The 1072933-nt window shown below is 35.7% G+C and overlaps 229 protein-coding genes, 15 long non-coding RNA genes, 8 other non-coding genes and 8 pseudogenes across 362 annotated transcripts; 132 read left to right on the forward strand and 128 right to left on the reverse strand.

The window, feature by feature from the left end:
- Window positions 1-3618: 3618 nt before the first annotated feature.
- Window positions 3619-6881, forward strand: LOC105958794 (MLO-like protein 9). Its single transcript, XM_088814458.1, has 15 exons — window positions 3619-3968; window positions 4135-4192; window positions 4298-4515; window positions 4615-4731; window positions 4803-4860; window positions 4941-5029; window positions 5123-5197; window positions 5278-5366; window positions 5471-5520; window positions 5623-5663; window positions 5768-5941; window positions 6063-6098; window positions 6198-6265; window positions 6369-6429; window positions 6555-6881. Exons 1-15 carry the CDS (start codon window positions 3840-3842, stop codon window positions 6768-6770), a joined length of 1479 nt encoding a protein of 492 aa, XP_088670584.1. The 5' UTR covers window positions 3619-3839; the 3' UTR covers window positions 6771-6881.
- Window positions 6882-7916: 1035 nt separating this feature from the next.
- Window positions 7917-13195, forward strand: LOC105959428 (spliceosome-associated protein 130 A). Of its 2 annotated transcripts, none has more exons than XM_088814459.1 (4): window positions 7917-11098; window positions 11618-12109; window positions 12550-12688; window positions 13078-13195. In XM_088814459.1, the coding sequence occupies exons 1-3, from the start codon at window positions 8093-8095 to the stop codon at window positions 12685-12687; spliced, it is 3636 nt and encodes a 1211-aa protein (XP_088670585.1). In that variant the 5' UTR covers window positions 7917-8092; the 3' UTR covers window position 12688; window positions 13078-13195. The 2 variants fall into 2 exon arrangements, with proteins under 2 accessions (XP_088670585.1, XP_012838987.1); XM_012983533.2 differs by lacking the exon at window positions 13078-13195 and adding an exon at window positions 12882-12970.
- Window positions 13196-13788: 593 nt separating this feature from the next.
- On the forward strand, window positions 13789-14807 carry LOC105959429 (uncharacterized). The gene is made up of 2 exons (XR_016029907.1): window positions 13789-13932; window positions 14307-14807. It is a non-coding gene; the product is annotated as an uncharacterized LOC105959429 (transcript).
- Window positions 14808-16543: 1736 nt separating this feature from the next.
- LOC148765502 (uncharacterized) lies at window positions 16544-17526 on the reverse strand. Its single transcript, XR_016029824.1, has 3 exons — window positions 17100-17526; window positions 16931-16993; window positions 16544-16846 (listed from the first exon to the last, which is right to left on the reverse strand). It is a non-coding gene; the product is annotated as an uncharacterized LOC148765502 (long non-coding RNA).
- Window positions 17527-24055: 6529 nt separating this feature from the next.
- On the forward strand, window positions 24056-24980 carry LOC148765503 (RING-H2 finger protein ATL8 pseudogene; annotated as a pseudogene). The gene has a single exon (XR_016029867.1). The product of XR_016029867.1 is annotated as an RING-H2 finger protein ATL8 pseudogene (transcript).
- A 727-nt stretch (window positions 24981-25707) lies between these two features.
- On the forward strand, window positions 25708-26763 carry LOC148765504 (RING-H2 finger protein ATL80 pseudogene; annotated as a pseudogene). The gene has a single exon (XR_016029874.1). The product of XR_016029874.1 is annotated as an RING-H2 finger protein ATL80 pseudogene (transcript).
- A 592-nt stretch (window positions 26764-27355) lies between these two features.
- MCD1 (multiple chloroplast division site 1) lies at window positions 27356-29380 on the forward strand. Its single transcript, XM_012983535.2, has 5 exons — window positions 27356-27560; window positions 27670-27930; window positions 28200-28366; window positions 28572-28959; window positions 29053-29380. The coding sequence occupies exons 1-5, from the start codon at window positions 27513-27515 to the stop codon at window positions 29221-29223; spliced, it is 1035 nt and encodes a 344-aa protein (XP_012838989.2). The 5' UTR covers window positions 27356-27512; the 3' UTR covers window positions 29224-29380.
- Window positions 29381-29699: 319 nt separating this feature from the next.
- LOC105967743 (uncharacterized) lies at window positions 29700-30771 on the forward strand. Its single transcript, XR_001173679.2, has 2 exons — window positions 29700-30087; window positions 30547-30771. It is a non-coding gene; the product is annotated as an uncharacterized LOC105967743 (long non-coding RNA).
- Window positions 30772-32196: 1425 nt separating this feature from the next.
- On the reverse strand, window positions 32197-34541 carry LOC105967742 (protein CUP-SHAPED COTYLEDON 3). The gene is made up of 3 exons (XM_088813183.1): window positions 34318-34541; window positions 33517-33800; window positions 32197-33052 (listed from the first exon to the last, which is right to left on the reverse strand). The coding sequence occupies exons 1-3, from the start codon at window positions 34517-34519 to the stop codon at window positions 32489-32491; spliced, it is 1050 nt and encodes a 349-aa protein (XP_088669309.1). The 5' UTR covers window positions 34520-34541; the 3' UTR covers window positions 32197-32488.
- Window positions 34542-39306: 4765 nt separating this feature from the next.
- Window positions 39307-40867, forward strand: XCP2 (xylem cysteine peptidase 2). The gene is made up of 4 exons (XM_012983536.2): window positions 39307-39829; window positions 39918-40153; window positions 40255-40395; window positions 40494-40867. The coding sequence occupies exons 1-4, from the start codon at window positions 39364-39366 to the stop codon at window positions 40707-40709; spliced, it is 1059 nt and encodes a 352-aa protein (XP_012838990.2). The 5' UTR covers window positions 39307-39363; the 3' UTR covers window positions 40710-40867.
- Window positions 40868-41812: 945 nt separating this feature from the next.
- Window positions 41813-44580, forward strand: LOC105959435 (NAD(P)-binding Rossmann-fold superfamily protein). The gene is made up of 5 exons (XM_012983537.2): window positions 41813-42236; window positions 42963-43305; window positions 43391-43659; window positions 43745-43941; window positions 44034-44580. Exons 1-5 carry the CDS (start codon window positions 42047-42049, stop codon window positions 44460-44462), a joined length of 1428 nt encoding a protein of 475 aa, XP_012838991.2. The 5' UTR covers window positions 41813-42046; the 3' UTR covers window positions 44463-44580.
- Window positions 44533-47663, reverse strand: LOC105959436 (AT hook motif DNA-binding family protein). Of its 2 annotated transcripts, XM_012983538.2 has the most exons (6): window positions 47408-47663; window positions 46387-46926; window positions 45710-45762; window positions 45305-45436; window positions 45065-45226; window positions 44533-44975 (listed from the first exon to the last, which is right to left on the reverse strand). In XM_012983538.2, exons 2-6 carry the CDS (start codon window positions 46877-46879, stop codon window positions 44739-44741), a joined length of 1077 nt encoding a protein of 358 aa, XP_012838992.2. In that variant the 5' UTR covers window positions 46880-46926; window positions 47408-47663; the 3' UTR covers window positions 44533-44738. The 2 variants fall into 2 exon arrangements, with proteins under 2 accessions (XP_012838992.2, XP_088669338.1); XM_088813212.1 differs by lacking the exon at window positions 47408-47663 and having other exon boundaries at window positions 46387-47374.
- Window positions 47664-47839: 176 nt separating this feature from the next.
- LOC105959437 (Photosystem II reaction center PsbP family protein) lies at window positions 47840-49948 on the forward strand. Its single transcript, XM_088814470.1, has 11 exons — window positions 47840-48027; window positions 48109-48178; window positions 48305-48405; window positions 48502-48567; window positions 48688-48768; window positions 48856-48938; window positions 49046-49121; window positions 49200-49318; window positions 49415-49459; window positions 49574-49742; window positions 49820-49948. The coding sequence occupies exons 1-10, from the start codon at window positions 47949-47951 to the stop codon at window positions 49598-49600; spliced, it is 747 nt and encodes a 248-aa protein (XP_088670596.1). The 5' UTR covers window positions 47840-47948; the 3' UTR covers window positions 49601-49742; window positions 49820-49948.
- An 876-nt stretch (window positions 49949-50824) lies between these two features.
- SWI3B (switch subunit 3) lies at window positions 50825-53918 on the reverse strand. Of its 2 annotated transcripts, none has more exons than XM_088814468.1 (6): window positions 53537-53918; window positions 53002-53438; window positions 52362-52733; window positions 52016-52115; window positions 51347-51471; window positions 50825-51262 (listed from the first exon to the last, which is right to left on the reverse strand). In XM_088814468.1, exons 1-6 carry the CDS (start codon window positions 53718-53720, stop codon window positions 51089-51091), a joined length of 1392 nt encoding a protein of 463 aa, XP_088670594.1. In that variant the 5' UTR covers window positions 53721-53918; the 3' UTR covers window positions 50825-51088. The 2 variants fall into 2 exon arrangements, with proteins under 2 accessions (XP_088670594.1, XP_088670595.1); XM_088814469.1 differs by having other exon boundaries at window positions 51347-51429; window positions 53537-53787.
- A 716-nt stretch (window positions 53919-54634) lies between these two features.
- On the reverse strand, window positions 54635-59288 carry LOC105959438 (RNA-binding (RRM/RBD/RNP motifs) family protein). Of its 2 annotated transcripts, XR_016029484.1 has the most exons (8): window positions 58009-59288; window positions 57584-57707; window positions 56930-57065; window positions 56087-56123; window positions 55771-56008; window positions 55570-55681; window positions 55378-55476; window positions 54635-55175 (listed from the first exon to the last, which is right to left on the reverse strand). XR_016029484.1 is itself a non-coding variant. In XM_088812857.1 (7 exons), exons 1-6 carry the CDS (start codon window positions 58255-58257, stop codon window positions 55584-55586), a joined length of 882 nt encoding a protein of 293 aa, XP_088668983.1. In that variant the 5' UTR covers window positions 58258-59177; the 3' UTR covers window positions 55344-55476; window positions 55570-55583. The 2 variants fall into 2 exon arrangements, 1 of the variants encoding a protein (XP_088668983.1); XM_088812857.1 differs by lacking the exon at window positions 54635-55175 and having other exon boundaries at window positions 55344-55476; window positions 58009-59177.
- A 4374-nt stretch (window positions 59289-63662) lies between these two features.
- On the forward strand, window positions 63663-66529 carry HMG1 (hydroxy methylglutaryl CoA reductase 1). Its single transcript, XM_012983542.2, has 4 exons — window positions 63663-64748; window positions 65121-65302; window positions 65392-65738; window positions 65825-66529. The coding sequence occupies exons 1-4, from the start codon at window positions 63841-63843 to the stop codon at window positions 66065-66067; spliced, it is 1680 nt and encodes a 559-aa protein (XP_012838996.1). The 5' UTR covers window positions 63663-63840; the 3' UTR covers window positions 66068-66529.
- A 4365-nt stretch (window positions 66530-70894) lies between these two features.
- Window positions 70895-72273, forward strand: SOB3 (Putative AT-hook DNA-binding family protein). The gene has a single exon (XM_012982928.2). It carries the CDS (start codon window positions 71194-71196, stop codon window positions 72073-72075), a length of 882 nt encoding a protein of 293 aa, XP_012838382.2. The 5' UTR covers window positions 70895-71193; the 3' UTR covers window positions 72076-72273.
- Window positions 72274-73157: 884 nt separating this feature from the next.
- LOC105959441 (ARID/BRIGHT DNA-binding domain-containing protein) lies at window positions 73158-79800 on the reverse strand. Of its 2 annotated transcripts, none has more exons than XM_088814487.1 (14): window positions 79310-79800; window positions 77930-78915; window positions 77688-77818; window positions 77568-77607; window positions 76348-76400; window positions 75990-76035; window positions 75497-75589; window positions 74838-74960; window positions 74680-74731; window positions 74492-74564; window positions 74264-74330; window positions 74123-74173; window positions 73723-73815; window positions 73158-73620 (listed from the first exon to the last, which is right to left on the reverse strand). In XM_088814487.1, exons 2-14 carry the CDS (start codon window positions 78905-78907, stop codon window positions 73516-73518), a joined length of 1905 nt encoding a protein of 634 aa, XP_088670613.1. In that variant the 5' UTR covers window positions 78908-78915; window positions 79310-79800; the 3' UTR covers window positions 73158-73515. The 2 variants fall into 2 exon arrangements, with proteins under 2 accessions (XP_088670613.1, XP_088670614.1); XM_088814488.1 differs by having other exon boundaries at window positions 77930-78911; window positions 79310-79788.
- A 2034-nt stretch (window positions 79801-81834) lies between these two features.
- Window positions 81835-88598, reverse strand: LOC105959440 (pyrophosphate--fructose 6-phosphate 1-phosphotransferase subunit alpha). Its single transcript, XM_012983543.2, has 19 exons — window positions 87650-88598; window positions 86453-86625; window positions 86180-86292; window positions 85830-85904; window positions 85636-85749; window positions 85484-85551; window positions 85133-85216; window positions 84731-84784; window positions 84438-84518; window positions 84238-84331; window positions 84086-84159; window positions 83803-83913; window positions 83668-83712; window positions 83530-83586; window positions 83281-83385; window positions 82860-82976; window positions 82625-82728; window positions 82344-82509; window positions 81835-82226 (listed from the first exon to the last, which is right to left on the reverse strand). Exons 1-19 carry the CDS (start codon window positions 87737-87739, stop codon window positions 82101-82103), a joined length of 1851 nt encoding a protein of 616 aa, XP_012838997.2. The 5' UTR covers window positions 87740-88598; the 3' UTR covers window positions 81835-82100.
- A 231-nt stretch (window positions 88599-88829) lies between these two features.
- Window positions 88830-91228, reverse strand: BZIP60 (basic region/leucine zipper motif 60). Its single transcript, XM_012983545.2, has 3 exons — window positions 90438-91228; window positions 89640-89863; window positions 88830-89399 (listed from the first exon to the last, which is right to left on the reverse strand). Exons 1-3 carry the CDS (start codon window positions 90869-90871, stop codon window positions 89146-89148), a joined length of 912 nt encoding a protein of 303 aa, XP_012838999.2. The 5' UTR covers window positions 90872-91228; the 3' UTR covers window positions 88830-89145.
- A 734-nt stretch (window positions 91229-91962) lies between these two features.
- On the reverse strand, window positions 91963-92382 carry LOC148765505 (stromal 70 kDa heat shock-related protein, chloroplastic pseudogene; annotated as a pseudogene).
- Window positions 92383-94332: 1950 nt separating this feature from the next.
- Window positions 94333-95760, reverse strand: LOC105959443 (splicing factor U2af small subunit B). The gene has a single exon (XM_012983546.2). It carries the CDS (start codon window positions 95601-95603, stop codon window positions 94695-94697), a length of 909 nt encoding a protein of 302 aa, XP_012839000.2. The 5' UTR covers window positions 95604-95760; the 3' UTR covers window positions 94333-94694.
- Window positions 95761-98077: 2317 nt separating this feature from the next.
- Window positions 98078-100878, reverse strand: BUBR1 (BUB1-related (BUB1: budding uninhibited by benzymidazol 1)). Its single transcript, XM_012982929.2, is given in 12 exon segments — window positions 98078-98290; window positions 98374-98448; window positions 98529-98611; window positions 98704-98872; window positions 98952-99006; window positions 99095-99158; window positions 99252-99333; window positions 99694-99851; window positions 99946-100055; window positions 100058-100089; window positions 100430-100489; window positions 100612-100878. Coding segments are annotated over 12 exon segments (1164 nt in total). The 5' UTR covers window positions 100824-100878; the 3' UTR covers window positions 98078-98226.
- An 811-nt stretch (window positions 100879-101689) lies between these two features.
- CP12-3 (CP12 domain-containing protein 3) lies at window positions 101690-102462 on the forward strand. The gene has a single exon (XM_012983547.2). It carries the CDS (start codon window positions 101928-101930, stop codon window positions 102321-102323), a length of 396 nt encoding a protein of 131 aa, XP_012839001.2. The 5' UTR covers window positions 101690-101927; the 3' UTR covers window positions 102324-102462.
- Window positions 102463-103353: 891 nt separating this feature from the next.
- On the forward strand, window positions 103354-105408 carry LOC105959446 (Chlorophyll A-B binding family protein). The gene is made up of 6 exons (XM_012983548.2): window positions 103354-103589; window positions 103687-103853; window positions 104247-104393; window positions 104573-104705; window positions 104868-104960; window positions 105029-105408. Exons 1-6 carry the CDS (start codon window positions 103473-103475, stop codon window positions 105332-105334), a joined length of 963 nt encoding a protein of 320 aa, XP_012839002.2. The 5' UTR covers window positions 103354-103472; the 3' UTR covers window positions 105335-105408.
- A 9-nt stretch (window positions 105409-105417) lies between these two features.
- On the reverse strand, window positions 105418-106683 carry LOC105959447 (large ribosomal subunit protein uL29). The gene is made up of 3 exons (XM_012983549.2): window positions 106573-106683; window positions 106187-106479; window positions 105418-105624 (listed from the first exon to the last, which is right to left on the reverse strand). Exons 1-3 carry the CDS (start codon window positions 106574-106576, stop codon window positions 105550-105552), a joined length of 372 nt encoding a protein of 123 aa, XP_012839003.1. The 5' UTR covers window positions 106577-106683; the 3' UTR covers window positions 105418-105549.
- Window positions 106684-108709: 2026 nt separating this feature from the next.
- On the forward strand, window positions 108710-109631 carry LOC105958930 (hypothetical protein). The gene has a single exon (XM_012982931.2). The coding sequence runs from the start codon at window positions 108829-108831 to the stop codon at window positions 109399-109401; it is 573 nt and encodes a 190-aa protein (XP_012838385.2). The 5' UTR covers window positions 108710-108828; the 3' UTR covers window positions 109402-109631.
- A 4675-nt stretch (window positions 109632-114306) lies between these two features.
- Window positions 114307-117444, forward strand: LOC105959448 (uncharacterized). Of its 3 annotated transcripts, none has more exons than XM_012983553.2 (9): window positions 114307-114386; window positions 114696-114861; window positions 115167-115457; window positions 115534-115919; window positions 116049-116148; window positions 116272-116325; window positions 116408-116494; window positions 116695-116823; window positions 116930-117444. In XM_012983553.2, exons 2-9 carry the CDS (start codon window positions 114769-114771, stop codon window positions 117230-117232), a joined length of 1443 nt encoding a protein of 480 aa, XP_012839007.2. In that variant the 5' UTR covers window positions 114307-114386; window positions 114696-114768; the 3' UTR covers window positions 117233-117444. The 3 variants fall into 3 exon arrangements, with proteins under 3 accessions (XP_012839007.2, XP_088669843.1, XP_012839004.2); XM_088813717.1 differs by having other exon boundaries at window positions 114313-114386; window positions 114751-114861; XM_012983550.2 differs by having other exon boundaries at window positions 114322-114386; window positions 114682-114861.
- Window positions 117445-117829: 385 nt separating this feature from the next.
- Window positions 117830-120313, forward strand: LOC105959449 (AP-1 complex subunit sigma-1). Its single transcript, XM_012983554.2, has 7 exons — window positions 117830-117932; window positions 118630-118716; window positions 118833-118924; window positions 119051-119159; window positions 119254-119289; window positions 119835-119921; window positions 119996-120313. Exons 1-7 carry the CDS (start codon window positions 117930-117932, stop codon window positions 120065-120067), a joined length of 486 nt encoding a protein of 161 aa, XP_012839008.1. The 5' UTR covers window positions 117830-117929; the 3' UTR covers window positions 120068-120313.
- Window positions 120314-120732: 419 nt separating this feature from the next.
- Window positions 120733-123363, forward strand: LOC105959451 (secondary thiamine-phosphate synthase enzyme). 3 transcript variants are annotated; one of them, XM_012983557.2, is made up of 8 exons: window positions 120733-121220; window positions 121465-121525; window positions 121623-121717; window positions 121795-121828; window positions 122128-122182; window positions 122278-122320; window positions 122831-122915; window positions 123200-123363. In XM_012983557.2, the coding sequence occupies exons 1-7, from the start codon at window positions 120963-120965 to the stop codon at window positions 122900-122902; spliced, it is 618 nt and encodes a 205-aa protein (XP_012839011.2). In that variant the 5' UTR covers window positions 120733-120962; the 3' UTR covers window positions 122903-122915; window positions 123200-123363. The 3 variants fall into 3 exon arrangements, 2 of the variants coding, with proteins under 2 accessions (XP_012839011.2, XP_088669844.1); XR_016029714.1 differs by having other exon boundaries at window positions 120899-121220; window positions 122831-122958; window positions 123060-123363; XM_088813718.1 differs by having other exon boundaries at window positions 120899-121220; window positions 123155-123363.
- A 165-nt stretch (window positions 123364-123528) lies between these two features.
- On the reverse strand, window positions 123529-127918 carry LOC105959450 (chaperone protein dnaJ 10). The gene is made up of 11 exons (XM_012983555.2): window positions 127697-127918; window positions 127433-127604; window positions 126600-126659; window positions 126337-126419; window positions 126059-126215; window positions 125524-125653; window positions 124791-124949; window positions 124455-124633; window positions 124285-124365; window positions 124045-124200; window positions 123529-123898 (listed from the first exon to the last, which is right to left on the reverse strand). The coding sequence occupies exons 2-11, from the start codon at window positions 127517-127519 to the stop codon at window positions 123806-123808; spliced, it is 1185 nt and encodes a 394-aa protein (XP_012839009.2). The 5' UTR covers window positions 127520-127604; window positions 127697-127918; the 3' UTR covers window positions 123529-123805.
- Window positions 127919-128534: 616 nt separating this feature from the next.
- Window positions 128535-131758, reverse strand: LOC105959452 (UDP-rhamnose/UDP-galactose transporter 3). The gene is made up of 5 exons (XM_012983558.2): window positions 130993-131758; window positions 130189-130373; window positions 129679-129879; window positions 129229-129390; window positions 128535-129113 (listed from the first exon to the last, which is right to left on the reverse strand). Exons 1-5 carry the CDS (start codon window positions 131126-131128, stop codon window positions 128754-128756), a joined length of 1044 nt encoding a protein of 347 aa, XP_012839012.1. The 5' UTR covers window positions 131129-131758; the 3' UTR covers window positions 128535-128753.
- A 2898-nt stretch (window positions 131759-134656) lies between these two features.
- LOC105959453 (putative methylenetetrahydrofolate reductase (NADH)) lies at window positions 134657-139009 on the forward strand. The gene is made up of 12 exons (XM_012983559.2): window positions 134657-135022; window positions 135171-135583; window positions 135672-135732; window positions 135888-135967; window positions 136031-136204; window positions 137042-137215; window positions 137317-137417; window positions 137513-137624; window positions 137741-137821; window positions 137912-138089; window positions 138207-138541; window positions 138643-139009. Exons 2-12 carry the CDS (start codon window positions 135176-135178, stop codon window positions 138724-138726), a joined length of 1788 nt encoding a protein of 595 aa, XP_012839013.2. The 5' UTR covers window positions 134657-135022; window positions 135171-135175; the 3' UTR covers window positions 138727-139009.
- Window positions 139010-139566: 557 nt separating this feature from the next.
- On the reverse strand, window positions 139567-144425 carry LOC105959458 (guanosine nucleotide diphosphate dissociation inhibitor 1). The gene is made up of 13 exons (XM_088813778.1): window positions 144151-144425; window positions 143285-143347; window positions 143067-143150; window positions 142869-142976; window positions 142579-142751; window positions 141909-142020; window positions 141686-141766; window positions 141478-141540; window positions 141045-141146; window positions 140633-140757; window positions 140343-140553; window positions 140179-140253; window positions 139567-139905 (listed from the first exon to the last, which is right to left on the reverse strand). Exons 1-13 carry the CDS (start codon window positions 144235-144237, stop codon window positions 139855-139857), a joined length of 1335 nt encoding a protein of 444 aa, XP_088669904.1. The 5' UTR covers window positions 144238-144425; the 3' UTR covers window positions 139567-139854.
- A 786-nt stretch (window positions 144426-145211) lies between these two features.
- LOC105959457 (uncharacterized) lies at window positions 145212-149027 on the forward strand. Its single transcript, XM_012983564.2, has 10 exons — window positions 145212-145593; window positions 145769-145943; window positions 146043-146210; window positions 146525-146618; window positions 147089-147159; window positions 147625-147676; window positions 147994-148042; window positions 148141-148278; window positions 148361-148480; window positions 148594-149027. The coding sequence occupies exons 1-10, from the start codon at window positions 145400-145402 to the stop codon at window positions 148727-148729; spliced, it is 1197 nt and encodes a 398-aa protein (XP_012839018.2). The 5' UTR covers window positions 145212-145399; the 3' UTR covers window positions 148730-149027.
- A 1316-nt stretch (window positions 149028-150343) lies between these two features.
- Window positions 150344-153547, forward strand: LOC105974851 (MLO-like protein 1). Its single transcript, XM_088813123.1, has 13 exons — window positions 150344-150727; window positions 150837-150894; window positions 150998-151221; window positions 151328-151444; window positions 151572-151632; window positions 151736-151827; window positions 151961-152035; window positions 152125-152213; window positions 152307-152397; window positions 152506-152715; window positions 152807-152874; window positions 152989-153049; window positions 153165-153547. The coding sequence occupies exons 1-13, from the start codon at window positions 150602-150604 to the stop codon at window positions 153375-153377; spliced, it is 1485 nt and encodes a 494-aa protein (XP_088669249.1). The 5' UTR covers window positions 150344-150601; the 3' UTR covers window positions 153378-153547.
- LOC105959456 (protein serine/threonine kinase) lies at window positions 153499-157032 on the reverse strand. Its single transcript, XM_012983562.2, has 12 exons — window positions 156769-157032; window positions 156607-156653; window positions 156448-156518; window positions 156137-156250; window positions 155870-156045; window positions 155668-155756; window positions 155370-155487; window positions 155142-155215; window positions 154989-155036; window positions 154560-154731; window positions 154137-154265; window positions 153499-153972 (listed from the first exon to the last, which is right to left on the reverse strand). Exons 1-12 carry the CDS (start codon window positions 156850-156852, stop codon window positions 153691-153693), a joined length of 1404 nt encoding a protein of 467 aa, XP_012839016.2. The 5' UTR covers window positions 156853-157032; the 3' UTR covers window positions 153499-153690.
- A 296-nt stretch (window positions 157033-157328) lies between these two features.
- LOC105959455 (Alkaline-phosphatase-like family protein) lies at window positions 157329-164567 on the reverse strand. Of its 2 annotated transcripts, XM_088812885.1 has the most exons (21): window positions 164389-164567; window positions 163969-164268; window positions 163847-163881; window positions 163642-163760; window positions 163345-163434; window positions 163133-163252; window positions 162878-162961; window positions 162486-162563; window positions 162224-162349; window positions 162060-162149; window positions 161341-161376; window positions 161195-161250; window positions 160320-160467; window positions 159775-160219; window positions 159561-159652; window positions 158914-159463; window positions 158565-158691; window positions 158137-158178; window positions 157831-157987; window positions 157656-157739; window positions 157329-157552 (listed from the first exon to the last, which is right to left on the reverse strand). In XM_088812885.1, the coding sequence occupies exons 2-21, from the start codon at window positions 164211-164213 to the stop codon at window positions 157454-157456; spliced, it is 2823 nt and encodes a 940-aa protein (XP_088669011.1). In that variant the 5' UTR covers window positions 164214-164268; window positions 164389-164567; the 3' UTR covers window positions 157329-157453. The 2 variants fall into 2 exon arrangements, with proteins under 2 accessions (XP_088669011.1, XP_012839014.2); XM_012983560.2 differs by lacking the exon at window positions 164389-164567 and having other exon boundaries at window positions 163969-164356.
- A 509-nt stretch (window positions 164568-165076) lies between these two features.
- LOC105974852 (guanosine nucleotide diphosphate dissociation inhibitor 2) lies at window positions 165077-169894 on the reverse strand. 2 transcript variants are annotated; one of them, XM_013000012.2, is made up of 13 exons: window positions 169496-169894; window positions 168824-168886; window positions 168608-168691; window positions 168411-168518; window positions 168118-168290; window positions 167342-167453; window positions 167176-167256; window positions 166963-167025; window positions 166685-166786; window positions 166422-166546; window positions 166033-166243; window positions 165862-165936; window positions 165077-165446 (listed from the first exon to the last, which is right to left on the reverse strand). In XM_013000012.2, exons 1-13 carry the CDS (start codon window positions 169580-169582, stop codon window positions 165396-165398), a joined length of 1335 nt encoding a protein of 444 aa, XP_012855466.1. In that variant the 5' UTR covers window positions 169583-169894; the 3' UTR covers window positions 165077-165395. The 2 variants fall into 2 exon arrangements, with proteins under 2 accessions (XP_012855466.1, XP_088669791.1); XM_088813665.1 differs by having other exon boundaries at window positions 168824-168995; window positions 169056-169766.
- A 3268-nt stretch (window positions 169895-173162) lies between these two features.
- LOC105959461 (ankyrin repeat protein SKIP35) lies at window positions 173163-176953 on the forward strand. 6 transcript variants are annotated; one of them, XM_012983569.2, is made up of 5 exons: window positions 173163-173288; window positions 173534-173653; window positions 173821-174709; window positions 175011-175443; window positions 175900-176953. In XM_012983569.2, the coding sequence occupies exons 3-5, from the start codon at window positions 174009-174011 to the stop codon at window positions 176701-176703; spliced, it is 1938 nt and encodes a 645-aa protein (XP_012839023.2). In that variant the 5' UTR covers window positions 173163-173288; window positions 173534-173653; window positions 173821-174008; the 3' UTR covers window positions 176704-176953. The 6 variants fall into 6 exon arrangements, with proteins under 6 accessions (XP_012839023.2, XP_088670259.1, XP_012839022.2 ...); XM_088814133.1 differs by having other exon boundaries at window positions 173178-173288; window positions 173534-173645; XM_012983568.2 differs by having other exon boundaries at window positions 173214-173424.
- A 341-nt stretch (window positions 176954-177294) lies between these two features.
- LOC105959466 (uncharacterized) lies at window positions 177295-178735 on the reverse strand. The gene is made up of 2 exons (XR_001172948.2): window positions 178341-178735; window positions 177295-177869 (listed from the first exon to the last, which is right to left on the reverse strand). It is a non-coding gene; the product is annotated as an uncharacterized LOC105959466 (long non-coding RNA).
- A 7242-nt stretch (window positions 178736-185977) lies between these two features.
- Window positions 185978-187971, reverse strand: LOC105959463 (uncharacterized). 2 transcript variants are annotated; one of them, XM_012983572.2, is made up of 3 exons: window positions 187768-187971; window positions 186343-187241; window positions 185978-186243 (listed from the first exon to the last, which is right to left on the reverse strand). In XM_012983572.2, exons 2-3 carry the CDS (start codon window positions 187237-187239, stop codon window positions 186238-186240), a joined length of 903 nt encoding a protein of 300 aa, XP_012839026.2. In that variant the 5' UTR covers window positions 187240-187241; window positions 187768-187971; the 3' UTR covers window positions 185978-186237. The 2 variants fall into 2 exon arrangements, with proteins under 2 accessions (XP_012839026.2, XP_088669457.1); XM_088813331.1 differs by lacking the exon at window positions 185978-186243 and having other exon boundaries at window positions 186334-187241; window positions 187768-187850.
- Window positions 187972-188168: 197 nt separating this feature from the next.
- Window positions 188169-190349, forward strand: LOC105959464 (large ribosomal subunit protein eL20). Of its 2 annotated transcripts, XM_088813332.1 has the most exons (5): window positions 188179-188226; window positions 188263-188314; window positions 188431-188546; window positions 189245-189308; window positions 189810-190349. In XM_088813332.1, the coding sequence occupies exons 2-5, from the start codon at window positions 188300-188302 to the stop codon at window positions 190149-190151; spliced, it is 537 nt and encodes a 178-aa protein (XP_088669458.1). In that variant the 5' UTR covers window positions 188179-188226; window positions 188263-188299; the 3' UTR covers window positions 190152-190349. The 2 variants fall into 2 exon arrangements, with proteins under 2 accessions (XP_088669459.1, XP_088669458.1); XM_088813333.1 differs by having other exon boundaries at window positions 188169-188314.
- Window positions 190350-190520: 171 nt separating this feature from the next.
- On the forward strand, window positions 190521-195067 carry LOC105958796 (potassium transporter 4-like). 2 transcript variants are annotated; one of them, XM_088813327.1, is made up of 11 exons: window positions 190521-190717; window positions 190882-190927; window positions 191232-191395; window positions 191746-191986; window positions 192084-192329; window positions 192427-192477; window positions 192615-192875; window positions 193017-193069; window positions 193220-193334; window positions 193442-193696; window positions 193831-195067. In XM_088813327.1, exons 3-11 carry the CDS (start codon window positions 191240-191242, stop codon window positions 194916-194918), a joined length of 2466 nt encoding a protein of 821 aa, XP_088669453.1. In that variant the 5' UTR covers window positions 190521-190717; window positions 190882-190927; window positions 191232-191239; the 3' UTR covers window positions 194919-195067. The 2 variants fall into 2 exon arrangements, with proteins under 2 accessions (XP_088669453.1, XP_088669454.1); XM_088813328.1 differs by having other exon boundaries at window positions 190717-190927.
- Window positions 195068-195173: 106 nt separating this feature from the next.
- On the reverse strand, window positions 195174-197535 carry APS2 (ADP-glucose pyrophosphorylase small subunit 2). Its single transcript, XM_088813330.1, has 8 exons — window positions 197169-197535; window positions 196787-197083; window positions 196283-196690; window positions 196052-196155; window positions 195863-195974; window positions 195669-195770; window positions 195457-195567; window positions 195174-195372 (listed from the first exon to the last, which is right to left on the reverse strand). Exons 1-8 carry the CDS (start codon window positions 197301-197303, stop codon window positions 195256-195258), a joined length of 1386 nt encoding a protein of 461 aa, XP_088669456.1. The 5' UTR covers window positions 197304-197535; the 3' UTR covers window positions 195174-195255.
- A 477-nt stretch (window positions 197536-198012) lies between these two features.
- On the reverse strand, window positions 198013-203227 carry LOC105959467 (Tetratricopeptide repeat (TPR)-like superfamily protein). Of its 2 annotated transcripts, none has more exons than XM_012983576.2 (14): window positions 203028-203227; window positions 202867-202927; window positions 202643-202700; window positions 202331-202512; window positions 202073-202180; window positions 201788-201970; window positions 201052-201561; window positions 200875-200970; window positions 200606-200779; window positions 200164-200391; window positions 199803-199946; window positions 199519-199707; window positions 199262-199381; window positions 198013-199069 (listed from the first exon to the last, which is right to left on the reverse strand). In XM_012983576.2, exons 1-14 carry the CDS (start codon window positions 203033-203035, stop codon window positions 198671-198673), a joined length of 2460 nt encoding a protein of 819 aa, XP_012839030.2. In that variant the 5' UTR covers window positions 203036-203227; the 3' UTR covers window positions 198013-198670. The 2 variants fall into 2 exon arrangements, with proteins under 2 accessions (XP_012839030.2, XP_088669455.1); XM_088813329.1 differs by having other exon boundaries at window positions 198013-199110; window positions 199203-199381; window positions 203028-203181.
- A 6378-nt stretch (window positions 203228-209605) lies between these two features.
- Window positions 209606-211238, reverse strand: LOC148765506 (uncharacterized). The gene has a single exon (XM_088812833.1). It carries the CDS (start codon window positions 211148-211150, stop codon window positions 209606-209608), a length of 1545 nt encoding a protein of 514 aa, XP_088668959.1. The 5' UTR covers window positions 211151-211238.
- Window positions 211239-211356: 118 nt separating this feature from the next.
- LOC105977294 (uncharacterized) lies at window positions 211357-213210 on the reverse strand. The gene is made up of 3 exons (XM_088812835.1): window positions 212733-213210; window positions 211501-212580; window positions 211357-211445 (listed from the first exon to the last, which is right to left on the reverse strand). Exons 1-3 carry the CDS (start codon window positions 213208-213210, stop codon window positions 211357-211359), a joined length of 1647 nt encoding a protein of 548 aa, XP_088668961.1.
- A 20495-nt stretch (window positions 213211-233705) lies between these two features.
- LOC105959468 (fatty acyl-CoA reductase 2, chloroplastic) lies at window positions 233706-236933 on the forward strand. The gene is made up of 9 exons (XM_012983577.2): window positions 233706-234118; window positions 234231-234331; window positions 234521-234720; window positions 234801-234901; window positions 235010-235208; window positions 235432-235593; window positions 235716-235797; window positions 236280-236668; window positions 236756-236933. The coding sequence occupies exons 1-9, from the start codon at window positions 233779-233781 to the stop codon at window positions 236919-236921; spliced, it is 1740 nt and encodes a 579-aa protein (XP_012839031.2). The 5' UTR covers window positions 233706-233778; the 3' UTR covers window positions 236922-236933.
- A 1793-nt stretch (window positions 236934-238726) lies between these two features.
- On the forward strand, window positions 238727-241747 carry LOC105958932 (fatty acyl-CoA reductase 2, chloroplastic). Of its 2 annotated transcripts, none has more exons than XM_012982932.2 (10): window positions 238727-238772; window positions 238806-239134; window positions 239239-239339; window positions 239426-239625; window positions 239972-240072; window positions 240183-240369; window positions 240459-240620; window positions 240755-240836; window positions 240951-241342; window positions 241456-241747. In XM_012982932.2, the coding sequence occupies exons 2-10, from the start codon at window positions 238834-238836 to the stop codon at window positions 241601-241603; spliced, it is 1674 nt and encodes a 557-aa protein (XP_012838386.2). In that variant the 5' UTR covers window positions 238727-238772; window positions 238806-238833; the 3' UTR covers window positions 241604-241747. The 2 variants fall into 2 exon arrangements, with proteins under 2 accessions (XP_012838386.2, XP_088670179.1); XM_088814053.1 differs by having other exon boundaries at window positions 239435-239625.
- Window positions 241748-241948: 201 nt separating this feature from the next.
- LOC105959469 (Nucleic acid-binding, OB-fold-like protein) lies at window positions 241949-243244 on the forward strand. The gene has a single exon (XM_012983578.2). It carries the CDS (start codon window positions 242069-242071, stop codon window positions 242867-242869), a length of 801 nt encoding a protein of 266 aa, XP_012839032.2. The 5' UTR covers window positions 241949-242068; the 3' UTR covers window positions 242870-243244.
- A 1149-nt stretch (window positions 243245-244393) lies between these two features.
- LOC105959470 (GPI-anchored adhesin-like protein) lies at window positions 244394-246630 on the reverse strand. Its single transcript, XM_012983579.2, has one exon. The coding sequence runs from the start codon at window positions 246431-246433 to the stop codon at window positions 244556-244558; it is 1878 nt and encodes a 625-aa protein (XP_012839033.2). The 5' UTR covers window positions 246434-246630; the 3' UTR covers window positions 244394-244555.
- Window positions 246631-247476: 846 nt separating this feature from the next.
- On the forward strand, window positions 247477-250894 carry URH2 (uridine-ribohydrolase 2). Its single transcript, XM_012983580.2, has 9 exons — window positions 247477-247647; window positions 247775-247890; window positions 248395-248454; window positions 249066-249251; window positions 249335-249439; window positions 249528-249624; window positions 249735-249842; window positions 249934-250069; window positions 250582-250894. Exons 1-9 carry the CDS (start codon window positions 247602-247604, stop codon window positions 250688-250690), a joined length of 963 nt encoding a protein of 320 aa, XP_012839034.2. The 5' UTR covers window positions 247477-247601; the 3' UTR covers window positions 250691-250894.
- Window positions 250895-251325: 431 nt separating this feature from the next.
- Window positions 251326-256798, reverse strand: LARP6B (RNA-binding protein). The gene is made up of 10 exons (XM_088814054.1): window positions 256178-256798; window positions 255081-255162; window positions 254185-254279; window positions 253980-254051; window positions 253748-253827; window positions 253529-253628; window positions 252929-252976; window positions 252763-252831; window positions 252251-252406; window positions 251326-251933 (listed from the first exon to the last, which is right to left on the reverse strand). The coding sequence occupies exons 1-10, from the start codon at window positions 256544-256546 to the stop codon at window positions 251652-251654; spliced, it is 1353 nt and encodes a 450-aa protein (XP_088670180.1). The 5' UTR covers window positions 256547-256798; the 3' UTR covers window positions 251326-251651.
- A 1858-nt stretch (window positions 256799-258656) lies between these two features.
- On the forward strand, window positions 258657-260528 carry LOC105958797 (caffeic acid 3-O-methyltransferase). Its single transcript, XM_088814419.1, has 4 exons — window positions 258657-259119; window positions 259444-259748; window positions 259834-259898; window positions 259987-260528. Exons 1-4 carry the CDS (start codon window positions 258719-258721, stop codon window positions 260284-260286), a joined length of 1071 nt encoding a protein of 356 aa, XP_088670545.1. The 5' UTR covers window positions 258657-258718; the 3' UTR covers window positions 260287-260528.
- Window positions 260529-266436: 5908 nt separating this feature from the next.
- Window positions 266437-268359, forward strand: LOC105958799 ((+)-menthofuran synthase-like). The gene is made up of 2 exons (XM_012982802.2): window positions 266437-267464; window positions 267629-268359. The coding sequence occupies exons 1-2, from the start codon at window positions 266505-266507 to the stop codon at window positions 268250-268252; spliced, it is 1584 nt and encodes a 527-aa protein (XP_012838256.2). The 5' UTR covers window positions 266437-266504; the 3' UTR covers window positions 268253-268359.
- Window positions 268360-278150: 9791 nt separating this feature from the next.
- On the forward strand, window positions 278151-279835 carry LOC105958800 (pelargonidin 3-O-(6-caffeoylglucoside) 5-O-(6-O-malonylglucoside) 4'''-malonyltransferase). The gene has a single exon (XM_012982803.2). It carries the CDS (start codon window positions 278264-278266, stop codon window positions 279635-279637), a length of 1374 nt encoding a protein of 457 aa, XP_012838257.1. The 5' UTR covers window positions 278151-278263; the 3' UTR covers window positions 279638-279835.
- A 1255-nt stretch (window positions 279836-281090) lies between these two features.
- On the forward strand, window positions 281091-283240 carry LOC105959474 (outer envelope pore protein 37, chloroplastic). Of its 2 annotated transcripts, none has more exons than XM_012983582.2 (6): window positions 281091-281605; window positions 282022-282111; window positions 282235-282411; window positions 282539-282633; window positions 282721-282841; window positions 282939-283240. In XM_012983582.2, the coding sequence occupies exons 1-6, from the start codon at window positions 281153-281155 to the stop codon at window positions 283068-283070; spliced, it is 1068 nt and encodes a 355-aa protein (XP_012839036.2). In that variant the 5' UTR covers window positions 281091-281152; the 3' UTR covers window positions 283071-283240. The 2 variants fall into 2 exon arrangements, with proteins under 2 accessions (XP_012839036.2, XP_088669896.1); XM_088813770.1 differs by having other exon boundaries at window positions 281126-281605; window positions 282916-282973.
- A 387-nt stretch (window positions 283241-283627) lies between these two features.
- Window positions 283628-285856, forward strand: LOC105958802 (uncharacterized). 2 transcript variants are annotated; one of them, XM_088814223.1, is made up of 6 exons: window positions 283628-283986; window positions 284616-284780; window positions 284859-284975; window positions 285085-285234; window positions 285350-285408; window positions 285523-285856. In XM_088814223.1, exons 1-6 carry the CDS (start codon window positions 283819-283821, stop codon window positions 285656-285658), a joined length of 795 nt encoding a protein of 264 aa, XP_088670349.1. In that variant the 5' UTR covers window positions 283628-283818; the 3' UTR covers window positions 285659-285856. The 2 variants fall into 2 exon arrangements, with proteins under 2 accessions (XP_088670349.1, XP_088670350.1); XM_088814224.1 differs by lacking the exon at window positions 285523-285856 and having other exon boundaries at window positions 283695-283986; window positions 285085-285245.
- Window positions 285857-290245: 4389 nt separating this feature from the next.
- LOC105959475 (UDP-glycosyltransferase 86A1) lies at window positions 290246-292369 on the forward strand. Its single transcript, XM_088813676.1, has 2 exons — window positions 290246-290892; window positions 291232-292369. The coding sequence occupies exons 1-2, from the start codon at window positions 290343-290345 to the stop codon at window positions 292206-292208; spliced, it is 1527 nt and encodes a 508-aa protein (XP_088669802.1). The 5' UTR covers window positions 290246-290342; the 3' UTR covers window positions 292209-292369.
- A 61-nt stretch (window positions 292370-292430) lies between these two features.
- LOC105959476 (malonyl-coenzyme:anthocyanin 5-O-glucoside-6'''-O-malonyltransferase) lies at window positions 292431-294216 on the reverse strand. Its single transcript, XM_012983584.2, has one exon. It carries the CDS (start codon window positions 294011-294013, stop codon window positions 292622-292624), a length of 1392 nt encoding a protein of 463 aa, XP_012839038.2. The 5' UTR covers window positions 294014-294216; the 3' UTR covers window positions 292431-292621.
- Window positions 294217-294588: 372 nt separating this feature from the next.
- LOC105959477 (cytochrome P450 736A117) lies at window positions 294589-296563 on the forward strand. The gene is made up of 2 exons (XM_012983585.2): window positions 294589-295603; window positions 295823-296563. Exons 1-2 carry the CDS (start codon window positions 294701-294703, stop codon window positions 296438-296440), a joined length of 1521 nt encoding a protein of 506 aa, XP_012839039.1. The 5' UTR covers window positions 294589-294700; the 3' UTR covers window positions 296441-296563.
- An 8669-nt stretch (window positions 296564-305232) lies between these two features.
- LOC105958803 (pelargonidin 3-O-(6-caffeoylglucoside) 5-O-(6-O-malonylglucoside) 4'''-malonyltransferase) lies at window positions 305233-306999 on the forward strand. Its single transcript, XM_012982805.2, has one exon. It carries the CDS (start codon window positions 305376-305378, stop codon window positions 306747-306749), a length of 1374 nt encoding a protein of 457 aa, XP_012838259.2. The 5' UTR covers window positions 305233-305375; the 3' UTR covers window positions 306750-306999.
- Window positions 307000-309547: 2548 nt separating this feature from the next.
- LOC105958933 (UDP-glycosyltransferase 72B3) lies at window positions 309548-311319 on the forward strand. Its single transcript, XM_012982933.2, has one exon. The coding sequence runs from the start codon at window positions 309643-309645 to the stop codon at window positions 311143-311145; it is 1503 nt and encodes a 500-aa protein (XP_012838387.2). The 5' UTR covers window positions 309548-309642; the 3' UTR covers window positions 311146-311319.
- A 4852-nt stretch (window positions 311320-316171) lies between these two features.
- On the forward strand, window positions 316172-317990 carry LOC105958805 (malonyl-coenzyme:anthocyanin 5-O-glucoside-6'''-O-malonyltransferase). Its single transcript, XM_088814055.1, has one exon. The coding sequence runs from the start codon at window positions 316394-316396 to the stop codon at window positions 317879-317881; it is 1488 nt and encodes a 495-aa protein (XP_088670181.1). The 5' UTR covers window positions 316172-316393; the 3' UTR covers window positions 317882-317990.
- A 145-nt stretch (window positions 317991-318135) lies between these two features.
- LOC105958806 (UDP-glycosyltransferase 86A1 pseudogene) lies at window positions 318136-321632 on the reverse strand (annotated as a pseudogene). Its single transcript, XR_016029821.1, has one exon. The product of XR_016029821.1 is annotated as a UDP-glycosyltransferase 86A1 pseudogene (transcript).
- Window positions 321633-328544: 6912 nt separating this feature from the next.
- Window positions 328545-329126, reverse strand: LOC148765507 (UDP-glycosyltransferase 86A2 pseudogene; annotated as a pseudogene).
- Window positions 329127-331447: 2321 nt separating this feature from the next.
- On the forward strand, window positions 331448-336697 carry LOC105959478 (type I inositol polyphosphate 5-phosphatase 13). 2 transcript variants are annotated; one of them, XM_012983587.2, is made up of 12 exons: window positions 331448-332342; window positions 332503-332857; window positions 332965-333217; window positions 333375-334230; window positions 334325-334449; window positions 334542-334626; window positions 334739-334904; window positions 335007-335047; window positions 335161-335428; window positions 335521-335644; window positions 335720-336080; window positions 336172-336697. In XM_012983587.2, the coding sequence occupies exons 1-12, from the start codon at window positions 331773-331775 to the stop codon at window positions 336490-336492; spliced, it is 3525 nt and encodes a 1174-aa protein (XP_012839041.1). In that variant the 5' UTR covers window positions 331448-331772; the 3' UTR covers window positions 336493-336697. The 2 variants fall into 2 exon arrangements, with proteins under 2 accessions (XP_012839041.1, XP_012839040.1); XM_012983586.2 differs by having other exon boundaries at window positions 334739-335047.
- LOC105959479 (ankyrin repeat-containing protein At5g02620) lies at window positions 336649-339465 on the reverse strand. Its single transcript, XM_012983588.2, has 3 exons — window positions 338266-339465; window positions 337770-338179; window positions 336649-337680 (listed from the first exon to the last, which is right to left on the reverse strand). Exons 1-3 carry the CDS (start codon window positions 338717-338719, stop codon window positions 336817-336819), a joined length of 1728 nt encoding a protein of 575 aa, XP_012839042.2. The 5' UTR covers window positions 338720-339465; the 3' UTR covers window positions 336649-336816.
- A 709-nt stretch (window positions 339466-340174) lies between these two features.
- LOC105959480 (polygalacturonase) lies at window positions 340175-342554 on the reverse strand. The gene is made up of 4 exons (XM_012983589.2): window positions 342060-342554; window positions 341186-341475; window positions 340753-340978; window positions 340175-340607 (listed from the first exon to the last, which is right to left on the reverse strand). The coding sequence occupies exons 1-4, from the start codon at window positions 342498-342500 to the stop codon at window positions 340380-340382; spliced, it is 1185 nt and encodes a 394-aa protein (XP_012839043.2). The 5' UTR covers window positions 342501-342554; the 3' UTR covers window positions 340175-340379.
- Window positions 342555-343537: 983 nt separating this feature from the next.
- LOC105958934 (polygalacturonase) lies at window positions 343538-345702 on the reverse strand. The gene is made up of 4 exons (XM_012982934.2): window positions 345210-345702; window positions 344473-344762; window positions 344141-344369; window positions 343538-344029 (listed from the first exon to the last, which is right to left on the reverse strand). Exons 1-4 carry the CDS (start codon window positions 345657-345659, stop codon window positions 343808-343810), a joined length of 1191 nt encoding a protein of 396 aa, XP_012838388.2. The 5' UTR covers window positions 345660-345702; the 3' UTR covers window positions 343538-343807.
- A 6168-nt stretch (window positions 345703-351870) lies between these two features.
- Window positions 351871-353462, reverse strand: LOC105959484 (polygalacturonase-like). Its single transcript, XM_012983593.2, has 4 exons — window positions 352986-353462; window positions 352606-352895; window positions 352294-352522; window positions 351871-352195 (listed from the first exon to the last, which is right to left on the reverse strand). Exons 1-4 carry the CDS (start codon window positions 353439-353441, stop codon window positions 351977-351979), a joined length of 1194 nt encoding a protein of 397 aa, XP_012839047.2. The 5' UTR covers window positions 353442-353462; the 3' UTR covers window positions 351871-351976.
- Window positions 353463-355232: 1770 nt separating this feature from the next.
- On the forward strand, window positions 355233-357327 carry LOC105959483 (2-alkenal reductase (NADP(+)-dependent)). The gene is made up of 5 exons (XM_012983592.2): window positions 355233-355749; window positions 355915-356095; window positions 356388-356554; window positions 356657-356739; window positions 356839-357327. The coding sequence occupies exons 1-5, from the start codon at window positions 355519-355521 to the stop codon at window positions 357215-357217; spliced, it is 1041 nt and encodes a 346-aa protein (XP_012839046.1). The 5' UTR covers window positions 355233-355518; the 3' UTR covers window positions 357218-357327.
- Window positions 357328-357975: 648 nt separating this feature from the next.
- On the forward strand, window positions 357976-360049 carry LOC105959482 (2-alkenal reductase (NADP(+)-dependent)). The gene is made up of 5 exons (XM_012983591.2): window positions 357976-358419; window positions 358636-358816; window positions 359005-359171; window positions 359258-359340; window positions 359443-360049. Exons 1-5 carry the CDS (start codon window positions 358189-358191, stop codon window positions 359819-359821), a joined length of 1041 nt encoding a protein of 346 aa, XP_012839045.2. The 5' UTR covers window positions 357976-358188; the 3' UTR covers window positions 359822-360049.
- LOC105959481 (acetolactate synthase small subunit 1, chloroplastic) lies at window positions 359879-364881 on the reverse strand. Its single transcript, XM_012983590.2, has 12 exons — window positions 364563-364881; window positions 363779-363992; window positions 363498-363581; window positions 363207-363275; window positions 362701-362784; window positions 362253-362402; window positions 361652-361738; window positions 361211-361315; window positions 360978-361100; window positions 360690-360842; window positions 360379-360444; window positions 359879-360133 (listed from the first exon to the last, which is right to left on the reverse strand). The coding sequence occupies exons 1-12, from the start codon at window positions 364799-364801 to the stop codon at window positions 360050-360052; spliced, it is 1458 nt and encodes a 485-aa protein (XP_012839044.2). The 5' UTR covers window positions 364802-364881; the 3' UTR covers window positions 359879-360049.
- Window positions 364882-366534: 1653 nt separating this feature from the next.
- LOC105959485 (Integrin-linked protein kinase family) lies at window positions 366535-371388 on the forward strand. The gene is made up of 12 exons (XM_088812978.1): window positions 366535-367597; window positions 368089-368163; window positions 368241-368345; window positions 368576-368661; window positions 369168-369288; window positions 369527-369606; window positions 369729-369791; window positions 369929-370047; window positions 370162-370247; window positions 370479-370603; window positions 370796-370927; window positions 371043-371388. The coding sequence occupies exons 1-12, from the start codon at window positions 367166-367168 to the stop codon at window positions 371047-371049; spliced, it is 1431 nt and encodes a 476-aa protein (XP_088669104.1). The 5' UTR covers window positions 366535-367165; the 3' UTR covers window positions 371050-371388.
- Window positions 371389-371836: 448 nt separating this feature from the next.
- On the forward strand, window positions 371837-378811 carry LOC105959486 (uncharacterized). The gene is made up of 15 exons (XM_012983595.2): window positions 371837-372141; window positions 373534-374148; window positions 374244-374556; window positions 374647-374793; window positions 374877-374965; window positions 375060-375152; window positions 375699-375825; window positions 376319-376383; window positions 376491-376665; window positions 376775-376969; window positions 377069-377116; window positions 377636-377782; window positions 377907-377989; window positions 378174-378289; window positions 378436-378811. The coding sequence occupies exons 2-15, from the start codon at window positions 373547-373549 to the stop codon at window positions 378516-378518; spliced, it is 2283 nt and encodes a 760-aa protein (XP_012839049.2). The 5' UTR covers window positions 371837-372141; window positions 373534-373546; the 3' UTR covers window positions 378519-378811.
- UGT74F2 (UDP-glucosyltransferase 74F2) lies at window positions 378730-380456 on the reverse strand. The gene is made up of 2 exons (XM_012983596.2): window positions 379640-380456; window positions 378730-379553 (listed from the first exon to the last, which is right to left on the reverse strand). Exons 1-2 carry the CDS (start codon window positions 380300-380302, stop codon window positions 378831-378833), a joined length of 1386 nt encoding a protein of 461 aa, XP_012839050.2. The 5' UTR covers window positions 380303-380456; the 3' UTR covers window positions 378730-378830.
- A 1265-nt stretch (window positions 380457-381721) lies between these two features.
- BT3 (BTB and TAZ domain protein 3) lies at window positions 381722-384990 on the forward strand. Of its 2 annotated transcripts, none has more exons than XM_012983597.2 (6): window positions 381722-382193; window positions 382990-383354; window positions 383450-383580; window positions 383682-383988; window positions 384083-384396; window positions 384482-384990. In XM_012983597.2, exons 2-6 carry the CDS (start codon window positions 383028-383030, stop codon window positions 384600-384602), a joined length of 1200 nt encoding a protein of 399 aa, XP_012839051.2. In that variant the 5' UTR covers window positions 381722-382193; window positions 382990-383027; the 3' UTR covers window positions 384603-384990. The 2 variants fall into 2 exon arrangements, with proteins under 2 accessions (XP_012839051.2, XP_012839053.2); XM_012983599.2 differs by lacking the exon at window positions 381722-382193 and adding an exon at window positions 382259-382346.
- A 503-nt stretch (window positions 384991-385493) lies between these two features.
- LOC105959490 (corepressor) lies at window positions 385494-388217 on the forward strand. The gene is made up of 5 exons (XM_012983600.2): window positions 385494-385837; window positions 386809-386910; window positions 387255-387396; window positions 387472-387518; window positions 387854-388217. The coding sequence occupies exons 1-5, from the start codon at window positions 385751-385753 to the stop codon at window positions 388043-388045; spliced, it is 570 nt and encodes a 189-aa protein (XP_012839054.2). The 5' UTR covers window positions 385494-385750; the 3' UTR covers window positions 388046-388217.
- A 183-nt stretch (window positions 388218-388400) lies between these two features.
- On the reverse strand, window positions 388401-389054 carry LOC105959491 (uncharacterized). The gene is made up of 2 exons (XM_012983601.2): window positions 388864-389054; window positions 388401-388778 (listed from the first exon to the last, which is right to left on the reverse strand). The coding sequence occupies exons 1-2, from the start codon at window positions 389007-389009 to the stop codon at window positions 388547-388549; spliced, it is 378 nt and encodes a 125-aa protein (XP_012839055.2). The 5' UTR covers window positions 389010-389054; the 3' UTR covers window positions 388401-388546.
- Window positions 389055-389417: 363 nt separating this feature from the next.
- LOC105958808 (large ribosomal subunit protein uL18) lies at window positions 389418-392121 on the reverse strand. The gene is made up of 9 exons (XM_088814048.1): window positions 391995-392121; window positions 391672-391741; window positions 391482-391573; window positions 391086-391212; window positions 390862-390941; window positions 390652-390768; window positions 390108-390242; window positions 389845-390014; window positions 389418-389721 (listed from the first exon to the last, which is right to left on the reverse strand). Exons 1-9 carry the CDS (start codon window positions 391995-391997, stop codon window positions 389604-389606), a joined length of 912 nt encoding a protein of 303 aa, XP_088670174.1. The 5' UTR covers window positions 391998-392121; the 3' UTR covers window positions 389418-389603.
- An 846-nt stretch (window positions 392122-392967) lies between these two features.
- LOC105958809 (ion channel CASTOR) lies at window positions 392968-398076 on the reverse strand. 2 transcript variants are annotated; one of them, XM_088813970.1, is made up of 12 exons: window positions 397606-398076; window positions 397454-397525; window positions 396379-396999; window positions 396120-396302; window positions 395940-395999; window positions 395653-395856; window positions 395328-395576; window positions 394629-394727; window positions 394238-394432; window positions 393973-394065; window positions 393433-393675; window positions 392968-393336 (listed from the first exon to the last, which is right to left on the reverse strand). In XM_088813970.1, exons 1-12 carry the CDS (start codon window positions 398074-398076, stop codon window positions 393118-393120), a joined length of 2709 nt encoding a protein of 902 aa, XP_088670096.1. In that variant the 3' UTR covers window positions 392968-393117. The 2 variants fall into 2 exon arrangements, with proteins under 2 accessions (XP_088670096.1, XP_088670097.1); XM_088813971.1 differs by lacking the exon at window positions 394629-394727 and adding an exon at window positions 394776-394874.
- A 98-nt stretch (window positions 398077-398174) lies between these two features.
- LOC105959494 (Transducin/WD40 repeat-like superfamily protein) lies at window positions 398175-400590 on the forward strand. Its single transcript, XM_012983602.2, has 2 exons — window positions 398175-398435; window positions 399169-400590. The coding sequence occupies exon 2, from the start codon at window positions 399230-399232 to the stop codon at window positions 400247-400249; it is 1020 nt and encodes a 339-aa protein (XP_012839056.2). The 5' UTR covers window positions 398175-398435; window positions 399169-399229; the 3' UTR covers window positions 400250-400590.
- Window positions 400591-400708: 118 nt separating this feature from the next.
- LOC105959493 (putative sugar phosphate/phosphate translocator At3g17430) lies at window positions 400709-404850 on the reverse strand. Its single transcript, XM_088813974.1, has 10 exons — window positions 404494-404850; window positions 403988-404291; window positions 403149-403256; window positions 402827-402858; window positions 402701-402751; window positions 402183-402244; window positions 401828-402089; window positions 401399-401664; window positions 401224-401300; window positions 400709-401078 (listed from the first exon to the last, which is right to left on the reverse strand). Exons 2-10 carry the CDS (start codon window positions 404069-404071, stop codon window positions 400914-400916), a joined length of 1107 nt encoding a protein of 368 aa, XP_088670100.1. The 5' UTR covers window positions 404072-404291; window positions 404494-404850; the 3' UTR covers window positions 400709-400913.
- Window positions 404851-404968: 118 nt separating this feature from the next.
- On the forward strand, window positions 404969-409472 carry OASB (O-acetylserine (thiol) lyase B). Of its 2 annotated transcripts, none has more exons than XM_088813972.1 (10): window positions 404969-405358; window positions 406136-406245; window positions 406419-406476; window positions 406674-406937; window positions 407243-407380; window positions 407539-407590; window positions 407679-407758; window positions 408357-408416; window positions 408852-408932; window positions 409101-409472. In XM_088813972.1, the coding sequence occupies exons 1-10, from the start codon at window positions 405104-405106 to the stop codon at window positions 409191-409193; spliced, it is 1191 nt and encodes a 396-aa protein (XP_088670098.1). In that variant the 5' UTR covers window positions 404969-405103; the 3' UTR covers window positions 409194-409472. The 2 variants fall into 2 exon arrangements, with proteins under 2 accessions (XP_088670098.1, XP_088670099.1); XM_088813973.1 differs by having other exon boundaries at window positions 407709-407758.
- A 444-nt stretch (window positions 409473-409916) lies between these two features.
- On the forward strand, window positions 409917-411435 carry LOC105959498 (cytochrome oxidase assembly protein). Its single transcript, XM_012983606.2, has 2 exons — window positions 409917-410061; window positions 411064-411435. Exon 2 carries the CDS (start codon window positions 411095-411097, stop codon window positions 411299-411301), a length of 207 nt encoding a protein of 68 aa, XP_012839060.1. The 5' UTR covers window positions 409917-410061; window positions 411064-411094; the 3' UTR covers window positions 411302-411435.
- Window positions 411436-411543: 108 nt separating this feature from the next.
- Window positions 411544-414532, reverse strand: LOC105959497 (DUF842-domain containing protein). Its single transcript, XM_012983605.2, has 3 exons — window positions 413246-414532; window positions 412997-413134; window positions 411544-411939 (listed from the first exon to the last, which is right to left on the reverse strand). The coding sequence occupies exons 1-3, from the start codon at window positions 413372-413374 to the stop codon at window positions 411757-411759; spliced, it is 450 nt and encodes a 149-aa protein (XP_012839059.2). The 5' UTR covers window positions 413375-414532; the 3' UTR covers window positions 411544-411756.
- On the forward strand, window positions 413780-413911 carry LOC148765508 (small nucleolar RNA snoR86). Its single transcript, XR_016030021.1, has one exon. It is a non-coding gene; the product is annotated as a small nucleolar RNA snoR86 (small nucleolar RNA).
- Window positions 414026-414155, forward strand: LOC148765509 (small nucleolar RNA snoR86). Its single transcript, XR_016029965.1, has one exon. It is a non-coding gene; the product is annotated as a small nucleolar RNA snoR86 (small nucleolar RNA).
- Window positions 414233-414367, forward strand: LOC148765510 (small nucleolar RNA snoR86). Its single transcript, XR_016029974.1, has one exon. It is a non-coding gene; the product is annotated as a small nucleolar RNA snoR86 (small nucleolar RNA).
- Window positions 414533-415919: 1387 nt separating the features above from the next.
- On the reverse strand, window positions 415920-417651 carry LOC105959499 (stearoyl-[acyl-carrier-protein] 9-desaturase, chloroplastic). The gene is made up of 4 exons (XM_012983607.2): window positions 417458-417651; window positions 416994-417343; window positions 416654-416808; window positions 415920-416567 (listed from the first exon to the last, which is right to left on the reverse strand). The coding sequence occupies exons 1-4, from the start codon at window positions 417592-417594 to the stop codon at window positions 416013-416015; spliced, it is 1197 nt and encodes a 398-aa protein (XP_012839061.2). The 5' UTR covers window positions 417595-417651; the 3' UTR covers window positions 415920-416012.
- Window positions 417652-421491: 3840 nt separating this feature from the next.
- Window positions 421492-422186, reverse strand: LOC105959500 (stearoyl-[acyl-carrier-protein] 9-desaturase 2, chloroplastic). The gene is made up of 2 exons (XM_088813760.1): window positions 421815-422186; window positions 421492-421730 (listed from the first exon to the last, which is right to left on the reverse strand). Exons 1-2 carry the CDS (start codon window positions 422176-422178, stop codon window positions 421564-421566), a joined length of 531 nt encoding a protein of 176 aa, XP_088669886.1. The 5' UTR covers window positions 422179-422186; the 3' UTR covers window positions 421492-421563.
- A 651-nt stretch (window positions 422187-422837) lies between these two features.
- Window positions 422838-426766, reverse strand: LOC105958810 (protein IQ-DOMAIN 13). Of its 2 annotated transcripts, none has more exons than XM_088814620.1 (6): window positions 426149-426766; window positions 425138-425235; window positions 424542-425045; window positions 424200-424430; window positions 423870-424001; window positions 422838-423791 (listed from the first exon to the last, which is right to left on the reverse strand). In XM_088814620.1, exons 2-6 carry the CDS (start codon window positions 425210-425212, stop codon window positions 423051-423053), a joined length of 1683 nt encoding a protein of 560 aa, XP_088670746.1. In that variant the 5' UTR covers window positions 425213-425235; window positions 426149-426766; the 3' UTR covers window positions 422838-423050. The 2 variants fall into 2 exon arrangements, with proteins under 2 accessions (XP_088670746.1, XP_088670747.1); XM_088814621.1 differs by lacking the exon at window positions 426149-426766 and adding an exon at window positions 425345-426056.
- Window positions 426767-429195: 2429 nt separating this feature from the next.
- On the reverse strand, window positions 429196-433486 carry LOC105959501 (elongation factor). The gene is made up of 6 exons (XM_012983610.2): window positions 433311-433486; window positions 432573-432835; window positions 431788-432101; window positions 431616-431678; window positions 430839-431305; window positions 429196-429907 (listed from the first exon to the last, which is right to left on the reverse strand). Exons 1-6 carry the CDS (start codon window positions 433311-433313, stop codon window positions 429593-429595), a joined length of 1425 nt encoding a protein of 474 aa, XP_012839064.2. The 5' UTR covers window positions 433314-433486; the 3' UTR covers window positions 429196-429592.
- Window positions 433487-435610: 2124 nt separating this feature from the next.
- LOC105959502 (BAG-associated GRAM protein 1-like) lies at window positions 435611-440121 on the forward strand. 2 transcript variants are annotated; one of them, XM_088813319.1, is made up of 18 exons: window positions 435611-436063; window positions 436166-436216; window positions 436355-436452; window positions 436615-436690; window positions 436934-437062; window positions 437194-437240; window positions 437446-437566; window positions 437702-437818; window positions 437968-437997; window positions 438110-438209; window positions 438295-438401; window positions 438486-438704; window positions 438800-438904; window positions 439000-439146; window positions 439248-439301; window positions 439450-439513; window positions 439647-439708; window positions 439802-440121. In XM_088813319.1, the coding sequence occupies exons 1-18, from the start codon at window positions 435905-435907 to the stop codon at window positions 439907-439909; spliced, it is 1794 nt and encodes a 597-aa protein (XP_088669445.1). In that variant the 5' UTR covers window positions 435611-435904; the 3' UTR covers window positions 439910-440121. The 2 variants fall into 2 exon arrangements, with proteins under 2 accessions (XP_088669445.1, XP_088669444.1); XM_088813318.1 differs by having other exon boundaries at window positions 435693-436063; window positions 438483-438704.
- Window positions 440122-442850: 2729 nt separating this feature from the next.
- On the reverse strand, window positions 442851-446021 carry LOC105959503 (transcription factor bHLH153). 3 transcript variants are annotated; one of them, XM_088813663.1, is made up of 7 exons: window positions 445544-445649; window positions 445212-445369; window positions 443993-444100; window positions 443805-443870; window positions 443643-443708; window positions 443434-443478; window positions 442851-443319 (listed from the first exon to the last, which is right to left on the reverse strand). In XM_088813663.1, exons 3-7 carry the CDS (start codon window positions 444089-444091, stop codon window positions 443146-443148), a joined length of 450 nt encoding a protein of 149 aa, XP_088669789.1. In that variant the 5' UTR covers window positions 444092-444100; window positions 445212-445369; window positions 445544-445649; the 3' UTR covers window positions 442851-443145. The 3 variants fall into 3 exon arrangements, with proteins under 3 accessions (XP_088669789.1, XP_012839065.1, XP_088669788.1); XM_012983611.2 differs by having other exon boundaries at window positions 445212-446021; XM_088813662.1 differs by lacking the exons at window positions 445212-445369; window positions 445544-445649 and adding an exon at window positions 444511-444715.
- A 2606-nt stretch (window positions 446022-448627) lies between these two features.
- Window positions 448628-451507, reverse strand: LOC105959504 (uncharacterized). The gene is made up of 7 exons (XM_012983613.2): window positions 451039-451507; window positions 449805-449876; window positions 449652-449719; window positions 449388-449535; window positions 449200-449283; window positions 449026-449121; window positions 448628-448906 (listed from the first exon to the last, which is right to left on the reverse strand). Exons 1-6 carry the CDS (start codon window positions 451324-451326, stop codon window positions 449026-449028), a joined length of 756 nt encoding a protein of 251 aa, XP_012839067.2. The 5' UTR covers window positions 451327-451507; the 3' UTR covers window positions 448628-448906.
- A 1683-nt stretch (window positions 451508-453190) lies between these two features.
- BIO2 (Radical SAM superfamily protein) lies at window positions 453191-456436 on the reverse strand. The gene is made up of 6 exons (XM_012983614.2): window positions 455725-456436; window positions 455258-455437; window positions 455049-455155; window positions 454307-454512; window positions 454048-454187; window positions 453191-453688 (listed from the first exon to the last, which is right to left on the reverse strand). Exons 1-6 carry the CDS (start codon window positions 455908-455910, stop codon window positions 453389-453391), a joined length of 1119 nt encoding a protein of 372 aa, XP_012839068.2. The 5' UTR covers window positions 455911-456436; the 3' UTR covers window positions 453191-453388.
- A 52-nt stretch (window positions 456437-456488) lies between these two features.
- Window positions 456489-463319, reverse strand: EMB2777 (Sas10/U3 ribonucleoprotein (Utp) family protein). Its single transcript, XM_012983615.2, has 17 exons — window positions 463150-463319; window positions 462732-462875; window positions 462520-462611; window positions 461972-462050; window positions 461179-461312; window positions 460151-460297; window positions 459937-460040; window positions 459600-459687; window positions 459177-459356; window positions 458816-458989; window positions 458611-458679; window positions 458373-458512; window positions 458149-458263; window positions 457379-457632; window positions 457142-457205; window positions 456946-457014; window positions 456489-456863 (listed from the first exon to the last, which is right to left on the reverse strand). The coding sequence occupies exons 2-17, from the start codon at window positions 462844-462846 to the stop codon at window positions 456732-456734; spliced, it is 1956 nt and encodes a 651-aa protein (XP_012839069.2). The 5' UTR covers window positions 462847-462875; window positions 463150-463319; the 3' UTR covers window positions 456489-456731.
- A 72-nt stretch (window positions 463320-463391) lies between these two features.
- On the forward strand, window positions 463392-469183 carry LOC105958811 (5'-3' exonuclease family protein). 7 transcript variants are annotated; one of them, XM_088813236.1, is made up of 16 exons: window positions 463392-463525; window positions 463808-463994; window positions 464083-464314; window positions 464721-464800; window positions 465160-465198; window positions 465569-465587; window positions 466111-466164; window positions 466700-466827; window positions 466907-466978; window positions 467255-467340; window positions 467836-467945; window positions 468105-468155; window positions 468307-468365; window positions 468459-468503; window positions 468587-468661; window positions 468793-469183. In XM_088813236.1, the coding sequence occupies exons 2-16, from the start codon at window positions 463839-463841 to the stop codon at window positions 468910-468912; spliced, it is 1326 nt and encodes a 441-aa protein (XP_088669362.1). In that variant the 5' UTR covers window positions 463392-463525; window positions 463808-463838; the 3' UTR covers window positions 468913-469183. The 7 variants fall into 7 exon arrangements, with proteins under 7 accessions (XP_088669362.1, XP_088669365.1, XP_088669367.1 ...); XM_088813235.1 differs by having other exon boundaries at window positions 463400-463525; window positions 463804-463994; XM_088813237.1 differs by having other exon boundaries at window positions 463400-463525; window positions 463804-463994; window positions 466910-466978.
- A 176-nt stretch (window positions 469184-469359) lies between these two features.
- LOC105958813 (uncharacterized) lies at window positions 469360-471384 on the reverse strand. Its single transcript, XM_088814193.1, has 8 exons — window positions 471253-471384; window positions 470827-470915; window positions 470679-470734; window positions 470475-470563; window positions 470212-470320; window positions 470082-470095; window positions 469776-469877; window positions 469360-469690 (listed from the first exon to the last, which is right to left on the reverse strand). Exons 1-8 carry the CDS (start codon window positions 471307-471309, stop codon window positions 469502-469504), a joined length of 705 nt encoding a protein of 234 aa, XP_088670319.1. The 5' UTR covers window positions 471310-471384; the 3' UTR covers window positions 469360-469501.
- A 44-nt stretch (window positions 471385-471428) lies between these two features.
- On the forward strand, window positions 471429-473494 carry LOC105951080 (uncharacterized). Of its 4 annotated transcripts, none has more exons than XM_088814196.1 (8): window positions 471429-471651; window positions 471844-471953; window positions 472136-472176; window positions 472279-472364; window positions 472468-472576; window positions 472751-472764; window positions 472838-472939; window positions 473077-473494. In XM_088814196.1, exons 1-8 carry the CDS (start codon window positions 471604-471606, stop codon window positions 473197-473199), a joined length of 633 nt encoding a protein of 210 aa, XP_088670322.1. In that variant the 5' UTR covers window positions 471429-471603; the 3' UTR covers window positions 473200-473494. The 4 variants fall into 4 exon arrangements, with proteins under 4 accessions (XP_088670322.1, XP_088670320.1, XP_088670321.1 ...); XM_088814194.1 differs by having other exon boundaries at window positions 471515-471651; window positions 472112-472176; XM_088814195.1 differs by having other exon boundaries at window positions 471515-471651; window positions 472118-472176.
- A 509-nt stretch (window positions 473495-474003) lies between these two features.
- LOC105958935 (Signal recognition particle, SRP9/SRP14 subunit) lies at window positions 474004-475863 on the forward strand. Its single transcript, XM_012982935.2, has 4 exons — window positions 474004-474140; window positions 474747-474840; window positions 474965-475074; window positions 475524-475863. Exons 1-4 carry the CDS (start codon window positions 474138-474140, stop codon window positions 475686-475688), a joined length of 372 nt encoding a protein of 123 aa, XP_012838389.2. The 5' UTR covers window positions 474004-474137; the 3' UTR covers window positions 475689-475863.
- Window positions 475864-477265: 1402 nt separating this feature from the next.
- On the forward strand, window positions 477266-480866 carry LOC105959508 (putative UDP-glucuronate:xylan alpha-glucuronosyltransferase 3). The gene is made up of 4 exons (XM_012983618.2): window positions 477266-477642; window positions 478551-478751; window positions 478831-479468; window positions 479710-480866. Exons 1-4 carry the CDS (start codon window positions 477587-477589, stop codon window positions 480741-480743), a joined length of 1929 nt encoding a protein of 642 aa, XP_012839072.2. The 5' UTR covers window positions 477266-477586; the 3' UTR covers window positions 480744-480866.
- Window positions 480859-482841, reverse strand: LOC105958936 (ubiquitin C-terminal hydrolase 12). Its single transcript, XM_012982936.2, has 6 exons — window positions 482657-482841; window positions 482433-482562; window positions 481964-482124; window positions 481602-481872; window positions 481330-481496; window positions 480859-481229 (listed from the first exon to the last, which is right to left on the reverse strand). The coding sequence occupies exons 1-6, from the start codon at window positions 482790-482792 to the stop codon at window positions 481084-481086; spliced, it is 1011 nt and encodes a 336-aa protein (XP_012838390.2). The 5' UTR covers window positions 482793-482841; the 3' UTR covers window positions 480859-481083.
- Window positions 482842-486399: 3558 nt separating this feature from the next.
- On the forward strand, window positions 486400-488395 carry LOC105959510 (FKBP-like peptidyl-prolyl cis-trans isomerase family protein). The gene is made up of 7 exons (XM_012983619.2): window positions 486400-486529; window positions 487061-487335; window positions 487462-487545; window positions 487671-487720; window positions 487805-487853; window positions 487953-488027; window positions 488126-488395. The coding sequence occupies exons 1-7, from the start codon at window positions 486496-486498 to the stop codon at window positions 488243-488245; spliced, it is 687 nt and encodes a 228-aa protein (XP_012839073.2). The 5' UTR covers window positions 486400-486495; the 3' UTR covers window positions 488246-488395.
- Window positions 488392-489032, reverse strand: LOC105959511 (uncharacterized). Its single transcript, XM_012983620.2, has one exon. It carries the CDS (start codon window positions 488995-488997, stop codon window positions 488488-488490), a length of 510 nt encoding a protein of 169 aa, XP_012839074.2. The 5' UTR covers window positions 488998-489032; the 3' UTR covers window positions 488392-488487.
- A 1888-nt stretch (window positions 489033-490920) lies between these two features.
- On the forward strand, window positions 490921-495081 carry LOC105959509 (G-type lectin S-receptor-like serine/threonine-protein kinase At4g27290). The gene is made up of 7 exons (XM_088814192.1): window positions 490921-492302; window positions 492380-492508; window positions 492582-492715; window positions 493461-493671; window positions 493762-493999; window positions 494084-494234; window positions 494409-495081. Exons 1-7 carry the CDS (start codon window positions 491027-491029, stop codon window positions 494709-494711), a joined length of 2442 nt encoding a protein of 813 aa, XP_088670318.1. The 5' UTR covers window positions 490921-491026; the 3' UTR covers window positions 494712-495081.
- A 294-nt stretch (window positions 495082-495375) lies between these two features.
- LOC105959512 (G-type lectin S-receptor-like serine/threonine-protein kinase At4g27290) lies at window positions 495376-499613 on the forward strand. The gene is made up of 7 exons (XM_088814191.1): window positions 495376-497099; window positions 497177-497317; window positions 497392-497525; window positions 498230-498440; window positions 498521-498758; window positions 498826-498976; window positions 499128-499613. The coding sequence occupies exons 1-7, from the start codon at window positions 495824-495826 to the stop codon at window positions 499437-499439; spliced, it is 2463 nt and encodes an 820-aa protein (XP_088670317.1). The 5' UTR covers window positions 495376-495823; the 3' UTR covers window positions 499440-499613.
- Window positions 499614-503037: 3424 nt separating this feature from the next.
- LOC105958814 (polygalacturonase-1 non-catalytic subunit beta) lies at window positions 503038-504264 on the forward strand. Its single transcript, XM_012982816.2, has one exon. The coding sequence runs from the start codon at window positions 503094-503096 to the stop codon at window positions 504138-504140; it is 1047 nt and encodes a 348-aa protein (XP_012838270.2). The 5' UTR covers window positions 503038-503093; the 3' UTR covers window positions 504141-504264.
- A 1939-nt stretch (window positions 504265-506203) lies between these two features.
- LOC105958937 (polygalacturonase-1 non-catalytic subunit beta) lies at window positions 506204-507287 on the forward strand. The gene has a single exon (XM_012982937.2). The coding sequence runs from the start codon at window positions 506211-506213 to the stop codon at window positions 507285-507287; it is 1077 nt and encodes a 358-aa protein (XP_012838391.2). The 5' UTR covers window positions 506204-506210.
- Window positions 507288-507830: 543 nt separating this feature from the next.
- Window positions 507831-508651, forward strand: LOC148765511 (BURP domain-containing protein 16-like; annotated as a pseudogene).
- A 434-nt stretch (window positions 508652-509085) lies between these two features.
- LOC105958939 (pentatricopeptide repeat-containing protein At1g62350) lies at window positions 509086-512268 on the forward strand. Its single transcript, XM_012982938.2, has 3 exons — window positions 509086-509485; window positions 509580-509966; window positions 510118-512268. The coding sequence occupies exons 1-3, from the start codon at window positions 509195-509197 to the stop codon at window positions 510145-510147; spliced, it is 708 nt and encodes a 235-aa protein (XP_012838392.2). The 5' UTR covers window positions 509086-509194; the 3' UTR covers window positions 510148-512268.
- Window positions 510620-513848, reverse strand: LOC105959513 (GTPase-activating protein gyp1). The gene is made up of 10 exons (XM_012983621.2): window positions 513530-513848; window positions 512936-513086; window positions 512666-512849; window positions 512489-512559; window positions 512130-512267; window positions 511939-512030; window positions 511480-511751; window positions 511265-511350; window positions 511082-511183; window positions 510620-511003 (listed from the first exon to the last, which is right to left on the reverse strand). The coding sequence occupies exons 1-10, from the start codon at window positions 513649-513651 to the stop codon at window positions 510842-510844; spliced, it is 1380 nt and encodes a 459-aa protein (XP_012839075.2). The 5' UTR covers window positions 513652-513848; the 3' UTR covers window positions 510620-510841.
- Window positions 513849-515466: 1618 nt separating this feature from the next.
- On the forward strand, window positions 515467-517240 carry IQD33 (IQ-domain 33). The gene is made up of 6 exons (XM_012983622.2): window positions 515467-515673; window positions 515748-516119; window positions 516225-516410; window positions 516494-516607; window positions 516698-516973; window positions 517058-517240. The coding sequence occupies exons 1-6, from the start codon at window positions 515611-515613 to the stop codon at window positions 517166-517168; spliced, it is 1122 nt and encodes a 373-aa protein (XP_012839076.2). The 5' UTR covers window positions 515467-515610; the 3' UTR covers window positions 517169-517240.
- LOC105959515 (acid phosphatase 1) lies at window positions 517008-518274 on the reverse strand. The gene is made up of 3 exons (XM_012983623.2): window positions 517871-518274; window positions 517541-517753; window positions 517008-517415 (listed from the first exon to the last, which is right to left on the reverse strand). The coding sequence occupies exons 1-3, from the start codon at window positions 518197-518199 to the stop codon at window positions 517238-517240; spliced, it is 720 nt and encodes a 239-aa protein (XP_012839077.2). The 5' UTR covers window positions 518200-518274; the 3' UTR covers window positions 517008-517237.
- Window positions 518275-519170: 896 nt separating this feature from the next.
- LOC148765512 (uncharacterized protein PHLOEM PROTEIN 2-LIKE A4-like) lies at window positions 519171-520175 on the forward strand. The gene is made up of 2 exons (XM_088814050.1): window positions 519171-519369; window positions 519484-520175. The coding sequence occupies exons 1-2, from the start codon at window positions 519269-519271 to the stop codon at window positions 520166-520168; spliced, it is 786 nt and encodes a 261-aa protein (XP_088670176.1). The 5' UTR covers window positions 519171-519268; the 3' UTR covers window positions 520169-520175.
- Window positions 520176-521667: 1492 nt separating this feature from the next.
- LOC105958815 (putative F-box protein PP2-B8) lies at window positions 521668-522491 on the forward strand (annotated as a pseudogene). The gene is made up of 2 exons (XR_016029757.1): window positions 521668-521771; window positions 521893-522491. The product of XR_016029757.1 is annotated as a putative F-box protein PP2-B8 (transcript).
- A 459-nt stretch (window positions 522492-522950) lies between these two features.
- LOC148765513 (uncharacterized) lies at window positions 522951-523314 on the forward strand. Its single transcript, XR_016029898.1, has 2 exons — window positions 522951-523115; window positions 523213-523314. It is a non-coding gene; the product is annotated as an uncharacterized LOC148765513 (long non-coding RNA).
- An 86-nt stretch (window positions 523315-523400) lies between these two features.
- On the forward strand, window positions 523401-523906 carry LOC105958940 (F-box protein PP2-B11; the record flags this gene model as incomplete). Its single annotated transcript, XM_012982939.2, has 1 exon — window positions 523401-523906. A coding segment is annotated over one exon (426 nt), but the record flags the coding sequence as incomplete, so codon positions are not given.
- A 1144-nt stretch (window positions 523907-525050) lies between these two features.
- LOC105958941 (F-box protein PP2-B11) lies at window positions 525051-526607 on the forward strand. Its single transcript, XM_012982940.2, has 3 exons — window positions 525051-525165; window positions 525306-525391; window positions 525981-526607. Exons 1-3 carry the CDS (start codon window positions 525163-525165, stop codon window positions 526387-526389), a joined length of 498 nt encoding a protein of 165 aa, XP_012838394.1. The 5' UTR covers window positions 525051-525162; the 3' UTR covers window positions 526390-526607.
- A 119-nt stretch (window positions 526608-526726) lies between these two features.
- LOC105958816 (putative peroxidase 26) lies at window positions 526727-528582 on the reverse strand. The gene is made up of 4 exons (XM_012982819.2): window positions 528224-528582; window positions 527901-528080; window positions 527646-527805; window positions 526727-527341 (listed from the first exon to the last, which is right to left on the reverse strand). Exons 1-4 carry the CDS (start codon window positions 528479-528481, stop codon window positions 526905-526907), a joined length of 1035 nt encoding a protein of 344 aa, XP_012838273.2. The 5' UTR covers window positions 528482-528582; the 3' UTR covers window positions 526727-526904.
- Window positions 528583-531283: 2701 nt separating this feature from the next.
- LOC105958942 (uncharacterized) lies at window positions 531284-534110 on the forward strand. The gene is made up of 10 exons (XM_088814032.1): window positions 531284-531496; window positions 531581-531699; window positions 531786-531985; window positions 532104-532385; window positions 532467-532525; window positions 532622-532658; window positions 532766-532837; window positions 532939-533089; window positions 533188-533319; window positions 533416-534110. The coding sequence occupies exons 1-10, from the start codon at window positions 531391-531393 to the stop codon at window positions 533857-533859; spliced, it is 1602 nt and encodes a 533-aa protein (XP_088670158.1). The 5' UTR covers window positions 531284-531390; the 3' UTR covers window positions 533860-534110.
- A 2356-nt stretch (window positions 534111-536466) lies between these two features.
- Window positions 536467-537875, forward strand: LOC105958944 (protein SHORT-ROOT). Its single transcript, XM_012982944.2, has one exon. The coding sequence runs from the start codon at window positions 536528-536530 to the stop codon at window positions 537824-537826; it is 1299 nt and encodes a 432-aa protein (XP_012838398.1). The 5' UTR covers window positions 536467-536527; the 3' UTR covers window positions 537827-537875.
- Window positions 537876-539653: 1778 nt separating this feature from the next.
- LOC105959518 (Ribosomal L38e protein family) lies at window positions 539654-540994 on the forward strand. Its single transcript, XM_012983625.2, has 3 exons — window positions 539654-539797; window positions 540444-540627; window positions 540827-540994. The coding sequence occupies exons 1-3, from the start codon at window positions 539795-539797 to the stop codon at window positions 540847-540849; spliced, it is 210 nt and encodes a 69-aa protein (XP_012839079.1). The 5' UTR covers window positions 539654-539794; the 3' UTR covers window positions 540850-540994.
- A 5-nt stretch (window positions 540995-540999) lies between these two features.
- Window positions 541000-544198, reverse strand: LOC105959517 (Major facilitator superfamily protein). The gene is made up of 12 exons (XM_012983624.2): window positions 543761-544198; window positions 543535-543658; window positions 543218-543418; window positions 543011-543110; window positions 542797-542909; window positions 542590-542683; window positions 542344-542500; window positions 542039-542185; window positions 541857-541930; window positions 541611-541699; window positions 541413-541527; window positions 541000-541343 (listed from the first exon to the last, which is right to left on the reverse strand). The coding sequence occupies exons 1-12, from the start codon at window positions 543963-543965 to the stop codon at window positions 541143-541145; spliced, it is 1620 nt and encodes a 539-aa protein (XP_012839078.1). The 5' UTR covers window positions 543966-544198; the 3' UTR covers window positions 541000-541142.
- A 2358-nt stretch (window positions 544199-546556) lies between these two features.
- Window positions 546557-550575, forward strand: LOC105959519 (GPI-anchored adhesin-like protein, putative (DUF936)). The gene is made up of 4 exons (XM_012983626.2): window positions 546557-548287; window positions 548510-548815; window positions 548925-549016; window positions 549515-550575. The coding sequence occupies exons 1-4, from the start codon at window positions 547319-547321 to the stop codon at window positions 550320-550322; spliced, it is 2175 nt and encodes a 724-aa protein (XP_012839080.1). The 5' UTR covers window positions 546557-547318; the 3' UTR covers window positions 550323-550575.
- A 197-nt stretch (window positions 550576-550772) lies between these two features.
- Window positions 550773-555106, reverse strand: ASHH1 (SET domain group 26). 3 transcript variants are annotated; one of them, XM_012983630.2, is made up of 11 exons: window positions 554888-555106; window positions 554181-554221; window positions 554047-554111; window positions 553578-553734; window positions 553285-553371; window positions 552979-553063; window positions 552807-552900; window positions 552503-552701; window positions 552241-552275; window positions 551284-551770; window positions 550773-551206 (listed from the first exon to the last, which is right to left on the reverse strand). In XM_012983630.2, the coding sequence occupies exons 2-11, from the start codon at window positions 554199-554201 to the stop codon at window positions 550931-550933; spliced, it is 1506 nt and encodes a 501-aa protein (XP_012839084.1). In that variant the 5' UTR covers window positions 554202-554221; window positions 554888-555106; the 3' UTR covers window positions 550773-550930. The 3 variants fall into 3 exon arrangements, with proteins under 3 accessions (XP_012839084.1, XP_012839082.1, XP_012839083.1); XM_012983628.2 differs by having other exon boundaries at window positions 554047-554128; window positions 554888-554996; XM_012983629.2 differs by lacking the exons at window positions 554181-554221; window positions 554888-555106 and having other exon boundaries at window positions 554047-554159.
- A 481-nt stretch (window positions 555107-555587) lies between these two features.
- CHR18 (chromatin remodeling factor18) lies at window positions 555588-565266 on the reverse strand. 4 transcript variants are annotated; one of them, XM_012983632.2, is made up of 26 exons: window positions 564714-565266; window positions 563782-564164; window positions 563402-563462; window positions 563194-563285; window positions 563053-563108; window positions 562783-562858; window positions 562505-562571; window positions 562045-562111; window positions 561768-561834; window positions 561561-561644; window positions 561446-561487; window positions 561073-561228; window positions 560536-560613; window positions 560089-560157; window positions 559945-560010; window positions 559728-559856; window positions 559002-559058; window positions 558687-558776; window positions 558225-558290; window positions 557617-557685; window positions 557439-557543; window positions 557223-557348; window positions 556685-556743; window positions 556513-556549; window positions 555959-556215; window positions 555588-555800 (listed from the first exon to the last, which is right to left on the reverse strand). In XM_012983632.2, the coding sequence occupies exons 2-25, from the start codon at window positions 563995-563997 to the stop codon at window positions 555979-555981; spliced, it is 2172 nt and encodes a 723-aa protein (XP_012839086.1). In that variant the 5' UTR covers window positions 563998-564164; window positions 564714-565266; the 3' UTR covers window positions 555588-555800; window positions 555959-555978. The 4 variants fall into 4 exon arrangements, with proteins under 4 accessions (XP_012839086.1, XP_012839087.1, XP_012839088.1 ...); XM_012983633.2 differs by having other exon boundaries at window positions 563402-563459; window positions 564714-565208; XM_012983634.2 differs by having other exon boundaries at window positions 563194-563282; window positions 564714-564858.
- Window positions 565267-567525: 2259 nt separating this feature from the next.
- LOC148765514 (uncharacterized) lies at window positions 567526-569484 on the forward strand. Its single transcript, XR_016029805.1, has 3 exons — window positions 567526-567614; window positions 568011-568119; window positions 569176-569484. It is a non-coding gene; the product is annotated as an uncharacterized LOC148765514 (long non-coding RNA).
- A 324-nt stretch (window positions 569485-569808) lies between these two features.
- LOC105960775 (uncharacterized) lies at window positions 569809-572671 on the reverse strand. Of its 3 annotated transcripts, none has more exons than XM_088814016.1 (6): window positions 572280-572665; window positions 571823-571946; window positions 571625-571717; window positions 570897-571508; window positions 570664-570813; window positions 569812-570470 (listed from the first exon to the last, which is right to left on the reverse strand). In XM_088814016.1, exons 2-6 carry the CDS (start codon window positions 571883-571885, stop codon window positions 570339-570341), a joined length of 1050 nt encoding a protein of 349 aa, XP_088670142.1. In that variant the 5' UTR covers window positions 571886-571946; window positions 572280-572665; the 3' UTR covers window positions 569812-570338. The 3 variants fall into 3 exon arrangements, with proteins under 3 accessions (XP_088670143.1, XP_088670142.1, XP_088670141.1); XM_088814015.1 differs by having other exon boundaries at window positions 572250-572665; XM_088814017.1 differs by lacking the exon at window positions 571625-571717 and having other exon boundaries at window positions 569809-570470; window positions 572250-572671.
- Window positions 572672-573621: 950 nt separating this feature from the next.
- LOC105959522 (flowering time control protein FPA) lies at window positions 573622-583309 on the forward strand. 5 transcript variants are annotated; one of them, XR_016029549.1, is made up of 8 exons: window positions 573622-574134; window positions 575213-575458; window positions 575691-575822; window positions 576111-576565; window positions 576746-577163; window positions 577269-577744; window positions 581743-582042; window positions 583044-583309. XR_016029549.1 is itself a non-coding variant. In XM_088813209.1 (7 exons), the coding sequence occupies exons 1-6, from the start codon at window positions 573826-573828 to the stop codon at window positions 577725-577727; spliced, it is 2019 nt and encodes a 672-aa protein (XP_088669335.1). In that variant the 5' UTR covers window positions 573622-573825; the 3' UTR covers window positions 577728-577744; window positions 579390-579709. The 5 variants fall into 5 exon arrangements, 3 of the variants coding, with proteins under 3 accessions (XP_088669335.1, XP_088669334.1, XP_088669336.1); XR_016029550.1 differs by having other exon boundaries at window positions 581743-582030; XM_088813209.1 differs by lacking the exons at window positions 581743-582042; window positions 583044-583309 and adding an exon at window positions 579390-579709.
- Window positions 583310-584360: 1051 nt separating this feature from the next.
- LOC105959526 (ENHANCED DISEASE RESISTANCE-like protein (DUF1336)) lies at window positions 584361-586882 on the forward strand. Of its 5 annotated transcripts, none has more exons than XM_012983641.2 (4): window positions 584373-584661; window positions 584786-584852; window positions 585369-585495; window positions 585738-586882. In XM_012983641.2, the coding sequence occupies exon 4, from the start codon at window positions 585759-585761 to the stop codon at window positions 586680-586682; it is 924 nt and encodes a 307-aa protein (XP_012839095.1). In that variant the 5' UTR covers window positions 584373-584661; window positions 584786-584852; window positions 585369-585495; window positions 585738-585758; the 3' UTR covers window positions 586683-586882. The 5 variants fall into 5 exon arrangements, with proteins under 5 accessions (XP_012839092.1, XP_012839095.1, XP_012839093.1 ...); XM_012983639.2 differs by having other exon boundaries at window positions 584458-584661; window positions 585299-585495; XM_012983638.2 differs by lacking the exon at window positions 585369-585495 and having other exon boundaries at window positions 584361-584661.
- A 354-nt stretch (window positions 586883-587236) lies between these two features.
- On the reverse strand, window positions 587237-588218 carry RBL13 (RHOMBOID-like protein 13). Its single transcript, XM_012983642.2, has one exon. The coding sequence runs from the start codon at window positions 588216-588218 to the stop codon at window positions 587412-587414; it is 807 nt and encodes a 268-aa protein (XP_012839096.1). The 3' UTR covers window positions 587237-587411.
- Window positions 588219-589050: 832 nt separating this feature from the next.
- On the forward strand, window positions 589051-590470 carry LOC105959528 (B-box zinc finger protein 25). Of its 2 annotated transcripts, none has more exons than XM_012983643.2 (3): window positions 589051-589233; window positions 589534-589842; window positions 590124-590470. In XM_012983643.2, the coding sequence occupies exons 1-3, from the start codon at window positions 589051-589053 to the stop codon at window positions 590337-590339; spliced, it is 708 nt and encodes a 235-aa protein (XP_012839097.1). In that variant the 3' UTR covers window positions 590340-590470. The 2 variants fall into 2 exon arrangements, with proteins under 2 accessions (XP_012839097.1, XP_012839098.1); XM_012983644.2 differs by having other exon boundaries at window positions 589537-589842.
- Window positions 590454-592228, reverse strand: LOC105959525 (pfkB-like carbohydrate kinase family protein). Its single transcript, XM_012983637.2, has 3 exons — window positions 591718-592228; window positions 590935-591267; window positions 590454-590841 (listed from the first exon to the last, which is right to left on the reverse strand). The coding sequence occupies exons 1-3, from the start codon at window positions 592126-592128 to the stop codon at window positions 590587-590589; spliced, it is 999 nt and encodes a 332-aa protein (XP_012839091.2). The 5' UTR covers window positions 592129-592228; the 3' UTR covers window positions 590454-590586.
- A 754-nt stretch (window positions 592229-592982) lies between these two features.
- On the forward strand, window positions 592983-595552 carry LOC105959529 (Actin-like ATPase superfamily protein). Its single transcript, XM_012983645.2, has 5 exons — window positions 592983-593375; window positions 594057-594341; window positions 594551-594706; window positions 594794-595146; window positions 595305-595552. The coding sequence occupies exons 1-4, from the start codon at window positions 593097-593099 to the stop codon at window positions 595139-595141; spliced, it is 1068 nt and encodes a 355-aa protein (XP_012839099.2). The 5' UTR covers window positions 592983-593096; the 3' UTR covers window positions 595142-595146; window positions 595305-595552.
- A 31-nt stretch (window positions 595553-595583) lies between these two features.
- Window positions 595584-597810, reverse strand: LOC105959530 (Pentatricopeptide repeat (PPR) superfamily protein). The gene has a single exon (XM_012983647.2). It carries the CDS (start codon window positions 597488-597490, stop codon window positions 595766-595768), a length of 1725 nt encoding a protein of 574 aa, XP_012839101.2. The 5' UTR covers window positions 597491-597810; the 3' UTR covers window positions 595584-595765.
- A 2575-nt stretch (window positions 597811-600385) lies between these two features.
- On the forward strand, window positions 600386-605407 carry LOC105959531 (protein NLP9). The gene is made up of 6 exons (XM_012983648.2): window positions 600386-600663; window positions 601323-602474; window positions 602745-602789; window positions 602887-603618; window positions 603925-604048; window positions 604170-605407. The coding sequence occupies exons 2-6, from the start codon at window positions 601518-601520 to the stop codon at window positions 605162-605164; spliced, it is 2853 nt and encodes a 950-aa protein (XP_012839102.2). The 5' UTR covers window positions 600386-600663; window positions 601323-601517; the 3' UTR covers window positions 605165-605407.
- A 109-nt stretch (window positions 605408-605516) lies between these two features.
- LOC105959533 (protein FAR1-RELATED SEQUENCE 5) lies at window positions 605517-609496 on the forward strand. 6 transcript variants are annotated; one of them, XR_016029948.1, is made up of 6 exons: window positions 605517-605710; window positions 606331-606767; window positions 607493-607710; window positions 607845-608175; window positions 608929-609059; window positions 609165-609496. XR_016029948.1 is itself a non-coding variant. In XM_012983650.2 (4 exons), coding segments are annotated over exons 1-3 (654 nt in total). In that variant the 5' UTR covers window positions 605517-605709; the 3' UTR covers window positions 607709-607710; window positions 607845-608424. The 6 variants fall into 6 exon arrangements, 2 of the variants coding, with proteins under 2 accessions (XP_012839104.2, XP_012839103.2); XR_001172957.2 differs by having other exon boundaries at window positions 608929-609496; XR_001172956.2 differs by lacking the exons at window positions 608929-609059; window positions 609165-609496 and adding an exon at window positions 608286-608469.
- An 882-nt stretch (window positions 609497-610378) lies between these two features.
- Window positions 610379-611377, reverse strand: GUN4 (protein GENOMES UNCOUPLED 4). The gene has a single exon (XM_012983653.2). The coding sequence runs from the start codon at window positions 611247-611249 to the stop codon at window positions 610467-610469; it is 783 nt and encodes a 260-aa protein (XP_012839107.2). The 5' UTR covers window positions 611250-611377; the 3' UTR covers window positions 610379-610466.
- Window positions 611378-612174: 797 nt separating this feature from the next.
- Window positions 612175-614870, reverse strand: LOC105958818 (calcium-dependent protein kinase 24-like). Its single transcript, XM_012982821.2, has 8 exons — window positions 614185-614870; window positions 613928-614051; window positions 613691-613834; window positions 613423-613575; window positions 613199-613314; window positions 612919-613086; window positions 612592-612825; window positions 612175-612502 (listed from the first exon to the last, which is right to left on the reverse strand). Exons 1-8 carry the CDS (start codon window positions 614704-614706, stop codon window positions 612356-612358), a joined length of 1608 nt encoding a protein of 535 aa, XP_012838275.2. The 5' UTR covers window positions 614707-614870; the 3' UTR covers window positions 612175-612355.
- A 266-nt stretch (window positions 614871-615136) lies between these two features.
- LOC105959535 (putative E3 ubiquitin-protein ligase ARI8) lies at window positions 615137-621964 on the reverse strand. Its single transcript, XM_012983654.2, has 15 exons — window positions 621498-621964; window positions 620947-621068; window positions 620638-620743; window positions 620441-620531; window positions 619542-619714; window positions 618574-618678; window positions 618399-618487; window positions 617708-617815; window positions 617507-617597; window positions 617300-617389; window positions 617116-617163; window positions 616936-617007; window positions 616076-616175; window positions 615860-615986; window positions 615137-615768 (listed from the first exon to the last, which is right to left on the reverse strand). The coding sequence occupies exons 1-15, from the start codon at window positions 621705-621707 to the stop codon at window positions 615498-615500; spliced, it is 1803 nt and encodes a 600-aa protein (XP_012839108.1). The 5' UTR covers window positions 621708-621964; the 3' UTR covers window positions 615137-615497.
- Window positions 621965-622416: 452 nt separating this feature from the next.
- Window positions 622417-629614, reverse strand: LOC148765515 (uncharacterized). Its single transcript, XR_016029900.1, has 3 exons — window positions 629521-629614; window positions 622716-622805; window positions 622417-622613 (listed from the first exon to the last, which is right to left on the reverse strand). It is a non-coding gene; the product is annotated as an uncharacterized LOC148765515 (long non-coding RNA).
- A 1735-nt stretch (window positions 629615-631349) lies between these two features.
- On the forward strand, window positions 631350-632464 carry LOC105959543 (uncharacterized). 2 transcript variants are annotated; one of them, XM_012983668.2, is made up of 2 exons: window positions 631350-631963; window positions 632253-632464. In XM_012983668.2, exon 1 carries the CDS (start codon window positions 631368-631370, stop codon window positions 631926-631928), a length of 561 nt encoding a protein of 186 aa, XP_012839122.2. In that variant the 5' UTR covers window positions 631350-631367; the 3' UTR covers window positions 631929-631963; window positions 632253-632464. The 2 variants fall into 2 exon arrangements, with proteins under 2 accessions (XP_012839122.2, XP_088669555.1); XM_088813429.1 differs by having other exon boundaries at window positions 632259-632464.
- Window positions 632465-632523: 59 nt separating this feature from the next.
- Window positions 632524-634357, reverse strand: LOC105959541 (chitinase-like protein 1). Of its 2 annotated transcripts, XM_088813428.1 has the most exons (4): window positions 634037-634357; window positions 633558-633955; window positions 633314-633473; window positions 632524-633232 (listed from the first exon to the last, which is right to left on the reverse strand). In XM_088813428.1, exons 2-4 carry the CDS (start codon window positions 633949-633951, stop codon window positions 632824-632826), a joined length of 963 nt encoding a protein of 320 aa, XP_088669554.1. In that variant the 5' UTR covers window positions 633952-633955; window positions 634037-634357; the 3' UTR covers window positions 632524-632823. The 2 variants fall into 2 exon arrangements, with proteins under 2 accessions (XP_088669554.1, XP_012839118.2); XM_012983664.2 differs by having other exon boundaries at window positions 633558-634338.
- A 668-nt stretch (window positions 634358-635025) lies between these two features.
- LOC105959538 (phosphoribosylformylglycinamidine synthase) lies at window positions 635026-639086 on the reverse strand. The gene is made up of 8 exons (XM_012983658.2): window positions 638172-639086; window positions 637126-637181; window positions 636693-636802; window positions 636427-636586; window positions 636092-636184; window positions 635685-635816; window positions 635447-635533; window positions 635026-635369 (listed from the first exon to the last, which is right to left on the reverse strand). The coding sequence occupies exons 1-7, from the start codon at window positions 638896-638898 to the stop codon at window positions 635522-635524; spliced, it is 1290 nt and encodes a 429-aa protein (XP_012839112.2). The 5' UTR covers window positions 638899-639086; the 3' UTR covers window positions 635026-635369; window positions 635447-635521.
- A 154-nt stretch (window positions 639087-639240) lies between these two features.
- Window positions 639241-644404, reverse strand: LOC105959539 (protein CYTOSOLIC ABA RECEPTOR KINASE 5). Of its 6 annotated transcripts, none has more exons than XM_012983662.2 (9): window positions 644326-644376; window positions 643998-644098; window positions 642583-642760; window positions 641473-641726; window positions 641252-641378; window positions 640908-641181; window positions 640246-640378; window positions 639854-639940; window positions 639241-639739 (listed from the first exon to the last, which is right to left on the reverse strand). In XM_012983662.2, the coding sequence occupies exons 3-9, from the start codon at window positions 642674-642676 to the stop codon at window positions 639611-639613; spliced, it is 1098 nt and encodes a 365-aa protein (XP_012839116.1). In that variant the 5' UTR covers window positions 642677-642760; window positions 643998-644098; window positions 644326-644376; the 3' UTR covers window positions 639241-639610. The 6 variants fall into 6 exon arrangements, with proteins under 6 accessions (XP_012839116.1, XP_012839115.1, XP_012839114.1 ...); XM_012983661.2 differs by having other exon boundaries at window positions 644243-644365; XM_012983660.2 differs by having other exon boundaries at window positions 643998-644404.
- A 275-nt stretch (window positions 644405-644679) lies between these two features.
- LOC105959537 (GTP-binding protein, HflX) lies at window positions 644680-648730 on the reverse strand. Its single transcript, XM_012983657.2, has 13 exons — window positions 648286-648730; window positions 647979-648121; window positions 647766-647882; window positions 647507-647621; window positions 647291-647428; window positions 647044-647139; window positions 646495-646608; window positions 645951-646019; window positions 645754-645824; window positions 645582-645675; window positions 645328-645456; window positions 645139-645228; window positions 644680-645041 (listed from the first exon to the last, which is right to left on the reverse strand). The coding sequence occupies exons 1-13, from the start codon at window positions 648673-648675 to the stop codon at window positions 644949-644951; spliced, it is 1659 nt and encodes a 552-aa protein (XP_012839111.1). The 5' UTR covers window positions 648676-648730; the 3' UTR covers window positions 644680-644948.
- A 1561-nt stretch (window positions 648731-650291) lies between these two features.
- LOC105959542 (ubiquitin-conjugating enzyme 15) lies at window positions 650292-652878 on the reverse strand. The gene is made up of 6 exons (XM_012983667.2): window positions 652720-652878; window positions 652490-652593; window positions 652267-652369; window positions 652022-652085; window positions 650754-650842; window positions 650292-650643 (listed from the first exon to the last, which is right to left on the reverse strand). The coding sequence occupies exons 1-6, from the start codon at window positions 652747-652749 to the stop codon at window positions 650548-650550; spliced, it is 486 nt and encodes a 161-aa protein (XP_012839121.1). The 5' UTR covers window positions 652750-652878; the 3' UTR covers window positions 650292-650547.
- Window positions 652879-654329: 1451 nt separating this feature from the next.
- On the reverse strand, window positions 654330-657487 carry LOC105958820 (Mannose-binding lectin superfamily protein). Of its 3 annotated transcripts, none has more exons than XM_088813575.1 (7): window positions 657153-657487; window positions 656871-657059; window positions 656309-656767; window positions 655934-656185; window positions 655452-655835; window positions 655126-655335; window positions 654330-654780 (listed from the first exon to the last, which is right to left on the reverse strand). In XM_088813575.1, exons 1-7 carry the CDS (start codon window positions 657153-657155, stop codon window positions 654478-654480), a joined length of 1800 nt encoding a protein of 599 aa, XP_088669701.1. In that variant the 5' UTR covers window positions 657156-657487; the 3' UTR covers window positions 654330-654477. The 3 variants fall into 3 exon arrangements, with proteins under 3 accessions (XP_088669701.1, XP_088669700.1, XP_088669702.1); XM_088813574.1 differs by having other exon boundaries at window positions 655126-655344; XM_088813576.1 differs by having other exon boundaries at window positions 654591-654780; window positions 655100-655344.
- A 2480-nt stretch (window positions 657488-659967) lies between these two features.
- On the forward strand, window positions 659968-661347 carry LOC105959547 (uncharacterized). The gene has a single exon (XM_012983671.2). The coding sequence runs from the start codon at window positions 660363-660365 to the stop codon at window positions 661215-661217; it is 855 nt and encodes a 284-aa protein (XP_012839125.1). The 5' UTR covers window positions 659968-660362; the 3' UTR covers window positions 661218-661347.
- A 787-nt stretch (window positions 661348-662134) lies between these two features.
- XBCP3 (xylem bark cysteine peptidase 3) lies at window positions 662135-664808 on the reverse strand. The gene is made up of 5 exons (XM_012983669.2): window positions 664218-664808; window positions 663359-663594; window positions 663125-663265; window positions 662596-663027; window positions 662135-662480 (listed from the first exon to the last, which is right to left on the reverse strand). Exons 1-5 carry the CDS (start codon window positions 664648-664650, stop codon window positions 662421-662423), a joined length of 1302 nt encoding a protein of 433 aa, XP_012839123.2. The 5' UTR covers window positions 664651-664808; the 3' UTR covers window positions 662135-662420.
- A 1153-nt stretch (window positions 664809-665961) lies between these two features.
- Window positions 665962-669235, reverse strand: LOC105959546 (protein WALLS ARE THIN 1). Its single transcript, XM_012983670.2, has 6 exons — window positions 668764-669235; window positions 668596-668658; window positions 668401-668517; window positions 667847-668282; window positions 666970-667121; window positions 665962-666471 (listed from the first exon to the last, which is right to left on the reverse strand). Exons 1-6 carry the CDS (start codon window positions 668988-668990, stop codon window positions 666279-666281), a joined length of 1188 nt encoding a protein of 395 aa, XP_012839124.2. The 5' UTR covers window positions 668991-669235; the 3' UTR covers window positions 665962-666278.
- Window positions 669236-673537: 4302 nt separating this feature from the next.
- LOC105959549 (transcription initiation factor IIF subunit beta) lies at window positions 673538-675832 on the reverse strand. The gene is made up of 6 exons (XM_012983672.2): window positions 675524-675832; window positions 675294-675402; window positions 674568-674698; window positions 674378-674452; window positions 674142-674294; window positions 673538-673968 (listed from the first exon to the last, which is right to left on the reverse strand). Exons 1-6 carry the CDS (start codon window positions 675725-675727, stop codon window positions 673849-673851), a joined length of 792 nt encoding a protein of 263 aa, XP_012839126.1. The 5' UTR covers window positions 675728-675832; the 3' UTR covers window positions 673538-673848.
- Window positions 675833-678112: 2280 nt separating this feature from the next.
- LOC105959550 (protein SHI RELATED SEQUENCE 5) lies at window positions 678113-680016 on the reverse strand. The gene is made up of 2 exons (XM_012983673.2): window positions 678911-680016; window positions 678113-678663 (listed from the first exon to the last, which is right to left on the reverse strand). Exons 1-2 carry the CDS (start codon window positions 679584-679586, stop codon window positions 678293-678295), a joined length of 1047 nt encoding a protein of 348 aa, XP_012839127.2. The 5' UTR covers window positions 679587-680016; the 3' UTR covers window positions 678113-678292.
- A 3446-nt stretch (window positions 680017-683462) lies between these two features.
- LOC105959551 (coatomer subunit alpha-2) lies at window positions 683463-689489 on the reverse strand. Its single transcript, XM_012983674.2, has 3 exons — window positions 688950-689489; window positions 687401-687895; window positions 683463-686758 (listed from the first exon to the last, which is right to left on the reverse strand). The coding sequence occupies exons 1-3, from the start codon at window positions 689155-689157 to the stop codon at window positions 683799-683801; spliced, it is 3663 nt and encodes a 1220-aa protein (XP_012839128.2). The 5' UTR covers window positions 689158-689489; the 3' UTR covers window positions 683463-683798.
- Window positions 689490-690431: 942 nt separating this feature from the next.
- Window positions 690432-691216, reverse strand: LOC105958821 (uncharacterized). Its single transcript, XR_016029528.1, has 4 exons — window positions 691143-691216; window positions 690967-691020; window positions 690840-690875; window positions 690432-690600 (listed from the first exon to the last, which is right to left on the reverse strand). It is a non-coding gene; the product is annotated as an uncharacterized LOC105958821 (long non-coding RNA).
- A 9209-nt stretch (window positions 691217-700425) lies between these two features.
- LOC105958822 (protein TIC 22-like, chloroplastic) lies at window positions 700426-704390 on the forward strand. Its single transcript, XM_088813573.1, has 7 exons — window positions 700426-700817; window positions 701078-701161; window positions 701287-701343; window positions 703760-703825; window positions 703906-703968; window positions 704066-704101; window positions 704190-704390. Exons 1-7 carry the CDS (start codon window positions 700485-700487, stop codon window positions 704286-704288), a joined length of 738 nt encoding a protein of 245 aa, XP_088669699.1. The 5' UTR covers window positions 700426-700484; the 3' UTR covers window positions 704289-704390.
- On the forward strand, window positions 701612-702193 carry LOC148765516 (uncharacterized). The gene is made up of 3 exons (XR_016029668.1): window positions 701612-701676; window positions 701777-701812; window positions 701917-702193. It is a non-coding gene; the product is annotated as an uncharacterized LOC148765516 (long non-coding RNA).
- A 4516-nt stretch (window positions 704391-708906) lies between the features above and the next one.
- LOC105959552 (uncharacterized) lies at window positions 708907-710602 on the reverse strand. Its single transcript, XM_012983677.2, has 7 exons — window positions 710104-710602; window positions 709802-709987; window positions 709649-709705; window positions 709417-709482; window positions 709266-709325; window positions 709132-709167; window positions 708907-709050 (listed from the first exon to the last, which is right to left on the reverse strand). The coding sequence occupies exons 1-7, from the start codon at window positions 710506-710508 to the stop codon at window positions 708964-708966; spliced, it is 897 nt and encodes a 298-aa protein (XP_012839131.1). The 5' UTR covers window positions 710509-710602; the 3' UTR covers window positions 708907-708963.
- A 2506-nt stretch (window positions 710603-713108) lies between these two features.
- On the reverse strand, window positions 713109-715003 carry LOC105959554 (uncharacterized). The gene is made up of 5 exons (XM_012983680.2): window positions 714745-715003; window positions 714491-714557; window positions 714083-714158; window positions 713613-713941; window positions 713109-713490 (listed from the first exon to the last, which is right to left on the reverse strand). Exons 1-5 carry the CDS (start codon window positions 714935-714937, stop codon window positions 713448-713450), a joined length of 708 nt encoding a protein of 235 aa, XP_012839134.2. The 5' UTR covers window positions 714938-715003; the 3' UTR covers window positions 713109-713447.
- Window positions 715004-715091: 88 nt separating this feature from the next.
- Window positions 715092-720022, forward strand: LOC105959553 (protein TIC 22-like, chloroplastic). Of its 5 annotated transcripts, none has more exons than XM_088812988.1 (11): window positions 715092-715429; window positions 716093-716200; window positions 716926-717038; window positions 717147-718009; window positions 718469-718593; window positions 718689-718874; window positions 719003-719059; window positions 719267-719332; window positions 719417-719488; window positions 719655-719690; window positions 719829-720022. In XM_088812988.1, exons 4-11 carry the CDS (start codon window positions 717970-717972, stop codon window positions 719889-719891), a joined length of 645 nt encoding a protein of 214 aa, XP_088669114.1. In that variant the 5' UTR covers window positions 715092-715429; window positions 716093-716200; window positions 716926-717038; window positions 717147-717969; the 3' UTR covers window positions 719892-720022. The 5 variants fall into 5 exon arrangements, with proteins under 5 accessions (XP_088669114.1, XP_088669115.1, XP_012839133.2 ...); XM_088812989.1 differs by having other exon boundaries at window positions 717490-718009; XM_012983679.2 differs by lacking the exon at window positions 716926-717038 and having other exon boundaries at window positions 717490-718009.
- Window positions 720023-720557: 535 nt separating this feature from the next.
- Window positions 720558-725975, forward strand: LOC105959555 (protein TIC 22-like, chloroplastic). Of its 3 annotated transcripts, XM_088812991.1 has the most exons (12): window positions 720558-720908; window positions 721228-721335; window positions 723346-723442; window positions 723523-723742; window positions 723864-723904; window positions 724433-724529; window positions 724625-724810; window positions 724921-724977; window positions 725173-725238; window positions 725321-725392; window positions 725530-725565; window positions 725786-725975. In XM_088812991.1, the coding sequence occupies exons 4-12, from the start codon at window positions 723698-723700 to the stop codon at window positions 725846-725848; spliced, it is 663 nt and encodes a 220-aa protein (XP_088669117.1). In that variant the 5' UTR covers window positions 720558-720908; window positions 721228-721335; window positions 723346-723442; window positions 723523-723697; the 3' UTR covers window positions 725849-725975. The 3 variants fall into 3 exon arrangements, 2 of the variants coding, with proteins under 2 accessions (XP_088669117.1, XP_088669116.1); XM_088812990.1 differs by lacking the exons at window positions 720558-720908; window positions 721228-721335; window positions 723346-723442; window positions 723523-723742; window positions 723864-723904 and having other exon boundaries at window positions 724005-724529; XR_016029515.1 differs by lacking the exons at window positions 720558-720908; window positions 721228-721335; window positions 723346-723442; ... (1 more) ...; window positions 723864-723904; window positions 725321-725392 and having other exon boundaries at window positions 724005-724529; window positions 725173-725246; window positions 725493-725565.
- On the reverse strand, window positions 722276-723248 carry LOC105958825 (uncharacterized). Its single transcript, XR_016029516.1, has 6 exons — window positions 723178-723248; window positions 723036-723098; window positions 722811-722873; window positions 722644-722703; window positions 722480-722515; window positions 722276-722388 (listed from the first exon to the last, which is right to left on the reverse strand). It is a non-coding gene; the product is annotated as an uncharacterized LOC105958825 (long non-coding RNA).
- Window positions 725976-726452: 477 nt separating the features above from the next.
- AP3 (K-box region and MADS-box transcription factor family protein) lies at window positions 726453-728204 on the forward strand. 2 transcript variants are annotated; one of them, NM_001310131.1, is given in 7 exon segments: window positions 726565-726752; window positions 726844-726910; window positions 726977-727038; window positions 727134-727233; window positions 727408-727449; window positions 727534-727578; window positions 727706-727915. In NM_001310131.1, coding segments are annotated over 7 exon segments (714 nt in total).
- Window positions 728205-733210: 5006 nt separating this feature from the next.
- On the forward strand, window positions 733211-734865 carry LOC105958945 (B-box zinc finger protein 20). Its single transcript, XM_012982945.2, has 3 exons — window positions 733211-733604; window positions 733716-734186; window positions 734293-734865. Exons 1-3 carry the CDS (start codon window positions 733416-733418, stop codon window positions 734608-734610), a joined length of 978 nt encoding a protein of 325 aa, XP_012838399.2. The 5' UTR covers window positions 733211-733415; the 3' UTR covers window positions 734611-734865.
- Window positions 734866-735969: 1104 nt separating this feature from the next.
- On the reverse strand, window positions 735970-738801 carry LOC105958946 (SH3 domain-containing protein 2). Its single transcript, XM_012982946.2, has 10 exons — window positions 738494-738801; window positions 738039-738149; window positions 737869-737938; window positions 737633-737784; window positions 737327-737428; window positions 737024-737224; window positions 736869-736931; window positions 736685-736777; window positions 736518-736592; window positions 735970-736407 (listed from the first exon to the last, which is right to left on the reverse strand). Exons 1-10 carry the CDS (start codon window positions 738551-738553, stop codon window positions 736291-736293), a joined length of 1044 nt encoding a protein of 347 aa, XP_012838400.2. The 5' UTR covers window positions 738554-738801; the 3' UTR covers window positions 735970-736290.
- Window positions 738802-739011: 210 nt separating this feature from the next.
- LOC105959561 (uncharacterized) lies at window positions 739012-739857 on the reverse strand. The gene has a single exon (XM_012983698.2). The coding sequence runs from the start codon at window positions 739722-739724 to the stop codon at window positions 739233-739235; it is 492 nt and encodes a 163-aa protein (XP_012839152.2). The 5' UTR covers window positions 739725-739857; the 3' UTR covers window positions 739012-739232.
- A 532-nt stretch (window positions 739858-740389) lies between these two features.
- LOC105959560 (putative TPR repeat-containing protein At1g05150) lies at window positions 740390-743799 on the reverse strand. Its single transcript, XM_012983697.2, has one exon. The coding sequence runs from the start codon at window positions 743133-743135 to the stop codon at window positions 740721-740723; it is 2415 nt and encodes an 804-aa protein (XP_012839151.2). The 5' UTR covers window positions 743136-743799; the 3' UTR covers window positions 740390-740720.
- A 2514-nt stretch (window positions 743800-746313) lies between these two features.
- LOC105959562 (putative 1-acylglycerol-3-phosphate O-acyltransferase) lies at window positions 746314-749850 on the reverse strand. The gene is made up of 9 exons (XM_012983700.2): window positions 749431-749850; window positions 749092-749328; window positions 748919-748965; window positions 748608-748726; window positions 748335-748495; window positions 747739-747848; window positions 747556-747655; window positions 746847-746970; window positions 746314-746719 (listed from the first exon to the last, which is right to left on the reverse strand). Exons 1-9 carry the CDS (start codon window positions 749634-749636, stop codon window positions 746594-746596), a joined length of 1230 nt encoding a protein of 409 aa, XP_012839154.1. The 5' UTR covers window positions 749637-749850; the 3' UTR covers window positions 746314-746593.
- An 885-nt stretch (window positions 749851-750735) lies between these two features.
- LOC105959563 (V-type proton ATPase 16 kDa proteolipid subunit) lies at window positions 750736-752418 on the reverse strand. Its single transcript, XM_012983701.2, has 3 exons — window positions 752085-752418; window positions 751711-751996; window positions 750736-751034 (listed from the first exon to the last, which is right to left on the reverse strand). Exons 1-3 carry the CDS (start codon window positions 752161-752163, stop codon window positions 750902-750904), a joined length of 498 nt encoding a protein of 165 aa, XP_012839155.1. The 5' UTR covers window positions 752164-752418; the 3' UTR covers window positions 750736-750901.
- A 951-nt stretch (window positions 752419-753369) lies between these two features.
- LOC105959564 (aldehyde oxidase GLOX) lies at window positions 753370-755355 on the forward strand. The gene has a single exon (XM_012983702.2). It carries the CDS (start codon window positions 753627-753629, stop codon window positions 755271-755273), a length of 1647 nt encoding a protein of 548 aa, XP_012839156.2. The 5' UTR covers window positions 753370-753626; the 3' UTR covers window positions 755274-755355.
- A 4392-nt stretch (window positions 755356-759747) lies between these two features.
- LOC148765517 (uncharacterized) lies at window positions 759748-761989 on the forward strand. Its single transcript, XR_016029517.1, has 2 exons — window positions 759748-759949; window positions 761242-761989. It is a non-coding gene; the product is annotated as an uncharacterized LOC148765517 (long non-coding RNA).
- Window positions 761990-762356: 367 nt separating this feature from the next.
- Window positions 762357-765409, forward strand: LOC105958947 (uncharacterized). Its single transcript, XR_016029518.1, has 3 exons — window positions 762357-762972; window positions 764800-764897; window positions 765107-765409. It is a non-coding gene; the product is annotated as an uncharacterized LOC105958947 (long non-coding RNA).
- Window positions 765410-765850: 441 nt separating this feature from the next.
- On the reverse strand, window positions 765851-766623 carry LOC105958826 (histone H3.3). The gene is made up of 2 exons (XM_088812993.1): window positions 766353-766623; window positions 765851-766257 (listed from the first exon to the last, which is right to left on the reverse strand). Exons 1-2 carry the CDS (start codon window positions 766499-766501, stop codon window positions 765996-765998), a joined length of 411 nt encoding a protein of 136 aa, XP_088669119.1. The 5' UTR covers window positions 766502-766623; the 3' UTR covers window positions 765851-765995.
- A 1112-nt stretch (window positions 766624-767735) lies between these two features.
- On the forward strand, window positions 767736-769590 carry LOC148765518 (uncharacterized). Of its 7 annotated transcripts, none has more exons than XR_016029681.1 (7): window positions 767763-767857; window positions 768058-768110; window positions 768204-768272; window positions 768351-768520; window positions 768809-768897; window positions 769046-769157; window positions 769263-769590. It is a non-coding gene; the product is annotated as an uncharacterized LOC148765518 (long non-coding RNA). The 7 variants fall into 7 exon arrangements; XR_016029682.1 differs by having other exon boundaries at window positions 767764-767857; window positions 768385-768520; XR_016029680.1 differs by lacking the exon at window positions 768058-768110 and having other exon boundaries at window positions 767736-767857.
- A 1684-nt stretch (window positions 769591-771274) lies between these two features.
- BPC6 (basic pentacysteine 6) lies at window positions 771275-774192 on the forward strand. 3 transcript variants are annotated; one of them, XM_088813489.1, is made up of 3 exons: window positions 771275-771607; window positions 772546-772800; window positions 772907-774192. In XM_088813489.1, exons 2-3 carry the CDS (start codon window positions 772747-772749, stop codon window positions 773906-773908), a joined length of 1056 nt encoding a protein of 351 aa, XP_088669615.1. In that variant the 5' UTR covers window positions 771275-771607; window positions 772546-772746; the 3' UTR covers window positions 773909-774192. The 3 variants fall into 3 exon arrangements, with proteins under 3 accessions (XP_088669615.1, XP_088669617.1, XP_088669618.1); XM_088813491.1 differs by having other exon boundaries at window positions 771275-771442; XM_088813492.1 differs by having other exon boundaries at window positions 771277-771385.
- A 784-nt stretch (window positions 774193-774976) lies between these two features.
- Window positions 774977-776981, forward strand: LOC105959566 (bZIP transcription factor 30). Its single transcript, XM_012983703.2, has 4 exons — window positions 774977-776128; window positions 776199-776331; window positions 776431-776515; window positions 776613-776981. Exons 1-4 carry the CDS (start codon window positions 775416-775418, stop codon window positions 776825-776827), a joined length of 1146 nt encoding a protein of 381 aa, XP_012839157.2. The 5' UTR covers window positions 774977-775415; the 3' UTR covers window positions 776828-776981.
- A 1090-nt stretch (window positions 776982-778071) lies between these two features.
- On the forward strand, window positions 778072-781288 carry LOC105959567 (uncharacterized). The gene is made up of 4 exons (XM_088812994.1): window positions 778072-778365; window positions 779362-779694; window positions 779795-780776; window positions 781013-781288. The coding sequence occupies exons 1-4, from the start codon at window positions 778291-778293 to the stop codon at window positions 781030-781032; spliced, it is 1410 nt and encodes a 469-aa protein (XP_088669120.1). The 5' UTR covers window positions 778072-778290; the 3' UTR covers window positions 781033-781288.
- A 247-nt stretch (window positions 781289-781535) lies between these two features.
- Window positions 781536-784471, forward strand: LOC105959569 (Pentatricopeptide repeat (PPR) superfamily protein). 5 transcript variants are annotated; one of them, XR_016029519.1, is made up of 4 exons: window positions 781536-781745; window positions 781909-783334; window positions 783405-784184; window positions 784272-784471. XR_016029519.1 is itself a non-coding variant. In XM_012983707.2 (3 exons), exon 2 carries the CDS (start codon window positions 782050-782052, stop codon window positions 784168-784170), a length of 2121 nt encoding a protein of 706 aa, XP_012839161.2. In that variant the 5' UTR covers window positions 781536-781745; window positions 781909-782049; the 3' UTR covers window positions 784171-784184; window positions 784272-784355. The 5 variants fall into 5 exon arrangements, 3 of the variants coding, with proteins under 3 accessions (XP_012839161.2, XP_088669121.1, XP_012839160.2); XR_016029520.1 differs by having other exon boundaries at window positions 783405-784174; XM_012983707.2 differs by having other exon boundaries at window positions 781909-784184; window positions 784272-784355.
- A 108-nt stretch (window positions 784472-784579) lies between these two features.
- LOC105959570 (zinc finger CCCH domain-containing protein 6) lies at window positions 784580-787412 on the forward strand. The gene is made up of 4 exons (XM_012983708.2): window positions 784580-784982; window positions 785931-786128; window positions 786212-786336; window positions 786451-787412. Exons 1-4 carry the CDS (start codon window positions 784923-784925, stop codon window positions 787268-787270), a joined length of 1203 nt encoding a protein of 400 aa, XP_012839162.2. The 5' UTR covers window positions 784580-784922; the 3' UTR covers window positions 787271-787412.
- A 351-nt stretch (window positions 787413-787763) lies between these two features.
- Window positions 787764-789355, forward strand: LOC105959571 (39S ribosomal protein). Its single transcript, XM_012983711.2, has 2 exons — window positions 787764-788208; window positions 789023-789355. The coding sequence occupies exons 1-2, from the start codon at window positions 787852-787854 to the stop codon at window positions 789050-789052; spliced, it is 387 nt and encodes a 128-aa protein (XP_012839165.1). The 5' UTR covers window positions 787764-787851; the 3' UTR covers window positions 789053-789355.
- Window positions 789356-789489: 134 nt separating this feature from the next.
- Window positions 789490-792314, reverse strand: LOC105959572 (TLD-domain containing nucleolar protein). Of its 2 annotated transcripts, none has more exons than XM_012983712.2 (7): window positions 791969-792314; window positions 791167-791784; window positions 790753-790940; window positions 790438-790664; window positions 790132-790328; window positions 789892-790017; window positions 789490-789804 (listed from the first exon to the last, which is right to left on the reverse strand). In XM_012983712.2, exons 1-7 carry the CDS (start codon window positions 792311-792313, stop codon window positions 789706-789708), a joined length of 1800 nt encoding a protein of 599 aa, XP_012839166.2. In that variant the 5' UTR covers window position 792314; the 3' UTR covers window positions 789490-789705. The 2 variants fall into 2 exon arrangements, with proteins under 2 accessions (XP_012839166.2, XP_088669122.1); XM_088812996.1 differs by having other exon boundaries at window positions 791164-791784; window positions 791969-792306.
- A 793-nt stretch (window positions 792315-793107) lies between these two features.
- On the reverse strand, window positions 793108-798341 carry LOC105959573 (auxin response factor 5). 2 transcript variants are annotated; one of them, XM_088814537.1, is made up of 15 exons: window positions 797930-798341; window positions 797231-797474; window positions 797016-797128; window positions 796575-796673; window positions 796417-796473; window positions 796181-796333; window positions 796010-796094; window positions 795815-795905; window positions 795549-795713; window positions 795252-795374; window positions 795095-795170; window positions 794866-795001; window positions 793837-794783; window positions 793550-793737; window positions 793108-793464 (listed from the first exon to the last, which is right to left on the reverse strand). In XM_088814537.1, exons 2-15 carry the CDS (start codon window positions 797319-797321, stop codon window positions 793362-793364), a joined length of 2427 nt encoding a protein of 808 aa, XP_088670663.1. In that variant the 5' UTR covers window positions 797322-797474; window positions 797930-798341; the 3' UTR covers window positions 793108-793361. The 2 variants fall into 2 exon arrangements, with proteins under 2 accessions (XP_088670663.1, XP_088670665.1); XM_088814539.1 differs by having other exon boundaries at window positions 798225-798277.
- Window positions 798342-804812: 6471 nt separating this feature from the next.
- Window positions 804813-805691, forward strand: LOC105958828 (auxin-induced protein 6B). The gene has a single exon (XM_012982831.2). The coding sequence runs from the start codon at window positions 804903-804905 to the stop codon at window positions 805323-805325; it is 423 nt and encodes a 140-aa protein (XP_012838285.2). The 5' UTR covers window positions 804813-804902; the 3' UTR covers window positions 805326-805691.
- A 4447-nt stretch (window positions 805692-810138) lies between these two features.
- On the forward strand, window positions 810139-813268 carry LOC148765519 (uncharacterized). The gene is made up of 7 exons (XM_088814287.1): window positions 810139-810674; window positions 810751-810894; window positions 810963-811118; window positions 811236-811893; window positions 812186-812360; window positions 812433-812699; window positions 812779-813268. Exons 1-4 carry the CDS (start codon window positions 810153-810155, stop codon window positions 811890-811892), a joined length of 1479 nt encoding a protein of 492 aa, XP_088670413.1. The 5' UTR covers window positions 810139-810152; the 3' UTR covers window position 811893; window positions 812186-812360; window positions 812433-812699; window positions 812779-813268.
- LOC105949741 (uncharacterized) lies at window positions 812526-813057 on the forward strand. The gene is made up of 2 exons (XM_012973058.2): window positions 812526-812699; window positions 812779-813057. The coding sequence occupies exons 1-2, from the start codon at window positions 812526-812528 to the stop codon at window positions 813055-813057; spliced, it is 453 nt and encodes a 150-aa protein (XP_012828512.2).
- Window positions 813269-815990: 2722 nt separating the features above from the next.
- On the reverse strand, window positions 815991-819343 carry LOC148765520 (uncharacterized). The gene is made up of 2 exons (XM_088814229.1): window positions 818680-819343; window positions 815991-816210 (listed from the first exon to the last, which is right to left on the reverse strand). The coding sequence occupies exons 1-2, from the start codon at window positions 819012-819014 to the stop codon at window positions 816153-816155; spliced, it is 393 nt and encodes a 130-aa protein (XP_088670355.1). The 5' UTR covers window positions 819015-819343; the 3' UTR covers window positions 815991-816152.
- Window positions 816222-818541, reverse strand: LOC105949742 (uncharacterized). Its single transcript, XM_088814230.1, has 2 exons — window positions 817330-818541; window positions 816222-817143 (listed from the first exon to the last, which is right to left on the reverse strand). Exons 1-2 carry the CDS (start codon window positions 818275-818277, stop codon window positions 816304-816306), a joined length of 1788 nt encoding a protein of 595 aa, XP_088670356.1. The 5' UTR covers window positions 818278-818541; the 3' UTR covers window positions 816222-816303.
- A 624-nt stretch (window positions 819344-819967) lies between the features above and the next one.
- Window positions 819968-824442, forward strand: LOC105959574 (filament-like plant protein 4). 3 transcript variants are annotated; one of them, XM_012983715.2, is made up of 7 exons: window positions 820041-820263; window positions 820606-820637; window positions 821293-821361; window positions 821476-821707; window positions 821802-823707; window positions 823790-823838; window positions 823948-824442. In XM_012983715.2, exons 3-7 carry the CDS (start codon window positions 821302-821304, stop codon window positions 824341-824343), a joined length of 2643 nt encoding a protein of 880 aa, XP_012839169.2. In that variant the 5' UTR covers window positions 820041-820263; window positions 820606-820637; window positions 821293-821301; the 3' UTR covers window positions 824344-824442. The 3 variants fall into 3 exon arrangements, with proteins under 3 accessions (XP_012839168.2, XP_012839169.2, XP_012839170.2); XM_012983716.2 differs by having other exon boundaries at window positions 820248-820454; XM_012983714.2 differs by lacking the exon at window positions 820606-820637 and having other exon boundaries at window positions 819968-820263.
- Window positions 824443-824469: 27 nt separating this feature from the next.
- EMB3119 (Ribose 5-phosphate isomerase, type A protein) lies at window positions 824470-825687 on the forward strand. The gene has a single exon (XM_012983718.2). It carries the CDS (start codon window positions 824693-824695, stop codon window positions 825527-825529), a length of 837 nt encoding a protein of 278 aa, XP_012839172.1. The 5' UTR covers window positions 824470-824692; the 3' UTR covers window positions 825530-825687.
- A 7948-nt stretch (window positions 825688-833635) lies between these two features.
- On the forward strand, window positions 833636-835617 carry LOC105958948 (cytokinin riboside 5'-monophosphate phosphoribohydrolase LOG1). Its single transcript, XM_012982947.2, has 7 exons — window positions 833636-833891; window positions 834100-834197; window positions 834288-834318; window positions 834536-834635; window positions 834797-834867; window positions 834960-835103; window positions 835190-835617. Exons 1-7 carry the CDS (start codon window positions 833766-833768, stop codon window positions 835283-835285), a joined length of 666 nt encoding a protein of 221 aa, XP_012838401.2. The 5' UTR covers window positions 833636-833765; the 3' UTR covers window positions 835286-835617.
- Window positions 835618-836048: 431 nt separating this feature from the next.
- On the reverse strand, window positions 836049-839223 carry LOC105959577 (endoglucanase 10). Its single transcript, XM_012983719.2, has 6 exons — window positions 838097-839223; window positions 837592-837875; window positions 837077-837514; window positions 836853-836994; window positions 836605-836771; window positions 836049-836522 (listed from the first exon to the last, which is right to left on the reverse strand). Exons 1-6 carry the CDS (start codon window positions 838308-838310, stop codon window positions 836190-836192), a joined length of 1578 nt encoding a protein of 525 aa, XP_012839173.2. The 5' UTR covers window positions 838311-839223; the 3' UTR covers window positions 836049-836189.
- An 89-nt stretch (window positions 839224-839312) lies between these two features.
- On the reverse strand, window positions 839313-841109 carry LOC105958950 (Tetrapyrrole (Corrin/Porphyrin) Methylase). The gene is made up of 6 exons (XM_012982948.2): window positions 840790-841109; window positions 840557-840681; window positions 840121-840350; window positions 839948-839987; window positions 839766-839857; window positions 839313-839682 (listed from the first exon to the last, which is right to left on the reverse strand). Exons 1-6 carry the CDS (start codon window positions 840937-840939, stop codon window positions 839489-839491), a joined length of 831 nt encoding a protein of 276 aa, XP_012838402.2. The 5' UTR covers window positions 840940-841109; the 3' UTR covers window positions 839313-839488.
- Window positions 841110-842467: 1358 nt separating this feature from the next.
- On the forward strand, window positions 842468-845665 carry LOC105959578 (putative HVA22-like protein g). The gene is made up of 7 exons (XM_012983720.2): window positions 842468-842767; window positions 843711-843751; window positions 843846-843944; window positions 844023-844079; window positions 844160-844223; window positions 844320-844532; window positions 845049-845665. The coding sequence occupies exons 2-7, from the start codon at window positions 843720-843722 to the stop codon at window positions 845433-845435; spliced, it is 852 nt and encodes a 283-aa protein (XP_012839174.2). The 5' UTR covers window positions 842468-842767; window positions 843711-843719; the 3' UTR covers window positions 845436-845665.
- Window positions 845666-846408: 743 nt separating this feature from the next.
- On the forward strand, window positions 846409-849082 carry LOC105961819 (uncharacterized). Its single transcript, XM_012986085.2, has 3 exons — window positions 846409-847142; window positions 847235-847338; window positions 848294-849082. Exons 1-3 carry the CDS (start codon window positions 846676-846678, stop codon window positions 848938-848940), a joined length of 1218 nt encoding a protein of 405 aa, XP_012841539.2. The 5' UTR covers window positions 846409-846675; the 3' UTR covers window positions 848941-849082.
- A 389-nt stretch (window positions 849083-849471) lies between these two features.
- Window positions 849472-851826, forward strand: LOC105959580 (S-adenosyl-L-methionine-dependent methyltransferases superfamily protein). Its single transcript, XM_012983723.2, has 3 exons — window positions 849472-849715; window positions 850348-851318; window positions 851397-851826. Exons 2-3 carry the CDS (start codon window positions 850393-850395, stop codon window positions 851485-851487), a joined length of 1017 nt encoding a protein of 338 aa, XP_012839177.2. The 5' UTR covers window positions 849472-849715; window positions 850348-850392; the 3' UTR covers window positions 851488-851826.
- LOC148765521 (WEB family protein At3g51220-like) lies at window positions 851774-852701 on the reverse strand. The gene is made up of 2 exons (XM_088813411.1): window positions 852517-852701; window positions 851774-852413 (listed from the first exon to the last, which is right to left on the reverse strand). The coding sequence occupies exons 1-2, from the start codon at window positions 852643-852645 to the stop codon at window positions 851940-851942; spliced, it is 603 nt and encodes a 200-aa protein (XP_088669537.1). The 5' UTR covers window positions 852646-852701; the 3' UTR covers window positions 851774-851939.
- Window positions 852702-853137: 436 nt separating this feature from the next.
- LOC105958951 (AP-2 complex subunit sigma) lies at window positions 853138-855002 on the forward strand. Its single transcript, XM_012982949.2, has 6 exons — window positions 853138-853342; window positions 853443-853541; window positions 853657-853707; window positions 854027-854200; window positions 854471-854530; window positions 854796-855002. The coding sequence occupies exons 1-6, from the start codon at window positions 853340-853342 to the stop codon at window positions 854835-854837; spliced, it is 429 nt and encodes a 142-aa protein (XP_012838403.1). The 5' UTR covers window positions 853138-853339; the 3' UTR covers window positions 854838-855002.
- A 3591-nt stretch (window positions 855003-858593) lies between these two features.
- On the reverse strand, window positions 858594-859589 carry LOC105959585 (snakin-2). Its single transcript, XM_012983728.2, has 3 exons — window positions 859373-859589; window positions 859174-859222; window positions 858594-859055 (listed from the first exon to the last, which is right to left on the reverse strand). The coding sequence occupies exons 1-3, from the start codon at window positions 859463-859465 to the stop codon at window positions 858874-858876; spliced, it is 324 nt and encodes a 107-aa protein (XP_012839182.2). The 5' UTR covers window positions 859466-859589; the 3' UTR covers window positions 858594-858873.
- Window positions 859590-864994: 5405 nt separating this feature from the next.
- On the reverse strand, window positions 864995-865794 carry LOC105959586 (cypmaclein). The gene is made up of 3 exons (XM_012983729.2): window positions 865633-865794; window positions 865461-865515; window positions 864995-865359 (listed from the first exon to the last, which is right to left on the reverse strand). The coding sequence occupies exons 1-3, from the start codon at window positions 865708-865710 to the stop codon at window positions 865178-865180; spliced, it is 315 nt and encodes a 104-aa protein (XP_012839183.1). The 5' UTR covers window positions 865711-865794; the 3' UTR covers window positions 864995-865177.
- A 1265-nt stretch (window positions 865795-867059) lies between these two features.
- On the forward strand, window positions 867060-869310 carry LOC105959582 (flavanone 3-dioxygenase). The gene is made up of 3 exons (XM_012983725.2): window positions 867060-867637; window positions 868393-868821; window positions 868905-869310. The coding sequence occupies exons 1-3, from the start codon at window positions 867266-867268 to the stop codon at window positions 869172-869174; spliced, it is 1071 nt and encodes a 356-aa protein (XP_012839179.2). The 5' UTR covers window positions 867060-867265; the 3' UTR covers window positions 869175-869310.
- A 33-nt stretch (window positions 869311-869343) lies between these two features.
- Window positions 869344-869904, reverse strand: LOC105958829 (uncharacterized). Its single transcript, XM_012982832.2, has one exon. It carries the CDS (start codon window positions 869857-869859, stop codon window positions 869461-869463), a length of 399 nt encoding a protein of 132 aa, XP_012838286.2. The 5' UTR covers window positions 869860-869904; the 3' UTR covers window positions 869344-869460.
- A 1190-nt stretch (window positions 869905-871094) lies between these two features.
- LOC105959583 (uncharacterized) lies at window positions 871095-872946 on the forward strand. 2 transcript variants are annotated; one of them, XM_088814232.1, is made up of 5 exons: window positions 871249-871595; window positions 871662-871764; window positions 871946-872008; window positions 872204-872278; window positions 872399-872946. In XM_088814232.1, the coding sequence occupies exons 1-5, from the start codon at window positions 871381-871383 to the stop codon at window positions 872750-872752; spliced, it is 810 nt and encodes a 269-aa protein (XP_088670358.1). In that variant the 5' UTR covers window positions 871249-871380; the 3' UTR covers window positions 872753-872946. The 2 variants fall into 2 exon arrangements, with proteins under 2 accessions (XP_012839180.2, XP_088670358.1); XM_012983726.2 differs by having other exon boundaries at window positions 871095-871764.
- Window positions 872947-873274: 328 nt separating this feature from the next.
- Window positions 873275-876178, reverse strand: LOC105959581 (tubulin beta-1 chain). The gene is made up of 3 exons (XM_012983724.2): window positions 875494-876178; window positions 874256-874525; window positions 873275-874169 (listed from the first exon to the last, which is right to left on the reverse strand). Exons 1-3 carry the CDS (start codon window positions 875891-875893, stop codon window positions 873490-873492), a joined length of 1350 nt encoding a protein of 449 aa, XP_012839178.1. The 5' UTR covers window positions 875894-876178; the 3' UTR covers window positions 873275-873489.
- A 1405-nt stretch (window positions 876179-877583) lies between these two features.
- On the forward strand, window positions 877584-877681 carry LOC148765522 (small nucleolar RNA Z161/Z228). Its single transcript, XR_016029979.1, has one exon. It is a non-coding gene; the product is annotated as a small nucleolar RNA Z161/Z228 (small nucleolar RNA).
- Window positions 877682-877784: 103 nt separating this feature from the next.
- On the forward strand, window positions 877785-877861 carry LOC148765523 (small nucleolar RNA Z105). Its single transcript, XR_016029967.1, has one exon. It is a non-coding gene; the product is annotated as a small nucleolar RNA Z105 (small nucleolar RNA).
- Window positions 877862-878989: 1128 nt separating this feature from the next.
- On the reverse strand, window positions 878990-879092 carry LOC148765524 (small nucleolar RNA Z279/snoR105/snoR108). Its single transcript, XR_016029971.1, has one exon. It is a non-coding gene; the product is annotated as a small nucleolar RNA Z279/snoR105/snoR108 (small nucleolar RNA).
- Window positions 879093-880507: 1415 nt separating this feature from the next.
- LOC105959584 (chaperone protein dnaJ 11, chloroplastic) lies at window positions 880508-881471 on the forward strand. Its single transcript, XM_012983727.2, has one exon. It carries the CDS (start codon window positions 880749-880751, stop codon window positions 881208-881210), a length of 462 nt encoding a protein of 153 aa, XP_012839181.2. The 5' UTR covers window positions 880508-880748; the 3' UTR covers window positions 881211-881471.
- Window positions 881472-882676: 1205 nt separating this feature from the next.
- LOC105958343 (chalcone--flavanone isomerase-like) lies at window positions 882677-884620 on the forward strand (annotated as a pseudogene). Its single transcript, XR_016029481.1, has 5 exons — window positions 882677-882860; window positions 882990-883094; window positions 883178-883336; window positions 883423-884070; window positions 884269-884620. The product of XR_016029481.1 is annotated as a chalcone--flavanone isomerase-like (transcript).
- Window positions 884621-895912: 11292 nt separating this feature from the next.
- Window positions 895913-897270, forward strand: LOC105959589 (thaumatin-like protein 1). The gene is made up of 3 exons (XM_088812838.1): window positions 895913-895983; window positions 896155-896787; window positions 896922-897270. Exons 1-3 carry the CDS (start codon window positions 895913-895915, stop codon window positions 897130-897132), a joined length of 915 nt encoding a protein of 304 aa, XP_088668964.1. The 3' UTR covers window positions 897133-897270.
- A 755-nt stretch (window positions 897271-898025) lies between these two features.
- LOC105959588 (endoplasmin homolog) lies at window positions 898026-902930 on the reverse strand. Its single transcript, XM_012983730.2, has 15 exons — window positions 902583-902930; window positions 902330-902450; window positions 902073-902226; window positions 901902-901982; window positions 901507-901618; window positions 901287-901413; window positions 901064-901202; window positions 900652-900772; window positions 900329-900522; window positions 900030-900245; window positions 899785-899950; window positions 899439-899580; window positions 899192-899342; window positions 898704-899108; window positions 898026-898534 (listed from the first exon to the last, which is right to left on the reverse strand). Exons 1-15 carry the CDS (start codon window positions 902647-902649, stop codon window positions 898274-898276), a joined length of 2457 nt encoding a protein of 818 aa, XP_012839184.2. The 5' UTR covers window positions 902650-902930; the 3' UTR covers window positions 898026-898273.
- Window positions 902931-903986: 1056 nt separating this feature from the next.
- On the forward strand, window positions 903987-904920 carry LOC105958952 (uncharacterized). The gene has a single exon (XM_012982950.2). It carries the CDS (start codon window positions 904333-904335, stop codon window positions 904645-904647), a length of 315 nt encoding a protein of 104 aa, XP_012838404.1. The 5' UTR covers window positions 903987-904332; the 3' UTR covers window positions 904648-904920.
- A 1729-nt stretch (window positions 904921-906649) lies between these two features.
- On the forward strand, window positions 906650-908140 carry CIP8 (COP1-interacting protein 8). The gene has a single exon (XM_088814610.1). The coding sequence runs from the start codon at window positions 906730-906732 to the stop codon at window positions 907888-907890; it is 1161 nt and encodes a 386-aa protein (XP_088670736.1). The 5' UTR covers window positions 906650-906729; the 3' UTR covers window positions 907891-908140.
- An 853-nt stretch (window positions 908141-908993) lies between these two features.
- On the reverse strand, window positions 908994-914717 carry LOC105959590 (uncharacterized). Of its 2 annotated transcripts, XM_012983732.2 has the most exons (3): window positions 914269-914717; window positions 913604-913692; window positions 908994-912276 (listed from the first exon to the last, which is right to left on the reverse strand). In XM_012983732.2, the coding sequence occupies exon 3, from the start codon at window positions 912208-912210 to the stop codon at window positions 909379-909381; it is 2832 nt and encodes a 943-aa protein (XP_012839186.2). In that variant the 5' UTR covers window positions 912211-912276; window positions 913604-913692; window positions 914269-914717; the 3' UTR covers window positions 908994-909378. The 2 variants fall into 2 exon arrangements, with proteins under 2 accessions (XP_012839186.2, XP_088670735.1); XM_088814609.1 differs by lacking the exon at window positions 913604-913692 and having other exon boundaries at window positions 914269-914569.
- Window positions 914718-915931: 1214 nt separating this feature from the next.
- On the reverse strand, window positions 915932-919531 carry LOC105959592 (leucine-rich repeat receptor-like kinase protein HAR1). Its single transcript, XM_012983735.2, has 2 exons — window positions 916758-919531; window positions 915932-916442 (listed from the first exon to the last, which is right to left on the reverse strand). Exons 1-2 carry the CDS (start codon window positions 919351-919353, stop codon window positions 916093-916095), a joined length of 2946 nt encoding a protein of 981 aa, XP_012839189.2. The 5' UTR covers window positions 919354-919531; the 3' UTR covers window positions 915932-916092.
- Window positions 919532-926943: 7412 nt separating this feature from the next.
- Window positions 926944-928002, reverse strand: LOC105958831 (uncharacterized). Its single transcript, XM_088813722.1, has 2 exons — window positions 927940-928002; window positions 926944-927851 (listed from the first exon to the last, which is right to left on the reverse strand). Exons 1-2 carry the CDS (start codon window positions 927985-927987, stop codon window positions 927066-927068), a joined length of 834 nt encoding a protein of 277 aa, XP_088669848.1. The 5' UTR covers window positions 927988-928002; the 3' UTR covers window positions 926944-927065.
- Window positions 928003-932458: 4456 nt separating this feature from the next.
- LOC105959593 (uncharacterized) lies at window positions 932459-933946 on the reverse strand. The gene is made up of 5 exons (XM_012983736.2): window positions 933711-933946; window positions 933417-933457; window positions 933052-933120; window positions 932896-932955; window positions 932459-932804 (listed from the first exon to the last, which is right to left on the reverse strand). The coding sequence occupies exons 1-5, from the start codon at window positions 933829-933831 to the stop codon at window positions 932727-932729; spliced, it is 369 nt and encodes a 122-aa protein (XP_012839190.1). The 5' UTR covers window positions 933832-933946; the 3' UTR covers window positions 932459-932726.
- Window positions 933947-934522: 576 nt separating this feature from the next.
- LOC105958953 (uncharacterized) lies at window positions 934523-936488 on the reverse strand. The gene is made up of 3 exons (XM_012982952.2): window positions 935969-936488; window positions 935163-935346; window positions 934523-935076 (listed from the first exon to the last, which is right to left on the reverse strand). Exons 1-3 carry the CDS (start codon window positions 936047-936049, stop codon window positions 934715-934717), a joined length of 627 nt encoding a protein of 208 aa, XP_012838406.1. The 5' UTR covers window positions 936050-936488; the 3' UTR covers window positions 934523-934714.
- Window positions 936489-936808: 320 nt separating this feature from the next.
- LOC105959594 (uncharacterized) lies at window positions 936809-939883 on the forward strand. Its single transcript, XM_012983737.2, has 6 exons — window positions 936809-937332; window positions 938359-938493; window positions 938645-938732; window positions 938902-938996; window positions 939176-939343; window positions 939447-939883. The coding sequence occupies exons 1-6, from the start codon at window positions 936978-936980 to the stop codon at window positions 939605-939607; spliced, it is 1002 nt and encodes a 333-aa protein (XP_012839191.2). The 5' UTR covers window positions 936809-936977; the 3' UTR covers window positions 939608-939883.
- A 1701-nt stretch (window positions 939884-941584) lies between these two features.
- Window positions 941585-944080, forward strand: LOC105958832 (GDSL esterase/lipase EXL3). Its single transcript, XM_088812877.1, has 5 exons — window positions 941585-941935; window positions 942700-942830; window positions 942926-943159; window positions 943242-943497; window positions 943583-944080. The coding sequence occupies exons 1-5, from the start codon at window positions 941656-941658 to the stop codon at window positions 943771-943773; spliced, it is 1092 nt and encodes a 363-aa protein (XP_088669003.1). The 5' UTR covers window positions 941585-941655; the 3' UTR covers window positions 943774-944080.
- Window positions 944081-944192: 112 nt separating this feature from the next.
- LOC105959595 (3-oxo-5-alpha-steroid 4-dehydrogenase (DUF1295)) lies at window positions 944193-946767 on the reverse strand. Its single transcript, XM_012983738.2, has 3 exons — window positions 945312-946767; window positions 944937-945200; window positions 944193-944853 (listed from the first exon to the last, which is right to left on the reverse strand). Exons 1-3 carry the CDS (start codon window positions 945564-945566, stop codon window positions 944377-944379), a joined length of 996 nt encoding a protein of 331 aa, XP_012839192.1. The 5' UTR covers window positions 945567-946767; the 3' UTR covers window positions 944193-944376.
- Window positions 946768-948957: 2190 nt separating this feature from the next.
- On the forward strand, window positions 948958-951476 carry LOC105959596 (protein MID1-COMPLEMENTING ACTIVITY 1). Its single transcript, XM_012983739.2, has 6 exons — window positions 948958-949769; window positions 950210-950663; window positions 950759-950830; window positions 950913-951019; window positions 951105-951189; window positions 951284-951476. Exons 1-6 carry the CDS (start codon window positions 949362-949364, stop codon window positions 951334-951336), a joined length of 1179 nt encoding a protein of 392 aa, XP_012839193.2. The 5' UTR covers window positions 948958-949361; the 3' UTR covers window positions 951337-951476.
- A 112-nt stretch (window positions 951477-951588) lies between these two features.
- On the reverse strand, window positions 951589-953387 carry LOC105959597 (tyrosine sulfotransferase-like protein). The gene is made up of 2 exons (XM_012983740.2): window positions 953076-953387; window positions 951589-952234 (listed from the first exon to the last, which is right to left on the reverse strand). Exon 2 carries the CDS (start codon window positions 952224-952226, stop codon window positions 951825-951827), a length of 402 nt encoding a protein of 133 aa, XP_012839194.2. The 5' UTR covers window positions 952227-952234; window positions 953076-953387; the 3' UTR covers window positions 951589-951824.
- A 244-nt stretch (window positions 953388-953631) lies between these two features.
- On the reverse strand, window positions 953632-957874 carry LOC105959599 (la-related protein 1C). Of its 4 annotated transcripts, none has more exons than XM_088812906.1 (7): window positions 957076-957874; window positions 955765-956311; window positions 955533-955686; window positions 955343-955433; window positions 954502-954573; window positions 954068-954380; window positions 953632-954013 (listed from the first exon to the last, which is right to left on the reverse strand). In XM_088812906.1, the coding sequence occupies exons 1-6, from the start codon at window positions 957541-957543 to the stop codon at window positions 954105-954107; spliced, it is 1608 nt and encodes a 535-aa protein (XP_088669032.1). In that variant the 5' UTR covers window positions 957544-957874; the 3' UTR covers window positions 953632-954013; window positions 954068-954104. The 4 variants fall into 4 exon arrangements, with proteins under 4 accessions (XP_088669032.1, XP_088669031.1, XP_012839196.2 ...); XM_088812905.1 differs by having other exon boundaries at window positions 955533-955692; window positions 957076-957862; XM_012983742.2 differs by having other exon boundaries at window positions 953837-953995; window positions 957076-957853.
- A 1340-nt stretch (window positions 957875-959214) lies between these two features.
- Window positions 959215-960692, reverse strand: LOC105958954 (peroxidase 64). The gene is made up of 4 exons (XM_012982953.2): window positions 960421-960692; window positions 960130-960318; window positions 959853-960015; window positions 959215-959768 (listed from the first exon to the last, which is right to left on the reverse strand). Exons 1-4 carry the CDS (start codon window positions 960631-960633, stop codon window positions 959368-959370), a joined length of 966 nt encoding a protein of 321 aa, XP_012838407.2. The 5' UTR covers window positions 960634-960692; the 3' UTR covers window positions 959215-959367.
- A 794-nt stretch (window positions 960693-961486) lies between these two features.
- Window positions 961487-963607, reverse strand: LOC105959603 (expansin-A11). The gene is made up of 3 exons (XM_012983748.2): window positions 963114-963607; window positions 962700-963021; window positions 961487-962087 (listed from the first exon to the last, which is right to left on the reverse strand). Exons 1-3 carry the CDS (start codon window positions 963262-963264, stop codon window positions 961781-961783), a joined length of 780 nt encoding a protein of 259 aa, XP_012839202.2. The 5' UTR covers window positions 963265-963607; the 3' UTR covers window positions 961487-961780.
- A 582-nt stretch (window positions 963608-964189) lies between these two features.
- Window positions 964190-966043, reverse strand: LOC105959601 (monooxygenase 3). Its single transcript, XM_012983746.2, is given in 7 exon segments — window positions 964190-964483; window positions 964486-964772; window positions 964864-965095; window positions 965173-965338; window positions 965486-965554; window positions 965666-965812; window positions 965883-966043. Coding segments are annotated over 7 exon segments (1227 nt in total). The 5' UTR covers window positions 965957-966043; the 3' UTR covers window positions 964190-964231.
- A 367-nt stretch (window positions 966044-966410) lies between these two features.
- On the reverse strand, window positions 966411-969465 carry LOC105959604 (uncharacterized). 2 transcript variants are annotated; one of them, XM_012983749.2, is made up of 9 exons: window positions 969157-969465; window positions 968833-968958; window positions 968164-968244; window positions 967994-968082; window positions 967802-967876; window positions 967506-967570; window positions 967352-967420; window positions 967077-967247; window positions 966411-966812 (listed from the first exon to the last, which is right to left on the reverse strand). In XM_012983749.2, exons 2-9 carry the CDS (start codon window positions 968953-968955, stop codon window positions 966721-966723), a joined length of 765 nt encoding a protein of 254 aa, XP_012839203.1. In that variant the 5' UTR covers window positions 968956-968958; window positions 969157-969465; the 3' UTR covers window positions 966411-966720. The 2 variants fall into 2 exon arrangements, with proteins under 2 accessions (XP_012839203.1, XP_012839204.1); XM_012983750.2 differs by having other exon boundaries at window positions 969167-969308.
- A 506-nt stretch (window positions 969466-969971) lies between these two features.
- LOC105959602 (2-oxoglutarate (2OG) and Fe(II)-dependent oxygenase superfamily protein) lies at window positions 969972-973643 on the reverse strand. Its single transcript, XM_012983747.2, has 8 exons — window positions 973233-973643; window positions 973053-973152; window positions 971962-972059; window positions 971727-971824; window positions 971122-971251; window positions 970853-971040; window positions 970560-970633; window positions 969972-970301 (listed from the first exon to the last, which is right to left on the reverse strand). The coding sequence occupies exons 1-7, from the start codon at window positions 973427-973429 to the stop codon at window positions 970560-970562; spliced, it is 885 nt and encodes a 294-aa protein (XP_012839201.2). The 5' UTR covers window positions 973430-973643; the 3' UTR covers window positions 969972-970301.
- A 1902-nt stretch (window positions 973644-975545) lies between these two features.
- LOC105959605 (uncharacterized protein At1g76070) lies at window positions 975546-976602 on the forward strand. The gene has a single exon (XM_012983751.2). It carries the CDS (start codon window positions 975669-975671, stop codon window positions 976407-976409), a length of 741 nt encoding a protein of 246 aa, XP_012839205.2. The 5' UTR covers window positions 975546-975668; the 3' UTR covers window positions 976410-976602.
- Window positions 976603-977655: 1053 nt separating this feature from the next.
- Window positions 977656-982100, forward strand: LOC105959600 (phospholipase D delta). Its single transcript, XM_012983745.2, has 11 exons — window positions 977656-978166; window positions 978281-978865; window positions 979228-979344; window positions 979629-979823; window positions 979920-980201; window positions 980301-980369; window positions 980470-980617; window positions 980786-980934; window positions 981036-981206; window positions 981327-981527; window positions 981622-982100. The coding sequence occupies exons 1-11, from the start codon at window positions 977843-977845 to the stop codon at window positions 981913-981915; spliced, it is 2535 nt and encodes an 844-aa protein (XP_012839199.2). The 5' UTR covers window positions 977656-977842; the 3' UTR covers window positions 981916-982100.
- Window positions 982101-982142: 42 nt separating this feature from the next.
- On the reverse strand, window positions 982143-983446 carry DRT112 (Cupredoxin superfamily protein). Its single transcript, XM_012983753.2, has one exon. It carries the CDS (start codon window positions 982786-982788, stop codon window positions 982279-982281), a length of 510 nt encoding a protein of 169 aa, XP_012839207.2. The 5' UTR covers window positions 982789-983446; the 3' UTR covers window positions 982143-982278.
- Window positions 982143-985725, reverse strand: LOC105959606 (Zim17-type zinc finger protein). The gene is made up of 4 exons (XM_012983752.2): window positions 985484-985725; window positions 985292-985392; window positions 984888-985145; window positions 982143-984171 (listed from the first exon to the last, which is right to left on the reverse strand). Exons 1-4 carry the CDS (start codon window positions 985593-985595, stop codon window positions 984001-984003), a joined length of 642 nt encoding a protein of 213 aa, XP_012839206.2. The 5' UTR covers window positions 985596-985725; the 3' UTR covers window positions 982143-984000.
- LOC148765525 (uncharacterized) lies at window positions 984211-985600 on the forward strand. The gene is made up of 2 exons (XR_016029537.1): window positions 984211-984280; window positions 984707-985600. It is a non-coding gene; the product is annotated as an uncharacterized LOC148765525 (long non-coding RNA).
- A 6089-nt stretch (window positions 985726-991814) lies between the features above and the next one.
- On the forward strand, window positions 991815-995999 carry LOC148765526 (uncharacterized). The gene is made up of 2 exons (XR_016029587.1): window positions 991815-992208; window positions 994288-995999. It is a non-coding gene; the product is annotated as an uncharacterized LOC148765526 (long non-coding RNA).
- Window positions 994055-996965, reverse strand: LOC105959609 (rop guanine nucleotide exchange factor 1). Of its 4 annotated transcripts, none has more exons than XM_088813315.1 (6): window positions 996854-996965; window positions 996238-996577; window positions 995746-995862; window positions 995130-995671; window positions 994685-995035; window positions 994055-994579 (listed from the first exon to the last, which is right to left on the reverse strand). In XM_088813315.1, the coding sequence occupies exons 2-6, from the start codon at window positions 996542-996544 to the stop codon at window positions 994241-994243; spliced, it is 1656 nt and encodes a 551-aa protein (XP_088669441.1). In that variant the 5' UTR covers window positions 996545-996577; window positions 996854-996965; the 3' UTR covers window positions 994055-994240. The 4 variants fall into 4 exon arrangements, with proteins under 4 accessions (XP_088669441.1, XP_088669440.1, XP_012839208.2 ...); XM_088813314.1 differs by having other exon boundaries at window positions 996778-996960; XM_012983754.2 differs by lacking the exon at window positions 996854-996965 and having other exon boundaries at window positions 996238-996748.
- A 1243-nt stretch (window positions 996966-998208) lies between these two features.
- LOC105959610 (uncharacterized) lies at window positions 998209-1001969 on the forward strand. The gene is made up of 12 exons (XM_012983755.2): window positions 998209-998395; window positions 998515-998734; window positions 998819-999019; window positions 999106-999176; window positions 999272-999434; window positions 999512-1000108; window positions 1000452-1000832; window positions 1000942-1001017; window positions 1001106-1001169; window positions 1001266-1001389; window positions 1001497-1001610; window positions 1001699-1001969. Exons 1-12 carry the CDS (start codon window positions 998283-998285, stop codon window positions 1001762-1001764), a joined length of 2190 nt encoding a protein of 729 aa, XP_012839209.2. The 5' UTR covers window positions 998209-998282; the 3' UTR covers window positions 1001765-1001969.
- On the reverse strand, window positions 1001801-1005904 carry LOC105959612 (Pseudouridine synthase family protein). Its single transcript, XM_012983757.2, has 15 exons — window positions 1005632-1005904; window positions 1004969-1005354; window positions 1004733-1004853; window positions 1004502-1004619; window positions 1004215-1004339; window positions 1004005-1004076; window positions 1003694-1003762; window positions 1003514-1003594; window positions 1003303-1003422; window positions 1003139-1003213; window positions 1002952-1003032; window positions 1002763-1002836; window positions 1002375-1002435; window positions 1002175-1002230; window positions 1001801-1002078 (listed from the first exon to the last, which is right to left on the reverse strand). The coding sequence occupies exons 1-15, from the start codon at window positions 1005779-1005781 to the stop codon at window positions 1001997-1001999; spliced, it is 1671 nt and encodes a 556-aa protein (XP_012839211.2). The 5' UTR covers window positions 1005782-1005904; the 3' UTR covers window positions 1001801-1001996.
- Window positions 1005905-1006501: 597 nt separating this feature from the next.
- Window positions 1006502-1011778, reverse strand: SKS5 (SKU5 similar 5). Its single transcript, XM_012983758.2, has 8 exons — window positions 1011485-1011778; window positions 1011273-1011382; window positions 1009675-1009945; window positions 1008713-1008815; window positions 1008265-1008610; window positions 1007297-1007662; window positions 1007091-1007169; window positions 1006502-1006999 (listed from the first exon to the last, which is right to left on the reverse strand). Exons 1-8 carry the CDS (start codon window positions 1011605-1011607, stop codon window positions 1006787-1006789), a joined length of 1611 nt encoding a protein of 536 aa, XP_012839212.2. The 5' UTR covers window positions 1011608-1011778; the 3' UTR covers window positions 1006502-1006786.
- Window positions 1011779-1013086: 1308 nt separating this feature from the next.
- On the reverse strand, window positions 1013087-1015965 carry LOC105959614 (cytoplasmic tRNA 2-thiolation protein 1). The gene is made up of 10 exons (XM_012983759.2): window positions 1015750-1015965; window positions 1015544-1015658; window positions 1015233-1015375; window positions 1014853-1014972; window positions 1014551-1014663; window positions 1014326-1014418; window positions 1014161-1014201; window positions 1013942-1014008; window positions 1013744-1013855; window positions 1013087-1013619 (listed from the first exon to the last, which is right to left on the reverse strand). Exons 1-10 carry the CDS (start codon window positions 1015855-1015857, stop codon window positions 1013455-1013457), a joined length of 1077 nt encoding a protein of 358 aa, XP_012839213.1. The 5' UTR covers window positions 1015858-1015965; the 3' UTR covers window positions 1013087-1013454.
- A 115-nt stretch (window positions 1015966-1016080) lies between these two features.
- On the reverse strand, window positions 1016081-1022611 carry LOC105959615 (Ubiquitin-like superfamily protein). Of its 2 annotated transcripts, none has more exons than XM_088813313.1 (18): window positions 1022408-1022611; window positions 1021184-1021331; window positions 1020707-1020824; window positions 1020413-1020514; window positions 1020192-1020310; window positions 1020020-1020088; window positions 1019736-1019873; window positions 1019583-1019652; window positions 1019342-1019493; window positions 1019076-1019240; window positions 1018926-1018997; window positions 1018528-1018651; window positions 1018142-1018438; window positions 1017947-1018053; window positions 1017699-1017869; window positions 1016716-1017330; window positions 1016488-1016640; window positions 1016081-1016390 (listed from the first exon to the last, which is right to left on the reverse strand). In XM_088813313.1, exons 2-18 carry the CDS (start codon window positions 1021310-1021312, stop codon window positions 1016328-1016330), a joined length of 2664 nt encoding a protein of 887 aa, XP_088669439.1. In that variant the 5' UTR covers window positions 1021313-1021331; window positions 1022408-1022611; the 3' UTR covers window positions 1016081-1016327. The 2 variants fall into 2 exon arrangements, with proteins under 2 accessions (XP_088669439.1, XP_012839214.1); XM_012983760.2 differs by having other exon boundaries at window positions 1017941-1018053.
- Window positions 1022612-1024296: 1685 nt separating this feature from the next.
- On the reverse strand, window positions 1024297-1025485 carry LOC148765527 (uncharacterized). 2 transcript variants are annotated; one of them, XM_088814004.1, is made up of 3 exons: window positions 1025075-1025485; window positions 1024564-1024977; window positions 1024297-1024531 (listed from the first exon to the last, which is right to left on the reverse strand). In XM_088814004.1, the coding sequence occupies exons 1-2, from the start codon at window positions 1025417-1025419 to the stop codon at window positions 1024612-1024614; spliced, it is 711 nt and encodes a 236-aa protein (XP_088670130.1). In that variant the 5' UTR covers window positions 1025420-1025485; the 3' UTR covers window positions 1024297-1024531; window positions 1024564-1024611. The 2 variants fall into 2 exon arrangements, with proteins under 2 accessions (XP_088670130.1, XP_088670129.1); XM_088814003.1 differs by having other exon boundaries at window positions 1024297-1024977.
- Window positions 1025486-1026345: 860 nt separating this feature from the next.
- On the forward strand, window positions 1026346-1028625 carry LOC105958955 (uncharacterized). Its single transcript, XM_012982954.2, has 2 exons — window positions 1026346-1026592; window positions 1028205-1028625. Exons 1-2 carry the CDS (start codon window positions 1026480-1026482, stop codon window positions 1028410-1028412), a joined length of 321 nt encoding a protein of 106 aa, XP_012838408.1. The 5' UTR covers window positions 1026346-1026479; the 3' UTR covers window positions 1028413-1028625.
- Window positions 1028626-1029041: 416 nt separating this feature from the next.
- LOC105959616 (NADH dehydrogenase ubiquinone 1 beta subcomplex subunit) lies at window positions 1029042-1031887 on the forward strand. Its single transcript, XM_012983761.2, has 4 exons — window positions 1029042-1029285; window positions 1030521-1030566; window positions 1030649-1030693; window positions 1031631-1031887. The coding sequence occupies exons 1-3, from the start codon at window positions 1029182-1029184 to the stop codon at window positions 1030691-1030693; spliced, it is 195 nt and encodes a 64-aa protein (XP_012839215.1). The 5' UTR covers window positions 1029042-1029181; the 3' UTR covers window positions 1031631-1031887.
- Window positions 1031888-1032710: 823 nt separating this feature from the next.
- On the reverse strand, window positions 1032711-1033675 carry LOC105958833 (DUF241 domain protein, putative (DUF241)). The gene has a single exon (XM_012982835.2). The coding sequence runs from the start codon at window positions 1033673-1033675 to the stop codon at window positions 1032974-1032976; it is 702 nt and encodes a 233-aa protein (XP_012838289.2). The 3' UTR covers window positions 1032711-1032973.
- Window positions 1033579-1038803, forward strand: VAR1 (FtsH extracellular protease family). 2 transcript variants are annotated; one of them, XM_088813745.1, is made up of 7 exons: window positions 1033579-1033660; window positions 1033754-1033811; window positions 1035754-1037365; window positions 1037594-1037840; window positions 1037934-1038117; window positions 1038206-1038377; window positions 1038483-1038803. In XM_088813745.1, exons 3-7 carry the CDS (start codon window positions 1036073-1036075, stop codon window positions 1038702-1038704), a joined length of 2118 nt encoding a protein of 705 aa, XP_088669871.1. In that variant the 5' UTR covers window positions 1033579-1033660; window positions 1033754-1033811; window positions 1035754-1036072; the 3' UTR covers window positions 1038705-1038803. The 2 variants fall into 2 exon arrangements, with proteins under 2 accessions (XP_088669871.1, XP_012839216.2); XM_012983762.2 differs by lacking the exons at window positions 1033579-1033660; window positions 1033754-1033811 and adding an exon at window positions 1035322-1035353.
- Window positions 1038804-1041398: 2595 nt separating this feature from the next.
- Window positions 1041399-1043824, reverse strand: LOC148765528 (uncharacterized). The gene is made up of 5 exons (XM_088812839.1): window positions 1043674-1043824; window positions 1043487-1043539; window positions 1041744-1043348; window positions 1041587-1041649; window positions 1041399-1041512 (listed from the first exon to the last, which is right to left on the reverse strand). Exons 1-5 carry the CDS (start codon window positions 1043822-1043824, stop codon window positions 1041399-1041401), a joined length of 1986 nt encoding a protein of 661 aa, XP_088668965.1.
- Window positions 1043825-1045212: 1388 nt separating this feature from the next.
- On the forward strand, window positions 1045213-1047524 carry LOC105959619 (uncharacterized). Its single transcript, XM_088812793.1, has 3 exons — window positions 1045213-1045490; window positions 1046128-1046788; window positions 1047046-1047524. Exons 2-3 carry the CDS (start codon window positions 1046187-1046189, stop codon window positions 1047110-1047112), a joined length of 669 nt encoding a protein of 222 aa, XP_088668919.1. The 5' UTR covers window positions 1045213-1045490; window positions 1046128-1046186; the 3' UTR covers window positions 1047113-1047524.
- Window positions 1047525-1047583: 59 nt separating this feature from the next.
- Window positions 1047584-1048692, forward strand: LOC148765529 (light-harvesting complex-like protein OHP2, chloroplastic). Its single transcript, XM_088812794.1, has 2 exons — window positions 1047584-1048104; window positions 1048184-1048692. The coding sequence occupies exons 1-2, from the start codon at window positions 1047584-1047586 to the stop codon at window positions 1048296-1048298; spliced, it is 636 nt and encodes a 211-aa protein (XP_088668920.1). The 3' UTR covers window positions 1048299-1048692.
- Window positions 1048693-1049264: 572 nt separating this feature from the next.
- Window positions 1049265-1051586, forward strand: LOC105959620 (putative serine/threonine-protein kinase At1g54610). Its single transcript, XM_088812791.1, has 5 exons — window positions 1049265-1049796; window positions 1049882-1050484; window positions 1050556-1050777; window positions 1050875-1050969; window positions 1051071-1051586. Exons 1-5 carry the CDS (start codon window positions 1049365-1049367, stop codon window positions 1051525-1051527), a joined length of 1809 nt encoding a protein of 602 aa, XP_088668917.1. The 5' UTR covers window positions 1049265-1049364; the 3' UTR covers window positions 1051528-1051586.
- A 76-nt stretch (window positions 1051587-1051662) lies between these two features.
- LOC148765530 (uncharacterized) lies at window positions 1051663-1053832 on the reverse strand. The gene has a single exon (XM_088812792.1). The coding sequence runs from the start codon at window positions 1053778-1053780 to the stop codon at window positions 1052524-1052526; it is 1257 nt and encodes a 418-aa protein (XP_088668918.1). The 5' UTR covers window positions 1053781-1053832; the 3' UTR covers window positions 1051663-1052523.
- An 813-nt stretch (window positions 1053833-1054645) lies between these two features.
- LOC105958956 (ethylene-responsive transcription factor ERF110) lies at window positions 1054646-1056008 on the reverse strand. The gene is made up of 2 exons (XM_012982955.2): window positions 1055604-1056008; window positions 1054646-1055503 (listed from the first exon to the last, which is right to left on the reverse strand). Exons 1-2 carry the CDS (start codon window positions 1055800-1055802, stop codon window positions 1054866-1054868), a joined length of 837 nt encoding a protein of 278 aa, XP_012838409.1. The 5' UTR covers window positions 1055803-1056008; the 3' UTR covers window positions 1054646-1054865.
- A 984-nt stretch (window positions 1056009-1056992) lies between these two features.
- Window positions 1056993-1057375, forward strand: LOC148765531 (uncharacterized). The gene is made up of 2 exons (XR_016029779.1): window positions 1056993-1057141; window positions 1057294-1057375. It is a non-coding gene; the product is annotated as an uncharacterized LOC148765531 (long non-coding RNA).
- A 928-nt stretch (window positions 1057376-1058303) lies between these two features.
- Window positions 1058304-1063974, reverse strand: LOC105959621 (cellulose synthase A catalytic subunit 6 [UDP-forming]). The gene is made up of 14 exons (XM_012983764.2): window positions 1063258-1063974; window positions 1062711-1062906; window positions 1062398-1062624; window positions 1062219-1062321; window positions 1061961-1062120; window positions 1061609-1061875; window positions 1061180-1061525; window positions 1060951-1061088; window positions 1060732-1060857; window positions 1060414-1060626; window positions 1060041-1060317; window positions 1059741-1059937; window positions 1059238-1059588; window positions 1058304-1059145 (listed from the first exon to the last, which is right to left on the reverse strand). The coding sequence occupies exons 1-14, from the start codon at window positions 1063336-1063338 to the stop codon at window positions 1058564-1058566; spliced, it is 3264 nt and encodes a 1087-aa protein (XP_012839218.2). The 5' UTR covers window positions 1063339-1063974; the 3' UTR covers window positions 1058304-1058563.
- A 2813-nt stretch (window positions 1063975-1066787) lies between these two features.
- On the reverse strand, window positions 1066788-1066859 carry TRNAH-GUG (transfer RNA histidin (anticodon GUG)). Its single transcript has one exon. It is a non-coding gene; the product is annotated as a tRNA-His (tRNA).
- A 1549-nt stretch (window positions 1066860-1068408) lies between these two features.
- LOC105959622 (SET domain-containing protein) lies at window positions 1068409-1071062 on the reverse strand. The gene is made up of 4 exons (XM_012983766.2): window positions 1070111-1071062; window positions 1069908-1070017; window positions 1069451-1069549; window positions 1068409-1069350 (listed from the first exon to the last, which is right to left on the reverse strand). Exons 1-4 carry the CDS (start codon window positions 1070955-1070957, stop codon window positions 1068436-1068438), a joined length of 1971 nt encoding a protein of 656 aa, XP_012839220.2. The 5' UTR covers window positions 1070958-1071062; the 3' UTR covers window positions 1068409-1068435.
- Window positions 1071021-1072775, reverse strand: LOC105958957 (phospholipase A1-II 1). The gene is made up of 2 exons (XM_012982956.2): window positions 1072003-1072775; window positions 1071021-1071763 (listed from the first exon to the last, which is right to left on the reverse strand). Exons 1-2 carry the CDS (start codon window positions 1072681-1072683, stop codon window positions 1071146-1071148), a joined length of 1299 nt encoding a protein of 432 aa, XP_012838410.2. The 5' UTR covers window positions 1072684-1072775; the 3' UTR covers window positions 1071021-1071145.
- Between the last annotated feature and the right edge of the window lie 158 nt (window positions 1072776-1072933).

Below are 1072933 nucleotides of genomic sequence, written 5' to 3' on the forward strand. Positions count from 1 at the left end.
TCGTGCGTGTGCACCACGATCTCTTCCGGCAATACGTACACGAAGTGGAGCGACCCCTTCGCGAACCCGAACCACTTGTCTACCCGTTTGTGGAACCCGTAGGGTTTGTGTTTTCGGATCGGCCCGTTTATGATTCTCGCTCGTGGGCGTAAACTGGCCGGAGGCTTACGTCGTCGTGCGCGCATGTGAATTGCGCGCTCGTGCAATTAAACTCAACCGCCGATTCGACCATCTCGCCCCCGGAGGGGACAGCCACCGTGAAACGCATAACCGTTCCGCGGTGTTCGGCGATCACTACCTTGAAGGAGGGGGAGGAGGACGGGTCCGCCGCCGGAAAGTCGACTGCGAGGCCGACGCTAGCGTGCTGGCTTGGAATGTTGTAACCGAGAAACATGTTTCCGCCGGTGAGCGGGTTGAGGACGAAATAGTGGGAGGGTTTCAGACGGAGGAGAAAGACCCCGTTGCACGATGCCATGATCGAAGCCTCGGCTGCCACGTTTATGGAAGCCGACGCCGCCGGAGAATTGAGTACGGTGAAAAGCATGGCCTGGAAGGCCGAGCAGTGGAAGATGATAATCCAGCCGGAGGATGGCGCCGCCGAAGCCGACTCGGATGATAGGAGCGCGTGTTTGCGTGCGAAACTCGGATCGGTGATGTAGCTTCTGAAGTTTTTGCTGACACACGAGTACTGGAGTGCGTTCCTCAGGGGTAGTAGTTTGATGATCTCGAAGACGAGATCCTCCGGCAGCTCCGGCAGCTCCGCGGCCGCGTGTTTGCCCAGAGATATTCCGCGATTGTATTCCTCATTCTGGAGATGATTTTTTATTTAATTTTTTTTATTCAGAGAGGTTTATGATTCCATGTATTCTGTACAATGTTTATATATACATTGTAGGTGGATTGGAATACATTGTAAATATGTATTTACTCTTTATAATTATATTGGCTTTCCAATTTAATTTAAATTAATATTTGATAATTCAATATTTTGCAAACTTAATAGAATCTTGCTAATCCCAACTATATTAATTTATATAAAGTTTAACTATAGCTACAATTAAAATCATACGAAAGAGTTGTGCCATCTTTTTATGTATATTTTTTTTACTTGAATATGTAATCGATGATTGCGAAAATCAGTTAATTATTAATTGTTTTGGACAATTGCGAAGATGAGTTAATTATTATTTGTTTTGGACGATTGCGAAAGTGAATTTGGACCGATGTTGTTTTTCATCCAATATCTTAAATTATATTAGCTTTATATTATCATTTTTAATTTGTATCATGCTTTGTTGAACGTTCTTTTTATATTTTCTTTTACTTGAATATGGAATCAACAAAGAATAGTAAAGTAAGTTATTTTAATGGTGTCTTAAATTTATTTCGGTAGAAATTTCAACATAACTTTCTTTAGGTAAAATTGAAACCCTTCAGGTATCAAAAGTAAATAAATTTTATTTATTCGCAAAAAAATTAGAAACATGGCAAATTGCTTGCACCAAAAGGCGAAATACCTTGCTGCATAATCAATATATTAATTCATTCATGAATAAAAATGTATCTAATCTACATACACAAGTATACAACAATTAAAAACATGTTGATACTAATTAGGATTAATTAGAACACCTAAGAACACTTTGCATTGCATAGAAACTAACATTTGCCCATTGAAATCTCTTCCAATGCTCGTTCGAAACGCTAGCCAAGGTCGGAATAAACTCGAAAAAAACTTCGTCGCCACACCCCACTTTTCCCTTCTTCTCCCACTTACCACTACAATGCACGTAAATCCTTTTTCCGAGTCGGACAAACAATCGTTGCCCGTCGAATAACACCGGGGTTCCATGATTATTAATCACGGCCCGAGGATTATATATATTACCAATCTTGTGAGACACACGCCACCTGTCGTTGGCGTAATCGTGTTTATAAACCACGATTACTTCCGGTGAGCCGTGAACGAATTGGAGTGAGCCTTGAGCAACTCCGAACCATTTGCCGCCTTCGCCATCGGCGGCGGCGTCTTTATTTAAGGATCCGTTCTTTAACGGCCCGTCCGTGATTCTCGGTTTCTCCTTTACGACATTGAAGGAAACAATGCTTTCCGCGTCGTCTCCGAGCCAGTGGACGCAACCGTGTGCGTATACCGGCCGGATACTCCGGTCGGCCATACGGGCGAAGTTCTTGCACTTGAAAACCACCTCCGGTTTCACCACCGTGGCGGGATATCCGGCGGGGATGGGGGCGCCGGAGTGGACGACCACGGCGAATCTCAGGGTGCTCCAGTACCTTGTAGGGTTAGGGTTTACATCAAATGTCACCAATTTGAACTGAAATTTACTGCTCAGCGAGATAGGGTTGACCAAGTCAACGGCCAGGGCTATGTCCTGGGAGCGGCCGATGCGGTGGTCGACGACCGTCGCTCCGCCGGTGATGGGGTTCAATACGTGGTACTCGTTGTAGCAGTCGATCCGGGCGAGGAGGACGCCGTTGCAGGAGGCAAGGATTGAGATCCCGATGGGTAGGGCCGTGGATATCGGATCCGACCCGGATAACGGGTCGATTCTGGTGAAGGATCTGGAATTTACGGCCGGGCAGTGGAATACGGTCGGATTGGACGACCGGAGGGCGTGGAGACGGCCGAATTTTGCGGTGGAGATGATTCCGTTGTAATTCTTGCTGAGGAGTTTGCACCGGACGGCGGATTTTAGAGGTAATCGGGAGATGATTCTGAGAATGAGATCGTCGCTTAGCTTCGCCATTGTTGCGAGTTCTGTTAGCTCTCCACAATTGTTGGTTACTAGGGTTTTGTGTGTGTGTTTTTTGTGCGTGTTTTGCGACTGTGTGGGATTAATGATAGGGATGAAGAGACGTAGTATTTATCACTGATTAAAAAAGAGAGACGTAGTATATATGGACACGTGTGCGTTAATAGGGAACAAATGGGCTAAATATTACAAAAATCATATACTTAAATGTGGGCCAACAATTATGGCAACCTTTTAATTGTTATTATTATTTTTATTAAATCGATGCTAAAATAATTTCGAGTCAAAGTAGAAGAGGTAAATCGATGAATTGAGAGTAGAAGGGGGTAAAGTGATATCGAATCAAAGTACACGGTGCTAAATCGATGCAATTAATAGTACAAGAGGTAAAGTGGAATTTACCATTTTTCTAATTGTTATTATTATATTTATCTCCTATTTTTCAGTCTATTTTTCTCTAATTCTTCTTTACTTTATTTATTTAAAAATCAATTTAATATCATAACAATTAAATGTATATAATTTTTGTACATATTAAGTTTTTATTATTAAATTTGTATAAATATTGATGTTCTTACTGATATCACTAATAAATTTTATTATAATTGTAATTTTCATGTATTAAACTTATTTGTTTTCACTTTTGAAATGTTCGTGAAAAATGCTAGTAATTATTAAAAAGGGCCTTGGCCAAGAAAAAGTATATATTAAAAAAAAAACTATTGATTTCCAATTTGATGAAATGTAATAAGGGTTAGTTGAAATAATAAATCCCAAATTAAAAGACCTACTAATTAATCTCTACCTCCCTTTCAACGGTCAACGAATCTCCGTAGTCCGTACAATCCCGGTTCAATTCAGTTGAAACGACCTCGAACCGGTCACCCCTGTTTTCTTCAAACCAGAGTTCTCCTGGCATTCATATTCATCAAACGTTAAACCCAAGGAGAGGGGAACTTTAATTAGTTAATTCTTTTTCTTCTTTTTTATTTTTATTTTTTTCCCTCTTCTCTTTCTTTTTTGATAGATATTAATCTGCAAAAAGAAAGAGAGGGGAAAACAAAAATGGCCGGAGGAGGAACCCACGGTTCGAGGGAGCTCGACCAGACTCCGACATGGGCCGTTTCCTTCGTTTGCTCCGTCATCGTTATTATTTCCATCATTTTGGAAAAAACCCTTCATAAAATCAGAGAGGTATTTTTATTCGTTTTCACAATTTTTTAATTTAGATTTGTCTTCAAGAACGAAAATCGGAATGTAGGAATTACATTTTTTTTTTCGGAATTTTCGTGACGAAAATTTAACATGGCATATAATTTCATTTAATCGTAATTTCGCGATCGTTTACTAAATCTTGTAGAGTTTATCAAGGAGAAGAAAGTTCGCTTTAGTCGAAGCTCTGGAGAAGATTAAATCAGGTGAGACGATTATTGCATCCATACGTAACATTTCGTTTAAGCATAATTAAAAAAGTCCACTAATCACGAGTTTCCGTAATTACATATGTAATCACCCGGTGGCAGAGCTTATGATTCTGGGGTTTATTTCGTTACTTCTGACATTCGGACAAAACTACATAACACGAATCTGCATTCCCGTAAGAATAGCGAATACTATGTTGCCATGCGCACATTTGAAACGACATTTCCATGAAAAAGATAAAGATCACCACCACCGAAGGCTTCTGTGGTACGAACATCGAATCTTGGCCGCCGATAGTCCAACCAGATCATGCAAAAGAGTTCGTTAATTTATTCTTACAAAAATCATCGATTAGTTAATCATGTTTTATCACGCATCTTATGTTTTTTTTTCTTTTTTCTTTGAATATATGTAATAGGGTCATATACCTATTATATCTGTCAATGGTCTACATCAGCTCCACATCTTCATATTCTTTCTTGCTATATTCCACGTCTTTTATAGCGCTATAACGATGATGCTCGGCAGGATGAAGGTATTTTTCAATTTTCGTATTTCATAATTATATATAATTTTTTTTCCTGATATACTATTGTGGGGCCGCAGATTCGTGAATGGAAAGAATGGGAACGAGAGATTGCAAATAATACTAACGAATCCATTGGTACGTATTGTTCTCGTAATTTTTTGTTTGTTTTGGCTCGAAAAGATAAATAATATTAGTGTTTGTTTTCGTACAAAAAGATTCTGCTCAGTTTAGGCTTACGCACGAGGATTCGTTTGTGAAAGGGCATACTAGTCCATGGACAAAACACCCTGTCCTTTTCTACATTGTAAGTATAATCAAGACAGTATAAATTAAATTTTAGTACATTCAAGAAACTAGTTTTGATATATATATATATTAATATACGCGAATACGTTAGGCTTGCTTTTTCCGGCACATGTTATGGTCGGTTCGCAGAGCCGACTACTTGACCCTGCGAAACGGGTTCATCTCAGTAAGTACTTTAACTACATTGAATATTTATATAGATAAAATAACGATACATTTAAATTAACGCGACGCGAACAAATTTAGGTGCATTTGGCCCCGGGAACTAAGTTCAACTTTCAGAAGTACATCAAAAGATCATTAGAAGATGACTTCAAAGTGATCGTCGGAATCCCGTATGCAATTTCTTTCCCGCCTCTCTCTTAAAATATATTAATTCTTAATATTCTTGTCTGAAAAAAGAAAAACTTAATATATTTTCTTGATTATACTCTCTCAGGCCTCTTTTATGGACTGCTGCAGTCGTATATCTGCTAGTGAACGTTAATGGTTATTCTCGTAATTCCTCCCATTTCGATTAAAAAATGTGAAGCATCTTTTAATAAAAGTTTATTATTAAAATTTTTAATCTTGCATTTTCGACTTGATCAGGATCTCAAGCTATGTTTTGGCTGTCAGTTATGCCCCTAGTGGTACGATTATCTTTAATTTCGTCGCATTATATTCACAAATTAAATTAATTAATTAAATAGTGGAAATTAAGACAAGAAAAAACTGATTCTTGATATGGGTAAAGATAATTTTAGCAGTAGGCACAAAGCTACAATCGATCATAACTCGAATGGCAATCGAGATTCAAGAAAGGCATGCGGTAGTTCAAGGGATTCCACTCGTGCAAGTCTCGGACGAGCATTTTTGGTTTAATTGGCCTGAGTTAGTTCTTCATCTCATCCATCTTACCCTCTTCCAGGTCCAAAATTGCTACTTCCACTCCACACTCCTTTTTTTTCTCTTCTCGATATTTATATATAGAACCATATGCATGTATGCATTCTTAATTCGCTTTCGTGTTGCTTCTACTGATTTTACAGAATGCATTTGAGATAACTTATTTCATCTGGATAACGGTAACGAAGTTCGCTTCCGAATTTACCCTTTATCTTCTATATCACGGCTATCAAATTAATTACAAAAAATAATAATGCATTTCTTTTTTAAATATGCAGTATGAATTTGGGTTGTATTCTTGCTTCCATAGCTTTTTCCTTCTAGCCGTTATTAGAATCTGTATTGGGTAAACACTTTTAAATTTTGTGTGTATTTATTTATTTATTATATATATATATATAATTTTATATTTTTAAACATGAAGAAAGTCATTTATTTTGTATTTGCAGGATTGGAGTTCAGTTTTTGTGCAGCTACATTACCCTTCCACTCTATGCACTTGTGACACAGGTACAACTCAAAGAATCTCTATACTCTCAACCGACAAAATGACCATTCTGCCCCTATGCGTCGTTTTTCGTTGTTCTTGAATTTTGCCATTTTATTTATTATACGGCAAAAAAAAAAAAATTCAGATGGGATCGCATATGAAGGCGGCAATTTTTGATGAGCAAACTTCGAGGGCGTTAATGAACTGGCATAAAAAAGCAAAGAAAAAGAAAGAAGGTTCCCAGGGACGGGCCCGCAAATTAGGAGGAAGCCGCGAAAATTCACCGGAGAAAGATTCTCCGGCTGCCACCGAACCGACGGACGAGACTCCTCCGGCCACCGGAGAAGATACATCTTCATGACATTCAAAACAAGGAGAGACTTTAAATAGTAGATTGATAAAATTCTTGTTTTCGATATATTATAGCATACACATTAATTTTTGTTAGTGGAAAAAGAAATTATTTTTTGAATTTAAATTTCTCTTTATTAAATGTAGAAAATAGATAGACATTAATATTAATATATTATACATAATTTTCAAGAAAAATAAGGAAAGACAATTTCCATAAGGAGTTTTTGGTAATTTAAAGTACAATAAATTGAAGGGCTAAATACAGTTTCCACCCTTAAAGTATAGGGTTGGTAACACTTACCCCCTTAAAGTTACAAATGTAACACTTACCCCCCTCATTAATGAATTTAATGATATAAAACTTTGACTTTGAATGATGTGACATTTTTTCTTCATAAATTATCCTTCTAGCTATTATATTGATGCATATATAATAATATATTTTCAATAATATTTCAAAAACTAAATTTTATTAAAATATAATAATTATTAAAAAAATATTTTGATTTATGTTTAACTTCACATTTTAATTACTATAGACCCTAATATAAATAAAAATCTCAATATTTTAAAAAATATATAAAATACGTTAAACATTTGCAAGAAAAAAAAATATTTTCAAGACTTAAACGTCTAATTTTTTTTATAATAATTATTCATTTGAAATTTTATTTCAGTTACTTAAATTGCAATAAAAAAATATTTCAATATTTAGACGTTTAAATTATAATTTCTTATTAACTTTTGAATACATTTTGTGATTCTCAGAGGAAAAAGTGAGATGATTATATTAGAGTCATATACGCATTAAAATAACTATATAAACTATATAATCATAATTAAAATTTGTTAGCTACAAATGAACGCAATGTAAAACAAAAATGAAACTAAAATTCAATTTGTTTCATTCATAAATTTACAATATTAAAATAATAAAATTAAGTTTTTGCAAAGTTGCCGATTTTTTTATTATTACATATTCATTATTTATACAATGGCTAGAAGGACAATTTGGGAAGAAAAAATGCCACATCATTCAAAAGTCAAAATTTGGCCTTTAGATTCATTAATGAGGGGGGTAAGTGTTACATTTGTAACTTTAAGGGGGTAAGTGTTACCACCCCTATACTTTAAGGGTGGCAACTGTATTTAGCCCTAAATTGAATATTCGGCCAAACGCGGTCTTATAGTCCAAAACCCCTAAAGAAACCCTTAATTCCCCTTTGCACTCTCTTTCGCGCTCCCCGATTCCAAATCCTAGGGTTTCTCAGAAACCCCATCTCCCTTCTTCACTTCACTTCTTCGGAGCTCACCAATTCTTCAATCACCATGTACTTGTACAGCCTAACTCTTCAAAAAGCCACCGGAATCATTTGCGCCATCAACGGCAACTTCTCCGGCGGTAAATCCCAAGAAATAGTTGTCGCGCGTGGCAAAGTTCTCGATCTACTCCGCCCCGACGAAAATGGTAAGCTCCAATCCCTTCTATCTGTCGAAATCTTCGGCGCCATTCGCTCCTTGGCTCAATTTCGCCTCACCGGCGCACAGAAAGACTACATCGTTGTCGGCTCAGATTCCGGGCGCATTGTTATCCTCGAATACAATAAGGAAAAGAACACCTTCGAAAAAATTCACCAGGAAACTTTTGGTAAATCTGGGTGCCGGAGGATTGTCCCTGGTCAATACTTGGCCGTTGACCCCAAGGGTAGGGCTGTAATGATTGGTGCTTGCGAGAAGCAGAAGCTCGTTTATGTTCTGAACAGGGACACTTCAGCTAGGTTGACTATTTCCTCGCCTCTCGAGGCACATAAGAGCCACACTATAGTTTATTCGATTTGTGGGGTTGATTGTGGGTTCGACAACCCTATATTTGCAGCAATTGAGTTGGATTATTCCGAGGCTGACCAGGATCCCACTGGACAGGCAGCCAACGAGGCGCAGAAGCTATTGACCTTTTATGAATTGGATTTGGGTCTTAACCATGTTTCGAGGAAATGGTCCGAGCAGGTTGATAATGGTGCTAACTTGCTTGTGACTGTGCCTGGTGGTGGAGATGGACCGAGTGGTGTGCTCGTTTGTGCGGAAAATTTTGTTATATATAAGAATCAAGGGCATCCAGATGTAAGAGCGGTTATTCCGAGACGAGAGGACCTGCCAGCTGAGCGTGGGGTGTTGATTGTCTCTGCTGCCATGCATAAGCAGAAAACCATGTTTTTCTTTCTTCTGCAAACTGAGTATGGTGATATTTTTAGAGTGACGTTGGACCACGATAATGATAGAGTGAAAGAGTTGAAGATCAAGTATTTTGATACTATTCCTGTGACTTCTTCACTATGTGTGCTGAAGTCGGGGTTCCTTTTTGCCGCGTCAGAGTTTGGGAACCATGCCTTGTATCAGTTTCAGGCTATAGGAGATGATCCAGATGTAGAGGCCTCGTCGGCTACACTGATGGAAACCGAAGAAGGTTTTCAACCTGTTTTTTTCCAGCCGAGGAAACTGAAGAATCTAGTCAGGATTGACCAGGTTGAGAGCTTGATGTCGATGATGGATATGAAAGTTTCAAACCTCTTTGAAGAAGAAACCCCTCAGATATTTACACTTTGCGGACGTGGTCCTCGTTCATCTCTCCGGATATTGAGGCCAGGTTTAGCTATCAGTGAAATGGCAGTGTCACAGTTACCTGGTGTTCCAAGTGCTGTCTGGACAGTGAAAAAGAATGTCAACGATGAATTTGATGCTTATATTGTCGTTTCTTTCGCAAATGCCACTCTTGTGCTTTCCATCGGTGAGACTGTTGAAGAAGTTAGTGATAGTGGATTTCTCGACACAACACCTTCCCTCTCCGTGTCTTTGATTGGGGATGACTCTCTAATGCAAGTCCATCCAAGCGGGATTAGACATATCAGAGAAGACGGGCGTATTAACGAGTGGAGAACTCCTGGGAAGAGAACGATTGTTAAGGTTGGGTCTAATAGACTTCAGGTTGTCATTGCTCTGAGTGGTGGGGAGCTTATATATTTTGAAGTTGATATGACTGGGCAGCTGATGGAGGTTGAGAAGCATGAAATGTCAGGAGATGTTGCCTGTTTGGATATTGCCCCTGTCCCTGAAGGAAGACAGAGATCACGGTTCCTTGCCGTTGGATCTTACGACAATACTATCCGCATCTTATCTTTGGATCCTGATGATTGTATGCAGATTCTTAGCCTGCAAAGTGTTTCTTCTCCTCCTGAGTCTCTCCTCTTTCTTGAAGTCCAGGCTTCTATTGGAGGGGAGGATGGAGCAGATCACCCTGCCAGCCTCTTTCTTAATGCTGGTCTACAAAATGGTGTCTTATTCAGGACAGTAGTGGATATGGTGACTGGTCAGCTTTCAGATGCCCGCTCTCGGTTCTTAGGACTCAGAGCACCGAAGCTCTTCTCTATTGCTGTGAGAGGGCGAAGGGCTATGCTTTGCTTGTCAAGTAGACCTTGGCTCGGTTATATACACCAAGGACACTTCCTCCTGACACCTCTGTCGTACGAGACTCTTGAATTTGCTGCTTCATTTTCATCAGATCAGTGTGCAGAAGGTGTTGTTGCTGTTGCTGGTGATGCTTTAAGGGTTTTCACCATTGAGAGACTGGGAGAATCGTTTAACGAAACTGCTATACCTTTGAGGTATACCCCGAGAAAGTTTGTACTTCACCCCAAACGCAAGCTGTTGGTAACAATTGAGAGTGACCAGGGAGCATTTACTGCAGAAGAGCGTGAAGCTGCGAAAAAAGAATCATTTGAAGCGGCTGGAATGGGAGAAAATGGGAACGCAAATCAGATAGAGAATGGTGACGATGAGGATAACAGTGATCCGCTTTCCGATGAACAGTATGGTTATCCAAAGGCAGAGTCGGGAAAGTGGGTTTCTTGCATCAGAGTTCTGGATCCAAGGACAGCACAAACGACCTGTCTACTGGAGCTTCAGGACAATGAAGCTGCCTTCAGCATGTGCACTGTAAATTTTCATGATAAGGAGTATGGAACTCTTTTAGCAGTTGGTACAGCAAAGGGCCTGCAGTTTTGGCCCAAAAGATCCTTTGAGGCTGGATTTATCCATATATATAGGTTTAAGGAAGATGGAAAGGTCCTTGAACTTCTGCACAAGACTCAAGTGGAAGGTGTTCCTCTTGCGTTGTGCCAATTCCAAGGGAGATTGCTAGCTGGGATAGGACCAATACTCAGATTGTATGATTTGGGGAAAAGGAGGTTGCTGAGGAAGTGTGAGAATAAGCTGTTTCCGAACTCTATCACCTCTATCCACACTTACCGTGATCGGATCTTCGTTGGTGATATGCAAGAGGTAAGTCCTCTGAGCATATAGCTTATTAATGTTTGCCACTGTTAATAGTTTTAGGGCTTTGATGCGAATGGACACATCTTTTTCCTTATTTTGACTAAATCATTGTTAAAATGATTTGAAAATGATTTTTGAGCTTCCATTTTTATGCATTTTGCGACGTTTTAATGTTAGATTTTCCTGTCATGAGCAATTGATGGAATTTGAGGATAAAATATTTTGGAAATTTTCATTTTTGTTTTGCACATATTTTCACTCTGAGTAAAAGTTCTGAAAACTTTCCTTTTCGGTTAACGAAGTCTTTTTTTTAAATGTTGGGTGAAACTAGTGAGATATCCCAGAGAGTGGTATCAATCATTAGAAGCAAACATAGTTTACAGAAGGTTTGCGGAAGCATTGACCTACTATAAAGTTAGCAGTGGTTCCTAATTTAGTTTGTGCAGTATGTTAATATCAATTGATATTGCGTGTTTGTAATCTGAAAACTTATGTGGATTGGTTTTTGTTTATATTTTGTCACAGTCGTTCCACTACTGCAAGTACAGACGTGATGAAAACCAGCTGTACATATTTGCGGATGACACTGTTCCAAGATGGCTCACTGCAGCACACCACATAGACTTTGACACAATGGCAGGCACAGACAAATTCGGAAACGTTTTCTTCGTACGGTTACCACAGGATGTGTCAGACGAGATCGAAGAAGATCCAACTGGTGGTAAGATTAAATGGGAGCAAGGGAAGTTAAATGGGGCTCCAAACAAAGTAGAGGAGATAGTCCAATTCCACGTCGGTGATGTTGTCAGTTGCTTGTATAAGGCAACTCTGATTCCAGGCGGTGGAGAGTGCATTTTATACGGAACTGTAATGGGCAGTTTGGGCGCCTTTCTTCCATTCGCTTCGCGTGATGATGTTGACTTTTTCTCCCATTTGGAGATGCACATGAGGCAGGAGCATCCACCTTTATGTGGCAGAGATCACATGGCCTACAGATCTTCCTATTTCCCTGTGAAGGTCAGTTACCTCTATTTTTTATTATATTTAACATAATGTCTTGGGTATTACATATTCAAGTTATCGGGTTCTTTCGATAATTAACATATCAGGGTTTTTTTTTAATTTTTTTTTGGGGTTGCTGTGGGAACGAGGGCATTTTGTATTTTGGATACAGAAATAAATTAGTGAACTATCCATAAAGCTGATTCTGATTGTCTGTGTTTCCGACAGATGATGGTTTCATTATTTCTTGTAGATTCGAGGATGGTGTCTTGGTAGACTAAAACATGACTATGAATGTCTTTGAGGGGCTAATATTATCTGAGTCTATAGCAATTGAAATTGGATGCAGCTTTGACTAATATTGACTTTTTTTTTCTTCATAAATATTACATTAGAAGTATCTTGATTTTTATTTGCGATGGCTGATGATATGAAGGTTTGCGACGATTTTGCAGGATGTGATTGATGGAGATTTGTGTGAGCAGTTCCCAACTTTGCCAATGGATATGCAACGTAAAATCGCGGATGAGCTGGATAGAACTCCTGGGGAGATTTTGAAGAAACTGGAAGAGATAAGGAATAAAATAATTTGAGGTAAATGCTCTTGGCAATGGAAAAAGTTTTCCGAACCATTGAATTTGGATTATCTGTGACTTTTTAAATTAGTATTTTGTCTTCTAATTATTTGGTTACAGATTTATGTATCGTTCCTTTGGTGTAATAGTTCACTGTTTTCCGTGTATCAAGTTTCGGCATGACATTTAGTTGCTATATCATTTTGATACAGGTTATTACTCGTGTGCTTCTTCTGTTCATTGATTTGAAATATGACAGACATGGCGAAAGTGTTATAACCGGATTGTGCCATATGTTTCATAGAAGTAAGATGTTTCGTATATAAACAACACACATTAGATAGATCAATTTCGAAAGTTGGCTATGCTCTTGCTAGTTATCCGTGTTAACCGAAAAAACCTGTGCAGAACCGGTCTCCAAACGAAAGCGTGGCATGGAAGAGACAATGTAAGAAAACAGGGAAGTGGATGTTGTAGCTCCAACTTGCTTAGCAACGGATTAATATATATTATGCCTTTTTCTTTTTCTTTTTTTTTCTTCTTTTTTGCGTGTGTAATTTAAGGTAGTGTAATTGCTCTCTCAGTTGACTAGTCAACCATAGACTAATATATTTATTTTGAACTTATTTTTCTCTACAAGTTACAATTTGAGAGTTTTCTTGTGTAAATTTTCACAATCAGAGTTTCTTTGATTTATTAATAATAAAAAGAATCGAAAACTTTGAAATCACATACAAAAAACTCAGGAGTGAAATAAACTTTGAACTCCAAAAATTCAGTTACTTAGTACAATTATTTGAAGCTAAATAATTAATAAAATTTATTTATTTATTCTAATAGTATTCAATTTATTTTTTATTAATTGAATAGTTAAAAGAAAAAAAAAATTGAATTGAAATATTACAAAGACAATTTTTTTCTAGCTGACTTACGTTTTTTTTTTTTTTTTTCGTTTTTCCTTTTCTCTCTCCTTTTCTTAATATATATATTTTTGTTAATTAATTGTTAATTATTATTTATATATATATATATATATATATATATATATATATATATATATATATATATATATATATATATATATATATATATATATATATATATATATATATATAGTGTCTCATGCATGCGTTAATTATTTTGCACCCACCCCAAGCCCTTGTTCCCTTTTTATTGTCCTTGTCTATTTCTTCTTTCCATCTACATCACCCAGCCTCCGTCCCGACTAGAGATTTTCTTCAAAATATCTACAAAAAAAATTAAGTAAGTTGTCATTGCAATATATATTTTTTAATATATTTTTTTCCTTAATTGTTTGTATGTAAAAATCTAATTAGCATTGGTGGTGAGTAAATAGAATTCCATTTTGATTCAGCTGCTTCGCAGATTTAGAATTAAAATAAAATTGAATCCTCTTGTCTGTTTCTAATAGATCCACCTATCGCGTCTTTATATATCATGAATCTCCTTTGACAAAGATTTAATTTTTTTTGGGGGTGAAATTTCGAGGTTATTAATTGAGATCAATTCTCATCTCTCCTTTATAAAGATTGGATTTTTTTTGGGGTGAAATTTCGAGGTTATTAATTGAGATCAATTCTCATCTCTCCTTGATAAAGACTGGATTTGTATCGCAGAGAATGGGAAAACGAATCAAGAGACAGAGCATCAACCACGAAGTTCCTGAAGAAATAATCGAGGAAATATTGACGAATTTGCCGGTGAAATCCCTGATTAGATTCAAGTGTGTTTCGAAACAATGGCGCTCTGTTATCTCCAGCAAAAGTTTTATCCAAGAGCATCTCAAGAAATCGATGCAATTCAACCGTCAACACCTCATCTATAGCTCTTTCGACACTAACCCTAACAACCGTAGCTCTGGTGGATTTGATTATACCCGTCAGCGTCTACGGTCATGTTCTCTTAACTATTTTCTCCATGAACCAAAAAAGGGTTGTTCCAAGATCACAACATTGGATAATCATCCCGGAAACCCTGATTTATTCAGCCAGAACATGAAAGGTTGTATTATTTGTCCGCCGAGTATATGCATTCGGATCATAGGTTCATGTAATGGGCTAGTACTCGTCACCTTTAACTTTAAAGATATATTTCTTTGGAACCTTTCAACAAGAAAATTCAAGTCTATTCCAACTACATATTTTCCAAAAAAATCATTGTTCCACAAATTCCAATACGGTTTCGGGTACGATGATTCTACCGATGACTACAAGATTGTTTGCACTTCCTTCTGTGCGGAACCCTATCAGACAAAGATTTACAGTCTCAAGACCGATTCTTGGAAGAGAATCGAGCATTGGGTGTTGGTAGTGAAGGCATATTTGTGAAAGGAAAGTTTTATTGGGAAACCGTGGATTGGAAAGCAGCGGAGAAGTGTGATCGCTGGAAAATTGTTTCTCTTAGTTTTGTGGAAGAAAAGTTTGAATTTGTGGCTCGACCTAAACACTTTTTGGAGTATGAGTTTAATGCACGCACGAGTTCTGCAAGTTTTGGGAGGCTATCTTAGTTTCGTCGGTATTAGTAGTACATTGGATGTAAATATATGGGTTATGAACAAGTACAGTGAGGCAAATCAAGAAACATGGACTAAGATTTGGACACTTTCTGATTTTTGTCATCCGAAGAGGTATAACAATGGTCCAAGACCAAAGCCAATATGGATGAACAAGAATGGGGATATTGGAGTGGCTTTTGGTGAATCGATTATTGTTGTTTATAATTACAAAAGCAAGTCGCGCATGTACCGAGTTGATGAAATAATATTAGCAAGCAATATTTACGTTGAAAGCTTAGTTTCTCCATTTGGTGATCAAGATCTTCCCCAATGATTATCATACTCATATATAGTGGGGACTACGATGCTACATATTATTTTGATCAACGATAATGGTAAACACAATTAAATATTCGTTAAACATAATTTAATATTCGATTGCATTATTAAATATTCGTTAAATACTATTTACCCTCACTGTTGGTGTTGTCCTCTTCCTCATTATCCGACTCCCGATTCATCACTAGCCTCGGTGTCGCCATATTCCTCCTCCTAAGTCAAAGTTTACAAAAAAGAAATATTTTAAACTCTCGATAATTAAAATACTCGGTAAACAAACTCACCTCGTTAATGTTGTTTTCCGCTTGTTCCTCTATCTCGTCCAACTCTGTATCTTCTTCATCCTCCTATACCAAAGTTTATTGTCAACGGGAATACAAAATTCTCCATAATCGACTACAATAATTAAATAATCGGTAAACATAACTCACCTCGCTAGTATCGATTTCCTCTTTTTCCTCTACCTCATCAAACTCCGATGTCGAGTCATGCCCCTATATCAAAGTTTACGATAAAACATTGTCAACACGAATACAAAAATCTCCATAAATCTCCATAATCGATTGCATATTATTTAAACACTTCGTAAACATAACTCACATCTGTAGCATCGTATTCCTCTTGTTCCTCCTCCTCATCGATTTCCGAGTTTGGTTCATACTCCTGTATCAAAGTTTACAACGAAATATTGTTAACACGAATACAAAACTCTCCATAATCTTGCATATTTAAATACTCGTTAAATCGCCAGTATTGTTTTTCTCTTTTTCCTCATCATCATCACTCTCGGAGATTGATTCATCGTCCTATATCAAAGTTTAGAATAAAATATTTTCAACGTGAATACGAAGTCACGATAATTGACTACGTAACTAAATTCTTGGTAAAAACAATTATCCTCGCTAGAGTTGTCTTCCTCTTCATCATTCGGGTAAAATATCAAGCTTGGTTCGTCACCATCACCTTCAGCCTATAAAATATGCCATAAAACCATTTAAGCAAGTTGGCATATTATTTTGATCAACGAGAATGGTAAACACAAATAAATATTCGTTAAACATAATTTAATATTCGATTGCATTATTAAATATTCGTTAAATACTATTTACCCTCACTATTGGTGTTGTCCTCTTCCTCATTATCCGACTCCCGATTCATCACTAGCCTCGGTGTCGCCATATTCCTCCTCCTAAGTCAAAGTTTATAAAAAAGAAATATTTTAAACTCTCGATAATTAAAATACTCGGTAAACAAACTCACCTCGTTAATGTTGTTTTCCGCTTGTTCCTATTCCTCGTCCAACTCTGTATCTTCTTCATCCTCCTATACCAAAGTTTATTGTCAACGGGAATACAAAATTCTCCATAATCGTCTACAATAATTAAATAATCGGTAAACATAACTCACCTCGCTAGTATCGATTTCCTCTTTTTCCTCTACCTCATCAAACTCCGAGGTCGAGTCATGCCCCTATATCAAAGTTCACGATAAAACATTGTCAACACGAATACAAAAATCTCCATAAATCTCCATAATCGATTGCATATTATTTAAACACTTCGTAAACATAACTCACATCTGTAGCATCGTATTCCTCTTGTTCCTCCTCCTCATCGATTTCCGAGTTTGGTTCATACTCCTGTATCAAAGTTTACAACGAAATATTGTTAACACGAATACAAAACTCTACATAATCTTGCATATTTAAATACTCGTTAAATCGCCAGTATTGTTTTTCTCTTTTTCCTCATCATCATCACTCTCGGAGATTGATTCATCGTCCTATATCAAAGTTTAGAATAAAATATTTTCAACGTGAATACGAAGTCACGATAATTGACTACGTAACTAAATTCTTGGTAAAAACAATTAACCTCGCTAGAGTTGTCTTGGTCTTCATCATTCGGGTAAAATATCAAGCTTGGTTCGTCACCATCACCTTCAGCCTATAAAATATGCCATAAAACCATTTAAGCAAGTTGGCATATTATTTTGATCAACGAGAATGGTAAACACAAATAAATATTCGTTAAACATAATTTAATATTCGATTGCATTATTAAATATTCGTTAAATACTATTTACCCTCACTATTGGTGTTGTCCTCTTCCTCATTATCCGACTCCCGATTCATCACTAGCCTCGGTGTCGCCATATTCCTCCTCCTAAGTCAAAGTTTACAAAAAAGAAATATTTTAAACTCTCGATAATTAAAATACTCGGTAAACAAACTCACCTCGTTAATGTTGTTTTCCGCTTGTTCCTATTCCTCGTCCAACTCTGTATCTTCTTCATCCTCCTATACCAAAGTTTATTGTCAACGGGAATACAAAATTCTCCATAATCGTCTACAATAATTAAATAATCGGTAAACATAACTCACCTCGCTAGTATCGATTTCCTCTTTTTCCTCTACCTCATCAAACTCCGAGGTCGAGTCATGCCCCTATATCAAAGTTCACGATAAAACATTGTCAACACGAATACAAAAATCTCCATAAATCTCCATAATCGATTGCATATTATTTAAACACTTCGTAAACATAACTCACATCTGTAGCATCGTATTCCTCTTGTTCATCCTCCTCATCGATTTCCGAGTTTGGTTCATACTCCTGTATCAAAGTTTACAACGAAATATTGTTAACACGAATACAAAACTCTACATAATCTTGCATATTTAAATACTCGTTAAATCGCCAGTATTGTTTTTCTCTTTTTCCTCATCATCATCACTCTCGGAGATTGATTCATCGTCCTATATCAAAGTTTAGAATAAAATATTTTCAACGTGAATACGAAGTCACGATAATTGACTACGTAACTAAATTCTTGGTAAAAACAATTATCCTCGCTAGAGTTGTCTTGCTCTTCATCATTCGGGTAAAATATCAAGCTTGGTTCATCACCATCACCTTCAGCCTATAAAATATGCCATAAAACCATTTGAGCAAGTTGGCATATTATTTTGATCAACGAGAATGGTAAACACAAATAAATATTCGTTAAACATAATTTAATATTCGATTGCATTATTAAATATTCGTTAAATACTATTTACCCTCACTATTGGTGTTGTCCTCTTCCTCATTATCCGACTCCCGATTCATCACTAGCCTCGGTGTCGCCATATTCCTCCTCCTAAGTCAAAGTTTACAAAAAAGAAATATTTTAAACTCTCGATAATTAAAATACTCGGTAAACAAACTCACCTCGTTAATGTTGTTTTCCGCTTGTTCCTATTCCTCGTCCAACTCTGTATCTTCTTCATCCTCCTATACCAAAGTTTATTGTCAACGGGAATACAAAATTCTCCATAATCGTCTACAATAATTAAATAATCGGTAAACATAACTCACCTCGCTAGTATCGATTTCCTCTTTTTCCCCTACCTCATCAAACTCCGAGGTCGAGTCATGCCCCTATATCAAAGTTCACGATAAAACATTGTCAACACGAATACAAAAATCTCCATAAATCTCCATAATCGATTGCATATTATTTAAACACTTCGTAAACATAACTCACATCTGTAGCATCGTATTCCTCTTGTTCCTCCTCCTCATCGATTTCCGAGTTTGGTTCATACTCCTGTATCAAAGTTTACAACGAAATATTGTTAACACGAATACAAAACTCTACATAATCTTGCATATTTAAATACTCGTTAAATCGCCAGTATTGTTTTTCTCTTTTTCCTCATCATCATCACTCTCGGAGATTGATTCATCGTCCTATATCAAAGTTTAGAATAAAATATTTTCAACGTGAATACGAAGTCACGATAATTGACTACGTAACTAAATTCTTGGTAAAAACAATTATCCTCGCTAGAGTTGTCTTCCTCTTCATCATTCGGGTAAAATATCAAGCTTGGTTCGTCACCATCACCTTCAGCCTATAAAATATGCCATAAAACTATTTAAGCAAGTTGGCATATTATTTTGATCAACGAGAATGGTAAACACAATTAAATATTCGTTAAACATAATTTAATATTCGATTGCATTATTAAATATTCGTTAAATACAATTTACCCTCACTATTGGTGTTGTCCTCTTCCTCATTATCCGACTCCTGATTCATCACTAGCCTCGTTGTCGCCATATTCCTTCTCATAAGTCAAAGTTTACAAAAAAGAAATATTTTAAACTCTCGATAATTAAAATACTCGGTAAACAAACTCACCTCGTTAATGTTGTTTTACGCTTGTTCCTCTTCCTCGTCCAACTCTATATCTTCTTCATCCTCCTATACCAAAGTTTATTGTCAACGGGAATACAAAATTCTCCATAATCGACTACAATAATTAAATAATCGGTAAACATAACTCACCTCGCTAGTATCGATTTCCTCTTTTTCCTCTACCTCATCAAACTCCGAGGTCGAGTCATGCCCCTATATCAAAGTTTACGATAAAACATTGTCAACACGAATACAAAAATCTCCATAAATCTCCATAATCGATTGCATATTATTTAAACACTTCGTAAACATAACTCACCTCTGTAGCATCGTATTCCTGTTGTTCCTCCTTTTCATCGATTTCCGAGTTTGGTTCATACTCCTGTATCACAGTTTACAACGAAATATTGTTAACACGAATACAAAACTCTCCATAATCTTGCATATTTAAATACTCGTTAAATCGTCAGTATTGTTTCTCTCTTTTTCCTCATCATCATCACTCTCGGAGATTGATTCATCGTCCTATATCAAAGTTTAGAATAAAATATTTTCAACGTGAATACGAAGTCACGATAATTGACTACGTAACTAAATTCTTGGTACCTCGCTAGAGTTGTCTTGGTCTTCATCATTCGGGTAAAATATCAAGCTTGGTTCGTCACCATCACCTTCAGCCTATAAAATATGCCATAAAGCCATTTAAGCAAGTTGGCATATTATTTTTATCAAATAAACACAACAATTAGAATATCTAATAATAAATTATTTAATAATAAGTTATATTAAAAAAAGTGCATACAGTTGAAATTAGTTAGATCCAATTTTCAATTTAATTTATATGTGTTCCATTTTATTCTAGTATCTTGATATATTTTATTGTCACGATAGAAGACAATTTGTAAAACCGAGTAGAAATTCAGAACACAAGGATAATTGACATTTTGCATCCATCAATTAGCTTAGGTGTGTTTGCAAAAATATAATTTTTAACGCTTTGCAAAAATATAATTTTTAAGACAGTAGCACACTAATTTATCAAACCCTCAATATTAATTTTTAGTTGCATGAGATAATTTTTTTTTTAACAGAAATGGTGCCAATTATAACAAAAAAAAAATATTAAAAAAAATATTGTGAATTTATAAAATTTTAAAACTCATGTTGAAGATGAATAGAGAGATCCTTAACTAACCTCTTCATCATCATCGGCTCCATCATCGGCTCCATCACCGGGCTCATTGCCACTACCTCCAACTTGTTTTGAGGCCCGGTACAAACAAATCATCTTGTCACCGACCGAACAGACGAGCAACTCGTGGCCTGTCCAATCCGGAGGGTTGACGGTAAGAAACGCACTACCGGCGACACATATCCAATGACCGTGACCGATGTAAACTTGATCGAACAATGTTTTTAAGCGGTTAACCAATACATCGATATCATTATCAGGCAGCTGCATATGGTTTGTACGAAATCAAGAAACAATCATACAAGAAAGAGAAAAATCAAATGAAGTAAAAATAAAATAAGGCCAAAGTAAAAACTAATTTTTCTTTATCTCTAAATTTATTTCAAAAAAATCATTTAAAAAATAAAAAATGAAAAACCAATTATGCTACCTCAAGCATTGAGTTAAATGCACAAACAATCATCATGATATGCATTTCGTAACACGAATGTACTGTTAAAGTTTTACTCGGTAGGACACGAGTATTGAGTCTACTTCTTCGTGGTTGGAACAAACAGATTAAACACAATGAATACAATTTTCAATTTTATGGCCTGACACGATTTGACCACTATTTCTTTGACATTTATTGAGTCGGCATACTCTACCACGATGTTGGGTGCTTCATTACTAACAAAAAAAATTAAGTTGTCATTGCAATATTTATTTTTTTACTTCTTCGTTAAACTCCGTATTTGACTCATCCTTCTATATCATAGTTTTGTTTAGTCGGAGTTTGATTCATCCTTCTATATCATAGTTTTGTTTTCCTCTTCCTCGTCATCAAAGTCCGAGTTTGATTCATTCTTCTATATCAAAGTTTACACAAAAAATGCTTCATTACTAACAGAATAATAGAGAAACAAAAAATAAAAATAAAAATTATTACAAAGATGTCATTAGGGTTGCAGATGATTTCTCTTTCTTTATATATAAGATTTATATTTTTCCACCTCTTTCGTGAATGGTGAAAATTGATTTACTCATATAGTAAAGAGTGGCTTTGTAGAGCACTACATGGATATTCTAGGAATTTTCTAGAAAATTAGGATAATAGAGAGATTTTAAAAAAGTTCATGTAAATTTCTGAAATTCAGTTACATTTTCATACATATTTCTAACAATTTCCTATCATCAAGAAACTAAGTTATCAATATTGCATGCATACCTCAGCAAACTTGTCCTAAACATTAGTGATGTGAGAGTCTACGTGGCAAGAACATCCAATTTCTCACTCGTGATTTCTTCTAATGACGAAAGCGCCAAAGTCTTGATCGAGGCTGGTACATATTATTCCCCCTCCCCGTAAAGGATCCCTTCACAATCGGATAGAATCAGCTCCCAATACGACTCAAATAAGTTTTCAACCACAAATTTCTCCAACGTCATAAACGGCCCCCACAATCGAGTGCAAGCTTCTTCAAATCCTCGTTGATTTCAATTTCAGCTATGGTACATGATTGTCTTGTATTATGTGAGCTATATGCTTTTACATTTGTCCAATTTCATCTATTCATTTCAATTCCGTGCACCATTGTCATATATATATATATATATATATATATATATATATATAATTTGAAGACTTAACAACTTTTTTCTCCTACACATATATATGGTGGCCTCAACAACCTTTTAGATAGTTGAGTTACATACTCAAATATTTCTAAGTATTGATGTGTAAGTTTAAGTTACTTGCAACCTACGTTTTATCAATTTATTGCATACAATAGTTAGTTGTGCTTCTTAATTTTGTCCCAATTTCTGAGGTAAGACGTATAGTAATTTTTATGGTCGGTGCAACATGACAACTACTTGCCAAACAATATCATCTTTTGGATAACTATCTTTCACTAATTATGAGTTGCATTAGAGTTCTCACAAATTAAGTTACTTTCTTCTTTTGGTATTCATACTAAACTAATCAATGTATCATATTTTTAGTGACTTAAGTTTCCCCTCTTCAATCAAGTGTCCCAAAATTCTAGATTTGTCACTTCTTTTGTTTTCTTTTTGTTTCTAATTAAAGTTCATTAAGATTATATAATTTGGTGTAAATTACGGCTATCCCTGAAGTAACGTCAAATTACGAAACCCCCTCATGTTTTGATAATTACAACCACCTCCCTTAACTATGAATCTTTTTACATGTCCACCCTCAAATTCAACATAATATTCTCGATTCCATTGGAGAAAAAAAAAGTATTTTTTGCACCACAATCTGATATTTACAAGCCAATAGTCACATCTTATGATCATCTTGTTTCAAAATGTGGAGCTCGAATGTGATAAAACACTTACAGACTGAAGAATATTCCACTAAATTTGATACCGGAAATGTGGACGTGTAAGATGATCCATATTTGAGGGATGTAGTTGTAGTTATCCAAACATGAGGGTTTTTTTCGTAATATGACCTATCTCATGGGGGTGGCCGTAATTTACTATAATTTATGTAATAAGTTAATAATAAACAACAAAAAACCTATTATCATATAAGCTTTCTTGATGAAACGTTGAATTTAAGATATCATGTTATAAATAATCGAAACATAATAAAAATGTTTTATTTTATCTATTATTGCCAAAAAAATAAGGGAAAGCGTGTGTATACAGTATATATATATATAAAGGGTAAATTACAAATACCCCCTGAGGTATGGTTAAATTACAAAAACCCCCCTCTTGTTTGGATAATTACATCTACCCCCCTCAACTATGTTTTTTTCTTACACCTCCACCCTTATGGTGCCAAATTCAAAATAATCATCTAGATTCCGTGAAATTTGCTCTAGTTTGTACTCGTTTTGTGTAAAAATACAGTTTTCGATGCACCAAAAACTGATATATACAAGCTAAAAATCACATATTATGATCATCTTGCTTCATAATGTAGAGTTTGAATGAGATAAAACGGGTACAAAAGTGATAATATTCCATATAATCTCGAAGATTTCACTAAATTTGAGGAGTTGGGGGTGGTTGTAATTATCCAAACAAGAGGGGTGTTTTTGTAATTTGACCATACCTCAGGGGGGTGTTTGTAATTTACCCATATATAAATGAAAGGGCTAAAAACAAATTTGTAAGAATTGCAGAAAACCCCCTCAAAAGCATGTGTTTTCAGTGTGTGCATTTGGAATGTCAGTTACACAGTTACTTCTCCGAACTAATTTTTCCATCTTATAAAATAAAATGATCAAGCTTACCGGAAATTCAAATTACACACACACACAATCACTACTCTCTCTCTCTCTCTCTCCTCTCACACACACACACACGTACACACATAGTTTCTCTCTCTACTCTCTACATGACTGCCAGGTCACGTCTCCTCGGCGGCGCAAATCCACCGCCGCCCAAATCAATTCCGGCGAACGACACCTTGTCGGCAGTGGAAGCTCTCAACCCCGACTTGGTAGTGATAGTCGCCGGTCTTCTCTGCGCCCTCATCTGCGTTCTCGGACTCGTTACCGTCGCACGCTGCGCCTTGCTCCGCCGCATCACCGGCCGGAGCTCAGCCTCCCCTGCATCATCTTCAACAGTGCCTCCTCCTCCGCCGCCTCCGCCCGCCAACAGAGGCCTGAAAAAGAAGGTACTGAATTCGCTGCCGAAATTTACCTACGGCGACGAAGAAAACCAACAGGCCGCCGCCGCCGCCGCGAAGCTCTTCGATTGTGCCATCTGTCTGTCGGAGTTTGCCGCCGGCGAGGAAGTACGAGTCCTGCCTCAGTGCGGCCACGGATTTCACGTCGTGTGCATTGACACGTGGCTAGGAGGCCACTCTTCGTGTCCGTCGTGCCGCCATGTTTTGGAGGTGTCTCGGTGTGGGAAGTGCGGCCGCTTGCCGGCATCCACCTGTTCCGCCGCCGCTGCGCAGCTTAATCAACCAAGACAAAGCCACGTGGATAGCTTTCTACCTTAAATCAGTTTAAATTACTGCACTAATTAAATAGTCTGTACTCTGTAGTTTGTAAACCAAATACCCATTTGTTAAATAATAATAATATACATTCTAAATATAATTTTCATATGAGAAAACATTAAAAACAAATAAAAATAAAAAAATGAAGAAATTACCAACATATGAGCTGGCACGACTAAAAAGTTTAGTGGAAGAGATTATGATTAATTAAACCAAGACCGAAAATAAATAGTGGAATGAGTTAGATTACGATGAATCATATATACTTACGTTCACCACTTTTCCACTATAAATAAATAGATGTATATAAATATTTACCTTAATTAATTTCTTTTTATGTAATAATCATTAAGACATTGACACATGATTTTCAACGGCTCTTTTAGAATTTTTTTAATTCATTCAGTCCCCCAATTTAAAATTCTGACTTCACTACTTTTTAAATCGTTGAATGAGATTTAAATTAAATTAATTAGTAAGAATAGTCCAAATTAAATGATAAGCAAATATATATTGTAAATGATATAATCAACTAATACATGATCTTTAAATGTCAAACATATGAAGGAACTTTCGATAAGATTAAATAACAACCAACTATTAAATGTGATAAAAGCTCCCAACTTCTAACCAAAAAAAGATGACGTCAGCCCAACATAATAGTGATTGCAATAGTCTAATATCAATTAATAACCTTTTAATAAGAGCCGTCCAAATACTACTACTACGTTCCAAGATGTAGGGTCCTCCATAATTAATCCCACTAACAACTTAAAAGTCGTTCAAAAGTTGATTAATGTTCGCATTAGGAAGTAGAATCAACACTATGTAAAGTTTATTCAAAAATTCCCAAATTTATCATAAGAATTGCAGACAAGCCCCCCCAGAATCATTTATTTACAGTGTGACCATTCGGATTGTCAGTTATATATCTACTTCTCCGAACTAATTAATTTTCCCTCCTATAAATAAAACCAACGCCGCCTAAACAGCTGACGCTTAACAATAACTACCTCTCTCTCTCTCTCTCTCTCTCACACGCGCACACACACACGTAAGTTCTGTCTCTGCTCTCTACATGACTGCCAGGTCACGTATCCTCGGCGGAGTAAGTTCACCGCCGCCGAAATCAACTCCGGCGAAAGACACCTCATCATCGGCGGTGGACAATCCCAACCCCGACTTGCTAGTGATCGTGGCCGGTCTTCTATGCGCCCTCATCTGCGTTCTCGGACTCGTCACTGTAGCACGCTGCCCCTTGCTCAGCCGCATCGCCGGCAGAGCCTCAGCCTCCCCTGCTCCTCCGGCAGCAGCGGCGGCGCCGCCGCCGCCCGCCGCCAACAAAGGCCTGAAAAAGAAGGTACTGGATTCACTGCCGAAATTTACCTACGGCGATCACGAAGACAGCGAACAGGCCAAGCTTTCCGACTGCGCCATCTGTCTGGCGGAGTTTGCCGCCGGCGACGAAATACGAGTCCTGCCTCACTGCGGCCATGGATTTCACGTCGGGTGCATCGACACGTGGCTAGGGTCTCACTCTTCGTGCCCGTCGTGCCGACAGGTCCTGGAGGTGGCTCGGTGCCGGAAGTGCGGCCGCTTGCCGGAATCCACCTGTTCAGCCGGCGCCGGTGCGCAGCCGCCTGATCATCAGCCAAGACAAAATTTTCTATTATAATAAATTGCACGAAGAGATTGTGATTTAAAGTTTAATATTAATTTAATATAAACCAAGAAAAGTACATAAGAGAGGAATGAGTTAGCTAAAGAATTAGGATTAATTAATTAACGGCACCATTTAATTCCCTTTTAATAAGAGCCGTCCAAGTACTACAATTATACTCCCACTAACAATGGTCTTCCAAAAAGTTGATTAATGTTCACATTAATTAGGAACAAAAACACATTATAATTTCTAGATACTTCTAATTAGTATTATTCTGGTAGGATTTAACTGTCATTTTCCAAATATTTTCCCAATAATATTTGGTTGTAATAATTTGTTCCAAGGAAATAATGGCAATACTATATGGGTAAATTACAACCACATATGTTGTATTGTTAAGTTACGAAAAAATTCTTATATTTGAACATCTACTTCTTAACATGAATCTTCTTATACATTCACCCTTATGATGTGAAATTCAATATAATCATCTAGATTATACGGGATACTCTATAGTTTGTACAAAAATACAGTTTCTGATGCACCACAATCTGATACATACAAGCCAAAAGCACATCTTATGATCATCTAGCTTCAAATGTGGAGTTCGAATGAGATACAACATGTACAAAATTGAGAATATTCCACATAATCCAGAATGTCCATTAAATTTGAAACCATAAGGGTAGATGTGTAAGTACTAAGAAGATTTATAGTTGAGGGGTAGTTGTAATTATCAAAACATGGAGGAGTTTTCGTAATTTAACTATACCTCAGGGGTAGTTGTATTTCAATAATTTGTCGAGTATTGGGCTGCGCCGCATAAAAGGCCCATTCAGTTGAGAAATTCCCCGATTTATTTTCCCATTCACAAATTCCCCAAATCACCCCAAATTCAATTCAGCTCAACCCTCGCCCTAATTCTTCCCCAATTTGCCGGTATGATTTCCCGTTCTTCGTTCTAGCAATAACTGTAATAACTGAAATGGCTTCGATTTGGACTCTACACGTCGGCGCGACGTCGTTCCTTCCTGTAAGTCAACAGCCGTGATGTTTCTCTCCCAGCATTTCAACATTTTCCCCTTTTCTTCATGTGTGTGTTTTTTGGTTTCAACTCAATTCGTGCATTTTCTGATTATAAGGTTCGAAGTTTGTTGGATGGACATCAATATCGATCGGAATTTGGATTGGATAGTAAGTTTAGCTGTACGAACTGGAATCGAAGAGCTGCGTACAGAACGTTGGTGGTGAAAGCAGTAGATTCTGATGGTGGTGATAGGCCCCTCCAAAACGACGTAGTTGTTGTCAGAAAGTCGGAGGAAGATAATGCTAAGAAACCCCAGCAAAATATAGTTGCTAAATTGCAAGAAACAATTGGTTCTCTTCCCGTGTTTGTCTACTCGGTAAACTTTCTGCTTGCCTTGGGTTTTTTATTTTGTCCTTTTATTCCTCAAGTAGACTAAAGCTCGGAATGGGGCTTTATGCAATTTAATTTCAAAATATTGCTTTTCGAAGTCTTGAATATGTTTTGCCAAGTTCATGCTTCAGTAGAAAAGGGCCGTATAATTTTGGCTTTTGGGATTAGTATTCTGTATTTTAATGTTGCCTAATAACAAGAAGGTGACGTTTTTAATCAAAATTTACGTTCTTCATTTGTCTGTTTTTTTGGCAGACTGGAAAACTTTCTGGTACGAATCTCGCAATCGGAATATGCATTGTGGCAACAATGCTTGTTATTGTGGTGAGAGGTTACGCAACAAGGAAGTCCAGCGAAAACCGTGCAGGATCTGTAGCTGACCTCGTCCGCCGCGGACAAGTTAGATCCGATAGAAGAGGCATGTATGATTCTTACATCCGTTTCTTTAGCTCTAGAATTCTATACTTTATCGTCAATCATGAATATGGTCGACGAAAATCATAATTATCTTTTTTTATCAGTTGTTGGAAGTTTTCTTTTTTTGAGTTATACAAAGATTTTCAGGTTAATTTCGAGTTATTTTTTTCAATTGTAATGATTTATTCCGTCATTCATTTTTCTTCACAGCTCCACGCCTCTCAAGTACGAAGACCCCTTTAATAACCCTATGGTGAAGGTTAGCAAAAGCAATTCAACTGTTGAGATGTGTGGGAAAGTGTACCGCCTAGCTCCAGTGGTTCTTACGGACGAGTTACAGACAGTACATCAAAAACGAAGATCGCGTGCATATCAGTGGAAGAGACCTACAATATTTCTCAAGGAAGGAGAATCGGTACCCCCCGATGTAGACCCTGATACCGTAAGATGGATCCCCGCAAATCATCCCTTTGCAACAACTTCTAGTGATATTGATGAAGACTTGGCTCAAAACAATGTTCGTCAGAAGCATGGTGTTCCGTTCCGTATCAAGGCCGAACACGAGGCACTGCAGAAAAAACTCGAAGCACTACAAAATGTAAAAAAAAAACTTTTTTTTTTTGGGAAAACAAAAAAAACCCAAAAAAAAAAGAATATGTAGTTGACTTGTTTTTGGTTGTGAATTTTACAGGACCAAAAGCTGAGCAAATTAGTGATAGATCCTGGTGCAGCAAGAGACTTCGAGAGGCCGATGAAATCGAACATTTTGAAGTCGGAAAATCAAGTTGACCAGAGCACCTCAAATCCTTCTATATCCGATCAAGTTAGTAAACCACCAACTGAGGAGACGATAAACCCTTGAGTTTTCATCGTAGCAGCAAATGCGGATTTTTTCGATGTCGACTGAGAATTAGTAACTGCATGTTTTTCTTTTACGTGGGCGATTCTGAAAGTTTTATGTTGTGAAACTTGATCTGATGTAAATAGATTTTGTGTTGGTTTTTGGATTCACATATTTTAATGTTTACTATCTGCAAATAGTATCTATAAAACATAATGAGAAATCGTTTATACTTAATGAAGATGCAAACACGTTTTTGTGAAGAAATTATACAATGATTAATTTACGGGAAATTGACTGTTTTGATCCCTCATGTTTCAAAAACCTAACATTTTTTATTATTTTCGTCAATTTATAGATTATCGTCTGTTAAGTCAGGGATAAATGAAACATGAGGGACCAAATGTGTAATCCGTGCAAACTTGAGGGATGAAAACAGTAATTTTCCCATTAATTTACATGACTAATAATTCATTAAAAAAAAGCCCACTAAGAAAAGCCCACTAAATATATCTCGATTTATACAGATAATCTTCGTATAATCAAAAAGCCCAGTAAGATTGCGTTTCTTAGGTAACCGGGTCTGGATCTTCCTCTGTTCAATTCCATCGTTATCGAAATTGTTAGCTGTGAAGCAGCAATAGACGTGGGGGTGTTTCTGTCGATTTTTGTCTAAGAAAAGCGACCGGAAAAAGAAAAATTGAGGCAATGGTGCTTGGCGTGTTGAAAGGGGAGCCGCTGGTCACGAAGCTGGCGGCGTTGGCGAAGTACGGCGTGCTTCCGGGGGCGATGATCGCCGCCCTCATCTACTCGCCGCCGGATTACAGTTTGCCCAAAAAATCAGCTGATTCAGGATCCTCGACTTCTTCTTAATAGACGAAAAAGGTTGATTTTCATTGTTCTCATTCTCGATTGTGTTTTTCATATTCTTCAACCATGGCGATTGGTTAGGGTTTTGTCTTTTGTTGCTTTTAAAATGTTCTGCTTGTTTCACGATTTCGGTTAGTCGAATTGATTTTTAGCTTAATTGATTCAAATTTATGTATAATAGAATTAAGAACGAAGAGGATTAAAGCTTGAGGAGTTAGATTTAATAATGATTATAGAATTGGGGAGGATATAAAAGTTAGATTTCATGTCTTAATTCGGAAATATAATCGACATTCGAAAAATCTGTGCTAATGATTATTCGGAAGTGTTGATCGAGGAAGGAATGCGTACTATTTTACTTTCTTTTTGTAAATGATTTAATTGACATGCTGCTCGGCTGAAATTTAGAAATGACTGTGTTTTGTTTATGAAGATTACTAGTAACTTGTGATTATTTTGTTTGTGATGATACAGATCTTTCTTTCTGGCTGGATAAACGTGCATCTTCTTCAGGTTGAGCTCGTGTTTTGTGGATGAAAATGGTATGTAATAATTGCAGTGCCGCATTGCGGCTGCGAAACAGTTGTGTAAACATTGAATAGTCTTGAAGAAATGCTTTCCTTTCTTTGTTATTATTTGCTTCGAAGTTTGGTATAATTTGATAAACGCGCATGATTTATTATTGAGGTATGATTCCCCTGATATTTCTGTAATTACTTGCTCTAGTTTTCTTTGATTTTCACCTGGTAAACATCGACATTGCTAAAATGTGACATCAAGTTAACACTTCACTGCATCAACTTCGATATTTTGAGTTTGTTTGGACTCCACATCTGCTTTTTCATTGAAGTAAACGATTCTCCTAGCGTTGATCTATCGGTTTTTGGCTATATGCTTATCCTATTTATTTCAAAATGATGCAATTGAGAAGCTATAGGAACAGAGTGGCCTTCTCATTGACTACCACACTTTTTTCGTATCTTCTTTATTTTCAAGATTCCTTTGGTAGTTATCATTCTCTCGTAAAAGGTAGGGTCTGGGCACTAACTGGGGGAAACTCTCGAGACTTTCTGTGTGCATCTTATCTCAAAAGTCCGAAATATAAGCAGAGTTTTCTCCCCAGATTATTTTGATATTGGTTCCTTATCAATAGAGAAGTGAAGATTCCCTTTCAGATGCCACCATTGTTTCCAGCTTAGATATAACTTTATCCGGCTAACATTTTCAACTCTATCTTAATATCTCATTTTCATCTTATTGTGGATGTTAAAATGAATGAAAGCATTATCAGTCGAAGATTCCCTGAGTATTCAGATTATTCAATTGAAGCTTAAGTGCGACTTTGGTACTAGTTTTTTTTATTTGGTTTCTTTTTTTAAAGGACACACGGTTCAAACCTGTTGCCGAACACTACTACAGGAGAGGTTCCGATACTTCTAAGCTAAACGCTGGTGCTAGTTTATTTCTCTTAAGACGGCCGTTCCAGTTTCTTAAAGCCATTATTTGTATTTACTGATCTTTTGATACCAAGGTCTAATCTATCACGAGATAAGATTTTCTTTTTTTCCGTAACGAGATTAGCTAATTAGGGTCGTGAATGATTGTAAGTGGGCTGAACTTAGAATCGTCTCATTTCGGCTTTTGCACGCATGCGCCTAACCCTATTAAGCGAACACTAATCTGGATTTTAGAACCACATCCATTTTAAACACTTGAGAATTGATACAGTTTTTAGAAAATGTCAGGAAACTGCGAAGATATTTGATGCAGTGAACTAGGAATGCCCAACATTTTTTGTACAATGTTTTGTCATAAATTTTTACAGCAACCAACTCTTGAGAGAGAGAATGAGTGTGTATGCAGCTATAACCTAGGGCTAGAGGCATGCATTTGTAGGATTTCAAGATGGGGCCCACAAGTTAATCTTGGCCGTCCAATTTGCATGCAAATCGTAGGGCCATCTGAAACGTGACACATTCAAATAATAAAGCCAAACTCCAAAATCACATCTCACAATCACATCCCCAACTACTGCTACCAAATGAAATCACCCCAGCCCTTGATTTCCTACCACATGATTATTAATTATAATAATATCTCTTTCCACTTTCTATTGGCTCAAACCAAAAGATTTTGCTCATGTACCATACAGTAGTAGTTATATTATCTCATCATATTTAACTTTTTATATATAAAAATAAGCAAAAATAGTGCTCATTCTTTTGGTCTTCATAAATGCCACTACCCAAGTTTCGCAATCTCTACTTACATATTTATCAGAATCTCTACTAGATTCTGTGCATATACATAGAAATCAGACCCAACAATAAATTAATTAATTATATATAAATATTCCATTTTTTCAATGAAAGAGTAGATATATAAATACAAATATAAATATAGATAAATATTTAGACTACCACCATCTGAAAGCCGGCTCTGTTGACATCACATGATAAATAGCAGCTGTATCCATGGCAGTAACATTGTTATCATCAATCCCTCCCACTGTTGCTCCAGGTGTCAGTGGGACCCCCATTTCACCACCACCGCCCGACCCGAATAGAAACGGGTTCGGGTAGTACTTGTTACTATTCTCTTCAACCCATCTCATATTATTATTATTAAATCCATCATGGAATTCAAAATTAGCCTCTTTCTTGCACTTCTTTGTAATAGCGCAGCTGAGTTCCTTGTAAGTGAAGTCTTGGTTTGCAAAAGATGCTGATGACGTGGCAATGGGGTTGAGTGAGTTGACCGGAAATAGGTGGTCAACGAGAAGTGGGTTGATTAGGGTTTTTAAATGGTCGGATTCTTGGGTAAAAGCGTCGTCGTTTTGGTTTAGGGTTTGCATTATTCCTGGAGGCTCGAGCAATGGAGGCAATGAATAGTTATTGGAGATTTGTTGCTGTGACTGAAGCATTGTTTGACTTTTCTTCTCCCCCATTTTGTGAATTATTCTGCAAATCACCCATTCCTCCTGTCAAAATAATAATTATTAATTAATTTTAATGTATTGTATTACAGAATGTGATTTAAATGAATTAACCGTTAACAAAATGTGCAGTGGTGTCAATCATTTCAAAATCCCAGGTCTGGAAATCCTCTGTTGTCACTACTCGTTTAACTTATATATAATATTTAATTAATAATTAATTCTCTAATAATTTTTTTCCCCATTTTTTTCTGTTTAGTCGGCAGACAAAATATTGTCACCAATACACTTCCATCAATAAAATAAATAAATAAATAAAAGAAATATTAACAAAAAGTCAACCCTACGAAAGGACAAAACATTAGCACAAACACGTGCAGATGTAAATTTAGGATTTATATCCAATCATTAATTGGAATTATTATTATTATTATTTTTTGCCCTAATTAAAGAATGAATGATTGATGCATGTGGAAATAATAATTCCGGTGATCCGAAAGAGAGGGTACCTTGCCGGTGTGGCGGCAAGAGAAGTCGCCGTCGAGGCGGTATTCGTGCATGACCCACTTGGTTTTCTCGCCACGTGGGGCCCTCCCTTTGTAGAAAACAAGTGTTTTCTTCATTCCAAGAAGCTGTGCACCACCACCACTACTAGAACTGTAAACTTCTCTGTCTTTTCCGGTGGCTTTCCAGTAACCGGCGCCGGTGGCTCGGTTTGTTCTGAGGCCAGTTGGGTACTTTCTGTCTCTCAAGCTGAAGAAATACCACTCTCTCTCTCCCATTTTCGCCACATCTACAATTATAACCATCTCTTACTTAATTCTGTCTGTTACTGTAATAAGTGCTGCTGCTACATATATATTTGCAGGAAGATGTAATATTGTCTAGATTTTCTTGCAGAAAAAGTAAAAAGTGATGTAATAATTTATCTGTTATGAACTTTTCAGTTTCTGGAAATGGCTCATTAAAAAGTTGATTTATAATATAAAAGCTCTTTCCAAACTTTTTGCTGGCTATAGTAAAAGCTATATATATACAAATGCAGTAGTAGTAAATGATGAGTATAATTTCTTCTCTGTTTTTTTCAGCTCAACAAATGGTAATTTCCAGACAAAAATAAAAACATAGTCACAAACATATATCTCATTTACATAATATGATCATATAATATATAGCAAAAACAAGAAACTCAGAAATGAAAGTGCTACTACATGCAAACCCTACTTCTGTTTTTTTTTTTTTTTTTTTTTTAATTCAGAGAATTAATGAAATGAAAAAAAGACAGTAAATTTAAAAAAATAAAAAGTTACCAGGAAGTTGCCAAGGTTCGCATCTGTTAAGGTCAACCTCAGCAATATCTACACCGCAGAAGGTGCCATTGAAGACTTTGGAAGCTAAGTAGAAGGTGATAAGCTCTTCATCAGTAGGGTGAAACCTAAAACCAGGTGGCAACCCTTGTTCATTCACTTCTTCTCTTTCAAGCTCACACAATATTTCCTCTATTCCCAACATCTTTCTTCTTTAATTTTAATTACATACAGAAGATTCTTTTCTTTTCTTTTCTTTCCTTTCCTTGATATATATAAACATGCAATACAATGAAGGATTGAGTGAGGGTTTATATATATATATAATGGGAGTAAATAAAATAAAAATAATATAATATTGAGGTGGGAATTTTGGAAGCACTGAAAACGAAGGGAGATGGGAATAGATTTTTTAGAGGAGGGAGGGAGGTGGTAATAAAAGCTAATCTGCACAAGACCTGTAAAAGCCACCTGAGAAGGGTTCCAAAAGAGGCAAATTAATTATTATTCAGAAAAAAAAAAACATTATTAAGAGATGAATGGATGTACAGGGGGGGTGGGGGTGGGGGTGGGGTAGTTAGAGGAGTAAATGCAATATTGGGGAGTTGGTTGCAGAGATTTATGCGTGCGCTTGTGAGCATGTTTTAGATGATCATGACTCACTCTCTCTCTCTCTCTCTCAGATTCATACTGCACCTATGCCCTAATTCATCACCCTATTTATATATATTATTTTATATATTTATATATATACGCCTGTAATTATTTAATTTTCATGATTAGGAGGGTTTTTATTGAATTTTTTCTTTTATTTCTTCTCATTCACAAGTAATTTACACATTTTATTTATCTTTTCAAAATTACATAAAAAAAAAAGTTTATTTTTTTATTTTTGGAGTAAATGTAATTCACAAACAATAGGGGTTATTTTGTAATTTGGTCTTAATTCAGGGAGTTTTTCGTAATTTATCTATATACAATTTTTTAAAAAAAATAGGTATAATGAATTTCAAAAATTAACATGGTGGACACTAATAAGATAGGAAAAATGATGGAAATTACAGCAAGAGGGGCGAGGGCCCCCATGAAGTAGCCGAAGTAGTATTCAAGTACATTTTTTTTGTGTAACCCAAAAATAATAAAAAAAAAAAAAAAAAGAAAAGGGAAGAAGTAGAAATAAAAGAGGCTAAATACAAAGGTCAGCTTTATAACAGCATCCTTAAAATTGAGAGGCAAATGGACTTTGCACCAATTTGTAGGTTTCGTGTTCTTTTTTGTTCTGACCAATTTTCCTTCACCGGTGCGCACACACTTATCTTCTTTACAATTTACATTACTCTCTCTCTCTCTCTAAACTCTAAACCATATATCTAACGGTTTTCTATATTTTCCACTGCCACCTCATCACTTTCTTTTCCCTTTTCTTTTTTCCTCCTTTTTTTTTTCAATTTATTAATCTTATGTACATAAATATTCTTCTATCTAATTTTTTTAAATAAAATATTTTACTCCACATAAATTTAAATGTGTTTTTTTGTGTGAATAAATGATTGTCATAATAATCTACTTAAGCATAAAAAATCTACTATACAAACTCATCTTTGAGGGAATAATAAAATAATTTTCTTGATATATATTCCTTGTCGTTAAATAACCGTGGATCTACTCGATGTAAATAATCAGGTATAACATCTAACTAACGTGTATTTTCTGCAACTTGCAAAATTGAGGTAGAGAAAGAAACACACAAAAAGGTGAAAAATATAATTACATATTGAGTGTGCTACCATGTTTTTGCCCAATTCCATGACAAATCAAATCAAATTTACTTATGCCCTTTTCAATTACCACAACTTTTATTTTTCAGAAATCCTTAATATATTTCGAATTGTTAACTCACTATTACACCATTAATATAGTTTTCTCCTAACCAAAAATAACATTCAAACAATCAGCAAAATAAATTAAAAAGAATTGCAAAAGGAAGGCTGATTTTGTATTTTATTTTATTAGTTTAAATTTAATATTTTGTACGTATGTTGTATATATAATATAAAATAATAGGTACAATAATGCAGAGAGTATTTAGTGAGTTAAGCAAGTAAAAGATAGCAACAGTGAGAATCTAATGGCAGCAAAAGAAGCAGACCCTAATATATGCACACGTACGTATTTGTAACCCACACCTATATCCCTACCTACTTCCCCCTATTTTATTTTTATTATTATTATTATTATTATTATTATATAAATAGCTTTCTGCCACTCTAATTAAGGATTCCCATCACCAATTATTTTTATTTTCATTACTACGTTTCCAATATGTTTCTTCAAGAAAATATTTTTCCTATTGCATTAAATGTTACATTAGTTGATCTCCATTCACCTCAACTTTTTTAAATGTTAGTATTTTTATGGGGTATCGTATGGTACTGTAGCGTGTAAACAAGTCGAGCTCAAGTAAAATCGAGTCTGTCGAGAAAAAAATTACCAAACATTTTTAAGCTTTTAAGCATCTTATAATAAGTTTAACCAACACACTATAAAAATCATATTTGGATTGTATTATTATTAAAAAAAATAATAAAAAGTTTGATACAATTAAAAAGTTTATAGTTGCAAATTGCAATAATATTAGTGAGATAGTGACGTGTGATATCATAGGGTAGAGGGGTAGTAGAGAAAAATATAGGGTAAATTGGATGGGTATGTTGAGATTCGAGCCCTCTTAAATTCCATTATTGTTTGTCCAATTGCATCCCTTTGCTTCACTCTCTCCTCTTTACCTGCACTTACATTATTTTTTTCCATTTATTGCGATGCCCTTTTTCATTTTCATATATATTTATTTAAAAGTAAAAGTGTTTTATTAATTGTATTGTGTTATTTTAGTGTATACAAGTGAAATTAGTATATATGCTTGTGCATATAAAAAAACTTACTACACCGCTTTAATTTAAAAGATTTGATGTTACAGATATTTCATTATTATTATATATTTTTTTAATAACTCGAACAAGCTTCTCGCATAATTCTCGACAACATATCTCGGACATTACTTCAGGGGAGTTCTCATAATTTATCAATTGTTTTTTTTTCCAAATAACAAAAGGGTAAAACAGACAAAATACATTTTTTTGTGAGTTTAAACTGATAAGGGCATTTTCGTAATTACTAATATGAGGGTGATTTTTGTAATTAGTCCTTACCTCGTGGAGCTTTTCGTAATTTCCCCTACTAGTTAATGAAAAGGGAAGAAGTAATTAGTAGCGTATAAGTGAGAGTGTACGTACGACGTAGCATTGTATTGCAAATTTGCAATCATGAAGCTCTGATTTTTTTCTCTGCGGTTTTCCTCTCCGGTGGAACGCTGCTTTTCGTACAATTAATTGCATTCAGTTCACCATCACACACACAAACACACGCAGTTGACGTTTCTCATAATTCTTTTTTCTTTTTTTTTTTTTGGTCTCCACGCTTCTTTTAAAATGCGCTTTCAGATCTTTAAAACTAACGTTTTTTAGTGAACTTTTATTTGTCTATTGTCTTTTGGACTAGGTTTGAGTTGTTTTGTCCGAACACCGGATTCCTCCGGCCGAACCGAGTTTCGTTATTAGACACCATCATTTTAAATTTTCGGGCTTGAGAGATCAGACTTGACTTTCTTATCGCCAGGTTGCGGTCGAACCGGCCAATCGGTTCCAATTCTAAAAACATTAGCATAAACAACTCATGTTTACAAAATTACCCGATGTTTTTCATCAGACGTAACATTTCATGGGCCATAATTTAGTGGCCCAATTACAACAAAGATGTTATACCAAAACAAAATACAGATCCATAACCAAATATGGTATGATTTAGTTTGGGCTTCAGCCCAAGAATGACCTTATTTGTTTTGACATTGTTGGAGGCCCATCTTTTATTATATTAACGTTGAATGCAAGTTTAACCACTAATTCTCGTTAATTATTTCCATATTACCCTCCACATCGAACACTGTGTTCATTTAAATATAGTTCATTTTTAACGAGTTTTCAAAATTGCATTTGGGTTGAATTTGATTCAAATATCATAGTTTATCGAACAATTGAGGCAAACACCATAGTTTACCGAACAAAAAATACATATATATATATATATTCGAGTTTGATTCGTAACGTTAACAAAACTGAACCCAGATAAGCCTTTAATTTGTTAAACTTCAAGAAAACATTAAAAAAACCACATTATTTTAAGGGTAAAATTACAACTACCCATGAGATATGGTCAAATTACAAATTTTTTTGATGTTTGGGTAATTACAATCACCCACTCAACTATAAATCTTCTTACACGTCCATCCTTGCGGTTTTAAATTTAGTGGAATCTTCTAGATTATATGGAATATTCTCAATTTTGTACCCGTTTTATTCAATTCAAGCTCCACATTTTGAAGCCAAGATGATCATAAGATGTATTTTTTGGCTTGTATATATCAGATTGTTGTGCATCAGAAACTGTATTTTTGCACAAAACGAGTACAAACTAGAGAACATTCGACGGAATCTAGATGATTATGTTGAATTTGACACTATAAGGGTGGAGATGTAGTAAGATTCATAGTTGAGGAAGATAGATGTAATTATCCAAACAGTAGGGTTTTTTTCGTAATTTCACCATATCTCATGGGTGGTTGTAATAATTTACCCTTAATTTAATTTAGTTGGGACTTTCTCCATGGCAAATTATAGCATCATGCATGCATGTGTGTACAGTCAGACTTTCTGTACATGAAAGCCATTACAAAATAATTCAAGAAAGCATGCTTTGATTTAAAGAAATCTTTCCATTAATACAAACCAACCTTAAAAGTCTCAAACACCTTAACTTAGAAGCAAACCCTATCATATATTATTTCTTTATTTTTTTATAATAATTATTATTATTTCATACACACACACACACACACAACAAAAACCTGTATCTATAAAAACCCTACATCTTCTCCACCATCAATCATCTCTCTCACACATCATCAAATACACAAAACTATCTGATCAAAAAATAATGTCTCCCAACAAACTATTATTTCTCGCAGCCGGCTTTCTCTTGTCGTCTCTCTTCATCGCAGCGCATGCACGCGATTTCTCGATTGTGGGCTACACTCCCGAAGACTTGACCTGCATAGACAAGCTCATCAATCTCTTCGAATCATGGCTCGAAAAGCACAGCAAGAATTACGAAACCCTAGAAGAGAAGCTCCACAGGTTCGAGATCTTTAAGGACAATCTAAAACACATCGACGAGAAGAATAAAGCCACCACCAACTACTGGCTTGGCCTCAACGAATTCGCCGACTTGAGCCACGACGAATTCAAGAAAATGTATTTAGGCCTCAAGGTGGATGACAAAATGCCTAAGAGAAAAGATTCCCCCGAAGAATTCAAGTACCGCGACTTCGAGGCGTTGCCTAAATCCGTCGACTGGAGAAAGAAAGGCGCCGTCGCTGCCATCAAGAATCAAGGCTCGTGCGGTACGTAATAATTCCCTTTTTTTTCTTTTTGTACAAAATCGAGTACACGTAAAATAATAAATATGTGTATGTATTATTGTTATTATAGGGAGTTGTTGGGCGTTTTCGACTGTGGCGGCGGTGGAGGGGATAAACCAGATCGTGACGGGGAATTTGACGGAGCTGTCGGAACAAGAACTGATTGATTGCGACACAAGTTACAACAATGGATGCAATGGTGGATTAATGGATTATGCATTTGCATACATTGTTTCCAAAGGTGGTCTTCATAAGGAAGAAGACTACCCTTACCTTATGGAAGAAGGAACTTGTGAAGAAAATAGGGTAATTATAATAATAAACAATCATTAATTAACTACATAAGTAACAATATATATATGCATGCATGCAATTTTAATTTTGTTTTTTTTGCAATAAATATTCAGGAAGAATCGGAGGTGGTGACGATAACGGGATACAACGATGTACCGGCAAACGACGAGCAAAGTCTGTTGAAGGCATTGGCTCATCAGCCACTGAGTGTAGCAATTGATGCTTCCGGCAGAGATTTCCAGTTCTACAGTGGGGTACGTACATTTTAAGATACAAGGGCAAAATTGGTAAAAAGAAATCATGTTTTTTTAAATTATTAATTTTTAATGAATGGGGTTTTGATTATATATAGGGTGTGTTTGATGGGCATTGTGGAACGGATCTTGATCATGGAGTGGCAGCCGTTGGATATGGAACAAGCAAAGGGTCGGATTATATAATAGTGAAGAATTCATGGGGGCCAAAATGGGGGGAGAAAGGATTTATTAGGATGAAGAGGAATACTGGCAAACCTTCTGGAATGTGTGGTATTAACAAAATGGCCTCTTTTCCTACCAAAACTGTCTGATAAATTTCAACTCTGACTTGCCTTTTTTTTTTTTTTTTATTATTATATTTACTATTTCTGTAATAAATAATGTTTGGGTTTTTTTTTTTCTTTGGCTTCTGGTAAAATGTAATTTTTCTGGAAATTTGTATGGGAAATTCTCATTTGTTTGAAAGAAATTATTTGTGTGAATTATCTAGGCTATGTTTGTTATCGTTTTCAAATTCTTTTCACACTTTTCCCAAAATGAAAATTATCTTTCTACACTATTTTCAAAAACTTTCCCCAAAACAAATTCAAATATTTCTCTCTCTAACAAACATGATTTGACCGCTACAGTGAAAATTGTCTTCACTAAAATACAAAATCAAATCACTTTATCTTTTAAATTCTTCTTCCAAAATACATTTTCCCAACACCTTTCAGACATGATTTGACTTGCTACAGTACAAATTGTCTCCTCCCAAAACACAAACAAACTTTATTTAATTTTCAAATTCTTCTCCCAAAATATCTTTCCCCAAAATAAAATGGAAATGGAAGCCCAAAAGCTTACCAAACACAGCCCTAGTGTTTATTACTTTTATACGGTAAATTACGCCCAACCCCTCGAGATAGGGTTAACTTACGAAAAAATTATATTTTTTTTAATTACAATCACTCGTCAACTATAAATATTCTTAGACGTCTACCTTTGTGGTATTAAATATAGTGGAATCTTCTAGATTAGTATATGGAATATTCTTCAATTTGTACACGTTAAATCACATTCGAGCCCCACATGTTAAAACAAGATGATCATAAGATGTATCTCTTGGCTTGTAAATATCATATTGTGATACATCAGAAACTGCACTTTTGCACAAAACGAGTACAAACTAAAGAACATTCACATAATCTAGAAGATTATATCGAATTTGACAATACAATGGTAGACGTGTAAGAAAATTCATAGTTAAGAAACGACTGTGATGACTCAAACATTAGAATTTTTTTTCGTAATTTGACATTACCTTGTACTCTTCCCGCAATTTAGTCTACTTTTATATATAAGATGTATAAAACTCAATAATTACCTGGCCTTATTTAATTGTTTATTGACAAGATCCAGAATTCAACATAGCTGTAATGAGGAGGGTAGGTTTAATCTTAAACTCAAGTAATTAATTAATTAATTAATTAATTAATTAATTAAAATATTTGGCATGAAACACACGCACCTTATTTCTTCTTTTTTCTTCTTTTCTTTTATAAAACACAGACAGACCTTACGCCATACCATTGTTGCCCAAATAAATCAGTTTTTATAATTTGTTTAATAATAATAAATTATTATTAATGAGAGATTGAATTTGAAGATGCATTTGAGCGAGAGTGAGGGGATAGAGAAGAAGACCTTCGTCGTCACCGGCGGCCTAGGTTTTGTTGGTTCAGCTCTCTGCTTGGAGCTCGTTAGAAGAGGCGCCCACCAAGTCCGCTCCTTTGATATCCGCCCGGAATCCCCCTGGTCCGACGATCTCCGCCGTGACGGCGTTTCCTGTATTCAAGGTTTGTTTCTACGTTTTCTCTACTTAGTAGTATGAAATTAACTCAACTTTATTACTCGCGATCCCAATTCTCACTGATTGAAAGTGAAATTGACGAGATGGAGATTTTCTGGAATGCATTTTGTTCATGTTATTTTCAGTTAGGGTTTTTGGTTTCTTAGGTTTATGGTGAATCTGCTATCAATTAACTGAGTGCGAGCTAATTACAATTATTTCTGTGTTGTGGATTGGAAATTATTTTTGCTACAGACGATTTTTCGGATTTTGAGGTTTTGTTAAAACAGAAGATATAAGAAACACAGATTGAAGATTTATGTTCATTAATGCAAGGAATAAAGGATCTGGATTAGGTTTCTAATTGTGTATAGTTTGTGATTGCTTAAAATAGAAACCATTGTTTCTACTATTCATCGGCGATCCTATTAGGCCTTGTTTGGGATTGTTGATGAGATTGGTTAGGATTAAGTTGTCCATGATAATATGATATGTGATTATCTTAGGTTTGACAGTTGTGATCATACAATTCTTGCATTTGGTAATATCTATCATCGAATTGTGTGACAATAGGGGTTGACTTTGGACTAAATTATTGACAAACCTTAAACATTTGACAAAACTTGATTAATGTTGTCTATCGAAACTTATCATAATTTCCAAACAAATCCTTGTTATTTCAGCCCTTAGCTTCAATAAATCAGTTTACACGAAAACGTATGTACTTTTCTAGGGGACATTTCCAAGAAGCAAGACGTTGAAAATGCATTACAAGGGGCGGACTGTGTTTTCCACCTTGCTTCATATGGCATGTCCGGCAAAGAAATGCTTCAGTATGGCCGAATCGATGAAGTAAACATAAACGGAACTTGCCATATTTTGGATTCTTGTCTGGAAAAAGGAGTCAGTAGACTTGTCTATGTTAGCACATACAACGTTGTTTTTGGTGGCCAAGAAATCACAAACGGGAACGAAGCATTACCTTACTTCCCCATCGACGACCATGTGGACTCGTACAGTCGAAGTAAATCCATAGCCGAACAATTAGTCCTCAAGAGCAATGGTCGTCCCTTCAAGTAAGTTAGTAACAATAATTAAAAAATAAAAATTAACATTTGTAATAGGGCTTTCCATTTTAGTGAATCATTCATAATTCGACAGAAAAAAGAAAGGAAAACTCTACTCGTGTGCAATTCGCCCCGCTGCTATATATGGACCGGGTGAAGAAAGACACTTACCTAGGATTATAAAGCTTGCGAAATTGGGACTTCTTCCGTTTAAAATCGGCGAAACGAATGCGAAATCGGATTGGGTTTATGTTGACAACCTCGTGCTAGGACTGCTCTTAGCTAGCATGGGGCTTTTGGACGACATTCCTGGGAGAACAGGACAACCCGTTGCTGCTGGACAACCTTATTTCATATCGGATGGTAAGTTTTTGGTCTTATCTTTTAGCGGATGGCATTAATTTGAATAACCTCTTTTAATTTTCCTTATAAATCTCAACCTCAACAGGTTATCCAGTCAATAGTTTTGAGTTCCTTCGGCCACTACTCAAAAGTTTGGACTATGATGTGCCAAAATCGTCATTACCTGTGCCAAAAGCTCTTATTTTAGGGAAGATTTTTTGGGTTTTTTACTCGTTTTTATATCCATGGCTAAGTCAAAAATGGCTTCCTCAGCCGTTGATTCTTCCTGCTGAAGTGTACAAGGTTCTTGATTTATATTCTTTTATGATTTTCTTAGACCACACAAGAATAATTTTATTTTTTATTTGATATATTTTCTTGAATGATGGGGGCAGGTAGGTGTGAGCCATTACTTCTCGTTTCTGAAAGCAAAGGAGGAATTGGGCTATCGGCCGATGGTTAGTCCTCAAAAGGGTATGCAAGAAACAATTACGTACTGGAAGGAGAGAAAACGGAGAGAATTGGATGGGCCCACACTATTGACATGGATATTAGTTGTGATTGGAATGACAATTCTATTCTGTGCAGCATACATGCCTGCCTATGGCCCTGTTCCCCTGTTTAGAGCAATTAACCTTTTCGTCTTTCGATCTATCCGCACTGTACGAGTTGTTTTTCTTGTCTCGATGGCTTTGCATTTGGGTGAGGCTGTCTATGCGTGGCAGCTTGCAAGAAAGTGCGATCCTGCTAATGCAAGAGGTTGGTTTTGGCAGACGTTTGTTTTGGGGGTTTTTTCGTTGCGTTGTCTCTTGAAGAGAGCTTGAAAATGTTGTTGACAAGTTAATTGTAGTATTTGTTGTGTTGTAAGAAACTTCTTTGAATTATGACAATGTGTAAGTAACCAATATTTCATTTGATTATAAGATCTCCCATATTATATAATATTAATAGACAACAGAAACAAAATACATCTGCATGGGTAGAAAACTACATTCAACATGTAAGAACACCTCGTCGTCTTTACTCCGGTAATATAATACAGGCCAAAAAAAAAAAAAAAAAAAAAAAGACGAAGGTAAGATTTTCGCAGAAAGGGTAGTTTATTTCCACGGCAAGCCAGACATGACCTGGGGGTGGTGGTTGTTATTATAAGTGCCGGAACTGAGATTGAGGGGGCTAGCGGCACCACCGCCGGAGGATTCGCTGAAAGTCCCTCTCGACGGCGAGCTGCTGCCACCGAGGTTCATTTTAGGCGGAGCAGATGAAGGCTGGTGCTCCATGTAGTTTGATGATTTCTTGTCTCTCCTACCATCTGCTATGAAGCTTCCAACTATTACCTGCAATTTTTAATCACCATTATTGATTAACAAAAATGTAATTAGCATTAATGATACTTACAATTTAATTAAAATCTAAAACAATGTACCTGAACAGGGGATGATGCAATAAGTAAACCAGCCACACAACCACCGAAAACTCTTCCATCAGGTCCAGCTAACGTCGTGCTTAACCCACCAGTTCTGCTTTTTTGACCGCCAACATCAGTTTGCATAAACGAGCCTGACAGGGACAATAGATCAAACCGCCCCTACACGATAATACAAATTAATTTATTAAAAATAAATAAAGCTTAAACATCGAAATTTTATTTATTATATAGCCAAACCTCGTAAGTGGCAGTTCCGCCAGATGTCGCAGACTGGCGAAGCGTCACGTTAGATACGGTACCATTGGCAGATAAGATGCAAATAGCCCTTGGACCATTCTGAGAAAATGCCATTATTTTTGAAGATACATCCTGTGTGGATTTAATAAGCTTTGCATTACAATTTACAAATGGAAATTTAATATTTAATGTGTTACTTGAGGATTCAAAAATTAAGTATTTGAGAGATAACATATCCGTAACAGAAACGAACTATCCGAAGCTATAGAGTGAGATGCTAGAGTATCGTAATAAAGACACTCCTGACATGAAATAAAGCAAAAACAAAATGAATGTCTCTCTGTTCACTTAAAAAGAAAAATATATAAATATATATAAATATATATAAAGGGTTAAATTGTTAACCTCTCCCGGCTTTACGTTGATAACATGAGGTATAAACCCAATCCCAGTTGAACCTGTTACGAGTAACTTTAGATCCGATTTTCAAGTTATAAGATAAGTGGAAAAACAATGAGTACATTGCCACACAAACCAAATAAAGAGTAATCGAAAAGAAAGCAAGATTGTGGAGCACAAGGATTGTTAATCATAAAATGTTAAAGAGATAAATACCATAAAACTATAATCTCGACTTCTCGAGTCTCAACCAATTCTTTTTTTTTCTTTTTCAACTCATAAAAGATGGACAAGATAACAAATGCGAAACAACATGCGACGAAACAAGTCACCATACATGTTTAAGAAAAGGCAAGAAGAATAAGAATCTGTCTGAATAGAGAGGGGCATGCTTGTAAATTCCACTTCTATTAGATTCTTGAGTTGCTTAGATACAGCAGATTCCCGGATCTAGCACACTTTGCTAATAAATAAAAGATCATTCTTCTTTAAAGCAGCACCACAAAAAATCCATTTGCAACACTGTAAATATATTCCAGCATCAAAATAAAACATCATGATTGACCTATTTATAGTTCGTTCCCTCGATTTAACTATATAACTAACACAAAGTCACAAACACTAAAAGCTTCAAATATATATATATATTTAACAAATCATATTGAATATATAAAGTTAATTACCTATAGCTTCCATTTGCCTTCTCTTATTGCTTGAACCAGGTGGTCTTCCCCTTGCTTTCTTGCCGGTGGGTGAGGCCGATCCACCTGCTAGCGGTGGCTGAGACTCCATCGGAATCGAAGAGGGGCCTGCCAAAGGGGAAGCAAATGTCTGCGTTTGTGGTGGCATTAATGGCTGCTGGGCAGAAGCCATGACCATGGCGGTGCTTACATCTGAACCATACTTCCTCGGCCGCCCCCTTTTCCGCTTCTGATCGCCGGAGTTCAAATTCATCACCTGCTTGTTCACGTCGCCGCCGGGGATTGGTTGGTACGGCGGCGAAGAGGTCGGTGGTCTGTACGCGCCGCCGTCGGGCGGGTAGTTCACGCGCATGTGTTGGTCCAGCTGAGGCTGTGAGGCAGCCGTATTTTGCGGCGGCACCGGTGACATGGTCGGAGCGACTGTGAAAAACTCGCGGCTTGCCATGACGGATGCAGCTTCCGGCGCACCCGACATTATTTCGTCGGGTTTCCGAAATTACCCTCGGAAGTTCCGGGAATTACCTGAGAACCAGAAGAAAAATAGAGTGGCCGATAAAATAAAAAATCGCAGATCTTCAGTACAACGAAAGGCCCAATTGGGTAATGCAACATCGCAGTGTACTGGAAAAAACATGCACGCGCTCAAGAAGGGCGTGAAGAACTCAAATTCGAAAACTGAAAAGTTTGCACAAGTTTCAATTTTCACAAAAAACGCGAAGGCGAATTTCACAGAAAGAAATCGAGTTGGTAGGGAAAGCTGTAAAAGCGAAAAGCACTTTTTTTGCAGTAAAACCTTCAAAATTAAGCAGAATTCACCCAATTTCCCGAGGGATCAAGCAAAAAAAACAACAAAATAAAGCTCGAAATTAATAAAAAAACGAAAATTAAAAACTGTTTCAGAAAATCCTAATTCCCACTCATTTACTGTAAATAATAAATAAATAAAATTACATAAATAAAGAAGAAAATCAGGAAAAATAGAGAAAAATGAGGAATAACTTACCAATAATTAGGGAAAATTATTGTGCACCAGCGAAGAATTAAAAAGTGGTAAAGCGAGAAGCGAGAGAATTTTCTAGGGATTCTGAATTGAGAAAGAGAAAAAATAAAATAGGGTTTTTGCGGAGAAAATAAAAAGGCTTTCGTAAATATTAGATTCAGTTAATTATTATTTATATTTACGAATTATTTACTTAATTATTTATATTTACGACTTACGATGGGCGAAGCTTTAAATTTTTTTGACCTATTTTCCCTATAAAACTATATTTTTATTTTATTAATTAATTAACTTTTTTTATTTTATTTTCATTAGCTCGTATTTCAGTTTGACGTCCCTGAAGATCTGCAATGTTTAAAATTAAGCCCAAATTTTAGAAACCGAAAACTCTCAGGACTCAAATGAAATAAGTTCTTAGTTACGGGATGAAATTGTAATTTTCTTGTAATTAATTAATTTTGAAAAAAAGAAAGAAAATCGAAAATCCAATTTATACATCATCCCTCACTCAAACCTTTTCCCCAGCTGAAGAAGAAGGAAAGCAATGGCCCCTATTTCTTTGAATTCCCATTCCTTTCTCTCTCATCCCACATTTTCTCTCTCCTCCTCCCCTCTGCGCCAAGGTATAATCAAAATTTTCTGAAATTAATTACACTGTTGTTGTCTTCGCTCATCACTTATTTTTCTTTGTTTGGGTTTTCAAGGGCAAAAGAGGAACAAGAACTCCAGTTTCATCTGCTGCATCAACAATGGCGTCGATCACCAAAACCCACGGCAATAATTCTTCAATTTACAATATTCCGTTATGTCCCGCCGTTTTTTTTTAATCCTAAATACAACAAATTTACTTTTTTTTTTTATATATATAATTTAATTTAGTTTCTTGATTGCTGCTAACAGTGTGAGCATTGTAGAAGAATGTGGGACGAGGAGAAAACTGCTATTTCAGGCAGTTTGTGCCACGTTTGCTTTTCCTGCACTTGCTTTGGCAGCCGAAACCCGTAAAATCCCTTTTTTCCCTCGAAATTCATTTTTTCGTGGTTTTATGCAACTTTAAATAAATAGGTGTTAGTGTGATCCTAGTCTTGAATTTGCAGAATTACCAGAGGATTTCCGTGTTTACACCGACGATGTGAACAAGTTTAAGATCAATATTCCTCAAGGTGAGTTATTCGGTTTTATTAAAATCTCGTGCTCGGTTAGTATTTTGCCTTCAGAAGAATTAGCCATTAGTATAGAAACAGTTATACGAAAAAACTTTAAAATGGAATGGATAAATGCAGATTGGCAAGTCGGAAATGGAGCAGGTGATGGAGTAAGGTCACTAACTGCCTTTTATCCTCCGGAAGCTTCCAGCTCAAACGGTATTCAAAACACGATCATCGTGGAATTTTTTTTCGTTTCAAGTGTAATATGAGTTCATTGAAATCGTGCTTCTTTGTTTGCTGCAGTGAGTTTAGCAATCACGAGCCTCGGTGCAGATTTCACGAGATTGGAGTCTTTCGGTAAAGTCGATGCATTTGCAGAGACTCTAGTAAGGCTTCATCCATTTTCAAATTAAACAAAAAAAAAAAGGAAATACGAACAAAATGTGGGTATAGAAAAGTCGGGTGTTGTAAATAGTATTTTCCGATTACGCAGATTGGAGGATTAGACAGAAGTTGGCAGAGGCCGCCTGGTGTTGCGGCGAAACTCATAGACACCAAAGCTTCCAACGGTAGAGTATAATATTGCACGCAATTCAATTTAATTTATTTTTCCAATTCGGTATGTAACATTTTCTGGTATCGGTTAGGATTTTATTATATCGAGTACACACTGAAAAGTCCGGGCGAAAGTCGACGACATTTGTTTTCGGTGCTTGGTGTAGCAAATAATGGCACCTACAACAGATTATATACACTCACTGGGCAGGTCAGTATTTTGCTAAAACCATGTCCTCTTATAATTAATGCTGTATTAGTTTAGCTATCTGCTTCTACTTATAAATTCATTTCTGTAAAACGGCAGTTTGTCGATGAAGACGAAGAAAAACTTGGACCCAAAATTAAGAAAGTGAGTCGAATGAAGTTTATTTCATCTCGTTGCTTTATAACACACACACACACACATATATCTGTATGTATTTATATATAATTCCATTTCCGACTTTTGGGCTTTCTCCTACAGGCTGTTTCATCATTCAGATTGATGTAAAGGTTCGTGGAGAATTGTTTTAGTCGAAGGCTTTTAATTTATGTTCATTGGAAATTGAAAAGTTTGGATCCATATTTGAGAATTACGGTGTTTTCTCAGGTGAGATACTTCGACGTGGAAAAGGCGAAATACTTGTTGCCATGCATCATACACTATTACTATAATCTTTCAGTTCTGCTGAAGTTAATCTTGTTTTTTCTTTTTCTTTTCGTTTTGTAGGTCGATTATGCACCTATATTTGTACGAGAGGTCGACGATTTTCTCAATTTTTGTCAACTATTTATTGGTTGTTTATGGATAAACATCTTTTATACCATATATTTTACTGTTAAAAAATATAAAAATAAAGAGATGCGTGCATTTCAATGCTTTTTAGCAAAAAAAACGTGTGCTATAGTATACGATTTTTTGTGAATTTAGCTCTGTTAAAAAATATAAAAAGAAAAAGATATGTGCAGTTCAACCCTTTTTAGCAAAAAAACGTGTGCTATAGTACACAATTTTTTGTGAATTTAGCTCTGTTAAAATATATATATATATATATATATATATATATATATATATATATATATATATGTGTGCATTTTAACGGTTTTTAGCAAAAAAACGTGTGTTATAGACTTATAGTATAGGATTTTTTGTGAATTTAGCTCTGTTAAAAATATAAAAAGAAAAAAGATATGTGCATTTCAACGCTTTTTAGCAAACAAACGTGTGCTACAGTATACGATTTTTTGTGAATTTAGCTCTGTTAAAAAATATAAAAAGAAAAAGGATATGTGCATTTCAACTCTTTTTAGCAAACAATTTAGCTCTGTTAAAAAATATAAAAAGAAAAAAGATATGTTCATTTCAACGCTTTTTAGCAAAAAAAAAAAATTGTGTGCTATAGTATACGATTTTTTGTGACTATTAAGAAATCAGCAAAATAATTTTTAGATGAATAATATTTTTTTTGACTATTTATGGATAAAGATATATCTTCTATGCATAAATTTGAGTGGTAAAAATATTAATAATGATTTGAACATTTCAGTATTTTTTAGCCAAAAAACGTGTGCTATAGTACAGCTATGGATAAACACTTGTGATTTTATAGTATAGCATTTTTTGTGATTTTGTTTTGACTATTCAAACACTAGTAAAACAATTTTTAGATTAACTATTTCTTGAATATCTATGGATAAACACTTGTATACTGTGCATATATGTACTAAAAAAATATTTTAAAAACTATGAATATTTCAGCAATTTTTAACCAAAAAACGTGTGCTATAGTACTCGATTTTAAGACACTGATACAAATAACTTACGTAAATAAGTCGAGATACTATAGAACACATTTCAGGCTGTGACAGAACAAACAAACTGAACATATATTAAAACCTAGGACTACCACCAACTTTCACATCAATTAAAATTACTATAACACAAAGTAGATCAAAGAGACATTCGAGTTATACAAAGACAAGTAATAACATCAAGAAATCACTCACTCTTGACAGCCTTCTCGCCTGCCTTGGGTGCAGCAGTTTTGTGAAACAGAATAGTTAGTTGATCAACAAACAGACGGTTCTGCAAATGTTGGAATTGCTGCCTTTTCCTCTCTGTTTCTAACTCGAATTCCTCAAAGTGGATAATCTTTTCTTCCATCTCCTTTGTCTGCAAAATAAAATATTATAATTACGAAAAACAGCATACATATATATACACAATTATATATAGCACACGTGCAAGATTGAGCACCTGAGTCGCAATTCCAGATATTGCTTTCTCCAGCTCCTCTTCTTCCTTCTCAAGCTGCAAATTTGCTTCGAGAAGAGCTTCTTCTGTCATGTTTGGGTTATTACCATTTGATGCAATATCAGATTCTGCATCGGACAGAAAAGACCATTATTTGAATCTTTGCTGATGTAAAATAACAGGAGAGCAAAATGCCCTCTCATTTTTCTTGCACCAACTCAAAGACTTGTCCTTATTGTTTAGGAATATATTTATTATGTGTGCAGCACAAACATTGTTTATGTTAGTGTCATTAATTGTTTATTGACAATAAAAATAACCTAATGAATCCATGCAAGGGCAATTTGCAACATGAATCAGATGATGGGGAAACCTTTGTTTTTGCATATTTTATAAGCAAAAAAAAAAACATTTACTAAAAGATTGAGCACTGGCAAAGTCGATGAAATACATCGGAAAGAACTAGCATAAACCCTCTTGTACTTTGAATTGTATCATGTGTTTGTCACATTTACTCTTTTCCCCTTAATGAGTTCAAAAACTAATTTTATAAAAACCGAATATCTTAATTAGATCACTGAGAAAAGAAAACGTAGAGCATTAGAACTTGTCCTCATTTACTAAAAGTAGCATAAAATGAGAATCTAATGAACCACAAAGGCAGAAGTCTACCTTTCTGTTTTATATTGACAAGATCAGACAAAGCTGTAACTGCAGCACGAGCTGCCACTTCTGCAACATCTACGCCAACCAATGTGGATAGGAAAGCAGCCTGAGGAGATGCCAATAAGATAAATCGACAGACACACTAATTGAACTTTAGTGATTTTATATATATATATATATATATATATATATATATATATATATATATATATATATATTTTTTAATTGAACTTTAGTGATTAGCATAGGCATAAATAACAGATTGAATAACACCAATTGAAAGATATAAGGCCTTTCAGTAATCAGTTGAATAACAGGTTGTTTGCAATGAAAAGGGGGAGTTAGTTTTTACCTGCGCCATAATTGGATTACTTGCATCAGCAAGTGGCGAGAGATGCATCCTTTTTGTTGGCATGGCTACATTTTGTAAACCTAACTCAGTATCAGGCTCTGCAGATTCTGGAGGACCGTCAAACTGTTCGCCAAATGGAAGCTTTACGAATCGAGCAACACATTCCTTCGCACTTCTTCCCCCAACATGTTCAGCGACTTTCTTCCAGTCATCACCATAATGCATTATACCTTCTAGAAGTTGCAACGTCTCTTTATCGGTCCAATCTGACTTTGCCTCTTCGCTAATATCAACCCGCTTAAAATCCGTCGAACTCAAACCCAACCTGTAATTACCCCGGACATAGCACCTCGCACAAAGTGTCATATCGTGCTGCTCAGATAAAAAAACAGCAGTTTATCTATCAAGATTCGAGTTTCTAAAAGTACCAAAGCTTGATTTAAAAAATAAAGAGATCGGTATGAAGTGATTTAGAGAATTATTAAAACAAAAGGCATGTCTGTAGGTATATATTGAGAACACAATTATTGGGCATATAAGTCTCCGAAGAAACATATGATCGACCCAAGCTAAGCTCGACTATTTTTACGAAATAATTGCAGATCAACAAAATTATCAAGGGGGAGGAATAGAGAATTACCTTATCAGACGCGAAACAAGCAATGGTACAAGGGACCTTGCAACCACTGCAAACCCTCTTCTTCTGTGCTGAATCAGCGGCCCCGCCGCCAGAAGCAGCAGCAACGTCGCTGCCGTGAGCGGCGGCGGCAGCAGCAGCGGACTTGGTCTCCTTCTCCTCCCATTTCAGCTGAGGCTTGGTAGTAGAACCGGCGTAATTGATCAAACCCCATGTCTCAAGGAACTCAAAAACCCTGCGAATAGACCCCACATCACCGATTGTTGTCTTCCGCACCTCGGTGAAAGTGATTTTCCGATTAGGATTTTCTCGGAAGCGCCGTATGATGGCATTCCGGTAGTATTTGTAAACCCTAGGGTTCTTCGAGGACGACTTCCCATCAAAGAACTCCGGCACGAACTTGGCCTCGCATTCATGAATGCCGCTCCACGAAAACCACCCTAGAAGGAGTGAAAAGCAGCACCAAAAAAACCAGGATCAATTAAAACACAAAACTTTTCAAATATTGCTAAATTATGATATGTAAAAATGGGCGTACGTGAATAGCTGGGGATGTGAATAACGTCTGCGTCGGGCTCGGGAGGTCGCGGAGTGATAGTTGCCGGAGGGGTCGTGGGGACGGTGGGGGAAGGAGGAGGAAGGACGACGGTGGGAACGGTGGCGGGATTAGTGGAGGAGGGTTCAGAGGAGGGTTTGGAAAGAGGGGTAAACTCAGTAGCCATTACTTTGTTAGTTAGAGAGCATTAAAATTAAAATTAAAATTAAAAACCACTGCACCGGTTCACCAGTTGTACAACTTCTGATGCAGAGGGTATAACACTATTCGTTCGATCCGGTAATACTTACGTCATGTGCGACGTGTTTGGGAACGCGATCCGCAAAATCTCAAAATTTTGGTCTACTGGTCTTCAACAGATCAAATTGCGTTTTATATTTAAAAATAAATAAAATAAAAGGGGAAATTACAACCAACCCCCTGAGGTTTGGTCAATTTACGAAAAAACCCATCTTGTTTGGATAATTATATCTAACCCCATCAACTATGATTTTTTCTTACACCTCCACCCTTATGGTGTCAAATTCAACATAATCATCTAGATTTCGTGGAATGTGCTCTAGTTTGTACTCGTTTTGTGTAAAAATACAGTTTTTTATGCACCACAATCTGATATATACAAGTTGAAAAACATATTATGATCATCTTGCTTCAAAATGTGAAGTCCGAATGGGGTAAAGTGGGTACAAAAGTAATATTCCATATACTCTTGAAGATTTCACTAAATTTAAAATCACAAGGGTGGACGTGTAAGAAGGTTTATAATTGAGAAGTAGTTGTAATTACCCAAACAGAATCGTAATTTAACCATACTTCAGGTGGTTGTAATTTACCCTAGAATAAAAATATGAATGCGGGTGAATTAATATTAATATTAATATTAATATTTTATTAGTTTAGTCTTTATTAATATTAAATATTTATTGTGTTGTTATTTTGGTATTTTGTATACAGCTTGTCTACATACTTTTCAAGTCATTTATGTACAAAAAATCAGATAAAATCATCCATCGATACACACAAAGAAACATATAAAGAAAAGCATCACATTTGAATCGAGAGAGAGAGAGACGAGAGAGATTTGTGACAATGAGCTTCGTTCGTTCATATTTTGAAGCGAGGCTCTTAAAAATTAAGAATCTCCGATTTTTTACAAGCGGTGAAGAAAAAAATAAAACCCTAAAAATATGCTGTTATGCACAAAGAAAGATGCTGGACCTGACTTGTCTAAATACACAATGCAATGCAAGGATGCAACACAACGACAGAGACCGACTACAAAGGTGTATATACACACCCGAGATGCTGACTGGACTAACTGTAAAAGAATCATATCTTGATTCCACCGAAATTTCAAAAAAAAAAAAAAAGGTCGGTTTTTTTTTTCTTTTTTTACACGACGGGTTCATTATTTCACAGATTGGGAGCCGGAAACCAATTCCAGTCGCAATCGACACTCTACCAGTCATATCCACAAGGCTGGCAGAATACAACAAGAGTTATAGGTACAGCAAGAGTTATAAAAGGATGTGTGCAATACGCACTTTCCACTTCCTCTCTCCACCATCAGGAGCGATTCGGACATTTGACTTTCTCTGGTGAGCAAGACACTTTGTAAGACCTGCCATTTGTCATCAACAAAATACGATCATCAATTAAATATATATCATATATGTATGTATATGTTTGCTCTTCAAAATCCCGATCTCCACGTTTCCAGTTTCAACCATTTCTAATTCAATTATAGTTAAGAAACAGAAAGAAAGTGGACTTCCCACCACCCCCTAAAAGTTAGTGCCAAAAAAAAAACCTATTTAAGATACCTCTAGAATGCAAAACGAATAATTTGCAAGGCTAGATTTGAAGCCCGCCAATCAAGTGGCAGTACTGCTGTTCTTAGTCCTGCTGCAATCTAACGGAACCTGACAATTTGTATATAGTAACATAATAACTACAATGGCAATAAAGATAATATTATACCAGATTAACATGTCAAAAAAAAGAAACAAACTTACCTAGATTAAAACCCTCACCCAGCATTTTGGTCAGAACCGCTACCAGGCATGAATTGAGAAGAATGCGCAGACATTATAAATTGTTGCTGTTGTGGAATATGTGTTGCGACACCTGATACAAACCAAGACGCAACTAATTATATCAATATAATAGAGATACATAATAATGCTGTGACAGAGCAACCGAAGACCTTTCTTTACCGGTTGGATATGGAACTGGAATAGTTGGAACAGAAGCTGTTGTCATTGCATTGACAGTGGGCCCACCAAATTGCACTATCTGATGACCTGGCATTGCGTATCCAGGCACTGCAGTGTAGTTATGATTTGCTGGAACAGCCTGGCTCAACTGACTGTAAGGATACATTGTTGTGTTGAGTGATCCAGGCACACCATATATAGGAACGTATTGTTGACTTCCGTATGGATTGTAAACACCCTACAAATAAAACAACTGCAAACTGTTGATATTTGTCACAGTGACACCAATTCAATAATAAGTTTCTCGATGATGAACCTGAGAATACGCATATTCTGGACTGTATGAAGCGTACCTGCATTAATGAAAGGATTAGACAGTCGGTATGTGGATAACTATTAATATAGTTACAGTACTTGACAAAAAAACTCATTTAAATGATCTAGAATATGTCATAAATATGAATATTTTACGAATAACCAAGACCATTTGCCTTCAATTGTATGATGGAATCTTCAATACAGGCTACAATCTATTTCATAACTCCGGAGGTTGATTAAATGCATAGCAGAGAGAAAGTAAGAACGGAGCATCATTCTCTTTCAACAAACCAAATATGACCCCTTATTCCAGAATCCTATAAATGCCGGAGAACAATACAATTTCTTAAGGGAAATAATGGCTGCCTAGCTAGCCCCACTCAAGCCTCGAAGGATATCTGAATTTAACTTAAAATAGACAAACATAATAACTTTCTTTTCGCAACACAAGCATATGTGGCAACTGGAATCATCAAGAATCACAACTATAATGCCAAAGAAGATACACGACCAACAGATAGATCTTGTCCAATCACAAATAGGTTGAAACTCCAAACATAACTTTTCTTAAAGTCTTAGTTCGTTGATAACACGTTGTGATTGACGAACCTAAATTTAAATGCAAGTCCCTAATGATTTCTGAACCAAGATCTATAATACACTCCTCCAATTCCAACATAGTAAAACAATGATACAATTCACGATAAATGCCAGGGTGTGGATATCGATGCACAAGAACCAATTTAAAATCAATACAAAAAAAATGTCAAGACACTATACAAATAACAAAAATCTGAAGAAGCAAACACCACATAAATGTTATATGATAGAAGTAGCTCACCCATATGGAGAATACATCAAGCCTTGTTGATATCCATAAGTAACGGGTTGCTGCTGGTACCCATAATTTCCAACATAAGCAGCACCCCTACCAGCTTGTACGCCTCCAATGTAAGGTGATGGAGACCTAAGGCGTCCTATGATATATAAAAAGACAGTTTGAGTTTCAACATAGAAAATCAATGTACATAAATGGCAAATTTCCTAAATTTTACTGAAGTCAAACCACCAAACACTGTCTAAGACGGGCTCGTTCTATATCAGCAAATAGTTTCTAAATTTTGTACGAAGGCTATAAATCATCACAGAATGAGTTTTCTTGTCCAAAATATACATTAAGAAGCTAATATCGCAGACTGAAAAAACAGACATAAATGAGCAAGATCCTAATAAGATCTTTCCTATTAATAACATACATTTGAATCAGGAATTGACAATATTCTTATTCAAGAACACCCTGATTAATACATAACAAAATGTTTGTTTCAAAACCACCAATTCAATAGCATAAATCCCATTGATATTTGAGTTATCATATACTTACAATAGTTACATTAAAACATTCAAATAAAATTGAAGTCGAAACTGAACAAGAAGACTGTGGAAGATTCTAATCCTCCAGAATATTTAACAATGAAAGAACAAGGTAAATTACCGAAAGGAACCACTGGACGAGGTCTGCCCAGTGAAGCCAAATTACAATTTGCTCGCCTCCCATCAATAATTGGAGTTGGGTCAGCACAAGCTCTCCTAGCTGATTCGGGATCCCGGAAAGTCACCTAAACACTCCATAGAAACACCATTTCGGTACCCAAATCATTCAACTAACCACACATTCTAACTCCAGGCACAAGAAATCACAAAATTCCAACTGACATTCATACTTATAAACATGACACTAGATATGCACGCAAAATTCTCATTTATTTTGCTAAGTAAACATTACTAAGTTAGTCTTCTATTATCTAACATCAGAATGCAGAATGCAGAATCAGCAACAGGACAAACTTTATAAGTGCTTAAAAAAGACGAGAAACCAAACATAAAATGACAATTCCAATCAAGAAATTAAGAGCTCACAAAACCGTATCCTTTGGATCGGCCAGTATTCTTATCAGTGATGACCACAGCTTCAAGGATATCCCCAAATTGCTCGAAATATCGTCTCATGGTCTCACTCTGAGTCTCCCAAGCCAAACCTCCCACGAAAACCTTAGTGAAAGTGGTATCTCCAAACGGAGAATTCATATACTGGAATCCACCGGGGCCCGAACCTGAGCTTGGACCAGGTATTTGCTGCTGCTGTTGCTGCTGCTGCTGATAAGCCATAACCGCTCACTTCAACTAAATTCAACTAAAAAGAAAGCAGTGGGAAGATAGCTCCCAAATAATAAAAAAGAGGGCTTAACTAAACAATCACAGAAGGGGGATCGGCGATTTAGTTTATACTGAAGTCGATCCAATGGAGATGCAGTACCATATTAACAGGAAACCCTTATAAAAACCCTAACTGCGGCTGAAAGTGAATAAAAATTCATTTTTTTTCTTCAATTATTTACTGTGAAATATATATATAAAAATTATATACACAAACGGCGAATTTGAATTCGTATTTGCAAGATAGGTATACGAAGAAGAAGAGATCGGAAAACACGAAGATCGAGAGAACAGAAACAGAAACCAGAAGGGCGAGAAAAAAAATATCAAAAAGAGAGAGAGGGAGGAAATGAAAACCCTAATTTTGAGGAGGGCAACGAAGGGAATAGAAGCAACAGTAGCGGGTCAAAAAAGAGAGGGGTGGGGGCTGGATCAGCTGTACAGGAGAGCAGAGAAAGGGTACGTATGGACTATGATTGGTGGTGGGTGGTGGGTGGTGGGTGGTGGGGAAAAGCCGAAAAAGGTTAAATCATCAACGGAATTTCAAACCCCTGTTTCTCCTCCCCCAAAAGAACAATTTCACAATCATCATCAACCAAAAAAAGAAAAAAAAAAAGGAAAACAGTAAATTAATTTAGGGCTTAATTGAAGATGGGGAAAAGGGGGGTTTTGGGTTTGAAATTCTGATCGGGGAGAGGGTGGTGGTGGCGGAGAGAGATGATCTGGAACAGCGTTGTCATTATTTTTTTTCTTTTAATTTCTTTTCTTTTTTGTTTAATTATTATTTTCTTCGTTTGTTTTTCGATTTAACAGATGGAATAATAATTAATAAAATTGGGAAAAAAGAAAGAAGAAATGAAATTGAGGGATATAGACTAAGACAGGTGCTTACGGATTTCCAAACATAGAAGAAATATACAGCTTGGAAGGGGCAGTTTTGTCATTTGTGGGCCATGTTCTTTCTTCCTCCCACCATCACCACCCTCTACTATGTGTTTCTTTTTACATTATTTTTTTGGCATTTGTTTTTTTCTTTTCTTTTGTCACTCTGGATTGGGTTTTATTTTAATTAGGTAGTTTTTTTCACATTTAATTTACATACAATTAACTCTCAAAAAAAAAATTTACATACAATTAAACTCATATACATGTGGATATGTAAATTATTTATGGATTTATACACAATTATGCTATTACATAACTCGGTAAAATTTATCGAGTGCAGTACAGGTACAGTACAAATTGTGTCTCTGCAATTTGAGGAAACTCTCTAACAAAAGTTAGTTAGGGTCTTTAGTGTGTCGATGAAAATTCTTAAATGGTGTTTGTAAGAGCTTATTAAAATAGTAGAAGTTAATGATTGTGGATATAATTTGAAATAATCACTTATTTTTATAAATTATGGTGCTTGTAATGGCATTAAAACTCAACTTTGAGTAATTAATTTGCAATTTAACGTGTTTGCAAAACTCAATTAATTTTAAACAATTCGAAAATCGTAGACAATTTGAGAAATATACAATAGTAACAACTTGAAATACTTTATTATAAATAAATATTCTCTAATTGATATAGGATTAGAGTTTTCTTTGGCTTAATAAAAAAGCCCATCACAAATGGATCCGTTTGGATATAGACACCGCAAATTGCAATACAAAAACTATCATGTGATAAAAAATAATTAATTGGTTTATATTAATTAGACAAGTGTGATAAAAAAAAAATGGTTGGTTCATTTGATGCCACACCTCGTAAAAAACATCAGATAATTATTTTTCGTTGATCTGCATATAATTACAGACATTTATTTGTATGTGTAATTAATTTTGAATGTGGCTAGGGTCTTTGGGGTGAATCTGCATGGTCCCATACACGTGTCTGGTCCACTAATTATATCATGCACCCAGATTTTCCCAATTTTCAGTGGGACCTTTTCGATATGCTGTCTCTCTCTCTCTCTCTCTCTCCTCTTACACACTTTCTCTCTCTTCTTTTTTTTTTCTTTTTCTTTTTATTTTTTAATTTCTTTATGTGGACTACTTCCAATATTAATTTCCTTCCCTATATCTTCTTAGGTGGGCAGGGCAGGGCAGCCCGTAGCCCATCGTGGGCTGTTTGGGTTGTTGGTCCACCTACGGCCCATAACACCACCTTCTCCTCCTCCTTTTTTCCCTCGTTTTTTTTTAAATATTTTTTATTACATAATTAATTTATTATTTGTTAGAGCAACTCCAATGCAAAACATCAAAATTGAAATATCAAATATTCATTTGATAATTAAGATAATATTTTAATATTCATTTGCAATTCATCTACTCCAATCATTGTTATCAAAATTAATAATCAATTGGAAGTTTTTTACTGATTTTATTTGTAATTGCCACGTGTCATTTTGTGATTGGATGTTTAGGTGGTTAATTTTTTGATAACTCAATTTCCAGGATATATTTTTACTTATGAAGAGGTAGATTATCAAAATACTTACCCATTTTGATACTACCATTGGAGTAGAAATTTTTAATTTTGGGATATCAAAAAGGTAGTTTATGGGTTTGATAATCCATTTGATACTCCCATTGAAGTTGCTCTTAATGGTAGCTAATTGTTAGTTATTTTATTTTATTACGTAATTAATTTATTATTTGTTAATGATAGCTAATTGTTAGTTATTATTTGCATTTATTGTCTTATTAAATTAAATTTTTATATTCCATAATTTTTTTTATTTGTTAATTATTTATTTGTTTAAAAATTTAGTTGAATATTCATACTTAGTAGTTACTCCCTCCGTCCGTAATATGTCACTGTAAATATATATTTTTTTTTCCATTATATCCTTATTAAAACCTCAACATTGTCTTTGCATTAGTAAGGGTTTGGTCTAACAATATTTATTCTCCTAAAACCGTGACACATTTTTTTTAATACTTAAGACTCGTGCAAAGATGAAACACGACAATTCCAACTTAGAGTCCTCGTCGTGATTAGTACTTGATATAAATATTAAATAGTGATAACTATGTTTAACAATAGTATTAATAATTAGATTTCGTACCCACTCATGTGGCCATTTGCCGATTATTTACCCAATTAAGTTCATATTTAAAAGTTACATTTAATTCATCTTTAAAATGCAATTATCATTTATTTTTATTTTTTTTTAATTTATTTGTTTGTTTGGAAACATAGGAAACTGTTGGGAGTGGATATTTGGGATGACCATAACAAAAATAAAATTCCTAACGGTTTTGTTAAAGCACCATTGGCATTGATCAGAGTCCAAACCAATACTCCTACTCAATTTTCCATGCAAATAAACTCTATTTTTCTATTTAAACAAATCGAAATTTTCAACTGAAAAAACAAATAATAATTATAAATTTTAAAGAATATTTTATTTAATTTCCAACTGACATCTAAGGATGATGGGATTATCTTAAACAGGGTTAGTGGGGTTCAACTAACGATGAGTTACTGTCCTAAACAAAGGTTAGTGGGGGCAGGTAGCTGTGTTAGTCTTCAATTTTCTAATTATTTTTTTTAAACAAACATTTTTGAAGCAAGCTGTTTTATAATTGCCAACTCTTTTATATAAATAACAAGCAAGAAAATAAAATTAATTGGGTGTTTAGGTGAGCTTATAAGCTGCCAAATGGAGCTTATAAGCTCTTTTTTAAGTGTTTGATAATTTCAAAAATAAAAATAAAAAAATTCAAAGAATAAACGGATAGCAAATAAGATTTTTTTTAAAATCACATCTACTTCATATTTTTATTTTATAAGTTATTAAAATAAATAAAAATAACTTAAAGACATATTATCTAAACACTTTAAAAATTCATTCTGAAAATAAGACGTAACAAGTTATCAATTCTTAAAACAGTTTATTAAAAATTTAAGAGCTGATCAGATGTTTAAAATAAATTTAGCCAAACGAGCCCTAAGAGGTGTAGAAAATAAAATAAACTCACTAATGCATAAACTCACTAATTTTCAAATAGTATGTAGATATTGTTTGTTATTTTATAATTTTATTTTCATATCATATTTTTACAAAAAATCGAACCTGGAGGTCCATCCCAGGTGTGTTTGTTTCAGACAATATATACATGCAGATATATACATATTACTATTGTCATTATTTTTATTATTATAATTGAATTGCTGTAAACAATAAATAATATTTATTTTGTTCACTTGTAAAATTGTAGTAATAAACCCATGTAATATATAATAATTAATAAAATGCGTGTCTGGTGCCAGGATCCCCTTAACACGTGCACAACAAAACTCCCCACGTGCTTATGCTTTGGTCTGATCCGTATATCCTACATTGACACGTCATTATGCGTTTCATATACATATACTATACTTCGATTAATTAATTAAATTGATTGATTGATGAAACTCATATACAGTGTTTTAATTAGAATAGGCTATTATGATAATGAAATTAATTAATTGTGAAAATATCAAATAACATGCATTCATTATACAAAGGAAAATTGCTAATTTCACAGCAAATAAGTGGAGAAATTAAATTCATATACCAAAAATAATTGAAAACCGAGCCCACAAGTTTTTAAACTGCGATTCTACTACCGCAAAAAGTCGATGTTTTAAAAATTGGACCAGACTGGTTATTGGGTTAAGGTTGGACTGGTCCGATCGGAATTCAACCAAGTTTTTTTTCATTTTTATTTTATTTTACAATTATTTATACTCAAATTTTATTAAATAAAACAAACTTTCTTTTACACACATTTATTAATTACTCTTCTTCAATTGAAAAGTAAATAAAACATGCCTTTCTTTAACACACAACATATAACACACTCAATCACTTCAAATATTATACAAATTAAATCCAAAATAATATGCTTCCACTTTTAATTTTTTTCTTATTTTGATTTTTTTTTTCTTCAACTAGGCAGTACATCAACGTTATTTTTTTCATTTTTTTTAAGTAACAAAAGGCACAATTTTGCGGAAACAAAAAACCCCTTATTTTCAGTCCCGTTCCAATTTTACCGTTCAACCGGCCAAACATGACCGATGAAGACAACGATTCACGGTTTAACAGATTCAACCGACCGGTCCTATCTAGGTGTAAAAACATTGCTAAAAGTCCTACACAAAAAAGAAAAAAAAAAGTCAATGTTTGTAATAAATAGCTCACATTTAAAATAAAAACTATTTACCAAATACACATTTTTTAAACAATTCAAAATTTTAAATAATACACATTCTTTTTATCAAAAAAAAAAAAAAAAGAAAAAAAGAAAAAAGAAAAAGAGAGAAAAAAAAACGTTTGGTCATTGGTGTAATACTGAAAAAACCAAGGGACTAATAAGAAAAAAACAAAAAGCAAGAAACGCCAGCACATCCACTCTCCTCCACTATAAAGAAACGACCTCCGAAACCATCGCTCCTCCGCCACCGCCGCCTCCTCCAATAACACTCATTTTTTTTTAGTATATAATTTTCCTCCCTTATTTTTCCCTCTCTCCGCCTCTCAATTTTTTTTCCCTCAATATGGACATTCGCCGGAGGCCGCCCAAGCCATCACTCCGCCCGCAGGTTCCTCCTCCGCCGCCTTCCTCCTCCCCCAAAGCCTCCGACGCCCTCCCCCTCCCACTCTATCTAACCAACGGCGTTTTCTTCACCCTCTTCTTCTCCGTCGCCTACTTCCTCCTCCACCGGTGGCGCGACAAGATCCGCAACTCCGTCCCCCTCCACGTTCTCACCCTCTCCGAACTCGCCGCCATCATCACCCTCATCTCCTCCTTCATCTACCTCCTCGGATTCTTCGGCATCGACTTCGTCCAGTCCTTCATTTCCAAATCCGATTCCGACGACGATTCCCCCCAGCACCAGCGTTTCATCATCGAGGAGGATCGCAACATTCACTGCTCCATGCCGACTCCGGCGATTTCGAAGCCAATTCCCATGGACCTCCCCCAGGACGACGAAGAACTCGTCAATCGCGTCGTCTCCGGCGAAATCCCGTCCTATTCTCTCGAATCGAAGCTCGGCGACTGCTTCAAGGCGGCCAAAATTCGGCGTGAGGCGGTGCAGCGGCAGACCGGCAGGTCCGTTGAGGGATTGCCGTTGGAAGGATTCGATTACGACTCCATTTTAGGGCAATGCTGCGAGATGCCTGTAGGGTATGTACAGATTCCTGTTGGGATAGCGGGCCCGTTGTTGTTGAACGGCTGCGAATATTCGGTGCCTATGGCCACAACTGAAGGTTGTTTGGTGGCGAGCACCAACAGGGGCTGTAAGGCAATCTACGCTTCTGGAGGCGCCACCTGTGTGCTCCTCCGCGATGGAATGACCAGAGCTCCGGTGGTTAGGTTTTCGTCGGCAAAGAGGGCGTCGGAGTTGAAGTTCTTCTTAGAGGATCGTCTCAATTTCGATACCTTATCCGTCGTTTTCAACAAGTAAGCTTCTTCTTCTTCTTTTTATCGAATTACTGCGAATTCAATTGACTAATGTAACAGATCAACTTCTCGAGAATATTCCATTATCTAATCTGCAAAGCCTAGTTATCCTCTTATAGTTTGATGTGATTGAGCAGTGCTAATATTCGCATCTATTAACAATAATCGTATGAACTGGTTTCCTGGTCGATGATCGAATTTATCCCTATCACGACCGTTTCTTAGTTTCGTTGGAGTAGTTTATTTGCAGATTGGAATAGATTGTCAAATTTTTATAAATTAGTTAATGTATTCGTTCATTGGTCTCGAATCTCAATCGAACACAGTATCGACAACACGACGCGTTTTTTAATCCTACGATTTCGTTTACAGGTCGAGTAGATTCGCTAGACTCCAAGGTATTCAATGTGCTATTGCAGGTAAGAATCTATACGTAAGATTTAGCTGCAGCACAGGCGATGCCATGGGTATGAACATGGTCTCTAAAGGCGTCCAAAATGTCCTCGATTTCCTCCAAAGCGATTTCCCCGATATGGATGTTATTGGCATTTCCGGTTAGTTCAATTACCGTCCAAAGATTAATTAAATCAAGCCCAAATTTTCATCGTGTTTTAATCAGTCGTATCGTTATTATTTGATGCAGGAAATTTTTGTTCGGACAAGAAACCATCAGCGGTCAATTGGATCGAAGGCCGAGGAAAATCGGTTGTCTGTGAGGCAATTATAACAGGAGAGATAGTGACAAAGGTTTTGAAAACCACAGTGCCTGCCCTCGTGGAGCTCAACATGCTAAAGAATCTCACCGGATCCGCCATCGCCGGAGCTCTTGGCGGCTTCAACGCACACGCCGCCAATATAGTGTCTGCAGTTTTCATAGCCACCGGTCAAGATCCAGCTCAAAACATCGAAAGCTCTCACTGCATAACCATGATGGAAGCTGTTAACAACGGCAAAGATCTCCACGTTTCCGTCACTATGCCCTCCATCGAGGTAATTTAAAAAAAAAATCATTAACACAATTCTTTATTAATTTAAGTTATATAAAATTACTAATTTCACGCGTCCCGTTTATTTAGGTCGGGACAGTTGGAGGTGGGACACAATTGGCTTCGCAATCGGCTTGTTTGAACTTGCTCGGTGTAAAGGGTGCGAGTAAAGAGTCACCGGGTTCGAATTCTCAGCTATTGGCCACCGTTGTGGCAGGTTCGGTTTTGGCGGGAGAGCTTTCTCTTATGTCGGCAATTGCAGCGGGTCAGCTCGTAAAAAGTCATATGAAATATAATCGTTCGAGCCGGGACATCACCAAGATTTGTTCCTAGGGTTAGAGAAGAGGCACTTGAGATTTTTTAGGACCAAAGCATGTGAGGCTCTGTGCTGGAAAGTTTTATAAAAGCATATATATATATATATATATATATATATATATATATATATATATATATATATGCATGTGGAGTTTGATGAAATGTGTGGTGGCTAACATTTCTGAATGTAGAAGATGGAAACATGATGTAGAGCCCTCCTCGTGTGATTGTTTGTACTTTGTGCTATGGTGGTGGTGGTTTTTTTTTTTTTTTTTGGGAGTAATTTTTCTTGATTTATTCTTTTGTGATTTTAGGTGGTGGGAATTTTGTCTGTAGTTATTTATTGTAATGTTATTAATTCACAGTGGTGTGTCTGTTTAAAAAGTGTTTGTTGTAATCTGACGACTTTTGTCTGATTTCATTAGTTGTGTACAGCTTGTTTTAACTTTTAATGCAATTTGTTCTAGTTTGGTTCAACGTGTTATGAATTATAATTACGATAATTAGTGTTATTTTTTATTTTTTTTTGTATTGAGACGTAAATTACACCAAGCTAACATTGTATGACAATTTCGATATAGGGATTGTTGATTAAAAAAATTCGAATCTGAATCGACAGTACATGTGAAGCATGATGGATGTTGGTGGCTTGATTTGAGTTTCTGGCAAAAAAATATTTATTTGTTTATTGGATATTTTATTAATGAATAAATATTCCATTTGATTAAAAAAAAAAAAAAGATATTTGTATAATTAACATAAATCATAAATGTAATGGACGGACTGACTTATGCAAGTATGCATTGTCTATTCATTCACAAGTGGACCACTAACATGTTTCTCTTGTTCTATTCATTGGACTTTATTTTTCTCTTGTCTATAAATCCGTACGATGAGTATTCCATTTCTATAAGGTTCAACCCCACCTTAGGGGGGGCTCACAAATTACACCCTTTTGTCCTAATAAATTGTGTATAATGTATATTGACGAATATGCCCTGATAGTTTGGTATTGAATTACAACTTTTTTGAGAAGTAGAAATCGAACCCCATCCTAGAAATTGCCAGTCCGATATACATAATTCTAAATTTTCTCGTTTGTTTAAAGAAGAACGACACACGATGAGGATGGGGAGTTGAGTTGGAGCCCCTACCTATTTTATAGATTGAAAAACAATGAGTACGTAATGGATTTAATGCAATATGCTACAACTCGAAAAATGGCTAAAAATAGCAACTGCCAAAAAATATAAACTTGTCGAAATAGAATAACACATGTAAAACATGCAGCTCAAACAAAAGATAGTATAGAGGAATGAGAATGATCATAGAATATCTGTGAAAACCAAGAGAGTCCGTTCATCCCACCACAATAGCCGGTACTACTTATAGTTCCACCTAAAATGGGCGAAACAAGTATAGAGGCCGCAAAATATGTGGCACCATATGCAAACGAACAATTCTAAATAAACCTAAACAAAATATGACCCCCATTCCTTTCAAAACATAGAATAAACAAAAAACGTGCCAAAAATTTACCTAATTCCTTTCCCGTCGAGCAATTTTCAAGTTTTCATGGGTTCAATTTATTACAAGTCCAAGTAATATAAGGTTTGAATCCAATGAAGGCCCACCGTTTAATAGGTTGAAGAAAATGGGTGGGCTTTTCTTGAATGATGGGCTTTTTTTTCATGGGTCAAAGTTGCAAAACGTTTCTTTTTAGGTGGAAAAAAAGAAACATTCTTACATGATATTGAAGCCCACCTAATTCTCTAAAACTATTAGACAAACTGAAATTTATCAAGGTCTTGTTTGCAAAGGGTTTTCCAAAAGTTGAAGTTGGTTATATTATTTTGCGATGCATATCTCTTACACTGCAAAAATTAAAATAAAGGCTAAGATAGTGGTACCATGCCGAAATCATGATTAGGACAATAAGTAACGTGGGGTTATGGTTGGTCGAAGAATCAAAAGCCAGTCGTTTGTGCTTAAGAAAAGATTTATGTATGGCGAATCTTCTTTTTTCGCCCTTTAACCTAAAGGTTTTGCACTATTAGAAAGCGTTTAATTAGCAATTTGATTAACATTCAAGATATTATTTATAATTAAGATAACTGAATGGTTTATTATATAGATGAAAAAAGTAAGATTGTCTCAAAATACATAAGTAGTACAATCTGTCATAGTCAAACTGGTGTGTCGCCGAAAGATCCAATGAGAATTCAATGCGGTGGTACAGTGAAAAATGAGAGAGAGGGAAGATCAAGTTTTATGGTTGGGAAAGAGGCGGAATTGAAATACCTCGAATGAGTAGTTCAGATTACACATGTTAGCGTCTACGATCAAGATCAAAATATCAGAAAGGGACTCTCAAGTCACTGAGTGGGCTTTGTGCTATTTGGTCCGTCTGGGTTAGGCCTCCTCAAGTGGATATCAGGTTTATGGCTGAATTCATGATTAATTTATCCAAAATTCAATAGAAGACCGTTAGTAAATCTGATACTATTCGCATGTATTTGAGATGATACACCTAATGTAACACATCGGATGATTTTAAATCATAAATTAATATAAATTAACCATCCACTAACCACCATCTACAAACCCTATTCCCATCCCCATCAATTTATTTAACCAATTGGTTGGTTGGTCTTGTAAATACATAGGTAAATAATTTTATAATTATAAGTAGAATAGACACTTAGGTAGAGAATACAATTAAAAAAATAAATCGAAAATAAATAAATAAATAAAGGTAGTATTAGTAATATATATATTTGGATGCACAATTAAGAAGAGGTTGGGTGCATGGTTGGGCCCTTGATTAATTCCAATTGGGTAAGAAAAAATGCTTTATGTTGGTTCCTTGAACCTTCCTGTTTTAGTAATGGTTAGAGTTGGGCCCATACCCCTTCACTTCTGTCCCTCAATTTATATGCACTACGTCTCTCCTTTTCTTTTTCTAACTCTTTGTGCTTTTCAAAATAAATAATAAAAGTTTTAAAAATAAAAATAAAACAATTATGCTGTGTCAACAACAAAAGCTAACTCAACAATCAACTAATCACCATTAGTAGTGACTCGGGTTCTAACAAACGGTTAAAAATTTGATTTCGTTGCTGATACGTTTTAGATTCAACTTGTCGCACATAGTTTGTTCAGTGCAATTTACACTGTTTTGGATTAGTATACGGGAGCACATCTTACCTAATAAACATATTTGACTTATTTGGGTGTGACAATAATTATTGAATCGTCCAAAGATTAATGTGACAATAATTCATATAGTAGACAAAGTAAAGAGGGTGTGGTCTAATCAAGATTGGAAGACAACACGCACTGAAAATGAACATTTTGAATGGTTTTCTTTTTTAGAATATGATATGATGGACTTAACTGGATTTGTACTATGGCCGCATTTTATTTTATTTTTATTTTTATTAATTTTTCAAGCAAGAATAAAAGCTAACTTAATTAATAATAATAATAATAAAAAAAAGTCACTTTGTACTTCAAAAAAGTGCATAATTTGAATTTTTTTTAAATAATAATAAAAAAAGTTTGATTTGGATCGGTTATGCCCTACTTTCAACCAATGCCATCTGACTTGCATGATTTGGGCTTGAATAACTTACCCTACCACCACAAACAACACCCCAAAAACAGAAAAATAAAATTGGATTTTGACTTAGTTTATTATTGGAAAATAAATGTGAAAATTTGTTTTATGATTGATCCAATAATTAATTTAAAAATATGGGGTTGTGAATTTTTTTGAAATAGGATTATTTTAATTTAATTAGTGAAAAATGTGTGGGTGGGGAGTGTTTGGGGACAAGTTGTGGGGTAGATCCGGAAATGTGCTTCCACTTTCACCCACACCAACTCCCTTTATTGGCCGGACATTCGCCCTTGTCTACCCCTCCACCCTTTCTCTATTTTCCATTTCTGTTAAATCGGAATAAAATTGAAATTTAATTATTTGTTTTTTTAAAATCGGAATAAAATTGGACAGGTGTTTTTGAATTTTTGTAGAATGGATTAATTAGCGAATTGGGGGATGAGTAATTTGTTTAATTATATATTTAATGGGGGTAGCTGACTAATGATGTTATGGAAGATGATAGGTATTAAATGTTGACCAAGTTCCGATGTCCCGACACCCTCCACGTGGTTCTTTTTTTGCCAGCCTGTCACTTTGACCTTTGACCTTTTATCCAACCCTCAAGTGGGTGTGTGTATGTATGAATATTGAATACCACTCCATATTAATATTCCAGCAATGTTTTATTTATTTATTTATTTATCTATCTCTTTTATGCACATGTAGAAGAATATGATATTTAATATTTTATTTTTTATTTTTTTTGTAATTTGGTACTACTATTTTATATGTTCTTGGTCAGGGATTATTTATCTGTTTTAAAATAAGTAAAATGAATTAAAGTAATCTAAATAAAGATACAAAACTATCACACGTGTCATTGATATTCTACACACACATTCAGCTTTAATTTTACATTAAAAGTTGAGTTTGTTCTTCGGCGTTCTGTCGCTTCTTTTAAATACATTACAGACTAATTAAATAATTAATTAAATTAATTACAGAACTAATTAAGATTTGACTTAACTGATACGTACCGACGTATAATTGTGTTGATCCGTTACTTTAGTGTTCATCAGATGAACAGAGCCGAAAGAGGAAAAAGGGTAAAGTTAATTTGAAGCCAATTTTGTTGAATCTTTGTTATTATTATGCAACTTGGATTTGAAAGCATTCAACAATTTGCACACAGAGTAGGTGGAAATTTAAATATATATTTATATATATATATATAGATATATGATAGGTGTCCAATCAGTAGTTGGATTATAGTGAATAGTAATCCTCCACTCTGCTTTTTTCAAGATACTTGTTCCTCTCTCTCTACTTTCTCTCTCTATCTCTGAAACTTCATTCCATCAATCTTAGTCTTTGTCAGATAACAGTACAAAAATCCCTTGCTTTGCCCTTCAAAATATAATTTTATAAGATTTTATTTATTTATTTATTATAGTGTAGCGCCTTTTCAAATATTATAATTTCTAGAGAGAGAAAGAGATAGGAGAGAGAGAGAGAGAGAGAAAGGGTAGATGTGAAAATGGCGGGTTACGAGCAGCACGGCTCAGGTTCTTCGTCTCGCTATGTTCATCAGCTTCTTACACCAGACCTCCACTTGCAGCGTCCGCCGCCGCAGCAGCACAACCCTGCTACTACAGATCAGGAGCTTGATTCCAAGGACTCCCCGGCTGCAACCACCAGCTCCGGCGGAACCCCCAGCACCGGCCGACGACCCCGCGGCCGCCCTCCGGGTTCCAAGAACAAATCCAAGCCTCCGATAATCGTCACCAGAGACAGCCCCAATGCCCTCCGGTCACACGTTCTAGAAGTCTCCTCCGGAAACGACGTCGTCGAGAGCGTTTCCGTCTACGCGAGGCAGAGGGGCCGTGGCGTCTGCGTGCTCAGCGGCGGCGGAACGGTGGCGAATGTCACCCTCCGTCAGCCCGGTGCGCCGGCGGGTAGTGTGGTGACGCTGCACGGCCGATTCGAGATCCTGTCGCTTTCGGGGACGGTGCTTCCGCCACCGGCGCCGCCTGGCTCCGGTGGCCTGTCGATATTCCTATCTGGTGGGCAGGGGCAGGTGGTCGGAGGAAGTGTGGTGGGCCCGTTAATGGCTTCTGGAGCGGTGGTTCTGATGGCTGCTTCGTTTGCTAATGCAGTGTTTGAGCGTTTGCCTTTAGAGGAAGAAGAAGGTACAAGCGCTGCCGCTCAGCCTCAACCAGCTGCATCCCAGTCGTCTGATGTCACCGCCGGCGGCGGCGGAGGCCATGTCAGCGAGACTGCCGGAAATGGCGGCGGCGGCGGCGGCGGCTCCCTATTTAACTCAGGTAGTGGTAATACGACGCCGCCTTCAGGAAATTATCCGTTTTCAGCAGATTTGTTTTGTTTGGGAGGTGGAAATTCAGCCAGGCCACCCTTTTGATTGTTGGTTGTTAACCTTAAAAAAATCTACCTTCTGTTATTTACAGTTTTGCCATTATATTTTTGTGTGAATTAATTTCTTGGCTTTGTTATTATTATTATATTAGCATAGAAATGCAGGAAAATGTGAAGGTGTAATATTGATAGACTGGTCGCTTAGATAAAATTTAATTAATCAATCAAAGCAGCTTTTGTTAAACATGATTATTTATTATTAATTGTTTGGATTATGTATAATTTTGGGAACATTAATAAATAGATTACAAATCCAATAAAACCTCTTCTGTGTTAATTTATAATAAGACTTTGATTTTGTTTTGTTTACATTACCAGAAACAGGAATATGTTGATTGTACCTGAGAATGCTATGTTTTAATTTTATATTCATGCTTGAATTTTTAATTTATTTTAGTCACGTGAGGTGTGTATCTATTGATATTTCGCACGTGAGATTGAATAATCCAAATATAGATGGGATTGATTAGTGCTAATCTAGAAATATTGGGGTGGGGATAAAAGTCGTGGGGCACGCTTTTCAAAGTAGTGTGTAATTAATTAAGGGTGGATATTTAGCGGTTAGGGGTTGAGAAGGAAAACCATTTTTTCATGATTTTGGCATTGGGCTTATTAATAATGGTGGTCCTCTCTGCAATCTGCAATTCACAAGATTTTTTTATTTTATTTTTCTTTTTGTCTTTTCCTCTGGTTTAATGTACTTAAATGCCTTCTCTCTCAACTCCTTTTTGGAAGTGAAATCCAATTCCATTCTGAAATTTTCAGAAAATATTTAAAATTGTTGTAAATGCTTTAAATATGATTTTATTCTCAATTTCTCTCTTTTGCATTGTTGTTTACATGCACCAAACTAATTGAAAATCGGGATTTTAAAATTTTAATCACCTATAATATAAAATACTTGATAAGATTAATATTGTAAATGTAATCTAAAACTAGAATATAAATAGTATGTTTGCACTTTATCAATCAAACCAGCATTTCCTTACCCCAACTACATATGTTCAACACTTACTAAGGAATTCTATACAAAAAAAGATTTTGAAATTTTGAGGCGATTACATCACATTTTTAAAGGATATTATATTAAAGAAAAATTAAATCCATCAATTTCGACAAAAAAAAAGTTGGTAGAACGAGAAAACACGTAAAGTATACGCAATTACCAGTTACAACTTACAGACAAATACAAAAGCTAATGGGGCGGCCAAAGCCGAAAAGCCTCCATAATTTTATGGGTAATAAGATTAAGCCACTAATCCCTAATCACTAATGCAAACAATACAAAGGTAAGGAGTAATAATATAAATCACATTCATAAAGTTAAAAGAAACTTCTGAGTTAACTGACTTTTTTTTTTACCGGTGATCCATTCAAAAGGATGATGAAATTCGTTGCAAATTAGTGAGATGGCAAATATAGTTCCTTATATATTTGGCTGTTCAAAAGGAACTCGGACAAGGAGACGCCCATGAAGGCTAACCACAGCAGATGTCTGAATTGGATCAATTCTGGCAGGTAAGCTCACCACCTGATAAGTGCAAACCGTAGTAGTATCAACAGAGTGAAACGTTTTGTTACGAAAATAAATAGTTAATAAAACGGCTGTTATAGGCAGAAAGGGTGAATGTACCTTTTTGAATGGTGTAATCCCCCAAGGGTTATCAACTTGCTCAGGCTGACCTGTTATGACTACACGTCCAGCTGGATCCGATTGAACTCGTACCTGGGCCACCAGTAAGATCATGAATATTATTATATGTTCACTTACTTTGCAATCTTGCGTTAAGCAATTGTGAGTACATCATGTGCAAGATATGTCTGTCATATCCCTTATCAAATATAAACTAAAAAAATCTATCACGATTTTATAGTTTGTTGGTGCTCAGGCTTCAAAATTCCCACCAATCAGAAAGACCAGGGAATACACACACGAATTTAAGTGCATAGAAGAGAGCAAATCATCTGAACGAAGCTTCAGTTAACAGAAAATAGAACATCACAGCTACAGTTCACAGCCAGGGAGTACATACCTCTTCGCGTAACAGGCCTGGAACTAAGGCATAAACCTCGAAACAGTCTTTCTGCAAATGGAAAATTAGACACCGTTAATTCTCTTAGTGCATGCAAGTTTTTGTAAAGAGACAGAATTGAATAGTTTGATGCAAACATACAGTCTGGCGTACGTTAATCTTCACCCAATCAGCCGGGGGTCCAACATCAACAACTGATGTAACCAGCCTACAAAAATATATCAATTCACAAAATTTCAATTTCTAATAAAAAATTGAAATATAAAGGGAAAACATTGCTCCAGATAGTACTAAAAAGGAAGAGACAAAGCAAACATATAGCATATGTTCTATGTACAAAGTTTTAACCGTATTATAGCCAGACTTAACTGCTTAGATGTTTCAGTTCGAGCGGCTTTATTTGAATGCTCCACGTCGTTTGGTCTCTTCTGTTTGAGGGAGCCTGATCAACATGTCAGATACAGAATAAGCCAACAAAATTAAGTCAATTCATATACTAAAGGCTAAAAATGGAACATAACTCGTCCACATCTGCATTTTAACGAAAGTTAGCTTACCAATGCTTTTGAGGGTTTTCTCACGCTTCGCCATTGTGTTAAGATTCTTGTCCTATCAAAATGGAATTCAAGAAAATGGCATAAAAAACTATGCTGCATAATGTCAAGAAAAGTAGACCTGAAAGATGATTTATAAAAATGTTGATTCTCAAACAGACCTTTATAATTGGCTCGCCAGCATCACCGTTTGGAAAAAGGGTTTGGACATGCCAACCTTGCACAGCACGACCAGCAGCATCTCTTTTACCTCTTCCTGATCCTAATATTTGATGACCATTTCCCTGTGTGATATTTAAATAATCAATTTATGTTGTAAACCAACTTTTGTGCCAAAATACTTGCTATCTGCATATACATTAGAGAGAGAGGGAGACCATTTCTTCCTATAGTTAAATTGCTCCATAATCCTCTTTCCTCGTATTTGAGCCATCTCTTATACTAAACATCCTCTATTAGCATGCAAAGAAATTACTGGCACTAACGAGAAGGCATCAATCAACACTTAAGCACTTAATATCTCAGATGCAAGAAACATGTACCAATTTTCTCAGCTGTGGAGCAGCAACATTGCAGCGTGGGATTCTTTGCATATTAAGCAAGATTAAAGTTTAAAAATGAACATGTTCATGATTCAATCTTTACACTTCCATTATCCTCAAACATAACATATCCAAAACATATAGGGATTTTGCAATAGATGACCCCAATATATACACCTAATAACATTAGATCAACTTTGCAGAACGAAGGAAATTGTTCCATTTATAAAACAACCTAGAAAGAAGCATGCAATAAGAAATATTAAATGCGAACTCACATCAGCGTCAACAGGAGAAGCGTCAGTAAGTGCTGCTACCGGCAGTTGAAGCTCGCCACTTTGTGTCTTATGTCTTTCATATTCCAGAAGAGACTAATCCATATAGAAGGAAAAATTAGGTTTTTGACTTAAATGTAGCACCTAATTCTGATTGATATAACAGAAACAGAATTACATAGAAGAGAAAAACACGCTCAAAAGAGCAATACATATGAGAATGCAGGTACTTTTCTAGTTTCAACTCTTTCATCATTGAGAAGGGTACAGAAGATCTTTTGTTAAAGTCATTCACTCTTTTGCATCCAATCACTCATCTTGAGTGCGTGGAAAGGAGAATTTTAACAACACAAAACTATATGCTTCATGTTCATTTCAATGATTCGACTGAACCCAAAAGAGTTCCAAATTCTAGCAGGAGGATCTATCTAACTGAGTCAGACAGATAAGAACTAAATGGCTATTACAGCGATAAAAGTCAAAGCAAAATACTCACCTTCTCGTAGAAAATGCGGAATGTCCAAGAAACTGTTGTACAAGTCCTGAAACAACAAAAGAGACGCATCACTTAATTAACTTTTAAAGCCTGTTTCATTTCAAAAATTTTGTCGGGAAGGCTGAGTAAGTGCCAACAGAAGATTATAATTATAATGGAAATACTCAAAAATAATATTTTTTTTCTCACAGAAACCATGTAAAAGCACATCTAAAGTTTTAAATACAGATTTTTTAATTTCATCAACAAATTATTTATATGCTCATTTGACAAACAATAATCCAACAGGAAACTATCACAATCATTTGATGACCAGCAAAAAATAAGAATGGCAAAATAATTCCACAGAAAGCCTTACTTTGGTGGATGGAACGACTCTCCCACCTGCCTCCACAACTTGGATCCAGTTACCTATTCAAAGATATACAAATTCATAAACACTGAGAAGACATCCAACAGCTGATGCATTTAACTAGACCTAAACGCATTAAAGAAGTCCAACTTTGTACCTCGGAAAAGAGCATTAGATGACATGGTAATGCGTTGACAAAATCAGTTATAAATATTATTTATACCAGATTTTGCATTAGTTAGAAGGAAACTAGTACTACACAGCATCTACTTACAACAGCTTCCGCAGACGTACAGTAACAAAATTCTACCTCAAATTTTTGTGGGTGTGAATAGAATAGCAAATTTCTACCAGATTCTTTTTCTTTAGCCATATTTCGTCAAACAAGAAGTATTTAATGCCTCGCCAAGTCATAGGTGCCAACCAAAAATTTAATAGAGCATTAAACAGCAAACATGAGTAATATGCATGCAACAAAAAATAATAATAATAGTTAATAGTTGAACAAGGAAACATTTCTATCTCAATGCAATTTCGAGACAATTTCAGTGACTGTTTTCATTTTGCGTTTCCTAGGAAATGTTTGTGAGTGTTGCAATGTCCCCTAACTTGAGATACTAACACCCAGAACCATTGGTGCTTAGAAGGGTGAAGTATTTTTTTGTCTAGTAACAAGTGCAATAAGGATATCCATTCTCAGAGGTCCAGTGGCGAACAATGAGCTGAGTGAAAGCTCATGTTAAATGTGAATAAAAAACAAAACAAATCTTTGCTGTCACACAAAATTACGTATTTAGTACGCAAAAGAAAATCTAAAAATTAATTGAAAATTGCAGCATGCTATGGGAAGTATGTGCATAGATTTTCTGCATAATCGACATAGCAATAAGGTTTCATGCTCTGAATCATGTCAATAATGGTAATTGAACGTAAGAGTTATTACGCATAAATGTTAGACACATTACATAACAGAATTATAGTTAACTAATATGTGTTACCCCACGCTAAATATTTGATAGGGGAAAACATAGAGCATAAAGCAATATAGAGACTTCCGCAAGCATTAATTCTCATACAGATCTGGAATTTGATATCGATACACAAGGCAGAACAGCAATCTGACACTATAAAACTACAAAACATTAGATACTGAATGGCAAGAAATGGTAATATGGAGCATAAAGTAAACAAAATTACGACTATTAGGAAAATTAGGATATGCATACCCTGTCATAGCCTCCCAACCTAATTGTAGCTCTCCATAACCTAGCAGCCCAACAAAGTAAGGAAATTATTCTTTACCAAAGAACATAATAATAACAAATCGAACTACACGGCATACTTACTTCAGGCAATTTAGTGGCTGCCCATAAAATTTGGGTGGTTTGAAGTCCACTGCTCTCTCCCTACAAAAGCTTTCAAGTTCCTTCATAAATGCTGCTTGTTCATCTGGTGTTCCATCATCACTCTCTCCCATCTAAACATCAAAACAAGCATTATATACACTGGAAAATTGCAATAGTCGATGACTAATAACTACATATAATTATATTATTTTGCTTGTTTTATCTTTCCTCGTATTTATTACCAGAGGTAGCGTTACTGGAGTAAAAGCATTCTTTGTTTCTCCACTATGATCTCCACCACTTGCATGAGAATATCTGACAAGAGAACTGGGAGTAGCAGCTTCATGCTGGTTCGCAGGCGATGAATCTTGACCATCATGTTTGGCAGCAGTCTCAACACTATTATCGTTCTCAACAGTTCCACGGCTAGCAAGAACTATTTCCGCACCATGTTCTTGTATATCATCTGTAGATATTTTATTTTTGTCCAAGTCAGCTGCAGCTACCATATCTTCATCCTTACCCTGCTGAACCTCATCTTGCTCAGCATTCTGTATTTGAGGAGCTTCAATGGCAGATAAGTCAGTTGGAAGCTGCACATCTCCTGTAAAATTATTCCCAGCATCAGCTTTTTCCATTGTCTTTTCCCCTCCTGCAACATGTTCAACATAATCTGTACCCTCCATGATAATATCTTTGGGACTTTCCTCTGCAGCATCTTCATTGGGTTTTTCCTCCACATTTTTCACCTCATCTCCACCGTCCAGGCCATTCTCAGTGGTCTTCTCTTCTTTAAGCTGACCATTAGTAACATTCTGTTCAAACACTTCATTTTTTACATCAGTTTGTTTCTCCACTGCACTTCTAGAAACAGTTTGCTCTTCAGCCCCAGTTTCGGTGGATATTAGTTCTTCATTGTCACTTCCTGAATTGATTTTTTCACTGACTGGTCCCTCTGTTGGCTCATAGGCCTCACTGTTAGAGTTAGCTTGATCTTTCAACTCAGCCAAGACATTAGTCTCGTCAATATCTTCTTCTCTGCATTTATCTGCTCCCCCATTCTCACATCCATTTACATCCTCAGAGACAGCAGCTGGACATGGAATTTTTTCTCCTTCCGTTTCAACACTAGCATCAACCGATTTGCCCTCTTCAACATTATTTCCTGAATCATTTGGGAGCTTTTCGGCATCCTCCATCTCTACATCACTTTTGCTCATTTTGCTATCTATGCAAAGATATATTGCGTCCATCAAAACATTTTCATAAGGATAGTTTCACCAACATGAAAAAGGAAATAGAAAAATTGAATCCGTCATGCAAAAATTGCAAAATAAAAAAACTACACAGCAAAATAGAAACTAATTTCTATCGGATCTTGTCCTCCGAGACCAGTCACTACCATTTTAAACCCTAATTCCGAATGAAGAAAAACGGCAACTCAATTTACCCGTGTATGAAGAAAATCCCACAACCATTTCACTAAAACAACATTGCATATACCGGGCTAAAAAAATCCTGAATCTGTTTAAAGTTAATTTCCAGATTCACGTAGAAGAAAAATCCAAATACAAATAATAAAACACAAACGAAACCAGCGGAAACAACAACCAAATACTTACCTGAAATAAACACGCGGCGGCTGCGGCGACCGGAGCTTGAATATGCCCAAACGGAGTGCAATCAAATCTAGGCTTCGGCTTGTTCCTTTCAGTAGTAAAATGAGAAGACAATGTGCGAGTGTGTGCAATTCGAGTGCAAAATACGGTAGGATCAAAATAGGAGCCAAAATAAATTGCTTATTTACACGGTGATGGTAGAAAGTACGGTGTATTACTGGTAAAAAAACCACGAACGCAATCGGCGACGTAGAGAGAGAAAGAATTCGCTCTGGAGAACGCCGGAGAGAAGAGAGAGAGAGAGGATTTGGCTCTGCGGTTTCGTAGTTCAAAAGAACGGATTTGGCTCGCCGATGTAACACCGCCTGGATATGGACCGGCTGCTGTTATGTCTATTTTACCCTTTTAAAATTAGTTGCAGATTGCCTAGAGGTTGAGAAAAATCAATAAATTTTAATTGCAATTCTAATCTTCAAGATTTTGGAAGTTAAAACAAGTGGATGGTGAAAATATATTGCATTTATTACTATTTAAAAATCATTTGCGATTTTACGAATAGGGTTGTAAATGAATCAAATACGTGACTTTTTTTTAGATTTTAATCGAATTTTTAAGTGTGGTTATGAAATTTTGGTTTGACTACTAAACTGAGTCGAAGTTCGAACGAGATTTAACCGAATTGAATACAAATCGTACTAACTGATATAATATTATTCCATCAAATTTTTATGTTCTCAAAATCTTCAAATTGTGAATGGCCAATTAATTGCAAGTAATTACTTTTTATTTCCATGAAAAATTATATCACATTAGGTAAATTGCAATCTGTAGCGTTGATCTTAAAAAAAATATTGGGTAGGTCATATGAGAAATAGTTACTTGAGATTGGTCAAGTAATTGGAAATAGTTACTTTTTATTTGTTTGAATAATAATTTATGTCTTTTAAATATTACAAAGGACCTTGCTAAATGGCCAGAATCTGGCCAGCCAGAATTTAATGTATTTACTTATTCCTTTATTTATTTACATTTTATACCATTTATGCCCTTAATAATGATTTTGGCTCCATTAATTTATCTCACTAATTTCCTTCCTAATTTGTCAGACGGAAGTTAGTTTGAGCCTAAAAAATAAACAAACGGTATACTCCCTTATAACCTTTCACATTCTCACAATAAACAATAAAACCCATTCATTACATATTCATATTTGTCCGATTAATTTTAATAATAATAACAATAATATTATTATTATTAATAATAATAATATTATTATTGTTAATAATAATATTATTATTATTATTATTATTATTATTATTATTATTATTATTATTATTATTATTATTATTATTATTATTATTATTATTATTATTATTATTATTATTATTATTATTATTATTATTATTATTATCTTTATCTTAACTTATGCTTTAAAATATTATTAGTCAATTGCTAAAAAAAATCATATGAAAGAAGTCGATTCCCAAAACAATAAGTCCATTCGAAAAAAATACCATACAAGATGAAACTCAATAACATCATTAATAATATTTAAAAGATTGGTAATATATAATATTGTGTATTTTTTTTTCTGAAGCAGCAAACGAAATGCAACGCACAACAAATTGGTTCATCAATATATAGTAGTACATATATCAATTTAAGAAAATAATTTTTTATTCGAAAAAGATGAATATTAGAAAAATAATCAAGTGCACTCATTGGCATAATAATAATAATAATAATAATAATAATAATAATAATAATACTAATAATAATAATAATAATAATAATAATAATAATAATAGTAGTAGTAGTAGTAGTAGTAGTAGTAGTAGTAGTAGTAGTAGTAATAATAATAATAATAATAATAATAATAATAATAATAATAATAATAATAATAATAATAATAATAATAATAATAATAATAATAATAATAATAATAATAATAATAATAATAATAATAATAATAATAATAATAATAATAATAATAATAATAATAATTATTATTATTATTATTATTATTATTATTATTATTATTATTATTATAATAATAATTATTATTATTAGTGAAACTTTATTATGATGATTTTTTCCACCAATTTTGTGTCTTTATTCCAACAAAATCCACCAAAAAACACACTTAAAAAAAGAAGTAGAAGCCTCCATTTTTTTTTCAATTTTTAGACTCGCAATCAGAAGACAAAATAAATGGATGGAAGAATTGAATTGACGTTATTGATCATTGGAAATTATAATCTGATTGAATACTTTGAAACTGTGAATCCTAGTAATTAATTAGTATTATAGTTGAAGGGGATATTAGTAATTAGACATCATAAACTTTTATATATTTACAAAATTGACCATTCTGGCCGGCCAGAATCTGGCCGCTCAGCTTTACCGTATTACAAATTATCTTTACTGATAGGGTCTCTCTCTCTCTCTCACACACACACACACTCACACACACACACTCACACACACACACACACACACACACAGTTAATGAAAGATGCTGGAGGGAATTTATTGAAATATGTCTTTATTTAAGCCGGATGGTGACCAAAAAAATGTACCTAACAAAGTGCTGGATTCCAATTCCAATTCCAATTCCAACCAAACATTATTCTCATGTTAAAACATTAAATAATAAATATAATAAATTTAACAGAAGTGCAAATCATGAAGAAACCAAAACTGGGTCTGTCACCATTTCTGAACCCTCACACAAACTTTAGAGAAGTTAGTTTTAACTGCATCAGAAAAATATAAATAAGCAAAGAAGTGCGTTCTAGAAGGGAGTACTCCCACCAGAAGCTGCAGACATAACAGACAGAATCTCGGTCACGGAAGCCATGGCGGACAATGCGGCTTTCAGAACATCTTGTGAACACCCTGGTTTCACTATCGAACGCACCTGCAAAAAAAAAAAAAAAAAAAATTAATTAATTAATGCCGCAAACGAAACAAGAATTAAAGAAAGATAAAAACATGATTTATTAAAAGGACGAGTTGGGAAAGAAAAGAGCAGAACCTTGTCTAGGTGTTCCTGCAGTAGTTTGATGCGGCCCATATAATCCTGATCCTCGACACAGAGAGTTACTGCCTTGGCATCTGCACCAGGACCGTCGTACTGAAGTGGTCCTGGGTTTCTATATACATCGTCCATCAAAAACTTGGTTGAGTTCTGTCTTAACAACCTGCCAAAACAATATCAACACCCACTTAAAACCATAATGAACCCCAATTTTATTTTATTTTTCTTTAATTAAGTTAGACATGACAAAGCAAAACGGATAGTGAAAAAAGACGTACTCATAGGATTTGCCTTTCAGATCAACAGTTGCTGGATGTAAAGCTGGTTTTCCAAGGATTGAAGCTCCATGACCACGGCCATAGCGTTTAACAGTCATCATAGCCTGAGGGTTTGCAAATTAAAAATTTTAAAACTAAAATTATCGTACTAGATCTTAAAACGTTTGAAGGACCAGGTAAAAGTAGATGAGTTGCTGCAAAGAGTATTAGTGGTAGGGAGGGAAAGGAATCATACTGTTATAGGAGCAGCAGCACATCGCCACTTGTTCACAGGATTCTTCAAGTTGGTTAATGTTGCCATATAACCGTTCAAACCAGCAGCAATTATGTGATAGCCAATATGACCAAGCACCTACATATCATTACTTCTTTTAGTTCTTTGACTTTTTGGCATAGAAAATCAAATTTCATCACAAGAGAAAACAAACGAGAAATATTACTACAATTCGATCACGAGTCTGTATAATAGAACAGAATTAGAGCTCCAAAAGGAATTATCACACACACACACACACACCCCACACCAGCCAAAGGTGCAATCATAGAGCACTGGCCTACTGATGTTGGCTCGATTATTTCCACCACTCACAGGGGCTAGCTTTTTAGTTATACCAATAAAAACAAAATGATAGAATTAAATGAAAATCAGAACTTACGTAGGCATAGTCACAATCAAATTTTGATGGCAATGATCCCCGAGCTTGATAACCGAAGAAATGGCAAATTGCATTGAATTTCTTTCCCTTGTAGGTTCCTTCTTTCTGCACAAGGACAGCATGAGATGCAGCGAAATGGTAATACACTATAAACTTTCTTACCATACAATATGATCAAGTTTGATTGACTTTAAGAAAAATGCATTAGTTAATATTTTACAAATAACACAAGCAAGATGGAGATAGTACCGTTCGCTTGTTCATTTCTGCTTCAACAAGATGAGCTAAGAGCTTTTCTGTTTCAATCTATCAAGTTAAGAAAAAAATTAGTCAAAAATTATTTCACACATTGTAAAGATAAAAAGAAAGCATGTTCAATTCAAGCACCTGCGATAGCTGCGCAGAGTCATCGGATTCTGGGTGAAGAAGGAGCTGAGGCATAATATTAAAATGGTGAGCAAAATAACTGAAACAAATTATATGATATGTGGAATTTGACACAAAAAAAACCATAAATTGTACCTGTTTTCTTATAAATGGAGGCAGGAACTCGAACAATGCAGATGCCCAAGGTGACAGTTGGGCAGAAATGTTATCAGCAGAGACACCTTGTCTGAGCAAAGCATGAATTTCCTGAGAGGCACAACAATTCCAGAATAGGTGAACAATCATTTACATATGCATCTCTTTTTGTTGGACCTAAAATCTCAACATCATTTTCTTTAGGTTATCTATATTAATTTCAAGGGAGGGGCAGGGATGGATCTAGAAGAGAAACTAGTTGAAGAAACAGAAGCTTGTTTACCTGCAACAGAGCAAAAACTTCAGGGAAACTTTCTATGAGTCCCTCTGGCAGAAGAATGACCCCATGGTATTTATCTGCATTAAAAACATGTTAGTAGAGAATGGGTAAAAACATACACTTAAATATCGATAAGAGCTCTTGACGGCTTCTACCTTGTTCAGCCCTAGCTTGAACTGCATCACATATTTGATTTGTGATGTCAAAAATTGTAAGTTTCGATGCAGCCACCTCTTCGGCAAGAATGACCTGCAGGAATGATCAAGGCTATTTAAATACAAAGGGAAAAATAAAATATCTTGAAGCTCCACATACGACAATTTTTCAATCAAGATGAGAAAAATGAAATACAAACCATATTGGGATGAGACTGGAGAGTGCACTCCAATGCAACATGAGATGCCTTCCTCCCCATGAGTCGGATAAAATAATAATACTGCAAATAGAAAAAGAGTACAGGTTAATAACAAAGGAACAAAGAGTCCACCTATCAAAAGAAACATGCAAATGAACTATGCACTATCTCATTTTCCATTTTTAAATGAAGGTCCAATCAATTAATTTATACGCAAATGAAAACATGAATGACTCCTCCTAAAGGGAACTCCCAACAGCAAGATACACAAGTAAACCAAATGAATCACTTACCTTCTCTGCTGATAGTGCATCAGTGCAGACATTGCTAATCAACTGGGAATTAACCTGAAATAAGAAAAAGAGATCTTTTATTAGGTTCTCAGACCTTTCAATTTATTAGTGTATGATAACCTATATCAACGAGGAAATGCATATAAATGACATGCCATGCTAAAGGAAAAACAAAGTAATACTTTCCACGCACTCTAAGTTAAAAATAATAAATTTGTTCAGATCTCGTGCTTACACAAATAGTGGTAAAAATAATAAGATGGGCAGAAAAGAGAAGCTCATATTACAGTCATGTCTCAACCCCAAAGGTATATAGAGAGAAGAGTAATAAAAGGCAAACCAACCAATATAGTATAAGGACTGAAGAATATATACAAACTATTGAGAAGAGAAGTGTATTACCTTGCATATTGTGTCAAAACCCACATTTGTCTCAACAAATTGGTTTCTTAGATCTCCATTTAAAGTAACGGGAATACCAACCACCTGCAGAAGTTTATCAAACAATGAGCTCACCAATGGTTAAAAACGATGACAGAAGTCAAATGAAAGCAACAACATTGTTGAAATTGGGTCAAACTTAAAGGGCTATATCTACGTAAGATCAGTTAGAACAATGAGGCTCAGACCAACTAAAAGGTAAAACTAACCCAAGAATATGTTTGATCATAAGATAATTTTGACTTGTGATCAACTAAAAGGTAACACTGAACCAAGCAATAGCCTCATTGTATAGAAAGTTCTGTGATATACCTTAGTTGGGCATTTTCTTTCCGCAAATGTTTCTGCAAGTTGGGCAGCGTCTGTGTTTGATGTCACACCTTCATAAAAAAACATGGGAATGTCAGGAAACTGAAATGAAGTGCATCCTAGCTTGTCATGGACCATAAAGACAACAAAAATACCTCCAATAATGACGAGTGCATCAAGCTTCAAGGCTGTGCATGCATTAAGTGCTGCATTTACTTGCTCAATTGTTCTAATTTGATCTTTTGTCCGTCCCAGTAAATCATAACCCCCTTTCAACATAAAATAAAACCCAATCAGCATAGTTAGCTCCAAAAAAAAATTATGGCGGGTTATATGCCACCATACTTACCTTGATTTTTGTAGGTTGCAAGAACTTCATCAGTAACCTCTAAAGTTTTCTGTGCAAATAAACCATCAGAACCACCTGGTGACACACACATGAAATTTTAATATACTAGTTGTCACGAAAAGAAAGTTCAATCATTTAAAAACTAACAGAAACAAGAAGAAATATATAACTGGCGAAAAAAAATGCTAAGTATAAAAATCTTCCACTGCTAGAAGAAAATTTCGATAAAATAATTTCATATACGCATGCAAAGCACATACATGGCAGACTCCAAAAACCTAATAGATATAAAGGAAAAAAAAAAAACAATTAAGCATCATCAAACTAAGCAAAGAGATCAGGCTCCTTACCCAAAAATCCGAGCAAAACACTTTTGGGGTTGTGGACTTTTAAAGCTTCATGAAGACCCCAAATAACATTATGTCCTCCAGGAGATTGTCTACCACAGAAAACTACTCCTACCCTGGGAAAGAATAAAGAAAGTGGAGCACAGCACAATTTTAACTTAGAGGAAGTGACAAAAACCTATTGAATTGCAAGAGTTCTCTCATGCAAAATTTTGATAGAAAAATGCGATCAACAAATAAACACATTAATAAATTTAACTTCACACAAATGTATACCTAACCGCAGCATGCTCGGTAATTATTTGAGCATCAGGAACCTTAGCGGTTGACCTCAGGAAGTGTGCTAAAGGTTGGCCGTAAGTGAGAGGAAAAGATCTACTTATGGTGTGGGCGCCTGTGGGATCTGCAGCTGCAGTAGCATCACCAAAATGCACACGAACTGTGGTTCCCTGTCCAATTCAATGACAGAGGTTGTGAAAAAATAGGTTGAAGAAATTAGATTTTGTCTGTAGAAGTGATCTACCTCAACGAAGAAGGTAAATTCAGTATTCTGTCTTTTACATAGATTTATGAACTATGTAAACACGAGGGATAATAAATTAAAACTATAGTCGGAAACATAAGCAAATTAGTATAGTAGGCTCATACTAAGCCAACAATTACATTGCTCGGATGGCTTTAAGAAGCAAAAACACTTCAAAGCTAATCCAAATTCATGTTTTCACCTCCGCGTATGTAAAAATAATTTGAAGTGTTTATTTATGAAAAAACAAAGACCTTTAGACTGAAGAAAAATTCATATTCAGTTAGCAATTTAATTCACATGGAAGATTGTCTGTCATACAGATCACCCTTCTGTGTAATGGAATGCATGAAACAGCAAAAGTACTATACTATAGCCTTCTACATGAACATCGTCAAAGGTAAAAACGCAACAAAACTGCAAACTCTAAACCTATGTCATCTGAAATTCTCTGGACAAATGTAACAAATAGTACAGTCTACGAGACCATGTGAACACAAACAAATAAGTAAGTTTCACCTTCCAGAACAACAAATTTGACTGAAACAAAATCCAAAACATTAAATACCAAAAATCAAAAAATTCCTAAAGTTAATAGTCTTTAAATTGATGTTCCCGAACATGATACTGCATCAAAACCATGAGACACATTGCATAAATAAAAACGCACGGGCGAAACAAAATAGAACAATTCTGCAGATCCACCATCATAGATCTGTTTTCCTGGACGTTAGCATGTGGAAGTGACACTATATTTTCACGCCGCGCAAAATATATATCCTAAATCTCGATTTGTAAATTGAATTTTCCAGAATCAACCACTAAAATAGCAAAAAACACAGACTAACATAAACAACAAAATGGAACTAAATTAAACAAAAAGCACGATGCGTAATACGTCAATTATTAACAATAACAAAAAAAAAAAAAAGAAGAAGAAGAATAGATACCTGAAGGCAGGGTGGGAGTTCGGGTTGGTACTGAGATCGAAGCTTTTGCAGATCAGAAAGTTCTCTTGCAATACCGTAATCAGAATCCATCTGCTCAGTCCCTGCGATTCTGAACTCTGTACTCCTCTGTGATAATAAACACACACTCACCAACTATTTCGCCGCTTTTTTCCTTTTAGTTTTTTCTTTCACTACTTAATTTCTTTTTCCCTACGACAATCTTGGAAATATATAGCATGGTGAAGGGGCGGTACTACCAAAGTATCACTACCGAGTACTCGCCATCAATGACGAAAATGCCCTCCTACCAACATTTTTAATTAAATCATAATAATAAATCGAATGAGGGTTTATAAAATCAAAATTTTATCCAATTGGGTTCTTTTGCAACGATATAGGTGTACCGGGTAAATCTACATTCTCGAATGAGCGTTTATAAAATTGAATTTTATGGAATTGAGTTCTTTTGCAACGATATAGGTGCATCGGGTAAATCTACATTCTCGAGGAGAGACGAATTTTATGGAATTGAGTTCTTTTGCAACGATATAAGTGCATCGGGTAAATCTACATTCTCGACGAGAGACGTAAACCACACTAGGCTAACTATGTGTGACAAGTTCAATCTAGCGATCATTGACAAGAGCATTCGATCTTGAGTCAATTGACACTAGCAAATTCTCCAAAACTATAACAAATTTTAGATTTATGAATGGGTGACACTTTTATAAATAAGAAGTTGCAATAGACATTAGCAACCTTCATACTTATTTTACAAGAATATCTTATAAAACTAAGCTCAAGATTCAAGTCCAATTTTTACAAACACAGTCTTAAGTTTTGTTAAGGTGGTAGGAAAGAAAACAGTCACAATTTTAAGGTGACAGGGGTTATTCTTCTGCAACATTTCTTACTGAAAATATTCGCAATTTGATAAAAGTTAATTGCCTTTTTTTTTTTGGAAAAAAAGATCGAATATTATCGCCTAAATTGAATATGCGGATCCACTGGCAAAAAAAACAGAATATCCTGTGGCATCGGATTTTTTGGTGGTTCAGTTTAAAAATTAGGGTTTAGTATTTATGACCCAAACTCGGCCCAATTAGACCGCCGAACCACAAATAGAAGAAGATAATTTAAAAAAATAATAAATTAATTAATATTAAAGAAAAAAGGGAAATTGGATGAAATATTGCACCAACTCTGATATATCACAGACCTCCATCCCTTTTTTTTTTAATCTAAAGAGTTTAATTAATATCATGATAAGTAAAATAGTTATATTAAACAAAACAGGCACAAGCAATCAAGAACCAAGTGAACACCCGTAAGTCTCAAGCTCCCCACCATGAAAATGGAAAAAAAGAAAAGAAAGAAAAAAAAAATAACTACTATCTACCATACTAAAGAAGTTATTCGTTCTAGTTTATACCGGGAGATACGGTAGTGAACCAACTACTAAAAACCGACTGGCAAAACGAGACTTGTCCGAAAAGTCACAAAACCACGGGGCTTAACTTCATTCTTGATCTTGAAGCTTTGCATCTCTTCGTCATCATAAATGAATGGAATTGAACTCTGAAAACGAAAACATTACTTGCCTCCTTTCTTGGAGGAGTCACGTTTTCCCACTCTGCGCTGCCCACGTTTGGCAGAAGAGCCTTTTCCAGAATTGACAGGAGCTGGCTTGGCAGAGTTAACAGGTATATGATGCCCAGGAACCCAAGCAGGGAACCCAACAGCAGGGATTCTGTATCATTCACAAAAATATCGTTAGTCCTCACCATCGATGAAAACTCTAATATTGCTAAATTTTAGAGAGAGAGAGAGTGCAATCATATAAAACCAGTTTGAATCGGATGGAGTGGCATAGTCAAACAGACGAGAAAATGAAAGACACGATTCATTCTAACCAACTGAACGATAATCGTAGCAAAGGGAAATAAATAAAGACTAGTTCAGCACCACAGACAAAGTTCAAATTCCTTACCCAACAAGAGCACAGCAGACTCCTGCTTGGACATGGATGCATCAAATGCCTTGTTAGTGTGCAACGAAAGTCGTAACGCTTGATTCTCAGCAAGACAGCACTGGAGAAAATTCCCCAGCCTCCTGCATTCCGCTTCATAATACTTGCTTTTCATCTCAAGATCCTTTACGTACATCTTCTTCCTTTCTCGAGATCTCACAGCTGCATCCCTATTCCTTATTTGCCTAGAAATGCCATATAATTCAATCTAATTATGCATCTTCATATAATCAATCAAACCCACTCAATCACAACACCCATCAAGTACTACAAAAACAACACTTCCAAAGGATACCGCAAATTACGTCAAGCAATGGCACAATGCCATCATTATTCTAATACGATATCGACACAAGATTAAAAAGAATGGAATTCACAATACATGCAGTTCTTGGATACATCATTTGACAGTCGAATCCAAGATTTAATAGCCACAAATTTTCTTAGTATACATGATAGCTAAAATCACATCTGCACTTTCACAATATCATCGTATAGTTACCGCATTTCCTGAACTGCAGAAGACCTATCCCTTAGCAAATGATTGTATTTGCTCACTAGTCAATTTTCACGAATTTTGATATGCTTTCAGAACTTAATCTAGTACACAAACATAACTCAGCAACATCGAAACCAAAAAGTTTTCCATGCCAATCAAAGAGGCCTAATCAAATGCGGCAAAATTCAGCAACATATAAATCAGTTCACATGAATCAAAACATCTACTTCTATAAGAAATTAACTACAGAAAGTAAATACCTTTTTCGTTTTCTTTCAGAGGGATCATCATTTTCATCATCGTCATCATCTACAACATCAACGACGTCGTTTTCCTTTGTCTGCGGAACATCAGCGCCACTCTGATCGGACTTGTCGCCCTCTTTCTCCTCTCGGTCCGTCCCAACCTCCACCGAGTCAGGGCTGGTGGAAGAATCCTTAGACCGGTCTGAACCGGATCCGGGCGAAGAATCTAGAAGTACGTCGGATAAAAACTCATCAACTAAATTATCCTCGTATTTCTCCTCCGGATGAGAATCATCGTTCATAAGATACTGCTCAATGTCATCGACGGACAAAGAAGCCCCCGAATCGGGGGAGTTCGAGAACAAATCGAAATTAGGGTTGTCGGGTATATTTTCTAACAATTGGCCCCAATCGATGAATTCACTTTCCACAAACTCATGATCAAACATTCCCGCTCCAATTGAAGATAAACAGCAGCAGCCTAGTGGATACGATAGAGAAGAACAAAATAAACGAAAAAAGAAAATAAAAATAAAAATAAAAATGAAAAATTATCTACGATACGGAATCTCCTTTTTTGGGCAGTTTTTATGGAGAATTTGGGGGTGGGGGTTTCCGGGATGTTTCTTCATTGCTTCGTGAGTAAGGAGGCGCGGCGAAATATCTCAGCCGTTGATCTTAGTCAGATCGAACAGCTGGCATTGACCTCTTATTTTGGAGGGGACAACATCACTCGTCCAATCAAAACTCGGAGTTTGTATAACTGGTTCTGTGTGGTGCACTGCACCCACCATAATTAGAGCCGTGCTTATTGTGTGAAATTGAACTCCTATAGTTTAATAAAATTATAATTATTTATTTTTTTAATTAAAATTATCACTCCTATTTAGGGGTAATATGCTAAGAATCCGTTAAATGAAATCTAATTTGAACTAAATGACATCCTTAAATTCAATCTTTTAATTAAATCCCTATTTTGAAATAATATATGACCCACATCCCTAATTTTTATTTTATCCCTAGTTTGCCCTTATACCCTAAATATAATATCCCACGTTTATTCAATTAATCGGATTTTTTTTTTTCTCTCTCGCCTCTCGCCGCTCCCTCTCCCTCTCCCTCTCGTCTCTTCTTTTCCCTCTCGCCTCTTTCACTTCCTCTCCCTCTGGCTCTATCTCTCTCTCTCGTTCACTCAATTATGGTGGCTATGGTGGGTGGCGGTCGGAGAGAATTACAGATCTGCAAATTGCAGCGGTACGGTGATACATGGCTCACGACGTTTGAGAGCGGCAGCGGATGTCGTATATTAGAGCGGATAGTTATGGTGGTTGATGGCCATTGGAGACGGCGGTGTGAGGTTAGTCTATGGTGGGAGGTGGTTGCATCTAGGCCTCTTTGATGGTGCTAGGGTTTTGGTTAGCGGCTAGGGTTTGGTGGATTAAAGTTGGCGGCGGCGGCTGCGAATTTGTTGACGGCTAGGGTTCGACGACGGCTGAGAATTGTTTTGCGGCTAGGGTTTGGAGCCCAAACATGCATGCAGTTATTTAAGCGAGTGATTGGGACTAGACAGGATTACCTCGTCACTTGGTAATGTGCTAGCACCGGTAATGGTGATGTCTTGCTTCTTCCCAGTTCCCTTGTCAATAGCAGCAACTGAGAGGATTCCATTTGCGTCAATATTGAATTTGACCTCGATTTGTGGAACTCCACGAGCAGGAGGGATTCCGTCGAGTCGGAAGCTGCCCACAGATTTGTTGTCCCTAACAAAATCTCTTTCACCTTGAAGAACATTGATCTCAACGCTAGTCTGACCATCAGCAGCGGTTGAGAACACTTCTGATTTTGAAGTGGGCACTGTGGTATTTCTGGGAATAATCTTAGTTATCACTCCACCGAGTCTTTCTAATCCCAAAGACAGTGGTGTCACATCTAGAAGGACGATATCACCACAGAAGACCATAGTAAATTATAGTAAACTATAGTATGCTATTGCACAAGTATGCTATTGTAACCCGTAGTATGCTATGCTACAGTACACCGTAGTATACTATAGTCTATGACAGTATTAACAACAAATAAAATCAAAAAAAAATATTTAAAAATACGTAAATTGAATTTAAAAAAATAAAAAAAATATTTTTTTTCGTAATCTTCAATATTATGAAGAGAAAAAATATTTTTTTAATTGTGTAAAATTACTAAAATGGAGAAATAGAAAGAAAATTAAATGTGTTTTGTATAAAAAAAATTGGTTGGAAAAATAAAAATATATTTAATGCACGAGGGCATTTTTGGAATGAATTTTATGAAGGATGTGTAGCAAATGTTTAGTTAAAGTTGTCATTTAATTATAATAAGGTTTGTCACTAGGGATCTATATCTTAAGGCCCCTATTATTTATTTATTTTATTAAAGTTATTATTCGCATCTGCTCTTTAATTAAAATTACCGTACAAGAGTTTAAACTCTATAAATTAGTACAGCCAAATTCAATTAATTTAGCAAATTTTATTTGAGTTGTTAGTTATCCATGAGTATTATTGTATATGACTATTAATTTGTCGAAATTCTACTGTAGTTTAATTATTGTAAAATAAAATCACCATTACGTTTGAAATGCTAAATGAGATTATTATCTATATATTTAATTCACCTATATATAATCGGTTATGATCATATATACATTTACAATTAATTGATTTAACTGGAAATTCCAAATTTCCGATTTTCAGTTTTTCCAAATTTGTTTGAAACGGAACCAGAATTAGTTTTAGACTGCCGGAAATTTTGAAATTGGGGCACCAAAGATAAACTCAGGAGAATTCAAACACTGGTTAATTCAGATACAGAAGTTGATACTTACCTTTCAGCAGAAAAAATAACTTCTATAAGAAAGAAAGAATTCAAACACTGATTAATCCAGATACATGATTTGATTCAAGTGCAAAATTTCCACTATTAGCATCTTTCGTGTAAGCACTCAAACGTAATAATCTTTCTAGTAACAACGAAAAAACATAATCAAGCAAGTTGCTGCGAAAAGTTGAAAAATCTTGCTGCAAAAACAACGAGGAAATACATACCACATGAATACAAGTTACTTATGCACTGAGCTACGCAGCTTACTTGGTACCGCCCGGAAATTAAGGATCTAAATAATTTGCAATATCCGAAGATGTACATTTATCCCCTTACTACTATGTACTACCGATAAACAATTCAAGAATTGGTCATTTTAAACATCTCTAGAACAAATAATAGCGTTTTCTACAGGAATCATCAATCCAAGCATAACGAAAACGAACAACTATTATTATCATCCACACACAAAAATGAACTTTGAGAGACGTACTACAAAAAATCAGTTTACTATCGACAAAACTGTGAATACTGGGTGGTTAAAATTCGTGCACCTGAGGTTCGACAAGTTACAGAAAATAAAGTTAACACAGAAAATCATTGACATCAGAAGGTTAAAAAGATACTCACTGTTGCAAATAAGATTGTATGGCTCTCGAACATTCCAGAAAACTGGCTAAGGCAATGCACCGCTGTTTGCAGGATGTCCCGCTGCATCTCAACATTACACTCAACCCAAGATTTATTTGATCGAACAACTATAGCCACGTAGGTAAAAGGAGGTAACTCCATCGATAAGCTACAGCGGACTCAGCTTCAATTTAGAATTGGTATCCCACTCAGTTTTAGCTCAGGCATATAAAACAATTCACAAAGTCATCATTTCGAACAAGTTTTTTCCCCACCCACAACACAATACAGAAATTACGAGTAAAGTTATTAATCACCTAAAAGTTCAAGTGTCTAACGAAATATGTGGACAAGGACAAAAACCGGTGCTTAAACTGATAAGATAAGACAGGAAACAAGCTCATAATTAACACGCAAGGACTTGAAAATTCGTAAACAAATCAATAACCAAGCCAAAATGCAAGTACAAGTGTACAACAGTTCAATTCCAAAAACAATGACAAAGTTACATTGAAGAGGCAGAGCATAAAAACAACTACATACACATAAGCAATTAATTAAAAGAAAAAGAAAAAAAAGCTAAAACACTAGCCACCATTTTGAAACAATGCATAACAAAATAGAATGCACAGTTACACTAGCTAAACCGTAGCCCCACAGAAAACGAAACGCAGTCCAGAAGGTTATCGCCTATTGGTACAAATGCACTTTCTAGAAGCATTCTATACTAAATCAATGCCGAAACGGCGATAAATAAACAGAGCAAACACGGTTCGAAATTCATCACTGTCCCTTCTCCTCCCTCTCCCTATTCCACTGCTCGATTCTAGCTCTTCGTTCCTCGCTCCCTTCCCTCACCGGACTCCTGCTCCTCCTCGGACTCCCTCCACGCCTTCTCCTTTCGCTTTCGTACCTTCCTCCGTATCTATCACCTCCACTCCTCCTTCCACCACCACCACCGCCGCCACGGTGGTCTCTCCTGTCATAATCCCTATCCCTATCCCTATCTCTATCCCTATCCCTATCCCTATCCCTATCTCTATCCCTCTCCTTATCCCGTCGTTGGTGATGGTGCGACGGGCTTGCGCTTCTGCTGCGGCTCCTAGTACCCCAGTACTTACCGGTGTTGTGCTTACCGAACAGCTTCCGCCGTAGTTCCTTCCCGATCATCTTGACGTGCATGAAATTGCAATAGCCGCCGCGGTTGCAGCTGTTCTCCTCGTACTGGCGGCAGGTGGCCTCGCGGAAGTCGGTGACGGGGGAGAAGTCGGCGATGATGGGGCGGCCGGAGTAGAACCTGCCCTGGAGGGCGTTCAGGGCGGCGGCGGCCTCGTCCTCCTCCTTGAATTGGGCGTAGACGTTTCCGATCATGTGGTCGGCGAGGTTGTCGCAGACGTTGAGGCTCTCGATCTCGCCGAATTTCCTGAGCTCCTCGAAGATGTCCTCGAAGAAATCCTCGAAGTGCTCCTGGATCTTGTCGGGATCGATTGGCTGGCCCTGCGCGTCGACGCCTGGTGTGATCATGTCGGGGCGCTGGTACATGTTGGAGAGGAGGAGCGTCGGAGATATGGTGGGGCGGTTGTGGAGGCGAGAGCACCGGTCGCCGTGGCGGCAGGCGCCGATCTTGAAGTAGAATGGACAGTTGACGCGATCTTTCTCGGTGCCGAATATGGACGCCAAGTGCTCCGCCATTGTTTAGGGATTGAAGCTGAAATCGGAGGGGGAAGAATTGATTTTTGTAGGATTTTTTGTAGGGTTTGAGCAAAAACCCTAATTGTTGCGGGAATGTAAAACGGAAATGGAAATTGCACGGGGAAGAAACCCAGAAGCGGAACTGACAAAAATAACCCTCCCCTCTTATTTATATGGGATAATTTGACAAACACCCCTCATTAGACTCCTTCAATTACGATGAGTCCAAAATAAAATTACATTTTTAAGATAAATCCAAAATAATTTTAATTAATACAAATAACTGAAATGCTAATTGTAGCGGGACTTTTACTGAAATTGGCTTATTTGCAGCGGTAGCCTCATTTGTCAATTTTCTAACTTTTTAAGAGAGAAATTGAAAAAAAAAAAATTAAATGAAAAAGGTACCGCTGCAAATAAGCCAATTTCAGTAAAAGTCCCGCTGCATATAGTTTCACGATTATACATTTTCTGATATTAATTTTCTTTTTATTTTATATTGAGTTATTTCTCAAACCCTAGATCTTATATTTGCATCACGATGATTTCTTCTATCTTCTCTCTACACCCACAGCACCGCTGCCCCACCAAACGACGAAGTCTTATCCGCCCTACTCCTCCTGGCGAGACCTCCCGCTCCACCACAGATGGAATTGGCCCTGCACCACTCTTGCGTCGTCGGCCCCTTTCTCCTCTTTCTCCACCGTCGCGGCCTTATTTGCTCTATCTCCGCCGCCGTGTAGCCTCCTCAATTAGATGCCATTAGCAATCGTTTGTTCCATTCTTGTTTGTTTATCGGTAATAGTGGAATGTTTCATGAGTGTTGATTATTCGTGATTTATATGTTAAGGACAGGGGCATTCACGTGTTGTTTTGTGAATCATTAGTATAGAAATCAAGAGTGTCATATGTGGCAAAGAAGGAAGTTCGTCTCAAGAAATTACAGAGTGGTTTTCGTACTTTTAACGCTAACTGTGTAAGTGCATAATAGTCGTGGTTTTAACACCGTTCGAAATAATGTTAATATGAATGCACATGGTTTTTCTCCCCCATTGTTATGTGGTTTTTAGCATCTAGTCGATCGATCCTTTCAAATTACAAAGTGGATTTGACACAATGCCGGATTTCAAAGTTAAAAAAATAGTGGTTTTTGCACGCAAAGTGGTTTTTGCACACATAGTGGTTTTTATTAATTACATAGTCGTTTTCGTTAATTGATAAGTTTTTAGTGAATTTTTGTAATGGAATTTGTTAATTACATAGTGATTTTCGTTAATTACAGAGTTGTTTTCATTAATTATAGAGTAATTGATAAGTTTTTAGTGATTTTTTGTAATGGAATAGTGATTTTCGTTAATTTACAGAGTGGTTTTTCATTAATTAGATAGTGATTTTTATTAATTACATAGAGATTTTCGATAAGTTTATAATGGATTTTCGTAACGGAATACTATAATCACATAGTGGTTTTTGGTAAGTTTATAGTAAATTTCAATTTGTTAAAAACAACTTTTTTTTTAAAATTTAATTGAAAAACAACAATATAAAGAATAAAAAACCAAAATTAAGAAAATGAAAAATATACCTTTTTAGAAACAAAATCAATTTTTTTTATGAAGAAATCGAAAGTAAGAAAAGAAATAAAAATGAGATTTTTGGAATTGATTTGGGAGCATTATTTTGGGCATAAATCTGAAGCGTGATTTAGGGATATAAATTATGGAAAAGATTTGAGTGTAGATTATGTGTATAATTTTTTTTAATTTGAATAATTATATTAATTAATAATAAGTGGGGGCATATATGTGTTTTCAAGCCCATTGGATTTATCTCAAATACCATTAATAAATTAAGGATTTATCAAGAATAAAAATTCCAATGGAGGGTTTTTGACATATTACCCCTATTTATATTAATATACCCGTACCCGGACCCGGACCCATTTCTAGATTTAACTTTTAATTTTTATGAAATATTTTTACTTATATAAGCTTTAGGACCTACTTTGGAATAAATACTCCATCCGTTTCTAAATAATTGTCACTTTTCACTTTTCACAAAGATTAAGAAACTCAATAAATATATCTTGATTTTAGAAAAATTATATAAAAATGACTAAAACAACCTTTAATATTTAATGATTTATAAGAGAAAATTAATGAATAGAGTTTCATTAATAAGGTTAAAATAGGAAAAATGCATTTAATGCAGTATTGAAAATCTAAAGTGACAGATAATATGGAACAAAAATATTTTAAAAAAGAGACAGTTATTATGGAACAGAGGAAGTACTTAAATAATTAATACCTCATAATTTTATGCATGAAAAAATTACCAACACTCTACTTTTCATGATATATTCCAAATGTCTAAAAAATTAAAATTATACATAAATATGTTCAATTTTTTTTAATAGGAATTCTAAATTATCTAGGGATGTGCTTGAATGGATTGTTTTACGTGAGTGCTGGCTATTTTATGATTTTGAAATTTATAAAAATACAAGAAAATGTTCTCACACTTAACAAACACAACAGCAACACAGATCAGGCTTTGGAGTGGTAAAGCTGATCATACCAAATACAAAAGAATACAAATATTACATGAAAAAAATAGCTATAAATTATCTGGGAAGACTACTTGGTGGAAAATTGCGCAACGGATTCTCCTTCAGTAGCTCCGTTTCGCTGAAAAAAAACGAACAATAGTAAATTGCATCAGCATCTAAAGATTTATCGACGAACAAATTCGAAGAAGAAAAAATTCTTACTTCTTAATATCTCTACCATCCCCAGGCCTGAGCTGCAGAACTGATGACTTTTCTCCCTCGTCTTGCTTTTGTTGTCTACACAAAATCGAACACTTCATCAGTAACAGTCAATCAAAAACAATTAAAAAAAAAAGTTATGGTATCTGCATTCTTACAGTGAGGATTCCTCGTCAACAAAGATCTCAATGGGCGGGCCCGAAGGCGGTCTTCGTACTCTTTGACCAGGTCTTTGAGGAATCTGTAATAAAATACACTTGAAAGTAAGATGGCAATTTTTATTTTTATGTTATTACGCGATGATATGGATTAGGGTTTGAATATTATATGTACTTTATTTGATGTCCACTTGGAAGGAATTGCATTATTCTCTTTGTTTCGTTCTGCTCGAGCACCGAGTGAGTGCCATGGCTTTACGTCTAACTTTGACATTTCCGAATGATGATCCAATTGTGAACTACTGCCGCTGTCTTTAAAAATGGATAATGCAGTTCCATGAGCCCTGTAAGAAAGAAAACGGAAAACGTTCAAGGGGACTTCGATATCAGAAAATGGACTTTTATTAAACATTTTGTTCGTACCTGTCAGGTTTCAGTTTTTTCCTGAAAATATCAGAACTGTCTGAAGTTTGGTTTCCTGCTACAGTAACAAAGTATTAGCCAACAGAATATCTGGAAGGAACTAACGAAAACTGTAAACCTTGGAAAGTAAATGGATAAATTACGTGTTTGTTTGGTTAACACAGTTCCGAAGCTTCGAGTCGGTAAGTGGTTCTCTGTAATATCCTCCTGTTAATTTAATCAGGCATTAAGGTCAATGGCGTTATCAAGACAAGCAAACGATAAAAAGGACAGGATATAAAACATTAGTAACTTGCTTACATCTGTAGCTTTCGGCTGTCTCATTGTACGAGCTAGAAACTTCTGGAAGGCTGCTGTCAACTTTTCGACTGGTTGAGCCTTCCTGGTACCCATAATTTAAAGATATATTCGTCAGTTGAAATAAAATTAACGGCGACCTAAAGAACAATCTTTTATTCCCACACATAGCAGCAAGTGAAAGGTGTGACTAATGAAGAAAATCATTCATATTGCATACGGATGTCTTGCATCATATTCCCTTTGTAGAAACCAATATTTATGAAATAAGGATTATCAATTCAAGACGTGATTGTTTACCGACTCATACGTGTTTCATTCCCTCTCCTATGTGTATACGAATCGCAAATAAAACTTACGAAAAATGAAACACAAAAACTATTCTACGTAAAGTTTCAAGCATTTACAGTAAACTAGTGGGTGTAATAAGGAGAAGTTTACATACATGGATAGGCCACGATTGAAGATCTCGTTCGCGGTTTTATTTTTATTCTTGTGCTCCATGTGCAGGGCATAGGAGATGTAGAACGACGCATGCGTCACTCCGATTTTGTTCGCCTCCAAAAAGTTGTAGATGACCTCAGCATCAACACAATTTTCAGCCTGTTTAACCATTTCACACAAAGTAACAATCTTAACCAACTGAACCCAATGTATATATATGTCTGAGAACAAGAAACAGAGAAGACACACTTACATACTCCAACCACACTTTGAGGTAGCGAAGATCATCCTTGTAACGGTCTTCGTGCCAAAAAGTCCGCACGCATTGTTCGTAAATCACAACTAATCCCGAGCAGTCACCCCCGGAGGAAAAGCCTCCTGGACCCATTTGATGCACCTTTAGAAAATATAACAAGATCAAAAAGTGAACAGTAAAAGGGAGAAAAAAAAACAAGTCCTATCAGTAACTTGCCTTCTCATTTAAATGTAAAATTATACAATGAAAACCTAATTTACATGACAAGAAGCAGATTTTCAACCTATACAGTAGTAAAAAATATATATATATAGAATCGAAATTGGATGGATAAACATAAACCCTAAACAAGGTAATTAATTAAAGGGGTAAATAAAAATTAAATCCCTAACTCCAACACAGAGAAGCCAAATAAAATACACAGTAATGAATTTAATTGACATAATCAAGCAATCAAGCTATAGAGTAATGAATTACTGACTCGATCCACGGATGAAGAGGGTCATCTCCAGTGTACTCGTCAATGGCCTCAATCAACTTCCTATTCGTACACAACTTCATCAATTAAAGCTCATAAAATTGAACATAAATAAAATCAATTAATAGAAGAAGAAAAAAAACAGCAATAAAAGAAAGTTTTAGGGAATTTTAGTAACTCAGCACCTCCGATTGTAAAGAAGGGAGTTCTTGAGTTGGGATTGGGAGTTCGATTTTAGGGCATGGTTGAGGAGACGGACGTTACGGCCACGTTTCAAAGGGCGGACATTTTCTTTGAAGAGTTCCCACTCGTTACCCGTCTCTTCCTTCGACGCCAGAAACTCCGTTTCTGGATCCAACAGTATTCCAATCGGCTCGTCCAATTCGCTGCTCGCCATTTTCTTCTTCTTCTTCTTCTTCTTCTTCTTCTTCTTCTTCGTTGATGTTTACTCCCGTTTGAATATTTGAATTTTGAATTGACCTTGAAATTCTTTTGTAGCCGTTGGAGGAAAGAGCGAAGTGGATTGGGCCTGCTAATAGTCAGTGGGCCCTAAGAGCCTATTTTGCTTTATTTTGAAAAAAAAGATCTAGATTACTTCATATAAATGTTTTAAGTAAATAATTATAATGACTATTATATATCAACTAGTTTTAACAAAATTTTTGTTTAATACTTAGTAAGGTCGGCAAATTCATAGAAGTACAAAAACATAGATCAAGTTAATTCAGGATAATAATACAAGATTAAGTTGGCTAAGATCCAGGTTCATCATAATATAAATAGTCAAGTTGAAGCTGGTCCATGTTAAGAGGCTTAAGCCTATAAAAATATACATCTCCATATAAATATACGGAACCCTCACAATCAAATATACATAATTCATAACTCCTGAACAATCTCTTAAATTTCTTGATTTTTTCTTAAAAGTTTCAGCATTTTCGTCTGGACCAAGCCTCGGCACCTGACAACTTTTTGTTGTGCGTTTAGTGTGCACATGACGAATAAAGACTCCAATGGTGGGATTGCATGACGTGAGGTGGAACCGAACCACACCGGTCTCCATATTTCTCACAATTGTTTTTCAACAAACAATTCAAATAGATTTCAATTATCAACAATAATTTGGGTCTTTCTTGTCTTATTTTCACGTTACCATTTTATAAAAAAATAATTAAATGAAGCGGCTCATTTACCCATTACAAAATGTGTTGCATGGGCCACCCGGTCCAATCCATGTATTAGTATTTAGTAGATAGCATATTTTATTTATTGAAATTATTGCTTGTTTCCAGAAAGGTCTAGACAATTAGTCAAAAACTCATGGAAGCCCCATGCACACAAGAGCATAAGGAAAGGGGCATCAAAGTAAAATCATATTTATTATTCGGTCCCCCATTTCTCCAATAAACTGTTTCTCTCAACCTCGAATTATTATAGACAAAAAATAAAAACCCTTTTCTCGTCTGATCAACTTGCCTCACCTTTTTTTCCTTTACCTCAAATGGCCTCCTCTTTCGCCCTAACCGCCTTCAATTTCAAGCAATCGCCATGTTTTCCGGCTTCAATTTCAACTCCATCCCCACCGTGTGGTCGGAAAAGTACGGCGGCTAGGGCTAGGGTTGTAAAGGTTAGATCGGAGATGAAGATATACAAAGGGACGCACATGAGAGAGCAGCGGCTGACGGAGATGATCGAGAAAAAGGTGATGGAGGCGAAGCAAGTGTGCGGCGAAGACGAGACCTCCGACGAGTGCAAGGTGGCGTGGGACGAGGTGGAGGAGGTCAGCCAGGCGAAGGCCGATCTCCGCCTCAAGCTCCACCACTTGCAGCAGGATCCACTCGAGCACTTCTGCCAGGAGAATCCCGAAACCGACGAGTGTCGCATTTACGAGGATTGATCCATTCGCTAATTTCCGATCTCGAAGATTTCTCTTTCTGTTTAATTTTTAATTAAGTTGTTGGTGGATGGTATTGTTGTAAAATTATGAGGATGTGTGTGCAAATATTAAATGATGGAGTTTGATATTTTCAGAGAAACTGAGCTCCAAAAATGGCAATATTGATGGTTATCTTTTTTCATGTGCTTCCAGATGTATGAAATCCGATCCAGCTAATGGAGTACTCTGTTTTCAATTCACGAGCAGAAAAAGGACCGGCACCAGCAAGATAACTTTTCCTTGTCTGCACCACCCTTTTTCTCTTCTTTCACTTTATTTTTTTTCTTCTACAAAAGAATTATAACATTTTGTCATGCCTAAAAGTCTAAAAAAACCTTTAGGTAGGTGTGAACCCACCGCATGTGTTAAGTGTTACCTTTAGCTCATTTTGGTGGCTGACTCGAGCATTGAGTATTTTTTGTCCCATTTTGACGAGCTCTAGCCTAAGCTTTATTTGATTTTGTTTTAAATATTTTTTATTATTAAAAATTATTTATATTATAACAAATAAATAATGAACGGTGATTATTTTTTTTAAAGAGATTAAATTCTGAGCGGCCAATATTTAATATAAATTGGCTTTAACTATTTTTTTGACATGTGGCCCTCTCTTAAGCTGATTATAATTTGGGTTAAAATGGTGATTATAATTTGGGTTAAAAGAGTTTAAGAGTTAGGTTGTTTTCTTTTTCTTTTTTTAATTATTAGAATCTTAATTATATTTTTATTTAAATTATCCACGTATCAATTATTTTATGGTATTCGATTTTTCTTTTAAAACAGGTCATCCGGTCTAAATTCGCACCATTTTTTTAATTATATATGTTCTTTTTATATATTATTATAACATTTTATATTATATAAATAAAAAATAAATAAAAAGAAGACCTCCTGAATTCACGAACAACTAAAAAAAATTGAAAATTCGAGCTTTTTCCGAGTCATTGAGTTCATATAAGTCAGCTCAGCTCGATTACCGCTCCAATATAAAAAATAAAACTTAAAAAACAAAAGAAGTGGTTGAGGAGAATTACGACACCCCCAGTCCTATTTAACGACAGTACACATAACTTGCCTGTTTCAATCTCTGAGCTTTTAGCCACCGCGGTCATGTCTCTGCTCCTACCTCCGCCGTCGCTCCTCCCCTGCCAACCACCAACCCGAAATCCACGGAGCGTTCGTGCCGCCGTTAACTCATTTTCCCGATTTAAAGCTTCATGGGAAGAGGTAATCACGCTACCGCATATGCTAGTGTATTTTCTCAGCAGCACTTTCTCTTTCAATCACTATCAGCCGTTCGATTGACGGTGGTGTTTGTGTGAAGGTCGCCGGAGTTTTGGTATTCTCGGCGATTCCTTTCACGGCGGTGAAAGCCATTGCCAACAGTCCACTTGCGGAGGTTCTCCAGAGGCGAATGGTGGAGAAGAAGAAGCTTTATGAGGACAATTCTTCAAAGATGAAAGCACTCTCCGACGAGGCCAGAATGGAGAGGTATTCAAAATTACCTGTTCGTCTCATATTTATTTGGCTGTAGTTGGATATAAATATTTATTAAATTAGGAAAAAAAAAAATGAAAAAGGAGACTGATCAATTGAACAATTCAAACTAAATTGCTTAATCCAGGATTAACAGTGACATTATTAATTTCATGCTCTTTACCGTAGCATCAATTTTGCATTGGAATCGGCGTATACGATAACTTTCCTATCCAAGTTTATTTAATCTAATTTATCATGGCATGTGAGATCTAATTATTTTTTATTTTATTTCTGATGAGTGACAAATGTGTAATCGTAACCGTGGATTTTGATGTGAGCAATGTTTTTCTGTAATTATCTTCTCTTAAGTGTTATTAGAGAAATTGAATTAATCTGGTTTTCCAGCATGTGGTATGGGGAGGATCGGCCTCGATGGCTTGGTCCGATATCGTACGACTATCCTACCTATCTCACTGGCGAACTGCCTGGGGATTACGGCTTCGATATTGCAGGTTTGAGTCGGGATCCTGTGGCCTTTCAGAAATTTTTTAAGTGAGTATAGCTCTAATTGCATAAATAGATCTTTATTTTTTTCTATCAACACCTCTTTATCTTTGTAAAGTTTTTTATGAAGGTGATAACATCAGCAATTAAAGATATAAAATTAATTTTCGAATGCTCAACTCTGTATCCCGTTTACGTGGCTTAATAAACTTGCTATTGTTGTGCAGTTTTGAGGTACTGCATGCAAGGTGGGCTATGCTTGCTGCATTTGGTGCTTTAATTCCGGAGATATTAGACATAATAGGAACGTTCCATTTTGCCGAACCTGTTTGGTGGCGAGTTGGCTACTCGAAGCTTCAGGTTAGTATGTTAGCTTCTATCATTTCCTAGCTTCATCTATTCGACTCTCGTTTTCTTTCGGCCTCGTTGTTCTTGGCTAAAATCTTAACAGTTATTTACGTTTGTTTAAACCCTAATCGATACCAAATTCAGAAGAAGTTGTAAACAAATTCTTTACACCAGGGTGATACATTAGACTACCTGGGCATCCCTGGCTTACATATAGCTGGAAGTCAAGGAGTTATTATCATTGCCATTTGTCAAGCTCTTCTCATGGTAATAATTCTTGCAGTAATATAAAATTTTCAGAATTTTGTTTCTTTCTTCATATTTTCTTGATGCAGGTTGGTCCCGAATATGCACGATATTGCGGTATCGAAGCTCTTGAGCCTTTAGGAATATATTTGCCAGGTGATATCAATTACCCAGGAGGTATACTTTTCGACCCTTTAAATCTATCAAAAGATCCAGATTCTTTCGAAGAACTAAAGGTGAAAGAGATGAAAAACGGTCGTCTCGCTATGGTTGCTTGGTTGGGCTTTTCCGCTCAGGCAGCTCTTACAGGTAAAGGGCCCATACAGAACCTTCTTGACTGCATTGCAGATCCTTCGAACAATAATCTGCTTTCGAATCTAAAATCTATTATGTAAATATTATTTGCACGATATATGTAACATTTATAATGATCCGCATTTCAAATTCAGTACGATTATATGAAGTAAAATCATGGATATAAAATAACCAAACATCACTCAACTTCGTAATTAATATCACAATATCTTTGAAAAAAAATCCAGAAATCTAAAAATTCAATTGCGCACAAGATTTAGATCGTCTTCAAAATTTGGACTCGAGAACAAAAAAATTAAACTTTAATAGCATATTTCCTCAAGGGGAAGTACATGTCTTTCTTCTTCTGCTTCTCCGTCTTCAAAGATGCCTGGATATTACGAACAAAAAATCAGATCAAACCAGAGTTCATTACATACATAAAAATTAGACGACATACAAAAATTATACGATATACATAACAATCAGAATTATACAAAAAGCATTATACTATACTTCCGTCGTTGCCTACATTTACTCAATCATCAGTACTAAAGTATACAAAGCTCAGGGCAAACATCCCGATTTTTTATTTTAAATTCCTATGCCATCAACAATTTTCAGAAGACTGTAATACAAGAAGTGGCTTTACAAATTCTTTAATTTCTCACGACAGTGTCAATTTAACGAACATCAGATGATCAAACTAACAAAATGCAATATCAAATTAGATTATGTAACAATTGGTAATGTAGTATAGTAACGGAAACCATATAGAGAAATCTAACCATGGTAGGGTTAGACTGAATGGTTTTGTACTTAAAATAATTGGGATTCAATTCAACATAGTTCACATTGCTCGTATCTAACAGTAAACTATTATTAAAAAACAATAACGAATCACATTGAAATATTTTCAAATGGAGAGGGGCAAAAAAGGAAAGTAAAAATACCTGGTGCTTTGTGAGGCGGCGGCGGATAGCTCTGGTCTTCTTAGGGCGGAGATCAAGCGGCACATACTTCTTATTCTTGTACACTTCACGCAGTGCGGATTTCTGCTTCTGCGAAATCACGGTCAGAACCTGAGCAATCGATAGCCTAACCACCTTGATCTTCGATAGCTTGTTCGGAGCGCCGCCGGTCACCTTCGCCACCCGCAGCAACGACAGCTCCGCCTTCAGATCGTTCAGCTGCGCCAACAGCTCCGCCTTGTTCTTCTGCCGGAGCTCGTGCACCTTGATCCGTGCTACAATCAGTATAACAATCAGCACACAAAAAAAACAATTAAATTAAAATTTCATCTCTGCAGAAATTGAATGCATTTGCTATATCTTCGTACCCATTTCTCTTCGTTGGTTTTTTCTTCCCGCAGCAAAAAAATGTTGGGTGCTGATGAAATAGTGCAAGTCCGAAACCCTAATAACCTTTTTATAGCATCCGCTTGGGCCGATTTTTCATTTTCATATTGAGCTGAACCGGTTCAGTGGATGAAAGCCCAAATTTTATATTATTTGGGCTAATTTCTCTATTTCGGGCTTTTACGAAACCCCATCCATAAAGTAAAGTAGTGTCCTCAAACTGGGCCCGAATTCAAAACCCACTAATCATATTTCTTTGTTTTAAATTAAGGGATGTGATAAATGTCGTTCGAGCTTTGATAATGTCGTCACGACTTCAAACGTGATTTTGATCGTTTTTAATTCCAAATTTTGTAAAACCCCAAAAATAGAATTTGTAGTATTCTGAGTTAGTTTTTTAATCCAACTTGAATCACCAAAATTAGATGTCGGACGAGAAAGATATACATGAATCAATGGATACTGCCCACAACTTTGATGTATTGATGTATCTAAAATTCAAAATCTGACTCATTCATACATAATTTTGTCACTCGGCATCCAATCTAGCGGATTTAAGTTGTATTAGAAAGCTAATCCAGAGTACTACAATTTTCATGTTTCGAATTTTGCCAAAATCAAAATAGAAATATGTCAAAATTAGGTTCGAAGTCAAAAAGACATTAGTAAAATTGAAACGACATTTAACATTTTAGTTAAATTAATTGTTATTGATTTTTTTTCTAATTCCATATTGTTTTTGTTATTATTAAAAATTTAATATTACATTAATCAATATTTTCTAAAAAAAAATCCTATTATTTTTAAATAATTTACATTATTAGTGGAAATAATTATTAATTAATTGATAAGGCTAATTTAATCGTACTTATATTTTTTCTCTAAAATTAACATAAAACAAGCTAGTGACAAAGTTAATCAACACTCAACAGCAAATCCCTCGACAAATGACAGCTAATCATCTACAACTTGTAATTAATTTGTGTAGGGCATATCTGGCATTTGGGAAGATCGATAAAAATGAGTATAATTTAATTTATGAATATTTTATCGACATTTGACATAATAATTAATTAATTAATTACTAATAAGCTGGAATAAGCACACAGTCCCAGATTCCCAGTACAAAAATCAACATAGTGTACGTAGTTGCAGGGACAAGGTATTTATTGTGATTATTATCATATGTTATATGTCCACCTATCATTTAAGACAATGTTTTCTATTAATATTATTAGTGTCTGATTAGAATTTGATAAACATTAATTAAGATTTAAGAGCACTAACCAGCCACTTTCTTCTGCAGATCATTTAAGACATAGGTTTAAGAGATTTTTATTTTTTTTAAATAGAGTGACAGATATGCAGAACAAATTAATATTCTTTTTAGTTCAACGAGTTCATAAAATTATTCATATTTCATACTAATAACAATTTTCGTACTGTTAATGCCTATTTTTTTCGATTACGAAGAAACTCACAACCAACATACACCTCGTATAATATTTTTCAATCCATAAGAAAAATGTAAATTACACTAAATTAACCATGTGTGACAAATTCGATCTAGCAACTGATAGCAAGCTAAGAGAATTCAAATTTGCATCAATTAACACAAACTCATCTATTTAATCCCGTGCAAGTAGTATTTCGCAAGATATTTTTTTTATAAGATATTTCTAATAAAGGTTTTGTTTAGATATTTATAGTAAAGGTTATTTTTTCACATGTGATTTCCATAAAGTAAAAAAAATAAACATTACTTTTTAGAAATTCATTTACTCAAAAACATTTATTTTCCCTAAAGTACCCATACAAATTCAAACATACCTATGTTTATCAATTTTATCCAACAAATATGGCCCAACATTCAAGATTTTTTTATAAATAAATAAATAAAAAATAAATTAGGCTGTAACAAGAACAGTGATTGGTGGAAGAAGGTGCCACACGGCTGTGGAGAAGCACATGCTTGAGCGCCAAGGTAGCTTCTTTGAAGCTGAGTCACCAATTACATCACGTGACCATCAAAACGTCGCCGTTTTATTAAGACCTCAATTACGGAACGACGCCACTCTTCTCATTCTACTTCCCACTATATAATACCCTTTCGCCGCCTCAATTCTCTCATTCCCAAACACACACTCTCTCTCCTCTTTCTCTCTCTACAAATTAGAACGTTTCTTCTCTCTCTACAAAAAAATCAGCTGCTCCGAGTATACTATTCATCAGTAGCAATGGGTGCTTGTTTCTCCTCCGAATCCGATTACAGCCGCCATCAGAAACCCACCGCTAATGTCGTCACTCTCAACGGCGAGTTGCGCCGCTACCCGCTTCCGGCTACCGTATCGCAGGTGCTTAGCTACGAAGAATCGTCGCCTGATTCCGTCTTCCTCTGCAACTCCGACCGGTTGTTCTTCGACGAGTACATACCAAATCTCGCACCGGAGAACGAACTTGAGCCCGATCAGATCTATTTCGTGCTGCCGGCTTCCAAGCTCCAGCGCCGCCTCGCCGCCTCCGATATGGCGGCGTTAGCTGTAAAGGCAAGCGTCGCGCTCGACGCCACCAATTATCGCCGGAACAGGAAATCTCGGATTTCACCCGTGTTGGTGGCGGAGGAAGATCCGATTCACGAATCCAGACCCGCTGGCAATAAGAATTCGGGCAAGGCCTCAGTCGGATCGGAGTTTGGGGTTTCGAGATCCCGGAAGTTGCAGAGACACACTTCTCGCCGAGCAAAATTCGCCGTCCGATCGTTCAGGATAGGGTTAACTACCATTAATGAAGGATCCGTGCTCGTCAATTGAGGAAATTTTTTGATTTTTATTTTATTTTATTTTTGGTCCTTGTTTATATTAGGCAAGGTAGAAAAAAAAAAGGAAACAGTATCATATTATCATCGATGTTGATTCTTTTCTTTGATCATAGTTCCTTTTGAGGAAGAAAATTCCTTTTGTATATATTTTGGACTTTGGGTGTAATTTAATTGTATTCCAATTTTGAAAATTGACCGAGATCATCATACATTTAATTCCAATCCTCGATTTTCTCCTTCTGAAATCTGCGTTTTTAATTAATTGATATTCGAAACAAAACACTACAAATATTTCCATCAAACACTAAAAAAACCCTCATAATCATGACTGCGACATTTTATCTCAATTAACTCAAACTCAAATTTATTTGTTAATAATTGTTGGATCGATCTTGTCACATATTGCATTCACCGTCTATAAATTAAATCATGATCATTTGACCATTGTTATCGCTCATCAGAAATACTTGATATTTCAACATTTGCGTCTCTTGAATAAGAAACAAAAAAGAAATTGAATTTCTTAAAAACTATGTCAATTTGGCAATTAATATGTGAGATTTCGACACCCACTCTTCTTTTCATTAATCTCATATGTCATGATTTACTAAATCATGATGAATTATTCCAAATCCAATGATTTAATCCTTGGAATCAAATCAAATATTTTCAATTTACATAATTGTACAATAGTAGTAATAATACGTGGACTATAATAAGAATCTATAAATAAAAAAATATATTAGATAAATACGCAATTAATGAGCCGAACGTGTGCGGTAGAGAAAGCAATTAATGATCCTAGTGTGGGCGGTCGATAAAGCGGCAAAAGTTTGGCCCAAAAAACATTAAAAAAGTGTTTTTGATTAAATTAATTCACGGCGACAATATCTGACCATTTTGCATGCACGCAAATTAACATAGAAATTATCACATGGAAACCTCTATAATTAACCTAATCTTTATTAATTAAACGTCACTATATAAATTGCTAATATAATTCTCAAAATGTAATGTGTTCCTCAACCTTTTGATATGATTAAGTGCTTAAATTGTGAATGTTGAATTCAACATTCTGATGTGGTCAAGAATCGATCTTTTTGGACACCTCGATTTATTCTTCGAGCTGGATTGAAATCGTAAGAATTGAGTGATGGATTAGAGTGCGTCTATCTTTAATTATGACAATTAAGTAGTATTAATACTTGCAGTTTTGGACTTGGGCCTCTATTTAATTTCAGTTTATCAGCTGGGCTTAAAAAGTTGGGCCTAAGAGGATTAGACTTTCTTTAAGTTATTCAGTACAAGTTGTTAAAAAGCTTATAAGTTCTTTTGAAGTGTTTGGTAATTTAAAAAAATATCTTTTTTTTCAAATAAATTATTGTAGAGCTTTTAAATTTTTTTGAAAAATTACATTTACTCCACATTTTTATTTAAAATTGTATAATTAATAAAAACAACTTATAAGTTGATTATCCAAACGCTTTAAAAATTAATTCTAAGAATAAAATGTAACAACTTATTTACTCTTAAAATAACTTATCATACGTAAAAATTTATCAGCTGTTTAGAGTAAGCTTAGCAAAATGGACTATAATTATCGGTAATTATTTGGATAAAATAATATATGTCATAATGCTAAAGTGCTTCTTTATTAACAATTTCGACCTGGCATTTTTAATACACCCGAAAATGACGTATGTGAATCAAATTCAATAATTTAATAAGGGATTTTTATGCAAAAGTCCCCAACCAAGCATGTTTATTATTCTAGGTTTAGGGGACATATCTCTTTTACCAATAAGCCCATCCCTTTAATATTTATTATAACTAAAGGAAACATTCATGTATATCCCAATATTACCCTCAACCATTTATACCCAATTCTTAATTGTAATCCAAATTAATCAATTTTGTCCATAAAAGTTCAATTTTGACCACAAAAATTCAATTTTGACTTTTTTTTGGAGTATAATTTAATATGCTCCAATTTCATCCTTAACTTAATTTAATCTCAATTTGACCCCAAATTTCACAAATTATTAAATTTTGACCCAAAATTTTTTTTTTTCAAAAATATTTTTTTTTTCAAAAACTTTTTTTTTTGCCGCCGGATTCCGGCGTTGACTTTTTTACTTTTTTACTTTTTTTTTTTTTTTTTTTTTTTTTTTTTTTTTTTTCTTTCTTCCGGATTTTTTCGCCGGTTTCCAGCGTTGACCGACGGTCAACGCCGGTCTCCGGCGTTGACTTTTTTTTTTTTTTTTTTTTCTTCCGGATTTTTTTTTCCGCCGGTTTCCGGCGGTCTCTTTTTTTAGTGTTTTTTTAAGTTTTTTGTTTTGTTTGTTTTGTTTTTCCACGTCCGCCGCTAAACGTTGACCGTAATTGTGCTGTCACTGACAGTAAATTAACGTAATTATACTGTCAATGATAGTTAATTAACGTAATTGTACTACCGTTGACATTACATTTATGTAATTGTGCTGCCGTTGACAGTAAATTAATGCAATATTATATTTTTTTATTTATTATTATTTTTTTTTATTTTTTTTATTTGTTGACAAGTCAACGTAATTATATTACTGTCGTTGACAGTAAAATAACTGTAAACACAATAATATTACTGTCAACAACATCAATATTATTATTTTTTTGTGGTGTTTGTATTAATATTACTGTCTATTATTGTAATATTACTGTAAACACAATAATATTAATGTGGTTGACGGTAATATTACTGTTTGTTATAGTAATATTCCTGTCAACCACATCAATATTATTCTTTTGTTTGGATATTTTGTTTGTTTGAGTTATTCACGGAGTAACGTAATAATATTACTGTCTACTATTGTAATATTACTATTGCTATAGTAATATTACTGTCACTCACAGTAATATTAATTCTTTTGGTTTTTTTTATTTTGTTTAAATTTGTTGAACGGACAACATAGTAATATTACTTTATTATACAATAATAATGAATTTTGTTGTGTTAATATTAATGTGCTAGAGATTAATATAGCAATATCACTGTGTTAAACTATAGTTTAGTTATTTTTACTGTGTTTAACAGTAATATAGTTAATATTACTGTCATTCAAAGCAATATTGTTGTTTAAACGGAAAAAAAAGTTACAGAAAAAAAAATTAAAAAAAAATTAAAATAAAAAAAATAAAAAAAAAGTCAACGCCGGAGACCGGTGTTTACCGCCGGTCAACGCCGGAATCCGGAAAAATAATCCGGAAGAAAAAAAAAAAAAAAAAAAAAAAATAATAAATAAATAAATAAATAAAAGTCAACGCCGGAGACCGGCGTTGACCGCCGGTCAACGCCGGAATCCGGAAAAAAAAAATCCGGAAGAAAAAAAAAAAAAAAAAAAAAAGTCAATGCCGGAGACCGGCGTTGACCGCCGGTCAACGCCGGAATCCGGCAGAAAAAAAAAGTTTTTGAAAAAAAAAAATTTGTGAAAAAAAAAAGTTTTGGGTCAAAATTGAATAATTTGTGAAATTTGGGGTCAAATTGAAGTTAAATTAAGTTAAGGATGAAATTGGAGCATATAAAAGTAAGAGGGGTTATTTTAGTCCTTTACATAAATCTGGACCATGTGTGGACTTATTGGTAAAGGAGAATATTGTCTGGATCTCTTTATGAATAAGTTCCCACTGATGGGCTTATTTGTAATATGCCCCATTTAATAATTCAAACATAGGGGGGAAATTAAGCAGCCTGGCTTGAATTGAATTGAATTGATGATATAATAATTTTGCTGGTAGACCTTTTAATATCAGGTTAGTGAGTTGAATTAATATTCTTGATTAGTTGATTTGGTTTGAATGGAGTAGGTCTGATCTGACCAATCATTCAACCCTCCTTTTTTTCCTAACCTTTTTTATTTATTTAATTTTTAATATTCTATTTAAAGCTTGTATTTAATTTAATGAACATCAAATTATCAACATAACCCTCAAACTAATTATTAATATTATACTATTAACAATAACTCTTCATTCATTGTGTCATTGTTCTTGTTGTTGTCTGTTAAGTGTTAATATTAAAATGGGACATTAGATAATAATTAATTATGTCGGTATAAAACATTTTGTTAATCAACAATCAAGACTTGTGGACAGTTTTTGAATCTCGATCTTTTGACGAATCGAGCGCAAGTTATTTTTTAGGTGTTCGTGAACTCACGAGCCGGCTTGCCAACTTTCTTATTATTTATTTTTTATTTTTTATTAGTGTATCATGATAATTAGTTTTCGTTATCAAAAAAGGGTAAATATCACTAAACTCCTTGTTGTTTGAGCTTTGTGCACATGTCCCCCTCTACTTTTAATATAAACACATAATTCCTGTAGTTTGAACTTTGTGCACCTGACCCCTTATACTTTTAATATAACACATGGCCGTTTTGTACTTTAATATAAATACATAACCCCCTTATACTTAAAAAAGAAAAAAAAATCTCTTCCTAATGAGCATAATTAGTTACCAAGTGGAATACCGTATGGGAGTTATCTGCTCATATTAAAAGTATATAGAGTCATGTGCACAAAGTTCAATCTACAGGGAGTCATATGCTTATATTAAAAGTACAAGGCGATGTGCACAAAACTTAAACCGCGAGGGGTTTAATGGTATTTATCCTTTTAAAACTAATTATCATGCATACACTAATGGGAAAACAACCCTACCCCTCAGGTCATTATCATGTTTTCCTTAATTGCTTATTATTACAAAATACATAAACACATACATATCTATTAATTATAATTAATTAATTGGAGTCAATTCATATTTTAGGTTGTTAATCTCCACACACAGAAGAGTGTCATTATCAATAATACCAAATCACCATTCATAAACTACCTGATCTATGATCCCCTTCCCCACCATAATTAACCCATGTTTTACAGGTGTTGTTGCTTTCCCCTTTCCTTCAATGGCATAATCGCCATTTCGAAAACACGCCACATGTAATTCCCAATTCCCACAATTTTTAATTTTTAATTTTAATTCAACAACTGCTGTTACTCACTGAAATCTGTGATCATTTATTGTATCTGGTCACTCACTCCAATATTTGTTTCAGTGTGGGTCATCTGCGTTTAATTAATCAATTTTTTTTTTTTTTTTAATTTTTTTTTCCGTTCTTGTCCGCATTGAGCTTTTGTTGTGTTGTAGATTATGGGCAGCCACATAGATTTCATTTGAGATATTCTTCAATGGTTTTGTCTCAGAATTTGATTGTTATTTTTTTTTAATTTTTGGGTAATTGTTTCTAGGCTATAATCAGAGTGTCGGTGCTGCAATTATCATCTTAATTTATTGGGGTTTTAGGTTTTGTATAAAGCAGCAATGGATTTCTCCTCTCCACCTTCTCCAATTGCCTCTGGTTCTGAAATTTGTAGCCAGATGCCAATGGATCATGTGCTTAACATCTCTCCAACTGTAAGTTGATTTTGTTCACTTCTCATTTTTCTGATTTTACTCTTTCAGTAGTGTGTGTGTGTGTGTGAAAGCTAAACTATTGTAATTGAATTGAATGGATGTCACGTGATTCGAATATCACAGGAGATTGATGAAAGAAACAATTTTGAAAGCACTGCATTTATTGCTTTCTACTGATCTAATCTAACTGGAACTCAATTGATGAGAATGTAAATTGTTTTCCTCTGCAATCCTTTTTTTTTTTCCGCATTCGATTTGAAGTATTCGGAACTGATTTTAGTGATAATCGACCTTCTTGGCTGCAGTCTTCAGCAGAAGTGGTGAAAGAAATCGCTAAACTCGAAGTTGAAATCGTGCATTTGGAACGGTATCTTCTTTCTCTCTACCGTACAGCTTTTCAGCAGAATCTCCCAAGTATTCCGAAAAACAATCAAACGAACGAAATAAGCCCATGGGTCACATCCGATAAACAATCTCCCAAAACGAAATTTCAATTGACGAAAACCTATAGTAACAATCAAGACCAAAGCTCTCCTACAAGTGCTTTAGCTGGTCCAATTGATTCGGTTCAAGTTTCTACTCCAAAATCATCATCTGTAAGTGTTCATATTCATATTCCTCTTATCTGCATGTTTAATGTTAAATTAAATGTGATTTATTTGCAATTTGCAGGAAAAAAAGAGTGCTTATTCTCGGCACTCTAGCCTAGCGGATCATCTTGGAAATTCCCGTATAGACGATGCTCTCGTTTTTCCGGATAGACTATCCGAAGACATTATAAAATGTATTTCTTCGATTTATTGCAAACTGGCCTACCCTGCACGAACTCACAAAGGCTTATCGGTTTCGTCCAACTCGTCGTTCTGCTCGTCGAGCACATTTTCTCCGAGAAATTTATCCGACAGTTGGAGTCCTCGGTGTAATGATGAAGTTGCAGAGCATTGCTTTGAAGGTCTTAAACAAGAAAACGGACCATACTCTGCAACAATAGAAGTCTTGAAGATATGCTTAGACAACGAGACTTATAATTACGCTGCTATAATGCTTCAGAAGTTCAGGTGTCCCCATTTATTCATATCCCGTATTACATTCATGTTCTATTTACAAAAACCAATTTGTTTTTATATTGGATCATATCAAAATTGGTGGAATTTCGGTAATCATTATATTTTATGGAAGCTGTGCAGGTCTCTAGTTAAGAGTCTCGAGATTGTTGACCCGAAGAAGATGAGGCGCGAGCAGAAACTTGCCTTTTGGATTAACATTCACAATGCTTTGGTGATGCATGTATGCCTTGCAAAACTTTCTTTGCTATAATTAATCTTATTGCTTGTGATGCAAATTTTCGTCCGAGAATATAATGGCCTTTCCGAGTCACACCCCACTCTGCAATTTTGACTATGTTTGCAGGCTTATTTAGCATATGGAACTCAGAACTATATAAAAAACACGTCCATGGTGAAGGTACTAAAAGCTAATTTCATTTGTTTAATCGAAGTTTTTTTATTGGAATACATGATGTTAAATGTGCAATGCTTTCTCTCAGGCTTCTTATAACATTGGCGGACATTGTCTAAATGCTTACGACATTCAAAGCTACATTTTGGGAATCAAATCTCACTATTCTGCTCCGGTATGTATCTCTTACTTCAATCTTTCTTCGGTGAATTTTACTGAATATTCTGTCCACTGTAGTTCTATCTTCGGTGATTTAGCTTCAAATAAACTTCGATTTATCTATTTCAATCTTTAGCACTTCAGCAAAGGAAATAGATTCTTAATAAGAATGATTTTGAAACGACACATGAAATAATACGAACCATGCAAATGCAGTGGCATCAGGCAATTTTCTCTCCGGGAAAGAAGTTCAAGACTGGAACTACTAAACACGATTTTGCTATTGAATACCCCGAGCCACTTGTTCATTTTGCACTATGCTCAGGCTCGCACTCCGACCCTGCGGTAAACTAATTCCTTAATCGCCGTTCCTTTTATATATTACTTTTTCGCTTCTTAAAAAAAGTGCATTTTTCCGATTATCTTAATCTTTGAGGCTACTTAATTCCAGGTTCGAGTTTACACTGCGAAGAATGTATTCGATGATCTGAAAGTTGCCCAGAAAGAGTTTATACAAGCTTCGGTTTATGTTCATAAGCAATCAAAGGTTTACTTGCCGAAAATACTGAATCATTACGCGAAAGATATGTCACTTGGCATGGCTGAACTTTTGGAAGCTGTCAGCGGACACATACAAGGAATTCAACACAAAACTATCAAAAAATTTGCTAAGAATCGGCCTGAAAAGTACGTATACTGGTTAGAACAGAGTTCTTCGTTTCGGTATTTAATCCATAAAGAGATTGTTGCTTGATTAGCATCACCTTTTTTCTAGAGCTTATGAAGAGATGTTTCTTTTTCATACACTGTACAGAGATACTGAAGTGAACTTCACTGGCTATTTAGTTTGACAGCCAAAATATGTATTTTTCTTTTGAGGATTTCTGTTTTTTTTCTTTTTTTTTTTTTTTTTTTTTTTTCCGGGTTTTAATAATTAATAATTAAACGATTTGCTTGAGGTTTTTACATGTATGTATTTTTCTATATATATATTTATATCAAATTGCTGCAAACATCCTTAAAAAATGGATAACTAAAATTAATTAGATCACAAATACTCAATGTAGATTCAAGCCGAAAAAAATGTTACAAATATTTATGAACTTACTTAAAAATAAAATAATAATTATAAATAACTGTTTTTTTTTGACAAAAAAATATTGATATAAATAAAATAATAATCATCTTAACTTCTTTTTTTCTTCATCTGGTGGTCTAATTATGTCATTACCAAGTGTTGCCCTTGTGGAGTTGTACCAAGAGATAAATCTGTTGGATCAAAATGATATTTTTAATAAATATGAAGGACTTCCTTGCAATTTCACCCTCTATCTTTACAAATACGGAATAGAATTGTAAATAGAAAATGAAAAAAAAAAACGTCAGAGAAAAGACGGTCGTGAATTCGGATCAGCGCCGAGATAGAAACTCCGCCGGCCAACGCCGCCGCCATGGTAATACATCTTCGTCCTTGACCTCCGTCAGTTTCTCCCCAATTTTTTAATGTCCGATTCCCCAATTTCCATCCTCTTATACGTATCAATCGACGAATTAATTGATAAATAAGGATTCCATTTTTGACAGCGCCGTGAATCTAATTAATTATTCAGATCTTCCCCTATCCCCTCCGTTTGTTTATGATCTGTTTGCGTTTTTCAGTGACGATTTACTGCGTTGAGCATTTCGCTCGCTTTATATCTGTATCTGCTCTGTTGATCACTGCAATTGGGTTATTACATTTGCGTACATTTACTTTACAGGAACTTGAAATTAAAGCAGTTCGATCTCTTCAAATAGTTTATAAGAATAAATTAGGAATAAAAAACTATGTAACTATTCGTCTTTTAGAATCGTATTAGCAATTTGCCAACCGGAATTTGGGCTAATTAGGATCTAAAGGAAGGAGGTATTCAAGTAGGATTGATTTGCCTGTTTTAGCTGGTACACCGTTTTCACTGGATCCTGAGTTATGTTGGTCTTCTGGCTTTTCTGCCACTTTGTTTTTTCGCCGATAAAATGTCTGTATCTCCAAGCATTCAAATTGTTTTATACTATTTCCGACAATTTTTAATTCTTTATTAAGATAATTGATCTGTTTTCTTTTTTCTTATACGGTTGATAAGCGACTAAAAATTTCTTGGTTTCTTTTAGATTCATTTTGTTCTTCTCATTAGCAGACAAGGAAAAGTAAGGTTGACAAAATGGTATTCACCTTATACTCAGAAGGAAAGAACCAAGGTATTATTGGTTCCAACTTCATTTTAGTTCCATTCGATCGATTCACCCTTTTCTTTCTATAAGAAAATACTGGTTTTCTTATGTTTTAACCGAGTTTTGATGTGTATTTGGTAAAGGTTATTCGGGAGCTTAGTGGCATGATTCTCACTCGTGGCCCCAAGCTATGTAATTTTGTGGAGTGGAGAGGATACAAAGTTGTTTACAAAAGGTAATATGCATTTTTATTCAGTTCAAACTTTGCCCATGATTTTTTCAACTATACACAATGCATTTTCTGCTTTCGTTCAAGAGTATCCATAGTTAATTCTGTTGCATCTTATTGCATATTCTGCAGGTATGCTAGCCTTTATTTCTGCATGTGTATTGACCAGGATGATAATGAGTTGGAGGTCCTTGAAATTATCCACCACTTCGTCGAGATACTCGACCGCTACTTTGGAAGTGTGAGGCCTTATATTGAATTTTAACATTTGCTGTAATTTTGCAACTAAATTTCTTTGTATTATCATTTGATACATATTTATTTTGCTTCTACAGGTCTGTGAACTGGATTTGATCTTTAACTTCCATAAGGTATCGTTTTTTCAGCCTCAACTATTTCGTAAAATATTTGGAGAGTTGTATACATCCCATGTTCCGTTAGCAATATTTAACAGTTATTTGTGGACGAAATATAATATAACGTTTGAGAAGTTTTATTTTGATGTATCATAAATAATCCCGTCGAACTTAATCTTCCGTTTCATCACTTAATTATTTCAAATACTTAACATCCACTCCAGTGCTGAATTTCTTGCTCTGCCACCTGTATGCTGGCATTTGTATATACTTTGATGTAAGGAAATGAAGTTTGCTATCCTATTACTGCTCGGCAGATGTCTGATAAATTTTCGTTGCGAGGGGCTATTGGCTAACTTTTTTTTTCTTTCTACCAACTTTATTAAGCGATGCTAAAGATAATAGTTTCATTGTTTATTTAAGTTATGACATACTTAATTAACCGAAAGCACAAGTGGGAGATACAAATATTGGCACCCATTCTTTTGTTCATTTATTTGAATCTACTACGTGGCCATTGTCTCTCTCTATGTTAAGCTGTGTGTCAAATGCAATAACAGGCCTATTACATATTGGATGAAATTCTGATCGCTGGGGAACTTCAGGAGTCGAGTAAGAAAACCGTTGCACGTCTAGTAGCTGCCCAGGTATTATGGTCACAGGTATTATGCATTACTACAAAAAAAAATTGTAGCTAAATTACATTCCAATGCGTTTGCAGGATTCTCTTGTGGAGGCGGCCAAGGAAGAAGCAAGTTCTATAAGTAATATCATTGCTCAGGCGACAAAATGAGAATTTATTTAGTGGTAAAAAAATGTTTAGTATTGTGTGGCTACTACATTTGGTTGATCTTTAATTCAATGTTTGTTATCACAAATTTGAGGTTGACCTCATTATTATTATTACCCTCAGTCAATTTTTTTTTGCCTAGTATGTGAAGTAGTTGCTAATTAAAAAAATCTTTGTATTATTAATGCTGTGGAGCACCTATTTTCTGTTGTGTAATGGTTGCTACATTTATCTGCCGTTGACTTTCTATGCCAGGTCCAAATTTAGAACACATTTGACGCTTTTCTAATTCTACTTGCCTACAAATTACTCGAAGGACCTCCAATTTATTTGTCTAAAGATAAAAAAAAAATCAGTGAATACATAAAGAGTTTCAGGCAATATGCTACAACTCGAAAAATGTTTAAAAATAGCAATTGCTAAAAAAATTGTGAGTGTACTCGTATGACCACTAATCATCTTACGCGAAGTACGATAACATCTATCAAGCAAATCTCTAAACTTCTTGAGGCCAAAACTACAAAGGATAGTAAAAATAATCACGTCATCCACATATGCTAAATGTATTCATAAAAATACCACAACCAGTAGAATAAAACAGAGTTCACGGGACTTCAATACAAAATTAAATTAGATATAAGAGGATTTATAATAAAGAAAAAATATCTATAATGAGATTTTTTATTTATTTTTGGGTGGTTTTAATTAATAATAATCGTGGTGTGTAGTGAAGTTTCTAAATTTTGTGGCCCAACGTCTTTCTTGTACTTACTCCAAAAACCCAAAGGGCTAATATAGCAGAGGACCAAACAACACTTTAGTTTATTTATTTATTTATATTGGGCTTTTTAATTTCTTTTTCTTTCTCTCTCTCTTCTTTTCCGAAACGACGGCGCAAATGCAAGCGGCGGTGGTAACACCACACTCCTCCTCATTCATACCCGCCACCACCAGAGTAAAATTCGTCGGTTACAGTTCGATAACAACACTACCAATCAAAAACCAGCGGCGGCGGCGGCGATTGTCGTTGAATCTCCGTCATACTGATAGTATGGCAGCTCCATCACCATCATCTGTTGGAACTGCTCCCAAATGGGCTCAGATGACTGTAACCATCCCCGCCCAGCGGCGAGGCTGCCATCTCATCACCTCCAAGGTATCTATCTATCTACCTATCTCTGTGTTTGATTCATCTCACAAAGTTCAATCATAATTCATCGCGCTCGCTAATTACTGAATTGGATTTTTGGGGGAATTTTTTTTTTTTGGAATTATGATTTAATCCACGACAAACTCTATAGATTGCTGAATCATAGCTTTATATTTATAATTGTGTTACTGAATTGGAACAAATACACAATTAAGATTTAAGAGACCTTTGCGATTCAATTTTGTTGCAGATTCTGAGGGATATTGGGCAGGATTTATCAGGGTTTAAGTGTGGTCTTGCTCATTTTTTTCGTAAGTTTTTGACTCTGCGTATTCAGTATTTTTGCAGTATATATTATTGAACATATCAGATTCATATTTGAATGCATCGTTTGTGTGGAACAAACAGTACAGCACACAAGTGCTTCGTTGACTGTGAACGAAAACTATGACACCGATGTTAGGGCTGACACGGAGACGTTTTTGAACAAAGTAGTTCCAGAGGTATGTTTTTCTTTCTCCATGGCGGTTGCGTTTATTGTTAGCAGATGATGTTAATCTCTTTAAGCTTATCGTTTCAGGGGCGATCTGCACCATGGAAACACACTCTAGAAGGTAGGTTCTCAAATTCCTCCCTCCTTTTTCCTGTTTGGTTAAAAGATATATGAAGGTAATATTCAAAGTGGTTTCGTTTTGTTTTCGAACTTTTCACGTGCTTCTAAGAAGTGGTGTCGATTTTCTCCATGCGTATAAGTTGCTGAATAAATTGTTTGATTCTATCTTTTGTGGAGTCGTCTCATTAATACAAAAAAAAAAAAGAATAATTGAAATGTAAAAAGAAGTAAAATATCTTAATTGCCTTTCGTTACTATATAATATGTGGACGGATAATTGAAGTTGTGTTTCTATTGCAGGTCCAGATGACATGCCGGCACACATCAAGTCATCTATGTTTGGCTGCTCCCTCACGTGCGGATTAATTTGCATATCTTCTTTGATTTTATCTTGTAGTTTTATTGTTCGCAAATATGCAACTTATTGTTCATTGTATCCTAATTTTGCAGGATACCTATCACAGATGGAAAGCTAAACATGGGAACTTGGCAGGTAAATTCATAAAAGACGACATCATCTTTTACGACCCCCAATGGGAAGGATAAAAAATAACTAAATCTCTATAACACTCTGATTAGGGAATCTGCAAGATATTTACGAGAAAATTTCACTTATTATTTATGCGCTGGTAAAGTGATAAGGATGATAAAAAGACAAGATTTAAAGCTTTGTTCCACTTATCTTGCAGAAGATGCACATTTCTAAGATGGGAACCATCTAAACTAGTTTGAATTATAGGACATTCCATTAGACATTTGGAAATAAATTCATTTTGGTGAGATACCTAAGAATGTACTTTTCCAATTTCCAAATATTAACGAACTTCAAGTCATTGACACTTTGAAATTTTTGGAGTCAGTACATCCCATTCTTTACATGAGTGTCTGAGCTGCAGTATCGTTTCTGGCTAGCATGAGCTAATTCTTGCAATAAATCTTTCAATCAAGTTTTGACTTTCTAAACTGTGGATATGTCTGACGGTTTGGAATTTCTTTGTTTTAGGGAATATGGCTATGCGAGCACCGTGATGCTGCTACTCCGCGCAAAGTTGTGATCACCCTTAATGGGATATAAGACATTGCATTAGGTTCACTTCTTCGTCCCTTCCTCCTCTTTTTTTCAATTTATATGTAATCTTCTTCCGGATTTAACTTAACTAGGTGATTTATATATATATATATATATATATATATATATATATATATATATATATATATATCCCTGTTTTAAGATGCCTATACTGATATCCTTCTTTCTTTGCTTATTAGATAGAAATTGTCGAAGAACTTGTACCGATTTGCCTTATTTCTTTGTCAAGTTTGAAAGAGCTTTATCTCCAGCTAAATCTATGTTATGTCGTTAGTAACACAGGCATGCGTGGAACTTGGAACTGTGAGACACTTCAAAGCAGCAAATTGATTTTGCAATCCTATCTTTCCTTGTCTGAACAGCAAAAAATGGTGTCTATTAAAATATGTAAACTTTGTAATGCTTTTCCAGTGTGTGAATGCGTTCAATTCCCATGATTTTCCAAGTTGTTACGAAACATTAAATGGTCAAAAATAGTGGGAAAAAAAACCTAGTCAAGCTTTTTGAAACGACCAAATGAATGCTCTTACATATACAATTCAATTAATGTTGAGAGAGACAAATCTCAGTCTTTTTTCCTTCTTTTTTTTTGTTATGCAACACTATTATAATTTTATCAGGACCAAATGATGTAAAACCATTTATAACAATTGCTACACAATGTATATGTTACTCAATCTTGGATAAATGCATAAAAGCTACTCAATCTTGGATAAATGCATAAAAGTCTAGCTCAACTTTAGTAGCACAAAATGATACATGAACTACACATGATACAATCGCGACAAACAAATAATATATACTCACTCATCACTCGACAAGATAACTACATACCATCATACATCACAATTCAAATTCTCACATACGACTGTTGAAGCACATGCTTTATTATAGTGGTTTGTGGGCACCAGGTGGTGCCGTTGGCATTGGATAGTTGTTAAATTGAGCTCCGGGGAACTGGGGAGTCTCCACATATGGACTCTGCAAAAACCGAGTTACCAGAAATGTCCTATTAAACATACACCGAACGGAATGACTGATAATAATACCTTTTCATTTAAACAGATAATAATACTTTTTTTTTCCCATATATTCATCTTGGGTTGGATTTAGGGGGTTGAAGAAACCTGAGGTGCAAATGTATTCGACAACTGATCGTTGTTGAAAGATCTTGAAGTTGTGCTTGAAGGAGCAGTGTTGCTACTTGATTGACTTCCATCTAGCTTATGGGTCGGATCCTTCGACGCATTTTCGGAGTTATTCTCGTTTGCTGATTTCACTCGCTGAAAAATGAAGCAATAACTATAAATATTCAACAGGAGACACAGAACTAGATAATTAACAATGGTTTGGTGCATCCTTTTTACCTGGAAAATTTTGCCAAGGGTTTTTAAACCTTTGGCACGCAAACGGAGCTCCTCTTTCTTTGAACTGTTATCTTGTAAAACCTAAAGACAACATAAAAATCATCACAATCCATAAATTTTGATGTAAAAAATGAAACAAATCATCCAAAAAGCGGCAAGTTGTGGCTAACCATCTGACAAACACGGGACAGGGTGGCTTCTATATCAGCCACATTGAGCTTCCAGAGGGAGTCGGTCATTATTTTCTTGTGTGATTGCATGTACGCCTCAAGTTCTTCCTCTGTATAATTTCCTTCAGCATTGAGCTGTCTTTTCATGTCTTCTTGAAGCTGAATCAAAGCAATTGCACCTAAGGGAATGGCAAATTTGATATTATCCAACAAATATAGATGGAATGAGCATCACATGCACTTTTAACCCTGGTTTTGTCAAACCATGGGTTAGTTACAGGTATTACGATCAAGCAAAAGCAACTCCTGGTATAAACAAGCCAAATTAAAACCAACCTGTTGCAGCAGTTACTTGGGATTTAATAAAGTGTCCTTTATTTCTGAACCATTCAGCAACAAATGGAACACCCAAGAATATCACCTTCTTCCCAAGCTCTTTTGCTGACTGCCTTGCATATATATAGCCGATGGTACTAAGCATATCCACGCCATAAGCTGTGATAGAGCATTGAGCCATTAAAAAAGAGATACAAATACAGCAATAAAATGATAAACTATAGTACGAAACGGAAAATGTGCTAACTGTCGGACAGCAAAGGAAATAGCGTTTCACTCAATATTCTTTTGTGGAGTCAATTGATTTGCACAAAACTTGCTTATCAACCGTAAAACACGATTACAAGACTAACTGCAGTAACTATCTAGATCTTTTTTTAATACTCGTTTCTAAATGACTGAAGGGTGGGGCAGTTCACATTTGGCATGTGCCTACCTTTATGAAACTATTTCTTTTGGTGATGAATGTCAAACAATTCAATTAGAGTTCACCAGACTCAGTAAAAAAGTTTAATGTCTCTTCTCAAAATTGGTTCTATTTCCTAACCTGTATGAAGACGAAGATATTACCCCATGTACAAGGCAAAAAGGGTCATGTTATCCTTTCACTGAGAAACCAACCCCACTGAGGAAACTCAGGTAGTAATAACTATGTCTCCAAATTAGAGAGTCGAACAAAAAAACTAGAAAGATATGAAGTAACTAAAGGGACTAAAACGAAACGGATTCCTACCAGCATTTGAAAGCCTTGACACTTCAGCCTCAGCTTGACGGATAAATTCTTCTTTATTTCCTTGGACATAGAGGTTGAGTCTATCTTTGAGTGAAAGAGCAAGCTTCTCTTCCCTTTCCTTTTGGACAGTCTGAAGTTGCATGGAAAATGAAAAGCTTAGCCTATCGATCAAAAATCATGTGCATAAGAAATAATACAAATCGATACTTTCTCCATCTTTCTGGACGATAATCGGACAATTAATTTCCATGTCAGAAGTAACCCCACAGTTATACTCTAATCATTTTCATGTGAATGAAGTCTTCTTCTGATACTGATGATAAATAAATAAAAAATCAATTTCCTGTTAAACAGCATACGGTTTGTAATCCCACCTTACCATGATCCACACACTTTACACTTTGTACTTCTATTAAAACGTAATCCCCTCACTGTCGATTTAATACTTATACTAAACAATGAAAACTAAGTTAAACAGACACGCATTTGAGGGGTAGTTGAAATAAAACAAATTGGCAAATATCATAAATTTTACCCGCATTTTCTCCTGCAACTTTTTAGCATCAAAGTCTTCTTCTGTTGAAACATCCAAGGAAGCCATTGATGCCATGGCAAGTTGGCCAATGTATTCCTCGAAAAGCTCACTTCCAAAAAGCATAGCGAAGATGGCTGCAGGATCAATAATTGATTCTCTGGAACAAATCAACAACAAACGAGATAATTCTCAGAAATAGGTAATCGACCTCTAATTATAACAAAGTATCACGACCAATATAAAACTGGACATGTTATAGATTTCAAAATAAAACTGACGTTGAAATTCCTGATTTTCCATAGGCATCATAAGTTTGTCTTTGTGCTGGGTCACCAAGAACTTGATAAGCCTCACCCAGAATCTGATTAAAATGCAAAAGCAAAGAGCAACTATCAGCATAGATCAAACATGAACATCTACTCCTCTAACATCCTAGAGCATAATAAATTCACATGTAAGAAATGTGTAGAAAATTTCTTTCTTATGAGTTTAAAACAAACCACAAACACGCGCTAAGAAGTGATAAAATTAGTTAGCTCACCTGAAAATTTTGTGCTGCCAAGGGATCGTTCGGATTTTTGTCTGGATGAACTTGTCTTGCCTACAACAACCCAACCCATACAAATTTAGAAGGGAAGATAATCCCAGAAAATGAAATTTAATCAGATGCAGGAACAGATAAAATTTCAGTTCTATTAGATAGAAATTCAAAACCATGGCGAAAAGAAAACTATAGTGAGGGTTGGACTAGGAAATATTCAGAAAAATCAACTGAGACAGGACTAAAAAAGTACAGAAAACAGACATTAATTCCGTCTGGTACCTTCTATATGATATAGAAATACCTAAAACAGCTCATATGCGGAAACAGACACTAATTACCCGTTTTTTTTTTTTTTTTCTTTTCCAAAATTTCAGCCAGAATGTAGGAAGAAAAAACAGTGACTTGGCTCAATTAGCAAATAACCAAAGAGCGCTTTACATACATATTACGTACAACATTATTACGAGTATTCCACCATTTTTCTGAAAATCTATATGTAAAGCTCCAATTAACCTCAAGAGCAGTAAACAGTGAGAAGGAAAAAGAAAAAAAAAGAGAAATCCTGTACTAACAGCCTCAAGCTTTTAGTGGCGATGGAAGTTAAGTTAACACATCACATAAAACGATCTACACATACGATTACTGGATCTAATTCGATACAAATTACACGCACAAGTTCTGCATTCTAACAAAAATAAGAAAAAAATCAGCACAAATCAGAGCCTCGCGGCTGTTCCAGTTCAAATTCCCAAACCTCTCCCAGAATTAAAAAAATAAATAGATAAAAAATATTAAAAAAAAATACAGCGGAGGTGAAAATAAGATCGGACCTTCACATAATAAGCCTTTTTGATTTCAGCCTCGGTAGCAGTGGGGCTGACACCCAGCACATCGTAGTATCCGGTCTCCTTCACCATCGCCGTGCCCTAATTATTTCCGATGAGATCGGTTCCGATGGGGTTACTTCCGACGAGATTAGTACGGCGAAATTTGACCTTTAATCTGAAATCAGTGTAGAAAAAGGAAACGAAAAAATCCTTTTAGAGAAAATCGCGTAATAAATAAAGAGAAAATCCAGAATGAATAATCCTCACCTTTTCAGCTTTGGATTGGAGTGGCGGTTGAGTTGCACCTCTTCTTCAGTCCACCTCCGCGTTGACTATTCCTGGTTTTGTAATGACTACTGTTGGCTCCAGCCAAACTCATTTTATATATAAAATGTTTCAAATTAACTACTATTACTTTGGAAATAAAAAAATAAAAGATTGTTTTATATTATTCATCATGCATAATACATTTTTTTTTACTAAGTTTATAGATATCTATTGTAGCTTTATTTTTTTCTTAATATATTTGCCGAAATATTAAATAAAGCTTAATCTAAAATAGGATAAATTGCGATCACACATTAGGTAAGTTCAAATTACGAAAAAAAATCTTTATGTTTTGGTAATTATATCCACCTCCTCAACCATGAATCTTCTACTACATCTTATGATATCAAATTCAAAATAATCTTCTACACTTCGTTATATCAAATTCAAAATAATCTTCTAGACTTCGTTAAAGTTTCTCTCGAAAAATATTTCACATAATCTAGAAAATTCAACTAATTTTGACACCGCAAAAATGAGTGTGTAGGAAGATTTATAGTTGTGTGGGGGTGATTGTAATTTCCTAAATAAAATATTTTTTTCGTAATTTGACGTTACCTCGTAACTCAAGAGGTGGCTGCAATTTAGCCTAATATATTTGCCGAAATATTAAATAAAGCATAATCTAAAATACAGTAGTAAGAAACCGGTCTCTGTTGCAGTTTCAACTTGAAGAAAAATTCAACTACATAGTATTATATGAGATCCAACTTCACACAACATTAAAAAATAAAAATAAAAATAAAAAAATAAAATAAAGAAAGAAGAGAACAGGGTATTCAACCGACATAACTATAAAGATCTTAATAAAATATTAAAAGAGTCTCCCTTCCATAATTTCTGAACATCCCATACTCTTTTGACTTTTCAACTTCTGCATCATCTGTAGTTCTATAACATAGGATAAATAGAAGGTTTACTTGCTGAATAAATAAAAATAAAAATAAATAACCACAACTTCTATATAAACTACACAAAACTATAAACGGGACCCGCCCTACACCTTCGAAGCAACGAGCTCAGTATCCGTAAGCGGAGTTGTTTCTAGTCCCTCCTTGAGCAATCTGAATTCCTCTTCCGTCAAGCTGTTTTTCGCATGTGAAGATATCTTGTTATTAGCCTGCTTTTCGAGTTCGACCGCCCAACTGTAAATAACCATGCCCGCAACTGCAACAAGCATGCCCATGATGTTCTTGAACGTAAGCTCGGAATCGAAGAGCACCCATCCCAATGTAAGAACGCACACTGTTTTCATGTGACCTAAAACTTGGAAAGAAACTGCGGAAAAACGGCCTATGCATAGGTATTGGCTCACATTGCAGAACACAGCTAGTGAACATGATAGGAGTATGAATAACTGCAATTAAAAAAAAAAAAAAAAAATTGCCACCTCATGTTAAGATAATGTATACACTACAAACGTATTATCGAAAATGTTGAAGAGTTGAGAGGCAAATTGAATGGATACTTACTGTGACTCCAAAACCAAAGTTATAGTCGAAAATTAGTTTCTCGGAAAGATAGTAGTCGATTATCGGGCCAAGTACAAGGAGAGAGCATGCTTGGATAGGAGCTGTTTTACTCAATAGTTCGAATGATCCGATAGAGTACTTCTTCTGCAGGGAGCCTATTGACTGCAACCAGAAAAAATATCGTCGAATCGTTATCCATAAGCATGTAATATATGTAGGAGAGAGAAACGTTGATTTCCTTATTTGTTTATTTAACAAAAGATATGTTTATTCGTTGAAGGATGGACATTTTCTACTTATCTAGTAAAGTGTAAATACAAATCTTCGCGACTAAATCCCAATATTGAAAATCTTTCAATAAGATTTGGAAACTACCAAGAGAATTTAAACCAACTCCAATCCTTTGCACTCAAAGTAGAACAAAATAAGGAAAAACGCGGTTGTACTCACGATTTGCTGTAAGGAGGTTGCAAAAACTGCGACACAAGCGCATATGAATCCTTTGGCATTCACTTTCACATCTGTCACGGTGCAGACACCCACACCTATGACCACTACCACAACAGCCACTTTAACTTCTTTTGAGTACTTCTTGTTATGAAGGATCCATTCCATTATACATACCACTGGAATCATGCTCAACTTCGAGATCTACATAAAACATGCAAGAAATCATTAGTTTGAAAAGCCCATATAAGATAATTCACATAGGCAGACTCCATTGACGAATTTAATACTATAAACTATAATAAGAAGAATGTAGTTCTTGTTAAGTTTTTCAACATTTTTTTGGGCTCAAACGAGATACGACACATGGAGTTAAAGCACTATCACCAATTTAAAAAAAACCGTCTCATTACTAGATTAATAGAATGTTTGAGCAAGTAACACTGGAAAATACCCTTTTAAAACTACTATCTAACTAAGCACAAGTGATATTGGATAATTATTGATCCGTACTTGGTAAAATCCAACTGAGTTTAGCATGAGGCTGAAATTCATCCCTGTGATAGACATATTTGCCACAATTGAGAACCAGAGGAGTTCCCAGAACGGTACGTGCTTTGATGCGGAGAAGCCCGTCGCATTTGATATCATGCCAACAAGTGCAGTGACAGCAAAATGGAAACCAGTCAATGTTGTGGCTGCAGGGAGACCAAAAATATGAAATCAATGCAACGGTTATAAACTATAATCGAGGAAATGCAGTCAGTTCAAATAGATCGTTGAGTTGGATACTGTCGAATTCTTGAAAAGGAAAAATAGAAAAAATAACCAGACAACTCGGAAATTAAAAGATCACATTTGAAGCTAAAATAACCATATGCGCCGAACAAGTAAACCCCAAGCACAAACAATGCTTCGTTATCACGTAATTCAGTTTTAGTGAAGTGACTGACTACCTTAAGTTACTTCCCAAATCAACACAGCATCATGACTAATCACAAAAGCCAAACGAATAACTGAGACCTGAATCGGTAATAAAGCTACTGCAAAATAATGATTGATAAGATTTTGGGGTTGCAAATTGGAATAAAGTGAACATGGCAGAATGGGCCCTATCGTGAAATCCAGATCCACCGCATTCGTGAATTGAGTTAATTTCCCAACAAATACATCACCGGTGCAACAAAACTTCCGAATTCATTTATTGCAATTGAAATCAAAAACGCAAAACTAAGGTGGATTAAAAAAAAAAAAAAAAAAAAAAAAGGAGAGAGCTGAGATCTAAGAAGAGATTGATCAAACTGAGATGAGACTCACCGAAAGTGAAAGCATATCCGCCGGAGGACATGAGTTGCTTATTCGCCATGATAATTCCGACCGAACTGATGACGTTCATAGCCCAAGCACCGACATCGGACACTGATGAAGACGGCGATTTCCTGTCTATCTCCATTTCCGATTCCACACTCGTTAACAACCTCAATTTACTGTAGTAAAACCAGCAAATAGCTCCTCGCCGGCAATCAAAACTCCAATCGAAGAACCAAAAAAAAAATTAAAAAAACACCAACAGATCCGCCCCTCGGAAAGGAAAAGGGGGAGACCGGAACGAATGTGGTGTCGGAACAGAAAAAAATCTCACATTGAGCTCGCGCAATAAAATCGATTCATCCACTCACAATAACACAAACAGCTGGTGGGCAAGGAAAAAAAACACACAGCAGATTACGCTTGATCAGATTCAGAAACAACGGGCAAATTCCGGCGGTGTTTGGATACAGTGATATTTGATAAAGCGAATGGATTGAGAAAGAAATGAAGAGTAGATCTGATTGATTCTGGGGTTGCGGGAGTAAGAAAGAAGAGAATTTTCGGCTTTTTGGATTTTTTAGTACACGAGAAAAACAAAGGCCCGGCCTCGAAGCTTCACGCTTTTTACTTCCCCCGTTTCTTTCTCCGCCCAATTTTTTTCTTTTTACATTTACATTTTATTTTATTTTATTTTATTATTTTAATTTATACAATGCTTGCCTATTGTGCCCCAATAACGGCTCATTACACATACCTTTTCTGCTTCTTACTTAATTATTTATTAAAAATATTCCAGTATATTTGGTATGACAGCCTAACCCCCCTCAAACGGTAAATTATATTATTTTATTATTTAACTTTTTTTTTTTTTGGGGTAAATTACGGACTCGTAAGTTAAGTGAAATTACGAAAAAATCTTTATGTTTAAAAAATTACAATCACCCATCAACTATGAATATTCTTACGAGTTCATCCTTATAATGTCTAATCCAATAGAAACTTTTAGATTCCGTTAAAATATTCTCTAACTTGTACTGTATAGTGCAAAAATACAGTTTACGATGCAACACAATCCGATATTTACAAGCCAATTTACACAAGAACAATTCAAATGCAAACCATTGTTGTCCCATCAGACAAGACTATAAACCCTAAACAAGAGAGAATACTATATAGAACATCAAATTCAATTGCTTGCCACACAAAACCTAGGAAATAGATATATCACAAACTAGATCTTTCCCCGTTATGCCTCGATCCCGATTCCCATCAATATAGCTTTAAACTTTAAAGTAAGACACTAAACTCAGATCCAACTACTGCAAGTAATGGACAAAGATCACAACGAAACGCATACACGAAGAATTGAATATCAGTCAACAACAAAAAAAAATTCATTTACACAACAACATTCGCTGGTAAAAAAAAAATGCGATATAATATTTTCCGTTCATCCCTCACTCGTTTTTATCGGACCCAAGAACTAATGAAAACAAAGTTTGTTTGTACGTAAACCTTTTTTACTGCAGCAGAAACCTAATTCTTCTTAGGGGCTGTCTGAAAATGGGCCTTGCCTCATTAGACAGGTCTTTCCTTCTAACATAATACTTTTTCTCTACTTCCATTATTGAGCTCTGCTCCGTGCCTTGTCCAAGTTCCGTCTTTTCTTTGAGGGCCTTTTTCCGAGCCTTAAGTAGCTCGATTTGAGACTTACGATACTCCTCAGCCGCTGCTGCCACTGCTACCGAATCAGACTTTTCTACCTCGAAAAAATTCCCCAGCGCCAACCTTGTAAGGCGTACGATGGACTGAAAAGGAATCCGCATCCCTTTCTCGAATTTACCAAGTCCACTGCCCTTTTTAAATCCCATCGATTCATTATTCTCGAACCTATACCTCTCGTGTGGTTTTCAAAAGCACTAATGCCCGACGTTGATTCCGCAGTTATCATTTACACAATTACATACAATAATCCTCATAACAGATTAATTTATTGTTTTGGAACATTAAATGAATATTAAAGTTCAAGAATCATTATAACTAAAAAGTACATATCCAACTTATTCTCATCAAAAAAAAGTAAAACACAAGTAGGAATCAAGAAACCGATGAGATAAAAAAAGAAGAAACATCAGCTCGTTGTCATTTCCCGATGGCGATGGTCTGCTTCTTTTTCTTGATGATCTCTTTCTTGATGATCTCTGTTAATCGATGATCTGTTAATCGATGATTCTTCTGAAGTTCTACTCTCCATTTCGATCGTTATTTGTTTAATCTGTATCTACATAAAAGCTCAAATTATGTTTAAATAGACTTGATAGAGATTCTTAGAGGATTTTAGAAAACTTCCGATAACCCTCCATTTGTAGATATTTTTTTTCTCCCTTTTAGATATCTTTTAGAAAATTTTATTTTTTAGGAAATTTTTGGAGTGTTCTAGTAAACAACTGCTAGCCATTGGATCAAGTAGATATACACCGTCCATTAAGGTGGTCTAGTATAAATAGAAGTATGGAGAAGTTCCCAAAGGATGACTAATTCGTTGTTAAAGGAACAAATGACATTGTTTTCCCAGAGGATGACTAATTCGTTGTTAAAGGAACAAGTGACATTGTTACCGCTGCCGCAGGTTCGTCCACTTCGAAGAAGTTCCCCAGAGGATGACTAGTAACACAGCTCACGCCCTAAACTTTTACGTTCCGGCCCACTGTTTCGGCCCAACGCTACATCCAATTTGATTTTATTTGGATGGGCTGGGGCTGGCCCGAATATTATTTAATTATACAAATTGCTCATTGATGAACTTCCCAGTATAAATATAATCCTTGGTGCGTTAACTCATCAACTTCCCCGGTATTTATATAATCCCCGTTTTGTATAGAACCCTAATTAATTGTTCCCTATTGGTTGAATTAATCGTTGTATGAATATGTTCGGAATTGGTACGAGAGAGGGCTATGAACATAGTTATTGTTTTGGATGTGGCATCGATACTTGAATAAATATCTATTCATAAAAAAATATATCATTTTCAAATCAAAACATCTTTCACCCTAAAACCATGGCCCATGGGCTTTATTGAACCCTAATTAATTGTTCCCTATTGGTTGAATTAATCGTTGTATGAATATGTTCGGAATTGGTACGAGAGAGGGCTATGAACATAGTTATTGTTTTGGATGTGGCATCGATACTTGAATAAATATCTATTCATAAAAAAATATATCATTTTCAAATCAAAACATCTTTCACCCTAAAACCATGGCCCATGGGCTTTATTGAACTCAATCGATAATTATTTATAGTAGAATTTGAGCCCACAATCCTCGTTGGCAACCTATTAAAATCTTAATTTGATAATCTAATATTTTGTTAAATAAAATATAATTTTACTAATTTCAATTGTATTAATTTTTAGAGGTCTAACTGTAGTTTTGTTTATCACTCATACTTCACTTAGTTTGGTTAATTTTATGTTACATATACATCCATTTGTTTCAAATTATATGCCATTTTAGTTAATGTTTTTTGTTTTAATAGTAAAAGTTACTTTAAACTTTTCACTAATGCATTAATATTCATTCAAAACACACATAATAATATCAATTTTAATTTTGTAAAAAAACTATTGACACATAAAACAAAATCCCAATTGCAACACAAATCAGTCACAATTACACATAATGGCGCGAACCCACCACGAACACCACCCTAAATCTAAACTGCATCTAACATCTGATATAACAGAGATTCAACCGTTTAAGAAAGAGGTGAGGGTGGATTAGTCATTTCCTTTTATTTAGGTTGGTTGGTGAATGACTTTAGCCTCTGGACTGTTCAATCGTTGGTGCCGGTAATGTGTAAAGACAATTTAGCCCCTCAACACTAACGGAGCACTGACGGCCTCTACCTACCTTCCTATCCCCATTATTTCTTCATAAATCCAAAGTCAGTGAGATATCCATTCGCATATCAGTGCTATATAGCAACATTTACAGATCCGATCTAACTTTTTAGGTTTTGAGGATTAATTCAGGTGAGAATTTTTTGTCGGTAGCTCAAATTCACATTCCCCTTTTTGCATTCCGCCAGTAGTTTTGTTTTTTTAATTGTATAAATATTTATTGGAATTTTGTTTTTGAATTGATTTTTTTTTGGATTTTTTATTTTTTTTTTCGAAACAGTGAAGATGAAGGTGATAGAGAAGATCCAGGAGGCGGCGCGTGCGAATGACGATCGGGTGGTGTTCTCGTTCGAGTTCTTCCCGCCGAAGACGGAGGACGGCGTGGACAACCTGTTCGAGAGGATGGAGCGGATGGTGGTGCACAACCCTACATTCTGCGACATCACGTGGGGCGCCGGCGGATCCACGGCGGATCTGACTCTGGAGATCGCCAACCGCATGCAGAACATGGTGTGCGTCGAGACCATGATGCACCTCACCTGCACCAACATGCCCGTCGAGAAGATCGACCACGCCTTGGCCTCCATCAAGTCTAACGGCATCCAGAATGTTCTCGCTCTGCGTGGCGACCCGCCTCACGGCCAGGACAAGTTCGTCCAAGTCGAGGGAGGGCTCGCTTGCGCACTCGACCTGGTAACCATTAGATTTGCTTCGATTAGATGGATGAATGTGTAAATGGACCTTCGATTCGATCTGTGATTAATGTATGTGCGAATTGCAGGTCAAGCATATCCGTTCTGAATATGGTGACTACTTTGGGATTACTGTTGCTGGTTATCCAGGTGCTAATTCTTTGTTTTTGTTACTGTGATTAATAATTTAAAAAAAATCTCTAAATTTATGTATAATTTGTTTATGTCAAACATTCCTATTGCAATTTGCAATCAACTATCTGACTGGGATTTGTTCGTATTGTATCCTCTCGTCATTTATTCAGAGGGACACCCTGATGTTATTCAGGAGGGAGGGGCATCGGCAGAGGCATATCAAAGTGATCTTGCTTATCTCAAGAAAAAGGTAACCCGCATCTTTTACTGGTTTTACTTTAGTTTCACTAAATTGGTGATGTTTCGTTTGTAGGTTGATGCTGGAGCTGATGTGATTGTAACTCAACTCTTCTATGATACTGACATTTTCCTCAAATTTGTCGATGACTGTCGTCAAATTGGAATAACCTGTCCCATTGTGCCTGGTATTATGCCCATTAATAATTACAAGGGCTTCCTTCGCATGACTGGTTTCTGCAAAACTAAGGTATGAGCTGAACTTTCTCTGACTGCTTGATTCTCTTACTTAACGAATATCCGTTATAACAATAATGCCAGCTTCATGAAAATGTGGTAGCTTGTGTGCCTTCAGAGGCTCGTGTCTTCTGAGTAGCAGTTTTTAGATGGTGAAAACATGAGAAATTTTATTTCCCTAGGTTATAAAGCATACGTCATTTTTATATAATAAAAATCCGCTTCAGTAAGAAGAATGACAAGTTTAGTAAGAGTGTAGATTCAGAGTTCTTCTATCAGAAGATGTTTTCGTACAAATTTTAGTAAATTCACTTGACAATTGCCTTTCCATATATTATTGCACAAAGGGAGAAAATTTCTGAAACGCATTATGGTATTAACTGGGTTTTATAATCATTGGATTGAATAATTGTTGCAATCCATATAATGTTGGCAAGAGAAGTGACAAAAGCTAGTCTGTACTATTTTCTTTGAGTTACAGTTCTTGGTCACAAACGTTATAGCATGCACGACAGGGAGTCAAGTGCATTAAACCTCTGTTAGAACATTTAACTGTGATTCACTTCAGAATCTTGCTTTCATCTGTGAAATTTGGATGATGCATATCCTCATCAGCTCCTAGATCAGCAGGAGCAAATTACGTTACTTGTCTCATTCATGCAAGATAAAAATTTGGGCTTGAGTTTACTATTAAGTCGTCTATTCGCATTTCGTAGATACATTATTTGATTTCACATTTATTCTGGTACATCTGTTGTTAACAATAGTGGTCTTGATGTCCCACCGATTCTTTGTATGCCATTGAACCACCCATTCAGTTATTTATACATTATACAATGTTGTACTGTAGATTCCAGCAGAGATTATGGCTGCCTTGGAACCTATCAAGGATAATGAAGAAGCTGTCAGGGCTTATGGAATTCACCAAGGAACAGAAATGTGCAAGAAAATTATTGCCAGTGGGATCAAAACTGTACATCTCTACACATTAAACATGGATAAATCTGCATTGGCAATATTGATGGTTAGTTTTCTTTAGTTGTCAATTTGTGTAGCTTCAGAACTAAATCTTTATGCGACTAGGTTGAATGAAAACACGAGGCTTAAGTAGATCTCTATTTGCAGAACCTTGGGCTGATTGAGGAATCCAAAATTTCAAGATCTTTGCCATGGAGACGTCCAGCAAATTATTTCCGTGTAAAAGAAGATGTTCGTCCCATATTCTGGTAAGAAAGTTATTTTCACATTGAGAACCTTTCATATTTTTTGTCCATAAATTCTAGTTTATAGACAACTGATCTACTTTGGCGAATATTGTTAGGGCTAATCGTCCCAAAAGCTATATCTCACGTACTATTGGTTGGGACCAATTCCCACATGGTAGATGGGGAGATTCTCGAAATGCATCATATGGAGCTCTCACTGATTACCAGGCATGAACTTCCATGAAATCCTAATAATTTGCTTGGCTTGTCATGTTGCAAGTACATATATTCTGTTGCCACCCGAAAGCAAAACAGTCATTAAACCTTGTAATAATATTTTACAGTTCATGAAGCCTCGTTCGCGTGATAAGAAACTCAACGAAGAATGGGCCGTTCCTTTGAAAAATGTTGAAGATATTTATGAGGTACGATACCGTCTTTTGATTACAGCTTATACCATCTTTAAAAGTTCGATGATTACATATCCAGTCCTTACGGATTTTTAAATGCATCAGAAATTCGTGAAGTTCTGCCTCGGGAAACTCAAAAGCAGTCCATGGTCTGACCTAGACGGGCTTCAGCCAGAGACTAAAGTGATTAACGAACAGCTGGGTAGCATTAACTTGAAAGGCTTTCTCACTATCAACAGCCAACCAGCTGTTAATGGAGCCCGCTCTGACTCCCCGTCTGTTGGTAATTTTTCTTCACTGTTATTAGATATTTTTTTCTTTAATTGCATGTTAACATCAGTTGTATGTATATATTGTTGTTGATCCAATTTCTCTGTTATTGAATTTTCGGTTCTTACAGGATGGGGTGGGCCAGGTGGATATGTCTACCAGAAGGCATACTTAGAATTTTTCTGCTCCAAGGATAGTTTGAATGCTCTAGTCAATAACTGCAAACTCTTCCCATCTCTTACCTACATGGCTGTGAACAAAGAAGGAAATTGGATATCTAACGCAAACAAAACCGATGTGAATGCTGTCACTTGGGGAGTTTTCCCTGCAAAGGAAATCGTCCAGCCTACTGTTGTGGACCCCGCAAGTTTCATGATATGGAAAGACGAAGCCTTTGCTATATGGTCAAGGGGATGGGCTAAACGCTACCCAGAGGCTGACCCTTCCAAGAAATTACTCGAGGAGGTTAGATTTAATACATCTCGAAAAGAAAAAAAAAAGTCAATAATTAATTTTGTAGTTATTACATGTTTTCTTTTTCTTGAACTGTTTGGGGGTGTGTACAGGTGGAGAGCAGCTATTACTTGGTCAGCTTGGTCGATAATGACTACGTTGGTGGAGATCTGTTTGCTGTTTTTAAAAACATTTGAAATGGTTTAAAATCACGTCTTTTTCTTTTTCACCCCTTCTTTATTTATGTATTATTGTTCTGCTGTATTCATCAGAGTCATTCATTATACGTACCTCCCTTTCGAGTTATAATTTACTACCCCGTGTAGCTCTATGTTATTTACATTACATGGGATTTTTGATGTAAAACTAAACCCTACATTTTTCGTATTTGTTTTTGAATTTTACACGCATAGGCTAATGTGAAGCCTTGGTTGTGTGATTCAAGTGATGAAATTTCAATAATAGTTTCAAGTGTTAATATGTTTGCGGTTCTCACATTTCTATTCCGAAAATATATTCGACGATATTTTTTTGGAAGCTCATTACACGTATAGATCATAGCTGGTTTGCTAGATGCTGCGCCCACTGAAATTTATCAGGTAAGATCTCACCATATTTGTGTATAGATAACTACTCGTATACGTGTGTGATTGTGGTGTATACATTTATGGTGAAAACTAACTATAGTGTACACAAGAGCACAATAGTTTGCCTCAAACTCTTAAGAATCTGATTAATGTTGAAGAGGAAAGAAAGAGTTAAATGGAGCCCAAGTGTTATCCAAACAGTATGATTGTCAGATTATATTACTTAATTGCCCTTCAAATCTTACAGTAAGTATTTATTTGAAGTGTTGCATAGGCTATACTTTAGGGTGCAAAGTGTACTTAATAACCTTAACTCTTGCAAAGAACGAGAGGAACCTATACTGCTATATGTATTGGTATTTTTTTTTTTTCCAGATAGTATAGATATAGATTGTTCATTTTTCAAAGATGCTTTCATAAAAAAATTGTATTTTCAAATTGTTTTCGAAATAAAAAAAAAAATGTTTTCAAATTTATAAAATAAAAACTCATCACTGCAATACTTCTTCTGCAGTTGTAAAATTCAGGATATGTATTTGGATTTCATAGGCAGATAACTCGCTCTATATCTTAATCAAAGAAAACAAAACTGAAAGGTGCATTTAGATTGGAAACTTGAATTTGATAAAGAGAACTTAAGAAAGAGAGTTTGACAAGTCTATCTTCAACTGCTTATCCTAAAGATATCGAGGGGATAAAACTCAAGCACGTGCAAGGACAAGGGAAAAAATAGTTTTCTCACTCTTCAGCTGCACTTGCAGCACTCAAGTCCACGTTAAGATCGAGAATCTGAAACGAAAAGAAAAATATGAATCACTGTATATTATCCACAAAAACCGGACATTTTCGAAATAAAACAGTAAATTTATGATGGTCAAGGGGTGGTTCTAAAAGAACATCTGTGATAAATGATAATAGCTAAGATCTTTTGACCTAGAGAGTGTATAGTATGAATATGCACAAGAGAGAGGTAGGGGGAGAGACGGAATGAATTAGGAGATTCAGAGTCGTATAAAAATGCGAAGCACCTTATAAAAATGAGGAGCAAAAGGTTCAACTCACCTTTCCAGTAATCATTGAATACATATTCAGCACATCCACAACGGTGGATTCAAAGTGAGTTGTGGCATCATAACTCTGTAATTTAGAATTTATTAGCAACTATACACTATTAAAATATAGATGATTAAGCACTGTAATAAGAAACAAAATCCGGTAGAACTTACTGCCGATATAAAGCAATTGTCCACAGAAGCCTCGTTGACTGGTTCAAATCTGTCATAGGTCTCAAAGAATATCTCGTCCACGGGCCCAAGAAGATCAATACCAGGCTTTAGTTCGTTCTCAGGGTTATCAGTTTCCGCTTCAGTTGAGACAAATGCAATATATTTCCCTTTTGGAGCAACATTGTGGGAATACGAGCAACAAAATAGATACCTGCATAACAACCAAGCCGTATCAGAAATTGAGAATTTTTAGATTGCAATCTTAGGGCAAGATCAGATAAGTTACTCACATGTCCGATTTGCGACCCAACTGCTTCTGAGGTAAAATAACTTGTGCCGAGTTAGAATCATTGGTATTAGGAATCGGGTGGCTCATTATAGCAATAGCTCTGGCGACTTTGCCAACCTTCTTAACCTGTAACACAGCTCATGTCATTGTTCACCATAATAGCAAATGGAAAAGCAGAGATATGTTTAGAACGGAGACATGATTTTCGTAATAATGTTACATGCCTCGAGAAATAATTAAGAGGTTAGCAACTGAACTATTTATTACCAGTGACCTGTACATGCATTGAAGTACAAAAAGATTCCAATGTGCTTTTAAAAGTTGGAAAAACACGAGGTATTTACTTCGGTATCATGTTTAAAAAAAAAAGAATATGGGATAGTGTCCAAATATAACTTTGAAGTGAGAGTTACCTTGCTGTCAAGGTAGGAAGGATCGCATACAACTTTTTTGCACTTGGCTGTTTCCCCTTCTGATGTAACACCACACACCTTGCCTTCCTCGTCAAACTCTACCTGCATTTTGACTAATTCATGTCAAGACTTGTAGTAGGAATATCTACCTTGACAACCGTCAACACCGAAAATAAAACAATGACCCTAAGCACATATTTTGTTTAATACACTCAATTTGTTTGTCTTGGAACTTTCAGAATCATCCTCTTTTTATACGCTAAATGTGGTCAATGAAGGAAAAAAATAAAAAAATTGAACATTATAATCAATTATATGTTATATCAACAAGAGAACCTGTCTCCCCTATTTTTTAATTTATTTTGAGTATAATTTTCTTTCTTTTGAGAGATTTGAGAGGGGGAGGCAAGAGAATAATGAGCATATTTAATACCTTGCACTCAGGTTTATTCAACATGTAGGTCCCACCATATACAGCACTCAGACGAGCAAATGCCTGGTGAAATAAAAATAAGAAACCAAAGTAAATATTTAGAGAGCGAGAAAGAAGAAATATAGGGTGGGGTAAGAACAAGATATATAAAATTGAGCAAACAAACAATAACAAGGCAGATATATAAATATTGAAGAAAGTGGCATACCTGAGGAAGCTCTCCAAGGCCATACAAAGGATAAATATAAGGTGATCCTCCAGCAAAACGTGCTAAAGACTCAGCATAAAGCTATCATTCGAAAGAAAATACGTCAGAGAGGAACATCAGGAGTCGCAAAGTCCAGGTACCCCCACTACCGGACCCTCGTTTCAATCAAGGAGAATACAGAACATAAACTAATTACTTGTTTACAGAGTCAATAAAGAGTTACCTTCATCCTTTTCACAGTATCCAGTGCTGGTTCATCCAAGTAACGGTCATCTCTGTGGAGGGCTAATGCGTGACCAATAAAATCCAGAGTGTTGTCATCGAGACCATATTTTCTGTTCAAATTTCAAAATGTCAATAACAGCATCTTCTGTAATATTCCTTCTCCTAGCTCGGATTTGTTAACATTTATCTGGGGTCTGGTCGTGCACATAAGGAAGATGACATAATAATGCTGAGAATTTACAGTACAAAAAAGGCATCCTATATAAAACTATAATAACGGCGATGCACAAGGATATAATAGAGTTAAGCTAAAACCAACAACACGATACAAATATTCATGTTAGCAGTGAAGATTTTTGTTACACCAAGTGTTCCAATAAGCGAAAACTCTCTAGCAACATAGAGCTGCAAAACATGTATGCCAATCCATCTTTGATGTAATCCACTACTTATAAGCTTCATGATACTAAGATTGTAATTCTTTCTAAAGTATGGCCTAGATAACAAAGCATGAGTGCTTAAAAGCTCAGCCCAGAAGCCTGGCACACCAATAGAAATGCTTTAAATCAAACTTAATCGACTTTCTGAAATATATTAAGGATGATAAATCATTTAGAGTAGAAGCAATTTGAGTGATTAAGGAAAACAAAAAGGTCAAGAGGGCTTACGCGATGAGTGTCTTAAAAGAAACTCTAGTCAAATCCATTCCTTCATGTGTCTTAGGATCACTTTCTTTGTAATCTTGTACATAAATGAAAAATTTCCGAGCACGTCGTTTTTCAAATATACCCATGAGCGGTGACTTCAGCGCCTCCATATCAGTTGCAGGCACCTTGTGAATCTGTTGCATCAAATACACCACAAAATTCAGAGTGAATTGATAATCCTTGGAACAAAAAAACCCACAAGAGAATGTAGTTTAAAGAACACGGCATAACATGAAAAACAACGATAATACCTTTCCCTTGTTGAACACAAAGCTTCCATCAACAGCTTTGAAATTCAAGTATTTAGTAACATTAGTATGAATGAGGACTCGCACCAGAGCACCATTTGCCATAATATACTGAGATGAATTAAAATAGCATTAGTAAATAAAACAAGACATTAGGAACGAATTCTTTTAAATGATGTCGAAGATGGGGATCATAAAAACCTTAGGGATCATGTCGACATTATACTCTCTACTGGAACCCAATTGAGCTGGAGGCTTATCACTTCCTCTAAACCTTTTCCACAACTGAACCCAAAAATATATACATCAAAAGTTAATACATGATATATATGAGGAGTACGCATATTACCTTTAATGCGATCATTTGGGTGTTTTAAGTGGCACATACATCTCTTTGCCAAAATACATGAAAGGAATACCTGATTAAGATTGAGCGAAGTTGATTCACCGCCATAGTAGTCATTGCGGTCCATATGCAAAACCTAATTTTAAACACATGACAAGGTCAAGTCGAAGTAACATTGAAATACAACCGTAAGCTCAAAACAATATTTACAAAGTACTAGACAGAAATTTTTAGTTTGTAATAATACAAACACTAGATGGCAGAATCATGTGGAGAAAACATCAACGAGTTTGAAACAAATTCAGCTACCTCTTTGGAGATTACCGGAAAACTAACCATCAGAATATCTAAATGACTCAAAATACGATTAAGACAGTTAACTTGTCAAGTATGGTAAATTTCTCAACCACAAGCGTGACGACTAAACATGCGCAGTGAAGACCAGCACCATAAAACACAAAATTCTAACCACGCTAAATCCGAGGGAAATGACAGTACCAAATATATTCGAAATGCATCTGCGACACAAGATCTACAAGTTTGAGCCAGTGTGAACTACTATTCCATGTGATAATACTACGTACCGCCGCAACGGCTAACACTAATTCGACAAACATTTCATAGAAAACAAAATAGGTTGCATGAAACAAAAAAAAATTACGGAAACAAATTTGGCTTCAGATTCTGGCCTAGCTGCGTCGTACGAAAATCAAAACCGAATTCGTTGAACATCAAAACAGCAATTACAAAATTAAATCCAATCTCCGACTAAACAAACAACCAACTGATTACTGATACGTTTTCAGCTAAACCAAAAACCAGATGAATCGGAAGAAATGCCAACACGTATCATCTCAAACTCAAAATTGCAAAGCGTAATAAAAAAAATAAATCACTGATTTAAATTGTTTATGAAAAAAAAAAGGAAAGGGAAACCACCTTAAGGCCATCGACGGATAGAAGGCCGCTGAGGATGCATTCCTTCAAACCGGTTCCCAGCACAATCACATCGTATTCTTCATCCATGTTAATTTGATTCCTCGACTCAAAATCAACAATCTAAAAACGGCAACGAAAGAATGAGAAATTCACATACACAGATCAATCAGATCAGCGGAGAAAGGGAAATAGCGTGGGCTTTTCTTTCCAATTGCTTTTTTTATTGGGAGAGTACGCAAATGGCGCGTGTTTATATAGAAAACGTTGGGAATAAACAAACTCATTTACCCTAGATTATTTTCTTTTTTAATTCATTTGTTATCATTAAATTCGTTTAAATATAATTACCAAAATTACAATATGATACTATAAAGTATAATGCTAACACTAATATGTAAGTGCCAATTTATATGCTAACACACTAATATCTTATACAGTATATAAAAGGAAGAAGCGCTAGGTAACCTTAAAAATTATAATTGTTTTTTTTAATTTTTTTTAATTTTTTTTCTCTATTAATTTTTAACTATAATTTTCAACAATTATCAAAATTGAAACTAAATCCTCAATAATCCTACTCTAATGATACATCTGTAATTATTTAATTATTTATTTTTAATATTTTTTTCTCTACTAATAATTTAACTATAATTTTCAACAATTATCAGTCTCCTATTTTTCATCAATATATCTCAAATTTTAAGAGATAAAGATAGTAAATTCAATTTGTTAAATTTTAATATGTAACATTTATATTACATTATTAAATTTTACTATGTGCTATTAAAATTCAAAAAAACGTAATAAACCAGGGAAAAACAACCGTTTCGTAAAAAAATATATAAAAAGGAGTTAAAACATAATTTTAATGGATCTCACTTAAATTTATAGTTATATAGATAGATTAAAGAACATCTTATGAAAGTGTAGAAATACAATAGCAAAAATGTTTATAGAAAAATAGTTAAGTATGATAATATATTTAATTTTCAGTATTAATTAATTAGTTAAACTTTTAGAAATATTATAAATAATAGTACAAATATTTGTAATTATTTTTTAAAGAATGGCGGGTAAGATTACCTTAATCTAAAACCCTAAATCATAAACCCTATAACGATATTCAAGAAACATTATTCAGTTGAAATTACCGCCAACAACACGAACATGCAAATTAGAACTCTCTGTTTTCTCTTTCGTTGTTAGTTCAAGAGAACTGATAAATCTGTGATCGCAAAAGAGAGGGAAGATGAATTTCAGCGTCAAAGCTTTGAGCAATGGCGGAGGTCGAGCAGGCTTATTGCAGGTGGGAAGCTGTTCGTTTGAAACTCCCGCTCTTCTCCTCACTACCCGCAAGGGTCTGCCCACCTTCATTTCACCCGACATGCTCTCTTCTCTTCCCACCCCGGATTGTCGCCTCCTCCAATTCAGCCCTCTTCATCTGTAAGTTTTTTCCTCTGTGTTAGAATTTTTAGTTATGATGCTATTTGTAGTTGCAGGGTAGGTGTTTGTGAATATGTCTAGCTGAGGGGTGATGAGTTGAAACTTATAATTAAAGAATTTAGTAGTCAGCATAAGCCCTTTACTCCTTGACCTTACTCATTTGTGGTTTCTCCAGTTTAGAAAGCATATCGATGAAAACGATATCCGAGATAGGAGGGCTGCATCAGATGCTTGGTTTGCAGGAACATGTGTTCGCGGCCGTTCCGAGGGATGGCATTATATCCTTACCGGATTATCAGAGCGCCAACAAGACAGGAGCTTCTTTCGAGACTCCTTGTGGTCGCCTCCTGGTAGAACTTTTTGCAATTTTTTTTCTTCTTATTATTAGAGTAGTAGTCGCAACTGGTTTAACTATGTGAATTTGACTTGATGATTTTGAGAAATGACAGATAAAACCGGTGCAGTACATGGAAATGATATCTTCGATGAAGCCCAATATGTGGTCCACATTGGCAGATGAAGTTCCTGCTTGGGTTTCTGAGAAGAGGAACAAAACATCAGTTGATCGTACTTTGAGATGGCTTGATGATTGCATAAAATCACCTTTTGCCAAGAATGTATGTGCTGATTATGTTCCGTTCACTAAAAAATCATGAGAAATTGCAAACATATTAGTGACACGTTGATTAACCGTTAACATAGAATTATTGACATTATCAATCACTCTAGAATCCTTTCTGCCCGGGATTGCATCTTTTACTCTGCATTTATGAATTTTAATAATACGCTAGTCACAAATGGAAAGAGACAAGGAGTAGTATTTTCTGTTATGTATGTCACTGAGTATATGCGTGTAATTTCATGTGCCGTATAGTAACATAGATGAACTGTTGAGTACGTTCCTTTTACATATATTAATTACTGTCTACAGACAGGTGGAGCTGTATTTGGGTCCATAGTTGGAGGATCTAGAATCGACGAACGGAAACGCTGTGCTCTAGAAGTTGCAAAGAGAGATGTTTCAGGTGCTCATGGATAGTTAGACTCTATGACTATTATCTGGCGAATTATATATGATGTCAATTTTTGAATCACTTCTGACTTTGTTCTTGGTTCGAAGAAATCTTAAAAACATATTTGGTTCTATTTTCATTTTAATCTGATTTTTACTTCAATAGAATTTGATATCCGAAGTTGGAAATGATTGTTACGGAAATGGACTTCTTGCGTATGAAACTGGAGTTAGGATTTGGAAACAGGGTAGGAAAGAAAACATGCTGCATGTTTTGAAAATGTGTTGTGTATCTTCAAATGATTTTCAGGATAAACAATTTGAAAATGAGTTAGAATAAACACATTTTGACTTTTTCTATTACATCAGAATGCCATAATCCAATAAATAAGAAAATGTAAATTCAGGATTTTATGTATCATTTTGTGTCCATCTCAGCCTATTTCATTACCCATACTAAGAATCTATTGCTGTACTGTACAGGTTTCTGCATTGGTGGCTTTGGCCTTGGAGAGAGTATGGACGAACGCCCTGCTCTTTTGAATGCGATTACCGTACGGGTTATCTAGTTTCCCATTTTCTCTATTTTCACTGTAGTGTAAAATTCAGGAAAAAATGGCATTGATTCATAAGAAAAGCAGTTTATGTTATGCATGTAACCGCAGATGTACATAGGGATTTAGGATATCACAACCATGCTAGATTGAATTTGATGGGTGTCGGAAAATGAAAAGGAAAAAATCTCTAAGCATTCAATTTTTTTTTTTGATTTGTTCTTACTATTTGCTACAGCAGTTTATTATGAAGAACGTAGTTGTCCATATGAATAGGTGGTGCCTTGATACAGGGTACTTTTCACAGAATAGTAATAAAGAAGAGGAAAATGCAGAGATATTCATATTGAAAAAAATACGATGACGCTATCACTACTTTATTGTCCTTCTATTTTCTATTTTTAATTGGATTTATTCTACAAGTTGTCATATTCGATATGTGCTTAGTTGCTTATGTTATGCCAGGAATGTTTACCAGAGGATAAGCCGCGCCAGATATGTGGTCTTGGACTTCCAGGTATTCACTAATATCTTATTTCAAATTTATTCCTTTTTCTCTGACGGAATCTCTCGTTTCAAACTTTTGCACTTTTTTTGAATTGCAACCATTTTAGTAGGCAAAACACTAATAAATGATATCAGAGTACCTCATAACTTCTTGATTGTATTTGATCTGTGATATATGAAATCTGTTGTGCTTGATCTACCAAACGGACTTTGTGACACCTTAATTTTTGGGCAGGATGTAATAATTTTCGATGTGGATTTTCTAGTTTATAGACTTTAGTATTGCTTTGATCAATATTTAATCTCGTTCGATTTTCAATTTTGTAGAGGAAGTCTTGCAAGGTGTTGCAGCAGGCATTGACCTATTTGACTCCTCGTATGTTCTCAATCTCAGCAACCATTTTTGCAATAACAATGACACGATTCTTTTATTAGTTAAGTTTTTCTTTAAATAAAGTTAAAAATGTTCGACAGGTATATTTACCATCTTACCCTTGGAGGCTTTGCATTAACATTTGGTTCGGAGGGAATCGCGAAACATGGTTCCGAAGACCAGCTAACCGATTCTTGTGGAGATGGCACAAAGATCAATCTGAAAGCAACCATTTACAGGTTATCATTCGTCCGTTTCCACAAAAAATGTCTCGGAATTTTAATATTATTTTGCACATTTATTCAAAATTTCATTTTACAGAAAAGATGCATCGCCGATTCTCGAGGGGTGCAAGTGCTACACGTGTCAGAAACACACAAAGGCTTACTTAAACCATTTGTTCAACACTCATGAAATGCTGGCTCATATTCTTTTAGAAATGTAAGTATTCATCTCCTTTGCCCATTATTTATTAAAGTTGCAATTTTTTTTTTTTCTTTTTTAATTTAAATGTCGTAACATGGCGATGGTTCTGTCGTATTTTTTTTCTCCAGTCATAATGCGCATCATTATCTAGGATTCTTCCGCATGATAAGAGAAGCAATTAACCGAGGAAAATTTAACGAATTTCGCCAAAAATTTGTCGCAACTAGGCGCGACTATATCATCGGAGCTGCTTCGAGTGCATGATTTAAGTTGCTAGGAAAAAAAAATAGATGAATTTAATCATAGTTTAATACTATTAATTGTTTTTTTTCTCCAAAATTGGTTCATTTTTTATGATGTTTTTGTTTTGGCCAACTAATTTAATTTAATTTAATTTATTTATTTCCAACAAATAAATAAATTAAATTAATTAAATGCCACATCGTGCAACCCTGTGCAATTAGTCAACACGCGACCAGCGTTTACCCGGTCTGTAATTGACAACTAACCCACAAAATAATATGATGCATGTCTACTGCAGTTTCATCTTTACACACACTAACTACCCTTTTTTATTTGCTAATCAATTCATAATAGTGTTATATTACTATATATTTATTGACTAATACCAAGTCCATGCAATTATAGTATGAACTCCTTTTTTTTTTTTTTTTTTTTTTACACACGTGGTTGACCTATGTGAACTTACTTCTTTGTTTTTGTTATAAATTCTACTTTCCCCCTCTTGTACTTTTGGCTCGATATCGCTTTACCCTCTTCAACTCTCGATTGTATCAATTTGTTCCTTTGTACTTAAAAAATTGTCTCGATGTGACCCTCATCGTTAGTTTTCAAACTTTTGACCTTAACACCGTTTGATCTAAGTTTGAAAATTAAAAAAAAAATCACCCCTCCTAGTTTAAGTAATTATTAAAAAAATTAAAAAATAAATAATAAATTGTGGCTGGCGACTATATTTTCTCGTTGTCTTGATTTTCTTTTGTCGTTTTTTTTAATAATTATTTAAACTGAGATAGGTGGCGTTTTGGTAATTTCAGAGCTTAGATCAAACGGTGTTAAAGTCAAATGTCTGACAACTAAAAGCAAGGGCCAAATTGAGATAATTTTTCAAGTGCAAGGGGCAAATCAATGCAATCAAGAGTGGGAGGGGGTAAAGTAATGCCGAGCTAAAGTACAAGGGGAGAAAGTAAAATTTAATTTTATTTTATTTTGATTTGTCACCGGATTCAAGAAAAAAAAATCTCCTCGTCACCTCGAATTCTCGGCTGCGCCACTGATTCGAGAAAATTAAAACGATAAAAAATAAAAGAAAATCGAAAAATCAATTTCATGCCATTTCCCTTTTGCATAAGCCAAACAAGTCTCTGCTATGATTTATCTTCTGATATATCAAGTGTCATGTCAGAAAAAGACATGCAATAAATCTACAAGTAACAACTATTTTTTATGTTATATTATTATATGTCAAATGACATTTTCCTTCAATTTTCAAAATATTTTTTTTAATCATTATTAATAAATTCAAGATTCAGTTAGTTTTAAACAAATATTAGCACCCTCATAAACAATGAAGACTTTTTTTTTTTTTTTTTTTTTTATATATATATATATATAAAGTTCACCATTTCTCGTTACAAATTACAACTAGGTACCGAAGGTTGACTTGGCAAAAGTCTTTTCGAATATCAACATCTTCTCATCAATCCAGCACATATGTGAATGTTGAGAACTAAATCACACATTCTTACATATTATATGCATATATATGTATGTAACTTGTATGCATGTATATACTGCAACTTTCACCTATATATATATATATATATATATATATATATATATATATATATATATCACCTTCCTAAGAAGTAAATGCATTATAGTTTCTTACTTGGGGAAGTCTGTATACTAAGTTGTCCCACAATCCAGATAACATTCCACCAACTACTCTTCAAACGTTATACCGATTCCGTTTTTCAAATTTAGTACTTATATATAACTAGTTGAGTTTCTATTCGGTTTTATTAATTAAATTGCTTGACTTATAATTCTATATAAAGAAAGACTGTAATAAGAAAGAGAGAGAGAGAGAACGAGAAGAAAAAAAGAGCAACAATGGCAGGAGGTAGCACCGAAGGAGCCGCTTTCGAGTATACTCCTACATGGATTGTGGCTCTCGTTTGCACCATTATTGTTGCTATATCTTTATTCGTCGAACGATTCCTTCATTATGCCGGAAAGGTAACCTAACCTAAATCTTCATTAATTGTTTTTTTCTTTTTTTTCGTGACGATTTTAGTATTATTACTATTATTTCATTTAACAACGACGACGATGATGATGCATGCAGTATTTCATCAAGAAAAACCAGGCATCACTATATCAAGCCTTGCAGAAAATCAAAGAAGGTTTTTTTTTTTTTTTTTTTTTAATATAGTTCAGATGATTTATATATCGAATGTTGACTTTGGATGAACTAATGATGATACATATATATGTATATATATACAGAGTTGATGTTGTTGGGGTTTATATCTCTGTTGCTGACTGTACTTCAAGACAGTATTAGTAAAATATGCATACCGAAGAATGTGATGAATCATTGGCTTCCTTGCAATCCCGATAAAGCCGTAAAATCGGAATCCCATTTGGCGGACTCGTCTTTCTTCTTACCTGGAGCTCGTCGTCTATTGGCTGCAGCAGCATCGGAAGGTGTCGGCTATTGTGAGGCGAAGGTAAAATCTTTTTTTTTCTTTTTTATAACTTTCTTAGTATTTGTGTCTGAAATAATATAATTTTCTTTTTACCAATAATTTTTTTTTTCGTTCGAAATTTATTTAGGGGAAGGCGCCATTGTTATCTCTGAAAGCGCTGCATGATCTGCATATATTCATTTTTGTGCTAGCTGTGTCACATTTTGTCTTCTCTGCTCTAACAATTCTCTTTGGTGGATTGAAGGTAAAATAAATATAAATATTAAAAAGAAAATGTATATATATAGTATAGTCTCGTTCGACTTATATTAAATTTCTTGTTTTAATCATCAACCGTACCAATGCACAAATGTATTCTCGTGATACTATAGATACAGCAATGGAGTTATTGGGAAGAAGCGATTCAGAAGAAGGAATACGATCCCGAAGAAGGTTGACAATTTTGAAATAGATGAATCAAATCGATCATTTTTTTTCATTATTCGAATATTTTAATCTCATTATATAACCTTTTTTTTTGTGTGTGCGCGTGCAGCTGTGCAAGAAAAGCTCACTCGTGTGAAAGATGATGCATTCATTAAGGCCCATTTTTCGGGTGCCAGTAAAATAGCGGTGTTCGGCTGGACGGTAAGTCAGAAATCCGTATATGAAGAAGTCCATTTCAAAAATCGAAAACTTATCTTACTAATTATTTTTCGTTAATTTGCTGATAAGATATATATAAATTCGAGTTAATTTAGAATGTTATTACACTTTTTAGAAATCATTCTTCAAGCAATTCTACGGATCAGTGAGCAAATCGGATTACACCACCCTTCGTCTCGGTTTCATTATGGTAACTACTTCTCAAAATCGGATAAATTTTTAATAATATTAGATTTAGTAACCAAAAAAAATCATTTTTTCCGAATTTTATTCTTGCAGAATCACTGCAAGGGGAACCCGAAGTTTAACTTCTATAAATACATGACCCGTGCTTTCGAAAGAGATTTCAAGAAAGTCGTCGGAATTAGGTAATTGATTTTTTTTTCGGTTTCACTAATTATTTTTTCGTAAATTTGGATGTGTCCTAATTAATACTTGTTTGATGTTGTTGTTGATTCCAGTTGGTATCTTTGGCTATTTGTGATACTGTTCTTGCTGGTGAATGTAACCGGTTGGCATGCATATTTTTGGATCTCGTTTATTCCTCTACTAGTAAGTAACTTCGTCCATATGATTTTTTTAATTTGAAATATATTTTTCACATTTTCATTAAAAAAAAAATAAAAAAAAATACACATATTGCTATTTGAATGTATGCAGATTTTGCTAGCAGTTGGCACTAAATTAGAGCACATAATATCACAATTAGCACAAGAAGTGGCAGAAAAACACATAGCGGTTGCAGGAGATGTAGTTGTTAAGCCTTCGGACGATCTTTTCTGGTTCCGCAAGCCTCGACTTGTCCTTTTATTGATACACGTGCTTTTGTTCCAAAACGCATTCGAGATTGCTATTTTCTTCTGGATGCTGGTATGGAAGTATTTGAATTTTTTTTCATTAATTTCTTATAAAAACACAATCATTATTATTGTAACTATTTCATGAAAAAAAAAATGTGCAGGTTATGTATGGTTTCAATTCTTGCATCATGGGATCAGTCGGTTTCGTCATTCCTAGGCTCATTATCGGGTGAGTGAACGAGTTCGTTCGTCGTGTGTTATTATCGATTTAAACTAAACCAAACTATTTTTGCCATTGTCTTTTTTTCGATTTATTAAATATTTTGTGGTGCAATCAATGCAGGGTGATTGTGCAGTTGCTCTGCAGTTACAGCACTCTACCTATCTACGCCATTGTCGCGCAGGTACTTTCTCGTTTGTAACAAACAGAATTTGATCGGAAAAAAAATAATTATTAGTTACCATTTTCTTTTTCTTTTAATTTATTGAATAACTTGGGGTTACAATGTGTGGTGTTAGATGGGAAGTTCATTCAATAGCGCAATATTCGAAGATCGTATACAAGTTGGTTTAGTTGGATGGGCACAAAAAGCAAAAAAGAACAATAAGAAGGGATCAGTGAGTAACCATAAAGAATCACCTCTTCACAAGAAAGTTGAGATGACAGAAATCCAAGTGCAGGAACCTCCTAAAGACAAGGGAAAATCCCCTGAAATCGAGCCTGCTACATAATTTCATTATTTCAAGTGTGTTTTTTTTAATGTTGTTTTATGTCACATTCCTGTATAATAATTGTTTCACTTTTATGTTTCATCTTGTTTCCAAGAGAAAAAAAAAAAAAAAAAAACCTGTATTTGAGTGATTCTGTATGAAATTAATGTCAATTACAATTCAGTATTCAAGAACAAGTAGCTATCATTACACAAGCAAGGCTTCGATAAAATTAACCAAAATCGCAGTCGAGATTTATGAAGAATTTAAGAGCACATACACACTTAGAGTCAGAATATGGAACTAGGTAGAGATCGTAGAATAATTAAATAATTCACCAGCTACTTAATTGCTTATGGAGCTTGGAATTCTGAGACGACTTGCCACCTTTGTCCTTGTAAGAATTTCTAGAGGTGACAACTCTCCTCCTCCCATGAGCCGCTTTAATAGCCTTTTGTCTTTGTTTCGTCAGACTTTTTATAAGTTCAGGGTCATCTTCTTCTTCTTCTTCAGAATCATCTTCAGCCTCAGCCTCGGCTTGTGTATCATTACCCTCGTCTTTATTTTCAGTTTGGTCGGCTTCTTTGGAAGCATCTTCAACTAGATTATCTTCTCCCTGAAAAAGCAATTTTTTTTTTCTTTAATAATTAATGAAATTAAAATATAAAGTAAATCATAGAACTCGAGATGCTACTGTGTATGACTTTTCGAGGCATAACATATATAATGACAAAATGGTCAGGTAGGCTACAACTAAAACTGAAAACATGTAAAATTTACCTCTTTAACCAAGCTCAAGGACTCGAGATTTATTACGCTTGTATCATTTATCTGATCAACAATATCTTCTTCGTCTTCAGCTTCTTCACCATCAGATTCTGAATCTTTCTCTACATCTCCATCGACAAACTGTGTAATAGAGATTAGAAAAGAGAAGCCATTTCAGATGACTTAACACCAAATACCACGAAACATGCCCACAAGTACCAGAATAAACTACTTGTTACTTCTACCACTCCAATGCAGAGTAATGCAAGTTATGCAGTCACAACAACATATATACTTTACGACAAATAAAAATACTGAAAAAAAGACTTATTCATTTCAGAATCTTCAGGAAACATGTTTTTTTTTATTTAGCACAGTACTGGAATATGAATTCCTGTCAAGAGATATTTGACAGAGGAAAAGCTAAAGTTGAACCTTCTCTATAACTTCTTGATCCTTTCTGGTGAAACCACTTGCTTCAAGTTCCTTGTCCAGACAACCAGAAACTTTCTGTATGTCCACAAACTGAGGCCGGCATTCATCTGAATCTGAATCTACTTCTGCATCGTCATGTTCAGCTTCATTTTCATCAAACGAGAGGTTAAACCTAATAAAGATACCAAGATGAAGCCCATGTAAGCATCGTAGTTATATATCACGAACATGGCAGCAAGTAACGAATAGGAATAATAACTTAGATGAATACTACAACTGAAAATTGGACTTCAATTCATAATTCAGAGAGTCGAGAAACCAGAAATTTTGGGGTTTTGATCGAAAATTAATACAACGGTAATTTGGTGAGCTTCCAAAAGTTGTCGAACAACATCAACATAAAGATTGCACTAGTATCTGAAAACATACCTCTTTTTAAAGAACTTAAAGATACATTCAATGTCACGGTCAAAGTACCTGAAAACATGGAAATTAGTATCAAAAGAAGATACAAGTCTTCCTAGTGTTAGCATGGACAATGAGTTAAAAGGAGTTAGGGAGAAGTTGGTCAACACATCATACATCTTTGCATTTCGATGAGAAACTGAAACCATTTGCGGAAAATCAATCATTGTGACCTTCTCATCATCATCAATCTACAAGTAAAATAAAGTAGATTCATAGAGCATAAAAATTGGTATAGAACATGATAAATCGTTAATTGCAACAGAGAATTTTTACCCAGCAAGATATAACAGGGTTGGTGAATCAACAACATTACAAATGTTGAGAAAACAAAGAATGGCATACCATAATGTTAAATTCATTGAAATCGCAGTGAATGAGTCCATGCTCTGCAAGGCGAACAACAAGACCAAGGATCGTATCAAAAATTGTGTCTGGATTTTGCAATTCCCTAACCTGCACACTGCTCAAAATGGAATGATCTTACACAGTTGTAGCGATTTGGAAAAATTTGAGGAATAAAGCAATGATTCAAGCTCTCTTGGAGAGGGCTCAGCTAGGAGAGAGAAATCCCAGAATTAAGGTAATTTAAAATCAGCCAATATTAATCTTGCGTTTGGCAAAGAGGAGAGCTTATACTTACAGTGGATATCCTTGGATAAGTGACATGATAACACAATGTCGATTGCAATCCACTGCATTTGGGACAGGAAAACCATGTTCACCCAAAGCCTGCCAAAGAAGAAGCCAAGAGTTTCAAAACTAACTTGATGCAAATGGCAGCACATGTTTTCGTCCAATAATGCAAATAACTTGAAATTGAGAAGTATCTATTGTATCCAAACCTTCATAAAGGCAAATTCTTTGAGCGCTGCAAGCCGAGACAAGTACAGCCAGCTGAAGCTACTACGATGCCTCAAGTAATCACGTTTCGATTTGACTGCCCTAAAAGATGTCCTACCAAGCCTGTGCAGCTTCATTGCGAGAACTGTACCATCTTCTGTGGCAACCTCAAATATATCTTGAAAACAGAGAAGTATATGTCAATAACAAATTGTGGATTGACTGGATACCAAAACCATGACATAATAAATGTATTTATGTATTTATACCAGACTCCTTTCCAACACCAATCTGACGACCAACGGCAGTGAAAACTCCTCGGTTGACCAATGTCTTAATTGCAAGAAAATCGTAGCCCAAATATGTCAACCGAAAACCATCATCTACATCAAAAATACATCGCATTCAGAATTCCATTTCATAGTATAAAAAAAAGTGTAGAATGCCAAAGTTCCACAAAATTGAATCTGAAAATATAGTACTCCTACAAAATATAGAGGAAAAGATACCTTAAAGCAAAATAGTACACTGTGATAATGGAAGCAAATAAAGAAAATCAGAATAAGAGTATATAACTAACATTTGGAAGCATCGTGGTGCACGAGCTTGTGCTTAAGCAGATTCTTCAAAACTTTATATGTGCCGCCATGCCTAATTTTGAATATAAACAACAGAGTATAAATAAATGAATAAGAACTAGCATTGATCAACTATGAACGGAAACTAAAAATAAACTCACTTGAGGGAAGCGATTCGGTCAATCAACTCCGACGGTACAATTTCGTGCTAAACTCGTCAAAATTACATGAAAATTTTGATTAATTAATTAATTAAGTAAGGAAGTAGGGTTTTAATTGGTAAAAAAGGAAAAATAAAACTGGCAAAGAGGAGAGAAACAAACATTGCGCATGCCCATTTCGACGGCCGTAAGAACCCTAAAGTCATCTCTGGAGAGATATCGCAGAGCATCCACATCCAGCTTCATATTTTTCTCACTACTGACTATTCAGCGAAATAGGATGAAGAAAACAAACAATAGCGGGCTGCAGTGTGCACCGGTGGAGTTTCGGAGGCCACTGCGGCGGCGGCGGTGGCGGTGGAGTTTCAGTTAGGCCGCGATATTGGGGGAGATGAGGTTTCAGTTCACCAAGTTTGGTTTTGTTATGTTTTGTATTTGGGCCCATTTGATTCGGCCCGATAGAAAAGTAGGGCCCAAATTATAGATGGGCTTTTGAGTACGTGTTGAATATTGTTGGGCCATTTGCTATGATTTTATAAGTTAATTTTTCCAATTCCAATAAAATTCATATAAATTAGTAGTCAATAAATTCATAACCTACATTATTAATATGGGTAAATTGGTGTTGTATAAAAAAAAAGTAAAATTAAATAAATAGCATACGTTAATTTGTGTAATTGGTTCCCAAGGTAAATTGCAAGTTTGTAATGTAAGTCCATGTATTTTGCTAAATTGCATTTTGCATCCTTAAGTTATCAGTAAACGTCAAAATTGGTCATTCGTCAAGAAAATAATACATTGTTAAAGAATGCAGCCACCTTGTGCTAAAATAATAGAAACAATGTATTCATGCAATATAATACAGTGCTGACAAAAATATTAACAAGTCGCATAGAAGAAGGCCCACCACATCGAAAACAAATTTCGGAGCAAATAATCCCCAGACCTGCACCGAAAAATGATTACCGAATAATATTATAGTGTAGCCCCAAGAAGTACTAACACGTCGATGAAAATGCAATAAAAAACGTAAAGTAGGAGGAGGGTACCATCAAGTGCCGTCTTTGTATTGCGACACATAGCATTGTGAATGTGGCTGTTAGGGCAGTGATGAATCCGTACATGAGATATACCTGAAGTGACAATAGAAGAAGGTCTGTGTAACTAATTGCTCAGGAGCAAGTGGAGCAGTTAAAAATACGAGTGTTCTAGGTTGATACTTACTTGACATAATCTCAAAGTAAATACTTGTTTGTTCTGCCTTAGCGAATAATAACATGTTACGAGGAATGGAAGTCCGAATATAGGGAGAATGTGAGAGAAACCAAATGTGTCGATGGTTAGAAGGATTGCTTGACGAGTAAGATTGAATTCATCGAACCTGAGATGGATAAAAGTAGTTAGTTCATGTCGAGTTATCATGTCATTGGCCTTGTGTGTGTGTGTGCGTGTGTGTGTGTGTGTGTGTGTGTGTGAGAGAGAGAGAGAGAGAGAGAGAGAGAGAGAGAGAGAGAGAGTATGTGCTCTCACCCAATAAATGCAGCTGCGTATCTGAGACCATCGAAAGCACACCTGCAGTATGTTTTCGTATGTCAAAAGTTCATGATCTAAGAAGAGGGGGAAAAAAAGTTACAGTACTAGCCAAATCTTATTTTGGAAATTGTATCAGATGATCCCGCATAATGCCACAGGATCAAATCAACCAAGGTCTCGTTTGGTTGGGAAGATTAGTCACGGTTAACTAAACCCAATAATTTTCCGGGTCGACTGAAAATATTATTTTATCACGGCATACCTTTTACGGAGATTATTTATTGGACCTCCCATGGTGCAATAATATATATGTTTTTTCATTAGATTATTTAATCTTATCTTAACTAATCTTATATTGGGAACCAAACGAGGCCCAAGAAGCCTTAATGTGAGCAAACCTTGAAAACAGTGAAAAGGCAGCTTACCAATGACCTGTACTGAAAAACATGCACACAGCAAGAAGACTCCATTGGGTTACAGCTAATGCATAAGAGAGTGAACAATCATTCTTGGCGTCCTGTTCCAATGTCAATAACCTCATTATGCACCAACCTACAGAGAATTAACACAAAAACAAACGTTTTAGTAATTTAAAACAACACTGAACGAACTTATAATGCACAACAATTCATTTTTCAGGAAAGATAACCCCAACAAAATATAAAATACACGAGAAAAATGATGCACAAAATGTTAACAGAACTTAGAGAATCAAAATTTGCGTATCATTATTAGCACCAACAAGGAAAAACTCTATCGAGGTGGAGAAAGCACCTCCAATCAACAATGCTAAGACAACCAAGGGGCCTTGCTTTCCTGAAAGAATAATGATCGTCGAACTCCATGCGGATAATAAGGCCAACAATTTAACAAATGTAGTTTCTTCTGAATTCGAAGCCCTCTTCCTAGAAGTTAGTTGACCTATGGTCAATAGTGAAAGCTGTAGAAGTCCAGCAGCATAGGTCACTCGAGGAATTATGTTTCCCTTTACACCATCAGGCAACATTTGCAGAATCAATAGGCTACTATCTGAGGCCCAATGAAATGGTATGAGCATATAATTAAATAAAGTTCCTGCAACGACATACTTCCAAATGCCCTGAGAGGGACAAACAGCAATATTCTTGTACAGCAGATACGCAACGAGGATAAGAGCTAATGTTGGCAGGACTTCAGCAACATACATCCAGAATTGAGAGTCATTGTCGATTCCCAGAGATTGTGAAGGATCAACCTTTAGGAATAACGAATTCACAGCCTGCTTCAATTGCCCAAGTTCAATACTAATTCTGAGTAAAGGAACCAAAAGACAAAGCACAAGCGCCTGCAAGTTCCATAGATCATATGAACAAACACATTAGATATTCAATCGATGCATAAGACGTGAAGATCACAAAAGAAGAATGATGACAGAAACCTACTTCAAGAAACATCATCTTCTTCATAAGTGCACAACGTAATTGAAATATTACAGTTGTTGCCAAAAGAAAGGTAGCCACTCGTCCTTCTTCCACTGCATCTCAAAAGTTATAAGCAATGGTGACAAGAGTCAAACAAAGGACAAAACAAGATTTAAAGAAATATGTGTTCATTAATCCATGAAAGATAATAAAAAAAATCATATATGGTGCTTACGAATAAAACTGTTGGAAAGGAAACTCGATGCACGTATCAGCACTATAACACAAGCAAAAGTGACCCCAAAAAGTCCCATGGAATAGCCAGACGAACAAGAATGAAGTTCAGATAGCTTGTTCAGCGTCCTGATAAGATATACATGCAAAAAAAGTGAACTTAACATGATGCAGAAGCCTACGCACATCATCTTCAAATTAAACTCAGTCCAGTTTGATCGTGCTAGGTCAGCAACACTTTCCAAAAATACAGAATATGCATCAAGTTGTCGTTTGATTAAAGGTAGTGAAGCAAAAAGCCTCTGAGTTTTGTCAAGTGAAAAATTCTTCGAAGTGTTTGACCAAAGCTCCTGTGCCTCAGAATACAGCTTTGATACATGCAGCAAGTCTTGTTCCGAAAATCCAATTAATGACAAAGATGAATAAACATCAATGTATTTCTTTACCTGCACAAGTACATCCTCAGTCATAGAATATGTGTAGAGAAGTATGGTGTGTTAAGAACTAGTATCGATCACATTAGAACAGTATGGAACATATATATACCTGCCAAGAATTAATACAGAGTAGATTAACATAATTCTGCATTGAATTGTCAATTTCAGATAGACTTTGATCATTACTGGTGGGTGAACTTTCCTGATTCCATGTACCACCAGCTAAGGAGAAGAGCTCAGAATTAACACGCCCAATACTGAAAATAGGTTAACTTATTAGAGTTTCGTCAAAAATGAAATTATCTTAACCCACTAAAAAGAAGAGAAAAAAAAAAAGAAAAAAAAAAGATCGCAATTGCCTGCAGTCATTCCATGGACTTCTTTTTCATAAAGAAACGTAGCGTAGAGAGTGCAAGTGTAAAACACATCAGTATCAATATGCAATAAACACTGAATCCAACACAGAATGGCAAGCAAAGGGCTTTTATAATATCAGGATCGCATGAAAGCAGCAAACACTGAAAATATAAAGTGATCCATATTTCTAAAAAAACTGGAGCAAACAATTTGTATGGCACCCTAAAACCATTTTGTTCTAAGTAGATCAAGGTGTTATTTGTAAGATATGATCACTTCATTACAGACTAATCCTTGTTGCTTTACTGGCACCAATCATAGTTCATAGGCCACTCTAAGTTATGATCATGAATATACTCTCAAGACTCAGGCATAAGGGAATTATGTTATATTAGAAAGAGCTGACAAGAAAACGCAAGATGCCACAGATAAATATCAGCAACATTTGTAAGGATAGGAGATGCGGAAGGAAGAATCGCACAATAAAAATGGTGTCATTTACTCCAATCTTGAAAAGATATTTCCTACTTTTGTTTCCAATGTATGCAGAAAGAAGCATAAGAGGAAACCACAAAAGGTAAGAAGCAGATAAAGAAGAGGACTTTAAAGGATTCTTGTAGCATCTACCTTCCGAAGGGAAACGGAACACCAAGCAGGGCAGATACAGTGGCAGCAAAATCAAGCTGCAAATATAAGCTAGATCGAGTGAAATTTGTTGGACAAACATATGTTTAGAAATCTAGAGCATGGAGCGGTGAATCAAATTGACAGACCTGTTGAATAGAGTTAACGCAAATCCTCCTTCCATGCTGTAAATAACAACAGACCATAAAAGTAAGAACAGCTACAGTTTCTTATTCATAAGATGTTCATTGTTATTGATAATCGATATTGGACAGAGGTAAAAACTTGATATGCAACCAAAAGTTCTTATTCCAAAACTTCAATTAAGAGAATATGCAGCATCTATAAAAACTCATTGACTAAAGAAAAGCGTGTGGATCAAACTGATTCCGCGTTGGAAGTTATTAAAATATCGGAAAGAAGAGTGATAACGAGCCATGCATCCCCTTCCTTTGTTGGTTGATAGAGAATAATAGAATACCGGATACAAGGTTTCTTTTCTTTTCACATTGAAACTTGAAATGATGGTTTCTAACTCTGGAAAGAAGGTTTATTCCTTTTAAAAAGAAATAAAAAATTAAAAGGCTATCTTTTTTATCCAATCAAAGAAAAAGGCACAGGTATCCATTGAGTTGAGTGAAGGATTCAACAGCAAGCAATGCCTTAATCAGAATCACTGACTAGTGTAGAAAGAAGATCAATAGGAGAACTATCAGATCGACGAAACGTCTTGCCAGCTTGTTCTTATGAAAGTTCTTTAGATCCTCTGTTGTTTTTTGGTACTTCCAACTATTTTGTGACCACTCAATTTTCTTCACACGCCCATTATGTGTACTCTAGAAAGTTGTGTTGCGAAGAGTAGGCATACCATATCCAATCGGCAAGACGAACCATCAGGTGTAGCAAGTAGCGGAGTAGAAGGCTTCTTTGAACTCAAAGCAAAAATTGCTGTTTCCACCTACAAAACAGTCTAGTCGGCAAAACTTTTTATGAGCAATAAATATCCTTAAAAGAACTAAAGAGACACTGTACCTCCTCGGCAGTGCCTCCACCATGATCACCATTTAGGGTTTGTCCATGATCTCCCATAACAATAAGCATTGTATTTTCATGTAAACCACCAGGTCCACTTTGGCTATCAAGCACTCCAACAATTTTCTGAAGAACATAAAAATACCGTACTAAAACGAGAGAATGAGATCAAAAAATAAAAGGAGAGGTAGACACACACACACACACACACACACAACGCAGGGATTTAGCTGCTCTTCTATATTAGCATAAGATTAAGTACCCTTATAATTTCATTGTATTGCTCTAATTTCTCTATCATGGGGGTAGAGTCAACACCAAATATATGTCCAGCATGATCCTGCATCCATCAAATATCCAAATGAGCAACTCAAATATTTCATGTTACAATATGTGGCAATCAAATGGTGAGATTATAACAACGAACATATTAATGATGTTAGCATACCAAAAATGTGGTTAGAATACTATCAACTCTTGGAGTTGGATTTTCATATTGATCATCCAAAAATGTGGTTAGGAATAAAATTGCATTGTCTTAACTGACAAAAGGTAATCTTAATTCATCTCAACTCGGATAACAAAAAAATTAAATAGAAAAAAGTTCAAATAATAATGATGATTGTGATGAAATGATAAGAAGAGAAGGTTTACCACACCGAGAAAATGTGCTACAAGCACATCCCAATCGTCTTCATACAAGGCGGGGAATAAGTTTGTGATGCACCCGTTGTCTACCTGGCCAAGAAAATGTCATGGAGAAAATCTACGGACATAAAACAAAGGTAACGGATATTCTTCAATCAGGAATTTTCAAATAAAATACTAACTCTACAGACATGGGTATATCTCAGACCATAACAAATGCTCATTACAAGTACGAACATAGTTGAAGGAAAGGAAGCCTACCGTATCAAGGTCTTTAACATTAAAAGACGGGAATGGATAAGATTTGACGAAATGATGTGGAAATAATTGAATCCATGTATCGTCCCCCATCATCACCACTCTCTTCCCATTCTGAACCAACTGTAAGCAAGATTATGAGTTAGACAACCATAACAAATAAACACGGGATATGTGTTAAACACGTTAATCGTGAAGTAATTATCAAGTCATACCTGATGTATCAAGTTATCTTCAACAATTGCTGGAGCGCCGAAACTGTTTCCAACATCAATAAACGTGGGAAGTCCACCGGTAGTCAAACCCTGAAAGAGATAAGAGTAAGATTAGTCGCATAAGCTATGTCCTAAGTTAATAATGAGGCGCACTGCATACTAATAATTTTGCACGTGAGTGCCTCAAATCAGATTCTCATGTACTGAAGCAGTTGTATAAGTCGGCCTTGGAAACAAGTCGAGAAAAAATATGCATATCACTCGTTGCAACTAGGAAAAAGTAATGACATTATTCACCTTTAGACGCTGCAAACTCGTGGTAGGGGGATCCGCTATAGCTTTGAAAATTCTAGATGATCGGTTCTGACTGGCAAATTCGTGAAGCACTTGTAACTTATCCATCCACGGTTTCTTCTCTAGAAGAATCAAACAAATATACGTTAAAAATAATATTAAAAGGCAATATAGTTGCAAGTACTATTTGCAAACGTAGAGTACTTACCCGCAAAAAATGTGCTCGGAGCAACAAAATCGAACCTGCAATTCATCATAAACACTCAATACGGTTCGAATTAACAGAAATAAAAATAATTCCAGCGGGTAAAAACTGCAAAAATTGACAACCTAATAGCATCAAGAACAATGATAACAAGACGATCGACAACGGGTTTATTCCAACAACTCCCGTTGGAAGTTTGATCACGAGGAGGAGAAAAGCAGGGAGACTCGTCGACGTCACTGCATTGGCTATACTGGGAGAGCTCGGACCGAGTGAGAAGGAAACCCCTCGTGAATAATAAAATGGCCAAAATGTGAAGCAGCATTATTCCCAGGAATGCACAGAACGCCCATTTTGCAGCCACTGCCATTTTTTCCGACGATGCACGCGATTCACAGTACCACCTATTCCGATATATTTGAATGCTAAGTGGAAACGGAATTTGAGGAAATTTATCAAAATAGTGCTAGGGCTTAGCGCATAAATTTAAGGAAATAAGTAAGATCCAAGGTTTCTGTGATCAGGAATTATATACAGCGGAATACATTAGGTTTGATATTCCAGTCGGTGTAAGCACAGAGCGTCGAGAAACTAACTGGTGGCACACGGCGGTGAACACGCCGGAGAGGCGGGCCGGGTTTTAAAGGTTGCTGATGTACGGTTTCTATAATTACAAATTAGTGCCACTGTAATTCCGATAATCAAATTCATTAATTTTGGGTTTGAACTTTCCAAATTGGCCTCTTCTTTTTCAAGGAACAGAAAATTCGAATAATATTTACTGTAAGTTTTTTATTTAAATTTTCATCATTAAATTTTTTGAATGGGTTGTCTTAATTGGAAGAATAAATTAGGGTCACCCAAGTAAGCTCAAATTACCAAGGAAAAAAAAAAACATATCGTTTATGTAATTACAACCACTCATCCACAATGACTCTTCTCAGTTCTCACCATAATCTGTTCTCACCATAATCTGATATTTACAAGCCAAGATACCAAAATACAGTCTTATGATCATCTTGTTCCAAATTATGGAGCTCGACTGGAGTAAAACGAGTACAAGCTGGAGAATATTCCACATAATCAAGAAGATTTTACTAAATTTGACACGACGACAGTAGACGTGTAAGAAGATTCATAACTGAGAAGTGATTGTAATAAATGCGAGGACGCTTTTCATAATTTAATTTTACCGGGTGGCTCCAATTTACCCCATTTGAAAAGAAAAGAATATCAAATAATAATCCACGTGATATATCTAATACCCAACCCAAAAAAACTCAATGCCACTCATCTTACAATTTTTCATAATACACACTAAACCAACAGTACTTATAACAGAACAGATAAAAAAAAAACACAAGGGAATAATTCGAACGAACAACAGAAGACAATCTAAACAAATGTCAAGCAGCTCCAGCATAAACAAACGGGTAATAATTGTTCAAATCTCCGATTTTACAAAGGCAAGTTATATCAGTGGTTTATACTTAAAACAACATTTAGCAGGACGAAACACAAGCAAGTGCAAGAACAATCGACAAAGTCCTCCTCATTCTTCAGCAGCACTCGCAGCACTTAGATCCACATTAAGATCAAGAACCTGAAATCGAGCAAAAGCTTATCAGATCATTACGAAAGTAAAATGCCTAAACTATTAACTCAAAAGGCTCCATTTGATCGACGTTTAATTCAACAAATTGCACTTAAGATGTTTAAATTTCAATTAAGCACTTGAGGAGATTTTTAGTTCTACATGGTCCATATAATTGTTTCTGCCATTTAAACGATGTTGCAGAATAAGCCCTTGTTTGGCCGGTAAGATTAGCCACAGTTAATTAAATAATTAGGTCTTATTTGATATTTGGTTAGTGCAGTAACCTTTTTTAGGGGGATTGTGGACCTCCTCTAATCTAATTATACAATTGGGTTTTCACAAGATTGCATAATCTTATCTTGGGAACCAAACAAGGCTTAAAGAGACAAAATACATCCTGAAATGAATTTCAAATTCTTACCTTTCCAGTGATCAAGGTATACATATTCAGCACATCCACGACAGTCGACTCAAAGTGAGTGGTGGCATCATAACTCTGTCACATAAGAGTTATGTAAGTACATAAACTGGAAACCTTAAAACGATCAAGCACTTGTAATTAAATCCAAATAACATTTCTCTAGAAACTTACTGCTGATATAAAGCAATTGTCCAGAGAAGGCTCGTTGACTGGTTCGAATCGGTCATAGGTCTCGAAGAATATCTCGTCCACGGGCCCAAGAAGATCAATACCGGGCTTTAGTTCACTCTCCGGGTCATCAGTTTCCGCTTCAGTCGAGACAAACGCAATAAATTTCCCTTTGGGAGCAACATTGTGGGAATAAGAGCAACAAAACAAATACCTGTGAAGCAACAAATCACATAAGATGGTACAGAAGTTTCCAGAATCGATCTTAAGAGTGACTAAATTAACAATAATCGATTAATAGAACCACACTATTAAACTTATGTCTTCTGTACCATCAACCAAGACAATGAAAACAATATATATACTTTTGAAAGGTCGGGATAGTAATTTACATGTCTGATTTGCGACCCAACTGCTTCTGAGGTAGGATAACTTGTGCTGAGTGACAATCATTGGTATTCGGAATTGGGTGGCTCATGATAACAATGGCTCTGGCGACTTTGCCGACCTTTCTAACCTGTAGCATGTAACAATAGAAATTTGAAAACAATTGAGATAGATATTCGAAGCAGAGAACTTGACTTTCGTAATTAATATAATGTTATTGATAGAATTTTGGAGTAGAATCCAATTCCAAAACAAGATAAGAAATTACCTTGTTGGAAAGGTAGGAAGGATCGCATACAACTTTTTTGCACTTGGCTGTTTCTCCTTCTGATGTAACACCACATACCTTGCCTTCCTCGTCGAACTCTACCTGGCATTTGACCACTTCATGTCAGGGAATTACTTACAACAACCAAAAACACAAAAGCAAGAAAAACACTCGACCAACAATTGCAACTAAAGTAACAGCAACATATAAACGGAAAAAAAAAATGAATGACCGACAAAGGAGAAAATAGGGTAAGAAGAAAAGCACGGGATTCATACCTTGCATTCAGGTTTATTCAGCATGTAAGTCCCACCATACACGGCACTAAGACGAGCAAATGCCTGGTGAAATTTATAGAAATGAAAATTCAATCAGTTATGAATTTTGAGATGGGTGATGGAATAGAAGAAGTATGGAGTAAATCAGTTTGTGAACATTGAACATAAAAAATAATAGAAAAGCAGGTGCACGGATAGGAAAGAAACACAGACCTGAGGAAGCTCCCCAAGGCCATACAAAGGGTAGATGTATGGTGATCCTCCAGCAAAACGTGCTAGAGACTCTGCATAAAGCTACAATCAAGAAGAAAAAAGAAAATTAGTAACGGCATGTTTTTGCAAGAAAAGAAAGAAGGTAAAATGAAGTCAAAAGAATTACTTTCATCCTTTTCACAGTGTCTATTGCTGGTTCATCCAAGTAACGATCATCTCGCTGGAGAGCCAATGCATGACCGATAAAGTCAACAGTATTATCATCAAGACCATACTTCCTGTAGGGATTTGACAACTTTAGATTTTCAAAAAGTCAAAAATAACAAATTGATGCATCAAATATATAACTAAACAATAGCCGCATCAAAACAATGCCAAATTTAATATGCCCTTTATAAAATATGGCTCGGCTTTATAGCATGTTATATTATCATTCTGATTTATCCTAACTAGGAAATCAAACTTAATACGGGGGCTGATTCTGCACATTTCTAGAAAGATGTCATGCTCTCCTAAGAACTACAAAACCCAAGAAAACATCATACTAAAATACACAGTTATAATTATTGTGATGAAAATGGATTTGACATAACCTAGCTAAAATCTTAAACATGCGTTCCCAACTCTTATTGACCAATATCACAATATAAAATATTTCATCCATGTTTCGATAGGCTAAGATAACTCCCTAACAATCGAGAGCTGTAAAGTACAGCGTCAATCCATCTTCACGTTAGACCTCTATTTCCAGAAATTATTCATGCGGATACTGCAACTATTTTTTGATAATTGCCCTAGATAAACCAAGCATGATTTGCACACTTTCAGAAGCTCCCCTCATACAGATAAGCATGCTTATAATAGATCACAATCAATAAACTCGTTGACAAAAAGAAAGCAAGACGTAACGATGATTTTATTTTTTAATATTAGAGAGCATACGCTATGAGTTGTCTAGTTGTAACTGTTGTCAAATTCATTCCCTCATGTGTTTTAGGATCGCTTTCATTGTAATCTTGGACGTAGATGAAGAATTTCCGCGCACGTCGTTTTTCAAAGATACCCATGAGAGGAGATTTGAGGGCCTCCATGTCAGTTGCAGGCACCTTGTGAATCTATTGTATAAAATTTACCACAAAAAATTCAGTAAACCAAATTATTTTGCGAAATTAGACAAAGAACCCGAAGGCCTCCTAGGAACGACGCAAAAAAATATAATAAAAACAATACGATACCTTTCCTTTGTTGTACACAAAGCTGCCGTCAACAGCTTTGAAATACAAATATTTAGTGACATCAGTATGAATAAGGACCCGCACAAGAGCACCATTGGCCATAATATACTGAAATGAATCAAGTAGCATATCAATAAACATGCAGCAGCAAAGGAAACATATAGAGTATAAGCAATAAAATACAAATAATAAAACACCTTAGGAATCATGTCGACGTTATAATCTCTGCTTGAACCCAATTGAGGAGGAGGCTTATCACTTCCTCTAAACCTCTTCCACAGCTGCGTGATTAAAAAATGTCCAATCAAAACATAAGACATAAGACAAATCGATTGAATCTATCTTAACTGTAATGTATATCCTGATACATTCAAGTAGAAATAGACCTCTTTCGAATTGAATTGAGGTAATACCTGAATAAGATTGAGTGAAGTTGACTCCCCACCATAGTAGTCATTGCGATCCATATGCAGAACCTATTTCCATATACAATAGAAGGTTCCAGGAATCAAACTTTAGGATCAAAACAAAATTTACAAAGAAAATACTACACATAACTAATTTTTCCAGATAACAACTCGTCGTCTATGTGAAAATGTTCCGCACATGCTCAAGGGATAAACATCAATTTACCAGGCGTTTCACAGAAAACGAGCAGAGTACACTGCGTTGGAATATCGATATCGAAACTCAATTAACATCACACATGACCTACCAAATAAACGACACGATCTAACTTCAGGTGAAGCAGAGCTGACTTCACGACAGCAAAATTTTCAGCAGAATCACTAGATCGTTTCCAAATATAATTGAACTGATTGAATACGATAATCGATAATCCGGTTCCATTCAAAACCAAAAAATAACATAAGAAACAGATCACATAAACAAACGAAGTGTTGAACCAAATCATCCATTACAGGTAACCAAAACTCAGATGAATCGGATAAATTAAAACCTATGTCACCGCGAACTCAATAAAAAAAAAAAAGGATAAACTAAACAAAAATCCGATCACCGGAAATTTCAATCTCAATACAGAAAATAAGAATTGAAACCAGAAAAATGGAAAAGGGGGGAACAACCTTAAGGCCGTCGACTGATAGAAGACCGCTGAGGATGCATTCCTTCAGACCCGTACCCAGCACAATCACATCGTACTCTTCATCCATCTTCGCTGAAACTTCAAACTGTCTGAATCGACAACGGAAGTAATTGATAGATTGATTTACCCACGCAGATCAATCAGTTCGCGAGAAATGACTAGGGTTCTTCTTCTCTCCTTGATGGTCAGAGGGGGATGAGATGCTCTTTGTATGTATATATGTATCTATCTGTCTCAATACATTTACTCATAAATCATAAATACCTAAATAAATTATATATATGTAGATCGCTGTGTGTTTTTCACTTTTTTGTATAGAAAAAACAATAGTCAAAATAGGAAATGATTTATTTTACACTTTTACTACAGTACATTCAAATAGGTGCATAGTTTTGCATTCTCCACCCTCATTAATACCCTCAATCTCATATCACACCCTTGGAACTTATAATTATCACTTCACACCCTCTAATTTATTTAGCTTAAAAATTTGCGTTCACATTTTTCTTTATTATTTTCTCTATATATATTCTACTCCCTTAATTTATTTTTAAGAACAAATTTATATCTCATATTTGGTATGACTTCACTTCAGATCATTTAATGGTTATTTTAATGTGTAAAAGATAATTTTTGGCTTTTCTATTAAAATGAATGTTATTTACAAGGTTTTTTTTTATTTGTGCAGATTCACTTTAATCAACACGTTAACGAAAATGGAATGAATGCTTGTTGGAGCTCGTTTGGCTAACTTATTTTAAACATCTGATAAGATGTTATGTCTGATAAACTGTTTTAAGAGTTGATAAGTTGTTAGGTCTTATTTTTAGATTAATTTCTAAAGTGTTTGGATGATGAGCTTATAAGTTGTTTTTACTCATTATAAGATCTTAAATAAAAATGTGTCGTATAGATGTTCTTTTTAAAGATTTTAAAAGTTCTCCAACGGCTTAATTTTTTTTTTTAAGATCTTTCCTAAAAAATTTACCAAGTACTTTGAAAGATATTATAAACTCTTAAGCATCTCATAAATTTTTTTTAACAGCTTATAAGCTCACCATTTTAGTCTTAATATTGCTAATTCACATTGCACTATAATTATTGTACTAAGTTGTCGCCTGTGTTCGTGAGTTTTATTTTCATTTTTTGACTTAAAACTCTTTTGTGTGCACATTGCCAAAAATGACTTATTTGTAGGGTACGCAGTGTTATTTTTACATTTTTAAGAAGCAAAGTGTCAAAATGAACTATTTGAAGGGGTCAAATGCATATTATCATAAAAGTAGATGGGAGAAAGGGAATATCTGATATGTTCAGGGAGAGCAAAGAATAATGAATACCTTGTTCACAAGTAAACATTGCTAATGATAGATAAATAAATGTATATTGTCTACTAAGTATTTCTTATAATTTTTAAATATTTTTGAAATCCAAGACCATAAATACTTCCCAATTAATTTTTTTTTAGGGCAAATTGCACTTCGCCCCCTTAAAAAAATTCTTTTTTTGCACTTTCCTCCCTTAAAATACAAGAATGAATTGTCCCCTTCAAAATATACAACTCGATGCATTTTGCCCCAAATGTATATTTCCGGTATAAGTTTCGTGGAATTAAAGGTGCATATGTCATTTTACTTTTTTCGCTTGAAAATCCTCATTTCAGAGTTACTTAGGGTTCCCAAATTAACATAATTATCTTCTCAATTTTATGAAATTCGTTTTCAAATTAGACGAAATTCTCTTCCAAAATTCGACAAAAATATTATTTGTTCTTCATAATCATTGTATGATGGGGTGAAAAAATGTTAATTGACATTTAAAGCCTAAAAATACGACATTACCCTTACAATTTAGTCAAATCCGACAAGAATTAAATCGAAAGTACCCATTTCCGGTAGAATGCACCGAATTGTATATCTTGAAAGGGGACATTCTCGTTCTTGTATTTTGAGGGGGTGAAAATGCAAAAAGGGATTGTTTTTTTTTTTTTTTTTTTTTTTTTTTAGGGGGCGAAGCCCAATTTTCCCTTTATTTTTTTTTTATTATTATTATTATCAAGTAGTTATATTTTAAATAATAATAATAAAAGAACATAATAATTCTGTAAGATCTATGGAAGCCCACATGTAAGTTGGCCCAAAAAAATATCTAAAATAATTCAAATTGGACCTGGGAATAGTTTTTGACGGGCTTTATTACAGATTCAAGCCCAAATTGAGAGAAGGGTCCACCAAACGTTATTTTACCACAATACCCTCATATACGGCTACTGTTTTTAGTTGCTGTAGAACAATCATGAGAGGCTGATTTAGACATAATAGAAAATAAAACGACGGAAAACATTATTGTAAATTAATAATTAAATAAAACAAAATTAGAAAATGAAAGATGCCCCGTCTCAATCAATTATGTGTGACTTGGTGTGAGAGGAAAAGGTGCCTAAATAATCAAAAGTGGACTAACTTTAAAACATGTAATCATTTAATAATTAATTAATACCTACATTGCGGTATAATTTTGTAAATTATACGAGAGACGTAAACAATATTAGTCGGGGTGGAAATCGGACGGAATGAATCGGAAATGTCGTTTTCGGAAATTTTCCAATTCTTTTCGGAAGTTAAAAATAGGTTCCAATTTCAGTTCCAAAAAAATCGGAATTTAAAAATGCATTCCAATTTCAGAATACCTCGGAATCGACGGAATTTCGGAATTTTCGGAAATTACATTAATTCTTAATTTTTTGTTCCAAAATCGGAAATAGTAGTAATTTTTAGCATTTTTTCTAATATTTTCGTAATTTTCCGGCCAAATGCAATAATCCAAAACAAATGTCAACAAGATGAAATGTAAACACTTGTACAAACAACATAAGCAGTTTATCAAAGCAAACATATTTGTTGCTAATTTCCAAAAAAAGAAAAAGTAAACACAATTCTTGCAACACATGAATAGAAAAACAATTCAAAAATACTATATATATATATATATATATATATATATGTATATATTTCGGAATAAAATTGGATCGGAAACCGGAATGAAACAAAGTGTTACAAATTCGAATATTTTCGGATCGGAATTGGCGGAATTAGTAAATTTCGTTCCAGTTTCCATCCCTAAATATTAGGCGTGTGTGACAAACTCGACATAACAACTGTAGAAAAAGAATTTCGAACCTTGATTAATTGACATATGATTCAAAGGTTTAATTATTGTGTTCTAATTCTTTTATGCTTATTTTTTTTTTTTTGTTAATAATAATAATTTAGTGATTTGACTTGTCGAGTGATTAGTGGTAGATGATGAATATAATATATTTCATTATTTTTTAATATGTTTACTTTTATACAGAAAGCATCTAAGAAAAAGGAAAATATGAGAGAGGATAAATAAATTACTAAAAATGAAAAATAAATAAATTATATTCCTTCATTTATATAAAATAATAGGTTTATCAAAAATACACTATAATAATTTTTATTTATTCTACATATATTTTTTTATAAGTTGTTTGCTTACAATCTCAAACTTTTTATAAGTTTAATGTCTAATATAAAACCCACCCCAAATTTTTTATTTCGTCAATGCAACATTTTAATATATATTAAATATTAAATAATAATAAAAAATATATATAATAATATAATAAAAGCAGAAAAGGAGAAAAAAACAAAAGAGCTGAGGAGCAAAGGACCATACACAGAAGGACAGAGGCAACCACCAACATGTTCTCTCTCTCTCTCTACCTCTCTCCACTCATAATTATTTCGGTATATTTTCTCTCTCTATAATTTATCTTCTTTCTAATTTTCTTCCCAAATGAAAATGTTTCTGCAATTTTTTTGATCGAACTCCATTCATCTCCATTTAATTGTTGGGAGGTAGTTGTGTTCAATAATATTTCGGGTGCTGTTTTGTTCTCTCCTTTTTTGATCGTTTTTTTTCGTGCTTTCCCTTTGCCACGGTTGAGGCAATTTTATTTCTGTTTGATTGATGGATATTTGATTTTTGGTAGGGATTCGTTAGTGGATCTTGTTTCTGCAATAATATGGAGGTTTGAAGGTGGAGGGTTTATGAGTTTTCCGATGGTTATGAAGATGGCGGAGTTCTTCACATGATTCGAGAGTGTAAGGAGGTAATATTTTAACGAATTATTGTAATTTCCTGATTAATTTTTGCTCTTCTGTAAAATTTTCCATCATCGTGCTTTTTGTTATAGAAAATAGGGTTATATATATATATATATATATATATATGTTGATGAGAAGGGGTTTAGTCTCTGAATATGTTTTGTTTATTCAGTTTGCTTGTGTTTGTTTCCCTTCGCACCCGAGAAATTGGGAGTTTGATTGAAGGGCATATACTGAAGGAGATTAGGAAATTTCGATTCGGGAACGTTTTGTGGCAGAATTATTAGCTTTTATCTGATAGTTTAGTAATGGGTGACAGTTGGGGAAATTGAGTTATCGAACTTCTTATTTGCTCCAAGAATGGAAACGGAAAAGGTACTTCGATTCGGAAGGGAAAGCGAGACGAGTAAAATCGAAAGCCAGGGCGTAGATACCATGGAACAGCTTAAAATGGAAGAGCCTCAATGTTCAGATATTGAAACGATGGAAACGGATGCTGTCGAGACTGGAAAAGCAATGGTGGAATATGGGAATAAACACGAAACTGAGATCGAAGATTTTAGTTCGGAGAAGGGTGATGGAGGAGGAAGCCATGGGAATGTGGTTTTCTCAAGAGAAGCTCCGCTCGTTATAAAGGAAGATCCTAGCATGAGTTCTTGTAGCTGTGGTGCAGAAAAACTTAAATCGAGATTGGCCGCCGCTTCTGATTCCGAGCCTGGAAAAAATGGGAGGAAGCTGAGTCGACAAGATCGAATCGAGTTAGGTCGGTTGTTTCAAGGTGCTGTGAGTTCACATGATTGGGAGCTTGCAGAGAGTCTGATCTTGTTGGCTGATCCTCAGACTTTGAATGATGCACTGTGCATTTCTTTGGATTCGATTTGGTTCTTGAGCACACAACAAGAGTTGTATGGAATCACTGGATTGATCAAGAAGATTATTTCTGATGGGGCGTACGACTTCACTCGAGCTGCTCTCAGGACTTCGTTTCTTGCTTCATGTGTTTCCGCTTGTCAGAGTCGAACGATGAGTCTTGCTGACACTGTTACCGTGATGGCGCAAAGGTATAACACTTCCTTTTTTCACTAACGTCATACATGCATGCACATTTATTTTTCTTGTGTTAAAGAAAGTATGATGGTCATATTTCAACTATGCCTACACGATCCAGAATCCGTAGTTAATTGAAACTATATGCTTGTCTCTCAGTAGACAAAGTTTTATAACTTACTATAACTTATTTGAAATTATTATATTTACTTTCAAATATAAACGATATCTATATCTTGATTTTCATCTAGGGTATAGAATTTTAAAGTATTTAGAGCATCCGTTCTAAGGATTTTCACCCTCCCATACAAGCAGGTTACACGAAAGGCTTCAAGAATGCAACGGAGATGAAGTCTTGAAGGCAGAAGCTGGTGCCAAGGTTCAGAAATTTACCGAGTGGGCTCTCAAATGCATAAGTTTCCATTCTCGCTGCCATGGAAATAGGGACAGAGTGGGCCATAACTCTCCTGTTGAGATTCAACTGCAGTTATCTGCTTTCAAAACCTTCCTAGATCTTGCAGGAAACCATCTTACCGGAAAGGATTTTACCGAAGCATTTGATGCAGCTTGCTTTCCGCTAACTCTCTTCTCTAGTTCATTTGACCCTGGTTGGGCATCAGGTATATCAGCTACTGCAATCCAGGGACTATTGGGAATGCTTGTCGAGGGTGGAGCAGACAATGTTAACCAATGTTTTCTGGAGGCTTCACGGTTTGGTAGCACCGAGCTTGTTCGCATTTTGTTGCAGGTAACAAAACTCGTTAAATGTGCTACTGATTAGCAATGTTTTGGTGATTGTTATGAATAGTTTGTCAATGTTTGCAGTTTTCCTATACAATGTGTTTCTTAGCTTGATGAGAACTAATTCCTCACTAAAATATACCGCAGAAGTTTGTTTTCATCCTCATTTCGATTATCCAGTTTTGTCTAAGAACGGTTGGTATTGTATTTGTTCATCCGCATAAAATCGTTAAATAGTTGACCCTTGTGCCACTCTTCTCTTTTTTATCATTCCTATAATCATATAAATGTGGTAGTTTTTGCAATCCAAATATTTCATTGTGTTGTTCTAGATCTCTTGAGTCCTATCTGCTCGCATATCTAAACCACCTGCTTATTTACAATTTGGACATGTAATATTCTACTCTCCGCTTACATTAATAATCCTTATTGTCCTAACTGTTTTCCGGCTCTTTGGTGTCAGATTGCTCAAAGGAATAGCTTGGATGTGGATGTTGACTTGGCACTAGGCTTCGCTTCACACTATTGCAAAATCGGCACTATGGAGTGCCTAGTGGAGGAGGGCAATGCATTGTCTTTCTTAGGCCCTTTAATGAGAGCCGCCGAGAGAGGGTGCATGCCAGTTGTACAGTGGTTCGTCAAACGAGGCTGCAGAGACATGGAGCTCTGCCTCGCCCTAACCGCCGCCACATCCAGCAGCCAAGTCGAGGCGGCAGCTTACCTCCTCCCACACGTACCCCGCCACGTCCTCGCCGCCCTCAGCATTGAAATCCTCAAGGCCGCCGGTGAACGCAGCGGTGGCTCCCTCGATGGGGTGTCATTTCTCCTCCGATCGGATTTTCTGGCGGACCCCGCCGCCACCTACGCGGTGGCTGACAGCATCGCCACGTCAGACGACGAAGCGATTGCCCCCCAGCTCAGGGCTTTTCTCCGGGAGCATTGGTCGGAGGAGGCTTTCTTGGAGGGGGTGAGAGAAGGCGAAGTGCATTTTCGTAACATTGTGGAGATTATGAAATGGGGTGAGTCACCGATTTGTTTGGGGGATTTGCCGGGCCCGCTTAGGGTGGCAGTGGCTTACTTGCCTTTGTATAGAGAGTGCGTTAAGGCAGGGGGACGGTTATTGTCTCAGAGGCATAGAGGGCAGCTTCTGGAAGCTTCTAGAAGGCTTGGGGGTGGGGATTTGGACGGGCCGGGACAGAAGGGAGAGTTGATGGCTGTCTTGGAACATAATCTGCCTCCATTTTTTCTCGACGAAAAATCGAAATGATTGATGGATGTTCTTTTTTTCTTCTAAATAATGAAATATTTTTAGACATGGTGAAAGATGTTAGGGTATGTCTTAGGTTGTACTTGTGTACTCCTCTGCTGCTGCTTTTGATGATGATGCAAAAAAATATACCTATGGGTGTGTTTGTAAAAGAAACTGTGCTGAAATGGTTTGGAAATCTGTTGTTCCAACTGATTTTTGAGCTTTGTTTGGTATATGAAGTTATGAGAAAGAAAGGTAAGTAAAATTATATAGTAGTGTATTTACTTGTGTTCTAACTTCTAATTATTATCTTAGGCCTCAGTTTGGTTCCCAAGATATGATTAATCAAGATATGAAAACTCAATTGTATTGTTCCATCACTGGAGGTTTAATTAATAATCTCCTAATTAGCCAAGATTACGTGTCATCACGAAAAGTTATTTGACTAATCAAGTTCAATTATTATCGACTAATCAAGTTCAATTATTTAATTAATCATGACTAATATTACCAACCAAACAAGGTCTTAGTTTACTACTCAAAATTGTGAAGCAAGATAAAATCAGCCTTGAAGTGAAACTAATACAAATAATTATAAACACATAAACATATGCAAAGTTAGGTGAATTTTGATTAAGAAACAAAAACAAGTGTGTTACAATACTCTCTTCCAGAACATCATAGTCGAAACAAAAATAAAGAAAAACGCCATTTACACGTACGCATACGTCGCGTCCCGTACATTAGAAGGCATGAAAGCCAAGATCATAAGAAGGCCCAATATACATATAGGAAGGAGAAGCAGCAGAAAAGGCGGGGGCGGCAAAGGGGGCAGCACGAGGGGGAGTATCAGCAAAGACACCGTTAGGCAAACGAGGAGAATCAAAGATTCCATTGTGAAGTAACGGAATATTCTCCCTCCGTGCCCTTTCGAGAAAGAACGGGAATATTCCAATTTCCTTCTCTCCGTAGTGGTGGCTAGGATCGTCGTCTTTCTTTGGACGATTGTCGGATTCTTGGATGTTCTTGCATCCATAATCGATCTTTTCGAGCAAATGATGAACAGAAGTTGTGATAAGAAGAAAATTGCCGAGAATTTACCAAGTACAATGCTATGATAAATATCTACAAATGCTGCCTCTCTTGATTGCTAAAACCATATGCCATTGTCCATAGAAATCCAACTGCCATTACAAACACAAGGGAAATTGTTAGATTCAAATTGCAATAAAGAAAACATAACCCTAGTTTGATTTTAGGGGGAAATCAAGAATTTTTGCTCTCAGAATTCCAATTATCAAGAACTTCAAACATAGATCAAAATGATTCTTTTTTTTCTTTTTCTTTTTTTAATTTTGTTCTGGATATCAAAATTCCCATCATGAACAATTTCAACTAAAGAAAGCGAAAAAAAAATATATAATAAAAGAAACTAAAACATAATATGAAACCATGTATGCCAAGATTGACCAGTTAAAATCCCATCAAACAAACATTTGACCCCAATATTTTTTTGCAAATATTTTAATATGCAAAATTCAGCACAATAAAATTGAATTACCCACAATTATATATGTATATAAAAAAATAAAAAATAAAAAAGCAGCCCAGATAAGAATATAGCCAAAGATTGAAAAATATATGCATAAATATACCTATAGTGTGTGTAAAGCTGTTGCAGGTTCTGCAGGCTGAGGATTTTCAATTGTGCACAAAGAATTACAACTGGTTGTTCCCTTTTGCATTTCAATTCACCCCCAACACTTTTCCTCCCCTTCTTCTTCTGATCAAGACTCCTTTTTTATTTCTTCTTTCCTCTTAAAAATCCAATCTTGGAATAAATAAACGAAATAATTTTTGCAATAATTACTTTTTTTTCTACAAAATTGGGAGTCTTTTAATTCTTTTGCAGAAGGGTTTTTTTTTTATGAGAAAATAAATTGGGTTGAAAATGAAAGGGGAGATGTCAATTATGGTGGGTAGGGGGAGATCAGATTGCCCTTTTTAGGTTAATGAGAGAGAGATTTGGAAGCTGTATTATTATTATTTGGGGGAAATATGCAATAACCCCCTCAAATGGAAAATATTTTGAACTAAACCCAATTGACTATTGAAGACTTTTGCCTACACCCAAGTTTCATTCTTAATTAGTGAGACCCCCCTAACTAGACATAATAAGACTAAAGTGCCCTTATATGATTAGGTTTTTAACGTGATATAATTTATTTACTCTTTCACTCTCCCTTTTTCTCTCTCACGTTCTCCATATCTCCTCTTCTCTTCTTCTTCGTCTTTTCTTTTTCCTTTTTTTCGTTTTTTTGGCAGATCTATATATACGCGTTTATTTTTGGGCGAGATCCAGGTGTCTAGTCATCGTCTTTGTAGCGCTCTATAGTTGGTGTTGAAGAAAAGTTACGTGGAAAAGATCAGAGATTGTACGGAATTGTTTTTTTTTTTTTTTTTTTTCTTAATTTAGTCTATGGATTATAATGTTTGGTTCGCAATTTACGAGCGTTTGTTTTGTTCAGAGCAAAATGTATGGAATTTGTGTCGTCCGAGTTGTATCTGATTTCATTTTATCTCGATTTACAGAGTAGTCACATAATAGTCATATTCTCACTCTTCTGTTAATAATTATGACTATTGTTGATTCACTCGATTAATGATTTATGAATTTCTTGTTTGTTTACCACTCTCTCTTTCATTCACCGTCGTTCCTCCTTCTCTTTTGTTATTTCCGATTTTTTTTTTCTCCAGATCTTGAGCATAAGCATTAACGTGACTATAGTCTGGTTTGAATATGACTATCGATGATTCACTCGATTAGTGGGAATCTTCGTTGTTTTATATGATTTGGTAAACATGACTATGCCATATAATCGGAATTTTAAAGTTCAAAGTATAAAAAACAACAATATAAAGAAAGAATATGACTACAATTAATATAGTCACATATAGTCATATTCAACTATAGTCATATTCGGGAAAATAATATAAAATATAAAATAAAAAAATAAAGTCCGATTTTTTAATTTTTTTTTTTTTGATTTGGTAGCAATTTTTTAGGAATTTGGAAGTAGATTTTAGGAATTAAATTGTTATTATGGAAAGAGAAAAAAAAGAATAATTGAGATAAATTACACTAATTAATCATAATTAGAGGAATTTAGGTGCCTCATTAATAGGAATTTTGTTAATAGTGTAGATTTAGTTGCCTTATTAATAGGAATTTTATAAATAGTAGATATTTATTAAAAAAAACGTGCGGATTTTTAGTTGCATTATTAATAGGAATTTTGTTAATACTAGATAATTATTAAAAAAAATGGGTTGTATAAGGGTAAAATTGGAAATAAATATTCTAGGGGGTTTTCACAAAGGAAGAATTATGGTATGGACATATCACTATTTTTTATCAATAGGAGGGGTGTATTGCTAATGACCCCTATTATTTGCTGTCTTTATTTAATGCACCATTGATGCATACATCTTTGCATGTAAGTAAATAAATACTAGGTTGTAATAAAGAAACTCCCCTATGGGGGTGGGGGGTGGGTGGGGGTGGGGTGGGGTGAGGAAGAAGATGGTTGGATTCAGTGAATGGGGCTGAGGAAACAAGTGGGCGTTACTAAAACAGTGAATTTAGGATGTTTGGATTTAATATTTACTTTTCTTTTTTATTTTTTATTTATTTATTTTTAGGAAAAAAAATATAAAAAGATAAAGAATTTCGAAAGCATCATGTTCGGTTCTTCACCCTTGGACATTCTTGAAATATAATAACGGTCGTTTGAGTGTATTATAAAAAATAATTAATGTGGAGTATTAATTTGTGGAAAATAATAGGAATTTATTATCATTGCAACTCTTTTTTATTAATTACTTGCGAAAAAACTAAATGTTTGATTTAATTTTTAGAAATACTAATGATAAACGTGGGAGGAAAAATAATTATTGCAAAAATCGATATTCTAAAAAGATATATAATATGGAACGTTTTTTCTATTTTTATTTTAAGTGATACTTAATTTGAAACAAATTAATTGAAAATAATTTCTCTATTTTTATCTCCTTTTATTATTGCATATATTCATAAATCATAAGTAATTAGTGGAATGGGTCTTCACCAATCATATATATATATATATATATTTTTTTTGTTATTTTCTGTAAAAGTCGTAGTCAAAACACAAAATACATACTTTATTTTACTAGTTTGATTTTCCACATATAATTATTAATTATTATATAATTAATTATGTATTATTATTTAATACTTATCTGTGGGCTTTTGATCTCTCCACCTAATTACCACTTTTTGGAAATTATTAAGCCATTTTAATGTCCATAAGTACGTCACATGGGCATGCACATATTTTTCTAAAATTAGGTTGGAGCCCCCACTATGTTTTAGAATGACCTTTTTCACCCATTTTTTATTTTAATTTTTTTTATTGATTTAATTCTTCGACATAGTCTCCCCCTCCCCTACTTCCATTTGTATGGACTTCAATTTACTCATAATTTTTTTTTTATTTAAGATAGTTAAATATCAACTTTTTATTTATATTAATAAAACACCATTACAGAAAGTTAAAAAAAAAATCTCCGAAAAAAACGATCGATATGCACGATAAATTATATTATATATTTTGACAAATTGAACCAAATTTATATTATTATTATTTTTTTCTTTTTCACAATATTATAGAACCATCACCTAATAATTTTTTTTTTAAATAAACAAGTGATAATTTATAAGAGTTGTATATAAATGGATGATGGGCATGTGGTGTGATAGTGTGTGTGTAAGTAGATGGTGGGCCTTAATAAATTGCAATTTTGGTAATAATAAATAAATAAAAAATTGAGAATTAGGGGGGCAAGTCATGTGCAATTTCTTACTTGATTCAATGTATTCACAATGCAACTTGTCAAAAATTATAATTCCTCGTACTTAGAACTCGAATTAATATTTATTTTTATTATATTTATTTGTTGTTAGTGGTGATTTATTCTAAATTAATTGTTGGTTATCTTTGATGTTAAGATTAAGGTCAAAAAGGTTAAACCTTTTAGCACATTGATCGATATATACAATAATTGAGAATTAATTGGTTGAGTGTTATTAAGTGATGCATATGGATTTGTAATGGTGTCACTAATTCATAATAATTAAGCTTAGATTTTACGCAATAATTTAAACAATTGAGTATTAACTTAGAGGGGTGTTTTGATTAAGCTTATAAGCTGTTAAAAAATGCTTATTATGTTTAATAGTTTATAAGATCTTTCAAACTGTTAGGTAATTTTTGAAAAAAAATCTAAAAAGTTTAAAAATAAGTTGTTGAAGAATAAATAAGATATTTTTAACAAAATACATCCATCACATCTTCTTATTTAAGATTTTATAACGAGCAAAAAAATTAATTCTAAAAATAATGCGTACTAATTTATCATCTCTTAAAACAGTTTACCGAATATAAAATTTATCAGTTGTTTACAACAAGCCTAGTCAAACAGGCCCTGATGGCGAGACGACGAAAGCATTTAGCCTACACTAATCATATAAAAATAAACTATTTGTTTGTCATATTTATGTACTTATCATCTTTAAAAATAAAATAAAAATAATTAAAGTCACATATTAAGAAGAAATAAAAGTAACTAAAGTCAAAGTTTCACCACTTTCCACGTTTTTAGGTTTGTGGAAATACTAATTACACATAAGCCAAGATTAGGACAAATGCAATTTGGTCCTTTTCTTATAGCTTAAAACAAAATCACATTATTAAATTAATTATTTTTTTTAACCCACCCAAAAAGAAATTAAAAAAAAATATATTTATATATTGGTCCATTTGTTTGCATATTTTCTTGCAAATAAATAAAATTAAGATGCCCCTTCAACAACCGAAAAAGCACAACTATAATGCCCTAGGGCTCACCAACACAATCCCATCCTTTTTTATTTATTTTATTTTATTTAGATTCTCCTAATTAACTTCAAAATTAATTTGCAACTATTACTACTTTTCAAAATAAAAAATAAATAAAAAAATACCAACTATTACATAAAATATCTCAGAGATACTATTATAATTGCAATTGCTCAAACTTTAAGAGTAAAATAAGATTTTCTTGAAAATAGTTGGTCAAAAAAGATTTTCAAAAGTCTACAAATTACGTTAATTCCAATAGCACGGCAGCCCATTATTCATGTACGGCACAATTACATCGAGTGGTGGTTAGCATCAAATAATTTATTGCACAATAATCAATTCTTTCTCATTTCGATAATATAAAATTATAAATATATTTTCAAATTATTTAATACTACTGTTTATATGAAATGGAAAATTTGCCACTAGTAGTAGTACTGTAAATGAGTTGAGCCGGCTGATGGACTCAACGAATTTTAGTTGTTCATAAGTTCACGATCTTTTTATTTATATATATATATATATATATATATATATATAATAAAAAATGTTATAGATTCATGCTTTTATTCTGTATTTTTTTTCGTATAAACAATTTATATTAAAAACAAAAAAATATAAGACGAGCCAAGCTTGAGCTCAACAGACTCAGTTTGACTTGAGCTCGAGATCGAGTTTGAGCTCATTAAATGAAAGCTCGGTGAGTTGCAGGTCAAGTTCGACCTCACCAAATTTGACCAGAGATCGAGCTCCAAAAAAATTGGTGAGCTCAGCTCATTTACACTCCTAAACTAACATAGCTTCAAATTCCATTAGAAAAAATATCGGTCTACCGACCTAAGTGAAGGGATGAAATAAAAAAAAAAAATTTGAGGAACAAATTAGAAGGTGAGATTAATAAATGTTATCAATTTGATGAGTACGGCTACAAGTAAAGAAGTTGACATCTATCTCCAAATTCCAATCACTATCCTTCTTCATATACAATGCACTGCCAAACTGCACCTTTTACAAAAGCTACCATTTTTAGATGCATTGTATGGGCCATTTATTCTCTTTCATTGCATGAATATTAAATACTATTTTTTTTTACTATTATTGTTATTATTAAAAAAAGAAAAAAAAAAAGAAAAAAAAAGGAGCAGTCAACATCAAAATCCACGCAATTTGACCAATTTTAGATGCGGTTATTCCATTCAACACATAAACAGTGTGATTATATAAAGCCATGTTTATTTCATTTGGGGATTATTAGCCACCGCCCAATGTTACAACTTACAAGTGTTTTACTTAATTGTGTTTTATGCTTCTTAAGTTCTTTCTGTTACATCGGTTGTGGGCATATTTATTAAATGTTACATTCAATGAATTTTCACCGTATTATTGTTTGCTAGTTATTTTTATGGGGCTATATGATAAATATCCCCATTGAAATTTTACTTCTTGATAAATCATTTATTTGTAAATGATATTTGACATAAATTCAATGGGCCTGAAAAACCATATATGCCCCCACTAATTACTAATTAGTATAATTATTCAAATTAAAAAAATTATACCCATAATCTACACTCTTTTCCAAAAATTATAGTCTCAAATCACGCTTCAGATTTATGCCCAAAATAATTCTCCCAAATCAATTCTAAAAATCTCATTTTATTTCTTTTCTTATTTTTGATTTCTTCATAAGAAATTTTTGATTTTGTTTTTTTTTAAAAAAATATTTTTCATTTTTTTTTAATTTTGGTTTTTTATTTTTTATACTTCTGTTTTTCCAAATTTAAATTGAAAAAAAATTGTTTTTAACAAATTGAAATTCACTGTAAACTTACAAAGACCATTATGTGATTATAGTATTCCGTTACGAAAATCCATTATAAACTTATCGAAAATCTCTATGTAATTAACAAAAACCACTATGTAATTAATGAAAACCACTCTGTAAATTAACGAAAATTACTATGTAATTAGCAAACTCCATTACAAAAATTCACTAAAAAGTTATCAACAAAAACCACTCTATAATTAATGAAAACTACTATGTAATTAACGAAAATCACTATGTAATTAACAAATTTCATTACAAAAATTCACTAAAAATTTATTATTAACGAAAACCACTATGTAATTAATGAAAACCACTCTTCGTGCAAAAATCACTCTGCGAGGAGACTTTTGCATCTTCTCCACACCAATTTACTCTTTCCCCATTTTCCTTCATCTTCTCCACCATTTTCAGAGCAAAATTCTGGATTAGCGGCTGGCGAACAGGCGGGGCCGGCGGAATCTCTCAGCCGTTGGATCATGCCGCTGAGCGAAGTCACCATGGATTCGTTCTCCCTCGCAACCCTCTGCCACGTCTGATTCTCGATTTCGATTATGTTAAGGAAATTCTGAAGCTCGTTCGTCCTGTTCGCCGCGTTCGCGATTTCTTAATCTTTTTGCTTCAGTAAAAATCGAGTCTTGGTTTCGTATTTCTTCATTAAAATCGATGTTTGCTGGTTTCTATGCTCTTGCATTGCCGATCTCAATCTCTCGTTCTTTTCAACAACCCAACATAAATAAATAAATAAATCACATTATTAATCTAAGAAACCCATCTCCATATATCTAACCGAGACTTCTTCTTGTAAGAACGCCATCAGAGATTGAAGAAGTAGGATTACTTGTCGAGGATGAGGGCGGAGATGGTCTGATCGTTCGGTGGAGCGGTGATGGTGTGGGCTTGTGTTCAAGGTTATGGAGAGAAGGAAGAGAGAAGATAAATGAATGAAACTGCTTGTGTTTAGGTTAAAGAAATTGAGAAAGGGTAAAATAGGTTATTAATAATATAATTTACTTAAAAAAATACAATTGGATTTATCTCAAAAATGGGGAAAAAAATGATCTAATCTACTGATACAATGCATATGAGGGAGTTTTCTCTAATAACCCCTATTTTTTTAGTATTAAATTAAATATTTGTTATTTTTATTTTTAAATTTAATTCTATAACATTACTACTACTATTTGGTAGTGGGCCAATTTACTAACACTGCTACAATATCTGGTCTTAATTTTCAGATTTTGGGCTTTTAATTCGATTTGCTCTAATCTTGGATTGCAGTATAAAAACTATTGTTGAACACCTTATCGACCATTTTATAATTTCTAAGAAGTTAGAATCATGTCTCAATTGTCTTATAATTTTATACGGTTTATCTTCTTATCTAGGTTAATTTTATCTTGGAAACCAAAAATTACCTATATTGTTTAAAAATGTATGATTAATCAATGCAAACCATGAAACCATCTCAACAAATAAATAACCGATTCATATATTTCATAATAATAATAATAATAAAATATAATTAACTACGAAATAAAAAGCTCATATAACACACACAAATATCAATTATCCATCATAACAACACAAATAAATGTTCACTCAGCCGCAGCAAAGTGTTTCACATAAACACTATAATAAAATTAAAACCACACATATTTCAATTAACTCATTTAAAATCAATATTTCAATTCAAGTCCCCATATTTTTTATTAGGGCAAAAAAACCCCACCAAGAACATAATCTAATTAAAAGTTTTAAGCACTTCCCACCACCAATTAGTCCTCACTCCTGCAAAAGAATTTAAATAAACATATTTAGAAAAAAAATAATAAAATAAAATTAAGAATAATAATAATCATAAATTACAATGTAATAAGATTACCACACCTCATCATCATCTTCTTCTTCTCCATCTTCTTTATTCTTCTTAAGTTTAGTGGTCCCGCCTTCCTTCGAAATCGGGAGCTTCATCGCACCGAAAGGCGTGTCAACATTAATATTCCCCTTCATACTATACCCCGTTCCTTTACCTCGTATCATGTCCCAAAGGGCTGACCCACAATCCTTCGGCCTAAACGTAATCGGCACATCCACATAGCAAAACCCATTCTTCTCGATATTCGCCGACTTCTCCAGCTCAGCACCACCGATGCTGACATCGCACAGCCAAACTTCGTAATCGAGATCATTAAGCCCCAAATCAAAGTCATTCTTGTTGCCCAGCTTCAAGTGAAGAGTTGCCACAGTTTCTTCGAACGAGAACTTATCGAAACGAATCTTGTCAATGTCAATCTCGGGTTTGAAAGGGATCGGAATTTCTCCCGTTTTCTCGAGAGGAATAGTGATCCTGCCCAAAACGGGCACATCCACTATTAAGTCAACCTTGACTTTGTAAGGGATTATGCTGCCTGGTTGTATATCTTCGTACGTGCTTTTTATATCATCGTATATAAGACAAACTGGTATTTTGACAGTTTCGGAGCCGTGCGCGTGTATTGTACCTGCATCGGGGATCAGCCCGGATATTAATTTTCTGCCGTCACTCTCGATTAAGTAGTTAATGTCGATTAGTGGGATCGGGATTGGATTAGGGTTCTTGATTAGGACATCTATGACTATGTCTGCCCTTTCGAGATTGATCTTGGGAATGTGGATATCTGTTACGTCTGCAGTCGGCTTTCCAAATCCGACCGTTTCCTCGATTTTTTCGCCAATGTCTTGGATGAAATCTTTGACCTTGTCTAGGAATCCACCCTTGCTTTCTTCTTCCGATTTGTCAGCCATTTCTATCCAACAAGCAATAAATTGGAGTGGATTTATCAATTAATTTATCACCTTTTTCAGATACAAATTAGATCAAATCAAGATTTATATTTTATAACATCGTATTTTTAAATCCATAAAGTCAAACAGATCGAATGAGAGGTGTGGAAAACTCATCGAGATGCAGAATTTTGAGATAGTGGTAAAAGTGAGATCAGATCATAAGAAAAAAAAAAAAAAAGAACAATGAAATCGTTTTCCGCCATTAGAAATCGAGATTGTTGAATTTTCACAATTGACGATCTAGGGTTTACACATTCAATTAATTCCCCTAAATTTGAAGCATACAGAAGATCAGAATTCTATATCCATAACCCAACACCACGAGATCAGTGATCCATCTTAGTTCACTATTAAATAATAAACGAAAAACAAACACAGCTGAGTAATCATGAATATGAAGATGAAAATCGACCTCTATAAATGCATAATTTAGATTAAATTAGAAAAGAAAAAAAGAAAAATGAAGAATGCTGAGTTGAGCTTTACCTGTAAGAAGCGTTCAGCCAAAGATTGGAGGGAGAGAGAGAGAGAGAGAGAGAGAGAGAGTGAGATAAATCCAAGTTTTTCCTGTAAGAAATAATCTCTTTATAAATATATAAAAAATAAATAATTCAAAAATATATGAAAAGATAATGCTAAATCATTTAATGTGGATTTATAGCGGGGTTGCCGAATGCCGACGGTGCATTTACACTTTTGTCTATTTTATTTTATTTTATTTTATTATTATTATAAAGTATATTTAGCCCAATAGTAAATAAGGACGTCTTATTGGGCCAAAAATAGATGGGAAAAAATAATCAATAACGGAAAATAAATTGAAGCCCAATAGCAAATAAGAAAAAGCCTTATAGGCCCAAAAACCACAAAAGCCCATTCATTAATATTAGGGTTTTCTAATTACAAATGCCTATGTTCTGCCGTTATACGCAGCCCCAGCCTGAGAGAGAGAGAGAGAGAGAGAGAGAGAGAGAGGGAGAAAGAGAGAGAGAGAGAGAGAGATCAGAATCAACCGAAAATGGTGACATACAGGGTAAGATTAATCGTTTTTGTGTGCGCATTTCTTCGGATTTGGTTCATGCTACAGTATTTTGAATTCGAAAATGATTGATTGATGTGTGTGTGTGTGTGTTGTTGTACTTGGTGCAGTTCCATCAGTACCAGGTGGTGGGGAGAGCTCTACCGACGGAGACGGAGGAGCACCCGAAGATCTACCGTATGAAGCTTTGGGCCACCAATGAGGTTCGAGCCAAGTCCAAATTCTGGTATTCTTCAATTCCTCTTTCCTTTTTATTTTCATTTATTATTTTTAATTTTCAGAGATTTTAGAGAAATTTAGGTTATAAAAATTTCTGCAATTTTACTCTTTGGAGGTTCATTCATTTGATATCGCGCCTTTGATATTCTGCGTGCACACATTTTCTCTTCTTAAAAGCGACGCATGTTTAGTTATGCATTGAGATCAAAATACATTTTGGTTTCATTGATTATAAGTTCGTTTCAGCTGGTTAAAATATAAGTAAAATTTTGCATGAGTCTAGCGGTGAAAGTTCATTGGAGTTGACACAGTTACAGCCTTGAACACTACAGTTTTTGAGTATATTATATTGTTTATTGCATACTTTAAGTCAGTTGGGATTAATTGCATAAGTTATAGGTGTGTATTTATTTATTAGAGAACACGAATAACTATTGCAAGTTTTGGGTGAGTGCAACAAGGTTTGAATCTTGCCTATTCTGGATCTCAACCATATTTTACTATTCAATTTCCATTTTGGTTTTCGATAATCATTTTAGTCTTCGCAATCTAGTGAAAAAATCACTCTGGAATGAAATGTAACTTATTTCAATAGTCTCACAACAGTAGACTTTATACGTAAGAGCAACCGATTTTTATGTGAACTATGAGGCTGAGGTTTTTATAGCTCTATCAATGGTTCGTGGTTGATTTGAATTTGTGAAGGTATTTCTTGAGGAAACTTAAGAAGGTGAAGAAGAGCAACGGTCAGGTTCTTGCGATCAACGAGGTACACAGTCTTGGACATTTTTGTACATTTTCACTTGCCTTTTTGAACATGTGATTTCATTTATTACGGTTTGTGCCATAACCTATTTGATGTTATTGCACTGTGGTAGTCATATTTCATCAAGTGTCATAAACAAAACCACACGATTCTCGTCATCGCTGATTGGGTCACAATTGTTATAGAACAGAGCTATAGGTAGATATACGATTAACATCGTCCTAAATAGTTATCTCTAACTTCCGCCACCTCCCTTCTTTTACTAGTGATATACTGTAATACGACTTCTGCTGGTACTAAATATATCAGTGTATTCATATTTTGATGCCAGTTGCCCAAACACACTCAAGATACATAGCTACGAACTTTTCGCAAGTGTATTTTTTTTGTGCTGATTGATTGTGTTGTTATTATTATCATTTCTCAACAATTTTGGTCTATCTTGAAAAATAGTTGGGTTTTATGATCGACTATCTGATGAATATATTTTTTGTTTGTTGACAGATTTTCGAGAAGAACCCAACGACAATCAAGAACTACGGTATCTGGCTGCGATACCAAAGTAGAACCGGCTATCACAACATGTACAAGGAGTACCGTGACACTACATTGAACGGTGCTGTTGAGCATATGTACACCGAGATGGCTTCTCGTCACAGGGTGCGTTCACACTGCATCCAGATTATCAAGACAGCCACTATTGCAGCTAAGCTTTGCAAGAGAGAGAGTACCAAGCAATTTCACAACTCGAAGATCAAGTTCCCTTTGGTGACGAGGAAGGTGAGGCCACCTACGAGGAAGCTCAAGACAACTTACAAAGCAACCAAGCCGAATTTGTTTATGTAATTTCTAGTTATCCAATTTTTGTGGATTTTTTTTTTATATTTTTGTCTTTGAGAGGATTTTAATTTAATGTTATTGAGGTAATTTTTATAACTTTTGTAGAATTTTTATGGTTTGTTTTTGTTGGGATTTATTGACAATTTCCTATATGGAAATGTTTTTGACGGTATTAGTTCTCAATCAGATTATTACCTTTAATGATATTCTAAACTATGATGTAATCTTTTTTTTTCAAGAGAAAATGATGCAGAAAAATTAAAAATAATTCAAAAATAAAAAAGAAAAATGAAATAGTTTTCTGTTAGATGCTAATCTAACGGTGTACAAAGAATTTCAATATAAAGATTGATAAATAAACTAATTATACCCTTTAATTTACCAATTTTCACTATTTTTGTGATTTAACATATATATTATGGCGTTGTAGATTATGGAAAATAAAGTTTTATTGACCAATAAATAAGCAATAATCCTTTTTATTATATTTTTATTTATATTTTATTTTCTGTTTTATTTATGCATAATTTTCTTATCGCTCTTGTGTGGCAGTTTCCCCGGAGCTGAAAGAGGTCACAATTTGTCTCTCATTTTTCTCATTTTTTAGGAAGAAAATTTCTCGGCCATATTTTACTGTTTACGTGGTGTATTTGCATTATATTGGCGCATTATTTTGCAATCAGATTATGTAATTAAGCTGTACTGATTTGGGTTCATCTTTCTGGTTTTTGAGCAGAGAATCAGATTTGATTCGAATTTCTCCGGAGGTGTTTCTCCGTCTGGTATTTTCCTTTTTCCCTTGGCTTGTTTTGCCTTAGGTTTGAATATTCGTAATCTGATATTGCATTTTCAGAGGTGAAATTCTGATTTGGCTTTATGACAATTTTTTTGGGATCTTTTGGAATATGATTATTATTTAAAATGCTTATATATTACTGATGATTGGCAACGTGATTTTCCTTTTTCTTTTTTCTTTCTTTTTTTTTTTTTGGTTGTTGTTGTTGTTGTGGGGGTGGTGATGGTTTGTTCTAGAATCACGATGTTTTGCGGCCTCTCAGAAAACACATTTCCACTATTTTTTGACAGGCAAATACATGAATACAATTGGCACTGACCAGAACGAAGAAAACAAAGGATCCCTGCCTCCAGGGGCAGCTGATACATGCCAAGAATCAACGCGTTCGAGTGGACAATATGTCGAAGATGAACAATCCAGACAAGCTAGGAGCAAAATGAAGTTACCCTCAGTGGTAAATAATTTCAGTTTACTTCTTATTTTTAGCTGACTTATATAAATCTGCAAGAAAGCATCAAGGATATTAAATTTACCATGCAAATTTTGTATGGGATCATCCCAAATTAGAGGCCAAAATAGCTTTTGCTTATTCACGAAAGTCCTATTTTTCTGTCGGGTTCTGTTCGGATGTATACACAAATGTTGGTTTTTTTTTTTAATTCAAGTCTTAGTCGTCTCTTCGGCCAGCAATGCTGCTAATGTCGAAGAACACTTGGTTTAGTGTTCTCCTTGCCAATTAAATGCTCATATATGAGTTTGATGATAGAAAAAAAATGTATTAAGTCTGTGCTTTGCTATTTGCAGTCTCTCCTGGCAAACGTACCTAGCTCCTTACTTCTAGCGTACCAAAGCTTTGGAGTGGTATTTGGTGATCTGAGCACTTCACCACTCTATGTTTACAGCAACACATTTGTCGGGAAGTTGCATCACCATCAGAATCCCGAGGCAGTATTCGGGGTGTTCTCATTAATCTTTTGGACTTTGACATTGATTCCCTTCCTCAAATATGTTGCTATAATCTTGAGTGCTGACGACAACGGTGAAGGTGTGATCGATATGCTTTCTTAAATTATATTGATAATACTGTATTTTTTTTTATTTTTTATTTTTATCAGTGTCACCAAATTATTTAATTACCTCAGGTGGGACATTTGCGCTCTACTCCTTGCTCTGTAGACATGGAAAATTCAACTTGCTTCCAAATCAACAAGCAGCTGATGAGGAGCTTTCATCTTACAAGTATGGTCCCTCTGGGCGGTCTTCGGTATCGTTAGCATTGAGGAGATTTCTCGAGAAGCACAAAAGTTCACGGACAGCATTGTTGCTTGTAGTATTACTAGGGGCTGGCATGGTAATAGGTGATGGTGTAATAAATCCTGCAATGTCAGGTATGGTTGAAATCTAATTGTCTTTTCAGTATATTCTTTTTTCCCGAATCTCATCCCACGTGGCGCCACTAACCATTTTTTTTTCTTTTAATTGCAGTACTCTCATCAGTATCAATGCTTGCATCGGCCAAAGCAAGGTTGCCCGAGGGTACGTGTATTTATATCTACATTTCGTTTCTTTTGATTTGACTAAACTTTTGATTGCTGCAAGTATGTGATAGTTAATACCTTCTTGTCTTGGTTACACCGTTATGAACCTCATTGTCGAACAATCTTTACCTGTAGGTGGAGTACTATTACTTGCTTGCATCATATTGGTTGGTCTTTTTGCTTTGCAGCACTGTGGGACCCGTAAGGTCGGCCTCCTGTTTGCCCCGGTAGTTATACTATGGTTGCTAACAATTTTTGCAGTAGGGTTGTATAACATAATACACTGGAACCCGAAAATTGTGTTTGCTCTTTCTCCACATTATATTGTCAAATTCTTTGGTCAAACTGGCAGAGATGGGTGGATTTCACTTGGTGGGGTCCTCCTATGCATAACAGGTACAGATTGTCTGATTATGAATCCGTTTCTCATTTTGTTTACCTGATTCAACATACAATGCTCTTTTCTCAATCTGTATTAAGTGGGGATGATAAATTGTTTAACTTTTGAATTTAGTGGCTATCTTTGTCTGTCATTAGGTACCGAGGCGATGTTTGCAAATCTTGGCCATTTCACTGCGCGTTCAGTTAGGGTAAGTCAATTCCTCTGTAATAAAGTAGTACATTTTCATTTTTGAGTGTGAAAGAGAATCTAGGAAACAGTACATGCTTCGCAATGTGTTGTTAAAAACTGCCTGTTAGTTCCTTTCTGATAATTTTATTAATTTATTTTTTCTCTGCAGCTTGCATTTGTATCCATTGTATACCCTTGCTTAGTGGTGCAATATATGGGCCAAGCTGCGTATCTGTCAAAAAATATTTCTTCACTTCCTTATGGTTTCTACGATTCAATTCCTGGTTAGTTGTGCTCGTAATTAAGTTTATTCTTGTATCTCAGATTCTCAGTTATGTCGACTCTTGCCATATTAGTCCGACATTCTTATTGATACTGTGTTTGTGTGCAGATGCTGTGCTTTGGCCTGTTTTTATTATTGCCATCCTTGCAGCTACTGTTTCCAGCCAGTCTGTAATTTCAGCCACATTCTCTACCGTTAGGCAATGTCAAGCACTTGGTTGCTTCCCACGAGTAAAGATTGTTCACACTTCAAAACAAATCTACGGGCAGATCTATATTCCAGAGATCAATTGGATCCTCATGATTCTTACTCTTGCTGTAGCTGTTGGCTTCCACAACACAAATAAGATAGGCAACGCGTACGGTGAGTCAATCAATGTGGTAAATGATTGGACCTCTCTTTCAAAAAAATTGTTTTATGCCTGAATAAATTTTAGATTCCAATCATCTTGAATAACATACTTATTAATATCTTTACTTTTACGTTCAATTTCCCAGGCCTAGCGGCTCTCTCGATAATGTTAATTACGACTTTCCTCATGGCCCTAGTGATGGTCTTAGTCTGGCAAAAGAATGTACTACTTGCTGGTGCTTTCCTCCTTTTCTTTTGGTCCATCGAAGCTTGTTACTTGTCGGCCGCATGCATAAAAATCCCTCAGGGAGGGTGGTTCTCACTTGCACTCTCTCTCATCTTTATGGTGATAATGTTTGTGTGGCACTATGGGACCCGCAAGAAATACTCTTACGACTTGCACAACAAGGTTCCCCTGAAATGGATTCTTGGTTTGGGCCCCAGCCTTGGTATTGTTCGTGTTCCTGGCATAGGCCTCATATACTCAGAGCTGGCAACGGGGGTTCCATCAATCTTCTCGCATTTCGTGACGAATTTGCCCGCTTTTCATAATGTTTTGGTGTTTGTTTGTGTGAAATCTGTTCCAGTGCCATATGTATCACCCGAAGAACGTTTTCTCATTGGACGAGTTTGCCCCAGGCCTTATCGTATGTATAGATGCATTGTTAGATACGGGTACATGGACTTGCAGGGAGATGATGGTAATTTCGAGAATATGCTGATTCAAAGTATAGCAGAGTTTATACAAATGGAAGCTGTGGTGGAGCCTCAGTTATCGAGTCCAGACAGCTTTAGTTATGATGGGAGAATGGCGGTTATAAGCTCGGAGAATTTAAATTCCAGCTCGAATTTTGTTGTGTCCGAGGCTGGGGAAACTAGTAATTCTGTCCAAAGTAGCAGCAAATCATCGACTCTGCAGAGTTTAAGATCGGATTATGAAGACGAGAACCCTCAGATTAGGAGGCATCAACTGAGGTTTCGAATCAGTCAAAATCATGGTATTGACCCGTCTGTGAGGGAAGAGCTGTTGGATTTGATCCAGGCGAAAGAAGCAGGTGTTGCGTACATAATGGGGCACTCTCATGTGAAGGCTAGGAGGTCGTCTTCGTTTTTGAAGAAGCTAGTGATTGATTTTGGTTATTCGTTTCTCCGTAAAAATTGTAGGGGTCCTGGTGTGGGGCTCCACATCCCTCAGATAAGCCTTATTGAAGTTGGCATGATTTACCATGTCTAGAAATTTTTGGCACTCGTTATTGAGTAGTGAAGTTATTCTTTCTATGCAAAGGTAATAGTCTCTCGTGTAAGAGACACTTGCGTATTATCATCATTTTTACCGGGCGTTCTGTGTTGAAGCTTGTTTTGAAAGGTCAGTTTTATCTCAAATATCTCTCTCTTTCTCTCTCTCTCTCTCTCTGTGTTATATATATATGTATGTATATGTATGTATGTGTGAATCATCTATTTACCTTGGTGAATATTCCAGTAAGAATTTCAAAGTATTTCTATATATTTCTTATCTGTCGAACGTTTAAGAAAGTGTGAGTATAGATTCTCATTTATGACAAATATTTTTAGAGGATGGTTCCATCGGGGATAACTGCATTCCTTATAACTACAACTATTCCTCCAGAGACGAAAAACCCGTTTTCTTCCATGTTCCCTTCCTGCACATTCTCCTTATTTAGAATCTGCACATCAAAATTAGTATTAGGGTTTTGTATAACTTCAAATGTTGTCAGCATGAAATCGATCGAAGAATCTTGGAACATTACCTTAACATTTTTGCCAATTCTTGCATTCTTGTCAATTATGGCTTTCCTTATGTGTGAACCTTCCCCAATTCCAATAGGAATGCCAATGGCTTCCCCTTCATTGACACCATTCTGCAAAATTAGCCCGTTTTCTTTACTGTTTTTCGTATTACGTGTAGAAAAAACGGCAGAGCCGTGTTCTTTAGGACAGAAAATGTAAAAAAACTGCATACATGAGGATAAGTATCAGATCCCATGATTATGGAATCCTCTATTACAGCATTGTCTCCTACCCTCGTCTTCATTCCGATTACTGTCCCTTTTATCCTGCATTTCTGCATGTCGAAAGATAGAAATCAGAAAATATTAAAAAGTTTGCTGAAATTGGTCTTAATAATGCAAGAATGAAACTTATAGTGTTCTTTACACTGAGGAAGCAACCATCTCCAATGACAGAATCGATAATGACAGCATCGGTTACAAGAGTTGGAGGGAGATGACGAGGCAATGTGTATAGAGGACAATCTCTATCGAAGAAACTGCCACCATTACATGAATTCGTTGTTAGTACAAACACGATTTCTCCGATTTGAAAATCTTTTTAGAAGTTACCTACTTGTATGCTTTGTTTGTCCTTCGAATCGTTTCCATACTTGCACGGTAATACGCCTCTATGCTTCTCATATCTTCCCAGTATCCGTCGAATTGATAAGCATGAATCTACTTGTTCAAAATAAATAAATTAAAAAAAACGAAAATTTCAAGATTTGGCTTGTGTGTGTGTGTGTGTGTGTGTGTGTGTGTGTGTGTTTATATATTATGAGAAAAAGGGAAGAAAAAATGTGACCTTCATTCCAAGAGAAATTGCACCAGGGATTACTTGAGTTTTCAAGTCAGTTACAGTGGGATAATATTCAGTGAGGAGCTTTATCATTACATCTCTGTTAATAACATAGATTCCCATGCTGCCTAAATTGAATGATTTTGACTTGGGAGTGGCATTCATCTCTAAATTGTGTCTAAACTCAAGAACTTGATTTTCAGCATTTATTTCGAAAATGCCGAATCCAAAATCCACACCATCCTCTCCTCTACCGAACACTGAAACAGTTATATCGGCTTCGTTTCTTCGGTGGGCATCCACAATTTTCTGATAGTCCATTTTATAAAGATGATGTCCCGGAAGAACCAAATACTCTGTTACTGGATACTCCTCAAGTACCCACAAACATTTCCTTATAGCATCTGCACTTCCCTAAAAAAACGTAACACTCATCAATAATCTTTAAAAATATTTAAACGATTCGGGTTTTTTTTTTTTTTTTTTTTTGGTAATAATTATTATTATTACCTGGAACCAGCCGTTGTCTTCTGGGCTTTGATAAGCTGCGATGACTTCAACGAAGCCCTCTTTGGGGAGACGTGCGCCCGAATAAGCTCTTGAAATGTGGGAATTGAGAGAAGTGGAGTTGAATTGTGTGAGTGCGTATATTTTCGTGATGTCACTGTTAATGCAGTTGCTCACAACTGCATCGATGAGTCTGTAGTTTCCTGCTATGGGAATCGCTGCTTCTGATCTCCTCTTCGTCAACGGATACAGCTTCGTGTGTGACGAAGATCCATCTCCAAACACAATCGCTGCAACACTCTGCAACACATTTTCTTGAATTTTCTCCCACATGGATAAATAAGATATTAAAAAAAAAAAAAAAAGTTGACGTGAAAATTGTCACCTGGTTTGCTGGAGGGAAAAGGGAATTCGGGCATTCGGGTTTTTGCGAATTCTTTACCGGACAAAATCTCGACGCGGGTTTGTGGGAGAAATGCGGGATCTTGATTTTATGACAGTAGGAAGAAAGTATATGCATGGTAGTTGTGGCAGTTTGTGTATTGTAATGGAAGATTGAAATATGTTTGAATTGTTGTTATTGATCATCCATTTAATGAGGAGTGTGAGAAGGGAATAATTAGGTTTCTTCTTCTTCATGGACACAAGATAGTATCTTGTCTGACTGGTTGGTCTCTTGAGATGAAACTGCTCATCAAATTAGTATACTTCTTTTTGATACATAACTTCATTTGTCTTAAAGTTTAAAGGACAAACAAATCAATCTTAAACTTTGTCCATATTATTACCATGTTGTTTTAAGCTTTTCTTCTAAGCTTCTATTGCTTTTTTCTCCCTTTATTCTCTCATATGAGATTCTTGATGTTATATATTTATATATGTGAAACCTTCAAGATTTTTTGATATTTTTAATTTGTTTATTTATATTTTTCGTGGTTTTAAAAGGTCGGAGTAGTCGTCCCATGTTGGAAGAAAGATGAGAAGGCTTGCAGGGAAGTTTAAGTGGTGTTTGGAAGATGGGAATATAGTGAGAATGAAGTTAAGTATAATATTTACTCAGCTTTTATGTCTTGCTAGTATATGTGTTCATGTTTATTTAAAAACTCCACAAGGACAATTTGTTGCTGTAACTTTTCAAATCATTTCATATAACAATAATAATATTGATTATTGTAAGCGCATTTTTGCAGTAAAAAAACAATATTTCCAAAATTATTCCGAAAATTAAATTCCGATCGAAAATTTAAATCTCATTTATATTCCAGTGCCAATAAAATCAGTAAATTAAGAAGAAGAAAAAAAACAGAATTTTGAGAACTCAAAATTAGTATTGTTATTCCAAAATTAGAAATTATCTGATCGAAATCGGCATAAATTGAAAATTTCACCAAGTGAAAGGGCCATCAAACCATGTGATTCTACACACATAGTACACTTCAAACTCTTCATATGAAATCTCCATCAATTGGAACTTGAAGAAGACTAATCACTTTATTCGATGAGTTTCGATCCGAAGAAGAGCCAACGGAGAGAAAGTCTTATAAGCAACAAACACCACACGAGTCTCAACGAGTCAAACGGGGGAGCCGCCACCCCCCCCCCCCCCCCCCCCCTCCCCCTCTCTCCCAGATTTTGTCACATAATTGAGATCTCTATTTAAATTTTGAAAACGATGGTGTTGCTAATAATATTTCACCGTTTCCAATTTTACCAAGCTTTCAGTCTGCTTGAATCGAGACATCTCCCCCCCCGAAGGTTGTCGGCATATGCTTCTTAATATATCAAAATCTGGATCTTCGTCATCTAGTGTACCTTCCTTGGTCGTTGTTTGCAATTTTTGCAAAAAAATATGATTCGATTGAAATCAAGGACCAATCTTTCCATCCATTAACCACGACATGCAGAAGCATAATCAATCGAAAGCCTCTTAGCCCACGGGCTTTGATTTGGTAACCAAGATATTGGAAACATAAGAGTGGCACACCATCTCAAATTCAGTAGGGCAACTGCAAGATAGGCCGAATCTTTGAAAATCTCGATTATCCGCGATTCAGATTCCGAGTCCTCGTCGAAGATTAGATTCTCATATTCTGACCTATTTTCTTGGAGAATATCGTCTTGTTCGGAAATCATTCTCATACTTAAGACTTGCAACGCTTCCATGGCGGTGCTCTGGAAGCCATTGTTCACATATGCAGAGAAAACATGACTGCATGTTGAGGGATCTGGTTGGATTTTCTCTCGATGCATCTGCTCTATAATAAGCTCAATCACATCAATTTTTCCCTGAAATATTCAGTTCAAAGATTTGGTAGAGTTAATCAAACCTTGTGCATCAGGAAATATTTTCACAAGAAAACGAGAAAAATATTGGGATATGTTATTTTGTATTTTGATTTGGTTAGCTTCTCTTTGTTACTTTCTATTTCTATTTATTTTATTAAATTAATGTGATAGAGATCTACTGCAGTAAATTACCATTTCACTAGCTGCTTGAAGAATAGTGTTATATAACACGAGGTCAGGTTGAGTCCCTTCTGAACAAGCCTGGTCGAGTAGTTTAAGTGCCTCGTTGAAGTCTTCAAAATTCAACAAGATCTAACAAAAGCAAAAGACATTTCACAAGAGTTTTGATCTAAAATTGTTTTCCATTGCCATTCAGTAACTAAATCGTACTTGTCCGATCGCAAAACTGCCTGAAGGGCACATAGAAGGTAGTTTAAGAAAACGAGTACCTTTATGAGAGATGTATAAGTCACTGCATGTAGACAGAAACCATCACGGATCATCATCGAAATCAAGGCACAAGCAGATCTATAACATTTTATATTGCTACAGCAATCAATCATTATATTATAAGTGGCGGCATCTGGTGAGAGTCCGCACGAAATCATACTCTTGAATATCTCAATTGCCATACGACTCTAAACGAGAATAAAAAGGTATGACTATTAGTATTCTTGACACGTAATAATGCAAAACAAGAACGAAGGCCCACCAAAGACTATTAAATACTTACTTCTTTAGCCTCCACAAGCGAATGCATAACAGTGTTATAAATATGTATATCTAGATTAGTACTTCTACGTGACAACTGGTTCTCTGCAGCATGTAAGAACTGAATCATATCCTTTATCATTCCCTCCATTCCAAGAGCTTTTAGCTGCAAAAACAGGGCAGCGTAAATGGCTTGCCGTTCCATTAAATCCAGAAAGATCCAAGCATTGCGACCCCATTAGAGAGATTCTACTTGAATCAGCGAGAGACTAATTTCTATGGCATAATTACGAAAAACTGAGAAAAACATTTGTATTCTAATTCAAATTATGCTATTAAATTACTCTAAAAGAATGCTATTGGGTATTGATGCAGCAATTTACCAGGTTTTGCATCGATAGATGACTGTGCTGGATGCCATGCCTCATCATATCCATTTCTATGGCATTTATCCTTTTAGCAGCATCAACTTGCGACAGCACATTTCCATCCTCGTAAGGTGCGTTGACGTTGCCAAATAATGCAAACAGCAGTTCGTATGTCCTGATATCTGGCAGAATATTCATATCTTTCATTTTAGCCAATACTCCTACAGCTCGTTCAGATTGATCCTGCAACATTATCACGGACATCCATTTTAGAGGGGATAATTTTCCAGTTTGCGCGTGATCGGTAATTTGAAAAGAACTTAATAGGTTTACATTTACGCTGCAATAGTATTGCAGACAATCAATTAAAATTCTTTGGGCCGGGTCAATATTACAGAGTTGCTGGATAAAATCGAACTCAAGTTATCGATACAGATGCAGTATGGGCTACACTCACCAGAGCATCACATGCTTCAAGGAAAGCATTGAAAGGATAAACGTGATGACAATTTGATATTTGAGCCAGGAATGTCTCGGCCAAGTCCAGTTCTAAAGCCCTGCTGCAGCTAACCGACATGGCTGCAAGAGTTGAATCATGAGGCTTCAAATTTTTCTGTTGCATGCCTTTTAGCTGCACATAAATGGAAATTGCATGGATTATCATCTTAACATATGCAAATAATCCGCCTGAAAAACACCTTCGTTTTAAACACCCGTATATCTTACCACTTCCATGCCATCCTGAAAACCCTTCACAGAAACCAATGCTCTTATGAAGCCATCATATGTAGCAGATGATGGCTCCAACCCAAGATTTTGCATCTGAAAAAAGATGGATAAATTTCTTTCTCAACGATCAGCCATCTTTTTTTTTCAGGCATTTAAATGAAAAATGTGCGATACCTGCAACATTAATTGCTCAGCCAACAAAACATTTTTCGAATCAGCACATGTATGCATGATGTCACCAAAGGACCACCTCAATAATTTCATAACTGGTGCGGAGAGAGCCTGTTCAGACAAACTTATTCCGTCAGTCCCATGTTCTTCGGCTTTGATTTCAAATTGAACCCCTTTATCCGAGTCCCTTTCCTTGCCATAATCAGAAGTAGAAGGTATAGGAAGATAACTATTCTTTCCATAATTATTCCAAGTCAATACATCACGGAAAGGGATGGGAATGTTCACTCTTGAATCGAACAACTTTCCTTCAGCAGTTTTAGTGATGCTAAATTTATGCTGGAATGCCACATCAACCATCCGCTGTAAGGCCACATAAGCAGACTCTAAATCTCTCAACTTTGTGAAAGATCGTATAAACTTCCGAAGAGTTATGATGCTGGGAGTATTGTTGTTGAAATACTCCTTCCAAATTTCATGGATCGCTGAGAGATCCTGCTGCAAGACAGCAAGCTGAAAAGAAATAATTTAGAAATAGGGTTCTGTAAAACACAAACTAAGGACACTGTAAGCCCATTACTTCGATTTATTCCCCTTTTCAAATTCAAACTAGAAACCAATAACAACCCAACTCTGATAGTGTTTATGAATTTGAGTGGATCCCTGCCGTTTGAAACGTAGGTGTTTCTTTAGTACGATCCCAGACACTAATCAAGGGATGAAGGAGGATCTTGCATACCTTGAGAAGAATAGTGTAAGTTATAGCATTTTTTCCAACCCCCTGTTTCTCCATCAAGTGCAAGCATTCACCAGCATGATTTAAACTATTCATTTGGACACAGGCTTCCAACAAATCGTTGTAAACTGGCAAAGTAGGACACGTGTCTGAATTTTCTTTCTGAATGCTCAGAATATTGAATGCCTGATAAGAAGTAGACCATTAATAAGGTATTATCAAGCTCATCACGCAAAGCATCTCGTGCAATTTTTATAATCTACGAAAAAGAGTCGAATATGTCAATACCTCTTTTATATAACCACCTTTACAGAGAGATCGAATTGTGAGAAAATAACATTTTCCACTCAATTCAACATCCTCCTCCACCATAAGTTTCCAAGTTTCCATAACAAACTGCAAAAAGTAGAAGAATCTTTGTTTAATACGAAGTTTACTTTCTTGGCACCAGACTCGCGTAAACTATTCATGATAATTCTCGAGGTAACAGAAGTAAGAGAAATAATAAAAATGAAGATAAAGTGCAATGCAGAGAGGAGATACTACCAACGGATCGGGTGTCCTCGCACAATACTGAAGAATAGGAATGAAATCCCCAGCTTGCAGTGCTCGGTCTCTACCGGTAAGTTCAGACAGCAAAACGGAAGCTCTACTTCTCTCTCCTAAGTGAAGTGCGTTAACAATTTCCTCATGCATTCGTCTCCCAATGGAATCCCTCGGCCGATATCCTTCATCACCAAGATTTTCCGATAATAAAATCTTTCACTACTTTCTTTTATAGTGCAGTTGAATATAACATAAAAAATAGCTCTCTCTCTCTCTCACACACACACACACACACACACAAGCTGCTGTTACCAGTAAAAGTTCCAAAAGACCGCAATGCTTCAAGAGCGCTACCCGAATTGGTTCTCCCCTGTTAAATTTCCACATGAAGTTAAGCAAATTGAAACACAGAAAACCTCAATTTTGACCTTAAGAATATCTAATCGAAAAAAATGTAATGCAAAAGGAACAACTAATTGTAATCAAATAAGCTTCCATCCTTCTCAATTTGTTCTATGAATTGAAACGGAACTTACAGTATCCGATGCTTTCCATTCCCGCAACGAATTTGTCACACATTTCAGGCGGACAGCCAACCTATTCAATTTCAAAAATCCATTTAAAAAAAATAAAAAAATGAATACACTTAATCGCCAACGAAGGTTGAAGGAAGCGCATCGAGAATCGACGGACTCACCTCATCATCGTAACCGCCGGAGCTTCTTTCGCCGCCGCTGCGCCGATCTTCTCCCAGTCTTTGTCAAATCAACAAACGTTTGGGCTTTTCGATCTCTACCAAAAATCATCTCTTGGGCTAATACATTTTTTTATATGGGCCCGCAGATTGGCCCTCAAAGCCCATTACCAGCACAAAGAATTTAAAATAATAATATAAATGACAAATTACGAAAAAATCCCTCGTATTTAGGTAATTACAATCACCGCTCAATTATGTATTTATCTCATGCGTCTAATTTTATGGTGTCAAATTTATCTACTGAATGCAGAGTTTTGAGTTTTTTTATAAGATAATACTTAAGATTTCATTAAGCAAACATATAACTGTGAAATTTAATTTTTGATATATAATAATTAATAAAAGCCAATAATTGTTAAATTTAGGGAATTGCTATTTGTGGTTTGAAAATTGCTATTTGCAGTTTATAACAAAACCCCCCAAAAAAACACTTTATTTCACTAAAACCCCAAAACTTTCCAAACAAATTCAAAACCCCCCCAAATCGCGTAAAAGCCCAACTTGGGCGCCCATTCATGCAGTGCACGCCCAAGTTGCGCGTGCAAGCGGCATTTGGGGCGCCCGAGTTGGGCGTCCAGTGCAAATTTTTTTTTTTTTAAATGTTCGAGCGCCCAAGATGGGCGCCCAAGGCGTGTACGAACGTCCGGAACGCCCTACAAATCGATTTGTAGGGCTTTTTAACATGAATTTGGTTCCGTAATCGATCTATCCAATGCATATTACACATAAAAGAGTCGAAATTACATTAAAAAATCGAAGCCCAACCCTTCTTCAAGCTTGATTTTGAAATTTGAATTTTTTTTTTTTTTTTTTGCTATTTACAGTTTGGGGGATTTTTTGATTTTTTTGAAAAGTTTTGGGGGTTTTTGTGAAAATTTGCAAATAGCAATTTTGTAACCGTAAATAACATTTTATTAAATTTAATGTTTGGACCCAAAACTCCCAATTTATGATATCCTGGGCTTAGTAAAGACGGGATATAATTTGCGGGAAAATTACAATTTCACCCCTCAAGTTGTACCAATTTCACATTTGGTCCTTTATATTTTAATAATTTAACTTTTTTTTCGTTTATGTCAATTTACCGTTAATTCATCAGTTAATGCACTCATAACCACACAATTGAATCTGTTACTACTAACGGCTAATTGACGGAAAAAACTAAAAATGTTGATTTTTTGAAATATGATGGACCAAATGTGTTTATATATATATATATATATATATATATATATATATATATATATATAAAATAACCGTGTAGTAAAAAATAGACGTGGACAGTTCAATATTAATAGTATCCATAAATTCATGTAACATAATTGCACCAATAAATCGTACGCTTGTTGGTTTGCACATTTTAGAGAGAATTATTTATGTCTCATATTCTTTTTCCATAAATAATAGGGTTGAACACAAAAACATCATTGTACTATGTATTTTGTATTATATACCTTTCTGTATTACACATGAATACAAAAATTCCCTCTTATTTTTTTTTTCAAAATCTGACGAAAATACCCCTCATAATCCTATAAATATAAGGGTTTGTTTGAGCCATTTCCATTATATTTTTTAACAATTTCGGTCAATTTCACTTGGGAAATTTTGATATTTTTATTTTTTTCTTCAAAACATTTAATTACTTAATTTTTTTTATTAATTTTCAATAAAATCTTTTATTTTTGTCATTTTGAATTTCTTCATTTTTTTCTTAAATGTTTTCCGATAGTTCAAATTCTCCATAATAATAGGCTTATATATAGGGTAAATTACAACCACCCCCTGAGGTATGGTTAAATTACAAAACCCCCCTATTGTTTAGGTAATTACAACCACCCCTCAACTATAAATCTTCTTACACGTCCACCCTTGCGGTTTCAAATTTAGTGGAATCTTCGAGATTATATGGAATATCATCACTTTTGTACCCATTTTATCCCATTCGAACTCCACATTTTGAAGCAAGATGATCTTAATATGTGTTTTTTGGCTTGTATATATCAGATTCTGGTGCATCAAAAACTGTATTTTTATACAAAACGAGTACAAACTAGAGCACATCCCACAAAATTTAGATGATTATGTTGAATTTGACACTATAGGGGTAGAGATGTAAGAAAAAAAATCATAGTTGAGAGGATAGATGTAATTATCCAAACAAGAGAGTTTTTCTTTTAAATAGATCATACCTCAGGGGGTGATTGTAATTACCCTCTATATAGATATATATTAGGGGTATTTTCGTCATATTTTGAAAAAATGTAATGTGAGTGGGTTTTTTGTATTTATGTATAGTACAGGGGTATATAATACAAAGTTCATAGTATAGGGGTGTTTTTGTATTTAACCCTAAATAATATTATTAATGTCTGTCTGGGATAGCAGTATGTCACGAGAGGGGTATTTATTGCTTGCTCAGAATCGAACAGTGCTCCACGTGATGTGGGCTATTTATTGGGCCTGTATTTGGTAATATGTATTTAAACCAACTTAAATGATTGCTATAATTGTTTATTTTATTTTAAACTTTTACATATTGTTTATACAAAGGAAATGGAATTACAAAATATTGGGATTAAAGGAAGTGGGGTAGGGGTCGAAATTGGAATAGAAATTTTGAATTCTGCCGATTCCAATTTTGAATATTTCATAGTTTGGAACACTAGTTATATTAGTCATGTGAGATAATTTCGATCAGTTCGAACTTAAAAGTGTCGGTAGATAATACTTGCTGGTAATTTCTTTTTTTCTTTTTACACCTAAAAAGAGGCGAGTGAATTTTTATGGAGGAATGTAGCCGATCTGATGAGACTGGTACCCACAAGAAATCAATTCTTATTGGAGTTGAAACTCTCACAGTATGGCAAGTGGCGGAACCACCCTTTGGCAAGGGTGGGCTCCAGCCCACGGTGGAATTCAATATTTTATACATATATATATAGCCCACATATTTATATCCTACTCAGATATTTAATTTAGCCCACCCACCACAAAGCCCAAATTGAAATTTTAAGAATTAATATTATTTTATGTGAAACTAGTATTTCACCCGTGCGTTGCACGGAGGTCAGTTTCAAAATGAAAAAAAATAAATTTATGTAAATGACTATCTTTTTATAACAATACCAATTCAAGTAAAACAAAATGGAAGGAAATAAAAAACATGAATTTTATCTCTTAATTTAGAGTTGTAACATATGAAATTAAGTTTAATATTACAAATAAGAAAACATGAAGCGCGCAAAACACGATATCAAGATTAAGTGAAATCATTTAAAACATATGGTATAACTCTATTTCTTGGATTGCAATCTAATACACCATATGAATCTTCTGCAAAATAACTAAGGTAACAACAAATACGATAGCAAAGAAGTAACACAATAGATATTCAAATAACCTGCAAGTTGATCACTATGGCGTTCAATTAGTGATGCACATTACTCAAACAACAATAAAATTTATAAATATTGCAAAAGAGATATGATTTATACGCCACTACCAGTACTGATTTTTCAATGTTGATACCTATACCGATACCAATACTTTTACCAATAGTGACACTAATTCGATTAATAATAATACTAATATTAATACTTATATTAATAGTAATACTAATACTAATACTAATACTAATACTAATACTAATACTAATACTAATACAAATACCGATACTAATACTGATACTAATACAAATATTAATAATAATACTGATACTAATACTAATACTCATACTCGTACCAATACTAATACTAATACTAATAATAAAACTAATAATAAAACTAATATTCATATTGATACTAAGACTAATATTGATACTAATACTAATAATAATATTGATACTTACATTGATAATTATAGTGATACTGATACTAATACTAATACTAATACTGATACTAATACTGATATTAATATTAATATTGGTACTAATACTAATACTAATACTAATACCGATACTAATACTAATATTAGTATTAGTATTAGTATCAATACCCATACTAATATTTATGTGCTATTTAATATTTTATTTTGATATTTTTCTAAATGAGTTTGCAAATATTTATGTGCTATTAAATAGCACATAAATATTTGCAAACTCATTCTATATAATATATAAAAGTTGAATTCCAACTTCTATATAATATATAAAAGTTGAATTCCACACCTAATTGATTGACATTTGTCAATTTCAATTGGTGACGTGTATTCAATTTCATCCCATGTGGCAAATTGATTGGTGAAAATAAATCATCAAAAAACATGTCACCATTTTTCAAAATTAAAAAGATATTTAATTATTTTATTATGTATTTATATCATAATACCATTTATAAAATATTCTAAGCATATAAACTTACTTGGAAACTCTAAATAGTTTTATTTTTTAATTTAATTTTAATTGTAATTAATTTATTTTAAATTTGTTTAAATTCAATTTAAAATCTTCACTTATTATAATTGTATGATTGACGGTGCTACGAAAATTTTGTATTTTAATTCATAAACTTGGATTTATATATAACAAAAATTGCAGAATAAATCATTTGATATTATACATTTTACATGAACATGACCAAAGAATATGTTTATCTTTCTTACTAATTTAATGTTATATTCGTAATTACCAAAATATTCCTAATGTTTGTTTTCGTCTTACATCGACCCCCTTAAGGTATGAATTTTCACGGAATTGTTTTATTATGTGGAATATTCCCCGAAAAATGCAAATTCTACCCTGCACACAACATTTGTTTATGGTACTTTTTAAAAACAAAATTTACCCTGTGGGGACTTTACACGAAGTATTTATTCTTCTTAAATAACATATTCATAACTTTTTAATATTACTATTACCTCCCCTGAGGGTAATTTTTGTATTTAAAAAGTAAGATAAAAGAAATGTCACGTCTGCAAGGGTAGAATCCACAATTTTTGGGATATTACATGGAATAAAAAGATTTCATAAAAAATCACACCATAAGGGGGTCGTGCAAGACATAAACAAACATCTGGGGATTTTGGTAATTACCGATAAGTGGGGGTGATTTCCGTAATTTAGTCTAAGTTCATGAGAATTTTCGTAATTTATCCTATTAACAACGATTATCGTTATTTTCACGTCTTAACGTTTGCTAATACCCTTACATTATTTTAAATAATTTTAATGTCAGTTTGATAATATAATTAAATATTAATTTCTAATATATTTAATATGTGTTTCTTGATGTTTCAGGTACCACACATAAGAAATTGAATAGATTTTTTTTATACAAAATAATAGATAATTGGAAAAACATTGATGCAAAATCATAACTAGGGTTGTGATTATTATTAGTATTAGAATTAGGATTATAATTAATATTCTTTGAATTAGTATTAGTATTAATACTAGAATTACGATTCGGCTTAATATAGTATTATAATTAATATTTAGGATCATGATTATGATTAATTTTAGTATTAGAATTATAATTAAGATTATAATTATTGATTCATGCTACAATTAGTGACATGTATTAGTATTATGATTATAATTAGCATTAGGATTAGGATTATGGGTATAATTATAATTAGAATTAACATTAGTCAAGGTTGTAAAAAGCGGTAATCGTGTCAGAGGTGGTCAGGGACCGACTAACCATTAATTGGTGCGACGGTGATTAATCGGTGATAAATCAGAAAGAAATCGGTTTTTAAAATTTAATATAATATATTTTATAAATATTATTTATAAATATTCAAAACATATATAAAAAGATATTTAAATATAGTTATATCTCCATCATGTATATATCTTAATAAAATAATAAAAGTTTAATAATAATAAGATTATAATACATAAATATCCTTATAAAATAATAAACTATAAATATATTTTTTTAATTTACATTTATTCTTGAACATTTCTAACATATATCATTAGTTATTTAATAACAACTAGTAATACACCCGTGCGATGCACGGGGGTATTCATCGTAAAAAAAATATTGAATAATAAAAAAGGTTCTCAAAATAGTGATATTAATTGTTAATAAGTAAAAGAAAGAAGTAGAACTTAACATATTCAAAAATAAAAATAATTTGTATGGTGTAAGTTCAAAATAAGTTGATATAAGTGAAAAAAATTAAACATCGAAGGTTTTAATTTCCATATACAAATGAGCGAATATATAGTCCCAAACTTGTACAATCATAATGACATGAACGTTGAAAACTTGAATTGTTTGATACCAACCGCCCTAAACCCATGCAACAAATCCGATACAATGCAACTGACCTGCATATGTTGTAAAATGGTCACACGAAATATGTAAATTGTTACCAAAACAATACCAATATAACTGTTTAATTGCATAAAATCATCGTAAACAGATTACCTTCATGAAATATCGAGCGGAGTCCATAGCAAGTTCCTAGTACAATTAAAATAAACCTACGAATGAAGAATAACAAAACATAAAAATAATAGATAATAAAGGTCGTCAATAAATATTGTAATTTTTTAATACTTACCTTCATATACGCTGAAAAACTTCCTTGTAGACTACATTATTTGTAACGTTGGTCGTATCACCAGATTCCGAGTTAATCAAAATCTTTATTCCACTTCGACTCTTAACCCTCGAGAGTGCGACATAGAGCTGTCCGTGACTGAAAACAGGTCTTGGCAAGTACAGGCCCACGTGAGAAAGACTTTGTCCTTGACTTTTATTGATTGTCATTGCGAATGATACCATCAGCGGAAACTGACGTCGCTGGAATTTAATAGGCAATGCGGAGTTGGACGGTACCAAAGTCATTCTAGGAATGAACACCATATCACCAACATGTTTACCGGACAGGATCCTGCAGTTGAGAACGTGTTTTCCCATATTAATAATCTGAAGCCTTGTTCCATTGCACAATCCTCTGGCCTGATCGATATTTCTGATGAGCATAACGGGAACACCTCTTTTCAATGTCAACTTATGCGGTGGAATTCCGGAACATGATATGGTGTTGAGAAACTCCGGTGAGTATATTTCTGCGTTGACATCCGACAACAACTCCTCCTTGCACATACTATCTGAGCTGAAATAGACCTTCTCCTCTCCAGTTATTATCGACAAAAAATGATCGTTCATAAAACCGACACTTTCGTTAGTGGGTGCAAGGATTGCTCTGCCTTCGAAATACTCGGGAGTGAAAAGGTTGGTCACCAGATCGGGATAGACAAATTCTATAAGATCCAAAAAGGGATCTGCAGAATTCCGAATCAGCATGTCATCGGGAATTTCAATTGTGGCATCACCGTCATTTATCTCGTCAGCATCGCCATTGCCGATTCTCAATATCCAGTCCGCAAATTTTCTTATTTCATCTGCACTGGCAGAAGAGGAGGACGACTCAAGTCTCATGTTCTTGTTTAACTTCATAACCTTGCATTGTCTCCACAACGGTGATGAATTGATTGTAGCATGAACAATGTCTTGTCTCGACGCTTTCAACACAACTGGGAGAATTTGCCGAAAGTCCCCTCCAAGCACTACAACCTTGCCTCCGAATGGCATATCTGAATCAAGTATAGATTTCATTGTTTTGTCGAGTGCTTCGAAACAGTACCTGTGCATCATCGGTGCCTCGTCCCATATGATTAGCTTTGCTCTAGACAACAATTCTGCTTGTGGGCTCTGTTGTTTGATGCTGCATGTGGAGCTCTCATGTACAATTATTGGCAGTCCAAATCTGGAATGAGCAGTTCTGCCACCTGGAAGTAGAAGCGAAGCAATACCACTGGAAGCAACATTTATAACTATTTCTCCTTTTGAACGGATAGCAGCCGATAGAGTTTTCCATATGAAAGTCTTTCCCGTTCCTCCATGCCCATAAAGAAAGAACAGTCCACCTCTGTCATTTGCAACAGCATCCATGATATCATCGAACACTTTTTTCTGCTCATCAGTAATGGATGAAAGGTATTTCTTAAGTTCTTCACGCATAGCATCAACGTCGTAGTCCAACTCGTCGAGAACTAATCTATTTACCGTGTCGTCCGTCATCGTCCCAATTGGAATCGGCATTGGGGGAAAGTTACTCAGACTTTTGCTGTTGCTTTGCAATATATTTTCTATTTCGATCAAAGCGTAGTTTCTCAGAGTATCGTCTGACACATGTGGACCTTCAATATAATATTATATGAAAAATTAACATAATTTGACCATCATAAAAATATATAGTTTTAATTCAAACGTGTGTAGTAAACGTTGTAAAAACGTAAGATGTATTCTCATACCTGAATTGGTACGACGTTGTTGCAGTCTGTACGCAATATCCTCGGCGAATTCTTTCCAGCAACACTCCCACACATGTTCCGGTCTGCTCATATTATTTGCGACCAAAAGTACGACGAATAATCGTCTAACATAGTCACCACTGGCCCACTCGTTTGCCTCCTTTATGCCAGCTATGTACTCCTTGTCGTCATCTAGTAGTCCAAGCGCAAAACACGCATCTTTGAAAGTTGGGTAGACGTGATCCTCGACTTTTCTAAGATCATCGTAACACGTGCAACCTCTTTGAAAGTTCAACAACAGTCTCAAGTAATAGTCTTCACCCCTGCCCGGCGGTACATTGGTAACCCTTCCGATCGAGAATCCTATCTTTCTCGGCATCCAACAGCGAGCTTTTTCCTTATAGACAAATTTCTGTGGAAACTCTACATACCTCAAATTTCTAGCTTCAGGGTACAACTTATTCGTTTGGAACCAAGCAAGGAACATCGTTTGCTTCGCAGTCGGTTTGTTCAGCACATCAACTAATGAGTCATTATCTGTAAACACAACTGACTGACTGTCCGGAAGATGAAAGCTTAACCTAATCACTGGTGGGTCTCTAAAGTGAATGTCAAAGCTAAATAACCTCCAAGCAGCCTCGCATGCCGAAAGATATCTGCAGTCGTAGTACATCTTTATCTCATCGCGACTTTCAGGAGTTGCACCTGGATTATTTGATTGATAAAATGCCGCCGTGACCCGATCGTGTCCTTTGTTGACGTACTTGAATAAATACTTTATCGACTTATTCTGGTTGCACAACTCGACATTAATGTGTGCTCTGTACTTTTTCAGTAGAGCACGATTATAAGGCACGACGAAACCATTGTCGAGATATGTTTTCTTCTTAACCACGGTCCTCCCATTTTCTCTTCTTCTGTACACCGGATAACCATCTGCATCGGCCTCAGTACGGTTGACAAAACTCTTTGGAAATCGCTTCGTGCAAATCCCGTCCTTCATGCATGGAGAGTTTTGATTGGCCAGACCGCACGGGCCGTGAATCATATACTTCTCAACCAAATCGTACATCTTTCGGTCAGTTACCTTATCTGGGATTTCGGCACATATGATTTTATCTATGTCTTTTGATGTCTTCGGTTTGTCTTCATTGTGAAGCCAAATCAATATGTGCGCATGCGGGAGATCGCGCTTCTGAAACTCAATTGTGCAGACATCTGAACATTTTACATTTTAAACGTATTTGGTTAGCATTAATATACAGAAATTTTCAATGTTTGACGTAATAAAATATTTATAATATTATAAGAGTAGACAATGTCTAAAATATATATTATGTCATACTTTTATCTTATAAATTGATACTTACATGCTCTAATGCGACCAAATATTTTGCCCTTCTTCAAATCTGACATCAGACTGTCGAGCTTCATCTTAAAAACTCGAGCAAGAATATCGGGACGGTCTTCAGGTCTCAAATTAGTACCGCTCAACGCCCTTTGAATTTCCGGCCACTGTGGATTGCAGGTAATAGTGATGAACAACGATGGAAATCCAATCCAGTTGCATATTTGAAGAGCATCGACGAAGTTGTTAAACATGTATCTTGGACCTTGTGTAAAACTGCCTGGTAGAATAACCCTCGTGCCAATGGATCTAGCATCCGTATCTCCCTTCAAAATACTTTCCTCGATACCCTTGTACATGTCAACTCTTAACTTATCCTGGTTAAATCTTATAAATTTCAGTCTTTCCGATTCAACCATTGAAAATGCGTCGACCATGAATTGCTGGCACAATTTTTTTGAGTGCAACAGAACCGCGCTGTCGCCAAATTGAAAGGTCATTTAGACGTGAATAAGTTTGTTACTAATATACATATAAAGCTACCATTTATTTTTCGTAATTTGATCTAACCTCAGGGGTTGACCGTAATCTGTCATATAATTCTTAATTACAAAGTCACTCACGTTGCCATTTTTTCTATTTCCAATTAGGTGATTTTCCCAATGAAACTGTCCCAATTTGAATTTATGTTGTAATGATTAAGAAGGTTTTGGGAAAATTGTGGAGAATAACAATGATACTGACATTTTTTTTGTAGCCTGATACAGTCTTCTGCGTATGGCACCAAAATCAGAGTTTATGGGAATTGGAATTCAATCCAGAATCCGCCATCACTCCCGATTTGAATCCTATTCAAAATTCATTTGATTGGTAAAAATCAGTTTTTTTAAAAAAATCCAATTGCCAAATTTATCTCCTTAAGATGATATTTATATATATATTTAATTTTGAAGTTTGTGACGCATAGTGGGCCTTTTCTTTATATTAGCAATACTATATAGGGGTTGTATTATAATTTCTACAAAGTTATGTGTCATTAATGCAATTAAAAAACATAGTTATGTTCTTAAATGGGATAAAAATTAATTTTGTGTTATCTTGTTTATGTCGATAATAAAAAAAAAATCTAATTTTAATATGACTTAAATTTGATTACAGGAAATACATAGTAAAATAAATAAGAACTTAAATTTAATAATATGCTGATTGTAAAATAAATAAGAATATAAATCTTTAGTTCATATGTATAACATCATATATAACTCATATATGTATAACATATATGAGTTCGTCACTGGGGTCTAACACGTTTGATACACTCACAACACCGCCAAGAAGATATGGTAGAGTCATTCCAATCTATTGTATCAAAATTAGATACACAAAAAATATGCATGAACTCCTTTCAATCCACACAACTTATGAGAAAATCCTTTAAACCAACCTCATCGCATACAACGCATGTATTGATTCCGTCTGTAACTACAAAACCACAAAAAAATAAAAACAAAAACTTAGAAGCTGATTTACGCTAAATAATATGTATAAAAGATAAATATTAAACACGAAAAATATAAAATTAAAAAATATAACAAAACCTTGATTAAATGGGACATGCTCAAATTCATTAACATCAATCTCTTGTACTTCACCAATGTGGTTACAATCATCACATGTATAATCTTCAGATTGACTATTAGAATTAAATTTTTTCCACATTCCGTCCATACAATATATGTGCATCATATCCTTGCAATGTATACAACTACGCAATCCTACTTTGAAGCCGACGTCGCCGCATATGACACATACCTTGTTGTCCGTGGATCTATAAAAGTACCGAGTAAACAAACATATTTAATATCGGTGTTATTTTATTTTCCCATAAATTGGAATACAAAAAAATGAAAAAAAATGTAAAACATACACATTGTTCCCCAAAAACGAAGAAGGCAATTTGATACGTTTTTCGATTTGAGACTTTTTCATGTCTTCTTGTAGTACCACATCTTGCATTCCTTCATAAATTTCGGAAGATAAATCTTTCCGCAAACGACCTAATTCGAACATCTAATAAAAAAGTAAAATTAACAATTAAGTATGAAAGATAAAGGAAATTGGTAACTATTAAACGGAAAACCATACAAAATATATATATAGGGTATAAACAATCAAAAATTACGGTATAAACTAATCGAATATTAACTAAATAATGAAAGAATGGAATTAGAGTATACAACCTTTTTTCTTGCCGTGTGCTTTGTTATATGAATGAGAAATAATGGATGTGGAGTGAGGTATTTATACTTAGGTTTTATGTAATAAAAGGTAAATAGTATACATATTTAAGGAAATCGGTTATATGCATTAAATTGATACAATTAAAATTATTTCATTTTAGAATATAAGAATAATAATTGAATATATTATGGATTGAGGAATATATTGTTACTAAAATAGTGTGAGATTTATTAATTATAATATATAATTACATATATATTACGGATTTTAATTGGTATTAGATGACAAAATTAATCATTACCATAATAACCTATATAATATTAAGGAAATATATAATTGTCAAAAAAAATGTCATTTTCTAATAAAAAATGACAAAATTAATCATTACCATAATAACCTATATAATTTTTCTTTTAATAAAAAATAAGATTTTGTAATTGGATTAAAAAAATTTATTAATAATATTTCTTTATTAAATATAAAAATATTTTTATTACGCAATTGACGTACTATGAATATATCTCTATTAATAGAGTGGTAATAACTAATAATTGTCCTTAATTATAATAAGAATTCCTTAATTTCTTAGTATACACTTATTGAAATTAATTTCTTAACGTAATGTATGCCGTAATTTAAGTATTAAATTTATAATAATATACAATTAAGGATTTGAAATAATATACAATTAAGGATTTGAAATAATATACAATTAAGGATTTGAAATAATTATATTAGGGATATATTAATTCCATAATTAACTTCCATAATTTCGAATAAATATCCACAATTTAAGATCACTACCGTAAATAATATGCATTGATTCCGATTTACTAAATAATGTTTGATTTATTCCGATTCTTGCAATCAAATCCGATTTTGAAAGTGAAGTTATTTATGGTATATGTAATGACATATGGGCAATGACTGGGATGTCTACATGGACGCCTACGTGGATGACAAATGTCGAAATTCTAGGCTATGAGGGTTTCAATTTATATATTATATAGATTGACATAAACAAAATAAAACATAAGCTCATATTTTGTTTATTAAAATCCCAACTTTTATTTTGAATTATGAAAAGAAAAAACCGATTTTTGACCTGCCATAAAGGTTTGACCGCCTCAAACTGCCTAAAACCGCCTCACAGGCAAAAAACCGATTTCAAACCTTTACACTAAAATCGTAAAGGTTTTTTATGCCTCCGTCTCGGAGACCGATTAATCGGCCGCCTCAGACGATTTTTAGAACACTGACATTAGCATGGCATTAGTATTATTAGTAATAAAATTATTAGGATTATAATTAATGTTAGAAATAGGTTTAGGATTAGAATTATGATTATGATTAGAATTATGATTAGTGTTATGAATAGGATTAGGAATAGGATAGGATTTGGATAATATTAGTATTACAATTATAATCAGCATAAACATATCCAGATTAACATTAACATTAAAATTAGTATTAGCATTAGAATATGTACATTAGCATTAACATTAATAATATTAACATATTAGTATTAGTAATATAATTAATATTAGTATTAGTATTAATATTAATATTAGAATTAATAATAGTATTAGTAATAGTACTATTAGTATTAATATTAATATTAATATTAGTCTAAATATCAGTATCATTATCAATATCAGTATCGGTATCGACATCAATATCGGTATCGGCATCGGTATCGGTATCGGTATAAGTATCAGTATCAATATCAGTTTCAGTTTCAGTATTCGTATCCATATCAGTATCAGTATCAGTGTCAACATTTGTATCAGTATGAGTATCAATATCAGTATCAATATCGATATTAGTATCATTATCAGTATCAGTATTAGTATCAGTATCAATACTAATATTAGTATCAGTATTAGTATGATTGTAAGTATCAATATGAATATGAGTATCAATATTAGTATTATCATTACTATGATTGTCAGTATTAGTATGAGTATCAATATCAATGTTAGTATTAGTATTATTATTAATATTAATATTGCTATGAGTATCAGTATTAGTGTCAATATCAGTATCAGTATTAACATTAGTATTAATATAATATTAGTATGAGTATCAGTATGAGTATAAGTATTGTATCAGTATCAGAATTATTATTGTTATTAGTATCAGTATTAGTCTTAGTATTAGTATTAGTATTACTATTAGTATTAATATTAGTATCAATATCACTATTAGTATCACTATAAGTATCGGTATTATTATTAGTATTAGTATTAGTATCACTGGTCCTATTATTAGTATTAGTATTAGTATTAGTATTAGTATTAGTATCAATATAACTATCATTATCAATGTAAGTATCAGTATTAGTATCAATGTAAGTATCAGTATTAGTATCAATATTAGTATTATTCTTAGTATTAGTATTAGTATCAATAAAAATATTAATATAAGTATTTGTATTATTATTAGTATTAGTATTAGTATTGGTATGACTATGAGTATGAGTATTAGTATGAGAATTAATATTAGTATTAGTATAAGTATTATTATTACTATCAGTATTAGTATTATTATTAGTATTAATATCGGTATTAGTATTAGTATTAGTGTCAATATTAGTATTAGTACCAATGTTAGTATTAATATCAGTATTAGTATTATTATTAGTATTAGTATAGTATTAGTATTAGTATTAGTATCAGTATAACTATAATTATCAATGTAAGTATTAATTTTATTATTAGTATTAGTATCAATATGAATATTAGTATTAATATTAGTTTTCTTATTTGTATTAGTATTAGTATTAGTATTAGTATTAGTATTAGTATTAGTATTAGTACCAATATTAACATTAGTATCACTATTAGTATTAACATTAGTATTAATATTAGTATTACTATTACTATTATTATTAGTATTAATCGAATTAGTATCACTATTGGTAATAATATAGGTATCGGTATTGGTATCAGTACTGGTAGTGGCGTATACATCATTTGTCTTTTGCAATATTTATAAGTTTTAATGTTGTTTGAGTAATGTGCATCACTAATTGAACGCCATTACCGATAAACTTGCAGGTTATTTGAATATCTATTGTTGTTACTTCTCTGCTACCATGTTTGTTGTTACCTTAGTTATTTTGCAGAAGATTCACATGGTGTAGTAGATTGCAATCCAAGAAATAGAGTAATACCATATGTTTTAAATGATTTCACTTAATCTTGATACTATGTTTTGCGCGCTTTCATGTTTTCTTATTGGTAATGTTTAACTTAATTTCATATGTTACAACTCTAAATTAAGAGATAAAGTTTATATTTTTTATTTCCTTCCATTTTGTTTTACTTGAATTGGTATTGTTATAAAGAGATAGTTGTTTACGTAAGTTTATTTTTCTCATTTTTAAACTCACCTCCGTGCAACGCACGGGTGAAATACTAGACCAATAATAGTTGAATTCCACACCTAAATGATTGACATTTGTCAATTTCAATTGGTGACATGTATTCAATTTCATCCCATGTGGGAAATTGATTGGTGAAAATAAATCATCAAAAAACATGTCACCATTTTCCAAAATTAAAAAGATATTAAATTATTTTATTATATATTTCGTCATACCGTTTATAAAATGCTCTAAATATATCAACTTTCTTGGAAACTTTAAATAGTTTTATTTTTTAATTTAATTTTAATAGTAATTAATTTAATTTAAATTCAATTTAAAATCTTCACTTATTATAATTGTATGATTGATGGTGTTACGAAAATTTTGTATTTTAATTCATAAACTTGAATTTATATAAAAAAATATTGCAGAATAAATTATTTGATATTATACATTTTACATGAACATGACCAAAGAATATGTTTATCTTTTTTACTAATTTAATATCATATTCGTAATTACCAAAATTTTCCTAATGTTTGTTTCCGTCTTACATCGACCCCCTTACGGTATGATTGTTCACGCAATTTTTTTTATTACGTGGAATATTCCCCGAAAAATGTTGATTCTATCCAGCACACGACATTTGTTTATGATACTTTTTAAAGACAAAAATTACCCTGAGGGGGAACTTTACACGAAATATTTATTTTTCTTAAATAACATCTTCACAACTTTTTAGTATTACTATTACCTTCACGTCTGCAAGGGTAGAATCCACAATTTTTTATGGAATAAAAAAGATTCCCTAAAAAATCACACCATAAGAGGGTCGTGTAAGACATAAACAATCATGTAGGGGATTTTGGTAATAACCAATAAGTGGGGGTGCTTTCTGTAATTTAGCCTAAGTTCATGAGGATTTTCGTAATTTATCCTATTAACAACAATTCATTCTTTTCACGTCTTAACGTTTGCTTATACCCTTATATTATTTTAAATAATTTTAATATCTGCTTGATAATATAATTAAATATTAATTTCTAATATATTTAATATGTGTTTCTTGATGTTTCACTTACCACATATAAGGAATTAGATATAAAAGTTGCGAGATTGAATATAATTGTTTTTTTATAAAAAATAATAGATAATTGCAAAAACATTGATGCAAAATCAGAATTAGGACTGTGATTAAGATTAGCATTAGAATTGGGATTGTAATTAATATTCTTTGAATTAGTATTAGTATTAATACTAGGATTCGGATTCAGATTGTAATTAAGGTTAATATAGCATTATAATTAATATTAGGATTAGAATTATGATTAATATTAGTATTAGAATTATAATTAAGATTATGATTATTGATCAGTACTACAATTAGTGACATTTATTAGTATTATGATTATGATTAGCATTATAATTAGGATTATGGTTAGAATTAAAATTAGAATTAAAATTAGAATTAACATTAGCATTAACATTACTATTATTAGTAGTAAAATTATTAGGATTATAATTAATGTTAGAAATAGGTTTAGGATTATAATTATGATAAGGATTAGAATCATGATTAGTGTTATGAATAAGATTAGGAATAGGATAAGGATTTGGATAATATTAGTATTACAATTATAATCAACATAAGCATATCCAGATTAATATTAATATTAAAATTAGTATTAGCATTAGAATATGTACATTAGCATTTACATTAACAATATTAACATATTAGTATTATAAATAATATTAATATTAGTATTAGTATTAGTATTAGTATTAATAATAGTATTAGTAATAGTATTATTAATAGTATTAGTATTAATATTAGTATTAATATTAGTATTAATATTAGTGTTAATATTAGTATTAATATTAGTATTATTATTAATATTAATATTAGTCTAAATATCAGTATCAATATCAATATCGGTATCGGCATTAGTATCGGCATCAGTGTCGGTATCGACATCGGTATCGGTATCAGTATCAGTATCAGCATCAGTATCAGTAGTATCAATATCATTATCAGTATCAATATCAATATCAGTATCAGTTTCTGTTTTAGTTTCAGTATTCGTATCCGTATCAGTATCAGTATATGTATCAACATTTGTATCAATGTCAGTATCAATATGAGTATGAGTATCAATATCAATATCAATATCAGTATCGATATTAGTATCAGTATTAGTAGCAGTATCAGTATCAGTATCAATATTAGTATCAATATCAATATCAATATCAATATTAGTATCAGTATTAGTACGAGTATCAGTATGAGTATAAGTATCAATATTAGTATAAGTATCAGTATAAGTATCAATATTAATATTAGTATTACTATGAGTATCAATATGAGTATCGGTATTAGTATCATTATAATTATCAATATAAGTATTAGTATTAGTTTTAGTATTAATATTAATATTCACTACACCATAAAAGCCCTTTTCTAACACTTATATCCGTTAGAAATAATTTTTCCAACGGCGAAAAAAGGTTAAAAAATGCGTGTTAGAAATCCAAAGTCGGAAATTTCTAACGGATATAACCGTTAGACAAAATAACAGTTCCGTTAGAAAAATAAATAATTCTAACGGTTATATGCGTTAGAAATACCATTCTAACGATTTTGATTGTGACACGTTAACTATATTTCTAACGGATATAACTGTTAGAAAAAATTACATGATATTGAAAAAAAAAATATTATTAATTTAATATTTTTCATTTTCATCAGATTTAAATTAACATGCACATTAAATTTAGCAATATATTAAAGCATTCATCAAATAACTGTAAAGAAATAATGGAGTGCAATAATACCATCAAAATATTAAAATATATTTCCATCAACGTAAAAGATGATAAGAATCCCGAACAAGTGAAAATATACACAATTTTCCATTTCAAAAAACTTATAAGTCATAATTTAGAACCAAAATGAGATACAACCAATGTACATATGATCTTAGTTAGAAAAGTAGAGTTCCGATAATAGTGAGAGGCAAATCTCCGACATCCAGGAATTCGAAATTGGAATAGAAATTTTGAATTCTGCCGATTCCAATTTTGAATATTTCATAGTTTGGAACACTAGTTATATTAGTCATTTGAGATAATTTCGATCAGTTCGAACTTGAAAGTGTCGGTAGATAATACTTGCTGGCAATTTCTTTTTTTCTTTTTACACCTAAAAAGAGGCGAGTGATTTTTTATGGAGGAATGTAGCCGATCTGATGAGACTGGTGCCCACAAGAAACCAATTCTTATTGGAGTTGAAACTCTCACAGTATGGCAAGTGGCGGAGCCACCCTTTGGCAAGAGTGGGCTCCAGCCCACTGTGGAATTCAATATTTTATACATATATATATAGCCCACATATTTATATCCTACTCAGATATTTAATTTAGCCCACCCACCACAAAGCCCAAATTGAAATTTTAAGAATTAATATTACTTTATGTGAAATAATCGGGAAAAAAAAATCGGGAGCGCTGCCACTAAACCCCGTAAATTCTAAACCCATCCTGATTCGAATTCCTGGCTCCACCACTGAGTATGGCTGCAATACTCGATCTTAGGCTTTTCAACAACTTACCATCCCGAAACCAAGCGGACATTTTTTTTTATATATTATTGAGAGTGGCAATAGAAATATATTTTATCAAAACTAATATTTCCTCAATGCCATTTTATCTTCTTCTTTTTTTTTTTCTTTTGAGAAAAAATATATTTTCCCGTACTATTATATTTCTTGATTTCCTCAATGCAAATAATATATATATATATATATAATTTCTTGATTATTTATTTGAAATAGAACATATTAAACGGCAAATAAAATAGAAAACACGTTTTGTTTGACCAATAAATTATGGAATACGGATCATTTTCAAACAGCGACTCCTGTCTGAAATTTATTTTTCTCTTATTTATTATGATTACAATTTGCAAATTGCAAGGCTCATATTACAGGACTGTGTGTTAGGTGTATTATTGATGAGGTGTTTGGTGTGCTTTTTTACACACATACTGACATACACATAAATGTGATAAATGCTACTCAGTAATTGCTGCTCATTTACATATATATTCAAGAGGCGCAATAATTTTTAATTTTTTTGAAATTTAAAAAAAAATTGATTTTTTTTCAAATTTTTAAAACTTAGGTTATTTCCGAAAATTCCAAAGTTCATGAATTCCAAAAAAAAGAAAAAAAAAAAAAAAATTGGAACTTGGAATGAAAGTTAATCATTTTTCGAAAATGTTAATTACGTAATATATACCCGATTTCCATCTCTATGTTACGTGGTGATTTAACTTGATGTACATACTAAAAAAAAAAAAAACCTAGTTTCGTGCAAGTAGGTGGGTACCCTTCAATTCGAAATAAAATTATTAGGTACGTGTATTTATGATTTGAATAGTATTGTGCGATGCAATGTAAATATATATTTCTAATTATGTTACTATATATCATATACAACCTGTAACTTTGTAATAAAATCATGGTACCTTTGACACATTTTTTAGACGAGGTTTTGATGACGTGACATGAGTCGTGACATTTTTTGAAGAACTAATTTTATACAAGTTTGTAAATTATCTAATTTAACACGTCTATGCCTATTATTGGATATTAATTCTCTTTTTGCAAGTTTTTTTTTTTATATCTCAAACTATATTCGACCTTTTGTAAAAATGTTTTAAAGGAACATTCAAGACTCAGTTTGGAGTGTTGTATCAAATTATTAGAATTTTCCGATAAATGGTTTGAGAGAAATAAATTTTTGAAGTTGAAACTTCAAAAATTTAACGTAAATTTGACGTTGTCCTTCCAACTTTAATTTCTTATGTCGTTTGTATTTTCCTTGACACGAAATTACTCATAATCCGCTGTCGCGTGTAAACGATTTACTATACGTCTATGCAAATCTAGTATGAATAAAACATTAAATAACAAGTCTCGAAAACGGCTACCTAAGGTATTATCTGTATGTCTACGATAATACATGCAATTAACACACTCATCCGGTGAAAACTACTCGAAGGCTCTTCTATTCCTGTTCTAATTATTACAACGATCTGTCGATTCAATTCTAACAATAACACATAGCAATATAAATTAGCTACGTTCATGCGCTAAATAAGATCAAAATAGAAGAAATAATCGAAGAAATTAAACTTGCATAATAGTAGAAAAATAGGTTCGAATTACCACATATGGTTCCAACAAAATCCTAGATAAAAAAAACTTAGCTACTCATGTTTTCTACGAAAAGCATACTAAAAATACGAAAGTTCATAAAAATCGAAAAATAAAAGTAAAGGGAGAACTATGATGAAGATTCGTCAAGTCTTCGTTGCTCCGTTCTCTTGCTCCTAGATTCCGTGTAGAAAGATCGATTCCTAATTGTGTGCTATTTGGCCTTTAAATAGGGTGCAAAAATATAAGAGGGCGGTTTCCTTGTGTAATTAAACTTCCTTCCCTGCGCCACTTCGTGAATCCGGACGGCCGTGCGAGAATTAGTTCTGAAATCCAGACGGCCGTCCGGTCTTTAATTCTTCAGAGTTTTGATTTTTTTACTTTTGGCCCACTTTTTCTCCGAATTTGCAGTTTTCACCCCATTAGTTGCCAATTCTTCAATTTGTACCTAAAATACAAATAATAACCATTTTAAGCACCAATTATCGTTAAAACACACCAAAAGCTCCAATTAAATGGTACAATTAAGTGTAAAAATATACACTTAACACACCCCCAAACTTGAACTTTTGCTTGTCCTCAAGTAAAATCAATTTATGAGCACAAAACTCGACTATACATCTCACTACATAGGTTGATTGATCAACTTCGCGTTTTCAGAACTTGCAATTATGATGACAATTCCTAGGTATTCGTAAGCTTAACATTCAACGGCACTTAGTCACTTACTATCACCAAAAACCACAAATCATACAATTGCTTCAAGTATCCAATATTTGCAAATTAAAGATAGAAAGAATTTATACTTACATGCATATATTTGACTCCAAATACTCACCAAATTATTCTACTCAACTAATATTGAGCATTAAGCTATTGGGATCATTGGGACTTTGTGGCTTTCAATTGTTAGGCTCTTTGGTCCGAGGTAGGTAATATGGGTATGTGAGGCTAATTTTCTTGAATTGAGGTGATTACGCCAAAATTTGAAAGATAGGCGTTTGAAACAATGAATTCACCTCTAGGGACTTAATAAACTCGATTCTCAAAAGTTTAAACATCTACACTTTTGCCTTTGAGGCAATGGATCGAGCTTTCAACACATTTCAACAACTAGTCCTTATTTCTCCCTTCTAATCTCTTCTTTTTTTTTTCTTTTTTTTTCGAAGAAGAGAAACCTTATAAGAATTTCCGACCGAACTCGAAGGGATAATTATTCAAAAATCTCCACTTTTCTACCTTTTATATATATTGGCTAAAAGAAAGAACACCTTTTCTCCGAGGCTCAAATCAAGGTTCTAAGGATAAGTTCGATAAAAATGGTAGGCTTGAAAGTCTCAAACGGTTCAAAGAAGGCCCAAATCATATCGCAAATCACTTACTACCCAACACTTCGTATCATAAATGTCCTAAGGTGAGATTTAAAACCGAACAAAGCATGATTTAGCACAAATAAATTCCAAATTTAAAATACAAAACATTCAACCAAAGCAATGCATAAGGTGTGATTCCTAGCAATAATTCACTTCTACGTTCCGTTGAATTGAAAGCTAAACGAATATCTACTCCTTATCAACATAAAACAAGTAATCTCATCATCAAACATTGACCATCTTCCATCATCATAATTCATCGATGTGTCGATCCAATTTTTTTTTTTTTAATTGAAGCAAATAATAAAACGAAAACTAAAAACTAAAGCATGCAAACTAACAAACAAGTAAAACACAAATTAGGCGCACATAAAAGAAAACAAATAGTTAACCACCCCCAAACTTAAAATTCACATTGCCCTCAATGTGATTCGCCCGGAGTTTAAGGATAGAAAACACCTGTTTAAGCGTCTGGACCATCGTCGGGTTGCTCACCAACTCCATCGTGCTCATGAGCATTATCATCATCCTCGTCCTCCAAGAGCTCGGGTACCGGCTCAAGAATCGGTGCGGGCAATGGTGCCGGTTCGGCGCACTCGGGAGTACCGCACGCCAAATGGCGCACAATGGCTTGGAGCATCTTCCCCGACCACCGTTGAAGGAATCTGATTGTGCTCACCTTGTGCTCCACCGTGGCAAGCTGATTTATAGTAATCACCAACTCTCGCTCCATTCTTCTTTGAAAACGGCGGTCCGAACTTGTGCTTGGGCCCTCGGGTGGAGCTAATTGTTGGCTATCGACGGGTTGCTCGCCATCATGAATGGGTGCCTTGAATTGTCGGGCCACAAGGTTACTCATCGGCTTCCGAATTAGTGTGAGAATATCCGTCGCTTTGGTTGGGACCTTCGCCTTCTTGCATAGGCCGGTAACGAGGCAAGGGAAATAGAACCCTTTGGAGTTGTTGATCATGGAGGTCCAAAAACGGTCGGATATGATTTCGCCAATATTGATCGGTGTGCCCTTTAGAATGTAGTATGCAAGAGCACACCGTTCGGGGTCCTCGTGAGTCCACGAACGGGTGGGGATGAGGTTGGCGCATATGAAAGTAAGGCACGCCTTGCCTATTTGGTGGATGCATTTCCACTCCAACTCGTATGCCTCCTCGGTTGAGAATTCAGACCAAATTGGAGGCCCATCGCACAAAACTTCGCCGAGTTGATCTCTTGTTACCGCGAGTTGCATTTGTTCCCAATTGAATGGCTCATGTCGGAGGTTATAGAAGGAGTTGATGGCCTTGGCACTCCAATCGACCCTCTTCCCTCGAACCGTGCTCGTCTTCCTATCCGAAGTTAGGAGAATACGGGTGTTGGCGTAGAACTCGCGAACAAAAGATAAGTTGATTGACTCCGCCGGTTCCAATAATGATTGCCACCCTCGTCGTTGGAATTCTTGATGCAACGGTGCAAATTGCGGAAGGGTGATCTCATATGCGCGCTCCGTCACAAGTTTCTTCACTTTTTGTTTTTCAAAACGAACCTTGGCGCCTTCGACACAAAAAGTATCGTCATCGGGGGTTGGAATTTGATCGGCTTTCTTGCCCTTCCCCTTGCCTTTTGAAGTGCCTTCTCCTTGTGAGGTACCCTCCCCGTCACGTCCTCATTTCCCCATGATGTGATAATGCGTGTGGAAGGGATTTGAAGTGAATTGATGTGCAAAATTTCCCCCAAACTTGACTCGGGCAAATCGTCGAACACCTTGTGGGCGTTCTTGGTAGAATGGGTTTTTAGAGAAAATTGCACCGTTCTTGAATCCTCCCTGCGCAAATCAACAACAAACCACCGTGATTAAGTATTATATGTGTGTAATTGGTGAATTTTCGGTGAAATTTGTCAAAGAAAAGGAAAAAAATTGAAGCGGGAGGGCTACGGTTCGAAGTAGGATAGAGAGGGGAATGGGAATTGTGAGAATTGTTGTGTGGAAAACCCTTTTTGAATCTGCCCGTTTTTTATCTCGGATGGCCGTGCGAGATTTAGGTGTAAAATCCGCACGGCCGCGCCCTTTCTCAGTTTTGGGCAGTAGCCTCTTTTTTTCTCGGACGGCCGTGCGAGATTTAGGTATAAAATCCGCACGGCCGCGCCCCTTCTCAATTTTGTCCAGTAGCACCTCTAAAATCTCACACGGCCGTGTGAGATTTCTGCCCTTTTTCTTGCACGGCCGTGTGAATAGTTGCAGAAATTGCAATTAAGCCCCTGAAAAATAAAAACTTCTTATTAGTGTCCCTGAAACTTTTTTTTTTTAAATAAAATAAAAACAAAGACTAAAAAAAAAAATAAAAAAAAATAAAAAAAAAAAAAACGAAATCTCGGGTTGCCTCCCGAGAAGCGCTAAGTTTACAGTCTTCAGCCGGACTTTGTCTGCTTCTTTGTTCAAGCTAACGTGACCGAAGTCACTTGGCGATTGAATTCTTCTCCCCGATAATGCTCGTTTGATTCTTTAGGTGGCCACATCCTCCTTGCACGTTCATCACCGTTAGCACCCCAACTATTTGGACTATCTCTCGGAGGAGTTGAGGTCGAGTCCGCACCATAAACGTGTTCCTTCCGATTCCATTTTCCGCCGTCATCTCCTGCACTCAACGATGCTTTCCCATGGTCCAAGATCGAAACATCAAAATTTTCATAATTTGTAAAATCCATAAGATCAATAGTAAAGCACTCATTGTTATCGCATGGATTTTTACTAAAAACACTAAATTTTATCTTTTGATCATGCACCGTCATTGTAAGATCACCACTAGCACAATCAATTAGAGTTTTCGAAGTGGCTAAAAACGGTCTCCTTAAAATAAGAGGTATCTCCCTATCTTCATCTATATCGAGTATAACAAAATCAACCGGGAAGATAAATTTGTTCACCTTTACTAGCACATTCTCTAAAATACCTTTTGGGTAAACTAAAGACCTATCGGCTAATTGAAGAGTTATAGCCGTAGGTTCAATCTCACCTAACCCAAGATTTTTATAAGTGGAATAAGGCATAAGATTAATCCTAGCACCTAAATCAATGAGCGATCTAAATTTTTTACCTCCTATAGTACAAGGGATAGTGAACTTACCTGGATCGCCGAGTTTTTGTGGAAGGGGCCGTGTAAGAATTGCACTGCATTGCTCCGTGAGTTGGATCATCTCATTCTCTCGCAATTTCCTCCTCTTCGTCACGAGATCCTTGAGAAATTTCACCCACTTTGGCATCTTTTGGAGGGCTTCGATAAACGGGATATTTATATGGATTTCCTTCAACTTGTCCAAAAATCTTTGATACTCGGCATCGAGCTTCTTCTTTAGCAGCTTTTGAGGATATGGGACTTGAGGGGCTCGTGATTTCACTGTGGATGATTGTGGTTCTTCGTGAGTTGCTTTTTTTTCCCCGATCACTCTCGGCGTCTCGATTATCGTGTTTTGCTTCTCTTGTCGTGGGGCTTCCTCCAATTATCTCCCATTCCTTAAACTTACAGCGTTGCACTGCTCGATGTTGCTCTTTCGATGATCTTCCGTATTCGACGGCAGTGCTCCCGATGGCCTCGCGGTTAGCTGGGTTGCAAGTTGACCCATCTGTGTTTCCAAATTTCGGATGGAGGCTTGGGTGGTTGTCATAAATTGCGCCAAGATATTTGCGAGATCTCCACCTTGAGGTTGAGCTTGAGGTGGATTTTGGAATCCGGGAGCTGGTCGTGAATAATTAGGCGGTTGACCTTGAGGTGGTGCTTGCCTTTGTCCTTGCTGATTTCCTCCCCACCCAAAGTTAGGGTGATCCTTCCATCCCGGATTATACGTGTTGGAGTACGGGTTCCTCTGTTGTCGGTTGGTGTCATGCACATAATTCAGAGACTCCGTTTCTTCTACGCGCTGGTCGGGAACTTGGACTGCATCTGAGTCTGCAAAGCCGCTACTTGCTTTCATAGCTTCTCTAACTGGGCCGTGATTGCAGTGACTCCGTCCAATTCCAAAATTCCTCCCGTCTTGACTGCTCCGCTATTCGACCGGTCCGATGCCCGCATGTATTTATTTCTAGCGATTCGCTCCAAGAGTTCGTATGCTTCGTCGTAAGTTAGACTCATGAACATTTCTCCAGCTGCAGAGTCGAGCACGGTTCTCGAGTTGTCTTGCAATCCATCGTAAAATATTTGCAGTTGGCGCCACTCTTGAAGTCCGTGATTCGGGCACCTCCTTACTAGCTGTTTGAACCGCTCTCATGTCTCAAATAATGCTTCACCGGCTTTTTGTATAAAGTTTTGTATTTCTCTCCGGATTCTCTCAGTTTTTGCTGGGGAATTGTATGTGTTCATGAAAAGTTGTGCTAGCTGGGACCAAGACGAGATGGAGTGCGGTGCACGAGTTTGTAACCACTCTCGGGCTGCTTCTTGTAAGGAGTGCTTGAACAGGCGGAGTTGCAGTGCTTCGGGTGATACTCCGTTCATCTTGTGCGAATCACACGTTTCGAGAAAGTTGACCAAGTGGAGATGTAGATCTTCATGAGCTAATCCGCTGAATAACCATTGTTTTGGAGTATAGTGAGGATTCCCGCTCGAATTTCGAAATTGTTGGCTTCAATGGGGGGCTGCTGGATGCTTGATTGAAACCCATTAAGTGTTGGAACGGTGTACTCATGCAGTGCTCGTTGACGAGGTGGTGGATTAATTAGCTGGCGTTACTCTTGCTCAATGACGACTTCCCCCGCCGCATTCGGTAGGCGCCCTTGGTCATCTCCCCCACGATTAATCTCTTCTTCCATCGTTGCGGGAGCGTTTTGAGCTAACCGTTGATTTCTCCTGGCTTGCCTAAACGTTCGCTCAATTTCGGGATCGAGAGGTAGCAAGTTCGTATCGTGTCCTCTTCGCATAAAAAGTACCTAAAACAAATTAATAAAAATAAATAAGCAAATAAAATAATTAAATAAAATAACTAAAACGGCTGAAGTAAGAAAAATTGCTCAAATTTAATATTAGGATAAATAAATAATTTAGCCGTATTCCCCGGCAACGGCGCCAAAAACTTGTTGGGGCTAAATACCTAACACACAAGTGCACGTATCGCAAACAAGTAGTAAAAGTGGATTCGTGAGAGTCGGATGTCGATCCCACATGGAATACTCAAATTGTTTAATCCTAAGTACCAAATTTTAACAACTATGATTTTTATCCAGCCTACGCAAGTTTATCAAATTAAATCAATTAAACTAATTAAGAAAGCAATTAATCACGAGAAAATATCAATATAAAAACGGATCTAGGATTTTATCTCCCCCTATGCGATAATTCTTCACCCAATTAATCTTCTATCATGCAAGTTACGATTCCCGATTATTAACCCAAGACACGAAATTACTCATAACCCGCTGTCGCGTGTATTATGAGTCTATTATTCATAAACGATTTACTATACGTCTATACAAGCCTAGTATGAATAAATCATTAAATAACAAGTCTCGAAAACGGTTACCTAATGTATTATCTGTATGTCTACGATAATACATGCAATTAACACACTCATCCGGTGAAAACTACTCGAAGGCTCTTCTATTCCTGTTCTAATTATTACAGCGATCTGTCGATTCAATTCTAACAATAACACATAGCAACATAAATTAGCTACGTTCATGCGCTAAATAAGATCAAAATAGAAGAAATAATCGAATAAATTAAACTTGCATAATAGTAGAAAAATAGGTTCGAATTACCACATAGGGTTCCAACAAAATCCTAGATAAAAAAAACTTAGCTACTCATGTTTTCTACGAAAAACATAATAAAAATACGAAAGTTCATAAAAATCGAAAAATAAAAGTAAAGGGAGAACTATGATGAAGATTCGTCAAGTCTTCGTCTTCGTTGCTTCGTTCTCTTGCTCCTAGATTCCGTGTAGAAAGATCGATTCCTAATTGTGTGCTATTTGGCCTTTAAATAGGGTGCAAAAATATAAGAGGGCGGTTTCCTTGTGTAATTAAACTTCCTTCCCTGCGCCACTTCGTGAATCCGGACGGCCGTGCGAGAATTAGTTCTGAAATCCAGACGGCCGTCCGGTCTTTAATTCTTCAGAGTTTTGATTTTTTACTTTTGGCCCACTTTTTCTCCGAATTTGCAGTTTTCACCCCATAAGTTGCCAATTCTTCAATTTGTACCTAAAATACAAATAATAACCATTTTAAGCACCAATTATCGTTAAAACACACCAAAAGCTCCAATTAAAGGGTACAATTAAGTGTAAAAATATACACTTAACAAACATAAATTTAACGTGTTCTTTTAGACTTTCATCAAATAATGTACATCGATTCTCTTATGCATTGGTTCTTTGAAAAACAATATGTTAAAATTAATTAAATAGTTTCACGTTACATATTTAATATTTATTATATGATTAACGTCTTATAGTTCCTGAAAACCTTAACTTACCAAACAAGAAGAAAACCCGATCCTTTTGCCATCAGTCGCTATGTCGCATTTGTCATATATGCATGCATGGTGAATTTAGTGTAGTTTACAGATATATAGGTGCAATAAATTAGTTAAAATGAAACTTTTCAAATGTAGAAGCAATGATAATATTTTAGCATTAAAAAAACTTCTATTGTGATTTGTGAAGATATACATGCATAAGAAAAATAGTATTTGAAGATGGGGGTAAGTTACAATCATCCGTCAGGTATAGTTAATTTACGAAGAAATTCCTATTGTTTGGATAATTATATTTACCCCTCAACTATGATTTTTCTTACACCTTCATTCTTATGGTATTAAATTCAACATAATCATCTAGATTTCGTGGAATGTGCTCTCGTTTGTATTCGTTTTGTGTAAAAGATACAGTTCCTCGTGCACCACAATCTGATATATACAAGCCAAAAAACACATTTTATGATCATCTTGCTTCAAAATGTGGAGTTCGAATGAGATAAAACTTATGCTGCACGGACACTTCTAGAAGGTGAAGAGTCCCCGTATCCGACACCTGGACACTCGGACACACCCAGACACTTCTCGAACACCCGTGTCTGGCCGTGTCGTAATTTCACTAAAAGTAGGACACCCGTGTCGGGCAGTGTCCACAATTTTAAAAAAGTTGAGACACTTCTCTTACGTTTTAAGAGAGAGCCCTAATAAAAAAAATGCGCATTTTCTTTTCTCTGTAATACACATTTCCTCTGTTTTCTTTGTAAGTCACCCAAAACTCCAAAAGTCTAACATGCAACGGCGACCAAGAACACTAGCAACAAGGGCGGGCGGTTCTCTTATGGGATGACGACTTATACATATTTTTTTACAATTTATAGATGTACCCCTATATTTTTATTATTTATAAATATACCCCTATATTTTTTATATTTACGCGTGTCCGTGCAGCATAGGATAAAACGAGTACAAAAGTGATAATATGCCATATAATCTCGAAGATTCCACTAAATTTGAAACCGCAAGGGTGGACGTATAAGAATATTTATAGTTGAGGGAGGTGGTTGTAATTACCCAAGCAAAAAGAGAATTTTCGTAATTTAACCATACCTCAACTCATAGGTGGTTGTAATTTACCCTTGATGATATATAAAAATAGGAAAACTACATATAACCATATACATTCAGAAGGGACAAGAATGTAATTAAGTTTTTGTCAATAATTTCTCTAATAGCAGCCATATACGAATTAGACGACAACTATTTCAGTGGCATTGGATTAGTTTCAATCACGTCCCTTTGCAACGTTTTCCACTTGTTGGAATTTGGGACCAGTTTCTTATTTTATATATATATATATATATATATATAATATTTGAATTTAAGTTAGTTTGTGGGATGAGAAAATATCCTCCTTATCATATTTATGATATTTTTGACTTAAAAAAAATAAATATTGTATTTCGATTCATGAACTTTTCAATGAAATTGAATGAGTCGACCAGGTATATATATATATATATTTTTTTTTGAGTAAGAGTCCACCAGGTATATAGTCGTCTTAAAAAGAACACATTACTAACCGTGTGTGTATAATTTTAATTTATTGTGGTATTAGACGGTTTTGTCTACATATAATAATTCGTACACACCCGTGTGTATGTGTGTCTAACAAGCAGTTATTTATGTAGTGTAGATTCACGGTTTTAAAACCACATTGTGTATTTCATCAGACGTAAGAACTCATAAGCCATATTTGACCATTAGTAAAATTTGAATATCGCAAAATTACTAGAAATAAACTTAAATAACTTCAAAAGTCCTATTATTTAATTAATTATACTTAATTAAATCCTCAACCAAACGAGACCTAAAATTTCTCGACCTTGCCCGCCGTCTCTAGATTATTTCCTCCATGTTTCGGTCTTCGTTCGCGTTCTTCATTTCTTCTTCTTTCATGTTTTGACGCCGATTTGTTTTAACAAGACCTAAACAATAATATATATAAATTGATTAAATAGTCAACTATAATATAATATAAATAAATAAAAAGTCGTTAGTAAACAATATTGATCAACTAAATAATGCGAGGTACTTATCAATATCATTAAAAAAAACAAAATATGGTGTAGTAATTTTCAGACATCAATTCAAATTTCAACCCCACGACAAATAATAATAAATATATAAATGTTTTTAGCCTATTCACTAAAAAGTCTAAAATAAAATAATTTCATGCATGGCAACCCATTCCCATGCATGCATACCCCACCACAAACATTGTACTCTCCTTCTCTTTCCTCTCTCTATAAATAGAATACAACAATTCCATTACCAAAATCGTACAGCCAAGGTTTTTCAAAGGCATATTTATATATATATATTTATAATTAAAAAGAAAATAAAAAAGAAAATCAATAATGTTGATGACTCAAAGCTCACTGTTCAGCCCTCCAATCAATTTTTCTCTGAAAAAACATTACAATGAAACCAAAAATATCGCATTATTTTCCGGTAATAATTTGCGTGAAAATAAGTTGTCGTTGTCGTCGAGAAAAAAAATAGGGAAAACTGGTGTTCTTTACAACGGGTATTCGTATTTCACTTCACCGTGTCACCCTCTCCAGCTCGATTTGCCCAATCATTTTAACGGTGACGACGACGATGACGATGACGTCAGCACGGACGGCATTGGGATAGTTGATTTTTTCCAAGGGAAGAACATACTTATTACTGGTGCAACTGGCCTCCTTGGAAAAGGTAATAATAATAATTAATTAAATATTATATATATATACTCCCATGCATAATTACGTTTGCATTTAAGTTCTGACATGCATGTAATAATAACTTTTTTATTTTTGTATTGTAGTGATTGTGGAGAAGATACTAAGATCAACCCCAGTTGGGAAGATCTATTTACTGATCAAGGCAAAAGACAAGGATGCTGCTTTTCACAGATTAGCAAATGAGGTGTGTGGTTTAATTTTCAACAATAATAATAATTATGGCAAATTAGTAATTACTCAAACAATAAGGACTTTTTCGTAATTTGTTTATACCTCAGAGGGTGGCCGTAATTTGCCATAATTAATAATTAATAAACTTTTCCTAAGTTTGTGTGAGAATATATATTTAATATTCTTTTTTTTTTTAAATCAGATTATAGATTCGGATTTGTTCAAATGTCTGAAAGACGAACACGGGGAATCTTACGAAGCCTTTGTAAGAGAAAAACTGATACCCGTCGTCGGAGATATATGCGAACCAAACATGGGGTTGGATTCCGATTCTGCTGACGCACTCAGGAAAGATGTACACGTTGTTATCCAATCTGCTGCTAGCACAACCTTAAACGAGAGGTTAATTAATTAATTAGTTACCTAATTATTTTATTATTTCCTCAAATATATATACTAAGTATACATAGTACTATTTCCAGATATGACGTGTTAATTGAGGCAAACGTGACCGCGCCTCAAAGAGTGATGAGATTTGCCAAGACATGCAAAAACCTCAAACTCTTTGCCCAAATTTCAACTGGTAATTAATATATCTATATTTTTAAATACAATTATGTATATATGTATATACATAAAAATTAAATTAAAACGTTGTAGTTTAAATGGGGTTTTAATCGTGTACGTGTAGCATATGTTAACGGAAGAAGAGAAGGGGTAATGCTGGAAGATCCGCTGATTATGGGAGACAACAGAAGAAAGGAGGATTGTGATGCGAATATTCCTCGTCTAGATATAGCTGATGAGATAAACTTGGCTCTTAAATCTTGTAGCGCTGCCGCATCGGATTATGACGTCACAAAAGACTTGAAAAAGCTTGGCCTAGAAAGGTATGTATATATATATTTAATTTTTTTCATTAATATTTTATCCAGTGGCGGATCCAGTATAGGAGCCAGAGGGGGCCATTGCCCCCACCCCAACAATTGTGGAATCCCTATGTTTCAAATAAGATTTACCGTATCGGCCCCCTTTAATTATGAACGTTTAAATGCGTTTGGACCCCGCGTACTTAAGATTCTGATTCCGGTAGGGACTTTATCGTAATTACAGGGCAGAGTTGTTTGGATGGTACAACACATATCACTTGACAAAGGCAATGGGAGAGATGGTGTTGAATGAAATAAGAGGAGATGTGCCTGTGCTTATAATCAGGCCAACTGTTATCGAGAGTAGCTTTAAAGAACCTGTCCCTGGATGGATACAAGGCAATAGGTGATAAACGACGTCGTTTTCATACTTTTTTTTTCTATTAAAAAAAAAACTTCTTTTTTGGGAAAAAATCATTTAATTTTTTATCTAGCTAATTTTTTTTTTTAATTATTAATTTATGACAGGATGTTTGATCCGGTGATAATTTCTTATGGAAAAGGACAACTTCCAGCCTTCTTTGGAAATCCTGAAGTGACTATGGATATTGTGAGTATCAAGAATTCCCATTTTTTATGGTTCTTTATTGACGACGACCGAGACATGGTCGGGTCAACGTCTCTTGACCAAAATAAAATAAAATAATAATAATAATAAAATAAAGGGTAAATTACAACCACACCCTGAGGGAAAGTTTAATTAACAAAAAACCCTTCATTTTGAGAAATTACATCCAGCCCCCTGAATTGTAAATTTCTTGTATCTAGGGTGTCAATGTAAGAAATCTATAAATAACTGGTGTGTATGTAATTATAGAAAAATAATGGCTTTTTTCGTTAATAGACGTTATCTCAAGAGGGTGATTGCAATTTACCATAAAATAAAAGGAAAACGAGGACCTTTAATTTGAGTTTAATTTACAATTTTTGGATCTCGGCCCGAGCCCACTGGGCCCAATTAATCAAAAGTCTAATTTGTCGAATTTAATAATACTTTATTATTTTTTAATTTATTTGTGTTTTTTGTTTCAGATACCAGTGGACATGGTGGCAAATACAACGATTGCAGCTATAGCAAAGGAAGCAAATAAAAATAAGCCACAATTGAACGTGTACCACGTGGCATCTAGTAATAGGAATCCCCTCAAATATACGGACTTTTTCGAGTATCTATACGAGTATTTCAATTCGTCACCTTTGGTCGAATCTCAAAATATCTCCCGAATCGAGTATTTCAGTGATTTCAACGATTTCTCCGAATACACGCGTGGCGAAATTTCACAACAGCTAGAGACAAATAATGTAGTGGGAGACGAACATGGTAATGTAATTCGAAAGGCCCAAAATAAATGCCGAGCCAGAGTTGCGTACGCGCAACAACTATGCAAGATGTACGAATTCATCGGTTTCTTTAACGCAAGGTATATGATCGATTTTATGTTATTTACGCACAATTGTGCATAAATAAATACATTGGTTTAGCTAAAATTTATTTTTGCTATTTGCAGATTTGACACGGGAAATACGGAGAAGTTAGTGAAGGAAATGTCGAAAGAGGAGAGAATTAACTTTGAAGTAGATGTGATGAATATAGACTGGAGAAAATATTTTCAAGAAATTCATATCCCTGGTGTGAAGAAGCATATAATTAATGGGACAAGAGCATCTATTTAATATATATATATATATATATATATATATATATATATATATATATATATATATATATATATATATATATATATATATATATATATATATGCTACTTGCATGAGTACGTTTTATGTATGTTGGTGTGAAATCTATTAATGTATTGCAAGTAACTGTACACTATCTTCGTTTCTTGAAATGATTGGAAATAAAATGTAATATAAGAATCCAATTATTTCAATTTATTTTTGTGCTGCTCGCAAAAAAAATATAAAATATAAATGAATATAGTAGCGAATTATCAATATTTATGGTACTATTAAAGTGGAATATGATATATCGATCGACATATCCCACATATAATAATGATTACTTTGGACCGAAATACTTGCACAAAAATTTAATTCTAAATAAATTGTAGGGTAAAATTCATTTTGCACCCCTGTACTATGATAAATATATCGTTTACCCCCCTGAAGTATTGAAAACATCAAATACCCCCCTGCCGTTAGTTTTTTTCTTCTAATTTCGTTAGTCAAACCCTTTGACCAACTATTGCAAAGAAATGTTGGCTTTTTTTTAACGAAAATACCCCAAAAAATTTCTATATATAGATTTCAGGGCTTTTAGTTTTCATTTTTTGTGGGTTTTGTGCCGTTAGTTTTCCTATATATAGAAATTTTTTGGGGTATTTTCATTAAAAAAAAAAGCCAACATTTCTTTGCAATAGTCGGTCAAAGTGTTTGACTAACGGAATTAGAAGAAAAAAACTAACGGCAGGGGGTGTTTGATGTTTTCAATACTTCAGGGGGGTAAACGATACATTTATCATAGTACAGGGGTGCAAAATGAATTTTACCCTAAATTGTATAGTGTAACGTATTTCTTTGCAGTTTGCATGGGAATAGAGTAAATTAAAACAACACATGTAAGAATAATTATACTTTTGGTCCTTATACTACTGATAGATTTTGATTTGTAAGAACCATTTCATAGACTTTAGTACTGTCTTAACCATATTTTGTACTTGTAGGATTGAAATTTGAAACATACTATAAATTATAATAAATTCATTTGTAAAGACATTTAATTTGTATTTGCTTGCATACGTAATTGCACATTCACTTGGCAAATCAAATGAAGCACATAATTAATGAAATAACTTCCCGATTAATTAGAAAAGAAAAACAGTGTTTGTAAGTAGTGGAATCGCTTCAACGAGTTGACCCATCCCATCTTTCATTTGGTACTTACATTTAAAATTGTTTGACAAAGATAACCGAGTTTCATAATTGCGTTTTTTTAATTTGTAAAGAGAGAAGGTGGATTACCTTGCTCATACTTTAGCTGATTATGCGTTTTATGATTGTATGCCGGCATATGTCCAGGGGGTTATGGCCCCCAACATGTCTTAAATCACTATTAATTTATATAAAAGTACAATTTTTTGTGTGCACAGTACAGTAACGGCTCCTCTCAAAAAAAATAATGCATTCAACCTCGTCGGACTCAAAATCTTGGCTTCACTAATGTGAAAAGACCTGAACTTTCTCCATAATTGACCGATTTGGCTTAATATAATTTTCAATCCTAAAGTGTAGATCGAACCTAATGTATTTAATCAGTGTTAGCTAATTAATTAGGCATATACACTAGATTAGCTTGGCAGTACAATTTGGCAATATGTTTATACCTATCCGGCTATCCCATGTTAGCCCCTATTTAATTTGCATTAATTATCATCACCTAATTAATTATTAATGACCTGCTTTTATTTTTAATTAAAATCCTTAAAAAGTTTATGTTTGAAATTGAATTCCCCACTATAAATTAAAAGTTTTTGTTTGAGTTATTTCAACCCTTACCAAGCTAATTAGTTTAAGAAGAAAAATTCTTCAAAAAAAAAAAAGTTTAAGAAGAAAAATAAAAATAAAAAATGTTGCAAATTCATAGTTTATTTTGCAGCCATCCAACAACAAAATTCAATATGGCGAAATATTCCCACAAAAATTCATCTCTTCGCACTTATGAAAATAAAAAAACAAGATCACGAAAATATATTGGGAAATCGGGTGTCAATAGTTTATACTTGAATTCTCTTCACGAACCTCTCGGAGTAGAACTGCCGTCGTCAGCGGTGGAGACTAGCGGCAATAGTGGCGGCGGGATAGGCATCACTAAGTTTTTCCAAGGAAAGAACATTTTCATTACTGGTGCAACTGGTTTTCTTGGAAAAGGTACATATTAATTGAATTTTCGAACTATCGTATTCAAATATATTATATATAACTATATAAGTTACATTTTATCATTTTTGGACATATATATATATATTTCCCAGCCTTGGTCGAAAAACTACTGCGATCGACATCGGTGGGTAAAATCTACGTACTTATGAAGGCGGACGATAAGGAGAATGCACTCGATAGATTGTCAAAAGAGGTAATTAAATTAAAATTTCAACCTTGGTTACACTTATTAATATATAGTCATATATATTTTTCTCTAATAATTTTTTTTATTTAAAGATTATTCAGTCCGACTTATTTGAATCTATACGAGAAAAACATGGGAAGTCATACGAAGAATTTGTACGAGAGAAATTGATACCGATCGTCGGGAATATTTGCGAACCAAACCTAGGAATGGACACATATTCCATGCATGCTATTATGGATGAAGTAGATGTCATAATTCAATCTGCAGCAAGCACAGCCTTCAACGATAGGTCTACTTAATTTTTTTAATTAATTTAAATAGATATCAAAAAAATTCATTCCTAATTCCGAATCTTCCGATTTCATTTTTTTAGAACATTTTTTTATCGGGAATGTGAGTAGAAATATGATCATGAGATTTTGGTTTCCAACCCGATTTTAATTTCCAGAAATTTTCAATTTTCTTGTGAAAATTAGATTTTTCGCAATATCATACTATTATGCAATTTATATGTGGATCCTAAAAAATTACGATTTCCAAAATTTCAATTTCCGGTTTTAATTTTATTTTATTTTATTTTATTTTGAAACGGAACTGAAATTAGTTTTTTCACTTCCGAAAATAATTGATTTTAGATACGACTACCTAATCGATACAAACGTGAATGCACCTCAACGACTAATGAGGCTAGCTAAAAGATGCAAGAACCTCAAACTTGTTGTGCATATCTCAACCGGTAAGAATACGCGAAATTAAAAATATAATTAACATACACAACAATATATGATGTTGTCTTGTACATAAGTATTTTGGTGCTAATTAATATAAACAAGTTAACAAATGTAGCATACGTTAACGGAAAACGAGAAGGATTAATCTACGAAAACCCACTGGTTATGGGTGAAAACGGGAGAAAGCAAGATCATATAGTAGATATAGCCAATGAAATCAACCTGTCTGTGAAATCTTGCATTGCCGCCACCGCAGACTCTAATAATTCGTCGAAAGCATTGAAAACCCTAGGCGTCGAAAGGTTATTTAATTTTCTTACATATATGCTCATTTCTTGGATGGAATTTAGTAATTTATTCATATAATATTTAATTTTATTAATTTACACAGGGCTGAATTTCTTGGATGGAATAATACATATACATTGACTAAAGCTATGGGAGAGATGATTTTGAATGAAATAAGAGAAGATGTGCCACTGCTTATAATAAGGCCAACTATTATTGAGAGTACTTACAAAGAGCCTTATCCTGGATGGATACAAGGAAATAGGTTTAAATTTATATTTATTTTTTCTCATTTAATTTCTAGCAATTTTTTTTTTCTTTGGTCCTTATAATTTCTATATATTACGACGTAGTCTTTAACTTGGCTGCATTATTGCTTTCGATTTATGAATACTATAGAATGTGCGATCCGGTAATTATTGCTTACGGGAAAGGGCTGCTTCCGGCTTATTTGGCTGATCCGAACGTGCATCTGGATGTTGTAAGAATTTCACGTTCCTTAATTAAGTTAATTAGTTATATGTAAGTCATTAACATCTATGACCTCGTTTATTATATTTCGTTACGGGCCGATTAAGTTATGTGAATTTTTCAGGTTCCGGCTGACATGGTGGTCAATACAACTATCGCAGCTATTGCAAAACATGGAATTGTAATTAATAAGCCACGTGGTGAATTGAATGTGTACCATGTGGCGGCCGACTATGCGAATCCTTTGCGAATGTCTGAATTATTCGAATATGTTTACGAACACTTTAGCGCAAACCCTTTAACTTGCTCCACAATTATAAAGAAAATGAAGTTTTTCAATGAATTTGATGAATTCTCGAAGTACGTTAGGGATGAAATGGACGTTGTCGTAAGAAATAATGCAGTTGGGTTTAGCGAGAAAACGCTTCAAAAGATTGAAAAACAATACAAAGCAAAAGTTGCTTATGCTGAGGAGCTATGCAAGATTTACAAATTCATAGGTTTCTTCAGAGCCAGGTTTAATTTATAATTTAAGACATGAAATATAATGAATCATCATCGATGAAATATAATTAGGTGTACATAATAAACAAAGTTTGATCGATTCGAGTTCCAAATATTTTTGACAGGTTTCATAGTGGCAACACCCGTAAATTACTAGAAGAGATGTCTGAAGAGGAGAGAGACTACTTTGAAATTGATGTGACAAAAATAGAGTGGAGGAAGTATTTTGTCGAAATTCACATCCCGGGTGTACGAAAGCATCTTATTCATTGAAGCGATCAAGACTGATATGTAGAATATAAATCTATATAATATAAGCAAAATAAATAAGAACATGACTTCTAGATCCAAATCTTCAATATTGTTTAATTTGTATACAATTGAAAATTTGAAATGAGTCCTTCCAATTTATTATTATTATTATTATTATTATTATTATTATTATTATTATTATTATTATTTATTGGTTTTGGTAATTGTCAGTTACAAAAGTCAATTAGTCCAACTCAAAAGCCCAGCTGCGCACCACAGGCCCACACCAACTCCGTATTCGGGTGTAACCCGACCCGAATATGTTTGACCCGATTAGGTCGGGTCAAAACCCAGATAAACCCCATCCGGCCGGATCTATACATTCCTAATTTGAAGACGTAACCCTAGAAGGGTAGAATCAAGTACAGAAAAATCTCGTCTTTTTTTCCGGTGATTGATTTCATTTGACAAAGCAACAAAATCAGTATGGCGTGGAAAGGAGCACTCCGGCAATTAGCTTCGAGTTCAGCGAAATCCGCCGGAAGGAATTCTTCAGGGCGGATCACTATTTTCCACAGAGGCGGCGGAGCGAAGCGGCTGCAGCGAACAATAGATCTGAATCGAAGCACTGCCGCCATGGGCATTGTGGAGAGGATCGAGTACGATCCCAATCGTTCTTCTCGAATCGCTCTAGTGCGATGGGAAGGTGGGATCCACCACAAAAGGAAAGGCTTCAAAGAGGAACCGGATTTGCCGGCGAGGCTCGAATCCACCACCACCACCGCCACCATCCGCGGCGGTCCATTTGCCTTCTCTTCACTGCCGACGAACCGATCGCCGCCTTCTGATTGGTCGAAGAAAACTACCGTGAAAGACGTTTTAACCTCTGCATTTTCCTCTCCAAAGGCCAAGGGAGAGTCATTCGGTAATTTCCCAAGGATAGCGGTGGCGGGGGCGAAGGCCCCTTTCTTCGTTTTCCGGAAGAGAGAGGAAGTCATGAGAGAGAAAGACGGAGGAGAAAACACGGGCACATTCTCTCTTAGTGAGATCCAAAAGTGGAGATCAGATAGCACTGTATGGGCACATAGGATGAAGCGGCAAGCAGCGCTCTCTTGGCCGAGTTTTGTTAAACGGGAAGAGATTTTAGCGAACCAATCGAAGAAGAAGCCGATTACAGATAAAGCCTTACAGAGCAAACCCGATCGGGCAAACGTCACTTATATAATAGCCAGTCATCAAATGGAAGCGGGCAAGATGGTGATGAATTGGTCTAAACCTTCTGAGTAGCCACTCATTACAAGAACAATCGAATCCAATTTGGTAGTAATCTTATTATTCTACTTGGTTTAATTCAAGTTTTGTGGGAATGATTAATTGGATTACGATGTGTGTGAATTCTGTTTTGTTTTCTTCGCACGGAAATCTTAAAGAGGTTTAATGTTTTTCTGTTAGACATAATTTTTGTTTCTTTTTTATCTTGACATATGCGTGTTCGGTTGCGATTCAGTAGAATGTCCGATTGGGCGATTATTTCTTATGCAAAAGGGCTGCTTCCTGCTTATTTTGCTGATCGATACACGCATGCATGGATATTGTAAGAATTTCACAACGAATCACGAGTTTGAGTCGTATGAATAAAGAACATGTTCGTTGTATATGTAACCATGTTCTTGATGTTCTTTTATGTGAATCCTTCGCTCTATTTTTTGTTTTTAAATATATAAAAGGTTCTTGTAGACATGGTGGTGAATACCATAGTTGATAGTTGTTTTCGAATTTCTGACTTCTTCGAAATGCATTTATGGACACTTCATTGTAAACCTGTTAACTTATCATGACTCCGAAAGTAGTGTTTAGAAAATGACGTTCTTCAACGTGACTTCTCAAAGTACGCAAGGGATGAAATATAGAGCAAAGATTGCTTACACGGAGCAACTCTGCAAGATATACGAGTTCCGAGCTTTCTTCGAAGCCAGGTATGAGCATTTTTTGAACAAATTAACATAAAAACGGAAAAGAGAGAAACAATATGTTTAAAACCAACAAAAAAAGAAACAGAGAACTTTATGCACCAGTTAAACATGACGACAACATTCTGTGGCTCCGAAACCTCACAAGTTGCTTAGCCTTATAGGCATGATCATGCTCCGATGAATAACCCTTCAAATAATCTACATGGACTGAGTTGTAACGACGGTGGTGGGGTCCACGTGAGGCCGGAGCACCACCAGTCTCCGGCATGATGATGTCATCATTTGTGTAGAAATCTTCAATATTGTAGGTTTGTGTTGCTGCTGCACCATAAGAGAGGCATTCGTATTTTCTTCGAATTTTGTTCTTCTTCAGTGATTTGTATACTATTGGAATCAGTCCTTCCATTCCTTTTTTTTTTTCTTGTAGATGATTTTGGGGTTGGGAGAGGCAATTCAATAATTTCAAGACTTCGGTTTATATGGATTTGGTGGGAGTGGGAGTCATTTTTTTTAATAATAATAACAATTATTATTATTTTAAATTTTTTTTTTTGTGGTTAACGTTTACTTGACTTGATAAACCATATCATACAAGAAAAATGAAACTTTGAGTGACTTTCATAATCATTCATGGCCCCTCAAAGAAATCTTCTTCTTTCTTGGTATATAAATCTGGTCCACCTATTAATCATGTTCTAAATATGTATTAATTTAATTTATATATTCTAAAAAGAATTGACTCGTTCTACAGCATTAAGACCAAAATAATGTAGTAGTTGCATGACTTGGTCAACCATTCTTTCATTTTTTTTTTTGTATTTAAATTAATCATATTATCCTCTTAAACCACTTCAGATCACTCTACTTCAATCATTGTATCCTCCAAAATCCACTCTCAAAAGTTTGTAACAACGGGTAAAAAGCACGACGAGAGTCGAAAACATTACAATATAATTCGAATTCGACACGAAAGATAATACTAATACGAAGAATGAAACAACTATTTGACCTGGCTTTCATGGCAGCAATAAGTCCAGTTTGAATCATCAGAAGCAACTAAGCCACCCCCATCAGTACTAATACTAATAGACTCTGCATATACACTCCGTTTCTCCATCACCGATTCTTCCTTCCCTCTAGCTGAAATACGAGGTTCGTAATCAAGAATCATCGGAGACAAATCGTTGTCTACCCTCGGACCATTTTCTTTATTTTCAACTCCCATGCAGTTACTTCTCTCACCACCTAGGTATGCCTTTTCGTCTTCATCAGACAAGCATCGACAGAAATCAAGTTCGTCGGTATTCGTCTCGACTGTTCCACTTGCCAGCTCATCGTCCCGCCACGATATCTTTATCCGAGATAACTCCAAATTATCTAATAATGTAGCATCATTGGATACCCAAGAAGAAACACTGTCCATGTTTTCTTGATGTCGATTAATGCCATTGTAACTTGGTGGACCCCACATCGACACCTCACTCCTGGGTGACAGCTTCACCATGTCGAGAGTTTCTCTTATCGAATCGAGTTCAGACAGAACAAAATCATCAGTGTGATGTTTTTCTAACCTTGACCTTTCATTACAGACATCTGTGCTGAAATCCGAGTTTGGTGTCTCAACGATATCTCGACTACTTAAAGAAACGGTAGATCGTGTCGAATTAGCCGACAAAAACCCATCCTTATTCTTGTTCCAATTTCGCCCTTCATCGGCCAAATTACCTATGCTGCCACTCCCACTATATCTACTTTCATTACACACAAAATCGGATGCATTTCCGCATAAACCAGAAGGCGAAGATATTATTACATCAAGTGATGCACCCGAATCAATATCACACGCCATACGACATTCGTCTGCCTTGTTCTTACAATCACTTCCTTCATTGCAAGGAGACAACAGCCATCGAACCGAAGCCTCGGCGAGTAAAGGGATCGAAGGATCCCGCAACAAATCATCGGTCAAATCCTTTTCATCCTCAAAAAGGTTGACTTTTTCGGAACCCCCTTTAAGACTACCTCTACGCCTGCATTTTCTCTTGTCCGTGACACCCGAGATGAGGTGGCCTGCACCGTAACAAACAGGAGTTGCCGCCGAGTTTAAAACCAGTATTTTAGAATGGGACTGGTTTTGAATTTCGGGCGATAACGAGGCCTCGACCGGAGGTGTTTTCACAGTGGCGACACTGTTATTGTTAACTCTCTCATCTTTCGAAACTTCGATCACAGATCGTAAACCGGGCCCGCTTGCTAATTTACCCACAGGAGTACAATTCAATGTACTATTGTTAGCTACTCCAAGCAGCTCAAAGGGTCGCTCGATTGAACCGTTTTCTTGCGATTTTTTCGTCTTTGCCCTAAATTGTTCGGACCCTTTCTTCAATTTGGTCACGCGGTTGTTCTGAACGGATGAAAGCTTCGATCGTTGGGCATTTTTGTAAATTGGTTTTGCTTTGTTTTCGATGTTTTGACTGTGGGTGAGGGTTTGAGGTGGGTTGGTTCTGGATTTCTGCGGAAAGGGTTTTTTCGGTATTTCATTTTCTTTGGATCTGGATCGCAATTTCTTTTCGGGCTCATTGTTCGCTGATTTGGGGAAGGTTTTCAATTTTTTGTCGAGATGGGTTGTCGAAGAAGAAGAAGACGACGAATATGAAGAACATGAATTTGAAGAGAGCAAAAAACGTAAACAATTTTTGGGAGCTAATAATTTACCAGAAACAGCAGCTGCTGAAGAAGACGAAGAAGAAAGATTCGATTTTTTTTTGCTTTTGTTTTTCAGATTAGAAAACCCATTGAGATTCTGCAATGGACTCCTCTTCTCGCAGCTCTCATCCTTCTCTCTCCTCAATTTCTTCCTTTTGCCCTCTTTCTCCATTGTTGTCTGCTCTGCTCTCTCTAACGAGGTTTTCCTTGTGACAGCGAATTGAAAATGAATAATTAATGGAGTTTACCGTTGGTTTCAAAAAGTGACAACGGGCGGAGGGTTGTTGTCTCTTTTTGCAAATTCGTCTTTTTGTGGGGGGCTTGCTCTAATTTATTGTAAGATTATAATTAAGGAATTATCAATTATCCATAGTCATAGATTCTTGGCTATGTTTTCATAATTTATAAATTATGAGTTCTAAATTTTATCATTCAATTTGAATTATTTTCTTCTAGATTTCTTTATTTAAATTATACTTAATTGAGATTTTAATTCAAATCTCTTTATAATATCTCTTAATGCAACAAAAGTTTTTCGGTTCGTCTTTTTTTTTTTTATCCTTTCTATCTGCTTAACGCATTTTTAGTCAGCTCGTAACTTACCACTTCTTGCTCCACTTTTTTTTGGTAAGCTCGTCACCCAGCACTTCTTGCTGCTCTTTTATGCGACCCCAAACATACCGGGAATCTTCATTCTTCCGAGCTGTCTGTTGGCGGACCTTATACAAATGGATTTTTCCCCAGTCTGGCCCATTCTATTTCTCGTCACTCATAGGGCTTCTGGCCCAATAAACTTAATTATGTAGATCGGATCTAAGTCTACCAAATCGAACCGGTCACCATATATTTAGAATTCATCTTGCAAATTTTTTGGGGAATCTATTTTACAATTGCATAGGATTTTATACTTATTTTGCCAATAATTTGATTATGTTCATTTCATGATTTTTTTAATTTTCTTTCAAATTAATAATTTGTTAAATATTTGTAATGTGATCTAAATGGTCCATCCTAAATTATTTAACTTAAATCCAACATATTAATCAACTAGGGGTCTGCAATTATTTTTTCAAAATTAAACTTTGATTGATTTTTTCCCAATTTAAACAAAGCAATTAAGAGAGTAAACATACAGTGATAATTCTTTATTTATTAAACTAGTGATAATTAAGTCAAATGAATTCCTTTTTCACATATGTACGTACTTTGAGAAAGGCAAGTTCACAACATCCAAACAAAGCCTTAAATTAGTTCGGTCCGTACTTTCTGCCCAATTTTTAATTACATACATAATTGAGTTGCTCCCAAAACCCCAATCGAGAAAGTATCAGATCAAAACAATGGCGGAACGCAAGAAGATCATCATCGATACCGATCCCGGCATTGGTATATAAACGCCAATTTGAGTTATATTTTTGTTTTGCTTTGAAATTTCTCTCTCGTATTGATTTGTGAGAAATTCCCAGTTTGTTTTGGTTTGGAACTGATGTTGAGATGAAATTCCGTTGATCAGATGATGCGATGGCGATTTTTCTGGCGTTGCAATCGCCGGAAGTTGAAGTAATTGGTCTGACTACTATTTTCGGCAATGTCTATACTACCCTCGCCACCAGAAATGCTTTGCACTTGGTAATCTCTCTCTCTCTCTCTCTCTCTCTCTCTCTCTCTCTCTCTCTCTCTCTCTCTCTCTCTCTCTTACTTTTCACAGTTTGGATCGAAATTTGAGTTGAATTTCTGATCTGTAGGGTACACTGATTTTGTTTTGATGAGTAGGGTACACTGTTAACCTGATCTAATTTGTTGTAGCTAAGGAACACTTGTGTATTTGTTCTATAACTAGTGTAGCAGCCTAGGAGTTGTTCATTAAGAAATTAGCGATCGATTTCGATTTAGATGATACAGTTATTGCGATGGATAACATAAAGTTTATTGTACTGTATGCGAACTATTTTATGACCTTGTTCTTGTTCCATGGGAAATTCTTTGGATTCTGAGAATTCGGTATTGAACAAACACTTTTGGGTGTGGTGGGACTAAGCTGACGCCTATTTCTTATCAGTCAGTTTTTATACATTAATCGGAATATTCATATCATTGGATATTTTGATCGTAACTTCTATTTTAATATTGCAGTTGGAGATTGCTGGAAGGACAGATATTCCCGTGGCTGAAGGATCTCACGTGACCATCACTGTATGCATGATTCTACTATGTGCAACTATTTTTTCGTTTTTATACTTCATTTTAGAAACAGAGTGTAGACTTTTGGATTTTCTGTTTTGACTGTCAATTTCAAATCAGTCAGTAAGTATATGCTTTGGAAATGTTTATTTACGTTTAGGTTATCGTCGTGCAGTTCTTACATGAATCGCTAGTGCAGGAAGAGTTTTATGGTCAATATGATGAACTCTTTAGCTGTCTTTTCCCATTTGGGCAGAAGAATTTCCTCCGACCAAATTTAGGATTTAACCGGTTTAGTATTAACGGATAAGGTTATAGACAATATAGTGTGTTGGAATTTCATTTCTCGATTATCTAAAATGTGCAGAAAAGTACTGCATGATTGCTTGGGTACACAACTTCTTGCCAGACCATGAAGCTACTTTATTTCCAGTTTCCATTTCTGCAATTACTCACGAACTAGGAAACCAAACTGAACAATGACCATATAATTAGAAATTAATGAATGCTGGCAAAATCTTGTCTGATCACGATTCTTTTTCTTTCTTGTTTTATTCTTTTGTATTGATTTACTGAGCAAGTTTTTGTTTGGTATGATTAGTACAATCACTTTTCATTTATAGAAAGGTACGAAGCTACGAATTGCTGATTTTGTTCATGGTACGGATGGACTGGGAAATCAAAATTTTCCTCCGCCCAAAGGGAAGCAAATTGATCAATCTGCCGCAGACTTTCTTATCCAACAAGCTGCTCTTTACCCAGGGGAGGTCACTGTGGTGGCTTTAGGGCCTCTAACAAATATTGCACTGGTTAGTTTCTTGAATTTCCTTTGTAATCGATAGCAATGTGTTGCTTCTTTCTTTAATATTTATGAAAATATCTATTAATGCAGGCTATACAGTCAAATCCTTCTTTTGTTAAAAATGTTGGTCAAATTGTCCTTCTTGGTGGTGCGTTTTCAGTCAACGGAAATGTGAATCCGGCATCTGAGGCAAATGTTAGTTTTCGAACAAACTTGTTTTATTTATGTGTGCAAAAATTCTTTTAATTTTAAAATATTTTCCTTTTGTTATGATACCGACAAGATTTTTGGAGATCCCGATGCTGCGGATATTGTATTCACAAGTGGAGCTGATGTTCTAGCTATAGGAATCAACGTCACCCATCAAGTTGTTCTGACTGGTATAATTGGACGAAATCATTTTAGAATTAAGTGAATACTGAATAAGCCTTCCAAATCTTGCAATTAGCCTATTCTCATTTATTCTTGCCTTTATTTTATTTTTTTACAGATGCCGATCGAGAGAAGCTGGCAAAATCGAGTGGAAAGTTTGCGCAGTATATTTGCAAGATTTTAGATGTGTACTATTCTTACCATCATGATGCCTATAGCACAAAAGGTTTGGTCTGATGAACAAGTAAATTAGATAATAGATAAAAAGATTATAAAAGATTTGTTTGATGTGAATACTGTACTGCCATCTGATGCAGGTGTTTATCTTCACGACCCAGCAACTGTTCTTGCAGCTGTCGACCCTTCATTGATAACCTATGTAGAAGGTGTCGTCCGTGTTCAGACAGTGGGCATCACTAGGGGTCTCACATTATTCTATAACAAGCAGAAAAGGTACAACTGTGTAATTCTATGCGAATGACTTAGAAATAACTGGCCATTGCAGGATAAACAAGAGATGTTATAAAACTATTTATAGCTAATATATAACATTGTGTATGGTAAAATATGATTGCAGTGCAATCTTCTAAGGCCTCGTTTGGTTGCGGAGATTAGCCATGATTAACTAAATAATTGGACTTTGTTTAATGTTTGGTATCCCCTATAACTTGCTGGGTCGACCCGCAAATATTATGTTGTCATGGCTTCTCTTGCCTTCTACGCATGTTTTTTATTGGATCATCGAAGGTCCAGTTATATAACTGGGTTTCATTAGATTATTTAGTTGTATATTGACTAATCTTATATTGGCAATCAAACGAGACCTAAATATTTAGGTTGAACCAGTGAACCATATCTTCAGCCTGATTAATTTTGTATGGTACAGTAGTCTGTCCTCTTAATATCTGCCGTTTGTAGTGATCTGCGGTGAACTAACACGTTTTGAATTTTAACTTTGTACCAAGGTTTGCGGAAGTTACTGAATGGTCTGATTTACCGACAGTCAAGGTTGCAGTTACGGTTGATGCTTCTAGAATGGTTGAATTGGTGATGGAGAGGCTCATGCACTCGTAAATTTGCTTGGATATAACTCTGTAATTTATTTTCTTTTTTTCCTTAATCTGTATCTGGTTTTTATATATTAAATCTGGTTCTGCTCTTTTAATCTCATTAAGATTAAAACCAACATTCCTCGACTTTGAAATTGTAAATCTATATCAGCTACAGATGGAATGACCCATGATCATTACACTTCTTTGTTTAAGTTTGCTCCGAAAATTAGCACCAGAGGACTACTTGGGTTTAATCTTTTTAATAAATTGGGTCGGATCATAAGTTTTTCTAGGGTTGGGTCATTTAATTAATCGGCCGGGTCATACCTACTGTATTGGGCCTGTTTATAATTGCACCGAGTATTAATTAATTGGGCCGAGTAATTAATAACTTATGTTGGGGCTTTTTTTAATTGGGCAAAATCATAAATTGTTTATGTTTGGTTGGGCCGAAAATGGTCGGCCTGTTATTTAATTGGGTCGAATAATTAGTTGTTAATGGTCGGCCTTTTATAAAATTGGGACGAGTTACAAGTTGTTCATTTTGGGCCGTCTAAATATTGGACCTTGGTAATTTTCCTTGGGTTGGCGGGGGAGAGGGCGAAATAGAAGCATTCACTGGCCTTTGTTTTTTCGTTTTTATTTCCTAGCCTGTGATTTTGGCATCTAATATAGAATATTATTATGTAACAAAACCAAGTCAAGCGAGAGAAGCGAGCTATCTACAATGAGGGAAGCTGTCAAACCTGAATAGGTCAACAGCAAACAGATGCTACAATAGTTCCGTGGAGTTCTCTCTCGATTTGTCCACCATTGAATCATCACTCATTAATGATTATAGCAGTAGTAGACTCTCTCTACTTACCCCGTTGGAAAAATCTCAGTGGACACCACATCCAAATACGTTGTTTCCCAAGAGACTTGCGTGTGTGTGTGTGTGTGTGCTGGTGCTCGCTCCCTCCCTCCCTTGCAAGAAATTGTGCTCAAGCAATTTTCATAGCAACAGGTTTTCCTCGACCCAGAGAGAATCCCTTTGTGCCATCTGGCATGCGAGGAACAGAAGACGCTTTATTAGCTAAATTTAGCTTCTCAGCAGTATTGAAAGAAACCTCTGACTGCGCAGATCCTAAGATGTTTCCTCCGTTAACCGAATGCTGATGTCGTCCACGACCATGCCCATGCCCGTGTCCCTTTCCCTTGGCCTTGCTACTGCCACCTGTGTTGCGTCCTTTCCTATGTGCATTCCCTTTTCGATAATTCTCCAACTGTACAGTCAAAATGTAACCTCGTAAATCTGAGTCTTGAAATTTGAAAAGAAAAAAGCATTTTACAGGAGCTCCAGTAAGTGAGAATGCTTTATGTACGATTCTGTCTAATATTCATCTTCCTATTTAATATTTTCATCGAAAGAACGGAACGTTCAAGCGTGGTGCTAATTTTAGAATCATATGTAACTTCCTAGAAACATCAAGAACAGGGTGAACATAGGAATTGGATGGATGAGAAAATGTGCATTAAAGAATAGGAACATACTCGAATAATAGCACACTTTTATGTTCATTTAGATAAGAATGTCCGTTACCTGAATTTCATGATTTTGTGCATCACATTGTTTCAATGAATCTTCCAAGTGATTCTCCTCAAAGCCCTGCATCTCCGCCACAGCCGTCTCATCTTTCTTACCCGAGAGCTGACCTTCATGACCAACTTTCTTCGTTTGTGCATTACTAGGTTTTAACTGTAAATTGCATATAATGTATATATTAATACATTAAATTTTGTTATTCAGTTAATCAACCGTTGTTCATGATCATCAAAACTACTTGTGCCTAAAAACACACAAGTCACAATATTAACTAAAAAAAGAAACAGGAACAGACAAAACCTAGACACTTTCATGGAAGATATTTCTTGGAACTAAAATTCAAGAATATACGAATAATCGTCGTTGAAGTAAAGCTAGATGTTTCTTGTTAAAACAATCAACAGTCAAGATTCAAGACTACACGGTACTAACATTTAACTGGAAATAGTATTTGCAGCAATTGTTTCTTTTTTTCAGGTTATTGCTTGTCGAAATAAATGCAGACTTACCGCACTTGTTAGCAGCAAGCGAACTTTTAGACTTCTCCTCCAATTGCCCTCGTCTTTCAGTTCAGCAACCTGCACAAAGTGCTAGCAGAATTAACACAAATTCTAAATATCGAGTGGGGTGTTAGATTAAGTTTATATGAAGGGTAAGGCAGAATAGAGATAATACCGCTTTCTCTGCTGCTTCAACAGATTGAAACTCCACAAAGGCATGAAACTACATGACGATACCAAATGAGGTTAGGGAAAATTTTACATAGAATGAACATAGAAACAAGTTGTAGCAGTTCCAGATTTATAGCCATAGATTCTATAACTGTAGCATGCAAATCTTGTGGAGCCAAATCTCTAGTTGGCAAGTACAGCAGAACTCCTGTTCGTTTACTCACTGAAATGTGGAAGAACTATATCCTACTCTCTTACACTCTCTAATCACCTAATTTCTCTATAACTTCTCCTCGTCCTCTTTGAAAAAAACCATAAAAACTAAAAATGCACAATTTTAAGAGACATTGACCTCATTTCATCATTCCACTAAAGATGCCATATCTTTACGAGAGTCTGTCTATCTTAACTTGTTCCGTCAGACAAAATGAAAACATTACTATGTAATTTATAACAGTATTCCACGATATCTAACAGAAAACAACAAAATTTTACTTGCAACCAAAAAAAAAAAGAAAAAAAAAAGTTGATTTAGTTGAGAAGCATATTTAAAGCTCTAAGTAGATCTGTGATGCAAGTAAACTCTAGCTACTTAAATGTATACCTTGCCAATGAAGTGCAATCCATCCCCACTTCCTGATCTAGATGCAGATGAAGCACCAGCATTTGAATTTTGAGGCGGACAGGTACGAATTGACTTCACGCTGATAGCATCGTTAAAAAATGCGGAAGGAAGAGCAAAAGCAAATTAATTCTAAACAAACAAATATATATATATATATATATATAGCATTCAATGATGTGAAAGATAAGCATAATGTACCTCCCAACAGATGAGAAAATTTTCATGAGGTTCTGGTGAGAGTGATCCTCAGGTAAGTTTTCAGCAATGACAATGCGCGACTATAGACAAGGAGATGAACAGTGATCAAGGAAGAGATATAGGTGCAAAAGGAAAATTTCTGAACTTAGTTACTAAATTAAAGCGACATTGCAAAGGTAGGACGGGACTGAATTTCATATGATAAAGAGCAGAGGAAATAAATTAAACCTACTTGCAGCTCTTCCATATCTGATTCAGTCAATGGATGTTGGCGTTTAATCTTTTTGCCATCTTCACTAACTAGCTGGAAAACCAAAAATTAACCATTAACCAGAAAGGAGAATGACAAAAACTACCAAGGAAGTCAAATAGACTAATGCAAAAACAATCGAATAATATAAAATCCAGTGAGGATTTTCCAATAACCGTTAAATTACCAGTTTGTTTGAGCTCCTTAGGATACTAGCAAGTTCTGTGCTATCAGCGATGGCAGTTTTGATCTTCTTGAAAGAGGCGACCACCGAAAGTGGCACTGCACAACGTGAAGGTAAGGAAACACACAAGAGTTAAGAATCGGTATTGAAAAAAGAATTTAGCAACATCCCTTGAGTGTCCCACAGAACATTAATATATTGCACACAAAAGTCCAAAACATAATGCTGCATGAATGGAATCAATATATGACGTCCTAAGTACAATACCATATCTTACATTTTCAATTTTACTATCTACAATTACTTTCTCAGTTTTACTATCGACAATTACATTTTCTTCAAATCACAGAGTTTAACTCATCACTAACCTATTTGTACTATGTTTGACCAGCAAAGGAATTTTGTAAACCATAACTGGTGTTAAGGCAAGAATAATCGTACATTCTCTTCTTTTCACTCCAGCCCAAAGGAAAATGGGATAGATAATCAGTGAAATTCTTCAATGAGTATACAAACAGAAAACGAAATGTAACAAAATAGTTATGAGACCAAATTCAAAAATCATGCACAGTCCACAACCTAAACTAAGAACTTGTCTTCAATTTAGTGATATATGAACATCCTTAATAAGGTTCAAGCTAATATTAGATTCCAACTAAAATACTTGAATGTGGGAACAAGAATTTGTAGGTCTGTCCACTACTACCTAATAGTATACGTTTAACATAGCCGTAGACGAATGCCAGCCGAAACAAAATCATCCAACCACCATCAGACATCTATCATCCAACCACAATGATTTATAACTAAAGTAAGTAGAACGGGATACTTGTTCAAGGACATTAACGCCTTAAATGTGGAAGCTTAATAGAAGAGCATAATGATAAGAAGAACCTCACCATATCCTTCAGGATCTTTCCTCATGAACTTAAATAACTGATCAGTCGTAGCCAAATTGATATCACTGAAATAGAACTCGACCTGTAAAACAAAAATACTAAATTAACAACTGAAAGAATTTCTTAAAAATAATCATCAAAAATATTTAGGAAGTCACCTAAAAGGCACCGGAAAAGAATTGACTTGTCAGATTACACGAAGGTGTCTAAATGTAAAGGAACACCAAATGTTTTACTGTGAGTGACTAGAACCCACCATAGGGTTTTTGTCTGACCATTGACAAAGTTACAGGATTACATCTCAACCGATTGGAATAAATTGAAAGAAATGCATCCAAGGGTAGGAGAACAAAATTAAGGGGAGATCTTACTAAATGAACTAACATATCCTGGAACCATGATGAGCTTCTTTTGGCATTATCTGGTTGTGGAAGATGCATTTAAAGCTTTGCTCATTCTTATATTAAACTAAATAGAACATTTTACACATGTACAAGCTTATGTTAACTTACTTCAGACAACCAATACGGGAAATTATCAACAGCAGAGTAGGTAAAAGTGAAATGATAAAACATTCAATCTTAATATTATGAAGATACCATAACTCAAATGGATCACATGTATGTTAGTACTGATCACTACCACACCATTAAAATCAACAAAACAAATTTATCAACTACTCCTAGAACCGGCAGCTTGGAACTGATATAGTGTGTGTCATTGTGCAGACCTTCAACGTCATTGCATTTACTTCCCAGCGGACATCTCCAACACAAAGACCAAAATTCGGTGATAACAAGTCATAACATACATGAACATCCTTACTCCGGTCACAAATACGAGAATGACAAAATACTCCCTAAAGAACTAACAGCTTCGGTTAAGACCCAAGTTCAGCGACTTGAAAAAGTAGACACAAACAAAATACAAAGATGATTAATGAACAAACAACTAATATATGCCAGCGAAAAAAACGCATCACTACTATATCATTTACACATAATGACACATAATGAAAGGAACAGCACTAAAAATCACCAAAAACCGTAAATAATGAACTATAGTTTGCGAATACAAAAATAACTAAGTTTATCCACCTGATTGATAATTTTCTGATGAGCATCGGGCAAGCCATTTCTCTTCGAAGTCGGAGTGCCGCCATTGCTGCCATCAGCCTCGAACTCCACGGGACTCACTGGATTCACACTGTACCCATAAAACGGCGGCGCGTTTTGGGGGTAATAGTTCTCATATCCGTAGTAAGGTGGTGGCATAGTAGGCACAAAAGCCGGCGGCCGCACGTAAACCGGTCGCAACAGCGGCGGCGGGGGCGGAGGTGGCGCGGCGGCGGGTGAGGCGGAAGTGGAGGAGCGGGGAACGAATTCAGGAGCCTTGGCGCTGAGCTTTCTGCCGGTGAATGAGTTTGATCGATTTAGGGCTTCGGGAGCCTGCTCCTGATCCATCATCAATCAGAGATGCGGCAGAAAGCGTCTCCGTACGAATCGATTCGTTAACAATTTGAACTGATCTACGATTAAAACTACTGAATTGAAGATTTTCTAGGTTTAATTTCGAGCAGAATGATGAAGATCTTTATACGGAGAAGTTTTACAGAGGTAGAGAAGAGAAGAGGAGAAAGGGGAGCGTGAAAAGACAAATCACAGGATATTTCGGATTTCAACACTACATATATATATATATGTATGTGTGTATGTGGACTAGGGGTGTGAACGAGCCGAGCTCGAGCCGAGCTCGCCTCTTTTGGCTGGCTCGAGCTCGAGCTCGAGTCTATTTTGTCGAGCTCGAGCTCGAGCTCGTCGAGTTCTTCTTTTTTTGGCTCGAGCTCGAGCTCGCGTTAATTTTGTCGAGCTCGAGCTCGAGCCCAATCTTTTTTTTTTTTTTTAAATATTTTTTAATTATTATTTTATTATTAAAAATTATTTTAAAAAAATAAAAAATAAAAACTAAATTATGATTATATATTTTTTTAATATTTGTATTTATTTCTATAATATTTTATATTATTATACATTATTTAAATAAAAATAACATATAAAAAATAAAAAAAAATAAAAAAAAATAAAAAAAAATAAAAAAATAAAAAAATAAAAATAAATCCGGCTCGCGAGCCGGCTCGCGAGCTGATGAACAACTAAAATCCGGCTCGAGCTCGGCTCGTCAGAAAGCTCGAGCTCGCGAGCTCGAGCTCGAGCTCGAAAACCTCGAGTCCGAGTTCGAGCTTTTTACGAGCCGGCTCGTCGAGCTCACGAGTCGGCTCGGCTCGTTTACCACCCCTAATGTGGACTCGGATGAAAATATCAACAATAATATAAAAATACATAAGAAAAAATGGAGAAATAATCTTTTTTAGGTTCCAAGATGGAGTTTGATAAAAGAAACAATAATCAATGTAATCTAAAAAAAAATATCATTATTTTTTCATTTTTTTTTTCTCATATGACTTTTATAACAAATCATATTTGTGCAAAATCCTAATCCGCTTACATAATCTTTTTCGTTTTTTTTTCCCTCTAACTTTTGCAATTTATTTGTAACTCTCTCTCCCTCACACACACACACACAGAGAAGTGAATTTTTTTTATCTTAACTGTTTTTCGCAGTCTAATATAACATTTTCTTATCTTGAGATAATTTAAATTTTACAATTAATTATTTTAAAATTATTTAAATACAATTTAATTATCATATATTCAAAGTTTTCTTTGTTTTTGCAATGTTATCCCGTACTTGGCACGGGAAGAATTGCTTAATTAGTTGTTTTTAATTTCATAATGAATCAACTTATTATAATATTAAAGGGGATTTGATTAAATAAATATTTATGTTAAAATCGGAAAATAGTGAAACCAAACAAACATGCCGTCCGTACTAAATGACACGTCCGTGGGCCAAAGGTAATTGGTTCATTAAGTTCAAATTGGGCCTTTAGAAGAACATGATATTTTCCAACTATAATTTTTAAACAAACTAGAAAGTCTTAAGAAACGGAAATCAAAATTTCAATAATTTGATATAAATAAAACTTATGATGGATAATGGAGGAAAAATACAAGTCGACATTTGCCATATATAGTTTTATTTTCTTTTAGATAATTTCACGTGGTCTCGTCTGTGAACCCATTTACCAACTCCGTCAACTTGCACAATCGACCCCAAGTTGTAATTGATTCTGTATTCTTAATTTTCAATTAATTTAATTAACGTGCTTTGGATGGCGATTATAACTAATTAAAGCATTTCAAACCCGATTCCCTTGACCAAAACCAGCTCCTTTATTTTAATAACACGAGGATGCCACATATCATAACTAAAGGATGGCGATCAGATATGGATTTTTTTCCGTAAGATAACACATAATTGATGGGTGGATGTAATTACTCAAACAAGAGGTTTTTTTTTTTTTTTTTTTTTTTTTCCGTAATTTAATCTAATTACCACCTTAGCGGAGATCGGAGATCGTAATTTAATTTCTCAATATATATATATATATTTTAACGGACCACCTTGACCCCTATAAATGTAGTATAAAAATAGATCACAATCCCGGCTCGAGAAACAAATCCATCCTTCATCAATTTGTTTAATTCCCAAGAAGGAAAAACAGAAAAAAACATATAATGGAGGCGGTCAATAACTACAAGCATGGGGAGGAAGACGAAGCAGCTGTAGTGGCAATGGCCGCTTGCGGTGCTTACATGCTCCCGATGGCTCTGAACGCCGCCGTTGAACTAGACGTATTCGAGATCATCGCCGCCGCCGGAGACGGAGCCCGACTCTCGTCTTCCGATATCGCCTCTCGGTTCCCGACCGCCGCCGATGGTACAGCCGTCATGCTCGAATCCATGCTGCACATGCTGGCAGCTCACTCGTTGCTTATTTGTTCTGTTGAGAATGGCGGCGGTGGTGTACGGCGGTACGGGATTGCTCCGGCGGGAAAGTTCTTCGTGAGGGACGAGAGCGGCGCGTCGTTTTGCGAGTACCTCGCGTTCGGTGCCAAAGAAGCAAAAATGGATTTCAGGTGCGTAGCACCACTCGCGAGTATTAAATTGTTGTAGTCACTTAAATATAATATACTTATAAAAATAAAAAACTTAAATATAATATATATATATATATATATATATATATATATATATATATATATATATATATATATATATATATATATATATATATATATTTGAACCTCCATATATTAATACAATCGGGACTAGCAAAATTCTATTAATTTGGCAAAATCGATAGGCGAAGAAATTATTATTCAAGCGATGTTATTAAATTAATTTATGATCGAGGTTCTACTATACGTCTGAATTCGATACTTTTTTTTATGCACGCACAGTTTGAAAGATATAGTTCTTGAAGGAGGTAATACATCTGAAAAGGCATTTGGAAAATCATTTTACGAGTTAATGGAATCCGACGTGGAAATGAATAAGATGTTTAACGAATCGATGGGTTCCCACTCTATTGTAGTAATGAAAAAGGTTGTTAAAACCTACCAAGGTTTCGAGGGTTTGAGTTGTCTAGTGGATGTCGGAGGTGGCACCGGTTCCGCTCTATGTACTATCGTTTCCAACTACCCATCTATTCACGGCATCAACTTCGATTTGCCCCACGTCATCAAAACGGCGCCGTCGTACACCTGTAAAATTTTATTTTTTTCTCTCTCTCTCTTCTTTCTTGTTCTTATTGAAATTCCCATTAATTTTTAATTTTTTTCTTGGGGAAGCCATTGAGCATATTGGTGGAGATATGTTTCTCGAAGTACCGAAAGGAGATGCCATTTTGTTAAAGGTACAACATATTTTTTTTTAGACGTAACGATTTTGTTATATATTTATATATATGACTGGGTGATTTTGCACTGTATATCTATACAAAGTTTATACTGCACAATTGGGGTGACGAGGCATGCGAAAATCTGTTGAAGTGTTGCTACAAATCACTGCCAAACAAAGGGAAGTTGATCGTGATGGATTATATAATGCCACACACGCCTCAAACCGATATTCATGCAATGTACGCCTCTCAAATGGACCTTGGGATGACGACTATGCTTGCAGGAAAAGAAAGGACAAGAGACGAGTTTGAAGTCCTTGCAATGAAAGCCGGTTTTGCGGGGTTTAAGGTTGTCTGCTACGTTTATGGGATGTGGATTATGGAGTTCATTAAGTCGGCTTAAGCACCCGTATTTCATCGAACGATTCCTTATAAAGTAGTCGCTCGAAATTTGAACTCATTCCACAGTAGTAGACGAGTCTCTCGGACTAAGTTTAAATTCTTTTGAACGACTAGCTACTCTAGCTACATGTACCTCTATCATTTTTTTTTAATGTTCGTGGTTGGAATAAATGATTTTTGTTTAACTACCAAGTGTTATGAAAATTGATATTTGATGCTTAATTTGATTATTCACCACTACAACTGATGCAACAAACTATTTATCTTCAAATTTTGTCAACACATTCGAACATGGCAAAAATTTTGTAAAATAATGTTAGCTTTAATGTTTTACACCAACGTAACCATAGCAGAAGTTAGTTAATGGGGTAGATATATAGGATCACAATAATCAGCATAAATTCAGTAGGTTTTCCGCATCCCACATGAAAGTTGTCGAGATCGCGGCCAACTTACTACACGATAATGTATTAAGTGACTCGTCGGCCGGTTGTCGCTATTATAATTACTTACCTTCAATGATAGAATGGAAGAACATGTATGTATGTATGTATGTATGTATGTATGTATGTTGTATATATGTATATACTTGAGTTTAGTGGAGAACTATTTATGCGTAGAAATATACATTATTTTCATATTTTTATCTCTAAAGTATAATAAATTTATTGGTAAATTAAGAAAATCCCCGAATTTAGACTAAATTACGAAAAACACTGTATCTACACGTAATTATCAAAAAAAAAAACCAATGTTTGTTTCCATCTTACACCAATCCCCTTCTAATGTGATTTTTCACGGATATTTCCCGAAAAATAGTGATTATACTACAGATGGACGTGATATTTTTTTATGCTATTTCTTAAAGAAAAAAACTACTCTCAGGGGGGCTTTTACATATAATTTTTATTCTTTTTAAATAACATTTTCACATTTTTTTACTATGTATTACAGTATATTTACCCCCTCTAAAGGTAATTTTTGTCCTTAAAAAGTAGCATAAAAAAATGCAATGTTTGCGGAGGTAGAATTGACATTTTTCGGGAAAAATATTACTTGAAATTATTTTTAAAAAAAAAATCTTTGAAAAATCACAACGTAAGAGTGTCGGTATAAGACAAAAACATGTGTCAGGAGAATTTTGATAATTAGGAACATGTATGGTTGTTTTTTATAATTTAGCATAAGTTCAGAGGTATTTTCGTAATTTAACCTAATTTAATTACAAGGACAACTGGATAAGATAAACGGATCGAATCGTTGCATTAAATATGAGATCCGTTTCTAGGTGGCTCAATCAATCTGATTCAGGCCACATGATTTTCCAATTCATTAATGAATCACGCACGTGGACTCTCTGTGATATTTTAAATAAGAATACACAATTCAAGAAGTGATAATAAATCATAATTAATTTGTCTTACAGAGAATGCTACTTGTCATAAATTTTATAATTTGGCAATAGATTAATTGTTTTGCAGTTATGGCTGTAGACAGCCCAGCTGGTAAATCTCTAGCTAGTCAGTCCTACACGGTGCACATGTTGATATTTTAAATAAGAATATAAATTTAAAGTGATAATAAATAGGATTTATTAGGGATAACCCCTTGTTGAGATTTTGTAATGAACTAGATTCATTTGATATTTCCCTTTTTGAGATACACCTAATTAGGCCAACTTGGCACAATATATTATTTAATTTCCCCTATAATACCCCTATTTTATTTTTGGACGGCGGGTTTTTCCTTATCGACGTGATATGGGATTGCTGATACGTTGCCTATAATCACGGATTAAAATTACGTGAGTATATTGGTGCTTTCATCGTTTTCATCATTATCAAAGCGTATACAATCGGGCTAGGAAGAATTTTTCAATGCCGTGGTAGTATTCTCGGATCGGAGTGTTTTATCTGGTTAGTATGTACAGTTTTTTTTCGTTTATTTTTTGTCTGTCATGTGCAAGTGTTGTTGTGTTATGGTGGTTAGCCATTATAATGTTTGTGTTGATATGTTGATTCAATTGGTATTAAAGTAAATCGTTTAAAAAAAATTACGTCGTCACATATATATCATTATTTTTGTCTGAAGATGTTTGTCTTGGAGGAGGATTCACGTAGTCGGAAGAGGAGGGTTCACGTAGTCTGACCAGAGTTGTTTTGTATGAGTGTCGTAGTTGGTTTACGCAGTAGTCGAAATAAATATTTGGTGTGGTCGAGTTGATGAAGTTGAACCTGATTGATAGTTGTTTTGTTTGTTTACAGCAGTCGATTTTAATGTACTCGGTAGTACATTAAAATATATTTGGTAATCTATTTTAATCGATTATTTGTATTATGCATTTTTTAAGTTTAAATTATTTTGAACGACTAGCTACTCTAGCTACATGCACCTCTATAAATTTTTTTTTTTTTAATGTCGTGGTTGGAAAAAATGATTGGGTAAATTCCACTTTACCCCCTTGTACTCTGCCCAAGAACCACTTTACCCCCTCGTACTCTTAATTTCGTCGATTTACCCCCTTGTACTTGTACAATTTCCCAATACAACCCTCTTCGTCAACTTTTTTCGATTTTGACTCCGACACCATTTGGTCAAGAGTCAAAATATTGACGTAAATATTGAACTTTTTCGATTTTGACTCTCGAGATTAGAAAAGAGAAAGTTTCACACATTCATACATTTTTTTCTTTGCACTGGGTGGAATCGATCAATTTTTGGGTCTTGATTTTTACTAAGTTAGGGGTTCAATTTGGGGATATCTTGGAAGGGGAAGTGGTGGGAGAAGAAGAAATGACAATATTGACGGAGGAGAAACGACGCGTTATAGACAGTGGCAATTTTGTAATTTTCAGAGTTGACCAAATGGCGTTAGAGTCAAAATTGACAAAAATTGAAGGAAAGGGCTGTATTGGAAAATTGTACAAGTACAAGGGGGTAAATTGATAAAATTGATAGTACGAGGGGGTAAAGTGACTCTCAAGCAGAGTACGAGGGGGTAAAGTGGAATTTACCCAAAATGATTTTTCTTTAACTACCAAGTGTTATTAAAATTGATAGTTGATGCTTAATTTGATTATTCACCACTAGAACAGATGCAACATGTACCTCTATAATTTTTAAGTTTAAATTATTTTGAACGACTAGCTACTCTAGCTACATGTACCTCTATAATTTTTTTTTTTTTTTTTTTTAATGTCGTGGTTGGAATAAATGATTTTTCTTTAAATACCAAGTGTTATTAAAATTGATAGTTGATGCTTAATTTGATTATTCACCACTAGAACAGATGCAACAAACTATTCATCTTCAAATTTTGTCAACACATTCGAACATGGCAAAAATTTTGTGTGCCACCACTAGTCTATATATAAAATGCACAACAAAAGGATATTATAATTGTATTATTCGAATTTTTTTTATTCTAGTTACCTAATTGCCCTCTATCTCTAGTTACCACTTGAATTTTATAAGTAGTAGTTGTTCCTAGGTAAGAACAATTAGATAAGAAGTCGTTCACAATTCACATCATCTTTAATTCCTCGTCAGAAGATGAAATTGCAACTTGTAAATGTATGATGATAACACTTGTGAAATTAAATCAATTATTGGACTTTTTTAATTAATATTATTATCATTTTCTGTATTAATTATTAAACTTTGAAATTAATTTTATTTGTCGTGGGAAGCGAGTTTCTGCAAAGTTGTGATCTGACATATCTTATCAGATCGCGCCTTGAGAAACAAAATTAATAATAATAGTAATAATAATATTTAATGTGCCATGTTTCCTGCATGGTGCATGCTCATATCGGTCCAATCCACAACATACATGTCAAACACCTCTTTAAACCATTTGAATTATTATTAGGGTAAAATTCATTTTGCACCCCTGTACTATGAGAAATGTATCGTTTACCCCCCTGATGTATGAAAAACATCAAACACCCCCCTGCCGTTAACTTTTTTCTTGAATCCGTTAGTCAAACCCTTTGACTGGCCGTTATAAAGACCCGTTGGCTTTTTTTTTTGACGAAATTACCCCCAATAATCTCTATATATAGATTGTCTAGTTTTTGCCATTTTTTTACTAAATTTTTGCACTTATTCAGCCATTTTTTCACTCTTTTCAACATGTTTTTTTCACTACCCATTTTTTCTTCTGTTCTTGAATTCTTCATCTGTCTTAGATCCACATATTTGTAAACCAACTAACTATGTTTCATATTGTTGTAACCAAACAACTTAATTTTAGATTCTTCAAAAACAATTGAACATGTTTCTTATTCTTTCAAGCAAAAACAAACGTAACCAAAAAATTGGCCAATCAACAAAACATATATAGAGATTATTGGGGGTAATTTCGTCAAAAAAAAAAAAGCCAACGGGTCTTTATAACGGCCAGTCAAAGGGTTTGACTAACGGATTCAAGAAAAAAGTTAACGGCAGGGGGGTATTTGATGTTTTTCATACATTAGGGGGGTAAACGATACTTTTCTCATAGTACAGGGGTGCAAAATAAATTTTACCCTTATTATTATATACTCCCTCCATGCCAATTTATACGTTTAAGGTATTTGCACAATAACTAAAAAATTCAATAAATATGGCTAAATTTGAGGAGAAAAATCATCAATAGACTAATATACTCTTTTACCAAATTTTGGTATTATTTATTTCTCTCTCATACCCATTGATAGGAATTGATTTCTTGGTGTTTGTGTTTGACTCTCCCACTAATTTAATTTCCCCCCTTATTCTCCCCATTTTTCTCTCTCTTGAATCTCAATTACTCATAAATTATTTAGTCTCTCGAAATTACTCCCCATTTTTTATGTTGTCAATATCCATTTTTATTTGTCATTCTTCACCTGAGAGAAGTTAAATATAATTAGTATTGATCATGCATTTATGTCTTTTTAATAAACCTTGTGAGTGGAGTGTATTGGAAAATAAAATAAATAAAAATTGAAGCTAGTTATATTTACAATTAATAATAGAGAGAGAGTGGGGGGGAAATTAAGAGATAAAAAGAGGTAATTGGAACGTAGCTTTCATTTTCATAACCGTGTGGGTAGTTTGCATTATGGGTATTGGTGGAAATTATTTAATTAATGCATCATTGGAATTATAAAACGACAGATAATATGAAACAAAAAAATTTCTCTAAAGTTACAGATAATTTGAAACGGAAGGAGTATATATATATATAACTTTAAAAATTTTATTTTCTTACAATTTTATTTTGTACAACAATTATATGTTATTATATTAAATGTGTACTTTTAAATTAATAGAGAGGTAGATGTAGATTGACAAGGGTTTAAAACTGATTCTGTAGGATAGTTTAGGTGCTTCAAATCGGTCACATGTATGTTAAAAATTTCGAGAAAAAATGTAGAAGTAAACACAAGGATGCAATCTCCGGTAATTAGTTTAAAATATTTCTCTAATAGGGTCCATTCATTAATCCCATAAATTAATTAACTGAAATGATTTACGCGGCAGTAAAATTACGAATGTCGTTCACAATAGTCTTCTCTTTCTCTCTCTAAAAACCCCAAAATCCACCCAAACCCCAAAAACCCCAAAAGCCCCAAAATTCAAAAAAATCCTCAACCTCTCTCACAAATCCGAAAATCTCGTCAATTTAAAAGGTAATTAATCATCTAAAGTAGTTATATATGTTGAATTTGTGGTTAATCATGTGAAAATCCCCAAAAAATCGTGATTTGGGGCTGTTTTTAGTATTGGGTTTTCGAACTTTCCACGTCCAATATGGGAGTGTGAAAGCAGTTTTCACGCCTAAACCAGGCGTGAAAATTGCTTTCACATGCCCATTTGGGCGTGAAAAATTAGTTCGGGCGTCCGGTCCAGACGCCGGTTCTGTACCGGTCGTCCGGTTCAATTTTTTGCCCAGTATAAACAAAATGGGTTATTATATTTAAATAAGTATTTGATAACAAAATCGATTTAGCCTAGTCGGTCAGGTGTCTTGTCTATTAAACTATACACCCGTGTTCTATTCTTGGCAATAGCCCGTTTTTTCAATTTTTTTGCCCAACAGCACCTCCCATTAATTAAAGTTATTAAACAGGTCCTCAAACTTTGATTGGAGTATAAAATTAAGTGATGCAATACATCTTGAAACATCTTGACCACCCATAACTAGTAACTGAGAGAGAGAGAGAGAGAGAGAGAGAGAGAGAGAGAGAGAGAATGGTTGAGCAGGCATTAGGTGGGGTTTATTTGGTATTGAGTTTATTAGGGTTGACAGTACTGTATTTGACGAGAAAATGGGTGGTAGTATACAAGAAAGGCGGGGGGGGCACGAAGAAACTGCCACCGTCGCCACGTAAGCTACCAATCCTGGGGAACCTTCACCAAGTAAGCGACCTGGGTCACGGGCCGCTGGAATTGCTCGGCAGGAAGTACGGGCCGATAATGCTTCTCCAGATGGGAAGCAAGCCCGTGATTATCGTCCAATCGGCGGATGCGGCGCGGGAGATCATGAAAACAAACGATCTCCTATTCGCCGACAGGCCGCACACGGTAACCACCAAGAGACTATGCTACAACCTCAAGGACATGTCCGTAGCGCCTTACGGAGAGCACTGGCGGAATCTTAGGAGCATCACCACGCTCAAGCTCCTGAGCGCCAAAATGGTCCAGTCTTTCGATTTCATCCGCCACGAAGAAACCTCACTTCTTATGGAAGAAATCAAGAATTCGGCGCAGCCGGTGAATCTGAGCCGGCTGTTTTGGTCGCTAGCAAATGACGTCATCTGCAGAGCAGTTTTTGGGAGGAAGTACAGTAGCCAGAGCCAGGGGGAAGGTGGGGATGATCAGTTTCTGACGCTTCTCGGGGAGGTTTGCGAGCTGTTTGGTTGCGTGACCATCGGCGAGTTTATTCCGTGGCTTTGGTGGCTCAGTTATGTTAACGGTTTTAACGCTAGGCTTGAAAAGGCTGCTGCGAAAATCGACCATTTCTTGGATGGAATATTCCAGGAGCGCATGGTCGTCGATAACAATAACAATAACAATAATAATAATAATCTACAGCAAAGTGGTGGTGATAATTGGGATAATTTTTTTGATATTTTGGTTCATATTTACAAGGAGAATCAGGCTCAAGGTCTTCTTTCCATTGATAGAGATGCCATCAAAGCTCTTGTTCTCGTAATTAATTTAATTAATTAAGTAGCTCCGATCCTTCATTGTTTATATTTATTAATTATGCATTAATTATGCCCCCGTGTGTATCATAAATTGTTGTGGGGGCCGGGCCGGGGTCGATTATATTCGGTTCAACTTGGTCCTAATTAACCACTTATAATTTGCAGGATTTACTGGACGCGGGAACGGATACAACATCGGCGAATCTAGAATGGGCGATGGCGGAACTTTTAAGAAACCCTAAAGTGTTGAGGAAGCTGCAAAACGAGGTAAGAGAAACCACGAAAGACAAGGAAAAGATAACCGAAACCGAGTTGAAGCAAATGCAATATCTGAAAGCAGTCGTGAAGGAGACTTTGCGTCTCCATCCTCCGATCGCTACTGCGGGCCGATCCGCTAGAGAAGATGTTAAGGTCATGGGGTATGATATCCCACGTGGCACAATGGTCCTGATCAATAACTGGGCTATTGGTCGGGACCCCAAGTTCTGGTGTGAACCCGACAAGTTTATGCCCGAGAGATTCTTGAATAATAATAATAGTTCCATGGATTTCAAGGGGCTGGACTTCAATTATATTCCGTTCGGGGCCGGGAGAAGGGGCTGCCCGGGGATTAGTTTCGCGACGGCGAACATCGAACATGTGCTGGCGAGTCTTGTGCGGAATTTCGATTGGGAGTTGCCCGACGGTACGGAGCCCCGTGATTTGGACATGACTGAACATCCTGGTACTGCCGTTCATAGGAAATCTCCACTTTTAGCTGTTGCAACTCCAACTCGCTGTTATTTCTAGTGCTGGAATTTTCTTTATGTTAGATTTTTATGCATTCATATGTGTTTGTGTGTGCGTGTGTGTCTCCGTTTGGAATAAGATTGATCTATCTATTTTTACAGGTCAAATGACAAAAAGGCCCATCACATAGGACTTAATTGCATTTTGATCTAAATATTTTTTTTAAGAAAAAACAAAATTATAATAAAAAAAAAAAAAAAAAATCAACGCCGGAGACCCGGCGATCAACGGCAGTTGACCGGCCGGAAAAAAATTTCAGGAAAAAAAAAATTTCTAAAAAAAAAAAAAAAAAAAGTCAACGCCGGTCAACGGCGGCGACCGGCGGTCTCCGGTGGTGGCGGGTCAAAATTGGAGTCAAAATTTAAATTAGGGTTAAAATTGGTTAACTGATGAAATTTGGCTAAATTGGGGTGTAAATCATGAAATTGGAGTTAAATTAGGTTTCAATGAATTGGGGGTAATTTTGGTATATATAAAAGGATTTTCCTTATTTGCAAATAAGTTTGAATGAGTTGGATTTATTTGAAAGACAAAAAAATTGGATGTCCCTCTTTTAATTAAGTGCCCTTGTCATGGGCCTATTTGCCATTACCCCTTTTTATAGAGCTTATTGCAATTACTACCCTGTGAAAATCGCAACTGCGTGTTTCCCGCCTATCATAAAAAAATTAGCAAATAACCCCCAGTATTTATTAGTCAAAGGCGAAAATCCCCCTGGTCGCAAATCGTGTGTCTCACGCGCAGTTTCTGCAATTTTTTTTCCTTTTGTTGCAGGAAATGACAAAATTGCCCCCAACTTATTTTTTTCTTTTTTTCTTTTTTTCCTTTTTTCTTTTTTTAATAAGTAATAAATTAAATATTCTCAAATAAAACCACCACCGTTCCGCACCATTTGTCCACGGCTGGGGACACCAAACCGCCACCACTCTGTGCGGCAATATACACACCACTCTCTCACGGCATAATCGGGTTTGTGGGGCGCCAAACACCTCTCCTCTTCGTTAATTTTTCTCAAATCCACCTGCAAACTCACTTCCGAGTTCCGACAAAACTCACCAACCGCTAATTTCTGCAGCTCCTCGCCGCCGTAGGCGACAGCGGAGAGGAGGAAACTCTGGTGCAAGCGGAAGGTGGAATGGGAGGCGCAGCGAGGTGAAGTTGGTTGTGGTAGGTTTTTGCGACAAGAAGAGTGGAGGAGACATGTTGTGGAAGGAAAGAGGTGGGGCCGACGGAGGTGCCGGCGTGAAGAGGTGACTGCCGGAGCTAGTGGTGGTGGCGATTTCAATGGGGAATAAGAAGAAATTAGGAGAAAAATCGACAATTTTATCTCTTTTCGCCGCCGATGTAGCAATCCTGGCATTCGAATTCAGAATCGCTATCAAAATCATTTATAATGTGAGATGGGTGCTTCCTCTTCTTTCTTTCTCCATCTTCCGGCGACGGCGACAGAGAAGATTGCGGGAAAAAACAGAGGAAAAAAAAAACATAGGAAAAAAACAGAAAAGAGACAAAAATAGGAAACGTAAAAGCGGCGGAATGAAAAATTAAACATAAGATTAGGGTTTTGAAAGTATATAATAGACAACTAATGGTAATTTTAGAATTATAAAAATATCACATGAGTGAAATATTAGCTAATAGGGTTTTCTCTAATTATTTTTGGGAGGGGGTGTTTATTTAGAAAAAAAAATGAAGAAAGTACTCAAAATGACAAAAATAAAAGGTTTTATTTAGAAAATAAAAAAAATGTAAGCAATTAGATGTTAATTACATCCTTGTGTTTACTTCTACATTTTTTCTCGAAATTTTTAACATACATGTTGCCGATTTGAAGCACCTAAACTATCCTACAGAATCAGTTTTAAACCCTTGTCAATCTACATCTACCTCTCTATTAATTTAAAAGTACACATTTAATATAATAACATATAATTGTTGTACAAAATAAAATTGTAAGAAAATAAAATTTTTAAAGTTATATATATATATACTCCTTCCGTTTCAAATTATCTGTAACTTTAGAGAAATTTTTTTGTTTCATATTATCTGTCGTTTTATAATTCCAATGATGCATTAATTAAATAATTTCCACCAATACCCATAATGCAAACTACCCACACGGTTATGAAAATGAAAGCTACGTTCCAATTACCTCTTTTTATCTCTTAATTTCCCCCCCACTCTCTCTCTATTATTAATTGTAAATATAACTAGCTTCAATTTTTATTTATTTTATTTTCCAATACACTCCACTCACAAGGTTTATTAAAAAGACATAAATGCATGATCAATACTAATTATATTTAACTTCTCTCAGGTGAAGAATGACAAATAAAAATGGATATTGACAACATAAAAAATGGGGAGTAATTTCGAGAGACTAAATAATTTATGAGTAATTGAGATTCAAGAGAGAGAAAAATGGGGAGAATAAGGGGGGAAATTAAATTAGTGGGAGAGTCAAACACAAACACCAAGAAATCAATTCCTATCAATGGGTATGAGAGAGAAATAAATAATACCAAAATTTGGTAAAAGAGTATATTAGTCTATTGATGATTTTTCTCCTCAAATTTAGCCATATTTATTGAATTTTTTAGTTATTGTGCAAATACCTTAAACGTATAAATTGGCATGGAGGGAGTATATAATAATAAGGGTAAAATTTATTTTGCACCCCTGTACTATGAGAAAAGTATCGTTTACCCCCCTAATGTATGAAAAACATCAAATACCCCCCTGCCGTTAACTTTTTTCTTGAATCCGTTAGTCAAACCCTTTGACTGGCCGTTATAAAGACCCGTTGGCTTTTTTTTTTTTTGACGAAATTACCCCCAATAATCTCTATATATGTTTTGTTGATTGGCCAATTTTTTGGTTACGTTTGTTTTTGCTTGAAAGAATAAGAAACATGTTCAATTGTTTTTGAAGAATCTAAAATTAAGTTGTTTGGTTACAACAATATGAAACATAGTTAGTTGGTTTACAAATATGTGGATCTAAGACAGATGAAGAATTCAAGAACAGAAGAAAAAATGGGTAGTGAAAAAAACATGTTGAAAAGAGTGAAAAAATGGCTGAATAAGTGCAAAAATTTAGTAAAAAAATGGCAAAAACTAGACAATCTATATATAGAGATTATTGGGGGTAATTTCGTCAAAAAAAAAAGCCAACGGGTCTTTATAACGGCCAGTCAAAGGGTTTGACTAACGGATTCAAGAAAAAAGTTAACGGCAGGGGGGTGTTTGATGTTTTTCATACATCAGGGGGGGTAAACGATACATTTCTCATAGTACAGGGGTGCAAAATGAATTTTACCCTAATAATAATTCAAATGGTTTAAAGAGGTGTTTGACATGTATGTTGTGGATTGGACCGATATGAGCATGCACCATGCAGGAAACATGGCACATTAAATATTATTATTACTATTATTATTAATTTTGTTTCTCAAGGCGCGATCTGATAAGATATGTCAGATCACAACTTTGCAGAAACTCGCTTCCCACGACAAATAAAATTAATTTCAAAGTTTAATAATTAATACAGAAAATGATAATAATATTAATTAAAAAAGTCCAATAATTGATTTAATTTCACAAGTGTTATCATCATACATTTACAAGTTGCAATTTCATCTTCTGACGAGGAATTAAAGATGATGTGAATTGTGAACGACTTCTTATCTAATTGTTCTTACCTAGGAACAACTACTACTTATAAAATTCAAGTGGTAACTAGAGATAGAGGGCAATTAGGTAACTAGAATAAAAAAAATTCGAATAATACAATTATAATATCCTTTTGTTGTGCATTTTATATATAGACTAGTGGTGGCACACAAAATTTTTGCCATGTTCGAATGTGTTGACAAAATTTGAAGATGAATAGTTTGTTGCATCTGTTCTAGTGGTGAATAATCAAATTAAGCATCAACTATCAATTTTAATAACACTTGGTATTTAAAGAAAAATCATTTATTCCAACCACGACATTAAAAAAAAAAAAAAAAAAAATTATAGAGGTACATGTAGCTAGAGTAGCTAGTCGTTCAAAATAATTTAAACTTAAAAATTATAGAGGTACATGTTGCATCTGTTCTAGTGGTGAATAATCAAATTAAGCATCAACTATCAATTTTAATAACACTTGGTAGTTAAAGAAAAATCATTTTGGGTAAATTCCACTTTACCCCCTCGTACTCTGCTTGAGAGTCACTTTACCCCCTCGTACTATCAATTTTATCAATTTACCCCCTTGTACTTGTACAATTTTCCAATACAGCCCTTTCCTTCAATTTTTGTCAATTTTGACTCTAACGCCATTTGGTCAACTCTGAAAATTACAAAATTGCCACTGTCTATAACGCGTCGTTTCTCCTCCGTCAATATTGTCATTTCTTCTTCTCCCACCACTTCCCCTTCCAAGATATCCCCAAATTGAACCCCTAACTTAGTAAAAATCAAGACCCAAAAATTGATCGATTCCACCCAGTGCAAAGAAAAAAATGTATGAATGTGTGAAACTTTCTCTTTTCTAATCTCGAGAGTCAAAATCGAAAAAGTTCAATATTTACGTCAATATTTTGACTCTTGACCAAATGGTGTCGGAGTCAAAATCGAAAAAAGTTGACGAAGAGGGTTGTATTGGGAAATTGTACAAGTACAAGGGGGTAAATCGACGAAATTAAGAGTACGAGGGGGTAAAGTGGTTCTTGGGCAGAGTACAAGGGGGTAAAGTGGAATTTACCCAATCATTTTTTCCAACCACGACATTAAAAAAAAAAAATTTATAGAGGTGCATGTAGCTAGAGTAGCTAGTCGTTCAAAATAATTTAAACTTAAAAAATGCATAATACAAATAATCGATTAAAATAGATTACCAAATATATTTTAATGTACTACCGAGTACATTAAAATCGACTGCTGTAAACAAACAAAACAACTATCAATCAGGTTCAACTTCATCAACTCGACCACACCAAATATTTATTTCGACTACTGCGTAAACCAACTACGACACTCATACAAAACAACTCTGGTCAGACTACGTGAACCCTCCTCTTCCGACTACGTGAATCCTCCTCCAAGACAAACATCTTCAGACAAAAATAATGATATATATGTGACGACGTAATTTTTTTTAAACGATTTACTTTAATACCAATTGAATCAACATATCAACACAAACATTATAATGGCTAACCACCATAACACAACAACACTTGCACATGACAGACAAAAAATAAACGAAAAAAAACTGTACATACTAACCAGATAAAACACTCCGATCCGAGAATACTACCACGGCATTGAAAAATTCTTCCTAGCCCGATTGTATACGCTTTGATAATGATGAAAACGATGAAAGCACCAATATACTCACGTAATTTTAATCCGTGATTATAGGCAACGTATCAGCAATCCCATATCACGTCGATAAGGAAAAACCCGCCGTCCAAAAATAAAATAGGGGTATTATAGGGGAAATTAAATAATATATTGTGCCAAGTTGGCCTAATTAGGTGTATCTCAAAAAGGGAAATATCAAATGAATCTAGCTCATTACAAAATCTCAACAAGGGGTTATCCCTAATAAATCCTATTTATTATCACTTTAAATTTATATTCTTATTTAAAATATCAACATGTGCACCGTGTAGGACTGACTAGCTAGACATTTACCAGCTGGGCTGTCTACAGCCATAACTGCAAAACAATTAATCTATTGCCAAATTATAAAATTTATGACAAGTAGCATTCTCTGTAAGACAAATTAATTATGATTTATTATCACTTGAATTGTGTATTCTTATTTAAAATATCACAGAGAGTCCACGTGCGTGATTCATTAATGAATTGGAAAATCATGTGGCCTGAATCAGATTGATTGAGCCACCTAGAAAAGGATCTCATATTTAATGCAACGATTCGATCCGTTTATCTTATCCAGTTGTCCTTGTAATTAAATTAGGTTAAATTACGAAAATACCTCTTAACTTATGCTAAATTATAAAAAACAACCATACATGTTCCTAATTATCAAAATTCTGTTGACACATGTTTTTGTCTCATTAGAAGGGGATCGGTGTAAGATGGAAACAAACATTGTTTTTTTTTTATAATTACGTATAGATACGGTGTTTTTCGTAATTTAGTCTAAATTCGGGGATTTTCTTAATTTACCATAAATTTATTATACTTTAGAGATAAAAATATGAAAATAATGTATATTTCTACGGATAAATAGTTCTCCACTAAACTCAAGTATATACATACATACATACATACATACATACATACATACATACATACATACATACATACATACATACATACATACATACATACATGTTCTTCCATTCTATCATTGAAGGTAATATTACTGTCTATTATTGTAATATTACTGTAAACACAATAATATTACTGTGGTTGACGGTAATATTACTGTTGTTATAGTAATATTGTTGTCAACCACATCAATATTATTATTTTATTTGGATTTTTTGTTTGTTTGTGTTATTCATGGAGTAACGTAATTATTCATGGGTCAAAAATGAATAATTTGTAAAATTTGGGGTCAAATTGAGGTTAAAACTAAGTTAAGAATGAAATTAGAGCATATTAAAGTATAAAGGGCTATTTTAGTCTTTAACAAAAATCTTGTATATGTGTGGACTTATTGGTAAAAAAGTTTTTTATCTGGATCTTATTATGAATAAGTCATTGATGGACCTATAATTATATATATATATATATATATATATATATATATATATATATATAGTGGCTACTGCAATTGGCCAACGGGTCGATTAACTGCAACTGGTCAACGGGTTGTTAACAACTAGGTCAAGTAGTTACTATTAGTTAGTACTACTAGGAGTACTTTGGTACTATCAAATTCACTTGGTTTTCCGCTTCCCACGTTAAAGACCATAAACTAAATGTAGATATATCGCATGTTACTATAATTGCCAGAAGGCCCAGAACCCCAAGGGGATGTTTGGTTATGTTTTCAATGGGAATTTCTCGTTTTCAAAATATCTGATGGAAAAAGTAGTTAATTGGTTTTTGTGTATAAAATGAGAATATATTTGGATGAAGGGGTATTTTTAGTTTTATGTAGGTGTAGAAATGAGAATATGTTTGGTTGTGGTGAATTTTCTCTACGAAAGTACGTGCAAAAGTAGAATATAATAATTGAGGATGATGGTAGTGATGATGATGATGATTATTATTATTATTATTATTATTATTATTATTATTATTATTATTATTATTATTATTATTATTATTATTATTATTATTATTATTATTATTATTATTATTATTATTATTATTGTTGTTGTTGTTGTTGTTTATATTCTTATATTATTATAATTATTATAATAATAATTATTTTATTATTTATTAGTATTATTATTACTATTATTATTATTACTACTTCTACGATGAATATTATTTTTAATAACAATAACAATATTATTATTATTATTATTATTATTATTATTATTATTATTATTATTATTATTATTATTATTGTTGTTGTTTATTATTATTATTATTATTATTATTATTATTATTATTATTATTTTATTTTTAGTAGTAGATAGAGAAATTATGAGGAAAGAGAGTGTAGATATTAATGAGGAGAGAGGAGAGAGAGTGTGAATATTAATGAGGAGAGAGAAATGAGTTGTTGGAATAAAATATATAGGTTAGTAGTAGGTTTTAGTAGGTTTGAAAATTGAAAAAAGTATGAATAGTGTATTTTCAATAGAAATTTGATAAGAAAAAATGGGAATTTCTGGATAAAATTGTGAAACAAACATGACCTCGGTTTTATGAATAGTATAAAACTGGAAAGTGTGTTTGGAAATGAAACCAAACATCCCCTAAACATTTCTGATCTAGGCGTCTCAAATTTCATATTAAATTAGTAATATTTTTCTTTATTTCTTATGGATAGATGTAGTCAGATCCGGTTCTGAAGGGAGGCGACAAAAGGAGGTTCTCATGAATTTTAGGACTCGGGTTTTTAAAAAAAAGGGTGATTAGCAATAAGCCCCTCAGTTAGATAAGAAATAGTGATATGTCCATACCATAATTCTTTCTTTGTGATAAACCCCTAGAAATTTTATTCTCAATATTATCCTTCCAACAATTATCACGCTTTGTAACAATTACCTATGATTTTCGAAATCCCTAACAATATGGATACATAAATCCCAATTAATTAGCATTAATATCCACTTTCCCTAACAATATGGATACATTATACGTAAATCTCAATTAATTAGCATTAATAACCACTTTTCCTAAAAAACCTGCTTCCAAATAAAAAATAAATAATCAAATCACTGAAAATCGCTCAAGAAGACGCACAAAAATGAAAACTCCCCCAAATCGAAAACTCCTCGAAATCGAAAACTTCCTCGCTCAAAACTACAATTGCATACCAAAAATCGAACACATTTGGTGCAACATCATCCATCCCTCGCCCATTACTAGTCATATAATGTTATGATTTATTCTTGTATATATATTGTACTATTTTTTTTTATTATTATTGTATTATTTTATAAATTGTTTTTTAATATTTCAATTTTTTTAATTTTTTTAATTTTTTTAATTTCTTTAATTTTATATTTTTTTAATTTTTAATTTCTTAATTTTTTTAATTCAAAATTTGGAAAAATTACTGTACTGAAAGTATACTACACATGACTACAGTGTCAATAGTCATGTATATTTATATATTATTTGTCTCTAAATACTAATTTAATTATAAGGATAATATACTAATTTCTTTTTATATACACATTGATGATGGCTCGGGGGATTACAAAAATTTATCAGTTTTAATTTTTTATAAGGGCATTATAATATAGACGTTCCATTTTTGGTAGTGTACATGGTCATATTACTAATTCGTACTCTAAAAACGCTACAGATCACTCTGGGACTTCCCGCGACGCCTATGATTCTGTGAACTGCAAATACCAAATTGAAAATTAGATTTTGTGGTATTGAATTGCAAACAACGAAATACCTATGATTTCGTCAAATACAAACAGTAAACTGAACAAAAAATTCCAGAATTTGCATTATTAAATTGCAAACAAAAAAATTACCTATGAATTCGCCAAATGCAAACAGCAAACTGGAAAAAAGATCATCAACATTAAAAACACCAACAAAAAAATTGTTTATGAAACACGTTGCAAACAACAAAATCATTAAACAAAGTGTTTGTAAAATGTAACTTAAGACATACCTTGCAAATTATAAACCAGAGGAATAGGATCTCAACACCAAACGCAATTCTTCAAACAACAAACGAAGTTAAACCAACCTGCAAACGAAAATTGCTAACAACAAACGATGGGAAGGTTTCTACATACGGGAGACACAATGCAATTTTGGCTACAATTTTATGGATTTCTGAATTTTTTTAGGAGAAGGGAGGGATGTTTGTTGTCCTCTTTAATTCTTTTATCGATAAATTATCTCATCCCTGTTTTTCTCCTACTCTATAATATTTCTTCATAAAAAAAATAAAGAAACAGAAGAAGAAAAAAAAAGGCAGAGAAGAACGAGATAGAGAGAGGCGTGAGATTAGATACAGATGAAGAGAATGAGTGATTAAATATAGGGTGAGAGAAACGTGAGATTGGAGAGAGAATAGATGAGATTTGTTTTTTTATTAATTGAGGGTGTTTATGTCTATATACTAATTATTTTATTTTATTTATATTAATTTATTGGATCAAAGGACCTAGGCCTATATTTATCTAGCAATTAGGATCTCTACTCATATAAATCCAGAATAAGGGGTGTCTAGCCAATTTCCCCTATTATAAATAGCATAGCCTCACTGTACATTTTCTAATACACCTCAATTGAATCCAGGCATTTCAGGATCCGTCTTTTAGCGTCTTTTTTCTCTCTCTCTCTCTCTCATAATATAGTCTCTCTCTCTAGATATATTTATTAATTAAGAAAAAAGATGATGAAGGTGGAGGTAGAGAGCCGGAAGATGATAAAACCAGTGACGGCAACTCCGTCAGAACTGAGAAGCTACAAGATATCTATAATCGATGAGCTGAATCCATCTATGCATGTCATTCGTATCCTCTACTACCCATCTTCATCTCCAGATTCCGCCGCCGCCATTGCCGCCGGAAAACTGCAGATCAACTTGGAGGAATCGCTTGCTCGAATACTGCCACTTTTCTACCCACTCGCCGGCAGATACATCAAAGATAAGCACATGGTTGATTGCAATGACGAGGGTGCTGAGTTCTCTGTAGCAAGTGTTGACTGCGACCTCGTTACAGTACTTACCGGCGGTTCCTCCGCCGCCGAGCAGCTCAACCACCTTCTCCCACTCGAAATAGGCGCCGCCGACGAGCCCACCGACCCAATCCTGGCGCTTCGGATCAACAAGTTCCGGTGCGGAGGGGTGGCCATAGGCGTCTGCGCTTCCCATAGGATTTCCGATTCCGCCTCCCTCGGAATATTCCTGACTGCCTTGGCAGATGCTGCCGCCGGCAGGGAATCAGCGGTCATCAAGCCCGACTTCGACTCGCCGGTGTTCTTCCCGTCTGAAAACCTTCCCCCCCTGGATTTCGGGGTTTCCAGGACCCGGGATACCAGCGTCGTCTGCGAGAGGTTTCTCTTCGACAAGAACGCCATTTCAACACTCCGAGATACCGCCAACCCGGAATGGAGATCCTCCGCCGGCCGTCCGCCTTCCAGGGTGGTGGTGGTGTCCACCGTTCTGACTCAGGCTCTCCTCCGCGCAGACAGGGCCAAAAACGGCGGCGTTTCTAGAGCCTCCCTGATTGCCCAGGCAATCAACGTGCGTGAACGAACCATACCGCCAGTTTCGAAGCACGCTTGGGGCACGTGGGTTTCGCTATCCTACCTGGAACATACTGCAGAACAAACCAACCATAGCCTCGAAGTTGATGAATATCCAGGCCTTGTTCGAAAAATGAGAGAAACCACCATGCAAGGTGTTAAAGACTGCCCTAGAATATTGTCCGACAAACAATTTGGACGATGGGTTCTCGTCGACAGCTATTTCGACGCCGCTAAGAAAGCATCGAGCACTGATTTTAAGGTTATATGGATAACCGATTGGTCCAAATTTGGGGAGTACGAGCTCGATTTCGGGTTCGGAAAACCGGTGTGGGTGAGCTTGGCCGATGTTCCACTACAGGATCTATTCATATTGATGAACACTAAACACAACGATGGAATCGAAGCTTGGGTGTACTTGCATGAATCTGACATGCCCTTTTTCCGACAGGAGTACGAGGATATTGTTCAGAGCATGCTTATTGCTGATCCAAAAACACATGCTCATTACCATTAATTTCCAAGGTGGTACGGGTGCCGTAATTTTAATAAGCTATATGTAGTTCATTGCATGCATATCTCCCAAATTAAATAAATGCAGGTCCAATGGATTTCATTTTTTTTTTTTCCTGTTTAGCTGATGTATCGGACCATGGGATTTGATGATCTTGAGAAGCCGAAGTTAAATAAAAATCTTTTTATTTTTGTGCTACTTTATGGTTCAATTGTTATCAATTCTCCCCCTGCAACGGAGCTGATTGCAAAAAATGAAAAAATAAATAAATAAATAAAATATTAATTAAATTGTATTAAAAAAATAAATTCGCATACATGTGTGTAAGAGAGTGAAAGAGTAAAAAAAAACATTACCGGAACGGATTTGGTGTTAAAGTAATTATAAAAAAATAGTTGCAAAATAGGAGGTAAAAAAATTATATTTACACATGAATTAATTTGTTTTTACAAATATGCCATAATTGAGTTTCTTAAATTATCCTAACGTTTCTTTCTTTTATATATAAGATATTTATAATAAAGATAACTAACTATTTTTATTGGTTAGTAATTGTAATTAAGAGTTAAAAGTTATTATTATATCATTTGTATTAAAACTCAAAACAATTCTTCTTATAATGTTTACTATTATATCACTTAATATATGAGTAACTTTTGTTTTAGACTTAAAGTTAATTTGTTCCATTGGTAATCTTAAATTAAAAACTAAACTTCAGTAGCATACCCTTCCTGAGGTATGGTAATCTTAAGTTAACTAGGGTAAATTACAATCACCCTTATGAGGTATGGTTAGATTACGAAAACCCCTCTATTGGTTAGGTAATTACAATCACCCCCAACTATAAATCTTCTTGCACGTTTATCCTTACAGTTTTAAATTTAGTGGAATTTTCGAGATTATATGGAATATTGCCACTTTTGTACCCATTTTATCCCGTTTGAACTCTACATTTTGAAGCAAGATGATCATAATATGTGTTTTTAGCTTGTATATATCAGACTGTGGTGCATCAGAAACTGTATTTTTTCACAAAACGAGTACAAACTATGCACATTCCACGAATTCTAGATGATTATGTTGAATTTGACACCATAAGGGGATGTAAGAAAAAATCACAGTTGAGAAGTAAATGCAATTATCCAAACAAGAGCGGTTTTTTCGTAAATTGACCATACCCCAGGGGTAGTTGTAATTGACCCTATTAACTATAATAAAGTTAAAACCTTAGTTAGTAGTTGATTAATAATTGTAAAAAGTTGAATATATATTTTCAAATAAAAATTTAATAATTTAGTAATATGTTAAATATAATTATTTAAAAAACATACATCTACCATTTTTATATACAATATAGTTATTAATTTAATTTGATATTAAAAAATATAATAAAAATGGACTTGCAACTTACTGTACCATGCGCAGTATATGTTGTACGTTTACGCATAATTATCTTCTTCCCTAAACAGAGAACAAAAAATGTGAAAAGGAAATAGATTCAAAAAATCAACGGATGTTATGAAGCCCACACATTTTTTGTTATTAGAATTAGTTAGATATATCAGGAAAAAACGATCTCAAAAAAGTTCACCGTCAATGGCCGAGCCGAACACCGACTCCGACTCTCTCCCTCCACCACCGTCCGCCGCAGACGGCGGTGGCGCCGTCACAACCGGCGGTGGTTTCGGGAGCTTCTTCCAATTGAATCGGCCGAAGCTGCGAGTGACGTCGGAGTACGATAGCGAGAGCCTCGGCATCTTCAACAAAGTCTCGTGCAAATTATTCGACAATTTGGCGAAATTGAAGCTGACTTTTCGGAACGACGACAAAGGTGGAGTTTCGGAGCCGCAGGTGTACCTCACTTCGAAATTGCTGTCGCTTCAATACGACGTCGCGGAGAGCGATGCGCTGATTAAGGCGTCGTTTGAGATCGTCCCTGGCCTGCAATTTAGGGCTGCGCACGAAGTCAAGGTGGTGTTGAATTTATTCAAATTAGGTGTTAGCATAACTGTTTGGAACCAAAAAAAGGCTAATTTTATGGTGTACTGCAGATTGTTTAGTTTGAATGCTTAACAACATTACTTTAATCTTGAATTGATTCGAGTGCAGTTTCATTTATGTTTGATTTTTGAATAACATACTTGATAATTGATAGTCATATAGACACTTCGGACTGAGTTTCGATATTTGTCAAAATCGCGGACGAATTCCTTGATCGGTTCTCGGAAATCGTAACTTGTTGAGCTATTATCTAATTGGTTGACATTGTTTTCTTTTACCATTTATGATTTTAAGAGGGAATTTTAAAAAAGTTATTAACTTCGGCAAGGATTTGGTGATGTGCATCTATGCTCTTTCCGTTACAGTACTTGTCTCTTGCTTTGTAGGCTCGACAAGGAGAGGTTGCAATGGTTGCAGATCTTGCAGGTCCAGCCTACAAATTGGAACTTTCATCGGCTCTCCCGTTTACTGGCGCGGTGAAAATCTTTTGCTCAGTTTTGCTTTCTTGTTAAATTAGTTTAATGGTTGGAATCTTTCTTATGAATCGTTGCCTGTTTAACATTGTGTTTGCTGATTTTACCCTTTTCTCCCTGCCTCAGCCGAGAGCAACCTTGAAATTTCCTCTCGGTGAAGTTTCATTTGAGGAGAGAGAGGAAAATGAAGAGGAACAGGGGACAGCGTTATCTGTTAATGCGATTGTCAAAAGGCAGTTTATGAATGGACTTTGTACTGCCCGATATAGAGACGACAATTTGAATTTAAGATACGTATACAAGGTAATTTCTTCGGAACATTATTTCATTTAGCGAATATTACGATTCTATCAATTTTGATAGCTTGCAGTATACAGATTTCGGTTTATCGTTTTAGACGCTAAATGTTTTGACCTTTGTATGATTTTAGGATGAGCAAATGACATTCATTCCGAGCATATGTCTACCTTCAAACGAGGTATTATGTGCATTTAAGCGAAGATTTACTCCTACGGACAAGTTGAGGTGATATCTCCATTCTTCGATGTTACTTATTCTATCGTTTATTATGCAATGGTAAAATCATGTAATGCAATGGATTACTTTGGTTAGCTACTCATACAACTTCGATACAAACGATTGGAGCGCAGTGTATAAACACACAATGGGGAAGGACTACAAACTGAAAGCTGGTTATGATACAAAAGTACGACTTGGGTGGGCGTCTCTCTGGGTAAGTTTCTCGTTTATCCACTGAACATAAATTATTCAAAAAACTAATAAAAATTTCTGAATATATTTAATTAGTTGTAAACACTTAATGAATTAAGGTTGGAGAAGAAGATGGGAAAGCTAAGACAGCTCCGATGAAGATGAAAGTGCAAGTGATGGTCCAAGTTCATCAAGATCATATCAAATCTCCTGCACTTATGTTCCATGTCAAGAAGAGGTGGGACATATAAATTTTAATAAACTCTTTTTTTTTTTTTTTTTTTTTTTTTTTTTTTTTTAAATTTATGTTGGCATAATTATTCTGCTGTAATGAATTTCACTTTTGCTGAAAATATATTTTCTTCTTTTTGTAATGAGATGTTGTAGTGTAAAAATCTTGAATTCATAGGTTACATCATAATTCGCAAAGTGAAATTCATGTAAATATTTGAAATTTACGTTTCAACTATCGGACAAACCGGTAATGAGTTGAGTTCTAACTAGAGTCGGAAAATGAATACAAATTTGTTTGAAAACTATTCTCGAAATAAATTGCTAATTTTTATTGTTTTTTAATAAACAAATTGTGTCTAAACTCTAAATATATTTATCTGAAAATGAAATGAACTATGCATAAAGTATGAACATAATAATAAAAACAATCTAAATAGAATTATATTAGCAAATAAATTAAAATTCAAACTAAAAAAAAAATATTAGTTGATTAGCAAAAGGAGACAAAGTAAAAGGTCATCATCTTTTCTTCAGATTCCGTCCGAAATCCTTGTCTCTCTCTCTCTTCTCTCACACACACAGACACACTCTGAGTATGTGTTCAAGAAAATGTTAGAAAGAGAAAAGGGGGCTGCAAGAAAAAGAATGAAGAAATAAGATTCTCTGTAAGCCAATCAATTAAACAATTAAAATACTCTTCTTGACCATCGTTTTAATCATTAAATTAATTATATTTTTCAAAGAAATAAAAAAAAGCCGAGAAAAATGATAACACACTCATTCAGCCTCCTTCTGCCGCCGCTCCTTCCTCAATTCAGATATTCCGCCGCCGTTGCAGCCACAGCTAACGGTGGCAGTTTTAGCCATTTGCATTCCCTTTCTCTTTCTTCACAGAGTAAAACAAGTTTCGCCTCTTCTCTTCAGAAAGACAAGGTAGTGTTTTTTTCCCTTAGAAGGAATCAGCTTTGCCACGTTTTGTTCAGATTTTATTTTTTAAAATTTTAATTTGGATTTTGGGATATGGGTTTATTTTTATTTTGCCATGATTTTGGTGCCTCTGTTTGGATTAGGGATATGATGTGATTTATTCACTGTTACTGCCATTAAAAAATCTTGCCCTGTGAATTGGGAAATGCTATTGAACTGCAGATTGTGTAATTTGTCTATGGCAATAGATTCATTGTTGAATTGCTATTTTCTTGAGCTGTGTTCAACTACTTTCCCTTTGTTCGAATTATTAGTGTCGAGTGGGGGTTTATTGATTGGCGTCGGTCGGATTATCAATTAAGGTTCTTGATTTAACATAAATGTGGGAATTATAAGATCTTATCTGAAATGAAACCAAACACAATGAATGCAGGAGGACACTTAAATTTGTATGCAATTCAATTTGTGTTAGTTATAATTCATAAGAAAGTTCGAGAATCTCGTTTCCTTAATATAGAGCTATTGAGTGGTACACATTGGTAATACTAAAGCTTATCAATTAATGTATGTCGTATATTTCTCGCTAATAATTTAGTACCAGGGTTCTCTGTTTTTGTATGTGCTGGTATATATAGTGTTGTTGCGGATATAACAAGAACGAGAGCCATAGTAGTTTTGGTTCTGATGAAGATTTCTTGGTCTCGGTTCAAATTCCGACCCAAGCACAATCACTTGTTGAAGGGCCGGGGGCAGTTTTGGTATCCGACTATAAGCCTGCCACCGATGTGGAGTACCTGCAGGTTTTTTTTTTTTCATTTTCTTTATATTTTATTTTATTTTATTTTTCTTTGTTAAAGTTTGATGATGTGGCTGTTTAGGAGTTACTAGCAATACAACAACAAGGGCCTAGATTGATCGGGTTTTTCGGTACACGAAATATGGGGTTCATGCACCAAGAACTTATTCAGATTTTGAGCTATGCATTGGTCATAACGGTAATTACGTACTCCTCACTGATAATTATTTTCAAGTATTTATTTTATGTTCGAGTTGAAATATTATTTGATGCTCGGGTTTCCATGTTTTTATATATTTCTTTTGCAGAAAAACCATATATTTACATCAGGGGCGTCGGGCACTAATGCTGCTGTAATTAGAGGAGCACTACGAGCTGAAAAACCGGAGCTGCTCACTGTAATATTGCCACAGAGTTTGCAAAAGCAATCTCCCGAGAGTCAAGAATTGCTTTCTAAAGTAACAATATGGTTTGATTATAATAAATACAAACAATTTCTCTATTCATTTAGTTAGCTAGGCTTCTAATAACAAATTAGTGCATGAATCATAATTTTTTTTTCTTTCTTGGCAGGTAAAAAATGTAATCGAAAAGCCTCAAAACGACGATCTTCCATTAATAGAAGCCAGCAGGCAATGTTAATATATGTTTAATTGTTGCATATACTGCATTGCTCACTGTTTAATTTAACCTGGCTGAATTTCTCATTTGTAATTAAAAAAAATAAAAAATAAAATAAAATGCAGGTTGTGCAATATGGATATAATATCACAAGTGCAGCAAGTGATTTGCTTTGCATTCCATGACAGTAGATTGCTGATGGAGACTTGTCAAGAAGCAAAGAATTTGAGAAAGATTGTTACTCTCTTTTACCTCGATTGATATTCATAATATCATCTCACCTATTTTGGCCCATGTGTAATTTATATGGTTAGAAATTTGCTACACACAGTAGTTAAACCTCTATAAATTAATAGAGTATGGACTAACAAAATTTTGTTTCCCCAAAGAATTAATTGAGAGTGATAGATGATAAAATTAGAAATGATCCAATTAAATAAAATGGGACATTTTTGGGAAGGAACATGGCTATCTAATTGGTTTGGTAGAGATGTCTATGTCACATATCACGAGGCACGAATATAATGTTCATGTTTTGAAGGGTAAAACCGTCATTTTTAAGCTGTTGCATTTCATTAATTATAACTCTCTCTCTCTCTCTTTAAAGTCAGAAACAGACAAATCTTAATTTTTGCGCATCGATTCAATAACACTAGAAATAAAATAGAGTGGGAGTATATATATATATCTGAAATGATTTGTGCAGCATAAATTAAACATTCAGGCACATTTTTTACCATTTCTCAAAAACCAAAAGGTAAAAAACTCAAAAAACTCTCTCAACCCTCTCGATTTTCTTTCGCAAAGCCCGTGCAAATCGTCAACAGATCGGAGGTAATTTTTACGTTTTTACGATCATCTTGTTATGTAGATTACGAATCCGAAAAAAAAAACGAAAAAAATCGAGCTTAGCAACACTCGTGTGAATTTACACGAGCGGAACCACTTCGCTCGTGTAAATTCACACGAGTGTGAATTATAATATTTTTTTTTTTTTAATTTATTTCGTAAAAAATGGGAGTTTGATTTTTACTCGTGTGAATTTACACGAGCGAAGTGGTTCCGCTCGTGTAAATTCATACGAGTGTTTAATTTTTTTTTTTTTTAATAAATTAAAGTGCTCGCATGTTTTTGCACGAGCACAACAATTTTTTTTTTTTTTTTTTTTTTTTTTTTTTTAAATTAATTAGTTTAATTAGAAGGTGTGCTCGTGCAAAAACATGCGAGCACTTTTGAAGTGCTCGCATGTTTTTGCACGAGCACAAAATTTTTTTTTTTTTTTTTTTTCATTATTTAAATTCTTTTTTTTTTTATTATATGAAATATTAATAAAGTGCTTATTTAAAATGTAGATGGCAGGAGGTCGGGGGAAAAGTCTTATGAGTCAAGTTGCCGGTAAAGGCAAGAGCTTAATGAAAGCCTTGAGTGGGAAGGGGGACAATCCGGAAGATCCGGATCGCATTGGAGACCGAGATGTCCTTGCTTCCGCGCGTAGAAGAAAGCAGTTAGCTCGAGAAGCAGCGTTACAGCGGGAAGAAGAGAGACTGAGACGAGAAGTTGTTGCAGCTGGAGCCGGACCCTGTACATTGCCACATGCCGACGACGATAATATGGATACTGACGAGGAGATGGAGGAAGATGATGGGCCAGCAGATGCATTTCAGGATCGTAGAGGTGGTCGTGCCTTACCCTTTCCGCAGCTGCCTGGTCCTGCGTACTTGGAGGGTCCGTGCGAGGGAGGGCCGCAAAATTTAGAGTTTATGCGATGGTTCAAGTCGCATATAGCGATGTACATTTGGGAAGGATATGTAAGTTTTTCTGTCAACACGTGCTTTACATAATTTTTATATTATTCATTTTTTTTAGCTAACAATACATGCAATATTTTTCAGGAGCGCCGTGAAACTACACGGTGCGAGTCGAGGACCAAAGCACTCGAGGACTACCGCGGCCCGCAGGATAACACGATGATTGCGAGGTTGGAGGCAACAGGTCTTTACCACTTACGAGACTGTTTTCTGAAGAAGATGAACAAGAACCTCATGCTAGCTTTCGTGGAGAGGTGGCAGCCGGAGACGAACAGTTTCCACATGCCATGGGGCGAGATGACGATCACGCTCCACGATATCGCTTTCATCCTGGCGTTGCGGCTGGACGGACCATCAGTGTCTGAAATTCGCCCGGTAGAAGAGTGCTCACAGAGTCTTGCATCTGTATTGGGTGTCGGTCTTATGGACACCAATGAGATGTTTCGAAATAAGGGAGTTGGTTGGGTTAAGGTGAGAGATCAGTTGACCCTTCCCTGCGCCACAGACGACAAGAAGATGAAGGGCTACTTGATGTTTCTGCTTGGGTCTGTTTTGTTTGTAGACAAAACAGCGTCTAACATAAAGCCGTGGTGGATCCATTTTACCAACGATCTCGATAATGTCGGCAACAACGCTTCGATGCACGATGTGCACTCTCTACTCTGTTTCGAGAAAACACTCAAATAATGAATAAATGTAACATGTGTATAAAAGATTGTACGTAACGAGTTTATAGTAAAATCAATTTATATACCTGTTAGTCGTCGTGTTACCGAAATGAACGATGTTGTTGGTCCAACACTTAACAAATCTCTCCTTATAAATCAACCACGTTTCATTGATGTAAGTTATCAGCTTCGGATATTGCCCGTACAAAATAACTATCTCTCTATAGTTGCATTCGTATTATTCTTCAGTCTCAGATTCGACTAACTTTGCCCACACCGTCCTCCGGAACAGTACACCCAACTTGGTGTTACCCAAGAATTTTGACGCGTTTGCCTCAACGTTTCTGTTTTATGTGATATAAACATAACATGTGATGCGAATGTGGAAACACGTTTGGCAATGCTTTCAGTAGGCCCAGCTCACGATCTGTCAGTATCACTTCTGGTTCTATCCCGATTGGTAATATGTCTCGCAAACATCGCAATGTCCATGCATAAGTGTCCCCATCTTCACGTGACATAAAAGCAACGGCAATAGTGAAGTTCCTTCCCACGGGAGTAACCCCAATGATCTCCAAAAGAGGCATTTCATATCTACATGAAGGTAATTATAATTTAGTCAACTCTTACACACACATATATATATATATATATATATATATATATATATATATATATATATATATATATATATATATATATATATATATATATATATATATATATATATATATATAATAAATGTAATACACATTTAAATAATTATTACCTGTTAGTCTTGTACGTGCAATCCATCAGGATGACGTATGAAAATAACTGCAAAAGCTTTATTGAATTAGGGTGCGCAAACATAACGTCTTGCACTGTATCACCAGCTGGATTTGTTCGATGCCATTTGCTGTATCCACTCTCACTTAGTTCGTGCCACAGATGTTGTATAACTGTTTTTCCTTTCATTTCCTCTCGTCTAATTTGCTGTGATTCATTGTACACTTCTCTCAAGGACGCAGCCGTATCCGGATTCATCTGCCTCAGATGATGCAAAATTTCCTTCGGCTTCACATGGCTCTTTTTCAGTATCTTTGTCACTTCTCGTTGCTCTTCAGTCAGGCGACTTAGCGAACGTAGTCCTTGTGGATATTTATGAGGATTATGATTGTGCTTGCCATTTTTTATGGTAAGGCGCCATAATCCATCACGACCCTCTTTACCCCATAGCGCAAAAGGGCATTTACACTTTATTGAACCGGACTTCCGGCTTGTTTCGACCTCTGCATTTTTTCCTCGACTCTTATAGGCTCTTTTGCAAGTCAAATATTGTCGGCCCTCGTGGTAAGACTGTCGCATAATCTCATGTCCATGACTGATGGCCATATTCATCGCCCACTCGACTAGTGCATCTTTACTATCAAATGCAGTCGAAATTGTGAAAAATTCACTGAAATCATGTAGCTCGAATGTTTCAATATCTTCATCCACATCTATGTATACTTCCTGTTTTTATATTAATGTAATTAGCAAATTATAAAACTAAAGAATAAAACTATAAAAAAAAAAAAAAAAAAAAAAATTGTGGTGCTCGTGTGATTTCACACGAACAGAGACGTTCTGCTCGTGTGATTTCACACGAGCAAACCTCCTCTGCTCGTGTGATTTCACACGAGCAAACCTCCTCTGCTCGTGTGAAATCACACGAGCTAATTAAAAAAAAAAAAAAATTGTTCTTGAGCTCGTGTGAATTTACGCGAGCACTTGCCAAGTGCTCGCGTAAATTCACACGAGCACATGAATAAAAAATAAAATTCATCTACTCGTGTGAATTTACACGAGCACTTGGCAAGTGCTCACGTAAATTCGCACGAGTAGATGAATTTTCGGGAAAAAAACGAAAAATTTACATTCGGGTCTAAGTTGTTTGGATCCATCGCAAAAATTGTTGAATATCTGAAATTTTTCACTTTGAATGTTGAGTTTTATATTTTATAGGATTTGGTAGGAATAGTACAAAAGGTAAATAGTTATGGTAAAAAGGTAAAAAACCATGGTAAAAAAGTGCCTGAATATTTAATTTGGCCTGCGTATATCACCACCCTATATATATATATATATATATATATATATATATATATATATATATATATATATATATATATATATATATATATATATTTGTTTAGTGGGAAATTTACTGTTTTCATTCATTTTACATTTGATTCCTTATGCTTCAATAATTTGACAATTTTGGTTATTTTCGTCAATTTACCCTTTAATTAAAGTAACATTTGATTCCGTTAGTTTTAACATAAATTTGAGGGAAACGAGTAAAAATGTTGAATTTAATATAAATGTGCCTTTTGACATTAAAAAAAAAAAAAAAAAAAAAAGAAAAGGAAAACCATAAACCAATTACAACCTGTAGCTTCTTATACAGTTACAGTAGTCCTTCATCTCCAAAGTTTGGTAACAAAAATGGCAGCAAACCGAGCGCATGCAGTTATGGTTTCTTTCTTATTTCAAGGGCATATAACCCCATTCATCCATCTCGCCATAAAACTTGCTTCCAAGGGTTGCACTGTCACCTTCGTCCAAACGGAGTTCCTCCACCACCGCATCTCCACCGCCGCCGCCGGTGATGATGAAGAGCGCGAGATCCCGGAAATAATCTTGGGAGCACGTGAATCGGGCCTGGACATACGCTACGCCACAATTTCCGACGGCTTCCCACTGAAATTCGACCGAGAAGCCAACTTTGAAGAGTTCTGGGGGTCCATCCTGCGTGATTTTCCGGGCCGTGTGGACGAGTTTCTGGGTCGGATCACGGCGGCGGAAAATTGCGACGGTGGAGTACCGCCCAGTTTCCTGGTTGCTGATACGACGTATCTTTGGGGTTGTGAAATAGCCCACAAGTATAACATGTTTTCAGTCTCCTTTTGGACGGAAGCTGCTCTCGCTTTCTCCATTGGTTATCATTTGGACCTCCTCAAACTCAACCGCCATTTCCCCATCGTCAACAACGTCGGTCAGAAATTAAATCTCTCTTTCTCTCTCTAGATCTCTCTCTCTCTCTCTAGATCTCTCTTTCAACTGTTTAGACAAAACACGAATTAATTTTGTGGAATTCAATGGAGTTCAGTTCCTTTGATTATTACGGGGCATATCTCGACTGCCTTGACCGGAATGGGATCCTATTTCCGGTCTATTTCATTTTTTTTATTTCTATTTTATTTAATTTAAGTATTTCCAAGGAACATAAAGAACTCGTGATAAAAACAAATTTAGCACATGTATGCTAAGTTTTGTGTTTGCCTGTTGACTTAAATGAAATGACTAATCTACCCCTATGATTTTGCATGAGAAGATGGCGGCGACGGCGTAATTATAAGTTACGTTCCGGGCATTGAATCCATAAGCACGAGAGACCTTATGTCGTATCTCGAGGGGGACAACGACCCCTTCAATATCCCGACAGTCTTGTACCAAAACATAATCGACGCGTACGAGCAAGTGAAGAAGGCGGATTTCATCCTATGCAACACCGTCCAAGAATTGGAACCCCAAGCTCTGTCCGCCCTAAATCAGAAGCAGCCCACTTACGCCGTGGGCCCCACCAATTTCTCCGGCACCCCACCAATAATAAATGTGTCCAATACTAATACTAGTACTAATACTACTAGCCTGTGGCCCGAGGTGGACTGCCAAAAATGGCTCGATTCCAAACCTCATGGTTCAGTTCTTTACATCTCGTTTGGCAGCACAATCGAGACAAACACTCAGCTGATTCACGAGATAGCTCACGGGCTGATGCTGAGTCAGCAACAAGTGAATTTCATATGGATTCTACGGCGTAATCTTGTCAGGAACACGTCCGATGATGATGATGATCTCTTGCCACCTGGATTTGAGGATTGTGTGGGTGACCGAGGATTGGTGATTCCTTGGTGCAACCAGAGCCTAGTGCTTTCCGATCCGAGGATTGGTTGCTTTCTGACGCACTGCGGGTGGAACTCTGTATTGGAGAGTATATGGTATGGGGTTCCTATGATTTGTTTTCCTTTGTCCGTTGATCAACCGACCAATAGGAAATTGGTTGTCGATGATTGGAAAATCGGGATTAATCTCTGTGATGACCAGACCAAACAAATTTCTCGACAACAAGTTGCACAAAAGATCGATCGCTTGATGAGTAGTGGAATAACGAGCTTGAGGCGAGAAATAAAGAAAGTCGAGACGATTTTGCACCGGGCATGGGCTGCAGATGGTTCATCCAATGTGAATCTCGATCGATTTCTACAGGATTTAAAGGCTAAAACTAATTCCAAGTCATCTGCAAATTAAATTAATTAATTCATGATAAACATACATGTCAATTACATCTATACCCATCCCGCCCTTATTGTTTTCATTTTCAGTTAAAGTATTTGTTAAGTTGTAGCTCTATTTGTTGGCTTTTCAAACCAACTTGAATCATTGAAGCTGGATTATTATTATTTTTCTTTTAATTTTTTTTTCAAGTTATGATAAAAATGGTAGAATTAATGATGTACTGCGTGTGCTCAGTTTTTCAAAAGTTCATTGTCCTTCCGTAAGATGTTTATTTTGAACTTTACACTGATTGATTTCGAATTTGAACATACGACAAACGTGAAAGTTTACTCACTAAGTACACATACACATGAGTAGTGTGTGTAATTATGTGTAGAATTACATACAGTTCAAATCCACCGAATGTAAATAACGAGGTATACCATCTAATTTGCCAAGAATTCGTGAAGAACCTGTGAAAAAACAGTAGAAAAAGCATCCATTTGAAGCTTTGGCTTGGACAAGCCAATCTCCAAACCACCTTCACAATCTCTGGCTTTGTTAAGAGATATGGAACCATTACCATCTACAAACAGTGCTTCAAATTTTTTAGGGTTTCCCCACCCGTAGTCCACCGCGTAAAAATCGAATCTTGGCGAACCCGCAACCCCATACTGCCGTTTTCCGATTAACTCGTTGTACTTCTCCGGCCATTTCTCTGCACCGAACAAGATTCCGTTCTCGTTGTACACGTTTTCAACGATGGCGTCACCGATGGCCTTTGCCGCCATCACGAAGCCGTTGGGTCCCTTGGCTTGTCCGTGTTTCAGCTCTGCCCGAACAGGTACGACGCAGTTGCCGAAGTAATTAGCAGGCACCGGCGGTTTCAGCCTCCCCCTGCAATCCGCCACGAAGCCAAAGTACTCGGGCTCGTCGTCTGCCACGTCATCACCCGCGGATTTTGCCGAGCAGACCCACACGACGGCGCATGCGGCTGTGAAAGTCGACAGCCTGGGACAATTTGCTGCCACGAGCAAACCCTTGAGCTTTTCGATCTGCTCTTTCTTGAGAACGAACGTTGACCGGAGCTTGTCGATCGGGAATTTCACCGGCGGCGGCTCCACCGAACAAGATAGCTTCAGTATGAGGTCCCAATTCAACGAGTCCAATCCGTTGATGTTCGTCGTATTTTTTCTGTCGAAGGACGGCAAAAAGTTGGATCGTGTCGATAAATCACGCAAATCACTATCATTGGAGTACTTAGTTTTGTTGATGAGAGCCCAGGTTTGGATGAAAGAGACAACCGTGCACGCATCGGCGGCGGCGTGATGAGTTACAAAACCGATGCAGAAGCCATGGCCGGGGAACAGTGTAACTTGGAGAGCTAACACTGGGCAACAAATCGACTTTTCAGAACGGTTCGCCGGTGGAAGATTAGGAACGAAGGCATAAAAATCATCGCAATTCCGGGGATGATTTCCGGCGAGTTCGCTGAAATCAGCCCCGGATTCGCAAACATTAAAAGAAACTGAATCGCCGGATACGTAACGTAGGATTGGTTTATCGCCTCCGGGGGTTAAGGGATGAACGATTTTTCCGGCGAGTGGGAGGAACTCGCCGAGAGTGAGGGATAGCGAGCTTTTCAGATCGGGAACAAGGGTTTCCAGAAAATAGGGTTTCGTCGAACAAGCTGCTGTAAGATCGAAGAAGAGAACACTCTGATTGGCGGGAAAGTCGTACCACACCATATCGAAGAATACAATCGGCAGCACAAACTCCGGCGGCGATGACTCCGCCGGAGGATTGATTTTGCATTCTTCGAGAACGGAGGCGGCCATATTTTTATTGAAATTCGAAATATCAATTTACTTTTTTCATAGAAATCTCAACTTCAATTTAATTCATCACTCTGGATCTCTCCTCGTTTGATGATCCAGGTCATCTTTTCGGTACCCCATTTTAATACACTTTCCACCATGCAGTTATGAGTTATGACCAATGTGCAGAACCCTATTTAATTTAATTCATTGTTTTTTCCTTTTTTTATTGGCAATTTCTCGGTACACCGTCCCCATAAATTGCTCTTATTGGTGGGTAGGGTCTCGTTTGGTTGAGTAGATTAGTCATAATTAACTAAATAATTAAATTTTATTTAATTTAATGTTTGGTATCTTCAATAATATCTGGGGTCTACCCGTAAATATTATATTATCATAGTTTGATACTTTGATAATTTTTCTTCACTCCGTCTCGATATTAATTAAGTTATTAGTTCGATAATTTAATATTTTACTAAAATTAATATAATTTTGTTAATTACTGCTACGCTACTGTATTAATTTATAAATATTTAATTGTATTTATGACACATCACATGCTAACCGCATTAGGATACACATTTAAATACTTGTTATCTAACGCAACACACACACGCGCGCATTATTCATTGATGCAATAATTGATTTCTTAATTTCCTTTGAAGCATTTTGATCAAGAACTTGGAGAGAGAGAGAGAGAGAGAGAGAATGGTTGAAGCATTAGTGGTTTTGCTATTGAGCTTAGTGTCGGTGTGTTTTATCAGAAAATGGCTAGTGGGCAGCAAAAAACTGCCACCGTCGCCGCGAAAGCTACCGATATGGGGAAACCTTCACCAAATAGGAGATTTGGCCCACCGGTCACTCCAGTCACTGGGCGCCAAACACGGCCCAATAATGCTACTCCACTTTGGCAGCACGCCGGTGATCATCGTCCAATCGGCCGACACGGCGAAAGAGATCCTGAAAACACACGACCTCATGTTCGCCGACAGGGCCCACACGAAAACCACCAAGCGCCTCTGCTACAACCTCAAGGATATGTCGGTGGCCCCTTACGGCGAGTACTGGAGGAATCTTAGGAGCATCACCACCCTGAAGCTCTTGAGCGCCAAGAGGGTTCAGTTCTGTGACGTCATCCGCCAGGAGGAAACGTTGCTTCTGATGAAGAGGATAAAGTCGTCGGGGTCGCGGCCTTTCGATCTTAGCGAATCTTTTATGAAGCTGTCGAACGATGTGATCTGCAGATCGGTGTTCGGGGAGAAGTGCAGTGATGGGGAAGAGGGCAAGAAGTTTCTCAAGGTGCTGAGGAGAGTTCTGGAGCTGTTTGGGTGTATGACTATCGGGGAACATATTCCTTGGCTTTCGTGGGTTAGTTACGTTAACGGTTTCGATCGTATGCTCGAAAAGACTGCCGTCGAGATCGATGGTTTCTTGGATGCTTTCTTGGATGAGCACATGGATAAATATGATCGTGAACAACGTGGTGCTAGTGGTGGCGGTGCTGATGATCGGAGCATGGAGAGTTTTATCGACATTTTGGTTGACATTTACAAGGATAATCAGACTGGTGGCGTCTCCATTGATAGAGATGGTATCAAAGCTCTTGTTCTGGTGCGTGCATGATCTCTCTCTCTCTCTCTCTCTCTCTTCAGATCTCTCTCACTCTCTCTCTCTCTCTCTCTTCAGATCTCTCTCACTCTCCCTCTCTCTCACACACACATTGATTGAGTCATTTGGGAATGCTGATAGGATTGATAAGCTAAGATTGAATGAATATGATGAGGTGGTTAAAGTACTCTTGTCTTATATTATAAAATGAATTTCATGTAGGATTTATTGGACGCGGGATCCGACACAACATCCGCGAATATAGAATGGGCGATGGCCGAACTCTTAAGGCACCCCGAGGTCTTGAAGAGGTTGCAAAACGAAGTGAGAGAAATTGCGACGAGAGAGGACAACATGATCATAACAGAAACCGACTTGAAGAAGATGCATTACTTGAAAGCGGTTGTGAAGGAAACCCTAAGACTCCATCCACCAATAGCGATTGCGGGCCGGTCAGCAAGGGAGGATGTTAAAGTCATGGGGTACGATATTCCACGTGGGACGATGGTCATAACTAATAATTGGGCAATCGGTAGGGATCCCGAGTATTGGGACGAACCGGACGAGTTTAGGCCAGAAAGATTCTTGAATTCTACGGTAGATTATTTTAAGGGAGTGGACTTTAAGTATATTCCGTTTGGGGCTGGGAGAAGGGGATGCCCGGGGATTACGTTTGCAATGGCGGTGGTCGAACTTGTGCTGGCAAATCTTATGCAAAAATTCGAGTGGGAACTTCCCGATGGGGCGAAACCGGAGGATTTGGACATGACGGAACAACCTGGTACCGCCGTTCATAGGAAAAATCCCCTTTTAGTTGTTGCAACTCACTGTTATTTCTAGAAATGGATATTTCATGAATTAATAAAAGTTTATGTATGATTTAATTTGGATGTGTCTATACATCCAACTCTAGTTTCCAGTTTGGGTTGTTATTTAATATATGGTATATGTTCATTTGATTAATTACCATGTCCGTATGTCACGATATAGTCTTCAAGATATTTACAACGAGTATTTCAGTTTCGACAAATTAAGTAGCACAATAATTCTTGAACATGGCGGAAAAGAATACGACGTTTAGGACTCTTATTAGACACGAAAACGAGAAGTAGAAATTGCAGCAATATGCAATGAGGATCAGCTAGAAATGCTTGGGTCGTGAGAAATGAATTTGAATTGAGTTACGAATAATTCAAATGGTGGCTTTTGGGTTTTATCTATCCTACACCCGGTGAAGGTTACACCGGGTGATTTTTTACCGTTGATCTACACACACCAATGTGGGTGTGTGTGTGTTTGTGTGTATATGAATGGTAAAGATCTACCCGGTGTATTTCACCCGGTGTAGGATCTCAAAAGCCGTGGATTTTGGAATCAGTTTATATATTCTCAAAGATTGTAACCAAAAGTCACACCTCTAATAAAAATAATTTCATGAATTGAAAAAGGTATATAACACATTAATTTCTAATTTATTAAACACTTATTCCATTGAATATGTTCTTAAAGACCCTCCCTATTTTTCAATAATGATTTTTCACTTTTTCACACTTAAAAATTTAAAGAAGTCAAAGAACAAGCGGAACCAGAATTATACGGCTGTGGGTTGAAATTTTAGTTGATGTACTAGAAATTTATATAAGCCGTTGAATTAATTATTAAAGGTTATTTACAGAAAATATCATCAAATATTTAAATATTTATTGACTTTAATAAGTAAACTAACACAAATATAGTATATAAAAAAATGATCTTTAAAACTCCATAAAATGAAAGATTAGATATATACGTTGGTGAGTTATGTGAATGCGGATATTGTTAAATTATAATTTTGAATACATTGATAAATTGAGAATGCATCTCACAAAAAAAAAAAAAAAATTGAGAATGAATTATCACTTTTCGGCACTTGCATCTTTCAAAATAATTGGTAGTATTTTGCACCCTCGAACACAATAAGTTATGAATAACTCATCATCGAATGAATTTGTAAAGCTAATGAATGTAATTTAATATTGTTATAAGTATTTCTTAGGATGTCATAAGTCAATCTTTTTTTAATATTCGTTAATTCTTTTAAAACTAAAAAGTGCAAAAATAAAAATACGTCTCATCAACAAATTAAAAAAAATTGATAAAAAAATATTTTACGAAATATGTAAAGAACAAAAGAAACCCATCAACTATTTATGCTATCAAGTTAATTGAAAATTATATTTTCTTCCAAAGATTTCTATCAAATATATTTTAACAATTATAATAAAAGACCTATCAACAGAATAATTTAGTGAGAAAAAAATATTTATTAGTAACTATGATTGTGTAATAATTTTTTTAAAAAAGAAAAAGAAAATGTGTCTAGCCTTGCAATTCATGTTCGCAATAAATTCAGTCGCGCACGTTTACACTTCAGCGCTCACGTTAGATATATGTGTAGGGATAATTACAGTTTTGGTCCCCCAAGTTTGCACGTTTTTCACTTTTGGTCCCTCATTTACCGCCGTCAACAAAATACACACTAATGTTGTCACATTTTATCACATTTAGTCCCTCCGTTTGTTTGACCGTTAAGTAGTAACGGTCAACCGTTGAATTTGGAGTTTTTCTTTGAGAAAATTGCAATAAGACCCCAGCATTCTTTCCAAATATTTAAAAAACCTCTAAAATTTTATCCAACCATAATTTAATCCCTATTTCATCAATTAACCTATTTTAACCAATGACCCCGATTTTTCAAAATTGGGTAATCCGACGTTGAATTTCTTTTTAACTCGGTTGACACTTTTGTCGATTGATTTTTTTTTTTATCGTTGTTGACCGATGTTTACCGGCTTATCAGCGTTGACATTTTTTTTTCTTGATTTTTATTTAAATTTTTCAGTAATGAAAAAATATAATTAAAAAAATCAAAGTTGATAATCGGCGAGAAAATAATATCATAAAAAAGTCAAAATATAGAAAAAAATAAAAAGTCAACGCATCTCTATGACGGAAAAAATTTAAGTAAAAAAAAAGATAAAAATTAACGGCCGGTGTTAGCCCCAAAAACCGTTGTAAGAGAGTGGTTTTATCATTTTAAATTACTCCGGACATGCCTAATTCATCTTCTTCATATTTTTTTGGGAAGAAATTTGAGATGCATTGGCGGTTCCATGAAGAAAAAATTGAGGGGAAGAAATTATGGATTTTAGAATTTTTTTTAAATTGCATTTAGGCCCTAAAATTTTTAGATAAAAACTTTCTTAGAAGTTTGTAATTTTAATATTACGATACTAGATATTCATATAGTATTATTATTGTGTTATTAAGTAATTGTGTTGATCGGAAAAAAAAAAGTCAAAGGAAAAAGTTCGTAAAAAATCAAGAAAAAAAAGTCAGCATTGTTAACCGAGAATACAATGTCGGTGAACAGCATCAACATCAAGATTAAATAAAAAACTCATTGCCGAAAAAAAGTACAAATTAAAAAGAAAAAAATCAACGTCGGTCAAGGGTCAGCGGTAATGATTGTAAAAATCGGGGTCGGTTGTCAAAATTGATTAAATGACGAAATTGGGGTTAAATTAGGGTTGTGTAAAATTTTAGGGGGTTTTAGAATATTTTAAAAGAATGCAGGGGTCTGAGTGCAATTTTTATCTATGAAAAATCCCAAATTCAGTCATAATTCAATAGTTGACCGTTACTACTTAACAGTCAAACAGACGGAGGGACTAAATGTGTTAAAATTTGACAACATTAGTGTGTATTTTGTTGACGACGGTAAATGGGGGACCAAAAGTAAAAAACGTGCAAACTTGGGGGACGAAAAATGTAATTATCCCTATATGTGTACCTAAAATAATGTTAGCTTTAATGTGTTACACCAACCATAACAGAAGTTATTTAATGGGGGTAGATAGGATCGGATCGCAATAAATAGCATAAAATTAATCATCAGATTTATAACTTACGTGCTAGAAAATTGCTACTTGGTCCCGACACCAACAATTAATTGATCTCTGATAATTAATTTTGCCTGAAAAAACCCATACATCTTTACTGCACTGCACTAGATATTAATATAAGACAACTGAAAGTTGGTCACAATAATAAATTCAGTAGGTTTTCCGCATCCCACTTGAAAGCTGTCGAGATCGCGGCCAACCTACTACACGATAATGCATTAAGTGACTCGCCGGCCGGTTGCTCCGATGCTTACACTTTAGCGCCGGCCGGTTGTCACTATTATAATTATTTACCTTCAATGATGGAATTGAAGAACATGCATGTATCATTGTATTATGTATATATACTTTGAGTTTAGTGGAGAATTATTTAGCCTTAGAAATATACATTATTTTCATATTTTAATTATCTCTACTAAATTATAATAATTTAATGGGTAAATTAAGAAAATCCCTGAATTTAGACTAAATTACAAAAAATACCGCATCTATTCTTAATTACCAAAAAAACCCAACGTTTGTTTCCATCTTACACCGACCCTCTTCTAATGTGATTTTTCACGGATATTTCCCAGAAAATAGTGATTATACCCCTACAGACGTGACATTTACTTATGTTATTTCTTACAGACAAAAAATACTCTTAAGGGGCCCTCTACACATAATTTTTATTTTTCTTAAATAACATTTTCACAACTCTTTAGTACGTATTACAGTACAATCACCCCCTATGAGACTATTTTTTGTCTTTAAAAAGTAGCATAACAAAATGTCATGTCTGCATGGGTAGAACTGGTATTTTTCGGGAAAATATTGCTTGAAATAAACAAGATTCCTTGAAAAATCACAACGTAAGAGTGTCGGTGCGAAAGTAGCAGGGAGGGAGTTTTAGAAATTGGGAATTAGGGTTTTAATGTTGAAAGTGGGCGCCAAAAGTAATTTGGGCACTCTTTTATCTTTTACCACACTTGTCCTCTTTGCCATTTCATTTAATGAAAAATGTGCGATAATTATTTGTTATTAATAGTTACAGTAAATGTTACCAATATTCATAATTTGCCATTTTAAAAATACAAAATTGTGTTGAGATGATATTCATATTATTTTTGCCTTGTTCTATGGATAAAAATTAATTTAATTTATTTCCCAAAGCACCCCTCAAAGCATTGATGAATTTTACGTATATTCTTAAATGACTAGATTAAATGATACCTAATAATGTAGCATATTCAACAATCCCTATTATCCTTTTTGGGAAATATTAAGCAAATTATTGTTTGTATCGACACCCAACCTAAAAGACTTTCGTAATTTACCCTAATTAATTTAATTTAATAATAAGGATAAGATAATATAGAATAGAACCGGTCCTAATCAGTGGACAGTTGAGAAATTATTAAGACAAGTGACAGCTAATCAATTCGCAATAAATTCAGCAGATTTAATTACTGCCTACCCACCTCCGCATAATGTTTATCAATTTTTTATTTTAATTGGTCCATATTAGGGGTGGGCATTCGGGTCGGGTCGGGTTATTCGGGTTTTTTGCAAAAAAAACATTACCCGAACCCGACCCGAGATAACCGGGTACCCGGCAACCGGGTACCCGGTTATTTCGGGTCGGGTTCGGGTTTTGCTATTTTCCTCTTTTTTTTTTTTTTTTTTTTTTTTTTTTTTTTTTTTTTTTTTCTATTATTAATTTTTTTTCCTAATAATTATTTATTACTTCCAATTCGAAATGTGACATCAAACTTCATAAAATATCAAAAATATATTAGATGTTTCTTTACTTGGATTACAAATACGGGAAGTAAAACATATTGTTATATACACAGATTCATAAAAACAAAAGAATTACTAAATTTATTACACAAAAACAATTAATCACAAAAAAAATAAAAATAATATCAAACAAACAGTAACTAAATTTACATAAAATATACATATATAATCAGACATATATATATATATATATATAAATATATATATATACAACATATACATATCTATATACATAGTCTGTTTACAGACATATACATATATAAAAAAATTCTTTTTTTTTTTTTTTTTTTTTTAACCGGGTACCCGGTCGGGTACCCGGGTAGAATTTCTAATACCCGGACCCGACCCGGTTTGGGAGCACCGGGTACCCGAACCCGGGAAAAACCCGGTTACGTCAAAAATTACCCGATCCGGTCGGGTTATACCCGAATAACCCGACCCGAATGCCCACCCCTAGTCCATATATCATCAGATCTGAAGGTGAAAAACAATGCCATCTTGCACCAAAAGGCGAAATCCCTCGCCCCAAGGGCCCCCATCCCTTGGCCCGACAAGGATTGATGGAGGATTTAAATCATGGTAACTCAACGGCCCGTTAAGGTAGCGGACCCGGACCTGGTGCCCACAAGGAACCAACCCTCATTGGAGTTGAAATTCTCACACTGAGGCTGCCAGGATTCGATCCTAGGAGGCTAGGACCTTGCGTCAACTTACCAACTCCGCAACCAGTTGAGCTACACCCATGATGGCAACAATGCCATCTTAATTATATATGAAAGTGTCGACACCCAACCTAGAAGATTTTCGTAATTTAACCTAGTTAATTTAATTTAATAATAAGGATAAGATAATATAGAATAGAATTGTTACATTACATAATATGGGATCCCTTTCTAGGTGGCTTCGACTTGATCAGTCAATCAGAGAGTCAGGCGCAGGCCACTAGATATTCGGCCATTAAATATAAAATATGTTATGCATTTATTTGCTTTGTGATATTTCAAATAAGAATATATAGACAGTTGAAGTGATAATAAATACGAGGGGATATGATCCTTTGGAATATCTACCAATAAGGGTTCTTGGTGGTGCCAACCGTGGGCCCCACAGATTAGAGTTTTCAGCCACGCACTGTGGGTGGAATTCGGTTTCCGGTACGGTGTGCCTATCATTGCATGGCCGCTTTGCTTTCGGAGTGCTGTCAAAAACGGAACTGGAACGGTACGATGCCCTCCGCACCAAAATCATTTTTTTGCAAAGTGACCATGGGCGAACCCAAGAAGTTTTGGGTGGGGGCTAGAATATTTTTATGGGGCTGAAAGGGTATAAAATTTTCACTTTGGGGGGCTAAAGTGCATAACTAATAGATAAATAACACAAAATATTAAAAAAAAAAAAAAAAGATATTAAATTTTATTTTTCCTACAGGGGCAGCGGCCCCCAATACATACCTTGGGTCTGCCCTTGACTGTGACACACCGGAACAGTAGGATATAACGGTACAATTACCCCCTCTGAGGGTATTTTTTGTCTTTAAAAAGTAGCATAAAGAAATGTCATGTATGTCGGGGTAGAATCGACATTTTCGGAAAATATTACATGAAATAAAAAAAATTCCTTGAAAAATCACACCATTGGGGCGTCGGTGTAAGATAAAAACAAATATTAGGAGAATTTTGATAATTAAGAATAAATAAGGTAGTTTTTTTGTAATTTAGTATAAGTTCAAGAAAATTTTGGTAATTTACCCTAATTTAAGTATGAGAATATCCGGATAAGAAAAATAGAATCGTTGCATTAAATATGGGATCCTTTCTAGGTGGCTCGATCAATGCAAATCTTATCCAGACCACATGATTTTCCAATCATTAATTAATGCATGCCCAATAAATATGCCTTAAATTATCCAGAAAAGGAAAAAAAACGTGAGACTGTCGGTAGCTCTGTGATATTCTAAATAAAGAATAGACAATTCAAGTCATAATAAATGATAGTAATTAATTTGCATTGCAGAAAATGCCACGTGAAATGACTTGTATAATTTAGTAATAAATTAAATGTTTTGCAGTTATGGCTGTAGACAGCCAGCTGGCAAATCTCTAGACCTACACAAATGGGTGCACGCACGTGTTGATATTTTAAATAAGGGTTAAATACAAAAACACCCCTATACTATGGACTTTGTATCATATACCCCCTTACTATACATAAATACAAAAACTCTCCTAGTGTTATATGTTTTCCAAAATTTGACGAAAATACCCCTGCTAAGCCTATAAATATAATATTTTGTTTGAGCCATTTTCCACTATATTTTTTAACATTTTCGGTCAATTTTACTTGGGAATTTTGATTTTTTTATTTTTTTCTCCAAAACATTTCATTATTTAATTTTTTTTTTGAATAAAACCTTTTATTTTTGTCATTTTGAATTTCTTCATTTTTTTCTTAAATGACTTCCGGTAGTTTAAATTCGCAACAATCATTGGATTGTAAAGATGTTTGCAATCTTAGGATGTTTGAACTACCGGAAACATTTAAGGAAAAAAATGAAGAAACTCAAAATGACAAAAATAAAAGGTTTTATTCAAAAAAAAAAAAATCTAAGCAATTAGATGTTTGGAGAAAAAAATATAAATACCAAAATTTTCCACGTAAAAATGACTGAAATTGGTAAAATATATAGTGGAAATGGCTCAAACAAACCCTTATATATATATGCTTGAGTAGGGGTATTTTCGTCATATTTTGGAAAAAAAATGTAATGTGAGGGAAGTTTTTGTATTTATGTGTAATACATGGGGTATATGATACAAAGTTCATAGTATATGGGTGTTTTTGTATTTAATCCTTTAAATAATTAAGCATACAAAATTCAAGTAATAATAAATAATAATAATTTTGTGTTAAAGAAAATGCCAAAATGGTGAATGTCAAATTACGGAAAAAATGGTGATGTTTGGATAATATAATTAGAACCACCACTCAACTATGAATTTTCTTACATGTTCAGCTTTATGCTGTTAAATTCAAAAGAATTTTCTAGATTTCATGAAATGTTCTCTAGTTTGTAGTCGTTTTGTGCAAAAGTACAGTTTCTGATGCACCACGATCTGATATTTACAAGTCACGAGATACATTTTATGATCATCTTATTTCAAAATGTGGAGCTCGAATTGGGGTAAGAATTAACATTAAACGGGTACAAACCGAAAAATATTATATTCCTCATAATCTAGAAGATTCCACTAAATTTGACACCACACATGTGGACATATAAGAAGATTGATGGTTGGGGTGATTGTAATTATCCAAACATGAGGGGATTTTCGTAATTTGAGCTTAGCTCAGGAGGTGGTCGTAATTTAACCATAATTGTATATGGACAATTACATATTGGCACATAGTGAGGTACTTATATATTAACTATATGTCCACACAAAAAACTCATTTAACTAAAAGGACAAACAAGATTTGAATTCTAGCTTAGAAATAAGTCAAAGACAAAAGTACCCCTCAAAGTTTACTTTATTCCAATGTCGGCCATCAACCATCGAATCCTTATTTCTACATTGTAGCATGCAGCCAAAGAACAAGAACAACAGTAACCAATCAAAATGCCCGGTTCTATAATGCTGAAACCTCATGAATTTTTTTATAGATTTACCATGCCCCAGTGATTGCACAAATTTACCTATTTTCATATTTTTTTAGTTATAAGGGAGATTTTCGGTAATTATAAATAATAGAGGGCTAGTTTAGGTATTTTTCGGTAGTTATAAATAATAGAGGGTAATTATTATTATTATTATTATTATTAATTTTTTTTTGATGTTGATGATGTCTCAGACTCGGAGGTTACGTTACACAAATTTAATTATTTTTAAATAGCATAGCTTCACTATACATTTTCCAATACACCTCAACTGAATCCAGGCATATATTTCAAGATCCGTCTTTTAGCGTCTTCTCTCTCTCTCTCTCTCTCTCTCTCTCTAATAATATATACTCTCTCTCTCTCTAGATATATTAATTAATTAAGAAAAAAGATGATGATGATGAAGGTGGAGGTAGAGAGCCGGAAGATGATAAAACCAGTGACGGCAACTCCGTCAGAACTGAGAAGCTACAAGATATCTATAATCGATGAGCTCAATCCATCTATGCATGTCATTCGCATCCTCTACTACCCATCTTCAGATTCCGCCGCCGCCGGAAAATTGTCGATCATCAACTTGGAAGAATCCCTGGCTCGAATACTCCCACTTTTCTACCCACTCGCCGGCAGATACATCAAAGAGAAACACATGGTTGATTGCAACGACGAGGGTGCTGAGTTCTCTGTAGCAAGTGTTGACTGCGACCTCCTTACAGTTACCGGTGGTGGTGGTGGTGGTGGTTCCTCCGCCGACAATCTCAACCACCTTCTCCCACTCGAAATAGGCGCCGCCGACGAGCCCACCGACCCAATCCTGGCGCTTCGGATCAACAAGTTCCGTTGCGGAGGCGTGGCCATAGGCGTCTGCGCTTCCCATAGGATCTCCGACTCAGCCTCCCTCGGAATATTCCTGACTGCCTTGGCAGATGCTGCCGCCGGCAGGGAATCAGCGGTCATCAAGCCCGATTTCGACTCGCCGGTGTTCTTCCCGTCGGAAAACCTTCCCCCTCTGGATTTCGGGGTTTCCAGGACCCGGGATACCAGCGTCGTATGCGAGAGGTTTCTCTTCGACAAGAACGCCATTTCCACACTCCGAGATACCGCCAACCCGGAATGGAGATCCTCCGCCGGCCGTCCGCCGTCCAGGGTGGTGGTGGTATCCACCGTTCTGACGCAGGCTCTCCTTCGCGCAGACAGGGCCAAAAACGGCGGCGTTTCTAGAGCTTCCCTGATTGCCCAGGCAATCAACGTGCGTGAACGAACCATACCGCCAGTTTCGAAGCACGCGTGGGGCACGTGGGTTTCTTTATCCTACCTGGAACACAATGCAGAACAAACCAAACATAGCCTCCAACCCGAAGAATATCCACGCTTCGTTCGAAAAATGAGAGAAACCACGATGCAAGGTGTTAAAGACTGCCCTAGAATATTGTCCGACAAACAATTCGGACGATGGGTCCTCGTCGACAGCTATTTCGACGCAGCTAAGAAAGCATCGAGCCCTGATTTTAAGGTTATATGGATAACCGATTGGTCCAAATTTGGCGAGTACGAGCTCGATTTCGGGTTCGGAAAACCGGTGTGGGTGAGCTTGGCCGATGTTCCACTACAGGATCTATTCATATTGATGAACACTAAACACAACGATGGAATCGAAGCATGGGTGTACTTGCATGAATCCGACATGCCATTTTTCCGACAGGAGTACGAGGATATTGTTAAGACCATGCTTATTGCTGATCCAAAAATTCATGCTAATAATTAATGAGGGTGTAACCATCACATACCCTAATTAATTAATTACCAAGGTGCATGGTGTGCTAATTATTTTATATAAATAAAAAGCTATGCAGTACTTCATAGCAAATTAAATGAAATGATTATGTAATTTTAAACGACCCATTTATAAATGGATTAGTCGGTGCTTTTGAGAGTTTTCTGAAAAATCGGTTGGTCAGATGTACTATGGCCCAACTGCATTTTTTTAATAATAAAAAATTATTATAAATATTTAATTGTTATTCTTATTTTCTTAACGTTGAAATAATATATAAAATGAGTCAAAAATCAAAAAGTCGAAAAACAAATCTATAAAAACCTCAACGAACTATTTCTAATTTATTAATTTTGTTTCATATTCTTCATAATATATTTACATATTATAGAATTTTAATATAAAATGACTTTTAATATTAAAGTTAAGATTTTTGCAACACAAGTTTACTCGAAAATTTAGATTTTTTGAAAGGGGATGACTATAACAATCCCAATTTTTTCTCAACTCAATACCAAAAAAATAAAAATTAAATAATAAATAAGTAATGACATAAATACCCTTAATGAAAATAAATACCATACAAATATTAAAAAATCTCATTTTTCTTTCTTGAATACAAACACACAAAACCCCTCAAACCATCTTCTTCTTCACAAATCCCTCAACCTCTTCCTTCTTCTTCCTCACAACAAACCTTCTAAAAAATCTCAAAACTAAAGAAATTAAAACCTCACATAACTTATAAAATGGAGTTATAAGACAATAATATGGTAGTATATATTGAATGAGAACACATTAAGGTAAGTATCGATGTCTTTTTTGAGCTTCGAAGTCGATTTTGAAGTTTTTTTTTTTTGAAACCCGCCGCCAATTTTCGACACATACAGGTCGATTTTTTTGGTCAATTTTCGACACCAACGTGTCGAAAAATATATTTAGAAAAAAAAAAAAAAAAACAAATTTCGACACATACCTGTCGAAATTTCTCCCAATTTCGACAGGTATGTGTCGAAAACACTGTTGGTAAAAAAAAAAACAAAAAAAAAATTACCTGTTGTTGTCGAAATTTGTTTTTTTTTCCTAAATATATTTTTCGACACGTTGGTGTCGAAAAATGACCAAAAAATCGACATGTATGTGTCGAAAATTGCCGGCGGGTTTAAAAAAAGAAAACTTCAAAATCGACTTCGAAGCTAAAAAAAAACATGGATACATACCTTAATGGGTTCTCCTTCCATATATACTACCATATTATTGTCTTATAACTCCATTTTATAAGTTTTGTGAGGTTTTGATTTTTTTGAATTTGGAGATGTTTTGGAGGATTTAAGAAGATGAAGAAGATAGGGTTTAAGGGATTTGAGTTTGGGGAGAAGAAGAGAGGATTTGTTTTTTTTTTTTTCCTTAGGTATTGAAATGAGGAATAAAAAATTTGTTTGTATAAATTGTATTTTGTTTGATGAAGGGCATTTTTGTACTTTGCTAATAATTTTTTTTATTTATGGTTTTAAACTAAGAAAAAGTTGTTAAACTTCTATAAAAAATAGTTTTAAATTTGGAGGTACTGAAGTGAGAAAAATTTGGGATTTGTTTTAGTTGCCCCCTTTTTGAAAACAACTTATTATTGTTAAAAAAGAAAGTGAATAAATAGATGGCCGATATTACCACCAATTGACCATTGTTTATGCGACAAAGTCTCTTTGAAACCATTAATAACACAAAAAGAAATTATAAATATTTAATTATTGTAATTCTTGTTTTCTTAACGTTCAAATAATATATAAAAGAAGGATAAAAAGGAAAAAAACACATCTTCTATAAATTTAAACGTTGAAATACTGGTTAGAGTAGGGGTGGGAACGAGCCGAGCTCGAGCCGAGCTCGGCTCTTTTGGCCAGCTCGAGCTCGAGCTCGAGTCCATGATGCCGAGCTCGAGCTCAGGCTTATTTCATTTTATTTATTATTTTTTTATTTATTATTTTTTTTATTATCTAATTTTTTTATTAAAATCATTTTATTTTTTATTAAAAATTATTCATAGGAAAATAAATAATGAACTCTAGTATATATTTTTTATTTTTTCTATTATTATTATTATTATTATTATTATTATTATTATTATTATTATTATTATTATTATTATTATTATTATTATTATTATTATTATTATTATTATTATTATTATTATTATTATTATTATTATTATTATTATTATTATAATAATATTTTATATTATTATGAATTATTTAAGTAATATAGATTTGTTTTTATTTAAATACTAGATATATTTATTATTATAGACTATTTACTAATTAGTTAATAATAATAATAATAATAATAATAATAAGAATAATATATATATATGTATGAATATATATATATATATATATATATATATATATATATATATGAATATATATATATATATATATATATATATATATATATATATATATATATATATATATATATGTAAAAAGAAAAAAAAAAAAAAAAAAAAAGAAAAGAAGGCAGCTCGCGAGCTGTCGAACAACTAATTTTGGGCTCGAGCTCGAGCCCGTCCGAAGCTCGAGCTCGAGTTCGAGCTTTTTTCGAGCCGGCTCGTCGAGTTCGCGAGCCGGCTCGGCTCGTTTACCACCCCTAGGTTAGAGGATGATTTTTATAATTATACAAACATAAGGGGTTTTTTTTGAATTAGACCTTATCTCAAGGGTTTCTCATAAATCGTGCTAAATTTATTCAAGTGGGATACGAAATTCGAAAAATTGATGGACAAAATTTAATCACCCAAGCTCCGAGGAATTACTTGTTTTAAAACCCACAAATTTATTTTTATATATTACACTCTTCTCTGCGCGGTTATTCATATTACTATTCCGCCATGGAATCCGCCACAGCACACAGACCACCACCACCATCGCCGCTGCCTCGCAATATAGCATTGCTACCTCCGCCGGGATTTCTAGGCCACCTAATCCCATTCATCGAACTCGCCAAAAAACTGGTTCTCAACCACAACTGCACCGTCACTCTCATCATCCCAAACGACGGTTCCTCCATGGAACCCCAAAAATCTCTTCTTCGAGACATACCCACTTCAGTTAACCCAGTTTTTCTCCCGCCGGCGCCGGAGAACCACCACTGCCCGCCGGAAAATTCAAACCCAGAAACCCTGCTCCCGATCCGCGTAACCCGATCAATCCCCGCTATCAGAGCCACCCTGTCTTCCTTACGTGAAATGGGAACTCCCGCCGCCGCTCTGGTGGTGGATCTGTTCTCTCCCTACGCCATTGATGTAGCCAGAGAATTCGGAATCCCGGCATACATTTTCTACGTCATAGCCGCCAATGAACTGTCACTCGCCATGGATTTGCCCAAGCTGCACGAAGAAGAAGAAGAACAACAACATCAAGAATCGCAAATCAAATTGCCAGGTGGCATAGTACTGAATTCATCGGACTTCCCAGATTCGATGAAAGACAGAAACAGCGAAGATTACAAGTGGGCGCTCGATCTTTCCAACAAGTACCTTGAAGCCGATGGCATTCTTGTGAATAGCTTCCTTGGTTTGGAATCTGAAGCTTTCCATGTCTTAGAACAAGGCCATCCTCGTACTCCACCCGTTTATCCCGTGGGCCCGCTTATTAGAACAACAACAGCCACGTCATCATCATCATCATCATCTGACGATGATGATGATGATCATGCATGTCTCGGGTGGCTGAACAATCAGCCACCTAAATCAGTGCTGTTTGTTTCGTTCGGGAGTGGGGGAACTCTATCGACGGAGCAATTCCGTGAATTGGCTTTCGGGCTCGAAATGTGTCGGCATAGGTTTCTTTGGGTTGTAAGAACCCCTCAAGAAAACACCTCGGCTGCTTACTTGAACACAAATAGTAAATCTGGAGTGGAGGATAATCCTTTGGAGTATCTGCCAAAAGAGTTCCTGGAAAGAACTAAAGATCGGGGGTTGGTGGTGGCCACGTGGGCCCCACAGATTAGGGTTTTGAGCCATGGATCGGTAGGGGGGTTTGTGACGCACTGCGGGTGGAATTCGATACTGGAGAGCTCGGTTTTCGGGGTGCCTATGATAGCATGGCCGCTTTGCTTCGAGCAGAAGATGAGTGCCGTGTTCCTGAGAGATGGATTGAGGGGTGCAATAAGAGTGAAGCCGAATGAATTGAATGGCGTTGTGGAGAGAGATCACTTTTCCAAAGTCGTGAAACAACTCATGGACGAAGAATGCGAACCGGGAATCAAGATTCGGAAGAAGATGATGGAAGTTAAGATTGCAGCTGCAGATGTTATGGATCAAGAACATGGATCTTCTGCATTGGCACTTTCTCAGCTTGTCCACAAATGGATCACTATTAATCCAAAGTGATCATGCATGATGATCACTAGTTTTTTTATTTTAATTAATTTTCTTTTTCTTTTTTTGTCTTGTTTTATATGTACGTTTGTCATTTGAAGCTTCGATTTGGACAAGCTCGATCTCGAAACAACTTTTTTTTTTTTTTTTTTTTTTTTTATTATTATTATGTATTAGTTAATACATTTTCGCCACCCAAACTTTTAATTTTGTACACTTTAGTCCATAAAAAAAAAAAAAAAAAAAAAATCTCTTAAATTACCCCAATACTTCAGCCTCCCCAAGAAAACCTCCCTAGATCCGCCCCTGCTCCTCCGGCCAATTGTCAGTACCACATATCATTAAGCCCCCCACTATCGAATCGATGTGGAGGCCACTTTCTAGCATATCAAATAATAATAATAATAATAATAATAATAATAATAATAATAATAATAATAATAATAATAATTATTATTATTATTATTATTATTATTATTATTATTATTATTATTATTATTATTATTATTATTATTATTATTATTATTATTATTATTATTATTATTATTATTATTATTATTATTATTATTATTATTATTATTAAGACGGTGCAAATTAACTAATCATTTTAATTAGCATATAGTAGCATTTTGTCATATCCGAGATATGATTTGAAAGTTACAAAATAATTAATTTAATAAACGATAATAACAATTATAATAAGAAATATATTACATTACTATAATAAAATGTATTAGTGAAATCTATCATTCCATTGAAATAAGGAAAGAAAAATGATTAGAAAATTAGTCAATGATGAAGAACCGCCCGATCAACGCCGTAATTTGGCGGAGAAAAAAAAAATCAAAAAATTATTAAAATGAGAGTTAATGTGATATATTTGTTCAAATCCGAAGTCAATGTGTAATATTGAGGAAATTAGAGTATAATGATGGAATTGATAAAAAATATATTATGGAAGGTATTTATACAAAATATATGATTGTGATTTTATTAACAACACTGTTTTTCGTGTGAACCTATGTGCATTTAAGTCCTTTGTCATAAGCATCTTTGTCATTCGCCCTTTTCATGGGGTAAATTACAATCACCCTCTGAAGTATGGTCAAATTACGAAAAAAAACCTATTATTTGGATAATTACATCTACCCCTCAGCCATGAACCTTCTTACACAACCACCCTCATGGTGTTAAATTACACATAATCATCTAGATTTCGTGGAATGTGCTCTAATATTTACTCGTTTTGTGTAAAAATACAGTTTCTGATGCACCACAATCCAATATATGCAAACCAAAAAACACATCTTATAATCAATCATCTTGCTTCAAAATGTAGAGCTCAAATGAAATAAAAAAAAGCACAAAAGTAATAAGATTACATATAATAAAAAAAGATTTCACTAAATCTATAATATGCTATACCCTGTGAAATTATATTCACCCGATGTAACAGTACGCATGTTAAATTACATATAAATTATATAGTTGGTGAAATTATACCTCTCACTCGGTGTACACCATAAATATAACAGTACGCATGTTAATTTAATATTTAAGCCCGAAATAGAAAATAAAATAAACCCATTATTAGCGGCCACCTAACAATTTTGATATTATCTGATCTCTCGATTTGGTATTATAGGTCACAATAAATTTGTGTTATGTCAACGTACACATGGTACAGGTCTCAAGGTGCGATCTGATTATATATCATAATTTAGGGGCAATTTGCTATAAGTCCTTCTATAAGAGTTATATGTGTTAAAATCCATCTAATAAACTCTAATTTCCAGCAAATTTTCTTATTTATAATTTGTCAAAAGTACCCCTATCAATATACGGTAAAATAAAATTTCAAAATAAAATCCCCTATTTTTCTCCCTATTATACTGCAAATCCGAAAATTAGAATTGCAAAAATCTGGAAATCTATTTCTTCCCTGTTTCTTCAAAGCGAAGATCTCCACAAATTCAGAATCCTTCCATAGGTTTGGGTGTTCGATCGTCTGCAGTTTTACCAGGTCGTTTGCATTTTGTCTTCGTTCGATTTGTTGTTTCCCTATTTGCCTTCGTTTCGTTTCGTTTGCTGTTTACAAATTGCTTATTGTTCGGAAACAACGGCTGGTGTTTAGGGTTTGCTATTTGAGCGTGTGGGTGTCTAAGCGTTTGCAGTTTTACCAGGTCTGAGCATTTTGCCTTTATTCCGTTTGCCTTCGTTCGATTTGTTGTTGCCCAATTTGCCTTAGTTTTGTGTGTTGTTTACAAATTGTTTGTTGTTCGGAATCAATGGCTGGTGTTTAGGGTTTGTTGTTTGGAGTTCGTACAATAATCGTTGTTAATAAGATAAATTATGAAAATCCTCCTGAACTTAGGCTAAATTACAGAAAACACCCCCACTTGTCGGTGATTACTAAAATCCCCCTGATGTCTGTGTCTGTCTTACACGACCCCCTTATGGTGTGAACTTTCACGCAATCTTTTTTATTCCATGTAATATCCCAAAAAATATGGATTCTACCATTGCAGACGTGACGTTTCTTTTATCGTACTTTTTAAATTCAAAAATTACCCTCAGGGGTGGTCATGGTTATAATAAAAAATTGTGAAAGTGTTATTTAAGAAGAATAAAGATTTCGTGTAATGTTCCCATAAAGAAATGTCACAAGCATTATTCGGGAAATATTCCACGTAATAAAAAAATTCCTTGAAAATCATACCATAAGGGAGTCGATGTAAGACGGAAACAAACATCAGAGGAATTTTGGTAATTACAAATATGTAGGAGTATTGTTCTTAATTTAGCCTAAGTTCAGGGGGTTTTCATACGTTATCCTTGTTAAAATACAACTTAAACTTATTTATATGTATGACCATATGTTAGAAACTAACATAAAGGCTGATGTTATTGAAAATAGATCAAATTTCAAGTAAACAAAAGTGACTATAAAATGCTTATATAAATAAAAAATGAAAAATTAAAATTAATTGGATTTTTGTGTAAATCAGTCGGATATATTGTGATTTAAAAAAAATATATAGAGATATAAAATCGATATTAGATTCTTATAAACATTATACACTAAATAAATTCATTTTACAAATGTTTTAAAAATGGAATTTAAGAAAATAAATATAACTTATTATATATGATGGGGAAATAGAAAACTTAAGCATATTTCACTAATTTAGATACATAACTTGTAAGTTAGACAAATGAACTCATGTATTCCAATACCAAAATATAGTGAGATATATACAATGTTAAAATATTTAATAATCATTTACGCTATAATACCCTACATTAATATTTTTATTTTCATATGGTTTAAAATTTTAATTTAAAAATTAGTCAGAATATTTGTAGCTAAACATATTTTTTCCAATGATAGGTTGTCTGTATCTTTCTTCACCCACACTATAGGATTGTAGTAAATCTCATTTAAGTTCGATATAGTACCAATATCGTGCCAAATGAAATGATAATCACTGAGTTGGTATTTGATAGGTAATATTTTGTTGGTATACTATAATACTTGATATTAGATAACCTTTTCCATCCATAATATTGCATCAATCTTTCTCAATTTAAAAGGACACACACATAATTAAGCAATTACTTCTCATATAATTGTAGTCGTTTATGTAATATATAAATATCTTATTGAGTTTGTAACTAAAAATGGATCGTAGAAACTACTGATTTGCCGATTGATATTGTATTTGTTAATATAAACTATTTACGGCAAGAGCACCTCGAGTGGCCCTATTGCAGTTTTGGCCCATATTTTCTCCAAAATTGCAGTTTTGACCCCATACTTTTCCAATTCTTTAATTTGTACCTAAAATACAATAAATCAACTTTTTAAGCACCAATTATCGTTAAAACACACCAAAAGTTCAAATAAAAAGGTACGATAAATTGTAAAAATATACACTTAACACACCCCCAAACTTGAACTTTTGTTTGTCCTCAAGCAAAATCTAATCGTAAGCAAATAACTCAACTACTACATCTCATTACATAGATCAATGATCAACTTCATGTTTTCAGAACTTGTAATTATAATGACAATTCTTAGGCATTCGCAAGCTCAAAATTCAAAAGCACTTAGTCACTCACCATTACAAAAAACCACAAATCATACAATTGCTTCAAGCATCCAATATTTGCAAATTAAAAATAGAAAGAATTTATACTTACATGCATATGTTTGACTCCAAATACTCACCAAATTATTCTACTCTACTAATATCGAACATTAAGCTATTGGGATCATTGGGGCTTTGTGGCTTCCAATTGTTAGGCTTTTTGGTTTGAGGTAGGAAATATGGGTATATGTGGCTATTCTTCTTGAATTGAGGTGATTACGCCAAAATTTGAAAGATAGGCGTTTGAAACAATGAATTCATCTCTAAGGACTTTAATAAACTCGATTCTTAAGAGTTCAAAAGTCTCAACTTTTGCTCTTAAGACAATGGATCGAACTTTCAAAATAATTCAACAACTAGTTAGTGCAGTAATTAAGATGGTATGGGTTGTTTTCCAAGCCAAATTAATTATCACCTTCAGATCTGTTGATTGTCCAAAAATGATAAATATTAGGAGGTGGGTAGGCAGTAATTAAATCTGCTGAATTTATTGTGAATTGATTAATTGATTAATTGTCACTTGTCTTATTAATTTCTCAACTGCATGCATGCCCAGTGATTGGGGCCGGTTACCAATTAAGATAGTTAGTTAGACACTTATACACAAAAACCGTTTTTTTTTTTTTTTTTTTTTTTTTTTTTTTTGTTAACCTATTAATAGAATTACATGACCAATTTGCATTTTCATTTACACAATTAAACAAACAAAAAATTATTACAGAATTAGAATGCTGATTTGTCCTTCGGGTGAGGGTAGAAATGTAAATGCATAACAATATTGACGGTGTTAACAATTTAACATTTGACTGAAAAATATAGGGACTATTTAAAATGATAACCTGCCCGGGGCAGTTTTTATTATTAGGGCAGTTCGTAATTTTGGTCAATGAGTGCATGCTGGAAAGTGTATTAAAATGGGGGTGGGTTTCCGAAAAGTTGACCTGAATCATCAAAAGAGGAGATCGAGTGATGAATTAAATTGAAGTTGAGATTTCTATGAAACCAATTAATTTTCTTTTTTTTTCTTTTTCTTTTTTATTTTTGATATTTCGAATAAAAAATCATCATCATCATCCCGGCCACCCGTTGAACTGAGAACCAAAACCTACATGGCCGCCGCCACCACTATTCTCGAAGAATGCGAAATCAATCCTCCGGCGGGGTCATCGCCGCCGGAGTTTGTGGTGCCGATTGTATTCTTCGATATGGTGTGGTACGACTTCGCCGCCAATCAAAGTGTTCTCTTCTTCGATCTTACAGCAGCTTGTTCGACGAAACCCTATTTTCTGGAAACCCTTGTTCCCGATCTGAAAAGCTCTCTCTCCCTCACTCTCGGCGAATTTCTCCCACTCGCCGGAAAAATCGTTCATCCTTTAACCCCCGGAGGAGATAAACCAATCCTACGTTACCAATCCGGCGATTCAGTTTCTTTTAATGTTTGCGAATCTGGGGCTGATTTCAGCGAACTCGCCGGAAATCATCCCCGGAATTGCGATGATTTTTATGCCTTCGTCCCTAATCTTCCACCGGCGAAGCGTTCCGAAAAGTCGATTTGTTGCGCAGTGTTAGCTCTCCAAGTTACACTGTTCCCCGGCCATGGCTTCTGCATCGGTTTTGTAACTCATCACGCCGCCGCCGATGCGTGCACGGTTGTCTCTTTCATCCAAACCTGGGCTCTCATCAACAAAACTAAGTGCACTAATAATAATAATAATAATAATAATAATAATAATAATAATAATAATAATAATAATAATAATAATAATAATAATAATAATAATAATAATATAAATAATAGTGATTTACGTGATTTGTTAACACGATCCAACTGTTTGCCGTGTTTCGACAGAAAAAATACGACAAACATCAACGGATTGGACTCGTTGTATTGGGACCTCATTCTGAAGCTATCTTGTTCGGTGGAGCCGCCGCCGGTGAAATTCCCGATCGACAAGCTCCGGTCAACATTCGTTCTCAAGAAAGAGCAGATCGAAAAGCTCAAGGGTTTGCTCGTGGCAGCCAATTGTCCCAGGGTGTCGACTTTCACAGCCGCATGCGCCCTCGTGTGGGTCTGCTCGGCCAAATCGGCTGGTGATGACGTGGCAGACGACGAGCCCGAGTTCTTTGGCTTCGTGGCGGATTGCCGGGGAAGGCTGAAGCCGCCGGTGCCTGCTAATTACTTCGGCAACTGCGTCGTACTTGTTCTGGCAGAGCTGAAACATGGACAAGCCAAGGGTCCCAACGGCTTCGTGATGGCAGCAAAGGCCATCGGTGACGCCATCGTTGAAAACGTGTACAATGAGAATGGAATCTTGTTCGGTGCTGAGAAATGGCCGGAGAAGTACGACGAGTTGATCGGAAAACGGCAGTATGGGGTTGCGGGTTCGCCAAGATTCGACTTCTATGCGGTGGACTACGGTTGGGGAAAACCGAAAAAATTTGAAGCACTGTTTGTAGATGGTAATGGTTCCATATCTCTTAACAAAGCGAGAGATTGTGAAGGTGGTTTGGAGATTGGCTTGTCCAAGCCAAAGCTTCAAATGGATGTACTTTCTACTGTTTTTTCGCAGGTTCTTCACGAATTCTTGGGAAATTAGATGGTATACCTGGTTATTTACATTGGGTGGATTTGAACTGTATGTAATTCTACACATAATTACACACAATACTCATGGTACTCATGTATATGTGTACTTAGTGGGTAAACTTTCACGGTTGTCATATGTTCAAATTCGAAATCAATCAGTGTAAAGTTCAAAATAAACATCTTACGGAAGGACAATGAACTTTTGAAAAACTGAGCACACGCATTACATCATTCTACCATTTTTATCATAACTTGAAAAAAAAATTAAAAGAAAAATAATAATAATAATCCAGCTTCAATGATTCAAGTTGGTTTGAAAAGCCAACAAATAGAGTTACAACTTACCAACAAAGACTTTAACTGAAAATGAAAACAATAAGGGCGGGATAGGTATAGAGGTAATTGACATGTATGTTTATCATGAATTAATTTAATTTAATTTGCAGATGACTTAGAATGAGTTTTAGCCTTTAAATCATGTAGAAATCGATCGAGATTCCCGTTGGATGAACCATCTGCAGCCCATGCCCGGTGCAAAATCGTCTCGACTTTCTTTATTTCTCGCCTCAAGCTCGTTATTCCACTACTCATCAAGTGATCGATCTTTTGTGCAACTTGTTGTCGAGAAATTTGTTTGGTCTGGTCATCACAGAGATTAATCCCGATTTTCCAATCATCGACAACCAATTTTCTATTGGTCGGTTGATCAACGGACAAAGGAAAACAAATCATAGGAACCCCATGCCATATACTTTCTAATACAGAGTTCCACCCGCAGTGCGTCAGAAAGCAACCAATCCTCGCATCGGAAAGCACTAGGCTCTGATTGCACCAAGGAATCACCAATCCTCGGTCACCCACACAATCCTCAAATCCAGGTGGCAAGAGATCATCATCATCATCGGACGTGATCCTGACAAGATTACGCCGTAGAATCCATATGAAATTCACTCGTTGCTGACTCAGCATCAGCCCGTGAGCTATCTCGTGAATCAGCTGAGTGTTTGTCTCGATTGTGCTGCCAAACGAGATGTAAAGAACTGAACCATGAGGCTTGGAATCGAGCCATTTTTGGCAGTCCACCTCGGGCCACAGGCTAGTAGTAGCAGTAGTATTAGTACTAGTAGTAGTATTGGACACAGTTATTATTGGTGGGGTGCCGGAGAAATTGGTGGGGCCCACGGCGTAAGTTGGCTGCTTCTGATTTAGGGCGGACAGAGTTTGGGGTTCCAATTCTTGGACGGTGTTGCATAGGATGAAATCCGCCTTCTTCACTTGCTCGTACGCGTCGATTATGTTGTGGTGGTACAAGACTGTTGGGATATTGAAGGGGTCGTTGTCCCCCTCGAGATACGACATAAGGTCTGTAGGGATTCTACCCGAAGAAAGCTTACAAATGAAGAACTCAAAATAGATGTTAGTAAAATAACATCACAAGATAAATAAATATGAATGTACGAAAAACAGAAGTATGAGATTGAAGACAGCTCAGTCTTCCAAACCGATTCACACACAGATCCACAGAGGTATCCACTGTTACACACACACACAGTCTAGGATTGCACCATACTCAGAACCAATCCTCTCTCTGCACTCAAACCCCTCAAACCATCCAGATTATCAGTAAGACCACGAAGAAGATGCACTCAGCTTCTTACCCACTCACCACAGACCCAACTCACAGAAGAAGAAGGCAAGGTGTTTGAATTTAGGGTTTCAATCTAGGTCTTACCCTCTGCCACACATCTCTCCGCATTAAATAGGGACTCCAGTCAAATGGAGCCGTTGAAGAGACAACCACTGGGACAAGCACGGCCAAGGACGGCGGCGAATGGCCCATGGTTGCTGGAGCAAAAGAAGAAAAAAACAGAGGGGGACCAAAGGAGAGAACAGAGATTGTCTAGGGCACTAAACGGGAAAGGGGGTACAAGGGAGAGGAAAGGTCAGCTATAATGAACGGCTGAGATCACACCAGAACCAACGGTTCAGATCTAAGCCTTCTAGCACATTCCCACTAATGGGCTGGAATTATTCTGGTTGGGCCTTTCCGAATAGACAAGTGTGTGTGTAGTGGGAAATTGGGCTATAGGCCCAAGACACATTTGGGCCACAACCACAACAAATCTCCACCTTGGACCAAAGTGTATCATTAGTGAATTTTTATGGTTTATTGGAAGTCATCATTGCTGTTTTTGATATACAGGTAAAACACAAAGTAGTACAAGTATATCTTTCTGATTTCACATAGAAAGTCAGAAGGAGATGTCACATAGACAGAACATGTAGCAGTTCACAAAGAAAAGACATGTACACAATCAGTCACAAAGACAACACATAGTCAGTCACAAAGACTGTAACAAATAAAAATAGCACACAGCATTTTAATCTTGGGAAATTAGGTTCAAGTTTTTCAAACAAGAACGAAATTTCTCAACTGGTAAGCACTTAGTACCCATATCAGCAGGGTTGAACTCTGAGGGAATTTTTTCAAGTTCAATAATCCCTTCTTCCACAATACTTCTAATAAAGTGAAATTTAATCTCAATATGCTTAGTTCTATCATGGAAGACAGGGTTTTTGCACAATTGTATACCAGACTGACTGTCAGAAAACACTACCACTTTGTTCCTGTAAAAACCAATTTCAATCAGTAGGCCTTTAAGCCAGATAGCTTCTTTGAAAGCCTCAGTTGTGGCTACATATTCTGCCTCAGTGGTAGACAGAGCCACAATGCTTTGAAGCTGAGATTTCCAGCTTACACAGGAACCATTCAAAGTAAACACATAAGAAGTAGATGATTTTCTGCTATCTCTACAATTTGCAAAATTAGAGTCCACATACCCACAGAGTTCACTCTCAGTTTTACACTTAGAAAACAGCAAACCAAGTTTAACAGAACCTTTTAAATACCTAAGCAACCACTTAAGAGCCTCCCAATGAGGCAAACCTGGATTAGACATATACCTACTCAAATAACTCACAGAGTAAGCAATATCTGGTCTTGTGCTGACCATTAAGTACATAACAGACCCTATAGCATTAGCATAAGGCACATTTTTCATCTCAGACATTTCAGGTTCAGTCTTGGGAGACTGTTCCCTACTTAGCACAAAATGGGCAGCAAGAGGAACAGATACAGGTTTTGCAGATTGCATAGAAAATTTCTCAAGGATTTTTTCAGTGTAAGAAGATTGATTAAGAAACAATGAACAACCTTTTCTATCTCTGATTATGTCCATGCCAAGTATTCTTTTAGCATTTCCAAGCAATTTCATGTCAAATTCATCACTAAGACATTTAATGACATATGTTTTAATACAAGGGCTGGTCAGAAGCATATCATCCACATAAAGGAGCAAGAAGACAGGAATTTTGGCAGAGTGTTTGAAATACAAGCATGGGTCATATGAACTTCTCAAAAAATTTAAGGATTTCATGCATGCATCAAATCTTTTATTCCACTGTCTAGGGGACTGCTTAAGACCATACAAAGATTTTTTCAATAAGCACACATAATCAGGATGTTTCACATCAAGAAAACCTTCAGGCTGTTTCATGTATATTTGCTTATCTAATTCACCATGGAGAAATGCAGTTTTCACATCCATTTGTTTTAACTCCCAATCAAATTGAGCAATTAAGGCAAGCATAATTCTCACAGTAGTAAATTTCACAACAGGAGCAAATATCTCAGTATAATCAATTCCTTCTTTTTGGGTGAACCCCTTAGCCACTAGCCTAGCCTTATATCTAAGTGAATCAGATTCATGTTTAACTTTAAACAGCCATTTACAGTCAACTAATGAACATTCAGTTGGTTTTGGCACAAGAGTCCAAGTATGGTTAACATGCAAAGATTCAATTTCTTCATTCATAGCATTTAACCAAGACACAGATTCATTAGATTTAAGGGCTTCCCTATAAGACTTAGGTTCTTTACCATCCAGAGACTCAAAGACATGAAACACATAAGATGCAAGCTGATAATCATCTAAATGATGAGGCCTAATGATGTTTCTTCTACTTCTGTCCCTAGCAAGTTGGTAATCACCAAGATTTTCCACATCAGGCACATTAGTATCAACATTTTGATCAAACACATCATTTTCAGGCACATTATTATCAGTTTCACTATCAGAATCAGATATAGTTTCATGTTGAGCAGGTATAACAGGGGAAGTCTCCACCTCAGCAGAGGTAGACTCAGAAGAAATAACAGACAAACAAGGAAACTCATTCTCATTGAATATCACATTTCTACTTATAACAGTTTTAAACCCCTGTTCCCCCTTAAGCCAGCACCTATAACCCTTAACCCCCTCTGGATAACCCAAGAAAACACATTTAACAGACCTGGGATCAAGTTTATCATGTTTCTGGTGCACAAAAGCAGAGCAACCAAATACTCTAAGATTAGACAAACTAACAGGAATACCAGACCACTTAGTTTCAGGTAATTCACCACATAGAGGCACAGAAGGTGATCTATTGATCACATATGCAGCAGTTAAAATAGCTTCACCCCAGAACATTTTAGACAAGCCAGATGAATTTAACATGGACCTAACTCTATCAAGTAATGTCCTATTCATCCTCTCAGCAACACCATTTTGCTGAGGGGTGTAAGCTACAGTTTTATGCCTCTTTATGCCAGATTCAACACACATATCATCAAATTCAGCATTACAGAATTCAGTTCCATTGTCAGTTCTCAAGGTTTTAATTTTCTTTCCAGTTTGATTCTCAATTAAAACTTTCCATGCTTTAAATCTTTGAAACACATCAGATTTATTTTTCAGCAAGAAAACAAACACTTTTCTGGAAAAATCATCAACCACAGAGAGAAAGTATCTATTACCACCATGACTAGGAACAGGGGCAGGGCCCCACACATCAGCATGTATATATTCAAGGATATCAGTGCATTTTGAAGAGTTAGGGAAAGGAGACACAGGAAATTGGACCTTAGTCTGTTTTCCTAAAATGCATGAGTCACATATGGGCAGTTCAGACACACAGTCATTATCAAGATAATTGTTTTTATGCAAAAGCTCAAGCCCTTTAACACTTATGTGACCTAACCTCCTATGCCAAAGACTAGAATGATCATGTTTAACAGAATTAGCATGCAACAAGGGTTCAGCAGAACACACATACAAATTTTGCATTCTAACAGCTTTAAACACAAATTGATCACCTTTCATAATATTTTGGCAACCATTTCCCCAACTACCATGCAGACCACTATCCTCAAGAACAGCCACAGAAAGCAAATTACTACTCAAATTAGGAACATGTCTCACATTTTTAAGCATAAGTTCAAAACCAGATTCAAACTTAAGGATAATAGTTCCTAAACCAACCACATTTACACCACTGCTATCAGCCATAGACACATTGCCATTTTTTAGTTCCACATATGATGTAAATATGTGTCTATTAGGTGTCATGTGGTGTGTGCATGCAGAATCAAAGATCCAATCATTATCACATAGAGATGAAATCACAGAGTTCACACAATCATGCACAGACTCACCAATCATGAAAACATCACCCAGATTGTCAACAACAACATTAGCCTGTTCATTATTCTTATCCTTTTTAGGTTCAGTACATTCATTTGCATAATGACCAGTTTTACCACAGTTATAACATTTTCTGCCTTTGATCTTGTTCTTACTCCACTCTTTGCCCTTTTTAGGTTTTTGAAAAAACTGATTTTGGTTGTTATTACTGGAAGAGGCCTTGTGTTGAAACTTGAATTTAGGCTTTCCTTTCACAAAGTTAACATCACCAAAAGATTTGTGACCCTTATTGGTTCTTAAATCCAGTTCTTTGCTTTTCAAACCATTTATGACAGTGTCAAGAGTAACCTGATCTCTACCATACTTAATAGCAGATTTTACATCACTATAAGTGTCAGGAATTGCATTTAAAAGCACAATAGGAGTATAATCATCAATGTTTTTATCTCCAGTTAATTTAATGTCCTGAACTAGCTTTGTAAAAATATCCAGATTCTCATCTATATCTTTACTCAAATCCAGTTTAAATCTGAAAAACTTTTCAAGTAAAAACATTTTTGAGGGCAAAGAGGTTTCAGTGTACAGATCTTGCAGTTTTTCCCATAAAGCTTTAGCATCATCTTGCTTTCCTAATTTTCTAATCACAGAATCACTCAAATTCAAGATCATCAAGGAGTAAGCAAGTTCATCAAATTCAGCTTTCTTAGCAGCAGGTGTGGTATCTTCATAGTTTAGAGTAATAGCTTTAAAACATTTTTGCTGAACTAAAACACCTTTCATTTTCTGTTGCCATATAGAAAAGTCACCTCTTCCATCAAAAGGAGCAACAGGATATGCATTCATGATTCACACAGATGAAAGGCACAGAATCACAAGAAATCACACAGAATCACACAGAATCACACAGAATTACAGAGTAACACAATAGATAATCAGATTGCCCCCCCCCCCCTTTCCAGATTCCTGCGACACTAGGTGGTCCGGACAAGAAAGGGTTTGCTGAGAGCAATCCTAAGCTACACTAACAGTAGGAATAATTGCGGAAAAATAAATGATAAGGAACGTCAAATTGGATTCGAATTGGAAAATAACTATTTAATTCGTAGAAGAGTTATTGATGGGCATCGGTGGAGATACCGAAAGAAATTATGGAAAAATAAGGGTTTTCAACGAACTGAAATTGTATTTGAGTACGAAACGAACTCTATCTCAAGTAAAACGGCGCAAGGAACAAAACTCATGAGCAAAGCTCATGAATCACGTCAAATTTCAGCAATCCAACGTCGTTTGGACTCCTAAAAGTTCGTTTTTGCTATTTTAGGTAAGTTTTAGAAAATTAATATCAAATCATAGAAAAATCGGATTAGGATTCCGTAAATTGGGTTGTTCCCAAAATTACGAGATCTACTAGAATCAGACTCTAACTCGTTTTTGCCATTTTTGGTAATTTTTAGTATTTTCTTAGTTTTATTAGGCTTTTTAGTTTTTTAGTATAAATAGCTGCCTTAGGACTTTTATTTTTGGGAAGAATTTCGAATTTTAATAAAATCTTTAGAGATTTCTCTATTTTTCTGGTGGATTCCAGAATTTCGGTGGATTCCGAATGTTATTTTGTTCTATAGGATTAATTCGTAGAAATTAATTCTTTACCGTGCTTCCGTTCTGCGTCAGTTGGCATCAGTAGCGAGGTTTTCCTGGTTAGATGGCGAAAGGTGCTAGATATGGAGACAACAACTACGTTGGCGATGACCGCGGGGTTGAGAAACTGCAAAATCTGCGGTTGGTGCGCGAGGGATTTGCCCTTGACAACAACAACAGAAGAACTGGATCTAACATGGGTATTGCCGACGGTGTAGCCCGAGGTGCATATGTTAGACACAATTATCATGGATCTGTTCAACTTCAATCAAGGTATGACGATTATTCAAAGGTGAGCGGCAACTCTGATTTTGAAGAAAATCCGCCTATAAAGAGGCAAAAGGATCGTGATAAATATCGGGTAAGAGCTGAAATTCCTTCTTTTAGTGGAAATTTTCTTGAAGTTGAGGATTTTATTGATTGGGTGTCAGAAGTCGAAAATTATTTTGAATTGATGGGCATTTTGCCGAATAAGATGGTAAAATTGGTTAGGTGTGAGTTAAAGGGTTGTGCAGCCGCATGGTGGGATGAAATACAGAGGAAGAGAGCTAGACAAGAAAAATTTCCAATCCAATCATGGAGGAGGATGAGAAAAATGTTGATGGATCGTTTTTTACCCCTAGGTTATGAGCAACGTCTATTTCAACTATATAGTAATTGTTCGCAAGGGAGTAGATCTGTTAACAAGTATACTGCTGAGTTTATGAGACTAGCAGACTTAAATAACCTGCAAGAATCCGAAAGTATGAAAATTTCAAGGTATTTGCAAGGATTGAATATTTCAATCCGTCTTAGGATAGGGTGGCGCGCAATCGACTCCCTTGAAGAGGCTGAAGAGTTAGCATGGAGCGAGGAATATTATCAGAAGCGAAATAGTTCTTCTAGAAAAATCAAAGATGTTCCACCCGTTGTCAAAGTTAAGGAGGTACAAGATACTTCGTTTGTTATTGAAGCACCCAGTTTGGTGGGAGATCATGGCGTACGAGTTAACGAAGTTGAAGACGAAATTGTTGATGCAAAAGTTAAAATTAGCGTAGCTATGATTAACGATGATATTAACGAAATCAAGGTGAAAGTCGATGAAGTTGAAGGGAGAGTCAACGAGGTTGAAGAGAGCATCAACATAGTCGAAGAGAGCTCCAACGGGGTAGAAGAGAATGTTAGCAAGGTTGAAGAGGGAGTCGATGAGTTTCAAGAGGATGTTAAAAATAAATTTGAGGAAGAATTTGAAGTTGTAAAATTTGTTCAAGAAGAGGAAGGTGCACGTGAAGAGAAGGAACAAGTGGATTGCGTTGAGGTATGTGATCTAATTGTAGATAGTGTTTGTTGTGAAGTTCCTGTATCGGAGAAATTGGTGGAGCCATTGAGATTTTCGATTAAGAAGCCAATTTTTCCAACGCCTCGTTTGGATGAAGATTTTGTAAGCGAGATTTTTGTGCCGGGAATATTGGTGGAGCACTTGAAGTTGTTTGCAAAGAAGTATGCATTGTTATATTTTGATCATAGCTCGAGGTCGAGCTCTTTTGAAGAAGAGGAGATTGATAAGGAACGTCAAATTGGATTCGAATTGGAAAATAACTATTTAATTCGTAGAAGAGTTATTGATGGGCATCGGTGGAGATACCGAAAGAAATTATGGAAAAATAAGGGTTTTCAACGAACTGAAATTGTATTTGAGTACGAAACGAACTCTATCTCAAGTAAAACGGCGCAAGGAACAAAACTCATGAGCAAAGCTCATGAATCACGTCAAATTTCAGCAATCCAACGTCGTTTGGACTCCTAAAAGTTCGTTTTTGCTATTTTAGGTAAGTTTTAGAAAATTAATATCAAATCATAGAAAAATCGGATTAGGATTCCGTAAATTGGGTTGTTCCCAAAATTACGAGATCTACTAGAATCAGACTCTAACTCGTTTTTGCCATTTTTGGTAATTTTTAGTATTTTCTTAGTTTTATTAGGCTTTTTAGTTTTTTAGTATAAATAGCTGCCTTAGGACTTTTATTTTTGGGAAGAATTTCGAATTTTAATAAAATCTTTAGAGATTTCTCTATTTTTCTGGTGGATTCCAGAATTTCGGTGGATTCCGAATGTTATTTTGTTCTATAGGATTAATTCGTAGAAATTAATTCTTTACCGTGCTTCCGTTCTGCGTCAATAAACCACATAGAGAGCTAGAAAATAAATCACGTATGAGCACATCTGCCACACGGGGCCAAGTAGTGCCACACAGGGCCTCCACGCCACACAGGGCCAACTCAATGCCACACAGGGCTCCCAACCTCCACAGGAATAAACCAGGAAACGAAAAACTAGGGTTTCAGAGTGACTTACCTTATCAGAACCCAGTTAGGTTCTGTAAGCCTTCTTCAAGCAGATCTTCGAGTAACCAAGCTCTGATACCACTGTAGGGATTCTACCCGAAGAAAGCTTACAAATGAAGAACTCAAAATAGATGTTAGTAAAATAACATCACAAGATAAATAAATATGAATGTATGAAAAACAGAAGTATGAGATTGAAGACAGCTCAGTCTTCCAAACCGATTCACACACACAGATCCACAGAGGTATCCACTGTTACACACACACACAGTCTAGGATTGCACCATACTCAGAACCAATCCTCTCTCTGCACTCAAACCCCTCAAACCACCCAGATTATCAGTAAGACCACGAAGAAGATGCACTCAGCTTCTTACCCACTCACCACAGACCCAACTCACAGAAGAAGAAGGCAAGGTGTTTGAATTTAGGGTTTCAATCTAGGTCTTACCCTCTGCCACACATCTCTCCGCATTAAATAGGGACTCCAGTCAAATGGAGCCGTTGAAGAGACAACCACTGGGACAAGCACGGCCAAGGACGGCGGCGAATGGCCCATGGTTGCTGGAGCAAAAGAAGAAAAAAGCAGAGGGGGACCAAAGGAGAGAACAGAGATTGTCTAGGGCACTAAACGGGAAAGGGGGTACAAGGGAGAGGAAAGGTCAGTTATAATGAACGGCTGAGATCACACCAGAACCAACGGTTCAGATCTAAGCCTTCTAGCACATTCCCACTAATGGGCTGGAATTATTCTGGTTGGGCCTTTCCGAATAGACAAGTGTGTGTGTAGTGGGAAATTGGGCTATAGGCCCAAGACACATTTGGGCCACAACCACAACAAGGTCTCTCGTGCTTATGCATTCAATGCCCGGAATGTAACTAATAATTACGCCGTCGCCGCCATCTTCTCATGCAAAATTATAGGGGTAGATTAGTCATTTCATTTAAATCAACACGCAAGTGGAACGAAAGGGGCAATAAACTAAATAATACAAATAGGGTAAATACTTAAATTAAATAAAATCGAATTAAACAAATGAAGTAGACTGGAAATGGGATCCCCATTCCGGTCAAGTCAGTCGATAAATCTTGAAATGAGATATGCCCCGTAATAATCAAAGGAACTGAACTCCATTGAATTCCACAAAATTAATTCGTGTTTTGTCTAAACAGTTGAAAGAGAGATCTAGAGAGAGAAAGAGAGATTTAATTTCTGACCGACGTTGTTGACGATGGGGAAATGGGCGTTGAGTTTGAGGAGGTCCAAGTGATAGCCAATGGAGAAAGCGAGAGCAGCTTCCGTCCAAAAGGAGACTGAAAACATGTTATACTTGTGGGCTATTTCAGAACCCCAAAGATACGTCGTATCAGCAACCAGGAAACTGGGCGGTACTCCGCCGTCACAATTTTCCGCCGCCGTGATCCGACCCAGAAACTCGTCCACACGGCCCGGAAAATCACGTAGAATGGACCCCCAGAACTCTTCAAAGTTGCCTTCTCGGTCGAATTCCAGTGGGAAGCCGTCAGAAATGGTGGCGTACCGTATGTCGAGGCCCGATTCACGTGCTCCCGTGAAGATTTCCGGGATCTCGCGCTCTTCATCACCACCGCAAGCGGCCGCGGAGATGCGGTGGTGGAGGAACTCCGTTTGGACGAAGGTGACAGTGCAACCCCTGGAAGCAAGTTTTATGGCGAGATGGATGAAAGGGGTTATATGCCCTTGAAATAAGAATGAAACCATCACTGCATGCCCTCGATTTGCTGCCATTTTTCTTCCCAAACTTTGGAGATGGACTACTGTAACTGTATATGAAGATACAGGTTGTAAATGGGTTATGGTTTTCTTTTTTCTTTTTTTAATGTCAAAAAAATGGCGCATACGGTAAATTTCACTTTATTCCTTATACTTTCGATTGCATTGATTTGCCCATATTTACTTGAAATATTGGTTCAATGTGATCCTTGCTGTTAGTTGTCAGACATTTGACATCACCACCATTTAACTCTGAAGTTACAAAAACGTCAATTCTCCCAGTATAAATAATTATATAAAAAAAAACAAAAAAAGAATTAATTGAAAATTGAAGATAACCCCAGTATAAATAATTATATAAAAAATAACAAAAAAAGAATTAATTGAAAATTGAAGATAACCAGAAAACATAGTTTCACGGAATCTCGAAGATTATATTGAATTTGAAACCATAAGGACGGACGTGTAAAACGATTCATAGTTGATGGGTGGTTGTAATTACCCAAACATAAGAGGGTTTCGTGTAATTTGACAACCTCACGAGTGGTTGTAATTTACTCTAAAAAATATCTACAAGCGAATGTTTTTTTACCATACTGCCCCAACGCGTTGTCGTACCAAGCCATATCGATTTTCTACCGAAATACTTATACGGAATGAATACTGTAAATATAATAGAAGAAATGGGCCTTAGAGTTTAGACCCATCACATCATTTGCATTCGGCCTCAAGAAATGGGCTTTGGTAACCAGTTGAGCCACCAACTTTTATTGAAGTCGAATTTTATTAATTTACATTATAGATATACCCTATATATATGTATATATCACAAACATATTATAATTTTATATAAAATCGTTATTTTTTCACTTTCAAAATAGTTGATCGTAGGCACTGATGCGAAACAAACAAACTGAATTGAAAATGATACTCTTTATTTAGAACATTTATTTAACTGAAAAACAAGGTGAAACCTTAGCTTAATTATGAATAACATTAACAAACAGTTGGTACGTAATTGCAGCAGACAACAACATCAATAATTAGGGGATCGATACGCATGCAATTATGATTTTTATAGACGGACACTATAGTTTTGATATTTGTAGTAAGTTTGTGTGTAGTAAAGCCGGCGGCAATATGCCCATATATTCATTGTGGGCCCTCTTCTTTCCGCGGCGACGATGGTCGGCGACATCGACCAGTGACGCGATTCCCTCGAAACCCTCCGAATAATTATCGATGACCGCGGACATTGCCGCCCGGCGCCCTGGCTTGGCACTCCACCGCCTCCGCCAACATCTTCGAAGTGAGGTCATGCGTTGGGAGAGTGGCGTCGACGCATAGTGGATCCCCTACGGTACGGTTGAGATAATTTCTTGAAGATTAATCCGTGATATATGGATCAAGAATCTCACTATCCCGTTAGAGGGTTTCGGTGGGCCGGGGAAATCAACTGCGGAGGATAGCTAGATCGGAGAGTGCCGCCATGGTTCTCCAAGAAATCGGGTATCGATCTCAAGCTCCACCGTACCGCACTCTGCGCAACTTTGAAGTTGATATATCCGAAAGCAAACTCCCATGCACACATCTACCAGAGCTTGTTCCTCCTCCTCTTCCTGTTGAAACATTTTTCCCTTTTTCTTTTCTTTTCTTTTTTTTTTGGCAAAGTGAAATTAATTTTCCAATAATCTATTTCTCGTCGTTACTATCTTTATATATATATAGATGTTTCTTTTGCTTCACATTAAATTTAAATATACTAGCTAGTAAAACGAGGGGACATACATAATTAATAATGGTTTAATTTCCAGCGAACTGAATGTACATCAGATTGCATTAATTCATGATAACACGACAAAGACATATTTTATTGTGCCATGTTTCATCACGTTACGATAAGATATAGGTGGATTATTAATTAATTAATTAGTATAGATAATTATCTTCAAGATTAGTCATCTTCTTGTTCTTTATTATGCTAGATCCCACACAAATGAAGATGAATGAGATAGGGGGAGTTGGGTGAAATCTCATCACCAGTTTTAATTTCTCATTTATATAATCAAAAAAATTTATATTTTTATTTATTCTTATTATTTTTTTAATTATTTGAACAGGGAGAAACGATTTGTTTTTGTAATTTTTAGACCTTAGGCCAAACGGTCGAAGATATGAAAACTAACGACGAGGGCCATATTGAGATAATTTTTCAAGTGCATGGGATAAATCGACACAATTGAAAGTAAGAGGGAGTAAAAGTTAAAGTAAAAGGGGGAAAGTTGAATTTATCCTAAAAATAAAAAGAAAAAAATGAGTTGTGCGGTAAAATCCCCAAATCATAGAAAAACACACACACACACAAAACACGCACTAAACCTTGGGAAAATGAGAACGTTATTGTCCGTACAATGCCAGCAAATTTCGCCCCTCTCTCCGCTCTCTCTCTCTCTCTCTCTCTCTCCCCTTCGTCGTGGGAAGCCACTACCCACCCACCATCCAACCACCTCTCTCCGCCCATATTCCTTCCACTCTCATTTTTCATTTTTATTTTTTTCTTTTTTTATTTTTTTTTTCTTTTCCCAAAAAAATTCTCGATCGGAATTGCAACCGACGATGGCCAATTTCCTATCTTCTTCCCTCTCTTTCCTCCGCCTGTAAATGTCGACGAAGAAGAATTCCCGCAAACAGAGATCCAATGATCCCAAAATGAACGAGCGTTTGGAAGAGGATGACCGAACAGCGCTGGCGGGGATATCCAATTCTCCGCCGCACCGGAAAGCTTACTCCTACAGCCAGCAGCTCCGTACCAACACCGGCACCCACCACAAGCGCCAGCACCAGCTCCGCAAGCACAGCCTCGACGAGAACCGGATCTTGAGCCACAACCCGAAGAACAACGTCTACGTGTGCGGGACCCCCAATTCATCCTCCGACGATGAGTTTTATCCGTACTCGACTATTACCGCCACCGGAGGCGGCGTCGCGGTGGGGTCGGTGAGTGATCACCATGTCGATTACCTCCATTTGAGCCAGAGGATTGGCGGAATGGCGGTGGGGGACGGCGGATGCGATGATGATGATTTCGAGAAGTTTCCGCAGCAGCCGATGCCGGAATTTATGGGGAGCGGTGGTGGGGTGGGCATATTTAGGGTGCCAAATAGGGCGCCCGTCAACCCTAGCCGACCAACGTGTCTTGAGCTTCGGCCTCATCCTTTAAGAGAAACTCAGGTAGATTTCAATGGAGTTTCTGAATTCAGTATCACAATTTTTGTTTCTTTGTTTGCTTGGATGGATTTTCTGAGTATTTGATTAATGCATGTTCTCCGTAGCTTTCTTAACCATGCTTACTTTAGGAAATGCATGTGAAATTAATGATTTAAGACAACAGGTTGGGAAATTTTTACGGACAATTGTCAGTACAGAAACACAACTATGGGCAGGGCAAGAATCAGGCGTAAGAGTATGGAACTATTCAGATTCATATAAGCCAGGTACTGGGGTAGGAGGAAGGGCACCAAGAGGTGACGAGGATGCTGCTCCATTTTATGAATCAACGAGTGCATCACCCACGATATGCTTGATTGTTGATGAAGGGAGTAAGTTTGTTTGGAGTGGGCACAAAGATGGTAAAATTAGATCATGGAAGATGGATCAGAATCTCTCCGATGACAACGGTTTCAAGGAAGGTCTTTCTTGGCAGGCACATAAAGGACCAGTTCTTTCAATGGAGATTTCTTCTTACGGTAAATATTTCTTTTATGGTAGTCAACGAGCTTTACTCGTTGTATCCTATTATGTTAGACCGTTTACCTTTTATTTGTTATATTTCTTCATTATGGCTCGGGTGCAGGTGATATATGGTCAGGATCTGAAAGCGGCAGTATAAGGGTCTGGCCATGGGAAGCTGTGGAAAAATCTATGTCTCTATCACTAGAGGAAAGACACATGGCTTCTCTGTTGGTGGAAAGATCAGTTATCGATCTCAAAAGCCAAGTTACAATTAATGGTGTATGTAATATCTCTTCTTCAGATGTGAAGTGTTTGCTATCTGATAATGCCCGAGCCAAAGTCTGGGCGGTTGGGTCCCTATCCTTCTCGCTATGGTACCTTTATTATTCATATATTCTCTCAACTACGATATCATTTGACCGTTTTTCCATTCTTGATTCTAAATTGCATCACGTCCGTTTTATTCATGATTTTTTTTATTGGCATGTTATTTTTTCATCCATCATTTGCTAATAATTGGCAGTGCAACAGGGATGCTCGTACTCGAGACCTTCTAAAAGTATTCAACGTGGACGGTCAGAGTCAGAACGACAATCGTTCTGACGTGCCATCATCATCATCAATGACATCATCATCGTCATCAACATCATCTGCCACCCAAGACCAACCCGTTGAAGACGAGATGAACGTAAAATTTGTCTCCAAGTCCAAAAAGGAGAAATCCCAAGGCTTCTTGCAGCGGTCCCGCAATGCTATAATGGGAGCTGCAGATGCCGTTCGAAGAGTAGCAACAAAGGGTGCCGGAGCTTTCGCGGAGGACGGTAAAAGAACAGAAGCTATTGTTCTCGCGGGCGATGGAATGATTTGGACAGGATCCTCAAACGGTCTGTTAGTACAGTGGGATGGTAATGGCAACCGCTTGCAAGAATTCACACACCACCCTTGCGGTGTACTGTGTTTTTGCTCTTACGGGTCGAGAGTATGGGTCGGTTACGTAAGTGGGATGGTCCAGCTTCTGGATCTTGAAGGGAATCTAATTGCGGGCTGGGTTGCTCATAACGGGCCTGTTATAAAGTTAGTGGTGGGCAACGGCTCTGTGTTTAGCTTGGCAACTCACGGAGGTATACGTGGTTGGAACATTTCATCGCCTGCACCTATTGATAATATATTACGGTCCGAATTATCTGATAGAGAGATCATGTATACAAGGCTAGAGAGTGTCAAAATTTTGGTCGGCACGTGGAATGTTGGTCAGGGAAGAGCCTCTCACGATGCTCTTATGTCGTGGTTAGGTTCTGCAGTGTCGGATGTTGGTATTGTAGTTATAGGGCTGCAAGAAGTGGAGATGGGTGCTGGTTTTCTTGCAATGTCGGCTGCTAAAGAAACTGTAAGCCTGCAATATGACTTTATTGACATTATTGCCTGTCCTAAAAGTATTCTTTGATCTTTCCTCCTGTCCTAAAAGCTATTGTCTATTTTAGGTAGGGCTAGAAGGAAGTGCAATTGGGCAGTGGTGGCAAGATCACATTGGCAAGGCTTTGGATGAAGGGTCTACTTTTGAACGTGTGGGTTCTCGACAATTGGCTGGCTTAATGACAGCAATCTGGTATATATGATTTCGAAACCTATATAAAATCAAGTTTTGCAACTTCTTTTCAATAGTTAAGTTGGTTGCAAATCATATTTTTTTTCTTTCAGGGTGAGAAATACTCTTAGGACACATGTCGGGGATCTAGATGTTGCAGCAGTTGCTTGTGGTTTAGGTCGTGCAATTGGTAATAAGGTAACCTACAGTTCTTTTTGCTGGTTACAGTGAAATTTAATTAAGCTTCATGCTTATTTGTTTTCAATTTCTCCAATTTCATTACGATTTACTGGCTCTACTTCGCTTGCAGGGAGGTGTAGGATTGAGATTGAGAGTATACGATCGGATAATGTGCTTTGTGAACTGTCATTTGGCTGCGCATTTGGAGGCAGTTAATCGGAGGAACGCAGATTTCGATCATATATACCGAACAATGACATTCACACGATCTTCTAACATGCTCAACAACGCTGCTGGTATGCTGCGATACCTGTACTTGCTTTGCTCTCTTGTCTTCTCTACATATTTATTTTGGCTGCTTTACTCTTGTGGCTTCCCTTGGATCCTCTCTATTGCAGCTGGTGTTTCATCAGCCGCTCAGATGCTCCGTGGCCCTAATGTACGTGTACTTGCAACTCAAAAAAAGCAATCATCCTCTTTTATTTTATTTTATTTTAGTCATTTCTCTCAATTGCGGCATTAAGTAACAGTGGTTGTTTAATCAAATAAAAGGCTTCAACAGTTAACCCTGACGAGGGAAAGCCGGATCTTGCTGAAGCTGATATGGTTGTCTTCTGTGGCGATTTTAATTACCGTCTGTTTGGCATATCGTACGACGAAGCAAGAGACTTTGTCTCTCAAAGAAGCTTCGATTGGCTTCGTGAGAAAGATCAACTCAGAGCAGAAATGAAAGCTGGTAAAGCTTTCCAAGGAATGCGCGAGGCCCTCATCAGATTTCCTCCCACTTACAAATTCGAGAGAGGAAAGCCTGGATTAGGAGGTATCACGCTATTACATTTCTACACTTCATGCACCATTTACTAAGGTCTTTATTCGGAGAATTAATGATTAAAAACCTCTTTTTAATTCAAGGTTATGATTCGGGGGAGAAGAAACGAATCCCCGCTTGGTGTGACAGAATACTTTATCGAGATAATAGAGCAAATCCTGCAGAAGAATGTAGTTTGGAGTGCCCTGTGGTTGCTTCCATATTACAGTAGGTTTTAATTCCTTATTTTATTTCTCTCTTTATTTAATCTTTGACTAATGATCTTTTTTTTTTGCATGAAAGATACGAGGCGCGTATGGATGTGACAGAAAGCGATCACAAACCAGTAAGATGCAAATTCAACGTAGACATTGCCCATGTCGATAGATCGTTACGAAGGGAGGAGCTAGGTAAAATTCTTCAATCCAACGACAACATCAGATCGAATCTAGAAGCACTGCGTTTCGTTCCGGAAACTTCTGTCAATACAAACAAAATAAAGCTGAAGAACCAAGATACATTCAATCTGAAAATCACAAACAAAAGTGGTGAAGACATGGTTTTTTTCCATATCATATGTGAAGGTCAAGCCACCATCAATGAAGATTCGGTAGCTTCCGAGTACCACCCCAGAGGCTCCCTCGGTTTCCCACGATGGCTCGAGGTAATTCTTTTAAAAGAAAAAAAAAATATTTTTGTGGCAAAAGAAAATAAAAAATAAAAAATAAAAATTAAAAGTGAATATTTCGTTTTAGGTCACTCCGGCAGCTGGCATGATAGATCCCGATCAAGTTGCAGAGATAACGATACACCACGAAGAGTTCCACACAATGGAGGAGTTTGTAGATGGGGTCCCACAAAGCTGGTGGTCTGAAGACACCAGAGACAAAGAAGTGATTCTATTGGTTAATGTACGAGGAAGTTGCTCGACTGAGACAAAGACTCATCGGGTAAATGTAAGGCATTGCCTCTCTGGTAATCCAGCTTTAGTGGATCAAAAACTCAGTGTTTCAAAGAAGCATGGAGGAAGTTCAAGTTCAAGTTCACACCAAAAGTCTACATTGACATACCATTGATAATCTTCACTCAAACGCTCGATTCCAACCTCGTATACCGATAATAACGGTCAGAATTTTGTCCGATGTTGTAACGGTTTAGATGAGATTCTTGTTTCAATTTAAGGGTTCAAAATTAAATTTGCACAAAAGTACATAGTTATAGATAGGAAATTCTTTTTCTTGTCATATATCAAAGTAATTGAAGATGAAATTATTGCAAAAAGTGTACATCTTTTTCTGTCAAGAGATGTATTACACATCACATATATAAACCGCGTGGAAGTAATACGACAACATAATTGCTTCGAACAAGAGCGAAAAAACAAGGTTATTTAATATTTATTACACAGCATACATCCTCTTGTACCTTTCACTGTACATCTCCGAATCGGAAGCCACAGACAGCGAAAACGAAGAACGTTCGCGGGTCCCACCTCTCCGAATATTCCTCATCCTTGAATCCTCCATCCTATGCCTAACCACACAGTAGCACATCGAACCAATCGTGGTAGTCATTATCACACCTCCAATCACGGTAGCGTATATAGCAAGCCACCTCTCGTGGACCCCGACCACAATATAGGTCAGCGATATAAAAGCAATCGAGATAAAGAGACAAGCGCACCACATGAGCTTGTTTATCACAAACATAAGCTGCTGCTTCGCCTTCTGCTCGATCACTACAAGAGACGTCTGCACCACCACCACAGCTAAAGAGATAAACAACGCCACGCTGTCGAATAAAATGAATATAATAAAAGCTGCATTATTCGCTATATGAGCTTCTCCGAGCGAAAACCCGTTTGTCTTCTCTTCAACGTACTGGCCAGGAACGGTGAAGATGGCGGCAAAGGCAACGGTGGCTATAAGAACCGCCACCACAGTGGCGGAGTTGATTGCGTTGTTTAGACCTTCGATATGAAGCTTCTTCACTTTTTTAGCGATTTTTCTAACCCTAAAACCGGTTTGACGCGTTTGTTGGAGCTGTGATTGAACGTCGTGCTTTATATCACTAACTGTTTGCTTTAGCTGCTTAGCTGCGTTTTGCGGTTTTCCAAAATCTTTCGAATGGGTGGCCCCCACTTCTTTTAGGGTAGCTACTAATTCTGGAGTTCCGAATTTGTCAGCGAGATCTAGTGGAGTTTCTCCGGCACTGTTGGGCGTATTTACATCTATACCCTCGGTGGATATCAAGCACTGCACAATCTGCCAAAATCAAGAAACTACATATATAAATCAAGACTTCCTTTTTCTTCCCCCCTTTTTCAATATGAAAGAAATTCGTTAAACCGAACCTGAATTCGTCCCTTTCTCGTGGCAATATGGAGAGCCGTATTCCCCTTGTTATCTCCGAAGCTCAAAAGTGACGGGTCCGGTTTTATAAGCTCTTTCACAATCTCCGCATTTTGCCCCTTAACTGCCATGTGCAGAGCCGTTTGACCTTTTCGATCGGTTTTAAATCCAATGCTCGAATCATTCTCCAAAAGGGATTTCACCACCTCCAAATGTCCCATTCTTGCTGCTGTGTGAAGCACAGTCTTGCCATTGTTTCGAGCAATCTTAGCCAAATTCGAATCAGTTTCTAAAAGCAGATTCACTACATCTACGTGACCCTGAGCAGCTGCTGTGTGTAAGGCGGTCGAATTTGCGGTGTCTGTTGTCATAACTAGGCTCGGGAAAAAACGCAGAAGCTCCTTCAACACATCTGTATAGTTTCAAATTAAATAACAATTTTCATCGAATTAGATAAAAATTATAACCAAGGCATGAGATGAAACAGGTTTTATTTACCAAGATGGCCCTGTTTTGCAGCAACGTGAAACGGGTCGAAGCCATTATTGGCTGGGATCGAACAAGTCTCGACATCTGAATGCTTCAAGAATTCTTCCACCACTAAAGTATGCCCGTTTTCTGCAGCGGCGTACAACGGAGTTTCGCCTTCTTGATTCTGCTTTGAGAGCAAATCTATTGCACCGTTTTCGATTTTTTGAATAATTTCTTTCGCCTTTCCTAAATTGCCCGCCCGAGCGGCGAGGTGGAGCGGCGAATCGCCTCTCTTACCGGGTGAATCTTTGCTCTTTTTTCTATCTCCTCCACCAAATGTGAGCTGTCTCTCTAATGCTATCCTAAAGCTTTTCTGCTTCTCCATTAAACCCCTAAAGCTTTTCTGCTTTTCGATTCCCCCATTACGAAAACTCTGCTGTTTTTCGATTGTCGGATTTCGAAAACTATATTGCTTCTCCATAATCCCACAGAAATTTTACACAGATTCTAAGCAAGCACACACACACACACACACACACACACTCTTCTTGAGGTGTTCAAGAACTCTATATCTAAATATTCTTCGCCATTATCAAAAACTACAATCTCAAGAAATCAGACAGCAATAAATCGAATTAAACACGATTTGCTAGATTCAAGATTGCAATTACAACAAGAACCTAATTTCTAAGATATTAAACCGACAAAAGGGATAAGTACCTGGAAATCTTGATTATGGCACAGTACAATAGAAACCCTAAAAAATGAATTTACCTATGAACAAAAATCTACAAAACCCACAAAATTTTAATCGGATAATCTTAATCCAAAAAACCCATTAAAGAAATAGATCTTCTTGAGCTAATACACCACTTCCCAATGAAAAAAAATCAGTCTTGAAGATTAATCATGAGCAACTGAACAAAGTAAAGATTGAATTTTTATTTTTCAAGATAATGGAAAAAAAAGAACACCAGAAAATCAGGGGCTGAAACAACCAATCACATGTGGTGCAGGATAATCAGTAGATACATATTGCTTTTGTATTTCATTTGGTTGTGATGATTAATCATGATTCTGGAAACAGTAACAAAAGGAATATTTTTTTAGCTTTAAATAATAATTAATGATAATGAATAAAGAAAGTTTATATGTGGTTAGTGGAAAATAATATAGGCCGCCATTGATGTTAACATCTCAAGGGCCTAAAAACAAGACACAGGTAGTGGCTGCTTGCTTTGCATTATGTATGTAATAAGGTAAGGTGGGGTCCACCATCAATCATCAGATTCCCTTTGGAATTTCCATCTTTACCCCTCAAGAAGTTATTTCTTTCCTTTTAGACCCCTCAAATTTTCAATTTTCATAAAAAGTAAATAAAATGTTAAATATTAGTTAAAATTCGAAGTAATTATAGTAATTATGTATTATCACATATATTTTTTGTATTTTCAACGGTCAACGTTGAACTTGTAAGTTCTAGCTAACTATTTTTTTTGGATGATAGTAATTTAGGACACTTGGAAAGTAACAATAGCAAAAGTTAGGCTAACTGTAAGGTCATAATTTGCTAGATATTTATTAGTGTTATATTTATTTTATTTCCACAAATTTATTAAGGATTATACTTAAAAAAATAAAACAAGATATGTTAACATGTTTCACACGTGGGATAAATTCGTCTTCTAAATTGATAAATACCTAAGTGATAAGGACTTCACATAAACGGTAGAATCTTGGAGAATTGATGCTATCATCTTAGTTTGGTTCAATTATTAAATCTAAAATTAATAGTCAAACATGGTGGCACAATTTTAAGTTTCTAGATTATTCCGAATTTTTATTTGGTGGGATTATTCCGAATTTTTGAAAAAAAAAAAAAAAACTGAATCGAGCCTAATTGCTCACTCTCGTTTACACTAGCTAGGGAAAGACGTGCACAATTTGATATTATAAATTGTGGGCGAAATGAATTATTTCTATCTTCTACTCTTGTTCTTGAATAGTCAATACTATATGGTCCATCACACGTAACTAATTCAATTTATTTTTGACTAATCAATCATACTTGGATAAATAAATCAACAATCTTACACGTGTAAATATTTTTTAATTTACTTAATTTTATCTAAATAAATATACTACCAGCAGCTTCTTGGAAACACAGCACCAGTGGTAGATCCTCCTGCATTCTCACAGTAAGAAACAGTAGGCCTCTTCAAAGTATTCACATAAGTCAGCTTAATATCTTGCAACCGTATTCCGCTACACGGGTTCGTCGAACTGCAACGGAAAGTCATCGCCGCCTGCGTCGACGAAGATCCCTTTATGTTTTTGTACGTCACTTGGCTCACTCTCACTCCAGAACTCTACAAATAATATTCAATCATTCATCATCATATATATGAATTATGATCAATATATATGAATATATAATATATATATATATATAAATAAAACAATATTTTATATCTCATTTAATATTATTGCTTAGTATAATTAGCTAGTATGTACCTGATGAGGGCAACTGTTACCAGGGCAGTATCTTTGATCAATGATTATAGGGTTTGCCACATTTCTCATTATAAGATTCTTGAAGACTAGATTCTTGGCATAGCCGCCACTCGGCCGGGCCCACGATTTCACACGAACGCCGTTTTGCGTCTTTGTGAAGACGGAATTTGTTACCGTCACGTTCTGTACTCCGTCTTCATTAAAACCATTGCCTAGGCTTCCAATGCTGCACTCCAAAAAAAAAAATTTGAAAGCATGCATCAATAATTAAAAATCGACATTTTAGGGGGTTGTGTGCTAAAAAATACACGAAATAAGGAGATTTTAGCTAATATTTATAATACGAGGAGTTTTTTGGCAATTTGATATAATACATGAGTACTGACTGAATGCAATAGACTCGTGGATAGTGGATGACAAACTGATATTGTACCTGATTCCGTGTCCGGGCCCACATCCGATATTGTCCATGTACATGTTCATGGATCCGGGCCCGATTGATATACAGTCGTCTCCGGTCCTAATTGTGCAGCCCGTGATTGTAACTCCCCTTGATGACTCTATGTGGATCCCGTCTGTATTCGGGCTTCCGCTCGGTGCAGTGATCTTCATATTTTGTATCTTCATATTACTGCATTCGTTAATCGCCATGTGAACCGTCTGGCTATTGAACGATGACAAACCGTTGACTATCACGTTGCTGCACCATTGGAACGATATCGACTGCCAATAAAAAATGTTGTTTTGTTACCTAAGAATCTAGATTGGTCACGTAGGCCTAAAGTTGGAAATCGAACGAATCAGAATTGGAACAAGTAATTTCGGACCCCAAAAAAAAATGGAGGTGGAATTAAAACCATATTCAGTTCCGTTAAAAAAATATAGAAATCGGAATCTAATATGTAATTCCAATTCCGTTCCAAAACAAACTTGGGAAAATTCTATTTTTTTATGAAGTGGAAAATCAGTTCCAATTTAATTTGTTTCAAAAATATTTTGAAATTGGACTGAAATGTTCCAAAATTGGAAACCTCTAAATCGAAATCGACGGAATTCAGAAATTTCAAAGTCACCTATTATACAAAATGCATAATAATATATTGTAAGTGCAATTTTCGGAATTAAAATAAGCTCCGAAATCGGAATCTAATATGTATTCCAATTCCATTAAAAAAAAATCTGCAAAATTAGAAAAACCTCGGAACTTTCGGAATTCAGAATATTGTTCCAAAATCGAATTTTCGGATGGGAAACAACGAAATTACACTACTTTAGCTTAATAATAGTAGGACACAAAATAAAATTACCCTTGCTCCGCGAGGACAGTTGCCTCCGCTTCTCCGACAGGACCAGAACTTGGATCCTTTAGCATCGATGATTCCTCCGACGACAGATAATCGGCTGACCTTATAGAACAGAATCCAAAACTGTGAGTTCCCGACAACGTTGTAGTTATCAGGAGCCACTAGAGTTCCACTTATTTGGAAGAGGATTCGGTTCTTGCACGGCCCCACAAACGAAACGGATCTAATCAGGAATATTCCTCTAGGGACGGAAACCGACGTTGGTGTGACTGAGTTGCACGCGGCGGTCCATGCCCGGAGAAATGCTGACGTGGAATCTGTTCTTCCGTCGCCTCTAGCTCCGAAACTGACCACATTATAAGCTGAAGAAGGAGATATAATTATAAATAGGTCAATTACCAAGACTAATTGACAAGAAAAAGATGTTGCTAAATTATTAGGCATGATTATTGATTTTGAAATGGAGGGAAAATTGATGTTTTAAGATTTGATATGAATAAGACTGGATATATATATATATATATATATATATATATATATATATATATATATATATATATATATATATATATATATATATATATATATATAATAGTCAAATGGGAGATATGATATAATGCGGTGAATATGGAAAAGCCAAGTGAGTTAGATCTTGATTTCACGTGGATGTATGTACTGTGAAAGTGTACGTATAGGGACATTGTTTGATGAATTTTCTTGGGATCAGAGATGGTAATTAATTTAATGCAATTATTAATAATTAATTAATTAAATCACCAGAAGGTATGCAGGTATAGTTAATTATTAATTATGGATTAAGTAAGGAATCACAAGACACAGGAATTTAATGCTACGATCTAACACCATGTGATATATGTCAATGTGGTTATATTTCTAATTCATTTTTCCTCACCAGCACAAGATTAATAATTCTTGGGCCTCATTTGGTTGGGGAGATTAGTGATCCCGCAGGCCGAAAAAACAATTTGCTTTCCATTAGATTATTTAATCTTGTGTTGATTATCTAATCTTGGCAACCAAACGAGTTCCTGATGAAATAACAAATATATACTTTGTAATTAATATAAGTATGAATATGTTTGTCTTTGTTCTAACCAAAACAGAAGAAACTTAATTACAGTGTAATAATAATAATAATAATAATAATAATAATAATAATAATGTTAAAGGTACAGCCCAGAAACCAAAAAGAATCCAAGTGTAGGCAGAAAGTGGCAAGAATGAAGCTCTAAACTCTAAAATGAATTAAGTATTGGTAATAAGCAGAGGCATCATGTGCAGATAAATAGAATATAATTCATGATAATTCAAAAATTAAGAAACCCGAAACACGATCTGCTTATTACCTTATAACACGATCGATCAGTACTGCATGGAACCGACAACGCTAATTGTATATTGTGCTTTAATTTGTGGATCGCAAATCACGATTTTTCCGATAAATTTTTCGCGAGCATTTTTCGTTAGTTATCAAATCCATTTTAAAAAAAAATTAAATTAAAATAAAATTTGCATTGAATCAAAGTGTATATATACTAGTGAAAGTATTACAAATTATTGGTTCTGTTAATTAATATTTTTGTAGTGTGTGCAAGGCCAGGCGAAACCAGTTTAAGAAAACTGGCAATTAAACCACCACAGGCTCTCATGCAAGAAAACTTATAAATTCAATTCCTAGTACTAATTAATTAATTAATTAACTTCTCTTACAAGTTGTAATAATCAGCTCATTAATACAAACAGCTGGTGGGTTCGATCAGACCGGAAACCGAGCCAGCAGCATTCGAGCACGAAGCCTCGGCTCTTCGGTTTTTGTAACTTAGTTTCACATTTTCAAGCCTTATTCTCTCGCATGGATTCGCCTTGCTACAATCGAATTTCACCGCAACTTCTGTTGCTGACGTGCCTTGAATATCTTCGTAACTAACGTCACTAATCTTCACTCCCGACACCTGTAATAACACCAACCAACCAATATATTAACTAAAAAACATCTTGAAAATACTAAATAATTAAAAGAAAAAAAAAAGATGAATCAACTAATTAAGAAAATTAGAACCAACCTGCCCGGGGCAGTTATTGTTATTAGGGCAGTAATTTTGGTCAATGACAATAGGGTTCTGCACATTGGTCATAAGTGCATGCTGGAAAACAACACCACGTACAAAACCTTTGCTTGGTCTCCCCCATGTTTTTATCCTTAGCCCATTTTGTGTGTTCTTGAAATTTACACTTCTAACTGTCACATTTTCCACACCTGCTTCTTCAAAGTCTTTTCCCAGGCTTCCAATACTTCATCCACAAATAAAAAATTAAAAAAAAAATTTGTAATTTTCGTCGAGAATCAGCAAATTACGATCGATTATATAGTGAACAACAAAATTTTAATATATACCTTATCCCGTGACCGGGCCCACAAGTCACGTTTTCGATCCACAGATTCTTAGTGCCTGGGCCTATCGAGACGCAATCGTCTCCCGTACTTATTTTGGTACTCAAAATTGTGACGCCCGTTGATAGCTGGACGTGAATTCCGTCGGTGTTGGGACTATTTCCCGACGCCGAAACCCTAACCCCTTGCAGTTTCACGTTTTCGCATCCGTTTATCACAATGTGGAACATTTGGCTGTTTAACGACGTCAGTCCGATTATTTCCATATTCTTCGACTTCGTCATACCTAATGTCTGCGCATTAATTATACTAATCAAAATTATATAAAAAAAACTACTAATATATAATTAAATTGTACAGTAATTATGTCTAAGAAGTAAGTAACCTTAAATTCAGTAATTAAATTGCTAATTAAATTGCTATTTTTTTTTAAATTAATTAAGAATTAAAACAAAAAAAAAAAGAACATGGTATAAGAATTTAAGTAACCGTTACCCTCCACTTCCTCACTAACCTGGAAATCAGTTATTATTTAATAATAACTGTAGCAGTTAATTTCCTAATTCCTATACTAAACATCGCACGTGACAAACCCCATGGAATTTCCAAGCTTTAATTCGAGCTCTTTTAATTTAATTTGCACCACGATTTTAAATAAAATAAAAAATTCAAGACCAGACAAAACACACACACACACACACACAGTAAAAACAACACACGTGACGTTTAAGAATTACTACCGTGGCGCCACTAGGACAATCTTTCCCGCGAGATTTCTTGCACTCCCACAAGGCGGGGCCCTGCGCATCCAGGGTTCCGCCACGGACCGAGACCCCGTCGGCCCCCTCGAAGAGCAGCCAGTTGCCGGATTTGCCGATGGCGTTGAAGTTCGCCGGAGCTACGAGGGTTCCGTCGATTCTCACGGTGATGGCCTTGTTCCTGCAGGGACCTCTGAAGTGCACGTTCCTGAGCAGGAATCTGCCACGTGGCACGTAGATAGTGGTGGGTTTGTTGGATGCGCAAGCTGCTGACCATGCTCTGGACAGGGCGGCGGTGGAGTCTGTTGCGCCGTCGGGCTTTGCTCCCAAGTCCAAGACATTGTACGTGGTTGCGGCGGCGGCGGCCAATGATTGGTGGAGAGAGAAAAAATATAGGAAAAGAATGAATGCAGTTAGGTTTCCCATTTGCATTGTAAGAATAATTTGAGAGGTTTTTGGTAGTGATGAATGATTAATTGAGGAAGTTTTGGAGGGTTATTTATAGGGGTCTTTCTAGGGTGAGATCCCATGTTCTAAACTTTTATGAGATACCCCCTTTATATTGCGCCACGTGTCCCTGCCAAAAAATCCAATTTTTCCTCATTTACGTATTGTCGTAAATACCCTTCGTATAATTAATATTTTCAAAAAATCTGCAATTATAAATTAGTAATGAAATGTCAATTTTACCCTCTCTATTTTAATGCAATTTTAAATATATATTTATTGCTGAATTAAAATTTATAACGTCAATTATATCATTATTCGTAAAAATCATTAAACCACCCATCCAAAATTGCATCAACCTGAATTCAAACTTGTGACCATCTGAAAACATACAGAATACTTACCATTAAGACACAACACATAATTGACAATAAACTAACAATATGAATATATATCACAAAGCTACAATTTATAATGGTTATAAAACTTATATAAATAATGTTAAATAAATTATTAATTCTCATATAATTATTATTATTATTATTATATATTAAAAATATCCCATACTAACAAATCTTTATATAATATAATTTAAAAATCTAAGGAAATGTTGTTCAACTTGTGTAATTTAAAAATTAATTTCGAAAGAATTTGAAGTTTGAATTGAATCGTAAATTGTAAGATTTTATTAAATCGTAATATTTGAATCAATTAAACTCATGTGTTTTCAATTCAAAAACAATATTCAAAGATTTGATCGATTAAGCTCAACTCATTTCAATTCGTAGACAATATTCAAATATTTGAATCGGTTAAACTCAATAATTTACAATAGCGTATTAATCAATCTTGTATAGTTAAAGTTTAGTAACTTTTTTTATTGAATTTTATCATAAAAAATAATAAAATTTAATTGGTAAAAATCGTAAGATTTAATCGGTTCATGGTTAGATTAAATCTTACGATTTACGATCTGATTCTTACGATTTTACGAATTAAATTATTATTTTTTTGTTAAAATTGAATTAAAAGGATAGTATACTTTAATTATAAATAGTTAACTCGATTAATACGTTGTTGTCAGTGGTTGAACTTAATCGATTCAAATTTTTGAATAATATTTACAAATTAAAAGGATTTGCGCTTAATTGATTCAAATCATACGCTTTAATTAATCTTATGATTTGATTCTTGCGTAATTTAGGAATTATTTTTTTATGATAAAATTGAATTAAAAATGTATTACATTTTAATTAATAATAGTTAATTTGATTAAGACGTTCTTGTCAATAGTTGAGCGCGCTAATGAATCGATTCAAATATTTGAATAATGTTTACGAATTGAAAGGACTTGAGCTTAATTGGTTCAAATATTACGCTTTGATAAAATATTATGATTTACGATTAGGTTCTTACATGTGTTAGGAATTAAATTTATTATTTTTTATGACAAAATTGAATTAAAAAGATATTAGACATTACTTATAAATAGTTAAATCAATTTTGTAACATGTTATGTCAATAGTTAAGCAACCGATTAGATCAAATATTTGAATAATGTTTACTAATTGAAAGGGTTTGTACTTCATCGATTCAAATCTTACTAGTTGATTAAATTAAATATTAAAAGAAAATTCACAATATAGTATTTGTAGTATATAATTTTATTTTAAAGTAAGAAAACTACTAATTGGAATGAGTTATAATTTTTTCTTCTTCTAAAGAAACATATTATTTTATTTTTTATTTGGATTTGCCACACTATCGATTAAATAACATAAGTGAGTTTGAATTAAGTTATGCACTTTTTTTTTATTTAATTGAGCATTCTTTACATTTTTAAATGGTGAAGTTTATTAATACTTCTAATATTATATAATTAATGATAGATGTTTGGCGTATTGAACTGCAATTCTTTATATTTTTCAAACTTTATTTTATTAAATTTGTTAATAATTTATTTAATATCATTTAATAATAATGAATGTTGCAATTAATATTTCTAGTAACAGTATGTATACAATTATGGTTAAACATTTCATAATAAGTTAATGTGCTTGGATGGTTAGGAGTGATAAATGTATTAAGAGGTCACAAGTTCTATTTCTTATGAAAGCATTTTTTTCGATTATTTATCAAATAAAACTCAGTCACAATGAATTTAAATTAATTATTTAATTAAAATATAGTAGGGGTAAATTAGACATTTCAATGTTAATCAATTTTATATTAATTTAATAAAAAAAATAGTCGAAGGATATTATGGTAATGTACTTCAATTTTTAGAACATAAGCCATGTTATTTTCCTAGGGTCCAGATTTAATCTTAGAAAATTAATGGTGATTAATGCATATCTCATAAAAGTTTAGAACATGGGGTATCTCACCCTAGACAAACCCTATTTATAGTGGGTATTCGAATAACAAAAAGTGGGGTTGAGGGTTTAATTTATAATTTATTAAATCGGAATGGAAAAAATAAAATAATAATTAATTATAAAAAATGAAAAAGAAAAATTAAATTAAATTGAAAAGAAAAAAAAAGGTATTATTTGATCGACCAATTAAGCAATCCGAGCAAGAAAATGAGGAGGTGGCATCAAGATTGAAACTTTGTTTAGGTCATCCATATAACAGAAAAAACAGACTTTGCTTCGGACATAATTTCAATACACCAATTAAAATTGATGCTTTCAAGCATTCATGTTTTTTTTTTTTTTTTTCTAATTCTAAAGTCGAATGGCTTTCCACCACCTAGTAAATATACATTAATTGGCATTTATTTATTTGTTTGTTTGAAAATGTACAAGTCATTGAGAGGAGTTATATTCGAACTTAATTTGTTTTGTAGACACTGATATAGCTTAAATTACGGTTAACCCTGAGATAAAGTTAAATTACGGAAAAAAAAAAACTTTTATGATTGGTAATTACAATCACCTCCCTTAACTATATCTCCCTTAACTATGAATCTTCTTAGATGTTTACCATTACGGTGACAAATTTAGTGGCATCTTGTAAATTATGTGGAATATTCTCCATTTTACAACATTCGAACTTCACATTTTGAAACAAAATGATCATAAAATGTGTCTATAATTGGCTTGTAAACATTAGATTGTGGTGCATCAGAATTAAACTGCATTTTTACACAAAACGAATATAAACTAGTGATAAGGGACATCAAATTGGATTCGACTTGCAAAATAACTATTTAATTCGGAGAAGAGTTATTAATGGGCATTGGTGGAAATATCGAAAGAAATTATGGCAAAGTAAGGGTTTTCGAAAAACTCAAATTGTATTTGAGTACTAAACGAACTCTATCTCAAGTGAAACGGCGCAAGGAACAAAACTCATGAGAAAAGCTCATGAATCACGTCAAATTTCAGCAATCTAACGTCGTTTAGACTCCCAAAAGTTCGTTTTTGCTATTTTAGGTAAGTTTTAGAAAATTAATATCAAATCATAGAAAATTCGGATTAGGATTCCGTAAATTGGGTTGTTCCCAAAATTACGAGATCTACTAGAATCAGACTCTAACTCGTTTTTGCCGTTTTTGGTAATTTTTATTATTTTCTTAGTTTAATTAGGGTTTTCAGTTTTTTAGTATAAATAGCTGCCTTAGGACTTTATTTTGAGAAGAATTTCGAAATTTAATAAAATCCATAGAGTTTTCTCTATTTTTCTGGTGGATTCCAGAGTTTTCGGTGGATTCCGAATGTTATTTTGTTCTATAGGATTAATTCATAGAAATTAATTCTTTACCGTGCTTCCGTTCTGCGTCAACTAGAGAACATTCCACGGAATTTAGAAGATTTGGTTGAATTTGACACGATAAGATTGGACGTGCAAAAAAATTCATAATTATATTGAGATGGTTGTAATTACCCAAACATGAACGTTCTTTTCGTAATTTAACTTTACCTCAGGAATAACTGTAATTATTATTACTATTCCAATATAAAATGGAGAAAAAAAGGGAAGGAAAAAAGGCATAAAATAGGAATGGAAACGACAAGAACGTAAACAGGAAACAGCTGAAACGACATGCCTTTAGTGGTGCCATTCTTTCCTGTCGTGCCCTTAACTTGCTTTAATTACAAGTTAATCAATACCCTAATTCCTAATATTACTTCCATGCTTTTCATATCCTATGTCATACATACATACACACATTTCCTCATATTAATAATTATCATTATTTTAGCATTAATATTATTTAAACACTATTGAGTACCCTTATTGCATTTAGTATTCCGGTGAAAGTCGCAACTGTTTTATTTCCCCTGTCATAAAAAAATAGCAAACCATTTTTCCGGTTCACCAGCCGAGAAAAAAGACCAAAATACTCCGTGACATTTTTTGCAAAAATTAATAAAAGACCCCTGAACACTGCCCATATTTATATTTACTTATATATTAAAAAAAATCCAAATTTGAATAATGCATAGCTACTCACAGGGGCGTTCCTAAAATTTTGGGGGCCCTAGGCGAGATTTAAAGACGGCTAAAAAATAGGGCCCTTTTATAATCTACAATAAAACTTTTTTTTTTCAAGAAAAGTAATAAACTCTATGTTAACTTGATCTTGTAAGGTATATAGTCAGTGCCAAGGCTAGAAATGGGATTAAAGTTTACGGGGGCAGTACCCCGAATTTTTTAAGGATAATTTGCATGAAGTAGCACTAAAACAGGTGAAAATATATAAAAATAAATAACTAATACATTATAAATTTAATAACTAGGGCCCCCTGACTAGAAGAATTATAGAAACAAGTAAGAATTGTTAATTTATACATATTTATGAATTAAGTTTCTCAATAATTATATATATAATATAATTCTTTTTTCAATAAATATTCATATATAAAGGGTATGAACAAATTTGGGGGCCCTAAACTTTTAAAAAAACTACGGAGGCCCTAGGCGACCGCCTACTTCGCTTCCCCTCAGAACCGGCCTTGGCTACTCATAATTATATTGTCATCCTCATTTATAAACAACTGCAATAATATTAGGATGAGACCATGCTAATTAATGTTATCTTGCTCGTTCATTAATTATAATATACGTACGAGATAACCTTGATTATTACTTGAACTCATTATTTAATATCAGTTACTCCCTCCGTTCCTAAATAAGTGTCTCTTTTCAATTTTTACAAAGATTAAGAAACTCAATAAATATATCTTGGTTTTAGAAAAATCATATAAAAATGACTAAAACAACTTTTATTATTTAATGATTTATAAGAGAAAATTAATGACTAGAGTTTCATTAATAAGGTTAAAACATGAAAAATGCATTTAATGCAGTATTGGAAATCTAAAGTGATAGATAATATGAAACAAAAGTATTTTAAAAAAGAGACCGTTATTGTGGAACAGATGGAGTAATTAATATTAAAAATATTTGTGCTGCTGATCGATAACATGCCAATGATGTTGTAAAGGACATTGGATAATGGTGCAGCCGCAATTATGCATGTTACAAACTTATAAGAGCCATTAATTAATTAATTTATTATATTTTTTATTTTCTTATATACTTGCTTGCAAGTCAACTATAAATTCAAAAGCACATTAGTACATGAATTTGCATGTGAATAACTACTTTATATATATTACTGACTTCATGAATATATTATTTCAACTTAACATTTATCCCCAATTGCATATATTAATCAATATATCTCTTTTTAAGCGAAAACTGGAAAGAAGTAATTAAAAGTTCAATAAAGTTAAAAGTGGAGTGCTTGGTTTAAAAAAAAAAATGGGTACCCATTACTATCAATGTTAATAGGCCAAATTACGGCAAGTCTTCAAATTACAAAAAAATCTTTTATGTTCCTTAACTATGTATTGTTTTACGAAAAAAGAATTTCATTCACAAGGGTGGGAGTGGGACATTCCCATATAAGACAATACATAGTTGAGAGGTAGTTTATAATTACCCAAATATAAGAGGGTTTTTTTCGTAATTTCAGCATACTTCAGGCGGTGGCGGTAATTTGCCCATGCTAATATAATTTGACAATTCAGGTCACATTATAGCTTTAAACAACCAAACACGACTTTAATTCATTGCAAACCAAAGTCGCTATATATATTAATAAAAACATCCCAAAACATAAAATGCGGCAGGAGTAACGCCGGGCTTTGGCAGCTGAGATCTAATCAATCAAGATGCCTAATTAATATCAGCCACATGCTTTTAATTATATTTATTTTCCTATATATTCAATTTTCACACTTTTATATTTATATGGATATATATTATTTTATTTTAATTTAATTCCTTTATAAGCAACTGGTCGGCCGGACAACACCGGCAGCCGACCCGGCAGCGTTAGCACAAGAAGCAGTAGCTGCTTTATCTCTGTAACTTAAATTAACCCCATCCAACGTAATTCCACTGCACGGGTTCTTTTTACTGCAGTCAAATTTCACTGCTACTTGTGTAGCTGATGTTCCATGTATATCTTCATATGCCACGTCACTTATCTTCACCCCCGACCCCTGTAGTAACAAAACCAATAATCCCACAACAACTACTGTTAATTAGTATTAATATTATTTTTTTTTTAGTTGTTTTTAACTTTAACTTTTTTATATACCTGAGTAGGACAATTTTGGTGGTCGGGGCAGTAATTTTGGTCGATAATAATCGGGTTTTCGACGTTAACGACAACAAGATGCTGGAAAAGCACGTTTTTAACGAACCCGTTGCTCGGCCTCGCCCACGTCTTCACTCTCACGCCGTTTTCCGTTCCGGTGAATGTAACCGTTTTAACTGTCACGTTTTGCACTCCCGCTTCTTCCAAATCCCACCCTAAACTTCCAATACTTCCATACAAAAAAAAAACATAAAAAAAATTTAATACATTATATTATACATATATATGTGTATGTATGTATGTTGACGGTACCTTATTCCGTGGCCGGGCCCACAGGCGAGGTTTTCGATCCACAAGTTGGAAGATCCGGGGCCCACGGAGATGCAGTCGTCTCCGGTGCCGATGTGAGTGTTCATAACGGTAACTTCCGATGACTGCTGTATGTGGATGCCGTCGGTGTTTGGGCTGTTCGCCGGAGCTGAGATTTTCATATTAATCATCTTCACGCTTTTGCATCCGTCGACAAGAATATGAAACTTCTGGCTGTTCAACGAGGCTAATCCATTTATCTCTATATTCTCCGAATTGTAGAACGCCAACGACTGCGATATAAAATAAAAACAAATAAATTAAAAATAAATTATATGAAAATAATTAATGTTAAAATTAAAGAAAATATTTTAGTTTCATACTGTAGCTCCTTTAGGGCAGCTCTTGCCGGAGTTCTTGCAAGCCCACAATTTGGTGCCTTGTGCGTCTAGGGTTCCGCCGAAGATGGAAACTCCGGCGACCCTTTCGAAGGTCAACCAGTTCTCGGTTTTAGCAAGTGCGTTGTAGTCGGATGGAGCTACTAGGGTACCGTCTATACGTATAGTTATGGCTGAATTTTTGCATAGTTTACCTCCGAAGTATGCGTTTCGGAGGAGGTACCTTCCAGGTGGCACGTATATAGTTGCCGGAGACGTGGCGGCACATGCGGCCCCCCATGCACTTAGAAAAGCCTTTGTGCAGTCGGAGCTTCCGCCGGATTTAGCTCCGAACGACTGAACATTGTACGTAGGGTTCGCTGCGAGCGATGATGATGGATAGTAGAAGAGTTGTATTGTAATTATGAGGATGAAAATTTGGATATTTGTTTTGGCAGCCATTTTCTTTTTTTTTTTTGTATTAGTGTATGATTTGTGTTGTAATTAATGGGTAATTAAGGGGTATTTATAGGCTTAAAATGGGGTGCCATTAGTCAAATTGATTATGTTACAACTGAAAAAAACTGTTGTGTTTTTTGTGCATGTGTTGCGTAAACCCTAAATAGAAGTTTGTGTTCACAATACTTTACTATATTACCGGATTTACGGAGTGAATTACTACTGGATTAAGGAGGGGGTGAAATTGTCAACTTTTTTTTCAAATCGATCCATCTTATTAATTACTGAAAATTACTGGGTTTAAGGGGTTAAATCAACATTCTAGTAGTTATTAAGAAAATTAAATCAAGGCATGCATGTATTAAGGTTCAACGTTCTTGCTAATAAGCATGTGCTTCGATTAATTGATTAAAGCATAATTTTAATTAGGTCAAATGATATCTAAAATATTTACACCCGCCGTGTGGATTTGCACTGTATAATTGATTATATAACTAACCATTAGCACACATATAATACATGGGTGCGTGTCATTATGTGTAGATTTATAGTTAAAATCCAGTCAGTATAAATAAATAGATGTAACATCTAATTTTCCTGAAATATAATTAGGATTAATATTGAAGGTCAAATAAGCCACATGCAATCCTCAAAAAAATAAGCCAAAAGAAATCACTGCCACAAACAAGGGATCCCTAAAACAGGGGAACGTGCATTCATTCTTTTTACTATATGATCATATAATAATATATAATTGAAATAATAATTTCAGGTGAATATATAACAAGATCCATAATTTTCTTGAACATTTTGTGGTACTATAAGGGACATGTGAATATGGATATCCGATTTCTTTGGGCAATACAAAATTAGCATTATTTGACTTCTGATATGCTGATTAAAGATTAAGTACCAACTCTCATAGTGTCATATATAGGGGTTGACGCCTGTGCCGGAAGGTCAAGGAAATTGGTGACCCTGATGATGGGGGAGCTGTCATCCGAAGTCCCGGTGAACGGTAAAACTTCATTCGATAGTTAATTAGTCGTCAAAATAAATAAATTTAAACTCAAATTTCTAAAATTTGCTTTAAAAAAGTAATATCTATTATTAACAGTAGATATGATTTAAGTAATGGCATTTAACGAACCCTATTTTGACTTTGGATGATATCCATTTAACCAAGTCGAATGTATATTTATATATTCATACACGCAAACAATGTATTTAACATTCTTTTTGGATATTCACTGTGTGTGTGTGTCCCCTAGCAATTCCACTTTTTTTCTATATAAGAGCTCAAATAAAATAAAAATCAGAAAATTATGGGGTAAACAATACTTCTTTGATCCAATGTTATAATGCCAAACATTAATTAGGTAGTAATAATCCTCAATCTTATATATAAAAGAAAGAAACACTGGGTAATCCTAAAAAACTCTAATGGTGTTTCTGTAATTATTTATTTTTAAAATATTTTTTTACTATAATTTTTAACAATTATCAATCTCCTATTTTTCATTAATATATCTCAAATCTTAATATGCAATATTTAAAAAGATTACTATGTACTATATTTTTTTATTATGTATTAAACTGGTTATTTTTTTTTCACTTTTCAAATAATATTCCATGCATTGAACGGGGAAAAAGTGTTAGTTATGATTATATAAAAAGTAAAATAAGGTTATACGAATTTGATAATTTGGGCCGGGCTTGAAAAGTTTGTCAGGATCATTTTTTTCCTATGGCCCGGCCCAAAAGCATATAGTACAATTTTAATGCTTAAAATCTGTTCAATCTTCATTGTTTATTCCGTGTGTATTTATTTATGTGAACCAAACCTTTTCAAAAACTATCTGCAAATCGTACTTCCATAATACTACAGCACACAGACACAATCATTTTGATGCCGAAAATCGCGGGTATACATATATATATCGCATTAATCACGATTCACATATGACATATCCAACGCCACCTTAATTCACACATTCACTATATACATACACACACTCATACACATTATATTCCCACACACACACACTAAACAGAGCAGAAAAAAAGAAAGAAAAAAAAAATGGGGGAGGAAGTAAGCAACAAGCAGATAATACTGAAAGAATACGTAAAAGGGTTTCCGAAAGAATCGGACATGATTCTGAAAACCTCAACCATCAAACTCAAGATCCCGGAAGATGATTGCAACGACGCCGTTTTGGTGAAGAATCTTTACCTTTCCTGCGACCCTTACATGCGTAGCCGTATGAGCAATATCGTCGGCAGCTATGTTGACTCGTTCACTCCTGGATCGGTGAGTCGCTCACTCGCTCGCTCTTTTTCTCCACATAATTTTTTTTTTATTTTTTGCATGCGCAATTCTGGGTTGGATTATTTTAATGGATGTTGTTGAAGGTACTACTTTTGATGCACGATGTACAACATATATTATAACTGTTTGTATTAATTAATTAAACAGGCTATAACAGGATATGGAGTGGGGAGGGTTGTCGATTCTTCAAACCCTAATTTCAAAATTGGTGATTTGATTTGGGGCATAACTGGATGGGAAGAATATTCCCTAATTAAATCCACACAGCGTCTTTTCAAGATTCACCATACAGATGGTGTACCTCTCTCTTACTACACTGGACTTCTTGGTAATTAACTATTTGCTTCATTACTTTCTCTCTCTACATCTATATATACATAGTACATTAGAGCCAACCTCGCTTAAATAGTAATTTATTTCGGTCCCGTCTCGGTAAAAACCGTACTAAATCGTTAGTTCGATAATTTAATATTTCGCTGAATTAATAGAATTTTATTAGTCCCGATTGTATTAATTTATAGAAGTTTAACTGTACATGTTAAGCCTGAGTATGATCGATGATCGATGATCGGCTATTCACTATAATTGGTTGACTGTCTGAATTCTGTGGATTAACTAAGGTATGGCTGGCACTACTGCTTACTGCGGGTTTTACGAGGTTTGCTCTCCGAAAAAAGGAGAAACCGTGTTTATATCTGCTGCGTCCGGAGCCGTTGGTCAACTCGTTGGTCAATTTGCAAAGCTCTTGGGTTGCTATGTTGTTGGAAGTGCAGGAACCAAAGAAAAGGTTTTTTTTTTTGCTATATATCTATATTCATAAATCTATTCTTTTAATTTCAATAACATACTATATACAATTTTTATTTACTTAATTAATTATTCGATGAAGGTGGATCTTTTGAAGAACAAGTTCGGGTTCGATGACGCGTTTAACTACAAGGAAGAACCCGATTTGAATGCAGCTTTGAAAAGGTTATATAAGTCTTTTCAAGAAGTCGTGCATAATTGTTTTTTTTTTTTTTTGACACTTGGAAAAAATATGCGCGACAAATGTTGGTTTTATGCATGTAGGTACTTTCCGGATGGGATCGACGTATACTTTGAAAATGTGGGAGGGAAAATGCTCGAGGCGGTGCTCCTCAACATGAGGGTGCACGGTAGGATCGCGGTGTGCGGTATGATCTCGCAGTACAATCTCGAACAGCCGGAAGGTGTGAGTAACTTGTTTTGCCTAATCACGAAACGTATCCGTATGGAAGGGTTTCTCGTTTTCGATTATTACCATCTTTATCCAAAGTATTTGGAGATGGTTTTGCCACTAATCAAACAAGGCAAGATTAGTTATGTCGAGGACGTAGCTGAAGGCCTCGAGAGTGCGCCGGCAGCTCTGGTCGGGCTCTTCTCCGGCCGGAATGTCGGGAAGCAGTTGGTGGTGGTTGCTCGTGACTAGGTTCACATGTTGTTTGTGTTTGTTATGAACATGTAGTTGAATTTTATGTAATAAAAAGACAGGTTAATTTGTTGGTGTTACCTAATGATGGTGTTTGTTCTGTTTCAAAATTTTCTGTTCTATTATACAATAATTAATATGCGTCCAAAATTGTCATCGTCTTCGCCTTCTTCCATTTTTCAGGGTAAATTACGGCCATCCTCTGATGTAAGGTTAAATTATGAAAAAATATATATATTTGGACTTTGAATAATTACAACCACCCCTTAATTATGAATCTTCTAACATGTTCATTCTTATTGTGTCAAATTCAAAGGATCTTCTAGATTACGTGGAATGTTCTCTAGTTCTTTAACTTAAGATGGACGTGTAGGAAAATTTATAGTTGATAGAGTTAGTTGTAATTACCTAAAGACAATGGGGTATTTTGTAATTTGACCTTGCCTAGAGGGTGACCTAATTTAAACTTTTGTTTTTAATGAGGATATAAATATAAAGAATACACGCAAACTGAAAAAAAAAAAAAAAAAAGGATAAAACTAAAAAAATAATTCAATTACATTTTAGATAAAAAAAAAATTATAATTGTAAGATAGAAGACAAATACATGAGATAAAATTGAAACATGGATAATAATAGATTTTCATATTCTAAATTCATCTATATTTTTTCTTTATATCACAATTTTTATAATACTTTAAAAAAATTACAAAAAGCTATATTTAGTTATACGTGTAGCATTTTTTATTGTTTATATCAGAATAAATAAATTAATAAAAAAAGATAAAATTAATTAGAAAGAAAAAAAACACAAGTATTAAAAATATCTCTCTCGAATATATCGCTTGATTCACATTTCAATATTTCATCACACATCCAAACAAGAAAAAACCAGAGCTTCCTTCCCCTCTCTAAACTGCTGAACGCTACACAGATATACTGAAAGAAAAATCTGAAAGCAGAGAAAAAAAATGGCAGAAGAAGTGAGCAACAAGCATATAATACTGAAGGAATACGTAAAGGGTTCTCCGAAAGAATCGGATATGATTCTGAAAACCTCATCCATTAAACTGAAGGTGCCGGAAGATAATAGCAACGACGCCGTTTTGGTGAAGAATCTCTACTTGTCCTGCGACCCTTACATGCGAAACCGTATGAGCAAATCCGAAGGCAGCTATGTTGACTCGTTCACACCTGGCTCGGTGAGTCGCTCACTCGCTCGCTCTTTTCCTCCACATTTTTCATGCGAGCTATTTTAATTAGGGATTTTCTTCACGTTTCGAGCATAGAATTTAAGAATTAAAAAATATATATATTTTTTAATGGATGTTGTTGAAGGTGCTACTTTTGATGCACGATGTACACAACATAACAATGAATTGTATGTATATTATAACTGTGTATTATTAATTAAACAGGCTATAACTGGATATGGAGTGGGCAGAGTTGTGGATTCTTCAAACCCTAATTTCAAGAATGGTGATTTGATTTGGGGCATAACTGGGTGGGAAGAATATACCCTTCTTAAATCCACACAGGGTCTTTTCAAGATTCACCATACAGATGGTGTACCTCTCTCCTATTACACTGGACTTCTTGGTAATTAACTAATTGCTTCAATACTCTCTCTCTACTACTAATACATCTATCTACGAATTACGGTCGAAAAATGAAAAAGAAAAATCGGTTAGGCGATGTTTGAAAAGAATGGGATCACAATTTTTTTGATATTTTTCTTTGAAAATTGGTTGCCTGTGTAATACAATTTAGTGTCTGAAACGATGAAGGTATGGCTGGCACTACTGCTTACAGTGGTTTTTACGAGGTTTGCTCTCCGAAGAAAGGAGAAACTGTGTTTATATCTGCTGCATCTGGAGCTGTTGGTCAACTTGTCGGTCAATTTGCAAAGCTCTTGGGGTGTTACGTTGTTGGAAGTGCCGGAAGCAAAGAAAAGGTTTATGCTATGTTATGTGTACATCTCTAGTATTCAATTATCTACTAGAGATCTTTTGTGTTTACTTATTTAATTATTCGATGAAGGTGGATCTCTTGAAGAACAAATTCGGGTTCGACGACGCGTTTAACTACAAAGAAGAGCCCGATTTGGATGCAGCTTTGAAAAGGTTTTATAAGTCTTTTCAAGAAAGCCTAAAACGTCGTGCATAATTTTTGTTTCTTTCGACACATGGAAAAAAATGCTCAACAAATGTTGGTTTTATGCGTAGGTACTTTCCTGATGGGATCGACATATACTTTGAAAACGTGGGAGGGAAAATGCTCGACGCGGTGCTCCTCAACATGAGGGTCCACGGTAGGATTGCGGTGTGCGGCATGATCTCACAGTACAATCTTGAAGAGCCCGAAGGTGTGCGTAACTTGTTTTGCCTCATCAGCAAACGTGTTCGGATGCAAGGGTTTCTGGTTCCTGATTATTACCATCTTTATCCGAAGTTTCTGGAGATGGTTTTGCCACTAATCAAACAAGGCAAGATTACTTATGTTGAAGACATAGCTGAAGGCCTTGAGAGTGCACCGGCTGCTCTGGTGGGGCTCTTCTCCGGCCGCAATGTTGGGAAGCAAGTTGTCGTCGTTGCTCGTGAATAGACTATAATGCCCTTTTGTTACATGCAATTGTGCAGAGATAGTGGAATCCATGTAATGTGTACTAAACATGTGTCTGTTGGGTTCAAATCTTCTGTTCTGTTTTCTTTTTTATTTTACAATTGTGTTTTGTCTTCTGTCATCCAAATAACAGAATGTAATGGAAAATGAATAATTAACAGAATATATATACATATATGCACACACGCATATATATATATAGGCCCTAAATTACAGTGGATATGAGTATCCGCGGAGGTACCTTGAATCGACACCAGACTCCCTTACTAGAGCCACTCTGCCAGTTCGAGCCACCTGCAATAGTAAAGTAGCAAGTAACTGAGTTTCTCTCTCGAAAGGGTTATCCGGAAGTTTGTAGAGTTATTAAAAGACATCTATCGGTACAGTATCTTTTGTTAAAGTGAACATATCAACCAGTGGTAAGATAACACTAGGAGAAGTTGGAGATGTGAATTTCTCGAATCACCTAACTAAATCACGCAAACTAAGTGGCTAGGCACACAAAATAAATAACTTAACATGATAAACGGACAGTGTACCTCACAAATGCCGTAAGGTTCCAACAATCTTTGCAAGGCAATCATCTTGTCTAGATCTCCAGTGAGCTGGAAAATGCACCAAAAGAAAAGTCAACAAAGTAAAAGAGATACAGCACACACTATTTAAAGAAGTAAATGAAGAGTAGAACTAACTAATGGCAAACAAACAATATACTCGAGAAAAACAATTCTGCAACTTGATTTAAAAAATAATATGTAGATTAGTGCTCAACTACTGAAAATAGTGATAGTCGTTGAATATTTGATCAGAGTTAAGCTGCTATATGCATGTTAATTATATAAGACTTTACCTCGAGAGTTATAGTGTGATCAGAGACATCAACAGCTTTGGCTCTAAATATGCTAGCAATATCAAGAACATTGCGCCGAGCAGCAGCATTGACAGCAATTTTTATTAACATCAATTCTCGCTCCGCAAAAGGCAAGTGCGTGAAATCCCGAACCTAAAAGATTATATAGTCACTTTAGTGGTTCAGGAGCAAGATATATAGCTTGTCAATGACTGAGCCCTTTATCCACTCAAGGAGTTGAACATTCTGAGATATTACCAAACTATGAGAATGTATTTATGCTCTCACCTCATGAAGATCATTCAACTTACGGAGTTGCTGTAGCAACTTGCTAATAGATTCATCTGTACCAGGAACAACAGTAGTAATTCGAGAGAGCCCCTCAATTTCAGCATGACCAACAGCTAAACTCTAACATACAAACAAACACAGAAACGAACCGATGTCATCAGTTCGAAAACTCAAAAGGAGCAACATAGAAGTTATCAAAAACATTGTGAAAGATACAATATTATACTTACTTGAATGTTATATCCTCTTCGAGCAAAAACCCCTGTGACGAGGTTAAGGACTCCAGGAGCATCATTAACAAGCATCGAAAGAGTGTGAGACCGAAGCCCGCTTGTCTGCAAGCTTCGAAGAAAAAAAAATTAACCAATTGCAAGACCTCAAAACAGGTAGTGATTTTTTTCCAGAACTCAGAATAGCTAACAAGGACAAATCTTGATGAAATACAAAGGAGAATTTTTTTTTACAGACATGTAATCCATATCTTTAGAGATCGACCATGCATGCTAAGCTAATCTGTATCTCAACTCAACAAATCCTTGTAATGCATACATCACATAGCTGTTAAGACGGCTACTACATTCTGGGAGAAAATAAAACTAACTTGAAACACTTATCAACAACACTAAGTTGAAACAGTAATGTTAACAACAACATAGATGGCAAGTTCTTACATCTTCTTCATTCAGCACGCCCCAATGAGCATCAAGGACTTGATTGAAAGAAATTTCATCAGCTCTTTCCACTGGGTAAACATCTCCCTTCATACAATAAGGAAATTATATCATTCAAAAGTAGATCATCTAGAGGCGCTCGTCTATTATGCACCTACCGTCATTCCATTGCATGATCCTCTGAAACTATTTTATTGTCGACAGAGATATTCTAATATTAATGATTCAAAAATAAAAACTATAATGATACATAACTGAAAGAAAAACTCATTTGGAGCCACAAGAGATCATAATTTTGAACAAAGAATAGAGGATAACCACCCTTTAGTTGAAAATTCGAAAACTTGAAATCAGGAGAAACAAAAGGGTTTTTTATAACCTGTGTCATGAACTTATAATTATAATGCAAACATTGCTCGAATGAATAATCACATAAAGCTTCAGAGTTCTAAAATCCAAGCTTAGAAACCCTACGAGAATGATAAAACAATATTCAAGACATCTTAATCTTAATCAGTGCATCTACAATTTTCATGAGCAAAATATTAACAAAGTCAGTGCATCTTATTCTTTCATAATTGGAACTAATGAACTAGCATACCCCGACAGATGATTCAAATTCTCCCGCATGAGTTGTCACAGCCCTTGAAACACTATCAAAAGGCACTGCTGCTTCAAGATCTGGATATGAAGAGGCTGAGAACCGCCAAAAGGGAGCAGATTCCCCCATCTTTTCTCTTCTCAAGGCAATCTAGACAGAACCATCAAAAAATACCAAATTACACAGGAAAAGGGGAGAATGTGCAAAAACAAACTCTCATACTAGCTATTTTTGTTTGTTGGTTTTTCCAACTTCCGTTTTCATTGCCCCCACAATAAAACCAAACATACCATTGGCCCATACCCTTTCCCGACAAATCAACCCTATTCATTCACTTCAAACATTTTCACATAAAACCAAACACAATATACATTCCCTAATACATTTCTACAGAACACCTTTCCTAAAACCAAATCCAAACAAAGACATTATTTCTCAGTATATTTACTTTCCCAGTCCTGGCAATCTCTCTGATTCCAAATTTACTTAAATTCCTTTGCACTGCAACCATCTTCCCTGGATCTCCTGTTACCTATAAACATATGAAAAAAATCAGATAATGGCAACTACTAGCAGACACAACCAAATATATAAAGCCACACCCTCATCTTTCAAATTAACCATGTAGAAACAAATATCTGAGAGGATCAACTTAGATAGATTTTAACAAGAAATGGCTATGCAATTAGCCGCTACCCATTTTAAGGATGGAGGAAAGTAGAATTTCCATTCAACCCTGAGAGGCTAAGCTGAAGGAATTCAAAATGATCATATCCCCGCTGTTAACTTAACAAGAACCAGTTGTTATAACATAAATATTATACTATGCGAAAAGGGCTTCACATACTACCAATATGGTAGATGCTTCCCTGCTGTAACTTGCAATTATTGAACCTTGCATAAAAACATATTGAGTAATACAAATATACTTGCAGAACTAGCATTAGCCATCACCTCAATGGTTAGGGAGTGATCAGAGGTGTCCACAATTTGTGCCCTAAAAATGTCCATTAACCACATCACCTGGAAATTAAAACAAAAATAATGATATATGTTAACCACACAACAAGATGAACATGATGTGGCTAAAACAAAACATTGAAAATTTATCACAATACTGGACCAAGTACAAGGTATATACAATTTGCCAGGCTCAGATCAAATAAGTAATACAATTAATATCACAATATACCATAAAAAGAATAATGTAAAAGCAGAAATGAAAAATTGGCATCCAAAGAATACCTCTGCTCGATGTTGTGGATCCGCATTGATTTTGATGAGCATTAATTCCCGTTCCACTTGTGGCTCCTTTGAGATGTCTTCAACCTGGTTCCCAAGTTTGACCAAGAGTTAGAAACCACTTCCAATGAAACAATTCAAGTATTAAGAGTAAAAATTTAGAACGTATATGTGATGAGATGAAAATGCTGCAAAGAAAATAAACGCGGCAGTCATATCTGAAACAGTACACAAGTAGATTGAAACTTGTAAGTCGTATCTGTAAGATAAGCATTAGACCAGACCTTTAATACATTCACAAGCTTCTTGAGTTGTTCCATAACTTGTTGTATCACCTTCTCAGTTCCAGATACAACTATAGTAAAGAGAGCCTTATCCTTGTTCAGTCCCACTGCAAGGGATTCAATGTTATATCCTCTCCTGGCAAAAACTCCAGCGATTCGATTTATCATTCCACTTTCATCACCAACAAACACTGAAACAGTGTGTCGCTTCACCCTGGTTCAGTCATGCCAATCATGAAATTTATCAGATAAGTCTGGCAAGGATAACTGAAGTTCATAAAAATAAATAAAACGAATCTATAGATATATAAATTAAATAATAAATACGGCAAGAGATAAACAAATCTCCGTCTCCAAAATGGCTACACAGACTTACACCACATACGGGACCAACGCCTGCTTTTAATTATTTTTGAAACAAGAAGTATCAGGATTATACGCAATTTTTTTCGAGCATAATTATATGCAGGGTAACAAAGTAGAACTTAAAATTCATGTCAAAAAGCAAGATGTAACAGAATTGTCATCAACTTTGAAAAATATTAGAAAAAACCACCATGGAAACTATTGGGGAAACTTAAGAAGTGCAGCACTGTTCTAGCTAATTTTACACTTGCTACATATTCCTTATTTTCCCCTAATCATATAAAATTCAGTAGATATTTGACAATGATTCATCTCCTCAATTTCAATTCTGACAACAAAAGCCTTGACATTAACATTAACATGTACAAATTAGTAAACAAATAAAAAAAATTAAAAAAACAGAGTGATCGCCACGTACTTAGGATCGGCTGATGAACTGGCGGCGGAGGCGGTAAAACTAGATTCCGGAACTGACAAAACGGCGTCGTCGTGGCGCTTGTGATCGTCATCTGTACTCTGAGCATAAACCGCAACTCCTCTGTTGTGACTCGATCGGAATTTTACAGAGCAAAGGCTGCTGACGTCACTTTTGTGAACGAGGTTGCGCGAGGTTTTGAGTTCGTGAAATAGTGTGGAGTGAGTTGAAACAGCCGCCATCGGAAGTGTGTGTTTGTGTGTGTCTGTGTATATTCGATAAAAAATGGCGATTTAATTCCGGAAAGCGAGGTCAACGGTCTGCTTCGTGAATGAAACGGGTCGGGTTATAATTTGATTTCACAAACCCATTTAGTTTCCCCAGATCCAAACCGGCCCAATATATTCCAGATGACCTACGGCCCAGTCCAATTCTTGACGGTAAATCCCCCGAATTTTCGTAGGGTTTTCACCTCTCCCGCTCTTTTTTTTTTTGGTAAATTACGGTCAAGCCCCTGAGGTATGGAAAATTATGAAAAAGACCCCTCTTGTTTGAGTAATTACAACCACATCCCTCAACTATGAGTCTTCTTACACGTCCATCCTTATGGTGTCAAATTGAACATAATTTTCAAGATTTCGTGGAATGTTCTCTAGTTTGTAATCGTTTTGTGCAAAATCTGATGCACCACAATCTGATATTTACAAGCTAAGAAACACATCTCATGATACTCTTGTTTCAAAATATGGAGCTGTAATGGGATAAAACGGGTACAAATTAGATAATATTCCACATAATCTAGAAGATTCCACTAAATTTGACACTGCAAGACTGGATGTGTAAGACGATTCATTGTTGAATGGGGTGATTGTAATTATCCAAACATGAGGGTTTTTTTTATAATTTGATCATACCTTAGGGGTGGCCGTAATTTACCATTTTTCTTTTTTCTTTTTGTTTTTCTCTCTCCATCTTCACAAAAATATCATTTTTTAATTATTTATTATTATTATTATTGTTGTTGTTGTTGTTGTTGTTGTTGTTGTTGTTGTAATATTTTACAAGTGTAAAAGATAAAATAAGCTACCGACAAAATGAAGTAAAGTAGATTGGCAAGGAGGGCCATTTGCCAAATAAAACAATTGTTTTATGCAATCAATTTGCACAATGAGTGGCTGTGATGATAGTTTGACTGTTTCTTTAACCATAAAATCCAAATTAATGATATAGTTCTGATAGGACGATAGTTACTTCTCATGGCCCCACGTCACACACACTTGTGAATTATTTCAGGATATAACTGCAAAATACATAGTTATAGTGTATTGACTTGACTTTGACTTTTATAATTATAATGAAACAAAGACGAGTAAACGAAATATTAATTATTTCAGTTTTAAAACAATAAAATATACCTAACATATATTACTTTTCATTTATTTTTTGTTCACCAATTGGCCAATAATTAGCTGTGACCACGTGGCTTTGCCCATTCCTAGTCCATATTCAAAAGAATAAATTACACCTACACCCCTCAGGTAAGCTAAAATAACTTTAAGGTCCATGTAGTCTCAATAATTACAATTACCACCCTAAAACATTGTTAGAAACTGTAACGGAATAATGCATTGTATAAGTTATTCCGTTAGAGTTCTAAAAGACTATTAGTTTCAATGGTGGAGACATCATAGAGGTATGGGGTGACATGATTTTCCTAACATTTCTTAAATAATTATTATTTTATATAAGATTTATAAATATTCGTCTATGGTGGCATTATCGGCCCCGCAGAAAACAAATATAGTGCATATCGGTCATCAGGACATGAATTATTGCCTCCGGTAATTGTTTCAGGGGTGTGAATGTAATTATCAATACTACATGGACCTTAAAGTTATTTTAGCATACCTAAAGGGTGTATGTATAATTTAGCCAAAACAAAAAAAATAAAAATAAAAATAAATAAGGTCGGTAAACACAAGTGGCAAACGTATTTTCCGGTTAATTTAGTGGAATAAAAAACATGCATATTCTCCTCTCTTCATTTCATACTCTCTCCTTCAATTGTGCTCCGTTTCCTCTTCCTTCCACTCTCACTCAGATCCATTCCTTTTTTTTTTTGTTCATTTGATTCATTCTTTTTTCCGTTTGCTTCGAGAGCTCTGTTCTCTCAGCTCTCGAAAATTACGATTGAATTCGCCAAAATTGCACAGCTATATCCTAATTAATTTTATACGATAATATATTTTTTTTCAGAGGCAACAAACGGTTGAAATTTATCAACAAAATAGTTTGATTCCACTTCCTGAGGATTTAATTTTTTATTTTTGGTTTTTTCTGTTCTGAAATACATTTTCCTTGCCCTGATTTTTTGCCGGTTATGTGTTGTTTGGGAAGCGATTCTCTCGTTGGGCTTTGATTTTCAGTAATTCTTCTGAATTCTGAGAAATTGAAGTTGGTTTCGGAGGATAAGCGCCGAATGAATCCATTTTGACTAACAGGAGGCTAAGCAATTTTTTTATTTTTATTTTTTGCTTGAGCCGGTGAGCCCTGATTTTGTGAAGGTGGAGAGGCGAAATTGTGGGCAGGGAGGGGGGGGGAAATAAATGGACGTGGCATCGCAATTGAAGCGTGGAATATCACGCCAGTTCTCGACGGGTTCGTTGAGGAAGAGCGGGAGATTCAGTTTCCGGCGCCAGAATTCAATGGACCCGAGGCGGAACAATTTTCGGTTCAGCTTCGGCCGGCAGTCCTCGTTGGACCCCATCAGGCGGACACCGGTGGTGGACGAGGGCTCCGACGAAGTGCTGACTGTGCCGGACAATCTCGATTCCACAATGCAGCTGCTGTTCATGGCTTGCCAGGGTGATGTGGGAGGGGTGGAGGACTTGCTTGATGAAGGGATTGATGTGAACAGCATTGATTTGGATGGGAGGACTGCCTTGCACATTGCAGCATGTGAGGGGCACGTGGAGGTTGCCAAGCTTTTGTTGAGCAAGAAAGCCAATATTGATGCTCGTGATCGATGGGGCAGCACGGTATATAGTACTTGTTTTTTTGCCTTTTTTTTTTGTAGTTTTTAACGGCTTATTGGTCGATTTTTTCATTTTGTTTGCTATTGTGTATGTTTTCGTTATTTTGTTGCTACAAGTGACCGGAAAACTTGAATATGTTACTCTGCATTTTTCGAATAAGCTGATTGTTGTGGCTTTTATAGTAGTTAGCATATTTGGTGTTTTATGTCCAGTTGTTTGTGTTTCTGATCAATTGCCGTCCTCAATGGTAAAAATCATCACGAATTTCTTGTAAATAACAAAAAGGTGTAAAGTGCATTGAGTCCGATTTCCTCATAAGCTGTTAAGCTGGTCAATGATATTCAAACATTGTTGGTTTCTGCTTTGCTCTCGTGTCACGGATGATTCGAGTCTTACTCTATGAACTTCTAGTAATTGATGTATTAGGTACTCGTCTTTTGGAATTTGAAAATAGAGGTCTCGTATTTATTCTAATAGATTTCTTGACATGACAGGCAGCTGCTGATGCCAAATATTATGGAAATATTGATGTTTATAATATTTTGAAGGCTCGTGGGGCAAAAGTTCCGGTAAGTGTGATTTTCTATTTGCGGAAGCTTCTTTCTTCTTTAATGGACACTCACAGAATTTTATGTCATATTCCTAGAAAACCAGAAAGACGCCAATGACAGTTGCAAATCCTCGTGAAGTTCCAGAGTACGAGCTCAATCCATTGGATATTCACATACGGCGAAGTGATGGCATCTCTAAGGTATGTTCTATGCCGTGTGAAAATTATTTGTATCGTCATAGTGCGTCAAAGACAGTTAAAAGTCTTTAATGTGCTGCATAATATCCACATATTTATGTCATTAATTGTATTTGCATATCTTACTACAATTAGTTACATGTTCTAACTTTTAGTGTGCGATATTTGTGGATAGGGATCTTACTACAATTAGTTACATGTTCTAACATTTAGTGTGCGATATTTGTGGATAGGGATCTTACCAAGTTGCTAAATGGAATGGAACAAAAGTTTCTGTAAAGATACTTGACAAGGACGGCCATGCAGACTCTGAATCTATGTATGTATATGCTGCTTCTGTCCAGCTATTTTCTTTACTCAAATTTATATTGCTTACTTTTTTATCATATACGACGTACCTTTTTACTAAGAAATAGAACTCTAGCTAATGCAGTACTATCAAACTTATCAGCGGGCTGTTATAGCAGCTGGTCAAATATGACACAAATCTAGATACAGTTTCAACACCAAGTCCAAATGCCATGCAGCTAATATTTGAACCATGCTCGTATCTTCCATGGTAGCACAGCATTGGAATCCTTACTCTGCCAGCTTGGCGTATATTAGTTTACCTCGTCTCATTGCTTGATATAAACCTTTGAAAAATGACATCTGGAAACCGTTTAGTGTACTTTCTTTATATTGGTATCGGAGTTCATACGGGGCAGTGGAACAATATAGATTTTTTATCAATCATATATTTTTTTTCTTTGTTGTAGTCGAGCTATTTGATTTCTGTCCTTCTCATATTTTACGAACTTGACTAATTAATGTTTTACACTGCAGAAATGTATTCAGGCATGAGTTGACTGTGTTGGAAAAGGTTCGGCACCCTAACGTTGTTCAATTCATTGGTGCTGTCACCCAAAATATTCCTATGATGATTGTTTTGGAGTATCATTCAAAAGTAATCATCTCTCTCTGTCTATTTATCAACCTATTTTTTCTATTTATGTTTTTTTTCCTGTGTACATTCATGCATATATATGTATATATTCCTATGGGTGCATCGGTGTTGGGTACGTTGGCACTACGTCATGGTTATACTTATTCCCTTTCATGTAATCTCCTTATGGAGGGGATGAATATAAACTTGAGAGAATATATATCGGTTTCACTTTGCTTATCGTACTGTAAAATTTCAGGGAGACCTTGCTAGTTACCTTCAGAAAAAAGGGCGTCTGTCCCCATCTAAAGCATTAAGATTTGCTCTTGAGATTGCAAGGTAATTACCATTTTCAAAATCTCCTTTCATTTTTTCTTTTTCTTTTTTCATTTCCCCTTTTAAATCCATATATGTATATTCTGAAATTTCAGCCAATTAATTTATTTATTTTTCCTACACAGGGGCATGAATTATCTACACGAATGCAAGCCTGAACCAATCATACATTGTGATTTAAAGCCAAAGTAAGGCAACTAAATGCTTAAGTTGGTTAGATTGTCTGTATTAATTTATGTTATTATTATCAATATTTCTATACTTAAGAGGACTGTTATCATTGAGTACGCTCTTTTTAATATTTGCAATTTGGGTAAGGTGCCAGAAATATTTTGCTGGATTTTGGAGGGCAGCTGAAGGTTGCAGGGTTTGGTGTTATTAGGTTGTCGACAATGTCACCCGATAAAGCTAAACTAGCGCAGCCCGAGGCTATAGATCGTTCAAGTGAGTCTTCTCATATAAATATGTATATATATATGTATATATTAAAAGGGCATAGCTTCATGCATAAACCACTATACAATCTTAACGTTTTCGTTTTGTCTGTGTGAAATATAGGTTTCTATACGGCACCTGAAATTTTCAGGGATGAAATTTTTGACAGAAGCGTGGATGTGCATTCTTATGGTATTATGCTGTACGAGGTATACTTTTTGATGACCTTCCTACTATTTGGAATTATATTGCCCTAACCATATTGCACCCAAGCAATTTCATGATACAATATGTCAATCAGAATTTTATTGTTTTCACATTCTTTACTAGTGATTTCAATTTCTTAACACCTTCTTATTACTTGTGAATTGTGATAGAAGCTTGTTTCACATTTTTCGTAAGCAATCTAATTTATAACTCCCCATATTTTTTATATTCAGATGATGGAGGGGGTGCCACCATTTTCTTCTAAGTCAGCCGACGAGGCTGCTAAGTTAATCTGCTTAGAAGAAAAGAGACCAACATTCAAGTCAAAATCGAAATCATTTCCTTCAGACCTAAGAGAGTGAGTCGTCTTGTTTTGTTAATCATAGACGAGACTCCTGAAGAATAAAATCAATTTTCATTTGTCTTTTATTTTTAGTATAATGCCCCGTCCATTTTTGCTGACCACAAACGGCTTATATTTATATATTTATTCGGTTTAAAAATTTAAACGCTTGATTATTTCTGCATAACTGACTATCGAATATTCCAGGTTGATCGAGGAATGTTGGAATCCAGATTCTGGTGCAAGGCCAACATTTTCCGAGATCATCATACGATTGGATAAAATTGTGATGAACTGCTCTAAACAAGGATGGTGGAAAGATACTTTCAAGCTCCCTTGGTATATTTCTCACTCTTGCTCTATTAATTGTTTTTTAAACCATACCATGTTTTTTTCCATTACTCTCGTATTTCGTTAGTTTGCTTCTAATGACAAGATGCGTGACTTTGTGCAGGAAATGAGCCGCGCTATTCATTTTATGTAACGCGAAAAAAAGAAGAAGTCAAAGTTCAGAATGCAACTCGTGTTTGTGCACTTACTGAAAATAAATAACTAATCGTGCAATTGTGGATAAGTGGAAAACGAGTTGTTCGACGAGTGGGAGCCCCGTGTTGTATACTAAATAATCCGAATGATTGAAGAGTCATTTGGAGTGTATAGATTGAGGAATTGACAAAATAAGCTGAGAAAAATCTGCTGTTTGTGAGGGGTTTTTGGAATGTGTGTGAATGTATCTTTTGTTATGCTTGTATGTTTATGTTCTTATACACCATTATTAGATATCCTTATTTTTGTGCATATATATTATATATATAGATATATATTTGTTTTTTTAATGTGTGCTTATAAGATTTTTTTTAATGAACGAACATACAACCAACTGTATAGGTGAAGAGTTAAATTAAATCTACACTCTTGTATAATAATTTGCAAAAAAAGAAAAAAAAGAAAAAAAAAGAAAAAAAGAATATTGTTACAATTGAATAGAGCAGTGTGATCAAATTCATGGCTTCAAATGCAATGTAATATAATTTTCTTTAAAAAAAATGGACTTTAAAAAAAAGTCAAATCAAGGCAACCCAATTATTGTTTTACAGGCAAAATAAATTAATATTTACTGCTATATTTGCTATCAAATATCAATTGTTGTTTATTATAATTTAAATGTTACGTTTAACTAATTCAATTAAGGAGGTAGGCCGTCAATCAAGACTTTCCAGGAACTTGGGGGCGTATTTTCTATTTGCCATAAACTTGGGGAGCCAAATGAGATTTATGAAAAGTACAACGGTCCACGTGCGTTTCTTATTATACAATACACTACCGCACACCGGATCCCAACCCTGTTCCTCCGCAGCCCTCTTTCCCCCCGGACTAAAACCTCCGTAAACCCCCCGCCCCCGGCCACAACACCCACACAGCTGCTATACACAATCTATAGATACACACATTTATATATATTTCTTTTGATATATGTGCACATATTAAATTTCAGAGGCGGACATATTTTATTTCGACTTCTGATAAATTTCTACATACTTTCATTTGCAACTGTAAGTAATCTCTCTCTTTTTAATTCACACACTCGCTCTAGATAGGTTTTCACCGCATTTTCCTGTTCGATTACTCTATTTGTTTTTTCTGATTTTGTAAATTCGCAGTCAAATGCCTTGAATTGTGTTTTCTTGTGAGACAAGTTTGATTCATTTTAATTTTTTTTAATATTCGAATCCCTACTTTTGAAGATGGTGTTTAGCGGTAGTATGTGTTTGTGTTTGTGCTATTGACTCGTGAGCTTTCTCTTAGATAGGTTACTCAGATTTTTTTTTTTCATTTAATGAAATTCGATATCTCATCTAGTTTCGTTCGTATTTAATTATGCTCCATGGATTGTCTGCGAGAGCATATGCAAGTATTCTTGTCTTTATAGTGTCGATAAAATGATTTAGCCGTCAAGCAGGACCGATAGGAAAGGGAAGGAAATCATGAATATGAGTGCCTGTAAATCAGGCATCAGCCTTTCGTTTTCGTAATTGCAGAATTAGCTGAATGATTTACAAGTGACTCTAATTAGTTTCACATCATATGTGCCAGTTGTTGGTGCAGGAATGTAATTGGTGTTGGGAAGATAGGCAGTTGATTAATAGAGTTATACCTGAAAGTTTCACATAGTTATGCAGCACTTTATCACAATCTTCTTTGTTAAGTAAAAACTGGTTTATAACTTATAGAAGTGTCATGAGAAACTTGATTTTCCTTGTTGCTCATGTCCAGTAAACGATTGCCAAAATAATCGTAACCTGATCAAAAGTTATAGACAAGCAGGCCTTGATATATTTGCACAATTACTTGTATTCCGGGTTTTACTGAACCCATTACCAGCTTCGTGTTCTCGTAATTTACATCGGTAACCAGTAGCAAAATTCCTGCAATTCTTCAAAAGGTACCCTCTGCAAAGATGAACAACAAAATTTTATGTTTGTATACAACTGTGGACAACTGTGGACAACTGTGTTACAACTTGAAATGAAGGAATAAATATGTCCCTCTTTGGCAGATACACTGCATTTACTAATTGACATATAAGCGATTAATGGGATACATCTATTAGCTGCAGTTATGGACGGTTACGTTATATTCAATCAGCTGATCTTTCTTTATTTTCGGTTTTATTGTTTACACGTGGTTAATTGAGCACATGAAAGAGTCACAGTAATGTGTGGTTACTCAGTATTAACTCAATTAAGTCATCCAGTCTTTCAAACATAAGGCTGACTTTGTTATACAGAGAATATTTTTCCTTGTCCTATTATGTTTATTTCATTTTTGTAATGTAGATGCATATTAATACTTAACAATCTAATCCAATTTTATTCTGGTAAATTCTTTTGTTGTCTCACGTAACTAGTTGGTGTGTGAATTCTGACTTTGATTTCTTTGTGAAGTATAAAAACCTTGATGATGGCTTCTCGGGCGATTTTGAGGAGGAGAAAGATTGTATCAGATTACTTGAATGTCCCTGTTCGTTCTACACAAAGTTTCCAAACCTTGGGGCAGGGGCAATCGGGTCAGTGTTTTGATTCTTGTGGTTATACGTCCATCAAGGACCACGTCTCTCAAAATTCAGATCAAATTAGACAGACTAATGAAACTTCAGCATTGAGCAAGAAATTACTGGATTGCTCAATTTCACCGGTTTTTAGACACAAGGGTTCTGGAATTACATCATTCAGTTATGGAAATAGAAGTTCGGATTTTAGTTGCCTGATGGGTGTTAGGTTAATGTCGCAACACAGACATTATGCTTCCACAGCAACTGCAAAGCAGCCCGATCTGGGAAGTGATGATGAGAACAATGAGGAAATGTCTGCAAAAAAGAGAAAAGAAGCTTCGCCGGAAGAATGTGATCAAGCTGTTGTGGGTCTGAGTACTGCAAAGGCCAAAGCAAAAGCTAAAAAGTTGCAAGAATCTCAGAGCGTTGTTATGCCTGTTTTAAAAAAATTATGGGCCACACTATTAGGCATTGGTCCAGCTCTGAGAGCTGTGGCTTCCATGAGCAGGTTAGATTTCTTTATCAGTGTACAGTTTCTCCCCACATCTCTGTTGTAACCGATTAAAACAGATTCCCTTTATGATTTGTTTCCTGTACTTGCAGGGAAGACTGGGCCAAGAAACTCATCCACTGGAAAACTGAGGTTGTATCAACATTGCAGCATTACTGGTTGGGGTTTAAGCTTCTGTGGGCTGATGTGAGGATCAGTTCGAGATTATTGATGAAACTTGCAGGTGGAAAGAGCCTGTCCAGAAGGGAGAGGCAACAGCTTACAAGAACTACTGCTGATGTGTTTAGGCTAGTTCCGTTTGCTGTTTTTATCATCGTTCCGTTTATGGAGTTTTTGTTGCCCGTTTTCCTGAAGCTCTTCCCAAACATGTTACCATCAACCTTCCAGGACAAGATGAAAGAAGAGGTATGCATATGTGGTTGAGACAATAAATGGTTATTTATCTTCAAGAATTCTCCAATAAGAATGTTAGTTTAACTGGAAATGGACTTGTAGGAAGCATTAAAGCGGAAGTTGAATGCCAAAATAGAATATGCAAAGTTTCTTCAAGGGACAGTCCAAGAAATGGCAAAAGAAGTCCAAAATTCACGGAGTGGAGAAACTAAGAAAACGGCTGAGGACCTGGATGAATTTCTGAACAGAGTGAGTGCAAAATCATGAACTTGTCAATAGAAGATGATGCCTCCATAATCCCAGTTTATATTATTTTGATGTGTTTGATACAGGTTAGAACTGGTGCTGGTGTCTCAAATGAGGAAATTTTGGGATTTGCTAAGCTGTTCAATGATGAACTCACACTAGATAATATCAGCAGGTTCATTTTTTCGTATTCATAATTGTATCTCATTGTTTAAGATTAAAATATACAACAATCATTACATGATATGGTTGTGTTTTTTGCAATTTAGGCCTCGTCTAGTGAATATGTGCAAGTACATGGGAATCAGCTCTATTGGAACAGACTCTTACTTGCGGTATATGCTACGGAAGAGGTTGCAAAGGTGTGTTGTTTCCCATTCCCTTCACTGTGCAATGAAGTCTTGTATTCTTTTTGGGAATTGTGCATATGGGTCATTTCTACATAGTAAAGCTAATCATTGTTGTCCGAGGAACATAGCTTATGATGATCGTGCAACTGTTTAATTTTTCATAGATTTGGTATCATAAAATTTACTAAAGTATGCATCAGTTGCACCTGCCTATATTTCGTACTTCTGTTAGATTTTTCGTTTATAGAAGATGACGTGCCGGTTCAATACCTGGTTTCCACTTTTATGATAAATCAATGTTTCCTTGCTTGTGATGTGTGATATGTTCATATGATAGGCGCATTAATAATTTAGAAGAATATCTCGAAAGCTCCTCTGATTTGATAGTCATAGACCCGGAAATGTACCAAGTTTGCCTTGTTCTATGCTGCTCCAATTTTACAGCAATATTAACATGTGTTTTCCTGAATAAAATAAGACAACCCAACTGGTCAACTACAGTCTTTACTGTTTACCTATCCTGAATATTTATTTGGTCATTTGGATTCAATTTTTCAGTATAAAGAAAGACGACAAATTGATTCAATCAGAGGGTGTGGAGTCTCTATCAGAGGCTGAGCTTCGCGAAGATTGTAGAGAGAGGGGAATGCTTGGAGTAGTTTCGGTGGAGGAAATGCGCCAACAGGTTTGTGTCATTTATTACGACAAAAATACATATATACAGAAAGTGGACATATAAGATTTAGTTTATATGAATTGACAACAAAAGTACAGTACTGTTAAAAAATAGTAGAACAAAGTACATGAGACCTTTGTTCGTCATAACCTAACACTCTACGCATCAATCAAACTGCCTTTCATATTTGAACTTTACTGCATAATTATTTTATGAACTCCTAAAAGTTTTTTATGGTTTTATAAATAATCTGTGCAGAGTATGACAGAACTGCTTGATGAAAACATAGATGTTTGATCATTTTCCATAAGAAAATGTAATTACTTCATCAAAATGTGAAAAACTCAAAACCTTTAAGGCGCAAAAATTCTATAATTTGGTGACTTTTACGAATTTGTATGCAGGCGGAAAGTTTCTATTTATAGGTTATAGGAGATGTAGGCGTTTCCTTTCACTGGCTAATTATCATCATTGATTTTCTTTTTTCTTTTTTTGGTTGCAGCTGCGAGATTGGTTAGATTTATCTCTGAATCACTCCGTTCCATCTTCACTTTTGATTCTTTCCAGGTTAATTGGATAATAGCCAACTTATTATTTGCCTGTCCAATTTGAAGTTTCTAATCATCGTCTGATTCTTACATAGCATCTTATGTTTCTGCACATGCTATTCACAGAGCCTTCACACTCTCAGGAAAGTTGAGGCCCGAAGAAGCAGTTCGAGCTACACTGTCTTCCCTCCCAGACGAGGTTGTGGATACTGTGGGTGTTACATCATTGCCATCTGAAGATTCTGTATCAGAAAGGAGACGGAAGTTGGAGTTCCTCGAAAAGGAGGAGGAACTTATCAAGGTTGATGAAGTTTCTTACTTTTTCCCACAAATATTTTGGTCTAGAAAATGTTCTACGTGATCTCTTATATATATTTCTTTTCTTTTTTTCTTAAATTGACCTAAACTAGGAGGAGGCAGAGAAAGAGGAAGAAGAACTAGCCAGAAAAAAAGAATCTGTTGGTGCTGAAGTTGATGTGGCTTTGAAGGAGATGATTGTTCCAACTGCAAGAGAAGCACAACAACAAGCTAGAGCAAGAGCGCTGGATAAACAAGAACAGCTTTGTGAACTTAGTCGTGCATTAGCTGTTTTAGCTTCCGCTTCTGTAATAAACAAATTTCTAGCTTTAAGTTTGTTATGAGTTGGCACTTCTGCATTCATATTTCTTCTCTAACTCTCTTTCTTATTTTTATTTATTGCGCAGTCAGTGAGCAGGGAGCGCGAAGAATTCCTAAGGCTTGTCAATAAAGAGGTATCATATCCTTTTTTCAGCACTTCTAGTCTCGACTCTCAATAATTACTCGAAGATTAGATATTGTTTTAATTTGATCATTTTCATGATTAAGGTCCATTTGGATAAATGGTTACATGGAGATCTGAGATAAGACATAACATATCTAAATTTAGATCACTTTCAGTTTTGTCCTTTAGGAACTCAAGGCAAAACTGGTGACATGCCTGTCGAATATTATGCTTCCACTATAATTGTTGTATTTTGTGCAAACTGCTTATAAAATATAACTTCAGAGTTCAGACCTTTGTGTTCGTTATGGATCACAAGAATTTTAGTCTATTATATTCCAGATCATAAAATTCCAAAGTTCATGTACAGATCATCGAAACCTCAAACATATTTTGTCTCATGAATTTCAAATTACTCGTAGTTCTTGGATATTTGATGTTTTGCCTTTATGTGTGCAAATACAACTGAATATATTTTTAAAACTGGATAGTTTCGACTGCACGTGGTAATTTTCTCTTAATTTGTCAGATTAAGCTTTACAATAGCATGGTGGATAAAGATGGTACAGATGGTGAAGTGGAGGCAATGAAGGCCTATAAAGCTGCCCATGATGAAAGTGAGGATGGTGCTGAAGTTCCTGAGAGACACGTGGTTTCATCTGCTCTTATAGATAAGGTTTGTACACACCCCCACCACCACACACACACAGACACAGCTATCCAGACAGCCACAATTGGCAATTGGGAGAAACAGTTTGATGACATTAACTTACGTCATGTGGTTTGATGATTTGATTTAGGTCGATGCTATGCTTCAAAACCTCGAGAAAGAAATTGATGACGTTGACGCAAAAATTGGTGACCAATGGCGAATATTAGACAGGTAGAGGTGTATCTTCATGCTTCGTTTTTTGGGGGCCTACTTTTAGATAGAAATATTGAAACCTGACGTAACTTTTGATGTTATCTAATCTATTTCTTTACGTGTATAGATACTTCTGTCTGAATGCATTTAACTGCATCATTTCCTATGCAAAATGATCATTTAACACCGTATGTATATACAGGGATTACGATGGTAAAGTGACTCCCGAAGAGGTGGCAGCTGCTGCTGCGTATTTGAAGGACACTTTAGGCAAAGAGGGGGTACAAGAACTAATCAGCAATCTTTCTAAAGACACAGGTCAGTGTTTACCTTTGCTTGAATGTGGCTTGATGGATTTCACTGTCCTATATCAAATTCTCGGAACAACCAATACACTGGTCTTGCGTAATTATTTTTTAATTTTTTTTATTTTCCTTTCGTGTTAACGTTATTCTCTGCTACAGATGGAAAGATACTCGTTGAAGACATAGTAAGATTGGGCAGTCGCGTTGAAGGTAGCAGCAGAGCTGAATCGGAGGAAATGTAGAGAATAGAAGCACTGCCATTTTTTCCCGCTTTAATAGTACAGCAGGTGCAGCGCACATTTTAATACCCTCTTTTTTTTTTTTTTTTTTTTTTTGTCACCACTCACCATCGGCACTGAAAGATCCCTTTTTTCCGAGTTTGAGCACGAAAACGAGATCTTAAAAACAACAGTGGAGAAATAGATCTGTTCTTACTGCTTGAGTAGGAATAAATTTTGAGAGATGAAAACAAAGCACCTGTATAAAAGCCATCTTCAATTTTAACACAATTATTATATGAAATCTCGTTTTCTGATGTTACAAGGGACAACAATTTAGCTAGACATAAGTTTCGAAACAAAGTCTTCGATGTTGTTTGCAGATGTTCCGCCTTTTTCTACTGCCTCGTTAGCCAATTCCTTCCACTTACAAGCATTTGTCTTGATCTCCACCCCGTTATCTCCTTGAGTAACTTCTTCTATGCACATTGCAATTTCTTCACGACCAACAATTCCATTTTCACCACTCTTAACTCGAACCCCGACTCCCCAAACATCCTCGATAAACTTGGAATTTGTCGTCTGGTCAATCTGCCAAGCCATGGCTATAAGAGGCACCCCGTTGGTCAACGCTTCGAGCGTTGAATTCCACCCACAGTGAGTCATAAAACATGCCAAGGCACGGTGAGCCAAGACCTCCATTTGATGGCACCATTCGACTATTAGCCCCTTTTCTGATGTCAATGAAGTGAAATTCGGAGGTAGCTTTTCCATTTCCGAAGCTCTTACCACCCATAAGAAGTAACGGTTGCTCATTATTAGGCCGTTTGCCAGTTCATCCATTTGTTCTTTTCCGAGCGATGCTATGCTTCCAAATGAAACGTAAACAACAGAGGCGGTTTCTTTCGAGTCTAGCCATTCTTTGCAGGTGGTGGTGTTTGGCTCGAATAGGCTAATCATGTGGCTCTTGTTGTCCGAAAGTTTCTCGTCTTTCTGCAGTAATGCGAATGTGGGACCCACGGTCTTGATTGGCCATAGTTTTGCCATCCAATCCACTACCTGAATTTTTTTTTATTTTTTTTGTAAAAGTATGTACTTCAAAATGTAGGTAGATACTGTCGTAAAAATATTCAAATGAACGGTACCTCGTATTCCAGGTTGTCGAATGTGTTGAAAAAGATCCAATCCACTTGGTCAAGATTCGAAAACTGATCAGCGAGAAGTGTCTGAACAGTTTGACTAGCGCCCCCAATCCCAGTAAAACAAGGCAAATCTCTAGTCTCGAGTGTAGGCAGTGAAGGCAAAGATAATAACCTGGAATCTTCTTCTTCACGAGGAATTCTCAACGACCCTTGTTTCATATGGTAGTAAATAGCACAAACACCACAAGCCTGAGTGAAAAACGAAGCTCCAAGCAAGCCTCGCACGTGTGCTACGTCCAAAACCCACGGCATTATTGAGTCGTACATAATAAGCTTAGCACAAGAACCGCGACTTTTCTGTTCGTCGATGAAATTTGCCAGGTTCTGTGAAAGCACGGTTTTCAACCGTTTGAAGTAGCCTTCGATGGACTCGGGTTCTTTAACTTCTTCCGAACCATCAGATATGTTCTCTATGGTAATTGAGCTGCATAACGAAAATTTGGCAGATTTGCTCAAATTCGTGGTGATGATAACGGTGATCGATAGACCCTTTGAGGCTAAGTACTTGGCAAATGCAAGTGCAGGATTTAGGTGGCCTGGTGCAGGGTATGGAACGACAAGAATACGAGGCTTTTGTTTAGCTGTCTCTTCTTCTACTTTGGCCATTGTTTTCTTTTCTTGCAGGTTGTAATGACGTTAGTTTTTTTTTTTTTTTTTTTTTTTTTGTTTATGTAAGAGAAATATATGCATATGGTTTCACATATGTAGTTAGTTATGAAGTTTCCTTGGTGGGAATTGCCAAGTACAGCTAAGTTTTGTGAGGCTGCTATAATCTCTTCTTGTCATTTCTTCTGTGATGTTTCGGCATTTTTTTGTCGTCGTGGGATGCATTTAACACGCATACCATGGTACAAATTGGATAATATTCCACATAATCTAGAAGATTCCACTAAATTTGACACTACAATGGTGGACGTGTAAAAAGATTCATAGTCTGAGAGGTGGGTGTAATTACCCAAACATGAGAGGGATTTTCGTAATTTGACCTTACCTCAGGGGGTGTGGCCGTAATTTACTCTTTCAATTAAGATTTGAAGCAGCAAAATCCATATTGGGCTTTTTCACTATAACTTGGCCCAATAAGTATTTTAAAAAGCCCAAAAAATTGCCTGCCATTCTTTTTTTTTTTTTTTTTTTTTATTCAAAATATTTTGGTTGATTATTTTTCATTTAATTTATGAATATTCGTGCCAAACCACTTGCCTAACCTTGGCTTCTAGTAGCAACTAGCAACTTTAGCCAGCCACAGACGACGCCACGTGTCAATCCATGTTCCCACCGGCCTACGCAACTCGTGGGGCCCATTCGGGCCGGTATGTTTGTCATCACACTAATCATGGCCCATCTTTCTAAATCACAAAATCATACTCCAACAAAAGATTCTTTCTTCCATTTTACTATTTTTGGAAATTTATTGGAATCACAAAATAGCATGTCCAATACTTATTTATCTTCAAATATTCCATTTTATTCTAGATACACAAGAGAATAATTTGTATAAAATCAATACATTTAGATAAGATTAAATTACGAAAAAATTCTCATGTTTGGGTAATTTCAACCAACTCCTTCAATTATGTATTTTCTTACGCGTTCATCATTATGGTGTCAAATTCAACATAATGTTCTAGATTCCGTAGAATAATCTCTTCTAGTTTGTACTCGTTTTATGAAAAAATGCAGGTTCTGATGTACCACAATTTGATTTTTACAAGCCAAGAGACACATCTTATGTTCATCTTGTTTCAAAATGTGGAGCTCGAATGAGGTAAAACAGGTACAAACTAGAGAATATTCCACACAATCTAGAAGATTCCATTAAATTTGACACTACAATGATGGACGTATATGAAGACTCATAATTGGAGTCATTGTAATTACCCAAACATTAGAGGAGATTTTCATATTTTAACATTATCTCAGAGGTGGTGATAATTTACGCTATAATAAAAGTTTGATTTTTCATGTTGAAGAGATTGTTCTCAATGACATAAAAAAATACAAGATTTTATATAGAAAATACACAATACACTTGCTTCATATTTCCAGATTGTAACCATAAAAGAATTATCATTCATCACATAACTATGACAAATTAATCCCCATTTTACCCTTTATTAAAGTGGGAAACCACATCAAATTTCTGCAAAAGGGGATAAGAAGTAAATTAATTTATAAAATCATATCAAAAATATTGGCAAAGATAATTCAATACCAGATACTGTCACCTGATTTCAATACCAAAAAGGAGATAGTAAAAAATCACTATTACCAGGCCCTTTTTAACTAATCCCACACCCACCACCACCTCTCTCTCCCACAGACAAAACGTTCTCTATCTCTGAAATCTTCCACCTTTTGCATTATCACAGTTCACAAAAATTAGTACTTATCTCTTAATTTCTTTTTCTCCATTATTTTTCAGGAATATAATTTGTGCTTACTGTTGTATTTTATTCTCTGTAGAGGAGATAAAGCATTTGTGATACCGGTTCAGGTAAGCTTCAAAATAGGATCTTTACAATAATTTATTATGTTTTTTTTTTTCTTATTTGTCAGCCCATTTGAAGTGATTTTGTTATGTTTGTTTCTGGGCATTTGATTGTGTTCTTGGATTGAGAAAACCCCATGCAGTCTTGATGTCTGAAAAGTGATTGTCTGAAAAAAAGTTTTGATCTTTAATAAATGGTTTTATTTTCTGTGTTTTCTGGGACTTTATCTTGCAGGATTAAATCATAGTTCATCTGTGTCTTATGTATTTTTTTTAATGAAGATCAGTTGAATCAGTCATTCTTGAAAATCTTGATTTTTTGTTTGTTTTTAAATTACTGGAGGCTTTCTGATTGTATGTTTGGTGGCATCTCTGGTTTAGATTGATTCAGCAAATCAGGGATTTATGATTTATGTATAAATTGCAGTGCTTTATGAATAATTGTCGAAATCGAATTTTATGAATTTAATTAGATTTTATGCATATAATATATGTGGAGTGCTGCTTTGAGTTTTCTGAATCATCAAATAACAAAAGATCAATATGGTGCAATTGTCAATACTTTCCTTTTCATCCAAGTTCTCTTTCTCCAAGTGAGGGGGCCAAAAAAAAGGAATCTTTGTGAGGGGGGTGAAATTTATGCTTTCTCTTTCGAAGCAACGTTTCCCAAAACTTCGAACAGGAAAAAATTCTTAGGCTTCTCCTCAATCCATTATCCCTTGTCTAGAGAAATTCTTTCTGCAATTAATTTGCTCCTATTTTGCATTCTTGAATTGCTTATAAAGTTCTATATATAATGCAGAATCTCTCTGAACTTTTTCCGTTCGATAGAAGCGATTAATGGGCTCCCCTGGTGCTGACATTTCATGGCCATCCTCTGTAATCGAATCTTTCGATCGATCCTTTGATATAAACATAGAAGAAGGAAATTCATCGGATATTTCATATTTTCTCGAAGATAAAATGCCTTCTCCAAATAACCATCACAATATTCCGAAACCACCTCCATTACCTAGAAAAAAATCGAATAGAGGACTTCCAAAGCATTGCTTTGTTCCAAAGGAAACAAGAGATGTATGGGAGAAGCTCTTCAAAGAAGGATATGGAGCCGACGTGCACGTTATTACCGAAAATGGGTCGATTATTCCAGCTCATCTTAGTATACTGGTCAGTATGTCGTAATACAATCATATAAATATTTATTGGGTTCTTTTTTTTTCTTTTTTTTTCTTTTTTTTTTTAACGTTTTTGTTGTTCTGTAGAGTGTTGCATCACCGGTTATAGGGAATATTCTGCAGCAATCGAAAGTCAAGAACGGTGTTAGATTTATACGGATTCTTGGGGTACCCTATGATGCTGTTTGTACTTTCATCCGTTTCCTTTATTCATCTTGGTATGCATGCTTTTATATACTACACGGTCCATTTTAATTTAAAAAGAATAAAAAAAAAATCACATACTTTCTTGACAATCTTGATGCATATACTCGTGCAGTTACGAAGAAGAGGAGATGAATAAATTTGTTCTCCATTTACTAGTTTTATCACACTCGTATACAGTACCGTCTCTCAAAAGAATCTGCGAGTACATTCTAGAACAAGGGTGGTTGAATAACGAAAACGTTGTCGACGTACTTCAATTAGCTAAAAACTGCGATACACCAAGACTAGCCCTTTTTTGTCTCCGTATAATAATGAATGACCTCAAATCCATCTCCAAAACCGAAGCATGGAAATTCATGAAACGTGATAACCCTTCTCTCGAACAAGAGCTTCTAGAATCAGTCGTCGAAGCAGATTCCGTAAGTTACAATCTTTAAAATAAAAAATAAAAAGGTTTATTTCTTACTTTTTTATATTTTACAATCTTGATATTTCTTATACAACTTTGTCTAGAGAAAACAAGAAAGGATGAAGAAAATCGAGGAGAGAAAAGTGTACCTACAGCTACACGAGGCAATGGAGGCTTTGCTCCACATATGTAGAGAAGGGTGTAGAACAATCGGGCCCCGCGATAAAGTGCTCAAAGGAAGCTCGATTCCTTGTGGTTTTCCTGCATGCAAAGGGCTCGAAACTCTTATTCGACATTTCTATGTGTGCAAGACTAAAGTGCCAGGTGGATGCGTGCATTGTAAGCGCATGTGGCAGCTTCTAGAACTTCATTCTCGTATGTGTAATGAACCGGAAACATGCAAGGTCCCTCTTTGTAGGTGAGTTTGTAAATATAGCTTTATTGGGGGTTTTTTCGTAAAAATTCGATCTTTTTGTCAAGTTAGGATTTTTTTTTTTTTGAAGGCATTTTAAGGTGAAAATGGAGCAGCTGAGTAAGAAAGAAGAGGTGAAGTGGAAGCTTTTGGTGAGGAAAGTGGTTGCGGTGAAGAATGCGCAGAAGTTGTTTTCGCCGCGGAGGTTGTGATCAAGTTTGAAGTAAATCACAAATGCAAATTAAATGTTGTTTGAAGTAATTTAAAAGGGGTGTACTTGGGGGAAGTTATATGATGCGTCGGGTTATTTACACTGGGTATTTGTTAACCATAGATCAGGTTAAATAACCACCCACTAAACACACATATACATGGGTGTGTGTGAATATGTGTAGATCTACGGTTCACAATCGTCCGGTGTTAATAACCAGATGTAGCATGGAATTTTCCAGTGTACTTGGCCTATATTTTAGTTGGCCTTATTTAGATTGGGAAACTATGTATAAAAAAATCAGATGAAAAGTAAAGGAAATGTATAGTTGAATAAAAATTGTAATATAATTAATGTTTAATTATGTTAATTTGTGATTATCTCACAAATATGTATTTATACATTCCAATTGTATAGGCTATCAAATTGTATATATAGGATATCGAGTAGAGATGAATATGCTACTCGCGAGAGATGAAAATCGAGTAGAGAGTATCGCAATGGCTAGTCGATCCATGCGAGACAACACTAAGCTGGCTAGTTGTCTGTCTGCATTTAATGCACGTCCAATTGTTGGTTTAGAGAATGTTTGTTACTTTTGGCACATATAGTTATTAAATTAAAATAGAATGTGGATTCCGGAGATATTTTTAACGAGGCGACTATCATATATAGACTACAAAATACCAATATTTAAGAAAAATAACCGACTTGGCCGTCGGAGTGTAAACTCCGGCCTAAGTTTGACATAATCAAGGTTAAGGCTTTAAATACACAAAAAGAGAATTAATGGCTCTAATTATTTGGATGAAGGGAGTAATAATTAATGACAATAGTTTAATAGGATCCTCACATCAGATATTTATCTAATTGTTTATTTATTTATATATTTACCCACACCAGTTTGTACTATTTATAATTTTGACCCCAAACTCCTCCGCCCTCACTCACACAACCCGCACAGCAATAAACCTTCGAATTCTTTGGCAATAGATTCTCCATTACCAGAAAATTACTCAATTTATATTTTCGTTTCCTCAAAAAAAAAAAATCGTATTATCCTCTCATTTAATCTTTTCCCCTTCAAAGAATTTCAGTGCAATTCGGAAATTATTGCAAATCTTTTTGGAAATTAGATAATTTTGTAAAATGGGGAAAAATCAAGCGTACAAAGCGATGCAGAGATCCCGGGTCGGGTCGAGCTCAGGCGGGCCAGACGAGGTTGAGGATGGCATGGTTCGTACCCTTCCATATTGCTTTATTTGTTTTTTTTTCGTTTTTTTTTTATGCTGAGTTACTTTATATGTTTTAGTTAGTAGGAATTTGGTTTGTAGGTTTTCCTAATGTATAATTTTGAGAAGAAGAGATTAGATGGGAATGAATGATTGCTGTACTGGTAATTGCTGATAATTGGAATGAACACAGAAAGAAGAACCATGGTTGGTCTAGTCAGCATCAATGGTTGTGTGAATTCAGAGGTTTTCTTAGTCATTTATTTGGGATGGGACTATCTGTATTCTTTTCGTTATATGTGTGGCGAAATATTTTTCGCTTTTTGTGTTGAACGTGGCCGATTAAGTTTAATTTAGTTGGTTGGTTAACAATGTAGATTAACTATGTGTGGCCGAAAAGGATTAGATTCAATCTACGAAGACAATGGCACACCAACTATGTGTTCATGCATGTATTCGTCCAGATCCACCTAGTTTCCTGTAGATAAGTGTACGAGGCTTTGTTGAGGTGAGTTGAGTTGAATATCAAACTATTTGCTGAGAAAATTGTGATTATGTTGCCCACTAGTCAAATTGTTTATTCTACTTCAGAACCCTAGGACAAGTTCGTAAGTGCGAAGGCTACAATTTGAAGTGTATGGTTATGGTTTAAGTTTAGGGTTTAGAACTTCCTTTGTTCTTAATATACATTTTTTTTTTTTTTCTATATTGATTACATATTCTTGTGAAGATCATAGATTAACTCCAATGAGCCAGAGGCTGATTTTGAGCCTTTAATTAACTTGCTTTTTAAGCTGCAAACCTATATTTTGTGTATTATACAGTTAATTGAAGAAATTACGTTTGACTGATGTGATGTTGATAAGCGCTTTTAATGGAGAAAATGTGTTAGTTCGTTTATCTTCTAGAATAGTGTTTATTTTTTCCGCCAATCTGTGTCCTGGTCTGGCTGTTTTTTGATGATGATAGTCTCAGGTGGATGGTTCATTTCATTCACCAGAATGGCATGCTGCTCGTATGGCAAGTCTCAAGACTTCTCATACAGTAACATGGGAGGAATACAAAAAGAAGCAAAAGGTGATTTTACGAGGCTATGCACTTTTCTGATTTCATTTTATCTCTTCTCCTTAATCTCTATTCTTTTAACGTATTTGCAGTTTTTACTTATTAGCTCGACCCTTGATATTTCACAATTACATGAAAGCATTACGTAGTCTTTTCATGGAAACAAAGTTGATATTCCGTTGTGCATGCGCTTAAAACCCTTTGATTTGATGCCCTGCATCCCGAAAGATTCCTAAATGAAAATCGTAGGAACTAATATGTATGACATAGTAGGAGAATTGAAATTAAAGTTTTACGAATTATCCATGCCTTTTCTTGAGGTTTATATACCATGGCTCTAATGGCGTAATTGCTAGGAAGAAGAAATAAGAAAGGGAGAATTGGAAGCAGATAAAGACAAGATGATGATAGAGTATAGAGCTCAGCTAGATGCTGAAAGGGCACATAAACTTGCCCATGGGAGAAACCACTCAACCGTCAAATCGAACCACAAAAAGGGTAATCGATTCGGTTAATGGGTACTTCCACTGTTCTTGATCTAGCTTTAATATTCATTGATAAATGTTTTTGCAGACAAAAAGGAGAAAGATTCAAAACGACATAGCAGCAAGAAGCGAAAGGTGCATATACTATTTCCCTATTTGGATATACCCTTTTATATGATATATGATTTAAATTGGATAATTTCGACATAGTGTAAGGTGTTTTCTTGTTATCGACATGTTTAAAAATTTGCAGCTGGATTTGAAACCACTCAGCGGTGTTTGGCAAATTAATTATGAGAATTGATTTTCATTTTTTCGTATGCAATTTTAAAAAGCTTATCTAGTTTCCATGAACTGGGTAAAATCACTTCATTTTTATGTTCTAGAAAAGCAAGTTTTGCATATTTATTTTTTCCTTAAAGACGAGATTATTTGTGAATATTCACTGGATGTTTGGACTTCAATTTTAGCATTCGCATTCGTCATCGGGAACATCAAGCAGTGACGAGGATGATAAAGAGTCAAAAAGATCGAAGTCAAAGTTGAAGAGAAGGAAGAAAGAGAAGAAGCATCGGTCAAGATCCAAACATGTAGGCAGTGAAAATGATGAAGCTAACGGACCCTTGCCACTTTCCCGATTCTTTGGAAACCTAAAAAACTGATATTTTGGATGATTTATTCCTCTCTACTCAGCACTGTATGAGTTCAACTTTTTCCTTCATCAGTCTGCTATTCTATATGTTCTTTTATGCTCCTTGTTCGAATTTAGACACATCAATTTGGTGTTGATTTGATTGATTCAAAACCCTTTCGTCGTTCTCTTCCAGAAAGAAATCTGATTCCAGGCGGAACCCAGTCGGTTCTGCTGGATTCGAATTACCGAGCTGGGGGCGAAAACCCCCAACCCAATATAGCCCCCTAGTTACAAAATTTTGTTCCGGAACTAATCAAGATTTACCTAGTCCATGATAATCAAAATGTTGTACGTCCAAATACAAAAAATGAATATAACAATTCTTCAAACTACAGTATCAGTTTATCCTTGTCATCCTTTTTCCACAACTTAAACTGAAACAATGAAGATGAACTGAAGCGATTCTACACAATTTTTCAAAATGACCAAAAAGGGCTCGACGAGTAAACAAAATTCCGATAAAGTGTCTCTACTGAGACGGGCCTTGAACGGGCTTGCCGTTTTCTTTAAGCTTGGCTATGGATTCTTTCATGGCTTCCTTCCTCTTCTTGCTGGCCAGAACTTTTGCTATCACACCATTCATATTTGGGTCTTTTTTCTCCTTCGGCGGAGGTGGCGGCGGCCGCCTGGCAGCCGCCTTGGCATTTCCACCACCAATACTCAATCCCAACACCACACTTGCCAACCCCAATGCAATACTCCTGCATTGCACATACAACAAATTCGAAATTAATCAACTAACGAAAAACGATACCCGAAATTATACACAAAGATACACACACTAACCTCCTCTGGATGTGTGTTTCTTCTTGATTAGAAGAAGAAGCCCACACTTTGAGGAATCTTGGAGAAGCCAAATTGGGTGTCTTTCTTGAAAATGTAGAGACAAATGGTTTAGCCGTAGAGGGGGTGAAAGGGGCTAAATGGGCCATTGCTTTAAAATTGGACACAATTTCAAGTGCAGAAAGAAAGGGATATAGTGTTTTGCACTTGCCTCCCATCCATCTTCTCGATGAAGAAATTGAAAGGTGAGACTTGATTGGTTGATATTTGATAAGGTCTCAAGTTTTGGTGGGCCCTCCCTCAAGATGTCTTAAAATTTGACCTTTGGACAAACATTTTTTCAATATTGTTCTGGTTGTGTTAATCTTCTTGTCATAGCTGTGTTTTACACCGACCATTTACTCCATTGATTTTGGAGGTTCAAACTATCATATTCTGTAAAAACCACAATAACATTTAAAGTGTACACAAATCCCAAATGGTTACTTGCCCATGCATAAAATAGCCCAACTGATAAATAAAATCAAAAGCAACAATATTAGCAGGAGCATAAAAAATAATCCGATAATACGATTGCGTTTCATGTAGGATAAATAGAAAACCAGTTTCTTGTCTAACTAAACGAGAAATAAAGCTACAAAATGAGTAAAACAAACTCTCAAAATTGAAAACAATTCCAAACAGAAATGAGGTAGCAAGGTTCATAAGACAAGGTTCAAAAAAGAGCAAACATAAGTAACTCTTCACTCGTCATCCTCATCATCATCATCTTCATCGGCCACAGCAGCACTGTTGAGTGCATTTAAACGCTCAATCAGCTTGTTCTTCCTCTCTTCATATGTCAGCTTCTTCAAGTTGAACCTGTGCCAAAACAAAGACGAACAAAATTATAAGCCAAAAAAACCATTTACAACTATGGAAAGACAAATATGATAGGAGAATAATTTAGAAAAATTAGAGATCCAATTCAAATTGTTTACTCACCTCTTGTGTTCCTTGCGTGGCTGCTTGTCAGATTTCTTGGGAGTTGGATCAGCACGAATGGCAGCATGGACTTTCTTGTACAGTGCCTCGAGTTCATCTGCCTCAAGTCCATTCTTGACGTACTTGCTAAAGTGAGTCTGATACTTGTCTGGCTCGTCTTCCATCAAAGTCTGAAAATGTAATTCATATAGTTTTAACCAGTTAGTATTCCAGTCCCTTTATTATTTAGCTATTTATTATTAAGCAAAGTATTAGAAATATACATTCATGTATGCAGCGACGTGGCCACCATAAATGTACTTCCTGTGAACTTCAGCATCGAGAGACTTGGAATCCTTGGCGTATCCAGCAAACCTCTTGTCACTGTGGGGAATATCTAATCCACCATCCAAGGCACCCTGTAGTTAAAGATACATAGGACAGATAAGTAAATATAACTATATAATGATGTTGTAAGCTAACAATGCCAACATTTAAACATACAAAACCTAAATAGCACTCCTTAGTAGAGATCAATATCAAACAACATCAATGTTCTTCAGCACAAAACTTTGAACTAGAAGTAAACTAGCAAATAAATTTTCAACTAGAGCTCAAGTGTATCCTTGACAATACAACAAATCACACAGTAGACTTCTCCAACCATATAATTGTTCAGAAAATACTACACTAACAAAGATTCATGCAGGTTAAGAGAATTTCTATTTGTCAACCGTGCGTGCACATATTGAGAATATGACATGCGAATGTTACTATATGTTATGCTTTTTTTCACATCACAGAAAATATCAACAGATGAGTAGATACCTTAAGTGCACCAAAGACACGGTTCCCAGTAGTAGTTCTGAGTAGACCAACATCAAGAAGAGCACGGAATGGGCGACGGGTCTCTGCTGGTTCAACAGAATAATCTTCTCCAGTAGCCTAATCATTACAAATGGTATATCAATGAGTGCAGTGTTATAACTAGGAGATACAAATCAAGAAGAATAGCATAGCAGCATGTATTTGCTATACCTCTGTGTTGCCTTGATACTCCTCATCCATCTCAAGAGTCTTCAGGGCACGACGAGCCAAAAGAAGTCCGGTACAATAAGCTGTTAAAACAAATGTCAGTAAAATTTCATCCTTGCAAAATACCAAACTCAGTTGCAACACACTCTTTAAAGCAGTACTACAGAGTTAACTTTCAAAATACACAATCAATAATCAATTTTCACATGTTGAAGAGGGGAAATTACCAGCGGCATAATTTGTGAGACCGTTTTCAAGTCCATAGTGAGGCAACTCGTGGGAGTACGCCGCAGCCAGAACCATATCTCCAGTGATAGTAGCAGACACAATTTGTGCACAAATGTCCTTGTTGGTCTATAAAATCGTTAAGGTAAAAACTAGAAACAAAACTCATTGTTCAAAACAAATATTGTTCAGTTCAATCATTCACCTTCTAAACCTTTTTCAATAGTAACATGCTTATCAACTACACTATGAATTAAAATAAACGTTTCATAAGATGTAAAACTGCAACTATTAAATCATTCTCAAATAGCATTTTAATTGGCAAAAAATAGAAGTTAATAGATATATACAACAATCAAGGTGATGCTGTTACAACAGTAACTCATGAAAAAGGATACAAATCTCACAACAAAACGGAACTTGGGAGTGTTGTACTTGTTCTTATCCTGGTTGATAAGACGGATCCTAGCCCTGTAATCAGTCTTGCCATCTGCAGATTGATAAAAAAAATAAAAAATTAGAAAACAAAAATTGAGAAACACCGTAATAAATTACAACAACATTGGACCAAAAAATCGACTACTTTACCTCTCCTTCTCTTGTATTTGACCTGAAACCTCTTGAAGTATGCCCTCGACTTTTGTGCTTTGACGAACACCTGAAATGAGAAAAAAATTTAATTTTTAAAATCAAACACATCGAATTGAATCTAACTCACTGTAACAAATCCATCCAATTCGTACATTTTCTACACACGAAAATTTGACAAACCTTTTGAAATGAAATCTCCTTGAAATAAATCAAATAATCAAATAACAACAGATCGCAATGAGGAAGAATATGCAAATAAAACAACTCTACGAAATGGTAGAACAAATCGAAAGGGTTAGAGAGAGAGATGATTCACTAACCATTGCTGATGAAGTGAGAGTGCTGCTGCGCCGAAGTGGTGAAGGGAGGATTCTGATGTTCAGAGGAGGTTTTATACGCAAGCTAAACCCTAGAAACTGAATTGTGTCGCCGAATTACGGAAATGGCCTTTTCAACAAAATGTGGGCCGGAAAACACGATAGGCCCAACAACTTATTTAATTACTATTCCCTTTACCCAAAATGGGCCATCATTTTATTTAATTAAAAAATACAAATTAGGATGCAGCATTATTTATTTTTAGGCAATATTTATTATATATTTTATAAAAGGAAAAAAAAAAAATTTGTTTGGAGAAAAATCAAACTCACTTATAAAAAAAAAAAAGTTCAAACTTACTATTAGATGTTCATAAAACTCAATTATTCGAGTTTCTGTTAAGATCGAAACCCCTCGATCTTGAGCTACGAATTTGAAAATCAACTGGATCGTACTGATGAAGTGTGAATTACACAAATTCGGTGCGGATTACAAAACTCCCCCTTCTATTTGTAGAACGGGGTTGGATTGAAAGAGACGACCATGTGTAGCTCTCTCATATTGGGTGTAACTAATCTAACTAAACTCGCTAACAATTCTAACTGCATGGCTTACACGAAGTAGCGGTTTTTTAAGTAATGATGCGACTCTACTTTCCTACGGCACCGTTTTAGGGTCTCGGTAGTTAGTTACCGTTACAGTCACATTCTTAAATACCAACTCGATATGAACAATGAACAAGACTACAACCGAATCCAATAAGGGGCAAACGACTCATTTCGTAGAAAAAAGTTTGACCATTATATTAATCCCAAACAGGTCCTTACTTCAGCTGATGGTATAACTTACAAATTACAATCTAACCAGCCCTAACACAACAACATCGATATAAAGACTAAAGTAAATAAATAAATATTTACAAATATATATATATATATATATATATATATATATATATATATATATATATATATATTTTTATGCCGGATGCGTTTCTTGGCGGGGCCCAGTCCTCCCAGCTAACGGAATGGCGCAGAGTGAGTGAAGCCATATGTAGTCTGGTCCAAAAATTGCAGCGAATTTCGAACTCGTATTTAGACACAAGGAAGAGCTCAAAATAGCAACTCACTCCTTGTCAGCTATTACCACAAATACATCCTTCAGTGACCATTTTCGTCTCTCGTTTTTGGACGAAGGATTGATTACAGCTTTCCCTGTGTCAGCTGGGCGGTAACCAATCACTATCTCTCTTCTTTGTCGAGCACGTAATAGTATTTCATAGAAACTCAATTCTTCATCTTCGTGAATATAAAGATTCGCTCCTCTTATGTGCAACTCATTGCCCTGTAAGGTGTAACGAGTCTCGGTGATTTGGGGGGAGATTTTTTTTATAAGATAGTTAGGCACATGTTGCAAATGCACCAAAAAAAAATTAAGTACCTCTTCGGCAAAAAGTTCTTCTAGTACATCGTTTATCTGGCGATCTTCTGCAACCATGGCCAGTGCCATGCTGACAAGCTCGTTCGACAAAACATAATCGCTAATCTTTGACATGGATAATAGATTTTTAGTCCTTGGGTCGAGAATTTCACTGATTATGACTGATTTATCCGAAGCCTGCTGCATTTCCCCCATCCACGACCCTTGTGAAACCAAAGCTTCTCTGTATGGTAGTCGTTTTGCCTGCAAAACCAAAAATTATGTCTTTAACTAATATTTGGAACAATTAGGTCGATGCCAATAAAAAAAAAAAACTCAAAAGATATTTAAGTAAATTGGCACCGTGGGACAAAGGTAGAGTGACCTTGTAGTTAATATAACAAAGTTCATCCGAAATTTATGGTGTGGCTATCGTATTCATATAGCTTATAAAAAGGGTAAAAATGTAAAACAGTCCAAGAAAGTTCAGAGCACTGAGCATATATATATGCAAGATTGCATGCAATAAAATGAGGAAAAAAAACCATCTAATTATTGTACCTGAATGTCACGTATTAGTAGTAACGTTGCAAGAGATCTGGAATCAGCCTGAATTGCTGAATCTTCCACCGATTCATCGGCCAAGATTAATATCTGCATTGCAAAAAACAACATTATACAAAAGAAATATACATATATACAAGAAACACGAATATGGATTTAAGATCGTTATATATGACCCTTTTACGGTATTCATAGTTTCACCAGTTCAAGCTATCTTAAAAGCATTTTCCATCAACGGGTTTCAGATAAATTGCTGCTTTACCGAATCAAAAGATTCCAATGGAAGGCTTTCAAGGTGACGCCTTATGACAGCATTTCCTTCTCGATTAATGAGCTTAATATTGACCAAACGGTCGATGTCAAGTCCACCATCTTCAAGCTTTCTCTCTCTTTCATTCTCAGCAACTTCATTGAACATCCACAGCTCCGACCCTTCTGCTAAAAAAGCATCCAGTACCTAAAAAAAAAGCACATTCAAGAAAGTTCATTCTGATGCCGAAAAGACAACGTGCAGCAAAATTTGGAAGGAATTGAAAACGAAATAAGTCGGATTCGATATTCATTGAAAGACCACAGGCACGCATGGTAGTGACCGAAGAGGGTTATCTGAACAGTCTTTGGAAGCATTGTTCACCATTTTCGTACAAAATTACCGTTATTATATCTTCCATATCTCTCCTCCAACCGCATAGAAGTATCTTCTCGAAAGACTTGTGAACTAGTTCGTCTTTGGGTAAACTTCCTGTCCAAACCTGCATCAACCAGTTGAAGAGGAAGAGGAATTAGGGGCTCGGAATTACCACAATCATATCATCAATGTCTCTTCTCCATCCACAAAGTAGAATCTTCTGAGGCTTTCTTGTCGGTCGGGTAATGTGTATGAATTTGACATCTTGGACCTGAATAACGAAATTTAATTTTGTGTCTGTAAGTTTGGTTCATGGTATGCCCCACTCAATTGAACTCCATGGTAGGAACGAACCTACACCATTTCTTTCAACAGTGGACAGCCCACCCTCTAACCTCTTTTTTTTCGTTTTCTTCGTTTTGGTTAACTTAATTCGGTTACACTTCCTTTCTGAAGGAACCTAATTTACGCAAGCTCGTCCTTTGAATGAAAGATAATTAAATGAAATCATCGATGCCGAAGCTCATACTAACTATTTACATCATCTTGGAGTTATTTCGACGTGTTGTTACTTAACAAAGAGATGGCTTTCTCGTTTGGCGCAAGAACCAACAAAAAATAAAACCTCTAACATAAGATAACTAACATGGGTTACTTATGCAGAAGCAGAACTTCTAACATCTTATCAAGGAAAATAAAATAAAAGAAAAGAAAAGAAAAGCACCATGGGAATATCCGATGGAGCATAGCTGTCATCATCCTCCGCAATAACAAGAACCTCGTCTCCTTCTTGCAGAACATAACTGTCTTCGGGATTTAGAATAATTTTTCCACCGTGTGATGCTACCTTCACCCCACAAGGAATGGCCTCCGGGAAGCTAATCAACACATCCTCGAATTGCATTCCATCCAACTTCGGCCACCTTTTAAAATAAAACTCGCAATTTTCAAACCCAAGAATGTCTTCCCATATCTGCACTGCCAATTCCATAGAATATAATAAATAAATAAACAGCACAAAAGCTGAAGAAAAGTTATAAAAAGCTGACCTGAGCAAGGCCTGGCTGACGAGCACATTGAATCATCAGCCTACCGATTACATCGTGAGCAACAACAGTTTCAACGAGATCCCCACCGACAAGTTTCACAAGGACTTCGTTATCAAGATCGCTTAATTCAACTACAATGTGTCCATTCAATCCTTCTTTCACTCCTGTTAGGCTTAAGACCGTCCTTAATGCACGGGCATCACTCTGCATCCACAACAAAAATCGACATAGTTAACTAACTATTATCGCTCAATGTTGAGATGCTCTGAGTCCTCTTTTTCACTAACCTGGTCAGCATTTCCATCGTCAGCAAGGACAATTATTGCTCGAGCTTTTGAAACGGATACCTAGGAGACCTCTTCCGGTTAGTGTATTACAACAAATATATAATTCCTTTTTTTGTATATCATAAAACAAAAAAGAATTACACACAGCAAAAAAGAAGGAAAGAAATCATAACACCGTACCTTTTTCAGGTCAGCTAATATCAGAGGGCTCCCACTTCTGCATATGACAGATGTTCCTCTGAAGTCAAACTCCATTTTACCAATGTCGAGCTCCATATCTTCTTTGTCTCGCTCGGCCATTACGACCACTATTCCTCCACCCATACTCTCATTAGCTATGGCAAGTTGATTCAGTAACGATCCCTGGAAAATAAGACAACTGCCAGTCAAATACAGTGATGTTTGTACATGCACAAAAGACGATAAATTAAAAACCTACCAACTTATTACTCCACCCAAGTATAAGAGTGTGGTTTTTTTCAACAACTTCACTTCTTCCCTTCCGCAGAGAGTCGAACTTTTCAGAAATCGCATCGGAAACAAGTCCAAGCATCATAGCAAATATAAGCATCCCACCAAAACTAATTGAAACCGACACTAGTCTCGGACCGAGGCCTTCGGAATTGGCATGATTACCCGAGTCTGCTACGTATGTCCAGGACAACCAAAGGGAATCGGCTAAACTGCCATCTGTCACGCCGTAAAGTGACAACCCACCGACACATATCAACAACAGGGTAGCAACTAACAGTGCTAGAGGCTTAGCATATGGGGTAACTGATAAAAAGACGTCAACCCTGTATGCTAGCTGCTTATTCAAAGAGATTTCCTCCGTGGTATTGTCGAACAATCTTCTCGACTTCGAGACGTAGTTGACATACTTGACGACAAAGAAAGGGAGGGATAAAAATGTGATCGAAATAGCTAATGCTGCAATTTTTAGGCTCTTGCTAGAAAAATTGTTGACAGAAACATCCTGTGGTGACAACTCGCCAGGTATATCTATAGAGTCCGACAGATTGCAAAGTTTGAGTTTCACATTGAGCTTGGAAATTCGGTCCTGCATAACAGAAGTAAAAGAATAATCGGACATGCGGCGAAAAGCACGATGAAGTTGTTATAAGGTCAACTAGTACTGCAAACATCTATACTCGACAAATTGTTTTCGGAAACAACTTCGACCCGTGATGCCATCACTTCTTCAACTAAATCAACTTACCGATCAAATGAAAGTAGTAATATTATACTTGCAAATCAACACAAATGCTTATAAACATTTCTCCATCTAGAGTCCAAACCCTAATGGCGAAAAAGGAAAAAAAATCGAAAGAACGAAGTACAAACAGCAACTGCTCTTTCGCAATTAACCGATTACCAAATTAGTTTGGACATGCATTACATTACTACAATCTCCATTGTCACTAAATCCACTATACGGAGAAATATCTCTCCAACGAGATCGAAAGAGATATTCGAGACAATTGTACAGGATCATCATTCATCATTGATCATACCTGTAATTCAGTGACCTCATTGTGTAAAGAAAAATTCTTATGTATCAATGAAGATAACACCGTTATCAGTATCTGCAAGGCAAAAGAAACCAAAACCACAATCAGAAAGATTAACACAGAAACGCACACAGAGTAAACGAAGAGAAACTGACCGCAACGGTAAAAGTAAGCTGCCACCGAACTCTTAACCAGCTTCGCAAAACCCCCAAAAATGTTTCCTCCGACGACGTCGTTTTCCTTTCCTTAATGCCGCGTTTCTCCGACGTAACGGCTTCGTTTGACTTTGAATTAACCCCTGCGCTTCCGCCTCCGTCTGTACCGCCATCCAGCAGCGTCGTTGACTTCTCGTGGTTCCCAAATTCAAAGCGACCCGGCGTTGACCTGGAAACGGAACTGCTAACGGTGTTGGAATCATTGCCAGCTGCTCGCGGATGAAACGACGCCGTGGGGTTGAATTGCTGCGGTGGGGGTTGGTATGAGGAGAATCTTCTTCTCCTGGGGGTTCTGTGGATATTAAGCGGCGAGTGGACGAAGGTGTACGAAGGAAAAATCCAGTCTCTGGTGGTGGCGTCCGCCGCCGAGGCGGACGTCGACGGCGACGAGGCGTCGGAGTTGAAGGACATTTTTGGAATTCTACGACGACGGGAGGGGTAAAATTGTAAAAGACTTTTGTTTTCTCATAAATGAAATTGACGATTCCTTCCGATTTCCACGCGGAAAAAAACAAAATCAATTTCTGGAATAAGCAGTTTATTTTAATCCAATTTTCAAAATTTCAAAATTGGAATTAGATTTTCACGTAACAGGGCCGACAGAAGAAAATCAAAAGCCCAATATAGAGCCCTCGGCCCGGCCCAACTATACATACAACGAAAGAAAACATACAGCAGTTCTTCGATCCCTCCATCTTCTGTAAGCTTTTAGCTCAACACCACTTTCTCGAAGAACCCTAGACTAGGGTTTTACAACCTCTGAATCGAAGGTAACATTGTAACTAATTTCATCATCGTATAATCCAGTAGAGTATCTTCTGCTTTGTAATTTCCATGATGCCGATTTTGGATTTGTCTTAAGTTCGATTTAGATTGTTCTTATTTTCACGTTTTGCTATGCTTTCGATAGCTGGAAGCTGATTTTCTGATACGGTTGTTCTGGATATCTGTTTGGTTTGGGGTTTAATCTGGATTTAGTTTTTTATGTATTTGATTCCAGTGTTTAATTTTCTTTCTAAGTTGTTGAAGTGGATTTTGGGATCTTTGACTTGAATCAGTTGCATATGAGGTTTTGTTTGAATGTTACCTTTCCAGATCTTCAACTGAGAGTCGAAACAGTAAAAGTCGATGAAAAACCAATTATTGAATGTATATAGTAAACCAGGAATTTTTCCATGGGAAGTTATGTTGGGCTAGTTGAAGTAGGCTCTTGAAGAAAAGTTCTTCGGTTGACATGTATTCTGAAGGTTGTAGTGTAAAGTAACTATACACGTGCAAATCGCTATATGCCTATACGTATTGAATTTATTTTGTTGTCAATTGGATTGTGAAAATCTATATGCATCAAATTCGTTTTCTGCTTACCGTTGAGTGTATTATAAACTCTGTAATTAGACATTTACTTTAGAAATTAAAAAAAATGTCACTGAATGAGTATGGTTTTTACAGAGTTTATATATCATGTTTGAGCTTGATGGAATCCTTTATTCTATATGAATGCAGGGTTCAAGTTGTCGAAGATCTTCTTATCCAATATCGAATCGATAGTAAAGCAGAAGCAAACATGCAGGTGGAAAGTGCTCTATCAGTAGTTGGCCCAAAGCCAACCGAGCTGTCAACTGTCACACACGGCTTCGCCCCACCAGGGGCAAATGGAAAGCAGCGAACATCAAGCTTAGAAGCACCAATAATGTTGCTGTCGGGCCATCAAAGTGCAGTCTACACAATGAAATTCAATCCCGCAGGAACCGTAATAGCATCTGGCTCGCACGATAGGGATATCTTTCTCTGGAATGTGAACAGCGATTGCAAGAATTTCATGGTCTTGCGAGGGCACAAGAACGCTGTACTGGACCTCCAATGGAACACAGACGGTTCGCAAATAATATCAACGAGCCCAGATAAAACACTAAGAGCATGGGATGTCGAGACAGGTAAACAGATCAAGAAGATGATTGGTCACTTGTTTGTCGTGAATTCTTGCTGTCCTGCCCGAAGGGGCCCACCCCTTATTGTCAGTGGGTCCGACGATGGAACTGCAAAGCTTTGGGATATGCGTCAAAGGGGCTCCATACAGAGTTTTCCAGACAAGTACCAGATTACAGCTGTCGGTTTCTCTGATGCGTCGGACAAGATTTACACTGGCGGCATTGACAACGATGTGAAGGTGTGGGATTTACGAAGGACTGAGCCTGTGATGAAGCTTCAAGGTCATCATGATATGATTACTGGTATGCAGTTGAGCCCAGACGGGTCCTACCTTCTAACCAACAGCATGGATTGCACTCTTCGGATATGGGATATGAGACCATATGCACCGCAGAACCGATGTGTGAAGATTCTGGAAGGGCATCAGCACAACTTTGAGAAGAATTTGCTGAGGTGTAGTTGGTCGCCCGATGGAAGCAAAGTGACAGCTGGCAGTAGTGACTGCATGGTCTATGTATGGGACACTACTTCACGGAGAATATTGTATAAGCTTCCGGGTCATACCGGATCTGTTAATGAGTGTGTCTTTCATCCCAACGAACCTATTATTGGGTCATGCAGCAGCGACAAGCAGATATATCTTGGTGAAATTTAAGTAAAAAATGGCGATTTGTCTAATCTTATCGTTTATGGTGGTGAAATGATGCTAGTAGCTAGATGTTGAGAACTATTCCTGGACAAATTCATATATTGTAGGGTTGTGGGGTTTCTTGGTCAAATGCTGGATTGTTGGCGTTTATAGACACGCACTGTCTGGATTTGATTAGACCGTCTGATCTCTTTTAACGTGTATTTGAAGCTGAGAATCGCTGTTAGTGTTAGTGTATCCATCTTTTTGTTGATTATGTTTTAGTGCACTTTGAATTTTCTGCACAAACTTTGAATTGTTGAAACTTGTATAATTTGGCAGGCTTTATTACGTGAGTTGACTTGTCATACTTCCTGTTTTTGTAGGATTGTAACGGCTTTTGTGCGTTCAGATTCTGCCCGACTCATGCATTATAATCCATAGTTCGTTTTTGAATTTTTTGCACCAAGAGAGAGAGAGAGGCCATTCCAGAACCAACTATTTCATTCCATACTCAAGCTATTTTACGTTTGTACAATGAATCGAAATGTTTTGTTCAATGCGCATGGTAAATGTCGAAAATACATGGCAAAAAAGAGCTACTCCACGAATAGAAGACTGGACTAATATCATTAAAAAAATGTAGTAGGGGGGGGAAAACAACTAAAATTCGTTCGTACTGTAGTGTGTGCTAACTGGGCTTCGTCCTAGATAAGAGACCCTTGGCAGAAGGAATCAAAGGGGCTTCTTCATCAACAATTGCCTCTAGATGAGATCCATTCTTTCCTCCAATGCCACTGTTTGAGTTTTCATCCAAACCATACAGATTGGATGACCTCCTTTCACTCCCAAGATCCTGTACAAATCGGATATACAAAATATTTTCATCTACAATATTATTTTCCTTGCAAGAAACAGAAATATCACTACGTTGTAATAATTAACAAGCTATGATAATGTGGAAATATTAGACCAGATCATTCATAAACAAGAATTTTTACCTTTGCTGCTCCGGGACTTTGGGATGACCTGACATCCTTGGCCTTCAAGTAATTGTACATAACGACACCACACAAGGCTGTAGAAACAATGATAATTTTAGTTGACCTTCGAGCTAAATGTTCCTCTAATTAAAAAAAATATAATTAAAAAGTTGAACTTGGGATATGCAGGTACCAATCGCATAGCCGATGATATTTAGGTTGGTGATTATTGACTCGGGGAAAATGACAGTTGAAAGGGCAATGAGTATCCAGTCTTTTAAAACTCCAGCCACTCGTATGGTCACTGCACCAGTTCTACCAATTACTAGGAATATTGAGAAATTCAAAGCCAACGCACAAAGTGCATTCGAGAAGAATATCCAAAAATTGAACTGGATCTGTGATACTTCCATTCTGGGCATCTCCAGAAGGTACCAAGGAACAAAGAGAAACAGAAAACTGCACATAAAAAATAAATAAAAAATAGAACAAGCATTGTTAGCAGCTTGGAAAAGTCGATATTCTCTAGCAGAACTAGAAAAAAATACAGTTTTTGCTAAAAAGTATAAGACTGCACTTGATGCATGAGTATGTAAACTTTAACATGGAAGAAGAAGAATACCTGCACGGAGCAATGTAATATAAGCTTGTGATAGGATTAAGTGTTAAGCCCTTCTTTTGGAGTAGAACTTGAGTTAGAACCAACCTAAGAGCTTCAGCGAATATTCCTGTAACTTGATAAACTGTGCCCACTACGTTGAAATTAATTTCCCCATAGGAAGATATTACTACACCAAAACTGACCAAAACCATGTTCAGAAACAAATCGCATCTTAATTTGTCAGTTCCACAGAGAACAGCCATGACAAAAGTAGCCACTGGCACTGCAATCAAGTATAAAGATTAACAAATCTGATCAGTAAATTTCTTGAGAATAGCAACGTGAAGATAAGGTGATGTGAACTAGATTAGCATACTTAGGGCTTTGAGCATCTGGATGAAGGCTACGGAGATGAACAAGTAAGCAGTATTTCCAAACCTGTATAAGCATAAATCCAGATTAATAATCAAGAAAGGATATGGCTACGGAAATTTAGACTGACATGAAAGTCGCTGAAGTGGTGTCTATAAGAACCGATTATAAAATAAAAACAAGCTGAAAAAAGAATTTGTGATACTGCAGATGAAAATACTTTCCAAGAGAAACACCCATAACCTACCCATTCATTTATTCTTTAATAGATTTTACTGGAAGTTTTCTGTAATTAAAATAGTAAAAGTTGGGCTATATAGGATGGTAATTTCTGATGACATCTACTTCAAAATCAAAATGACAAAGATAAAAAAACATTGTGTTATGATTATCAATGAGTGGTCAACCTACTTCCACAGTGTCAAAGATGATTCACTCTCAATTGGTGACATGCCCCTAATATTGTACTGCAAAATTGCAAAAGAAGCAAGATTTTTTTCAATTTGCAAACATCATACTTACCAAAGACTTGAAGCAAAGAAGGCACTGATTGGAATTACACATGTCGCGTATCTGCAAGGTAAATATACATGGTCATGCATCCACACTAAATGAAGTAAATTAGACAAAAAGGCATGCTTCTCTTACATTTCAAAAGTCATCTTCACAGGTGGTACAACCTGAATGAAAAAAAAGGTCAGGAATATAGGAACAAGTGAAATGCGATAAGTATCTATAAAAGTATGAGGAAGCAAGACAGTACTGAAACATCACAAGGTAAAAAGGCGTAGAAGGTAGAAGAGATTATAGCACAATAATAAATCCAAATGATAATGAGAAATAATAGCACAAGTTTCAGTCTTAGCTATCAGCTAATGTCATCCACGTAAGAGTTGGCCAAACAGACAATGTTACTTCAGTAAGAAGAGGAAATAATATGAACCAATAGAAGGAAGTTCAAAATAATTACCTTAAAGACACGGATCAGAAAGAAGGCTACCAAGCCCGAGAAACCCATATGAATCATGGTAAGTGTTATCGGTAAAGGGAAATTGAAATACTTTGGCGAGAGAACCCACTGCAAACATACACAAAGCAAGAGTAAAACAGATGTGAGCTGATGGATACTGTAAATCAGACACAAAATATAATAAATATAATAATATAACAGATAAACTTATGTTTCAACTATGTATAGACTGTAGAATGATCGATTCCTATGAAACTCGGCCCCCCAAATATTTGAAACTCGGCCCATCAATTCTGTAAACATAGGGGGATTCCTCACTTGCGTATAGGATAAAGCATAATCAGTAGCTTTTGATCCCTTTCTTATTGTTTCTCCTTCCGTTTTATTTACTCCATGTCTGCAAGAAATGGATATCTCTGCTTATGGCTCAACTAATTATAAGGTCATTATGTTCTTTAGGGTTGCATTTGGATGGAGGATTTGAGGGAAGGATTTCAAATTCATAATAACAGATCTCTGCTTGTGAAAATGAATTTGAAATCCTCAACTCTCATTTTAAGTTAATTTTGAGCAATTGTGGTGGATTTTGAACTATTCTCATCTGGAGTCATTTCAAATCCTTCTCGTTTGCAATCATTTTCCATACTAACTGCATTTATAATGTACTTGAATAAGAACTGCCCGTGTTTATGAAAACATAAGGTAAATGCTCTAGCAGCTATGTGTATGATTAACCAAAAATAAATAAAATAATAAATAAAACAGAATCACCAAAAATAAATAGAAAAATCAATGAGTCCGTCCTCCTTATCCATGTAATTAAGCAAGAAAATACATACCTTGTTATATAGAATAACTCCTGAAGACAGCAATATGTATATTAAGAGATACAGGTATGTTAGAGAAAGTTCTCTGCTGATCATTGTGCCTGTTCAAGTCACTAAGCAGCGATGCCCACACTATCAACTTCTCAAACTTGTCACCGCTGAACTAATCAGACCAACAGTTCTATTCAAGAATTCGACAAATGTGAGATGAGCTAGTTCCGGCTCCAAACACTGTTATTCATCCCCTTAGCAAATGACCAAAATGCCACTTTACGATCATCATATCCATAACCGCTACGTCAACAGTCATCAAAACCTAGAAAAAAAAGTATTGCAGTTGTTAATATCGTTATAAGGAAACTATGATCAAATATGAACGCTGTAATTGCGAATAAGCAACAATTATGATCGAGAACTTAGGGCACCGAATATTATACTAAAAAACTAACAGCTGTATGCAATGCACTATAAATTCGACAGAATCTCAATAATTTGAATCGAAAAAATAAACACAAAACCTGAATTCGAACGCAAACAGAGCAACGGACCTTCGAAACCACTCAATGCCGGCGCAATACTATTTCGTCCTTGGGTAAAAGTACAGTATATGAATGTACAGTGTTAATTGCGTCGTCGGAAGAAGAAAAAAAAGAGTGTAGACAGAAAACGGTGGTGCGAAAAATCCTGCCACTCGTTCTCCGGCGAGCAAGTTAACCTATCTCCGATATGGCCAATAAAGTGAGAGTTGAGGGAAAATGTGAAAACAATAATGAATTTGTGTGAGTGGTGATGAAATATGGAAGAAAGGAACCTCTTTCAGATCTCTGCTTTAATTCTGTGTGAAATGTGAGCCTGGGAAAAATAATGGCCCATCTATTTAATTCTGTAATTTACAGACGACGTCGTTTTGTCGCCTGTTTAAAATCAATCAAAATTAAAAGGAGTACAATTGAATATGATAAAACTCCGAGGGTCGTTTTGCAAGGAGGATTTATCCAGACGACGCCGTTTTGGACCCGAAAAATATCTGTTCGGGAAAGGATAAAATATGGATACAAATACAATCGTTTCTGTATCTAGACGGAAAAACACACACTCTCGGTAGCGAGGCAGTGAGTGAGGGTTGCAATGTCGTCGCTGGTGAACAAGCCGTTGACTTCTCTGTGCGCCGCCACCAATGCGGACCTTCGATCGCCGGAACTATTCATCGGTAAAAGCTGCCGTATCCCGGCCAGAAAGTCTGGCAATAATTTTGGAATCGCCAGCGGTGGTGTTCTTAGCAGAAAAAATCGTTGTATTGACAGCGGAATTGTGTGTAAAGCGGTTTCTGTGGAGCCAGAGACTGAAATTGAGGGACTCAACATTGCCGAAGATGTTACTCAGGTGACAATATATTTCTCTTATCTGTTTGTACTTTTTATTTAGATGATGTTAATTCTGTTTTGATTGAATGATTTTATATGGAATTGGTTACAAAATCGAAATTCAAGTGTTTTTAGGATAATTGGAATATTTGAATTGTGATTCTGTGTAAGAATGATTTTATTGTTTCTTAAAGAGTGTAATTTAGACGAATAGCTCTATAAAAGTTGAATTTGAAATGAATCCCAATTTCAAATAGTTTCTCAAGTTCAATTTGTGTGGAATTATAGTGGGAACTTTTCATGCTTATGGTATTTCTAAAACTGCATTTAAACTCATATCGGTCTGATTGTTTTAGTTGGTTTTGGACGACAAAGATTTCAGGATTAAGTAGGTATTCTGATGTTAATGGGATTAATTAAAAGGTTTTTATTTATTTCTTGTGTAATATATTTAGGGAAAGTTAGTCATATATTTACAGATTGTCATGGGGCATTTTTGTGCAGCCATTATTCTTTAATATAGTGATTCAAGCAACGTGGAGTGATAGCATATATTATTCTTTAAAAATGGATTATATTTGCATCTTGATTGGGATGTTGCTGACATGATTTTATGCTGTTTGTTAATGAATTTCGATACATGCTCTGAGTCCGAGTGTGCATTGATGCCTCATGTTATCTCTGATATGCATTCATGTTGAGGCCCTCAATTCGATTAGTGCCATCTGCAAGTACTATTTTCAACGTTTCATCTGCTTGCTCATTTTTTCTTCAAACTTCTGTTTCCTTGTAACAGCTCATTGGGAAAACACCGATGGTTTATTTGAATAGTATTGTAAAAGGCTGTGTTGCAAATATTGCTGCGAAGCTTGAGATTATGGAGCCATGCTGCAGTGTTAAGGATAGGTGAGCTGTTCTGGTTTTCCTCTTCAACTTTTTGCATCTGTGGCATCAGATAACATGCTCATCACTGAACTGAAAACTGTTATTATTAATTATTTTCTTATTTGAGCTGTTCAATCTGTACTGTTGTAAATTGTAATGGTAGGCTAATTTATGGTACTATCTTTTGCTTTCAGGATAGGCTACAGTATGATCACTGATGCTGAGGAGAAAGGGAAAATAAGTCCAGGAAAGGTATCATAATGAATTGCAGTTTCTGATTCTGGCCTAAAATAAAAAAAAATAAAAAATCACCGGCAGCGCATTGTTGTGCTGTCTTTCTTCCATACGATGCATATATTCCACATTACTGCTGAGACTTACCCTTTTTTATTGAATTTTTGGGCTCTTGATCTATTTCGTTCTCATCCTGGAAATTTGCTTTGTGCTAGAGTATACTGGTTGAACCTACAAGTGGAAATACTGGAATTGGCCTTGCATTTATAGCTGCTTCGAAGGGCTACAAGCTCATTTTAACAATGCCTGCATCCATGAGTCTTGAGAGAAGGGTTCTCTTGAAAGCATTTGGAGCTGAACTAGTTTTAACTGAGGCAGCCAAAGGCATGAAAGGAGCTGTTCAAAAAGCTGAAGAAATAGTAAATAACACCCCAAATGCATACATGCTTCAGCAATTCGATAACCCTGCAAATCCCAAGGTTCTTACCTGTTTCTGAACTTTTCACCAGTTACATTATTTCTCCTCTTTTTTCTTTAATTTAGTTAATCACTTGACAAAATAAATTGCAGCTGGGAGTTACCCTTTTCTGTTGTAGATGCTTACTGTATGTTTTAGTATATCATAATGGAAAATCAAGAATTTGGCGGTTTCTCTTTTTTTGCTCATACCATGTGACATTCAGTTTGAATTTAGATACAGTGTTGGCGTGCTTCATTGTTTGTAGATGTTAATGGAATTGACTTCACAGATGAGGATTTCTAATTATATTCACCTGTTTTGCAGATTCACTATGAAACCACTGGGCCCGAGATTTGGGAAGATACAAAAGGCAAGGTTGACATATTTGTTGCTGGGATTGGTACTGGTGGAACCATTTCAGGCGTTGGTCGTTATCTCAAAGAATGTAATCCTAACGTCAAGGTAATAGATTTTATCTGATAAACTCTATTTCAACGTAAACTTCCGTGAACACTAGTTAATTGCAGATCAACTTCTGATTTGAAACCCACAATATTTCAATTCATTTCTTGTGTATGTTATCTCTTGTAAGAGTTCCTTGTTTGCTCTTGTTGCACTAGGTTATTGGGGTCGAACCAACGGAAAGCAACATACTATCTGGTGGAAAACCGGGTAAGATGGCAGCTGGTTATATCTTTGCTGTTAGTTTCCTCGTCAAATATGTATATTTTTCTAGTATTTGCAATTTGAAACTGCGCAGGCCCTCACAAAATTCAAGGGATTGGGGCAGGTTTTATTCCGAAGAATCTAGATCAAGATCTGATAGATGAAGTTATAGAGGTATGCATTTCACCTTTTTAGCATTCTATACAGATTCATTATTTGTCTAGTAGTTGCATATTTAATTTGATTTATTGACTATTTACACTACAAGATTTTCTATTTATCAAAAAACCAAAATGCATGCTGTGTATATAGTCTCAAGAATTAAAAAATTGTATACTTGATTTGCGCCATGCTCATATCTGGATTTTGATTAAATTCATTCTGTAGCGTTACACGGTTAATCCTTTTGCACATCTTGATAGCTTACAGTACTGATGAGGTGGAACATATTTAACCAAATTAAATACCCTTGCAAAGTTTAGTTATTAAAATTGTTTGCTAGATATTCAACGGATCTTATACCACTTGGAAATAGATCATCTATTTACAAAATAGTTCTACTTTTAATAATTCAAAATTCAAAGGAGCCAAATATCAGGTTTAAGCTATATCCATTTGCGACTCAGTGTGTTAAGCCTGACCATGGGACTAGTTACTTGTTTTCTGATACACCAAATTTGCGAGCATTTGTTATTTTGGGGCCATTTTGGTGTATTTATGTGTTTATAATATTTGGGCATATGTTTTGCTGAGTGGCATGTTCCCTTGTCAGATATCAAGTGATGAAGCTGTGGAAACTGCAAAGCAATTAGCTCTTCAAGAGGGCCTGCTGGTTAGCACATTTGCTGATCTTTATTTTGCTATTTATTACATCTGAAACCATTCAGTAGTTTGAATTCACGCTGAAAGCATTTAGAAACTTTCATATTCCGCAATATTTGATGCTGGAATTATTTAAATAAAACTCTAGGAATAAATAGATCTTGCCATTTGTACCGTGTTAAGTTGTCCTTTTTGATTGTTTCTGAAATTTTCTTCTTCTGAATACTTCCATTTTTTTAAACTGATAAAGATCTTACGTTTAAGCTTGGGTATCTCAGTCATTTATAAATAAAGTGCAAACAAATAGTTTTATTAGGCCAGGTTGTCATCATTAAGTTAATTGTTGCAGATTATACACTTCCTTTCTACCAAAATGCCTATGCTGAAACTACAGATGTTCTTGAATTGCTAAATAAGTATTTTTACTGGATTTTTTTTTTATCAGGTGGGTATTTCTTCAGGCGCAGCAGCAGCTGCTGCTATACAGGTTGGGAAGAGACCAGAAAATGCCGGAAAGCTTATAGCGGTATGTCTATTTTTTTTCAATTTTTCTTCTTCTTCAAATTGATGATAACTGAAATTAGACACAGAAAGTGGTTATTCACTAATGAAATCTGACTTTGCTATGCGTCGAGTTTTATTTATGTTTTAATTGATTTAGGGTTTAACTTGGTTGAATTGTGTAATCTTGTAGGTTGTGTTCCCTAGCTTCGGAGAAAGATACTTATCCACAATTCTTTTCCAGTCCATACGCGAAGAATGCGAGACGATGCAACCTGAAATATGACTATAATCCTTTTTTTTCCCATCAGAATCGAGTATCCAAAAATAAAATATTTATTGGTGGTGGCAATTCTTATTTTGTGAATTTTCTCTTTCACTTTTCCTCTTAGTCGTGCAAAAACCATAAATCGGGGCAGTGTTGTGTGAATGATATCTGAGCAGGGTCAGTTTTTTCTCGTCTTTTGAGTGTTGTAGCTCAAGTGCTGAACCTTTTTGCCATCTGTAAAAAGTTGCTACGTCCTTTTTGTGCGATAAAAAGAAATTATGCCGGTTTCTTAGCTAATCACCAGCTTGATTGCAACGTCACAAGGCAGGCTGAACTTCATAGCGTATACATGTTCTACGCATGCATACGTGTTTAATCACATGTAAATTTATGATGCATTTTACTCATGTCGAATCACAAAACCAACAACCATCGGAACTTAAGACAAACCTGAATACTGCGGTGCACATGCCACGATCTTTACGATGATCGGTGACGAAAGAATGCGTTTGTAGCATCGAAAATCATGCATCTTGATGGAGAGAAATCTATCGTAATTATTTTGGCAGATTATATTGATTTTTTGCACTCTTATATATATTGTCACTTTGTCAAAAAAAATATATATTGTCACAACTCAAAACGGTCACATGTCTAAGTACAAAGTGCAAAAATCAAAATTATTTACAAAGGTATTCGTTTTAGGCCCAAATATATAGTGGGCTAATTCTACCCTTTTAAGCCCATAAATACAGATCAATAAGCCTTCAAAGAAAAAAGAAAAAAGAAAAATAGAAAATTCAAGTCGGTTTCTACTGCATAATCATTTTCGGGGAAGGAAAAAAGATTACTGTGAGGAAATAACAGAAGCTAGGGTTTATAGCAGGTTCAATTTCTTCTCTCTCTCTCTCTCTCTCTCTTCACAAATCACACACTGCTTGCTTTCTTTCCTTTGATACTCAATATAATTGTTAACTTCCGATCACGGAATCTGGGGATAAGTATGTTTTTGTATTGTGCTTTTTTAGGAGATGCTTCGATGATTTCTTTTGGAGATTTTCCATTGTTTAATTAGAAGACAAGAAATGAGAGGAAAACTGTATGTATGTTGTGATGTGTTTTTAGCACAAATTATTGCTGCCTCAGATTGTTGCCAATTATTTGAGCTAAACGTAATTTTTTATTTATTTATTTTTTTTGTTTTTGGTTGTATAGGAAGAAGAACAATTGCAGCTTATTTTCACTATTATTTTATTTAAATGCCTTGGCTCTCTAGGTACGCGAGATATGTTGTGAATAAAGTATGGTATGTTGGATGCAATTCTCTTTGGTTTAGTGTAGAATTTTTCCCTTTGGTGAATGCTAAATCCTGATTATGAAAAAGCAGGATCCACAGTAATTTCGTTCTTGCAAACGTATTTGTCAAAGTATCAATGATTATGTTGCAAAACTGTGTACAAGTGAATAGTTAGCAAAACTGTATACAAGAGAATGGTTATTTCGTTGTATTATTTTATGTCCTGCTTTGATGGTAGAACATCATTAGTTTCATTGGGATTTGCATTTTTTTTCTGTCATCGACGTATCTTGTCTTCTGCACCCAATCATGGTAAGATCGTTCGGATTAGATTTGACTAAAATTATGCTCGTTCAATAGTCAACTCCGTCACTTTCTGTGCATTTTCTAGAATATCTTCTAAAGTATACTCCATTATTTGATATTGTTATGTAAGTTCTCTCTCGTGTTGTGCAACCCTTTGGTGGAGTCTATAGTCTATAATCTCAGTTCTAATTTATGTTTTGGTTCCGTGGTTTCATTCTTGAAACCCTTTGGTAGATTGAGTTAAAAATTCAGATTTTGATTGTTGTTCAACTTCCCGATTTGCAGATAGCATAGGATTACAGTTGTTTATCTTGAGATGTCGGGGCTTATTGGATTTCGCAGCCTTGCACCGAAGACCAAGAATTTGGTTGTTGCTGGTGGCTTAACAGGATTCGTCTTTGGGGTATATTTCTACACAATGAGGGCTGTCGGTGGCACTGATGAACTTCAGATAGCTATCGACAAATTTGAAGATCAGAAGCATACGACCGAGCCGGAAGCAACATTGGCACCAAAAGCCTAGTATTCCACATCAATAAAATCTTTGTAATTACCTGAAAGTTTGTTATAACTGAAAGATGGTAGCACATTTTATCGGTAACTTGAATTTTCTGGTTTTTTGAACATTCAAATAAATTCTTTCGAGTTTTTGTTGTACTTTTAAGGCATTCCCACCTTCACATCTGCTTTCCGGAGTTCAATAATCATGACTAATGAGTTGCACAATGCTTAAAAAAATCACGAGTTTAAGCCGGTTGGCACGTCTGCGTCAATGTTTTCATATGTTTTTGGTATTATTTATGACAAATTAAGTACCCTGGTACAGTGTTTATAACTCTGAGTAGTTCATAATTTGCAAAAAAAAGGACTGCTACAGTCAGTAGATTAATTTACGCCTTAATCTACGGAAAATACAAAGAAGATGTAATAACACGACAAAAAGGTCTAGTTTCAAGCATTGAACAAATGGCATGGTCTCTAATCTTTAATCGACATATGCGCCTTCAATTTTCCAGCAAGATGTGGCATTATATTGATGCTGTCTTGAATAGACAGTTCAACACACGACTCCAAATCTCTCATGGGGTTCGCACTGTTTGCCTGAAGCTTGGTTGCCTCGTACTTGTCTTGGCACACCACTAGAGACCTCTGCAATTTTTCCTATATAAAAAAGACGAAATTAAGTGAGAATTTCACTTTGTAGCAAACAATTTAGACAAGAAATAAGCACAATTGATTCTTGACAACCATTCAGAAATAAAGAGCAGTAGAATCAAACAAGATGAACCGTCACATTAGTATTTTAGTCGGATCAATTTTAGTATTGTGTTAATCATGTCCCAGTAACTCTCTCAAGTTTCTTATCCGACACCTGTTTCATCTCAAATCAAGAATGAAATGCCGACTGTAACACCTGAATCTGATCTAGTGCTTGGTACACACTCTGGCTTTAATAATGTAATATGACATAATGAACAATAGAAACATTTCATGACAAGACTCGAGACATAGATGTGCTACGATAGCATGTTCAGTAATAACATGAAACCTCGACTCAAAGTAAATCATTTTCTACGGTAATACATGCAAATATGTGAGTGTCAATAATAAAACCTCTAAAACCAGTATCTCGTATCCATTTCATAGATGTTAGCTATTAGTGCCAATACAGCAGCACCCTGCCAGTAATTAATGGTTTCAACAAATTGTGTTGAAACCATTGGCCAAGTATACCTCGATTCGTATACAAAATTGATAAATAACTCACGAGCAATTTGACCGGACTAACTTGATTGCAAGAAATCCTACTATCTTGATGCAGTTAAATTGAAGGAAAAGCACCAGATAAATCAAAGAACACCAGGTACATGAGAACCGAACAAACTACAGTTCTTAATCACTTTGATCAATTAACTAAAGTAACTAGTGATCTGAATACCTCGACAGTTCGAGATATATGGGGTAGGTAGATATGATAACATATAATATAAGCACTTCTTAAAACTTAACTAGAAATTGTTCTTCATTACGAAAAACACAAGTAATTCATTCATAACAAAATCACAATAAATATAGTTCGTAGCAAAATAAAACATAAAGAAATATTGCGACACCGGTAAAAGTCGACACCAAATATACGAACAGAGACGCGTGCACAAACTCAAAATACATCTTTTATCAGCCGAAATTTCAGAGAGAGAGAGAGAGAGAGAATTACTTGAAATTTAGCCATCTCATTTTCGACAAGATTCTGGGCATGGAGAACAGGCGTGCTGCAATGCTCGACACAGTTGCCAATCTCGTCTTGTTTCCTCCTCCTGTCAAAACACTCGTACGCACACTTGAAGTACGCTTGCTGCCAACCACATCCCAAACATTAATTAATTAATTAATTAAATCATCACACACACACACACACACACAATTTTTTTGAAGGAAGTGGGGGAATAAATAAATAAATAAATACCTGGAGGGTGAAATTGATGTGGTCTTGTACACCGGCGAGATGCGACTGTGCGGCGGCGTTGACCTCATTCAGCTTCTGCCTCAATCTCTCGTTGACCAATCTCTCTTCTGCTGCTGCTATATGATCCATTCCCCTGTATTCCTATTTTTCGCTGCTTTGCTGAATTTGGGTTTAAGGCCTTCTCTCACTCACTACTGTCAATTCATCACCTGTGTTTTCTTGGGGAAGGGTTTGGAGGGTATTATCGTAAATTCAACATCGAATTCAATTTGAAGGTAATCGGGGGGCAATCTGGTCATTTACTAACTAGGGTTTCTGGTGTCGCCCTAGTTATTCGTCTTATAAATACCACCGCTCGTCACACTTCCATTCCCATCGTCTTCTTCACGCAGCTCATTGCTCTGAAATTCAGCTCAGTTTTACAGTTTAGTAATTTTGCTTCGTATTTTCAATTAATCTGAGATCTAAATCTATTACTTAAATCAAAATTCGAAATCTAGAAGAAAACAAAAAAGAAGAAGAAGCCAATTAGCAGAGCAAGGGCGCCGATATTAATTTATCGATGGCGAATCTCTTGCCTTGAAGGTTGGCAACATCCAAACAGCGATTCTCCGTGCCTTTCAAATTCTTCTGTTTTGATTACGGCCTCGAACAAATCGCCACATTTTTTTATTTCATTTTTATTTCAAAATTTGAGTGTTTTTCTCCGTTGATTCCATAATTTGGGGGTAAATTCAATTGAAACTGTGAAAAGCAGATGAAAACAAACGCCAATTAGCAGAGCAAGGGCGCCGGTATTAATTTATCAATGACGAATCTCTTGCCTTGAAGGTTGGCCACATCCAATAGCGATTCTCCGTGCCTATCAAATTTTCTGTTTTGACTACGGCCTCGAACAAATCGTCACATCTTATATATATATATTTTTTTATTTTTTATCATGAAATTGAAAAATCTTTCTATTTCAAACTGAAAAGCCAATTAGCAGAGCAAGGGCGCCGGCCGATATTAATTTATTGATGACGAATCTCTTGCCTTGAAGGTTGGCCATACCGAAAAGCGATTCTCCGTGCCTTTCATGTTCTTCCGTTTTGATTACGGCCTCGAACAAATTGCTACATTTTCTTTTTTTTTTTTTTGAATAAAAATTGCTACATTTTCAATTTCTACTATTTATACTTTTTTTTAAAAAAAGTTAAATATTTCTTTTTTATTAAATCTACTCTTTATTTAAATAAATTCCTCTCAGTTCGACCAGATTTATTTTATAAATAATATTTAAACATTTTTAATATACGAAAATTAAATATTTTGTAGGTCTGAAATCTTAAATGTTTATTAAGATATGATTTGTTGAAAAAATATTCATAAAGGATAATCATTTCACTGAAAAATTATAGATAATATAATATTTGCGAGATGAACGAGACATTTATTTAATAATAACTAATCTTTCAAATCAATTAGGCCTCTAGGTGTTTATTTAAAAACTCGTTACAAGACATTTAGTTAATAATGAGGGTAATATGCCTCACACCCCTCAAACCAAACTTAATTAGATATGAGTGACAAACTCAAATAAAATATTTTAACTATATCCCTATTTTAAAATAAAAATTGATACACATCCTTTGATTTTTATTTAACCCAAAAATACCCTTACAATACCTAATAAAAGTCACGGTGTCTCTTCTTTTTATTATTTCTTTCTCTCTCTTCCCCTCTCTTTCTCACGCCGCTCAACCGCTCAACATATCACGTTCTGGTTCTCTCTCTCTCTCCTGATCTCTTCTCCTCTTCTCTCTCACACACGTCCCCCCCTCCCTTCCTCCTTTTTTTTTTCTTTTCAATTGATGGTGGTTATGGCAGATGGCAGCGGTATGATGGCGGCGGTTATGGTAGGCGACGACGATGGCTATGGCGACGCTCGGCATAGGGATTGCATCGGGAGGCTATGTGATGGCAGGCTCGTTGTTTGCTTGCAACCCACATGGATGAATCGTGAAGGTGGGTCTGGGTGTGGGGGGTGGAGAGGGGGAGTAGTGGCGTGGTGGTGGCGGTGGATCGGATTTAGGGTTTGTTGGGAAAAAAATAATATTTTTCGATTTAGTTGTCTACAGATGTCTATGAGTGTCTATGGGTGTCTATGGTGTTTGACGGCTAGGGTTGAAAGGAGTTAGGGTTTCAAGATGTCTATGGACTATGGGTTACTACGGATTACTAAAGGTTTCTACAGAATTCTTTAGATGTCTACCGGAAAAAAAAAATTTAAAAATCATAATTTTCAATTTATTTTGAAAATAAGGGGAAAAAATAGATTTTATATAATGAAAAAATACGAAAAATGAAAATAAAAAAGAAAAAAGTAACCATAATTTTTAATTTTATGTAGAAAAGGGGAAAAATAGATTTTTATATAATGAAAAATATGAAAGAGAAAGAAAAAAAAACGTGTTCTACGAAAAATTAAAAAAAAATGGTAGATGCAAATTTAAAAATGTTAAATAATACCATAGTTCATCATAGTATATTTATAATCTGTTGTAATGTTGAATTTGTGAATAGAGGGGCATTTTTGGAATAAATTTAATAAAGGATGTGAAGCAAATTTTAATTAGACTTGTCATTTAGTTCTAATACGGTTTGTCACCAGGGACTTATATCTTAAGACCCCTAATGATTAATCTTTCGAATGAAACGGGCCTTAATTCAATTAGGCCACCAACAAACAAACTCAGTACCAAGTATTACAACAAGAAAGACAGGCTCAAACATTTCTACCATATATCCAGCTAAACGGAATCAACGGTCGTTTCTTAGCCTGACCTTGAATTTTCTCCTCCAATCTTCTCATATGTTCCGGCAACCGACAAACATACTCTTGAGCTTTCTGCCCTTCTGGAGACAATCCTTTCAAACTCCCAACTTTCCATCTTCCGACAAAATATTCTATGATGTCCGTATAGTCACTCATCGTGTAGACACCTAGGCGATGCACGACGGCTGAGAAGTGGTTGAACAGATTGTCGTCTATGCCATCGTACATCAAGTATGCCGGCATGGTGATCTTCTTCCTCATCATGTCTGCTAAAGCAATTATTGTTTCGTCTGGATCAATCTCGAATAACTTTTCGACTATCTTTGTATACGCCGTTTCGTGGCGTTTTTCGTCTGAGGCGATTGTGCCGCAAATTTGGGCTAATTTTACGTCGCCGTGGCGCATTGCGTGCTTGGCTGTTTTGCCGTGGGCGAAGAAGGTAGCCCTTTCTTGAAATGATGTGTATATAAATCCGCAATATGGACTGTTTTCTGTCCTTATATCCTAAAGAAATAACTGTCTACTTCAATGTACGAACTAATATTATATATACACGCAATTTACATTACAATAAATACATGATTAATTACCGTTCCCGATCCAATCAAATATTGGATGGTCTTTTCGACTTGTCTCACGTCTACTCGTCCGGATAGGTAGAGATACTTATTAAGAAGATCGCCGTGTCTATTTTCTTCAGCAGTCCACGCCCTTATCCATTTTGCCCAAGGTGTAGGGCTCGCACCTGTAGTGGCGAAGACATAATTTTATGTTCTGTGGGTCAAATAATACACAAAATGTTTTTTGGTGGCATCGATAGTGCGATGACAGTGCACGAAAAAATAAAATATCTATTTAAAACACTTTGAATGAGAAACGTTGAGGTTCATTGCCCGCCCTCCTTGCTCCTATGCCCAACTGAGTACGTACCTGTTTCATCACGGACCCCATCGAAGGTATTAAAACTTGTTTGATACGTTGGAAGGGCTTCTTCGGTGATCATATTACCCACTAAAACTACAAAATAATCGTCTGGAATCTCTTTAGCTCTCTCTCTCAGTTCCTTCACCTGATCATGAAATTCGTCGGAGGAAGCGGTGTCCGGCAAGAAATCCTGAGGTTGCCAGCAATTTTCGACAGGTTTAAGGTGAACGAGTACGTTGTCTTCAACCCAACTTTCCATAGCATTGAAGATTTCAATTTTATGTGGTGGCATAGAGTGTTTGATTTGAACATGACAAGGACTACGAGGCAAATTCTTCACTTTCATCTCGACCTCGCTGCATGCATGCGAATTCAAATTTACGTAATAAAATAAAATTTCGAACATAATTAAATTAAACTTGCTATTATACGAAAAAGGAGGTAAAGTAAATTACAAAAGAAGCCCTTACTTTGAACGAGAGCGAAGAGACGAAGAAGTCGCCGTGAAAAGCTTAGGAGATCGGAGGCTAGTAGTAATAACTGTCGGCATAGAAAATGAAGGGTATTTTGGGGATTGAAAGATGTTGGTATTCATTTTCATGGCCATCTTCTTCACTCAGCTTAATTGTTCTCTTAACTTATCTTGAATGATATATTGAAGTGGTGTGTGGATGTATATATATACAAAATATATTTGCGCGTGGTTCATACAATTGAATTAAATTAAGGTGGTTTAACTCGGTCTATTCTATGCTACACCGGGTAAAATATACTGGGTAAATATTTATTATTTACGTGTGTAAATCAACGGTGAAAAATCATCCAGTATAGTCTTCACCAGGTGTAGCATAAATATAAGCGTCTAACTCTAAACAAAAAAATAGGTTCATACTTTGTACCTTATATATAAATATCGGCGGCTAACTTCTTTCATTAATTCAATTAATTAACTTATACCAACTGGTCTATTTTATGCTATATCGGGTGAAATACATCGAGTAAATCTTACCATTCATATACACACACCCACAGTGGTGTGTGTAGATCAACTTTAAAAAATCAACGGTGTAGTCATCACCGGATGTAGATGTAGTATAGAAACAACCTATACGAACTTATAGCCTTACTCTAGTCGAGAAAATTAACCTTAGGAAAACACCAATATCACTCCATTTATTTATTAAAAATATTTATATTTTAAAGTTGTAGTGTTTATTAAATCTTTAATTAAGTTTCTTGAATAAATGAATATATTTTAAAAATTGTTATTTTTTTTAAGAAGGCTAAAAAGTTAGTTGAAGTTTGGCGACCCTAATCATGTTTGTTTTATATATTTAAAACTAACTTTAATTAAATATGCTGATCTGTACGAAAATATAATATATCTTGTGGGCCAATCTTAGTCTAGGAGACAAGTTTCGGAAGGCTGAATTATCTTGATCACTGGGGCTGACAATCAGATCATGAAGGTCGAGTTTGCGTTGACTCAAATTTATATACAATCGGACCTAATTAATATAGACTCAAATTCGAGTCATGTATTTCTTTAATTTCGGATTTATATCCAACGTCATTACTATAGAACTGGAATGAGCAAAAACAATGTAGAAAATAAGTGATAAACAAGATTTATACAGTAAAATCAACTCACACAAAATTCTGCACGTGGGTTATACAATGTAAATCAATTAAATTACCGTAGTCAAAACAATAAAAACTAGGTTTGTACCATGTTAGATATAAGCTCCCTAACCACTTTCTTTAATTCTTCCACAAAATTAAACTTTACCAGCTTATAGGCTATAGCCCACTCTAGCCGAGAAAATTAACCCGCTTATTAGAGTCGATGAGCACATGCTTAATTTTGTTAGTTTTAACGAAAATTCGATAGAAATGACTAAAAATGTTGAATTTTAGAAACACGAGGGATCAAATATATATTTATTTTTTTGTGAATATGAGGAACTAAATGTGAAATCGGTGCAAACTTGAGAGATGAAAAATGTTTATTTAATTGAAGCTTATGATAAGCTGCAAAGTTCGGCTCGAGTTCAATTAGAGAAAAACTGAAGAAAAAGAATGTATAAAACAATCAAACTACTTGAGTTAGATTCATGTTTAAAACCATGCATTCAGCTCTACTCAATTCGTTTACACCCTCGTATTCCTATCTGTATCCATACTCTATTTAGGAAAATCTTTTTAGTATAACTTGGTTTGAGGTTGTTGTGGATCTTAATAATTTTTTTAAATAGATAGGTTGACAAATCATATAAATGAAATTGGATTCATACTCAATTCATACTCAAAACCATAAAGAAAAAGCCAAAAATCACACAATTCTATTAAATGGCTTTCTCATGCCAACTGAAGCCGGCATAGAGACCGCTGAACCCATACTGAACCCTCCGATCGAACGAGGCGACTCGTGTTTATCCGCCTCCATCTGCGAAGCAGAATCCTTGTGGGCCCCACCTTTGTTCCATTTGAACGAACCGGAGTCAGCGGAAACGAAAATTAATCTTGAATAGCTTTTCCACTATCCTTTGTATATGCCGCCTCTTGGTGTTTTTCATCGGAGGCGATTGTAGAGCAAATTTAGGCCAATTTTACGTGGCCGTGGCGCATTGCGTGCTTGGCTGTACTGTATATAAATCTGCGGTATGGACTGTTTTCTGTCCTTGCATCTTAAAGAAACAACTCTCTACTTCAATGACTTTGGAAATTTGGAGTTATTGAGTATACTAAACATCAAGTAATTAAGTTCAATTATTTAGTTAATCATGGTTAATTTTCCTAACCAAATGAACCCTTTTTACTATAAACCATATCGTATACATAATGAAAAACAACATCAAACAAACTTAGTACCAATTATTAAAGTGAAGTAATTAAAAACATGAACATAATGAACTTGTACTTGTATATCGCCGTACCGTAAATTATTCATGCCTTTCTATCATATATCCAACTAAACGGAATCACGGGTCGTTTTTTGGCTCGATCGTGAGCTCTCTCCTCTAACCTTCTCATTTGTTTCGGCAACCCACATACATAGTCCTGAGCTTTCTGACCTTGTGGAGACAATCCTATTAACTTTCCCACTTTCCATTTTCCGACCAAATATTCTACGATATCCGTATAGTCGGTTGCAGTGTAGACACCTAGCCGCTGCACAACAGCCGAGAAGTTGTCGAATAGATTATCATCTACACCGTCGTACATATAACTAGCTGGCATAGTGATCTTCCTCCTCATCATCTCTGCAAAAGCTATTACTGGTTCATCCGGATCAATCTCGAATAGCTTTTCCACTATCTTTGTGTACGCTGTTTCGTGTCGTTTTTCGTCTGATGCGACTGTACCGCAAATTTGGGCCAATTTTATGTTGGGAAAATTGGTTAAAAATTGAGTCATGAACAATTTTTATCAATGATAGTGTACGGTCTAATTGAGTACATAAATGAATTTTGGATTAGAACCAATTTTGTGGTGAATGAAAAATTACTAGTCCAAAAATATAAGGAAAGTGGGATTTTAAGTTATCCCACATTGGAAAAGTAGAGAAGTACTGAGCTGTATTTATATCAAAATATGGGGACAAAGGGTCACGCCCTTTGGGCATTCAACTTTGTTTGGGAGAAAGGCCTACATGTTATATGTTTCAAATCGTGCCCACACGCGCGCGCCGCCGCCGTCCGGCCGGCCGGCTCGGCTCGGCTCGTTCGTTCGTATGGACGGATTTGGATTTGGGCTCGGGCCCAAATCACTACATTAATTTTTGGGCCAAAAACATTAGGTCATGGGCTCTAACCCATTCACTCGAAGCCCATCTCGATTGATCTGACTGGTCTGAATTGGTGCGGCCGAACCAATGCAAACCATTCAGGCTCAACCCGAAATGGTGCAACTATTACTCCCAATTGGCTCTATTCGAAATGGTGCAACCAAAAGGTACCTTTTTGCCCCAAAGGACACTACTTTTCAAACCTTATAAATAGACCCTAACATTCCCAGAATTCCTCACTTCAATCCAAATACAGCCTACTGCATATTCAGCCTTCCCTTTACAGACTCTCTCGAAAAGTTCTACACAAAGTACAGTTCGTCGTACTTGGGATTTGGAGTGCTCCTATTCCAAGTTTTGCCGTTGTATCTTGGGAGACGATTTCCATTTAATCCGTTAGCACCGTTGCGGGGAAATTTCGTCTTAAGGACAGAGACAACTCGCCTCGGCAAAATTCTCGTTCATAGCAGGTTACCAACATTTTACGTCGCCGTGACCCAGTGCTAGCCTGGCTGTGCTGCCGTGGGAGACGAATGTAGCCCTTTCTTGAAATGATGTGTATATAAATCCGAGGTAAGGATTGTTTTCTGTACTTGAGCCCTACATGAATTAAACAGTTTTTTTTTTTTTATTTGAATAGCGAATCCAGGAATTCGTACAAGTGTTTTTGAAATTGAGTATAGTAAAAATATAAATAACAGTTGGTATAGATATATGATGGGCTAAATGTTTAGGTCCGTCGCTGCGTACGAACAACCGATTCAATCAAATATTATTGTAAATATATAATTAATTAATTACCATTCCCGATCCAATTAAATATTGGATTGTCTTTTCGACTTGTCTCATGTCTACTCGTCCCGATAGGTAGAGATACTTATTAAGAAGATCGCCGTGTCTATTTTCTTCGGCAGTCCACGCCCTTATCCATACTGCCCACGGAGTAGGGCTTGCACCTGCGGTGTGGAAAAATCAAAATTTTATATATGTTCGTCGAAGACAAATTATAGATGGCCCCACGTGGCCCTATACTGGCGCACCTGTTTCATCACGCACGCCATCCAAGGTATTAAGACATGTTTGATACGTTGGAAGGGCTTCTTCGGTGATCATATGACCAACTAAAACTACAAAATAGTCGTCTGGAATCTCTTTAGCTCTCTCTCTCAGTTCCTTCACCTGATCGTGAAACTCGTCGGAGGAAGCGGGGTCCGGCAAGAAATCGTGAGGTTGCCAGCAATTTTCGACAGGTTTAAGGTGAACAAGTACGTTGTCTTCAACCCAGCTTTCCATAGCTTTGAAGGTTTCAATTTTATGTGGTGGCATAGAGTGTGTGGTTTGAACATGACAAGGACTACGAAGCGAATTCTTCACTTTCATCTCGACCTTGCTGCATGCATGCATGCGAATTCAAATTTTACGTAATAAAATAAAATTTCGAACATTAATTAAATTAAATTTGCTATCATACGAAAGGAGGTAAAATAAAATTACAAAACAAGTCCTTACTTTGAACGAGAGCGAAGAGACGAAGAAGTCACCGTGAAAAGCTTAGGAGATCGGAGGCTGGTAATAACTGCTGGCAGAGAAAAGGAAGGGTATTTTGGGGATTGAAAGATGTTGGTATTCATTTTCATGGCCATCTTCTTCACTCAGCTTAATTGTTCTTCTAACTTATCTTGAATGATATATTCAAGTGGTGTGTGTATGTATATATATATATACACAAAATATATTTGCACGTGGTTCATACAATTGAATTAAATTAAGGTAGTCTAAACAAAAAAGTAGGTTTATACTTTGTACCTTATATATAAATTTCGGCGGCTAACAATTTTCTTTAGTTCTTCCACAAAATTAACTAACTTATACCAGCTTAATTATAGCATTACCCTAGTCCAGAAAATCAAATTAACTTTAGGGCAACACCAATATCATTCCATTTATTTATGGATTTAAAAATATTAATATTTCAAAGTTATAGTACTGTTTATTAAATCTTAATTAAGTTTCTTAAATAAATGAAAATATTTTCAAAATTGTTAATTTAGGTAATGTTCAAGTTTGGCACACAAACACTTGTATTATTGTACAATCAACATGCAATCAAGAAATCAACAATTCATTCATACAATATTACAATCCCAGAAATTAAAAATTAAAAATTAAAAATAAAATAAATAACTCCACAAACACTTCAGCACAACAATAAGTTTGACCCAAAAACCACTAAAATATTAGACATGCACAAAAAAAAAAAAAAAAAAAAAAAAAAATCACACAAATCTATTAAATGGCTTTCTCATGCCAACTGAAGCCGGCATAGAGACCGCCGAACCCATACTGAACCCTCCGATCGAGCGAGGCGACTCGTGTTTATCCACCGCCATCTGCGAAGCAGAATCCTTGTGGGCCCCACCTTTGTTCCATTTGAACGAACCAATATTCGGAGTCAGCGGAAACGAGAACCTCCTCTTCGAGTCCGCAGTACTGCCGGGTGTACCCGGAGGAAGGAATATTCTCTCCTTGGGGTTGCTGTTCGCCCTAGACTTGGCTTTCGCGGAGACAGTTGGCGCCATGTAATTGGGCACAGAAAACGGTGGGCAGCTCATTAGACTATCGTCATCTTTCAAAGGCGCATCATAAGCTGAACTAGCGGCACTTAGCCTCGGTCTCGAGTACTTGTTGCTGTTTGTGGTGGGCGGAGTTGATCTAGTTGGTGTCTGAAACTGCTTGGCTCGAAACGGGGTAGCTGCTGACCTGGCAGATTGAGGGGTGAGAGATTCTTGATTTTCGAAAGAGAAGTTGTTGGGCTTGTAGTTACTGCTTAGAGGGCTCCGTTTGTGCGCCGAAATGGGCCTTTGAGGAGTCGAAGTTATATTCGTTTTTGGAGCTTGGGTTGTTTGAGAGGTGCTTGTTTGAGGCAGCTGTCTCTCTAGCCAATTCCACCACCACGGAAATCCGTTTGACCGTACGTCGAGAGGGGTTTGACCGGGTTTCGGAGTCGCTTTCCACAGCTGTTGCATAGTTTCATCAATCGAAGGAATTATAAAAAACGGATCAATTAACGATAAACCGTGTGTAATAATTTTTACCTGGTTAGAGTACGCATAGGCCATTGCTCTCTCTCGTTTTATGACGGCCTCGACTTTTTTCCGCATTCTTGCTTCGACTTCCTCTTTCGTCAGAGAGCTATCATCCCAATCCTCGGTTTGACCGGCTTCAGACTAGAACAAAGTCAACACAAAAGTGAGAACAGCTACCAGAAAGAAATCAAGATAAACAGAGTGCATAGCTCAACGTAGCATGGGTGAAGTATAAAAGACGACAACTAAACAAAAACGGACAAAGACGAAATTATTCTGTAAAAGTCGACGAATTACGGAAGAAGATATAAATATCATCATTTGAGAACACACACTCACGAGTTGGTTCAAGGTCCATTTGCTGAGTGTACTCTCGACTTGGTTATTATTATTCTTATTATACGTTTGGTTTTCCAGCATTTGGATCCTCCTCGACTGAATTTGCGTCTGAACCCGGACGAGGAGCTGCATTTGCTTCATAGCACTCATCGTCTGTCGCTTTACATTCTGCCCCCTCACCACTCCTTGAAGCCTCACTAAACCTTTCAAAGCTCTAAAACTCCGTCTCGCCTGTAATAACATAACACGAGTAAGAATTAATCATCACCGAATCGGATTTCAAGTTTTACAAGTTGGAATATTTCTACAATCAACTTTCGGGCAGAGTTAGACTAATTTTACCAGATAACCTCTATAAGCAGCCTGGATCATAGTAGCCGAACGGTGCTGGTTCGTTAAAGACGGTTCTGCCCTTTGAACATAGCTAATTTCCTTTCGGCTTTGTGTTACCTTCGGAGGAGCGGAAGACGAAGAAGCCTTGGAAGAAGAAGCCCCCGCAGTAAAAGACTTCCTAGGTGGAGCAGCCTTCGGAGGAGAAACAGCCTTCGGAGGAGAAACAACCCTCGGCGAAACAACTCTCGGTGAAGAAATTACCGGAGAAGCAGCCTTAGGGGAAGAAATTCTTCTAGAAGAAACCCTGGGTGAAATTGGCCTACCGGGCAAAATAGGTGGAGTTTTCGGCTCATCGGAAGAAGTTGGAGCCCTAATAAGCAAATGATCAGCTTCCCCTAATATTTTCTCGATGCTGCTCGGTTCTCTAAACAGGGGAATGAAAGATTTGTTTTCGCCGTGGCTTAAAATTCCTTTACCCTTCTTCTTTCCCTTACTGCTCTTCTTGTCTGAAACCTGGCGATAAACGATTTATAATTTATTTATTTTTAAATGAATATCGAAGGTCGTGTATAAATATATAAATAGTCGAAAGAGTTGCTACTTACATCGGTTGGCTTGTCCTTTGAGCTGTGTGTGAAAACCCTCTTGATAGCTGAAAACCAGCTTCCCTTCTTCCCCATGTTTTAAGCATTACTATTTCTACCTACATAAACCGAACAAAAGTTGTCAGTTTAGTCCTTGAAATCCAGAAACATATGTATACTCGATTTCCACGGAGTAGCTAAACGACAGCATATGCGTTTCGTTCTTACAAGAATCACAAATCTTGAACTTTGGTCTGTACTATTAGGCCAAGAAAACTAGAACTACCTAATTTCTCGCACAACGAGGAATCGAATCTTTGTAAATAGAAATTTCCATTCGATTCGGAACGAATTAATACCAAATGAGTTGTTCATAAATAGTAAGCATATATACTAAACACTACAGTCGATCTCTCGATTGTTTATGGAAAGAAATTGATGATGTTCCTAGTTATTACAGATTCCTCAGACTTCAAGAACCAAACAAAGAAATAATTGCTCAAATCCGGACAAATATCATACCAGCAAAATTAAATAATTAAATTGGGGTTACATGAAAACAGCCGTTAGATATGTCCAACGGCTACAAACAACCAACAACCCCCCCACCCAAAGTGGTCAAAAAGATCCACAGATTTTTTGCCTGAAATCCCTCCACTCCAACTTATTTATACTTCAATTCAAGAATCAGCCAAAAAAATTAAAAAATAAAAAAACTAAGGAAGATCCACAAAGTTTCTTTTTGCCAGAACCCCACTACTCACTGGTTTAACTCACTAATTTAAGGGGAGGATAGAAAGAAAAAAAAAAAAAAAAAAACCCTCCAATTTAAGAGTTAGCCAAAGAGAAAGGAAGAAGAACCCACATAATAAAATTTCAGAAAAAAAAAAAACAAAAAATATAATTTTTATGACAAGAAAAGAGGAAAAATAAATACTAACTGTTAAATAATTTGGAGAGAGAAGTGACCTAATCCCAAGAGATCACCACCACATGCAATAATTATAATCAGTTTAAAATAGAATTTAGCACCTTTCACTGTGGCTTCCAGTCTCCCAAAAGCTTCAAGAAAAAAGCTGCACCAAATGAAAAAAAAAAGAAAACCCACAAAAAATCTCTCTACTCTCTCTCTCTCTCTCTCTATCTCTCTCTCTCTCTACAACGGCAGAGACAGTAGACAAGTTTCTCTCTCTAGCCGGCCTCTTTGTGGGTGTAACATAAACATAACATCCCTCTTTGGTTCAAACTAGCTAGTGAGTAGTTAATACCTTTAATTTCCTAACCCCTTCTCTCTGTCAAAATTGGCGAACTCCTCTCTCTCTCTCTCTCTCTCTCTCTCTCTCTACAACTTCTTTCTACCTATCTCTAGCTCTCTCTGCGTGTGTGTGGGGGTGTGTTGAACTTTGAATAAGGTTCTTGCTTGCAAATTAAAAGATTGCAACTTTATTTTCTTTTCTTTCTTTTTTTTTATTTTTTTTTTCTGCCGTTGCCCACCTTTTCTTTTAGCTCTTATATTTTTGATAATTCTTTCTTTCTTTTCTGATGGCTGGCATCATGATTATTACTCATCATGAAAGTTATGTTCTTATTTTATTATTATAATTATTATTCTCTCCCATGATTATTTATTCTTGTTTTTTTCTTTTTTATAATATCAGGACATTTTTATTACTTCAATTGAAACCTTACACTACAATTATTTTTAGGGTAAATCACGGCCACGCCTAGGGGTGTAAACGAGCCGAGCTCGAGCCGAGCTCGCCTCTTTTGGCTGGCTCGAGCTCGAGCTCGAGTTATTTTGTCGAGCTCGAGCTCGTCGAGCTCCTCTTTTTTTGGCTCGAGCTCGAGCTCGTGTTAATTTTGTCGAGCTCGAGCTCGAGCTCGAGCTCGAGCCCATTGTCTTTTTTTTTTTTTTTTTTTTTTAAATATTTTTTTAATTATTATTTTATTATTAACAATTATTTAAAAAAATAAAAAATAAAAACTAAATTGTAATTATATATATTTTTAATATTTGTATTTATTTCTATAATATTTTACATTATTATACATTATTTAAATAAAAATAACATATAAAAAATAAAAAAATAATAAAAAAAATAATAATAAATCCGGCTCGCGAGCCGGCTCGCGAGCTCATGAACAACTGAAAACCGGCTCGAGCTCGGCTCGTCAGAAAGCTCGAGCTCGCGAGCTCGAGCTCGAGCTCGAAAATCTCGAGTCCGAGTTCGAGCTTTTTACGAGCCGGCTCTTCGAGCTCACGAGTCGGCTCGGCTCGTTTACACCCCTAGCCACGCCTGACGGAAGGTCAAATTACGATAAAAAAATCATCATGTTTGGATAATTACCATCATCTCTCCTCGACTATGAATTTCTTACACTTTTATCCTTATGAAGTCAAATTCAACAGCATTTTCTAAATTACGTGAAATGTATGGTAGTTTGTACTCGTTTGCAAAAATACGGTTTTTGATGCACCACAATCTGATATTTACAAACAAAGAGACATCTTATGATCATCTTGTTTCAAAATATGGAACACGGATGAGATAAAACGGGTATAAACTAAAGGATACTTCACATAATCTAGTATATTCTTCCAAAGTTGGCACCACAAATATGAGGGTTTTTTTCGTAATTTAACCTCACATCATGCGGTTGACCGTAATTACTCTTATTTTTAAGTGGGACAAAATTATCAAAAAAAAAAAAAAAAACTAGTTATTTTGTCAATTAAAGAAACTTGAATACGTGGGATTAAACAAAAATAATAATAGGGATTAATAATAATTAAAAAAAAAAAAAAAAAAAAAAAAAAAAAAAAAAAAAACTATAAAATATAGGTAGGTAGTTGGTCACTTATGCACTCAAGTGACTTTTGGGCCAACTAACTTTACTTGGATGCGAAGTGTATTTCGGACAGCATTATCATATCCCACCCACTTATTCCTAACCAAATGTTTGGCCCATCCTCTTTTTTTTTTTTTTTTTTTTTTTTATATATATTGGTGTGACAATTATTTGCACTCTAATTTAATCATCTTTCAATTAAATCAAAATTTAAATGCATTCCCCCTAATTATTTATACGTCCAACGGTCATGCTGCAGTACTATTTTGTTTTTTTCTTGGTCAACTAATTGAACTCATCTCCTGTAATAGCTTGCGAATTATTTAATAATTAATTGTAAATAAAAAACAATATTTTATTAATTTATAAGGGCCTAAATATATTTATTAATTAGATAATTTAAAGAAAGTAAAAGCAAACAAGTATGAAGTATGGATCAAATGGATTGTGGTCCTTTATATAAGTCAGGCTGGAGATTCCTTGACAGCCCCAAAATCATAGACTTGGCTCTTTCACTTGGCTTCCAACAGCATATATATTAATAAATAAATATATTATAAATATAGATTTATATGTATTTGTATATTAATATTTTATGTCAATACGATATTTAAGGATGCTCGTTGGTTTTAATCGACACCTGAAAAACGATTAGACGACGTGATCTAAACAAGATGACACCATACCGGCCAAGACTACTTGTGAGAAATCTGACGCCAGCATATATAATTAAAGAAAATAAACGAAAACTCGATATTTTTTTATTTAGATAAATAACATGATGACTTAAAAAAAATGATTGGCATGAAGTGTTAACTGGTTGCTTTAGATTGTAGCTTGGGCTACCAGTCTCCACTAAGGAGACCATGGTCAAAATCAAATTAGATCAATTTTGTAAAAATGTTGTTCATTGCTATTCCCATTATGGCACTTCATTTATTTAATTGTTACTCCCCAATTCAGTTGTTATTCAATATTCAATCCACTTATTTTGAACTTGGAATAAATTCGCATTTAATATGCAGGTAGGATTTGAATAATTCTCCTGCGGTTTTTGACCCATTCCATTCCATACGGTTCTTTAAAGTGCCTTCTTTATAGCCGCTTTCGTTGATAGTTTTGGACTTTGCTGCAATTTTTATATAGGATAAATAGCAGTTAACCCCCTGTAGTTTGAGCTTTGTGCACATGACTCCTTATACTTTCAAATATAAGCATATGACCCCCTGTAGTTTGAACTTTGTGAACATAACCCTGTATGGTATTACAAATTTAACATGTCCAAGAAACAGCACCAAGAAATGGAAATTACCCAAAACAACAAACAAGTCCAGGTGGCGTAACCACGCCTCGGCTCTTCAAGGCCAATAAACGACGAATACAAGTCTCCAACCATCCACTCTCCGTTTTTTCACACACACACACGCACCCACATGGGTGTGTGTCGAACGAAGCGTGGATACTGGATAGTAAATAGGAAGGAGTGAAGTACCATAACTTTAACAGACAAAAACGAGAACAACAAGAAGAAACCGACAACTTGTGAATCCACGACTTTATCATGTCAGCACTATTTTTTTTTTTCGAGAAAATTCGTTTTTCTTTTTATTTATTTTGAAGCAATTATTAGCTTTCGGGTTCGCCAGGTCGCTGGCGGCTCCAGTTAGCGGAACCGGCTTTACGCTCACCTCGTTTTCTTTTATTTTTAGGGAAGTGGATTTCCGAAGATAGACACGATTTCAGAATGGATTGGTCAGTAGTTGCAAAACCTTTCGCTGCCACATCAGCTGGTTCCACGGCATTGTTGTTATTGCTCTCTTCTTCCCCGCCACTATTTTCTGCTTCTAGAATCTTCTCAGCAGATTGACTGTGGCTGTATTTGAAAATCGAGCCCTCTACTTCTGATGCTGCCTCGTTCTGTATCAGGATATTATCAACTATCTGTAATCGCACAAACAAACTTGGTAAGGCTTGTATATTACTGATTTGGAGTTAGCAGATTATGCAGCTATATGCAACCCCCGTTTTGTCAGATCTAAGACTCGTTTGGTTGGCAAGATAAACCATGATTGGAATTAGTATTTTTTTGGGGAAAAAATATCCATTTTTTTCGGAAGTGAAAAACTAATTCCGATTCCATTAAATAAAAATCGGAATTTTGGAAATTGGAATGAAAAACCTTGTTCCAAAATCAGAAAATTTCCGATCGGAATATGTGGAATTTGGAAGATACAATTTTTTGGTCACCTATAATACAAAATACTTAATAATATTGATATTATAAGTGTAAATTACGAAGAGAAAAAATCGCATATTGAAATTGGATTGCAAATCGGAATCTGATATTTATTCCAATTCCAAAAAAAAAAAAAACGGAAAATCAAAATTTGGAATTTCAGTATTCGGAATGAGAAATATTGTTCCAAAATCGAAAAAATTCGAATTGGAATTGGCAGAAATTTTGGTTTTTCGGAAATTTTCAAAAGCCTTGGGAAGTATAAAACCTCAAGACGAGGCCTTAGTATTAGCTCCTTCCCAATTTCAGAGTAATAGAAAAACAAATTGGTACAATTAGGACTCGTTTGGTTCCTAAGATAAAATCAGCCAAGATAAGATTAAATAATCTTATAAAAACCCAATTAGTTTTTGGACCATAGGGGTCCAATAAATAATCCATCGATAAGCAACGATTAGAGCTATTTTTTCCACAATTGCGGGCCGGCCCGAAAATTTATTGGACTAACCAAACATCTAATAAGATCCAATTATTTAATCAATCATGGCTAATCTTATCAACCAAACGAGCCCTTATAAAAGTATCTTTCTCGAATCACAAATTAGGACACACACACAAAACAAATGCTAATGTTACCTTTTCAGACGAATCTCCGATTTGGGGTTGATGCTGAGTGACGTCGATAGAGGACAATAGCCCAACTGTGCTCTCGATGATATCGGGAATCGGGATAGCCTCTCCAAAGCTAGAAACCGCGCTGTCATTCATAACGAAATCTCCGAGTTCGTAGTCCGATATATTATTAATCTGATAAATGCCTCCAACCGAGACAGTGTCTCCATTGCATGCAGAATACGTAGGGCTACGCGCAGAGCTAGTCTGAAAATCGCAGCCCAATAGCTGGCTCAAATTCTCGGACGATGAAAACTTTCCGGCATTGTTTATCATTACCACGTCGAGTTGACTCTTGAGCTTATGAACACGAGCGTGGACCAAATCGATTTTGCGAAGGGTGTCCTCTAGGAAATTATCATCATCGTCATCTTCGGGAAATAAATTCTCGTCGTAAATCCCAAATTCATCTTGACCAGTTGTAGTTTGATCTAAAAAAAAATTATAAATACTATGATGCTATAGTAATGAGCTTTTTTTTTTTTTAGTACCCTACGTTATATCGCATTGCTAAAAAACCCCTGGTGTTATAAATTTCGACAAAAGAAACCCCAATGATGCATTTTTTTTTGCACACAACCCGACAAATTGTGTGTTTTTAGGGGGTCGTTTGCTAATAAAATTGAATCATAGTGGGGATTTGGCTATTATTTATAACACACGGTGTTTTTTCACAATTAGAGTAAACACGAGGGTGTTAAATGCAATTAACCATAATTGACGTATGACATCAGCACACACCTGAAGTAACAAGGTTGTTGTTGTCCCATGTAGGAACTCCATCCAAATCAGATCTCTTACTATCTGCAAATAATACGTGACACAATCGATTTTTAGTTGCTCTTTTTCTTTTAGTGGAAAGTAACCAAAAAAAAACGAAACGATTAATATAAGATAAGAGAGAAAATCGAACCACGCTCGGAGAAAAGGACATGATTCGACATATACGATGCAAGATCGGTCGTATCTTCCACTCTCTTTCTTTTAATCCTCCTCATAAGACTTCTTCGGCGGCTTTGATGATGCGTGAATGACATCATCTTGGAGGATTTTTGTTCTTCTGTTATTTGATTGGACACAGTGTGTTTCATGCTATCGTATAAAGAAATCTCTCTGGCATATTTCAATGCTCGAGATTCCAGCTCCTTTATTTTCAGTTCTGTCCATTTGCACCGCCACATTATAGGCTGCACGTAGCTTCTCCAGTGAGCAGTCATTTTTCTCTTCCTGTAAAGAATTAAACGAGTCGGTTTGTAAGTAAATCAAGAAAAATTCGAATCAAATTTTACGGTGACACAAAAAAAAAAAAAAAAAAAAAAAAAAAAAAAAACGTCCAACATCACAGATAAAACGAGTACATACATGCTTAAGGATTCTAATCATAAGTAAAAGTACATGATCGTTTTTGGTACCTAAGGCCTCGTTTGGTTGCCGAGATATGATTAGCCGAGATAAGATTAAATAATCTAATGGAAATTGAAAACACAATTATATTATCGGACCATCAATGATCCAATAAATAATCTCCCCGAAAGGCAAGATAAGCCAAGATAAAACAATATTTCCGGGTCGATCCGAAAATTATTGGGTTTACCAAACATCAACAAAGTTCAATTATTTAGTTAATCATGGTTAATCTCCCCAACCAGACGAGAAAATATCTAATATTATCAATGGAAGCAATCAAGAAATGATAACCTTATCGGAAAAATGCTGCCGAATCCATCAAATGGAGGGGCCACACCACTGCCGCCAAAGAACTGCGATTCGACTTCAGCATCGCTCAGTCCAGAAGTATTTTCGTTTCCGGAAATCGTGTCGGCGAATGAACTAGAATTTTCGGTTGCGTCGGGGTCTTCTTTCGCCTCCAAGACGACGTCCCTGCTTCTAGAAAGTTCCATAACATCAACGGAAACATCATCTGCATCCTTGCAAGATTCAGTTCCTTCGTTCAACGTACTCTGCATTTTTTTTAACATATGTTATTACGATTTTCGCACTTCACACGATCAAACAATTCAATCGGCTATGTGTATCTAAATCAATCTCGAAAAAACAAGTGCTAATTTCGAAAATTCCGAGTATCTCAGCTGATCCGGTGGAAGAATCACACTACAATAATTCAATTATTCGATACAAAAACATGAATTATGCATTAAAATTAACAAAACGTGTGTTTTATGAGCTAATCATAAATTGTAAGCCTACACTAATTATCCAGCTTAAGCTCAACAAAAACGAAAAACTAACATAATCATTACACAGTCGAGACAACGATTGTGGAAAACCATTACACAAGATATAAAGGGACACCGAATTCGCGAGCAAAAACAACGAAAACGATACGATTTAACTAAGAAAAAACAAAAGCAAATGGCGGATAGATGAACACGTGTTTGCTGATTATAAGCGGTGGAGAGAGCTGAAAAAAAGTACCATTTTCAGTTAAGAGGCGAGAAACCCAGATGGAAAGAAGCATAATCCATGCATACAAGGCGGCGCCGGAGCAGAATGAAGTGGTGGCAGGAGGTTGGCGGCGAGAACACGGGCGGCGTTTTTTTTTTTTTTTGAGTGAGGGAAAGGGAACGTTATGTTTTCTCAATATATATATCAATTAATTTATTTACTTTATGATATAATAAGTGTAAGTATTGTGACCTAAACTAGTTGCAACTTATTCACTAGCCATTCCACGCTTTTGGTTCTGCGGTCAAAGCGCGCTTTTATACTCCCATTATTTTCTATTTTCTTTTAAATATATTTATTCGGTATGCATAATTTCTAAATTTATGGTCATTTTATATTTTTAATTTGCATTATCCTTGCTAAAATATAAATATTTACTTATTTATTATTTTTTTTAAATACTCTTAAAAATAATTCGTGAGTTGCCCTGAAACGCTGTAAAATCATACTTTGTTATTTTCGAACCCAATAAATAGTTCATGGTCCGCTCCTGATTGCTTGATCGGAAACCCGAAAATCAAATAATTACAACTTGCCCTAATGGCCAAATAATTTCGATGTCCTTGTGTTTGTGGAGAATTGAAATCATCTAAGAGTAAATTACGGCCACCTCCTTGAGGTAAAGTTAAATCGCGAAAATATCTTTCTTTTTTTGGATAATTACAACCACGCTCATCAACTATGAATCCTCTTACACATCCAACTTTACCGTGCCAAATTTAATGAAATATTCTAAGTCATGTGGAGTATTCTCTAGTTAGTACCCGTTTTATCCTATTTCAACTTCACATTTTGCAACAAGATGATCATAAGATGTGTCTCATGGCTTGTAAATATCAGATTGTGGTGCATCTGAAATTGCCTTTTTGCATAAAACGAGTACAAACTAGAGAATATTCCACGAAATCGACAAGATTCCGTAAATTTGACGCTTTGTAAAAGTGAACGTGAAAGTTGATTCGTAATTGTAGTTGTAATTACTAAAAATGAAGGAGTTTTTCATAATTTGACTTTACTCCAGGAGGTGGCCGCAATTTACCCATTATTTTACCATTATCTGAAAAATTAATCATTTGTGACAATTATGTTGCATTTGACATGAGACTAAAGCCCTAATTTGAGCAGAGAAGTGAAGCCCAACATCTCCCAAGGCTTTGTTTTCAATTTAAATCAGTCATAAAGATTAAAGAATAATTGTTTGGGATGGGCTTTTGAAAAAATAAAGTTATATATTCATTCGGCCCAATATAATATTGGACAAGCTCAATTTCTTGATTAATTCTAATTTTATTATACGTGGATTCTATGTATTATGGTCAAATAATAATAATAATAATAATAATAATAATAATAATAATAATAATAATAATGTTACTATTGGAATGGTTTTCGATTGCTATAAAACTAAACTCAAAACACATAAGTAAAAGCTCGATAAATAATCAAAACAAGTTTGAACAAAATTGTACACGCATCAACCAGATTCGTTTATACACCTACCTATGAATTATCGAACGAGATTAAGATATAATTAATGAGATCCAAATAGTAATATATATATTAGTGACATTTTGGTAGTGGTTAACAATGTGAGCATGTGGTGTTATCATAGCATGCATAATGTAGACGCCGTAAAGATATGTTATAAATTTATAATAAATTAATGGAAAGCTAAAGCTTGTATTATAACAATTAACAACTATATTTTATGGGTTATTTAATTATTTATTTATTAAAGCTATGTAAGTGGTCTTTTAATCATATGTTACAATATTGATCGCCAATAGTGCTCTTGATCAATCTTGACCAATGAATTTGATTAATAAGCTAGTAATAAACAATTATATAAAAAAATGTGGTTATCTATAAATAAATTAACTACAAATGCATTTACAAATTAATTATATATAAAGATAATTAAAGTAAACACATAGACAGAAACAATTTTTCTAACAAACAATTTTACCTGATTTTTTTCTTCGAAAACATAAAAACCCGTAAAAAAAACTAAATAAATAATAACCAATTCAAAATAATTAATAGCAAAAACAATAATAATTTATTTACTTTATATTCCTCACATGCTATTTTAAATTCACGCGAACACAGAAAAGAAAACCATAATCATTCTTCGCGCATCATACACATCTCAACTTTCCGTTACGGTCCCGCCATTTTTCTTATTAAAATAATTCAAAAAAAAGATGAATTACTATTTTATTTTCTCAAAAAAAAGATTTTATTACACTTTCGTCCCTACTCAAAGACCCAATATCGTAATTTCCATATGAATGAGTCACGCGTATCTTTGTATTCACGACACCGATTATCTCTTCTTCCCCTTTCATTACTGATCTGCAACGCCTGTCTTCTTCTATATATCATTCATGCACACAAAAGCACGCACACACAGTGTTTTAGTGCGTGCTGATTATTTTCCGGATTTTTGTGTTCGCTGTTTTTCTTCTATGTTTATGTTTATCCCTCCCTAAATTAACCTTCCCCAATCCCCATCCATTCTAACTGTTTCACTATTCGTGCAATTGGAGTAATTTGGGGGGAAAATGCTGGGGTTTGAGACGGTGGTAGGGTTGTTGCTGCCGTCGTGGGAGGAGTTGCAACTCTCCGTGGCGGCGGCGGCCTTTCTGATCGTGGCGTACTGGTTCTTAACCCTCGGAGATGGAGTTGACCACCGGACATTGGTGGATGATGACGAAAAAGAGGTTTTTTTTTTTTAGGGATTCTTTGTAAAAGTTTATTTACCATTTACCTGTTTTTCTGGAGCAATATTCAACCTGCTTGACATTTTTACACTTGCTTTGTAGATGGACCAGTCTAAAGGAGATCTTCACTCTAATTCTGCATATTTAATTAAGGTACTCCTTTTGACACCTGGCATCTTTTCACTTTGCTTAGCTATCCTGGTGGATGTGATTGAACTATTTTTAGAGTAAATTACCAATTTGAATTTCGAACATCGTGTCGGTTATGAAAGCTGCTAGTCCTTGTTTCAGGTGAAGCTGTTAGCAGCCAAGAATCTAAGAGGGGCAAATTTGAACGGCACATCAGATCCTTATGCAATTATTTCTTGTGGTGCGGACAAGTGCTTCAGGTGATTGCATCTCATTTGGCGCCTCTATAGTACTGTCGTTACGGAATTCTGAAAGTTCATGCCATATTCTCGTTCTAATTTCATATTAACTCCATTTTCCTTGTATGTACTTTATGCATATATTTGAATGTAATTTTATAGTTAATTTTGGGGTTGTTGTAGTTCTATGGTACCTGGCTCAAGAAATCCCATTTGGCGGGAGGGGTTCAATTTTGCCGTTGACGAGCTTCCCGTTAAGGTAGTTAGTTTTCTTGGACAGAGTCTTGCGAATGAAGCATAATCAAGCATCACAAGCTCACAACTCGTTATCCATGAATGTTACCTATAAAGCAGAACACTGTGATATTTTGCCGTTTAACTTTGTCTTGCTCAAGTTTAATATCAGTGGTATTTGTGCAATGTACTTGCATGATGTAATCCAGTAGCTGTTTCTTTGTTTATATTTTCTTGAACTGATGCTTTTACCAAAATTTTATGGCAGATTATTGTGACGATTTACGGTTGGGATATAATTCGAAGAAGTGCAGTTCTTGGTTCAGTGACTATTCCTGTTGAACACGAAGGTCGAACTGGTGCGATATGGTATACTTTGGACGGTGCATCTGGACAGGTAATAAATTGTAATGAAATGTGCCTCTTTTGAGATCTATAACATTTTATTTTGGCTGTTTGCGTATGCGTGTGTGTGTTTTCTTTCTGCTGAAGTAGTTGAATTTTTTTATTTTTTTTCTTTTGTTTCAGGTCTGTCTTCATATTAAAACCCACAAACTTCAAGTAGATTCTCCCAGGTAGGTTTTTCATGCCTGCTTATCATATTGAATCATTCTTTTCATCTAATTTGCTTAACCTGTAGAAGATTATAACCTGGTTTAGCAGCACGAACAGATAAGATCAGTTTATTTACTGTTCTGAAATGAAGGCTGATCGGAATGTTTACTCGAAAGACGTATTGTGCAGAAAGGTACCTTATCTCGCGTAATCTACTTTTTTTAGGGTTTTGGATGGATGTTCTGGCGCTAACACTCGAGGAAAGGCTTTCGCTGACCAAGGACCTATGGTCTTCCATCAGAAACATGGCCCGCTGCAAACGATATTTAATCTTCTATCAGACGAGGCATAGCTTTATACCATATTTTAGACGTGTACTTTCTTTCTAGTGCTTTTGGTTAACTTTTGGGCTTTCTTGTTATACCTTGTTTTGGACTGTTTTGAGGCAATTTTAGTCGCTGATATAAATGATGCTTTTCAGATTGTTGAACATAGCTATTCATGCGCACTTGAGAGATCGTTTCTGTATCACGGCCGGATGTATATATCAGCATGGAACATCTGCTTCCACTCAAATGTTTTCTCAAAGCAAATAAAGGTCAGTTTCTGATTTTCGGTTGCTTGTTACATATTGTGTGTTTTATCCAACTGAATTTAGTTCAGTACGAGCTTGACTAATGCCTTTACGGTCTGACTACAAGTACTTCATACATTAGTTTTCTTATTCTCGTGTTTCCGTTTTATCAGGTAACTGTACCTTTTGGAGACATAGATGAGGTATGAAGCCCCTTCCCAGTTTCATTTCCACACTACCACTTTTAGATGCTTTAGGATTTAACTGGAGGTATAAAAAAGAATCGAAATCATCAAAGTCTGCGTTCTATCACAGATAAAAAGGAGCCGACATGCAATAATCAATCCAGCCATTACAGTAATCCTTCGAGTAGGTGCTGGGGGCCACGGCGCGCCTCCTTTGGGGAATGGTGATGGTTAGTATTGTTCTCCGTTTTTGTTCTTCGAAGTGGCTTTCATTATCTATGACGATTGACGAGTATATCCATCTTTCTATTTTAGGTAAAGTCAGATACAAATTTGCATCTTTCTGGAATAGGAATCATGTCTTGAGAAATTTACAACATGCGGTGCAGAAATACCACACCATGTTTGAAGCTGAGAAGAAGGTTTGTTCCTGTACTCTGTAAAATATTTTTTTCCCCAAAATATTTTAATGCGTTGAACAATTTTTTTCTGTTCATTTCAAGAAGGAGAGAGAACCGTCAACTTTGCTTGATTTCATAAAGGAAAAGCAGCAGCCAGCACTGCTTTATTTCGTAAAGGAGAAGAAAATGCCAACACTGCCTGCACATAGCAGCAGCTCTTTCAGAAGCAGCGAAAGCCAATCTAACATTTCTGAAGAAATTGTCGCAAAAATCGAACAGTTCCAACCATTCATCAAAGAGGAAGTTCTTACCAGAATATACAATGTATTTAATTCTCCCCCTATCCCTTAATCTCCAGGTAGAATTTTAGCACCATAATTAAAATGTTTTTTTTTTTGGTTCTGTAAATTCTTTTGTAGGATGTGTTTCCATGCACAGCGGAGCAATTTTTCAAATTTGTTCTAGACGATGGCTCGAATTTCACAAACGAGTACCACACAGCCCGAAAGGATTTTAATCTGATAGTAAGTGTCATTTATTTGTAAGAAATTTGTTTTTATCAGTCTAAATAACTGAATCTGTGTTTAATGATCTCAATTGTCCTTTTACGTAACTTCAGGTGAGTCAGTGGCATGCCTCTAGTGAATACAATGGTCAAGTCAGAGATGTTAAATACAGAACTTTGTGTAACTTCCCATTGTGCCCTCCTGATATACCTGTAACAGAGTTGCAACACACTTTTCTGTCAGCAGATAAGAAAAAACTGGTGTGATACTAACTTCTGAATGACATAACCCTCTTAAATTTATTGTTTGGTGGCATTAATTTGATATTATTTAATTTTTTATTATATGAATTTTCGGTTAGGTGTTTGAGTCTGTACAACAAACAGAGGGTGTCCCGTTTGCTTCCTATTTTGAGGTACGCAGATTCTATTTAAGTTTTGTAAATCCGGTTTAAAAATTTTACTTGGTTTTTTTACTCGAAGAAAAATCTATATGCAATTAGAAAATCAAGGATTCTTTTTTCTTTTATAATAAATTCTCGGTGTATATGTCTCGTGAATCAGGCTCACTGTAGATGGTCAGTTGAGACGGTATCTGAATCTTCGTGCACAGTGGATATTACGTTTGGTAAGTTTCTGCATTTTCTTAACTTCCCATGTTTAACTCAAAAAATTGGATTAGGCTGCGATTTCGTACGTACTATAACTAACACGCAATAGAATGTATGAATCTGTTTACATTTTTACGACGACCCTTTCAGGAGCATACTTCAAGAAATGGTGTCTGCTTCAATCTAAAATCAAATCAGCTGCTGTCGACGATGTATGTATTTTTCTTTCCATTGACCACTATTTCTCTTGGTTAGTAAGATTGCATGACGGTAGATAAACAAAATTCGATTGAAATCAATTGCAGAATAAGAAAGTGTACAAGATAAGGCTAGATGCAGCTCGTTCATACATCACCAAATCAAGGACTTCTAATATCGCTTCTTCTTCGGCTGTCACCCAAGAAAATAATTAAATCCGGTGACAAATCCCCAAGTCCGCCTTGCTTTCCCGATGTTGTTAAGTTATTTGTCTTTTTTCCTCCAATGTTTATATTTACAATAATATTTGCTCTCTGTTCCTCTCTGCTAGAGAACAGATGGCAATATGTATTTTCAGTCTGTAAGTAAAAAAGTAAAAAAAATATTATCAACTGATTTTACCAATGCTAAACCCGATGAACTGAAATTATGCTGGTCTTTGAATATTTTTTATTTAAATGCACTTCTCGTTTTTTTACAAAATACTGCAATCGTTGCTTACATGATAACCAGGTCAAAAGAACAGGGCATTTATCAATAGCAATATCAAGAGTTTGTGTTCCTGTCAAGAAAGGAAGACTGTGGACAGGTGACAATATTTCGATAATGACATTTTTGTTTAGGCACGTTAACTGCAACGTTCGGTTCGATTATTTCAAGGAAGGTATGGATGGATTATACTAATGGCACCTTATTATAGACAGTGATATATATAATAATATATATATGTGTATATATATGCATAGATAAGGTAAATATATAAGTGGTTCGCTCTTCTTCACAAGGTTCAACGTATATGTAGTGTGAAAATCGGAGAGATTAACACTTTCTTACATCCTTTTTTTAATGGCAAAGAACTTGATCAGTGTATGTATTCTGATTTCTCTACTTGTAATAATGGTTACAAGTGTGAAAGCAGATGGGCCATGGCCATGGATTCCATGTTGCAAAGGAAACAATATGGATTGCTGTCCTGAGAGTGTGAAGAAGGGCTTAACTGCAAATTATCGGCCCGTTCATAAAACGCGTAGAGCAAGTCCTTCGGTTCACAAGTTGATCCCGACTATCTGGCATCGCCCTTAATACATCAACATTGATCATCGAAAAAATAATTATATATGTTCAACTGAAAAAGAAAAATACGTATATCGAGGGAGTATATATATATATATATCTGCTTTGAATAAATATGTTTTGTTGTTTCTGGTTCAAGCTTTCTTCTATGTAGCTGAATAATGTTGAAATGTGTATGAAGAAAAAGTTAGATCGATATAAATTTGAATATATGTCTATTGATTTTCTTCTCTTGAATCGAAATCTACCAAAAATAATTATATGGACACATTTCTTGAAATTGAAATCTATCAATTTTTTTTGTATTATTATTACGATTATGTTCCCGCTTTGGTTGTTTTGCTTGTGATAGAGTTTCTTACCGAACCCAAATATGACTTGTGGATTTCGAGTTAATCCTATAGAACAAATAAACATTCACAATCCACCTAAAACGAGAGAAAAATCGATGTTATGTTAAAACCTACCTATTGTATACACATTTATACGGATGAAAAGTAATAACATATCACAAAAATTTAACGTGATTCATGAGCTTTGCTCGTTCTTTTGTTCCATGGGACGTTTTATGAAACAATTAATTATTACATGGACAAAGAGAGAAAAATCTCTGAAAATTATTTTAAATTCGAAAAGTAATAATGTCCTAATAAAACTTAAGAACCTAATTAAATCGGGAAAATATGAAAACTAAAAAAAAAAAAAAAACGGCGAAAACAAGTTAATCCCTATTTTAAATACTATAACAAAAAAAATGTGATTAGAAAAAAATAAATCTCCAATAGGTAAAACCAATGATGATCATCAATCTTTAGCAAATGATGAGCTGTTGGGGTATTTTGAAACAGTCATCCAAATTGTGACATGACGCAGATACCAATGCTATAGTGTTGACTGCGACAAATTCAATTTTAATATACTACTATTTTAATTAATTAATAACACCATACAATAATATCATATATATATATATATATATATATATATATATATATATATATATATATATATATATATATATATATATATATATTTATGATCATTGTCTGGCTAGATTATTCACCTCTATACAGGGCCGTTCCTGAGATTTAGGGGGCCCTAGGCGAGATTTGAAGACGGATAAAAAATGGGGCCCCTTCTACAATCAACAATAAAACTTATTTTTTTCTAAAAGGTGATAAACTCTATTTTAACTCAATTTTGTAAGGTACATAGCCAATGGCAAGGCTAAAAATTTGTGATATAGTAGGGTTAAAGTTTACGGGGGTTCGGGGGCAGCGCCCCCGATTTTTTTAAGAATAATTTGCATGAAATTGCACTAAAACAAGTGAATATATATAAAAGTAAATAACTAATACATTACAAATTTAATAATTAGGGGCCCCTCATGATTAGAGGAATTCTAGAAACAAGTAAGAATCGTTGATACATAGCTATTTATGAATTAAAATTCTCAATAATTATATATATAATATATTTTTTTTCAATAAATGTTCATATATAAAGGGTATAAAAAAATTCGGGGGCCCTAAATTTTTGAAAAAATCCGGGGGCCCTAGGCGACCGCCTACTTCGCCTCCCCTCAGAACCGGCCCTGCCTCTATATAAACTCCAGCAAATCCACCAATTAATACATTAAATAAAATAGCTGAATTTATATATTAACATTTTGTTGTTGAAGCAAATTAGTAATGGAGAAACAAAGTATAATGAGAAGCATGGGCATCTGTTTGTTTGTAGTATTTCTTATGACGGCGGCTCCGGCGGAATCATTTACTCCAGGTCCTTGTTGCCGTTACCCGAACTTTGCTTGTTGCCCTAAAAACGACAAGGGTGTCGTCACCATTCCTCTTCCCCGGAAAATTATCCGTGCAAATCCTAACTCAGTCGTATTTCCGCCCTTCCTCCGCCACCCTTGATCGGAAAATAATAAAAGAATTGATGTTTATGTCCATGGCTAATAAGAGGGTCACATGCATTTGTGTGAATCCTCACTGTTTTGTGTGTGTGTGTTTGTTTCATTTTCACTTGATTATATATGTAATTGTCTGATTTTCGAGTGGTTTACTCTTATTATATATATTTTTGAATTGGATCGAAAAAGAATCGAATCCGAAACTAATCTATACGAACAGATCCAAAGTGGATTGGACTTGGACTGATCCCGACGGAATCCACATGGATCCATTACATCGTTTAACTCCTCTTATACGGTTTAATATCTCAACTTATGACGTTGAATAACTCAAGATTTACGACACGTACTCATTGATATACATTCTTGTTGCAGCATCTACATACATGCACTACCTTTCTAACAAAACAAGAAATATTTTTTCAGCACCCAAAAAAACTAACACATCAATTTCATCATAACTCAGCTCTGAGTAATGGCTGAAGCAGCTTCATCGGAAACCGTTCTTCTAGAATATTGCGGGCCCGTCTTAACAGGGGCCCATATATCCGCACCATTACTGCTTCCAACTCCAACTGTCAACGAAACGGGAACAAGGCATAACCCTTTACCTCTCAGGCTGGACTGCTCCTCTTCCTTTCAATATATATATACATACAAAATTACACGTTAAAACGTCGATAATTAAGTTTCAATAATCGACATTTTCAAACATCGAAACTCTAATTGATTGATTAGAGGCGGGCGTACCTGTGATTGAGTCGGAGTACTATAAAGGTATGGAGCACTCAATACCTGAAAGGAGCAGGATCGAACGAGCAACAAGATATATAATTAGCTTGATTCTTGATTTTTGCACTTGAGTTTAAACTAATGTTGTCGTTAGCTATTAGCTAAACTTCATTTACTAAACGTTAATTCGAAAGACTAAGAATAGAGAAATACGGTTATTATCGTACCTTAACCTGTTCTTGGAGGAACCTTATGTATTCCATTGTTTCCAGAAGTACCGAAGCTGTATCCGTCTGAAGTAATCGTAACAAATTTAGCAAGCAACACAATTTGTACGAAACATATGCACGACTCAAAATTATGTCTTTTTTTTTTTTTTTTGCATTTACCTTCCCATAAGGTGAGACGAGCTGTTGAAGAGCAGAAATTCGTTCACTAACCTTCTCTTTCTTTTCCTGTTACCAATAAAAATGCAAGCATGTATGTACTAAATCATGCAAAATTTATACCGACAGAAATTGTGAAATTCCAAGAAAATAAAATTTTTAAAAAATCTTGAAAATCATAAATGGCTAACCTTCGTAGAGAGGGGTACATCGGTCTTTAGCCGTTTCGGCATCAAGTCGGTGAAGCTGTTTTGCTCAAGAGAGATAGGGCCTCGTTTGTGTTGCATCATCTCTCTCCTCTGTAAAAATGGGCAAACGAGAAACTAAAAATTACCCTTCGAATAACATTAAGCACGCGATATAAGAGTAGATAAACGCCAATCGTGAAACAAATCTTGTAGCTTATACAGAAAAGCCACAACCAATTACAGTCAAAGAATTCCGCAGTTACACCTAAAACATACCTTAATTTAATATGAAATACCAGATAAGACAACAACTAACGCGTCTCGACCGAGAGACGATACCAGAAACTCACTCAATTATCGGTACACGAACAGATAATAATTACTACATTAGAATATTAATTTACACCAGCCGTCACTTACCTATCGAACAATATGAGGCATATATAGTATAATAAAATGCACATGGTTGGTATATTATTTTTTTCCCTTTTGAAACGAAATCCATTAACGATTCCACAAACCTCCATCAATAAATCGGAATCTGTACCAAGAAAATTGGATTCTATCGGCTGGCAAAAAACAGCATGCATTTTTCTATCAAATAAATAACGGAAGATAACAACAATCTAACCGCCTAATTGTCTTTCGGAATAAAATAATGACAATATAAAATCACAACAATTAACAATTAACATAATCACTGACTTTTTGCTCTGCTATTGTAAGCTTTTTTAGTTCTACATGATATATAATATGAATGTGATTATATCGAAAACAACATCAACGGAGAATATTAATTCCCGGTGGGCCCGTTTTACAAATTGTTAATTGCAATGAAGCATGAATGCACTCGTTTGCGTATGTAATAATCTAATGTTATTATTTTAGAAATAAAGTATACGGTTGTCGTAATCTAAGCATATATATACAAACATATGATAAAATGGCATAATCATGCAACTTAATCATATAAAAATCTAGTGTGTCCAATTATCCAAATATGCTTGAATTAAAAGAAAGAAAAAAAAAAACCGTTTAATTTAATCCATGTAATAATCACAAATTCTAAATAGAAAAACACAGAGTTCTTCTAAATTCAAGCTATGGAAGATTACAAAAAAACCCATCAATTGATGAATGAAATAAACTAAATTTTTTACTTGGGGAGTCAACAAAAACACGATTTTACGGCGAGAAAAAAAAAAAGATTAAAGGGCTCAACCTCAATGCAGAATCAGCATCAGAATCACTTAATCAGTCTGCAAAAAAAATCACTTCTTGAAAAATCTCGACTTTTGCGGCAGAAACTAAGAAACCCTCATCAAGATTTTTCATGAAGCGGCCATGGAAGAAGCCCTCTTTCTCTCTCTACAAGTGTTCCTGCTTAATCGTCTAAAAGGGTCTCGAGATTTGTGCTAAAAATGTAAAACAGGGCACTAATAATACATGTAAAGATTCAATTTTTTTTACCTATGCATATATATATGTGTGTGTGTGTTTGTTTGTGTGTGCTGCAATGGGTTTTTGCTGAACGGGGTGGATCAGAAATCCAACCTGAAAGTAGCTGATATAAGGTGGTGTACGAAAATGGCTGCTTTTGAAAAATAAGGAGAGAGAGAGAGAGGGAGTGCTTTTCAAAGTTTGTTTATATATACAATATTTATATATATATATATATATATATATTTGATGATTTTGTATCATTTATGAAAGGTAAGTGAAGTGGAAAAAACTGGAGTGAGAAAAAGAGGAAAAATAAAATTTAGGTTATATTACAACCACCTCCCTAAGATAAAGTATAATTACGAAAAAACCTATATGTTTTCATAAATACATTCACCCCCTCGTAGTTTGTTAATTGATTACATTAACACCCTTTTTTAGGGGGTGGATATAAGAAATTTATAAACTTTAGGGGTCTGGATACAATTTAAGAAACATAAGGGGATTTTTTTGTAGTTACACTTTACCTCAGGGAGGAGGTTGTAATTTACCAATACAAATTAAGAGAAAAAATAAAAAAAATATGACCTCACTTTTACTTTTGACTATTCAGGAAAATGACTGCTGCTGACGTCATTAATATTATTTCTTTTCTTTTTTATTTATTACTTTATTTTAATTTTGTGGATGGTGAAGAATTGAAATAGCTTGTGTGTGCTTTGTTGATTAATATATAAATATCATATTTATTTATATGAAAATTTAAATAGTAAACAATTTTGGATATTTAGTAGAAGATAATATATATTCTCAAATTATTATGACTTCTCATAAATTGTGTGTGTGTTTTGTGCTTTGGCGCCAAATTGCTGTCAGACTACTTTCGGAAAGCCCTAGGGGCCCCACTAAGGATAGCAGGAAATCCCGACCGTACACGTGTCGCATCGAATTGAGCTTGACAGATGTAAGCATTACAATAGGGCGGAAGAGGGAAAATCTGAAAGTGGGCCCAGTTTGCACGAAAGTCCACCGGGAGGAAAATATTAATTCTGTAAATTGGGCCCACGCGCTTTGGTCTTTGTCCGTTGGTCTGTTAGACTCACTCTTTTAATTTCCACTTTCTCTATTTATAAGCATTTAATTTTTTGATGATTTAATTTTGAATTAATTTTAATTAAATTGAATTGAATTGTATCAGTAACACGATGGAATTTCTTGTATGAAAGCTTCATTTCGTTTGCCTTTCTTTTTTTTGGATTAACTTGAGTGTTAGGATTATCAGTTAACTGTTGTGACGAGTCAATTGTCGAGACAAGTAACTCACGCAGCAAGCATGTAAATTCTGATTACGTTTGTATAATGAACAACAATAGAAAACAAAATAAAGAACACGTAATTTAACGTGTTCGGCCAAGAACAAGGCGTACGTCTATTAGGAAAGGGATCGTTGATTTTTATTAATCAAAACACCGATAATATCCAATAATTACAAAGCACAAAATATTTATAAAAAAATTATATTTGAGAATTGACCCGAAAGCAACTTAGCATTAGAGTCTTCCAAAATGGGCACCGGAGTTTGTGGCACAAAACATGGATTGGATGCATACTTCTAATTTTAATCAATTTCACAATATTCTTTCAATCAATCACTCTCAAGTCTCAACTAATTTTCAAAATACATTTTTTCAATAACAAACTCCTTAAATAAAAAATAATAAAAATTTCAAGAAATCCCGAATACATTAAACTGTAAATGGATGTGTGTTTTTTGATCAGATCCAAGAGGTGTACTAAGAGGGTGTTTGGCTAAGTTTATTTTAAACAACTAATAAGCTCTACATCTGATAAGATGTTTTTTGATCTGAGGATTAATTTGTAGAGTGTTTGGATAATGAGCTTATTTAATATTTTTACACATTATAAGACCTTAAATAAAAAGGTGGGGTAGATGTACTTATTTAAAAAGATCTTATTTGCTCTCCAACAGCTTATTTTTTTTTAAATTAAGATATTTTTATAAAAAATTACCAAACACTTTGGAAGAGCTTATAAGCTTTAAAACATCTTATAAGTTCCTTTTAACATCTTATAAGCTTAGCCAAACACCCTCTAACTAGTTGAAACGTCTTAATGATTTTTATAATTTTAATTATAGTTCCACTTCCAAGTATTTTAATCTTTGGTTAATATAAATGCTAATTTTAATTAATGTGGTCACAAATTGTACATTTCATTAATTATGACGTATTAAAATGTTTATTTATATTGAGAAAACATAGCTATCATTCTATTCTACACATAAAAAATCATAAAAGAAAGAGACTATATATTATCGGTAATCGGATCATACATTCATTAAAACCACTCAATTGTCTCTTTCAATTCTCATATATGATGAGATGAACTACATATATCATAGCCAGTTGGATTATTTTGTCAATTTATTTGTTGTCCTTAAAGTCCTTTTGTATCTTTTACTTCAACTAGATGGACAATCATTTTTTTTTGGTTATAGATTTTTCTTCTCTGTTTTTCTTATTATTCAATGCATTTTTTTTTTCTAAACAAAATCATATGTTGAGTGTATAAATTACGCTCAATTACGCGTTCTTTAGGTTGGACTTTTGTGTTATTTGATACGGTAAATGCGTTGAAGTGTTGTTTAATTGACTAAGTATGAGAAGAAAGAGAGTCTGAGGTTGTAGAAGGCAAGGAGACGAAGCGATGCGAAATCCGACAAAATCAGACGAAAACTCGTTTTGCCTTACGAGACCCGAGTCCCAGAATTGTGGAGGAATCTCAACTTGGTCATAAGCCAAAAAAAATATAACTCGAACCATATCTCGAGAACGGAGGTGGAGACTTTTGAACGCCTGAGAATCGACTAGAGTAACAAGTCCTTGCGCAAAACACATGGATTCAAGAAAAGTGTATATGAATCTTGTTCGGTACAACACTCGAGCTTGTGAATTTTTTTGAAAGATTATGTATACTGCAAGTTCTGAAAACATAAAAGTTGGCTATTAATCTTTGTTATAAGTTGCATGAGTCAATATGTTTTGTACGAATGTTGGCATTTTGCTCGAGGGCGAGCAAAAGCTCAAGTCTCGGGTGAAAGGAACCCGAAATTTTTCAAAATTGGCCCAAACACAGCCCAAATACTAATATGAAAATTGAGGCTTTTTAGAAGAATTCAAGAAAATATGTGCACATAATTTAATGGGACTTTTCTTGATTAAACATAGAAAGTAAAGAAGCACCTTAGTGAACTCAACAATCACATTTACACTTAGCTTTTTGAGTTCCCAGGTACAATAATAATAAAACATCATTACCACCTTAACTAATGCTAATTAATTAACACCGTTAAATCGCCGTTCATAAGGTCTTTTCGATATGATTCGAACTTGAAGGAAAAAAAGCTCAGCCACAGAAACAATTCCCGTTGATCTCACTCAACTCAACTCAACCCTGGTGGATAAAAGAAATAATTTTTTTGAATCGATAACAATTTAAGCTTAAATTTATTATGTTTTGCGAAAAACGAGAATCGAATATCGGAAATTGCATGGAAGGTAAAATTAACAGACCTATCTCCTTCTTCGACATTGCACGATGTACCATGAACGAACGAGCACGTAGCAAGGAAGAAGAAAACCAGCTAGCTGAAGAGCCGAAATCTGATACTGCATTACACGTAATGAAATTAACCTTCAAAATATTTGTCTAAATGAATATCTGTAATAAAAAAAAATGGGGCTTACTTGGAAGAAAACTGATGATTCGTGAACCATTCCAAAGTCTCGTGTGACCATAAGAGTTTGGCGAATAAGCAAAAGCAGCATCAACTGTGAATATGAATTTAACGAAATAGATTATTACATTTTTTGCTGAATAAATTAACAGTTGACAAGAAAATGAGAGTGTAATAAAAAACGTGTTTTTAGCTTACGATAATAGCGACAGAGCGGAAACATGTGAGAGTTCTGCTATTTGTAATGCCGTAATCGTCGTACTCAGATTGCAAAAACTGACGCTCAGCCGCTGCAAAGGCCAATATACGAGCGTCTCGTAAATCTATGTGGGACCCCCATGCTTGTCTGATGTATAAGGGTATAAGAGTAAATGTCGTAAGTCAAACCGAATTTCATTATTAACTTGTCTGATTATGTATGATTTTATTTTTTGACATGCAGATTGAATATTTACCAAATACCTGATATCGATAGTCAAGACATCGGCATTGATTCTTGGTGGTGGGCAAGTGTAATTCGGTGAAAAAACCTGTTCGACAAATTCGAGTTGAGTTTCGACAAAATATCGTGATTTGAGCAATTTGCAGTTAATGTAAGTGCTAATAGATTTTCACCTGATTGCATATTTCACAGGTGATGTCACCTTTTTTGTTGCACCATCTCTGAATACACTTCCTGTGAGCAAACTGCATACAAAATAATCGAAATTCAAGAAATTAATTAGGTATAGTTTTTCTCCGCCAAACGAAACATGAGAAACAAAGCGAAAAGAATTAATATTTCAAGACAATTTTCTTCGTAAAATTAAAATCAATCTATCGTACTGGAATTCAATCCAATCGATGAAGGTAGCAAAAAACTTAAAACGACAGCAGCGAAAATACGAGATTATGTCAAATAACATCGGTTAAATTATATTATGAAGTATGTGAAAAATAAATTCTCTTTATTTTCGTCCATTGAAGCACATTACAGATTAATCAAAGCAAACAAAAAGATTCGTCGAAGTAGATACTAAATCAGTTACTAACAAGTCAAGACGACAAACAATAGCAAACTTAAAATTTTACCGAAACCTAAGAAAACAAAAAAGCAGATTTCTTTTTTCCAAACATTAGCTCAATGCACGAGATAAAAGCTAATTAATCGAAAAGAAATTGCCACCACAATTTGATTTCGAGGGTGACGTATGAGGATAAGAAACAAATTCTTGATTAAAACGAATCATCTCCACATACATCCAGCCCATAAATCAAAAGAGCAGTGATCGATAAGACCATCCACATACATGATACATGTGCATTAATCATTAATGGATAAGCTCGTACGAAAAAGTCCAAGCAACGAACGAACCCGAACCGAACGTGATGAAAATTAAAAAGTGTGGATAATAAGGAATCCCCACAGGAAACAGGTGGATCCATTTATTAAATAATCCCAAACCAATAACCAACAAAATATCCAATTAAAGCAGACTACTCTTAAATGCAGAAACTGCATTTAATCTAATTTAATTTAATACATCAGCTTATAAAGAAAAAAAACTGAAAGTACAGATTTAACAGAGAAAAACTTACATTTGGATTCTACAATCTTTGTGAAAAATTGCAGATTATACAAAGATAGATACAGTTCTTTGGTATTCAAATATTTGTACCCAGAACTTCAACACAAAGGGGGAAAAAAGCCCTAAGTAACAGAAAACCTCAGAAGAAAAATTGATTTATTCAAATTAAAAAAAAAAAAAAAAAAAAAAGCCCAGGAATCACAAATTAAAATAACAAAAAACCCATCTCATAAAATGAAAAATAATAATAAAAATAAAAATAAAAAAAATAAAAATTAAACCTTGAGAGTGCCGTTGCAAGAACAAGGAGCCTCCATATCTTTCTCATCGTCTTCCTCCTGACAAATTCTGCACTCCCTCAAAAACCCTTTGACTTTCACTGAAGAAAAAGAAGTCCCCTCACCATTTTTCCCATTCATAAAAATCCCATCTTTATCAGCAATTTCTTCTTTTTTCTGCTCTGTTTCAGTGTTGTTGTTGGGCGATGATGATGATGATGATTGTTCTTTGAAGCATGCAGCTGATGCTATTATCCTGTCAACGCACACCACCATGAATTCATCCACCATTTTCTCTCTCTACCTGAACCCAAAAAAAAATTGGAAAAATATAATGGAGGTTTGCTTGTTTGTTTTAGAGAGAGAAAGTAAAAAAATTAGGAAGTTGCATATAAATACTGCAGCGGGGAGCGAAGAGTGGCAGAGGAAGTGGGTGGTGGGTTTTTGAGCAGAAAAGGTGGTGCTTCTCTCTGAGTGGGGAAGGGTAGTGGCGGAATTTACGAATTGGCATGCGTGGAGGACGAATTGACGATAATACCCCTCAATGTGGGATTTTATTACACGGTTCCTCCGAGAAAATATCTTTTGTCCTCGAGTGCCAGTGCCAACCAAACAATACCTTAATTATGTGTAATTATAGTTTGGTCACTCAACTTTTAACTTTTTGCAATTCTCAATAAGTTACCCTAATTTAATCCATGCAAAGTACATGGGAAGTGTCATGATTCATGACTAAAAATTCCAATGTGCATCTTTTTTAATTTATTTTTTTCAATATAAGTACAGTGAATAAATTTACACTTACGTATAATAACTTACACACCATACTGTAAATGTAAATTAAGACTTATATACATGAAGTACTTTGTAAATAAATTATGAGAAAATATTTGAATTATCCTATTATCGATAAATTTCAAAAGATTATTAGTGGGAAAAACAAAAAAATTAATTACTTTGATTAGGATTAGTTAAGTGTAGTTTTGTCTTATGTATATTAATTAATTATGATTGAAATGGAAGACAAGGAGATGGAGTTTTTTCACCTAACAATTTAATAGTGACACGAATTTCCATTCATCGAATATCTACCATGATGAATATAAAATCTAAATGATGCTATGCAATATAATAATTTAAAATTGAACGAATAATTGTTTTAAATTAAATTTATTTTAGTGTACACACTTAACCCGAGTAATGCAGTTTGACTTGGCATATTCATACACTCTAAAAGTGGATAGAATGGTAAATATGTAAATTAAATTATGATTACATTCACCCCATTAATAGAAAATAATATTCGCATCTCGTAATTGATGATTTAGCTGTTGGAGCAAGTAAATTTATATCAATTGATCCAGGTTCTAATCCTTTTGTCAACAGCCGCTAGGAGGAACTAAAGTCGATATTTGTATCTAAGCTGCCATTAGTTGAAAACTGATGCACATGATACGGCTGCTAACAAAGTCAACATTGACAACTTGTACCCAATTATTGTGATTGAGATACTTACATAACTTATAAGTACAAAATAATGAAATATAATATGTTGTCCAATATATATATAAGTAGTTCTTTGGCATTGTGGAAATTAATTTAGTGTAGGAAGGGTAGTGAAGTAAATTTAACAAGACAACTTGACCGGTCATGTTGGTTTGATGAAAAAGAATTGTTATTGTTTGTTTCATATATTATATTTTATTATAATTCAACTCCTCCAAGGAGAGAGAAAAAGGATAAGAATAGATGGATGGTGCAACTAATATTTATTATATATATATAATATATATATAAAGAAGGATAAGAATAGATATATTGCATGTTATATTGTATAGTTGGAGGGAGACTTGTGATGATGCAAAAATTGTGTGGGGGAAGGGAGTTCACTGTCACAGCAAGAGTTTTATTTGGGAAATTCAAAAATTAAAAGTCACATTATTATTTAATTTAATTATTGAGCTGTTTTAAGTTAATAAATAATGTATACAAAACTCCTGCTAGTAAAAGTTGGACAACGAAGAAAATAATAAACCACTTCTAGAAAATGGTGGGCCCAAATGTTTTGGGACTATATTTTAAGAAGGCCCAATAAATATAAATTAGATATAATATATTTTAATTCAACAATTTATATTATCTAATAAAAATAGTTTAAAACATATATCTTGATAACAGCAAGCATATTAGTACATAGCAAATTTTAGGATGACAAATTTTAACAATATTATTGTACAGCTACAGTTTCATGACAAAGTTCACAAAATGAAAAAGAAAAAAAAATGTCTTTAAATAAGTTAAATAAATTTCCAGATTAAAAAGGATCTCACAGGGGAAGAAGAAATTACCTTTTTCAACCAGAGCTCGAAGCTGCCACTTCGACATTTTGAGGTTCGGTTAAATTCTGGGAGAAATCGGGAGCTTTAGGAATAAGTCCGAGGAGCTTAAACATCGTTTGATCAGCATCGTAATCATTGTTAGGAGTTGTCAAAAGCTTCTCTCCTGTGAAGATGGAATTTGCACCGGCAAGAAAGCAAAGTGCCTGCTCGGGAATCGAGAAACGAACCCTACCGGCAGAAAGCCTAACCATTGCCTTTGGCATGATAATACGTGCAGTTGCAATCATCCTTATCATCTCCCATATTTCAACTGGCTGATATACATATAAAGCAATATTGAAAGTCAGATGACACAATATACAAAAAACTGGGAATGAATAGTGTTCGAGAGTATAAAACTAATGGGTGTTAAGACTATGATATTTAAGCCTTATAACGCTTATTTCCTGTTTCAGACTCCGGAGTGTCTGTGTGTGTGAGTGAGAGGGGGAGAGAGAGAGAGAGAGAGAGAGAGAGAGAGAGAGAGAGAGAGAGAGAGAGAGAGAGCAAAATGTCACTCAGAAATGTTCTTTTTATTGCATATTTGTTTTCCTAGGTTCATTTAATCTCTTATGCAGAAGCAGAATTTAGATAGGAGGTATCTTGAAAAGTATATAACTCAAAGGTCGGCTACCTTTTGATCTTCCAAGGGTGTGCCGCTTACTGCAAGGAGTGCATTAATGGGAACACTCTCAGGGTGTGCAGGGAGAGTTGCTAATGTATGTAACAAACCAACTCTGTCTTCCTCTGCTTCACCGAGCCCAATTATTCCTCCTGAATATATAAACTTGAATATTAACTTGGCGCATAAATTATTCCAATTATTTACGAATCAAAAGTTAGCTAATACTAAGAATTGCATAGCAATTAGGAGGAATTGATGTACAGTTTACCTGAACAGACATTGATGCCGGCATCACGAACATGCTCTAGAGTTTGCAGACGTTCATCGTAGGTTCTAGTAGTTATGATGTTGGGGTAGTACTCTCTCGAAGTGTCGAGATTATGGTTGTAAGCCGTAAGTCCTGCCTTCTTAAGTTCTAGAGCTTGCTGCTTCTCCAGCATCCCTAAAGTGCAGCAAACCTCCATCCCCATACCCCTTACCACATAAACATTTATGATCATTTTAGATGATTAATGCAATTTGCATAGTGAAAAAAGGGACGAATCTAAAACCTGCAGATATGCTCACAACAATTTACCATCTGATCTATTGTAAATTTCATGGAAGTAGGAAAAAACATAATAACAGCTAACGGAACTAAGCATAAGAGAAGTTCCAATGTGTTCATTATTTGCAAATGATAAATATAAGTGGATAACTCAAGGGTGTAACAGATGATTTATGTAATTTCTATTGATTTCTTTGTCTATAAAGAAACATTCGTCTTTGAAACCCAAACAAGAAAACCCAACCATTTCTGTAGAGTCTAGATTTGTGACATTGTTCATACAAAATTGCCAAGTTCTCATAAGCTTCTCTTTCGGATCAAGTAGCCCTATAAACTTGACCCCGTAGGTTATATGGCTATGGCTTTTCACAAATGGAATAACAAGGATTGATGTCATACAAGATCAGATCTCATGAAAAAAATTACCGACGAGTCTTGTAATTTGTATGTCATAATTTGTTACCGTATTTCTTTAACATAATCAAGGATTTGGCTGAAATTGGTTTTCCTTCCTATGGTGTCTCTCCATGCAGCACCCATACAGAAGCGAGTGCTGCCAGCCTCTTTTGCCTGTTCATGTATAAAACCACCCAAATTGTAAAACAAGACAAGGTAACAAACATGTTATAAATTTAATGTATAAACAATAATCGGCCATGTTAAGAACTTCACATTTTTTGCTGCCTCGAGAACGGCATCTTTATTCATAAGCTTTTGTGCTTTCACACCAGTGCTGTATCTGGACGACTGAGGGCAATAAGAACAGTCTTCACTACAACCACCAGTCTTGATGGAGAGAAGAGTACACTGCTGCACTTCCCTGAAATTGTGAGCATGTCTGTGAACTTGAGCCTGCAAAATAATGAGTCCAACACAATTAAAATAACGGAGGCAGAAACCGAGCTTAACTTGACTAGAATACAAAATCTTGTGCAGTGTTAGTTAAAGTATTTATGATTCAAATTGTTAATTGCAACTGTACAGATACCAAATATTTTACTCTCAATTTGGTCATTTATAGAAAAATTGAAAGAATTTCCGCTTCATCAAATGGAAACAAAATTAGAACAAAAACCTCCCATAAAAACACACACACACATTTTTGCATCAGAAAAGGGAGAATGATGTAGGTAGCATACAGCATGGAAGAGGAGATCGAGGACAGGGGAATCGTAGATGTCCTTAATTTCTTCTCTCCTCCAATCATTCCTGGCTCCTTCTCTAACGCATCTATCCGCCTCCACCGCCGCCGCGGAAGATGAAAAGCTCGCCGCAGCTTGAAATTGGACGAGCGGCCGGCGAATCGATCTCATTATCCACATCATTTGGCTCTCCACTCTTCCACAAATGCTGAATCTCTCCAATCAATCAGGGTACAGTACAACAAACGACGCAAAAAGGGGGATTACGCCGGAGAATGAAATTGGGGTTTAATTTCGTTGGGGTTTCTCCTCGGGGAATCCGCTGGTTGAGAGACGAGCGGAGTTTTAAGACTGAACTACTAAACACTGACACACAAACAAACACACACTCACTCTCTTTGGCTGTAGCCAGATACGATACTCGGCAGTTTATACTAAATTCCCGTTGCCCATTATATTCGGGAAATAATAAAAACCTTTATTTATTTATTTATATTTCTCTATTCTTAATATTATTATTAATAATTAAAACAAATACTTCACTTCATACAAATGCTACTGACTCTTTCATTGCAAAGTACTTCTAAAAAGTAAAACCATATAACTTGATAAAAATTTAACTAACTCTATATTTAATACAAAAAAATGAGATTGTTTGCAAAATGTCATTAAAAAAGAACTTTAATTGAAAGTTAATTCAGAAATTGAGCTTTAAGTTGCTACTTATTGTGACAAATTAACTACAATTATCCATAAAAAGTTAAGAACTTAATTGAGATATAAAACAATAGCAACACAAATGTCCAATATAGCTCAAAAAACACTGTTGCGCTGGTAATTTTACAATTACAACTTCAAAATAATTAAATAAAAACTAATTTAAAAGACAAACAAAAGCAAAAACAAAAAATATAAAACTCAATAAAATTCAACTGTAAGGTGTGTGTGTATCAGTGAGCTGAACAAAGTGCATCACATATATCATCACCCAATAAATTAAAGAACTAATTTTTGAATCTGACGCTACGGCTGATTCCGGCATTAATACCAGATGCTTCACCTCCATACGGGCCTGTGGGCTTCCTAACTTCACGAACCTGCCCTTTTCTTCGTACTTTTGCCTTCTGGTGTTGCAACTGGAGGAGAGCAAGACAAGAATCAGTGTTCTATTATACATACACATACATGTATATATATATATGGAGAGAGCAACTCTACCTTGTACTTCTTCCTCGGGTTCTTGATCAGCTTCTTACGTGCACGAGTTAACCCCCTATTCTTTTCAATCTGGAGATAAGTATTGACCAAAAACAAATTATCGAACAGGTAGATCAAAAAAAAAAAAAAAAAAAAAGGCACGGTGTTTAAAGTGAAAACAGAAAATACGTGATGTAAGAAAAACAAATTCTTGTACCTGACGTGTGATGTAGCGCTTTCCGTCAACTGTATCCTCTGGCACAGATAAAACCTCTGTGGTTCTGTAAAATTGGTTTATGGAAAATACGTTAATGGTTTACAAGATACACTTCCATTCAGACAAACACGATAAACAAACTCCATCTCTATAAACTGTGTGGGGTTCACAAAAAAACAGGGCCAATACTTCATTAACATTGCAAAATAATGTGCTACTTGTATCCGACTTAAATACCTGTTATACTTGTCGGATTTTGCAGCTAGCTTTGCAGAGTGTTTTCGTTCAACTTCATTGTAATATTCCAAATCGGAATCATGCTCACTTTCTCCACCAACATGGTCAATTCCATCACTTGAAATGTTGCCAGTCTCTTCTTCCACGTAATCACTAGATTTAATTCCAGCTCCCGCCAGGACTCGTAGCTCATGCTTTCTTCGCCTTTCTCCAATATCATCCCGTCTCGGTAAATCGTCATCACCAGAAATAACCTTCCAAAAAAAATAAAAATAAGACGATTTAGTTCCAACGGAAACTTATCGAGGCCATATATACTTCAGGTGGAGAGTAATTGCGTCATGTCCCAAAATTCTAGACAAATGAAATTCAAATGATCACATGATGTATGTATCAGAGAAAAATGAAGCTGACTGTAACCACAGTTAAACTGGTGGAATAATCAACCACTATGATTATTGATAGAGAAAGAGACAAATCAACTGATCAATGTATAATTCCTTATTTTATTTGATGTTTTAATAAATTAATCAAACAGTGAACTATTCCATATCGTTTTTACAGCTGCCAACTTGAAGAGTTTGTGTATATTATTATTAGTTGCTTAATTCCTAATTATACTTTGGATAATTGCAGATCTCACATCCCTCATACTGTTCAGAATTTTACTTGCTATCAGAACTACCAAGATATTGGCATAAATACATACAATATCTTGCAAAGCAAAATTATTTAGTCTAAATGAAGAGTTACTGTTGAAACTTTCATACCTTGCGTTTATTCGGACGAAGAGCCAGTTGTTGGGAAATTTTGCTTGATCTGCCATTTGCTGCCCCGTCTATTTCCATGGCTTCATCAACAAAATCATCCAATGTCTCAAGTTGTCTACAAAGCACAGTTCAGCAGTCCCTTTAATTAGTATCGGATGATACAATTAACTTGTACATATCATAATAACAGGAGAAATATAACTGCATAGTGAAAAAAGAGATACCTATTCATTGGTTGCAGTTGTTCTCCAGTCCTCCCATTCTTCGGTGTAATAGAATTAAAAAGACCTTTCTGCTTCAATTTCTCCTCAAGGGAAGCCCTTAATTTCAACATTTCCATGCTCTGTATTCCGACTTGTTGATCCTGACATAATTTAGTTACATCAACATATTCAAGCTAAGGCTTTGAATTATACAAATAGCATAAGCTAAAAACTATAAAACGCTGGTTGATCAGCTTACCTGATGCTTCTGCTGTGACTTGTTTTTCTTTTGACTACTCAATGTATTCAACTCAGCAGCTTTTTGAGACTATAAATTGAACATAACAAAAAAAATAAGGAAGAGTAAGGTTAAGATATTAATGAACGTAGTGCACACAACAAAAGACTAAAAGTTACATGGATTCTGAGAAATTAATCAGCAGACTAGTCCAAAAAGTATCTACCTCAAGCATTGCCTGATTTTCAGATGACACTGCAGAAACTATCTGGCTATTGGTTAACGAATCAGATTCCAATACAGCAGCCTCTTCAACTAACTTCCTGATAGTCGTGTTATTCACATTCGTGTTCACAAGGTCCTCCAAATCAAAAGGAAGGTTGTCGTCGATTTCTTTTATCTGAGACCATAGACAGGAGATGAGACAGTCACCAGAATAGTTAGTCAATGTAGATGAATAGGTAATATCCATTATAAGTGCTATTGCCTAATGCTTTTTTATACTACTCTGTCATGAGAAAATATTGATTTTAGAAAATATTCCGGAAATCATAAATCAAGTTTGCCTAGAAGTGAGAAGCAATAACCTTATCCAGTAAACTCTTGATCTCCACTAGACGAGAAATAACTGGATGATCACGAACCGGCTGCCCTTCGGACTTGAGAAGAAGGTAGAAGACTATAGCCTGGCAATAGGATTGCAATACAAGCTGCTTTACCTCAAAATAATGCAGCCCACCCTTTTTTGAACTCCCCTGTGCACTAATCTTTATAAATAATGCAAGTGATTAGTATAATGCATTCTAAAACATCATATGATCAAACTAAATTCATAGATCAAACATAATAATAAAATGAGCAAACAGTCACCATATTGATCGTGTATAAACTGATTTATAGTGTAAACTGCACTAATTGAAATAAAACCCATGAAAGTCCAACTATACCAAACACCAAAAACTACAAGGTTAGCGCACAAAGCGAGTTATATCAAACTAATTAAACCATACCTTGTTTACAAGTGGGCTAACTTTGTCCTCTAGTTCCTTATGGGCTTCTTTCAGCTCTGACAGAAGGCCAACTAATTCCGGAGCGGAGCTGTAAACAAGAAGTTGGTATGTTATCCCTTAAGAAGCATTAAAAGCTAACAAAGTAAAGACAGATAGATAAATTTAAGACTTTTAGTGCGCCAAAACAAGCATTTTTTTCTACGATCTACAACTAAAACCAAACATGCAGCCATCGACTAATATTAGATGCCATCAATCACCTCAATCAGATTCCTCTAAGTTCACATACAAAGAACGATAAAAGAGGATGATTAAGGTACTGAGAAAGCAAACTGACCTGTAGATAAGATTCATTTGCTCTTCCTTTGTTAGAGCATTTATATCTTTCTTTACTATCTCATAAGTCATTCCATCTTCTTCGTTGATTCCTTTCGCAATCTCCTGAAATGTGCGGAAAATGATGAAAAGATCAGCAAAGGTTATTTTAAATTCCAAGCATCTCCTTCACACGAGTATTCAGGAAATATCACTTTTAATGCAACTCTTTTCACCTCCGATGTGGGCTCCTTGCCAGTCTCATCTTCGCTAACATCTTCAAGACCAAAATCCTCCATTGAAAGAAGTTTTGCTTTTTCACTTTGCAATCTTAACACCTCCGCCTCTTCTTCTGCTGCATCCTCATCGTCACTTGATGGTGTCTAAAGATCAAAAGCAATTGCTAACAGAAGTTAATACACTCACTTTAAAATTCCAAAATAAAGCAAAAATAGTTTAAAAAAAATTGCTGCCAATAGCATATCTAATCTTATGTCAGTATCCGGGGAAGTTGGCTGAGTGGACACAACTGTATCTTGAGCTTGTGGAAGTAAAGGCACCTAACTATTCAACGAGTTTCAAATTTACTATTTACATCCTACGATGGAGGAGGAGAAAACCGGATTTGATAGGTAATTATCAATACGGTAAGGGCATTAAAGTTTTCAAACTAAATCCGGAATTTGAGAGGGTAATCACAAACTATGAGAGGAAGGCAATAGTAAACCTTGGTTCAGTTAGTTTGTATCCTCATTATTATTTCTTACTTAGATAGTATTCTTTTTCTTTGAAAAGGAAAAATAATATAAAAAATATTTTTATTCATAGTTATTTGATAATTGTTTCAATTATTTTCAGAAAAAAAAAGTATCAACTATGTTTCACACACAAATAATTTAGTCAATTGAAGAAGTTAAATCAAATGAAGCTGTCAACCATTGCTCTATGTGTGAGTTGGTGACGATGAAAAATCAGCAACTTAGTTATCCTATAGGTAGATCAGAAGAGAGCAAATAGGGAAAAGGAGCCACAACTTTCACATTCTTAAACTTTTGCAACCTCGTTTCTTCCTGCGTCATGAGGTTATGCAATAGGCTTTCATTTCATGTACATCACAACAGTGAGAATTCAGTATTTTTATACATTATTAATAGCATGACTTCACACATTCAAAATTCTTAAAATACCTGTAGTATATAACATTTGTACAATATTCACATACAAAGTGAAATGCGATAAAAACACAGCAGTCAGAAAGCCTTACCTTATTGTCAACATCATTACCATACGGATTATTTTTACCCCAAATATCCATTTTTTCTTCTTCTTCGGAGTCATCAAGTGTTTCATCCTCTATACCACCAAACTTTGACTGCAAGTACTTTTGTGTCCTTATAACTGTAGAAATCAACCCCATTAACCAATAAGAATACTACACCTTTCATATAGAAGCAAATTGAGAAAAAAAACTGAGTCATAACACAGACAGGTATTCCAACTACTTCTATAAGAAAATATAATCATACAGGAGAATCTGATCCTTCAGATTTTATATAACCATACAGGAGCATCTATTCCTTCAGATTTTATGTGTATCCTCACATGCATAACAGTCGTTCATCATCATGGAGACAAACTAAGAACAAAAAGATAGTAAAATGCATAGGAGACTACAATCGATGGTGGACAATATAGTTGATAGTTATCATATATGGTTTATGAAGATCTCTAAGCATCAGATTCTAAATCAGATTACTACTTGCCAATCTCACATAGTAGTAAAAATTTCTTGCAAAATTTTCACTCACAAAAAGTTTTTTTTTTTGGCAATAAACTAATTAAAGAAAAACTGAAACAGTAAATAAAAGAGCACTTGATTAATAACAATTTCTTCGATACGCCACATTAATTTCAAAAAAAGAACAGAAGGAAGTTGCCGCACACAATGCACGACCATCTAAAATCATATTTCCATAACATGCATCAAGTACATTTATCCAAGGTCCACAACAAAAGAGTATGTTCGAAGCATTCAACAAGAGAGACGAATCTCTTACTTTTGGCAGCCAGACCCTTTTGTGGTTTATCATCATCAACGTCCTCGTCTTCAACATCTTCATCCTCATCCTCATCATCCTAATCAACAGAAGACACAAAAGGTAAGATAAATTAGAGAGCGATTTCTGAGCAACATCATCAGGAATTAAAAAAACATAGATGTTAAGTGAGGCCTTCTCCTCTAAAAGAAGATGGAACATAAAATATAACAAATTCAATCATTATTCGCTACAGTAATAGATCTTTTTTGATTGAATACCACATGAGAAGCCTACTGCCTCGATAACATGATTACATTCTAATGAAAAATAATGATTGTTTCGTCCATCTGTTTTCTGCCAACTGTAGCTCCAGAAAGCATAAGAAAAATAACAATAACAATAATAGTAATTGTAATCATGATATTAGTAGTAATAATAATAATAATAATAATAAAAACACAATGGCTTCATATTGATAATCAACTCAGTGAAATAAATAGTCATACGTTCAAACAAAATACTGAAAAGATCAAAAAGCGGAAAGTGACATGGATTGCAGAACAAACCTCAAAATCAAGCACAGGGTGCTCATTATCTTCATCAGAATCTCCCATATCCTCGTTTAAGTTCAGTGGCACAACATCTCTATTTTTGTGAACTACAATAAAGAAAGGGTGTGAGAGGATAGCCATAATTACACATATATAGCACAAAGCAATTCACAAGATGTAAAATGTTGAAAAGCATCATATGGTTGAGCATAAATACACACACATACATGCATCAATTTCGTCGTTCATCATGTCTTCATCATCAAGACGAATTTTGGACGACTTATTCTTAACCAGCCCAGTATTTTCCTTCCTCTTGAACTTCCCTCCCTTCTTCCCCATGATTACTTCACCTCAATAACTACAAAAACCTGCACCACAAATTCAGGAATTCAATTATAAATACAAACTCCAAAAAATACTGTCCAGATAAAGCAAAATGCACAAAATTAATCTTTGTTTTTTTTTCCTGAAGCAAATCTCTAACAGCACCGTCAGAAATTCATCACCGATAATTCAACTAATTACATTAGAGAGAAAATTAAAACTAGTGCGTTAATTTAAAGAGAAATGGAGCTCCGAATCCAAATATCTGTGCTCGAGATAAATATACAAAGGGTGAAAAGTTCAGCAGATTAGAAATACCGATGAGAGAAGCTGAGCAACGCTAGGTTTTGCCGGCGATAGCGATAGAGACGGAGAACGGTAAATTTAACGTCTCACTGCAATACTCATAAAACCCTCGCAGGGTTTTCTTTTTATATTTTTAAATTAATATTGAGATTTTCTTTCAATTTATATGGACTTTTTTAAATAATAAAATAAAAAAAAAAGAAAAAGAAAATCATAGAGTACCCTAAAATACCCTTCAATTAATAAATTAAATTCCGGCCCATTTGTTTATTTCCGGCCCATTTGATTGTGAGAAGCCGAACAAAATTTTCAAACGATAGAGCGGAAATTCACGGCGGTGTAGGCGACGGAGCTGATGGAGCCGGCGCCGGTGAGGGTTTAACCGCCGGTATGTGTTAATTTTTGCTTGAGGTTCCTTTTACTGGTAATAAATTGTATCATTAGACATTTATAAATGAACTCCGGGAAAAAAGTTGAGGAATTCATTTACATTATCGTGTTAAACCAACGATAAGGATATCAATATCAGAAAATTTTAACCATCTTAATTTTTTCGTTGTGTTTCTGTGTTCACCATATGCCGTTTTATTTAGTGTAATTCTGAATTTCAGCTTCTCTGAATTGTGAGGTTTGATTCTGAAAATCCTTTTTTTTTTTGGGTGCAAGATAGAAAATATCTCAATAGAAACTTGTTATATTTCATGGCTTGCTACCACATCCCACAAATTCATGGCGTTTGGAGAGGAATTTATTGTTGTGTGGGGAAGAATCTTTCAGTAAATAAAAGGATATGTCATAAGTTGATTACTGTCGGAAACCCGAGGAGGACATACTCTTCATCTACCCTGTTAAAAAAGGTAGTTGTCGTTACTCACGAACTATTACTATAGACTTAATGCTCTGTCTTCTAATTATATTAGTTTTTTTTTTTTTTTTGTTAATCAGGATTTATGCCAAGGGTGTCGTAGTTTGAAGGCTGGATTTTGTGAGGTTGGACGCCGTAGCTTCTCAAGGGGTATTAGTGCGTCCGCTCAAAATGCACACACGCTTAGTGAGAGTACACTTTCCGATTCCGACACACATGAAGATGTATCAACCAGCATTAGTCCATCAAATGGCAGAGTAATGCTTATTGATGGCACTTCAATCATATATAGAGCATATTACAAGCTTCTTGGTACGTAAACCACCGTGATTTCTTTTAATGATTGCTCTTGAAAATGGTTAGTGTGTTTGCGTAAATTGCATCTTTTTGTACGGCCTTTGGTAATAGATGCTTTATAGATAAATTTTGAAGGAAGAGAAGATAGTGAAGTGAAAGAAATGAAAATAGAAGATAAAGAAAATGTTGAAGGATAGAACCGGATATAGTATGATAAGTTTCAGCAAACTTGTTGTTGATTCTTGCCCAACGTGCAAATTTGTTCGCCTCAATATAAAATCAGCTGTATTGATGTTTTTATTCCTCAAATTTTTTTACTAGTGTGGGTAGCGTGTAGGCTTCTATTCCTTTTTCTGTTCATAAAGCAATATTAGGATATCCTTATGAGAATAACGTAATTTATCCCCCTGTTTCTTAATAGCAAAATTGCACCATGGTCATCTCAAGCATGCTGATGGCAATGGAGATTGGGTCCTAACTATTTTCAGTGCATTGTCTTTGGTAAGTTATTGTATTTCTTTACACCGTTTCTTTTCTTTATTTAATAGCTTACAATGATTACATGGGGCATCGGGTTAAAATATACGGATTATAAGGTAAGCCATTGTCTTCACATGTTCTCTATCCTTCTCTGCGTGCGTGTGTGTTTGTGTGTGCCATACAAACAGAACTTATCAAAATGTTTTCACGTGTAATATGAATTCAACTTTTTATTCTCTCATCAAGGCAACTGAAACACATCATTTGCATGCCATCATTTTTTTGTGATGGACAAGCCGCATTTTGGGTATTATTTGTGTCAATTAGTAGTAGTGATTATGAATCAATTGTTCTAAAGGTACTTCACTGCCTTGTTGCAGATACTTGACGTGTTGGAGTTTATCCCTTCACACGTAGCGGTATGCCTTCTTTCTTCCCTGTAATGGACGGTTATAATGGTATAAATAGATCAAACACTTTAGCTTCTAATATTTATTATATTTGTTCAGTTTATTCGTAGGCGATCCTTGATGTAATGCGAAAACACTGGTTGCTAGTCTGCTCTGTGTTTCAATCACCAGAACAATTCTTTTTATTACGTTATAAATAGTTACTGACTAAAAAATAATATATGTATTCATTTTTTAGTCTTCCTTTCTGTTGTTAATCTCAGTTTTCAAGGTTTTTATCTCATCTGTGTTTTCTGTTCTCCGCTGATTTGCTTTGCTGTATCTGCTCTGACACAAGTTGTTTTTCCCTGTGTTTTTGCTTTTATCCCCTTCTGTGCAGGTCGTCTTTGACCATGATGGTAAGATATGTATTTGTTCTCTCTACTTAATTTCTTCATTTAATTAATGCTTCTACTTTTTTTTTTCTCTATAATCAACTGGTATGTCTGATTTATGATTGAAACTAGTATCATACTACTTTAACTAATATGCAATAATTTGAGTTGGATTGACTAATTCCAAACATATGTGTCTTTTTTTTATTGGTAGTGAAGCTTGTTGCTTCACCGCTAATGTACAAATTCCATAAATGAGCTGTAATTTTTTCATATTTTTGGCATGGTTATTTATTTCATACTAGTTAAAATGGATGCTATTGGTGCCATTTTCGCTTGACTTGTGAAGAATATTCAGGAAAAGTATAGAATAGAGTTGCTGTTTCTTTATGTTTGAAGGTTTACTCATTCCTAACTGAACTAGGGAGGGTTTACAAAAGACTTAGAATAACAACTTTCAGATACAATTTCTCTTGAAAGTAGATAGATGTGGCTGTGAGTGCATTACTTGTAGAATATTTTGATAAAACAAAGTGTTTCTTTACAGGTGTTCCATATGGTCATGCATCTGTTTCATCAAAACAAAGTTTTATTGCGAAAGGTAAACTATTTGAAAGTTTTTTCCTTTTTTTTCCCTTAACTCATATTTGAACCCTTAAAGTTTTGAGTGCAATGTGGTCAAATAAAGGTCTTTTTCATGGTGCTTAATTTTACCCAATGTTGTCTTCATAAAGGAAGTTTACATGCATATGGATTTGTTATATCCGCGTTCATGCATCATTGAAGGGATTCCGTTTTTCTTTAGTATTTAATGGCTGATTCTAGGATGGCAGAACATCACCTTAGGGTTTGGAAACATATTTGGTTAAAGAAATACTATCGGTCATGGTTTTGGTTTTACCCGGGTATTCGACCATTTATCATATGGAATGTGTACCCATTTAATAAATGGTTATCCGATCATATAACCTGTTTAATTTTAATTCAATTCATTTTGCTTGCCAATCTATTGATTGATAAATCGATCTTGCAATTGTTTGTCCTGAACCTGCTACATATACACGGACAACTTAAAGTTTAGGAACAACATCTATTTATAATCGCACAAATACAAGTGATTGGTCAATTTCTTGCAGGCATGAATTTTCGGCACACCCTATATCCCTCTTACAAAAGCAATCGGCCTCCAACCCCAGATACCATCGTTCAGGGACTTCAGTACTTGAAAGCATCCATCAAGGCAATGTCCATCAAAGTAATTGAGGTACGGATCTAACGTGTTGGCACAACTGTAGATAACTAACATAACTGAAACACATAATTTAATTTTTTTCACTTTTTAGCAGGTCCCAGGCGTTGAAGCTGATGACGTGATTGGGACTCTGGCTGTTAGAAGCGTCAATGATAGGTTTAAGGTATTTTCACTACCTTTAGTTGGATAATGTACTGATGATCCAACGGAGAATTTATTTTGTTTGGTTTAGAGTCTTACTGATTCTAAATCGAGAAATAATGACATCTGACTTTCTGTAGTTAAGAATTGATGTAAGGCTCTGCTGCGCCAACCCCCCCCCCCCCCCGTTTAACTTCCTCATTGTTTGTAATATTGCATTGAACTAGTAGATTTTGATGTTTCTATATCATTTATATTTTTGTTGACTACTGACTTGTGTTAACTTCAATTGGTACAGGTACGTGTTGTCTCCCCGGACAAAGATTTTTTCCAGATTCTGTCTCCTTCGTTGCGTCTACTGCGGATTGCTCCTCGTGGCTTTGAGTGAGTATCACCCTTGACCGTTAATTTGCCTCCCAATATTTTTCCTTATTTCTTGCCTGCTGTGAGCAAATATAGCATGCATATCTAAATAGTTTCTGACTGGCAGTTTTAAGTCCCTGAATACAAGATGAGACAGCTGAAGCTAGGCCTTGTCATTTTTCTAGAACATGGCATACGAAAAAAAAATAAGGTTCTTGTGACACTGAATTTTGTTAAATCTCCGATTTCTTTGTTCGAACTTTAAGTAAGACGTGGAATAGTGCATTGTGTCCTAAATGTTCAAGGCCGAATAATATTTGAAACCTGAGCCTCTTATTATTCCTAATTTGAGCATGTTGTGGGACTTTTAGGACCAGTAATTCCCTGATTTTGTAGAGATTACTTAGTACAGAGAATATCATGACCTCAGTTCATGTTTTCTGATGCAACTTTTGTCGCTTTCTTTCCATCTTATGACTGATTTAAAATTTTCACATTCTTGCAAAATCTTTGTAGGATGTCCTCTTTTGGGATGGAAGATTTTGCTGAAAAATATGGAACCTTGAAGCCATCGCAATTTGTTGACATAATCTCACTCGTCGGGGATAAATCTGATAATATACCAGGTTCCTTTGTTTTTCCTTCGCCAAGATTTAGTGCCCAGGAAAAGAAATATTAGGGAAAATTACACACGTGTATGCCTGTATTTATGCATGAACCTGTATACCATGCTTCAAGTACTGTATTCAAGAAAGTGACCGGCTGATCTTTAATCTATAATGTAGGAGTTGATGGGATCGGAAACGTTCACGCTATTCAACTTATTACAAAGTTTGGTATGTTATTATCCAACCCCAAAAAATATGATTTTGTTTTTGCCATTCTCGTTGTGGCATTTTTCCTTGTTTTCTGAAGCTTGTCGATTCATTTTCCATTTGATTTTGTTGTATATTTGCCAATATATCTTATCTCTTCTATATTTGCCAGGCTCGTTGGAAAACTTATTGCAGTGTGTTGAGCAAGTTGATGAGGAACGAATCAAAAAGGTTGTCTATATACCTTTTATCACTTGTTCTCGTTGATGTCTGTAGTTGTGTGTGTATCTTCATCTGATTTTTTCATTGATTCAATGCTTTCAGGCATTGGTTTCAAATGCCGAGCAGGCTATTTTAAGCAAGAATCTCGTAAGTTTTGTCTATGCTCATCGATTCATCATTTTCAGAGCTTTTAGATTTTGAAAGCTAAGCACCTTGCTTTGTCAATGTAGGCTATGTTACGTTCTGATCTTCCGTCCTACATGGTTCCGTTTACCACCAAAGATCTGATTTTTGTCAAACCCGAGGTCAGTAATTTTCCAATTAATTTTTTTTTAATTTATTTATTATTGTTGATTTTCTTAGTGTAAAAATAACTGGCTTATTCACAGTAACATGATACTTGTAAAATCTTAAGCCTTGATTGGGTGCAATACAGGACAATGGGGAGAAGTTCAGAAGCCTCTTAACAGCCATAAGTGCTTATGCAGAAGGATTTTCTCCAGATACTATAATTAGAAGGGCCTCTTATTTATGGAAAAAGCTCGAAAACCAATGACTCTGATGACTGTCTTCATCGACCGATGAAAAATTATCTTTCGTGATGGCAAATAGACTGCAATTTGGTGCTTATGCAGAAGTATCTCCGACAAATTAACTTTAGAGGCTGCTTGTTTTTGGAGGAAGCTCGAAAGCCAGTAATTCAGATAACATTTGTTGCTCTTTTTGTTTATATATTTCTTTATGTAAAATGTCACTCGATGAACTACAATTGTAGATCAAATTTTTGCTATAGTCTTTTTGGATACCTATTTTTCTTCTAGTGTAAATACTTGCCCCGGGTTTTAGCTGCTTATTATGTTATCGTCGATCAAGAGTAACAAGTTAGTGAGCTTCTCAATGTGAAAACTTGTGTCCAGAAATCAAGAATACAAAACTTGATAGAATGTCTGAATAATTTCCGGTAAAAGTAACATCTAGTGTGAAACTAATATAAGGAAAAAAATTAAATAGACAACCTACTGTAATCTAACATTGAAGCATGAACAAAACGGAATTGGCACTTGTACATACGTATCATGTTCTCGACTTTCCCAATGTACTTGTCTCGTCGTATTAAACCTGCCTAAACAATCCAAGACGAAAAACTATTCTTCTTTATCTGCTGCTGCTTCTTCTTCTTCGTCGTCTTCTTCTGCGTCTTCTTCTTCTTCAGTGGGTTTCTCAAGCTCCAACGTGGCGTTGAATCCAAAATCTTTTCCAGGTACGAATACCGACTTTAGTTCTTCAGCAGTCTGTATGGTGTTAACTTTATTCTCCTTTACAGTAAGATTTTCCTGCGAAGCAATCGACTTAAGATAGATTAGTCGAGCCATATTAAAAAAAATATGTCAAAAATTGAAGGTAACAGTATGATTTTACCTTCTTCACATAATCAGCCAACGTTGAGCTAACGATTTCCTGGATAACGAAATTCGTAACTCGAGCTTCACCCAGAATTTGTAGAAGGAAATCCGTCGGGACCTATGGAATTTTGTACCAGAAGTATTAGTGGTGTGTCAAATATATTAATTTCTTCTCCATGCATATGCATGGTTACGATTCTATCATGTCGTTGAAAATCAATTTTATGGTACAGTTGCAACTCGGTTACATTAAATGAACAAGAAAAGGCAAGCATATTCACTGTCAGAAAACGACGCAGGAAACGAAAGAGAATAGTTCTACCTTAGTTGTCTTCCCTGCAGAGGTCCCCATGCGCATGAAAAACAGACGTTAATAATAATACACAAAGAGCCTCGTATAATTAAAAAAACAAAAAAAAATTAAAATATATATATATATATAAAATAATTACCTCCCTTTTCCCTGCGAAAACCGGGAACAGGTGGAGCTGATCTGGCCAAACTTCTCAGAACTTTATCGAACACCGTCTGCGTTTCTTTTCCTAACAAATCCACCCTTACCTGACCGACAACAAATAGTAAAGGATCAAACTTTAAGTTGTCGATCGTCTTAGTTAACAAGGAATTCTTCTACATTCACGAAAATCGAGTCTTGAAGTTAATTAGTAGCAAAATAAAAACTTAACCGGAGAGCAAAAACTGAACCGAAGCTCACTTGTATCTTATCATCATCTTGTGACTCCACAACTATCTCAACGTTTTTCACGCTAATCACATTTGGCTCCGTAATTGAAGCCTCCAAACCTGCATTTCATACATGATACTCTCTTCTCCATATATATACATACATACATACATACATATATATAGATAGCAAAAGATCGATGCTTTATAGTTCCACGTAAATGGTTGTAATTACCTGAACTAACAGCGGATATCGGCTTAAATAAAAGCCTCTCACTGGCCTTCAAGGGTCTAAAGTACAATAAAAATACGTACATATCAAATAAACCGAAAGCAATTTCGTCGTACTACTAAAAAAACGACGAAGACGTTTATATATATACCTCGAGCACGGAAATTTTATCCCGGAACAATAGTTGATACGGAGGGCGAGACTATTCGATTTAACATCCTTCGACAGGGCGGCACCAATCTGTGGCCACACAGATAAGCATTAATGGAACAAAAAACCCTAAAAAAGTTAGCAGCTATGGCAGAGGAAAAACCCTAATCAGACACAAGTAAGAATTATTAACATATGCAATCAAAATGTGTAGAATGCACAATTGCAGAGTGATTTAAAACTCGTAATTAAGGAAATTTAATAGGAGAGAAGATTCAGACACGTGGATACGCGCAGGGACCAACATTGTACGAATTCAACAGCTTTTAATTCAATTTCAACGACACTGTTTTTGAACCGGAATTAACTGTAAATGCGGGTGCTGAATTCAAATTCAAGCAAATAAAAAGGATGAACGAATAATTACACGAGGGTTTTGAAATAATGGTGACGCCAGCGTCATCGTCATCGTCATCGTTGTCATATTTTTTTTCTGTTGTCTGAGAAAGAAGTGCAAAACGGAAGAGATGAGGGGATAATTTTCTGAACAGTGAGCAGTGTCACAATAAACCCCAAAAAAATATCTTTGGGGGTTAAATACATAATTTTATGAAACTTGGGGGGGGTTAATATGCTATTTGTTAAAAAATGACGTACAAAAAAGACCTCTTTTTTTTTTGATAATTTGTACAAAAAAGACCTCTTCAGCTAAATAATGGTTGTATTAAATAAATAACGGTACGAAGATAAAGAAGAAAGAACAGAGGAGAAAGGCGAAATGTTAGCCGTTAATACACGCGCCTATTTCTCTTATTCAAATTCCAAGGTAATGATTTTTCAGTTGCAGTGTGTGTTCAATTTCGATTTGGTTTTCTTCTTCGTTGTAGAAAATTTGATTAAGATAGGGCAATTTCTAACCCTAATTTCCAGCTCCAGATTGATTGATGGGTTTCTCTGTAATTTTCATTACATTTGAAATAAGAAATCTGAGATTACGATTGATTGATTGATTGAACAGGTTATCGCAAGTGAGAGGCAATTTGCAGATGTGTTTGCGCCATGTCGATTTTCCAAAGGAAGATGCTTCTCTCTTAAGATGGGATACACTACACACCAAATTGTACAAAGGTACTCTCTTTCAGACTCTGAATGTAAGAACATGGATTGTTGTCTGTTAGATGAGTCGAGTCGAAATCGATGTAAATATCGAGTCGTTTTTTTTTCCGTAACTAGCATTGATTATTAACTTAAACTGTGAAAATATGTGATATCTCCGCATTGATTAGTTACAGATACTTTATCGAATGCAGGAGTACTGCAAATACAGGCGTACGAGCTGTTGTCGTATCAGGTGCAAAAACGAGCGAACGGTTATGCAATTAATTGCTAGATAGTATTCTCTGTTTTTTTGGAACTAATGAAATGACTACTTTGGACTGTGCTGTTACGCCAGGTGTCGATGGCGTCGAAGTTTCTTCTTCTTCGGTTGAAGAGTTCAGTTTTACAGCCACATCTTCTGACAAAGACGACGAACTAAAGGTAGTGAATACTGTATTAGTTTTTTTATTATGTTAATAGTTTGTAATGACTTCTTTCTTTTTGGTTTTTTTTTTTTAAATTTAATTTCATGGTTTCTTTGCAGATCACTGTAGAGGTTTCCGGAACCAAAACGCAAGAAATATATGATAAAGTTTTCGCTAAAATGGTCCAAGATGCACAGCCGATTCCTGGATTTCGAAGAGTAAAAGGAGGTAATTAGTTCACACTGGAATGTCGATGTGTATGAAAGTCGTTGGCTTAAGCAATTTCTTTATTTCAAATTGTTGATTTCTTTTTGTTTCCACATTTACGTTTTTTTTCTTACGTTTCCTGTGATATGCATTGGAATAATCGAAACTCCTTTGGCACCAATCGGAAACTCTCAGGAAAGACCCCTAATGTGAGTTTTAACACTTTCGGTTTAACTCAATTTTTTTTTTCGTTTCCCTAATGTAGAATATACCTTCTTGCAGATACCGAAAGAGATTCTTTTGGAAATTCTAGGCCCGTCGAAAGTCTACCACCAAGTTATTAAGAAAGTGATAAATATTGCGGTTGCTAAATATGTAGCTAAGGTATATATATATATATATATATATATATATATATATATATATATATATATATATATATATATGCTGCTGTCTTTACTCGACTGCATATTCATTGAATGGGGTTATTTTATATAATTATAATTTTCTTGAAATTGCAGGAAGGTTTGAAAGTTGGTAAAGATTTGCAAATCGAGCAGAGCTTAGAAGATCTCGAAGTTGGGTTCGAACCGGGTACCAGTTTCCGATTCGATGGTATTGTTAAACGCCGAGATTTGAAGTGAATTCAAAATGAGTTTGCAACATACTCTTTTAGTGTTTTTTTTTTTTTTTTTTTCGGGTATCTTGTATGTCGGAAATGTACTTACTTTATCGATTTCTTTAGACAGATCGATTCATTACGAGGAATTCTTTCTAAGAAAAAACTACCTAAACAAGCTAAACACCACCACACCAATATAAATCGACAACAAAATAAGACTGAGATGCTGAAGATATATAGCCATAATTTTTTAGCTAATTTGATCCATTAATAACTTCTATTTACATCTTTTAACTTGAATTTTCCAACCTTGAAAATTCGCTCAAAACTACTTGGTGAATTTCATTTTTCACAAATTAATTTGTTTTGTTCCAAATTAGACGCAAAATTTCAAGGTGTATATTAAATACTACAAAACTGACGCTAACTAGTAATTACAAAACTGTCATTCAACAAATAATTACAGTACTACCACTTAGACGGCGGTAAAATGAGAGTAGCAGCGAACGGCTACGGACGCAGAGTATGAGAAATGGCGATGGATTGAGATTTGACAATTTGAGAATTGAGAAATCAAATTTAAATTTGAGTTTTGAATTTTTTTAATTTTGATTTTTGACTGATTTAATTGGGCTTGATTGGTACATTTCATTTTTTTGTTGGACTTTAATAAATCCAAGGTGGATCCTATTTGGTCCGGACCGATTTATTTCTAACTAGATTTAATTCAAACCAGATCCATGTGAACCGAACCCTGATCGAATCGAATCCATGGAACCGGATCCAAATTGGCCCTAATTATAATGCTGATGTTAATGGATGGTCCGGCCCGTCATAATTGGAACCGGATCCGGATCGACTGATTTGAACCTGCTAAAGAAAATAGCAGAGAAAAAAAAAAGTAAACAACCCCAAGATTTCAGGACCTAGTTTCTCTCTCATCCTTCACCAAAATCATCGATGGTATCTCTCTCTCTCTCTCTGCTTACGTATTATTGTAATATATGATAGGTTATTGTCTGCGCTTTAAGGAATTGCGATGGTTTAGGGCTTTAAATTCGGACCAATTTTGTTTGATAAAACAATAGTTGTGTTCCTCAATTTGTAATCTTCGTGATTTTTTAAATTTTGATTTACTCTCTTTCGTTTTTTTTTCGATTTGTGCAAATATTTCATAGAGGAAGTTAATCGTGTTCGTAATTGGTGTTCATCAAAGCTTTTGATACATACTTCAATGGAGATTAGGTCATCATTGGTGTTTGGCTTATTTGTTAACAATTATATTATAATTTCGGATGAACTGTTGGTACCTCACAAAAAAAGTGGTACATTGTACTGAATGAAACCCCTCGATCGATCCAATTAAGCTTCTATGTTCCTGTACGTTACGGGCGTGTAAATCGGAACCCGTCGTATGTACTTATTGTATTTGTCGGCTTACTTGCAAAAGCATGTAACTGAGTCTGAACAAGCATTATTGCTGTTGACGTGCAAATGAAATATTTTCGAATTTTTTTTTCCGAGTGAAATCGGATAGCACTTTTGCTGATATTTGATGTTATTGTTTAGGTACGTTTACAGCCGGATCCGTTCCTCAATGAACTTACAAACATGTTCGAGCGGACAACAGAAAAAGGCTCTGTGTGGGTTACGTTGAAGCATTGTGAGTTTTTTCATCCCTAATTCTGTTTTTCTACACCTCTGTCATGTATGTCATGTATGTTAACAGACCTTGCTGCTTGAAAATCGAGATTTGATCGCTTCTTTGTTCGTTATTATTATCCCAGCTTCTGACAAGTCTAAGTTGAAAAGGGATAAGATGAAGACAGCTGGGGAAAAAATCGAGTACAAGTGCCTCGTTCGAGCTACTGATGGCAAGAAGACCATTTCAACAATGGTATATATATACTCTCTAGCATCAATTTTTTTTTTTCTTTTTTAATTTCTATATGCAACCCATTTAGAAATTGTGATTGGTGCTGATGTAGTAGCTCTGATGTGCCGTTTCGATTATTTTGTTATGGATCAAGTACTTTCTGTGACGGATATATCATATGCGTCTGTGTAGAAGTCTGATTTCGACTGAATCAAGTTCAAATTCTAGAGACATGTTACGTGTATAGTTCTTTACACGAAAAGTTACGAAAATAACTGACCTGTCTGATTCAAGACATTTAGGGGTCGGGTAAATCTATTGCCCATGTTACGTGTATAGTTATAAATTGGTTTAGAATTTTGTTTTTCCATTTATGACTGAGTTATGTATTCATAGCAGTTTGCTAGGCTGAGTGAGTAATCTCCCTCGGTTGTGTTGACGATAAATTTGTGGTTCGATTGTTATTACAGGTTGGTCTGAAAGATCATCAGCGGTTTCAATCGAGTTACGCAACGATTCTGAAAACGAGGATGACTGCATTGAAGAAGAGGGAGAGGAAGGATAAAAGAAAGGCAGCAGATTCCGATAAAAAAGCGGATCCTAAGAAGCAGTCTGCTGCGAAACCCTCTAACTAAACTCGATTTTTTCTTGCTTCATTCTCTTCCTAAACAGTATCGTTCGTTGTAAGTTTTTCTTTCGGTTAAATGACTTTCATACATTTCCTTCTTACAATACTGAGAAATCTAACAATTTATTGTGACATTAGATGATTTTGGCCATTTTGAATTTTGATATATAAGACCATTTTTTTAGTCTATGTGATTTAGTTTGGGTTGTGTGAGTTCTTTGCTTTCGAGATTTATATAAGGTCGCGATTTCGAGATAAAATATTGATGGAAATTTCTGCAGGGTTGAAATCATTCAACATAAAATTGGATATTATTTTCTTAAATTAAAATATAGCAATTTTAAAATCAAGCTAAATAACAAAAATTCCACTGAACTTAGGCTAAATTACAAAAAATGCCCCACCTATCCGTAATTACCAAATTCCCCTGAAGTTTGTTTCCGTCTTACACTTACCCCATATAGTTGCGAAGGTGTTATTCGATAAGAATAAAGATTTTGTTTTTAAAAAGTAACTTTATTTAGCATCTGTAGGGATAAAATCGATATTTTTCATGAAATATCACGCTAAGGGGGGTCGGTTTAAGATGGAAACAAACGTCAAGGAGTTTTGGTAATTACAGATAGGTGGGGGTGTTTTTCATAATTTAGTCAAAGTTTGGGGGTTTCTTAATTTACCCTTTATAATATCACAATTCACAACATGTAAAAAAGGGATTTTGAAACAACTTTAATGTGCAGATTTTATAGGATTTTCAAGAAATGATTTTTGCCAATTTTCAAAAGTGAACATATTATGATATAATTGTCATATTTTATAGTCTATACTAAATTCATATCAAAAGGGAAAGAGTATGAATTTGTTATTATAAAACTTTAGATCGTGGGCCAAACATGGTATAACATGATTGCAACACTTTATTACTTCTCATTCAAAAACAGTATAGTATTATTTCTTACTATATTTATTTTATTATTTCTCATATATTTTCTGGTCCAAATTCTTTGTTTGACAATTCCAATTTGACCACGTGCTTCAGTAACCACTTTCAATTTGTTTCTAGATTCATTCCCTATTTAATTTTAGAAGATAATGATTTCTAAAATCTTAACATTAAATTAACCTAAAATCACAAAATTTATCTCTATTATTTTTATTTTAAATAACATAAAGATAGTTACTGATTCCTCAACTCAACAAATTAAATTATATATATTTTTTAAAAAAAAAATTGTAGAAATTCGAGACAGACGAACGTTTTTGTAGTAGGGGATCAAACTCGGGCCGTTAGTGAATAAATTATATTTACCTCCCTAATTAGGCCATATTCACTTACTTTCTTTGAAACTTTTTTTACACAATTTGAATTTTAACTGAAATTTATGAATTGAAATTAATTATCATGACGTAAAAAACAATAGATATTTATATATGTAATTTAAAAAATAATAATACACCATTTAATAGGGTGGATATGCGGTTTCATCATTTATTCATGGATCATATATTGACAACTGTCCTAAATAAATAAATTAAATAATTAATTAATAGTGCTTAATTAAATCAAATCATGTTTTTTTAATTATCTTAAGTCTTAACCCCTAAATAAATTCCAAACCACCTCACACTTAACTTGCTGTTTTTCTCTGACAATCAAAGATTCTTCTTCTTTGGCATTTCCTCCATTATCCAACTACAATGAACCAGAAACTACTTTCTCTCTCTAAAACTTAGTGCGACAAACTTTACACATTTCCCGACGAATCCAAACCCTTGAAATCTAATTTGTTTTTAATTTTAAATTATTTCAGCAACTTCGATTTGCTCTGGTTGAAGAAAACAAAGCAATTTGGTGTTTTCTGAGATTAGATGTTGGTTACTCCGATCAGCTACTGAACCACCGATATGAGAGGATCGTCGCCTACTTCAGTAGAGCCGAGATACAGGCTCTCCTTCAACAAGTAAGCAGCCTACATATGAAAATCCTTTTCGTTTTTTTTTTTTTTTTGGTTATAATCGAATTCTCGATTGTTCATTTGACACTCGATCACGCAGCTGTAAGCTCCTTTCCGCCATGGTTATTGACCATACCTGCATAATGTTTTAGGGTTTTTGGGTTTTGGGAATCTGTTCATTTTTCGACTGTATTTGTTCGAATTGAGCATTGCCTTGTGTTTGTGATGGCTAAAATCTCATTTTGATATGCTTGTTTGTTAACATTTTATGGATTATTTGGGTATAATATAATATGTTGATGAATTTGGGTTCGGCAGTGTGGTTTTTTTCGTTTTATTTTGATTGCTCGTTTTACGTAGCAGCTAAGTTTATGAAGTGTAATGAACAATGAACTTTACTAAGAGCTAATTTCTGGTGAGGTATAATAGTAATTTGGTGATAATTAGTTCAGAGACTAAAGAACTAGTCCAGTTCATTTTTCCCGCTGACTCGTCTGGTTCGACATTAGAAAAACAACCACATGTTTCACTTGTTGGTATGAACAATTATTTGTTTAAAAGTTTGTTCTACTGTCTTAGTTTGTGCATTTTACAATTCATGAAGAAACGAAATATCAATGTAAGTCTGCCTTAGCTTTGACCGAGGGTGACTAGTTCAAAAGGTTTGGGATGAGGATAAATTTCTTGATCAGATTTAGATTGTGATAGTAAGGACTGTTTGTTTGGTTGAATTTGTTAAAAGATCTGTGGGCTTCTTCAGTAAAGAGCTTCTGTTAGTATGTGTGAGCATTGCATTTTTCGATATTCTGTAGTAAATCGAATATTGATTTTGAGTTATAAACTGTTTTCACCGCTTTCATTACGTTTTCTATGTTTCGCTTATTTACTTGCTAATACTAATGTGTTTGATTCAGTGAGGATACAAGCAAAAGAAGGTCCTTAAGAAACAGAGTGCTGAAAGAAGGTCAGTATGGTTCCAGCCTCGACAAACTATTAAGCTGCAAATTCCCTACTTTGAAGCTTGTGTTAGTCATTATAATGATCGGAGCATTTTTTACACTCCTTCGATCTCCATCGATTCACGAGACAGACCACAACTCCACCTTTTATTCTAGGTATCTCATCTTTTCGTTTCTCCATATTTGTATGTATAAAAAAGAAAATTGATTTTTTATTTTCTCGAAACTCGATTAGATCAAGCACGGTAGACAAATGGATAAAGGATAAATTTGGCATAGATCAAAGCTACACATCCCTTTTAGACATCAAATGGGAGGACGTCTCTGCTGCAATCGAGAAATTAACCGACATCAACGACTACAAAGGAATTGGATTACTAAATTTCAACGAGCAAGAAATTGATCAGTGGCAGGAATTATTACCCGATGCGGAACACGTTATGCTTACCGTGGACTATGCCTCGAACAACGTAACATGGGAGACACTATATCCAGAATGGCTAGACGAAGAAGAAGAGTTTGAAGTTCCCACTTGTCCAACTCTGCCCAAAGTTGACTTTTTGGGAAAACCGAGGCTTGACCTTATTGCAGTGAAGCTTCCGTGCGATAAATCGAAGAACTGGTCAAGAGATGTTGCTCGGTTTCACTTACAACTCGAAGCTGCAAGGCTTGCTTCAACAGCTAAAGGGTATTATCCAGTGCATGTGCTTGTTATTACAGACTGTTTTCCAACTCCAAATTTATTCACTTGCAAAGAGCTAATTGTGAGGCAAGGCAATGCGTGGCTGTATAAACCAGATTTAAATAAATTACGAGATAAGGTTCAGCTCCCAGTTGGATCCTGTGAACTCGCGGTTCCTCTCAAGACCAAAGGTTAGTTGTTTTATTTTTTATTTAAGGTTTCTGTATTTTTATATATATATATATATATATATATATATATATATATATATATATATATATATATATATATATATATATATATATATATATATATATATTATTGGGGTTAGATTGGAATTTGTTAACATTTGCTTTCTTTCTTTCTCTACATCTTAGTGTATTAAATAAATACCGAACACCCTTGGATAAATTACCGAACTATTCTATGCAGAGAACTGGTCATCAGGCAATGAAAGACGAGAGGCCTACGCAACAATTCTCCACTCAGCACATGTATATGTGTGTGGAGCCATCACAGCAGCACAGAGCATACGCATGGCAGGTTCGACTCGTGACCTCGTAATACTCGTCGACGATACCATATCCGACCACCACAGGGGCGGCCTCGTGGCGGCAGGCTGGAAGATCCACACCATCGAAAGAATCCGAAACCCGAAAGCCGAAAAGGACGCGTACAACGAGTGGAACTACAGCAAGTTCCGTCTATGGCAGTTAACCGAATATGACAAAATCATATTCATCGATGCCGATTTGTTGGTCCTAAGAAACATCGACTTCCTCTTCGAAATGCCGGAAATTTCTGCCACAGGAAATAACGCAACCCTATTCAACTCGGGTGTGATGGTTATCGAACCTTCGAACTGCACTTTTCAACTTCTAATGGACCATATAAACGAGATCGAATCATATAACGGTGGTGATCAAGGCTATCTTAATGAAGTGTTCACAAGGTGGCATAGGATTCCGAAGCATATGAATTTCTTGAAGCATTTTTGGGTGGGTGACGAAGAGGAAAAGAAGGAAAGAAAGACGAGTCTTTTTGGTGCCGATCCCCCGGTCCTATACGTTCTTCACTATTTAGGGTTGAAGCCATGGTTGTGTTTTAGGGACTATGACTGTAACTGGAATGTCGATATATTGCAGGAGTTTGCGAGTGATGTGGCGCATAAGACTTGGTGGAAGGTGCATGATGCTATGCCGGAGAATCTGCAAAAGTACTGTTTGCTTAGATCGAAGCAGAAGGCAGCTCTTGAGTGGGACAGGCGGCAGGCGGAGAAAGGGAACTATAGTGACGGACATTGGAGGACTAAGATATGGGACCCACGGTTGACTACTTGCTTCGAGGAGTTTTGCTTTTGGGAGAGTATGTTGTGGCATTGGGGCCAATCGAATTGGACAGATAACGGTACTTCGACACAGCCACCACCATCGACGCCATTGATCACTTCGCTCCCTTCTTCGTAAATACTTCGTTTCTTGATCTTTTGTTTTTTTTTTTGCTATATGCACCTATACATTCTTTTTTCCCCCCCTTTTTTTGGGACAAGATACTATAAAAGTGAGGGTACAAGGTTTGGGGTTTTGAAATGGTTTTAATTTATTCACATTTGTTTTAGAATACAATATATATAAAAAGGCAAGAGACTAAAAGCAAATGCTTTTTAAAAAAAAATTAAAAAATTTAGAAAAATCAAAATAAGTACTACAATGTCAGGAGGAAGTCATTCAAAATAGAGAATTAAGAATTTGAAATCCAATGTATAATCAAATGTGTGGAAAAAGAAATTTAAATAATCAACTTATATCAGACGACAGCTTGGACGGATATTTCTGCTTCGACAATGCAGCAATCGTCGACGATGAATCCTTTATTTGCGTCGTGCAATTTATCGATCCTTGTTAATGCATGTGTGCCGCAAGCCAAAGTCGAAGATGTAAACCAGCTCGAAACTGCAAATATAAAATCATATAGTAAATATTTATTATTAATTCTTGCAGTTTGTAATTTGTAAAATAAATTTTATAAATCATTGGAAAAAAAAGAAGTTACATTTTTCGGTGGAGCAGGTAGCATCGTTCTTGCCTTTAAGGCGCAAGCAATACTCTGCCTTGAGCTTCTGATGCGGACCGAAGCTCTTGGCACTAACACACTCCAAATATATACTTACGCTTTGCCCCTTCTCGTTTTCGTTCCCGTATGGATACAACAAAACCCTCCTATGCAATTTGGCAAACCAAATACAACAATCAATACATCAATGAAATTTTTATACATGGATGCATAGATATAGATATATAGATATAGATAGATATATACCGTACCACTTGTAATCTCCGGATGAGAATTCTTCGGAAGTTTTGCAAGCTCCCGATCCGGATAAGTCGGGAATCTTCAATTGACGTTTCTGTGGATACACTTTGAGTAGAGACACACACTCCATTACTCGTTCGCTTTTCACCACAAAAACCTCAGCTCCAAATACGCAACTATCATCAACAATGTATCCGTTCGATTCATCTCTCAATTTTTTCTTAGTTATTAATTTGGAAAATCCCCATGTCGACTTCAATTGATTAAAACGCCGCAATTTTCCTGTCCAAGTTTCGATAATTAACAAAAGTGTGATAAATCATAATTCAATTAAAAACAAAAAATGAAATAGAAGAGATAATTGAAAAATTACCTCGAAAACACATATACTTGTCGGAGATTTGATTTAGCAAAAAAATGGTGAAGATGACATTAACCTCCCAATTTGCGGGCAGAGAACTTGTCTCGGTCATGGCCAAGTATACGGACACGTAGTTATTGTCTTTTATACCCTCCGGATGGATTATGAGTTTCCTGTCCGAATCAATTGCGTCGAATTAAGAGTTGAAACATTTTTCGTACAACTTTATCAATGAATCAAAAAAATTTATAAATACAGTAGAACATCGATCATCTAATACTCGATAAAGTCTATATAATATGTTTTTCCGGTCCTGACTCGAAGGCAACGTGCTAAAAAATATTTCGTTAAATTAATATTTCGCTAAATAATAAAATTTGGTTGGTCTCGACTGTATTAATTAATAGAGGTTTATGTATTGTTAAGCAAACTACATAGATAGTACAAGTAAAAAATATATATATATATTATAGATATATACCATTTGTGATCTCCGGCCACAAACTCACGTGTTTCGTATTTCTTAATCTTATAAGTGGTAAGCAAGGAAAACGATTCGATTTTGCTAATGAAGTGCGCGGGCGGAGGGTCTCGTGTTTCCACCGTGAATTCTGTCAAATGTTATTTTTTGAATAAGCAAGATAACATATTAGGGTTTTCGAGTTCATACAAAAATAAAAAATAAAATAAAATCAGATTACAAACCCTCGTCATCCACCGGAGGTGGCACCGCCGGCGGCGCCGCCGCCGCCTTAACTGGTTTAGGTGAACTCTGTCCAAATTCGTTGTGGTAGATCATACCGTAGATCCAACCTACCACCATCCCCACCAAAAACTTCATCTTTGTTGCAGGCTCTTTTTTTTGTGTGTGTGTGTGTGTGTTTTTATGACCTAATGTTTACGATTAATATTAATTATTAATTCAGATAATCATGTTTAAATAAGGTTTTATATATATATATATATATATATATATATATATATATATATATATATATATACCGGAAATTAATTTTGTATTGAGTTCCCAAACCTTATGGGGCAAGAAATGAAACCCTAGCGTACGTATAGGCAGCATGACGATTCTAATAGTAAATTGAGTATTATTGAGAAATATTAAAAAAAGTTAATTGAAAATTAAGAAATTTTAAATTTAAATGTATGAAATAGTAGAAAATAGCATTGTTAGCAAATGCTTTTTTTAATAATTACGCAATTGACATTGATCGATACACGTCGATAATCATTTGTGATTTTTGGTAAGTACATTTAGCCCAAATATAAACGATTTTAGTATCATCGAACAATGTTTTAATTTTTGTATTTTTATTAATAAAAATAAAAAAACACGTTAATTAAATATATATTATCACCCTAAAAATTAATAGAAACAAAGAAATAAATAGGAAAAAAAACATTGATCTAATCGAAATAATAATGTATACAAACATTAATGTTTGTCGTAATATTGATCTAATCGAAATAATAATTACTGCAAACTTTATTAAAAAAAATAGTTAATTAATTTAATTACATTTCAGACGTATAAACAACATATATCCGTAATTAAACGAAAGAATAAATTGAATTTTACATAGTAAAAAAAATAGAAAAAAAAAAAAACCTCCGCTCTAGCTAATTATTTTCCCTTTTTTTCTTTTCTTTTGTGAATTTTCCCGCCAAAAAAGTCCGTCCAACGGGACTAATTAATGGCCGGGTCCTCTAGGGCTAGGTCCCGATGCGAGCCGTTGCAGCCAATAAGACATCGACACCTTTGCGTTCTCGTACGATACTGATGGAAACTTGACGAGGTGGTTCGACTGAGAAAAATGATCATCGGATAATATTCTTGCTGCCTCGACGTTTACTTTGCTCATACATGCGAAATAAAATACTAAAATAATCAAAACAATGCCTGCTCTTTGGTATTTCATCTTAATTTATTTTGGAAAATAAAATATAAATCCAAAAAAAAGAGTGATTTTTATTGAAACTTTTTTATTGTGTTGATATTGGAATGAGTATGAAAAAAAATATGCATGGCTTCCTTTCTATTTATATGTAGTGAAAGTTTTTGATGAATTTTAGTATTCACAAATATGACACTGTTTTCGTGTTGACCAAGAAGCCAAATCAGAAAAGTCAACTAATTGAATGTGTCAAATGGGTGTGAACTGAGTGCATCACATTTTGTGGAATTCCAAATATGACCTCATAGTTGAGTTCATATGTTGTGTGGGCTGAGGTCATGTTTGGTCTTTTATTTGAAAAGGGTAGTTTCGGTAATTGAATGAGTAAAAGTTGTGGTGTTTTGACTTGACCTCTACTAATTGTTTATTTCATCTCGTTTCCTCGATGCTACTGAGCCATTTGAATTACCTAATTTGACCTTTATTTCAACATTTTTTTATTTTATTTTTCATTTTTTCCCCTTTATTTTATCTTAAATAAAATAAAAAATTGTAGAAAATACAACACACGCACTAAAATCTGGCTAAAAAACTTTTATACGCAAAATTCTAAATTCCAGCTTTCGCCATAAAAAAATTGAAAATTCTCTAAATAAGATTTGAATTCAAGTCAAAAACAAGAAAATTCCACAATAAAAAAAAAGATAAGATTAATTGTGGAAAATTTCTTTAAGGGAATTTTATTAAAGTAAAAAAATGATAAAATTCTGATATCCCTTCATTAAATTCAACAAGTGTACTCAAAAGTTTAGCATGCATTCAAAATTCAAGAATCTTGAAATTAAAAAAAAAAAAAAAAAAGAAAAAAAAAAGAAAAAAAAAGAATTTTATTTTTTTTTTATTTGAAAAGAATTTTCGATTGTCTATATCTTAGAGACATTAGATCTTATTTTAAATTTGGATGCCGTCATTTAATAAATAAACATAGCAAAAAGTTCAAGATAAAATAGAGAAAATTCAAAAGTTCGTGAAATATAATTATAAATAAATTAATTACGTTTAATGAGGATTAAGTTGTTTAATATTATAATTATACTTAATTTAATTATGGGCTGGAGGCCCACAAATGAATTAAAGAAACCCCAAATCACTTATCTTTTATATATTGGGCGTACACTTGAAATTAGGCCCATAATATTTTTAGCTCAAGCACTCGAAGTTTAATTTTCACATCTTATTTACTGAATGCTCTGAATTTGATAAAAAAAAAAATAATAATAATAATAATTGAGTAAGTACTCATAAATAAATTTTTATTACTTACTAATGTTGTCGATCCCATATAGTGATAATTTATTATTCTATAAAAAATTTATCCGAAAGCCACATAATCACTGTAACAAATTATCATAATATATAATTAAATGAAACAATCAATTATATTTATTGAATTATATGATTATATAGCATGGTCAATCATGCCATCATATTTTGAAGGATTTTTATGATTTGATTCTTCAATAATTTGATTTATTTTCCATAAGACACTAACCATATATATATTTATAACCAAGGACCTCGTATCTGATTTTATATATATTTTGTCCATCTGATTAATACCATTTCTTATTTCATGTATATAAATATGTGGTCGTTTGGATAATTAGCATAGGCAAGAAAAAGAAAAAGAATCATTTTTGTATGCACAGTAAGTTTTTGATATTGTAGTATCACCCCAATTTTTTTCTGGTTTGGTGTTTCTAGTCCTTAATGAGACTGAAAAGCTCAAGAATTGTTCTCTTCTGCTGGCTTGTGAATGATTAGACCAATGTCGACTCCACAAAAAAATGGAGAATTTATTTGATTTTCTTTGTTATTTCGATATATATTCTTTATTTGGTATTTTTTTCGTATTTTAACGCATAGTAAAATACGAATAACTACCGAACAAAAGAAATTGTCGGGGAGTCAAAAATTTTGACCTAGATAACAAATGATATCGGACCATTTGTGTGGAGTGACATTGGCTTAATCATTCATGAATATCAGCAATTTTATTTGTATATTCCGATGGCGGCGACTTCTCCGGTTTGGCATGTTTCTGATTTCTTCTCGTTTTACTCGTTTTTATTTGTAAATGAAAATTTTCTAAAATGAATCAACAAGTTTATTATTGAAATTGAAATTGAAATAATTAGAGTATATTAAATTGTCCAAATTCCTCTTAAATAAGAAAAATGTTAAACTTCCTGAGGTATAGTGTAATTATAAAAACAAAAACACCTTTTTTAGAAATTACATATTGCTCCATACAACCTGTAGATTTCTCACATCCACCCCTCAACAAAAGGGTATTAGTGTAACAAATTTACAAAATGCAAGAGATAGATAGATGTAATATAATAAAAGAAAATGTTTTGTTCAGGGGGCGGTTGTAATTTACCCGAAAATGAAAAATTGCAGTCAACAAGGCCCAAACGGAGGGCCAAATAACATTTATACTAAAAATCAGGGGTGTTTTAGTAAATGACACCACCTCTAAGAAATCCAATAGTTGGTTGATATCGTTATCCATTCAAATTCAAACGACTGATAAAGAGAGAGAGAGAGATACAGGTTGCTTATTCATTAGCAATGGCGTCATCAGCATCTTTGCTGCTTCCAATCCGTAAGAACACACTCCCTTTTTGTTTAATCTTTAATTCTCTTATTACAAAATTGATTAATCATCTGAATTTTGTCTATCTAGATTCTAGGTTGATTTTTTTGATTAGTTTACTGCCCCAAATGAAATTACAGCCATTAATTGTTTATTTTCGGCGCTGATTATCACTAATTCATGCAATTAAGGACTTAGGGTTTCGTGGGCTGCTCCTTTGAAACATATTAGGAAAAAAAAATTCGTAATTGAGTTCAAAATTTTAAGCAATTTTACTGAAATTAAATAAGATGATGTTTTCAAATTGTTGTGTATCTGGAATTGGAAGTTTTTCTACATTTCCCCTTACTGGAAACTGTTAAGATGCCTTTTGTTCGGGTGAAAGTTCCGATTTTTTTACACGTTTTTTTTGCCGAGTGTTATATACTCAGATTTTAACTGGAAGAAATTCATTTACTATTGTTGCTTATATAATGAACTTTCTCATTCTGTCTCTGGTAATTTGTTATCGAATAATGTTGGCAATTTATTTACGTATAGGTTGTATATTCGGCAAAAGTGATTCCCCCAATCGTCAAAAAGTGTACAGAATCAACAGCGGTGTTGGAGTACAATCCCTAGCTTCAGAGCCTAGACTAGTAGAAGCAGTAACGGCAAAGGACGAGTGTGTTTTTACGAACCGAAGAAACCTAATCAACCTAGGTTTGGGACTTGTAAGCTTTTTGAGTGTCTCGACTTTTGCTGAAGCAGCTGGATTGCCCCCGGAGGAGAAACCGAAACTATGCGATGATTCGTGCGAGAAAGAGCTTGAAAATGTATGGTGAGACTACATACATCCCTAATCTCTTCTAAGAGTCTTTAATCATGTAATTAAAGATGAACATTATCGAACTAGTGTTTGATATATTGGCTTAAATATAAAGATTTTGTTGTAATTGTAGATACCTATGATTACTACCGAGTCTGGTTTGCAGTACAAGGATATTAAAGTCGGTGGAGGACCTAGTCCTCCCGTTGGATTTCAGGTATTAAAAAGCGGTTTCTCGTATGCTTATTAGTTATACATCACATTTCCTATACAAAAAAAAAATAAAAAAAATAATAATAATAATGAAATCTGATTCACTTCCCCGAACTTGCGAATTAACAGGTGGCCGCAAATTATGTTGCGATGGTTCCGTCTGGACAAATATTTGATAGGTAATAATGGTAACACATGCCGAAATTGTTTATTATTTTTCACTAATGCTATTGCACTGTTATGCTAATATCTGAAATTCGTAGTTCCCTGGAGAAAGGTCAAATTTACATTTTCCGGGTGGGCTCTGGTCAGGTGAGATTCCGACTACTTTCCATTTCGGTGTTCCTCTATTGATCTATTTATGATTTTGTGAGGGGTTGATTGAAATTGAGATTGAATTTCGGAAAATAGGTGATTAAGGGGCTGGATGAAGGGATCCTCAGCATGAAAGTTGGTGGGAAACGCCGTATCTACGTTCCTGGACCGGTAATAACCTATCAATCAATACTCTTTCTCTCTCATCTTTCTTGCTCTCTCTCTCTCTCTCTCTCTCTCTCATCTTTTTTGGCTTAATGTGTGATCAGTTAGCATTTCCGAAAGGGCTGACATCAGCACCGGGAAGGCCAAGAGTGGCTGCCAATAGTCCGGTGATATTTGATGTTAGTTTGCTGTACATTCCGGGCCTCGAGTACGATGAGGAGTAAAACTTCGTTCGCGATTTCTTGTTTCTTTCGTCAACCTCTTTTTCGTAACACCGTGTAATAATTCCTATTGATTCATTCTTCTCAGTTCACTTTTTGTTGCATCACAAAATTCAGATGGAGTATATATTATTGCCAAAGGATGATTATTTGTAAGCAAATTGATTATTGATCAAAAATCAAAATACAAATTCGTTTCATTTAACTAATTACATTGATATACATCAGCAGCTATCTTCAACGAATTAACCATTGTTCAACCCTAGATAAATTGAGGTCGTCAATCCAAACGCGTACGTCCCAATAGCCGCCACAACAACCTCCTTAGCCGACCCCACAACCACCCCGATGCCCGCAATGACCGCCACGCCAAGCGGCACCTTCTTCAAAACCTCCATCCCGGCACCTGAAACGACGGCGTCCGCAAACACCTCCAACGCGAACTCCTTAAACTCCGCCTCGTCCAGCGTTACCTCCTCTTCCCGAACCGACCGCCGAGAGAGAACGGTATCCAGAGCGCGGTGTACTTGGCTCCGATCCGGAGAGCGCGGTACCCACTGGGAGATGAGGCGGAGGGATTGGGATAGGGTGGTGTGGAGGTGTTCGGCGGCGGAGAGGAGCTGGTAGGGTTTGACTCCGGGAAAGGCGTGTTGGCTGAGGGAGAGGCAGTCGGCGTAAGCGGCGGCGCAGGCGGAGATGAACTCCGGCGAGGCGTGGAGAGATTTCTGAACTCGCTTTGAAGCTGAAAGACCCATCGGAGATAATTATCACTAATGATTTGAATTGTGAGCTTAAAAAGAAGGGGGCAACTATTTTGAATACTAATTTTTGCTTAGTTGAATACTACCAAGTTGAAAACCACAATTGAGTACATATTTATAAGTTTTTTCTTACTTTAAAACCAAAATAAAAAGAAAATTACAAAAACACCCTTTCATACAAAATATCAATTATATCAAATTTTATTAGAAATTACCTAATCAAAAACCAAATAAAAAAAAAAGAAAAAAATCCCTTTGTTGTAAAAAAAAAAACTCCAACCCTCTTCAACCCCCGCCGCCGCCGCCGCCGCCGCCGCCGCCGCCGCCGCCGCCGCTTCTTCGTCTATTGTTATCAACCCGCCGCCGCTTCTTCGTTCCGGTTTCATTCATCCAAGTAATAAATTTTTTTCGAATTTTTTTTCTTTAATATTTACTTAGGATTTGATTGTTTGATATGGGTAATTAGGATTTGATTGTTTTAGGTAGAAATGATCGTTAATTAGTAATGGGTGCATCTAATTTCAGTCGATTCGAGCATTGATTTGAGATTCGTGGGTTGGTTCTTCGTTCACAATTTTCGACCTGTATATGTCGATTTTTGATGAATTTTCGACAGCTTGATGTCGAAAATTCATCAAAAATCGACATATAGTTGTCGAAAAATGTGAATGAAATGGGATTTTTGATAATTCGACAGATAGCTGTCGAAATTTGGATGAGTTTTCGACAGCTAACTGTCGAATATTCAACCAATTTTCGACAGCTACCTGTCAAATTAGATATGTGTAAATTTTTTTTTTATTTTTTTTTTTCGACACATAAGTGTCGAAAATATGGGTAATTTTCGACACTTAGGTGTCGAAAATTGTATCAAAATTCGACACTTAGGTGTCGAAACTTAATAAAATATGAATTGTTATGTTTTCGACACATACATGTCGAAAAATAAGGGTATTTTCGACCTGTATGTGTCGAAAATACATGGCGAGTTTTAAAAAAAAAAAAAATTCAAAATCGATGTTTTAGCTCAAAAAATACATGAATATATACTTGAATGGGTTCTCATTGCTCGTAAACTACCATTCTATTGTCATTTGACGCCATTTTGCAAGTTGTGTAAGGTTTTGATTTCTTTTGTTTTGAGGTTTTTTAGGAGGGTTTTTGGGGAGGAAGAAGAAGGAGGTGGAGGAGGTGGAGGAGGTGAGGGGTTTGTGAGTGAGGAGATAAATATTTTTTTTAGGTTTTTGATTATTTGGTATTTAAGAAAGAAAAATAGTATTTGTAATATTTTTTGGTTTTAATTTTCATTAAGGGCATTAAAGTAATTTACAATTAATTATTTATTTTTTATTTTTTTGGTATTCAAGTAAGCAAAAATTAGTATTTGAAATAGTGATCCCCTAAAAAGAAGCCTGCTATAAAATTTGTCTGTCGACTGTTGGGCTGATGGGTTCGGGCTTTTTTGTTTTTGGTTGGGCCGACCGGGTCGGGCTGATGCTCTTTATTTTTCTTTTTCGTGGAGATATATATCAAATGATTTATTTCTTTTTCTGATAAGAATTTGTAAATATATTATTAGAGCCAGAGAAATGAAAGGTTCGGCTTTTGAGATCCTACACCGGATGAAATACACCGGGTAGATTTTTACCATTCATATACACACAAACACACACACACCCACATTGAATGTAGATCAACGGTAAAAAACCACCCGGTGTAATCTTCACCGGGTGTAGGATAGATAAAACCGAAAGGTTCAGGAACGAGGAACATAGTCCAAAGTCAACACGTAAAAAGTCAACGTTCAAAGACAGTGATTCTGAATGAAGTTGCTCAAGCAGTGTTCATACTTCTTTCCTTACTTGCCATTGTTTATCACAGACAGAAACCAGATAGAAATGCAAGACACTTTCTTCTACTTCTCAAATAACTTCGTCCACCACCTGTTTGATGAAAGTTCTAAATGGAAAATTTAGTTAGCTGAGTATTGCAGAGTATTAGTTTGTTCAAAAAAGAGGAATCCATGAGGAGAACTGCAGGTTTCCCATGGTTTCTCCTCATCATTTCCCTGATTATCTCGACGATTTGTGGTGCAACAGATACTATAAACGCCGATGAAATCATCAGAGATGGCGAAACCCTGGTCTCACTCGGCGGCAAGTTTGAACTTGGATTCTTCAGCCCCGGAAAATCCAGAAACCGTTACGTGGGAATGTGGTTCAAGAACATCACAGAAATGACTGTTGTTTGGGTTGCAAACAGAGAATCCCCACTCACTGATACTTCCGGCGTGCTAACAGTGATCTCCCCTGGAATCTTGGTCATTCTCAATTCCACAAACGCCACCGTATGGTCTTCCAATACCTCAATCGCCGTCGAAAACCCTGTTTCACAGTTGCTGGATTCCGGAAATCTTGTAGTAAGAGAAAGAAACAACAATGGGTCCGATAATTTCCTCTGGCAGAGCTTCGATTACCCGAGTGATACATACTTACCAGGTATGAGTTTAGGATGGAATTTGGTAACTGGTAAAGAAAACTATCTCTCGTCGTGGAAAAGCAACGAAGATCCGTCTACAGGAGAGTTCAGTTTTCACCTGGACCCCACTGGCTACCCACAGCTACTCATCAAGAGAGGCTCTTTGATACAACATCGAATCGGGCCATGGAATGGAATTCGATTTCCGGGCCCACCAAACCCGAGGGAAGACCCCACTTACAAGCTATCGTTCGTGATGGATGATGAGAAAGTGTACTACAAATCCGATCTTATTGACAAATCGTTCGTTTCGAGGTATACGATGAATCAGAGCGGTGTTTCCCAGCGGTTGACTTGGGTTGACCGAACTCGTGGATGGGTGGTCTACTTCAGTATGCCTTCTGATATATGCGATAATTATAAGTTGTGCGGTGCTTATGGTAGTTGCAATGTTGGTAGTTCGCCTTCTTGTGAGTGTCTTGATCACAGGTTCGTGCCGAAAGACTCGGAAGGATGGGTTAGAGCTGATTGGTCGAATGGATGTGTTCGTAGGGCAAATATGAGCTGTCAAGATGATGTTTTTTTGAAGTATTCGGGGATCAAATTGCCTGATGCTACACATACTTGGCATAATAACACGATGACGCTTGATGAATGTAGAGTGGAGTGTTTAAAGAATTGTTCTTGCATGGCTTATACGCAATTGGATATAAGGAGGGGAAGTGGATGCTTGATTTGGTACGATGAGTTGGTCGATATTAGGACCATGTCTGCAGATGGACAAGTTATGTACATCAGAATGGCTTCTTCGGAGGCTGAAGGTAAGAATTTCTTTCTAGCTACCATCAAGAAATTGGTAAGCGATGTTTTTGATGTGTTCAAGTGAAAATTGTTGCAGAGTCGAAAGGGAAGAAAAGAGAAATACTGATAGCGAGTTTGGTATCTGTGGTCGGAATTGTTATTTTAGTATTACTTAGCTTATATGTATGTTATATTTGGAAGAGGAAGAAGAAGAGAGAAGATCAAGGTGAGGAAAATCGTGTCACTTTATTAATTTCTTGTCGAATTTTTTTTTTTGTTTATGTTGTTCTTTATTGCAGGATTTTCATATGATATAGATAATGAGAAACTCTCGGATCTGCCATTTTTCGATTTATCCGTTATTCTGAAAGCTACGGATCAGTTTTCGAATAGTAACAAGCTTGGGGAAGGTGGATTTGGTCCTGTTTATAAGGTAATATTTCTTCAAACACACAAATCAGTGTGAATCTATTTTTTTTTTCTAGTAGTATGTCATTTATCATTTAATAAATTGCTTAGATATAAGTACAATTTTAAAAGATAAACAGAACAGTCATGAAATCTGGCAGAAACTATAATTAATTATGCAGTATCCAGCAATTTTATGAAATTAAAGTTAAAATTACAACTCATAAAGAAATCCAGAGAACACTTTTAAATAATAGTTCAGATCCAAATACAGTCATCTGTGTGCCGATTATATCCATTGGACTAATTAAATAATAATTCAGATCCCGACAGTGTTATCTATGTCCGAATTATACTATACATTATTAAAATGGCCATTCAATTGTTCTATGTTAATTGTTATCTTGTTACAGTCGACGTGTTACGATTTAATTTATTTTTTCCCTCGATTTCCACACCTAACTTTCGACCATCAATATTTATATTTTATTAGGACTGCTGGGATTGAATTGAGCATATTTGTATGAGAGCTTCTCTATCTTTATCTTAGTTCCTCAGAAGTCTCATTATTCTTAGTTTCTTAAATCATTCTTTTGCTAATTAAGTTTAAAGAATAATATATATCTTGTGCAAATCTGTAACTAATTGTATAGCTCGATTAGATGAACACCTCACGTAGAGATTAAAAGGGTAACAGTGAAAAAAAATAATGTGATGTTAGAAAATTGGATCCCTTTAAATCATCATATAAACAAAGTTGTTAAAATTAGGGCATACTGGAAGGTGGACAAGAAATTGCTGTAAAAAGGTTATCAGGTGAATCCAGACAAGGTCTCGACGAATTAAAGAACGAATTCATATTCATTGCCAAACTTCAGCATCGGAATCTTGTTAAGCTTCTGGGATGCTGCATCCAAGGAGACGAAAGTATGCTCGTTTATGAATACATGCCTAACAAAAGTCTCGACATGTTTTTATTTGGTGAGTGAATATTCGATATTAACTCTATCAAGAAACACTTGATTAGTAAATTAGTACTGGCTAACTCAGACATTCAAAATCATTTGACAGATCAAACGAAAAGTTCAATACTTGATTGGCAAAAGCGGTTCGATATCATAAATGGGATTGCTAGAGGACTCTTGTATCTTCATCAAGATTCTCGTTTGAGAATTATCCATCGAGACCTTAAAGCTAGCAACATATTGCTCGATTCTGAAATGAACCCTAAAATATCGGATTTTGGACTTGCTAGAAGTTTTGGAGGCAATGAAACCGAAGCTCGGACACTCCGAGTTGTTGGAACATAGTAAGTAATCTTAATTCCTGACAAACAAATATGTGTATATATTTATAATTATATAAAAATGTCATTTTGTTTATCTCTGTGCAGTGGATACATGTCCCCAGAGTATGCAGTGGACGGCCTATTTTCGGTAAAATCAGACGTATTTAGCTTCGGAGTTTTGGTGCTAGAAATAGTGAGTGGGAAGACAAACAGAGGATTTACACACAGTGAACACAGCCTCAATCTTCTTGGTCATGTAAGTTTCTTCTCATCCCTTTGGTGCAACATGAAGTAAGTGTACACACACTGGCTAAATATTTACACTTGATCATCAACACACACCAACATGGATGTGTGTGTTTTTGCGTGTAAATGAATGGTACATCTAACTATAAGATAAGTGTTATTTTTTCTAATGAAAATTTTCCAGGCATGGCAACTTGAGAAAGAAAGAAGGTCACTGGAACTAGTGGACCCCGCTCTAGATATCGATTTTCAGACAGCAGAAGTATCGAGATCGATCCAAGTTGGTCTATTATGCGTGCAACAAAATCCAGAAGACAGGCCAAACATGTCTTCCGTGGTTTTCATGCTGCGAAACGAGGCGGGATCAGGTGAAATTCCTCAGGCCAAGGAACCTGGTTTCTTCACTCGAAGAGACATTCAGAATTCGAACAACACGAAACCAAATTCGATCAATGAAATCACCATTACAATGCTGGAGCCCAGATAGAAGAAAAAAATATGGATCATCTCGTGTATAGCTCAATTATTTGACGTCGATCGTTTCTGTTAATATCCTTTTGCTGGTCAAGTATGGTTCGTTGATCTTGGCATTGCTTGTTCTCTTAACTATTGAACAAGCTAGCCAAGCAGCTTGACCTCCCTTGGGTGTTTTCAATGTTGGCAACTTCCATTTTTCCAAGTAATCATCATTCAAATGTATATATAACAAAACGTCGACGACTTTAATTTTTGTTGACGCAGACGATGTTTGGCTAAGCTTATAAGTGGTTAAAAAGAGCTTATAAGCTCTTCAAAGTGTTTGATAATTTTTTAAAAAAAGATATTAAAAATTCAAAAAATAAGCAAATAAGATTTTTTTTTTGAAGTATCTCTGATCCATCTTTTTATTTAAAATCTTATAATGAGCTCATTATTCAAACATTTTAAAATTTAGTTCTAAGATTAAGACGTAACAACTTAAGAATTTATTAGATGTTTAAAATAAGTTTAGTCAAACGAGCCCTTAATATAAGAATATAACATAAAAATATCAATAATAATCCATATAGAGAATTATTTGAAAATAGAATAAAAAAGGTGATTGTGTAAAATATCGTAGTCTAAAATATAAACACAATCATTTTTACACCACCTAATGATTAAGTATTCCTGTTTTATAAAGCAATCGTTTCATTACATTACATAATTAAAAATCACGAATCATAATTATTGCAAATGCCCAGAACATGATTTAATTTGAGCTGTCGTCGTTTAGCTTTTGTCATCTTTGCCGTGGCGTAGTGCAAATAACCCTAAAATTTAGTAGTTGAAAAGAAAGAAAGAGAAAGAAAACAGTAAAATAATGATATGCTATTCTGTATTTTTAATCTAGTAGAAGAGATTTCTTTGTAAAAGTCTAAAAAGCAGCCGACAAGGAAGAGAGGTGGTGGCTCCACCTCTGTTCTTCTCCCAACTTGCCAGTTGCCATTGTTTAACCGGATGGAAATGTGGAGTGTACGTCACTTCTTTTTCTTCTTCTCCAATTACTTCGTCCACCACCTGTTTGATGAAAGTCCTAAGTAAAAACTTTGGTTGGTTTGTTAACAACAGAGGAAGCCCATGAGTAGAAGTGGAGGTTCCTCCTGGTTTCTCCTCATCCTTCCCTTGATTTTCTCGACGATTTGTGGCGCAACGGATACTATAAACACCGATGAAATCATCAGAGACGGCGAAACACTGGTCTCACCCGGCGGCAAGTTCGAACTTGGATTCTTCAGCCCCGGAAATTCGAGCAACCGCTACGTGGGAATGTGGTTCAAGAACATCACAGAAATGACTGTTGTCTGGGTTGCCAACAGAGAATCCCCACTCGCAGACACTTCCGGCGTGTTAACAGTTGCCCCTCCCGGAATCCTCGTCATTCTCAATGCAACAAACGGCACCGTTTGGTCTTCCAATACCTCAATCGCCGTCAAAAACCCAGTTGCACAGCTGCTGGGTTCTGGAAATCTTGTAATCAGAGATGAAAAGGAAAAAGACCCAGATAATTTCCTCTGGCAGAGTTTTGATTACCCCACAGATACGTTTTTACCAGGCATGAGTTTGGGGTGGAACTTTGTTACCGGTAGAGAAAACTATCTCTCATCATGGAAAAGCAACGATAATCCAGCTACAGGAGAGTTCAGTTTCCACCTGGACCCCACTGGCTACCCACAGCTACTCATCAAGAGAGGCTCAGCTGTACAGAATCGGTTCGGGCCGTGGAATGGGATTCGTTTTCCGGGCCCGCCGAATCCGAGAGACGATCCCACTTACAAGCTTTCGTTCGAGATGGATGACAAGAAAGTGTACTTTAAATCCGATATTATTGATGTATCGTTTGTTTCGAGGTATACTATGAATCTGAGCGGTGTTTCTCAACGGTGGACTTGGGTTGACCGGACTCGTGGGTGGGTGATTTATTTCAGCATTCCTTCGGATATATGCGATAATTATAAGCTTTGCGGTGCTTATGGTAGTTGCAATGTTGGCGGTTCGCCTTCTTGTGAGTGTCTTGATCATAGGTTTGTGCCGAAAGAGCCGGAAGGTTGGGTTAGAGCTGATTGGTCGAATGGGTGTGTTCGTAGGGCGAATTTGAGCTGTCAAGATGATGTCTTTTTGAAGTACTCGGGGATTAAATTGCCCGATGCAAGAAATTCTTGGCATAATAATACGATGACGCTTGATGAATGTAGATTAGAGTGTTTGAAAAATTGTTCTTGTATGGCGTATACACAGTTGGATACGAGGAGAGAAAGTGGGTGCTTGATTTGGTACGAGGAGTTGGTTGATATCAGAAGTATGTCTGCAGATGGACTTGTTATGTATGTCAGAATGGCTTCTTCTGAGGCTGAAGGTAAGAATCTTTAGCTAATATATGCAATGTGTTTTGATGCAATGTGTTTTGATGTGTTCAAGTGAAAAATGCTGCAGAGTCTAAAGGAAAGAAACGAGAAATACTGATAGCGAGTTTGGTATCTGTGGTGGGAATCGTTGTTTTAGTACTACTTAGCTTATATGTATGTTATATTTGGAAGAGGAAGAAGAACGATTTGAAGAAGAGAAAAGATCAAGGTAATTAATTTGTGTTGCTAATATTAATTTCTTGTCCAAAGTTGTATGTATGTTTACATTGTTCTTTATTGCAGGAAGTTCATTTGACATAGATCATGAGAAACACTCGGACCTGCCATTTTTCGACTTATCGGTTATTCTGAAAGCTACGGATCAGTTTTCGAGCAGTAACAAGCTTGGGGAAGGTGGATTTGGTCCTGTTTATAAGGTAATATTTCTTCTTTCACAAACCTAAAATGTTAGTTTATCTAACGTTATAGTCTTCATCGTGAAGGAACTTGATGGTGAACCTCACGTAGTATACATATATGATATATATCACCGTACATATATATTGTTAATTATCTAAATTTCACGATAAAATACTATCTGGTGCAATATTCCAAATGGTTAGAGGAAAACAGGGAATGCTCGATAATATATTTATCGTAAACATGGTCCACATTGTTAGGCAATGTCTTGTTCATTACATTACCTAACATAAATACTTTATATTAAATAAAGAAAAAGAATCTAGCATTTTCTCTTTTCATGAATAAAAAGTTAAAAGTGCAATTCATAAAGAAATCCAGGGAATAACTCATCATGTTGGACTTATTATATAATGATGTTACAGATCTAGATCCTTTCCCAATTTTATTTGTTGGATTAATTAAATAATAATTCAGACCGAGTCTCTGCCGTTTATGACCTCGTTATAAACATTATGGAAATGGTCAGATAAATTTTATATGTTAGCTGTTAAGTTTAATTTTAGAACATTAATTTTCTTCCGTAGATTAAGTTTCAAGCGTATATACAACTTATGCAAAACTGTAATTAATTGTACAGCCATACAGAACGAACACCCCACGTAAATTATGTAAATTTTTAGAAAATGCACTACTTAAATTGGTTAGAATCTGGTTTCAGGGCATGTTGAAAGGTGGACAAGAAATTGCTGTAAAAAGGTTATCGAAGGAATCCAATCAAGGTCTCGACGAATTAAAGAACGAATTCATATTCATTGCCAAACTTCAGCATCGAAATCTTGTTAAGCTTCTGGGATGCTGCATCCAGGGAGACGAAAGTATGCTCGTATACGAATACATGCCTAACAAAAGCCTCGACGTATTCTTGTTCGGTGAGGTCTTTTTATTTTAATTCTATCAAGAAGTTCAAACCACACCAACAATTGAGTACTAATTCAAAATTATTTGACAGATCAAACAAAAAGTATGTTGCTTGATTGGCAAAAACGCTTCAATATCATAAATGGGATCGCTAGAGGACTCTTGTACCTTCATGAGGATTCCCGTTTGAGAATTATCCATCGAGACCTTAAAGCCAGCAACATTTTGCTCGATTCTGAAATGAACCCTAAAATATCGGATTTCGGACTTGCTAGAAGTTTTGGAGGCAACGAGACTGAAGCTCAGACACGCCGTGTTGTTGGAACATAGTAAGTAATCTTAATTCTTCACAACTATATATATAATATATATATAATGTTGTTTGTATTTGTGCAGTGGATACATGTCTCCAGAGTATGCAGTAGATGGCTTATTTTCGGTTAAATCAGACGTATTTAGCTTCGGAGTATTGGTGCTAGAAATTGTGAGTGGTAAGAAAAATAGAGGATTTACACACAGTGAACATGGCCTCAACCTTCTTGGTCATGTAAGTTTTCATCTCCATTTGCACTATCTTTTTACTAGTCAAATATTATATTGGGTAAAGATTTAATCTTGATCAGTGAACACACACCAACATGGGTGTGTGTGTTTTTTGTATACGTAAATGAAGGTTAGGTTTATTTTGAAATTTTCAGGCATGGCAACTTGAGAAAGAAGGGAGGTCGTTGGAAGTAGCGGACCCCACTCTAGATATCGATTTTCAGACAGCAGAAGTGTTGAGATCGATCCAAGTCGGTCTTTTGTGCGTGCAACAAAATCCAGAAGATAGGCCGAACATGTCTTCTGTGGTTTTCATGCTGCGAAACGAGGCTGAGTCGGGTGAAATTCCTCAGGCCAGGCAACCTGGTTTCTTCACCCAAAGAGACGTTATCACAAGGCAGAATTCGAACAGTATGAAAGCAAATTCGACCAATGAAATCACCATTACAATGCCGGAGCCCAGATAGAAGAAAACATTAATCATTTTTTGTATAGATTCATTTTCACCATTGTTGTGTGTATATTAAACGTACAAATAGCAACGGTCATTTTGCTATTTGAGTGTTGATTGATTGTGAAAAGACAAAAATACCCCTGATGGGTTCTTACAATAAGAAAAGCCCCCAGCCGCCCTTAACAAATAATTTTTAAAATTTGAAGGGACAAGTTGAATCTCCGAAAAATTACAGTAACTGAAAAGGGTTAAATTGTAATTTCCCAAAACTTAATTCATATAAATCTCAAGTGTTGTAATTATTTGTTGTAGTGAATCTCGAGTTTGAACTCTAATAAACTCTGATTGTGAAACAGATGAAGGATGAATTTACATCTAAATAACCCTAAATCCCAGCTCGAGCTCGAGCTTGAGTTTTAATTTTCTTTTTTTAAATATCACAAATCCGAAAGATTTAAAGAAAAAAAAGAAAAAGAAAAACAGGGGTCAAGCTTACAGACAAAAACATAAAATTTTGCCTAGATGGGCAAGTGAAAGATACCTCTTCTTTTATTGCATTATTATAAAATGTATGGGATCTGAAATCTATTGTATTTAATCCATAATATCTCTTATCTATAAATCTGTGTCTGAATACTCCCAACTACGTCTTGGTCACTGTGAAATTCAGTACTCTATCTATTATTTTTTTAATGAAAACTGGAACCAGGGATTTGTTCGTCACGTGTTACAGATACTTTTTTATTTATTTTTAACATATAGTTGATGATATATATGGATATATACAGGAAGAATAGAAGAAGAGAAGAAGGAGATAAATAATAATACGTAGAATAGAAACCCCCATTGTGTTATGGGTTGATTACATGGAATATATATAGAGAGTGTTATGGGTTGATTACATGGAATATATATAGAGAAATATTGCAAGGTAATAGAGTTTGACTAGGTAACTAAATCCTAACTAATCTAGGTAACTCAATCATAGTAGAATCTTAATATCACAAGAGTTCTATATAATATAATATTCTCTAACATGCCCCCGCAGTCGAAACGTAGAGTTCTATATAATATAATATTCTCTAACACGCCCCCGCAGTCGAAACGTGACGAACGTGAAGACTGGACAATCACTTGCTAACACGCTCCCGCAATCGGAACGAATAAACTACAAAACGAATAAACTTCAAACGTGAAGACTGGAAACTTCAAACGTGAAGACTGGACAGAAACCGCGAAACACATCGCTAGAGAATTTCTCTGTTGAAATATCTGCCAAATTAAAAAAAAATAATAGTAATAATAACGGGTGAGAGAAAAATAAGAAAACTTTTTTTTTTTTTTTTATCGAGATAGAGAGAAGAGATGAGAGAGGGGGGGAGAAGATTGAGGGGGGTCGCCGGCCATGGAGAAGAAGAGAGGCAGCGGCTAGGTTTTAGGCCATGGAGAAGAAGAAGAAGAAAAAGATAGAGAAGATACACCACCGAGAGAGGGAGAAATTTCGGTTTGGTGGTCGCCGGCCATGGAGAAGAAGAGAAGCGGCGGCTAGGTTTTAGGCCATGGAGAAGAAGAAGAAGAAGAAGAAGAAGAAGAAGAAGAAGAAGAAGAAGAAGAAGATAGAGAAGATACACCACTGAGAGAGAGAGAGAGAGAGAGAGAGAGAGAGAGAGAGAGAGAGAGAGAGAGAGAGAGAGAGAGAGAGAGAGAGAGAGAGAGAGAGAGAGAGAGAGAGAGAGAATTAGGTTTGGTGGTCGCCGGCCATTGGAAGAAGAGAAGCGGCGGCTAGGTTTTAGGCCATGGAGAAGAAGAAGAAGAAGAAGAAGATAGAAAAAGATAGAGAAGCACCACCGGGGATGGAGAAAATTCGGGTGGTGTTCATAGAAATAAAGAAGAAGAAAGATATTAAGAGTACCACCACCGGGGAGGGAGAAAATTGGGTGGTCGCCGCCATGGAGAAGAAAGGCGGCTAGGTTTTCACCGACATGGAGAAGAGAAGCTCCATGGCGACTAGGTTAAAAAAAACCTAAACCTGGTGCTCTGATACCATATAGGAAGAATAGAAGAAGAGAAGAAGGAGATAAATAATAATACGTAGAATAGAAACCCCCATTGTGTTATGGGTTGATTACATGGAATATATATAGAGAAATATTGCAAGGTAATAGAGTTTGACTAGGTAACTAAATCCTAACTAATCTAGGTAACTCAATCATAGTAGAATCTTAATATCACAAGAGTTCTATATAATATAATATTCTCTAACATAAATAAAAAAACTTCAAACGTGAAGACTGGAAACTTCAAACGTGAAGACTGGACAGAAACCGCGAAACACATCGCTAGAGAGAATTCCTCTGTTGAAATATCTGCCAAATTTAAAAAATAATAATAATAATAATAATAAACGAGTGAGAGAAAAATAAGCAATTTTTTTTTTTTTTTTTTTTTTTATCAAGATAGAGAGAAGAGATGAGAGAGGGGGAGAAGAGATGAGAGAGGTGGGAAGAAGATGAGTGGTGTTCGCCGGCCATGGAGAAGAGAAGAGGCGGCGGTTAGGTCTTAGACCATGGAGAAGAAAAGATGAATAAGAAGAAAAAGAAGAGATAGAGAAGATGCACCACCGGGGGAGGGAGAAGAAAAATCGGGTGGTGTTCATAGAAAGAAAGAAAAAAAGAAAGATATTAAGAATACCACCACCGGGGGAGGGAGAAAATTGGGTGGTCACCGCCATGGAGAAGCCATGGAGAAGAAAGGGCGGCTAGGTATAGAAAGAAAGAAGAAAAGAAAGATATTAAGAATACCACCACCGGGGGAGGGAGAAAATTGGGTGGTCACCGCCATGGAGAAGAAAGGCGGCTAGGTTATCACCGCCATGGAGAAGGAAGGCGGCTAGGTTTAAAAAAACCTAAACCTGGTGCTCTGATACCATATAGGAAGAATAGAATAGGAGAAGAAGAGAAATAATAATACGTAGAATAGAAACCCCCATTGTGTTATGGGTTGATTACATGGAATATATATAGAGAAATATTCCAAGGTAATAGAGTTTGACTAGGTAACTAAATCCTAACTAATCTAGGTAACCGAATCATACTAGAATCCTAATATTAGGAGATTTCTATAATATAATATTCTCTAATAGATGTGGATAAACACATAGTTGATATGGATATGGTCATGGCCTCCCTGCGCGAGCGGAGCCAGCGTGGGCCGAACATTTCTCAAATCTCTACTAATTTATACATGAATATAAAAAATTAGTATAATTCGTTCCTGCCCCTCCCCCAACTTAAAATCCTGGCTGGATTATGCAATTGAATTGAGTTCTAATCGGATCGAGAATCTTATCTTGTAAACCAAATCAAGTAAAAGAACAATCAAATAACACATATAAATCAGAAAACAAAGTTCGTCTACATCGATCGACGATCGAACAAAACTAATCCAAGTTGCATGTTTGTTTTTTGTTTTTTGTTTTTTCTTTTTTTTCCGAGATGTATAGTACTACAATATCAAGATGAAGATATTATTGTTCCCTGGATGAATCTTAATCTTATCTTTCCAAATTTGCATCTATAAATAGTGTCCTTCTCTCATCAACAAAAGATGCACCAACCAAATATATAAATAATTATCTCAAAGTGTAATTTGCTAGCAAAAAAAAAAAATGGCTACTAATTCATCACATTTATTCACTTCTCTTTGGTTCTTTTTCAACTTGTTTTTCTGCTCTATCACATTAGCCTCTGCATCATCATCAGCCATTTCTTCAGACCAGCTCAAATTCTGGTTCGAAAATGTCGAAAACAAAATGCCGAATCCACTCCTCAAAAAGCTGTCCCCTTTGAGCCAAAAAGACTGTGATTATTACAGCAATTTACTACTTTCCGAAAACAGCATATTCTCAGCCGATGCCGGTTTCTGTTCACTCGCTAAACTCGCTTGCACCTCTGTTTTCCAGAAGGCCAATATAGTGAAAGACACGTACACAAGAGAGAAAACATACGGCAGATTCTCTGCGGCTCTTCATCGTCACCAGGACATCAAAAACGAGGATCCGTTTGCGTTTTACAGGTTGTCGGCTCTGAAAGAAGGAAACCTCGTACATCTCCCGCACTTGAAAGAATCGCTCCCCGACAGAGCTTTTCTCCCCCAACAAATGGCGTCGAAGATTCCGTTAAACTACGACACCATCACTAGAATATTTCCTGATTCAGACAGTTCCGGAAAGACGAAAGAAACAATCCAAACAACTCTCGCTTACTGCAATGCCGAAGCAATCCAGGGCGAGACGGAGAGCTGTCCTAAATCCCTGGAAGAGATGGTCGGGTTCGCCAAGTCTACGTTGGGCGATAAGAAAGTTGTTGCGTTAACTACGAAGAACACGAGGGGTTCGAATTCGGCGGTTAGGATCGGAAAGATTAAGGAATACGGCGGAGGTAAGAAAATCGTGGCGTGTCACGAAGCTTTTCTTCCGTTTGCAGCTTACTTTTGCCATTCGCTTTCGTCGACACGTTTGTACGCGGTGGATGTTATTGTGGATCGTGAGACGGGGTCGAATGTCGTAAATACGATGTTGGGAATATGCCACATGGACACTTCTCAGTGGCCGAAGGACCACGTGGCTTTTAAGATACTGAAATTCGGGCCTGGAGAAGGAGAGGCATGTCATTGGTTCACGCAGCTTGATCTTGCATGGATTGCTGATGAATAATCCATGCATGCATCTACTTATTTTACGTATGGTTATTATTTAAGTACTGCAATGCTTGTATTCCCATTTTCCAGTGTATGCTTCATGCATATTTTATGTTAAGTGTTAGATGTTTTCTGTTTGATTTCGGAATCCGACAAATTATTAAAAACACAATAATATTCCGACAAAAAATAAATATCACAACATGCACGAATATTTTCGACACAACGCCCGAGATTGCCTGCGTAAAGTTAAAGCCTCACAGACCAATTGCGAGGTATATATATAGCTTTCGAACATGGCGTTATATTTCGAATAAGCACAACATATATTTGTTAATGCATCACTAATTGGGTAAATAAAACTTTTGGATATCCAGAAAAAATTTACAAAAATCAGAACGAAATTTTTGAACACCGCAGAACAGAAAACAATCTCTTTCATTGCAATTTTTATTTTATTTTCAGAAAACGAAAAATTGACCGGGATCATAATAGAAAGTATTAAAAGATTGCCAACATTACTTTTTGATTTTCGATCTAGTTTTAATTTAATAGGTGGGGGTTTTTCGTTATTTAACCTAAGTTCGGGGGTTTCGTAATTTACCTTTTTTAAAATATCAACGCAAGCTGAAAAAAAAAGCATAGGTGAAGCCTGAAGTACATAGGCAGCATATAAAATTTTACCCTGCATGTGCAATATAAATCTGTATATATATATATATATATATATATATCTATATATAGGTATAATTAGTCTTGGTCAGTGTGAAATTCAGTCTTCAAGACAATATTGTATTTACAACATCGTATTATTAGCATGCAATTGATGCTTGTATTATTTCCGTTTTTGATTCCCGCCTTTTATGACCCTGATATAAATTATAAAACTACACAATTTCTGTGAGCAAGAAAAATTTAGGGCAAAAAATTGTCAATAAACTAAAAATATATATTAGATTAAATTAAAAAGATGGGCCAAGTCTGGTCACCTACCTAAAGTTAAAAAGGGCCCAACTCAAGATAGCTTTTGTACATGTATTTATATATTTACACGAAGCCCACACTTGAAAGGCCCAATACATTTTGGATCCGAACAACTTATACATTGACCCGACCCATTGACACGTTCTTATAATTTGGGAATAAGTAAAAAAATATATAAATAATACAATTTCCAAAATTTGCAAAAGTTCCAAAATAAAATTTAAAATTGGAAGGAATTTTCGAGTTTTTGCATTTTTTTTGACTTGTTCACTTTTGGAAAAATTGGGAAATTATTTGTTGATCTGATACGTTCAATTTTACGTTTTAGGAAGAAGTCAGAACTCAATCGAATTGCACGTAAAGCAAATTCCACTAATGAAGTCACCATTACAATTAAAAATCCCTAAAGAAGAAAACACGAATGACTTCGTATATATAGCTTAAGTTTCAAATAAATCAAGCTCATACCCGTGTGACATGCACCTTGAAAATATTGATAAAAATTGAACAAAAGTTATTTAAACTCACCAATTTTTCATCCGATCACTAGTCAACTGAACCAAAATGATGTGCGACAAACTCAATCGACCTTGAAAATATTGACAAAATTCGAATTGGAGTCATTTAAACTCACAATTTCTCACTCGGCCACTAGTCAACTGAACCACAATAATTTGCGACAAACCTCTGGAAATATTGACAAAAATCGAAATTTGTCACTCCACTAGTCAACTATACAAAGTCAAAATTTGCAGCGCCAATAGGCCCAATACACACTCTATTCACACTTGGTCGACACTCTCAACATATTAATCAACCTTCATATCTTCAGTTCGGATGTACATTGAAAATAATTTATAAAGTAGGATGAACATCATCGTATATTACAAAAACTAAAGGAAAAAAGACAACAATACCATGATCAATTATTTTTTGTAAATTAAAGCAGAATATATATCACAATAATCAACAATTCTTTTAAATCATGAAAATCTTATCTTTAATTAATATAATAATATCCAAGCCTTTTTTTCCAGTATAAATACGCCCCATGCATGCATCATCATTAGTAAAATTATCAAAGAATTAGAAAAAGATAACAATGGCAGCAATATTGTTTCTCTCTCTAAACTTGTTTTTCAGCTCCTTTGTTACTATTACCTTAGCCTCTTCATCTTCTTCACCCACTATTGCTTCAGACCAGCTCAAATTCTGGTCTGAAAATGTCAATAACAAAATGCCAAAACCCATCCTCAATAAGCTGTCACCTTTGACCCAAAAAGACTCTGATTATTACACCAACTTACTTCTTTCCAAGAACAGCAAATTCTCGGCCGATGCCAAATTCTGCACACTCGCTAAACTCGCATGCACCTCGTTCTTCGACGACGTCAAGCAAGTGAAGGAAACGTACACCACAGAGAAAACATACGCCAAACTATCTGCCGATCTTCATCGTCAACAGGGCGGCATCAAAACCGAGGATCCGTTTTCCTTTTTCAGGATGTCGGTCCTGAAAAATGGAAACCTCGTACATCTCCCTCACTTGCAAGAAACCCTCCCCGCCAGAGCTTTTCTCCCCGAGAAAATGGCGTCCAGGATTCCCCTAAACTACACTGCCATCTCTAGAATATTCCCTGATTCCGACGTCACCGGAAAGACGAAAGCAACCATACAGACGACCCTTGGATACTGCAATGCCGCCGCGATCCGCGGGGAGATGAAAAGCTGTCCTAGATCCCTGGAGGAAATGGTCGGATTTGCCAGAGTTACTTTGGGTGGTGGTGATTATAAGAAGAAGGTGGTGGCGCTGACTTCGAAGAGCACTGTGGGTTCGAATTCCATTGCGAAGATCGGAAAGATTAAGGAATACGGTGGCGGTGCCGGTGAGAAGATCGTGGCGTGCCACGAAGCTTTTCTTCCGTTTGCAGCTTACTATTGCCATTTGCTGACGTCGACTCGTTTGTACATGGTGGATTTCGTCGATCGTGAGACGGGGTCGAAGGTTGTGAATACGATGTTGGGGATATGCCACATGGATACTTCTCATTGGCCGAAGGAACACGTGGCTTTTAAGATACTGAAATTTGGACCTGGTGAAGGAGAGGCTTGTCACTGGTTTACGCAGCTTGATCTTGCATGGATTTCTAATGTACATTGTTTAATCTTACATGTGTAATCCATATCCATGCATGCATGCATCTACTTGTTTTACGTACGTGTGGTTTAATTTATTATTATTATTATTATGATGATGCAATATGCATTAATGTTTGTATTTCGATTTTCGATAATTGTATGTTATTTCGTGTACTTGTTTTATTTAAAATATATATGAATGTTAATTTGTTCGACGTTATTTTTGTGTGTATATATATATATATATATATATATATATCCTATTTAGTTTGCCGACATATTGATCAAAATTTAATATATTCAGTCACATGTACACAAATAATATCTCATTGCAAAGCATTAATCATCCAAGTAGCTAGGGTGAACATCATTATTACAAAATTAAAGCAAAAGACAACTAATATACATCAACTCATGAGGAAATTAAGTTGCTTTGTTTTATAAATTGAAGCAGAAAATCAATGATGATATTATATTGAATATTATTATATTGATCTTATCTTTAATATTCAGCTTTTCAGGTATAAATAAGGCCCATCATCCATTTTGTTTTTAATTTTAAAGAAGCAAAGAAAATAAGATAATGGCAAACGATGATCTCTTTCTTAACTTGTCTTTCTTCTTTTTCATCACCTTTAATTGCTTATTATTAGCCTCTTCATCACCTTCATCAGCCACTATTGCTTCGGACCAGATCAAATTCTGGTTCGAAAATGTCGAAAACCAAATCCCGAAGCCAATCCTCAAAAAGCTGTCGCCTTTGACCAAAAAAGACTCTGATTACTACAGCAGTTTACTACTTTCCAAGAACAGCATATTCTCAGCTGATGCCGATTTCTGCTCACTTGCTAAACTTGCTTGCCACTCTGTCTTGGACGATGTCAAGAGTTTCGATCATACGTACCGCTTCTTAACGAAAACGTATGACCAACTTTCTGCAGACGTTCATCAACAGGCCAATAAAAACGAGGATCCGTTTTCCTTTTACAGGCTGTCGATTCTGAAAAAGGGAAACCTCGTATACTAAAATACGACGCCATTACTAAAATATTCACCGATAGCTCCAGAAAGACGAAAGAAACAATACAAACAACTCTCGCTTACTGCAACGCCAAGGCAATCCAGGGCGAGACAAAACTCTGTCCTAAATCCCTGGAAGAAATGGTCGAATTCGCCAAGTTTACGTTGGGGGAGAAGAAAGTTGTAGCCTTAACTTCGAAGAACACGAGGGGTTCGAATACGGAGGTTAAAATCGGAAATATTAAGGAATACGGCCGCGGTGGTGGTAAGTCGAAAATAGTGGCGTGTCACGAGGCTTTTCTTCCATTTGCAGCTTACTTTTGCCATTCGCTTTCATTGACTCGTTTGTACGAGGTCGATTTTGTCGATGGGTCGAAATCATGACAGTATGTGATCAATCTTGTGTGTTTTTATAAATTATGTATTTCTTGTACTTTTGTTTATGTGTCATGTGTTTGAATTTTTTTCCTTTTGTGTAATAATATATAATGTCGTAATTTTTTTCCGTTTACCGAAATGAATTATTCGATACGAAATGGTTTTTATCGAATTAATTCGGTTCGGTACCTGTAAAACCGAAAAAAACCCTTAGTTGCAGTTGTAAAAGGAAAAATGAAAAATAATGAAAGAAAGTCAACTCATATTAAATTACAGCGGCCCATTATTCTTCAAATAAGGCCCAAAACATTTGCTAACCCAACTCCAAAATCTAGAATATACATATCATTTTGCATTTAATTCGCTCTGCAATAATCATAACCCGCCACGTCATCTTCTGCCGCCCGCCAACATCACCTGCTGTTTCCGCCGCCGTCTCTGCCGGAGCAGAGCTTTCCTTTTTCTACTGTGACCTAATTCATAAAAAGTTTCCACTCTCTCACTTACTTGGATGATTCTAACCAGGCTTGATCTCTTCCGATAATTTCAATGAGCAGTTTCAAACTTGATTTTTTGCAATTAGGTTTTCAACAGAAAAACCCCCAATTTCACAAATTAAGAATCACATGTGGTCTGAGAAACGGGCCCCGGAAACCTATGTGGAGGACCCGAATTCTCTCCACCGAAGCTATTCAAGCCGTCCAATCCTTGAAATTAGCCCCAAATCCCTCTAAATTGGATCAAGTTTTCAGCACTAAAATCAGCCGGCTTCTCAAATGCGATTTAATGGATACATTAGCCGAGCTTCAGCGCCAAAACGAATTACATTTATCCCTCAAGGTATTAATTGTTCCTTATTCATTACCTTCGCATTTGTGTATACTCTGTATTTTTCTTTAAATATTCCCTTTTTTTTTAATTGAATTTTATTTAGGTATTCAGCTTTGTGAGGAAAGAGGTGTGGTATGTTCCGGATTTATCTCTATACAATGATATGATGAAGATGTTTGGGAAGAAGAAAATGATTGAGACGGTCGAACAACTTGTGTTAGATTTGAGGAACGAAGGTTTGGAGCCTGATGCAAGAACTTATACTGAACTTATCGGAGCGTATTTTACGGTAGAAATGGTGGACAAGGCAATGGAGACTTACGAGCTGATGAAGGCATCGGGTCATGTTCCGGATAAGTTGACCTTGACGATTGTAATAAGGAATCTCGACAAGGCTGGAGAAGATGCTCTTTCCAAAGCAGTAAGGAAAGAATGCGCCGAGTATTTTGATTACCCTGATAAGTTTCTTGAAGAAGTTGATAGGTCTTTTGTGAGTATTCATTCATTCATACCCTCTTTTTGATTTTTCTATTTACTTAGGAATACGATTTCTGTCGTGGATTGCGTTTTTTTTTTTTTCGACGATGAATTTGACTTTGATCTGCATTTTCTCATTTGAGTTGTCTACCTTTTTTTTGCAGCCGAAGAGGAGGTCGCTAATCCACATATAAGGACTTGTATTGTGTTTATTTGATTACACGCATAGCACACCGATTCTTACGGGTAAATGTGCAGCTGAATCGGAGGAAGACTTTGTTCGTTGGTCTTGTATCTAAATGTAGGAAAATTCGTTACTACGCCTAGTTGAGCCTCATTGTTAAGGGTGGAAATCGTATGAAACAGCCATAATTAAAATTTTCATAGAAAAAGACTTTTTTTTTTCGGAAGCAATAAATTAGTTCTAGTTTTGTTCGAATAATATCGGAAATATCAGAAAATCGGGAAGAAAAAGAATTGTTCTAAAATCAGATTTTTTTTCTTCAAATCATAATAAGTGCATTTTTGGGGGAAAATAAGTGGAATTTTCGGAAATTGGAATGTAATTTATATTCCAATTTCGATCCAGAAATAATCAGGAATCAAAATTTTCAAAATTCAAAATGAAAAACTTTGTTCTAACATCGTAATCGAAGGAATTCGAAATTTCATTCCAATATAAATTAACTATTTAGCAAAACTGAGTTGAAAAGTGACATATAGAACAAGAGCAGTGATTACAAAATCATACACAACAAGGAACTGGATTTTCCTCGTACACGAAAAACTAATGTCAGCAAACATAAATCAGTCAAACCTCACAAAAACTGGTTAAAGACACATACAATAAATCAATCTAGAGAGTCGAAAATACCACAATTGCCCTCGTCAGCCAGCTAAATGGCTGGGTGAGTTGTTGAAAACAGTGTGCCACATATAAGCTTGAGAAAGCACCATCTCCAGTTCAAGATACGTCCACTTCTCCGTCGGAAGGTGCTGCAGAAACATCACCATTTCCTGAAATTCGAGCTTTCGTATCTTATCCGACCACTGCACATATTTTACAGATATAAGAAATTAAAATAAAAAAATAAAAATCAAGAAACAATAAATGAAGCTGCCTTTTACCGTCAAAAGAAAGCTGGCGAATATATATACGAGAAAATCGGGTAAAGCATCTCCTTCTGCAAGATATGTATCCCACAAACGACTAACAAGACCGAACGGAATCTACATCAACATATATAAATTCATTAGTGTTATACCCCTCTCACAATGAATACTAAATCGAGTAAATAAAGTCAATCAAACCTCGCGTATAAGAAGGCAATTGAACCAGCGGAAAGCGAATTGAAGAAACTCAAGCCCCTGCTCCTCTATGTGCCTTGAAACAGGTTCTAACGCATTCACAAAAACAACTCGTCAATTGATGATTTCAAGACCTCAATATTAACTAAATTCTTTCTATTTCGGCAAAATCAGAATATTTATATATATTAGAAATGCATTAATTATTGAGATCTTACCATCAATCCTTCGAACCAATTCCTTGAGCTTAAACACGAGTCGTTGAATTCCAGGCTGGGCAAATGTGTAATGGTCTTGCATGCCATCGAGCAACTTCGATAGGCACCAGTAACAGTCAGCTTCCACATTCAATATTTTTTCCGTAGAAAGATCAGCCATTGACCAAGTCTCAACACTACCCTCCAAATATTCCGACAAGAAAACAATTAAAAAAGGTGTCGCCAGATCATTTATTCCTTGAACATAACCACTTGCTGGATGCCTTATTGCCCTGGAATTCGAAACGAACATAATATTAGAGTTTCGAGAATTAATAAAAATAACGTGCCCAACAATAAAATCGATAAAGATTACATTTTTTCCGCAGAGAGATGCCCAAAAGGAGAGTATATAATAATAATAAAAAAAAATAATTAAATGCACAAAAATGAAAATAGGTGCAAAAAAGAGCATCTAACCATGTGTAAAGTATTCGCTCTAATGACTTTTGAATTTCAGCTTGTTGAAAGAAAGTGATATCCGGGACAGTTCTGGGGCAATCAACAGCAATCTAACAAGTTCAAGAAGAAAAACATCGTTAAGCAAGTCACAGTGCATTAAAGGGCATGCAAAGAGATAATTAACAAAAGAAATTACGGATAACTATAACCTGACGAAGCATGTTAATCTCTTCATCTGTACGGTCTGTGTCAGGAATATCGTAATATTGGGCGACACAGTCAAGATACTCGAGGCGCTTTCTTCTTAAAACTCCCTCCCTTCTATCTGAACTACACGGTGCATATCCCTGTTGTCAGTTAATACTTAAAATTCAAAAATATTTGTTGAAGAAAATATAGGAATAAGCACCGAATTTGTCACAAAAGTGATGCAAGAGCTCCTCCAATATGAAATAAATACGAGAAAATCAGTACTCACACTCATGTTCCAAAGATATTCTGGTAGAGAATCGTTCGACAAAAAAACAAAAAAATTCAAAATTACTTAACAATTCGTATATAATTATACCAAGAGAAGTCTCCACACAGTTGGACGCAAATATGGAGGCACACCACTCCATGATAACGCACGCAGTTTTTCTGCACGATTTATCAAGAACTTAGACATAACAACAATATCTCAAAGAGAGGCTGAATTAAGCATCCATGATTTCAGCGAACGGAAGAAAGAAAAACACAAACAAACCTAGGATTACAGTGGGCCCGGATAATTCCTTTGTGAACTTCATCAGCCTAGCAGAATCTGTAGCCCTAGCTCCCATTGTGGACTTATGGATTTCTTTCGATGTGCTTTCACTGCCCGTAGTCGAGGATTTCATTTGGTTAACAGACGAACTAGCACTTGCATTGCTTCTGTTTTGAAGTTCATCCTAAATGCATGAAGAAAATCTATTAATAATTTTATATTGATCAGAACAGTTTCAATTATTCGATTACGGGACTATAGAAATGGAACCTCGTTCGATCTATCCACTTGGTCAATGTGGTCAATATCACTCTCTGAAGGCACCCTGTGAGTGTTTGGAGAATGCAAAACCGATTGATCCAAAGGCTCCGATCTCCGTGTCATCAATATCTTACCGGGGAAACTCCGACCCTTGAGCAACCTGTACATTTTAAAAACATACATTTACATTAGGTACTCGATTTTTCGAGACGGGATTTAATAATCAAAGCTAAAAATTCTTTAAAACTTTCAAGACCCTATTTTAGTTGCAGTATCAACTATCACCACATAACATCGAGTCCTACATAATTAACAATTCCACAATCCTATAAAATTCACATCGGCTAACAGACAGAAAATCGACGAAATTGTAACTAAATTCACTGATCACAAAATTGAAGCATGCAATTGAGTTCCCACATGCCCATTTCAGTATTCCGAACGAATCTTCAGATGGGCATTGAAATCTAGCCCCAAAAAAAAAAAAAAAAAAAAAAAAAAAAAACAGTAATTGGATTTCGAGAACCGAAGAAATTAGGGGTTTCGCATGGATCTAAAAGTGAAATTAAGAAGGGGGGGGGGGGGGGGGGAACAGAGACATACCCTTGAACATTTCTAAGAGTTTGATTGAATCTGGAATCGAGAGTAGAAGGTGAAGGAGAAGTTTGTTTATTTCGATCGTCGTCTCTACTTGTGCTGCTGCTGCTGCTACTGTTGTTGTTCATCGTGATTTTGCTTTGTTATACTGCAATTATGGCAACTTTGCTTCTCAATTTCCGGTTTCCCTTTCGCAAGAAAAATCGATGTCGTGAAATTTCAGGGAAAATTGCTGCCATTTTGATCGATATGAAGATAGTTAATTATTTTCTAATTAGCTGTTATTTATTTTCTTTTCTTTTTTTATTTAAAATCAATTTCATTTAAAGTTTAATTCGTTCCAACACAAGGCTTTTAAATTGCCATGTTAGCTTGAAAAAAAAATATATTTGGATGTGAGTAACAAATTATGAAATTATTAACAAAAAAGAAACAAGTTATGAAATTATTATAAATGTTAGTTATTTAGTTTTGTTTTCAAAAAAAAAAATTATGAAATAAACAATTTGGGCTGGACTATTATTTTGACCCAACTTAGATCAAATTGTTTTGCTGGACGAATTAATTTAGGTAAAGGCCCATCATCAGGTAATTGATTATTATAAGTGGAAAAAAATAAATACATGTTTTGTGTTAAGTTTTGGGCTCGTAGATGAATTTTATATTGGGCCTGTGATTAATGATTCTTGGTGGCCCAACTCCAGAAATTGTGCTGAAGCCACTTAAGCCCATCATGGTAGGAACTTCTGATCTTGATCGTTCAAATTAATTCATTGAATTGTGGACGTTCGCTCGCTCATACTTTAATTTTCTCTCTTCTCAATCGTAATTCATTTCAATTGCATTGCTTCTTTCTCTTTATGTCGTACCTTCGACATTTTTCCTTGTCATCTTTCGGCAACTCTTCACAGAGTCTTCGCCATGTATAGCGGACTTCTGACTCAGAGTCAATTTTGGTCTCTCTGGTTTCGTGTCTATTTATGCTACCATTAGAAAGAGGAATGAAGTTATTGTTCACATATTTGAGTTTTCTTCTTATCATCTCCTTCTTCTGCGAGTGATTGAAACTCCGAGTGGGAGAGAAATTGAGGTCTAACAAACAGATTGCGAGAATGTCCCTTTTGACTGGTTGACTGTGTGTGTTGGTGAATTAACTCGGTGTAAGTATTGAGATAGATCTATGATTTTGTGGGTTGAGTGGCTAAGTTTGGTACTTGTTCTTTATTGGAGCCGCAACCATCTTAGATTTCTGGACTGAATGCTCGACAATAGCAGACTTAGCCGTTTGTTCGGACATGCAATTACAATTATCAAGAAACTCCCACTCCATGGCAAAGTTTTTGTAGTGGGGTTGGGGAATGGGGACTTATTAGAAGTTCCAATCACAAAGTGATTTATCACCAAAGCAACCAAACAATTCTCGAACGCAATTCTCCTTTGGTATCATTATTTTCCCAATTGGGAATTCACTCATAAGCCACTTGAATAGCCCCACTTAGCACAATCAATTTTTTCAGACAAATTAAATTTATATTCCAATTTCTTTTAAAGTTGTCACAATATTATTTAGTATCTCATGTTCTTGGTCTAAATTTCTTGCAACTTCCTATAACACATAAAAAAAAGTATTGGAATAGCCCCACTTGCAAGCAAAAAACTTTTGTCAGGCAAAAATTATACTGCAAGCCATGTGAATAAAGTCATGAAAAGAAACTAAATTATACACCCCCCCCCCCCCCCCCCCCCCCCCCCCCCTCCCTCTATGTACTCTTCTTTTTTAACAATTAAACCACGTTTGCTTTTTCCAAATTCCAGCTCCAAAGTTATGCGCATGTGGCAGTTTCCTTTTAAATCCAATTTCCAGCTAATTAATGATCAAGAAAATCAGAGGTTAATTAAGACACTAAACAATATATTATTATTACACTCTATATTTACTAGATGCTAATCAATCTACTTTATTTGACTAAATCCCACATTCTTTCCAGAGGGGACATTGCATATTATATAGTTTAAATGCCCTCTCCTTTTTCCTTATTATTTCTCCTGCCCCGAAAAAATTCGTTTATCGGGATCGTTCGTCTGAGATGGGCATATCTGTCGAGATCGTTCGGAACGTATTCTCGAAAAGCCGCTCTCTCCAGAGCAATGTAAGTCTGATTTTATTTATCATTCGTCCGTTTTGTTAGTTGCATGAATTCTTTTTTTTTTTCGCCGTTTCTAGAGTCATCAAACGAATAGCAATGGAGTGGAGAAGAAAAAATGGAGTAGCTCGGTGAGATCGTACCTTTGCGGCGACGAATACAATTTGGTAAACGCAGCAGCTGATGATGACTCGACTTCGGTTAGAAACTCGACCATGGTAGAGTTGGACTTGGCTTCCTTTAGGAGCAATAGAGCTACTACAAATACTTCAGTCTGTGCAGCAGATGAAGAACAAGATTCGGCCTCCGAAGCTACTGTGGATCAGCCCGCGGGTCCCACGAATTCGAAAAATGAAGATAGTCGAACGGAGAAACGGAACTCTGCGCACGAGCTATTCCAGCAAGAAGATGCTGCGTTGATCATCCAGTCAGCATTTAGAACCTTCCTCATGGTCAGATAACTACATATATTTACTTTCTAGAAGATTTCGATGTCTGATAATCATTAATCATAGTACGATGTGTTTTGATCCGATGTTACTGGTTTCAAAATTCAGGCAAGGCGGGCAAGAGAAGGAGCGAAAAACGAGGGTGCAGTTAGTCCGAGTCGGGAGTCAATAGGCACGTCTATTGAAGTTCAAACTGGAAATTCATCCGATATTTTCTCGATCAAAGATGACACTAGTTTTGATCTGCACCACACAATTAGGCATAGAAACAGAGCACAAGTGCTCAAAATCCAGGTTTTTTATTTATGTATTTATTTTTATTGACATGATCAAGAAATATCAAAAAATGATTTTTTTTAAAATTGAAATTTCACCAGGAAGATTGGGATGACAGTACTTTAAGCAGTGTGATGTCGAAAACGAGAATCCAAAATCGGCTTGAGGCAGCGACGAGGCGCGAAAGAGCTCTAGCGTACGCCTTCTCCCAGCAGGTAATTATGAAGAAATAATATAATACAATTAATTTACATAACCAATATACTATGCAATTATTATACAAATATTTGGGGGGGATTTTTCAGCTAAGGATTTGTTCAAAGAGGAAACAAATAATTATGGGAGACAACGATGAAACGAACACGGGGTGGAGCTGGCTGCAGCGGTGGATGGCGGCCCGTGGGCCCGAAATGGAGGAGAAAGAGAGCTGTGGATCTAATGAGGTTTCTTCACTAGTCGAAAACGCCACTTCATTTTTCCCCAACAATATCCCGAGGCCAAACAAGCCTCGGAATAAATCCACTAGAAGCTTCTCGAGACAAAACTCAGCTTCTAGCCACTTATCTCCAAGAGAATCAAAGGTGAAATTAATATCAAGATTGTTTCTTTATTATCTACTTTCGTCACTAGTTCGATTTTTCACATAGGCTTCGATTTTTTTACAGGAGATGAAGAAAGTATGCCATGCGGAAGACAAGAGAAAACGAGCAAAGCAGCCAGAAAACAAGAAAGATATCAAGAACATTGCTACTACTATCGAGACTATTGAACAATAAATTTCTGATCTTGAAAATCTTTATTTTCCATGTATTATTATTAATTTATTATAACGAGAACTACTTTTATCATGCGACATAGTACATAGGATTCGGAAGCTTGAAAGTTCTCATACCGACATAATCTCCAACTAAATCACCCCATTGATCACCTACATTTCCTACAATTCGATATCCTGCAGTTTCGAGCTCTTTCCTTTTCTTCGACTTGAATATTTTTGTTGGAGTTCCCTTTTCTGCCCCTGGCCTGAAATTCAAGATAACTCCCCATTTTATTCATGTGAAATATTCATTTATTTTTTATGATATAATTTAAATGAGAGAGAGAGAGAGAGAGAGAGAGAGAGAGAGAGAGAGAGAGAGAGAGAGTACTTGAATATAAGCTTTTCCCAAGTGGTGTAGCCAGCATTCTTTAAATTAGAAATCCTTGGTTTCATAAAGCGTTCTTCGTTTGCACCTGTCAAGAAAACAATCTTGTATTTCAATGCAATTAATTCCTTGTACAGTTTCAGCATTGATGGATTAGCTGGTGCTTTTCCTTCCTTAATCCACTCCCCTAAACCCGTCCAGTTATACGATTTCGCCCTGAAAACCACCATCAGTAATTAACACAAACACCTTGCGTGCACAAAAAAAACGAACACAGAAAGAAAGAAAGAAAAAAAAAAAACCAGAGATCGAAAAACAAGAAATCGCGTTTACCCATATGCAACATCTGGTCTGGCGTAAAACGGGAGGTTGGAAAGTGCGGTTTCGTCGATGTCGAAGACCCAGATTTCTTTGCCGTCGCCGGCGAGTTTAACGGTCTTAGCAAACTCGACGGCGGTATCGGCGACTATGTCGCAATCTTGGTGGTATTGGCCCCTTTCCATGTATATCTTAACATGCGTTGCGCATTCTTTTGGGACCAATTTCCAGTTACGGAGGTTGTTCGTTTCCACAGACAGCCGCCAGCTCAGACAGTTGCCGTTTGAAGTTGCTGCAAATGTAGAGAGAAGAAGAAGAACACCAACAAATAGTAATTCGGACATTTCAATATTTGTAACTTCTTTACGTAAAAAATATTTTTTTTTTAATTTTTTTTTTAAATTTTGATTTTTTATTATTCAATATGCCCACCAAATATATATATATGTAATATTACTACTGGGTTCAGAATTTAAACGAGTCTTATCCTTAATATTTATAGATGAGAAGGAAAATAAAAAAGTGGTAATAGATTTTGTTCAATATTAACTATATATCCAGATGAATCAAAGCATGAAACTTTAAATGTTTATTGATCTTTAATTTTGCTTTTGGGGAAGATGAACATTATTAATTAATTATTGTTTTCAGGTTTTACAACATTACTTTTCCATCACGAGATTTGGACCCATACTAATCGGATTAGGCTCATCATTAAAAAAAAGGGTAAATTACGGCTTCCCCGATAAAGTTAAATTACGAAAAAAATTATTTTCGTTTGAATAATTATAACCATCGTCATCAATTATGAATTATATAGATTTCGTGAATGTTCTCTAGTTTGTACTCGTAATTTATTTTAAAATAAAGATATCACTAATTAAAATATTAACGATAGGCCCTAGCCCAAACTCTAACTCAAATTAAAGCCCAAAGAATGAGTTTGTAAATCAATACATGTACATAGAGCATTATTAACGCGTAAACGTGGAGGGTGACTTACTTAGTTGACTATTACAAAAATAAATAAAATATAGATACATGAGGATAATAAATTATATTAAATTTACTGGTAGACATGAATATTTAATTAATTAATTAATTAATTAGTTATATTCCTCAATTGACTCAGTTTTGTGTATATTAATTGAGCGAAGATTGAGTTTTATATTTTTTATATTACTCTATGGTACCAACATATCTATATATAGACAGACGCACAGACGCACATATATATATATATGTTGATATTGAGAAGGAACAAAAAGAAGAAAAATGGTAAAACATGAATATTCATCTCTTCGACTATATATGTTAGATTGATTAATTATGGTGATGATTAATTAGTGTTAATGATGATTAATTATTAGACACATGCATAGCAGTTAACTCTAATTGTTTTTGGGGGATTTGATGCATGCGCAGAGCTGCAGGTGGATTCCGGCGAGGGAGCTTTCAATAACTTGGGCTGACAATTCATCTTATTGGAAGTGGACTCATGATGCTTCATGCAGGTACCTACAATTACTTACAACTATATATATTCCCCAAAACACACACACACACACACCCACAAAGTTACACGCGCGCGCGCGTGGATTTAGGGTTGTTGAATAAATTACATGCAGTTCGGAGGTGGCTGAGCTATTGAACGTGTGTTGGCTAGATGTCACGGGTAGCTTTGATCCAAAAGAATTGCGGGTTCGGACAAGCTATTCTGCGTTTCTGGTTTTTAAACTGCAAGATCGCGCCGAAAGTCTCGAGAAGGCATTTGTATCGGTAAAATCTCTTAATAACGAGATCGCAACTAAGACGGTGTTTCTTGATGTTAATCAAGAAAATAATAATAATGATGATGGTCCGTTAATAATATTACCTCATCTCCGAAGCGATGATTGGTCGGAGATCAAGCTCGGAGAATTTCTCACCGGTTCTGGAGATATTGATGGACGCGTGGAGATGTGTCTATTCGAGAGGGATGATTGGAAGTGGAAATCTGGTTTGATCGTACGAGGTATCGATGTAAGACCTAATAATAATTCCGATGTGTTGAATGCTCCGAATATTAGTTGGTTTGATTGTCCGGATATCGATGATGGGGATGCAATACTACTACAGAAGAATAATAGTTATAATGACGTGGCGTCTACTTCCTCCGGTGAAACTACTACCGATCCCGTGACCATCCGTGTGTGCCTTGTTTTGTTGTTTTGTCTGGTTTTCTTCTTGTTGTGTCTTGTGAAAAGCCATATCAGCATCCTTGTCTTGTTTTCTCTGATGTTTTTCTTCTTGAGTGTTGCTTTTTTCGGGTAAGGGTATTTCTGTATGTATATTCATCTTATTTTGGTTTTACCCCTCTCTATCTTCATTGAATATTAAATATTACTTTGTATATTACGGTTAACCCTCTCTATTTTCATTGAATACACATATGTGTATCAAATTAATAGAATGTATTATTATTATCTTCAAAAAAAATAAAAAATTAATAGAATGTATTTATACTTGAAGTTTTTATTTTCATTTCAATTTTGATTTAATTAAGTTGGTTTATCTTCAAAAAAAGATTTTTTTTTTTTATCCAAAAAGTACCCCTGTGAAAATGTCTAACTGCGGAAAAAGTCATTGTGAAAAAAATTTCACTAAAATCTCCCTACAAACTTTTTAAATAACACACTCGACCCATTTGCTATTTATCCTTATACCATAATTGAAAAGACATAAGTATTAAGTACCCTTGCCAATAGAAGATGATGTGTTAATGGAGGCGCCGGATACACGTTTCCGCCGGAGAGAGGAGAATGGGATATATCATATATGTGATGTTTCCTTTAAAACGGAGAAGATGATTTGGTTTTCAATGATTTTTTAAAATTACAATTTGGCCCTAACATTTTTGGATTCCTTATAAGTCAAATTATATCATCTGAGGGGCAATTGTGTCTTTTCTCGTCAACGCAAGTGCACAACATGTAGTCGCACTAATATGGATTTTGATGTTTTATTTTTAATTTTTCTATTGAATTTTGTGTGTAAAGACCAAAGAATGAGCAATTTCTGAATAAATTAATACATTCTAGCTAGTTCACTTAATTAGTTGACTATTACAAAAACATATATACGATACTAAATTGCCAACATGTGTATTTAGGTTACGATTTCGAACCCTAGACCTCCGCTCTAATAATTGGTGTTACGCACCAACTCACCTTATCAGGATCGATATCAAGATCGAGTTTCTAAATTAATACATTGTACCGAGTAGTAAGACGTAAACGTGGAGGGGGCACAGAGAAAATACATAACTACACGCTACTTAATTAGTTGACTATTACAAAAACAAATTAAATACGAATAAAATGATGTATATATATATACTAAATTTATATAAACATAAAGATAATCAATTAAAAAGAACCCATCATTAGTCCTAGTCAATTAACACAGGCTCCGAATTTGGGTGTATTGTTGACTCAGTTTTATTGTATGTATATTTAACGACGAAGAATGAGTTTCAACTTTTAAATTAATACTCATTCAATAACTATAATCTCACTTGCACACCTAATTAATTAAGCTTCTCGCTTATATATGAATGAACATAGTTTTTAGGGTTTTCTCACCCAAAAACACACACATATATATGTAGACACACGCACTCAGATATATCTTGATCTTGAGAAAGAAAAAAAAAATGGTAATTAAAACAATTATTTCAGCTCTTGAATACTACTCCATGTAGATTGATTTTATTATTGTGGTACGAACTTAACTAGTTGTTAATCATGCAATTAATTAGCAGTTAACTTTGTTTTGGGGATTTGACGCAGAGCTTGTGGATTCCAGCGAGGGAGCTTTCAATAACTTGGGCTCATGAACCAAATTACTGGAAGTGGACTCATCATGATTCATGCAGGTTCATTTAATTATATATATATATATATATATATATATATATATATATATATGTGTGTGTGTGTGTGTGTGTGTGTGTGTGTGTGTTATTGATTAAATAATAATATATGTTGTACGTGCAGTTCGGAGGTGGCGGAGCTGTTAAACGTGTGTTGGCTAGAACTATCGGGTCGGGTCGACACGAAGAATCTGCAGGTTAAAACGAGCTATTCTGCATATCTGGTTTACAAACTCAAAGTTCCTCGAAACATCTCGAAAAGGCAAATGCATCCGTAAAAACTCTTCATAAGGAGATAACTCAGACAGTGTTTATTATTGATGATGATAATATCGATGATCCATTAGTGTCGAAACCTCATCTCCGAAGCGATGATTGGTCGGAGGTCAAGCTCGGAGATTTTTTCAACGGTTGTGGAGATGATGGACACGTGGACATGATGCTATTTGAGAGGGATGATGGTAAGTGGAAGTCTGGTTTGATCGTACGTGGTATCGATGTAAGACCTAATAATAATAATAATAATAATAATAATAATCATGAACCCGATGTAGTAATCTCATCGAACATTTGGTACGACTGTCCGGAGTATTGATGAAGATGCAGTACCGAAGATCAACGATTCGACTCCCCTTATCTTCTTTTCTCTAATCTTTTATTTTGTTAAGTGTTGTTTTTTTTTCGGATAATTAGGATAATTAAAAGTCATATCTTTTAATTACCCCTAGCGTTTCACTTTGTATTATATATCTTCTCTTGTGCGTACTGATTTGCACAGCATATATATTGTATCAGAATTAAATATATATCTCGAACCATTTGAATTTTTATTTAAGGTGGTAATGCGAAAAAATAAATACATATTGAAGATATAAATAAATATATTATTGTAATTAATTACATTTTTTATATTTATGGATTGACAATATAATGAATTAGTCCTAATTAAAGAGCATGCTAATTAATTAAACCTACAAACTTTATGAGATTCCTAAACAGGTCAGAAGCATATGGTATGGGCCCCATTCAGCCAATTATATACTACTCCTATTGGGTAGGGTTTACTTCACGTGGTGGGACCACGTTCAGCCAATTATCTTGTCTATATTTCATTAATGACCCAATACATCATTATTTCTAATTAAATTATTAATTAGTTAACAATATATAATATAATACTATCTGATCTCCCTCGTTACATGATCTCATGAGTTCTGTAGCAGGTGAACTGGTGAAGCTGCTCGATCTTTCCTATACATACGCACACACATATATATGCATCTATACACTCTCTTAATTTGATTTTGAGGATTAAGAAGGAAAAACAATATAATTAGGAGAAACATGGTAAGCTTAATTAATTAGTGGTTGTACGTATAATTAGTGTTTACTTACACAAGTTATTAAAATTTAAATTCATATTTATTAATTGTTCTTTTTGCAGAGCTTCTGGATTCCAGCAAGGGACCTTTCGATATGGCTCTCTCTCTCTCTCTCTCTCTCTCTCTCTCTCTCTCTCTCTCTCTCTCTCTCTCTCTCTCTCTCTCTCTCTCTCTCTCTCTCTCTCTCTCTCTCTCTCTCTCTCTCTCTCTCTCTCTCTCTCTCTCTCACTCTCACACACCTTAATGTCAATTAACTGCATGCAGTCCGGAGGAGGTGGCCGAGTTAGTAAGAGTGGTTTGGCTTGATATATCCGGAAAAGTCGACGTAAAAAGTTTGCGTTTGAAGACGAGTTATTCCGCGTATTTGCTCTACAAAGTGAAAGATCTCTCTGAAGAACTGGAAACGTCGACCGCAGCGGTGAGATTCACCAAGGAGGTGTACGACGAAATTAGTGACGAAGGATATACCGTTTTCCTCGACACAAAGTCGTCACTTCAAGAAAACGGTCGATTCCCTCACCTCCGCAGCGACGGGTGGATGGAGATCAAGTTAGGTGAATTCTTCAATAACTTGGGCGATGATGGTGAAGTGGAGATGAAGCTGTTCAACAAAAAAGATAATTTTAATTATAAATCTGGTTTGACTGTCCGAGGAATTGATATTCGTCCTAACTGATAATCAAGGGGACTAATTTGTAATAATTGGACAACTTCATCTTGATTTTTTTTTTTAATAAATTAAATTGTTCAATTGTATTGTCTTTGTCCTAATTAATTGTATTATTTATTGGTTTATATTGATAATCATCATGCTTTTATCCAAAATGCCGTTGACCGCCGGCGTTTGCTAATAAAAATTGAATTTGCTTAAACAAATGCACTTTTGGTGGATAAGAAATTTCTTTTGCAAAAATAAATTTGAAAACATGTTTATAAAAAATGGAGAGTTGGATGTTACAGTTGGTTATGTACATTGGCTGTTTATTAAACGTAGATTAGATTATATAACCATTCACTAAGCACGCATGCATGCATGGTTGTGAGCGTAATTATGTGTAGATTTACGGTTAACAAGAACTTTGTATAAGTAACCCGGTGTAGCATCTATTTTTTCATTAAAAACATCCTACAAAACATAAATCAAGGCACATGGCCAGCTCATTAGTTAGTTGAGACGCTATACCGGATGATATACACGGAAAGCTTTTTATCGGGTGATGAAGTTAAATAATTGGTCATTAAACACACGTACACATCTCTCTATTTAATGGGGAATACGATGCTACACCCGGTGATTTTCACCCGGTGGCTCTTTTCTTGACATGTGTCCTTTTTTTATTTATTTTATAATTATATTTCTAAAACCCATTGGGCCATAACTGAACCCGTAGTGGAATCTTATTAATTAGAGTACCTGGTTATATTCACCGGGTGTAGCATAGAATTTCCCATATTTAACTGTATGCAAATTAAGGATTAAAAAATATTCGATTAATTCACCATGTATATAACATAAAATCACCCTAGATAACACCGTGAACTCAGCCGCCCCACTTGACTCGAATAACCAAGTAACGAATGATTTGGATGAAGCAGCCGGTTGATGTCAGATTTAATAATATAATTTAAAAACTCCAACTAACTATATATTTTTGATAAAGTACAGCCAAATATTTTACGAAAAAATCATATTTAAAATATTATTTAAACAGCTGAATTATTATTCAAAATCCGGTGCACCTACTGTGATCAACTAGCTAATTATATTTATTACATTTATGCATGCCGATGGGCGATGGTTACACCTAGTTTCTAGCAGGTCAAATTTGGTATACTTGACGCAGGAGTACTAATTAATAATTTATTAATATATATATATATATATACCGTAAAATATTAGGAATTAATACCTATATATATACGACCTCATTTCAAGGGTTTTCATAGAACCAAACACACAGATCACACTCATCACAAATCTTGATCTTAAGAGAAAGAGTACTAAAAAAGAAATGGTACGTAATTAAGCTAATTGCAGCTTTGATTACTTATACTTATAGCTAAGCAGTAATTAGTGTCATATATATAGTCATGCGAGTTAATTAATCTATTTTTTTTCTTTTTCCTTTTTTGGGTTTTAATTTAATGCACGCAGAGTATCTGGATTCCAGCAAGGGAGATTTCAATAACTTGGTCTCATGATACCCGGTACTGGAACTGGACTCAAGATGATTCCTGCAGGTCTCTCTCTCTCTCTCTCTCTCTCTCTCTCTCTCTCTCTCTCTCTCTCTCTCTCTCTCTCTCTCTCTCTCTCTCTCTCTCTCTCTCTCTCTCTCTCTCTCTCTCTCAATCGATAATAGGGGTTTTTGCAAAAATTACCCCTATAATTTCTAACTGCTGAAAAAAATCTTCATATTAAAACTATTAGCAACGAAAAGACAAAAATACCCTTCAAAATTTAGAAAATTATAACCTCACCCCATAATTTTTGTAAGACCCAAAATAAAAGTTTCATAATTTTCTTTTATATTTAATATCCAAAAAATCATTATTGAAGTATTTAAAAAAAAATCATGGGTAATTTTGTCATTTCATTAAAGTCAAAAACCAATTTTAATGTAAGGAGTTGTTTACTTAGTAAAACGCAACATAAGGGGTTATTGCTAATTTTTTTTAATATAGGGTTTTTTTCGAAAATTATAGATTACACAGGGACTTATGTGCTAATAACTCTGGATTCTCTCTCTCTCTCTCTCTCTCTCTCTCTCTCTCTCTCTCTCTCTCTCTCTCTCTCTCTCTCTCTCTAAAAAAATTGCATGCATGCATGCAGTGCGGAGGTGGCGGTACTAGAAAGCGTGTGTTGGATGGACATATGGAAGAACGTGAATTTGAGGAGCCTGCCATTGAAGACAAGCTATTCAGCTTACCTGGTGTTCAAGCTGAAAGACGACGCCGTAAATCTCGAGAGGGTTTTTGCGTCGGTGAGATACGTGAAGGAGATTAGCGAAGGATGTATAGACCAAGGATACACAGTGCTGATTGATACAAAGTCGTGCGACGAGGGAGCGAAGGGGCGGTACCCTCACGTGCGCCGCGACGGTTGGTCGGAGATTCAGCTCGGTGAGTTCTTCAACAACCTCGGAGACGATGGTGAAGTTGAGTTGAGGCTTTTTGAGAAGGACGATTTAAAGTGGAAATCTGGTTTGATTATCCGAGGTATTGATATCCGCCCTAATTAATTATTTCTAATTAATTAATTAAGGATCCAAAATAATTATTGGATAATAATGCAAGAATATTAATAATGTAATTTCCAGCTGGCTTTTTTTTTTTTGTTCTGTTATTTTTGGTTGCATCAATTTTCTGCAGTGTTGGCTTGCTTGCTCTTCTTCCCTTTGTAATAATAAATATTCTTGTACGTTGCTGTGTTGGTTTATATAATATTGATTATTGAAAATATATAGTTGAAGATCATTAATTAGTTAATAGAAATATATTAACAAATTTGATCATCTCAACACTTAGAATCAAATTATAAATAAAGTCCATATATAATCTTATAATGTGAAGTCATTATTTAAAACAAAACAAAAAAAAAGTTTTATTAATCAATGTAATATTTCCTTTAATTTATATAATCCAGTACTATTCACTCGCACAAAAAAAAAATACACACGCATTATGTTCATATGATTAATTAGTACGTGCGAATAGAATAACGGATATTCCCCCGGCGCCCAGTGTACGTATTTATTTAGTGTAGTATTTCAGTGGCGTTTCTGAAACGACAGCTCTCGCGAATCTCCCCATCGGTACCGGTCAAGACTTTGAGACCGCCCAATCGGCTAATCGACAATGAGAACTGCCGCCTCAACTGCTCGAAACTGCCGGCGTATTCTAGCACCAACTGCGATGTATTGTATCCATACAGTAACTCTTGGTCGGCCCTAAGAACCGAATCTTGAGACAGCACGTTGGAGTAGTAATTGTTCGTGAATCTGTATTGTTCTCCGTTTTTGTCGGTTAAGAATACTGTCGGATCCTTCTTCGGTACTACTACTTTCGGACATTGTTTCCTCAGTTTTTCCAATAAGGCCTTGCTCATGCTCGGATCGGGTTTCTTCGTGTTTCCCCAGTTGTAGAGGCGGTCGTATATGGATGAGCAGTGTGCTTTTCCCATCGTGTGCGCTCCTGAATCAACAATAAAATTAACTCAATTAATGAAAAAGGACCCGTTTGGCTAATCTTATTTTAAAATCTGATAAGTTCGTACATCTAATTAGATATTTTAAGAGCTAATAAACTGTTACATCTTAATTTTAGAATTAATTTTTAAAATATTTGGATAATGAACTTATTATATCCTATTTCCACTCATTATAAGATCTCAAATAAAAAGTTAGATTAATGGTAAAAATTTTTAAAATATTTTATTTGTTTTCCAACAACTTATTTTTTAATTCGAACGGAAAATTAATATACTAGTGATTATGACCTAGGAGTGTAGCGTAATCCTGTTCATCTAAGCCCTTGGATTTGAAGTAGTCAACGCCCTTTTCCCAAGAAATCGACGGCGGAGGAAGATCCACCCATGTTGCTCTCGAGTCTTTTCCGTCTCTTCTACCCAGCAACACTGGGTATGATGGTGCACCTGCCTGCAGATGATTAGATTTAGGGTTAATTAATTTATCGTGCTCGTGTAATAAATTAATAAGTAAGAAATTGAAGTATATAAATAAGTACTACGTACCAAGTGAAGGGCATCACGAACAGCAAGATTAAGAATGTCAGCACAAGAGACAACTAAAGGGCACCGTGATTCAACGGTTCTCTTGATGTTGTCAATCAATGCGAACCCATCTAACCGTCGATTCTGTGGTGCCTTTTTTTCCGTGCCGGGCCCCTCTAGTAGAATTGATGCGTCACATCCCTGAAAGTTTTTCGTTATTTAGCCTAAGTTGAGAATATTTTTTCGTGATTTACCCTTATTATTATTATTATTTATACTTATCCTACTACTTTCTCATCATTAATTTGATATTATTAAGAATGAAACTAAATATAAGAACTTACATTGACCAAACAATCGGCGTAGAGCAACTTAAGTAGCTTGGCGGTGATGGACTTGTCTTTAGCCCACCACAACTGCACTTGATGCTTCACGAACGCCTCCGCGTTGACACACGTGTTCATCTTCTTGTAGAACTGCCTCTTCAACTGCTTCCCCTCCGCCGGCAATGTAACCGCCGCCTGCATCCGCCCCACGTACAAGCTCAGCCCTAGCGCCACCACCAGGCATATTGCTACCAAATTTACCCCTTCTCCCTTCATATTTTGCTAAGTAATTAATGACTAATTAATCTCGATCTTATCAATATAAGCCTTTGTATAGTGTTAAATTATAATGGAATGAGTACGTACTAATCATGGCTAATGCAGAATGAGAGAGTCGTTGTTTATATAGAGGTAAACGCGTGCATCGGAATTTGGAATTTTTTTTTGTGACAAGCTGGCAACATTATTTTTATTTGATTTGCTTTGGTTTAATTGAGTATTTTATCTTTATTTTTTGTGCATTGATTTTGGCGTAGCCATGCTTAATGGCACTTGTTTAGGAATTTATAGATGAATTTATTTTCAAGCTTTTTTATGGTCATTTTACAAGTCTTAATCACTCTACCTGAGTTTATAAATGAATTTATTTTGGAAAATCTATTTTTTTTTAATAATTATTACATTATGTAAATACATGGACTATTACCCATATTCCAAAATTTAGCGCCTATTTTATTATTGAAATTCTTTATTTATATTCATTTTAATATAAAATTATTTTGGTTTAGATAGATATTTTTGCATACTTGACATGTTCTCCATCTTTTTTTGGAATATATATAGAGATTTTATAAATTATATATTTGATTTTTTATATATATCCAGTGGGATTATGCGTTTATAACAAGGGAGTGAGTAGATTTCAGGTCATATTGAAACATTTCCAACTATGAAATTATGTGCATTACAAAGCCCTTCAATTATAGTCAACTTAAAGATCGTTGACTATGGAAAACCAACATTTTTTTGGCTCAAACTAAAAGATCTTTTATATTATAGTGTTTCTAACTGTAATATTGAGCAATTCAGAACTATATTTTTACCAAATTGGAGAGTAGTGATGTTCAACATTTTGATCAAAGTGTACGTAAGTTGACTTTTTACAATCTTGACTTGATATATATATATATTCAATTTCCTAAAGGCTAAAACCATGGCCCAAGCTTCTTACCAAGTTGAGCAAGTTGCTATATTTTTATTACAGTAATAGATTCACACATGTAATTAAGGGTTTTGCTTAGAAAGCTGTTTAATTAATCTTCAAGCTTAATGTACACTGAGCGTGAAATTAAAGAGTTGATTAAAGCATGTACAGCTTGGATATAGCCGACCACGTAATTTTTACTAGCTTTTTTTTTTTAATAAAATTAATTTTCTCGAATATTTTTGTCATTTCTTAATTGTTGCAAAAAGTTCAATTAATACTTTTCTGCGTTTATGGGCCTGATTATATATATACACACACATTGCTTAGCATAAGGCTTCGATCTGTAAAATTAAGGGGCCCAAATTATATATACACATTGTTTAATTTATGGGGCTTGGGCCCCTTAAATTTTTTTTTTTATAAGAAATTGTTGTTTTTTTAAACAAAATAGAAAAAGACAATTTAGTTGACAAACACGACTTAAGTAGTAAGTACAGACAAAATGGTAAAATGCATGAACCCGCTTTTACGTTTCCGCACACGTATAAATTTTGGTGATGTAATCAAATACGTAAGCTTTTACATAAATCACTTTTCACACGTTTTTTTTGGACCAAGAAAATATTACTATCATAACTAACGACTTGTATATATTTATTATTATTTTTTTAGTGTTGCACATACATCCCACCACATTAAAAATTTACGGTTTTTTCAAAAAAAAAAAAAAAAAAAACACGGGAATTAGATGATACACCTGTTATTAACATCAGGTGATTATTAATCATAAATAAAATTAAATAATCATTTTTGTGATTATTAATCATTTTTTAAGAATTTTTAAATTCATACATGCGCATAAAAGGTTATATAGATCGAATAGTCGACATAATTGCAATTACTAAAAAATAACGATAATCTTATATATAAAAAAAATGGTCCAAGTTCCTAGCATGCTAAGTATGATAAATTCATTCAACATTCTTGAGCAGCCAGAGGTATGGTGTCATTTTTTTTTAATTCGCAATTTTTGCATAACAAATATTTGAATATTTTAATAATTTCTATCAAAAAAAAAAAAACATAGCCCATATTTTTTTTGAAATAAGGAAAAAATGCCTATATTTGACCGGATGGTCTTGTGTTTGACTTTAAAAGGTGATAATACTTTATTTGAACAATCTACCCTTTCTAGACGTTTGTTTAATTTTCCCACACGAATTCCTATATACATACATACATATTGCAAATATATATTATTACAAGAACCAACACACAATCCTAAGCTGCAAACAACTCTTTTCTGTATAAACATCCCTTTTAAATTTTTATTTTTCTCTCTGTTTTTTTCCGGTGAGTTTTTCTTGATTGTGCACTAGTTCTCATATTTCTGTTTACACCTGCTTTAGATTTGTGTTTTTATGCATGTATATCGGGTAATTCAATTAACAGCAATCATGAAAATTAGCAAATACAACGTACTAGGAAAAAAATGTTTAATTCGTTTTGGTACATGAATCAATCAGGTAAAAACCAGAATATTAAAAGTCGGACTAGGGGTTTCGCTTTATGGTGCAAGATAATTTAATATAAAAAAAAAACAGGGTTCTTTACAACTTCCTCTTAGTATTATGCTTCTTTAATCTAGTGGATACATGACTCAAAAAATAAATAAATAAATAAATAAATAAAATTGTTCACTTTCCACCTAATTTTATTGGGAAAAAAACTGCTACTTTTTTGGTTAATGCACATTCTTTTTTCCCATCTCTAGTCCATAATTGCCTACTCCTCTATTTTCAAATATTCAACTGCATTCATAAATAGTTTCCTATATACTATATAATATACCCCTACCCTACCCCCCCACCCCCAATCCTACTGTTTCAAGAATGAATAAGTTGTTGATTGTACCAGAAAATGTAAACCTGGTTAATTTCATATATATGGTGGTAACTTTGTTCACAGGTTAAAAGAAATGGGCTCAATCAGAATCAGGCAACTAATTCTCACTGCCATAATCTTGGCCTTAAACTTGATACAAATTACATCCCTACCAATCTTGTCCACCACTTCACAATCAGGTATTTGTTTTTTTTAACTGATTCATCATCTCTTCTGCTTCGGAGTTTTCCCGAATAAAACGACTCCGATTCTGTTATTCGCAGGCCGTTTTTTGGCGGAAAAAAGTACTAACGTTTCGGACGATACCGTTAGAGTAGACCCTTTGGATAGTTTCAAGAAATACAGAGGAGGTTATGATATTACAAACAAACATTATTGGGCTGTAAGTCTATTATATATATACAAGGTTTAATGTATGTATAGAATTTTATTAATCTTATGATCACATGACTTACTTTTCTCGTACAGTCGACCGCTTACACCGGCATACCTGGATACGCAATTGCAGTACTATGGCTACTATGCGGTCTCGTATACGGAGGATTTCTTCTCGTAAAAAGACTTTGTTGTAATATCAGCAGAAGAAAACTCAAGAAAAAATCACCCTGTCATAATCAATGTTATCTGAAGCCTCTTCTTTTCGCCGTTTTTCTTACAATTCTTGCAATGTGAGTTGTTACACTATCAATTAGTTACCTCGTTTGTAATAAAAAAATTTGGTAGTCTATTTTTCGATTTAAATTTTAAACATGTTTTTTTTCCTCTGTATTTTTTGTCATTTTTTAGAACAGCAACCGGCCTGGTTCTTGGAGGGAATGCGAAGTTCCATACGAGGGCGAAAACGGTAATAGACATAATAATCGACACGGCGGACGAGGCTTCAGACACGATATACAAGACAACCGGAGCCATGAAAGAAATGAGCATCAGTTTACGAGATGCTGATGGAAGTACCGAGGCTACTAGATTCTTAACTTCAACTTCCCTCACGCTCGATTCTCAGGCTGCCGATATAGCCAAACAAGCTTCCAAAAATCGGCGCCTCATCGATAAAGGCTTCAAGATAGTGTATGTAATTTTTCGTTTTTTTTTTTGGCATTGCAGATAAAATGATTCTGTGTTAATTTTTTATTTAATTTATACTTTCAGGTATATAATAACAACGTTGACGATTTCGTTAACGCTCGTGTCTGTGATTGCTCTACTAGGTATTAAGACAACATAAGTACATTTTTTTTCCAATTACATTGAGGAAAAATCGAGTTTTTTTCACGGCTTAACATTCTTTCTTCGTATGCATGCAGTCTTAGGTGTCCTAAAATTTCAGAGGATTGTTCGAATGTAAGTACATTCATATCGAATTTTTTTTAGCATTTTTAAAAAATAAAATAAAATGTAGTGTAGTGTATCTCATGGAATAATTACTTATATAATCTATTTTCTTGCAGACTAATTGGAGTTTGCTGGATTTTAACTGCTCTCTGCTGGTTGTTCTTCGGGATTTATTTCTTCCTACAAAAGTACGTTTTTTCGCAGTTCATTCCGATCGAAAAAAAAAGGAGTCATTCATCTCATATCATATGTATTAATGAAATAAAACGATCTAATGTTTGTCGTCCAGCTTTGCCGGAGATACCTGCACGGCACTTAAAAGCTTCCAGAAAGATCCATACAACAACAGCTTGAGTTCCATTCTACCATGCGACGAATTGCTTTCCTCAAAATCAGTCCTCAACGACATTAGTGTAGGAATATACGACTTAGTCAACGAGGTACGATTATATGTCGTCTTAACTCATCGTTAATTATTCCATTTTTCTCGTATGTTCTATTCAAGCTCACATTATTTCATATTATATATATATTGCAGGTAAATCTTAACATATCTAGATCATACGGAAACATTGTTCAAATATGCAATCCCTTTTCACCGCCACCTATGCACGAATACCAACCGTTGAATTGCCCGTCTACCGCAATCCAAATAGGCGATATCCCTCATGTAAGAATATAATAATAATAATAATAATAGTAAACCTTTCAATCTTAAACAAAAACAAATAGGCGTTTATCACATGTTTTTTTTTTTTTTTTGAAGGTGCTGAGAATGCTGGTATGTCCGGATAACGGGGGCGAAGAAACATGCAACGGAGGAATATTAGTGTCTGCCGACTATTTCAACACGGTGGAAGCTTATTCCACTTCAATACAAAAGATATTGGATGTTTATCCGGGAATGGAGAGCCTAGTCGAGTGCGGAACCGTTAGCAATGCATTCGATGAAATAATTCAAAAACACTGCGGACCGTTGAAGGGAAACGTGCGCATGGTGTGGCGGTCGATGGTGTTTCTCTCGGTTGTAATGGCGGCATTGGTGGTCGTGTGGACAATTAGCGGGGCCCCCGATGAAAAGAATAGTCGGTCTTTAGGCGGTTCGTCCGTGAAACCACATTGTTCTACTTCGGTGACGGCCGATTATGCGTTAGAATCGGGGACAGTTAAAATAGCTAAGGATGACTCAGATGTCAGAACAGAGTCTTGATAAGTGAATTAGACAGAAAACATAAGCATAGTTTCAGACAGTATTAATTGAGAATTATGTTTAGTACACACACACACACAACATACAATATACAGCAAATTAAACATTATTTTTTTGTTTTGTATATATTATTATTTCCTCCTAGCTAGAAGAACTAGGAAGTGAAGATTGCTAGTGGAGAAAAACATCTTCAATGGCATGTAATGAACTTTTCTTTAAAGCAAATTAATTAAAAAAAATTATTTATTTATTAATTTATTTTTGGAAATCTTGGTGAAGAAATATTGTGTAGTGAGTAGTGCATGTGTAGCCCATAGTTGATCCGGTTAATGAAAAAAGAGTGAAAGACTATTTAAATTGAATGATCAAATCATAATTATAATATTAAAAGATAAATAAAAAGTTGAATTAAAGGGTTGATTTATACTTTACAGCTTTGCTTTTTAAAAAAGGTGTAGCAATATTCAGCATGGCATGTGGCTCTTTAGGTTTTCATCAAATTTTATCTCTTTGTCACCATTATCGTGAAAAGATATTTGATAATTACCATTAAATTAGGGGTTTTGCATAAATTAATGAATTAATTAGGGGTTTTGCATAAATTAGTGTTATAATATGATGCAAGATGATGTAAAGGGTTAAACATGGAGACAAGGCCCATTACAGAGGGTTGGCCCAAGTGAATGGAAATTAGCATATGCCAACACGCTTTTATTATTATTTTAAAACACGCTTTTATGTGCCACGTCAGTAAACGCCCACTAACCGGTGTTAAAATAAGGAGGTAAACGGTAGAAATAATAAGGTATTAATTCTACACCTTAAAATCAGTATATGCATAATAATTAATTAAATTTACAGTTTAACTTATAAATTAATATAGTTGGAATTATAAAATTCTATAAATTTTGTGAAATATTAAATTATTGAACTAATAATGGAATGAATTATTATTTAAATAAAATTAATAATTTCTCGAAATTCTACTGTGAAATATACTGAATTCCATGAAAAAGTATATATAGATGTAGAATGTAGATATGAATAACAAATATCTAATGATTGGGAAGAGAAACCATAGTATTTACTATTTAGTGGCTGTCTCGTTTTCTGATTTTCCAAGTGTCGAATAACTTCTTCTTCAATTCGTACTATTTTGGTTTTCATATATTTCGTGTTCGAAAGCATATTTGTGTAAAAACTTATATAGTTGGTTGCGAGTTTCTTTGTAATAAAAATGTTAAAGCTGATTGGATTACCACTTTAATTAATTAGATATTCATATGAAATTGTCCTTTATATATGTTCATTTCATCATACAAGAAATTTTATAATTCTATTTCCACATCAAATTACTTTTAAAGGGTTCATTAAATTATTTTATTATTTTTTGGAATAGTAATAAGGAAACGAGGTTGTACATTTAATTATTGTCTTCTCAATATCGTGTTTATCATCGTCTACTTGTACTCATTAGCCTAGCAAGATCAATTTTTATTTATTTTATTTATTTATATATTACTAGTTGAGCAAGACCAAGCTGCATTAATTAATTAATCAAGATTCCATTGCGCTCTACAAATATATATATTTAATTATCTCCTAATAAATGATATACTATGAGTTTTGTTGAGAGGCTAACATCATGAAAATCATTAATTATTACTTTGATAACAACATAGTATGATTGGCGGTTTGTAGAATTTGTCTCCCCGTTTGTTCCTAGGCTATGGTTCCAATTTGGACTTTCACACAACTCCAAATTATAATTTAATTCTATTAAATATCACCAAATTTAATTTAACTATATTTTTATTTATTTATATATATTAATTAATTATAATCAAGAAAATATAATAATAGTTCATTCTCAAAGTTGCTTTTGAACTATAGCGACATATACTAAATTAGTTTAAAAAATATATACGTATATTTAACTACTAATAATTCAAAATTTTAAAGTAATTAAGGTGGGGTTTGCAAAAACTTATTTAAAAGCATAAGTTAGTGATTGTGAGTTAAGTTGATATTAAGGTGGTGTTTGCAAATGATTATTTAAAAGTAGAAGTTAGTGATTGTGATTTAAGTTAGTTTTAAGTGCTTATTTCTAAAAGTTGGGGGTGTTTGCAAATATTTCGGAAAATGAACTAAAATTGAAAAAGCAGGGTTAGAGGTGCTTTTAAAAAATTAGCTTAAAGCAGATTATTTTAAGAGAAGCAAAAGCAAAAGTTGATTTTGCAAACACCTAAAAACAGATTATGAGCAAAAAAACCGCATAATCACTTTCAAAAAGCATAAGTGTTTAATTCTAAAAGTTGGGGATCTTTGCAAAAAATCTGGAAAATTAACTAAAATAGAAAAAGCAGGTACATGGGTACTTTTAAAATTATAGCTTAAAACAGCTTATTTTAAGAGAAGCAAAAACAGAAGTCAATTTTGAAAACACCTAAAAACAGATTATGTGAGAAAAAAAACTCATAATCTATTTTTAAAAGATTTTGAAGACACCACCTAAATTATCTTATAATTAATTAATTAATTAATAATATACTAATTAATATTTGTAATTAATTCCTCTTAACACCTTTTTGTTGTGTCTTCTTTATCCTATATGAGTAGCACCATATAGCTTTATTGTCCTAACACAGAGAGAAGCTTTCACACAAACATGGACAGAACTTCCATTTGTCCCAAAGAACCCATCTTCCTCCACCCTATTATTACCAACCCTAAAAACAACTACGACAACAACAACTCCTCCGCCAGCCGGTCGTCGGATTCCGCCGACGCCGCCGGAGACGGCGACGGCAGGTGGGCGTCGAAGCTCCTCCGCGACTGCGCCGCCGCCATGTCGGAGAAGGACTCCGCCAAGATCCACCACCTCCTCTGGATGCTGAACGAGCTCTCCTCCCCCTACGGCGACTCCGACCAGAAGCTGGCCTCCTACTTCCTCCAGGCCCTCTTCTGCAAGGCGACCGACTCCGGCCGCCGCTGCTACAAAACCCTAATCTCCGTGGCGGAGAAGACCCACTCGTTCGACTCCGTCAGGAAACTGACCCTCAAGTTCCAGGAGGCCACCCCGTGGACAACCTTCGGACACGTGGCGTCCAACGGCGCCATGCTGGAAGCCCTGGAAGGAGAGACCAGGATCCACGTCATCGACATCAGCAACACCGCCTGCACACAGTGGCCGACCCTTCTAGAAGCTTTAGCGACGAGGAACAACGACGAAACCCCGAGGCTCAAACTCACGGTCGTCGTCACCACAACCGTCGCTAAATCCGTCATGAAGGAAATATCGCCAAGAATGGAGAAATTCGCCCGGTTAATGGGTGTGCCGTTCGAGTTCAACGTGATAACCGGTCTGAACCGGCTGAGTGAACTCACTAAGGAAGGGTTAGGTGTTCTAGAAGACGAAGCCGTAGCCGTGAACTGCATCGGAGCACTACGAAGGGTCGACATCGAAGAACGAACAAGTTTCATCCAAACGATCAAATCTCTAAACCCTAAAGTATTCACGATCGTGGAAGAGGAGGCGGATTTCACGAGCTCGAGGGGCGATTTCGTAAAATGCTTCGAGGAGTGCTTACGGTTCTACACGATGTATTTCGACATGCTGGAGGAGAGCTTCGGCCCCACTAGCAACGAGAAGTTGATGCTGGAGAGGGAATGTTCTAGAAGCATCGTTAGGGTTTTGGCTTGCGATGAGGATGATCGTGAAATGGACGACGTGGACAGGAGGGAAACGGGGCGGCAGTGGGCGGAGAGGCTGAGTAGTGGCGCCGGGTCGGGTTTTAAGAGTGTCGGGTATAGCGATGACGTCATCGATGATGTAAGGGCGTTGCTGAAGAGGTATAAAGCTGGATGGTCAGTGGTTTTACCAGCTGCAGGAGAAGATGATCAATTAGGGGTTTACTTAGCCTGGAAAGATGAACCTGTAGTATGGGCTTCCATTTGGAAACCCTGATCATAATAACAACATATTATTTTATATTATAATATATATAAATGGTTATCATAATATACTACTACATATATATATATATATAGGAATCATTCAATCAGAATATACCTAGCATGATGAGATTTCTTAATTAATATATATTTGAATCCCATTAGGCATTAGTCACGTTGCGTTGTTTTTTTTTTTTTTTTTTATAAATAATTATTATTAGTTGCATAGGAACTTAATTCTTGATTTGTACGTGGGAGTCCGATTTGTTTGAAATATTGCAAATCAATTTAATTTGCAAGAAGAAATATAATATATATATATATGCTCCTTTTCCCTTTCCCTTATTCATCAAGTCAGTTACATACTGAGTTTTTTTTTATTGTATACTTACCTCCATTAATGGTTTCAATTAACTTTATATATATATATATATATATATATATATATATATTATATGTGTTCATCAGTTGGTATTTATTAAAGATGATTAATTAATGCAAACCCTTTCAATAATTAAATATAATCTTGGGCAGTTCCCTGATCATGATCATTAGATCATTATCATAAGCTACCTTGCCGGCAGGGAACAAGTTTTATTGAGAGAGAGAGAGAGAGAGAGAGAGAGAGAGAGAGAGAGAGAGAGAGAGAGAGAGAGAGAGAGAGAGAGAGAGAGAGAGATGCATGATCATATGACTGGGTGGCAAGCATAAGTACACCAAATGAATCCCAGTGTTGCCTTTTTGTCTAGTCACATATATATGTGTATATGATATGATATGATATGATTAGCATATAATTTGGATTTGGTATATATCTCCTTTTAAATTATAGCAAGCTAGCTTTCACCAACATTATATAGTGGGAATTGCTTTTTCCAGATTTTTTGATTGGATAAGAGTACCATGCACAGTGCCGGCCTATATAATATATATTTCACTTTATTGCTAATTAATTATTAATAATCTTTCAACACTTTTTTTCTACTTTCTTTATTTTGTCATTTTCTATTTAGATTCTAACAACTAATTAATGACGTTTCATTATATTTATCATGCAACAAGTTACATAAATGTCAATGTGTGCAACTATCAACAGTAAATACCACTTACCTCCCCTGCAGTTTGAACTCCGTGCGCATCAATCAATTGTACTTTCAATATAAGCACATAACCCCCTTATACTAACAAAACAAATATCGTCATAATGATTATTTCATGTGCTTTTACAAGAAGTACAAGGATGCACAAAGTTCAAATATAGGTGAATCGCGTGTTAAATTGAAAATATAAAAGATTTATATGAACAAAGCTCAAACTGTAGGGGGTGAAGTGTTATTCACCGTTATTTTCAATAAAAAAGAAGGGAGGAGAGAGAAGAGAACATGTGGCTATGTAGTGCGTAAAAACGGCAGGACCCCTACTTATGTACATCTAAACGGGGGTTGATGTTGGCCCCAACACCAATAACAACAAGAGGAACATAGTACTAGGAAGCATTCTCAATTTATTTATTTATTTATTATTTTCTATTTTGTTCTGTTTAAGGATGTAATCAAGGCAATTGAGTTTATTTATCCGCAGCCAGCTAGCTATATAGGTGTATAGATAAACTTACATTTTGGGATAATATCTTAAAAACTATACAAGAGACGTAAACTATATTAGACTAACTATGTGTGACAAACTCGACCCAACGACCATTGCAAGGGGATTCGAAACTGGGTTAAAAGAAATAGTCTTGCACATTGACTAATAAATTTACAAAATCCCATGAAATTAAAAAATGATAAAAGATAAATAACTAAATAAATAAAAGCCGGCCGAATTAATTAAAAGACCCAACCCAAGAAAAGCTCTGCGGGTCTTGAGAATTAATAGTGCAGGCCCATTAGGGTTTCATAGGTATAATTAGAGCCTCAAGAAATGAGTGCGTAATCAATCTCCTTCGTCCTCAACCAGTTACCAGACGCCATTTACTGAAATGGTAATCTCCTCCTTCTGCAACTCTGTATATTTCTGTTGTTTAATCCGTTTATGTTGCTCGCAATTAACCTCTGGTTTCTGCTGCGTTTTTTTTTATCGTTTATCTACAAAAACTAAAATATTTTTCTTCTAATTCTACATGATTGATTTCTGGTAAATCGCTTCTGTATGCCTTTTGATTACCGGATTTCGTCTTCGAAAAAATGAATGATTTTTTCTAGGTTGTTCGAATAAGAATCTGTGCTCCGATTTTTTTTTCCTGTGGTTTAGGCTGCAATACTATGGTGGAATTTGTATGTGTATTTTTTAAGTGTGTTGTTGAAAAATGCAATGTATTAGGTAAGATAACTATGATTAATTTTTTTTTTCTTCCTCTTAATTTTGGATTTGATAGTGCGATTTAACCATAATGCTGCGAGTTGCACCTTTTCAACATAAAAGAGTAATTATAGTGTTAGAAACTTTCAGTTCTGCCCTTAATTTGAGCTTTCTTCGTGTGTTGTGAAGCTCTTTGTCTTTACGATGAAATGTGGTTGGTTTTCGGTTAAAAGGATTGTAGCTATTGTTATTTGGTTTTCCTGTCTTTCAGTTTCTTGAGCAACTTTTTTTGATCGAATTCGTTTTGTGTTGTCCGGTGTAAATTGCAGCCGAAGCAGATTCACGAGATAAAGGACTTCCTTCTTACAGCTAGAAGGAAGGATGCACGATCAGTGAAGATCAAGAGAAGCAAAGATGTGGTTAAGTTTAAGGTTAGGTGCTCTAAGTACCTTTACACCCTTTGCGTCTTTGATCCCGAGAAAGCCGACAAGTTGAAGCAGTCCCTTCCACCAGGTTTGTGCCATCATCCCGAGAAATTCGTGTTTATATTTAATTTGTTCATTGGTTGTCTGAAATATTACAAATTACTTATCAAACTTTCTTGATAATACTATTGGCCGTTATCCGATTCTCATCATTGCTTCATTGTTTTGTCTGCAATTGAGCTGTGGAAAAACTGTATTAACTGATTTATTCTCAATTGTGTTGCCAGGTTTGAGTGTGCAAGACCTGTGAGCTTGGAATTCGACATCATCGGAGTGTGGAATTCTAAAGATATTCGGCTGTATTTTTTTTTTCCTGAATTTTGGTGAAAGATTGTTCTGTTCTGGATTCGATTAAATTTTGTTCCTGATTTTTAGTAAAACCGATTTCTTGAATACATACTTCACTCAACTGATGTTTATTATGATAATGACTGAATGTAAAGTTCAACAAAATACCTTGTTTATTGGTATTAATTTTACGACAGAACTAAACCAATCTATAATGTAGCAGCAATACACAGTAATGAATCGAAGACTCAAAAGTTACAGATTTTTCCTGTCCTGGTAATTGGCTTCAAGTGATATCTCGATTTCTTCAAGAGACCGCCCTTTGGTTTCGACTATAAAATAGTACGCAAATGCAGCTGCTAACAACGAAACGCCACCGAAGCCTGCATAAACTGGTGCTATACCAATTTTTCGAACCAATTCCAGGAAAAACAGACCCACCAAGAAATTGAAAACCTAAAATCACCACAAAATTACCATATTTCAGTTTTCGTAAATAGAATTTGCAAGTGTTTTAGTACATACCCAGTGAACGGAGAAGCTAAAGGCCAAGATTTTGCCGCGTGTTCTGCTGCTGCTAAGCTCCGGTATAATAAGCCCAGTAACTGGTCCAGCTCCTATAGCAAAGCTAAATATGTACCTATAAATATTCACCAAAATCAAATTAAAAACGCGTTCGCAAAAATACATCTTTTCCTCGTCACACGGTGTTGCTAAACGTACATGATAGTACCCAATATCGATAAGTTGCTGCTTATTTCTGTGTCAACAGGAAAGCTGATGGCACTGGCTATGACAAACATGGATACAGCCTGCCAAAAAAAAAAAAACACGGGCGGGAAATATTAGAACACTGTCAAGAATGTGAAAAACTAACCCCAATACACCACTACCAGATAAAATGTATATAATTTTCGTAAGTATATTATTTTTCACTAATTATCAAATCTCGTGTAGATGTGTACTCACCATTCCAAGGTAACTTCCGATCAGGAGCACTTGTCTCCCTTGCTTATCCATCAAGTATGACGCGCAAAGTGCACCTGAAAATAGCTCATGTCAGAAAACGAGGCCTGTATAAGTAAGTATATATGAAAATGTAATACAATAAACTTTTTTTTTTTTTACGAAATAAGATAGTTTTTGAAGACCTGCAAAGTTGGTAAGTCCGACAAATAAGCTGGCTAAAGCGCCGCTCGTGATTCCCACATCTCGAAAAGTCAAGGATGAAAAGTAGAGAACTCCGTTTATACCAGCTAGCTGCTGTAGTATAAAAAGGGAACCTCCAATGAATGCAACTGCAAACACAGCCAAATAAACAAAGGCTATAATCGAGATAATAAAGAATAATATAATAAGGGCGGAACCGAAATCGGGATCACAGTAATCATTCAAGCTCCAAAAGCAAAATCATTAGTCGAAAAATAAATAAATGTAAAATACACCTTGATTCAACCTCTAGAGTGAGGCTCCTCCAAGAGCTCAAGCCAACTGCTATCTAAATCCGCACCGTCGTTTCTAATGACAGACTGGAATTCTTCGATAGCTTTATTGACTTTAGATGGGCCCCACAGGTTACTTATAACCTCTTTAGCATCATCGATTCTCCCTGCCTTCGGAGAAATAAATAAATAAATTATGAACATGGGAAGAAAGAGAACCCTAAATTGACTCCAAATTAAAAAAAAAAATGATGTCATACTTTACATAGCCAACGGGGGCTGTCAACAGAAAACTGCATGCCGAGGGCGAGAACAATTCCAGGTACACTAGCTATGTACAACAAAGTCCTCCACCTGATAATCACCGTATAAATTGTAAACACTGCATTAAATAAATAATATCTTGGATTTTCTTCGGTGAGAGAAAGTTTCAAAAATCTTTTGAATGTAGTCTTCTAAGTGTTTACCAGTGGGGATCATTTTCTGAAGGAATGGCTAAAAAAAGTGACGATATAATTCCGATGCATGTGCCGATCTGAGAAAAGGTCCCCAATAAACCCCTATATTTCGTCGGGGCAACCTGTAAAGCAACGTCGGAGTTAATAATATATAGGTTAAAATGTAACTTATATATATTCCTCAAATAGATAATATTAGAGACTCCGTCATCGTTACTTTTACCTCTGAAATATAAATAGGAACCAAAACTGTGTTGACTCCGATACCAAGGCCAACCAGAAATCTTCCAAAGAGTATTTCATCCAACGAGTGCGCTTGAGCACTGCCGAATTTATTTTAAACATTATAAGAAACGAGAGCATAATACGGAACTTGATAACCGCAATATTTTCACCACGGCAATTTACAAGAGATTCAAAATAATTGTACCTTACGATAGCGCCGAGTATGAGAGGTATAGTATCGAGTTGAAAAGTGCGACGGCAGCCAAGTTTGTCGACGATAGAACCACAGCTTATGCTTCCAATAAACGCACCACCTATGAATATGCTAACCACAAGTCCCTCGAGAAACGAATTTCCTTCGAAACCGAGCTCTTTCGCGATCGACACAATAGGACCGTTCATTACACTGCATCATGACAAACAAAAGCATTGAAACATCTAGTAATGCTGTTTACCTAACTTCATTGAGATGACACACACACACACACACGCACACACATAAACAGAGAACACAGAGCTTACCCAATATGATAACCAAAGAGAAAATTCGACATGGAAGCTGTCAATACATGGGGAAATGTAGGTAACCATCCCAAATCAATCTCTTTTTCGTCACCTTTTTCAGTTAAGAGTGTATTTTCATCATCTGAAAAAAAATATTAATTTTTTTTTAAATTACAAAAAGAAAGAAGAAACAAGATCATAAGCAAAAACCCACATCAGAAATAACAGTAAAAAGGTGATGAACCTGGATTATTGTTCTCCGGAGGCTCCAATTCAGGATCCTGCCGCCGTTTCGCCGCCGTGATCGTGAAATTCTTGATGGGTAGTGAGCAAGAAACGGAAGTGGGGAATGGGTTCTTGATTTTGCTTAAGAAAAGGGTGGAGGATGGTTGGAGTGAAACAATTGGGTGGCATTTTGGAACGAACAACAGTGGATTAGCTTCCAGCATTTGGATCACGAGAGACAAAGTACGATACAGGCAGATGCTGTTTAGAAGCTCTATTGCGCCGCAGTCTCAGTGTTCAGCGCAGTAAAAGTACAACATATGAGGCGAGGAGTACAATCCTGTCTTGAAGTTCTCAAGCGCATAAAAGGTACAACATGTGCAGCGAAGAGTACAACCCTGTTTGAAGTTTTCAGTTCTCATCGTCTTGAAAATTGAAATAAAGTATCTTCTTAATTATTGAAGGCCCAAAAAGTTTTCGTATTGATATTTACACCCCCACTATAATTTGCAATTCATTTTACACCACCCATATTAAAAAAAAATAAGAAATTTGCTATATATTATATTAACTGTCTTTTTCTATAAAAAAAAAAACAGCAATATATTGATAAATGTAGAAGATATATTTATACATTCCACATTTTTTTAGTAGAAAATGTGTTTGGCCCTTGTCACAATTTGTCTATATTAATTGAATATATTGGTGATTGTGACAATTATTTTAGTAGGGTAGCAAAATTTTCATCTCACCTACTTGGTGATTATTGTGTTATATTGTTTTATTTATGTTGATGTTATTTTGTTAACTGTTAAGTGTTTTTTTACGCCCTTATAATTTCAAGATTACTGGTGTTTCAAGTACACTCACGAATCTTCAAACTCGAGTAGGGACAGTGGGGTACTTAGCCACATGTTCAAGGTGAATATGGGGTTACAGTCCGGCGATTGTCCCCGTGCAGAGAGTTTAATTATTCGCTCAATCTACAAAACCGAGGCAAATACTAGGTGAATTTTCGGGATTGGCCCGTTGATTAACCTCTGACGATCAAGTCAGCCGGGATGTTCTACGTAAAGTAGAAAACTCTCTGAATTGTCAAAGGAAAATAGAACACACCTCTCGTAAATAGTGAACTCTAGTATTTATAGTAGTCTCGTATGGATTTCTCACTTGATGGACTTTATTTGAACTATTGACTCCAATAGTTCATGAACAACTAAATTTAAGCTTAACGAACTAAATTAATTATACATACGGATTATTTTAGTAAATAATCCATGTGATAATTGAAATTAGGTCTTATAGGTTAAATCAACTCGATATATTAATTATTGATTTTAATCCACATAATAATTATAATTAAATCTGGTGGGTCAAATTACTTACTGCATACATCAACTAGTTACATTAATAAGTGTTTATTTTTTCCTTTTAAAGAATACTTAATTAATGTGTTTAAGCATCAATTAGGTGATATGATTAATAATTTTTTTCACTAAGTCAGCTGTTGTACAACTACCCAGATGCTGCAAATCCTAAAACTTAGACTTATTTTTCTCAATAACTCAATAATACTTGCTCCAATTGACTTCTTGATTCTTATTTTTTCTAAATTAAAATAGTGAGTTTGAAGAAGTAATTAATCTTGTTTTTTCAATAATAAAGAATTATTAAAAAATTGGGTATATATATATATATATATATATATATATATATATATATATATATATATATATATATATATATATATATATATATATATATATATATTGAGTCGCGTCTGATTTTCATCTGATTCATATCCATTAACCCGGATTTAAAAAAAAAAGTTTACTTATAACAATTGCAATTCTTAGTTAATAATATTGAATTTTATGATTAATAAAATACAAGATATCTTATCGGCACGTTAAGTATAACCGACAATGCCATCTCATGCACATGCACACATTTAATTATCTGTCACTCAAACCACACATGAGCAAGCCATATTATTTATGGTAATACAAATTAATTTATTATCTTTTGGCCCCTTAACTAAGGGTTTATTAAAAATTATCCCATTTAATTGTAAATGTAACAAGAAAATAGTATATTTTGTGAATAAATTAAATAGATTTGACATTGAGAAATATGTGTAACTAAAATGCAGGCACCAAACTACAAGTGTTGTTAATTGTTATTATTCATGTTAGGTGTTTGTCTATATATATAGGACCTACATTACATTGTTGTACATAACAAATTGGAATTGCATTTAAAGTTTTTTTTTTCCATGAATTAAAAGGAGTAAAATTAAAACGGGAAACGAATAGAGTCTGCGATAGAGTAGCCCGGTCACAAAAACAAGAAAGCCGGTGAATATAGTCATGTTTCTCTTCAATCTTAGTTACAATGATTAAACCCCAATTTGCAAAATATCAAAAAACCAATCTTGTATAAAAGAATAAAGGGATAATAAACACAACCTCAATTTGATTTTTTTATTATTTATTTAAAAGAAAGAAAATAAAAGGAGAGAGAAGCCTAACTATTCCCCATTCTGAATATGAATAACTTGTGAGTGAAAAAAACAACCGAAACCCTGTCCAAAAAATGATATCTTTAAGGCATACACACTAGTATAATTCAGATGTGGGGCTTTTGCCACCAAATTACATCTATACATAATGTATGTATATATATATACATGTGTGTGTGTGTGTGTGTGTGTTGTGTGTCAGTAATAGAAGCAAACTCCATGTCTGCATCAATGATGGAGGTGGGCTGCTTTCTTTTTTTACTTCATCTCTCATCAATTATATATATATATATATATATATATATAGACTTTTGTGAGAAAAAAACCCAATCTTTGGACACATGCCAAGTTTTCTGTCTCCATTATCCATCTCCCAATTACCAGTAATAATTTCGATATTAAAAAGGTTGCCTTTTTATTTTACCCATCTGGATTTTGCCCTGTATTTAATACTTGCATGTAGTACTACTTTTTTCTTTTTTTCTTTGGGTCTTGTTCACCTGTAACCATCAATTATTTATTTAATTAAAAGTATTTTTTAATTAATTTTCCCAATCTGGGTTTCCTCGGAAAATAATTCATTGGTGGCTGTTCCATTTGCCTGGAAATTCACTAAAAATAATACCACCCCACCTTCATTTTTAGTCCCAAACCTTCCTTCTGGATTTGTGGGCTGAGCTTTTCCCCACTGTGGTGCCTGTTTGTTCCCCAAGATTCAACCTTTCTTCCTTCCTTCCTTCCTTCCTTCTATTTTTTATTTTCTTGATTTTTTTTAATTTAATTAATTATATTTTTGCAATGCCCTTTTAGTGACAAGACAAAGATTCATCTTGTAGCTGTAGCTAGCTCTGATTTCTTAGTCTTTGCAACAGTCAATAAGCGCTTCTGATCTGCTTGTTCCAAACCCCTGTGTGTGTGTGTGTGTGTTTTCTTGCTTTTTTTTTTTTTTTTTTCCAAGAATTCATATTTACAGCAAGAATCTTGAAAGATTTTTGCATCTGGGTGTTTTTTCTTTCTCCCAGAAAGTGATGCATAAGGAGAAAAACCCTCATAAAAATGGCAACTTTAACCCCAGGAGTTTTGCTAAAGCTACTGCAGCACATGAACACAGATGTGAAAGTTGCAGGGGAGCACCGCTCATCTCTACTTCAAGTAGTAAGCATTGTCCCTGCACTAGCTGGCGGTGAACTCTTCCCAAACCAAGGGTTTTACCTCAAGGTATCCGATTCTTCACACGCCACCTATGTTTCATTACCCGATGAGCACGATGACCTAATCCTTAGTGACAAGATTCAATTGGGTCAATTCATACATGTCGAAAAACTCGAAGCCGCCTCCCCGGTGCCTTATCTTCGAGGGGTTAGGCCAATCCCGGGCCGCCACCCTTGTATGGGTACCCCTGAGGATATAGTTGCCACCCATTCTTTAAATTTCCTCAACAACAATGCTAATCCGTCTTCGAATTCCAAATCGAAATCGGCTTCGAAATCGAGCAATTTAGCATCGGTGAAGGCTTCTTCGAGATTGAATAATAGTGGTGGTGGTTCGAATTCGAAAGATGATAGAGTAGTGGTGGATAATAAGAAGGCTGCTCCTGGATTGACTAGATCCAAGTCGCAGCTTTCGAAGCTGGCTTTGTCTGTGGATGTGAAGAGGGAATCTTCCGGAAAGTTGAAGTCTTCGGGGTCTAGGTCGATACCTTCTTCTCCGACTAGTTGCTATTCGTTGCCGATTTCTTTTGATAAGTTTGCGAATGGTGTTAAGCAGCAGGCGAAGATTAAGGGTTTGGAGAGATTGGAGAAGGCAACCGGTAAAGAAAAACCGAGCCCTGTTCGTGGGTCCAGCCCGATTGGAAAGAAGGTTCCGAATGGGAATTTGATGAAGAATATTATTGGTCATGGACTTGAATTAGGCCCTAAAGCATTGAGAAAGAGCTGGGAAGGGAATATGGATGCCAAGAGTAGGGAAAGTCCGAGATTGAAGTTTAATAAGCCGGATTTGAAGCCCGACGAACGAAGCAATTCTGTAAGTATTTTTTTTTCGCCATCTTTTCTTTACAATGTATGAGCATGTAATTTATTGCATTATATATGACAGCTTGTGATCAGATTTTTCTTGAGGAAACTTTATGAATAATGAAAGAGTAGTGTTTTTTTTTTTGGTTGCGATTTCTACACGCATGCCTAATGATTTGTGGTATCTCGAAGAATATTCTTTTGTTTTCATATTCTTGTCTCTATCGTACAGGCACCGAGGAAATCGATAAGCGAAAGGTTGCCCCCGAAGGAAGATAATAAGATGTCTTCAAAGTCTGCAAGAGAAGAAAGTAGTAAGGTGAATCCATCGGTGAAGAAAGCTTCTTCTGTAAATGGAGATGCGCCCGATATTGCTAATAAATCAGCCGCACGAAGTTTTCTTGGAAAGAAGTCGCCTGGAGAGGTTGCTAATGGACTTCCAGGAAATTTGGTCAAGGTTTCTTTCAATAATCGGAGATTATCGGATGCTAGTGTTTCGTGGGGGTCCCTTCCATCTTCGCTCGCAAAGCTCGGGAAGGTACAACTTTTTGTGCATCGAGTATTATCTGTGACAAAGGTTGCTATAATTAAAAAAAAATTAAAAAATAAATAAAAATCTTTTGAAACTCTGTTATGTGAATAAGCAGGAAGTGTTGAAGCACAGAGATGCTGCACAGACGGCTGCTGTAGAAGCAATGCAAGAAGCTTCCACTGCAGAAACTCTGCTTCGATGTTTAAGGTATTTATGAGTTACGGAAACACGATAAATTTATGAATTAGGTATTTATAGAATGGACTTATGTGCGAGTTCTAATTCTGGATTATGTTCGAGAAATTATCTCCACAAAGGCAAACACTTATCTTTCTTCGAGTATGAAATTTGGATTTGTTCTGTATCTATATTAGCTTAATTAAATTTGCTTGTGAGCTCTGTATCTGCAGTTTAAGTCACGTCGTGTTGGTTGATAAGACTACTTATTTGAGTTGGTTGATTCGGGTGTGTTATTCAGAGCATTAAATGCGACGCTAAACACATTTTTTCAAGGATGGTTTTGTTCGTTCCGAAATGTTCAATAATGCTGAAACGAATTTTGTCAAGTGTTCTTGGTGTATATAGTCATGATTGATAATCGATACTTTAAACTACTTTCTTGGTGTAAATAGTTCTTTCACCCTCTTGTTAATAAGCTGAGGTCATCTTCTTATATTGTCGTATTGCCCGTGCCTTAATTTGCAGTACGTATTCCGAGTTGAGTTCATCAGCAAGAGAAGACAACCCGCACCCTACCGTCGAGCAGTTCTTGTCTCTACACGCAAGCTTGAATAAAGCCCATTTAGTGGCAGATTCCTTATCGAAGATTCTCTCCACCGATTCTTCAGACAACGAAGAAAATCCATCAGAAGAAGCATTAAAGGTCACATCAGAAAGCCGTAAACAGGCCGCTTCTTGGGTTAGTGCTGCATTAGCCACCAATTTATCCTCCTTCACAGCGTACACCAAACCAGGCCCGAAGACAATCACACCCAATCAACCCGTAATAGTCCTCGATAACAACTCAACCAAGAACGGCACAGCTCCAAAAACCCTAACAAAACCCCGTCAAACGGTAAATTCCAAAAATTCCCTTAAGAGGCCGAACGAGGGCCCGAGTGTGAGAAATTCGCCCCCGATAGAATGGGCTAAAGGAGACGGGCTCGAGGAGGCAGTTGAGCTCTCCGAAATGCTCCGTATGGAGTCACAAGATTGGTTTCTGGGGTTTGTCGAGAGATTCTTGGATGCTGACGTGGACACTACTTCATTGTCGGATAACGGCCAAATAGCTGGCATGCTGAGTCAGCTCAAGAGCGTGAATGATTGGTTGGACGAGATTGGATCTTCTTGCAAGGATGAAGAGGAAACGACGCAGCATATATCTACGGAGACTATTGATCGGATAAGGAAGAAGATTTACGAGTATCTTCTCACGCACGTGGAATCTGCTGCTGCTGCACTTGGGAGCAGCACACAGCTGTCTCCCACAATCGATCCGAAAGCGAGGAGGTGATTATACTGAAAGTGTGATTTTTTACTTTTGCATATGCCCGGGGCAAAATATATATGTATTGTGTATGTATTTTTTATACTGCCAAGCAGTTATTGAAGGAGCTGATACATACTATATTTGCTGTATATAATTTTTTTAGAGCAGTAAGGTATAGATTTGAGTAGGGCACATTTGAACTGGAGCTCTGGCATTGATGTGAAGTTCAAGATTTGTTCATCTCATTTTTTTTTCGGAACAGTTTTCTTTTTTATGATAGATTGGAATCGGGTTTTTTTTTTTTTTTTTTTTTTAAATTTTAATTTCAGTTTACTGTTCATATAATTGCAGTATATTATTTATGTATATTGTTTAATAATATAATTGATTAAAAAAACTCTAGAATTTTTTTTTATAAAAATGGAGAGTATAATCAATAATGTATTAGATGCACTAATATTAACATCAATCATATTTTACCTAATTAACGACAATTAATATTCCCCAAAAACAAGAAAGAAAAAAAATACAATTAATCCATAATTGAAATTAGTCATAAGAGTAAAATGGGTATTAAAAAAAATTAAAACATAAATAAAATAACAGTTGAAGGTAAGGATAGAAAAAAGTAATTAATTTGTTAAATACTTGATTTTGTTCTCTTCTCCATCTCCAGAAGGCGGCTTTGCTTCGTCTCCGGCTGTACCGGGAGTAGGGCACATGACATTCTTGATAATCGAAAAATGGAAGTCAAACTCAGCTTTCCACTTAGAACATGTAGCTTCGATCCACTTCTCTGCTACAGCGGTCGACACGTTATCCTGGCTATCCCTCTCGTGCTCTTCTATCGCCGGACGAATTTCATCGTACAATGAATTCAGCTCCGACGTGACCTGATTCTTAACTTCCTGCAACATCATAATAAAGCATATTGAATTCTCGACATAAACATACTATTCTAGAAGGTTCCGTGAAGAAAATGTACCTCGTATTTTTTTATTTCCTCTTGTACTCTCTTTGAAGCAAATAGTTCAGCAACGGGTTTGGAACTGACGTATTTCTTGGCAGGGGGTTTCTTCTTTTGATTCGTAGTGTGCTGTGGTCTTTTCTTTGAGGAGGAAGGACTCGGTCCAGTGCCGTAATTACGACATGCAGTATTACTTCGGATACGAGGTATCATAGGATTTGTCTGAGGAAACACTTGTCTGCTGTTTTCCGGACCATGTTCAGCTTCTTTGTTCCTTTCAGTTGCCACTGGTTTCCCGGCCAAATCTTGCAAGCTAACAACTGAATAGTTGGATGATTCCATAACGGACGCGGTTTCTAACTTAATTTCAGATCCCGAATTATTTTCCATTAGAGCTGAGTAATTCGATACAGGTTCGTGTTTCACAGGGATTGTTGAGCAAGCAGGTGCTGGAAAGGAATCATCCTCGGCGGAGTCGTAGAGTGGAACATTTTCAACGGTGTACCTGCAGTATGAAAGTCAGATGAAAACATGCTACAATAAGTACGGCATACTGGAAAAGGGTACATAAGCTTCATAATTTAGAAAAAAAAAAATAACAATATATTTAAATTAAGTACGAACATAAAAATCTCACAAATAATACAGCCACGATAATTTATACTTTACAGGTTTCGGTATATTGGTGGCCTATTGCCATTGGCATTGCAGTAATGTAAAAGTGCAAGTTTATAGTTGTTTAATCACTTTAACTACTATATATTAGATTGGCGAACTCGCAGATAAAGCTGAGAACAGACGACGATGCATTTTTAAAAGAAAAATATTCCACATCCTAATCAGAAGAAAAAAAAAAAACTTTCTACTTTTCAACATCACCATCTTGAAATCCTCAAATAACTGAAAAGGCATCAACTGAATATCTCAAAAATCTTGATCCTTCCTAAAGACAACAGTTTACACAAGAAAATTTACCTGGCATCTCCGTCCTCCCAAACATGGTTATACTCCTGTAGCACAGCAAAGCACATTATCGGAGAAAAATAAAGAATAAACTTAGATTTTGGTATTCAATAACCATGAAAATACAATGTAACTAGTCCTCAACAGCAATGCGCCTAATCGTTTGTAAGGAGCTATTATACGGGCTCTAAAGAGTTGAATTTCATAAATGCAACTCACATAGTCACATACAGGAGATAATGTATTCAAAAAGATTGTCTAATAAGATAAATACCTGAAAACCATGAGACTTTGCACCAAGAAATAAAGAACAGTTAGTTGACCCACACAGACACCGAACAGTGGCCCCGCCATACCATTCAAAATTATAATCGTAAGCCAGTTCAGTTCCAACAGCTATATCATTCTTTGCAAATATTCCAACTCTTGTCTCCCCTAACACTGTCCATTTTCTTGTTTCGCAATTTGGTTGACTGCACATTCAGCAAAGTATAAAGACTTTATTATTCAGACTCAGTGAGTCATCAGGGCTTTCTTTAACTAGACTTAAACCATTTTTGTGTTCTGATTGAACTTACCAAGAATGATTTATAAATCTTGCAACGCTTCCTTTCTTTGTGGCATCAATGAAGTAATTCGCATCCAGACAGATTATATATGCATCCTTAAGACCTGCATCACCCAATGGATGGAGGTAATATCATATTCAACAAAGAGAAGCTGACAATCTGTTATCGAACAGTTATTGACCTTGAGTCTCATAAGTTTGGGATCTTTGCCTTGCCTTTTCTGATGATATTACTTCTCCGCAATACTCAATAATGAATCGTCCAGCCTGATTATATGAAGCAATACAAAATCGATGCCATTTTTTTTTAGTAAATTCAAACCCTAGACCTTTACCCTATTGATAAGGCTAGGTACCAACTCTCCTAACGAGGGTTAGTTGTCAATGTTACTTTAAGTCAGTGTTTCATTAAACGAACATCTCACACTTAGTGTGGCTGATAACAAATTTAATTGTTATCATATATTCTCATAAGTCAAATATATTACCTTCATGTTCTGATCTGCTAGAAGACCCCAACCACGCCCTTGAGTTTGAAACAACATTGTTTTTGCATATTCACATTTTTGAAATTTCTGTAAAACAAAGATAGTGAAATTTGAAAGACATCCTCCAAATCAACCTATCCTATATAATATAAAAATTTTACATAGTTCAAGAAAATATTTCAAAAGTGCTAATTGTATTGATAGATAGAGAGTTAAATAATGTGAAATTGAGAAAGACGGTAATAGAAGCAAATCCATATCCCACAATTATAATAAAGTAGCTCAATCCTCACCTGATTCATGCAATGCTCACCACAAGGGCAGTATCCTGGTGTGCACTCTGTGCTGGTTAGCACATTCAGACATCTTTCGCCACATGCACTTTCAGGATTAGAGGCATCATACTTGCATTCACAGACAGCAATATCCTCTTCTTTTAGTTTTATGTGTCTGAGACAGTCAAAATATATGAAGAACTAAAAGTATGCAAAAAGAGTTCGTCGCATAGGTTGTCACTTGAGAAAAATAGGCCTATTAGAGGTTCTTAGAGGATTCTAGAATAGTTTCTAGAATTTTCGCTTTATAGATATTTTGTAGAATTTTTTTGAATGTTCTAGTGAACAACTTCTAGCCTTTAGATCAAATAGATCTCCACCATCCATTAAGGAGGTGGTCTACTATAAATAAGAGTAGGAGATTTTGACTTAGCTATCGCGAGGGGCGAAAATGAGCCAAACCCGCACCGTGAGAATGAAAACTTACTTTCGGCCCAAAAATTCATTTTGTCTGATATGCATAAATGGTGGAACTCCTTCTAGTTGTTGAGCCTTCAAAACAGAATAGAGTGTCATAGAAACATAATCTGCCTCATATAAGGGGTAACAAATTTTGCTTACCGTACTCCATTCGTTTTCCATAATGGGTTATTCCAACTTGCCTACAATCCGGAAAAAGTTAAACAAATAACTATCAAACATGTCGCTATAGTTTAGAAAAGAACAAAACAGACAAATAAATAACATGAGAGATATTACCATTTTGTCAAAACCGCCTTTCAACAATGTCTTAGTATGGAGTGAAAAACTAGTGCCCTTCAACAATGTCTTAATATGGAGTGAAAAACTAGTGAATAGGCGAGATGTCTTAATATGGAGTGAAAAACTAGTGAATAGGCGAGAAAACTGGGCTTATTTATCCGGTACAATAAATACAACCGACGGGAAGATGTAAAGGTATGAATAAAAAATCATTGGCTTCATTCGATCTTTCCATTGTTAACTTGGGTTCGATGTTCTTAAAAGAGCTCTAAATAACAAAAAGGACAAATCAAATCAATAGCAGAACAGGAACTAAGACAATGGGCAAAGCATCCACTCTTAGAATAAGCAATCGTCATGTTTTTTCCCCTCATCAATAATAAAATAAATTCAGTAATTCTAAACATTTGTGATTCCGATTAACAAATTTAGAACAACGAAAATATAATGCTTGCACAAAAAAACATACGTTCCAAATATAAGATATCAAAACAATTAAATGCGTCGATTAAAGTAACTGGACAATTAGAAAACCTAAGTAAAAAAACGAAGGCGGAACTTTTTACCTTAATTACAAACTTAATGCTTATGATGCCGCAGAAACTAATTGTTCATTTGTAAGCGGCGGTGGTTCCGATGGGAGTCTCTATCGACGGTGATGGTACGACGGGGCGGTGGTTCCGATGGGAGTCTCTATCGACGGTGATGGTACGACGGTGCTCAGTCCTGCAAGTTCTTTGTTCGTATCTTCAAATAATTTGCAGTTCTCAAGCTTATTCATGTGTGGTTTTCTTTTCCTAAGGGCAATTTTGTCATTTCAATATTGGCAATTTTTTTATTTCTTTTTTTGGTTTTTTTTTCCTTCCACCCATGATTGATTTACGATTTAATGAAAATAGCAAACATTTCTATTACATATAAAGATTCAATTATTTTCAAAATAAAATTATTCAAATCTACGATTAATGAAAATAGCAAACATTTCTTTTACATATAAAGATTCAATTATTTTCAAAATAAAATTATTCAAATCTTTTAATAACTCAATAGTACAATTGAACTGAGATCCAATACACACATTCCTTAAATAAATTAAAATAAGAGCTATTTTCTTCTATAATTGTGACAGGTTAGATAAATTATCAGACTAACCAAACATTAAATGACGTTCAACGAGGCCTAAAATTATTTGGCACACTCAAAACAATAAATGCGAATCGATGATTAGTATCAGTTAAATGTCTAGCTTTTTACAAAAAAAAAAAAAAAAAAAAAAAAAACCTGCATTTATCGGAGTGTAAATACAGCAACGTATTCATCATCTCTTACAGAACTTCAAGCAATATATTAATATGGTACTGAAGAACAATACTTGTTTTAGGCTAATCCTATGAGACTAAACCGAAAATTTGATTAACGGACAAGAAAACTAATGCTCCTCGGACTCTGTTTTTGTGCATTTTGTTTTGTTTTAACCTTCTGCAAACAAAAAGTCAAGCTCGGTATTAAAGACCATCGTCGTAGGATGTTGCAACTATATTGAACTACCTTTCACAGACAAATTTGTAAATCTATTCGAACAATAATATTAATAACCGAACAAAACAATATGAATCTCAGCACAAGTGGAGACTCACATATATATGTAGCTGTGATTTCACTGCCTGGGGTATTTGTGCTTAGGTTCATCATCTGACTGAGAATTATCACAACGCTTCATGAACGAGTGGAGTGTCTTCTGTTTCAGAGGGCTGCTTTCTAAATTCTTGTGTTTCGAAGGGCTGCTTCCTATAGTCTTATGTTTCAAAGGGCTGCTTCCTGTAGTCTTATGTTTCAAAGGGCTCCTTCCTGGTTGACCAACTACTTGTAGAGAATTCTCATGGCCATCAAGCATCTGACAATCAATGCAAAACATAAGTTAAAATAAACCGCCATGGTAATAGCTACCCAAAAAAAAAAAAAAACAAAGTGACAGTTCTGGGGTAGAATGGATTTAATGGAAGAAAGGAAAAGGCATGTATGTGAAACTTTAATCCCATTTCTCATATGAATTGAGTACGAATTGTTAATGCAGTTATGAATATAGTCAGATATCTATGAAATAAATAGATTTCTGGAAGTGTTTCGTTTTTTTATGTTTGTGTAAACATAGTGTATTGGCAATACGAATAGGATTTTGGAGGACAAGTACCTGTCCAAGATTTTCCAGCTTGTTCTGGATGACATCCCTGAAATAAGTCAGCCAAGTCAGATAATTCTATGCCTAGTAAATATACGAGTCTTTCATAAATACAGTACGGCATTAAAGAAAGGTCATACAACGAATATAGCATCTGTAAGATGGGAAGAGCATAAAGAAGTACCATATTATGTCATCGACCGTGTCATTTGCCAGCAAATAGTATACATTAACTGATGATACCTAAGAAAGAAGCAGTTTTCAACAGAAGCATGAGTTAATCTCAATAGTACAAATAAAGAATTCAAATGTCAGAAATTCTGAACACGAGTAACAGTGAGCAAATTTGTTGAATATATATGATGACAGCCAAAAATAAGGGAGGACCTATGACAATGCAAACTCTCAAGCATCATCAGCTTATAAGTTCTAGCAGATCAGACGACTAAGTTAATCATAGCATAAAACTCGAAATGCATGAAAGAGCTTTTAGGCAACAATGGAACCAAGGATTATAAGTTATAACACTGGAACTTCAAAAACTATCCTGTAATGCTAAAAAAATTTAAAAACCCAGATTCCTGATAGTAAAATCCAAAGAATCTCAAAAGTGACTGATGTTACATAACTGACTTCCACCTCTCAACCAACATTCTTTTAAGTTAGTTACTGCTCAAGATACATGCATCAGATCTAGTTTCATTACGAGTCCATGAAGTTACCTGACCAATCCTATGGGCACGATCTTCTGCTTGAATCATATCACCTGGAGTCCAAGATAATTCTGCGAATATCACTGTGCTTGCTGCTGTCAATGTTAAGCCGACGCCTCCGGCTTTGATGGATAACTAGACAACCACATCAAAAAGTGCACTGCATTGAAGAACAGAGGAAAAAACCAACAGTAGAACAAATTCTACATAAGACAAACGCAATACCACTGCAGCCTTCACCGAATCCTTTTCCTGAAATTCAGTCACTAAAGCTTGTCTTGATGCTGACGGTGTGGTGCCATCAATCCTTATGCATCCGACTTTTTTCTTCTGAAAATATGATCAAGAATATGACATGAGGGTGTGTACAATAACATCTCAAACATAAGAACCAGGGTCTTACCAGGAGAAATTTGTGTATTGAGTCAATCATCGGTTGATGGTGCGCAAATATTAGAAATTTGCAACCTGCCTGCACACCTTATCAAGGACAATGAGAATAAATACATGAAGGCAACATGAGACTGTCAAGAGACCTGGAATACAATTATGCATGAAAAGTGAACAAGCAACAAATAGATTCTCATATCTACACCTAGAATATGCACTGCAAATATCCAGTTTAAAACTTATTATTTCAGATGATAACTTGCCAGCTGCATTACCCTGTCATAAGCCTAAAGTAAGCTTCTACAAATGCTATAGTATTAACAAAGAAATCCACGCCACGCGTATAGCCCTTTGATAAGCCTAGAACTCAGTTTCCCGAATAACTGCTAAAATTTTTAGTATTAGGAAAATTATCTCTACCACTCATATTATGAAAAAAAATCATAAGAAATTTCCATCAAAATCTATGATGGCCGGTTCAACCCATGTTGATAACTGTTGATGCAAGAATATGGAGTAAACCTAATTTCATGTATGAACTTCTTCATTCCAGCTTGAAATCTATGCATTCTCTAAAAGATAGGAAAAATATAAGGGAAGCCAATGTTGATAATAACATACCTCAATTATGGTTCCAAGGTAGTCTAAAACAGCTGGAATCTTCGCTTCAGCAGAATCAGTATAAATCTGGAGTAAATGGAATCAAATGCATAAACAGACTTATAAGAATGGAACCATTTATTCCACTAATGCAACCAAGAAAATGAATCAATAGCACGATTCATATTTTAAAAAAAATACTATATAACAGAATATGGGTTGCAGCAGGTAATTAACAATTTTCCTTTAACTGATAAGAAAATAGGACGAAAAAATGAATATAGGAAAGCATGCATTTTGAGACGAGGAAATAATTAAGTTTGAGCACCTAAAGAACTATATAAAAGATGGATTGAGAACCATAAGGGAAAATTAAAAGGAAGTTATACGGAATCAACCAAAGAAATGAGCATGTCAAATTGAGGGGCATCAAGAAACAGTACCCAAAAGAGGAACTTATATATGGTTCTTTAGCAGGCGTACCTTATTAATAAGATTTTTCTCTGAAAACTTGAGTGATTCAGCTTCTTCTTTGGACTGGCATGACTTGGTTTTTATTTTCAAAACCTCTAACTGTAGGACAAGAATCGTTGTAGGATTATTATCTTATCTATATACGGTTAAGAATACCATACAGAATAAGCATCTCAAAACTGTTATTTAAAACCAAGCGCTTTTCCTTTTCTTGACAAGGAGAGAGTGGGCAAACTGAAAAGTTGTGCTGATGGTTCAAGATATTCTCCTTTGCATTGAACAGGAAAAAAAAAACTACAAAAACACCAGATATTCATATATCACCTCACGGAACAAAGCGTTGATTTTTCTCATTTCCTCATTTCCCAGCTCCAGGAAAATCTACAAGACATAAAATTAAGCACATGAGTTATTTTCTCAATAATCAAACCAACTATCTGGATGCCAGGAACTTACAATATGATTAAAAAACTAGAACCGGGCGGAATGATTGAAGCAAGTTTGATACAACAATAACAAGTACTACAGGATACAGGAAACATTTCACAGCTAACTCTCAAGTAGAAGCTCTATACTTTGCTTTGAAGTGATAGATCTGATTCAAATGAAGTAAACAACCACACATATTACTATTGTACATTTTGAACAAAAAGACCAAACATTTATTCAAGTGAACCAAAATAAAAATTCAAGAAGGGGATTCAAACCAACTGCAAAGAGTTCATAATTAAAAAGGTATAAGACCACTATTGAACAAAAAAAATGATTTAGGCAAACCAATGAATTAGTGGCACTACAGTTGAGATAAAGGTATTTGAGTAATGTTGTCTAAATCTTTGTTTAAAATCTACTAAAAGTGTATGGAGACAATGTGGCACAAACTATCCAGATGAAAACAATGGAATTGAGAACCCAGAATTCAGATTTTTTTTCCTTTTTTTGTTCCTATCCTTCATATCCCCTAAAACACTTAAATTGCAGTACTTCAAAATACAGATGATTAAAAAAAATCACCATCAATCATTGATAAAAATCAAATAAGTTACATACCTGTTGCCTGCGTTTAACCGGAAGCTCTAAAAGAACATCTTTCTTGAGTCTTCGGATCATTAATGTTGCTTTCATCAAATTATGCAGCTCTTCATGATTACTTGCACCTTGATAGAGTCCAAACACACCCTGAAAAATACGGAATCTTGAGTTTAATAGGTTTATCAGAAAATAAATGGAAAAAGGATATAATTGATATTTCAGAAATTTGACTTACACCCTTGCAATAACGGTTACCATAATCATGGACATTCTTATACACATCAGGATATAAGGCTTCCAACTGCAATGCAGAGACCAATTATTAAATTTGGGTATAAAACAAGGATTCAACCCTGACAACTGATGTTTAGAATTATACCTGTTTGAATAGTTCAATTGGTCGTGACAATGCTGGAGTTCCACTGAGCAAGATTTTATAGTCAGCTCTCTACAGATCATCAGCAATGAATGAAAATTAACTAAAAGTGAAACGAGAATAAAGCGAGAGATATATTACTTAATTACAATGAAAATGGATCTTAGTGAGCCAGGACTACAAGGTTACAAGAGAAATGAAGACCATAACAACAAGATAAGGCAACAAATTTACACTCATCTCTATCCAACTTCCTTCTTTATTTCTGCTGTTATTTCAATTTTCAAAGAGATTGCATACAATCCTTAGGTATAAACTGAGCATTTTGATGACAGCTAAGGGGTGGACCAAAATCCATGTGTAGTATTTAGAGCTGCTCCTGATTGGTATGACTCATACTTCTAAACTGCCAAGGATGCCAAAATTCATGTCAAACAGAAAAAGTTGAACCTGCAATATGGGAAGTGATGCAGTTGTTCGTTTTGCTTGGGCATTCTTCAGGAAATGTGATTCATCCGCAATCACAACCTGAATAAACATAACGGGGTTGATCAAATTTAATTAGCTATAACAGACCCGTATGCAGTAACTCTTAAAAGATTTCATACAATTGTATCACATGTAATGTAAAAGGCTGTCTTAATGGATATGATCTATATATACACATATGTATGTAAGTAAATGAAACTCTTTTAGAGAAGCCAAAAGGAAAAAACTCCATCTTCCTCGTGGATTTAAAGGCGCAAAGGAACTAATAAAATGTAAAACTATAAGTTCTAAAACATGTAGCACAATGTGTTCATTTCAAGGAGGCACATTGATACAGGATTTTGGAGGGTAAAAAGGAAAACAACTGCCGTGTAGGTAGCAATAAAACCAACACTTTTTTTATTACATGAAAGTACAAACAAGGAATTCACGATTTCAAACTGAATAATTAAACTGTACCAGGGTACTACTATACAAAATAGAGTTTCAAACTATTACCTTGAAATCGGAAGCCAAAAGTAAGGGCTGTAACTTAGGTACGACGTCATATGATATGATGTTGAAGACGCCATCAAGAGTAATTGGCCTCTTGGTGTTTGAGGGCACTATATTAAACCCACCTCTGTTTGAACCACTCAACTGAGACATAACCACCTGTTCATAACTCTTTATCAGGATAAAATTTTATATTTTGCTCGTGTTTAGATACTTGATAAATAAAGGAATATGATATGTGGTTCATAGTGGTTACTCCAAATGTTTCATGATATAACTCATACATCCAAATTACATTTTCTATAAAGACCACGAATCTAACAGAATTTTCCAGCAGATAAATACCCAAACAACACAATAAGCAGGAAAAACATACCAATATATCTGATGATGGAATATCCAGCCACTGATTAATCATCTGCAGTAAAACAGCCAAAAATCAGTGCAAATGAGCAATAATTCTAAGAACTGACATATACCACATCACTTACAGAAGCCCATTGAAGTCTCAAGGAAGATGGGGTGATAACGAGAACAGGCCATGCTTCACGAATGCAAGAGACTACTGCAATGGCCTGTAGATGTGTCAGATCAGATTCATTTCATCAATGAATCTTAGTGATTTCATAATAAAACTATGTGTCATATATCGTGTTTGAAACGAATAATTTTACATGTTTAAGACAACCTGATAGTACCTGAATAGTCTTTCCCAGCCCCATTTCATCAGCAAGCAGGACCCGCCCTCCATGCTTCAATATAAATCTGAAAAGGACCGAATACTCAAAAGACAATCTGATAAAAAGCATCAATATATATATATATATATATATATATATATATATATATATATATATATATATATATATATATATATATATATTGAGGTCATGTAAACTTTTACACGCCTAATATCAATCATGTATGAACAGAAGAATAAGGCTATTTGAGGGAACTACTCTTCATAATACAAACCTGACACCGTCACGTTGGAAAGGCAGTAGCTTTGCTTCAATGGAGCTGGGAATCTTATCATATTGGTCTGTTGAGAACATTGCATGAGGAAACTTATTTTTTGGGCACTATAGTACACAGGCTAGCCACATGAAATGTAGAAGTTAATATAAGAGGATTAAGATTATATTGAATCCAAATTGTACACATATTGGTGAAGAATTTGATATTATGAGAAACATTTGCTTTCTTTAGGAGATTTGTAAAAACCCAAGTCATTGTCCAGATTGATAGGGAAGTCCGCATATAAGTAAACACAGAAGGAAATAAAAAAATGGAAAAATAGAAGGAAAATGTTAAAGTGTCCTAATAGAATTTTCTAAAAATTCCACTCAGCTGTCCATGATAAATATATAGTTCTTCTGAATCTAATTTTGACGGGCTCCATCTTAAGGTTAATATAAAGAAGAATCATATTTACCTTGAAGATCCGGAAGTGAAGTGGCAGCAGTAATAGCACGCCTTACCATAGGATCTAAGTTCTCTATCTGGAAAATGAATAGCGACAAGATGTTATCAAGCTAAACATCTCGGCTGTCAGTCACATACACAATCATATAAAATGGTTTACACTTTACAGGCTTCTTCTATCTTGACAGCATAATTTTCATTAGAGAAGGATATGTATAAAGGACCTATTTAGACCATCATGTACACATGAACATACAACATTCAAAGATCCTGATCTACAAGTATCACCTCAACATTAGAACCAGTGACGTCATTGAGAACACTTTCTGCAGTTGATAGTGATGACATAGGAAACATCCACAATCTACAATAGATGAAGCAACAAAATCAAAATCTATAGTTTACAACAAAGTCTGAGTGTAAACCAGACAAGGATAAGAAATTTCACAAAGAACAGACAGCTTATATATACTAGTTTATCTCCCTTCAATGGAGATTGAAAATTTCTCAACATTTCAAGCAAATGGGGTAGGGAAGTCCATGGGAAGTGAAGAAGACCTTTCTTTTGAATTCCAGTTGGATTTTGGAATTTTGTGGAAAGCTCCTACAAGTACCTATTAGAAGATAAAAGAATGATGGTAAGAGAAATATGAGAAGTTATGTCAATTAAACCATACAAGTCGATAGTTCAGGGCATACCTTGTCGTAAGGAAATTTCGCGGCAATGTTTCCACTGGCATGTAAAAAAAATTTAACTGCAACCTTCGGATGTTGCTGGTTTGGAGGATCTTCTGAATTTGGAAAGAAATATACCCCGCCAAGTGTGCAGGTAAAAGCAAACATAAGAGCACAGTCAATCAGAAATATAGACACAGATTACAAGTAACAACGGAAGGAATGAACTCACCCTTCATTTTTGGCACCACGGATGAAGGTAATATTCTTGCCTGCGGTGCTGTGCCGGTCTGCTTCATAAATCATGATCAAGAATGAATGAGCTAACAGCACGGGTTACAAAGATAAACTGCCTTGAGAAATACAATTTGAATTTCACGAAGATAGAGGTTAAAGGAAATGCAAAAGAGTATAAAATGGAAAGAGAATTTCCTGAACTTAGATGATTGTATTGAACACATTAAGGGGTATTTAACTAATTTTACTTGAAAAATCTCGACAGAGTCTTTAACTGAAGCACCGGAGAAGTTTCATCCACTTATTGATTGGAATAGCAAAACTACTAAACGAGAAGTGATAGAATAAGAGATTGCAACGAAAAAGAAAAATAACCTTATCATTGTCCAGAGATGGACGAGATAGAAAAGCAGGCTTGGCTGGGGAACGAGAAGATGGCACCACAGCTGGTCGGGAAGATACATCAGGCCTACTGATGCAACTGTTTTGCGCGGTGGAAGCAGTAGATGAGTAATTGCGCTCAGCCAATTGCTTTATGGCATCTCTTTCCAGGTAATCCAATTCCTCTGCGCTTAAGTCCCAATCATCCATTTTTGTAGTTGAAGTCCAACCTTTCAGCTCGTGAGGTTTACTAGCAAATCTGAACTTCGAAATGGTGGAAGGTTATCCAGCTTCCACACGGATCAAAAGCTACAATTTGTAAATGACTAATTTCCAATTCCGACTCCCAAATCAGAGCACTCGACACGGGTCCTAACCTGTATCATGATCAAGCCATCAGTTCAAAGAACAAGACCTAAAAGTTCGACATAAACATCACATTCTATGAATCCAACTAGCTGCAGCCCTAAGCATAGTACCATTTCTATTTGCTAGAATTGTCAGAGTACAGATTCCATGTTAACAATTGTTGCCCTCCAAAATTCATTTTCCGTCGAGTATGATCATAACCTAGAGGGCAAGTGTCGCAGTGAATTTTGTACTTACGAGTATCGAAACAAAGTGAAAACGATAAGGCAGAAACTAAACATGTTTTATCTGGCTTGATAACAGATGTTAGAAGACAAACAATATATTTAGTGAATTACAAGACCCATCTCTCGAGATCAATATCATATTTTAAGACAAAGGCGGGAAGAAAACAATCAGCAATTCACCATTCTTTAACGACTGTAGTTCTTTATAGATGTAATTTCCAACAATTTCCAGCAACAAGCACTCCCAATTTTAGCCATTAACAGTTAAAAGAGGTATAACCCTAAATATGTTATAAAAAAAACAGCAAGAGAATATAAGTATCCAATTACCACCAAAGTCCGCCACAAGACTGTCAATCTGCTACAATCCCACCGCCAAGCCGTATCTTTCTCCTTCGCTGCTGCCGTCTCCTCTCCGATCACAGAAAAATGGTTGTCGGAGTGGAAAAGGTTTTATTGGTTCGCCGCTGCTTTCAGGGTGGGAAATTTCAATTCGAAACTAAATATAAACAAATTTGGGATTTCAAACCCCAATTCCAATTTCACCCCTTCTCCCCAATTTGATTTAATTATAATAATTCCAGTTTGCCCCACTTCTCCGTAATGATTAATATATTCTAGATTTGAATTTTAATTTGAGATTTTTTCCGATAACGATCATTCCCCTCTTTCCTCGTTTATAATATAAATCATGTTATATAATATTATTTTTATAATATATATGCTAAATAGCTTATGACTAAAAGCTTAAGAAATTGTAAATTGAGATAGAAATTGTAAAAGGAAATGACGAATTGCTAAGGAGAGCTGCGAGAAAATTGTTGTGCTGTTCTTGTTACAATAAGTGATATTTATACAAGAATTTGTACGACACATCACCACTAGCAATTGAATTAGATCCTTAGCCAGTAAGCAATAATAATGATATGCTAAGTCCACGTAAGACTGTACAATATTTGTGTGTAAAAGTAAAGTGCATTTTCCCACTCAACGCAACCACTCAACTTTGCGTGTGTTCACATTTTAGTCCCTGAATCGAAAAAAGCTGCTAAATGTTGACATGGCGCCAAAATTGAGCGGCTTTCACAATACGTGCATTCCACATGAAAAGAGTTGGGGCAAATTAGTTTTTTTCTCCTATCTCAGTTTCTCCCATTTTTTGCATATGCTACCTCTATTTCAATTATTTCCCCTCAATTAATCTATGTTGCTCTAATTCTAGTTGACCCCGTCTCCTTTCTCATGGCATTCTGATTCTGGTGTGCTCAAATTATGGATTTCACATGCCACTGTACAAGAACAACGAACTATGAAAACTTCATGGATTGAACTAAATTCAAAAATGAGATACTTCACATGTGATAAATACCTGGAAATGTTTCGATTTTGTTGAGTTTCGTAGATTACTTGTGATTTTTCTTATTCTCCCTTTTAATTTTCTTTTATGTTTCTTAGCAAGTTGGAGGTTGTAACTATTTTGCTTGGATGATCCCGTCAGATCATCTCCGGTTTGTTTCCTAAAATCAACAAACATGAAGCGGACACGAAGAATCAACAAATAACGGAAAAGTAGTTGTGGATTGGAATGATTGTTTCATAGCTGATGGTGTACAATCTTCCGTAAAGTGGTTGTGCATTCAAGGGTAGTAGACCATGCCCTTTATCTATAGTGGGCAGACGAGACTAATCAATCAATCCACATTTTTCATGAAAAGCAAAAAATACCTAAGAGTAAGAGAATCAAACTCGTGTAATTCAACGACGTCGCATTTTTCATATTAACCAACCCCGTTCGTCTCTCACAAGGGTCATGGATCGGACCAATGGGCCAAGTATAGCTTATCATGGATCGGACCAATGGCCCAAATTCTCAGGCTATGATGGGCCAAAATCAAATAAGTACACCCATGCCTAGAAGTAAGAAAGCCCAATGCCTAAAAGTAACCAAGCCCAACTAAATTAACCAATTATAACTTTTAATTTTGTATATACTAATAATAGAAAAAATAAATAATTATTGTATCAATTGATTTCAATATATTTTGAATTTTGATAATTATAATTGAGCTACAAGAGTGGAATAAAATTTTGTTAGTTATTGTGCACTATTGACTATACTAAGATGGGGCTGTCTAGGGTCCGAGAGGGTATGTACTTCTCGGACCCAAACGATTGAAGATCAACCAATAGAAACGTGCCACGCAGGATTAATACGTACCCAGTAAAAAAAGTACGAACCCTGGATTACGGTTGAAATTACATAAAAACCCTTTTTAATTAAAATAAAAAATATAATTAGAAAAATCAATAATTTACAAGCTTATTACAATCTAATTATTACGATCTAATTATTCTCATTAAACCCTAATCTCGTCAATTCTTTTTTTTCTTTTCTATTCATCGTCTGAAAAAAAGAGAAAAAACAAATCGTCCCTAATCTCTTCATTCCTTTTTTTTCTTTGTCTATTCATCGTCTGAAAAAGGGTGAAAAAACAAATCGTCGCCATCATCCAGGGCCGGTTCTGAGGGGAGGCGAAGTAGGCGGTCGCCTAGGGCCCCCGATTTTTTATGAAAATTTAGGGCCCCCAAATATTTTTTTATACACTTTATATATAAGTACTTAATTTTAAAATGTATTATATATAATATTTTGGAACATCAGTTCTAAAATAAATTTAAAATTAATGATCAAGTAGATATTTTTATAATTTTTTTAACCTTGGGGCCCCTAAATATTGAATTTATAATGTCTTGATTACTTATTTTTATTCCTAAAATTTGAATTAATATTCATTAGTTTATTCAAGTTTCTTTTTATAAAATATTTATGAAGTCTATTTGCTATAAAAATTATATGTCACAGTAGGAAGTGAACCAGCAAATCATTCGGTTTTGAAAATTTTCCATATCTTTAGTTATTTTATATTCAAACATTTAAAAAAAAAAATCGGGGGCGCTGCCCCCGAACCCCCGTAATCTGTTAGTCCATCACTTTTATGAAATGGTATTTATATTCTTTTAGTATATTCAATTTCGACACACCCTTATAACACAAAAAAAAAATTCAAATAGGGGGCCCATTTTGAGTGATTCTTTAAATCTCGCCTAGGGCCCCCGAGTTCTCAGGAACGGCCCTGCCATCATCATCAATAAAAATCGTCGCCCATCATCATCAATAAAAATAAAAATCATCTTCATCAATCGTTCATTTCGGGCAGGGATATAGTCGAGGTATAATCTTTCTTCTCTTCTCTACGAATAAAGGAAAACAAGAAAGTTAAGGTGTAGGGTTTTGATTTTTGTGTGTTTTCTAATTCATGAATTGGACAAATCCATATATAACTGTGTTTCGTGTAGTTATTGTGTACAGGAAAACAAAATTGACATCTGGGGTTAGCAAAGATTTAGACGCTTGTTTTTATCGGTTTATCAATTGATTTCTTCAATTAATTTATTCAACTACGTGTTTGATTGATTTTTCTTAACAATCTATTTGGAGTTGGGCTTATTGAAGGATTTGCGTGTAAATGATTAATTACAGTTCACACCATACTTGGTGTTCTAGTTTGTCGGTTTTTGTCAGTATGAGAGGTCGACAATTGAGATTCCATTCCATGAATTTTACAGAAAACCAGACATTAGTCTTCAAGTTCAGCCGCAAAAAAAAGCCTTCAAGCCAAAGCTCCGAGAATCCTTCGGTTTACTCTTTCCCTTGTCTTCGATTTTCTTCAAAGGGGTAAGGACTCTAGTCTTTACTGAATCAATGATAAATAATAAGATATGTTTATGTGTTGAATTGATTTATATGTTTAGGAATCGAATTTAGGGATCTAGGTCAAGAAATATAGATTTCAATGAACCCTAGTTCGAAATTCAGATTCGTAGCCCCATCTTCCAGTGCATGTTTCATCAATGATTTATTTTATGAAAATTATGAAATTAAATGTGCATGCAGATGTTTCTGTTAACTTCGTTTTGATATATGGTATGCGTAAATAAGAATTATATTGGTCAAGTTATGAACCATTTTCCGAAACTGCACAATTTCTGAGTCATCTATGAATTATGTGTTAAATTAGATTTTATCTTATTTTGATTCATGAGATTCTAATTGGATATGATTATAGACTTATAAATCTGATTCTCAACGAAATTTCATGGTGTTTGGTTGAAAGAATGATTTATTTGGTATTTTTTAGACAGATTTAAATTATTCTTCTTTTAATTTCTCTTGCAACCAAAAAAAAAATAAAAAATAAATAAATAAATAAAAAAAGAGAGAAGCCCTAGCTGTTCGTTAATTTTCTATTAGTTCTGTGTAATGAAATATTACAAATTCAGTTAATTTGGTTTTTGTTTTTTTGTCCGAAGGGTACAACATAAAAACTAAATCTTGATTGTAAGATGTGTGGCCATGGAGATGTATGTAACAGTATAATTTGATGTGATACACTCATTTGTTTTCACCTCAATTTTTTTATATGCAGTTATTTTCAAGCTGTTGGCTGCTTCATTGCATAATAAATGAACCTCCCCTGCATCTTGTTGCCATAATTATTTCATTTCTTTTAATTTTTAATCTAGCCAAAAAAACTAAAATTAGAATTAAAATTAAAATTCATTGCACTATACCAGTAAACATTATGGGGTCACTTGAATTTTCAATTGTTTTGATGAATGTGGTTTTTGTCGGTACGTGCTCATTCTATTTTGTAAAGACAAATTTCTGACTTAAATTTAATTAAATATTTCAATTAGTACTTATGATTTCTTTTATGGTGTTTTTTGCAAGGGAGCCTGGCCATAAAACTACCACGTGTATTAGAAATCCCGTCAACATTGATCGACGTACAAATGCTTGTGCCAAGAAATCAAGAAATATAGTGGAAACTAGTAGTACTCAATATGACTGTAGTCAGAATTCAATAGGATCGTGTCTATAGATGGATGGTTATGGTGACCATGGAATAATTTTGACTATGATTATCCTTGGATTTTTGTTTTTACCGGCGGTTTTGGCATATATTTTGTTAAAGATTTTGTGGTTAAATTTGCTGGCGGTTTTGCATATATTTTGTTAAAGATTTTGTGGTTAAATTTACTGGCGGTTTTGGCATTTATCCTTGAATTATGATTTATTTTGCTAAATATTATATGTATCTATTTTGTGGTAAAAAAAATTCGCAAAATAATTTGGCTGAGAATTAATCTAACTAAGGATTATGTAGTTGAAACATGGGTGAAATATTAAATTACGGGCGGTTATCTCGGCTGCGCCGCCCTTTCAAGGCCACTTGTTTCAAGCCCCATCACCACCAACTTCTGAAAGTTTTAATAAATTGCAACTTACCCCAAATTAATGTCTTTGAAATTACAGTTAATCTCCTACTTTTTATTATTGTTGAATTGGTCGAGGGCCCAGTTGGAATAAAGCTAAAATCTGATTTGAGGTTTCTCAGAGTTTGGAATTTTAAAATTTAGTCCCAGCTTTCAAGTTTATTTTTGAACTAAATATACAATTTCAGAAATTACACATTTACCAATTAATCAAGATTTTCTACGTTCGAAAATTAATTTGACTAAAAAAATTTAATTACACTCCAGCCTTTCAAGTATTAAAGTTTATGGATTTGGGCAAGGGGCAATTTTTTTTGCTATCATTGAACCTGCTTCTAACAAATTTTTAGCTCACCTATTTAATGTTCTTGATGACATTGCTATCAGAAACAGAAAAAAATCTATCACTACAAAAATCAAAAGATAAAAATATAACTCTCCAGGCCGTAAGAACTCATTAAGACCCACAATCCATCACTATAAAAATCATTTAATCAATAAAATCAAAACATACAATATCCCCAAAGTCCGTCGGATTCAAATTTATCCTAAACCAAAACCCAAATACAATAAAAAAAAAGAAAAAAATCTGTCTCTAAAATCATCTGCAATTAATCATTAAACGAAAGAGAAAGAAAAATACGGAGGACCACAAAATATGCTAAAAGCTAACAAGAGTAACTGCTCCCAAGACAAACGAGCTCCAAGATTAACTACGCACGAAGATGAAAAGCTAAAACTCCATAACACCTATCAAAGCACAAAAAAACAATGAATTAGCCCCACAAATATACCTCGAAAGAACCACTACACTGCAATACAAAATGCAATACATAGATAACAAATGCATTAAAATCATACTTACCATTATCAAGAGTCTATATCAAGCATAAAAGTTCCTAACATATAATTAATGGTAAACCAAATATAATGAATAAGGTACCTGCTCCCTCAAATATCTACTATCTTTTTGCACATTAGCAGTTAAGAAATTGATCCTTTGCTTCGTTAGAAAGGCCAAGAAAGGCCTTTCAGTGGTTAAATTGAGCACAAACGGTGAATTTTGTGGGCGTACAATTGCAAGATAGAACACCTATAAATGACAAAAAAAAAAATTCAGTGAAAATGCTTTATCAAAATTAGATATTGAATTTAAATGATTGATAAAATTTATACCTGGAAAAATAATAAACATCCAGATATGTAAGTGCCTTCTTTATTCTTCCACTTCCTGATTCCATCATTTAGAGTATTTCGGATGAGACCCGCCCAATTAAGGTCTACAATATTATCTACGGCCACCAAAAGATTCAAATAGTGTACCGGGAATTTTTGACTGTAACTCGGAAATAAAACCGTGCCAAACAGTAACACCAAATACATTAACTTAAACTTTGTATCAGTACTCGTGCAACTTTGAAGTTTCTCCAACAAAGCTACTATGTCTATTCGTCCATCAACGATTTTAAAAATATGTCTATACTTTTCCAGCCCCTCTGTGCTTGTAGTGTCTAGTGTAATATCTTGACCTGTTGCAGGTACCCCTAATGCATTTCTAACATCTACATCACTGATAACATAGCGCTGAGATTCAATACTAAAGCAACTACTTTCTGGGTCATATCTCTCTATAAACCATTTCAATGTAACTTTATCTATCTGATCAAGCTGAACTTTGGTAAGTGAACCAAATCCCATTAGTTCAATCACTTTTATCTGAGAGCTGTGAAGATTCTTATTGACATCTATCAACTTCCGGAGAGAAGTTCGGTGTTCGAACATTGTAACCTAAAAAAAACAGGTTCACAAATTAATATTTAATTATATATCAAAATTCATTTGTAAAAAGAATTACCATATAAATTCATTTATGATTAACATGGCCATAGAAAAAAGATACATGCCTTCTCCTTATTAACAAAATCGTGACATTCTTTGCGATGCCGATCCTCGTATTGATTAACAATCTTGTCAACGTTACTCAATCTTTTTGCTTTCTTGACATTCGTAAGTTTGGAGACATGCATTTGGTGTAAATAAAAATAATATCAATTACTTACTGAATAACTTAAAAAAGAATCCAAAATCAAACAGCATGATACCTTGTTGGACTGTGTTGATGTCGATGGCAACTCAACCTTCTGTAACTTTTGAAGAGTTTCCATTTCATATTCCAATTCCCAGCTCAGTGTACGCTTTAGTTCTGCAGATCCTTTATCACCACCCCTACAAACAAATATGAATACAATATGTTAAAATATCCTTTATCATCATTCCACATGTAAGACCTCGTTCATACACTTTTCTCCTCTTGTCCCAATTTATAAATGGCAAAAACGTGTTAAAATTCCTCTTCATGTTACAGCAACACAGTTTCTATGAGCTTATTGAAACAAGGCCAGAGGCAAAAGTGGACCGGTAATGTCCTGATTGTCAGTCTCTAAACATTTGCACTTATAACGCTGAGCAGCAAAATCTAGAAATATAAAACAAAAAAAAACGGCGGCCCGAAACAAGAGAAATATGGACCTATGCGGAAGTCTTCGATTTCAGTGATACCTTTGCGGAAGTCTTCGATTTCTCCGGTAGTGATTCGAAGAGACGATTCAGAATAAAAAGTACGAAATCTAAATGTATATCGCTTTTTAATCGGCTATGAATCCCGAGCCGCATTCAATAACCCAATAATTCCATCTATCATCCACCAATCCAACCAGTTTCTTGGCCATCGAAGAAGACTGAGAGTCAGGGAGAAACGATGAACACTTACAGTAATTTTATCGAAGAATTTTCTCGAAACGATGAAGATTGAGAGTCGGGGCAAACGATGAACCAGTCTCTTGGCCACCATTAATTTTCTCGAAGAATTGTGTTGGATAAGAAATGCATATGAATTGGTAATTAGGGCTGAGATTTTGACTGTTGAGGAAAAAAAATTAACAGCTTTTTATTCTTTTACGTTTTAATATATTATTGATTTTTTTAATTCTCTAGTTTAATTATGTAAGGTTAATATAGTAATTTCATATGAAGTACGATGGAGTACGATGAAGTACGATATGTGTACGATCTAATTTTACTGGGTTCGTACTTTAATTAATAAATACCTAGGTTCGTACTGAGTCATACTTGGATCGTACTTCAAATCAGCGGTTATAATTATTTATTTAATATTTTCAACGCACCAGATTTATTCGTTTGGGTCCGAGTAGTACAAACCCTCTCGGACCCTAGACAACCCCTACTAAGATTGAACAATAGTATCTTAGCATCATTCGTTCGTCAAATTAAAATAGATTCTTTGTTTTTTTCTTTGTAATGAATACAATGCATATTATTTTCGAACAATCGATTGGATTTTTTTTGTAATATCTTCAATTTTAATATCCATAATACGTTTTCCTAATATTGCTCATATCAAAATAATAAAATTACCATTTTTTGCAAAATTGCAAATTATATTCAACAAATTATGTTTTTTCTAAAAAAGTTGGTAAGACAATCGGATTGGGATGATAAGATATAGACGTTGACCTCCAAAGTTTAAAAATGTACAAGATTTCAAATTTACATTATCTCACTTACTGGTAATAAAATTTAAATGGCAACAAACATTAAACATACATAAATCCAGTTATAATTTGGAGGTCAAAATTAAACTTTTCGTATAATTTGGGGTCAAAATTGAATTTTCAAAATATACAACAGATACAATTAAGTCCCACCAAACCCCAATTAATTCAGATAAATCCAGTTACAGCTTTACATTAATCACCACGCTCCAATTGGATTTGAACAAATCCAAAAAAGCAGATTGCATAATTACCCCACCCCCACCACCCCCCATCCCCTACCTCCTACCCCCTACCCCCACCCCCTCACCACACACATAAAACCCAGTTCTCTTTCAGTCCACTCTCACTCTCAGTCACACACACAATTCTCGTTTTCTCTCCGGCGTCTTCTATATAGGATTCTCCGCTCCTTTTCTTCTCTCTCTAGACGTGTACACACGTGTATACAGAGTTCTCTCTCTCTCTCTATCTCTCCATTTTCCTCCATCTAGGGCTCTCCGTCCCTTTCTCTTCCTTCTAGATTTTTTTATATGGCGCATCACGCTAAACCGGCGCCGGCGAAGCCGACTCAGAGCCACGGCGTCATCTCCGTTGCTAATTCGTCGGAGAATCATCCGTCGAAAAACCTGTGGATCGGCAGCGTGATGCCGGACGTCACAGATTCCGAGTTGAAAGCGTTGTTCGAGAGCCATGGAGAAGTCGCCGGGGTTAGATTGTACCCCTCCCGCAACTTCGCGTACGTGTATTTCAGAGAAATAGAGAGCGCGAGATCTGCGATGCAGGGACTTCAAGGGCACCTCCTCCGCGGAAACCGTCTCAAAATCGAGTTCGCGAAACCGGTTGGTGCCTTTAGCTTGATTTCGTATATTCGATTTTCTTCATTGATTCCGTTTTCAGATTCGTATGTTTGATTTATTGGTTTTCATTATGGTTTCTCTGTGTGATTACTAAATTAAAGCATGCAGAGTTTCGATTAGATTTGGTGTGTTTATATAGAATTTTGTAGAACATTCAGAATCAGAAGTATTTTGAGAACTTTGACTGTTTATAGATATAAAATAATTGAGATTTACTCTGTGGCCCATTCGAATACGATGCTTGAGTGTCTGCATGTCTAATTGCATTTTGTTGTCAACTTGTTGTGATTGTATATTTGTATGTGAAGTAGATTGTTTATCACTATCTGGATATGTGATTTTTTTTTAAATAATTTATAAATAAAATAAAATTGGCCTTATAAAATCTCGAGCTCGAGCAAATTTTTAATCGTTTATTTTTAATTTTTTTAATTTTTTAATTTTTATTAAAAAAATTAAATAACATGTATAATAATATAAATTACAGTAATAATAGAAAAAAAATCGGTTCATTTTTTTTGAAATTTTTATTATAATATAAATAATATTTAACAATAAAAAAATAATAATAGAAAAATACAAAAACTGAGCCCGAGCTCAAGCTAGATCGGGTTTCGTTTATTTATTATAACTAGCATATTTTTTCCCGTGCGATGCACGGAAAATTATTTCAAGAGTAAAAAATAAATATCAATTTAATACATAATAAGAAAATATAGTACACGAACATTTTTTTTTTGAGGAAGTACACGAACATAGTTAAATTTAATAATGTAGTATTATTCATATTTTATATAACATTACATATTAAGATTTATAATCCAAATATATAGATTTAGAAATTTCTATCTTTATCTTTTAAGATTTGAGATATATTGATGAAAAATAGGAGACTGATAATTATTAAAAATTAGTAGAGAAAAATTATTAAAAATAAATAATTAAACAAATACCATTAGAGTTTTTTAGGGTTGTCAGCGTTTCTTTCCCATATGTATCATTTTAATATCATCATTTTTTGTTCCTTTTCAGTACTAATATACTCCTTTTGCTATTGTAGCAAACTTTCCCGCAGGCTAAACCATGTAGTAGTTTGCTGGTGGCTTTAATCAGCCGTTCTGTTACCAAGGAAGACTTGCAGAGAGAGTTCCTCAAATTCGGTTCAATCAAAAAAGTTAGTTTCCTCAGAGACAGCAACACTGCATACATTGATTTCGTTAGATTGGAGGATGCTACTCAGGCACTGACATGTATGAATGGCAAACGGATTGGCGGTGATCAAATTCGTGTCGATTTCTGGAGAGGAGTAAGTTGATATTTCCGGAGACTATCTTAGTGATTCTGAAGGGTGTCGATGATTAATTCTCGTAACTATCTCAGTTCACTTTTGGTGACTATCTTAGTGATACCTTAGTGATTGATACCTGTAACTTTTGGTGACTTGTTATTTCAGTTGACTACGCTTCTGAAGGCATAGGATGTTGTTTTATTTGGTCCCTGCCTATCTGCATGTTGTTGAACATTTTGTTGTCTTACAGGAGCAGGGTCCAGATGCAAACCAAGTCCAGTTTTCTAGTACGATCACCGCGACTTCTGAGTATAGATGGATGGCAAAAGATTCCTCGAAAAGTTATCCTCAGCCTACTCTAGCAGGAACCAAGAGACAAAATGTAATTACCGATTTTAATTTGTATACCTTAACTATGAGAATTTCACAAAAAATAGTCTGAATATTGATAATGAATTTGACTAATTATAATTAGTTCCCATTTCTTTCCAGCAGTTGTATATAGCAGATCATTATGGTTCTTTTGATTATTTCATTTAAAATATTTCGAGTAGCCAGTTAATATGAACGAATTGTCCGTGTTATTTGGCTGTAGTATACAGTAAATGTCTTCTTATTCCTTTAATTGCCAGCATAATCATTTTTAACGCCTCCTTGTTTTCTGTTGCAGCAATTCCTTGATACAGTGCCGCCGAAACGAGCTGCAGTTCAGATGGACTTTCAAGGTCTCAACCCACCAGCTTTACGAGGCTGCCCACCATTCCTAGGACTTAGTGGTTCTGGTGCCTATATAAGACCATCATTTTTATGTCCTCATACTACCTTTAAACCTGCACCTCCTGGCTTGGACAATAGCCAACTTCAAAGAGACTCTAAAAGATCAAAAATTGATACTGATCCGTCTCTTGAAAGAGCAGAAAATAAAGGTGGATTGGGTGAAAAGGATGTCCTTAATTTGGGAAGTAGTGGTGGAGCAACTGTTTCTCTAACAAGTGTCCCAACTAGTGGACTTGGAAAGCTCCAATCCGGGAGTAGTTCCATGTGGAGGGGCACCATTGCGAAGGGTGGAATACCTATTTGTCTCGCTCGATGTGTTCCTATAGGAGAAGGAATTGATGTTCATATGTAAAGCCTTTTTTTTTCCTAATATTTTCTTCTTCTAAAGTTAGTGTTATTTGGACCTAAAGGATGATTTTTGCTGCATCAGTCTTGATTTTATATGCATAATTCTTTCAAAGAGGAAACATTTTTGGTTGATGAGAATTGGTTGCTCTCAATTTAATAGCACATCTTATTTTTTTGCAGGCCTGAGGTGATCGATTGCTCTGAGCGAATTGAATTGGACTTGCTAAGCACACTTTATGAAAAAGCTATTGGGTTTAGCACAGTTTGCTTCTTGCCTGATAGTGAAAGTGATTTTGCTGCGTACATGGAGTTCATGAGCTATCTGGTTTGCAAAGACCGCGCTGGAATCATCAGAATTGATGAATACACCCCCATATTTTTGGTGCCTCCTAAGTTTCTGAGTAAAGTTCTTAAAGTTTCTGGACCAGAATGCCTTTATGGAGTACTCCTAAAGTTTTCTGTAGTTGCATCTACTAGCACATCCATGAATCCCCCACCAACTCAGAATCGAGAGCCATGCACAAAGGAAAAGGTTCAGCCCGAGGTTTCAAAAGTACCTCCTAGTACAGTGAACAGCTGTGGACAACAAGTGCAATCTGTTCGACCCACATTAGTTCATCCAAACCTTATTTTGCTTTGACGCCTCAACTTTCTGCAACTCTTTAACTTCTTTTCTACTTGCTAATATGTTTCTTGTTTGCAGAAGGCGTCCTTGCCGCTGATTTCCTCTAAGTGGGCCCCCCCAAGAAATGTGTTTCCTGGTCCAAACATAGACATCACACATTGGAAACATGAACATACTCTAGACCATAATCGTCATATAGTGCAACAATTTGGCAACTCTGAACCAAGTGGATCGCGAAATGTAGCACCAGAGATTAAGTATGAACATGGGAGTTCTCAGGGCAATTTGTGGGGTCAGGTTTGTGGTAGTTCTGTACCCAAGCCAATGCCATATATGCAGCTACCTAGACTGGAATCGGAAAATCGGAGTCAGCAGCTCCATACTGATCCAAATGGGGAGATTCAGAATGGCACCGAAATTGATGATGAAAACCGAAAGCGGTACTTTGCAACTTTGTCATTGGCAGCTTATATCCTCGGTCAAAGAAACCAGCTACCTGATAATCATCAACCTGGGCAGGGTACGTCGGGCAAATGAAAGTATATTCTCATCAGGTAACTACACATTCTGAGTTATGGCTTCTTTTTTTCTTTTTTTTTTACCTCCTTTAAGTTATGAATGCATGATGCACATGAGTTGATGTTTGGTATTGCTTCCTCTTTTTATGATGCTTTTTTCTTGCTAAAATTGAATGGTACAATAGGAAGTGGATGTAAGGTAATTTATGTTTCAAATTTTATATGTCTTGAAAACTGTCTGAAATACTTTAGTGCGTGTAGTCAATGCACCTAATTGTGCGGTTATATTGCTTGGAAGAGAGAGAGGGTGTAATATTTCTGAGATCTATAAAGTCTGAAGGTATGATTCCGTTCACGAGGATGGGTGTACTTCATCTCTTGTGTTATGATGATTCTCAATGTCTCATTTAACACGTCGGTAGATGTAGATTCAAAGCTAGTGTTACCTCGTGAAATGTCATCTGAGTTTGGAAACAAACTGTTGATCTTTTCTTTCTCGAGTCTTGTCTCTCCTAGTATAGACACGTAACTCACTAGGATCTGCAGAATGTACAGTGTTGAATGTTCTCCAAGGAAGGAAACATCCATGGAGTTATAGAATTTCTCTAATATTGGAGAATAACATTTATACATCTTTCCATGTGAAAAAATACCCAAGAATGATGCACTTTCAGATTCTTAGGATCAACTTTGTTTCCTCGTTTAGAGTATACATGCATTTAAGAGTGTACATTCATAAATGCAGTATAGCCAAACATTTTGAACTTAATGTTGGATAGGGTTCCCGTGCTAGGATATGATAACACTCGTGCATTCTATTGCTTAGATAGGTAGCTTTCAACACCAGCCTCAACTAGCCTCACCCTAACATGTTCGGGAACATGTATAGTAAATATAAGAGAAATTGCAACTTTTGAGAAATTTCTATTCTTTCTTCCAACCACCTCTAAATTGTTAGGTCATCAAAACAAGAACTTTGGTGAAAAATTCCTCCGGGCTCCGACTTGCTAAAAAATCATCAATGATGTTGGCAAAACAAACTCTCATGAAAAAAATCTTTGCGGTAACACACCAAAGTCTATCACCCCTTGGATTGAGTTGCTCCTCTACTAAGTTAACTCAAGGGTGTCCGTTCCGCGTGTTAACATTCCGATAGCCCAACGAACTGGCGATGTGGGACAAATGCATCATGCGTAGCGTGTCATACAAATGTCGAGCTCCAAACCCATCACGTACAATTCTCTACTCTAAAACTATGTTATATGGGTTCGTCGTGTGCACCTAATCTTCAAAAGCCAACTCAAAAAGGGGATGATGTCGTTCAACGTAAGTCAATAGTGTAAGACTTCGACAAATTGGCGATGCGCGACAAACTACTAACAATACCATGCCGTATTGTCTAGGAGAGCTTAGGTCACAGAGAAGGGTAAATACTATGAAGAATATGTGATTCTTTTTCGTTTTTCCTTTTTTCCTTTTATTAACAACTCTTCCAAATATAAACTTTTCCAAATATTAACTTAAAAGGACTCTTCTTGAAAAACAAAGGGGAACACATAAAATTTCCTAAATGTTCGTATCTAACAAAGGAAACTAAATCCATGAGCTTTATAGATTCTACATTAGGTTTCTTATTATTTATGGAGTTATATAGAGAAACGTTTCAATGGTATTATGACAGTGAAGCTCTCGAATTCGTCATGTCCTTTATATATGCAGCTGGAGAAGAACCTTTCAATGAAGTGAAAGGAAGGCGATGAAGTGAAAGAGCGACAATCAATGAAGTGAATGTTGTGGAGATCGTGGTTAATGAGTATTGAGATTGACATTTTATCTAAGAAGAGCTATTTTTTAGCTTAATAATTTATGATTAACATAATAGACAATTATCATTTTTTCATTTTTTTCATTGGGTTGGTATCTTATTTGTTTTAGCAATATAACCGAATCACCAATTGCGGTATAAGGATTAAATGATTAGTTGGAAGAATGTTTTGAAAATTCCTCATTTAGTCGAGCAAATCTTGATGGAAATTCGTGTAGAGTGATAAGTGCTCAGGAAGCACAAATCATTTTAATAGACCAATAATTATCCAATTATTTGCACATATCATGTTAGAAGCGTAATTTGATTGAAGAACACAATTATTCATTAGTATTGCAATTCTCTTGCTATCTTCAAATTCATTTATCTATAATTTTCACTAAGAGTTAAATAATTTACAATGGAACATTTAAAAAGAGCAAAAGTTTTAAGTTGACTTGATTGCAAAAGAATCTACTCTTGCTTGATATAAAATGTGGGAGGAAAATAGGAAGGAAGTAAAGACAACTTCTTTTGATTTGAGATAACAAGAAGCTTTGGAAAGTAAACATTGGTGTATACTTTTCTCTTCCCCTCCTCTCCCCTCTTTGGTGGGAATAGTGACTTGTATTACCTCATGTAACATACAAGAATTATGAAAGCTACATAATATGGAAAAAATGTCTCTAAGTGTATGTTTTCATGCTAGTTCGTAATAGTTCAAGCTCAAGTTTCGGTTACAAATATTTGTCGCATGGAAATCGCTATCGCCAACTCTTAAATTTTCCCAAAATGGCAAAAATGCGTAATTGGAGGGAGTCATAACGTGATTGTAGAGACGAAATGTCTTGGAAATGATTTTTTTTTTCATCTCTCAATACGAAATCAAAATCCCCGCACCACTTTTAGACATATTTATTACTCCGTTTTAAATTCTTCCCTCGTAATAATACCTTTATCCCGTTACTTCTAAGCAAGCTTGGCAAACTTGACTGCTACAGGAAAACACGTCTTCCTTAAAACATAAACAAACATTACTTCGAATATGAAAATCTTTTCTGGAACACCATTCATAAAACGAATGAAAAATTATTCATAAAATGAGCATTTCTTGGATAAAATGTCTTTATCCGCATTCTAAAGCTTATGCTTAATAGTACTAATCAAGTCTTAATAGTGGTCCGCATTACACGTAGTCGTGAAATTTGTCAAAAAAACATATTTTCTTGAGAGTGTTCTCATACATATCGAATTGCTAAAAGACCCTGGCATTATAACTATAAGCAAAACCCCCCCGTATGATGCATTTTTTAGCACACTTAGATACACGTAAGAATTAACATATTTTTGGTAATTTATCATTTATATGGGTGATTGATTGATAATTATGCATGGTAATCGCTACCTTGTAATTCTATCAATGCTATTTTTCATCATGTGAAATTACTAGGAAGTTTAGTCAGAACGGAGTAAAAGAAAATAAAAAAACTCTTCCGCGATAATGTTCTTCCGAATGATGAAATACATCAACTTTTGCAAAACAATGTCCACTTAGTCGAAGAAGGTTTGAAAAGCACATTTTCTCAAGAGGTCTTAGACCAATTACAAAATTATAGATTTACACAAAATTTGCCTCTTTTTGGTAATTTGTCATTTATATGGTTGAATCGTAGGTATAATGCTCGATAATCTCAACCTTGTACTTAATTCTATCAATGCTCTTTTGTACGATGTTACATTATTGGGGAGATGATCTATAACGTAGCTAAAGTAAGAGAAATTAGAAACTTTCACGCCACAGGACATCCTTATTAATTGGTCTTTTATGTATTAGCAAGTTAGACTTTATGAAGGTGTTTACCGCAGTCATTGTGTCCACATAAGGTTTCTCTCTTTGTTGGTCCTTTTTGAGATTTCAATATAGTTGTGCCTTGTAGCTGTGTTGCTATGCCTAGAAACGTTAAAATATATTCGTCATCCATTGAAACTAAGCACAATGATGAACATCTTCTTGTAAATGTATAAATGTCAATTAAGTGTTCGAGACAATCATTCATATTAACAACACTTTCGACATGTTCAAAAGAATATTATAAGAAAATTATAGCAATTGCGATGTTCTTTATAACACTTTTTAAAGAACTGTAGGAGGTTGAAGAAACTTCCTCTAGAAATTTTTAATGTCTTACGCATGTAAATTTCAATCTAATGACAAAATCTTTTCTTGCAGTTTGCGGTGATTATCTACTCAAGCAGACTCCCTCAAATACGATATACAGCCTTGTTACAAGAAGAAGATTATGCGAATGGGATTGGTCTAAGGTTCTACTTGAGTATGTTCATGTTTCCGGTGTTTAACATCAGTGTTTGGACCAAGAGCTACATTTCTTGGGGGTTTCAACATAGAGAAAATTTGGGGCAAGGACACATTCTGCGAACATGGAAAGGAACACTTTTAGCGGGTAAAAAAGAAGGTACAGTTGCAATAAGTCCTTGGCGCCATAGCTAAAGCAGTAAGGTATGCTAAAAGGTAAAATCTTAATGTGAACACGTGGTTACTTTTCCTTTTAGTTCTTGACTTTTAATTCATTGACTAGAGCATTAAATACTTTTTATGTCTTTAAGCGATTTCACTAAACCTCCCAGTTATACTTAATTTGCAATTAAATAATATTTGCATCCGCGTTCAACAAACATGCATTTATTCTCATTAATTGATATCTTAGCTTCCGCTGTCGTGTCCAACTGTCTTAAGATTAAGAATCACCTTTTTCTTTGGCATCTTTTTATTTTACATTTGTAAATTTGTGATGACCTTGCAGTTTTTGCAAATGTAGACATGTGGATTGGGGGGGGGGGGGGGGGGGGGGTGTTGTGTTGGAGTATTCAAATCGTTTTGGGCTGTAATATACAAAGTAACATGGATATAGTCATAGATGTGTATCACCATATGATAGGATGCTCAAAGTATGTTGCTATTGTGTACTCGAAATAGAGATGGTTTTCTGTTCATTGCGAGAAGAAGTCTTTTACACCAGTTCCAAATTTTATATACATTATCATGCATATTTCTTTCACATGCATAAAGAGTGTTGTTACGTTGGAATTCGTAATTTAATTCGTAGCTGACGGTCATAAAGGCAGAATATATCTGTCTGTCAATATTCCCTTATTTATTTTCTGTGTGAACTTGCATGTATCTTGTTCGACCTTTCCTTTTTGTGCTTTTGATTTTGAATGGGATTCGATGCCCTGTTACTCTTAAATGAAACAAAGTTTTACTTCCTCGATTTTAGTATAGAGGCATTATTCAATATGTCAAATAAGGAGCCAATAGAAGTAGCGACATAATAAGCTTCCTCCTTTTCATTTATGCAAATAGATATTAAGTTTTAGGCAGCAAGAATGCAGTTAAGTTAATTCTCTCTCTCAAATGCTGAGTGTTACGCTTCTTTTGTGGATCATTATATTGACATGTTGTGGCTGATTTACCGAGTCACTCGCTAACTGAGGTTTCTTTATCTGGATCAGAGCTTTGAATGATATGCATTGAAGGAAGAAGATATTCAGAAATGAAGACGGCATTTTATGCAGTTGCAGCATCACCGGCCGGCAGTCAAAATCCTCGATGCAGCAAGAACAGAATCTGGGAAATTATTTGCCACCTTTTTTTGTTCTTTAGTATTATGATTTGCACTAGAACAAATGTATTTCTTCAATTCTCTGGAATTTTATCTCTCTAGGTTAAGATAAATCATGTTTAATTGTGTAATAATATGGATTGAACTTCTTTTTTTTTTTTTTTTTTTTCTTTTTTTTTTTTAATGCAGGCCTGATATGTAAATTCTAAATATTTATTAAAATTTGATTTTTCTAATTGTAATTTCCATACAGAGCTTTGGATGAGATTAGCATTTGTCACTAAAAAGTTAAAGGGTAAATTACAAACACCCCCCCTGAGGTATGACCAAATTACAAAAACACCCCTCTTGTTTGGATAATTACAACCACCCCCCTCAACTCATCAAATTTAGTGAAATCTTCGAGATTATATGGAATATTATCACTTTTGTACCCGTTTTATCCCATTCAAACTCTACATTATGAAGCAAGATGACCATAATATGTGATTTTTAGCTTGTATATATCAGTTTGTGGTGCATCGGAAACTGTATTTTTACGCAAAGAGTACAAACTAGAGCACATTTCACGGAATCTAGATGACTATGTTGAATTTGGCACCATAAAGGTAAGAAAAAATCATAGTTGAGGGGGGTAGATGTAATTTTCCAAACAAGAGGGTTTTTTTTGTAATTTCACCATACCTCAGGGGGGTGTTTGTAATTTACCCAAAGTTAAATTATTATTCTTGTGATATTAAGGTAAATTACTGCCACACCCCTGAGATAAAGTCAAATAATGAAAAAGCCCCTCATGTTTGGGTAATTACAACTATCGCCCTCAACTATAAATCTTCTTACACTTTTTACCCTTATGGTGTCAAATCTAACATAATTTTCTAGATTTCGTGTAATGTTCTCTATTTTGTACTCGTTTTCTGCAAATATATAGTTTATCATTCACCACAATCTGATATTTACAAGGCAATAGACACATCTTAGTATCATTTTATCGAATGATATAAAATGGGTACAAGCAGGAGAATATTTCACATAATCTAGAAAAATTCCTCTAAATTTATCAATGTGTAAAATTCATAATTGAGTGGTGATTGTAATTATCCAAACATGAGATATTTTTTTGCTATTTGACGTTACTTGAGGGGTAGCCTTAATAATTTACCCTGTGATATTATAATCAACTTATTAAAACACTTTTTGTAAAATTAAATCCGGGAACACAAATGGGCTCCAAGGTTTGACTTTTGACTTTGTGTGGTGTCCTCCTCCTTTGCGTGACAAAAACAACAGGCAACAGCTGCACTGTTGCAGATTACAAAGGAAAAAAGAAAAGCAAAGAATTTCCCTCAAATTAATTTTCATCAGCTTCCTCAAGAATTTTCCCCCTTTTCGATCGATTTTTCTGTATATAATTATAGGCTATTCAGTAAAATAATTCATTAATTAAAGCCCTAATCCCCAAACCCAGCTTCCTCGACGTTCTTTCTCTGTTCGTTCCTTAACACCTGGTTCGTTTTCTTATTTTGTTATTCTTCGTTAATATCGAACTGTTCCTTGATTGTTGTAATTTTCAATTTTTTTGCTTGATCTTTTTGTGGAGTAATTTTTTATTTTTATTTTTTTTAATTGCAGAGTTTCTCTCGATCACACCTTTGCTTGTTGTGCAATATCTAGAGTTAGCCGCTGCTGTGTTCATTAGGTAAGAAAAAATTGATGAAGGGATGCAATTTTTGACCTGACTGTGAAATTTGCTTGTGTTTGATTTTGTGGGGAATGTTATAAACATGATCGAGAGTCCTTAGTAATTAACCCAATTCCTTTTATTTAGTGTTTGAGTGATTGTTGGGCTTGTCTTTTTCTAAATATTTGGGTAAGAGCATGACTGTAACTATTGTTTAATTTTCTTCATTAGAAGCTAAATGTGATGATCTTTGGACACATTGTTCCAAAAGTTCGAAAGGATTTTAGGGAAAATTCTACATTTTTTGTGATTGAAGACTCTTGTTTATCTTCTTGCTGTATGGGACTTTTATTATATTCCCGTGTGGTTAAAGTGCAAGCTGAGGTTGTAGATTTTGACGTTCGACGTGGCATGTACTTCTCTTCCCCTTTAATGTTTCTTGCGTTGACAAATTTTTGAAACAGTTTTTGAAAGTTGATTCTGTCTACGCCGAAGTTGCTTCATTGTTGATTTTTCCTTTTTCGAGGAGTGAAGTGTTGTTCGAGAAGAGTATATCAACGTATACATCACACACATGCATTAGACCATATGAAGATTCTGTGTAACTGATAGAAAATCTTGTAGATGCATCCCTCAATTGGAATCGAAAGATGGGACGTAGGTAGTTTCCATGCTCAGCTCAAATATACATTACAAAAGCTACTGGGAACTTTTTCTGGTTGTTTCCATGCATTTCAGTTGACATGTGTTCTTTCTAGTTTTCGTTCTTCCTATCGTTTCGGATCTTCATGGATTTCGGTTAATGTTTTCTTTCTATTTGCTTAAATCGCACATTTGCTCAATTGTTTTCATAGTTATCTGCATTCATGATGGCTCCATATATATATATATATATATATTCAGACAGGTGATTTGATTTTTAGTATGGCAAATCTCGAGCAAAACCAGGAGTATGAATGGATTGAGAGAGTAAAATCAGAAGGAGTCGTTCCGTTTCTTGAGCCAAATCATTGCCAAAAGGGTTGGGCTTCTCCACCTGGAGATGGTTTCTTGGTAAGAGGACCAGAGTATCTAAAGACAAAAGCAAAGATCCCAGGTGGCAATTATCTTCTGAAGCCACTAGGTTTTGACTGGATTAAAGGACCAACGAAGGTCTCAGAACTCTTAAATAACCCTAAAAACCGTGTTAGGCGAGCACTCGAAAATGAATCCGCAGACGGTGGTCATAAGCCTTTTGTTTGGGCTTTCAATTTACAAGTCCCGAGTAAAGACAACTACAGTGCCGTTGCATATTTCGTTGCCACCGAACCTATCAAGGAAGATTCTTTGATGAGCCAATTCTTAAAGGGAGACGATGCCTTCAAGAATTCAAGATTGAAACTGATTGCTAACATTGTGAAAGGCCCTTGGATTGTAAGAAAAGCAGTCGGCGAACAAGCTATCTGCATTATAGGGCGTGCACTCAACTGCAAGTACTGTACAGGAGAGAACTTTATGGAAGTTGATATAGATATTGGGTCTTCGGTCGTTGCAAATGCGATTGTCCATCTGGCGTTTGGGTACTTAACAACGCTTACTGTTGACTTGGCTTTTGTTATCGAGGGTCAAACTGAGTCAGAGCTGCCGGAAAGAATCTTGGGAGCTGTGAGATTCTCTGAGCTTGATGCTGCTTCAGCCAGGCAAGTTGAATTGCGCTCTGAAGGGAGCGCAGGAAATTTACAGTCGTCTTTGCCGAATAGATTCTGGAAATCGATTGGGCAGGGGATTTCACAACTTATTCATACAGGGCCTCAAGAAAGTGATCCCAACTCAAGTGCATCAAGTGCCAATGGAGCTAACAAGCCATAGGTATTTAATTACTCTTTAAACATTCAACAAAATCTGCACAGTTCTTGATCTGTGTTGGGTTATTTATTACATTTGTAAATCTTCTCCATTATTTGCTGTTCTCGAGTGTCCTGAAATGTCAGTGCTCGAAATCAGTCTGTATCTTGTTATATCCGGATCTCGATTATGGTCGTTACCATCAAATTTGGTTGTTCACCCTTCTCTTTTTGTTCTTTTTTTCTTTCTGTCTGTAGTCTATGGATTTTTTTATTTCAGATTAATCACATAAGCTTCGAAATCTTTGTGTCAATTAAACCTCAAATGTGAATAATTATTTGTATTAAAAAAATATATATCTATTGATGTTTAACACACTCGAGCTCGATTAATATTCGTTCGAACTTCACTAGATTGCTTATCAAACAAATCTCACACTATTTTTGAATCTTTCTTCGACAACACGATGATGTAGAAAAGAAAAATGTCGAAATACAAAAGGAGAGCTCTAGTATGGTTCAAAAAATAAATCAGAGCAAGAATATAACTTAATAAGAGATAACAGAAGCTCAATCATGTAGGTGTAATCTAATCAATTTTCATTTAGAAAGTGTTCATCAACAAACTGCTTCATGTATCAAAAGTAAAAAAAGATCACTATCAGAACCAAGTGTTAGCCATTTATCCAATGATTATCATCAACACAAAATACATAAAATGGGTCAACATATTTCCTAAAAAAATCCACTTAGCCTACACAAGAAGATCAGGAGATGCACTCATCTGCAGGGTTCTCCCATTTCCCGAACCAACAAAACGGACAGACGGCAAAGAAAGATCCGCCACAGATTCAATCTCGAGAAAGTCGAAATCATACGCACCAGATTTCTTCAAACTGAAAACAAACACAAGCACAATCCATCCAAACATAGACACAGCCCAGTAATTAGTCATCCCGTGTATCAACCCCCACGCAATAGAATAACCAACAATTATCCCCGATAAATGGCCAAGAAAACTCGCTTGCGGCACAATTATAGACGTAAATATGAGAGATTCAAACGGGGCAAAACTGATTGGAAGTGAGAGAAACCCAAACAGCTCCAATTTAGAAGAGGGTTGCTTCGTGGACAATATAGTCATCCACCCGAACACAACGCAAGAGTAACCGACAGCTGTCACTCTCTGGAAGTACTCGATTTTGAACTTTTGGATCAATAAATGGTACATTCCAAGAACTAGCAAACCCGACAAAACGACCAACAACAGCGTGTATTGAAGATAATATTCCACTCCGAGACCTATGTGCCCTAACTGCTCAATAACACCTAAGCTCCAAAGCGCACTCATATTAAAAACGAGATGAAGGATGCTAATGTGCGAGAAAGCGGATGTGATTATCCTCCAATGATGGCCCTCCTTTGCGGTATCGTAGCTCAATCCCACGTGGGAATACCCAATGCCATTCTTCTGAATATAGAACCAAATTAAACTGCATATTCCGATTATACAGCTCGTGGCTGGCTTTTCCCAAATCTCGTAAAATAACGGTTTCCCCATTGCGCCCCGATTGAATTGGACACGGAAACTTTCCAAAGATGAAAGCTTTACAGCTTTTGATGGATATATAACTCAAAATTGCTACTAGTGCCGTCTGCCGACCAACTGTTTGATGAATTGATTGTGAAGAAACCTACTTCTAGAAATCGCAACAATCTGCCATCGCTATATCTGATGTCAAATCTAGTAAAGAACCATGATCGCTTAACATAAAACTCGGATTTGTTTCCTCAGAAAACAAAGAATTAACCGTCCGATTTCCGTAATTTAAGAGTTCGATTCTAGAGAAGAACTTACTGATTCAAAAGGAAAAGCTGTCCACTCCACTTTGACGGTGGCGCTGACAGAATTAACGGTAAGGGTAGTGGAGGAGTACGGTTTCGCCCGCCGGCCGGATGTAATCGTAGGTTTGGATTTGGATATTATGATCTATTTCGGAAAAACAGTGTCGGCAATCGGCACAGCTTAATGAACTTGTCCCTCATTTAAAAATAAATAGAATTGTGGGGACCACTTCCAAAAAAATAATTATTTTTGGGAACATTTAAAAATAAATAAAATTGACGGGCACCAGTAAAGAACATGGCGATTTTTGCCCCCAAAATTGATGTGTGCAAATACGAATCCTTATCGTCTTGACCTAATTTTTCAACAAAGAACATGTTTTTGTCGCTTTCAACTCCAAATTCTCGTCGAAGGATCTTCGATCAGATATTTATTCGATAAAAAGAAAAAGGAAAAAAAAAGGAAAATGGGAATACCTAATTTTCTAGGGTATGTGTGAGAAATTGAAAGAGGAGCAGTGAAAAGTTTTGATCTTTCTCACCGTAAGATGCAGATACTCTGTGATGTGTGTGAGAACGCCGCCGCAACCGTGGTTTGCTGCGCCGGCGAGGCCGCATTGTGCGCCGAGTGCGATGTACAAGTGCACGGAGCGAACAAGCTTGCTCGCAAACACCAAAGGCTGCTTCTAGAATGTCTTTCCGATAAGCTTCCTCCTTGTGATATATGCCAAGTATGTGTGAAATATAATAGCTTTTAAGTTGATTTTCATGTTGAATTGTATTCGAATTTGCGAGGATTGTTTTTTATTTATTTGTGTTGATTTTGTATGAATTGTTTCTTATGTCAAAGTAAAGATCTGTACTTCCGTTGTTCTATTTTGAGGATTATTGACTTTGTTGATGATTAGGAAGCGGCATTAGAATTAAATCGTTCGATAAAAGAACCGCGCTTACATTTCTGATATTGTTTCGTTTATGGTTTTGTAGTTTATGTAAGTGTTTCTTGTTGTTGTTCGTTCATCTGTGTGTAGAAGAAAGTGGCTTTTGTTTTCTGCGTGGAGGACAGAGCACTGTTTTGCAAGGACTGTGATAAGCTCATTCATTCAGCCAATAGCCTTACCGCAAAACACCAGCGTTACTTAGCTACTGGAATACGAGTTGCTTTGAGCTCTAGTTGTAATGACGAAAGTTCGAGAGTCCAAATTGAGCCAAAGCCTCCGAAATCAAATTCAACACTTACTTATTTGAAAATCGAGCCACAGATTGCTTCGGGTGCTTCTTCACCTTCATGGGCTGTCGACGAGTTTCTACAGTTTTCAGATAACGAATCCCCTGACAAGGTAAGAAAGTTTTGGTTTTTCTTCACTGAATTATAAAACATAGTACTAGTTTCTTTCTTTCTTTTTTTTTTTTTTTTTTTTTTTTTCTCTCTCTCTCAGTGCTTGCAAGTAACAAGTAAATTGCTTAGAAATGTAGGAGATTAGAGAACCATCCCTTTTGATGTCCACAATTCAATGTAAATTGCATAAAAGATCTGTAATTTGGTAACCGAGAAATACTCATAGTTTCTCCCGATTGTTAGTCTCGTCTATTAATTTTGAGCTGTGTTTCACTTGTGCAGAAGGAGCATCTTGAATTTAGTGAGCTCGAGTGTTTGACAGACGCTAATCTCATCGGTCACGAGTCAACGGAAGTACCTCAACTATCAGTGTCTCTTCAGCCAAGCAACTTAGACTTAAACAAGGCTACCAAATTGTACACTGCCCACAAAAGGCCTAGAATTGATGAAACCCTAGATAATGATGAAGAGCATTTCACAGTTCCTAATCTTGGTTGAAATAATCTTTGATGATTGATGGCAACAAGAACATGCATTGTAATTTGTAATTTGTAAATAGAAAATGTTTCCATGTATTTAAGAAACAAGCAATGCTGTAATGCTATTTCATGATTAGAACTCCAAAGAAATTTTCATTAACTCTGCAAAAAAAGTAAAATTCTAAAAACCTAAAGAAAATTGAAAAAACAGTGTAAATTTAACCTAAAGAAACTAAGGAAAGCTATACTAAGAACGGCGCGCGCGTTTACTCGGTCGCAGTCCCATTGAGAACGGTGAGGACTTGAGACGGAGTAGGAAGAGCTGGGATTGCACCCTTCTTAGTAGTGGTGATAGCTCCACAGGCACATGCATATTTAAGCACTTCCTTCAATCTCGATTCATCCTCGATTATCGCTTGGTCATCGACAATCTTATACAGGAGTGCTCCAACGAAAGAATCTCCAGCTCCAGTTGTATCCACTGTCTTCACACGGTACGCATCCACAGCTCCACGGAAGTTCTATTTATGTATCAAAAATAAATTGAATAAATATATGCAAATATTAATAAATAAATAAAATTAAAAAATGATTAACCATGGTTAAAAGCATACCTTGGTGTAGTATCTGCAACCCTTGTCCCCAAGGGTAACTAGGAGGAGCTTCAGATTGTCGTGCCACAGAGACATTGCGGATTCATCGTCGATATTGTCGTTTTGGGTGAGGAATTGGAGTTCTTCGTCGCTGACTTTGATGACCTCAGCCTGATTCCATATGCTCAAAATCTGTTTACGAGCTTCCTCGGCGGAGGACCAGAGCGGCAGGCGGAGGTTTGGGTCATACGAGAGGAGTGCTCCGGCGGCTTTTGCCACCTCCATTGCTTTCAGATGGGCTGATCTACATGGCTCCACTATCAAGCTTATTGATCCATAATGGAACACTTTTGCCTATATTCAAATCACAAATCAATCCAAAAATTAGAGAGGAACGGAAATTACTATTAAGCTATTTATCGTATTAATGAAATTAAATAAATTAAAAGTTTGCAGAAAAAAATGAAGTGGATAAATTCATATCTCTGTAATAGGAAACTAATGCACTATAAACACAACAATTTTTTTTTTTAAATACATTGACCAGAGTAATTTCAGTCAACGCAATCCAAACCGTTAATGTGCGTGATTTGCGGCGTGATTCACGTTGTAATCCAAAAGATTTGCCGAAAACATTTTTTAACAGAAAAAATTAAAAAAAATAAAATCAAATCAAACATTGAGTCTGACACCTAGAAATTATATCAGCCTAAAACACAGTACAAAATTCATATAAATTCACGTAGGAGAAATAAAGTGTGTGTGTGTGTGTGTGTGTGTAGATTTGATGAAGTGAATACTTACAGATCTGATGAGATCGAGATTCAACTCGTCGGGGGTGAGCAGCATATCAGCACTAGGATTCCTGTAGAACATGAACTCACGCTCTCCGTCGGCGCGTAGGGTGACGAACGCCAGAGCCGTCCTCGCATCCTTGTCGAAATTCACGCCCTCGGCTGAAACGCCATTCTCCCTCAGGATTCCGGCGAGCATCTGGCCGAACTCGTCGTCGCCGAGCTTGCCGACGAAGGCGGCGTTTCCGCCCAACCTCGTCACCGCTATGGCAACATTGGCCGGCGCGCCGCCTGGAGCCTTGATAAATCCGGGCGCCTCCGCCAGAGACACGCCGGAAACCGTGGGCACGAAATCGATCAGCATCTCGCCGAAGCTGACGATCAGACCGTTACTGGAACCGCTGTTGTTGGTAGCCGCCATTGTTATCGTAATTCGAAAGTATATACGTATATGTGTATGTATATGTGTGTGTTGAAAGTTGGAGGATAGAAGAAGGCAGAAGGGGGTTTATATAGGAGCAGAGTTGGGCGCTACTTAGAATTATAGTCGGAGAAGAAGTACTATTTGAATAGCTTATCCAGCAAGGATAATTTATTTAATTAATTCGTTTAACGTATTTTTATTAATTTTTTATTTTATTGTGAGGTGATTAATACGTATAATTATAGTGGGAAAAGAATTAATTATTAGAGTTTATCCAAAAAGGATAATTTATTTAGTTGATTCGTTTAATGGATTTACTATGTAGTATTATAGTGGGAAAAGAATTATTATTAGTTACAAATTACTATTGATTATGGTGATTATTATAGCTTATCCAGAAAAGATAATTTATTTATTTAATTCGTTTAATGCATTTAATTTAAGATTTTTTATTTAAAAAAAAATAGTTTTAAATATGTAGGTATTAAGATACGGATAATCATGGATATGAGGATTTGTTTGTTTGGATTTTTGCTTCTACAAATTGCTAAAATCAAATTATAATGTGGATAATATTAAATTCGTAATTTGTTATCCAAATATGAAATAACATGAATTTTGAGATACACGTAAATCGTAATAATGGTAAATTGCTTTTTCTTTTTATTAATTGACCAATCAAATTAAATTATACAGTTGGACTTGATAAAATTGGTCCAAGGCTACATTTGTGAAATAGCCCACACGTATTGGGCTTTAATTCATTACTTTCGCCATATTTTTAATATTATAATTAATTTTTAATTATCAAAAAAAGTATTAAATTAATTTTTATATTTATACTAATATTTAAAGACTTAAGTAATATTCAAGTAAGTGTTACCAAACAAACCATACACCTTAAATTTTCTCAAAAGCCCTAAAACCCCGCCTGCACACACACACTTACACACACTCAGACGATAATGGCGGAGAAGAAAAGAATGATAGCGTTAGGGTTCGAGGGTTCCGCCAACAAAATCGGCGTCGGAGTCGTGACATTAGACGGGAGCATTCTGTCAAATCCACGTCACACCTACATCACTCCGCCGGGGCAAGGCTTTCTCCCCAGAGAAACCGCCCAACACCACCTTGAGCATGTGCTGCCGCTCGTCAAATCGGCGCTGGAGGAGGCCAAGATTACGCCGGCCGAAGTTGACTGCCTCTGCTACACCAAAGGCCCAGGCATGGGCGCCCCACTCCAGGTACCCTACTTGTGCTTTTCCGCTGCTATTTAACTGATTTTCACTTTAATTGAAGTTCGTTTCTTTCAATTAGCTAATTTTGTTGTATTTTTTTTTTACTGTTATTTGTGGGGTTGTACTTTGCGCTGTTAACAAATTCAGTAGGTTGTACTGGTGCTTTATGTGGTTTCTTACGAACATATTTTCCTTCCAGCAATGCTCAAATAAAATTCGAACCTTTTGAAGACTTAAGTAGGAGATTTAACCAATTAACACATTTTCTGTACTATTTTTGTTGAATTTAATGTTTACAAGAACCAGGGCATTAAATGATTAAATACAAACTTCAAAGTGGTGGATCCTTCTTTTTTCGTTTTCGACAGTTCTTTTTTTCCCCAAACCGTTGTATGTGGTAGCTAACTATAGAAACAGTATGGGATTATCCGACAAGTGTTTGGAACTTGCAGAGTTTCAGAACTTTTTATTCTTATGGTATGTTACGATGCACCAATAAATGGGGTCCAACATCTTCGTAGTTATTAGAAATTTCCATCATTGAGGTGTAACTTGTGGTACACAATCTTGTCAAACATTGATATGTCGCACATTCTTCTTTTAAAATGTTCCCCAAGGGATTAGATTGTTTCTTTAAAGCAACATTTTTTTAAGAATGGAAGTGTATACTCAGGGGTTATATGACAGGTATCGGCTATAGTGATTCGAATCCTATCACAACTTTGGAAGAAGCCAATTGTTGCTGTTAATCACTGTGTAGCACATATTGAAATGGGAAGAATAGTAACTGGGGCTGATGATCCTGTTGTGCTGTATGTTAGTGGTGGGAATACTCAAGTTATTGCATACAGCGAGGGCAGGTACCGTATTTTCGGTGAGACGATAGATATTGCTGTTGGAAATTGCTTGGACAGATTTGCTCGGGTTCTCATGCTCTCTAATAATCCCAGCCCTGGATATAATATCGAACAGGTACATTCGTAAAGACAACTAAAAAGTTTCTTCATATGGCTTATGAATAACTGTAAGATGCATATAACATTCATGTTACAATTGAGATTAGAGCTCCTTTTTGCATTTTTTTTCTCCATGAATTAGAATTTTGTTTTTAGTTTTGGCCACCTTTGACGACAAAAGTAGTTACTTGTGATTGAGACGTGATTTATTTGACCTTTTGGCAGCTTGCCAAGAAAGGAGAAAAGTTTATAGACCTTCCCTATGCTGTGAAAGGAATGGATGTTTCTTTTAGTGGGATATTGAGCTACATCGAAACTACTGCTGAAGAGAAACTAAAAAATAACGAATGTACCCCTGCAGACTTGTGTTACTCTCTGCAGGTAATATTTTGGAATTATTTTGTTTGTTTTTAATATATCAAGAAGCTGAAAATTGACAGAATCTATGTGTACGATGAAAAACTGTAGGAAACTCTGTTTGCAATGCTTGTGGAGATTACAGAGCGAGCAATGGCACATTGTGACACGAAGGATGTGCTAATTGTCGGTGGTGTTGGATGCAACGAGCGATTACAGGAGATGATGCGTATAATGTGCTCTGAGAGGGGTGGTAACTTATTTGCAACGGACGATCGGTACTGTGTTGATAATGGGGCGATGATTGCTTATACAGGGCTCCTTGCTTATGCTCATGGGATTTCAACTCCACTCGAAGATTCCACATTTACACAACGGTTTAGAACTGATGAAGTATTGGCTGTATGGAGAGGCAAGGAACATTCTGCAATGAATGTTGACGAAATTAAAATGGGTTGAAAAAGGTATTTTCTAAATTTATATATTGCAAGATTGGTAACTCATTTAAAGTCGAATGGCTAAAAAAAATGTCGGGTCCTCAATTGCTGGCTTGAAAATAACTGAAATTATAAATCGTGACTTGGGAATTACTGATGTGATCTTATTATTTTTGGCATTGCAGGTCAACCAGGGAGGTTTATTCGGAAGTGTTGGAGAATGAAGCTTGCTGTGTATTAGGATTTTTTTTCTTCATGTAATATCTATTGGATGAAGTGTATTGTCCATTTTTTAAGCATGATTATTGTGTTGATAATATTATCAGCTACTGATTTATTAATTAGTGAATTCTGGCCTCGTTCGGGATCTGTAAGGTTGATTGAATTAGATACGATTAGATTGTTCGTGGTAATGTAATATGTGATTATCTTATGTTTGGGATTTATGATTGATTATACACGCATTGCGTAATATCGTTATCTATATTTATTTCTGCCCGAATAACAAACAGTTACTCGAAAACTTCAAAACATAATGAAGAAACCATTCAGTGTAACTTTATCTTGATACCATCCCTCAAAAGTTTCAAATTTAGCTGGCAAAATTAAATGTTTATAAGTAGTGTACATGAAGAAACTACCCAGCTCACCTATCTCTCAAGCTCATACTTTTACGCTTCTGACTCAAAGCATACCGACGAGCCATAGCAGGATTGTACAGCTTCCTCATATGCTCCGATAGTCTCTGAATAGCTCGTAAATCGCCAATCTCAGACAGCCTCATCAAAAAGGTGTCGAATTTCTTATACGGCAATTTCATCCCTCTGTTTATAACTTCCTCCAAAAGCAAAACAGCATCTTTCCTACTATCACCGCATCCAAACAGCCCCTCAATCATCACACAATACGTCTCAGTATCGCGAGCACAGCCCCTTCTCTCCATCTCACTCCAAGTTTCGAACGCACCTTCACTATCACCAATCGCGAAAAACATCACAATCAAGATATTATACGTTTGCACACTCGGCACACAGTTCACCTCCACCATTTTCTTGAAAAGCGCAAGCGCTTCGTCTCTATTCTTGTTATCACAAAGAACCTTGAGAAAGCAATTGTAAGTCACGATATCCGGTGGGTACCCTGTTCTTCCCATCTCTTCCAGAAACTTATAAGCCGCCTCGATTTTTCCGCTCAAACACATTCCTTCGATTAGTTCTTTGTACGTAGAAACATCCGGAAGGCATCCACTATCAATCATATCTTTCAAGATTCCAAAGCATTCTTCGAGTCTATCGTTTTGAACAAGTGCAGTCATCATAATAGCGTAAGTCTTTGCAGTGGGAGAAGACATAGTCGTGCCGTTTTTTTTCATGAACTCCAAAAGCTTAGCAGCATCACTCAACATTCCAGCTCTGCAAAATGTATCAATGGCAGTGTTGTATGTGAAACTTTCGGGTGTATGGCCCATGTTGATCATATCTTCGAGCACACTCATAGCCCTACTAGGGTTTCTCACTCTACACCATCCGAAAAACAATATGTTATACGTGTCGGCATTTGGCTTCACCTTTGTTTTCACCCTCTTGAACATGTCTTCAGCATCCTTAACAAGACAACACTTGCACATAGCATCCATTAGTAGGTTAAACGCGTTTATCTCGGGTTGTGTCTTGACCCTAATCTTCTTCTTCTTCGCAAACTTTTGGAGATGCGTCAAGTGCTTCTCTGTGTACTTTCTCAAAATTGTCAGCAGTACTTCGATAGGGACTGAACTTTTTTTGCTCCTTTTCATGTAATCAAGAAGATCGCATATTATACGAAACTGCTTCACCTTGTACTTGGTACTAGAAAGAGTGTCGATCATCTTGTTGTACGAATCAGGCTCGTGACTGTAATGTTCATGGTGGCCCGCCCAATTGAAGAACCTGAAAGCTATTTTTTCCTCGAAACGGAGCCTTTCTAAAATTTCAACAACCATAGATGTTGTCAATTTAAAGTCGAGCTTATCAAGAGCCTCCTCCATTTGATACTCAGGATTGGAGTAATCCATCACTGTTTTGTAGACCTTATCCGTATAATCACTATCGGATATTTCCTCCGATACGAAAGCTTCTGAACTGCAAAATCTACGGCCTGAAAGTGGTGAAGTTGGACTCGAAATGCTACCACGTCGAAGACAGGGGTCGACGAGTAAAGCTGGATTCGATGTAAGAAATAGGCAATCTTCCATTTTGCTGCACTTGTTGAGACAGTCAAGATGAACAGCATGAGTTAGTGGTGGATGGTACTTTGTGAATGGTAGCGAAGACACATTTCTTGAGAATTTTCGAGTTCTGTAAACAACATCCGAAAGCGAAAGGCGTCGTAACATTACGATAATGGAATGCCCGAGAGAATCCTCAATGCATTACAAAGTTGAACGTAGAATTGAAGAGCAGGCAGCGGGTACACAGAAATATAAGTATAATTTATTTGGTTGAGGCAAATCGTCGAACATGTAAAGGGCGTCAAGAAAAAGCCATCCCGTTATGTTAAACTGCAGAGCTGAAACTGCAAATGTAATCTGCGCACACCCGAGAGAAATCAGAAGCCTTCAGAAATTGGGAAAAAAATCAGAATTTCGGAATTAGAATAAAAGACCATGTTCGAAAATCGAAAAGAAATATGATCGTATTCAGGAAAATTCAACATTTCTATGTTTTTTTTTTTTTGATAAATAATATTTATATTATAAATGGGCCTATTCCCAAAATGGGCTCAAACCCATCAAAAAAAATTGCTGAAATTAGCCCAATTAAATTATGAATGGCCCTATGGCCCGAATTAAATAAATAAATAAAATTAAAGGGCCCAATCTCGAATGACGTCACAATAACTCTATTATTGAAGATAGTTGTGAATATGTTGGTTTAATTAAGACAAGCAGATCACTTAATCAACAGATTCAAAACATTTGACTCATTCTCAAATCTGAAATGTCCCTTACTTGTCTAACAAAATATATATATAGTTTGTCTGATAAATGTCATAAAATTAATGTTAAAACTGTGGAATCAAATCTTATTTGTGGAATATTAGTGGAGATTCACCTCACATGATGAATCTTGTTATTGGTGATGCACAATGTGATTAAGTCAATACTCACCTTCCTTGGAATAATATATATATAACGAGGATTATATATATGTTGGGATTTGTCTTCTTATAAAAATGAATGAATTCATTTTGAATTTTATATAATTCAAAATATCAAAATTGTAGGCAATGTTCAATGATTCATGCATATCTTTCTTATTCGACATCCAATTTTGATAATTCAAGTTAGATTAGAAAGTTAATTCAAGAAACTATAAATTCATTATTTAGAGTTTTGCCAAATTTAAACTCGAAAAAGGTCAAAATTATCTTTAAAGTCAAAACTATAATCATTTTATTTTTTCTTTCTTTACATCAATATAATCATTTTATCTTTTTTTTTTTTTTTTTTTTTTTATCAGAAAATATAATGAGATTATCATTCATTGGACATGTAGTAAAATATTATATGCATGGAAGTTTGGGACAATTTAATTACCATAGATCTGTCTAATCTGAATCTCTCAGATTCCAATATCAATCAAAATGCATGCATCTATCACCACACTCACACAACAATATAATACTTGGCTTTATTTTTATGTCAAGTAAATGAATATAAATTGAATTAAAAAGATAATTTAAATCACTACACTTTCCATACTTCCAATATTGCCAAAACAAGATTACAAATGATCAGTCAAAAACGTGTTAAAAGTCGAAATAATATTAGTAAAATTGAAACTATATTTAACATTTCAGAACTTAGTTAGTTAGCTAAAGTCAAAAACATGTCAAAAGTCGAAATAGTATTAATAAAATTGAAACTATATTTAACATTTCAGAACTTAGTTATTTAGCTAGACAACTCCGTTACGACACTTATGTCAATTTTTGGTTAGTCTTTCCACACTTCAATTTTGCAGTTTGAAAATGAAAACTACGTTTAAACCTTTTCTATGGTCTTAGATTGCAAAGCTTCAACATTGTACTAATCACTTTCATATGATCAACCAATTTTGTCTTGGTGTCTAATAACACGCCACGTCAACATAATTACAAATTAATCCAAGTTGCAATAATGTAAGTTTTACCTAATTAAATCTGGCTTTATTCGATTATTTTGTCTTCTGTAATTTTTTCTCTCTTTGTCATGAAGTCAAACTCTTTGATAAATTTAATCTATTTTTTTTATTTTAATTAATTATGATTTGATAATGACTCTTTCATACCCTTTCTATTATATCATAACTTTTAATATTTTTATTTTATATTATTACATCAGCCTTTAATAAATTAGATTATTAAGTGATGATTAGGCTTCTAGTCAAATTCATAAATACATATTTGAAAATGGTTCGGGTCTGTACCCGGATCCGATGAGATTGGGCCAATTGTCATCACGCCCAAACCAAATTGGATCCGTTTATGCATTTTAGCTTCACCATATTAGGTCCATGAAATCAAATCACCAATAAAAAAAGCATTTTATAAAAAAATAAAATAAATAAAAGAAATCTTTACAATCAATTATATATACATATTACAGCCTGACAGGTGTGGTTAGGTTGGCATGAGATACCACGTCTGACTAATTAATTAATTAATTAATTAATTATTACTTAATTAATTAACATTAAATAAAAAAAAATCTTTGGAATCTAATGCTCCCACTCCGCCCGATTAGATTCCAAAATCATCAAGTCATATCCTGTGCATTGGGAAACCCCCTTTTTGAACTGACACGTGTCTTCTACTTGCCAGCTAATCTTTTTTTTTTTTTTTTTTTTTTTTTGACATTTTCTCGATGAATTCTTTTTGCAATATAACTAATAATTATTCAAGATTGTTTTGTTTTCGAAATTTATTGATATGTATTCATGTGTTATATTTTTTATAAAATCAAATTCGGTATATTTTAACGAAAAAAGTTCGTATTTTTGTGTGTAAATAAACGATCATGAGTATAACATGGAATGTATTAAAAATAGGTCGTCCAAAAATGTTTTTACAGAAATATCTTAATTATTAATTATTATAAGGATATATATATTATATATAAATAAATATCCACGGATTATTAAACAATTTCCGATACTTTAGATTCTCGATATATTATATAATTTGAAAATATGATTTGTTATATGTTATATACAATGAATTTCACCCGATTAATTATATTATATGATGTGTGCGATTATATGTAAAATGAAAAATAATAATAAAAAAAATTCCCAATATATTTCACAAAATTTCTTATTTGAAATACTAATAAATAAACTTTCCATAATTAAGAAAAACAGTTTTTATTTTTGAGTTTGTGCATATCTCGAGTTATTTTTGTTTGTTTGTTTGTTGAACTAAAAATCAGATATAAAAGTCAAAAAAAGTACAAGCCAATCAAGCCGTTTTCTCTCTACTGCTCCATCGCACCGTAGCTCCGCCGTAACTCCACCGTAGCTCCACCGGGTACTATTTTCTTCTTCCGTTTTGTTCTCCAGACATACTTTTCAGAGATCTTGCTTCATTTTGCTGGAATTCATGCATTTCTCCGCTTAAACCCTCTATTAATTTTCTGCAAACTTCGCTTCTCGTATATTTCACCATTTTTATTGGTTATTTAAATACTGAATAGTCATGTAATTAAGGAGATTGATTGAAAATTTATGTGAAATTGATATTTATGTTAATGAAATTGATTAAGTTTTCTCTAGTAAGTTAATCTGCTTAGCTGAAGTTTTGTTAATATGTGCTGAAATTGTTGGATTTGGGGTTAAATCTGGAAAGTTAATGAACTAATTTCATTAACTCATAGTTATCATTCGTTCTGCAAATTTTGTTTGTTAACATTCAAGATTCTTATATTGGAAAACCCTTCCTCATTGCACTTCACCTTCATAAGGTGCAGTTTAACAAATTAGGGCTTCATTCGAGAAACCAAGTGTATAATGGTAGACAAGATAATGTTTAATTTTTTACTGGCAGTAAAGTCACTCTCTGTTTTACCAGCTCCAGAAAGGTATTCGAATATCGAGTCATATCTGCATCATTTGGATCAGTTGAATCTTAGAATTCTGAATACACGCTCATATGAGGAGATATGTAATTCCAAATTATGTTTATTGCAGGTCTCCAGTCTTTCAAAGAAACAGCGGGATTGATAGGGTAACTAGGTCAAAAACTGGGCAAAACGTCCCCTTATGTGAATATGACACAAAGGGGAGGCTGTAAATCTAGGGACGTAGATTTCAGTTCACGCTTTTCAAAAATTCTCTGACATTTGCTTTATCGCGATAGTATAACTTTTGGTGTTCTGGTTAGAAATGGAGTACTATTTTCCGAGTAAAGAGAAGGATAATAACGATTCAGCTTTGCTGAGGGGTCGTATGGAGGGTATGACTACAGGGTCGACAGATAATGGTACACGTGGCTTGTATACGGAAGACTCGTTTAACGTTGCAGAACTAATGAATTTCGATACATATGCTGGATGGTGTAACAGCCCCACTAATTTGTCTGACCAGATGTTTGCATACTCATCCCCTCTCACTGCTCCTTCCACAAATTACTCATCCTTTGATGGATTCAACTTCACACATCAGTATAATTCAGGAATGTCCGTAGTAGATGATGACATTATGGGGAGTCCGTTTGGTGAAGATAAAGTGATTTTTCGTCAAATAGACAGCCAAATGACCTCTGCAACAAATTGTGCTGATGATGGGTATTTGTTGGTCGAGGCGAAAGATGAGAGCTCAAGTAAACATGATTTGATAGAAAGTGTAGTGAACAATGTGATTCCAAGGCCTCCTGTGCTTACACTGGCCGAGAAAATGCTTAAAGCATTGAATCTGTTCAAAGAGTGGTCTGGTGGGGGTATTTTAGCGCAATTGTGGGTTCCAATGAAGAATGGGGATCAGTACATCTTAAGCACCTGTGAACAGCCTTATTTACTTGATCAAACACTTTCTGGATATCGTGAAGTGTCTAGGTCATTTACCTTTGCAACGGAATCAAAACCGGGCTCTTTTCTTGGCCTTCCTGGTCGTGTTTTTGCCTCAAAGATTCCAGAGTGGACCTCAAATGTGATGTACTACAATAAAGCTGAGTACCTGCGGGTACAATACGCTGTTGATCATGAAATTCGAGGATCTATTGCTTTACCTATTTTCGATGATGATTCGCGTGAAAAGTCGTGTTGTGCTGTTCTAGAACTGGTTACCATGAAGGAGAAGCCCAATTTTGATTTGGAGATGGAAAATGTTTGTCGTGCACTGCAGGTAACTTTCTATTCCTTTTATTATCATTCCTTGCTCAAACAAAAATCACTACTACATCTTGATTGCAAATAGTTTTACTGCATCTTCTCTTGAAATGTTGAAGACTGAGTAATTATTGTGGGACCTTTCTTGATTTTGTAGAATTGTTCTACTATTTCATTATTTCGTGGTTGTAGCCAGGTTTACTTAATAATGCGCGATTACCCTATTATAAATCATATTTAGTATCACTTCAAGATTGTAATACCTCTGAGCTGTGAATGTTTTCAGGTTGTGAATTTGACAAGCACTGTACCTCAAAGACATTGCCCCAAGGTTATTATCATTTAATTGCTTTTTTATTCTTTCAGATTATTCTAATTCCATCATAGTTATGGTCGGTCTCTCTTTAAATCAAAATTTGAACATGCAGAGTCTTTCTAAGAATCAAAAAGCAGCTTTAGCTGAGATTACAGATGTTCTGCGTGCTGTTTGCTATGCTCATCGACTACCTCTTGCACTCACATGGATTCCATGTAGTTACTTAAAAGATAATGGAGGATGCAATAGGAGTGCGAACAAGAAATGTGTACTGTGCATCGAGGATTCTGCCTGTTATGTGAACGACAAAGATATAAAAGGCTTTGTACATGCATGTGCTGAGCATTATCTGGAGGAAGGACAAGGTATTGTTGGGAAAGCGCTTCAATCAAATCACCCCTTCTTCTACCCTGATGTGAAGGAATACCATATAAGCGAGTATCCTCTTGTTCATCATGCCCGGAAATTTGGCCTAAATGCTGCGGTTGCAATCAAGCTAAGAAGTATTTATACCGGTGACGATGACTATATACTAGAACTGTTTCTTCCTGTTAATATGAAAGGAAGTAAAGAACAACAACTCTTGCTCAATAACCTCTCCAGTACAATGCAGAGAATATGTAAGAGTTTGAGGACAGTGTCAGATGCCGATTTGCATGGGATAGACACTTCAAAAGATAAACTATACGATGTGGAAACTAGAAAGACACCAGCAATATCGTTCTCTAGGAGGAGTTCTGAACAGTCGCTTATTATTGGGAATACAAGCACCATTGATCCCATAACTCAAAATATATCTGAATCAGCACCCAGAGTAATAGAAGCTGATGGGCCTCGCGGACAGGTACTTGTTTATTTTAAATTATGTTCACTTTGAGAAACTTTTGATTATGATTTATTTTATTGGCTAGTGTGTTTACTGGTATAGTTGGGATATGAAACATGAAAGTCTGAATGTTGCTGCATGCTGTTAAAAACATGTAATTGCTTTACATTGAAGAGTGAAAACTAATGCGAGCATTAGTGCTACTAGACAGATGTTACTTTTCTTGAATTTCTTATGTCTCGTGTGACTATTGGATTCATTATGTTCATTTCTTTAATGGCGTAAATAGATAGAGCTCTTAGTGCCTTTTTATAAATGTTGTAGACAATGACTGGATCAAGGAAACAGACGGAGAAGAAGCGAAGTACAGCTGAGAAGCACGTGAGCTTAAGTGTTCTCCAACAATACTTCTCTGGTAGTCTTAAAGATGCTGCCAAAAGCATTGGTGGTGAGTCCATCATATTCAATTATTCATACAGTCTATATATACTCGTGTTCAAAAGTGAACTTCTTGCAAAATTCATCACAAATATTAGAAATCTCAAATTCGTATTTCTTGTTTTTTTCAGTGTGCCCAACGACTCTCAAAAGGATATGCAGGCAACACGGAATTTCAAGATGGCCTTCTCGCAAAATAAATAAAGTGAACCGTTCTTTGAGGAAAATACAAATTGTCCTCGACTCTGTTCAGGGTGTGGAAGGAGCACTCAAGTTCGATCCAACCACTGGAGGGCTCGTGGCCTCAGGCTCCATTATTCAAGAACTCGACTCTGGCAAAAGATTCGCATTTTCCAACAAAGATCAATCAATCGAAAACCCTAATAATCCGGTAGTAATCCACAACTCAAAATCCACATCATACATGGACTTCGAAACCACCACCGTGAAAATGGAAGAGGAGTGTCTATTAGATGGAAACCAAGTGGTGGGTGAGTGTCAAAACAATGTGATTTGGCCAACTTCTCCGAATTTTCCAGCAGTGCCTTCAAAATCCCTTTTCATTCATCAGAACTCGAGCTCCATTATTGAAGCTGGCAATGAATTAGATGTAAAAGATGATGCTGGAATGGATAGAGACGATGGAATTGTCGAGCATACCCAACCCACTTCCTCGGGCATGACGGACTCCTCAAACGGTTCTGGATCCGGATCCGGATCAGGATCCGGGTCATTGATGAACGATAGCTCCTCGAGTTCTCGAAGCTTCCGAAGAGGGCATATTCGTAAAAACGAGACAAGCTGTGGCGACAGTGGCTCGAAGATTGTAGTGAAAGCGACTTACAACGAAGATACGGTTCGGTTTAAATTCGAGCCTTCCGCCGGGTACTTTCAACTGTACGAAGAAGTGGCGAAGAGGTTTAAACTGCAGGTAGGGCAATTCCAGCTCAAGTATTTGGACGATGAAGAGGAATGGGTGATGTTGGTTAGTGACTCCGATTTGCAGGAGTGTCTCGATATTTTGGATTTTGTTGGCACTCGAAATGTGAAGTTTCTTGTCCGTGATGTGGCGAGCGGTGTAGGAAGTTCTGGTGGCAGTAATTGCTTCTTGGGGGAGGGGTCTTGATAAATTATCTACAATGAAGATTACTATTATTAGTTTTTTTTTCTCTTTCTTTTTTTATTAGTTGATGCCATGTTTGTACTGCTGTACATGTGTTTGTAGAAATTATGAAGGTTGTAGATGAGAGGTGTTAGTTTTTTTTTTGTGCGGTTAGAACTGCAATAGAAAAAAAAAGCACTACAATGTAACATCTTAAAATAGAATTTTGTTTTTTGATTAATGTTCATATTTCCTTATGTTTAATGATATAGTATTTACTTATGGTTTAGCTGGCTCGAGTTTATAATTTTGATTATTTTAATATTCTGATTAATTATTATAAAAATAAATAATAGAATAATGGATTATCAAAAGCAAGTTTATTGGACTTTTTGACTTTCCATAATAAGAAAATCGAAAAGCAGCATAATTAAATTTGAAGAAATTCAACCGCTGCCCTTTTCAAAATATTAATAGCTGATCAGGAAACACAGAAGCAAAAGAATCCGAAATTCGAATAGAAATTTCGAGAAAGGGAACAAAATCGGGGAGCCCTGTCAAAAATCAGTAGTACAAAACCTCCTCTCCTTCTCATTTCTGTTGTGTTTATTTATGTCGAATTATATGGAATCTCGTCAACAAAATTGATTCAGCCCTAAAATTTGCTGTTTTTTTTTTATGGCTTCTCTTTCAGTGATTTACTCTGTGTGTAATTAATTTGGTTAATTTTGTGGAATTTCATGAAATTAGGTACTTTAATTGTTTGCAATTGCTAGCAAATACAGAGGAGAAATTTTAAACTATATCTGTGCGCCTATTTCAGGCTTGTACGATTTTCTCTGATTGGGGCTTCAATTCGCTGATGTTTACAATGTGGGCGTGTGTGATTTCAGTAGCAGATATGATTTCCTTATTTGCAGGAATTTTTTATTTTTATTTTTTTTAGGGTTTATAAATGATGATATACATTTCATATAATGGGTATGTTTGTTTAATCTAGTGCTCTTCTATTTCAATCGAAAATTTTAATGCTCTAGGTTTAGGTAAGTCTAAACTTGGGTGTCCTATGAAATCCATGCTTGCAAGGATGACAGGATTTGTCAAGTTTCGTTTCCGATTATTTCTGGATGTTAGTTGGAATCTGTTTTGTAGTGTATATAATCATCTGTAAATGCAATATTTTCTTGTAGTGGATATGGAAGATGCATTAGATCGTGGCAATGGGATGATAGAAGCATCTGTAGTCGGTGAAGTTGCATCATGTCAAGCTGACATAAACATAGAAAACACAGAACCATATGAAGGCATGACGTTCGAATCGGATTCTGCTGCTAGAGCTTACTACGATAACTATGCTGGGCGTGCAGGGTTTTTAACCCGTGTTTTATCATCCCGTAAATCGGAGCGTGATGGATCCATTATATCACGTGGACTAGGATGCAGGAACATTCTTAATGCTCAAAAGGCGTGTAATATCTCCAATGAAGTGGGCGAAAAACGGAGGGATGGTTGTACTGCAATGCTCTTGATAAAGAGAGAGAACGGAGGGAGGTGGGTTGTACGGAAGTTTGTTCGAGACCATAACCATCCTTTGGTAGCTTCATTACCTAAGAGACGCCCCACTTATGTAAGTACTAACAATCGTTATCTATTTCCTAGTTCCTTGTTGCTTTAAGGGTCTTTAAAGTTTATTTGCTTATTTGGTACTTGTTGTAAACTGGTTAAGGTTTTTGCTCCTTTTTACTTTTTTGATTTTCTTGAAAAAACGAGTAAAAAGTCGTCAAAAGCACTTATTGAGTGACAGTTATAACCATGAATCAATTGCTCGCTGTTGGGGGAAGAAGTAGATTAGATGTATGACAACAAAACGTATACACGGAGGTACTAGAAGAAACATAAACTCGTGCTCGTGAAATGGATATACATACACTAATAAGCTGAAAATAAAAGCAGAGGAACCTGATATCAATCTCGATCTCCTTAGATTTTGTCTCTCTTCCTAGTATTCTTAGATGTAGTAGTTTATGGTGTATGAAACAATTTCAGATGCATGTGTCAATTATTGGGAATAGCAAAAGCATGAATCGTCTTTTGAAAGAAATTGTCTTATAGAGATTATTTTAATGTTGTGATTTCTTAATGAAGTTCAATAAATTGGCTTATTTTTGCAATGATTTAAGTTCCTGAATTATAGTAGTTCTCATATGTGTCTTGTTAATGTTCGTCTTTGTATATTAATGCTTGTATTTTGCTATCTGCATGTGTGTACCACCTATTGACTAAACAGAATAAGTGCTTTTCTTTGCCATGTCGTAAAGTACTTATGTTTTGATAAAACTGCAACTTTTGTAGGACGAGAAAGATAAAAGAATACAAGAGTTAACTGCAGAACTCCGAATAAAGAAACGTCTAAGTGCTGCGTATAGGGAGCAGCTACTTATTCTCATGAAAGACGTTGACAGTCATAATGACCATTTAACATCCAAAGTACAAATCATCCGTAATAATCTTAAGGAACTTGAAGCGACAAGGCAGGAGCTTTCACTCCACAATAAACCGAGCTTATAAGGGTAAGTACCGTGATCTGTGTCTTGTGAATTGATCTTGTTACTTTCTATGTTATTTAATATTGTTGAGTTATATTTAAGAGTATACAAAAATGCATTGATGCAATCCTTAAACCTAAACATATTCATGATTGCAGTTACCAAAAATCATCGATCAGTGGAGTTGCAATAGTAAGGCTGTGAAGAGAAGGCAAATTCGAGCTTGTTTTTGTTTTTGCTTGCTTGGTATAAATCCAAGCATTTGAGCTGAAAAATCTCAAACTAATTGCTTCATAAACCCACACTGTATAGCAAGTATTAGAAAGAAACATTGGGGGCCCGGTTTTTAAGAATGTGCTGACGAGGCAAAGAAGAAATGAATATTATGCTGGTTGAGGATAACGCATACAACGAAGTATGAAGTGATTTGTGGAGCAACTGTTGGATACAAGTTCCTGAACAACAAGAGCTTCTGAGATTGCAATTCAGGTAAGATTCAGAACATTGCACTCCCTTTTACAGTTTACATTATTTGGATCGGAAGAGCCTTCCTTTTTTTCTTTTGAAGTATTGCAATTTATGTATATAATGTGTCGTAGGACAAAAAGTTTAGCTCAAAGAACACCAGATGAAATGAACAGAGTAGAAGTTGTAGTGTACCTTGCGATTGCTCTCTCTATCCGTGCCATGTTCATTTTTGATACAATCAACGAGATTAAAAATTTCAATATTCTTAAACATTGAACCCGTGATATTTAGTATTTGAAATTAAGTTCTGAATTAGTGGATGCAGCACGATTATGTATTTCGTCCTTAATTGTTGCATTAATCATTGCACTGGAATTCTTTTTTTCCCTAGATTTATTGGTTTTATTTAAGAAAAAAGAAAGGACATATTATTTAACGAAAAATGATGATATACATTTATTTATTTGGAATTGTAATATGTTCATCGAAATATTGTTTCACTAATTTTTGAATTGTCGAACAAAATCACGAAACAAAATCGTATACTAGAGAAACAATTAATTCTAGTTTTTGATAGTACAATCATGCCATAATCATTCTGATAATTATTAATAATTATTTAAAGTGCATGCTAGAGAATATTCTTTACTCTTTCACTCTCCTTATAAAAAGGTGACAGTAATATTATGCCGTTACACATCTAATTATTTTATTTTATCTTGAATTATAATGAACAAAAAATGATTCAAATTAACAAGAATTTCTTGTTTATAGGTATTGCAGTAGGATTATCCGCAGTTATATGTTTCGTTTTCTGTTTTTTATGTTGTTGTGTAAGAAGGAGAATCGGAGTGCATGGAACAGGTGAACCATAGTTACTTACGTTGATTGTTCGTCATACGATAGTAAGCAATTAATTTTTTTGTATTTGATTCCGAATAATAATTAATTTAATCAGCAAATTAAAATGATTTCGACGCTAATTGGCACGTGTTTGGTTGGAGGATTAGTGATTACTGCTGTTCTGGCTGTACTTATATATGGTGTATGTCTTTGTGTTCAACGAGGAAAGTTGAAGAACAAAGTGCATCCAGATATATACTGCGAAGTCTACGATTGATGGTTCGGGAAAATAAAAAAATACCCGAAAAAACCGAAAACTGAAAAATCGAACAATTGTTAACCGCCCCGAATTTTCAAATCTATGATATAGTTATTATTTTTATTTTTTACGGTCCGAACATATTTGTTCGTGTTTGGTTCTCTATGTAAAATCGAATTAAAGTACCGAAAATAAATGTGTTTGTTGCACTTTTTGTATTTTGCATTAAATTTTTTTGTTTGTTGGGTGTAATAATAAAAAACTGTATGCATTCAGATTTTCTACATTGGAACAATCGAATTGAACTCTATCAATAAACAGACAAAATTCGCACCAGCAAATTAAAAAGTACAACAATATTTAATTGTTTTTATTTGGGCGTGTATACTAGATTCACAAGAAAATTACAGTTTTCACCCCTTAAATTTGTATTAATTTCCCATTTGGTCCCCTAAGTTTACTAAAAACACATTTGGTCCCTGTTGTCACACTAATTAACATTTTTGGTAATTTTTGTCAATTTATCGTTAGTTCGTCTGTTAAGTAAGTCACGGGCACATAGTTGATTCATTGAAATGACTAAAAGTATTGAATTTTTGAAACATAAATGACCAAATTTGTTATTTTGTGAACATTAGGGACCAAATATGAAATTAGTGCAAAATTAAAGGATGAAAAGTGTATTGTTGCCTTAGATTCACCATGAGCTATGACTGCGAGTCAACATACCCATTGATTAAAGGTCTAAAAGCTGCCAAATAATTGCATTAGATACTCTGCTTAAACCTTGGTTTCTACAAAACACATCTTTTATTCTTAATTATTCTTTTAATTTTGGACTAATCAATAATTATATTATTAAACAAAATAAATTACCCTTTCCACTTTACTTTCTCATTTAAACCTCCATAAATTAATATAGCTAGATAAACAAAATTCTATTAATTTAGCGAAATATTAAATTATCGAATTATAATTTAGTAGGTTTTTACCAAGTCAGGACCAGAAAAAAACTATTATACGAAATTATTAATTTATCGAAGTTCTACCGTGTATAATAACAATATACATAGTTGAAATAACAACAAAATAAATTGAAAAATACAATCAATTGATCAAACATTCATTCACCAAGAAAAAATCTTATATTTAATAATAATGTTGACAAGATTTATGTTTTTTTAATAATAAAAAATAAATTAGAGCTTACTCAGAAAGTGTAGGTGGTTTTAAAGTTTTTGCTCAACGGTTTAATGCCATTAATACTACTTTCTCTCTCTACATCGTCATCTTCATCTTCTCCATCACCATCTTCACCAAAAGCTGGGTGCTCCAGAATTTTAGTGAGAAGCTGCGTTCCTCTGAGAGCATTGGTCAACGGCAGGTGTCCCTCCGGCGTGCCTTCTTCCATCTCCCACATGAACTCCCCCGGAAATGCTCTGTAGTTATACTGCACTACTTCCGAGCTTTCCAGCAGCTTCATCCACCCCACTTTTATGAAGAATTTTGTGAAGTCTCTGTTTGATTTCTTCCATATCTTTTTCTGTACGCTGTACCCGAATTTCTCGTTGCTGTACTTTCTCCACAGCGCGTCGATGGTTTTCAGGTCTTGTTCCGAGATGAACTGTACCTCCGAGAAGAAGACGTACCCCCGGGTCTCGGCGGATTCTCCGGCGAGGACTATCAGGAGGCGGCGCGTCTCGTCGTCCGCCTCCCGGTAGTTCTTTGTTGATAAATGCTGCTCCAGGAGGTCGAAGGACACGTTCTGGTTTGTGCTGGGGTTGCTTGTGGCGGTTCCGGCGGAGGACACGGCGGCGAAGGCGGCGGTGGAGTTGGTGAGGGAATTTACGGCGGCGAGGGTTGTGGTTGTGGTTGGTCGGAGGAAGAAAGGGTTTGTGGTGGTGGTGTTGGTGGTGGGATGGCAGTCTAGGGAGTGGCGTCGCCGGAGAGAGTGGTGGTGGTGGCATATAGAGTTGAAAGCGTTGGTGGCCATAAGGTGGGAGAAGGGAATTATTATTATTATTATTATTATTATTATTATTAAAAAAGACAAATAAAAAAAAAATGAAGATTTATTTATTTAGTGAATGGGGATATTTTGTTGTTGCGGAGATTTTGAGAGAAATAAATGAAGCAAGTTGAATTTGTGGTGAGATAAGAGAAAATATGCATGTGTGGTGAGTGAAGTGAATGGTGGATTGTGATTGGTTGAATTTGGGTGAGCCTGGATTTTCTTTTTCATTATCTTTTTATCTTTCCCCTATATTCCAAATTTAGCATGGCATTGTCTAGTACACCACCTTTTCTACACTCCCTAATTTGGATCTAAATTATCTATCTATCTATATATATATATATATATATATATATATATATATATATATATATATATATATATATATATATATATATATATATATATATATATATATATATATGTGTGTGTGTGTGTGTGTGTGTGTGAGAGAGTGATTTAAATGATTTTTTTTCCATTAAACGCAAATTAAAATATCAAATTAATGCCAAAATGAATTAGTCGGAGAAGAAAAAAATAAATATGCGAACACGAAAAATAAAGCTACAACAAAAATATATGCCAAAAAAACGAGTAAATTAAACCAAATTCAACTAATTTGAACAATGTTTAGACGCTAATTTTTTTTTACGAATTGAATTTATAAATCTTTCTATGATTCGTTTTCTAGCCGAATTAACGGTTTATTTGATGATAACATCCGATGAAATATACAGAATAATAATTAAACCGTTGATTTGCACATAATCATACAATAACCATGTGGGAAATAGTGTCTTAAGTTTTAAAGATCAACTAATTCATCTAATGGTTCCTTTTGTGGCATGAATTGATTAATTAGTATTTTTATAGTAAATAAAGCATTTAATTAATCATAAGGTTAGTGAAAATAATAATCAATAGGGAATAAACTATAAAGCCAATAACCACCACTCTAATTTGTTCATCCAATGGAGAAATAAAAAAAAAAAGAAGAAGAAAACAAAAAAAAACATGAAATTATAAAAAAAATTAAAAAAATTAAATTAAATTAAAAAGGAAAAAAAAAAAGAAAGAAAGAAAAATTAGATATTAAATTGTAAATTGTGTCCTTGAAAGAGCCTGACACTAAGAGCATTAAGCATGGCCCTAGAATATTGTCTTGAACCCATCTTCCAATCCATCCCTGTTTTCATCATCGCTTTGAATTCTGCAAAACTTATTCTCCCATCCTATATATATATATTTCATTTTTTATTAATTAATTATTTTACTTTCTAAAAATATTTATTAATAATTTGAGACAACGAAAAAATGATACCTTATCGAGGTCGGCATCGAAAATAATGTCTTGCACAACTTGGTCATTGGTAGGGCCAAAATGGTCATCTAGCAAAGATTGTTGCAACTCCTCGAACTCGATGTATCCGCTGTTGTTCTTGTCGAAGTACAAAAACGCTTCGTGTAACAGTTCTTCGTTGTTTATTTTCTTCAAGTGCACGGCCAATGTCACAAACTCTTCGCAATTTAGCATCCCGTTTCCATCGCAGTCCGCCTTCATTATTATTTATTTATGATTAATTGTCACAATTTTTCAACCGGAAAAAAAAAAAACGATTCCTTGTGTATATATACGTTATATACTTACAGCATCGAGTAGTAATTGTACGTCATGATCGGCAACCGGTTGACCGATCATATAGAGACCATCTTTCAATTCTTGAAAATTCAAGTTTCCATTTTTATCTGTGTCCATCATTTGGAACATTTGTTTTATCCCATCTACTTGATCATCTGGCAAATTATCTGCTACCACCTGTTAATTATATATATATATTGTAACACACATTATTAATAATCTTTTAATTACACAATTCAATTAATAAATTAATTAATAATTATTACTATATGAGATCATGAGAACTTACCCTAAGGACCTTTTTCTTGAATTTATTCATCAAAGAGAACTGTTTAATTCTTGTTCTAACACGTTCTCCCAAAGGTATGTTTGGAACTTTGTCTGCATTTTGTATCCATTGGCTTCCTAATTTACAATTAATTAATTAGTATATCTATCATGCATGTATGTATATGTATATATATATATATATATATTGATTGAATAATGACAATATATAGTAGTTTAGGTTACCTAGGACTTGTTCGACAGTGAGACGAGCGTGAGGATTAGGCTCGAGCATGCCGATAACAAGATTCTTGGCATCTTCACTAATTCTTGGCCATGGATCCCTTTGGAAATCTATTTCACCATACACAATTGCCTGTGCAATTCCTTCTTCTGTTTCTGCACTAGATCAATTTACACATTTTTCTTTAATTATATATTATTTTCGGGATAATAACATTACATATGTAAAATAGTTATTTATTAGAAAATAAAAGAAAAATGAGTTAATTACCTGCCCAAAAAGGAGGAACTCCACACAAGAGTATGTAAAGAATAACACCTGCACTCCATATATCTATTTCCGGTCCATAATTGCGCCTTAGAACTTCCGGTGCCATGTAATATGGGCTTCCGACTATTTCACTAAATCTTTGACCTAAATATCCATTCATACCAAACAAATTGATGTAAAAAATCATAAATCACTCGTCGAACAATTATTTGATCGTTCGATCGGGCATATATATACCTGGTTCAAAGAAAATGGAAAGGCCAAAATCAATTGCCTTAAGAGGCGCATTTTCGCACTCGTTTGCAAATAAAAAGTTCTCAGGCTTCAGATCTCTATGTATTACTCCATGTTCATGGCATACCTACATACATAAAATAAACATTAATCATCCAAAACAGATTAATTACGTACATTTCGTTAAAAAAAAAAAAAAAAAAAAAAAAAAATAAAATAAAACTATAGATACAAATACATACATATAGATAGATACATACCTTGACAACTTCAAGAATGGTCTTGGTGACAAGAGCAGCAGCCCTCTCGGTATAATGGCCTCTAGCGACAATCCTATCGAACAGTTCACCGCCTTCACAAAGCTCCATCACAAGATAAATAGCCTCTTTGTCTTCGTATACCTCTTTGTACTTCACGATATTTGGGTTCGTAGGCAAATGCCTCATTATCTCGACCTCCCTCCTTACATCTTCTATATCTATATCCGTTCTCAGTTTGCTCTTTGATATTTTCTTGCATGCTAAGCAGTCCCCATTGGCATCGTCGAAGCATTGGTAAGTTACGCCGAATTCGCCTCTTCCGAGCTCTTTTCCGAACCTGTACTTGCTGAATATGTCGTTGCCCGTTGGATCTTTCAGAACCTGGATTGGACGGGATATTCTCAACGGGGCTAATTTCCCGCTGAATAATTTGCCGTTTTGAAATTCTTGAGAATCGGTGTTCGATTTTTTCGTTTTCTTGAAGAGGGTTGAGTTTCTTTGCAGGGACATGCATGTCCCCATGGGATTAGTTGATTGATTTGGCTGATCTCTCTCTCTCTCTCTCTCTCTCTCTCTCTCTAGAATATATACAATCCTCAATTTGTGTGTTTCTCTCTCTAGATTAAAATCCCATGGGAGAAAAATAAGAGGGAAAGTGAAGAGAGAGAGAGAGATCAAGAACAAAAGAAAGAAAGGAAAAAAAGGTGGTTATTTGGTTTGGTTGCGTTACTTTTCCTTCCCCGCCATTCGCTCGTGTCCTTCAAGTAAAACTAGTCAACGTTGACCTCTAATTTTATAGTTACAAAATTTCATTTAAAAAATTCTAATTTTGAATTTTTTTCATTATCCAATTTTCAAATTATTATTATATAAAAATAAAAATAAAATCCACCCCACAAAAGCATTGGGTTTCAGATGGACATCTGCTGTTGAAAGAAATAACATTTGCAAATTTAGAAAAGAAGAAATTATTACAACATATATAATATAGCACATCTTCCGGTAAGAATATTCCACCTTACCCAGGTTTGACAAGAACCATAACCTAAGAATTTTCTTTTTTTTTTCCCCCCTTTTCTTTATAGAATCAGAGTCACAACTCACAAGTATCAAAGTTTGAAGAAGGTTAACTTCATCTAACATGATACAGACAAACTATATACAAACAATATTTCGAAGAAAAAACCCACACCCACAGAACGTTTCTTCGAGCAACAGCACTTTGAGTAAGGCTAGGATAATACTCACTACTTCGCCAGCTCATAATTGAGAAAAAAGAAAAGATTTTCATTTTTAGGCGATTAGTTCTCTAATTAACGGCGACGCTGACACATAATGCATGTAGTTGAAGATCGGGCGTTCATGTAAGTACACTGATCGCAAGCCCAATTACCCGACGAATCATCCGTGTTTCTAACTGATGAACTCGTCTTGGAAGACCCTTTTGCCCTTCCACCTTTAGCCTTGCTACTAGTCCCTGCCACGTTTTTCGAACTCGTCATATTTGGTGGTGCCTGTGAATCTACATCCGAAAGACCATTCTCTAGTGCTCTAACCAAGTTCTCAAAGTAGTTCTTCGTGACACTGTTGAAAAACAATTGAGAAACTTTTTTAATGTCACTCCTGTTTAAAATATTAATCATCTCATATCTATCCATACGACGAGGAATTATACCTCGTCAGACCAGCAAGTTTTGTACGGAAATCATTAAACTCTATTGATGGGCCCTCAGAATTAAGGTAATTCGTAAGCTCTTTCTCTGCACATTGATGAAGCCTCTCCAAACCAGCTTCCGCCTCACCTAAATGTTAACATATATGCAAGTCGTTAAAACAAAAAATGAAACGTAATTTCTTCCAAGAGAATGGATGCATCGAGAGAAGATGATACCTTGCAAATACTCAAAAAACTGTTTTTTAGTTTGTTCCTCTTCTGGTAGATAGAATCCATACGCATAGGTCCATTTCAGTACCCTCCTACATTCAACTATCTGCAGGAATGTTCAAAAGTCATACATGATTATTTTACAATTTAACCAAAGGGAACAGTTGTTTTAACCATGTCTTGGCTAAATTGTTGAGAGACCAGCCCAAGTTTTAATTACCTGGGAACAGTTAACATAGTGTCATTCCCCCAAATAGGAGTTTGTACAGCACCATGGCACATAAAATTACTATAATGAATTCGAAGTCAATTACAGCTTTACCAGGTAATAATTACAATTTTCTCATCCATACAGAAAGTACGGCAAACACACCATTGACACAATAATAAGTCAGTAAACCAAAGGCATTTTGTACGGCAAGTGGCAACTAAACATATTTAGGTAGAGGCAATGATGACGAATGGAGAGAAAATGACAATGAAAGAGATATGATCACAATTTATGAAGTTTCCGATTTCTGATTCCCTTTTATGGCATGAGACAGAATAAATTCCTCAATTTCGCTATCATATGCTGATTAAAGGTTGCACATGAAAATATATGTATTCTAGTTGCCTCTATTTTCAATAAATAACCATCAGCTGGATCTCAGGAATCAACTTATTCTCCAGACATTTCATTTTTAAATCATGAGATACTTGTCCCTTAGCGTAGTTTTCTCACACGCCACTCTAAACCATTAGCAGGAACAGACTAGCAACCCAGCATTTCATTGTACCATTATGTAAATCTGAACATAGAGAATGCGACCAAAATTATCCAAAAATAACATCATTGAACTTGAAGAATTTGTTGATGGGCTTACCTGTTGCCAGGCTTCTATAATGAATTTTAGTTGAGACTCGGGTTGGGATTGAACTTCACTAAGCTTCTCAAGCTGGAGGGGAATAACATGAACATAAAGATAATAAATCGGCACAAAAAATATAATGTGTATAATAACATATACTTACAAAAATATAATGTGTATATAACATATACTTACGTGGATACTTTGCATTTGATGCAGATCCGAAAGTGCCTTTTGCCTTGACTGCATTGAATTTGCAAAAGATTAAAGAGTTTATGCAAAGAAAAGCAAAAATAAAACTCAATTTTTGTAGGGGAATAAAAAACAGCACGTGCTACATCAATGGTCAAGGAATAAAAAATGACCAAATAGTGCTTACCGATTGGTTGGAAGCCCACCGCTCATAATAATGGGTGTATCTTTCCAAAGAGTTTTTGGCCATCTCTCTCCTCCTTTCAGCTTCATCATACTGGATGCATAATCGATTAGGAAGAATTGAAAAAGTAATTAAGAGAAGATAAAGACGAACTTCGGATAATCATGTGCAACATAACGCACTTAAAAAAACATATCCCTAATTACGTACCACTCCCTCTTGTTTTGCTGCTTCATAACGGTTGCATGCGTAGAAACCTCCTGTTCTCTCACCATGATCTGACCATGCACCAAGACACAACCTATATATATATAATTAAAAAAAATCAGCACCAGTTGTTAGCATGGTAATGAATGCAAATGGTAAACTGATAGAATTTCATTTCATAAAGTAAGAAATTAGAAACCATACCAGCAGAATTCAAACTTGCACGGTGGTGTGCAAGTCATGTGCATGCATCCTTGATTCTTTTCAATTGGACGTTTGCACTTGGGACAAGGCTTGGAATTGGCCAATATCCTAAAAGCGACAAGTTATGACACCAAGCTAATAAATATACAGCATATTCTTGCTGGAAAAGTAGCATTTTCATTAGCCTTCTACATTCTAAAATATTAAGCTCTGCATTTAAATAAATTTATATACCTAGAGACACAAACATGGAACCTAACATGTACACCATCTAAAGCAAGAAGCATACCGGTTTTCAAACTCTGTTCAAACTAAAGCATACCGGTCTTCAAACTCTGTTCAAACACTGAACAGAGTTTGTGAAGATGAAATAAGATTTCCAGTCAAAGGAAACTGCTCAAGATTTTGGTAGAATATATTAACACATAACTTTTTGCAACTGAGTATTTCATTATTAATCTCCTTCAGCCTTTTTTTATGTACAACTGCCAAACAAGGTCCCAAACTAAATTGATTTGTGTTTCAGAAGTACTGTTCTTACTTGGCCAAAAGATCAGATCATTGAATTGTCAATTTGACCAACTAATTGTTGAACAACAAGAGTTGAATCTTGTTCATTAATATGGTGAGCAGTTCATGCAGATACCTAAATGATGTAAAAAGAGAAATTATCCACAAGAAAGTAGTTTACCAATTCATGTTTTCTGACTCTGCACTGTTTTTCAAAACCCACTTTGCTACGGTTTCACAGTCCACTGGCCGATGAGCTTCCTCTGTGCACTGATCATACCGTCACAATTAAAACTTGAAGAATGGAATAACCATCAAGAGAAAGGAAGACAACTGAATGCACAATAATTACTTACATTCCAACAGAAGCTATACGAACAACTGCAAGTGACATCATAGCTTCCACCACCAAGGCTATATTCCACAGCAGAATCACAACCAGGAGCAGGACACCACTTAATCTGTCAAAAAATAAATGAAAACAAACATTAGGGAACACAGATAATCTAAAAAAAGAAGAAAAAAAAAGGCCAAATCATCCAAACCCTATTATCCAGATCAAGCCATTATCATGAACTCCAAACTCAATTAGCAGTGCCGCATATAGATTTGATATAATCTAAAATAATATAAAGCCTCAAGAGATACTTGAAGACTTTGCACAAATAATAATCTAGCACCACTCTCTCAAACTCAAACTCCTATCGACTCAGATAGAGATAATAATTCAACCTCACGTTTGTGAGTCTGTATTTTATGTAAAAGCCAACAGAAACTATTCTTGTTTCTGTAAAAGGTTAGCCCAAAACACAGGGAAAAAAAGGAATTTCTAGATTGAATGCACCTTCTAACTTAATCAAATACAGGATTAAATACAATAGCACCTGCAGCTTTTCTGATGGTAGTAATAGATATAATAATATTAGAAGCAGCAGCAACGGCGTGAAAGGGTCTAAACAAGGAGTCAATGACAAGATTTTTCCACTTTCCACCCAAGAAGATTTTTCTCTTTCTACAGATTACATGACAAATTAATTTGAAATATTCTTAATGGTACGCAGAAATAGATACAGAAGTGCAAGGATATGCATGTGTCCTTTTAATTAAAAGATGATAGGAATGCTTGATAATCTAAGCTCAATTATAGCAATCCAGCATAAGTATCAACAGTGCATTCTATAAATGGAAGGTATCAATATGCACAGTATATTATTTCACTGCTTATCTTTTAGTACACAATTAATATCTCTATCTTATAGAAGTAATGATTTATATATTCGTAGACACCTAAAATGGCAGTAATTCAGGAAAAGATATTTCTAACCTGACGACTGTCCTCAACATAAGATCTACGAAGATAACGGCCATACTTCTCCTTATCCTCACCAGAACCCAACTCATCAATCATATCTTGGCCAACAGCAGCCCCACAGGACGGGTCAGGACACCTTAGCGTCAAGCATCCAGGCCCATCATTGATGGCTGTGCTAATGTAAGCTAAAAAAAACAGCAGACATGATAAGTAAATTAGTTATCATGGGGCCGATTGGAGCAGCAACTAAGAATGAGACAAAAAAAAAAAGTGTTTCATTTTTGTTTTTAGTTAAACCAGACTCCTTAAAGTGTTTCAAACACTTATTAGTCAAAAAAAAAGGTTCTAATGAATTTAAAGCTTCGTCTATCATGCACAGATGTGAAAATTGCATTGTGCTTTGAGTTAAAATGGACCCTCATAACAAGCTGCGCAGTCACTTAATCTAAAAAAGAAAAAATCAGCACATCATAACTAGCCATATATTGACCAGAGTAAATTTCTCAAGAAAATGTAACCAAAATAAAAGCAAGGAACCAATGAGTCTCTCTTTCCACCTGGAAGTGATGGCCCTTCCCAAATTTCTTTTGAGTATTTCCTCATTGTATCCTACTATTAATATTTTCCCAGGAAAATGCACACACATAAATTTCTGGAGAGACACAAAAGGACATTCTCCTTCAATATAAACCCTACTAACTTTAGTTCTTAGAATGAAATGGTGCGATAATCCACAATATTCCCACTTCTCAACCAGTAGATTAAACAAAATATTCTCTTTACAATAAAAGTTTGATCTAGGGGTAGATTCTGTAGAATAGATATAGTAAGGGTCTTCACTAGAAGCATAGATGGATAAAGCTGCCAACCATCAACTTAATTGAAAAATATTAAAGCATGGCTAAACAAACCTTTCCAACATGTATCACAGAAAAGATGAGAGCATGCAACAGAGCGCAGACTGTCACGATTATAGCTCTCAAAACAGATCCCGCAGGTGACCTAATAGGACATAAAACACGTTATGATGCAATGGTGATAAGGAAGTGCACTCCAAATGTGAAAATACAAACACACAGGAGCAATGATAAACAAATAGATAACTTACTTCCCCAGAATTTGTAAACTTAACAAGCGGTTTATCCAATATGCCAACAGCTTTACGGACCCTTTCTTCATCTGCAAACCATGCTTCATGCACATTATTCACAGTCCTGTATCAATTACGAAAAGAAAGTTAACCAAAAGTGAAAAATATTACAGGAAAAAAAAAAGACGCAAACTGACTACATTGTGCTTCAGAGCACTTTCAACACACATCGCCCAATATAATAGTCTCAACCGAATCCAACAAAATAGAAGTTCGTATAACATATCAGATATATCTCGATGTTAGAAGAAGAAACACGAAGAATACCATTCGTAACGACGCAACAGTATGCATGCTGCTTCCCTTGAAATAGAAAGGACAGTAGCAATTGTAGTAATGTCTTCCTCTTGACGTTGCCGTATATCTTCTTCCTTTAAAATGGTATAGTTCTAGAAATATACAAAAAAAAAGTCATATCGGAAAGCAAAAATCTTCAAGACATTTCAAAAAACTTTACTTTCTCATAAAAGCATTACTAAACTTAAAAATTCTTTCCCAGATCACAAATTTTAAGAGACCACCCCTCCAAAGCTAAAACACAAATCGTACGCCCACTGTAATTTGCGCCCGGTTAACACAAAAACAAACAAAAACAAGATAACATCCTGCATATCCACAATGGGCAATATTAACTATTAATCCATCTGATACATCCAAAAAGATGATTCAACAGTGGTTTCCATCCAGCAGAAATCAGACTCGACAAAAAGAAAATCAAGATACCATCCAATAGAGTCCTAATTAGTCCCTCAGAATTCAATTGGGATAGATAAACAAACAATTGCACAGAGAACGCAAGCGCCAATTCGAAAGTATACCTGCGAACGACTGGCAATAGCATCATCGTCGGAGTTATTGGCGATGAAGTCATAATCGCCGGTATCAACGTCATCCTCTTCGGCAAAGTCGTAGTCTTCCTCATCGTCCATATCCTCCTCCTCCTCCTCCTCGCCGCCGCTGTAGTAGTCATCCTCCTCCTCCGCCGACGCCACATCGTTGGCGTCGTGCATGTCGTCCTCGGAGTCCATCACACAGTCGCCGATTCGCGAATATTCAGCAGAGAGAAAACCCTAGAGAGAGAAAGTAGAGAGAGTGACAAATCTTTGGATAGTGAATTGGGGATTGGAATCAGGAAATCCTGCTCGGTTAGGGCTGATATAGTGATGTGATCATCACTTGCTGTAAAAGGGGAAATATTAGACTTTAGAGGACTGCTTAAATTGCACCTAATTTCTTTTTTCCTTTCTTAATTAATTACTTAATTACTTCTTCTTCATGTATTTTCAAATATATATTTATAATTTTTCCTAACACTTCAAATTTTTTTGATTTGAAATATTTCGTCAAATATTTTACCTTTTAAATTAAACTAGATGATTTAATGGTCATCAAACTATCCTACAATCAATTTTAAAAAATAATCTCTTCATACATGCTAACTAAATTTTGAATTTTAGAGTAGATTGATATCGACTCGAAAACGTGCTCGAAAACCGTCGCTATTAAGTGCATTTACCATATATAAAGATTCGTAACATATAATCTAATGTAACAATTCGGTCCATGTAATGTAATCAAACGGGCTCTTAGGCTTCGTTGCAATGCATATATATAAATATATTTATTTGTCAAAATTCTTTCTTGTTTTAGTTTGATGATTCGATACTGAACCGCAACACGACTACACAATTCATTTGGTAATACGTACAGCCAAAAGTTGTTATATCACAAAATCAAATACCTAATATAAACCTTTCTTCGTAATATTAATTAGTAGTATGCACGGACAAATTTACAAAAAAAAAAAAAAAAAAAAAAAGAGTAAAAAATAATCATATCGACTTCAACAGAGGCTGAAGCTCCTCCACAACAGTCGTCGTACTCGGCCGAAGCTCAGCTTCGCACATAGTTGCAGCAGCTGCCAGCTGTAAGACCTGAATATATTAAAGAGAGAGAGAGAGAAGTTGAACTAATTCGAATAATATTACTAAAGTTATACATGCAGTAATGGTACTTGCTCTAAACAGAAACTAAACTTTGAATTAAAGTTCTGCAAAAGCAAGCTTCATCGGCGATTGCGTTACTTCCTCACTCTGGGACGAGCATGTTGACTCCCAAGAAAGATGCTGAAAATAACATTTCAATACATTTATACAAAAACGTGAATTTGAGAGAAACAAAATAAACCTCCACTTCAACTGTTTAACTCAGGCTATCGAACTGTGCGGTGGATTTTCCAGTTATTTCCTTGTATTTTTGCTCTACTTTAGCTGACAAAAAAATTGCGGGTCACGTCATTTCTTACATGTATCGAATCACTTCTCAAGCCGAAATGTCGCTAATCTGAAATGTCGCTAGCAGATTAGCGACATCTCTGGCTTAAGAAATGATTTACAAGTCGATTTTGCCGTGTTTGCATCCTTGTCCCACTTTTTTATTATTCACTACAAAAGGGGGAAATAGGTTACAAAAATACAATCAATTACATCCCTCCGACAAAACATTATTTTGAAATTCAGAAGGATATATTATTATATTGGGATTGAACTACATTTTATACTGTGAATAAACACGTTTTAGCCAACTTTAAAAACACGTTTAAGCATTTATATATGGACACAGTGCAATCTCATTTCCCATGTTGCAGAAAAAGAATCCCCTGTATGTATGTATGTATGTATGTATGTATGAACGCATCATGATTTTAAAGATGAAGTGCCAAAGCTCAATAAATCCAACAGCGAATATTCAAAATCTTGTTGTTCCCGATACATAAAAGGGGTAGTGAATTTAGTAAATTGGTTGAACAAATTAATTAATTGTTGGAAATCTGCTATGAACGAGAATTTTGCCGAGGCGAGTTGTCTCTGTCCTTAAGACGAAATTTCCCCGCAACGGTGCTAACGGATTAAATGGAAATCGTCTCCCAAGATACAACGGCAAAACTTGGAATAGGAGCACTCCAAATCCCAAGTACGACGAACTGTACTTTGTGTAGAACTTTTCGAGAGAATCTGTGAAGGGTAGGCTTAATATGTAGTAGGCTTGTTTTGGATTGAAGTGAGGAATTTTGGGAAAGTTAGGGTCTATTTATAAGGTTCGAAAAGTAGTGTCCTTTGGAGCAAAAAGGTACCTTTTGTTTTGAATGGTTGCACCATTTCGAGTTGAGCCAATTGGGAGTGGTTGCACCATTTCGAGTTGAGCCGAATGGTTTGCATTGGTTCGGCCGCACCAATTCAGACCAATCAGACCAATCGAGATGGGCTTCGAGTAATAAGGGCCCAATGGGTTAAAAACCCATGACCTAATGTTTTTGGCCCGTCCCAATATTTTGATATATATACAGCTCAGTACTTCTCTACTTTTCCAATGTGGGATAACTCAAATCCCACTTTCCTTATATTTTGGACTAGTATTTTTTTCATTCACCACAAAATTGGTTCTAATCCAAAATTCATTTATATACTCAATTAGACCGTACAATAACATTGATAAAAAATTGTTCATGACTCAATTTTTAACCAATTTTCCCAACAATCCCCCACATGAATGAAAACGAAGGCGTCGATTCTCTCTAGAGTTCCCGCGAATAGTATTGCATCGGGATAGGTAGCATATAGCTTTGAACCTTCCGTAGTGGAGTTACATCGGATTTACTAGGCTGAGTAGTGAACGCGATGTCTTGAACTGTCTGCCGTTCGTGTAAACCAAGACAATGCAACCCACACAATACTATTCTCACATTTCCTTAGTTCTCATGATCGTGTCCGTTTTGGCCATGGACACACATCTTGGATTCATAAGTGTTTGTCAAGTTTTTGAAGCGGCCCTCACTTCATACACTTACATAGGTGATCTCCTATTAAAGGTATCCTGCCAATACCTCACCTTTTGTTATAAGGTTTTGGAATCATTAAAAGCTTTCGCTTATCCTTTACCCTCTCTGCAGGCAGCACTAATGTCTATCACGGGAATGAGTTGGAAATATATTATTCCATAGGAATATATACTCCTTAGTGCATCACTGAACTTTCTTAGCTTAGTTGTCCCTTTTGAACCAGTTCTTGGGATCTCCAGTCAGCATGGTTGGGTTACCACCAAGATTGTCCTTAATTTATGGGTTTTAATCTCACTCCCCTAGACAGGCAATATGTTTGATCTCTTTAGTTGACTTTTAGTCGCGGATCCGCTATTAACCATTGATTTTCATAATCAATGTTATATTATTTCTTTTGAGATCAATTGCCTAATGGTCTTATGTGTACGAGTGTATCGATACTTGCCATTATACATGTCGTTTGTGCCCTTAACGTAACCGATTGGTTATCACAATTTATTCATAATTGTAGACACCGACTTAGTCCAACACGGAACATCCTCCAATAATTTTATGAAGTTTATTCAACTTCTTTTATAACCTTATTCGAATTCGACCATGAATCGAGCTATTCAATTTTGTTTGAGGATTTTCAAGATACATAATCTTAGTGGACTCATATATCCAATGTACTTTCCTAATACAATGAGATATTTTCTTTAATGTAATCCATTTAAAGGCTATACTTAGATTACCTAAGAACCCTTATAATATCATTGAATGATTATTATTTTTGGAATTACATATTTACTAGTTTGCAATTCATTATGCTGCCAAACTATCCAAAAATATTTGTAATTGAACCATTGTTCATCATTATTTTTGGCAAGGTAAACCCTTGGTCTTTAGATAACTAGATCAATTTTCTAGTAGTGTCTCAACATGAGACTTTCAATAAGACTATCTTTGTCTTAGTGATTTTAATCTGTAAGATTACATCGTCTAGACCCTCGTCTTTTGACATCAAAATTTTATTTTTACTTTTCCAATATTTTCTCAACGTTCAAAATAGTATCATGATCACTATCTCATGATTATAATGTCGTCTATAGACATATACTTCCATGTGCTTTTAATATAAACACACTGGCCACACTCGTTATTACTAACACAATTTTATCAAATATTACTTTAGAATATTTCCATAGCTATTTAATTTAGCTTGATATTACAATGTTATAAATAATCAAGATTTTTCCATAGCTATATAATTTAGCTTTATTGGACCACCCTTAATCATTCCTTTGAATAGTCCATCGAAACCTTAATGGTTTACTACTTGGAAGAAGACAAACTAACTTCCACGTACATTCTTCCAATGTAGACAATATTTCAATAATTGTCCTTTGTTCATTTTATAACTCATAAATTATAAAATCAAATCAAAATCAAACATATTGATTTTCTTTGTCATCTTGTTGTATCTTGGTTGTTCATCACTTTGATGATTTACCAATCACACATATTTTAACTTGGTTATTCATCACTTTGATGATTTACCACTTAGACATTTATTAGTTCTCTTATTTAGAACTTATTTATTTTTTTTACAAGAAAATATAATGTAATTTGCATCAAGAATGACTATCTTATGCACAATCATTATTTGCATATTCAATGAATATGCTTAAGTATTTTATCCACTTAACTATACTAGGCATTGTATATTAACTTAGGTACTTTTTTACCTTTGCCTAAACACCCCCACATTTCTAAATATTTATGTGGTTAGCTCGGGATAAAGACCCCCACATTTCTAAATATTAATGTGGTTAGCTCGAGATATCTAATTTCCACCACAAATTCTAGAGTATATATTCTAGAATTTACCATAAACTTTTTTCCAAAAGTTTTGGTTCTCATTTTTCATTCATTTGTCAAAGTTGGCACTTTCCAACTTTCATTCACATAACATTTAAATGCTTTGAAATCCTTATTTTTATTTTATTAATAAGGATACAATGTAACAAAATACATTTCTTCTTTAGTTAGAAAAATATTTTGGATCACCAATAAGATTTAATTACAAAGTATTGTTTTTCTTTCTCTCAAGAAAGCACAACAAGAAAAATCTTCTCAAGATACTTAAATCTTGTCAACAATTAAGATAATCAGATTTCTTCTTTTTCCTCAAAAGAGAAACTCGTCAAGATACTTAAATCTTGTCAATAAACAAGAGAATATTAATCTCTTCAAATGGTGGTTGATCTCCACTATTCAACATTAAAGTTAGAATATATAAATTCTAATCTTAATCATTCATAATTTAGGATTGCATGTCCTAAACATGCTGTTCAAAATTCAGTCAAATCCAACAATTTAATTCTACAAAACGAGCTCTTAAGTAAACTGCTCGAATTTTATTTCAACAAAACATCCATTGTTGTTAACAACTATTTCGGATCTTTGAAAAATCAAAATCCGATCTCATCCATTCACATTGTAGATCATTATTTTGCAAATGTGATATCAAATCAAATCAAACCAACGATTCGATCTTCTTTTATGTTCTTGAGACAAGAACTACTCATGTGTTATCATGAATTGAGCTTCTCTTTCTTTCAATTTTATTTCAAATCATGCTTTTAATTAAACCGTAGTATGATTCATATGTACATCAATATTATAATAAATATAATATTTGACATGTGAGCACGTCTTTCATACTAGTTGATCATAGAAAGAAACAATATATCAAGCATATTATATCAACATATACATAGTATACGCACGAGTATATAATAACATCAAATTTGAACATAATATTTCATGGCATAAATAAATTCATGTCCAATATAATGAATCGATAAAAATTCTATAGCACGTAATCAATGCATGTCAATGCAATAACACAATTCTAAGGAATTAGTATGGCTTACGCAAAAAATAATATGTATAATAATATTCCTCTTACTAAGTAACTCATACTTAATATATGAGACAAGTCTAATCGATCATGACAATAATAAAAACGTTAATAAGATCACGTACTCACATATTCGAAAATCAATCAACCGGACAGTTCCACATCAAATTGGGAGAAAGTTAATCCCATATCAAACTATAAGCAATTTATGCAAATAAATATTGCATTTCCGTGAGAAATGTCATTAGTATAGCACTTATCATGCGGTTTATGATAAACTTATTCAAATAATTAGCACATACGCTATCACTTTATTTTATTTAGGATAAAAATATTTCTATTATTAATGTACATACACAAACATCGTGAATATTCATTAAGCATATATATTGTATATGGTTTACCATGCTTCCATATAGAAAATTAAACTATCATGCAATAATCCACCATTATATCATATAGCATTATCAATATATTTCACAAATAGATTCTTATAATTAAAAAGCGTACCCGATAAATTATATGTTCGTCAATTCAAAATTTGTGGGTAGCACCAAATCGTGTCAATATTATGGCAGTGCTGAATGATTTATTCATATCTCTTCCATCCCAAGACCGATTTTGTTGATTCAATATGATCCGAACAGCCAACAAACTTTTCTACAACTTTTATCTTTTATGTTTTCTGAGATTCGGACCGGATCATGATCAAAATAAGCCTCGAAGTCGGAATAGGTGTGCTGTAAATTTGCACCTACAATGGAACCAAAAAAAATATTAAATAATATTCATGAATCAAAATTATATAAAACCTCATTATTGATCTTCGATTCAGTCTTCTTTCACCAAAATTTCGTGCATTGGACATTGGTGATGCGTTAATATGCGACGAGTTGCATTGGTCACGAACGGTTGTATTTTTCATGAAAAGGTGCATTGGCAGTTCTGCCACCCTTTCGTGTTTTCATCATAACTTCCTCGTACGATCTCCGATTGTGACGATCTAACATGTTCTGGAAAGCTAACTTGATTATCTACAACTTCTGTGAAATGTTAATTTTCCATATTCGGACTTTAACACCTTCGAAAATGGGCAAGAATGTGGACTTCATGTTCTGTCCGAAAATAAACTTTCTCCAATTGTATTTTGTAACTTCTTGATTTTTGGCAGACTATCTTCTTCTCCATCTCGTTTACCAACGTGTGCAGAAAACAAAATTTACTAAATCAAAAAACATTTCGTCTTAAGATTGTTGTTCCCGATACATAAAAGGGGTAGTGAATTTAGTAAATTGGTTGAACAAATTAATTAATTGTTGGAAATCTGCTATGAACGAGAATTTTGCCGAGGCGAGTTGTCTCTGTCCTTAAGACGAAATTTCCCCGCAACGGTGCTAACGGATTAAATGGAAATCGTCTCCCAAGATACAACGGCAAAACTTGGAATAGGAGCACTCCAAATCCCAAGTACGACGAACTGTACTTTGTGTAGAACTTTTCGAGAGAATCTGTGAAGGGTAGGCTTAATATGTAGTAGGCTTGTTTTGGATTGAAGTGAGGAATTTTGGGAAAGTTAGGGTCTATTTATAAGGTTCGAAAAGTAGTGTCCTTTGGAGCAAAAAGGTACCTTTTGTTTTGAATGGTTGCACCATTTCGAGTTGAGCCAATTGGGAGTGGTTGCACCATTTCGAGTTGAGCCGAATGGTTTGCATTGGTTCGGCCGCACCAATTCAGACCAATCAGACCAATCGAGATGGGCTTCGAGTAATAAGGGCCCAATGGGTTAAAAACCCATGACCTAATGTTTTTGGCCCGTCCCAATATTTTGATATATATACAGCTCAGTACTTCTCTACTTTTCCAATGTGGGATAACTCAAATCCCACTTTCCTTATATTTTGGACTAGTATTTTTTTCATTCACCACAAAATTGGTTCTAATCCAAAATTCATTTATATACTCAATTAGACCGTACAATAACATTGATAAAAAATTGTTCATGACTCAATTTTTAACCAATTTTCCCAACAAATCTGACACTACCGAAACGAAAATGCAGATTTGTAGAGAGAGAAAGAGATATAGCGAGAGAGAGTACCATCGTTGGTGGAAATTGATGGTCTACTCCTTCCTCCGCCATTGTTGCTGTAGCTGCTTTTATCGCTTTTTCTTCACTGATGAAAACACTAATTCCTGGGTTACCCAGGTTATATGATGGATGGTTTTCTGAGTTACCAAAAATGTCCTTCGTTTGCTTTGGAATTACAAAAGTATCCCCAAGGTAATTAAGTAATTAATTCAACCCTCGATTTTTGGGCCCAAACAAACTTAGATGGCCCATTTCGGAACTTCTTCTAGACCCCGATTAAGTATAATCCCTAATAATTAGATAAACAAGTAATAATAAATAAAAAAAAATAAAAAAAAAACAATTATAAATACAAAAATGAATTGAAACTTTTTTTAAATTTTATATGCATTTATTATATAATATTTATTTTGGATTAAAAAATTGGAAAGCCCGTTAGCTCATGAACAATTAAAACTAAGCTCAAGCTCGACAGAAAATCATACATATAATTACTTGTGAGGTCATTTATTTTTTGAGTCACATCTACAAAATATCGGGTGAAGGGTGCTACTGATTTAATCATTTAATTGAAGCTTCAATTAATTTTAATAAATAGCATAATTAGAGAATTTAATTAGTTAGTTATAGAGCATTTATCTATTCATTTTAATACCCAAAAATCAAAATTATATATATGCATATAAAAGAAAATAAAAAAAATATAGTTGCATAAATATAACTGAAATGCTAATTGTAGCGGGACTTTTACTGAAATTGGCTTATTTGCAGCGGTAGTCTCATTTGTCAATTTTCTAACTTTCGAAAAAAACCGAAACGCTCTCAACTAAAAAAAATCGAAAACTTAGAATTTGAAGCTCGTTCGACAAATTCAAAAACGAACAACGATTTCTTCAATTGCTGGTCCGAATAACTTTTAAATGGTAAAAAAAAAAAAGAAAAAACAAAAAAAAATAAATTAAAAGTCTGTTTAATCGTGCTATACAGCACGAGAAGTTTCAAAAAAGGGGAAAATGTTGAGTTACCCGTGCTGTACAGCACGGGAACTTGGGTTTCAATTTTTTTTTTTTTTTTTTTTTTTTTTTTTTGTATTATTAATTTTCATATTCCTTTATATTATTAATTTTTATAATTTGGTAGGGTGATGATGGTGATTTTGACGAAAAAATTGATGATGAATGTAGAAACGAGTACAATAATCCGAATATGTGTTATCATGTTCCTTAAATAATTAGAAAATTCGATATTTAGAAAAAAATATTAAAAAAAAATAAAAAAATATTAAAACTTTAATCTCCCGTGTTGTAGAACACGGGAACTTGAATAATCTTCAAGTTCCCGTGTTCTGCAGAACGGGAACCTCATGTTTTTTGAGTTCTCCGTTCTGTAGAACACGGGAACATGAAGATTATTCAAGTTCCCGTGTTCTATAACATGGGAGATTCATATCTAAATATTTTTAATTTTTTTTCCGAAAATAAAAATTCAAAAAACAATTTGAAGGTCCCGTTTTCTGGAGCACGAAAAATTGAATCTCCCGTTTTCTGGAGCACGGAAACTCGAAGAAAATTCAAGTTCCCGTGCTCTGCAGAACGGAGGATTCAAGCCGTTTGAATCTCCCGTTCTGCAGAGCACGGAAACTTGAATTTTCTTCGAGTTTCCGTGCTCCAGAAAACGGGAGATTCAATTTTTTTTACGAAATTCGAATTTCTAGAGAGTGTTTGGAATAGGAGAGAGAAATTGAAAAAAAAAAAAATTAAATGAAAAAGGTACCGCTGCAAATAAGCCAATTTCAGTAAAAGTCCCGCTGCAAATAGCAACACCCTAAATATAAATATGAAAGCTGCAATATAAATATGAAAGCTGCAGCAGCTTCCTCTTGTTGTTGGTCAAATAGCAAGCAGAGTTTCGTTGTTGTTCCTAAACAATCAGAAACCCAATACGGCGTCGTTCGTATCTCAGGTGCATACGCCGTCGTTTCGACCAACAAATCAAAGATGCTAGAAATTCAACAAGTTTCCAAGAAACAGGAACAATGGCGGCAGTTCCATTATACCCACAAAATTTCACTCAAAGTCAAAGTCGTTGACGAAACTGCCCTCGTCGAGTTGCCGCCGCCGCTTAACGGAAACGTGAAATTTAACGGAAACCGTCAAGAAATCAAAAGGGAGACGAAGAAAAAGAAAAAGAAGAAGAAGAAGCAGCCTACACGTGGAGGCGCGAAGGCGAAGGAGGAAGGAGGCATCGGCGCCGTTGAAAAGAAGAGAGGTGTGTTGGCTTATCCAAGGGCGGAGATTGAGTCGCTGAGGTTCGAGAATTTGGAAGATCAGATGAACAAGTGGGCGCAGGTGTACCATCGGCTCGGTGCACGTGCGGCGCACGAGTACGATGGACTTGCTGCTTTCTCTACTAATTAATCTTCTGCCCAAGCTCAAGAAATCTGCTAATTGGGGTAATGCTTCTTTTCTTACTTTATGAATCAGCCATTTTTATTTATTTTTTTGTTATTACAACAACTGTGTATGTGTAATTTGATCTTCTTGAAATGATTGCATGTGTGTGTGTTCAACTATGGTGTTTGCAGTACAATCCAAATTTCTTGCTAGATACAAGAATGAAGAAACATTAATATTAACAAAAGACACGAGTAAATTGGATCGTTCGTCCTTTTTCGTTTAATCTCGTCTGTTTCGTCGTCAAATTGTCTAATTTCAATTTGATGGGATTTTGTTTTAATGCAGATGCAGTGGTTTGCAATGTGCAGTGAATAGCCTCTCAGCTATTTGTGAAAATGCCAAGCATAACTCTTGTTGCTTCTGGAGATAGATTTGTTTAGAGCGATTTCAAATAAAGATCGATCGATCTACGGTTTCGTGAATCGCTCACTGTATATAGCTTAGCTTACTTGTATATTCTGCAATTTAGAATACGACAAGTCCCATTGTATTTTGCAGATCTATTCTTTCTTGAATTCGAGGAGGGTTGCATAAAGCATAAAACGGCACTCAACTATAAGAAAAAAGTAAAAATAGTCGAATATATAAGGTGGTCTTTCGAGTATATACTTACAAAGCCACATTAGAACACGCAATCTCACAGCTCCATATACACACACACACACACAAGCTACTAACAAGTAAGAACTTGGCTTCTCAAAACTTGCACAACAGAAAAAGGATCAACATAGATTCAACATATTAAGATTTACCATTTCACCCCTCTTAACTGTTAATCACACAAAAACTAGGGGCATAATAAAAAGCAAATCTTTTGCTCCTTTTTTATTACAACAAACAAGGTTCCTATGTAGTTTCAAGAAGATGATTTGTAGGATGGATTAAACGGAACCTGTTCGGCACAGTTGAGCACTTCGTGGGGCCCGGCATCATCGCGGTTAAGACCCATCAAGTCAAGGTAATGCTGGTAATGAGATATCATCACGTTCATCGAGTCAACATCGCCTTGACCACAAACACTGTCACTGTACAAGATGTTCATTGTGGTTCCGAAACCCGGTACCCGTTTGGCCAAGGTGTCGTTTTTTGTGGGTTTCCAGTTTCCGACAAAGGCATCGTGTGCCGAAGGCTGTCCTTTCTTGGCAGGTGTCATCCACCGCCACATAGCAGCCTGGAACGCCAGGGTGGCGTTCTGCTCGATGTATTCTGGATGGTTCAACAAATCCACCTTCAGGGCTTCCCCAATCGCTCCGTAGTTGTAGTTCCTGGACGTGGATAAATATTAGTTTTTACATTCGCCGAAAAGAATTGCTAATTAAAAAGATAATATCGTCGGAAACTGTTACCAGTAAATCGGAATAGCTCCACGGCCATAGTACTGCGCTCCAGGTGCGCACGGATAATCGTATTTGTAATACTCATCGCAGTAATCCTGGCTAGGGCTCATCTCTTTTTTGTAGCATAGACCCCATGCCAATGGTCCACCTGTTGCCACCCCATAACCACCTGCAATTACAGAATTGGTTCATGATTAATTAACCATTAATCGCATAATTTGTAGTTTTTTAATTGCAATTTACTACTACTCACAGGAAGTTTTGGCACCGACGTGGCCGAGGAAAGCAGCGACCTCCTTCATCTGCAAGGTCTTACCGCCGGTGGTGCCAAACCCCAGCGGCTGATAAGTGGCGGCGGCGGTGATGAAAGACCTGTAGTCCCAGAAACCGACGGCGTGGGACACCGGAGAATTCCTGTTCTCGAAGAGAGTCTCGAATTGGTAGGTTTGGAAGAAATCCGAGATTGTCTGATTGCAACAGTATTTGGACAGCCCTTTGCACTCCCAACCTTGGTCGCAGAGCTTCTGCCCCTTCACCGTTTTCACGATGATCTCCTTCGGAGATTCGGCCGCCACACCAGAAAAGCCGGCCACGGCGGCCATTGTTATCATCAGAAACACAAAACCGGTGTTGAAATTCACCGCCATTGTTCTGAAAACAAAAACACAACAGAAACGGGAAATTGAAAGAGAATCTGAATTCCTTTGGAAGAACGAGTGAAGGGTAATGTACCTTCGCCGGAGCTGTGAATTGAATTTATGGTTGGAGAATCTGAATTCCTTTGGAAGCAATTCAATGGCTTTTGGAAGGCTGTCTATCTCAGTTATGAGTATGATGTCAAAAGCAAATATAATTTGTACGTACCCAAAATACCCTCGAGACTACTTTTTTTTTTTCATTTTCACCCATTTTTTTGTTAGTGTATAAGCTCGGACCCCATTTTAATAAGTTATTAATTATTGTAATTATGAATTTATTGATAAGTTAATATTTCACTAAATTAATATAATTTTGATAATCTCTACAAATGTATTAACTTACAAAAGGTTTAACTGTATAATGTATATTGAATAAGATTAATGGAAGAAATTGGGTTGGAGAAGCAAAAGAAGGGCAAAATAGAGAATGCAGAGAATTAGGGAAATATGATGTCAATTGCTGTGATGAGGATAAAACGGACGGTGGAGATGATGCCAGATGGGCAGAAAGTTGGTGGAAGATTACAGGCTGGATTTGGAATCAAGCAACCGCGGAAGGTAGAGAGGCTTGTCCCACACCACCACCTTACGTTCTGCTGTACCGACACCACACTGGATCATGAAACTTTTAAGCCAACCCAATTAAAAAGAGAATTTATATTTTTTTTCATGAGTTCTCAAAAAAAAAAAAAAAAAAAATTATGATTTTTTTTCTAACAAAGTATATATTATTTAAATCTATTTTACCAACAAACAAACTCTCCATCTTTTAACAGTTAAAAAATAAAAAATAAAAAATATTCCATTGAGCTATTATTATACATTACAATAATGAGTTTATTTAAAAAAAAAAATGTTAATCAATTGTGTCACGAGTCAGTGGGACCCACAGATCACGAACCGGAAAAATCTAGACCATTGTATTGTTTATTATTTTTTATTTAAAAAACAGGTGTACAAGAATCTGACATTGTTCCATTACATTATAAATTATAATACAACATATAATAATGTTTTTAAGAATTTGAAGAATTGAAATAAGACAGTAAGATTATTACATTAAATCAAGTACCATATTTTAATAGTAAAAGAAACCTAAGCAAAAGGAAACTATTGAATATTTGTTGGCAGTCTGAAGAACAGATCTTACTATTAAACTAGTACCTTAGTCCACTAACTACCCCTACTGAAGTACATTTCTTATTCAAACTAATGTCAATGGTTAAATTGTAGGAAAAACATAAGTACTTACAAATTCGATCTGTGTGTAACTCAGTTGCTCGAACGATTTATGGGAGAAATTAATCGCCCATAGAAATCGAGAAGTAGTAGCTTCGGCCTTGATCCACCAACAAATAAATATCCACCTAAAAATCGAAAATGCATGTTAATTTGAGAACACATATTATACACGATTAGCGTCCAAAATATCAGATATCTCAACCTTGGAACTTGAATTTGGCCAAGAAAGAATGTAGGAAAAAAGACTTGAACGTTGAAATTGAAGCGATTTTCCCTTTCATGATGAATTCTGCAGGAGAAAGCTAGGTCAGCCAACAAAATTCTACAAGAAACTTCGATTGTAGATTAGATACAGGCTTGATTTATAATATGTAAATATTACAGTATGTTTACAGATATCCACCAGTGAAGCTGCAAATCAAAGTTTAGAAATGACATACCAAACCCAGTGCTTCGACCACACTTTGACCAATTTCTTTGCCAGAAACGGCGATGAATGAGTTCAATATCTGTTCTCTTTGTTCCACACTTAATGACTTGTCAAGCCCTCGAGCCACCATTTCCATCTCAGGCTGCAGCGTTACATAAATTTAAAAATATCACAACTATATTACTATTTTAATAATATTTGGTTGCAATGCAGCTTAACAGTTCTGCAAGAGACTGGGCAAAGAGAACAATATGCAGAAAACTCGGGGATTCAAATTAAGAAATTGGCTGGTGTGAAATTACTCCTTATTAGCATATTTTTGGGAAGAGGAATACTAGTTAAATGTGAAAGAACAGTTCAGAAAAGTACGAGGTATTGAGAAATTTTGCATTGCAATCAAGAGACGTAGACACATACCGAGTTCTCCTCTGGAGGGAAAATCTGATGAATGATGCATACTTTGAACAGCTCAGCTAGTGCTTCAGAGTGTTTATTTTGAACTTCTAATGCCTGCAATAAAATAACTTAATTAAGATAACCAAAACATCAACAATGTAATAATAACTATGTAATTAGCACAACAATTACATTGTTGTCAAAGAATTCTTTCAAGATTAATGATTCTTTAGAAAGTCATTCAGACAAGCTCCTCATAACATCTAAGATGACAATTTTGATTTATTAGAACTTTATATACATTAATAAAAAAAATAAAGATTATCTTTCACAAACAAGAACCAGAGACAACGCACCCAAGCCTGCAGGATTTTTGAACGTGTGCGTGCAGCAACAGCTGCAGATACAATTCTTGCAGCATGAGTGCTCTCAAGTCCGATATTATCAGCAAGCCCAGCAATAAACTCCGGCACATCCTCACCATTAATCTGAATGGAGGTGGATATATTTGATATGCTATAATAGAAGACGGAATCAAGTTACTAGTAGGTGAAAGAGAAAGGAGCCAACAAGATGATGAAAGATCCCGATCAAAGTTGTGAAAGCTGTATAAGTAACTTACGTCTCACAGTAGTTCAACACAAAGTTAACTGACACACGATACAGTGAATCGCGTGTATTTGCAGTGCTAATGGATGTCTTCACACCATACGTCTTGCATAAGTGACGCAACTGTGGCAGACAAAAAAAGCAAAGATAACTTCAGTATATCAACTTAGTGTTTCAATTATCTTTCATTCTGTTTTGCTCAGGTGACGCAATATTCTGTTTTGTATCATATACAGATGTAATATACATCAATCCTCATCTATAATGATGAAACGAGATCCAGACAAAATACTTAGCTATCACGGGGCCTTAAGGCGAACGCCTCTCAGCACCAACTAGATAATATATGCAGATTAAAATACACGATGTGGTGCTCTCATAAAATGATAGAGGTAACATTGATATGAAAAAAACATATTTAGACTGGTGCATTGACGATTACCTACCTGAACTATATCATTTGCTGAAATATCCTCCCCAGCCATTTTGCGATCCACAATTGCTGTATATTAGAACAACCATGAAATGTAAAACTATGACTACTTGGTTAAGACAAAATACAATTAACAATAAAGCAATACCAGTTAAACTAGTCTGATGTTTCTACTAGCATACATCCTAAACATGGTCGCAATTTCACTCTTTTCACTAGATGTAGAAAAAAATGAAATACTCTTTTATTTGAAGAAGTGACAAACAGTATGACATTCAACAGCTTTCTGTGGATCAAACAAAATATTATTTTCCTTAGCGGAACAATTAATACAGACAGCTATCCAGGCTGGGAGTTCAAAACTGATTCAAGTCATAAAGTTTTTAAAATATAAGTTGCAGTTTGCTTTTATCTCAAATTTCTCCTCCCACCTTAACTGTCAGTTATTGAGTCAATACAGAAACTGCCCGGGTTCAAGAAAAAACCCTATAAAAATATTGAAGAAACAAATATGCTTCAAATAGGCCACTTGGTGGAGCTGCCGACACCACCAATTTAACCCGAATAACCAGCTATACTAATGCAACTGCAGGAACCCCTATATAGCAACAGTATCACACCATATCGTAAAGTTATTAAAATGCAATGTTCTCTCTCTCTCTCTCTCCCTTCCTCCCTCCTCTCTATCACTCACATACACGCACATTTTAACCAGAAAAGTTGATTGACTAACTCTTGCTTGTTGCATAATACACTTCCTTTTAATAATGAATCTTACTTTGTCACCTAAATGCTATTCGGATGTCTTTTAAGAACCCCAGCAAATTTCCATTTTAGCACTAAGTAAATCCTATTGAAACCATATTTCCGTATACGTGACAGGTAATACTAACTTCTCTTATTGCAATACAAAACCGTTTTAGTTTGTTATTAATACTTCGTATTAAATCATCCTAAACATTAAAACTTTAAAAGCAAACAAATACGGAGTCTCTCCCTTGTTTATCACACAATGCCGGTAGTCGATAATTAAAGAAACAAAAACGTAGGAGAACGAACCTCCAATCAATTGGTTAGCCATCCTCTGATATTCCTCTTTATTTTCGATTTCCGGTGAACCCAAATTCACTGCCTGAGGCCACCACTGAGGCAACTCTTCCTTCCTGGTTTTACCCAAAATCTTTGTTCTGTTAATTTTCTTCTCATAATAGTAATCAGCATCATTCGAACTCAATGCGGTCGGCTTACGACGTGTCGGCAAGTTTGTCTCCTTCTTCCCTACCACCACTTCCTTACCGCCCAGGCTCCTATCCCGCTTATACACAAGTACTTCACCGCTATTTTTGCTGATTTGTTTAAACAAACCCCTAAAAGCAATAACAACTACCAAACTGGAAAAAAACAGAGCAGCTAAAAACTCAACACTGGACCTCCGGCAGGAGATGACGAAACCTCCGTTGGTCTCGTCAACGGCGACGACAGTCCTCAAGTCGTCAAAAGCTTCCCGGCCGCGGCCGATTAACTGATTCAATTTTGTTTCGAGTTGTTGGACTTGGAGGGAAGTGGAAGGGCGTCTTAGGGTTATTTGGAGGCCGTCATCGGAGAGCTTGAAAATAGTGGGTGCGAATGTGGGCGTGTTCGCCGGAGTAGGGGAGTATTTGAGGAGGCGGCGGCGATGGTGGCGGCGGGGGATGGCGGAGGTGACAAGAGCGCGGCGGAATCGACACCGGTGCGAGCAATTGAGGTTCATGGGCGGTGGAAGAGACGACAAGGCGTAATAGTTCATCTAATGTAAGGCCGCAAGATAAAAAAAAATAAAATTGGATGCTCCAAAACAATGGGTAATGGGAATTTCCAACTCTAAAACAAAACAAGAAAAATAAAAAATAAAAAATATTGTAACATGACAATTTATTTGCCAAAAAATCTTAGATTCATTTGTGACATTAATTATTATTATGCATGGACAAATTTAAAAAAAAATTAATATTTTTTTTAATAAATATACTATCAAACATAAATATAGATTAACAAATTCATTCGCCACACAGGATGTAAATACCCAAATCAAACAATGTATTGTCCCTATTAAACGAGTTCGTATCACCGAAATGAGACGGGTCGAAAATTTACCAAAGAATGCACGCACTTAAAACAAACCAATACAAATCACATTGTTTAAAAAGAACCAAAATATATGTTTAAGAACTGAAACCACAAACCCTTTCGACTCGGGGGAAAAGAGAAAAAAAAAACAAACTCAATCCATATCCATCGATCCATTCGGTCATGATTTATAAAAGATATTCACTACCAACACCAGAAATGGAATCACAAGTACAAATCCAACAATTTCTCGAAATCAGAGAAACGGAAAATGAAAAAAAATAAAAATATTGTGTCAAGGGAGTGCCCAAGTGATCAATGAAAGGTGGTCATTATGCAGGCCCAAACTGTGCAAACACACAAAAAAAACAAACACAAAGAGCTTCCGGAGTTTAAGGGTGCTGGATCTCAGGAGCAGGTACAACTGATTTCAACAGAGGCTGAAGCGCCTTCACAACAATACTCATATTCGGGCGAAACTCAGCTTCATACTGCACGCACAATGCCGCAACTGCTGCCAGCTGTATAACCAAAGTATATTAATATATATACATATTGTGTGTGTGTGTGTGTGTGTGTGTGTTACAGAGAGAGAGAGAGAGAGAGAGAGAGAGAGAGAGAGAGAGAGAGAGAACCTTGGCGACCGCTTTAGCTGGATACTCTCCCTTGAGTTTTGGGTCAACACACTGTTTGACTTTGTCCTCACTAAGTCTTGGAGTAGCCTAACAGAAGAATAAGAAGATATGGGGTTTCAAACGAGATTCATCCATGCTGGAAACAATTAATAAAAGAACAGAGAACTTTTGAGAGCACATAAAAAAGGGCAAGTTACGGAAACCACCCTTGAACTTGGGCTATATCACAAAAAAACACCCTCCCCTATCCATACTTACGACAATCCTTCCGTGTACGACGTAAATAGACGTTCGGGGGATTTTGGTAAGTACTGATAGGTGGGGGTGTTTTTCATAATTAAGCCCAAGTGTAGGGGGGTTTCGTAATTTACCCAATAAACGGGGTAACTGACCCAAGTAACAAGACTCTGTTGACCACGAGGCATAGTATGATCAACAGGCTTCCTTCCAGTAAGGAGCTCAAGCAGAACAACTCCAAAGCTATAAACATCACTCTTCTGTGTCAATTGCCCTGTCATTGCATATCTGCACAAACACACACTCTAAAGTTATACCGACTGTTACCTATTTTTATTGCAGTAAAGAGAAAATACATTACTAATTTAACATCCATTATCGACTTGTGCAGCTCTTTCCTTTAGTGGACAAAACACCAGACACTAAACTTTACAAGGACTTTGTCAAAAAACCAGACACTCAACTTATTGGCAGCCACATTTCCACCTTACCTTCTCATCATTACAAACTAGCAAATAGCCATCCTAAATAAATACTAAATAACAGATTAGGTTAGTAGATAGTGGTGCTTGGCTAACTCTTTTTCATGGACTTAAATTCCCTACCTAAAATATGGTTTTCAATATTTTGATGGGTTTATTTTCAATCCAATTCACGTGCATCAAGACTTCCAAGCGAGTCTGAGGGCATAGATAATGTAGCAAGATGCAACGAGTGAATTAGATGCTCATAATCATCAAATGTTATCTCGAACATTTATTCTTCACAGAGATGCAAAAGAATCTTGTGAAAAAGAAAGAGATGTTCAGAGCATTACTCTGGAGCATGATAACCAAAGGTTCCTAGCACACGAGTAGAGTGGAGGCGGGCAGCCATGTCAGGAGCCTGATTTGAAAGGTTAAAATCTGCAATTTTGGCTTTGTAGTCTTCAAATAAAAGTACGTTACTGGATCTGATATCTCTGTGAATCATTGAAGGCTGAGACTTTTCGTGCAAATATTCCAGTCCCCTCGCAGCATCAACAGCAATTTTCACCCGTTGCATCCAGTCAAGTACAGGACCAGGTTGTGCCCCTTGTACTCCTTTCCTTCCTGCAATAAAAGGAAAAGGTTTTAGCACTTCAAATAAGTTCAGAAAAAAGCTAATTAAGACCAAACATACCGTGCAAAATGTCATGTAGAGATCCCATGGTGGCAAACTCATAAGCCAAGACACGGAGACTGCCATCTACACAGTAACCAAGCAATTCAACAAGATTGTCATGCTTCAATCTCGACACCATGGAAACCTATACAGAAGTGAGAGGCATTACTATTTATGAACGGTCAATAGGCACCATGCAGAAAATTATTGCATTACGATTTTTTTCAATTTAGGTATACCTGTGTCAAGAACTCAACATTTGAATCAGGCTCAGATGACACATCAAGTTTCTTGACAGCAACCTCTTTTCCATCACTCAATTGTGCAAAGTATACTCTCCCGTACGATCCTTCACCAATTAATGCCTTTGACCCGAAGTTTTCGGTTTTCTCTTTCAGTTCCTCAAGAGACAGAGAAGGCACCTCGATGGGAGGTACAGCCCTCTGAACTTCGGGTTTCACTGGAGCCGATGTCTTAGAGCCTCTTTGGTGCCCTGGTTTTATAGATAGATAGGACCAAATAACAATTAAATTATGTTCTGAATCTCAATGGAATCAAGAGACATAGATGATAAAGAAAAGTTAATTCATAAGTTATCCTGACATCCTATTTAAGTTATAGAATTATATTAAGTACAAGGTAGAAAGAAACATAAATAAAATGCACAACGTGCATATTGATATTGAGTAATCAACCTGCCAAAACACATATTGAATAAAAATTATAAAATGCATCTCGCCTGCCAGCCAGCCCAAAAAGATGATGAGATAGACGCTGGTTTATTTACACCTATGTTCACTAATTTGTCCATTTGGGTATAAGAAAGACACTTTGGGCACACCATAACATAAAAGTTGAAAGTCGATATAGAATTATTGCTTCTTCACACAATCTCATCCTGTTGACTGATTACATTCAAAATAAACAGAATAAATAATGCTCCACAACAACAGACATTCAAGCAAAAGACAGTATACAATCACCATATTCAACGCAGTCCTACCAATCTAGTAAACAGATTATTATCACTAAGCGGATAATTTATGCACGGGAGAAAGCTATAGGGAGGAAAAATAATCAACCATATCAAGCAAACTGAAAATAAAAAACCACACAGTTTAACTTATTGTCAAGAGAAGTACAATATAAAGACATGCATGCATCTTCTATGAGCAGTAACCATTTCATTCATTTATATATTCAAATTGTATTGAATGTGCAAAGAAAGAAAAAACTAGGATAACAACGTAACGGGAATTAATATATATATATACACACACACACACACACACACACACACACACACTAATAGCAGCTAGGTGTAATGCTAAAAGATATAAAAGACTTACCATCAGCATTATTCCTTGGGCTTTTGAGGTGCTCATTTTCGTTCTGCTGATAGGACTCCTCTACATGACAAGTGCAGCACAGCCACCTACGCATCCTTGTTCTCTTTTTCAAATAAGGATCTTCTTCAACAGTCTTGTTCTCCAAGCGCACAAAATAACCAGGTGGAGGTGCCTGAGCCTGCAATATCAGTCAAGTTCAGAATATCAGCATGTCCTATCTTGCACATGCATACACATGTACCATGAGAACTACATTAGAGGAGTACCAAACTATTACAAGACTTTCAGTGTCAGAAAACATTTTACGGCGCAATTTAAAACTGTAACAATTTTACATGACCTCACCAGAACCATTTTAACGGTAGATAACTGAACCAAAGAATGCTATTCAGTGAAAACCAGCTATTCTACACTTGTTAATGCAGGTATCCGACCAACCAGAACTGGGTCTCCCCATCTTTCAATGATATCTATACACTAATCAATTGCTATCTCACGGCACAACAAATTTCCTTATATTTTTTAGCCTTCCAAGGAATAGGGAGGGGAAGTCGCCACATCTAGGATTTAAAAAAGTCAGCACAGGCCATATGCTCTGCCATAAATGCTTCTTCCCAATTTTCAAATACATTCGTTCATGTACAATGCACAGTACGATCAAGGTCAAAGCGGGGTTTCTTTACTTCCTATAACCTTAAAACGAGGGTGCATGGGTTATCTTCTAATTACGAAGGATTTTGTTAAAACCCCGAGCACAGGAAGCATAGACATAGATAACCACAGCATAAAGAGAACTCTACCAAATATATCAATGCATTTCATTCCAAGGCCTAATACAATCAGAATCTTAAAACATCCCCAAATGACGCATAATTCGTGGAGACAGAAAAGACGGGGGGTGGCAGCCCATAAAAGGAGGCCGGAAAAGGATATCAGAAATTTACGTAGATTGCGGGGGCAATGCGAGGAGAAATTAGCAACAAAATGATAATTATATGCTGCATACATTTCAATGCCTAAGACAATCACAATACGAGAGACCACAATCAAATAACACAATCTCAAACAAACAGACCTAAAAAGCAAAAAAACAAAAAAAAAAGTATAAAATGTAAATACAGAAACCGATTCGATGATTCCAATCGGCAATCTTACCACCAAACCACGCCGATTGACATAATTGTTATCCGTCGCCATCTCAACAAAATTGTTAATCAAGCGAGGATAACAGATGCACAAAGGAAAAACAAAGATTATCGAAGAAAGTAAAACAAGTAGGGGAAGACGAAGAAAAATGAGACCCAAAAGAAGAGGAAATACCAATTAGCGAATAAATAAATAAAAGTCTCCTAATCAGATTATACAGATTAAAAAGTAGTAATTAATAAAAGCCATTGAAGAGAAGAAAAACCAACCGAAATTCATGGCCCTCTTTTAATTTTAATTTTATTTTTTTTCTCTCGCCTGCCCTTTTTCTCCTCACCTTTAATCCTCTGCGTGTGCGCGACTCTGTCTACTGCACCGAATTAAATATCTATATATATATATATATATATGAAATCTTGTATGTATATATATGGAAATTGGAACTAAGCTTTAGGAGTAATAGTAAAGTGGATCGCAGAAAAAGTGGGGGTGGGAAGACAGGTGCGAGGACAACCAGGCAAAGCAAATATTCCCAACGAATGGAGAGAGAAACTACTAGAGAGAGAAAGTGATGAGAGAGAAAGTCAGAGTCTTTACAGCCTGAAGGAGGGCCGGTTGAGTGGAGAGAGGTATTACTAATTCTTGGATCGTGTATGTATGTATGTCTATAATCTGTATGTTATTAAAAAAATAACGTATATTTGATTTGGCAGAAAATATCAACAATTACAATAAAATACTTAATTTTTTAATTTCATTAATTTTTCTAATTGCAACTATTTTATGGTTTAATATAATTTATCTTAATTATTATAAAAAAAACGATTTTCAGATTTTTTTTTTCTTTCGAATTCTATCAAACAAATAATCTCAATCAAATAACGTTAAATTTGTGTAGAGTGGGTGCCATGTTGAGGAATGAGGGGTGAACAAGTTGGAGTCAAGCAACAGTTTCTACTCCAAAATTCTGTACATGCTTAAAAAAGAATATTTGTTTTACAAATAATTTGATTATATAAAATAAATTCATGGATAAGATGTATATAAACGTCTTTTTAACGCATTTGCCCCCCTGGACTTAAAATTCGGGCTCCGGTAATGGAGACAATATTGACAAGAAACCAGAATTGTATCATAGACATTCAGGAAATGTGCTAAAGAAAGTGGGAATATTGCTATATACAAGGATATTATATAGGTTAAAATATCGGAAGAAGAAGCTACGAGGCACATGTTTGTCTCATAGGAGTGAGGAGTCGAGCAAATCGAAGTGGAACGTGAGCTCTAACCAAAGCTCCATTCTCCACATATTCCTGTCCAGTAATTAATTATTCAACATTAATATTAATAATATTACTGTTTATAAGAGTGGATAAAGATTGAAAATAGCAACAAGGGAAGATTGCTTACGATTTTTTCAACCATGCCAACGTGATGTATGGTGCTTAGAAGTTCCCCTTTGTCGAATGGAATTAGGGCTTCCACCCACACCATCATATCCTGTCGAATAAACAATTACATGATAATTAATTTAAGTACACTCAATTTACCAGCAGAAAATTGGTAATTTATAAACGATCGCATCCATATAAGTAGTACCTTCAGTTTTTCTTGAACTGAATTGCAGAAATCATCCAGTCCTTCACCAGTTAAAGCGGAAATGCATACGATATCTGCATTATTCTCAGCTTCGGACTTAATTTTTTCAGGGTCCTTTGCATTATCGACCTGTGAAAATAGCATTCTAAAACATAAATCCACCGGAAAGACAAGCAGTTTCACTGGTGTAAACTTTCAATTATCGCTCCCACTGATACAAATCTAAGAATTACTGTCTAGATAATTCTTAGTACCTTGTTCCAGACGATTAATTTTGGGATTGATGTTGTATCAAGTTCTGCAAGAACTTTGTCCACTGCATCAACTTGTTGCTCTGCCAGTGGATGGCTGTTTGGAATAGCACAATGTAATTAGAATCTACGTAGTTGTGATTTTACAGTCCACTCTTGAAATGATCAATCGTACCTAATATCCACGACGTGTACTATAAGTGATGACTCGGATATCTCTTCCAGGGTTGCTCTGAAAGCAGCTACCTGGAATACGGCAGATCAGTTAACAGAGTACGATCTGATTATGAAGCAGCAGACACCAAAAAGTTCACTCGCTTTTAAGAAAATGGGGAATAACTACGGCATAACTGGAGAGAGAAATGTTCATACCAGTGTTGTTGGTAGTTTTTGAATGAAGCCAACGGTGTCAGTTAAAAGAAACTCCTTCCCATTCTTCGTCTGGACATAAAACAATTGCTCACATTTAGTGCATGAAAAAAAGAATTTTAGTCCGTAGGACCAGGATTTAGTAAGAAATCAACTTGTTATCCATTTCATATCATGCATATGTCTCTTTGGATCTAAGATGTAGTGAAGGAAAAGTGAAAAGAAAAGGGAAAAGCAAAATGATTGAATACTAAGAAAACAGATAAAATACATGAGTAACCTGCTAAATGATTCTTAATATTATTGAACTACTATTATGCATCCTTCAAAACCAAATGAAGGAAAATCTACCATTATGCTTTCATCAAAACTAAATGAAAGAAATTTCTCCATAGTTTCAGGTGGTAAAAGTGATGTTAGTCAAGACCAATTTCCCGTAAAATATACAGACAAACATAAGATTGAAAGGGACGTCTCTAAACTGTGACATTAGACATACATGGATATGGTCGAGGAGAACAAATTACTTTGAGGACATTGTACTTACCAGCACCCTCCTTGTAGTAGGATCAAGTGTTGCAAATAGCTTGTCCTCAGCAAGAACATCAGCTCCAGTCAATCGGTTTAGAAGTGTACTCTTTCCAGCATTTGTGTACCCAACCTGAAACACCAATTTGACGTTCATCCCTCTTATTTAATAAAAAGGCTGAAAATTAGATTCTAAGAGACGATATTCAAAGTTAATAATATCTAAATGCAACATCATGGGAGTGTTTGATATTGGATATAATAAAGTAATTTGTTTACATCATGGTACAAAGTTGTTTGTTGAGAAACAACTAGTAGTATTATTACATTAAGATTTAGCAATTAAACTAGAAGCATTTACCAGTTTAAAAGAGCATTGTCATCAAGAAAACTTGTAAATCTGCTTTTATCCCCCCTACCAAATTGATGGATATCATATGAAGTGTTGTATACTAAGCTATAAACTATAAACTAGAAGGGTTTGAGAATGTAAAAGAATGTATTGTCATCAAGACAAACTTCTAATTCTAATTTATCACCTACCAAACTGAAACAAACAGTAACCTACCAAAGATACAACTGGGATGGGTATATCAAATCGCCGGTTTCTGTACTGCTTGCGATGCTTACGAACAGATTCTATCTCTTTCTTGAGAGCACCAATCTGAAAACTCCAGAAATAATGCACATTACACAAATGCAACTCACTAAAGCATGGAAGTCAAACATACAGGCGACACTACGAGAAAAAAAAAAAAAACATAGATGATGACGAGAAGAGATTTAACAATAGTAGCAGAAAGCAAGTTGCGCACCTGGTCGCGTAAGATACGCTTGTCAACTTCAATTTGTTTCTCACCCATACCCTTCACTTGTCCTCCAGATTGACGCTCAAGGTGGGACCACATTTTCGTTAACCGGGGTAGTTGATATTCCATCTGAGCTAATGATACCTGAGTAAATATTTTCTTGTTAGCATCCGAAAATAACCCCTAGAGAACTGGTTTTGCTTTAAAAAGTTAAAAAATTGCCTGTAAAGAAGCTTCACGTGTGGCAGCTCGCTGGTTGAAGATATCCAGGATAAGGGCAGTACGATCACACACCCTAACACCTCCACCAAAGGCCTTCTCCAAGTTCCTCAATTGTCTGTCTTCAAACAATTAAAAACAGTTAAAAGAAGAGCCATAATATAATACCACTTCAGCATAAAAATCCACTTGCAAATAGATTAAACTATTTTTTTTCAGGCATGGATAAATATAAATCTTATGCAAGTCAGTAAGAACCAACCCTGGTGAAAGCTCGTCGTCGAAAATTACTGTCTCAACGCCAAATGCAGTGATCGCACTCTTAATTTCTGCGACCTTTCCTGATCCTATATATGTCCTGGAATTGGGTGTTGCAAGTCTGCAGAAAAATATAAAAATCCCCTCGATTAGAGAATTACATTTCAGCAGTATTAGGGAAACTTGCCATTAAAAAAAGTTAAACTACATCGCTCACCTTTGACAAGTCGAACCAACAACAGATAATCCAGCAGTATCAGCAAGCTGCTCCAATTCACCAAGTGAGTCTTCTATACTAAAAGAACCATCGGTATCGCCTTTCCTTGACACACCAACTAGATAAGCTTTCTCTTCAAATACCTAATTCAATTTCACAGCTTAGTAAGCAAATTAAAAGAGCATACATGTATTGTATATCACCATCTGGTATCGTATACATACTAAAATCCAGAAAATATTAAATGCAAATGCCTCTCAACAAAAATCGAAAATTCGAAACGAGAGAGAGAGAGAGAGAGAGAGACCTCGCGTCCATTTCGCAGTTTGAATCGACTTTCTCTATCACTTTCGTCGACACTTCCTTTCTTTTCCTCCGACCTCTTTGACCGAATTTGACTTGGTGCATCTTGAGATTCTTCCGGCGCGGTGCCCGCGGCTTCACTGATCACTCCATGGGCCTCAGCCTCTGGTTCAGCACCAGCAATCGGGCCGGTCCGCTCGGAAACGGTGTCGTCCGGGTAAATAACTCCTACGCCGTCCGTATGCACCGCCTTGAATCGGAAACATCCGCCGTGAGTTTGAAGATTAAAGAGCTGGACGGGCTTGATACTAGGGTTTGGAGCCCAACGAGAAACGAAATCATGCTCGCGATTCAGGAGCGAAGGCTTCAGGATTGAGCAAAAGCATAAGCTCATCGTAAACTTTTTTTACCTTTTATTTTTAATAATACGAAAAATAATACGAAAAATCCAGGCAATTTATAACTTTCCCTTTTCCGCTCGTCTTCCAAATATTACGATTTTGCCATTTGGTAGCTTTGTGGTTATTTTGAATTCTATCTACATTGAAAAATATCTTAAACGTAAGGGGCAACTATTTTAAATCCCAACTTTTGTTTACTTGAATACTACCAAATTTAAAACTAAAATTGAGTACATATTTATCAGTTTTTTCTTACTTTAATACCAAAATAAAAAGAAAAGTACAAAAACACCCTTTCATATAAAATATCAATTATATCAAATTTTTTTAGAAATTACCTATTCAAAAACCAAATAAAAAAAAGAAAAAAGAAAAAAAACCCTTTGTTGTAAAAAAAAAAAAAACCTCCACCATTTCTTCTCCTCTCCAACCCTCACCGCCGCCGCCGCCGACGCCGCCGAACGCCGCCGAATGCCACCGTACGTGCTCGTAACTGCCGCGACAACCCAATTAAACCCTATCTTTTTCATCTTCTTAAATCCTCCAAAACATCTCCAAATTCAAAAAATCAAAACCTAACAAAACTTATAAAATGGAGTTATAAGACAATAATATCGATGTCTTTTTTGAGCTTCGAAGTCGATTTTGAAATTTTTTTTTTTGAAACCCGTCGGCAATTTTCGACACACACAGGTCGATTTTTTGGTCAATTTTCGACACCAACGTGTCGAAAAAAGAAAAAAAAAAAAAAAAAAAAAAAAAACAAATTTCGACACCTACCTGTCGAAAATTCTCCAAATTTCGACAGGTATGTGTCGAAAAACACTATTAAAAAAAAAAAAAAAATTTTTTTTTTTTTACCAACAGTATTTTTTCGACACATACCTGTCGAAATTTGGAGAATTTTCGACAGGTAGGTGTCGAAATTTGTTTTTTTTTTTTTTTCGACACGTTGGTGTTGAAAATTGACCAAAAAATCGACCTGTATGTGTCGAAAATTGCCGGCGGGTTTCAAAAAAAAAAACTTCAAAATCGACTTCGAAGCTCAAAAAAGACATCGATACTTACCTTAATGTGTTCTCCTTTCATATATACTACCATATTATTGTCTTATAACTCAATTTTATACGTTTTGTGAGGTTTTAATTTCTTTAGTTTTGAGATTTTTTAGAAGGGTTTGTTGTGAGATTTTTTAGAAGGGTTTGTTGTGAGGAAGATTTTTTAGAAGGGTTTTTGGGGAGGGAGAAGAAGGAGGTGGAGGAGGGAAATGGTTTTTTTGAGTTTTTGATTATTTGGTATTTAAGAAAGAAAAATAGTATTTGTAATATTTTTTTGGTTTTAATTTTATTAAGGGTATTAAAGTAATTTACAATTAATTATTTATTTTTTATTTTTTTGGTATTCAAGTAAGCAAAAGTTAGGATTTGAAATAGTGATCCCCTAAACATAACTTCCTTCTTGTATATAGTTTGTTTCATGAAACCATACAGCTCACAGAGTTGCGACAATGGCTTATTGTTCAATTAAATTGAAGAGACGGCGATCAATGCAGCAGCATCACCCAACTAGGTACAAATACGACAGTCGAAATACGACAGTCGAGCTCGTCTTAAAAACATTTTCTGGTACTAAAAATTGCATACGATTTCGCTTCGATACAACATAGATAGATAGAACTGCTAATAACTATATATGCTTATAAATACATCAACATTCAGATAGCTGCTACTTAATGTTTCGTGCCAACAACGCAACGAGAGAGCAGTTAAGATAAAAGATTTTTTGTTCATATATATCTTTTTTTTTTTTTAATCTTCCCTAATCGTTTTTCCGGGGAAGAAAAATAGCCTCGAGCAGTAGGGTTTCTACACTTTATCGTCGTGGAACCACCATCTCGTCTCCTTGGGAGATCTGCCATTCTTACAGTTCTTCACATAGCGGTCATTATCAGCTGGACGTTGCTGCGAATTTTAGACAAGGAAATAAAATTAACGGGATTGTTTGTTGAAAAGTGAGAAGCAAAAAATTGAATCGGGATTGAATTTCAAAATCTCGAAAGAATTGGACAAACCTTCGCTGGGGAGCTTGACAACATAGATAGAATGCTGATGCAAACCGAACTTACAGTCATAGCAGGTGACCAAGAGTCGTATAGAATATCTGTACAAACACATTTGGAAGAAAAAACCCAGAGTAGCTATTCAGTGCAGTTGTCTCATAAACAAAATACTAAAAGAGAAGGGGAGTCAATTCCGAACCAAAGAATTAATTATACAACAGAAAAGATCGCCACAAATTAAAAAGAAAAAACCAAGAAACTAAACTCTATTCAATCACAATTAGATCTTATTACTGCATTTAGCTGCTGGTAAATTTTGACAAAGAGATATTGTATCAAGACCATGATGCTTCAACAGTTCAAAGGTCACTCATTTAGCAACATAATGACCAAACAGTGCACTCATTGAACCAATCACCAGGCAAATATTATGCTAGAATACAAATTATTCGAACCCGATACTTTAGTTCCTCAGCTTTCACTTCTACGGTCTCAAAATTATTACAGTGGCTTTTCCCACAAGGGATAGAACAATATCTTCCCAATATCCGCTTGGCTTAGACCCATTACCACTCTTACAGAAAGGGTGCACAACTCCAGCTAATTTAGCCCTTTGCCATGTAGTAATAAGGGCCTATCTTCAGCTTAATGAGACAAGATAAATCAAGGCCCAACCGGGTAAGCTTTAATTCTTGCATCAGATAGCTGAATATTTGCCATTCAGAATTGAATACAAACAATTCCTTACGTGTTTACTAGAGTTTCATCCAAAACAACATACTCGATCCACCAAGTTCCCAACTCGTCTAGAACAAAGCTTTAGTTAAGCCATTAAAAGACATAATAGTGCGGGTTTATACCATTACATGTCGCAACAGACAAAGGTGACGGTTTTTCCTAAATCTGCCAATCCCAAGGCAACTTTTCGTACTGTATTTACAAATTCCTCTTCTACTCATGAAAACACTGCATAAGGCAAATGATCTTTCCCTCTAAACTAATTGCTAAATTTTCAGAAACCGAAAGATCAAAATTTCATTTTCCTCGTTCAATTTTCTGGAAGTCGTGAAATATGCATAGGGTACTTCAGAACTAATTCGGGTACCAACTTTAAAACACCGTTAATTTACATTTTAAAGACGAGATGAATTGCTCACTTTCAAACCATAAGAAAGAAAACAATTAAGCAAGATAAATATCCAACGAAAAACTAAGTATATGTATATAAAAATCGAGGGGCAAAAAAGGTAGCAGAAATCGAGAGAGGATGGAAAACAAACCTAAACAAATATGTCCATTACTATAAATATGAGGATGTTGCGGAGCTGGAGGAACAAATATAACCTGCAGAAGAAAATTGAAAAGTTCAACCCAACTAAATAATGCCGTGATTTAACAGTAACAGTTCCACGAGTATCACTACAAACACCAGTCAAACCCTAGAAATTTTTTTTTTCCTAAAATCACATTGCAGATTGCACACAAAACCATAAAATCGATAATCGATAAAGTCTAAAGTATAAACCTGCGGCGCTTCCATGGGGTAATGCTCCGGAAAATCAACCTGAAGCTGATACATTTCGCCGGCATAAAGCGTACCCGGCGCGCCGTTGACTTCAATTACCCATCTAACAAGGCCAAAACGCAATCAATCACTCAAAAAAATCCCTGATTTTCAGAAATATCCAACAAAAACGAAGAAAATTGATAATTCAATGAAAAGAGGAAAAATAAAAATTAAAACGAACTTTTGAAGATTATCAGTAACTTTATGCTTGAAACCGTGGGGCGGATTCACCTGCCACTCTACCAGCTCTTTCTGCAGACGATTACTTGCGATCTTGCTCAACGCCTTCTCCCCCAAATTTCAATTCCATAAAATTAAAAAAACAGATTTTTCACCCAGCAAAAATAATTAGTTTGTAAGCATATGAAAAAACAGGTAGAAATCTGAGTAAAATTGAATAGAGAAAAGGACCTTGCGTGAAGAAGCGGAGGGTGTGGTCATGGCGTAGGGGAACAAGACAAACGTCAGAGAGAATGTTTCGAGAAAGCGAGGACGAAGCGATGATGGGATGATGCGTTTCTAGTGTGGGTGGTACGAAAGTTATGGGGTTATATTTTCCGGCATTTAATTTAGATTCTTTCATAATTACTTTCTTGCCATCAATGACAGTATATTTTTTTTATTAATTAAAAAATATAATCAAAATGTGAAAAAAGGAAAATAAAATAAATCCGTATGATCAATTTAGATGCGGAGATTGTGCTCGGTGTAAAGGGGGCAGCAGATCCAACGGTCAGTTCTGCTCCACACGTGTTGTTGGTAATGATTGTTCACTCGTGACTGTGTGTGATTGACAATTTTGACTTGTCTTAATTAGGGGTGTTCACGGGCGGGTTTGGGCGGGTTTTGTGAAAATATTAACCCGACCCGCCTTCGGCGGGTTGATAAATTTGTAAACTGCAACTGCTAAGTTACACGAGCAAACTGCAGAGGTTCGGGTCAATCGGGTGTGGCGGGTGGCGGGCGGGTGACGGGCGGGTGAAAGAAATATACAAGAAATATTTTCTTATAAAATATATCTCTAAAATTAAACAGTTTGAATACAAAATTTTCACAATCTTTAAGTAAAAAAAAAAAAAAAAACATAACCCAAAAAGAGGTAATTAGAGACACGACCTCTAATGTTCATATGAATGCAAAGACTGAAGCATAAATAAACAAAATTAGAGGCTTAGAGCTAAGTAATGGCGGCGGTGTGGCTTATAAACCTTGAAGACGGAAGTAAGATCTATGTCTATCCATTAGCCATTTAATTTGAGGGATATTGCAACTTCTGTGATAGTGGTGAGGATTACAACAACGACCGTGGTGGTGGTAGTGGTGGTAAATATATTTCTTTAATCATATCTCATGAGTTGTTCAAATGAAGAAAAAAGATGGGGGAGAATTGATCTGTATTCATGGAATGGGGAGAATTCGGAATAGCAATTGACGGCAAATGAAAAAAGTGAATTGATTCAACCCTAGACCTACTAAAATTAATTTATATATAGAGGGCGGGCGGGTCGGGTGTGGAGCGGGTTTTGGCATTCAAACCCGATATCCGACCCGTACAACTCGGGTTACATTATTACAAAACTGCCATCAATAATTAAAATTGTTAAACTGGCGGGTTTCGGGCGGGTCTGATCGGGTCGGGCGGGCGGGTCGGATTCGGCGGGTTTATGTTCACCCCTAGTCTTAATTACCCTTCATATAAGGTAAATTAATTATCTTTTATTTTTGGAAGAAAATAGACAAACACAACTCGTAGTAACTACACTATTTCTACGTGTGATACGATAAAAGATAGAACGTGGGACCCACAGCCTCATCCCTACGAAAGTTATAAATACAATTTTCAAACACAAAGGGATGACTTGTCTTTATAACCTTTCTTATAAGGTAAATTAATTATCTTTTTAAGCTCGGAGGAAACAGACAAACACAACTCGTAGTGACTACACTATTTCTACTTGTGATCCGATAAAAGATAGAACGCAGGACCCACCGCCTCATCCCTACGAAAGGTATAAATACAATTTTCAAACACAAAGGGAAAGACGATTCTCCCGGGTATTTCTATTACACACATTCTTATTATATTTCACAAATGTTAGTATTTTACAAACCTTTATTCTACAATTAAAGAGCTATTTCTATAATTAAAAGTTTCTTAATTAACATCAATTAAGAGAAAAATTTCATCAAAGATGCAGGCTTAGACCAATATCTGTGATTCCCCAACCAATGCTGCATGTGTACTCCAATAGCATCCAGATACATGCTGCTCCTCCCGTGGAACCCCACCACCTTCCCCTCTGTCGTGCCGGAGGCGAAATAAGTTCCCAACTCTTCACCAAACGGACCGTATTTCCTTCTGCTACTGTGAAAAGTCAACGACTGAATCACCTTCGTCCCCTGCTCTTTCTTGATCGGACCATAATACCCACTTATGCATGTTAATACTTCGTGTGGATAATCTAACTTCACCTGTGAAAAAAGAACATAATCGAACAAACAGTTATCAACAACATTTTGTGTTTTTTGACATATGGTTTGGGGGCCGTGGCCCCCGTACGGCTATGATGCCTTCACAACTGACTCTGCTATACCGAATTGCTAAAAAACTCCTCGTATTGTAAATATTTGCAAAAAATCTTATGATATATTTTTTTAGTGGACAACTCCTAAACGTGCGCTTTCAGGGAGTAGTTTGCTAATAAAATTGAATCGTAGGGGGGATTTTGCTAATATTTATATAACACGGAATTTTTTTCTAACAATTAGAGTAAGCAGGGGTGGTGCTAACTGCAATAAACGCTTATTTTTTGTTACCCGATTTGCGATTTGTCCACCGCTGCCACCATGCTTGACAGACCAAACGGATTGCCCGTTTCGATCGTACTCGATTTCTACACAACAAATTGCATCCGTTTTCGACAGAATGATTTGTTTAATCCCGGTGAAAACTCCATCATCCCAAGCTTTCCCACCTTCCCCGCCCCACGGGCCCGGCCCGTATGGAACTGGATCCTTCACCAGCTTCTGCACAATCTTAAAACACGATTTTCGTACTCTAACTGAGCCCATGTTTTAGGTTGTTATAATAAAGAATTTTGCTACTAAAATAGAAAGAGAAAAAAAAAAAAAAAAAAGCAAACCTCGTCATTTTGTGGTAGCTTTCCTTTTCTGAAATGGCATTCGTGGTTGGATTTGGAGATCGGGGAAATAATTGGTGCAGCGACAATTGCATCCTTGTTATTATGTGAACTACTTGCGGCTAATTCAGGCAATATTTTCCCTTCTAACACGTGAACACCGATAGAATCAAGAAACAATCCCTTCCTCCCATGAAAACCAACGACCATCGATCCTTGTTTCAACTGAGTCGAGAACAACTCCCCTTGTTCATCTCCATAGGGACCATATTTGCCCTTTGTTGTGTGAAAAGTGAGTGATTTTATCACATTAGGACCCATTATCATCATGGGACCATGGTGGCCTGTTACGTGCGTTAAGATCTCCGATGGATAATCGAATACAATCTGCAAGAAAGGATTTTTATTTCTTACCCTGAAAAAAAAATGTACTTATATAATCAATAGACTATAGAGAAAGCATTTTTTTAATTGCAATTTAGTACCTTATCAGATTTGAATGCTCCAGCGCCACCATTTTTGCTTCCCCAAACAGGCTTCTCGTTTCGTACATAACAAACTCTGATAGAAACAATGGCTACATTACGCGATAAAATGATTTGACTGATGCCATCATATACTCCATCATCAAAGAGGGCCCCACCTTCACCACCCCATGGTCCAGATGTCACAACAACTCCTTTGATATTTTCCGAGGGTGCTCTCTCAGTTTTGCTTGGAATTACATTATTAGGAATCTGAAGAAGGAAAAAAACAAAAGGGTCTTTATCAATCTCCTAATCTTGATCAGAAATTCAAAAACAAAAACAAAAACCAAAAAAAAAAAAAAAAAAAAAAGGAAGAAGGTGCTATTTTATCACCTGATTTTTGGCTTCATGAGAAATCTGAGGGAAGAAATTGATTGGTGGAGAATTATTGCGATGTTCGTCTTTTTGTCTTATAGCAAAAATGAGATCATAGTTTGGTCCAAGACTTCCTTGGATCATCGAGTATTCATATGGTTTGTCTGTACCGTGGGCAATATATTGCTGAGAGTGATGATGAATGTAATTTGAAGGAGTGTTATTAGGTTTATTAAGGGGCTCCACGTAAAACCCGAGAGAATTTAAATACCAGCCGTACTTTCCAAGAAATCCGACAATCTTGCCATGCATTTTAGGGAAGGTAAAATATGTTCCCTTTTCAACTCCAAAAGGTCCATATGTTCTTTTGTTGCTGTCAAAAGTAAGCGATCGAACGAAAACCGGTCCCAATTCGTACAAATTACCATAATGTCCATGCACTGAAGTTAGGAACTCATTTGGGTACTCAAGCCTCACCTGATCAAACAATCGTTTATGTCAATTAACATGAATCAATCATATTATTCATATAAAGTATTTTTATGTGTGCGCGCGCTCGTGTGTGTGTGTGTGAACTCACCTTATCAATTTTATCACCGCCACTGCCACCATGCTTTTCTGACCAAAACGATCTTCCATCAATGTCGTACTCGATTCTGATCGAGTCTATACCAGCTCCATGGGAAATCTCCAATTGCCTTATCGTGGAGTACACACCATCATCCCAATAAAATCCGTCTTGCCCACCCCATGGCCCAACCAATATAGCCTGCTTTCCAAAATTACATTCATCAACTATACAACTCATCGTGTAAATAATAATATGCATAAACATATAATCATAAAATACACCGTCACATACCATTTCTTTTACAAATTTGGAGCTGTAAATCCAAGAGATACAATCGATACACACTAGAGATGTAAATGCCTGAATAAGAGAGGTAGCAATATATAGAGAGATATATATACACCACACATATACCTGGTGTGCTCGAGTTTTGGTAAACAATGTGTTACTGGATGCTTGTATACTATAAACAGCAAATTCGAGCTTCCACTTTGAAAGGAAAGCATTCAAAAGAAGAGAATTTGATTCAAAGAAGACGAATCCTGCTTTACAGGAAGTCTGTATGCAAGCTTAAAATATTACGTGACGACATTAAATTGGATCTTCCAGCAGATGGATATATATATATATATATATATATATATATATATATATATATATATATATATATATATATATATTAGATTAACAAGTTCAGAATGTACTGATTAATTCAGAATGTAAAATTTCAAATTAGTGGGGAACTGATTCTCTGTTTCTGTTACCAATATAAGAAATTTTCTTTACAGCTGGTGAAATAAACAAAGACTAATTACACGGCCAAGTTCTTTAGCAGCCAAAGTGCACAGAAGCATAAAGTGTTTTCACCTAATGTGGAAAACAAGAATCGTTTTCTCTTTTCCCGTTTCTATTTAATGTGACTATCTTTTTCTTTTTTATTGGAAAAGAACGCTACGTGAATTCGCAAAAACGATTAAAGTTTCTCAAAGTTGATCCAAAAAATTATACTGCAAGTCAAACTACATGGATTTGAAACAGTGTAAAAGCCCCTTCATATGGACAACGCCTCCATTTTGAATTCATCGACAACACTCTGCACACAATAATAAACAGTGTAATCAATTTATTTAGCAAATCTAGTATCTTAATTCTAACTCAAAAAAAAAAAAAAAACGATCGACTAAAAAATGTGGATGTTAGCAAAGTTCAAATTAGAGACACAAACTTTCAAGCTCATCAACATACACTTTAAGGAACAATAACATGGTTCGTTTTCTCCGCAATCTCGACAAAACATTTGCCATCGAAATGCATGGGAAGTACCATAAAGTCATGAAATCTATCACCACCTGATCACAACAAAGTTTTCGGTTTTTCCTCATGTCAAAGCTCAAAAGTTTACTATAAATAATCCTAATCTATTTTCTAATTACATCACCATATATATAAAAAAAGGCTTAGATGGGGGCTATTTACAAACAAGAAAGAAGATCCAATCATCAATCGAAACAAACAAAAACATAAACATACGAGCAAGGGAAAAATCACAAATATGTTGATCAAAATAACCAAATCCCACAATTGAAAGCAAAAATTCTCCTTCCACACGTCCATTGAGTAACATTAGGTCACTTGTTAAAGAGAAAAAAAGATCACAAAGTAAATAACATTGAACATATAAATTACATTACAACTTCATGTTTATTATCCATAATTAATGATGAATAAATGACAATTTAATAGATGAACTCCCATACCAGCTGAAGATGGAATATTCAGATTCTCCCATATCCAACTCTTAGTTAGACATTTCCGCGAACTGATTGAGACCCACTGTCACTGTGTGAGAGGAATTAGTGGCATTGTGGTGAATGCAGAAAGGAACCCCATTTCATGATTATTGCTAATTTTAGTCTTGAAGGATCCTCCCACCGGCGCCGGCGGCGGAGTCGCCGGCGTCTTCAATTTCTGAAGATTATTGGTAGTAGTAACTTTAGGCTTCAAAAATCCCATGGCCGGCGGATTCGGCGGCGTTCTCAGCAGCCGATTGCGATGGATCTCGTTCAATACCTTCTCGTACAAATATCAGTTTCAAACTTAGAACAAAATAATCAGCGACGATGCATAATTGCATATACACGCATACGTATAATGCTCGTAAATTAATAAATAATAGTGTAAATTACACATTACACCCTGATGTATGCCAAAATAACTTTAAGGTATATGTAGTATCGGTAATTACAATCACATGAAACATTGTTAGAAACCCTAACGGAATAATGCATAGGATAAGTTATTACACTATAGTTATAATGACTATTAGTTTCAGTCAGTGATGAAGAAAACATAGAAATAGGAGAGGTGACATTATATTCCTAACATTTCTTAAATCCTTATTATTTTATATAAAATTTAGGGTAAATTACAAACCCCCCCTCAGTTATGGTCAAATTACAAAAAAAACCCCTCTTGTTTGGATAATTGCATCTATCCCTCAACTATGATTGTTTCTTAGACTCCCATCTTTATGGTGCCAAATTCAACATAGTCATCTAGATTCCGTGAAATGTGCTTAGTTTGTACTCGTTTTGTGTAAAAAATACAGTTTTCGATGCACCACAAACTGATATATACAAGCTAAAAATCACATATTATGATCATCTTGCTTCATAATGTAGAGTTTGGGATAACACGGGTACAAAAGTGATAATATTCCATATAATCTCGAAGATTCCAATAAATTTGAGGAGTTGAGGGGTGGTTGTAATTATCCAAACAAGAGGGATGCTTTTATAATTTGACCATACCTCAGGGGGTGTTTGTAATTTACCCTAAAATTTATAAATTTTCATCTATGGTAGCATTAACAGCCCCGCTGGAAACAAATATAGTACATATCGGTCCCCGGGACATGAAATTTTGACTTCGGTATTTGTTTTAGGGGTGTGGCTGGAATTACCAATACCACAGGGACCTTACAGTTATTGTAGTATATATCAGGGGTGTAGGTATAATTTAACCGAATTATTGCGCCTGATCAGTTAATTAATTGGGCCTATAAAATTGAAAATGACCGCATATAATAAAAAGCCCATTTAAGACGAGAAAGCCCGAAGGAGTGTAAGCACGTGGTTCATAAGCTTCAGATAAACACATTTCCACGTGTAAAACCCATCACCACACCCCTCCCTTGTTTCTACTCTACACAAAAATCCTCCTCCGCCATTATCCATCCACCACCGCCGCCACTACCACCGGAACTTTAATAATAATCAAATACCCCACGGCGGAGCACGAAGATTTTTCCACACTCGAATCTCTTATCTCCTCCACAAAATTCCACAGAATTCTCAATTATTTCATTAATTCACCAATTTTCCCAAATCCTAACCCTTTTGTCTCTACTCACTCACTCAATAGCCATTGATTTATCTTCATTTGAAGAACTACAAAAGAAAAAAAAAAAAGAAAAAAATAAAGCTTTCTTTCTAAATTCCAATGGCTTTGCCTCAAATCCTACATTCCCCTCAATCTTCATCATCGTCTTCCTTAATTCCTCACAAACCCTACTTAAACCCCTCTTCCTACACTAAAACCGCCGTTAATTTCTTCACTCCTCCCCACCTCCGCCGCCAGCGGCGGCGCAAACCTAACTCACTGTCCTGCTCCGCCTCGTCGTTCTCGGAAAAGCACCACACAAACCCTCCGAAGTCAAACGACGTCGTCGAGCTCCCACTCTTCCCCCTCCCGCTGGTCCTCTTCCCCGGCGCAATCCTCCCGCTCCAAATCTTCGAGTTCCGGTACCGGATGATGATGCACACCCTCCTCCACACCGACCTCCGCTTCGGCGTCATCTACACCGACTCCGCCACCGGAACCGCCGACGTCGGCTGCGTCGGCGAGGTCATCAAACACGAGCGCCTCGTCGACGACCGCTTCTTCCTAATCTGCAAGGGCCAGGAGCGCTTCCGAGTCACCAAACTCGTCCGCACCAAACCCTACCTTGTGGCGGAGGTGACGTGGCTGGAGGACCGCCCACCCTCCGGCGAGGTGGAGGATCTAGACACCCTAGCCAACGAGGTGGAATCGTACATGAAGGACGTCATCAGGCTCTCGAACCGGCTCAACGGAAAGCCGGAGAAGGAGGTTCAGGATTTGAGGAGGAATCTTTTCCCGACTCCGTTTTCGTTCTTCGTCGGGAGCACTTTCGAGGGGGCCCCACGCGAGCAGCAGGCGTTGCTGGAGCTCGAAGACACCGCCATGCGGTTAAAGAGAGAGAAGGAGACTCTGAGGAATACTTTGAATTACTTGAGCGCTGCTTCTGCTGTTAAGGATGTTTTTCCATCTTCATAAACAAATTTCGAGATTGTGATCATCGTTACCGGTAACTATTCGGTATATACGCCTAATACACGCTTGATTACTTTCGTGGGGGGGATGTATAAAACTTTTGATGTCTAAATAGCTAAAATCGAGTTCGTTATCCGGTTATTCATTTCTGTTTTATTCCTTTGCCAAAATTCGTGGTGAGATTGAATCTTTTGAAGCAGGGGATGTGATTGTTCTATGTTGTAAGATTATGTTATACAGTCGAATCTGCTTGCCTCGATTGTTATATATTCTTGTATCTATCTTCGTTCTGCCTTTACGGTTGGTTGTATGCAAGCTAATTTATGTATGTTGCAAAAAACAGGTTATTTAGTTAAGCTTCAATGGGATTTTGATACGACTGTTTAGTTAAGCTTCAATGGGATTTTGATACGACTGTTTAGTTAAGCTTCAATGGGATTTTGATACGACTGTCGCGTTTCTATTCTAGGTCGAAATTGCGTTCCGGTGATTTAGAATTGTTCGTTACTGTTTTAGTAGCCGGAAGTTCTGTTATTTCGTTGGTTTAGTTCAATATAGAGAAGCTTGCGCTGAGCGATGAGATCATGTATGTATTAGTTTATGTTAATCGAGGACTTGTTTCGTTTAGGCATTTAATTCCGGTTTAGCATCAGATGCCACGACCCTCGTTAATGATTTCTCTATCTCTCGGCAAGGCTGGGCTTTATATCAGTTCAAATCAAATCTCCGTTTTTCGAGCACTCGGTGCTGTAGCAGCATCTGTTCTAGGATGGTGAAAACGTGGATGTTGTATCTGTTTAAAGAACCGAACGAAATAAATGTTGATTTAAGTCTTGAATTTACAATCACCAGATCGAAAAGCACATCATTCGACATTGAAAAGAAAAAAAAAAAAAAAAAAAAAACCGACACCGCTATCGTAACTCCAGAAACACCAAGAAATGCCACAATATACATTTAAAATTGTATCTGCACCAACAAATTACTTCACTTGATAGACTAAAAACTATCTCAGTTCGCGCAAACAAATCCGTGTACAGACCGATATCTTCTATAAGTTAACTATACGTACGGTGAACCGTGATTGGCCGAATATAAGCATGATAGCTTCAATAAAATGGCAGCATTATTACAAAATGTGCTGCTGTAATAATATAACCCAAGTGTTTTGATTAATCATCATCTATCTGAGAGCTTTTCAACCATCTAGCTTGCAGAAAAACTTTTCTTCCCCAGCGGCTTCGATACCGTAGTATTCCCACTCTTCTGCAGTAACGTAATTCATTTAAAGTAATCGAGTAAGTTGGAATGGTAAATAAATCGAGCCACCAAGGCAAAAATCAAGAAGCAAAAAAACACGAAATCGATTCGAATTAGTTACCTTGAGGCATAGATTCTTCTTAGTATCGCAAACCGGATAATCATGCGGGCAACAATGACGATGGTCGTCACAGCACACAGCAGATTCCGCCTCACAGCAATTCCAACTCAAACAAACCCCAAGAAAATATCGAGCACAACAACAAGTTTCGCCGCTCGAGCAATACGTGAAAATATTACACTTTGTGGGACCCGGTGTAGGTGAAGGCGGAGGATTAGTGCTCGATTTTACAGGATAAGATGCCAGCGTATTAATCCCACAAACCCCTTCTTCACTCCCACTGTTTCTTACCATATGCATGTAGCCTTTTATTCCCCACGATTTTCCCCACGAATTCTTTATAATCCAATAGTCTTTCCCGTCTTTTGAATCGTACCCAACAATTAGTACTGCGTGATCCAAAGAAGTCGAACACGGCCCTGTAAATATCCCCTGATTTTTTTTTAATTCAATTTTAAATTAGCAAACTACGATAATTTTTGTTTCAACGAATATATTAATAAATAATATGTTCGAAAATAGCTAGTACCCCTGAGTAAAGCTGGAATGACGAGTCACTACCACATATACCGACGCTGATAGGTTGAGTAGCAACGGCTTGTAGAAGCTTCTTCTCGTCTTTTTCCGGAATATCGACATAGCTATCGATGGTCACAACATGCTTGTTCATCTGCAACGTAAGTATATACATATATTGTGTAATAACATTAGATATATTCTCGACAAATAGTTCGAAAAGAGAAGCCGGATTTTTTTAATTTACTTTGTTTTTGTCGCACGTTGCACTACGGCCTTTATAGGAATAATCCTCTTCGGTGTCAATTCCTTTGTTTTTAATTATGAAGTCGTAAGCGTAGTCCATGAGTCCTCCATTACAACCGTCGTTGTAAGATTTGTCACAATCGATTAGCTCTTGTTCGGATAGGCTGACAAGAGATCCCGTCTTGATTTGATTAATGCCTTCAACTGCTCCAGTAGCAGAGAACGACCAGCACGCACCTTCGCAAAAAAACACACGAGCGAACTTTTATTACCGTTTCTTTTCTTTTAATTGCAGTACGAAATGTTAGTAATCCCCAATTCTCGTTTCATGCCAAAGAATCCGAAATTCAGAATTAAAGACAACACACCTAAATAGATAATTCGAAAACCAGAACGAAAAATCATCCATTTCATAATCCAACCAACCACACTAAGGTGGTGTTTGCAAAAGCTTATTTAAAAGCATAAGTTAGTGATTGCGAGTTAAGTTAATATTAAGTGTTTAATTCTAAAAGTTGGGGGTGTTTGCGAAAAATCTGGAAAATCAATTTAAATAGAAAAAGCAGGTACATTGGTGCTTTTAAAATTATAGCTTAAAGCAGCTTATTTTAAGAGAACCAAAAGCAAAATCCAGTTTTGCAAACACCTAAAAACAGATTATCTGAAGAAAAAAAAGCTCATAATCTATTTCTAAAAGCTTTCGCAAACACCACCTAAATACGATTCGCAGTAAACAAAAAACTAATCTTTACGAGTCGAAAACAGGATATACTACCTCAAATGCAGATACATATCATTAGTTATTATCAAAAAAATCGAACATACATATATAAACGGTAAAAGAAGGACGTTTTTCGTACCGCAACTGCCCTGATCTTTGACAGCAGTAACAGCTCCTTTATTCCTCCAATCCAAAGAAGATGGAATCTCAGATTCCTTGATCAAATTATCCCCATCAATTGCAGAAGCTGACCTACTGTTCAATCTGATAACGGAATCGCTTTTCGAAGGCGAAAGCCCCAAATAATTAGCCCTAAATTCATGGTTAGTGAGATCAGCAAAAGCATTAACGGAGAGAGTGTAGGAAGAATTAGCATCTGCATTGTGCTGATTAACATATTTGTAGTTCTCATGAAATACGTTCAGCCGGTGCTGCTTCTCTTGCTCGGAAGCGTATGTTTTGCCGTATTCTTCACACCAGCTGTCGAAAAGATCGGAAATTAATGAAGATTTTGATATCGGCAATTGCGAGAACAGCAGAATGAAATTCAGGAACGACCATAACAAATTCATCGTATAAAATTATTTGATTTTTTTCTTCTTTTCTTTCTTTTGACTTGGGGTTTCGGATGCACGGGGAGCTTGTCTATTGGGATCTGTAGCTTTGTTGTCAGATGATAGACCAATCATATATTTATTTACTTACAAGAAGAATAGTCTATTTACAAAGTGTTTTTTTATTTTTAATTTTTTGAGATTAGATCAAGTTTGGATCTTTTAGTTTCTTGGCAATAAATGACCAGTTTTTCTAAGTTTATTTGAAACAGTTCTCTCATATTTTATAAATTGTTACATCTTATTTTTAAGTGTTTAGATAATTGTATAACGATCTTATTAGCTATTTTTAATAAATAAAAATATGGGGTGGATTTATTTTTTAGAAAAAAATCTTATTTGCCCTTCTGGTTTAATTTTTAAGATCTTTTTAAAGAACACTTTGAAAGAGATCATAAGCTATTTAAAAATTTATAAGCTGCTTTTAACAGCTTATAAACTTAGCCAAACACCTATTTAGGCAATTTGGGGGCTTTTTTTAATTTTTAATTTAGGTATTGAAACTTTATTAAAACGGTGCTTTGAGATAAAAGATTGTTTTGAATAGTAAGCTGAAGAATAGTCAGCCCAAGTTGAATCGGGCTTTACAACGTGGACCACACTATCAGGGCCCAAATATCACGGGCCCAATATATAAATAGACAGATAATCAATCTCGATAAATAGGAGGCCCATAAAAATCGGACACAAAACAAAACCATTTTCGTGGGATTAATTATGTGTTGGTGAAGCAATTATTTTTGTCAAATTGTTTTCGATCGGTTAAGGTCTCGTTCGATTTAAGCAATTAGCAAGTTGTTAATGAATTATGGCAGTTCGATTTTTTAGGGAAAAACTTACAAACTGTTGGAATATCGAAGCTGGCCGGATGGGATGATTTTTGCCTGTCGTATTGCGCGATTTTAGTTGGTTTTGTTTTCGGTTATGGTCTCGTTCGAGTGTTTATCGACTATGTGGCGTACATTTACATTTTTGCCTATGTGTGTACGTTGATTATGTAATGTAGCAACATAACATGGTTTACTGAGATTATTATAATTAAATATGTGTTTTTGCTATTTTATTTTATTAATGCTCTGTTATATTAATATTGAAGTGATTCGATCCTGTGATCTGTGTTGTTGATCAATACTCTTGACATTCCTGCTGCTGCTGCAGCTGATTATGCCCTCTCAGCAGCATAAATTAAATAATATATATTCTTATAATTTAAATTATTTTATTTTATTTTGAAGATACATATAAATATAATACCAGAAGACAATAGAATGATCAAGCACTAATTAATAAAGTTGGTAGCAATTAACATAAAAGATATTACATGAGATATATGATATATCACAATACCATAATTACCCTCATCATTTTTCTTCACTCTTCTTTAAACCCACTCACTAGCTACTATAATTTTTTTATTTTCTTTTTTTTTTTTTAAATTAAAAAAAAAACCCTAATAAAATAGCAACTGTGATACACAATGCAAACCCATTTTACATAATCGATATATAATCATAACAGAACTGGATTGAAAAAATACTATCCTTTCCAGCAAAAAGAAAGCCTTTGTAGTCAAAATTAACCGGCCGTCAAACATTTCCCGTTGACTGTGAAAGAAGTGGCTGAGTGATCGACGACTTGATGCTAGAGGGTTCACTGTTGTTACCGTGTTCCGCGGGGGAGTGGATCTCAGCCTTTTGGGCTAATCCAAATTTCCTCTCCTCATTTTTGCCCCATAGAACAAAATACAATCCCGTTATGATCAATACTGCACCAATAATCCTGTACATCGCAATCACAAAATTAGTCAAATATGGTGTTGACTTTTATTTTATGCTGTTGAATAAGGATATCTACATTATAAAATTTAACATTTTATTTATTTCTTTAAATCCCAAAATTCAATTACAAATCTCCTCAAGTTTTTTAATAGTTGACTAAATCCATTGTACTTGATGTACTCCAAAATTTAAAAGAAAAAAAAATTAGGGGAAGAGAGAAGTAGCCAAAATTGGTCGGGAAATTGGAATGTATTATTACGAAAATGAAAAGAGTTGGAAAGAAATTGTTGACAATAAAAAAACATACGAAGACTATTTATATGGCTAGTAATAATGTGGATGCATGTGGGACTAACCAAAGTGTATTATTAAACGTTGACCATCAACATGTACTCAATTTGGACCAAACAAATTAACAAAAATAGAATTAACTAACTATTTGTGAAGGGGAGGAGAGAGAGGGGGGTAGAGAGAGAAAGTAAAAAGTAAAAATACATACCCGCCCAAGTAGAATTGCTCGCCCAAGAGAGCAGAAGTCATAATGGCAACAACAAGTGTCTGAACAGGTTGATAAACAGCTACAAACACTGGGCCTCCTCTATCTATGCACCATATTTGTACCGCGAATGCTATCCCAGATGCCACCACTCCCTGCATTCATTCCCATTCATTCATTCTTTTTTCATTTACCATTATTTTTATTAAATATATACTCACACACAACTATTTATCTATATATTATTGGCCTTACTATATAAATATTCTTGATGGATGGAGCACATTCACATTAAATTTGTCAGTACAGCATGTTTCTCAGGATAATATATAATTGACTTATCATGCATGTGGTCCGATCCATCACATGGGATCCGATTAATCAACTCTCTCTCTCTCTCTCTCTCTCTCTCTCTCTCTCTCTCTCTCTCTCTCTCTCTCTCTCTCTCTCTCTCTCTCTCTCTCTCTCTCTCTCTCATGCACCCATGTTTCTTTTAATTTGACTTCAAATAATGTTTTGTATTGTTTGGACAAGTTATTAAATACTGACCATTTTTCATTCATTTCATATTCGGGAATTTAACTCAAAAATATATAGTAATAATTAATAAATACATTTCAGATATATGTTACTATCACCTCATTGAGTTGAGTTAGTCCAATTATTAATTTGGTCACAACATTTAATTGCATATTTAATTAATTAATAAACTACGTGTAATTTGTTTATACTCAAACAAATAAATTAGCTAATTGTATATTTGACCATGGATATGCAGCTGACCAAAAATTGAAATTGAATGACCCTTTTGCCCCTAAACCCATGCAACTTGTTTTTACCGAAAATCAGAAATAAAGAAAGTAAAAGGTGAAAAAAATACCGCATAGAAAACACTGAAAAGCTCGGCGCCGGAGTGGACGAGCCAAGCCTGCGGGTCCCTCTCGACAAAAGCGGCGATCAAAAGAAACTGCAACACACCAAAGAAGCACTGGTAAGAAGTGAAAGAGAGCCGAGCCGGGTACTTTTTCAGAACCGGCGCCTGCAGCACGAGCCACCCGGACCACGATAGGCAGTGCCCGATCAAGAATATACAACCCATCGTCCAGCTCTTCCCCTTCGCATCTCCCAGCTGTGACAGCAACGCCGCCGGCACAGCCTCCACCACCACCGCCGCCGTGCTCTTCAGCGTCGTTCCGGCGGGGCTGTAGATGGTGGGCCCTTTGTAGAGCGTGATAACCGATGCACCCGCCACGCAGAATAGTGTTCCCGCCACCTTTGAGATCCCGTCTTTTCTATCAAGTCTCACTTTCTCTATCCTGCAAAATAAAAACAATTATATATATATATATATATTATTATACGAAAAAAGCGTGGTTATAGATTTTTTGAACATTCAAAAGTCGTGCTTTATATATACTATTTCTAGAAGCTTGCCTGAGTACAACTGCCATGAGAAAGGTTATGGCGGGAACTGAATTTTGTATAGCAGAAGCAAAAGTGGGTGATGTGTTGTCCAATCCCAACAAGTAAAACCCTTGATTTGCAGTTATCCTGTCCGAATTTCAAATTTATTTAATTATTAATTAGTCCTCCAAATATATATTAATTATTAATTAGTCCTCCACATACCCAACAATTGCGAGGAGGAAGAACTGGATGACCAAGTTCCAAGTAAGAGGCGGCCTCTCTTTCCTGTTTTTATTATTAATTAAAATAATATTAATTAAGGTTATGTATATATAATAATAATAATAATAATTGAAACTGAATTTCGTGAAATAATTAAAAAAAACGTACTTTTCAAGAAAATAGGCAAAGGGCAAGAGGAGAAATAAGGCAAGAATGTTTCGATAAACAGGGAAGACAATCTTGCTGATGCCCATGTTAAGGGCAGCGCGTGAGACCACGTGGAAACCTGCGTATCCAAACTGCAACGCTAACATAGACATGTGCAGCTGGAACTTCTCCGGTATCGAGCACATTCTCCTAATACCAACGCCGCCGCCGCCGCCGGAGTCCGCCATTGATTGATTTATGTAATAACCACCTGAAAACTAATTAATTATATATATCTTAATGAGCTGTGTTGATTGATCGATCAGTTGTGGTGATGTTTAGGGTAGAGCTTAGGGGGCTATAAATATATAGTTGAGGAGAGAGAGAGAGAGAGAGAGAGAGAGAGAGAGAGAGAGAGAGAGAGAGAGAGAGAGAGAGAGAGAGAGAGGGTGAGAGGGTGTCCGTAAAATCAAAGGCGAGGTTTGAAATGTTTTTAGGTTGTCTCCCACTTTGTTATGTGATGAGGGGTATTTTCGGTATTCTACTCCTTACCACTTGGCTGACAAGACAACCCCACAATTATATCACTGTAAGTTAGATGCTACATCTGGTTATTTACTTTGCATGGATTCGAACCGTAGATTTAATTAATATTAACTACGCACTAATTAAACACACATACAGATGAGTGTGTGTGATTATGTGTAGATATACGGTTCAAATCTACTTGATCTAGATAAGCAGGTGTAACATTTAATTAATTTCTTATTATACCACTACCTAGAAGAAAACCAAGGCAAGTTACATGCGCGCGCACATACATTGATGTGTGTGTATTATTGTGTATCTATATATTTGGAAGCATGCTATTAATTATGATTAAAATTGATCGAAAAGATCAGAACTGAAGGGGGTACGTAGGAGGTGGTGGACCGGTGGTGGTGGTGGTGGTGGAGTGGTGGTGCATGCAGCCTCGGTGGATAATTAGAGCGCACGAGCGGTGGGGTTGGGGTTGGGTGTGTTGCATGTTGTGTCCACGTCCATCCATGAAACCCTAAACCCCATCATCTTAGCTACTAACCTTCCCATTTATTATTGTACCTCAATTTGTTAATTTAAATTTTTTTTTTTGGTATATAAATAATTCAATTTTATTATTCGACTCTCTATTATAATCGATAGTGACATTGCGATATAATTTCACTATCTATATATATCAATTTTTTTTTCATGGGGTATGCTTTGAAATAGATTATTTTGTATTAATTAATTGCACCATCAAATAATATAATTAAATGAAAATGCTTAATTGTATTACGATATTCATTTAAAAATTAAAAGGCTTCACAAAAATAAAATAAAAATAAAAAAATAACAGGGCATGGGATATTATATGTATATATATATATATATATAATATATATTTTTTTAATTATTAATTTGTATATATGATATATAATTGCATGTTTGCATGTGCAATCATTGAGACAAGTAAATGGGAAATGTTTCACTTTTAATTTTACACCATAATTATATTATTATGACCATTTGACCCCTCCACTAGTTTACGTGACTGTAAGTTGCTGTAGTTTTTATTAATTCTAATTAATTAGGATCCAGTTGCTAACACTAACATGGCTGTGTATTAATATAGATTACATCAAATCTCAGTATTAGGATTATTAAAACCAATAAGATTATAAGTAATTGGAATTATTGAAGGGAAATTAGTTATATTATTGACTGGATCTTCCTATATATATCCAACGGTCAACTTGATTCTGTTCATTGGCTAAACTTAAAAAGGGCAAGGGGTTGTGGTCCTCTCGATTATTTCATTATTTTATTATTTTATTACTGTTATATAATAATTACGTGTGACAAGCATGTGACCGTTGGTAGTCAGAATTAAAATTGGATCAATTGACACAAATTCACTTACGGGATTTTTGAACACGTTTTCTTATATTTGAAGTAACACATGTTATATTATAATTTATTTTAGTAACGTCCATAAATTATTTTTTTTGACAACAATGTATACAACTAATTACTTATTTGCGTTGTTTTTTCACAAATATTCCTAAAAAAAATCGAGGCGCTGACCACGAAACCCGCCAGATTTTCATCAAATTTTCAGTCCCGCAGTCGAAAAATCCTGGTTCTGCCCACGGTTCCGTTAGTATACAATTTTGCTCATGGATGAAGAAATATGATCTTTTTAAATAATATTGTGTGATTTGCGAGTTAAATGTATAATCAAAAGGGCTAAAACAAACACACTTTCTACACCAAACTTCTTTCTTTTCATTGATGGTTTTGTACGAAAAAAGCAATAAAATGAAAATTAAGGAAACTTTGCTTTAATATATATATCACGAGCGACACTAATTAATCATGTTTATTAAAGATAATTAATGAAGTGTTTCCACTAACAACCCACCTCACCAAGATTGGTTGTAGTACTATATAATGATATAATTTACTCCTTAATTGTAACTTTAAACGACAGTGTGTCTCCCTAGCTCCCACTTGAATCCACTATCGATTATTTTGATGATCTTACAAAATTAAATTAAATTACAGTAAATTTCTATTTTGTAAAATAAAATGAATTCAGAATAATAATATAATTGTGAAACAATAATTTAAAAGGCGGCAATAAATGTATCGAGATATAGGGTAAGCGGGTGACCCGGGCAGAAGGAACCGGTCGGGCAGCAGCCTGACCGATACAGGTCGAAACTTGATTACCATCTCCATAGCATATATATATCATATATATGTATATATAATGTATGATCTTGTTCCTCACTTGAGTCAAATACAATTGTTATTTCTACATCACTGACAGCTATACTTGTGATTTTTCTTGCACCCCAGAATCTTTTGGATTCAATGTTTTGGCCCCGTAATAATTCAATTTATTTATTTATCTATACTTGTAATTAAAAATGCATATAAAGCGATCAATTTGGAAATTATAATTATAAAAGCATGCACTCTCCACATTCATTGACGCATGCGAAAGTTTGAAAATATAAATAATTGATTTTCATCATAATATTTTTTTTATTGTGAAAATTGAATAATAGACAAAAGAAACCTTGACAGTTGTGGTCAGTACGAAAGCTAATGTCTTTGGTCAATGGTAGGGTTTGGGCATCAAATCTAAGATTTTTGGTCTACATATATTGTTTTTTTTTTATGCAAGAAAATAGAAATTCAGATATTTAAATATCAATTGAATACATTATAATTTGAATAAAGATGGAACATGTCTTTTGAAATATTTTAATTTTTTTATTAAAATTCTAGATTTTTAAAATTATTGTCTAAAAAAAAGAAGAAAAAAAATCCGGGGAGTCCCTTTTGTTATTTGGTGAAGCAGCAAGGCATGTGCTGACAGATGGCATTACATTGAATGGAGGCCCTAATGGGAAACAAATAAAAAAATCCCATTTATTTATATGTTACAATTTGTGATTTAATAAATTAATCAATACGGCAATTGTTTAATGAACCATATATTTTTGTGTCATTATTCCATTTCCTTTTCCCTTTCAAAATATGAATTTTTATTTATTTTAGTAGAATCAACTGCTGATTCTATGTCAATAAAGATTGGAAGAATTTTCAAATTAATAATTAATTATGACAGCAACCCGATAGCAATTTGCGATTATCAATTTCGACATATATCGTCAATCGATTAGTAGATTAAGAAAGACGCAAATATTGGTTACTATCGTAATTAAAGAAGGCGAAATCGCTGTCGAAGTTCGTCCTTGTTTTTATAGTATAATAAAATATATTTATTAATAAAGTGATTAATGGAAATTATCCATAAAATTTGAAAACATAGTACCCAAAAAATAAATTCAGCTAAAATTTAAATTTTCAGGTTACCCTCTTGAATCTTTGATGGGAATACACAATTAAAAATAAAATTAAAATAAATAACTAACATATTCATATGATACAATAACCCTAGAAATATAGGGTATGAGTGTAATCCTGCAGATATACACATAACTGGATATATACATACATTATAAAACAATTATGAAAATTTAGTTTGGTTTATTCAAAGAAAAGATCATTAAACAATGAAAGGAGTGAGACACTTAACAGAACCACAATAATGTTATATCACATACACATTACCTAATATTCAGGTATCTTTCAACAAATCAATTTCATGGCTAAGGACCACTACTAAACTCATCAATGGAGTCTTTACAAACTTTTCTCTCTCCCGTCTTAATTGTTACCCGTTTTCGACATCCACGTTCATGGGAGTGAGTGACCAAGACCCCCATTAACAGTTCATCATATTTTATCGTGCAACAAACACGAAAAAGAAAAAGAGAGAGAGATGCTCTCCATTACCAAAAAGATGCTGTAAAAGATACCGTGGATCAAGTGTATCTTGTCTGAAGATGCTGTAAACATCTTTTCCAAAGGGGGAGTGAAAAATAAGATTCCTAGTCTGTGTGCTTAGAACACTATCTCAGTGGGCGACAACACTTCGTTGGCCTTTCAGAATCCGGAAAAGCTTATTTATGAGCGGTCAGATTTTCAATTTCGTTCCGTAAGAGACGTGTTTTGAATGACATTACATGGATATGTAACGTGCATCGGGTGATAATCTATGCAACTTACGTAGAACTAGGGTCGGAATATACGGTACCTAGTGAAGAGTGAATAACAAAAATAAAATTATATGCACGTCTAATATAGTATGACAGGGTTGCTCAAATAAGTCCTACACGAACGCCTGCTAGAAATGTACTGAATAAAAAAGTATCGGGTATAATACAAATCCATTTAATTGTAATTTTCCATGTATGGAGAAATTCACTGGTCGAACATTATTAAAATTCTGTAAAACATTGCAAGAAAGAGAAAATAAGAAAGCAACCAAGCGTATTTTACCGAAGACTTAACTCTAACATGTGTATTCTGTAAAACAGAGGTGGCCTAGTTTAGTAACTATCTGCTTATTCGCATCACTCTGTTGTTTTCTCGAGTTCCATTAGGACAAGGTAATCTAGGCATGTCTCGTCATTTGAAAGCAAATATACAGACAGTGATGTGGAGTTATTATTCGGCACCTGTTTCTTCGGCAGATTTCTTATACTCCGGCTTGAGCTCATATGTACCCTGGTTTGTTCCCCTTTTATTATAAACACACAGCTCATTCAATATCTCCTTCAAAAATTGCTGCAACAAACATACCGAAAATTAGACACCGCAAGGAAAATACAAGAAAAAGCACTTCTTACATATCTACTTATAAGCCAGTATATAATATTCAACAAACAAGAGAACAGAAAACATAAATCACCAAATCCACAATTTTTCGACAAAATAGAATAATAGAAGCAAAGGATTACTGCAGGTTGATCGGTTTCTTGAACGAGCTGCTTAAGAGCCCAATTAGGTTGTCTTTCGAAAAGCTTAAACATGATATCTTCCAATTCCCCACGGTCCCTTCTAGTTCTTTTCACATCTGGCGCCTTAACTGGAGCTGGTCTTTTCTTATTATCCTGCACCAGATAAAATACGAAAGATAAAATAATGACCTTAGAATTAAAAAAATTAAAAGGGAAACAAGAAAGAACCTAGTTACCTTAGAAGTCGAAGTAATCAGTCCCATCATCCCAGGCATTGACCTCATGTGCACACCACGATCACCATCAATCACCTGATGAACATCAAAACAGAGATGTACAGTAAATATTTCATTATTTAGCATAAAATGTTCCTAAATAACACGGTCCAAGAGAGGCAAAAATGAAAAGTGAAGCGAGTTGTATGACCTGAATTTGCCTATTCTTGATCATGGACTTATTTGTTCTCTCTCGGCACATTTTTCTGTATTCTTCAGCGTTTTCATGGCGGGGTTTCATGTCAAATTTATGTTCCACTTTCCCCTCCATTGCAAATTTTACTGTAAAAGAAAACATCACAATATATACACAACTGGAGAAAACAGAACAATGAAAGCAAGAACCGCTCAGCATCCTCAAAGAAAACTATGAGGTAACGAAATATCCCTTTTTCAGCCTAACAGTCGTAGGATATTATTGAATATTAAATAGATCCTCATCCTCTATAATTTCCTTTACAAAAACATTACTCTGTACATAACGTTGAACTCCACTCGACTCTATAGTTAAATTTTTGGGGGTATTACACACGTTATTTTCACAATCTCATAAGCTATTTTAGAACTATCAGCACACTGTTCAAAGTAATTTTAACAGAAGCTCCATGTATTTACCAATAGATCATAACATTACAGTAATTGTGGGCATTGCGCAGACAAGCTATTCACATTCTCGTAAAGCAGATGTATTCCCTCTTACATAAACCCCAAAAGGGCAACATCAATGCATTACTCAGCCAAAGATCAAGTTCAAAACAGATTCAAAATCCGAAAAGAAATAAACAAAGCAATGCATGTAAGTTCAGAATTCCAGAACAAGGCACAGCAAAAAGAGGGAGATAGGGGAAAGAGATAATGACAAGTGAAAACAATTCACCTTGGTTTATCTCGGAGAAAACCTCCATTGGAACAAAATCCTTAAACATGTTCAGAGAGTAACTCTTCGGCATATTCACAACATCACCCCCAGCCATCTCCATAGTAAACTGACGCACATACATTAATTTAATTTCAGAATCCATTTTCTCACAAAGTTCACAATTCACAAAAAAAATAAAAAAAATCAAACATGTGAAGAACGAAGTGAAAACCGATAAATTGATTTACTTGGAGGGGATCGGAGTCTTCAGGTTTGAGGAGATCGAGAGAAACGATGACTTTTGCGACGGGCGGCGAGTCGGAGGCGGCGGCGGATGCGGAGGAGGATCGCCATGCCTTGGAGACGATGGGCGGGCACTTCATTAGCCAAATAGGTCGGTCAGCTTTGGAAGTCTCGACGGAGCTTTTACTGTTACTGCGGTCATCCTCCATGGAAGGTGACCTTATTTTTTCCTATTTTTGGAAGAGGAAGAAGATCTGTAACGACTCAAATGGACTTGCTCTGACGGGTCGGGTCATAAACGGGCCGGTTTCGATAAATTATCCTCTCTCTTTTTTTATTTTTGTATTATAATATTTTGGACTGGGCCCGGCCCGTATATAGGACATCAAAGTGGAATGTAAAGCCCGTAAAATGGATTATGGCCCATAATAAAATATAGAGAGTCCAGGAGTCATTGAATATACATGGAGGCCCAATTTCTCCTAGTGATAAATATTGACTAACTAAATATGAAATAATACTTGATTAATTAATTATCTTTTATTTCCGCAACCAATAATATTAGTAATTAACAACTTGTGGTTATCCTGGAAAACCGGAGGGGGCCGGTTCCTATAGTTTTCCAAGTCAAGGGTCAACTGATTGGTCAAACATTCTCTAGTTTTTTTTTGACATATTACTGATTACAGAGTACTGCAAACAAACTTTTGCTTAAAACCAGCCGGGTCAAAGGCTTTACTAACAAGCGTCGTCCAAGCAAACAAAAACCAATTTTACTATGGTTATTTCTATGCTATACACATTAGATTTTTACAGTAGATTTACACACATCAGTGTGTGAAGGTGTGTTTGTACGTCTTTGTATGTATAGTAAAAATCTATCTGGTGTATTTCACTAAATGTAGTATAGTGTAAATCTCGTATTCGCTTAAAAATGCAAAAGAAAAGGAAAAATATGTCGGTCGGAACCAAAATCGACCGCATCATTGGTGGATTGTGTGCTAAGTTATACGCTTAATTAGTTTATTTTTAATTAGGTAGTGTTGCTAAACTTTCAATAAAAGCAAATTAATTAGAAGCGCATATACTCACCCGCCTAGCATGGTGAGTTTTTTTATCTTGGTTCTAATACATTACAAAATATTATTTTTGATGTGTGATAAATTGGTATTAACTAATTTGGAATATGAGAGAGAGAGAGAGAGAGAGAGAGAGAGAGATGAATGTAATAATTGGGAATTGGTAAGGGGGGAAAATAGGACCACAATAAAATGGTTGCAGGAGATGAGATGAATCACAATGCTAAAGAAGAAGCAGAAGCACGCGCCTGTGTACCTCACTCTATATCTTCCCTAAATCTCCCACACCCTACTAACCCTACTCTTCCCTATTAGTTTCGCCTTTTCCCTGCTTCTTCTTTTCTACTTCATTATCTTTTATTAATATACTATTATTACTAGAGTCTATATATTTAATATACATTGTGCTAATTATGTTTATTAGATGTGAAATAGCGATCACCATTTTGAACTACTAACTCGACATTAATCCTTTAATCTACCATTGTTAACCATGTACTAATATATATTAGAACAATACACATAACTGAAGCAAAAAAACAAATGGCTGATCGATAAGAAAACAGTTGGAAAACAAGAAGTGCCATGAGGAATTAAGTCATATGTTTTTTCCCTAACACTGACATGTCCTCTCTCTCTCTCTCTAGATCACACACACACACACACACACACACACACACACATATATATATATATATATATATATATATATATATATATATATATATATATATATATATATATATATATATATATATAATCAAGCAGCAACGTTTACATCCATGCCCACTTATATACATGAATCACATGGTCATTAATTAATTAAACATACATATACATATATGTATATATATATGTATATATATAATTTAAGAAATATCAGAGCATTTAGGATCGCATGCAGCTTCCAATCCCTTCTGTTTGTCACATCCGATCCATGGCCTGTCTTAATTTCAATTATACCTTTCTTTTTTAGGGTTCCTTCTCTCTCTGTAATATATATCTATATATATATATTTAAGCGTAGTAGTGTAATTAATTCTTATTTAGTTTGGCTGTGATGCACTGCGTGTATTAGTATGTGTGTGTGTGTGATTATATATACATAATATAGTATAGCCTATATATAAATATAAATATATATAGGTCAATTAATTGTACTATTTATTGGGATATGAAACCTTGAATCATAATAATATATAAAGTGATCACATTTGCCAGAACTAGCAGTGATGGACCGCCAATTAACACCCCCTCTATTTCCTAATTTATATTCAATTATACCCTTCTCAAAATCATAGACCTAATAATCACCCATTCCTCATAATTAATTACATTTATATACTAATTAGCTAGTTAGAGGAAGGTCAGACTTTATCAAATCCAACAAACACTCAGAAACACAAGCCACTTAGAAGAAGGTTTTTCGATAAGACCAATTAATAATTTAAATTTAATGCATAAGAAATACACAAAATCATAATTGAAATTCGGACACATTTATATATATATATATATAAATAGAAATAAATAATAAACATGAACAATATTCCAAATGCTTGCTTGTGATATTCTTACAACATTCTTGGACCTAACTATTTCCTTAAAAATGATTCTCAAAACAAACACTAAAGTGAATTAAGTTAGAAACATGGAAGGGATTAAATACTCAATACTTGTTAAATAAATTTGATATCAAGGTCTTGGTGGTAAGAAGAATTGCGTACCGGCCATGAAACCGCTAAGCTGATGACTACTAGGATAAATCGAAGGGTCGAGCATTGTCAGATTCGTGTTGCTTGTTGTCGCGGCGATCAGATCGAGCGACTGTTGGTGAGAGCCTCCACCGATGAGGCCGGCCGAGGAGGGGCCTTCTCCGGCAGCGCCACCGGGGTACCGGCTTTCAGGACCTTGATCGTAGAGGATTCCCTTGAATACATGCCCTCCAATGTTGACAGCTGTCTGATACGCCAGATGCTCCTCCGCGTCGTCCATTGCACTCACTCTCACGCACCGGAATACGGCCGGGGAACTCAGTTCCGCCGGAAAGTGTCCCACCTCAAACCCTAGTTCATCACCATCAGAAAAAATATATATATAATTAATCGAAATTTAAATAAAAAAGTTCACCAACTCTTTTGATTTTATTTGCGTCAGGTTTACTCTGTAACAGTAAATTGAAAAGGAAAGGTAAAGCAAAATGATCAATTATTAATAAGTGGAGGAGTTCATAATTATTTCAATTATTTTTCCCTGCGCCATTTAAACGATTTTAATTAATGGAGCATTAAAGCTTAAGAATTCAAAACCTACCTCCACCACTTCCGCCGGCGCCAGCTCTTCCATCACCCTCCCTCAGCCGCTTAGGATTCTCGCCACCTCTGACCGCCGCCAGCTGCTGCTGCTGCTGTTGATCCGTCTGCAAAGAAGAATTCGTCGTCGTAGTCGTCGTCAGCTGCTGCTGCTGCTGGAGACGCTCGCGGCGCCGGGCCGCCGGAACCCACGTGCTCTTCACGTGAGTCTGGCATGGATAGCCGCGGCTCTTACAGCAAGTCCTGCACCTCATATGCTCGCAGTCTTTCTTAGCTTGGTTCCCACAATCCTGACAGCTTATTCCGTCGCTACCCACCGCCCCTCTCCCCTGATGATTCATCACCCGAAACCCTAACTCCGCCGCCGATCTGTTATTATTATAGCTACCGTAGTTCCCTGCAGGCTCATCACCTCCTCCGATGCTCCTCCGCCGTCCGCCGCTACTCGGCCCGATGGAGAAGTCCACATCCTGATGGTGGCTTCTCTGGTGATGCAACTGGTAGTACTGCTGCCATACCTCGAAACCCTTGCTGTAGATCTCTTCGTTCTTGTTCAACAGGAACAAGTTGTAATTATTACTATTATTATTACCAGTTTCTGCTGTCTGATTGTGCTGGTCTTGCTGTTCTTGGTTGTTGTCGTGGTTCTTACCACTTAGCGAGAAAAACCCAGACATATTCCTCTCTCCTACAAGCTAAGACCAACCTCAATTTTGAGAGAAAATCCATAGCAAACAAAACTAGGGTTTATAGGGTTGGAGGATGGGTGGTTATTATTATCATGTGGTAGTTTTCGTGAAGATCCAACACTACTGTGTGTGTTTGTGTTTGTGTGTGTGTGTTTTGCAATATGAATTATGGGACTAGTTTACTACTAGATTAAACACTAGGTTTTGTGTTTATTAATTGTAGGTGGGGAGAGAGAGAGAGAGAGAGAGAGTGTAGAGAGAGAGAGAGAGATGTAGTAGTTTTTGGGGGTTTGTACTCTGTTTAATTTGCAGCTTTTTGGCACCATCGGAATTATTTAGGGTTGTGTGTGTGTGTGTGTGTTTAATTGGCGATGGTGAATCAGTTGGGATTGAAATGTTTTGAGTTTGTTTTTGATGCATTAAATTCACAGCTCTGCAAACGCCGCCATAAGCCCACTGCAAACTGCTACCTCAATTTAAGACCCCACAGTAACATTTTGCTCCTCTTCTCTTTTTACTTTCTCTCTCTCTCACACAATACACACACACACACTCTTACTTTTCAATAGTAGTATTTACGCTCTAGTACCCAGTTTGTGTCATATTTGCATTTATTGCCCGTAATAACTTGGCTTATTTTACAATTTTGCCATTTTATTTTTTTTGAAAATATATACTATTTGTTTTTTAAATATGTATACATTTGATCTGATTTAAACATATTTTAATTTTTTTTTTTAATCTTATATATCGTTTTACAATTCAAAATAATAAAATTTTGGGTAAATTATGAAAACACCCATAAACTTAGGTTAAATGACGTAAAACACTCCCACCTATCCGTAATAAGAAGAAAACCCCTCTGATAAACTGTTGATCGAGTTTTTTAACGGAAAATGTGTAAAGTCTATTATATTTTCTGTTAAATAGGCGAGAAATAAAATAAAATATCTAAAATTGTTTAAAGTCTATTCCCTTGAATAAAAAAAATCCGTGAAAAGTGCAAGGGGTTAGTGTAAGAAGGAAACAAACTTCAGGGTTTTTTGGTAATTACGAATAAGTAAGGGTGTTTTTCGTTATTGAGACTAAGTGAAGGGGGTTTTCGTAATTTACACAAATATGTGAATGGTGATTCATTCAACGGTTGTGTGATGGCCACGTAGCAAAGGATCGATCAGGCTTTTGCTGATTTATCCGTGCACCGGAAAACACGCCCTACTTTCTTTCTTCTCTCCCATGATAATTAATTTAGGGAAAATTATTTTATTAATTTCTGAAAGGAATTAAAAGCAATTAACCAAATGAGGAAACAACAATGGGACAGCTGCCTCACAGTCACAGCTAAAATGTTTCATCACTGACCAATCAAGGACCCGATAATTAGGGGTGACATTATTATAAGCGTGACAGAGAGGTGAGATTAGTGAGTCAGTTCTTCTTCCAGCTTTTGGGATATTCAAGAAATTCCCCCCAAGTTCTCAGAAAATTCTATTTTGACCCTCATCTTATTATTAATTAGTAAAATTAGCAGCTTCGACTATATAATACATTATACGCCTCGTATTCCTCTCTAATTCTTTCTGCAATCATTCTTAAGAAATTAATATATATAAATAATTGATGTTCCCTTTTTGTATGGGGCTATTAATTTAAAAGGTCAACCCTTTGATAGCAACATTACAAAATAGAGGAGAAATTCCCAAATTAATTCCATTTTTGAGTAATTTATATTTTGTAAAATGTAAATTACAAACACCCCTAAGCTAAGACCAAATTACGAAAAAAACTCTATTGTTTTGGTAATTACAATCACTACTATAAATTTTCTTACATGTTCATCCTTATGGTGTCAAATTCAACATATCTTCTAGATTCCGTAGAATATTCTTCAGGTTGTACTCGTTTTGTGCAAACATGTCGTTTCTGATGTTCCACAATCTAATATATACAAGTCAAGAGACACTTCTTATGATCATATTGTTTCAAAATATTGAGCTTGAATTGACTAAAATATACTTGAACTGAAGAATATTCAAGAATATCACAATATAATGTATTTTTTTTCATAAGTAATCTTGATTTTAACTATAAAAAAAATCCAAAATTACCTTTTAGAGGATTGTCTCAATATATTAATAATATGATATTTTCCCCTTTAATCTTATACTTCTCTATCGACAATTCAATATCACATATATATATATACATTTATGTATATCTATATGTGAATCTAGATATAAAAGAAAGAGGAATAATATTTAGCACTATTGTGCAATTTTAACAAAGAATGATGACAATTGTGCAAAGATTATTCTTATAATATTCTTCTTTTGAATCTTTTCTTTATATGAAAGAAGATTGACAAGACATTTCCTAGAGAAGGGAGAATAGTAAAGAAAACAACATTATTGATTATTGATAAGACGTACGTTTAATTTATATTATTTAAAATAATAAAAAAGAGGATTAGACCATCATTAATCCTTAATTACTTTCCCGACCACTTCACTCATTCTGAATGTGCTACTACTATCAACTCTACAATTTTCAGTCACGGGCTATGACCAAAAATAATAATAATAAATAATAATAAATAAAGAAAGCCATTTGAATCTATATTCTTGAGTTTTTTCAAAACGTGAGTTTTTTTCCATAATTAGTGGCTATAATTAATTAATTAATTAATTAATTAATTAATCAATCAATCTTCTTGAAAACTGTAGATTTTAAAATTATTTGGTACGGACAAGCGGCGGCCGTACAGATAATGCAGAACAAATTAAAGTGGTTAAAAGTTAAGATTAGTCTGTTCCTATTAATGGACAACAAAAATTACCAATCCAAAAAAACAAAATTGCATGGAAGAACAAATTTTAATTAAATAAATGCATGTAATTTTTATTCATTTTGAAATTATATCAAAAATTAAATTTGAACGGGGCTTTACACCCTATTAATTAAATTAATTAATATTTGAAAATCCGAGAGATTTCAAAGTTGTTTGAATAAATATTTTTTCTTATAATTATGTTTTAAAAATAATAATAAATAAAAAGTATGTGGGTGGGGTTAAATAATTGAATGTGTGGCAGTCAAAAAAAATCTCGAGCCGTGCGTCTGAAAGATAGATGGCCTTTTAAGCGGGATTTTGACCTCCCGTACCCGATTTCTTTCATATAAAACCAAACACGTCTTTTCCAACTCTCCAATACTTATTTTTTATTAATTATTAATTTATAAACTAATTAAGAAATAGTAGGGACAAAATTGAGAAAATGAAATATTGTAAAGTGAAAAATATTTCACATGACTCATGTCTCATCAATCACAATTTCGGGGTTAAATAAATAAACAACCAACTTTCTCTTCAACTATTCTTAATTCTTAATAATTAGTAAAATATAGTCATTGGCCCCCTCCACGTGCTAAACATTACCATCAAATATTGAGCAAAAAAAATTAGCCAAGTAATTGTTTTATTACATAAAAAATAAACTAATATATAATCTTGACTAAGGTAGATATTTTGGTAAATCTAGACCAGGATAGGTTTTTTACCTTTGATTTAATTATTATTATGTAACGGCCGTGTCACATGGTTGAAACACTTTCACCTACTTTTCACAGCCCTAAAACCATTTTAATCTAGACTTAGCCCTCTACACCATATATTTAAATTTTAAAAATAAAATAAAAAGGAGTAAAAGGCATTATTTGAATTTCCAGGAAATAAAAGTAATTCATGGAATCTACGATGATGGGCATTTGAAATTACCATATTGTACATCGTCATACTTGCTATATTACGGTGCCCAAGGGGCAAGGGCAATATGCAGAAAGTTCAAAATGGCTTCAGACAAAATATGAGTAGACAAAATGTCTATTACATCTGGAAAAATAAAAATAAAAAATAAAAATTAGGGTCCACCATACTAGTTAAGGGCAACAAAGTTGCCACATTTAGTAAGGCACACTAAAACTTCCCACACTTCATAAGAATGGTCTAAAGTCAAAAGCATACATAAATTTATTACAACGAAAACTGTAATCATAAAACCCAAAAAAAAAAAAGAGAGTCGAGTTGGCGGGTAATTAATAAAAATCGAAACCAAATATTAAACAGATATATAAATCCGATCGAGAAAAAAAAAACTCCTTCGTTTGATGCTCCTACCTCTTTTCTTTCTCCAAAAACCAAAATCATCTTACCTGCGAAGGAGAACAGAGCAATCCAGACGCATCGGATCCCACAGCCGCAAGATCGCAAACATTACACAACTGCCCCTGCTGAGAAAGAACAAAATGCGTGCCGCAGTAAGGGCAAGTCACGTCTTTTTGCCCCCTGTAAATCGGGACATAAGTAGCCCCACACACAACAAAAGGATTTCTAAAGTCGTAGTTAAGCTGCGTAGCATCTTTCATATTCCTCTCAGCAGCCTGCAGAACTTGCCTAGCTTGCCTCGCCTGATTCTCGTTGCTCGGATTAGTCTCGAGAAGTCGTCTGGCAAAATTTGCCGCAGTGCTCAGATTCTGGGCCTTGAAGCAAACAGTCATAGCGTTCTGCAGAGCAAGCCTCGTGTGTGGTAGCTGAAGGGTACAATGGGTAAAATACGCAGCCAGTTCTTGTTGACGAATTGGATCGTCCTTCATTTCCCTCCTCTTGAGCTCCATCTGCAGAGCAAGAACGTACTCTTTTGCTATGATGACCAGTTCTTTCACCTCATCCACCTCCCTTCGAGTTTCGACCACAATTAAAGGGATTGTGTGAAGAATCGCCAGAAAATGTTTTAGAGCTTCGGAAAATTTCCCAGCAGTTGTGGCCTTGTACCCAGCCTTGAGCTTCTCCTCCAGTTGAGAGAAATCGAAAATGAGGGCAGGTGGGCCTCGCACGTTGGGACTTGCTGACTCACTCCACCCCCTCTCAATTGCAACAGAGATCACCGGTGCAGAAGTGAAGCCACGTAGGTAACTGTGGCTGCCCATGTGAAGGTCGATAAACTGCGATTTCAAAGGAGCAAAATTACGTATGCCCAACTGACGGCTTAACAAACGCATTGCAGTGTCGAAGTTTCCGGAAGCTGCATGCTCGGCAGCAAGAGAAGATCTCTGGACCCAGATCTGGCTCACGGGCATACCCAGTGTGGGGGCCACAAACACAGAAGAACGTGCATTCGAAGCTGCTTTGGGGGTTTCAGCATCAGGTGGAAGATCAAGATCCTCTAGATCCCATCCTCCCTCTTCGTCATTCTCCGGGTGCACATCATCATCATCCTCATTCAGCACAGCGCTGATGTCACCATTCTGCAAGTTGTCCACATCAGCAATATCCAACCCTTCGCCCCAATCGGCATCTGCAGCTTCTTCATAGTCTTCGTCGGCATCTCTACCTGTGTCGTCAAGGCCGCCCTCGAATATGCCTTTGCTAACCATTAACAAAGGCCAGTCTCCAGCTGATAGTACTGGATTTGGGGGTATCAGAAGAGAGGGCTTTCTTCCCTCAGGCAGAGAAGGAACGTTCTCACCCAGTTCTACAGCCAAACGCTCTGCTATGTCATGAAGCCCATGGACAGAAGCTGTTATATAAGCCAGGGGCAAGTGGCCCACATTTTCGAGAATCTTGACACGCTCTCGTACGTCGCCTAGATACAGTGCATCGTGAAACTGGCCCATGACGTCATTTTTCACCTCGGCGATTTTCATCATTTTTGACAATTTATCGAGATTGCCGGTTATCAGATAATGGAAAGACAGCCTCTCGAAATTCTTTGTTTTCTGATATGCATATTCGACAATCCCTGCATTTCCCTGGCGAAGGGCTTCTACCCCTAGCCTGTACCAGTGATCTTTCTCATCAATCTTTTTGGCAGATTCGAGGGCTTTCTCGATGTTGCCACTTTCAAGTGCCAAGTTGAAGCGAGTTCTCTCGTCTTTGACGAAATAAAGAGCAACTTGCGGAAATCCCTTCTGCTGCAGATAAGCAATCATGGCCTGCCCACATAATTCTGAATTTTTTATCATGCTCATAACCTGATCGTATCTCTTCCTCAACAAGGAAAGCTTAAAAACATATTCCGTTGAATCAATAATGATCGGACGGTTTTTCCCATCTCGCTCCAAGCAAAAGATTGTGTTCCCGAATATTTTGGTTACGTACACTGGGACATCCAAGGTCTTGATGATTCCACTATCCCCGTTAGGAAGACAGTACTTAATGTGCGTCAGTGTAGTGTAGATGAAAACACCGTTGTCATCCCATGCTCCACTCTTGACACGAATGGTCTCGTGAAGCGTGCAACGGTGCGCAAGCTTCTTATCAGCAATAATAATCGAATGCTTGCTTAGTAAAGCAACACTCTCCATATCCTGAGACCAAACCACATACCTAACGAAGGATGTCTGAAGATCCCCAAGAATAATCCTCTGTTGGAGATCAAAAATGACAACCCGGTCCTCAGCCCTGCAGAGCAGATTTCCAGTTCCGGCATAAAATATAGCATCGGTAGCAATTGGCAGAAGACTCTTTTTCACAATTTCATTTTTCAGATTCTTGACCAGGACTTGGTTGGTGCTTTTCTCGAGCACCGCAAACCTATTTCTAGCCACAAAAACTGCAGACCCCCCAACACCTCTTTTTGCTTCTTGAACACTGTCGCCTCTGCCATGGCTATCTTTGGGAACAACATAGAGTTCATACGAACCTCCATCCGTGTCTGAACAAACCAAGACTGCACTTTCAGTAGGGCTGTAAGAAAGAGAACGAGGTGCTTGGTTTAGACTATTAGCACCAGGACGGCGGATTGGTATCAGCTGAGTATCTTTTTGAGTCGAGTAATCAAAAGTACGTAAAAAGCGGTCCTTGACGTAGAAGACTGAATCAGCAGTGACAGAAAAGGCAGGACGCTCTCTCTCCAGCTTAAAAACAATCATGCCACTGTCATGACCAGCAGCCAGAAGATTCATCTCTGGGTGGGCTGCTAGGATCCAAAATCGGTCATGCTCCCTTCGGAAAGTCTGCAAGCCAGTTCTCTTAGTGGCATCCCAAACTCTGATACTTTTGTCTTCTGAGTTTGATATAATGATGTCCTGCTTTGGATGAAACAAAACACAAGAAACATTGTTCATGTGGCCTCTCAGTGTGTCCACCTCCCAAGCCTTTGTATCTGAGACAATATTAATCAGATACCAATCATTAAATATTAAAAATGTAAAAGTTTACAGAAACTAGAATAGTAAATATAAATGACTGTAATGAAGTTGAGGTAGAAATAGAGTTTTCAAGTGATAAATGAAGCAGCAATTCTCCCAAGAAACTCAAACAAACCTCTGGCATATTTTCGTTGTTAAATTAGAAAAAATAAGATGGCAAATCTGTAGGCCAGTACACATATACCTTTTTCATCATCATAGAAAAATGACTGCAAACTTAGCTTATCCCATATGACCTAATTCAAAAATAACTCCTTCAAGTTCCATAGTTGTCTTGCGAACCAATAACCACCACTCATTCACCCACATTAGCTTGATATATCAGAGCCCAGAATGCCATAAAGTTCAGCACATTTTTCGCAGCATGAAAGCAGAAACGGGGAGTAATGTAATACAAACAATAGAAGATTTTGAGAGACTATTGTGACCTGACCCTTTTTCCTTTAGCAGAGGTTCTCCATCATCAAGATTAAAAATCATTCAGGCATTAAATGCTCATTTTGTTATAAAAATGTTTTAGAAGCCAGTATAAATCTTCGAGGAAAATAAACAGCTCAAGCAAGATGCTGAATTAATTAGTGGTCAAGCTGACATACCATTCATGCGCCAGATTTTCACTTGGCGGTCATCTGCTCCAGAAACAATCAGAGGGAGAGTCGGATGGAAAGAAGCCCAGTTGACCCCTCGATCATGGCCTTCCAGGACATACTTCACAACAGCATCAACTCCACCAAAGAAGTCCGCATTCATTTGAGACAATCGCAGAATGTCATCTGCGGGAGATACTGTTTTCTTCCTCAGGGCACCAATATCCCAAACACGAACAGTCTGATCCAAAGAGGCTGAAACAACCAAGTCTTCTTTGGGGTGAAATGTGGCACACATGACATAATGGTTGTGCCCCGTTAACACAGAAATACAAGTACGTGATTGCCAGTTCCATATTCTAATTGTCTGATCATCACTTGCACTTACTATCCAGGGATACTCGTGATGAAATTGAACTGTCCTGATGTAATCAAGATGACCGAGAAGAGTAAAGAGGCATCTGTGCAATTTATAATTCCACACCTTGATTTTGTAATCATCACCTGTAGAAACCAATTTTGGCAGATATCAGAAAATGTGTATGAATCATGAATGTCATCCAAGAAAAAACAGACAATGAAGCTATCCAACATAACATTACTCTTCATATAATCAAACAAATACTAATAAGTAATAACAGTAAATACAGAAATATTTCCGTTTATTTTATTATATGTAATTCAGATATCTTTACAATCTTCATTAGGATTAGGTTCAACCAAAAGTCCCATAAGAAGCCAACGCAATCTTCAAACTAACAGTAATAAATAAAGCATTTAAAAAAAAAAAACTGGATATGAGATGCCGAATTTATTTAATCATTAGACTCCGTTAACATACATCATGTACCTCGATATAACTAACTCTCCAACATCAATTGTGTGCATAAGCACAGTAAAAAAATAGGGGTCAAGGTGCCCTAGCAGACCACAGAATATTTTACAGGCAATAAACAAACAGAAACGAAAATCTATAATAAGACCCACATTTTACAACATATAACACCTAGAGATAGATTCACTAACTCAACAACTAGATTTCCTTTTCGACAGTGGAGAAATCACACCCCCCTGCGGATTATGCAATGAAATACCAAGCACGGGGAAATTAAAGATAAAGACAACCTTAATATGAGACAATTGATGGTCAAATCAACGCTTGCACATACACACCTCAGATCCCAGGATTAAGTTATTCATAAGTTTCCACAAAAAAGATCAGTAATATTTTAGCAGCAAATACCAGTATTCTGATTTTATAACAAGCATCGCAACAGATAAAACTATAACCCCACCAATTGTGGCGAAATCCACTAACAATGACACAAATGTAAACGAACGGCGTAAATCAAAATCCCAACATCCACCAATTCCGCACCAAAATTTCCAGACATCAGATAATAACATCACATAAGCAATTCAACAAAATCAGCAGATCCGAAACCCAAAAGACTAATTAACAGTCATCATACTTCAACCAAACAGAGATCACATTGCAATTAAAAAAAAATCAAACAGAATCCAAACAAATAAATCTGAAAAATAAATAAATCCAGACCTCCGGAAACGAAGAGCGGCTGTGATTTATGAAAATGAACACCACGAACGGGCCCATCGTGCTCGTCGAATCGATCAATAAGAGTCCCCATCCGGTAATCCCAGAGCTGGATCACGCCGCTGTGGAGACTCGCCAAGATCCATGGCCTCTTGCTGTGGAAGCTCAAGCCCTTCACTCTATTGCTCTTCGTCTCAAACTTCGTCAACATTTCTGCAATCCTTTGAAATCATACACTTACAAGGGGATAATAGAGAGAGAGAGAGAGAGAGGAGATCTGAATTCCGTACAACAATTCCGAACCCTAATCGAGATTTAGATCTATGGAAAATGGGGATTTTCAGAAGAGGTGTGTGAGATAAGAAGGTGGTGTAGGTTAAGAGAGAGCGTAATTTCTCTGTGCTTGAATGTGGTGTGGTGGATCTACTCGGAGAAGGGAGTGTTCGGATCCGATCCGAGTCGAGAGTTGAAAATTTAACCCGGTTTTATATACAACTTCTCATTTTACCCCTCAACTTTAACTCTAATGCTAATTTCCTCCCACATATTTTTAGTTTATTGACCTTATATGCCAAGTAATTTCTCCACTTCAGCTTTTTGACCCAAATAATCTCTATAGTAATTAGTTAATAACTAAGGTGGTGTTTGCAAATGCTTTTTGAAAGTGATTATGCAGTTTTTTTTGCTCATAATCTGTTTTTAGGTGTTTGCAAAATCAACTTTTGCTTTTGCTTTTCTTAAAATAATCAGCTTTAAGCTATTTTTTTAAAAGCACCCCTAACCCTGCTTTTTCAATTTTAGTTCATTTTCCGAAATATTTGCAAACACCCCCAACTTTTAGAAATAAGCACTTAAAACTAACTTAAATCACAATCACTAACTTCTGCTTTTAAATAATCATTTTCAAACACCACCTTATATCATTAAATTAAAAAATTGAAAAAATATATATACTTAAATACATTAGAACCTCGATAAATTAATAACTTTGATTAAATAATAGTTTTTTTCGGTCTGGATTCGGTGAAAGTGTGTTAGATTATTAATTCAATAATTTAATAATTTACTAAATTAATAGAATTTTCTAGTCCCGATTGTATTAATTTATAGAGGTTTATTGTATCAATTCAATTTTGATTATTTTTATTTGGTTTGGCTTTTAATTTAGAGGATTACAAATTATACAATAAGTCAATTTGAACATAAATATATTGGACCATCCGGCAATTGAAGGTTCGCTATTATACGAGAGTGTAGCAAGCTATTATACCAATATTGTATATATAGAATTAATCACCATAAAAATAATTAAATGAATTTTTGATACATAAAAAATATATCTTATTCATTTTTATGGATATTATGTTTTATGCATCATAAATTTACTAATTAATTGTTGGAAAGACATAATTTAATTAATTTGGTGTTGTTTATCAAAAAATTAAGAATTTATAATTTAGTTTCTCCAAAAATTTCTTAATAGCTTATAAATATTCCAATGGAATGATTTTATCCAACGTTAATTAAAAAATAAACCTAAAATAAAAATATTCAACTATATTAGTTGTTCTTGTTCAGAACTATTTCAATGCTGTGGTTCCAGCCTTCCAGGAGCTACAATAACTTTATCATTCCACTTGGATGTTAAGCTATCCTGCAAAATTAATGGAAAAACCAAATTAAACATAAAAGTTTTTTCCGTAATTTGACCATATTAGGGGGTGACCGTAATTTATCCAAATAGTATAGAAAACCAACTCACTAATTCGGAAATAAAAAATGTGAGTTTTTTCTTTTTTTTAAACATGATTTCAGGGCTATATTATATTATATTTAATCTGAAATTATAAACAAACATTAATTTCATTCTTGAATTATGAAAAAGTTTCTGACCTTCATCTCATTAATCATATGTTCAAGAGAATCAACCTATCAGGACATAAGGAGGATGTTAAATTAGGATAACAAAACCGAAAATCGAATTAAAGAAAATTAGAGATTAATTAAACGAACGAAGAACCTTAACGACGCCTCTCGGGCCTTGAATTTTATCAAGGGCCTTGTCAAGGTCCTCCTGCAGCACAATATTTTTTTTTTCTTAATTGAATTAATAATAATATATGATCTTATTTAATAGTAATAATATATCAAATTTTAAAAATGAAAATTAAATCATCTAAAGAATGCTCATTTTACCTTCCTTAAGAAAGCAGGATGATATAGGTATGGCTCTTTACCGCTATTTAGTGTCAGTGTATCGCACTACAAAACATGATTATTAATTTTTTTTTTATAAAAAAAAGTTGGCGATTATTTATTTATTTATTACAATTTTTTTTAATAACTAAAGTTGTACCCAAAAAATTGGAACTCCGGAAAAGGTGCCATCATCAGGACTAGCAATATGTTTATTTTGTCTATTCTCTCTCACCTGTGAATTGTAATATGCAAAACAAGAAAATAGATAATGTTGTTGCAAATTCACACAGAGAGAGAGAGAGAGAGAGAGAGAGAGAGAGAGAGAGAGAGAGAGAGAGAGAGAGAGAGAGAGAGAGAGAGAGAGAGAGAGAGAGAGAGAGAGAGAGAGAGAGAGAGAGAGAGAGAGAGAGAGAGAGAGAGAGAGAGAGAGAGAGAGAGAGAGAGAGAGAGAGAGAGAGAGAGAGAGAGAGAGAGAGAGAGAGAGAGAGAGAGAGAGAGAGAGAGAGAGAGAGAGAGAGAGAGAGAGAGAGAGAGAGAGAGACCTGGATGGCGTTTTTGACTTGGGATAAATCTGGAACCAACCTAATGGGAACACCGTAGCCTTCAAAATCAACAACCTGCAATTAAAATATATATTATATTGTATGAAAGAGAAATGACATATATATAGTAATATGAAATAATTGATCTAGTAATGAAATAAAAAAATAAAAAAATAGGAGGGTATAGAGAATGTATATATATACATCTGAAAGAGGAGTATCAATGACTTTGAATACAGTAGGGTCGTGACCAGTTAGGCGCAAATAATCGCGAGCATCGGGCCTAGTAATGAAGTAGAATTTAGCTTGTGTATCGGAAAATGTAGAAACCGTACTAACATCTCCTTGTGTATAGTTTGAGACTTTATATACAGGGACTGCAGGCATTCGCTTCTTTATTTCTTCTTCATAGTCTTTATGATGACCGCCGCCGCAAATTGGTGGTTCGTTGTATTTTGCCTGGAAATCGTTATTCATTCTCTCTCTAAAATTAAGGAGATCTTCTATGTAGTATATTATAATATTTACAGCGTTTGGAATATAGTATCAAATATGTGCATACCTAATTGGATTTATTTTGCTTCCTTAAATAAGGAATTCCATATAGAATACAACTGATTTCTAACCCATGCACCCTAATATATTTATTTATTTCTTGATCCCCTAATTAATTTCAGCTATCTTATTTAATTTCCTTTTATCCTATAGTCATTACTTTTTTTTTTTTATTTATTATGTTTAGGACCGTTGGATCGGCCACTCCATTGTTGCCACTGAACCTGCAGAGCTGAAAGAACCATTCTTGTTAGTAAATAAATAAAGGGTCAGGCACACCGTTAATATATAGACATCTATCTTACTGCTGTATATTTCGAGTGATCCTTCAGAGATTCCTCCAATGGTCGATCTCCGTATGGCGAAGCAAAAGACTGGGACCTGTTATTTGAAATGTTAGAAAAAGAACAAGTAATGCAATATGATCAGAAACAGGGGAAATATATATTAATTAATATCGAATATTCGGTCTTGGATAAATTTCTATAGAAACACGAGACAACGGCATTTTAATTCTCAGGGGTTGTTTCCCACTCTAGTATTTTACGTCGTTTTTACTTTAATTTATTTGTGCACCATACATTATTTAGGGAAGTTTATAACATGCATGCATGCATGACCATAGTGGAATCGAACAGATCAGTTGAGAAAAACTTATTCTGATATTTAAAATAAAAAACCGAAAAATTGAAAATCAATGCAATTGCAGATCCGTTTTCACATTCCGGTCCATGTCGTTAGTTTCATCACATTCCATTATACATTTTAGTACTACAATCCATGTCGTTAGTTTCGTCACATTCAAAGGTTTATAAATCTGTGTCAATTAAGAAACGTTCCCCTCAAATTGTCCAATTGACTTTATCAATCAATATAAAGTCATAACAAACTCGAGTATAAGTGAAAAAAAGGTAGACACATATGTGTTGGGGATTCGAATCCCGGCCCAATTCGCACATATATTTACAACTCCAAACAATAATGTAAAAGCAATTATCTATCCACTTTCTTTTGCCAAGTGAAGTGTAAACATATCAACTATCAGACAACCATCCGTAAGAAAACAGTTATTCTAGCACATGACACCAAACGATTTACAAAAAACCATCACGTATGAACTCATCAATCGGAACAACAGTTTCACCGACAAGGCATTCATTAATTTGCGAAATTGATCAACAGCCCAACCTCAATATAGAACCAAAAAAAACCTAGCTCAATCGAGAACAAGCTCGAATCCATTAATTCACAGACAAAGAACCCTCGAAAATGCCTCCTATAATAGATCATTAAAATGCAATGCAATAAACTTTTCCAGTCAAGCATCTTATCCGGATCAATAACGAGCTTTTTAGAAAGGGGCAGAATAGAGAGACAACGTACAGTGGAGGATCTACCGATCAACAAGCAACAATTTGACTCCAAATTATATGCAAGCAACATCAACGAAATTGCACCGAGCTAGCAGCATCATAATTAATCAGCACGTAACAGCTAATTTTAAGAATCATCGATTTCTTTGTAGAAGAGCGTGAGACTGTAAAATTGAAAAATTACATGATGTAGCTTGTCAAGACAATGCCAGTCAAATACAAATGCACACAACACATGTCCTAAAAGACCTCGATAAAACCAAACTTAATCGAACAATATCACAAAGGCAAAAGCTATACCATGAATGAAAAAACCAAGGAATGGCTCGAATAAAATCGTACTATTCCTAAGTTGTGCTTCCAGAAGTTCATTACTCAGTCATATTACTTGAGACTCCATATCTAGGGGCACGTACACCGCAAAACACCCGAAGCGTGGTAGCTTAAGGTCAAAACCGTATTCCTCTAATAATGCAAATTACGTCTAAATTAACGAAGAAGCTACGTCATTATGATGATTACGAACACAGTTCGGCGAGTGGCAATATCTATCCATCACTGAATCATAAATCTAACCACGAGTTAGAAATTGAAGTAAATTACCAGAATATGCAATGCAGTAAAATAAAAAAAAAAGCCGTCACCGAATCATAAATCTACCCCCAAACAAGTCAGAAGTTGAAGTAGATTTACAGAGTATGCAGTAGGATAGAAAGCAATGCCAAATAACCGAACGGAAAACAGATCTATCAAGTAAATTTGCTGTACGTACCGACTTATTCACTGCTATTGATGCAGGAACAATTACCAGAAACGAGGGGAAAAAAAGCAGGAACAATTTTACAAAATCCAGCAGAACACATTTACGATTTATCGCCTGTACGTACGCTATTTAGATTTTTTAGATATTTATCTGGTTTCGAAGCAATTTCTCATCCGATCCGATTTTACACGAAAAACAAAATTTATTTACTAACTTGACTGTAGATTCATCAAATTCCAGCTGATTTCTTCCTTTTTTTTTTCACGCTTTTGCTTTCTCCTTCTTCTTCATCTTCTTCTTCGATTCAGTACTCCCCTGCGGATGCTTCAGCGCTGGAACTTTTTTTCCCCATAGTGGAAATTTGAGTGTTTCAATGAGGTGTACCTTCCGACCACGCTTCGGAACATCATCGTGTTCCTTTTTCCCGCAGTAGAAGATAGCTTTTACAAATTCGAGAGCGATACTCATGTTTTTTTTTGCTTGTCTGAAAATTTGATTTGAGTTTGAAATGATCGCGGGCAACTTTGGATTAAATACCCCTTCCCCTATTATCAGAGTTATATTAATATAATCTAATTAAATGCATTAGTAAGTTAAGTACTCCCTGGCCCCTGCTTATAAAATAAATAATAATAAATAAATTAAGGAATTAAATTCTAAACGGACTCCCCATTATTTTGAGAAAAGCAGACCCCATTCAGGGCTTGACACGTGGAATATTAACTTATTTAAAAATTAACTAATTAATCAATTACGTGGCTAATCTAGGTTAGGACTCCTTTGAATACTAAACGGCATAAGAGAGCAAAATAAAAAAAGAGGAGCAAAGACGACCAGGGCTCCTTCGACCCTACACCCGGTGATAAACATCGGGTGGGTCTTCTGCTGCCATGTGTCCCCTTTTTTATTTTTCTAAAATCTCTAAAGCTAAACCCTAGCGGGGAATATATTATAAAATAAAAAAAAAGACATGTGGCAGCAGAAGACTAGGGTTGTTCATGGGTCGGGTCGGTTGATTATCGGCCGATTATCGGCCCGACCCGACCAACCGACTCTTACAAATATGTAAAACCATTATCGGCCCGACTATTGTGAGTCGGGTAATGGTTGGCAACCGACTTTGTCGGTTGCCAAAACGGGTCGGTTGAAATTATCGGCCAATATCGGCCACATATTAATTAAAATAAAAAATAAAAAAATTATGCTATTCCTCTATCAAAATTCAGCAACAAACATTCCAATATTTCATGCCCAAAATCAAATTTCAACAATATCACATATTAAAAATTAAATTTCCAAAAACAATATAAAATACTAAAACGAATCACTTTCAGCCATTCACACTTTCACATCACAAAATTCTGAAACTTTTAATTTTAATTTGAGAAACACAAAAATTCGTACCTTAGAATTTAGAAAGAACTAGAAACTGCTAGAGGTAAATCTTTGGAGAAAGCAACGTCGTGTCGGCGGCGATGGGCTGATAGAGAGAGAAGAGAGATATATCGGCGACTAGAGAGAGAGACAATAGTCGAAGATAAGGCGAAAATGAAGAGTATAGTTTTTTTAGTTGTGTATTTTTATTCATTTCACCGAGAGGTCAAAAATTAAATATTGAAACTAATATCGGTTGGTCGGGTAATATCGGTTGGTCGGGTAATATTAAAAACATAAAGAGAAAAAAAAAATTAAAAAAAAAAAAAAAAAAGAGTCGGTTGGTCGGGTAATATCGGCCAACCGACTTTTCAAAAAACTAGAAACTATACCCGACCCAACCATGTATGGGTCGGTTAAAATTATCGGCCCGACCAAAACGAGTCGGTTGGTGGGCAATTATCGGCCAAAATAGTCGGGCAGATAATGGGTCGGTTGTCGGGTAAAACCGACCCATGAACAACCCTACAGAAGACCCACCCGGTGTTTATCACCAGGTGTAGGGTCGAACAAATCAGACGACCAGGAACAGAAGCAAACGAGAACAACGATCACGAAGGAACGCTGCTTCATCGATTTCAGAAGAAAAGACGGACAAAATATTTATCAACACATAGAAACATCATATTCAATTTTCTTTAAGGTATGTTCTATAATAATCTTTTTGGGGAATTATATGTGTTTGTTTAAATCTTTGATTAAAATATTCAATGAAATTTTGAACTATTTGGAGTTCAATACTCTATCCGGAACAGAGATACATTATACATTAGTTTAAAAGTTTTATTTTTTTATTTTATTTTGACATGCTTCAAATTTGTGTGCGAATATTTTTTTTTTTGCTCAAATATAAATATATATTGATCAAAAAAGCAAAATATTATTAACAACGCAAATGATTGTTTCAGTAAATGAGGGTTTCAAAGAAAATTATTTTATTAGATTTTTAGCAAAATACATTCAGTATTTTAATTCATAGTAAAGAAGAAAAAAAAGTTAAATGAAAAATACAGTAAAACTAAAGGAGAAAAATTACAGTGGTGGTTTAGTAGCATAGGAGAAGATGGGATGTTTGTGGCAAAAGAAAAAAAAATAGTTGGATTTATCTTATCCATCACACGTATTCAACCATGATTTAGGAGTTTCCTTGCTTTTAAAAGTGGTCCCACAAAAGAAAGAATAATAAACCAATATTTCACTAATATTTTCCACATGGCAAGTTGTAATTGGTGTCTGTTTTTTGGGCATAAATGGGGAGTCCGTTACAAATTTGCTCCCATAAATTAAATACTACCTCCTTCCCAATTTGTTTGTTGTTTTGAGCTAATGCACATTATAATAAAATGACTAAAAAACCTTGGCATTAATTATCTAAGGATTTATAAGGGCAAATTAGGAAAAAATTAAAATAATAAATAATATATTGGAACTTTACAGCGACAAGTATTTTAAAATATATGAAAAAAAAACTCTAAAAATAAAAATAAAATGGAAGGAGGGAGTATAATAAACAATATACATATTACATAATAAGTTATAATTAAATATATATATATATATATATATATATATATATATATAATAATATATTTTTTTGAAACATACCAAAGTTTGGAGCCGTTATTCAATTTACTAAACTAAAATGGAATAAAATTCAGAATAAAATTATTTCAATAAAGAAAATCACAAAATCTTTTCATTCATATAGGCCGGCCCACTTATCAAGAATGTTCATGGACTAATAACTTTAACCGGCCCAATAATTGCAATGTAACCCACATATTCTGGTCCAATTAAAAGAAGGACCCAAAAAAAAAAAAGTTTCAAAATTTAGGTTATTATAAAAGTAAAGACGTGTGTATATATATATTATATAGTCATTGACTGCTTAGCAGAAACCTTAATAATTTCGTTATAATAATTTATTTCCTGATATCTCTCTCCGGCGACAGAAAACGTGATGAAGTTGTTCAAATCAAATCAGACAAAGTCTGATCAAGACAACCCGCGGTTTCAGAATGTAATGAAACCGAACCCGTCAAAGGAGATCAAAAAGCGGTTAAAAAAGATTCATGTTTATAGATTGACATACTCGAATCCACGTCATCATGGTCTATACGCTCCGATGATGTCCGATATCGTCGATAGAGCTGTTAATTTATACTTCTTCACTGAAGAAGATGCTCTGGCTTGTTTGAGCCAAGTCAGATCCGACGTTAGGATGGACTATCAAACTATTAGGGTTCCACTTTCCGAGGTAATATATATATATATATATATATATATATATATATATATATATATATATATATATATATATATATTTTCAAGAATTAATAATCCCAGCTATTGTATGTATTGATATTTCTATATGTATGTACTATGCACTATGTAAGATTATTGAAGCTGAGGGAGTGTATGCACCGATAATGTTTTCTAGGATGGTCCCAGATGTTTGCGAAGTCTCGAATGCCATAAAGGTGAGCGATTATATATTTATAAACACGACGCTTTTGATTTACCTGAAAATTCATGAGAAATTAATACAGCCACAAGTACTAATTGTATCGAATTTTTATACTCCAGGAAAGAAATAAAGCTGGTTTTCACGGTGATAGCTTTTCCGGGGTTCCCATTTTCCAGGTTCAGTTTCATTACATAGTTGGATTACCACAATATGATGTGTCAAAATTAGATTAATTTATATAATTCCGTGAGGGTATATATGTATATACATAGTTGTATATATATGTTGTTTGGAAAAAAAATACATAGTCGGACTAACCAAATATCAAATAGACGGAATTAAGTATACATTTCTAAGTTGATTATACTCGGTTCGATTAACCACATAATAATTAAATTTTTCTTACGAGGGATACAGTCAGACTCTTTAAAGGTGAGAGACGAAGAAAGCCCAAAAAACTCTTCGCCTGCTTTCTTTAAAAAGGTAAATTAAATTAAATATTGTATAGTTGTATATTTTCATATTTGTATGATATAATTATCCATTATCCTAGCTTCCTTCTTCCTTATATATATTGTACAGTCAGACCTAGAAAAAGCTTTACGCAACAAAAACAAACCGACGGAGCCGATACAGGTACAAAATTATTTCATCTATAAAATAAATAAAATAAATAAATATAAAACTTTATTGATCAACCCTGCTTAATTGAAAAATATATTTAATTTTTTTTCTTCATATTATATATATTGTAGGTGACTGCTCTTGAAGATGTGATACAAGAAATGAAGGTGTAGAATATTAATTTGTTGTTTCCCTTTAATTTATATTCCATATAACCGAGAAATATAATCGTGATTAATTAAACATTAATTGCGTACGTATTGCAGGATTGTTCAACATCGAAGTGGAATAATGTTGTTCTCATACCTCCAGGAAATAAAAAGTTCTTGAGACCAAATTGTCTCTTATCATTTATGAAAAAATAGTCTCCTTAGATTGGTAATAATTAAATATTTTTTACTACTTCAATGGTTAATTACCACTAGAAACTTGTTATTCTGATTTCTTTTGCTGGTTCATTTAGCTTGAGAAATAAATATTTGATATTTGATGCAATTAGTAAAATAAATCAATGTCAAGTTTACATATCTTTCTTGCGGGACTAAAGATAAAATATTCTCAAAGTATTGCCAAACCTAAACATAATTAATTTAAGAATCTAAATACTTTATTATAATAAAAAAAAACTAGATTTTTGGCCTGTGCGATGCACGGGATTGGTGTAAAATTAATACAAAGTAAAGTTATTATTTAAATGTTTTCACTTCATTTTGATGTTTGCTATCCATAAACATTAATTTCCATATTTACTAATTTAACTTTATATTTATAACAATATAAGATAACAACTAAATATTTTTCTAAATAACCAAATAATGTTACCATACATTATAAACCATTGACCTTTCTCATATTAAACCGATGTGTGACACGGTTTGGAACTCAAAACACGCAATGTTATAATTTAAGAAGTCCAGTACTTTCTGCATAAAGTCACCTGAATTTGCATAAATATTTCAAGTGCAATCTCATTTTAGTTTGTCGAAAATAGAGGCTTAATATAATTGCTTTAGGTCATCAAAGTCGCGTTTGGATTCACCATTAATCCACACACCATTAACTTTATATTATTAGCACTCCCATAATTACAAACTATAATTAATTGGAAAAAAAACACCCGACTATTTAACTTATATAAAAAGCTATTGTTAACGAAAAATATTAAACAAAAATTATGAAATAAGTATTAATAGAATAATAGGAAACCTTAATAATTTCATAAACCTCTTATTATTCGGCAGATTGATTTGCCTTATTATGCAGCTGATTTGAAATATCCCTTAAAATCCGCTAATCTCAATTAGCAGATTTTAGTTACTCTTATTTTATTTAATCAGTCTGATTTATTTATGCACCTGATTGATTTACCTTATAAGAAAAAAAAAAAGAGAATTTAAGTTAGGTACGTAAAAATAAATAAGTGCGCATATAAATTCAGATCAATTAATTAATAAAGAAAAAAAATAGGAAAAAATATAAAAAGAAGGTTCCAAATTTAAGTTAGGTACGTAAAAATAAATAAGTGCGCATATTTTTTTTTCCGGCACAGAAACCCTAATTTTATTTCTAGTGACAGAAAACATGATGAAGTTGTTCAAATCAAATCAGACAAAGTCCGATCAAGACAACCCGTTTCACAATGTAATGAATAACATCCAAACCCAGTTCACGAACCTTTTCCGGATCCCGAACCCGAACCCGTCAAAGGAAATCAAAAAGTTGTTAAAAGAGATTCCTGTTTATAGAATGACTTACTCGAATCCATATCATCATGGTCTATATGCTCCGCTGACGCCTTGTACAATGGAGAGAGGTGCTAATTTTTATTTCTTCACTGAAGAAGATGCTCAGTCTTGGGTGGACCGTGTCGAATGTGGGACCTACTATCAAACTGTCAAGGTTTCACTATTCGAGGTAGGTAGTAAAGTAAAAACTCGATAAATTGATAAATTAATATTCGACATATTAATAAAATCATTTAAATAATATATTTCCTCGACCCCCATCGTAAGGATACCTTTTAAAAAATATATCACTAAATTAGTAGACTTTGGTTGATCGTAACTGTATTAATTTATACAAGTTTAATTGTATGTATATATATAATATAATATCAAATTCAAGAATTAATAATATGATTATTAATCTTCCTGTATGTGTACTATGTATGCCAGATTATTAAAGCCGAAGAAGTGGATCTATCGAAAATGTTTACTAGGGTTGTCCCGGAATTGTCTGAAGTCTCAAATGCCATAAAGGTTATCCGAAAACAAATCTCTTATTATGAACTATTTTTTTTTATTTACTGATTATATTTGAACCAATGAATTTGTGAGAAATTCGTAGTAATTAGATAGTAGTATTGCTTATATATTCTCTGCAGGAAAGAAACAAGGCTGGTTTTCACTGTGACAGCTTTTCCGGTGTTCCTATTTTTCAGGTTCGGTTTAAATTTTGTCGTTGCCCCAATAATAACTGAGATTTTGATTAGTAAGTGAACTAAATAGCTAAATAATTTAATGTTTTGGTCCATGTAATAATTAAATTTCTTATATCGGATCTAGTCGGATGCTTTAAAGACGAGAGACGATGGAAGCCCAAATAACCCTTCGCCTGCTTTCTTTAGAAAGGTAAATACATTACATATTTTGACAGTCGTATATTTTCGTATTTGTAAATATCGTCATCCATTCCCTTGTATATTGTGCAGGCTGACCTAGATAAAGCTCTACTTGACAAAAAACGATCAAATATAGAGGCCGAGCTTATACAGGTATATCAAATCATCATTTCATTTTTAAAAGAATGAAGCACAAAAAGAAAATGTTTATTTTGAAGAATTATAATATTCACATGCATGAATGATGTTGTAGGTGACTGCTCTTGAAGATATAATACAAGAAATGAAGGTGTCGATCGAATATTTGTTGTTTCTCTTTATCTTCTATTTCATATAACCGTACGTACGTGAAATTGTGATTAATTAAACACTAATTACGTTCATATTGCGCAGGATTGCTCAACATCGAAGTGGAACAATGTTGCTCTCATTCCTCCAGGAAATGAAAAGCTCTTTGGAAACGGTCTCTTATCGTTTCTTTTGCAGTTTTGAAATTCATTTTTTTTATATAATTATTTTCCGGTTTTCATGGGTATAAATTATTATTTAAGCGAGATTATTAATTTATCGAGGTTTCCATTTTAGTCGTGTAAGTTAGTCTATTTAAGAATTTACTCTTATAAGTTGTCCCGTTTTGACTTCACATGCAACAAAATTCATAAGTATCTTGTTGTCCGAAATTAATTACTGAATTCTGAATATTCTATAAAACCTATAGATGGAGTATATAAACTCCAATAGCATGGAATGTGTAAATTAAATACTGTGTATTCATGAGCTACCAAAACAGAGCCTTAGTTCAAATCAACATCTTGAAATTGATTTTGTTATATATATATATATATATATATATATATATATATATATATATATATATATTATATATATTTATATATATATATATATGTGTGTGTGTGTGTGTGTGTGTGTGTGTGTGTTTGCAAAATAACAGATCTTACGCTTGAGAAGAAGGATGAATTGGTTGAACAGTCTCCAAATCCCCAGCTCAAACATTATTCGAGCAATCCCAATTCGAAACCGGTTTGCATCTGTTTCTTCTTCTGTAGAAAATAGTCAAACAACAATTGTTGGTTGTGCTGATTACAAACTCACTACGGATGAAATCAAGAAGCGCGTGGCCAATTAATTAATTAATAAATAGTAAAATAGGAAAAGAAACAAAAGGAAGGTTCCAACTTCCAAATTTAAGTTAGGTACGTAAAAATAAATAAGTGTGTACATAGAGAATCATCAAGACAGGCCTTGCAGAAACCCTAATTTATTTTCGCCTCTCTCCGGCAACAGAGACATGAAGTCCGATCAAGACAACCCGTTTCACAATGTAATGAATAACATCCAAACCCAGTTCAACAATCTTTTCCGGATCCCTAACCCGAACCCGAACCCATCAAGGAAAATCAAAAAGCTGTTAAAAGAGATTCCTGTTTATAGAATGACTTACTCGAGTCCATATCATCATGGTCTATACGCTCCGCTGAGGCCTTGTACAATGGAGAGAGGTGCTAATTTTTATTTCTTCACTGAAGAAGATGCTCAGTCTTGGGTGGACCGTGTCACTTTCCGTGGGACCCACCATCAAACAGTCAAAGTTTCACTGTCCGAGGTACATAGTATAGACGAACCTCGAAATTAATAACCTCGTTTAAATAATATGTTTCATCATCGGTTTCAACTTAAGGATAATGCGTTAAAAATATATATATATAGTTAAATTAATGTTTTGCTAAAATTAGTAGAATTTGGCCGGTCACATTCAAGAACTAATAATCTGATTTTTTTTTTGATAATTAATAATCTGGTTATTAATCTCCCTATATGTATGCCAGATTATTAAAGCAGAAGAAGTGGATCTATCGATAATGTTTACTAGAGTTATCCCAGAATTGTCTGAAGTCTCAAATGCCATAAAGGTTATCCGAAAACAAATCTCTCAATATGAACTATATTTTTATATACTAATTATGTTTTAACCAAGAAATTTGTGAGAAATTCATTGTAATTAGATAGCATTATTGCTTATATATTCTCTGCAGGAAAGAAACAAGGCTGGTTTTCAATGTGACAGCTTTTCGGGTGTTCCTATTTTCCAGGTTCGGTTTAAATTTTGTCGTTGCCACAATAATAACTGAGATTTTGATTAATAACTAAACTGAATAGGCCAAATAATTTAATATTTTGGTCCATGTAATAATTAAATTTCTTAAATGGGATCTAGTCGGATGCTTTAAAGACGAGAGACGATGGAAGCCCAAATAACCCTTCGCCTGCTTTCTTTAGAAAGGTAAATACATTACATATTTTGACAGTCGTATATTTTCGCATTTGTAAATATCGTCATCCATTCCCTTGTATATTGTGCAGGCTGACCTAGAAAAAGCTCTACTTGACAAAAAACGATCGAATATAGAGGCCGAGCTCATACAGGTACTAATTCACCATTTCATTTATAAAAGAATGAGCACAAAAATAAAATGTTTATTTCGAAGAATTATAATATTCACATGCATGCATGATGTTGTAGGTGACTGCTCTTGAAGATATAATACAAGAAATGAAGGTGTGGAATATTAATTTATGTTGTTTCGCTTTAATTTGTATTTCATATAATTGTGATTAATTAAAAAGTAATTACATTATTAATGCAGGATTGCTCAACATCAAAGTGGAACAATGTTGCTCTCATTCCTCCTGGAAATGAAAAGCTCTTTGGAAACGGTCTCTTATCGTTTTTTTTACAGTTTTGAAATTCATTTTTTCTATATAATTATTTTCCGGTTTTCATGGGTATAAATTATTATTCAAGTGAGGTTATTAATTTATCGAGATTTCCATTTTAGTCGTGTAAGTTACTCTAATAAGTTCTCCCGTTTTGACTTTACATGCAACAAAATTCGTAAGTATCTTGTTGTCCGAAATTAATTACCGAATTCTGAATATTCCGTAAAACATATAGATGGAGTATATAAACTCCAATAGTATGGAATGTGTAAATTAAATATTGTGTATTCATGAGCTACCAAAACAGAGATGATTTATAAAGCATATGATATGTTTAATTTATGTGGAACGTCGATATGCAGACGGAATTACATGACCTAAAGACATTTAAAAAGAAACTGATGAAATGTTCTTTGATTGATCCAAATCGTCTCCATACCGAAGAAAAATATGAAGTTTCAAGAAACTTTTCGACAAATGAAAAGAAAACGCATTTTTCAAGGCCTAAACGAAATGTTCAAAATAGTAATTTTAGTAGAAAGACGCTTCTCATCTGTCTCAAACGGCCCAAGTAACGAAACTCAGCTGTTTCCTAACAACACTGTTGTTTGATTTTGGTTTTGTAATGAAATTCACACGAGAAAAGACATGGAACACATATAATGCACGGAAAGAAAATCGTACACTTTGAACTCTGAAACGTACATCCTTCCAATAATGCAGGAAAAACCTAAACAACCTTAATTTCAGAGGATTTTCAAGGGGCTATACGTATTTTTCAAAATCGTAACCTTATTATAATAAAGCTGCTACTTCTCATCAGCCTCAAACCAAACAACAAACCTCTGCTGTTTTTACTTTTATTTCTCATCATGGTACGATATATATGATGCCTTAATCTATATGCATTACCAACTTGAATCGAACAAGGTCGAAATGAGAATACTGAAATGCAGAGGAAAAAGACAGGCCGGCAGCACAGATAAGAAAGGGGGCATGCATTATAAGAGGAGACAGTAGTATTGCGAAAAAGTGGTAAAAACCAATGTTAGAGAGATCCATTAGACCTCGATCTTCGCCATTACCCTTATCTATTACGCACAAATCTCCCAAGCAGACGTACGAATCTTTCAACTCCGAACGACACACTGCAAATTATGAACGATCAGCCTACACTTGTGATGATCGAAGATTCCCTGCCTCAGGAAGATGGAAGAATCCAACCAACTTCTCCCCACCATCACCGCCACCACAAATATTCATTTTCGCTATTTCTACATTCGCCTCTTCCATACATTTCTCTCCTCCTCCTCCCCACCATCACCGCCACCACCAAACACACCTCTCCTCAGCCACCAACCCCAACCCATCCGACATCTCTCTCTCTCTCTCTCTCTCTCTCTCTCTCTCTCTCTCTCTCTCTCTCTCTCTCTCTCTCTCTCTCTCTCTCTCTCTCTCTCTCTCTCTCTCTCTCTCTCTTACTTCCACGAAGCTCCGCCTTCCCCAACGGGGGCACCTGCCCCTCCATCTCCTCCTCCGGCGGCGCAAACACCACCATCCACATAGCCATGACCCTGGACGCACGCCAACTACTACCTCCGCGGTACGGTACTATGAGACTAATGACGAGATTTAGGGGAAACAATTTCTACCTAATCACACTTGACAAACTAATCAATCGACACAGCTTAAGGGCAACAATTTCTTCTCCGATCCAGAAATTTAGGAAGAAACGTAGATGTAATTCAATTACAATTTCACAAACATTATTATCTACAGAGTCAGAAACATAATAGACAAATTTCAACAACGAGTCAATTTACAAAATCCTCCATTAACGATCTCACAGCCCCAACAAATTTTAACGAAAATTACTAAAAAAAATGTAAAATCTCCGCAATTTTAACCAAATTACTGAACATCAGCAGCCGTCCGAAACGAAATTTATGTATGTATGTATGTAATTATATATCAGAAGTTGAAGAAGAAACTTACCGACAAATTTGAAGCCGTGAGTACAAAATCCCCTATTCCTCCTTCTTCACCCCCCGAATTAATCCAGCCTCAATCACGTATGTAGGAGTTCCAGTAGCCAAAATAGCACGCGCCGCTTCTTCTTCCTCCGGCAATTTCTTCTTCTTCTTCTTCTTCTTCTCTCCAAGGTTGGGAGATTTTTTAGGTTTTGGCGGCCAAGCGAGTGATGGATACACTGGTTTCTTTTCCGCCATTTTCACGTATTTCTGTAGGACGACGTCTGAACTTCTACGAGGAATTTCATGCTTTGGTTTCGAGAGATCTAACAGAACTTTCGCAAAGGCCGCCAACCATCGGTTAAATCGTTCCGACATTTTCCCTCACTAGTTTCTCTCTCTACTTCCAGAAGAAAGGGTTTGAAATGAAATAAACGATGATGTTAGAGCTTGGCGCGGGAAGACTTTATCTGGGTCGTGGTTTTATCATTTTATTTTTAGAAACTATTACTTCATTAATTGTTAATATATTATATTAGTAGGGGTATTAGATTGTAATAGGATTTCGGTAATCCACCCATTTTGGAATCAGATTTTCCATCCTGAATTTCGAAACTTCGATTTTTCATACTTTTTTCGAATTTTTCTAGACGGATATTGGAATATAAAATAGATTTCAATTTTTTTATCCGATTTGATTTAAAAAATAATTATAAGTGACTAAAAATGATGAAATATTCGAATTTCGTTAATTTCGATTCTCACTATCACAAGTTTTTTTGGAATGACATTTGTTTTTTTTAAGTGCTCATTTCGATCAAATATGTCCGGTTTCCATGTATTTCGAATTTTTCTTAGATTTCGATTTTTTAAAGTGATGCATTTATTAATATAATTTAATTGAATGTGAGGGTAATTTATGGATTTTGTTTATTATCTTGTCTAGGAGTGTAAACGAGCCGAGCCTGGCTGTTTTGGCGAGCTCGAGCTCATATTAATTTTGACGAACTCTTCGGATTGGTATTCTGAGCTCGAGCTCGACCTTAAGCCATTTTGTGTATTTTATTTTTATTTTTTATTGATATTATAAGGGATTTATTATTATAAATTATAAATTATAATAAAAATTTCGAAATAAAAAAGACATGTAATTTATTTTTTAATTATTTAAATGAATTTATTATTTATTTTATATTAATTATATTTCAAATAAAAATAAATAAATAACTCACGAATAATTAAAAATTAGCTCGAAAAATTCGAGTTCGAGTTCGAACTTTTGTCGAGCCGATTCGGCTCATTTACACTCTAATCTAGACATAAAAATGTAAAATTGGCGTGTCAATATTAATTCTCTATGGTTTATATTTAGATTATTTCATTTAACTTTTCAAGTCGAATATAAAAGACCATAACACTCTCAAATATATTTTATGTGTTATTTCGATTTCTTTCCCCCTAAACTGGAAATGCCTTGTTCGATGTTATCTTGGTTTATTTTCACTAATGCAATTGCCACTCCAAAATCATTAAATCAAAAAAAAAAATATCGTACAATATTTATACTTCAATATCTTTCGAATGGTCAAGCTAAATCACAAGAAAAAATCGTATAACGTAGCACATGTTTTTTGTGTTAAAACATCATTAAATACTTCAATTTTTTTTTTTTTACTTAAAAACTTTATTAAAAAATTTAAGAATACCGAAAATGTTTGTCCATAAATATTATATAAATAATTATTCTAAAAATTGTTTTATCTTGGTCTTTATGCCTTGTAGGGTATTTTGGTCCTTTGCAACCCAACGGTAGCTTTTTTTGAATTCAGGCTGGGCTGAATTTTTGTAGTAAGGTCCAAGTCATCAGAATTTTTCGGCCCAAAAAATTCAAAGGCTATATATCAGCCATTGAGACTGATGGTGGTGCACTTGGCTGCACCGGATCCGCCCTCAGAGTCACTCCTACCTCCACGTAAGATCTGTCTCATGTAGCTTATCTGAGACCGTCAGATCAAGTGGTTTGCTTCCGATCCTGCTTCTCAACCGCTGCATCAATGGATGAGCTGGGAATCAGAACCGAGTCAGAGCTTTACTAGTAGCCGGTGGGTGGAAATATCCGAGTCCAACTCGGCCAGCATAGTCACCGGTGAGGGTTGTCTAATATTAATCAGGATTATTTTGATAAGAAATGATGAGCTTATGTTAAAATCAATAATAATTAAAGTAAATATATCTTATATATAAAAGAAAGAAACGCTGGGCAACCCTAAAAAACCCTAATGGTATTTCTGTAATTATTTATTTTTAATATTTTTTCTCTACTAATTTCTAACTATAAGTTTTAACAACTATCAAAATTAAAACTAAACCGTAAAGAATCCTACCTTATTGCTACTTATGTAATTATTTATTTTTAATATTTTTTCTGTACTAATTTTGTAACTATAATTTTCTACAATTATTGATCCCCTAATTTTCATTAATATATCTCAAATCTTAAGAGATAAAGATAGAAATTCAATATGAATAATACTACATTATTAAATTTTATTATATTAGTGTACTATATTTTCTTACTATGTATTAAATTGATTAGTTTTTTCACTATTAAATAATATCCCGTGCATCGGACGTGCATCGCACGGGGGAAAATGCTAGTTTATATAATTGAAAGAAAAAAAAAAAAAAAATTGTACTAGAAAAATAAATACTAAGCTGTTCCAGTATTGAATTACAAATTAAAATTAGTGATTATTTCTCGGAATTTTCCACCAGGTGGTACAAGGACGACATCGTTCCACTTCGAAATTGTGCAATCCTACCAAAATAAATATTTATAAATAAAGAATAAAATAAAATAAAAATAAATTACGTAATTACAATTCCAGAGTTTCCTCACCTTCATTTCTTGTATTATAACTTCAAGAGCAGTCACCTTCAACACCGTGTAAATATTTTGTTAGTACATAATATCTAAAGAGGATATTCGTAATTTTGCAACTTTCAAAAGAAAAAAAGAACCAAGCTTAGAACCTGTATAATCTCTGAGTCTGTATCTCGTTTTTTGTCGCGTAGTGCTTTTTCTAGGTCCGCCTACACAATACACAAGGAAAAAAGATGATCATGATATAGTAATACAAATACGAAAATATATTTACCGGACTAGAAAAAATATTTACTCTACCTTTGTGAAAAAAGCAGGCCTTAGGTTACTTGAGCTTCCATCGGCTTTCGTATTTAAAGCATCGGACTGCATCCCATATAAAACATTTAATTGTTACAAACGTGTTTTTCGTGCATATACGTTCATCAAGAATCATAATTATTAATACGAAGTTTTATCAACAATATAAAATCCAAACATATATAGCAATATATGAATAGAATCACTAGATTCAAAAGACACTTAACTGAACCTGAAAGACGGGAACCCCGGAAAAGTTATCACTATGAAAACCAGCTTTCTTTCGTTCCTGTAGAAAATAACAAAAATGAAATCCATCTTAATTAGTTATCAACCAAATTCAGGCAGAAACGATAAAATGTAATAGTTTTAATTTGGTCGTCACCTTAAGAGCGTTTTTAACTTCAGACATATCTGGAACCAACCTAATATACATATGTCGATCGGTAACCGCATCTCTGACATACCCGGTGAACTTATCAGGCGCAACGCTAGGAAGAACATCTTCGATAAACCAAGTACAAATAGACGGCATCTCCTTATGAAACCCTGCTTCCTCAAGTTCGATAATCTGTGCGCGTGAGTTACAATTACAGATATATATTTAGTAGTGTTACAAGTCTTGAAATTTTAAAGAACAATATAATTTACCAAAACAATAAAAAAAATTGTTTTTCGATTAATTACCTCGGCAAGTGGAACCTTAGTGAGTTGAATGTTGCCTAGGCACTCATTGGCTTTTACGGTGTTCTGTACCGTCGCGTAATCGTGAGCATCTGCTTTACTGAAAAAGAAGAAGTTAGCTTTTCTGTCGCCTACAATGTCGGATTTTAGAAAGGGAACCTGATCGTGACCGGATTTCATCCTATAAACTGGAACATTTTTCAGTTGCTGTTTTATCAACAATAGATTTTTCGAAGAAGAATCAATTTTCGTGTTATCGAATTGATCGACATTTCTTGCCACAGATAGAGCTGGTGTTGAAGAACACGAGTTCGGGTTCGGGATAGGGATCCGGAGAAAATTGGTGATGTTGGTTCGGAGATTACTCAATACATGATCAAGGGGGTTCTTCTTCTCTTCATTGGACATGGCTTTTTGTTTCTTAATAGCTAGGGTTCCAATGATTTTGGTTTCAAGAAACAATAACGATACTTTATATATATATATATATATATATATATATATATATATATATATATATATATATATATATATATATGAAATATATTATAATTAACTTCCAAACTGATAAGAGTCCATATTCAACACAAGGTAGAATCTTACCATGCATCTATAATTTGGCCGTCTTTCCAACCTTAATAATGACACTTCCCATACATATATATATATATATATATATATATATATATATATATATATATATATATATATATATATATATATATATATATATATATATATTTGCAAAATAACAGATCTTACGTTTGAGAAGAAAGATGGATTGGTTGAAGGCAAAAGAGCCATGTTCGCAACCTTCTCCTCTTTCCAATGCGTTGAACAGTCTCCAAATACACTTGTCACACATTATTCGAGCAATCCCAATCCGAAACCGGTTTGCTTCTGTTTCTCCGTCTGCAGATAATAGTCAACCAACAATTGGTGGTTGTGCTGATTACACACTCACTGCGGATGAAATCAAGAAGCGAGTAGCTGGGGTCTCTGTATATAAACTGTCAAACGATTCACAAGATAAATTATGTGGGGTTTCTGAATATGGGGATAGAGCGATTCAGTTTTACTTTTTAAATAAGCCCGATGCTCTCGATTTTATGGACAGAGTTCAATGCTCGTCCAACACTCGAATCTTTGATGCTCCACTTACAGAGGTAAAACTACACCACTACACCTTATTGAATCATTAGAAATTTTGCTAATTCTCATTATTTGAATTATAGGTCGTCGATTTTGACGGCGAAAACTATCGCCCCATAAGGTTGATACCAGAGTTATCCGAAGTCAAAAACGCCATACAGGTGTGGGATCACTTCTGCTATTAGTAATAAATATTTTATTTTGATTTTGCATTTTTTTTTCTTAATATCAAATATAACTATGTAGGAAAAGAAGAAACATATTGCGGGTTTTCCAAATGGGACATTTGCTGGAGTTCCAGTTTTCCAGGTTCTACTTTTCAAGCTTATCGAAAAAAATAGATCGAAAGTCACATCCTAGCGACCTCGTGTTTTATGGTTTAATACTAGTTCATGAATTGCTTCTTATGTGTTGCAGTCAGATCGGTTAACAGTAAAAGGCAAGGGAGACACACGTAAATATCATCCTGCTTTTCTAAGGAAGGTAAGAGAAAGGGCAGAAACTATTACTTTACTTTCATTTTTTTAGTACATTGACATTCAATCTGTGTTGTGTTATAATGTATGCAGACGGACCTCGAAAAGGCTCTAGCTAATGCTAAAGCACCAAAGCAAAAGGGCATTATACAGGTTTTTTTTTTTCTTTATTTTTTTGGTGCCGGATACAATTGCTATGGCTAGCTACATTTCTGATATAATATACGTATTAATATGCCCATAATTAGGTTGCTGCTCTTGAAGATATAATACAAGAAATGAAGGTGACAAGGCTTTAAATCTCTAGTCATTTATTGCATTTCCGTGCCTATCAAGTGTTCATTTGCAAATGTAATTTTGCAGGACTGCTCAACATCCAAGTCGAAGGATGTCGTTTTTGTAGCTCCTGGTAACAACATGAACATGGACATGGCTTTTGAAGAAAGATAACTAATCTAGGCTCGAGCTGCTAGTTCGATAAAGTTTCGAAGTTTTCAGTTTTTCGTTTCGTAGAAATGTTTCCCCTTTCTACTTAACTACCAAACAGGATACACATGTCAAACAATTGAATTTTTCATTAGCTTCAACACTGGTAAGAATAACTCATTACCTATACTATAGAAAAGGGAACTGCATTTGTGTGTTGCATCAACAGCATGGCAGATTATACACCCGATTGGTTATTTGGATGCAATAAACGGGTGCAGACCAAGTGTTTGAAATATTGCCCAGAAGAAGCCATTTCAAAATAAAACAAAAAGCATCTGAAACATAGTAACATACTATATAAAATTAAAGAGAGCAAAAATTACCCAAACCCTAACTGGGGCAAACAATCGAGCAGGCATTCAATCAACTAAACACGTATTATCTTGGTTTTTGCTTTACCTGCAAAGTCTGGATACGAATTAATTGTGGTTGGACATAAGCGAAAATGTCTTTCGCCGAGAGAGAAGAAGCGCTCCTCCGTTGATGCATCTCATGGTTGTACTTCGTGCAGCTCGGGTGATACTCTCTATTCCTTCTTATTTTGCAGAGAGAGAAGAAGCAGTGCTCTATTCCTTCTTCTTCGGATGTTTATGGGCTTGGGCCTAGCTTGTTTCCCTATTTGACTTTCAGCCTTTTTTATGACTTAAATTAAATGAGGTCCATCAAATTAAATATTAATTAATGGAGCAATTAGTTAATAGTTTTTAAATAAATACTAATCACTAATCAGTTAGTAAAGTTTTGAGTTGTATTAAAGACCGCGAATCTTACCTGTTTTGCTAGCAAAATTAAGAAAGATTGCCATATTAGTCTTGTTCATTTAATTTGCAACCTTTATTTATACGTTGCTGAATAAAATAAAACGTGCTTTATCAAAAAAATATTTCCATAACTACAAAATGCATTTTTATAATAAACCATATGCCAAAGAACCAAGTATCTTGATGCCAAAAGGATTTGCTATCTATTTTGCCACATAGTTCCAAAATGCAGCTTTAATTACAAACCATATATGCCATATACCAAAAAGCGTTTGTCTATCTATTTTCCAACATAGTTTCGTGGAAATTGATGAGAATATACCAATATGAGCCCCTTTACAAAAAAGACGAAGCAGCAGATTTGTGATCCACTCGTCTCAAAAATATTTTGGTTAGTTTGTAAGATTCAATTATGAACCATCTTTTTACCATAGCCAGATTCTAATATGTAGCCATTGATCAACAGAGTTCAAAAGTTGCATCTCCCTTCACCCATCTTCTTAACTTCATACCTACAAAGTTACATCACGAAAGAATTGTAAGTATGTCTTTAATTCGAATGTATGTATGCAAAAATGTCCTTGGGGCTGTTTGTGGAAGGAAAAGTAATTTAATTATGACCTTAATTAATTACCTTGGTATAAATTTTCGAACCTGTGGAAGATGCCCATCGAGAGTTACGTTGTCAGCATATTCTTGCACGTAGAGATTTCCCACAAGATAACCAGAAAGACTCGGGAAATATTCAGAATTCTTCGGTGCACCAAAATCATCATCCAAGATAGTGGGAGAGAGACAAGGGTCAAGATGGAGCCAAGTGTATACGTGATCACTCTGGTTACAGTTTTCGTCCGACATTTCTTTCGAATTCAAACCAATTAATGAACCATCAAGAATGTTAGGCATGCCGCCTCGAGAAACACAGTTTGTAGTATTAGAAATCTCAGGTTCATCGCACTCCACCTGTCAAATTAAAAGGATCGTCTATTAAAATAACACTAATATCTGCAGGACAAGATGAATTCTACAACTCACTCAAAGGTTCTTTACACCATACTAATATATACTAAAATTAGAAAATACCCAAATCCAGTAGTTTATCACCTCAAGACTACACCACTCAGAATCGGGCCAAGTTAACGGATCTAGGTTGCTTATTCCTGGAATTGTGCCCATGCATCTGCAGTAAGGAACACAAATACAGCAGAGGCCAAAGTGATGAAACGTACGAACGAGCTAATTAATCTAATAATCTGCTCTCAATCAAATAAAATTTCGAAGTATGCCTCCGTTTAGTAGATCTTCAGTTTCAAACATAATTTCGAAACCTCATACGTACCATTAACAGAGTTGTTACCATACACATCTTCTTTATAAAAATTGTTGAATTACAGGACAATGAAAATTATAAGATTTGGGTATTTCCTCCTTTGGTTTACATATTATGGCTAACAAATTAAATGCTAATTAAACCAAACAAAGGAGTAGAGAATGTATATACAGATAAAATACCTAATAAACAGAGGCCAGTCACACCACCAACTCCTAGGGTTTCTCAAGAGTTTCCCCTTTGCATCTTCTAGTGAGAAGAAAATACAAATTTCAGCCCATGAAGAAAAAATACAACAAGAATTAACAACAGAAATGCCCATGGAGAGAGAAAACACTAGAACAAAAACAAATATCTGAAAATCGGAGAAGAAACGCATACACATTTGATATTTCAAAAAAAAAAAAAAAAAAGAAAAAAATCAAAAAAAGCTTACCAAGTTTATGGTGGGTTTTAGTTGTTTGAACCCCTTCTTCTCCTTCGGCATGAACTGATCTAGCTTTCGAGGAATCTGTTGACGTCTTGGTATGTGATCTCTCCCCTTCAAGAGAACGCAGAAAACGATGTAGGTTGCTATAAACTGGCCGAAATCGCACATGGCTCTGCAAATGTTTTGGGTAAGTACACATACTAGTACGTGTAATTGTGTTCTTAGTCTGGGAGGGTTTTCTGCTTATATTTTTGACTTTTGAATATTTCGCATAATACCCTTCGAATTTCTTATTTCTTCTAGAGTGCCCCCTACAATTATAAGTAATGCATAATGTCGTCCTTGTTTGTACCACCCGGTCGAAAAATCACATTATTTCTTATCTAAATAACGTGTTGGCCGAGTTAGACTCGGATATTTCCACCCAGCTCTTACTCGGTTCAGGACGCTGACGGCTCCGATTCCCAACTCATTCAATGCTTCTTCCGAGGAAAACAACCGGAGAAAAAACCGATCAAGCAAAACCCCCAATCTTCATCAAAATTTTCAACATCAGCCTTCTCAAATTAAAAAATTCCCCCCTCCGTATGGATCTCTTCCACCACCACAGGACTTCGATTGCGTTTGAAGAGGTCAACCCACGGAGTATTGGCCACTTTCCCAACATTTCCTGTACCGGAACTTCTTTGAGGTATTTTCTCGAACACATTGTTTGCATCATTTTCACCTTCTGCAGCTATTTCAGGTTGCGATCGATAACAGCTATTGGTGTGTGTGTGTGTGTGGATGACGGGATAGACCAAGCATACAAAAACATACATAGCAACAGTTTACTTTACAATATTGCAATTCTTGTATATCTCTGTATTGTCTTAATGCTGTCTCTTGGTGAGACTACATTGCTTGAGTTTCACAGTAACTCTGGATTAGAGTTCCTATATGTGAAGAGATATATCATGATTGTGCTTCCTAAGTAACTTTTGATGAAATAAATCAAAATCTTTCCCCCCTTGATGCGAAGAACGCATCAATTCCCACAATTGTTTGTCCTGCAGTTGTATTATCTTTTTAAACTAGCTTGTGTTCATATATTTCTACGTTTTCGTCAGTTTCAGGTCTTATATCCAATATATGATATACTGATGAATGTAACTTGATTCTAGTATTTTTTGCTCTCTTTAAATATGCATAGTATGTTCCCATGGATCTTTGTTGCTTTAGTTTTATTTTGAAATGGCAATATCTCGACTGCCAATAACAGTAGAACTTATTTACTGATATTTTGGCATGCTAATATATAGCTACTTTTTTTACCGATTACTGAAACTAATGAGAAATTCAATCATTTTGATAGGGAAGGAGAACGTCTTGGTCTACAGCCATTGCATCCAACCAGTCGAGTGTGTAATACTCATCCACCATGCTGTTGATAGAACACACACATGTAGTTTCTTTTGATCAGGTAATAATGAAAAGAAGAATCATACTTTTCTTATTATATAAATTAATTCATTTTGCTCAACAAGTAATAAAAAGGCGGAAATAATTAATATTATTTGCATTCTATGAAACCAAAAAGCAGATAGCTATGAAACTCTATCTAACTAGCTAGTTTAGTTGTCCTTCTTCAAAAGCTATGTCCATGCCCGTGATGTTACCGGGAGGTACAAAAACGACATCATTCCACTTGGATGTTGAGCAATCCTGCAAAATATATATGACAATCAACACTTGATAGGCACGGAAATGCGATAAATGACTAGATATTTTAAAGCCTTGTCACCTTCATTTCTTGTATTATATCTTCGAGAGCAGCAACCTAGTTACGGGCACATGAATATATATATTTATCAGGATATTTAGTCGAGCCAAACGTGGCCATAGTAATAACAACATTATCAGAATTAAGAAAACCTGAACAGTGCCTCTTTGCTTTGGTGCTTTAGTCTTAGCGAGAGCCGTTTCAAGGTCCTTCTGCATTATTTATAAAACATATTGTATTAATGTAGAATATATAATATTAGAAAATGAAATTAAGTATAGTTTGCGCCTTTCTTTTACCTTCCTCAGAAAAGCAGGACGATATTTTTGTGACTCTCCCTTGCCTTTTACTATCAACTTATCGGACTGCAACACGTGATAAACAATTTATGAACTAGTGAAACTAATATGAGGAGTGTTGTACAGGTTTTTCTTCATTGAAGTGCATCAATAAGTTTAAAAAGTTGAACCTGGAAAACTGGAACTCCAGCAAATGTACCGTCTGGAAAACCTGCCTTCTGTTTCTCTTTTTCCTGTGGGTAAGAAGCCAGCTCGTAGGTTATATCTGTTATTCGGAAATATATATATATTTAAAATCGTAAAAAGAATAATAGTAAAGAGTGAAATTTTTTATATGTTGGCAGAAGTCTCATACCTGAACAGCGTTTTTTACTTCCCATAAGTCCGGTACCAACCTGATGGGAAAGCTGTTGCTATAGAAATCAACGAACTATAATGCAAATGAATAAGTGAATCAATAGCGGAAATTAGCAATTACACGATATACATCACAGCATGACCATATTCCTGTGTAATGATTTGACAACTTTTTACCTCTGTAAGTGGAGCATCAAAGATTCGAGTGTCAGGCGAGCATATAAATATATCCTTAAATCTGAGAGCATCAGGCTTATTTAAGAAGTAGAATTGAATCACCCTATCCCCATATTCAGAGGGCCGACATAATTCGTGTTGTGAATCGTTTGACAGTTTATATACAGAGACCCCAGCCATGCGTTTCTTGATTTCTGCGTCAGATAGTGCATAATCAGCACTATGTTGACTATTATCTGAAGAGGAAGCTGAAATAGAAGCAAACCGACTATTATCTGAAGAAGAAGCTGAAATAGAAGCAAACCGGTTTGAGACTTGAGAAGAAGAGAACCGGTTTTCGACTTGAGAAGAAGAGAACCGGTTTTCGACTTGAGAAGAAGAGAACCGGATTGGGATTGCTCGAATAACGTTGGAGAAGTGGGTTTGGAGACTGTTCAAGGCATTACAAAGTGGAGGAGGAGGTTGCGAAGATGGCTCTTTTGGCTTCAACCAATTCATCCTTCTTCTCTTTCTTCCCAAAAAAAAAAACTGACTGGTTTGTGTTTCTACTTATATTTATACAAATATTTATAATTGTGGTGGCTAATTACTAGGGTTTGGAAAGAACCAAAACAAGTACGCGCAGAATCCCATGGCATGATTCTACTTCTGTGGAATATGGACTCTTACATGGAAGGTACTTATTTTACCCTAGAAGATTCCAATTATGATATTTCCTACATATATATATATATGCTCGTAAGAGAAAGTATTATACTGAAATATTTGGTTACTGTCTCTTGAAACATCAAAATAAAATAATTGGAACCCTAGTTAAAAGCCATGAATTTCTTCGAACTAAAACAATCCTATGAAGAGAACCCCCTTCATCATGTATTCAGTAATCTCCAAACCCACTTCACCAACTTTCTTCGGATCCCTAACCCAAACCCAAACTCGTTTTCTTCCAAACTTCCATCACAGGAAAGAACTGTCGATCAATTAGATAACATGAAAATCGATTCTTCTTCTTCTTCTTCTTCCCCTTCTTCTTCTTCTTCAAACTTGTCGGTGATCAAAGAGCGACTGAAAGAGGTTCCGGTTTATAGATTGAAATCAAATCGTAGGCTTTCACTTGTACGTTCTCACGTGACAGATAGGAGGGCTGGTTTATTCTTTTTCAGTGAAGCTGATGCTCAGGATTCAGCGGCGGATTACAACACAGTAGAATTCAACAGAAAGCGAGGTGGCCTTCAAACGCTTAAGGTTCCACTTGCCGAGGTATTGATTAATATTCCAGAAATTATTTTTATCAAATTTGTTCGATTTTCAAGACTTGTTTGTAACTATATAGTAAATATTGCATACATACACAGATTATTGAACTTGAAGAATTAGGGTTCAATAAGGCAATGCCATCTATATGTCATTGGTTTGTGGCAGAATTTTTACCCATGTATGCTCCAGCTATGGTTAATAGGTTTGTGGAAGATAAGGTTGCCGATCCACATGTTTATATTAGGTTGGTCCCGGATATATCTGAAGTTAAAAATGCCCTTCAGGTCAGCACCAAATATTCAACTACGAACATACAAATACGCACACACACACACACACAAGCACGCATGGCATGTTTCTGTTGAATTTGGTTGATAACTAAGATGGATTTTATTTTATTTATTCCCTACAGGAAAGAAAGAAAGCTGGTTTTCATGGTGACACCTTTACTGGGGTTCCCGTCTTCCAGGTTCAGTTTACTAAATGAGTCATTTGCTCTTTTATTCCATATTTTCCGTCACTTTTAAATTTTCGATACATTCTTATCTGAAATAGCTTTTACAAGAAACAATGATTATATTCGTATTCTAACCCTAGCTGAACATATATACACACACACACACACAAAAAAAAAAAGGTTTAATAGTAATTGAGTCTCGTATATGATGGGATGCAGTCAGATGCTTTAAAGGTGAGAGTCGATGGAAGCCCAAATAACCTTTCGCATGCTTTCTTTCGAAAGGTAAATTAGTAAATATATTCTAGTGCCATATGTATTTTCATATTTGTATTATATAATCGCCCATCTTCCTTTTATAATGTGCAGGCGGACCTAGAAAACGCTCTACGTGACAAAAAACAAACAGATCACATTGATGAAAAATCAGATATTATTCAGGTTCCAAGTTCATCTCAATTAAAATGTTGCATGGGGTTTAATCTTAATACACCTATAATTAACGTAACTCATCATGTTTGAAAAGCTCTATCCACTAAATCTCGCTCGAGGTTTGATTGCGATTATAGACTAACTATAGTTACAATACACTGTGTTTGTGTTGTAGGTGACTGCTCTTGAAGATATAATACAAGAAATGAAGGTGAGGAAACTTTCGCTGTTTTTCTTTCCCTTTCTCTTCCATTCGACCGTCTAATTATGTATTTCATGAACAAGGTTATCTCATAGTAATTAAGCAAATTGAGCAAAAGTAATGATATATATTTTTTTACTTTGGCAGGATTGCTCAACGTCCAAGTGGAACAATGTTATCCTCGTACCTCCCGGTGGAAAATCCTCGTAAATTTTTATGTACAATTCAATACTGGAACAACTTAGTATATGTTTTTCTACTAATTTTATCTCAATATTGAATTGTTGGTGTTATGAGTTATTACATGAATTTATTTATCCCTCTTAATATTAAGTTTCAACAACAAGAATGAATTTGGACACGTGAAGTAGTAGTAATTTATACTATTTTTTTTTTTTTAGTAAATTCAAGTCCATTACAAGGGGTAGGGGTAGTAGGGGAGGGGGACTCGAACCCTATTGGTAAATGCTAGATACCAACTCTGATAATGAGGGTTGGTTGGTAATTTATACTTCTAATTTAACTTTTTTTAAAAGGTTGAAAGGGTTATCAAACTTTTTCATCTCACAACCCCCTAAATGAATAGTTTTGGCCTTTTGGGGGTAATTTTCTGAAAAAAAAACTGCAACATAGGAGAATATTTGGTAATATTAATAGTGTGAGGCACTTTTAATAATTAGAGTAAACTTAGGGGTGCTAAATGCAATAAACACACACAAGTACATTTATTGGGCTGAATGAGAAATACTTGGCCCAGTGAGCTGAATAATTAGCAGGCCCGCCTTTCCTGTACACAGTGGTATCATTCTTTCAAAATTTCAATAAATAATAAAAATAATCAAATTAATTATCCAAAAAAAAAAAAAAAATCAAATTGCAGTGGGCAAATCCCTAACAATTAGGCTAAAAAAAAAAATTCCAGAACTCGGTGGGAAATTGCAATGGATACTCTTTTTTTTTTTTTTAAATCTTTTTCTTGACGGAGGAGTTCTCGAATTACCCAGCTCATTCAATGCTTCTTCCGAGGAAAACGACCGGAGAAAAAACCGATCAAGCAAAACCCCCAATCTTCATCAAAATTTTCAGCATCAGCCTCCTCAAATTCAAAAGTTCCCCCCTCCGTATGGATCTCTTCCACCACCACAGGACTTCGATTGCGTTTGAAGAGGTCAAACCACGGAGTATTAGCTACTTTCCCAAACTTTCCAGCACCACAACTTCTTTGAGGTATTTTCTCGAACACATTGTTTGCATCATTTCACCTTCTGTAGCTATTTCAGGTTGCGATCGATAACAGCTAGTGTGTGCGCTTGTTAGTTTATTGGTGTGTGTGTGTGTGTGTGTGTGTGTGGATGAAGGGATAAACCAAGCACACAAAAACATACATAGCAACAGTGAACTTTACAGCATTGCGATTCTCGTATATAACCGTATTTCGTTTTCATCTTTACAATAGAACTTATTTGCTGATATTTTGGCATGCTAACATATAGCTACTTTCTTTACCGATTACCGAAACTAATGAGAAATTCAATCATTTTGATAGGAAAGGAGAAAGTCTTCGTCTACTGCCATTGCATCCGACCAGTCGAGTGTATAATACTCATCCATCATGCTGTTGATAGAACACACAAATGTAGTTCCTTATGATCAGGTAATGATAAATAGAAGAATCATGCTTTTCTTATTATGTAAAATAATTCATTTTGCTCGACAGGTAATAAAATGGGGAAATCATTATATTATACACATTCTATGAAACCAAAAAACAGACAACTTTGAAACTCTATCTAACTAGCTAGTTTAGTTGTCCTTCTTCAAAAAATATGTCCATGCCCATGATGTTACCCGGAGGTACGAAAACGACATCATTCCACTTGAATGTTGAGCAATCCTGCAAAATATATATGACAATCAACAGTTGATGGGCACGGAAATGCAATAAACGACTAGATATTTTTGTTAAGGCCTTCTCACCTTCATTTCTTGTATTATATCTTCGAGAGCAGCAACCTAGTTACGGGCATATGAATATACATATTTATCAGGATATTTAGTCGAGCCAAACGTGGCCATAGTAATAACAACATTATCAGAATTAAGAAAACCTGAACAGTGCCTCTTTGCTTTGGTGCTTTAGTCTTAGCTGAATTACTTATAATAAAATTATCGAAAATATTCTGTATTTACTGTTATTAGCAAATGATTTATTTGTTTGATTATATGAAGAGTAATGTTATGTTGAAATTTTTTCTTGGATGACATTCATGATTCATACACATTTTCTGATTTCTGCCAAAATTGGTTTCTGCAAGTGATGATTGCAAAATCAAGGTGTGGAATTATAAATTGCTTTTATTTTATTTTGAAATGGTTTCTTCTGGGCAATATTTCAAACACTTGGTCTACAGCCGTTTATTGCATCCAACCAATCGGGTGTATGATGCTTATAATCCACAATGCTGTTGATACAACACATAAATGCAGTTTCCTTTTCCCTAATCAGGTATTTTATTGCATCGTGTTTGGTAGTTTCAAAACAGGGAAAACATTATTATATGCAATTCTATGATACGAGAACACAGACAACTATGAAACTCTATCCAACTAGCTAGATTAATTACTTGTCCTCCTTCTCAAACACCATGTCCATGATTTTACCAGGAGCTACAAATACGGCATCGTTCCACTTCGATGTTGAGCAATCCTGCAATATATATAATATATATGTATGTATGAATCGACACTTGATAGGCACATAAATTCGTTAAATGACGAAAACATTTAAAGCTTCTCACCTTTATTTCTTGTATTATATCTTCCAGAGCTGCAACCTAATGTGCATATGGGTTAGGAATATGTATATGTGTGTGTGTATGTGTGTGTGTGTGTGTGTGTGTGTGTGTGTGTGTGTGTGTGTGTGTGTGTATAAGAGGAATATAACAGTATGTGAATTAAAAACCTGAATAGTGCCTCTTTGCTTTGGTGCTTTAGCATTAGCTAGAGCCTTTTCGAGGTCCGTCTGCATAATTTATAACACAACACAGATTGAATGTCAATGTATTAATGTAGAAATATATAATATTAAAAGAGAATAAAGTGAAGTATAGTTTTTGCCCTTTCTCTTACCTTCCTTAAAAAAGCAGGACGATATTTCTGCTCCCCCTCGCCTTTAACTATCAACCTGTCTGACTGAATCAATTTATGAAATCAATTATCAGTTTGTATGCATGTCTGAAAAAAAGGTAGGGAGGTGATCTTCGTTTTTTTAAGACATTAATTTCTCTTCTATATCAGATATTTGAAGATATAAAAAATGGGGGGAAAAACCGAGGATCGTTTAGAAAGTAGAACCTGGAATACTGGAACTCCAGCAAATACCCCATCTGAAAAACCCGCAATATGTTTCTTCTTTTCCTGTGCATATTTGATATGAAGAAATAATAGTAAAATCTAAAGAAGAAATACATTATTACTAGTAGAAGTGATTCCACACCTGTATGGCGTTTTTTACTTCGGATAACTCTGGTATCAACCTTATGGGAGCGGGGTCTCCTTCAAAATCGATGACCTATAATTCAAATAAGTGAATCGATCAATTATGAGAATTAGCAAATTGCGTAATATGCATGAGTAGTCGTAATCTTGTGTAATGATTCTGCAGGTGTACACACCTCTGTAAGTCGAGCATCAAAGATTCGAGCGTCGGGCGAGCATTCAATCCTCTCCTTAAAATTGAGAGCATCTGGCTTATTTAAGAAGTAGAATCCAATCTTTCTATCCCCAAATTCAGAAATACCTTTTATATTATCTTGTGAATCGTTTGACAGTTTATATACAGGGATCTCAGCCAAGCGGTTCTTGATTTCTGTGTTAGAGAGTGCGTAATCAGCCGCACCACCACCACCGCCACCACTAATTGGTCGACTATTATCTGAAGAAGAAGAAATAGAAGCAAACCGGTTCGGCATCGCTCGAGTAATGTTGGAGAAGTTGGTTTGGAGGCAGTTCAAGACATGACAAAGAGGAGGTTGCGAAGATTGCTCTTTTGGCTTCAACCAGTTCATCTTTCTTCTCTGTTCCCAAAAAAACAAAACCTATACATAATATACGCACATATATTTATATTATATAATATATAATTGTTGTATTTTTTTAATTGAGAATTGTGCTTATTTGTAGGGTTGGAAAGAAGTCCAAATCAAGTACGTGCAGAATCCCTGGTATGATTTACTTCTGTTGAATATGGCCTTTTACTTGGAAGGTGGTATTTAAGTCCTAAAAAAGATTTCAATTATATATATATATATATATATATATATATATATATATATATATATATATATATATACAAATATTAACTGAAATATTTGGTTACTGTCTCTTGAAACATCAAAATAATTGGAACCCTAGTTAAAAGCCATGAATTTCTTCAAACTTAAACAATCCTCCGATGAAGAGAACCCCCTTCATCATGTATTCAGTAATCTCCAAACCCACTTCACCAACTTTCTTCGGATCCCTAACCCAAACCCAAACCCAAACCCGTTTTCTTCCAAACTTCCATCACAGGCAAGAACTGTCGATCAATTAGATAACATGAAAATCGATTCTTCTTCTTCTTCTTCAAACTTGTCGGTGATCAAAGAGCGACTGAAAGATGTCCCAGTTTATAGATTGAAATCCAATCATAGGCATCCACTTGCACGTTCTGACGTGGTAGATAGGAGTGCTAATTTATTCTTTTTCAGTGAAGCTGATGCTCAGGATTCAGCGGCGGATTACAACACAGTAGAATTCAACAGGAAGCAAGGTGGCCTTCAAACCCTTAAGGTTCCACTTGCCGAGGTAGTTATTGATTAATATTCCAGAAATTATTTATATCAATTTTGTTCGATTTTTAAGACTTGTAACTATATATTAAATATTGCAAACATACACAGATTATTGAAATTGAAGAAGTAGGGTTCCATAAGGCGATGCCATCTATATGCCATTGGTTTGTGGGAGAATTTTTACCTATGTATGCTCCAGATATTGTTAATAGGTTTGTGGCAGATAAGGTTGCCTATCCACATTTTTATATTAGGTTGGTCCCGGATAAATCTGAAGTTAAAAATGCCCTTCAGGTCAGCACCAAATATTCGACTACGAACACACACACACGCGCGCGCATGGCATGTTTCTGTTGAATTTGGTTGATAACTAAGATGGATTTTATTTTATTTATTCCCTACAGGAAAGACAGAAAGCTGGTTTTCATGGTGACACCTTTACTGGGGTTCCCGTCTTCCAGGTTCAGTTTACTAAATTAGTCATTTACTCTTTCATTCCATATTTTCCGTCACTTTGAAATTTTCGATACGTTCTTATCCGAAATAGCTTTTACGAGAAACAAAGATAATATCGTATTCTAACCCTAGCTGAACATATATACACACACACAAAAAAAAACGTTTAATAGTAATTAAGTCTCTTATATGGGATGCAGTCAGATGCTTTAAAGGTGAGAGTCGATGGAAGCCCAAATAACCTTTCGCCTGCTTTCTTTCGAAAGGTAAATTAGTAAATATTTTCTAGTGCCATATGTATTTTCATATGTATTATATCATCTCCCATCTTCCTTTTATAATGTGCAGGTGGATCTAGAAAACGCCCTACGTGGCAAAAAGCAAACAAATCACATTGATGAAAAATCAGATATTATTCAGGTTCCAAGTTTGTCTCAATTAAAATGTTGCATGGGGTTTAATTTTAATTAATACACCTATAATTAACGAAACTCATCATGAGGTTTGATTGCGATTATAGACCAGCTATAGTTACAATACACTGTGTTGTGTTGTAGGTGACTGCTCTTGAAGATATAATACAAGAGATGAAGGTGAGGAAACTTTCGACGACTTTGCTTTCCCTTTCTCTTCCATTCGACCGTCTAATTACGTATTTCATGAACAAGGTTATCTCGTAGTAATGAAGCAAATTGAGCAAAAGTAATGATATATATATATATATATATATATATATATATATATATATATATATATATATATATATATATATATATATATATATATATATATTTTTTTTTTTTCTTTTGGCAGGATTGCTCAACGTCCAAGTGGAACAATGTTATCCTCGTACCTCCCGGTGGAAAATCCTCGTAAATTTTTATTTACAATTCAATACTGGAACAACTTATTATATGTTTTTCTATACTACTATTAGTACTATATTTATTTACTTCTCCAAATTAATTTCATTAAATAATAATATTTTCTCCCAATAAAAAAATACATAAAATGATATTAAGTATTAACAGAATACATCACACTACTTGTTCTCTTCTCAATAAAATATCCCAACACATTTAGTTTCCAATAAAATGACCAATCTACCCTTGATAGTCAAACAAAGCACCCATCAAATCAAGAACTGAATTGAAGCAACATGCATCCTACAAACGCAATTTGTACGTAGCTTTAATATTTGACGGTGTGAAATAAAAGAAAAAGTAATGTGGTTAGAATTAAAACTGGGGAGAAGAAGAAGGACCAAAACCAAAATATCGATCAAAGAGGGACCAGAAAACAAAAAAAGAAACATTATTAATTCTGTACATTGGTGGTGACAGCTAACAAGAAATGACACATTCTAAAATAACTTTATGAGCCCCTGCAACCCCTTTTCACAAATTTGGTAAGCCTTTCCTTTTTTGGCTAACGTATATGGTCCCTCATATTATTCAAATTAAACCCCTCTTCTTTCATTCTTCTCTATTAACCATCCATCCATCCAAACCTTCAGAATCTTTATCACCATTTGTAGAGAGAGAAACAAAAAAATAGAGAGAGAGTTCTAGAGAGAGAGAGAAGGTAGGAAAATGGCGCGTGGGAAGATACAGATAAAGAGAATAGAGAACCAAACAAACAGGCAGGTGACGTATTCAAAGAGAAGAAATGGGCTGTTCAAGAAAGCCCATGAGCTTACTGTTCTCTGTGATGCCAAGGTTTCCATTCTCATGATTTCCAGTACTCAGAAACTCCATGAATACATCAGCCCCTCCATCACGTCAGTTTCTTATTTATTACCACTTAGCTTTCTCTCTCTAGCTACAATATTTGAGCTTCTACTTAATTTTGTTTATTTTTTTTTTATGCAGGACAAAACAGATGTTTGATCAATATCAGAAGGCTGTTGGAGTTGATGTTTGGAATACCCACTATGAGGTTTTTCCTTATAATTTTTTTTTTTTTTAATTCTTACGTGGAAATTCTTAAAAAATAATTATGCAGAGGATGCAAGAACACTTGAAGAAACTCAAGGATGTTAACAGGAATCTGAGGACTGAAATTAGGTCTATATTTATTACAATTATTATTATTATTTATTTATTTTGCTTGATTTATTATATATTATTATTATTAAGATATATATGTGAGTAATTTTCAGGCAAAGGATTGGAGAAAGCTTGAACGATCTAGGCTACGAACAAATGGTTAATCTTATCGAAGAGATCGATAACTCTCTCACCATCATTCGCGAAAAAAAGGTTTTTTTTTCTTTTATTTTATTTTTATTATTCTCTCTTTTAGGGTTTTCAGATCTGCTGTTAATTTATATTTACTGAACAAAATTTATTTTAATTAAGTGGTCATTAACGTAAAAATAACACTCACAATTAAGCAAATTAATTTATAATCTAATTAATTTAAACTTGCAACAGTACAAAGCTATCAGCAGCCAGATCGATACCAGCAAAAAGAAGGTATAAATTAATACATTGTTTGTAGCTCAATAAATTAAATTTTTCTTTGATCGTTTAATTGTTCTTAATTAATTTTGTTTGCAGTTAAGGAATGTTGAAGAAATAAACAGGAACCTAGTGCTTGAATTTGTAAGATTTTTTTTCTCTCTCTCTCTCTATATATCAAATCTTGTAATAATTCATTACTTAATTAACACTAATTATAGTATATATATGTACTTAAATTAAATGATATTCATATAATGATTGGTACTAGGATGCAAGACAAGAAGACCCACACTATGGATTAGTTGAAAATGAAGGTGATTATAATTCTCTTCTCGGATTTCCAAACGGAGGTCCGAGAATTATCGCCCTCCGCCTCCCCCATAACCACCACCCGCACCACCATCACCACCACCACCACCCCGGCCTTCATAGTGGCGGCGGAGGCTCCGATCTGACCACATTTGCTCTGCTTGAGTGAATATTATGTCTCCTAATTAATTTGTCTGATTGACTAGTCAACTATGAACAAATTAGGTCTTTTGAGTTTTTTTTTATGTAAGGTCTTTTGAGTTATTACTATATGTTGTATGAAAACAAAAAACTACTATGTTTGCTAGTGTTATTTTCTGTTTTTTTTTTTTAGGTATGTATGATATGGATAGCTAGTTATGAATCTATCTATTAATTAATTATTATCTGCGGAAATATTTGTAATGTTTGTACGTTTCATTTTTATGAAGTACTAATTGGTTTGGAATTTGGATTTATGACGTTGTGAATTGAATCTATATGAGATGTATATGATTTTATTTATTTATTTTTTATTTTTTTCCACGGCTATTATTTACTTAAAAAGTGCATAATATGAATTAACATACAAAATTAGTAAATACTAAATAGTATAGAGTGCTAATTTTTCTCAAAAAAAAAAAAAAAAAAAGAGTGCTAATTTGATCGTACAGTGCCACGTGGCGACATTGATGATGTGTAGAGGACATATGTGCGGTAAATAGTAAATACACATGAAGAACTAAGTTCAAAATTGGTATTACATGGGTTTATAAATTAAGAGTGGTGCTATTTCCACCCCAAATTATCTCAATTCACCACCAAATATTATAAAATGTCATAAATACCCCTCAAATTTTATAATCGACCACCCTTTCTTATATTAACTTAATCCTCAAGTGTTCTAACTTATTACTATTTCTATTTTTATTTTATTAATTTATTTTATTATTTTTTTTATTTCTTAAAGTGAAATATTTATTACAAGATATTTAAACTTTCATATCAGATGACCAACATATTATGTAATTTTTTTTTAGGAAACGAAATTATATTAAGTCAAACTGATTCTGGAGGAAGTTCATGACCTTCCATACAAGCAATCTTAATTTATTTATCAAAAAACGTGAATTCCTGCTCTTTTTGACCTTCGAAAATATTTTTCACTGACGAAAGTGTTATTCACTTAAGGTGGAGAGGGTGAGATTTTCAGTGAAAAGGGTGGGATTTTTTATATATTTTAATTAGTTTAGTGGTATATGGTATATAAATTTGAAAAAAATGTAGGTGAAAGAAGAAAAAAGAGGTAAAATTGGAAATCTATTTAATTTGGTGGTGAAATAAGATTTTTTTAGGGTGGAAATAGCACATCTCTAAATTAATTAAAATAACTAAAATCAACAATCATAATTCAGGAAAAAGTAAAATTAAATCAACCATCAGAAATTCAGAATTCAAAGTTTATAGAGAATAGGCCCAAAATATGAATGGGCTTTATTAAGTGATTGGGCTATGTAAAAAGTCCACTTATTGATTCAATAGCCCACCCAATGTAAACATTCACGTTATCTAGGGTGAAAATCGGACAATTTAGATCGAAAATTATTTTTTTGGAAAATTTCTAAATTTTCCGGAAGTAAAAATTGGGTTAAGATTTCCGATCCTAAAAAATGGAATACAAAAATTCATTCCCATTTCGAAATGTCTCGAAATCGGCGGAATTTTAGAAATTTCATTAGTTTACAATCAATCTCTTGTTCCAAATTTCCAGCTTATCAATTCGAATCTTACAGAAAATACGATTTTTAATGTAAGTACATCGGATTTTTACAATTAAATAATTTCGTGTGATTTAGTGTAGGCAAACATGCATGTTTGTTAGTACTTTTTAAATAAATGTACTTATAAAATATTTATATATAAAAAAAAAAGAATAATAATAATTGCAATTAAAATAATGGAAGATATTGTTGGATGAGGAAACAATAGTACAATAATTTTGCTGTCTTCCTTAGAAAAAATAGAAAATCAGGGCAGATGAAATGCATATGAATAAGAGTTGGAGGATGATATATATATATATATATATATATATATATATATATATATATATATATATATATAATATATATATATATATATATATATATTCTGTTCTTACATTCATAGTTCATAATACTATGATACCGACATCTCATATGTAATCCACCTTTTATTTCATCTTCAACATTTAAATAATTAAATCCTATGAATATTATTTATTTAATAAACAAAATATCAATAATATCATGCAAATCCTTGGCACAATAAAGTGACTGTTTGTCTTCTTGTGTAATTAATTAGCTGGCACATTATTCACTTAAGAAAAAATTATATCTTTTACATGTATTGATTAGTAAACTAATGACCCTTAATTACATTTCTTTGCAGGAAAATTAATGAAGACCCTAAAAAAATAAATGTTATATGCATATAATGAATAGCATATTATATAATAATGAATTATCCACACATTTTATAGCTTATCTTTGCATGTACTTGTTGCAATTCAATACACCAAATTGTCCACTCAGTTTACAGCTTCCAGCATTTTTTTTTCTCCCTCAAGTCAAACTTATACCTAAGAGATTTTAAGCACAGGAATCTCAGATTTTGAATGTGGGGGCAGACAGCTTATGGGTTGCCAATATATTATGTCCGATAAAGTCCATAATTCGCATGTTTATCTATTTCATATTAAGACATACTTTAATTTCGGCTTAATTCCACTTTGCACGTTCTGAAATGAAGTTTTTTGGGACTTTGAAAAAGAATAATAGTATTTTACATCGTTGAAACACAATAAATCATTCACAGTGTACATTGAATTGAATATTTAAAAGTTAAAGAGGGTAATTTTATTTCTTTTTATTCCATGTAAAATTAATAACAAAATGGTCCTCTGTGTTCACAAAAAAACATATTTGGTCCCTCTTTTTAAAAAATTCAACACTTTTAGTCATTTCCGTCAATTTTTCATTAAAACTAATGGAATCAAGCGTGTTCCATGACTTGCTTAACTAACGGACTAACGGTAAATCAACGAAAATGACCAAAAGTGTTAAATTATTGGAACATGAGGGACTAAATACGTTTTTTGAGAACATGGAGGACCAAATATGACATAGAGTTAAACTTGAGGGGCGAAAACTGTAATTTTCCTTTTGAAAAATAAAATAAAGATAAATAGAGCCCTAATTGAGATTAAGGGTTGAAGACGGTCAAATAGTCAAAACACGGTTATCACTAATCACATGTACGGAAACGTGTGTTGATCAAATGTTGTCACCATGTTAATCTTATCGAACTCCTAAATAAATCTAATTAGCATCGCTAATACAAAATTAATACTTTAGCGGTATTACATCATGCATGACATTATTTTGCAAAAGGACAAGCTGTATTAAATAAATCACATATATATATTAAAATATGGGTATGTGATTTTTCCTTAGATCTCCCAATTATTTATTTCCACCTGTTCGAGAAACAATTTTTTATTTATTTATTATTATAATATTAAAATAGAATAAAAAGGTACCATGTTGCTCAAACGTTAGAACATAGGCAGTCTTGCGTCGTGTGAAAACTCTCGTTGACCCCACCATCAATTTTAATTAACTTAATTAATCACTCTCTGTGTAGTGATTTGCTGGTTTCCAGCACATAATTGCATTAAATCAATACTAATCATAGCTAATATATTATTTTAATAATACCAAATTGTACAACGACGAGGGATTAAGTGACAATTAAGAAGTTAATCCCACCCTTTAATTTCTTAAGCCGAAAATGAAGAAATTAGAAAAATAATAGGGTTCTAGCTTTTAACTACAAGACTTTGGCTGAATAAGTTTTATTTTTTCTATATATTTTTTATTTAAAATTATAGACGACGAGTTCGATTTAGAAAATGTTGACAAGTAATTTAAACTCAGATCAAAGGCGAGTCCAGTCTATAGCTAGGGTAGACTCAAACCCCTACTCAATTACAAATTATTCGATCATATAATACACATATTATTATTTAACTAGTCCAATTTTTATTATTTAGTTCACCTAAAATTCAAATTATACAAAAAAAAGTCGTAAATTTTTCTCTCTTCCTAACTAATCCAAGAAAAAAGTCCAATTTTTTTTTTTTTTTTTTTTTTTTACAAGAGCATTGCTTCCAAACCCCCAACATTTAAACTGATCACATGTAGTAAATTTCTGGATAAACAAAAGTATTGATTTTGAAATGTTTTGGTCAAATATATCTCAACCAATGAAATCTCAACAAGAGGATAAATAAAAAGAATTGATAATCAAATATTAATCACCTTAAGGGGAAACATATTCTATGATGGTGTGATTTAAGTATACTTTAATGGGGCCATCATATTAATTTTCAGACAGACTCAATTATATTATTAATAAATAAATAAAAGTGGGTGGCAACACTTTAACATTATTTTAAAGCCAGGTTAGAGGGGTGTGTTAGAGTTTGTATGGTTGATGGCCACTTTTATTTACTTTCGCAATAATAAATAAATATACCACTACAGTAATCTTAGTCTTTAATTTCTTGCCCCATTCCTACTTTATCATAAATTCCCAATTTGTATCATTAAAATTTTCATTTAGGAAAATAATCCAACCTATAAAACACGTTATATGTAGGTCAAACTTAACTGAACCGTACCCAAAGTATATTCCGTTTGTTATGAGTTTATAACAACTCATTAGTTACTCCATTTATACTTTCGTGTATTACATGTTTTGGGATTTATTAAAATATATAAGATTAAATCACGATCACCCCTATCTAAGTTCAAATTATGAAAAAACTCATCATGTTTGGGTAATTACAATTTCTTTCATCAACTATAATTTTTTTAACAAGTTTATACTCGTTTTATGCAAAAATACAGTTACTGATACACCACAATTTGATATTTACAAGCTAAGACACTTGAGCGCTAAATGAGATAAACATGTACAAACTGAAAAATATTACACATCTAGAAGATTCCATTAAATATGACATTTGTAGTTAAGATGGGTGGTTGTAATTACCCAAACATGAAAAGTTTTTTCGTAATTTAACTTTATCTTAAGAGGTGGCCGTAACTTTTTATTTATTCAAACTCGTGTCATTTGACTTTGCGATTTTTTACTCCACGAAATATACCCCTTCCTGCAAGGCATAACTAACTGTAATTGATTTAACTAAATATGAAACACAAAATGGTGATATATTAGATCAAAATTATTTGATACTTGATTCCAAATTCAGTGTTAAAACTTTATTCGAACTCAGTTCGTTAACATAACGATATTTAAACAAATATTAGTTTTTATTTATAAAATATGAAATTCGAGCCAGGTTCGTTTTAATTAGAAAAAAGTAAAAAGAAATAAATTTATATATATTAAATAAAAAAAATGAACTCAAGTACATAAATATTCAAATAAACAAAAACAAAGCCCCTATCCATCTTCCTCCATGTATACTATATATATACATATATCATCCTCTACCATTTTCTATCTATCTTGCCAATTTCAACGCCTCCCTCCCCCACCTACTCTTCTTACTTTTCTCCCTCTTCTGAACAAGAAAAAAAACAAATATACATACACAACAACTGATTATACATACACATCCAATGAAGATCCAATGTGATGTATGCGAAAAAAACGAAGCATCGGTATTCTGCGTGGCCGATGAAGCCTCCCTCTGCGCCGCCTGCGACCACCGCGTCCACCACGCCAACAAACTCGCCGGAAAACACCAGCGCTTCACCCTCCACCACCCCTCTCCTAAACAATCCCCTCCACTATGTGACATATGCCAGGTACTAATCAATAATGCATTTATTTAAATTAATTACAATTAGTCCAACTTTATTGATATGTATTAAGACATAATTAAACTAATTAATTTCTTTGTTTTTTAATTAATATAGGAGAGAAAGGCTTTGTTGTTCTGCCAGCAAGATAGGGCAATTCTTTGCCGGGAGTGTGACATTCCGATACACAATGCAAACGAGCACACTAAAAAACATACCAGATTTCTTCTCACCGGAGTCAAACTTTCCGCTACTTGTACCCTTTATTCCGAATCATACCCGACGGAATCAGCATCTTCTAGTTTGACCAACAGCAGCGCTGTTTCGAATGTCAACCCCCGAGATTCAAACTGTACACCTTCTAATGCAAAGGGTGCAACAGTTCAAAGCAGACCACAAGAACCCTGTGCAGACAAAACCAATGTTGTTGATCAATTGAATATGAATATGAGTATGAGTGTGAGTATGAGTAATGGATCAATAATCCCGGCAAGCAGCATTTCAGAGTACTTGATCGAGACGTTGCCCGGGTGGCACGTGGAGGATTTTCTTGATTCTCCATCTCCTTCTCCATATGCTTTCTGCAAGGTAACTATTTTATATACTTGATAATAACAATAATTATACCTAATTATTAATCTTTTTTTTTTTTTGAAGATATATTAATTTTGTGAATTTTTTTTTTTTTTTGCAGAGTGGAGAAAATGATTTTGTGTCACCGTTTTGGAATGATGATGTTCATCAGATCAATAATAACAGCAGAGAGAGAATGGGATTTTGGGTCCCGCAAGCGCCGCCACCGTTGCATAATAATCAGTCTATAGATCTGGCATTTGGATTACCAAATAATGGATTCAGACAGCTACAACAACAGTCCGATGAATTTATAAATTGTAATAACACGACGAAATCTTCTACTAGAAAAAGAAGTGACGACAACTCATTTGCCGTTCCACAGATCAGCCCTCCACCTTCGAACAACACTAATAAGAAATCAAGAACTTTCTGGTAGTTCATGGAGAGGCAGATTTTTTTTTTTCTTTTTTTTTCTTTTTTTATGGATTCCATTTTTGGTTTTCTTGTTATAGTTTGATATATTTCTTTCTCGTTTCCCAATTCACCGTGCCCTTTCTTTTTGCATCCCATGTAGCCGGTGGTTGCATGAATGTTTTTGTCTGTAAATATCTTGTGTTGAAAAAAAAAAAAAGACAGCTGCTTCTAGAAATCAAGGAAAGTACGATGATTTACATTATTAGTCTGGTACAAAGCGTACAGTACAATCCAATCACAACCCACAAGGTCACTTGTTTTCGGACACAAAAACACACACATCCACATTGGTGTGTAGATCAAACCATAAAAATTTATCCGGTGTAACCGTCACCGTGTTTTTGATCAGATATGCGGAAGTGACGGTTTCAAAAGGTAGTAATCCTTTCCAATTTTTTTTTTCTTATTTCGGAACTGACTCGAAATATTCGACGACAGAAATTGATGTTGAATTGAAATATCATGTGTGCTCATATTCATCAACATGTAAACCTAATTAGGAATTAACTCTATCAAGATCTGCATTTGTTCTCTCCTTGTGAAAACAAATATATAAATAAATAAACTAACAATAACATAGAGTATTTGGTATATCACCTTGATTATTAAAGTCAATCAAATCAGAGGTGTTATATTTTTCTTTAGTTTAAACCATGGTTCTTTTTCCAAGATTTGTTTCTTAAACTTATCGCCCATCTTACATCTTAATTTGATTCCTTTTTATCTCTTCACATAATGGATATAGTTTAGTACATATATTAAAATGTATACAAATACAAAAAAGATTCAAAAAAATGTTAATTCGAAAAATGAAGAAAAAATGTTGATCTAATAATTAAAGAAAAGCCACAAGGAGAGACAAAAGGGCATCGTAATTTTCGAGAAAATTACAAATTTTTTACATTTTTTGTCATTTCCGTCAATTTAACGTTGGTTCGTCAACTAAGGCAGTCACGGGGCACACGTTTGAATCTGTTAGTACTAACGAAAATTACTAAAAAATGTTGAATTTTTGAAACATGAAAAAGTAAATGTGTTTTTTTATGAACACGGAGGACCAAATGTGAAATCAGTGCAAACTTGAGGGATGAAAATTAAAACTGTATTTTTCCAAATTATTTTCTTTGATTTTTTTTTTCCTTAAGAATTTAAAGAGGTTTAGATATTTTCCGACATCGTCTTTTAGGAGAATATACTTTCAAAATCAGTGTGTGACCTAATTCTTACAAGTTGAAAATATCAAAGATTCATCCAATCAGAAAGTTTTGCTTCTGATGAAGAAGCATTAAATTCTACAAGTTGCACAGACAGAGCGCACATGAATCACATGGAAAATATTTAATAAAATTATTCACAAGTGTACAATTGCTTTTAACAACTGGACTTCTTACAAGTTACAACAGAGTTAAATTCGTCCTCTTCAGAATTGATTTATAGGCAACATGTAACTTGTTTACTATATACTTTTAGCCAAAACAAATTCATCACCATTGATTTTTATCGAACTTTAAAAGTTGAAGTTAATTAACTCAAAAATTCGTCGAATCGAGCTTGCAACAACATGCACTGACCTCATTCATACAGCAAGACGGAACTCCAAGGTTTAAAAAAACATACCACAAATGAATTTAAGGATTCACAGTTAGAATACTTGAACCACTTCAGTTGCAGGAATACGTTTCCGTCTAACAATAAACCCGTAAGGAAACCACCCAGCTTCGCCTTTGCACTCGCCTTCTGCCCATCCATCGTTCCTCACCTACAACAAATTAAAAAACACAGCTATATTTCACAAGAATAATTATCAAGAAAAATAAATAAAAAGACATAATGAATTGTGGAAATTAGTCAAAGAATAAAAGAATATGCCTCTCGAACGACGATATAATCACCAACTGCTAATGTCAACTCAGCATCAGATTCCGCTCGATACGGATGAATGACCTTCAATAATGATAGACGACTTCATCATCAATCAAAAAATCGTAACTAGAACATGAAAAAAACTAAGTATTGAAAATAAATAATAAAAATACCTCCCCCAAGAAGTAACCCAAGCCATCAGTTGATCCTTCATATGAGCCAGCTGGAGAAGTAGTAGTTTCGCCACGTTGGCGCTCAGACAACATCTGCTTTTTTCCGATACTAAATTAGTTATTATTTATTAAGTAAAGTAAAACGTGCGAGAGATTTATTTTTAAGGTAAGATGGTGGCACCACCTCCAATTCAAGCTTATCGAGTATCTGTAGTACACGTTGATGATATGCTCGCTCGGCTTCAACCTTCAACGAAGAAAAACTTATGAAGTACGCAAAAATTGCGAAACGCCAATTCTTAAGGTGTAGAAAATAGAAAGAAACGTGAAATAAATTACCATGGCTATTAGTCGGTGGAGAGTCAACCTTTGCTGTTGACTTTCCACAGCAGCCATTGCAGCAGATGCCTCTTTACCCAAGGTCAACATGTTTGACTTAAGCTCGTAAAGCTTCCTTTCTGCAGCTTCAAGCTTTAACATGTTTTCTGAATTGACGTTTGTGTCCCTTGCTCTAGATTGACATCTGGCAACGTCAATGGCCTGTTTGGATCGACAAAGAAGACCAAAAAACGAATTAAATACGGATTTGCAATTTTTTTGATAGAAGGAATGTTTGGTATTCGACTCAACTTAAGTTGGTACCTGAGATTCCGTCTCTTGTCTCACTCTATCATATCTCTTGGCAAGACGACGAGCATCCTCTAATGGAGATCTGACTATCATATCCCGTAGCGGCTCTGTAACCTAGATTAGGGTGTAATTAAATCAAAATTACATAAACGGAAAATATAGCTTAGTAGATAATGTACATAATGCGAAGTAATCTTGATCTCAAATAACTTTGTCAAAAATTTATCCAACATGTACTATTCATTGTAATTTTCATCAACTTACGACGTTCATCAAGCCAATTAAATATGTTTACGATAAACGAATTAGCGCAAAAACCTGTGTTCGAAGCAGTTTCAGCAGATTTTCGTGCTCTTTTTCGATTTGAGCACGAGCTTTACTATAGGTAAGTGCGACATTAGATAAAGTGTTGCCACTAGTACATGTATTTTCACTGCCATATTTTTGGCCATCTTCAGACAACCTCGTACCTGTATATATATATACAAAAATTAAAATATTTTGTTTCTGTTTTTTTGTTTTGTATATGTTAGAAGTTAATGTAAACAATATACCAATCTCAATCTGCTTGGATCCAGTTACAATTAAGCCTTCTATACCACGCACAATGTCTCTTTGAAAATGCTGATAAGGAACAAAAACAAAGAACACTGAATATATAAACAGAGCATATATACATACATATATCTATATATATATCTTAGGGTAAATATGATGGGATAACCTTGGCAGCACGAGTAGATATGCATAGCTTCTCGAGTTTATCACTCTGTTGGATTTCAGTTTCACACGATTCAACATTGTCTGAACCGCCAACAAATTGTTTGAGAACAGCCTATTAGACAATTGGGCGTAAAATCGAATTAAAAATATTTTCTCCAAACAAAACTAGCTCGTGACTAAAATTAGTGATATGAATCATTAACCACGAATTCATAATCTGTTTTTAACTGCGATTTCAACTTGTTTAAAGTATTATTAAATTATGCCTTCTCTCGGTTGATGAAACATAAACGTAATTCCGTGAGGAAATGATTACTGCAGAATCACAAACGTCGAAACAATCAGAATGTAAATGGAAATTAGGGCTTGCAATACGTGCGTGTGTGTGTGTGTGTGTGTGTGTGTGTGTGTGTGTGTGTGACAGAGAGAGAGAGATGAAGGAGACTGAGAGAGTACTTGCTGTTGCTTGGCGACTTGTTCTCTGAGCTTTGATGCTTGCTTTCTGATGGCTTCCATTTCATTACAGAGAGAGAAAGAGAGAGAGAGAGAGAGAGAGAGAGAGAGAGAAGAGAGAGAGAGATTTCAAGTTTCGAGTTCGAAGCGTTGTGGGGCAACGGTTCGAGGTTTTGAATTTGTTCGGAGGTGCACCAGTCCGTACTGTGACTATATATTGATCATTGACCATCTTTGACCAGCTTTTAGGTTCCTGTAGCGCGTGTCTCTCATTCGCTGAACAGATATTCTTTGTTTTAGTCCTTAATCACAATAAGGAATTATCGAGGAGGGGTTAATTAAATAGTAACACAGCAATTAGAGATTATTGTTATTCCTGCAATCATAACTCATAATTGCAACTATGCCCTTTCTGCACATGAGAATATGAGAAGCCAACCCCCTCGACAACATCATTAATTCAATTGCACACCCAATTGAACCCATCACTCAACCTGCCTATCATTTTTGCATGCAATATATATAATCCCATCACCAACTAAAACTTCAAGTACACTTCAAACATGAAAGTCAACAATCATTCAATCATGGTTACCAAACAACAAACAAACAAAAAGTCAACACACACACACACACACTCTCAAAACATAAAATTCCGACAACAAATAAAAAGCTTTAAACACAACAAAAAAAAAAGTGACCGAATTGTATTACAATGAAAAATGTAAACTTTTTTTTTTGATTAACGTTTGCAATGAGCTTTGCACATGTGCCTGCAATCATAAAAACAAGGCCCTCCACAGTGTAACGGACAATCCAATCTCATGCCTTTACACCTTCCTTCGACAACACATTGTGCAAATTCCCCTTTCTTGAAGTCCTCAACTGCAAATTCTCTCTTCCTCTGCAAATTATGTCCTCTTTTCCCTTCTGGATTGCTGTTGCAACCCCACCGCCAAGACGTGCTACCGCCACCTCCTCCTCCCCACCCCCACCCTCCACCACTGTTGCCGCCGCCTCCTCCTCCACCCCACCCCCACCCAACTCTTCCTCCACCGCCAGCCCCTCCGTTACTATTTACCACTACTTCATTGCTATTAATTTCTTCCACGTTCATAGAAGCAACGTCGTTTTGCCCTTGAGCATCAACGGCGGTGTTAACTTCTTCGTAGCCTGTCGATCCGACTATTGCCAGAGAAAAAAACACAGCAACCAGACACAAGTTTTTCCCCATTTGACTTGACTGTGTGTTCTGTTGTGTTGTGTTCTTTCCGTAGTTTGTGTCATCAATTTATAACCAACTTCTTTGAATATAAAATACGAATATAACAAATATTTAAAAGTATAGATACAACTACATTAGATTATGCCCTAGATTTGTTCAGTAATAAGGAAGCTAGCAGTTAACTAACAGAAACAAAGAAGTAAAAAAAAAAAAACAGAGATTTCTTCGATTTCACTTTTGTCCCCACCAACGTATAGTTGCAATAGTTCATGCTTGGAAAGAAAGAAGGATTTTATATATATGGAGACAATCATCAAATCCACCAATACAAAATCAAAAAGAAATCGCTACTGTAATAATGTATTGTAAATTTGCCAATGACGAACATAAACGCTCGTGATATGTTTCTGCTTTCGGCCTTTAAGAACTTATTTTATTTCATATAATTCTATTCCATCACTCTATTCTATAACACGAAAGTCGAGGTAATCATCAAAAGAGTAACGAAGAAGAGTGATTGGTTAAACTTCCTAACAAAGAAATTTCATACAGAAGAGTGCTCATAACTCTTTAGTCTTAACATTGTGCGTGATTTTTAAGGATTAAGAGTTTCGTTTCTCTGATCGTGTGTGACTCAAAAGAAATACGTACGAGCAAATGAGTAAAAGCTAGTGTGAAGAAAGAATCAAATCAAATAATCGACAAATATGTAGATAAACACAGTACAAACTTAATGAATCATCAATACAGATTTACACCGATTATATAGATAAGAGATTCGAATACCTCATCAAGAAGTCAGAGAAAGCAACTGCAACAACAATGGACACCCCTCTACACTGAAATGATAAAACAAGAAAGGAAAAAAAGAATCCCGGGTCAAAATAAACTTCCAAAAGGGTTTATTCTACAATGCACAAAAGCCCCTCCTAAAAAAACACTCCACACGAGTTATAATATAAGTAATAATTCACACCGAACGACTAAATTTCAATTTCCATTTAATTACGAGCCACCGGCAGATGAGCCTTTAGAACCAAACCACAAGCATTTATCTTTCACGGCTTCTGTCTCGTTTGCGTATTCTTTAAATCTGTACTCATCCAGCTTGCAAGAAGCAGGCACTTTTCCTTCGGAATAACATTGACTGCACAAGCTCAAGTGCGATTTCATCTCCTTGAAGCGGGACCCAATGATTGGATATCGGCAAGTAGCACAAATATGTCTGCCATGGCGACTCCTATCCCCATTTTCGAGCTTCAATAGCGTCGAAATTATACCAAACCCCCATTCTTGATCATCAAACATGGCAACAAATTCTGTTACAGAAACCAAAGAGTCGTCTGTTTCTCCATGAATTTCGAGCATTTCACTAATGCCGTGCGAAGGAATGTAGATTGCCCTCAACAGTTTGATGTATCTCTGAGCATCGGATTTCTTTATCTGCGTGCTGCCTTCATTGACAGGTCTCCATAAAAGTGATTCGTACGCAATCTGCTTTCGCCTGTCTGAAGAACCACCACATAGTGGAGCAAGAACAGCAAAAAACATGCCTAAATCGATTCGGCCAAAGTCAGATTCATCCAACACAGAGAGGATTTTCTGGTTTATAGCTTTGACAGATCCTACAAAAGTTTCGGGTTTCAAGAAATTAAGTAACTTGCAAATAATAACTTCGAGCGAAGCCTTGCGTATTGACTTCTCGGGTTCGCCAATCCCTGAATAGGAGACTGGAACATCCGATTCACTCATTTCTTTCTTTAGTAGTTCAACATCGCACCGATTCAATCTTGTGATCCTCTGAAAGGCTCTAATATCGAGAGCAACAGCTAGTTCCGGCCGCAGCGTAGTTTTCTGGCCCACAACCTTAAATTTCGACGGCTCTACGGTAATGAATGCCGCCTCGCCATTGCCACTACCGTTCCCCCTCAACTTTCTCTTTTGGAGCTGCTTCAAGTGTGATATAGCATCGTGCAATTCGACCCTGTTTGTCATTTTCAACGCTTCTTTCAAAGCCTTCTTAGCTTCCTCAGTTTCTCCAGCTCCTAACAAAGAGACAGCCTTGTTCAGTTGCGCCCTCCAATGATTCGGCCACACGCTCAAAACCCTAGTATACATCTCCGAAGCCCTCTGGTACCTGCCCATGTCCATATAAAGCCCTCCCAAATTATACAGAGCATCCACATGGCCCGGTTTTAGATCAATCGCCTTCTGAAACTCCTTGATTGCATTCTCATCATCGCCCATAGCATGCAACGCAGAAGCCAAATCACAATGGGCATCAGCATAATCATTCTTCATAAATATGGCCTCCTCTAACGCCTTGACAGCTGCCTTATACTCTCCGACACCAAACAGAGCACTGCCGAGAAGCTTCAGTGCCCTAAAATGAGTGGGACACAAAATAGCAGCCTCCCTATAATGCTCACAAGCACTGAGAACCATGCCTTCACCTTCGAGTGCAATCCCAAGATTCACATGAATCTGAGGCAACAAATACGCCCATTGATTCCCACCTGCCTCTGCCGCCTCTAAAGCGAGCAGAAACTCTGCTTTGGCCTCGTTATGCCTCCCAAGCACATACAAACAATTCCCAGCCCGGAAATGCGGTTTCACATCAAACGGAGTCAGTTCACAAGCCCTCTTAAAACTCACCAATCCCTCCTTAAATAGATAATGCTCATACAACACACGACCAATCGCCATTTGCCCGTCAAAAGCTTCGGGTCTTGATCTTGCCCTATCTGCCCTAGACCTCAAAACACCCAACTCCTTCACAAAAGCTGCATAATCGGGCCCCGACTCATCCCAAATTACTCTCTTGTCCGAAATCTCACTTGATGGGCCCAGCTCTCTAGACCAACCAGGATCAGAGAAAACATCTGAGTTGTCATTCTTGATCTTCCCATCTTTCATCTGTTTCGTTTTCAACCTTTTGATTAAAACCTCCAAGTCATCAACAAGCTTCCAAGTATCATCGAACACAATGCCATGGTTCGGAGAAGCAGCCCACGCGGCCGTACGCAGCTTCTTGTGGGGTTCCATTACACGCTCGTCTGCAACAACAGATGAGGAAGAGGCCGCCTCTTCGGAGGCATGTGAAATTCCATTTTTGTCCTCCAATGGTTTGAGCTCGAGGCCAAGGGCGTCGAAATCTCGATCCACGTCACCGGCCCCGTCGTCGTAGGTGCGGAGTAGGCCGTCAAAGGTGAGGCCTTTCTCTCCGTCGATGAAATCTCCGTACGTACGGAAAACCTCGTCGAGTATTGCACTGATTTGCTCGACGCTGAATTTAACCCTAGGGTTGACGGCCACCACCAAAGCCGCCATCTCATCCCGGCTCAAACCGCCATCCCGGTTCGTGTCGAATTGCTGGAATATCCTCTTCACTTTCTCCGATCTGCTCCCTCTAGTCGTCATATTTCGATTTCACCCCGAGTTCCAGTCCGTTTTAGGGTTTTGAATTGGAAATGCGGGACTGAATTCGAGATTTTGGTAATTTTGGGGAAAATTGAAATCCTGGATGAAAAGGGTAACCTAAACCAGAGCTTCAATTTCCAATTACTCGCCGGAGGAGGATAATTGAAACTCTAAAATCTCGAAAAGGGAAGGTTTTGAACGAACATCTGACAGTTCGAAACCTCGAGAAAAAAAAGGGGGATTTTCCAGCTATGCGGGAGGGGGGGTTTAGTAGCGAATCAGAGAAAACAGCTATTATTCCGAAATCTGGTGGCGAAAAAATTCTTTGTAGATTGTGTACCTGCTCCCCTTGGCTGGATTAGAATCTTGTTCGGAAGGCAAAGAAGAAGGATTCTGCTGTGTGTTTGTTTCTCTCTCTAGATTCTTTTCGGCATTTGTTTTTTCCTTTTCTTTTTTTAATTAATTTATTTTTATTTTCTTGATTTTCTCTAGCTGTGTGATTGGTGATGGAATGAAGTGGTGGGCACAGAGACAGACTGGGAATTAAAGATTTCTCTTTTATTATGGGATTATTATTATTATTAATAATAATCCTTTTGTCAATTTGTCACATCTTTTTTCGGATTAACGGTAGCTTAGTGGTGATCATTATTATTGCCTTAATTATGACAATTTCTTACACTTCAGAGAAATACTTTTTGTGGGATTATCATATCACCTGATTGACTTCATTCCTATCTCTTTCAATCTTTTTTTATAAGTAAGATTTTATAAACAAAAATTGCCAAGTAAATTAGCAATATGGAGCTTTTTAATTATTAGGGGTCATTAGCAATAAACCCCTCATATCGCTAAGAAATGGTGATATGTCCACCCCTTAAATCTTTCTTTGTGATAACCCCCTAGAATTTTTATTTCCAATTTTACCCTTATGTCAATTATAATATGTTGCCTCAATTATTCCTTTTTTCTCTCTTCTCTCTTTCTCTCACACACGTTTAAATGCTAAAAAACTGCTACCAAATATAAAAAAAAAATATTTTTTATTTTTATTATTTTCGAACATTATTTGGTATTTTTTATTTATTTTTTAATATTTTTTTAATAAACATATTTTTTAATAAAAATATTTTTTTTTATTTTTTTTAAACAAATAAAATTAAAAAAAAAATTCGACTGATTAACTACCCGAATGTGACTATAGTTGAATATGACTATATGTGACTATATCAACTATAGTCATATTCTTTTTTATATTATTTTTTTACATTTTCAACTTAAAAAATCCAATTATATAGCGTGGAACAGTCATGTTTACTAAATAATATAAAACAACGAATATGACCTAATGTTTACGAAAACAATCCAATCAACATCCACACACAAAAATCACTATTTGAATCTTGTTATTACAAGTCAACTTGAAACGATAAGAAAAAATATATTCGAATATGACTACAGTCATATTCAACAATAGTCATATTCTAATATGACTACAGTCATATTCAACGATAGTCATATTAGAATATGACTACAATATGACTATATTACTGCTGTTCAAATTAGAATATGACTAGAATATGACTAGAATATGACTATAGTCATATTACTGCTGTTCAAATCAGAAATTGTATTTTTCAAAAAATACATAAATAAAGATAGAAAATAACGAAACAGAGGGAGGGCAAGTCGATGACAACGGCCGTTGCAGCGGTGAACGAAAGAGACAGTAAGAGAGGCGGTGACGACAGTGGTGAACAAATCTGGCAAAAAAAAAAAAAACTAAGAAATCGAGAGAAATAATCAAAAAGATAGAAATAACCTTATGTGGAAACAAAGGAGGCAGCGGCGGCAAGTGGTATCCACGCTCAAAGATTCTTAGATAAATAAACGAACTTGAACAACATAACGAAAAAAATAAAAATCACAACTCTTATCATGCCAATCCACAAGTGTCAGTGTATACAAACATGCTCTAGGATCCGAAATAACAAAAACTCTGAAAATTAATTAAATGCAAGATAATTGAAATCTATGCATTCATGACAAACAAATGATAAAATCGAAAAATTCAAACCCAGAACGAGCTTTACGGTTAATAAATTGGAGAAAAAATAAAAAGTAAATTCTGCCGATTAATATTATATATCTCGGCAAGCAGCGTAGGGAGAATGGATGCATCGTTCGAGTGAGACTAAGAAAAGCTCAGAAAATTAATAAAATGCAAGATAATTGAAATCTATGCATTCATGACAAAAAAATGATAAAATCGAAAAATTCAAACCCAGAACGAGCTTTACGGTTAATTAATTCGAGAAAAAATAAAAAATAAATTTTACCGATTAATATTATAGATCTCGGCAAGCAGCGGAGGGAGAAGGGATGCATCGTTCGAATGACACTTCGGAGTAGCGCGACGGCGGTTCTGGTGAAGGGCGGCGGCGGTGATTTGGCGGAGAGCGGCGGCTGTGGTGAGAAATTGGGCGGCGTACGGTAATTTTCAGAACTCCGTCGGTGTCTAGCCGCTAGTCCTTTACCGCCTCTGTTTGTCGACTCCGGCCACCGGTGATTTTCTGTTGCCTCTTCGATTTTGTAGTGATGGAAAGAGTAGATCTAGGGTTTGAAGAAGAAGAACAATGAAGAGAGAAAAAAGATCGGTTGAAAAACCGAGAATGACGACTAATAGCGGAAGAAAAAAATTAGGATTTAAGGTTATAGGGTTGGGGGTATATTTGTCTTGTCACATAAGTCTAGGGGGGTTTCACAAATTAAAACTGGAATTTGGGTGTATGCAAAAGTCATTAAAGTCAATTGGGTTTAGTTCAAAATATTTTCTATTTAAGGGGGGTATTGCATATTTCCCCTAATTATTATTATAGTGACAGGTGGCGACAGTTTGTGACGCATTTATTTACAATTTTTTTTTCTAGGGATATATGACATACCAATATTAATTAAAAAAAATAAACTGAGGAATATTGAATTTAATTAGGATTAATGTTATTGTATTTTGATTCGTTCATATTATACAAAGAACTTGCAACAAAAACAAAACAGAACATTTTATATATATATATATATATATATATATATATATATATATATATATATATATATATATATATATATATATATATATATATATATATATATATAACAATCCAAACCAACAAACCTATTGATGAACTTGAATATATCAATCTGCGAAGGGTAAACAATGGAAATAACTTTCTAAAGCTATCAATATATGATCACATTCACACAGCTAGTTCTGTAAAATTTACGTTGTATACATCCCGAATGTTTTTTTGCCAACGGCTCTTAAACCTCCTCCTTTCATTTATCGAAAATTTCATCAAGAAGATTCCAGAAAAAAAATTAAAAAAATCAACTATATTTAACACTATTTATTTCATTCTATCTTATTGACTTTGATATACAATACTTGGGGGAGTTATTTAGACGGATTCGAGGCCTTCGGGTAGAGACTCACTCTCACCGTCGGGTGAGAGTAACTTGTGGCAGGCATAATGTACAGCAGAATGGAATGCGGCTGGATTGTCGATGAATACGAAATGACCACCCTGCAATTATATAATATGAAGTTCCAACTACGTCTTCATCTTGAGAAAAATCGAGTAGCAAAAGAAAATGAAGCAACATTGTATCGTAATGGCGTAAAAATGTAAATAATCTCGCATGTAAAGATACCTGAGGAACCCTTATAATCTCGCATGGAACTTTCATTTGTTTGCGAGCTTCTTGTGCTCCAGTGTAATCCATCCAATCTTGAAAACCGTATATGAATGTTGTTGGTACTTTCCAATCAGATGCACTGCACAAAGAAGACATGTAGATTATTAACAAGACGTAAAACATGAAAAAAAACTTGTGAATTTCCATCGGGGAGGAATTGTTGTTTACCGGTAAAATTTACATTATAAATTCTAATCTATTAGACGCATATTTCCTAATCTATAAATTCTAATCTATAAAACTTATGTGTAGTGTAGTTATTAAATTCTAATCTATAAGATGCATATTTCCTAAATCCAGCTCTCCGTGCCCAATTTAAGCAAACAAAAATCATTCCGAGGCCTTAAAAAGGAAACATAAAAAAGAAGGGCTAAATCACATAAGTTCACATTCTAATACAGTCAATAGAATTGTATTGCATAGTTAACCCCTGATATTAAGACTAAATATATTCAATTCTTGATTCGTTAACCCGTTAATTTTACTCCTGGTACAGCTCGCAGCAATCATAAACGGCCCAAATTACTAGGTTTTTTACCATTGACAAATAAGATCCTAATGGTAGAACTAGAAAGCAATTTCCCCATTTTTTATATTTAAAAAAAAAAAAAAAGCACTTTCCCAGTATAACGGGAAAAACAACTGGAGCAATGAAGCCACTCACCAATGCAAAAGTGGCATCCGAGCAAAAGCCCCAAAGGAGAAGATATGCTTCAAGCACAACTCTCCACTTGCTTTAGCCGCTAGAGTATGATACACATAATCTTAAGAAAGAAAAAAATAGCCCATGATTAGAAGAAAAATTATCACCACTAAATGGAATTAAACTAGTTAATCACAAGCTAACCTGTAAATAACTTAGATTCGTCCTCGGTCAACACTTCTCCAGTAGAATAGGAGCCAAATCGAGCACTTGTATATTTCCGAACAATATTTGGACCCAAAGGACCTAAACCCCTGCATTATTTGAAGGAACTGAATCAAGCTCAACAACAAATGACATATTGCTATTTCCATCATCATAAAGGATTGTAACAGATTGTAATATGTAGATTGATGAAAGCTAGAGCAAGTAGTATATGCTGTATCGAAGTCTACAAGTAGTTAAGGCATGATTTATCCATTTTGACCACAGAATTCAAGATTGAAAAGAATGTCAGTTTCGTTCTCCAACTCTTACGTATCGACAGCTTCACCCTACCACAAATGCATCATCTCAAGTGGCAAATTTCCAATGTATTTCCTTACAATGTTAAGGAAGTTCCATCGAGGAGAAAAAAACATAGTATCATGCTAAGTTAACATAACGAAGCAATTTTATGCCACCCCATTCATAAGGCTTCATGGTAGTTGTGATGCAGTTGGTACCACTCATGACCGAAAGACAATTAACGAAACAATGACACTAAGACATATATGCAGATTAAGGAGAACAAGAAGTACCTTATTATCTTTTGCGGGGTAAAATTAGACTCCCATAGATGATTTATAACGGCACCTTTCCATGTTGCTTTAAATTGAGTAAGCCGCTCGGACATATGTTGTTCTTCTGAAGAAAATCCAGCTGGTCCTACTAAAATCAACTGCCGAATGTGCTCAGGGTGCTGCACGTAAACAATTGTGGATGATGTCAAATATGGGAAAATAATCGTTTATATTGACAGATAATAAATAGGTATATGGCAAAAAAAACAATAAATATTCAGATTCATCTACCTTTAGTGCATATTTAGAAGCCACATATCCACCAAACGAATGTCCAAGTAAAATGAAGTTGGTAAGATTTTGGGCCTTGCGCCATTCCTCAAATGAATCGATGAACCAAGCCTCGGTTTCTGCATCAAATTTTAGAGCATATAACAACCATCTTGACTTGTTGATCTTAGAGATGAAGCTCCCCGTAAAATTACATATACACATCGTTATAATCGATAACATAAACTGTTAAATTTGATATCTATCTAGAAATTAGAAACAAGTACTTATCGCATATTCGATAGTGTTAGTTCGAGATTAAAAAAACTAACCTTCAGTGCTTTGACATGTGAAATCTGGTCTACTGGATCCACCCCAACTGCGAAACAACAAAAGTAGATAGAGCAAGTTCATTACAAAGATGTTTATTATGCCCTTATTCTTCTTCTAATCACAAATTAATAAGAAAAGGCTGAGAAAAACGAACACGAACACCAACACTTACCCAAGCTGATCAATCGCAATAACTTTGAAATGCTTAGCAAGCGCGTCAAAATTGCGGAAAAAGAAGCCTTGAGAAGCACCATAACCGTGCACCATAACTAGCGTCGGTGATCCCTCTTTGCTGTCAAACGTCACCGTATTGATAAACCTGGGTTCATCGCTCGTTGACCTAAACCACCGGGTTTTCGAACCGGGCGGCCCCGATCCGATATTAACCTGCTCCTGGCGATACGGAGTCCTACCCCAAAACAAAATTAAGCGACGGCGATTCTAATTAGTTATTATCAAATGAAACCAAAATAACATCAAATTGGAGCTTCGTTTCAAAATTGAAAATTACTTGAGGATAGAGAGGAGGCGTTTTTCAGCGGCGATGATGTGGTCGGTGGAAGTGGGTATCCAGCGGAGTAGGGATGGCCAGAGCGAGCGTTTCTTCGCCGCGACGGCGACGGCGGCGCCGGCGGTGGTGGATGAGGCGATCTCCTCCGCCATTTTGGAGAGTAAAATTGATGATGATTTCGACAACCTCCGCAGAAGAATGCTCATGCAACTCCAAAATTAATGCCGATTTTTGTTTTTTCTTTGTGAGAAAGAGTCCAATCGAAGTCGGCGAATTTCAATTCTATTTTTCTTTCGCTGCGATTATTATTATTATTATTATGCAGCAAAAAATTACTATTTATATGAATAATTTAAAATTTCTGGTGTTGGAAATGAAAATTCGAGATTCCATTTTATTGCCGACTGGCCCCTTCCACACGCTTAACTATTACATTTCTCAAAGAAATAAAATAGATTGGTTGCGTGTGTGCTGACGTATGTGGAAGTTGCTGAGAAATGAGAACGTTTCTATATAATTTTAATTTTTTTTTTTTGATAAATATATAATTTTTATATTGACACTATGAATGTGATGAAATTAAATAAATTATGTACTAAAAAGTTCACTTGCGACTCAGACGTTCTACAGCTCCCACACGACGTGTTTTCGTTTAATCTATCCAAGGCAAGTCATACAACATCATAAACGATATTTACAAATCTGTTATTAGAGCAACAATGCTCCATATTTATATGACTCAGAGAATTTTTTTTACAAATTTGATTGGAAAAGTAAACTGTTATTAGAGCAACAATGATCCATATTTATATGACTTTTAGAACTTTTTTTATAAATTTGATTGGAAAAATAAAATCAGAGAATAAAAAAAAATGTACATTATGTTGATTCTTGACCGATGACCATAATTCTATGGGCCTTAAATCTTAAAATAAGGCCAAAAGCCCACTAAATATTAGTTCATGAAGGTCCAATTTCACAAGTCAAGCCCATAGCTGGATCGTGACCACATTAATATTAATTAAAAAAAATTATTATTACAAAAACAAAAAAATCTGGAATATAGACAGTAGAGGAAATTTAATCTTGTAGAATTATTTGCAAGATGCCAAAAGAAAAAAGAAAGAAAAAGAATTATTTGCTGATTTTATCTCTAAAATCAGCATTGTAGAATAAAATATTTAAGGTTCACAAGGTGAATCTCACACAGCAATTTCACAGTACCTAATACTGGAGACAGAAAATTAACCAGCAGTTCATATCACCAAAATTCATCATAAAGCTCAGGAAAAATAAAGTATGAAATTTCAACAAACAAAATATTAAATGAATTGGTTTATACAGATCAAATATGGTCCTTGCCATAAAAATACGAGAAGAGCTTTTATTCACGAGAAATCAAACTTCTCTACATCCCCAAACATAAACTTCAAGCCAAAAATCTCAACTACAATCGAGTGAGAAGTACTTCTTAGTCTGCTCTCGACTGTCCAGCACGAGAAGAGAGGATGATGCCAACGATGAGACCGTAAAGAGCCAAGGCTTCAGCAAAAATAAGGATAAGAATCATCCCTACGAAAAGCTTTGGTTGTTGTGCATTGGCTCTGTTATACAAAATAACGAGCCGAGTAAGAGAACAGAAAATCCAGAAGCATAAAATTAAATCATTTAGTAAATTATACAAGCAAATAACGTAGATTATAATCGGAGTGACGTGAGCACCAGTCCGCTTACAATCATCGAACATAGATTTGCACACAATACACATGTGGATGTGTGTAAAATAGGATAATTAACTATACAAGTGTATGTATGGTGGGATCTACCCGATGCAGCAGATAACGAAACCCCCCTCCCAACTATATTGACATGTAACTCGACTACTTGAGCGAGAAAATACAATAAGTGCAGCAAAGCGTCTACCAGATTTTACTCGTGAATCCATAATATTATATACTGATATCAATACGATCGTCCTAAAATCCGCAGTCCGTATATCATGTTTCAACTTCAATTATATACTAACAACAAATCCAGTAACTAATTACTAGATATCTGTAGTCACAATTCAATCCAATCCAATCCAGAAGATTATCTTTCAATTTCAAGGTTAACACTGATTTTGCTAATCAGAATTCGAATCGAATCAAATAACCAACACAAAATCAAAATATTTTGAATCATAATGCTGAGATAAAAAATAAAAAAAATAATAATAATAAAATCAAAAAATCAACAAAAAAAATTCAAATCTAAGAAGGATCCAAGTGTAGAAATCACCTGACACCGGCATCGCCAACAATTCCGATGGCCATACCAGCAGCAAGGCCGGCGAGACCACAAGAGAGACCAGAAGAAAGGTGAGCATATCCATCAAATAGGTAGTAAGACTTTGCCTTAGGGTTAATACCAGTACTGATAATCACAGCGATAATCAGACCGTAAATACCCAACACTCCGGCCATAACCACCGGAACAATAGATTTCATCACCAGCTCCGGCCTCATCACACCCATCGAAGCAACTCCGACGCCGCTCTTCGCCGTGCCGTACGCCGCTCCCATACCTACGGAAAACAGAACGGAATAAGTAAGTAGTAAATTCGCGGCAGAAATAGCCTTAGATCTGAAAAAAAAAATCAAAACACATCTTACAGGAGAAGACTAGAGCGGCGGCGGCGCCGAGGAAGCCGAAAAAGGGAGCTGTTTCATCGCCGCTGAAGGTTGACGACATCTTTTTTTCCGACTTGGTTTTCTGCAGAGATCGGATCCGAAAGTATCTTCTGTTTAAGAGCGAGAATCCACAGGCGCAGAGAGATTAATAAACAGTCTTTTTGTTGGATTAATTAAGGCCTTTTATATAATAAAATAATAATATAAATCATCAGGTCGATGAGATAAGAAAGTGGAGGAGTTGTCCATGAGTTGGATTCTTATTCAAATTACATTTTCACCCTTGGTTGACCAATATCATGATTTATTTGTTATCAATTTTAAAATCTACTAAATTAGTCCCTATGATCAAAATTGTTATTATTACTTTTGGTTTTTTTATGGAATTAAAAATAAAAAATTGTTTGGGGATCGCATAAAAAAAGAGTGGACACGTGCCTTAATTTTTTCTCCCAATTTTTACCTTACAAGAAGGGTAAACTACGGTCACCTATGAGGTAATGTCAAATTACAAAAAATCCCTCATATTTGAATAATTACAATCATCTTTCAATTATTGATCTTCTTACCCGTCTACCCTTACGTTGTTAAATTTAATTGAATCTTCTAGATTATGTAGAATATTCTCCAGTTTGTACTTGTTTTACTCCATTCGAGCTCCACATTTTGAAACAAGACGGTCATAGATGTGTCTCTTCGCTTGTAAATACCAGATTGTAGTGCATTAGAAACCGCATTTTTAACAAAACGAGTACAAACTAGAGAACATTCCACGGAACCTAGAAGATTATGTTGAATTTGACACCATAAGGATAGACGTAGAAGAAAAATCATAGTTGAGATGATGATTGTAATTATCCAAACAAGATAGGATTTTTTCATAATTTGACCTTACATGAAGGAGGTGGTTGGAATTTACCCAAATTATATTTGAATCTAGAGGATGTTCAGCCCAAATTATAATGGGCCAAAACTAAAGTTGGGCCAGCAGGCTCGATTTTGTAAGCAGATGATAGGTCAAAACTTGTACCAATCTTCTGCATTTTACAGACATAAAGCAGAGGCATTTACATTTATCTGACCATAATTTAATTGACGGTGGTGGGTTATAAATTCTTGTAATAAATTCTGCACCACCAGTAAGAATCTAACTTTTACCTCTGACCATAGATTTGCAACTATTTTACATCTCAATTTGGAACTATTTATAATTAGCTTGTTATTATAACACCTCAATCATTACATACTTTTCATCAATTTTAATGTTGACATTTGTAAACTAAATGCTGTCACAAATGCTCTTAATATAATGTTATAACTACCATTAAATATTAATCCAATTCCATGTTGTGATTTGATATTTTCATCTCATATCTGATTTAAAAATAAAAAACAAACAGGCACCAAGAAATCATTCCCACGCGGTTTGCATGCGCGTGGTACTCTCTCACGTCAGCGTTTGTGGACCCCACATCGGCAATTTAAAACCAAACAAATGACATCCCACCCAATCACTTCCGAATAATGTTCCCGTCTCTGTTTCTTTCGTTCCACATACTGATTCTACCTCTGTTCCCACAACCGGATTTTCTCCCACGCGCCTCCGCCGCCGGCGGAAAGTGGGATGTGCTCCTCTCAAACATCGGCGTCTCCGCCATGCACATACAGCTCCTCAACAACGACCGCGTCGTCATCTTCGACCGGACGGATTTCGGCAGCTCCAACATATCCTTGCCGGCCGGAAAATGCCGCAACGACCCCAACGACACCTACTCGACGGTGGATTGCACCGCCCACTCGGTCGAGTACGACGTCGTCTCGAACACCGTCCGGCCGCTCACGGTGCAAACCGACACCTGGTGCTCCTCCGGCGCCGTCGCACCCGACGGTAGTTTAGTCCAAACTGGAGGCTACAACGACGGCGACCACGCCGTCAGAACGTTCACACCGTGCAACGACAGCTCCTGCGACTGGCAGGAAATTAACCTCGCACTCATCAAGAGAAGATGGTACGCAACGAACCACATTCTTCCCGACGGGAAGCAGATCATCATCGGCGGGCGGCGGCAGTTCGGTTTCGAGTTCTACCCGAAAACATCGCCGGCGGATTACAAGTCGTACAACCTGTCGTTTCTTGTTCAGACATACGACCCGTTGATCGAGAACAACTTGTACCCGTTTGTTTTTCTGAACACAGACGGTAATTTATTCATCTTCGCCAACAATCGAGCTATCTTGTTCAATTACTCGAACCGAGTCGTGGTGAAAACCTACCCGATTATTCCGGGCGGGGATCCGAGAAGCTACCCGAGTTCGGGTTCCGCAGTTTTGCTTCCGTTGAAGAACAATTCCGGAGCAGAAGTTTTGGTTTGCGGTGGTGCTCCGAAAGATTCCTACGTCAACGCTACAAATGGTATCTTTTTGCCAGCGCTTGACACGTGTGGCAGGATCCGGATAAACGACCCGAATCCTCAATGGGTCGTGGAGACAATGCCAGTTCCTCGGGTCATGGGAGATATGGTGTTATTACCAAATGGCAATGTGTTGATTATAAACGGGGCGAGATCGGGTACCGCGGGTTGGGAATACGGTCGGGACCCGGTTTTATCGCCCGTTATTTACCGACCCGATAAATCGATTTGGTCCAGATTCGAGGTGCAAAACTCGAGTACTACACCTCGGATGTACCACTCGACGGCGGTATTACTACGCGACGGTCGGGTTCTAGTTGGTGGAAATAATCCGCACGCGTATTATAATTTTACGGGAGTTTTATTTCCTACTGATTTAACCCTAGAAGCGTTTTCTCCTTCCTATTTGGATTCGAAATTCGCGAATTCGCGTCCGGTAATTGTTACGCCCGTTTCACCGCATGTAATCGGGTACGGGCAAGAATTGACGATTGGTTTCGCAGTCGCTTCGGGTAGGATAATTGGGTCTTTGGTGAAGGTAACGATGGTGGCACCCTCGTTTACGACCCACTCGTTTTCGATGAATCAAAGGCTATTGGTACTTAGTGGTGGGAATGTGACAACATCATTTGATAATACTACATATCAAATTCGGGTCATAACACCGGGTTCGGGCATTCTTGCCCCATCCGGGTACTATCTACTTTTTGTGGTGTATCAAGAGATTCCTAGTGAGGGTATTTGGGTCCAAATCAAGTGAATTATAACATTCTTTTTGTATGTATGTGTGTATATATATAATTAGACATCGCCCCATTATATTCCATTTTGATTTCAAATTATTATTATTTTTTATCATAATTATTAGACTACTTGCAAATGTAGAGTAGAAACACTATAAATACAATGTCTTGGAGCAAAGTTGTAACAATTAATATTTTTATGTTGTAATGAATCTACTCTTTTTTAGGCTAAAAATGTATAATTTTTGAAATACATTTAAAAAATTAAACATTGCATGTGAAGAAGATGTATGGGAATCCAATTACATGGTCGAGTCCGTGAGGATTGGCAGTCACGGGGAGCCTTATCCTAACACTTCACGCAATATATCGACAGCTAGAGAAGCCTTGTCAATATATATATATATATATATATATATATATATATATATATATATATATATATATATATATATATATATATATATATATATATATATATATATATATATATATATATATATATATATTTTTTATTATTATTAATTTTTTTTTTTCTCCATAACTTCAAAAGAGCATAATATATGTGCAGCTAATAAATCAAAAGTACGTGCATTTTTTTAGTATATATTCAAAGAATTTTTGTGGTCGGAAGGTTATTTTACTCATAGAAGATCATTTAATACATTATATTTTTGCAAGTCAGAATAATTATTATACTCGTAAAATATTACAAGTTTTCAACTATCCTAATTTTTAAATACCCAAAATGGTTTGAATTGATCAAAAGAAAAGGGAATATTTGATATAAGATTCTTACGAGAGAGATTGTTCCACAAAAACGAAACAGACGTGGAAGCAATTAATAAGAGAAAAAAAGTCGCACAATTAATTATATGAGTTTGTGAAAGCTATAGAATAACTTATAATTATCATATTAATTATATTTCAAAACCTTCTAAAGAGTAAAAATATAATACCCAGCAAATAATAAAAAAAAAAAAAGGTCATTCAATTCAACATAAAATGATATAAAATCGTTTTTATTAATAATTCATATTTCACGTGAGATTATTTATTTACAGAAATATTTTTTTTGCAACATCTGTAATGGTGCACCTCTTGCATTTAGTGTAGTACCGTTGAAGAACTGAATCTCAATTTATAATAGGCCGAAGTTAGATAGTTATGGACCGAAATAAATTATTAAAAGCTCAACTCTATGTTATATATGTTTTGGCCCATAAAAGCTTAACTTGATTAATTAACTTGCCTTGATTACAAGATTAAGGATTAAGGATATAAAAAAAAAGGGAATATTAAAGATTCCTTTGTATTAGTGATTTGATATTTTATTTAAATTTTTAAATATATAAAAATTGGGGTAATATACTGCATTTAAATTAGAAAGCTTTACAAAATTATGGAAATATATTTATCTCAAATGATAAATATATTTCGGTGGCATAGGAGTAAATTATAGATTCCTTCTTAAAATATACTGTATTTAAATTGTTAAATTTTCAAATTTCAAAATATTGCATTTTATTAAATAGTATAATTATTTTTAATTTGAAATATGGTATAATAAAAATTATATACAAAAAATAGTGTATATTTAGTAAATAGTTCAATTAAAAAATAAAACATTTTTTTATTATTATTTTTAATGGAATGGATATTCGAATATTCTAAAATATTGAAAAAAAAAACAATAGAACATATTCCTTTATTTTAATATTTTTGTATTTAAAAAAACATTTTTTATGAAAATTATTTGAATATTCGTAAAAATATTGAGTTTTCATGAATTTTTTTCAATAAAAATATTTTGAAATACTGAAAATATAAATAAGATTTTTTTTTATTTCGAATTTATAAAATATTAACTTTGGAAATAATATATATACATGTGGTAATTATTAAATGATTGTGTAAATGTAAAATAGGAAAGAACTAAAAAACATCCATAAATAAAAATGCCACCTAATCAATTGAAGAATCCACATAATCAATTGAACTTCAACTAAGCAATTTTGACAAATGACATCATCATTTGCCACATGCCAACCATATAGAGCATAGATCCTCTTTTTTATATTATATATAGATAGATTTTGTTTAATTCTTCAATTCACAAAGTAACATAAAAGCCATACCAACTCACAGTTTCAGAAAAGAAAAAAAAATAGAAACATGATGAAAACAACACATTTTAAGAAATCAAATATGAAAATAATTAACTTAAACATGTTCAAATCAGAATCGCAGCGAGGTTTCTCTACACATGGGAATGACAAATCAAGGGAATTGCAATAAGGAAACCATGGTGATTTTTTTTTTTTTTTTTTTCTAAAACAAATGTCTGTAAACATGATTTTTTCGTTCAAAACGTTTGGCATGGGATGTTTTGAAACAAACGCAAACATCAGAATGGCTCGAAGAAATTTGCAGCCTTTCTTCGTAATAATAATGCGACAAGTAGAAAGTTACTCGAGAGATACATCGAAAATTTGAGCACATAAACTAACAGTCAAAGTTTGGACTACACCATCATGTAAATTGTAACACCAAAATTCAAGTTCTTAACTCATTCGTGCAAATATATAGACAGTTTAGATCGACAATTGTACAAACCAAATCGAAATCAATTAGATGTATTAATTAGATCATGTTGATGAAGCTAAACAGCTTAGCGTGATCAAACAACACCTATTTAATTTCTTTACGAGAAAACACTTAAGGGAGCTGTATCATCAAATCCAGCTGTATCATCAAATCCGTAATACAAACTCAAGCTCAATTTCGACTAAAACAGAAATTCAGAAATACTAATAGGATAATCACCAACCACCAAAATTGCAAATATATCAAAGAATGACCACACAAAAAAAGGTCAGTATCGAAAAACTCTACGAAACACTTCGGAAACCGAAGAGTCAAAACCCGAAATGGAAAGGGAAACGAAGCAAACTAGTATATTTTCCCATTTCTTTTTAATACCATGTCTTTTTTCTTTCTTTTTTTATTTAGCAACGCAAGATATAGAGAAACACGAACATAGTCAAAACCAAGGTCAGGATTCAACCAACAGCAGAATTGAAATTACACAAAAGAAAACATACAACCTCAAATTCCAAAATATTTTCCCTGCTAAACGTTCGTTGGGCCAGTCAGAACTGGTTCATAGGACGAAGGAGGTTGAGGAATTGGGTATCCACAAGCCGCCAGCACATTTGTGATGCAAGTCCAAAACGGTAGTGCAGTTGTACAAATGGCCGAGGCAACACCAACAGAACGCATAACCAAATTGAGTCTCTCAAGTGTATCAGATGAGCTGAAGAACACTTTTGAAATGATGCCTAAAGTAATTGGGTATACAGGATGTGCCCTCACGATAACTATACCAGCAGCTGCAAGAGCAGACGATCCTGCAAGAACCTGGGACCAGGTTGTCACGGCCAGCCAATTATGACCCAACCCTTTGCTAGTTACCCTTGGGTTAGTTTCTCTTGGGTTGGGAGTAGAGATCAAAGTCGGATTGATCAGATCGAAATTGGAAAATATTTCAAAAAAATTCGAAAGTACAAAATGAGTTTCAATTCAAATTCCAAAATTTCTGGAATTTAATAAATTCATTCCAATTTCAAAAGGCCCGGAAATTTTGGAATTTCTAAAAACAAATAAGTTTTTAGTTTTCAAAACTTAACGAACAATTTTCTGAAAATGTCATAATTTTACGAAAATAAGAACATCCACGTCGATAAAAGTAAAACTAGTAACTACTAAATTTCAGTTCAAAAAAATTAATAAAAATAATAAATCACATTATAATTTCCAACAAAACTTCTGAGAGCAATTCAATATGTCAAAATCCTAAAGCAAAACTTAAATCAAATTACTATATCATAAAACAACATAAGTATTTATAGGTGTATTTTTCGGAAAAAAATCGGAATTTTTCGGAATACTTTCCTACAAAGCAAATACTTTCCTACAAAGCTTAAATTTATTCTTTGTTCGTTTTCCATCACTTGAAGATATGTGAAAGGTTCACAATGTGACAAGGTTTGTTTTTCATCACTTGCACGGTTTGTTTTCCATCACTTGCACGAGATATGTGACAGGTTCACAATTTGACAAGGTTTGTTTTCCATCATTTGCACGACACATGTAACAAGGTTCACAATGTGAACACATGTGACAAGGTTCACAATGTGACAATGTTCGTTTTCCATCACTTGCACTTGGACACATGTGACAAGGTTCACAATATGAACACATGTGACAAGGTTCGTTATCCATCACTTGGACACATGTGACAAGGTGCTACACTTTTCCCATCATTTCTTCACTGTGGGGAATTTTGTGGCAACTTTTCCCATCATTTCTTCACAATTTGGATGCTAGGGGTAAATGGGGTAATACGAAAGATGTTGTTTCTCTTATGGACGAAGTTGTAAATAGGAATTTATATAAAATAAGCCGAAGGTACTCTCTCTCACACACACATACAAATACGTACACTGTGTGCAGTGCAGCGCCAGTTTGTTATTTCACACACCACACCTATACTCTGTGTTCTGCTCTATAAATACCTACGCACTTGTTTTTTTCTTATACTTCTCATTTGTTTTCTTCTTCATCTTATACTTCTCCTCTGTTTTATTCTTCAGCTGTGCTGTGGTCTCCTCTGTTTTCTTCTTCAGCTGTGGTATGAATGTTCTACTCCACTATCTTCCAAAGCGCACACACACAAACACGTACACAGTACAGTTATCATGCGAGTCATAATTTTTTTCCTCATACTCTATCAATTCTCTGCTTATTTACTGCATATTGTATGTGTATTTTCCTCTTCTGCATATTTCTGCGAATCTGGGTTTTTCTGGGGTATCTAATGGTTCAGATTTCAGAATTATGGGTTTGTACTTTAGTTGAATTTCTGATAGTAACAATCGATTGTGTTACTCTCTGGTTCGATTTTGGGTTCGTAGTTGATTTAGATTTCTGGATTTGTATTTGACGTTGCGATTTCTGCCGTTCACTTTTCTGGGTTTGAAGTTCTCTGGTTCAATTTTGGGTTCGCAGTTGATTTAGATTTTTGGGTTTGTATTTGACGTTGCGATTTCTGCCGTTCACGGGTTTGAAGTTCTCTGGTTCGATTTTGGGTTCGTAGTTGATTTAGATTTCTGGGTTTGTATTAGACGTTGCAATTTCTGCCGTTCACTTTTCTGGGTTTGAAGTTCTCTGGTTCGATTTTGGGTTCGTAGTTGATTTAGATTTATGGGTTTGTATTTGACGTTGCGATTTCTGCCGTTCACTTTTCTGGGTTTGAAGTTCTCTGGTTCGATTTTGGGTTCGTAGTTGATTTAGATTTCTGGGTTTGTATTTGACGTTGCGATTTCTGCCGTTCATTTTTCTGGGTTTGAAGTTCTCTGGTTCGATTTTGGGTTCGTAGTTGATTTAGATTTCTGGATTTGTATTTGACGTTGCGATTTCTGCCGTTCACTTTTCTGGGTTTGAAGTTCTCTGGTTCGATTTTGGGTTCGTAGTTGATTTAGATTTCTGGGTTTGTATTTGACGTTGCGATTTCTGCCGTTCACTTTTCTGGGTTTGAAGTTGACGCTCTGGTTCGATTTTGGGTTCGTAGTTGATTTAGATTTCTGGATTTGTATTTGACGTTGCGATTTCTGCCGTTCACTTTTCTGGGTTTGAAGTTGACGATCTGGTTCGATTTTGGGTTCGTAGTTGATTTAGATTTTTTGGTTTGTATTTGACGTTGCGATTTCTGTCGTTCACTTTTCTGGGTTTGAAGTTGACGCTCTGGTTCGATTTTGGGTTCGTAGTTCATTTAGATTTCTGGATTTGTATTTGACGTTGCGATTTCTGCCGTTCACTTTTCTGGGTTTGAAGTTGACGCTCTTGTTGGGTTCACTTTTCTGGGTTTCTATTTCTGGTTTATACGCTCAATTTTTAATTTATATTTTTTTATTTTTTTGGCAGGCCGTTTAGGAATTCGCATATAATTTGAGCTGAATTAGTTTGGTTATATTTTGGGCCCGAACAAAGGCTGAGCTAGCCCATTTAAAAGCCCAGCCCATTTTAATTTGATTGAATTCATTGACTTGGCAGAATTGCAATGGCACCACACCACGATTCAGAGTGTATCTGGTTGAAGAAGCGTTTTTCTCAGAGTGCGCTAGTGACTCCACAAGGCATGTTGATACTAAGCCGACAAGCGTGATTGAATTGATTTTATCCACCCTAATCCAGAAGCGGTTAGAGACCGCATTCTTGAACGTGTGAGAGATATATCGACCAGATATTTGCTAGAGTCGCCGATGCCGATGAATTTCCTCCTGTGCAAAAACGGAGCACCTGGTCCTAGACACGGCCACGGGCCGGTTCCGGGCCGGTTCGGACCGGTTCACGGTTCACATTTTCCGGAACCGGAACCGGCCCGTGGCGTGCACGGTTCACCGGGCCGGGTCGGCCCGCCGGTTCGGGCCGGTTCACGGGCCTATCCGGGCCGGTTCCGGGTCGGCCCGGAAATTTTGAATTTTTTTTTTTTTTTTTTTTTTTTTTTTTTTTTTGAAATATTTAATGAATAAGTAAATTAAAAGAAATACTTTTAAATAGATAAAGGAAAAGGAAATAAATGAAAAGTCAATTTAGAAGCTCAAGTTTGAAATATTTGATGAATAAGTAAATTATAGGAAAAATTGGGGTGTGAGGGTATTTATAGGAAAAATTGGGGGGGGTTTGGGGGCAAAAAAAAAATTCAAAAAAAAGCAAAATTGGGGTGTGAGAATATTTATAGGAAAAATTGGGGGGGGGGGGGGGGGGGGGGGGAAATTCAAAAAAATTCAAAAAAAAATAAATAACGGCCGGTTCACCCGGGCCGGTTCACCGGCCGTTATTCACCGGGTGAACCGGCCGTTATTCACTTTTTTTTGAATTTTTTTGATTTTTTTTTTTTTTTTTTTTAATTCGGGTGAACCGCCGGGCCGGCCCGGCGGTTCACGGTTCACCAAAAAAATTCAAAAAAATTCAAAAAAATTCAAAAAAATTCAAAAAAAAATAAATAAAAATTCAAAAAAAAATAAATAACGGCCGGTTCACCCGGGCCGGTTCACCGGGTGAACCGGCCGTTATTCACCGGGTGAACCGGCCGTTATTCACTTTTTTTTGAATTTTTTTGATTTTTTTTTTTTTTTTTTTTTTAATTCGGGTGAACCGCCGGGCCGGCCCGGCGGTTCACGGTTCACCAAATCTAAGAACCGGGTCCGTCCCGGGTAGGACGGGCCGGTTCACGGTTCCGGGCCGGTTCACACGGTCAACGGGTCGGTTTGGGCCGTCAACGGGCCGGTTCGGGCCGGTTCCGGGCCCAAAACCGGCCCGTGGCCGTGTCTACCTGGTCCCTGGTTCTTTCAGGATTGACTGGGCTTGCAGCTGCTGGTACTGTCATAGCGAGGATACATCCTGTCTACCCGATCACATTCGGCATCATTGCAGCAGTGTTATTCAGCTCTTCCGATACAATTGCAAGGCTCAATTTGGTTCAGCGTGCCGTTACTACCGGCTCGGAGATTTATATAGCTGCACTACCGTGTTTGACTTGCATCACAGCTTTGCTAAGGGTTTGTGGATACCCCATTCCTCAACCTCCTCCGGCATATGTACCAGCTCCGACTGGCCCAACGAATGTTTAGCATGGAAAATTTGGAATTTGAGGTGTAATTTTAATTCTGCTCTTTCTTCAATTCTGACCTTTGGTTTTGACTCTGTTTGTGTTTCTCTATATTTTGCGTTGGTAAAAGACATGGTATTAAAAACAAAGCGCTTTGCTTCGTTTCCCATTTCGGGTTTTGACTCTTCTGTTTCCGAAGTGTTTCGTAGAATTTTTCTATACTGACATTTTTTGTGCGGTTATTCTTTGATATATTTGCAATTTTGGTGGTTGGTGATTATCCTATTAGTATTTATGAATTTCTGTTTTAGCTGAAATTTAGCTTGAGTTTGTATTACAGATTTGACAATACAGCTGCCTTAAGCGTTTTCTGAGTTGATCATATCTGTCGTGATGGTCTGTGTTAGTGAATTGTGTTAGTGAATTGTTCGAATTAAGAAGCATTAGATTTATTGATATTTTAGACTGGGAAATTATTGTTTAATGTATGTTAGAGTAAGTAAGAAGGATAAATAGAAGATTATGTGTTTGATTAACTATACGGGTTGTGTTTTTGTCGTAAAGACATTAAATAGGTGTTGTTTGATCACGCTAAGCTGTTTAGCTTCATCAATGTGACCTAATAAATCTAATTGATTTCGATTTGGTTTGTACAGTTGTCGATCTAAACTGTCTATAAATAATTATGTTTGCACGAATGAGTTAAGAACTTGAATTTTGGTGTTACGTGATGGTGTTGTCCAAACTTCTGACTCTTTTGTTTATGTGCTCAAATTTTCAATGCATCTCTCGACAAACTTTCTACTTGTCGCTTTAGTAATTTAATCTCAAATCCTCGTTACAATCTACCTGTAGATTGTCTGTTTGCTACTTTTGAAGTACGTTTATATCTCGTAAACCTTATCTGGTTAATATTTCTCATGGATCAGTAGCGTATGAGAAATAACTATTGCTACTTCTGATGTCTTTTGCTACTCGCATATGATTTACTGGCACATTCTCTTTGTTAGGAATAACTAATGCCACATATAAGCGTCATTTTCGACAAGTAATTACTGACTTTCGGAACTTCAGTTACAAGCCTGGTTTGGGTGATCGATGCAGTCTCGATATTTTTAAGTCCCATGTTCTAGAATCTACTAGTATAAAAGTCAACATTCAAACTACTCGGTTGTTTTAACTCTCGACTTTATACAAGCATTTTTCACATCAAGATTCTATGCAACTGACCTTATTTTAGCAATTATTACAGGGTTTCTCTTTTCTATTTTCTTGTTTGATCCTAGGCATCTTTAATGGGCTACTTTTGATCATCCTTCTGGACTCTTTCGCATAAAGGGTCTCTATGATGGGCTTCAATTTTTCATTTTCCCCTTTGTTTCTGGACATCTATACTGAATTATGCAACATCTATTACTGAATTATGCATTATATCTTAAATGTCATATTTTCAGCCATTATTATTACGAAGAAAGGTTGCAAATTTTTCGAGCCATTCTGATCTTCGCGTTTGTTTCAAAACATCCCATGCCAAACGTTTTGAACGAAAAACTCATGTTTACATTACATTTGTTTTACGAAAAAAAGAATCACCATATTTAAACCGAATTCTGCTTTTCATCTTCGTGCTGCTTCTCACAAAATCTGCTGCCATGGTTCCCTTGATTTATCATTCCCATGTATAGAGAAACCTCGCTGCGATTCTGATTTGAACATGTTTAAGTTATTTATTTCCATATTTTTTACAACATATGCTTTTCATCTTCGTGTTACTTTGAGGAAAATCGTATTCTATTATGTACCTTTACTTGTACCGATTTCTTAAAATGTGTTGTTTTCATCATGATTCTGTTTTTTTTTTTTCTTTTCAGAAACTATGAAATGGTATGGCTTTTATGTTACTTTGTGAATTGAAGAAGTAAACGGGAAACCAACTCCAGATTTGGGTGGCTTTGTCGTTGTTACAAAGGTACAATACCTAGCGTTACATACTTTGTGATTACCTGATTACACCCAAACAGAAAAAATAATAATTTACGAAACTTTATGAATCTTATTGACCTGAAACTAATATTGCATAATGTGCATATGTATATAAAGGCTTCATTTTAGTGTTATTACTCTCTATGTGTTGATCGAAATTTCTAATTTTTTTCATAATCATTAAAATAAAAATAGGAAAATTGAGGTTTTCGGCCCGGGTACGCATGATTTGCACTACTAGCCAGCCTACTTCGATTACCTGGGGAAGAATTGTATTTATGATGATGAACTTGTTACTGAATCATGGACATCATCATCTTTCAAATTATTGAGATCTTCCATCCAGTTACAATTTTTGTTGTTGAATCTTTGGGATACATACAACAATGTTTCTTCATGTACAGATTGTATCAATGCTCGCGTGACAGATAAATGTTGTATGTATCAAGTTTTACAACTTTTGATTCGACCTATCAATTATGTGCATTATGTTTCAAATCAGTGTTTTTTGTTCGAATGTAGTAGTGTCCATATTTTAATTATACATATATTTCCTTTTAGCGAGTAGAATCATTTTATTTTGAAAGATACTTAAATCATGAGTTACATATATATATAAAACAAACATTTAATTTTGAAGAGGCAATAAATAGTAAATTAGATTTTATATTAGGCTAACCTTCATAAGAAATATCTTATTTATAATTAAAACCTCGTTATAAATACTGAAATGTTAAATAACTAATTCAAAGAACTACAAATTCCATGTTCTTAATTTTGCCCAATTCAAACTCTCTTAATTTTGCCCAATTCAAACTCAAAATAGTCAGAATCAAATTTGAAGTCAAAAACACATTATTAATAAACTGACATCCCTTTTAAATAATATGTTTTACGCCCAAGATAATTGATATTATCTGTGCAAGGCAAAAACAAAACTTGATTATAACAATTAATCCATTGATAATCTGTCTGTAAATTTACAGAGAAACAAAAATTCAAACAGTAGCTTCAAGCTCTACCCTCAGAGCAAAATCAAAATTAAAAAAATAAAAACATAAAACAGAAACCCTAACTAAAACACTTAAGCACGTTCGCCGCGAATGCGCCTGGCCAGTTGAATGTCTTTGGGCATGATTGTAACCCTCTTAGCGTGAATTGCGCACAGATTTGTGTCTTCAAACAGACCGACGAGGTAAGCTTCCGCCGCCTCTTGAAGGGCGAGCACGGCGTGGCTCTGGAAACGCAAATCGGTCTTGAAATCCTGTGCAATTTCACGAACCAGACGCTGGAACGGCAGCTTGCGGATCAGAAGCTCGGTGCTCTTCTGGTATTTCCTGATTTCACTGTTTTTTTTTTTTGAAACGAAGATTAATTAGAATCCGCACCCAAATTAATTGCCAAAAATCAAAATTGAAACAAAATTAGGGTTAGGGTTTACCGAAGAGCGACGGTTCCGGGACGGTAACGGTGGGGCTTCTTCACACCGCCGGTGGTTGGGGCTGATTTCCTTGCAGCCTTTGTAGCAAGCTGCTTCCTTGGGGCTTTTCCGCCGGTGGATTTACGGGCAGTCTGCTTGGTACGGGCCATTGTTTCTCGCTTCGGAAAAAAAAAAACTTTAGGCAGAGAGAAGATGAATATAATTGGAGATTTTGATTGCAACGTGCGGATTGATTAATATCGGGGCGGTTTATATAGGAAGGGGTCAAAGGTGAATCTGTTTGAATCGTGGGCCCGGTTTTTGGGCTGCAACGGCTTTATTTGGTTAAAAAAGGGTAATTTTCAAAGAAGGTCTGGATCCGCGACATTCTTTGTAACGCTTCCTATTGGTTGATAATTCAAATGAAGGGCTGTGATTGGTTGTCTGTGGTCGACGCGGATTGTGAACGATTTTTGTGCTTCTTTTGTGTCTATAATTTGGCTGTTTTGTTTCTTCGCGACTCTCTGAGTTACTACACGAGTTGGGGGTTGGCTTGTAACGTTATTTAATTAATATTTTATTTTATAAGGATTACAATTAAATTTTCATAATTTTTAGGCATATTTCAAAATATGCCAAAAATGTTATAGAATTAGAGTAAAAAATGAAAAATAATATTGTAATATAAATTGATTGAATTTTGAAAAAAAACATATATAATGATCACTAATAGACTATTGAACATTTGAAACAATGTTTTCTTAGAGCATCTACAAGAGATGTAGTACTATATGCAAAATTTTAGCGTATTTTACAAATATTGATGAAAAATTGAGCTCCAGCAGATGTTTTATATTATACAACACTTGGTATATTTTAAATTTCGCTCTTCAAATTTGCAAAGACCAAAATGGTGAAATGACAAAAATATAATAATTACATATAAAAAAAACATTTTGAAATGAGTAGTGATTTTAAAGTGATGTGCTAAAATATAAACAACCAACGCTGAAGTGAATCAGAGAAAAGTGATGTGCTAAAATATAAACAACCAACGCTGAAGTGAATTAGAAAAAAGTGATGTGCTAAATTACTGTTTATTGTATATAATTTAATAAAAATAATAAATTTTAGAATAGTTGCGGGGAGTTGTTATTGTGTAAGAAAACTTTGCATGATGTATACATAATAGATAGTGAATATTACTTTTAATTCATAAGATTGATAAATAAGTTGATGTCCCACTACAACAAAAAGTACATGTTGGGACACTTTTTTTGGGATATTATTTAGTAAATGTCCCATAAAATAGATGTTAGGACATTCCCTATGATGTATCCCGAAAATGAAAGTTAAAGGGACACTTCAAAATAAAATACATTTTTTTTGAGAAAAAAAAATAATAAATATTAAAAACTTATATTCACACAGTTTGAGTTCTTACCCTAAACCCGTTTGGGTCTTCTCTAACTTCACAAATTATCAGCCAAACTCAACTTCTCTTCGACGGCATTCCGTGATCTGAGGTAAATCTCTCTCTCTCTCTCGCTCTCTCTCGCTCGCTCTCTCGTCCCTCTCCTCTTCCATTTCAATTTTTACTCTTAATTCAGTTATTTGGATCCTAATTCTAAATCAGAAACGAAGCGTCTGCGATTTAATCAATTTAGGCATATCAATTTTTTTTCAATTTTAATTCTTCCTAATCATTACGAAAATTTTGTTGTAGTGTGTGTGCCGCTTGAAATTGTGTCTGCTTTCAATTTCTTGTAGTTTCCAATGGTAATGTTTCAATTTTGCGTAGTCAAGGGTTTAGTTGGTAGCTTTGTTTCAACTGTTATCTTATGTGGGCTCTCTGCATTTCTTTTATAACAGATGAAATTGAAGTCCTATGACTGTTCATAAAGGGGAAGGCTCGAGGGAGAGTTATCTACTTATGGAGTGGTAACTTAATTTTTAAATGATGAATTATATATTACATTACAGTTTAAGATAATCAATGATGAATACAAATTGTTATAGGCAGAGACTTTTATGGCTTTCATCATTCAAACAGGGCCATGATGGGAAATAGGGGCAGATTTATCTCTCTTTTCATTTTGTTTGTCAAACCTAAGTACAATTCCAGCCACCACCAGTAAAATAAGCAAACAAAACAAATTGGAAAGTCATTTTCAAGAGTTCCATTACTGGTATTTTTTTTTTCCTTTAATCCCTTTGCTTATGATAATAGTATTACTATGTGAGATTTCAGAATATTCATGGCAAACTAAAATTATTAGCAAATCACATAATCTTATAGAGAAATTGAAGGACTTTCTACGTTTTACCTAATTTAATATTAACTTTGTTTCTTCTTAGTACCTAACGGATCTACTTGCATCTAGCACGAAGTAATAAACTTGCATTTAGTATTCAAGTATATTGTTATATTTATAGTTCTTCATATTTAGTTGTTACATCATAACATCTATTTCCAGCTTTCCAACGAATTTACTTGAAGGAGTCGAATGAAGGGACGAAACAGAGGGTGTTGATTTAGCACACTGTGGGAAGAAAACAAACTTTGGTAATTGCTCATTTTTCTCCAAAAAATCTTCTAGAGTAATATTTTGCCTCTTCTAGTTTATATCTTATTCTATGTTAACTGTTTTTCTTTCTTTTACATACTTAATTTTCTAATCATTCGAAGTGTGATTTTTTTCCAACTTCTGCAGATTTGTGTTTGGTGTTGGCGTCATATTACGAAAATGGTTAAGAAAGATGAAATTGAATGCATCTTCTTACAACAAGGATATAGGATTCTTGGAATGATGGCAAAATATGAAAGTAAGTACAAGTGATTTTAAATGTATACCTTAAGGAAACTTTTTGTCTTTTAACAAGTTTAGTGTATTGTACTTTCTAATTGTCCTATGTGTGATATTGTAACAGACTGATTTTAAAGATTAGAATATGGAGAAAAAGCTAGACTCACGAGGGAAGAGCAAACCTTGAAAGGAAGAAAACAACTTGGCAATGTGCGAGTAGTTATCCGGACGACTCTTGTATTAGTTGTGAGCGAGTTATCCACATGACTCTTGTATATGTTGTAGGTTGCAACTGAATATTAGTTGTTATTTTGTTGCCATCTCATCAGACTAAATGTAATTGACTGGGAATTTTAATGATTTTATTTGAGAACATGAATTATGTTCTACTATCACTATATATGTAATATTGGTGGATTTGTGCTTTGATTATAAGGTTGTTGGATCAATAATTGTCATTTTATTTTTGTTTATAAATGTCCTAATATAATATTTTATAGGACACTTGATTTTATCATTAGTTTTAGATTGACATTTACAAGTGTCCTAATATAAATTTTTGAGACGCATGTAAATATCGCATATATGTTTGAAGGCACAAATAAGTGTCCCCAAAAAGTTAATTAGTATATACGTAATTTAGATTTTGGGACACTTATTTGTATCTTGTAAGCAGGTCAATAAGACGTATTTAAGTGACCCAATAAGGTATGATATAGGGACATTTTAAGTGTCCCCAACTTAATGCGACACACATACATGCGACACTTATAATAATTGCCCCAAAAACTCTAAATGTCCCAATAAACACCATATTGGGACACTTTCCTGTGTCTCGATAGGGACTTTTTGTTGTAGTGTCCACACAAGAACAATGATACATGTAATAAGTTTATCCAAACAAATTTATTTACATACTTTAAAGAACAAGATTATTAATAATAAAAAAAAAAAAAAAAAAAGAGACTACGTAGAACAAAATAGCAACAATATAAAAATACGTCTAATCTAATTAGTTCTTTAAAATTAACATAAAATCATTAAAAAAAATTAAAGAACATATATATAGATGATATATTGTAATTAACTAATTATTAAATATGTTCCTAAATTCAATTTATATGAACAAAAAAAATCTAAATGATTATTTGTATAAATTAATATTTCGTATAATTTTATAAGCTATATTTTTATTGGTTGCAAATATTATTTTTAAATTATAAAATTAATAAATTTATAAATGATTACTTTTCCAATAATTTATAAAAACAAGATAAATTATAATAAATACTGTCCAAAGAAAGTATTGCTGGGCTTTTATGATGTCAATTGATCCAAACCACCAAAAGAAAGGTGGAAAAATATTTAAAACCTTATTGGGCCGGCCTTCTTATTATTTAAAATATCTATGATCATATTATTTAATTTAGTGCAGCTCAAGAGATTATTCACATTTATTTCATATGAGGATTCAATTGTATGACTAATTATTATCGTTCTTGAGTATATAATCATCCAACCATTCATCCAAATTGTTAAAAATAATAAATAATGTAAAATATACAGTTTTCATTCCTCAAGTTTGCATTGATTTCACATTTGATCCCCAATGTCCTGATATTTAAAAAAATCAACACTTTTAGTCATGTTCCGGCTAATTTTCTGTTAGTATTAACGGAATGAAGCTTGTGCCGATCACTGCCTTAACTGAAGAATTAACGGTAAATTGACCAAAAGTGTTAAATTACTATAACATAAGGGACAAAATGTATTTTTTGTGAATATGCGGACCAAATGTAGAATTGGTGTAAACTTGAGGGGTGTAATTATTGTGTAGTAAAAATAGGGAAAGGATAGCCAAACAGAAGTCACCGCTAGAAAAAGGTAAAAAAAAAAAAAAAAAAAAAAAGAAAAGAAGAATTAAAAAAGAAATAATGACGTGGCAGTAAGCAACTCTATTTAAAAGAAGAAAACACTAACGTCACTCAACTTGCCGTCACACATCCCTAGGATCTTCCACATCGTACGGCTCAGGACATGACCTTCACATTCATTCCGTCACCGACACTACAAACTTAAATTCCCCCGTTTTCCCACTATCCCATTAATAAACACACTGATAGTCACCCTTCTTTTACAGCTCCAGAAATTCATTGTAAATAAAAAAAGGATGACAAGGAAAAAAGAAAACAGAAAAAGACAAGCGAAAAGATGGTGTAATAAAATGGCGATGAATTGGGTACTGAGGTAAAAAAATTAATCCCCAAGAAGAGAGAGAGAGAAGAGAGAGAGAGAGAAGAAAAGGTGTGCTTTGTGGGTAATCAATCGTACATACTAGTTCAATGAGTTTGAGCAGATATTCTTGCATAACACATATATTTTCTCCATTTTCCGTTTCATTTCTTACTTCCCTATTGTTAGGGTTTTGACTCTCCGGAACTTCAAAATTTCTCCCCCAATTCTTATCTAGTAAGCTCTTCACTTATTTCTTCAACTATGTTAGCTTATAATTTTGTGATCATTTGTTCATTCTAGAAATTGGAGCTGTTTTTGTCGAATTTCTTACTTACTTTGAGTTTCTGGATACTGAATTTTCGGTGTGCGGTCTTCCTTTGATCGATTTGCAATTTTGGTGGGGTTGGGTTCGCACAATTGCCCACTGGGTTGGTTAATTTAAAGATGCAATTTTTTATTTTTATTTTACAGTTCATTTGGTGTTTTTTATCCCGTTAGTTCTTCTGAATTTTGACTTTTGCTGAAATTGAGGTTGGGTTTGTTTGACTGAGTTGATGTCTGCATAAAGACAAGTAGTACTAGGGGTGGATGCAGCTGCCTTGGTTGTTTTCTCAGTTGATATTATCCTTCTGTGTTAGTGAATTGTTCAGATTACGAAGCACTTGAAGTAGGCTTTATTTTATACTTAGAATGTACCTATATAAGCAGTAGATTTGTTTGCTCGTGCGGTTTAGCTTCGTAAATGTGATCCAATACATCTAATTCATTTCGTTTTTAGTTGTACGATTGCGGATACGTATAATTATGTTTCGTCTTGACCTCCAAAATATTTGGTGAACTTTTATTTGGCAAACATGCAGAGAGTTTCCCGAGAATGAGTTGAGAACTTGAATTTAGTATAAATTTCGTTTTCCGTATGTAAGTTTTATTGCACTAGCTTCAACAAACATTTTTTAATGTTAATGGCCTTCAAATTAGTTAATTTGGCTTGTGTTGTGACATCATAGTCTAGACTTTTATTGTTTAGATTACGTACTCAATATAGCATATGGTGATAGTAATTGTTCAATGTATGTCTCGTTCTCGAATAATTGTTAAAGTCTTCTCTAGATTGTCGAATTGGTGGCATTGTAGTAAATTTATTTCTCATGAATTAGTCGTTTCCTTTGCAGGGGAAGGTTCTTCTTCTGCTACCCTCGTATGATTTTGCTTGCACATTCTCCTTGTTCTGAATAGCTACTGCTGAATATATGCACAAAAACCGACCTTAGATGTAATTCCGGTCTTTCAGAATATCTGTCGCATGTTCTAGAATCTTCCAGTATAAAAGTCAACATTCAAACAAGTTGGTTGTTTTTCATTCTCGATCCTAGATGGACGATAGTGGGCATCGAGAAAATGGGAGGCATAAACCACCGCAGGGTCAGGTAAACTACTTATAAACTTATTTATCCTTGAAAATCTCAAGTAATGATTAAACTTATTACACGAGGATTTTTTTCACATCAAGATTTCCGTTTCTTGTTTTGTCAGTGGTTGATGCAGCAACAGCCGTCGATGAAACAGATAATGGGCTTCATGGCAGAAAGAGACGCCGCAATCCAAGAAAGAAACCTAGCCATCTCCGAAAAGAAAACCGCCTTAGCGGAGAGGGATATGGCCATTCTGCAACGAGATTCCGCCATAGCCGAACGAAATAACGCCATAATGGAAAGAGACAACGCTATCGCCACACTCCAGTATCGCGAAAACGCCATCAATAGCAGCAACAACAACATGTCCCCGTGTCCACCTGGTTGCCAAATCCCACGTGGCGTAAAACACATGCACCACCCTCAGCAACATCAACAGCAGCAGCAGCAGCAGCACATACATCATCATCATCATCAGTCCCACATGGCAGAATCTCCCTATAACAATAATAATAATAGTAGTAATAATAATAATAATACGAGGGATAATATGCAAATCTCGGATACAGTACCGATATCGCCAGTTGCACCGGAGCCCACAAAAACACGTCGAGCAAAACGTGCGAAGGAAGCAAAACCAGCTGCTACAGCAGCACCAAGAAAGGCATCGAAGAATTCGAAAAGGGTAAAACGGGAAGAAGACAACAACCTCAACGACCTTAACAACCTTAACAAGGCAGTGTTTGGAAAGTCCCACGATATGGAGCTTGGTGGGCCCAAGCTGGACTGGAAGGATCAAGATTTGGGGTTGAACCAGGTGGCGTTCGACGAGTCGACTATGCCTGTGCCTGTTTGCTCTTGCACGGGGTTTTTGAGGCCGTGCTATAAGTGGGGTAACGGAGGGTGGCAATCTTCTTGCTGTACGACTAATTTATCAATGTATCCACTGCCAGCTGTACCGAATAAACGGCACGCGAGAGTAGGTGGGAGGAAGATGAGTGGGAGTGCGTTTAATAAGCTGATAAGCCGACTTGCTGCTGAGGGTCATGATTTGTCGAACCCCGTTGATCTTAAGGACCATTGGGCGAAGCACGGTACAAATCGCTACATCACTATCAAATAGAAAAAAGAAAAAAAAGAATACATCATTTGATGCTGTTTGGGTTACTTTGCTGAGGTAATTATTGGAAGTTGGTATGAATGTTTTAAGCTTCAGTTTGGTGATCATGCAAAAAAAGTATGATGTGTTCTTCCATTCACATATGTGTTACGTGGCACCATTAGCACTGGTAATTGGAGTTTGAATAAAGGAATGAGTAAATGCAATTTGTGTAGGTAGATGCCTGAATTATTGCATCTTATTTGCATGTAAGTGGAGATTAATTAAATTTTATTTTATTGTATCGATCTTAAGCCTTGAATTGGCAGTTGAAGGTGCATTTAAAAATCTCATTAAAAGAATTCAAGTAGTTCTACACTAATATGGTCTAAGTGGTAATTTTCAAAATATAAAAATAAAGTAATTATAGAATATTTTCGAATTATTAAATTTGTATACAGGAAGAAGAATTGTTAAAGTTGTTATGGAATTAATAATGAGATCATTATTAATTCAAGGCTAATCCACTTCCATCTACCTAATCCTAATCAGTAATCACTGTCAAAATGTGAACAAGAAAAAGGGAAAAAAGAAACAGTTATATAAATAGTATGGGCAAATTAGGGTTGCCCTGAGTTATGGTTAAATTACAAAAACCCCTTCATGTTTGAGTAATTACAGTCACCCCTCAACTATGTATTATCTTATGAAAATACCCCTCAAGAGTTAAATTTAGGGATGTTAAATTGATAAAATCGAACCGAAATTTAGGTTCGCCAACATTTCATACCGTTTACCGAACTGAATATACGATTTATTTCGGTAAATAACCGAATAACACAAATTTTACATAAAAATATTTAAAAGGAGGGGGTGGCTGTAATTACCAAAACAAGAGTAGGTTTTTTTTTCGTAATTTGACCGTATCTCAAGGTTTGGCCGTAATTTGCCCTAAATAGTATATATTTGTCTGAAAGCGTTTGTGTAATACTTGCTTGGCGCCTGCACTAAAATCGCTAACGGTAAGAATAAAACAAACAACGCTTTCGAATTACAAATCAATATATATTTATATTCCGTCATTTTTAAAGCGATCCAATGTTCTTGTCTTATTTCTTCTGATTTCTGAACGTAATCTCCGCCCCTTTTCAGCGGGAGTCCCAATTTCACCATTTGAATATCAGTCGTTTCGTGAATAAAAATGTGAGTTTGATCTCCTCTATTTTATTCATCATTCACAAGCATCTACTGCTACTCTTTCTCCCGTTAACGGAATTGTGCCCTGGGGTTTCAAATTCGTGTTTTCCTCGTCTTCAATTTTAGGTTTTCTACGAGCGATTGAGGTCCGTTCAGTTGTGGATTTTTAATTTTATTGTTTGCAGATTCGATGAATTGAAGTTTGTCTCAGATTATAAACCCCAAGGGTTTTATGGTTAATTGTGATTTATGGTAGCAGTAACTATCTCGTGATTACGATTTTGGGCAGTAATTGTGTTTAGTCAATTTTAATAGCTTCGTTCTCATTTGATTGATGTCTTCGTCTCAACCCACTTTTTTCGCGAATAATTGCTTGCCGCCATTAAGCCCTTTCCCACCCAATGAGTCTCCACTGGTTTCATCAAACTCAAATTTGAAAAACGTTTTCGTAGAGGAAACAGATGTGAGCTCACGTGGGCCCACAACCGGTCTCTCTTCTCCGAGGGAATATCCTTTTTTCGGTAATAACATTAACGGCCACCCACCTCGTAAAGGGCATCGCCGTTCTAACAGTGATGTTCCATTAGGATTCTCGGCTATGATTCAGTCTTCCCCTCAGTTAGTACCCATAGGCAGACATGAAATTCTGTGCAGTACTACAGGAAATAATAATCCCATTGGTCTGAAAAGGCAAGGAATCGATGGAGTTGGTTACGGTATTGGTAAGAAATCGGAGGGGGAGGTTGTTGACGAGCTGTTTGATGCAAACGATAAAGAAAGTTTATCGAGGCAGAATAAGAGTTCTAGGGTTGTTACATCACAATTTCGGCACTGTAGGAGTCTTTCAATGGATGGAAATTTTCGATTCGGTGACTCGTCTAGTAATCGAGTGGATCAGCTGTCACCGAGAAATTCATTGAGCGAAAACCCGGCGAAGATCGGTTTGGAATTTGGACATGGTGAATTTAGTGAGATTGAGCTGAAAAAGATTATGTCTGATGAAAGGCTAGCAGAAATCGCAGTAACCGATCCAAAACGAGCAAAGAGGTATAAAATTTATATACGTTGAATCGTTTCTCATTCGAGCTTTTCTTTATACGTTGTTTTCTTTTGTAAGGATATTAGCAAATCGACAGTCAGCTGCTCGTTCGAAAGAGAGGAAGACGCGTTATATCTCTGAATTAGAACACAAGGTGCAGACTCTGCAAACAGAGGGCACTTCGCTTTCGGCTCAAATAACTGCTGTGCAGGTGCGCGTATTTTGAGTTTTTTTTTTCTTTCTTTGTTTCACTTCACTTCTTTAAATAAATGATTTTAATGCGGCGAATGAATTTCGTCGGCCTCCTTAGAAAGAGCTTGCTGAATTAACTAATCAGAACAACGAGTTGAAATTCCGGATTCAAGCTATGGAGCAACAAGCGCATCTCCGAGACGGTATCTGATTCTTGAATATTGAATTATGTTCTTAGAGTATGGGTTTGAATTTGGATAAACAAAATATTGCTGAATGTATTTTGACTTTTCGTGGCAGCCCTGCACGAGTCATTGACCGCTGAAGTACAGCGTTTGAAGCTTGAAGATATGGAGTTTAGAGAAGAAGGTGGTAGAGCATCTAATGTTACTGCTGTACAAATGAAACATCACATGTTTCCAATGCAGAGACAACAACATAATCAAATCCAACGAATGTCGGTAACAACATCGAAAACCTCGACTACGGTTTCAGCTGCTCCAGCCTCCGCGTAGTCGAATCCTTAAGTTGGTCGATTATTTGGTAATCTACAGTATCTGGTAATGCTGATATATAATGATGTGGTTGGTTTTAGACCAGTAGTATATCATACTGCATACATAGGTTGTGTGTTTATTTTGTTGTTGTATTTATTTTAAAATTCATAAATTTGGGTTGCTTTACTTATATAGTTATATATATATAAAAAAATGAATTTATGTATTTTAGTCTTGGAATCCACGTGTCAAAAGATGCTTCCGCCGACACGTTCGGCGCGGCACATGGGACTCACATATATATGTTGTTACTGTCAAAATGGTGCGCATGCCATGTCAGTGCTGCCGGAATGGTGCACCGCTGTGATTATATTTTTGTATATTATATGGACCAATCATTGGGCCCCACTCGATAAATTACGCCACTACTGGGCTTTGTTTGGTTTCCACTTTTTCGGTGATTTACTAAATTTTTTTTAAACACATTTTTCTATTTAATTTTTTTTTTTTATAAATTATAGGACAAATTGCACTTCACCCCCTAAAAAATGTCTTTTTTGCATTTCCCCCCTCAAAATACAAAAACTAGACTTGTCGGATTTGAAATATACAACTCGGTTCACTTTGCTCCAAATGTGTATCCGGTTTAATTCTTGTCGGATTTAAGTAAATTGGAAGGGTAATTTCGTCTTTTAAGGCTTTAAATGTCATTTAACCTTTTTTCACCCTACAATACAATGATTATGAAGAGCAAAGAACAAATTTTATCGAATTTGGAAATGAATTTTAGCAATTTGGGAAGATAATTTTGTTAATTTGTGAACCGTAAGTAACTCTAAAAGGAGGATTTTCAAGTGAAAAAAGTAAAGTGACATACATATACACCCTTAATTCGGTGAGAATTATACTAGAAACACACACTTGGGACAAAGTGCATCGATTTGTATATTTTGAATGGGACAATCTCATTTTTGAATTTTGAGGGAGGAAAGTGCAATTTCCCTAAATTATAATATATTCCAGGTAAGATATTAAGTCTTCATAAATGCATGTTAGTCACCTTAGTTAATAACATGGTTTTTAATATTTAATTATACTGGAAGTTTGAAGATATAATTCATTAAATGTTTAAACATCTTGTACTTATTCATATACATTATTATTATTAATCAACGAGAAATCATTGTAAAAAGTACCCAAACAAATAATAAAAAAATAATAAATCCACCGGACTATAAATACCGGAACCCAGACCCAAAAGTGAAGTAGATTTAATGTTTGACGCTGAGTCCGCTTTTTCCCACACTGCCACTTTTATCTGTTGCAATTCAATTTCCAACAACACCCAACGAAAAAAAAAACTCTTCAATTCTACTACGAACTATATTGCTGTAGAGTGGTAGTAGTCTGTAGACAACGGAGCACAACATATTTAGAGAGAGAGTAGAGAGAGAGAGAGAGAGAGAGGCGAGGACGAAAACATGGGAAAATCAGCTGTATCGTGCTTCAGGATCATCACCTGTGCCAGTGAATCCAACGGCAACGACGATCTCCAAGTACATAGCTATCACTTCATTTTACTTAAACATGTTTGTGGATTTTCTATTGTATTGAGTTCGCGCTTCGTGGTTTGCAATCTGCATTTATCGTAAATTTTTAATTTGATTATCATTAATGCATCTGGGTTGGGTTTAGTGGCTTGATGTTTTGAATTGAATTGATTTCATCTAATTTCATGCCTTTTCCTTTTGTATGTTTTAATTCTATATGGTAGAAACATTTTGTTTAATTTTGTTACTTAACCGCGTTGATGCTCATTCTGGAATAGAATCTCTGGACTAGTGGCTTTGGATGCTAATTTGACTGTATCCTTATTTCCTTTTCCTGGATCATATCAGTTCGTTTATTGTTCTTCGTCTCAAATAGAAGCATCGATGTGATTAATTACATATACTTTTTAATGTTATGAAATGGTGTCGAAGAAAGTGTTAGATGTCAATACTGAATACTGCAAGAAGCTAAATAAAATAAATGGGAGGAAGAGGCCCATCCCATTTGATTTTTGAATGTACGAAGAATCGGATTAATTTTACTTGCAATTAGACTATGTTTGCATTTTTTTTGTTCATTGGCTTATATTATCGAAAAATATAATACTTATACCGGAAATCTGATCTAACTTTGGGGATAACAGATAATTTGACAATCGTACCTAAATAATTACTTTGCGCCGGGATTACAATTTTAAAACAATATTTAGTTTCTTATCAATGAGTGCATAATGCCAGATTGACATGTCACCATAGTTCGTAATTCCCATTTTAGACATAAAACTTCCGTTTTGGATGCTTTAGGATAGTCGTTTGGCTTGTCTAAGTTGACTGTATTCTTGATGATTTCATTTATCTTACTTTATTTCTGCTTGCGTTAGCAATGGTGGTGGTTACTTGCCACCATGCATTTGAATAAACAGACAGGATTTAGTGAAGCTATAGCTAATCTTATTACATATAGGTCGAGATTAGAGTTTTTGACTTTTAACTTATTTACAGAGTAAAGTTTCGAATGATCGGCGTGGATGGAGTTTCCGGAAGAGAACTGCTACACATAGAGTCTTGAGCAACACTGTCATATCAGAAGCACCTTCTTCTGCAAATAATCATAGCCCAGGCTCTACTTCAGCCGACTTTTCGGTGCAGCCTAGCTTGACTGTTGCCGAGAAGAACTCTGCAGTTCAATGTACGGAAGAGAAATATAAATCGTCTGCTCAAATCGAGTCAAAATTTCCAGACATTATAGTTGCAAGAGAAGATGAATGTAGAGCAGATGAAACCCTTGACGATTCCAGCATTATCCTAATCCAATCCGCCATTAGGGCATACCTGGTATGCCTCGGTACCATGCTCTGATAAATTCTCACTTTGTAAGTTATATATCGGACGCAGTTTTAACTTATATGATGCTATTTTTGTTGTGTGTTATTAGGCTCGAAGACTGTTGCTGAAGCAGAAGAAGGTAATTAATTTGCAGCATGAAACGGAGAATCTTGAATACTGTGATGGCAAAGACGGCATTTTAGTTCCAAATGATTTTCATTCCGCAGAAACATCGGAAAATGACAACAGATCGATCACTTATGACTTAACAGATTCTGGTCCGACTGAGATGAAAGAAACAAATTTGGTGTCAAGGGTTGAAGCGAACTCTCTCCTAGACAAGGACGAAACAGGAAATGGACAAGACATACCGAATTTGGAAAAGTTCTATATAGAGCAATCTGAAACTGAGGCAAAAGGGTTTTCTGAAAAGGCAAGTAATCCCGATTTTATCTATGCTCAGTCGAAATCTGCAAAATTAACAAGTGAACAAATCAAGACTCGGGATATTGGAGTGGACGACAGTTCGATTTCCAATGCTTCATCAGTTCAAATTGCTGCCTCTGAATGTGGCACTGAACTTTCCATTTCTTCTACCCTTGACTCACCAGACAGGTCAGAGGCTGGATTTAATGATCTTGAAAAGGAACCGAAAATATCAGACAAAGCTAATGAGAAGTCCAGCGTATTGTGCACTGAATTATCGCCCGAAGAATCTCCTAGAAGCATTGTGGAATCTCAAAGAACACCTTCTAGCCAGGTGTCGGTCAATCTGAAGAAAAGCAAAGGTGAAAAAACCGAGTCTGCCAATAGCAAGAATAGGTCTTCCTCAGGGGATAAAAGGCGAAATTCTTTCGGTTCACCAAAACCCGATCAAGAACCTAGAGATAGTAGTAGCAGTAATTCATTACCTAGTTACATGCAAGTAACGGAATCAGCTAAAGCCAAAGCAATATCAAATGGATTTCAGAGATCGAGCCCAGATGCGCTAGTTAAGGACATTTTCGTAAAAAAGAGACATTCTCTACCTGCAGGTACGAATGGAAGGCAGGGGTCGAACGCTAAAGGAAATGAAATCCATTCTCCTCAAGGTAACTCTTTCACCATTCCCATTTGCATTATACTCGTTAGATAATCATAGTTGCACTTGATCCGAATAAACGAGTGACACTTATCTATTGATTCCACTTGATCATGTTCAATCTCGACCTTCCTTTATATTCTACAATTGATGTTGTTCATTCACGAAAAAGATTGTTTGTGTATCTTTTACGTAATCTCGTATTAATTTCTGACATGTGTTTGCTTGTTGTTCTTCTCGATTCAGACCGGAAGTGGCGGAGGTAAAATCAAATTGTAACTTAAGCTGATGATATTGGACTGGTCCTGGACAGGGGATTGTAGGCCTGTAGCTGAACAAGAACTATATGCACTGAGTACTGCATTTTTATATTTTTTTTATATGTAAATTGCCATATTATTACTATTTATTTTATTTTGTTCTGCCCCCAACTTAATTGTAAATTGACATTTTTATCCTGTAATCGAATTATTCGTTTAATGATATGACCCTACTTGTTTTGATATTAATTTTAATTTTAATATTCCTCATTATATAAATATATATATTATAAATGTGATATTAAATTAATAGAAAAATTATTAATCTACTAAAATAAAAATAAAATTTCTATAAGGGAGTGTATAACAATACCTAAATTTATCGACAAAAATATATATTTAAAGTTTAAAAACATAACTCTTCTAGTATTTTATAAGCAAAATTACTAATTGGAGTAATCAATTTTATGTTTTTCACTATTACCACTCCATTTCCTTTATTTCTTCTTGTCCCAGATTCCAGAAACCATTTTCTTCCCCAAAGTATTTTTCTCTGCGTTTTCCACCATCTCCATTGCTACTATTTTCTCTTGTCGGTCCGCTAACTTCACCCATCTCACTGCCGTGTTAACGCCGTCCAATCAAACATATTCCTGCCTGATTACTGTTGACGATTGCCGAAATCAACGAACCTTGTCTGCAAATGCTATTTGTTTTAGGTAAAATCTTCTGTTAATACCGTCAGTTTCTTCTTTTAGTTCTATTGTTTCCATTCAATTTCGTTTTCGTTTTAGGTTATGAATATGAATTACCACTTAATTTTGTGATAGAAACACACTGGAAATTGTTCATTTAATTTCCTGCTATCTCTGTTTACATTAGGTTTTTACGCATGAAGATTGATGATTTTTATCCTATATCGACGGGAATTGGAATGTGGTCGAGAAATTGTACTTGCAGTCTGAAAGAATCTATAGTTGTACGCCTGTGACCTGGAAATTTTTCCGCCTTCCGATTAAAGCTATGCTGAACAGATTACAAATTAGGCTATGTGCTTTTCAAAAGCCACACTTATTCCCCAGTTTCATACACTGTTATACTACCGATAGTCATGGGTCAGAATCTGAAACTGAGTGGGAGAGATTGCTCAAACCTTTTGACCTCGAAATTTTACGGAAATCGCTCAATAAGATTACTCCCTTTCAGCTGAATAAATTGCTACAGCTCCCACTCGACGTGCCCACGTCAATGGAGTTGTTTCAGTGGGCTAGTGGTCAGAAGAGCTATCGTCATTCTTTCGACGTGTACTATACTCTTATTGATAAAGTCGGTACAGAGAAGGAGTTTAAGGTCATTGACAGCTTGTTACTGCAGATGAAAGCAGAAGGAATAGTTTTAAGAGAGTCAATTTTCATTATGATCATGAGGCACTACGGAAGAGCTGGTTTGCCCGGTCGAGCGACAAGTCTGCTCTTTGAAATGAGGAGTACCTTTTCATGCGAACCCACATTTAAATGTTACAACGTTGTTTTGGACGTTCTGTTAGCTGGTAACTGTCCCAAAGTAGCTCCAAATGTTATTTACGATATGTTGAGCAAGGGAATCTCCCCTACTGTTTTCACTTTTGCAACGGTAATAAAAGCTCTTTGTGCGGTGAATGAGATTGACTCCGCATGTTCCCTCCTCAGGGATATGACAAAGCACGGGTGTGCACCGAATTCAATAGTGTATCAGACACTTATACATGCACTGGCTTGTGCTAATAGAGTGAACGATGCTTGGAAGCTTTTGGAGGAGATGCTTTTTGGGGATTGTGCACCAGATGTAAATACATTCAATGACGTCATAATCGGCCTTTGTCGTGTTGATCGTGTTCTTGAAGCTGCCAAACTGGTTGATCGGATGCTTGTTCGGGGTTTCTCACCTGATGAGATAACTTACGGAAATTTGATGCAAGGCCTATGCAAAACAGGTCGAGTAGACGAAGCAAAGTTGCTGCTGAAGAAAGTGCCGAACCCCAATATTGTCATGTACAATACTTTGATCAACGGGTATATGACAAACGGTCGTTTTGAAGAAGCAAAAGCTGTATTAGACGAGAGTATGGTTAGCACTGGTTGCAAACCAGATATTTATACCTATAACATTCTAATTCATGGCCTTTGCAAGAAGGGGTTATTATCCTCCGCACATCAAGTAGTAAACGAGATATCAGTCAAGGGTACCGAGCCAAATGTGATAACCTACACCATTTTGATCGACGGTTTCTGTAAAAAAGGGCGGTTAAAGGAAGCTGAAGATATCATAGGTGAGATGTCTAATAAAGGTCTTTGCCTGAATACGGTTGGGTACAACTGTCTAATCTCTGCTTTATGCAGGGACGGACAAGTACACGAGGCACAGGAGCTGTTCCGTGATATGCCGAGTAAAGGATGTAAACCTGATGTTTTTACCTTCAATTCATTGATATATGGGCTGACCAAAGTCGACAACATGAAAGATGCCCTATGCATGTATCGAGATATGTACATGGACGGAGTCATTGCTAATACCGTGACCTACAATACGCTGATTCATGCTTTCTTGAGGAGAAGGGCAACCGAAGAAGTATTCAAGATCGTAAATGATATGCTCTTCCGAGGGTTTTCTTTGGACAAGTTTACGTACACTGGCCTTATAAAAGCACTCTGTGAAGATGGGGCTTTTGAGAAAGCTTCGGGACTCTTTGAGGAAATGTTGAGCAAGGGAACAAGTGCTAATAACCTACCGTGCAATATACTGATCAGTAGTTTATGCAGAGCTGGTAAGATAGAAAAGGCACGTGAGTTTCTCAAAGAGATGATATGCCGAGGATTAAAACCCGATGTAGTTGCGTATAACCATCTTATAAGTGGTCTGTGCAAGATGGGACGGATCGAAGAAGCTTATAACTTATTTGAGAAATTGAAGAGTGAAGGTATTTGTGCAGATGCCGTCACTTATAATATCTTGATTGGTTCGTACTGTAAAGCAGGCTTGTTTAATGAAGTGTATGCACTTTTGGATAGAGGAGTGGTCGGTGGGTTGGTACCGAGTACCGTAACGTGGCATATACTAGTTACGAATCTGTTGAAAAGGGTAACGAGGAGAGTGGAGCGTTTATAGTATCGCTAATGAAGGTCACATTCTCTGGTATAAATCAAAACTTAAGTATTTTTTTTATTTTTTTTGTTAAATAATAAGTGTATGCTTTGATTTGATGACAGGTAAAATTGTCATGTAAGAAGGAGCAATTGGCTGAATGGTTAGTCTGTTTTGAGTTGCAGAAAGACTTGAAGCAGCATGTTTGTTTTGACTTTTGAGGTATGGAAATCAATTTCAACACCAGTAATATTTTCATTTTAAGTTGTTACAGCTTAATAAATTAAAAACAAAAAAAAAAAAGAAAAAAGAAAAAGTTGTTACAGCTAATTATAAAAAAGTCAAAAACAATAAAAATAATAATAATAATAAAAAAGTCGTGACAGCTAAGCGGCCCATTGTTTTTATGATAATTAAATAAGCGGCCCATTAGGGGTCGCGGAAGGGCGTAGGTAGAATATACACCGCCCTATATAAAGTAGGAAAATAATATAATTTTATTGCATTATTATTGGCGAACTAGAGATAATAAGAATCAGAGGCGTTAGGGTTTCTTTTTGTTATTTTCTTCTTTCTGATTTTCTCTCTCTGTTCATTCATTCTATTGAAAGGCGATCAACTAAATCTGAAAAAAGATATATATAATTTTCGTTTTTATAGACTTTTTCGTGCCGGAATTTGTCGATTTGATTGTTAAAAAACGATTTGATTTTGAAGATTTATATATACGTGTACGTTTGAGAATCGGTCGAATTCAATTTATTTGATTAGTAATTATGAGAGGATCGCACAAATCAAAAAGGATTACTTGGGCTTCAGATCTTAATCTTTGTCAGGTATATTTCGTTGTGATGATCATTAATTTTCTTTAGTTTTTTGTTGGATATTTCATTAACTAATTATATAGACGATTCTAAATAAATGGTAAAGGATGTAAATTGCTAAACGTTAGGGGATTTCGATGGCGAAACTCTGGAACAGAAGCTGAATGGAAAGATCGATTATTGATGATTTTAATTATTATTATTAACTAATAAGAAATTTATATTTTAATCCGAAGACAAATTTTAATCATTATATTGTTTGATTAAATTAAAATCGGCTTGCTCCTTGCTTGTAGAAAAAAAGTATAAATTCGAGTTATTTTATTGTTAATAAATTTAATTTTTAATAAAGATGATGGAGAAAAAATTAGAACAAAACATATCAACGACTCGCCATCGTTAATCTTGAGTAAAAGACAACCAGAACTCATATCAAGTAGTTGAAAATTTGTCTTTACAAACATGCTAGAGAAGTATAAACTAAAAGCGCACTAATTTAATTTCGATTTTTTAGAGTCGTGGACACAATTTAGCATCGATATTTATCAGATTTCCATTGATTATATTTGAATTACGGCCTCCCTTTTATTGAAATGTTACACAAAATCAAGTTCGATGGAAAATCGAAAAGGATGTATTACATATGCTGAATTGTATGTTTGCTCTCGGTTTTCAATATTTGGATTCAGTCATGTAACTGATCAATGTTTTCAGTGTGTTCGTTTTATTTCTTTCGTTGTGATATTCAATTTAATTGTATTATTATGAGCTTCTCTTATAAGCTTCGAGATAATACTTTAAAGTTTATACCCTCGTTATATTGTTAATTACCGCGTTGTCTTATTTTGTCGTTATACTTTTATTTTATCTTTAATAGTGCCTCTAAACTTCCTCACTGTTTCTATTTACGAATTCAGCATATCTTGTTTTCTGATGTCCGATTCAATTTTCTTTTATCAGATAAAGCTGTTTTTGTCTGAAGAACCTCCTTCCCAAGTCGGAATCAAAACTCGAAACCATCCCCAGACACTGCCGTTTTGGCCGGGGCAATCAGTTGGTAATGAACCTAATGACAATTTGCCACCTGGCTTTGAAGGAATCCATCAGTCCGTAAAATTGTCTCAAATACCCCTGACAAAATGGAGATGCCCTCCCAGAGTAAGTCTATTTTTTCCGAAAACTTTCTATTTTGGTTACTAGGCATATATGCTTATATTTCGTCATTTGTTCGTGTTTTGCAGATTGAAATTAACAGTGAATGGCAAGTGGTTGCTGGAGAAGAAAGCAATGAAATAAAAGCCGAAAATCAACGTGAGACGAGAGTACTCGAAGCAATTTACCCTTGGCCATCAGCTATTCCTCCGAAGTACCACTCTTTACCTCTTTTATACGTTTCTTCTCTCTTTACTTATCGACTTATTTTCCATTGTTCTTTTGCAATCTATTAATGATGTTCTTCTCTTATCTTTTTCTTCCTCAGCCCTTCCGTACTAGCTGACGTGGCAAACTCAACTGCTAATGACCAAAATACCCCTCGGGTTCCCCTCACACCGATCGAAGAAGGGGATGCTTCACTGGGTACACTTCTTTCTTCTCATGCCAATGGAACAGTTCAAGATACGAAGCCTATTAAATCTATGATTGATAGTGATTTGCTCATGAAAATTCTCAGTAACCCAAAGTTGGTCGAGCAACTCGTGACTAGCAATGGCGGGCCCGCCAATGCACATACACCGTTATATAATAATAATACGCGTAATAATATACCCAGTTCCAATTTACAGAATAAACCAGCTGCTGGATTGCAAAAAGTTAGTACTAGAAATTCGGCATCTACTACTAGCCCACAGTATATTCCGAATTCGTATGATCCGACTAAAATCGGAATCAAGAGAATAGATCCTACTGCAGTGAATGGACCTTTTTACCCTTCTCCTCAAACTAGAACTGCTCTGGGAGCTCCTATGAAAAAGGACGTTAACTACTACAAGAGTCTGATTCAGCTACACGGAGGAGAAAAACGAGATGTTTTGCCACAATTTGTTCATCCGAACAATCATCAAACGATGATAAATCAACAACCTTTTAGCAACTTTTTAATGAAATCAAGAGAATCATCAAATCCAAAGATAATGACAAGACCTTGTGTGTATTTCAATACTCCCAAGGGTTGCAGGCATGGAGCTAATTGCACCTACCAACATGATACTACGTCGTACCAACATAGGCTCAATGGTTACGCTCCAGAGGTTCAAATTGCAAAAAGAGTGAAATTAGATAGGGAGATTACCGGTATTTAGTTTATTAAATAATAAAAAAAAAAAAATTGCAATGAGAATTGATCTATCTTTCTTGTACGTGTCTGTGTTTTCTTTTTCAATTCATGTAATGATTGAACCTTTATTGATTTTATTGAGATATTCTACCAAATAAATAAATAAATGAAATACAATTGTTGTGTTGATGAGTAAATTCGAGTGCTATGCTGTATCGACAGTCTTATGGGTAGACGAATTGAACGACAAATCAATTTCGAGTCACAATTAACTGTAAATTAAATAAAACACTAATTGAGTTTGAACTTTTAACGATTAATTTTTTTGAATTAAATATCAAGTAATTAAATTTAGACTCTTAAAACTAAACCAAAAATATTATGGGCCTAACACGTGCTAAGTTTAGTGGGCCTTATGTATATACAGTGTGGACCCAATGCATGTTATTTAGTATGGGCCTTGTCTACTTTATAAATGTAGATATTCTCTCTCTACTTTCTCTCTCTCTCTCTACAATTATAAAATAAAATCAGGCCATAAATCAAAGCGATTACAGTCTCTCTCTCTCTTCTGAAAATTGGGTCTCTGTTAAACCCTGGGAAAAAATGTTGAAGTTCTTGTCGAAGGTGAGGATCGAGTTCAACGCATTGGACCCACGATTAGCTTCGTGCATGGAGTTTCTGGCGCAGTGCAATGCGCGCAAGGCCAAAGAATCGAACCCCAGTTGCCAGGTCCAAATCAAGCGCCGCACCGACGATTTCCCACCCAGGATCACCGTCACTTTCGTCAACGGCGTTGAGGAAACCTTCGACGCTACCGCCACTCCGGCCCAGGATATCCGCACCATGATTCTCGATAAGGGCCAGTTTCTCGAGACCGAGCAGATGTTTAAGGAAGCTGGTGAGAAGTGGCCGGTTGTTATCCCCGATGAAGAGCTTCTTCAACCCTTCACCGGAATCAAGGTAATTGATTCTCTCATAGCCTTTTGTATTGACTATTTGTCGCTTTTTTGATTGGATATGACTTGTTCTGCACAGTGAGTGATTATTGTATTCTTAGAGGAAATTTGTCGAACACTTGTAGTGTTATGGTTGAAATGATGTTTTTGTAGAAAATGTTCTATTTTTGATCTACTGAGTTCCCCTATCTGGCTTTTTAAGTGTAGTGCTTGTCCCGGAAAGCTTGTAACGGTGAGAAATTTTATGCGGTAGAAAATGAACTCGTATTGCCCCGTTAAAATGAGTTTATATTATTGTATATGCAGATAGATTGGTGTCACGTTGGCATCATTTATTCCTATTAAATTGCGACAGATCATTATCTTTAAAATACATGGTCAAATTCGTTGATCGATTTTGATTTTTGAGTGGCCGACCTGTAAGAGTCGCTAACCAATGCTGAATCAACTTAAATGTTAGGGTTGTTCAAAAATATTTAGGAAGATTGGACTCACGATACATGATTAGGTTGAAACGAGTTGTACAAACTTCCCTTATGCAGTACATAATTCTGATGGATCTTTGGCCTCGATGCATTTCAAAAGATTTCTTTTCTGCTGTATTATGGTAGTTCGTTTTAGAATTTCCAACGGGACTGATTAGATACTTTGATTATGTGTAGTTAAGTTCTCTATGTAGATTAAGAAGGTTAGGATCGCATAATCAGGCAAAAAATAGGCTTGGCGATAAATATCTAAGAAATTGAATTATATTGTTAAACGTTCATAACGGAGTTGGTTAGTCAGATTCTCACTTGTTTCTATTATAACTTTTGCAGCCAAAGAAGGCAGAAGAGAAGCAGCAGTAAATCGTCGTCAGCATCTTTGAGTGAATTAAATGATATTGGATCGATCATATGCAGTTAGATAGGTTTAAGCCAAGAAATCATAAATCGAAAAAAAATTTGCAATATTGAGGTCAAATTGCTGAATTAGTTGCTAGCATGTTCTCCTTCGTATGGACGTGTAAGATTATTGCGTGTAATCGAGACCTTTATTCATTCTCGTGTCTCTTGTAAAACGTACTGTTGCAGCTGTTTGTTCTCCTTTTCTATTCGGACCTCAAACAAAATTTCCGTGTTCTTTTTAATAACTAATTGCTTATACCGTGACGGTGGATCATGTTAGCTTATGTTTTACATTCTACCACCAATTTAGGTTGTATATATATATATTTTTTTTTTTGTTTGTTTTTTTTGTTTTAGTACAAGAAATAGTTCCAAAGAACTGTGCCAACAACATAAGATTCAGTTACACAAAACAAGCAAAACATTTATTTAGCACCGATCCCCTCAGAGGCACGATTATTGTCACTCACTTTCAAACGAAGAACATTGCAAACAAAAAAGGATAGCATCCCCCAACGAAAACGATAATTTAAAATCATATCTAATTACACAAATCCACACCAAAAAAACATATATCTCGATTAATGTGCGACATATTTACGAATATCGTATAATTATCTTTCTTCGCGCCTAACTGCACCTGGATTAGACATCATATCCATCATCATCTTCTCAGGCGAATCTTCCCAATTGGTAAAAGTTTTCAGGTCAATCTGCAAAAATATTGAATAAAAAATTATAATATCAATTTCCATGTAAGAACGACGAAACTCTTGCAAAGACTACTTGTAATTAATTACCTTTCGCCTTTGATCCGTAAAAAGCTGTTCTCTTTTTCTGTGAGAATTTTGAATCTCTATAGAACCCGTTCCCCCTAATCCCCATACCTCCACTTCTAAAACCGATGCTTCAACTTGTAAGTATCCCTATTATAAAACACGCACGATTCAGACTTCTGAATCATCAATATATACAAAAACGAGATTTTTAAAATTCTTTTTCATTGCAATATTACTAGTCTCTATCGTAATAACGAATACCTGATTGGGGAAAAGGGCGCCATGCTGGTACGTTTTATCAACAGCATGGTGGCGTACAGTAACTTTCGCAAAATCCTCGTCAATAAATATTCTTTCATTTCCAATATTTCCTCCAAATGCAATTCCCACCGGTTTTGGATGAGCATCGTACAGACCAGTTGGATGCAAATGGCTATAGATGAAATTTTTCTCTCTTCCTGTCAAATCATTGCGTTTTCATTATTTCTTAACAATAGTTACTATATATTAGATCATGGTTAAAAAAAATTAATATAATTAAATAAGATCACAACTTCATTGACCCACCGGAGGTTGTTAATGCACGAAACACTGGGCTTAAAGCATACAAACTGCCAGAAGTTCCATAAAACGAGTCCTTATTTTCAAAACCCTGATGAGTAAGTGCACCGATAACCCATCTCCGTGTATTATTTCCGTCCTCACATGATGCAGCAATAAGTACGAGTAATGGACCATTGTACCCCTCGACATTTGACCAAAATCGATTGAGTCCTTTCCCATGAACAGCTGACCTGCAATGTTGTTCGTAAAATAAGCCATTGAAACAACATACTATATATATATATTTAAAAGAACATGAAAAGAATTCAAGGATTCTACCGATAAAGCAGGTACTGATTTATTTCATCAATGTCGTTTGGGAAGCAAATTCTTGATATCTCTTCGCATACAGAACCTCTCAAGGTCAGTGAGATGGCCCACGCCCATCCACAAGTCAAAAGGGTAGCTTCGGAAATTGCTGACGTGGAGCTTTCTTGAGCAGAAGAACAAGACGGCTCCGATTTATCCTGCAATTATTTGATTTTATAATTAGTAACGGATATCTAACCAAAACATTAGTCAAATTCAAGCAAAATACTGCCCTCTTAAAATGCAACAATATGAAAGATTCATCCCTTTGAATGATTGACAAAGAACACGAAACGACAACTAAGTTAAAATAATGATACAACCATACTGTAACGAAAACATTAGACATACTAATAGTAATGAATAAAGGAAGAAGACTACTACCTCATCGGTTGTGAGGTGGTAGAGTCTTGCATAGACAAACTGTACAAAGCAATCGGCGAGGTTTGGTATATTCTTCAACGCCCATAAATGAATTTTCGAGGCAGGAAGTCGAATTTCAATTTCTGAAACAACGGAATCCCAAAAATTCAATTCAAGCCCATCTTCAGCACACGATTCTATAGCTGATAATACCAAATGAGAAATATCCGGAAGAATGCATTTTCCTTCGGTTTTTCCCGAGTTCGATTTCAATGTCTTAGAATCCCATGAAAATATCCAACAAATCGAAAGGAGTGTAAGAATATCGTGGGCAGATAAAGTCCCGTTAATTTTACAATCATCGTCGAATTTCTCGAACTGCAGATCAACTGAAAGTCCAGCTTTCGAGCATGCTGTGGAAAATACTTGGAATAAAATATTGAATAATGAGGAAGCAACCATTCTTCCGCAACATTTCGTGTATCCTCTCAAGAATTCCAACCAATTTACTCCGTCTTTATCGGTCACAAAAAATAAGTCGATTATTGTAGAACCCAAATGAGTGAAGAACAGGGAGCAGTCCTTATGCAACACATGTTGATCAGATTCGAAGTTTTCGAAATTAAAATCGAAACATTTCTGAAACAAATACAGTGGAAAGAGGAGAGTAAATCAATTGCAAAATAATTCATATAACCACTAAATCCGGCTAATCGTTAATATATTTAATATTCATTTTTCCCTAAAAAATTCATCGAAATTACACACCGAAAAAAAGGGATTTTGTTGGGGAGGAATTGAATAAATTGTGATTTTGCATTACCTGTAAAGAGTGGAGCGGAATTGAATTAGTTTGGGGATCGGAGAGAAGCGAAAATGCCTTCTGCAGAGAGGGGAGGGATCCAGTGGATGCAGCAAGTGATTGTACCTCGCGCAGCTCCGGTGATACGTCTTGCTCCGTCGATGATGATTGCCCCATTTTTTTTTTTTTTTGTTGCTTGATCGCAGAAAAAAAATTGTTTGTCGGTCGGTTTTTTTTCTTCTGTGCTTTCTTATCTAATAATTGAAGATTTTTGATTAAACGGCTTCTCAAACTCTGAAGAGTGAAGAAGACGATGATATTTTGAACATGGAAGCAATTAACAGCTTTTTTTACCGCTATACTCATCAAACCATTATTAATTAATTAATTAATTAAATCAAAATAAATAAATAAAAATATCGCCGGTTCAGGAATTTTGTGGGCTTTCTTAACTTTAGGATTCAGCCCATATAGTTTCGATATTTGAAGTTCAGCCCTTTATTATAAGGTCCAATAAAAAAATCATGTTTTTCAATTATATTGGGATCAAAATTGGAATAAATACCCATTTTTTATATTTTTGAAAAAAAAATAAAAAAATAAATGAATAACTCGATATCATTATGCATTTTATATTATTCGTGATTATAAATTTGAATTTTTCGTTTCCATGGATTCCAATTTTTCGAAAAAAAATAGAAGTAAAAAATAGATCAAATAGTTATTATTTAGGACAAATTGCGGGCACCCCCTGAGTTATGGTCAAATTACAAAAATTCCTTTACTGTTTGGGTAATTACGGTCACCCCTCAACTATTTATCTTACAAAAATACCCCTCGAAAGGTAAATTTATAAATGTTAAATCGGTAAAAACGAACCGAATTTTCAGTACGCCAACATTTCATACCGTTTACCGAACTGAATATACGATTTGGTTCAATAAATTACCGAATTACATAAATTTTATATAAAAATATTTAAAAGGAGGGACGTGGCTGTAATTACCAAAACAAGAAGAATTTTTTCATAATTTGACCATAACTCATATGTGGCAAAAAAATTGCCATATTATTTATTAATTCATATTTTTAAATAATAATTATCAATTACTAAAATATTGTGTTCATACGAGTCTACACTAGTATAAAACGTTTGTCATAAAACCAAATGCTGAAAACGCGCTTTTATAAATAATTCTACACTCGCAAAAATTACAACAAACACACACACAACTTTACAACAACAACAACAACAAAAAACATGCTAGAACCAAGTCTCTAATTAAGATATCCTATCTAACGTTGACAAACAGTTTCGTGGAATCTAATAAGAATATTCCATCCAAGGCATGCACAAACATTACAGCAAATTTCTCATCTGAATATATTTTCCGTTTACTTAAAATCAGATTCTTCAGCTAAGAACAGAGTTCAAAATCTGCATCCCTTCTTCTCCCATCTGCTTCACTTCCGACGGCGATAATATTCTTATGCATCTCACGCACCCCACAAATTCCCTATACATATATAACAATTGTACGTATAATTAATTATTTAATTAATAGGAGAGCTGTTAAGAAAACTAAGTAGTACTATACTTACTCCCATGGATCGTCGCCAACAAGAAGAACGTCGTTTTCGAAATCCACATACACCAACTTCCACTCCGAACAAGAGTCGATAAGCAAACCTTCGAGACCAAACATTCGTTCTATTTCACATCGGAGCTGCTTGTAGTTTTTAAAACTCGACACGTCTATCGACCTTCCCACGGATCCCGCCTTTTGTATCTGTCATTATATATATGCATACATATAGATACAAGTGATTAATTAGTTATTGTTGTGTGTATAAAACTTGTCGTAAATAAAAAAAAATTGAGTCTTTACCTTGGTATAAGTTCTGAACCGTGGAGGGAGTTGCTGTTGAAACGAGCCCTGCTGCAGGAGAATATTCTCGTCGAAATCCACATTGCTCGAATCTGCCAGGCTGGCGGAAGTAATCTGGGATTGGACATCGCACAAGTTTCCGACAAGATAATTATCCGAATGATTTGGGAAATCCACGTTTTTAAGCGTACAAAAATCATCCAATATAGTAGTGTTGGAAACGGAAGGATCCATAACCGTACTTCCGCTGTTACTACTGTCGATATTCAGACAGCTGTATATGTCACCACCGTTGTCATCCGACAAGTCTTTTATATTCAAACCGCATGAATTGTAATGAATTTCAGACATTTCTTGATGAGGCAAAAGCATGGGAAGATTATTGGCGGCTTCGGGCACACTTTTTGCGGTGTTGTTGAATTGTGGGTCCCACATTTCTTGACCGACCGAGGTCAACATGGGAAAAATGGCTTCTGACGGCTGTTCAGATTTCTTAAACATGGAACACGATCCAGATGGAGAAGAAGACGGAGTACATAGGTTGCGATAGGAATGAAAGTCAACTTGGCTCGAACAGTGAAGCAAGGCATTATTAGCACTAGCAGACTCGATTTGGGTTGGCTCGGTTTGTTGAGTTTGAAGAATATGAGTTTCCAATTGCGACGACTGTGTCGTAAAGGGACTTGTCTGCAAATGCAGTGTCCCGTTATTCTGGTTCGCGACAGTAAAATCATTACCAAGTACATGTTCTAATTTCGAGTTTGCGATGTTCGATTGGCCGGCCATTATTTGAGGATGACTTTCTTCTTGTGGAGGAATATTTACACTCGTAAGCATCTTCTTTAGTTGATCGGACCACATGTTTGATACTGAGGAACATTGAAGCGGATTATCGGGAAATCGAGGGAAAGGCCTATGTATCAAATTCTCCCATTCTGTTTGAGCTCCTAAAGAAAAAAAAATGAGTTAGAAAATATCGAAAACATGGAACAAAATAAAAGTTTGCATGCAAAATGACGTAAAACCAACCTATGAAAGAAGAGTGAAAAGGGCGTTTGAGAGTGGCGGTTAGTGACGGAAATATAAACAGACTTTCAGGAGTTTCGACCTCCCACGGGCTAACTCGATTCTGTTTATCACCGCAACCAGGTTCATCCCACTCGACCTGTTCGTTAATCAACGAGCATCGAATTAAAATCATACAAAAATTTATACTCGAAAATTAAAAAAAATACAAACATTAAATGTTATCTATCACCTGAAGACTACGCCACTTTGAATTAGGCCATCTTAGTGGATCTAAGTCGCTTATTCCTATAATAGTGCCCATATATCTGCATTACGAAAGCATAAACGTGTTAATCTCCATGCGAAAGAAAATGACAATATGCTTTCAAGAAAGTTTAAAAAATTACCTCCGTTTAGTGGATTCTTCGGTTTCAAACATAAATCCGAATCTCATACTAATAGAGATTTGTGTACCGTAGACAGCTTTTCTATATTTGGCCAATGGAACGATGAACACTGAAGGGCATGCCCTACAAAAATAGTAAAATAAATGGGCAATCATGTCTTAAATTGCTAATAATTTGCAAAATAAATAAACGAAAACGAGATATATATATATATATATATATATATATATATATATATATATATATATATATATATATATATATATATATACATATAGATAGATATATATCAAATACCTTGGATTGTAGAAAATTGTGAAAGGGGTTTTATTAGCGGCGGCATGAGCGGCAGCAGCAAAGATTCCAATGTGCATACTATCGGTAGACAGAACAGAAGACGGCAGAGTTGTTTGCTGGCGGTTAACACGTCTCACTCCCAGCAATAATTGTGACTTTTCATCTCTAAACAAATTATATAATTATCATTTTATTTTTATTATATAACCATTTTCATCGTATGTAAGAAATGTAGATTAGGAAAACATAGTATACGCGTAAGTTACCTGATAAACAGAACCGAATCGCCTGCTCTAAGTCGCTTAGCACCAACGAACATACTCCAACCAGTTGTTAAAAGGTGCCTCTTCGGCTGTCCTAATTAAGAAAAAAAAAATACGAAAAAACCAATGTGAGGTTTAAAGAAAGTTTTTCCTTTTAAGAAAATAAATAGACTAGAAATACAAAGGGAGGCTAATTACCCCGATATATATGACGAAAAGTCCATGTATTATCATGCAAATCACGGACAACAAGTTCTTGTGTTGGAGGCTGCATTGAGTAATCCTGAAATATGAACGAACGTAATATAAAATATTAATTCATGAAAAGGAACTTTTGGGATAAATAAATAGTGAAGTAAAAAACCGTACTAATTGTGGAAAGAGTTTTTCAGCAGCCCTACGAGGAACCGAGAAGCCGCCATGTGTGCTTGTATCACTTGCCGTCAAAGTTTTGCAGAAGAATTCAGTTGGGTGTTTACTAGCCTTTTGACCAAAGTCGGGTATAGTGAAAACATCTTTTTCCTGAATCACATATAAAATAATAACATCACAATCGAGTTAAAATATTCTATCGGGAAATGCTTGTTTAATTTATCGAAACTTACAGAATTCACGGCCTGGAGGCTCAATTGGGCGTATGTTTCATCCGTTTCTTTGTCTGCCTATTCATACGAAGACGGTCGAAGAACAAAACGTGAATATTCGAGCATACATTGTGCAAAAACGAAATCTTTAATGAGAAGACGTTTACTTAAATACATACATGGAGTGTAACATTGTGAACTTGGCACAATAACTGAGAGGGGAGATTTGGATAGTTCGGTATCTGTGTTGTTGCTGTTCTATTGGTCGAGACCGCAACCTGTTGTCGGACAAATGAAAAAAGGCACATTAACTCGTGACGAAACATCTCATTTTTGTCTGCATTCTTCACTTTGTTATACATTACTAAAGAAGCCCTCGTGAATTAGTTTCGACTAGTGTAATATTTCAAGAGAAGCAACTCTAAATGCCTAATTCTACCTAATCACAAATAATGGCGAAGACTCGGCACATTTCTTACGGGAATAACTTTTTTTCCAATTTCACTGCGATTTAGTCGAATAAGAGATATTATTGCAGGTTTCAACTGTTAATTAAGTACATAAATGAAGCATAAGCAATATTGACAACGATGGTCGATTCCAGTTTCGGTGAGACGAACCTGTTCGCTATGCCCTTGCGGAAAATAGTAAACGAGGCTCCCAATCTGAGGCAATGTGACCAATGGACCAGCACATGCATGCCAAAGCTCAGAATTTATCGGTTTCTTTAACCCTGCAACATAGCGAAAACTTCGATTTTTAATCCTCCAAAGGTAAATAAGGCAGAAAAATAGCGTAAATAATCACTGAGAATTGTTTTGTAATTAAAACTTACCAGCATGATCATGCACTTCTTTCAACAATTTCATCCCTTCAAACATATTATTATTTGCCCCAGATTTCTGCTTTTCTTCAACAGAACCCATGTCTAATAAAAATCTCTTATTTTTCTCTACTTCAATGCCACAAATGAACCCAAGTATAAAAATTGAATCTTTCCATCAAAAAATAGCAGCTTCATTGCTAGGAGAGAGAGAGAGAGAGAGAGAAAGAAAAAGGGGGGAAATACCAAGTAAACCCTAATTCAAGAAAATACAATCAGCAGCAGAAGAAATTACTACTCATCAGTAATTTTCTTGGAGGGTACATAAGAATATTAAAGACCAAGACAAAAAAATACAGAGAATCTAATAGTATAGTGAGAGCAACCAATCAAGTAGAGCATGCACTAAACAAACCAAAACCAAAGAACAAAACCCACACTGCAAAAATATCAAAGTGGGCCTTCCTCTTCCTTCTCTCTCTCCTCACTCTATCATCAAGAACCCCTCACCAGCTAAAAGGTTTTTTCAAAAAATAAAGAAAAAGAAAGAAGAGAGAGAAACTGAAACACTAACACACACAGATACACACACAATGATTTAGAGGGGCCAGAATTTTAATTTTTTGCATCAAATTAAAGCACGCGGACCAAAGCATGAAAGGGTTGGTTTATCAAATGTTACTTTCTCCTCTTCTCTCAAAAGAAATTGACCTTTCGAAGGACAAAAGACGAGTCTTTTTGCTCTTCTCTCTCTTGAATTTTTTTTTCCCTCTTTCCTTAACGTTACTTTTCACAGTCCTTTGGGTTCTTACATCATCCTTTTTAATTGAAGGGGCTCACTGTGTTAAAACTGGCAAACAATGTGCATGCTCCTCTCTTAACCACCGCATAATAAACTTGCTCAAATTAGTTGATTTCCAATTTAGCTTTTTTAGGGTTAGAAATTTGTGATTCGAAAAACAAGAAAATTCTGCGAAAACAGAGCAATCACAGATAAAGAGACAACCCTTTGCTTGCAAACATAAAACTACTCCTCCGCATTGATTAACTAGATTGATTAATACAAGAATGAATGTACGTATCTTATGTAGTACTAAAATATTTTTTATTTATTTATCGGGTTATCTTGAAAATTGGGTGTGGGTTTTCGGGTCAGTTTATATATTTTTGACCGTTGAGCATGCGTACGGTTCACGACGGATTAAGATGCGGCGCCTCAAAACCTGTGTTGCTGCCGTCACTACTTTATTTTGTGGTTAATTATTTGGTAGAATTTAAGTAAAATACAGATTTAAAAAAAAAACAGAGCTCCTAAGAAAGAAATGATGTATTCCTGATCAAAACCGTTCACATGTATTGTTATATATTGATGCAATACATTATTAATTTATTATCAGATTTTTTGTAAGTACTAAATAAATAACGGGATGATAATTTAGGGAGTTATGGGAAACAGTTTTGACTGATTTTGACCGATTTCTAATATGATTTTGGTAAAATTCGAAACAAGAAAAATGTAGTTTATTGAGTTAACATTCTATTACAACTTGAATCAACTAGATTGAATATCCTATGACATATTTATGCATGAATGAATTAAGTTTTAAATTTAGATAGTTCAAAATATTAAAGTTATAAACATTATTCGTTGGTCGATTCATATCTGAATGGTATTATTTAAAATGAAACAATGTGGAAAAATAATCAGAGTAAATATTATTCTTATTTGTTGTGACGAAAAAGCCATTATATATCCATAACCGAATATGACATTAATTCCTTGTATGAATAGGATACAGTGACAGCTGATGTCACTTGTTAGGCTTCATTCAAAATCCTCTCTTGTTGCATTTCCTCCGGTGCTCTCCAGTAATACAAACTAATTAATTTAAACTATTTAATTAAACCCGCTTCCATAAAATTGCAATTATACTACTCATTTCACGCATGCACTGTGGGGGAATCTCTTTTGCCTCCGCAACCATCTGTGGGGCCCACGTTTAATCGCGCGTGCATTCATCGGGATGAACATCTTGATCCAACGGTCCAGAAACGACTGGAGATTCACGACGGGGCAGTAAGTCTAGCACGGTTATCAAGGTTGTTGGGAACTAAAACTCGCCGCAATTTTCTTTGCTAATTTCCAACGCCGTTTTGACTTTCATTCTACGTTTCATACGGGCCTCAATTTGCTACATTTAAACAATAAATTTAGCAATAAATTTATATATTCACATTCATTACTCTTCATAATAAAGCCCCATAATTTGTGGTGATTAATTATTGTTCTTTCTCTGTAATTAAGAAAATAATAATTTTTGCAAGTTAATATACGACTGTTTATGTTTATCCAGTACACCTACGTAGTTTGTTGCGGTTCATTAAAAAAAAGATTAATTAACAATTAAGAAAAATACATAGCCAGGAGTTAAAATGATTTCATGGTTGAAAATGGTAGCAAGATTAATAATTATGTGCTCCAAAAAGAACTAGTCTACAATATTTCTTCATTATTGTAAATTTAGAAAAGCAGAAGCAATCACTCAAGTAATTATTAGTGATGATTTACTTATTTATGAGTACAAAGGATTAGGAGAAGATTTGATTTATGAAAAGATTAATGCAGAGCATGTTTAAATTTGACCCCCATTGACTAAGACAATAAGATTAAAGGCAACACTAATTGCATCATGCTGGTTTTGACCTTTTGACTTTAATGCATCAATATAAGCTTTATTTGGTAATATAACTAAGTTTTGACTTGATTTAATTTCATCACTTTATAGTTAAGGAAATTCCGTAGTGAGTTTTAGAATTATTGGATTTTGAGGAACAAATAGTAAATGTCTAAATGATTAAGAATATGATGATTGTCATTATTATATCTATAATAATAATATTCAGATAATATGAAAAGGGAGAGAAAAAGAAAAGGTGGGGCCAAGCATGATAATTGAAAGTGAAAGAAGCAAACATAAGCGTGGCAAAAGAGGGAGAAACACAAGAACATAGTAGAGTGTAGGGAGGTAAGGGAACAAATTCTCTGTATGTAAATATACGGTCTATAAGATGATACATTTGGCGAAATAATCTGGGTAATTTTGAACCGTTGATATATATATATATATACAATCATCAACCACTAAAAATACAAACACAAATGTGTGTGTGTATTATTATGCTTAGATATCTATGATTCAAGATAGCCCGATGAATTTTAACGGGTGTAGTATGTACAAATCCTTAAAAGGACTCCATTTTGTCTATTGTAAAATGTGGGCCGAGTTTGAAAGTTACTTGACTTTAAAGTGGGCTTTTTTGTATATAACAAACAAGTTTAAAAATGTTGTCCACTTTTACTCGTGGGCTAAAAGCCCATGCAATGAAATTCCCTCTAAAAAAAGTAGGATTTTACAGAGATTGGGATATCAAATCCTAAAACCCTACGTACCAGCTCTAATTTGCTCTTCAACATAAGTTTCTTGATTTTGGTTTTTAAACTTACTTCTCATTCGTTTCATGCATGCATGCAGTGGTTCCACATTTCAAATGTATGCATGCTGCATTTCCAAGGATTTAATTGTAATTAGTATTACTTCATCTACTTTGGTGGTTTTAGGTTTGCAAGAAGTGATGGTTTCCCGGCCACATGGACTCACTCGTAAGTTGTCCGCACTAAATTCACGTGAATGCCTTTTCAAGTCACGGATATGCAAGTAAGTTTCTTCAATAATAACCAAACCAATAGACGATCGAGCTAGGCTTCAATAGATTTTACAATACATATATCCGTATCGAACTAGATTTGCGGAAACTTCAACTGTTTGAAATTATATAAAAAATTAAACGTGAATGATTAGATTTTCACATGGCCAATGAAATCTTGGACTTGATAATTGGAATATGATGAAGAGCTAGCATGGGTTCCATTTTATCTTTATAATTTCATTAATGAGTCTACTGAACCACCACATATCTCAACTAGGACCATTCAATCATTATCAACGAACTTAGGTATGGTGCCCTTTTCATATAAAATCCTTTACAATCCATTTGAAAGTGAAACATATATATGCAGACAAATAAAAATTGATTATATATATTTATAGAGAGAGAGAGAGAGAGAGAGAGAGAGAGAGAGAGAGAGAGAGAGTTTAGCTAGGTTGGTAAATGAAGGTGGAAGCTGCATCTTCCTCCCATGTGCATGTTGGGGTTTTATAATCACAAGAATACAAACAAGGTTTTTGTAACCATTATGCCGTGTAATAAGGACCCCTAACATGCATTATATTCAAACTCTCTATGGAATTTGTTTTTATGTAGTATCTATATATATACATATAAACTATTCTCCAAGTATTAGAATTTGTGTAGTAGTTATAAGCTATAGTTCGAATATTTGTTTGGTTTAACATAATACATTATAGTTTGACCTACCTGTACTCCCATCTCTCTTTAATATAAAAAAGAAAAGAAAAGAAAAAAGATATTATTGGGTGATCTTTATTGATGTGGATTGTTGAATTACTCCTAATTAATTAATTAATTCCTCGTAATTAATTCATCAACAAAATGAAATATATGTCAGACTGAGTCTTCATTTTATTTATGACTTGATAGGATACTCAACAGAGAATCATTAATGTGCGTGAATTACAATATCAGAAATAAAATAATATTTTACGATTTTAAAAAAATAAATCAGAATTGGTGCTTTATAAATAAATTATACGCACCCATCTTCTATATGGGCTTGAACAGTGAGAATTAATATGAAATATAATAGATATATAATAGCAACTTGGTAATTTAAAAAATATATATGTATAATATAAAAAAACAAAAAGCGGGAAAATAACATTAATTGGAGGGTATAGATTCTGGTTACCCACACCGCCCCCAAACAAATGATCCGAAATTGTGGAACAAATTGGAAGCTTTCTGTTTCGGGCGTGTGTTCATTTCACCAATTCACATTATTTTTAAATAATATTCTTATTTTTTATTGTGTTATGGGTTTTATAAAGAAAAAAAAAAAATTTATTGTAGAAAGTAAGTCTTTGTGGTTTTTTATAGTCAAATTTGTGTAGAATGCGAATTGGGTGAGAGTTGTCTGATCTCTAAATTTAGTTAGACGAAATTTGGATATTGATGTACAGTTAAATCTTCATAAATTAATACTTGATAAATTAATAAACCTCGCTTAAATAATATTTTTTTTCCGGTTCTGACTCGCTAAAAATACTAAATTATTAGATTGATAATGTAGTATTTTACTAAATTAATGTAATTTTTTTATCCTGACTGTATTGATTTATGCAGGTTTAACTTCAAAAATAAAACAATAAAAAATGAAATCCTATGGTTATGTTACATATGATATGATATATGGTACGTACTAATTGCACCTGTATATGTACTGTCTTCAACTTATTTGTTAAATTGTAATAGCCCTTTGCATATTAGAAAATAGACATCGGTGGAAATATTAGCTGTCAAATTATTTAGTTTTTAATTCCATGAAAATTGTTTTTTTCATTTCCTTCAAATTGATTGATCAAGTAAGGACAACTTAGAAAATATTATTCTTCCAAGCCTTAAATTTCTTGTTGAGAATTGTTTGTTTCGTTAATTACATAAAATGCTACCAAACAAAATTAAATTAATTTGCTGGCTTTCTTTCTTTATTTCTCAATTTTCTTTTTAACTTCGAATTTAAAAAAAAAAACATGCATGATGATGTGGCAGCCTCTTAATAAAGTGCTTTGATTAATTTCAAAATTGCATGGATGATTAAAATTTTCTAATTAGCACAACTCAGAGAATATTAATCCCTAAAACTATGACAAAATTAGAAAGATTGATTGTCGACCTTAATACAACCTCATTATCGAAAAACTTAGGATAAAGATAATAAATATTCCATTGAGAAATTATATATTATAAATTCACTAAAATAATATAACATACAACAATAAAATAGAAAGAGGATATATAAATATTACTAGAGTTACAAAAATGTATTTATGTGTGGATGTATGTAAAATATGTACAAACTTATACATATATATGTGGTGATATGATATAACCTGATAAAATTCAACTAGTGTAGCATATAGATCAAACTATAAAACAATTGACACAATTAAATAAGTATCATAATTGTATAACAAAAAAGAAAAACCCATAAAATAACACTATATAATACAGATTCATACAGAACTCTTATCATTGGGTTGACCAAACGGATCATTACATCATAAAATAATATAACTATCAATTATTACCTTAATACATGATTTGCAATTACCCACCATTTTCTGTAATAAAAAAATTGTTAGTGATGAGATACAAATAAAAGACAAAAGATAGAAAGATTCTAAGACTTAATGAACTCTTTTAATTAACTCTAGATAGTTGGTGAATATTTTAAAAATCTCCTCTCTTTTTTTTTGTGTGAAATGCATTAAATATCGTAATAAAGAATATTTGGATAAAAATAACAATGGTATAAAATATAAATGTAATAAAACGAATATGAGGAAAAAAATCATATATATATATATATATATATATATTTCAAAACACTTTTGCAATCACCGTCTAAACCAAAAGTTACATACCAAGTTTCCGAATTAGGATTTGTAGTCGTTTTCATTTAAACTTGACTTCGATTCAATAGTTCAATGAATTTAGACAAGAATACAGTAATTGTAATTTTTGTCCTTGAGAATATTCCGGGCTCTTATAAGTTATTATACCTAACTATGTTTTCTTAATTAATTGATTTGTACATTTAATCAAGTAAATAGCAACAAAACTACCCAACTGCATGTCAAGAAAGAAAACAAGGAAAATAAATAGCATATATGATAAGTTCTTTGAATTTTATCCATTTATTTGAAATTGATAGCTTTGGGATTATGTTGGGAGAAAAAAGATTCTACTTCTGTTGGGATGCAAATTAAAGTTGCCCAAAAACATTGAACAATGTTCAACAATAATTATGATCCTTAAACCTTATAATCCTCTTTCTTATTCTTTTTTAATTAATGAATAAAAATAATACTTTCTTGATATATAATTATGAATCTTTGATTAATCATTTCCACATGTCAAGACGCAGTGAAGACTGTACATCTAACCAATCATAACGAAACTTGATTAAGTGCTAAATAACTAACTAATTAGGATTAGAAAAGTGATTAGGAAGGGGCAAGTTTGGCTGCTAGCTTAAAGAATGACTAGATGGGACAGTCTTGCACATGGTTCATGGGCCAGATATGCAGCATAAAAAATACTACAAGGTATTTTAAATGTCTTATTTTAATTTAATTGTTTTTATTATTTATAAATAAATAAAGAAATAAATAAAGAGTAAAAGAAGTAGGATAATTCTTAGTACCGGAAAGTGGTACTTATGGAGTCCAATTCAACTTTTAGGCACGTTAGATTGTCAACACTAGAAAGTAGAAACCAGCTATTCGTCCCATTATCGTAATTATCACCAAAATCGAAGGGTATATGTTTACACAAAACATTATATATACTCAACTATCCCCACATCATTTAAAACCCCCTCTTACTTTTCCAACTTCAACAAATTAATACACGACGAACAAACAACATCACATTTACAATTTATTTCCCCCCAAAAAAGGAATTCTCGTACTCATAAAAAAACATGTCGGCGTGCAGCAAAATCCGCCACATTGTACGACTGCGCCAGATGCTCCGGAGGTGGCGCAAGAAGGCATCAATGGGGGCGCGCCGCCTACCCTCCGACGTGCCTGCAGGACACGTGGCGGTGACCGTCGGCTCGAGCTGCAAACGTTTCGTTGTCCGAGCGACTCACTTGAACCACCCCGAGTTCAAGAAGCTGCTCGTCCAAGCCGAGGAAGAGTACGGGTTCAACAACACCGGCCCGTTAGCCATTCCTTGCGACGAGTATCTATTCGAGGAAATTATCCGGTACTTGACCCGTATGGAATCCAGTTCGACCCGTTTCACGAGCTTCGAGGATTTCCAGAGATGCTGCCATGAGGGTTTCCAGAGCAACATGAAGTTTTGGGCTGAATCCAGGCCTCTTTTGGATACGGGTTTCTGATGCCATATTTCGACCCGGATAGTCGCGCGGCTGATCGATCCTCTAGGAGATCGATCAATTCTTTTTTATTTTTTTAATTTTTTTTCGTTAATGTTTATTTTGTAATTCTTTTACGTAAAATTGTGTCGAGCGGGGCGGTGTATTTGAATGTGCTCCAGCGAATATACGGTGGAGATGGCAAATTGGTAGGCAGGTCGATCGCCACCGAGTCATCCCGGGTTCGGATCAAGAACTAATATTATTGTATACTAATGCGCAGAATCAATTGATGATTATTGTATATTTTCTTTGTTTTTATGAAAAAAATTGTAAAGGATTTAATTATTCAATGCAACCATATATATACCATGTTATTTTTTATTTTTTTAATAATTGTTTTATTTAGAGTAAGTTATATATATTGTTTAATACTGTAGTTTAGAGTTGTTATTGATTGGCATAACGTGATAGCCGTTGTGGGAGTTGTAAGGGCAACAACCCATGTGAAATCAACGCCACCCAATTAAAATATTCTCCATTCTTATTTAACCAATAAAATAAATATTTAATTATGTTTTTCCTACGTAGATAGTCTGCTAATTAGTTCTACTCCAAAAATTATGAGTCCTAATACATTATTGACTTATTTTGCTAAATACCTCTTAACAAATTGATTTTATTTATTTATTATTTAAGTAATTTTTTTATGAAATAACAAGTTGATTTGTTAATCTTAAATATTAATTTGTCAAACATCCTATTTAATTTGTGGCTGTAGGGGGTAAGATGAATGTGTCAACTATTTATAATAATTGTTGAGAGAACACAATTATTAACTTGTTATTTTTCTCAATGAACGAGTTTTGGAATACCGCACTTTATAATTAATTCGTGGGAATTTTTTAATTTCACATTATATCATATCATAAGCTTCAATTATTTTGAATTGTTCGATTCCACAAAATATAAAATTGTTAATTTTTTTAATAATTAATTAATCTACATTGTCAGATAGCTCTCCCCAAGGAAAAAAAAAGAGAATATTTTCGTCGTGGATTAACTAAAAGTTAACTCCAATTAGTTCATAAATGTAGATTAGTTTAATCAAGGATTGAAGAGTTCGATGATTAGAAGGTGAGTAGTTAATTAGGAAGACTGGTCAAAGCATGACACATTTTTGAGGAAACACATGTTTTAGTCAGAAATTATCCCTTCTTTAATTTTGTCTAAATTTTATGAAGATATAAAATATTAATTTGTGGGACAAATTACGGCACACATTGAGGTAACATTAAATTATGATTTTTTTTTTCTCGGTAATTACAACTATCCCTAACTAAGTATTCTCTTACGAAAGAACCCCTCATTCATTAGATAAATTCGACGTCGTAATTGTGGACGTATAAGGCAATACAAATTTGATGGGCGATATGTAATTACTCAAATATGATAAAGTTTTTTGGTAATTTGATCATATTTAATGATTGACCTAGTTTGCCGTAATTTGTAAGAGTTGCTAGCCCATTTAATGTTGACTGGGCCAAAATAATGTTTTTTCAGAAATTAACAATGATTAAGCACATTATTAAAGATGTTTATGGGCCAAATGGGCATATACTTGTATTACTTGTATTTGTGGGCTTTTATCAATGTAATGTTATGCTGGAAAATTGCAGACAACAATTTGGCTTGGCCCAAATTAATTAGTGTAGACTGTCTTTTGGTTGAGAAAAAATATTTGAAAAAGGCTCTGCACAGAAAAAATATATTGCAATGTTTAATTTATGGTTTTAACTTTTAAGGATATTAATAAGAAAAAAAAGTATCATATACAATTAATATGAGTTGGCCTTATGTAGAAAAGGCAAAGTGGAATCCGATGTAAAAACACAATGCTTTATAGTTATTATCCAAAAGAAAATTAAAGGTACAAAATTCCCAATTAATTTATTTATTACCAAAAATAAATGATTATGAAAGAAAAGAAACTTGTGGGAGAAGTATACTTGTCCAGACATTACATTATGGGACTGGGACATACAACTAACTATATAGCATCCATCTTTATTCTACCTATCCTACTCTATACACATTCGCCTAATTTAAAAGGTTTACTTTTATATTATTATTATATTATTATTATTAAAAAATAAATAAATTAAGATGCTGTCATTCAGTAACTGTAGCTGGCTAGATAGTGGAACTTTTTTTTATTTCTCTTTTGCTGTTAGCACTACTTGACACTCAACCACTCTGTATAATCCATTTTTGATTTATTTATTTGTTTAGGGAAAAATAATAAACTAATACATTAATGGATTTAATGCAAAAAAATACTATTGTGCTACTTTAATCCATTTGTCAACATTTTTTCATGACTTATTTAGGAAGGCATGAGTTTGTTGAGCGTTACAACTTACAACCTTAATAAGGACCCTGCAATAGTTTTTGACTTGTGGTTTTTCTGATTGTTGACATTTCTATGACTATTTTGACTTTATGGAACAAATTTCCTCTACTTTTAAAATGCCAATAAACAAACTTATTTGAGTTTGGTAAATAAGTACTTTTTGCTCTATTTTGACTAAGTCAAACATTTCCCCCTTGAGTTGGAACTATTTCTGATGCCGATTTAATGCTGCCGACAAATGCCTGATTAGGAGCCCCCAAAAACCGGTGGTAGGTAAAACATGGGTCGCTCCGACCCGACACAATCCGGACGCGGTTTAGGTGGGTCCAATCAAATTAATTAAATTAATAAAAATATTTAAGTTTTATAAGAAAGAGATATTTAGATGGGCTTGAAGTTAAAAAGTATTGCAGTTTGAGTTGATTTGTATTGGGCCATACTGATTATACTCAACAAATCTATGTGGGCCTGCTCTATTAGAGAGAGAGAGAGAGAGAGAGAGAGAGAGAGAGAGATCAAATATAATATATTCTCATTTAATTAAGGTAATTAGTTTTTAATGACTGGAACGATAGTTTATGCGGTGGAAATAATAAAGTGAAATGAAATCCATAAATAACCTCTGGCAGGGAGGGGTTGACTCTAACCTAGGATATCAAAATTTATTATTACACGTGGTATATATATATATATATATATATAGCATCTACATGCTTTAACTCAATTGTCATTTGTCATGCTCCCATAGCATTTACCAGCACTAGGAAATAGTATGCTACACTGAAATTGAATGACCAATTATTTATACATTACTTCACGAAAATTACATTATTATTTGTTCCTATTTTTTAAGTCCAATAAAATAAAATAAAATAAAATAAAATAAAATAAATTAATTGGAAATGTTAGGAACTGGTAACACACATATTTGCCGTGAATATTTCCCGCTCTATATTCGTGCGGTGCACATGTATTTTTGTCTCATGATCGCTAATTTGCTGATACATTTCTGGAAAAAAACTCTAAAAAAAAAGGGGAAACTACAGATAAATCCCTAATCCAAAACTTGAAACACAGATCAGTCCCTAGGTATTTTCCCCTAGCAATTCAGTCCCTACTCAAACGCCTAACATGCAGATCAGTCCCTAATAAAATGTGCAAATACTAAAATACCCTTTACTTTATACTAATTTTACATAACTTCTTTTCAACTTCCAACGCGCCGTTTGTATTACACGCTCTTTGCCCGTTACATTTCAAAAATCAAACAACAAAAAAGAAGCTAAAAAGGCGCAGAAAAAACCACCGATACCCATTTTCAGACCAAGAAGAAACGAAGAAGAAACGAAGAAGAAACGAAGAAGAAACGAAGAAGAAACGCAACAGAGAAACAACAAAGAAGGAAGAAATTACGAAACACGAAGAATCAACAAACCGCAGAAAAATAGTATAAACAAACCCATTTATAAACAATGGTGAAGCAGGGTAAACAACAAGGTTTGATTTTTTATTTTTTTTTCATTTTCTTGGAAACAGACCCATTTGGGTGTTGCTTAAGCAGGGCAAAAAGGTTTATTTGTTATAGAATTGCATGATTTTGAACATATCCACTCATGGGTATTATGCCTCGACTTTATTCGGTGTTTGCCCTAATCATTAAATCGGTTCCAATATTTGTTGTTCTGTTGTTTGGGTTTGCAAAGATCATTTATTTGTTGTCGAATTTCATGATTTTGTAACAGTTTTCTCATGGGTATTATTCTTCGGTGACATTAGCATGTCCCCAAAGCATTTTGAGTCCTAACAAGGGTTTCATATAGGATATGGGAAAGAGGCTTATTGTATTTTTCGTACTGGTTCTATAGTATGTGTCATGCGCAGTAATGGTATTAATAGTGCATTTAGATGGTATAATCTTTGATGGTTCTGTAGCATGTGTCATATGCCACAATAGTATTACCAGTGACTTTGAATGGTATTACTAGTGACTTCGGATGGTATTGACATGTGGTACTAGAAGTATAATGTTGATGGTCCTGTAGGATAAGTCATATGCCATAATAGTATTACTAGTGCCTTTGAATGGTATTACTTGTGACTTCGGATGGTATTGACTTGTGGTACTAGAAGTATAATGTTTGATGGTCCTGTAGTATAAGTCATATGCCATAATAGTATTACCAGTGCCTTTGAATGGTATTACTAGTGATTTCGGATGGTATTGACATGTGGAACTTTATAGTACGTTGTATTTGTTATAATTGTATTTGTTTTATGTGTATGTAATTGCAGGAATTGTTGTAAAAGAAGATTGCAGCAAGCTATCAATAGGCTGCAGGTGCTCACCGCTCGCTTTTCACCTAACTATGGAAGGTGTGAAAAAAGTGATGAAGAAACAACATCATGAAGTATTGAAGAAAAATCCCTTCTATCACTACATGGACATGCCTAAAATAAACCACAGCTTCCATAGGGTTGTGTCTCTCATGCAAGCGTACAATCCAGAAGATCGGGCCTTCTGGTTTGGGGGAAATACTATACGCTTGGAATTCACTCCGCAGCAATTATCTATCGTATTAGGGCTGCAGTACGAAGGCGTACCGGTGGATGTGAATATGGATGGTAGAGACACTGATTTCATCACACGTATTTTTGATGGTAAGTTATCTTTAGTGACGAGGCCATATATTGGTTATAAACTGGAGGCCTATGCAGTTATGACCGATCAACAATCTGTTGAAGATTTCAGCAGATTGTACACTATTTATCTGTTAAATACTATTCTACTGCCAAAGGGGAACAAAACGTTAGAAAGGTGGGTTTATCCGCATGTAGAAGATTTGGAGGTTTTAGGGTCTTTTGCATGGGGAAAGTTGGTGTATGATATTCTTGTTGAGAATATGGAGGGGTATCTGAAGGGGGGGTTGAAGTATTTTGATGGATGCACTATCGGCTTATTGGTAAGTGATATCTAATAGTGAATATATATTATGTTATATTGAATATACCAATTAATATTGATTCCAAAATACGCAGGCATGGGTGCATGAAAGGATCACGTCACTAGGGGTTAGCACCAGTGTTTACAAATTTCCCCGGTTCTTCCGGTGGCAAGACAGCAAAATCCCAATCGATGAAGAAGCAGCTAGGTTGCTTTTTGATCAGATAAAACAAGTGCAGGTAACACTTTGAGTTACAAAATATATAATGTATTAGGTATTTGCTAACAAATTTTTTACGTTTATTAGGTTATACCATTTTCTGTGTACCCGAAAGAGAAAGCGTTGCTTTCTCCGGTTTTGGAAGTAATTTCTGGTCCAGTTGTTGGAATTAGTGCTGACAGATTTGTGGAAATAAGTTCTGAGAGTAGTGAAGATGAGATTGGAGACGTGGAAGCAACATCTGTAAGTCATTAATACAATAAACCCTAAAATTCATACTTTCATTCCCATTGGAACATACTATATGTCAACTAATGTAATACTATGGTATAACATGTTTCGTACTATTGTTTTTTTTAGTTGCAGCAGATGAAGAATAACTTAAAAAGGAAGAGGGGGAATGTAACAGAAGAAAAAAATAAAGAAAAAAAAATGCAGAGTAAGAGAAAGAAAGAAAAGGAGATAGAGAAAGAGAAGGAGATAGAGATAGAGAAAGAGCAGGAGAAAGAGAAGGAGAAAGAGAAAGAGACAGAGACAGAAAAAGAGAGAGAGACGGAGACAGAGAAAGAGATAGAGATAGAGGCAGAGATAGAGGAAAGGGAAAAGGAAGGAGAAAATGAAGGAGGAAAGGGGATGGAAGGTGAAGGAGAACGAAGTGAAGAAAGAGAGAGAAATCAAGGAGACGAAAGTGAAGAAAGAGAGAGAAATCAAGGAGACGAAAGTCAAAGTCAAAGGCCAAAGTCAAAGGCCAAAGTTCCACGCGTGCGAGGACGAGGACGAGGACGTGGTCGTAAACAAGTTCCTGTGTCCAAGGTTTCGGTTTCAGTCCCTGGGATCAAGGTATTTTTATCTAATATTAGTATTACATTATTATTATTTTTTGTCATAATTGGTGTGATTTATTCGTTATATAGAATGCCGATTATTACCGGGGAAGAAATGACTACGTACGTCGTGACCGAATATCCGAAGAAGATAGGATATTGTTGGATCAGTTCTTGGAAAGTGTTGATTTAGGGTAAGAGCACAACCACCTTGATAGTACATGTTAATGTCTTTAATGGTATATGTCAAGTGAATGCATAGTACATGTTGACTGCATGTTATAGTATGTAGTAACTTTGTACATAGTATAAGTTTACTTATCCAATGGTACATGTTGACTGCATGTTATAGTATGTAGTAACTTTGTACATAGTATAAGTTTACTTATCCAATAGTACATGTTTACTGCATGTTATAGTATGTAGTAACTTTGTACATAGTACAAGTTTACTTATCCAATAGTACGTGGTTATGTCTTACTGTAGTGAAATTATTGTGGAGAGAGGCCCACATCAGTTGACGGGAAGGCATATGTGCGAACTTTTATTTGATGAAATGCTGAGTGCAGAACACATAGATTTGTACTTGAATCTATTATGTTCCGAATCTATCATGACCCAGCATGGACATGAGATTGATTACCTTGACTCCCCTGCCCAGGTATATAGTGGTTTAACAAATAATTTTGCATACATTACAATGTTATCTAATATTCTCTATTATGTTTCGTAGCAAGAGTTAATGTCGCGACCTCGGATGGACGTAGAACGAATGAGCGATGCCAAGTTTGATCGTCTTCTCAATGATTTTACTATTTTTGGAACGATGGCTTTTGACAAGCTAAACACAGCAAATATCTTCAGTAAAACATTTGTCATGATACCTATCAATTCCAGTGAACACTGGTTCCTGCTTGTTCTGAACCCAATAGATAAATGTATTTACCATTGGAACTCCATAGACTATTCTCCGAATTTCCCAGGAATTGCGGATTATGTCGTAAGCCCATATTCTTGTAATTAGTTATTCTTTATTCTTGCGAATTGTTGTAGACTAATATAATATTTTATTTTCGTAGGCCTCGTTTTACAGCAAGGTGGTTGAAAGAAGGTCTGGGTTGCAGATACAATCGGAAGCTAAATGGGTTCATGGATGCAGGCAGCAGGATGGGAACCTTGATTGCGGCTTGTTTGTCTGCATGTGGGCATATTGTCATGCTGTAAACAGTGAAGAAATTTGGTTTAAGGCAAAAACTTGCGATATCAAAATACTTCGCCCAAAACTAGCAGCTATCTTTCTGAGGCATCGGGGAGTAGAAGTGGAAGCTAAATATGAAATAGATCTGGCGTTATTGTGAAAAAACTGGGAGTGGAAGTGTTTTGGGGTTCTTGTGTTTTTTGTAATTAATTAATGAACAGGTGAATGTGTTTTTATGCCATAAACAATCTGTCCTTTTGTTGTAGAGCTAATAATACTATTGATTAGCTCTACTCGTACTTTTTCATTGTATACATTGTACTATATGTTTCGATGAAATGTACTTGCCTTTTGAACACATGGTACTTTATTTTGCGATTACATGTGTATTCACGAAAAACTTACCATAATCGATGTTTTAATGATCAATAAGTACGGGAGATGCATAAATTATGTTTTAGATGATTATTTTAAGGTAGGTGAGCATTATTGTTGCGTTTGGAATACAAGATCCCATAAATATGTTGAATTTCATACATGATACTCATATACTATACAATATATTCATACAAGTCTACAATGCTCAAGTGTATAACTAATACTTTCCTCAATTCTTACCATAGTCGATGTTGATCTACTCCCACATTGTCTCCATTCATTCTTAATAGTCTAAAACTGAAGAGTTGTGTCTTAAAATGCGATCATATGGATGCATTGGCCCGACAATAATATATAGGGTGTAAAAATACTATATGAATGGCAAACATATACTTTATCAGTGAACAAATCGTACTATCGTGACGACTCACTTGTACTTTACCAGCTTATACATTATACTTAATTGGTGAACAAAGCGTACTATATTTTTTGATGAATTGAATTGTACCAATTTCATCGACGTTTTAATGATCAATAAGTACGGGAGATGCATAAATTATGTTTTAAATGATTATTTTAAGGTAGGTGAGCATTATTGTTGCGTTTGGAATACAAGATCCCATAAATATGTTGAATTTCATACATGATACTCATATACTATACAATATATTCATACAAGTCTACAATGCTCAAGTGTATAACTAATACTTTCCTCAATTCTTACCGTAGTCGATGTTGATCTACTCCCACATTGTCTCCATTCATTCTTAATAGTCTAAAACTGAAGAGTTGTGTCTTAAAATGCGATCATATGGATGCATTGGCCCGACAATAATATATAGGGTGTAAAAATACTATATGAATGGCAAACATATACTTTATCAGTGAACAAATCGTACTATCGTGACGACTCACTTGTACTTTACCAGCTTATACATTATACTTAATTGGTGAACAAAGCGTACTATATTTTTTGATGAATTGAATTGTACCAATTTCATCGACGTTTTAATGATCAATAAGTACGGGAGATGCATAAATTATGTTTTAAATGATTATTTTAAGGTAGGTGAGCATTATTGTTGCGTTTGGAATACAAGATCCCATAAATATGTTGAATTTCATACATGATACTCATATACTATACAATATATTCATACAAGTCTACAATGCTCAAGTGTATAACTAATACTTTCCTCAATTCTTACCGTAGTCGATGTTGATCTACTCCCACATTGTCTCCATTCATTCTTAATAGTCTAAAACTGAAGAGTTGTGTCTTAAAATGCGATCATATGGATGCATTGGCCCGACAATAATATATAGGGTGTAAAAATACTATATGAATGGCAAACATATACTTTATCAGTGAACAAATCGTACTATCGTGACGACTCACTTGTACTTTACCAGCTTATACATTATACTTAATTGGTGAACAAAGCGTACTATATTTTTTGATGAATTGAATTGTACCAATTTCATCGACGTTTTAATGATCAATAAGTACGGGAGATGCATAAATTATGTTTTAAATGATTATTTTAAGGTAGGTGAGCATTATTGTTGCGTTTGGAATACAAGATCCCATAAATATGTTGAATTTCATACATGATACTCATATACTATACAATATATTCATACAAGTCTACAATGCTCAAGTGTAAAACTAATACTTTCCTCAATTCTTACCGTAGTCGATGTTGATCTACTCCCACATTGTCTCCATTCATTCTTAATAGTCTAAAACTGACGAGTTGTGTCTTAAAATGCGATCATATGGATGCATTGGCCCGACAATAATATATAGACTGTAAAAATACTATATGAATGGCAAACATATACTTTATCAGTGAACACATGGTACTATACTCACGACTCACTTGTACTTTACCAGCTAATACATTATACTTAATTGGTTAACAAAGCGTACTATAAATGCTGAAGAACCCGAACTTTACCAGCTTATACATTGTACTCTTATGTTCACTAATTAAACAACAGTACATAGGTTTTACATAGCATGTAGACTGCAAATATTACTAGATTCAACACTATCAAACTATGAACTACTCCACCTTCAGAATTGCAATTCTTCACTTCACTTTCTTGATGGACTTGGTTCATCGACGCACTTGTAGCTTCATTTTCTTCACGATTTGAGTTGGAAAAAGTTTGCCCAACTTCAAATGGTTCACACCAATGGGAGTAGCCATGGTGTGGGCAACAGTAAAATAACCTTCCGGGATTCGAAATAGTTTCTGAAACCATGATTATTGTTTTCTTCCCACAATCAAGACGCTTGCATTTCCCTTTTTTGTATTTTAACCCACTCATTGGAGTGGTGCTACTAGAAGAAGCCATGAATTAGAAACAAATGAGCCTATGTGTCATTTATGGTCATATTATGACTTGACTAGTTCTGACAATAAGCAACGGCTATATTATAAGCAACGGCTATATTGTAACGGTCATAAATTGAGTAAGTCATACCATCCTATCTCATAGATAATACCATGCGTAAATCAAATCAGTACCTTTATACTGAAAATGATAAACCATCAAGCAGCAACAAGCATACCACCATATCGCATATCTAATACCATGTGTAAATAAAAACAGTACTATTAGACTGAAAATGATAAACCATCAACCAACAATAGGCATACCATACTATCTCATATCCAATACCATGTGTAAATAAAAATAGTACCATTAGACTGAAAATGATAAACCATCAATGAACAGAGTACCTAATACATAGTACAAACTACAAATAGCAAAAACATAGTGCAAATTGAAACATAGTACAAAGTTCAAAACAACATAGTGCAAATCACATAATAATAAAGTACAAACAGCCAGTTTTCATTCACTTCAATCACTTGAATAACATAATGGGCAATCATGTAAGCTCTCCTCCATCTTGTCCTCCCTGATGAAAAACATAAAATTTACATTAGAAACAAGACTAGTTAGTTTAAGTAACACAAATGCAGACAATATTTACATTAAAAAAAATTGCTAGTCAGATTGGTTGTGTGCAAGTACGACGATTGTGTCCAGGCTTCCCACACCGAGTACACTTCAGTTTACGAGTTTGCACTTGTGAAGGAATTCTTTTTGTCTTTCTACGTCCCGGTCGAGTTCTCGAATCAGGTGCATTAACAAAGACATCGGGCGGAGCATTACACGCATCGTACAAGTCAAAGTCCTCATCAAACGAGGGAATTGGGTTAATCGTGAATTGATATACCTGTTTGTACGTATCAATATGAAAGCATGGATCAACAAACTCATATACTGAGTATCCTTTTGACTCCAAACATGCACATGCATGTTTGCATGGAAGTTTCTCTAATTGCCATGCTTTACAAGAACAAGTCTTGTGCTGCAAGTCAACCTTATACGACTTGTCCTCTTCATATACCTCAAAAGCGGTACTACTTGATCTACAATATTTTAAGGAACGAGAGGCCATATGATTGATTGTTAATCTCTTTAGAATTTTCTTGCACAATATGCCAGTCATTGCCAAACTTTTTCCTTGTCGTTTAACTAGCATCTCCATTACTTTGATCCGTATGTGATCAATCATGGATGGAACAGGCAAAGATCGGGCATCTTTAACCCAACCATTCCAATTTTCTGCCTGATTATTGTTCACGATTCCCCATCTTTCTCCAGAAAAATAGGCATTCGCCCAATGATTTGGATCAGAATTCGAAATAAATGATGCCGCGAGAGGCATAGATTGCACTATACGAGAAATAGTTGCATCGAACTCCTGCCGAGTAGGAGCATATGCAGCATTATGTAAAACACTCGCCCAGTATGACTTGTTGTGCAATGGGTACTTCCTCAGGACCTATATTATTTTGAAACATGTTATACAAATGTATGAAACATGCTATACAAATGTATGAAACATGCTATACAAATGTATGAAATGTGTTATACAAAAGTATGACACATGTTACACAAATGTATGAAACATGTTATACAAAAGTATGAAACATGTTATACAAAAGTATGACATGAGGTGACAAAATACCTGAGTTCTAAAGTTATCCACCAAGTGTCGCAAACAATATGCATGGTGGCTACTAGGAAATACCAACGGGACGGCTTTAAGAAGCCCCGAATGACGATCAGAGAAAATGGTAAAAGATCTATTGTCATTGTGAAGATCTAGAATTTGTTTCAGTTTAATGCAAAACCACTCCCAGTTTTTATCATTCTCAGCATCAACAACTGCGTATGCCAATGTATATAAGGAATCATTTGGATCCTTGCACACAGCAGAAAGCAAGCATCCTTTGTACTTATTTTTAATGTGAGTCCCATCCAAACATATCATCGGCCTACACCGATAAAAGCCGGAAATAGAACTCCCAAAACTAATAAATATTCGAATAAACTTTTGAGTAGCAGGTTCAATCTCATACTCTGCCATGCTACCAGGGTTATGCATTTTTAATGCACGACAATAGCGTCTCAGTTTATCATAACATGTCGTCTCATCACCATGGATATCACGCATTGCTTTTTCTTTACCCCTCCATGCTGTGTAGTACTGAAGCTCCAGACCATAATCGTCTCGGATATCTTCTAACATACCACATGGTGTGTAAGCTGGCTGCGTTCTCAATTTTCGTTTCATAATTTGGGCAATCCATGTAGCATCGGCTTTAGGATGACCCCTTGTACGAAGAGTAGCATCACCACAAGTGTGCTCAAGATTGCACTTGCGAATGCTAAATAACTTATCTGACTTGTACAATGATGCATAAACCCTCCATTTGCAGTTTTCGTGAATGCATACTGCTATGATCTTTTGTTGATCATTTTTCATGTACTTAAATGATCGATTATTAGCAATAGAATAGTTTTTCAGCATATGCCTAAAATCATCAGGATCTTTAAAAAACTGATTCTCCCCACGGATGCAATGTCTCCATGCATCAATTGAATTTCCAAGCGGATTACCCTCGATTTCCATCGATTGATCGCCGCTTTTGGTTTCAAAAAAATTTTAAAAATGGATTACAATAGAGTGGAATCCAAATAACAATGTACATGAAAATATCATAACAATGCACTGGTTCCATACTATCTTCTCCATTATATAATACTAAGTTTTCCCACAAATAGTACCAAGTTTACCTATCACCCATACTATTCAGATGAAGGTTACGTACTATCTTCCCCATTATATGATACTATGTTTTCCCACCAGCAGTACCAAATTTACCTATCACCCATACTGTAAGTACCATACGTCCATACCATATTTATATTAGCATGATACTATTATGTGCCATATTTTATACTATGTATCACACAATAATTAATAACCATAAAGAAATGCATTTCAGCAGTACAGAAAAAGATGGAGACCTACCAGCCATCGGTGCGAACCCTCTTTCCACGCGAATTAGCTTCATCTTTGCAGGTCACGACAATGTCGACCACACTCATCTTCATTATCAGATGCAATGCAACCATATTCTCCACATCTTCATCAGTGCCCAATGTCACATACAATCTTTCCCGAGGAGCCAAGTATTGGAGGATCAGTGCATCTGGATGGATATGATTCCATTTGTTGATAATAGCACCATATATCTCCATTAATGTCGAATTACTTTTTATGGAAATAATGTGAAGTTGATTTTTGTATCGACAACTTCCAAGAATCACACTGGGTACATCGTTAGATACATCATTTGTAGCCATTGTGGGGTGGGTGGGTTTTACAGTGATTTTTTCGCCGGAAAAAAGGGGAAACCAGAGGAGAGAAATGGAGAAGAAATAGAGAAGAAAGAAAGCAGATAGAAATGAAGAGAGAGAAGAAAGAAAGAGAAGATGAAGAGAGAGAAAAGCAGGAGAGAGAAAAGGGTGAGAGTGAGAAGAAAATATAATAAAATATATAAAATTCACATTAGGGACTGATCTGCATGTTAGGCGTGTGAGTAGGGACTGAAATGCTAGGGCAAACTACGTAGGGACTGATCTGTGTTTCAAGTTTTGGATTAGGGATTTATCTGTAGTTTCCCCAAAAAAAAACGAATATAAAGAGAGAGAGAAAAGAATAGGATACAGCGGCGGCACATGTCATAAAGGTGGAGACGCAGACGCGCCACTTCTCAAATGAATGAGCTGGACGGAATAAAGCGACGGTGGTCCAAATCCATTTGTCAAAAGATATATTGTACTTTTCAACTTTTACCCTGTCACCCACTTGCCGATACTTCATTTTCCCGAGGGCTGTTCCGTCATTTCACAGTCAACTCACAAGCACCACAATTCCAGTTTTTTTAATTCTTTAATTTTCATATTAATCATTTTACTATAATTATTTTATTCCGATTGCATAAAATATATTAATCGACACTAGCACTCACGTACCTACCACAATATTTTTCTGTAAAAATAAATTATTGATTATACTAGTTTCAATTATTTCATTCCACTTTCTAGTTGTACTATTTAATTTGGGAGTATTGGATATTTAAATCATTTAAACCAAAATATATAATATATAAATGGAATAATAGAGAAGGTGAAATATGAGAACATAAATTTTGTTCTGTTGTGCATATTATTCCTTGCTTCAATTAGGAAAAATACACAACCAACTTTTAATTATTTTATTTTTATTAAAACAAATATATCTCCCGAATTTCAAAGGCTGATGTTTTTTTTGGAGCTTTCCAACGTCCTCCTTGCCTTTTTTAAGTGACACCTAACGCAGGATTATTTATTTATTTATTTATTTATATTCTCAAAAATAAAAATAATAATAAAAAATAACCCCCCAAACACTTCCTTCCCACGCCCCTCCACCACCAGAATCGTGTCCTCTTCTCCACCAAAACACGCACAAACACACACTAAAAAGTCTGGAACCAACTGCATTCGCAAAATCCCCAATATACTACTAATTTCCACTATCTGAATTACAAATTCACTGCATTTCCTTCTGGTAAGTGTGCGAACTTCAGCGAGTGACACGTGTGTGTGTATGGGAGCAGAGTTTGATTCATCTTCATCTTCCACTACATTCCAATTTATTTTAATTTTAATTTTTTTAATTTGATGAAGTGGATTGCGTCATCGAAGACATGTGTTTGCTTTGTTTTCTGCGTTTCCGTGAAGCAATTACTTTAATTTGTTGTTATGTGAAATCTCTCTCTCTCTCTCTTCCTTCATAAAAATTGGCAGCATTTCTCTATCTCTCTCTCTCATGGCTACTTTGATTCTCGGCTTTGTGTTTTGAAGATTCTTTTATTTATTTATTTTATTTTATTTTTCTCTTAATTTTCAGCGAAGGATTCTTAGAGTGGCTCTGTTTCAGAGGTGCTGTATATCACTTTTGGTTTTTTTATTGACATGTTAAATTTCAATTGTATTCGCAATTAGTAAAAAAATTCATGTTCCAAATCTTCACTGTATTTTTTTTCTGAAGCTCGAATTGAAAAATAATAAAATAAAATAAAAATCTAAACGTTTAGTGAGTTTACAATCCAAAGTCTATTTATGAAACCGTGTTTGTGGATTTGATCGGTTCGCAATTCACTTCATTAAAATAATATCAGCTTACTCCAAATTTTGGCAAAGAATAAAGGGTATTCTGGGTAGATATTTAGTTTTTTGTTTTTTTTTTGTTTTATAATAATTTTTAGATTTATGGAATATCATATTGGTTGAGAATTTTAATTGTTTTGGTGTACTATCCTTTTCTTCATCCTCACTGGCATATGTTTAGATTATTAAGGCCAGTTGCATTGCATGCCTTAAAGTTTTGATCATTAATTTTGTTTTTTTAATACTGAATCTGCATTGAAGATTTTGACTTGAAATATCTTCTTTTGTTTTTGTTTCCAATTATCCCCTTGAAATCTCGTATGTTGTGTTCTCGGGTTTCGACTTCTTTTTTTCGTTGTTGTCAATAATTCGACTTTTTGTTGTGGGGCTTTTAGCTTCAATTTAATGATATTGTTTGCATAAACAGAAATCTGCAATGGATAAAAGGAGTTGGCCATGGAAGAAAAAATCATCAAACTCTTCTGCTTTAGACAAGGTTCGCCCATATTATTTCGATTCTTGTTTGTATAACTGTATTCATGTCATAATTTTAATAAAGTTTGAGTTCATATGTATATATATATATATATTTATGCTTGATTGTTAACAGGTCAAACACGACAGTGAAAATGAAAAACCGAAGTTTATTCAAATTCCAACGGAATCATATGCAAATCTAACTGGATTGGTGGATCAAGTTAAGTCCTATGAAGAACAAGTGCGGAACTTAGAGGAAGAAGTGAAGGAACTGAATGGAAAATTATCCGAAGCCCATTCAGAAATGACCGATAAAGAAAACGTAGTGAAACAACACGCCAAAGTTGCTGAAGAAGCCATCTCAGGTTTTCATCTTTTTATGATGATTACACATATCTTTTGTTGTTTGAAGATAAAATTCGGAACTTAGATCTCGAAAACCTTTTTTTTTTTGTACAGGTTGGGAAAAAGCCGAAGCAGAAGCTGCAACGCTGAAAACCCAAGTGGAATCTGTCACGCTTCTAAAGCTCACAGCCGAAGATCGAGGAACGCATTTAGATGGTGCTCTCAGAGAATGCATGAGGCAGATACGAGACTTGAAAGAAGAACACAGCAAAAAATTGCAAGAAGTTGTTCATAACAAAACGAAGCTCTTCGATAAAATGAAGCTCGATCTCGAGTCGAAAATATCTGATTTGGAGCAAGAACTTCGCAAATCGGCTGATGAAAATGCTGCACTATCAACATCTCTGCGGGACTGTTCCAATATGCTGACTCAACTCGGTGAAGAAAAATCAGAAGCTGAATCTGAGATACAACTGTTAAATAGCAATATCGAGTCCTACGAAAAGGAAGTAAGTTCGCTGAAATACGAGGTTCATATAGCAAGGAAAGAGGTGGAAATACGCAACGAGGAAAAAAACATGAGTGTGAGGTCAGCAGAATTGGCGAATAAGCAGCATATTGAAGGGGCGAAGAAAATAGCTAAGCTTGAAGCAGAGTGTCAAAGATTACGTGGACTTGTAAGGAAGAAACTGCCCGGTCCAGCTGCACTTGCACAGATGAAGCTTGAAGTTGAACACATGGGCAGAGATTACGCAGAGTCCCGTTTAAGGAAGTCCCATTTGCCTGAATTCTCGTTCGACAATTCACTGAAGATCCATAAAGAGCATGAGCTGCTGACAGAGCGTATGCTATCTATGGACGAAGAAACGAGGATGTTGAAGGAAGCACTGGCAAAGCGTAACGGGGAGTTAGAAGCTTCTAGAAGCTTGTACGAGGAGACAGCTGTCAAGCTTCGAAGTTTAGAAGCAGAATTACGAGGTAATGGTGAAAGATTATCTAGTAGAAAAGGCATCGAAGATGGAAACGATGATAATGTAAGTTGTGCTGATTCTTGGGCTACAATGTCAATTTCTGCTGATCACTCTTATGTTAGCAAGGAGAAGAATTTAGACAGTCCACATATATCTGAAAAGTCTAGCCGCTTGTGCCTTATGGATGACTTTTTGGAGATGGAGAAATTTGCAAACGAAACAGATCCCAAAACTGTTGAATCTTTGTCTGAAGATGTTAAGTCGTGTATGGACAGTGTCCAAACCATCAATCAAGAATTGGAAATCGCCATCTCTTACATTTGTGATATTGTGAAGATGCTTGGTAAAGAGGCAGAAACATCTGCAGATAGAGATGGACTAAATGAAGAGATCGACACTTTCTCTGCCAAATACAACGAAGCTATAAACAGCAAAATGGTTAATCTAGTTGAGTTTGTCCTCGACATTTCTCGTGTCTTGAGCAAAGCAAATGAACTGCACTTGAATGTAACGGGGTTCAAAAGTTGTGAAGTGGAGAATAGTAGTTCTGATTGTATAGACAAGATTGTGCTACCAGAGAATAAGGCTCCATTGGACGATTCTTCAGGTGAAAGATATCCAAATAGCTGCTCCCAGTTTTCCGATTCTGCATCAGATCCGGATATTCCAAGTGCTGCGAAACTTGTTCCGACATCTGAATCGCCATGGAAATGTTCTTTTGAGGAGTTTGAACAATTGAAAGCCGATCTTGCTATAAACACAGCAAATTTGGAAAGCACCAAGTCTCAGTTGCTTGAAACGGAGCAGCTTCTTGCTGATGTCAAGTTACAGTTGACATCGGCTCAAAAGTCAAACACCTTGGCAGAGACACAGGTCAAATGCATGGCGGAATCGTATAGATCATTAGAAACACGAGCAGAGGAATTACAAACCGAAATCAATTCTCTGCAAACGAAAATAGAGAACATGGACAACGAGCTGCAGAAGGAGAAAGCTAGTCATCAAGATGCACTTACCAGATGCAACGATCTTTTAGAGCAGCTTCAAAGGTAGTAAAAAAATTCTCTCTTGCATTTTATTTTTTGTTTTTTCATTTCTAACACGTGGGCTTTCTCGATTTTTCCATGACAGAGTTGATAATTCTTCAGCAACAGTCGATAATATCGACAAGGCTAGCCAGGTGAGACCCGTAAAAGTATAATTAGTATATACGACAAGATCCCTTGTAAATTGTTTGTCATATGTTTAAGATAAACACATAAATGATATATGTTCTTGTGTAAAACCAGGAGGCAGAATTAGCTGCTGCATCTGAAAAGTTGGCAGAGTGTCAAGAAACAATATTTCTTCTCGGCAAGCAGTTGAAATCGTTGCGCCCTCAAACGGATATACAAAACTCAACAACAAATAGTGGCGAACAACCAACAATAAGTGGGATGAATTTTCAACCTACTATTGATTTTGGCGCCACTTCTTTCAGTTTGCACAGAGCAGGCTCGGAATCATTCCTCGATCCATTCAATTCCCAGTTTAGTACATCTGATTCTGAAGCAAATAAACCACCGATTCGATCAAAGCACCGCCCCACAAAATCGGGATCGTGTTCCGCTTCTCCAACTCCTTCGGAGAAACAAAGCCGTGGATTTAGCAGATTCTTTTCCTCTAAAGGAAAGAATTCCTACTAGTGATCCATATTGAACTATAGCTCAACCAAATTTATGCTTCTTGTAATTAAACATCATCACCTTATTTATTATATATGCTTAATAATCTTGTTTTTTTGATATTGTTTCTTCATTATCTGATTTATTTATTTCTTTTTTAATATTTTAATTGAATTTGAACATTTGCCAATCTGGAAAATGTGCTCTCTCTCTCTCAACAACTCTTGGCCACATGCCCTAAGCACCAAAGGCCAAAAAAAAAAAAAAAAAAAAAATATTAAAAATTAAAAAATTAAAAAAGAAAAATAGTAGCACCAGATTAGGCAGGAGAGGATCACAATTCAAACAAATCCCCAATCCACCACCAACAATGGCAGCCACCTTATCCCTCCTCTCCCCCGCCTCCACCGCCTCCCTCCGCCGCCAAATTCCGACGTCCAGTCGCATCCACCTCCGCACCGCCCCATCCAAGTTCTCTATCAAGGCCTTCTCCGCCCCAGTCCTCACACAGGATGACCTAAAAAAACTCGCCGCCGACAAGGCCGTCGAGTATGTGAAAAGCGGCATGGTCCTCGGACTCGGAACCGGATCCACCGCCGCCTTCGTCGTCGATAAGATCGGCGCACTCCTAAAATCCGGCGAACTCACTGATATCGTGGGGGTTCCCACATCCAAGCGCACCCAGGAGCAGGCCTTCGCACTAGGCATCCCGCTATCCACCCTCGACGCACACCCTCACCTCGACCTCGCAATCGACGGCGCCGACGAGGTGGACCCCAATCTCGACCTGGTGAAGGGCCGCGGCGGAGCCCTACTGCGCGAGAAAATGGTCGAGGCAGCGTCGGATAAATTCGTGGTGGTAGTTGACGATTCGAAATTGGTGGCCGGGTTAGGCGGGTCGGGTCTGGCGATGCCCGTAGAAGTAGTCCAGTTCTGCTGGAACTATAATCTGGTGAGGCTGCAGGAATTGTTCAAGGAGGAAGGGTGCGAGGCGAAGCTGAGATTGGATGGGAATGGGAAACCCTATGTAACTGATAATTCTAATTACATTGTGGATTTGTACTTCAAAACTCCGATTAGGGATTCGGGTGCCGCCGGAAAGGAGATTAACGCGTTCGAAGGGGTGGTGGAGCACGGCTTGTTCTTGGATATGGCGACTGCCGTGATTATTGCTGGTGGCACCGGAGTTAGTATCAAGACTAAGTGAAGAGCAACCAACCGGTGATTAAATTTGTTGTTAATTTGGAAATTGCATTTGCTACATTGTTCTTCATTTGTTTTTTTGTTGTAACATGAGAGCTGCATTCTGTAGTTGAGAATAATATTCAAAATAAAGATGTACACTAATCAATTTAAAAAAAAAAACAATTTCTTTGCCATTTTGATCGAGAGTTGATAAAGTTGCGATTTTTTGTGGAATTTGTTGTTTCGTTTTATTGGTTATTGTTATTATGTAGTTTTTAGTGGATTTATCTGAATGAGTTTCTTGATTGAGCATAATCTGGAAAGCTTGCTTAGCTTTGGCAATGGTGATAGTTTGTGATTTAAGCATTGTGTTTTAGAGCTAATTAATTATCCTCTAGTGAAGCTGAAGTCTTAAGTCATGTCAAAATCGATACACGTTGTAGTTTTGAACCTCGATTTCTCACTCGTATATGAGAAATTAATTGCAGGTTGAGTTGGATATATGAAGCTAAACCTTTGGCCAGAATTCCTGTTTGTTGAAAAGGTTTATCTAAATTCAGTGCCTGGTTTGCTGAGTCCTGTAGGGTTTATACTATGCTACACTAGGTGTAATACACTAGGTAGATCTTTACCGTTCATAAGCACACATTCACATTGCCACATTAGTGTGTGAAGATCAACGGTAAAAAAATCATCCGATGTATTTTTCACCGGGTGTAGCATAGAAATTAAAGGTCCATAGAAGCAATTATTTATCAGTTTCAAGTTAAACTCATCCATTTCAAGTGGCCAGTGTAGGGAAGAAAGAGGGTAACAAGGTTTTCATTTCACCGAGTAGGAAGGGCAAAGGGCGTTTATGGTATTGTTCATTCTGTCCCAAATAAATCACTTATTAAAAACCAAGTATTATACACTAATCATTCAATGAATTTGGACTGGGTGGTCTCATGCTTTGTCTTGTGTGGATTTAATAGGCCACTGCAATTTGCAAAGATTAAAGAATTAGCAGTTAGCATAGGCAAAAAGCATGCCAAATTCAAGCCCAATTACAGGCCCAATTGAGTCAAATTTCAACACTGTTTCAGCCCAATACTAAGCACAATCAAGCCAATTTCCGGGCTCATTTGCCCAAATCCATACCAATTTAAAGTCCCAATTACAGGGCCCAATTGCGTCGAATTTCAACATTATTTCAGCCAAATACTAGTCCCAATCAAGCCAATTTCAGGGCTCATTTAAGCCCAAATTCAAGGCCCAATTCGTCCCAATCACAGAGCTCAATTGCATCCTATAATCTATATCAACACTATTTTAGCACAATACTTGGCCCAATCTAGCCAATTTCCGGGCTCATTTAAGCCCAAAGCCCTATTACACGAAACCCTAAAACCAACTCCATATGCAATTACACGTATATCTTCAGTCCTATTCCTATACCTACAGTGAAACCCTTCCTCTTCTTCTTCTTCTTCTTCTTCTTCTTCTTCTTACAGACCACACACACATACACACACAGACACACACAAAACGGACGAGCAGTAACTTTTATCGAAATAAAAAATAAATGCGTTTTTATGTTAATAAAACTAAATTTGAGTGAGTTGCTCGGTGCAAATTCAGAAGTAAATATTGTTGAATTCATTTCCATAATTTAATATTGATAATGGTAAATCCACATGGCATTATGTTAGTGGCATCCGATTATATTAGCAAGACGGTACATTCGTTTTAAATTTAATTCCATATAATAATAACAATACCCAAAACCAAATCAAAGATGAATATTATTATACAATTAATTGTCTATAATCATAAAATATATTTTACTTATTATTTAACGAATTTTATTAACTTTAAAACCAAAAGAGGCCCAAGAGTGTGTACATTTTACCCCAATTTCCGATATGTTATACGTTGTTGGGCCAAAAGTTCATTCCTAACTATTTACTTTTTGTGTTAATTTGAGCAAGTAATAATAATATTAATACCTTTTCTTATTTACTTTTTGTGATAATTTGAGCAAGTAATAATAATACACTAAATTTAATTTATAAATTGTAGAAATGTTGCCACGTCAATATATCTCACGTGTCACGGTCTTTCCTCGAATTAATAAATTTTTATTTTCAACCACTCAACCACGGGAGGTGAAAACAAGGAAGAAAAAGCCGACAAACTTTCCCGATTAGGTTCATTTAATGAAGCCTGTATTTGATAAATAAATCCCATCAATATATTTATTAAAATAATAATAATCCAATAAAATAATAGTGATATATATATAAAGCATGGAGGAGCCTATAATATATCCTGTCATACAACCGTACGTGTGCATTGCTTTACCAACTTATGTTGGTCGGATGGTGTGATATTTAGCTCTAGGGGTCCTCTAATTTCAAGACTTTTATGTATAATTATTTTGATGTGAAATTAACTTGTCACATCCCACCATTTTTCTTTATTATCAATTCAATTTCACCATCTCATCAAATCTCAACATTTTCTTGTAACAAATTATATATATATACACACATCTGACCTTATCGGGCCGTTGAGCTACCATAATTTACATTCCTCCATCAATTCTTGTCGGGCCTAAAGATGGGGCTCTGAGGGCGAGGGATTTCGCTTTTCGTGCTAGAATATATAAATAAATAGGATTAAATAAAGTAACACGAGTAGCTAAAATAGAGGGTAGGTAGTCCCACACAGTTGGGAAGGACTTCGCTGTGATTGGATTACCAGCTTTGCCATTATATTATTTATTATTTCGCATTTCAAACAATTTATATTGTCAACATATTTATGTGCGCCAACTAGTAGGTATTTGCTAATTGCGCCAACTATTCTTATTATTATTTGTATTTAACTATAAATAATTAATAAATACTAGAAAAAAACATATATAATTAAATTACTTCTTTGAATATTAACATAAGATCATAAAAAAAAATGATAGACAATATATTTAGTTAACATATTATAATTAATTAAATATGTTTCTAAATTCAAGTCATATATCCACAAAATAAATGATTCGTTTTATATTAATATAAATTCATATTTCGTAAAAGTAGCAGTTTTTTAAGTTATATTTTTGTTGGTTGCAAATATTATTTTTAAATTATAGACTTTATTATATACATAGAAAAAAGTCATAATTTATCAAAAATAATTCTAACAATGGAATGTTCCATTTGTTTTTAAAATAAATTTGTTAAAGTTAACATGTTTATACATCAATGGATGATAATGAGATGAATTATAGAGATGAAGGATGAAAATGAGACAATTAAGAAATGAAGGACTAAAATAAAACTAAATGTGAAAATGAATATTTAGCCTTATTTTTAGAGACGTGCTATTTCCACCCTTACAATATCTTATTACACCACCAAATTAAATATATTTCTCATTTTACACATTTATTCTTCTTTCACCTATATTTTTTACAAATTTATAAATTATCTACCACTAAACTAATTAAAATATTTGTTAAAAAAAAAAACTCCTTCATTTTCACTGGAAATCGTATCATCTCCACCTCAAATGATAATACTTTCATCAGAGAAAAATATTTTCGAATGTCAAAAATAGCATAAATTCACGTTTTTTGATAAATAAATTAAGATTGCTTGTATGGAAAGTCCTGAACTTCCTCCAGAATTGGTCAGTTTGGCTTAATATAATTTTGTTTTCTAAAACAAATCCGTAATATTATCTTATATGGAAGTTTAAATATCTTGTAATAAATATTTCGTTGCAAACAATAAATGCAAATAATAATAAAAAAATAAAAAATTAAAAATAAAATAAAATAAAAAAAAAAAAAAAATAGCTCAAACACATGAAGATTAAGTGAATATGAAAAAAGATAATGGATTATAAATTTGAAGGATATTTATGATATTATATAATCTTTGGTGGTGAATTAAGATACTTTGGAGGTGGAAATAGCACCACTCTATTTTTATTCGGCCAAAATAAAACTAAAGTATACATGAAAAATAGTTTCTCAAAAAGGGTGTGGGGTCACTTGAACGCTCCAAAATGTCATACAAATTCCAAAATTTATTTTCACTTTTCAATCTCCACTACTCTTTTTCATACATATATAATATATCCATGAATTTCAATTTTTATATCTATATTGTTTAGGGGTGTTAGGTTTAAAGATTACTATGTCAACTTCTTATAACCACCAGTTGTTTTTCACATAACATAATCACTATTATATTAATTATTACATTTATCAAAAACTAAATATATGGTATCAGTCAACACTCGAATGCACTTTAATTTTATATATTGAAAGATACTGCAAATTGAAATCAACCGACATAAATAAAACTATCATATATATATATATATATATTAGAGTCAAATAAGAAACATAACATTATATTAGGGGCCACATAAAGAAAATCAACTTGCAAGTAAAAAAAAGGAGGACCGAATGGCGATTATGAAAATATAGAAAAAAAATTTAAAAAAATAAAGAAAAAAAATTTAATACCGACATGTTAATTTAATCTCATTTTGTTTAAGCAAAGTAGCGTACTAATTTTTTTTTGAGTAAAAAGTAGCGTACTAATTAAATGCAGAAGAATGACAATCTTAACAATACATAAAATACACGAAAGTGTAATAATATATAATGGTAAAATTATAGTTTCATTTCTCAAGTTTGCATTAATTTTACATTTGGCCTTTCACGTTAAAAAAAAACACATTTGGTCCTTCACTTTCAATAATTTAACATTGTTTGTCATTTTCGTCAATTTACCGTTAGTTCATAATTTAAAGTAGTGACAGGCACACACTTGATTCCATTACTACTAACTGAAATTGACTAAAAGTGAAAACATGAGGGACCAATTATGTTTTTTGTAAACATAGGGGACCAAATGTGTAATTGGTGCAACTTTGAGGGACAAAGACAGTAATTTTCCGAATCTGTAATACATGCCTTAATCACAAACACGATTATTTAATTAATATACTTCTACTTTATTTTCTTCTTTTGTATATGGGTGGATCATTTTTTTGCAAATTGGAATATTAAATATATTATTGAACAAGATGACCCGCAATGAAACACGGGGAAACGAGCACCACGCACGTTAGATGATATTTTGGAGGGTAAATTAATTAAAGGTTGTTTGGATGACTGGATAAGAAGCATTGAATTAAATTATTCAAAGACAAGATTCAAAATTGAGGAGATTAAATTAGAAAAAGAAAAATCGGGATATAATTAAAATAAAAACAGGGATGCGGCTGGATTAAAGGAGGCACGACTTGGTAGAGACAGAGATACATCCACGTGCACACTCTTATCCTAAATACCCCACCAACTTTAATTATTTCATATGTCAAAAAATTAAATAAATAATAAATTCATATATACTTTGTGGGAACATGAATTAAAGTAACAAGTGAATTAAAAAAAAGAAAAGAATTAATAATAAGTGTTACGTTATTCTTCACGAAGAAAAAGAAAATTGGGGTAATGTTAGTTGAATTCAGTGTCCAATTAAATTCTTCACTTTTCTTGATATCTCCTTTTCCATAACTTTTCTTCTTTTCAAACACCAATTTTATGTACATCAATAATTCAATGCATTTTTAATTTACTAGTAGTTATTATTTTTCTTTAATTGTGTACTACTTGTTAATTACCCTAAAATAAAAATATTTTTTTAATATTTGAAAGTGATCAATTTTTGTTTACAGTTTTTGAATGAAGAAATTCATTCATGAATAAGAAGTGTAGGTTAATTGATCGTAAAACTGAGGGTAAATCACAATCACCTCCCTAAGGTAAAGTGTAATTACAAAAAAAGACCCATATTGTTTAGAAATTACATCGAACCCCCTGTAGTTTGGAATTTATTACATCATCCCGTACAAAAATGGTGTTAGTTTAAGAAATATAAAAATTGCGAGGGGTGGATGTAATTATGAAAAAATAAGAAGTTTTTCCATTAATAGACTTTACCTCAGGGCATAATTGTAATTTACCCTAAAATTGATTCAATTTCCGGGACCAAAGCTTCATTTAAATACAAGATAATTGACTTTTAAATAGTTTATTAAGGTGGCATAGGAATATTCCTTAAAAAATCTGAATGTTTAGGAATTGGCGGCAAGAAGACATGTTCCATTTTACACGCTACCATATTAGTTGGGACTTTACAAGAAAAAAGCAAACTAAAAAAACAATTAAAAAAGAAAAGAAAATGCGAATCCATATTTGGTTATATATTGACTAGTGCTACATTTTGTCTATTTATTTATTCTTAAATTATTTTATTGGAAAAAGATTGAAAAAAGTGAATTATAAATATGTTTATGTCTTTGTAATATATTCGTGATCAATGTTTCACACGACTTTTGCTTCTTAATTAATGAAACATGACCCAGTAAATAATTTACGCCGAATATTAATTAATTGAGAATAATTCAATTATACGGCTATTACGACTATTTGAAAATTGACCTTGTCAATCGTCATCCCTCCTAAGAAAAAAGAATTAAAAAATAATATGAGAATTATAGGTATACGTTTGTGTCAAAAAAAGTAGTACCCCTAGCAAAAAGTGTTGTACCATTTTGTCATCACCTACGATGAGCTTACCTCATTGGGAAAGATGGAGAAGAAGCAAATTGCAACTCGAACACTCTTTGTACTCGCCTTTTACAAACCATGGTTTAATTTATTGGATTATTTAACAATTATGGAATATTTTTTATATTCCGAAAATAATTTAAAGTCTCAATTTTGTTGGAGAGAATCTTCGTGGAAATTGGCAATTAACTTTTAGGTCCAACTAATTGCATAAAAAGAATTATGTTTCGGTTGGTTCAGATATATGACACGTCGATTTATTTTTCCTCATAATGCGTATTAATATTGTTAGTGGTGTATTAATTAATTAATTAATTAGTTAAGTTTAAGTGCAATTGTATTGAGTAGTACACGTAGTTATTTCATTATTAAGATTTAAGGGTAACGGGAATGATTAGTCGTTACTCGTCAGTCTAAATTGTGTGTCTTTAGCCAAGCCACGTGGAAATTTATGCTGAAACTTTAATTTTGTGGAATCTAATTTCGAAAAATAAATAAATTTGTGGAATCTCCTTTTTGACATGGCCTAATCAACTTCTGGACTAGACTAATAGGGTGGCGCAGATGTAATTTGTCGGTTTTGTAGATGTTACATTCGATGAAATATACCGAGTGATCCTGAATCATTAATCTACACTTAATAATACATATCATGTATATGTGCATTTAATCAATAATTATTTATATAAATTTACGATTCAAAACCACTCAACTTACTATACCATGTGTAATGAATATGGACCATTTATTATAGACATGAGAATGTATCCATCTTACATAAATTGCAGAATAATAATTAGTTAATTACCTTGGTTAATAGAGAAATATATAGCAGGGGTATTTTGGTCCGAATAAGTATGTGGATGGAGTGTATCTAGTCTCAACCCATCAACCAGTCAACCGCACGTGCACCTCAATACGGCACCGCTCGGCAGCATTGATCCCACTACCACGTTACTCAGCCGGGCCCACCATCACTCAGCCCAGGCCCATTACATTATTATGTATTTTCATCACAATAATTCACAAATTGCTCTCTCTCTCATTTGAATTAATTAACCAAGCCTTTTAAATTGATTATGTCAATACTATTTATTATGCTATAGCAAATTGAGGATTATAGGTAATAAAACAGAACAAAGTATATTCATTGCTTAATCACGTGATCCGAACTATTTAAAATAGTAACCACTAATTAATAGTTCAATTTGGTGATTGAAAAAAAACATATGATGGGGTCACAAAGAAAACATAAATTCTGCATATTAATATTCCTCCTATGAACAAAGAAAACCCCATTAAACAGAAATATGACGCACCCCCCCACTTTCATACCTCCCTTTTCTTCTCTCTAGACTTTATATTGAAAATGACACCAATTTGCCATTTTTTAAATTAATAAAAAAAAATTAATCCAATTTTCTTTTTAAAAAAAGACAGCAAGTGCCAAGTGTACAGGTAGGATTGAAGTTGGACGACCATTTGGATATAAAAGGGGACCAATTACTTAAACCCATGTACTTCTTCATTCCTTTCTACACATTTTCTTACTTCTTTCCAATTCCCATTCTATCAATCTTTTCACACACACACACACACACACACACAAAAAAAAAAAAAAGTTGTAATGGAAAATAGCCTCGAAAAGCAGACAGAAGCATCAAGATTCAAGAGGATTTGTGTTTTCTGTGGCAGCAGCCCAGGGAAGAATCCAAGTTATCAATTAGCTGCCGTACAACTCGGAGCACAACTGGTAATTTAATCACTCATTTTTTATTTTTATTTTTATGTTAATTACTGTATGGATCAGCAAGATTAACGTGAAATATTATATTATTTAATTTACTAATTACAAGAGATGGTGTTTAATGTTTATTAATTAAAAAATGGTGGTTGCGTGTTAGTGCAAGAAATGTATATAAATAATGATATAAAGTATTATTGGTAAATAAATATTGTAGGTTGAAAGGAACATAGACTTGGTATACGGAGGTGGAAGCATCGGCTTGATGGGACTTGTCTCTCAAGCTGTGTATAACGGTGGCCGCCACGTGTTAGGGTAATTATTTTTTTCTTTTTATTTTTTTTCTAATTAATATCTTAATTTTCATTAAAAATAAATTAACAAAATTGATCTTTCTTTGTGCAGTGTGATTCCCACAACTTTAATGCCTAGAGAGGTAAATTAATTTACTTTCATATTTACAAATTAAAAGTCTAGTGGTGTACAAAATGGGCCGCCCGGCCCATAGTCTCAGCCCGCCCGGCCCATGGAATTATATAGCTGGGCTGGGCGGGCTTGGGCTGAAATTTGTTCATCACTAATTAAAACAAATAAGACACTAATAAATAAATAAATAAGCATTTAATTAATTTAATATTAAATGGTGATTGCAGATAACAGGGGAGCCCGTGGGAGAAGTGAGAGCAGTTTCTGGAATGCATCAAAGGAAGGCTGAGATGAATAGGCAAGCTGATGCTTTTATTGCCTTGCCTGGTAATTAATTATCTTTATTATTACTAATTAATTAATTAATTATACTATAATTCATACTTGTGTATTATCAACAATCAAGAATTGTACGGTCACTACTCCTAAAATACTAGGTTAATTAATTAATTAATTAATTAGTAGTTAATATTAATTTAATTTTTCAGGGGGGTATGGTACATTGGAGGAGTTGTTAGAGGTCATCACTTGGGCTCAACTTGGAATCCATCACAAACCGGTACATTACTAAAAATAAATTGAAATTAATATTTTATACAAATATTTTTTAATTATGATTATAGTTTTAATTATTTAAATTATGATTAACAGGTGGGTTTACTGAATGTGGATGGTTACTACAACTCACTACTGAGTTTCATAGACAAGGCTGTAGATGAAGGTTTCATTACACCGTCTGCCCGTCACATTATTTTATCTGCCCCAACTGCCCATGAACTTATGTCCAAGCTTGAGGTATTTTTATTATTCATCATCACTCATATATACAATGTGTATATATACATTCATCACTAGATATTTATTATATTTATTACAAGCAGGATTATATTCCGGAACACAATGAAGTAACATCAAAGCTAAGCTGGGAGATGGAGCAGCAACTTGGTTTTACCACGATATCCGACATTGCTCGTTGACCAGGAATATTCCCTTTGTCGAAATTTCAAATTATTTAGGCCAAAAAATTAAGTACATACAGGATTTTATTTTTCAAACAATACTAAAGGTCTAGAGATCGATATAGTTCTGCATTCGATCCCATTAATTCATTTTCAATTTTTAGTTACTCGATCTATTATTCGTGTCTAGATAATGTTTGTTTGCTTCATCCTTTTTTTTTAGTGCTAGCTAACATCGATCCAATTTAATTTTGTTAGACAAGCCTTTTGTACCTTAGCTTTTTTTTTTTTCCTTTTTCTATGTAAATTTGAAATTTATATATGATTTTCGTAATATTGTATTTTAAGAATTCTAACTTATAATAGAACGGACACGGAAACAATAATACGGGGAAATGGGAAACAGCATGTCCCAAATATGGGATACAGAGTTTGAGAGAAATGTATAAATATTAAAAGTAAAGGGGTATATTTATAAATATGCTATATAAATATATACATAAGTTTTTTTAGTATATTAATTATTTTTACATATTTTTATACAAACATATTTAAAATAAATTTTATTATCAACTATCAATTTATCATTAGACTATGTAAATAATTAAGGAAGCAACATAAATATTTGAAAATTTGCAATTCAAATATGTTTCTAGCTTTTTAGAAATTACAGAATGGCCCATAAGGTGTCTGGAAGGAGTCCTCGAGTGTCGGATATGAAACGTGTCCGAAACACAAAAACATTAAGAAGTTGAAGTTTACGTGTTACATAACACCCCACTCGAACATAAATCATTTGGCATTCAACATGTTTATGAAACACATAACAATCATTATGCACAATAACTACTACAAAATTTTACACTCATTCAAACCAAAATACACACACTAAACATGTGTATTCTTAACCAATAACATTTCCTTACAAGAAAGATTGAACCACGGACGAAGTGGTCACTAAACCGGACAAAAGCCCAACGATAACAGCACTATTATACGTACTCGGTTCAGTTTGCATGGAATTATTTCTCGAGTCAACAAACGACTCATTGAGAAATGGCCCACCAACAAGTGCTCCAATTGCAACATTAGGGTTTGGTTCTTTCGAATCGAGCCACTTGAAACCCTCTTTACAATCCGACTTATCATCAGCTGGAATCGAAGCTCCTCTGTGATGAACGTACTGCGGGTACTTATCTCCATACCCCACTAAATAACTCATCTTCATCGGATTATCGCCTAACACGTAGTCCGCCTGTAATAAATAAATAACGCTAAATAAGTTAATATAAGTAACAGTCCAAATTAATATATTCAATACAAAGCAGAAAACGAACCTGTGAAATTGCAAACTTGCGGAGATCCGAGGGTCGAAAACTATTCCCGTTGCAGGATATTCTTGCTGTACGAGATGAAAGCATGTAATCACTGTAAATCACTGCTAAAAAAGCCGATGCTACTGGATGTTGCAAAGCGTTCCATTGGCTTATCCATACTAAACCATCTGCGCACATATGTAAGTCGAAAATCGTTGATTAAAAAAACTGAAAAATCGATCAAAAAAATTTAAAGAAAAAAAAAATACTTTTAGTTCTGCTGGAAGTTGCAGTTGGCGATTTCGGTAAAAGACCACACATTACAGCCTCTGCTGTTTCCCTATACTTCTGAAGTACATTCGAATTCGATACGTCTTTTGCTCCAAAGAAGCTAGCCCTCGATAGCAGAACCTGTCATATATATATACAAGTTATTACCAATATATATGTATATATGTATGAGTTACGAATCGACGTATGTATATATATATACCTGTGTTCCAGCGAGTTTATTATCCCAGCTAAACCAAGTAGGACTACCCCAATTACCGAAGTCGTCACCGCTTTTTCCGGTGACATAATCAAAATACGATTTTTCACCCGTTGCATGGTAGAGCCAACTAGCAGCCCACAGAAGCTCATCACCATAGCCAGTCGAATTATAGTAAGTTGCAACTTCGGGAATAGAGACACTATAAGACCCTCTATATTTATCGGCAAACGTAAACAACTGTTTCGCATGCTTCAAAAGCGAACCCGAATAAGCAGAATCGGTTGTCCTAAAAACAAGAGAAGCCGATGCTAGAGCAGCTGCTGTCTCAGCAGCCACCTCAGTCCCGGGAGAAGATGTATTCACCTGCGTCAGAGGCCTCTCCTCTGTGATAGCTTCGGGCCTTACCCAACAACTATGGTCTGCTTCAGGACTACCCACCTGTCAAATAAAATGTTCGAATTTTTAGTAGGAAAAAAAAAGGGTGAAAAATGAAAATAAGCGGTAAATTAATTGACCTGAATGTATAGGACATTATCGGTGGGGTGAGCGTTGATGAGGTAATCGGTGATCCATTTGAGGGAATCTTGAACGGGGGTTAATTGATCTACGGCTTTCATTTGATCACCGTATTCGAGTATGGACCACGAAAGCAATGTGGCTGTGAAAGCCATCGGGAATCCGAATTTCACGTGGTCTCCCGCATCATACATTCCTTTGGAGAGGTCTAGGTTTTCTTGATTTCCGTCTTTTAAAGCGGAATCTCCTCTCCAGGAGATCTGATTATTCACTAGCTTCCCAGCTTCAACATTTAATTAAGAACCCCCAAAATATCAGAAAATCGATTAAAAGATCAACTTCTATTCACAATCCATGCATCATCTATTTCTTCGGCAAATTAATTCAATTTAGTCTATGCTAACATTAAATACTAATGGAAAGCAAAATCGAGCATTTCATCGAACACATTAAATACAGATCTAATAAGACGAATTTAAAAGGAAAAGGGGAAATGTAGATTACATTTTTGGATGTCGAGAAACTGGGAGGCAATCTTGAGAGCATCGGCGTATTTCTTAGTAATGGCGCCGGGTGGGCCCGGAATAGGGGCGGCGCCGGAATCGGATTTATGAAACTTCTGCCGCAGAGTAAAGAAAAGCGCGAATGCAACCGCCGCCAAAACTATGAACGCTAGAAACCAACCGCACCATCCTCTTGACTTGTTCTTCTCTCCCATTCTTCTCAACTATTTAAATTAAATTTAAAAAAAAAAAAAAAAAAAACAAGCAAAAACGAGAAGCTGCAAGAGTTGACTTTTGAGTGTGTGGTTTTCTACTGGCTGGATCTGAGCATGCAAAGAAAACGGGTTTGATCTGAGACCAAGGTCTTGAATTTTTTGAGAGAAAAAAAATGATTTTTTTGGGGGGTTTAGTACAAATGTTGGTTGTTTAATGGAGTTCAGATTAAGATACAGTAAATAAAACAGAACACCGACAGTTAACAATGGAATCCTTCTTCTTTCTTCGTCGTCACGTGTTTGGTGTGAAATGACCAAAATGCCCATGTTAGCTGGGATGCTTATTTCTGTTAGGTAGTTTAGGTACCCAATTGGCGGCATTTACTAGCAAACGACCACACTCCACAGCTCACATGATTTCGAATCTTTTTTATAAAGCAAAATAATTTCGAATCATAGTTTTTCTCTCAGTCAATTTAAAATAGCAGATGCTTAATTATATATAGGGTAAATTACAACCACCCCCTCAGGTGTGGTAATTTACGAAAATCCCCCTCTTATTTGGATAATTACAACCACCCATCAACTATAAATCTTCTTACACGTGCAATTTCAAATTTAGCCGAATCTTCAAGATTACATATATGGAATATTATCACTTTTGTACCTATTTTATCACATTCGAACTCCACATTTTGAAGCAAGATGATCATAATATGTGTTTTTTGGCTTGTATATATCAGATTGTGGTGCATCAGAAATTGTATTTTTACACAAAACGAGTACAAAATAGAGCACATTCTACGAAATCTAGATGATTATGTTGAATTTGACACCATAAGGGTGGAGGTGTAAGAAAAAATCATAGTTGATGGGTAGATGTAATTATCCAAACAAGAGGGGTTTTTTCGTAAATTGGCCATGCCTCGGGCGTAGTTGTAATTTACCCTTATATATATAACAAGTGTAATATGATGAAGTTTTGAAATATAAATCAAGAAGTACAAAACTGCAAATGATTGCTTGGTTGTGGTGATCACAATTCTACAAAGCTTACAGATTTTCTCAATAGGAAGAAACAGAAACCCTAATCAGGGTTCGATTATCCAAAGTGTGGTAAGGTAGGAAAAATAATGTAAAAAAAGAAATAATATTATAACAATTTCCTCACAAAACTATTACGAGCTCCCGTCGATTTTATAAAACTCGAGCATTTCTTCTTCCACGGGGTGAGTTTCTCCAACTATGACGAGGCAGTGTAAAGGTGGACCGAAATCTACTGTCAGAAGTTGTTTCATCGAACCTGCAACTATCACCTGATCTTCACCACCAATCCGAGCTAAACCGACACAAGTAGAGTCTTCACTGTAAACTGCAATTTCACAAAAAAAAAAGAAAAATATAATTAAAAGAAATAAGGATCCAATCAAAAAATTATAACAGTGTGAAACTTACCTGGTTGCTCTTGATTTTGCGCCACCTCCAAGAGCTGCTCAATCGCAGTGTTTACTGTCATAAACCTCGGTGGCTCGTACACTTTTTTTCCTCTGAAATATCAAATTGTAAAGATTTAATTACTTCTCGAATTAATTAATATTACACAAAATACTAAATTAGGGTGACGTCTCGTCTCTAACCTGCACAAGGACTCTAGTGTAGGTTCTTTCACTCGTATATCTGCAAAAGCAAAAACATGCAACGATTTAAAGAATTAAGAATATAAATTGCAGCAGAAGGAACTCATCGGTAAGGACATCTCTAATGTAAATTAAAAATAAATGTGCCAAAATATGCAAAATATCGATTTTACCTAAGAGGCAGAGTGTATGCAAACCAAGTGTTCGATTTCTTCTAATCTTTTCGTAAAAACTGTCGGGTCGCCAGGTGTCGGTGAAGAATGGTATGGAAACTGTCTCTCCGTAGCGGTAGAGCTGCAGCCCACAAACACCAATAGCATTCATCACCGATGCATTGTGCACTACTTTAACAACTACGCCCAATTTATTTGCTCGGACAACGAGATCAGAGTGTGTGGTTGCTCTGCGTACAATTCACCCAATTCAACAACGAAAATCGAGAAAATGTAATTAAATCGTCAACAAATACGAATGGAGAAATATACCAATAATTTAGCCAATCCCTACAAAATAATACATGGATAACAACAGTTAAGCAATCAAGCAAACAAATGTTTCATTCCATTTACATGAAAAAAAATACAAAATTAAAAAAAAAAAAAAAATTACCCAAAAGGGTCTCCAACGACCAAGAACGCCACGTCGGAAACTTGAGCTTCTAACAGCATATCATCTGACTTTTCCTCTACCATTTCCCTATCGGCAACAATAATTGGCTTCCCATAAACCTTTTCCTGCAAATTTATTCACAAAGATACAAACTTTATTGCATTAGCACTCAGTTCAATTGATCCGTAAAAAAAAATTGAGATAGAAAAAAAAAGAGGAATAAGGAGAGCTACTAGTGTGGAAAGGCCATCGGAGGTAAGACCGAAGGAGAGGAGAGAAGTGTAAGCCTCCATGTAAACTTTGCTGCACTTCTTAATTGATTCAAGTCCTCTCAATGTAATGTCTTTCTCATCCCCCAACCCTAATCCTATTACATACAACATTTCACCTTGTTTTCTTCTTCTTCTTCTATTTTGTTTGTGTTTGGGAAGACGACGCCTAAAACCCTAGAAATTTTTTGATTTGGGGATTTTTCAGGTTGGCCAGATTAGGGCCTGAACATTTTTTAAATGCTTGAAACTTGGTTAAATATTCATATTGTTGTTTGGGCTTTGACAAAGCCCATAGTACTTACTTTCTATTAATTACGTTGTGGTTTGTGGACTAGAGAGTAGGATTTCATAGGCTTAATTTCACTTTGCACCCGTGAATTGCACCATTTTGTCACTTTGCACCCAAAAAAAAATAATAAATGACACATTGCCTCCTCAAAACATGTTTAATCGTTCAAAGTGCATCTTTATATATTTTTCGGCCATAATTTGTCCGTCGTTAACTTATTTTTTGATAGCCAACATGGTCATTTTTGCCAATTTAATTGATTGTTTCTTCCGGGTGCAAAGTGCTACTGTATTTTTTAGAGGAAATGACTCAGTTCACAAGAAATTCAGGACGGAAAATAAAATAGGGTGTTTTTGTACGATTAAACATGTTTCAAGGATGCAAAGTGATATAAATTATTTTTAAAGGTGCAAAGTGCCAAAATAATACACTTCAGGGGTGCAAAGTGAAATTAAACCGATTTCATATGCATAAAATGTTCTCGTCCAATAGTCGATTGATCACACGCGCGAACAAAATAATTTGAGATTTGGTAATAAGGGGTGAAATGTGGATGAGAGTGACAAGCCAGCAAACCTCTTTATCACGAGGCATGTTGATGAGTAGTGACCACTTCCCCGGCCAATTACCATTATTACTTCTTCTCCTAATTACAAGTTTTCTATTTTAATTATATATATATATATATATATATATAGAGAGAGAGAGAGAGAGAGAGAGAGAGAGAGAGAGAGAGAGGGGGGGGGGGGGGGGGGGGGCAATTGCCACTATGGCTCGAAAGTCCAAAGAGCCGTTGGCCTCAACTATTAAGAATATAGTTCATAATCTACATAAGATACGTGCACAAATTAAAGTAAATGAGAGTGTGACAAACAAAAGTAAAATTACTATTATAGAAGGAACTTAAAAGGGAGATTCTACATTTATTGTTTGTTACTTTTTGGTAAGATAAAAATATATACTTTGCTCATCAATCATCATCTAATTGTTGTATCATTAGATTCCTAAATAGTACTATGTAATAAGCTTCTAATTATGTTGTAGAATCTCGTGTTACTTTTTATTGAATTAGTAGAAATACATTGTTTATAATCATTCACTCATTTGCACACATTCACTTATGTTGATAGTTGATACTATCAAGTATCAATTATGTGTAAATTAGAGTTTTTTTTTTTTTTTTTGACCAAGTGTAAATTAGAGTTTAATATTAAATAGCTATTAAAATTGTAGAGACGTGAGGCGGATTAGTGTACTTTATTATTATAACAAGAAGTAATGTTCAACGTTCGATTCTGAATATCTACGGTTACAAAAGGTAAACCTCACGCTAAAGCCGTGCTCCTTCCCACAGGATAATTCTCCCACAGCCCTTCTCGAGAAACTCAAATAAATTGAATTCCGGAAAAATGTAACCAATTCAAACGACGCAGCGAAATTTGGTCGCCTTGTTGCTTTTACTCCCATCTCCCCCGCCGACTACCTAACGGTTCGCCGTCGTTCCGAAGCGGCGCCGCTTGTCCGTGTGGCCGCAGTACTTTCGCGAATCTCTGAGATACGATAGTTCATTAGTAATCGCTACACCTCTTCGCTGCCCTCAACCAACGGTTATTTCCTAATCTTCTCCCGTGGAGTATTGCGTTTGTACAGGTACACTGAGATTATGAGTTTCGGAATCCTCATCTTCAATTACATTCTCAATTACATTTACATTGTTTCCTTTTACCTTTAATTTATGTATTTTGGTTGTGTTCTTCGAGAAATCTATTTTGGTTGTGTTCTCCGAGACATCTCCGCAGACGTTTTTTCTTTGCGTAATTCGTTAATAATTGAAGAACAGCATGGTGTTATTTCTTTAATTGCGGTTTTAGGGGTTTGGTGCTGCCGCATTTTTCTTTTCCTTCAGATTTTAGCATATTTAATGTTCACTGCGAAGGTACAAATATTGGCCTCCAGATTTCCTGGTTCGTTTTATATTTGTTTCTTCTGCGAGATCTGGATCGTGTTGGTTCATGCAATTTGCATATCAAAAGTGAAATTAGCGAAGTAGAGAGTTCTAACCATTCTATTGTTGTATATTTGCTACATTGGCAGCCGCAACCAACGTAAATACAGTTTCCAACCTTAGTGATCATAATTTCTGCATTTTGAGTCGTTTGATGGATCAAGGTAGACGAGAAATAGACGTCTTCAATTTGAAAATTCCAGTAATATTTCTTTTTGGATCTTGGGTTTCACTGACTAAAGTGAGAAGAAACATAAAATGAAGGGAAACTTATGCATGAATTCTTTACTGTTTTGCTATGTTTATGTAATGGATTTATATGTTACAACATGTTTAAATTAGATATGGTTGCTAGTGAATATTTTATTTGTAATTTACTAGGCAGACAAAAGAACCTAAGGTAGTCTAATTGAACTGTTAAGTGTTGGAAACAGAAAGCAGTTTTTCAAAGGGATAATGGAGAAAACAGAGAATGCATGTTTAAGTTCGGCATTTGTAAATAAATCGTGTGCTCAGTTTACTTTCGACATTGTCCGATTCGTTAAACTGCTGAACTTGACCTAACATATGTTTTATTCTTTGTGGCAGGGTGTCAAAATGATCGGATCTTTTTTCACTAGGGGACTTGTGTATGTGACTCATCCAGATTATAGTCTATGAAAAATCTTTTAGTTCCCCTAATTTTCATGCCAAACTACTTATTATTTTTATCCTTTCTTGCAGTTTGATTTTTGGTTATGCATATCCAGCATACGAATGCTATAAATCCGTTGAACTGAATAAGCCCGACATTGAGCTACTTCGGTTTTGGTGCCAATACTGGTAAGGGCTACGTACTTGAATTATCGCGAGATGCTTTAACTGCAAGTTTTCAGGAGTAATTTCATCTTTAACTTGCAGGATCTTAGTGGCTATGTTGACGGTTTGTGAAAGGATTGGTGATATGTGTATTGGCTGGTAAATATTTCATTTCTTGAACACTTACTATTTTTCCTCTGGAGAACTTTTTTGATGTCTTTCCTGTGTATGTCTTGAAGGATTCCAATGTACGGTGAAGCTAAGCTGGCCTTCTTTATATACTTATGGTTCCCTAAAACTAAGGTGTGCAATATAATTTACATATCACTGTGGATTTGATTAACCATATCCTTTTTTCTCAACTCTAGTTATATTTTTTCTGTACTAAATTGGTTTCAGGGAACGGCATATGTTTACGACTCCTTCTTTAGGCCCTATGTTGCAAAGCATGAGCCAGAAATTGACCGTAATTTGTTGGAACTGAGAACAAGAGCTGCAGACATAGCGCTCTTGTACTGGCAAAAGTCTGCAAGCTATGTCCAGACTAGGTTTTTTGACATTTTGCAGTATGTTGCTTCACAATCAATCCCCAAACCTAAACCACCAACTCAGGTATGTATTGCCATGAATCTTGAAAAAACTAGTGTATCATGCATTCAAGCACACTATCCGTATGTAACAGTAGATTTCGCAATAGTTACAATTATGTAATGATGTTGCCTTCTACTGGATAATGTAGCCATTTAGCATTCGAATGTAGTGGTCCTTCGAAAACATGACATGCAGCATATTATATTTCTCTTGTTGATAGGCATACACTTCAGTTTTATGCCATGCAGTTCTTTCGTATATGTACGAACACATGGATAAGGGGGATCATTTTAGTTAAATAAACTTATAAGCTCTGAAATGACTCTTTGCCATTACATTTCCAATTTGCTGTGGTTGGCTGAATGATGAAATGAAGATTTTCCTTTTTTTTTTTCATTCAAACTTAACCTTACTTTTCCGTTGAAGTTCAATTATCTTGCGTTATATCTCCATAGTTGAATCTTTCAGTAATTGCCTCTTGTTTGATGCATTTTACAAAAATTTATTCGTCATTAAAGATTTCTGATCATGTTGCAGCCACAAAATCAAAGCACTAAGGTCAAGAAACCCGCAGCACCATCAAATCCTATACCAGCTGCTGCCATGGTGCAGCCACAGGATGAAGAACCCTCTTCGTCTTCTTCTTCTTCCAGTACATCTTCAAGCGAACACCAAGAAGATGCAACATCAGACGAAGCAGACACTTCAGTCGATTCTAAGGCAGCCGTTTCTCCAGCAGTTCCGAAAGAACCAAAAATAACAATAAAACAAGCTCTTCTTGAGAACACCAAAGCTTCGAACTCTACTCAAGAGCAGCAGATTGATTCTGCAAACGAGACTGCTCCACAGGATACCGCCATGGAAGAATCCGGAAGACTGACTAGAGCTAGGTCTAGGAAAACACGAGCAGCATCTATTCGCTGAGAGTTTGTGTTCCCACGTGCAGTGGGTGAAAATCGACAAAGTTCTAGAATATACTACTGATGCTACTTACTATACAGTGATTTTCTTCTTGCTAACAAATATTGATTCCGATTTTACTGTCCTCAATTGTTCTAGAAACACAGTTGGGCACTTCTTTGATGTGGTATGTGAAAATTGACGATAACTGCACAGGAAATTTGCAACTTGAATGATTTGTCTATTTCTTTCAATTTTCAATGTTCTGTCATAACGCAGTGATTTTTTTTAATTTTTTAATTTATCGACCTAAAATGGCCCGACCAAAATCTGACTTGGCTACGCACAGTTATTGAAATGAAGGCCTGATGGAATGTTTTGTAACTATGCATTTCTGTATTTAATGCAGGTCTCATCAGAGTATGAATACATAAACAATCAGTGTGATTTTGTACCCTTGTTTTATTTGTGCTACCAAATTAATTCCTGTAATACATAATTAACTTAGTCTTAGTGACTGACAATAAGTTAAAACATGTTGGTTGTACACAGGACATTCAAATCTAAATGTCACTGCCAATTGATACTTGATAATTATTAGAGAATTCTATAATACTATATTATAGAATTCTCTAATAATAATAATTTGATGATAATTATTATGCATTAAGATTTAAGATTGTAAATGACGTGGATTTGGAAATTTATAATTAATTATGTGGAGTTAATTTGGAGCCTTTAAATAATGAAGGTTGCTAGTGCAATTGGACCCATCATGTAAGGAACAGTCATTTTCTGGATGCAGATTTTCCACAAATTACAAGGAGATTGAGAATAACTCCAAAGTAGCAAACATACATCCCACGTTACACATACAAATAAAAAAAAATCTCAAACATAACTCTGATATTTTTATTTATTTATTTTGTTTATCACAATGCATGTGGTTGCAGGGCAGAACTATAATTGAACTAGACTATTGCCCGCAGATAACAACAAATGTGTAAGTTCATGTGATCAAAACGATGACTATATAATAAGTCAGATCAATATTATATTATTGTATGTAACAACTTATAAGTTCTTCATTTCTCTTTTTTCTCACTTGCAAAAGTTCTAAGCAAGTAACTCTCTCTCTCTCTCTCTCTCTCTCTCTCTCTCTCTCTCTCTCTCTCTCTCTCTCTCTCTCTCTCTCACACACACACACACACACACACACACACACACACACACCACACACACCATAGTACAAACACTAACTTTCATGACACTGATACACGCAATGGTAGCAAACCCTTCACATGATTATCCGAAAAAAACGAATCCCAAGGGCAAAAAGGTAAAGTGGCAAACGAAACAACCGTCTTCATGGGACCAGATCAAGAACATGCTGATCTGCAAACACATTGATCAGGATTCCCAATCCCATCACACTATACATCCCTCATCAAAAGACGTCGTTCCTCAACGGGCCAATATTGTCTGCAGCAAACTTTCCAGATTAAGAAGGGACGCGGCTCATGGCAACTCAAGGGTCGTAAATCGAGCCGATAAGTCGCCGGAGAATTGCCGTACCCCTGCCGCTGCGGGGCAAGAAACCAGGCTGCTCAGCCACAAAACTAGCTACGGGTCGTCTTCTTCACTGTCGGTGAGATCCAGTTCCGGTCGGGGCTTGCAGCTGAGAAAGCTCTCCGGTTGCTACGAATGCCACGCCGTTGTCGATCCAGCCAGGTAATTACATGTAATTATTTTTTTATATGTATAATTAAATTATACACGTTGTTAACTTAAATTAAAGTGGATATTAATATTTACGTACGTAGGTATCCATTAATCCCAATTACAAGTTTAAATCGTTGTTCTGAATGCGGAGAGGTTTTCCCAGAAATCGAGATCCTGGAACATCATCAAGCAATTATGCATGCAGGTATTTTATTTACTTCGATTATATTTTATAATTAACAATGAAATGAACTGACAGTAGAAAGATTCAAAATAATATAGATACATGTCTTTGTATACATACACTTGTTGATGCATGAACTCGATCCCAAGAAACAAAGAGTTGGGGTTCTTGAAATTAGAGAGCACGAGATTTGCTGACTGTGTGCACTGCAATTTCACTTTCACGTAATGGACCAGGGACTTCATTAATTGGAAGTATCCTATATGTACAAATTCAACCCCATTTTCCATTTTAAGGACCCCCATATATCAATTATCATCTAGATATATTATATAATTACTCATGCACGTACGGCCTTTTCTATATTCCCAATTGCTTTATATTAAATAATTTGGCTCCACAAATTTTCACACAATCACACACATACTGACACGTGGATATGTGTAAAATAGTGGTTTGCATCAATGGTAGGTGTGTAAATCGGACAGATCCGATCACAATTGATACTTTGGAGAAAAATCTAACTTTTTTTTTTTCGAAATGAAAAACTAACTAATTCCAATTTCGTTAAAAAGAAGTCGAGAATTGGAATTTCGAAAACTGGAATGTGTAAACTTGTTTCAAAATCGGAATTTTTCGATCTGAACTAGTGGAATCCGGAAGTTCCATTTTTTAGTCGATCACCTATAACATAAAAAATATAGTATATGATATTGACATTGCAACTTGCAAGTGTAATTTTCGGAATGTAATTCGAAATTTTCGGAAAATCATCATTTTAGAAATAAAATTAGATCGGAAATTGGATCTTTTAGAATTCGAAATGAATTTGTTTTTACAAAATTGAAATTTTTCGATTTTCTCGGAATTGAAAATTTCGTTCCAATTTTCATATATAGTCAATAGACCAGGCATTTAATAGAATAACTGTTTATTAATAAATAATAGTTGTTGTTAATTGTCTTTTGTTTTACAGTGTCTGAACTAGGGCCAGAGGATTCAAGCCGCGACATAGTTGAAATAATTTTCAAGTCCAGCTGGCTTAAAAAGGACAATCCAGTGTGTCAGATCGAACGGATATTAAAGGTCCACAACACCCACCGCAAGATCCAACGGTTCGAGGACTACAGAGACTCCGTGAAAGCACGCGCCAGCATCAGCAACAACTCCGCCAAGAGAAACCCTAGGTGCGCCGCCGACGGAAACGAGCTGCTCAGATTTCACTCAGCCACCCTCGCGTGCCCACTCGGCGCGCACGGCTCGTCCAGCTTGTGCGGCTCCTCACCGCCTTGCGGTGTCTGCACAATTATCCGGCACGGCTTTCAGGGGAACAGCAAAAGTGGGATCCGCACCACCGCAACCAGCGGACGCGCTGCCCGGGACTGCCTTGGCGGATCGGCCACGCGCGGGGCGATGTTGGTGTGCCGTGTAATTGCGGGGAAGGTGAAGCGCGTGGGGGATGCTGACGAGGATGGGGGCGCGGGCGCGGCTCCCATAGCCGGCTCATACGATTCTTTAGGCGGCTGCGCTGGGGTTTATTCGAATATTGAGGAATTGTATGTTTTTAGTTCAAGGGCAATTTTGCCTTGTTTTGTGGTCATTTACAAAGCGCTAGAGTCTTAAGCACGTTTTAGTTGCTATTGTATCTTTATTATCTCAACATATCCCAATAATAAAGACACACGAGCTTGGAGAAACATGTAAATATTAAAATTACAGTGGTATGTTTATAAAAATGCAAAATAAACATATATAAGTTTTTATTTATATACAAATTCTTATTATATATTTTCATAGAAATAAATTCAAAATAAATTTTACCATCAACTATTATTTTGTTTGATCATTAAATTACATAAATAATTAGAGAAGCAACAAAAATACTTAAGCACTTGCTATTCAAACATGTTTATAGCTTTTTAGTAATTGCAAAATGGTCCATAAAATGTCCTTTAAACATTTTGCTATTCAAACATGTTTCTAACTTTTTAGTAATTGCAAAATAGTCCATAAAGTGTCCGACAAGTGTCCGTCACAAAACGTGTCCGAAACGCAAAAATATTAAGAAGTTGAAGTTTCTATGCTACATAGTCTACAATCAAATACACATGTATTAAAATTTAAAAAGGCCCTAAAAGTAAATGTTACAAAATCTAAAATTAGGGATGGGGTTTTTAGATGAAAAAGGGCCTAAAAGTGGGATTAAAGTAAGGAGAGGGGTTGGGCCGGTAATATGGGCTAAATAATTCAAGAAGTAAAAAAGAGCCCATGAAATATAAACAAGACAATAAGAACAACGCTGAACTCTCTCTATGGTAGAAGCTGCCCTTCTGTCTTCCGCCTTTCAACCAGTGAACCATTATCTTCTTCTTCCATCTTCTGCTGTTTTTCTCAACTCGTAAGTCCTCTTTTTTCCTCTATCTATATGCTGTTTTTTTTTTTTTACACTTTAATTGTAAATTTAAGTCGAATTTCTAATTCATTTTCCGGCTTGAAGAATATATCTTGTACATTTTGGGAAAGGGGAAACCATTACCATTATATGAACCTAGGGATTGAGTGGTAGATTTTTTTTTTCTGAAAAATTAGGTTAATTTTCGTTGATTTATCGGGAAATTGACTGAATCGCTTTTGAAGATTCGATTCAATCGCCGCCGCACTTAAGTTTTTATAATATAATAATTAAGTTGTTGACAGCAAAATTAACAATTAGTTTATTTTTAATCTGTGGTCATATTGCATAATCGGATAACTATTAGCAATGCAAACTGTAGAATGGGTCACCACCCTTTCGGATAAACTTGCATCAATTGGGATTATATATATAATGCTACTTCTTTTTCATATATAGTATTTCTATACTCGTATAGCTCAGTTTGAACTAATTGGAAGTTATAACCATGGTGCTCTAACTTGGGTCACAAAGTCTGTTTACCGTCGAGTCGTCACAAGATTTATCGTAAAACGACCAATTAAATTTGAGAAATAAGTGAAGTTGTGTTTTACAATTCGTAGTGTTTTTTGTAACAGGTGCAGAGTAACGAAATCTGTTCCTAGCTAAGATGGCATTTGCCGATGATTTCCGCTCTTAGAAGATTCCGTCGTTTGAGAGGTTTATGCACTATGACAGAACAAGTACCGAAAGATTCTATTTCTCACGAAGACTTTCCAGTTTTACCACAAATAACCACAAAAACAAGCCGTAAATCTTCACTCTCCAAAGTCCAGGCAACACCAGAAATCGAGAAGAAGTATGTTCATAGTGTTTACGACGCAATCGCCCCCCATTTTAGCTCCACCCGTTATGCAAAATGGCCCAAAGTCCAAACTTTCTTGAACACTCTACCCACCGGATCACTCATTCTTGATGCAGGATGCGGAAACGGGAAATACTTAGGGCTGAACCCGAATTGCTATTTCATCGGATGTGATATTAGTGCACCCCTCATTAATATATGTGCAGATAAAGGGCAAGAAGTATTAGTTGCTGATGCAGTAAATCTCCCTTACCGAACTAGTTACAGCGATGCCGCGATTTCTATTGCTGTGTTACATCACCTAAGCACCGCAAGTCGGAGAAAAGAAGCGGTGGCGGAATTAATCCGTGTTGTAAAAAAAGGCGGACTTGTCTTGATTACGGTTTGGGCTAGGGAGCAAGAAGATAAGTCTTTGATCACCAAGTGGACCCCACTTTCTTCAAAGTACTCGGAGGAGTGGATAGGTTCGGGTAGCCCTAAAACTCGCCGGTCTTCATTTTCTTTAGAGAGCATACAAGAAACCGAGGAGAATGTTTCTGGTGAGGTGTTGAAAGATTTCCCGTTTGCGGATGAGAGAATCACGCAAGAGTATTTTGTGCCTTGGCATTTGCCTTACCATAGAGTCGAAGTGAGTGGAGCTTCTGCTAATGCTGTGGAGGATGGGTTAGCGAGGAAAGACGATAAGAAGGGTGCGGTTGTGTACGATAGATATTATCATGTTTTTAGTGAAGGTGAACTCGAAAGGTAGGGGGGCCCTTTTTTTTTTTTTTGTATGATCTTTTTATTTTTTTTGTATTAAATTATTGGAAATGTTATGTGCAGGTTGGTGAGTGGTGTGGATGGTGCTGTAGTTGTTGACAAATTTTACGACAAATCGAACTGGTGTATTATCCTTGAGAAAACTTCGTCTTGAGATTTTAAGACAAATTCAATACTCTGGTGTATTTCTTACAACCTGGGAAAATCGGTCAACATGAGTTTAGTTGGGAGAAATATCGAAGATGAGAATGACTGCTGCTTCAGACAGCAACCTGGGACGAAGGTGTACAAGGTTTGTAAAATGTGATCTCGGGTTCTTCTTTTATTTATATGTTTCTTTTAGGGTTGTTGGTGCATAACCATTAGTGGCCGTATGATAAATACACGGTTCAAGTAAGATGCTTCATATTGTTTCTGGCTTGAGATTCGGTTGCCGGATATTGTATTTGAATTCTCTTTCCAACTTTAAAATTGAATTGTTCTTATGCTATCACATTGAGTGAATTGTTTAATATTAAATGACAAAAAAAAAAAAAAATTCCTCGGAAACCAATGAAAGTGTTTTATTGAGAAAAAAATACATCCTGCAAATTTTGGTGCCGCCGCTCATGCAAATGCGACGTGAGATCGTCCACTCTTGTTGGTAAAAAAGCGCCGAATAATCGGGATTATTTGCTTCATTTTCTTCTTCTTTCTAAGAGAAGGGTGCCTTTGGAGCACAGCCTCGTCTTTTGGCACGATGACTTGAGCTATTATGGTAGGATGATTAGCGAATCTAACGCACTTGTTTTTCTGGAATTCCATTTCTTTATCATGACCGATGTTATTAGTTTGAGTTTTCGACACTGCTTCTTCTTCAACGAATTTGATGTCTTCTTCTGTACTGCTGTCTAAATCCCACGCTCGGTGTCTTTGATGATCCGATTCGCGGGTTTTCAGTTGCTGGAGCTCCGTTTTGGTTTGTTGGAGCTCCGTTTTAGTTTGTCGGAGCTCTTGTTGTAGTGAAAGGAAGCTTTGTTTTATTGCCTCTACCTCATCATCACCATCACTTGTCACACTTCCATTGCCATGTTCTTGCATCTTTACATTATTTTTGTTATTACTAATTAATGTTATTAATCAATATTACCAAAAAATAAAATAAAATAGAGGAAGTGGAATGAATAAATATTTGTGTAATTACCTCTTTGGCATAAACCTCGGTGCAAAGAACTCTTTCGCCGAACAGAACCACCGCCTCTTTAACCGATCGGAAGGGCGAGGTTGTGTCGATCTCCGCCTTACTCATTACAAGCGCTGCCTCACCTTCCATTACTGCAGGAAACGCAACTGTAGACAAATTAGCAAAAGCTATTGTATTGCCTTCTCAATATTTGTAAGCAAAAAATGTGTGAATTTTGGAATTAGTATAGAGTGGTTTCTTGTTTAGCATGAGGTTCGTTACTTCGTCTCCACTTCACTCTGAATATTTAATATTAATGCTATTATAAATAAAAACCGGTTTAACAAAAAATCGGACGGATAGAAATTAACACTTTTGGAAGAAACGAAAAGGAAAATTCTTTCGGAAGTGAAAAATTACTCCACTCACAAACTATCGGGGACAAAAATCGGAAATTACAATCTCATTTATATTCCAATTTCCAAAAAACTGAAATAATTTTTTTTGGCAATTCATTATTAAAAATTTAATCTTAAAAAAAAAATAAAAAATCGGTCAAAATCGGCGGAATTCAAAAATTCCTCACTGATCCATCCAATTACGTAACGGCCCAAATTAGATGGGCTTTTTCGTATATTGTCCAATTTCAAAAGTTTAAGAAAATCAAAAGAAAATAAACTAATGAGTATTTTCAACAATTCAATAGTATAATAGATTTTTTTTTTTAAATCCATAAACGCAGAAGAATAGAATAGAGTAATGTCAGTTCAAACAATTCAAATCCATTTTCAGTTACTCAGACATTCCTAGGTTTGTACTTTGCTGAATCTATTCATCTTCGAAAATGGTAAACCCTCTCTCTCTGCATTTGCCTCTTTCTAATTCATTAATTCTGCAATTTCTCGGCGTCGCGAATTTCTTACCTCTTTCTCTGTTAATTATTGCAGATCCGATTCATAATACTACAGAATCGGCAAGGCAAAACTCGATTGGCCAAATATTACGTTCCTCTCGAGGAATCCGAGAAGCACAAGGTTGAGTACGAGGTATTTTTTTTTTTTTTGCCCTCTCACTTGTCGGTTTGGATCTCCAGCTCGATTTAATGTTCCTGAAAGCTTTTTATTCGAGTTTAAAAAAAAAAAAATTACTTGTTTATTGCAGGTTCATCGACTTGTTGTGAATAGAGATCCCAAATTCACCAACTTTGTTGAGGTAATTTATTAATTATATATCTATTTTAAGTTTTAACAGAGTGTCACTTTTCAAGTTTTCATTTTTCAATTCAAATATGTGGCCCTCCGATTTTTTTACCGATCTAATTCGCAGATTTCGAATCGATTATCCTTTCGGAAATGTTGCTATAGAACCGAGCATGGGTAATACAAAATGCTAGTTGGTATTATAAAAGACAATTATATAATGGGACCAAGAGTAAAATTTGTATCTGCCTTGTGTGTTTTTACTCATCATTTCCATTTCAATAATTATGTAATTTCGGTTAGCTTATACTCGGCATAAACCTTTCTTGCAGTTCCGAACACACAAGGTTATCTACAGGCGATACGCTGGATTATTTTTCTCTCTGTGTGTGGACATTACGGATAACGAGTTAGCTTATCTCGAGTCCATTCACTTATTTGTGGAGATACTCGATCACTTTTTCAGCAATGTGTGCGAGCTAGATTTAGTGTTTAATTTCCACAAGGTACGTTTCTCTTTTTGCGATTTCTGTTGCCTGTTGGATTTGAAGTATACTATTCCATGTGGATAGTTCAAAAATTGAATAAGATTGTCAAGTGCAAAACGATCACTGTGAATTTTTTTAGTCACGTGCAACGTGATCATCTGATCTCTGTTTCTGTTTTTTTCCAACTTATTACCGAGGGTAAATGCTGATTCTGCTAACAAATGGTCTAACGTTCTGCTAAGTATATTATCCAGGCAATCACATGAATTTTTTAATTGTCTCTTGAAGGTATATCTGATACTAGATGAGTTCATACTTGCTGGGGAACTGCAAGAAACAAGCAAGAAGGTAAAACATTTTACTTACCGTTTAACTGTTGGTGAAATGCTGCTGATACTTTTTTCTCTAATATGTTAGCTGTATGTGGATTTATGAAAAAAAAAACATACCAGTTTCCAGCCATCATATCTATATTTTTAATTATCTAGATGATTTAATTTGCACATTAATTCTTGATATGAAAATAAATATTACGGAAAATGGTTATCGTTTTGTCTGAATAATTTATTCGAATCGGCATCCTATTACATGTTCTTCATTTTGTGATGTATAGGCAATCATCGAAAGAATGGGGGAACTCGAAAAGCAGGAGTAAGGATTTAATCAAGCGATGTACCATGTAACAGTATGAACTAGAACTGTGGTGCTCTCCTATTTCTATTTGTGCCATGGTAATGTTAAAGATTTTGAAAATCTTGTCTGTAAAGAATGTTTGTGTACCAAATTTTCTTCGGTTTAATGATTTCATTTTTTAGTATAATCAACATTTTAAATTAATAAATATTTTCTTAATTTTTGGTACTTTGCTAATGGGCCTAGTGAAATAAACTATGGGCCGGGATGGCTTTGTTAATAGTTCGCTGTATCACATTTGGGCTTTCAATTACCACTAAATTACAACATTACATTTTATATATACTAGTAATTTAACCAGTGCGATGCACGTGATACAAAAAAATTGATGACGTATAAAATATAATTTATTAAGGAATCCATAAATCTTCAAAAAACACAAAAAAAATAAAAGTTAGCATATTGGAAATAAAAGATAATAGTAAAATAGACACAACAACCTTTCTAGTTAAATTCATCTCACCCAACATATATTTTTTCCAATCCAATTTGACTCGTTTCCCCTCCTTAAAAACATCAAGACATTATTTTGATTTTCATATACTTTTTCTTTTATTTTTTATTTTCAAACATTTTTGTCCCTCGTTTTCTCCACTTCTACCCCTTCACCACCAACCTTCCTCAGAAGCAGAGACGAGTCCACCCTTGGGTAAGGGTGCATCAATCGATAGTTTCTCCCCTATGTCATGCGTACATACTTATTTAGTCCAACCAATTTTAATTAATTAACTATTCAAAATCCAAATTAATGCAAAAAAACCCTAAAGCAAATTCTTTTATTTCCTATTTTCTGATTTGTAACAAAAAGTCTTAAAAAAAATTTAGGGGCACAACCCCTGAACCCCTGAAATTGTAAACGCACCCTATAACAAATTTTTGGATTCCGATTTGCACTGCTTAGAAGTAAAGAAAGTCATACTATTGAAAACATAATGAGTTGCCAACGTTACAAATATATATACACGCAAGTTTAGCTTATTTTAAAAAGAAAATCTAATAAAGCTCAACATATAAGAAAGTAAGTTTTCTTATATGTCAATCAGTCGAACATTGAAGTCTCATATATATGAGAGACATCAAATGTATATACAAAAGAGATACCAAAAAAATGTTGCAACTCTCTCTCTCAATTCAATTAAAATTGAAAAGGCCTTTCTGAAGATGCTACACTATAAGCACGGTAGTGTGGGCGTAATAACCACCGTCAATCGTGTGTGTCTGGATAAAGAAAATTGACCAGATAATGGTGGAAATCAAACACAAAAAAAAAAAAAAAAAAAAAACGAAACGAAACAAAAAATATCTAAAAGAAAATTTTAAAACTGCAATATATTTCCGCAGATGTTAGTTCTAGATCTTATAATCTTAAAGTTTCGAAATAAAGTAGAAAACTTGAAGAAAAAAATTGAGATGATTGCAATCCGAGCATTTAGCTCCACCAAAAAATTCGAATTTTGAAGTAAATCAATACTGTGCCATTGAGAAAAAGAATTGGGATTCAAAGTTACTTGCAACTACCCACGAATTTCTCTCAAAAAAAAAATGCTTTAATTGAACAACCAAAAATTGATTTTAACTAATAAACTAAAGAAAATCATAAAATCAATGTATTAAATAATGACAGTTGTATCCCTAACATGGGCGGGAAAAATTGCCCTAAAGTTTTACCAGACCAATCTTTTTTTTATTAATAAGATATTTTCTCTAATTTGGAGCAAACCAAAATTCAAAAAAATTAATTTAATCAATAAAGTATACCCATGAAATTAATAATAGTTAATAAAACTACTAATTTTTGATATTTTGCCTAATCTTGAGCAAACAAAAATTCGAAAATTTTAAATTTAATAAATAAAATATACCCAGAAAATTTATAATATGAGCCAACAATTAATTGCAGAGATTCAGGGCAAAAGAATATGAGCCAACGATTAAATATTGTTAAAATAATTATATTAAATTATATTAAATTAAATTAATTAAATAAATGACGAATATAGCTATCAAATTAGCGGGAAAAAAAATCCTAGGGTTTACCAAGAGTAACCTTACTTTTATTATTATGGGGTTTTTGTGCATAAGTCCCCAACCAAACATGTTTATTATTTTAGGTTTAATTTAGGGGTTATATATCTTTCACCAATAAGGTCATCCCTTTAATATTTATTATAAATAAAGGAAATATTCATGTATATGCCAATATTACCCCCAACCATTTATACACAATTCTTAACTGTAACCCCAATTTAATCAATTTTGTCCACAAAAATCAAATTTTGACCACAAAACTTCAATTTGACTTTTTTTTTTCAAATTTTTTTTTTTTGTCGCCGAATTCCGGCGTTGACTTTCCGATTTTTTTTTCTTCCGGATTTTTCCGCCGGTTTCCGGCGTTGACTTTTTTTAGTGTTTTTTGGAGTTTTTTTTTTTTTTTTTTTTTTTTTTTTACGTCCGCCGCTAAACGTTGACCGTAATTGTGCTGTCAGTGACAGTAAATTAACGTAATTATACTGTAATGGCAGTTAATTAATGTAATTGTACTGCCGTTGACAATACATTTATGTAATTGTGCTGCCGTTGACAGTAAATTAATGTAATATTATTATTTTTTTATTTTTTGTTATTTTTTTTATTTTGTTTGATTTGTTGACAAATCAACGTAATTATATTACTGTCGTTGACAGTAAAATAACTGTAAACACAATAATATTACTGTCAACAACATCAATATTATTATTTTTTTTGGTTTTTTGTTTTGTTTGAGGTATTCACGGAGTAACGTAATAATATTATTGTATATTATTGTAATAATACTGTAAACACAGTAATATTACTGTAGTTGACGGTAATATTACTGTTGTTATAGTAATATTGTTGTCAACCACATCAATATTATTATTTTGTTTGGATTTTTTTGTTTGTTTGAGTTATTCACGGAGTAACCTAATAATATTACTGTCTATTATTGTAATATTACTGTAGTTGACGGTAATATTACTGTTGTTATTGTAATATTACTGTCACTCACAGTAATATTAATTCTTTTGACTTTTTATTATGTTTACATTTGTTGAACGATTAACATAGTAATATTACTCTATTACACAATAATAATGAGTTTTGTTGTGTTAATATTACTGCATGTGCTAGAGATTAATATAGCAATATTACTGTGTTAAACTGTAGTTTAGTTAATTTTACTGTGTTTAACAGCAATATAGTTAATATTACTGTCAATCACATCAATATTGTTGTTTAAACGAAAAAAAAATGTTACAGAAAGAAAAAAAAAAATCGAAAAAGTTAAGGCCGGAAACCGGCGAAAAAATCAAGAATAATTTTTTTTTTTGAAAAGTCAACGCCGGAATCCGGCGGGAAATTTTTTTTTTGAATTTTTTTTTTTTTGAAAAAAAAAAGTTTTGGGTCAAAATTGAATAATTTGTGAAATTTGGGGTCAAGTTAAAATTAAATTAAGTTAAGGATGAAATTGGAGCATATTAAAGTATGATGGGCTATTTTAGTCTTTTACAAAAATTTTAATTTAATAAATAAAATATACCCAGAAAATTTATAATAGGAGTCAATAATTAATTGCAAAGATTCGGTGAAAAAGAATAGAAGCCAACGATTAAATATTGTTAAAATAAATTATATTAAATGAAATAAATTAAATAAATGGCAAATATAGCTATCAAATGAGCAAGGAAAAAAACCTAGATTTACCGATAGCAACCTTTCTTTTATTAATAAGATACACACGCTTTTTTATTACAACTCAATCGTACTTCAACTTAAGGCATAATTTACTTATAATAACAGCATAACATACACAGAAGAAGAAGAAGAAAAAACAACATGCAGATCTGGAGAAAGGTGAAGATGAAGTGATGAACCCTTGGCCAAATTACATATATAATTAATATTTGGTCGGTAGGGTAGAGATATATATATATATATATATATATATATATATATATATATATATATATATAGTCTGATCAGGGACACTTGCGCTTGCCGCCGTGAGTAGTCATGGTATAATAGCAAGGGCAAACCTCTTGGTTGCCGGAAGTTCCCGGCGGCACGCAGTTGCAACGTCCGCAGCACGTCCCACATGCCCTGTTGCACAGGTTTGGTCTCGATGACAAGCGGCACCTGGCGGCGCACGCCTTCCCACAATCTTTATTTTTAAATATTTATTTATTTTCCACCAAATTAAGCTTACATTAGTATTATTAGACATTTAATTAATAATATATATGCGCATGTAAAAGGTAAAGATTGTGAAAATAAAATACCCAGTTTCGCCACGAAGGGACTTGTTCCCCCACCATTGTTACTACTTATCTGCATCATCGATCACAAATTAAATATGACCATATATCCATTACTAGCTAGAATTTTTATTTTAAATGGCCGGATTATATAGGAAATTGAATAATGGGATTAATTATTACATGTTATATATTAGTCTAGCTATATTAATATATATAATACCTGATGATTTGGAGCATTAGCTTCGACGAGGTGATGGAAAATGAGAAGGGACATAAAAAGTGAAGTAATTATTAGGTGCTTGGAGATTGACATATTTGGCGAATTAAATTTCAAATTGCAAGCTAAGGTCTTCGAAATTAAAATAAAATAGATATACTACTACTACTACTACATAATTAAGCAAACTTATATAGGAGTAGCCTTGATATTTTTGTTGAGAATATGAAAGCTGGACAGCACTACTAGAAAGTTAGAAATATCGAACCAGCTAGCTGCAGGTTGAGGATTATCTTATAAATTATTATTAATAAATAAAATAAAAATGAAAAGGTAAAAGACAAATTAGTGTAGCCAAGTGGTGAGAAATCCAGGGTTTCAGTGATGATGATTCATTGGATCTATGGATGAGATCAAAACTAGTTAGATTCATATATATTATTATAACTTATAAGCTAGTGTGTCGGAAAACTCGTACGGTTCGTCCAATATACTTTTCACAGTTTAACCTTTAAACGACGCCGTTTTACGCTTTCCTTTTTATTTTCATGTTCAAACTCAATTTCATTTACACTTTCACTTATAATGTCTTGTTAATTCGTCCGCACAAAACTGTGGGCTTTTGAGATCCTACACCGGGTAGATCTTTACCATTCATATATACACAAACACACACACCCACATTGGTATGTGTAGATTAACGATAAAAAATCACCAGGTGTAAACTTCACCGGGTGTAGGATAGATAAAACCAAAACTGTGGACCCCTTACGCACTATTCTTTTCTGGCTCTTTCGAACCTATACACCCGATGAATATAACCGGGTGTGGGATGTGCTGACACGTGTTATAAATTTGTGTCAAACAAATCCATGGGGCCCAGGTGCCTTTAGCCGTTTCGTCTGCAGTGCAATGGAATGACATATTTTCTATTTATTTACATTGTTTATTAAATATCTGAGTGTTTCATTAAAAAAAAAAGGGGCCATGAGTTATGATCAATTTAAGAAAAAAACGCATCTTATTTAGATAATTACATCTATCCTTCAACTATGATTTTTTCTTACACTATCATCTAGATTTCTTAGAATGTGCTCTAGTTTGAACTCGTTTTAATTTGTGTAAAAAAACAATTTCTGATGCACTACAATCTCATATATATATATAAGCCAAAAAACACATATTATGATCATCTTGCTTTGAAATGTGGAGTTCGAATGAGATAAAGCGAGTACAAAAAGTGATTATATTCGAAGATTCCACTAAATTTAATTGAATCCGCAAATGTGGACGTGTAAGAAGATTTATAGTTGAGGGGTAATTACCCAAACAAGATACGGGCGGTTGAATTAAGCAATTAATTTTCAATCATAAAACCATTTTATATGATGTTGTTATATTGATTAAAACTTACTACATTCATTTTCAATCAAATTATTGTGCCAAATGATAAATTATTGGCCTTAATTTAATTTAATCATTAAGCGTATTTTTAAAGTGTGTACTTTTGTTTTCTGTTTCATTTTATATAATTAGATTAATTATTATTTTTCTATGTTTAATTTAATTTACTTAAAGTTTTTTGAAAATTTGTATAAAATTAATAAATAAATATGAGAATGAATACGTATATATTAGTTACAGTATTTGTGTTAATTAATCTAATATTTAATCATAAGATTAAAGCTTATGATTAAGTTGAAACTTTATATATGTTATACAAATAGTTTGCCTACTTTCTTCATTGCAGATCTTCAACGTTTCTCTACTTTCTAAGTTGTGGTAGTCTTGCATATATCTCTACTTCTATTGCAGTTAGTTTCTTTATTTATTTTTTAATCTATTACCTATTGCATTGTTTGTAACTAACTATTAACTTTTTCTTTTCCAGTTTACAGATTAATTATGTGAAGCCTTTTATTTACTCGATTGTAAAAAGATTCTTAAGTTTTTATTCAAATTTATTTTGCCTACTTTTTCATAATTTGTTTCATAAAATTCATCTCACTCAAATATTTTGCGGATTGGTTTCATTTTGACTAGCTATACAAGAATATATATTGATATGCCTAATTGGGCCAACCCAATGGGCCTACAATTTCTTTACCTACTGAGCTACGAGCCCAATATCGAAGACTAATATCACCGAGGCCCAAACACCTTCAAGTAAGGCTTGGGCCGAACAAAGCAAACCCAACCCAATAAACGACATATAAATAGAGGTTTTACTCATTTTATTAAGGTACGTCCTATTAACTGAGCAATACTATCAACTGTATTCTCTGGACTATTTCTATGATCAGCACGTCTGACTTGAGCGTCGGAGGGGTTTCCGCCGGATCAACCCCCGGCTTAGTTCATGTGTTCTATGATCGCAGGTACCTCAGGATCATCAAGTTGTCAAGCTACGGATCTGCTTTGCTCTCCCAGTTCGTTTTCTACACCACCCTAGGTGAGCTACATATTAGCATCATCATTTTGGCGCCGTCTGTGGGAACGATGCAAACCAGATCACGTAGCCAACAAGATCCTCCTGAGGCGTCTGCTCGAAGAGAAAATGACACAGCTAACGACCTCCCACCTCGTGGAGGCTCTGGCTTGCCACCTCCTCCACATCCCATGGATCCGCCTCGCGAGGTTCAGGTGATCCCCCCTCGGGACCCACCACTCGCCGATCCATCACTCCCTGCTCCTCGAATGGTTCAAATAACCGAGGATGCGCTTCAACGCATGAGAGCAGAAGCTTCAACTCGCGCTGCCACAGAGGCCGCGATCCAATATATCGCCACGATGGGAGCAAATGCTCCCAACGCGATACCAGCACCTGCTCCACATGTGGAGCCACCTATGGCACCACCGCCATCGACTCCCTGGGGGTTTACATCGCCCCCATAATATTTTGCTCGCCAAGGGTTATCGACTCCCTGGGGGTTTACATCGCCCCCGAAATATTTCGTTCGCCAAGGGTTATCGACTCCCTGGGAGCTTACAACTGCCCCAAAATATTTCGCTCGCCAAGGGTTATCGACTCCCTGGGGGTTCACAGTGCCCCCAAAACATTTCATTCGCCATGGGTCATCGACTCTCTGGGGGTCTACTTCCGCCCCCTCGAACGGTTCAGATAACCGAAGAGGACCTTCAGCATATGATCGTCGAAAATCAACTTCTACTAGCTCCTTTAACGGTTCAGATAACCGATAAGGACCTTCAGCGTATAATCGCGGAAGCTTCAACTTGTGCTACCACTGAAGCAGTGGCACCATACATCGTCATAGCAGGAGCCAACGCTCCTCCTCGTGAGGCCCCACTGGGTCCTCATCATGATCAATTTCTATTTACTTCTCGAACGGTTCAGATAACCGAAGAAGACCTTCAGCGTATGATCACGGAAGATTCAACTCGTGTTGTCACTGAATCAGTGGCACCATATATCGCCAAGTTTGGGCATCTCACCCCAGTGGTTCGTGATCGCCTCATCCTAAATGGGGGGCTATCCCACCCTAAAGTTGGGCATCTCATTTCAAGGGTGGTACATCCACTTACCTTCCAACCCCAAGGGGTTTCACATCCCATCAAGTGTTTCACGTCCATACTTCAAAAAAAAAAAAAAAAAACAAAGGGGGTCTAACGCGCACGCACGAACCAATGGCACAACCGTGCGCATCTACCTCAGACCATAGGTCTCGAGCGCCTCATCCTACAGTGGGCAGTTATCCCCATCCTAAGGTTGGGCATCACCCTTACCTTTCAACCCCAAGTGGGTTCACATCACATCTCAAGAGACGAACATCTCAAGAGACGAGTATAATCTCCCTACTCAAAAAATAGAACATCCCCAAGGGGGTGCACATCCCATCTCAAGGAACAAGTATAATCTCCCTACGCAAAAAATAGAACATCCCCAAGGGGGTGCACATCCCATCTCAAGGAACAAGGATAATCTCCCTACTCAAAAAATAGAACATCCCCAAGGGGGTGCACATCCCATCTCAAGGAATGAGGATAATCTCCCAACTCAAAAAATAGAACATCCCTAAGGGTGTGAATATCAACCAAAAAAAAAAAAAAAAGAGGAGTAAAATCGCGCACGCGAGACCCCAGAAGAAGATGAAAAAACACAAGAACAAGAAGAAGAAAAAAAGAGAATAAAAAATAAAAAGGGAGAAGATGCAGCCGAGCCGCGCGCGCGAGCCGAGCCAAGCCGCGCGCGCGGCTCCACTACGAAAAAAAAAAAAAAAAAAAAAAAACGGAGAAAGCTCGCGTGCACAGCACGCGCGCGTGGCGCCCACGCGCCCGCGCGTCAGCAAAGAGAAAGAAGAAAAAAAAAAAAAAAAAAAAAAAAAAAAAAACAGAAAAGTAACTGGGCAGTCTGCGCGCGTGGCAGCCACGCGCTCACGCATGACGCGTGCGTGTGGGCCACGCGCCTGCAGCAACTCTTACCATATTAAATCAATTCTCTTTCTCTCTCCATCATAAATGATCGCACGCCTCCCCATGCCAGCTCTTCATTCTCTCTCTACGTGAATTCTATGCCCGCACGCCACCCCATGTATTTCTGGGCAGCTTTTCACTCTCCCTTAGTGCATTAAATGCGCGCGCACATTCAACTCACGGCACTAGGCTAGCGCGCGACCCACAAAGATCACGTAGCCAACAAGATCCGTGCAGTTAAAAAAAAAGGGGCCATGAGTTATGATCAATTTAAGAAAAAAACGCATCTTATTTAGATAATTACATCTATCCTTCAACTATGATTTTTTCTTACACTATCATCTAGATTTCTTAGAATGTGCTCTAGTTTGAACTCGTTTTAATTTGTGTAAAAAAACAATTTCTGATGCACTACAATCTCATATATATATATATAAGCCAAAAAACACATATTATGATCATCTTGCTTTGAAATGTGGAGTTCGAATGAGATAAAGCGAGTACAAAAAGTGATTATATTCGAAGATTCCACTAAATTTAATTGAATCCGCAAATGTGGACGTGTAAGAAGATTTATAGTTGAGGGGTAATTACCCAAACAAGATACGGGCGGTTGAATTAAGCAATTAATTTTCAATCATAAAACCATTTTATATGATGTTGTTATATTGATTAAAACTTACTACATTCATTTTCAATCAAATTATTGTGCCAAATGATAAATTATTGGCCTTAATTTAATTTAATCATTAAGCGTATTTTTAAAGTGTGTACTTTTGTTTTCTGTTTCATTTTATATAATTAGATTAATTATTATTTTTCTATGTTTAATTTAATTTACTTAAAGTTTTTTGAAAATTTGTATAAAATTAATAAATAAATATGAGAATGAATACGTATATATTAGTTACAGTATTTGTGTTAATTAATCTAATATTTAATCATAAGATTAAAGCTTATGATTAAGTTGAAACTTTATGTTATACAAATAGTTTGCCTACTTTCTTCATTGCAGATCTTCAACGTTTCTCTACTTTCTAAGTTGTGGTAGTCTTGCATATATCTCTACTTCTATTGCAGTTAGTTTCTTTATTTATTTTTTAATCTATTACCTATTGCATTGTTTGTAACTAACTATTAACTTTTTCTTTTCCAGTTTACAGATTAATTATGTGAAGCCTTTTATTTACTCGATTGTAAAAAGATTCTTAAGTTTTTATTCAAATTTATTTTGCCTACTTTTTCATAATTTGTTTCATAAAATTCATCTCACTCCAATATTTTGCGGATTGGTTTCATTTTGACTAGCTATACGTACAAGAATATATATATATATATATATATAATGTATAGTATAAGAAAAGTTGAGATAATTCTTCAAGGGCATTTCAATTGGGCACGGTGAGTGGTCATGTTGGCGTAGCAGGGGCAGACATCACGGTTGCCCGAAGTGCCCGGGGGCACACAGTTGCACCTAGCGCAGCACGTGCCACAAGCCCTGTGGCACACCTTCTTCCTCGAAGATAACTGGCACCTTCTAATACATTCCTTACCACAATCTATACATACATACATATATAATCGTATTAATTAATAACGAAATTTCACCACGTTCCTAATTAATTATACCGATATCTAATTAAATATTTATATCACTAACCTATTTTTGTATCAAGTATTAGGAGATCGCGTCCTTTCCCATTCACGTTATTCACCTGCAATTTTGATAAACGGCAAAATCTCTTAATTAATTAATGGAATTAAGTTTACAACGAAAAATTCCATTTTTTTTTTTTTGTATAAATCAAATATATATATATATAAATATATACCATTTCATGTGCTTGAAACATGGAAATAAATAAGAGGGCGGTAATAAGGGAAACAAGCAAAGAGGTGGATGAAGCCATGGCTTACAATTATGCAATTATATTTGTGTGTGTGTGTGTGTGTGTGTGTGGTGTGTGTGTGTGTGATGAGATGAGTTAGAAAAGGTTGGAATTTATAGTGTGAGATTAGGAAACGTCTGGAATTCAGCAACTTTTAATTTTCCTCAATTTGTGATAATATTGTTATTTATCTAATACCTAAACTTCAATAATTGGAGGAATATAAATTAATTAATTAATTAAATCAAGTAAGTGGAGAGGGACAAGTGATGGGCGGTTTATTTATTGAGAATGAAGCATACCTTATATTGCATAAAGTGTTAGCTATATCTCATTGTATTTTATTTTATTTTACTAATGTACGTAACTGATTCTATACTAATAGATTAATGAGATCATTAATATATATATAATATGCTTTTTTTTTTTATGATATATGGTGAAATTAAATTTAAAAAAAAATGTCAAAATCAAAATGGTTTGATAAGGGCTAGCTAGGCTGCCTAGATTTATATAAGTAGCTCAAATTTCCAGCCTGGTGCGCGGTTGGTTAAACATAATTAATTTGCTAATTAATCACAAATTATATTAAGGTGGTGTTTGCAAATGCTTTTTGAAAGTGATTATGCGGTTTTTTTTGCTCATAATCTGTTTTTAGGTGTTTGCAAAATCAACTTTTGCTTTTGCTTCTCTTAAAATAATCTGTTTTAAGCTATTTTTTTAAAAGCACCTATAACCCTGCTTTTTCAATTTTAGTTCATTTTCCGAAATATTTGCAAACACCTCCAACTTTTAGAAATAAGCACTTAAAACTAATTTAAATCACAATCACTAACTTCTACTTTTAAATAATCATTTGCAAACACCACCTAAGTACGGTTAAATTATGTCATTTTACTACAAATTCAGCTAAAGTTACAAATATTAAGGCATATGAGAGTTGACAGCTCGGTAACCCAGCTGTAAATTGTCATGATTCTAGATTTATGGATTTATATATATATATATATATATATATATATATATATATATATATATATATATATATATATATATATTGCTCTTTTGCATGCAATATTTCATGCAATTAGGTCATGAAATTGATGAGGAGTAAAGGCGTAAAAGAAGTTTGGCGAGTTTTTTTTTTTAGACCTTGAAATTTGGTTGGGAAGAAATTAGAATCAATAAATTTATGACAAAATATACTCGAAAAAGACGAAACATAGTATTGAATTCGTGACTGCTCATTGAACCTATTGCATATATTTGTAGTACGTGAAAATCAAATTAGGTAACGAAAAACCTAACAATAACTTACTATTCGTCTTTCTTTCTATATATTATTAATAATTAACTCGCATTAATTAATTAAACCAGCTTATAACCTAATTAATAAAAAGATTAAATTAAAAGGAAGATTAGGTAGGAACCATCGTGTGGCTCTAGCTACAACCACATTCCATTCTCCTCTCAATATATACTAACCCCATATACCATCTCTTCAATATGTGAAAAAAATCAATTACCCGTCGAAAAGGGTACAAAAGGAAAACGAAAAAAAAAAAAAAGTGACGAAATGGCAAACGGAGTTACTACTATCACTATAACAGCACTATCCGAAGAGAACTCCCTCGATGAAAAATTCATCAGAGATGAAAACGAGAGGCCAAAGGTGGCGTACAACCAATTCAGCGATGAGATTCCGGTGATATCACTTGCCGGAATCGAAGAATCGGGCGAGGAGAGGGCTGAGATATGCCGGAAAATAGTGGCGGCGTGTGAAGGGTGGGGCATTTTCCAGGTGGTGGATCATGGGGTTGACTCTGACGTAATTGATGACATGACTCGTTTGGCACGTGAGTTCTTCGCTTTCCCCGCTGAGGAGAAGCTTCGTTTCGACATGTCTGGCGGGAAGAAAGGTGGTTTCATTGTCTCTAGCCACCTTCAGGTACGTAGTAGTTTTATCATCTCTCAATTATCTTACGTTTTAATTACGGTCGTAATCTTGTGAAATAATTAACGTATACGGAGTACATTAATTTGTGTTTCGGTGACTAAGTTATGTAAATTTGAACACTTCATGACAATTGTTTCAATCAACAAAGATAAAAAACAAAGGGTAATATAATAATCTGACGAACCCCGATTTTACGGGCTAGTGCACAAAGTTCAAACGGTCATAATCTTTTACTCGCAATCTATCTACCTATATTTCTGGCCGTCTATCAAGACAATTCGAAATATAATGATCATGCTATTGTTGTGAGGGGCTTTCTTGTACAAAAAATGCATTATTTTAGCCCGGCCAGTTATTTACCGAATACTCTCGAAAAAAAAAATTAGATTGTATCGTGTATATGGTACGGTGTACCGCGGTCGTTCGTAGGTGTAATCAAGGAGACAAGCAGTGTGACATCACTAATAAGCTTGTCAGGGAAATGTACATGGGACACATCACATGAGTTAAAAACAAGAAGAATTTAGAATGGATAAATAGATCACGTACTTGTGCATGGCTGTGTATGGTATGTTTAAACCTACTTCCTCTGCACGCATTGATATTAAACACTGTTAATTAACTAAATAATTAATGTTCCATTTAATAACCACCAACCATACACTTAAACCCTAAATAGAAACAAATCTTTTTTCTTTTCTAGTTTTAATTGATAAACATTCCAATATATAACAATTTTCGTAAAGGGTGAAGTTGTGCAAGACTGGCGCGAAATAGTGACGTACTTCTCGTACCCGATCCAAGCCCGAGACTACTCAAGGTGGCCCGACAAGCCCGAATCTTGGTGGGCCGTGACCGAAACCTACAGCGAGCAGTTGATGAAACTAGGTTGCAAACTGCTCGAGGTTTTATCGGAGGCAATGGGTCTTGAAAAGGATGCACTGTCCAAAGCTTGCGTGGATATGGATCAAAAAGTGGTTGTCAATTTCTACCCAAAATGCCCCCAGCCCGATCTCACATTGGGCCTGAAGAGGCATACGGATCCGGGTACAATCACTTTGCTGCTCCAGGATCAAGTGGGCGGGTTGCAGGCGACCCGAGATGGTGGGGAAACATGGATCACTGTTCAACCCGTTGACGGTGCTTTTGTGGTCAACCTCGGTGATCATGGTCATGTAATTAATTAAATTAATTCCCTCACCACTTAATTATTATATTTCAATTTAATTATCCATTAATTCAAATTTTTTTTTTGAAGTATCTAAGCAATGGGAGGTTCAAGAATGCAGACCATCAAGCAGTGGTGAATTCAAATAGTAGCAGATTGTCTATTGCGACTTTCCAAAACCCGGCCCCACAAGCTGCGGTTTACCCGCTGAAGATCCGGGAGGGAGAAGATCCGATAATGGAGGAACCAATCACCTTCTCGGAGATGTACAAGAAGAAGATGGCGAAGGATCTAGAGCTTGCTAATCTCAAGAAAATGGCTAATAAGGATAATATCCAGCTTCAAGATATTCTTGCTTGAATAATAATTAATTATTAAAGCATAATTTGATTCTTAAATCGAATTAAACTATATAATTAATTATTATGGTCTGTACTATTTATAAATTATTATCTATGTTTTTCATTAAGCAATGTAATAAAATTAATCTTTTCAAGAACCGGTTTAATTAATTAATTAATTATGAATGTGCAAACCATAAAATTTAATTAATGCATGGATCAAAAGTCAAAATTAATTACAGTCTCAGCTATAATTGCCAAGTACAGCTTATTTGATTATTTTATATATATAAATTACAAAACGTCTAGAAGAGCCTAAACCAAGAGGAATGAAAAGAAGACTGATAATGAACCATGAGAATAAGCAGAAGCAAGAAGAGCAACAAACGCGCCACCGGGGTACCGTCCTCCGCCGCTTCGTAGACGACAGGCTTGGGCGCTCCGAAGTTGTAACGCAGCATCTTGTGGCGGAGCATAGTCATGTTGACGGCCAGAACCACCACCAACGGCAGCAACAGGAGGCCGAATCTGAAGCCAGACTTGTTCCTCTCAACCCTTTCCTTTTGCTCAAACGAAGTTTCGAAGTAAAGTAAAACGATCAACAGCACGGAAAACACGACCAACGGCAACGGCGGTGCAGATATGGTGTCTAGGGTTTGGTCTTTCCAGCTTATGCCCTTTCTCTCTCTTACAAACCAACCCATGTTTCAGTTTCTCTTTTTTTTTTCCTTCGAATAATTATTGTGAGATATGGATATATATCTTAGCTGAATCGACTTGTGCACAAAAAAGCTGTAATGGATCGATTCGAAAGTGGTCACTGTATATACTTTATGCTTTTATTCGATGATGATAGAATTTATTGGATAATATTCAGTAGATCATTATATATAAATAGTTAGTCTTCATTATATTTTAGATATCTATTTACATATAAAATGAAATTTTTAAGGAATATAGTGTACAGTCGGACTAAGGTAATTAATAATGTGACGACACGTGGAGTGCATGCAGATAAGAGTGGAGTAAGTAGGAGGAATGACGGTTCGCCTGAAACTAAGCTTAAGCTTATTTGATGCTAACTTTGTGACACGTGTCATTTTCTGGACCCCGTATATTATTCAAACATTATTCGATATACGGTCCAACTTTTCTTTATTCTTCTATCTTTCATCATTCCAATAAATCGTTCTTTGAGTTTTTATTAATTTTCACTAAATATATTGAGGATTGTGTGATCAGATATTCATCGTATTTCTCTTGTTAATAAATATATAAATAATTATTTTATTATACACGTAGGCAGGTAAAGTTTAGTCCAAGTTTGGGCCTGCAATACCTTTATTTGGGCCGAAACAAAAATCTAGCTCCACTTGTTTGGGCCTTTCGTAATTAATTATAGATAATTCCAGCCGATATAGGCCACGGAGTCCACAATCTATAATGCACTCTTCGGCCCAATTATTGTAAATTAAGTATTGTAATAATTATTATAATATATATATATATATATATATTACACTATTATAGTAAAATTTATTAGCGATATTTAAACTATAGTCTTCATACGAATCTAATAATACAAATCCACTTCGCAAATGATTATATAAACTTAATTGTTATAAAATAAAATTTATCCGCAAAAAAAATAAAGTAAGTAATTGATCACGCAAGATTCGCATACGGTCAAATTTCCTTCGACGACTACCTCTTTTGACCGTCGGATTTTAAACTTTTTATAATTATAAATTAGCAGGAATAAAAAATAATAATAAATTAAGAAAATGAGATTGAGATTATTTTATATTTAATTTTACTCACAAAAAAATAATTTTCAAAATTATATCTGCATTGACTTAAAAGCGCGCACAATTAACATTATTCAGTGATGCACAAAGTAGCAACTTATGTAACCTGGGAAAAGAAAAGAAGAAAAGGAGTAGCAACTCTTGACACCATATATAATATGGCATAAACCCTAGGAGACCCCTCCATCTCTAGTTGACGGACACGTGGCACCAGCCACTCCCCTCTCTCTCTCTCCCCCATATTTTCCCCTTATTTTCCATCAAGGCAAAAATACAGCCCCCTGTTTCTCTCTCTCTCTCTCTCTCTCTACCCACATTGCCGTTTTCCTTATCACGAAATTACATTGAAGAATTTCGAGGTTTTCTTTTTTTGCTTAGAAACAGGAAAATAAAAAAGAAAAAAAAAACGAAGAAATAATGAATCACAGCAGCATGAGTAAAGAGTACACTGTGTTAGCTTCTCCGACCAAGGATGAAACCACAGTTGCTCAAATCCTACTCGATCTCAACTTTCTATTCTCCTTAACTGAATCCTTGTCCAATTTCAACTGGACTTGCAGGCGTAGGAGATCTTCCTACGATGCGGCTCCACCCTTACGCCGTGGTCCCTCATGTCCATCGCCGTCGATTCGGAAGACGGACGACGGCGGAATCGACGAGAGAAAGCCGCCTATCCAAACGGAGGAGTTCGTCAACGAGAAGAGCGGCGCCGCCCGCACCACCGCCAGTCCCGACACCCCACTCTCTTTCTCCCCCAGCGATACCGACCAACACTCGTCAAAGAAAAATTCCAAGAAAAGGGTATCTAATTTTCTCCAAAACGAATACATAAATAAATATTTTTATTTATTTGTATAGAAATTTGTTTCTCATTCCTTAATTTTAGCCGTTTCCACATCTCCCATGTTTCTCGGATATGTTTATCTGTAACTACCCCTAATTTAGATATAATTAATAAACTTTAATCACTGATGATTTGTAGCCAAGACAAGATTATATTGAAATGATACAAGGATTAACCCAGCGCAAGGACTTGCTTCGAGGGGTGAGTTTGTAATTTCTCCTTTTTTATCCAACAGTCAATTTGTCTTTTCTTGATTTTCTCCCACATTATCTTATCTTTTTTCCTATGAGCAGCAAAACATTATTATTATTATTATTATTATTATTATTATATTATATTATTTATTTATTTTTACACTAATAATGATTTAATTGTATTTTTGTCAATTATAAACAGGAGATTGAGAATGTGAAGAAGTATTACGACAAGTTGAAGGCCTATAATTCAGAATTAAAATCAATGAAACAAAAGGTATCATATTAATATTTTTCTGGGTAATTTTAATTTTAATTTAATTTTAATTTTGTTATTAAAAAATATTGGATTTATTTAGTTTCCAATTTCAATTTATTTATTTATTTATTAACACAGGTGCTAAATACTTACCCAACAAAACAAGATCTCCAGATGTCAGTAGGCGTAGGGATGAATCCTGGAACCGAATTAGCGCACCGTTATCGGATTCATCAACAGCCGTTGATTGAAGATCCAACGGTGCATATGTTTCAACACTCTGTTGGCCCAATCACCAGCCAGTTATTATACCCACACCCGGGCCCACATGGGTTCGATCTTAATATTCCAGCTGATGAGGCGTTCGGAGAGGAGCCATCCCAGCCGTTGGATTTGAACAGAGCTCTTGTTGATCAACGGGCCAGATTCGCTGAAGCTAGGAGGATTAGGAGAGAAATAATGAAGACCAAGTCCTCCATCACCACGAGATAATAATGAAACTCACTATTTAATTTGTGATATTTTTATTTAATGGTAAGTTGGTAACAACTTGTTACAATAGGGTATAATTTACTATACGGGACTACAGTTTATTAACATATTCTTTTTCTATTTTTGGGTAACTTGTAAGATTTCATTTGACTTTGAAAATTTGGATTATATTTTTATTGCATTAATTATGGAAATTAAGGTTGTTAATTTGACTAAGAGATAATACTACTTGTTAAGGAGTGTGATTGTGATATTTTGTTATTATTTTTGATATTGTTGCCATGATTAAGGCTGCATTTAAGATTTTTTATACTGAGGCAAGTTTTTGATATTACATTTTCCTTTTTCTTTTTCTTTTTTTATTTTATTTTTTATTTATTACTTTTCCAAGATTTTTACTAGGGTTCTTCTATAATTTCAAGAACTGGACTGTGTCAACGGTTAATATTGGACAAACAAACCAGACAAATGGACCAATGGCTTAAAACAAATCTTACACATATAAACTAATGAGGCAACAAGTGTACTAAAAACAATACTTATAACAAACAAATGCACAAATAGTACTCAACAATTAAAAACCAGCTGAAAATGCAAGAAAAGTTCAGGTCTCAATCGAAAAAAAAAGAAACTAAAACTTAAAGCAAAAGACATAGATAATTGTTCAATATTAGAAACTGATTACTAAGAAAGAAAACAGTAATAATAGTAGAAGTAATAGCAGCCACTTTTTAGGTTTAGCCCTCGTATTGCTCTTCGACTCCCTCCTCTTCGTAATCTTCCTCCTCGTCTGCAGTTGCATCCTGGTACTGCTGATACTCCGCCACAAGATCGTTCATATTGCTCTCAGCTTCGGTGAATTCCATCTCGTCCATACCTTCTCCAGTATACCAATGCAAGAAAGCCTTACGCCTGAACATAGCTGTGAACTGCTCGCTCACCCTCCTGAACATTTCTTGAATCGAAGTCGAGTTCCCGACGAACGTGGACGACATTTTCAGACCGGTTGGAGGAATATCGCACACGCTGGACTTGACATTGTTCGGAATCCACTCGACGAAGTAGGACGAGTTCTTGTTCTGGACATTGAGCATCTGTTCGTCGACTTCTTTGGTGCTCATTTTGCCACGGAACATGGCGGAGGCTGTTAGGTATCGGCCGTGGCGTGGGTCGGCTGCGCACATCATGTTTTTCGAGTCCCACATTTGCTGAGTCAGCTCGGGGACTGTGAGGGAGATGTAGTGCTGTGACCCACGAGAGGTGAGCGGAGCAAAACCCACCATGAAGAAGTGAAGACGTGGGAAGGGGATTAAGTTGACCGCCAGCTTTCTAAGGTCGGAGTTCAGCTGCCCGGGGAATCTCAAACAGCATGTGACACCACTCATTGTTGCAGAGATCAAATGGTTCAAGTCACCAACTGAGAATAAAATAACGAAACAAAGATTAGAAATTTCGCTTCAATACTTCAAATATATATTGATATGAAAGGTAATAGGTAGTTACAGCTAGGGGTGCTGAGCTTTAAAGTCCTGAAACAGATGTCGTAAAGGGCTTCGTTGTCAAGAACCATGCATTCGTCGGCATTCTCGACCAACTGGTGAACTGAGAGTGTGGCGTTGTAGGGTTCAACAACAGTGTCGGAGACCTTGGGTGAAGGGAAAACAGAGAAGGTGAGCATCATCCTGTCTGGATATTCCTCTCTTATCTTTGAAATCAAGAGGGTACCCATGCCAGAACCTGTGCCTCCTCCAAGGGAGTGACACACCTGGAACCCTGGCAAAGTGAAAACAAATTTCAAATGCTCAATATTAGTAAAATCTCTTTTTTTAAGCTATAGTTAGAGACAAAAATTTAGCTATTGCAAATTGATGACTGACTATTAATTGAAAAACACATACTCGAATATTGTAATCCTCTAGCAACAGAAATTACAGAATCCATATGCCACGAAGAAGAAAAATGTGCAGGTAAATAGTAAGTAACAATTGATCACAGTTGTTGCATAGAAAGAAACCGCTATATGAATATTTGATTAAACCGACAAATACATAAGCTCTTTTAACATATTATGTAGTATATTTCCACATACCATGTATAGATTAAATTAATTGAACAAATAGTGAACAATCTCTAAAATAAATTCAGTATATTCGTTGATCCATCAAAAGGTACCGACAGCTGTGCACTTTGGCCAAATTATGTTACTAGATACATCTAGTGATGCCTGGTCAATGTCAGTAAGTTTCGACTTTGAAAAAGAAATGCAAGACCGAAGAGATCCACATACAACAAATTTCACCGACAATAATAAGAACAATTTCAACGCGATTGACAAGCATAATTTAAGTATTCACAATCAGAGTTTGGATATAATGAAACAGAACTTCGATCCAGAGATGCACAAACTAAACAGGAGATGTTTCTGTAATCCCTAAAAAAAAGGTATCCATGCATTGTGCATATATAATTCAATACAGTGTGGATATCTTACACCACCAGATTTTCACATATGTTTAATATACGCGTCCGTTGCTCACTCACATCAATTTTCAAATAAAACATACTTCGATTTGACAATGCCATTTGGGGATCTGAAAATGATTCATCAATCAAAATTCTAGAAGAAGAATCAAAACTATATTCTAAAAACATGCACATGAATGTACTAATGCACAAATGAAAAAAAAAAAAAGGTAGTGCATTATTTAGCAACAGAAACGGCGACGAAAACTAATTCAAACCTTGCAAGCAATCACAATTTTCTGCCTCCTTCCTGACAACATCGAGCACCGAATCAATCAGCTCCGCGCCTTCGGTGTAATGCCCCTTGGCCCAATTATTTCCCGCTCCGGACTGGCCGAACACGAAATTGTCGGGTCGGAAGATCTGTCCATACGGGCCGGATCTGATAGAATCCATGGTCCCAGGCTCCAGATCCATGAGCACAGCGCGTGGGACGTACCTCCCACCAGATGCCTCGTTGAAGTAGACATTGATCCGCTCCAACTCCGTGGCGTCGGAACCGTCACCCTTGTACTTCCCCGCCGGATCGACGCCGTGCTCATCGCAGATCACTTCCCAGAACTTGGACCCGATTTGGTTCCCGCATTGCCCTCCCTGAATGTGAAGAATTTCTCTCATTTTTCTTTCCTTACTTTCTATTATTCGCTGCTGTGTATTCGGCGTTGTGCAATGTGCGCGGTGGAAGTGTAGAGAGAGAAAGAAGAGAGAGAGAGAGACGGAGAGAGAGGGGTAAATGGAGTAGAGGGGAGACAGATATTTGAAGAGGCCCGCTAATTTCTCTCCCTTCTCTGCATTTGTCAAATTTTATGAGAAAGTCGTGTTTTGAGGTCAGAGTTGAAAATAGGGGGATAAATCGTAAGTCGCCATTTGGATCGTTGGTTTTTAGGTGGAATTGGAGAGATTGGAGGGAATATTGGGGTAGAGAATTACTATTAATCAATTGCTGGCATGTGACCTTGCCGGCTGTCAATTATGTGGTCATATTTAATTCAAGCATTTTTGGTATATTAATATTGCAAGTTTTGTCTTTCATCTTTCAACCTTTTTGATACCACAGTTGAATTTTATTTTTATTTTCTACAATAATTATGTTTACATTTATAAATATTGCATGCATATAACTAAGAGTATATTATTAATTTTTATATATTTTTCAAAGGAAATGGGGAGACATCACAGCCTGTCCAAATCTTGATTTGAATCTTTTGGATCATGACAAATAATTAATTTTTATGAGGAAATGGAAATAATACATCCAATTTAATCATTTTTTTTTATTGAACTGTTTAAAATAACAATCCGATAGTGTATAATAAATCAAAATTGTTGCATCTGGTCCATTTATAATGAGGCCTAAATGGTCATTCACGAAGTAATATGAATGAAATAGGCCCAGAGTAATGAACGATCAAATGAGAGGAAGCCCACGTGTTCCAAGAAACATTCAAAAAGAAGTGTCGGGTAAGGATTTTCTGGCGTCAGGACGGTCAGGAGTCAGTCGGAATCGTGGAGAAAAATATTATAGTGTATAGTGAAAATAAGTCTGTACGTGGATACTGTATTTATACCCGGCACAGGGATAGGTTGGTGAGTCTCATGTTCTATCGTTAGTCAGATCACACAGGGGTGATGTGATATATGCGGATTAATGTACTCGTTTATTGAGGGTGAACATCCTCGTTACTTGCGGTTTGGGTTAGTTTAATGGGGCGAGTTCATTGGTGTTGCCGTTTCTAGTAGTAGGATGCTTCCGGTCAATGTCAATCGCATGTCTACCCCACATGAGGCTAGTGACCGGCTTTATGGAGTATTAGTGGGCAAGTTAAGAGTGAGTTGTGCTGTCTTGGGGCTTTGTTGTAGGATCATTATTATTTGGGCTTCTAAGTCAACCAAGCCTGTATCAGCATAAATTATTTTGTTACTCGAAAATTGGCTAATGATTATTTTTCACAATCTAAATTATTTAGTCTAATATTATTGACAAGTTTATAATAATAAAAATATATTATATAAAATTTAGAATGGACCTAGTGAAAATTTAAATGGGCTTTATCTCCCATTATCGAACTCATATGAATTTGGATTTGGGCCCGAAAGGGTAAAAACATAAAAAGCCACGAAATGGAAACCCTAATTGCTCAACGGCCTCCTTTAAATCATTTTCTCTCTGCGTTCTTTGGTTTCCTGTGGGCGATGAGTTATCCGCGTTTGCATCTGTAAATATTTATTTTATTATATTCTTAGTTTCTCAAACAAATTAATATTTCTTTCTTTCACTAAATCTATATATATTAATTGCAATTAATTTGAACCAAGGGATGAATTTGGATTTATCATCTCACGACGGTCGTCTGAGGCTGGCTTTGTGTCCATCGTTGATGAATTTCATCCAATTATCTGATGGATTCATTTCATTTCACCTTCTTTTTTCTTTTTTCTATTTTATTTTTACTTTCCTCGCTCTGTAATTTTAAAGAAAACTGGGTTTTGATTTTGATTTTAATGGAGGTTAGCATGATGATGATGATCGTAATTAACATTGTCCGATTCAGTTATGAAGGATTAATTACCTCCTACTCATTCTGAATGCTTTTTCCCCATTTTTATTAATTACTTTTTTTTTATTTATTTGAAGTTTTTAGTAATAATATAATTTAATAAAATTTTATTCAGATTGGGCACAATGAGGATAATGCATTTCATGAGATCAGCTACTGATCGTTGATAATCTTTTCTTTTAATGCACAAGTCCTTTTCATTCTGAGTGCTTAACAATTCTGAAGGTTATTTCATTTTTTTTTAATCCCTTATATAGTTTTGAGTGGAAATATTGTTCTAAAATAAATCATTTAATTGCTGGATTACCAGACTTGTTTTATTTTTTTTTATAATGATTAATTTGTTTCATTGGTAATTTTGTTTGGACATGATACAATATATTTTCATGGATTAAAAATTTGCATGAAATTATTTAAATAAGAATTCACTTCCTCCAAATTAGTATGTTTTACCCGATTATTTGGTTTTATTATAGTAATTGAATCAAGACGAACATTGTAATTTGGATAATGTGCAAATTGTACAATTAATTTAAAAAGATAATTGGATTGGATCTAATGGCTGTAGTTTGTGGATTGTGGAAATTCCAGAAAAATGAAATTAAAATGTAACAGCTTAAATTGTAAATTGTCTCTAATAGGGGATTTCAGAAAATTGTATATGTTGTTGAAACAGAACGAAGACTCTCTGGATTGAAAAAGTATGAATTAGAATTTCATGGACCACGACGACAAGCAAAAGTTCATTGATCGATTTAACGACGTAGTTTTATTTTTCATTGAAATTTCTTGTAAAATTTATTCATATCAATATTGTGGTCCTATGGTTGATAAATTAAAAAAGATTATGATAAATTTATGCATTTTGTAAAATTTAATATTTAATTTTTAAATGAATATCTATCAGTTGATTTATTTTTAAGTGATTTAATATTTGTTAATTTCACCGTCTGCTATTTACACAGCTAAATAAAGCTGGATCATGATTTAATAGTTGATTTATTTTGAAATAATTTAATATTTGTTAATTTCACCGTCTGCTATACACAGCTAAACAAATCTGGATCATGAAAATTTATTTTTTAAATTTAAAAATAAAATAAAAAATAAAAACAAAAAAATAAAAACACCCATGTAATGGATGGGGAAGATAAAAGGGATCAGATTGGTTAAGAAGGGAGTGCCCCATTGTCGTAACAGGCTAGGCAGACACCCATCTCGCATATTTAATTGCGAGTATTTACCACTCATCATATCCCGTTAAAACTTGCCTGAAGGATCATGATTTTTATGGCAGATATACACCCATTTTTATACTAAACCTATCAGCCCCAATCTCTTTGCGCAACCGATGTGGGACATTTTGCCTTCATCAAATCACATTTTTTACTTCATTTTTCCTCTCCTTTTTCATCAACCAATCAACATCCTTCGTTTTAAATAACAAAATTTCATTATGAAAATTGTGATAAATGTTCATCTTATCAAACAAGTTCTAGTTATGCTCAAATGAGAAAGATATTTCAGAATGAACAATTAATTATGCCAAAAAATAAAATATATAGAGAGAAAGAGAGAACAAGTATAGGATGCACATGGAATGTTGCAGGGGAACCTTTCTTTTCTTTTTTTTTTTTATTTTATTTGGTATTCTTTTTATTTTTATTTTCTAATTTTAATGTCTCTTTCTAATAATCACTACGTTATATAAGTCAAAGCCTGCTTCTTAATCTAAATACAATGTATCCTTTCTATTAATAAATAGGCGACATTTTTTTATTTTTAAGTCAAACTTTGTATTATAAGAAAATATCAATCACTAATTAGTATTTTAATTATATTCGTATTAGGTGTTTCAAATTTTCAAGCCAGCTATAATTATAAAACTAATTTGGCCCTAACAATTAATAATTAGTAATACTGTAAAGTAATACATAGTTCAACATTAACAATTATTGTGACGTATACTGTAAAGTAATATTTTGCTCTGACAACTTCACGATTTAATGTTGAAGCGACTCCAAATTAAGATAATGGTAAATTTCAAGCGCCTTTATGTAAAATTTATATAAAAAAAATTCCCTAATATTTTTACAATTATATCCATCTTTTACAATTATAGATTTCTTTCATTAACACCCTTTGTAGGGAGTAGATGTAAAAAATTTACAAACTGCACGTACCTGGATGTAATTTTTAAAAAAAGAGGAATTTTTTCGTAAATAAACTTTGCTTAAGGAGGTGGTTGTAATTAAAAAAATATATAATAATGCTTTGAAATTAAGTCGTCTATTTTTTTATTTTTTTATTTTTTGAGTAAGAAATTAAGTCGTCTATCAATCATTGTAACTTGTAGGGCAATTATATGCCTCAATTATTTGATGTAACTTTTACATAAAACCAAATTTAGTTGGCAAATTAATTGAAAATTTTAAAGTACGAAACTTTTGAATTGTTAACTGTCAACTAACTTCTAAAAATAGGGATCGGAATCAGATTCCTCGCAACAGCAACTTCATAATTTATTTATTACTTTTCTTTTTTTAATTCCTCAAAACTTCTTTGCCCTAATTTATTTATTTTCTCCCCCTCCCACATTATTTTCTAAATTGTAAAAACATAAAAATATATAAATATTCAAATACTAGTCAGCAAATTGGAATTTATCCATATCCCAAGATGTACATTTGGATAAGACACATCACTCATCAAGTACATATTTAATTAATAGGGATTTATATTTCCAACTACATATTTTACAACTACATATTTTTACTAATAATTTTTTTTAATACATAAAAAAATAGAAATAAATCATATAAATAGTGCCGTTCAGCTTCATTTATCCATCCACTAAAAACCAGAAGTTGTACATTCCAACACAAACAATATTCAACTCACGTATTTGTACGATCATGGCCGCCACGTCATTTTCAATCTCGAATAATCAATCGATCGGCCGTAGATTCTCCGCCGTCCTTCACTCGCCGGGCCACCGCACTCTCCGCCGCAATCAGCTCCGCTTCTCCGCCAGTTACACCACGGCTGATAGAACGTGCCAAGCAGCCCGGCAAACGGCGTCGTTATACCAAGTCCTGGGGGTCCAAACAGGTGCCACGTGTCAAGAGATTAAATCAGCGTACCGGAAACTGGCCAGAGTTTTGCATCCTGATGTCGCATCCGACGGCCCGGAAGGCGACACGTCGGCCGCGGAAAAGTTTATCCAAGTGCACGCGGCGTACGCTACTCTTTCCGACCCGGAGAAACGGATGGTGTACGACAGCTCACTCTTCCATCAGCGGCGGAAGACGGCGGGTCCGTGTTATTCCGAGTTGAATCGGCGGGGGCAGACTTGGGAGACGGACCAGTGCTCGTAGGAAATGACCTTTTTAGACATTATTAATCTCGGGGAAAGTAATTGGTTTTGACAGATATATATTAACTTATATCTGTTATTGTAAACTTAATTCCGTAAATTATTGGTTAAAATTACTATTTGATAGTGGCACTTATGTAAATAATGTTGGGTGCGTACGCAAATTTGTAAAATTGAATGCCGGTGGAATTTTTTAAGATTTCGAATATTCGAATATTCGTATTATTAGTAAGTATTACTTTATGGAAATGAAGAATTGCAGTATTTATTTATTAATTTAGAAATAGTTCCACTAATTTAATTTATATTGCTTAACGATGGACTATACTACAGCATATCGGCCCAAATATCATACCAAAATTATTTTAATAGACTGATTCTTCTCCGTGTTGGCCAAGAAGCCCAGACTTTTATATTTTGGTCCAATTAATTAATATCTTTACATTTCTACTTATTATTCATAATAACAAATATTCAGCAGTTACTCTCAAGACCAAATTCCATATTTACATGTTATCGACTTGAATTTACTCAAAAGAAGAAAAAAAATCTTCTAAAAAAATTGTTGAGAGAAAAGAAAAAAAAAAAAAGTGAACAATATTAAAGCCACTAAAAAGTTGATTTTGAGTGCACCGCAAATGGAAGAACGACAAGATGTATGTATATACTATATAGCAATATTTATTATTGATTTTAATTTGGTGTGTAAGCAGCGGCACTTTAATTTTCATGTCACCACCACCAACTGATTCTTGAATTAAATTGTTGCCATTCCAACTTTTTTGTTTCTCTTAAATATAATAATATAATAAATAGATTGCATCCCTTATATATGTATATATACTGCATATATAAATTGGCTGGCGAATCTTATAACCAATTTGCAGTCCAAAGAAGCTGATAAATTGTAGATGAATCTGATGAGTGTGTGTGTGTGTGTAAATGCATATATATAATTTAGTAGTTGAAGCTTTATGGAGTCATGGATCCATGCAAATGCGTCGAGTACGTGGAATGTAATACAAGATTCCTCTTTACACCACAGCACCATGTGTCTTCATTTTTGCAAATTGCATGTATGTATATTAGTATATATATTATTATATAATAAGACCCATCCAATATTTTCCATCATCCTATATATATATATATATATATATATATATATATATATATATATATATATATTAAGTATATATATATGTTGATAACCCCCAATTCTCGCCCCCCTATTTTCTACGCTTTATTTTTGGCCCCTTTTAATCTGAAACGGCGCCGTTTCGTTTCAATCCACCAATCACCGTGCAGCTTTCTTTTCTTTTTCCTTTTCTTTCAGAAAATGCACGATCGACCTACTTCTTTTCCTTTTTCTTTTTTCTTTCCCCTTTTCCCTTCTCTCCCTTCTGCCGCCTCACCGCTCTTCTTCTCCACTCAGGGGCCTTCCTTTTTCTTCCTTGCCACACAGCCATGGCAGCGGGAATCGTTGCCCCCCCCACCCCACCCCACCTCCACGCGCGTTCGCCGCCCACCGCCTCTGCCGCCAGCGTCTCTTCCCACCGCACCTTTCCTCCACCTGCTCCGCCGCGCCTCCCTTCTCCCCGGAAATTCCAATGTTCCTTCCAGATCCGCCGTCAATCTCAAGAATTCCCAGGTAGCCATCCACCCCCGCAGCTACTTTCCTCCCTCTCTTCCCTCCGCCTTCCTCTTCAAGACCTCCCTGATCGCCGCCCTCCTCAGCTATTGTTTTATGATTGAATATTGCTTAAATTTTAATTTTAAGCAATATCAGTGTCTTTAATTTTACAAGTCCTGGTCGAATCATGCGTATTTCCTCCAGCGATCAACCCTCCCGGTTCTACCTAGACCTTCTTCCTCGGCGGCGCAGGTTAGTTCTCTCGTTTATCTGCTGAAGCAGTAGTGCAATTTCAAAATCAGCGCTGCTGATATGGTTATTGATAACATGCGCAGGGGTGAGAGGAATGGAGATCGAGGGGAGGTTCATCAAATTCACTGCAATTGGGGTTTACCTAGAAGATAACGCTGTACAGTCACTCGCCGTTAAGTGGAATGGCAAGACCGCCGACGAATAGACGGATTCCCTCGACTTCTTCGGAGACATCGTCACTGGTAAGGATTCAATTTTCAATTTTTTTTTTTTTTTTTTTTTGTTTTTTTTAAGAAAAAGTTATTAATCCCTAATTGTTAATTTTTAGATGCCTTTGAGAAATTCACAAACGTGACAACGATACTGCCATTAACTGGCAAACAATACTCCGAGAAGGTAGCAGAAAATTGCGTCGCCTACTGGAAAAAAGTAGAGAAATACACCGATGCAGAGTCTGCTGCAATCGAAAAGTTCCTCCAAGTATTTAGCGACGAAAACTTCCCTCCTGGAAGCTCTATCCTCTTCACTCAATCCCCGGAGGGCTCATTAACGGTGATCACACGTTTCTTGGGCAATTAAGATGATGAACAATGACTTGCTTTTTTCGCCTCTATTAATCGACTCCTCTATTAAACAACTCTTGGAAGCAGTGCTTGAGTCGATTATCGGTAGGCACGGTGTATCCCCTTCAGCAAAACAGAGTTTGGCTGCAAGAATATCGGATTTGCTGCTGAAGCCGAATGAACCCGAGAAAGTTGCTGCTGCTACTGCAAAACCTCAGGAAAACTAGGCCAGGCTCATCATGTTCTATTATTATATTAGTTCATTTCTCAGGACTAAAGAAAGTATATCCTCTGCAATTCATGGGCTTTAAAGATGAGAAGAGACTGATAAAAGCTGAAAGCCTGTGTATCAAATATGCTTCTACGAATGTTGAAGAAAAGGCTTAATTCTTAGCTACACAGCATCAGTTGTGGTCAGTTCTTGCATTTAATTTATTCTCCTTCTTTTTTACCTAATTACTTCAACAAGTTATGCATTCATTTAGTTTGATTTAATGATTTTGCATCTTTTATTGATTATTGAACAAAGTTCCAGCAAGTTGTATCCACCTAAATAAACTATCAAGAAATTAAGATTAGCTTCTCATTATTGTGTTTCCTCTTTGAAGTAGGTAATAACAATAGCAACAAGGAAGAAGTTTCAGAGGCTTCGGCTGCTGGAGCTGCTGTTTCTTCTACGATTCGGCATAACCCGCTTGGTTAGTTCTTCAAGATTTATGGAAAATTAATTTAATTTCTTTCCATCATTAATATGCTTATTTTTGGCTTTCTGTAACCTGTTTTGCATTGTATTTCTGTTTTAATTTGGAAGAATCTGAAAAAGAATACTAATTCTGAAATTAAAGAAATCTCTTTCTCCTTCACCGTTGCCTGCATTATTTTCTCTTTTATTTTTTATTCGTATGAATCAACCGGGCACCGCGCCTTGCGCGGTGCTCCATCACTAGTATATATATATATATATATCTCATGTATCACCGCTAACTAACTGGACATATATTTTTTGGGTTTTGGATGGGCCCACCAAAATCTATTCATCGCATCATAACCCCAATTGCTTCAAACCCAATTTAACTCCTTTTAATTAGGCAGTCAAAACAAATTTCTTTTCGCTCCATAAAATATAATTTCAGTTCCACTTCAACACCATAATTAGTAATTAAAAAGAATGGCAGAAAATCTGAATAATTAATACTCAACTCCATTTATTTTTTTCTGCTCTTATAATATGCAGAGCATCATCATCACAAATTAAAAAGCCTTAATATATATATATATATATATATTCTAGAAAGAGAGACAAAAACTGTATGTAATATGTATATATAGAGGGTTCTGTTTTTGCAGTTATAAATTGATCTGACATTAGGAATAAAAACACTTCCAGTTTGGTCCAATTAAATTATGTCCTCAACAACATTTCATTCTTCCCGCGCCGCCGTTTACATCACCCTCACTGTTCTTGCCATGTTTAAAGGTTCAAATCAATTGTTATAACTTTCCATTTTTTTATCTCATTTCTACTCTCTCATATAATTTCCTTTTCAGGTAGTGTAGGGACAATATTCACCCTGGTAAACAGATGCGATTACACGGTGTGGCCCGGAATTTTATCCAACGCCGGCGGCTCCGGTTTCTCCACCACAGGTTTCCAACTCCCTTGTCATATCCGATGTGGATTTGAAGAAATGGATTTGGGGGAAAAAGGGGAAACGAACTTTTCGAAATCAAATTAGGGCTGAAAAGAGGGAACCGATTGAATTGGGAATATTGTGTTGTTTTCGAAACGACACCGTTCAGCTATCCGGGGAAGTTGGGCCTAAGGTCAGCAAAGATATTGTTATAGATGGGCTGGGAGTTAACAACAATGGGCCGGAAGGAAATGGGCTGCAGATTGGGATTGGGCTGGTGTCAGCAATTTGCAAAGGGGCGCGTGTTGTTTCCCACGCGCGTGAGGGGACAGACAAAACAGAATTCTGATATTTGCAGAGACATAAGAGGACAGATGTCAACTTTTTATTAGTAGCTAGTACTAGAATATTTCTGATTATTTGCACCGTTAGTATTTGTATCAGAACTGGGAGTGAGGGATTATTATGAAAAAGTTTATTCTCTTTTCTATCTCTCTCTCTCTCTCTCTCTCTATTTCTCTCTCATCTCATCTTTCTTGTTCATTACTTTACTGTTCCATTGGTATTTCACCATTAATCAGACCTTATACCTAGCAGAATCTTACATTTGGTACCAAGAGCAAGGTTACTATATCCTGGACAACATGGCAGAAGCAACACGATCAAAGGAAGCATGGGAGGCATTTAAAAAACTGTTTGAACAAAAATTTCAAGAGGAGACAGAAAATAGGAAGAATGGGGAGGACAGAATGCAAGAACAGATAGCTACCATCACCAAATCCATAGCTGAAGGGCAGATTATGCTACAGGCACAGATGCAGAAAAATATGGAGAATTTGCAACTACAGATCTCCAAATATGCTGAGAGGCAAGAGCACTACAACAAAGAAAAATCAATTATGGGTAGTGGATCTTCATCATCTTCAGGTAATCATCAAAACCCTGTCACAGCCACACCTGAAAATTTTTATAAACCCCCAACAACTGAGATTAGGGCACAGAGAGCCACAGAAGGAGGTGGAAATCATGAGGTGTCTGTGGGCTTTAACCCCTGCCCTAAGATTGAGTTCCCTAGGTTTGATGGATCTAACCCTAGGAACTGGTTGTTAAGGTGTGAGGGTTATTTTCACTTAATACCTAACATACCTGATAAACACAAGGTTACTATGGCTTCACTGCACTTGGATGGAAAAGCAGCTGTGTGGTACAGTCATGTGTATCAGGGGAATAGGCAATTGGGATGGGCCCAGTTTGTTGAAATGGTGGCATCTAGGTTTGAAGACCTCCAAGAGGGTAAGGTATTGGAGGATTTTCACAGCTTGAAGGTTACTAGATCTGTAGAAGATTATATTGAAAAATTTGAAGAAATGAGATGCTACATGCAGACCCTCAATACCAGAACCTATAATGATACTTACTTCATAATGGGTTTTCTGAATGGACTTCCTGAGGAAGTAAAGAAGTTTTTCTCATGCCTGGAGATCAGAAATTTATCTCACCTCATGGAGTTGACAAGGAAGCAAGCAACCACTATAGAGACTCTGGCTAGAAGGGGGGTTTCCAATTACAAACCTCCAATGATACCCTCAGTTTTTCCCAGAAAGACTTGGCAGAACCCTGCACCACCACCAAATCCTGTTCCTAAGCCAATACAACACACTCCTTTAGCCTTGTTACCCCAAAGAAAAACACTGTCTGTTCCAGAAATGAGAGCCAGAAGGGAAAAAGGGTTATGTTATAATTGTGATGAGGTCTACAGCCCTGGTCATAGGTGCAAACACAGCCACATGTATATGCTAATGACTGAGGAAGAGGAAGAAGAGTACTATAAGGGCCTTGTGGATCAGATGAATGAAGAAGGGGGGGAAAACAATGAAGAGGGGCAAGTTTCTGTTAATGCTTTGAGGGGTGATGCTGGGGTCAACACCATCAAGGTGATGGGCTCTGTGAATGGTCAACACTTCAGTATTCTGGTAGATACTGGTGCCACTCACAGTTTTATTGCAGAAGGCCTAGCTAAGGAGTTTGGTTGTACCCTCACTAAGGACAGACTGTTGAAAGTTACTGCTGCCAATGGGGGTAAATTGTCAAGTGATCTAGTAGTTAGTGATTTTTGCTGGGAAATGAAGGGGGGATTCTTCACTTTCCCTTTGAGGTTGTTGAAGTTAGAAGGTTATCATGTCATATTGGGGTGTAATTGGTTATTGAGTTGCAGTCCTCTGGTCTTTGATTACAAAACCAGGTGCATTGAGGTTCAGGCTGGACTCAAAAGGGTTATGATAACTGATCTGACCCAAGCTGTGGATTGGAAGTTGGTTCCCACTGGGGCTGAATGTTGCATGCTTCAGGAAGGAGGGTTGATGGATCAAGCCAAGCAACCCTTAATTACTGAAATGCCACTGGATTCAGAGGTGGAGTTGCTCCTGGAGAAATACCAGGATGTTTTTGCTGAACCAGAGGGGTTGCCACCTGTGAGGGGAGTTGAGCATCACATTATATTGAAGAGAGATGCTATACCTAAACATTTACACCCCTACAGGTATTCTCATGCCTCTAAGACAGAGATTGAGAAAACTGTACAAGAACTCCTCACAAATGGCACCATTAGGCACAGCCAAAGTCCTTTTGGTTCCCCAGTACTGCTGGTGAAGAAGAAAGATTCTACTTGGAGAATGTGTGTTGATTACAGGTATTTGAACACCATGACTGTTAAGCATGATTATCCAATACCTGTGATTGAGGAGTTGTTAGATGAGCTACATGGAGCACAGTGGTTCACAAAGATGGATCTGAGGTCTGGCTATTTTCAGATAAGAATGAGGGAAGAAGATGTTTACAAGACAGCTTTCAAGACTCATAATGGTCATTTTGAGTTTTTGGTTATGCCATTTGGGTTGTGCAATGCACCAGCCACTTTTCAGTCACTGATGAATCAAGTTTTTCAAAAACAGCTTAGAAAGTTTATATTGGTGTTTTTTGATGACATTCTGGTTTATAGCAGGAGTTTGGAAGAGCATCTGGTTCATTTGGAAGTTGCTCTGGACCTTTTAAGGCAACACACCCTTTTTGCTAAAAGGAGCAAGTGCCAGTTTGGGCAAAGGTCTATAGAGTATTTGGGGCACATTATCAGTTGTGAGGGGGTAGCTACTGATCCTGAGAAGATCAGATGCATGGTGGAATGGCCTAAACCTTCCACACTTAAAGGGCTTAGAGGATTTTTGGGCCTTACTGGATATTACAGGAAATTCATCAGAAGTTATGGCATAATCAGTAAACCATTAACTGATATGCTAAGAAAGGGTGGATTCCAATGGACCTCTACATCTGAGGCTGCATTTGAACAGTTGAAGGGTGCAATGGTGACCTCACCTGTTCTAATGTTACCAGATTTTACCAAACCTTTTGTGGTGGAGACTGATGCCAGCTCAAAAGGTTTAGGAGCTGTGCTGATGCAGGAAGGAAAACCTATTGCTTTCCTCAGCAAAGCTCTCAATCCTAGACACCAGGCTCTTTCTATTTATGAAAGGGAGTTTATGGCAGTACTAATGGCCATACAGAAGTGGAAACACTATTTGCAAGGGCACCATTTTATCTTAAGAACAGACCAGCAGAGCATCAAATATATTATGGAGCAAAAAATCACCACTGCTTTGCAGCAGAGGTGGATCACTAAACTGTTGGGACTTGATTATGAAATTCAGTACAAGAAGGGGGCTGAAAATAAGGTGGCTGATGCTCTGTCAAGGCAGGAGCATGATGCACAGGTGACTGCTCTTACTACTGTTATACCTCAGTGGGTGACTGAAATAATCAGTAGTTATGAGGGGGATGTTGAATTAAACAAGATTTTGGCTGCAAAAGCTATTGACTCTGTTGTTTATCCAGAGTATTCAGTTGTTGGTGGAATACTGAGGAACAAGGGCAAAATTTGTGTGGGTAACAACAGAGATTTAAGGGATAAAATTCTGCACAACCTACACACCTCTGCCATTGGGGGCCACTCAGGCATGCTTGCCACCTATCAGAGAGTCAGAAATATTTTCCATTGGCCAGGACTCAAGAAGGATGTGATTCAGTTAGTTCAGGTTTGTGATGTTTGCAAATTGGCCAAGCATGAAACCAACCCCTACCCTGGTTTGCTGCAACCATTGGAAATTCCACAGGGGGCTTGGACACATATCTCTATGGATTTTATTGAGGGGTTGCCTAAATCTGAGGGCAAAAATGTTATTTTAGTAGTGGTGGACAGGTTCACTAAATATGCTCACTTCCTAGCCTTGTCTCACCCCTACTGTGCTTCTACTGTGGCCAAATTATTTTTGGATACCATTTTTAAATTGCATGGCCAGCCTATCAGTATAGTTACTGATAGAGATAGAGTTTTTACAAGCTCTTTTTGGACAGAGCTGTTCAAGTTATTGGGGTCTAGATTGGATCTGACTTCATCCTATCACCCTCAAAGTGATGGTCAGACAGAGCGGGTGAACCAATGTTTGGAAACATACCTCAGGTGTTTCACTAGCCAACACCCTCATAGGTGGATCAAGTGGTTAGCCCTAGCTGAATTTTGGTACAACACCAGCTACCACTCTAGCCTAAAGATGTCTCCTTTTATGGCATTATATGGGTACAATCCACCACACCTTTCTTTGAGCCCTTACCTCGATTGCTCAAATCAAGCTGTGGCAGATCTGGTTCAACAAAGGAACCAAGTGGTGAGGATGGTCAAAGCAAATCTACTGGAAGCACAGAACAGGATGAAGGTGTATGCAGACAGAAAGAGAATTGAACGAAGTTTTGAAGTTGGGGAGGAAGTATACCTAAAACTACAGCCATTCAGACAAACCACTGTGGCACTTCGCAAGAATCACAAGCTGTCAAACAAGTACTATGGTCCCTATACTATTTTAGAGAAAATTGGGCAAGTTGCTTATCGCCTACAACTACCAGAAGGGGCAAAAATTCACAATGTGTTCCATGTTTCCCTACTCAAGAAAAAGCTTAGCTCGAAGGTCTTACCTAGCCCGGTCTTACCTTTTACTGACAAGGAAGGTGCTTTCGTGGTTACTCCGGTGAAAGCACTCGATTTCCGCACCATTGAACGTGCTTCCACTCCTGTTCAGCAGGTACTGGTTCAATGGGACTCTTCTTTCCCTGAAGATGCTACGTGGGAGGACCTCACAACAATTCTCAGCAAATTTCCGACTTTCGATCCTTGGGGACAAGGATCATCTTCAGCCGGGGGAAATGTCATATCCGATGTGGATTTGAAGAAATGGATTTGGGGGAAAAAGGGGAAACGAACTTTTCGAAATCAAATTAGGGCTGAAAAGAGGGAACCGATTGAATTGGGAATATTGTGTTGTTTTCGAAACGACACCGTTCAGCTATCCGGGGAAGTTGGGCCTAAGGTCAGCAAAGATATTGTTATAGATGGGCTGGGAGTTAACAACAATGGGCCGGAAGGAAATGGGCTGCAGATTGGGATTGGGCTGGTGTCAGCAATTTGCAAAGGGGCGCGTGTTGTTTCCCACGCGCGTGAGGGGACAGACAAAACAGAATTCTGATATTTGCAGAGACATAAGAGGACAGATGTCAACTTTTTATTAGTAGCTAGTACTAGAATATTTCTGATTATTTGCACCGTTAGTATTTGTATCAGAACTGGGAGTGAGGGATTATTATGAAAAAGTTTATTCTCTTTTCTATCTCTCTCTCTCTCTCTCTCTCTATTTCTCTCTCATCTCATCTTTCTTGTTCATTACTTTACTGTTCCATTGGTATTTCACCATTAATCAGACCTTATACCTAGCAGAATCTTACATTAATGTAAGATTCTGCTAGGTATAAGGTCTGATTAATGGTGAAATACCAATGGAACAGTAAAGTAATGAACAAGAAAGATGAGATGAGAGAGAAATAGAGAGAGAGAGAGAGAGAGAGATAGAAAAGAGAATAAACTTTTTCATAATAATCCCTCACTCCCAGTTCTGATACAAATACTAACGGTGCAAATAATCAGAAATATTCTAGTACTAGCTACTAATAAAAAGTTGACATCTGTCCTCTTATGTCTCTGCAAATATCAGAATTCTGTTTTGTCTGTCCCCTCACGCGCGTGGGAAACAACACGCGCCCCTTTGCAAATTGCTGACACCAGCCCAATCCCAATCTGCAGCCCATTTCCTTCCGGCCCATTGTTGTTAACTCCCAGCCCATCTATAACAATATCTTTGCTGACCTTAGGCCCAACTTCCCCGGATAGCTGAACGGTGTCGTTTCGAAAACAACACAATATTCCCAATTCAATCGGTTCCCTCTTTTCAGCCCTAATTTGATTTCGAAAAGTTCGTTTCCCCTTTTTCCCCCAAATCCATTTCTTCAAATCCACATCGGATATGACATTTCCCCCGGCTGAAGATGATCCTTGTCCCCAAGGATCGAAAGTCGGAAATTTGCTGAGAATTGTTGTGAGGTCCTCCCACGTAGCATCTTCAGGGAAAGAAGAGTCCCATTGAACCAGTACCTGCTGAACAGGAGTGGAAGCACGTTCAATGGTGCGGAAATCGAGTGCTTTCACCGGAGTAACCACGAAAGCACCTTCCTTGTCAGTAAAAGGTAAGACCGGGCTAGGTAAGACCTTCGAGCTAAGCTTTTTCTTGAGTAGGGAAACATGGAACACATTGTGAATTTTTGCCCCTTCTGGTAGTTGTAGGCGATAAGCAACTTGCCCAATTTTCTCTAAAATAGTATAGGGACCATAGTACTTGTTTGACAGCTTGTGATTCTTGCGAAGTGCCACAGTGGTTTGTCTGAATGGCTGTAGTTTTAGGTATACTTCCTCCCCAACTTCAAAACTTCGTTCAATTCTCTTTCTGTCTGCATACACCTTCATCCTGTTCTGTGCTTCCAGTAGATTTGCTTTGACCATCCTCACCACTTGGTTCCTTTGTTGAACCAGATCTGCCACAGCTTGATTTGAGCAATCGAGGTAAGGGCTCAAAGAAAGGTGTGGTGGATTGTACCCATATAATGCCATAAAAGGAGACATCTTTAGGCTAGAGTGGTAGCTGGTGTTGTACCAAAATTCAGCTAGGGCTAACCACTTGATCCACCTATGAGGGTGTTGGCTAGTGAAACACCTGAGGTATGTTTCCAAACATTGGTTCACCCGCTCTGTCTGACCATCACTTTGAGGGTGATAGGATGAAGTCAGATCCAATCTAGACCCCAATAACTTGAACAGCTCTGTCCAAAAAGAGCTTGTAAAAACTCTATCTCTATCAGTAACTATACTGATAGGCTGGCCATGCAATTTAAAAATGGTATCCAAAAATAATTTGGCCACAGTAGAAGCACAGTAGGGGTGAGACAAGGCTAGGAAGTGAGCATATTTAGTGAACCTGTCCACCACTACTAAAATAACATTTTTGCCCTCAGATTTAGGCAACCCCTCAATAAAATCCATAGAGATATGTGTCCAAGCCCCCTGTGGAATTTCCAATGGTTGCAGCAAACCAGGGTAGGGGTTGGTTTCATGCTTGGCCAATTTGCAAACATCACAAACCTGAACTAACTGAATCACATCCTTCTTGAGTCCTGGCCAATGGAAAATATTTCTGACTCTCTGATAGGTGGCAAGCATGCCTGAGTGGCCCCCAATGGCAGAGGTGTGTAGGTTGTGCAGAATTTTATCCCTTAAATCTCTGTTGTTACCCACACAAATTTTGCCCTTGTTCCTCAGTATTCCACCAACAACTGAATACTCTGGATAAACAACAGAGTCAATAGCTTTTGCAGCCAAAATCTTGTTTAATTCAACATCCCCCTCATAACTACTGATTATTTCAGTCACCCACTGAGGTATAACAGTAGTAAGAGCAGTCACCTGTGCATCATGCTCCTGCCTTGACAGAGCATCAGCCACCTTATTTTCAGCCCCCTTCTTGTACTGAATTTCATAATCAAGTCCCAACAGTTTAGTGATCCACCTCTGCTGCAAAGCAGTGGTGATTTTTTGCTCCATAATATATTTGATGCTCTGCTGGTCTGTTCTTAAGATAAAATGGTGCCCTTGCAAATAGTGTTTCCACTTCTGTATGGCCATTAGTACTGCCATAAACTCCCTTTCATAAATAGAAAGAGCCTGGTGTCTAGGATTGAGAGCTTTGCTGAGGAAAGCAATAGGTTTTCCTTCCTGCATCAGCACAGCTCCTAAACCTTTTGAGCTGGCATCAGTCTCCACCACAAAAGGTTTGGTAAAATCTGGTAACATTAGAACAGGTGAGGTCACCATTGCACCCTTCAACTGTTCAAATGCAGCCTCAGATGTAGAGGTCCATTGGAATCCACCCTTTCTTAGCATATCAGTTAATGGTTTACTGATTATGCCATAACTTCTGATGAATTTCCTGTAATATCCAGTAAGGCCCAAAAATCCTCTAAGCCCTTTAAGTGTGGAAGGTTTAGGCCATTCCACCATGCATCTGATCTTCTCAGGATCAGTAGCTACCCCCTCACAACTGATAATGTGCCCCAAATACTCTATAGACCTTTGCCCAAACTGGCACTTGCTCCTTTTAGCAAAAAGGGTGTGTTGCCTTAAAAGGTCCAGAGCAACTTCCAAATGAACCAGATGCTCTTCCAAACTCCTGCTATAAACCAGAATGTCATCAAAAAACACCAATATAAACTTTCTAAGCTGTTTTTGAAAAACTTGATTCATCAGTGACTGAAAAGTGGCTGGTGCATTGCACAACCCAAATGGCATAACCAAAAACTCAAAATGACCATTATGAGTCTTGAAAGCTGTCTTGTAAACATCTTCTTCCCTCATTCTTATCTGAAAATAGCCAGACCTCAGATCCATCTTTGTGAACCACTGTGCTCCATGTAGCTCATCTAACAACTCCTCAATCACAGGTATTGGATAATCATGCTTAACAGTCATGGTGTTCAAATACCTGTAATCAACACACATTCTCCAAGTAGAATCTTTCTTCTTCACCAGCAGTACTGGGGAACCAAAAGGACTTTGGCTGTGCCTAATGGTGCCATTTGTGAGGAGTTCTTGTACAGTTTTCTCAATCTCTGTCTTAGAGGCATGAGAATACCTGTAGGGGTGTAAATGTTTAGGTATAGCATCTCTCTTCAATATAATGTGATGCTCAACTCCCCTCACAGGTGGCAACCCCTCTGGTTCAGCAAAAACATCCTGGTATTTCTCCAGGAGCAACTCCACCTCTGAATCCAGTGGCATTTCAGTAATTAAGGGTTGCTTGGCTTGATCCATCAACCCTCCTTCCTGAAGCATGCAACATTCAGCCCCAGTGGGAACCAACTTCCAATCCACAGCTTGGGTCAGATCAGTTATCATAACCCTTTTGAGTCCAGCCTGAACCTCAATGCACCTGGTTTTGTAATCAAAGACCAGAGGACTGCAACTCAATAACCAATTACACCCCAATATGACATGATAACCTTCTAACTTCAACAACCTCAAAGGGAAAGTGAAGAATCCCCCCTTCATTTCCCAGCAAAAATCACTAACTACTAGATCACTTGACAATTTACCCCCATTGGCAGCAGTAACTTTCAACAGTCTGTCCTTAGTGAGGGTACAACCAAACTCCTTAGCTAGGCCTTCTGCAATAAAACTGTGAGTGGCACCAGTATCTACCAGAATACTGAAGTGTTGACCATTCACAGAGCCCATCACCTTGATGGTGTTGACCCCAGCATCACCCCTCAAAGCATTAACAGAAACTTGCCCCTCTTCATTGTTTTCCCCCCCTTCTTCATTCATCTGATCCACAAGGCCCTTATAGTACTCTTCTTCCTCTTCCTCAGTCATTAGCATATACATGTGGCTGTGTTTGCACCTATGACCAGGGCTGTAGACCTCATCACAATTATAACATAACCCTTTTTCCCTTCTGGCTCTCATTTCTGGAACAGACAGTGTTTTTCTTTGGGGTAACAAGGCTAAAGGAGTGTGTTGTATTGGCTTAGGAACAGGATTTGGTGGTGGTGCAGGGTTCTGCCAAGTCTTTCTGGGAAAAACTGAGGGTATCATTGGAGGTTTGTAATTGGAAACCCCCCTTCTAGCCAGAGTCTCTATAGTGGTTGCTTGCTTCCTTGTCAACTCCATGAGGTGAGATAAATTTCTGATCTCCAGGCATGAGAAAAACTTCTTTACTTCCTCAGGAAGTCCATTCAGAAAACCCATTATGAAGTAAGTATCATTATAGGTTCTGGTATTGAGGGTCTGCATGTAGCATCTCATTTCTTCAAAATTTTCAATATAATCTTCTACAGATCTAGTAACCTTCAAGCTGTGAAAATCCTCCAATACCTTACCCTCTTGGAGGTCTTCAAACCTAGATGCCACCATTTCAACAAACTGGGCCCATCCCAATTGCCTATTCCCCTGATACACATGACTGTACCACACAGCTGCTTTTCCATCCAAGTGCAGTGAAGCCATAGTAACCTTGTGTTTATCAGGTATGTTAGGTATTAAGTGAAAATAACCCTCACACCTTAACAACCAGTTCCTAGGGTTAGATCCATCAAACCTAGGGAACTCAATCTTAGGGCAGGGGTTAAAGCCCACAGACACCTCATGATTTCCACCTCCTTCTGTGGCTCTCTGTGCCCTAATCTCAGTTGTTGGGGGTTTATAAAAATTTTCAGGTGTGGCTGTGACAGGGTTTTGATGATTACCTGAAGATGATGAAGATCCACTACCCATAATTGATTTTTCTTTGTTGTAGTGCTCTTGCCTCTCAGCATATTTGGAGATCTGTAGTTGCAAATTCTCCATATTTTTCTGCATCTGTGCCTGTAGCATAATCTGCCCTTCAGCTATGGATTTGGTGATGGTAGCTATCTGTTCTTGCATTCTGTCCTCCCCATTCTTCCTATTTGCATTCCCGCCGCCACCAGGTCCTTCCAATCTCAACCCGGCTGGTCCGGCCGTTTCTGGGGCAGAACCGGTTGCTCTTTTGACCCCACCACCGGCCAAGGTACCTGCGCCACAGCAGATTGCGGCTCCAACCAAATCGAATGCAATGGCGCCGGCGCTACTCCTCCCGCCACCCTAGCCGAGTTCACCGTTGGCTCAGGCGCCGCCCAGGATGATTTCTATGACGTCAGCCTAGTGGATGGCTACAACTTGCCCATGATTATCGAACCGGTCGGCGGCTCCGGCGGTTGCGGTTCGACCGGGTGCGTGGCAGATCTGAACCGAATCTGCCCGAACGAGCTCCGGGCAGGGGACGGGAAGGCGTGCAGGAGCGCGTGCGAGGCGTTTAGGAGCCCGGAATATTGTTGCAGTGGGGCCTACGCCTCGCCGGACACGTGTCGGCCGTCGGTTTACTCGGAGATATTCAAGAGTGCCTGCCCCAGATCGTACAGCTACGCGTACGATGATGCCACGAGTACTTTTACCTGTAATGGAGCGGATTATACCATTACATTCTGCCCTTCACTCACAAGGTACGTACGGAATAATATATAATATCAATTATATTATTCTTCTTCCGATTAATTTAATTATATTATATTCTAAGCTGCAGTATACATACGTTAGTTATTATTTTAAATTGTGAACCGCTCATTTTTTATTGTAGTCAGAAATCTTCAAGTGACACGTCATCACCGGCGGCAGCGGCAGACACTGCTGGTGGTGGGTCAAGTTCTCAGCCACAAGATAACAATAATAATAATAACATGCCGGCGTGGCTGCCAAATTTTGTAATTGGAGGCTCATCTAATTTTGCCATGAACTCTAATCTCATAATTATTACTTATGTAGTGACAATCTTATTCTCTTTTATTTAGAGTCACATAATGAAAGGAATTGCCAAGCACAAATTTTTGCAAGCATATACAATTTGTATAGAAATGATTCAATGATACTCCATCAGTTAATAATTTCGAGAATCATATTCATTTATAACTTTTTTTGCGCCCTGATTAATTAATGAATAATCACATAATGCACTTTAATTTGTTCGTTTTTTTTAATGGTTATCGATTACGAGAATGAGGGGAAAGCAACATTTGCTTAGCTTGTAGATGAAATTTGTTGAGCAGTGTGTGGTTGGTGGATGTTCTTTTAAGCAAAGGTTTTGCTACTTTACTGAAATAACAAGCTTGGTAGTTCATGTGATCCTTTTTCGCTTTCAACTAACACATATGATGGATGTATCATTGATTATAACGGATTTTTTATTTATTTATTATGAAATCGGATAACTTTGAGTTAAAATTTTAGTATTTTACAAGACATTGACAGATAGACAGATCCCTTCGGTTTTAGTATCGTCTATTCTCTTGTTTGTGCGCTGAGAATCTGACCCTTCTAACTGGCAATTGTAAGTGGTGTTTTTGTTTATTCTTGGACGGTTGCAATTGAAAGCTTGATTTGTGCGGTTAACTTAGCTTTAGATTATATTATATATAATTGATTCGTTACGGACGAATCTTCCGTTTTCCGTAAAGCTATGCTGCACTTTGCCATAAGATAAGCTAAAGTGATTCTGTTCCAAATTAATTAAAAACTAGAAAGGAAGAAAGATCTAATCGTATGAAATGTCTAAAAGTATAATTTGCTGTCGCAATTTGGATTTATCAGCTTCGTGTGTGCAATTCCAGTGGTTCAATACAACGATGTGAAGGGAGGATTTGAGAAAAAGTAACGAAATTAAAAAAAAAAAAAAAAAAAAAAAAAAAAAAAAAAAAAAACCTACTCAACATTTCACCGATGAAAAAGCGTAGCAGTATTAAGAAATAACACTAGGAAAAAGAATGCAGCACGACAAAATTCATGGTGCGTATGTCTATGGCGAGCTATGAATTAACATTATGAGTTATAGATATCCTAACTAAGTAATGGGCCTAAGTAAAAATAGCAAAATGTTGAAGGAATGAAGGTTTCTCGACGGTTTTTCAAAGTGTTGGAAATCATCCAGTGACCTCTCTACAACTCATCATTCACATCGTCATCTACGAGAGCTTCTTCGGTTTTGGTAGTAGATTCAGTTTCTTCCGCGCTGGATACAGTCTCAGCTTCTTCCATGTCATCTTCCTCCTCAACTGTTGCATCGGGGCTAATTTTGAGGCTGTTTTTCACCGAGCTGTATATTCTCGAAGCAAAATCCTGTGGATCACTTAGCATAAAACCACTCTCCATAAGTGCCGTCTGATAAATCAGCTGTGCTGTTTGCTTTACACTCTCGTCCTGTAAAAAAAATGCTTGATTAAAATCCATGCACGTTTTATCATGGAATTGAAAACTAAACCCAAAACATTTAACAAATCTTGATTATATTCTCCATCATATCCTATCCTAATTCCCAAACGAGGTCCAAAATTACGATTTATTTATTGAGTAATAAGGAAAAACGTACCTCGGAGTCCTTCACTACTCTGTCACGAAGTTCCTTGATAATAGGGTGTCTTGGATTAATTTCAAGAACTCTCTTGCCACGCATGTAGGCCTGTTTGTTAGCATCTGACAGAGTTTGAGATTGCATGATCCTTTCCATGTTTGAAGTCCAACCGTATTTCGAAGTCACTACAACACACGGTGAGTCTGCCAAACGGTTGCTTATCTTCACATCATCAACATTGTCACTGGCAAGAGCACCTTTCCACCATTTCGTCAACTCCTTAAACGACTCCTTGAGTTCTTTGTCTTTCGAATCCTTCTCTATTTTCAGCCCCTCTTTCGATACATTTTGGAATTTCGTGTCCTCGTATTCTGTCAGATATTGCATCAAATATTCATCCACGGGGTCGGTGAAGAAAATGACCTGCGCGCCACAATTTGGATCATTTAGTACGAGCTTGAAAGATATAAAGTACATTCAAATATGGGAAGCAATATGCTGCTTACCTCATAATTCTTCTTTGTTAATCTCTCAAGGAATGGAGATTTCTCTAACTGCTCCTTGCTTGTTCCAGTAATATAAAAGATATCTTTTTGTCCTGACTTCATTCTCGAGATGTATTGATCCAACGAAGTCAATTTACCATCTGATTTAGTGCTGCACACAGGAAAACACCACAAGCTTATCTTTAAGAACAATTTTCCCCCCTCAAATAGTACAAAAACTATACACTAATCTCCAAAAATTGCTTACGTCTCAAATCGAAGAAGTTTTGCCAGGCGGTTTCTGTTAGTTGCATCCTCTATAATACCAAGCTTAATCGACTTGCCGAATTCATTCCAAAATTTTGCGTATTGGCCTTTCTTCTCATTGTTGTCACCAGATTCTTCAACATCTGCAGCCGCATTGAATTTGACAATCAAATCAGAACCACAAATTAAGTATTGCATGAGAGATAATTACCCTGCTGCACTTCAATGAGCAACATATACGAGATAACTAATGATGTTAATACATATTTCATTCACTTGACTTGCTAATATCTGGACTAAGGTTCTCTTAAAAGGATGTAACACTTTTTTTGTTCTGTTTGCCATACCTTTCTTGCTTTTGTCGTTGGATTCATCAGGGTCCTCTTCGGCAAGCTTGCGAACCATATCAAGGGCCTTGCGAATGAGTTTCTTCTTAATCGTTTTCAAACTGCTATGATGTTGTAGCATTTCTCTTGATACATTAAGTGGCAAGGTGTCAGAATCAACAAGACCCTGGTCATAAAGCTCAGATAATAAGAAACATGTGCCGAAATTCATTATTGTAGTATCCAACGAGTTTTACAAGTAATACCTTCAGGAAGTTCAGATACTTGGGCAAAAGTTCATCAAACTCATCTGAGATAAAGACCCGTCTGACAAATAATTTCAAATTGGATTTGTTAGAGTTGTAATAGCTCTCGTACAAATCGTGAGGAGCCTTGGGAGGCACAAATAACAAGGCCTTGAATTCAACATCGCCTTCGGCATTAAAGTGACTCCATGATAGAGGCTTCTCATCAGCAAAGTCCTGTCAAGAAAATTCAAAATGTTTATACAAAATTTAAAAATCAAATCTTGAGCTCACTGGGACTGATATGGTACGGTACCCACCTTGGCGAGAGAGTGATAGAACTTTGTGTATTCTTCATCTGTTACCTCCTTTGGACTCCGTAACCATATAGCTTTCACATCGTTCAAAAGTTCCCACTCATAGGTAGTTTTCTTGATTGTCTTTGTCTTAGGTTTCTTCTCATCCTCACCTTTATCCTCTTCTTCCTCTTCTTCCTCAGAAGATTTACTTTCAGCTGTTCATGCATAGGAGATTAGGATGAGAACAAGGGACTAGAATTCACGTAAAATTTAATTAAATACAAGTGAAACCAGTAACAAAATATGCACGATTAATAAGAATATTCAAAGATGAATCTTCATACCTGTGTCGTCATCATCATCATTGGATTCATCTTCATCAGCTGGAACCTCCTCATCCACTTCTTTGCTGGCCCATAGATGTATGGGGAAGTTGATAAATTCAGAATACTTTTTCACCAACTCCTACAATTACAATTATCAAGAAATGAGAATACTATCTCAACAGAGACAATAAAACATAAAGGATAGCCTAGGAAATGAGATATGACCTTTAGCTCTACATCACTACATCCTTGCTCATCTCAAATTAGTGTATAAATTTTAATTATATGGCCAAATCAAACTAATTCCCCATCATATCTCAGTTATCTCAAAATATAAAAAAAGAAGTTCTATACAAGCAACAAACGCTAGAAATAGATACGAACTATTTATGAACACGAGAGTAAAAAAAGACTGTATCCAAAAACTAACCTTCAATTTGTACTCATCCAAGTACTCCTGTGCCTCATCCCTAAGGTGCAGTCTGATTTCAGTTCCACGACCAAGTGGCTCATTCCATTCATCTTCTGAAATTGCAAAAGCTCCATCGGCCTTTGACTCCCATACATGCCTGTAAGTGGTCACAAGTTGTAATCAAATTATAGTCTACGAGGTCTAACCTATTAAACACAGGTCAGTAGTCAATAAAACATACTGTTTATCATCATTGTGTTTGCTAATAACTTCAACATAGTCAGCGACAAGATATACTGAGTAGAATCCAACACCAAATTGTCCAATGAGGTTAAGATCTCCACTTGTCTGCATTTTCTCCACGAATGCTGTACAACAACATATTATGGAATATTAGTAAAAGTAAGTTTTCAGAAACAATATTACAGAGAATGAGAAGCTTTAAAACAACCACAATATACCTGAAGTTCCAGATCTAGCAATGGTACCCAAATTCTTAATCAAATCCTCCTTTGTCATTCCTACACCTCTGTCGCGGATCGAAAGTATTTTATTTTCTTTATCCAACTTAATCTGCATAAATTAGGTCCAGGGCTTCAGAGATAAGATTGAGTCAATTAATTTTCGGAAAAATGATTCACTTTCTATATTTAATTTCCACATCGATTTAAGAATGAGTTGAGGATTTTCTACAGCAGCACTTCAGCTTTAAATTCAAATCATCGTAACTAAGAATTTTACGCTGTTATAAATCACTGGTACTTGACCACGTGACTAGATACTGATGAAAGCATCTCAGAATAGGCAGAACAACAATGGAAAAGCTTAAGCATAATTATTAAGCAGTAAAATAGACCTGAATCTCGAGCTTGGTATTGTCACCTTCACCCAAAACTTCCTTGTCCGTAAGTGATAAAAACCTAATCTTGTCGAGAGCCTGAATAAACAAAAAAAAAAATCCACAGATCAAACTCAAAATCATTCGATCAAAGGTTAGAATAACGAGACAACACAACAAAAAACTCACATCTGAAGCATTGGAGATCAACTCTCTCAGGAAAATGTCTTTGTTACTGTAAAGAGAGTTGATAATGATATCCATAAGCCTGGACACCTCAGCCTGGAACTCGAACTTCTGCGCACTTGCGCGAAGTGTCTTTCTAGACATCGATTCAGCTTCTCTAATAACAACAATAACAAAATCCACAAACGCAAATTCTTTATTATCACTAATAAAAAGAAAAAATGTGAACGAATTTCAACAAAATACAAAAAATAAACTACCGCTTAACGACTTCAGAATCGGTCGATAATCCATGCGGAACGGCGCCGATCTTCTCTTCGACCTTCGGCGGATCAAGTGGCACATCTGAATCGGCTTCTGCATTTGCGTGTAGTTTCCTACCTGAAAAAAGTTTCGCCAAAATCACTTAATTACAATTTACAACGAATACGATGGATGATTCTTCGGAATGCACGAGTAATTGTAAAATAAAAACACAATCAAATCATCACAAAAAAAACAACAATTTAATACCTTGATCTGGGAGGAGAAACAAGAGGCATAACAGAAATAGAACGGAAGGGATCGTCCACTTCCTCATTGTGATTTGCTGATCAAATTTTCAGTCGGATGGTTTTCTGAGTGGGGAGTGAGATTTATGATCTATAATCTATAATATACCGAGGTTTTATGGAAGTGTTACTGAGTACCACGAGTTAGAGCGTTCTGATTGGTTGAAATTGCCAGCATGGCAAATCTGACGGTTTCAATGCCACGTGGAAGCTGATGATTGGGTAATGCCGGCTTACTAGACGTGGTAGAAGTGGGGTTGCAGAACACTGTCCGGCTCGGTCGATGGCTTGTAGCGTTTCTGTTCTATTTGCGGAGGTGCCAAAGATGACGTGGCTGTAGATTAAGGTAACACGGGTTTGGGCCGTTAATTAAACTCAATTAGCTCAAATGGACTTGAACTTGTGAATTGGGCTTCTATTTGTTATTGAGCTTGAACTTGGTTTATATTTTTTGTGCTCGAGGCCATTAAGCTGAGTTTCACTTGTTTGATTCTCTTAGAGTGCGTTTGGATGGAGGGATTTGATTTGAGGAAGAAATTTGAAATGACTCTAAATTTGGAGTCATTTGAAATCAACACCAATTGATCAAAAAAACAACCAGAAATGAGGGGTGTGGATTTGAAATTCATCCTCAAATCCCTCAATCCAAACAAGTTCAAGAGATTTGTTATTGTGAATTTGATATCACTTCATTCAAACGAACCCTTATATTATTTCATTTCTCTATTAAAAGAATTTCAAATTTTCATTAAACTAGTGAATTATATGCAATTTATGTAGAGTTTCCTTGGCGGGCCAGTAATATTTCCGGAGAAATTTAGCTAATAAAAATGAACGAACGGTGATTTTTTATTGCAATAAAAATGAGCGCATTTTCTTCATTTTTGGCAATATAGGAAGCATAATGTATGAAAATTTATATGAAATTGATTGATAAACCACACTATACGGTAAGGTCTCTTTTAATTGCCAAGATAAGATTAAATAGTCCTGTAAGGAATGGTCTGACAGTTGAAGTAAGTGAGCTTATGTCAATTGATCCGAATTCGACAACCTATATAATTGGTTGTGCATGTCTAGAAAACAATATAATTAGAAATAATTAATCATTCCAACCAAACAATGCCTAAGGATCGAAGTACAGTTGTCCTAAATTTTAGAAACTAATTAATCTTCTTATTTACACGAAACTAGGACACAAATACCAAGTTGGTATGACATATGAATGAATGAATGATGCAAGTATTAAATGATGAATATCGAGCCTTTTTTGGGAAAGACAGAAAACGACATATCAAAAATCTCATGCGATGATGGGCATATAAATGATTAGTTTTAGATAACAAATGTAGTAATATCTTTTCATTTTTTGCAAAACATTTACATTATCATTTAAGTAATAAATATAGTGATTTCCTTAGATACTCCAAGTTTGATATATTACAAATTAGCCCATCATAATATGATTAATTGACAATTTGCGATGATGTCAGCTTATTTTTTCTCAGAAACACCGAACACCGAAAGGAAACAAGTAGTAGTAGATAAGCTCGAAGGGTTCAGAATCATCTCTCCCACACTTAAAAACGTGTTTTTCTAAATTTCCTCTTCCCCAAACCCTCAATTTCTCTCTCTCTCTCTCTCTCTAAATTCCCCAATTCACACAGACACACACACACAGGCGCACACTTGTAATATATATATACGTATACATGGCGATTTCGGACACGGTGCTGGGGAATTTGACGACTCTGTACCTGCTGATCATTGCGGCTATGAAGGTGTACGGCCTGGCCACGGGGCGGAGCTTCACCGGAAGTTGCGTCATCATCCTCTCCACGGCGGTGGTGGCGTTGATACTGGTTGCCAGCCTCGCTTGGGATGTCTCGCGCAAGGCCACCAAGGCGCTGATGGCGCGCGAAGCCGGCCACGAGATCTGCCGCGGCGGTATCTGCTGGCACGGCGTCGCCGTCAAATCGCCGGCGTCTCAGATCCGCTTCCGCCTCCCTCAACACCGTTACCTTTGAATGACGTCATCTCGTGGTGGCTTCTAGACTAAACAGGAATTTTACAGAAAAAAATATATATACAGAGAGAAATCCTACTAATTTTTTTCTTCCATTAAAATAAAAAAAAATGTTTTGATTTTCCCTTGTAATTACACATCCAATTTTCCCTTTTTAAAGACTGTAAATAATCAAGTTTAAAAGATTTTGCTTCCGCATTTTCTGTTTGTAATTTTCTGAAAGCCGTTTGAAAGCTATGTGAAATGAAATCAAATTTTCTGCTGATGGTCATAATTTCTAAATTCTAATCAACTCTTGAATGCGTTTAGAACTCATTTGGTAATATCGTACAATTAAACAATATTTATGTAATTATCATAATTTATCTTAGCATTAAATTTGAGGCTCAATAATTTCCAAGGGGATTGTAAATATTTTTGAAGATAATGGTGTCATAGTGTCGACATGTAGTTCATTTGTCTAGACTCTAGTGGTTTATGTGACATAATTCGATTATCTCCAATAGCTCTTTTTTTTAATTCGTAAATTAAAAGATAGGTAAGAATGGAAATATCTAGGATTTATTTTTTATTTTAAGAAACTAGCGGCCAACCTATAAACGTAAACCTACATTCTCGTAGTAATTTACAAACATACGAAAAAGTCCAATGTTTTCAGAACCGGACCGGCGGTAGAACCGGACGACCATTTGGGTCATGGGTTTATAGGGTCGAATTGGTTCAACCGGGTTTTTGATTTTTTTAATATGCCATTATTTTATTAATTTTAATATTTTGAAAAATATTATTTTATTTATATTTTTAATCTCTGAGTTATTATTTTCACTTTTATCTACTTCACCTCACTTTTTACTATATTTTATTGCTTATATTCTATCATTTTCCATTTTTTATTCTTCACATCCGGCAATCGGTCACCCCTATTCGATCACCTATGATCATATCCGACGATCCTCCGACCACTCATGATTAGATCCGGCCACCCACTACTAAGTATGTGAAGGTTCGCTCAAATCTAGCCACAAATAACCAACTCAACGGTGATTCGAGACGTTTGGCCGAAAACCGGGTTCCTTGACTGACTCGGTGGTTCTAGGGTTTTACCCGGTCGAACCGGATTTTGGCCATTTGAACCCGGTTTTTGATTTTTTCCAGTTTTAGATGTTAGACCGACCGCTTTATTGTCGGGTCACGGTCGAACCGATCCGACCGGCCAGTTCAGCCCGGTTCTAACAACATTACAAAAAACATAAACCACACAAGACTAACTATGTGTGACAAACTCAATCTAGTAAAATTATCTAGGATTCAATTATATATGTTATGGTTGAAATACTCAATGACGGGTCGCATTCATAAATTTATTACTGAAGTTCAATGATATTAAGTATGCTAGCACATAGATTTAAGTTCAAGTACGTATCAAAATATTGCAAGTGCTCTAGGATGTATGTCGAGTTATGAAGTTCATGTTAAAATCTTGCAAGTATACAAGAATTCATTTTAGGGAATTTTGGCGCCTCCTAACAACTAAATGTAGACCAGAAAATTACATTTCCCTAAAAAAAATAATAAAAAGAAAGTGGAAAAAGAAATATGATTTTTAATAATTTATCAATTAAGAGAATGTTAGTACATATTTCCCGAATTTACCGAGAGAATGTACACACGACATACTACTTAACTACCTAGTACATAGTATCACATAAGCCCTTGTTCAGTTGTAACATTTCCCTCAATCATTGAGGCCGACACATCAACTAGCCATTCACTGATTACTAATCCACCAATCATTTAAAAACGCTACAATTCAAGTAGCGTTTTTTGCGACTTTGCTAATAACGCGACTTTAGCTATAATTGCGAAAATAAATTCAATCAAACTGTAGAGAAGCCGCACTTCCACAAATGTAATTAAAAATTAAATGGAAAATGAAAAAATAAAAGAAAAAATCACGCCCCACTTGGATCTTTTATATGCTTCTCCTTCCCCACATGTAAAAAGCTTTCTTTCTTTCTTTCTCTCTCTCTCCTCTTCTGGGTCAATTTTCACGACACTGAGAAATAGTTACCAATTCCTCCCAATGGCAGAAACCCAACCAGACCACTCCCCGACCCGACCCGAACCTCAATCCGGGTCGGACCAGTACTGGTGCTACCACTGCGACAAGCGCGTGGCCGTTGAAATCCTCTCAGATCTCCCCGATGTCGTCTGCTACGAGTGCAGAGGCGGTTTCGTCGAGTCTATTTCCGCCGCCGTCGTCCCCGCTCTGGCTTCCGACGATTCCACTCTCGGAGACCAGTTCATCCAGGTCCTCCGCCTCATCGCCCAGGTCGCCCGGGAGGAGGAGGACGACGCGCCGCCTCCTGTCCCGTCCGATCCGTCCGATGAAGACTACCTCCGCATCGAGCTCGACGGATGGGACAACGACGATGACGACGATGAAGACGCAGATGAAGATGACGACGAAGACGCGGAAGAAGATGACGACGAGCATTCGGTCGAAGTCGTCCACGAGGCGGAGGAGGCGGCGGCGGCGGCTGATAACACCGACCACGATGCTGAAAACAATAGATCCGACGACGATGATGAGGAAGAGGACGGAATCGAAGTGGTGGAGCCACGTGGCGGCGGAGATGAAGACGAGGACGAGATGCGGAGAAGGCGGCGCGACTTGCTCAGGATCCGTCTCAGAGATTTCGCCACACGCGCGGCCAGCAGGCGCAACAGAATTCTCGATTGGGCTGAAATTTTAATGGGCCTCGAGGACCACTCGATCGAGCTCAGATTACAGGTTCCAGAATCCGACACCTACGTCGGCAATCCAGGTGATTACGTGGACGCCGCCGAATACGAAGCCTTGCTGCAAAATCTAGCCGAGACCGATAGCGGAGGGAGGCGTGGTGCACCACCAGCTGCCAAAACGGCTGTCGAGGGTTTGGAGAGTGTGGTTATCGAGAAAGAAGAGAATCCGATGGCGTGTGCAATATGTAAAGATGTGGTGAATGTGGGCGAAATCGCAAAGAATTTACCCTGCGGGCACGGATATCATGGTGAATGTATTGTACCCTGGTTGGGTGCACGGAATACCTGTCCGGTTTGTCGGTTTGAGTTGCCTACAGATGATCCAGAGTATGAAGAAGAGAGGAAGAAGAGAGTGGTGGTTGCAGGTTTGAAGGCAGCTTCGTCGAGTACCTCTTCATCCGGTGGCGGTGGTGTTGGTGGCGATTCCAGCTTGGAGTGAATAATAATGGTATGCAACGAAATTCGCGTACTTTGTTTCGGTTTCGGTTTATGTTTGGTTTAGATTGTAGCCTTTTATTTACATTACGGGTTTTGTTTTCAGCTGGGAACAATTGGTTGTGTACTTGCTCGTTGTGGGATTAGGTGAGCTAATTATGATTTGGTTTTCTCTCATTTGTAAATAACAAAAACTTCCAAGTTGAAACAATTTCCCATCAAGTTCAATATGGTAAAGCACTTGTAACTTGTCAGAGCTTGCAATTGTTCTTTCTTGCTTTTGTTTATTGTAGGAATGAGTAGATGATGTTTGGGTTTTTTTTTCTGAACGTTTTGCTTTAGTTCTACGATCGTATCGTGGTGGGTTGAGCATACTTGAAAGCATCAAAGCTCTTTGTTTCTTGGTGTTCTTGTTGGTTTAGTGTGATTTGTGATGAAGAAAATGGAATATACCAAAATGGAAGGTAGTCTTTCGAGTCTTTCTTTGGGCTGTTTATGATGTGTGTGTTTTTTGGCTCTTGAAACTTCAAGAACAAATTGCTGGAGAAACATGTGGTTTTCGTTTCTTGTTCGCCGACCAAATGATATTGTAGTGGATTTTAGTGAGTGTGGCTTAGAATTTTCGTTTATTTTAGAATGATGGTAGACATGTGAACCAATACAAGGAGAAGGGAGATGAAGCTTCATGTCAGTTATGATTAGAGTTGTTCCTGTCTCGAACATGACAAAAGCTTGTGACGGTGCTGGTTCGTATCACAAAATGGCGGAGGGCTCGAAATTTGGGTTTGAGAGCAGAAATTGCGCTGTTGCGTGCGCACATGGTGAATACCGATGATAACTTCGGTATCATAACATTTCGATCGAAGCAAAACTTTAAATTTTCTGAGACAAATTTATTCCGCTGTATACATCATCAATGTTTCGAAGTAAAAAAGCCAAATATGAGTCAATCTCATTAATACAAGCAAGTACAAACCAGCATCAGCATTGCAAGTTGCAGACGAGGCCACAAAAGTTTATCTGTAGAAAACTTCAATGGATAAAGCACCTTATCCAATCGTTGGATAAGAAAACCAATTCGGAAAGAGAAAATATAACAGCCACACAGTCGAAACAGCAATCAATTTTGCAGCTCCTAAAAAATGTCTTCCATAAACATGGAACATGCATATTATATGTACATCCACCGAACACGTAAAAGATGAACGCTACAATATGAAATTTGCTGAAGCATAAAAGAGACGAGAAAATTCGAAAACCGAAAAAAGAAAAAAAAAAAAAACAATTCTATACTTCTCTGGCTAACTTATCTCAAGAATCAAACACACCCACAATTCCCCTCATTTATTTAAGCTCCTATCGGTCCATCTCAACCTACGTTAGTATGCAACTCTTTTAACCTCAGGTTAACTAATCCTATAAAAGTCACTTAGCATACTCTTTCCTCCTAATCAAATCCCAAGAAACGAAGACCAGATAATATTTATTGAACCTATTTCCACGGAGGCGTATAATGTCTAAAAGGGTAATGCTCCCACCCACTATCCGGTTCTTTACGCTTTCCACCCCCAACCGAACTCACAGTTGATTCGGAATTTGACCTAATCTGCTCGTCAATTGACCTGACTCTGCCCGAGTTCAAAAACTGTGCAAAGCCTGCAGTATGATGATCCCTACTTCCACCTTCCACCACTGTTCCCGAGTTGAGGTCAAAACTGTTTCTTGAAGGTCCAACAGCTACAGCTCCATTTGAAGGATTTGGGTTGTTCATATTTATGAAAAACGGCGTTTGAGAGAAACCCGTTGGCACAGCTGAAGCAGAGCCAACAATCTGGGGGATAACTGGTGCACCTCTAGAATCCATCATGTACGGAATGGGCCCACCAGATCCGTACATTGTAGAGGAGAATGGCATAGTGGGGCCAGGTGCAATGTTACTGTAACCATAATGGGGATATGGAAGAACAGATCCAACCCCCAAAAAACTCCCTGTTCTTCCCATATTAACATCAAATGCAAGTTCCGAATTTCTGCCATTTGGCATAGCTAGAGTTGGAGAAACGAAATCCTTGCGATTGACCTCTACTCGAGTGCCCATTATGGATATTACTGAGTCATCTGATTTTATACCCCCCGAGACGTTGAAATTCTGAGATAGCTTGCTTAAATACGAATTACTTGAAGAATCGTTGAGGAAAGACGGTTGATCATTCAGGTCGAAACTCATTAAAGAAGGCTGCTTTGACGACGACGAAGAAGAATGAGACCAGCTTTGGTGGTGGCCATTTCTTTGGGGGAAAAATTGTTGTCCCCAATCTGAAGGGCGACCGCCATCTTCACTCGTGCAGTTCAGATCCAGCTCGAGAAGTTCAGCTCTTCTTGGATTTCTTTCTAGAGAAGATTCACCAGAAAACAAACGAACATTTTTATCAGGTGACAGCTCTCCTGTTCTGCCATCAATACCTTCAGTCATGTTCAGGTCGATATCAAGACCTCTTTGTCGTTGCTTCGAACTGCTACTGCTTCCCCCACCGGAAAGATCCTTTTCAGTTTCTGGCACTCGGCGGAAAGCACTTGTTGCAGCAGAACCTTTCCATCCAAGATTCCCCTCGAATTGCAATGGAGCAACAGGCTGCCCACGAACTGCTGCTGCTGCTCTTGAAGCAGAAACAATCGAGACAGGTGTCGGGATTTGATTCACCGGACGGTCAGCATCTTCCAAACAAACTTCTTCATTCAGATCAAAACCGCACGTGGCTTTCTCCATATTATTTGCTTCTTCTTGAGTTGCCTCTGTGACTTGAGAAGTATCCATATCTCTATGTATTCCATTAGTCTGCTCAGCATCCAAGTGTCCAGTGCTTGTGGCAGATTCTTCCTGCATTGCTGAATCTGAATCCTCAGCAACCTCCTTAGGCGAACCCTCACTGGCATGGGATTGTTTTCCGCTCACAGAGTCCGAGCTATCATCAGGCTGCTGTACATTACGTTCTCGTAGTCCCTCAGAAGAACTGCAACTTTGTTCTCTGTAATCCATGGCAACTTGCCTAGCAACTTCTAGAGGATCTATGATTCCATAGAGTTCCATATCAGACTTTTTAGAATCACGATCAGGTTCTCTACGTTTTTCCTTCTTGGTAAACTTATAATCATTTGCCAAATTATCACCAGGTACACGCAGGTCATGTAATTTTATCTTTCTACGATCTTCAACCCCTGATAGGAATTCCCCTAGCTCCTTAACATTTTCCAAACGTTTATCACCGCTAGAGGATTTGAGCAACATAAGATATGATGAACCTTCATTGCACAAACTTTTGTTCCCATCTACAGGTTTTTCTTGTGAAATGGGTTCTGTTGTTGATCTCATTGCATCTGCAGCATTAGAGTTTGAAGGAGAAGGTCTGTCTTCTTTGAATGATCCTAATTTCTCCGGTGAACTCTCAATTTTTGTGGCATTCTTTATATCACTAGCTGACTCCAATTCGTGAAACTCTGACCTGCCATTAAGAGTATCTTCTCCAGAAACACCTGGATTACAAGATTCAATCGAGGTAGCACCTGTTGAATGACAAACAGGAAGATCAATAGCAGGCTTAGGTGAGGAAGGCGAACCAACATGATCCAAGGGTCTGTCATCCCCAACTGAGGAAATCAAAATTTTATCGGAATTATGTGTGTTTCCAACCAGGTCAGCATGGACAACAGTAGAACTTGTAGAAAGCAATAAATCATCTCTGTTTGATTCCTGGACTTTTTCTTTACAAGAAGTCTCTCTGGAAAGAGAGTCATCTGTCTGATATAATTCCAAATGCCCATTACTTCTCCCAGCATCCGCACCTTTCCCCACATCAACAACTGTCAAAGTAGCATCCCTCTTCTTTTTCCAGCTTTCAAATAGAGCTTTAGCTTTATCCTGTACCTTGGAACTATTGTGGACGAGGAGACCTTCAACAGTTGTCCATATTTCCGTATCAACCACTTTTTCATACCCCACCTGCAGCTTTCCAAGTGCTTGCAGCAAATGAGTAATTGACTCTTCCAGAAAGCTGCTGCTTGAGTCGTTGCTAAATTTCTGGGCATCGCTCAACCACTTACCGATAAAGTGAAGGCCATCTAAATGAATAAAAAGATCAAGGCAATCCTGATTATCAGTTGCAGCTATAGCACTTGCAACCGCAGACCACTGCCTAGTTGCTTCACCAACATTCTTCACAACGCAGTCAACATCTTTCTGCATAACAGCCACAAGTTCTTTGACTCGAGAAGGGACTGCAAGCCCATTATTCATCTCAGTCAAGGTGAAGAAGTCGTCGAGAGTCATAATCGCTTAAAAGTCAAATCCTGCAATCGATTACTTCATTTTGAGGAATCTTCTTGGTTCTTGCCCCTGCAAAAAAGTAATTCAAGAAACATTTTCAAACTTGTAACTGTAAACAGCACGAGATACTTGGAATAAAATTTAATCAATTTCGTGCAACGAACGCCAAGATCTTGCTTGCGGATGCATATATCTTAAAGTCGAGCTAGAATAAAGGAGAAACTGAAAATCTTGGAGTAGGGCGGCGGGACAACTGTTCCTAGTCAGACAAAGGACAGGACTCGGTGCCCAAAAAGGAATATGGAAAGATTTAAATGGTAGGAAGGAAAGAGAATGAGAAGATATTCATCTCTTAACTTTTTTTCCATAAAATATACAGTATTGCATAATCATCTTCCGATCACCAACTTGTTTGTCATTAGTGCAATAAGCACCACATAAATTGATAAAGTCATACATAAGTATCTAAATGTGCTAGGGCAAAAACAAGAAGACTATGGGCGAAATAGGGCAGTAATTGAAGCGGCCAAACTTTTTGCTCTATAAGGAGTAGGGCAGAATGTTGATAGAGTCAACATAAGTAACTAAATGTGCTAGGCGAAAAACTAGAAGACTAAGGGCAAAATAGGACAATTATTGAAGAGGCCAAACTCTGCTCTATAAGGAAACCTGTACAAGCCAAGTGTTTTATAGCTCAAGTATTTAAAGGACCAAAATTATGATGACGGCTCAAATTACATTAATCTATCTATTTTTTGGTGAAGTTGGCATAGTAAAAAGTCTATATAATATGCAGTACCACATTACATAAATCATATGTAACAAAGAGAAAACTTCAGTTAGCTTTTATTTGTCGTTTAAGGACCAAACATAAGGCGTGCATGGTGACTAATCAGCACAATAGATGCTACGTTTTACAGTGTAATGTGACAGCAACCATAACATAGGGATTGAATCGGACCTCTAAAGCAGGGTACCATGGAATTATTGAAAAACAATTGTTGTAACTTCAATTTCTCCAGAACAATCAGCAAGGTTTTACAAAATCTGAAGAATAAAGTAACAGAAGCAACTCTCAAGAAATCCACTTATTTTGTAATTTGAGTTAATTATACCATCCACTGGTACATGGAAATCATCCTAGCAAAGCTGATCTACTGTTCACCCGACTGAAATTTTTCAAGTCTAGTTTCCATTTCATTTGAAGGATACCCCCAACTCAATGTAAAGAAGTGACGTGACAAATTAGTACATATGAACCAATTAAGAAAAATAGAAAAAATAACACAATTCAGCACCCATATAAAATTTAAGCCCGACTAAGAGTTAAAAAGAAGATCATGATATTCAAACCAGCATGAAATCTCATATAATTTAGCATCCATATAAAATTTACCATGTCATATGAGCTCAATGATCAAGGCTGAAACAAAATACCAAACTGAAAGTAGTCCAAAACAAATCACCAACTGGGACTACTGAATCCTGAAACGAAATTGGAGATTCAGAAGAAACCATAAGCACTTGATAATTCTCAATTCAATAAAATAAACATTTCACATCAAAGAGAGCTCGAAACAAGAAACTACACATAATTAAAACTTCTCAAATCAATTGAGAACAAAATTCATCGCACCAAATAGAGCTCCAGAAGAAGAAAGTGCAATTGAATACAGAGTCAACAAGCACCAACAACAATAGACCGCCCAAAAACCAAATCTAGGGTTTGCACAACTAAAACCAAATCTCCTACCAGAGAAAATTAACCGAAAATTGAAGAAAAAGGAGCTTATCAGAATTGAACAGAGGCCAACCTTCGACCAAAGGTCAGAAACCCTAGATGAATAATATTTTAGATCAAAGTTAGGAGTTAGCGTGTTCAAATGCGCAAAGCGCGAAACAAAATCAATACGAGATTTCTACGATATATTCGTTGTTAATGCAGCAAAACAGCAAATCAAAAGAGCAATAATCCTGCAATGAATAAAAAAAAAAAAAAAAAAAAAAGGTATATCCACGAAATCTAGAATTATTTTAAGGAAGAAAACGGAGCTTTTTAACCTTTTCAAAGAGGAGGAAAAACCTCAATTATTCCAAATTCCAGCTCCTTTGGATCAAACACTCAGCAACTTTTATCACCAACTCCAAACCCCCAAATTCTCTGCTTCACAAATCGAAAGAAGACGGAGAACTGAGTAATAGGACGAAGTTTTCGCCGAGAGAGAGAATCTTCCGCCGTGTTTATTTGATGCCTAATCTTATTTTTGTTCTCGTTCTTCTTCCTCTTTGTTGAATTTCCGTTTTTTACTTTTTTTTTTCCTGAATTTTGACACTTTATTTTTGCTTTAATTTATTTCTTCTCAAAAAATTTGCTTATTCGGGTTTTGGTCTGTTTTAGCACGCAAGTGGTGAGTTGCCAAACCCAACCCGTTTGCCTCTGTAATGGGCCGGTTTAGAACTCACCATCTCGACCCGACCCACGTAATGTTGGGCATATGTGAATAAGCCATGGCATTATGTATTAAAAAACTATAATTAATACATAGTATATATATATATATATATATATATATTTTTTTTTTTTATTTCTATCTAAGAAAGCCTTTTACAATCTTAACATTTTTTTATTATAAACTTGAACTTAAAATTAATTATTTACTGTAAGCAAGAGAATTCGAATCTGATTCAATTAACCCATATTAACTTGTTTTAATTTTTATATCATCTCTTACGGGACGACCGCATATTCGATATTACTCGATAAATTATATATATAACTTGTATAATAAATCAAGGGACAAATGTGTTGAATTGTGTATTGGCTTCCAAGATGCAAATATTACTAATTTTAACTTGATTTAATATATTACTTAAATATCACAAACAATAAGTAATATGGTACAAATAAAGTATACATTGAACTAACACCACCATTAATACTTAATAGTCTACTGACTACTGAGTGAAACTGACCTAACAAGTATTTAATAATGGGCTAATAGAAAAGTAGAATTTCTTTCTTTCTTGTCCACAGAGAATGACTGACAATTTAATTTTATTTTATTTATTTCATTTTCTTACATGACATAAAAAAAGTAAAAAATAAATAAATAAAGACAGACCAAGATGCTTTACATAATTAAACAGTACTGGTCGAAATCAAAGACAGAAAGTACAAAATGCATTTGAATTGAAAGAAATAAAAAATTGAACCTTAATTGGATCGTGAGGACAAGACCCCACTAGTGTTTTTTTTTTTTTTTTTCCTAAAATATTGTTAATCATAATTCCCAAGACTTTTTTTCTATGGTCAGACACTCAGATTTAATTAGGTCAGAAATCAGAATTGTTCTACAGAAGATTCACTGTGTCCAATAAATTTTGTCACACCTCAATTTTACTACTTACTATTTAAGTAATATATGCATGTGCATATTGTTATGGCTTTTATGACTCTTGTGTAATCATCATTAATTAGATTGAATTGATGTTCGCGGAATACCGTAGAATTTCTAAATTTATTGTGGGGTAGAACGGTAATTTGACTCCAATATGTTTCATTGGGCCGAATTGGGCCAAAGGTCCATCACAAATTTAATTTCAAGACCCTAATTAGATGGTGTTTGTCTAAGCATATAATAATTAATGAATTAATACTAAAAATAAGATATAACTGATTATCAGCTCTTTAAACAGCTTATTAGACGTAAGAGCTTATCAGCAGTTTAAACGAGCTCTGAAATTTCACTTTATTAAAAAAAATCACTTTTTTTTTTGTAAAAAACAGTTACATATTTTATAAACAAAGGTATCGCTACAATAATTATTTTTCATAGAAATTACAACAAAATAACAACAAAGTCTCATCAATGAATTAAAAAGAAATCAATGGCCGATGAATTTAGCATGTGAAATGGTGGTGGCTCCGGTGAGCATATTGACCACTTCTCGCATCGTAGGGCGGGCAGAGCTCTCGTCCTCTACGCACAACATTGCGGTGTTGAAAAAGTCCGCCACCTCCGCCAGTGGATATCCGGTGAGCCTGGAGTCCACCACCGCCAGCACTGCGGCGGGGGCATCCAACACCTCCGATGTAGTTTCCCTCACCCATCTAACTATATCGACCCCATCCCCGAATTCCCCCACCGGCTTCCGCCCAGTTATCAGCTCTAGTAGCACCACCCCGAAGCTGTAAACATCACTTTTCTGGTCCACTTTCAATGTGTATGCATATTCTGTCAAATGTCAAACAAAATATCAAAATCGGAATTTTTTAAGTCGGAACTATGAATTCGGAAAATCTTTAGTCACCTATAACATAAATTTCGGAAAATAATCGGAAGTAAAAATGCATCAGCAATTGGATTTTAGTATGTAATCCAATTCCGACAAAGAAAAAAGGGAAAAATCGGAAATCGGAACTTTGAGAATTTGGAATTGGAAATGTTGTTCCAAAATCGAAAATCGTACTAAAACCAATAAACTCGTATACTGATTAACACTATAGCTCAAACAAATAATACTAAAGAAAAAGAAAAAAAAGACCCGACCTGGAGCAATGTAGCCGTAGGAGCCGGCGATCGAAGACATACACTCAGAAGCACCACCACCAATCCAAAATTTAGCAAGTCCAAAATCGGCAACATGCGCTTCGTAATCATCATCAAGCAAAATATTATTCGATTTCACATCCCTATGAATAATCGAAGGCGTGCAGTCGTGGTGCAAATAGCTCAACCCCTTTGCCGCATCGACCGCTATCCTGCACCGCAATCCCCACTGCAAATGAGCCCCTTTACTACCACGCAGCATCTCACCTAAACTACCCTGCGCCATATACTCATACAACAACATATTCACGTCGTTATTCGAAACGTATCCCAATAGTTTCACAATATTCCTATGCCTGATTCTCCCCAACGTCTTGATCTCCGCTAAAAACCCGTGATCGCGAGTCAGTCTTTTAATCGCGATATTAATCCCGTTAGGCATGGACCCTCTGTAGACGATTCCAGCTCCGCCTCTGCCGATTATGTTCTCTTCTTTCAAACAGTACAAAACATCCTCTGCTTTGAATTCCACCTTTTGAAATGCCGTGATTTTCCAGGTCCTCGATTTTACGAGCCTCCTCTTTCTATATATAATCCCGGTTCCGATTAGCAAGAGCGAAATCGCGATCACTAATATAATTATTATGATTAATAAAGTACTTGTTGCTAATTGCCTCTTATGATTGCCCTCATGAGATAATAACGGAGACGAAGCCGATGCACAATAGCTTACGTGAGGCGGACATAGATTAGGGTTCCCGACGAAAAAACGGTCGTCTAGATCTTTCAATAACCCCGTTACGGGTCGTCTCCCCGAAAAATCATTGTACGAAAGATCTAATATTGTTAAGCTTTTCATAAGGCCGATTTCTTCGGGAATTGCGCCATCTAGTTCGTTTCTCGACAAGTTAAGCACATTCAAGTTTTGTAGCTTGGAGATACTTTTCGGAATCGAACCTTCTAGATTGTTCCGACTGAGGTCAACGAAAGTCAAATGGGAGCTACGACGAGTAAAACCGGCCGGAATATTAATTTCACCTGTTAAACCATTGCCGCTCAAATTCAGCATCGACAGTTTCTTTAGCTTGACAAAGATCTCGATCGGAATTACGCCGGAGAATTTGTTCATATCAAGAGATAGAATTTCAAGATTCGACAAATTCCCGATCGACGCCGGGATATTCCCGGATATCCAATTGTTGGACAACGCAAGGCTCCCTAGCGTGGTGGCTGAGATTTTCTCAGGCAACTCGCCGGAGAAATAGTTATCGGTAAGCTCGAGCATGTCCAGCAATGGCAGGGTGAAAAGCCCTGCCGGAATAACGCCGTTCAAGAAATTCTTCTTCATTCGAATACGGATCAGTGATTTGCAATCCCCGAGGTTTTCGGGAATCGGGCCGTAAAAATAGTTGTTCATCAGAATCAATGTTTTCAGTCTTCCTCCTTGACATAGATCCTTCGGGATAGTTCCCGTGAGATGATTCTTGGTGACGTCTAATAATATCAATCTACCGTTCCGGCCAAGATTCTCCGGCAGCTCGAGAGTGAAATTGTTGTTCCATATCTGTAAAACTTCAAGATTCGGGAGGTCGCCGATGAATCCCGGCAGGGGACCCTGGAATTTATTCTGGAACAGATTAATCAGCGTTAAATTCTTCAGCTCGGCAAAACTCTCCGGTATAACTCCGGCGAGGTTGTTAATGGAGAGGTCTAACGACATCAAGCTAACCAAACCGGAGAGCTCCGGCGGAATTTGGCCGGTGAGATTGTTCACCTGAAGAAACAAACTGTGCAAGTGCTTCAGATTCCCGAGACTCGCCGGAATTTCGCCGGTGAGATTGCACATTGCGAGATCAAGCAGTTGAAGCGTGGAGATGGACCCGAATGCCGGCGGTATACCGCCGTCGTAGGTGTTGAAATAGCCGAGATAAAGCTCCTGAAGATTCGGAATCATGGCCAAACCGGAGGGGATTTTTCCGGTCAAGCTATTTCCTTCCAGAGACAAATGTGTTAAGCACTCGAATTCAGAGTACATCTCCGGGATTTCGCCGGAGAAATAATTTCCGGCGAGTTTAAGAACTTTCAGCTTCTTCAACTTGACGAACTGCACGGGAAGATCACCGGAGAAATCGTTGTTGTACACATCGAAGAACTCGAGTTCAGTCAGTTTCAGCACCATTTCATCAGGGAATTTTCCGGCGAACGCATTCCAGCTGAGATTAACTAACTTCAACGAGGTTAATTTGGACATTTCCTTCGGCAAAGAACCGGTGAGGTTATTTGCCACCAGAGTAAGATTAACGAGCTTATTCAGAAGCCCAATCTCCGGCGGGATGACGCCGAAAAGTGGTACGCCGGTGACGTTGAGTGACGTCACGCGCGTGGTAGAGCCGTCGCACGTGACACCAGAAAATGAGCAGTGGGCCGAAGCAGATGACGTCACCGGTGCAACCCAGTCATTGAGACCCGAACCCGAAGACCCGATTAGGGATGATTTCAGCTTGAGTAGTACATCAAGATCCGAAGAATACGCTGCATGAAAATAAGAAAAACAAAAGATGAAGATAAGAAAAACAAGAGAATATTTTATTTCCATTACTTTTTTTTTTTTTTTTCTCTTTTCAGTGAAAATTTAAACAAACACCAAAAAAATGAATTTTCTATTCTTTTCTAATCTTCTGAGAGTGTTCAGTTCAGTTGTTCCGTGATGTTCTATTGGCTCTTGTGATGATTTTAACTTCTTGACGCCGTTAGTATTTGTTTTGTGCAGCAATAGGTTTATTTTAAATGTAACGCCGTTAATCTACAGTTTGTTGATAGATTCGGCGGTTTGGAACCCTCGTGTCAGGCAGTGCCAGTTGTACGGATGACGTGGCCGCTTAAAGGCTTGGGGTTTTGGAATGTGACGTTTTTTGTGCTTTTCCGAGAAAAGAAAAGACATATGTACCCCTCTCTCTCTGACACTGTTTTGGTAGTAATTGAAAAAGTCAACTATTAATTTTGTCTGTGTGTGTGATGGTTTTTACTTTTCAATCAAAACACACCATGGGGTCATTGACTTCTGGGCAATGGCTAACTCCGTAATTGATACGGGCCATTCTGGAAAGATCCAATACGAATTAGGCCCACGACAAAAGGCCCATGGCAATTCAGCCCAATGATATAAAAAGACCATTAGGTCGTACGACCTCAACGACGAACTGCGGAACTTCGGCTCGCAGGCCCAGTATTGGCTCGTGGTAAATCGAGCCCAGGGTTATAAAAGGCCCAATACACACAATGGCTTGAGGGGGGAAAAAACCCTAAAAAGGAAACCTTGGAGGCCAAGGTTTCCTCATTTATAAATAGGGAATGATATTGCGTTTTTCCACACAGATAATATACATTTTTCACACACTTTTACGTACTTTCTAAAAACTCGCTTTGAAATCATACTGACTTGATCGTCGGAGCTTTCCCGCCGGGAACACCTCCCGGCGTTGCAGGTCTTTTTTCTACCGGAATCCGACAGAGAGCTTAGAGGACGCGAGGAAGAGCCCCACGGACTAAATCAAGTGGCGCCGTCTGTGGGAAAGCTTGAAGTTTTGGAAAAACAGCTTCCGGGAAAAATCAGATCTACCCCCGGAAGTCCAGATCTGAGCTGAGAACGTGGAGAAAGAATGGACGGAGAAGACGCAGTCGCCCGGAATTTGCAGAAGGATTTGGATGCGGTAGCCCGTGGTGCACCGGTTGACCCATCGTCCGTTCAGAAAGATAAATCGGGGTGTAGCTTCCTTACACCTGAAAAGGAGGGCCGGATCCCCTTCGCTCCAAGCAGCCCCTCTTTCGAGTTCCAGAATGGCGAAGCTGCTTCGAGAAGGCCAGCCACAACCCCCGCTCAGGCTCCCCATGAGCGCACGTATACCCGAGACGAGGTGGAAACCATGATCACCGCGGCCATCAGAAACTACACCCAAAGTTTACCTCACGATAACCGACTCAGGAGGGATCCCAGACATTCCCCGAACGAGGGACGAGCTGATGACGAAGGCGACAGTTATTCGGAAAATCGAAGAGGCGATAGTCATAGAGTCAGGACCGAGGTAGACAGCCTGAGACGCGATATGAATGAATTAAAGGCCTTACGGAACAGGCCAGCGCGAGATCTCGTGGGATCTAGCCCTTTCGCAAAACACCTTGATGATGACCCCATACCAGCTAGCTACCGACCCATTTCGTTCGAGTACAATGGCACATCGGATCCCGCCGAGCACCTAAGCCGTTTCAACAATACAGCATCGCTTCATCAGCTCACAGAAGGGGTGAGATGTCGTGCCTTCGCTACCACTCTAGCCGGATCTGCTCAGGCCTGGTTCGGTTTGCTGCCTTCCGGGAGCGTACAATCTTTCGAGCAATTTGCCAAGGCTTTCATGAACCAGTTCGCCAGCTCAAAGAAGTGCAAAAAAACCTCCCTGTCACTATTTAGCATTCGCCAAAAGGAGAAAGAAAGCCTCAGGAGTTACATCAAACGGTTCACCTCGGCCACCCTGGAAGTCCCGACCACCAGTGATGAGGTACTCATGGCAGCTCTTTCTCAAGGACTGAGAGATGATGAGTTTTTCCGAGCTTTGGCGCTGGAGCCGTCCCCTGATTTCGATAACCTATTAGAAAGGGCATCTAGGTTCATCAATTTAGAAGAGGCCCGCCAACAGAAAGTGGAAGAATCTCACCAAGTCGCAAATGCACGAGTCAGCGAAGTAAAGAAAGGCAGGGAGCTCATGTTACCTCGCAGGGATGCCAATGCCCCTAGTCGGAGTATTGTCCCGGATGCTAAGGGATCTCGTTTTCAATCATATCAGCCCCTTACGGCTCCTCTGTCCCAGGTGTTGTGCGCGATTGAGAAGAGGGCTGATCTTCGATGGCCTCGAACTGCTCGCGGAGCCCCCCGTCGAGATCCAACGTTGGGTACTTTTTGCCGTTTTCATAATGAATATGGACATACGACCGACGATTGCGCACATCTGAAGGACGAAGTGGAACGTCTCATCAGAGATAACAAAATCGGGGATTTTGTGAAGATAGATTCACCTCGGGGACAAAAGCGTGAAGCCCAGTTTGGGAACCCGCCACGAGCACCGCCACCACCACCAGCACCGAAAAGAGGGTACATTCAGATGATTTCGGGGGGTCCTACGGGAGGAGATACTCACCGGGCTAGGAGACGCCACCTCGGTAGCCTCAAAAATAATCATGAGGTTTGCCAAATCTCGACACCGAAGTATCGTCAATATCCCACTATCTCGTTTGGTCCGGAAGATGAAGCGGACCTAGAGGATTTCCATTGTGACCCTCTCCTCATCACGATTAACGTTGGGGGGTACGATGTCGCTCGCGCCTTCGTTGATCCAGGAAGTTCGGTGGATGTCATATCCTACGAATGTTTCCTGCAAATGGAGCTTGACCTCCCAATCTTCCCTGTCACTACTCCGATATTTGGGTTCACGGGAGGATCCCTGACGCCGGTTGGACAAGTTAAAATCCCCGTCACTATAGGAACGCCACCTCGAATACGCACTCAAACCGTCAATTTCGTCATTGTCGAAGGATCGCCAACCTCGTATAATATCGTGATAGGGCGACCGATGTTACATACCTTTCGGGCGGTCCCTTCAACCATTCATCAAAAGCTTAAGTTTCCAGTTGATGGAACGGTGGGAGAGGTCAGGGGCGACCAAGCCCAATCGAGATCATGTTATGTCGAAATGGTTAAAGTAGCAGAGAAAGGCCGACGTGATACCCTCACCAAAGAAGATTTGGGAGACGAGAAACGCCCTCGAATTGACCCCGAGGATAAGACTAATCATGTACAACCTATGGACGAATTAATGATGATTGATCTCGTCCCCGGAATGATGAAACAAACCCGGATAAGCAAGGATTTAGAACCATCTCTCCGAGACGAGCTAATAGCGTTACTACGATGTAATGAAGACGTCTTCGCATGGCAACCAAGTGACCTAACTGGTATCTCACCTCGTACTGTTGTGCACAGGCTCAATTTGCGGCCCGAGTGTAAACCTGTCAAACAAAAACGACGGCACTTCGGTACCGAAAAGGACGAAATCATACAAAAGGAAGTACAGCGACTTCTGGAGATCGGACACATCCGGGAAATTCAGTTCCCTACATGGCTGTCCAATGCGGTGTTAGTGCAGAAAGCCAATGGCCAATGGCGAATGTGTATCGATTTTCGGGACTTGAATAAGGCTTGCCCGAAAGACGATTATCCCTTACCTCGCATAGATCAGCTTGTAGATGCCACCGCTGGATGCGAACTACTTAGCATGATGGATGCCTCGCAGGGATACCACCAAATTCCGCTAGACGAAAAGGACCAGCCAGCAGTAAGTTTTGTCACCGCCACGGGGACTTACTGTTACGTGGTGATGCCTTTCGGCCTGAAAAATGCGGGAGCCACGTATCAGCGACTAATGGATAGGATGTTTCGGGCCCAACTCGGACGCAACATTGAAGTTTATGTTGATGACATGTTAGTTAAAAGCAAGAGGCGCTCTACGCATCTCGCAGACCTAGCTGAGACCTTTGCAACTCTTCGTTTATATGGAATGAAGTTGAACCCTGCTAAGTGTGCATTCGCAGTACAAGCGGGAAAGTTCCTGGGATACGTTGTTAATCGGGAAGGCATTAAGGTAAACCAAGATAAAGTTGAGGCCGTACTTCAGATGACACCTCCTCGTTCCATCAAGGAAGTCCAATCCTTGGCAGGAAAAGTTGTAGCCCTAGCTCGGTTTATATCACGAATGGCTGATAAGAGCCTGCCTTTCTTCAAAGTACTAAGGAAAACAGCTCAGTTCGAATGGACCACCGAATGCCAGCTCGCATTCGAAGCATTAAAACGATCTCTCACTTGCTTGCCGATTCTTAGCACCCCCGAAAAGGGCGAAACCCTGTTTGTATACTTGTCAGTGGGCGATGAGTCCATCAGTTCGGTGTTGTTTAAGGAAGTTAATAATCAACAAAGGCCGATCTACTATACTAGTAAGATCCTCACTACGTCGGAAAGCCGATATTCCGAAGTCGAGAAAATAGCGTACGCACTGGTCCTCACTACGCGACGACTCCGGCCTTATTTCCTGTCGCATACCATGGTGATTCGCACAAGCTTACCCCTTCGGCAGACACTAGGTCAGCCTACCGCGTCAGGGCGAATTGTTAAATGGGCCATCGAGCTGGGACAATACGAGATCCAATACCAACCCCGTACCTCGGTCAAAGGACAGGCGCTGGCAGATTTCATCCGAGAAACCACCAGGATACCCATCGAGAAGGAGTGGAAAATTTATGTGGATGGTTCATCTACAACCACAGGAGCAGGGGCAGGGATAATAGTTATTGATCCCACTGGAACGGAAGTTGAGTTTGCCGTTAGGTTACCTCGGGTCTCCAATAATGAGGCAGAGTATGAAGCCTTTATCCGAGGTATGGAGATCGCTCAAGAGCTCGGGGCGCGAGTGGTGCGAATATACTCCGACTCTCAGTTGGTAATACACCAACTCGAAGGGGACTACGAAATAAAAAACGATAGAATGAAAAGTTATGTAAATAAAGCCCGAGCTGTGCAAGAAGCTTTTGAAGTCTGTACCATGCATCAAATTCCGAGAAACGACAACCAGCGAGCTGATTTCCTCGCTAAAGTCGGGTCGTCAGTCGTCGATTGTATTGAAAGAAAGATCACTATCCTTATTGCCCCTACCCCAACGCCGGGTGTAATGGTAATAGACGAAGAGCCGGATTGGAGAACACCGTTATTCAAATACTTCAGAGGAGAGCGAGCTGGCACCAAGAGGGAGCAGCACCGTTTGGCATATAAGGCAAGGCACTTTTACGTACGGCATGGGACATTATATAAAAGAAACTTCACCACAGTAGATGCAAGGTGTTTGGGAAAGCAGGAGGTAAAGCATGTTCTGGATGAAGTGCATCGAGGTGGTTGTGGTGAGCACGGAGGAGCTCGGGCCCTAATGCAGAAATTACATCGGGCCGGATATTACTGGCCTGGCATGAAGAAAGACACGCACCGATATGTTCAACACTGCGTACAATGCCAAAAATATGCCTCGCTCATCCACAAACCGGGGGAAGAAATGACCATCATGAGTGCTCCATGCCCTTTCGCCCAATGGGGAATCGACCTGGTGGGGCCATTCCCTCAAACCACGGGTCGGAAAAAGTTCATCATTGTCGCGGTAGACTACTTCACTAAGTGGGTTGAAGCTGAAGCCTTGTCGAAAATTTCAGAAGACGAAGTCATGCACTTCATTTGGAAGAATATCTGCTGTCGATTTGGCCTACCTCGAAGCCTTGTATCGGACAACGGCACTCAGTTCAACGGTAAGAAAATCCGAGCTTGGTGCGAAGAGATGAAAATTGCACAAAAATTTGTAGCAGTAGCGCACCCCCAGGCCAATGGACAAGTGGAGTCCGTAAACCGGACCATTGTCAATGGGTTGAAGAAAAGGTTAGACGAGCTAGGTGGAAGTTGGGTAGACGAGTTGCCCTCCGTCCTCTGGTCTTACCGGACCACAACCAAAGCAGCTACTGGCGAAACACCGTTCCGGTTAACCTACGGAACTGAAGCGGTTATACCGGTCGAAGTGGCAATGGACACACTCCGCATCGCCGCATTTGACGAAGTAACAAACGATGATGCTTTAAGATCGCAACTGGACGAAGTTTTCGATCTTCGGGAAACGGCGTATTTGCACATGGAAAGAAGTAAAAACTTGATCAAAGCTCGGTATGATCAAGGGGTGCGGTCCCGCTCATTCCAGATCGGAGACCTCGTCTTGCGACGAGCGGACGCGCTAAAACACACGGGAAAGTTGGAGGCTAATTGGGAAGGACCATACGCAGTCACCAGGTGTTTGGCCGGCGGAGGATATGAGTTGGCAGACATCGACGGGAAGCCGTTACCTCGGGCTTGGAACATAATACATCTGAAACGCTTCTTCGCGTAAAAAAAAAAAAAAAAAAAAAAAAAAAAAAAAAAAAAAAAAAAAAAAAAAAAAAAAAAAAAAAAAAAAAGAGATAAAGGAAATCGAGGCAATTACGCCAGCAAAATCGAGACACACCTTGTACAGACAAAACAACCATTAATAAACATCCATTTTCCGATCTGGGCTAGGCCCCGTGGTTTTTTCTCTCCTTATTTGGAGGGTTTCCACGTTAAAAAAGTACTTGTGTTATTTACTTAAGTTATAACTGTGGCGTTAACTCGCGTGTTTCATTGTGGCGTTAACTCGCGTGTATCATTGTGGCGTTAACTCGCGTGTTTTACTGTGGCGTTAACTCGCGTATTTCATTGTGGCGTTAACTCGCGTGTATCATTGTGGCGTTAACTCGCGTGTTTTACTGTGGCGTTAACTCGCGTGTTTCATTGTGGCGTTAACTCGCGTGTTTTACTGTGGCGTTAACTCGCGTATTTCATTGTGGCGTTAACTCGCGTGTATCATTGTGGCGTTAACTCGCGTGTTTTACTGTGGCGTTAACTCGCGTGTTTCATTGTGGCGTTAACTCGCGTGTTTCATTGTGGCGTTAACTCGCGTGTTTCACTGTGGCGTTAACTCGCGTGTTTCATTGTGGCGTTAACTCGCGTGTTTCACTGTGGCGTTAACTCGCGTGTTTTATTGTGGCGTTAACTCGCGTGTTTCACTGTGGCGTTAACTCGCGTGTTTCATTGTGGCGTTAACTCGCGTGTTTCACTGTGGCGTTAACTCGCGTGTTTCATTGTGGCGTTAACTCGCGTGTTTTATTATGGCGTTAACTCGCGTGTTTCATTGTGGCGTTAACTCGCGTGTTTCACTGTGGCGTTAAAACGCGTGTTTCACTATGACGTTAAATCGCGTGTTTTACTAAAGTAAGTAAAAAGCATGTTTTAGTGTGACAATGGTTTGTGTTTTCTGTTGCAGCGCTAAGTCGCGTATTCATAAGCGAGATGATGAGGTCAAGCATCAAGTTGAAATATAAAAACAGTTTTCTGAGATCAAGTTAACTGATAAGCTTAGAGGATAAGCACAAATGAGAATGATCTGAGATATGGAACCATGAATTGAACTTGAAGTCAAGACAAGACGAATATCAAAGCTCGAAGCACGAATTTGAAAAACGAATAAAGACGCTTCTGAACATATGGAAAAACGGAGGAATTGCTAAGGATACATGGCAAAAAGGGAGTAAAAAATATAATGTTTAAAAAAGATACATATTCAGAATACAAAACAGAAAAAGGTTAAGTTTTCTTCATAGTCTTCACTTCGGGATGGCCGTGTCTGCTTCACTCCGATTCTCAGCATCCGGAGGGGGCGGCGAAACGAGGCCTGGCTGTGCCTCTTCGGAACTAACCGCCGTTCCAAGGGCCCCAATATCTCCGGCAAAGTCGGTGATAGCCCCTTGACGGGAGAATTCTTCAACAAGGCCTTGATAAACCGGCCTCCACCACTCTAAGTTGGGATCCTCATTTACATCCCCCTCAAAACCCGGAATCACGTCGTCGGGGAGGTCCTCCGCCAGTTCGTTTTCCACCAACGGGAACTCGATGCCGGCACCGCCTAACCTCTTCCGAACAGCCGCAACCGCTGACGAAAAGAAGAAACGAGCTAAACCTGAAGCTTCTCGAGTAAAAGTGGTGGAACGCCATAATCGGTGAAAGAAGCGGCGAACAAACTCCTCGATGAAGCGAAGACCCTCGGGCGACCCCGGGAACAACCTTTGCCCCTCTTTCACCCCTTCGGTGAAATTGGTGGAAGCTTGTACTCCAGCTGCGAACAGCTCGTTGGAAAGCCCCTTAGCTTTCTCCTCCAAACTGGCATTGTGGGATGCAAGGGAGTCTTTTTCAGCTTCAAGGATTTTTTCTCTCTCTTTCAGCCTCTTCACTTCGGCAAACAGCCCCTCCTTCGAAGACTCCGACATCCCCAGGCTCTCCTTTAAACCCCGGACTTCCTTCCGGAGCTGCATCACCTCTTTCCTCTGATTATCATACGCCTCGCGTGACACATCGTCCCACCCCAAAGGACCCGAAAAGGCGATGGCGAATTGCTGCACCCACAAAGAGGTTAAATAGAGTTAATCTTAAATACAAGATGCAATGGCAAAGATTGATTCACAAAGACAGAGTGAAACAAACCTGTGTAATGTTATGGAGAAGCAACTCAAGTCGGTCGCCCTTACTCATTTGCCCGAAATGGGCGACATCGGTGGGGAATGCCAAGGACCGGCACGCAGCAATGGCGTTTTCAGCATTCCGGCAGAGGTATAGTCCAAAGTCGGCCGGTAAAGCTGACCCAGCCGCCCCAAGGGCCAGCTCAGATCTCCGTTTCTTCGGAGCAGGTTCTCTCTCTACCACCTCTTCGGTCGAGGAAGGAGGCGGTGACTGGGCGAGAACTATCGCAGAGGATTGTTTAAGAGGCTCAGAATCCTCAGTTCGCGAAGCAGGTCCACCGCGGGCGCGAGGAGGAGCGGCGTTTTTCTTCGATGGCCTGGGCCTTAGAGCCCCTTCCTCCGAGGATCTTTTCTCGGATTCGGCGATTAGAGGACGCTGAAACTCAGACGCCTCGAACCCAGGTTCCGGATCGGACGGACGGGTAGCCGGCTTGTCACCTCGGAACATCCTCTTCATCCTTAGATCTACGAACCAAAACAAACGGGCAAGGGGAGATACGTGGGTGAGATACGAGACATTCAAGTACATAATTAGCGAAGCAACAAAAGACAAACCGACCCAAGTGAGACAGTGAGTCGAAGTAAGAATTAGTGTTATAACCGAACCCACCTAAATCTTCTCGAGTTAGAGAATATGTGCCGTTGTCGTGAAAACGGAAGTGGCGGAGCATCGGCGGAAAGCTGGTGAGGCTATCCGGGACGCCGTGACTCGGTTGAAAATGGGATATCATTTTTAATAAACATTCGTCAACCGCCAAAGGTTTACCTCTTTTCTTTTCAGGTAGGGTGGCGAGCCAAGGACATAAATAGGGCGTGTCAACAGGATTTCTGGCAAAGAAATAATGACCTTGCCACCCATCGGTTTTATTAGGTGGCATCAGAATTTTAAAACCCGGACGAGCCGAGATAGAAACATGGAAAGGACTGGAATTTTTCAATACCATGACACTTCGGAATCGAGCTGGTGTAGGAATCACCCCCGACCAAGCACATAGCATACGGAATCCCGTCATAATTATTATAGCGTGAGGGTGGAATTGATTAAGGGACACATTACATAGCTGGGCAATTTCAGAAAACCAAGGCGAGATAGGGAAGGATAGACCGAAATAAAACTGCTCGGAAAACCAAGTACTGAAACCTAAGGGGGGAGTTAAAGGACGGTCATCTCGCGAAGGAAGAATCAACTCGACATCGGTGGAGAGGCCTATGTCGCGGACTAAGTTAGCCAGATCTATGTCGGTCAGGGTACTGGGCCCCCATTGGTCATCTAAATCCCTCCCCCCAGATACGGAGGGCGAACCACTCCTCGCAGAAGAAGAAACCTCTTTCCTGCCCTTCTTCTTGGGTCGTTCCAAGAGTTTACCCGAAGGGGAGAAGTAAGGCCCCTCCTCCGACGAAGAAGAGATAGAAAAAGCAGGGTTTTCACCCCCCTCCCCGGAAGGCGCTTTTTGGCCAAAAGGGTCAGGGGAATGGGCTGACATTATCGAATTGAAGAATAAGATGGAGGTAATAAAAGATGGGGAAGAGAAGTAATACCTTGGCTAGAGAGAAAGAGTGGGCTTGAGGGAGGAAAGCTCTGTCTCAGAAAATGGAATCACCAGAAATCAAGCAGGAGGAAAGACGTGTAGGCAAAAAGAAAAAACTTTTACAAGTTGGGTTAATGAGGTATTTATAGGGAAAGAGATAAGAGGAAATTAGATCTCAACCACTCATTCGGACGAACGAGATCAAAAGCAGGCCGCCTCGAATTCGGCGCGGAAAGCACCAATTGAAATTCCCTCATTATGACCTAGGGAACTCGAATCGACTGCATTGATTGATAGGACAGCAGAAGGCGGTAGAGCACGCTTCCCCATCAAAGATTAAACGCTAAAAACGAACTGTTACCTCGCACTCCATACTCCATATTCATCGAACGGGACAAAACAGAAGTTTTATCTCGCCCGATAATTAAGGAGTAGGGGGGAGTAGTTGATACGGGCCATTCTGGAAAGATCCAATACGAATTAGGCCCACGACAAAAGGCCCATGGCAATTCAGCCCAATGATATAAAAAGACCATTAGGTCGTACGACCTCAACGACGAACTGCGGAACTTCGGCTCGCAGGCCCAGTATTGGCTCGTGGTAAATCGAGCCCAGGGTTATAAAAGGCCCAATACACACAATGGCTTGAGGGGGGAAAAAACCCTAAAAAGGAAACCTTGGAGGCCAAGGTTTCCTCATTTATAAATAGGGAATGATATTGCGTTTTTCCACACAGATAATATACATTTTTCACACACTTTTACGTACTTTCTAAAAACTCGCTTTGAAATCATACTGACTTGATCGTCGGAGCTTTCCCGCCGGGAACACCTCCCGGCGTTGCAGGTCTTTTTTCTACCGGAATCCGACAGAGAGCTTAGAGGACGCGAGGAAGAGCCCCACGGACTAAATCAGTAATAACTCTTCTTTGTTTTCTTATTACCAATGTAGAAACAAGGAATAAATCCAGCAGACACCAATGTGGGACATATTTACCAATTTGCCACAGAAAAAGAAAAAGAAAAATAAAAATCCAAATTAAAGAATGAAAAATAGAGAGAAGAAGTTTGTATAGAATGAAAAAAAGGAATAATCCAAATTATTGATATTTGAGTTACCTACATTGCATATGATGGAATTGAATTACTGAATTTAAGTTACCTACATTTGAGGCCCGTTACGACCTTACTTGAACATGATCGGCTCTATAGGCTCGTACCACTTTATCATTGAGTACTTGTGAATGAACAATGGTTGCTCGACACGATTGTGATTAACAAACTCAGTGGATCAAGCCATTGATTCAATAGAGGATTGTTTTCGGCTAGCTTCGGCTGATTGGGGCGGTCGTGCAGCTGTCTCACAGTCTAATCAATATTTTTTAAAAGAAAATGAGAGAGGCATATTTGAGGCCCAAAGTTTGTTGAGTTGGGCCTTATATTGGTCTCTACCTTTGATTTTCAATGTCTTATTTGGAACATTATAGTAATTGGGCCTTGTATTGATTTACTTACAATCACATGCCTCGTTTGATTAGGTAAATTATAATTATTTTTTTTCTTGAACAAGGATTATGTAGATTATTAATCATTAATTAAATAATCGGTCATTAATTAAATAATCGGACTTTTTTTGATGTTTTGTAAATCAACTAGTGTTTCAGCTACTTATCATATTTTTGATAGAGTTTCTTTTGTTAAATATTCCGAGATCCAATAAAATAATTGAATTTATTTTAATTATTCAATATAATATTTACATATTTATCATCATTACTCATAATTTATAGGCGCACTAGACAATTCCTTATAGGCAAGGGCAAATCTATTAACCCGAGAACAAACACCAGCGGTCAACAATTGCCATAGTGCCATATGTCTAAAAATAGCATTAATCCAATGGTCTCAATCGCATCGGCGGTGGCCGCCCCAGACCCTTGACACCCTTCCTACACTCTGAATTATTGCGTCAGCCGACCGCCTTCTCTTGTCGGTAAATTACCGTGAAAATATATTAATGTTTGTTTTTTCAAGGGATTTAACATAAGAAATATAACAAACCGAGACTAAAAATTTCACATAAAATAATAGCAGCTCTGATGCGTCTGCTTCTATTTAAAGGAGAGCTTCATGAAAAGCTGTCTTCGAAGTTCTAATACCTAATGAGGAAGAAACCCATCTATATATATATATAGATATATATAGACATGTATGGGTCTGAAGAGCAGCCATATTTCTCTTCCCATAAAAAATCCCAACTCAGAAAAAATCCATCAATGGGCATTCTACAATCCCCACCACTTCTTTCCTATACACTCCAGCAACCACCGCTCCTCCCTCATCCCACCACCCATCCCCACCACAGCTCCTCCAGCCGAGGCGGCATTTCTTCTCCTCCAGCGACTAGAAACAGTTGTAGAACCAAAGACCATCCACCGCTAACCAACAAGAAATCAACCAAAATCCCCAGAAAAGAAGACAAAAAATCACCTATTGTCCCAAAGGGTATATATACACCATATGGGAATAACAAACCAGTAACTAGCAACAGTTCCGCCCGTCAGAAAGCAGTTGACGAAGATCGGGTGGACAATATGATTCCAGGTTTTGCGGGACTTGCAATATCTTCGCCACCACCAAGTAGCTTGCCTTTGCCAACATTTTCATTGAGGCGAAAGTCGATTAGGCCTTAGATGCAATGCCTCCGCTTCCCGGGAGTAGATTCCGGCAACTTCTTAACAAGGGGCGGTTAGCATGAGTTCTAAATAAAGAGCACAAAGGAGTTTGTCTCCGTCAAATATGTTATTTCCAGATCAAATGTGGTACAAAATTGTACTGTATGTGACAAGGGCTTTGCAGTAATGTCATAATAAAGCTAGAAGTTTATGATGTTTTGTTTTTCCTGTTTCTGCTCCAACTAGATGGGAAGTACTAATAACGCGTTAAACCAGCAAAATTAGCCAAAATTTATGTATAACTAATTCCAAGATTCAACAGAAAAACAAGCCGACAATGATTTAGTTACTTGAAATTGAGACATCAGACATAATTACTAGGCAACTCCGATTCACAAACCTATAATGAAAACGACCAAGTAAATCATGGAGGGCATTTCTTGAGCAGTTTTTGAGACGGAGTGTGTTTTCTTTTCTTATACAACAACTCTCGAGTGTCAATGTGAGGCAAAACCGAGACTTGTTATTCTCAATTTTGCAAAGAGTAATCTACGAGTTCTCAGTTTGTCTGTACGCACATATAGGGCATGTATAAAAGATTGTCTGCCCTTCATCAGCAGATCTAATCTGAAGAACACACAAAAAAAGAAGCTGGTTAGTTCAGAAAATATGAAACTCGAAATCGGAAGTGCAAGAAACGGCAAGTTCGTCGATTTACCTGTCTGGCAACATAAGCCATGCCCACATGTTGACATACTTTGCACTTTGCATTATGATCCTGTCAGGTCAAAGAAAATGTTACAAATAAACAACTATTAAATATATATGTATATATAACAAAAAACGAGGAATTGAGTATCTATATAGTTCTTACCATTTGTTTTAGTTCCCTTTCTTCTTCTATGTCATCGAGAGCAGACACGCCCAGCTCCCTCCTCAGATCCTACAATGCACATATCGTCAATCGATTGATCGTATAAAATAAAAAAACAGCATCAGAGAAGATCGATTATTAGTATCCAAAGATATCCCGAATTTTTATATACATTGGTGAGGATAGAGTTTGGAGAGGTTAATAAGAGAATGAGAATAAGAAGGTTGATTTTCCGGGAGTATTAATCTGGTCAAACTGCTTTTAAACATATCTATCTTCAATAATCATTGTACCTTGTCACGTGTTCGTAATCAAAACAACGAAAATGTTTCGTGAACTTTTGAATTTGCATATTAATAACATACCTCAGAACTGATAGTATATCGAATGTCTTTAACAGCCATATCTGCGGGAAAAAAATAGCTACAGCATAATTTCCTCAATTTATGAAATAAAAACATAAAAACAAACTCTTTCTACTATAGACTATAGCATTCTGAACAATTAAACACAGGCAGATGCGATGAAATTCAAATAAATATCTAAAATTCCGATAATCCGTTACTGAAAAATCAGCGGCAAGCTCAGAAATTGAAGTACAGTAATACCAAATAACCAGTGTGAAAGGCTGTAACTGGAAATTAAGGAAGAAATAAAACCTTTTAAGCGCTTCTGGAATTTGCAGAGCGGGCAACGGGCAAACATTGGATCACTGAATGACATTAGCGTCCCGCACATGTCGCAGAACATGAAGTCACGCTGACGACTGTACTCTGTCATATTTACCAACTCAGCCACTAGTTTTCTTAACAACAATTGGGGAAATTTGCCAGTTTAATGTTGAAGGAAGAAGGGATTTTAGGGCTAGGGTTTATCGAAGGGGGAAGAAACGGGGGATGCTGGTTTAAGAATTTAAATATGTAACTGGGCCAATTAACAGCCCAGTAATCAATTTTAAATATAAAAATGGCCCATTATTTCATGGTAGTTTGATCTGCAATAATTGGGCCTTATTTCAGACAATTTATCCATGAGTAATCATGGATAAATTTTTCAAACTTTTTTGTTTTTTGTTTTTTTTTTGTGTGTGTGGGGAATGCGTAGTGTTTGTTGACCAATTCAAGAACTTCATTCTTTCTAAATATTGTAAGTGTAAATTACGGTCACCCTGATATAATGTCAAATTACTAAAACCCCCTTCTTATTTTGGTAATTATAAATTACGGTCATCCTGATATAATGTCAAATTACTAAAATCCTCTTCTTATTTTGGTAATTATAATCATTCGTCAATTACGAATCTGCAATGGGGTAAAGCGTGTACAAACTAGAGAATATTCCACATAATCTAAAAGATTCTACTAAGTTGACACCACATATTCTAGAGAAGATTTTATCGTAATTTGACTTTACCTCAAAGGATAGCCGTAATTTACCCAATATTCTAAATATGCAACAGTAGAACAATATGTATGAAACTATATCACAACTGTATTTATGAACAATTGAACTCATTGGCTGACAATTCATGTTACTACATACACAACAATCTAATGAACTTTGATCTCAACATACAAAACCTATGAGAGGCAATTCCGATTTTTTTTTTTTATCAGAAACAACATATTACTACTGTGCTATATATTTGACCATCAGCACAAACTCAATAAGGAACTGTGAAAGGCAATGCATAGATACCAATTTCATGCAAGTACTCCGCACGAGGCCACAATTCCGATCTTTTCGAGAAACTCGTACAATCACCGCGTTCGAATCTCTGCCTTTTCCTGGTCCGCACGTCTTCATTTTTCCCCTGCATTAGCCAGTCAAGATCCTCTGTATCCATACGCGCGTACTGAGTCAATGACGGAAGACAACCCTCAAGTAAATTCTTATATCGCAACTCCAATGTTTGCGCCGAGTTCTCTACTCCAACTGCAGATATTGAGCAGAGGTATTGTTCTTTAGCTACAGAATGAAGCTCGTTTTTCTCGTTTGAGGGCAGTCTTATCAAGATAACTTTACCTGTTCCACAACCAATGTTAGCAATGATAAGCAAACGTGACGAAAAAAAGATCGCGGTAGTGATCGTGGAAGCGAATTAAAGATACCTTGTGAATGAGTATAATGCTTCTTCGTCTTGTGGCTGTTATTTGTGCTGTCTGAAGACGAGGTGGGATGTGAATGTTCTTCCGTGAGGCCGCTTCGCTCTAACGGCTGAATTTCGGCTTCTCTTCTCTTATCCTTCCGTTTCTCTTTCTTCTCTCTTCTCTTCTCCTTCTTCCATTGTTTTTCCTTTTGGAAACCAACATAAAATAATTTTAGAATCGAGGCGATCAAGAGCAAGCACAACTAATTTCTTCAAATAGTCATATAACATAGATAAAGATTTATTTAAAATACTTCAACTGCTAGCGTTCCAATTTTCGAACAAAATTCATAACCATAGTACACCGTGAACATCCAATTCCGAAAATTGCACTCCTATCTAGTTGTCGACCTTATTTCGGTTCAACACCTCAAACTCAGAGTGCATGATTGCAGAGGAGTAGATTTCGATAACGATTCTTTTTAATTAGACAACAGATCACAAACACCTCGTAATTTCTAACTAATCACCAGGTTAATCTTACACCTTTTTCAATAATTCCATATCCCCAAAATCTATTTGATTATGTTACATGATTTACTTCGCGTGATCTGTGTTTAGTCAATGTCTAATTACTAATTAGTAAAAATCTGTCATACCATTAATATTAAAGAAATTCCTTTTGGAGGTCCAAGAATTAGGGTTTATTTTTTATTTTTTTAAATTAGAAGTCCATGAACACGTACAAAACCCAGAAATTGACAAGCGTATGTATGCTATAATTCGCATATACCAAAATTTCAAATCAAGGCGCTCTGTTGCACAAACCTTATCGGAATCGATAAAAGCCCCAATCTTTGCTCCGGTCAGTTCATACCCCGGCGGCGGGAACGGAAAGCAACGAGACATCTCTTCAAATCACAATTGTTCAAAAGGAATAACGGGAAAACTAGTAAAGTTTGATGAATAAGGAATCTCGATCCTCTATGATTAATCACAGCTGCTGAATTTCGCTAACAGAGAGTAGGACTCCTGAGTTCCCAGGGTATGGGTTGGACTATATAGTCATGGTCTTCGTGGAATCAACGCGATCATCGTTTTTTGCAGTTTAGCCCTTTGGTTTGTTTTTATTTATTATTATGTCCTCCGTTTCTACTATTACGAGTTTTTGGGATCTAGTTGTTAAGCAAGTGGTAAGTTTCACGTTTCAATTTATAATTAGTTTTATCGGCAAACAAATTAATTCATGTTGGATTTTGATTGGTCACAGGGTAGATAAAAAAAAAATTATTCAATTCCGTACAATATCAAATTATACTCCAGTTAAACCTCTATAAATTAATAAAGTCTGGAACTATTAAAAATGTAGAATTAATAAAAATGTATTGATTTTAGCAAACTATTAAATTATCGAACTAATAATCTAGTATGTTATTATCGAATTGGAACTAAAAAAAATTATTATTTAAGTGGATTATTAATTTATGGAGATTCTAACGTGAAATATATATAATGATAAAAGCATGGACTTCTATTTGGTCCAACTTAATTTCAACAAAGTAATTTGTGTGTATTTATTGCTAAGCCCAACAGATATATAGTGTTTAAACGAATGGGAGTGTATGGGCCTATAAGCCCACATATTAGTCGGCTCTGTACAGTTGAATTAACTTGCATCGGCTCGAGCCGAGTCATCAGCGTCGGCGAACAAAACATTTGAGCTCACGTGTACAGCTTCTAAAACCCTCGCATAAACCACACAAAATCAATAACTGCGATTTTCCCCTTTTCAACTTTCCAGATTCTCATTCACGAAAATCACCAGATCGTTCTACAGATGAGAAGGGTTAGCGCAAGCGGACTCGCCGCGATTAGCCGCGCCGTTGGTGGCGTCGCCGTCGCGCCTTCAGCTGCCGGAAATCACGCGCAGCACCACCACCGGCTCTTCCAGGCGGCTCTCTTCAGCACGAACAGCAACAGCAGCTGCGAATCCAGATCTCATTGGTTTTCGAACAACAGGATCGTCGCTGATCAGGTTGCTCGCGCTGTCGCTGGGACGATGTTTTTCTCGGTCGCCGCCACAACGCTCGTCGAAGAGGTCAACGCAAAGGAGCCGGTCCAGTCAAAATTTCGGCCGAAAGACGTCGTTCTTTATCAATATGAAGCTTGCCCTTTCTGTAACAAGGTCAAAGGTATTGACATATAGTTCAATTTTTGGCAGGAATATGTATAGGACTTGATTTATCTAAATTCAAGTTTAAATCAAATATTGGGGAGAATTTCTGTCAAAGTTTATCCTCATAGCATTCAAATTTGATGCTGATATAATACCAATTGTTAACATTCATAGATATGAGCATGATCGAAAAATGAGGGTTAGATGTGTTGTACTCTGTCTGCATAAGAAATTGCTAACAATGGAAGCAGGATCGGAAGGATCGAAACAGTTATTTCTTATGATTGAGTTGCTTTGAGAGAATTAAGAAGCAGAGTAAACTAGATATGCTCCGTATTACCTAATAATCTTTGATTTAACAGGATTGCGTTCGGAGCTTAGCTATTCAACATTTATCTTCTGTACACAGATCATGTTAAAACTTAAAAGTTTGAGATTATCTTGCTTTGTTGTGGTGTATAAATATGTATGAGCATCTAATACTAAAACAAGGTTCGACGCTTTTCTTTTCTGGAGCAGCTGTTAGTGCACATGTACCCTAGACATGTCAAGGATAATATGTATTTAATCCATATGTGCAAGTAAAAGGGGTGATCAATGACATGTACCTATTGACATAGAATTTGACGTTTGGATATAATGGAATAAAACGTTGTACGTAATACATTGAAGTCAAGTGTGCTCTAATGTGGTATGTTACAACAGAAATCCGTATCATGGAAATATGTCAGGACACATTATTCCAGATGTTATTCTTGGAAAATACCTTTGCATTCCTTTTCAGAGAAAAAAACAGCACTTTAATTTGACTGTACATCACACTTTTATGTGCATTAACACATTCTCAAAACCATTCCCCTCTCTATATACATTTTTATCTCACATTTTTAAGACATGTTTTTTCAAGAATGATATGCCAAGAAATAATGCGCTTAATATTATGCTGTCTTGTTGGTAACCATACCCTGTAGTTTTCAAACATTTGATCATGGTAACGTTCCTGAAAATGAACTCTTTGTACTTATGAATCTTACTTTTCCAGCATTTCTGGACTACTATGATATACCATACAAAATTGTGGAGGTCAACCCTATGAACAAAAAGGAAATCAAGTTTTCTGAATACCAGAAAGTTCCGATTTTGATGGTTGATGGCGAACAGATGGTTGACTCATCAGGTACTGAATATGTAGAACGGACAATAATCTAATTTTTCAGAATGCCCTTACATTTAGGTCTTTTAGAATCATTTTGAAACTATATTTATTTCTTCTATGCAGCTAAGTTAACTAAACTATTTGTTTTAAATCTATGTCCTTCTCTATGTAGATATAATAGACAAGTTGGACAAAAAGATTCACCCCGAGGTGTCCAAAGATTCTGTCGGGGAAGATGGTGAAGAGAAGAAGTGGCGCGGGTATGGTGAATCTTTTCCAATTAGTATTGCCTTTCATTACCATTTTCAATAATTGAAGGATAATGTTGTCAGGCACCTCTATATATTTTGCATCGTAATTTACGTTACTGTGAACGAGCATTTAGTTTTTACGTGCATTGTGAATGTTAATAAACCGCCGTCATTGCAGTTGGGTGGACAATCACTTGGTGCATATTTTGTCACCGAATATTTATCGAAGTCCCTCCGAAGCTCTCGAGTCATTTGACTACATCACTAGTCATGGTGAGATTTTCTTTTCATATAAGTAACATAGCTGGAATTAACAATTAAATTTTCAGTACTGCAGATTTTTCTGAATGCAGATTAAATTCTAAACAATTAAAAGAAGGAAAAAAATCCGTTTCTTTCGCTTCCTCTCTCATCTCCCTTAAGAGTAGTTTCTGGCTTCACATGAAATGCAGGTAACTTCAGCTTCACCGAGAGAATAACAGCAAAATATGCTGGAGCTGCTGCGATGTATTTTGTTTCAAAGAAACTGAAGAAAAAATATAACATCACCGATGCACGTGCTTCTTTGTACGAAGCTGCAGAGACATGGGTAGATGCTCTCAAGGGCCAAGATTTTCTAGGTTTAGCTCCACCTATTCTTTTCTGTATCTATTATATCATATACATTATTAACATAAAAAATACAAACGGCTAATTTCTCTTACGCTACCTTTTTTGCATCAGGCGGGGGCAAGCCTAACTTAGCTGACCTGGCGGTGTATGGTGTTTTAAGACCTATACGCTACCTCAGGTCCGGTAAAGACATGGTGGAACACACACGTATAGGTGATTGGTATTCTCGAATGGAAAATGCTGTGGGAGTTTCTTCTAAAATCCAGGCGTAGCCCGTTTATTGGTCTCGTTTTTTAGTGGAATCTTTTGACAGTAAGGAATCTTTTCTTTTATCCTGTGATAATAATCCCCTCCCCCCTTGGTAGATAAATTGATTACAGTGCACTTTGTCCTATAATTTGGGGGACTTGTTTTCGTGTTCTTAATGAATAAATTGTAATCATGCATACTTGTTTTAATTTTTTTTTAAGGAAATAACTATTTCCCAATGCTGTAGAAAATCCGAAATTATTTTTGCTGTGGCACTTGAATTATTGGTTTGGTTGAAAAATAGTTGAAGTGTAGCATTTGTTAGTGGACTTGTTCTCGTGACCCATCTCTCAACTTAATTAAAACTTTGATACCTATTTATTTAATTTTGTTGTCCCAGTTAATGAAAATAACGTTTCTTTCTCTCAATGAACTTAATGAAAACCTGTTAACTATTTTTTTGTCGCAATGGCCCATAATTAATGTTAGACTATGGTTCACCATACAGCTAAGTTCTGTACACGTGGTCCTTTGATTGACACTTTTTCCATTTAATATACATTACATTGATAATAATATTGTGCTAGAAATACAATATAATTAATTACAATTTATAACTTTACAGAGTACTTGTAACTCTATACAAGCTAGGGCAAGGTATTAAGTATTAACTTTTTTTTTAGTGCATGTTAACTTATTAAATTGAAGTTAAACCTACGATTAGAATTCGTAATTATGCACTACTATTTCTTAGCTTAATTAACATTATTTGGCATAAACATTTAATTTTAAAACAAATAATGAAACAAAGCATTATGGCATGTGACATCTCAACAATACCACTTTTGAGTAACATCCAACATTCAACTCATTAATTATAACTTTTAATCTTTTGATGTAGCTGAGGCCAATTGATACACTCATACGTAGTAGTAATAATAATAATAATAATAATAATAATAATAATAATAATAATAATGATGATGATGATGATGATGATGATGATGATGATGATGATGATGATGATGATAATAATAATAATAATAATAATAATAATAATAATAATAATAATAATAATAATAAAAAAAAAGGGATACACTCACTCGTGCATGTCAATCACTAATTCAATAATTAATTTTGAAAATTGACTCAATTTTAATTATTAAATAACATATATGTGCAAGATAGACTTGATACAATTGTTTATGAACACGTTGATTGAATATATCCTCTTCCTTCCAAAGTTGTAATGATTAAAAACTGAATGAATAATAAATATATTTAATCAATACACTGATCCTATGAGTGTGGTAGTTTACCAAACTGTTTTTTTTCTTTTAGTAAATCAATAATCTGCGTCTACATATACAAAATTGCTTTACTTAATTTAATTAATTATCTTAAATAAAAAAAACATCAATTAACTAGTTGACATTTCTGCAAAATTGAAATCATTCTTCTGAACCAACCTTACCAACAAGATCTAGAAAGAGGGATTAAGTTGAGAATGTATATTCAATTAATTTGTCTCACTTTAGCCTCTTAATTACTACTTCTCTTCATAAATTTAGATTAAATTAAAAAAAAAAATACTTCTTAAAACTACTAATAATATTCAATTTCTCGAAGAAAAAAAAATAGTGAAACACAATGATCAATTCTATCATTTGATTTGGAGATCATATCACGAAGACGACCCAATAATATCCGACGTGTGTCGAGAAATTAATATATATGAAATGAGTTAATTATATACCAATTTAAGAAAAAACAACTTTATTTATATTTCTCGAGGAATCCATGACTTCCAAATAACCTTTTTTTTTTTGGGTATGCATGGCTAGTCTGATGGCAATTGTCACTAATCTGTATTAAATAACGCACCTACCTTCCTTAACCAGTGATTAGCATGCCAACACACACTTATACATACATAATCTACATATATACAAACCACATAACCAAATTAAATACTCACTACAAATTCAATTATATATATAGACATAAATCTCAGTCTGAAAAAATCAAGAACCCTTAAACTCCCTCCTCTCTTGGCTTTTTCGTAATAAGTATGAAGAAGATCTTTTGTTGTGCGAAAAATTCGATGGTGTTTTGGCATTTGTGTGTTTTTGTTTTGTTGTGCATAGGTTGTTGTAATGGACTAGTGAATCTGCCTCCAAACACGACGGTTCCGGCAATTTTCGCGTTCGGGGATTCGATAGTCGATCAGGGTAATAACAATGGAATCAGCACCCTCGTTAGGTGTAACTTTCCACCTTACGGCAAAGATTTCCGAGATGGAATCCCCACCGGGAGGTTCGGCAATGGCAAGACGCCTCCGGATTTGATTGGTATGATAAATACATATATCTATATATACACACACACACACACTACACTAGTATATATATGTGTATTTGTGTGTAATTAATTGTTTAGTTCAACGTTAATTATGTTCTTAAAATCTTTCTTGTTCAGAAATTTCGAACATGTGTATATCAGAAGTTCTTGTGCTTTTCTATCTGTGTGTGTGTCTGTATGTACACATACTATATATAATATATATAATATATGGATTTATGAAGCTGACTTTTGAAATTTATGATGGTGAGAAACTTTTATTAGTTGCTACGTTGTCATTGACTTTTGCAGCATAAATCCAGTTGTTTTTGTCATATATATATTCTTCTTATTCTTCTTCTCTCTCTCTCTCTCTCTCTCTCTCTCTCTCTCTCTCTCTATATATATATATATATATATATATATATATATATATATATATATATATATATATATATATATATATATATATATATATATATGAGATTTGAGTATTAGTAGCTGATGGAAGTTTGTTTTGTCAATTTATTTCTTCATTAAGCATATACAACTTTTTTTATTAAACAATAATAAAAGGTTTAATAGGAGTGTCATTAAACCTTAATCAGCACATTTAATGGCAAAACCGGGCCCGTCTTCATTCGGGCCCATAACTTGAAAATTCTATCGATTATTTTTATAAAAAAAATAATCGAAAAGATTTCGAAAAAATATGATATTCCAACTGTTTGATATTATTCACAAGTTAGTATTGAAAATTGCATTAATATTGCAGCTGAAGAATTAGGAATAAAAGAGTTAATACCAGCCTATCTTGACCCAAACTTGAAGCCTCAAGATCTTCTAACAGGTGTCAGCTTTGCTTCAGGGGGGTCTGGATTTGACCCCCAAACACCTCAATTAGCGGTATATACATACATATTTATATTCACACAATTTTTAATTTTTAATTTTTTTTAATATTCATAAATACAAAGTAATAATATTTGTTGTTTCTACAGTCAGTGACACCATTATCTACTCAACTGGAGCAATTCAAAGAGTACATTGTGAAGCTCAAAGTTGCAGTTGGGGAAGAAAGTACAAACAAAATACTGAGCAACAGCTTACATTTAGTTGTAGCAGGCAGTGATGATCTGGCAAACACTTACTTCACTATCGGATTTCGCCGATCGCAGTACGATATTTCTTCTTACGCCGATCTTCTCGTTTCCTCTGCTTCCACTTTCATACAGGTAAGAAAGAAAAAAACAATCAATTTCTCAACCAAATAAAAAAGATACTAAACTGTAGAAATATGATTTGTTGTATACGTAGGAACTGTACAAGCTTGGACCAAGAAGAATCGGAGTTTTTGGAATCCCACCGATCGGGTGCTTGCCAGCTCAGCGAAGCCTAGCAGGTGGCTCGGGGAGAATGTGTGTAGAAGAGTACAACAAAGCTGCAATATTAGTTAATTCTAAGCTCTCACCTACACTCGATTCTCTCACCGCAACGTTGCCTCAATCAAAAATCGTTTACATTGATATTTACAACCCTCTTCTTAATCTCATCCAATACCCTCAAAATTACGGTCAGCCCTACCTCTTCATACATACATATAGATATAGACATAATGCATGTAATAATAAAGATTCAATTTTTAATTTTTTTTACAGGGTTTGAAGTTAGTGACAGAGGTTGCTGTGGGACAGGAAATGTAGAAGTGGTGATACTGTGTAATAGATATAGTGGAACATGTGGAGATGATTCTAAGTACGTATTTTGGGACAGTTATCATCCAACTGAGAAAGCATACAAGGTTCTTGTCGATCAAGTCCTTCTAAAATATCTCGACAAATTCGTGTGACGGCTCATTCAACGTAACTGGCCGACTTCTTCCCGACAATTTATCTTGTCTCGAGACGGGAACTACTGTTTACGAGTGTCTTATTTTTATGTGTTTTTTCATACAATCAAAACATAAGTAGTGCTTGCATTTATATTCATCTTATATTGAGATGGAAATGCAACACACTTTGGTTCATATATATATATATATATATATATATATATATATATATATATATATATATATATACATAATCTCGTTTCACTTGATTTCAATCTCAATTTCGCAGACAGTGCCAATTTTATAAATTCTTGAATTCGAAAAATGTTGGACACTCAGAGTCGATAATTTGATCCTAACGAAATTACATAAACAGCTTCAGCTTCACAAAAAAAAAAAAAAAGAAAAAAAATTACTCTGCTGAATTTGGACAACAATTTCACCCCGAACAATGTAGAACGAAATCTTTATACAACAAAAAAGTTTAATTGCAAACATTTGATTGACACAATTATTCAATCCATTTCCAAAACAACAAACAAAACACTTCAACAGCTAAACGAAAATGCGAGTAAATATGAACACATATCCATAGAGGATCAGAAGCAACCTTAAATGAGATCAAGTCTCCTTCTCTTTCCCGGTTAAGGATGTCTTAAACCAAGGTATCCAGACCGATGTTCGTTTCCGGTAGTTCTTGTACGCCTCAGCCCTGTACTGCTGCTTCAACATCCGTTCCTCGACAAGAATAGTCACGTAGGCCAAGCACAAGCTGTTGACCAATGCTCCGACGAAGCACCACCCACAGCCCAAGTTCCAAGCGAAGATCACCAAACCCCACCACCATAACTGCTCCCCGAAATAGTTCGGATGCCGCGAGTACTGCCATAGCCCTTCGTCGAGATTCGGCACTAAATCTTGGCCAAGCTTCTTCAGCCTTTCGTTTCGAGTGACGAAATTGTGAAGCTGTGTATCGGCAAAGTATGCAATGGTTACTCCGGTCAAGCACACTAGCGATGCCAATAAATCCCATATGTTTAATTGCTTATCTTTCGAGTGGACAACGTAGAGAGGCAAGCATATACCCATCAGAAAAACCTGTAGAAAGATTGTTTTATTATAGAGTTAAGTTCGTTCAGGCAATTCATCGAACAGGTAAACTACAGTGAAGTGATTTTTACCTGCTGAGCAAGGTAGACAGCGAAGAAGGAAATCCACCACCATTTTTGGCCGTACTGTTGGTGCATATCGCTGAATCGCCAGTCTTCTCGAGCACCCCACTGCCATTTTTCTCGACGGAAGTAGCTGTGAGTGAGCCTAATCGACCAAACCCACGTCAGAAGAATCACGAGCCTCGATCTCCAGGAATTGCATTGCGCTAGCGGGTGGGTTGAGAAGTAATGGATCAGCAACAATGGTATCATCGTCCAATACAAATCTATCATCTGAGAATAACACCACATTTTACAGTTGACAATTTTATAAGAAAAAAAATTGATAAGGAAGACCGACGAAAACAAGAAATGCGATAATGAGAGGTGCAGTAAATTACGAACCCAGTGGCTGGATTGGAGGACGCCGATAAGCCAGAAGAGAACGTTGACATTGAGGAAGAAGAGGGTGTTGGCTAAAAGAAGAGGGTGGTGATAGCACCAAGTCCAGAGAGGAGAGAGGGAACCTGCTTCTGCTGCGGCGGAGTAATGGCGGAGGAAGGAGAGATAGAAGAAAATGGAAGGAAGAGGAGCGAGAAGCGCCACCACTGCGTTCCGAAGGTTTTTGCCATGAGTGTTGTTGCTGCTCGACGAAGCCATACCGATGGTGACAGAGACTTAATTATCAGGCCTTGTTTTATAGCCGCTGTTTTGGATCTTGATTAATATTTTTTTAATTTATTATTTATTCTCTTTGGAGTATCAAAACATATTTACTTTTTTATTTTGATTTTTATTAATAAAACTAAATTATAATAAACGTTAAAATACAAATAAACATCACTTTAAGTTTTTAAATCTTTTCGAAAAAAATATATGGTGGTCTTAACTCCCACGTAGCTATAGAGATACTGTAATGTCAACAATCGATCAGTGTGTAAAGTCTATATTGTCCTAAAACGATAGGTTTCAGGGTTTCGAGAGAATTACCAGATCACCCTATTCATTTAGGGGTGACGAAGATCGTACCATTGAGCCGTTTCTTTTTCTTTTTCTCGGAGGTCTGGAGAAAGTTGAAATCAATAGGAATTTCTTAATCCTCCATTTCCGAAAGATAGAGCGTGGAATTATTTTTCCTTTCCGTATGGATCATGAGATTGTTTGGTATAAACAACTCACTTCTTGGTCTTCGACCCCCTCAGTCACTACGAACTCCCCGTCATCAAACCACAAGATTAAATTACTTACCTTTGTGGGTTTTAATGATGCACACTTGAGTGTATAATAGTTGTTAGGGGGAAAAAGGCTAGTAATGTAAATATTAATTAATCATATACCCATATATCATATATGTATATGTATGTGTGATATAATAAAATGCAACACTAGATCAGAACAAAAATTCAAATTGCAACACTTACATTTGGATTATAATAATTTGCAATTGTATTATACAATACAATTGCACATAATTATTAGAATAAGATCACTCGAAAATAAAATGGGATTCTTCAAGTTTGATAAATGATGATGAACTTGCCGGCGCCGTCGAGGTGTGCAAATAATAATAATATTTTCCGGTGAAAGGTAAACGAAGAGTTAAAGCGGCGGGGGACCACTGAATTAATTAGTGGTGTGCTTAGTGGGTTAATGATGATAGTTAGTAGTAATAAATGATGAGCTCCACCCCTCTCTATAGCTGGAAAGTTGATAATTAAAAAGAAATCTTCTCACCGTATCTCTTTTTCCGTCCCTACTAAATATCTTTCTCCGCCGGCGAATATTTCCACCGCCGTCTTCGGTGGCGCTAAAGTACTTACTGATATCATACTTTATTCAGGAATCGATTGACTTTTTCCCTAAATAAATAAACTGAAATGCTATTCATAGAATAACTTTTACCGGCTTGCAGTGCGATTTTATTTCATTTGTAATTTTCCAAGAAAAAAACCACATTTCTCTCAAACCCTTTTCCAACCGTGTTTCGTGCATGAGTATTTCGTATTCCCTAACACGAAATGGATAGAAGCATTTCGTGCAAAGAAGCACGAAATAGTGTTTTTTTACGATGTACGAAACCATAGTATTTTAGTTTTTTATGTATTTCGTGTAAATTTACACGAAATACAAGCATTAATTTCGTGTAAATTTACAGGAAATGCAAGCTTGCATTTCGTGTAAATTTACACGAAATGCAACGTGAAATCACTATTTTTTTTAATTACTCCATTTTTAACACTCAAATAAATACAAGAGGATAACAACAAACTTAAAATGAAATTCAAATACTAAATAAACTAAAATTCAAATGTAAATACAAATTAAAATAAACCTATATTTCGTAAACTACGTACCATACTTTAATATAATAACGATATACATAAATCCATAAGACATTGCATAGTATTCATAACAAAAAATATATATTGCAAAATCTACAACCAAACTACAAAAATTATATGGTTTACATGCTAAAATAAAAAAAAAAAATTAATAGTAGCTTTTTTATAGTCGAAATAAACGGAATTGAATTTTTCTTTTTTTTTTTATTAATTCTTTCTAGTTTTCTTTCATTATTGTAAATGTATTTATCAATAATTTTTTTTGTCGATTCAAGAAAGAATTCCGTATTTATTTTGGGAATATTAATAATATATATAAATATATTTGTGTATATTTTTTCAATAAAAAAATGAAAAAAGGTAATTTACAGGCTATTTGAGCATTTCGTGTAAATTAACGTGAAACAACTATTTTTTTTTTATTTTTTTTTATTATTTCATTTTTAACACTCAAATAAATACAAGAGAATAACAACAAACTTAAAATGAAATTCAAATACTAAGTAGACTGAAATTCAAATGTAAATACAAATCAAAATAAATATTTCGTAATGGAGTGTTTCATTTCGTGCAACAGAACACGAAATTCATAAAAATGTCGAAAATCGACAAAAAACACATTTTTTAATCTCAAAATCGAATTAGGTTTCATACTTCTTGATAATTATTGTGTTCTAAATGATAATATCGGACAAATTTGACGATTTGGTAAGTTTTAAAATTCGGAGGTTGAGAGGATTTCGAAAAATGTTAAAGGGTTTTTTGACAAATGAATTATTTCGCACTGTAACCGGAAAAAATTGCACTATGAATAGTAAGCCCCATAAATAAATAAATACATCGCCTATTAGAATTTTTATTCCCTTTTTATTTATTTATTATTTTTTATATTAGCGTTGATTTCGGTAATGAAAGCCCATTGGGCTTGGTCCGAAAAATCTGGGTTCAGTTGTTAACATGAAACAACAGATCCTAGCTTTGGGCCCTTGTGAAAAGATATGAAATGGATCATAAAATTGGGTACCCTCTTAAGTCTTAAGTTCGAACTATTTCAGAATTACAAACATACCCTTAAGTTTATCTTAATTTCGAAAGTGACCCCTGAAAGTTTGCAATATAAAAATGAAAGATGTAAGAGAAGCATCCAAGGTAGTCCTTAGTCATTACACACCACAATGAAAGGATATACACAATCGATACATACATGTGGTGGCTGGTGCCCATCCAACAAAAAGTTTTGGTTGAATATTTTTCATTTTGACCCCACTAATCCCACCCCCAAACTATTTATGTCCCACTTTCTCACACACGCCTCAAAAGTTGAGTCAAGCATGATATTATTTTTTATAGGAAAAAAATTAGTTTTTGTCCCTTTAGTTTGCACCAATTTCACATTTGGTCCCTCATGTTCACAAAAAACAAATTTAATCCCTTATGTTTAGAAAAATCAATATTTTAAAGCTAAAACTAACGGAATCAAGTGTGTGCCGATCATTGCTTTAACTAATGGAATAACGACAAATTGACGAAAATGACCAAAAGTGTTCAATTATTGGAACATGAGGGACCAAATATGAAATTAGTGTAAACTTGAGGGGGCGAAAACTGTAATTTCCCCATTACATATATATATATTTAAAAAAAAAAAAGAAATGTGTATATTTGAATTTTGCAACTCATTTATATGTGATGGTCAAAATTATTTTCATAAACTTCTGAATGAAATTCAAGAATATAATATAATCTTGAATTATGAATATGGAGTAATTAATTAATTAATTCTTGTATTTGAAACTATCATTTTTCACTTAATTAATTTTCTTTTTTGCATGCACATGAGAGTAGTAATTAATTCCTTTGTGGCCACATGAAAAAAACCCACCAAAATCCAAACAATAATTCTCTTACACATTGAAGAAAGTCACTTTCTCCCAAACCCAAATCTCCAGAAATCAATGCTTCTTTCCCTTTCACCAGCTCGGCTCTCATCTTCCTCCCCAAAAACAAAACAAAAAAGACAGTTGCCATTTTCCAACGGTTTCTCTCTCCAAATAACAAAGTTAAATATTTTCTCTCTCCAAACAAGAAATTAAACTCAAAAAAAAAAAAAAAAATGGGATCTTGGGAGCAGTTCGGAGAAATCGCTAATGTAGTACAACTAAGCGGTCTGAACGCAATATCATTAATAGGTTTGATAGTGAAGGCGGCGAGCACTGCAAGAATGCACAAGCAGAACTGCAGGCAATTCGCGCAGCACGTTAAAATGATTGGGAATTTGCTTGAGCAGCTCAAGATTTCTGAGTTGAAAAGATACCCTGAAACTCGGGAGCCATTGGAGCATCTCGAAGATGCTTTGAGAAGGGCTTATCTTCTTGTCAACAGCTGTCAAGAAAGAAGCTATCTTTATTTAATGGCTATGGGTTGGAATATTGTCTATCAGTTTAGAAGAGCTCAAGAAGAAATTGATCGCTATTTAAGGATTATTCCTCTTATTGCCCTTATTGATAATGCCAGGGTTAAGGTAATTTTACAGTTTATTAATTAAGACAATATTTTTTTTAAAAAAAATTTATAATTTTTTTTATAACTTTTTTAATTTTAAAAAAAAAAATTATTATTTTTTAAATTTTTTGTTTTAATTTTTTTTAAATTTTTTATAATTTTTATAGTTTTTTTATAATTTTTGTAACTTTTTTAATTTCACATATTAAAGTTATAAAAAAGTGAAAGGGGCCACTAATTAAGGTAGATTATTAGTGATTCTTGAGATGCCTAGTTTTTTTTTTATCATGTCTTGAATTGTAATTGTGTGGAATATTTATTAAGGCCGTGTTTGGTTGCTAAGATAAGATTAGTCGAAGTGAGAACAAATAATTTTAAGGGAAGTGTGTGCATTTTGCTACTACAAATGTCTACGATTATTAATCAATCGATGAATTAATTATATTAATTATTCATCAGGAGAGGGTTGAAGAGATTCAAAGGGATCAGCGCGAATACACATTGGACGAAGACGACAGGAAATTGCAAGTCGCCATTTCCGAGAGCGACACAACAATGTTGAAGAAGAGCATTTCTTGCACTTACCCGAATTTGCCTTTCGACAAAGCACTAGAGAAAGAACACGAAAAGCTCAAGAGAGAGCTTCAGAATTCACAGGCTAATATGGATGTTGGTCAGTGCCAAGTCATCGAACGTTTGATCGAAGTTACTGAAATTGCTGCTAATAATTCCGTTACGGAGAAAGATTCGCCCCAGAAAAGTAGTCCGCAAAGGGAACACTTTTCCAGTGAGAATAATACTAATAATAATATATGTAGAGAAACCACAATAAATACGGCATCAACAAAGGAAGCAATTTGGCAAGACGAGTGGCATTCGGATTTACTCGGCTGCTGTTCCGAGCCTTACTTGTGTGCGTTCCCTTTTTCAGACACCACCTTAATTTGATCGCATTATTTCGTTAGAGCATGGAATTTTTTATTTATTTTTTTAAATATGTAATGACAGGTTTAAAGACCTTCTTTTGTCCTTGTGACACAATTTCAAAGATAGCATCAGTGGCAACAGGAAAAGAAATAAGTGAGTATATATATATTCTTGATGCAAGTGCAATCATGAAAAGAAACTAATGTATAGTGTGTTGTTGGATATATTGTGACAGCTTCAGCAGAGACGTGTAACGAAATAATGGCGTACACACTGATACTCGGATGTTGTTGCTATACGTGTTGTATAAGAAAAAAGCTTCGGAGGAGACTTGACATCAAGGTACTCTTCAAACACTACAAAACTACATTTGTTGATTCTTGGAATATATATTCGAATATTCACGCACATTGCGATTATGTTGCAGGGCGGCATATTTGATGATTTCTTGTCACACTTTATGTGTTGTTGCTGTGCGCTCGTTCAAGAATGGAGGGAAGTGGAGATACGCGGTACTAATCCCTATTTTTTCGATTTATGATTACAGAGGATGTTTTAGCTAAATTAAAGTAAACTAATAATTTGCCATTAAATTCGTATCTACAGGTCAGCATAAGACGAGGATCAGCCCTCCACCATCTCAACGAATGGAGTCTTGAAGGGTGTTTTTGTAAGAATACTAGGTGGTTCTTCGCAACATAATGTTGATTGTGTATATTTATAGTTCAGTATTCACAATACTTATATTTTCAGACTGAGATATGCGTTTTTCGATATGATTTGTTGTATTGAAAAGCTTAGTTTTGAGAAAAACTTGGACGCAACTTTGATTTTGTCGCTCAAAAAGTCTCGCAATATCGAAATTTTCTTACATGAAAACCACAAAAATATTAGGGATTCCATCAGGCATTGGATAAGCTCATTGTACAGAGCCACAGATTTCTTATTGATCAATGTCTTATAAATCCGAAGTATTTTTCACATACCAATTCTAAAACAAGAAACGAAATCCAAGAAACCCCATGAATCTGAAGGCTCATTACATGAAAATGAAAACGAAAAATCCACTGGTGATAGTCAACGAAAGCAGAAATCCAATTCATTCAACACCATTTATATCGAAAAAAAGGGGGTTAAAAGTTGCAAACTACTCCTGCAGAGTTTTCTTAGCAGCATCTTCTTCAGCTTTCATCTTCTGCTCCCACTTTCTCTTCTTATAGTCGGCCAACATCTGTGGCATACCTTCCATGAGTTCTTTAGTACGTTCTCGTTTCTCAGCAGCTAATCGGTCAACCTTATGACCTTTCCTTTTGGTCTTCATCTCCTTCCTCGCTGGATCGTATTCCCAATCAGCTCCAGATAAAAGGACTTCCTTACGGAGTCGAGCTCTGTGACGTGCACTGATTGAAAGAGGCTTCCATGCTCCAAGCTCCCAGTAACCCCATACACCCTTTGCCAGCTCATCCTTGTACTTTGCTAACTTCTCTTGCCATGGATATTGGTATCCTCCCACTGCTTTTGCAACAGATTTTACTGCTTTTCCAGCCATAGCTGAGACTGTGTTTTGAAAGAATGTGTAAGTGGGTATTTGTATCTTGAAAAGTGTAGAAATGGAACGAGCAAAAGAGACGGTCTAAAACAGATGGAGTTTGGGAAAATGCTCAAAACCTTCAAACAATTTACTGTTTCCCTTTCGGACATTTCATCAAACAGCTTAACTACAGACCTTAGCTTACACACGGACATCTTCGATTACAATAATGATTTTTCTGGACCATGCAATACATAGGATTTTAGAGATGATGAATAAATGAAATAGACAGTCTAAAACAGAGAGATATCGGAAAATGCTCAACCACTTCAAACTATTTACTGTTTCTCTTTCAGACATTTCAACAAACAGCTTAACTACAGACCTTAGCTAGCAAACGGACATTTTCAGTTACAATAATGATTTTTCAGGAACCATGCAATAAGTAGGATTTAGAGACGAGGAATAAGATCAATAGACAGTCTAAAACAGATAGATGTGGGAAAACGCTCAACACCTTCAAACTATTTACTGTTTCCCTTGCAGACATTTCAACAAACACCTTAACTACAGACCATAGCACACGGAAATTTTAAACTACAATAATGATTTTTTAGGATCATGCTATACGGAGGATTCAGAGATAAGGAATAAGCAAATTGAAACCTACAGTCTGTTCCTTGTTCAGCAAAAAATTAAAAGTGAAGGAATATATGTATCTAAACAGCACCACTCTCTCATAATTGCGAAATTTCTATGACAACTCGGAGATCTTCGAAAAGATAAACACAAAAATGAACACCAAATTTAATTAGATTTATCGAGGGAAAACGAAAGATTAGCAGAAAAAAAAAAAAAAAAACTGACCTTTAAATAGCGAGTTTCTTGAAGAAGATTGAGATTTGAGCTGAGCAGCAGCGTTCTTGAATAGAATTGGAGAATAAAATTGCAATGCGGGGTAAACTTATTGCCACGTGTACCTAGGGTTCTATGTATTAGTGTTTTCTAATTTTCTATTTGAGTTTTTTTTTTTTTTTTTTGTATTTATTTTTTATATTAATGAAATGATCATAAAGAAATCTTACTTTGATTAAAAAAAATTAAAATTAAGTATGTGTAATTACAAAATTATAATATACAATCGGCTTAATTTCGTTACGGGTAATGTTAAAAGTATGTAAATGACATTTTGTCAGGGATTTGTGTAAATAGGTGTTACGATCCACCTATTTTAAAGTATATTTTATATATATTTTCTTTATGATCATAATCTTTTAAATTTTTATTATTATTTTGAATTCGGTAGCTTCATAAATTGGGCCTAAACATGCATATTAGGAAGAACAATATTTGAGCTAAAATTTACATCTGCAAACATAAATTGCCCATGAACAAAATAATTATCTTACACAAACTATAAATATCATTTAAGATTCATCAATTGAAAATATATTTTAAAAAAAAAAATTGGTAAAAATATTCAAAAATGGACAAATATTCGAAAGGCAGTTAAAGTATTAAACCAAAAAAACACGAGGAGCTCAGCTCACTCCCAAGTTAGGGCAACTCATCAATTGTCGCGTTTACACAATGCCCCGTAATAGTATACTAAGACACGACACCCTTCCGAGAAATCATCATCAGTATTAGTACAAAAAAACAACCGTCGATCCATAGTATAGTATAAATTAAAATTCGCCAGCTAGGTTGAATATCTCTCGTTCCTCCTCCAACTCGTCGTCTTTACTTCCATAAATCAAAACTCGTTTATCTTCACTCTCCTCAAACTGCATACACAGAAAACACTGTTAATTCAAAATTAGAATAAACTGCATATGGAAACAACTGAACAAACCTACCTTTTCGATCGTTCAAAACTTTCTTGACATGGTAAAGTCATACACTATCTGGATGAGTTTCTTCTTGAGTGTCATCTCTTTTAGTCAACACAGACTGATGACCAGTCAACGAACCTGTAGCAGCCATCTCCACTTGACCTTCACTTGCATTCCTATCGCCATTTTCACCGTCGTTCAGTGAAACCGCAGCTAAGGAGGCTGCCACTGTACTTTCAGATGTAGAAGTTGAGGCGTAGGCCTCAGACTCGGGATTAGGCCCTCTATATAAGGGTAACCATCTTTTCCACTCGTTACGCCTCCTCACTTTGTCTCCCTGCAAAAAAAATATATATATACAATTATTGATTATTATAATAATTTTGGTGCCAAAATAAAATAAAAGCTTGGAAGATAAAATCAATGGAGAGTTAAGAGAGCAGAAATGAAGAGTTGACCTGTACTTCCACAATCGCGGAACTTCTCATGGATTCCAAAATCAATGGGATGTCATTTGTCAACAGCGTAACCTAAAAAGGCAAACACGAATACATGACATCGGTCCATACAATAAAGTAATAGGAATCTTATAATCAGATTAAAGGCCCTTCAAACTTGCTCAGTTAATGCAGCAGACATCCAAGATACGATCAGATTTACACGATGCTATTGTCAAGAACAAGTAGGGCAATCTAATTAAAGCAAAAGGAGAAGAATTCAATGATTTAATGCAGTCCATTTAAATAAACCAAATTAGGATGAAAAAAACTCGGGATGATGGTTAATATAGAAAAACAGATGTGGTCAAGAAAGTATCTCTATTAAGTTTTTATCAAACTTTCATACAAGTGTAGATTTCCTTCTAATTAGATCATTCTTTAAAGAAGAATCTATATAATGGCATCTTCAATTAAAACATGCTACATTGAGAAGAACAAACTACGGATGCCAATAAGCAAAATAGTTGATGCAACCAATACCAGCAGAAGTATGCAATATTATAAAATCAACGATATGCTTATGCTTTTAGATAAAATGCAAAGTTTGTTAACATTATACATCCCGATATATTTTTCAAGCGCCGCAAATTATGAACACGTAAAAGTTATCTAAATTAATTTTTTTAACCCAGGAGATACATCAATAAATCATAACAAACACAAAATTGAGTCCGTCGATAAAAATCCACGTTGAGTTAAATATGTGCAATGAACCATTATCCAGAAACAAATTCTGAATATCTTATTGTGATAGCATCAGATCATAAATCATAAAAGCACAAATTCAACAGTAACTTACTTTCCGAAAGGCAGCTATCAAAGTAATAGGCACCCAGCCCTGATCATCCATCTTTGACCTCAAAAAGTTATCCTTCACCAAATTTGCATCGCTGGGACAAGATAATTACTTCCTTCAGCATAACAGAGCAGATAAAGAAAAATACAAGCAGGACTTAGCTCTTGAGAGCAACTCTTTCAAAAAAGATTACCTGAAATAGAAGTCTATTTGTCTAACAATTTTACTTTCTAAAGGTTCTTCTTCATTAGTAGGAGGTAAGAACATAGGTGGCAGTGGAGGACCAATTGGCATCCTAAAAGGCTCAGGAGACATCGCTGGAACATACATATAAGGAGACACCATATCTGAAACTACACAACATTTCTTAGAAAGCCCGAATAGTCAAATTCTAGAACAGTAGTAGTAAAATTCGACGAACTCACCAAACCCCATTGGTGCAGGGAAAAGTCTCATAGGTGGGGGTGCCATAAAGGGGCCGGCGCCAGGTGGCAGTGGAGGTGGCATGTACCCTACGGGGGGAGGGGTCATAAACGGAGGGGCGTGATGAACATCTCTACGATCTTGATCGCGTCTGCCTCCTCCATGGTTATTGTGGTAGGGCCCATCTCCACGAGGGCGGGGCCCGTAATTATTCCTCCTCGAATTATTCCTCGGAGAAGAATGGTCATTACCAGTGTGCGACTGAGAACCACCAACTCCACCGACAGGTCTTGCCCCTCTCAGGGAAGTATCCAACACAGGTGGAACCATACCGTAAGGTGCTTCGAAAACAGGATATGGTGGCGGCATTGGAAGAGATGGCGGCTGATTGAAAGAATTCTGAGACGGTCCACTTACTGAGTTGCTACCTCCACCACCAGCACCACCTCCGTTGCGATTCCTTGACCTAGGCCTTGGATTGCTTCCAGCATGATTAGCATGGACATTGTTATTAGCAGGTCTCTGAGGAGGTTGAGATATTATAGGAGCCTATAAAACCAAAAAAAATTAAAGATGTTAAAGGCAACTTTCCAGTCATTCTCAATGATTAAGAATAGGCCTTACAATCATTAGATGGATGTAAAACAGAAGTGATATAGTTAAAGTTTACATGCCCCTGATTAAAAGATAAAAAAAGGCTGCAAAAACAGATAACAAGTCCACTCAGAAGCAGAAAACAACTTCTTTAATGAGTTTAAAACGGTCACACGCAGAAGAAAGAACAATTTGCCAAGGGCTACATGTAGCATAATGGCAGGCTGTGTATCTTTACGTATGTACCAAAAAGGAATCTATGGCTAAATTTCAATCTTTAGACTATTAAAATGAATAACTTGGCAGCAATGTTGAAACAAAAAATAACAAAGAATACGAAAAAAAATACTTCTTCACATCTTTAAAGAGTTTAAAATAGTTACAATTTTTTAAGGGGTTCATATAGCATAAAGCCGGCTGTGTTTTTATACTTATATATACTAAAAAGAAATTCATTGTAAAACTTCAATCTATATCATTAGACCAATAAAAAGAATAACTTAGCAGCAATGCTGACACAAATAATTTGAAAATTACTTCTTTATATCTTTAAAGAGTTTGCAATACTTGCACGAATAAGAAGGAATCACTGTAAAACTTCGATTTTTAGACTATTTAAAGAATAAAGCCACCAAATATACCAAATCATAAGAACTGCAAGTATAGCCACAAAGTCACACAAATAAACCAGATCAGTTATATTATATACATATAATAACCTGCGATGAAGATACTAATCCATCTGAAACGGGTCTGGGTGTATCCGATGACGATCTCGGACCGGCTCGGGCGGTTTCAGAGAGAGCTGGCCAGGAAACATCCCCACCCATAACGGAAACAGGCTCAACAACGCCGTTTACTGGCCTGTTCCAAGCAGGCCTCCTCGGTGGACCAGCATTACTATTGCCGTTAACATCAGAGCTCTCGGACTGGGCTTCCAAGCCCGAACTCTCATTTGGAGCAGAGACCTGTTCCGCCGGCGGAGACGAAGAAGACCCAGGAGCGACGGAAGCGGAAGCGGAAGCGGCGGCGGCGGCGGCGGTAGGAGAGGAGGTTTGCTCGGTATCTCCGCGAACGACGGAGGCCCACGGAGCAGGGAGGCTCCGGCGGAGAGACTGAGGACTGTTAACCCCTCCGCCGTTGGAGGCGACGTCTGCGGTAGTGGTTGCAGAGTTGTCCGTCACCATCCTAGGTTAAGAACCAAAAATCTATACAGAAAACAAAAACCTGAGCAATTGAATTTTTTTTTTCTTTATGTGAAAACCTAAATGTGTCTTCGGTGAAAACACCGATATATACTGGTGGAATTAGACGGATTAATTGAAAGAAAAATAATGTATGTCGAAGGGGTGATCGGAGGTTAAATTAGGGTTTCGGCCGTCAAACAACAGCGATCAAAACTTTGTTTCTCTCTCCTCTCTCTCTCTCTCTCTAAAGTAGCACATAGTATGTATTTTAGTGTGTGTTGTGAATATTGAAAGTGCTGACTGACTCTATACCGGTGCTAAGGAGACCGATTATTTATATATATTGAGTAAAATATTAGTATATAAAATTAAAAATAAAATAAAATTTGTAAAATATAATAGTTAAAAAAAATATATATATATATCATACCAATGCACAACTGTTTCCAAATTAGTAGCCTAGTTTGTTTAGAATTCTATTTACTAGTTGCTAAATATTAATTTAAATCTTGTGAAAAATAAAATATATTTATACAAAACTGAGGAATATATTCCCAATATATGAAAGATATTTTGTATTTATACATAGTAAAATACGGAAATATTCATCAATAATTAGCCTTGGATTCCAAACATCATTGCGTATTATTAATCTATTTTATAGTAGTTTCCTTCTTATTAATTACACTTAATTGGTCTTGTGAATATTTTAATAAAATTTCCTTGTTTAATTAGTTATGGGCTGTGTTGTATATGTGATTCATTCCTACTTGGTAATTGGGCCGCCACATCTGAATTGGCCCGGCCCGTTCTTCCTTTCAACTACGTGTTTGGTTTTCTAATTTTTCATGCCATTTGTCACATCAACAACCAAATATGACACAATAGAACAATTAATAATAATTAATATATTAAATTGTTATTTTATGCTGAAGAGTAATTAAGAATTAAACTCAAAATCAGAAGAAATTGTTTATAGAATTATAATTTTAATGTTAAAACAAGAGAAATGCATGCACGTGGCACGCATCTCCTAGACATAAAACACGTGATGTAACAAACTTAATAATAGTCCAAAGGAAGACAAACTCCCCCTAGTGTATCCGGTTCAGAATACTGTGTTCTGTATCATAAGTCATAACTAACTCATTTTCTTTTTATTCAGATCAATTTTATATTATTATGTAAATATTGATTTGATGTAAATCAATAAAATATTATATTAATTATCAAAAAAAATTATACTTGTAAATTGCATTATTAATTTAAATGGGAAATAGTGTGCACATTATTTGGAATGAAGTCACGTGGATAAAACACGTGACTTTAATATTTTCTCTGCCCTTATTTTGGGCCCAGCAGCTTAACCCAATAGGATTGGGCTTCATTAATAGGGCCAGAAAACATCTATTAGAATACATACTAGATTTCGATCCAACTTTAAAATATCAATATTATTAATTTATTATGTATCTTATATTCTAGCTAACCGAAAACATAGAAACTACTACGAATTCCGTCGATTACGATTCGAATATTTATGACTTAGTAACAAGTCTTTTCATTCCAAGTTTCGATTTTCCGAAACTTTCGGGAATGAATTAAATTGACATTAGTTTTAAACGTTCGAAAATATTGATTTTTTTAGGAAATGCTCCCCTAATTGAAGAATGAAACAGTTCAACTGACATTTTAATTAATCAACTCATTTCAATTAACAAATAATCACAATAAAATTAAAAAAAACAAGTACATCAAACACTTGATCACCACAATTAAATTATTTTTAAAAAAAACATGCATATATAAATTCAACCATGTATACTAATGATTGATAGATCTACAATCAAGTCGAATCTCGGTTCCGCCACCATTGATGCTGCTCATCTTCACCATCGAATTCGCAAACGCCTCGTAAAACTCGGGCCGAGAGGCAGCATACTTCTGTACCAAAGCCTGTGTCCTGGAATTAGTAAGAAGTGCCTGGTCCGAAGAGAAAATGCTCTTCCCTTGTACCAGCATTTTGTAGTAGGCATTATCGAAAACCGTCGGCGAAGTATCTAGAAACGAACCCGCATTTTTCACCGTGTTATGCATCGGGCAAACCTGCCTTAGACTCGACGCAAACGATGGATCCATCGACGGATCGACGTCCGTTTTATTGTTGAAGTTGTGGATTCTGTTCTGGAAAGATGAACAATGAGAGAATCCAAGTGTATGCCCTCCTACATAAATATTTAATAATAATTATGAGTGTGTTTAGTTAATTAATAAGGTAACTACATAGTAATTAATAATTAATTAATTACCTGAGAGTGCCACTAAATCATCAATAGAAAGGCCTCTCTGAGAAAAGCTCTGTTGTAATTGAGATATATTGAATGTGGGAAATGGTAATTGTAGTGAATCATTTGCAATTGAAATTCTTCCATCTTTTCTTCCTTTAGGCACATTCCAATTGGGACCTCCAGACTAATTAAAATATAATTAGTTAATTAACCTCTTCAATTTGTGCTAATTATTAATTAGAATATTATTTATTCGAATTTTAAATAATTTAGGACACCAATAAGGAATAATACTTACAAATGAAACTGCATCTCTAGCAGCAAGAGCTAAAATATCAGCACAAGAAACGACACCGGGGCACATTTTCTCGACTTCCTTCTTTGCATTATCAATAACATAAAATGCATGCAATGAAATATTCGGAGGTCCGTCTTTTTCGGCCTGGTTTTTCACCGTCGAATTCAGCAGCACAGAACCATCACACCCCTTCAAAAATTAAATAATTACACAAACTAATCAATTTAAAGTCGAATTTATTTACGACAGATAATTGTTTTCTTTTTTTTTTTTTCTAAATTGTGTACTTACCCTGATGAAGCAATCATGGAAGTGCATCCTAAGTAAAGCTGCCGGAACCGTTTTGTCGTTGATCATGCCTTTGTGCACGGCTTCTGCGATGGCCGTCTCGGCGTTAGGGCATGTTTGGTCGTAGTAATTCAAACTCAGTGCATTTGAAGAGCTGATCAAAGTTGATGCAAAAACAAACATAGTAACTAAAAAGGAAACAAATTTGGCTGCCATTTCTTAAATTAATTTATCTTATTTTTCTTGATTCAGTGAATGTGATTGGTTGAAGGAAGTGTACAAAGGGTATTTATAGGACAACATACACCCCCCTACCCCCACCCCACCCCTCCCCCAACTGATCTTCTAGTGGTGGTGGTTTAGTTGGGGAGAGATGATTCACCATTAACATGTTTGGTGAGCTAGAACAAATTAAAGTTTGATGAGTTTGCTAAGAGTAGTTATATCATATATTTTTAATTAAAACTACAGAAATGAATTTTTTTTAGTATTGTTTGTTTAGCAAGGCATTCCATTTCTGCATGTAATAATATATATTCCATTTTGGGCTAAAAAGATGTAGTCTTGCTGACGTGGAGAACCATGCATGTAATTAAATTTGTTATAGTTGGTATACCAGACGAAGTTTAATTAAGTCATACTTTATAACCAATTCACTTGCAGTTGCAGGCTTAGGGTATAACTATATACTTTAAATAAAAATATTATTATGTGATGTGAGAGAGTGGAAATTATTATTTATTTTGGTGGATAGCAATCTAAGAGAGTGTTTGGCTGATCTTATAAAATGTTTAAGAGCTTATAAGCTCTTTAAAGTGTTTGGTATTTTATTTTAAAAGGATTTTAATTTTTTTAAATAAATTGTCGGAGCGCTTAAATCCCCACCTTTTTATATAAGATTTTATAAAGAATAAAATTAGCAGATAAACTTATTATTAATTCAAACACTTTAAAAGTTAATTCTCAAAATAAGTATGTAACCAACTTATCAGTTGTTAAAATAATTTATCGGACGTAAGAGTTTATTGATTGTTTATTAAACTAAGTTCAGCCAAACAGGACATAAATAAAAACTAAAAATCTGTCTTCCTTTCATGTAGTATGATACCATAATTACAATCGTCGTACGTAACCAAAAAACATTGAAAAATAATAAGCAATCCAAAGATGCACATTATCGTGCCTCTTATTACGCGCATGTCTTTCGACTTTCAATACAATGAAGATCGAACAAATCCCGTCTCCAAGTCTCGACCGGTTCTCTTCTTCGATTGGCCCGAAATATATTTTGGGGCGGGCTGCTTTGGGTAAAATAGTTAGCTCGCCACGGCCTTGAAGATAGCAAGGCCCATCCATATAAATCTCAAAATTGGGCCGGGCTCGAAAATGTCTGACCAAAAGCCCAATTAGAAGGGACAACATTTAAAAATGTTTTAACTATACCATCAGTTGTGGTCACCATGAAGGAAATTGATTGGCCATTAAGAAAAGAATTAGATTGCCAATTAGCACCCCAATTTCTTGACATAGGCATCCACCCTGTTTTCGGGCCCTTGATTTGTACGGATTGTATGGATCCAGCATTTCCAACGTTTGTTATCAAGACTAACTCAAAGTAATCCCTCCCACTTATCGTAAATCTAACTCCACCATGTTTCTTGCAAGGAACCCTGCAATAAATAACCATCAGTTTATAAAAATATTTTTGCTCGATATTATCTATGACTTTAAAATTTTAATAATTTATTAAATTCATTTTTTTCCTCGTTTACTCTTATCAATTCAATTCTATTAAGAGTTAAAATTCTCTTACTACATTGTTAAACTATAGGGTTTGGTTATTTTAGTCTATTTTCTGTATTTTTCCTAAAAAAATGTCATATTTATTAAAACCATTAATATTTAGGTAAGCTGAAAAGTGACCCTTAAAAAGAATGAGGAAGTGTCTATCAATTCTTATCATAATTCTCAACAAATCATTTTTTTTTATTAGATTTAGGGAGTTCATTGCATTTTTTACAAGCATGTTATATTGAATTGCTAAAAACTCCTCGTGTAATAAATATTAGCAAAAAACTTCAAATGATGCTTTTTCTTGGCACATAACTCCCAAGTAAATAGAGCGTCTAAGGAATAGTTTTGCTAACAACATTTGAACCATAGGGTAGATTTGGTTAATATTTATTACACATGGAGTTAGTTGACAATTAAAATAAATATATGGGTGGTAAATGCAATAAATCCTAGATTTATAGCAAGAGTGAGTAATAAAGAGTACATACCTTTGGTAGATGACGGGGACAATGCCGCCTCTGTAAATGGCGATTTTTTCCCAGGCGGGCTGAGCCATGTCGAAATGCTGACGTGGAGGGTTGCACCACCCGCCGTTGTCGCTAGGAAGGTCAAAGTTCGGAGGGCAGAAGTTAGTGGCGGTGACGGTGACAGACACACCTTTCTTACACCACTGAGGGTCAGAATTGTAATCACACATTATCTTGAAGCATTGACCACACGAACCTCCGTTGTTGAACAGTGCTGTACTCAGCGCTGCAGTTCTTGTACCATACCCAGCCGAGTACAAGTTTCCATACCCACAAGCACCCCCTAATTATATATCCAATTAAAAAGTACTATTATTTTTATTTTTCAAATAATCAAAAAATAAATAAATAGATAAATATGTAAATTTAACTTACCCATTGTTCCAGAAGCATCACTGCCTCCGTAGAAAGTTGCATGAGCCTGAGTCCATCCAGAGGCTGTGAGTGCATTAGCACTAATGATGAAATAACTTAATCCAATTGTAATTATCACTAATTGTAATAATAAAACTCCACTTTTAGACATATTATTCTTTCTTTTTCTTATTGGAGAAGACAGAGGAAAAAGATAATTGGTGGGTGATTTAATTGCAAAAAAATAACAAGATTTGTGTAGGTGTTATATAGGTGACATATTAAAGAGCAAAGAAACCTCACATGTGACAGCAGAAAAGTTACAGCATTTAAAATAAATAAAATAATAATAAATAGTAAAATAAAAATTGAATTATATCATCTCTGGGAAGTCTGAATCTAATTCAATTATTCCCACGTTCTCTCTCTCTCTCTCTCTCTCTCTCTCTCTCTCTCTCTCTCTCTCTCTCTCTCCATTACAAAAACCCACATGGGTTCTCTCTCCAAACAGAGGAGCCTTGAATGGATCAAATTTCCAAATTGCTTCATTTCTTTAAATAATTTAAAGATTAAATCCACTAGATAATATTAAATACCTTTTAATTAATTAATAGTTTGGCAAACAAAAAAATAAAAGTAGACAAAATATTGTTCGGCTATAGCATGTGCTTAGTTTGGCTGCATATGTACACACACAGTCACATTATTTTCATGTGCAGACGCACATGCATGCATGCATGCCTTTTCACATTATAGGATGACACGTTGTCATTATTAATCCTGTCTAAATGCAATTATATCTAACCCTAATCATAAGTAGAATCATTTATAGAGGTCAAAATAATATTCCCTCGATCAAGTGGTAAAATATATACATATACAATAAATCTAATTCATTACTGCATATAGAATTATTTGATTGCATCATATTTACTTTTAAGGATAAACTAGCTATAGTTTCATTACAAGGAATTTTGAAGACACAATAATTTTAGTGCAGAGTCACATGTGAAGATACCAGCATCTAAAGGAAAATAAATTATTATCATTTATCATTTAATAAATTAATCACAACATGCCCAATCATTGGAAACTCATTTAGGTGAAAATTATTATTATTATTACCTCATAATTAATTATTAAGAAACAATTAACAACTTGCCACAATCAAAATCAGACATCCTCATAACAATTCCAACACTAAACCTAGACATAAACTTCTTCTTCAGAAAGTCGATCACAACACCATCACTCTCTTGTACCAAACCAACCAAATAAGCTGCACTAATAAGACTAAAGCTTCTCCACCTCCTCTGTTTCGAAAACTTCTGCAGACCCGTTTTCGTCCTTTCACATTCTTCGTCGTCTCTTTCGGTTTTCGTCAACAAAGCTTAGCTTCGGCTAAACATCTTGCAAGAACGACACTGTCTTCCAAAGCCGAACAACCTCCTTGACCTAAATCAGGTGTCATAGGATGTAAAGCGTCACCGAGTACGCAAACGTTGTTTTTAACTATGTCCCTCGTAAGAAGATTCCATGGGGATCTTTGTCTTAGATGAGCATATGAGATGCAATCCAGTGTGGTTCGCTCCACCACATCGAATACGTCTTTCGGTGCATCTTTTATGCTGCTCAGCACAAATTGCTTCATTTTCAGGGGATTATTCTCATTTTCATCATCTGTTTGCAAATTGTTAAAGGATATTGTTAAAACTTATTTTTTTAAATCGGCGAAAATCATATATATATGTATGTATATATCGTTGCTTACATTTAAAGAGTGACGGAGAGAAAGTGCAAAACCAGTATAAACTCTTGTCATCACAGGTTACAAAACCATAGCGTACACCCCCACCAAAGTAAGCATGGAACTTCGGTTCGTAACCATGGTTAGTTGGGTAGACAACATAGCCTCTAATTGCTGATCTCCCGGTGTTAATCGGATCCTTAAGACCCAACCATTTCGCCACCATTGAGTTGACTCCATCGCATCCGATCAACACCTTCAATTTGAAGAGCCAAAAAAATAATTAATTGAAAAATGTCAGCCGTATTTTTTTGGCAAGAATTTGAAGTCTACCTTGGTTCGGAAAACGGAACCATCTGCAAGGTGCAGCAATTTGAAGTTCCCTGATTCTTCGATGGAAACAATTTTCGAAGAATATCTGACGGTGCCTTGTGGCAACTCTCTCTCTAAAGTTTCTAACAAGTCTTTTCTTCTCACGCAACGGAGTTCAGTCTTGCCACTGCATATATATCAAGTATGTTATTATATGTCTTTTTTACTTTATTTTTAAAGTTACGCTGTAAGAAACTACGATCATATTGACATCATAATATATGTTCGAGAAAATTAACTATTGAAGTTTCAGCGAATCTATAAGGAAACTTACGAGTTGAGATTTGAGTTGGGGCTTGGCTCTTGGCTAGGCAGGTTCGAATTGAACGAACTAATTTCAAAACTAATTCGAAAAAAAAAAAAAAACCGGTAAGCACGGCAATTAAAACTGAGATATTTTACATTATAGGTAAAATCAGTTCAACATTTTGCAAGATATTTGTCGAAATCATACGCTTGAATTTGGAGAGCTGTTGCCCTAAGCACATCTCCAATGCCAAGAGCATCGAGTGCCCTCCACGCGTTTGTCCACATGGCAAGCGCGAACCCCGTTAATCTTAAACTCTCCGATGATTCCAATACCAAACTCCGAATTCCGAACCTAAAAATTTATTACACAAAAAAATATAAAATTATTAAAAAAAAAATCAACACCGATGATATTAACATACCTGTGAAGTCCCAAAGCGGTAGCGAGACCGGCTATGCCAGCTCCGACTATGACAATATCTTCGTGGAATTCCATGTACACGTGTGACACAGATTCGTTACAGACAATAATGGAAAGAAGATGATCAAGAGGTATTGGAGTTGTGCCTTTCAAAAAAAGAGAGGATAAGATTTTATAGAGTTAAAAAGAATGGCGGGACCTCTGTTTTTGGTTGATGACGGAAGGAAGTACGTCATTCTTTTTGACTGGAAAGAAGACCCAACTGAACTTGAGTAGCAAGGAAATGTGTATCCACCTTCTAAAGCAATCCCACTATCCCCAATAAGATTAAAATATAAGTAGGGTTCTGTAATTAGTGTTTCATTTCATCACCAATTTTGTATGTGTCTAGTATATATATAGTATTAATCTCTTGGATTTTATTGAAGATATTTATATAAGAAATAAAATATTAACTATAAACAGAGTACCATAATTTGAGGAATTGTATTGTTTCTTTTTTACTGTAACTATATAATAATAATCATAATTATACTAACAATATGAATATCGATTATCAAACACGACGATCATCCCGACATACAAATTAAAGAATGTGCTGCTCTCCAATCAAGTGCAATGCTTGATTAACGCAACGAACCAAACTATATCGAAGCAAAAGAAAACAAAAAGGCTTACCACGCACCAGTACGCGGTCCATGTTAGTCTATGATGATTACAAATGATAACATTAACATGTTTCCTACTGTTAACTCTAGCAACATCTATGGAGGAAATACATAGAACGAAGAAAGAAAAAACGAAGAAGAGCAGACATCCGCCATCAACTCATTCAGCAACTAAGCAGCATCTCCAGCAGTAGTAGCATTCACCGGTTCATTAGACCTGAATCCACGACCCCTGCCGCGTGGCCCCCTCCCACGACCACGGCCTACACCAAAAGATATCCACCATTTACGGCCAAATATATTAATTACCCAATATACCCCCCAGAGTTTGTTGAAAACAAATGGAGCAATGAGATTGATAATTTTTTTGCCAGTATATAAAAAAGGATTATCAAAGCAATTAAAATCTAAATGATAAATTATTTCGACGAAATTCATCTTTAACAAAAGTTTCCTAGATTTTTCTACCCAAAAAGATCCTATTTTAATAATTATCGTTATAAATAATTGAAATAAGAAGGCAGTACCACGAGGTGCTTCTTGATTGTAGCCTCCATCATCATTCTGTGTATCGAACTGAGGATAGTATTCGCCTCTTCCACGGCCACGGAAGCTGCGGCCTCTACCCCTACCCCTCGAATACCCACGGTTTCCCTCATAGCCTCCATCTTCAAACTCACCATTCGCAAATCCATTTCCTACAATGAAATCAGAGCAGAAGTTAATAATACTTGAAAAATAATGTTTAATTTTAATCTAAATTAGAAAAGAAAAAAGAAAAATAAATTAGCAAGATTCATACCGGGTGGGCCTCTAGGCCTCCCCCTCCCTCTACCACCACGGCCTCTTCCTCGGTTGCGAGGTGAACCCTCTGCACAATTAAAACATGTCAAAATGTATGCCTTGCTGGAATTTATGAAGAAAAATAACAGGAATCAGAAAATCGGAAAACACACCACCCCCATCATAGTCGAGCTCTGTAGGCACCTTCACTTGGTCAGCTGGTATGGGGGGTTGGTACCTATAGCACATAACTGACCATCAATAATCTTTCCAATCTATTAGGACAAATAGCAGTTTACAGATTAAAAAACAGAATAGTGAAGACTTCACTATTTAATTTCTACAAGAGGTTCCTCGAAAAAGTTGAAAGACATTTCAATTTAAGTGATTGTGATTATTTGCTCACAATGTATTACCACAAAAAAGATAATATAATCTATAAAAAAAAATGATATCAGCAAGAACTCACCCAATATTTTTCGTATCCAACTCCTTTTTCGAGAGAGTTATCGTGACCATCGATACTTTCCTTGTTGTTTCCAGACTGTAACAATTAGAAAACAATGTCACAAACGCCAGTAATATTTGTCCGACACACGAAATTTTGGGCCAGAAAAAATATCGTAAACTCCATTGTACAGACAGTGTGAAGTGCTCTTACATTTGGAGGCCTTCCTCCAGAGGTTCCCATGTGTCAGTTATATCAGTCGATTGAATTGCCGTAATTTGGTGAAGATCAGCAATTCTCCTCTGAATTAAAAACTTGAGGAATAAAGATTTGCATATTGCCAGCTAATGGAAAAAAATAAAAGAATAAATAAATAGGAAAACCTTGATCAACTCCACAATTGTTACAGTTTTGTTGATGGCTCTGCCCATTGCCTTGAATACTATTTCATCTGAACCCTTCTCCTACAACCACCACATAAAAAAATCTAAAATTATCAAATACTCTAAGGTATCTGCTAGAGAATCACCCGTGCGGCCATTCCATATTAGAATTAAATTGACTAATCAGGTTATTGGTGGAATATAATTTGCGGTTATATCAGCATCTGATAATGCAATACTAAATTTCATGCAAAATTTACGAGTCACTTTAGAACGTATAACATGAGAGCAGCACACCAGCAACATTCAATCAAGAGAAATCGAAGTAATATATAATACGACAGATGAAATGCTCTTCTCAGTATCATCATCTTCTTACAAGTATTTCACGAGTGAGTGTCCGCAATCAACATTTTTACCTCCGAGATATTATATACATCTAATAATCATTTAAAAAAAAACAGCCACAGAAAAAAATCAAGTGAACAAAATACAGACTAATTAATCAAACAATTTTTCTTTAAACAGATCAATAGTCAGTAACCAGACTCTAAAACACATCAATTCATAATTTCATACACAGACTCTTGAACAAATTATATGCAATCCCACACACACAAGTACACGTGATGAAAACACACACACACACACACACACACATATATATACCTGAAGCAGAGTCATGGCGTAGGTGATGTAGCTTCTCATCCTGCCTTGGCTTGTAATCCGAATTTCATTCTCATCAATTGGCGTATCCGCCTTTGGCTTCTCTACCTTCTGGTACCGATCCATGCTCTACAAAAATCCGAAATAAATCAGTAAATTAATTAAATTAAACGCAAAAATAAATAAATTACGAAGAAAACAAATCAGTAAATCCACCAACTAAAAAAAACACTGAAAAAAAGCAGTGGTTTAACTTTAACCGGCGAAGATAAGAGCAGGAGATCTGCAATTAATGATTGAAAAATAATTAAATATGGAATTACTCACATAGAAATACCGAAGTGAACGTATGTGTACGGAAGGATAAGATTATATGCGCTCTTCTTCTCCGGCTTCGTTTGTTCGTTAGGCACTGACCGCTTTAGTTGCGTATTTCTCGAAATTTATACTATCGTTCCGAAACTGTGCCCTAGTTCATTTTAACCGGTCCAGCCATCTGCTCTTGTTTTTCATCTCTCTCCCGTTTTTTTTCAATTATTATATTTTTTATCTTTTTCTTTTTTTATTGATTGCAAGTTAATTAGGATAAGACGATATATTTTGTAAGAAGCTGCGTACTTGGGAAATCTAAACAAACTGCTTTTTGCTTTTCGGCTGAAATAAATAATTTACTTTTCAATTAATTAATGGAAAGTGTGCTATAATCTTTGTAGTAATTATGTTATAATTTACTTTCATATTCTATGGTCAAAATGGTGACCTTTTTTTTTTTTAAATTATGAATTATTACAAATTATTATAATAATAATTATTATTATTATTAATTACTTGAGCAAACTTCGCAAATACCTAGTCACTCATATTTAAAATAAGTTATGAACATCAATATCTTATAAATATACTTAAGATTCTAGATATTATTTTTAAAATAAATTATTCTAGTGATTATCATAAAATAAGACTGTATAGATTGTGAAATGTTAATAGTTGATTTTATAAAAAATAATATGATCAAAATTAAAGAGTTTCATGAGATTTTATTGATAATCTAGGAACAGTTTATAATTTTCAAAAAGAGCTTATAAGCTCCTAGCTGCTTATTTAATATGCATATATCTTCTATTAATATACCTACGGCTCACTTTACTGAACGGCTTCCCACTTCCAAAGAACAATTGAATATTTCAGTAATATTACAGTTTAGACCACAACAATTTACAAGAACAATATAAGCTTACACCTTTATGTTTTTAAGTTACAAAAAAGCCCTCCCTCTCTCTCCTCTGTCCTAGCAGTTCTCATTCTGATGAAGCATGTCATGTACAGACAAACTATAATGGTTAAATCAAGAAAAAGAATTCCCAGGTAAGTGACTCTCAGAAAGATACAAACGTTAATCACAAAATTCGTAGCTGCAGAAACTTTGTGCAGTCGCACTATTAGTTGAAGGAAGAACCTTTCACATTTATCTCCTGCAAGAAATTTGTCCAGAATTGGTTATACATTCATTATAGCTATAGTAATTAGGCCTTATTCACCAACTTTACGGATCATGTCAAATAAAATTAGGAGAAAAAGAAGAATCATAAGCTCCTTGTGTAACAAATATATCGAGTATTAACCAAGTAATGAAGTGGGTTTTAAGTCTTAATGTGAGTACCGCATAAAAGAGAAAACCGAAAGCCCAGAAAAAAGAATTAATTCATATCATGATTAGATATCAAGTTTACCTAGACTTTGTATTCACCGACATGCATCCACTTAGTAGACGACCACTTATTCCCAACGATGACAGGACAACCCCCTGAAGTCAAACAAGATACCAGTATAATTAGGAAACTAAAAGTAAACCAAGGCAAGGGATCGAAAAACAAGCATGTGGACTTGTGCGCAATACTTAGGAAGAACGTATATAACATAAAGACTTGATTCCTCATCCAGCATTATTTATTTTTTTGGGTTTTGGGGGTAAATAAAATAAGGGGATCAAAATAATGGAAAATGGGATACAAATTAAACCCACCATGCAAGCTTGTTGGATCTAGAGTAGCATCAGGCCGCATACTCCAGAAAAGTAGTGCATCACCCATTTTTGGTTTGACAGCAAGGCCTCTCTTAGCACACTCGGACTTCTCATTCCACCCTGGCACAGTGCTAAAATTGCCCTTTGCAGCAGGGAATATTGTCTCGCCGCCTTCTTCAACATCAGACCTACATTAGGTGCATTATTTCAAATTAACAATCGTAAAACTAGATACTGTGGAACCGTCAATACATTGGTACAGTACTTACAGATACATAAGCACAGTAGCTATGCGTTGACCCCCATTTTTTGTGTTGAAATCATCAAGAAAGTAGTCATAATGAGGCTCGTATTTTTGTCCCACTTCATAGTGCAGAACTTGTAGACCTTCTCCGTGCTCTGTAAATTACGTCTAAACATAATCAGGTCACATTTGCAGAGAGCAGCATAAAATAGAAAATAGAGCACTCCGAATCATGTTATAGGGTAAGAGAAGAGCCACATGCAAAAATAGAGAATGCTGATTTTTTTTTTAATTAAGCAGCATATCAGTTGTTTGACACAGAAATACAATGCGGTCGTTAAGTACAAATATACCAATAACCAAGGTATATCGTGCTTGTTAGTCAAATAGATTTTTCCTGGTATTTACCTGACAGGCATATAGTTCGTGGGCATACTTTAAGATATCGAATTTGTATCACTACCAATGCACTCGTATGAAACAATAGATTTTCCAAAGCCGTGCACTACTTTGTTAGAATAGGTCAGAAATTTTGACAACCAGAGACCAACATTACCAAAGCCATACATCTTATAACCTTCAACAAAGTGCGAATATAATCTGAATGCCAATGTACTTAAATTTCCATACCTGCAGGTATAAAAGTGTAATCTGCTATTCTTTTTTCAATATCTTTAATGACTTTATCTCGTCCTCTCCTCAAAAACATTCCAGAACTTGTACGAACCCTGAAATGTGGTGTCACTTCTTTAAATTCAAAAACAAAGATAAGAGAATGGCAGTATTCTGAAGCCAATTCTTTATATATTCAGCTGAAATACAAGACCATAAATACCAGAAATAGAGATAGATCAGATCAACAAACCTGCTATCTTTACTCTTGCCAGTCTTGCTATCAACCACTGTCGATTTTACCATGTGAGGTCTGGCAAGATTTATCAGATACTCACATTCTTCCTTAGACTGTCAATAAAATAGTTAGTTACAGAAAAGTTTTATGTCAAATCAGCCAGAACATGTGCAGAAGATAGTAGCATCGGAATGTATTCTTGAACCATTTAGTTTAAAATAAGACAATTTCCAACAAGTTATTTAAGAAATGATCTCAATCCAATTTATAAGGTACAAATTCAAGCCAAAATAACATACATTTCTTATACAAGAATATAACATACAAATTTTAGGGAACAAGCATCGCAGTAAACTATTCCGCCAAGATGATTAACTACACCATTTCATGGAGCACAATGACTGTTTTCTCTCTCATTCAATTATTATCTGGAATCAAGCTCAAAAGGGAGTTTGGAGTTCAAAACACAGTGTGCTATCAATGGCTAATTGAATAAAATATGGAAATGGCTTATAAGTTTGAAAAATTAAGATCGTATTAAAATTCCATTTCTCCATGAGCAAACTGTCATTCAATATTCTTCTAATGAAAAGTAACAATTTACGTCGACACAGAAAGTTATATCTAATTACCTCTAGAATGACAATTTAGATCTTCGAACTTCAAATGTATGAAGGGCCATAATTTTGTAGGTATCGTGGAAAGGGGAGAAGAAAAGATAAATGGATTTGTTTGTTAAGCTTTGAAGATATTGGTTCCCTAAACAATTGGTTAACGGTGTTACGACATAATTAGTGACGGTGTTAAATGGATTTTCATTACCAACGAGCCAAGACAAACCACATCAATGGAAAACAAATAATGGTTAACCACATCATCAAAAAAACCCGAAAAGCATAAAAATACTCGAGCAATTTGAGCTGCTGTATGCATTCTACTTCCTAAAAACAATCATCATACTTCAACACAAAGCAATCGAATTAGGCAATACCAGACAAATCAAAAGGGAAAAAAATACATAACCAAATGAAACTCAATTACACAATTATCAAACTCAAGACCAAAACAAAAGCATTAAATAGAACAGATTTAAAATCGAAACTCACCAAAAAGTTATGATAGACGAAAGCCCTAGGCTCCCAGGAAAGAACCTCCGTCCACTGATCCCCTCTTTCCCCCAATCCATCTCCTTCACTTTCACCTTTTCTGCAAAATTAATACAAATAAATTATAAAAAAAAAATCAATCGCCACAAGTCACGAATATGACATAGAGACAAAGCTTACATGTCAATGGTCAATCGCTTCAATTTAATTCGCTCTCCGATCGGCGAAGAGTCTTCATCGGAGCCAACGGGGAGAGAGAGGATTCCGAGGCCGAGAAGCATCAAGAGAACTATTGTCAGCATTAACAGCATCGATAGAACCAGAACCACCGTCGACGATCTCTTCCCTTGATGCCGACTTCCCCTCCCCTTCGCCATTTTAATTCTATAATTGGAAATTAAATTAAAACCCTAACAAATAATAATAAGATACAGTCATACAGATTTTGTCTGGGGCTGAAGAGTATTTGTCCTGTGAATTCTCTGTTAATAATGTTATTCAATGGGGTGGAAGAAGTTGAACTGAAAATGTGAAATTACAGAACGGACTGAATGAATTGACGGTGATTAAGGGGTATTTCTGACAGTTCACATCTCCCCTCTTTTTTCTCTTTTCTTTTCTTTTTTCTTTTTTAATTATTATGATCATACAACTTGATTTCATAACACATGCACCAAAATAATACTAGATAAATATTAAATTAAATCATAACCTAAACTATATATAATTAATTCTAATCTATTTCAGAACCTGATTTCAATAATATCTGTCATTGATTTCGGGATGTGATAAACGTCGTTCGAGCTTTAATAATACTGTTTCGACTTCAAACGTGATTTTGATTATTTTTTATTCCAATTTTTGCAAGACCCGAAAAATAGGATTTGTAGCATTTTGAATTAGTTTGTTAATCCAACTTGAATCACCAAAATTGGATGTCGGACGAGAAAGTTATACATGAATCAATGGATACTGCTCACAACTTTGATGTATTGAGGATCTAAAATTCAAAATGTGACTCATTCATGCATAACTTTGTCACACAACATCCAATCTAGCGGATTTAAGTTGGATTAGAAAACTAACCCAAATGACTACAGTTTTCGTGTTTCAAATTTTATCTAAATCAAAATAGAAATATGTCAAAATTAGGTTCGAAGTCAAAACAATATTAGTAAAATTGAAACTATATTTAACATTTCAGTTTGTAATATAATGATTCTTATTCAAAAAATTATGAGAATTTAAACTATGGCCCAATAAATTACAAATCTTTTAACTTTTTAAAATGTTAGTGTATAAAATACTGAATAACTTTTATGATAACTTTGCCTGTAAAAAACGTAGTAAATATATTTTTGCTACCATACATAATAACTACATAAATATACAATTTCATTTTAATTTCTTACAAATGTCCTTTGTCCAATTTGATGTGAAAAAAAAAAAAACACAATTTAACTCCCATCGCCTCATTTAATCTTTGAACTAGCTCATAAATACTACACAAATTAATATTCATCAAAACAATATGTGGGTGCTACATGCATATAGAACAAAACAACACATTGAGGTGTCGGGTTTTGGTCCGACAAAAACCCTCCAATGCTCAAGTCATTCGTTAACAAAGTTTGAGAAAAACGATTGACAATACGTATAAAATTAAAATATATATATATATAAAAGTCTAAAAATATGGGCCGAAATCGTACAAAATATGGGCCGGAGTCGTACAAATACATTAAATAAAGCCCAACAAATAATTTAATTCACACTGGTCTCTCTTTTGAATTGGATCCATTATGGGGTTTTGACTTTTTGAGTAATACGGTTTGATTAATAAATAGTAAAATACTAAATTACTACACTGTTTAATTATATTACTAACTACTATAAATAATAACCCTTTGTCGTACTAGAAAAAAAGAAAAAAAAAAATTGACGTTGATTATCAATATACAAAGGCCAATCAAATATATGAAATGAGGGTTATATATTAGTATAATATTGTACAACATATCAAAGTTGACGAGATCTAGCAAACTTAATTCCTTATAAAATAAAATAAAATAAAACATCCAAATAATTCGTGATTTGTCACATTCATCCTATCCAATCCACGTGTTAATTTTAATCTTCTTTGTCCGGCTAATATGACTCATGTGCATGTTATTATTTTTGATTATTCTACGGATTTCCATAAACTAATATTGCTTAAGTTTGATTTAATTACGCGATTTAGACATTTGAAATAAGTATATTTAGGTCGGCACTAATTACTAATTAGCCAATCAACTTGTGTTATTTATTTATTTATTAATTATTAGCATTACTGCATTAGCAAATAGTGTACAAATTTTGTTTTACTCGTTCATAGTATCGTTTGACCGGTTATCTTTGTATTTAATTTTTCTAATTTTTTTTATTGAGTAGTCAATTTCGCTACCCTATTTTGATCATATTCTTTTATTTTGTGGCTATTATAATTTTATATTTTATATACACACATATTTTACACGCACTAACACACGCATGTGTGTGTTTTTTGTGGGCATATATATTTGACTCTGAACCCAAAAAAAAAAAAAAGAAAATCACATTTCGATAGGTTCAAAAATGGAGAAGCCGGCCGCAACAAAGTCAAAGAACAAGATTATGAAGTTTCTACCAAAAGCGGTGTCGTTTCAGAATATTCCGTTCAGTCCCCGGCGAGATTTGAGGGGCGATGTGAATTCGCACAGAGTGAAAGCCCTTCAGAACAAGGGTTTCTCCGGCCCGATGATTCCGGCAGAAGCCCGGCGGAAATCTAAGAACTTCGAAACTCAAGAACCCACTTCGCCGAAGGTGTCGTGCATGGGGCAAATCAAGCACAAGAGCAAGAGTAACAAGATATCCAAACAGAAACACGTTTCTTTGCCCAAGGAATTCAAGCCCGTCGAAACCGGCAAAATTAGGGCGGCGGCGGTGGTTCCGGCGGCGAAGAAGAAGGAGTCTGGAATTAAGAAGCTTTTCGGCGCCGGAAGGAAATCCGATGCGTCGATTGATTATAAGAGGCCGCCGATTTCTGAAAAGGCTCCGAGCCTGAACCAGATGAGGAAATTCGCCAGCAGCCGCGACGCGTTTGCGAATTTTGATTGGACGACGGCTCAAATTGCGCCGGAGGAGGAGGACCGGGGATTTTACTCCGACGACAGTGACGTGGACGATGACGTCATCATACCTTTTTCTGCGCCGATTTTGATGGCTGGAGCCGGTGGTGGTGTGTCCGGCTTGGATTTGGAGCCGAGGAAGGAAATCAACTTGTGGAAAAGAAGAACTATGGCTCAGCCCAAGCCTCTTCATCTCGATAGCGAATAATAATGTAAGGTTACGGTTTCGATTCGGTTTCGATTCCATTTCCGAGTTTTTGGTGAATTTCCGTAAAGCATTTTATTGTAAACGAGATACACATACAATGATACGAATAGATATATGTATATGTACATGTATATACGATTTAGTGGTTTTTCATTTTTTTAATTCAAGTGTGCAATTGTTTACTTGTGCAAAATGTTAGTGTTCCTCGTACCACAAAAATAATATGAAGAAGATGATGCGTTTGAGGTTTGTAACAAATCAAGATAGAAATTGGAATTTCTTGTAAGAAAAATATTCAATAGTTTATGCCTAAGGCCAAATGGATTATACTTTGAAAAATTCATTTGGAATAAATCGTAAAAAGTGCTGATGGTTAATCTCGAAATATTAAAAATCCATCCCCATGTGATAAATAAATTAGCAAAATTCCCCTGTAAAATTTGGTCAAAGGCGGACAATCCCCTAGTGCACTTTCGGGTTGCACACTCGTTACACCCGGGTAATACTATCAGAATTTTTTTATTCTCGATTAATTCACATAAAGTAATATTAATTCTAAAATAACCAATTTACATTTTGTGGTAGGTGGGCTAAATTAAGATATCTTAGTGGGCTAAATATATTATATATCGGTTAGAAAATATTGAATTCCGAAGTGGGCTGCAGCCCTCCATAAGTCCAACGATCACAAAAACTGTTGGCCCAAGGCCACGTTGATCATTTATACATTGTAATTTGCAAGCCCAGTTACCATAAAATTTACTAGCAAAATATTATAAGTACGGGGGTATTTATGCAAATTATAAAGATTTTGATTAATTGAAAGTATGTATTAATGTACCCTTCCTTGCAGTTTGATTGGATTATTAAAAATATTTATTTCATTAATTCCATACATTGGCAATTGAAATCTAGTAAATTATTTTAAAGATTTTAAAGAGAATTCGCAAAGTTTATATAAAATAACTTAATTTCAATTGCCTATGGAATTAATGAAGTCCATAACTTTAAATAATCCAATCTAATTTGAAGGAAGGGTACATTAATATATAATTTTATGAAGTCCAAGGTCGTTAATTGCATGCTCTGCTAGACTTTCTCTAATTACATGACTAATCTTTTCTTAATAACTAAAAAGTTATGACGATGCAATAAAATCATATTTTATTCCATTTTTGGCAGCTAAGCTCTCACAAACTTTGACTCGACGTACTTATATTTATATATATATAATTCAAAATCATTTAGATGTTCACACGTGTCAGCTTCCTATAAAGCTCCTAACCGCTCTCTCTCTCTCTCCGTAAACCACCTTCCAAAGCAGACGTGTTTATTAAACATTTTTCACTGTTCTATTCGCCGCACCTCGGGCGGAGACACCAAGCAACCACCGCCGCGATCTCCGCCCCGGTCGAAAATAAATCCCTTCGAGAATGGCCGACGATAATTCAGATAACGACGTGATATACCTCCACGGGAACCTAGACCTCAAAATCATCGAAGCCCGATGCCTCCCGAACATGGATTTGCTCTCCGAGCGCCTTCGCCGCTGCTTCACCGCCTTCGATTGCCGGAAGCCTTTCACCTCCAATCGCCGCCGCGATCACCACCACCACCGTAAGATCATCACCAGCGATCCCTATGTCACCGTCTGCCTGGGCGGTGCCCGTGTTGCCCGGACCCGGGTCATATCCAATTCGCAGCATCCGATTTGGAAAGAGAATTTTAAGATCCCTCTAGCTCACCCCGTTTCTCAGGTAATTCAATTAAAAAATCGTTCAATTAGAATTTCAGTAAATAGAAATTATACAGAATGCATATTCAGTGATTGATTAGTAAATTGATCGAATTATTTAAACAAAATAATACAGGTTGAATTCCAAGTGAAAGACAACGACATGTTCGGAGCAGAACTCATAGGTATAGCCTCCGTGCCAGCTAAGAGAATCGCCGCAGGCCAGGTGATCGACGAATGGTTTCCGGTAATAGGATCCAACGGAAAGCCCTCAAAACCCGACAGTGCAATAAGACTACAAATGACATTCAACCCTTGCCACAAAGATCCCGTTTATCTGAGTGGAATTTCGGACAATTACGGCCTAAAAGAGAGTTATTTCCCATGGCGGCACGGAGGGAAATTGACCCTCTACCAAGACGCGCACGTGATCGACGGAATGCTGCCCGACATCAAATTGGACGATGGGAAGAATTTCGAGCACGAACAGTGCTGGGAGGATATTTGCCACTCGATATTGGAGGCGCATCATTTGGTTTATATCGTGGGATGGTCGATTTATCATAAGGTGAAGTTGGTGAGGGAGCCTACTAAACCGTTGCCAAATGGCGGTGACTTGAATTTGGGGGAGTTGTTGAAGTACAAGTCTCAAGAAGGGGTGAGAGTTTTGTTGTTAGTTTGGGATGATAAGACTTCCCACAACAAGTTCTTTTTAAAAACGGTATGGAATTTTGACTTTGAAATGCTCGTCTTTTTTGTTGTTTTTTTGGCCGTCGGTATGTAAGCAGGTTTTGGAAAGATTACAGAGTTGATTCTTAATATGGTTAAAAGGGTTATGTGCCTCGTTGATGAACTCCTATTTCATATGAAATGGAGTTAATGATTGACATAAGTAGCAAATAGTCGATAATGGCTTGGACAGATCACTATCATATAAGATTTCTGGTTTTCATATTTAGATTTTTTTATTTAAATGCAGAGATTGATCGGCCTTATTGCACTAGATGTTGTTATTATAGATTGTGTCTTGTTGCTATATATATCTTTTAAAAAAATCCATAAGTCGGACTATTTCCAATGCAGGAAGGAGTAATGCAAACTCACGATGAGGAAACTCGGAAGTTTTTCAAACACTCCTCTGTGACGTGTGTGCTGGCCCCTCGTTATGCGAGCAGTAAGCTTAGCATTTTCAAGCAACAGGCATGCTTTATTCTATCTTACTAATTACACATCTATTTATGATTTCATATTTTTTAATTCTCGAAACACAAAACTGTCTTATTATAGAAACTGACGTAGATAAGTACTTGGACTTATCAAATCCATGAATACTTGTTAAGTTACCACAGGCTTGTCGAACTTTATGCATTCCACACTCCATCTGTTATCTTATAAAATAAGTCCTTCCGGCAATGTTTGCTTAGATCAGATTACGGAAATTACTTTCTTCCGGCAATGAGAATTTATACTGTGTTTTTGTTCAGGTTGTTGGAACTCTTTATACGCACCATCAGAAATGTGTGATTGTGGACACCCAACACCATGGCAATAACCGAAAGATAACGGCATTCCTTGGTGGTCTAGACCTATGTGATGGACGCTATGATACACCTGAGCACAGATTATTCACCGACCTCGACACTGTCTTTAAAGATGATTATCACAATCCAACATTTCCTGTAAGAAACTGCTCCACTTGATATTCCTCACTAATTCGCAAAAAAAATAAAAATTTATTTTTTGAACTCATGATTTGCGTTTATGTTGATCAATAGCCAGGGAAAAAGGGCCCACGGCAACCGTGGCATGATTTGCATTGTAAAATTGAGGGTCCGGCGGCGTATGATGTGCTCACAAACTTCGAGCAGCGCTGGAGAAAAGCCACTAAATGGTCTGAATTTGGACAGCGGTTTAGGAGAATATCACGCTGGCACGATGATGCCTTACTTAAGATTGAACGTATTTCGTGGATAACAAGTCCTACCACAACTGTCCCGAATGACCATCCTTCTTTGTGGGTGTGCAACGAAAACGATCCCGAGAACTGGCATGTTCAGGTTATGATCGCCTTATTAAAAGATTTTATTTTTATTATTAGTTTATTCGATACGAGGCAATCAAGGCTTTATCTTGGTTTTGTAATTTGCTTTCAACAGATTTTTCGGTCTATAGATTCGGGTTCGTTGAAAGGATTTCCCAAAAATGTCCATGAAGCTGAAGAACAAGTAATTCCCACACTTCGATGTTATTTTTATGAGCTTCCTATGTTTATTGCATGTTTATTGTCTACGAATGAATAAATTTAAAAATACTCCTTTGTTGCAGAATTTAGTGTGTGCAAAAAATTTGGTGATCGATAAGAGCATTCAAATGGCTTATATCGAGGCTATTAGATCTGCTCAACACTTCATATACATCGAGAATCAATATTTTCTTGGGTCGTCTTACGCTTGGCCTTCCTACAAAAATGCCGGTAAGCTGCTTCTAAAAAAAAAGGGCCCAAAAAGGAAAAAAGAAAGTATACCCAAAACGAAACATAACAGCTAACCAGTTAGATTAGTTAACGATCTTCTGATTAACAATTCTCAGATATTTTTTTCTTGCATCCATTTTACTTAAAATCACATGTTTATATTGTTAGGTGCCGACAATTTAATCCCGATGGAATTGGCATTAAAAATTGCAAGTAAAATAAGGGCAAATGAAAGATTCACCGTTTATGTTGTCATCCCGATGTGGCCCGAGGGTGTTCCCGATTCTGCATCTGTACAAGAAATCCTTTATTGGCAGGTAAAATATTTTTTATTGTCAACATTTCAATTGTGAAGCATTTTTCAAGAATTGGTTTCTTTTTTTATTAAATCTATATAAAATTGGAGTAACTATTGTAGGGGCAAACAATGCAAATGATGTACGAAATTATCGCACAAGAGCTCAAATCTGCTAATATTGAGAACGCACATCCAACCGACTATCTTAATTTCTACTGTCTTGGCAATCGAGAGGAATGTCCGGGAGACGAATCAAATTCTAACGGCCCAACCACATCCAATGGAAATTCCGTAATTGACCCTCTCTTCTCTTAGCATTAGTGTTTTTGTACTTCACTTAAATTACCAAGACTATCTTAAGTAGTACTACATTTATTGAATGGTGTTAATTTTAAAATTGAACTCATGTAGGATACGGCTTCAAAAAAATACGGAAGATTTATGATATACGTGCATGCGAAAGGGATGGTAGTGGATGATGAATACGTGATTATTGGTTCGGCCAACATTAACCAACGGTCAATGGCTGGTTCGAGAGATACGGAGATAGCAATGGGGGCTTATCAACCAAATTACACATGGACCAAGAAGAAAGAACATCCACATGGCCAGGTTTATTTAGTTTTTGATTTTACTAAATAAAAGAAAGAAAACAAGATCCTCGTAAAAAAATTGAAAGTAAATGTCGAAAAATACGTACTTGCAGGTCTACGGCTACAGAATGTCTCTTTGGTCTGAGCATATAGGCAGAATCGATGATTGCTTCAATAATCCTGATAAATTGGAGTGTGTGAAGTACGTGAATAGTGTTGCGGAGGATAATTGGAAGAGATATACAGCTGAAGAGTTCAATTTATTACAAGGGCACATCCTTAAATATCCGTTGGAAATCGATATTGATGGAAAGGTTAACCCTTTGCCCGGATATGAAACTTTTCCGGATGTTGGTGGTAAAATTATAGGTGCTCCGACCAATTTGCCGGATGCTTTGACCACTTAAAAGATAATAATTCACTCTAGCGAAATCATAGGTAAAATGTAGTAATACTTGGTGAGGAACTAATGTTGTAACATTACCGGTGGCCTTTGGCCGTGTTGTATCAGTTCATGTTCGAGCTTGTGTGGATTCAGAGTTAAAATCATTTTTGTATAATCATTATATAGTCTAAAAGTGATAATTCTTTTTATTTGTTCGGTGCTCTGGCATGAAATTGAATGGAAGAACAGTTGAATCAATACACAGATTTTATAGCATCTCATACATGAAAACAATTTTTTTTCACTTATACATTACAATGTCGGATAACGGTACACAAAAAATGAGATGATTTAAAATTCGGACAGGGAATTTTGTTCGGACACTCTATTTAACGGTAACTTTTCCGACCATACCAGCTCCTTGGTGGGGGGCACAGTAGAAAGAGTAGGTGCCTTTCTCTGTGAGAGTGACTGCGTACGTTTCACCCTTGGCGTTGAGGTAGTCTTCCTCGTTCATGGAGATCTTTGCCACGTCAACTCCGGCGGGAACTTCGTCCTCGTCGAAGACGATGTTGTGGGGGAATCCGGCGTTGTTGCTGAACACGATCTTCTCGCCGGCGGCGACCTCGAAGGTTTGGGGGATGAAGGCTAGTGAGCCGTCGTCTCCGCCGAGGAGGACATCGGCGGCCAAGGCGCTGCTGGCGAGGATTGCGGTGGCGGCGGTGGCGGCGACGGCCACGCCGAAGTCCTTCAACGAGGCCTTGACGGAGAGCTTGGGGACGGCGGCGGAGGTGGTGGCGACGCGGGCGGTGGTGGTCTTGGAGGATGAGGCGGCGCCGGACTTGAGTCCGGTGAATGAGGGAATGGCGACGGCGGCGGAGGTGATGGTGGCCATTGTTGTAAGGATTGTGTTGTGGTGGTGGTGGTGGTGGTGGTGCCGGTGAAGTATTGGTGGAAATCAAGAAATGGAAGAGGAAGGAAGTTGGAATTTATTACATGTGATGGAGTAGTGTTTGTGGTGAGTGTTTTGTGGAGGAGTGATTGGATAGATAAGGTGTGGATTGTTATCCACTAGGATTGATCTGATTGGCTTAGCAGGATACTATCATCTGACGTGGAATTGGATATTTAGTATGCGATGTTGTACGAAACAGGGGATGGATTTTTTGTGGAACTGGGAAAATTTGAGGTGGCTCTAATTTGCATTTGTTTTTTATAATGAATATCAAAAACAAATGACAGCAAAGTTAATAAAAGAAGAACATAAATTCGGCTTAGGGTGTAATAATCAAATTTTGCTTCCATTTCTTATTTGATAATAGAAAAATAGGCACAATAAACAAAAGAACAATTAGCAACAAAAGAAACTTACGATCGTCACGGCTTGAAATACCGAAAACAGAGTGCGTGAGAGTCGGAATGAGGTGAACAAGAAACTGAAGAGAAAAAAAGATGTAAGGATTTATAAGAGATTTGGAAGTACATATATCAGCCATTAGTATAAGTGTAGTACAACAGAAATGCACCATTTGCCACAATGGTAGTACTTACTGTACTACAAATTCTTACCAGTACAACAATGCAATATTTTCTGTTTCGAACATCAAACGAACATTAAACAGTCGTTTCCTCTGTCATAATAATAGAATCCAAAAGCATGAGACGGTAGTTCAAATCGATAAATTCTTTCTGAAAATAAAAATCAATGTCCAAATCCAGAATAATATATTTTGAGCTCTAAGGGTATTTTGCTTCAATGGCAACAATATATGGTCAGAGATAACATTCGAATTTCTATGCACAGTTTTCCCAGACTAACATCACTTGCATTATTAGGCCTCTCTATTAAGATATGAGTTCTCGAGAATCACATAATTACCGCACAATCAGAAACGAGAGAGTGACAAATTTGTACAATAATTTGTCAAATATTAACATCTGGAACTATTTTGTTCCGAGTGATCGTCACAGTAGAAACATCTGTATTTACATGTACTAAAATTAAAATACAGTCGCATGTATAAGAGCAATAGAATGTACAGACAGCAATATATACAAAACCAATTTCTCTTACATCTTACAATCCCAACAACATTTGTGTCAATGCTCACAAGAGTGGGAAAATATCGTCATTGGTAGTGTCATCACCCAAGTCAAAAAACTTGAAGCCCATTTCATCATTCGGGTTCGGGTCGAAACTTGGATCCACATAGCATTTCATCTCGTGGAACAGATTCAAATTGTCCACCAGCTTATGGAATACATTACACCCACAACACTATTATACCCAAAAAAAAAAAAAACCATAAGAACAATTGTATTTTTTATTTTTTATTTTTATTTTTATTTTCATTTTTATTATTTATTTTATAGGAACATAAGAACAAGTGTATAAGGGATGTGATAAATGTCGTTCGAGCTTTAATAATACCGTTACGACTTCAAACGCGATTTTGATCATTTTTAATTCCGAATTTTGCAAAACCCGAAAAATAGAATTTGTAGATCTGAATTAGTTTTCTAATCCAACTTGAATCACCAAAATTGAATGTCGGACGAGAAAGATATACATGAATCTATGGATACTGCCCTGTGATGTATTGAGGTATCTAAAATTCAAAATGTGACTCATTCATGCATAATTTTGTCACACGGCATCCAATCAAGCGGATTTAAGTTGGATTAGAAAGCTAAACCAAAGGACTACAGTTTTCGTGTTTCGAATCTTGCCAAAATCAAAATAGAAATATGTCAAAATCAGGTTCGAAGTCAAAACGACATTAGTAAAATTGAAACGACATTTAACATTTGAGAGTGTATAAACACTACTATACTATGTGTTCTTAATTGATAATGCCAAAGTTGCCTATAGTTTCTTGAAAGCTTTCAACACAAAGTTTAAGACAATTTCATTTAGTTCCTTAAATGGTTTTGGAATAATATTAAATATTAAAAAAAAACATCAGAAATACTTTGCTATTTGCCTGTGTGTACCTGGACAAAGACGGTGCCGTCAGTGTAGGCATGTGGATTGATGGCACGTGTGGTGCGCTGGCCACATACGTTGCACGTGAAGGCCACGCGCATTCTGCGTCTGGGGGATTTGGTGAAGAGCGACCACGGGAAAGTGGACACCCGATCCATACCTGAATGAGGGTCGGATCCCGCGGGCATGGATGGGCCTTCCATACCCGACCCGGTTGTCCATCCCCTCACGTTGGCTGCACTCAGAACCAGCCCCATCGCTGCATCCTGCAAAACGAACAACTCAACGAAATCTCAATTTGCACGCAGCTAATTTAACCTAAAAGTTTCAATCTCAATTTGCACACAGCTAATTTAACCTAAAAGTTTCAATGTCAATTTAGGATAATTGGTAAAACAGAAATAATAATTGCCTGGGAAATGAAGCGATTTCTGTTGATGGGGACGAGCGAGGATTCGGAAGAATCGGGCTTGAAATCGGGTTCGCCGCCACTGTTACTACGATTGGCATCATCTGTAAAATAGAGAAGAAAAATTGCGTCAGAAATTGATCGATATAATGGAAAAGGATCACGGAGAGAGAAAAAAGGGGAGGGAGAGCTGACTTTTGGGGGAGGTGGAGAAGCGGAGGAGCCGCCGGGAAGAAGGTTCTCTGGATTTATTGGGGGAGAAGATCGGCAGCGAAACGGCGCCGGTAGTGGTGGTAAGGGCTTCCATTTCCGATTAATTTTCTTTTTCCGGGGGTAAATTCGCAGTATTGCATACAGGTGGTGGTTGTGGTTGTATGTGATTGATTGTTGGAGATATTTTTTTTCCTAAAGGAATAATTTTCAGGCCGAAGAAATGTGGACTTGGTCATATTTTTGTTGGCCCATATTTGTTACAATATTTGGGCTAGAAATTGAATACGGGAGATAGTTTGGCCCAATAGGCGCTTGGTCTATTATAATTCATCCGGCCCTATGGTTTTTTTTTTTTTTTTTTTTTTTTTTTTTTCAATTAACCGGTACTACAAAAGAAGAAGGGGTGGAAATTGAAACGGAATTTTGAATTCCGTCGATTCTGACAAGTATTTTCGTTTTTAGAGATTTATAGATGAGTAAAGCAGGACACTCTGAAAAGAAGAAAGCAGTTTAGGTACAATCATCGTCATCGTCAATGGGAGTGTCGCCCAAAGCAAACATGAAGAATTAATTTGGTGGTACTCAGATTATGAAACTGCGAATGGCTCATTAAATCAGTTATAGTTTGTTTGATGGTACCTGCTACTCGGATAACCGTAGTAATTCTAGAGCTAATACGTGCAACAAACCCCGACTTCTGGAAGGGATGCATTTATTAGATAAAAGGTCGACACGGGCTCTGCCCGTCGTTGCAATGATTCATGATAACTCGACGGATCGCACGGCCCTCGTGCCGGCGACGCATCATTCGAATTTCTGCCCTATCAACTTTCGATGGTAGGATAGTGGCCTACTATGGTGGTGACGGGTGACGGAGAATTAGGGTTCGATTCCGGAGAGGGAGCCTGAGAAACGGCTGGAGAGAAGATCGGGAATTAGGGAAATAACCGATCACATCAAACGATGAGAATCAATGGACATTATCAAAGGTCAAGATCATTCTAAGGGTTTGACCGAACCGGTGAGCTTAAGTAGTATTGGGCTTCGATCTTGGGTCACCTTAGGTGAAAATGGTTAAATGGACCGGATATGACTTAATTCATTGGGCCAAAAAATCAAACAAATATTAAGATTAAAAAAAGGGGAATATATTTTCTCTAAGGGAGTATTAATTGCCATTAATACCCCTGGCTCTTTTCCTTTCTCTCGTGTGTTTGGTAGCACGTCAGGGATTATAAATGCACCCATAGCATAACACACCACTCTTCTTCCTTCTTAAACGATTCATCTCATTCACCATTTCTTATTTGTTATTCAAAAATATTCAAGGGCAAAAAAAAAAAAAAAAAACACAAAAAAGAGATTATTATTGCGCTTTCGGCGTTGGCTGAAATAGTCGTTATGGTGTTGGCTCGGCTCACTCAGAGATTAAAATCTTTATATACTCTACTGCCACGAAAAAAAAAGGCTAATGGTTATATTGTTTTTTTCTGATTGAGCCGCGCCAATATCTTAATGCCTTCTTCATTTATGATTGTTGTATTGTGTATTTCCTATTACGAATGCCAATAATTCAATTATCTCTCGCTCGAGGTTAGATGTTACACTCTGTTTATTTTTTTTATTTTTATTTTTTTTGTTGACGAAGGAATTTGCAGTAACAAGTGAGCAATGAGCATCGGCTAATTAACTCCGAAAATCACACGAATTGTAAACCACATTGAACAAATTAAACCACGTACGATGAGTTGTTGCAGTAGTCCGTTATTATAAACAAATATATAATTAATTTCCTAATTCAATTCGATCAGGTGCAGCTCTAAGGGTTTGTAATTGCAGCTCTAAGGGTTACGAACTCAGTTTCGTTTTCGACTCGATCGAGTTTTTGCAGGTACTAGGTCAATGGTAATTAATTGCAATACTATATCATCCATTTTTAGTGTTAATTGTAATTTGTACAGATTATTGAACGTTTGTCTTCGTTTTAAAACTAACATAATTAATTCCCTCTTAAAAATTATTTCATCTTTTATTTTACGAATATTTTGTGTTTTATGATAAAAGGCAGTGCACATAATTTACGAATACTTTCCAGAATTTTATTTTTCCGGAACTTGAACACAAAACATATACCGCTAAAGTACATGATAGTTCAAAATTAAATCCACAACTACGGGATTAACCGATTAACTCGATCGTCTCTCTTTAATTTTAATTAGTCATAGAGCAAAACTTGCAAAGCGAAAACGATTCCCCTCGGGCTAGGCTGATAAGACTTGTCCTTGTATAAATTTAAAATCATTTAATTTTCTAATTTGTGGGTGGTGAACATTTATTACAGTTACTGAACTATTTGATTCCCCATTTCACCTTTGGAGGATCTGCTACTTTGTGGATAGAGAGTATGGCTGTAAATTCTTACTCTCAAAAAAGAAAAAAGAAAAAAAAGAAAAAAAGAGTTAGTTGAGGGGAGTAAATGTGAGAAGTGGGATTGTTGGGCAGAGTCATAAATATGAAGAGCAAGTTACACTGCAAATAATTCAATTATGAAGGAAAGAAAAAAAAAAGAGAATCTCTGCAACAAATTGTTTGCCAACACAAGGAGGGAGGGATGCATGCCTGCCTGCTTTTATGTTTTGCTATCGGACAAAGATTCCCTTATTTATTACTCTTTCTTTATATTAATTAATTAAAAAATAAATAAATTCTGTATAGGTAATGTATTTGCAAAATAAATTTTTAATTTTCTATTTATTTTCGTAAAATATAGAAAATATACTTAAATTTGGATTTATAGACGAGTAGTAAAGGCCAAAGGGACAAATATGTAATATACAACTTTAAGCCCCAAAAATAGTATAAATAAATGAATGAAGTCTTTTTATTTGAAGAATTAAAACACTTTGAATTATTGCATCCGATTTAAAATCAAATGAAGATCTTTCTTTGCATAATCACTAATTATAGTGGAAATTAAAAGGGGGAAAAATAGAGTTCGAATCTATGTAGCGTGGACACAGAAACGACGACACGGAGAAAACACGGATGAGTCTCCAACACAATTGAATAAGGTTCCCGGCCCAAATTACCGCAAACCAATTTTTTGGGCTTTGTCAGATGGGCTCAACAGATAGTAGGGTTTTTGGGCTGGGCCGAAGGGAGTACACCCAAGTAATAGTTTTTCTGTCAAATTTATTTGTCCACGTGTCTCTCTCCTATTGCTCCTTCTTTATTCACTCCCTCCTTTCCAAAGTCGCGTCATAGATACATGCGTTTATAAGTAGACTGCAACGCCTTCTTCAAAACGACGTGGGTTTGGCAATGGTAGTTTCTACTGTTACATAATCTTACTATATTTAGATAAAAGTAAAAACAAAATAAGATTGAGAATTTTAGAGAGATCGAATAATGTGAAAATAAGGGTAAAGTTTAGTCAATGAATATTATAATTGAGAATTTCTAGGTCAATAATATTTCGTATTTCTCCTTGTATAATTGATTATAGGCCAGTGTAGGAATTTTAAACTAATATTTATTTATGTTTTAAAATCTCTTATCCATGTGATCTCTATAATGGAGATTTTATTTATTTATATTTTAATTGATACTAAATTATATGGTGGAGAGATGCAAAAGCCAAATTGGGCCATCACACCATCATAACATAACCATGGTCATCGGCCTCATCATTTATTTCTTGAAACTCAACGTATACACACACTGCTCTCTCTCTCTCTCTCTCTCTCTCTCTCTCACACACACACACACATACTTGATTCTCAAAACATTCAAAATACAAAACTACATGTGCCATCATTGTCCATCTTCTCCACCACTCTTTACTCACGTGACTTGGGCGATAGGCTCTCAATCATTTTAATAACAATTATATATCAGTAAAATATAATGACTTTTAGTACGTTATAGTAAAAAAGTCAGCATGCAGTCACCACATATATATTTAATTATTAAATGATCAGTAAGCTCATGAATTAATTAGTACTATATATAGGCCAGGTAGTAGGAATAATGTATTAGTGTTTAATCAGAAATGAGTAACATTTATTCCTACTAAGCCCTAATTAAGTACTTTAATTTGAAATGAAAACCAATTGATGCATGGTTAATAATTAATTAATTAATGATATATCTGTGTGTTAGTTGTGGAAATAAAGCAAATAAGTAAAGAGTAACGACTAGTGCATGCAAAGGGTGTAGTAGTAGTTGGGCAATAAATAGAAGGAGTGCGACACATGAGATGATGGTAATAAATACACAACACAAACAGCAAAATTTACAGACGAATACTACATTTACAACTAAGTGTAATAAATACAACAGTACGTTGAATAATAATTTAATTTGTGAGTGTAAGAATAAGTTTGAATATATATATATATATATATATATATATATATATATATATATATGGTGGGAGGGAGTTAAATGTAATTAATGCTAAAACAACTTATGATAATACAAAAAGGATAAAAAGAAAAAGAAAGTAAATAGTCGTCCTATAAATGGAGGGAAAAAAAAAAAAACAGTGGGAGTGCAGGGCGTGGGCTTGTGGGTGTGATGAGTGTGACATATCACTTGACAGAAAGGGAGTTTTTTCTTTCATTGGGTTCTTGGAAAAGGGATATTTAATTATCTTCTTAATTATTGCATTATATATTTTTCTTCCCTTTAATTAATTATCTTCATTATTGTTGTGAAAAGAAAATGTACATGACATGTTAGGGCTTTTTCAAATTATGAAGCTTCTAGTCTAGCCCTTGATTCCTCCATCACTAAAGTCAACACTTATTTGAGTATTTTTTTTCAAAAAAGAAAATCAAACACATTCACCGTCGTAATTATTGAAATAGCCTTCCTCCGACAACTACCATCCGATCAAAGTATCGTGTGGCAGAGTTTCTCTCATCGTGCAATACACTTAAGTTTTTTCTGTCATCGATCTTAGTATAGTTATGTGACAGTTTACGTACAATCGATTAATAAATTAACTATGCTTCTTATAGGTGATTTATTATTTGTAGGTCTAATATATAGTGCACTTTAATATTTTAATCAACTATAGTCGATTAATAAATCAGCTACACAAACAACATATGCAATTTACGTTCAGTTGAATCCATAATTTCCCGAAAGAAAATATAAGGTAATCTAGAATTTCACGAGGAAATATAAGGAAGGGATTATCACTAATTATTTCAAAGAATACTGAACCTATCTCAATGCAATTTCAAAATGGTTCTTTTTCCCACAAATTATCCCTTTTATATTAAGACATTTCTTGTTTCATACTACCCTATCATGTTATTCAAATTATTTTTCATAATATATATTAATTTTGATAATAATTATAACGACCTATTAAACAGCATTTAATTTTAAAATATGATGAATACATCATTAATCTCTTTACAGTTAGTTCAAATGTATATTTTTTCTATTTTTTTTTTATTTTGGTGAGCATCTAAAAATAAAATCAAGGACATAAAGCCCGAAATCCCAAAATATTGAACATGGTGACATTATTAATTTTAGAAAACAAAAAGTTATAAGGTGGTTTTGATTGATAGTAGAAAGTAGAAAGGGGGATTAGAAAAGAAGAAGAGAAAGTTAAGTAGTGGCAACAGAAATCGATAATTCTGTAAACTTAGGTCAAAAATAAATAAATAAGCAACAAGTTTCCTCTTTCGTTGGTCATCACACCAAAACCTAAAAACCCTTTTTAGTCTTTAATCCCTTTTTAGAGAGAGAGAGAGAGAGAGAGAGAGATGAGAGAGAGAGAGAGTGAGGCGGTAGGTTGTGTGTTCATCAGAAACGAGGAGAGAGAAAAAGTCGTCTGTCTAATAGTGGTGGGGAAGGTGAAGAGATTATTATATATGATCATACTCTCATACGAAGGTTTCATCACAAACGAGGATATCGATCGATGTCTTTTTTTTTTTTAACCTTTTTTTTTTAAGGGGGGGTGGGGTGGGGTGGGGGGCAAAGAATATAATTACTATGATGATTCTTTGATTATATTTACCTTGTGGGAGTTTTAAGTATAAAAACATGGCCAAGAATGAACATTCCAATCTGCTTTATTTAGTACTATCATTATCTCTCTCTCTCTCTCTCATGTATGTTATGTGTTGTCCAAATCTTGAACTAATTAAACACCACTCCTATTAATAATCATTCACAGCTTGAAAAACCTGGCCTCTCCACTCTTCTCTTTCTCTCTCTTATTTACTGTACTCCCACACACATCTCACATATTAAATAGTCCCTCCCCCCTCAACTGCCCTTCTCTCCCATATTCTCTTATTATTACAACCTAGCTTCTCTTTCATGTGTGTGTGTTTGTGTGTTGTAGTTTTTGTTGAACCTTGTGGTATAAGGGTTTGAGGATCGGAGTTGTTGCTGGTGTTTGATGAAATGAATTCATGGTGGGTTTGTCAAAGGGTTTCTTACATAGTTTATTGGCATTCTGTCCACCTCCTGCCTATCGATTTTTTTTTTCTTTAAATTTGAAGTAGAAGATAAGAACTAGATTATAAAAAGAAGAAAAAAAAAGTGATTTATATTGTCTGTTGTGGAGGAGGTGGGCATACTGCCAACGGAGCTGTGTTGGATTCTCTTTGCAAAACCCTCGTGAAACTTGCTTTTGCTTTCTCACCTCTTACTGATTTTCAGCAGCTCAGATCAAGGTATATGTATATAATTTTTTACCTCTCGAACTCATATTTGATTTCTTACATGCACGAATCTTAGGTTTTCTTACATGCTGTGTTTCAGTTCACTTATGCAGTTGTATTTTGCTGTGTCTGAAGTTGGATATGTACTCGGATTCATAGTTTACTTTGGAACCCTAATGGCTCCCACACCCCCCAATCTTTTTGTTTATATCTGAATTTGATTAAAGCTGTTTGAAGAAATCCTTCTTTTCATAAAACTTTATGAACTAGCTTAGATCTTTAACGGTGATACTTTTTTGTATATATAAGTTCTTGTGAGCACAATCTTTGCAAATTAGAAGAGGCAAAAAGCCAGGAAATAATGAGAAATTTGAGGCTTTTAATCTGCCCCATTTGGTTTCTAGCCAAGAAAAGCAAGCCGCAGTAGAATATTTTACCTAGTATTTTCTTGTTCATTGCCTTTTCTGGGTTCAAGTTCTCATTTTTCCTTGTTTCTTGATTTGTATTTGGTATTACAAGCCAAATACTTTATTAGGTTTAATTTATGCAAAAAATTTTTTGTTAGTTTGCTTGCATCAAAGCTATCTATATCTCCAAATGAAATTGCACACACAGTAAGAGAGATGGTGGTGGTGGTAGGGCAAAAGAATAATATTATTATGAAAGGGAAAAGATAAACTTTTGTGGTTCGTATATACGTAGAGGCTCATGATTGAAACACTGACATTTGCCATTAATTTATTATTTCAAACACACTACTATCTATCTATATTCCAGCATCACCACCCACATTTATGTTTCTTGGGCTCCGTTGCTGTGAAGTATTTCACTGACAGTCAAATCTTCTAATTAAACCTCACTCCATATTATTATTACACTTCAGTTTTCCTTTTTAATTAATTGTTAATTTTTTCTTTCTTTTATATTATATATATCTTTATAATGCAAATGTTGCATTACTTGTTGTTATTCCATATTTGTACTTGTTAGTATTAGATTTTTAGTACTTTGTCAGATAATTGAAGTAACAGTTCTTTTGAAATTTTGAAATGGAGCCAGTATTATTTAGAAATTTAATGAAATTGTACGAATAAATATATATTGTAGTTTCTAAATGTTGATTTAAGTATAGAACACATCTCTTCTACATCAAATCTAAACTTTCATAATTGGGGATTGTATCGATTAATACAATGTAATATACTATAGTATTCATCTCTTGAAATAATATAATATTACTATTAGTTTCGAACTAAACTTTTAACAATACAATACAGACGTACATGTAAAGAGTTGTTTTATAATAATTGAATATGCAAAAAGTAATATATCTGTAGAGATTAATTTTAATTTTTAATTTCTAAAGTAGGCTTTATAATAATATATATATATATATATATATATATATATATATATATGTATATATATATATATATATATATATATATATATATATATATATATATATATATACAATATTTCAAATAGTGCACGAAGATTATTAGTCATTTGTACATTGTTACGGGCTAATTTGGCAAAGGCCTCTAAAGACTATAAGGCCCATAAATAAAGCCCACCAATCAGCTCTCCTCTCTCTTTCCCAAGCTCAAATATATATATATATATGTATTTATACTTAAGTTGGAACGTTGAGTATGTTTACAATTCTTGATCCAATCACATATCATGCTCATTTTTTTGTATGCATGGTTAATTTTTTTTTTGCTTGAAGATTGATCGTTGAGTTTTCGATTGAGATGGCCAGTCAACATATTAACACGAGTTTGACAATCCAGTTTTTGGAGTCTATTTGATTTTTCGTGTATTAGATTTTCTTTTGTTTGCCAATGGCAACTAATTGAGATGCTTCCAAGTAGGTAATAGATTAAAGAAATATATATCTCGAACAGTCGACGCATCCGTAAACTACCGTTTAGTATCCAAGCTCGGTTAATCAGAACAACAAATGGAGGTCTAATTGAATAGAATGACTCAGCATTGCATCTGAACGCCTCCATTTGCTCTTTGTTTCTGGATTTATCAATCACAAAGTCAGATTCTCTAAATCTACTTGATTATAATAATTGGCAGAAGCAGGCTGGCTTACTGAACGGCGCAATCTCTTGGGCCGCTGAGTCACTGGAACCAAGTAACGGAACGGAGAACCAAGAAGTGACGATGAATACGAAAGCGAGCTTCCGTCAGAAAACGAACCGCGAGAATTTTGGTTATTATTCCACTTGAGCATGGATATTGACTCTGCTATTGCGCGTCGTTTCGTAGCTTCATCCACATATAAAAGATCGTCAATCCTTGCCATCAAATTAAAAGCTAAGCTCTCAATTACCCTAGAATAGCTTTCGAGTATTGACTGCCCCACATCCTACATATAACAATCGAAATTACAATTTTTCGTCACTTATATATACTCGGAACAGTCATCATTATCGTAAAAGTATATAAATAAGTGAAAAAAAATCGAGTATACCTTGTTATACTGAATCTTGGTCATGTCCAGAGAAGTTTGTGGCAGAGCAGGGAAGTGCAACTTCAAGTTCTTTAGGAGGACATTGGCTCGATGGGCGAAGAGTTTAGTCTTTTCTACATCAACAACGAGGCCCTTCACAGTGCTGCCCCAAAACGAGCCCGTTTTTGTGTTGTTTAGTTTCTTCTTTTGATATTTCATCCTCCAAAAGTGTATGGCAGTTTCAATCCTGTTTGCTATGTCTAAAGTACTATATTCCGAAGAAAGATCCAGGTAATCAAGAAGACAGTCGGGGGAGAATTGATCATGAGTTATATAGCGGTAGAGTATATCTCCTAAGCAAGCTTTCTCGCTCTGAAATAAAACAATACATTAATTAATACATGAGGAAGAACAGGTCGAGACAAAAACACAACCAGGAAACTCTGAAAGTCGATAAAGCCCTTACCTTTGGCAAGCTTTCCAAGTAAACTTGAGGCACTTCCATCTCGGAAAGCACAGTACTGTTGATTGCCACAGCAGCTTTGAAAATCTGATGAGCGCACTCCTTGAAGTGTTGCAATAGATTCCTCGTTTCTTCGGACAAACCATTTGCTGGAACCTTAGGGAACGGCAGCCACCATTTTTCTTCAAGTGTTACGGACGGCCTTGTACGAGAAGGTGAACATTGATATGGTTCGATAATGCGTTCACCGTCAGCAACAACTGTCCCACGGTCAACGTAATAAAATTCAGTGTCGTGGAATCCATCTAAGATGCTAATTAACATTGCGTCTAGTTTCTTGAGTGCTGGCAGATTCACGTATAAGTCGGATCTTTGTTGTGCCACCATAATCTCGAAGCTACCACCGCCTGAGAATTCTTGAACTGACGGAACAAGCTCGACTATGGAATCACTAACGCACAATAGCCACTCTATCTCTCTCTGCCACATCGACTTCTTCTGTGGGGCCAACGGTTCCAGCTTCCAGAGCTCTCCGAAAACACTAGCTGTAATCGAGAACTATAAGTAAGTATTAATGAATCAAAGGATGGTGTAATCGAGTTTGAGGAATATACAAGACCTGCGAGATTAGTGATTGCGTTGGAGATTGCCAGAGCAGTACCTACGCCCTTTCCGCCACCGGACATATCCTCTCCGAGCAACAACTTTGCAAATCTTTCCTTCATCAGTTCAGCCTCTGTACTCACACAAGCAATATCTTTATCAGAAAGGATAAATCCAATGCAAAAACTTAATTACACTTGTTCTCTGATTCTAGATAGTGGCATCTCTGATGAACTTAATTATGAATTTATGATCGACTACAAAATAATTGCAAAATCTATTGTACTGTCACAACTCACACACCGTTGCTCGCAAAGGGAAAACAACCAAATACGATCAAATAAATCTGAATTACATGATTTAAATTTAAAAAAAAAATTGCGGATACGTGAATTAATTTGCGTTTCTGTTATTGGCACTTCATTTCAAACGCAATTACTTATAATTAATGGTTTAGAACTAAATGTACGTTGAGTATATACCCAAAATTGGAAAATCGGAAGCTTACCGGTCGATTCAGTTCGATCAGGTTTATCTCTACCAGGCTTCTCCGCAGGAAATATGACGTGTCTACCCCCCACAACCGGCAACATGATCGGAGGCGGCAACAAACACTCGGAATTGGAAGGTAATTCCAGCGGAGACACTGCCGTGCAGGCCGAAGCTAGCCGGTGATCGGAAGAAAAGGTGTCCGCGCTCGAAGTCGAACTCTCCGATTCACTGACGTCGGCGCTCAGGCTGTAACCGTCGTCGCAACGGCGCGAATCTAGCTCATCGAACTCATCGTCGGACTGCGAAACGAGAAAGTGATCCATCCCCTAAACGACTACAATTACTCTAAATTGGAACTGAAAATCAAAAACAAAAGTTAAAATTACACCAATCCACTGCTTCAACGGCACAATTTCAACGTCAAACTGGCAGGCACGGTGGAAACTGAAAAGCGTGTGTGTGTGTGTGTGTGTGAAAATGGAATGATTTGAGATTTGAGAGGGAGAACTGGAAAAAAAAAATAAAGTGAGAAACAATAAAGCAAAAAGTATATTACTCTGTAGCAAAAGGCGCGTGGAGTAAGAAATTAGTAATTGTTGGTAGATAAAATTTTACTGATTCATTATATATACATAAATTTTACTGATGGCTCTAAGTGGCGTTGGCCGGCAGCCCCACCGTCACATGATGGTGGCCGTCTTTGTTCTGCGGCGGCCAGACAATTATTTTCCCGCGCTTTAATCCCGCAATTTGGTCATAATATTATATATATATACAGTAGATTAATTTATTTATGTTTAATTCCAAATTAATTATGATTCACTCAGTGCGTTAAAATAATAAATGGAGGAAAAATCACAACAATTACCTTATGATAGTTGGTGTTACTTTATCAGAGACATTAAATTTCAATAGCCACTCAACTCAAAATTTAAAGCTTGGTTTCAACATTTTGAATATAAAGCGGCAGAGGTTTGGTGCAATGTAATTGAGAGCAATTCATAAAAGTGTAAATGCTCATAAATTATTATTTCGGTTCTTGTTGCACAATAAATTATTTTTTTTATTTTTTTATTAAAATTAGTTATTTTGTGAAGTGTTACGTTCGTAAAGTGGTATGGTATCAATGTAATGCATATATGCATTTATTAAGTTTGTTGGGATTTCTTTATGATACATAACCGCAGAACATTAATATTTGGGAATTAATACAAACAGTTTTATATATAAATATGTAAATTTCCGGTCAATTTTTTTTTTAATTGTTATATTATTTGTGGAAATAATAAAGCAGGACAGACTGAAAGGTTTTAAAATGGGCTTTGTTCTTTAATACAACCGTTTGAAAAATAGAGTGAGAAAGTCCAATAAAATTCAAAAGGGCTATTTCTTGTGTTTGGGCCTTTAGAATTATAGCCTTTTTTTTTTCTTTTTTCTTTTCTTATGTTCTTTTTTTTTTCTTATGAGTGATAAAATTAAATTAGTATTTAATTTACAAGAAAATATTGCATATCTCTAATACTAATGGTTGATGGGAATGAAATGAAAAATCCATGTTTAGAGTTAGGTATGTGTATGCATTCCAAATCTTCAATACTATTTAAAATTTGACTTTATAGAGAATATTCTCTATATTCGAATTTCTTATAAATAAAAAAATTAAAAAAAGAATTAGACAAAACTAATTTATTACACGATGATCGAACTGAAAACGATGCATGAGAAAGAAGGGAGTATATTTCCCAGATAAAAACGAATCCTAAAAGGGAAACAAAAAAAATGTCAAAAAGATTCCAATATGACGTCATAATAATAAAACCCAAAAAGTAAAACCCTGCTCTTTACCAAATCATGACGACATAATTCCCACCCGGCCCCACAACTTTCCAAAATTATGGCAACATATTTCCCACAGAGTGTCAACATTATTCTGTCATTTTCCTCACACACGTGTGTTTAAAGACCGTTACATAAATTTAAATTCTTCAAACAAACAGTTTAAACAAACCTCCATAACCACTTTCTGAGTTTCTTCAACTAACGTTTAATTTTTGCAGAGATATGGGATCCCTATCCGCCGCCGCCGGCGAGCATCCAATTTACCCCACCGCTCGTCGCGACGAGTCCATTGTCGATAATTATCACGGCGTCATGGTTTCCGACCCTTATCGATGGTAATTTAATCTAATCATATATATATATATATATATGTTTTTGTAATGAATTTTTTTTAGTTCAACAACCTTAAATGGATCCCTCAGTTAAATATTTGTTTACGATTTAATGTGTCCAGGCTCGAAGACGCCGATTCCGTAGAGACGAAAGAATTCGTCGAGAAGCAGACGAAACTAACGGATTCCGTACTTAAAACATGCGAAGCGAGGGAAAAAATTCGTCAAAAGCTTACGGAATTATACGATTTCCCCAAATACGACGCGCCGTTTAGGGCAGGCGACAAGTATTTTTACTTCCATAACACCGGTTTACAACCACAAAGAGTTCTTTATATTCAGGTATATATAATAGCTTTTGTACATATAAATTACATTTTTCAAAGTTACGGAATTTTATATTATTACATTGAAAAATTTATATAGGATAGTTTGGATGGAAAACCGGAGATTTTGCTCGATCCAAACTCGTTAAGTGACGATGGTACACTTTCGTTACGTGCGTATGAAGTTAGCATTGATGCAAAGTACTTAGCCTATGGAATTAGTTCTAGTGGTAGCGATTGGGTTACCATTAAAGTTATGCAGATCGAAGACAAGCGCATCGAGCCCGATACTCTTTCATGGGTAAATTTTCGCAATTTCACTATACATACATATATATACATATATACATATATATATTCGATTTTCATGTATATTATTTACTACAGGTGAAGTTCTCTAGTATTAGTTGGACACATGACACCAACGGTTTTTTCTACACCCGTTATCCAGCTCCCGAGTAAGTCATATATATATATATATATATATATATTTCATTATTTACATTTTTTGGTTTTTATTTGAACAAAATATATATATGATTTGTGCCTAAAGGGATGGAGAGAAATTGGATGCTGGCACGGAGATAAATTCCAATTTACACCACGAGCTTTATTATCACTTCCTAGGCACGAATCAATCGGAAGATATACTATGTTGGAGTGATCCCGATAATCCTAAGCATACTCGTTCTGCTTCCGTCACAGAAGATGGGAAGGTATTTAAATTAATTTTCATTATTTCGATTTATTTTTCAACTAATTCATTTCCCTTTTAATTTTTTTTTGGTTGCAGTATGTTCTTCTCTATACGTACGAAAACTGCGATCCGGTCAACAAGATATACTACTGCAACATGTCGGGTCTTCCGGAAGGACTCAAAAGTTACAAGGGCAAAAAGGACATATTGCTACCCTTCGTAAAACTTGTAGATACGTTCGACGCTAATTATCACTATATTGCGAACGACGACATGATTTTCACATTCCTTACTAACAAGGACGCTCCAAGAAACAAGCTCGTACGAGTTGATTTAAACGATCCTAATTTTTGGACTGAGGTGCTTCGAGAAGATGGAGAGGATGTGCTTCAGTCTGCTGTGGCGGTCAATGGAAGTCAAATAGTCGTAAATTATTTGAGCCATGTGAAAAATGTTTTGCAGTTGAGGGATTTGGAAACGGGTGCCCTTTTGCACCGTTTACCACTCGAAATCGGAACGGTTTCCGAGATCTCTTCCCGTCGGAAGGACAAGATCGTCTTTATTGGATTTTCGAGCTTTCTTGTACCGGGCATTATATATGCATGCAATCTTGAAGCTGAGGTCCCGGATATTAAAATATTCCGAGAAATCGTTGTTCCTGGATTTGACAGGACTCATTTCGAAGTCAAACAGGTAATACTATTAATTAGGGGTGTAAATTGGAACGGAAATTCCGAATTCCGCAGATTTTGATCCAAAAAATTCCAATTTTGGAACAATATTTTTCATTTCAAATTCCGATTTTCCCATTTTTTTGGAACGGAATTGGAATACATATTAGATTTTGATTTTCTGTTCGATTTTATTTACGAAAATATTTCCGATGATTCTGATTCTTTTAAGAGAATTTCCAAATTCCACTGATTTTGATCCAAAATTTTCCAATTTTAGACCTAGTTTTTTACTTCCGATTTTTTTTTTGAAAATTTTCCGAAAGTGCTAATTCCGATCGATCCTTTTTTGTTTCTTCTTCCAGGTATTTGTGGCGAGTAAAGACGGTGCTAAGATTCCGATGTTTATAGTGGCTAGAAAGGGAATTTGCATGGATCAGTCACACCCCTGTTTACTGTACGGATACGGAGGATTTAACGTCAGTGTTACTCCACAGTTTTTCGTTAATCGAATTTTGATCGCAAAGCATTTAGACGTTGTCTTTTGCTTTGCGAACATTCGTGGAGGTGGTGAGTATGGGAAAGAATGGCATAAAGCTGGTTCCCTTTCGAGGAAGCAAAATTGCTTTGATGACTTTATATCCGCTGCAGAGTATCTTGTCTCGTCTGGTTATACTCAGCCGAGAAAGTTGTGTATTGAAGGTGGAAGCAACGGTGGCCTCCTTGTCGGAGCTTGTATTAATCAGGTATTTATTCGTAACACGTAAATGTGATAATATTTTATTTTATTTTATTATGCGATCTGAAAAAAACGAAAAAATAAAATAAAACGAGTGGGATGTTTTGTGATTGCAGAGGCCTGATCTTTTTGGCTGTGCTCTTGCTCATGTTGGTGTTATGGATATGTTAAGGTTTCATAAATTCACTATTGGTAAGGCAATTGATTTTTTCTTTTTCTTTTTCTTTTTTTAATTTTATTTGTTCTATTGTTTTTTTAAATTGTTTCCCCTTTAAATCAGGTCATGCATGGACATCAGACTTTGGCTGTTCAGACAGGGAGGAAGAGTTCCATTGGCTAATCAAGTGAGTTTTTTTTTTTCTTTTTTTTTTAGTTAGCAACATTACCAGGCTTACAAATTATGTTTAAGGTTGTTTTTGTCATTTAATTGTCTGTGTTAGATACTCGCCATTGCACAATGTTCGAAGGCCATCTAATAAGACGACTCAGTATCCATCAACTATGTTGTTGACGGCCGACCATGACGATCGTGTTGTGCCGCTGCACTCACTCAAGTTATTAGCGGTGGGTTACATATTTTTATTTAATATTTTCCTGTGCTGTTTATATATATTGTTTGGTTTGTAACACTTATTGACTTATTGGTTACTTAATTTGTTTGGTCATAACAGACAATGCAGCATGTTTTATGCACGAGCTCGGAGAAAAATCATCAAACTAATCCGATTATCGGGCGCATAGAACGTAAGGCAGGGCATGGATGCGGAATGCCAACTCAGAAATTGGTAAATATTTGTAACAAATGACAACATATGTGAAACACATGTGTTTTTATTGACTGAATTAACCTTTACAAAAACATGGTATTTTCAGATTGATCAAGCTGCAGATAGATATGGTTTCATGGCAAAGATGGTGGAAGCTATATGGATTGACTAGATGATGCCGGTACTGCTGAATCGCTTTTGGAAAGTATTTACAAAATAAACAGTGCTTATTAGGGGAAACTCGGTGTGTTTTTCTCTAAACAATCACGGTCTATCTTACGATCTTTCTGAATCTCGTGTATATAACTTATAAATAAAAAATAAATTCAAAGTACAAGGACCTAGTAAAAATTCCAAGAAAAGTGAAAAAAAAGAAATTTGAGGTTTACATAGAGTAAGCACACTTACGTCTGGAAGCAATCCATCTTCACATCTGTGACATCGAGTTGCAGTATTTCTGCTCTGCATCCCAGAATTGACCCAACACTGAAAAAATTACAGCATAGTAAACGTAAAGACGGTAACAAAGTAGTGCAAAGAAAAAGATATTTCTTTTGATGAATCTTTCCTTCAATTTATTACCTAGGTTGTGTGCGTCCAAGATCACCATGAACAAATTCCTTGATGTATGTTCCAGCCTGGATTGAAACATGGTTACATTAGTAATTTTGCTGATTTTCATTGTAATTATTATGCAAGGAGTTGAGGAAGTTGGCCTCATTTTTAATATGAAGCAAAAATGTTCAATCATTCTTTATATAAGAATAAAATAAATACTTAACCTGTGTGCATAAATGCAACATGAAATATTGAGAACTTCCAGCTACTCTCTCTACTTTCATCCTGAAACAACGAGTACAAGTAAATATAAATGGAAAAATGTACTGAAGATTGTTAATTTGCACCAAAAAGGCGAATCCCTCGCCCCAAGGGCCCCCATCCCTTGGCCCGACAAAGATTGATGGAGGATGTAAATCATGGTAACTCAACGGCCCGTTAAGGTAGCGGACCCGGACCTGGTGCCCACAAGGAACCAACCCTCATTTGGAGTTGAAATTCCACACTGCGACTGCCAGGATTCGATCCTAGGACCTTGCACCAACTTACCACCTCCGGAACCAGTTGAGCTACACCCATGCGGGCAAGATTGTTAATTTAACATATACATACCAGTGTATGGTTTTTTCACGCCCCAACGGACTTCTACGATGGAGAACCCTTACTGGCGTTTTCTGCAAAATTTGCTGCACATGGAAATAAAATCATTTATTACATGATATTGTCAATGAGCAATGACATTGTGGCATATAACATTCAACAAATAATCTATACAATAAGTATAACCAGACGAATGTTTACCATGTCCTTGAAGGATGATAATGACAGTACATCATCATCGTTAAGGGGGCGAGAAATCCACACAAGTGCAGCATATTGTTTCTGCAGAAAATTAATTAATTTTTTTTAGTACCATTCACTCATAAGATTGAACTCTGCCCTAAAAATCGAAACAGCAGTTTGACTACCAAATAAAAGAGTTTCCTACCTGCTTCTCTGCTTCTCCTTCACGCATCATCACCCAACCCTGACTACCTAAGAATTTGAGATTCTTTACCTTTACCTGCACATCCAAGAAAATAATATACACCGTCACAAAGCATTCTGGAGATAATAATTGTCACAAAATAATCGTTGTTTAATAGGACTCACAAGGTTTCTTTCCAGGCTATTTATTTTCATTTCCATATCTTTTATTAACACATCAGAAGGGAATTGACGTGCATTTTGGATCTCAACCAAAAAGGGCCGCCCAGTACCTAGCATACGGACCTGCATTGATAGATAGATAGACAGAGCAAGTCAAATAAGAATGTGGTAAGTGTCTGTTGCCAGAAGTTGATAAAGAGATTATATTTCCTACATCGATATCTTCTCTGCCGGCAGCATGGAATTTATAACTGTCACCCTGACAGATTGGAAGGATGCTGCCACCAATTATTTCCTGCACGAAGGTGATGAAACATTTATCCACAATGTTTTATCATCGTTCCGCATTATTATTTACAAAATTGCAACTACAAGTAAGAAGAAGCTTCTTTACCTCAACAGATGCTTCACCCATTCGCTCATCATCAATAATCCAACGTGACTGGCTGACATTTCTAGAGTACTGCATTAGAAAGAGTAACATCGTGATTCTACGTTTTCAGAAAGAAAATATCATCCCGATCTCAGTTGAGCTGGTGAGCATTAAAGAGATGGAAAAGGGCAATAGTCTCTTGAAATGAACATGACATTTACTAAAACGCTTCTGCTAGTGACATATGGTATATAATAGGAAATAGGAGAACAAATAGAGAACAATTTCTAGATCAACTAATGTCTAATGTTACATAAATAGAGTTATTGAACCTTAAGATATCTCCCGCCCACGTAGATAGAAGTCTTGTAGCATTGGCTGATCAAGGAGCAGCAGTTATTGACCTGAAAATAACAAAGTTTTCAATAATCATCTTAAGTATATAATCCAGTATTCTCAGAAGCTCACAAGCAAGAAATGTACAAAGTAGCAAGCTCTTTAAGCATTTAACTCAACTATGTGAACGATGACTCTGAATGTACCTTCTCTAGTGGGAACGGTAAGAAACCATTCCCTTCATCTACCGACTCAATCGAAGAATTTGTAACAGTGTTATGTTTTTCAACTTCATGCAAGCCAGTACAGTTCTTCAAGACATCACTATCATCTGTTCCATCAAAGAGGAATTTAAAATGTGCAGAATCCAAAAATAAAGACTCTGTTATTGCCCCATGGCTAGATTTACATGTATGCATTAAAGATGTCGATGCAAGAATAAATAGAGTTTCAATCGGAAAAACGAAGGGAAACCCAAAAATAAAGAACCTGCCTATTTTCCTCCTCTTAGAGCACCCATTGCTCTCAGGAAGGGGCTCGATCTTTGATGATGCATCAGAAAGTGTATATGTCAAACAAATTCTGAACGAACTTCCATTAGATTTTACATCCTGAAATACCCCAATATTTATACAGAAAAACAAGAAGAAATCAGCACCTGACACATTATATTGTTTTCAGTGAAAGAATTTCAGTGCAACGACAAAATCTGAAATAGAATTACCAACAATTTTTCTAAAGGATTTGCCACAGACAATTTCAGAAAATCTTTCACGCCAATTCTTTCAGAGGGAAACTTTTCGGAGAACCACGATTCAGAACTATACTTCTTTTCTATATATGACCTGAAACAAACATAACGATGTTCATATAAATTGAGCAGATCAGCCAAACCTAACGGGTTTCCTGCCAGCATCATAATCATAAACCAAATCAAATTGACCAATCAATATCACTAACCAAACTGCTTGTTCCTTTTCGACTACAATTGGGGGCAGTGAAACTTCGAGACAGAAGTTGTCAATTTCATGGCCCTCTTTCTTTACAGCATCTTCAATAGTAGCAGCAAAATCGCCAGCATTATTTTTTTCTACCAACACTCCCTTTCCATCACTATATACGAACTGCAAAATTCCTAAACAGACCCTGCAAACAAACTCCTCCTCAAATTCCTGAACATAACCCGTGTCAGTCAAATCGTTAGTTTCTCTAACACCATTATTAGCTCCATTTCCATGTTCTCGTAATTCGTGAAGAACTGAACTCAGATTCCGCGTTGCCATGGACGAAGGAGAACATATTTGTTTGTGGAGGCAAAATAGCCTGAAAATACATCGTGTACAAACCTGCAGCAGTGATGAAAGCTTCACTAATTGAATTCACATAATACAAATATGAAAAATCAAATGAAGCACTTCCAATTCCAATATAAATCTTCAATTTAGGTACCGTACGGTGAGTAAAATAACTTGAGCAACTAGGAAGAATAAATTATTTATTCTCCCAAAACAATCAGTTAGCGATTTACACTTCTAAATGCGCGATTCCTTATTTCACTAGATAATTATGAATCAGAATTAGACGAGAGAGAAATTAAAAGTTGATAGCGAGAATGGAACTAACTCCGTTCGACAGCAAGTCTTTCACGGGCTGTGGTGGCAGCGTGCGGACGGCGTCTCTGAGAAATTCTAGGTCATCTTTGTTGGTTTCGGTGGCGGAGCTAACGTGCGCGTCTTCATTACTTCTGTTAACCGGCGCACAACCGTCGGTCATCTCGAATCGGAGTCCGTACGTTCACGTCTCAGAGAAAGGATTAGTAAAGGGCGTTCATATGTTTTCCACTAGGGAGTGTTTGGCGCCACGGATGTATATGCCAGATTTTAGAATTGTTGACCTAAATTACAAACCCTCCTCAGTAGGTAGCTGGCAAGGGCAGTACTGTCATTTTACTATTGCACATCGAGTAATTTGGCAAAGTTTGAAAGACGAAATTTCGATTTTCGCCGAATCTGATTCGAAAATTTCTGATTTTGGAACGGCAGTTTTTATAGGGATCCCGAAATTCTGATTTCCAATTTAAATAAAAATAATTGGATTGCAAATGGAATTTATCCAAACTTGCACCTAAAATATCAACATTATTATTTATTTTACATTTTAGGTTACTAAAAATTGAAATTTTCCGATTTCTACCGATTTCAATCCAAATATTTCAATTTCGAAGCAATTTCCTTTAGGGGTTTTAGCTCGTAAGTCCCGTTTGGCTAGTTTGATATACTAGGCAGTCCATAGTACTATATATACTTTGACACAGCACTCTCCTGTTTTAAATTTCGCTTACAGTTAACTCTCCATTTGCCCTAAAATATCTGGAATTCCTCTCATTTTATATCACCGGAATACCCCTCATTTTATATCAGAATTACAACCACATGAGAAAAAACAAGTATTAATCGCACCAAAACAATTGTGTATACAACAACAAATGCAATATAAAACAAGATAATAAACAACAAATACAACATCAAACAAGATACAAAAAATCCAGTGGGAAATTGAAAGAATGTGACCTTGAGCTAAGGTCATCAACTCAACAACAAAAGCTACTACTACTAGAATTACAATGCTAGCCCTAAATACACCATAATATATTAATATAGGTGCTGATTTAGCACCCCCAATAATTTCAAAATTGAGATCATCTATTTAAAAAAAAAAATTAATCTCAATTCCTCTAGGCTTGGTGGGAAACTTTTATTAATAATATATCTTTTTCTTTTAAAGGGGACGCGTTCGTCTTCCACTTGCCCTGCCACAAAGAAGAGCATTCTTCGGAATAGGGTACTCGTCTCTCAACGAAGTGGAAGTCGTGTAAACCCTAAGATAAGTTTGCTGTCCTAAATATTGCCTTGCCCAAAACTCCGATCTCAAGTTCCACATTCCTACATTGTCCAAAGCCACGTAAATAGCTGTCCACGACATGGGGTACACCTGCAAATGCAAATCGAGGATGTAATAATAAATCAGCAATCTTTAGTGATAAAAAAAAAATATGCGTTTTTTTTTCTTTTTCCCTTCCCACCTGAACAGTGCATCGAGAGACTGCATCGCGAAGATTGTATTGAGCCCTACTGTCCGAAGTCCATTTCCCTCCATCCATTCTGTTCATTTATAGATTATATTATATACATCAGCATATGCAAATTCAAATATCGAAAAAGAGTATACAATGCAGTGTGTGTGTGTGTGTGTGCGTGTGTGTGTGTGTGTGTGTTTTGAAGTGCTCACCCTACGACAAAGAAAGAGTAGCCACTGAGATGGTAACTCTGGACAATATCCTCTGTGTTTTCAAACACGATTTCGACAAACGCCCTGTAATCGGCCCCAAGCACGGAGGTATCAAGGTATATTCCTCCACCAGTGGGGGAATCTGAGATGCTCCCGACTCGAAAAACACCGTCTATTTTGAAGTAGTCGGCGACTTTCAAAGGGGTGTCGGCAGGGATAAAGGAGACACTGTTGAGTGCATACCTCTGCTTATTAGCAACCTGGCCAGCAGAGCTCGAGAGCCTGTAAGTTCTCGTGGTGTTTATCATGCCGTAGTGGTAAGAACCCTGCGGGTTTGGTCTGGGCCCACTTGCTGTTAGATTTGTCCTGACATTCGAAAAAACAACATTTAATATTGTTAGTGCACATTTTGGTGTTGTATTTTGTATTTCATTTCCTTGATAGATAATATTAAGTGTGGAAATTCGGACGGAATTTCTGATTTCTGCCAATACGGAATTTTCCTGTTTAGGAATAATATTTTTCATTCTGAATTCCAAAAATTGCGATTTCCAGTTTTTCGAATTTTTTGGATTGGAATTGGAATAGCATTTCTGATTCCCGCCGATCTGAAAATTTCAATTTTTTTACCGGATTTTTTAAATCAGAATTAGAATGTATAGGAGATTCCGATTTCCAAACCGGCTTTAATTTCTGAAAAAAAATCCAAAATTTTCGGGTTTTTTCCCAAAAAATTACGCTTCTAATATCAATTTTATTATGTATTTTATATTTTAGATGAAAAAAGAAAATTCAAATTTCCGAATTCTGCAGATTCATATCCAAAAATTCCTATATTTTGAACAAGTATTTTCATTGCAATTTCTGATTTTTTTCGAATTTCCGGAACGAAATTGGAATTAATTTTTCACTTTCGAAAAAAAAAATCGCAATTTCCGTCCGATTTCCACCACTACAAAATAATATACCTGATGGAACGGGCTTGGTTGAGGGACCAGTCAACTTCGATGGTGGGGCCGCCAGGTAGTGGGCCCAAGGCAGGGCGGTTCGAGCCAGCATACCGGAGAAAGCCGGTGGTGCTCAGAACGGGGGTGGTGAAACGGCTCGAGACAACAATGTAATAGTCCTGAGGTTGTTGATCTGCAGTTAGAAGAACCGACATGCACTGGCCCACGTGGATGTCAAGTGACGAGTAGCTGACTTGGACCGTGTGGGTCCCTTCTACTTCCACCACCTTCATCTTGTGGCCTTGGATTCGGAAGTTTAGAGAGTTTTGTAATCCCACGTTACATATTCGGAATCTGTAAGTTTTTCCTGTTACAATTTTTATCACATTGTTATTATTATTATTTATTTATTTATTTAATATATAAACGAGAAGAAGGGATAATCGGAGAGTAGAAAATGGGAATATACCTTGTTGAATGGTGAAAGAGGTAACATTAGGACCACGGCCATTGATGAGAATTCCATCTGGAAATGGTAGCTTGTTGCCTTTGTCAAGAATTGCCTTTAGATCCTGTTTGTTTTAATCAAGACCAATATTAATTACTTCATAAAATAATTATCATCCAAAATAACCAAAAACAAAAGGATTAGATTAAAAAAAATGTATCAAATGTTCTATGACAGTATGTCACAATTAGCGGTGGAAATTGGAACGAAATTTTCGATTTCCGCCAATTTCGATCCGAAATTTTCCGATCTTGGAACAATATTAATCAATCCGAATTCCGAAATTCTGACTTCTAATTTTTCCGAAATTATTTGGATCGGAATTGGAATTTATATGAGATTCCAAATTCCGATCCTATTTAAGTTCCGAAAATAATTCCGATTTTTTTCCGAATATTGCACTTAAAATACCAAAATTTGGAAATTTCCGAATTCCGCCAATTCCGATCAGAAATTTTCCGATTTAGGAATAAGTTTTTTCTCCAATTTCCGATTTTTCCCATTTTCTTTAAACGGAGTTGGAACTAGTTTTTCACTTCCGAAAAAAATCGGATTTTTTCCGAAATGGCTAATTACGATCCAATCCGTCCGATTTCCACCCCTAATTCACAATCACAAAAAAATGATGTGTGTGTTTTGTATTTCTTATAAAAAAAAATCTTGATTATCTAATTAATTACTGGAACATATTATAAATATATTTGGAAGTTACCAAATTGACAAAGTTGCAGTATTAATTTGTTCTTTGAAAGGGGCCCAATAATAAAGGTGAATCAGAAAAATCCAGCTGTTAAATGTTGATGGCCCAAAAAACAAAAGCAATAGTCAAAGGTGGGGCCCATACGTGTTTGTACCAATGGGCCCACTAAGTTACCGACACATAAATTGAATTAAGGATTAAGCAGAGATTAGGGGGTACTTACAGTGTGATTAGAAGTGTACCAATCGCCAATCAAGACACTAAAATCATCGGTAGGATTATCGAAAGGGACAGGGATTAAGGGCCTGCTTAGGATCTTAATTGCACCAAAAGCACCAGCAGCTTTGTGGAAACCCAAAGAAGGGAAATAAAAGAAGCTTCCAATTTGATCCTTCATTTGAAGAATGTATGTGAAATTCCCACCTGGTGGGATTGGACATGTTGTCCCATAAACTCCATCCTCGTATGAATTCCTCCTGTTCTGAATCCCATTCCTGTAATTATTAAAAAATTAAAGATAAAAATAAATAAATAATTTATAAAGAAAAGGGTGGGACAAAAATTTCCAGCTGTTTTAGCTGCTGCCAATTTAGCAAAATTTAATGAGCAGCCTTACTATTGTTGTCTTGGGGAAATGTAATTTGTATTTATTGGACAACTTGATACTATACAAGTGGTAAATTTTTATTAATTTAACAACATATTAAATTATCGCACTAAAAACTTAGTATATTTTTACTGAGTCGGTACCTAAAGAAATTATTATTCAAATTTCAAACGAAGTTATTATTTTATCAATTATTAATTTATCGAGCTTATACTGTACTAGAATGTACTCCCTCCGTCCCAATTTAAGTGTCGTTTTGGATTGTTTTGCACATATTAAGAAAATCAATAAATGTGCATAGATTATAGTAAAAAACAGATCAAATTACTAAAATATCTTTGACATTAATTGATTCTCAACTAATTAATTATGAGTAATTAAGGGTAAAATTGACAATAATGCAATTAATGCTTCATTGAAAATGTAAAATGACAAATAATTTGGGACAAAAAAAACTCTCTAAAAAGACATATAATATGGGACAGAGGGAGTACTATTCTACTGTACTATGATATATATATATACATATATATATATATCTATATAATTGTTTTAGTATGTATAGCTGGGAATCCAAATCAGAAATCAGATCAAAGGTGTAGAAAGAAACGAGGAGGTTCATGACAACTTTATGATTTTTTTTTTTTTTTTTTTTATAAGTGACAACTTTATGATGCAACTACCCATGTGACTTTTTTTTATTCATTTTTTAAAATATTTGAATTAGTCGGTGAAAAATGAAAAAAAAAAAAAAAAGAAAAAAAAGGAAAAAAAAAAGAAAAGGAAAAAAAAAAGGAGCCATCTAAATTCTCGGTGTGTGTATTTATTGGACATTGTAATTCGCACCACATCTTGTTAAATTCAGGACCCTATTTTCGTGACAAGCACGTGTCAATTTTCACTCCCCAATAAACGCTGTGTAATAAAATCTAATTAAAATATTCAGACCCAGAAAATAAAAAAGTAAAAAAATTCAAAAAAAACAGATGTCTTCGTACGCAGAGACAAATCTCACCAAAAGGTACTTAACCCACTAATCCATCATTAAATTATATAAACTGCTAATCTCCCCAAACTTAGTGCAAAAGTAAAGCATCAAGGGCAGCATTGTCATTTCCCCATAGGAAGAGCAGACATTCTAAAGGAAGATCTACCGCTCTGCAAATCGTAAAACGAAGGAAAAAACACACAGTGTGTGGTTTTTTGGTTCTTACCAGTGTATGAGGAAAGGTTGATCCAAGCTGTTGAAGACGTTAACGATGATGTTGTCGTTAGTAACGGAGTATATTTCAGGACCAGGAAACTGCCCATTTATCAATATACCCTGACCCCACCCAGAAAAAAACACATTAAAAAAAAATCAAAAATTGAAAATTTTGGTTGAATTAAATTATACAAAATTGAATGTAAGAAGAAGAAGAGGAACCTGTTGGGCGATTCCGAGAGGATAAATGGTGCCATAAGTGATATTCCAATTGAAGAATCTGTAAGGATCTTCTGCTGCAACAATGCCCAATAACACTAACAGAACCGCTAATCTTAACGGCATCTCTTGTGTCTATTTGGGTGAAAATGGAGTGATGGTTTTTTGGGATGGTTGGAAGAAATAGAAATGGTGGTGTATTTAAACTTATTTAGAGGTACAGAAGAGAAGTGTTGCGGGCTTTAAAATTGAAAAGTCCAAGTGTGGGACTGTGGCTGACGTCACTCTCTCTCTTAGCTGTAAAAAACAACAAAACAATACGCGTAATTGTTCATTAAATATAAAATTAAAAAAACCCATTTGCATTTGCCTATCAAAAAAAGAACATTAAAAAAACCCATTGGTTAAAATAATGGTAATTTCTCGAGATTATTTTCAAATTAGTCGGTGTTAATTATTTTTAAATTCACGTCGACAACGTAAAAACTAGTTTAACTTGAAATTTAAGCATTTGAATTTTTATGTAGAATGGAATTCAATCAAACTAGGCTATAATTACCAATTTACCAGAGCTAATTACCATCATTAAGAAGAGATTAGGGGGGTGTCGGTGGTGGGCCCACGCTGGGCAAATTCAGGCCAATGGTCTCCCACATGCATTGTTCGTGTTTCTGATTGGTTGAAAATAGTGGAGTGAGTTTTAGATTATTATTATTTTTTTCTCTCTTTTTTTTTTAAAATAAAAAAAATAAATATGTAAATAATAATAAGAGAAATGTGATGAAAGAATCCCAGCCATGAAAATGGGATGTCGTTTAGACTTTAGACCACCCACCCACCCCACCAAGTGTGCATGTGCACACCGCGTCGCATCTCTGCCTCGCCCTACTATACGCTCTTTTCCCACTTCTTTTTCACATTGCCAACTATTTTTATGATTTTCCTCTATAAATTATTTGGTTTTTCCAATAAAAAAATAAAAAAACTAACTTGCATTATGAAGGCCAAATTATGGCCACACCCTCGAAGTAACGTCAAACTTAAAAAAAAAAAAAAAAAAAAAAAAAAAAAAAACCCTCTTATTTGAGTAATTACAACTAATTCTAAATTATGTATTTTCTTACGAAAAAACATCTTCTTCAGTAAGTAAATTTGACACAATAGATAGTTGAGGTAGTTGTAATTACCCAAACAAGAGAGGTATTTTCGTAATTTCACCTCACCTTAGGAGGTGGCCGTAATTACCCAATCCAATTATTTCAATTAACTATGACTCGCCTCACTTTTGCATTCCTCATTGTACTGCCCAAAAGGAGGAATCTCAAGCATTGAGTACAGTAAATCAAATAAGAGTCTAAATAACTTAAAAAATAATTGAATAAAGTCCAAATCAAAGCTGGGGTCAGAAGCTAACTTTGACCATGGTGTTTTAAGATAAAATCATAAAATATTACCTATTAGATAGTAGATACAACCTAGATCTTATGAGATGAGGTAAACAACATGGAACTCTGAACTAAGATTTGAGAAACATTAACAGCTGTCTTCTCAGTTCCTCCACTACCAGAGAACTAAAATTCTTACACTAGCTTCTCCTATGAATCATTAATCTTAACAAATTTGATTTGATTGGAAGTAACTAACATGTGCGCCCTGACTGTAGTTGATATTATACAATCATTTCATTCAATAATACATATAATACCACAATAATGGCCAAATCTGCATTTCAATTGTGTCCCGAAAAAAAAAAAAGAAAAAAGAAAAAAAACCCACTTGAGGAGGAGCCATCGACGCAATAGCACCAGTATCGAAATGTAAATGTAATTATTACGTTGTTTTTATCATAGTTAAAACCAAAGAATCGCTTTTCTTTTTTAATTAATAGATAAGCAAGCTAGTATAGCATCGAATACTACACGTATTTAACTATAAATTATGGAGCTAAAAAAGAAAGTGACTTATACCTTCAATCAGAAGTCGAGCGATCCACATTGCTTGCTCTCTAAACTCTTTGTTCCGTTAGTTTCTTTAACATCCTTGTTCCGTTCATTATCAATACCTCGACTCCGTCCAATACCCATCTTAGGCAAACCCCGATTAAGCCCCTCCAGCAAAACACACGCCTTACACCATTTCTGCGTGCATGTGTGTGTGCATTAGACGTAAAAAAGTAATCAGTCGAATAATTGAAATTCAGTGCTGAATGTTATGGGATTTGGCGATTTGCTATTAAATGTATTTGGAGAAGATTGTCCTTACCTGGCTGGAAATATAACCACATCTCTCGCAATTTCCCTGCTCTGGCATTTTTGTTGTAGTAGAGATTCGGAAATCTTCACCTGATTTTATTATATCGAGAATAGCTCTTGGCCTATATCCACAAACCATAATTAAACTAAAATGAGTACGGCAAAGACGGCATTGAGGTAATTGAAACAGATAGTAATCTAATCTAACCTGAGCCTCTCCAAATCTTTAATAAATTCCCGAGCAAAGCCACGATAAGCGTTCGGAGAGTAAATGCCTGCGATTTTAAACGGTATTTATTAACTAGAAATTTAGGGTATTCTGACTTGAGAAAACGCCACCAGCTACTAGCACTAGTGAGATTCCTCTGTCAAAAAAAAGAGATTAGACAAAAATCCTAAAATTGTAGTGCGAAGAATCGTTACTTACACTCTGTAGAGAAGTAATCCAGCCGTTTGAAGTACGCATACGTAAGAACAGGTTAAGGGCTTCACTTAAGTGGTTAAAATACAGCCGACTGCTACTACAACAGCTATTAAAATAACGAAATAATAAAGAGAAAAATCATAAAACCCCGTAATTCGCAAAGGATATATCACAATTTCCTTCTCATAGGTGTACTTAAAAGGCTTGCATCTTGGAATAGGTCCATCTTCACCAGTGGTTATAAAGGTGCATCTACTCAGCCTGGTAAATCAACAACGAGTTTTTACTGATCACAAATCTCGTGGATTAAAATAACGAAACCAAGAAAAGTACATCCCCAATGATTAAACTCTCTAACCTAATACTTTCAAGAGCTTAGAGTAATATTATTACCTGGCAATATCACCTCTTAAAATATTTAAGAGCACTGTCTCAGCAATGTCGTCGGCGTTATGCCCCGTAACAAGTTTGTCTACCTTCAAAAGTGTAGCACCACGATCCAGAGCCTTCAATACAATCAGCATTATACTGTTAAATTACAATACTAAGTAAAAAGTTCATGAAGAATTAAAAATCAAGAAAACTAGATAAGAATTGCTTAAGAGATTACAACTAAAGCTCAAACGGCACATAGGTTGGAAATCTAACACAAATTCTGAGCCCACTTAATCAGTGACGAGGAACATTATGATTACCTGGCGACGAAAAACACCGCAAAATGTGCAGTTATTCTTCAGACCTATTAGCTTCACAATCTCATCCATCGTCCACCCATATAATTGTTTATACGAAACCACCTTAAGAGGAAGTCCATACTGAACGGGTATAAAAAAAAACATGAACCCATTAGACGGTCACCAGAAGTTGAAAAATAAGCTAATACGACAGGTTAGTGCATCAAGACATTGAAAAAAATAAAAAAAAAATAGTTCGCTACTCATCTAAAAGAACTTCTGGTTTCGGCAATTTCGAAACACCCGAAAATTATTGCAAGCACTCACGAGTAGTGTCGAAAGAAGCAAAATCGAAAGGATAAAAAAAAAAAAAAAAAAAAAAGCAGGCGATCATAGTGTACCTGGATTTCATTTCTTTTAACAGTTTCAAGAGAATCATCCCTGTAACCAGTGATGCCTTCATCAACTGAAAGCAGGAAAAGATCCAAGCCATAATCGTGCCTACGATTCAGTTCGGACAACACATAAGCTAGGACAGTGGAATCTGAAACAACACGTTCATTGAGAGTAATAGTTAATTTCAATACATGGACCAAATTTTATATATACCCAATTATCCATTCTAATTTTTTGTTTTAGGCTGATAAACGCACGATTGAAGAATTGTAGTTCGGCAAATTTGCAGGTATATTATAAAATCGATTTTGTTCACCTTTTCCACCAGAAGCTCCAATGGCGACGCGTTCGCCGCGTCTGAAGAGATTATTATCTACAATAACTCTGTGAATTTCATCTTCGAAAACTTCATAAAAGCATTCCTTGCATATCTGTACGAAATTAAAAGGGGAAATGTTATTTTCAGCAAAAGGATTTCGGAAACAGAGGGAAGAAAGCTGAGACGTAGAGCGAATCATTTACTTGTTCTAGGGTTTTGGGCCGCTTGAGGGCGGCGCGTCTGGCGTTACATAAGGTGCAAAACCTACCACCTCTAGGCTTCGGCGTCTCCTCCGCTACCTCCGACGCCATGTCAGCAGAATGGGAAGAACTTCGCTTTTTCTTCCGGCTTTAAAATATATTTCCCAAGTGTCGCGTTTTGAATCTCTAGACCTAATTTTGAAGAATCGTTCCCTCCTTTTTATATGTTCTCTTTCTTTATCCCGCATTTTTGAAGAATTTATTTATTTAATAGGGAAATTGGAAAGTACAAAAGATTAATAATTAATAATAATAAATAAATAAAACCCAGTCATTTCCAAAGCAAAAAAGCTTGTATCGACTATGTCCAACTGTACCATGTAGCTATTATCAAATATCAACAACTAAATCTCACATAGTCACATTACAAAATAGCTCAAGCCCGCTGCTACGAAGGATGTGTTTCCAATTTCCATTGTTACATAAAGTCAATAAATAATATATTGCAAGGGACAAAATACATAAATCGGGTAATAATTACTGCCAACCGACCAAAAAACCAAAAAAATACAATTCTTCTCCTAAGACCCCCCTTCGTTCTGAAGTCTCCGGGACACGTCAAGACGGAGCATCTCCATGAACTCCTATACGAATCAACAAAAAGATGAACGTTAGCAAATTTTGCTATGCCACGATAAGCCATGCGTACGGATTAGTAAACGACAATGTGCTAATGCTAACCTGTGCAAGCCCTGCCTGACTGGACAATTCATTTACAGCACTTTCCTCCGAGCTACCAGACAAATGCGCTGCCCTGTCAACCAAAGAGCGAAAAACTTCCTCAGACGAACTTCCGCCTTCAAGCCTCTGAACCACTTGTTGGAGATCAATTCCCTGTATGAAAATATCAAGAATCATGTAAAAGAAACATGAGGATATAATAATGGAAGCATTTTGTCAAATACAAACCTGAGGATAATCATTAATAACTGGTGGTATGTCTCTTCTCGAACTACTTCCCAAGAGCAGTGGTTCTGAAGGAGGGCTTTGTTGAGGAAGAGGCGAAACTCCTCCTAAAGTCTGAGTAAGAAGGGGCATCATTTGCTGCATCATTCTCGATATATCAAACCCCCCACCTTGGCCCCCGCTTCCCGAACCTGAAAACATGCTTCCAATATCGTTGCCATCAAACTGCTGGGCTATCTGACTCACCGTATTCATCATAGCAGGGTTTTGAGTAAATTGTTGGAACATATTTCTCAACATATCTGGGGAACCAACCCCTGTTTGCTGCGACACACCAGCTAATAGACCGTCCAAAGAAGGACTTTGCAGAACTTGTGACATTGCATCTGCTAAATCGGCATTTTGCCCTGAAGGAGGAGGCACATTACCCATGACTCCTCCTCTGGCAAAGTTTGAAGGTTGTTGCACTGGAGGAGGATTTGCGTCTCCCCTAGATGAAAATGATGATGCAAGTGACTGAAGAACCTGTTGTCCGACTTCTCTAGTTTTCTTGTCCTGACCACTAGAATTTGCACCGTCGCCGCTCTTAGCTTGTGCTCTTGGCAGACTGGCTCGTCTCTGTCATCCATTTTAGACAATAAATGTTATATTCGTCAGAGACAAGCACACAAAGATCAGTATATGGACAGTACATCAGCTTTCCAATAAATCATCATCTGATACTGGCAATTAGGAAAGTGAGTGTTGCTATTCTTACTCGAAGCAATGGTTTCTTCTGAAATAGTCCAGTAAAGCATCAAATGCATATAATATTCAAACACAAATAGAAAAATAATTCTAAAATAATGCATGATCATCATATCGTCGTATGAGAGTCCTTAACAGCCAAAGTATGACCGAGTATAAAGTAAAAGCATTTAAATTGTTATATATTTTCCAAGACGAAAAGACAAAACATACCAAGACTGGAAAAAAGTAGTTTCTACCTTAGGCTGAAGGCCACCCAATCCCAATCCAAGAGGTACACTTGAAGGTCCATCTGGGTTATCATTACCCTGACTGGATTTTGGGGGCGCCTCACTGCGTTCAGCATACTCAGACGCACTTGACGTGTGGTGAGGACCTCCCTCGGAACTGCTAGAAGGTTCAGTTTGTGTCTGGCAGTTAAAGCCTAGTTAGTGAATTGCTATTAGAATCACAAGCAATCATATAAAGTAAAATTACCCACTTTCACTTTTTGGTCCTCCATGATGGTGTTATGAGATGAAGTTTGACTGGTATCACCAACTCTGCTACTGGATAAATTACTCTGGTGACTGCGAGCATCATCGACCAAACCCTCTGATTGACCATGACGAAATGAAATCCTTCATTATAGAGTACATATGAAATAATATAATACATATTTCAACGGGTGTATACAGTATACCTGATGGTGTGTGGTGCTCATTCTGCCTGTTATCAGTTAGACTTCTAATTTGACGATCAATTTCGGCCACGATTGAGGAAATAGCATTGGGTTGAGAAGCCTGTGAAACACCGGTGCCGGGTTGTACAGCACTAGAAATTGGTATGGTAGGTCGTGATGCAATGACATTAAGCCCTGACAAAACCCTTGTTTGACCAGACTCACCAGATTCAGTTCTACTAGCTCTGTCTCTTTGCGTTTCTTCACCACTCGGTGGCCTGTTACCCAGCGTGGAAACCATAGGCGCAAGTGCTGCCCCTGGTATGAAGCAACGGTTCCATGGACACGGTGAGAATCATATGACTATACAGAAAACAGAAGGAAGTCGATTCTGAAATATGACTTACCAGTGTGAATATGAATATTTACATTCCTTGGGACATTACCAACACCAATTGGATTGGTAGCTACAAGATTTGGTGCCACACCAGATGAATTCCCGAAAAGAGAGCTAGTTTGAAGAGGAAATGGCTGCAAATCAAGCATGAAAATCATTTCACAGTCACAATAATCGGCATCAGAAATGATAAAAAAAATCAATAAAACAAAAACAGTAACATAAATGAGGACAAAAAGCATGTATATGCACGAAATCAACGTGTCAACAGACTGACAGAGATTCCTACTATCCTAAAGCATTTTTGAACATGACCCCAGAAAAATTGCAAGGAAACATACTTGGACAGTACACAGAAACTAGGGAAACAATTTAATTCTAATAACAACGAGGGATTGAATAACAGACCTGAACCATAATCGGGTTAGGTCCTGATGGAGATATATAAACAGCAGGCCCAGAATTCACGAAAGATTCCCCCTGCATAAGCATCAGAAGATTGTTAATAAACACGCACACAAACATGGCCAGCTGCTGACATCATGGAAAAGGACATACCGGAGATTGTCCCATGCGAAGAGTCAAAATTGTCCTCCCCAACTCCAGAAAAAGTGCACCTAAGTGTTGCATAGAAACACCTAAACGCATGGATTCTGTCTGAACTTGCCCCCTTACAGCAGAATCATTTGAACCTCCCTCTTGGTCTAAACGCCCCGCAGTATGCTACAAGGTTTAGCAGATTATAAATGGAACCATAAACAGAAGAGATTACAGAACCCGAACTAGAGCACAGAAGAATAATATTGTCATATTGCGCTCCTTACAGATAATGCTGAAGCAGCATGGTCACGAAGAAGACGTTCGGCATGTCGTAAGACAATGGTCAGAGCCTCCACTGTTGAACCACGGGTATTTGTGGGCAATTGTGGGGTAGGTATACTGCCGCTAGCAGTTGGTGATTGGTTTTGCTGAGTACCTAAACTTAAGGCAACGGACCCTTGTCAGAGATATTTGATAATAAAAACACTAACAACAACACAAACTCAATAAGGCGCACGCTATTACCATTTTGCAAGAATGCTGATTCCATTCGGTTCATGAACTCGGTAAGTGTGTTTAGTGAATCAGGAATTGGCTGATAATAAGAAAAAATAACAGATTAGGATAAACCCAAAAAAAAAAGAATTTTAAAGCCTTGTTGAAAGCATATCTTTCTACCAGGTTCAGCGACGGGAGAGCAACTGCTGCTCCTATAGGGGTTTGCATAGGATAAGGTGAAGGGATAGACTGATTTCCGCCCTGACTTCGGTTGCTCGAATTAACCTGTGACCCTTCTGAGTCATTTCCATGAGAAGTCTGAACATGGGAAGACGATGTTCATAAGCCCGCAATTATAAGAAGTAGAAAGAACATTGTGAATTCCAACTACGATGGTCTTAGTTTTTAATCTTAATTATATAAAATAAGCAGTAAGCATATGTTTGGTTAAACTGAGCCACTACCTGAAAACCAGGTTGCACACCTCCTGCCAGGTTGCCAATTCCTATAGAGCTAAGTACTGCACCGATGACCTGACATAATGCAAATATATTGAATTGCTGTAGAAGATAATATTTTGTATAATTCCGTCTTCAAATGAACAGAGTAAGCTCTAAAAAGACTAAATAAACACACCCGACTTAAATCTGGTCCAGCACCCTCCCCAGCATCTCCAACATTTAAGGTCCCTAACACTACACTGTGAGCAATTTGCCCGATACGATTGCGTGGGACACCAGCAGTAGAATCCTGTACTGTAACCCATAAAAGAAACGAAAATGAGAAAGAGAAAATGCTTGAAGCAGATCAACAACACAAATCTCCATTAAAACCTATACTCAGAATGTCATTCATACCGCCTCTGTTGCCGTTACTTGAAGTTGCTTCTACAGTGTTGGGTCCAGGAGCCGGCTGTAATTGCCTTTCAACTAAATGTAATGTATCCCCATTCTCAACATCTGTTATGTTGTTAAGGCAAACACTATAAAGACTATAAAGAATTCCATGAAAAACACAAGTGCGTAACACCAAAGACCAAGATATACAAAAGAAAGTTCCAGGAATCAATATTGGGTGGTTGTGGCTGATATTCCTCTCAGTTCTAAATGAATCTCAGAAAGATATCAATAATGCAACAATTGGTAGGATACTATATTCAGAAAGTAGGTGATCATCTTTCAAGACCTTGCCCCTGAAAATAAGACGTTGCTGCCCAACAGGAACACCAATTTGACTAGCTATTTTCTCCTTGAATGCCAAGACGACAATCTGAAATGTGCGAATCCACGAATGATTATAATGTTAGTATCTTAATTTATTCACATATCACAGAAAAGGGAATGGAACGGTTCTTGAAAAGTAAGATATCAGTACATGATAATATAAAACTAACTAAAAATCATTCATTACTAAAAGCTCTTTATCTTTTCCATCCAAATTTATATCCATATGAAGCTGCATCACAAGCATCAGGAAAAAAAAAATCATGCTTGCTTGGGAAGATTGCTATATTCTTGTATAACCTTCGTAAATTTCAAGCATGGAACACGACATGTTGAAAGATAAAGATTGCATTTACTTGATTTCTCTAGGCTTCAAAGCTGAGATGAGATTAAATAAGAAATTACATTTTTATCAACATGGAAACTGCAAATCCGGGAATCTAGGGTCTTGATGTTGATCTCAAAAGTTGACTCAGAACTTTGACCAGATGCATCTCTTGCGCCTGAACCTTCAGCGGAGTCCAGATTCGCCATGAACTTCAAAGGGAAATATCTAGACACAACACCATAATCAATATGAATAAATTAACAGGACTTTCATCAATGTGAAAGAAGAAGGTAAAAGATGCAAACACATGAAGCTCAGAAATCTTCGTACATGTCATGGCAAATAGATTTTTTAGTTCCACCTTCAAGTTATTTGACTTTATTTACAGTTCCTTTTAAAAGCATGTGGTTATCATAGAAAGTGTTTCGACAAATTATGCCTCTGGAGTTGATTTCCGAATGGGCTATAAATAAAAACCTCTTAACAGATCAAGTTTCTTTGTGGGTGGGGGGAGGTAAGCAACCAATATTCGTTCTTACACAAAATCGGTAAAGTGTACAACTCGGAACTCCCCAAGAACTCACATCATGAAATATCCTATCCATTTTTTAATATGAAAATTTCGAGCCAGGCATGGTACGAGTTCAATGTTGCTGTCTGTGTTCCACATCTCTACTGCCTAGGGGGTCATTAGGAAGGTTCCCCGCTCAAACAATCTAAACCAATATCATTTTTATACATCATTGGCAAAATAGGGATAATGAGTAAAATATGCGTAACACATAAAATGATAATACAAATCACATGATTAAATCAGTTATTTATACAGAAACCTATTAGAAAAATCTGAGTGTTTTAACACCTTCACATAGTGATCACGGCATTACAATTTACAGGAAACTAGAAATTCACAAATCAATGTGGCAGCCCGACAAAACTTCGCTGTTAGAAAAAAAATACCTACTTCGCAAGCCACTAAAACAACTGTACAGTCAAAATCAAACACCTCTGCATTCGAAAGTTCAACGCCACAAACATAAGAAATCAGAAGCCTTGAGCAAATAACATAAAACGGAAAACTCAGATACAATTCTTCTTCGCGTCATCCGATACGAAAAAAACCATATTATAGCAAAAGAAAACAAAAAATAAAATGCAATAAATCATCGGTGTCCAAGTTACAGCCAACTACAATCAATCAACAACAGGAAATAAAGCTATCCCTAGGGTTTTCATTAATCAGAAGTACAGAAACGATAACCAAATGCAATTACGGAAAATGAAAATCGATGAAACCGTACCTTCGAGTTGACGGAAGAAAATCGGTGAATAATCGCGAGCAGTAAATAGGTCCGATTTGCAGAACCTTGGAGCAAATAAATAAATAAATAATTCTGTGGAAAAAAAAAATCAAAATAAAAATTAAATAGTGTTGCGCAAGGGCTAAAATTGTAATCGCAGCATAAACGTGTTTTGTTCGTCAAGAATCAAGGCGACGCCGTTTTAGGGCTAAACCCTCCCCGCTTTATCATTAAGTAACTGAAATTGCAAACCTGGATTAACGTTTACTTCTCGGTAATAGTAATATTAGAAACACGCTTTCAATCATTACAAGCCAGGCCCAATGAATAGTAACTAGAAGTATAATTCGTAGCCCAATGAACAGAGGCCCAGCTGCATATGGCTCTTGCCCAATTCAGCCCAATTAAAATATTTGAGATTAATGAATTTAAATATTATTTTTATTATTTAATAAAAATAAATTGAGATTAATGAAGACCTCAATCCTACATTTATCTAATTTTCTATAGATAATATATAAATCAACTCACTAGATACAAGACTTAAAAAATAGAAAAAACATTAATTTATAATGTTAAGTAAGTATTTTTATCATTTTAGTTATTTTTTGGAGAATTATGTGCGTCAACAATTTTTTGTATATAATTATTGGACTAACTTAAATCCATGTAAATACAAATAAAAAATTCTTAAAATATCTAATTCATTGCGGTCACTAGATACAAGTGTTAGAAGACATGCAATTGGTAATTTATAATGGTTAATTAATTATTTGTATTTATTGAGTTAGTGTTTTGTGAATTATGTGCGTAGAAAGACTTTAATTGTTTCGACTAACCTAAACCCATTAAATTTTGATAAGGAACTTTTAGAAAATATATAATTCATTACAATCACTATATACAAAGATTTCAAAAATTTGTAAACAATATTTTATAGGGTAATGATATATGCAGGCCAAATTAAACATTCAGGCATTTTTTTACCATGATTTTTTACCTTTTTTACCATAACTATTTACCTTTTGTACTATTCCTACCCAATAAAAATAAAAATAAAAATAAAAATGAAAATTAAATTGTTGTGCTCGTGCAAAAACATGCGAGCATTTCAACAGTGCTCATCTGATTTCACACGAGCACTGTTGAAATGCTCGCATGTTTTTGCACGAGCATCTTATAAATCAAAAAAAAAAAAAATTAATCTGCTCGTGTAAAAACACACGAGCGGTTGAAAAGCGTTCGTGTGAAATCACACGAGCACTTTGCAACCGCTCGTGTGTTTTTACACGAGCAATTAAAAAAAAACAAATAATAAAAATGCCTGCTCGTGTGGATTTACACGAGCACAGTGGATGCGCTCGTGTAAATTCACACGAGCAGGCCAACGTGTGATTTTTTTCGTTTTTTTTTCTGGATTCGTAATCTACATAACAAGAGGATCGTAAAAACGTAAAAATTACCTCCGATCTGTTGACGATTTGCACGGGCTTTGCGAAAGAAAATCGAAAGTTTGAGAGAGTTTTGAGTTTTTTTACTTTTTGTTTTTTGAAGAATGGTAAAAAATGTGCCTGAATGTTTAATTTTGGCCTGCACAAATCATTTCAGTATTTTATAATGGTTAAATTATAATTTTCCTTTTTTTTTAGTTTTTTAGTAAATTATAAGCGTTGAACGATTTTCATTATTTTGACTAATTTGAACTCATTTAAATATTTGTTAAATAGTTTTTAAAATATCTAATTCATTATCATTTTAAAAATTGATAATAATAATTAAGTAATTATTTTAATTTTTTAAGTTATTATCTACTGAATAATCTAAACTCATTTAAATAGCAATAAATTATTAATAAAATATCTATTTCATTACCATCACTGAATACAGGCTTTAAAAATGGATAACCACGATTTATATATAACAATATATTAGTAAAAACACGATTTATATACAACAATATATTATACAAATTAGAGATTACCATTCCATACAAACTCTTCTATATGGACACATGCATAAACTTCAAACATACAAGCACATACACAAAGAGATAAAACCATATTAATCAACACAAGCCACCCAAATTAAAATGCACCACAATGAGAATCCAAATTATAGCACAACATATATATATATATATATATATATATATATATATATATATATATATATATATATATAAAATATGCATATTTGGTAATTTATCAGTATTTGCATGTAGACTCCTTGTCCTTTTCTTCACCACTTTCATTGTGGTGGCCATGGATTTTCTCCTTGATCTTCTCCAACAACCCTTTCTTTTCCTTAACCTCAACCTCGGGAGCAGTGGCGCACTCAGGATGATACGCCGGAGTTATTGGCGGCGTATGCACTTCCTCCTCCTTGTGAAGCTTCTCCTTGATCTTATCCAACAGCCCTTTTTTCTCTTCTGGTGCATCATCACAGTAGTACTTCTCAGTCGTCGTAATCTCTTCCTCCTTTTTCTCCCCAGAGATTTTCTCCTTGACTTTATCTTTCAAACCCTTCTTCTTTTTCTTCTTCTCTCCACCTTCTTCCTCATCACTGCATGACTGTACGTAACAACAAAGTACGTGCATAATATTATAAGCCCATGCATGCACGTGCGAAAAAGAAAGATGGTGATAAGACTAATTAATTACAACTTACAGAGCTGCCGGAGCTGTTCGAACGGTGGAGCTTTCCGAGCAGGCCGCCCTCGTGCTTCTTCTTCTCTTCCAGCTTGTTCTCATCATCATAAACATGACGTGGCGGCTCCTCGAACGACTCGTAATGGGCTACCGCCACGTCATCCTCATGACACTTCTTCTCCTCCTCCTTCTCTTTCTTCCCCGCGAAATTGAACAGCAGCCCACGTTCGCCGGAGTGATCCGCCGCCGGAGCACATTTATCTTCAGCCTTTGGGGCGGCGTAGGGAGTCGCGGCGGCGGCGGAGGCATTGCAAAGCTCGTCGCCCTTGCTCTCGTGGTGGTGGTAGTGCACCTCGTCAGCCATTTTTTATTTTTTTTTGCAGTTGTGAAATTAATTAAAACTAAGGAATTAAATCGAATTGAGTGATTGAAGGTTTGTAGAGTGAAATGCGGGTTTATATAAGAATCGTGACGCGTGGTGGTGACGCGATTAAGTTTGTACTATTACCAATACCGGACAAATTAAAGCCGAATCAACTACTCCATTTGCAACAGAGGCGACGTGTCACTTTATTGCTCTTAATTATATTAAATAATTCAATAATTGTAAATATTGCTGCTGCCTTTTTACTTGCTACACTAATTAATAATCATAATGCAATTAACCGTCCAAAAAAAAATATTTATTATTATTAAAAAAGAAGAATGGAGAAAGCTGAAAGCACTCCGTCAGAGACGCAACCTTCAGCCAATCAATCATCCACCGCCTTGTCAATGACAGCTGTACATTAAACACGTGGCATGATTCGGGACCCATCATTTCCAGCACAGGCCTCCATTATATTGGGCCTTTGTCGTTTAGTACTTACTTATGAAGGGCCCGTATTAGACAAATGGCCCGTTTGACACTATTGACTTCTCCTTTGGGTTAATTGTTCGGGCCAGACACTAATGGATATTGGCAGTGTTTCTCAAATGATAAGCCCAAATTTATTTATTATACTATTTCTATTTTTTTAATATTTTTATTTTAGTGTTTTATATAAATTAATGATTTATAATTTAGAATTGGAATTTAGCTTCCAGAATTGAGAGGAGGAAGAAAAGGATATTTCGGGGGTATTAATTGAAAATTGAAAATTGAAAATTGAAATAATATAAGAGGCAAAATATAAGACGATTAATTAAAAGGTGAGATGAACGTTGCTGTAATATCTATGTCAAATCCTTTTTTAAAATAGAAAAATAATCCAATAGTCAGTTCGAAATCGCCGTCGCGGTGGTCAGATTCTCAGCAACCGCCGCCTCTTCCATCCGTGAAATGGATTGAATTCGTCGGAATATTATCGTAAATTCTGTAGGGGTGTTTAGAGGAAGAGGAGAAGGAAACCGAGCGCGACGGCGCGTGGCTTGGAGATAAGACGATGATAACGCGATCGAATTTGGCGGAGCAGCTGAGGGAGTATCAGATTCGATCTAAACACGATTGGGCTTCCGTCTCCTTTTTCTCCTCCACCTCCAATCTCACCTCTTCCAGGTATTTCCTTCGTCCTTTTTTAAATTGTTTTAGAAAGCTTCTTTGTATGTTCTGTGGCGATTTAATCATCGCAATTTCTCTAGGTTCGTTTTTTTTTTTTTTTTTTTATTAAAAAAATTGGGAACGGATTTCGCGATTTAGGTGATTTATTCAGAAATTTCGATTTTTTGGAAGCTACGTATTTGGGACATTTTTTTTGTTTCTGTTGGAAATTAAAGTACTAAAGCAGTGTTTATACAATTTGGAAACAATAATTCTATCTGAATTTCGATACAAATTGGTCGATTTTAAAAGAATTTGACTTATTACAAGATGTGTGCACAAATGTTGATAATGAGAAGATTCTCGAAATGTCAAATAAAGTGGACATTTTCGAATTGCTGTGTTACTCTCTGAGTTGTTTGTCGAATTTACGAGTGGATCATTAAGCACGCTGAATATTGGTTTTCATGGATTCATATATGTTTAGGATGGATCTGATTTATTCTTCAGGAGCTGTATATAAGAACTTTAACTGCCGAATTGTTTTCCCTTTTCTTCTGCCAAAAATATGGTGATGTATATAAAAAACTGACACGAGTTTCCCACATCAACAACGTCAACTTTTATCTTTGGCTATAGAAGATTCAAACTATATACATGAGGCAAGTATAGCCAAGAAGAAAAAGATCAAACTTTGGCTCGCAGCCGTTAAGAGAAATGTTTCGAGAGTAAAAACAACAAACTGATCATCATCTTCTATCCTGTTAAACTACCACGTTCATATTCTCGAAATGACCCACTATAGAATCTAGGAACACCACCCCCCCCCCCCCCCCCCCCCACCCCACCCCCCTTTATTAAAATTTCTAAACACAGCTATCCAAGAGCATTTACCATGGAATGAAAAAGGAAAAAATAGATCAGTAGGGGAAACTGAATCTAGAAGCCAGTTCAAGGATTTATGAGAAGACGTGAATCTGCATAAGCTATAATAAAGTTTTGTTTGCAACTTTCTACATTGTCACGTGGAATTGAGTTATCGCCGTAATTGTAAACTATTATGTCAATGAATAATAGGGTGAGCACGAGTTCACGACCAGGCTTGTAAGAAATTAGATCCCTTTTGTGGATATTAGTTGTTTCCTCGACTCAGTTTTCAGTGACCTCAAGGTCAGGACTCTCCTTACTTATTTTGAGAATTATATTACTATTACTCTAATGATGGAAGGACTCGTGACAATTGTGAAAAGGCATCGTATAATGGCTGCGGTTCCTTTTCAGATAACTACAGAAAGTCAAATTATCCGAGTTGGTTGCATTTGGTACATGGATCCTAATAAGCTGATTTTATTTTTGGAAATTGGTCAACATTATCATTGAATTTGATTTTTTTTTTTTTAAATTTCAAACTACTAGTTGGTCGGTACTGTCATTTCTTCGAAATGTTCTCTACTTGTGTTTACAAGTCATTGCTTTACTTGTTAATCTTTTCACCCACGTCGTAACTCTTTGTCAGAAATATACAGCACCTTCTTTCCGATTATCCATTTTATGATTTATCATTCATTCTCATAAATCGACACAGTTTATGGCTTCTAATGTAATAAATCTCTTTCCTTTCTGGATGCAGGGTTGATGTTGCGATCTTTGTTATATGGGAGCTGGTTATTCTAGCTTTCCTCGTCTTCTCAGCAGTTTCGTTATATTTTAGGCATTTGAGGGTAGCTATTATCTTATTCTGCATTACCCTGATATTACTCTTATTCATGAAAATTACCAAGCAGATACGACTAACCCGGAAGAAGAAGCGAAGGATGATGCTTCCTTTATCTATGTAGATGCCCAATTTATATTATTATTTTTCTTTTTATTTTTTTAACAAGAAAATCAATTTCTTCATGTCGACTATGAGAGTTATTGACACTATTGGCCAGCCTATGGTTTTTTTTTTTTTTTTTTTTTTTATGAATTTGTGGTACATGTAATTGTAATTGACAGTTAATCATGTGAAATTTGAGTGTATGAATTCAAGGATTTTTTTTTCAGGATAATTTTGTTTTTTATATAATTTAATTGAAGGTATATTACAATTGCCCCCTCGAGGTAAAGTCTATTTACGAAAAAATCCCTCGTTTTTCCAAAATTACATCCACCCCTTGCAATATGTGGATTTCTACATTAACACCCTTTAGCATGGGGATGGACGTAAGAAATTTACAAACTACAAGGGGCTGGATGTAATTTATCAAAAATAAGGGGTTGTTTGTAATTAGACTTCACCACGGGGAAGTGGTTGTAATATGCCCATTGTAAGACTATGTTTCAACTTTCAAAGACGAAATACGTGAAAGCCCACGGAAATGCCCAACCCAATCATACTTTTAATCAGCCTCGCACATATGATTCGGCCCACGAATAGATTGGGCGAGTCGGTAAATAAGGAACAGTGAAGGGGCATATTTGAGATTTCCTCTAACTTCGGGGGTGTACCTAAATTACCATTTTGATCTCCACTTCCTCTTCTTCCCCAAATCGCGTATAGTTTTCTGATCAGTTCAGCCCTAGGAATCCAATCTACAATTCGGGAGAAGGAGAAAAAGGAAGAAAATGGCAGGAGGACACGGCCATGGCGTAACGTACAAAGGCGTTACTTTGCATCAACCCAAACGCTGGCACACTGTCACTGGCAAAGGTCTTTGTGCCGTCATGTGGTAAAATATTTTTGCTCCTTTTTTTACATATATCCAGATATTTTTCTTCCTTTCCTTTTTTTGATTGAAATTTCTACCAATTAAAACTATAATTGTTTTGTTGGATAGAATTAGAGATCTGTTTGTGTGTGTCGTGATTCGATTGGAACTGGTTCTAGGCTTCTAGCTGCTGAATTTTTTGTTTTTCGTTTTTGGCAATCAATGATTTTATGTCGAAAATCTGTTAATTTGTGTGAAATGCTGACATTCGGAAAGCTTGTTTGTGTGCTCGATGTTTGAGGGATTGGATAATGGAATTTTTACGACGTCGTCACTCATTCCGTGAATCTCATCTTAATTTTATGTTTTATGTTTGTAGATTAATTCTGAATTGTTGTGGGTGATTTTTGACAGATCCTTGTTCTGACTGTTTTTGATACTATACATGATTTATTCCTCCATCGAAAGTTATTTCTTATCAGTTGACCAAAGTAAGTAAGCCTGATTGCTGATGCTGATGATTTCAGTGCAGAGTTGTGTCCTGTAGTGAAAACTCTTGGTTTTTTTCACTTCTTTATCCTGTTTAATTCTCGTTTTCCTTTTCTTCTTGTCTGTGATATGAAACAGAAACATTTCTGTTATAATTACTGAATACATCTTTTTATCTACGACTAATGAGACTTAAAAAACTCTTCCTTCCATCCAGATTCATATTTACAAAGACCTCCCCTCTACGTTTGCGCCAGCTGAATATCCAAATAGAATTCAAAAACTGACCATTTTCTGTAAATTTTAGAAATTAAAAACCAACATGAATTATTTTATTCCTGCATGATGGTAATGCTTATGTATTTCGAGATTGATCCATTTGTAATTTTTATAAGTTGAAGACTGAAGTGATTTCTTTGTAATTTTCACGATTAAACTCTATACTATCATCTTAAATTTTATAATATCTTAAATGTAGAAATGTTTGAGATTTGGAATTTCGCTCTTAGAATAGATTCAATCAGCATTTTATTGTTTTCACATGATATAAAAATGCCCAACCCTATTAATAAGATCCATTGCTTTGATCTTCACTCACAAATACAATGCCACAAAGTATAATGTATGTGTCCCATATTCTTATAATGAATGTCTTCTAAGAAGTGTTTTATGTGATTGCTTGATGCCTATCGATATGAGTTTTTACATGTCTGCATATGGCTTTGAGTTTCTTATGAGTTATATCTTTAACATATTGTATTTTTCAGGTTTTGGGTTCTCTATAGGGCAAAGCAAGATGGTCCTGTGGTGTTGGTGAGTTTTTCTATTTCATATCGGCATTGTACTTTAAAGTACCATCCTTGAATGATTTTCTGAAGTAATTTCATGCTTTTAGGGCTGGAGGCATCCTTGGGATGGCCATGACGGTGATCATCACTAGGTAATTCTTTATTTTCATCCAATTTATGAGTTTGAACTCGATCAGTGCTAAATCTATGGATATCATGCATGTTACATCCAATTCAACTCCATGCTTGTGAAGTTTGTGATTATCTTAATAAACAATGTGATAGTCGTGAGTATATTTATTTGTGTTCTTGAAAAGAACTATACCCCAGCCCAACCTTTGCAACTCAAACCCCAAATTATTGAAAAGGTATAATTAAGTGAATACACTTGACAATACCATCCTACTATACAATTATACAAACCTATAGACCTGCTACTTCGTGGGAATATCTATTGTAATTTTCTTTTTCCAGTTATGAGATTTATGCACGCTTTAAACCGTAAGATATGAAAGTGTGTACACTTTTTTTTTTGGTATCCACCTTAAGTATAGATTGACACTGCTGTCTGTACTGTTGACGTTGGTCTGAACTTGGTTTCGTGATTGTTTGTTGTAATGAGAATTACTATTGAACTAAAAGTGAGTTATCTGCAAGTGTATGAAGTAAGATCTGAGTGGATCTGTGAAAGTTGGAGTATCGGGTAGTATGTGCGGATTATAATATGGGGCTATTTAAGCTTCTCTGTGGAATTTAGTGAAGTGTTACATAGGGTTCATATGTAACTATATTCCTCGCGAACTGCGGTATTTGGATTTTACTTCTCACAATCATCATTTTGTTTGAAAACAAAATTACTAGAATTTCAGGGGAATGGTTATCGTCTTTCTTCTTTCGTCATGTGGGCTTATTATTGCTTGAAAATTTTATGTACGTGGTACCTGAATGTGCGTCACGTGTCACAGCAGATGCATATGTGTCGTGAATATGCACTGCATGTCAAGGTTGATGCATCCATCAAATGTAAATGCGAAAACCTAGTTGTATTTCGGTTAATAATCTCCGATTTGGCCCATCTACTTTTTGCAGAATTGTAGTTCAATGATGCTAATGTGGACCGTGAAGCAATTCTCGCCATGTTTTCTTGGTGTGAATGGACATTTGTGGGGGTCCTCAGAAAAAAGTTGTGTACAATAAAACGACTGAAGATAAGTCGTCTAACATTGCGTCAGTGAACAATTATTCGATGCTGTGTGTTTGCCTATTATGTTTGTTCCAGTATTTTGTTATTTATTTCCATTTGTTTAATATGATTCTTGTTGACGAAAAGTAAAACCATATCACTGTGGAAATTCTACTCTATATTCCTATAAGAAAGCAAGAATATAATTTGGAACGTTGAGTCAGCCGCCGAAGATGAAAACATATAGAAAGCTGACAATAGGAATTTGATTAAGGAAGTTGCTTAGCAACTATTTGGTCAATCAAAGTGGTTTGACCGGTCGCATATTGGTTATTGCTTATTGGGGGTGTCTATTACTTGCATGATCAATAAAAATGGGTAAATTACAAATGCCCCCTGAGTTAAGGTTTATCGATGAAAAAGCCCATTATTTTTTCATAATTACATCCACCTCCTTTAATTTGTAAATTTCTTACATTAATATCCTTTCGTAGGGGGATAGATGTAAGAAATTTAGAAACTGCACGAGGCTGGATGTAAATTCTCAAAAAAGAGGGATTTTTTTGTAAAGTATACTTTATCTCAGGGAGGTGGTTGTAATTTATCCGAATAATAATTTGATGTGGGATCCTGCATGGAGGAATTTTGATCTAAATTTCAGTCTTTGAGCTAAATTTAAAATGGTTCTTGAATTTAATTATCATTTCTTTATACCCTCCCCAGAATCATATTTCCTTGTTTAAGGTCTAGTTAAAAATATTGTCTTCCCCTCGAGATAATTTTATGTTTGGTGAAGAGAATCTGCACCTACTAAAAATGATTATGGTTGCGATATCACAATAATACAATATAACGAATTCACTCACGGCCACCAGCAGTTGGCTCTTATTTTGTTTAGATGCCAGTTTTGTGTTATTAATTAATTAGAAGTTTAATCGACCAGATTTAGCTAATAGGCATTTTAAAAAAGAAAAAAACAAAAACAATTTGTCACTTAAAAATCAAATCCAAAAGCATTGCTTATTCGAATAACAGTAGACATATTTTTGCCCTCTTCTAACAAAGAATCATGGAAATGCATTCCATTGATTAAAAAACAAAAGAAAAAAAGGAAAAACATTCCAATGCAAGTATTTGGATTAGATTCGCACTCATCATGTAGTTTATTTATATTTTGAAATGAATCATTAATTCATCAAAAAAATAAAAAAAAAAAAAAAATGAAATAGTTATGTAGCTAATTTATGAACTAAGTGGTAAGAATGTTTAGAAGTGAAGCCCTTGTTCTAATCAACCTTCTAAACATATGCTCCAACTCATCTTCCATGTCTTCCACCATAATCTCCACCTCCTCCAGCCTTTTCGCCGCCGATCGTACGTCCGACGCGCCGCATTTCTCCCAGAAACCCAGGCTATCCACGCGCGTCAGTTTAAGCCTAAATACATGCTGTTCCTTGCGCCCTAAATCCGGTTTCCCTTCCCGGTTCGGCAAGGCGATGAGCGACAACAGCGATTGAACCATCGACAAAGTGGTGGATCTCACTTCCGTCAGCAAATTGACCACCACCACTAGGTTTTGATCCTCCTGCGGCGGCAGTGCGGCGGCGCGCGTGTTTTTCACCCCCTTGAGAGAGTCTAATCTCTTCAGGATCGCCTTTTTGAGCTGCTTCCGTGGGAGGCGGTAGGGGGCGAATAGGTTCCCGCTGTGATCGGCGGCGATGCGGCGGAAGGCGGATCGCAGGTTGTGGAGGTGGTCCTTCACTAGTAGGAGGAGGTCCTTCGCGGCGGCGCACGAGTCCGCCATTTTTAACGCCGCCTCAGACACCTCGTGCGCCCATTTCTCTTGCCCGTGGTCGATGATCTCGAGCTTCGTGCGCGGCGAGTGAAGCAAATTGTTCACTGAATCATGCAACTCTCTTAGAGAATCAAAATCAAGGTCGGATCTCGACATCTCTACACAAAAATTCAAATCCTGTTCTGTTTTTTTTAATCAGATAATTTATTTCGATTTCGATTTTGTTTGAAATAGGAAAAACAGGAAAAATTGAAAGATCAAATCAAACAGCAGCCGTTGATTATCCAGTGAGGTAATTCTTGTGCTCTTGGATTTTAGTATATGATTGATTTCTGCTATTTGATTGAATGGTAAAGAGAATAAATGGGGGGGCTTTATATATATATAAACTTGATATTTTAAAATGAGTATTTTAAATGTGTGAACGGTCAAGGAAGTATCCTTGGTCCTTACATCTACGAACCGAAAGAAACTTCCTCACTTCCACGTATATATTATTTCCCACATGTGTTGGTCTTAAATAATATGGAGTTGATAAACTTGTAAATGTCAAATGATTTCCAAGTGAACGATCAGCGTCTGCAAACCTTTGTCTTGTGGGATAATTTTCATTTTTATCGTCCAAATCGGTTGCATATGTTGAAAAATGAAAATCGTGATATTTTTGTATTTACGCATACGTAAATAGTTATCAGGTGAATTGTAATACTGTAGCAGGAAGTTTCGGTTTCTCTAACATGGAAGCTTCCTTAAATGTAAAAAAAGAAAGAGAGAAATGTGTTGGACCATTTAAGAAATGATAAACCCCACCTTAGTAATATTCAAATTCGTAGCATCTCATCAACCCACTCATCGTAAGTAAAATAAGGTTGATGATATCAGACAACTTACATAGGTATTATTATTGTTGTTGTTAGAGATATATATACTCATTAATATCCAGATTGGATTTGTACGGGGTTGTTGGTTATCCAGCCTAGTCTGAATAAAAAAATGTTGGTCTTGTTGTTGCCATGGGAGCCATAATTAATGTCGAATTTCTCTGATGTGCACGCATGTGTAGATTCATTCGGATACAGTTGTGTGCACGGCTGCTGTCGACATTAATTATTCGTATGTCAACATTCATGCACTCTATTTAATGCTACTCGGGTTATAAGAGTTCAGTTGACTCGGGTTAAATTATCGCTCATTGAGATTTGAGATCATAGAAAATGTCTGTTTTTACCCGTTTATTGGTTGGTAGTTTTACGGACAAGGCGAATCTTGACAACCTAGGTAGATCTGGAAATGATTAAGTTAGAAATCATCCAACTATCGCACAGCCGAGTTGTAACAAGTAATAACCGATTTATTTCTGATTTATAATTTTTCAGAATTTTTTGAGTAGGTCACCGGGTTCGAATTCATCTTTTTCTGTGAAATTAAATTGTTTAAACACTGATGAATACAACTTGAGTCTTGAGAAATGGGTTGAAGGTATCTAATTGGCATCAGCTAGTGTATGTGTAGACAAAGAAAAACAGGAGGAATCTTTAGTTAACCTACTATATCTAACTGACTTGTAGACAAATGAAATTATGTTATGAAATTAATTGTACATCATATGTTTTAGAATTATTGCTGATTAGGCTGGACTTGTCTCTGGGTAGATAGCAATTCGATTATTTATAATCCTTGTTGACAAGTAAATTAGTACTAATCCTCATCGTGGAAAATTGTGATTATAATCCACAAATTAATCATTGATCTACAAGATTTCATTTCTTAATGCTTTGTAGCTCTCAGGTTTCATTTACTCACTGTGCAGTTTTTGTGCCCTATAGAGTATATGGTAAATACCCTCATCAACTATGAATCTTCTTACATGTTCGTCATTACGGTGTTAAATTTAGTGGAATTTTCTAAATTATGTATATTATTCAGTTTGTTACTGCATTAGAGTTTCACATTTTGAAACTAGATAAAATGTGCCTCTTGGCTTGTATATATCAGATTGTGGTGCACCTCAAACTGAGCTTCACATTTTGAACATTTCACGGAATTTAGAAGATTATGTTATGTTGCATTTGACACCATGAAAGAATTATAAAAAAAAAAAAAAAAAACACCATGAAAGTAGACGCGAAACAAGCATAGTTGAAGGGTTATTATAACTTGTAATTACTCGAATATGAGAGATATTTTTTTCATACTTTGATCATGCGTAGTGACCGTCCTTTTAATTTTTACAGCTTACATAATGAGTGAGCCAAATGATTTGGCATTCTGCGTATATACTATTGCCAGCAAACACAAGGCGGAAAAAAACAAAAAAGAAAAACAAGAAAAGAAGATATTGTGTCCGCACTCACTCTCTACGAGTGGATAAAATTCAACCCACGTAGAAGAACTCAAGCAACACCATTCCAATCAATGGCTTCCTCTCGATCGTAATTCCGCCATTTTCCCCATACCTTTCTTGACCTGCAATTTTCACACTCCTCTCCCTTTTTACAAGTACCCCCTACGAACTTCCATTATTCGGAAAAACCCACAGAAAAGCTTTCTTCCATGGCGTCAACACTAACAAACCCATTACTCTCCTCGAAATTCTTCGGCACCCAAATCTTCATCTCTCCCCCAACACCCAAAACAGTCCCAAAGAGATTCGCAGCAGTACCAAAATCACTTCTCAACCACAAAAATTCAAACAAATCACAGAACGCAATCAATCGTGCAGCTCTGGCCGCTTTTCTTTTCTCCTCAATCACCCCGCAAGCTTTTGCACTAGACAACAACATCCCGCCACCCTCCCCTGCACCACAAGTAATTGAAATCGAAGCCCAGAAATCCCCTCTCCAATCACCCGTTGCCCAGAATCTAACCTTAAACGCTCCGAACCCGCAAGCCCAGCCCGCACCCGACATACCCGATGGCACCCAGTGGCGCTACAGCGAATTCTTGAACGCAGTGAAGAAAGGGAAGGTTGAAAGAGTTAGGTTCAATAAAGAAGGAGGTATACTTCAGCTGACAGCTGTCGATGGCCGGAAAGCCGCCGTGGTGGTTCCCAACGACCCTGATTTGATTGATATCTTAGCCATGAACGGAGTTGATATCACTGTGTCGGAGGGCGATTCGGGAAATGGGTTGTTTGGGTTTCTCGGGAATTTGGTTTTCCCATTGCTTGCTTTTGGTGGGCTTTACTTTCTGTTCAGGCAGTCGCAGGGAGGGGCGGGCGGGCCCGGAGGAATGGGTGGGCCGATGGAGTTCGGCCGGTCGAAGTCTAAGTTCCAGGAAGTTCCGGAAACCGGTGTGTCGTTTGCTGACGTGGCGGGTGCCGACCAAGCGAAGTTGGAGCTGCAGGAGGTGGTTGATTTCTTGAAGAACCCGGATAAGTACACCGCGTTGGGTGCGAAGATTCCGAAGGGATGCCTTCTGGTGGGCCCGCCCGGTACTGGAAAGACGCTGCTGGCCAGGGCGGTGGCTGGTGAGGCTGGGGTGCCGTTTTTCTCGTGTTCCGCTTCGGAGTTTGTTGAGCTTTTTGTTGGTGTGGGTGCTTCTAGGGTGAGGGATTTGTTCGAGAAGGCTAAGGCGAAGGCGCCTTGCATTGTGTTCATTGATGAGATTGATGCCGTGGGGAGGCAGAGGGGGGCGGGTATGGGGGGTGGGAATGACGAAAGAGAGCAGACGATTAATCAGCTCTTGACTGAAATGGATGGGTTTTCGGGTAATTCGGGTGTTATTATACTGGCGGCAACTAACAGACCCGACGTTCTTGATTCGGCTTTGTTGAGGCCTGGGAGGTTTGATAGACAGGTCACTGTTGATAGGCCCGATGTTGCTGGTAGAGTCAAGATTCTTCAGGTTAGTTAGTTAGTTATCTCTGATTTTGCCTACTTTTTGCTGTTTCCTGTGCGTATTTGCTTTTTTGTTTCGGAATTTTTGGATTGGAATTGATGTGGAAAGTTTTTGTCCACCTTCGAGTATATATATTGTATTTAGGTCCCTTCATCTGCAATTTCAGTAATTTGTTGGCCATATTCTTGGTAATTTTGTAGCAAATTATGGGGTTTATTTTTCTTTTCTTTTCAGGTGCATTCGAGAGGGAAGGCACTCGCAAAAGATGTTGACTTTGATAAGGTATCAAGACGAACACCAGGTTTCACAGGAGCAGATTTACAAAACCTAATGAACGAAGCAGCCATACTTGCAGCAAGACGTGAGCTTAAGGAAATTAGCAAGGACGAAATATCTGACGCACTTGAGAGAATCATTGCTGGTCCCGAGAAGAAAAACGCCGTCGTTTCTGAAGATAAGAAGAAGCTCGTCGCATATCATGGTAAAAAAATATATATTTGATTTTCATATTTTGCTTATAAATCGTAATATAATGATTGTCTTAAATCTATTTTTTTTTAATAATTTTTTTTAGAGGCTGGTCATGCTTTAGTTGGTGCTTTGATGCCGGAGTATGACGCAGTTGCTAAAATCTCGATTATTCCCCGTGGTCAAGCTGGCGGACTTACATTCTTTGCTCCAAGTGAAGAGAGGCTCGAGTCGGGTTTGTACAGCCGAAGCTACCTAGAAAATCAGATGGCGGTTGCTCTTGGTGGAAGGTCGGTTTTGCCCTTCAGTCCTTTCGGTTGAATATACATTATTGAACTAAAAAAATAATAACACTCTTTAATTTTTTTCGTAATTCAGGATTGCTGAAGAGGTTATATTCGGACAAGACAATGTAACAACGGGAGCATCAAGTGACTTTATGCAAGTTTCGAGAGTTGCAAGGCAAATGGTTGAGAGATTTGGTTTCAGCAAGAAAATAGGACAGGTGGCGATTGGAGGAGGCGGTGGAGATCCCTTCCTCGGTCAACAGGTGCCGTGCCTGAAAATATTCTTCAACTTGTTCCGATTTATTTATTACATTCTTGATCACGGAAATATTCGTTGAATTATAAAAAAAATATATATGTAATTGCAGATGTCGAGCCAGAAAGATTACTCAATGGCAACTGCAGATGTGGTGGATGCAGAAGTGAGGGAGCTGGTCGATACGGCGTACAGTAGGGCAAAGCAGATAATCACAACCCATGTAGACATTCTGCACAAGCTTGCTCAACTGCTCATAGAGAAAGAAACTGTTGATGGTGAAGAGTTCATGAGCCTTTTCATTGATGGCAAGGCTGAATTATTTGTTGCTTGATCGATTGATCGAAATATCGTTTGTATATTTTATACCAATTTTACGCAGCGACAGTGATACGTATAGTCGAGTAAATTTTATGTATTTTTCCGATGATGATGTCAGTCTGTCAGATCTATTTATACATTTAGCTAACATGCATCAATTCATGCACATGGTGAGGAAAAAAAAATGACTATTGAGAGAACTATACCTTCAATTATTAGAATTTGTTGCATATATTTCATAATTATAGTAAATTTCTTTTCCTGCATTTAAGAACCCTTTTTAAAACTCCCTCTTTATTTCATTTTAAATGTCTCTTAATTCGAGTAAGCATTTGTTCCATATAATTACTATTATAATTTATAAGCTTGCATTTCCAATGAAACTAATTTTGAGGAGGATTGTGGGCATTTCCAAGAAATGAACTCCTAACCAAAGTTAGATCATAATTTTAGTACTGATACCTAGGTGGGTATTTAATATACCAATAGATTTCGTTAATTGCCACTCCCCAAAATAAAACACTAATTTTTATTTTTTAATTAATATTTCTCAATTGTGAATAATTTTCCTTCAAAGGCTAAAACTTTCCGTATCCTGAAAAATACTTGCTGATTAAGGTGGCGTTTGTAAAAAAAATATTTGAACGCACAAGTTAGTGATTATTTCGTGTTTGCACATATACTGAAAAATCAAATTAAACTGAAAATGCAAGTCTATTAGTACTTTTAAATTACAACATAAGCAAAAGCTGTTTTTGCAAACAACTAAAGACAAAATATGAGCAAAAAAAGCTCAGAATATGTTTCTAAATTATTTTGCAAACACCACCTAATTATAGTTGACGAGCTGCTCCGATAATTAATTCCAAAATCTCTAGAAAAATTCCCTAGAAGACCAATATCCATGTTAGATAAATCCATTTCATGCATCTCCTTTTAATAATGTTTAATCCCACTTTTAGACACCCTAATCAAAACAGCAGTAGGACAAATAATACTACTTGGTCCATGCCTTAAAGCTAAAAAAAAAAAAAAAAAAAAAAAGAAATTCCTCTCACTTACTCACAAAAGTCACATTTCCTAATATATTAGTGCATCTTTTCAACGGATGTTCTTGATAAGTCAATAAACTCCTTGACTTTGTTAATCAAGAAAGTCCGTCCTCTGAAAATGTTTACAAAGAAAATCGTTCAAACTCTTCTTACTAATAACTAAAAATTAATTAACACAAATAAAAAACATGGACAAGAAAAGTAGTAGTGAAAGTTAAGTGGTGCTCATGAAAGATAGATAAAAGCAGCCTCATTGGCAAAAGCAAACAAAAGCAAACTTTCTCTTTTCAATTAGCCCCCCTCCCACCCCCACCCAACCTTTTCTTAAAAGCTTAACAATGGGCTAAATTGCATTGTGCACCCCAACATATGGTAAGTTGAGCACAATGCACCCTCACAAATAAAATAAAACGTTATGCACCCTCAAATTAGATTTAATTTGGCGAGATGCACCCTGAACTTAAAAAATTCCTATTTTCATTATTCTATCCGTAGACATAATGTCATATTAGTGAATTTAATTTATTTTTTCTCACATGCTAGGCACGTTAATTTGAGGAGGGTAAAAATGGTATTAAATTAAAACTTATTTTAAAAAATAATTATAGCTTTTCTCCTTCTGCACCGATCATCATCATTATTCAAGGTTAGGGTTCTCTCTTTAAATTAAATTGGTTTTCTTGTTTTCTTAAACTAATCTTAAAAATCGAAGATCAGATTGCACAATGTTTAGTCTGAATAGAACGATTTTAGAATTTTATTTTTGGGAATTTCATTTGTCCCTTGTAGACCCTCTCTACATCTTCAGTGCTGTTGCAAAAATAACTCCGTGGCCTTTTGTAAAAGTCAATAGAATTATCTGCTTGTATTGGCTTCATTAGAGTAGAAAGAATTATTAACTATTATTTTTCATTCGTATTCGTAGTTATATTGAATGTAAATCCATGCAGAACTCATCAAGCGTTATATTGAACCAATTCTTGCTAAAGCTGATATAACCATTATATTGTTTAGATATTCACTTAAATAGTAGTTTCTTGTCTACGATTATAGAAGTGGAGAAACTTCCTCAATGCTAACAATTGAAGTTACTTGGTGTAAATTTTGTGTTATTCTTGACATGCTATGATTTTCATTGGAGATTGCACCAAACTTAGAATATCTCTTATATAAAAAAGTAGAGCAGACTAATTCCAAACCAGTTACAATGAGCCGAGTTTCGGGCAAATCAAACAAGTTCATAGATATGCAAACTAGTTATTTTGGTGTTATAAAACATTTGTATTATTTTTTTGTGAACAATTTGTCTAAGATGAAGTACTATCTTAGAAATAGAAAAAATATGATTGGCCATAAAAAAAAACTTGAAAAAAAATACAGATGTATCAGATTTTCCATTCATAGAATTCAATAAGTACGGAGCACAAGACATTAAAATACATGTAGCAAATAGTAAAATACTCGATGCCATAAGAACAAAATACTCATTGTTAAAAAATATAATTTTGGCGTCCATAAGAACAAAATACTCATTGTTAAAAAAGAATAACAAGAAAAGCACTCCTCAACATCAGTTCAATAAAACTAAAATGTGTTCTTAACAAAGAATTGTAGAACTCGACTTGATCAACGAGTCAAAATAATTCACGATTATATCAAGTATAAACCCTCGTTACTGTAGAATTTCCAGTACTTGTCTGCGTCACAAAATTTCCACCCTCCCTTTCGTATATCCGAAGTGTAGGTGAAACGCACATGGAACTAGATCCCTGCATGAGTTAAAATAGGCTTATTATATGTTGATCGTATCACTATACTATCATAGTATTATATATCAACTAACCTCAACAACAGTTTCGGCATTTGAATCAAGAAGTGGATTAGATTTAGAACTTTCCTTCTTGACCTGCATATCATTGATGTAAACACAATGAGAGATAGCTAATATATCGATACAATAACTTATATAAAATAAATATGTGGATAAATATTTGCCTTACAGGGAGTTTAGGTTTTAATCGCCGATTGGAGTTAACAAGTGGTCGATTAGATTGTTGCACCTTCTTGCATGCCCTTATGTTGTGTCCAACTTTTCCACATTTAGAGCACCTATAATTTGATCCTCCCTTCCTCAACTTTTGCCCAGTCTCTTGTTGGATTATTAACTCATCTGGTTCCTTCCTCCTTGCATACTTGCATGGTCTTCCAAGTTTTTTAGTCTCTACAACCCAAGGTACTAATGGTACTAACTTTGAGTCTGGCCATTCCTCCCTGCCTCTTATTGGTTCCATCACATGCTCGTATGCCTTTAGAAATGTGATTTTCCTACAAAACTTATCTACATAATCTTCCACTCTAGCTCTATTGTGAAAAATACAATCAATAGCATGAACACAAGGAATATCAGTGAGATCCCATCTTCTACAACTACAAGTTCGATGTTCAACATCAACAATAAATTGATCACCAATCCAGCTTTTTACCTCAAATCTATAGCTTCCGTTCCAGCTCAAGATATACTCGTGGGCCTTTTTCTTGTTGCTTTCTAGTATCTTTCGCACATTAGGACATATGTCACCCTTCGACTTCATAATTTTATCCCTTTGCACATGAAATCTTTTCATCAATAATAATCTGATTATCCCACACATCGTGATGATCGGCTTATCCCTAGCCTTCATAATCACCCTATTGAAACTTTCACACAAATTGTTCAATAACATATCACACTTGGGCCATGTACTAAAATGAGATCTAGCCCAGTTCATTGGAGGCTTTCCTTTCAACCAATCAAATGCAGTAGAATTCGTTTTCTTTAACTCCTCCATCACCCTATTAAAATCCACAACTCTAGTCGCCGTAGCAGCCCGCCACATCAAGTCTTTTGGTGCTAATCCTTTGTATTTCATCTTAAAGTTCTTGTACATGTGTCTTAGACAGAACCTATGCTCAGAATTGGGCAATAAATTCTCAACTGCCTTAATCAAACCCTTCTGTTTGTCAGATATTATTGTGTACCCAAAGCTATTTCGAATTTCCAAGTCTTCAGTGAGAAAATTTATAAACCACTCCCATGTTTTGGTATTTTCCTTCAAAACCATAGCATATGCGAAAGGATACATGCAATTATTGCCATCAACACCGATTGCAGTTAGTAGAACACCACATTTGGACATCTTCAAGTGAGTCCCATCTAAGCCTATGATGGGTCTACATCCCGCTAAGAAACCCTTCTTGAGAGCGCCCCAACAAATGTATAACGCTTTGAAAGTTGCACTTTCAGAATCTAAAGTTCTTTTACATTTGACCTTAATGGTGGTGTCGGGATTTTTCGTCTTCACTTCTTCAATGTAGTCCCATAATCTAGCATATTGTTGTGCTTCTGTGCCCTCATTCAATTTCAAGGCCTTTCTTTTTGTTTTGTGCATCTTCCAAATCGTCAGATTAGTTTTGCACTCCATCTGCATAATTTCTTGCATTGAGTTGACTGGCCACTCTGGATTACTTCTTAAGCGGTGAATGTATTTATGAGCAAGATATTTTGAGGTACAATGTTTAGCAAATAGAGCCCTAGTGCAAGTATGTTCACCTTTAATTGTTTTCACCTGAAAAGTTTTGTCTTCTTTTGAAATATGAGAAGCAAAATTTTTGCAATGACACTCACAAGTTACCTAAACTTTATTACTGCAATTCTTAGTGAACGTCAAAGGCCTTCCTTGTTTAGTCGAATAGGTTCCAATTGCCTCTCTAAACTCAGTTGCAGATTTGAAGCATAAACCAACACTGAATTCAAAGTCTGAATGATTTGCATCACCATCATACACTGGAAATTGTGTGCTACTACGGCATGACCTTGGGTGCATGGATGGTGTGTTTATGCATAAATTCTAGCATGCTCGATTACACTTCCACTTGCTATTCCAACGTTACCTCTTCCGGAAATAGTTTCAGATTCAGTAATGCCACCCCATTCAACCTCTTTGTCAATATTGCCATCATATAATTCATCATCGTCTTCGAACGCACTATCGTCAAAACCATCTGAATACAGTGGATCTACTTGAATGTTCGTCGATTTCATTTGACCCGCCTTTTTCTTCTACGACATCACCCGAAGGTCAACTTTCGCCTTTTTCTTCTTCTCTCAATTTCATTTGTGCGCTCAATTGTTCGTCGATTTTGCTCAATTGTTCATCGATTTTGCTCAATTGTTCGTCGATTTTGCTCAATTGTTCATGGATTTTGCTCAATTGTTAGTCGACTTTGCTCTGTTGTTCGTCGATTTTGTCGATTTTGCTCTGTTGCTCGTCGATTTTGCTCTGTTGCTTGTCGATTTTGCTCTGTTGTTCGTCGATTTTTCTCTGTTGCTCGTCGATTTTGCTTAATTGTTCGTCGATTTTGCTCTACAGTTCGAATCCGGGCTGTTTCGTGGAGGATTCGGAAGTCGTTTGCAGGGAAGGATGATAGCTTCTTTTTCCTTTATTTATTTATTTATTCTTTTTTTTTTTTAATATATTTATTTGTATTTAATATTAAAGATGCAAGTGAAGGGACGAGTTTACCCCTCAAAATCTCACGTGCAATGCACATGTTTTAACATTCCGGTTAAAATTGCCGGAAAATTGAGTTTAGGGGGCACCGTGCAACGAATTAACGAGTTCAGGTAAAAACGTGCAAATTTTTTTTGTTTGGGGGTAAAGTGCAAAACGGCCCATAGTTTAGGGGGCAAACTGCTTTTTACTCAAATTTTTTAATCCTAACCTTTTAGGGTGAAGAACGTAACTGGCTATCTTGGGGGCAAGATAAATAATTAGGTTAATATCAGTTTTACCCTCCTCAAATTCACGTACCTAGCATGTGAGAAAAAAAAAATTAAATTGACTAATATGACCTTATGTCTACGGATAGAACAATAAAAATGGGAAATTTTTAAGCTCAGGGTGCATCTCGCCAAACTAAATCTAATTTGAGGGTGCATAATGCTTTATTTTATTTGTGAGGGTGCATTATGCCCAACTGACCATATATTGGGGTGCATATTGTAGTAGAACTTAACAAATAACCCATCAATCCTCAACATAAGTGATATTAGAGTTTCTCTAATTTTCAAAAACAAAATTTTGTTCTGAGGTTATAATTGTAATTTCACTTAAGAAAAACCCTCAATACATAATTCCATTATTTAAAGTTAAAAATAGAAAACGCATAACTGCAAAAGTAATATTCTCATGTTTAGTATGATATTTTTCCTTATGAAAATTAATAAATTATCCTCTTAATTAGTGATTTATAACAATGAATTATCTTTATATAGAAAAATAATTAATTTTTTTTAAATTTCAAGTGCAATTTGGTAAATTGCTATTTATTTTTAGAAAATATAAATTACCGTCAAAATCGGAAGAGGGCCCATCGCTATCATGCGCAGGGTCACTATCCCGGCTTTTAAGTTTTAACCCCTCCTCCGAATTCCAATTTCTTTACTATGTCACTGAGTTACAGACTCGCTTCTCTCAATCCATCTCCCTCACTCTCGCTCTTTCACTCCAATCTCTCTCCTTCTCCCTAAAATATACATTAATAGACTGGAAATTCTCGTCCTTAAAAAAAATCAAATTATTCAATCAATCTTTGTATCTAATTTTCAGTAGTAATTATCCTGCTTAAATTCACAGCCGGAGTTTCTGCGCAGTCGGAGTTGCAGTACTCAGTCCGGTGAACAGTAGCCGGAGATCGCTTTCAGATCTGTATGTTTTTTTTTCGCCTATTCACGTTTAGCATTTTTAGCTATAATTTCTGCAATACACCATATGTGCGAGTTGATTCGCTTGGACTCAGTAATTAGTTACTGAAGTTAGATTTCTGAGATCTTCGAATATATAGCTGGATACTATACTGGATATTGTTCTGAATTGTTTATTAAAGTGTGGTTAGCTGGTTATTGTTCAAAAAGTGTGATTTTGTTGGAGGAATTCAACTTTATAAACAGGTTTCTAGGTGATAATGTGAATTCTTCGATCCTATATTTAGTTGAATGTGTGAATCCAGTTGGTATTTGTATTTTAACCTGCTTTGTGTTTTGAGATCTTTCTGTAGTTGATCTTCAATGTTTATGCATTTTACCTTGGTGTCGGATCACAAGTCTTCGAGAATTACTTCCAACTGTTGAGAATAATATTTTCTGGATTAATTTGAATTGAAAATCTGTCTCGTTGCGAATTTACATCAATCTGTAGTATAGCATAGTAGTGTTAATTAGAAGTTTGATGTTTTTTTTTGTAGCAACGCTTCTTTAAATGGGGGAAATTTCCTCTGATTTTGTGCTTTCAAAATTCAAATACTACGACCTATGTAGTGATATCTGATATTGATTTCACATGGCAGATGAACTGCAGTGTTGAATGAAAGAAAGTGGCTGGGCGGTGCTCAGATGAGAAGAACTGATGTTATTTGCAGTAGAAGGAGGAGGCTTTTTCTCTTCTTCAGCTTCAGGGTATAGTAAGGGCTTGACCCTTCTTTTATTGGGTCATAAAAACGAAGAGAAACCCATGAGAGTGACGCCGTGGAATCAGTACCAGTTGGTGGACCAAGACACCGATCCTAATTTCCAACTGGCTTCTGGTAAGAACCGGCCTGTCCGTGGGTGCGCCTCCTTCGGTTGTTTTGGTTGCGCTGCCCCTGCTATCGAGAGTCCGTCTCCTCTGAAAGTGGGACCCACACAGAACAAAGATGTCTTGCCCGAATCTCCAATCTTCGACGAGAGTAAAGATGCAAAAATTTCAGCTGGTTGTGTTGTTGTTGTTGATGGTGGTGATGATGATGGTAAGAGGAATATAGTTAGCCTCAAGAGTAGCTTGAAGAAAGCATCAAATAGCGCTCCAATAGCTTCAACTGGTAGTGCTGGTGGTGGTGGAAAGAACGATGAACGTGAAACAGTATGTGAAAATAATGCCGCTGCTGATGCTTATGAAACGGAGAGGAGGAAAGTGCAGTGGACAGATACAATGGGAGGAGAGCTTTTTGAGATTCGGGAATTTGAGATGAGGTACGAAAACTTATGATGACTAATTGATATATTGAATACAAATATTAATAATTAAGGAATGAATTTTTTTCCATGCTTGTTGACTTGCTTGTATGCAAAAAGTAGCATGAGATACAAAGTCTATCTTTCCTGCTTTCGTTAACTCTCTTTACCTTGTAGCCTTGTTTCTTGTTATGTTTGATTTTCTGTTATTTCTTTAAGCTTCCGTTAAATATGACAACCCCCTTAACTAATCAAACAATCTATGTGATCTTCAGTGAAGATGGATCGGACGATGAATTTGGCCATGGGAATGAACAATCTTGTTCATGCCGGATAATGTAGTATGAAGTTTTTCCAACTTTTTACGAGGCAACCTATATGAGGTGTATAGCTTGAAATGCAAACATCGAAGCGCCACCTCATCATCTCTCATGGTGAAACAAGATACCCACACCCGCCTCGGCTGATGATTTTGATATGTGTCTATTCTTTCTTGCATATTCCAATTTTGTTTGCTTTTGGGCTTAAATCTTTTCACTAGTTGATGATATTCGTGTTTTGGCAATGGGCTCTTCCCTCTTTTGTTCCTAGTTTGTTTATTTCAATTTGGTGAAAATTCTTATATTGTATTCTGTAGTTTTTGTCAATATGGAGTAGAATTATTCGAAAACCCGTGCACGTTATTTGGGGCTCAAAAAATGGGAATTCGACCGGTTGAATTCCCATTTTATTATATATTAAATATTTTTTTTTTCTTTTCTTGTAGCAGTTTATGCAATTGACATTTAACTACTTGGCTACATCTTATCCACAATGCATATGTCCCCACTTCCCAAACTATCACTGATTCACAATCTTCCTTCTCTCTCTCTCTCTCCCTCTCTAGCCAACATCCAAATTGTAGCCGTACAGAATTACAGAATATCCATACGAAAAACAATAGAACAGAAACTCACAGAAAAAGAAATGTCAATTGCATCATCTCCTTCATTCCCACGTATCAGATTCTCTAACCCTTCGTCTTCGTGTTCTTCGTCCAATACCGTAAGATTTAGCATAAGATGCTCTCAAGCTGAGGGTCCGCTTAGAAGACCGGTGGCCCCTGCACCGGTAAAGCCTGTGCTGCCATCGGCTTCTCCTCCTCTGCCGCCGTCGCCTCCCAAGCCTGTGGCGGTGGCGGCTAATGCGGCGGAATATAAGAGTTCGGTTACCATGGAGTTCCAGAGGCAGAAAGCCAAAGAGCTCCAAGAATATTTCAAGAAGAAGAAGCTCGAGGAAGCTAATCAAGGCCCCTTCTTTGGCTTCATTGGCAAGAATGAAATTTCCAATGGCAGGTAATTATATATATATATATTATTTTTTATTTTTTTATTTTAATATGAAAAAAATAAATAAAATGTAATGTATGAACAGGTGGGCAATGTTTGGTTTTGCTGTGGGAATGTTGACAGAGTATGCAACGGGATCAGATTTTGTGGATCAAGTTAAAATCCTTCTCTCAAACTTCGGTATTCTGGATCTTGAATAAATGAATCAATCAATACCTTCTCTTTTCTTCATACCTTTCCCACCTTGTGTAAAACCTTGTTTTTTTTTTTTTTTTTTTTTTTTGCAAACTACGGTCACCCTCTGTGGTACGATAAAGTTACGAAAAAACTCGTCATGTTTGGGTAATTACAATCAGCCCCATCAAATTTACACGTTCACTCTTACAGTGTCAATTTTACTTATTGAATGATGGTTTTTTCATAAGACAGTACATAGTTGATGGGGAGTTTATTCGTAATTTGATCTTATCTCAGGGAGGTGGTCGTAATTTGCCCTATTTTGTTGTGTAATTTTTATTCAATTTCTCTTTCTTGTACAATTTCTCTAATCTCTCATACTTTATTTAAAAAAAATACCAGTATTTTATTTATTAATCGTGTTTTTTCTTACTTTTTTACTTTTTTTTTTTTTATGATGTGATGAAACGGGCTTTAAAGTAAAGGCCCAATTGAGTTTGGTTTGGCCCTCATTTGCTTAACAGGCCGACTGAAAAAAGCCCAACTATAAAACACACACACACAGATCATTTAAATGTAATTAACAATTATTTAAATGATAATAACTAAGATCATTTAAATAATTGTTAATTACATTATTCGTATAGTAAGATAATAATTGCATTATTATTAGAAAATATACGAATGGAAGCAGATGCAAGAAAGAACAAAATAAGAGAAGGAAGAAAATATGATTTGTTTTTGGTAGGAAGTGAAAAATCCAGTTCGCAAATGACATTAGCTGTTGATTATGCCCTCATATTCAGCGGAAGAAGCTAAGCATAAAAAAGAACTCTTCAAAATTGATCTTAATTAATTAAATATTAAATCATTAATTAAGAAGTAATATCCTCCTAAATACGCAGCATATTAACTTCAATATTCCTAATTCATCACTGCCGGCCGGCCGGCCTTATATAATATCAGCCTCATTTCATTACAAATGTCTTATTTTCCTTAATAATATTGTACATAAATATATTCAAGAATTCAAATATATATTTTTGTCTACACTAAAACATATCAAATTTACTTAATTATTTGGCAAAAATGGGATCTGCTCAGAGTGCCCAACCATCTAAGATTTCCCCACCTCGGCGGGTCGATAATGGAAATACGATCAACGGAGGCTATATCCGGGCCAGAAGGTCAACGGGTCAGGGTCAGGGTCGTTTCGACACGGAATCAAGAAAGCCGGTCTTGAAGCAAGAATCAAGAAATGGTAATGTGATTTATTTAAGTAATGGAAAAGAGGGGAAAGTCATGCTCAATAGCAGCAGCAGCAGCAACAGCAACGGCGATCACGTAAATAACGGCAGTGTGAATTCAAACAGGGTCGACGACACGACAAAGAAGTCCACCGAAGAAGAAGAAGACCAGCTAGTTGATGGTTGGCCAAAGTGGCTCGTTCGGAATATTCCAAGAGATGCTCTGAGTAACATAGTCCCGAAAAGCGCCGATTCTTACGACAAGATCGACAAGGTTCAAAAAAAATTTAAATTTTTATTTTTCAAAAAAACCGGTGATTAATGATTATGAAAAAGAAAATAAAAAATCATGATTGCAGGTAGGGCAAGGAACATACAGCAATGTGTACAAAGCAAGAGAGAAATCCACAGGCAAAATCGTGGCACTAAAAAAAGTCCGTTTCGACACCACGGAACCGGAGAGCGTGAAATTCATGGCTAGAGAGATAATGATTCTTCAGAAATTGGATCATCCGAACATAATAAAGCTTCAAGGATTAGCCACTTCAAGAATGCAGTACAGCATCTACTTGGTTTTCGAATACATGCACTCCGATTTAACCAAAATAATATCTCGACCTGACGAGATATTATCAGAGCCACAAATCAAGTGCTACATGCAGCAGCTGCTTTCAGCCCTCCAGCATTGCCACGAGCACGGTATTCTCCACAGAGATATTAAGGGATCGAATTTGCTGATCGATAAAAACGGGATCTTGAAAATTGCGGATTTTGGGCTTGCGAATTTCTTTGATCCCGTTAAAAGACATCCTTTAACTAGCAGAGTCGTGACGCTTTGGTACAGAGCACCCGAGCTGCTTTTAGGTTGTAATGATTACGGAATAGGTATTGATCTTTGGAGCGCCGGTTGTCTTATGGCTGAGATGTTGGCCGGAAGGCCGATTATGCCTGCAAGAACTGAGGTAACGCCGCCTGTTTTTTTTTTTCGCCAGTCTTTTTTTTATCGATAGCTAATGACATGTAATCGACTCAGGTTGAACAGCTACATAGGATTTTCAAGCTATGCGGTACACCTTCGGATGATTATTTTAAAAGATTTAAGCTTTCGGCACAACTTAAACCTGCACAAGCGTACAAGTCGAGCTTTAGGGAAGCTTTCAGAAACTTCCCTTCGCATTCGTTAGGTCTTTTGAAAATCCTTCTTTCGTTAGATCCTGGAAATCGCGGAACCGCAAATTCTGCTCTGCAAAACGAGGTATTAATTCGACAAACAAGGCTAGCTAGTAATGCTTTTTTTTTTATTTACATATTCTTGAAAAAAATCGTTGGAGACGTAATTTTGTTTTTTGCAGTACTTTCATACGAGCCCTCTAGCGTGCGATGTTTCAGGTCTACCTAAGATCCACACTGAAGAAGACGACCATGCTCCAATAAACGAGAGGAGAAAGTAAGTTCTTGTTCATATATATATATATATATAAACACACAGAAAAATGTCTCGATTTTACAGAAAGGTTGACAACTTTGTAATCCTTATTACATATACAGGCATAGAACTTCTAAATCGAGGCGTCGCTCACAATCACTGAGAGATCAGAGGAAGAAGAATCCATCTACCGAGATAGCAAAAGTCGATGCCGAAGCCTCTAATCAGGAAGTGGAGAAGAAGGCAGACACATCGGTTTTCGGCTTAGAACCTGGAAGTAGTTCGACGAGTACTTCCTCTACGAGTGTAAAGCCACAAGCGAAAGAAGAGGATTCGCCTCCTCGATTATTTCCTTCCCCGAACATAAACACGTCTCCAAGAACAGAAGTGCATTCCAATGTTAACAATAATACCAAGAACCGGGCCCCGTTACCCACAGCTAGAGGAAATACAAACAACTATAATACGAAATCTGACGGTGCAAATAGATTGAATAATGTACAAAGGTCTGCATCCACTCGAGAATTCCGAGGTTTGCAAAACAAGAACCAACTTAAGCAGTATTCTGTTGATGATTAGGCTTTAATTCTTTACTATTAAACATGTCTGAATAAAGGGAAGTATAACCTTTCTGATTGTTTGATCAAGAATCCTTTTGATTTTTTGATTTTTAAATTTTTTTTTATACATGAACATAAAACAAAGTAAAGAAAGTAGATCTAAAAACAAATTAAGACAGAAACTATTAGTACAAAGAGATGATGATGATGAGGATCAGACTATAAACTGTTGCGAACATGGTTGATTTTGGTCTTGATCCACTTGAAACTGTCGCGTACAGATGCTTTAACTTTACCTTCTTTCGTAAACAAATTATACGCAGCGATTCTCTTCTTCCTCTTCATTTCTGGCTCATTTAACGCACCCGAATTCGTTTGACCCATCGGGCCATTGAATGTGTACGAGTACGGATTTGTTTGATCTTCGGACCCTAATTGGGACGAGTAGCGGGGATATGACCTGCTCTTCTCCATATCGATCGATCTCCGATTCGATTTTTCTTGTGGATGGATAATGAAGAATCTTTTATCCCTATCACATCAATTATATATCCATCTTAAAGGGCATCGAAAAGCCGAGGTTTGCGTTGCATGTCCATGAAAAAGGCTTCCTTTTGTTCTTTTTTAATAACTTGGACAAAATTGCTTTCGGCAGTCACGCTGCGAATCATGAAAGGCAGTTCGAACTTTTGAAGTAATGGTGATTAGTGGTGGGGTCGGAGTTTCGAATATTTGATTTCACATTTGATGGTGCGAAGCTCTATAATTTTAAGACCTCCTTCTAAACCCTACTCTGTTGGCCGTCGGAAAACTCACCTAACGTCTATCGCCGACATTTACCGCCGGCAAAGATGAATCAATCGACAAAAAATATTAATGATAATTAGATAAATTGAAAAAAACAAAATCAATGAGTTCTCAACAAAGTACAAGCTTTAGATTAATAATGAATATTATCTCGTAAATGCAATAATTCATGATGATAAAGAGATTTATAATTAAAAATTATTAAATTTTACTCCAAAGAATCAGCAATATTCTGAGTAAGCCTAGCGTAATCCAGAGCAACCTTGTTACGCGCTACAATATCAGCATTTTTGTTCTTACTCAAAGCTCTCACACAGCTGTTGATCTCAATCTTCGCCAACTCCGAATCGTAGCTCGCCACCTGGCCATCACTTCCGACTTCCTCCATGAGCATCTTGTACTGTGTCAGGTATCCTTCGTACGCCGACACGCAATCCTCGATCGCTGGCTTCAGATCCGGCTTCGTCGTCTTGTCCGCCGACATTTTTTTCAGGAAAGTTAGGGTTTTCTCGCCGTATTTAATGGACATTTCGGCGGCGATGTTGAGGAGTGCCTGGTTGTCGTTCGCCTTCGTGCTGGCCGGACTCGATCGGAGTACCTGTAGGCAAAACGTGCTTTTGACATCCAGTCTCCTTGACAGGCAAAAGTGATTTGCGAAATGGTACGGGGAAGAAGAAGAAGCAGTCGATTTTGTTGTTGTGTCTGGTTTTGGTGGTACTGTTTTTTTCGGGTCGGGTTTTGGTGCTGGTTTCGGTTCTGGTTTTGGTGCTGGTTTCGGATGCGGTGAAGTTGGATCGGGTTTTGGTGCTGGTTTCGGGTTTGGCGAAGTTGGGTCGGGTTTTGGTGTTGGTTTTGGGTGTGGTGAAGTTGGGTCGGGTTTTGGTGCTGGTTTGGGATTTGGTGCTGGTTTTGGTTGTGGTGAAGTTGGGTCGGGTTTTGTTTCTGGTTTCGAATGTGGCGAAGTTGGGTCGGGCTTTGGTGCTGGTTTTGGAGTTGGTGCTGGCTTTGGGTGTGGTGAAGTTGGGTCGGGTTTTGTTTCTGGTTTCGAATGTGGCGAAGTTGGGTCGGGTTTTGGTGCTGGTTTTGGAGTTGGTGCTGGTTTGGGGTGTGGTGAAGTTGGGTCGGGTTTTGTTTCTGGTTTTGAATGTGGCGAAGTTGGGTCGGGCTTTGGTGCTGGTATCGGGCTTGGCGAAGGTGTTGAGTTTGATTTGGGTGCGGGTTTAAGGTGCGGCGATGTAGAGTTTGATTCGGGTCCTTCGGGTTTCGGGTTTGGTGCTGGCTTTGGGTGTGGCGATGATGTTGAATTTAATTGTGGTACTAATGCTGCCGGGTTAATTGTGATTAATAGTGGTTTTGTGATTAAGTCATCGGGTTGGTTTTTATCTTGGGCATTTGTTGCGGTAATGAGAAGGAAGAAGAAACTCAAATTAGTTAACATCAAAACAAATCTTGGACAAGTGTTCATCTTGAATTTGCTTAACAATACTTTTTAATTATTTTGTTTTTCATTTTTTCTTGAGGCTGAGACTTAATTATATATATGTTTACTGTGTGGGACTGAATTAAATTCGTGACTTATGTTTTATTAGGCATTAATAGTGACGTTATGAAACTTAAAAGAGATCAAACTTTAATTTTATTAAATTAAATTTTTAATGTTTATTATGCCATTTGTTTCAGTTTCAGTAGAGGATTTGGGGTCAAGAGACACAATTATTGTATCTAGTCTCTAGACCCATTTAGAAATCTAACTTAAAAGCCCAACCAAAAGGCCCATATGAAAATATTTAAATGTATTTAACTATTTATCCCAAATTGGATGCCACGAACGAGGCATTTTCACATTTATCTAAATTAAATCGAATTGCTCTATATATAAATACATGTGACACATGTGCTCTGAATCTAGTATTCTGTTTTTTTTTTTTTTTGATAAGATCTGAATCTAGTATTCATTTTTTATATAAACATCGAATTTTGTATGATATAAAATAATGATGACATTATCCTAAAATTGAATAAGAGATAATCATGGTTCTAAAATTTGCATATGTTTGGAGTTTGGATAGATAGAAAGGGACGTATGAAGCGGTGTGGGGATAAACAACAATAGTTGGTACGGTAGAGCTTAACACGTTTTTGGTACCGACAACACTTGTTCATCACTAATTTTTATTTTATTTTTAGCACCAAATTCTAGACTAAGGAAAGGGTTGTTAATATATATATATATATATATATTTCAATTAATAATCTGATAAACGTCCATGATTTATTTTCGACCCCCTACATATATGATCAATAGAAATGACAAATGTGGACCAACAAAATTAAAATAAAAAAAATTATATAATCACAATTCACAAGTCAAACCAGTCTTCTATTTTAGGACAAGATTACAAATGCAATGTGAATGAAACAATTTTACATCTCATTATTAAAACGTTAGTGCAACAAATAAAAGTCAAAACATAAAATTTGAATTACATTAATGGAATAGCATGCATGAACAAGAAGCATTAATATACATACATATGTTATATGTATATATTAGGAGGACGAGGGAGGAAAGTGGCCTGAGTACCACGGCGGTGTCGGGAAATCTAAGGCGGCGCCGCTGCCTTGAGCTAGTTGATCGTCGTTTTCTCGTGGCCGGAAATCTATTGTTTGTCCACTAGAGAAGAGCAACGGATAAGAAAAGGATGATGAAGAAATATTAAATGGTGGTTGGTGCTGGCCAGAAGAAAAATTAATGGCGGGAGAATATTCAGAAGAGAAATTGTTGTTTAATTGGTGTGAATATAAACCACCACCACCAGCAGCTAATATTGATGAATCGTAGAACGTGGGTTGGTAAAATGACGGCGGAGATGGGGCGGGGGGTGGCGGCGGCGAGATTCTGACGTTTTCAGGGAAATTGAGTTTGGCGCGGCTGCCTCTGAAGCGTAGAGCGGCCTCGTCGTATGCTCTGGCGGCGGCCTCCGCCGTACTGAAGGTGCCAAGCCAAACTCTGGCGGCTTTGTGTGGGTCTCTGATCTCAGCTGCCCATTTGCCCCATGGCCTTTGTCTAACTCCTCTGTATTTCCTTCTTCTTCTTTCTCCGGTTATTTCTTCTTCTGAGGTGGCGGCGGCGGCGGCCACTTCTCGTTGTTCAACGGCGGCGATGTCGGTTGTGGCTGTCTCCAGCTCTGGATAAAGAGAATAATAAACAAAATCAGACTCCTATTATTCTACAATAATTAAAACCTAGCAGAGATATATTTTATAAAATTAATATAAATAATTAACCTGATATAACAGAGGAGGATGAATAAGCAGAGGGAGGAGAATAGGTGTGGCTTATTTGGTCGCCGTTGATCGGCTGACCAGAAACTACGTGGGTCAGCGCCGCCACCATTGCTGACATCTCCGGCGACTCGGCATAATAACCTGACAGCGTGTTTCCCGCCACCACAGCCGATAGCAGGTAATCTGGTTGTTCTTGCATGTCGTCCAAGTATGGAATAACGGGATTAGTATTATTGGAAGCGGCGGCGGCGGCGGTTTCTATGTTCCATGTCGCCGGAAACCTAGCATACTCACCGTTGTCGTCTCGTCTGTTCGCCACCTTTAATTAATAAGCACGTATACTTTATTTATTATGTTTGAAAATCTAGAGAGAGAAAGAGCGGCTGTATATAACAAGCAAATAATAAACCAAATTGAGACAACTCAAGTATATATAATATATAAAATACGTCAATGGAACAGTATTTTTTTTCTGAAAAAAAATGTGCTTGAATTGTAATATAATATGTGTGTTCACACGGTTTGACTCTTTTATGGCTAAAAAAAGTGCCAACTTGGCTTTTACACCTTGATCACAATTGAATAACGTCGGTTATCTACTTTTGCATTCTTGTTTCCCAGACAAAAAAGAATAAAAAATCATTGTTCATTTCAACATCTTTATTTTTTATTTGACACATACCAAAAATGGGAGAAATCATATTAGAATTGAGTTCTTCCTAATCTTTAATGTAAGAGATATGGGTGAAAGTTGAAATGTAATTTCTAATTTCGTTTTATTTCAATAAAAAAAATCAATTTTGGAACAATTTTAATTTTTTATTCTTTTGAAATTTCAATTTTTGATATTTTTTAATTTTTTGGATTGAAACTTGAATTATATAAAAAATATTTGGAATTTTCGATTCCAATCCAATTTAATAAAAATTTCGATTTATTTTTCTGAAAAACACACCAATAATATATATATATATATATATATATATATATATATATATATATATATATATATATATATATATATATATATATATATATATATATATATATATATATATGTATTAAATTTCCATAACTTTTAGATTTAGAATGAATTTCTAGATTACGAAAGATTTGGAATTGAACTAGAATTAGTTTTGTACTTTCGAAAAAATTAGATATTTTGGAAAAGTTCAATTTCGATTGGTTGCACCCGACTTCCACCCACACTAAGATACGAGGGAGGATAGCTTGATTGTTATTCTTTGACCTTCTTTAATTTTAGATGCTGGGCCCATTGGGTCCATGATAATCGAATACACCTGCCACCGGGCTGGGCTGGGTTTGGCCTGGCCTGCTGTATTAATATTATTATTATTATACACGTGTTAAACTACCACTCTTTTTCAAGAGCCGAAAACCTAAAAATTGTATACGTTTCAAGTTACATCCAAACAGAGCCTTAATAAGTTTCGGAATTAGGGCAACATCTCTCTATAAAGGGAACCCCCGTCACTCCGAATTCCAGCCGTCAAGCAATTGCAGAGCAAAACCCTTCCGTATGAGTTAATTTTGCGATTTCAATTGTGTTTTCTCCAACATTTCAGTTATTGAAAATTCATTTTTTTTGTTTGTTTTTGTTCAATTCAAAATATGGATTTCGTTAATGGAAGAAAGGAATGACTGAATGATGAAATTCTCACTTATGCAGACGCAGCATCTACCAATTCTGGTGGTGCGATGAGCGGCTATTTCCACACGAGATTTCTGATCCTCCTTTTTTCTTCTTTTTATTTTCCAAATATTTTTCAATCAATTACGGATTTTCGAAGACATTAAAAAATAGTTAATTTTACCTTGAATTGTTTTTTTAGCTTGGATTTTTTGGCCCTGCACCTAGACCAATAGGTGCTGTTTGAAAATTAAACTTGGAACTCTAAATTATGCTTTCAGTTTTGGCAAATAAACTAATCAATTTTTTATTTTATTTTTCATTTTTGCAATTTTAATTCACAGATTTGGTTTTGAATACAGCAATTCTACTATGGTGCATTATGAGTTTCAGAAGTGTGGATTAATATTTCAAATATTACTTCAAATGGGTGATTCTGTTATTAACGAAAACAAGTAAAAAAAACTCCCTTTAAATGATAATTAATAAGTTTAAGTCAAAATAATCCATTGCATTTGGTTTTGGATCCAAGTGTTTGAATTTCATAAGAGGATTTTGTGTAAAGTATTTCAAATTTGAAATTGCAACTTTTGGATTTCTAATTAACTGCATTTTTTTTATTTTAAGTTTAATGAATATAAAATTAAATCGTAAATTCATATAAATACTAAAAAATGAATAAATTAAAGTCATTTTTTTTATTATGATTTTTATTATTATAATATGTGATAGTAAAATTTTGTTAATAACAAGATAAATTAGAAAAAAATCAGAAAATGGGCTTGAGCCCGAGCCCATAAAAGTAGTTGAAGAGCTTGAACTCTCGAAATGGATGTGAGCTTGAGCTAACCGAAACAATTAAGCTCGGCTTGTGCTCGACTCGTTTATATAGGGTGACGATCCAAAACTAAAATTCTGTTCCAATACATCCAATATTATTGAAGGACATTATTGTTATCAAATTAGTTCAGAAACTCAAAGTGAGGGATTTTTTTACTGTATGAGAAATGTTTAGCTCTATTTTATTACAGTAATTTATATAACCAAAAAAAAAGAAATCTAAACTTGTATTACAACAAAAGGCCACTACCAGAAATCAAGTCTATTACACTTATGGAGGTCCTTATTGAGAAAGGAATATAAATATAAATAAGAATATTAATAATAGTAATAATCTATTTACTGTTCTTTTTTAAATAAAATAAAAAAACAAAAAAATAAAACAGAGCACAAAATTATACCAAAAGAATAAATGAAAACTTTCCCAAAGCATCATTTTATCTACACAAACTAATTCACCTGGTTCCTTCTAGTTACAATCCAACCCACAAACCTCCAACACGATTCCTCCTCTCGCCAAAAACGGGTTGATCCGGACCCACAACAACGAGAATATCGAAGCCAGCAGAATCGACCACACAATAATAATAGTCGGGAGTCGATTCTGTTTCCCCATAAAACCTTTCAAGAAAGGGTATAAATGGACAATCACCCAAATCGCAAAGAACAGTCTCCCAAACAAAGGCCCCCAAGTTTCGTACCCATTGCTAATAGCATCTGAAATACCGACGACGACCCCGATAATATTAATGATCATCAAAGTCATTGGAGGGATCAAAAGGGAAGTCCACTTAAATAGATAAAGCTCCGAAAATTCTCCGTCGTCCGCTGCTTTTGAAGTGACGGTGAAATTCGTGCTCACTCCGGCCAACACTTTTAGAAGACCTTGTACTAGTGCAAAGAAGTGCGAGGAGACACCACCAATTACCCAAAACTGCTCGTTTCTCCACAAATCGTCGATCCCGACTTTGCCCCATTGCATCTCTAATATACTCGTCGCAGCAATTGATATGAAGAGGCCCATAAAAAGTAAACTCGCATAGTTGCTGATCTGTTGTTGTGCACAAAAACAAGAGACACCTTGTCAGCTAAAAACGATAAACAAAGTAATCAAATAATTAAAAACAATGTAGTAACCGTTACCTCGGGGACAATGAATTTCCCGGTAAGTAGACAAACAGCGGGCAAAGTGCAGTAAGCGAGCAAAGGAAGTGATGTCAGCGGATAGACAACCGAGTTTATGTAAGAGAATCTCTCGAGTGGTTTAAGACCACAACCGTAGCCATACCAGATAGGACAGTGCCTACTCAGTAAAATTTCAACGGACCCCAAAGCCCATCGCAGAACTTGATGCAAACGATCGGAAAGATTGATTGGAGCAGACCCTTTGAATGCGGGTCTTTTGGGTATGCAATAAACCGATCTCCATCCATGGCAGTGCATCTTGAAACCCGTTAAGATATCTTCCGTTACAGAGCCATAAATCCATCCAACCTGGCGGTGTTGTAATAGAATTGTGTTAAAGAAAAAATTGTAAAGGACTAACTAATATATATATATATATATATATATATATATATATATATATATATATATATATATATATATATATATATATATATAATTATGGAGTGCATTGCAATTACCTCTTTTCCCCATTCCGTTTTATCTTCGTAACCGCAGCTAATGACATGAATAGCTTCTTTCAAGAGCGATGCGGAAGATGCTCCTCTCGGAACACCCCCTTCTTCTAGAAGGGCTGAAGCAATGAAAACTGGTGATTGCCCGAATTTTTTCTCGAATTTTATCTGTGGCATGAGAGTTGATTTTTCACTGTCGATTCCTGTTTGCGCATAAAACAGTTAGTAAGTAAAAAATGATCCAAAATTCGGTACATATATATATACACACACACAACAATTTGACATGTATGTGATGTAACTCACCTTCGATTCCTTCCTCGATATTTTCAAGAGCATGAATCTGAGTAGAAGCTTCCCTGCTTTTAATCTTTTTCTTGTTATTACCATCCTTCGATTTCTTATTCTTGGTCTTCTTTCTCGATCCAAAACAGCAACACCAATTAGGCCAACAGTTGCATGTTTTTCCAGGCGGTTTTGTTTTCTTAGGGGCATCATATCCATACAGAGCTTGCCTTCTGAATACACATCCAGTTCCCACGTAAATCGGACCTTGGATTCCATCAAGCCCTTTCATATTTATCTGTTACCAAATAAAATATTATCAATTATTACTTTTTCTTTTAACAAGATCATCAATAAAATAAAGCCCACAACTTGTAATTTTTTTTCTACATACATCAAAAAAGACGACATTGCGATTTGAATATCGATCGTGCCTATCAATTCCATCGAATCTTTGAGGAAATTGCACGTAGCATATCTTCTTCCCGGCTTGTGGGTCCATCAAGAAACACATGGCTTCCCTAAGCGCCTTGCTGTTGTTTATATAGTGATCACAATCCACGTTCAGTATGTAAGGAGCATTCGAAATTACAGCCGACACCCGAATCTTGCAGAAAAGAAAAAAGAAAAAAAAACCGTTGATCAAATAACTGTATCAAGATAGACAATATCAAGAAAGCTAACAAGATAGAAAAAAAAGAGTTATTATTACCAAAGAATTCATAGCACCGGCCTTTTTGTGATGATCAAATCCAGGCCGCTTCTCACGAGAAACGTATATAAGATGAGGCAATTCATTACCTTCAATGTCCTTAACACCATTTTGACCAAGGAAGACCTGTTGACCAAACGACAAGTTGTGTTATTACACAATGTTTTGCTGTCACAAAATGAGCAGTATATAATCAAAAGTGACGGGGGGCCCACTAACCTGGATCATTCCAGGATGATCTCGGACATTATTTCCAGGCCAAGGAGTTCCATCTTGCATGGTCCATCCCTCTTCCGGAACTTTCTGTGCCATAGCAACCAATCCGTTTATTCGAACTTTAAATTCTTCATATTCTCTCTGCATACACGAAACAGTCAATATCAATATTTAAAATAGAGAAGAATAAAAAAACACTCAAAAATTGATGAAGGAGAAAAAAGTGTTGCACCTTCATTGCACGACGTTCCCTCACAAATGTTGGCTCTACTTTGTCTCTCAAATAGTCAACCTTTTCGGCAAAGTACCATTCAGGAGCACGAGGCTCGATGCTAAACTTCTTGCAGAATGGGACCCACTTTCTGGCGAATTCGGAAGTTTCCGAAAGAGCTTCGAAAGTCAACATTGCAGCACCATCATCAGATACATAGCAAGCAACTTTGTCGATTGGATAATCGGCTGCAAGTATAGAAAGCACCGTGTTTGCAGTAATCAATGGAGGCTCCTTTAACGGATCCACCGTACTCACAAATACGTCCACTGAAGCTAGCTCAGATGGCTTTCCTTCTTTCTCGTACCTTTCAGTTAAGTTCAAACTCAGAAATGCAGATATAAAAAAAGACACACACACGCACACACACACACGGAGAACACTGTATACCTAAGTGAGAGTCTGTCTAGGTATGTTTCTCGTTCGATAGGGGACCATTTTGGAAACTGATCAAATATCCACGATACAGCAAACCATATCTCGCATATAATCGATGTTAGCCACAAACCGTATGCATCCTTAACAGGGTGAAGAATTCTATAGTGAAAGAACAATCCAAGAATCACCATTCGAAGTATGATCACCATTCTGTAAGGATTTATCTTGCTCGAAGAAATCGGTAGCTTCCTCGAAAGGGGTTGTCTGCCTTCATCCATCCTGTAATAAAATTACAAGTCAGCTAAAGCGATATTTTGATACAAGAAGAAATCGAAAAAATAAAATCATTCAAAAGTAGACCTACTTGGGTAAATCGGGATCGTCCAATTCTTCTCCTTGATGCTTAACAACTTGAAGTTTATTGTTCTGCTTTTTCTTCCACTCCTCCATTCTTTCCTTCCATGCAACTGTACCGTAACCGTAAACTGCCAAGTCCTTTTTAGGATCCATCGGTCTTGGTGGCACTGCAATACAATGTATGTAGGTAGTATATTAAACATCCGATTCAGAAAAGAAAAAAAAAAGAAAAGAATAATAACAAAATCGAAGAATGAAAACTTACAAGTCATAGAAGAATCGTTGAATGGCATAGGATGGACTCGTTTTCCACGGCTCATAAAAGGAGGGATAATTAGTGCATGCTTGTCCGCCGAAATCGTGTCATCCTTCAATAATTTTGAATCACAAATTAGTAATAAAATAGGATTTAGAAATAATTAATAAATTGAGATGGCAAACTACCTCTTGACCGTAAGTAAGGAGAGGAATTTCCGAGTTAACAGCTGCGGCATCCAAATCCGAAGAATTAGTGATACCGGAAGAAGTGCGTCCGATATTACCCCTGGTAGAGTGAGTTGACTCAGCAATTTGATTATGATCTCTTCTTTCGTTGCCATTATTATAATCGAACTCATTATCCAAATCATCGAATTCGTCTTCATCTTCGTCTCCGTCAACTCTAGGACTCCCTGAAAAATTAAGTGGGCTTAGTGATGAATTAAAACTATTACCAAAAAGGGGCAGTCTTTAAAGTAAAAAGAACCGTAAATTATACCTTTAATGCGCTTGAATCTGGTTTTGCACTGAGGGCAAGATTGATTACCCTCTCTTCTTTCGTATTCGTAACAAGGCCTACAGATTGGGAATGCGCATTCATTGCAGGCAACGAAAGGCTCTCCATCCCCACTAAATTCGATCTCGTCTCCACAAATCTGACAGATCTGCCCACTCAATTCTTTCACAGAAGTCACCTGCCGAAATCAGATCAAGAAATCATAAGATCTATAAGTCAATTGAAACTAGAATCTAATCAATACTCGTAAATGCAAATGTGAATTCGACAGGCCCTCAAATCTAGAAAGCTAAAAAGTCAGCTAAAAGTAAAGTTAGCAATGTCAAAGATTGGAAAAAAAACCCTAAAACCTTGAACCCAGAAATCGATGAAGAAATCCAACTAAAGATTACTCAAAAATGAAATTGGCAAAAATATAAACTAAATAAATAATAGTTAATGCGACATTACAAAACACAAATCAGCTGAGAGATCTGTGAAATAAACAGTAAAAAAAATTAAAATTAAAATATATGTAGAGAACACTCACTCTTCCAATCTCATCAGCATTGATGAGTACGAATTCATTCCGGTTGTGTGAACCAGCCACAAGCCTTCCATTAGTATCCATCAAGAAACCCTAACAAAATAATATCCTCTCTCTCTCTCTCTCACACACACACACACAATCAATACATAACGCCCACTGCACACGTGAACTCAAAGGAAAGAGCCTCTTGAAATATTTTGCTCTGTTCTTGAACACAAAACCTTTCGCATTACACACAACCTACGCAAATGCGGGTTCAGCTAGAGATAGAAAGAGAGAGAGTAATTAGTAATTACACTGGCTTGCGTGTTCGTTCTCTTTTCTCTCTCTCTCTCTCTCTCTCTCTAAAGATGGATTCTTTTCTTGAGAGAACAGAACCCCTCTGTTTGTGATAAAGGGTCTCTCTCTCTCTCTCTCACACACACACACACACACACACACACTCTTTTCTTTGTAGTTGGTGTGAGCTATGGAAATTACTGTGATGTGTTGTTGTAGATCAGAGAATCATAAAATTATTGCCACTGGGTTGAACAAGGGATTATTGATTGGTAAAGACACACACAATAATGTGCGAGTAGAGTTTTTTTTATGCTTTCATCTACCAAATTTTAATTTAAGGATAGAGAGAGAAACAGAAAATAAGAGAGAGAGAGAGAGAGAGGAGAGTGGAAGATTCAGCGCGTAATGCACAAGGGACAAGGATTACTGCTGTTTGGATCGAAAGATGTACAAAGTTGCTAATGTAAGAAAATATATTTCTTAGTGGGCCCCACATGATGGTGGTGGGTGCGGGTCCCGCCACTCCTAACGGTGGCGTTTGGAGTCGTTATAAAGGGTATATCCGTAATTTTATGTGTTTCTTTATTATTTATTATTTTTTTATTTAAGTGAATTTGTTTTTATTTTTTCTTAGGTTCACGCGTTAAATAATAAGAACATGGTGGTGGTTCGATGATGAGGATGTTTGTTAGAGTAGTTTGGTTTAGATTGTGGTTCACCAATTTAGCTTTGAATGTGATATACAACCATCACCTAACAAATAAATATATATACAGCATTTAATAATTCTTCAATAAATCACAATTCTGGTAAATCTAGCACAAATCTTGATTATTAAAGATACCGTGGTAATTTGGAATTTCATTTTCAATGACATTACAAATGAAAGTGAAATACGGCCCTAGAATTTCTTTCTTTCTTTTTTTTTCTACAAAACTAAAATTTGGAAAAAAGGGGAATTTTGACGAAATAATGAATAATTTTATTGAAAATCTATTTTTGGTGATGAAAAAATGGCAGGGGGCATAATGTAAAGGCAAACTTAGGCCCACAAACGTGCACCTGTTTGCTTGTATTTAACCTCTAATCTAATTATTAATTAATACATTATATATTTCTACTTTGCCTTTTTTCTTCTTCACAAAATGGGTTCACCATCACAAGCTGCACATGCCATGTGAATGAAGAGTTAGATATACTCACAATCTTTTTAAAAAAACTAATATTAATTTATGTTTTAATTATATATATTCTTCACACCCCAATTAGTAGTTCTTGGACGAAGTTAACTCATTTCTGGTGAAAATAATTATCCACAAGTATCTTTTTCTTGGTTAATTAAAAAAAAACATTTTTTTAATCAATATAAACAATTAATTTGGTGAAAATAAATGTATAGAAAAAGATATTCGAAGACCGAGCATGTGCACAGGAGTGCATCCACATGTCCCATGTTTAATTATTGAATTTCCATCCAATTATTTCAATTTTTTGGTATTTTTATCATACTTTGTGGATCTTGATCTACGATTTATTGATATATGTTAGTGCCAATTGACTAATTGTAAAAAATCGAAACTTAGGGCTTCTTTTGTTATATAATTACAACAACATTGGCACACATTAAATTATTTTAAATTTTTATTATTTCGTCTACTCGTCCACTTTAAGTAATTGCATTATTTGTTTTATAGACCTATGTGATAGGGCAACTCCGATCGCTTCATGAAATTCGAGCGTTATTACTCCAATGTCCAAGTGCATGATATTTATGGATTTAATTGTTTATTCAATACAATTCATAAAGTTAATTCGGGTGCATGATATTTTTTTAAGCCTCAGTGGCCAAGTCATCCGTCAATTACTACATGTTCGTCGTTGATCGTCTCGTCAATTATTTATGATGAATAAAATACCAAGTGTAATAGAGTATGATAAAGTAGAAGGATGAATCATCGGATGCTTCCATTCTCAGATTAGCTGCTCCTAATCATCACGTAATTACCATCATTTAGAATACTAACACATGTCAAACATCCATAACCCACACTTAAGCCCTAATCTGACACGTGGAGACATCATTAACCTTTATGATGAGTTTGTAATCATTCATGTACTTCTACTTGCCTTAAAAAAAAAACAGTGTATGTCTTTATTAAATTTTATGTAATTTGTCATGTTATAATATTACGAGTAAAAACTGACTTAATTGTGTGTGTGTGTGTGTGTGTGTGTGTTTCTGCCTCAACACTATATTTACATGTAATAATAATAATAATAATAATAATAATAATAATAATAATAATAATAATAATATTAAACAAATAAACTAATAAAGAGAATGACAAATCTTAACATGGAATGAAGGAATTGAAAATACAGCTCATTCCTTTATAAAGCCTAGTGATCAGTCATCACTGAAATCATGATTCTTGATTCAACAGATTAAAGTAAATTAAAATAAAAAAACAATTTGACTGTAAAGACCATGATTAATTAAGAAGAAAAACAAATCCACGTACACAAAAGCCCATGAATGTTTAACCACGTGCGAGGTGGAAGTTGTACTCACGCGCTCTAGTATTTACTAGACTATTTTCGTCGGTGGAAAGTCACAAACAAAAAAAGTCACAAGGTTACATTAACCCAAATGGTGATTAACCTACCTACAGTGCGGTATTGGATTAGCACCGACAGGAAACAATCGACCAGATCCACGGCGGAAAATGGGCCACGTGTGTATGCCTGGATTACAGCTAAGACAACACTCTAGTGCAACTGCAGTTGGTCCGCCGCCGCTTTCATTAGCTGTCACCCAAATTGCTGAAAACGCTAAATTGTTTTTTTTTTTTTTTTTTTTTTTTTTTTTTATTTATTTACCAGGGAAATGTTATATTGTTTGATATAATTTATTTTCAATTTTTTTTACTAATAAAATAAAATTACTTCTTCTAATGTTTTTATTTAGGAGTAGTTGGCTTTACTGTCGGTCGGACATGGAAAATAATAAGTGGGAAAACTATATTAATTCTCTGTCATAAAATAACATTTTTTTAAATGTATAAATGATATTATCAATATATAAATAACATAGTAATAAAAAATAAATGTATAAAAATTTGATATTATTTTTGAATTCATCCAACTGGAGTGGTTCTAGGGTTGGCTCCCAAGTACATCCTTGATCGGAATTGACCTTTTTAGCCCTCCAGGGTGAAAATCCAAAAATAACAACAAAAAAATAGTAGTGTGGCTGCTGGGATTCGAGCCCAGGTCTCCACGGCCACAACGTGGAATTCTTACCACTAAACTACAGCCACTTTGATGTCAATCTATCACAAGTTGTAGTATTTCACTGCTAATATTATATTAGACTTTTGGTGAACCCTTTATAATGGGGGCAACTATTTCAAATACTAACTTTTGCTTACTTGAATACTATCAATTTTAAAACCAAAATTGAGTAGATATTTATCAGTTTTTTCTTACTTTAATACCAAAATAAAAAGAAAATTACAAAAACACCCTTTCATACAAAATATCAATTATATCAAATTTTATTAGAAATTACCTATTCAAAAACCAAATAAAAAAAGAAAGAAAAAAAACCCTTTGTTGTAAAAAAGAAAAAACTCCACCATTTCTTCTCCTCTCCAACCCTCACCGCCGACGCCGCCACCGTACGTGCTCGTAACTGCCGCGACAACCCAATTAAACCCTATCTTTTTCATCTTCTTAAATCCTCCAAAACATCTCCAAATTCAAAAAATCAAAACCTCACAAAACTTATAAAATGGAGTTATAAGACAATAATATGGTAGTATATGTGGAAAGAGAAGCCATTAAGGTAAGTATCGATGTCTTTTTTGAGCTTCGAAGTCGATTTTGAAGTTTTTTTTTTGAAACCCGTCGGCAATTTTCGACACATACAGGTCGATTTTTTTGTCAATTTTCGACACCAACGTGTCGAAAAAAAAAAAAATCGACACATACCTGTCGAAAATTCTCCCAATTTCGACAGGTTTGTGTCGAAAAACACTATTGGTAAAAAAAAAAAAAAAAAAAAAAATTTTTTTTTTACCAACAGTATTTTTTCGACACATACCTGTCGAAATTTGGAGAATTTTCGACAGGTATGTGTCGAAATTTGTTTTTTTTTTGTTTTTTTTTTCGACACGTTGGTGTCGAAAAATGACCAAAAAATCGACATGTTTGTGTCGAAAATTGCCGGCGGGTTTCAAAAAAAAAAACTTCAAAATCGACTTCGAAGCTCAAAAAAATATCGATACTTACCTTAATGTGTTCTCCTTTCATATATACTACCATATTATGGTCTTATAACTCAATTTTATAAGTTTTGTGAGGTTTTAATTTCTTTAGTTTTGAGATTTTTTAGAAGGGTTTGTTGTGAGATTTTTTAGAAGGGTTTGTTGTGAGGAAGATTTTTTAGAAGGGTTTTTTGGGAGGGAGAAGAAGGAGATGGAGGAGGTGAGGGGTTTGTGAGTAAGGAGGGAAATGGTTTTTTTGAGTTTTTGATTATTTGGTATTTAAGAAAACAAAATAGTATTTGTAATATTTTTTTGGTTTAATTTCATTAAGGGTATTAAAGTAATTTACAATTAATTATTTATTTTTTATTTTTTTGGTATTCAAGTAAGTTAAAGTTGGGATTTGAAATAGTGATCCCCTTTATAATTGTTCCTGACGCACCTGATGAAGTATTAAATAACTTGTTTAATTTCTTTAATATAATTAAACAGCAGAACATGGGATAATAAATATGAAATAACAATTGTGTCATATTCCATGTCATTAGGTCGTCCAGCAAAAGATCTTGCAATAGAGTTCATTAAATTAATATGGGTAATATTTTCTTCTAAACAAAATAAAATCTCATTAATTTCCATAAAGTTCCTTTAAAACTTCAAGAGTTCTGTTATAATACATTTCATCTGACAAGCCATAACAGATGCTTGATAAGATCGCACCATACCTTAAACAATGGCCACTAAGCATAACAAGATTCATCCTTACTTGATCGTCGCATTCGGAAGCTTCCAATGAAGGAGATCCCTTCTTCAGAACGAACCCTGCAAGGCGAGACTCTTCTTCAGCCGACAGAATCATGGAAGTTTCCGAAGACGCGAGCCAAGTGAAGTCGATCGGGTTTTGAATTGATCTCAAGAAACTACTCTCAGAAGCAAGTACGCTCCATACTTTTAGTGTCATATTCGCAATGCAATTAAAAAACCGACTCTTTATTTCCTCCAACTGCATAGTAGAATTCGGTTCCAGAGTATCCACGAGACAATAATCACTGCATTTCCCAGGTTTCAGTGTTGAATTTGAATTCCGCATGGAGTTTTTAGCAAGATTCAACAATGATTCCCCTGCATTTATCCAGAAATTTGATACACTCGCCACAAGAGCAGATTCAGACATGAAAAGATGATGTGTCACCCCAGCAAGCAATAAGGAATATGCAGCACTTGTCTTGTACAAATCAAAGGCTTCCAGTTTGTGTTTTTCGACCTCGTAATTAAGAGCTGAGAGATCACTTGCTCGAACTTTGTAAGAAGAAGCTAAGGTGGTGTAAGCATTTAGGGAAAGATAATGAAAAAGGTGCAGCTGTGGTGATTTTGTTTCCTTTGGTTTTATGGACTCGTCTATTAAGTGTTCGAGCTTCTTACAACATGATTCTGCATCACCTAGTGATAGATAATCATTTGTTGCATCATCAAAACTTTGCATTAGTTTCTCTATTTCACTGTCTGAAGAATCTTGATTATCTGTACAGCCAACAGAGAGTGCCTACACACACAAAAAATAAAATAAAAATACATATAGAATACCCCATAAACACATTTTGCATTTTCGATCGATTATTTTCAAACGAAACAAAAAATCTTACTTGCAAAGCATAATCAACGTAAGTTGTAGGGACCACAACACAGCGCGGACAGCTACAACTAAATCTGTACTTGAACCATAGTTGTGCTCGTCTCATCTCCTGCAGGTACCAATGCCAAGTAACGGTAATGAACGATTGGACTGCAGGAGAATACGATGTTCCAAAAAATAAATAAAGCACAACACAAGAGAATGAAATTTGCAAGAAACCTAAGGATAACGAAAGATGTCGGACTTCTAAAAGCCATCTTAAACTCAGTAGCTATACTGAATCAATTTATTTGTCATTGTAGTAACTTAATTGTTTCCATTATGGGACCAAACAATAGTATCGGTGCAAACAGTTTTAATTCCATTTTTAAAAAGCTAAAGAAACGAAAAGCAACGTGCGTATCGAAATCAAAGAACATAAAAAAAATTTGAATTACAGTGCTGATAAATTTCGGAAAACAAAAAACCTTAGGTTGCAACAAATCCGTGTACGCAATTGTCACCTCTTCACCCTTTTGAACAGCTTTTATACTTCGAACTATAACTCTTGGACCATAACCATTTCTTTCTATATCACCTGTAAACAAATTCACATCAACGGATTATTCATATACCCCGATCGAAATCCACATTGCGATTTTTTTTGTGTCGATTATCAAAGTATATTTACCATATCCATGGCGACAGCCACTTGTTGCATATGAAGCAATTCTTAAAGATGACTGTTGGTGATTTTCCAGCCTCGATACGAACCGGTAACAACTATTCGGAGAACAACTATGATTGATCCAAGAAAACGCAGTATCGTAAACAGCAATACCTATGGTGCAGCCATTTTTATCCTGAACTTCGACAGCATTCGTCAGCACCAAACACAATACCATCTCCTCCAATACAAAATCATCCCTCTTCTTCTCTGCATTTACATAGTGATCCGTACTTGCCCTCCTTGCCTCCGCCATCATTTTTGCCCCCAATCTTATCTTCTGGTAAACATTCTCAGAATTTTCACCTGAATCGCCGCAATCACGAAGATTTTCATCGCTAAATTTAGATTTGCTGTTCCTACTCTCTTCAAATATCAATTTCTCACGATTAGTCATCAAACCCCCAATTCGCTCAATAATTTCGCTTGCCTCTGGGCATTCAATTTTCTCAATTTTTTGGAATAAGTGAATCAGGCGGAGTGAGAGGCGGAGGTCGGAGGAGTCCTCCCACGCGAAGGGAGGCGATTGCCGGAAGAGAGAGAGGAGTCGGAACTCGCCGGAGGAGAAATGGAGTGGGGAATCGACGGAAGAGCAGTTAACGGAACAGTAGAGCGGAGTAGGAGAGGGGAAATGGGAACAATTAGGGCGAAACTTAGGGTTAATTGGGGGATATGGCTGCGGCGGAAGAATTGAAAAACAGGCGGAGCAATTGGAGCTAACGGCGGTTTCATGGAGTACGAAGGCCAGAGGCGGAAGGGCTGGGGTTAGGTCTTCGCCGATGCCTACGCCTTCCATCGCTCTCATCTCCATGTTTACTGTTTACTGTTCATCAGCCTTCTCATTTTACCAACACACATTTCACACTTAGCTTTGATTTATGAAAAATAAATAAAAAAATAAAAATAAACACATAATTTATGGAATTAATAAGAAATTAAATGTTCAAACAAATAAATAAATTCATCATTACAACAATTGTGATTATATTCTAGGATAAATCAAAAAAAATCATCATCTTCATGATCAATCAATTCCCAAGAACCATCATCACTCTGCACCATACTCTTATTCCTCTCACACCACCACGAAACCGGAACGCAATACTCGTCTTTTAACCCGTCCATGTGTTTGTTAACGAGAGCTAAGCTACGGTTAACTTCGAGCTTAAACCCTCCCCTGCTCCCTTGCGTACCCGCAACTCCGTGCAAGTACCCCTCCAAGCTATGCCAGCTGCTCAAATTCCCGGGGCTCTTCAAATAGCTCGATTTATCCGTGTCTATAACTAGCTCCACCCCTACTTCCGAGTAGTCTATGAAGGGGTATTTCGGGACTATGTCTTTTGCATTTCTGACACGGAGAATGTTTAGATTATTGTTGGTTTTTAGTGACGATAAAATTTGCCGGAATTTGTCGTCGCCCACACGTGGGCTGGCGAAGGCGAAAACTGTCACCGGACATGACTTTTCCGGCATGTCCTTTGGCTTGTTGTATTTGTTGACTACAATGTCGGCTGCGTTTAAGGTACAAACTGCTGCACCTAAGCTGTGTCCGGTGACGGTTATGCTCGTCTCCTCGTTCTTGTACTCGTCTACCAATCTCTTCACCTCTTCAAGAACCTAATTCAATAACATGCATGCAACCGTATTTATATACTAACAAAAATGAAAATCCTAATTAAAATAAGAAAACATGAAATTTTACCCAAAAAAAAAAAAAGTTAAAAAAACGAAATAACTCATAAACGTACTCGAATTCTTAATCCCGGAAAAACCCCACTTATCCGAATTTTCAGTAAAAAGATATTAAATAAATAAAATATTCCTGAAATGTAAGATTTGAATATATAATAATTTACCTGGTTTCTAGCACTGGTTTTATTAAAAGGTGATCTTGGATCATCAGAAGTGTAGATGGAGTACCAGCCAAGATGAACCCTAGGCTGATCACCACCATCGTTTGCAGCTCCGAAGATCAGCGGTGCATCGACTAACGAGAATTCGAAATCGTTGATCCATTCAAGAGTTCTAACAGTGCCTCTCCACGCAATCAAAATATCCCTCCGACCGAGAGCCAGTTTCCCTTCGTCTGTAGCAACTGCCACGTAGCCAATCCAGTTCGATTCCTTGGTCCAGGCTTCCCTGGACCATGACCTCAAGATGAAGGCATCCGGGACTTCTGTCAACGATGACGTGGCGTAAACGTACTTAGTGACACGGTACTTGAACGGATTCGCCTTGTCGACGCCGACTCTGGATAAGAGGTTGTCCTTTGAGTATCTGCTGCTTCCGGCGTACTTTGACGCCTTCTCAGAGTTGAAAGTGTCGTAGGTTGCTTGCGACATTTGTCCGTAGTGGATAATGTATTTGCGGAGATCGAGGTCTAACGGGTCTAACAGGCCTTGCCAGTTGTTTGCGCCGCTTAGAAGCTTCCATTTTCTCGCAACGCTGTCTCCTCTAATGATGTTGCCGGCAGCTTTCTTGTCTGCGCTGCCCGCGGTTTTTCTCCGCTTTCTCCCCATGCATTTCATAATTCTCATTCTACCTTAATTATAAAAATGAAAACAGTTGAGTTTTGTTGGTTGGTTTGAGGCTGGTGAGAAGAAGATTTAATTGATGGGGTATATAATACTATATATACATATTGAAAGAAAAGAAGCTAGGCAATTTTTTATAGAGACAAATTAAATAAGTATGGGGGATTAGGTTGCTGTATATGGCATATTTTAAATTTATTACATCATATGAAAAGAAAAAAAAAAAGATGTGTCTAGAATTTGGCAATTTGTT

This window comes from Erythranthe guttata, chromosome 14 (assembly GCF_056151865.1).
Source record: "Erythranthe guttata isolate IM_541 chromosome 14, IM_541, whole genome shotgun sequence".
In the NCBI taxonomy this organism is placed as follows: domain Eukaryota; kingdom Viridiplantae; phylum Streptophyta; class Magnoliopsida; order Lamiales; family Phrymaceae; genus Erythranthe; species Erythranthe guttata.

Coding starts and splice junctions, on each gene's coding strand:
- LOC105958800 (XM_012982803.2), top strand. CDS start 278,264: ATGATGAAGGTGGAGGTAGAGAGCCGGAAGATGATAAAACCAGTGACG.
- LOC105959533 (XM_012983649.2), top strand. CDS start 606,312: ATGCAATATTTTCTTGTAGTGGATATGGAAGATGCATTAGATCGTGGC. Junction 606,768..607,492: donor CTAAGAGACGCCCCACTTAT/GTAAGTACTAAC, acceptor CAACTTTTGTAG/GACGAGAAAGATAAAAGAAT.
- LOC105959622 (XM_012983766.2), bottom strand. CDS start 1,070,957: ATGGAGATGAGAGCGATGGAAGGCGTAGGCATCGGCGAAGACCTAACC. Junction 1,070,018..1,070,110: donor TGGCTGTCGCCATGGATATG/GTAAATATACTT, acceptor ATTTGTTTACAG/GTGATATAGAAAGAAATGGT. Junction 1,069,351..1,069,450: donor ACGTTGATTATGCTTTGCAA/GTAAGATTTTTT, acceptor TTGTGTGTGTAG/GCACTCTCTGTTGGCTGTAC.
- LOC105959501 (XM_012983610.2), bottom strand. Junction 431,679..431,787: donor TGTCCTTTTCTCCGAGCGTG/GTTCGATTTTCT, acceptor TATTATTTGCAG/ATAGTAAGAGATCTGATTTG. Junction 429,908..430,838: donor TCGGAGATTCGTCTGAAAAG/GTAACATTAGCA, acceptor GTGCGATTACAG/ATAGTTGATAATATCCTGAT.
- LOC105959537 (XM_012983657.2), bottom strand. CDS start 648,675: ATGAGCTTATGCTTTTGCTCAATCCTGAAGCCTTCGCTCCTGAATCGC. Junction 645,229..645,327: donor CAGTTCAAGAAAAACTGAAG/GTACTACTTATA, acceptor TTTATTCGACAG/GATATGATGGTGTGGGTGGA. Junction 645,042..645,138: donor TTGGCATGGTTGAAAAAATC/GTAAGCAATCTT, acceptor ATTACTGGACAG/GAATATGTGGAGAATGGAGC.
- BT3 (XM_012983597.2), top strand. CDS start 383,028: ATGGGCTCCCCTGGTGCTGACATTTCATGGCCATCCTCTGTAATCGAA. Junction 383,581..383,681: donor CGTTTCCTTTATTCATCTTG/GTATGCATGCTT, acceptor ATACTCGTGCAG/TTACGAAGAAGAGGAGATGA. Junction 384,397..384,481: donor TGCAAGGTCCCTCTTTGTAG/GTGAGTTTGTAA, acceptor TTTTTTTTGAAG/GCATTTTAAGGTGAAAATGG.
- LOC105959463 (XM_088813331.1), bottom strand. CDS start 187,239: ATGGCTGACAAATCGGAAGAAGAAAGCAAGGGTGGATTCCTAGACAAG.
- LOC105959543 (XM_012983668.2), top strand. CDS start 631,368: ATGAAAGCTGCAGCAGCTTCCTCTTGTTGTTGGTCAAATAGCAAGCAG.
- LOC105959458 (XM_088813778.1), bottom strand. CDS start 144,237: ATGGATGAAGAATACGATGTGATTGTGCTGGGAACCGGTTTGAAGGAA. Junction 143,348..144,150: donor TATCCGTCGATGGCCTTAAG/GTGGTTTCCCTT, acceptor GTTTAAAATTAG/GTTTTGCATATGGACCGCAA. Junction 140,254..140,342: donor ACAATTGCTTTATATCGGCA/GTAAGTTCTACC, acceptor TCTAAATTACAG/AGTTATGATGCCACAACTCA.
- LOC105958956 (XM_012982955.2), bottom strand. CDS start 1,055,802: ATGCAAGAACAACCAGATTACCTGCTATCGGCTGTGGTGGCGGGAAAC. Junction 1,055,504..1,055,603: donor ATCCTCCTCTGTTATATCAG/GTTAATTATTTA, acceptor CTCTTTATCCAG/AGCTGGAGACAGCCACAACC.
- LOC105959561 (XM_012983698.2), bottom strand. CDS start 739,724: ATGGGGAAAAACTTGTGTCTGGTTGCTGTGTTTTTTTCTCTGGCAATA.
- SWI3B (XM_088814468.1), bottom strand. CDS start 53,720: ATGGCTACTGAGTTTACCCCTCTTTCCAAACCCTCCTCTGAACCCTCC. Junction 52,734..53,001: donor CTTGTTTCGCGTCTGATAAG/GTAATTCTCTAT, acceptor TTATCTGAGCAG/CACGATATGACACTTTGTGC. Junction 51,472..52,015: donor TGTCAATATAAAACAGAAAG/GTAGACTTCTGC, acceptor TGTCCGATGCAG/AATCTGATATTGCATCAAAT.
- LOC105959599 (XM_088812905.1), bottom strand. CDS start 957,543: ATGGTGACGGACAACTCTGCAACCACTACCGCAGACGTCGCCTCCAAC. Junction 956,312..957,075: donor GATTAGTATCTTCATCGCAG/GTTATTATATGT, acceptor TTGGTTTTATAG/GCTCCTATAATATCTCAACC. Junction 954,574..955,342: donor TGATAGCTGCCTTTCGGAAA/GTAAGTTACTGT, acceptor TTGCCTTTTTAG/GTTACGCTGTTGACAAATGA.
- LOC105959517 (XM_012983624.2), bottom strand. CDS start 543,965: ATGCTGGAAGCTAATCCACTGTTGTTCGTTCCAAAATGCCACCCAATT. Junction 543,111..543,217: donor ATACTCGGCGCTATCGTAAG/GTACAATTATTT, acceptor TAAATTCGGCAG/TGCTCAAGCGCACTCGTTGG. Junction 541,931..542,038: donor CGGACTTACCAACTTTGCAG/GTCTTCAAAAAC, acceptor AGCTATTTTCAG/GTGCACTTTGCGCGTCATAC.
- LOC105974851 (XM_088813123.1), top strand. CDS start 150,602: ATGGCAGGAGGTAGCACCGAAGGAGCCGCTTTCGAGTATACTCCTACA. Junction 152,036..152,124: donor TTCGTCTCGGTTTCATTATG/GTAACTACTTCT, acceptor TTATTCTTGCAG/AATCACTGCAAGGGGAACCC. Junction 152,875..152,988: donor ATTCCTAGGCTCATTATCGG/GTGAGTGAACGA, acceptor CAATCAATGCAG/GGTGATTGTGCAGTTGCTCT.
- LOC105958797 (XM_088814419.1), top strand. CDS start 258,719: ATGGAGGCGGTCAATAACTACAAGCATGGGGAGGAAGACGAAGCAGCT. Junction 259,120..259,443: donor GAAGCAAAAATGGATTTCAG/GTGCGTAGCACC, acceptor ATGCACGCACAG/TTTGAAAGATATAGTTCTTG. Junction 259,749..259,833: donor AACGGCGCCGTCGTACACCT/GTAAAATTTTAT, acceptor TTCTTGGGGAAG/CCATTGAGCATATTGGTGGA.
- LOC105959526 (XM_012983638.2), top strand. CDS start 585,759: ATGGCAAATCTCGAGCAAAACCAGGAGTATGAATGGATTGAGAGAGTA.
- LOC105959441 (XM_088814487.1), bottom strand. CDS start 78,907: ATGAGCAAAAGTGATGTAGAGATGGAGGATGCCGAAAAGCTCCCAAAT. Junction 74,331..74,491: donor CGAACTGAAACATCTAAGCA/GTTAAGTCTGGC, acceptor ATATTTTTGTAG/GCTGGTTACATCAGTTGTTG. Junction 74,174..74,263: donor AGATTAACGTACGCCAGACT/GTATGTTTGCAT, acceptor TTCCATTTGCAG/AAAGACTGTTTCGAGGTTTA.
- LOC105959484 (XM_012983593.2), bottom strand. CDS start 353,441: ATGGCTGCCAAAACAAATATCCAAATTTTCATCCTCATAATTACAATA. Junction 352,523..352,605: donor GGGCCCGGCCACGGAATAAG/GTACCGTCAACA, acceptor TTTGTATGGAAG/TATTGGAAGTTTAGGGTGGG. Junction 352,196..352,293: donor ACCAAAATTGTCCTACTCAG/GTATATAAAAAA, acceptor TTGTTACTACAG/GGGTCGGGGGTGAAGATAAG.
- LOC105959475 (XM_088813676.1), top strand. CDS start 290,343: ATGGCAGCAAACCGAGCGCATGCAGTTATGGTTTCTTTCTTATTTCAA. Junction 290,893..291,231: donor CCCCATCGTCAACAACGTCG/GTCAGAAATTAA, acceptor TTGCATGAGAAG/ATGGCGGCGACGGCGTAATT.
- LOC105958944 (XM_012982944.2), top strand. CDS start 536,528: ATGGACAGAACTTCCATTTGTCCCAAAGAACCCATCTTCCTCCACCCT.
- LOC105958945 (XM_012982945.2), top strand. CDS start 733,416: ATGAAGATCCAATGTGATGTATGCGAAAAAAACGAAGCATCGGTATTC. Junction 733,605..733,715: donor CACTATGTGACATATGCCAG/GTACTAATCAAT, acceptor TAATTAATATAG/GAGAGAAAGGCTTTGTTGTT. Junction 734,187..734,292: donor CTCCATATGCTTTCTGCAAG/GTAACTATTTTA, acceptor TTTTTTTTGCAG/AGTGGAGAAAATGATTTTGT.
- LOC105959455 (XM_088812885.1), bottom strand. CDS start 164,213: ATGGCAGTGGCTGCAAAATGGGCGTTCTGTGCATTCCTGGGAATAATG. Junction 163,882..163,968: donor ATTGTTCTTGATGCTATTAG/GTTGTCAATTTT, acceptor GATGAATTGCAG/GTTCGATTTTGTTGCTCCGA. Junction 157,553..157,655: donor TACAAAGACGGCACTTGATG/GTACCCTCCTCC, acceptor TTTTCGGTGCAG/GTCTGGGGATTATTTGCTCC.
- LOC105958934 (XM_012982934.2), bottom strand. CDS start 345,659: ATGCAAATGGGAAACCTAACTGCATTCATTCTTTTCCTATATTTTTTC. Junction 344,763..345,209: donor ATTGTCCTAGTGGCGCCACG/GTAGTAATTCTT, acceptor ATTAATGCGCAG/ACATTAGGTATGACGAAGTC. Junction 344,370..344,472: donor GGGCCCGGTCACGGGATAAG/GTATATATTAAA, acceptor TTGTGGATGAAG/TATTGGAAGCCTGGGAAAAG.
- LOC105959573 (XM_088814537.1), bottom strand. CDS start 797,321: ATGGGTTCTGTTGAAGAAAAGCAGAAATCTGGGGCAAATAATAATATG. Junction 795,002..795,094: donor CAAAGTGGCGTAGTCTTCAG/GTGATAGATAAC, acceptor ATTAACGAACAG/GTCGAGTGGGATGAACCTGG. Junction 793,738..793,836: donor GGTTCAGAACTTATACCAAG/GTAAAGACTCAA, acceptor ATATAATGACAG/ATACAAAAGGCGGGATCCGT.
- LOC105958808 (XM_088814048.1), bottom strand. Junction 390,942..391,085: donor TCTCACAAATTATGCCGCTG/GTAATTTCCCCT, acceptor TTGTTTTAACAG/CTTATTGTACCGGACTTCTT. Junction 390,015..390,107: donor ACGTCGCTGCATACATGAAT/GTATATTTCTAA, acceptor TTACATTTTCAG/ACTTTGATGGAAGACGAGCC.
- LOC105958796 (XM_088813327.1), top strand. CDS start 191,240: ATGAATACAATTGGCACTGACCAGAACGAAGAAAACAAAGGATCCCTG. Junction 191,987..192,083: donor TGCTGACGACAACGGTGAAG/GTGTGATCGATA, acceptor TAATTACCTCAG/GTGGGACATTTGCGCTCTAC. Junction 193,070..193,219: donor TCACTGCGCGTTCAGTTAGG/GTAAGTCAATTC, acceptor TTTTCTCTGCAG/CTTGCATTTGTATCCATTGT.
- LOC105959482 (XM_012983591.2), top strand. CDS start 358,189: ATGGCAGAAGAAGTGAGCAACAAGCATATAATACTGAAGGAATACGTA. Junction 358,420..358,635: donor ACTCGTTCACACCTGGCTCG/GTGAGTCGCTCA, acceptor TTAATTAAACAG/GCTATAACTGGATATGGAGT. Junction 358,817..359,004: donor CTATTACACTGGACTTCTTG/GTAATTAACTAA, acceptor GAAACGATGAAG/GTATGGCTGGCACTACTGCT.
- LOC105949741 (XM_012973058.2), top strand. CDS start 812,526: ATGGCTTTTGACAAGCTAAACACAGCAAATATCTTCAGTAAAACATTT. Junction 812,700..812,778: donor CAGGAATTGCGGATTATGTC/GTAAGCCCATAT, acceptor TTATTTTCGTAG/GCCTCGTTTTACAGCAAGGT.
- LOC105959586 (XM_012983729.2), bottom strand. CDS start 865,710: ATGGCTTCATCCACCTCTTTGCTTGTTTCCCTTATTACCGCCCTCTTA. Junction 865,516..865,632: donor TGTTTCAAGCACATGAAATG/GTATATATTTAT, acceptor TCAAAATTGCAG/GTGAATAACGTGAATGGGAA. Junction 865,360..865,460: donor AATACTTGATACAAAAATAG/GTTAGTGATATA, acceptor ATGTATGTATAG/ATTGTGGTAAGGAATGTATT.
- LOC105959456 (XM_012983562.2), bottom strand. CDS start 156,852: ATGAAGCTGGATGTGGATGCTCTGCGATATCTCTCCAGAGATGACTTT. Junction 156,519..156,606: donor GACCGAATCGCTTCCCTCAA/GTGAGTTTATTT, acceptor ATTCAAAATTAG/GCATGGCGGCACATATAAAG. Junction 156,251..156,447: donor GCACCACGATGCTTCCAAAT/GTTAGTTATATA, acceptor TTTTTGATGTAG/ATGATGGTTTTCGGTTGACA.
- LOC105959567 (XM_088812994.1), top strand. CDS start 778,291: ATGGGAAAATCAGCTGTATCGTGCTTCAGGATCATCACCTGTGCCAGT. Junction 778,366..779,361: donor ACGGCAACGACGATCTCCAA/GTACATAGCTAT, acceptor ACTTATTTACAG/AGTAAAGTTTCGAATGATCG. Junction 779,695..779,794: donor CCGCCATTAGGGCATACCTG/GTATGCCTCGGT, acceptor GTGTGTTATTAG/GCTCGAAGACTGTTGCTGAA.
- LOC105959563 (XM_012983701.2), bottom strand. CDS start 752,163: ATGTCGTCAACCTTCAGCGGCGATGAAACAGCTCCCTTTTTCGGCTTC. Junction 751,997..752,084: donor CGCCGCTCTAGTCTTCTCCT/GTAAGATGTGTT, acceptor TGTTTTCCGTAG/GTATGGGAGCGGCGTACGGC. Junction 751,035..751,710: donor GTTGGCGATGCCGGTGTCAG/GTGATTTCTACA, acceptor TTTGTATAACAG/AGCCAATGCACAACAACCAA.
- LOC105959582 (XM_012983725.2), top strand. CDS start 867,266: ATGGCAAACGGAGTTACTACTATCACTATAACAGCACTATCCGAAGAG. Junction 867,638..868,392: donor TTGTCTCTAGCCACCTTCAG/GTACGTAGTAGT, acceptor ATTTTCGTAAAG/GGTGAAGTTGTGCAAGACTG. Junction 868,822..868,904: donor ACCTCGGTGATCATGGTCAT/GTAATTAATTAA, acceptor TTTTTTTTGAAG/TATCTAAGCAATGGGAGGTT.
- LOC105959596 (XM_012983739.2), top strand. CDS start 949,362: ATGGGATCTTGGGAGCAGTTCGGAGAAATCGCTAATGTAGTACAACTA. Junction 950,831..950,912: donor GGCAACAGGAAAAGAAATAA/GTGAGTATATAT, acceptor ATATTGTGACAG/CTTCAGCAGAGACGTGTAAC. Junction 951,020..951,104: donor GGAGGAGACTTGACATCAAG/GTACTCTTCAAA, acceptor ATTATGTTGCAG/GGCGGCATATTTGATGATTT.
- LOC105959530 (XM_012983647.2), bottom strand. CDS start 597,490: ATGTTACGACGCCTTTCGCTTTCGGATGTTGTTTACAGAACTCGAAAA.
- LOC105958942 (XM_088814032.1), top strand. CDS start 531,391: ATGGGCTCAATCAGAATCAGGCAACTAATTCTCACTGCCATAATCTTG. Junction 531,497..531,580: donor GTCCACCACTTCACAATCAG/GTATTTGTTTTT, acceptor TGTTATTCGCAG/GCCGTTTTTTGGCGGAAAAA. Junction 531,986..532,103: donor TTTCTTACAATTCTTGCAAT/GTGAGTTGTTAC, acceptor GTCATTTTTTAG/AACAGCAACCGGCCTGGTTC.
- LOC105958810 (XM_088814620.1), bottom strand. CDS start 425,212: ATGGGGAAGAAGGGAAGCTGGTTTTCAGCTATCAAGAGGGTTTTCACA. Junction 424,431..424,541: donor CTGCTTATAGAGGTTATCTG/GTAAAATTAGTC, acceptor ATGTTATTACAG/GCGAGACGGAGTTTTAGAGC. Junction 424,002..424,199: donor AATGGACCTTGAACCAACTC/GTGAGTGTGTGT, acceptor ACTTTGTTCTAG/TCTGAAGCCGGTCAAACCGA.
- LOC105959529 (XM_012983645.2), top strand. CDS start 593,097: ATGGCGGAGAAGAAAAGAATGATAGCGTTAGGGTTCGAGGGTTCCGCC. Junction 593,376..594,056: donor GCATGGGCGCCCCACTCCAG/GTACCCTACTTG, acceptor GTTATATGACAG/GTATCGGCTATAGTGATTCG. Junction 594,342..594,550: donor CTGGATATAATATCGAACAG/GTACATTCGTAA, acceptor ACCTTTTGGCAG/CTTGCCAAGAAAGGAGAAAA.
- LOC105959569 (XM_012983707.2), top strand. CDS start 782,050: ATGCTGAACAGATTACAAATTAGGCTATGTGCTTTTCAAAAGCCACAC.
- LOC105958933 (XM_012982933.2), top strand. CDS start 309,643: ATGGAATCCGCCACAGCACACAGACCACCACCACCATCGCCGCTGCCT.
- LOC105959578 (XM_012983720.2), top strand. CDS start 843,720: ATGATCGGATCTTTTTTCACTAGGGGACTTGT. Junction 843,945..844,022: donor CGGTTTTGGTGCCAATACTG/GTAAGGGCTACG, acceptor TTTAACTTGCAG/GATCTTAGTGGCTATGTTGA. Junction 844,224..844,319: donor TATGGTTCCCTAAAACTAAG/GTGTGCAATATA, acceptor AATTGGTTTCAG/GGAACGGCATATGTTTACGA.
- LOC105959474 (XM_012983582.2), top strand. CDS start 281,153: ATGAAGCCCACACATTTTTTGTTATTAGAATTAGTTAGATATATCAGG. Junction 281,606..282,021: donor GGGCTGCGCACGAAGTCAAG/GTGGTGTTGAAT, acceptor CTTGCTTTGTAG/GCTCGACAAGGAGAGGTTGC. Junction 282,634..282,720: donor ACTCCTACGGACAAGTTGAG/GTGATATCTCCA, acceptor TACTTTGGTTAG/CTACTCATACAACTTCGATA.
- LOC105959464 (XM_088813333.1), top strand. Junction 188,547..189,244: donor CGAGCCAAGTCCAAATTCTG/GTATTCTTCAAT, acceptor GAATTTGTGAAG/GTATTTCTTGAGGAAACTTA. Junction 189,309..189,809: donor AGGTTCTTGCGATCAACGAG/GTACACAGTCTT, acceptor GTTTGTTGACAG/ATTTTCGAGAAGAACCCAAC.
- AP3 (XM_088812611.1), top strand. CDS start 726,565: ATGGCGCGTGGGAAGATACAGATAAAGAGAATAGAGAACCAAACAAAC. Junction 727,039..727,133: donor AATCTGAGGACTGAAATTAG/GTCTATATTTAT, acceptor AGTAATTTTCAG/GCAAAGGATTGGAGAAAGCT. Junction 727,579..727,705: donor GGAACCTAGTGCTTGAATTT/GTAAGATTTTTT, acceptor GATTGGTACTAG/GATGCAAGACAAGAAGACCC.
- BPC6 (XM_088813489.1), top strand. CDS start 772,747: ATGGACGATAGTGGGCATCGAGAAAATGGGAGGCATAAACCACCGCAG. Junction 772,801..772,906: donor ATAAACCACCGCAGGGTCAG/GTAAACTACTTA, acceptor TTGTTTTGTCAG/TGGTTGATGCAGCAACAGCC.
- LOC105958941 (XM_012982940.2), top strand. Junction 525,392..525,980: donor ACTCAAGATGATTCCTGCAG/GTCTCTCTCTCT, acceptor GCATGCATGCAG/TGCGGAGGTGGCGGTACTAG.
- LOC105959518 (XM_012983625.2), top strand. Junction 540,628..540,826: donor GAAGCAGTCCCTTCCACCAG/GTTTGTGCCATC, acceptor TTGTGTTGCCAG/GTTTGAGTGTGCAAGACCTG.
- LOC105959594 (XM_012983737.2), top strand. CDS start 936,978: ATGAGAAGGGTTAGCGCAAGCGGACTCGCCGCGATTAGCCGCGCCGTT. Junction 937,333..938,358: donor TTTCTGTAACAAGGTCAAAG/GTATTGACATAT, acceptor TTACTTTTCCAG/CATTTCTGGACTACTATGAT. Junction 938,997..939,175: donor TGACTACATCACTAGTCATG/GTGAGATTTTCT, acceptor CATGAAATGCAG/GTAACTTCAGCTTCACCGAG.
- LOC105959585 (XM_012983728.2), bottom strand. CDS start 859,465: ATGTCAATCTCCAAGCACCTAATAATTACTTCACTTTTTATGTCCCTT. Junction 859,223..859,372: donor CTAATGCTCCAAATCATCAG/GTATTATATATA, acceptor TCGATGATGCAG/ATAAGTAGTAACAATGGTGG. Junction 859,056..859,173: donor TCCCTTCGTGGCGAAACTGG/GTATTTTATTTT, acceptor TTAAAAATAAAG/ATTGTGGGAAGGCGTGCGCC.
- LOC105958802 (XM_088814223.1), top strand. CDS start 283,819: ATGATAACACACTCATTCAGCCTCCTTCTGCCGCCGCTCCTTCCTCAA. Junction 284,781..284,858: donor CCGATGTGGAGTACCTGCAG/GTTTTTTTTTTT, acceptor GTGGCTGTTTAG/GAGTTACTAGCAATACAACA. Junction 284,976..285,084: donor GCTATGCATTGGTCATAACG/GTAATTACGTAC, acceptor TTTCTTTTGCAG/AAAAACCATATATTTACATC.
- LOC105959446 (XM_012983548.2), top strand. CDS start 103,473: ATGTCTCTGCTCCTACCTCCGCCGTCGCTCCTCCCCTGCCAACCACCA. Junction 103,590..103,686: donor TTAAAGCTTCATGGGAAGAG/GTAATCACGCTA, acceptor GTTTGTGTGAAG/GTCGCCGGAGTTTTGGTATT. Junction 104,394..104,572: donor GCCTTTCAGAAATTTTTTAA/GTGAGTATAGCT, acceptor ATTGTTGTGCAG/TTTTGAGGTACTGCATGCAA.
- LOC105958799 (XM_012982802.2), top strand. CDS start 266,505: ATGGTTGAGCAGGCATTAGGTGGGGTTTATTTGGTATTGAGTTTATTA. Junction 267,465..267,628: donor CCATCAAAGCTCTTGTTCTC/GTAATTAATTTA, acceptor TATAATTTGCAG/GATTTACTGGACGCGGGAAC.
- LOC105959604 (XM_012983749.2), bottom strand. CDS start 968,955: ATGGATCGGTACCAGAAGGTAGAGAAGCCAAAGGCGGATACGCCAATT. Junction 967,421..967,505: donor GCTCGACTATGATGGGGGTG/GTGTGTTTTCCG, acceptor TTAATTGTGCAG/AGGGTTCACCTCGCAACCGA. Junction 966,813..967,076: donor CAATCAAGAAGCACCTCGTG/GTACTGCCTTCT, acceptor CTTTTGGTGTAG/GCCGTGGTCGTGGGAGGGGG.
- LOC105959511 (XM_012983620.2), bottom strand. CDS start 488,997: ATGGGTCTTTCAGCTTCAAAGCGAGTTCAGAAATCTCTCCACGCCTCG.
- LOC105977294 (XM_088812835.1), bottom strand. CDS start 213,210: ATGACCTTTCAATTTGGCGACAGCGCGGTTCTGTTGCACTCAAAAAAA. Junction 212,581..212,732: donor ATTTGGTCGCATTAGAGCAT/GTAAGTATCAAT, acceptor TAAAATGTTCAG/ATGTCTGCACAATTGAGTTT. Junction 211,446..211,500: donor GGCAAACGAGTGGGCCAGTG/GTGACTATGTTA, acceptor TAATATGAGCAG/ACCGGAACATGTGTGGGAGT.
- LOC105958932 (XM_012982932.2), top strand. CDS start 238,834: ATGTTGCAAATTCATAGTTTATTTTGCAGCCATCCAACAACAAAATTC. Junction 239,626..239,971: donor AGCACAGCCTTCAACGATAG/GTCTACTTAATT, acceptor AATTGATTTTAG/ATACGACTACCTAATCGATA. Junction 240,370..240,458: donor AAAACCCTAGGCGTCGAAAG/GTTATTTAATTT, acceptor TAATTTACACAG/GGCTGAATTTCTTGGATGGA.
- LOC105959589 (XM_088812838.1), top strand. CDS start 895,913: ATGATTTCCACCTCCTTCTGTGGCTCTCTGTGCCCTAATCTCAGTTGT. Junction 895,984..896,154: donor GGGTTTATAAAAATTTTCAG/GTGTGGCTGTGA, acceptor TCTGCCCTTCAG/CTATGGATTTGGTGATGGTA. Junction 896,788..896,921: donor TTCTGCCCTTCACTCACAAG/GTACGTACGGAA, acceptor TTTTTATTGTAG/TCAGAAATCTTCAAGTGACA.
- LOC148765528 (XM_088812839.1), bottom strand. CDS start 1,043,824: ATGAAATCGACGAACATTCAAGTAGATCCACTGTATTCAGATGGTTTT. Junction 1,043,540..1,043,673: donor TGAAACTATTTCCGGAAGAG/GTAACGTTGGAA, acceptor CAAATCATTCAG/ACTTTGAATTCAGTGTTGGT. Junction 1,041,650..1,041,743: donor GATTAAAACCTAAACTCCCT/GTAAGGCAAATA, acceptor AATGATATGCAG/GTCAAGAAGGAAAGTTCTAA.
- LOC105959574 (XM_012983714.2), top strand. CDS start 821,302: ATGGATAAAAGGAGTTGGCCATGGAAGAAAAAATCATCAAACTCTTCT. Junction 823,708..823,789: donor CTTTTAGAGCAGCTTCAAAG/GTAGTAAAAAAA, acceptor TTTCCATGACAG/AGTTGATAATTCTTCAGCAA. Junction 823,839..823,947: donor ATATCGACAAGGCTAGCCAG/GTGAGACCCGTA, acceptor GTGTAAAACCAG/GAGGCAGAATTAGCTGCTGC.
- LOC105958803 (XM_012982805.2), top strand. CDS start 305,376: ATGATGATGATGAAGGTGGAGGTAGAGAGCCGGAAGATGATAAAACCA.
- LOC105958833 (XM_012982835.2), bottom strand. CDS start 1,033,675: ATGTCGAGATCCGACCTTGATTTTGATTCTCTAAGAGAGTTGCATGAT.
- LOC105959504 (XM_012983613.2), bottom strand. CDS start 451,326: ATGGTGGATGAATTCATGGTGGTGTGCGTTGACAGGATAATAGCATCA. Junction 449,877..451,038: donor CTTGCAACGGCACTCTCAAG/GTTTAATTTTTA, acceptor TTTTGTATGCAG/TTTGCTCACAGGAAGTGTAT. Junction 449,284..449,387: donor TCCGCTCTGTCGCTATTATC/GTAAGCTAAAAA, acceptor TCATATTCACAG/TTGATGCTGCTTTTGCTTAT.
- LOC148765521 (XM_088813411.1), bottom strand. CDS start 852,645: ATGGAAGGTGAGGCAGCGCTTGTAATGAGTAAGGCGGAGATCGACACA. Junction 852,414..852,516: donor CCGAGGTTTATGCCAAAGAG/GTAATTACACAA, acceptor AATAATGTAAAG/ATGCAAGAACATGGCAATGG.
- LOC105959509 (XM_088814192.1), top strand. CDS start 491,027: ATGAGGAGAACTGCAGGTTTCCCATGGTTTCTCCTCATCATTTCCCTG. Junction 492,509..492,581: donor GAAGAAGAGAGAAGATCAAG/GTGAGGAAAATC, acceptor TCTTTATTGCAG/GATTTTCATATGATATAGAT. Junction 494,000..494,083: donor CTCCGAGTTGTTGGAACATA/GTAAGTAATCTT, acceptor ATCTCTGTGCAG/TGGATACATGTCCCCAGAGT.
- LOC105959499 (XM_012983607.2), bottom strand. CDS start 417,594: ATGGCCATGAAAATGAATACCAACATCTTTCAATCCCCAAAATACCCT. Junction 417,344..417,457: donor TCTCTTCGCTCTCGTTCAAA/GTAAGGGCTTCT, acceptor GCATGCATGCAG/CGAGGTCGAGATGAAAGTGA. Junction 416,568..416,653: donor ATTTGATTGGATCGGGAACG/GTAATTAATCAT, acceptor TTATTTCTTTAG/GATATAAGGACAGAAAACAG.
- ASHH1 (XM_012983628.2), bottom strand. Junction 553,064..553,284: donor TAGCAGATCAGAACATGAAG/GTAATATATTTG, acceptor TCATATAATCAG/GCTGGACGATTCATTATTGA. Junction 551,771..552,240: donor TGGGAGGACGGAGATGCCAG/GTAAATTTTCTT, acceptor TTCATACTGCAG/GTACACCGTTGAAAATGTTC.
- LOC105959597 (XM_012983740.2), bottom strand. CDS start 952,226: ATGGCTGGAAAAGCAGTAAAATCTGTTGCAAAAGCAGTGGGAGGATAC.
- LOC105959497 (XM_012983605.2), bottom strand. CDS start 413,374: ATGGATCATATAGCAGCAGCAGAAGAGAGATTGGTCAACGAGAGATTG. Junction 413,135..413,245: donor ACATCAATTTCACCCTCCAG/GTATTTATTTAT, acceptor TGTGGTTGGCAG/CAAGCGTACTTCAAGTGTGC. Junction 411,940..412,996: donor ATGAGATGGCTAAATTTCAA/GTAATTCTCTCT, acceptor TTTTTTATATAG/GAAAAATTGCAGAGGTCTCT.
- LOC105958818 (XM_012982821.2), bottom strand. CDS start 614,706: ATGGGGACATGCATGTCCCTGCAAAGAAACTCAACCCTCTTCAAGAAA. Junction 613,835..613,927: donor TTCCATTTTCTTTGAACCAG/GTATATATATGC, acceptor ATGGATATTTAG/GTCAAAGATTTAGTGAAATA. Junction 612,503..612,591: donor TCGATGCCGACCTCGATAAG/GTATCATTTTTT, acceptor ATATATATATAG/GATGGGAGAATAAGTTTTGC.
- XCP2 (XM_012983536.2), top strand. CDS start 39,364: ATGTCTCCCAACAAACTATTATTTCTCGCAGCCGGCTTTCTCTTGTCG. Junction 40,154..40,254: donor GAACTTGTGAAGAAAATAGG/GTAATTATAATA, acceptor ATAAATATTCAG/GAAGAATCGGAGGTGGTGAC. Junction 40,396..40,493: donor ATTTCCAGTTCTACAGTGGG/GTACGTACATTT, acceptor GATTATATATAG/GGTGTGTTTGATGGGCATTG.
- LOC105959512 (XM_088814191.1), top strand. CDS start 495,824: ATGAGTAGAAGTGGAGGTTCCTCCTGGTTTCTCCTCATCCTTCCCTTG. Junction 498,441..498,520: donor CCTCGACGTATTCTTGTTCG/GTGAGGTCTTTT, acceptor ATTATTTGACAG/ATCAAACAAAAAGTATGTTG. Junction 498,977..499,127: donor GCCTCAACCTTCTTGGTCAT/GTAAGTTTTCAT, acceptor TGAAATTTTCAG/GCATGGCAACTTGAGAAAGA.
- LOC105958939 (XM_012982938.2), top strand. CDS start 509,195: ATGAGCAGTTTCAAACTTGATTTTTTGCAATTAGGTTTTCAACAGAAA. Junction 509,486..509,579: donor AATTACATTTATCCCTCAAG/GTATTAATTGTT, acceptor AATTTTATTTAG/GTATTCAGCTTTGTGAGGAA. Junction 509,967..510,117: donor AAGAAGTTGATAGGTCTTTT/GTGAGTATTCAT, acceptor TTTTTTTTGCAG/CCGAAGAGGAGGTCGCTAAT.
- LOC105959449 (XM_012983554.2), top strand. Junction 118,925..119,050: donor TACAAAGTTGTTTACAAAAG/GTAATATGCATT, acceptor CATATTCTGCAG/GTATGCTAGCCTTTATTTCT. Junction 119,290..119,834: donor TGATCTTTAACTTCCATAAG/GTATCGTTTTTT, acceptor ATGCAATAACAG/GCCTATTACATATTGGATGA.
- LOC105958955 (XM_012982954.2), top strand. CDS start 1,026,480: ATGATAACGCGATCGAATTTGGCGGAGCAGCTGAGGGAGTATCAGATT. Junction 1,026,593..1,028,204: donor TCCAATCTCACCTCTTCCAG/GTATTTCCTTCG, acceptor TTCTGGATGCAG/GGTTGATGTTGCGATCTTTG.
- LOC105959476 (XM_012983584.2), bottom strand. CDS start 294,013: ATGGCCGCCTCCGTTCTCGAAGAATGCAAAATCAATCCTCCGGCGGAG.
- LOC105959483 (XM_012983592.2), top strand. CDS start 355,519: ATGGGGGAGGAAGTAAGCAACAAGCAGATAATACTGAAAGAATACGTA. Junction 356,096..356,387: donor TTACTACACTGGACTTCTTG/GTAATTAACTAT, acceptor GGATTAACTAAG/GTATGGCTGGCACTACTGCT. Junction 356,740..356,838: donor TTGAATGCAGCTTTGAAAAG/GTTATATAAGTC, acceptor TTATGCATGTAG/GTACTTTCCGGATGGGATCG.
- LOC105959555 (XM_088812990.1), top strand. CDS start 724,104: ATGAATTTCTTCAAACTTAAACAATCCTCCGATGAAGAGAACCCCCTT. Junction 724,530..724,624: donor TTAAGGTTCCACTTGCCGAG/GTAGTTATTGAT, acceptor AAACATACACAG/ATTATTGAAATTGAAGAAGT. Junction 725,239..725,320: donor CGCCTGCTTTCTTTCGAAAG/GTAAATTAGTAA, acceptor TATAATGTGCAG/GTGGATCTAGAAAACGCCCT.
- LOC105958936 (XM_012982936.2), bottom strand. CDS start 482,792: ATGAAGTTTTTGGTGGGGATGGTGGTAGGTTGGATCTACGGTATGATC. Junction 481,873..481,963: donor CAAGTATATGTGTTTTCGAG/GTAATTTTTCAA, acceptor AAACTTGGACAG/GAAAATTGCGGCGTTTTAAT. Junction 481,497..481,601: donor TCATCCGGAGATTACAAGTG/GTACGGTATATA, acceptor CAAATTGCATAG/GAGGGTTTTGTTGTATCCAT.
- LOC105959443 (XM_012983546.2), bottom strand. CDS start 95,603: ATGGCGGAGCACTTGGCGTCCATATTCGGCACCGAGAAAGATCGCGTC.
- LOC105958937 (XM_012982937.2), top strand. CDS start 506,211: ATGGCAGCAATATTGTTTCTCTCTCTAAACTTGTTTTTCAGCTCCTTT.
- APS2 (XM_088813330.1), bottom strand. CDS start 197,303: ATGCATATACTTTCTTCCTACTGTCATAAAATCAAGATCCCGCATTTC. Junction 197,084..197,168: donor TTTTCCCTCCAGCAAACCAG/GTGACAATTTTC, acceptor AATGTGTTGCAG/AGTGTTGCAGCGATTGTGTT. Junction 195,568..195,668: donor GATCTGATACTTATCCTCAT/GTATGCAGTTTT, acceptor CTAATTTTGCAG/AATGGTGTCAATGAAGGGGA.
- LOC105959437 (XM_088814470.1), top strand. CDS start 47,949: ATGGCCCCTATTTCTTTGAATTCCCATTCCTTTCTCTCTCATCCCACA. Junction 48,568..48,687: donor TAAGATCAATATTCCTCAAG/GTGAGTTATTCG, acceptor GGATAAATGCAG/ATTGGCAAGTCGGAAATGGA. Junction 48,769..48,855: donor GGAAGCTTCCAGCTCAAACG/GTATTCAAAACA, acceptor TGTTTGCTGCAG/TGAGTTTAGCAATCACGAGC.
- LOC105959590 (XM_012983732.2), bottom strand. CDS start 912,210: ATGACTCTCGACGACTTCTTCACCTTGACTGAGATGAATAATGGGCTT.
- LOC105961819 (XM_012986085.2), top strand. CDS start 846,676: ATGACACTGATACACGCAATGGTAGCAAACCCTTCACATGATTATCCG. Junction 847,143..847,234: donor GCCGTTGTCGATCCAGCCAG/GTAATTACATGT, acceptor TTACGTACGTAG/GTATCCATTAATCCCAATTA. Junction 847,339..848,293: donor TCAAGCAATTATGCATGCAG/GTATTTTATTTA, acceptor TTTGTTTTACAG/TGTCTGAACTAGGGCCAGAG.
- LARP6B (XM_088814054.1), bottom strand. CDS start 256,546: ATGATGGATCAGGAGCAGGCTCCCGAAGCCCTAAATCGATCAAACTCA. Junction 253,629..253,747: donor ATTTTCTCATCTGTTGGGAG/GTACATTATGCT, acceptor CGATGCTATCAG/CGTGAAGTCAATTCGTACCT. Junction 251,934..252,250: donor CACAAAATCATGAAATTCAG/GTAACGGACATT, acceptor TTGACTGTACAG/TTGGAGAATTATCGAAAAGG.
- LOC105959513 (XM_012983621.2), bottom strand. CDS start 513,651: ATGAACAACAACAGTAGCAGCAGCAGCAGCACAAGTAGAGACGACGAT. Junction 512,850..512,935: donor AAGTGGATAGATCGAACGAG/GTTCCATTTCTA, acceptor TCATGCATTTAG/GATGAACTTCAAAACAGAAG. Junction 512,031..512,129: donor AGATTAACATGCTTCGTCAG/GTTATAGTTATC, acceptor TGAACTTGTTAG/ATTGCTGTTGATTGCCCCAG.
- EMB2777 (XM_012983615.2), bottom strand. CDS start 462,846: ATGGGGAAGAAGGGAGGGAAGTTCAAGAGGAAGGAAAATACTGGGCTG. Junction 457,015..457,141: donor AGCGCTACATCACACGTCAG/GTACAAGAATTT, acceptor ACTTATCTCCAG/ATTGAAAAGAATAGGGGGTT. Junction 456,864..456,945: donor ACCCGAGGAAGAAGTACAAG/GTAGAGTTGCTC, acceptor GCTCTCCTCCAG/TTGCAACACCAGAAGGCAAA.
- LOC105959600 (XM_012983745.2), top strand. CDS start 977,843: ATGGCCGACGATAATTCAGATAACGACGTGATATACCTCCACGGGAAC. Junction 979,345..979,628: donor TTAGCATTTTCAAGCAACAG/GCATGCTTTATT, acceptor GTTTTTGTTCAG/GTTGTTGGAACTCTTTATAC. Junction 980,370..980,469: donor TCCATGAAGCTGAAGAACAA/GTAATTCCCACA, acceptor CCTTTGTTGCAG/AATTTAGTGTGTGCAAAAAA.
- LOC105959490 (XM_012983600.2), top strand. CDS start 385,751: ATGGGGAAAAATCAAGCGTACAAAGCGATGCAGAGATCCCGGGTCGGG. Junction 387,397..387,471: donor CAAATCGAACCACAAAAAGG/GTAATCGATTCG, acceptor ATGTTTTTGCAG/ACAAAAAGGAGAAAGATTCA. Junction 387,519..387,853: donor ATAGCAGCAAGAAGCGAAAG/GTGCATATACTA, acceptor CTTCAATTTTAG/CATTCGCATTCGTCATCGGG.
- LOC105959535 (XM_012983654.2), bottom strand. CDS start 621,707: ATGGACTCCGAGGACGACATGCACGACGCCAACGATGTGGCGTCGGCG. Junction 620,532..620,637: donor AGTTTACAAATTCTGGGGAA/GTAAGTTATCTA, acceptor ATGTCCTATTAG/GTCACCTGCGGGATCTGTTT. Junction 618,488..618,573: donor CGTATAGCTTCTGTTGGAAT/GTAAGTAATTAT, acceptor CGGTATGATCAG/TGCACAGAGGAAGCTCATCG.
- LOC105959510 (XM_012983619.2), top strand. CDS start 486,496: ATGGCGTCATCAGCATCTTTGCTGCTTCCAATCC. Junction 487,336..487,461: donor GCGAGAAAGAGCTTGAAAAT/GTATGGTGAGAC, acceptor TTGTAATTGTAG/ATACCTATGATTACTACCGA. Junction 487,854..487,952: donor TCCGGGTGGGCTCTGGTCAG/GTGAGATTCCGA, acceptor TTCGGAAAATAG/GTGATTAAGGGGCTGGATGA.
- LOC105959435 (XM_012983537.2), top strand. CDS start 42,047: ATGCATTTGAGCGAGAGTGAGGGGATAGAGAAGAAGACCTTCGTCGTC. Junction 42,237..42,962: donor CGGCGTTTCCTGTATTCAAG/GTTTGTTTCTAC, acceptor GTACTTTTCTAG/GGGACATTTCCAAGAAGCAA. Junction 43,942..44,033: donor TTCCTGCTGAAGTGTACAAG/GTTCTTGATTTA, acceptor TGATGGGGGCAG/GTAGGTGTGAGCCATTACTT.
- LOC105959450 (XM_012983555.2), bottom strand. CDS start 127,519: ATGGTGAAGGAGACCGGATACTACGATGTGCTGGGTGTCAGCCCCACT. Junction 124,950..125,523: donor GTCAAGGCTTTCAAATGCTG/GTAGGAATCCGT, acceptor GCTCTATCACAG/CTTATGGCGTGGATATGCTT. Junction 124,634..124,790: donor CCAAGTAACTGCTGCAACAG/GTTGGTTTTAAT, acceptor CCATTCCCTTAG/GTGCAATTGCTTTGATTCAG.
- LOC105959493 (XM_088813974.1), bottom strand. CDS start 404,071: ATGATCAGCAGAGAACTTTCTCTAACATACCTGTATCTCTTAATATAC. Junction 402,090..402,182: donor CCAGATGCTCAAAGCCCTAA/GTATGCTAATCT, acceptor ACTTGATTGCAG/TGCCAGTGGCTACTTTTGTC. Junction 401,079..401,223: donor AAAGTCCCGGAGCAGCAAAG/GTAAAAATTCTT, acceptor CGATTTGTACAG/GATCTTGGGAGTGAAAGGAG.
- LOC105959486 (XM_012983595.2), top strand. CDS start 373,547: ATGATGGCTTCTCGGGCGATTTTGAGGAGGAGAAAGATTGTATCAGAT. Junction 377,783..377,906: donor CATCTGCTCTTATAGATAAG/GTTTGTACACAC, acceptor GATTTGATTTAG/GTCGATGCTATGCTTCAAAA. Junction 378,290..378,435: donor CAATCTTTCTAAAGACACAG/GTCAGTGTTTAC, acceptor TCTCTGCTACAG/ATGGAAAGATACTCGTTGAA.
- LOC105959453 (XM_012983559.2), top strand. CDS start 135,176: ATGAAGGTGATAGAGAAGATCCAGGAGGCGGCGCGTGCGAATGACGAT. Junction 135,968..136,030: donor TTGCTTATCTCAAGAAAAAG/GTAACCCGCATC, acceptor TTTCGTTTGTAG/GTTGATGCTGGAGCTGATGT. Junction 137,418..137,512: donor GATGTTCGTCCCATATTCTG/GTAAGAAAGTTA, acceptor GAATATTGTTAG/GGCTAATCGTCCCAAAAGCT.
- LOC105959615 (XM_012983760.2), bottom strand. CDS start 1,021,312: ATGGCGAATCTGGACTCCGCTGAAGGTTCAGGCGCAAGAGATGCATCT. Junction 1,019,874..1,020,019: donor GTGTGCAACCTGGTTTTCAG/GTAGTGGCTCAG, acceptor TCCCATGTTCAG/ACTTCTCATGGAAATGACTC. Junction 1,017,870..1,017,940: donor TGGAGGACCAAAAAGTGAAA/GTGGGTAATTTT, acceptor TTTAACTGCCAG/ACACAAACTGAACCTTCTAG.
- LOC105967742 (XM_088813183.1), bottom strand. CDS start 34,519: ATGTTGGGAATAGAGGAAATATTGTGTGAGCTTGAAAGAGAAGAAGTG. Junction 33,801..34,317: donor CGAACCTTGGCAACTTCCTG/GTAACTTTTTAT, acceptor TTATAATTGTAG/ATGTGGCGAAAATGGGAGAG. Junction 33,053..33,516: donor CTTGCCGCCACACCGGCAAG/GTACCCTCTCTT, acceptor TTATTTTGACAG/GAGGAATGGGTGATTTGCAG.
- LOC105959457 (XM_012983564.2), top strand. CDS start 145,400: ATGAATTTCAGCGTCAAAGCTTTGAGCAATGGCGGAGGTCGAGCAGGC. Junction 148,043..148,140: donor ATTGACCTATTTGACTCCTC/GTATGTTCTCAA, acceptor AATGTTCGACAG/GTATATTTACCATCTTACCC. Junction 148,481..148,593: donor GCTCATATTCTTTTAGAAAT/GTAAGTATTCAT, acceptor TTTTTTCTCCAG/TCATAATGCGCATCATTATC.
- LOC105959477 (XM_012983585.2), top strand. CDS start 294,701: ATGGTTGAAGCATTAGTGGTTTTGCTATTGAGCTTAGTGTCGGTGTGT. Junction 295,604..295,822: donor GTATCAAAGCTCTTGTTCTG/GTGCGTGCATGA, acceptor AATTTCATGTAG/GATTTATTGGACGCGGGATC.
- LOC105974852 (XM_013000012.2), bottom strand. CDS start 169,582: ATGGATGAAGAGTACGATGTGATTGTGCTGGGTACGGGTCTGAAGGAA. Junction 167,026..167,175: donor GCCTTGGGGAGCTTCCTCAG/GTCTGTGTTTCT, acceptor AAATTTCACCAG/GCATTTGCTCGTCTTAGTGC. Junction 166,244..166,421: donor TTGGGTCGCAAATCAGACAT/GTAAATTACTAT, acceptor GTTGCTTCACAG/GTATTTGTTTTGTTGCTCTT.
- LOC105959564 (XM_012983702.2), top strand. CDS start 753,627: ATGTTCCCGTCTCTGTTTCTTTCGTTCCACATACTGATTCTACCTCTG.
- LOC105959480 (XM_012983589.2), bottom strand. CDS start 342,500: ATGCCTAATAATTTAGCAACATCTTTTTCTTGTCAATTAGTCTTGGTA. Junction 341,476..342,059: donor ACTGTCCTCGCGGAGCAAGG/GTAATTTTATTT, acceptor TTTTATTGGCAG/TCGATATCGTTCCAATGGTG. Junction 340,979..341,185: donor GGGCCCGGACACGGAATCAG/GTACAATATCAG, acceptor TTTGGAGTGCAG/CATTGGAAGCCTAGGCAATG.
- LOC105959461 (XM_012983569.2), top strand. CDS start 174,009: ATGGAAACGGAAAAGGTACTTCGATTCGGAAGGGAAAGCGAGACGAGT. Junction 174,710..175,010: donor GTTACCGTGATGGCGCAAAG/GTATAACACTTC, acceptor CCATACAAGCAG/GTTACACGAAAGGCTTCAAG. Junction 175,444..175,899: donor TTGTTCGCATTTTGTTGCAG/GTAACAAAACTC, acceptor CTTTGGTGTCAG/ATTGCTCAAAGGAATAGCTT.
- CHR18 (XM_012983632.2), bottom strand. CDS start 563,997: ATGGATGATTGGGACTTAAGCGCAGAGGAATTGGATTACCTGGAAAGA. Junction 560,158..560,535: donor CATCACTTCCCATATTGCAG/GTTCAACTTTTT, acceptor GATGATCTGTAG/AGAGCTGACTATAAAATCTT. Junction 558,291..558,686: donor AGAAAAATCTTATTAATAAG/GTACGCCTGCTA, acceptor CATTTACTCCAG/ATTTATACTGATTCTGCTGA.
- HMG1 (XM_012983542.2), top strand. CDS start 63,841: ATGGACATTCGCCGGAGGCCGCCCAAGCCATCACTCCGCCCGCAGGTT. Junction 64,749..65,120: donor TTATCCGTCGTTTTCAACAA/GTAAGCTTCTTC, acceptor TTTCGTTTACAG/GTCGAGTAGATTCGCTAGAC. Junction 65,303..65,391: donor GGATGTTATTGGCATTTCCG/GTTAGTTCAATT, acceptor TATTTGATGCAG/GAAATTTTTGTTCGGACAAG.
- LOC105958794 (XM_088814458.1), top strand. CDS start 3,840: ATGGCCGGAGGAGGAACCCACGGTTCGAGGGAGCTCGACCAGACTCCG. Junction 3,969..4,134: donor CCCTTCATAAAATCAGAGAG/GTATTTTTATTC, acceptor TAAATCTTGTAG/AGTTTATCAAGGAGAAGAAA. Junction 4,861..4,940: donor TAATACTAACGAATCCATTG/GTACGTATTGTT, acceptor TCGTACAAAAAG/ATTCTGCTCAGTTTAGGCTT.
- LOC148765519 (XM_088814287.1), top strand. CDS start 810,153: ATGGACATGCCTAAAATAAACCACAGCTTCCATAGGGTTGTGTCTCTC. Junction 810,675..810,750: donor GATGCACTATCGGCTTATTG/GTAAGTGATATC, acceptor CAAAATACGCAG/GCATGGGTGCATGAAAGGAT. Junction 810,895..810,962: donor ATCAGATAAAACAAGTGCAG/GTAACACTTTGA, acceptor TACGTTTATTAG/GTTATACCATTTTCTGTGTA.
- LOC148765530 (XM_088812792.1), bottom strand. CDS start 1,053,780: ATGAACACTTGTCCAAGATTTGTTTTGATGTTAACTAATTTGAGTTTC.
- LOC105958820 (XM_088813574.1), bottom strand. Junction 655,345..655,451: donor AGCTACCACAAAATGACGAG/GTTTGCTTTTTT, acceptor TCGTGTTTTAAG/ATTGTGCAGAAGCTGGTGAA. Junction 654,781..655,125: donor GTGGACAAATCGCAAATCGG/GTAACAAAAAAT, acceptor CTTTTTTCACAG/GTGAAGTTAGATTATCCACA.
- LOC105959612 (XM_012983757.2), bottom strand. CDS start 1,005,781: ATGACCGACGGTTGTGCGCCGGTTAACAGAAGTAATGAAGACGCGCAC. Junction 1,005,355..1,005,631: donor AAGACTTGCTGTCGAACGGA/GTTAGTTCCATT, acceptor TCACTGCTGCAG/GTTTGTACACGATGTATTTT. Junction 1,002,231..1,002,374: donor TGTTGCATTTATGCACACAG/GTTAAGTATTTA, acceptor GTTTCAATCCAG/GCTGGAACATACATCAAGGA.
- LOC105959452 (XM_012983558.2), bottom strand. CDS start 131,128: ATGGAGATAGACAGGAAATCGCCGTCTTCATCAGTGTCCGATGTCGGT. Junction 129,880..130,188: donor ACTCAGTTGGATTTTACCAA/GTACGGATCAAT, acceptor TGTTTTATGTAG/ATCTCGAAGTTGAGCATGAT. Junction 129,114..129,228: donor ACTTTGGTTTTGGAGTCACA/GTAAGTATCCAT, acceptor TTTTAATTGCAG/TTATTCATACTCCTATCATG.
- LOC148765512 (XM_088814050.1), top strand. CDS start 519,269: ATGCATGCGCAGAGCTGCAGGTGGATTCCGGCGAGGGAGCTTTCAATA. Junction 519,370..519,483: donor ACTCATGATGCTTCATGCAG/GTACCTACAATT, acceptor AATTACATGCAG/TTCGGAGGTGGCTGAGCTAT.
- LOC105959609 (XM_088813315.1), bottom strand. CDS start 996,544: ATGGATCACTTTCTCGTTTCGCAGTCCGACGATGAGTTCGATGAGCTA. Junction 995,672..995,745: donor CGCAATCACTAATCTCGCAG/GTCTTGTATATT, acceptor TCTCGATTACAG/CTAGTGTTTTCGGAGAGCTC. Junction 994,580..994,684: donor CCAAGATTCAGTATAACAAG/GTATACTCGATT, acceptor TGTTATATGTAG/GATGTGGGGCAGTCAATACT.
- LOC105959570 (XM_012983708.2), top strand. CDS start 784,923: ATGAGAGGATCGCACAAATCAAAAAGGATTACTTGGGCTTCAGATCTT. Junction 786,129..786,211: donor AATGGAGATGCCCTCCCAGA/GTAAGTCTATTT, acceptor CGTGTTTTGCAG/ATTGAAATTAACAGTGAATG. Junction 786,337..786,450: donor CCATCAGCTATTCCTCCGAA/GTACCACTCTTT, acceptor TTTCTTCCTCAG/CCCTTCCGTACTAGCTGACG.
- LOC105958953 (XM_012982952.2), bottom strand. CDS start 936,049: ATGTCTCGTTGCTTTCCGTTCCCGCCGCCGGGGTATGAACTGACCGGA. Junction 935,347..935,968: donor CTTTTATCGATTCCGATAAG/GTTTGTGCAACA, acceptor GGTTTCCAAAAG/GAAAAACAATGGAAGAAGGA. Junction 935,077..935,162: donor GCATTATACTCATTCACAAG/GTATCTTTAATT, acceptor GTTGTGGAACAG/GTAAAGTTATCTTGATAAGA.
- LOC105959577 (XM_012983719.2), bottom strand. CDS start 838,310: ATGGGAGAGAAGAACAAGTCAAGAGGATGGTGCGGTTGGTTTCTAGCG. Junction 837,876..838,096: donor GTTTCTCGACATCCAAAAAT/GTAATCTACATT, acceptor TAAATGTTGAAG/CTGGGAAGCTAGTGAATAAT. Junction 837,515..837,591: donor ATAATGTCCTATACATTCAG/GTCAATTAATTT, acceptor TTTATTTGACAG/GTGGGTAGTCCTGAAGCAGA.
- CP12-3 (XM_012983547.2), top strand. CDS start 101,928: ATGGCCTCCTCTTTCGCCCTAACCGCCTTCAATTTCAAGCAATCGCCA.
- UGT74F2 (XM_012983596.2), bottom strand. CDS start 380,302: ATGGCCAAAGTAGAAGAAGAGACAGCTAAACAAAAGCCTCGTATTCTT. Junction 379,554..379,639: donor TCGACAACCTGGAATACGAG/GTACCGTTCATT, acceptor AAAAAAATTCAG/GTAGTGGATTGGATGGCAAA.
- LOC105958829 (XM_012982832.2), bottom strand. CDS start 869,859: ATGGGTTGGTTTGTAAGAGAGAGAAAGGGCATAAGCTGGAAAGACCAA.
- LOC105959436 (XM_012983538.2), bottom strand. CDS start 46,879: ATGTCGGGTGCGCCGGAAGCTGCATCCGTCATGGCAAGCCGCGAGTTT. Junction 45,437..45,709: donor TCAACGTAAAGCCGGGAGAG/GTTAACAATTTA, acceptor AAATCCACACAG/GATGTATCTTCAAAAATAAT. Junction 44,976..45,064: donor TTGCATCATCCCCTGTTCAG/GTACATTGTTTT, acceptor TAAAAATTGCAG/GTAATAGTTGGAAGCTTCAT.
- BZIP60 (XM_012983545.2), bottom strand. CDS start 90,871: ATGTTTGATCATGAGTTTGTGGAAAGTGAATTCATCGATTGGGGCCAA. Junction 89,864..90,437: donor TCTGAAAGAAAACGAAAAAG/GTATTTACTTTC, acceptor TGGCATTTCTAG/GCAAATAAGGAATAGGGATG. Junction 89,400..89,639: donor GTCTGCTGTGCTCTTGTTGG/GTAAGGAATTTG, acceptor TGAATGATACAG/AATCCCTGCTGTTGGGTTCC.
- LOC105958935 (XM_012982935.2), top strand. Junction 474,841..474,964: donor GTGGGTTACGTTGAAGCATT/GTGAGTTTTTTC, acceptor TTATTATCCCAG/CTTCTGACAAGTCTAAGTTG. Junction 475,075..475,523: donor AGAAGACCATTTCAACAATG/GTATATATATAC, acceptor TTGTTATTACAG/GTTGGTCTGAAAGATCATCA.
- LOC105958948 (XM_012982947.2), top strand. CDS start 833,766: ATGGAAAATAGCCTCGAAAAGCAGACAGAAGCATCAAGATTCAAGAGG. Junction 834,198..834,287: donor GGTGGCCGCCACGTGTTAGG/GTAATTATTTTT, acceptor TTCTTTGTGCAG/TGTGATTCCCACAACTTTAA. Junction 834,319..834,535: donor CAACTTTAATGCCTAGAGAG/GTAAATTAATTT, acceptor TGGTGATTGCAG/ATAACAGGGGAGCCCGTGGG.
- LOC105958831 (XM_088813722.1), bottom strand. CDS start 927,987: ATGAGTAAGGGCGACCGACTTGAGTTGCTTCTCCATAACATTACACAG. Junction 927,852..927,939: donor TTCTCCATAACATTACACAG/GTTTGTTTCACT, acceptor TTGTGGGTGCAG/CAATTCGCCATCGCCTTTTC.
- LOC148765529 (XM_088812794.1), top strand. CDS start 1,047,584: ATGCATATGTCCCCACTTCCCAAACTATCACTGATTCACAATCTTCCT. Junction 1,048,105..1,048,183: donor AATGAAATTTCCAATGGCAG/GTAATTATATAT, acceptor ATGTATGAACAG/GTGGGCAATGTTTGGTTTTG.
- LOC105959549 (XM_012983672.2), bottom strand. CDS start 675,727: ATGGAGGATGACCGCAGTAACAGTAAAAGCTCCGTCGAGACTTCCAAA. Junction 675,403..675,523: donor AAGACTCCGATCCCCTCCAA/GTAAATCAATTT, acceptor TATGTGCGTCAG/TTTACTATGGAGATGGCTGG. Junction 674,295..674,377: donor TGATTACTTCGACTTCTAAG/GTAACTAGGTTC, acceptor TATCTGGTGCAG/GATAATAAGAAAAGACCAGC.
- LOC105959547 (XM_012983671.2), top strand. CDS start 660,363: ATGGCTTTGCCTCAAATCCTACATTCCCCTCAATCTTCATCATCGTCT.
- LOC105958809 (XM_088813970.1), bottom strand. CDS start 398,076: ATGTCCTTCAACTCCGACGCCTCGTCGCCGTCGACGTCCGCCTCGGCG. Junction 395,577..395,652: donor GTCAGCCAGGCCTTGCTCAG/GTCAGCTTTTTA, acceptor TTGGCAGTGCAG/ATATGGGAAGACATTCTTGG. Junction 394,066..394,237: donor CATTGGAATCTTTTGATTCG/GTAAAGCAGCAA, acceptor TTTGCAATGCAG/ATATTAATCTTGGCCGATGA.
- XBCP3 (XM_012983669.2), bottom strand. CDS start 664,650: ATGAATTTGTTATGGTCGTTCCTGAATTTCATTCTGCTGTTCTCGCAA. Junction 663,266..663,358: donor CAACGTGCGACAAAAACAAA/GTAAATTAAAAA, acceptor CTTACGTTGCAG/ATGAACAAGCATGTTGTGAC. Junction 662,481..662,595: donor AGAAGAATCTATGCCTCAAG/GTAACTAATTCG, acceptor ACGTTACTGCAG/AAGAGTGGGAATACTACGGT.
- LOC105958950 (XM_012982948.2), bottom strand. CDS start 840,939: ATGTTGTATGTAATAGGATTAGGGTTGGGGGATGAGAAAGACATTACA. Junction 840,351..840,556: donor GTCGTTGGAGACCCTTTTGG/GTAATTTTTTTT, acceptor AATTGTACGCAG/AGCAACCACACACTCTGATC. Junction 839,858..839,947: donor ACACTAGAGTCCTTGTGCAG/GTTAGAGACGAG, acceptor TTGATATTTCAG/AGGAAAAAAAGTGTACGAGC.
- LOC105958832 (XM_088812877.1), top strand. CDS start 941,656: ATGAAGAAGATCTTTTGTTGTGCGAAAAATTCGATGGTGTTTTGGCAT. Junction 941,936..942,699: donor GACGCCTCCGGATTTGATTG/GTATGATAAATA, acceptor TTAATATTGCAG/CTGAAGAATTAGGAATAAAA. Junction 943,160..943,241: donor CTGCTTCCACTTTCATACAG/GTAAGAAAGAAA, acceptor TTGTATACGTAG/GAACTGTACAAGCTTGGACC.
- LOC105959440 (XM_012983543.2), bottom strand. CDS start 87,739: ATGGATTCTGATTACGGTATTGCAAGAGAACTTTCTGATCTGCAAAAG. Junction 86,293..86,452: donor ACCGAGCATGCTGCGGTTAG/GTATACATTTGT, acceptor ATTCTTTCCCAG/GGTAGGAGTAGTTTTCTGTG. Junction 82,227..82,343: donor TGCAGGAACACCTAGACAAG/GTTCTGCTCTTT, acceptor TTTTTTTTGCAG/GTGCGTTCGATAGTGAAACC.
- LOC105959479 (XM_012983588.2), bottom strand. CDS start 338,719: ATGGAGAAGCAATATAGTTTTCGAAATCCGACAATCGAAAAACAGCAG. Junction 338,180..338,265: donor TGCAAAACAGGGCCATCTTG/GTAAATAAAACC, acceptor GAAACTATACAG/ATGTGTTGAAGGAGCTTCTG. Junction 337,681..337,769: donor CGAGAAAGGGACGAATTCAG/GTTCGGTTTAAC, acceptor TGATTTTGGCAG/ATTGTGCAGTGCTTGATATC.
- LOC105959478 (XM_012983586.2), top strand. CDS start 331,773: ATGTCGACGAAGAAGAATTCCCGCAAACAGAGATCCAATGATCCCAAA. Junction 333,218..333,374: donor TCCCTATCCTTCTCGCTATG/GTACCTTTATTA, acceptor GCAGTGCAACAG/GGATGCTCGTACTCGAGACC. Junction 334,627..334,738: donor GTCGTGCAATTGGTAATAAG/GTAACCTACAGT, acceptor CTTCGCTTGCAG/GGAGGTGTAGGATTGAGATT.
- LOC105959603 (XM_012983748.2), bottom strand. CDS start 963,264: ATGTCTAAAAGTGGAGTTTTATTATTACAATTAGTGATAATTACAATT. Junction 963,022..963,113: donor TGATGCTTCTGGAACAATGG/GTAAGTTAAATT, acceptor ATATATAATTAG/GGGGTGCTTGTGGGTATGGA. Junction 962,088..962,699: donor GTCCCCGTCATCTACCAAAG/GTATGTACTCTT, acceptor TATTTATTGCAG/GGTTCCTTGCAAGAAACATG.
- LOC105958822 (XM_088813573.1), top strand. CDS start 700,485: ATGATGAAGTTGTTCAAATCAAATCAGACAAAGTCCGATCAAGACAAC. Junction 703,826..703,905: donor CGCCTGCTTTCTTTAGAAAG/GTAAATACATTA, acceptor TATATTGTGCAG/GCTGACCTAGAAAAAGCTCT. Junction 704,102..704,189: donor ATATAATACAAGAAATGAAG/GTGTGGAATATT, acceptor TTATTAATGCAG/GATTGCTCAACATCAAAGTG.
- LOC105958811 (XM_088813236.1), top strand. CDS start 463,839: ATGGCTTGCTACCACATCCCACAAATTCATGGCGTTTGGAGAGGAATT. Junction 467,341..467,835: donor ATTGCTCCTCGTGGCTTTGA/GTGAGTATCACC, acceptor AAATCTTTGTAG/GATGTCCTCTTTTGGGATGG. Junction 468,662..468,792: donor TGATTTTTGTCAAACCCGAG/GTCAGTAATTTT, acceptor GGTGCAATACAG/GACAATGGGGAGAAGTTCAG.
- RBL13 (XM_012983642.2), bottom strand. CDS start 588,218: ATGGGGAAACCGTTATTTTACGAGATTTGGGAAAAGCCAGCCACGAGC.
- LOC105959580 (XM_012983723.2), top strand. CDS start 850,393: ATGATTTCCGCTCTTAGAAGATTCCGTCGTTTGAGAGGTTTATGCACT. Junction 851,319..851,396: donor AGTGAAGGTGAACTCGAAAG/GTAGGGGGGCCC, acceptor TGTTATGTGCAG/GTTGGTGAGTGGTGTGGATG.
- LOC105959566 (XM_012983703.2), top strand. CDS start 775,416: ATGTCTTCGTCTCAACCCACTTTTTTCGCGAATAATTGCTTGCCGCCA. Junction 776,332..776,430: donor CTCAAATAACTGCTGTGCAG/GTGCGCGTATTT, acceptor CGGCCTCCTTAG/AAAGAGCTTGCTGAATTAAC. Junction 776,516..776,612: donor ACAAGCGCATCTCCGAGACG/GTATCTGATTCT, acceptor TTTTCGTGGCAG/CCCTGCACGAGTCATTGACC.
- LOC105959584 (XM_012983727.2), top strand. CDS start 880,749: ATGGCCGCCACGTCATTTTCAATCTCGAATAATCAATCGATCGGCCGT.
- LOC105959551 (XM_012983674.2), bottom strand. CDS start 689,157: ATGTTGACGAAGTTTGAGACGAAGAGCAATAGAGTGAAGGGCTTGAGC. Junction 687,896..688,949: donor GCCGCTCTTCGTTTCCGGAG/GTCTGGATTTAT, acceptor TGGTTTCTACAG/GTGATGATTACAAAATCAAG. Junction 686,759..687,400: donor GAAAATCTGGCGCATGAATG/GTATGTCAGCTT, acceptor ATATTGTCTCAG/ATACAAAGGCTTGGGAGGTG.
- LOC105959602 (XM_012983747.2), bottom strand. CDS start 973,429: ATGGCGAAGGGGAGGGGAAGTCGGCATCAAGGGAAGAGATCGTCGACG. Junction 971,252..971,726: donor TTACACTTTTATACCTGCAG/GTATGGAAATTT, acceptor CGTAATTTACAG/AGCACGGAGAAGGTCTACAA. Junction 971,041..971,121: donor GCTACTGTGCTTATGTATCT/GTAAGTACTGTA, acceptor CACCTAATGTAG/GTCTGATGTTGAAGAAGGCG.
- LOC105959515 (XM_012983623.2), bottom strand. CDS start 518,199: ATGTCCGAATTACTATTTGTTGGTGTTCTTCTTCTTCTCTCTACATTT. Junction 517,754..517,870: donor AGACCAGATGTTGCATATGG/GTAAACGCGATT, acceptor GGTGGTTTTCAG/GGCGAAATCGTATAACTGGA. Junction 517,416..517,540: donor TGGGAAAAGCTTATATTCAA/GTACTCTCTCTC, acceptor CTTGAATTTCAG/GCCAGGGGCAGAAAAGGGAA.
- LOC105959554 (XM_012983680.2), bottom strand. CDS start 714,937: ATGTGTACTTACCCAAAACATTTGCAGAGCCATGTGCGATTTCGGCCA. Junction 713,942..714,082: donor CTGAGTGGTGTAGTCTTGAG/GTGATAAACTAC, acceptor TTAATTTGACAG/GTGGAGTGCGATGAACCTGA. Junction 713,491..713,612: donor GTTCGAAAATTTATACCAAG/GTAATTAATTAA, acceptor GTAACTTTGTAG/GTATGAAGTTAAGAAGATGG.
- LOC148765527 (XM_088814004.1), bottom strand. CDS start 1,025,419: ATGGCTGACGAGGTGCACTACCACCACCACGAGAGCAAGGGCGACGAG. Junction 1,024,978..1,025,074: donor CGAACAGCTCCGGCAGCTCT/GTAAGTTGTAAT, acceptor TGTTACGTACAG/TCATGCAGTGATGAGGAAGA.
- LOC105959572 (XM_012983712.2), bottom strand. CDS start 792,313: ATGAGTATAGCGGTAAAAAAAGCTGTTAATTGCTTCCATGTTCAAAAT. Junction 790,941..791,166: donor ACCACCTCACAACCGATGAG/GTAGTAGTCTTC, acceptor AAATAATTGCAG/GATAAATCGGAGCCGTCTTG. Junction 790,329..790,437: donor TCGTGCATTAACAACCTCCG/GTGGGTCAATGA, acceptor ATGATTTGACAG/GAAGAGAGAAAAATTTCATC.
- LOC105959503 (XM_088813662.1), bottom strand. CDS start 444,579: ATGCATGCTGTTTTTTGCCAGCCGATAGAATCCAATTTTCTTGGTACA. Junction 443,871..443,992: donor ATGTACCCCTCTCTACGAAG/GTTAGCCATTTA, acceptor TATTGGTAACAG/GAAAAGAAAGAGAAGGTTAG. Junction 443,479..443,642: donor TCCTCCAAGAACAGGTTAAG/GTACGATAATAA, acceptor TGCTCCTTTCAG/GTATTGAGTGCTCCATACCT.
- LOC105959614 (XM_012983759.2), bottom strand. CDS start 1,015,857: ATGGCGTCGGAGGTAGCGGAGGAGACGCCGAAGCCTAGAGGTGGTAGG. Junction 1,014,419..1,014,550: donor TTAAGAGGTGATATTGCCAG/GTAATAATATTA, acceptor TTGATTTACCAG/GCTGAGTAGATGCACCTTTA. Junction 1,013,856..1,013,941: donor AAAGATTTGGAGAGGCTCAG/GTTAGATTAGAT, acceptor TTGTGGATATAG/GCCAAGAGCTATTCTCGATA.
- LOC105958816 (XM_012982819.2), bottom strand. CDS start 528,481: ATGAAGGGAGAAGGGGTAAATTTGGTAGCAATATGCCTGGTGGTGGCG. Junction 528,081..528,223: donor ACGCCGATTGTTTGGTCAAT/GTAAGTTCTTAT, acceptor AAAAACTTTCAG/GGATGTGACGCATCAATTCT. Junction 527,806..527,900: donor TTCGTGATGCCCTTCACTTG/GTACGTAGTACT, acceptor AATCATCTGCAG/GCAGGTGCACCATCATACCC.
- BIO2 (XM_012983614.2), bottom strand. CDS start 455,910: ATGATGTGGATAATGAGATCGATTCGCCGGCCGCTCGTCCAATTTCAA. Junction 455,156..455,257: donor TTCTCGAGGCAGCAAAAAAT/GTGAAGTTCTTA, acceptor ATACATGAACAG/GCAAAAGAGGCTGGCAGCAC. Junction 454,513..455,048: donor GATTATGTTAAAGAAATACG/GTAACAAATTAT, acceptor TTATGTGGTAAG/GGGTATGGGGATGGAGGTTT.
- URH2 (XM_012983580.2), top strand. CDS start 247,602: ATGGCGGAACGCAAGAAGATCATCATCGATACCGATCCCGGCATTG. Junction 249,440..249,527: donor ATCCGGCATCTGAGGCAAAT/GTTAGTTTTCGA, acceptor GATACCGACAAG/ATTTTTGGAGATCCCGATGC. Junction 249,625..249,734: donor CCATCAAGTTGTTCTGACTG/GTATAATTGGAC, acceptor ATTTTTTTACAG/ATGCCGATCGAGAGAAGCTG.
- IQD33 (XM_012983622.2), top strand. CDS start 515,611: ATGGGCATATCTGTCGAGATCGTTCGGAACGTATTCTCGAAAAGCCGC. Junction 516,120..516,224: donor CATTTAGAACCTTCCTCATG/GTCAGATAACTA, acceptor TTCAAAATTCAG/GCAAGGCGGGCAAGAGAAGG. Junction 516,608..516,697: donor CGTACGCCTTCTCCCAGCAG/GTAATTATGAAG, acceptor GGGATTTTTCAG/CTAAGGATTTGTTCAAAGAG.
- LOC105959447 (XM_012983549.2), bottom strand. Junction 105,625..106,186: donor GCCGCCTCACAAAGCACCAG/GTATTTTTACTT, acceptor CGTAATATCCAG/GCATCTTTGAAGACGGAGAA.
- LOC105959498 (XM_012983606.2), top strand. CDS start 411,095: ATGTCGGGGCTTATTGGATTTCGCAGCCTTGCACCGAAGACCAAGAAT.
- LOC105959528 (XM_012983643.2), top strand. CDS start 589,051: ATGCAGATACTCTGTGATGTGTGTGAGAACGCCGCCGCAACCGTGGTT. Junction 589,234..589,533: donor CTCCTTGTGATATATGCCAA/GTATGTGTGAAA, acceptor ATCTGTGTGTAG/AAGAAAGTGGCTTTTGTTTT. Junction 589,843..590,123: donor ATAACGAATCCCCTGACAAG/GTAAGAAAGTTT, acceptor TCACTTGTGCAG/AAGGAGCATCTTGAATTTAG.
- LOC148765506 (XM_088812833.1), bottom strand. CDS start 211,150: ATGCCGATTCCAATTGGGACGATGACGGACGACACGGTAAATAGATTA.
- LOC105959583 (XM_012983726.2), top strand. CDS start 871,381: ATGAATCACAGCAGCATGAGTAAAGAGTACACTGTGTTAGCTTCTCCG. Junction 871,765..871,945: donor AGAAAAATTCCAAGAAAAGG/GTATCTAATTTT, acceptor GATGATTTGTAG/CCAAGACAAGATTATATTGA. Junction 872,009..872,203: donor GCAAGGACTTGCTTCGAGGG/GTGAGTTTGTAA, acceptor AATTATAAACAG/GAGATTGAGAATGTGAAGAA.
- LOC105959470 (XM_012983579.2), bottom strand. CDS start 246,433: ATGGAGAAAGAGGGCAAAAGGAAGAAATTGAGGAGAGAGAAGGATGAG.
- LOC105958826 (XM_088812993.1), bottom strand. CDS start 766,501: ATGGCCCGTACCAAGCAGACTGCCCGTAAATCCACCGGCGGAAAAGCC. Junction 766,258..766,352: donor CCCGGAACCGTCGCTCTTCG/GTAAACCCTAAC, acceptor AAAAAAAAACAG/TGAAATCAGGAAATACCAGA.
- LOC105959468 (XM_012983577.2), top strand. CDS start 233,779: ATGTTGATGACTCAAAGCTCACTGTTCAGCCCTCCAATCAATTTTTCT. Junction 234,902..235,009: donor CTTTGCCCAAATTTCAACTG/GTAATTAATATA, acceptor GTGTACGTGTAG/CATATGTTAACGGAAGAAGA. Junction 235,798..236,279: donor CTGAAGTGACTATGGATATT/GTGAGTATCAAG, acceptor TTTTTGTTTCAG/ATACCAGTGGACATGGTGGC.
- LOC105959467 (XM_012983576.2), bottom strand. Junction 199,382..199,518: donor CTTATACATCTCTCATAAAG/GTACTCGTTTTC, acceptor TGCTTTTGTTAG/ATCTTGTTGAATTTTGAAGA. Junction 199,070..199,261: donor TTCAAGCAGCTAGTGAAATG/GTAATTTACTGC, acceptor TGAATATTTCAG/GGAAAAATTGATGTGATTGA.
- MCD1 (XM_012983535.2), top strand. CDS start 27,513: ATGGCTTCGATTTGGACTCTACACGTCGGCGCGACGTCGTTCCTTCCT. Junction 27,561..27,669: donor GCGCGACGTCGTTCCTTCCT/GTAAGTCAACAG, acceptor TCTGATTATAAG/GTTCGAAGTTTGTTGGATGG. Junction 28,367..28,571: donor AGATCCGATAGAAGAGGCAT/GTATGATTCTTA, acceptor TTTTCTTCACAG/CTCCACGCCTCTCAAGTACG.
- LOC105959550 (XM_012983673.2), bottom strand. CDS start 679,586: ATGTCTGGGTTTTTCTCGCTAAGTGGTAAGAACCACGACAACAACCAA. Junction 678,664..678,910: donor CGCCGGCGGAAGTGGTGGAG/GTAGGTTTTGAA, acceptor GTGATGAACTAG/GGTTTGAGGTGGGACACTTT.
- LOC105959606 (XM_012983752.2), bottom strand. CDS start 985,595: ATGGAAGCCCTTACCACCACTACCGGCGCCGTTTCGCTGCCGATCTTC. Junction 985,146..985,291: donor GAAATCGCTTCATTTCCCAG/GCAATTATTATT, acceptor TTCGTTTTGCAG/GATGCAGCGATGGGGCTGGT. Junction 984,172..984,887: donor ACGGCACCGTCTTTGTCCAG/GTACACACAGGC, acceptor TGGGTATAATAG/TGTTGTGGGTGTAATGTATT.
- LOC105959593 (XM_012983736.2), bottom strand. CDS start 933,831: ATGACAGAGTACAGTCGTCAGCGTGACTTCATGTTCTGCGACATGTGC. Junction 933,458..933,710: donor ATTCCAGAAGCGCTTAAAAG/GTTTTATTTCTT, acceptor TTTTTCCCGCAG/ATATGGCTGTTAAAGACATT. Junction 932,956..933,051: donor AAAGGGAACTAAAACAAATG/GTAAGAACTATA, acceptor TTGACCTGACAG/GATCATAATGCAAAGTGCAA.
- LOC105959500 (XM_088813760.1), bottom strand. CDS start 422,178: ATGCATGCATGCAGCAAGGTCGAGATGAAAGTGAAGAATTCGCTTCGT. Junction 421,731..421,814: donor TGGCGTGCGTGATGAAACAG/GTGCGCCAGTAT, acceptor TCCACACCGCAG/GTGCAAGCCCTACTCCGTGG.
- LOC105959469 (XM_012983578.2), top strand. CDS start 242,069: ATGGCGTGGAAAGGAGCACTCCGGCAATTAGCTTCGAGTTCAGCGAAA.
- LOC105959592 (XM_012983735.2), bottom strand. CDS start 919,353: ATGGAAATAAAATATTCTCTTGTTTTTCTTATCTTCATCTTTTGTTTT. Junction 916,443..916,757: donor CTACGGCTACATTGCTCCAG/GTCGGGTCTTTT, acceptor GACATTTGACAG/AATATGCATACACATTGAAA.
- LOC105959451 (XM_012983557.2), top strand. CDS start 120,963: ATGCAAGCGGCGGTGGTAACACCACACTCCTCCTCATTCATACCCGCC. Junction 121,718..121,794: donor TGAACAAAGTAGTTCCAGAG/GTATGTTTTTCT, acceptor TTATCGTTTCAG/GGGCGATCTGCACCATGGAA. Junction 121,829..122,127: donor ATGGAAACACACTCTAGAAG/GTAGGTTCTCAA, acceptor TTTCTATTGCAG/GTCCAGATGACATGCCGGCA.
- LOC105959571 (XM_012983711.2), top strand. CDS start 787,852: ATGTTGAAGTTCTTGTCGAAGGTGAGGATCGAGTTCAACGCATTGGAC. Junction 788,209..789,022: donor AACCCTTCACCGGAATCAAG/GTAATTGATTCT, acceptor TAACTTTTGCAG/CCAAAGAAGGCAGAAGAGAA.
- LOC105959595 (XM_012983738.2), bottom strand. CDS start 945,566: ATGGCTTCGTCGAGCAGCAACAACACTCATGGCAAAAACCTTCGGAAC. Junction 945,201..945,311: donor TCCTCCAATCCAGCCACTGG/GTTCGTAATTTA, acceptor TGTTATTCTCAG/ATGATAGATTTGTATTGGAC. Junction 944,854..944,936: donor CTGTCTACCTTGCTCAGCAG/GTAAAAATCACT, acceptor ATCTTTCTACAG/GTTTTTCTGATGGGTATATG.
- OASB (XM_088813972.1), top strand. CDS start 405,104: ATGTCGTCGCTGGTGAACAAGCCGTTGACTTCTCTGTGCGCCGCCACC. Junction 405,359..406,135: donor TTGCCGAAGATGTTACTCAG/GTGACAATATAT, acceptor TCCTTGTAACAG/CTCATTGGGAAAACACCGAT. Junction 408,417..408,851: donor CTCTTCAAGAGGGCCTGCTG/GTTAGCACATTT, acceptor TTTTTTTATCAG/GTGGGTATTTCTTCAGGCGC.
- LOC105958814 (XM_012982816.2), top strand. CDS start 503,094: ATGGCTACTAATTCATCACATTTATTCACTTCTCTTTGGTTCTTTTTC.
- LOC105960775 (XM_088814016.1), bottom strand. CDS start 571,885: ATGGAAACTCTTCAAAAGTTACAGAAGGTTGAGTTGCCATCGACATCA. Junction 571,509..571,624: donor ATTTTGTTAATAAGGAGAAG/GCATGTATCTTT, acceptor TGTTTTTTTTAG/GTTACAATGTTCGAACACCG. Junction 570,814..570,896: donor GATGTTTATTATTTTTCCAG/GTATAAATTTTA, acceptor TGTCATTTATAG/GTGTTCTATCTTGCAATTGT.
- LOC105959525 (XM_012983637.2), bottom strand. CDS start 592,128: ATGGCGGCTACCAACAACAGCGGTTCCAGTAACGGTCTGATCGTCAGC. Junction 591,268..591,717: donor ATCTCGATCTCATCAGATCT/GTAAGTATTCAC, acceptor ATTTGAATATAG/GCAAAAGTGTTCCATTATGG. Junction 590,842..590,934: donor GTTGCAGATACTACACCAAG/GTATGCTTTTAA, acceptor ATACATAAATAG/AACTTCCGTGGAGCTGTGGA.
- GUN4 (XM_012983653.2), bottom strand. CDS start 611,249: ATGGCCACCAACGCTTTCAACTCTATATGCCACCACCACCACTCTCTC.
- LOC105959616 (XM_012983761.2), top strand. CDS start 1,029,182: ATGGCAGGAGGACACGGCCATGGCGTAACGTACAAAGGCGTTACTTTG. Junction 1,029,286..1,030,520: donor GGTCTTTGTGCCGTCATGTG/GTAAAATATTTT, acceptor TGTATTTTTCAG/GTTTTGGGTTCTCTATAGGG. Junction 1,030,567..1,030,648: donor AAGATGGTCCTGTGGTGTTG/GTGAGTTTTTCT, acceptor TCATGCTTTTAG/GGCTGGAGGCATCCTTGGGA.
- LOC105959485 (XM_088812978.1), top strand. CDS start 367,166: ATGGACGTGGCATCGCAATTGAAGCGTGGAATATCACGCCAGTTCTCG. Junction 369,289..369,526: donor TTTTGGAGTATCATTCAAAA/GTAATCATCTCT, acceptor GTAAAATTTCAG/GGAGACCTTGCTAGTTACCT. Junction 370,604..370,795: donor TTTCCTTCAGACCTAAGAGA/GTGAGTCGTCTT, acceptor CGAATATTCCAG/GTTGATCGAGGAATGTTGGA.
- LOC105959448 (XM_012983553.2), top strand. CDS start 114,769: ATGGATTTCTCCTCTCCACCTTCTCCAATTGCCTCTGGTTCTGAAATT. Junction 116,149..116,271: donor ACAATGCTTTGGTGATGCAT/GTATGCCTTGCA, acceptor CTATGTTTGCAG/GCTTATTTAGCATATGGAAC. Junction 116,495..116,694: donor AATCTCACTATTCTGCTCCG/GTATGTATCTCT, acceptor ATGCAAATGCAG/TGGCATCAGGCAATTTTCTC.
- LOC105959508 (XM_012983618.2), top strand. CDS start 477,587: ATGAGAGGATCGTCGCCTACTTCAGTAGAGCCGAGATACAGGCTCTCC. Junction 477,643..478,550: donor TACAGGCTCTCCTTCAACAA/GTAAGCAGCCTA, acceptor TGTTTGATTCAG/TGAGGATACAAGCAAAAGAA. Junction 478,752..478,830: donor AACTCCACCTTTTATTCTAG/GTATCTCATCTT, acceptor AAACTCGATTAG/ATCAAGCACGGTAGACAAAT.
- LOC105958952 (XM_012982950.2), top strand. CDS start 904,333: ATGGCGATTTCGGACACGGTGCTGGGGAATTTGACGACTCTGTACCTG.
- LOC105959562 (XM_012983700.2), bottom strand. CDS start 749,636: ATGAGCATTCTTCTGCGGAGGTTGTCGAAATCATCATCAATTTTACTC. Junction 748,496..748,607: donor CTTCTAAATATGCACTAAAG/GTAGATGAATCT, acceptor GTTTACGTGCAG/CACCCTGAGCACATTCGGCA. Junction 746,971..747,555: donor CGGATGCCACTTTTGCATTG/GTGAGTGGCTTC, acceptor TTCTTTGTGCAG/TGCATCTGATTGGAAAGTAC.
- LOC105959553 (XM_012983678.2), top strand. CDS start 718,156: ATGAATTTCTTCGAACTAAAACAATCCTATGAAGAGAACCCCCTTCAT. Junction 719,060..719,266: donor CTGGGGTTCCCGTCTTCCAG/GTTCAGTTTACT, acceptor GATGGGATGCAG/TCAGATGCTTTAAAGGTGAG. Junction 719,489..719,654: donor AAAAATCAGATATTATTCAG/GTTCCAAGTTCA, acceptor TTTGTGTTGTAG/GTGACTGCTCTTGAAGATAT.
- LOC105959581 (XM_012983724.2), bottom strand. CDS start 875,893: ATGAGAGAAATTCTTCACATTCAGGGAGGGCAATGCGGGAACCAAATC. Junction 874,526..875,493: donor AAATTGTGATTGCTTGCAAG/GTTTGAATTAGT, acceptor TCACTTTGCCAG/GGTTCCAGGTGTGTCACTCC. Junction 874,170..874,255: donor AAAGCTCAGCACCCCTAGCT/GTAACTACCTAT, acceptor TTTTATTCTCAG/TTGGTGACTTGAACCATTTG.
- LOC105959519 (XM_012983626.2), top strand. CDS start 547,319: ATGGCAACTTTAACCCCAGGAGTTTTGCTAAAGCTACTGCAGCACATG. Junction 548,288..548,509: donor CCGACGAACGAAGCAATTCT/GTAAGTATTTTT, acceptor TCTATCGTACAG/GCACCGAGGAAATCGATAAG. Junction 548,816..548,924: donor CGCTCGCAAAGCTCGGGAAG/GTACAACTTTTT, acceptor GTGAATAAGCAG/GAAGTGTTGAAGCACAGAGA.
- LOC105959588 (XM_012983730.2), bottom strand. CDS start 902,649: ATGAGGAAGTGGACGATCCCTTCCGTTCTATTTCTGTTATGCCTCTTG. Junction 900,773..901,063: donor TGGATGAGTACAAATTGAAG/GTTAGTTTTTGG, acceptor TTGTAATTGTAG/GAGTTGGTGAAAAAGTATTC. Junction 900,246..900,328: donor TCTATCACTCTCTCGCCAAG/GTGGGTACCGTA, acceptor TTTTCTTGACAG/GACTTTGCTGATGAGAAGCC.
- LOC148765520 (XM_088814229.1), bottom strand. CDS start 819,014: ATGGCTACAAATGATGTATCTAACGATGTACCCAGTGTGATTCTTGGA. Junction 816,211..818,679: donor AGGGTTCGCACCGATGGCTG/GTAGGTCTCCAT, acceptor GTTTTTCATCAG/GGAGGACAAGATGGAGGAGA.
- LOC105951080 (XM_088814194.1), top strand. CDS start 471,604: ATGTTAGCCGTTAATACACGCGCCTATTTCTCTTATTCAAATTCCAAG. Junction 471,652..471,843: donor TCTCTTATTCAAATTCCAAG/GTAATGATTTTT, acceptor TTGATTGAACAG/GTTATCGCAAGTGAGAGGCA. Junction 472,177..472,278: donor ACGAGCTGTTGTCGTATCAG/GTGCAAAAACGA, acceptor CTGTTACGCCAG/GTGTCGATGGCGTCGAAGTT.
- LOC105959552 (XM_012983677.2), bottom strand. CDS start 710,508: ATGTCCAATGAAGAGAAGAAGAACCCCCTTGATCATGTATTGAGTAAT. Junction 709,988..710,103: donor CTAAGGTTCCACTTGCCGAG/GTAATTAATCGA, acceptor TCACGCGCACAG/ATTATCGAACTTGAGGAAGC. Junction 709,051..709,131: donor TTATAATACAAGAAATGAAG/GTGAGGAAACTC, acceptor TTATTTTGGTAG/GATTGCACAATTTCGAAGTG.
- LOC105959542 (XM_012983667.2), bottom strand. CDS start 652,749: ATGACCACACCCTCCGCTTCTTCACGCAAG. Junction 652,594..652,719: donor CCTCCGCTTCTTCACGCAAG/GTCCTTTTCTCT, acceptor TTGGGGGAGAAG/GCGTTGAGCAAGATCGCAAG. Junction 652,370..652,489: donor GTTACTGATAATCTTCAAAA/GTTCGTTTTAAT, acceptor TGGCCTTGTTAG/ATGGGTAATTGAAGTCAACG.
- LOC105959541 (XM_088813428.1), bottom strand. CDS start 633,951: ATGGCGGTGAATTTCAACACCGGTTTTGTGTTTCTGATGATAACAATG. Junction 633,474..633,557: donor CGTCGGTGCCAAAACTTCCT/GTGAGTAGTAGT, acceptor CTGTAATTGCAG/GTGGTTATGGGGTGGCAACA. Junction 633,233..633,313: donor GGAGCTATTCCGATTTACTG/GTAACAGTTTCC, acceptor ATCCACGTCCAG/GAACTACAACTACGGAGCGA.
- LOC105959610 (XM_012983755.2), top strand. CDS start 998,283: ATGGGATCCCTATCCGCCGCCGCCGGCGAGCATCCAATTTACCCCACC. Junction 998,396..998,514: donor GTTTCCGACCCTTATCGATG/GTAATTTAATCT, acceptor TAATGTGTCCAG/GCTCGAAGACGCCGATTCCG. Junction 1,001,018..1,001,105: donor GTTTCATAAATTCACTATTG/GTAAGGCAATTG, acceptor CCTTTAAATCAG/GTCATGCATGGACATCAGAC.
- LOC105959522 (XM_088813209.1), top strand. CDS start 573,826: ATGGCGCATCACGCTAAACCGGCGCCGGCGAAGCCGACTCAGAGCCAC. Junction 575,823..576,110: donor CAGGAACCAAGAGACAAAAT/GTAATTACCGAT, acceptor TTTCTGTTGCAG/CAATTCCTTGATACAGTGCC. Junction 577,164..577,268: donor GTGGACAACAAGTGCAATCT/GTTCGACCCACA, acceptor TCTTGTTTGCAG/AAGGCGTCCTTGCCGCTGAT.
- SKS5 (XM_012983758.2), bottom strand. CDS start 1,011,607: ATGCCGTTAAGATTAGCGGTTCTGTTAGTGTTATTGGGCATTGTTGCA. Junction 1,011,383..1,011,484: donor CTCTCGGAATCGCCCAACAG/GTTCCTCTTCTT, acceptor GGGTGGGGTCAG/GGTATATTGATAAATGGGCA. Junction 1,008,611..1,008,712: donor CTCTTTCACCATTCAACAAG/GTATATTCCCAT, acceptor AAATTGTAACAG/GAAAAACTTACAGATTCCGA.
- EMB3119 (XM_012983718.2), top strand. CDS start 824,693: ATGGCAGCCACCTTATCCCTCCTCTCCCCCGCCTCCACCGCCTCCCTC.
- LOC105959494 (XM_012983602.2), top strand. CDS start 399,230: ATGCAGGTGGAAAGTGCTCTATCAGTAGTTGGCCCAAAGCCAACCGAG.
- LOC105949742 (XM_088814230.1), bottom strand. CDS start 818,277: ATGGAAATCGAGGGTAATCCGCTTGGAAATTCAATTGATGCATGGAGA. Junction 817,144..817,329: donor TGGATAACTTTAGAACTCAG/GTATTTTGTCAC, acceptor AAAATAATATAG/GTCCTGAGGAAGTACCCATT.
- LOC105959620 (XM_088812791.1), top strand. CDS start 1,049,365: ATGGGATCTGCTCAGAGTGCCCAACCATCTAAGATTTCCCCACCTCGG. Junction 1,049,797..1,049,881: donor CTTACGACAAGATCGACAAG/GTTCAAAAAAAA, acceptor TCATGATTGCAG/GTAGGGCAAGGAACATACAG. Junction 1,050,485..1,050,555: donor TTATGCCTGCAAGAACTGAG/GTAACGCCGCCT, acceptor TAATCGACTCAG/GTTGAACAGCTACATAGGAT.
- LOC105959481 (XM_012983590.2), bottom strand. CDS start 364,801: ATGGCGGCTGTTTCAACTCACTCCACACTATTTCACGAACTCAAAACC. Junction 362,403..362,700: donor AGATTGCCAGGACTGGGAAA/GTAAATATACTG, acceptor GGTTCTGTCTAG/ATTGCCTTGAGAAGAGAAAA. Junction 360,134..360,378: donor AACCTTACGGCATTTGTGAG/GTACACTGTCCG, acceptor TTACTATTGCAG/GTGGCTCGAACTGGCAGAGT.
- LOC105959605 (XM_012983751.2), top strand. CDS start 975,669: ATGGAGAAGCCGGCCGCAACAAAGTCAAAGAACAAGATTATGAAGTTT.
- LOC105959619 (XM_088812793.1), top strand. CDS start 1,046,187: ATGTTATTTGCAGTAGAAGGAGGAGGCTTTTTCTCTTCTTCAGCTTCA. Junction 1,046,789..1,047,045: donor ATTCGGGAATTTGAGATGAG/GTACGAAAACTT, acceptor TGTGATCTTCAG/TGAAGATGGATCGGACGATG.
- LOC105958828 (XM_012982831.2), top strand. CDS start 804,903: ATGTCGGCGTGCAGCAAAATCCGCCACATTGTACGACTGCGCCAGATG.
- LOC105959502 (XM_088813318.1), top strand. CDS start 435,905: ATGCTGGGGTTTGAGACGGTGGTAGGGTTGTTGCTGCCGTCGTGGGAG. Junction 437,063..437,193: donor TGGACGGTGCATCTGGACAG/GTAATAAATTGT, acceptor CTTTTGTTTCAG/GTCTGTCTTCATATTAAAAC. Junction 438,402..438,482: donor TGTTTGAAGCTGAGAAGAAG/GTTTGTTCCTGT, acceptor GTTCATTTCAAG/AAGGAGAGAGAACCGTCAAC.
- LOC105959539 (XM_012983659.2), bottom strand. CDS start 643,779: ATGGCGACGGATAACAATTATGTCAATCGGCGTGGTTTGGTG. Junction 639,941..640,245: donor AACAGAGTCTTGTTACTTGG/GTCAGTTACCCC, acceptor TTCTTCTGTTAG/GCTACTCCAAGACTTAGTGA. Junction 639,740..639,853: donor CAGCTAAAGCGGTCGCCAAG/GTTCTCTCTCTC, acceptor TTGGTTATACAG/CTGGCAGCAGTTGCGGCATT.
- LOC105958946 (XM_012982946.2), bottom strand. CDS start 738,553: ATGGAAGCCATCAGAAAGCAAGCATCAAAGCTCAGAGAACAAGTCGCC. Junction 738,150..738,493: donor AAGTCGCCAAGCAACAGCAA/GTACTCTCTCAG, acceptor ATTGTCTAATAG/GCTGTTCTCAAACAATTTGT. Junction 737,429..737,632: donor TGAAACTGCTTCGAACACAG/GTTTTTGCGCTA, acceptor ACCCTAATCTAG/GTTACAGAGCCGCTACGGGA.
- LOC105959491 (XM_012983601.2), bottom strand. CDS start 389,009: ATGGCCCATTTAGCCCCTTTCACCCCCTCTACGGCTAAACCATTTGTC. Junction 388,779..388,863: donor GAAACACACATCCAGAGGAG/GTTAGTGTGTGT, acceptor TGTGCAATGCAG/GAGTATTGCATTGGGGTTGG.
- LOC105958813 (XM_088814193.1), bottom strand. CDS start 471,309: ATGACAACGATGACGATGACGATGACGCTGGCGTCACCATTATTTCAA. Junction 470,916..471,252: donor CATTATTTCAAAACCCTCGT/GTAATTATTCGT, acceptor GTGTGGCCACAG/ATTGGTGCCGCCCTGTCGAA. Junction 470,321..470,474: donor AAGATGATGATAAGATACAA/GTGAGCTTCGGT, acceptor GTTGTCGGTCAG/GTAAGGGTGGATTTGTTAGG.
- LOC105959531 (XM_012983648.2), top strand. CDS start 601,518: ATGGAGTACTATTTTCCGAGTAAAGAGAAGGATAATAACGATTCAGCT. Junction 602,475..602,744: donor ATGTTTGTCGTGCACTGCAG/GTAACTTTCTAT, acceptor GAATGTTTTCAG/GTTGTGAATTTGACAAGCAC. Junction 603,619..603,924: donor CTGATGGGCCTCGCGGACAG/GTACTTGTTTAT, acceptor TAAATGTTGTAG/ACAATGACTGGATCAAGGAA.
- LOC105959428 (XM_088814459.1), top strand. CDS start 8,093: ATGTACTTGTACAGCCTAACTCTTCAAAAAGCCACCGGAATCATTTGC. Junction 11,099..11,617: donor TCGTTGGTGATATGCAAGAG/GTAAGTCCTCTG, acceptor ATTTTGTCACAG/TCGTTCCACTACTGCAAGTA. Junction 12,110..12,549: donor CTTCCTATTTCCCTGTGAAG/GTCAGTTACCTC, acceptor ACGATTTTGCAG/GATGTGATTGATGGAGATTT.
- LOC105958954 (XM_012982953.2), bottom strand. CDS start 960,633: ATGGCAGCCAAATTTGTTTCCTTTTTAGTTACTATGTTTGTTTTTGCA. Junction 960,319..960,420: donor TCCATGATTGCTTCATCAGG/GTAAGTACACAA, acceptor TAATTTTTGAAG/GGGTGTGATGGTTCTGTGCT. Junction 959,769..959,852: donor TGATTTAGTGGCACTCTCAG/GTAATTAATTAA, acceptor ATATTTATGTAG/GAGGGCATACACTTGGATTC.
- LOC105959621 (XM_012983764.2), bottom strand. CDS start 1,063,338: ATGGATACTAATGGAAGGCTTGTGGCTGGTTCACACAACCGGAATGAA. Junction 1,061,526..1,061,608: donor CTAGACAGACTCTCACTTAG/GTATACAGTGTT, acceptor CTTAACTGAAAG/GTACGAGAAAGAAGGAAAGC. Junction 1,060,318..1,060,413: donor GCAATGTCGTCTTTTTTGAT/GTATGTAGAAAA, acceptor ATTTGGTAACAG/ATAAATATGAAAGGGCTTGA.
- CIP8 (XM_088814610.1), top strand. CDS start 906,730: ATGGCAGAAACCCAACCAGACCACTCCCCGACCCGACCCGAACCTCAA.
- VAR1 (XM_088813745.1), top strand. CDS start 1,036,073: ATGGCGTCAACACTAACAAACCCATTACTCTCCTCGAAATTCTTCGGC. Junction 1,037,841..1,037,933: donor GAAGCTCGTCGCATATCATG/GTAAAAAAATAT, acceptor AATTTTTTTTAG/AGGCTGGTCATGCTTTAGTT. Junction 1,038,118..1,038,205: donor GCGGTTGCTCTTGGTGGAAG/GTCGGTTTTGCC, acceptor TTCGTAATTCAG/GATTGCTGAAGAGGTTATAT.
- LOC105958805 (XM_088814055.1), top strand. CDS start 316,394: ATGGCCGCCGCCACCACTATTCTCGAAGAATGCGAAATCAATCCTCCG.
- SOB3 (XM_012982928.2), top strand. CDS start 71,194: ATGGCGGGTTACGAGCAGCACGGCTCAGGTTCTTCGTCTCGCTATGTT.
- LOC105959538 (XM_012983658.2), bottom strand. CDS start 638,898: ATGAACTATTACGCCTTGTCGTCTCTTCCACCGCCCATGAACCTCAAT. Junction 637,182..638,171: donor GGCTAACCAATTGATTGGAG/GTTCGTTCTCCT, acceptor TCTAATATACAG/CAATTGTGGATCGCAAAATG. Junction 636,803..637,125: donor CAGCAAATGATATAGTTCAG/GTAGGTAATCGT, acceptor TGTCTGCCACAG/TTGCGTCACTTATGCAAGAC.
- LOC105959438 (XM_088812857.1), bottom strand. CDS start 58,257: ATGGCTTATCAGCAGCAGCAGCAACAGCAGCAGCAAATACCTGGTCCA. Junction 56,009..56,086: donor CAGAATATGCGTATTCTCAG/GTTCATCATCGA, acceptor TTTTATTTGTAG/GGTGTTTACAATCCATACGG. Junction 55,682..55,770: donor TCCAGTTCCATATCCAACCG/GTAAAGAAAGGT, acceptor GGTTTGTATCAG/GTGTCGCAACACATATTCCA.
- LOC105958957 (XM_012982956.2), bottom strand. CDS start 1,072,683: ATGAGAATTATGAAATGCATGGGGAGAAAGCGGAGAAAAACCGCGGGC. Junction 1,071,764..1,072,002: donor AAACCAGTGCTAGAAACCAG/GTAAATTATTAT, acceptor TTATTGAATTAG/GTTCTTGAAGAGGTGAAGAG.
- LOC105959560 (XM_012983697.2), bottom strand. CDS start 743,135: ATGACGACTAGAGGGAGCAGATCGGAGAAAGTGAAGAGGATATTCCAG.
- LOC105958930 (XM_012982931.2), top strand. CDS start 108,829: ATGGGTGCTTGTTTCTCCTCCGAATCCGATTACAGCCGCCATCAGAAA.
- LOC105959546 (XM_012983670.2), bottom strand. CDS start 668,990: ATGGCGGACTCCGGCGGCGGCGGCGGCGTTGGTATTAGGAGAATGTGC. Junction 668,518..668,595: donor TTCCTCCTCGCAATTGTTGG/GTATGTGGAGGA, acceptor AAATTCGGACAG/GATAACTGCAAATCAAGGGT. Junction 667,122..667,846: donor TTTTCAGTGTTTTCTATGCG/GTATTTTTTTCA, acceptor GAATGAATGCAG/GGAGTGGTGGCATCTGGGAT.
- LOC105958951 (XM_012982949.2), top strand. Junction 853,708..854,026: donor AATTCACCAACTTTGTTGAG/GTAATTTATTAA, acceptor CCTTTCTTGCAG/TTCCGAACACACAAGGTTAT. Junction 854,201..854,470: donor TAGTGTTTAATTTCCACAAG/GTACGTTTCTCT, acceptor TGTCTCTTGAAG/GTATATCTGATACTAGATGA.
- DRT112 (XM_012983753.2), bottom strand. CDS start 982,788: ATGGCCACCATCACCTCCGCCGCCGTCGCCATTCCCTCATTCACCGGA.